Consider the following 1,142,450-nt stretch of genomic DNA (forward strand, 5'->3'; position numbering starts at 1 on the left):
TAGTGGGGACCCTGACAGGATAACTACCAGTTTAAGAAGCTTTGAAGCCCATGAACCAGAAGTAGAACAGAATCTGTCTATCAGGAGGCCTCCCTGCTTTATTTCAATCATATTTAACTAACTTAAGTTTTTTTTTTCCCCATGTAAAGGAAATGATGAAAAAGATTTTTCCCAAAACAGAAATAACAAATGTTTACCAAGTCCCTACCTAGCTGTCTGGTATTGTGACTGGACAAGTCTATGACACAAAAGTCTGCCTCCCCCAGACCTTCTGTTCACTAGTTCTAAGGAATGCTCCTTCTAGGTCAAGGACCTTTGGTCAGAGGGTGTCTTAGAGGCTCATCTAAACCAAACATCCCTTAAAACACTGAACGCAAATGGACATGTCCACGTGTCTGTCTACACTACTATACTGGACTTCTCTTGAGGTCAAGGACCTTGTCCTATTTTTCTCTGTACCTCTAAATCTCCACCAACCAGTGTAGTGTCTTACACTCAGCAAAATGCTAGTGGAATGAACAGCAGTCAGTTCTAGGCTTCATGAATAGTTGAACTGCTGGGAATGGAGACTAGACTGTGAGCTCCTTACGGACAGACAGTGTGTCTTATTCATTTCTGTGTTCCCAGAGTCTGGCACAGTGAATTGAACAGTGTGGTCACTCAGTAAATGCCTGAGTGAATAGATGAATGGGTGGACTCCGTAATAAAAGAGATGGTACCCTGAGGCTAGACACCCAGTGATGACTTATAGACAAGTTACTACAGGTACACACACAGATCAGGGGCCACAGGTAGAACTCTCTCCTTATCATTTATTTTTGTAAGTCATCACCCAGTTTGTCACATTTCTGGCTAATTCTTGGCCACCACATACCCTTCTGCAAGATTCAGTATAGCTCCCTTCACTTCCATCTCTCCCTCCTATCTCAACACCATTCCACTTGCCATTGATTGCATATGTAAACCCACATGCATTAATCCAATAAAAGAACATGGTTCAGGATCCTGGCACTTCATTTTGAAAAGAGGACCAACCCCTGCTATAAAAGAATCTCAGAAAGGACAGAGAATAAATGCAGCCTAGACATGTCTCTCCCTGTGGTGTCACTGGGCGTAATTTAAGCAGAGGCATTCCTGCAGTTGTTACACCCAGGCAAGTGTGGAGAATGAAACAGTTGTCTGTGACTGATTTAAACTGTGGTTTTTGACAACTGTGCCCTGGACTGAAGTGTCCCATCTGTTAAATTTAGTGTCCAAGGGGGCAGTGAACAGGAGTTCTAATAGCTGCAGCTTCAATTCTGTGGGGTACTTGACAACTCAGGAGGTTACTATCCCCAAACCAAATTGGGCATTTGCTCTGCATCTAAGGCTGTATAATTAATACAGTTATTCCTGGCAGGATATTGGAATGTAGAAACAAGGTGGGCAGAATGTGTAGGGGACAGTGAGGGTAATGGGGAGAATTCTCTTTTCAAATATTTAAGAAACAAGCAGGATTATCCTTATGCAAAAGTCATTGAAATATCCCCTTCTCAAATTTCCACCTCTACCCCTATTCTCACCCTACCCCCATCCCCCTTTTCTCTAAGTCCGAAAATCCCCACATCCCTGCTTCTAGCAAAGACATCTTAGGCTCTTGTTCAAATTTAAATGTTATTAAGACATTAGCAACCATTAACATTTACTGTGAATTTGTGCATCAAATTTATGCTAGTAACATGATAGAACCACGAGAAAAAGTGATATGGTTTGGACGGAGAAAGGAAAGGGCACTAGAAGTGACAGAAAAACATGCTTCCTATGGGAGATGGTTCTGGGTGAGATTTTGCCAGTGATAGAAGATGAGAACTCTCCATGCAGAAGGCAGGATGGAGTTATTGAAGTCCAAGGAGAAAGAGGGCAATAAATCTGCATGAAGAGACACACAGCACACAATTCTGCCATAGGTGGGCCTTTTCTCACCATCTCCATTTCAGAGGAGCTTAATATAAAAGAAGTTTCAATCATATCACCCATCCCTAATGTCAGCCTTCCCAGCTGCACCAGTCAACTAATCCATTACTGTCCCTACCACTATATTTGGTGAGACAGGCTCCTGTGTCTACATACCAGTTTTCAGAATTCACATAAACTCCTAACTCCTCCAGATTTAGGCTCTATCCAGTCTGATCTCCCATTATTTGCCAACATGAACTCTGAAACCCAGCCTCACCAGTCCTCCTCACTATTCTCCCTGAAGCCCATTCCCAACACACAGCACATTTCCATCTGACTGACTCTAAGGCCTTAAATTCTACAGATCTCTGTCCCGTATGCCAAATGCCTACTTTCTCTTAAAGCACCATTACCCTTCCAGGACCAGCTGAAGTCTCATGGGTTGCACAAAGAAGTTCCTACAACATCTTTACAACATTATTGATTATATTCCCCAAACTGTCAGAGGGGCAATAGATTGGGGGAGAGGGGTTATCACTTTGTGAGGGGTGAGATGTCTAACTATTGTGTTATTTTGTACACCTGAAACTAAAGAAAAAAAAGTTCTGACAACCAAATTCTACAAAATGGAAGCAAATATTAAAAATGCATATTGTAGTTACCAATTTGTGCTTTCTAATCCCCTCAGGGATACAAAAGACAGTTTGGGGAATATAATCAATATTGTTGTAAAGATTTTATAGGGTATCCGATGGACACTTGTCTTATTAGGGAGACCACTTCAGGGACGGTGTAAATGCCTGATCACTGTGCTGTACATCTGAAACTGAAGCTGAATAATAATGAATTTCAACTATTATATATATATATATATATATATATATATATATATATATATATATATATATATATGTATGTATATAGTCATAGGATGTGGAGTAAAATGTAGGAAATAGAGTCAATGAAATTGTAACAGCTATATATGATGTCAGAAGGGTAGAAGATTGGGGGAGGGGGGGTTATCACTTTGTGAAGAGTGTAAATGTCTATAACAGTGTTTTGTAATAAATGAAACTAATAAAAAATACACAATGTAGTGGGGAATGTAGATAATAAAATAGAAAATAGTTCAAATCCTAGTCCTGCTGCTTACTAGTTGCATAACTAAGGATAAGTTGCTCAACTTCTTTGAACCTCAGTGTCCTCATCTATAAAATAGGAAAATTAACAGTGCTTACATCATTGGACTAATAGAGAAATTCAATGAAATAATGAACATAAGGCACCTGGAACAGTGCTGCTCCCTTCTGCTCCAGTGTCTTAGACATGGTCTAACGGGCAGTAAGGACTGATAGAGGGTTTGTTCCTGTTTCTTTAGTCTGAAGATTCTGTAGGGAAAAGTTTTGACAGAGAAGCAAAAATACATAGCTTAAGTGTCTCTGGGTTGGAGGAGAAGAGTGAATGCTTATAGATTATTGGGAATGAGGAGGCCTGACTTCCTGGTAGAGGTGTGACTGCAAGAGCTATTTAGAAATGAACAGTGTGGCAACTATATTGGTTGAAGGCCAAGCTGGACAGATAGCAATAGCTCCTCAGCTTCTAGAAAGGAGAGAGATGGAAAAGGAGAAATATACCCCACTTCCTCCACACCCATTCTGCAAGGCACAAGCTACAGAGGCCTTTAGGGTATTCCTTACTGAGGACAGGCACTACCAATTACCTCAGGGAAAGCAAGAAGCTACTGGCTGTGGGCCTTCGTGAGAATATTGCCCAGACGACACTCTCTCTTGGACTCTTCCCCTATGAAGCCCTTGGTGCCCCCCGTTCACTCCCACCACCCTTGTCACCACACCGTAGGAACAGATTTGTTCAGTCACATGAAAAATCAACATTCAGAAGAACAATTCTAAGTCCAGAACCACAGAAACCTTTACCAAGGTTTTAAGTAAGTACCTTAGATGCCTTCAAAAACTGATATCCTTACTATTAGTATTTGGCTTATTTAAGTAATCTTGTTCCTTGGCTACTAACCTTCTTCCTATGGTTCTCCAGCTTTAGGGAGTTTAATTCTCCCTACATAGGAACAACTAAGCTGAAAGTCAGTCAGAGGAAGCAGTGACGTCACCCACCCTTGAAACTTACAACTTGATCTCTTCCACAGCCACCAAGTGGCAACAATGCATCAAGAAAAGCTGCCTGGCATAAACTTTTGCCTGATCCTTCACAACTGAGCTTAACTTGGAGAAAGGGGCTCCAAAGGGTTGAGGCAAGAGCCCACTGCAGCAAGTTCCCTGGCAATTCTTCAGAGGAATCTGTGTAAATTGCCTCACCAATCTTGGAAATCTTCATGGGTGCCCCATTCTGAGGGTGTCTATGCTATTCTGAATGGGGTGTTTTAGGATAGAAACCTATAGAGGGAGAAAGGGAAGGAAGCAAGAAGTTCACTAAGAATGCCTCTGGACCCCAAACTGGGGTCCAGTTAACTATGGCAGTATGGCATAATGGAAATGGCCAGGCCTTGCCATCAGAAGGCGTGGGTTTGAGTCTCAGCTCTGCCATTGAGAGAGCCATGTTATTTTTGTGAAAACTGAACATGACAGTATACAGGAAGCACATTGTACATGATAGATGTTCAATGGAATTGTAACAGCTATATATGTCAAAAGGGGTAGTAGATTGGGGAAGGGGGGTTATCACTTTGTGAGGGGTGTAAATATCTATTACACTGTTTTGTACACCTGAAACTAATAAAAAAAAAGTTAGCTGAATCAGAGGTGCTAAGGAAGAATTTGCTTCCTGTGCTTGGACTATCAGCTCATTTGGGGGTCAGTGTTCTTGTGTCCATTCTCTAAATTAGCCTCTCCCAGTGCCTTCCAGTAGTACAGAACTCCCACCACTCTTGTAACAATTTCCCTTTGCTACTTGCTTAAAGGAACATATTTTAGGAATGACAACTAGCCTGATCTACTTCTTCCCAGCTTCTCTTTGCCAGTGGACACATAGGGTTTTCCAGCCTGCCTTCTACCTCTGCACTCTAACTCTCCTCTTTATTTTGCTCTAGATCTGGTCTATGCTGCAGCAGTGCAGTCAATCAGTTAGTTGATCCAAATGCCCAGAACTGTGACTTCAAAATAAATATGTTCCAAAGAGTCATTTGGGCCTCAGTCATTTCAGTAAATTCAGACAGCAGGGAGGGTCTGGGAAGGGGGAGCTAGTCTGTATTCTCTAGCTGTTGCAGCTATGGGGATTTAGAAGAAACGTTAACTGTGTCCAGGACTTTTGCAATTGCACAGGGCCCAGTGCTTAGAGAGGCCCTATGCCTGGTTTAATGCTCTGCAGTCGCAGTCTTGAAATTCCTTATGCATTTTTAAGATGAGGCCTAGCATTTTCATTTTGCACTGGGCCTTGTATATTATGTAGCTTTTTCTGGCTGAGGCCCATGTAGTCAGGTCTCTGGGAGCAGAGTTTAGTCTCCCAGAAAGGAGCAGAGTAACCTGTAAAGTTATAGTCTTGAATAAAAGGGCCCCAAGCATGAAATCTGTTCCTTCGAATTTCACACCAGACTCCCATTATTTTGCACTTAGGCTTAGCGACCTGTGTGAACTTTCTCCCTGAGCTCAGAGTCCCACCACCTCCATGTCTTGGTTACACTACTCAAATCTACCAGACTACTGCTCCTTCATCTTTCAAAATGCCTGATCACTGCACTGTACACCTGAAGCTGAAGCTGAACAATAATGAATGTCAATTATAATTATGAATATATATATATATAATTATGTGTGTATATATATAATTATGTGTGTATATATATATATAATTATGTGTGTATATATATATATATATATATATATATATATATATATATATACACACACATATTTACAAAAAGTGGAGTACAGCATTAGGAATAGAGACAGTGGACATGTAATGGCTATGTGCAATGTCAGAGGGGTAATAGATTGGGGGAGGAAGATTATCACTTTGTGAGGAGTATAAATGATAAATGTCTAGTGTCATGCGGGGTGGCCTGCAGGGTCTCTGGTCCTCCTCCCCAAATAAGAACGCAGGATATGGCTAGGCCAAAAAGGAACACCCATGGAGCCAGACATAAGGTAGTCATACCACTATAGTCTCACTGGAGGCACTACAGTCTCACTGGAGGCTGGATACCCATGACCTGCAACCTGCTGTCCCCTTCTCTGCCTGTCACCCAACCGACTGACCAACCAGAGCAGCCATGGCAGTTATATCAGTGGCTAATTGGCTAACTGGCTACAGCTGATGGTCAATTAGCCACAGTTGACAGCCATCTACTAACAGATCCAGCACCTTTCCCCTTGAGGCCACAGCCTGGAAACAGCTCTCTGGGACTCTGTCCCCACACTCCATCCCTACAGGGTCTCACCTCACAATCTACGCAATAAGCGTCTTCCACGAGGGTCCCTGTGCGAGGAGCCTGGAGGTGAATGCAGTATCCTGGACACAGCCAGGGTTTCTCAGGGCACCACCAGTCCTTCTGGGCAAAACCAGACTTCCTGGGCTTCTTAGGGTACCACCAGTCTCCTCCTGCCCTCCTGGCAGGTGCTACTGTCGCACTGTAACCATGCGCCGGGACTGTGGCAACACTTGAGGAGGGTGGTGACCGTGCCTGCATGTCACCACTTTTACCACCCATATCCAGAGACAGAACTCTCCTACCGGTGTCTGTAAGCTGAGGCCATGTTGCACGTCCACCCTTAGAATACACTCCGGAATGGGGGACATAAACCTTGTAGGTATGAGGGGGAAGCCTTCCAATACCCAGTGGTAAGGAAAAAGCTTTTATAGTCATAGTCATTCCCCCATAGCTATCAATGCAGATTGCTGGTTCAAGGAACAGTTCTGGGTTCCCACAAACAAGACTGCAGACTGTGCCAGTGTCAACTAGGGCTAAAACCCTCTGCACATCAGAAGGGGACAAATGTATGGACAGTTCCATGTGGCACCCCCAGTCCCTGTTCGTCCCCTCTGATCCCGTACCTTGGCCCCACCCCTAATCAAGCTGAAAGGAGTCAGCCTCAAGCGGCCCCATGAAGTCCTGGAGGGACACGGGTCAGGCTTTCCCAGACTTCTCCTTCAGGCTTCTGTTCCAGATGCAACTGTTTCCAAAGTTCCAACAAGAGTGCATTGGTCCCCTTACCCTCATCTCCCTCCTCCCAGCCCCCTTACCCTCTGGTAACCACTAAACTATTGTCTGTGTCTATGAGTTTTTGTTTCTCATTTGTTTGTCTTGTTCTTCTGTTGTTTTTGGTTTATATACCACATATCAGTGAAATCATATGGAAGATGAGGGTAAGGGGGATCAAATATATGGGGATGGAAGAACTGATTCTGGGTGGTGAACACACAATGGGATTTATAGATGATGTAATACAGAATTGTACACCTGAAATCTATGCAATTTTACCAACAAATGTCATCCCAATAAATTATAAAAAAGACTGCATTGGGTTTTCGGTCTATTTTTTCCCGATGGACCCCTACGGCCACAAGATCACATCACATCTGTGTGCCTGTTACTCTCTGAGGCCCGCAATTTCGCCCTTCTACTTTTGGTTTGGGCTTCTGGGTCTCAACTGCTCGGACCTCCTGTCTTAACTTCCTTTGCCTCCGGCTTTCAACATCCCCTAGTGTGGCCATGGCAATTGTAACTTCATGGATCCACCGCCCCACATAGGGCTTAAGAATGGCAACCAAGGATCCAAAAGCACTCGTATGTGCAGTATCCAAAACCAGATCTCTCATGCTGGCTGTAAAAAACTTGTCATCAGGCCCCCACATATTAGGGTTCAACATAGCATGTCTCATACCCATTTCATGGATGATTTGAGTAAGTTCCGTGTGTGACTGCCATTTACTCACAGTATCTGGCAGCTCGCCAGCCTGTCCCCATACTGGACGTGCCACAGCAGTGAGCCACTCTATTAGAATGTGGTTGCCCTGGTCTTGGGCAGTCTGGTCTATGGCAGTTCTGTAACCTTTGTCACAGGGACGGATGCACTGTCAGGAAGGCTACCTTTTCCATCTCGCCTGGGGATCAGTGAATGTTGTCTGCTCCCTCATCCCATAAATGTAATAGCCAAGATGAGACCGGCTCTTCAGGGCGCTGTCGGTACCGACTCTCTATCTCCTGCAACTCAGTGGGAGTGTAAAGGGTGTAGGTTGTGTACTCAGTCACAGCTGAGTTGCGTGCTGCAACGTCCCCGGGGCCCAAAGGTTGCTCATATTTTACCCTTTGCTTCAAGATTGGCCAGCTTGGGGGTTGGGAGCTACATTGGTCTCCACTCGCTTCCTCCGAATCTGCCTCAGAGTCTCCACTGTGGGGCCCCTTTTCTAACAGGCGGGACCCGATCTTCCAGCGCCTCCAACCGGGACACCTGATCCGGCACCTGGTCTATTTCATGAAGCGCATTTTCTGTGTTGAGACTCAAGTCCGTGAGGAATATCCAGCCCATGCGACCGGCTGTAGGCTTCGCCTCGTCCGGCAACCACTCTGCTAAAGCCTGCAGGGCCCTCTCCACACTGGCTGGAGAGCCATCCATGTCCTCCCACCCCTCCTTGGGGGTCCAACTCCTGAGAACAGTGGCCACTGGGCACCACACACTGTGTGGGGGCTACCTGCCCTCTTACCCAGAGTCAGAGTACATTCCTTCATGGTCAGAATCTTGCTCGCTGTGCCAGGTGTCTGAGTGGGTGGAGGGCTCCATGTAAGATGTTCACAACTCTAGGAGCCCACGGCAGCAGCAGACCACCAAAAGGAAGATGACACTTGCTCTGGCCAACAGGGCGGCGTGCCATCCAGAGGTTTGAGTCTGCCAGGCAGACTGTGCCTCCTGTTCCCGGTGTCACTCCTCATGGGCCTCCCAAAGCTGAGCTTTCACATGCACAAACTGCTCCACCATGCTTTGATAGATTTTGGCCGGTACCCTACCCTGCTTGCTGTGCCATTTGTCGTGCGGGGCGGCCTGTGGGGCCTCTAGTCCCACTCCCCACATAAGAGAGCAGGATATGGCTAGGCCAAAAAGGAACACCCATGGAGCCATAGATAGGGGAGCCATACCACTCTAGTCTCACTGGAGGCACTGTAGTCTCACTGGAGGCTGGATCCACATGACCTGCAACCTGCTGCCCCCTTCTCTGCCTGCCACCCAACCGACTGATCAACCAGCATAGCCGTGACAGTTATATCTGTGGCTAATTGGCTAACTGGCTACAGCTGAAGGTCAATTAGCCAGAGCAGACAACCATCTCTTACCCGAGCAAGCACCTTTCCACGTGAGGCCAAGAGCCTGGAAACTGCTCTCTGGGACTCTGTCCACACATAGAGCTATAACATTGTTTTATACACCTGAAACTATTTTTTAAAAGTGTTTTCTGCCTGAGTAGATTGAATACATATAAACCTTCCCACTACATATCTCTTTATTTTATTGAAATATTTGAGATAATTGTAGATTCCCATGCAGTTGTGAGAAATAGCACAGAGAGATTCTGTGTACACTTTCCCCAGTTTTCCCTAATGATGACATTTTATAAAACTCTAGTATATCACAACTAAAATATTGATATTGATACAATTTACCAATCTCCTTCATATTTCCTGTTTTACTTATAATTATCTGTGTGTGCATTTCATTGTATACAATATTATCACACATGGGTTCATGTATCTATCACCGCTGTCAAGATATCAGTGCTATCACCTCAAGAATCCTCTGGGTGCTACCCTTGCCACATCCATCTTCCTTCTGCAACCCTTTTCATCACTAGACATTAATCTGTTTGCTATTAGTAAAAATTAAGACATCTGAGATTGTTGCAGTGTTTGGCTATTATGAATATCATTCTGTTTTTGACTATGTGTTCTAATCATGAATTTATGACCACTTAAATGAATTAATAAACAAGATTTGTCAAGAAAAGTCTTCTAATTCCCTATCAGTCAATGGTTATTTTCAGTTTAGAGGCAATACAGTCCAGGAGGTAAGCTGGAGGACTTTGGAGTTGGAAGATTTTTTTTTTTTTAAAACAGGGCTCCATTATTTCTTTCTTGTGTGACCCGAGGCTGGTCACCACCTTAACACCTCACCACTATCACCCCTATGTCTGTGTCATGCAGGGTCTCTGGTCTCCTTCTACACATAAGAACGAAGGATACGGTGAGGCCAAAAAGGAACACCAACGGAGCCATAAGTAGGGGAGGCATGCCACTATATTCTCACTGGTGGCTGGGTTGGAGACACAGGAAGCAGGAGCCACACGATCCACAATCTGCCGCTCGCTTCTCTGCCAACCAACCCCACTTGCTAGCTGCAATCTGCGTTTCTCTGCCAAACAATCAAGCAACCAACCCACCCACCAAACCCCTAGTATAGCCACAGCAGTTACATCAGTGGCTAATGGCCAACTAGTTACAGCTGATGGCCATCTGATCACAGCTGATGGCCATCTACTACCTGAGACAGCACTTTTCTACATGAGATTGAGAGCCTGGAAACTGCTCTCTGGGACTCTGTCCCACAGTCTGTTAACCAGAAAAAAGAATACCTCTGTGCAGAGTTGTTTTTGTGAAAATTAAATGATACAGCACATGAAAGCTCCCAGTACTTTGGAGCTATCTGTAGTTCCTTGTTTCTTGGCACCAGCTGAGGAGGGAGAATGGATCTAAAGTAGTGAAAAGACAAAATTGAAAAAAAAATTAAATGTAGTTTTAATACGCCTAAGTATTTGTAACAAGGGAAAAATAGGGCAAGAATGACTATAAAAATAGGACTTAAAATTAGCTTAATGAGACTTCCAAAGAGCTCTAGGAGGCAACTGGGAAAACTTCTTTTAACTAAGTCAGACAAGACCTTGTTCTACTCCCCATTCCCTCTCCCAACATCGAAGAGGCTTAATTAATTTAGCAACTCTTTTCTTTTAAGATCTGGCTATAACAAGGCACAGCCTCCCTTACTCTATTTTTTCCAAAAATCCTAAATTAGTGAAGTCCATAGGAATGACATTTTACTGGGATTGAAAAGGATTCCTCTCCCATGTGTTGGAATTTTTTTGTAATTCTCTTTCCAAGTCCCTCCCAGTCTTTACTTCATTATCAGGCTCAGTGACAGCTCAAGGCTGCCTTGGCCCATTTTGTTCTAATTCTATAAGCTTTCCCAGCACTCAAAGGGTGGTTTATGGATGTGTAGCTCTGATAAACACATATTATTATTCCCTCAGACCTCCCCTGTTTTGTTTTATTTTCAAAATTTGAAATCCTAGAAGACAGTTCTACTTGAAATCTAAGCACTTTTTGTGAGTGTACGATGGACCCATCTCAGGGTTTCTTGCTAAGCTGTAACTGACTTCCATTCTGAATGCCTCTGGAATCTGTTGCCAAGTATTTACTGCACATTTACTTGGTACCTCACCCTGTGTTTCACACTAAGGAAGTGCAAAAGCCAGAGCTGCTGTCTTTAAAGAGTTCACAGTTTGAGAAAACCCAAGTAAACATGTGAAACACTTGGAGAATGATTAATTAGAACACTATATGATATTACACTGATTCAAAGAGAGATGATTATTCAGAGTTTGCAGATAAATGAGAGAAGAAAAAGATGCCATTGAAAATAAGGATGGAAGGATCAAATGGTGGCATGAGGTGAGACTCTGTAAATCTCTCCTGGAATTTACAACAAATGTAACAACTATAATGCCACAAAGGACTCCCTGCACAGAAGACAGGCAAGACTAAGAGGTCCACTACTGAATTCACCTAAAGGTGGACGAATCTCAAGACTAGGGGAGCAGGGAAGGGAGAAATGCAGAGACAGAGCCACGCGGGTGCAGGACCCAGAACTAGCTCAGTGCTCCGAGCTCCCTGCATCCTGGAACTACTACAGCTGTGGGAGAAAGAACTCAGACTGCTAGGGATCCGTTTATGGCCCACAGTGCTGAGGTGACAGCATATAACACGGCTGAATCCAACACTCACAGCAGAGACCTCAGAGCAAAGACTGAGGGAAGAAGGCAGAAAACAGTGGTTTAAGCCCTCACTGCAACAGAGAATGAAAGCCTTAGGCACGGAGACTAGTCGCTCCCTCCCTACCCTCCCAGAGCTCAACACGCCCCCACCTACCGGGTGCTAGAAGTGGAACAGTAGAGGTGTCAGATCAAAAGAACAGAATATTTGCTGTTCTCTGAACTGTGGACCGCAGACACAGATTCCCAGCCCAACAAGTTCCGACAAAGGGGAGGGAGCTATGGAAGCAGGACCGGCTGTGGTGGTGGTCGCCACCATTACTCTGGGCCACCTCCCAAAACTCACCCTGCCCCTAGCCCCAGCTATCTGGGCTGATCCCTGCAGGAGTAAACAGAACTGCTGAAACATAGGGGCTCTGAATCTGGTGCAGGAAGAGCACTGGAATTTCAAAAGCTCTCCGCATACACACAGACACCACGCCCTGTGACCCAGGTGAGCTATTAAAAGAGAAGAAGCCCATCTCCCAGAGAATTCACCAATTGTGTGAGAAGCTGGAATAGTGCAGACAAAACACAGAAGAAGCCCACCTCCCAGGGAATTCCCCAATTGTGTGAGAAGCTGGAATAGTGCAGAGAAAACATAGCACAGAGAAAACAGAGCACTACCATGTGAAAGAGAAAAACAGGCTGCAGTCGGAGAGAAAATAAAACATTCTACCAACAAGTACTGGAAAACAAAAGAAAGACCTCTTCCTGTCAACTTGTTGCAGAAGCCACTCCTGTAGATGTCTAGGAAGAGAAATAATGAATCACTAATTGCCATGAATAACCAAGGCAACAAGACCGCTAAGAAAGAAAGTGAAAAGTCTTTAGAAAAGGAACTTAAAGGTATGGAAATATGTGACTTAAATGCCAGAGAATTCATGATTGCAGTTCTGAAAAAAACTCAACGAGATGCAAGAAAACATAGAAATGCAGTTTAATGAACTCAGAAACACGATCAAAGAACAACACGAGCATTTTACGAAAGAGATTTAAATTATAAAAAAAGAACCAAACAGAATTTCTGGAGATTAAAAACTCAATAGTAGAAATGAAGAATGAAATAGCAAGCTTAGGTAGTAGAGTTAATCAGATGGAGGAAAGAATCAGTGACATCGAAGATACAAACTTGGAAATTTCACAGATGGAAGAAGAAAGAGACTTGAGACTTAAAAGAAATGAAAGAACTCTACAAGAAATTTCTGATTCCATCAGAAAGAGCGATATAAGAATAATGGGCGTATCAGGAGAAGACAGAGGAGAAGAGAGAGAAGAAGAGAGAAGAGACAGGAGAAGAGAGAAGAGAACAGATAATATATTCAAACAAATTGTTGATGAGAACTTCCCAAAATTGTGGACAGAACTGGATCCTCGAATCCAAGAAGCAAATAGAGAACCTAATTATCTCAATCCAAAAAGGCCTTCTCCAAGACACATTGTATTCAAGCTGTCTAAAATCAATGACAACGAAAGAATCCTCAAGGCAGCCAGGGAAAAGAAGATGGTAACTTACAAAGGAAAGCCCATTAGATTATCATCAGATTTTTCAGCAGAATCTCTACAAGCCAGTAGGAAGTGGAACAAAATATTCAAACTATTGAAAGAAAGAAATTATGAGCCAAGAATAATATATCCAGCAAAGATATCCTTTAGATATGAAGGAGGATAAAGACCTTTCCAGACATACAGAAGCTGAGGAAATTTTCCAATACACGACCTGCACTACAAAGACACTAAAGGAGGCTTTTCAACCACCATCAACAGGGACAATTTGTGGCAACCAAAACAAAAAAAGGGGGAGAGTAAAGGCTTGAACCGGAATATGGAATTGGAGAAAGTAAGCATGCTGAAGAAAATGGAATACTCTAGATATCAAACTTTCTTTTACATAAGATTAAGGGTAATCACTCAAAAAAAAATCCAGAACTGAAATATATACTGTAATAAAAGAAGAAACAGAGGGAAACATCACAGAATACCACCACACAGATAATAGACAACAACAAAAAGGCAAAGAAAGAATGGAGTCACAACTCACCATCAAACTAAATACAGAATGACAGGAAATACTCACATGTCAATAATGATCCTAAATATAAAAGGACTGAACTCACCAATAAAAAGTCACATAATAGCACATTGGATCAAAAACTAATCCAACCATATGCTTTCTCCAAGAGACACGTCTCAGCTACAAGGACAAGCATAGACTCAAATTGAAAGGGTGGAAATTGACACTCCAAGCAAATGGTACCCAGAGAAAATCAGGTGTAGCCATACTGATATCAGATGAAAGAGACTTCAGGGTGAAAAAGGTAACAATAGACAAAGAAGGATATTTCATAATGGTAAAGGGGAATATACAACAAGAAGACATAACAGTCATCAATATTTATGCCCCCAATTAGGGAGCACTAAAATATACCAAGCAACTACTAACACAACTAAAGGGAGAAATTGACCAAAACACATTTTTACTAGGGAACTTATATACATCATTGACGTCTATGGATAGATCATCCAAACAGAAAATAAATAATGAAATAGCATCCCTAAATGACACATTAGATGAAATGGACATAATTGACATATATACAGCACTTCATCCTAAAACATCAGACTATACTTTCTTTTTGAGTGTACATGGAACATTCTCAAGAATAGACCATATATTGGGACATGAAATAGCCTCAGCAAATTTAAGAAGATTGAAATCATACCAAGCATATTCTCTGATCACAAGGCTTTGAAATTGGATATCAAGTGCGAAAAGAAAGCAGGAAAAAAACACAAATACATGGAGATTAAACAACATACGTTTAAAGAACGATTGGGTCAAAGAAGAAATTAGAGGAGAGATCAAAGATACATAGAAACAAATGACAATGTAAATACATCCTACCAAAATTTTTGGGATGCAGCAAAGGAGTTTTAAGAGGGAAATTTATGTCATTACAGGCCTATCTCAAGAAACAAGAAAAATCTCAAATAAATAACCTCACGTTACACCTTTAAGAATTAGAAAAAGAAGAACAAATGAAACGCAAGGTCCGCAGAAGAAAGGCAATAAGAAAATTTAGAGCAGAGAGAAATGAAATAGAGAACAAAAATACAATAGAAAAAAATTAATGTGACAAACAGCTGGTTCTTTAAAAAGATTATCAAAATTGACAAACCCTTGGCTAGACTAAGATAAAAAGAAAGAAGACACTAATTACCAAAATCAGAAATAAAAAAAGGGAAGTTATCACGGATGCCACTGAAATACAAAAAAAACCATCCAAAAATATTATGAAGGACTATATACCACCAAATTCAATAATCTAGAAGAAATGGACAAGTTCTTAGAAACATATAGCCTTCCTAGGCTGAACCATGAAGAACTGAAAAATCTAAACAGACTGATCACCAGCAACAAAATTGAATCAATCATTCAAATCCTTCCCAATAGCAAAGGTCCTGGACCAGATGGCTTCACTAGTGAATTCTACCAAACCTTCAAAGAGGATCTAATACCAATACTTCTCAAACTCTTCCAAAAAAATTGAACACGAGACAGTATTCCCTACCTCATTTTATGACGCCAACATTACCCTGATACCAAAACCTGGAAAGGACTACACAAAAAAATAAAACTACAGACCAATATCTCTGATGAATACAGATGCAAAAATCCTAAACAAAATTCTAGCAAATCGAAGACAACAATGCATTAAAAAGATTACTCATCCTGACCAAGTGGGGATTATCCCTGGAGATGAAGCATGGTTCAACATCCCCAAATCCATCAATGTGATACATCACGTAAACAAAATAGAAGACAAAAATCATATGACTATATCAATTGATGCAGAAAGTGCTTTTGACAAGATACAACATCCATTTATGATTAAAACACTTAATAAAATAGGTATAGAAGGAAAATTCCTTAACATAATAAATGCACTATATGACAAGCCCTCAGGTAATCTCATAATTAATGGTGAAAAACTGAAGCCCTTTGCTCTACGTTCAGGAACACGACAGGGTTGTCCCCTATCACCTAAGCTTTTCAACATAGTGTTGGAAGTCCTTGCCAGAGCCATCAGGCAAGAGAAAGAAATAAAAGGCATCCACATTTGGAATGAAGAAATTAAATTGTCACTCTTTGCAGATGACATGATACTATATATAGAAAACCTTAATGGTTCCACCAAAAAGCTATTAGAAACAACGAGTACAGTAAAGTTGCCGGCTAAAAAAAATCAACGTACAAAAGTCCATTGCATTCCTATACACTAACAATAAAATCTCAGAAAAAGAAATACAAAAAACAATTCCCTTTGCAATTGCAGCAAAAAGAATAAAATACCTAGGAGTAAACTTAACCAAGGATGTGAAAGACCTATATGCTGAAAACTATAAGACATTTTTGAAAGAAATTGAAGAACACACAAATGGAAAGATATTCCTTGCTCATGGATTTGAGAATCAACATAGTTAAAATGGCCATATTACCCAAAGCAGTATACAGATTTAATGCAATTCCCATCAAAATCCCAATGGCATTTTTTTAAAAGAAATAGAAGAAAAAATCATCAGATTTGTTTGGAACCACAAAAGACCCCAAATAGCCAAATAATCTTAAGAAAAAAGAAAAATACTGGAGGTATCACACTTCCTGAGTTTAATTTGTCCTATAGGTCTGCAATAATGAAAACAGCATGGTATTGGCAGAAAGACAGACACATAGACCAAAGGAATTGAATTGAGAACCAGAAATAATCCCACATAAATATGGACAGATAATTTTTGATAAAGAAGCAAAAAACATACAATGGAGAAAAGACAGCCTCTTCAATAAAGGTGCTAGGAGAACTGGATAGCCACGTGCAAAAGAATGAAACTGTACTGCTATCTGTCACCATATACAAAAATTAGTTCAAAATGAATCAAAGACCTAAGCATAAGCCTTGAAACAATAAACTTCATAGAAGAAAACATAGGTACTAAACTTATGGACCTTGGGTTCAAAGAGCATTTTATGAATTTGACTCCAAAGTCAAGGGAAGTAAAAGCTAAAATAAACAAATCCGACTATATGAAACTTAAAAGGTTCTGCACAGCAAAAGAAACCATCGACAAAATAAAGAGGCAACCAACTGAATAGGAGAAGATTTTTGCAAACAATGCCTCCGATAAAAGACTAATATCCAAAGTGTACAAGGAACTCAGGCAGCTCAATACCAAAGAAACAAACAACCGAATTGAAAAATGCGCATAGGACCTGGAGGGACATTTCTCCAAAGAGGACATACAAATGGCAAATAGACATATGAAAAAATGCTCCACATCTGTCTAATCATCAGAGAAATGCAAATAAAAACCACAATGAGATATCACCACACCCCATTCAGAATGGCTACCATTAACAAGACAAATAGTAGTAGTTGTTGGAGAGGCTGTGGAGCAAAAGGCACTCTCATACACTGTTGCTAGGATTGCAGACTGATGCAGCCGTTATGGAAGGCAGTGTGGAGATTCCTCAAAAAATTATGAATAGAATTACCATATGACCCAGCAATCCCTCTCCCTCTCACAAAAAATCTGAAAACATTTATCCATAAAGAAACGTGTGCTGCAATGTTCATTGCAGCTTTATTTATGGTGCCCAAGACATGGTAAAGAAGTTGTGGTGGGGAAAAAAAAATGGCGGCGTGAAGTAAGCCTCTGTAACGCTCCCCTGGAATTTACAACGAATCGGACAACAATAACTCCACAAAGGACTCCTTGCACAGCAGACAGGCAAGACGAAGAGGCCGACTACTGAATTCACCTCCAGGTGGGTGAATCGCGCGAGCGGGGGAGGAGGGAGAGGAGAAGTGCGGAGACGGAGCCGCGCGGGCGCAGGACACAGACCTAGCTCAGTGCTCGGAGCCCGCTGCTCCCGGATCTTCCGCAGCTGCGGGAGAGGGAAGGACTCGGACTGCTAGGGCTCCGCTTACGGGCCACAGGGCTGAGGGGGCAGCATACAAAACCACTGAACACAACGCTCGCTCACGGCAGACCTCAGAGCAAAGACTGAGGGAACAGGGCTGAAACCGGTGGTTTAAGCCCTCACTGCCGAGCGGAGAACGGAAGCCTTAGGCACAGAGACTAGCCGCCCCCTCCCTACCCTCCCAGAGCTTGCCCCGCCCCCACCTGCCTGGTGCTAGAAGCCATAAAGTAGCAGTGTCGGATCAAAGGACAGAATATTTGCTGCTCTGAGAACTGTGGACCGCAGACACAGATTCGCAGCTCAACTAGTTCCGGCAAAGGGGAGGGAGCTGTGGAAGCAGGACTGGCTGTGGTGGTGGTCGCCGCCATTGCTCTGGCCACCTCTCACAACTCACCCCGCCCCTGGCCCCACCTATCTGGGCGGATCCCTGCAGGAGTAAACAGAACTGCTGAAACAAACGGGCTCTGAATCTGGTGAAGAAAGAGCTTTGGAACTCCTAAAGCTCTTCACATACCTATCAACCTGTTGCAGAAGACACTCCTGTAGATGTGTAGGAAGAGAAATAGTAAATCAGTGAATGCCATGAATAACCAAGGCAACAAGATAGCTCAGAAAGAAAGTGAAAAGTCTCCAGAAAAGGAACTTAGAGATATGGACCTTTGTGATTTAAATGACAGAGAATTCAAGATCACAATTCTGAAAAAACTGAACGAGATGCAAGAAAACACAGAAAGGCAGTTTAATGAACTCAGAAACACAATCAAAGAACACCATGAGCATTTTACAAAAGAGATTGAAATCTTGAAAAAGAACCAAATAGAATTTCTGGAGATTAAGAACTCAATAGAAGAAATTAACAATAAAATATCCAGCTTAGGTAGTAGAGCTGACCAGATGGAGGAAAGAATCAGTGACATCGAAGATAGGAACCTGGAATTTACACAGAGGGAAGAAGAAAGACTTGAGACTTAAAAGAAATGAAAGAACTCTACAAGAACTTTCTGACTCCATCAGAAAGAGCAATATAAGAATAATGGGCATACCAGAAGGAGAAGAAAGAGGGAAGGGAACAGAGAATATATTCAAACAAATCGTCGATGAGAACTTCACAAACTTGTGGACAGAACTGGATCCTCGAATCCAAGAAGCAAATAGACCACCTAATTATCTCAATCCCAACAGGCCTTCACCAAGGCACATTGTATTGAAGCTGTCTAAAATCAATGACAAAGAAAGAATCCTCAAGGCAGCCAGGGAAAAGAAGACGGTAACTTACAAAGGAAAGCCCATTAGATTATCATCAGATTTTTCAGCAGAAATTCTACAAGCTAGGAGGGAATGGAACCAAATATTCAAACTATTGAAAGAGAGAAATCATGAGCCAAGAATAATATATCCAGCAAAGATCTCCTTTAGATATGAAGGAGGAATAAAGACCTTTCCAGACATCCAGATGCTGAGGGAATTTTCTAATACACGACCTGCACTACAAGAAATACGAAAGGAGGCTATTCGAACACCATCAACAGGGACAACTTGTGGCAACCGAAACATAAAAAGGGGGAACGTAAAGGCCTGAACTGGAATATGGGAATAGCGAAAGTAAGCGTACTGAAGAAACTGGAATACTCTAAATATCAAACTTTCTTTTACATAAACTCAAGGGTAACCACTCAAAAAACATCCAAATCTGAAATATATACTGTAATAAAGGAAGAAACACAGGGAAACATCATAGAATACCACCACACAGAAATAACAGACAACAACAAAAAGGCAAAGAAACAATGGAGACACAGCCTTACCAGAAAACTAAAGACAGAATGACAGGAAATCCTCACATATCAATAATCACCCTAAATGTAAATGGACTGAACTCACCAATAAAGAGACACAGAGTAGCAGATTGGATCAAAAAACTAAACCCAAGCATATGCTGTCTACAAGAGACACATCTCAGCTACAAGGACAAGCATAGACTCAAAGTGAAAGGGTGGAAATTGACACTCCAAGCAAATGGTACCCAGAGAAAATCAGGTGTAGCCATAATGATTTCCGATGAAACAGACTTCAGGGTGAAAAAGATAACAAGAGACAAAGATGGACATTTCATAATGGTAAAGGGGACTATACAAGAAGAAGACATAACAGTCATCAATATTTATGCCCCCAATCAGGGAGCACCGAAATATACAAAGCAACTACTAACAGAACTAAAGGGAGAAATTGACCGAAACACAATTATACTAGGGGACTTAAATACATCATTGACAGCTATGGATAGATCATCCAAACAGAAGATAAATAACGAAATCGTAGCCCTAAATGACACATTAGATGAATTGGACATAATTGACATATATAGAGCACTTCATCCTAAAATATCAGGCTATACATTCTTTTCTAGTGTACATGGAACATTCTCAAGGATAGACCATATATTGGGACACAAAATCAGCCTCAGCAAATTTAAGAAGATTGAAATCATACCAAGCATATTCTCTGATCACAAAGCTTTGAAATTGGATATCAACTGCAAAAAGAAAGCAGGAAAAAACACAAATACATGGAGATTAAACAACATACTTTTAAAGAACGACTGGGTCAAAGAAGAAATTAGAGGACAGCTCAAAAGATACATAGAAACAAATGACAATGAAAATACATCCTACCAAAATTTTTGGGATGCCGCGAAAGCAGTTTTAAGAGGGAAATTTATATCATTACAGGCCTATCTCAAGAAACAAGAAAAATCCCAAATAAATAACCTCATATTACACCTTAAAAACTAGAAAAAGAAGAACAAGCGAAACCCAAGGTCAGCAGAAGAAAGGAAATAACAAAAATCAGAGCAGAATTAAATGAAATAGAGAACAAAAAGACAATAGAAAAAAATAATGTGACAAAAAGCTGGTTCTTTGAAAAGATTAACAAAATTGACAAACCCTTGGCTAGACTCATTAAGATAAAAAGAGAGAAGACACTAATAAACAAAATCAGAAATGAAAAAGGGGAAGTTATCACGGACACCACAGAAATACAAAGGATTATCCAAGAATACTATGAAGGACTATATGGCACCAAATTTAATAACTTAGAAGAAATGGACAAGTTCTTAGAAACATATAGCCTTCCAAGGCTGAATCATGAAGAACTAGAAAATCTTAACAGGCTGATCACCAGTAACAAAATTGAATCAGTCATCAAAAACCTTCCCAAAATCAAAGTCCTAAACCAGATAGCTTCACCAGTGAATTCTACCAAACCTTCAAAGAGGATCTAATACCAATCCTGCTCAAACTCTTCCAAAAAATTGAAGAAGAGTCAGTACTCCCTAACTCATTTTATGAGGCCAACATTACCCTGATACCAAAACCTGGTAAGGACAACACAAAAAAAGAAAACTACAGACCTGTATCCCTGATGAATACAGATGCTAAAATCCTAAACAAAATTCTAGCAAATCGAATACAACAATGCATTAAAAATATTATTCATCACGACCAAGTGGGGTTCATCCCCGGGGCACAAAGATGGTTCAACATTCGCAAATCCATCAATGTGATACATCAAATAAACAAAATAAAGGACAAAAATCATATGATTCTATCAATTGATGCAGAAAAAGCATTTGATAAGATACAACATCCATTTATGATTAAAACACTTACTAAAATTGGTACAGAAGGAAAATACCTCAACATAATAAAGGCCATGTACGACAAGCCTTCAGCTAATCTCATAATTAATGGTGAAAAGCTGAAGCTCTTTGCTCTACGTTCAGGAACACGACAAGGTTGTCCCCTATCACCTCTGCTTTTCAACATAGTGTTGGAAGTCCTCGCCAGAGCTATCAGGCAAGAGAAAGAAATAAAAGGCATCCAAATTGGGAATGAAGAAGTTAAATTGTCACTCTTTGCAGATGACATGATGCTATATATAGAAAACCCTAAAGACTCCACCAAAAAGCTATTAGAAGCAATCAATGAATACAGTAAAGTTGCTGGCTACAAAATCAACGTACAAAAGTCCATTGCTTTCCTATATACCAACAATGAAATCTCAGAAAAAGAGATAGAAAAAAACAATTCCTTTTGCAATTGCAGCAAAAAGAATAAAATACCTAGGAATAAACTTAACCAAGGATGTGAAGGATTTATATGCTGAAAACTAAAAGACATTTTTGAAAGAAATTGAAGAAGACACAAAGAAATGGAAAGACATTCCGTGCTCATGGATTGGAAGAATCAACATAGTTAAAATGGCCATATTACCGAAAGCCATATACAGATTTAATGCCATCCCCATCAAAATCCCAATGGCATTTTTTAAAGAAATAGAACAAAAAAATCATCAGATTTGTTTGGAACCACAAAAGACCCCGAATAGCCAAAGCAATATTAAAAAAAAAAGAACAATACTGGAGGTATCACACTCCCTGATTTTTCCTTGTACTACACGGCTACAATAATCAAAACAGCTTGGTATTGGCGGAAAAACAGACACGTAGACCAATGGAATAGAATTGAGAACCCAGAAATAAAACCACATAAATATGGACAGATAATTTTTGACAAAGAAGCTAAAAACATACAATGGAGGAAAGACAGCCTCATCAATAAATGGTGCTGGCAGAATTGGATAGCTACGTGCAAAAGAATGAAACTGGGCTGCTATCTGTCACCATGTACCAAAATTAATTCAAAATGGATCAAAGACTTAAGCATAAGACCTGACACAATAAACTGCATTGAAGAAAACATAGGTACTAAACTTATGGACCTTGGGTTCAAAGAGCATTTTATGAATTTGACTCCAAAGGCAATGGAAGTAAAAACTAAAATATACAAATGGGATTACATGAAACTGAAAAGCTTCTGCACAGCAAAGAAACTATTGACAAAATAATGAGGCAACCAACTGAATGGGAGAAGATCTTCGCAAACAGTTCCTCTGATAAGGGGCTAATATCCAAAATATACAAGGAACTCATGAAACTCAACAACAAAAAAACAAACAACCCAATTGAAAAATGGACAGAGGACCTGAAGAGACATTTCTCCAAAGAGGATATACAAATGGCAAATAGACATATGAAAAAATGCTCAACATCGCTAATCATCAGAGAAATGCAAATGAAAACCACAATGAGATATCACCTCACCCCAGTCAGAATGGCTTTCATCAACAAAACAGATAGTAACAAGTGTTGGAGAGGCTGTGGAGAAAAATGAACTCTCATACACTGTTGGTGGGAATGCAGACTGGTGCAGCCGCTATGGAAGGCAGTGTGGAGGTTCCTCAAGAAATTACGAATAGAATTACCATATGACCCAGCAATCGCTCTCCTGGGTATCTACCCCAAAAATATAAAAGCATTTCTCTATAGAGACACGTGTACGCCAATGTTCATTGCAGCTTTGTTTACGGTGGCCAAGACATGGAAACAACCAAAATGTCCTTCGATAGATGAATGGATAAAGAAGTTGTGGTACATATACACAATGGAATACTATTCGGCGTTAAGGAAAGATGATATAGGAGCATTTGTGACAACATGGATGGATCTCGACAGAATAATGCTAAGTGAAATTAGTCAGACAGAAAAAGCAGAGAACCCTATGATTTCACTGATATGTGGTATATGAACCAAAAAGAACAAGACAAACAAATAAGAAACAAAAACTCATAGACACAGACAATAATTTAGTGGTTACCAGAGGGTAAGGGAGTGGGGGGTGGGTGATGAGGGTAAAGGGGATCAAATATATGGTGATGGAAGGAGAACTGACTCTGGGTGGTGAACACACAATGGGATTTTTAGACGATTTAATACAGAATTGTACACCTGAAATCTATGTAAATTTACTAACAATTGTCACCCCAATAAAATTAATTAAAAAAAAAGAAGTTGTGGTGTATATACACAATGGAATACTATTCGATGGTAAGAAAAGATGAAATAGTACTATTTGTGACAACATGGATGGATCTTGAGAGTATAATGCTAAGCGAAATAAGTCAGACAGAAAAAGCAGAGAACCCTATGATTTCACTGATATGTGGTATATAAACCAAAAAGAAAAGAACAAGACACACAAATGAGAAACAAATACTCATAGACACAGACAATAGTTTAGTGGTTACCAGAGGTTAACGGGGTTGGGGGTGGGAGATGAGAGTAAGGGGGATCAAATATATGGTGATGGAAGGAGCACTGACTCTGGGTGGTGAACACACAATGGGATTTATAGATGATGTAATACAGAATTGTACACTTGAAATCTATGTAATTTTACTAACAATTGTCACCCCAATAAACTTTAAAAAAAATAGAAAAAAAGTAAGGATGGAGAATCAAAAGATAAGCAAGACTTGGATAGATAGAGGGATAGGAAAGGACAATCTCTGTATAGGGACATCGTGAGTAAAAAGATGGGGCTAGGGTTGAATCAGGCCGTGCATCCATTTAAAATGATTACCTGAACTTTGGCATTGTTCTTAGCCTTTGGCTCCGTCCCACCTTGTACCATGCTTCCTGGCCTGTGAGTTCTGGGTCACCTCAATTCCCAACTGCTCACCTTACCTTCTGTTTATGGCCTGGCCCACTATCACTTGGTACCCATTTCTCAGTTCTCTGCGGCTAACCCTCAACTACAATGTTTGCTTAAGGCTTGGGTCACATCTGTATCCAAAGCATCATCCCCAGTCAACCTTTACCAACCCTGAGTTCCCTTCCCCTGCACCAGCCAGTGGTGATAGTGCCCTGAGAAACATCTACCTCTGAGAAATGAAACACAAAGACCAGCTAGACCAGCAGCAAGGAGTAGTGGTGAAACCAATAATGGGAAATGGCTAAAATGTCATCCCTTGATGAAGGAACAGCCGTGATGACCAAGTAGAAGAGCATATTTGATAATAATCAGAGATTAGGAATTACTGTAACCATTTATTTTGATTACTAGTGACAGAGTTTTCCTGTGACTAATATTGAGAAACTAGAGCCCTTTATTGATTTATTTTTTATCATTAACCTTATTTTTATTTATTTTATTTAATTTTTTTACATTTATTGAGGTGACAATTGTTAGTGAAATTAAATAGATTTCAGGTGTACAATTCTGTATTACATCATCTATAAATCCCATTGTGTGTTCACCACCCAGAGTCAGTTTTCCATCCATCACCATATATTAGAACCCCTTACCCTCATCTCCTTTCCTCCCATTCCCCTTACCCCTCTGGTAACCACTAAACTATTGTCTGTGTCTATGAGTTCTTGTTTCTCATTTGTTTATCTTCTTTTGTTGAGTTTGGTTTATATATCACATATCAGTGAAATCATAGGGTTCTCTGCTTTTTCTGTTTGACTTATTTCGCTTAGCATTGTACTCTCAAGATCCATCCATGTTGTAACAAATGTTCCGATATCATCTTTTCTTAACGCCGAATAGTATTCCATTGTGTATATATACCACAACTACTTTATCCATTCTTCTATCGAAGGACATTTTGGTTGTTTCCATGTCTTGGCCACCGTAAACAAAACTGCAATGAACATTGGAGCACACGTGTCTTAATGGATAAATGTTTTCCAATTTTTTGGGTAGATACCCAGGAGTGGGATTGCTGGGTCATATGGTAATTCTATTCGTAATTTTTTGAGGAACCTTTGCATTGCCTTCCATAACGGCTGCACCAGTGTGCATTTCCACCAACAGTGAATGAGAGTTCCTTTGTCTCCACAGCCTCTCCAACGCTGGTGACTATTTGTCTTGTTGATGACAGCCATTCGGACTGGGGTGAAGTGATATCTCATTGTGGTTTTTATTTGCATTTTTCTGATGATTAGTGATGTTGAGCATGTTTTCATATGTCTATTTGCCATTTGTATGTCCTCTTTGGAGAAATGTCTCTTCAGGTCCTCTGCCCATTTTTCAATTGGGTTGTTTATTTTTCTGTTGTTGAGCTTCATGAGTTCCTTATATATTTTGGATATTAGCCTTTTATCGGAGGCATTGTTTGCAAAAATCTTCTCCCATTCAGTCGGTTGCCTCTTTATTTTGTCGATGGTTTCTTTTGCTGTGCAGAAGCTTTTAAGTTTCATATAGTCCCATTTGTTTAATTTAGCTTTTACTTCCATTGCCTTTGGAGTCAAATTCATAAAATGCTCTTTGAACCCAAGGTCCATAAGTTTAATACCTATGTTTTCTTCTATGAAGTTTATTGTTTCGGGTCTTATACTTAGATCTTTGATCCATTTTGAATTAATTTTGGTATATGGTGACAGATAGCAGTCCAGTTTCATTTTTTTGCATGTGGCTCTCCAATTATCCCAACACCATTTATTGAAGAGGTTGTCTTTCCTTCATTGTATGTTTTAGCTTCTTTATCAAAAATTATCTGTCCATATTTATGTGGTTTTATTTCTGAGTTCTCAGTTCTATTCCATTGGTCTATGTTTCTGTTTTTCTACCAATACCAAGCTGTTTTGATTATTGTAGCCCTGTAGTACAAGCTAAAGTCAGGGAGTGTGATACATCCAGTATTGTTTTTTTTTCTTCTTAAGATTGCTTTGGCTATTCGGGGTCTTTTGTGGTTCCAAACAAATCTGATGGTATTTTGTTCTACTTCTCTTAAAAATGCCATTGGGATTTTGATGGGAATTGCATTGAATCTGTATTGCTTTAGGTAATATGGCCATTTTAACTATGTTGACTCTTGCAATCCATGAGCGCAGATTGAAGGTCTTTCCATTTCTTTGTGTCTTCTTCAATTTCTTTCAAAAATGTCTTATAGTTTTCAGCATATAGTTCCTTCACTTCCTTGGTTAAGTTTACTCCTAGGTGTTTTATTCTTTTTGCTGCAATTGCAAAGGGAATTGTTTTTTGTATTTCTTTTTCTGAGATTTCATTGTTAGTATATAAGAATGCAATGGACTTTTGTACGTTGATTTTGTAGCCAGCAACTTTACTATCTTCGTTGATTTTTTCTAACAGCTTTTTGGTGTTGTCTTTAGAGTTTTCTATATATACCATCATGTCATCTGCAAAGAGTGATAATTTAACTTCTTCATTCCAAATGTGGATGTGTTTTATTTCTTTCTCTTGCCTGATTGCTCTGGGAAGGACTTCCAACACTATGTTGAAAAGCAGAGGTGATAGGGGACAGCCTTGTCGTGTTCCTGAACGTAGAGCAAAGGGCTTCAGTTTTTCACCATTTATTATGAGATTAGGTGAGGACTTGTCATATATGGCCTTTATTATGTTAAGGTATTTTCCTTCTATACTTACTTTATTAAGTGTTTTTATCATAAATGAATGATGTATCTTTTCAAATGCTTTTTCTGCATCAATTGACATAATCATGATTTTTGTCCTTTATTTTGTTTATATGATGTATCACATTGATGGATTTTCGGATGTTGAACCATCCTTGTGCCCCCGGGATGAACCCCACTTGGTCGTGATGAATAATATTTTTAATGCATTGTTGTATTCGATTTGCTAGAATTTTGTTTAGGTATTTTGCATCAATATTCATCAGAGATACTGGTCTGTAGTTTTCTTTTTTGTGTTGTCCTTACCAGGTTTTGGTATCAGGGTAATGTTGGCCTCATAAAATGAGTTGGTGAGTACTGCCTCCTCTTCAATTTTTTGGAAGAGTTTGAGCAGGATTGGTATTAGATCCTGTTTGAAGGTTTGGTAGAATTCACTAGTGAATCCATCTGGTCCCGGACTTTTGCTTTTGGGAAGGTATTGGATGACGGATTCAATTTCGTTACTGGTAATTGATCTGTTTATATTTTCCAGTTCTTCATGGTTCAGCCTTGGAAGGCTATGTGTTTCTAAGAACTTGTCCATTTTTTCTAGGTTATTGAATTTGGTGGCATATAGTCCTTCATAGTATTCTTGCATGATCCTTATATTTCTGTGGTGGCCATGATAACTTCCCCTTTTTCATTTCTGATTTTGTTAATTAGTGTCTTCTCTCTTTGTATCTTAGTGGTCTAGCCAATGATTTGTCCATTTTGTTAATCTTTTCAAAGAACCAGCTCTTTGTCACATTATTTTTTTCTAGTGTCTTTTTGTTCTCTATTTTATTTAGTTCTGCTCTGATTTTTGTTATTTCCTTTCTTCTGCTGACCTTTGGTTTCACTTTTTCTTCTTTTTCTATTTCTTTATGTTGTAACATGAGGTTATTTATTTGGGATTTTTCTTGTTTTTGAGATAGGCCTGTAATGACATAAATTTTCCTCTTAAAACTCCTTCGCTGCATCCCAAAAATTTTGGTAGGATGTATTTTCATTGTCATTTTTTTCTATGTATCTTTTGATCTGTCCTCTCTTTTCTTCTTTGACCCAGTCGTTCTTAAAATATTTTGTTTAATCTCCATGTATTTGTGTTTTTTCCTGCTTTCTTTTCCCAGCTGATATCCAATTTCAAAGCCTTGTGATCAGAGAATATGCTTGGTATGATTCCAATCTTCTTAAATTTGCTGAGGCTGATTTTATGTCCCAATATATGGTCTATCCTTGAGAATGTTCTGTGTACACTCGAAAAGAATGTACAGTCTGATGTTTTAGGATGAAGTGCTCTATATATGTCAATTATGTTCATTTCATCTAATGTGTCATTTATAGCTTCTATTTCGTTATTTATTTTGTGTTTGGATGATCTATCCATAGCTGTCAATGATGTATTTACGTCCCCTAGTATAATTGTGTTTTGGTCAATTTCTCCCTTTAGTTCTGTTAGTAGTTGCTTGGTATATTTCGGTGCTCCCTGATTGGGGGCATAAATATTGATGACTGTTACGTCTTCTTGTTGTACAGTCCCCTTTACCATTATGAAATGTCCATCTTTGTTAGAGCGCTTTATTTGACAAGGGACATTAGTTTCTTCCCTTAATTAAAGGAAGTTCTGCCAACAGCCCTGTGAAGCATATTTTTGTTTCAACCAGGCCAACAGGGAAAACGTCTGCTTTACCCCCTTTCAAAATCAGGGTTGAACTCCACCCTACACTGGTCCAAGTCTATTTTGTTTGGAAGCTGACAGTCCATCCTTTTCTGTGGCTTATGTTCACACTTTCACTGGCCTTGGTGGATTGTAAAGTCAAAAGAGACAGGGACTGCATTTAGCTGGCTGAAACCAAATGGTGCTGTCCCACAGCCACACTACACTGGTGTGCAGCAACCCCAACACACACACACACACACACACACACACACAGACACACACACACATACACACACACACTGGATGCAGCTGATATTCTTTTTCCCATAGGGAAAAAGCTTGATTTTACAATCTAGGGTTGGAAAATGCCCCAAATGGGGTAAATGATTGAGCTAAGAATGAAGTTCACGGATGCAATAGGGCAGAACCCAAGACTTGGGTGAAGGCTGAGATGGAATTAATTAAAATCTATAGCATCTTGGAGAGCATAGCCACTAACTAGCTCCACAAATCCTTGGCTGCTGTATCAAAAGGCTCTTTCCCACTATACCCACAAACTTTTGAAGGAAGTCAAAACTTTTGAAGGAATAAGTAAACTGTAACACTTTACCCAGAATATGAAACAAATAAATATAAAAAATGTACAGACTGAAAACTTCCACAGAGTAAAAGGATGGCTGATCTTTAACTCATTGAGGGCTGCAATCATGTTTCTTACTGCTCACCATTATATCCCCAGGACCTAGCATAGTGTCTGACACAGTGTAGGAGCTCAGTTAAGGCTTGTTGAATGAATAAATGAATCACAGAAATAATAATAATAATAATAATAATAATAATAATAATAATAATGACAATAATAAACATTTGTTGAGCCCCATTTGTACACCACACTGTGTTCTCAGTACATGTAACTAGCTGATTGAATCCTCACAACCCTTTGAAAGTAGGCCTATTAATATTCTCATTTTACATAGCAGGAAAGAAAGGCTCAGGAGGCTTGTGCCTTGTCCAAGAGTATACAAGTAGTAAGCAATGGAGCTTGCTTGAATGAATGGTTACTTGCTGAGATAAGGTAGGAGCACCCTGGCAATCTCTTGACCATTTGTGATCTCTTATTATTGATAATAATCAGCCAAGTATACTATGTGGCAAGCCCAAAGTGGCTATTCTTTATTATTTCCCCTACCTGGGATGTTATCCTCAATTTCCTCTATCATCCTACCATATATGCACACATCATTTTTTTCTTCCTATTCGAATTGTACTCTTTTTTTTTCACCACAAAGGGGAATCATACTCACTCTTAAAGATCCAATTCAAATATCACAAATATAATCTGCTTCACCAAACCTGCACTGACTACTGTTGCAAGAAGAGTGCTCTTGCTCTCTCTCTCGCCCTCAGCATTCGTCGTGGGCCATACCACTATTAGATAGATGAAAGCTACATGTGACACTGGTTACTGACAGAATTTAGATTCAGACAGGGAAGGTTTAAATTCTAGTTCTGCCAATTTACTAGACGTGTGACTGTGGGCAAGTTACTAAACCTTTCCACCAAGTTGCTAAACCTCTCCAACCTCTCCAGTTCATGATCTTTGAACTGAAAAGAGAATTAAGCTCAAGATAGATAAGAAGATTATAAGGGAGCATTTAGCTTCCTTCCAAGAGTTCAAGTTTCCAGGCCCAGACAAATTACATCTGAGACTACTAGAGAATGTGCAGATGTGATCACAGAGTCAGTAACCTATGAGAAATTATGGCAAAGGGAAGAGGTAAAAGAGGCAAAGAGTCAGAGAAACATTGTTCCACTTTTTAGTGAAAAAAAAGATGCAGTAGTTTTGCAGAGTGTGAAATGTGGATTCTGGAAACTAGCCCAGTAAATGTGGCACTGGTCTTTGGCAAAAGTATACCATGCACCATTAAGCAGGTCATTGTTGAGGCTTTAGAAAGGGAGTGGAAACCACTAGGGGTAAGCATTAGCTCCCTAATAGCAAGTCATGCTTAACTAAGCCCATTTCCTCTTTTTGAATGGGTATCCAGAAGGGTAGGTGAAGGAATACTATAGCATAATGTATCTGAACTTTGGCAAGACGTATCTTCATGGAGAAAATAGAGAAATAGGAGCTGGGTGGTGGCAGAAATTACATGGATTGCTGTAAGTTTGAATAACCTTATTAAAAGTGATTGTTAACAAGGAGAGGGCTCAAAGGTTGTGCTGCAGTATTCTGTCCTGTACCCTAAGTCATTCAATACTTTTATTAGTCTGGTTGATCAAATATGCAGATAAAAGAAACTTGGTGATATAGAGTATACATTCTCAATAGGGGTGAAATCACCCTCAAGAGGGCAACTGCTCAGATGTTTCATGAAAATATTAGTATGGGGCCAGTGAACAGGAAGAGCATACTTCCTTTGTTTCTTAGGCTTCCCCTTGCTCACTTGTGTTTCTCTCTTCTCTCTCTTCTCCCTCTTCTCTCTCGCTCTCGCTCTCGCTCTCTCTCTCTCCAAAAGAAGAATTAATGCAGGGATAAGGGTGGTAATTTCAGGTCAAAAGTTTAAAACCACATTGGTTGGGAGAGGTGGGGAATGAGATGAAAATTAAATGACATGTGAAAACTAAAATAATTAAAACAACTTGACAATTGTGTCCCTGGAATTGTGTGTCAGTGAATGTCTCAAGGAACAGGACCTTGACTACATAGCATTTTACAGGAGTCGGATCCTGTTGAATGAAGCCTCTTGGTTGGTCTTTCAGAGAAAACACAGTTATATGCTCTGCTTTTTACATAACACTGCCAGGCAAAATCTCCACAGCCCTGTTGCTAGAAATTAAGCTTCTTAACAACTGCCATAGAATCAAACTCCATTCACCTCCCTCTTAATGCTGCCTTCTCTCTTCCCTTGGCCAAATTACTTCACAGGGCAACCTTTTCTTTCCTGTGCTCCATTTGCTCCTCTTTCACTCCCACTCACTTGCTGAAGTCCTCATCACTATCATAAATCCGTGTACAAGGGCCATGTCTGCAGCCTGGCCCACAAGAACTGCCAACGCTTCAAGATTTTTCTTGCCATGTTCTCTCTCAAGTAATGTCTATATTTGCACTATTAACCCTGGGACAGAAAAGTCCTATTTCTTCTTGGAAGAGAAAGAGCTTTCAAACGTGGTTTCCTGGGTTTTCCGATTTGCTGGTGGGTGGGTCTGGAGTGGGCATGCAGTCTGCATATCCGGCAGGGGTGCTTTCCAGATTTTCCTCATGACTCAGTTTCTGACTGCAGGGATCAGTTTCTAACTGCTAGGCGGGGCAAAGTCTCTTGAAGTTTCTGCGAGTCACCTCCCCCTGTGAGCAGAGCTTGGTACAGCCCAAATAGTTTTAAGGTTAAGAAAGCCAGAATCTTTGTTCAGCCGCATTGACCTAACAGACTTTGTAGGGGTTACCTGGCCAAGAGCAGCAGCAGCGGCAGCAAGCAGCAGAAAGTGGGATAACTCAAGTGAGTAGAGAGGGCATTTGCAAACTGATCCTGGAATTTTATTTGCTTGATAACTTAGTGTATAAGAAAGGTGACGAAACTTGAACTTTATAGTTAGTCGAAATCCACAGCTATAATTTTATGGTTTGTCTGAATCCAATGTGCATGTGTAATAGTAGTTTGGAAACTGCCAAACTAATGGAATTTTTTGATTTGTTATTTTTGGGTGTGTGTGGAGTGATTGTGGTTGTTTGGCAATGAGATTTTTCTGGTGATTTCTGTTTTGTTTGTTTGTTTGTTTGTTTGTTTGTTTTGTTGTCTTCTGTTATCCAAAATCCCTGTTAAGAAAGGACAAACCTTCCTTGGGCAAGTGAGTGGGTGAATCCAAGCTGACTGTCAAGGCTTCATTCTAGCTTTTGCTAACCCACAGCTATGGGCAAATTATTGAAATGCGGGCAAAATCTTGGAACACACTGTGTACAAAAGGCCTTTAAGTTCTGGAAGTGGAGCGCATGGGTTGTGCACTGTTAGATGAGAGGGAGTGGTAGCAGGAGTCTGTCCAGTCTGCACAGCAGGCATCTTCTTGTCCTGGTGACAGGTTGATCTTGGCTATTTCATTTTCAGCCCCTGGCTGGCCTGGTTTTGTTCTTCTCTGATTCTTGCTTTCCTTTGAACTTTAATTTGCAGTTGGGGCTCTATCCTCCCACCCTGAATACAGCACACTGGTGTTCTAGGGGTTTAACTGGGCTACCTGACCAAAGTGGGCTGGGGGGAGGACAAACAAAGGATTGGAGCATTGCAATCAAAAATTGGCTGTGAGGATTTGGAGCTTGAAGTTTGGTGAAAAGCACAGAGGAAGATTAAACAAATTCTGTCTTCCTGACAGTCACTTCTGGCTTCAGGATAAAATATCCTGGTTTGTACTAAAGTTTTATTGAAATTTGGCTAATGTCTCATTTGCTAATCTTCATTGTGAAATTAAGAATATTTTATATTCTAAAAGAATTTAAAAAAGATTCTTGGGGGGCTGCTAATTAACTCTTTTATATCTCTAGCAGTTTGTGTGCATGTACATGTGTGCACCTGTGTGTGTGTGTGTGTGTGTGTGTGTGTGAATACTTTGGATTTGAATAGCAGCAGTCTTTATCCTTAGAGTCCCTAGCAGTCTAGGGAAAAGCCTAAAAACATTTGTGTAGTCAGGAATAGGTTAAAAAGCAAACTTTCTGTATCCTTGGGAGTTTTCAGTTCCTAAATTAAAAGCAGAAACAGCCCCTTTGTGACTCCAAAACAGTGTTTCTTTGATTAGCTTTGATTTGAAATCATCTCACCTTGTGACAGCTTGCAATTCAAAAATAAAACTCCTAAGTACATTCTTGTAAGAAGAGAACAATGAGAATTTTCCAAAGCAATGTCTTGAGATTTTGTGTTTGCACACATCCCCCAACCTCTTTTTAATAAATTGTGGTGAAAAGTGTCAGGCGGTCCAGGTTTTAGTGCCAGCTATGCCATTAACTATGCAACCTTCCTGTAAAAGCAAGGATTTGGGTTAAGTGATTTCTAAGAGTCCTTCCAGCATAACATTCTATAAAAATTGGGATTAGATTCTCGAAAGGCTATAAAATTAGACTTATAGGACAAACTTATTCATGCAAGAGGGAAAAAACCTGTATTGGTGCAAGTCAGCCAAAAGGGAGAGGTGAAAAAGACAGGAGGTATTGAATGATGGAGGAGCCATTTTATGTTGGTCTTTTAAATGTCCTTGAGTATCTTATTGAAAGCATGTGATCAAATCCCTTCATTTTCTACTAAGGACAGAAGAGGGATTTAATTTTCTAAAATAAAGACTGTTTCCTAATGCTACTGTCTTACATTAATTTTATCCTTAACAGTTAATAAGTATGTTCATGTACTTAATTTTATTAGATTCCCCCAATAACACCTTGAGATGTAGGGGTCAGTCATCATATTCCCATTGTGCTATGGAGAAACTGAGGGACAGAGATATTACCTACACTAAATGGTGGTATTTGGGACTTGATCTTGGATCTCTTGACTACCTGTGTTCTTTTATGATTCTGAATTGCTTTTTGTTTTTGATAGAGTTTTTAAACAATGGAATTAAAGGAAGTTGTGTGCTCTTTTTTTTTCTTTGAATTTCTTTGAACAGAGTTTTCTCTCTGGGCAGAATAGATACGTCCTAGATAAAGCTGGATCAGAGAATTTTTACGGTCCTTTTCAGACCCCAGAATATCTGGCTAACAATTTGAATCTGAACACCCATATGTCTCCTGGTAGATGCCTGTCCATAGATGTGGACAGACTCTGCTTGTGTAGACATGGAAAGTACTATTCTCTAAGTAACATGTGGATGCTAATTGTTATTCTGTCTCCTTATCCAATCCTCATTTCTTTCAACACACTATTCCCAGGTGTGAGGAAAGGAACTGTTGATTGTGGCTAACATGACCCATACTTTATGCCAGGGCAGACTTGGGTCTTCTGTATTCGGTTTGCTTTACAAAAACTCCTAATTGCTTTTATCTCCAATTTTGTCCCACGTACAGCACAAGGCAAAAACTGGGGAAAAGGAGAAACTAGCCAGAGACAACACCCCTGAAACCATGCTCTCTCCCTCTCTCCCCCTTAAATACCCTTCTTTACCCTCCCATTCACTGCAATCCAACAGCAGTTTGCAAACTGCAGACTGGGTTCCCTCTATCAGTTATAATTCAATTTAATAAACTGAGGCAGATTTCACTTTTTAGAGCAAAATCTGGTTTCTATTTTAAGGTTAACCCACAGGTAATGGACAAGTGATATTCCTCTTAACAGTTTGCATAGCTCCCCACGCTTTCTAGTCCAGTGAGGAGAAAAATTTTCCTTACTGCTGCCTTGTATTCTACATGGAAGGAGGCTCCCTCAACTTCCATGACAATTCTCAACTTTCCAATCTCTGCATCCACCCCTCCCACTTGCCTTGATCCACTCAGCATTCTTCCAGCTCTATCTCTAGGTGGTGGGTCCCAATTCAAACAGTACTGCTTAAGACTATTATCTCAGTGCATAACCCCGCACTCTGCTTCACCCAACCACCCATGATACTTGCCCTCAGGACACGATGTCCCACTTCTTAGATGTGCATGTTACCTTTGTTAGCTATTTGTTAGCTAGAGGCTCTTTCCCTAAAAGCCCAAGATTTTTTAATTAGTTTCAGGTGTACAAAACAATTTAAAAGTTAGACGTTTACACCCCTCACAAAGTGGTAACCCCCTCCCAAAATCTACTACCTCTCTGACATCGTATATACCTGTTATATCTCCATTGACTGACTCTATTCCTTATGCTGTACTCCACATCCTGCCTCCACAAGCTAAAAGCCCTAGATTTGATTCCGTTTACTGACTTTGTTAATACATGGTTGTTAACCTAAAGGCTCTGTTGTCTTCGCAACTGAGTTCAGCAAGATAGCAAAGAAGGAACATTTCCTTCTCCACTCTCCTACCCTCTGACAGGGCAAGTTGTATATGAGAAACACAACTTACAAATTTCTGGGTTTCCAAAATTTTCTGAGGGTTAACTGATGAACACTCAGATGTGAAGGGTTCAGATTCTCCAGTGATCATCAAAAAACAGAAATAAAAAACCTGTTTAGTATCCACCAGGACAATTAATTATAGGCAGAATGCCTGAAATTTAGGTATGATGTTTGCTTTTAAGTGTTTTCCTTTTAAGTGTTTTCCTTATTTGAGCTAAGGAGCTCAAATAAGCTATATATATATATATATATATATATATATATATATATATATATATATAATCTCCTTTCTTTAAAAAGGCAGTAACCAAAAGAAGCAGTGTGATGTGATGGAAAGCTGCACACTAAATCTGGCATTACACAGACCCAGGTTTTAGTTGGCTGTGCAAGTTTCTGGGTGCACTTTCTCTGAGCTGCCATTTCTGCTGATACAAAATGAAGGACACAGATAATATGTACTAAACACAGGTGCCATGTTTAGAGAATGTGAACTAAAATGTACATTTCAAACAATGACTTGCCATATAAACATTAATTTTCTATGTAAGACATTCACCCATTGAACAAATATTTCCTGAACAATGGTTATGTGCCCAGCTCTGTGCCAAGCAATGAGAGGGCTTACAATGTTTGTCTTGTATTTATGGAGCTTTTCCTACTAACCATTCAAAATACTTTTACACTAACCATTTCAATAGGTACAACCACAGTGTAAAGAGGGCAGGATAGATAACCCCATTCCCCTAATGAGAAAATTGAGGCACAAAGAAATCAAGGTCACAGCAAGTGGAACACAGTTGTCCTATACCTACTCAGAATGGGGTCAATTCTATTCTGCAAGTCAGACTACAATTGTACTCTAATGAAAATCTGTCAAAGTTCAAGCTGATAGCCCGCTAGTCTTTATTTACTTTTCATCCCCAAAATGCAGGTCAAAAAGCTTGACCCATCCACAACAGCTGTACATTCTGCCTCCGAAAGAGCCTACTGGGATCATACTGGTTTTTACAATCAAACTTGATTTTCTTTTCAATTGATACTGCTTCAGTGTGTAGACAGGCCCTCTTTTTATAACAGGTATCACTTTTACAGGCTCCTGCTTGCCTTGCTATTTGACTGAGCAGCAAGGGAGACTGATGGGCAGAGGGCCTTCCCAGGAACAGGAAACACTCATTTATCAAAAGTGATCAGGGACTAGGAGGTTCTGGCAAACTAAATATCTTACTTGCCCCAGACTATCCCCCATTTACAGTCTCCAGTCTCTGACAATCCACCAAGCCTTCCAGGAATAAAGCAAGAGACACAGTAGTGTTTGTTATAAGTTCGAGCACATGCAATAATTGGGTTTTGAACTGTATTACCTACAAAGATACTCTTTAAAGTGATAATTAGCTGTTTTTTTCAAATTTCATACATTTTTAGCAGACTCTCTGACCTTATACTTTTTATTTTGAATCCTAATGTAATCATAGAATATAGACAATTATCCTTAAAATGTATTTTTAAATAATTAGCGCCATGGACATTTCACAACCTCCCTCCTATTTACTGTTGAATGCCATGAGAGGATCATTAAAATCATTCAAATCCATCTTTGTGAATCAAGAAAAGGCATTGAAAAATCCTATTATGACCCCAGAACTATTTAAAATCAAATTTGCCTTTCAAATTATCCTCATGAAAAGCAGTCGTTAGGGGTATTTGAGTGTGGGACACTCCAATATACATTGCCTGAAGAACCATTATATTAATTCCCTGTTTAGCCATAAGAGATTTTTTTTTTAAAGAAAGCAGCAATGTATTGCCGTGGGATAAGAATCTATAGTCCACAAAATCAGTGTAGTTGAATTTCAGAGTCTGCCATTTGTCAAGGGAAAATGATTGCACATTAGACTTTGAAGAAGAAACACACACACAATCTTTCTATCTTTCCTTGTCATTGGATGTCATCTGCTCAGCTCTGTTTCTTGCATTAGCCTTCCTGGACAGTAATAAAAGTGCAAAATCTTTAACAATGAAAGGGAAGGGACTGTAAAAGGGCTTGTTAGAAGTGAAAGGGGCTGCTTCTCGCTTCAAGCACAAAGTGTGTGGCCCACAGGGCACTAACTTATTCTGAATATAGTAAAGTGATTTATTTCTTTATCTTCAAATTATTTGCCATGAACTCCTCCCTGCCAATGTGAAATGGAAGATTGTCCTTTAAATTATTATGACTCATATTTAACTAACAATCTTAACATTTATTATTTATTTTTGCAATAAGATTATTAAGGCCCCTATTACTTCCTTTGTCAGATAAAACAACTGAGGCCACAGAATAGTTTGGGTGCCTTATCCAAAGCCCCAAACTAATTACAGTAGTACCTCGGTTTTTGAAAGTCTCCATCTACGAACATTTCGATTAATGAAGGCTGTAAACCTCGGTTTTCGAACACGCCTCGGAAGTCGAACATGTCACTTGGCTTCCGCTGAGCGCAAAATCCTGAGGCCTAGCTTTTGGCTGTTTTCGAACGTTTCAGAACTCGAATGGTCTTCCCAAACAGATTACGTTCGAAAACCGAGGTACCACTGTAGTTGCAAAACCTGGATTATCTTTCCCTGTAAAGGGTGACTTTTCCATTAAAGCCAAACTTGAAGTGTTTACCTGCGGGAATAAGTCACTGGGATGACCACCATTTGTCTAATCTCAGGTAATTTTTAAAAGACTTGAGAACTTTCTCTAATAACAACAGTTTTTTTTCTCATTCTAGACATAGTTTGATGCTATGGGTCCTCCTCTGAAGTTCTTTAAAAACCAGAAGTACCAGGAACTGAAGCAGGAATGCATCAAAGATGGTAGACTTTTCTGTGATCCAACATTTCTGACTGAGAATGATTCACTTTTTTATAACCGACTGCTTCCTGGAAAGGTGGTGTGGAAACGTCCCCAGGTAAGTTTCTTTTTTCAATTTCAGTCTCCCTCTTTATCTATTTCATCATAACTCGACTTGGTCCACTATTTCACTCACATAGCCTCCTTCATGTAGACCAATCTGGGAGACAACTTTGAAATGGGAAGTTTTATGAATCTGTGCTTCTGGCTCTAGTTTAAAGAATTGAATTCTAGTTAAATTTTGTCACATTTAGTAATTTTATAAGAACAACAGAAAAGGAAATATACCATGCTTGTTTTAATTTGGAAGTTCATTTAAATAAACAAGGTGACTCAAAAGAACAATAAATTGTCTCTTTCCTGAGTTACCTATCACAGCAACTTCAAGATAATCTCAGACCAATGAGGAGAAAAACTCCTTATTTGGTGAACATAAGTGAAATGAACTTTGCATTTGGGGGAAGGACGCTTCTTTTCTGCTCTTTAAATATCATCACCTGTATCTTCCCAGTGTTAGCAAAATGGGATCCTAGTAGGACTGCAGCTCTTTCACCACCTATTAATAATTACTATGGTTCTTTGTGGAACATCTGTATGTTGTGTCTAAAGCAAGTCTCAGGACCCCTTCAGAAGTCCTATACATGTGGGAGCTCAGTGCATAAAATGATAGATAATAGAGTCTGGAGAATAAATGACAACCTTGCTACATCTCAAGGGTATAACTACATAGAAGGATAGGCTACCTGGGTTCCTTACCAAAGTGGATGATCAGGAATATAGGCTACAGAGGGCTATTATGAAATGCAAATTCTTGGACCTTCACAATATCCTGAAGATATTATGATCCTACTTAATGGTGTACCTTTTTGTGCACTATTATGGAACCACTTCAATCAGCAACTCAAGGTTTGCCTTCTTCAATAAACAAGTTATTGCTCTTTTTTTAAATTAGTTCCAGGTGTACAAAACAATATAATAGTTAGACATTTATACCCCTCACAAAGTGACAACCCCCTTCCTCCAATCTACTCTCTCTCTGACATTGTATATAGCTGTTACATACAATTCCATTGACTTTATTCCCTATGCTGTACTCCACATCCTGTGTGTGTGTAATATATATATATATATATATATATATATATATATATATATATATATATATATATTTGACATTCAATATTATTCAGCTTCAGCTTCAGGTGTACAGGCCAGTGGTCAGGCATCTACACAGTCCCTGAAGTAGTCTCCCTAATAAGACAAGTGCAAATGAGCAGGGTAGATATTTTGATATATTTTTCTGGTTTAAAAAATAAAGTTAGATACTATGTCCATTTTATTGATGAGGAAACTGGGTCACGGAGAAAAGGTAAGCATTTGCCCAGGATCAAACTGCTAACACATTAGGATTTGAATCCAGGTTTGACTGCAAAGTTTGCATTAGTTTTCACTCTACCATGCTGCTATTTTAGGGAGATATAGTTGTGTCTCTTTTGCTAAAATAGGTAGCTTCCCTCCAGTTGATTCTCCTTACTGTCTTGATGCTATTGATCCAAATTCTCCCTTTTGAGAGCACACAGTGAGCTTAGTCTTAATTAAGCCCAAAGGGAGAATCACTTAAGAAACAGTTTATAGACCATCAAATATAGAATGGAAAGAAATTTATAGACTGGAAAGAATTTTAGAGACCTTTAGTTAGCCTATTTATTTTACAAATGAGGAAACAGATTCAGAGAAGGGCAATAACTGGCCGCTCCAGTCATCCAGCTAGTTAGTAGACTTACTTTATGCCAACCTCTTTGTAAGATACAGACATGGCCTTGGGCAAGGCACTCCCATTCTAGTTGAAAATATGATAGTGAGCTATCAAATGGTTAAATAATAAATTAATGCCAGATATAAAAAAATGCTATTTTCAAGCATACAGACAGTAAATCATGTAAGGTTTTGAAGAAAAAAAGATTATTGTGGATTAAAGTGGTTGGGGGAAGGGGCCTCTTGTGGGGAGTAAGGGAAAAAACAAGGTTGTGGATCACCATCTGAATCTCCTCAAAAAGTTGTGGACTTTTTTTCAGTCAGAGTGGAGGCCAAGCCTTTGGTCAAGAACCACGTCAGAGTTCTCTGGCCTCCCATCAGAAAAACAGAGAGACAGCCCTCTGTGTCTCTGAATTGGCTCAAGAAGACCAGATGGGTCGTTAGCCTCACCCGCCTCATTGGCAAGATTGAAACCCTGGTTTGCACAGAAGCTTACAGACTTATTGTTCCTTGTCATGCCACATAGTCTCATTCTCCACCAGGGCTATTTTCTGAAGTCTCTAAAATGGAAGAAGCATGATTAACCTGGTATTTTCTGTCTCCTTCCTGTTCGTGTTAAAAAGCCTCTGCCTTTACAAGCTGCCATGACTGTAAACATCACTGTCAATCGAACCAACCAATGACAGTCAAATCCCACCTTCCTAGGGCAGAATAGAGTTTCCCTTATTCCCACTTGCCACTTCCTTGCTGTGTTTTAAGGAGATATTTTATATAATCAGGGATTATAGAGGGTTTTGCAACTGTTTAATGCCAGTTCACCTCCCATACCCTCTAGAGGAAAATAATTTTCCATAACTTCTCCAGTGGTCCCATGGCCCCAGCTACTGTCCTAGCTTACTGGGTACACAGGTATATTGTCTGAGACATGTATTTCTCAACTTTCCTATCCTCCTGTGTCCTCAGCATATAAAGTCTTAGTAAATTCTAAGAGCTGAGTTATACTGAGTTACAGTGTGATCATAAGACTGCAAGTAGGATTTTTAGGCTGAAATTTGGTTGCCAAATTCCCACAGAAAATCTCTTTTCCAACTCCTTCCAGCCTCTCTCCCCTTCTCACTGCCTCTGGCTTTTTTTTTCCTGGCTGACTCATACCCAGCTACAATAGTGCTTTAGAGAAAGACACATCTAATCTCAGACTAAAACAGAGCAAGGCCTCATGGGTATCTGCACAGCCAGCTGTAGAGGAGGCAAATGCACCTGCACAAAATCTCTGTCAGTTATCCTGGTCAAGTTTTGAGTTCAGCTTTCACTACCAATGTCCTTACCCAGGTCTCCCACTAGGGAATACCTACTCCAGGGGCCATTTCACTACAGTGGGTGGGAGGACAGTGGTGCAGTTATGGATTAAAGCTAAGGTAGTAAGAATGGAAGGGTAGGTTGATGAGGGGAGACATTAGAATCAGAAGACACAGGCCTTGGTGATAGATTGCATGTTGGAACAGTAAAGGAGGAAATATTTCTCTTTGTACTAATAGAAATTTCCAAAACCCAGCTGAATGTGACACCTATGTAACAATAGTTTGGGCCTCAACCATTCATGAATTTATTTTTCTTCCCAAAAATCATGCCCCCCGCCCCACTCTAATAGTCCTGTTTTCCACTGATGACACAATTGAAGAGTTGAATATGCCTATACTTTTTCCAACTATCCTATTTATTTTAAAATTCACATTAAAAAACTTTAACAGCTTTATCAAAGTACAATTTATATACCGTAATATTCAACTGTCTTAAGTATACAATGCAATGATTTTTAGTAAATTTACAGAGTTGTGCAAACATCACCACAATTCAGTTTTAGAACAATTGCATCATCCTAATGAGATCCCCTATGTACATTTGCAGTGTGTAAACCCCTCTCCCCACTACCTAGTTACAGGCAATAATGAATCTACTTTTAGTTTCTATCTAGATTGATCTATACTAGGCATTTCACTTAAAATGGAATCATAAAAGTAACTGGCTTCTTTTGCTTGGCATAATGTTTTCAAGGGTAATCTATATTGTAGCATGTAACAGTTTGTTCCTTTTTAATGCTGAACAGTATTCAATTGCATGGATATATAAACTCGTCCCAGTAAAGCATTTAGGCATTTATATTTGAAGTCTCTTAGCAGAAGTCTGAAGAGTCAAATAAAAATACAGATGATGCCATTTTAAGAAAGGAAAACTGTATTAAAATTGTAATAATCAATAAATACCGATAACAAAAGATGAATACAAGTCATGTTTGACTTCTGCAATTACAAGAGGTGCTCAACGTGCAGACATTTCTGATTATGGCAAACTACTGCTTGAGCAACGTTGACCAAAGTGTCAACATTTGTATACATTTTTTTTGGCATCCCTGGTATATTATGTTGTGACTTGGTTGTCTACGTTGGAACTGGAAGTTGGGCTTAAGATCTTATTCGCAGGCTCCATATTGAGTTTTCTTTGGAGGGGTTAGGAAAGAAGAGAATGTTTTACTGGTGACAATATTTTCATGCAGAAGCAAAATTCCACAGCTGGTAAAATGGACTCCTTGAGAGGTTGGTTCAACATTGGTCTCTGAGCCTAGGTTCACCTATCAGTGCTCTGTCTGAAGATGGTTCAATATTCTAAGGATAAGATAATCGTGATTTGGGTGAGCTCACAAAGCCCTCAGGTCCTGAACCTTCTGGGACTATTTAAGAGCCCTGGACTTAGTCATGACATACCTATTGCAGGGCCGGCCTCACTTGTAGGTATCCATGCCCCCATTTTCCCAGTACTGTTGGATTGCACATAACACTTTTGAAAGTGCCTCTACTCTTCCGTTTGCTGGTTTTGTAGTCAGTCTTTCATTTTACTCTGGTTATTCAGGTTTACCCTGTACCACAGTGTTTATTGTCATCAAATTTTATCTGTGTTAAAAAAATTCTAGAGATGCGGCAGATAGAAAGGAAGCCACATAGAGTGACAAATGCAGGGCTCCAAGACTTGTAATTGTATGCCTGCCTCACCCCAGAGATATGTGGGAAGGGAGATGAGGTGAGGACAATGGGAGGGTCCCTCAATGCTCAGCTAAGGGAACATATTTCCTGGAGAAGTTGCTTTTCTTTGGAAGGCTTTGGGTCAGGGATAGGGGTATGTAGGGATCATTCCTGGCTTTACTCTTGGTGCTCAACTTTCTAGTTGTGTGTGTTTCCTGCTAAAAATTATTTTGCCTTCACAAACAGCCAAGTTCAAGGATCATGTTAACTGTGCCAACACAGCTGGGAGCTATTAGGGGCTTAGAAATCTCCCTTCCCTTCCAAGCCACCCTCTCTATGAGCTGTGACCTCTCCCCCAACTCCACTCCCTACCACTCCAGCAGAGCTTGGGCTGAAATGTCCCATCTGCATTCAGCATCTCAGCTTTTAGTTACAGAAAAAATTCTCCAGACTTACTTACTTACCTCCAAAGGGAAGACACCGAGTTGTTCAAAACTAGGGGAAAAGTCAATAATTAGCCATTACATTGTTTTCAAATTTGTCAACAAAATGTGCATTTGGCTGTTACATTTGTATTGACTCATTACCATTTCTGGCTTCTTAGCTACTTTTGAGTTTTTCACTTCCTTAAAGAGGTAGAAATGTGGCTTAATAAAGATTTGTTCTCATGTTTCACATCATGGTGCTGACATTCAAAAGAGATCAATTCATATTTAGTGTTTTTTTTTTTTGCAATCCTTGGTAATTTATTCATAATAAACATTTGGAAGCACAGTTGTTAAATCGGTTAAGTTCAATAAATACTTTTGTCAAGTTCCTATAAAGAAAGTCTATAACCATTGACATAACTATCATGTGTAAGAAATGTATCATTAGTTTTTTTGTTTTTGTTTTCTTTTAATCTTTCAATCTTTTTTTTGTTATTTATTTTTTATTTATTATTTATTTTTTTTATTAGTTTCAGGTGTACAGACAAGGTAATACTTAGACGTTCATCATTTATATCCCTCACACTGTGAACCCCCCATCCGTTATCCCTCTGACCTCACACCGAGCCATCACATTATATATATATAAAATTATAGTTGACATTCATTAATGTTTACCTTCTGGTGTACAATGCCATGATCAGGCATCCACATTATCTCTGAGATGGTCTCCCAAATAGGACGCATGTCCATCGGATACCCAACAAAATCTTTACAACATTATTGAATAAGTTCCCCAAATTAATTTTCAGAAAACCCTGAGGCCATCTTGTGGTTACCAGCTGCTTCCTAATCCCTTCACCTTTCCCCTTATCCCCAACCCCGCCCCCGCCTCCGCCCATCTAAAAACTCTCGGTTTTTACTTTGTGTCCTCAAAACTGTCTCTGATTAGTTCATTCACATATTCTTTTCTTTAGATTCCGCATATAAGTGAGATCATATGGTACTTGTCTTTCTCTTTCTGACTTATTTCACTTAACATAATGTTCTCTAGATCCATCCATGTTGTTGCAAATGATAACATTTCTTTCTTCTTTCTGGCTGCGTAATACTCCATTGTCTAAATGTACCACAGCTTCTTAATCCAGTCATCTACCGATGGGCATTTCCGTTGTTTCCATGTCTTAGCTATTATGTATAGTGCTGCAATTAACATAGGAGTGCATACTGATTTTTGAATTGGAGTTTTGGATTTCTCCGGGTAGATGCCTAGGAGTGGAGTTACTGGATCATAGGGTAGTGCCATTTTCAGATTCCTGAGATACCTCCATACTGTTTTCTATAGTGGCTGCACTAATCTGCAATCCCACCAACAGTGCACTAGCGTTCCCTTTTCTCCACATCCACGCCAGCATTTGTTGTTTGTTGATTTATTGATGATAGCCATTTTGACTGGAGTGAGATGGTATCTCATTGTGGTTTTTATTTGCATTTCTCTGATGGTTAGTGAGGTTGAGCATTTCTTCATATGTCTTCTTGCCTTCTGTATGTCCTTTTTAGAAAAATGTCTCCTCAACTCCTCTGCCCATTTTTTAATTGGGTTGTTTGTTTTTTTGGAGTTGAGTTGAGTAAGTTTTTTTATAGATTTGTGATATTAATCCCTTATCAGATATATCATTGGCAAATATCTTTTCCCATTCAGTAGGATCCCTTTTTGTTTTACTGATGGTTTCCTTTGCTGTGAAAAAAATTTTTAGTTTGATGTAATCCCACATGTTTATTTTTTCTCTTACTTCCCTCGCGCGAGGGGATATATCAGTGAAAATCTTACTCCGGGTAATGTCCATGAAGTTTCTTCCTATATTTTCTTCTAGATATTTTATGGTTTCAGATCTTACATTTAAGTCTTTAAGCCATTTTGAATTTATTTTTGTATATGGAGAAAGGAGGTGGTCCAGCTTCATTTTCTTGCATGTGTCTGTCCAGGTTTCCCAACAGCACTTATCGAACAGACTGTCTTTACCCCATCGTACATTCTTGCTTCCATTGTCGTGGATTAGATGTGCATATAGGCATGGATTTACTTCTGGACTCTATTCTGTTCCATTGATCTATGTGTCTATTTTTATGCCACTACCATGCTGTTTTGATTACTGTAGCCTTGTAGTATAGTTTGAAATCAGGTATCATTATACTTCCCACTTTGTTCTTATTTCTCAATATTGCTGAGGCTATCCGGGGTCTTTTATGGTCCCATATAAATTTCAGGATTATATGTTCTATTTCTGTGAAAAACGTCGTTGGTAGTTTGATAGGAATTGCGTTGAATATGTATGTTGCCTTAGGCAGTATGGACATTTTAACAATATTAATTTCTCCTATCCATGAACATGGAATGTGTTTCCATCTTCTTTCATTTCTTTTCTCAGTGTCGTATAATTTTCTGAGTACAGATCTTTTACATCTTTGGTTAGCTTTATTCCCAGATATTTTATAGTCTTTGGAGCAATTGTAAATGGAATTGTTTTTTTAATTTCTCCTTCTGATATTTTATTATTGGTATATACAAATGCAACTGATTTATGAATAGTAATTTTATATCCTGCTACTTTACTAAATTCATCTATCAGTTCTAATAGTTTCTTGGTGGACTCTTTAGGGTTCTCTATATATAGTATCATATCATCTGCATATAGTGATAATTTTACTTCCTCCTTACCGATTTGGATGCCTTTTATTTCTTTCTCTTGTCTGATTGCTGTGGCTAGAACTTCCAGCACTATGGTGCAAGAAGTGGAGAAAGTGGGCAACCTTGTCTTGTTCCTGATCTTAGGGGGAATGGTTTTAGCTTTTCCCTATTGAGTATGATGTTAAATGTGGGTTTGTTATATATGGACTTTATTATGTTAAGATATGATCCCTCTATTCTCACTTTCTTAAGGGTTTTTATCATAAAACGTTGCTGTATTTTATCAAATGCTTGTTCTCCATCTATTGATATGATCATGTGATTTTTATTTTTCATTTTGTTAATGTGGTGTATCACATTAATTGATTTGCGGATGTTGAACCACCCCTGCCTACCAGGGATGAATCCCACTTGATCATATTGTATAACCTTTTTTTTTTTTTAAAGTCATATACACTCTTTAATGTGGATGATAACACTTTAATTAAAGTGGTGATTAGAAACAGAGTAATAATGACCACTAATAAAGTAGTTTATAGGGATCGATAGCTATACAAAGAGCAGTCCATCCAGTTACTGGTGAGCCACAGCAGGTAGCCCAGAGCATGCGCTCTGGCAGTGTAAAAGAAAGAGAGGAAGGGTTTACTGAAATAGAGAGATAACATAAAAGGCAATTTATAATGTGTGACTCCAAGCAATGAACTAGGGAAAATGGAAAGCTGTGATGTGGATGGAATTCATTGTACATTTGCATTATGAATGAGCTTTACAAGATTGCAGGCTATAACAAGGATTTGGATATAACCTTTTTAATGTATTGCTGAATTCTGTTCACTAATATTTTGTTGAGAATTTTTGCATCTATGTTCATTAGAGATATCGGCCTGTAGTTTTCTTTTTTTGTGTTGTCTTTGTCTGCTTTTGGGATCAGGGTGATAGTGGCTTCGTAAAAAGTGTTTGGGAGTCTTCCTTCCTTCTGGATTTTTTGGAAGTGCTTGAGGAGAATAGGTGATAATTCTTTTTTGAACGTTTTGAAAAATTCACCTGTAAAGCCATCTGGTCCAGGGCTTTTGTTTGTTGGGAGATTATTGATTACTGATTCAATTTCCCTGGTGGTAATCAGACTGTTCAGGCTTTCTGTTTCTTCTTGAGTTAGCCTTGGAAAATTATGCGCCTCTAGAAAATTGTCCATTTCTTCCAGATTGTCAAATCTGTTGGCATATAGTTGCTCATAGTAATTTCTTAAAATTTTTTGTATTTCTGTGGTGTCTGTTGTCACTTCTCCTCTTTCATTTCTGATTTTATTAATTTGGGTCCTCTCTCTCCTTTTTTTAATGAGTCTGGCTAAAGGTTTGTCAATTTTGTTCATCTTCTCAAAGAACCAACTCTTGGATTCATTGATCTTTTGTATTGTTTTTCTGGTTTCTATTTCATTTATTTCTGCTCTGATCCTTATTATCTCCTTCCTTGTGCTCCCTTTGGGCTTATTTTGCTGTTCTTTTTCCAGATCCCTTAATTGTGAAGATAAACTGTCAATTAGTGATGTTTCTTGTTTCTTTAGGTAGGCCTGCAGTGCTATGAACTTCCCTCTTAGGACTGCTTTCGCAGCATCCCATAGATTTTGTGTCGTCGTGTTCTCATTCTCATTTGTCTCGAGATATCTTTTGATTTCTTCTTTGATCTGCTGCTTGACCCATTCATTATTTAGTAACATGTTATTCAGCTTCCATGAATTGGTGTGTCTTTCTGGTTTTTTTTCCCTGTAGTTCATTTCTAATTTCATAGCACTGTGGTCAGAGAAGACAATTAGTATGATTTCAATTTTCTTAAAATTTATCAAGACTTGTTTTGTGTCCTAACATATGATCTATTTTGGAAAATGTTCCATGTGCACTTGAGAAGATTGTGTATTCTGCAGCATTGGGGTGAAATGCTCTGATAATATCAATTAAATCCAACTGCTCCAAAGTATCATTTAAGGCTGTTGTTTCCATATTGATTTTCTGTCTGGAGGACCTGTTCCTTGTTGTCAGAGTTGTGTTGAAGTACCCTACTATGATAGTGTTGCTGTTGATCTCTGTCTTTATGTCGATCAGTACCTGTTTTATATATTTAGGTGTGCCTATGTTAGGTGCATAGATGTTTACTAGGATTATGTCCTCTTGTCGGATTGATCCCTTTATTATTATGTAGTGCCCATCTTTGTCTTTTAATATGTTCTTCATTTTAAAGTCTATTTTGTCAGATATAAGTATTGCAACTCCAGGTTTTTTTCGCTTCCATTTGCATGAAATATCTTACTCCAACCTTTCACTTTCAGCCTGTGTGTGTCTTTTGATCTGAGATGAGTCTCTTGTATACAGCATATACAAGGGTCTTGCTTCCTTATCCACTCAGCCACCCTATGTCTCTTGACTTAGCATTTAACCCATTTACATTTAAAGTGATTATTGATAGGTACATAGTTCTTGCCATTTTAAAATTTGTAGTAAATTGTTTTCATCTTTCTTCTATTTACAGAAGTCCTTTTAGTATTTCTTGCAATGTTGGCTTGGTTGTAATAAATTCTTTCAGTTTGTTCTTTTCTGGGAAGCTCTTTATCTCTTCATCAACTTTAAATGATAGCCTTGCTGGATAAAGCAATCTAGGTTGTAGGCCTTTGTGTTCCATCACTTTGAGTATCTCCTGCCACTCCCTCTTGGCCTTCAATTTTTCTGTAGAAAAGTCATTTGATAGCCTTATTGGAGATCCCTTGTACGTAACCTTCTGCCTTTCTCTTGCTGCTTTTAAGATTCTCTCTTTGTCTTTAAGCTTTGCCATTTTAACTATAGTGTGTCTTGGTGTGGGCCTGTTTGGGTTTATCCTGGTTGGAACTCTCTGCACTTCCTGGGCTTGAATGTTGGTTTCCTTGATCAGGTTAGGGAAGTTTTTGTACATTATTACCTCAAATATGTTCTGAATCCCTTGCTTCCTCTCTTCACCTTCTGGTATTCCTATGATGCACATGTTGTTGTGCTTGATGTTACCCAGCGGTCTCTTAACCCATCTTCATTGTTTTTTATTCTTTTTTCTTTCTGTTCAGTTTGCGTGATCTCTGCTAACTTGTCTTCTAAGTCGCTGATTCGATCCTCTGCTTCATCTAACCTGCTGGTCATTCCTTCAAGTGAGTTCTTAATTTCGGTAATTGTGTTCGTTAGTTCTAGCTGGTTGTTCGTTAAGATTTCTAAATCCTTTTTTAGTTCTAACTGGTGGCCCTTTATGATTTCTATATCCTTCTTTATGTCTTCTCTAAGCTCCTTAAACATTCTTATCACCAGTGTTCTGAACTCTGTCTCTGACAGGTTGGTTACCTCTGCTTCATTTGGTTCCATTTGTGGAGGTTTCTTCTGTTCTTTTATTTGGGACATGTTTCTTTGTCTTCCCATTCTGACTGACTCTCTGTGTTTGCTTTGATGTATTAGGAAGATCCCCTAGAGCTCTTAGTTCTTGCTGGGTTATCTTTGTAGTATGTGTCCTTTATATTTGACTTGGACTACTTCGTTCTTCTCCTCTGCATGTGCTTCACAGGTGGTTCATGTGTTTAGTATATTGTCCTGTTCAATAAGAACTTTAATTGCTTTTTGCTTGTGAGTAGGTGGGTTTAACTCCTAGGCCGTCTAGTTGTGAAACTTGGCTCTGCCCACCGCAGGGTGTTCTGCTGGGTGAGGGTTGGCCACTTAAATGAGGTTAGGCCTCTATGGGCTCTTGTGCCTTCAGAGAATTCCCTCTGGGTATGTGACTTGTAGGTCAAATCTGGTAGTATTATGGTTTGGTCTAGAGTTGGCTTCTGGATATGTTGAATCTTGTGCCTCTTAAGCTGGGCTCTGTTAGGGCAGTTTCAGCACAAATCAAGTTACCAAGTACAAGAACAACAACAGCAAAGAAAACAAATCAAGTACATTCACATGTAAAATACAACCGACAATACCCACTCAACATAGGCAAAGATATCAAAGAAATAAAGGCAGAACAAAGCAAATCACAAGAAGCAGAAAAAAAAAAACACACCATGCAAAGCAAAACAGAAAGCAGCACCAGTCTTGGCTTAAGCCCACCAAGTAATCTGCAGGTTGTCCTCCGCTGTGCCAAAGAGTTCCCTGCCTATTGCGCAGGCAGCGCTGGTCACCTGGTGCCCAGAGTGAATTTGGGAGTGTAGATTTAAATGCGAGGGGCTGAGGGGTCTGGATGACAGTTTTCAGAGAGACCGTGCAGTTTCTGTCCTTTCCTGCACAAATGCACACTGAGAGTAGCTCCACCAGCCCTGTGCCCAGTACTCCTGAGTCTTAGGGCCCTCCTTCCGTGGGTGTGTCGGAGGGTGCAGGCGGGAGATCTCTAAGCTGCTGAAAGCCGGGAGCTGGGTCTGCCGCTTACTGCTGAACTCAGGGAGTGCTTCTGTAGTTGCTTTTGCCCCACCCCAGGGCAGCCAGAAAGGGTGGGGGCTGGGGATGGAGGGGTCTTCTCTCTCTCAGGCCAGCCACGTCACACTCCTCCCTCAGGCCCAAAAAGGTGGTGGCTGGGGGTGTGGGAGTCTCCTCTCTCCTCGTCCAGTGAAAATCCCCTCCTCCCAGCCTCTTCTAAAGGTCAGAGCTGGCTGCCAATCTTCCTAGCGCCTGAGCACAGACGCCCCTCTGTAATCTGACACTACTCCTCAGTTCAGGGGTCAGTTTAAGTCTCTGGAAGGGCAGGGGGAGGATTCGCAAAGTGGGGTAAGGGGCCCAGGTGTGGCCTCTGAGTTTTTTGTCTGCTCTAGGTTCCACGAGCTGCCCGCCACGGCGGGAGTGATCAGCTGTGGGACTCAGGGAAAGAGCCCACCTCCTGGACCCTGCGCTCTCTGCTGCACCCTGGGCTCCCGTCGGACTCTAGAGCCCCGGGTGCTGCCTGCCGCTGCTGCTGTAGGCACGCTGCAGGGCCGCGGCTCTACTGTGGGGGGTGGGGAGAGCGCGGCACATTTCCTCTTGCCCTCCTCGCTCCTCCCTGGCTTGCCCAACTAGCGCACCCCAAAGCAAACCTTCCAGGAGTCTGCTCTCCGTCCTGGGCGCAGGGGCGGCGGTCGCTGCAGGCCTTGGCTCCACCGTGGGGGGGGGGGGTGGGCGCACTTCCACTTCGCTGTCCTGCCTCCTCTCCTGCTCGCAATCAGCGCTCATCTTCAGGTAATTCCTCCACGAGTCTCCCCGCTGTTCTGCGTGATGAGCAAAGGACTCCTCGGTGTTCTATATCTCCCTGTGTCTTTAGAGCTATGGTTTACCGCTGCTGCCGCAGCCGCCGGCCTGATTCCACCACGAGACCATGCGTTTCCACTCTGCTCCCTTCCTTCTTCCCCTGCTCGCCCAATTTGCACACCTTCAAGTAATCCTTCCACGAGTCTCTTAGGAGTCTCTTAGCTGTTCTGCGTGATGAGCAAAGAGTTCTTTGATGGGTTATATGTCCCATTTGTAATAAGATCCGGAGGAGAACTCAGAAAATGTGCCCCGCTGCAGCCATTCCTATGACCTCACATATTTCGTGTTTTAAATTGAGGAAATTAAAGCCTTTTGGTGATATTTAGCCTGGAATCAAAAGCTAAGGCATGGCTTAAGCAAGTCTTCCAGAATGATGCCAAGCTTTTAGGAAAGGGTTAAGCAAAGAGCCATAAAACACAGGGATGGATTACTGAGAGTGGTAGCTACATCTCTGTCCCTGAAGAGCTTCACAGTATTACCTTTTATGTGGTGTGCATTGATAAACCTAAACCCAAATGGATGGACCAGCTTAGATCTTGAGGTTCTTTCTATAACTGTATGTGGTTTTGAAGAATCTAACATTTCAATCCTAGGTCTACTAACTAGCTGGATGAGTGGAGGGGCCAGATACTGCCCTTCTCTGAATCTGTTTCCTCATTTGTAAAATAAATAGGTTGACTAAATAGTCTCTAAAATTCCTAACAATTTTGATAGTCTATAAACTGTTAACTTATCATGTTTTAGAACCCACTGTTAAGTAGTCATCCTTCATGTATAAAAAGCGGTGACGTAAAACTGGGACATGGGCCAGTTTATAAGGGGAAATGGAAACTACGGTAGATTTTTTGTCCAAATTTATATTCTGCCATGATTACACTTAGCTTTACACACACACACACACACACACACACACACACACACACACACACTATATATATATATATATATATATATATATATATATATATATATATAGTCAGCTTAAGTCAACAGGAGAATAATCACCCGGTTCCTCAATTTGACTTCTGTTTACATGTCTTCTTGCTCATGTATGTGACCCTTTATGTCTTGAATAGAAGCTGACATGCCAAAAGTTTTGGCTGAGCCTAGATCCTGCTTTGAAATTAAAGCCTTGTATAAATTCAAGACACTGTAATGTAACCCCAACCATTAATCACTCTATGTAAAACAAACCAGTAATATACCTTAATAATTTAAAAGACACTTTTTCACACTTCAGTGTTCACTGCACTGTTTTCCATCCTAGGAAACTATTATATGCATCATCTAAGTTCAAGAAATAATTGTGTAACTTTACATTTTGTGCCAAATAAAATGGTAACACCTGACCCAGAAAGGAAAATCTGTGTTTAGTTTCATCTTAGAAAGTGTGAAGAAACAATAAGAGAAAGAATATTAGGATCTAGTTCATCCAACACACCTGCTTTATGTTCAGTAAGTGTGAATACAGGCAGCTTCCAATCCACAAAAACATTTAGTAAGATAGAATTCTTCTCCTAAGACACAAAGGTAATGAAACACTACATATGCATTTCAAAGGGTAAAGGGGATCAAATATATGGTGATGGAATTAGAACTGACTCTGGGTGGTGAACACACAATGGGATTTATAGACGATGTAATACAGAATTGTACACCTGAAATCTATGTAATTTTACTAACAATTGTCACCCCAATAAATTAAGAAAAAAACAGAAAATCAAAGCTGACAACACATCTAGCCCTCTCATTTTGGCAGAGGCATGCCCAATTAATCTTTAGTTTTGACTTCTCCCTGCCCAGAATGCTTATTTTTTTCCAGAGTTGCTTTGGCTTTTAAAGAAGAGATAGAATGTTTCATTCTCTTCATCAAGGAGGATTATGTCCATTAAAAAAAAAAAAGAGGTTTGAGAACCAGAAAAATATAACTGTCTCTTTTTAATAATTTTAAATGGCTATATGCCTAGATATTCTTTTCATTTGAGACTAGGATTTGTTTCTGCTGTGTAAGTAGAATGTCAAGGTACTTGACTTCATTGATATTTCCTGCCTTTGAACACTGTAAGTGCTGATACTCTTTGAGTCACACAATCATGTCTTCAATTGTATGGTGTCATGTATACAGCTATACCTTTGTCCAAACTTGTCTCTCTACTGATTACTTCTCCATATCCCTCCCCTGTCCAACTGCCTAACTCTAGTCATTCCTAAGGCTTCAACTTGAGTGTTACCACTGCTATTCAATCTACTCAGCAGGTAAACTTTGTTGATCTATCCTCTAGGCTCTGATTATACTCTGAAAATTCTTCCACGGTGTCCTCATCACATTTTGTTGTAATTGTACTTCTTGGGTCTTATTTTCCTACTCACAGTGCGAGTGGTGCCACTAATAATATGTTTGGGGAAGACACACACATGCACCCCAGATAAGTACGGTCCCCATTCTATCCAGGTTTCCTCAGAACATCTGCTGTGGGGAAAGAGTGTCTGCTGAAATGCTCCTGTGAGTGGTCTATTACCACCTGCTATTAGTGCTATTGCTATCTATATTCATCCAAAAATGTGGAAAAATATAATTGCCATGGAGACCACTGTTGCCTTTGCTTTATGTTAGGAAAGGCCTTCCTGTGTAAGGTCTCAGAAATCATTTTCCTAGAGAGGGAGAAGCATTTATGTTCACCTCCATCAGCCCTTGTCTCTTAAATTTAATCACCCTTTCCAGCACAGGTGCTTCAGAAAAATCTCATCCTGATGAATAGGAACAGAATATAATGTGCTAATTCCTAGTTCTCCTTTAAAGCTTACTGCTGTGGTGAAACTCTTCCACATCTCAGTGATAGCTATATCTGAGAGCCCCCCGCCAGCACATCTCATCCCGTTTCATCATATCCTCTCCTTCCATCTCTCCTGCCACTTCCCCGCATTACCCTTTTCCTGTGTCTAGATGATCTACTGCTTTGTGTTTTTCCTCATAGCCTCCCAACCTGCAGAAGTCCTAGCATCTTTTACCCCACCTCTTCTGTAAAGTCTATCCTGCCTAGCTCAGCTCACATTGACTCTTCAGAAACACTTCCCAGACTCATAGAGCCAATTGTTGTATCCACAGGACATCTGTGATGACCCCCATCTGATTGTGGGCAACATCAGCAACCATCAGCTGATCCAAGGGAGACTGGGGCACAAGCCAATGGTCTCCGCGTTCTCCTGTTTGGCTGTTCAGGAGTCTCACTGGACAAAGGTATTCCCCTCTCCTGTGGGACCTCACTCAGTTTCTAACTTCTTGTCTTCTTTAATGATTTCAGAAAAAGTCAGGTCATAACTGTCTAGATTGTCTAATTCTTGAAGTCAGAGTATTAACTAGGTTAATTTCTTCCATATTATTATGAGAATTTTCACAAATACAGAAAATTGAAAGAATTTTACAGTAAACACCCATATAATCACCCAGATTCTACCATTAACATTTTACTCTATATGCTTTGTCATACATATTAGTTGATCTTTTGTCACTTGCAGTGCTTTGACTCAATAGCTCTGCATACTTGCATTTTCTGGGCCAGGAAGTCATTGACAGACATGGAAAACCAAAAATGTGGTAAAGGTGGAAATAGATCATTAAAGAGGTTCCAATAAATTATTAAGAGTACGAAAATTCCTTTGGCATTTTAGAGTTCAAGGAAATGAAGTGTTGACTTGATTTGGGACAAAGTTAGAACATTTCTTCATGAAAATAATTTTAGAAGATTAATGTGTAAATGTGTAGAAAAAGGAGAATTTCCTAAATGTAATTTTACTCAAATTGTGAATAAAATCTGTATTCCATAGAATTTACATGAAATATCTAAGATGGGCTTTTAAAAACTGAAATCACAGGGGGCCTTGTATTTTTATTGATTTTGGTTTTTAGTTTATGTGGTTAAACATGCAACCATGAATATGTATAGACCGTTTCTCATGACTGAGTTTATAGATTATATGTGGGCAATAATTTAATCTCTAACTGACTGCTCCCAGTCACCTTGTGTGTATTCAGGACAGACATGGTAATACTATCCTCAGCAAAACTGAACTGGGAAAGCAACAGTTGTGGGGGGGGGGATGCCCTACCTAGGACTTCTGAACCTAGATCTAAACCAGATGTATTTAGTGGGTTATGGATTTGCCAGAAGTCAACTCTAACCATAATATTTGGATATGGTCTAGTTGAATGAATGTTCTTATATTTCCAGACAATTCCCAACCATAAGGAACAGGAATGGGATCCTCAAAAACTAGATAAGTATGCTGGGATATTTCGCTTCCGTTTCTGGCATTTTGGAGAATGGACCGAGGTGGTGATTGATGACATGCTGCCCACCATCAATGGAGATCTGGTTTTCTCCTTCTCCACCTCCATGAATGAATTTTGGAATGCTCTGTTGGAAAAAGCTTATGCAAAGTAAGGAGGGGAGTTGAGTAGTACATGAGAAAAGGAAGGCCACCTATTTCCTTGGCATTCTCTCCCAGCCCAGCCCTGGAGTTTCAATTGGGTACAATCTCAGTCAAATCCAAGGCATTTCTTTGGTCCTGGGACTGGTTCTCAGAATTCCTAAAATGAGAGAAATCAGCTGTTCTGGTTTCTGTTAACCTCCTACCTGCTCCTAGGAGCCCCTTCCTGCTGCTAATCTGTAAATAATGGCATATGGCCTCAAATTTTCTCCTTGTCTAATATTTACTTGTAGAAAGAAGTTTCTATGTGGACTGTACTTAACAAACATAGCCTAAGCTTAGAAATCTCTGACTATAACCTCAAAATATCTGTCATTTCATACTTAGAGAAAAGCCAGATTATATAATCTGGCTGGGAAGGGATTGTTCTAATTCTTGGGAACAAGATGTCTTTGACCTGCAAAAATAATTTACAAAGACAACCCTGCATATTTGTCCCCAGACTGCTTGGCTGTTATGAAGCCCTTGATGGTTTGACCACCACTGATATCATAGTGGACTTTACTGGCACATTGGCTGAAACTGTTGACATGCAGAAGGGAAGATACACTGAGCTTGTTGAGGAGAAGTACAAGCTGTTCAGAGAACTGTACAAAACATTTACCAAAGGAGGTCTGGTCTGTTGCTCCATTGAGGTTGGTATTCACCCAAAACAACCATTGTATGCTCACTTCTGGCACAGGAAAATACAAAATTTAGTAGGGAATATCACCCTTATTCTGGAGAATCACAAAAAGCCATCATGAGACTCAGAAAGCTAACAATACACATTGAGCCCTAGCACAGAGGCTGTAGAGCTTTGACTTTTTAAAGATTTTTAAAATTTCTTTTTATTAGTTTAAGCTGCACAAGACAAAGTAATACTTAGATATTTATCATTTATATCCCTCACACTGTGTGAACCCCCCTCCCCCCATCCACTATCACTCTGACATCGCACAGAGCCATTACATTTCCACTGTCTCTAATGCTAATGTTGTACTCCGCTTCTTGTAAGTATATACATACATACATATACATATATATAAAATTATAGTTGGCATTCATTATTGTTCAGCTTCAGCTTCAGGTCATCCTCCTTCAGGTGGTCTCCCAAACGGGACAAGTGTCCATCGGATAACCTACAAAATCATTACAACATTATTGATTACATTCCCCAAATTGATTTTCAAAACACTGTGACTATCTTGTGGTTACTGACTGTTTTCTAATACCCTCACCTTCCCACTTATCCCCACCTCCCCTCCTGTCTATCAACCCTCATTTTTACTCTATGTCTCTAAAACTGTTTCTGATTAGTTCATTTACTTATTCTTTCCTTTAGATTCCGCATATAAGTGAGATCATGTGGTATTTGTCTTTTTCTGTCTGACTTATTTCACTTAACATAATGTTCTCTAGGTCCATCCACGTTGTTGCACATGGTAAGATTTCTTTCTTATTTATGGCTGCATAATACTCCATTGTATAAATGTACCATAGTTTCTTTTTCCTTTTTTTTTTATTAGTTTCAGGTGTACAAGACAAAGTAATACTTAGATGTTCATCATTTATATCCCTCACACTGTGAACCCCCCTCCCCCCATCCACTATCCCTCTGACCTGACCCTGAGCCATCACATTATATATATAAAATTATAGTTGGCATTCATTAATGTTTAGCTTCTGGTGTACAATGCCATGATCAGGCATCCACAGTATCCCTGAGGTGGTCTCCCAAATAGGACGCATGTCCATCGGATACCCAACAAAATCTTTACAACATTATTGAATACCTTCCCCAAATTAATTTTCAAAAAACCCTGAGGCCATCTTGTGGTTACCAGCTGCTTCCAAATCCCTTCACCTTTCCCCTTATCCCCAACGCCCCCCCCACACCCATCTAACAACTCTCGGTTTTTTCTTTGTGTCCCCAAAACTGTTTCTGATTAGTTCATTCACATATTCTTTTCTTTAGATTCCACATATAAGTGAGATCATATGGTACTTGTCTTTCTCTTTCAGACTTATTTCGCTTAACAAAATGTTCTCTAGATCCATCCATGTTGCTGCAAATGATAAGATTTCTTTCTTCTTTATGGCTGCGTAATACTCCATTGTATAAATGTACCACAGCTTCTTAATCCAGTCTTCTACCGATGGGCATTTTGGTTGTTTCCATATCTTGACTATTGTGTAAAGTGCTGCAATAAACATAGGAGTGCATACAGATTTTTGAATTGGAGTTTTGGATTTCTCTGGGAAGATGCCTAGGAGTGGAATTGCTGGATCATAAGGTAGTTCCATTTTCAGATTTTTGAGATACCTCCATACTGTTTTCCATAGTGTCTGCACCAATCTGCAATCCCACCAACAGTACATAAGCGTTCCCTTTTCTCCACATCCGCGCCAGCACTTGTTGTTTGTTGATTTATTGATGATAGCCATTTTGACTGGGGTGAGGTGGCATCTCATTGTGGTTTTTATTTGCATTTCTCTGATGGTTAGTGAGGTTGAGCATTTCTTCATATGTCTGTTTGCCATCTGTATGTCCTTTTTAGAAAAATGTCTCTCCATGTTCTCTGCCCATTTTTTAATTGGGTTGTTTGTTTTTTTGGAGTTGAGTTGAGTGAGTTTTTTTGTGAATTTGTGACATTAACCCCTTATCAGATATATCATTGGCAAATATTTTTTTTTTCCATTCAGTAGGATCCCTTTTTGTTTTATCCGTTTATTCCAGTCATTTCACTGGGGGCCAATATAGCATCTGAGCTGGTATAATAGCCTCTTCTAAATTATCTCTCATGCCTTTCTGTTCCTGGATGTTGAAGTTATAGCTTTGTTGCTCAAGAAGTAAACCAGCCATACAAATTTTAATGCTGTTCATATCAATGTAGTACTGTGGGTCATTTGAATCTGAATTGGTTAGATGATTTGTTATATTAAATTCTTCATCTCCTTTCCTTCACTTGCTCTGTGTCAAGTTAGGTGTCAGGATCAAATTTTTATCTGCATAGGGAGAACTAGCTTTGACCATACTGGGTATACCAATAAAGGAAGATGAGGAGCCAGGCCTTGGGTCTCCCAATTCTTGTGCTCTTATGTATCTTCCTTTGCTGTCAGTCTCCCAATCAAGAGGAACAAGAAGTTGAAACTGATTGTGGTCTACTGAAAGGCCACACCTACACCATGACTGATATTCGCAAGATCCGTCTTAGAGAGAGACTTGTGGAAGTCTTCAGTACTGAGAAGCTGTATATGGTTCGCCTGAGGAACCCCTTGGGAAGACAGGAATGGGGTGGCCCCTGGAGTGAAATGTGAGTGCCATTCCACTTTGGCTACTACATCCCCAAAGCCCTATTGTTCTCCCAAACCCATTCCTTTAGACTGGTAGTGGGCTGTTGATGCTCAGTGACATATGTGGACTCTTCTTAAGTATGGGGTCTTGGACCCAGCTGGAGGTGAGATAAAGCAGGCCCAGTCCTCATGCATTCTGTTTCTTTGGCATACTGCTTCCTGTAGGAAGTCAATGGCATACATAATGACTTATCCCTTTGTTCATTTGCTTTTAGTTCTGAAGAATGGCAGCAACTGACTGCAGCAGATCGCAAGAACCTGGGGCTTGTTATGTCTGATGATGGAGAGTTTTGGTGAGAAGTTTTCTGCGTTAAGGGAATTGTGGCTTTTACATGGAACCACAGGGGTAGGAATCGAGTATATCTTCATTTCTTTCTTGTACTCCTTCCATTTAGGATGAGCCTAGAGGACTTTTGCTGCAAGTTTCATGAACTAAATGTCTGCCGCAATGTGAACAACCCCATTTTTGGCCAAAAGGAGCTGGAGTCGGTAGTGGGATTCTGGACTTTGGATGATGATCCCCTGATGAACCGTTCAGGTGGCTGCTATAACAACCGGGACACCTTCCTGCAGAATCCTCAGGTTTGAGTAATTTCTTTTTATTTCCCTCCAAGTTGTCAAGGAAATAGGAATCCAGGCTCACCTTGGAGTATTTGTTTGACATCAGTTCTTCCATTTGCAGCTATTGTGTAACATTCATCAACCAAGATACCTTGCAATTGGCTCAGATGCTTGCAAAGCATGTCAGATTGTGTCTCTTTGCAGAGACATATCTTAGCAACATTATCATGTCTGAGCCATCTCCTCTTACCTGCCTCTCTCCTGGCCATATTGCTTAATATGGCTCTTTGACAACCCCCACTTCCTTGTGATGGTCCCATATTGGAGAGAAAGGATCTTCTGCCAGACGCTTTCTCAATTATCTTTCATTTCTTTTCTGCCCAACTGTTATCTTGAGGGCACATTTACTATATGTGTCCTCTTCCTCATGCAGGTGACTCTTTTGAACCCCATCATTATACCTCCATTTTCTCATCTAGAACCAGGTTATTATTTCCCAGGATTTGACTTGCTACTGTAAAATGGTGGTAGCAAAACATCAATTCTCCAAGGAAGTGGATCCAGCCCCTCTACAAGCAACATATCTGGGCTGGCAATAGGTGGTTAGCCTAGGGGGACGATGCAGTGTCAGGTTAAGTTAAATAAGAATACGTACTGTCTTTATATGTTCTGGAATTTTTCTTTGTACAGCTTTTAAAAGTAAAAGGACAATAATAAAAACACTCAAGATCCATGCTTTATTAAAACAAAGCATACCCTCTTTGTCATCAAAGGCCTAGGCATGAAGTTATCTCTTTCAGTACATGCTGAATGCTATAGGGAAAATCAAGTATTATGAGCTACACTTACTAAATCAATGAATTATTCAAGGCCTCATTGTATGACCAGTGTCATAGCCCAGAAAATAGCCCACGTCTCTGCTTTCCAATGTTGAGTTTTCTTTCCTAAAATTTGAGATGGCTTATCTGAAATGGAAATGCTAACTAAGCTCCCTAGTGGCCTCTTTCCCTTAGTACATCTTCACCGTGCCTGAGGATGGACACAAGGTCATCATGTCACTGCAACAGAAGGACCTACGTACTTACCGTCGCATGGGAAGACCTGATAATTACATCATTGGCTTTGAGCTCTTCAAGGTAAGAATAGGTATTTGGAGCTGAGAGAATGATGGCATGAAGTAAATTAGGATCTCGGGGTGACGTCAGAGGAATGGCGGAAGCGGGGCGCACTTTTTGAGTTCTCCTGATCTTATCACAAACGGGACATACAACCAATCAAAGGACTCTCTACTCATCACGCATAACAGCTAAGAGACTCGTGCAAGGATTACTTGAAGGTTCGCAAATTGTGCGAGCCGAGGAAGAGGGAAGGAAATGGAGTAAAGACGCGGCACACATCTGCGGCTGTGGGGACGCTGACCGCATTGCGCTGGTGGAAACGTGTTCCAACCTGTGGCTGTGGGGACGCGGCCTGCACCTTCGGCTGTGGAGACGCGGCCCACATCTGTGGCTGTGGAAATGCGGCTGGCATCTGCAGCTGGAGAGACGCAGGGGATCCCAGGAAGGAACAGAGAACACAAGAGCCAGGAGGTGGGCTCTTTACCTGCGTCCCACAGCTGATCTCTCATGCAGAGGGAGCAGCTAGTTGGGCCCTAAGTCGGACAAAGGACACAACTCCATACCTGGGCCCCTCCCCGCCGCTTTTCCAATTCTACCCCTGCACGTCCAGAGATGTAAACTGGCCCCTGAACTGAGGAGTAGTGTCAGATTACAGAGGAACTTTAGTGTTCAGACTCTGGGAAGACTGGCAGGCAGCTCTGACCCAGGAAAGAGTCTGGGAACAGTGTGATTTTTGCTGGGCTTGGAGAAAAGAGACTCCTCCACCCCCAGCCACCACCTTTTCTGGCCTGCAGGAACAGTGTGACAAGGCTGGGCTGGGAGACAGAAGACCCCTCCATCCTGACCCCACACTTTCTGGCCTGCCTAGGGCGGGGAAATTACATCTGTGGAGACACTCCCAGGGATCAGCAGTAAGCTGCAGACGCAGCTCCCGGATTTCAGCAGCTCAGAAATCTCACGCCCACCACACACACACACACACACACACACACACACACACACACGGAAGAAGTGCCCTAAGACTCAGGAGAACTGGACACAGGCTGATGGTGCTACTCTCAGTGTGCATATGTGCACCCAAGCGCAGAAACTGCACTGACTTTGTAAAAACTACCATCCAGACGCCTCGGCCCCACGCATCTAAATCTGCAGTCCCAAAGTCACTCTGGGCACCAGGTGACTGACTCTGCCTGCACAATACACAGGGGACTCTTTGGTACAGCAGAGGACAACCTGGAGATTACTTGGTGGGCTTAAGCCAAGACTGGTGCTTTTTGTTTTGCTTTGTTTTGTTTTGATTTGTCTTTATATCTTTGATATCTTTGCTTTTGTTGAGTGTGGGTTGTCGGTTGTTTTTACATGGGAACGTATTTGATTTTTCTTTGTTGTCGTTGTTGTTGTGCTTGGTGATTTGCTTTCTTCTGAAATTGCCATACCAGTGCCCAGCTTGAGAGGCACAAAATTCAACATATCCAGAAGCCAACTCCAGACCAAACCAGAGTACTACCAGGTTTGACCTACAAGTCACATACCCAGAGGGAATTCTCTACAGGCAAAAGAGTCCATAGAGGCCAAACCACATTTAAGCGGTCAACCCTCATGCAGCAGAACACCCTGCAGTGGGCAGAGCCAAGTCTCACAACTAGTCAGACTAGGAGTTAACCCCACCGACTCACAAGCGAAAAGCAATTAAAGGTCTTCTTTAACAGGACAATATATACAACACAAGAGTCACCTTTGGAGCACATGCAGAGGAGAAGAACAAAGTAGTGCAAGTCAAATATAAAGGACACATACTACATAAGATAACGAAGCAAGAAATAAGAACTCTAGGGGATCTACCTAATACATCAAAGCAAACACAGAGAGTCAGCCAGAATGGGGAACCAAAGAAACATGTCCCAAATAAAAGAACAGAAGAAACCTCCAGAAGTGGAACCAAATGAAATAGAGGTAACCAACCTATCAGAGACAGAGTTCAGAACACTAATGATAAGAATGTTTAAGGAGCTTAGAGACGACATAAAGAAGGTTGTGGAAATCATAACAAACAACCAGTTAGAACTAAAGACCACAATTACCAAAACAAAGAACTCACTTACAGGAATTAACAGCAGGTTAGATGAAGCAGAGGATCGAATCAACGATTTAGTAGACAAGTTAGCAGAGATCACTCAAACTGAACAACAGAAAGAAAAAAGAATAAAAAACAATAAAGATGGTTTAAGAGACTTCTGGGATAACACCAAGCACAACAACATGCGCATCATAGGAATACCAGAAGGTGAAGAGAGGAAGCAAGGGATTGAGAACATATTTGAGGTAATAATGTCCAAAAACTTCCCTAAACTGATGAAGGAAACCAACATACAAGCCCAGGAAGTGAAGAGAGTTTCAACCAGGATAAACCCAAACAGGTACACACCAAGACACATTATATTTAAAATGGCAAAGCTCAAAGACAATGAGAGAATCCTAAAAGCAGCAAGAGAAAGACAGAGGGTAACATACAAGGAAACTCCCATAAGACCATCAAATGACTTTTCTACAGAAACATTGAAGGCCAGGAGGGAGTGGCAGGAGATACTCAAAGTGATGGAAAACAAAGACCTACAACCTAGTTTGACGTATCCAACAAAGCTATCATTTAAAGTTGATGGAGAGATAAAGAGCTTCCCACAGAAAAGAGTAAGCTAAACGTATTTATTACCATCAAGCCAGCATTGCAAGAAATACTAATAGGACTTCTGTAAATAGAAGAAAGATGAAGACAATCTAACTACAAATGTAAAAATGGCAATAACTATGTACATATCAATAATCACTTTAAATGTAAACGGATTAAATGCTCCAATCAAGAGACACAGGGTGGCTGAGTGGATAAGAAAGCAAGATACTTGTATATGCTGTATACAAGAGACTCACCTCACATCAAAAGACACACAAAGGCTGAAAGTAAAGGGTTGGAGTAAGATATTTCGTGCAAATGGAAATGAGAAAAAAGCTGGAGGTGCAATACTTATATGTGACAAAATAGACTTTAAAACAAAGAAATTATTTAAAGACAAAGATGGGCACTATATAATAATAAAGGGATCGATCCGACAAGAGGACATAACCCTAGTAAACATCTATGCACCCAACATAGGACCACCTAAATATATAAAACAGATATTGACTTATATAAAGACAGAGATCAATAGTAACACTATCATAGTAGGGGACTTCACACCTCTGAAAGCAAGGGACAGGTCTTCCAGACAGAAAATAAATATGGAACCAACAGCCTTAATTGATACATTGGACCACTTGGATTTAATCGATATTTTCAGAGCATTTCACCCCAATGCTGCAGAATACACGTTCTTCTCAAGTGCACACAAGACAAGTGTTGATAAATTTAAGAAAATTGAAATCATACCAATTGTCTTCTCTGACCACAGTGCTATGAAATTAAAAATGAACTGCAGAAAAAAAAAAAAAACACTGGAAGACACACCAATTCATGGAAGCTGAATAACATGTTACTAAATAACGAATGGGTAAAGCAGGAGATCAAGGAAGAAATCAAAAGATATCTCGAGACAAACGAAAATGAAAACACGACGACCCAAAATCTATGGGATGCTGCGAAAGCAGTCCTAAGAGAGAAATTCATAGTATTGCAGGCCTACCTAAAGAAGCAAGAAACATCACTAATCAACAGTTTATCTTCACACTTAAGGGATCTGGAAAAAGAACAGCAAAAGAAACCCAAACGGAGCAGAAGGAAGGAGATAATAAAGATCAGAGCAGAAATAAATGAAACAGAAACCAGAAAAACAACAAAAAAGATCAATGAATCCAAGAGTTGGTTCTTAGAGAAGATGAACAAAATTGACAAACCTTTAGCCAGACACAATAAAAAAAGAGAGTGAGGACCCAAATTAATAAAATCAGAAATGAAAGAGGAGAAGTGACAACCGACACCGCAGAAATACAAAAAATTAAGAAATTACTATGAGCAATTATATGCCAACAAATTTGACAATATGGAAGAAATGGGCAATTTTCTAGTGGCATACAACCTTCCATGGCTAACTCAAGAAGAAACAGAAAACCTGAATGGACTGATTACCAGAAGGGAAATTGAATCAGTAATCAACAATCTCCCAAAAAACAAAAGCTCCGGACCAGATGGCTTTACAAATGAATTTTACAAATCTTTCAAAAAAGAATTATCACCTATTCTCCTCAAGTTCTTACAAAAACCCAGAAAGTGGGAAGACTCCCAAACACATTTTCTTCAGCACGCTTACTTTCTCCATTCCCATATTCCGGTTCAGGCCTTTACGCTCCCCCTTTTTATGTTTCGGTTGCCACAAATTGTCCCTGTTGATGGTGGTCGAATAGCCTCCTTTAGTATTTCTTGTAGTGCAGGTCTTGTATTAGAAAATTCCCTCAGCTTCTGTATGTCTGGAAAGGTCTTTATTCCTCCTTCATATCTAAAGGATATCTTTGCTGGATATGTTATTCTTGGCTCATGATTTCTCTCTTTCAATAGTTTGAATATTTGGTTCCACTCCCTCCTGGCTTGTAGAGTTTGTGCTGAAAACTCGGATGATAATCTAATGGGCTTTCCTTTGTAGGTTACCATCTTCTTTTCCCTGGCTGCCTTGAGGATTCTTTCTTTGGAGTTAATTTTAGACAGCTTGAATACAATGTGTCTTGGAGAAGGCCTGTTGGGATTGAGGTAATTAGGTTCTATTTGCTTCTTGGATTCGAGGATCCAGTTCTGTCCACAAATTTGGGAAGTTCTCATTACCAATTTCTTTGAGTATATTCTCTGTTCCCTTCTCTCTTTCTTCTCCTTCTGGTATGCCCATTATTCTTATATTGCTCTTTCTGATGGAGTCAGGAAGTTCTTGTAGAGTTCTTTTGTTTCTTTTAAGTCTCAAGTCTCTTTGTTCTTCCATCTGTGTAATTTCCAGGTTTCTATCTTCGATGTCACTGATTCTTTCCTCCATCTGGTCAACTCTACTACCTAAGCTGGTTATTTCATTCTTAATTTCTTCTATTGATTTCTTAATCTCCAGAAATTACATTTGGTTCTTCTTTGAAATTTCAATCTTTTTCGTAAAATGCTCATGTTGTTCTTTGATTGCGTTTCTGAGTTCATTAAATTGCCTTTCTGTGTTTTCTTGCATCTCTTTGAGGTTTTTCAGAACTGCAATCTTGAATTCTCTATCATTTAAGTCACATATTTCCATATCACTAAGTTCCTTTTCTGGAGACTTTTCACTTTCTTTTTGAGCTGTCTTGTTGCCTTGGTTATTCATGGCAATTACTGATTTATTATTTCTCTTCCTAGACATCTACAGGAGTGGCTTCTGCAACAGGTTGATAGGAAGAGGTCTCTCTGACACAGTAGTGCTATATTTTCTCTGCACTTTTCCAGCTTCTCACACAATGGGGGGATTCCCTGGGAGACGGGCCTCTCCTCTGTTAACAGTTCACCTGGGTCATAGGGCGCCACGTCCCTGTGGGGGTGCGGAGAGCTTTTGAAGTTTCAAAGCTCTTTCTGCACCCGATTCAGAGCCTGTATGTTTCAGCAGTTCTGTTTACTCCTGCAGGGATCCGCTCAGATAGGTGGGGCCAGGGGCGGGGTGAGTTGTGAGAGTTGGCCCAGAGCAATGGCAGGGACCACCACCACAGCCATTCCTGCTTCCACAGCTCCCTCCCCTTTGCCCAGACTAGTTTGTCTGCGAATCTGTTTCTGCGGTCCACAGTTCTCAGAACAGCAAAGATCCTGTCCTTGTGATCTGACACTTCTACTTTATCGCTTCTAGCACCGGGCAGGTGTGGGCGTGGCGAGCTCTGGGAGCGTAGGGAGGGGCGGCTAGTCTCAGTGCCTAAAGCTTCCGTTCTCCGCTTGGCAGTGAGGACTTAAACCACAGTTTTCAGCCTTCTTCACTCAGTCTTTTCTCCGAGGTCTGCCGTGAACGTTGGGTTCAGCCATGTTCTATGCTGCCCCCTCAGCCCTGTGGGCCGTAAGCGGAGCCCTAGCAGTCCGAGTCCTTCCCTCTCCCGCAGCTGCGGGAGTTCTGGGATGCAGCAAGCTCAGAGCACTGATCTAGGTCTTTGTCCTGCGCCCGAGCGGCTCCGTCCCCGCACTTCTCCCTTCCCTCCTCCCCCGTTCGCGCGATTCGCCCACCTGGAGGTGAATTCAGTAGTGGACCTCTTTGTCTTGCCTGTCTGCTGTGCAGGGCGTCCTTTGTGGAGTTATTGTTGTCCGATTAGTTGTAAATTCCAGGAGAGCTTTACTGAGGCTCACCTCATGCCGCCATTTTGATCCGGACTCTAAAAAGTTTTTTCACAGCAAAGGAAACCATCAATAAAACAAAAAGGGATCCTGCTGAATGGTAAAAGATATTTGCCAATGATATATCTGATAAGGGATTAATATCACAAATCTATAAAAAACTTACTCAACTCAACTCCAAAAAAACAAAGAACCCAATTAAAAAATGGGCAGAGGACTTGAGGAGACATTTTTCTAAAAAGGACATACAGAAGGCAAGAAGACATATGAAGAAATGCTCAACCTCACTAACCATCAGAGAAATGCAAATAAAAACCACAATGAGATACCACCTCACTCCAGTCAAAATGGTTATCATCAATAAATCAACAAACAACAAATGCTGGCACGGACGTGGAGAAAAGGGAACGCTAGTGCACTGTTGGTGGGATTGCAGATTAGTGCAGCCACTATGGAAAACAGTATGGAGGTATCTCAGGAATCTGAAAATGGAACTACCCTATGATCCAGTAATTCCACTCCTAGGCATCTACCCGGAGAAATCCAAAACTCCAATTCAAAAATCAGTATGCACTCCTATGTTAATTGCAGCAATTTACACAATGGCCAAGATATGGAAACAACGGAAATGCCCATCGGTAGATGACTGGATTAAGAAGCTGTGGTACATTTAGACAATGGAGTATTACGCAGCCAGAAAGAAGAAAGAAATCTTATCATTTGCAACAACATGGATGGATCTAGAGAACATTATGTTAAGTGAGATAAGTCAGAAAGAGAAAGACAAGTATTATATGATCTCACTTATATGCGGAATCTAAAGAAAAAAATATGTGAATGAACTAATCAGAAACAGTTTTGAGGACACAAAGAACAAACCGAGAGTTGTTAGATGGGCGGGGGGAGGTTGGGGATAAGGGGAAAGGTGAAGGGATTAGGAAGCAGCTGGTAACCACAAGATGGCTTCAGGGTTGTTTGAAAATTAATTTGGGGAACTTATTCAATAATGTTGTAACGATTTTGTTGGGTATCCGATGAACATGCATCCTATTTGGGAGACCCCCTCAGAGATACTGTGGATGCCTGATCATGGCATTGTACACTAGAAGCTAAACATTAATGAATGCCAACTATAATTTTATATATATAATGTGATGGCTCAGTGTGAGGTCGGAGGGATAATGGATGGGGGGAGGGGGTTCACAGTGTGAGGGATATAAATGATGAACGTCTGAGTATTACCTTGTCTTTTACACCTGAAGCTGATTAAAAAATTAATAAAAATGAGCGGAAGACATGGAGAGGCATTTTTCTAAAAAGGACATACAGATGGCAAACAGACATATGAAGAAATGCTGAACCTCACTAACCATCAGAGAAATGCAAATAAAAACCACAATGAGATGCCACCTCACCCCAGTCAAAATGGTTATCATCAATAAATCAACAAACAACAAGTGCTGGCGTGGATGTGGAGAAAAGGGAACACTAGTGCACTGTTGGTGGGATTGCAGATTGGTGCAGCCACTATGGAAAACAGTATGGAGGTATCTCAAAAATCTGAAAATGGAACTACCTCATGATCCAGCAATTCCACTCCTAGATATCTATCTGGAGAAATTCAAAACTCTAATTCAAAAATCTTTACAGACTTCTATATTTATTGCAGCACTATACACGGAAATGTATACTTCCGTGTTTACACTTCGAAACAATCGAAATGCCCATTGGTAGATGACTGGATTAAGAAACTGTGGTACATTTATAATGGAGTATTACGCAGCCATAAAGAAGAAAGAAATCTTACCATTTGCAACGACATGGATGGACCTAGAGAACATTATGTTAAGTGAAATACGTCAGACAGAGAAAGACATATACCATATGTTCTCACTTATATGCAGAATCTAAAGAAAGAATAAGTTAATGAACTAATCAGAAATAGTTTTGGAGACAAAGAGGAAAAACTGAGGGTTGCTAGATGGGCGAGGGGGTGGGAATAGGGGGGACGTGAGGGGATTAGAAGACAGTCAGTAACCACAAGATGGCCACGGGGTTTTGAAAATTAATTTGGGGAACATAATCAATAATGTTGTAAAGATTGTGTAGGTTATCCGATGGACACTTGTCCCATTTGTGAGATCACTTCAGGGATGATGTAGATGCCTGATCACTGCACTGTACACCTGAAGCTGAACAATAATGAATGCCAACTATAATAGTGCATTAGGAATAGAGACAGTGGTAATATAATGGCTCTGTGCGATGTCAGAGGGATAGTGGATGGGGGAGGGGTGTTCACACAGTGTGAGGGATATAAATGATAAACGTGTAAGTATTACTTTGTCTTGTGCACCTGAAACTAATAAAAAAAAACTGTTAAATCCACACACACAAAATAAGGGGGATCAAATATATGGTGATGGAAGGAGAACTGACTCTGGGTGGTGAACACACAATGGGATTTATAGATGATGTACTACAGAATTGTACACCTGAAATTATGTAATTTCATTAACAATTGTCACCCCAATAAATAAATTTAAAAAAATGGAGTTGAAAAAAAAATTAGGATCACTTGCTGTTAGGAGAATTAAGAAGGGTCCAGGGATAAGTAAAGAAGATGATCTAGGATGTTCCAACATAAAAACTATGACCTGAGTGGAATGGAGCATTTCATTCTATTTCATTTCCAGGTGGAGATGAACCGCAAATTCCGCCTTCACCACCTCTATATCCAGGAGCGTGCTGGGACTTCCACCTATATTGATACACGCACAGTGTTTTTGAGCAAGTACCTGAAGAAGGGCAACTATGTGCTTGTCCCAACCATGTTTCAGTATGGCCGCACCAGCGAGTTTCTCCTGAGAATCTTCTCTGAAGTGCCTGTCCAGCTCAGGTTCAGTTTTCTCGGCCATCCCAGCAAACTCCCTTTCTCTGCTTTGCCTCCAATCCTAACCACCTTGGCCCTCTCTCCCTATTCAGACACTGAAACGGACAACATAAGCACAGACGATTTAACTGAAATGATGGTGGTAGCAATATTTCTCAAAGTGGGGTTATGAGAAATTACCTAGTGGTGGTCTAAACTTCAAAGCTCTGACCTGCCATTAAAGGGGAACAGGCCTATAGCCTCAGCTTTTCCATTTATATTTTATCTCTGTTCCCTGGCTGACTCTCTTCTCTAAGACAGCTGGCACTCTTCACTGTTCCTCTGTTATGTTGTGAATGCTGGGCCATTAAAGCTACCTTTTCACCCCCGTCCTGCCTACTTTGATCTTTACGTGCTGGTCCTTAAAGCAAGGGGAAAGGAAAACACACTCATAAAATCAAAGCTATGTTTGAGGAGGAATGGGCTAGGTCACTCAGCATTTCATGCTTTTCAGCAACAATGTCTGCTTTGGCAAGCCTGTGTCCTCAGCAAAGGGCATTCATGATCAATAATTTGCCATCTTTTTGATGTTCCAGAGAATTGACTCTGGACATGCCCAAGATGTCCTGCTGGAACCTGGCTCGTGGCTACCCAAAGGTAGTAACACAGATCACTGTTCACAGCGCTGAAGGCCTGGAGAAGAAGTATGCCAATGAAAGTAAGAAATGCAGTGGTGTCTGGTAAAACAAAATTCAGTTTCATTTATTGCATGTATGGTTAGAAAAGGTAGTCATAAATAATTCTCTCCAATGGTATTTTCAGTCTAAACAAGTCAGGATGGCTCTCAATTGTGGCAGAGAATGGGATGTAAACTTCTTTGGACAAGGTCTATATAATATTCTTTTTATATTTTTATATTCTTTATAAAGTATAGAAAAGGGAAGCACAAACAAAAATCCTAGCTCATTCTGGTATCTGGTATTGTGCTCAAAATCCCAGAATAGACTTAGGAAGATAGTTTCTTGACTATCTGAAAAGAGAACTGTAATCACTGTGTTAAAAACAAATGTCACTTTGTTCCAGATGTGAACCCATATTTGATCATCAAGTGTGGAAAGGAAGAAGTCCGTTCTCCTATCCAAAAGAATACTGTTCATGCCATTTTTGACACACAGGCCATTTTCTACAGAAGGACCACTGACATTCCTATTATAGTGCAGGTAAGAATGTCAATACAGGTCCCCATAATGGCTCATATTCACCATCAGATACTAGATTATCCCAAGTGCCTTGTATATGTCTAGGATAGAGAGCAAGGGTTATCCTTATTTTTTGTATATTTGTTTCATACTCAAAGATACCTTCCACCAGGCACAGACACTGACTTCCTTATTAATCTCCATCCTAAATATCTTATTTTCCACTTATTTTTTTGTGGTCAGAAGCTCTTATGTTCATAGGTACACACGTTAACACACGTACTGTAAAATCTCATGAGAAGAAGCATATGCCAGTTCAGATGACCCTGATCCTGCTAGGTCAGGATAAACCACTATAGTTTGGTTTTTCTTCTGACTAATGATTCTGACCAGCTGCCTTGAAGTAGCCATCTCATAGGTCAAGGTTGATCTTGAGTTCTGCTTGCTGGTTTTCAATCACTGTTTGAGTTATCTTCCCCTCAGCCAGAGAGGTATCATGAAAGATCATCTTTTGGTTTTTAAACAGAACTTTCAAGCTCAATATTAGGTTCTAGATGCCACTGGACAAAGTCTAACCTCATAGAAGGTTGCTCACCTTCACTCTCTTGACTTGTCTCTCCAGGTCTGGAACAGCCGAAAATTCTGTGATCAGTTCTTGGGGCAGGTTACTCTGGATGCTGACCCCAGTGACTGCCGTGATCTTAAGTCTCTGTACTTGCGTAAGAAGGGTGGTCCAACTGCCAAAGTCAAGCAAGGCCACATTAGCTTTAAGGTTATTTCCAGCGATGATCTCACTGAGCTTTAAATCTCCAGCTCCAGAAAGTCCTGACAGAGCTTTCCATCCTTTTATTTTCTGTCAGATGCCAGGTCTTATCTAAGATGTATAATCTTTTGAAAGAATGAAATTAATAGTAATTAACTTTTCCTTTCTTCTGATAAGTTCCCTATACCTCCCGATCCAAGTAGCATCAGTAGCAACATAACCTATATACCTCCAGCAGCTGGACAGGGGAGGTGACAGTCCTATCTGGAGATTATACAAATGTTTGACAAGAAAAGATCTCTGGAGCTTCCGGGGGTGAGATTCAAGCAGGACAATAACAACAGCCTGGATACCATACAGATGTCTTTGATGCTTTCAGGTGCCCAATATATCTTGTTGAGGGCATGTTGAGGAATAAGGAGGGGTGATCAAGGCCAAGCTGGTCTAGCCTGACATCCCAGCTCCTCACTGAACATTATGGATTTCTCAGCAGCGTTTTACCTAGCAGCCAGAGCCTGCTTATAAGTCTCCAGCCCTTACCATCACCACCAGCATCACCACCAGCACCACCACCACCTCCACCATCACCACCATCACCTCCGGAAAGTGTAGTCCTTCCCTAACCTATGTCACCCCCCCCCACAGTAGGTTTTACCTTCATGTCGAGGAAGCTTCCTGGGTGCTTAATCAAGAGCCGGAGTTCAGTGAGGCCTAGACAGTGGGAAAGGCCTGAGCTCCAGCTCAATGGAAGCCAGCTGTGTGCCACAAGAGGGAAAAGTGGAAGAAGCTGCAGTGGGGGACAAAGCCTCTGTCCCCTACCCATCCACACACACCTACACTCACTCATGTACACATGGGCGCACATGAACTACCATTCATGCAGTCAGTGGGCAAGAGGAAGGATGAATTAAGTACCACCAACCCTGAAAGTATAAGAAAATCCATCCAGGCATAGTACAACCAGTTTGGGGCCCCTGACTGCAATGTGAAACCTCCTGCTGCTAGGTTTACAAACAAGCCTCTTGTCCTGTGCCTCCTAATATCATTGGTAGTGAAGACCCCATCTGAGAGCTTCGGAATTTTGGTCCCAGTCCAGGCTTTTCTCTCAGTTAGGAAGCTTCAATCCCTGGGGTTGTTTGTTTGCATTCTTGTTTTTCAGTACCTCTACAGAATTTTCTCTAGAGTCAGTCATTCTCAAATGTTCTTCCTTCCATTTCATCTATCAACATTCTACCCCTCCTTCAAGGCCCAGCATAAATACCACCTCCTCCATGAAGCCTTTCCTAACCCTCCCAAACCCTCATATCCAACAATATTTCAATGCTTCTGCAATGATGAAAATATCGTAGTACCTACCTAGTCTAGTACAGCACGCATTCATTTAAAAATATTTTGTAGGTGGTTTTTTTTTTTCAGCTTGCTCATTTCCTATCATGTTTTTCATGCTGTGTAACTTCTGCAGTGCCTTCACTACACTACCTTACATAATCCAAACCACAATAAAATTCACATTCAATAAATTGACCAGTTCTGACTCGATTTGATGGCACAGGAAAGATGACAAGAGTGGCCATCTGTTGAGACTTGTTTCAGAGACAGTAGAGGTAGAGGTGGGGTGGGGGTACCTCATGCAACCTGAGCCCAGGTACAAGTCTGATGGGTGCAGAGGTACCAGCTGCATTCTGATGGTACAGTCCTTCATCCAGGTCGTGGGGGTGGGTGGTTGAGAGAATGGAGAAAGGCCTTCTTTTATTCCATATTTAAGAATATTTGGATGGTATTTTGGGTTACATGATTTGAAATCCCTCTGGGTCAAAGCTATAGTGGCCAGATTTTTCAAAGGCACACCTCCCAACAGGAAAAAATACCAAACCTTCCTTCCCAGCATCTCCATTACAACTGAATGAATGTGAAGACTTCACTCACTTGTTTCCACACTCAGTCTGCCATCTGCCCATTTTAGAGTAGGTTATGGGGGAAGCTCTTCTCTTTTTTCCTTGAGCCCTGCCTCCTGACAGGAAAGGATATGCAGGCAGGGGATGGGTCTCTAAGCTCAAGAGAACAATCCTCAAGCACATCCCTTGTTCCCTGTCCCTTCAAAACTAGCCCAAAACATATTAGAAATGACATCTTAAATACAGGTATTGAGACGTGGTAGAACTTTGTCAGAAATGCAATATCCAATTCAGGTAATGTAGTAGTCTTATATCGTCACCAGATGGCACTATGATATTATAATTAAATTCAAAGAAGCTACCACTATTTTGCATTTTAAGGATGAGAATTTTTTTCCCAACTAAAAAGATAGAAAAGAAAGGAACTAACACTTTTTAATTGTATGCTATATGTCAGACACTATGCTCAATGATTTATATATGTGATCTCATTTAATGCCCATAACCATATGAAGTGCTGTCATTATCTCTGATTTTCAAAGAAAAGGAAATTAAGAAACAGAGAAGCTAAATAACTTTCTCAAGGATGTCCAGTCAGTAATCATGTCATGATTATTAGTCAGATGATTATGTCTATTTGATTCCTGAACCTTAACCTTTTCCATGAAAATATGCAATCCCCAGAAAGTTATAGCATCTTCCCTACATCTGTGTTATTAGTTGTGTATCCACAATACTATACCAACAACTGCACAGATATGCCAAATGTTTCTCTCAGAATCTTTACCTCTCTAACTTATGTATGCAAGCAGATACATATGCACACATGCATATAACGTGTCGGTAGACCTGGTCTTCTCAAAAGAAATCCAATGCACTAACACATACGAATATTTATTTGATAAAAACAACATAAATGAATCTCAAAATACTTATGCTGAGTGAAAGAAGTAAAAAAATAAATAAATGCATCCTGCCTGATTCCATTCATATAAAATCTAAAAAATGTGTACTGCTCTATAATGACATAAATCTTATCATTGCTTGCCTGAGGAGGTGTGGAGGGGTGAAAGGAAAGGAATACACGGTGGTCTGAGGAAATTTTAGGGAGTAATGATTTGTCTAGTATTCTAAAACTACTCTGTATTTTGATTGTCATGTTGCTTACATGACTGTATGCATTTTTCAAAACTCAACTGATTTTTACTATAAATACATTTTAAAAAAATGAAGCCTCATAACCATTTTACCCTCCCTGACCAATCTTCTAAAGTTATCACAGGTATTATGTTAAAATGTTAAAAAAATCCTGCAGACAATGTTATACTTTTTGTTTTCAGTGGTCATACATATTTTAAAGATTTTAAGACAAAGAAAATAGTCTTTTATATTGACTATTTCTGTTTCTCAGTTTTTCTTTTATTAAAGTTTATTGTGGTGACAATTGTTAGCAAAGTTACATACGTTTCAGGTGTACAATTCTGTATTACATCATCTACATGTTGTGTGATCTCCACCCAGAATCAGTTCTCCTTCCACCACCATATATTTGATCCCTTTTACCCTCATTTACCACCTCTCCACCCTTATCCTCTGGTAACCACTAAACTATTCCCTGTGTCTATGAGTTTTTGTTTCTTCATTTGTTTCTCTTGTTCCTTTGTTGTTTTCAGTTTTTTTTTCTAAATACCATTATTCTTAACATTCTGTTAATTTATTTCCTGCTTATTTTTAATGAATTGTAGATTCTTTTTTTTCAACAGCTGGTTACCAGCTGACCAATAAAGAAATTTAATAATATACATAACTGGGTTATTTTATTTTTATTTTCCCTTACACTGTGAACCCCTCTACCCCCATTCACTATCCCTCCGACCTCACACTGAGCCATCACATTATATATATAAAATTATACTTGGCATTCATTAATGTTTAGCTTCTGGTGTACAATGCCATGATCAGGCATCCACAGTATCCCGGAGGTGGTCTCCCAAATAGGACGCATGTCCATCGGATACCCAACAAAATCTTTACAACATTATTGAATAAGTTCCCCAAATTAATTTTCAAAAAAAACTGAGGCCATCTTGTGGTTACCAGCTGCTTTCTAATCCCTTCACCTTTCCCCTTATCTCCAACCCGCCCCTACCCCCGCCCATCTAACAACTCTCGGTTTTTTTCTTCGTGTCCCCAAAACTGTTTCTGATTAGTTCATTCACATATTCTTTTCTTTAGATTCCCCATATAAGTGAGATCATATGGTACTTGTCTTTCTCTTTCTGACTTATTTCACTTAACATAATGTTCTCTAGATCCATCCATTGGATCTAGATCCAAGATTTCTTTTTTCTTTATGGCTGCGTAATACTCCATTGTATAAATGTACCACAGCTTCTTAATCCCGTCATCTACCGATGGGCATTTCGGTTGTTTCCATGTCTTGGCTATTGTGTAAAGTGCTGCAATAAACATAGGAGTGCATACTGATTTTTGAATTGGAGTTTTGGATTTCTCCGGGTAGATGCCTAGGAGTGGAATTACTGGATCATAGGGTAGTTCCATTTTCAGATTCCTGAGATACCTCCATACTGTTTTCCATAGTGGCTGCTCTAATCTGCAATCCCATCAACAGTGCACTAGCGTTCCCTTTTCTCCACATCCGTGCCAGCATTTGTTGTTTGTTGATTTATTGATGATAGCCATTTTGACTGGAGTGAGGTGGTATCTCATTGTGGTTTTTATTTGCATTTCTCTGATGGTTAGTGAGGTTGAGCATTTCTTCATATGTCTTCTTGCCTTCTGTATGTCCTTCTTAGAAAAATGTCTCCTCAAGTCCTCTGCCCATTTTTTTTTAATTAAATTTATTGGGGTGACAATTGTTAGTGAAACAACCAAAATGTCCTTCCATAGATGAATGGATAAAGAAGTTGTCGTACATATACACAATGGAATACTATTCGGCGTTAAGGAAAGATGATATAGGAGCATTTGTGACAACATGGATGGTCTTGAGAATATAATGCTAAGTGAAATAAGTCAGACAGAAAAAGCAGAGAACCCTATGATTTCTCTGCCCATTTTTTAATTGGGTTGTTTGTTTTTTTAAGTTGAGTTGAGTAAGTTTTTTATAGATTTGTGATATTAATCCCTTATCAGATATATCATTGGCAAATATGTTTTCCCATTCAGTAGGATCCCTTTTTGTTTTATTGATGGTTTCCTTTGCTGTGAAAAAACTTTTTAGTTTGATGTAATCCCACATGTTTATTTTTTCTCTTACTTCCTCGCGCGAGGGGATATATCAGTGAAAATCTTACTCCGGGTAATGTCCATGAAGTTTCTTCCTATATTTTCTTCTAGATATTTTATGGTTTCAGTTCTTACATTTAAGCCTTTAAGCCATTTTGAATTTATTTTTGTATATGGTGTAAGGAGGTGGTCCAGCTTCATTTTCTTGCATGTGTCTGTCCAGGTTTCCCAACACCACTTATTGAACAGGCTGTCTTTACTCCATCGTACATTCTTGCTTCCATTGTCGTAGATTAGATGGGCATATAGGCATGGATTTACTTCTGGACTCTCTATTCTGTTCCATTGATCTATGTGTCTGTTTTTATGCCACTACCATGCTGTTTTGATTACTGTAGCCTTGTAGTATAGTTTGAAATCAGGTATCGTTATACCTCCCACTTTGTTCTTATTTCTCAATATTGCTGAGGCTATCCGGGGTCTTTTATGGTCCCATATAAATTTCAGGATTATATGTTCTATTTCTGTTAAAAACGTCATTGGTAGTTTGATAGGAATTGCGTTGAATATGTATATTGCCGTAGGCAGTATGGACATTTTAACTATATTAATTCTTCCTATCCATGAACATGGAATGTGTTTCCATCTATTTATGTCTTCTTTCATTTCTTTATTCAGTGTCGTATAATTTTCTGAGTACAGATCTTTTACATCTTTGGTTAGATTTATTCCCAGATATTTTTATAGTCTTTGGAGCAATTGTAAATGGGATTGTTATTTTAATTTCTACTTCTGATATTTTATCATAGGTATATACAAATGCAACTGATTTCTGAATATTAATTTTATATCCTGCTACTTTGCTAAATTCATCTATCAGTTCTAATAGTTTCTTGGTGGACTCTTTAGGGTACTCTATATATAGTATCATATCATCTGCATATAGTGATAATTTTACTTCCTCCTTACCAATTTGGATGCCTTTTATTTCTTTCTCTTGTCTGATTGCTGTGGCTAGAACTTCCAGCACTATGTTGAATAGAAGTGGAGAAAGTGGGCAACCTTGTCTTGTTCCTGATCTTAGGGGGAATGGTTTTAGCTTTTCCCCATTGAGTATGATGTTAGCTGTGGGTTTGCCATATATGGCCTTTATTATGTTAAGATATGATCCCTCTATTCCCACTTTCTTAAGAGTTTTTATTATAAAATGTTGCTGTATTTTATCAAATGCTTTTTCTGCATCTATTGATATGATCATGTGATTTTTATTTTTCATTTTGTTAATGTGGTGTATCACATTAATTGATTTGGGGATGTTGAACCACCCCTGCATACCAGGGATGAATCCCACTTGATCATGGTGTATGATCTTTTTAATGTATTGCTGAATTCTGTTCTCTAATATTTTGTTGAGAATTTTTGCAACTATGTTCATTAGAGATATCGGCCTGTAGTTTCTTTTTTTTGTGTGTGTGTGTTGTCTTTGTCTGCTTTTGGGATCAGGGTGATAGTGGCTTCGTAAAAAAGTGTTTGGGAGTCTTCCTTCCTTCTGGATTTTTTGGAAGAACTTGAGGAGAATAGGTGATAATTCTTTTTTGAACGTTTTGAAAAATTCACCTGTAAAGCCATCTGGTCCAGGGCTTTTGTTTGTTGGGAGATTATTGATTACTGATTCAATTTCCCTGGTGGTAATCAGACTGTTCAGGCTTTCTTTTTTTCTTGAGTTAGCCTTGGAAGGTTGTGCGCCTCTAGAAAATTGTCCATTTCTTCAAGATTGTCAAATTTCTTGGCATATAGTTGCTCATAGTAATTTCTTAAATTTTTTTGTATTTCTGTGGTGTCGGTTGTCACTTCTCCTCTTTCATTTCTGATTTTATTAATTTGGGTCCTCTCTCTCCTTTTTTTAATGAGTCTAGCTAAAGGTTTGTCAATTTTGTTTATCTTCTCTAAGAACCAACTCTTGGATTCATTGATCTTTTGTATTGTTTTTCTGGTTTCTATTTCATTTATTTCTGCTCTGATCCTTATTATCTCCTTCCTTGTGCTCCCTTTGGGCTTGTTTTGCTGTTCTTTTCCCAGATCCCTTATGTGTGAAAATAAACTGTCAGTTAGTGTTGTTTGTTGTTTCTTTAGGTAGGCCTGCAGTGCTATGAACTTCCCTCTTAGGACTGCTTTCGCAGCATCCCATACATTTTGGGTCGTCGTGTTCTCATTCTCATTTGTCTCGAGATATCTTTTGATTTCTTCTTTGATCTGCTGCTTGACCCATTCATTATTTAGTAACATGTTATTCAGCCTCCATGAATTGGTGTGTTGTCCTGGTTTTTTTTTCCTGTAGTTCATTTTTAATTTCAAAGCACTGTGGTCAGAGAAGAAAATTGGTATGATTTCAATTTTCTTAAATTTATGAGGGCTTGTTTTGTGTCCTAACATATGATCTATTTTGGAAAATGTTCCATGTGCACTTGAGAAGAACGTGTATTCTGCAGCATTGGGGTGAAATGCTCTGAAAATATCAATTAAATCCAACTGCTCCAAAGTATCATTTAAGGCTGTTGTTTCCATATTGATTTTCTGTCTGGAGGACCTGTCCCTTGTTGTCAGAGGTGTGTTGAAGTCCCCTACTATGATAGTGTTGCTGTTGATCTCTATCTTTATGTCCATCAGTACCTGTTTTATATATTTAGGTGGTCCTATGTTAGGTGCATAGATGTTTACTAGGGTTATGTCCTCTTGTCGGATCGATCCCTTTATTATTATATAGGGCCCATCTTTGTCTTTTAATATGTTCTTCATTTTAAAGTCTATTTTGTCAGATATAAGAATTGCAACTCCAGCTTTTTTTTTATTCCATTTACATGAAATATGTTACTCGAACCCTTCACTTTTAGCCTCTGTGTGTCTTTTGATCTGAAATGAGTCTCTTTTATACAGCATATACAAGGGTCTTGCTTCTTTATCCACTCAGCCACCCTATGTCTCCTGATTGGAGCATTTACTTCGTTTACATTTAAAGTGATTATTGATAGGTACATAGTTATTGCCATTTTTAAATTTATAGTAAATTGTTTTCATCTTTCTTCTATTTACAGAAGTCCTTTTAGTATTTCTTGCAATGCTGGCTTGGTTGTAATAAATTCTTTCAGTTTGTTCTTTTCTGGGAAGCTCTTTATCTCTCCATCAACTTTAAATGATAGCCTTGCTGGATAAAGCAATCTAGGTTGTAGGCCTTTGTGTTCCATCACTTTGAGTATCTCCTGCCACTCCCTCCTGGCCTTCAATTTTTCTGTAGAAAAGTCATTTGATAGCCTTATGGGAGATCCCTTGTACGTAACCTTCTGCCTTTCTCTTGCTGCTTTTAAGATTCTCTCTTTGTCTTTAAGCTTTGCCATTTTAACTATAATGTGTCTTGGTGTGTACCTGTTTGTGTTTATCTTGGTTGGAACTCTCTGCACTTCCTGGGCTTGTATGTTGGTTTCCTTGATCAGGTTAGGGAAGTTATTATTACCTCAAATATGTTCTCAATCCCTTGCTTTCTCTCTTTGCCTTCTGGTATTCCTATGATGCACATGTTGTTGCACTTGATGTTATCCCAGAGGTCTCTTAACCCATCTTCATTGTTTTTTATTCTTTTTTCCTTCTGTTGTTCAGTTTGTGGGATGTCTGCTAAGTTGTCTTCTAAGTCGCTGATTCAATCCTCTGCTTCATCTAACCTGCTGGTCACTCCTTCAAGTGAGTTCTTAATTTCGGTAATTGTGTTCATTAGTTCTAGCTGGTTGTTCATTAAGATTTCTACATCCTTTTTTAGTTCTAACTGGTTGTTCTTTATGATTTCTATATCCTTCTTTATGTCTTCTCTAAGTTCCTTAAACATTCTTATCACCAGTGTTCTGAACTCTGTCTCTGACAGGTTGGTTACCTCTGCTTCATTTGGTTCCAGTTGTGGAGGTTTCTTCTGTTCTTTTATTTGGGACATGTTTCTTTGTCCCCCCATTCTGATTGACTCTCTGTGTTTGCTTCGATGTATTAGGAAGATCCCCTAGAGCTCTTAGTTTTTGCTGGGTTATTTTATGTAGTACGTGTCCTTTATATTTGACTTGGACTACTTCGGTCTTCTCCTCTGCATGTGCTCCACAGGTGGCTCATGTGTGTAGTATATTGTCCTATTCAAGAAAAACTTTAATTGCTTTTTGCCTGTGAGTAGGTGGGTTTAACTCATAGGCCGTCTAGTTGTGAAACTTGGCTCTGCCCACCGCAGGGTGTTCTGCTGGGTGAGGGTTGGCCACTTAAATGAGGTTTGGCCTCTATGGGCCCTTGTGCCTTCAGAGAATTCCCTCTGGGTGTGTGACTTGTAGGTCAAACCCGGTAGTACTCTGGTTTGGTCCAGAGTTTTCTACTGGATATTTTGAATCTTGTGCCTCTTAAGCTGGGCCCTGTTAGGGCAGTTTCAGCACAAATAAAGTTACCGAGTACAACAACAACAACAACAACAAAGAAAACAAATCAAGTACATTTACATGTAAAATACAACTGACAATCCCCACTCAATATAGGCAAAGATATCAAAAAAATAAAGACAGAACAAAGCAAATCACAACAAGCGGAAAAAGAAAAAAGAGCACCAAGCAAAACAAAACAGAAAGCAGCACCAGTCTTGGCTTAAGCCCACCAAGTAATCTCCAGGTTGTCCTCCGCCGTGCCAAAGAGTTCCCTGCCTATTGCGCAGGCAGCGGTGATCACCTGGTGCCCAGAGTGAATTTGGGAGTGTAGATTTAAATGCGAAGGGCTGAGGGGTCTGAATGACAGTTTTCAGAGAGACCGTGCAGTTTCTGTCCTTTCCTGCACAAATGCATGCTGAGAGTAGCTCCACCAGCCCTGTGCCCAGTACCCTGTGTCTTAGGGACCTCCTAGGTGGGTGTGTGGGAGGGGGCGGGCAGGAGATCTCTAAGCTGCTGAAAGCCGGGAGCTGGGTCTGCCGCTTACTGCTGAACTCAGGGAGTACTTCCGCGGTTGCCCTTGCCCCGCCCCAGGCCAGCCAGAAAGGGTGGGGGCTGGGGATGGAGGGGTCTTGTCTCTCCCATGCCAGCCACGTCACACTCCTCCCGCAGGCCCAAAAAGGTGGTGGCTGGGGGTGTGGGAGTCTCCTCTCTCCTCGTCCAGTGAAAATCCCCTCCTCCCAGCCTCTTCCAAAGGTCAGAGCTGGCTGTCAATCTTCCCAGCGCCCAAGCACAGACGCCCCTCTGTATCTGACACTACTCCTCAGTTCAGGGGTCAGTTTAAGTCTCTGGAAGGGCGGGGGGAGGATTCAAAAAGCGGGGTGAGGGGCCAGGTGTGGATTCTGAGTTCTTTGTGTGCCTTAGGTCTCACGAGCTGTCCGCCCCAGCTGGAGTGATCAGCTGTGGGACGCAGGGAAAGAGCCCACCTCCTGGACCCTGCGCTCTCTGCTGCACCCTGGGCTCCCGTGGGACTCTAGAGCCCTGGGTGCTGCCTGCCGCTGCTGCTGTGGGCATGCGGCAGGGCCGTGGCTCTACCGTGAAGGGTGGGGAGAGTGCGGCGAGATTCCTCTTGCCCTCCTCTCTTCTCCCCCGCTGGCCCAACTAGCCCACCCCAAAGCAAACCTTCCAGGAGTCTGCCCTACATCCTGGGCGCCACGCGGCGGTCGCCGACCAGCCTCGGCTCTGCCTTGGGGGGGGTGGCGCTCTTCCACTTCGCTGTCCTGCCTCCTCCTCTGCTCGCAATCAGCGCGCACCTTCAGGTAATTCCTCCACGAGTGTCCCCGCTGTTCTGCATGATGAGCAAAGGACTCCTTAGTTGTTCTATATATCCTGATTGCCAGAAAATCTCGGGGAGGATTCGAAAAGAGCACCCTGCTGCCGCCATTGCCATGACGTCACTCTTCATTTCTACTTCTTGATGGTGTTTTTTGAAGCATTAAAGTTTTTAATTTTAATGATGTCCAATGTGTCTACTTTTTCCTTTGTTGCTTATGGTTTTGATGTAATATCTAAGAAATCATTCCTTAATCCAATGCCACAAGATTTATGCATGTGTGTTTTTGCAAGACTTTTGTAGTATTAGCTCTTATATGCAGATCTTTGACCTATTTTGAGTTTATTTTTGTATATGGTATAAAGCAAGAGTCCAAATTCATCCTTTTGCATGTGGATATCCAGTTGTTTCAGTACCACTTGTTGAAAAGATTGTTTTTTCCTATTGAATAGTCTTGACACTCTTGTTGAAAACCTATTGGCAACAATTGTATGGGTTTATTTCTGAGCTCTTGTTCTATTTCACTGATCTTTAAGTCTATTTTTATATCAATACCAAACTGTCTTTACTACTTTAGCTTTGTAGTAACTTTTGAAATCAGGAAGTGTGAGATTTCCAATTTTTCTCTTTCAAAATTGTTTCGTCTACTTTGGATTTCTTCCACTTCTATGAAAAACTTAGGATAAGCTTGCAATTTTTGAAAAGAAGCCTTCTGGAATTTTGACAAGCATTGCATTGAATTTGCAGATCAATTTTGGAATATTGCCACCTTAAGAATATTAAATAACATTTAATTTAAAAACATCAAAACAAACATGGGGCAAGTGTTACTTTTTAGATAAAAGTAAAACTAATATGATTTATTTATCTAATGGTGCGCTAACACTTTTTTAAGGTCCCCATTTAAACAAGTGTCCAATTTCCCTCTTTTTTTTTTCTAGTTGTTCTTTTAGAGACAGAAACAAAGGCCTTGCTATTAGAACTGGGACATATCAAAAAGGGCAGCTCTGACTTAGAATTCTTGGTTTTGCAGACTTACTTTTCATGCAGTCCCAGGCTGGGCAAGGATAGAAGAAAACTACCGTTTATCAAGAGCATAATGTTTGCCAAACCCTATGCCCTGCATTTCCCCACAACGTGGTCTGTCTCAATCTTTACAAAAAACGTATGCATGGGCAGAACTATTCTAGTTTTACAGATGAGGAACTGAACACTTGCGGAAGTTAAATAATTGGATCAAACTAGCAGGACTATTAGGCAGCAGAGGTGGGATTTGAATTAAAGTTGTCCTACCTCCAGAGCCCCTGATTGTCCCACCTCTCCCATGTTCTGAGACCACTGAGAGTATGAAAACATTTGTTCAAACTACTATCTAACCTTACTGCCCAGATCTGGCAGATGGGGTCTCATATCCTTTATCTGGACCCTCCTAGACTACAGAGTTGCTCCCAGATGCTCCTTACAGATGTTGAAGTTCAAGAGGAAGTCCAGATTCTATGCCAGGATTCTTATTTAAGTTGATGTGGGCCCTAGCACAGTACATTTTTCCAGAAGAGCTCTGCCCAGAGTAAGACACTGCCTATTGTCCCAGGGCTGGACTTATAGTGAAACTAACAGCACTCATACTTTTGGATTTCATTGTAGACCTTCTTACCTGGTTAACAATTTGAAATGAAGTTCTCAATTACAATTCTGTAAGAACCCAGTTTACTTAATGAAAAGATTCTGTGTCTACCTTCAGCCACTATATGGCCCCTTTCAAGGATTCTGAATATATCAATCCTATCCAGGTTATTGGTGAAGGACCATACCTTCGTGTGCATGTGTGCGGTTGTGTGTGTTTTGTTTTGTTATTTATATTTTTCAAGCACCATATTTTTATTAGTTTCAGGCGATTAGACATTTATATACCTCACGAACAGATAACCCCAATAAGTTTATTATCCATCTGACACTGTACATAGTTATTACAATATTATTGACTATGTTCCCTATGTTGTAATATATATCCCCATGATGATTTTTTAAAATATAGCTGGATTTCAATATTACTGTATTTTGCCAGGTATACAAGGTTGGACAATTAAGTTTGCAAACTTGTTGCAATGATGTTGCTAACCTTTTTTTGATATCGGAAGGATTATTTATTGTGAATTTGTACCAACTGGACAGTTAGCCAAGTTTACTATTTGGAAGTACTGAAAAGGCTGCATGGAAAAATTTAGACGACCTGAACTTTTCGTTAACAGTTCATGGCTCTTGCATCACAACAATGCACCAGTTTACATGGCACTGTCTGTGAGGTAGATTTTAGCCAGTAAACAAACAACTGTATTGAAACACTCTCTACTCACCTGATCTGGCTCCCCAATGACTTCTTTCTTTACCCAAAGATAAAGGAAATATTGAAAGGAAGATATTTAATGACATTCAGGACATCAAGGGTACTATGACAACAGCTCTGATGGCCGTTCCAGAAAACGAGTTCCAAAATTGTTTTAAAGAGTAGACTAGGCACTGGCATCAGTGCATAGCTTTCCAAAGGGAGTATTTCAAAGGTTACTATAGTGATATTGAGCAATGAGGTATGTAGCACTTTTTCTAGGATGAGTTCACTAACTTAATTTCCAACCTTGTTTATAATATATACCATATATATATATATATATATATATATATATATATATATATATACATATTATATATAACATTCCATGATATATATATATATATATATATATATATATATATATATATATATATATATATATATATATAAAATAGTTATATCTATTAGGTTGGTGCAAAAGTAATTGCAGTTTAAAAGGTTAAAAACAATTGCAAAAACCGCAATGACTTTTGCACCAATTTAATATATCTATTCACCTGATTTTTATCCAATAATTTACTGATGGGCATATCAGTTGTTTACATATCTTGGCATTTGTAAATAAGGCTGCAGTAAATATAAGGATACGTATATCTTTTTGAATTAGTGCTTTGGATTTCTTTCTACAAATATCCAGGAGTGGAATTGCTGGATCATAAGGTAGTTATATTTTTAATCTTTTGAGGAACCTCCATACTTTTTTCCATAGTGGCTGCATCAACTTGCAATCTCACTGGAGGTGGACAAGGGTTCCCTTTTCTCCACATCCTTGCCAACATTTGTTTGTTGATTTATTGATGATGGCCATTCTGACAGGTGTGAGGTGATGTTTCACTGTGGTATTACTTTACATTTATCGGACAATTAGTAACTGAGCATCTTTTTTTTAGTGTTTTTTTTTAAAGTTAGTTTCAGGTGTATAGAACAACATGATTAGACATCTGTACCCCTCACAAAGTGACAACCCCCCTCCGAGTATACTACCACCCTGATGTCGTGTGTAGGTGTTACTATACCATTGACTATATTCCCTATGCTATAATTTACATCCCGTGAATGAATATATATATATATATATATATATATATACACACATATATATAGATATATATACATATATATCTATATATATGTGTGTATATATATATGCCAAGAAAATGTATACACATGACTTGTATTCATCTTTCGTTTTTGGTATATATTGAGTATTATAATTTGAATATAGTTTTTTTCCCTTTCTTAAAATGTGTATACATTTTTTGGCATCCTCTGTATATATTTGACATTCAGTATTATTCTATATCAGCTTCAGGTGTACAGCACTATCTATGGAGTGATACCCCCATAAGTCCAGTACCCATCAGGCACCCTATAATATCTATACAACATAATTGATTATATTTCCCATACTGTATTTCATATCCCCATGACTATTTTGTGACTACAAATTTGTACTTTCTAATCCCTTCACCTTCTCCCCCATTGCCCCACACTTCTCTCATCTAGCAACCACCAGATTGTTTTTCTGTATCTGTGAGCCTGTTTCTGTTTTATTTGCTCATTTATTCCGTTCTTTAGATTCCACATATAAGTGAGATCATATGGTACTCGGTGTTCTCAGTCTGACTTATTTCACTTAGCATAATGCCCTCTAGGCCCATCCAACTTGTTGCAAATGGTAAGAATTCATTCTTTTTTTTATGGAAGAATAATATTCCATTATATATGTACCACAATTTCTTTCTTTCTTTCTTTTTAATTAAAGTTTATTGGGGTGCCAATTGTTAGTAAAGTTACATTGGTTTCAGGTATACAATTCATCGATATATCACATGGTGTATTTACTACCCAGAGTCAGTTCTCCTTCCATAACCATATATTTGATCCCATTTATCCTCATCTGCCATGCCCTCTTGCACTACAATTCCTTTATCCAATCCTCTACTGATGGGCATTTTGGTTGATTACATATGTTGCCTATTGTGAATGGTGCGGCAGTAAACAATGGTGCATATATATTTTTTGAATTAGTGTTTTGTATTTCTTTGGATAAATACCCAGGAGTGGAATATCTGTGTCTTAGGGTAGTTCTATTTTTATTTTTTGAGGAACCTCCATACTGTTTTCCATAGTGGCTGCACCAATTTGCAATCCCACCAACAGCACACAAGAGTTCCTTTTTCTCCACATCCTTGCCAACATTTGTTTATTGATTGCAGCCATTCTGACAGGAGTGAGGTAGTATGTCAAGATGTTTTTGTTTGCATTTCTCCAATGATCAGTGATGCTGAGCATCTTTTCATAAGTCTATTGGCCATCTGTTCTGGCCATCCAGAACTCTGGGTTACACCATGTCTTTCTTCCCTCCTGTCTTCCTTTCTTCTTCTGTTTACTGAAATCTGCACACTGTATAATATCTGAAAGGAGAAGTTTGAGCTCTGCATGCTTCCTTTATATATGGTTTGTGGCTAATTCTGTTCCTCCTGTTATTGTAAATGGAATTTCATTCCCAATATATTAATTTTTGGTTCACAGCTGTAACAATGGTTTTCCAATCTCTATTCTACAAGAAGCCACTTGGCATCAAGTTGGGTAAATTAAAACCATCGGTTGAATCCTCATGGAAGCAAAATATATACTTCTATGCAGCATTACTGAGTCTTTCCATCATGATGATCCAGCAACAGACCAGGTAAAGCTCCAAGTCACTATGTCCTGCATATGTCTCAGTGTTCTCATTTATAACATGAAGGGTTTGGACTAAATGCATTCTAAATTTCAACAGCTCTAAAATATTATGACAGCAAACATGATTTTGTGAATCATGATTGAGTTATTTCAGGAAAAGAGACACATTTTTAAAGGGTTTCTGTGGCTATGCTTTGTCTAGGAAAAAGAAGAGGCAAAGATATATTGCCTTTGTTTGTTTGTTTGCTTTATTAATTGATTGTCTAAAATTGACCTGTATTCAACTCACTAGAGAAGAGTATGTCCAAAGGAACAAAGTTGTCTTTTATTATGGCAATTTTGCAGTCTTGGAGTTTGTAGTTGATGCCAAAAGAACTTTAGTTCTTAAACAAATAGAAGTCTATTTTCTTCAGAACATTTTCTTCTAATTATAAATGTTGAGATGATTTCAAAGCTAAGATGGTATTTGCTATACTGATCAAGAAAATCAGAATGGGTGACCAACAAACTTTTCTATGTACACAGTTTTGATTTTGCTAAATGGAACATGTGAAGAGGGTAGAATATAGACTGAAGGAGAACACTGATAAAGAACCACAAACTGCATAAAGACAAAAAAGAAAGAAAATGTTTCAGACTTATTATAAATATCAAGCTAAAACATTATCAAAGTGGTGCTTTAAAAGGCTAGATGTTGTGGAGTACAATAAAATTTATTTTGCTGTGTGATCCAACATTTGTTTCTATAATTACTCTGTGCTTAGTCGAACTCTGGTAAGTTATCTCACCTGCATATCTCAATGTTTTCATACAATTCAGCTACTTCTTTCAAGGTTCTAAGGACAGGAAGATTTTTCTCCATTTCTGAAACTCCTAGAATTCCCTTCTTTAGAATACTTCTCCCTATAATCAAATAAGCAAGAACAAAGAGAAAAATCCACCCTCTCTTGCCTCTCCCCTGTTAGTATGATGAACTACTCATCACCTTCACAAAATCATCATTAGACTTATAGCTTATTACCTTCATCTTATTAGCAGGACCTAATAAATATGTCCTCTTTAGAGAAATGTCTCTTCACATCCTGTGCCCATTTTTTAATTGGATTGTTTGATGTTGATTTGTATGAGTTTTTTAAAAATAAATTTTGGAGAGATGCCATCAAAATGGCAGCGTGAGGTGAGACTCTGAAAATCTTCCCTGGAATTTACAACAAATTAAACAGCTATAACTCCACAAAGGACTCCCAGTGCAGCAGACAGGCAAGATGCAGATTCTCACCATGGAATACACCTAAAGGTGGGCAAATTGCATGAGCAGGGGAGGAGGAATGGTACAAATGTGGAGACAAAGTTGCACAGATGCAGGATGCAGACACAGCTCAGTGCTCCGAGCTCCCTGCATCCTGGAACTACCACAGCTGTGGGAGAGGGAAGAACTCAGACTACTAGAGCTACGCTTATGGCCCATAGGGCTGAAGAGACAGCATATAACACGGCTGAACCCAACGCTTATGGCAGAGACCATGGAGCAAAAACTGAGGGAAGAAGGCTGAAAATGGTGGTTTAAGCCCTCACAAGCTTCAGGCACTGACACTAGCTACCCCCTAACTACATACCCAGAGCTCACCAGCCTCCACGTGCCCACATCTAGAAACAGAACAGGAGCATTGTTACATCAAAAGAACAGAATAATTGTTGTTCTGAGAACATTGGTACACAGACACAGATTCAAAGCCCAACTAGTTCAGGCAAAGGGGACGGATGTGTGGAAGGAGGACAGGCTGTGGTGGAGGTGCTGCCATTGCTCTGGGCCACCTCTCAATTCACCCAGCCCCTGTCCCCACCTATCTGGACAGATCCCTGCAGGAGTAAATAGAACTGCTGAAACACATGGGCTCTGAATCTGGTAAAAAAGAGCTTTGAAACATCAAAAGCACTCCACATCCCCACAGGGATGCGGTGCCCTATTACCCAGGTGAACTGTAAACAGAGGAGAAGCCCGCCTTCCAGAGAATCCCCCATTGTGTGAGAAGCTGGATTGTGCAGGAAAACATAACAGTACAGTGTGACACAGAAAAAAAATGCTGCAGAAATAAAAATAAAATATTTGAACAATTAGTACTGGAAAACAAAAGAATGACCTCTTCCTATCAACCTCTTGCAGAACCCAATCCTGTAGATGCCTAGGAAGAGAAACAGTAAATCATTAATTGCCATAAATAACCAAGGCAGCAAGACAGCTCAGAAAGAAAGTGAAAATTCTCCAGAAAAGGAACTTAAAGATATGGAAATATGTGACTTAAATGACAGAGAATTCAAGATAGCAGTTCTGAAAAAACTCAACGAGATGCAAAAAAAACACAGAAAGGCAATTTAATGAACTCAGAAACACAATCAAAGAACAACATGAGCATTTTACGAAAGAGATTGAAATTTTAAAAAAGAACCAAACGAAATTTCTGGAGATTAAGAACTCAATAGAAGAAATTAAGAATGAAATATCCAGCTTAGGCAGTAGAGTTGACCGGATGAGGAAAGAATCAGTGACATCGAAGACAGAAACCTGGAAATGACACAAATGGAAGAAGAAAGAGACTGAGACTTAAAAGAAATGAAAGAACTCTACAAGAACTTTGAGACTCCATCAGAAAGAGCAATATAAGAATAATGGGCATACCAGAAGGAGAAGAAAGAGAGAAGGGAACAGAGAATATATTCAAACAAATAATCGAAGATAAGTTCCCAAACTTATGGAAAGAACTGGATCTTCAAATCCAAGAAGCAAATAGAACACCAATTACCTCAACCCCAAGAGACCTTCTCCAAAGCACATAGTATTGAAGCTGTCAAAAATAACGACAAAGAAAGAATTCTCAAGGCAGCCAAGGAAAAGAAGATGGTAACCTACAAACAAAAGGCCATTTAAGTACCATCAGATTCCTCAGCAGAAACTGTACAAGCCAGAGGGGAGTGGAACCGAATATGGAAACTATTGAAAGAGAGAAATTATGAGCCAAGAATAATATACACAGCAAAGATATCATTTAGATATGAAGGAGGAAAAAAAAAAACCTTTCAAGACATACAGAAGCTGAAGGAATTTTTTAATACACGACCTGCACTACAAGAAATACTAAAGGAGGCTATTTGACCACCATCAACAGGGACAATTTGTGGCAACCAAAACATAAAAAGGGGAAGAATAAAGGTCTGAGCCAGAATATGGGAATGGAGAAAGTAAGTGTGCTGAAGAAAATGGAATACTCTAAATATGAAACACTCTTTTACATAAACTTAATGATAACCATGGAAAAAAATCCAGAACTGAAATACATACTGTAATAAAAGAAGAAACAGAGGGAAACATCATAGAATAACACCACACAGAAATAATAGACAACAACAAAAAGGCAAAGAAACCATGGAGACACAATCTTAACAGAAAACTAAAGATACAATGATAGGAAATCCTCCTTTATCAATAATCACCCTAAATGTAAATGGACTGAACTCACCAATAAAAAGGCATAGAGTAGAAGATTGGATAAAAAAAAACTGAACCCAACAATATGCTGTCTCCAAGAGACACATCTCAGCTACAAGGACAAGCGTAGACTCAAAGTGAAAGGATGGAAATTGACACTCCAAGCAAATGGTACCCAGAGAAAATCAGGTGCCGCCATAACGATATCAGTTGAAACAGACTTCAGGGTGCAAAAAGTAACAAGAGACAAAGATGGACATTTCATCATGGTAAAGGTGACTATACAACAAGAAGACATAACAGTCATCAATATTTATGCCCCCAATCAGGAAGCACTGAAACATACCAAGAAACTACTAACAGAACTAAAGGAGAAATTGACCAAAACAAAATTATACTAGGGAGGAAGTTAAATACATCATTGACAGCTATGGATAGATCATCCAAACAGAGAATAAACAATGAAATAGCAGCCCTAAATGACACATTAGATGAAATGGACATAATTGACATTTATAGAGCACTTCATCTTAACACATCAGATTATATATTTTTTTCCAGTGTACATGGAACATTCTCAAGGAAAGACCATATATTGGGACACAAAATCAGCCTCAGCAAATTTAAGAAGATTGAAATCATACCTAGTATATTCTCTGATCACAAGGCATTGACATTGGATATTAACTGCAAAAAGAAAGCAGGAAAAAACACAAATACATGGAGATTAAACAACATACTTTTTTTTCTGATTTAGGCAATATTTATTAACCTCCCACTATGCAATACAAAGATTTAGCTCCTTCCTCAGCATGTGTGTGTACAAACACAAAAATCATACACATTTCCCATCCCTCCATTCTTCCCAATATAATTACATTGTGATATAGAGTAGATGGATATTCAGTGCTTGCATTATTATGAAAATGTGGTTAAGCCCTAAATAACAACATACTTTTAAAGAACGACTGGGTCAAAGAAGAAATTAGAGGAGAGATCAAAAGATACATAGGAACTAATGACAATGAAAATACATCCTACCAAAATTTTTGGGATGCCACGAAAGCAGTTTTAAGAGGGAAATTTATATCATTACAGGCCAATCTCAAGAAACAAGATAAATCCCAAATAAATAACCTCATGTTACACATTAAAGAACTAGAAAAAGAAGAACAAGCGAAATCCAAGGTCAGCAGAAAAAAGGAAATAACAAAAATCAGAGCAGAACTAAATGAAATAGAGAATAAAAAGACAATAGAAAAAATTAATGTGACAAAGAGCTTGTTCTTTGAAAAGATTAACAAAATTGATAAACCCTTGGCTAGACTCACTAAGATAAAAAGAGAGAAGACACGAATTAACAAAATCTAAAATAAAAAAGGGGAAATTATCACGGACACCACAGAAATACAAAGGATTATCCAAGAATACTATGAAGGACTATATGCCACCAAATTCAATAACGTAGAAGAAATGGACAAGTTCTTAGAAACATATAACCTTCCAAGGCTGAATCATGAAGAACTGGAAAATCTAAACAGGCCGGTCACCAGTTACGAAATTGAATCAGTCATCAAAAACCTTCCCAAAATCGAAAGTCCTGGACCAGATGGCTTCACTCCTGAATTCTACCAAACCTTCAAACAGGATCTAATACCAATACTGCTCAAACTCTTCCAAAAAATTGAAAAGAGTCAGTACTTCCTAAATCATTTTATGAGGCCAACATTACCCTGATAACAAAACCTGGTAAGGACAACACAAAATAACAAAACTACAGACCAATATCTCTGATAAATACAGATGCTAAAATCCTAAACAAAATTCTAGCAAATCGAATACAACAATGCATTAAAAAGATTATTCATCACGACCAAGAGGGGTTCATCCCTGGGGCACAAGGATGGTTCAACATCCGCAAATCCATCAATGTGACACATCACATAAACAAAATAAAAGACAAAAATCATATGATTCTATCAATTGATGCAGAAAAAGAATTTGATAAGATGAAACATCCATTTATGATTAAAACACTTAATAAAATAAGTAGAGAAGGAAAATACCTCAACATAATAAAGGCCATGAACGACAAGCCCTCAGCTAATCTCATAATTAATGGTGAAAAGCTGAAGCCCTTTGCTGTACGTTCAGGAACACAACAAGGTTGTCCCCTATCACCTCTGTTTTCAACATAGTTTTGGAAGTCCTTCCCAGAGCAATCAGGCAAGAGAAAGAAATAAAAGGCATCCAAATTGGGAATGAAGAAGTTAAATTGTCACTCTTTGCAGATGACATGATGCTATATATAGAAAACTCTAAAGACTCCACCAAAAAGCTATTAGAAACAATCAATGAATACAGTAAAGTTGCTGGCTACAAAATCAACGTACAAAAGTCCATTGCTTTCCTATATACCAACCATGAAATCTCAGAAAAAGAAATACAAAAAACAATTCCCTTTGCAATTGCAGCAAAAAAATAAAATACCTAGGAATAAACTTAACCAAGGATGTGAAGTATTTACATGCTGAAAACTATAAGACATTTTTGAAAGAAATTGAAGAAGACACAAAGAAATGGAAAGACATTCTGTGCTCATGGATTGGAAGAATCAACATAGTTAAAATGGCCATATTACCCAAAGCCATATACAGATTTAATGCAATCCCCATCAAAATCCCAATGGTGTTTTTTAAAGAAATAGAACAAAAAATCATCAGATTTGTTTGGAACCACAATAGACCCCGAATAGCCAAAGCAATCTTAAGAAAAAAGAACAATGCTGTAGGTATCACTCTCCCTGACTTTAGCTTGTACAACAGGACAAGGATTATCAAACAGCATGGTATTTGCAGAGAAAGAGACATGTAGACCAATGGAATAGAATTGAGAACTTAGAAATAGAAGTTAAGGAAGTTCAGCGTTAAGGAACTTAACTTAAATATGGACAGACAATTTTTGACAAAGAAGCAAAAAACATACAATAGAGAAAAGACATCCTCTTCAATAAATGGTGCTGGGAGAATTGGATAGCCACGTGCAAAAGAATGAAACTGGACTGTTATCTGTCACCATGTACCAAAATTAATTCAAAATGGTTCATACACTTTAGCATAAGACCAGAAAAAATAAACTGCATAGAAGAAAACTTAGTTGCTAATCTTATGGACCTTGGGTTCAAAGAGCATTTTTATGAATTTGACTCTAAAGTAAAAGCTAAAAGAAATGAATGGGAGTATATCAAACTTAAAAGATTCTGCACAGCAAAAGCAACCATCGACAAAATAAAGAGGCATCAAACTTAATGGGAGAAGATTTTTGCAAGCAATGCCTCTGATAATGGGTTTATATCCAAAATATACAAGAAACTCATGCAACTCCACAACAAAAAAACAATCAACCCAATTGAAAAATGGGCAGAGGACCTGAAGAGACTTTTTTCCAAAGAGGACATACAAATGGCAAATAGACATATGAAAAAATGCTCAACATCTCTAATCATCAGAGAAATGAAAAGGAGATATCACCTCACCCCAGTTAGAATGGCTATCATCAACAATACAAATAGTAACAAGTTTTGGAGAGGTTGTGGAGAAAAAGGAACCTTCATAAACTGTTGATGGAATGCAGACTGGTTTAGCCACTATGGAAGGCAGTGTGGAGGTTCCTCAAAAAATTAAAAATAGAATTACCATATGACCCAGCATTCCCTCTCCTGGGTATCTACCCCAAAAAATCTGAAAACATTTACCCATAAAGACACGTGTGCTCCAATTTTCATTGCAGCTTTATTTACAGTGGACAAGACATGGAAACTACCAAAATGTCCTTTGATAGTTGAATGGATAAAGAAGTTGTGGTACATATACCCAATGGAATACTATATGGAGGTAAGAAAAGATGAAATAGGACCATTCTTGACAACATGGATGGATCTTGAGGATATAATGCTAAGTGAAATAAGTCATACAGAAAACAGCGGAGAATCATATGATTTCACTGATATGTGGTATATAAACCAAAAACAGCAAAAGAGCAAGACAAACAAATGAGAAACAAAAACTCATAGACACAGACAATAGTTTCGTGGTTACCAGAGGTTAATGGGATGGGGGGTGGGTGATGAGGGTAAGGGGGATCAAGTATATGGTGATGGAAGGAGAACTGACTCTGTGTGGTGAACACACAATGTGATACATAGATGATGTAATACAGAATTGTACACCTGAAATCTATGTAACTTTACTAACAATTGGCACCCCAATAAACTTTCATTAAAAAAATAAATAAATAAATTTTGGATATTAACCTCCTATCAGATGCATCATTGGCAAATATCTCCTCCCATTTTTTAGGATGTCTTTTTGTTTTGTTGATGGTTTCCTTTGCTGCGAAAAAAATGTTTAGTTTGATGTAGTCCCATTTGTTTCTTTGTTTTTATTTTGTTTCTCTTATCCAAGGGGATTTATCAGTAAAAGTATTACTAAGAGTAATGTCTGAAAATTTACTTCCTATATTCTTTTCTAGGAATTTTATGGTTTTGGGTCTTACATTTTAGTCTTTAATCCATTTTGATTTTATTCTTGTACGTGGCATAAGACAGTGGTCCAGTTCCATTTTTTTGCGTGTATCTATCCAGTTTACCCAGAACTATTTATTAAGTAGACTGTCTTTACCCTAGTGTATATTCTTGCTTCCTTTGTCATAGATTAAATGACCATATAGGGATGAATTTATTTCTGGGCTCTCTGTTCTGTTTCATTGGTATATGTATGTGTTTTTTAATACCAATATCATGCTGTTTTCATTACTATAGACTTGTAGTATAATTTGATATAGGGTAGCATGATACCTCCCACTTTGTTCTTATTTCTCAAGATTGCTGTGGCTATTTGGGGGTCTTTTATTGTTCCATATAAATTTTAGGATTATTTGTTCTAGTTCTGTGAACATTGGTATTTTGATAAGGATTGCATTGAATCTATATATCGCTTTGGGTAGTATAGACATTTTAACTATATTAATTCTTATTACCCATAAGCATGGTATGTGGTTCCATTTATTTGTATCAATTTCTTCCTGATTGTCTAATTTGTTGACATGTATTTCCTCATACTATTATTATAATTCTTTTCCCCTATGGTGTCTGTCATCACTTCTTTTCTTTCTGTTCTGATTTTATTCATATAGGTCCTCTCTCTTTTTTGTTCTTAATGAGCCTGGTTAAATGTTTGTCAATTTTGTTTATCTTGTTTTTTTTGTGTGTTTTTTTTTAAAGCACACCTCTTTGTTTCATTGATCATTTGTATTGTTATTTTTGGTCTGTATTTCTCTTATTTCAGTTCTGATCTTTATGATCTACTTACTTGTACTCACTTTGGGCTTATTTTATTGTTCTTTTTCCAGTTCTGTTAGGTGTAAAGACAGACCGTCAATTCAAGTTTTTTTTCTTCAGGTAGGGTGCATTGCTATGAGTTTCCCTCTTAGGAATTCTTTCACTGTGTCCCATAGATTTGGGGTCATTGTGTTTTCATTTTTGTTTGTCTCAAGGTATCTTTTGATTTCTTCCTTGATTTCACTATTGACCCATTCATTATTTAGTAGCATATTATCCAGTCTCCAAGTGTTTGTGTGTTTTTCAGTTTTTTTTCTCCTTGTATTTGATTTCTAGTTGCACAGCACTGTGGTCAGAGAAGACACTTGATATGATTTCAGTGTTCTTAAATTTATGAAGACTTGTTTCATGGCCTAACATGTGGTCTATCTTGGAAAATGTTCTATGAGCATTTGGAAAGAATGTATATTCTGCTGGTTTGGGGTGAAATGATCTAAAAATACCAACTAAATCTCTCTGGTCTAATGTGTCCTTTAAGGCCGCTGTTTCTATATTGATTTTCTGTCTGGAGGATCTGTCCGTTGGTGTCAGTGGGGTGTTAAAGTCTCCTAGTATGATTGTGTTACTGTTGATCTCATTATTTATGTCAGTCAACATTTGTTTTATATATTTGGGTGCTCCTATGCTGGGTGCATAGATGTTTACTAGTGTTATGTCCTCTTGTTGGATTGATCCCTTTATTATTATGTAATGTCCTTTTTTGTCTTTTATTATAGTCTTCATTTTGAAGTCTATTTTGTCCAATATAAGTATTACTACCCCAGCTTTTTTCTCATTTCCATTTGAGTGAAATACCTTTTTCCTTCCCTTTACTTTCACTCTGTGTGTGTCTTTGGATCTGAGGTGGGTCTCTTGTAGACAGCATATGCATAGGTTTTGTTTTCTTATCCACTCAGCTATCCTATGTCTTTTGCTTGGAGCATTTAATCCATTTACATTTAAAGTGATTATTGATAGGTACATAGTTATTGCCTTTTATCATTTGTATTTGTCGTCTTTGTTACTTTGTTTTCTCCTTTCTTCTTAAAGAAGTCCCTTTATCATTTCTTGTAATATTGTCTTGGTGATAATTAATTCCTTCAGCTTTTTCTCATCTGGGAAGCTCTTTATCTCTCCTTCAATTTTAAGTGACAGTCTTGCTGGGTAAAGCAGTCTTGGTTCTAGGCCCTTTTAAATATTTCTTGCCACTCCCTTCTGGCCTGCAAAATTTCTGTAGAAATATCAGGGGATAGTCCTATGGGAGCTCCCTTCTGAGTAACTAGTTGTCTTTCTCTTGCTGCTTTTAGGATTCTCTCTGTCTTTAACCTTCGGCATTTTAATTATAATGTATCTTGGTGTGAGACTGTTTGTGTTCATTTTATTTAGAAGTCTCTGTACTTCCTGGCCTTTCATATCTATTTTATTTATCACATTAAGGAAGTTTTCAATTGTTGTTTCTTCAAATAGTCTCTCGATGTCATGCTCCCTCACTTCTTCTGGTACTCCTATGATGTGAATGTTCTTATGCTTGATGTTGTCCCAGAGATCTCTTAAACTATCTCTGTTTTTAAAAATTCTTTTGTCATTTTGTTGTTCAATTGTGTGTTTTCTGTACCTTGTCTTTTAAGTTGCTAATTTGATTATGTACTTCTTCTAATCTGGTGTTGATTCCTTTTAGTGTATTCTTCATTTCAGTTATTGTATTCTTTATTTCAGACTCATTCTTTTTTATGGTTTCTATGTCCTTCTGTATTCTTACTATCTCTTTGTGGAAGTTCTCCTAAGTTACTTAAGCATTCTTATAGCTAAGCATTCTTATAACCAGTGTTTTAATCTCTGTCTCTAGTAGGTTTTTTGCCTCCATTTTATTTAGTTCTCTTTCTGAAGTTTTCTCCTGTTCTTTTATTTAGGACATTTTGTCTGTTTGTTTGTTTGTTTCCTCATTCTGGCTGCCACTCTGTGTTTGCTTCTATGTATTAGGTAGATTTCCTGTCTCTCAATCTTTGTCAGCTATCCTTATATCTTAGGTGTCCTATGTGGTCCAGTAATGCAGTCTCCCTAATCCCCTGTGCATGTGTACCAGGAGTGTTCCTTGTGTGAGTCGTGTATATTCTTCTGTTGCAGTTTACTTATGATTGTTTCTGGTGCATCAGTGGGTGGAATTAATTCTCAGGCTCACTGGCTGCGAGGACTGGCTACACCCACAGCTTATGGGTTGCTGTGTGGTGGCTGACCCTTCAGAGGTGGATTAACCCCAGTGGGCTCATGTGCCTGTTGAGACCACCGTTTGTGTTTGCTACTTATTGGGCTAATTGGGTAGTGTTCTGGTATGGTGTGAGGCTGGCCTCTGTATGTGTTATTTCTGGTGCCTTTTGGAAGGTGATCCCATGCAGGTCAATTTCAGCTGAGCCTGTAACTGGCCCAGGGCTACATTGTACGAGCTACAAAGCTATATGAAGCTGGTTGCTCCCTATGTTGGACCTGAAGGCGAGTGTGGGTGGCCTTGCTATGACCAGAGGCTGGCAAACACTGGTGTTGGGTCTGGAGCATCATAGCAAAAGCACAGGCACCCCAGGCCTGTTGTCACCCTCTGGCTGACTGTAAGGCTCAGTCACTGAAAGAGGCTCCTTTGGTGCTCAGGCTTGGCTAGGTCTTGATATTGGTGATGCCGCTTGAAATGCTGTTCAAGTTGGGTAGGATGGGATCCCAGGGAGCCACAGGGAGTTTCTCATGGTTTTCACAAAGTTAATGCAGGTTCAGTTCTTATGTTAGTGCTGAGCCTTTGTCCACTCTGCAGTATACCCTGAGAACACCACAGCCAGGTGACATTCACCTGAAGCCTGCAGAATCCCAAAATATGCCCAAGAAAGGCTGCAGTGTGAGCTAGGGCTGATGGGGTGCCACTGAAAGTTCCCCAGGCTGCCACAGGCCCTCCACTACTGTACAAGCCTCCTTCAGATTTTGGGTTTGGGCTGGCCACCCAGGAGCCAAGAGCACCCCTTACAATGCCATGTTAGCTGGGCAGCATGGGGTTGCAGGGAGTCATGGGATGTGGCCAATGAGCTTTACAAAGTTAATGCTGATGCAATTCTTGTGCTAATGCTGAGCCTGTGGCCATGCTGCAAATGCCCAGACAACCCCACATTTATCCATTGCATACCTTGGGCCTGCAGATCCCCAAGAACTGCCCACCTGTCACTGAACATTTCCCAAGCTGCTGTGTTACCTCTGCTGCTTCAGAAGCCTCCCACAGCTTGGGGGGCAGAGCTGGCTGCCCAAGAGCTGAGAGTGCCTGGGGTGATGTCACACTAGCTGGGTGGGCAGTGCCAAGGGAGTCATCAAGGTGGTGCTCACACTGGAGGATTGTACCAAATCAATGCAGTCATATATTTTGCCCTGTGGGGGGTGGACTCAGCCTAGGAAAGATGGAACTCTCCTGTGGGCCACCGATGAGATAGGATACACACAGGGACAATGGTGGCTGTCCCTCCAGCCCTCATCCTGAAGCCACACAACTCAGTCTTCCCCCATATGTCTCTGGTGCCTCTCGTGTTGCTGTCCCTCATCCGGAGCTCAGAGTGATTGCCCATAAATGAGTGAGTCTGCATGGGCCTCTTTAGAAGATGTTTTCCAGCTGCCTTCCATCTCATCAGGATGGAGAGATAGAATCCTTGTTGGTTTTCACTGCCTGATTCTGTGGGGACACTTCCTCCTGGTGCAGTACACCTGGGCCAAGGAGTTTGGTGTGAGGTTCAGACCCCCCACTTTTCAGGGGATACCTACACCTATGAAGTGTGCCTCCAAGTGTCCAACGACTACCTGTGGGTTTGGGGTATGCACATTTCACATCTCTGCCTCTCCTACCAGTCTCGATGTGTCCTCCTCCTATATCCTTAGTTACAGGTGTTCTGTTCACCTAGTCTTCAGATGATTCTCGAGGTTGATTTTTCTATAATTTAGTTGCAATTTTATTGAGATCTGGGAAGGCCTTCAGCATTTACCTATTCCACCATCTTGCACCTTCTCCTTTGTGTTTCAAGGACCATGCCTTCTTGAACATCAAGATAAGAGGAGAGTTAGCTTACCTTCCAGGATGGAGGCTGACCTGCAGGAACTGGAAGGACAAATTCAAACACGATGGAATGGAGAGCATTGTTTGATTCTTCTGAATGATGCCCACTGAAAAAATGCTTCCTTCTCTTCCTATTTTTCAGTCTGTGAGTTCTCAGCCTCAGAACTAATGACATCATTGGGCTTACATGTTTTTTTCTATGGGAGTCACAAACTACAGCCAACATTCTTCACTATCTTGTTTTTTCCCCTCTGCACTAGCTTAGGAATCATTGATTTTGATTTCTTGATGTGACTTTCATATGAGGTTCACATATATCTCCATGGATCTATAAGCAGGTGTTATGGTTTTTGTTCAGGAAATATTAGACAAGTTCTTTTTTTAAATTAAAATTTATTGCGGTGACAACTGTTGGTAAAGTTACATAGGTTTCAGGTGATGTATTCTGCAATACATCATCTATATATCATATTGTTGCTTTTTTCAATTAAAGTTTATTGGGGTGACAGTTGTTTCTAAAGTTACGTAGGTTTCAGGTGTACAATTCTGTAATACATCATCTATATATCACATTGTGTGTTCAACACCCAGAGTCAGTCTTCTTTCCGTTACAATATATTTGATCTCTTTTACCCTCATCTACAACCATCCTCCCCACTTACCCTCTGGTAACCACTTAACTATTGGCTGTGTCTATGAGTTTTTGTTACTTCATTTGTTTGTCTTGTTCTTTGTTGTTTCCAGTTTTATGTACCACATATCAGTGAAATCATACAGCTCTTGACTTTTTCTATCTGACTTACTTCACTTAGCATAATAATCTAAAGATCCATCCATGTTATCACAAATGGAACCATTTCATCTTTTCTTATGGCAGAATAGTATTCCATTGTATTTATACAACACATCTTGTTTATCCAATCATCTATCAAAAAACATTTTGGTTGTTTCCATGTCATGGCCACTGTAAATAAAGCTGCAATGAACATTGGCACACATATGTCTTTATGGATAAATATTTTCAGAATTTTTGGGTAGATACCCAGGAGAGGGATTGCTGGGTCATATGGTAATTCTACTCTTAATTTTTTGAGGAACATCCACACTGCCTTCCATAGTGGCTACACCAAACTGCAAGAGGGTTGGTGTAGCTCGCCAACAATGTATGAGGGTTCCTTTCTCTCCACAGCCTCTCCAACACTTGTTATTATTCGTCTTATTGATGATCGCCATTGTAACTGGGGTGAGGTGATATCTCATTGTGGTTTTTATTTGCATTTCTCTGATGATTACTGATATTGAACATTGTTTCATATGTCTATTGGCCATCTGTCCTCTTTTGAGAAATGTCTATTCAGGTCCTTTGCCCATTTTTTAATTGGATTGTTTGTTTTTTTGTTATTGAGTTGTATGAGTTCCTTATATATTTTGGATATTAGTCTCTTATCCAAGTTATTGTTTGCAAAAATCTTCTCCCATTCAGTTGGTTGCCTCTTTATTTTGTTGATGGTTTCTTTTGCTGTGCAGAAGCTTTTTATTTTGATACAGTCCCATTCATTTGTTTTAGCTATTAACTTCCCTTGCCTTTAAAGTCAAATTCATAAAATCCTCATTGAACCCTAGTTCCATAAGTTTAGTACTTATGTTTTCTTCTATGCAGTTTATTGTTTTAGCTCTTATGTTTAGGTCTTGAATCCATTTTGAGTTAATTTTGATACACGGTGATGGATAGCAGTCCAGTTTCAATCTTTTGCACGTGGCTTTCCAATTCTCACAGCACCATTTAAAAATATGGAATGCTTCACGAATTTGCATGTCATCCTGGTGCAGGGGCCATGGTAATCTTCTTTAGTATATGGGCTGTTGAAGTGAGCACTAGACAAGCTCTTGAGCTTGATTTTAGAGCCTTCATGAAGGGCATTGGAGAACAATAGGTCCATCCTGATGGTGCTTGACAGTCCATGGAAAGGATTTAAGAAATGTAGTCAGATTTAATTTTAGTGAAACACTCTCCCAGCAATGCATCAGAAGAGTGTCAAGAGTGGAAGCTGAGAGACCAGTTCTTTCAGTCCATCATTATTTGTTTTCTTGTATTACTGCAATATCCCCTGGTAGTAGTGGAGATAAAGATATAGGGATATCTGAAGAGATATTTAATAGGAAGATTCAAGAAAACATGGTAACTGAAGAAATAGGAGGGATAAAAATGATAAGGGGAAATTCAAAGATGGTGCTTAGTTTTCTGGCGAGGGGAGGTGATTAGAGATAGAGTCCAGGGAGATGATCTGATATGGTGAATATGAGATAATTAAATTTATTTTGGACAACTTGAGTATCAAGTGACTTTGGGACATATTGGTGGAGATTTTAAGTAGGTAGATGGATTTATGATTAGGATCTGAAACCTAGAGGAGACATATGGACTGGAGATATTAATTTGAGAGTTATGATATACGTGAGAGCTGGAGAAATTCTGTGAATAAAACATATCATTAAAAAATCCTGGGAGACACCCACACATAAAGGATGACTAGAAGCACCATTTTGAAAAAGAAACTGGAGAACTGGCAAGCAGAGAGGTAATAGAATGATCAGGAGAGAGTGATAACAGGACCAAGAAAACAGGGTTTCAAGAAGAGAGAAACAGCCAACATTCACTTAGTCAACTAAGGTTTATTGAGTACCTACTGTGTGCCTGGGGATATCCCAGAAAATTAAAAAGAAAACATACTTGCCCTGGTGGAGCTTACATTCAACTTGGACTAGCTAGAAAAAAGAACAATAAATAAATAAAAGAGTATCAAACAAGTTGATAGCTGTTATGGGGAAAGGACTAATTCTTTCCAGATTTAATGCAATCCCCATCAAAATCCCAATGACATTTTGGGGAAAGTATTAATACAGGGAAAGTATTAATATATCAGGTGTTCTGGTGGGGAACATGCAGTTGAAATTGGGGTAATCAGGGTAGACCTCATTGAAAAATAAATATTTGAGCAAAGACTTGAAGGAAGTGAAACATGAGATGTGTGGATATTTGAGGGAAATGTTTTCCAATCAGAAGGAACAGCCATCACAGAGCCTCTAAGGCAAACACATGCCCGAAATGCTTGTGGAATACCAAGCAACCAGTGTGCCTGGAGCAGAAATAGTAAAGGAAAGAATAGAGGGAATAAGATGAGAAGGGAAGGTGGTGGTACACAGAGTGAAAGGTTTTTTTTTTTCAAATTTATTTACTGGGGTGACAATTGTTAATGAAATTACATAATTTCAAGTGTACAATTCTGTATTACATCATGTATAAATCCCACTGTGTGTCCACCGCCCAGAGTCAGTTCTCTTTCCATCACTATATATTTGATCTCCCTTACCCTCATCTCGCACTCCACACACCCCTCACACTCTGGTAACCACTAACCTACTGTCTGTGTCTATGAGTTTTTGTTTCTCATTTGTTTGTCTTGTTCTTTTGCTGTTTATGGTTTATATACCACATATCAGTGAAATCATATGGCTGTCTGCTTTGTCTGTCTGACTTATTTCACTTAGCATCATACTCTCAAGATCCATCCATGTTGTCACAAATGTTCCTATATCATCTTTCCTTACCACCGAATAGTATTCCATTGTGTATATATACCACAACTTCTTTATCCATTCATCTATCGAAGGACATTTTAGTTGTTTCCATGGCTTGGCCACCGTAAACAAAGCTGCAATGAACATTGGAGCACACGTGTCTTTATGGATAAATGATTACATATTTTTTGGGTAGATACTCAGGACAGGGATTGCAGGGTTATATGGTAATTCTATTCGTAATTTTTTGAGAAACCTCCTCACTGCCTTCCATAATGGCTGCACCAGTCTGCATTCCCACCAACAGTGTATGAGGGTTCCTTTTTCTCCACAGCCTCTCCAACACTTGTTTCTATTTGTCTTGTTGATGATAGCCATTCTGACAGGGGTGAGGTGATATCTCATTGTGGTTTTTATTTGATTTCTCTGATGATTAGAGATGTTGAGCATTTTTTCATATGTCTATTTGCCATTTGTGAGTCCTCTTTGGAGAAATGTCTCTTCAGGTCCTCGGCCCATTTTTCAATTGGGTTGTTTGTTTTTTTGTTGTTGAGTTTCATAAGTTCCTTGTATATTTTGGATATTAGCCTTTTATCGGAGGCATTGTTTGCAAAAATCTTCTCCCATTCAGTCGGTTGCCTCTTTATTTTGTCGATGGTTTCTTTTGCTGTGAGTAAGCTTTTAAGTTTCATATAGTCCCACTCGTTCACTTTAGCTTTTCCTTCCATTGCCTTTGGAGTCAAATTCATAAAAATGCTCTTTGAACCCAAGTTCCATCAGTTTATTACCTATGTTTTCTTCAACGCAGTTTATTGTATCAGGTCTTATGCTTAAGTCTTTGATCCATTTTGAACTAATTTTGGTATATGGTGACAGATAGCAGTCCAGTTTCATTCTTTTGCACATGGCTATCCAATTCTCCCAGCACCATTTATTGAAAAGGCTGTCTTTTCTCCATCGTTATGTTTTTAGCTTCTTTGTCAAAAATTATCTGTCCATATTTATCTTGTTTTCTTTCTTGGTTCTCAGTTCTATTCCATTGGTCTATGGGTCTGTTTTTCTGCCAATACCAAGCTGTTTTGATTATTGTAGCCCTGTAGTATAAGCTAAAGTCAGGGAGTGTGATACCTCCAGCATTGTTTTTTTTCTTCTTTCTTTTCTTAAGATTGCTTTGATATTCGGGGTCTTTTGTGGTTCCAAACAAATCTCATGATTTTTTGTTCTATGTCTTTAAAAAATGCCTTTGGGATTTTGATGGGGATTGCATTAAATCTGTATATTGCTTTGGGTAATATGGCCATTTTTACTATGTTGATTCTTCCAATCCATGAGAACAGAATGTATTTCCATTTCTTTTTGTCTTCTTCAATTTCTTTCAAAAATGTCTTATAGTTTTCAGCATATAGGTCCTTCACAACCTTGGTTAAGTTTCTTCCTAGGTATTTTATTCTTTTTGCTCCAATTGCAAAGGGAATTGTTTTTTGGATTTCTTTTTCTGAGACTTCATTGTTAGTATATAGGAATGCAATGGACTTTTGTACATTGATTTTGTAGCCAGCAACTTTACTGTATTCGTTGATTGTTTCTAACAGCTTTTTGGTGGAGTCTTTAGGGTTTTCTATATATAGCATCATGTCATCTGCAAAGAGTTATAATTTAACTTCTTCATTTCAGATTTGGATGCCTTTTATTTCTTTCTCTTGTCTGATGGCTCTGGCAAGGACTTCCAACAGTATGTTTAAAAGCAGAGATGATAGGGGACAGCCCTGTTGTGTTCCTGAACGTAGAGCAAAGGGCTTCAGTTTTTCCCCATTAATTATGAGATTAGCTGAGGGCTTGTCATAGATGGCCTTTATTAAGTTAAGGTATTTTCCTTCTATACCTATTTTATTAAGCGTATTTATCATAAATGGATGTTGTATCTTGTCAAATGCTTTTTCTGCATCAATTGATATAATAATACGATTTTTGTTCTTTATTTTGTTTATGTGATGTATCACATTGATAGATTTGCGGATGTTGAACCATCCATGTGCCCCAGGGATGAACGCCACTTGTTCGTGATTAATAATCTTTGTAATGCAGTGCTGTATTTGATTTGCTAGAATTTTTTTTAGGATATTTGCATTTACATTCATCAGAGATAGGTCTATAGTTTTCTTTTTTTGTTGTTGTCCTTACCTGGTATTTCTTCAGGGTAATATTGGCCTCATAAAATGAATTAGGGAGTACTGACTCTTTTCAATTTTTTGGAAGAGTTTGAGCAGGATTGGTATTAGGTCCTCTTTGAAGGCTTAGTAGAATTCACTACTGAAGCCATCTGGTCCAGGACTTTTGCTTTTGGGAAGGTTTTGGATGAGGGATTCAATTTCCTTACTGGTGATGGGTCTGTTTAGATTTTCCAGTTCTTCATGGTTCAGCCTTGGAAGTGTATATGTTTCTAAGAACTTGTTCATTTCTCTTAGGTTTTTGAATTTGGTGGCATATAGTCTTTCATAGTATTCTAGGATGATTCTTTGTATTTCTGTGGTGTCCATGATAACTTCCCTTTTTCATTTCTGGTTTTGTTAATTAGTGTCTTCTATCTTTTTATCATAGTGAGTCTAGCCAAGGGTTTGTTGATTTTATTAATTTTTTCAAAGAACGAGCTCTTGTCAAGTTAATTTTTTCTATTGTCTTTTTGTTCTCTATTTCATTGAGCTCTGCTTTGATTTTTGTTATTTCCTTTCTTCTGCTGACCTTGGGTATCACTTTTTCTTGTTTTTCTAGTTCTTTAAGTTGTAACATGACGTTATTTATTTGGGATTTTTCTTGTTTCTTGAGATAGGCCTGTAATGATATAAATTTCCCTCTTAAAACTGCTTTTGCTGCATCCCAAAAATTTTGGTAGGATGTATTTTCATTGTCATTAGTTTCTATGTATCTTTTGATCTCTCCACTAATTTCTTCTTTGACTCAGTCGTTCTTTAAAAGTATGTTGTTTATTCTCCATGCATTTGTGTTTTTTCTTGATTTCTTTTCGCTGTTGATATCCAATTTCAAAGCTTTGTGATCAGAGAATATGCTTGGTATGATTTCAATCTTCTTAAATTTGCTGAGGCTGCTTTTATGTCCCAATATAGGGTCTATCCTTGAGAATGTTTCATGTATACTCGAAAAGAATGTATAGTCTGATGTTTTAGGATGAAGTGCTCTATATATGTCAATAATGTCCATTTCATCTAATGTGTCATTTACGTCTGCTCTTTCGTTATTTATTTTCTGTTTGGATGATCTATCCATAGCTGTCAATGATGTATTTAAGTCCCCTAGTATAATTGTGTTTTAGTCAATTTCTCCCTTTAGTTCTGTTAGTAGTTGCTTGGTATATTTTGGTGCTCCCTGATTGGGGGAATAAATATTGATGACAGTTATGTCTTCTTGTTGTATAGTCCCCTTTAACATTATGAAATGTCCATCTTTGTCTCTTGTTATCTTTTTCACCCTGAAGTCTATTTCATCTGATATCATTATGGCTACACCTTATTTTCTCTGGGTACCATTTGCTTGGAGTATCAATTTCCACCCTTTCCGTTTGAGTCTGTGCTTGTACTTGTATCTGAGATGTGTTTCTTGGAGACAGCTTATGGTTGGGTTTAGTTTTTTGATCCAATCTGCTACTCTGTGTCTCTTTATTGGTGAGTTCAGTACATTTACATTTAGGGTGACTATTGATACATGAGGATTTCCTGTCATTCTATCTTTAGTTTTCTGGTAAGGCTGTGTCTCCATTGTTTCTTTCCCTTTTTGTCGTTGAATATTATTTCTGTGTGGTGGTATTCTATGATGTGTCCCTCTGTTTCTTCTTTTATTACCGTATATATTTCACTTCTGGATTGTCTTTGAGTGGTTCCCCTTAAGATTATGTAAAAGAAAGTTTGATATTTAGAGTATTCCATTTTTTTCAGTACACTTACTTTCTCCATTCCCATGTTCCGGTTCAGGCTTTTACACTCCCCCTTTTAATGTTTTGGTTGCCACAAATTGTCCCTGTGAGTGGTGGTCGAATAGCCTCCTTTAGTATTTCTTGTAGTGCAGGTCTTGTATTAGATAATTCCCTCAGCTTCTGTATGTCTGGAAAGGTCTTTATTCCTCCTTCATATCTAAAAGAGATCTTTGCTGGATATATTATTCTTGGCTCATGATTTCTCTCTTTCAATAGTTTGAATATATGGTTCCACTTCCTCTAGGGTTTAGAGTTTCTGCTGAAAAATCTGATGATAATCTAATGGGCTTTCCTTTGTAGGTTACCGTCTTCTTTTACATGGCTGCATTGAAGATTCTTTCTTTGTTGTTAATTTTAGATAGCTTCAATACAATGTGCCTTGGAGAAGGCCTGTTGGGATTGAGGTAATTAGGTGTTCTATGCCTCTTGGATTGGAGGATCCAGTTCTATCCACAAATTTGGGAAGTTCTCATTAACATTTTTTTTGAATATATTCTCTGTTCCCTTCTCTCTTTCTTCTCCTTCTGGTATGCCCATTATTCTTATATTGCTCTTTCTGATAGAATCAGAAAGTTCTTGTAGAGTTCTATCATTTCTTTTAAGTCTCAAGTCTCTTTCTTCTTCCATCTGTGTAATTTCTAGGTTTCTATCTTTGATGCCACTGATTCTTTCCTCCATCTGGTCAACTCTACTACCTAAGCTGGTTATTTCATTCTTAATTTCTTCTCTTGAGTTCTTAATCTCCAGAAATTCCATTTGCTTCTTTTTTAAAATTTCAATCTCTTTTGTAAAATGCTCATGTTGTTCTTTGATTGTGTTTCTGAGTTCATTAAATTGCCTTTCTGTGTTTCCTGCATCTCTTTGAGGTTTTCCAGAACTGCAATCTTGAATTATCTATCATATAAGTCACATATTTCCATATCATTAAGTTCCTTTTCTGGAGACTTTTCACTTTCTTTCTGAGCTGTCTTGTTGCCTTGGTTATTCATGGTAATTTCTGATTTATTATTTCTCTTCCTAGACATCTACAGGAGTACCTTCTGCAAAAGGTTGATAGGAAGAGGTCTTTCTTTTGTTTTCCAATACTTGTTGGTAGAATGTTTTATTTTCTCTCTGACTGCATCCTTTTGTTTCTCTCTGACACAGTAGTGCTATGTTTTCTCTGCACTATTCCAGCTTCTCACACAATGGGGGAATTCCCTGGGAGACGGGCCTCTCCTCTCTTAACAGTTCACCTGGGTCTTAGGGCGCCATGTCCCTGTGGAGGTGCAGAGAGCTTTTGAAGTTCCAAAGCTCTTTCTGCACCCGATTCAGAGCCCGTATGTTTCAGCAGTTCTGTTTACTCCCGCAGTGATCCTCCCAGATAGGTGGGCCCAAGGTCGGGGTGAGTTGTGAGAGATTGCCCAGAGCAATGGCGTCGACCACCACCACAGGTGGTTCTGCTTCCACAGCTCCCTCCCCTTTGCTGGAACTAGTTGTGGTGCGAATCTGTGTCTTCGGTCCACAGTTCTCAGAACAGCAAATATCCTGTCCTTTTGAGCTGACCTGCTACTTTATAACTTCTAGTATCAAGCAGTTGGGGTGGGGCGAGCTATGGGAGGGTAGGGAGGGGGCGGCTAGTGTCAGTGCCTAAAGCTTCCGTTCTCTGCTCGGCAGTGAGGGCTTAAACCACCGTTTTCAGCCTTCTTCCCTCAGTCTTTGCTTTGAGGTCTCTGCCGTGAGCGTTGTATTCAGCCATGTTATATGCTGCCCCTTTGACCTGTCGGTGGTAAGCGGAGCCCTAGCAGTCCGAGTTCTTCCCTCTTTCGCCACTGCGATAGTTCTGGGATGCAGCGAGCTCAGAGCACTGAGCTAGGTCTCCATCCTGCGCCTGCATGGCTCTCTCCCTGCACTTCCCCCTTCCCTCCTTCCCTGTTTGCATGATTCGCCCACCTGGAGGTGAATTCAGTATTGGACCTCTTTGTCTTGCCTGCCTGGTGTGCAGGGAGTCCTTTGTGGAGTTATTGTTGTCCCATTAGTCGTAAATTCCAAGGGAGTTTTACAGAGGCTCACCTCACGCCGCCATTTTAATGACTTCTCTGCATTATTCTTATATTTTTCTTTCTGATGGAGTCAGAAAATTCTTGTAGAGTTCTTTCATTTCTTTTCTTTTAAGTCTGAAGTCTCTTTCTTCTTCCATCTATGTAATATCCAAGTTTCCACCTTCTATGTCACTGATTCTTTCCTCCATCTGGTCAATTCTACTACCGAAGCTGGTTCTTTCATTCTTAATTTCTTCTACTGAGTTCTTAATCTCCAGAAATTCTGTTTGGTTCTTTTTTAAAATTTCAATATCTTTTGTAAAATGCTCATGTTGCTCTTTGATTGTGTTTCTGAGTTCTTTAAACTGCCTTTCTGTATTTTCTGGTGTCTCGTTGAGTTTTTTGAGAACTGCAATCTTGAGTTCTCTGTCATTTAAGTCACATATTTCCACATATTTTTACGTTCCTTTTCTGGAGATTTTTTCACTTTCTTTCTGAGCTTTGTTGTTGCCTTGGTTATTCATGGCAATTACTGATTTATTATTTCTCCTCCAAACATCTACAGGATTGGGTTCTGGTGCAGGTTGTTAGGAAGAGGTCTTTCTTTTGTTTTCCAGGACGTATTGGTAGAATGTTTATTTTCTTTCTGACTGCAGCCCTTTTTTCTCTCTCACACTGTAGTGTTATGTTTTCTTTGCACTATTCCAGCTTCTCACACAATGGGGACATTCCCTGGAAGGCGGGTTTCTCCTCTCTTTACCATTTGCCTACGTCATAGGTCTCCGTGTCCCTGTGTGGACATGGAGAGCTTTTGAAATTCCAAAGCTCTTCCTTCAGCAGGTTTAGAGCCCATGTGTTTCAGCAGTTTTGTTTACTCTTGCAAGGATCTGTTCAGATAGGTCAGGAGAGCAGTGGGGTGAGTTGTGAGAGGTGGCCCAGAGCAATGGCGGCGACCACCACTATAGCAAGTCCTGTTTTCACAGCTCCCTTCCCTTTGCCAGAATTAGTTGGGCTCCGAATCTGTGTCTGTGGACCACAGTTCTCAGAACTGCAGATATTCTGTTCTTTTGATCTGACACTGCTACTCTTCCTCTTCTAGCACTGGGCAGGTGGGTGCGGGGCAAGCTCTAGGAGGGTAGGGAGGGGCCGGCTACTCTCAGTACCTAAGGCTTCTTTTCTCTCCTCGTGAGTGAGGGCTTAAACTGCTGTTTTCAGCCTTGTTCCTTCAGTGTCTGCTCCAAGATCTCTGCCGTGAGCTTTGGGTTCAGTAGTGTTATATGCTGTCCCCTCAGCCCTGCAGGCCATAAGTGGAACCCTAGCAGTCTGAGTTCTTCCCTGCTCCACAGCTGTGTTAATTCCGGGATGCAGTGAGTTTGGAGCACTGAGCTAGATCTGCGTCCTGCGCCCATTGGGCTCCATCTCCACACTTCTCCTTTACCTCCTCCCTTGCCCACCTTTATTTGAGTTCATTAGTGTGCCTCGTCATTTTGCCTGTCTGCTGTGCATGGAGTCCTTTGTGGATTTATAGCTGTTTAATTTGTTGTAAATTTCAGGGGAGACTTCCAGAGTCTCACCTCATGCCACCACCATTTTGATGACTGAACATTTTATTGAGATAATTGTAGATCTAAATGCTGTTTTAAGAGCTAGTATAGAGACATCCTGTGCACCCTTTACCATTTCCCCCAAGGGCAGCACAGTCTGCTTCGTCTTACTTCATGGGAATATATACCTCTAAAACACCAGTGTACTCCAATTAAAATATTAAAGTACATGTAGAATGGAGCCAAACTGCCAATTTCCTTTTTACTCCAAGTGAGACTGCTTGGGAGAACATGGAAAATTTATAAAGGAATGCTATAGCACAAGGTGTAGATTAATCTCCATGGGAGGTGGCGGCCCTCATAAGGGCTTGGATGTGTATAGTTTGACCTGACAAACTCCAGCAATGGAGTGGGGTGAAAATCAAAGACCAAACTCGCTCCCTGACTCAGTGAGGTGCAGGAAATGGAAAAAGAACCACCAAAACATGTCCAAAGATTTAGTAGAATGGGTTGATTTCATGGGAAGGGTTTCTGCTGTCAGGTATGGAAAAGAAGTAAAGAGTAATCAGCTGTGAAACTGCAGGCGGATAAGTCACCCCAGTGCACTACCCAGAGGCTACTAGAACCAGGGACTGGTGTAGATATTGCAGATATAGATACGTAGAGTGGCAAGCATGGTAACAACAGGACAGTGGCATTCGTAGAGTATTAGCAGAATGCAGTGGAAGCAGTCGTGCTTGACATAGGTATGTGGGAAGCCACCGGATGCCATCCAAGTGTCTGGGGTCCAGGGTCCCATGGGATTTGGAGGACAACAATAATTTGTAGGGCACTTCAGGGGTTACTCCCTCCCCACTTCAGTGGATGAGGGACTTCGATGAGGCTAGAGTTCCATCAATTGAACCAGTAGTGCTGAGATGTGGAGTAATATGCACATTTATCATTGTGTGGAACTCTGTTTCTTCAAGTTGTTATGGCAAAGGGAAGGCCTTTTCAATTTTATTTTTGATGGAAGATATTGGTAATTTTTTCACACAGAAGTATATCTACTTCATTTAATAGATATTAAAAAAAATAGTTGGAGGAAATCTGCCAATCAAGCATGGAAGAATATGATGGAAGAATGGGAGTAAAAACTCAGTAACTCATGCACATGGGCAGTAGAGAACTTGGGGTTCTCTACTTGGGGTTCTCTATGGGCTAAGGGTTAACTACTAGGATTCTCATTCACTTGACTTTTCATGTATACAGAAAATGCCTCCTTTGCTTTTAACATGGAGAGATTCAATGACAGAAATAAAGATTGTATATAAACACAGTAAACTTATGAAACAACAAAATTGCAGTTGGTAAGATATATAATCCATTCATAGGATTATAGTACCACTGTGTATCCACTTACACAAAAGTATCAAATTATACACACATACTCCAGGAGCAGTATGCATACTGTGCAAGTAATTTTGGCAGACCAACCTCTAGTTTGCTAAATCTCTGATGTTTTTTATCTGATTCTTGAGAACTCAGAGTTTCTAACAAACCTGACTCCAATAAGTGTACCTAGTAGCTTTGAATAAGCTTTACTGTTATTTAGTTACATTTGGACGTCGTTTGTAAAAGAAAAGTTATCCTTATTAGAAATGTCCACAAGTGCCTGACATATAGCAAGAGCTCAAGATATGCTTTTTGAATGAAAGAGTGAATGAATGAATGTTCTCAGTGATGTGGGTTTGGAATCTTTTCTGTGACCTGTGGACCTTGATACCAGATATAAGATAAAAGCTAAACATTATACAGATGGGTTTACACACTCAGAATTTTCCAAGCAGAAAGAATAAGCAATGTATAGCATGTATAACATATATTACATATAATTGATAAAATAATATTACATATAATTTTATTTGGCAGTTTTCCTTTACCTACTTCTTGGACCTGCCAGGTTTTTTGTCTGCATTAAGTATACACATTCACGTTATTCCATGTAAAAAAAAAAAAGAGATGGAGACTCTAAGTGTGAGTTATTCAGTGGCAGAATCTGTAAGACATTTCCTATATTGCTCACAAGGCTGGTACTTTCCCTGCCTAAATACCTGGTAGTGCTGCATGCTAACTTGTGAAGCAGGTAAAATGGCCAATGTCCAGGGGGTGGGAGGAAAGTTGACAGAGAAGTACCAGCTCATTGATGTTTGTCATTTTTATTTGCAATACTTTAGGTCCAAGTTTCAAACTGCAATATTTTTACACTCAAGACACAGTCATGCACAATCCATATTTCAATTTTCTATTGCTTCAACCACAATTTAAATAACAGTATCGGAAACAAAATCCCTTTAAAAGATTGAATGCTGAGGTCTACAAAAGAAATAACTTACTTAAAAATCAATCAAACAAAAAGACCATAAATACCTGTAATCCAAAGTTACAGAAGAATTTCACTACACATGGGTTTACAGATAACACATTTTAACAAAAGTAATTCACAGCCAAATGAGATACAATTCTGATAAAAAAAATGAAAATGTAGATCCTCCTTAACTTGCTTTGTCTGAATATTATATCATCCCAGTAGACATTAGTAATCTGTGATCTGGCTCCTTCTTACTGATGTACTGAGATTTAAAACTCAACCCAGTAATGGCTATAGGATTCTGTGAAAGGTCTTATCACTAATGAATATAATATATGTGGTCCATAAAGCATACCACACACAGCATACACATTGAACTTGAATTTTGCACTCAGGGCTGATTGGCACTCTGCTGTAGGCAGGGCATTGGGACCATCCACTAACTAACTTCTAGTTTACCTTCTTTCCAGCAGCATGTTCATATAACCGGCCAATCACTGTGGGAGTTGTCATCCGAAACGCTATCTTTGGTTCCCAACAAATGGATTTGTCAATATTCCTTAATGCTAATAGTATGTAATTACTTTTTTATTTCTCTTTCTACAACATTCAAGTGCTTAGGTCCGCTCTTAGTAGTCCCAACCATTAAAATACATGGGATCTGCCATCTTGTGCCATTTAAAACTTAAATTCTATAAAGCCCAGCACTGCTTCATAGGAAAGGAGAGGCTCATTTCTATTCTAGCAAGTGTGACAGTGTATTTCTATTCTAGTAGCAAATACTGGCTTAATGAAAACCAGACTTTACAGAGTGTATGGAAAATGAAAACCGGGAACACTTTACAGAATAAAGGACGTTAAAACAAAAAACAAAACAACTGTGAAGGGATTGGAAGGCTGCCACAAGTTTTATCAAAATTCCTTAGTTTTATTAATCTCATGTACTTGAGTTTTGTTTTGTTTTTTCATCACGTTACATAGTGCTATTGTTTAACTGAAACATAAGAGACCCAGGCTTAAGAATGTGACATTTGCTATTACTTTAGCAGGTTGAATTTGCAAGCCAACCTATGATACTACAGAATGTTAGAGCTTTTAGAAAGACCATGGAGATCATTTAGTCCAATACTCTTATTTTACAGATGAGAGAAAAAGATTAAATGACTTGCCTAAGGTCACATAGTAAGTTAGTAATAGAGCCTATATGAGAATCCAGGTCTCCTTACTCCTAGGCTAAATCTCCTTCCAGTACATCCGATTCTCAAAATTGCTGTTGATTTCCTTTTAGGTACTGAATCAGGTGAACATGGTACCTGCCTTACTATTGGCATTATGAGATAGCATTCACCAGATGGCAGCTTCCAAAGTAGACTCTGATGGCACTAACCAGCTTCTTCTATAAGTTTATCTTGTAAGTTCAACTATATTACATGGCAGTAAATATTATAGCATACTTGTACACATAAGTGTGCATGTGGAGGTGATATATCAGTTCCCATATTTGCAGATTCAGTTAGATATTGTTTAATATTAAACAGACATTCCCAAAGCATAAGGAGTTGTGTTATATTCATTTAGTTACTAAAGGAGTATGGGATTACAAAAGGAATAAAAAAAATAAAGCTAACTAACAACTAAAAAATTATACCAGAAACAAGCCTCTTATGAAAAAAATATTTCTTATGAAAAATATTTCCATTATTTCCAAGGTCCCATTTATTTTCTTCCCAATCCACATGCTAATATATGTTCAGAATTGTAATTTCACTCAAAATCCCAGGCCTATTAGACTGTCAATTTAAAAATGCTGAAATTCAGCTCAGAGACTAGAAGAAGCTTACATCACTGGCCATGCCTTTCTTTAACTGAATATTAACTACAAGTAGCTCAGAAAAGGACCATGAGGAGATGGCAGGGTTAACACTCCCATTAAGTATTTTTATGTTGAGAATGGTCAATGAAAAGCCTGTCGGTTCTTAGGTACAAGGTCTGCACTTGGTGAAATTGAGTAACATCTGAGGCCACTACCTCATTATAAAAGTCCTCACCTAAAATTTATTTGGTGAGTTAGAAGGAAATTTCTCTCTTCTAGTAGGTAGTCCCCCTTTTCTCTTTAACAATGACAACTACTGCATACAACCTATAATCAGGCAATACAGAGTACACGGAGGCTATCTCAACTCAAAGCTAACAGGACTGGGAGTGAATGCCAACAGGCAAAGGCAGTTCTAAATATTTGTCTTGATGTTTTCATAGTCAGCTTTTAATTGCAAGTCATAATAACTTCTGTTGAAATGAATGGGACTTGCCTACTGGTCACTAGAAGAGGAATCTTACCTGGATGATATAATATCCTGTCAAGAATGGTGGGAGATGGAAATTTTATCCTTCTATTCTTCCAAAATTCATGCTGAAACTTTGCTAAAGTAATCTAGAAAGGTGGTACCTGAAACAAATATTATTAAGGGAGCTAATCAAATGTCACCTCTCTAAACTAACCAAAACTGAAATAGTAAAGCAGAGGGCAGCCAGTTTTAAAGCAGAAGGATGTGTTCGGAGTTCTCATAGCAACATTTCCCTAGCTTTAACTTATACAGATAATAGTCCCCTAATAAAGCACGTGCCATACCCGAGCATGTGCCAACCTCAGCACTCAGGCAAATATAAAGCCTATGGAATAATTGTAGCTAGCAGATATCTGTGCCCTGCATGCTCTGGGCTCTGGCCAGAAAGCATCTGCTTCTGGCATCTTTTCTATTTTTCTATAGTCCACTTTCTGACATTTATTATAAAGCGATATTATAACAATATCAAATGAATTTTTAAAAGAAAATGCATAATCCCACCACCCTAATATAATTAATTTCAATTATCTGTGTTCCCAGTCTTGGTCCATATGCACACTTATTTCTACATAGTTGTAATCCCTATTTATGTTATTTAAAAGTGATTTTGTAGATTCTCTCTGAGAACTGGCAGCCTCATTAGAAATTAACAACCCATTGAACAAAGGAATATAATTATTTACATGACATTTGAGCTGAGAAATATCCTTTGCAGACAAAGATCTCAAACTATCAAAAGAGTTATACAGACTACAGGAAGCAATTTCATATTTCTTTTTCTTTTAGCAATGGAATGTGCTTCACAGGGGAGGGATATATGTGGGGATCAGGTGGTTAAACTCGAACAGTGGAGTGCAATTCACAAGCCTGAAAGAAATCTGAATAACACAATTAAAGAATAAATACTTGAGTTAAATCTTCTTACATGACATGGCCATCCAGTAGCCAAAATGGAACACAGACACACAAATATTTACAATGACACATAGATGAGATCAGCAAGAACGAAGTCATTACCCAACATGGTGACTGATTTGAGGAGATTGTGCCATTCAAAAATCTTCATGGGATTATGACAACGCACTGGATCATGGTTACAATATTAATGTTCTTTTCTTTCTTAAATAAATAATCTCTACTGTGCTTCTCACCCTTCCCTGACTTTCCCTATCTCAGGAAAATTTGGAATCAATATTCGATGGTGTTCCTTCATTATCTGAGGGCATACTGGCAACTTCAAAGATCTGGATAGACTCACCTGTGTCAAGATGAGCTTTAAAAAAATCCAGGAAAGGGAATAAATAATTAACCATCTTGAGTCCAAGTTGTTCAAGTGTACCAAATGTGAATCCTTCAGCATCATTTTGGCAGAAGAAACAGCTTCTCTCTAATACTTATTAGAAATAAACATAACTTTCCAACACAGGGAAGAGTCTTTAGAAATTGTTCTAATTTTAAAATTTACATAGATATAAATTTGTATGAGTGAAGCCTATTGGTATATATTATCATAAAATCTTGGTACAATGGGACATGAATGAATGCCAACTATAATTTTATGTGTATAATGTGATGGCTCGGTGTGAGGTTGGGGTGGTGGTGGATGGGGGGAGGGGGGTCCACGGTGTGAGGGATTGTAAAAATAAAATAAAATAAAATAAAACTATAAAAAAAATTTAAAAAAAAGAAGTACCTGGCTCCTCATGGTCTATATGCTGAATTGAAAGTATAAAAGAGCAGTCATTCCTCTGCCTCCAGTGATCTGAAGGATCACTGCTCAAGGTCTCCCCCCACCAAAAAAAAAAAGCATTTATGACATATAAAGGATGCTAATGACAGCTAGGACTTCCCAACCAGGTTTGGGGCTCTCTCCACTGGCAGGGCATAGTTATCAATGTACTGAATTCTATTTGCACCAAAGGTATTATTTTACTGAATTCATGGGACAATGAATTAGAAAAAACCCTTAATTTTAAATTACATAAAAATTTAGCCCCCCCCCTTCTCTCATTAGAACAGTGTGGCATTAAAAAATACAGGCCCAGACACCTTTTTGCAAAGTATAATGTGGTATGCTTCATATTAATATTACCATTGACTTTCTTTTCACATTTCTTTTTTTCTCCCACTGTGAACATTTCTGGGAAGATTCAAGCCCTGCCCAAATTTCACAGTTGGAGAAACCAAAAGGAAAATAGGAAATCCACCAGTGGTGTAATCTCCTAAACATAAACTTGTACACTATATAGTTAGCAGAAACTATCCAGTGAAAGTTGTTTTATTTTAAGGAATAGCTGGATGGTTGGGTGGATGTATGTCAGCACAGAAGGAGAGAGGCCCAAAGCATTTATCTCTTTCTCCCTCTTGCTGAATGTAGATAGGTTCTATTCAGACTCTTGATGTACTACAAATCAAGAAGCCTTCTACAACACAAATTGTTAGCTTTTCAAAAGCTTAGAGAAACAACTTCGCAGAATTTATAAAATTTGATAATACATTAGAAAGAGAATCATATCCTTTTCTACGCGGACACCCTCCAGACATTCTTCTACTCTTAGAAGATTCAGGAAGTGCCAGCTGTTGAATTTTTAATAAATAGATTGTTTATGGTGAAATAAGTCAAATTTTCATATTTTCTCCAAGCCACAAAAGGAATTCAGTTGGACTTACATTTCTTGTGACAGATGATTGCAAACCCTAATTATTTTCACGGGAGAACTTCCAGATCTTTATGAACATGTTTCTGACATTCAAAAGCCTAAAGGACTAAGTATGAACATACTATATCCTGAAGTGATATATAGCGAAAATGGGAACAAGTACTTAGAGCCAAATGTTGATTGGGATGTAGGTTTCATTGCCTCCCATTTCTCCCAGAGTTAAATGCTTATAATATCTTTGTTCTCCGTATCTTTTAAATTTTTTAAAATGCTATCAATTGTAAAAATAAATATTTTTTATCATAAGCAAATGTTGGTTAATGGCACATTCCTCATGATGTGCCTATTTTACAGTGCATGTATTCCACAAGCATAAGAGAGGATTGAATTAGGTATTTTTTATCTTTGTTTACTTAATGCCCAACAAGGATTTCAGTACTGTACACTTATCTTGTTTTCCTTTTGGCTCTCAGAGAAAGTCGCATCTTTGTTTAAGTATGGTTTCTCCTATCAGGATTGCCTAGGTATAGGACCTGGACTCAACCAACATGAGTGCCACAGTTTTGGTGTGTCCTTCTTCAGGAATCATAAAGATGAACAAGCTGATTTACATAAATGATAAATCAACTACTTCTTAAGCATCACCACGGAAATGTGACAAGATTTCACCATTTGAGATTTATTTAAATATACATTTTTAAAAGCCTTTCCTGAACACACACATATTCCTCTATGCTTTTGGAAAATGTCTTAAAAAGAAGTTTTTTCCAATGCAAATGCAGAAAAACAGGTACACAAACCAAGCCACCACTATAGAAGAAGAACAAAAAATTGCAACTCTATTAGGGCATGGATTTCCACACGTTCACCTAGTACTTGCTCTGCTTTTTTTGTTGGTGGTAGTGTTATTTGTTTTTTTTTCTTTTTTTTTCCTTCCTTTTCTTAAAAATGTTTTGACGTCTTTTTACTGGACATATAATGACAATGCAAGTGAAAAACATCACATTGGGTAAGGAGTTTTGAAGGAAGTTCGAATGTAAGAGGGACTACTTTCTAACTTAAAAACAAACACAACACTATGAAGAGGAAGTGTGCACCTTTGAGAAACCTTTTTCTTCAAAGTGGATGCACAAAATGAGGGGATTCACTACTGGCTCTTTCGCTTCACGGTGGAAGTGACCACTTTATGGCCACTTCGACATTGCTGCCCTGTTTGAGCTGTGATTCAGGCTTACAAATAAATTACATAATCTAAAGGAGTAGGAAAAAGGCTTTTAAGAAGTTTCTATTCATTTGAAAGTTAAAGAACCCCCACCCCATTTGACTGTCTTTTCTTCAAACTTTCCTGCAGCAGAGTTTTATTTCAGTCTTACTCATGAGGGAGATGGTGTGGGGTAAGGCTTGCAGTCCTAGCGGCTGCTGTTCTTAATTGCTTCTTTTGCAGCAATAATCAGAGGAGTCAGGCTGGAGAGAGGCTTGGCTAACTTTAAAAATGGATGCTGCCAAAGAAAAAAAGAGGAATTACTGGAATTCTTTCTCCCAACAACTGTATTACATTTTTCAAGCAGCCCTTTTTTAAAAAAATGTATTTTGAGCATGCAATTAAACATAATTAATAAAAATAGTGCCAGCTTTTGTCCTTCAGATGTTTTTGTCCTTCAGTGTCAAGAGTTGGAGTATTGTAAAAATCTCACGGTGTTTACAATAGTCTGACTTTCTGATTTTCTTATGCTGATGATTTCATCTGGAGCAGCTCTCATGCTTGAAAAAATATATTTGACCTTAACCCTGAAACCAATGGCTTCCTGTCTACTAAACCTAATAGCTGTGCCTTCATCATTTCTCTTTTGACTCCCCTGCAGTATTTAATATAAGTGAATATCTCTTGCTTCTTTCAAATGTTTTCCTATTTTGGGGTGTGTGACCTTTTACTGTTTAAGTTCTCTTTCACATGAACGCTAACTTCCTCATGTACCCAAAGAGACTGTGAACTTCTGGAGATGAGGAATCATGCCTTTAGAGGTTTGTATCACCTATTGTACTTGGACCTTAAAAATAGGAGTTGCTCAATAAATACCAATTGATGGACAGAGAACTGACTTAGGCCATACAAAAAGGCATGCAAAAACTCAAGACCTATGTCTTTTCTCAAGCCTTCCAGTGGTGTGAATGCCATACATCTCTCTCCTTTCTAACATCTAAAAATGGGCATTGATAGGCTAAAGTCAGACAATGGTGTTATGTGGACTTGAGTCAATATAGTTTATTGCTAATATGTATACATATATATGTGTATATATATATATATATATATATATATATATATATAATATAATATAATGAAAAGATGCAACAAACAAACTATTCAATTTAGACTCAATATAGTTTTGTATTCGCTATCTGATTGGTTGAGATAAAAGTATTATTAGGAAGGAACTACGTAATTGATTCAATTATCTATGTAACTGTATAGCTACATTAAGAGAATCTGTATGTTCATTTATCCTTGGAATGTGTATCAGGATGTGTATGTGGGGTGGTGGGAGGGGTGAAAAGATGTGAAAGTAAGCACTGAAGCTTACTTCAGAAGCTTTCTTCTGTAATGCTGAGACTGGATTGACTCGAGAATTAATAAAGGGTCATTCTACATTTGACATTTCAGGGTCTTATAGCAGCCTGTGAAATTCTCACAGGTAGCAGAAAACAGAAGGTGTAGCCTCCTTAACTCCAGCAAATTGGTTTATCCTAGGTGAGATTTGAGTTGTGGTGGGATATTTTTTGCTGGGGTGTGGCTCTGTTTCTGGAGGGAGTTCAGGAGCAATGGAAACATATATATTATATTTTTGGCCTATAACTGACTGAATCAGTCATTAATAGCCAAATGTTGCACCTTTTGTTTAACTGGATTGTGTTTAAAGTCACAGAGAGAACAAGCAAACAGTCACTGTTCTTGGATGTCACAGAGCTTGATATATGTCCCTAAAGAACAGTCCCTAGTAGTGAAGCTCTACGTGTAATCCTGGGCACGTGTTGCTTTATCAATATAAATACAGGCATACCTTGTTTTATTTTGCTTTGTGTTATTGAGCTTCATGGATGTTGTGTTTTTTTACAAATTGAAGGCAAAACCCTTGACCAGCGAAAAGGTTATGACTCACTTTATTGCTATACTCCCTTTGTTGCAATGGTCTGGAACCAAACACCAATATCTCTTAGATATACCTGTACATCTTTTGCTCTAAATTAGTTTGTGTATTTGTGTGAGGGAAAGTCAGATAATCTAGGGCTCACAACACAGTTCTGCCACTCAATGGCTGTGAGAGCCTAAGTTTCTACATCTGTAACATGGGATAATAACACCAACCATATAATGTTGTTGTGAGAATTAAATGAGATGTGTACGAAGAATTTGGTACACAGTAGGTACTAATTATCATCATATATTCGAATCCCTGAGAACCACGAAAAGGACAAATGGTTACAGAGGCACTCACCCCTGGATGGTACTCACCCAGGCAAGCAGGTGCCTGCCATTTGGCATCCCAAGCAAAGGGGCTTTGACCAGTAAAGCATTAGAATAGCAAATGCCATGAAAGTAATTGCATAGTTATGTAGAGAATTACCTCCAGACAAGAGCACCTGCATGCAACATCCAGGGGCACATGTAAAGTTTAGAACAAAACAGCAACACCAGAGGTTCACAATGTGTTTGTTTTTCCTTGCAAAATAAGACTCCAGGAGGGACAAAAGAGATTCAAAGATTTAACCGCCAACTTCTAAGAAAGGGAACATGCCAATTAACCAAATACCAAATGCATGCCTATACTTATGTGCCTGTTATCTAAAATCACATAACTCTCACTATACATCTCTTGACAGATCTCTTTTGCTGTCACATATTGAGGTAGAAAAGCTCAATATAATGACTCTCTCTGTAATTGTCCTATTTTATTTTCACCTGCAAAAGCTCCTTGGCAGATCCTCGTCTATCCACATCCATCTCAAGACAGCGATTTAAAAAGTCACGGAATACAGCTGACAGTCTCTCAGGATTTTGGAGTTCTGGGGTTCCATTAGTAGCTATCAGATATAATGCCTACAGAAAAAAAAGAAAAATCTATTCAGCACATACATATTAGGATTATGAGTTAGCACAGAAGGCACAAATCCAGTTCCTCCTGGTTTATATCCTGGTTCTTAAAAATTCCATTTTAGAGAATGACACTGAGAAAAATTTCAAAATTTCTATAAAACTTAGAAATTATTACTCTTGACAGTAACTTAGGTGACAGTAAAACACCCACCCCCCCAAATAAAACTTGGGAGTAAGATTATAAGGTTGTCCTCTGAGATTTAAGCCAGTAAAAATCCATGTACTATAATGAACGTATAGTTAATCACCTTGGAAATTAAACCAAGAATTGCCTGTGAATCTCTGACTGTAAAGAGTTGGGGAACACATATGCATCCAATCGTGTTGACCTGAACCTATATAACCTCCAGAAGGCATGGTTGCAAAGGTGATTGTAATATACTAAGTGTTTATCTTATTTAAAGAATATTTGTTTCCCCTATGAGGGTAAGGGGGATCAAATATATGGTGATGGAAGGAGAACTGACTCTGGGTGGTGAACACACAATGGGATTTATAGATGATATAATACAGAATTTACACCTGAAATTATGTAATTTCATTAACAATTGTCACCCCAATAAATAAATTTAAAAAAAAGAAAAAAAGAAAAAAGAATATTTGTGAGCATCCCAGGCATGAACAGAGTACATTACTGAATTAGAGAAGTACAAAGTACCAGAAGATGACAGTGTCTGGATGAGAAGTAACTAGTGGGGCCAAAGGACTCAAGTACTTTTGAACTGTGGCAAATGTATCCCTATAGGTTATAATTAGATTTCCATGGAGGTCTACCTATAATAACAGAAAATACAAGAAAATTTGACATTATTAGTCCTGGCACCTGACAGTTATGTAACCTACTATAAAATAGTAAGTTGCTAATATATCTCAAATTATTGTTGTATAAGGCCATCACCGACAGAAATCTACTCATCGTGTGCTGATAAAATCAAAAGCCTTAGTTCAAGGTAGAGTCAAACCAAAGACCATGATGAATTCACAAAGCCCATCATTCAAAGGCTCTTGACAGCCCCCAAAGCTGGCCATTCCTCTTGCCTCCACTAACCAAACAATTCTAGAGCATTAAGTATGTATCAGGTATTGTATTAGGCATTGGAGATTCAAAGATCAGTAAGAGAATGTCCTGCTTTCAAAGATCACACAATTTGGTGAGGGGGAGAGACACAGAGAACCACAATACAGTGAGAAAAGACATTACTCAGGAATATAGCAAGTGCAAAATACATACAAGGATGAAGCTACTTACACCAGAGCTCAGAAATAGCTTCACAGAGGAAGTTGGCATTTGAATAAGGTCTTGAAAGGTAAGTAGGAGTTTTCCTTCAGGCATTGCCACCAGGGTTATGCTTGTCTATGCAACCAACCCCCTAACTATTATGAAGACATGCCATCTCCTGAACTTGCTCGGGTTTTACAGCAAAACATCATCCCGTTTCCCCTTTCTCCACCATGGCTCTTAATATTATAGTTTTATTAAAAGAATTTCTATCAAAGTCCTTTCCCAGGACAGATTTCATCAGCTGGTGAGGGCATGTCATGCAGGGACTCAGCTCCCACTCCCCACACCAGAATGCCAGATATGGTGAGGCCAAAAAGGAACACCCACAGAGCCATAGACAGGGGAGTCATACCACTATATTCTCGCTGGCGGCTGGGTTAGAGACACAGGAAGCAGGAGCCACAAGATCCACAATCTGCCATCCGCTTCTCTGCCAACCAATCAACCCCTTGCTAACTGCAATCTGCGCTTCTCTCCCAAGCAACCAACCAACCAACCAAGCCCCTAGCGTAGCCACGGTAGTTATATTAGTGGTTAATGGCTAACCGGTAACAGCTGATGACCACCCAGCCACAGCGGATGGCCATCTGATTACAGCTGATGGTCATCTAATAACCGAGCTAGCACCTTTCCATGTGAGGCTGAGAGCCTGGAAATTGCTCTCGGGTACTCTCTCCCCACAGAGCTTTTCTCCTTTTCAGAAAACTGCACAGATGTACCTTAGAGAGGGTTAGGAAGGACTGTTTAAGCAGTGGCTGTCAACCTATAGCATGCACTAGAATCACCTAGAGGGCTTGTTAAAACACAGATTTCTGGGTCACCCCCAAAGTTTCTGATTCAGTAAATCTGGAGAGGGGCCCAAAAACTTTCATTCTAATAAAATCTCTGTTGATGCTGAAGCTGCTGGTTCCAGGATCACACTTTGAAAACTTGTTTAACCCACCCAGTTAATTAAGCAATAGGCTAAACTAGAGGTTCCCAGAATCCCCTGAGGAGACTTCAAAGATTCGTAGTTCCCAGTTCTCAACCCAAACCAATTACATAAAAATCTGTGAGGGTGGAACCCAGGCGTTGGTATTTTTTCAAGCTTTCCAGGAAATTCCAATTTACAGCCAGCATGAAGACACTGGCCAAGGACTTGCAGCCCACAGAATAACTCAGAATCTGTGCATCATAAGTACCTGTGGGGACAGAGCCAGGAGTGCAGTTTCCAGGCTCTCGGCCTCACGTGGAAAGGTGCTGGCTCGGGTAGTAGATGGCCATCAACTGTGATTGGATGGCCATCAGCTGTGGCTAGTTGGCCGTCAGCTGTAACCAGTGAGATACTGGCCACTAATATAACTGCTGTGGCTACACTAACAGCAGATCGTGGCTGGCAAATGCGGCTTGCGGATCGTGGATTGTGGATTGCACAGAGGCAGCTTGCAGTTAGCACGTCGGACTGCAGTTAGCAAGTGAGGTTGGTTGACAGAGAAACTGATGGCATGTTGCGGATCGTGTGGTTCCTGCTTCCTATGTCTCCAACCTAGCTGCCCGCGAGATATATAGTGGTATGACTCCCCTTATCTATGGCTCCGTGGGTGTTCCTTTTTGGCCTCACCATGTCCTGCGTTCTTATGTGGGGAGAGGGACCAGAAACCCTGCCTGACACTTTGCATGACAGTACCCCAAATATGATAACCACAAAGTCCCATAGAGGGGGATTCGCTTGCATAGTCATGAGTGAGAATTACAATGCCACATGTTTCTATATAGTGAGATGAATCTTTTTGTTTTTCCCCTTAGTACATAAAAAACAAACAAACATGTACATACACCCTTCTCCAAACAAACATTCCTTTCCCCAACCCCTTCTTTCTAATTTTCTTTTTCTTTTAAATGAGTTTTTTTATTAGGTTTCAGGTGTACAAAACAATGTAATAGTTAGACATTTACACCCCTCACAAAGTGATAATCCCCTCCCCCAACCAATCTACTACCCCTCTGACATGGTATATAGCTGTTACAATTCCATTGAGTTTATTCCCTATGCTGCACTCCACATCCCTATATCCGATGATTATATGTATGTATGTATGTGTGTGTGAGTGTGTGTGTGTGTGTGTGTGTGTTTGTATGTATATATATATATATATAAATTATAGTTGACATTCAATATTCTTTCTAACTTTCAATTTCTTGGTTGATGAACAGCAAATGATGGTGTCAGCTATTAGGACTTCCATGCCAAAATAAAAGTCAGTGGCAAATCTAGTCTTGACTAAAAGGGGATAATATGGAAAAGGAATGCATAAACTATACTGCTAGGAAATCATCATGTAGGCTTAAATTAAACGGCACACAATTCCAGCAGATAAATTAAGTTCAAACAGAGTGTTTTTAGTTTACGGATGATTAGTGCTAGAGGCACCTGTCCTCACAAACCATCTTAGTTCCCCTATTAAAAGAAAATTGGTTACTGAAAATTACATTTACTGCCTCCTCCCAAAATGCTTATTTCAGCTGGCCGCAATTCTGCCACACTCTCTGCCCTTTGCTTGCTTTTATTCTGCTCTGTAGCCAAGCCCAGTCCTAAAGAAACACATCTCTTTTCTCTTTCCACTCTGCCTAGTTATGTTTGCATGTTATACTATTTAATTTTCTCACTTTCCTTTCACCATTCTTAGCTCAATACATTCTGCTCCATATAATCTTGTTCCCCACAAGTACACATACATCGCTACCCAAGTCCTTTTCACCTCTCTTCAATCCATGCCTAATAACCCCAGGAAACACATGCCCCTATTTCCATTCCATTTATGAATTTTTTAAATGAGCTTGATCAAAGTTGTGAAGCCTGAATGATGCTAATGATAGTGCAGCAAGGGAGAAGAAAGTCCTGTAATTTGAAGGAGAATAGAAATAATACGTACCCAGTGCTATGCACCTCCACAGCACTTTAAAGAGTCCATATGTCCTCTTTTGAATTTCTACAAAAAGAATGGCTGTGAGTTTGTGTGTGTGTGTGTGTGTGTGTGTGTGTTTGTGTGTGTGGTGTGTGGGGGGTGTGGAACTAATGGTTGGGAGTCTTGGTTGTTGGCCTAACAGATGAATCCTGCCTGGTTGAATAGTGCTGTAGGGACAGAGTCCCAGAGAACAGTTGCCAGGATCTCGACCTTACGTGTAAAGATGCTGGCTCGGGTAGTAGATGGCCATCAGCTGTGACCAGTTGGCCATCAGCTGTACCAGTTAGTCATTAGACACTGATATAACTGCCATGGCTATGCTGGGAGATGGCAGAAAAGTGGACTGCAGGTTGCGGATTGTGTGGATCCTGCTTCCTGTGTCTCCAACCCAGACACCAGTGAGACTATAGTGGTGTACACACCTTATCCATGGCTCCTTCGGTGTTCCGTTTTGGCCTCACCATATCCTGTGTTCTTGTGTGGGGAGCAGGACCAGAGACCCTGCATGATACATGTTGCAGCGAGCAGGGTTCCGGCGAGGTAGGAATGGTGTCTCACACTGGGCAGGAGGACAGGTGGCCCCCACACAGTGTGTGGAACCAGGTAGCTACTGTTCTCAGGAGGTGGACCCCCGAGGAGGGTGGAAGGATATGGATGGCTCTCTGGCCAGTGTGGAGAGGGCCCTGCAGGTTCTAGCTGAGCAGTTGCCGGAGGAGGCGAAGGTACAACCGGCTGTGTGGGCTGGATGTTCTTCACCACGTTGTGTCATAACTCAGAGGAAGCGCTTGCTGAAATAGCCTGGGTGTGGGACCAGCAGTCCTGGTGGGAGGCGCTGGAAGCTCAGGTCCAACTATTAGAGGAAGAGCCCCACAGTGGCAACTCTGAGGCGCAGGCTGACCAACCAGGTGGAGACAATGTAGCCCCCAAACCCCATTCCCGGCCCATTGTGAAGCAAAAGGTAAAGCATGAGCAACCTTTGGGTCCTGGGGACCTTGCTGTGGCAACCCAGGTGTGACTGAGTTCACAACCTACACCCCTTACACTCCCACTGAGTTGCAGGAGCTGGGGAGGTGGTGCCAACAGCACCCTGGAGAGCTGATCTCGGCTTGGCTGCTACCTTTATAGGATGAGGGGGCAGACAGCATTCTCTGCTCCCCAAGGGAAATGGAAAAGCTAGCCTCCGTGGCAGTGCATCCTTCCCTGTGATAAAGGTTACAGAATTACCATAGGTTGGCCCACGACCAGGACAACCACACTCTAATGGAGTGGCTCACTGCTGTGGTACGCACGGTGTGGGGAGAGGCTGGCGAGCTGCCAGACACTGTGAGTAAATGGAAATCGTATACTGAATTTACTCAAATCATCCGTGAAATGGGTATGAGACATGCTATGTTCAGTCCTAATATGCGGGGGCTGGATGACGAGCATTTTACAACCAGCATGAGAGATCTGGCTTTGGATACTGCCCCTGCAAGTGCTTTTGAATCCTTGGTTGCCATTCTTATGCTCTATGTGGGGCGACGGGTTCATGAAGTTACCACCACCATGACCACCTTGGGGGATGTGGAAAGCCAGGGGCAAGGGAAGTTAAGACAGGAGATCCGAGAAGTTAAGGCCTAGAAGCCCAAATCAAAAGTAAGGGGGTGAGGTCACAGGCTTCAGTGTGACCTCACATGTGTGGCATGATCTCGTGAAAACAAGAGATCAGGAAAAAATAGACCGACAACCCAATGCACTCTTGTTGGAACTTTGGAAACAGTAGCATGCAGAACAGCAATTCCAGTGAAGCCCAAATGGAAAGTACAAGAAAGTGTAACCTGTGTCCCTCCAGGAAATCATGCGGCCATTTGAAGCTGACTCCTTTCAGCTTGATTTGGGGGTACCAAGGTAACTGGTCAGAGGGGACGAGTGGGGACCAGAGGTCCTATAAGAAACTGACCATACATCGGTCCCCTTCTAATGTGCATAGGCTTTTGGCCCTAGTTGACACTGGTGCAGACTGCAGTCTTATTTATGGGAACCCAGAACTGATCCCCGGACCAGCAATCTGCATTGATGCCTACAGGGGAAAAGACTGTGACGGTAAAAGCTGTTTCCTTACCACGGGGTATAGGAAGGCTTCCCCCTCGTACCTACAAGGTGTATGTCTCCCCCATCCTGGAATATATTCTAGGGGTGGACGTGCTACATGGCCTCAGTTTACAGACATTGGTAGGAGAGTTCTGTCTCCAGATCTGAGAGGTGAAAGCGGTGACACGTGGGCATGCTCACCATCCTCCTCAAGTGTTGCCACAGCCCTAGTGCATGGTTATAGTACGACAGTATCACTTGCCAGGAGGACAGGAGGAGATTGGTCGTATAGTTTTGGAATTGGAGAAGGCACATATAGTGAGGCTGACACACAGTCCCTTTAACTCCACAGTATGGCCTATCAAGAAGCCTGATCGGACCTGGCGAATGACTGTGGACTATAGGGAGTTAAATAAGGTGACACCACCCTTCCACACTGCAGTACCTTCAATACACAATTTGATGGATCCTCTGACTGTCCACCTGGAAATGTATCACTATGTAGTAGACTTTGCAAGTGCTTTTTTCTCTATTGACATTGCACCTGAGTGTCAAGAGCAGTTTGCTTTTACTTGGGATGGGCAGCAATGGACTTTCCAAGTCCTTCTACAGGGATACTTGCACAGCCCCATTATCTGCCATGGGCTTGTAGCCCAGAATTTGGCACAGTGTGATCACCCATCCTCTGTGATCTTGTTTTACTATGTTGATGACATATTACTAACTTCTGATTCTCTTTCAGATTTAGAGTAAGCAGCTCCTTCTCTTCTCTGCCACCTGAAGTCACATGGCTAGGTGGGGAACGAGGAAAAGGTCCAAGGCCTTGGCTTATCGTTCAAGCTTTCGGGTGCTGTGTGGTCGGGTAAGACAAAGTTCATACCTGAGGAGATTATTGATAAAATACAAGCCTCTCCCCGGCCGACCAATGTCTCCCAACTGCAAAGGTATTTGGGTCTGCTGGGGTATTGGTGGGTGTCTGTACTCCATTTAGCACAAATGTCAAGGCCCTTGTATAACATAAAAAGGGGGGCCTCAAGGGATTGGACAGAGGCTATAGATCAAGGCTTTGTTGCCACAAAATGGGCAGTGCCACAGGCACAACCTCTGAAAGTAATAGATCCTGGTCGCTCGTTTGAACTTGATGTTCATGTAACCCAGGTGGATGGTTGGGGCCTCTGGCAACGGCAGGAGCGTCTCTGGCCGCCAGTGGGATTTTGGTCCCAATACTGGAAAGGAGCAGAAGTTCACTACTCTGTAATAGAGAAACAGTTGGCCGCTGTAAATGCAGCCCTAGTAGCCACAGAAGCCATCACAGGAACGGCACGGGTATTGATTCAAATAACCTATCCCATTCAGGGGTGGGTCTATAGATGGACCCAGGGATCCAAAACGGGGGTGGCACAGAACACCACCACCCTTGCCAAGTGGGGTGTCTACTTGGAGCAACGTAGTACTTTTAGTTCAAGCAGTTTGAGCACAGAGCTACAGCAAGTCTTGGGGCCTGTAGAACTTGTAGCCCAGGCTGAGCCAAGCACTGTGCCTAGAGGGGAGGTCTTGGAGCCCTCGCCCTACAAAGAAGGACAGTCCCCAGTACCTGAGGATGCCTGGTTTACCGATAGTTCTAGCCAAGGGGCTGCAGCTGTTTGGACGGCTATTGGTATGCAGCTCAAAACAGACACCATTTGGTTTGATACTGGGACAGGCCAGAGTAGCCAGTGGGCTGAATTACGGCTGTGTGGATGATAATCAGCCACGAACCTGGGTCCCTAGTTATTTGTACTGACAACTGGGCGGTGTTCTGGGGCCTAGTGTTTTGGCTCCCTACGTGGAAACACCAAAACTGGTTGGTAGGACACAGTCCACTGTGGGTTCAAGCTATGTGGCAGGACCTCTGGAATCTAGGGCAGAGAAAGGTGGTGACCCTAATGCATGTCAAAGGTCATTCCCCCTTAGTGTCCCCAGGTAATGATGAAGCAGATGCCCTAGCACGGGTCCGATCATTAGAACGGGCTCCTGCCACTGATGTGGCCCATTGGCTGCATAGGAAATTGCAGCACACTGGAAGCTGAACCATGTGGCAGGTGAGCAGACACTGGTGTCTGCCTTTGAAATGGCGGGAGATAGCAGATGCCTGCTATGACTGTGCCCAGGACAGCCCCCAAAAGTGGAGGCTGCCCTGGGAGACACAGCACATTATGCGAGGGAGGGTGCCTCTCACTCACTGGCGAGTGGATTAGATTGGACCTCTGCCTAAGGCCTGCAATGCAATGTATGCATTCAGAGCAGTGGACACTGCTATGGGGTTGAGGTTTGCTTGGCCATGTCCAGATGCGGATAAGCAGCATATAGTGGCTGCTCTTACATGGCTGTGTGCTTTCTATGGGTGCCCTCCAAGTCATTGAAAGTGACAGGGGTAGGGGTACTCATTTTATGGGGCAAGAAGTTCAGTGCTGGGCTGCCAGAATGGACATACAATCGTTATTTCATACCCCATACAATCCACAAGCAGGTGGCATGATTGAACACTACAACAGACTTTTGAAGCAAGGCTTCCAGGTGTCAAAACACCCTCCCATGATGCTCGACTGGGCCTCACGTCTGTGGGATGTTTTGAGAATCCTGAATGAGAGACCACAGAAGGGAGGACCTGCACCAATAGAAGCTCTCCTACATCGAATGGCCGCTCCCATTCAGTTACAGGTTACCACAAGTGAGACTCTGTTAAAGCCAGGCTATGGCAGAAATGGACACATTTTGCTGCCAGCACCACATGCTTGAAAGCAGGGGAATGACAGCAATGGACCTGGACCTAGTGGGTAAAAAGCCCCCACTGTGGGTGGTTGGGCCTCATAGTGCCATGGGAGGCTGGTTTGAGCCATGATTTGCAAGTGGTGGCAGAGTGGCCACCGCCAAGTGACTGTGGTATACGGAGCTCCCAATCCCAGGACGATTTTGCAGGGAACGTATGTGCACTCACTATGACCTATTATAGGGTCCTCTGTTCTGTTACATGTTGAAATTATACAAGGGACTCCAAGCACTGTCATAAAGATGTGGTACCACAAACTGGGAAAGGTGCAGGTGGCAGTGACCCTTCTTTCCCAGGACAAAAAGCTATCATGTATCCTCCAAGATGGATGTGATTTGCCATTGTTGGTTCCTATGACTACTATTTCTTTCCATCCGTAGGTGCCTATAGGCTAATATGGCACAGGGCCCCTCGTGGAAGACGCTTGTTGTGTAGATTGTGAGGTGATACCCTGGAGGGGAGGAGTATTGGACAGAATCCCAGAGATTAGTTGTGACTATTTGGCCATCCCTGTGACTAGTTGGCCATCAGCTGTAACCAGTTAGCCCTTATCCACTGATATAACTGCCATGGCTACCCTGGGGGATGGGATAGTTGGCAGAGAAATGGATGGCAGGTTGCAGATCATGTGGCTCTTGCTTCCTGTGTCTCCAACCCAGCCTCCAGGGAGACTATAGAGGTATGGACCCCTTATCCATGGCTCCGTTGGTGTTCCTTTTTGGTCTTACCATATCCTGCGTTCTTGTGCGGGGAGCAGGACCAGAGATCCTGAATGACAGTGCTGATCTGCTTACACAGACTGGTCCCCAATCTAGGTATCAAAGGCCTTTTATTCAACACTATATCATAAACATTGTTTGATGTTTTTAAAAATTCTTTAGAATTATCATTTTAAGGACTGCTTAATAGTTTAGCATGTGAATGTATTGTAGTTAATATTGTTGGACTGATTAAAAAATATGTTTCTTCAACAAAAGGTTGAAAGGAAACATACCATCATGTTAACGGTGGTTCTCTCTGGGTGGTGGGATTATTGGTGACTTAATTGTTAACATACTTTTAATTTTCCAAATTTTCTACAATGAATACCACTGCTTTTATTATTTTAAAAACCCTCCAAAACATTATCAAATAAATTTAAAAGTCTGTGCTGTCCAATTTACACAAAAATCTTCATCTATTTCTGTCTTCCTAGGATTAAACCTGCTTTTCATCAAGTACTACCTCTTGCAGGAAAGAAAAACCCAGACAATTTCTTTTTCAACTATTGTTTTCATTTTAATTGCGACATTATTATTTCTAACTCATTTCCATTGCAAAAATCCACACTTTCAGTTATATTACGGGCTAAACTGGCCTTTGTGGACTGGCCCGAGAACCTACTCACTGTACATAATGCCAGTTCTATTGAAAAATGCACTCTGAGTTTCAAATAAAGTTAATGAACTTTTGGAACACATCCTGTGTGTCAGCTGGGCACTATCTTTGTTAAAAGAAACTTGCTACCTACAGTCCTGCTAATGACAGACAAATACAATTGTAGCCAATACAACAATCACAGTAAAAAAGGATTTTACTAGCTAAGGAAAGTCTTAGATGAGAAAAGACTGAGGAAAATATCTAAGCAAGAGTGATCACATTTTGGTTTTATCTGAGTTAGTGAAAACTCAAAAAAAGCGAGCTGGCTATTAGAATTATACTAGAGATTTCCTCTGTAGTTGCTTCTTACTGAAGAAACCCAAGAATCATCCTTGAGTTTTCCTCCTTCCATATCCAGCAACCTTCCTGTCTCCCACCCTTACTATAATGGGTCTACTCCTTTCTGGTAATACAACCGAGAAATGTCTTTCATACCCATCATACCCATACCCATTTCTCTCTATTTCCATTGTCTACTTAAGTTTCAGCTTCTCTCAGACTGTTACAATAGCATCCCATTTGGTTTTCTTCACTCAAGCCTTTTTATTCTTCAGTCCATACTCTTTTACAATCTATCCCATCAGGGATCTTCATGTCATCGATTTTTCTTGCTTAAAAAATTTTGGTCCATAGATGTAGTTTTTAAACTGTATTTCCCCAAATTCCCCACAGGGCAGCTAAGAGGGATATAAGGTGGGAGAGAGAAATAGGTGTAGATATTCTAGGACTCTGCACCCACACGTATCTGTTTCAATTGGAGAAATATGTATTTTATTTCTCTATTTATTTATGCTTCCAAGCAAGGTTTTATTTGAATGAAGGAATCACTATAGTCATTTGAAAACCACTGGTCCACAGGACATGTAAAGATTCCTTAGCATAGCATATGAGGTCCTCCATGACCTGGCACCTGCCCACCTTTCCAGCCTTTATCTGTTTTCTTCTTACTCTGGAACCTTCTTTCCCTACCCCCACACAGGTGCTCATGTTGGCCAGAGCTCACCTACTATTCACACCAATCTGTTCATCATACTCATATTAGGAAATGCTCTTTCATATCTGCCTAAAATGCTATTTCCATTTCCCTTAAGTGCCTGGTGAACTTCTACTTGTCTTTCAAACTCTATTTCAAAAGGCACTTCCTTTTTACAGCCTTCTCCATCTGTCCCAGATAGATACAGTGGTAAACCATCTTGGTTTTCTGGGGACTATCCTAGGATTTAGCACCGAAGGTCCCATATCCCCCAAAACCATAGAAAACTGGGATAGTTGGTCACCCTGCAGAAAGAGTTAGCTATTCCCTGCTTTGAGTTACCACAGCCCGTTGTTCGTGTGCCTATTTTCACACTGTATTGTGAGTGCTGTTACTCCTTTAAAGATCCACCATCCTGGACTATGAAGGGTAGAATTGTATTTTGATCATCTCTGGATTTCATGGTAATTGGCTCAAAAAAGGTGTTCGATAAATGTTTTTCTTGCTGAATGAAATGAGAGTCAAAATGTATAAACAAATTTAACTGATCTTGGAATATAACAGACTTTGACATACAAAATATTAAAGCTTAGTACCTAAAGCAAACTATTAAACATATGAGAAGATACACAGAGAATGGCAGAGGTAACTTTTTGGAGTCGAACAGGCCTGGCATGTAGTAACTTCTGACTACCCACTCCTCACTATGGGAGAAGGAAGAGAGCTCCATGATCAGTATATGTATGGAGATTCCATTAAAGGGAGGGAAAACTGGGAAAAAAAAAAAGATGATTATAACACGGTAATCTGTGTTGGGCACACCCAGAAAGAAAGAGGAAAAAGAAGTGCTCTCTGGAACTTGAAATGTAGTTCAGAAACTTAGTCTTCTCTGACTGATCTTGAACAGAATAGGTGCTCTTGATTAATCTTCAGCTACATCATTAGACAAGATCTGTTTAATTCCTAAGTTGAGGCAATATAGGCCCTATGACCTAATGACCTTATTTATAATGTTAGAAAGACAATCTTTTGCCAAAAAACCAGTGGCCTTCTTCATTGTGATAGACCTAGAAGTTTGTGATGTTCTGGAATTCTTAATAATTCATATGTCTTGGCAATAACATACAAACATCAGTTTTCACTGACTCCAATGTGCAACCAAATTTACCTAAGTACTCAGAGAAAACTACTTTACCCAGTTAATGGAATAGTTCAATTTACCTTATTTGCAATTTCCTCAGTTAAAAAAGATCAAAGCAATCATCTTAGAAGTTACTACATTTCTCCCAAACAATCCATATGTATGCAACAAATTTTTGTTAAGGCAGTTCTACAATAGGACTAACCATTTAATTTAAAAGCTTCAGTTGTGACTCCAGGTCATTATAACAGTTTATAAATTTTAGGTTAAAACCGTGTTTCCCCGGAAATAAGACCTAGCTGGACAATTAGCTCTAATGCGTCATTTGGAGCAAAAATTAATATAAGACCCGGTCTTATTTTACTATAATATAAGACCAGATATATAATATAATATAATATATTATATTATATTATATTATAATATAATACTGGGTCTTATGTTAATTTTTGCTCCAAAAGACATATTAGAACTGATTGTCCGGCTAGGCATTATTTTTGGGGAAACAGGGTAAGTTGAATACTTGAGACTCAGAACAGATTTTCCTGTGGATATCCTATTATAAATAGTAAATATGCTCCCAGCTTAGCTCATAAAGTCTATTTAACATACAATGTAGTTTAACTGTAAGACCAAGAGGGTTATTCATCTATACCTTAATATCTATAAAAACACTATGTCCGTGGGAAGTACTAACAGCTAACATTTATTGAATGATTACTATTATCTCACTTAATCCATACAACCCCCTGAGGTAGACTCAATTATGATTCCAAGCTGACGGATAAAGAAACTGAGGCTTGTGTGGTTAATAACTTGCTCCAAACTATACAACTAACAATGAGGGAGTCAGTATTTGAATCCAGGGAGTTTCAATCCAGAGTCCATGCTCCTGATCACTGAATAATACCACTTCACACTGTTTCCAGTCTCTGAAGTAGGAATTCTCTTACCAGAGGCAGACAAGGCCTCTTTAAGAAATAAGGCACACTGAGCATGAGGAACTCCACCTCGGCCTCTGCAGAGGAAACAGGCCCTCTTGAGGTCAATCCTTTTCCACTTACTTGGAAATAGGGAACAAAGGGCAGTTACCCAGTTAGAGGGGTTTCACATTGTTATCACCAGTGTCTATATATATGGTATGTTGAGAGTTTATAAGCAGCTTGTACTCTGGTTGTTGCCTGTAACCTACTGCTGTCCTGGTTATTTTTCCACTTTAGAATTTTCAACTACCTTTCAGTGTTTTATGAGAGAGATTTGGCAATGAGTAACTTGACACCTTATGACTTAGTTTACTCATGACTTGGGATTTCAGAGGTTAAAGGCCAGAGTGTATTGCTGCCTATGACATATTTATGAACTTGATGAAATGCCCTGACATTTCTTTATTTCTAAGAAAAGAGTAAATGGGCCCAAATCTCCAAAAAAATTATATATATATATATGCTGTATTCCATACTATGACTTATTCAACCCAACAATCCAGTGTGATAACTGAATAATCAATGTTGTGGTCTACTTTAGCTTCCTAATTGTCTTGCATAGTACTTTGCATCTGTCACCAAATTATGGAGGGGTTGTTATTATATGTTGTTATTTAATCCTTAAAAAAGTCATTTAAAATGCACCTACTATAGATCTACCCCTGTTGTTCGTTGATGGTAAAAGGTAGTTACCACTGACTGATTAGTTGTTGGACTAGCTTTATAGTGTTCCTTTCAAGCATAAAGGAGTGGCCACTACCAGAAAATAAATTGCAGATGCCTCTGACAATGCATGTGCTCATTCTAATCTCTCAGGATTAATAGTGTTTGTCAAGAAATGTGGAGCAGGCTACATGTATTCAGGAAGCAACCCATGGCAGCCCAAGCAGAACCCAAGGTTTAGATTCACAGGTGATTTGGAAGTGGGGGTTGGGGTAGGTATAGAGATAGAAAACGAAGTAAAGAGAAATGAAGCAGGAAGTAAAGGAGAGAAGCTGTGAGAAGAGAGGGAGCAGAAGAATGTTGGACAAAGATAGGGGCCAAAGGACAATGGGGAGAGAAGTTGGGTAGTGGAATGAAGAGAAAGAAAAATGAAGATAAATCTAGAAAATCTGGGAGGTCAAGGGGATCTGATCTTAGGTCCCATTCTGCTACTGCCCCATATCTCTGGTCCTTTTCGCAAAAACATCTCAAAATATTGTCTATATTTGGTATGTTGACTTCTTCACATCCCATTTTCTCTTCAACCCGCACGTAATTTCAATTTCTAAGGTACTATTTAACATTATACATTTGTGCATATCTCATTTTAGAATATTAGAGCAAGAAGAGACTAAGTCCATGATTCTTTTGGGCTTTTCCAAATAACCATATCAGGATCAAAACAGCCAGACTGTGATATGATCTGTGAAACACATATTTTTGGTTACATAAACTGGTTCAACTTCTATTTTGTATTCAGTTCATCAGCTGAAAAGCTCCATACACAATAACAAACAATTCTTCCCATCACACCACAGAGTACAGACCACAGGCCCCTGTAGCAGCTTTATTACTGCAAGGTTCTTCCCTGGCTTCTCCCCAAGATTCCTGTCAGAGTGGGGTTGCCCAGTCCCATCTGCAGCATATTTCACATCATGATCAAGTGTCTCTGCTTGGTAGGAAAAGGGAAATATTTCCACTTTATGAGTTACAGATTTAGTGAGAAGGTGATGAGAGATGTTTCTGAAATACGTTCTGAAGATCACTCCTCTGGAAGCACTGCTAAAGACAACACACACTCAAACCATGGCCCTTACAGGTGTCAGGGAAAGCTGGAGGCTACCTATAGCCTAAAAACAGAATCAGACAAAGAGAATGATGAGATTGCTGTTGAGTTTGTGGTTCTATTTAAGTGAATCTCATATGGAAGCTCAATACTGAAAACAAATTAATGAGGAAGTATTGTGATGGAATCAAGAACCATGTGACCTACCCTTGGGGCCCTTTTAGCCAAGGAAGTCCTTGGAATTCTGGAGTTTACTGATAACCAGTAATCTCATCAGATTGTTTAGAGCCATAAGAAAATAGAGACCCAGCGAGAAGTAATCTATACAAGGTGATGGACCTCCTGACTGGCAGACCTAGGAAGAGTATTCACTCTTCAACTCATAATGTATACAGTTCATAGTGACACTAGACAGTTCCTTGTGTAGCTCCCTCACATTCATTGATCATAGCTTGATGAAAAGTGTTGATTATTTTGCTACTGTTTTTCCCCATAAATAAGACCTAGCTGAACAATCAGCTCTAAAGCGTCTTTTGGAGCAAAAATTAATGTAAGACCCAGTATGTGTTATATTATATTGTATTGTATTATATTATACTATAGTATACTATATTACATTGTATTATATTATATTATACTAGGGTTATAGTAAAATAAGGTCGAGTCTTGTATTAATTTTTGCTCCGCTATTTAGATCAAAATGGTGCCGTGAGGTGAGCCTCTGTAAAGCTCCCCTGGAATTTACAACTAATCGAAAAACAATAACTCCACAAAGGACTCCCTGCACAACAGACAGGCAAGACGAAGAGGCCCACTACTGAATTGACCTCAAGGTGGGCGAATCACACGAGCAGGGGAGGAGGGAAGGGAGAAGTGCGGGACAGAGCCGCAAGGGCCCAGGACGCAGACCTAGATCAGTGCTCTGAGCTGCGGGAGAGGGAAGAACTCGGACTGCTAGGGCTCTGCTTATGGCCAACAGGGTTGAGGGGGCAGCATATAACACGGCTGAAGCCAACACTCACAGCAGAGACCTCGGAGCAAAGACTGAGGGAAGAAGACAGAAAACGGTGGTTTAAGCCCTCACTGCCGAGCAGAGAATGGAAGCCTTAGGCACTGAGACTAGCCGTCAACCTCCCTAACCTCCCAGAGCTCGCCCCACCCCCAATTGCCCGGTGCTAGAAGCAGAATAGTAGCAGTGTCAGATCAAAAGAACAGAATATTTGCTGTTCTGAGAACTGTGGACCGCAGACACAGTATCACAGCCCAACTAGTTCCAGCAAAGGGGCGGAGGTGTGGAAACAGGACCAGCTGTGGAGGTGGTGGCCGCCATTGTTCTGGGCTACCACTCACAACTCACCCCGCCTCTGGCCCCACCTATCTCGGTGGATCCCTGCAGGAGTAAATAGAACTGATAAAAAATACGGGCTCTGAATCGGGTGCAGAAAGAGCTTTGGAATTTCAAAAGTTCTCCGCACACCCACAGGGACGTGGCGCCCTTTCACCCAGGTGAACTGTTAACAGAGGAGAGGCCTGTCTCCCAGGGAACACCCCAATTGTGTAAGAACCTGGAATAGTGCAGAGAAAACATTGCACTACCATGTGAAAAAGAAAAAAAAATGGTTGCAGTAGGAGAGAAAATAAATCATTCTACCAACAAGTATTGGAAAACAAAAGAAAGACCTGTTCCTATCAACCTTTTGCAGAAGCCACTCCTGTAGATGTCTAGGAAGAGAAATAATAAATCAGTAATTGCCATGAATAACCAAGGCAACAAGACAGCTGAGAGAGAAAGTGAAAAGTCTCCAGAAAAGGAACTTAAAGATATGGAAATATGTGACTTAAATGACAGAGAATTAAAGATTGCAATTCTGAGAAAACTGAACGAGATGCAAGAAAACACAGAAAGGCAGTTTAATGAACTCAGAAACACAATCAAAGAACACCATGTGCAATTTATAAAAGAGATTGAAATATTGAAAAAAAACAAATAGAATTTCTGGAGATTAAGAACTCAATAGACGAAATTAACAATAAAATATCCAGCTTAGGTAGTAGAGTTGACCAGATGGAGGAAAGAATCAGTGACATCGAAGATAGGAACCTGGAATTTACACAGAGGGAAGAAGAAAGAGACTTGAGACTTAAAAGAAATGAAAGAACTCTACAAGAACTTTCTGACTCCATCAGAAAGAGCAATATAAGAATAATGGGCATACCAGAAGGAGAAGAAAGAGAGAAAGGAACAGAGAATATATTCAAACAAATCGTCGATGAGAACTTCCCAAACTTGTGGAAAGAACTGGATCCTCGAATCCAAGAAGCAAATAGACCACCTAATTACCTCAATCCCAACAGGCCTTCACCAAGGCACATTGTATTGAAGCTGTCTAAAATTAACACCAAAGAAAAAGTCCTCAAGGCAGCCAGGGAAAAGAAGACGGTAACCTACAAAGGAAAGCCCATTAGATTATCATCAGATTTTTCAGCAGAAAATCTACAAGCCAGGAGGGAGTGGAACCAAATATTCAAACTATTGAAAGAGAAAAATCATGAGCCAAAAATAATATATCCAGGAAAGATATCCTTTAGATATGAAGGAGGAATAAAGACCTTTCCAGACATCCAGAAGCTGAGGGAATTTTCTAATAAATGACCTGCACTACAAGAAATACTAAAGGAGGCGATTCGACCACCATAAACAGGGAAAATTTGTGGCAACCGAAACATAAAAAGGGGGAGCGTAAAGGCCTGAACCGGAATATGGGAATGGAGAAAGTAAGCGTGCTGAAGAAAATGGAATACTCTAAATATCAAACTTTCTTTTACATAATCTTAAGGGTAACCACTCAAAAAAAAATCCAGAACTGAAATATATACAGTAATAAAAAAAGAAACAGAGAGAAACATCATAGAATACCACCATACAGAAATAATAGATAACAACAAAAAAGCAAAGAAACAATAGAGTCACAGCCTTACCAGAAAACTAAAGATAGAATGACAGGAAATCCTCACATCTCAATAATCACCCTAAATGTAAATGGACTGAACTCCCCAATAAAAAGGCACAGAGTAGCAGATTGGATCAAAAAACTAAATCCAACCTTATGCTGTCTCCAAGAGACACATCTCAGCTACAAGGACAAGCATAGACTCAAAGTGAAAGGGTGGAAATTGGCACTCCAAGCAAATGGTACCCAGAGAAAATCAGGTGTAGTCATAATGATATCAGATGAAACAGACTTCAGGGTGAATAAGATAACAACAGACAAAGATGGACATTTTATAATGGTAAAGGGGACTATACAACAAGAAGACATAACAGTCATCAATATTTATGCCCCCAATCAGGGAGCACCGAAATATACCAAGCAACTACTAACAGAACTAACGGGAGAAATTGACCAAAACACAATTATACTAGGGGACTTAAATACGTCATTGACAGCTATGGATAGATCATCCAAACACAAAATAAATAACGAAATTGCAGCTCTAAATGACACATTAGATGAATTGGACATAATTGACATATACAGAGCACTTCATCCTAAAACATCGGACTATACATTCTTTTCGAGTGTACATGGAACATTTTCAAGAATAGACCATATATAGGGGCATAAAAGCAGCCTCAGGAAATTTAAGAAGATTGAAATCATAGCAAGCATATTCTCTGATCAAAAGGCTTTGAAATTGGATATCAACTGCAAAAAGAAAGCAGGAAAAAAACACAAATACATGGAGATTAAACAACATACTTTTAAAGAACGACTGGGTCAAAGAAGAAATTAGAGGAGAGATCAAAAGATACATAGAAACAAATGACAATGAAAATACATCCTACCAAAATTTTTGGGATGCAGCGAAAGCAGTTTTAAGAGGGAAATTTATATCATTACAGGCCTTTCTCAAGAAACAAGAAAAATCCCAAATAAATAACCTCATGTTGCACCTCAAATAACTAGAAAAAGAAGAACAAGTGAAACCCAAAGTCAGCAGAAGAAAGGGAATAACAAAAATCAGAGCAGAGCTAAATGAAATAGAGAACAAAAAGACAATAGAAAAAATTAATGTGACAAAGAGCTGGTTCTTTGAAAAAATTAATAAAATCGACAAACCCTTGGCTAGACTCACTAAGATAAAAAGAGAGAAGACACTAATTAACAAAATCAGAAATGAGAAAGGGGAAGTTATCACGGACACCACAGAAATACAAAGGATTATCCAAGAATACTATGAAGGACTATATGCCACCAAATTTAATAACCTAGAAGAAATGGACAAGTTCTTAGAAACATATAGCCTTCCAAGCCTGAACCATGAAGAACTGGAAAACCTAAACAGACAGATCACCAGTAAAGACATTGAATCAGTCATCCAAAACATTCTGAAAAGCAAAAGTCCGGGACCAGATGGCTTCACTAGTGAATTCTACCAAACCTTCAAACAGGATCTAATACCAATCCTGCTCAAACTCTTCCAAAAAATTGAAGAAGAGTCAGTACTCCCTAACTCATTTTATGAGGCCAACATTACCCTGATACCAAAACCTGGTAAGGACAACACAAGAAAAGAAAACTATAGACCTATATCTCTGATGAATACTGATGCAAAAATCCTAAACAAAATTTAGCAAATCGAAGACAACAATGCATTAAAAAGATTATTCATCTTAAGGAAAGATGACATAGGAGCATTTGTGACAACATGGATGGATCTCGAGAGAATAATGCTAAGTGAAATAAATCAGACAGAAAAAGCAGAGAACCCTATGATTTCACTGATATGTGGTATATAAACCAAAAAGAACAAGACAAACAAATGAGAAACAAAAACTCATAGACACAGACAATAATTTACTGGTTACCAGAGGGTAAGGGGGTGGGGGGTGGGTGATGAGGGTAAAAGGGATCAAATATATGGTGATGGAAGGAGAACTGACTCTGGGTGGTGAACACGCAATGGGATTTATAGACGATGTAATAAAGAATTGTACACCTGAAATCTATGTAAATTTACTAACAATTGTCACCCCAATAAAATTAATAATAAAAAAAAATGTCAGCCTGGTTTTGGGGATAATGTTAGAACATTGGCTCTCCTAGCTACAGAGTAGACACTGCCTTATCAAGTTAACTTTTTTTTCTGCTGAGAGGCCTCTGTAAAACATCTCAAAGTATCCTTGTATCATAAAGAAAAGGGTCTTCTAAAATTATGTTATATTTCAAAATGATTAAAAAAGTCAGAAATCATCTTAGTTATCAAGAAAACCCTGATTTTGTTGGTGAAGTCATTTTCCATTGGCAAAAACACAGATTTAAAAAGCCATAGAATAAAACATGTGAGTGAGCATTCAGTGGATAAAGGCCTATCATCACACTCCATGCTTTGCTTGTGTAGAATGAACTTTGATTTTGAGGGACTGAATTACTTATGAGTCTGGTACTTATCAGGGCCCCACAGGAATGCTTACATTTCATAGGTGTTTAGAGATTTGTGATATCATAGACCTGAGTACATTAACCCACACCCTGTGCAGTAGAAAACAGTGGTAAACCACTGCAGTTCTTTTCTCAATATTTATCTTTCTTACTTTGAAAAACGTATAATGAGAGTGTTTACTCATTCATAGGGACACTGGGAGTTGGAGCATGGCATGTGACAACAAACTTTTGGGGCAATAGACACATGCACCCATGGCTTATACCTAAGCCATGCTTTAAGAACAGAGAGGAATGATAATAATAGGATAAGGGAATATAAATCAGTCTTAGCCAACAGTAGGTCCTCATGCAAAATTTTAATCTTTTGCCCCCTCTGCCCTGCCCCCTGCTTAACCTGGTCAGAGTCTCTTAGATTTTGCTTGTTGTGGAATTAATTTCTCCTGTGGCTGTCTTCTGGGTCATAACTCACCAGTTTGAGCTGTCTGCTTCCAAATTAAAATCTAAATGAGACTTGCAGCTTTCTTATGGCTAGGTCCCATTTTCCTATGCTAAATTCCTGACAACCAATGATTCTTAAGAGCTGTCTATCTTTTGACAGGCAATATTTTTTTTCTGATAAAAAAAGAAGCCTTTTTACTGTTCTATAATTATTTTAGTTGCAATTACCTCAACTCACCCCTACTTTTAGTCATAGATTTGCCTTAAAGAAGGAGAAATATCAACAAACCATCAATAAACCTTGCCATTCCATATTGGCTTATGGAAAAAGATGGGAATGCTCCCAGCTCTTCCTGAAATACATTCAAAATAATATTGACTGAGAGCTAGCAGAGTATGCTTGCTTCTTTGGCACTCAGGAAGTTTATGTCTGACTTTAATTCCAAATGAACACATGCCATCAAACCCAGACTTTCCACAGCACAGGTTCCAGTGGCTGGAGGGAGTAGAAGAACTTTAGCCCTAAGTTGCTGTTTTTAGTTGCTAGAGATTCTCTTCTGCTTAACCCTCTTCACTAGACAAACAAGCTAACCGGAACTTCCCTGATTCAATAATAAAAAACTAAGAATAACACTTGTGTAGTGCTTAAGTGGGGAAAGGGGAGGGTAGTGAGTCTCCTAATGTAGACAATAGATCTGACTTTAGATTTCTGCCCTCTCTTCTTCCTGGCCATACAAATAATGCACTCCTAATCATGAGTAGTCAAACTGATGGTTTTATTGTCACCCATATGAGCTATGTTCTCAGCAGCTAGCACAGTTTAATGATGAATTCCATTTTCAAGAGAAGCAAAATTAGAAAAAAAAATGGCATTTCATGGAGGTATATACTGAACTAATGCCATTTCTTTTTTGATAGTGTTACTGGACTGGTAAATCAGAGAATGACATAGAATGCACCAGGATTTCAACAAGGGTTGACAAAGTTACTCATGACACTTTTTTAGATGAAATGAAGAAATGTGGACAGAATGATAGCGTGCTCCTTTCTGGTTGAATAACCATGCTCAAAGGGAGCTGATGAATTATTTTTCAATCTATATTGAAAGGTTCTATAAATGGCTTGCCACAGAGCTTTGCATTTGGTCTAATCTTTGGTGTGGAACCTGACATCATTAGTTCTTAAAACTTTACAGGCGACTCCAATGCACAACCAAGGTGGAGAACCACTGGTATTGGATCATTCATTCACATACTATACTACATGCTGTTCTTAGCATTCAGATGTCTCATCAATACCAATAACTCTCTTCCAAAGATCCAATGTTTGATACAGTTTCACAGATGCTTAAAGCAAGTGTAGAAAGAGAACACATAAAGTTCATTTCGATTAGGATAAAGGCTTGGAAAATTACACATAAATAAGGGCTCTACCCAGAGGGTCCAGCATAGGGCTCTCAACTGTATGTCGCTGAGACATTTCACAAATACCAAATTCCATCAATACCCATTGACAAGAATAGCCCCATTATGTGTGAATGCAAAATTAACAAAGAGACACTCTTTTGGTGCCGAGAGATAAAACAAACCAGACTTATTTTATGGAAATGATTGTGCCTCCTTACTTAGAATCATGTCTTTATAACCACAGATTTTAAAAATTATTTTCTTTCTTTCTTTATTTTTTTAATTAATTTTATTGGGGTGACAATTGTTAGTAAATTTACATAGATTTCAGGTGTACAATTCTGTATTACATCGTCTATAAATCCCATTGTGTGTTTACCACCCAGAGTCAGTTCTCCTTCCATCACCATATATTTGATCCCCTTTACCCTCATCACCCACCCCCCACCCCCTTACCCTCTGGTAACCACTAAATTATTGTCTGTGTCTATGAGTTTTTGTTTCTCATTTGTTTGTCTTGTTCTTTTTGGTTTATATACCACATATCAGTGAAATCATAGGGTTCTCTGCTTTTTCTGTCTGACTTGTTTCACTTAGCATTATTCTCTCGAGATCCATCCATGTTGTCACAAATGTTCCTATATCATCTTTCCTTAACGCCTAATAGTATTCCATTGTGTATATGTACCACAACTTCTTTATCCATTCATCTATCGAAGGACATTTTGGTTGTTTCCATGTCTTGGCCACCGTAAACAAAGCTGCAATGAACATTGGCGTACACGTGTCTCTATAGAGAAATGCTTTTATATTTTTGGGGTAGATACCCAGGAGAGCGATTGCTGGGTCGTATGGTAATTCTATTCGTAATTTCTTGAGGAACCTCCACACTGCCTTCCATAGCGGCTGCACCAGTCTGCATTCCCACCAACAGTGTATAAGAATTCCTTTTTCTCCACAGCCTCTCCAACACTTGTTACTATTTGTTTTGTTGATGAAAGCCATTCTGACTGGGGTGAGGTGATATCTCATTGTGGTTTTCATTTGCATTTCTCTGATAATTAGCAATGTTGAGCATTTTTTCATATGTCTATTTGCCATTTGTATATCCTCTTTGGAGAAATGTCTCTTCAGGTCCTCTGTCCATTTTTCAATTGGGTTGTTTGTTTTTTTGTTGTTGAGTTTCATGAGTTCCTTGTATATTTTGGATATTAGCCCCTTATCAGAGGAACTGTTTGCGAAAATCTTCTCCCATTCAGTTGGTTGCCTCATTATTTTGTCAATAGTTTCTTTTGCTTTTCAGTTTCATATAATCCCATTTGTTTATTTTAGTTTTTACTTCCATTGCCTTTGGAGTCAAATTCATAAAATGCTCTTTGAACCCAAGGTCCATAAGTTTAGTACCTATGTTTTCTTCAATGCAGTTTATTGTGTCAGGTCTTATGCTTAAGTCTTTGATCCATTTTGAATTAATTTTGGTACATGGTGACAGATAGCAGTCCAGTTTCATTCTTTTGCACGTAGCTATCCAATTCTGCCAGCACCATTTATTGAAGAGGCTGTCTTTCGTCCATTGTATATTTTTAGCTTCTTTGTCAAAAATTATCTGTCCATATTTATGTGGTTTTATTTCCGGGTTCTCAATTCTATTCCATTGGTCTATGTGTCTGTTTTTCCGCCAATACCAAGCTGTTTTGATTATTGTAGCCCTGTAGTACAAAGAAAAATCAGGGAGTGTGATACCTCCAGTATTGTTCTTTTTTTTTAATATTGCTTTAGCTATTCGGTGTCTTTTGTGGTTCCAAACAAATCTGATGATTTTTTGTTCTATTTCTTTAAAAAATGCCATTGGGATTTTAATGGGGATTGCATTAAATCTGTATATGGCTTTGGGTAATATGGCCATTTTAACTATGTTGATTCTTCCAATCCATGAGCACGGAATGTCTTTCCATTTCTTTGTGTCTTCTTCAATTTCTTTCAAAAATGTCTTATAGTTTTCAGCACATAAATCCTTCACATCCTTGGTTAAGTTTATTCCTAGGTATTTTATTCTTTTTGCTGCAATTGCAAAAGGAATTGTTTTTTCTATCTCTTTTTCTGAGATTTCATTGTTGGTATATAGGAAAGCAATGGACTTTTGTACGTTGATTTTGTAGCCAGCAACTTTACTATATTCATTGATTGTTTCTAATAGCTTTTTGGTGGAGTCTTTAGGGTTTTCTATGTATAGCATCATGTCATCTGCAAAGAGTGACAATTTAACTTCTTCATTCCCAATTTGGATGCCTTTTATTTCTTTCTCTTGCCTGATAGCTCTGGCGAGGACTTCCAACACTATGTTGAAAAGCAGAGGTGATAGGGGACAACCTTGTCGTGTTCCTGAACGTAGAGCAAAGGGCTTCAGCTTTTCACCATTAATTATGAGGTTAGCTGAGGGCTTGTCGTATATGGCCTTTATTATGTTGAGGTATTTTCCTTCTATACCAATTTTAGTAAGTGTTTTAATCATAAATGGATGTTGTATCTTATCAAATGCTTTTTCTGCATCAATTGATAGAATCATATGATTTTTGTCCTTTATTTTGTTTATGTGATGTATCACATTGATGGATTTGCGAATGTTGAACCATCCTTGTGCCCCGGGGATGAACCCCACTTGGTCGTGATGAATAATCTTTTTAATGCATTGTTGTATTCGATTTGCTAGAATTTTGTTTAGGATTTTAGCATCTGTATTCATCAGAGATATAGGTCTGTAGTTTTCTTTTTTTGTGTTGTCCTTACCAGGTTTTGGTATCAGGGTAATGTTGGCCTCATAAAATGAGTTAGGGAGTACTGACTCTTCTTCAATTTTTTGGAAGAGTTTGAGCAGGATTGGTATTAGATCCTCTTTGAAGGTTTGGTAGAATTCACTGGTGAAGCCATCTGGTCCAGGACTTTTGATTTTGGGAAGGTTTTTGATGACTGATTCAATTTCCTTACTGGTGATCGGCCTGTTAAGATTTTCCAGTTCTTCATGATTCAGCCTTGGAAGGCTATATGTTTCTAAGAACTTGTCCATTTCTTCTAAGTTATTAAATTTGGTGGCATATAGTCCTTCATAGTATTCTTGGATAATCCTTTGTATTTCTGTGGTGTCCGTGATAACTTCCCCTTTTTCATTTCTGATTTTGTTAATTAGTGTCTTCTCTCTTTTTATCTTAGTGAGTCTAGCCAAGGGTTTGTCGATTTTGTTAATCTTTTCAAAGAACCAGCTTTTTGTCACATTAATTTTTTCTATTGTCTTTTTGTTCTCTATTTCATTTAGTTCTGCTCTGATTTTTGTTATTTCCTTTCTTAAAAATTATTTTCAATGAACAACAACAACAAAAAAGTCAGGTTGATGAGCAGAACATCAACAATTGATTTGCACATCCAGAGGGAAAGTTCAATTTTAACCCCATTCATTTTGGCAAAAAGAAAGAAGATATGTTATTATTGGAGACTGCACTAAAAAGGTCCATGGGTCACAGAACAATATGTCCAAGGCCAATACTGATGAGTGCAAACATTTCAGGCAGTGGGGTAAGGAAGAAGAAGCTTGTTTCCTCTCTGTCTCTGGAACAGTACCAATCTCATAATATCCGTACAGTTAATAAATCTCTGATATTTAAAAGGCATTTTTATGAGCAAATTAGGTCAATTAGTACAGAGAAATTTACATTTTTAAAAATTCCAACCACTTTATAAGGGGAGGCAGTGGCTAATTCCTTGAGTCAATGATGTTAACAGGCAATATTCATAGAGGGTGTGCTCAGTTGTAATTGACACAAAAAAGACACAAAGAAGCCACAGTGAAATGCAAACAAGCATCAAATGTATAGCCCAGACTTCATCTTTAACCTCTCCTGTTCAGTGTTATCTGTTCCTGATAATTTAAGTGAACTGTGCAGAACCCTCTCCTCCTTGAGGGGATGGGAGTGTAACCAGTGTAGAGGGGAAGTTCTTGCGGGGAGTGGGGAATCCAATGTCCCTTCATAGATGGGTGAACTCACTCTAAGGATGCTTTATTTCTTTTTCCTTTCTCACATTTTTATTCATATAAATCTCTCTGTCTCTCTGTCTCTGTCTCTCTCTCTCTCTCCATATATATGTATACATATATGTGTATACATATATATATATTCCTACAATGAGCTAGACACTATGCTAGGTGATTTATATGCATTATTTCATTAAGTTTTAACACTGATTGTGCAAGATAGATAGTGTCCCATTTTACACAATGGAAGCAGGCTTGTAAAGGTTTTAAATGACTTGGTGAAGGTCACAGAGCTTATAGGTTGTGAAGCAAGTACACACCCAGATATGCCTGACTATGTGGGCTATTTTTTTTTTCACATTAGCATGCTACCCTTTACTCTACCTCTCTGTCTTCCTTTCACCCTTTCACTTATTTCCTTTTTCCCTCCTCAAAGCATAAAGTAGTGCATGGGTGGTAGTATTGGAAGGATTTTAAAGAAAGAAGGATTAACCTAGTTCTCCTTTATACCTTTCCTGAAGCTGTGCAATTTTCTATTTCCCTACACCAGTATCCAAAAAACCACAGCCTTCCGACAGGCTCTTTTTATATGTTTTTCTCTCCAATCTTTCCATGGTTCCAGTGACTACATTTTAAAAATCCTAAATAAGGGCATATAGCCTCAGACATTGTATTTTCTTTAAGAGAACATGAGGACATCACATTTAAAATCAAAACTCTAAAAGTACTGGTTGGGCCTAGCAGAGAGATAGAAGGTTGGCTCAATATGGATATGCTGATTTATTCATTGGAGGTTGATCACACATGAAGAGTAATGAGCAAAGTGAAAGTAAATCCTTATCAGTGGAATTCAACAAGGTGGTCTTTCTGCCAGGACTTTTTGTTATAGCCTTAATGTAGGCATCCTGAACTTCTGTCTTGTTAATCTCCAAGTACTTATTTAGATGCAAGGCTGTATATTCTAAGAGAAAACCTGTTAATTATGAGTTCTAATCCCAGGCTAGAAGATGCCTGTAAAGATTAAAACTTGTTTCTTTTTTTCTAATAATTAACACCCTAGAGAAAGAGAGATCAGTTGTAATTGGGAAACTGAAGAAGGTAATAAATGTATTACTGAGACCAGTTGCTTTACAGAGCCTATTTATTTAATCCTTACATTTTGCAGGTTGTAAATTACTCATTAAAAGACAGAAATCAGTTGTTTCCATGTCTTGGCTATTGTGTATAGTGCTGCAATAAACATAGGACTGCATACAGATTTTTGAAATGGAGTTTTGGATTTCTCCGGATAGATGCCTAGGAGTGGAATTACTGGATCATAGGGTAGTTCCATTTTCAGATTTCTGAGATACATCCATAAAGCCCATCGGTAGATGACTGGATTAAGAAACTGTGGTACATTTATACAATGGAGTATTATGCAGCCATAAAGAAAAAAGAAATCTTATCATTTGCAACAACATGGATGGATCTAGAGAACATTATGTTAAGCTAAATAAGCCAGAAAGAGAAAGACAAGTACCATATGATCTCACTTATATGCGGAATCTAAAGAAAAGAATAAGTGAATGAACTAATCAGAAACAGTTCTGGGGACAAAGAGGAAAAACTGAGGGTTGTTAGATGGGCAGGGGGGTGGGGATAAGGGGAAAGGTGAGGGGATTAGAAAACAGTCGGTAACCACAAAATGGCCTCAGGGTTTTTGAAAAATAATTTGGGGAACGTAATCAATAATGTTGTAAAGATTTTGTAGGGTATCTGATGGACACAGGTCCCATTTGGGAGACCACCTCAGGGAAGATGTAGATGCTTGATCAATGTACTGTACACCTGAAGCTGAACAATAATGAATGCCAACTATAATTTTATATATATAATGTGATGGCTTGGTGCGATGTCGGAGGGATAGTGGAAGGGGGTGTGTGGGAGGGGGGATCACAGTGTGAGGGATATATATGATGAACGTTGAAGTATTACCTTGTCTTGTGTACCTGAAACTAATAATAATAATAAAAAAAGAAATATTATCTAAGAAATAACGAATCAAAGGATTCAATCTTAATAGAAGTGAAGATGACAACTCATTAAAAATGAAAATAAAGTAAATCTTTAGAGACCCTAATTTCTTTGTTTGTTAATAGAGAGAAATACAGTATTAAACCTTTGAAAGCTAACATCAACCAAAGGGGTTAAAGAAAAACAACAAATAGATTCAAAAAGCGTTCATTACAATATTTAATAGAGCTATTAAAACATTCTTTCCTCATTAAAAAAAAAAGACAGAAATCAAAATAGGCATAATCCATTTAGTGCCTCCAAACTCCAAAGACTTGGAGGAGGAACTACATGGAAACAAGAGGGCTGATGTGTTTTATCACTACTATTAGGTTGGTGCAAAAGTAATTGTGGTTTTTGCAAATATTTTTTAACCTTTTAAACCATGATAACTTTTGCACCAACCTAATATTTCTCAATGGGCAAGGGCAGTTAAACAATAAGGACAAGCCCATGTAATTATCCTGAAGTGCTGGTCCATAGGTCATGGGTGGGCTTTATTAAATTCATGGAGGGCTGACCCACAAATGGTGGGAAAATGCCCCTTCTTTTCCACTCAGCCCTGCAGGCAGCTAATCAATGTGCACATCTCACGTCCAGATTGTTTCATGAGACCAGAGCAATAGCCCCTAGCATTCATTAGAGTATTCACTCCTATGTGTTCTCTAATCAGTGCAGGGACTAGGAAAAGAGGACAAATACCAGAGAAGAATTAAGAGGGGACAAAGTGGAGGCCGTCCGCCTCTCCATACATAGAGAGCGCTGCTGTCAATTACAAAATGTTCAACTGCAAAAACAATTAGACAATTAATTTGTAGGTCTCTCTACATGTATAGAAGGACACATATATTTGGCTTGAATATGGATTTTATAAGCTTAACATGTAGCTTAACTTATTACTAAAGACAATAGTTTTTGTATACTAAGGGTAAAATTCAATTTTAGACTGTTAGTGGCAATGATGCAAACAATTTCCAAGATGCCTTTGGCATTGTAGGCCTAGTAAATGCACCCCACATGCATTTTGAGATTAGAATTTGAATCTGTACATATTTCCTTTTCCGATAGTGTGATGACCTTAATACAACACAGCTTCTAGCACACCCTTAGGCTATATAAAACAGAATAACTGGCTGATTTCTGTACTGAACAAGCATTTCTTTTATATTCCTTTGCCTTTTCCTCTCATGATCAATAGCATATCTGAATAAAGATGGTGGCATTAGGCTATGAAATGGAGCTTTTCTCTTTGCAGAGGTAACCAGACCACGTAAGGATCAAACCTCTGATTTTGCAGTAGCAAACTGAGTTACCCAACACAAACTATTTCCATTCATTTTCTACTTCACAGTCTAATTAACTTTTTGATTTCACCAGTCTGGCACTATGTCTATCTATCCTGTGTTCCATTCAATACCCACCAAGCTGTTGTTGCTCAATAAATCATCAGTGATAATGAAACCAAATGTAATTTTAAACATTATAGCTCCTCTGGAAATGCATTTATTTACTTTGTTAAATTATTATAAAGCAAGTGTTTCCTAGATAGATTATTTACTGTTTTCTTCCCACATCTTGCTTTGAAAAAAACAAAACATTTTTTTTTAACAGCAGAAAGCTATACTAAAAATTTTAAAGACCCCTGCTGTTAGAAATACTGATATCAAAGCACTGGAAAAAAATGTTGAGACATCTTACGAGAGATTGAAAATAACTCATAGTAATTTTGAAAATAATAACTTGGAGCTTCTATATCACTTGTTCCAGGAAAGAACCCTTTCTGGCACCTTTTGGTGGAAACAAGAAATTACATTTGGACTTTTCCCTTACCTGAGGAAGAAGTACTTGAATTTTCTTTTGACTTACCCTGAGTGGATTTTCATTAAGGTAAGGGGGTTCACCTTCCACCATTTCAATTGCCATAATCCCCAAAGACCAGATATCAACTTTTGGACCATAAGCTTTCCGAGTCACCACCTCAGGTGCCATCCAATAGGGAGTTCCCACCATAGTGCTTCGTTTACTTTGCTCAGGGGTGATCTGGGCGCAGAACCCAAAATCAGCTACAGAAAAGAAAAGTCAATTAAAAAGAGCTCAAATTATTTTTCTTTTATTATAGGTCACTTTCAGATATGGCTGTACCTTTGTTAGAAACTGAGCTTCCACAACTACCTAGCTCATATCTTTTCATTATCTGATCTCTCAGATAATCCTGATTTTAAAAGAGTCTGAAATAATTGGCTGGTGTGATATTGTTTTTACTAGATCTCATCGGGTTCCCTCCAATTTACATAATCTTTCAATTTTCTAATTAGGTACCATGTTTCCCTGAAAATAAGACCTAACCAGAAAATAAGCCCTAGCATGATTTCCCAGGATGACATCCCCTGAATATAAGCCTTAATGCGTCTTTTGGAGCAAAAATTAATATAAGACCCGGTCTTGTTTTCGGGGAAACATGGTATTTGTCATCCAGCAGATGGAAGTCACTAAAATTTTTGAAATATTGAATCAAAACATCTGGCCAGAATCTATAGGAACACAGTATTAAAAAAAAATTCTTTACTTCAGACTGGACTCTAAATTCTTTAAAATGACTTTCTTTTTTTTAAATTACAGTTTATTGGGGTGACAATTGTTAGTAAAGTTATATAGATTTCAGATATACAATTCTGTATTACATCATCTATATGTCACATTGTGTATTCATCACCAGAGTCGGTTCTCTTTCCAACACCATATATTTGACCCCCTTTACCCTCTTCTACCATCCTCCCACCTCCCTTACCCTCTGGTAACCACTAAACTATTGTCTGTGTCTATGAGGTTTTGTTTCTTCATTGGTTTCTCTTGTTCTTTTGTTGTTTTCAGTTTTATATACCACATATCAGCAAAATCATATGGTAAGAAGATGTGGTATATATACACAATGGAATACTATTTTACCATAAGAAAAGATGAAATAGGACCATTTGTGACAACATGGATGGATCTTGAAATTGTAATGCTAAGTGAAATAAGTCAGATAGAAAAAGTCAAGAACCATATGATTTCACTGATAGGTCATATATAAAACTCAAACGACTTTCAATAGCCATTTATTCTCAAGATAGACAGTAAAAGAACAGAAATCCCTTGATACTCTCTCAAACACCGTCTAAACCAAAATACCTACTCAATTTCACAGAGCCATCCATCCCAAGGAGAATATTGTCACTCTTTATGTCTCTATGGATCACTTGGTTTGAATGTAAGAAATCCAAAGCTTGGAGACACTATTGAATCAGAAAAAAAAGTTCTAAGTATATCACAAATAATTTTTTAAAAATTAAGTTTAATTTCTAGATAAATTTTGGGCAGGTATAATTTTACGTTGTCAAGTGAAACAGATTACTAAATGTTTTAACACTATTTTGAAATCATATTACCATTAACATCAGTACTGCAATTTAGAATTATACATATGAAAGCTTGTGGGTCAGACTAGGACATGAAGAATGATGGTACGATCAGTAGCACTAAATCATTAATATAGGCAAACTAACCAATTGATATAATCGTACTTTGACCTAGTTATATGGAGGATGTAATTTCAGCTTGTTCTTATACAGATGTTGTTAGCTCCTAAGTCCATGGTATGATTTGATTCAGTAGGTCTGCAGTGGTACCCAGGAATCTGTATTTAAAAGAAGTGCCCCAATATTTCTGATGGAAAGCCAGGTTTGAGAACCACTATGTAGGAACTTGTTTGAATATGACTATGCATTGTAAGACTAGAACATGGAAACAACAGGCTCAGGGCCAAATATTCCCCTGAATAAGTTTGATTTATTGCATGAATAAAAAAATATATGTGTTTGGTGGATATGTGTGCATGTTTGGAGAGGAGGAAATGGGAATGAGAGGAGAGCAAGGAAGGAGGAAATTTAAGTGAACAATTTAAAATAGAAAAAGCATACATTAGCTGAAGTTATTCGGTTTTGTTTTCTTATTGTTTTTTCAAGTTTTGGTGGGTCAGAGTTCCTACTTGTGTCTGTAGAAAACCTCACCACAATAAATGTGGCAGACGGTAATGCCCAATATAAAATTCTAATGAAGAGCATGTTTTATTAATATTGAAAAATTAGTATAATAAAATATCCTTAGTTCAGCTTGAAAATAGGGACATGACACTTATTGGGAAAGAGGCAGACACTCAGACCCACTGGAGGGCTATGAGGGAAATCCAGATTGCGCTGTGAAAGTAACTACTTTTGGGGCTGAGGGAGAACCTTGCTTAAACTGCCTTCTAGAAAATGTGATTGTAATGTGGTCTGTAGTTTTACATGGCTCACATTGCACATCCAAGACAAAATAACTATCATCTAAATATTTCCGCAAATCAGAAAGTTCCATGCCAACATCACTGTTTTCCATGTTCACTGAGACTACAGCATGCAAGCTAAAATATGGCACCTTGTGAATGGCATAATGGAACTCAAAAGACCCATAGCAAAACAAAAATAAACAAGGCACTGGGGAGGGAGGGGAAAACAAGTGCCATTACACTAGGATTTAAACTGAATTTAGGCTCTCCATTTTTTTTTCAGTAGAAAAGATGTGCTATTATTATTTTGATGTTCTAAACATTCTGAATAATGAGAGATAAAGAAAGAACTGCCAATTTTGGTGTTCTCATCAGCTAGAAATGCTCTATTTTCTTACCTCTCTGCATACAGCTGCTATCTGTCCTTCATCCATACAGGTCTCTGTGACCACATCAGTCAAAGAGCCACCAGCCAAGTATTCCATGACTACCCATAGTTCATCACCCACTAAATAGCTATAACAAGAGAAGAAAAAGACTTTGACTCAGGCCTTAGGAAGTGGGGATTCTTCTATATTCCCCTTAAGAAGGCAATTTGCTCTCAGTCTCTGCATTTGGTTATATTACATAACAAGAAGAAAATATCAATGATGGTGATAACGAGACACTTCCTTAACATTAGAAAAAAATATGCATGGGAGTCAAAGGATCATCAGATTCTTTATTACTGTGGACCATGGAAGAAGGAAAAGAGCAAGGAGGCTTCTGGTGAATGAGTACTACATTCTTTGTTAAAGCTAGTTTCAATGAACAGGATCAGTGAGTAGTCCTTTTGGATAAGCCACAATGCTGACTTCTTGGACTGAACTGGCCCATGGTGTGCAGATTTATGGGACATTTATTTAGACTTTGGCATTATTTTTTATTCTTTTGAATTGATTACTGAAATAGTTTCAAGCAGTCACAGAATCAACGGGATTCATGTTTGCAATGGATTTACTGTGCTGAGGTCTCAGTTCTAATAGAGGTTAATTGTGACACTTTGTGAAACACTGATTTCAAGTGTAAAATATGACCCTCCTTTATTTTCCTCCCTTTCCTCTCCTTCTGTACTACTGGTGTACCTGGCAAAAAACACAGGGAGGAAGATCTTAAGCTCATTGAGGTTGTAGACCTAGTCTTATCTCCTTTGTACCCCCAGAGCACACAGTACAGTGGTGCTAAATAAACACTTATTGAAATTGAATGAGACGGATGTTAAACACAAGTGAAGTCAGTGCTGTCTTTAAATGCTTATTTATAATCCACTGTTAATACCACTCAGAAAAGAGACATTAATTACCTGATCTAGGAACAAGGTTTGAGGTTAAAGTCTCAATTCCCTAGGCCTCACTGTTATTTAATAAAAAAAGTGCCCATTAAAGCAGGGCCATTGAAGTCAGCCTTCTTCACTTAGGCACCCAGAGACTCCACTGGTCCAAACAAACACTTGATGAAATGTTTAACGCACCACTGCTTTCTCCTACATGCAGTAGGCTATTACCTGCCAACACAGTCATGATCCTCAAAAGGAAATAACACAAACTGCTCATGTTTAAAATCAATACCATAAAATGTATCTTCAAATGTTTGATGGGTGGACGAAGATAAATGGGTGCAAGTTTAACTATTGATCTGATACGCTATTTTATAGCATTTGAGAAATATTTATAGAATGGATGTTAAATGAGTAGATCCTAAATAAAATAATTTGCCAAGAAAATGACATCCCATAAAGAAAACAATTACATAATGAGAAAAAACACTTACCTGTCTAAATAGTTAACAATATTGGGGTTCTTATTTTCCCTCATGACCAGAATTTCATTAATAATTAATTCCTTTTTCGGCTGCTGTTGAAGGTTCATCTGCTTTATGGCCACCTGAGTGGTAATTAAAATGCAAGAATGAATAAAAATCATTAGACTAAATATAAGCATCCATATTTTGGGCCATACAGATTCTGTATCTTTTTATTTTATTTTTTAATTTATTGGAGTGACATTTGTTAGTAAAATTACATAGATTTCAGGTGTACAATTCATCTATAAATCCCATTGTGTGTACACCACCCAGAATCAGTTCTCCTTCCATCACCATATATTTGACCCCCCTTACCCTCATCTTCCATCCCCCACCCCCCCTTCTTACTAAGCTCTTTCTCTGAGCCACAAACCAATTCCCCTTTTCTGTGGTTAATCGTGAGTAAACTATCCACTTCAGATAGTTTGGACACCAGTAAAATAAACTCCAATGTCAACTCAGTGCTACCCATTTTTTTCAGGTGTAGATGCCATCAAAGAGGAAATCTGATCAATATGAATAAAGGAAAATAAAAGTCAGGATTGAATGTTAACACTTACCTCTTGTCCTGTTGCAATATCTAGTGCTGTATAAACAGTACCTGATGCCCTGTGAAGGTGAAAATTATCAAATGAATAAACAATCACAGTGCATTCGTATATTTTCTTTGAAATGAAATGTATTTACTTTCAGGAGAGAGAAATCAGCACACTCAATATTAAAGGATGCAGTAAAAAGAAACAACTGTTGTTTTATAGTAATTGCACCTGAAATAATCGATGTATCACTTTTGGTGGGCTAGAAACTCCACTCAGACTTCCAGGCAGTGTGTGTGCCATGGCACTATGCAGTGATGAATTGAGCAAAATGGCCCTGCTCTTTTTAGGAAACTCCTGGAACATTTTAAATACTCCTTGAATGTTGCAGTAACCAACATTGCAGTTCCCTGATTAAACTGAAGTACAGTTTACGAAAGAATATATCATTGTTTGCTTAGCCAACTATAAAATAATCTTTTCTTTTTAGTGTATGCACAGAGTTGCTTTTTCATATATTTCTAATTCTTAAAAATATCTTCATCTAACAAATCAGTGCTGTATTATAGATACACAAATGAATAACAATAATGGCTTTACTGTTGAGCCATTTTTTTTTTTTATTTTGCTAAATTTCTTAATAGCTTCTACTATGAGGTTTCACTCCAGCCAACTATCCTTTTTTTTTCTTTGTTTTTGCTTTTAAATTAAATTTATTGGGGTGACAATTGTTAGTAAATTTACATAGATTTCAGGTGTACAATTCTGTATTACATCATCTATAACTCCCATTGTGTGTTCACCACCCAGAGTCAGTTCTCCTTCCATCACCATATATTTGATCCCCCTTACCCTCATCACCCACCACCCACCCCCTTACCCTCTGGTAAAGAAGTTGTGGAATATATACACAATGGAATACTATTCAGCGTTAAGGAAAGATGATATAGGAGCATTTGTGACAACAAGGATGATCTTGAGAGTATAATGCTAAGTGAAATAAGTCAGACAAAAAAAGCAGAGAACCCTATGATTTCACTGATATGTGGTATATAAACCAAAAACAACAAAGGAACAAGACAAACAAATGAGAAAGAAAAACTCATAGACATAGACAATAATTTAGTCCTTTTGTTTTTTTGATTGGAAAATTCACAATTAATTCTACCTTAAAGATAGTTGAATATCCTCAGTGTCATTTATTTACTTGCTCAGATTCTTCAATTTATAATTCCTCCGAAGATCAGTTCATGATTTTGCAGAAAAGACGGGGTCTATGGATTCCTGGCTAAGCCCCTTGAGTGTGGGAGAGCTTTCCCACTGTTCATATTGTTCTTCAATTGCTTCGTAAGATTTTATATAGGACTAAAAGATTTATTGGTTTGTCAATTGCTGATATTATGGGAATAATTGCTATAACCACTGTGGCTGCTGTTTCTGGTGTTGCTCTACATCAAACTGTTCAAAGGACAGAATTTGTACAAGAATGGCATGAAAATGCTAGTAAGTCTTGGAATGAAGAAGTCAAGATAGAGCAATAAATTAATATTAGATTAACAGATTTAGAAACCACTGTTGTATTTCTTGGTGATCAAGTAGAAAATCTTCGCACTATGATTACCTTAAAATGTGATTGGAATGTATCCACTTGTGTAACCCCATTTACTTATAATCAAACTCCTACCCCCGGTCTGAGATACCAGCCCATCTCCTGGGACATGTTCCTATTCTCACAGTGGACATTATACAATTATAACAAGAAGTTGATCAGATGTCTAATGCCAAACTTCAGCTCCTTCTGGGAGAAGAAACACTATCTGCGGCTGCAGAAGGACTTTCTACTTTAAATCTCGTTAAATGGATAAAAATTTTGGGTGGAGAGCTTGCTGGTGCTATTGCTATTCTGTTTATTATTCTCTGTTTATTTTGTTTAGTCCTCAGATGTGGAAAATATCCCTCCAATGGGCCGTAAATGAAGAAACTGCATGGTCTGTGTTTCTCATGCTTCAAAAACAAAAAAGGGGGAGATGTTGTCACACAGCAGCCTAGCTGACTGTCCCCCCATGTCCTTTCTTGAGGAAACAAAAGTCTGTGAGACTGTGCCTTTTTAAGACTTTGTTTATCTCAAGGTTTTACACCTTATGTCTTTCTGTCTGGTCCCCAAAAGATGGTTCACAGCCAAAGATGGGTAAGATATCTCACGTGAGATACAACCTAAGACAGGTGGAATCGAGTGGGGACCCCCAATGAGCTGCCTTAGAAAATCCAGGAAGGAGCCTTGTCTTCCCTTTCCTTCTGCCTGGGAAAAGCCATTGCTGACTCTGGCTTTCCTCTCTCACCTAATAGTGAGAGAAATCATGAGGAACATAAAGATCAGCTCTCTCCACTTGTCTCAACGGAACTGTTAAAACATGAGACTTGCCCCCCAGGGAGGTGCATACCTCACCTAAATCATCACAAGACTTTCTGCTCCGCCTGCTTGGGGACAAAGATAATTGGTTTGATTCACTTTTGTGACATGATGCATGAGATTCACAGACTGTGGAAAAGATAATGCTACTTCCTTGTATGATTATCAGTAAAAGCCACCAGTTGGCCTGATACAGGGCTCCAGTCTCTAGTAACTGTGAGAGCCCCTGGCCTTCTGAGATTTAACTGCATAAAATCTCTGTTGCTTTCTTTCTTAAAACCTAACCCAAGGCCGCCCCTTCTCACACCCTCACTGCCTGTGTTGCGCTGGACACGACAAAAAGGGATCAAATATATGGTGATGCAAACTACACTTTTGACTGTCTATAGAACTGGTACTGTTGACTTACTGCTTTTGGCCTTTTAAATATGCATTCATTAAATAGTTGCTGAGCATTTTACTCTATGCTATACATTGTTGCAAGCCGTAAGGATAGTAAAGTAAATGAAACTTATAGTCTGAAGCAAGAGTTCATTAATTTTCCTTCGAATGAAACTCCCTAATATGCCCTTAAGTCCTACAGCATCTGAAGTCACTATTTATTTATTAGTTTTAGGTAAATGAAATAGCATAGTGATTAGACACTTATATATATCACAAAGTGATAACCCCAATAAGTCTATTACCCATCTGGCATTGTACTTAGTTATTAAAATATTATTGACTATATTCCTTATGCTGTAATATATACCCCTGAGACTATTTTTTTACATTATAGTTAACATTCAATATTGTTTTATATTAATATCAGGTGCAAAGCACAGTAGTTAGACATTTATATAATTTATAAAGTGACCCCCCATAAGTCTAGCACCCATCTTCAACGCAATATTTAAATGCACCCTCCTCTAAGAATCTTTCATCGTACCCCCACCACGGCTAAAAATTATTTGTCCTTCCCCTCTCCCCCACATCTCTTTGTAATCACATTGCAATACTTACTGTGTTCTGCTCTATATACTAGTGGCGGTGGATGTATATTTCATCCTTAATAATAACTAGTATTTACTGAGCACTTCACAATGTGCCATATAATGTGCTAAGTACTTTAAATGTCTTCTCTCATTAATTTCTCACAACCTTATGAAATATGTGGGTTCTGTTAATTATTGAGAAAACTGATGTGTAACAAAATGAATCAGTTTGCTCACAGCCTTTTGACTTTAGAATCTGTGATCATTTTTTTTGTTTAAATTTCTGAAAAATGCTCTCTTTATTCCTTCATGGTTTCCAAAGTTTCAAGCAATTTTAAATATCTACAAGCTAAGATATAACTTGTGTATACATTTCAGTGCACATATAAGCTGTAGGATTCAGAAGGAAAGAAGATAGAAAAGATCAGTTAGGGCTGGGACAGCCAGGGAGAGATCTGTGGTGGAGATGACAATGAAGAAGAGTTATGTGGATAAAATATGGGTGAAAGGTACATGCATTAGTGCAGGGGTTCCTACTTATTTCTTAATACAAATCTCCTTTTCTCCCTGTCAGATGTTGAGAGAGGAGAGATGAGAGAGAGGAGAGAGGAGAGAGAGAGAGAGAGAGAGAGAGAGAGAGAGAGAGAGAGAATGAATAGAGGTCATTATGACTCCTAAAATCTGGTTGTAACTATTATGTTATGTTATGTGCATTACGTATAGTAGTCACACAACAAAAGTCAGCTGAATTAAAAAAAAGTTATTTATTAAACTGGATCCAGAGGAGAAGAAAAAAAAATGGCGGCGTGAGGTGAGCCTCTGTAACGCTCCCCTGGAATTTACAACGAATCGGACAACAATAACTCCACAAAGGACTCCTTGCACAGCAGACAGGCAAGACGAAGAGGCCCACTACTGAACTCACCTCCAGGTTGGGGAATCGCGCGAGCGGGGGAGGAGGGAGAGGAGAAGTGCGGAGACGGCGCCACGCGGGCGCAGGACGCAGACCTAGCTCAGTGCTCGGAGCCCGCTGCTCCCGGATCTTCCCCAGCTGCGGGAGAGGGAAGGACTCGGACTGCTAGGGCTCCGCTTACGGCCCACAGGGCTGAGGGGGAAGCATACAAACGGCTGAACCCAACGCTCGCTCACGGCAGACCTCGGAGCAAAGACTGAGGGAAGAGGGCTGAAATCGGTGGTTTAAGCCCTCACTGCCGAGCGGAGAACGGAAGCCTTAGGCACAGAGACTAGCCGCCCCCTCCCTACCCTCCCAGAGCTCGCCCCGCCCCCACCTGCCCGGTGCTAGAAGCGATAAAGTAGCAGTGTCAGATCAAAAGGACAGGATATTTGCTGCTCTGAGAACTGTGGACCGCAGACACAGATTCTCAGCTCAACTAGTTCCGGCAAAGGGGAGGGAGCTGTGGAAGCAGGACTGGCTGTGGTGGTGGTCGCTGCCATTGCTCTGGGCCACCTCACACAACTCACCCCGCCCCTGGCCCCACCTATCTGGGCGGATCCCTGCAGGGGTAAACAGAACTGCTGAAACAAACGGGGTCTGAATCTGGTGCAGAAAGAGCTTTGGAACTCCAAAAGCTCTTCGCATACCTATCAACCTGTTGCAGAAGACACTCCTGTAGATGTCTAGGAAGAGAAATAGTAAATCAGTGATTGCCATGAATAACCAAGGCAACAAGATAGCTAGAAAGAAAGTGAAAAGTCTCCAGAAAAGGAACTTAGAGATATGGACCTTTGTGATTTAAATGACAGAGAATTCAAGATTGCAATTCTGAAAAAACTGAACGAGATGCAAGAAAACACAGAAAGGCAGTTTAATGAACTCAGAAACACAATCAAAGAACACCATGAGCATTTTACAAAAGAGATTGAAATCTTGAAAAAGAACCAAATAGAATTTCTGGAGATTAAGAACTCAATAGAAGAAATCAACAATAAAATATCCAGCTTAGGTAGTAGAGTTGACCAGAAGGAGGAAAGAATCAGTGACATCGAAGATAGGAACCTGGAATTTACACAGAGGGAAGAAGAAAGAGACTTGAGACTTAAAAGAAATGCAAGAACTCTACAAGAACTTACTGACTCCATCAGAAAGAGCAATATAAGAATAATGGGCATACCAGAAGGAGAAGAAAGAGGGAAGGGAACAGAGAATATATTCAAACAAATCGTCGATGAGAACTTCCCAAACTTGTGGACAGAACTGGATCCTCGAATCCAAGAAGCAAATAGAACACCTAATTACCTCAATTCCAACAGGCCTTCACCAAGGCACATTGTATTGAAGCTGTCTAAAATCAATGACAAAGAAAGAATCCTCAAGGCAGCCAGGGAAAAGAAGACGGTAACTTACAAAGGAAAGCCCATTAGATTATCATCAGATTTTGCAGCAGAAACTCTACAAGCTAGGAGGGAATGGAACCAAATATTCAAACTATTGAAAGAGAGAAATCATGAGCCAAGAATAATATATCCAGCAAAGATCTCCTTTAGATATGAAGGAGGAATAAAGACCTTTCCAGACATCCAGAAGCTGAGGGAATTTTCTAATACACGACCTGCACTACAAGAAATACTAAAGGAGGCTATTAGACCACCATCAACAGGGACAACTTGTGGCAACCGAAACATAAAAAGGGGGAGCGTAAGGCCTGAACTGGTACATAGGAATAGAGAAAGTAAGCGTACTGAAGAAACTGGAATACTCTAAATATCAAACTTTCTTTTACATAAACTCAAGGGTAACCACTCAAAAAACATCCAAATCTGAAATATATACTGTAATAAAAGAAGAAACAGATGGAAACATCATAGAATACCACCACACAGAAATAACAGACAACAACAAAAAGGCAAAGAAACAATGGAGACACAGCCTTACCAGAAAACTAAAGACAGAATGACAGGAAATCCTCACATATTAATAATCACCCTAAATGTAAATGGACTGAACTCACCAATAAAGAGACACAGAGTAGCAGATTGGATCAAAAAACTAAACCCAAGCATATGCTGTCCACAAGAGACACATCTCAGCTACAAGGACAAGCATAGACTCAAAGTGAAAGGGTGGAAATTGACACTCCAAGCAAATGGTACCCAGAGAAAATCAGGAGTAGCCATAATGATTTCCTATGAAACAGACTTCAGGGTGAAAAAGATAACAAGAGACAAAGATGAACATTTCATAATGGTAAAGGGGACTATACAACAAGAAGACATAACAGTCATCAATATTTATGCCCCCAATCAGGGAGCACCAAAATATACCAAGCAACTACTAACAGAACTAAAGGGAGAAATTGACCAAAACACAATTATACTAGGGGACTTAAATACATCATTGACAGCTATGGACAGATCATCCAAACAGAAGATAAATAACGAAATCGCAGCCCTAAATGACACATTAGATGAATTGGACATAATTGACATATATAGAGCACTTCATCCTAAAACATCAGACTATACATTCTTTTCTAGTGTACATGGAACATTCTCAAGGATAGACCATATATTGGGACACAAAATCAGCCTCAGCAAATTTAAGAAGATTGAAATCATACCAAGCATATTCTCTGATCACAAAGCTTTGAAATTGGATATCAACTGCAAAAAGAAAGCAGGAAAAAACACAAATACATGGAGATTAAACAACATACTTTTAAAGAACGACTGGGTCAAAGCAGAAATTAGAGGAAAGCTCAAAAGATACATAGAAACAAATGACAATGAAAATACATCCTACCAAAATTTTGGGGATGCCGCGAAAGCAGTTTTAAGAGGGAAATTTATATCATTACAGGCCTATCTCAAGAAACAAGAAAAATCCCAAATAAATAACCTCATGTTACACCTTAAAAAACTAGAAAAAGAAGAACAAGCGAAACCCAAGGTCAGCAGAAGAAAGGAAATAACAAAAATCAGAGCAGAACTAAATGAAATAGAGAACAAAAAGACAATAGAAAAAATTAATGTGACAAAAAGCTGGTTCTTTGAAAAGATTAACAAAATCGACAAACCCTTGGCTAGACTCACTAAGATAAAAAGAGAGAAGACACTAATTAACAAAATCAGAAATGAAAAAGGGGAAGTTATCACGGACACCACAGAAATACAAAGGATTATCCAAGAATACTATGAAGGACTATATGCCACCAAATTTAATAACTTAGAAGAAATGGACAAGTTCTTAGAAACATATAGCCTTCCAAGGCTGAATCATGAAGAACTGGAAAATCTTAACAGGCCGATCACCAGTTACAAAATTGAATCAGTCATCAAAAACCTTCCCAAAATCAAAAGTCCTGGTCCAGATGGCTTCACCAGTGAATTCTACCAAACCTTCAAAGAGGATCTAATACCAATCCTGCTCAAACTCTTCCAAAAAATTGAAGAAGAGTCAGTACTCCCTAACTCATTCTATGAGGCCAACATTACCCTGATACCAAAACCTGGTAAGGACAACACAAAAAAAGAAAACTACAGACCTATATCTCTGATGAATACAGATGCTAAAATCCTAAACAAAATTCTAGCAAATCGAATACAACAATGCATTAAAAAGATTATTCATCACGACCAAGTGGGGTTCATCCCCGGGGCACAAGGATGGTTCAACATTCGCAAATCCATCAATGTGATACATCACATAAACAAAATAAAGGACAAAAATCATATGATTCTATCAATTGATGCAGAAAAAGCATTTGATAAGATACAACATCCATTTATGATTAAAACACTTACTAAAATTGGTATAGAAGGAAAATACCTCAACATAATAAAGGCCATATACGACAAGCCCTCAGCTAATCTCATAATTAATGGTGAAAAGCTGAAGCCCTTTGCTCTACGTTCAGGAACACGACAAGGTTGTCCCCTATCACCTCTGCTTTTCAACATAGTGTTGGAAGTCCTCGCCAGAGCTATCAGGCAAGAGAAAGAAATAAAAGGCGCAGAGAAAAAACCGAGAGTGGTTAGATGGGTGTGTGGGAGGGGGTTGGGGATAAGGGGAAAGGTGAAGGGATTTGGAAGCAGCTGGTAACCACAAGATGGCCTCAGGGGTTTTTTTTGAAAATCAATTTGGGGAAGGTATTCTATAATGTTGTAAAGATTTTGTTGGGTATCCGATGGACATGCGTCCTATTTGGGAGACCACCTCAGGGATACTGTGGATAGCTGATCATGGCATTGTACATCAGAAGCTAAACATTAATGAATGCCAACTATAATTTTATATATATAATGTGATGGTTCAGTGTGAGGTCGGAGGGATAGTGGATGGGGGGAGGGGGGTTCACAGTATGAGGGATATAAATGATGAACGTCTAAGTATTACCTTGTTTTGTACACCTGAAACTAATAAATAAATTAATTAATTAAAAAAAAGAAATAAAAGGCATCCAAATTGGGAATGAAGAAGTTAAATTTTCACTCTTTGCAGATGACATGATGCTATATATAGAAAACCCTAAAGACTCCACCAAAAAGCTATTAGAAACAATCAATGAATACAGTAAAGTTGCTGGCTACAAAATCAACGTACAAAAGTCCATTGCTTTCCTATATACCAACAATGAAATCTCAGAAAAAGAGATAGAAAAAACAATTCCTTTTGCAATTGTAGCAAAAAGAATAAAATACCTAGGAATAAACTTAACCAAGGATGTGAAGGATTTATATGCTGAAAACTATAAGACATTTTTGAAAGAAATTGAAGATGACACAAAGAAATGGAAAGACATTCCGTGCTCATGGATTGGAAGAATCAACACAGTTAAAATGGCCATATTACCCAAAGCCATATACAGATTTAATGCAATCCCCATTAAAATCCCAATGGCATTTTTTAAAGAAATAGAACAAAAAATCATCAGATTTGTTTGGAACCACAAAAGACCCCGAATAGCCAAAGCAATATTAAAAAAAAAAGAACAATACTGGAGGTATCACACTCCCTGACTTCTGCTTGTACTACAGGGCTACAATAATCAAAACAGCTTGGTATTGGCGGAAAAACAGACACATAGACCAATGGAATAGAATTGAGAACCCAGAAATAAAACCACATAAATATGGACAGATAATTTTTGACAAAGAAGCTAAAAACATACAATGGAGGAAAGACAGCCTCTTCAATAAATGGTGCTGGCAGAATTGGATAGCTACGTGCAAAAGAATGAAACTGGACTGCTATCTGTCACCATGTACCAAAATTAATTCAAAATGGATCAAAGACTTAAGCATAAGACCTGACACAATAAACTGCATTGAAGAAAACATAGGTACTAAACTTATGGACCTTGGGTTCAAAGAGCTTGTTATGAATTTGACTCCAAGGCAATGGAAGTAAAAAGTAAAACAAATGGGATTATATGAAACTGAAAAGCTTCTGCACAGCAAAAGAAACTATTGACAAAATAATGAGGCAACCAACTGAATGGGAGAAGATTTTCGCAAACAGTTCCTCAGACAAGGGGCTAATATCCAAAATATCCAAGGAACTCATGAAACTCAACAACAAAAAAACAAACAACCCAATTAAAAAATGGACAGAGGACCTGAAGAGACATTTCTCCAAAGAGGATATACAAATTGCAAATAGACATATGAAAAAATGCTCAACATCGCTAATCATCAGAGAAATGCAAATGAAAACCACAATGAGATATCACCTCACCCCAGTCCGAATGGCTTTCATGAACAAAACAGATAGTAACAAGTGTTGGAGAGGCTGTGGAGAAAAAGGAACCCTCATACACTGTTGGTGGGAATGCAGACTGGTGCAGCCACTATGGAAGGCAGTGTGGAGGTTCCTCAAGAAATTACGAATAGAATTACCATATGACCCAGCGATCGCTCTCCTGGGTATCTACCCCAAAAATATAAAAGCATTTCTCTATAGAGACACGTGTATGCCAATGTTCATTGCAGCTTTGTTTATGGTGGCCGAGATATGGAAACAACCAAAATGTCCTTCGATAGATGAATGGATAAAGAAGTTGTGGTACATATACACAATGGAATACTATTCGGCGTTAAGGAAAGATGACATAGGAGCATTTGTGACAACATGGATGGATCTCGAGAGAATAATGCTAAGTGAAATAAGTCAGACAGAAAAAGCAGAGAACCCTATGATTTCACTGATATGTCGTATATAAACCAAAAAGAACAAGACAAACAAATGAGAAACAAAAACTCATAGACACAGACAATAATTTAGTGGTTACCAGAGGGTAAGGGGGTGGGGGTGGGTTATGAGGGTAAAGGGGATCAAATATATGGTGATGGAAGGAGAACTGACTCTGGGTGTTGATCACACAATGGGATTTACAGACGATGTAATACAGAATTGTACACCTGAAATTTATTTAAATTTACTAACAATTGTCACCCCAATAAAATTAATTAAAAAAAAAAAACTGGATCCAAAACATCTCTGAGTTGCTTCCTCAAAAATGTTTTTCCATTATAATGTTGAAAGGAAAACAAATATGAACCTAAAAAAAAAAGACTTTTTTTTTGGGGGGGGAGCATTCTCATTTAAGGAAAGGCCTTAAAATGAATTCAAGTGTATTAATGAGAAATCTGTGAGGACAGCTGCCAACATTAGTAAATTCAGCCCTCTGATACATACCTACTGCTTATTTAGTAATTACACAGCCTTGCCAATGACAGCTGTTGACTAAAAATAAATATTTGATTTTGTTGTCTCACCGTACCCTATTTATTAAACAAGTTCTTTTATATAGCTATCCTAGAAGGTGAAGATTCTTTTTTTTTTTTTTTTTTTTAATTAATTTTATTGGGGTGACAATTGTCAGCAAATTTACATAGATTTCAGGTGTACAATTCTGTATTACATCGTCTATAAATCCCATTGTGTGTTCACCACCCAGAGTCAGTTCTCCTTCCATCACCATATATTTGATCCCCTTTACCCTCATCACCCGCCCCCCACCCCCTTACCCTCTGGTAACCACTAAATTATTGTCTGTGTCTATGAGTTTTTGTTTCTTATTTGTTTGTCTTGTTCTTTTTGGTCTATATACCGCATATCAGTGAAATCATAGGGTTCTCTGCTTTTTCTGTCTGACTTGTTTCACTTAGCATTATTCTCTCGAGATCCATCCATGTTGTCACAAATGTTCCTATGTCATCTTTCCTTAACGCCGAATAGTATTCCATTGTGTATATGTACCACAACTTCTTTATCCATTCATCTATCGAAGGACACCTTGGTTGTTTCCATGTCTTGGCCACCGTAAACAAAGCTGCAATGAACATTGGAGTACACGTGTCTCTATAGAGAAATGCTTTTATATTTTTGGGGTAGATACCCAGGAGAGCGATTGCTGGGTCATATGGTAATTCTATTCGTAATTTCTTGAGGAACCTCCACACTGCCTTCCATAGCGGCTGCACCAGTCTGCATTCCCACCAACAGTGTATGAGAGTTCCTTTTTCTCCACAGCCTCTCCAACACTTGTTACTATTTGTTTTGTTGATGAAAGCCATTCTGACTGGGGTGAGGTGATATCTCATTGTGGTTTTCATTTGCATTTCTCTGATGATTAGCGATGTTGAGCATTTTTTCATATGTCTATTTGCCATTTGTATATCCTCTTTGGAGAAATGTCTCTTCAGGTCCTCTGTCCATTTTTCAATTGGGTTGTTTGTTTTTTTGTTGTTGAGTTTCATGAGTTCCTTGTATATTTTGGATATTAGCCCCTTATCCGAGGAACTGTTTGTGAAAATCTTCTCCCATTCAGTTGGTTGCCTCATTATTTTGTCAATAGTTTCTTTTGCTGTGCAGAAGCTTTTCAGTTTCATATAATCCCATTTGTTTATTTTAGTTTTTACTTCCATTGCCTTTGGAGTCAGATTCATAAAATGCTCTTTGAACCCAAGGTCCATAAGTTTAGTACCTATGTTTTCTTCAATGCAGTTTATTGTGTCAGGTCTTATGCTTAAGTCTTTGATCCATTTTGAATTAATTTTGGTACATGGTGACAGGTAGCAGTCCAGTTTCATTCTTTTGCACGTAGCTATCCAATTCTGCCAGCACCATTTATTGAAGAGGCTGTCTTTCGTCCATTGTATGTTTTTAGCTTCTTTGTCAAAAATTATCTGTCCATATTTATGTGGTTTTATTTCTGGGTTCTCAATTCTATTCCATTGGTCTATGTGTCTGTTTTTCCGCCAGTACCAAGCTGTTTTGATTATTGTAGCCCTGTAGTACAAGGAAAAATCAGGGAGTGTGATACCTCCAGTATTGTTCTTTTTTTTTAATATTGCTTTGGCTATTCGGGGTCTTTTGTGGTTCCAAACAAATCTGATGATTTTTTGTTCTATTTCTTTAAAAAATGCCATTGGGATTTTAATGGGGATTGCATTAAATCTGTATATGGCTTTGGGTAATATGGCCATTTTAACTATGTTGATTCTTCCAATCCATGAGCACGGAATGTCTTTCCATTTCTTTGTGTCTTCTTCAATTTCTTTCAAAAATGTCTTATAGTTTTCAGCATATAAATCCTTCACATCCTTGGTTAAGTTTATTCCTAGGTATTTTATTCTTTTTGCTGCAATTGCAAAAGGAATTGTTTTTTCTATCTCTTTTTCTGAGATTTCATTGTTGGTATATAGGAAAGCAATGGACTTTTGTACGTTGATTTTGTAGCCAGCAACTTTACTATATTCATTGATTGTTTCTAATAGCTTTTTGGTGGAGTCTTTAGGGTTTTCTATGTATAGCATCATGTCATCTGCGAAGAGTGACAATTTAACTTCTTCATTCCCAATTTGGATGCCTTTTATTTCTTTCTCTTGCCTGATAGCTCTGGCGAGGACTTCCAACACTATGTTGAAAAGCAGAGGTGATAGGGGACAACCTTGTCATGTTCCTGAACGTAGAGCAAAGGGCTTCAGCTTTTCACCATTAATTATGAGGTTAGCTGAGGGCTTGTCGTATATGGCCTTTATTATGTTGAGGTATTTTCCTTCTATACCAATTTTAGTAAGTGTTTTAATCATAAATGGATGTTGTATCTTATCAAATGCCTTTTCTGCATCAATTGATAGAATCATATGATTTTTGTCCTTTATTTTGTTTATGTGATGTATCACATTGATGGATTTGCGAATGTTGAACCATCCTTGTGCCCCGGGGATGAACCCCACTTGGTCGTGATGAATAATCTTTTTAATGCATTGTTGTATTCGATTTGCTAGAATTTTGTTTAGGATTTTAGCATCTGTATTCATCAGAGATATAGGTCTGTAGTTTTCTTTTTTTGTGTTGTCCTTACCAGGTTTTGGTATCAGGGTAATGTTGGCCTCATAAAATGAGTTAGGGAGTACTGACTCTTCTTCAATTTTTTGGAAGAGTTTGAGCAGGATTGGTATTAGATCCTCTTTGAAGGTTTGGTAGAATTCACTGGTGAAGCCATCTGGTCCAGGACTTTTGATTTTGGGAAGGTTTTTGATGACTGATTCAATTTCCTTACAGGTGATCGGCCTGTTAAGATTTTCCAGTTCTTCCTGATTCAGCCTTGGAAGGCTATATGTTTCTAAGAACTTGTCCATTTCTTCTAAGTTATTAAATTTGGTGGCATATAGTCCTTCATAGTATTCTTGGATAATCCTTTGTATTTCTGTGGTGTCCGTGATAACTTCCCCTTTTTCATTTCTGATTTTGTTAATTAGTGTCTTCTCTCTTTTTATCTTAGTGAGTCTAGCCAAGGGTTTGTCGATTTTGTTAATCTTTTCAAAGAACCAGCTTTTTGTCACATTAATTTTTTCTATTGTCTTTTTGTTCTCTATTTCATTTAGTTCTGCTCTGATTTTTGTTATTTCCTTTCTTCTGCTGACCTTGGGTTTCGCTTGTTCTTCTTTTTCTAGTTTTTTAAGGTGTAACATGAGGTTATTTATTTGGGATTTTTCTCGTTTCTTGAGATAGGCCTGTAATGATATAAATTTCCCTCTTAAAACTGCTTTCGCGGCATCCCAAAAATTTTGGTAGGATGTATTTTCATTGTCATTTGTTTCTATGTATCTTTTGAGCTCTCCTCTAATTTCTTCTTTGACCCAGTCGTTCTTTAAAAGTATGTTGTTTAATCTCCATGTATTTGTGTTTTTTCCTGCTTTCTTTTTGCAGTTGATATCCAATTTCAAAGCTTTGTGATCAGAGAATATGCTTGGTATGATTTCAATCTTCTTAAATTTGCTGAGGCTGATTTTGTGTCCCAATATATGGTCTATCCTTGAGAATGTTCCATGTACACTAGAAAAGAATGTATAGTCTGATGTTTTAGGATGAAGTGCTCTATATATGTCAATTATGTCCAATTCATCTAATGTGTCATTTAGGGCTGCGATTTCGTTATTTATCTTCTGTTTGGATGATCTATCCATAGCTGTCAATGATGTATTTAAGTCCCCTAGTATAATTGTGTTTTGGTCAATTTCTCCCTTTAGTTCTGTTAGTAGTTGCTTGGTATATTTCGGTGCTCCCTGATTGGGGGCATAAATATTGATGATTGTTATGTCTTCTTGTTGTATAGTCCCCTTTACCATTATGAAATGTCCATCTTTGTCTCTTGTTATCTTTTTCACCCTGAAGTCTGTTTCATCGGAAATCATTATGGCTACACCTGATTTTTTCTGGGTACCATTTGCTTGAAATGTCAATTTCCACCCTTTCACTTTGAGTCTATGCTTGTCCTTGTAGCTGAGATGTGTCTCTTGTAGGCAGCATATGGTTGGGTTTAGTTTTTTGATCCAATCTGCTACTCTGTGTCTCTTTATTGGTGAGTTCAGTCCATTTACATTTAAGGTGATTATTGATATGTGAGGATTTCCTGTCATTCTGTCTTTAGTTTTCTGTTAAGCCTGTGTCTCCATTGTTTCTTTGCCTTTTTGTTGTTGTCTGTTATTTCTGTGTGGTAGTATTCTATGATGTTTCCCTCTGTTTCTTCTTTTATTACAGTATATATTTCAGATTTGGATGTTTTTTGAGTGGTTACCCTTGAGTTTATGTAAAAGAAAGTTTGATATTTAGAGTATTCCAGTTTCTTCAGTACGCTTACTTTCTCTATTCCCATATTCCAGTTCAGGCCTTTACGCTCCCCCTTTTTATGTTTCGGTTGCCACAAGTTGTCCCTGTTGATGGTGGTCTAATAGCCTCCTTTAGTATTTCTTGTAGTGCAGGTCGTGTATTAGAAAATTCCCTCAGCTTCTGGATGTCTGGAAAGGTCTTTATTCCTCCTTCATATCTAAAGGAGATCTTTGCTGGATATATTATTCTTGGCTCATGATTTCTCTCTTTCAATAGTTTGAATATTTGGTTCCATTCCCTCCTAGCTTGTAGAGTTTCTGCTGAAAAATCTGATGATAATCTAATGGGCTTTCCTTTGTAAGTTACCGTCTTCTTTTCCCTGGCTGCCTTGAGGATTCTTTCTTTATCATTGATTTTAGACAGCTTCAATACAATGTGCCTTGGTGAAGGCCTGTTGGGATTGAGGTAATTAGGTGTTCTATTTGCTTCTTGGATTCGAGGATCCAGTTCTGTCCACAAGTTTGGGAAGTTCTCATCGACGATTTGTTTGAATATATTCTCTGTTCCCTTCCCTCTTTCTTCTCCTTCTGGTATACCCATTATTCTTATATTGCTCTTTCTGATGGAGTCAGAAAGTTCTTGTAGAGTTCTTTCATTTCTTTTAAGTCTCAAGTCTCTTTCTTCTTCCCTCTGTGTAAATTCCAGGTTCCTATCTTCGATGTCACTGATTCTTTCCTCCATCTGGTCAACTCTACTACCTAAGCTGGATATTTTATTGTTAATTTCTTCTATTGAGTTCTTAATCTCCAGAAATTCTATTTGGTTCTTTTTCAAGATTTCAATCTCTTTTGTAAAATGCTCATGGTGTTCTTTGATTGTGTTTCTGAGTTCATTAAACTGCCTTTCTGTGTTTTCTTGCATCTCGTTCAGTTTTTTCAGAATTGCTATCTTGAATTCTCTGTCATTTAAATCACAAAGGTCCATATCTCTAAGTTCCTTTTCTGGAGACTTTTCACTTTCTTTCTGAGCTATCTTGTTGCCTTGGTTATTCATGGCAATCACTGATTTACTATTTCTCTTCCTAGACATCTACAGGAGTGTCTTCTGCAACAGGTTGATAGGTATGCGAAGAGCTTTTGGAGTTCCAAAGCTCTTTCTGCACCAGATTCAGAGCCCGTTTGTTTTAGCAGTTCTGTTTACTCCTGCAGGGATCCGCCCAGATAGGTGGGGCCAGGGGCGGGGTGAGTTGTGAGAGGTGGCCCAGAGCAATGGCGGCGACCACCACCACAGCCAGTCCTGCTTCCACAGCTCCCGCCCCTTTGCCGGAACTAGTTGAGCTGAGAATCTGTGTCTGCGGTCCACAGTTCTCAGAGCAGCAAATATTCTGTCCTTTGATCCGACACTGCTACTTTATAGCTTCTAGCACCGGGCAGGTGGGGGCGGGGCGAGCTCTGGGAGGGTAGGGAGGGGGTGGCTAGTTTCCGTGCCTAAGGCTTCCGTTCTCCGCTCGGCAGTGAGGGCTTAAACCACCGATTTCAGCCCTCTTCCCTCAGTCTTTGCTCTGAGGTCTGCCGTGAGCGAGCGTTGGGTTCAGCGGTTTTGTATGCTGCCCCCTCAGCCCTGCGGGCCGTGAGCGGAGCCCTAGCAGTCCGAGTCCTTCCCTCTCCCGCAATGGCGGTAGTTCCGGGAGCAGCGGGCTCCGAGCACTGAGCTAGGTCTGTGTCCTGCGCCCGCGCAGCTCCGTCTCCGCACTTCTCCTCTCCCTCCTCCCCCGCTCGCGCGATTCACCCACCTGGAGTTGAATTCAGTAGTCGGCCTCTTCGTCTTGCCTGTCTGCTGTGCAAGGAGTCCTTTGTGGAGTTATTGTTGTCCGATTCGTTGTAAATTCCAGGGGAGCGTTACAGAGGCTCACCTCACGCCGCCATTTTTTTTTTTTGGGCCGGTGAAGATTCTTAAGTTTCCACCAGATATAGTATTTCTGACAAACTCATGTTGTTCAGTTAATGATAATTTGTGGGAGGATCACACCTTTTTTCTCTCTTTTATTATTTTTTTTAAACTTAGCACACATCTGCTCAAAATATCTAAATTTGGTTAACAATTATAGATCACTTTTCACAGCAAAGCTGGTAAAATTATGTCATTTTTAACCTTCAATTCACAACTATGGCCTCAAATGACTGGACATGCAATTCTGCAATTGATTTATGGAAGATGGAGGCCAATTCTCTGGCCTCAGGCCTGAATGCTGGGATGGTAGAAATCCATATTGGAAAAATTTAATTTTCCAAGAAGATGAGGGTGATTAATGCAGAAGTTCTTCTCTGGCTCCTAAGAGTAAGCTTTTGTGCTTCCTGAAGCTGAAAGCTTGATACTGGAGCTGATTATTCCTAGCACCAAATGATTACTGTCAGGGGTTTGAATGTCACCATTTATAATAGGTAAAGCAAACAATAAAAAAAACAGAATTAATGAAAAGAAAATAAAAACTTTATATATTGAGAATGGAGACTAGTTTGTTTAACTTAGGCCAACAATTCACGGGGAAAAAACACAGAGGGATTTAAGAAAATTAATTTAAGTGGATTTCTTTGGTCTACAGAGAAATAAATCAATATTTTGATCATTTACTTTAAAAACTAAGAACAGAGAACAAAAATATACTAAAACAAAAATTAGCAAATTAATAAATGATAAAATTAAAGTAAATAAATAGAGTTAAATTACTAGATTATATCTTAAAAGCTATTTAGAATGCATCTTGATTTTACATTATGATCATTGTGTGTGTGTGTGTGTGTGTGTATGTGTAAATGCACAGTGGGAGGTGAAAATGAATGAAAAAGACAAATGTACAGGACACACAAAAGATAAAGAACCAGATATGGTGAAGCTGATCAAGTCATTATGGGGAAACAGCGATGAGGACAAATTGAGAAAGAGAAAGATCAATACAGGTAGAGCTAGAGCAAGGTAGTACACACACACACACACACACACACACACACACACACACGGAAACATAGAGGACAGAGGAAAAGGAGAGCTAGAAAGACAAACATTCTTATTAGTTCAAGAAATATTTATTGAGGCAAAAACAGATCCAGAGAGATGGGGAGGCATACGGGGATTTCTGTAGGTCTCTGATCTTGGCCAAGTAAACTTTTGCTGTGGACCAAAATTGTACAAAATTGTTTTGGGGGGCCTACTTAGTGTAAAAGCACTGTGCCAGATAGTAAAGGAGACAAAATGAGACACAAAATAGACTTCCTACCCTCTAAAGACTTACTTAAAAGTTGAATTGAGCCTATGAGTAAACCATCTGCTGGTTTCATTATTTGTTAAAATGATGTATTTGCTGGAAATTTAAAACAGACCTTTCTGCAGTGGCAAGCAGGATTTCTACTTTGATTTTTCATTTTAAATTATAATACTTTACAAAGGTATGCAGAAATATAGATCTTTCCTTTTGCACCTTTATGGGTCAGAAGTATAAATAACAACAAAGAGGGGAAATCTCTTTGGTATGCAAAGTTGCTTGGTGGCCCAATCTTTGTTCTTGCAGAAATCAGTTTTGATTCATTACCTGGTAACTGGGAGATATTTGAAACCATTTGTTACTTTTTTCTTTTCTAAATTCAATGCTATTTTTGACTCAATTGGGTCCCAGTGGGAATGAATAATCAAAACAAAATTATAACATCATCCATTCCCCTCTCCCCGAAAAACAATTCTAAAAAAAAAGAAAACACACACATCACTTCATGAATAAATAGCTTCCATATTTAAACCTCTAACTAGAGCAGTGCTGTCCACTAGAAATATAATGTGAGCCATATTTTAAAATTTCTGAGAGGTACATTTAGAAAGTTTAAAAGGTGAAATTAGTCTCAATATATTTTATTTTAAACAATGCATGTAAAGTATCATTTCAACATGTAATGGATACAAAATTTATTGAGATATTTTATATCATATGCTCTGCTTACCCTCTAGTCAAAGTGTCTAATGAAGGCTTCCCTTATTTCTCGAGATAAATTGGCAATTTCAAAAGAAACTTTAGTGAAAAACAAACAAACAAACAACAAAAAAAACGCTAAGGGAAAGAATCCAATAAAATATAAAAATCATGAAAAATAGTAAAGCTTACACGTAATATATAATTTTCTGAACCTAAGAATCCCAGTGAAAGCAGTAAATTGCTTGAACAAATTCCACATTCACTTATACAAAAACAGACTCTAATGGCTGATTGGCTAGCACAATTTTGCAGGTACATTAGCTGCATCCCATCCTTCCCAGCACCTTGTCTCATCCAAGAGACCTCTGGGGTACTATCTGGGTTCCTGGCATATAGTAGTTGGTGCATCTAAATATCTTGTCACATTCCTCATTAAAACAAAACAAAACAAGCAAACAAAACAGCCCTTAAGAACACTTCAATTCTCTTTAAACAAAACTTTTTCTTTTTTCAATCATCGTTCGCTACTCAGGCCCTCCAGCGTAGTTTCACATTGAGGCCTCAGAACCATGCCTAATTACAGCTGACTGGTAATTTCCACCTTTAGCTTTAGTGAATAATTTAGCCCCATGGTTCCCATGTCTAGCTAATGATCAGGATTCTCTAAGGAATTTTTCCAAAGTTCCACACTTCTGAATCCCATTCCCCATTCCATACTTCTGAATCAAGTCTCTGGCAATGGGCGTGGGAAACTTTATTCATTTTTAAATTATAAAATTTTGTTTCATTTAAAAAATTTATTAAAATATAGCCAACACAAATATTATGAAGTGTGATAAAAATATACAGTGAATGATTAAATAAAATACTATTATAGTAAAAGACACAGTGCCACCAATCCCCCTCAAAATACTCTCCCTTGCTTCAAACATACTTATCCCATTGTTCTTGCCCCTTTCTGAAGCAGTTCTGGAAGTCCTCCTTCGTGAATGTCTTTAGTTGTGCTGTTGTGGCTGCCATGATATCCTGAATTGATTCAAGACATTTACCTCTCATGGTCATTTTAACTTTGGGGAAGAGCCAGAAGTCACACAGTGCCAGATCCAGTGAAAAAGGAGGATGAGGACACCCCATAATGTTGTTTTTTTTTAAATTAAACTTTATTGGGATGACAATTGTTAGTACAGTTACGTAAATTTCAGGTATACAATTCTGTATTACATCCTCTATAAATCACAGTGTGTGTTCACCACCCAGAGTCAGTTCTCCTTCCATCACCATATATTTGATCCCCTTTACCCTCATCTCCCACCTCCCTTCCCCTTTACCCTCTGGTAACCACTAAACTGTTGTCTGTGTCTATGAGTTTTTGTTTCTCATTTGTTTGTCTTGTTCTTTTGTTGCTTTTGGGTTATGTACCACATATCAGTGAAATCATATGGTTGTCTACTTTTGTTGTCTGACTTATTTTGCTTAGCATTCTAATCTCAAGATCCATCCATGTTGTCACAAATAGTCCTATTTCATCTTTTCTTACCACCAAATAGTATTCCATTGTGTATATATACCACAACTTCTTTATCCATTCATCTATTGAAGGACATTTTGGTTGTTTCCATGTCTTGGCCACCGTAAATAACGCTGCAATGAAATGTTTTTATTTGATAGAAATTGCCATATACAGAAGAAATGTGTGACACGGAGTTTTGTCATGACGGAAGAAGATTCACGGCACAGTTTAAAATACACCCTCCCTCAACAATAGCTCACACCCAACTGACTGCATCGAACAAGTTGAAACTTGTCACACCCTGTTACTAATGTTTGACACTCCACTTTCCCTGTTAAGATCCCTGCCTTTCCATTGGATAGCACTCAGCAGCAGCATTCACCATATTTTGTGACCCTAATGGAAAGGCTCCATATCGCACATCACTTCTGGTACAGTAATTTCTGTCAAATAAAAACATTACAGTGTGTCCTCATACACCTTGTTCACCAAATCTGGCACCATGCAACTTCTGGTTCTTCCCCCAAATCAAAATGACTATGAAAGGTTAACGTTTTGAATCAATTCATGACATTGAGGCAGCCACGACAGCACAACTAAAGACACTCATAAAAGAGGACTTCCAGAACTACTTCAGAATGTTGCAAGAATGATGGGATAAGTGTGTTTAAATCTAGGGGGAGTAATTGAGTGGGATTAATGGTAATGTGTCTTTACTGTATTTTTTTTCTTTTACAATTTAAACATTCACAGTATTGTTTGATCACACCTCATGTTATTGGTTTCAGGTGTACACCTTAGTTATTGAACATTTACATACCTAAAGAAATGACCACCATAATAAATCCAGCAACCATCTGACAATGTACCATGCCATCACAATATTATTGATTATATTCCCTATGTTGTACATTAACTCCTCATGACTTATTTGTTTTATACCTAGAAATTTGAACCTCTTATTCCCCTTCATCTTCCCCCCTTCTTAATTTTTCAATTCCAGCTGAAATTCAATATTATTTTACATTAATTTCAGATGTACAGCATAGCGGTTAGACATTCATATAATTTAGGAAGTGATCCTCTTGACTACTCTAGCAGCCACCTGGCACTATACATAGTTATTACCATACTACTGACTATATTCCCTATGTTTTATGTTACATCCTCATGACTATTTTGTAACTTCCAATTTGTACTTAATACCTTCACCTTTTTCACCCTGCCCCAACCCCTTCCCATCTATCACCCTGATAAATCTAGTACCAATCTGACACCATACATAGTCATTACAATATTGTTGACTATATTCCTTATGCTATATGCTACATTCCCAAGACTGCTTTGTAACAACCTATTTGAACTTCTTAATCCCTTCACCTTTCACATACCCACTCCAACCCCACTACCATCTGGCAACCAGAAAAATGTTCTCTGTTTCTCTGAGTTTGTTGCTGTTTTCTTTCTTCATTTTGTTATTTAGATTCCACATACAAGTGGAAATCACATTGCATCTGACTTTCTATGTCTGATATACCTCATTCAGCACAATACCCTCCAGGTAATCCATGCCACCACAGATGGCAAGAACCCATTCCCTTCATTCGTTGTCTCTTGTTATAATTTATCTGTTATAAGTAGTGCTACACCAGTTTTTCTTTGTTTCCATTGTCATGAAATATGTTTTTCCATTCCTTTACTTTCAGTTTGTGTATACATTTTGATCAGAAGTGAATCTCTTGTAAGCAGTATATGTAAGGGTCTTGTTTTCTTACTTATTCAGTTACCCTATCTTTTTTTTTATTGGAGCATTTAATCCACTTACATTTATAGCAATTGTGGATAGATTTGTAGGTATTGTCATTTTATTATTCATATTTTTATCTTAAGTAAGTTCCTTTAACATACTTTGTAATACTGGTTTGGTGGTGATGAACTCCTTTAGCTTTTTCTTTTCTGGGAAACTCTATCTGTCCTTCAATTTGAAAAGATAGCTTTGCTGGGTAGACTAATCTTGGTTATAGGTCCTTGCTTTTTATCACTTTTAGTATTTCATGCCAATCCCTTCTTGCCTGCAAAAATTCTGTTGAGAAATCAGCTGACAGTCTTATGGGAGCTCCCTTGTAGGTAACTAACTGCTTGTCTCTTCCTGATTTTAAAATTCATTTTTTGTCGCTAACCTTTGGCATTTTAATTATAATGTGTCTTGGTGTGGGCTTGTTTTGGTTCATCTCTTTTTTAAAATTAAATTTTATTGGGGTGACAATTGTCAGTAAAGTTACATAGATTTCAAGTGTAAAATTCTGTATTACATCATCTATATATCGTATTGTGTGTTCACCACTCAGTCAGTTCTTCCGTGCCTTGTTTACTCTTTTATCTTTCTGGCATTCCTATGATGCTAAAGCTGGTATGCTTGATGTTATCCGCGATAACTATTAAACTATTCTTATTTTTCTTGTATTCTTTTTGCTGTTCTGATTGGGTGTTTTATGTTACCTTATCTTCTAAATCACTGATTCAATCCTCTGCTTCATCTAATCTGTTGAGTCCCTCTAATGTATCTTCATTTCAGTCATTGTATTCTTTATTTCTGAATGGTTCTTTTTTTAAATTTTTTCTATCTCCAATTTTATGATTCCTATCTCTTTCTTGAAGTTCTCCCTGAGATCACTGAGCATCCTTGTAACCAGTGATTTGAATTTTGTGTCTGGTAGACTGCTTGTCTCCATTTTGTTTAGTTCTTTTCTGGAGCTTTGTTCTGTTCTTTTATTTGGGACATGTTTCTTTGTCTCCCCATTTGGGATGCCTCGCTGTATTTGTTTCTATGTTTTAGGTAGAGTTGCTATGTCTCCCAGTATGAGTAGAATGGCCCTATGCAGTAGGTGTCCTGTGGGGCCCGGTGGTGCAATCTACACAGTCACCTGACCTGGGTGCTTCAACTGTGTCTCTTGTGTGGGTGTGTGTGCCCACCTATTGTCGTAGAGTCTTGGTTGCTGTTGGCACATCAATGAAAAGTACTGAACTTAGGGCTGTTTGGTTGTGAAGACTGGCTAGGACTACAGTGGAAGAGCTGTGGTGCAGGGACTGACTCGACTCCATGGAGGAAGATTCACTTTAGTGGGGCTCTGGCACCTGTAAAGCCTGCCATTTGGGTGTGTTGTCCTTGGAGGTAGCTGGGTTATGCTCCAGCTCAATCCATAGCTGATCGCCAGGCATGCCTGCCCTGGGGCATCTTAAAGGAGGTCCTGTCACAGGCCAAGTCCAGCTGGAGAATGTGCCCTGTTCGGGGCAACCTGACATGAGCCAGAAGGTAATCTGCCATCCGTGTTGGGCTTGGAGGTGCCTTGAGAGGGCCAATTGCAAACTGATGCTGGCTGTCACTAGTGCTGGGCTTTGGGCTACTCAGCAAGTAGTAGGGGGCATGCCAGATGCTGCTTGTTTGGGTTTTGTGAACCTTTTAGATGTTTTAGGAATGTCTGTACCATGAGTTAAGACAGGCTGTTTGTACAGAAAAGCCACTGGCAGTGATTTGGGTATGCCCAAAAGTTGGGTAGGGCAGGATATCAGGGAAACAGAAGGTGGGTGAATGAACAGTTAGCCATGTTGTTGGAGACTCAGATATGGTGGTGCCATGTCTCTACGCCACAATAGGGGAGTGCTTGATAAAGAAACAATGGATTCTACCAGTACTTCTGTCTGGGAGAATGCTGACTCTCCAGGCCTAATCCTGCAGCCAGATGAGTCAGTTCTTCCCTGTATATCCCTGGCACCTTCTGAGCTGATGCCCCAGGTCTGAAGCTCAGAGTGAGTGAGCCTGTCACCAAGTAAGCCTGTGCACTGGCCCTTTAAGAGGATCTCAGGGGACTTCAGCTGCTCTGTCTCACTCAGCCACAAACTCTTCTGGTTTTCACAGCGAGAAGTTAAGGTAATTTCTCTCCCTGGCACTGGAACCCTGGGCTTGGGATCCTGGTGTGAACCTGGGACCCCAGGCTCCTCCAGGGGAGGCTTCTGCAGATGAGATATCTCTCCCTAATTTTAAAGGTCACATAGGGGTGTGAGACTGGCTTGTTCTGCATCTCTGCCTCTCCTACCAGTCTCACAGTATCTTCTTCTGAATGTCCTTAGAGGTAGGACTTCAGTTCAGCTAGATTTCAGATTATACTCAATGACAGTTGCTCTGTAGTTTAGATGTAATTTTGGTGTGGTTGTGAGAGGAGGCAAACACAGTGTTTAGCTACTCCAACATCTTGATCCAGCAACTTTATTCTTAATGAACATAGTAGGTGTAAATGATGCTCTCCATCTTGTTTTGGGGTTGTTGATCAGTTTCCTCCTAAATGAGATTGTGAACTCTGTCCATCTCTGGACAGAAATTCAATAAGGATTTTCCCTACCCTCACTCTGTCACTTTCCTGTTTGATAATGAAACAGGATCTTAAGTATAACATTCATATAGATAAAGGGGGTTTTCATATAAACTAGACATTTCTCTATCCATACTCCTTTTCTAGAAAAATCAGTTTGAATCATCTAAGTATGTGTGATCAAAATATCCCTAAATAAATTCATTGTCAGTCCAACAATAGTGAAGATTACAGCAGAATATGTTCCTTGGTTAATTAACAGTCATCTGTCAACCAGAAAGGTTAACATTGAGGATGCAAACATGAATATGACCCACCAAATGAGAAGCATAATTTATGAGAAATCCAACCTGTTATTGAATTTTAATGTATATCTCGGGTGTTTACCTTTTGACAGTTCAAGTAAGAATAACTTACCCTTGACCAATTTTTTCAAATCTTGTGTATTTTTTCTTTGGGTCACCAACACTCACAATACTTCCTGAGTAGGGGGAAAGAAAGGGAGAGAGAGACGGATTAAAATTAATTGATTTCTCTTTGTGTAATATGAAAAATTAAGATGCCAGGGTCAATGACAAATAAAATATTAGAACAATTTTCCCATGTGATTTGTATAATTTAAATGAATAATGATACATTTTATTAAAGTAACAAATTTTAATATATTAATTAAAATAGTAATAACCCATGCTGTTTATGTTTAAAATTGATGATGTTTGGGAAACAAAGGATTGGTCACATCTCAACATGTATTAAAAGTCCCTATAAAATTATACTGTAAATTAGAAGATAAAAACACCTAAGAACTTCTACACATTATTTAAAAAAATAACGATCTTCTCTGAAACAGCATGAAACTGAGCACTACACTACATTCAATTAAGCTGGATAAATATCTATGGAGTGATTACCATGCACCCAGTACTGTGCTAGGGGCAATGGAAACAAGGATGGGACAAAATTTAATTAAAAAGTAATGAGACTCATGCTTTAAAAAAGAATACATCCCTAAATCTACTAACACTCTACTCATCTTCAACAGTATTGCTGAGGTATGATTTACATACCATAAAGTTAACTCATATAAAGTGTACAATTTAATGGCTTTAGTAAATTTTTAGAGTTGTACAAATTTCCTAAAATTTACTATGATCTAATATTAGAGCATTTTCATAATACAAAAAGAAACCTCGTACCTGTTATCACTCACTGTTCATCCCCCTCAGATTCCTAATCCATTCCTAGGCAACCACTAATCTATTTCCTGTTTCTAAAGATTGCAGCAAACATGGTGGACTAAGATTATAAGCCACACAAGAAAACCATTAATTTATCAAGTTTTTTTTTATTTATTGCGGTGACAATTGTTAGTGAAATTACATAGATTTCAGGTGTACAATTCTGTATTACATCATCTATAACTCCCACTATATGTTCACCACCCAGAGTCAGTTCTTCTTCCATCATCATATATTTGATCCCCCTTCCCCTCAGTTCCCTCCCCCAACCCCAATTGCTCTCTGGTAACCACTAAACTATTGTCTGTGTCTGTGAGATTTGTTTCTCATTTGTCTTGTTCTTTTGTTGTTTTTGGTTTATATACCACATATCACTGATCATAGGGTTCTCTGCTTTTACTGTCTGACTTACTTCGCTTAGCATTATACTTTCAAGATCCATCCATGTTGTCACAAATGTTCCTATATCATCTTTCCTTAATGCCGAATAGTATTCCATTGTGTGTATATATATATATATATATATATATATATATATATATGCCACAACTTCTTTATCCATTAATCTATCAAACGACATTTTGGTTGTTTCCATGTCTTGGCCACCGTAAACAAAGCTGCAATGAACATTGGAGCACACGTGTCTTTATGTATAAATGATTTCAAATTCTTTGGGTAGATACCCAGGAGAGGGATTGCTGGGTCATACGGTAATTCTATTTGTAATTTTTTGAGGAACCTCCACACTGCCTTCCATAGTGGCTGCACCAGTCTGCATTCCCACCAACAGTGTATGAGGGTTCCTTTTTCTCCACAGCCTCTCCAACACTTGTTGCTATTTTGTCTTGTTGGTGATAGCCATTCTGACTGGGGTGAGGTGATATCTCATTGTGGTTTTTATTTGCATTTCTCTGATGATTAGTGATGTTGAGCATTTTTTCATATGTCTATTTGCCATTTATAAGTCCTCTTTGGAAGAATGTCTCTTCAGGTCCTCTGCCCATTTTTCAATTGGGTTGTTTGTTTTTTTGTTGTTGTTGAGTTTCATGAGTTCCTTGTATATTTGGGATATTAGCCCCTTATCGGAGGCACTGTTTGCGAAAATCTTCTCCCATTCAGTCGGTTGCCTTTTTATTTTCTTGATGGTTTCTTTTGCTGTGCAGAAACTTTTAAGTTTCATATAGTCCCATTTGTTTATTTTAGCTTTTACTTCCATTGCCTTTGGAGTCAAATTCATAAAATGCTCTTTGAACCCAAGGTCCATAAGTTTAGTACCTATGTTTTCTTCTATGCAGTTTATTATGGAAGGTCTTATGCTTAAGTCTTTGACCCATTTTGAATAAATTTTGGTACATGGAGACAGATAGCAGTCCAGTTTCATTCTTTTGCACGTGGCTGTCCAATTCTCCCAGCACCATTTATTCAACAGGCTGTCTTTCCTCCATTGCAATTTTTAGATTCTTTGTAAAAATTTATCTTTCCATATTTATGGGGGTTTATTTCTGGGTTCTCAATTCTATTCCACTGGTCTATGTGTCTGTTTTTCTGCCAATACCATGCTGTTTTGATTATTGTAGCCCTGTAGTACAAGCTAAAGTCAGGCAGTGTGATACCTCCAGCATTGTTCTTTTTCCTTAAGATTGCTTTGGCTATTCAGGTCTTTTGTGGTTCCAAACAAATCTGATGATTTTTTGTTCTATTTCTTTAAAAAATGCCATTGGGATTTTAATGGGGATTGCATTAAATCTGTATATGGCTTTGGGTAATATGGCCATTTTAACTATGTTGATTCTTCCAATCCATGAGCACGGAATGTCTTTCCATTTCTTTGTGTCTTCTTCAATTTCTTTCAAAAATATCTTATAGTTTTCAGCATATAGGTCCTTCACATCCTTGGTTAAGTTTATTCCTAGGTATTTTATTCTTTTTGCTGCAATTGCAAAGGGAATTATTTTTTGTATTTGTTTTTTGAGATTTCATTGTTACTATATAGGAATGCAATGGACTTTTGTACGTTGATTTTGTAGCCAGCAACTTTATTGTATTCGTTGATTGTTTCTAATAGCTTCTTGATGGAGTCTTTAGGGTTTTCTATATATAGCATCATGTCATCTGCAAAGAGTGATAATTTAACTTCTTCATTCCAGATTTGGATGCCTTTTATTTCTTTCTCTTGCCTGATTGCTCTGGCAAGGACTTCCAACCTATGTTGAAAAGCAGAGGTGATAGGGGACAGCCCTGTCGTGTTCCTGAACATAGAGCAAAGCGCTTCAGTTTTTCACCTCTAATTATGAGATTAGCTGAGGGCTTGTCATAGATGGCGTTTATTATGTTAAGGTATTTTCCTTCTATACCTATTTTATTAAGTGTTTTAATCATGAATGGATGTTGTATCTTGTCATATGATTATTCTGCATCACTTTAAATAATCATATGATTTTTGTCCTTTATTTTGTTTATGTGATGTATCACATTAATGGATTTGCGGATGCTGAATCATCCCTGTACCCCGGGAATGAACCCCACTTGATTGTGATGGATAATCTTTTTAACGCATTGTTGTATTCGATTTGCTAGAATTTTGTTTACAATTTTTGCATCAGTATTCATCAGAGATACTGGTCTGTACTTTTCTTTTTTTGTGTTGTCCTTATCAGGTTTTGGTATCAGGGTAATGTTGGCCTCATTAAATGAGTTTGGGAGTACTCTCTTCTTCAATTTTTTGGAAGAATTTGAGCAGGATTGGTATTAGATCCTCTTTGAAGGTTTGGTAGAATTCACTAGTGAAGCCATCTGGTCCCGGACTTTTGCTTTTGGGAAGGTTTTAGATGACTGATTCATTTTTGTTACTGGTGAACGGTCTGTTTAGATTTTCAAGTTCTTCATGGTTCAGCCTTGGGAGGCTATATGTTTCTAAAAAGTTGTCTATTCCATCTAGGTTATTGAATTTGGTGGCATATAGTCCTTCATACTATTCTTGGATGATCCTTTGTATTTCTGTGGTGTCTGTGGTAACTTCCCCTTTTTCAATTCTGATTTTGTTAATTAGTGTCTTCTCTCTTTTTATCTTAGTGAGTCTAGCCAAGGGTTTGTCGATTTTATTAATCTTTTCAAAGAACCAGCTCTTTGCCACATTAATTTTTTCTATTGTCTTTAGTTCTCTATTTCATTTAGTTCCACTCTGATTTTTGTTATTTCCTTTCTTCTGCTGACCTTGGGTTTCACTTGTTTTTCTTTTTATAGTTCTTTAAGGTTTAACATGTGGTTATTTATTTGGGATTTTTCTTGTTTCTTGAGATAGGCCTGTAATGATATAAATTTCCCTCTTAAAACTGCTTTCGTGGCATCCCAAAAATTTTGGTAGGATGTATTTTCATTGTCATTTGTTCCTATGTATCTTTTGGTCTCTCCTCTAATTTCCTCTTTGACCCAGTCGTTCTTAAATGTATGTTGTTTAATCTCCATGTATTTGTGTTTTTTCCTGCTTTCTTTTCGCAGTTGATATTCAATTAGAAAGTCTTGTAATCAGAGAAAATGCTTGGTATGATTTCAATCTTTTTAAATTTGCTGAGGCTGATTTTATGTTCCAATATATGGTCTATCCTTGAGAATGTCCTGTGTACACTCGAAAAGAATGTATAGTCTGATGTTTTAGGATGAAGAACTCTATATATGTCAATTATGTCCATTTCATCTAATGTGTCATTTATGCCTGCTATTTTGTTATTTACTTTCTGTTTGGATGATCTATCCGTAGCTGTCAATGATGTGTTTAAGTCCCCTAGTATAATTGTGTTTGGTCAATTTCTCCCTTTAGTTCTGTTAGTTGTTGCCTGGTATATTTTGGTGCTCCCTGATTGGGGGCATAAATATTGATGATGGATATGTCTTCTTGTTGTATAGTCCCCTTTACCATTCTGAAATGTCCATCTTTGTCTCTTGCTACCTTTTTCACCCTGAAGTCTGTTTCATCTGATATCATTACGCTACACATGATTATATCAGGATACCTATTGCTTGGAGTTTCAATTTCCACCCTTTCACTTTGAGACTATGCTTGTCCTTTTAGCTCAGATGTGTCTCTTGGAGACTGCATATGGTTGGGTTTAGTTTTCTGATCCAATCTGCTACTCTGTGCCCTTTTATTGGTGAGTTCAGTCCATTTACATTTAGGGTGATTATTGATGCGTTAGGATTTCCTGTCATTCTATCATTTGTTTTCTGGTAAGTTTGTGTCTCCATTGTTTCTTTCCCTTTCTGTTGTTGTCTATTATTTCTGTGTTGTGGTATTCTATGATGTTTCCCTCTATTTCTTCTTTTATTAGAGTACATATTTCACTTCTGGATTTTTTTTGAGTGATTACCCTTAAGTTTATGTAGAAAAAAAATGTTTGATATTTAGAGTATTCCATTTTCTTTAGCACGGTTACTTTCTCCATTCCCATATTCTGGTTCAGGCCTTTACTCTCCCACTTTTTATGTTGCCACAAATTGTCCCTCTGGGTGGTGGTTGAATAGCTTACTTAATAATTCTTGTAGTGCAGGTCGTGTGTTAGAATTTTCCTTCAACTTCTGTATGTCTGGAAAGGTCTTTATTCTTCCTCCATTTCTAAAGGATATCTTTGCTGGATGTATAATTCTTGTGTCATAATTTCTCTCTTTCAATAGTTTGAATATTTGGTTCCACTCTCTCCTGGCTTGTAGAGATTCTGTTGAAAAATCTGATGATAATCTAATGGGCTTTCCTTTGTATGTTACCGTCTTCTTTTCCCTGGCTGCCTTAGAATACTTTGTCATTGATTTTAGACAGCTTCAATACAACGTGCCTTGGGAAGGCCTGTTGGGATTGAGGTAATTAGGTGTTCTATTTGCTTCTTGGATTCGAGGATCCAGTTCTGTCCACAAGTTTGGGAAGTTATCATCAACAATTTGTTTGAATTTATTCTCTGTTCTCTTCTCTCTTTCCTCACCTTCTGTTATGCCCATTATTCTTATATTGCTCTTTCTGATGGAGTCAGAAAGTTCTTGTAGAGTTCTTTCATTTCCTTTAAGTCTCAAGTCTCTTTCTTCTTCCATTTGTGTAATTTCCAGGTTTCTATCTTCCATGTCACTGATTCTTTTCTCCATCTGGTCAACTCTACTACCTAAACTGGTTATTTCATTCTTAATTTCTTCTATTGAGTTCTTAATCTCCAGAAATTCCATTTGGTTCTGTTTTAAAATTTCAGTCTCTTTCCTAAAATGCTCATGTTGTTCTATGATTGCATTTCTGAGTGCATTAAATTGCCTTCTGTGTTTTCTTGCATCTCATTGAGTTTTTTTTTCAGAACTGCAATCTTGAATTCTCTGTCATTTAAATTACATATTTCCATATATTTAAGTTTCTTTCCTGGAGACTTCACTTTCTCTCTGAGCTGTCTTGTTGCCTTGGTCATTCATGGTAATTACTCGTTTATTATTTCTCTTCCTAGACATCTATAGGAGTGGCTTCTTCAACAGGTTGATAGGAAGAGGTCTTTCTTTTTTTTGCCAATACTTGTTGGTAGAATGTTTTATTTTCTCTCTGCAGCCTTTTTTTTCCTCTCTCACACAGTAGTGCTATGTTTTCTCTGCACTATTCCAGCTTCTCACACAATGTGGGGATTCCCTGGGAAATGGGCTTCTCCTCTGTTATCAGTTTGCCTGAGTCATTGGGTGCCACATCCCTCTGGGGATGCGGAGAGCTTTTGAACGTCCAAAGCTCTTTCTGCACCAGATTCAGAGCCCGTATGTTTCAGCAGTTTTGTTTACTCCTGCAAGGATCTGCCCAGATAGGTGGGGCCAGGGGCGAGGTGAGTTGTTAGAGGTGGCCCAGAGCTATTTCGACAACCACCACCATAGCCAGTCCCGCTTCCACAGCTCCCTCCCCTTTGCTGGGACTAGTTGGGCTGAAAACCTGTCTGCGATCCACAGTTCTCAGAGTAGCAAATATTCTGTTCTTTTGATCTGAAACTGCTACTATTCTGGTTCTAGCACCGGTCAGGTGGTTGCGGAGTGAGCTCTTGGAGCCTAGGGAGTGGGCAGCTTCTCTCAGTGCATAAGGCTTCCATTCTCTGCTCAGCAGTGATGGCTTAAAGCACCATTTTCAGCCTTCTTCCCTCAGTCTTTTCTCCGAGGTCTCTGCCGTGAGTTTTGGGTTCAGCCGTGTTATATACTGTCCCCTCAGCCCTGTGTGCCATAAGCAGAACCCTAGCAGTCCGATTTCTTCCTTTTCCTGCAGCTGCGGTAGGACGCAGCGAGCTCGGAGCACTGAGCTAGGTCTGCGTCCTGCGCCCGCGTTGCTCCGTCTCCGTACTTCTCCCTTCCCTCCTCACCTGCTAGCGCGATTCTCCCAACTTTAGGTGAATTCAGTAGTGGGCCACTTCGTCTTGCCTGTCTGCTGTGCAGGGAGTCCTTTGTGGATTTATTGTTGTTTGATTGGTTGTAAATTCCAAGGGAGCTTTACAGAGGCTCACCTCACGCTGCCATTTTGATGACGTCTCCATTTATCAAGTTTGAATATGAAAAAAATTGGTTTTATTATTTCAAAAATATCAAATCCACCACTCAGAAGATGAATTTTTTCCACAACTCACAATAAATCCAAAGGAAGTGACATTGACTCTTCAATACAGTCCTCAAATAAGTGTAGAAAAATTCTGGGCCATAGCATCATGGGAATAAGGGTGCAGTTTCTCAAGGGATCTACTTTGGAGGACGTCATTTATGTGGATGCCTCTGGTCCTTCTTTCTTTTTGGAAGCAAACATATCAGAATCATTACCTTTGAGTTATATCTTGCTAACAGGGCTCCTGTCCCAAAGAAGTGTAGAGTCAGTTAGCAAAACAAGATTTACACACAAGAGAAGGTTAAGTAATCAAGAGAAGGTCTGTAGATTCTATGTCCTGATTATCACTATTATTTATTCCCTCCTCTTCATAACAAGAGTCATTGTTATTATTTAGGCCCTCAACATCTCTTGTCCAAACAATAGTGCTAGTTGTTACCTACCTCTAAACTCCACCTTCTCTAATTCCTCTTCCACAATGCCTTTGTAATTGGGTAACTATATAATTCATAAACTGAGATTCTTCTGGGTAAACTGACATGTATGATCAACCTACTTGAGTGATTTTGATCCATTGTTCTTAATTCCTCAAATGTTCCTTTTCTTTACAGGATCAAGTTCAAATTTCTTTGTCTGACATAAAAAGCCCTTTAACATCCAGCACCATCTAGTTCCTACATAACCAGTCTAATCTCATATTCCTCTCTTCTCTAGCCCTCCTACTTTATAGCCTAGTAACACTATCACTATCCAAGGCTTAAGTCTGCAGATACTCCCCCTTTCCCTTTACTATTTAACCCATGAATTTTTATTTATCACTTAAATATGTCATCCTCCTTTGTCTTCTCTGATCCTTCAAATAAGACTTACATGCTTCTTCAGTGCAGCGACCTTGTCTTTTCATTCCTGTAACTTCATTGCCTAAAATAGTGGCTGCCACTGAAAAAATATTTGTTGACTAAATGAATAAGAACAAGAAAATATGTATTCAAATACTAAACTGTGTGCTACATATAATACCTCATGATTTAATTTAGACAATGATCCATTTTCTGAGCTAGTGAACAACTCAATTTAGACCTACTATTAGTATAGATTGAAAAAAATAATTATATAAAATGTTTCACTTATGGATTGTACATCGAGTTGTTTTTTGTTGTCATTTTTCTTTTTTGTAATAAAAGTACATGTTTCAGTTAGATTAAATAAGATTTACACAATATGTGAGTTGTATTACAATTCCTTTTCTCTTGTCTTTTCAATGTCAGTCAATCACACTACCACCCATCTACTCAGTAGCCTGAGTCAGAAATCCAGGAACAAATCATCTTTGACTTATCCCATACCTTCACTCCCCACATGCAGTTGTCTACTGTGTCCTGGGCTCATATCTGTTTACCTCCTAGATACTATTTGAATCTGTCCCTTCCTCATTACCAATGTACTACTTGGGTCCTCATTATTTTTTGTCTGGGCTATTTCAATAGGCTTCTAACTGAACTCCCTATTTTCAGCCTCTTCCCACTTCAATATACACTTCACACCTCTGTCAGGATGCTCTAAGTGTAAACCTGATCAAACGATTCTCTGGTTGAGGAGTCCTTGATGGTTCCCCAACACCTATAGGGAAAAGCTCAAGCTCCTTGGTATGGAATGCAAGGTTCTTCATGACCTAGTTCTTGCTTTATTCTCCATTATCATCTCACCACTTCCTTACTAGAACCTTATGCTTTCACCATAAGAAACTAATTGTAACTTGTAATCATCTCCTTCTTAACAGTTTAGTTTTCTCTCCTAAAACTCCAGTCCCACCATTCATCACCAATTCTATATTCAAGTGACGTTGAATAAGTTAGAGCTCCTAGATAATGCCTTCATAGCTTCTTTATATATTATTCTCTGTCTGTAATGTCTTCCTTACATTTTCTTCCTGGCAAGTTCTTATTTATTATTCAACTCATCTTTGATGCTATCAGTTCTAGAAAGCCTGCCCTGATTCTTATGGGTAAAGTTAATAATTTCCCTTCTCTCTCTGCACTCCTACTGTTCTCTCTCTCTCTCTCTCTCTCTCTCTCTCTCTCTCTCTCTCTCTCTCTCTCATTTTGGTCTTTCTTGCTTTTGTTCTCACTGTCTTTCTCTGTATTTGATACACCATATATTTACATCTATTTATTTGACATCCCCCAATAGACTGTGTATTAAGGAAAGAAGCCATGTCTTATTCATCTGTGTATCCTGTGTTTCCTCACACAATGTTGTGTGTGGAAAATACTGGGTATTGAATAAAAGTCTGTTGAATTCAACTCAAATAAAATTTCCTTTTGTAAATGCCCCGTATTTTAAGATAGGGATTGGAGAATATAGTTCACTTGAGTTATATCTATAGCATGACACCAATTTAACACTTTCTAAGTTGCTATTTCATTTTTCTAATTTTCTCAGAGATTTCCAAGTCACTGAGAAGTATTCTTATTCAAGTCAACTATTAATGTGCAAGGGCCAGGACCTCATCTTCTTCTTTTTTTTTTAAATGAAATAAGATTTTAAAGTCACTTAAAATCAGAGTTTTATTAAGTAGTTTAGTCTTCTAAGAAAGTTATACTATTAAGTTGCTGAGCAAAGTCTTTTCCATGGACTGAACAAAAGCAAATAAACTTCAGTCCAAGCCACTTTTTAAATTATAACCAACTCCAATTGGCAGGGTTCAGTTAATGAGGATTTATGGTAGTAAATTATTCAGCGTTTATTTCCATGGTATGCAAGGTAAAAAACAAACAAACAAAAAACAAAACAAAACAAAAAGAACATGGAAATAAATCCTTTCATGAGAATTACCAAAAGTCAACCATTTTGATGAGATCTTGCTTCTGAATTTAACTGCTATTCAAATAAAATGGCATTGCCATACATAACCCTTCATAGGAGAGTGTGTGCTGCCACCTACTGATGTTAGAAAAGTGTACAGGAGACCTTGTCTACAATTCTGAATCACAATGCAAGCTTTTAAAGTGACCTCTTTCATCAGAGCCTTTATAATTTGCTTTTATAAATTTTAGTAAAGAAACGAAAAAGCAATGTGACACAATAGGAAAAAAATGACAAAAATAAGCAACTTAAAATCAAAAGGAAAAAAATGATATTAATACCAGGACGTTTCCTACTAGGGTAATTTCCTAAATGAGAAACAAACTGTTCATTCTGAAGTAGAAGGATTTAAGAAATCACGAAATACTAGTATAAGATTCATGATGTGATGTCAGTGACAGAAAAGCCCATCAACGTATTCTCCTACATATTAAAGAAAGTTGAACTCCAACTACTAAAGGAATATCGCTTTAGCAAGATGAAGGTTTTGATTCCCGAAAAAAAGCAAAGTAATTCTCTAAATGTCAATTATAACTGAGGAGGAATTAGCAAAAAGTTTAAGGTAAGGAATGCTAGGGAAGGGGAGGGACGAGAGAAGGATGTGATTGTGGGGCCCAAGGAGAGACACCTAAGACAAAATTCCTGCATTGCACAATTTTGCTGACAGTTGGTGCCTTTTGAAAATTTTCACTGAAATATAGGATTTTTTTCCTTCAACAGATTCAGACAGACAAAAATGAATAAGCCAGACCCAAGCTATCAGTTTGTGTAATACTGAAAGATGATCTATTCATTTCAGTCATTAATGATCTCATGTTCTGGCCCCCACAATCAGTATCTGCACAGAAGATAAATAGCCTGGAGGCTCTGTGGTCTGGTTTGCCCACTTCATAGTAACTGGATCCCTGAGACTGAAGGTGAAAACACCCTCACCTCTTCCCCATTCTTATGGTGTGTATGGGGGGTCCACTCTGGTATGGGCTGTAGGTCATTCTTCTACCTCCCTGTCTCCCATCCCCATCTCCTTTACCTCTCAGCACAGACTCCTCTATTTTTCCCCAAGCTCCAATGAGGGACTAGACTTATTGGTCCTCGATGACTTCTGAACATAGACCACATATCTGGGATTATTCTTAGTTTCGAACATTGTGTCCCACTACAATGCCATGTCACTTTCTTTTTTTACATATTGAAAAACACGATCACTCTCATTTTGAAAAAAAATAGCACAATATATTTTTTACTTTTTTTAAATTTATAGGGGTGAAAATTGTTAGTAAAATTACATAGATTTCAGGTGTAAAATCCTGTATTACATCATCTATAAATAACATTGTGTGTTCAACACCAAGAGTCAGTTCTCCTTCCATCAACCATATATTTGATCCCCCTTAAGCTCATCTTCCACCCCCCACCCCCTTACTCTCTGGGAACCACAAAACTATTGTCTGTGTCTATGAGTTTTTGTTTCTCATTTCTTTGTCTTGTTTTCTTGTTCTTCTTGGTTTATATACCACGTATCAGTCAAATCATATGTTCTCTGCTTTTTCTGTCTGACTTAATTCGCTTAGCATTATACTCTCGAGATGAATCCAAGTTGTCACAAATGTTCCTATATCATCTTTTCTTACCGCTGAATATTACTCCATTGTGTATATGTACCATAACTTTTTTATCCATTCATCTATCAAAGGACATTTTGGTTGTTTCCATGTCTTGGTCATCGTGAACAAAGCTGCAATGAACATTGGAGCACGTGTCTTTATGTATATGTTTTCAGATTTTTTGGGTAGATACCCAGGAGAGGGATTGCTGGGTCGTATGGTAACTCTATTCGTAATTCTTTGAGGAACCTCCACACTGCCTTCCATAGCGGCTGCACCAGTCTGCATTGCCACCAACAGTGTATGAGGGTTCCTTTTTCTCCACAGCCTCTCCAACCCTTGTTACCATTTATCTTGTTGATGATAGCCATTGTGACTGGGGTGAGGTGATATCTCATTGGGGTTTTTATTTGCATTTCTCTGATGATTAGTGATGTTGAACATTTTTTTCATATGTTTATTTGCCATTTGTAAGTCCTCTTCGGAGAAATGTCTCTTCAGGACCTCTGCACATTTTTCAATTGGGTTGTTTTTTTGTTGTTGAGTTTCAGGACTTCCTTGTATATTTTCATTATTAGTCCCTTGTCGAGGGCAATGTTTGCGAAAAACATCTCCCATTAATTTGGTTGACTCTTTATTTTGTCGATGGTTTCTTTTGCTGTGCAGAAACTTGTAAGTTTCATATAGTCCCATTTGTTTATTTTAGATTTTACTTCCATTGCCTTTGGAGTCAAATTCATAAAATGCTCTTTGAACCCAAGGTCCATAAGTTTAGTACCTATGTTTTGTTCAATGCAGTTTATTGTGTCAGGTCTTACGCTTAACTCATTGATCCACTCTGAATTAATTTTGGTACATGGTGACAGATAGCAGTCTAGTTTCATTCTTTTGCACGTGGCTATCCAATTCTCACAGAACCATTTATTGAAGAGGCTATCTTTCCTCCATTGTATGTTTTTAGCTTCTTTGTCAAAAATTGTCTGTCATATTTATGTGGTTTTATTTCTGGGTTCTCAATTCTATTCCATTGATCTATGTGTCTGTTTTTCTGCCAATACGATGCTGTTTTGATTATTGTAGCCCTGTAGTACAAACTAAAGTCAGGCAGTGTGATACCTCCAGCATTGTTCGTTTTCTTAAGATTGCTTTGGCTATTCGGAGTCTTTTGTGGTTAGAAACAAATCTGATGATTTATTGTTGTATTTCTTTTAAAAATGCCATTGGGATTTTGATGGGGATTGCAATAAATCTGTATATTGCTTTGGGTAATATGGCCATTTTAACTATGTTGATTCTTCCAATCCATGAGCATGGAATATCTTTCCATTTCTTGTGTCTTCAATTTCTTTCAAAATTGTCCTATAGTTTTTAGCATATAAATCCTTCACATCCTTGGTTAAGTTTATTCCTAGGTATTTTATTCTTTTTGCTGCAATTGCAAAGGGAATTCTTTTTTATTTCTTTTTCTGAGATTTCATTGTTACTAGATAGAAATGCAATGGACTTTTGTACGTTGATTTTGTAGCCAGCAACTTGACTGTATTCGTTGATTGTTTCTAACAGCTTTTTGGTGGAGTCTTTAGGGTTTTCTACATATAGTATCATGTCATATGCAAGGAGTGATAATTTAACTTCTTCATTCCCAATTTGGATGCCTTTTATTTCTTTCTCTTCCCTGATGGTTCTGGCAAGGACTTCCAACCTATTTTGAAAAGCAGAGGTGCTAGGGGACAGCCCTGTCGTGTTCCTGAACGTAGAGCAAAGGGCTTCAGTTTTTCACCACTAATTATGAGACTAGCTGAGTGCTTGTCATAGATGGCCTTTATTATGTTGAGGTATTTTCTTTCTATACTTATTTTATTAAGTGTTTTAATCATAAATGGATGTTTTATCTTGTCATATGCTTTTTCTGCATCAATTGATATGATCATATGATTTTTGTCCTTTATTGTTTTTTTATGTGATGTATCACATTGATGGATTTGTGGATGTTGAACCATCCTTGTGCCCTGGGGATGAACCCCACTTGGTCATGATGAATAATCTTTTTAATGCATTGTTGTATTCGATTTGCTAAAATTTTGTTTAGGATTGCATCAGTATTCATCAAAGATACAGGTCTGTAGTTTTCTTTTTCTGTGTTGTCCTTACCAGGTTTTGGTGTCAGGGTAATGTTGGCCTCATAAAATGAGTTAGGGAGATAAGGAAAAAACAATGGCGACGTGAGGTGTGCCTCTGTAATGCTCCCCTGGAATTTACAACAAATCAAACAACAATAACTCCACAAAGGACTCCTTGCACAGCAGAAAGGCAAGACGAGAAGCCCCACTACTGAATTCACCTCCAGGTGGGTGAATCGCGTGAGCGAGGGAGGAGGGAGAGGAGAAGTGCAGAGACGGAGCCACGCGGGCGCAGGACGCAGACCTAGCTCAGTGCTCGGAGCCCGCTGCTCCCGGATCTTCCCCAGCTGCGGGAGAGGGAAGGACTCGGACTGCTAGGGCTCCACTTAAAACGGCCCACAGGGCTGAGGGGGCAGCATACAAACGGCTGAAACCAACGCTCCCGGCAGCAAAGACTGAGGGAAGAGGGCTTAAATCCGTGGTTTAAGCCCTCACTGCCGAGCAGAGAACAGAAGCCTTAGGCACAGAGACTAGCAGCCCCCTCCCTACCCTCCCAGAGCTCGGCCCGAACCCACATGCCCGGTGCTAGAAGCGATAAAGTAGCAGTGTCGGATCAAAGGACAGAATATTTGCTGCTCTGAGAACTGTGGACTGCAGACACAGACTCGCAGCTCAACTAGTTCCGGCAAAGGGGAGGGAGCTGTAAAAGCAGGACTGGCTGTGGCAATGGTCGCCGCCATTGCTCTGGGCCACCTCTCACAACTCACCCCGCCCCTGGCCCCACCTATCTGGGCGGATCCCTGCAGGAGTAAACAAACTGCTGAAACATACGGGCCCTGAATCTGGTGAAGAAAAAGCTTTGGAACTTCAAAAGCTCTGCGCATACCTATCAACCTGTTGCAGAAACAACTCCTGTAGATGTCTAGGAAGAGAAATAGTAAATCAGTGATTGCCATGAACAACCAAGGCAACAAGATAGCTCAGAAAGAAAGTGAAATGTCTCCAGAAAAGGAACTTAGAGATATGGACCTTTGTGATTTAAATGACAGAGAATTCAAGATTGCAATTCTGAAAAAACTGAACGAGATGCAAGAAAACACAGAGAGACAGTTTAATGAACTCAGAAACACAATCAAAGAACACCATGAGCATTTTACAAAAGAGATTGAAATTTTGAAAAAGAACCAAATAGAATTTCTGGAGATTAAGAACTCAATAGAAGAAATCAACAATAAAATATCCAGCTTAGGTAGTAGAGTTGACCAGAAGGAGGAAAGAATCAGTGACATCGAAGATAGGAACCTGGAATTTACACAGATGGAAGAAGAAAGAGACTTGAGACTTAAAAGAAATGAAAGAACTCTACAAGAACTTCCTGACTCCATCAGAAAGAGCAATATAAGAATAATGGGCATACCAGAAGGAGAAGAAAGAGGGAAGGGAACAGAGAATATATTCAAACAAATCGTCGATGAAAACTTCCCAAACTTGTGGAAAGAACTGGATCCTCGAATCCAAGAAGAAATAGAACACCTAATTACCTCAATCCCAACAGGCCTTCACCAAGGCACATTGTTTTGAAGCTGTCTAAAATCAATGACAAAGAAAGAATCCTCAAGGCAGCCAGGGAAAAGAGGACGTTAACTTACAAAGGAAAGCCCATTAGATTATCATCAGATTTTTCAGCAGAAACTCTACAAGCTAGGAGGGAATGGAACCAAATATTCAAACTATTGAAAGAGAGAAATCATGAGCCAAGAATAATATATCCAGCAAAGATCTCCTTTAGATATGAAGGAGGAATAAAGACCTTTCCAGACATCCAGAAGCTGAGGGCACTTTCTAATACACGACCTGCACTACAAGAAATACTAAAGGAGGCTATTAGACCACCATCAACAGGGACAACTTGTGTCAACCGAAATATAAAAAGGGCAGTGTAAATGCCTGAAATGGAATATGGGAATAGAGAAAATAAGCGTACTGAAGAAACTGGAATACTCTAAATATCAAACTTTCTTTTACATAAACTCAAGTGTAATCACTCAAAAAACATCCAAATCTGAAATGTATACTGTAATAAAATAAGAAACAGAGGGAAACATCATAGAATACCACCACACAGAAATAGCAGACAACAACAAAAAGGAAAAGAAACAATGGAGACACAGCCTTACCAGAAAACTAAAGACAGAATGACAGGAAATCCTCACATATCAATAATCACCCTAAATGTAAATGGACTGAATTCACCAATAAAGAGACACAGAGTAGCAGATTGGATCAAAAAACTAAACCCAACCATATGCTGTCTACAAGAGACACATCTCAGCTACAAGGACAAGCATAGACTCAAAGAGAAAGGGTGGAAATTGACACTCCAAGCAAATGGTACCCAGAGAAAATCAGGTGTAGCCATAATGATTTCCGATGAAACAGACTTCAGGGTGAAAAAGATAACAAGAGACAAAGATGGACATTTCATAATGGTAAAGGGGACTATACAACAAGAAGACTTAACAGTCATCAATATTTATGCCCCCAATCAGGGAGCACCGAAATATACCAAGCAACTACTAACAGAACTAAAGGGAGAAATTCACCAAAACACAATTATACTAGGGGACTTAAATACATCATTGACAGCTATGTATACATCATCCAAAAAGAAAATAAATAACGAAATAACTGCCCTAAATTACATATTAGATGAAACTCACATAATTGACATATATAGAGCACTTCATCCTAAAACATCAGACTATACATTCTTTTCTAGTGTACATGGAACATTCTCAAGGATAGACCATATATTGGGACACAAAATCAGCCTCAGCAAATTTAAGAAGATTGAAATCATACCAAGCATATTCTCTGATCACAAAGCTTTGAAATTGGATATCAACTGTAAAAAGAAAGCAGGAAAAAACACAAATACATGGAGATTAAACAACATACTTTTAAAGAACGACTGGGTTAAAGAAGAAATTAGAGGAGAGCTCAAAAGATACATAGAAACAAATGACAATGAAAATACATCCTAACAAAATTATTGGGATGCCGCGAAAGCAGTTTTAAGAGGGAAATTTATATCATTACAGGCCTTTCTCAAGAAACAAAAAAAATCCCAAATAAATAACCTCATGTTACACCTTAAAAAAGTAGAAAAAGAAGAACAAGTGTAACCCAAGGTCAGCAGAAGAAAGGAGATAACAAAAATCAGAGTAGAACTAAACGAAATAGAGAACAAAAAGACAATAGAAAAAATTAATGTGACAAAGAGTTGGTTCTTTGAAAAGATTAACAAAATCAACAAACACTTGGGTAGACTCACTAAGATAAAAAGAGAGAAGACACTAATAAACAAAATCAGAAATGAAAAAGGGGAAGTTATCACGGACACCACAGAAATACAAAGGATTATCCAAGAATACTATGAAGGACTATATGCCAGCAAATTTAATAACTTAGAAGAAATGGACAAGTTCTTAGAAACATATAGCCTTCCAAGGCTGAATCATGAAGAACTGGAAAATCTTAACAGGCCGATCACCAGTAACAAAATTGAATCAGTGATCAAAAACCTTCCCAAAATCAAAAGTCCTGGACCAGATGGCTTCACCAGTGATTTCTACCAAACCTTCAAAGAGGATCTCATACCAATCCTGCTCAAACTCTTCCAAAAAATTGAAGAAGAGTCAGTACTTCCCAACTCATTTTATGAGGCCAACATTACCCTGATACGGAAACATGGTAAGGACAACACAAAAAATGAAAACTCCAGACCTATATCTCTGATGAATACAGATGCTAAAATCCTAAACAAAATTCTAGCAAATCGAATACAACAATGCATTAAAAAGATTATTCATCACGACCAAGTGGGGTTCATCCCCGGGGCACAAGGATGGTTCAACATTCGCAAATCCATCAATGTGATACATCACATAAACAAAATAAAGGACAAAAATCATATGATTCTATCAATTGATGCAGAAAAAGCATTTGATAAGATACAACATCCATTTATGATTAAAACACCGACTAAAATTGGTATAGAAGGAAAATACCTCAACATAATAAAGGCCATATACGACAAGCCCTCAGCTAATCTCATAATTAATGGTGAAAAGCTGAAGCCCTTTGCTCTACGTTCAGGAACACGACAAGGTTGTCCCCTATCACCTCTGCTTTTCAACATAGTGGTGGAAGTCCTCACCAGAGCTATCAGGCAAGGGAAAGAAATAAAAGGCATCCAAATTTGGAATGAAGAAGTTAAATTGTCACTCTTTGCAGATGACATGATGCTATATATAGAAAACCCTAAAGACTCCACCAAAAAGCTATTAGAAACAATGAATACAGTAAAGTTGCCGGGTACAAAATCAACGTATAAATGTCCATTGCTTTCCTATATACCAACAGTGAAATCTCAGAAAAAGAGATAGAAAAAACAATTCCTTTTGCAATTGCAGCAAAAAGAATAAAATACCTAGGAATAAACTTAACCAAGGATGTGAAGGATTTATATGCTGAAAACAATAAGACATTTTTGAAAGAAATTGAAGAAGACACAAAGAAATGGAAAGACATTCCGTGCTCATGGATTGGAAGAATCAACATAGTTAAAATGGCCGTATTACCCAAAGCCATATACAGATTTAATGCAATCCCCATTAAAATCCCAATGGCATTTTTTAAAGAAATAGAACAAAAAATCATCAGATTTGTTTGGAACCACAAAAGACCCCGAATAGCCAAAGCAATATTTAAAAAAAAAGGAACAATACTGGAGGTATCACACTCCCTGACTTCTGCTTGTACTACAGGGCTACAATAATCAAAACAGCTTGGTATTGGCAGAAAAACAGACACATAGACCAATGGAATAGAATTGAGAACCCAGAAATAAAACCACATAAATATGGACAGATAATTTTTGACAAAGAAGCTAAAAACAGACAATGGAGGAAAGACAGCCTCTTCAATAAATGGTGCTGGCAGAGTTGGATAGCTACGTGCAAAAGAATGAAACTGGACTGCTATCTGTCTCCATGTACCAAAATTAATTCAAAATAGATCAAAGACTTAAGAATCAGACCTGACACAGTAAACTGCATTGAAGAAAACATAGGTACTAAACTTATGGACCTTGGGTTCAAAGAGCATTTTATGAATTTGACTCCAAAGGCAATGTAAGTAAAAACTAAAATAAACGAATGGGAGTATATGAAACTGAAAAGTTTCTGCACAGCAAAAGAAACTATTGACAAAATAATGAGGCAACCAACTGAATGGGAGAAGATTTTCGCAAACAGTTCCTCGGACAAGGGGTAATATCCAAAATATACAAGGAACTCATGAAACTCAACAACAAAAAAACAAACAACCCAATTGAAAAATGGACAGAGGACCTGAAGAGACATTTCTCCAAAGAGGATATACAAATGGCAAATAGACATATGAAAAAATGCTCAATATCGTTAGTCATCAGAGAAATGCAAATGAAAACCACAATGAGATATCACCTCACCCCAGTCAGAATGGCTTTCATCAACAAAACAAATAGTAACAAGTGTTGGGGAGGCTGTGGAGAAAAAGGAACTCTCATACACTGTTGGTGGGAATGCAGACTGGTGCAGCCGCTATGGAAGGCAGTGTGGAGGTTTCTCAAAAAATTAATAATAGAATTACCATAGGACACAGCAATCGCTCTCCTGGGTATATACCCCAAAAATATAAAAGCATTTCTCTATAGAGACACGTGTACTCCAATGTTCATTGCAGCTTTGTTTACGGTGGCCAAGACATGGAAACAACCAAAATGTCCTTCGATAGATGAATGGATAAAGAAGTTGTGGTACATATACACAATGGAATACTATTCGGCGATAAGGAAAGATTATATAGGAGCATTTGTGACAACATGGATGGATCTTGAGAGTATAATGCTAAGTGAAATAAGTCAGACAGAAAAAGCAGAAAACCCTATGATTTCACTGATATGTGGTATATAAACCAAAAAGAACAAGACAAACAAATGAGAAAGTAAAACTGATAGACACAGACAATAATTTAGTGGTTACCAGAGGGTAAGGGGGTGGGGGGTGGGTGATGAGGGTAAAGGGGATCAAATATATGGTGATGGAAGGAGAACTGACTCTGGGTGGTGAACACACAATGGGATTTATAGACAATGTAATACAGAATTGTACACATGAAAAATATGTAAATTTACTAACAATTGTCACCCCAATAAATTTAATAAAAAAAATGAGTTAGGGAGTACAGTCTCTTCTTCAATTATTTGGAAGAGTTTAAGCAGGATTGGTATTAGATCCTGTTTGAAGGTTTGTTAGAATTCACTAGTGAAGCCATCTGGTCCCGGGCTTTTGCTTTTGGGAAGGTTTTGGATGACTGATTCAATTTCTTTACTGGTGGTCGGTCTGTTTAGATTTTCCAGTTCTTCATGGTTCAGCCTTGGAAGGCTATATGTTTCTAAGAACTTGTCCATTTTTTCTAGTTTATTGAATTTGGTGGCATAGAGTCCTTCATAGTATTCTTGCATGATCCTATGTATTTCTGTGATAACTTCCCCTTTTTCAATTCTGATTTTGTTAATTAGTGTCTTCTCTCTTTTTATCTTAGTGAGTCTAGCCAAGGGTTTGTCGATTTAATAATTTTTTCAAAGAACCAGCTCTTTGTCACATTAATTTTTTCTACTGTCTTTTTGTTGTCTATATTTTTGAGCTCTGCTCTGATTTTTGTTATTTCCTTTCTTCTGCTGACATTGGGTTTCACTTGTTCTTCTTTTTCTAGTTCTTTAAGGTGTACCATGAGGTTATTTATTTGGGATTTTTCTTGTTTCTTCAGATAGGCCTGTAAAGATGTAAATTTCTCTCTTAAAACTGCTTTTGCTGCATTCCAAAAATTTTGGTAGGATGTATTTCATTGTCATTTGTTTCTATGTATCTTTTGATCTCTCCTCTAATTTCTTCTTTGACCCAGTCGTTCTTTAAAAGTATGTTGTTTAATCTCCATGTATTTGTGTTTTTTCATGCTTTCTTTCGCAGTTGATATCCAATTTCAAAGTCTTGTGATCAGAGAATATGCTTGGTATGATTTCCATCTTCTTAAATTTGCTGAGGCTGATTTTATGTTCCAATATATGGTCTATCCTTGAGAATGTTCCAAGTACACTAGAAAAGAATGTATACTCTGATGTTTTAGGCTGAAGTGCTCTATGTATGTCAATGATGTCCATGTCATATAATGTGTCATTTAGGCCTGCTATTTCATTATTTATTTTCTGTTTGGATGATCTATCCATAGCTGTCAATGATGTAGTTAAGTCCCCCAGTATATTTGTGTTTTGCTCAATTTCTGCCTTTACTTCTGTTAGTAGTTGCTTGGTATATTTTGGTGCTCCCTGATTGGGGACAAAATTATTGATGACTGTTAAGTCTTCTTGTTGTATTGTCCTCTTTACCATGATGATATGTCCATCTTTGTCTGTTTTTATCTTTTTCACCCTGAAGTCTCTTTCATCTGATATCATTACGGCTACACCTGATTTTCTCTGGGAATCATTTGCTTGGAGTGTCAATTTCCAACCTTTCATTTTGAGTCTATGCTTGTCCTTGTTGCTGAGATGTGTCTCTTGGAGACAGCATATGGTTGGGTTTAGTTTTTTTATTCAATCTGTTACTGTGTGCCTTTTTATTGGTGAGTTCAGTCCATTTACATTTAGGGTGATTTTTGATATGTTAAGATTTCCTGTCATTCTATCTTTAGTTTTCTGGCAAGGCTGTGTCTCCATTGTTTCTTTGCATTTTTGTTGTTGTCTATTATTTCTGTGTGGTGGTATTCTATGATGTTTCCCTCTGTATCTTCTTTTATTACAGTATATATTTCAGTTCTGGATTTTCTTTGAGTGGTTCCCCTTAAGATTATGTAAAAGAAAGTTTGATATTTAGAGTATTCCATTTTCTTTAGCACGCTTACTTTCTCCATTCCCATATTCCCTTCAGGCCTTTACTCTCCCACTTTTTATGTTGCCACAAATTGTCCCTGTTGATGGTGGTCTAATAGCCTCCTTTAGTAATTCTTGTAGTGCAGGTCGTGTATTAGAAAGTTCCCTCAGCTTCTGTATGTCTGAAAAGGTTTTCATTCCACTTTCATATCTAAAGGATATCTTAAAAAATAAAAAAAAATAAAGGATATCTTTGCTGGATATGTTATTTGGCACTTATTATTTCTCTCTTTCAGTAGTTTGAATATTTGGTTGCACTCCCTCTTGGCTTGTAGAGTTTCTGCTGAAAAATCTGATGATAATCTAATGGGCTTTCCTCTGTAGATTACCGTCTGCTTTTCCCTGGCTGCCTTTAGGATTCTTTATTTGTCGTTGATTTTAGACAGCTTCAATACAATGTGCCTTGGAGAAAGCCTGTTGGGATTGAGGTAATTCGGTGTTCTATTTGCTTCTTGGATTCAAGGATCCAATTCTGTCCACAAGTTTGGGAAGTTCTTATCAACAATTTGTTTGAATATATTCTCTGTTCCTTTTTCTCTTTCTTCTTTTCTGGTATGCCTATTATTCTTATATTACTCTTTCTGATGGAGTTGAAAGTTCCTGTAGAGGTCTTTCATTTCTTTTTAGTCTCAAGTTTCTTTCTTCTTTCATCTGTGTATTTTCCAGGTTTCTATCTTCCATGTCACTGATTCTTTCCTCCATCTGGTCAACTCTACTACCTAAGCTGGTTATTTCATTCTTAATTTCTTCTATGTAGTTCTTAATCTCCAGAAATTCTATTTGGTTCTTTTTTTAAAATTTCAATCTCTTTCGTAAAATGCTCATGTTGTTCTTTGATTGTGTTTCTGAGTTCATTAACTTGCCTTTCTGTGTTTTCTTGCCTCTCATTAAGTTTTTTCAGAATTGCAATCTTGAATTCCTTGTCATTTAAGTCACATTTTTCCAGATATTTAAGTTCCTTTTCTGGAGACTTTTCACTTTCTTTCTGAGCTGTCTTGCTGCCTTGGTTATTCACGGCAATTACTGATTTATTATTTCTCTTCCTAGACATCTACAGAAGTGGCTTCTGCATCAGGTTGATAGGAAGAGGTCTTCTTTTATTTGCCAATACTTGATAGAATGTTTCATTTTCTCTCCGACTGCAGCCTTTTCTTTCCTCTCTCACACAGTAGTACTATGTTTACTTTGCACCATTCCAGCTTCTCACACAGTGGGTGGATTCCCTGGGAAACGTGCTTCTCCTCCGTTAACAGTTCGCCTGGGTCATAAGGTGCCATGTCCCTGTGGGGATGCCAAGAGCTTTTGAAGTTCCAAAACTGTTTCTGCAGCAGATTCAGAGCCTGTATGTTTCAGCAGTTCTGTTTACTCCTGTAGGGATGATCCCAGATAGGTGGGGCCAGGGGCGAGGTGAGTTGTGAGAGGTGTCCCAGAGCAATGGAGGCGACCACCACCACAGCCAGTCCCGCTTCCACAGCTGCCTCCTATTTGCTGGAACGAGTTGTGTTGCGAATCTGTGTCTGTGGTCCACAGTTCTCAGAACAGCAAATATTGTGTTCTTTTGATCTGATACTGCTACTGTTCTGCTTCTAGCACCAGGCATGAAGCACTAGGTTGAGTCGGGGTGAGCTCTGGGAAGGTAGAGAGGGGTTGGCTACTCTCAGTTGCCAAGGCTTCTGTTCTCTGCTCGGCAGTGCGGGCTTAAATCACTGTTTTCAGCCTTCTTCCCTCAGTCTTTTCTCTGAGGTCTCTGCAGTGAGCGTTGGGTTCAGCCTAGTTATATGCTGCCCCTCCAGCCCTGTAGGTCACATGCGGAGCCCTAGCTGTCTGAGTTCTTCCTTCTCCCGCAGCTGTGATTTTTCTGGGATGCAGGGAGCTCCGAGCACTAAGCTAGGTCTGTGTCCTGTGCCTGCATGGCTCCGTCTCCGCACTTCTCCCTTCCCTCCTCCCCTGCTCTTGCGATTCACCCACATTTAGTGAATTCAGTAGTGGGCCTCTTCGTCTTGCCTATCTGCTGTGCAGGAAGTCTTTTGTGGAGTTATGTTGTTCGATTAGTTGTAAATTCCAGGGGAGCTTTACAGAGGCTCACCTCATGCCGCCATTTTGATGATGTCCTCATAATAATTTTATATTGCTATTTATTGTTCTAGGTGTGTTAACATACTTTATACCTCGTTTCCTTCTCCCAAAATCCATATTATATTGGTAATGTTATTATCTCAATTTTTTCAGATTAAGAAACTGAGGCTCTGATTTGAATCACCTACCTAAGGACACAGAGCTAGTCTTGGTCTGTAATGCAGACTCAGTTATGATTTATTTCAAAGCCTGTCCCATTGTATTATCTTATTAAGGCTTTCTACTCACGTAATAAAATAGTTACTACCATTTACGGAGCAGTTATTTTGTACCAGGTACTGTTGCTGAGGTTTTTACATTCATTATTCTCGTTTAATTATCATAATGCTATGATTTTGGTACTATTATTATCCCCATTTTTTACGTGAGGAAAAAGAGGTCCGTAAATGTTAAATAAGTTGCCCAAAGTAGATAGGTGGTAGCCATGGGTTTGTAATTTGAACCTGGGACTGTCTGACTCGAGTACCTGTCTTTTTATCCATTGGTACAGCTACGTAAAATCCATCCTGTAGACAGAGTACCAATATGTAGTTATGATTCATATCACCATTTGACAGATAAGAAACTGAGGCTGAGAGTGGTTAAATAACTTGTCAAATGTTACATATTAAGTGAGTGTCAGACAGAGGGCATAGAGAGGCTGCTGGTGGAGTAGAAACAGGAAAGATTGACTTTGCAGTATAGGTCAGCCTGGATCTGATACATAAGAAGCACTTCCCATTTCTCTGTAGGTTCTCCCTGCCAAGGTCTTGTAAGTACCTGTAACTATAGGTGGTCCACTGGCTTGACAGAAAAAGATTCTATGCCCAAGCACTCTCCAACAGAGAAGAAAACATTTAATTCTTTTTTTTTGACAACATTTAATTCTTAATTTAAAATATAATCAAAGGTAGTTTTTTACTCTCCATCATGTTGCTCAATGCAGGACAGAGTAAACACAAATTATAGAGACCACATCTCCAGTATCATTGCAGTTTGCAAGGAAAGCAAGATTTTGACCCGAGAATATAATGCTTGGTTCTCTGTCACTAAACTTAAGAAAGCTATAAATGCATTTTAATTATAATAAATCTATTGAGATTTGAAACAGATACCACATAACTGTCAATTTTACTAAAGCGAGATTGTTAGATTTAGAAAATCTAATATCATCTCACAGGTCATGTCTATATGTCCAAAATGTAGGGAAGAAAGTTGAGGCAATTGTCTGAATAACTAAACAGAAATTAGCCAGGCAATTCCTTTCACGTTTTCCTTCCTTTTCCCACATATAGACAGTTGGGATATGCATATTCAAAGAGGATAATGGAATACTGTAAGTTCAAAGACAAACAGTTCTGAGTTCAAACCCTGGCTCTGCCACTCATTAGTTTGGCAACCTGGTCACTTTAGCTTTTTCAGGCTTACTTTCACTGATCTGTAAAATGAGGCTATTAAAATCTACCAGAAGGAATTATTATGAAAATTAAACCTGATAATGTATGAAAAGTGGCCAGCACAGAAAGTGCTCAATAAATGGGAAACGTTACTGTTGTTATTACATCAAATAGTTGGTATTAGAACTAGAGGCATATTTAATCATGCACAGTAAATTCGGTTGGTTAAAGTCCAGCAATTTGTTGGTCGCACTCAGTGATAGCTGCAACCCGAACCTTTCCCTTCCCAAATATCTCTAGCGTGGAATGTCTCAACCTCAGCACTCTTGACATTTGTGGCTGAATAATTCTTTGTTGTGGAGGGGAAACGAGTAGGGGTTGTTGTTTACATTATAGAGTATTTAGAACCATCCCTAATCTATCCCACTAGATGCCAGTAGCACTCCATGTGTCCTGGCAATAAGCATATCTGTAGATTTTGCCAAATGTCCCCCCAGAAGACAAAATGGCCTTATGACAACTTCTGCAGTCTTCCTGTGCTCTATAGCCTGCCCAAACTGTTCTTTTTCTTTTCTGAGATGAAAAAAAAAAATATATATATATATATATATTCATGATATAATATGGCTTTGTGTTCTCTAATTGTATCACACTATTAAATCTTATCTTCCAAATAAAATTGTAAGTTTCTTGATGGCAAGAAATTGTTTTTCTATTGTTTCATCCAAAGATTGTGGCATAAAACAGACAAATAGGAACCCAGGAAAGATATATTTACTTGCTTATTTTATCATCCATTTTGCACGAAGCATTTGTTAAATGTTATGTACCAGGCACTTTATTAGAGCTGCACATGCAGGAAAAGAAGACAGATCAGTGTGTTGTGGTATTTGCTGCCATAAAAGTAGCAAATAAGAGGGGTACTTACCTCAGACTGGGAAAGAGAAGGAAGGCTTTCCTGAGAAGGCAAAGTTTGAGCTGAGTTTTGAAGGATGAGTAGGTGTTAGTCAGATTGGGAGCACTGATTTTGGACAACTAGCAATTTGTTAGATGCTTTTGTACTATGAGTTTAATGAATACATTTCACAGACCTTTGGCTCTTCAGCAGAAAATGTATTTTTTTAAAATCTCTGTGGCCCAGAAAGCTAATTAGAAGAAGAATGTTTTGCAAAACTGGTGTGCTTATGCACAAGCATGTACACTCTAATGACACTATGGGAAGGAGGCTGCTAGCATTTGCTGGCCTGGCCTTCTCTCCCTGTAGAAATACTCCTAAATTAAGGGAAAAGGGTACATTATTGTGGTCGCCAGTTTAGATTGACTGTGCTGTGCTTTGTTTGACTTTATCTATCATGATTGATCAGTTGGGGGCCTTTTGAGTATGATTATAAGATGTGTCATCAGACAATTTTATTCCTTTTGGGAGTGTAACCTTAAAGTAAAAAGTGCTTAGTTCATTTTGTCAAATATTCAGTTTAATTGATTTTTTTTCAAGTGAAAATATTTAGTTTCTGTCAATTTAGGAGAGCAAGGGAAGGGAGTGATCTGGAATACACCGTGAGTCTCAAGCTTTACATCTCATGACTTCAGGGAGCCTGGAGTCCATGGAAGCAGGTTCAAACTTCTAAAGGATCAATTCTCATTCTACTTTATTAGAAACCATTCTATAAAGAAAGTATCAATGGCAAAAAACTCACTTAGCTTCTCTAGGATCTCCTCATCTGTCATCTTGGATTTTTTCCTTTGCCGATCTGTGTTTCTATACAAAGTATTGGAATTGGCGTTCTCAGCAGAAGGCGGTGTGACCTCTTTATTTGTTGCTGCTGGTGAAGCAAAGGATTCAACCACAGAACGGGTATAGATCTTCAAGACAAGAAAAATAAGTTCTACAATTAAAACAGCAAGCCAATGAAAATGTATGAAGTCAAGACACTGTTAAATCAATGAGATTTTTAACACAAATTTTTAACACAAATTTTTAAAGCAATTTCAGGTTCACAGCAAAATTGAGGGGAAAGCACAGAGATTTTCCATAAACCCTCTGCCCCCACACATGCATAGTTTCACCCGTGATCAACATCCCCTCAACACAGTGGTAAATTTGTTACAATTGATGAACCTACACTGATACATCATAATCACCCAAAGTGCATAGTTTACAAACGGTTCATTCTTAGTGTTGTACAGTCTATGGGTATGGGTTTGGACAAATGTACAATTACATGTATCCATCATTATGGTATCATACAGAGTATTTTCATTGCCCTAAAAATCCTCTATGTTCTGCATATTCATCCCTCCTCCTATCCTGCCCCCCAACACTCAATGGATTTTTAAAGACAAGTCATTTCTATTAAAAAAATAACTTTAAGTTGCTTCAAGTAAACTGTCCTTGAAAGCTCTCAGGATCTACTCCTTTAAGACCCTCATACATGCTGTGCTAATTCTGGTACTGGTACCTCTGCTTATGCAAGTCTTCCTACCTGATTCACATGGATTTCCTTCTCTATCTTAACCTCTGCAGCAGTTTTATAACTTAGCATTTACGTGTATATCGTTTGGTATTATTCTCTAATTGTCATGTGCTAATCTTATATCCTCAAGTTCTGGTAACATAGTAGATGCTCAGTAGGTACTAGTTGATTAACTGGATTCTGACTCTATGACTGTTCCAAACGACATTGTTTGAATCATTTGGAAATAGTCACTTGTGACTTACTGATTTTGTATGCTCTGGTCTTGGTGCAATAACTGGTGGGGGTTCATTGTCATCTTCTTCTTCCTCTTCTTCATCTTCTTCTTCAGACACAGGAGGAGCTAAAGGAGGTTCTGAGGCTGTTTTTGTACTCTTAGGACAAAAACAAAGTTAAAAGACAAAGTATTAACTCCTCATTGTTTTCCTTCAGAATCAAGACAAGGGAAATGAAATATTTACACATGTTGGGATAGGAGGGAACTGCATCTTTTACAAGAAGCAGAACTATCTATAAGTTGGTGACCAGGATCTGTCCACATTCGAAGATAAATTCAGGTAATGGTATAAACAGCATGAAATTTAAAAAGTATATATATTTTTATTTTCCATTGAGCTAGAAAACAGTGAGCTATTCATTTACTATTTTAAAGTTCAAAGTTTTTGAAATCGATGAACATATATTTTAAAAATCAAATTAATCACTATTAAAGCTTTGAATTTATATTGGGAAGATTGTAATGACAACTGACAGGTTGTCAACCAGAAAAGGGCTATTTTGCATCTAAAGATCAGAGCATGCATATGGATATAGTATTAATACAGCTCTGCAAATACTCACTAAGTACAAGCAAGCCCATAAATGTTTCTTCCCTGTTCAGCATCCTGGAAAGAAGCACTCACAGAATAACAGACATGAAGATCAAAGAATGCCCATCTACATCAATAATTATTCAATCTTAACCAACAGGTAAATGGTGATTTGCAATGTTAAAAAATGCAATTAGAGTAGCATCAAAAATAACAACAGCAACCATACTATCTATGGTGAGTTCTTGACCATCAAGTTAATACAGGGGTAAAAGTTACTAAAGCTGGATTTTGAAAGAACTGTGGCCATGGTTCTCAAACTGGGGACCCCAAATCAGCATCATTAGCATTTTGAAAGAACTTGTCAGAAATGCAAATTCTCAAGCTCTGTCCAGATCTATGAATCAGAAACTCTGGGAGTGGGGCTTTACAATATGTATTATAACAAGCCTTCCAGATGATCCTGATACAGACTCAAGTTTAAAAACAACTGAACCATGCTATAGATCTGTGCTGTTCAATATGGCAGCCACTAGCCATACATGGCTATTGAACACTTATGATTGGGTAGTCTGAATTAAGGTGGGTTGTAAGTGCAAAATGCATACCAGATATTAAATATGCCATATGAATAAAATTGTAAAATATTTTCTTATTGATTTTTATAGAGTATATGTTGACATGACAATATTTTGAATATGTTGTTTTAAATAAAATATTTTATTAAAATCAATTTTACCTATTTCTTTTTACTTTTATAAATGTGGCTACTAGAAAATTTATTATATTTCTGTTGGAAAGCATGATTACAAATTTTTTTTATTTTTTTTTATTTTGTTTGTGTATGTGTATTTATTTATTTGTTATTTATTTATGCCTTCAGGTATACTGGCTCAGGCTAATCATAAATTGGATTTTCATTTCTTGAGAACAAAACTCCTGAGGCAGACACAGGTAGCCTACTGATAGACTATTACATCAAAGGACCTCAGTCTGTGATTAAAAGTTTACTGTAGATTTTCCACAATCATATATAAACCTATGGTGGAATAATAAGGTGTAGCCGCATATCTGATCAGAGCCAACAAGGTTTGTCTATTGTAAGAAGGAAGAAAACTTACAGTTTATAAATATTTGAGATAATATTAAATTGTCCTAATATAAATACTGAGTGGTTTATAGATTGAAGTGGATATGCTTACTTGTTATTGGCTTTGTTATTTATACATCTATATTTATTCTTAATTTAGCCCAAACAGTTAGGCTATTATATTGTATTGCAGCTGTGTAAATAGCAACATATGTTAACAATATTAAGTTTTCAGATAAAAAAACTCAGTTTCTTACTTTGAAAAGTTAACTCTTCAGAGCATCTCAATGGGCAGAGGGAGAAATTGCTTTTGAGTTATTGGTATTTGCTTTGATATTATTTTGTCCCAGAAAGTTCTGCTCTATTTTACACCAACCTGGATCAAAAATGCACGTAATTCCTGTTCCTTGATAAAAGGGCAGAACATGCATATAAACTGACTACTTTTTATATGGCAAACAAAGTTATTTTATCTATTAGACAATATGAACCATGTGAAGGGATAATAAGCTTTATGTGGGCCTATAAAAATGTTTTAAGTCAGAAATAAACCATTAAATCCAAAATGCCATTAATCTAAATTAATGTCTAATTAAATGTCTATTACATAAATCTCAATTTAAATAGTCATTTAAATTTAGTATTTATAGGAATTTCATTGCATCAGAAACAAATTGTAAAAAAACAAAACCAAATTTTAGGTTAGACTGTCTTATTTAGCAACAAATCTTGAGTATTCATAATGATTTCCAATAAATTACACCTAATGGTAAGTTAAATGTTACACACAATTAAACAATTTCAAAATCAATATTTTAAAAATCACTTTAAAACAAGGTAGTTACAAAATAGTCATTGGGATATAAAATACAGTATAGGGAATGTAGTCAATAACATTGTAACAACTATACACAGTGAATGTTGGTTCCAGACTTATGAGGGAACACTTCATAGATTTTATAAATGTCTAACCACTATGCTGTACACCTGAAACTAATATAAAATAGTATTGATTTCCAAGTATAATTGAAAAATAAAAATTTAAAAAAGTTTACAGCAATATATAAAGTAGGGTATAAGAGCCCTTTAATATATTTGATACAATGTATCACATGGCTTTCATAAGTGAGAGTGCATATACTGCCTATGAGGATCTAAAAATGGCCCTTGTGGTGCTTATAATGGGTCAAGGTCTAGGCTTTTAGGCCCAGTCCTCAGACTAACACAAAGACCAATCAGTGCCTACTGGTGAAGAGGTAACCTTGCACATCTCAATTTTTGCTATTTCACTAGAGAAGATCCGAGTACAAATTTTACTGACTGTTTCTAAACATTCATTACTACCTTCACTATTCTTATTTAACATGGGGGACATTCTCCATCTCCATGTGTGGACTAAGGAATTATTAGGAAAACTAAAGGAATTTATCTTCTGAATGTTTGTGGGCGAGAAAGAAGACAGATGTTTCTGTTCCTCTGGAAACAAACACTATGCTGCCACATCAGTTGTTTGGTGGGAAAGAATATATGGCCTGCAGTAGACATTCTGTTTGGGATGATAGTTGGGCCACGGAGCATTAACTACCAAGCAATATATCTATAACATGAGTACTTGGTACTGAGAACTGAAATTAACATAATTTCCTGCCCATATGTTAAATGATACTGGGGCCAGGCATACTTTTACATCTCTGTGTCAATAATATTGAGAATGGGCATACTTTTCTTTCCATGCATTAAATAATATCAAAATAGAGCACATTTTCCTGTTTATGTTATAAACAGTATGAGAATAAACAAAAATAAACTTTCTTAAACAAATACTTGTTCTTCGAAGACAAGACTGAACCAAGTGAAGTATTTTGCTTATTAAGAATAACAGCCTGAGTGTAATGAACTCAGAAACACAATCAAAGAACAACATGAACATTTTCGGAAAGAGATTTAAATTTCAAAAAAGAACCAAATGGAATTTCTGGAGATTAAGAACTCAGTAGAAGAAATTAAGAATTAAATAACCAGCTTAGGTAGTAGAGTTGACCAGATGGAGGAAAGAATCAGTGACATCAAAGATAGAAACCTGGAAATTATACAGATGGAAGAAGAAAGAGACTTGAGACTTAAAAAGAAATGAAAGAACTCTACAATAACTTTCTGACTCTATCGGAAAGAGCAACATAAGAATAATGGGCATACCAGAAGGAGAAGAAAGAGGGAAGGGAACAGAGAATATATTCAAAGAAATTGGTGATGAGAACTTCCCAAATCTGTGGACAGAACTGGATCCTCAAATCCAAGATGCAAATAGAACAACTAATTACCTCAATCCTAACAGGCCTTCTCCAAGGCACTTTGTATTGAAGCTGTCTAAAATTAAGACCAAAGAAAGAATCCTCAAGGCAGCCAGGGAAAAGAAGACGGTAACCTACAAAGGAAAGCACATTAGATTATCATCAGATTTTTCAACAGAAACTCTAGAAGCCAGGAGGGAGTACAGTCATATATTCAAACTACTGAAAGACAGAAATCATGAGCCAAGAGTAGTATATACAGCTAAGATATCCTTTAGATATGAAGGAGGAATAAAGACTTTTCCAGACATACAGAAGCTGAGGGAATTTTCTAATACATGACATGCACCACAAGGAATACTAAAGGAGGCTATTCGACCACTATCAACAGGAACAATTTGTGGCAACCGAAACATAAAAAAAGGGAGATTAAAGGCCTGAACCGGAATATGGGAATGGAGAAAGTAAGAGTCCTGAAGAAAATGGAATACTCTAAATATTAATCTTTGTTTTACATAATCTTAAGGGTAATCACTCAAAAAAAATCCAGAAATGAAATGTATACTGTAATAAAAGAAGAAACAGAGGGAAACATCGTAGAATACCACCACACAGAAATAATAGACAACAACAAAAAGGCAAAGAAACATTGGACACGCAGCCTTACCAGAAAACTAAAGATAGAATACAGGAAATCCTCACGTATCAATAATCATTCTAAATGTAAATGTACTGAACTCACCAATAAAAAGGAACAGAGTATCAGATTGGATCAAAAAAGTAAACCCAACCATATGCTGTCTTCAAGAGACACATCTGAGCTACAAGGACAAGCATAGACTCAAAGTGAAAGGGTGGAAATTGACACTCAAAGCAAATGGTACCCAGAGAAACTCAGGTGTAGCCATAATGATATCAGATGAAACAGACTTCAGGGAGAAAAGGTTAACAAAAGACAAAGATGGACATTTCAAAATGGTAAAGGGGACTATACAACAAGAAGACATAACAGTCATCAATATTTATGCCCCCAATCAGGGAGCACCAAAATATACCAAGCAAACACTAACAGAACTAAAGGGAGAAATTGACCAAAACACTATTATACTAGGGGATTTAAATACATCATTGATGGCTATGGATAGATCATCCAAACAGAAAATAAATAACAAAATATCAGCCCTAAATAACACATTAGATGAAATGGACAGCATTGATATACATAGAGCACTTCATCCTAAAACATCAGACTATACAATCTTTTCGATTGTACACGGAACATTCTCAAGGATAGACCATATATTGGGGCATAAAAGCAGCCTCAGCAAATTTAAGAAGATTGAACTCACACCAAGCATATTTTCTAATTCACAAGGCTTTGAAATTGGATATCCACTGCGAAAAGAAAGCAGGAAAAAACACAAAAACATGTAGATTAAACAACATACATTTAAATAACGACTGGGTCAAAGAAAAAATTAGAGGAGAGATCAAAAGATACATAGAAGCAAATGACAATGAAAATACATCCTACCAAAATTTTTGGGATGCAGCGAAAGCAGTTTTAAGAGCGAAATTTACATCTTTACAGGCCTATCTGAAGAAACAAGAAAAATCCCAAATAAATAACCTCATGGTACACCTTAAAGAACTAGAAAAAGAAGAACAAGTGAAACACAAGGTCAGCAGAAGAAAGGAAATAACAAAACCAGAGCAGAGCTCAATGAAATAGAGAACAAAAAGATAATAGAAAAAATTAATGTGACAAAGAGCTGGTTCTTTGAAAAAATTAGTAAATTTGACAAATCCTTGGCTAGACTCACTAAGATAAAAGGAGAGAAGACACTAATTAACAAAATCAGAAATGAAAAAGGGGAAGTTATCACAGACACCACAGAAATACAAAGAATCATGCAAGAATACTATGAAGGACTATATGCCACGAAATTCACCTAGAAGAAATGGACAAGTACTTAGAAACATATAGCCTTCCAAGGTTTAACCATGAAGAATTGGAAAATCTAAACTGACCGATTACCAGTAAAGAAATTGAATCAGTCATCCAAAACCTTCCCAAAAGCAAAGTCCGGGACCAGATGGCTTCACTAGTGAATTCTACCAAACCTTCAAACAATCCTGCTCAAACTCTTCCAAAAAATTGAAGAAGAGTCAGTAGTCCCTAACTCATTTTATGAGGCAAACATTACCCTGATACCAAAACCTGGTAAGGACAACACAAAAAAAAAGAAAACTACAGACCTATATCTCTGATGAATACAGATGCAAAAATCCTAAACAAAATTTTAGCAAATCAACTACAACAATGTATTAAAAAGATTCTTCATCATGACTAAGTGGGGTTCATCCCTGGGGCACAAGGATGGTTCAACATTCGCAAATCCATCAATGTGATACATCACATAAACAAAATAAAGGACAAAAATCATATGATTATATCAATTGATGCAGAAAAAGCATATGACAAGATACAACATCCATTTATGATAAAAACACTTAATAAAACAGGTATAGAAGGAAAAAAGCTTAACATAATAAAGGCCATGTATGACAAGCCCTCAGCTAATCTCATAATTAATGGTGACAAACTGAAGCCTTTTGCTCTACGTTCAGGAACATGACAGGTCTGTCCCCTATCACCTCTGCTTTTCAACTTAGTGTTGGAAGTCCTTGCCAGAGCCATCAGGCAAGAGAAAGAAATAAAAGGCACCCAAATTGGGAATGAAGAAGTTGAAATATCACTCTTTGCAGATGTCATGATGCTATATAGAGAATACCCTAAATACTCCACCAAAAAGCTGTTAGCAACAATCTACAAATACAGTAGAGTTGCTGGCTACAAAATCAACGCACAAAAGTCCATTGCATTCCTACATATTAACAATGAAATCTCATAAAAAGATATACACAAAAATAATTCCCTTTGCAATTGCAGCAAAAAGAATAAAATACCTAGGAATAAACTTAACCAAGGATGTGAAGGATTTATATGCTGAAAACTATAAGACATTTTTGAAAGAAATTGAAGATGACCCAAAGAAATGGAAAGACATTCCATGCTCATGGATTAGAAGAATCAACATAGTTAAAATGGTCATATTACCCAAAGCAATAGAGAGATTTAATGCAATCTACATCAAAATCCCAATGGCATTTTTTAAAGGAATAGAACAAAAAATCATCAGATTTGTTTAAAACCACAAAAGACCCTGAATAGCCACAGCAATCTTAAGAAAAAAGAACAATGCTGGAGGTATCACACTGCCTGACTTTAGCTTGTACTACAGGGCTACAATAATCAAAACAGCATGGTATTGGCAGAAAAACAGACACATAGACCAATGGAATAGAATTGAGAACCCGGAAATAAAACCACATAAATATGGACAGATAATTTTTGACAAAGAAGAATAAAACATACAATGGAGGAAAGACAGCCTTTTCAATAAATGGTGCTGGGAGAATTGGATAGCCACGTGCAAAAGAATGAACCTGGACTGCTATCTGTCACCATGTACCAAAATTAATTCAAAATGGATCAATGACTTAAGCATAAGACCTGACACAATAAACTGCATAGAAGAAAACATAGGTACTAAACTTATGGACCTTGTGTTCAAAGAGCATTTTATGAATTTGACTCCAAAGGCAATGGAAGTAAAATCTAAAATAAACAAATGGGACTATATGAAACTTAAAAGTTTCTGCACAGCAAAAGAAACCATCGACAAAATAAAGAAGCAATGGACTGAATGGTAGAAGATTGTTGCAAACAGTTCCTCCGATAAGGGTCTAATATCCAAAATATACAAGGAACTCATGATACTCAACAACAAAAAAACAAACAACCCAATTGAAAAATGGGCAGAGAATCTGAAAAGAGATTTCTCCAAAGAGGACTTACAAATGGCAAATAAACATATGAAAAAATGCTCAACATCACTAATCATCAGGGAAATGCAAATAAAAACCACAATGAGATATCACCTCACCCCACTCAGAATGGCTATCTTCAACAAGATAAATAGCAACAAGTGTTGGAAAGGCGGTGGAGAAAAAGGAACCCTCATACACTGTTGGTGGGCATGCAGACTGGTGCAGCCATTATGGAAGGCAGTGTGGAGGTTCCTCAAAAAATTACAAATAGAATTACCATATGACCCAGGGATCCCTCTCCTGGGTATCTATCCAAAGAATTTGAAATCATTCATACATAAAGACACGTGTGCTCCAATGTTCATTGCAGCTTTGTTTATGTTGGTCAAGACATGGAAACATCCAAAATGTCCTTCGATAAATGAATGGATAAAGAACTTGTGGTATATATACACAATGGAATACTATTCGGTGTTAAGGAAAGATGATATAGGAACATTTGTGGCAACATGGATGGATCTTGAAAGTATAATGCTAAGCTAAATAAGTCAGACAGAAAAAGCAGAGAACCCTATGATTTCACTGAAATGTGGTATATAAACCAAAAACAACAAAAGAACAAGACAAACAAATGAGAAACAAAAACTCATAGACACAGACAATATTTTAGTGGTTACCTGAGTGTAAGGAGGGTGGGGGCAGGGAGATGAGGGTAAGTGTGATCAAATATATGGTGATGGAAGGAGAACTGACTGGGTGGTGAACACACAATGGGATTTATAGATGATGTAATACAGAATTGTACACCTGAAATGATGTAATTCCGTTAACGATTGTCACCCCAATAAATTAAAAGAACAAAATAAAAAAGTACTATAAGACAAAAACAAAAACAAACAAAAAACAAAATACAAAAAAAAAAAAAAAAAAACAAAACAAAAAAATCTCTTTATGCACTGCTATGTTTATTGCAGCACTCTACACAATATCCAAGACATGGAAACAACCGAAATGCCCATCGGTAGATGACTAGATTAAGATACTGTGATACATTATACAATGGAGTATTACACAGCAATAAAGAAAAATGAAATCTTACCATCTGCAACAATATGGATGGACCTAGAGAACATTATGTTAAGTGAAATATGTCAGACAGAGAAAGACAAATACCATATAATCTCACTTATATGTGGAATCTAAAGAAAAGAATAAATGAACACACTAATCATAAACAGTCTCAGTGATATAGAGGAAAAACTGATGGTTGTGTGATGGGGGGGGGGATGAGGGAGAAGGTGAGGGGATTAGAAAGCACAACTTGTAACCACAAGATAGCCATGGGAATACAATAGTCATTTTGGGGTATATAATCTGTAATGTTGTAGAGATTTTGTAGGGTTTTTGATGGACACTTATGTTATTAGGGAGACCACCTCAGGGAAGATGTAGATGCCTGATCACTGCACTCTATACCTGAAGCTGAAGCTGAACAATAATGAATGTCAACTATAATTATTTATAATATTTATAATATACATATATTATATTATAATATATATTATATTATGTATATAATATATATTATATAATATATAATATATAATAATATATAATAATATATATTATATAATACATAATATAATATAGTATATATTATAATATATTATAGTATAATATATAATATATTATATATTATAATATATACTATATTATATTATATATAATTATTTATAATATTTATTATATATATATAGTTACAAGAAGTGGAGTACAGCATTAGGAATAGAGACAGTGGAAATGTAACTGCTGTATGTGATGTCAGAAGGATAGTAGTATGGGGAGGTGGGTATCACTTTTTGAGGGATGTAAATGATAAATGTCTAACTATTGCATTGTTTGAACACACGAAACTAATAAAGATAAATAAATAAAGGTGGGGTAGGGTGGGGCCTCAAATCACCAGGACATGGCGAATGATTGTTGGGCAGAGACTTAGATATGGCAGCCACCTGTGTCTGAACACAGGGAAAGGAGAGGGCTCAAGAAAGAAACAATGAGGTCAGAGGGATAGTGGATGGGGAGATGGGGGGAGGGGGGGTCCACAGTGTGAGGGATATAAATGATGAACGTCTAAGTATTACCTTGTCTTGTACACCTGCAACTAATAAAAAAAAAGTCCTGGAAGTACACACTGTTCCCCAATAAAGTCCTGTTCCGCTTCCCCAATAAAATCTTAAAAAAAAAAAATGAAAGACACAATGGCCTCTGCCAGCTCCTCTGTCCAGGAGAAAGCTGCCTCTCCAGCCCTGTCTCAGGCCAGACAACTCAGTCCCCCCACCACCACCCTTATGTCATATCACCTCTCCAGATGCTCTCTGAGTGCTGTAGCTCAGAGCCAGTGACTCTGTTGGGCAAATCTGCATTTTGTCCCTTTAAGAGTGCAGCCGCCCACCGTCTCACTCAGTCACAGTCTCTGCTGTTTTTCACAACCACAAATTATGGGGACTTCTCCACCCAGCACTGGAACTCTGGTCTGGGGTGGGGCTGGTACCTCTCACTCCTCCTGATCTTTAATGGTCACACATGAGTGTGGGACCAGACAGTTCCATGTCTCTGCCCCTCGTACCAGTCTTTAGGTGGCTTGTTCTGCACGTCTTTAGTTGTAGGGCTTCGGATCAGCAAGATTTTTAGGAGATTCTGAATGATGGTTGTTTTGTAGTTTAGTGGTAATTTTGATGTGGTCGTGAGAGAAGGTAATCACAGTATTTACCTACTTCACCATCTTTGCGTTCTGTTAGGTCACTTATTTTCTAGTTACTTCTCTGATAAAATTACCTATGTGACTTTGGGTAAAGTCATCTCCCCTACTGCCTCTCAATTTGTTGGAATGGGTGACACTAAAAGATTTAGTGGTATGACCTTAGACAAGTTATTTCACCTCTCTGAACCTCATCTGTAAAATGGAGACAATGGTAAAAATTACCTAATTGTGTTGTAGAAAAGGTGAAGTGAATATGAAGTATTATTAGCCCAGTACCTTTCACATCATAAATATTCAGTAAAGAGAAGTTGCTGTCATTATGATTATTATTTTTAAGATTCTATATGTAAGAGAAATAGAAACATTTATTCATGTAAAGATTTATACATGTGTGTTCACAGTAGCTTTATTTATAATAGCCAAAAACTGTAAATAGCCAAGAAATCCTTTAATGGGTGAACTGTTAAATAAAGAGTGATGCATCTACACTATGGAATACTACTTAGCAAAAAAGGAACAAACTACTGATATGCACAACTTTGACAAAACCTAAAAGCATTATTGTAAGTGAGAAAAGCTGATCCCAAAAGGTCAGATACTGTATTATTCCATTTGCCTGAAGTGCCCAGAAAGACAAACCTATAAAACCAGATTAGTGAATGCCTAAAACTCATCGTACTGTATACATAAAAGTGGGTGAATTTTATATATCTAAATTATACCTTAAAAACTATTTTAAAAAGATTCTATATCTAAATACTAGATCTGTGCAATTGCATTCTGTTGGACTACCAGAAACACTGATTACACAAAACAGTTTTCAATTTTTCACTTACCGAAGGATGAGCTGCTATGTATCCATGTGCACTTTTATCTGAAAAGTGAAGATAAAGCTGTCACCTTTGTGTCATAAATATTACCTTGTTTAAAGACCATACTTAAAAATTAAAACAAAACAAACAAACAAACAAAAAACACCTGCACGTGTTTCACTAGAAGGAAATTTTCCAATTCAGTATCAAATAGATATTATGATAAACAACAGTTTTTGTTAAAATGTCTCATACCCTTACTTCCTCAACATATTACCACCAGGTCATTTTATAGATTTTAATGAAAGCCTCTAGTTAATGTCATCTATATGGAGGAATGTTGAGATTACCTACTGCTAGATTGGTATGACTCTACAAAGTAGTCCCCCCAGTGGGAGGGATACATTCCAAGACCCCTAGTGGATAACTAAAATCTCGGATAGTACCAAACCCTACTCACTCACACACACACACACACACACACACACACACACACACACACACACACACAGCATGTCCTCGAATAATGCAGTTTTGTTCAATGCTGTTTCATCGTAACATCAGTGAGATGCTATAGGAACTTCACTAACTCTTCTTTATATCAATTAGCCTGTGGTAACACTGGTTTCATTAAACGTCCTTTAGCCACAGTTCCAAGAACCCTTGGAGGACATTAAGTGAGGATTTATGGAATCTAGGTTTTCTGTTCATGTCTTCCACCCACAAATTTAATGTGTTTTTCATCTTATCTAAGCACCTGTCACACACTGTGGCTGTAACTTTTGCAGTTTGATTTGTGACAACAAAACTGGCATTTATTTCTTTACAATTTCATAAATAGAAGATTTGTTATTACTGTAGATCTTAGCAACTTAAGCATACAATTTTTTTCTTTACTTATTAAGTCGAGAACTTTTACCAGAAAGCACTTTATGGCTTCTCTTTGACATATACAAATTGCCGGTATCAGTACTCTTGTGCTTTGGGACCTTATTAAATAAAATGAGCGTTACTTGAGCACAAGCACAGCAATACCCTGACAGCTGATCTGATAACCTAGATGGCTACTAAGTGACTAACAGGTGGGGAGCATGTACACTGTGGATATGCTGGACAAAGGACGAATCATGTCCCAGGCGGGTTGGAGGAGGACCACATGAGATTTCATCATGTTACTTAGAACAGCGCACAATTTAAAACTCATGAATTGTTTATTTCTGAAATTTTCCATTTAATATTTTCAGACCATCAATGATCATGGGCAAGTGAAACCACAGAAAGCAAAACCATGGATAAAGGGGGAATACTGTACATCTACACCCAGAATTTTTCCCCTTCCTTCTCCCCCTCTCCCTCCTTTCCATTTCTCCCTTCTACTCACCCTCCTTCTCCTCTTCTCTTCCCCTCCTAGCCTATTAGTCAGTTGCAACACTAGAGCATCCAGACAACATATGGTGAGTTTCACTCAACTCAGAATAGTGCAATAACTCATATACTATTGAGTTCCAACATAGTTTTCAGGATTTATTCCTTGTTAAGTTGAGAGAATTCGACACATAAAAAGGTTAAAAAGCAGTGGCAACTTAGGATAAAGAACAAATTCTGAGAATCCAAAAAGTATTAATGGATACACTGAAATGATTTCTTAAATCCATTCTTGGTTCTCATTGCCTATGGTTCTACAGTGTACTTGGAGCACAGCTCTTACATTCATCATTGTTTGATGTGTCACCAGGATATCTTAAATATTTTATTTCATGTGATAGACTCAACATCATAAAAAAGCTCTCTTTTATGCCTTTTCTTTCTTTTAGGTTTTTGCCATTAGATAACAGGAGTTAAACAATCTTCTCATTTAAAAAGAAGTCCCATTTAACATGTAAATTGCCATATACCTTTAAGTTTGGACTTTGATATTTGATATGGCCAAATCAGATACGTCCATATCCAAGTATGTTCTTGTACCATTCCTAAAAAGATCATGTCCCCCATCATACTGAAACCAATGTCAAAATGTAGGGGCTATATATAGCTGGGGCACCAATGATAGCATTCTCTTCTTTCTTTAGATGTTAATAAGAAATTGTTCTAAAGAGACAACCAGATCCTTTTTCTCAAATGCAGAAGTATTATTGGTACATGTTTTTAAGTTGCTTACAGTGCAAATTTGAACATCAAAGCTTCAAACAAAGGCTGGATCGACAAGCTAGCAAAATAAATCGAGATTTGGCAGACACATGGCCTTTCGAACTCTTATAAATAGCAAACTGTAATTTCTTTTATTTTAGTCTGATTTTGAGGTCTGATAAAAACAACCTGGCAGCCACAAAATTTGTGCTGTATCATCATGGTGCAATCAAATTATTCTAAAGGATAAAGTAAATTTCAAAAGACCATGGTTTGATCCATATACTTCTTACTTCTTGACCACATCACAAGGCCTGATCCTAACTGAGTGTCTTCATGCTAGGGAAGAGAGAAAAGGACAATTGTGATTGCTGATTCAAACTGACAACTACTGCTTCATTGAATAATTTACTTATTTCAGTTCTAAAATTATCCAAGCACTGTAAACCAACTTCAACTTCCAACTCATCTTTTAGGTTACTTCTGTTGAAGTCATTCTGAGAAGGAAGTAGGACTGATTTCAAATGCCCTACAAGCCTTCTGTTCTAATCCCGAGGCTTTGAGATTGGAATTATTTTTTCACTCTTTATACCATTTATTCTTACCTCCTGATGTAAAACTCATGTATTTCTGGTTGTTGACTGTTTCTTTGGAATCATAGAATTTGAGAACATCTAGAACAGCTTGTGGGTTCTTCTTTTGTTCAAGTTTTGTTATGTTAGAGGTTTGGAGTAATCGTGCCCATTGCTCAGGAATTCCCTGTGGACAACCAAAGGGAAAGAATGATAGATCAGAACATTCAGCAGCTACATTTTTCTGTTCCAGTAAATTTCTGCACCAAGAAGCCCATGCTACCTGTAGGATTACACTTGGGAAACTGAAGTTACACTCTAGATTTAAAGTTAGTAACTTAATAATACAATCATTTTCTTGTATAATTAAAACATATAGGTAAAACTAGGTTCCAACTTAAAAAGGGTGGTAGAAAAAAAGTTAATGAAAATCACCTCCATATTAACTCTGCTCATCCATGAAATGATGTTTATGGCTTAGGGTTTTTTGTTTTTGTTTTTGTTGTTGTTGTTTTTTCTGGTGACTCAGGGCAGACAATAGCAAGACTTCTCTAAATTTATGCATAGCATAGTATAGTGCATCAATAGATTTTACTTGACTGGATATCATAAGCTGTTTTTGGGCATGCTGTAATTAGAATATCTTTTACAATAAAAGAAAAGCCTCACCCTTGGTCAATTTATACTTTGTGATTACAAAATGTAATTTTTTGGATCTAGAGCTTTAATACAAAGGGAGATTGAGAGGAGACAAAAATATAATTGTGGAGGAACAATAACCACTGAGATGCTAAATAGTAACATTAACATTAAAGCTGCTTTGGGCATTTTCCCTGTAGGTTGCTCCTCTCCTCCTTTCATCCCCTCCTCCCCTCTTCATTCACTGGCCACATGGAAGAACCTGGGGACTGTGACAACCATACCAAATCCTTGTGAGAATTTGCAATAATCTGAAGCATTTAGAGCAGAGACAAGAGAGTATTTGGAAATCTAGTCAAGAAGAATTGAAAAAATTAAAGAGAGAGGTTAATTTTACATTGAGCATTCTTTCCTACATGTTCAGCTTGCAGAGGTCCCTGTTTCATAATTATCCAACCTCCAAGAGCAACTTGGGATGAGAAACAGACACAGTATTCCTGAAGTGCATCAAGACACAATTTCTGTGGCTTTGTCCTATGAAGTCTCAGTAAAACAATGTGTGACATGGACCTCCAGAGTTTGGGAATGACAACAAAAAAGTGAGATAAGCCGAACAACACTTCTACTGCACACACATGAACCTGCTGCTGCAGTGCTATGACATCTCAAAGAAGCACTTTGATGCAAGCTTCTTTTGGGCCTGTGACGCACCTCTGGGAGCTTCCCTGGGCACATCTGTGAGCCATAGAGATCTGGCTGTAATGGACGTAAATAAAGAAAGAAAAGAAAGTTAAAACAGAATGTGGGACAACTTAGAAGGTGGGAGGAGATGAAACCAATGGGTCTAATGGGGGGTAATCCCATCTAAAGTGGAGCAGTTATGAAAATAGGGATATATTAACTAAATCAGGGACAGGACAGGCTACAAGACAACAGATTTAAGAAAACAGAGAAAATGACAACATTCTAAAGTTTGGATACATAATTCCACTTTTGGCCAGATGCTTCCTCCATAAATATGCACTAATAAGAATTATCCCTAAATGACTGGAGAAATTACTAAAAAGGCGAAAACATGAATTTGGAGGAGAAAAGGATGGCACCATGAACAACTTCAACAATAATTTGTAAGTTGTTTGTATCACTGGGTGATCACAGATAGCCAATGGCCATGTGATGAACTTACAAATTTTGGTTACCAATTGTGGTTAACCATTTTTAGTTTCACATTGGAAGTATCTGTGTGGTAAAAATTCAAAGGATGGCTATATGGTGATACTGAATTTAACATTTGTTATTTTTGATGTGATTTTCCGTATTTTGTAAAGTCATGGCTGGCTTAGAGAAAACTAGATTGAGGATTTTCCACACAGCCAGACTCCATGTTTGAGTTTCTTAGACATTTAGACCAGGGAAAGGGAAACCATTTCATTTAAAACTATACAGAAATAATTTCCATTTTAATCCTGCATTTCCAAAGTCCCACTTCCCATAAAATAAGATCAGATGTATAAGGTAACAGCTTTATCTAAATAAACGTATTATCTCTCTTGCTATAAAAACATGCTTTGACCCCACTGGTTTGATTTGAAATAGAGGTCTTTGATTCCTAGCATTTAGGGTTACTCCAAGCATAATTATATAACACTTTTACATGCATTTATCACGCAATTTGATGCTAAAGCCTTAAGCCAAAAATTTGAACTCAAAAGCCCATGCATGATCCCATTTCTGATTCTAAGTGCAGTTAATAGCATTTGGTTAATACTTTAATGGCCAAAGGAGTTATTAAGTGTTACAAAACCAGGTATGCATTGCACGTAACCACTAGAGCAGACATCACTAGCATAATCATTACCATAATCATTAGAATATTTGCAGTTATACATTCTCATGGCACTTTTCAACTTTTGTGATAAATACAGTCATGTGATCACTAGACAGCAGGAAAAAATGCTGTCAATTGCAGAAGATCCTCCAGACAACTATACTTACCACATGACTACACTGCTGAGATAATTTCTATTTTCTTTTTAAAAATTAAATAAATTAGTTAATCAATGAAACCTGACACTTAAATTTGAATATATGCCACAAAGGCACATAATCAGAAAACCATCTCATTACTCCAAATTGAGGTACAAATCCCAAAAGTTAGACAGCTAATGGAGATCTAGAGGTGTGAGCATCAGAAGCAGGAGCACATATCAATGCCTGGCCATGTATACAATAACAGCTAGATGTACATCAAGCTGGGGATTTTCTGGTGTAGCCCAGGAGAATGGCAGCATGATACAACAGGCCAAGCATTTACCTTATCATAAGAAATAATAATTTATATCACTCATACCATTTTTCCCTCTGATTGACTTGAAGCGACCGTCACAGGTCTAGAAGTCTGGAAGGGGGAGTTCTGAAGTATTTGGGATAAAAATGGCAATATAAAGGATAAGGACTTGTAATAGTTTAATACAAAAAAAAATGTCACCTCCCAATCTAATTTTAACCTTACGGTCCAAGTGTATGACCAGGTGTACAAGGTTTTATGGGCCAATTAGCCATAGGATAATCACTAAGCAACACACCAAATTAGTGTCCAAATATTCAAAGTAACAGGCCCTTATAAGACAACTGGACTAGACAGTTTAACAAATCACTCAAAATTCAACCTAAACAACTACAGTAATCAAGTTTAGTAAGAAGGCCCTCCCCTTCTACACATAAACACAATGAATTAGTGGTACTGTGGAATTAGAACTCAATTTTAAATCCTAATAATAAAATGATTTTTAAAAGCTTATTATCATTTTGCATTTCTAAAATCAGTAAATGTAAATCACAGATTAAGATAGTAAAAAAAGGCAAAATTTGGCATCTTTAGAAATGATGTGTGAGTAAGTAGTTGTGAAAGATCAAGATGATAATTATATCAGAATTTCAAATTTAGCCTGTGTCTTATTTATATATTCAATGGATTTCTAACAGCTGACTGTATTCAAATAACTGATTTATTTCAAGTTGGGTTTTGGGGAAGAAGGGACAGGTTTTTGTTTGGTTTAGTTCAGTTGTTTCAATCTCTTTTTCATGATTAGAAAGATTACCCGTCACATATCCTAACCTATTCCTCTCTGGTTGGTTCTTTGGGTTCTAATTGATAGAAAAGTGAAAATGGCTAGACTGCAGTCATCAAGATGATGGTGATTCACTTTCATTCATTTCCATTCAGAATTCATAAAGAAATAAGAAAGAGCTAAAGATAGGTTGTAAGTCAAGCAAGTTGGAAAAAGTAGAAAAAAAATTAAAAAATGGAAATAAACAAGAATGTCACATAAGAATAGTGGAGGAGAAAACTTTCACATCAAAAAGCAAAAGAGTAAGAAAAAGAAAAGAAAAATATGGAATGACAACAATAAAGCATAAGAAAAATTTAAACAGAAGAAAAGCACATACAGAATAAAAACATCAAAACTAGAAATGAAAAGTTCATAAAATAAAAAAGGGAAGAGATATTCGATAAAACATAAAATTTAAGTGCTTTTACTGTTTAAAATGTCAAAAATAGTCAATATGATTTTTTAAGAAGTCTAAACTTGTTCAGTTTATAAAAATAATAATTTTTGGTAGTGATGATGGTGGTGGTTGTGGTGATAGTGAGGTTATATTTCCTAAGTATTGCTAAGAGAATATTCTCAAATATAGTAAAGAACAGAGGCTGGCTCAAACTCAAAGCCATTGGAATAATGTCTCTGACTCTAGTAATGAAATTGGTGAAATCCTACCAATATCTCAACTTTATCAATGTCAGTGCTTCCTGATGCTCTCTTCTGCTTGCTACTGAGAACATAGATATAATGAGCTCACATCACTTTACAAGGCTAAGATGTTTACTTAGTTTCCATTTCATTCTCATGTTGCTAACCTCTGGAATTAAAAAAAAAGATAATTCAGCTCTCGATTCAGAGACAAGTTTGATTCTCCAAATCAAATTAATTTGTCCCCTCTTTTTTTCTTTCACTTAATCATATGACACAGTCTACTTACTAACCATCATGTTATGAAACACAACATTCAATTATTTAACATCTGATTTAACCCAAGAATCAATGGCGATGGTTGTATTAAAGTTTTTTTTTTCTGAATGAATTCAAAATTACTCATTATCTCAGAATGTACATTTTTTTCTGAGTTCCTGAGTAGTATGTAAAAAGGTAGCTGATCTTCCTGGGGACATATTTTTAGCCATATCATTTCTGTCATCCATCTAAAAAAATGTAAGTGCCAGATCTTTAAAAAGAAAAGTATAAAATATAATAGATCTGACATCTTGTGCTATTTGAGCACTATAAATATCCAAAGAAAGGCTGGATCTGTAGCTATGGCCTTTCTAGAGAATTCTTGTTATTTTTTATTATGAATTATATACAAAGTACATAACCACTAAAGTATACATAATATATCCATCAATATTTCTTCTTGAAAGATGAGGTTTGTTGTTTCAAATGTCTACAAAATACACCTGTTAAGCCTAAAAATAAGCTATGTTTTTCAAATCAAAGGGAAGAACAGGTCAATTTTACAGAGGTTTTTGTTTAGTGTGTTAGCTGATCTGGGTAATCCAGGTTCTTGTGTAAAGCCTGTATTACTGAGACAGATTGTCTTCACTGGCCAAGTTGAGTCCATGGTTCTCTAATTCACCTCAAATGATAAAGAATAGGCTCAATCAAGCATGCTCTCTAACAGGACTACATCTCCTATGCCATGGTAAATTAGCATTTTCAATCAAGTTGAACACTATACAGCTATCAGCCATTTTTGTTAAGATGGAAAAAATAATTTTGCCAATACTCTTACCACCCGCTAGTTCCATCTATAACTGTCTAGGCAAAGTTTATCTTACTTGAAATCATCAAAAACTTCAAGTCTGACATTTTGTGACATGGTGATTCTTGCTTGAAACCTGTTTTAATAAAGGATTTTTTTTTCATGGCTTACAAAATAAAATACAAAGCTTACTTACAGTGAATTCCCCGGTGACTGCATCAAATCCCACATGAATCGTATGTTCAAAGTCTGAAGGAAGAGAAATCTCTGGGCGTTCTTTCTCTTTCTTCTTATTGGCTAAAGGCAAAATGTTAACATGAATTTATTTGGGATATAGTTTTGCCATCCAAAAGTTGTACAATTAGTTTCATCAAAATAGTTATAAAGTTGAGAGACAATTGATTCCAACACCATTTTAACACTACTTAACTTCAGAAATAATTTTATTTGCAGAGGTGGCTGAGAGTTTGATAGAAAATGTTATGTTCAAATAATTTACACATTTCTAAATCCAATTCAAACAAAACTTTCAGTCAAACTGATTTATGTCCTTTACTAGTCAATGTAATCAATATGTATCAATAGGTATATTGTGTTTAACTGGCTTTGTTGAATCAAATACTACTTACTAAAAAAATATCATTACACTCAAATCAAGCTAAGGCTTACTATTAGAAAGAATAGAAAAGACAATTGCTTATGCTATCTATAAAAGTGTTAGGAATTGCTCCCATGTTAACCATAGCTAATTATCAAGTAGCTAGAACTTCTTTTATTTACATGTTTACATTATGAAGCATGTCTCAACAGACTCTTGCTTTTCTTTCAACGAGAATACCATTGCAAATCTATAATGTTACAAATTTATCATTAAAATGTTTTTAATCATTTCCTACCCAGCACTCTGCTAGTAAAAAATACAAATTACTGCTTTATACTGAATTAATTTTATTTAGTTCTTAGAACCTCAAAGCAGTTCCTTGGTTTAGACACTCTAGTTTGTAGCTATTTTCCATGCCTCTATTATATTCTGTCCGATTAGCCATTTAAAATCGCTGTCCTTAATTAGCATATTTTTCATAGTGACACGATTATGAATAAGCACATCAATAGTTAATAAGTCAAAAGCCTTTAAAAATATAATCACTGAAGAAATTATGCTGGGAACTGTAATGAAATTAGTCTATCTTGAAATAGATCCCAGAAAGAAGTTACTGTGGAAATATTGTAAAATGGCATTTAGTAGCTTCCATAATAGACATATCAGCAGATTTGAGCACGTATCTGTAACAAGGGTGCATTTCACACTCAAAACAAAAACAAAACAAAACAAAACAAAAACAAAAACAAACCAACAAAAAAAAACTCACCCTCCTAATACTGGGCAAGTAAGTCATCATGAACCACATATGCTCAATTAAAACCAATCAACTTCAGAATTGCCAGGGTGGCCAATTTAGAATATTCTAGTTCAAATAGATGTTTCCTTGGCCTCAATTTCAGACAACATTAAAATAACCTTATAAGGATTGCTTGTTACCCAGGATAAATTTTAAATTCAGAACCTTTATGTTCCGATCTCATTCTTAGGGCTACCTTTCTCTTTCTAACTCTCTCACTGCTCCATATCTCCAGCCAGAGGACAGACATATAGAACAGAAATATAGAAATTCAAGTAGTGAGAGGATGAGGATATAGGATTAGGAAGGCTTGAGATGGGGGGACAAGGGTCACTCAAAGGCTTTTCCAAGCCATGGATCACATTTAAGACCCATTTTGAAAAGTACATATATACCATTTAACTTAACTTTAGTATATATTTCATTTTTACAATGAGATTACTTTCTTGATGAATATTATCGTAACTGAACAGTGAAGTTTAGAATTTTCTGTTGGTAACTCTAAATTCTGTTTAGAGTTTCTGTTCAGAGTTCTCTGCATGTTTGTGGACTGTAGCTACCATTTACACTTGTTCAACTACTGTTTTTAATTGTTCAGAAAGTCAAAACAGAACAATCAGCTTTCTGTACTTGCCATTGCACAAAAGGTATCCTAGTTACTACTGTAAACATTTTCTTAGTTTTCCTCTTTCCTGATCTCCCATAGATAACCATGTTGGACATGGCTAACCATTTCTGTTTCATGGAGTATTACGCAGCCATAAAGAAGAAAGAAATCTTACCATTTGCAACAACATGGATGGACCTAGAAGACATTATGTTAAGTGAAATAAGTCAGACAGAGAAAGACACATACCATATGATCTCACTTACATGCGGAATCTAAAGAAAAGAATAAGTGAATGAACAAATCAGAAACAGTTTTGGAGACAAAGAGGAAAAACTGAGGGTTGCTAGATGGGCCGGGGGGGTGAGAACTAGGGGGAAGGTGAGGGGATTAGAAAACAGTCGGTAACCACAAGATGGCCACGGGGTTTTGAAAATTAATTTGGGAAACGTAATCAATAATGTTGTAAAGATTTTGTAGGGTATCCGATGGACACGTGTCCCATTAGGGAAACTACCTCAGGGATGATGTAGATGCCTGATCAATGCACTGTACACCTGAAGCTGAACAATAATGAATGCCAACTATAATTTTATATATATGTGTATATATATGTACATATATATGTATATATGTATATATACATATATACATATATATATATATATATATATATGTATGTATATACTTACAAGAAGTGGAGTACAGCATTAGGAATATAATGCAGTGGAAATGTAATGGCTCAGTGCGATGTCAGAGGGATATAAATGATAAATGTCTAAGTATTACTTTGTCTTGTGCACCTGAAACTAATTTTAAAAAATGTGGTCTTATTCTCCTGCTCCCTCAGTGACTATTCTTTATGTGAGTGGCATTTTTTCTCCTTCTTCCTTTCCTAGTGCACTCTTCTTCCTTTCACAATCCTTTCTTTATAATCATTCATCTTGCATGGCATCCATTGAAAGATATAACTCATGTTGGGTAATTTCCTAATCTGTGGGTGGCAGGTGGTATACCCAGATTTTGTGGGACAAGATACTTCATATAATTTGAAAAGAAAGCTCACTTTATGTAAAAGCCACAATATGTCAGAAACATGGCGGCGTGATTGGCGCTCCTTGAAATCTCCCTTGGAAGTTACAAAAAAATTGAACAGCTAAGGATACCATAATTCAGCAAAGGATACCCTTTGCAACACACAAGCATGTCTGAGAGACCCAGTCATTGTAACATCTGAAGGTGGGCGAATTGGTGCAAACAAGGGAAGAGGGAAGGGGGAAATGCAGAGACATAGCCGAAGTTTGTGGACACAGCCCGGAGAACACTGCAGTTCCCGGGAGAGGAAAGGATTGATACTGCAGGTGCACTTTCTGTGGCCCATATTCCTGACTGAGGGATCAGCATATAATACAGCTGAAGTAAGATATCAGGTCAGAGACCTTGGGGCAAAGACCAAACGTAGAAGGGTGACAACTGTGGTTTAAGGCCTCATTGCCAGGCAGAAAACAAGACATGGACCTGGTTGCCTCCCTACACCCTCCCAGAGCTCACCTCCCAGTGTTAGAAGCAGGCCCCAGAAGAAACCGTAGCAATGTTGGATTAAAGAGCAGAGTACATAAACATTAATGAATGCCAACTATAATTTTATATATATATAATGTGATGGTTCAGTGTGAGGTCGGAGGGATAGTGGATGGGGGGAGGGTGGTTCACAGTGTGAGGGATATAAATGATGAACGTCTAAGTATTACCTTGTCTTGTACACCTGAAACTAATAAATAAATAAATAAATAAATAAATAAATAATAAATAAAAGTCACTTAAAAAAAATAGCAGAGTACATACAGTGCTGACAACTAGAGAGACAAACCCAGAGTGGCAGATGCACAGTGAGGCTAATTATGGTGACAGTGAAAGAGCTGTAGGGGCTAGACAGCTCTGGGTAGGAGGTCACCATGGCTCCTGGCCAAAAACACTCCTGCAGCCTCTCTCACCCCACCCTGCCCTCACCATACCAAGCTAAACTTGTAGGCATTGAGGGCTGCCGAGACAAACATGCTCTGCATCCAGCTGCAGGGGCAGCATTGAGATTTCAGAGGCTAGGAATGCCATTGCCCAGTACATCCACCCAAGAAGGCACTGCATTAAGACTGAGGTGACCTGATGACAAAGGAAAACCCCATACCCAGAAAACCTCCCATTGAGCAAGAAGCCAGAACAGTTCAAGAGAAAATAAAATGCTGCAGCACAAGAGAAAATAAAATGTTCCAGAGACCCCTACTGGAAAGAAAAAGAAAGACCGCTTCATATCAACCTGCTGCAGAATCCACTGCTGCAGATGCCCAGGAAGAGAAATAATAATTTATTAATTGTCATGAATAACGAACGTAACAGGGCAGCTCAGAAAGAAAATGAAAAATCTCCAGAAAATGAAATTAAAGACATGGAAATGTGTGACTTAAATGACAAACAATTCAAGATTGCAGTTAGTAAGAAACTCAATGAGATACAATAAAATAAAGTAAAATAAAGTCAATGAACAAAATGAACACTTTACCTTCTTTATCCAATCATCTATCGAAGGACACTTTGGTTGTTTCCATATCTTGGCCACCATAAATAAACCTGCAATGAGCTTCGGAGCACATATATCTTTACGGATAAATGTTTCCAGATTTTTTGCGTAGATACCGAGGAGAGAGATTGCTGAGGCATAGGGTAATTCTATTCTTAATTTTTTGAGGAACCTCCACACTGTCTTCCATAACGGCTACAACAATCTGCATTCCCACCAACAGTGTATGAGGGTTCCTTTTTCACCACCGTCTATCCAAAACGTGTGATTATTTGTCTTGTTGATGATAGCCATTCTAACTGGGGTGAGCTGATATCTCATTGTGGTTTTTATTTGCATTTCTCTGATGATTAGTGATGTTGAGCATCTTTTTATATGTTTATTGGCCATTTGTATGTCCTCTTTGGAGAAATGTCTCTTTAGGTCCTCTGCCCATTTTATAAGAGGTTTGTTTTTTTGTTGTTGAGTTGTATGAGTTCCTTTTATATTTTGGATATTAGTCCCTTATCAGAGGTGTTGCTTGCAGAAATCTTCTCCCATTCGGTCGGTTGCCTCTTTGTTTTGTCGATGGCTTTTGAACTGTGCAGAAGCTTCTTAGTGTAATATAGTCCCATTCATTTTTTTTAGCTTTTACTTCCCTTGCCTTTGGAGTCAAATTCATAAAATGCTTTTAGAACCCAAGGTCCATAAGGTTAGTACCTATGTTTTCTTCTATGCAGTTTATTGTTTCAGATATGACGTTTAGGTCTTTGATCCATTTTGAGTTAATTTTGATAAACGATGACACAATGGAATACAATTCTGCCATAAGAAAAAATGGAAAAATGCCATTTGTGACAACATGGATGGATCCTGAGATTATTACGCTAAGTGAAAAAAGTCAGACAGAAAATGTCAAGAACCACATGATTTCACTGATATGTGGTATATAAAACTGAAAACAAAAAAGGAACAAGACAAACAAATGAAGAAAAAAAAAACCTCATAGACACAGACAATAGTTTAGTGGTTACCAGAGGGTAAGCAGGGAGGGGGGTGGTAGGTGAGGCTAAAAGGTATCAAATATATGTTGATGGAAGGAAAACTGACTCTGGGTGGTGAACACAGAATGTGATATATAGATGATGTATTACAGAATTGTACACCTAAAACCCATGTAACTTTACTAATAATTGTCACCCCAATAAACCTTAAGTTTTTTTTATTAATTAGATTTATTGGGGTGACGATTATTAGTAAATTTACATAGATTCAAGGGGGTCAAATATATGGTGATGGAAGGAGAACTGACTCTGGGTGGTGAACCTTAAGTTTTTAAAAATGAGCATTTTACCAAAGAAACTAAAATTAAAAATAAAGAACCAAATAGAACTTCTGGACATGAAGAACTCAATAAAAGAAATGAAGAAGGAAATAGCCAGCTTAGGATATAGAGCTGACCAGATGGAGGTACGAATTAGTGATATTGAAGATAGAAATCTGGAAACTACACAAATGGAACAAGAGAAAAACTTGAAAGTTAAAAGAAATTAAAGAACTCTATAAGACCTACCAGGCTCCATCAAAGACAAACATAAGAATAACGGGTAAACCAGAAGGAGAAGAGAGGTAGAAGGGAACAGACACTCTATTCAATCAAGTAGTTGAGGAGAATTTACCAAAAGTATGGATAGAACTGGAAGCTTAAATCCAAGACAAACACAACACCAAATTACTGAATTCCAACAAGCCTTCTCCAAGGCACATTATACTGAAGCTGTCACAAATTAATGACAAAGGAAGAATTCTCAAGGCAGCCAGGGAAAAGAAGATGGTGACATACAAAGGAAAGCCCATTAGATAATCATCAGACTTTCAGCAGAAACTCTACAAGCCAGGAGGGAATGGAATCAAATATTCAAACAATTGAAAGAGAGAAATTACCAGCCAAGAATAATATACACAGCAAAAGTTATCCTTAAGATATGAAGGAGGAATAAAGACCTTTCCAGACACACAGAAGCTGAGGGAATTTTCCAACAAACACCTGCATTACAGGAAAACTGAAGGAGGTTATGCGACATGAAACAAAAAGACAAAAGGTTAAAAAACCATGATCAAGATTAACAATAAAGAGACGTCATCAAAATGGCAGCTTGACATGAGCCTGTCAAAATCTCCTCTGGAATTTACAACAAATTGAAAAACTATAACTCCACAAAGGACTCCCTGCACAGCAGACAGACAAGATGAAGAGTCTCACCTAAAAGTGGGCAAATTGCCTGAGCAAGGGAGGAGGGAAGGGAGAAATGCAGAGATGGAGCCATGTGGGCGCAGGACACATACCTAGCTCAGTGCTCTGAGCTCTCTGCATCCCAGAACTAACGCAGCTGCTGGAGAGGGAAGAACGCGACTATTAGGGCTCCCTTTAAGGCCTACAGGGCTTAGGGGACTGCATATAAAACGGCTGAACCCAATGCTCACGGCAGAGACCTCAGAGCAAAGACTGAGGGAAGAAGGCTGAAAACGGTAGTTTAAGCCCTCAATGCCACGAAAGAACAAAAGCCATAGGCACTGAGCCTAGCTGCCCCCTCCCTACCCTCCCAGAGCTCACCCTGCACCCACCTGTCCAGAGTTAGAAGCGGAACAGTAGCAGTGTCAGATCAAAAGAACAGAATATTTGCAGTTCTCAAAACTGTGTCAGACAGAGATTCGCAGGCCAACTAGTTCCTACAAAGAAGAAGGAAGGAGCTGTGGAAGCAGGACCGGTTGTAGCGGTACTCGCCGCCATTGCTCTAGGCCAGTTCTCAAAATTCACCCCCCCACCCCGTCCCCACTTATCAAGACAGATCCCTACAGGAGTAAACAGAACTGATGAAACACACGTTTTCTGAATCTGGTACAGGAAGAGCTTTAGAACTTCTAAAGCTCTCTGCATACACACAGGGGGGTGGTACCCTATGACCCAGGCGAACTGCTAACAGAGGAGAAGCCCGCCTTCCAGGGAATTGCCCCATTGTGTGAGAAGCTGGAATAGTGCAGAGAAAACATAACACTACAGTGAGAGAGAGAAAAAAAGGCTGCCGTCGGAGAGAAAATAAAACAGTCTAAAAACATGTACTAGAAAACAAAAGAAAGACTTCTTCCTATCAACCTGCTGCAGAACCCACTCCTGTAGATGTCTATGAAGAAAAATAATAAATCAGTAATTGCCATAGATAATCAAGGCAACAGTACAGCCCAGAAAGAAAATGAAAAGTCTCCAGAAAATGAAATTAAAAACATTGAAATATGTGACTTAAACGACAGAGAATTTAAGATTGCAGTTCTGAAAAAACCCAATGAGATGCAAGAAAACACAGAATGGGTGTTTAATGAGCTCAGAAACACTATCAAAGAAAAACATGAGCATTACACGAAAGAGATTAAAATTTTATGAAAGAACCAAATAGAATTTCTGGAGATTAAGAACTCAATAGAAGAAATTAGGAATGAAATAACCAGCTTAGGTAGTAGAGTTGACCAGATGGAGGAAAGAATCAGTGACATCGAAGATAGAAACCTCGAAATGACATGGATGGAAGAAGAAAGACACATGACTTAAAGAAATGAAGACTTCTAGAAGAAATCTGACTCCATCAGAAAGAGCAATAAAAGAATAATGGGCATACAAGAAAGAGAAGAAAAAGAAAAAGGACCAGAGAGTATATTCAAACAAATAGTCAATGAGAACTTCCCAAACTTGTGGAAAGTAGTGGATAGTTGAATCCAGGAAGCAAATAGAAAACCTAATTACCTCAAACCAAACAGGCCTTCTCCAAGGCACATTGTATTGAAGCTGTCAAAGATCAATGACAAAGAAAAAGTCCTCAAGGCAGCGAAGGAAAAGAAGATAGTAATCTACAAAGAAAAGCCCATTAGATTATCATCAGATTTCTCAGCAGAAACTCTAAAAGCCAGTAGGGAGTAGAACCAAACATTCAAACTATTGAAAGACAGAAATTATGAGCCAAGAATAATATACCCAGAAAAGACATCCTTTAGATATGAAGGAGGAATACAGACATACGGAAACTGAAGGAATTTTCTAATACACGACACATACTACAAGAAACACTAAAGGGGGCTATTCGACCACCATCAACAGTGACAATTTGTGGCAACATAAAAAGGGGGAGAGTAAAGGCCTGAACCGGAATATGGGAATGGAGAAAGTAAGCGTGCTGAAGAAAATGGAATACTCTAAATATCAAAATTTCCTTTCCATAAACATAAGAGTAACCACTCAAAAAATACAGAATTGAAATATACACTGTAATAAAATAAGAAACAGAGAAAACATAATAGAATATCACCACACAAAATAATAGCCAACAATAAAAAGGCAAAGAAACAATGGAGACACAGCCTTGCCAGAAAACGAAAGATAGAATGACAGGAAATCCTCACGTATCAATAATCATCCTAAATGTAAATGGACTGAACTCACCAATAAAAAGGCACAGAGTAGCAGATTGGATCAGAAAACTAAACCCAACCATATGCTGTCTCCAAGAGACACATCTCAGCTACAAGGACAAGCATAGACTCAATGTGAAGGGGTGGAAATTGACACTCCAAGCAAATGGTACCCAGAGAAAATCATGTGTAGCCATAATGATAACAGATGAAACAGACTTCAGGGTGAAAAAGGTAACAAGAGACAAAGATGGACATTTCATAATGGTAAAGGGGACTATACAACAAGAAGACATAACAGTCATCGATATTTTTGTCCCCATTCAGGGTGCACCGAAATATACCAAGCAACTACTAACAGAACTAAAGGGAGAAATTGACCAAAACATAATTATACTAGGGAACTTAAATACATCATTGACAGCTATGTATACATCATCCAAACAGAAAATAAATAACGAAATAACTGCCCTAAATTACATATTAGATGAAACTCACATAATTGACATATATAGAGCACTTCATCCTAAAACATCAGACTATACATTCTTTTCAAGAGTACATGGAACATTCTCAAAAATAGACTATATGTTGGGATATTAAATCAGTCTCAGCAAATTTAAGAAGATTGAAATCATACCAAGCATATTTTCTGATCACAAGGCTTTGAAATTGGATATCAACTACGAAAAGAAAGCAGGAAAAAACACAAATACATGGAGATTAAACAACATACTTTTAAAGAACGACTGGGTCAAAGAATAAATTAGAGGAGAGATCAAAAGATACATAGAAGCAAATGACAATGAAAATACATCCTACCAAAATTTTTGGTATGCAGCAAAAGCAGTTTTAAGAGTGAAATTTATATCCTTACAGGCCTATCTCAAGAAACAAGAAAAATCCCAAATAAATAACCTCGTGTTACACCTTAAAGAACTAGAAAAAGAAGAACAAGTAAAACCCCAGGTTAGCAGAATAAATGAAATAACAAAAATCAGAGCAGAACTAAATGAAATAGAGAACAATAAGACAATAGAAAAAAATAATGTGACAAAGAGCTAGTTCTTTGTAAAGATTAACAAAATCGACAAACCCTTGGCTAGACTCACTAAGATAAAAAGAGAGAAGACACTAATTAACAAAATCAGAAATGAAAAAGGGGAAGATATCACAGACACCACAGAAATACAAAGGATCATGCAAGAATACTACGAAGGACTATATGCCACCAAATTAAATAACCTATAAGAAATGGACAAGTTCTTAGAAACATATCACCTTCCAAGGGTGAACCATGAAGAACTTGAAAATCTAAACAGACCGATCACCAGTAAAGAAATTGAATCAGTCATCCAAAACCTTCCCAAAAGCAAAATTCCGGGACCACATGGCCTCACCAGTGAATTCTACGAAACCTTCAAAGAGGATCCTATACCAATCCTGCTCAAACTCTTCCAAAAAACTGAAGAAGAGATAGTACTCCCTAACTCATTTTATGAGGCCAGCATTACCCGGATACCAAAACCTGGTAAGGACAACACAAAAAATGAAAACTACACACCAATATTTCTAATGAATACTGATGCAAAAATCCTAAACAAAGTTTTAGCAAATCGAATACAACAATGCATTAAAAAGATTATTCATCACGACCAAGTGGGGTTCATCCCTGGGGCACAAGGATGGTTCAACATCCGCAAATCCATCAATGTGATACATCACATAAGCAATATAAAGGACAAAAATCATACGATTATATCAATTGATGCAGAAGATGCATTTGACAAGATACAACATCCATTTATGATTAAAACACTTAATAAAATAGGTATAGAAGGAAAATACCTTACGACAATAAAGACCATATATGACAAGCCCTCAGCTAATTTATAATTAAGGCCTTTTCTCTATGTTCAGGAACACGACATGGCTTTCCCCTATCACCTCTGCTTTTCAACATAGTGTTGGAAGTCCTTGCCAGAGCCATCAGGCAAGAGAAAGAAATAAAAGGCATCCAAATTGGGAATGAAGAAGTTAAACTGTCACTATTGCAGATGACATTATGCTATATATAGCAAACCCTAAAGACTCCACCAAAAAGCTGTTAGAAACAATGAATGAATGCATTAAAGTTGCTGGCTGAAAAATCAACGTACAAAAGTCCATTGCATTCCTATATACTAACAATGAAATCTCAGAAAAAGAGATACAAAAAACAATTCCCTTTGCAATTACAGCAAAAATAACAAAATACCTAAGAATAAACTTATCCAAGGAGGTGAAGGACCTATATGCTGAAAATTATAAGACATTTTTGAACGAAATTGAAGAAGACAGAAAGAAATGGAAAGATATTCCATGCTCATGGATTGGAAGAATCAACATAGTTAAAATGGCCATATTACCCAAAGCAATATACAGATTTAATGCAATCCGCATCCAAATCCCAATGGTATTTTTTAAAGAAATAGAACAAAAAACCTTGAGAGTATAATGCTAAGTGAAATAAGTCAGACAGAAAAAGCAGAGAACCATATGATTTCACTGACATGTGGTATATAAACCAAAAACAACAAAAGAACAAGACAAACAAATGAGAAAGAAAAACTCATAGACACAAACAAGAGTTTAGTGGATACCAGAGGGTAAGGGTGGTGGGGAGTGGGAGATGAGGGTAAGGGTGATCAACTATATGGTGATGAAAGTAGAACTGACTCTGGGTGGTGAACACACAATGGGATTTACAGATGATGTAATACAGAATTGTACACCTGAAATCTATGTAAATTTACTAAAAATTGTCACCCCAATAAATTAAAAAAAGATCAGATTTGTTTGGAACCACAAAAGACCCGAATAGCCGAAGCAATCTTAAGAAAGAAGAACAATGCTGGAGGTATCACACTGCCTGACTTTAGCTTGTACGACAGGGCTACAATAATCAAAACAGCATGGTATTGGCAGAAAAACAGACACATAGACCAATGGAATAGAATTGAGAACCCAGAATTTAAATCACATAAATATGGACAGATAATTTTTGACAAAGAAGCTAAAAACATACAATGGAGGAAAGACAGCCTCTTCATTAAATGGTGCTGGGAGAATTGGATAGCCACGTGGAAAAGAATGAAACTGGACTGCTTTCTGTCACCATGTACCAAAATTAATTCAAAATGGATCAAAGACTTAAGCATAAGACCTGCAGAATAAACTGCATAGAAGAAAACATAGGTAATAAAGTTATAAGCCTTGGGTTCAAAGAGCATTTTATGAATTTGACTCCAAAGGCAATGGATGTAAAAGCTAAAATAAACGCATGGGACTATATGAAACTTAAAAGCTTCTGCACTGCAAAAAAAAAAAAAAAAAATCGACAAAATAAAGAGGCAACCAACTGAATGGGATAAGGTTTTTGCAAACAGTGCCTCCAATAAGGGGCTAATATCCAAAATATACAAGGAACTCATGAAGCTCAACAACAACAACAAAAAAACTAACAACCCAATTGAAAAATGGGCAGATGACCTAAAGAGACATTTCTTCAAAGAGGACACACAAATGGCAAATAAACATATGAAAAAATGCTCAACATCAGTAATCATCAAAGTAATGCAAATAAAAAACCACAATGAGATATGACATCACCCCAGTCAGAATGGCTATCATCAACAAGACAAATAGTAACAAGTGTTGGAGAGGCTGTGGAGAAAAAGGAACCCTCATACACTGTTGATGGGAATGCAGACTGGTGCAGCCATTATTGAAGGCAGTGTGGAGGTTCCTCAAAAAATTACAAATAGAATTACCATATGACCCAGCAATCCCTCTCCTGGGTATCTACCCCCAAAATTTGAAAACATTTATACATAAAGACACACGTGTGCTCCAATGTTCATTGCAGCTTTGTTTACGGTGGCCAAGATATGGAAATAACCAAAATGTCCTTTGATAGAGGAATGGATATAGAAGTGTGGTATATATACACAATGGAATACTATTTGGCAGTAAGAAAAGATGATGTAAGTACATTTTTGACAACATTGATGTATCTTGAGAGTATAATTGCAAGCAAAATAAGTCAGACAGAAAAAGCAGAGAACCATATGATTTCACTGATATGTGGTATATAAACCAAAAACAACAAAAGAACAAGACAAACAAATGAGAAACAAATACTCATAGACAGGGACAATAGTTTAGCAGTTACCAGAGGGTAAGGGGGGTCGGTGGAGGGAGATGAGGGTAAGGGGGATCAAATATATGGTGATGGAAGGAGAACTGACTCTGGGTGGTGAACACACAATGGGATTTATAGATGATGTAATACAGAATTGTACACCTGAAATCCATGCAATTTCACTAACAGTTGTCACCCCAATAAATTTAAAAAATGGCCATATTACCCAAAGCAATATACAGATTTAACATTCTCCATCAAAATCCCAATGGCATTTTATCAAGAAATATAAGAAACAAATAATCAGATTTTTATGAAATCACGGAGACCCCATATAGCCAAAGCAACCCTAAGAAAAAAGAACAAGACTGGGGTAGCACACTTCCTTACTTCAATTTTTATTACAAAGTGACAGTAGTCGAAACAGCATGTTATTGGCAGGAAAACAGTGAGAAAATCAATGGAATAGAATTAAAAACCCAGAAATAAACTCACATATATATGGACAGATAATTTTTGACAAAGGAGCTAAAGACATACAATGGAGGAAAGACAGCCCCTTCAATAAATGGTGCTGGGAAAATTGGAAAGCCTTGTGGAAAATAATGAAACTAGATTGCTATCTGTCACTGTGTACCAAAATTAAGTCAAAATGGGTCTAAGATATAAATATAAGACCTGAAACAACAAATTGCATAGAAGAAAGCATAGGTAGTAAACTTATGAACCTTGGGTTCAAAGAGGATTTTATGAATTTGATCTCAAAGACAAAGAGAGTAAAAGCAAAAATAAATGAATAGGAATACGAGGTTTGACAATTAAGTTTGCGAACTTGTTGCAGTGATATCGCTAACTTTTTTTTTCATATCAGAGGGATTATTCATTATGAATTTGTACCAACTGGGCAAACAGTCAACTTTATACTATTTGGAAGTGCTGAACAGGTATGTGTAGAAGTTTGACGACCTGAACTTTTCACAACAATTTATGGCTCTTGCATTACGACAATGCAGCAGCTCACACAGCACTGTCTGTGAGGGAATTTTTAGCCAGTAAACAAATAACGGTATTGGAACACCTTCCCTACTCACCTGATCCATCCCCCAATGTCTTCTTTCTTTACCTGAAGATAAAGGACATATTGAAAGGAAGACATTTTGATGACATTCAGGACATCAATGGTAATACGATAACAGCTCTGATGACCACTCCAGAAAAAGAGTTCCAGATTTGCTTTGAAGGGTGGACTAGTCACTGGTGTTGGTACATAGCTTCCCAAGGGGAGTACTTTGAACGTGACAGTAGTCATATTCAGCAATGAGGTATGTAGCACTTTTCTAGGATGCGTTCGCGAATTTAATTGTCATGCTTCATAAATCCATCTTCTTCATTTCATCCATTATCTTAGACCACAGCACTAGCATTTCTCATCTGGTCTTACTGCCAGTATTTCCCCTTGCAATTCATTACACTGTGGCTAGAGTAATATTTTTATATATAATAATCTGACTGCATTCCTGCCTTTTTTTAAGGTCCTTAAATGGCTTCTCATTACCCATATGTTAAAAGTTTATGCTCCTTAGCATGCTATCCCAGGGCCTGCATGATCTGACTCCATCTTTCCTCTCCATTGTCTATTCTTGCCATGGCCCCCACTGTCCCATACCCATGTCATGCTTCCTAAACTGCTGGATTTTCTCTATTGTTAAAGTTTATTTTTCAATTATCGTTAACATACAATATTATATTAGTTTCAGGTATACATCATAGTGGTTAGACATTTATATACCATACATAGTGACCACTCCAATAAGTCTATAACCCATCTGGCATCATACATAGTTATTACAATACTATTGACTATATTCCCTACACTGCACTTTATACACCCTTGTGACTATTTTTTTTTCCATCTGAATAGCTAAAGCAATCTTAAGAAAAAAGAACAATACTGGAGGTATCACACTCCCCGACTTCAGCTTATACTACAGGGCTACAATAATCAAAACAGCATGGTATTGGCAGAAAAACAGACACGTAGACCAATGGAATAGAATTGAGAACCCAGAAATAAAACCACATAAATATGGACAGATAATTTTTGACAAAGAAGCTTGTGACTATTTTTATAACAGGCAATTTGTATTTCTTAATCCCTTTTACCATTTTCATCCATTCCCTGCTCTTTTACTGCCAAGCTTTTATACATGCTAGCTAGGTTAAAAGCCTGGGAAGTCTTACTTTTTATTGTTCCCCCTCTGCTTTGTGCGGATAACTCCTATTGGTTCTTATTCTTGAAGACTCACTCTTGGGCTTCCTCTCCTTTAGCAAGTCTTTCCTTCCCTCTGCAGACAAAGTTAAATATCCTTTTATGCATGCTATGCTGTGTATAATCTGAGCTTGACACTTATCAAAAGTGGATTGTTATTTCTTCTTTACATGCATATCTTTCTAGCTAAAATTTGAGATATGTGACAGCAGAGACTGTATCTTATACATTGTCACATTCCCTAGCACCTGCCTTATGTCTGCACAGTTAATAACTATCATTTATGGAACATTCACAATGTGCAAAGTGCTTCTAAGTTTATCTCATTTAATCACAATATTATATGATAGGCTTTATTATTATTGTTTTATGAATGAGGAAAATGAGATTCAGTGAGGTTAAACCACATACCCAGTTTATACAGCTGGCAGATATTTTGAACTGAGGTCACAACTGTGGCTGTGAAACCTAAGCTCTTAATAGCTACACTATTTATTACTAAGTATAATTTAAAAATAACTTCAACATATTTGAGCCCTAGTTTTCAGTAAATGTTTAGTGATTAAATGGAGTCTAGATGAGACCTTTTTTTAGGAAGACTACAATATCTGTGTCTCCCCCAGAAAATTCTGTGAGCATTGGTCTTTTCTATTAAGATTCAGCCTAACCTAAATCTTGGAATAGGACTCAGCCTCATCAGCTCTGGGTTGATATTTGCAGAGAGCAGAAGACTAAATGAGTGCTAGTTTCTAAACATATCACTCATATTCTACAGGCACTTAGAACAAAGTCCACAAATTGCTGACTAGACCACAAACTGCAAAGAATGTTTGGCCTTGGGACTCTCTAGATGTACATGAATTCTGGTTGTATCTCCAAGGGCCAGCTAATCTACCCTGTCTCTCATCCTGACACCTTTCTCCAACCCACTACCTTTAAAAGAAGTCTCTCTAGTCATCTGTCATCTCCTATATGCCCCGCCCCAATGTTCTGCCCTTCCTCCACTGGCTAGAGCTTGTTCCATTACAAATTCCCCTACACCTTCAACCTCTTCATTAAATGCCCCTCTTCACTTCCTACCTTAGGTTCTCAAACTTCTCTGAGCATAACTCTCATCTGAGAAACTTGAGAGAGAGAGAGAGACAGAGAGAGAGAGAGAGAGAGAGAGAGAGAGAGAGAGAGAGAGAGAGAGAGAGAGAGAGATCAGAACTCCACCCACAGAGATTCAGATTCAGTTAGTACGGGGTAGACCAAAGCACCTTTCATTTTAAAAATTCATCAGGAATTTCCATTAAGCAGCTGGGGTTAAGGAAAAACAATAGTAAATCTTTCTATCCAATGAGGGTACCATTTCTTCAGATAATCCTGATGAACGCTGCTCGTTCTCCCCCATCCCAAGTCTTTAGGCCTGGGGGAATGGGGAAGGGCAGTGGTTCCCCCTTTTTATTCCAAATTGTTTTATTTGAGGTCAGTACTACTGCACTTGCCTGCAAAACCCCCTCCCTTTGAGGTTATTGCAATTTAGTTCTCCTAGCCAACCCCCCACATCCATTGAGGACTTTGGTTCCCAGTCTTCCTTCCTACACTCAATGCTGCCATCACTCTGAAATGTAAAATATAAATGGAAACCTTTCACACCCTTTCAATTCCTTCACTTCCTCAACTCTAATGAACTTAACTTCCCTTCCACTTCTGTAATCCATTCTCATCACCACCTTTTAAACCAGTGGTTCTCAATCAGAACTGCACATCAGAATGTCTTGCACAGTTCTATAAAATACCAATGTCTAGGGCCCACCCAGAACCTACTAGGTCAGGATTTCTGGGTGTGGGATCTGGGTAAATGATTTTTTTAGCTCCACGGATGATGTGCAGACAGAGTGGAGAATCACAGCTACCCCAGGCTCTTTCATTATCCAGAGTGACCCTTCATCTGAAATATTCAACCCTGTTATCTCATTCATTCTCTGAGCCCAGCCTCCCATCCTGCTAGTGTTCCCATTCTTTCAAGCCCTACTCCTACCATGTTTCTCTGAAAATAAGATCTAGCGGGACCGTCAGCTCTAATGCGTCTTTTGGAGCAAAAACTAATGTAAGACCTGGTATCATATCATCATATCATATCATATCATATCATATCATATCATATCATATCATATCATATCATATCATATCATCAAGGACCTGGTCCTATATTTTATTAAAATAAGACTGGTTCTTATATTAATTTTGCTCCAAAAGATGCATTAGAGATGATAGTTCGGTTAGGTCTTATTTTCGGGGAAACACGGTATTTTACCTGTTCTTTGGTCTCATGAAATCCTCCAATTCCTGGATCCCACCATTTTTAGCCAGTTTCTCAGCTTCCCCCTGGCCCAGACTCTAACCCATCATTTAAATTGCTCTTAAGCCAGTTTCCTGGAAACTCTCATCCTTTGACCTTCTCTTGCAATTGTCCTGCAAAATTCTATCCAGACAGAATCCAACTATGAAACCTTCACTTTTATACTGAGGCTACTGAGAGTTGTTAGGGAAAAATCATATAGTCCTGCAGAGTGGTGCTCACAGACCCTAGTTGGGTCATCAGTTGTGTTTGACAACATTTTTCTTGCCCATTGCCAACTTTTTTTCCCATTCTTTAGTGAATATTCCAGAATTTTACCAGTTAACTCAAACTTCTGCTTCATCCTCTCCTTCCTTACTTTTGGCATATGAAATTCCTCCCACTTCAATGAGAAAGATGGAGGCCAACAGTTTAGAACTCTTTTGACTTCACTTCCTCTTCCACTCCTATGCATGTATCTCTATCAATAATACCTTCTCCACTCACATATCACTAGAAGAAGTGTCCCCTCCTTGCCTAAGGTTTATCCCTCCACTGGTGCCCTAGATCTTAGTCCTTCTAATTTCTCCAGGGGTCTCACTTCATCAGTTATCTTATATTTCTTCTTATATCTTCAATCTCTCCCTCTCTACTGACACTTCCTATTTAGCTTAAAAGACATGCTGAGATCTCTTTTATCCTTAAAATTAAAACCTTCTTCAGCCTTGTATCTTTCTTTAGCTGGTATAGTCTCTCAGCCTTTCCTTCTTTAGCTTAAACTTCTTGAAAAGGCAATCTATACTTCCTTAGCCCTCACTCCTTGAATCACTGCAATGAGTCCTAGACCACAAATTAACTTCCTCCTTGAAAATGGCCATTTTTTAGTCCTTACCACGGTTGAGCTCTCAGTCAAAAACTGACATTGCCAACCATAAACTTCATGGAACTAACTCCTCCCTGTCTTCTTTCATGCAACACTTTTCTAGAGTCTATTCCTACATTTCTGGGTCTTCTATTGATTCTTTAAATAGTGTTTCCCGAAAGAGCTGTCCTAGGTCCTCATCTCCTCTTATCATCACACTTCTCCCTTAGGTTACCTAATCTACTTGTATGGTTTCAATTACCATCTATACTAGTGACTTCCCATATGTGTTTCCAACCCTAACCTCTCTGCTATACTTTGGCCCCATGGAGTTAACTGCCTACTGAACACCTCTATTTGGATGCGTCATAGGCCCCTCACTCTATAAATATTTTCACAAGTAAGCTAATTCTCCACTGCATTTCCCCACCTAAAATAAGAAGCTACAACTCCTCCTGTGTCCCCTACCTCATCCATCTGCAGCTTCTGCTCCCACCATCTGATTAGTTGCCTATTTCTATTACTTCTTCTTCATAAATATTTGACTGTATTGTCCTATACTATTCATATAGATATAGGCCCTTAAGCCAGGCCACTGTTATTTCTCACCTGCATGACTCCAACAGCCTGACTTGTCTCCTTCCATCCATCTCTTTCAAATCCATCCTTCTCCTGTGGCTAGAGTGATACTGTGGCACACAAGTCTGATATTCTCCCGCTTTAATGTTTTCCCATTGGCTTCAGAATCACAGCCCTTAGTGTGGCATGAATAAGTTCTCCAGGATCCAGTCCCAACTACTTCCACAGCTCCATCTCACACCCCTTTCCCACTCTGACTCTACTCACTAGCTATTCTGAACTTCTTGTAGTTGTATTCATAGAACTTTAGCTAATAGTGTGTCATGCCTATTGCCTTTATTATGTTGCTCCTTCTATCTGAAATGTCACCCATCTATTATGTGGCTATCTCAGTTCAGTGGTCATCTCCTCCAGGAATCCTTCCCTAACTGCCCCTCTCCTCAGTCTTGAATAGATGCCCCTCCTATGTGTTCACTTCTATATTATACCTAGCACTCTAAATTCTAAACTTGTCTATATCCCTCATTAAGCCATCCATTTCTTAAAGGCAGGAACTGGGACTTATTCACCTCTGTACCCCAACATCTATTTAGCAAAATATCTGATTCAATAAATATTTAACTAATAAACAAATAAACAAATGAATGGATGAATGACCTTCATTATATGAAATGAGACCCAATATATGGAGACAAGTCATGTCTATTTGCCATTATGTATTCATAGATGAGAAGACAATGATCCAGGTTCCCCAAGAAGGCTAGGGGTAGGGGAATATGTTTTAGAGTAGTTGTTATAGTTGAAGTTGATGGTGATGGCATTGTTGCTGTTTTTTTCCCAACAGTAGGGATGACTCTGTACTCATTCAGGCATACCTCTTTTCAGGTGTCACCTTGGGGTCAAAACCATATATTGGCAACACAGATGCACAGGGTTCAAGGCATAGCAAAACAACCAATTCTCCCCCAGATGAAATCCCTGGATGGTGCTATGCTTGCCTTCTGAAAGCATTTTAGAAAATTGTCACCTGAGTCTTCCTTGTTGTAGGAGTTCCACTTGTCATCTTCCCCTAAAATTCCTGGAAGTTTTGTTGAGCCTTCTCATTGGATGTCATATGGTCATGTCCAGAATTATTTTTAGAACACTTTCTAGCTCCTTGAAGACAGAGCATGCAGGAAAAGGAAAGGAATGACAGAGGACAGACATAGAGAAATGCTTTCCTACGTAAATTTAGCCTGAAAGCACAGAACAATAATCATTTTTGAAAAAAGCAATGAAAGCATGCAAAGTTACTATATATGGCATAATAAAAAAGTGACATTTCAAACCATAATTATACAGAAAGCTAAAAAAACATTATATAAAACATTTTTAAAAAGAAATAATTTTTTCCAAAGAAAAAAGCACATAGGCTGGCTAGTTCTAAGCAGCAAGCATTTCACAACCTTGGCTCTAACAACAATTCCCCTCCTACTATTGTTCCAACTTCTTTTCCTTTGAATCAGTCAGTGGGTCAGTTAACACGTATATATAGAATTGAGGATCAGAGCAGTGACAGATTATGCTGGGTAACTCATTAGAAACTTAATATTCTAAACTTGCTATCTCATTGGGGAAATAAGCTGAGCACACAAGAAATAGCAATTGATACTATCAGATCAAACAAAATTAGGTGCTAATTTCAAAGAATAGAGTATACATGCTGTAGCATGTCAAAAGAAAAGATCATAGAAATCTGCGGTGACCAGTGAAGGCTTAATGGCAGAGGTAAGACTAAAGAGACGGGTCTTTTTTCTGAAATCTATGTAAATTTACTAACAATTGTCACCCCAATAAATTTAATTAAAAAAAAAGAGATGGGTCTTAAAGAACGGATAGGCAGGAAAGGTTAAGGTGTTTAAAGTAGGTAAAATAGGAGAAGCAAAACTTGGAAGTAGAAATGTGTAGAGCATATTGATGAGGAAGTGAGAAGACAGAGGGGTGAATAGATGGGATATGGCCTTAGAAATCAGGAAGGGAGATGCATTTGGATAATAATAAAGAATGTACGGGAAACTTTTTTGAGCATATGGATGATATGATAGAAAAGATGTTTTCTGGAAGACAAGCCAGGTAGCTATGTGCTGCTAGGTATACATGGTGGGGGAAGGCTTCAAAATGGTTGCTATTTCCCACAGGCTGAGGAGGAAAATGAATGGTGGAGGTAGAATGGGGAAAACCTATCTAACACTACATCTGTCATCTCTAAGGTCACCTATTGGACATTTCTTATAAAGTGTGTGTGTGTGTGTGTGAGAGAGATTTCTGCAACTAGATTGAAAATTACCTAAGGACAAGGAATCCTGTCTTACATGTACTATCACGAACAAAACTCAGCACAGAGCTGGGCACATAAAAAGCAGACACAAATCTTTTGTGTGAACTATAAAACATGTTCCAAGTAAGCCTATATTAACATCCAATTCTGTTATATCTGATTTTTAAACTGAAAGAGCTAATAAACTAGATCTGTGCTCAAATTTAGCATGCAGCTCAGATTTATGAACTGGCCAGTTGCTTGTATGTTGCTAACCTGTGATCCTCCATGAAGTCCTTTGAGATAAAGACGGTCTAATAAAGTATTTTGTTAGGAGGCTTGTACTGGAGTTGCTGAGGTTGGAATTTTCCTGGGAGGCACGCTTGTTCCACAACCCCTAGCTTGACACTAGAAGCCCTTACCCTTCTTCCCCCTACTTTGTCCCACTCCCCCTGCCCAGGTACAATTTGTACTGTGCCATGTGTTCCTGGAGCCAAACAACCTGTGCAGATATAGGGGCCATTTCAGGCAGGGGCAGTGAGGATGGCTGGATTGGAGATCCGTTATATGAAAATGTCTTTTGTACCTCAATATTCCTAGGCTTTGCTCTGGGAAAGCCATGTTAGAAGGATACTGAAAAAAATTTTAAAGGGCCATCCATCTCCTATGGGTGGCAACCTTCACTTTTCCTGATAGATGATCCTTAGTGACTTGGTCACGCTTTAGCTGGGTGACAGGTACTTTTAGTGGTTAATTTCTTTAATTAACTTAGAGGCTGTTAGTCAATGCCTCGCAGGAATCTTTTCATAAAATGCTGCCTTGGTGGCTTTTAAGAATTAAAATGCTTTAATGTCTACTTAACTACCAGGAAAGTTAATTAAGTACTGGAGCTGTTCTGCTCCGTCCTCTGACTTATGGGGTCACAGAGTACACTGTGCCATAATTCCCCAGAGGGAAGCTTTCTGAAGTCTTACACTTGAGTAAGAATAAGTATCTGAGAACAGTTACAAATATTCTGTTTTGGGGCATATTATGAGAAGGGACCCACAGGAATTTATTACCTCTTGGACTCATGAAATGTACATTTCCCCTGACATGGGGAGAAATTCTCTAGTTTTCCTTTATTTTTTTGGTAGAAAAAAATGCTAGTTTGTGGGTCTTCAAATTTATTTTTCCCAATGGAAATACTGCAAGATATTTACAATAGAAATATATTGTGATAATTACAATGGAAATGTAGGCATAAACAGAGTTTATTCTTGGCTCTAAGTATTTAAAGAAATTGACAGTGCAAGGTGGGTAAAATATTTTAAAAGAATTTCTACATAACAGATATATTCCTGGCTTAAATCTAGCATCTTGAGTAAAATATATACTAATTCTGAGCAGAAAAGGAAATAGGTATTTATTAAATAAGGGAAAAATGACCCAAATCTTTAAATAAATACTGGATTACAAATGAACCTACAGGGAAGGATGAGAGGTGACTCTCATGCTCTATTTTAATACAATTATTTAATATTTTAACTGTAAAAGCATCAGATATTTTTCTAATAGAAAAAAAATTTTAAAGACAAAGAAAATAACATAGGAATCAGAGGAAAATAATCAACAATTTTCTGTTTTACAAAGGCTGTTACTTTCTGCTAGCAAGTTAGGCCTTCGGGAGTAGTAACTAGTAAAGATAAAGGTACGATTACCATTGTAATTGCTGACTGAGAAAGTGGGTTAGGTTCACCTAGGTTTCATCTGCTTCAGTAAAAAAAAAAATCCATTTTTTTGCATAGTCCATTGGCTGTAACCTATTTTCAAAACAAGTTAGGTAACTTTCATTCCACGGCAAGCAGTACAGTGTTCAACCACTACTGGACTAGGAGTCAGGGGGTCTAATCCTAGGTCTGCCTTGCTTTAATTAGTAGTGGGACAACTTTGTGGAAGTCACTTAACCTCTCTAAATGTCTGCCTTCCTTTGTAAAATTGGGATAATCCTTGCCTCCATCATAGGAGGTTTGAAGGAGGTAATCAATATGAAAGCACTTTGAACATTGTAATATCCTTATAACTGCTATCCAAAATACATCATCTCATTAGCAATATACTTAGTAATAGGGTGACTATGTTTGCTGGACAACTAAGTAATCTGCCACTTTTTAAACCTACCATTTCCATTTTATGAGTGAAGTCCTTAGAAATATAACTACCAAAATAAGAAGATTAAACTGGCCTGTTCTTACTGTATCTTTCATTATATTAGCAACTCCCAGAAGTATATAGTTGGGAAGGCCCATTCTCCTGCCTTCAGGTAGAACCTGCTAAAGCCATGAGACCCAATAGGAAATTTCACCCTTGGTAATTCACAGTATCCAATGAGCATATCTTTATGTCTAGTTCTATTCTCTGTGGTGAAATAATAAGCTCATTTCTTCCTGCCAGGTCTTCAGTGGCTATGGGAAACAGTATATGCCCTCCATAAAGTATAGAAAAATGTATAGAAAAATACTCAAAGTGGTACCCGATTCTGCAAGAGCCACTACAAGCCCAATACATAGGTTGGATGTTCCATGAAGAGGATGGGAGAAAGGAAATGATGGTCCCATGTGATCCCTTCTAGTGACCCCCACTCACCCGTGCAGACAGCCATCAACTTCAGTGGTATCATCTTCAAAAACATTCAGCAACAGTGATCATTCTGTCAAATCATTAGGAAGTTGACTCTTATGCCCATCTCCTTCCAGGAAACACACACTGATTCCACACTCATTTATACCCAATTCACACGTGCAACAATTTCAATGGAAAATGTTTGAAAACAAAAGGCAAATATGAGGCAATGTCCTAAACCATACACATCTGATTATGTGGATAACTATATGGGATACAGGTTTGAAAGAAAAACAAGTGGGGGGCCTCATTTGCTTTAAGCAGAAAAGTAATTTCATATCCCTTAGCTAGCAGCTTCTCATTCACTTCTTCATTTTAATGTTTAATACAACTGTCTTCTGTCTTCCCCTCTTCTCATCCATCCCCTGTATCTTCTCCACCTCCTAAACTCCCTCCCAAACATTACTTCTTCTCTCAATTTATTTCTCCCTATTACTTCTTTCCGTTAGTATATACATCTCCCAATCCTGCATTCCATACTTCTCTTGAGTTTGACTGTCGCTGGTTTTAATGGACTACCAAAATTCTGCCCAATTTCCCTATTTATTGGCCTTGAAGTGGAAGCACAGGCCCTAGTAGATAGAATGAATCATTATCCCACCTTCTTCCCATTTCAGCTACAGGGGACTTCTAGGAATAAAGGAGTAGTAGTACAGAAGTCTCTTCTGCTGGGACACAGCACTAACCCTGGAGGACAAGGGAGATGCCATGCCCCTCAGGCTTTCCAAAGGAGGCGATACAATGATGTCCAAAGAGTACTCTTTGCTGAGCTGTATGGGTTACATTTGGAGAACCAAGAGGAATGCAAGTATTCAGCATTTAGCAGTCTCTAACACCTTGCATTCTGATAACAGAACCCACAGTTATTTGAGATTCCCATTAATTGTTGGTGCAATAATAACCTTGAGCTACTGCAAGATCCCAAAGGGTCTTCAACATCACTAAAGAAAGACTGCATACTGTTCAGTCTAGTTATCACACTAAGTATTTTTTATTGTGTATTGATTAGATGAGAATTAGTAATGTGCTTTGACCAAAACATTTGATTAACAAGACCATAAAGGATAACTGAGAGTCTTCTTTAATATAATTGTTGTACAGTAATGCTTCCTGCTGTGTAGCATATATAAAAGACAACATACTCTAGGGATTAGTACAACAACATATATGCAATACAATAATAAACTATATGACACTTTAAGAACTTTTTCACATATATGAGCACACTCACTTAGAGCCTCAACTTTCTAAAGTAAGCAATATGCAAGCCTGTAAAGTACACACACTGAATGAGAATCTAAACCACAAAACATTCAAATCAAATGTTAACACATATCTATTGTTGAGAATATTTTCTTGCCATCATTAAAAAACAAATTAAAAAGTTGTCTTCCTTTCCTTCTGAGTGCTGAAAAAAAAAACTCCTTTTCTGAAATTGAGATAAGTTTCAAAGCACAGTGCCATCTTCTTAAGGAAACAGCCACTGCTGGGTTTTGGATGCTAGGAAAGTTGTTTTCGATATATTCCCTTTGTTCTGCTGCAAAGCAGTGTGATAGAGTGGAAGAAGCATAGGGTTTGGAGACTTCTAGCTTCTGTCATTTACTATGTGACACTAGGCTGTCTACTTAAATGTTTTGAACTTAAATTGCCTTATCTGTAAAAAAGGGTATAATACAGAGTGGTTGTAAGGATCAAAAGACTCAATACATGTAAAGTGCCTGACACACAGCTTAGCAGCTAGTAACTAATGGTACATCAGTCATTAAATGGTAGATCACTTCCCATTTGTCTTGATGTGATTTATATCCAACTATCCCTTACTACTACTCCAGGAAGAGGGCCTTCACTTCATCTCCAGTCTCTCACCAGCTCCCCAAGTTCTCTGGATTCCCCACAATCAAAAATGCACATGAACTGTGTTCGCTAAAGACATAGCCCTTCATACAGCATTCCCTGTCCTCCGGAACACACCTAATGCTCAAGTGCAGCATAAGACACATTAGCATGCTTCAGAAGACACACACGTCACACAAAACATGTCACCTCCAAATGCAGCCTCACTTGCTTCTTTCCCACATGTTCTTCCAAGCTTCAAGTCCTTAACATTTATTATTTTTAGAGGCACTGTGCCATTTTCAGAGTCCTGGCAGATTTTTTGGCCTCATTGCCTTTGCCTTATTTATTTATTCATGTAATTTTTTCATGTATTTATTCATTCATGCATGTAATAATTCCCCCTACTTTGTGCCAAAGTGGATATTAGGTGGCTTACAAGAATACACAAAATATAATATCATAGCATAAATTCAAAGTAGATAAGAAAGTAAAAGGAACAAAAAAGATAGGAACATAAAATGGAGTCTGGAAGAAAGCTAATGCAAAGTGCATACAAACCTTAGAGTCCCATTACAAGTGCTATGCATGGACTATGCATTTGGCTCCAAACTCTCCAGTAGCTAACAAAATACAAACCTGATCAGTCTTACACTTCACGGGGTACATAAAATAAAATCAAACCACTTGTTCAGAAGGCCCTTTTCCTGGTCTAAATTCTGAAAACTTTTCTATAATGAAGTATAAAATGGTGGCAAATTCTCTCTCCTAATTTGCTCTACCACTAAGATTCAGCTCCTGAAACAGTCTCCAATAAAGATAGATCCACAATCTTGAAATTATATCGACTACTTCTTTTGTTGTTCTACTTGTCTCTTGAAGTTCCCTTTGTTCAATGAAATGTAGCTATTAGAGACTTCTTAAAACAAACAAAAACCTCTCCTGTCACCAAAACAAGTATTTTCATTTAACTAAAGAAATAGACATTGTGACATTATTTATGACAAAAATTTGGAAAGAATCCCAAATATCCAACAAAAGGAAATGATAAAATAAATCATGATGTCTCTATTGCTACTATATGATGAAATGTATACACTATCAAAACTGACGTTTATGAAAACATTTTTAAAATGTAGGAAATATTCATGATAAAAATGTTAAGTGAAAAGGCAGGATATAAAACTGTATGTATTATGATCTTACCAATGTAAAAATATGTCTATATATAGCCATTAAAAGTGTGGAAAGAAATCTGCCAAAACATTAACATTGTTTCTGAGATTTGTGAATATGGCTAATTTCCATTTCTTTTCTATATTTTTGTCTTTATTATCCAAGTTTTTAATATCAATGAAAAATTTCTCTGTGATGAGAAGAAGGAAGACTAGGAGTATAAATATCAAACCAGTTAGTTATCTTAGGCTTGTGGAATTATGGGCAATTTTATTTTCAATATTCTATAATTGACATATAAATTACAGCTAGAGACAAAGTTACTTAAGATTTAGTTTTTTGGTTGTTTGTAAGGTCCAAAATGAGGCAAATCTAAAACATCTCACAATTATTATGTACTTTTAATAGCATTTAATTACCAAAAGTATCTTGTGAGGTAAACTAGATATTCCTATCCTTATTTAACAGTTGATAAAACTGAAGCTTAGAGAAACTAAGTGACTATCCCAAAGTCACAATAACGAACACAGGTCTCTAGAATCTAAGTCTATTGTTCTTTCCATTCATTCAAGACTGATTGTGGTGTAACCCAAGCAGTCACCGAAAGGCAGAAACAGAAACAGTAACCCCTCCTTACCTATGAGTGTCAGATTCCTGAATGACACCCATGGTAGGAGAGTTCAGCTGAGGAAATTAAGATTTTAGGAGGGACAAAACAAAGGGCAGGGGAAATGAGGTTACATGTGAACTTTTGAAAGCTTTCATAATTTTTTTCATACCATAAAACAAAACAATAACAACGGTATATTACATTAAAAGAATAATGAGAGTTACATAGCTTAAATTAGTAAAAATGATAGGCTTCACATAATTTCTGTTTAGATCCTGAGATGATTTCCAGAGGCGATGATACTCATTATGGAAGTAGAAAATGGGGGTGACAGTGAAGCAATGAACAGAGGTAGATTATTAATTCAAATTATGATTCTCCATGCTTCCAGAGCCATCTAAACCCAATCCTGAAATTGTAACAACTTGCTTGTGGCTTTATTCCTATCAAGCTAGTGAATTTAAGTGGTATGACTTAATGACTTTGGCTCTTCTGAAGATTCTTTCTGTCTTCTCAAGTGTTTTTTGAAGACACCTCAGCACTTCTGTATAGAGTTCAAATTAAATAATTTGTCTGAATGCAGATTGATAGCTGTCTAACAGCTCAGGTGTTTAAATGTCATTACTTAATGTTTTAGGCTCTTCTGAGATTGCTTTCTTCCCAATATGGTGTTGTGAAAAGACTCTTATCACCTCTTTCTAGAGTTCAATTAAATCATTCAAGCTTTGTCTGAAGGCAGCTTATCAGAGGTCTAACAATAGTATTAAATGGCACTATTTGATGATTTAAGTTCCGCTGAAAATGGTTTCTGTCCAATGTGATTTTCTTTTGAAGGCATCATAGCACTTCCTCATAGAATTCTGCTATATCACTCAAACTTTGAAGAGGTAAGGTTTGAAATGTAAAGGTACTAATTTTTATTACTTTCTTGGGAAAGTTTTAATGTTGTTCTAAAATATTTGCTCCTGTTGCTCCAGTTCCATAGCTCACTAATTATCTTCATTATCACTTATGATAATCACCTCTGGGGGACTGGAAGTTTCCTGAATCATTCTCCAGCAGCATTAAATGTCAGCCAATGATTGCTCCTGTACAAAACGTTCGTGTGCAGACATAGTTTCTTCTTGATCCAAAGTGGTTTTTTTTCTTTTGTTTTGTTGTTTGTTTGTTTGTTTGTTTTTTGTCTTAAGGAGGGAATTACTGAAAGATCTCTCAAATTGCATTAATGACAGGCTCTATTAAACTATCTAATGCCTCTTTTGTTAAGAATACAGCATTAGTGATGGTGTATGGATCCCATGCACTAGGGTCTTCAGACAGAGGAACCTCTATAAGATTTTGAACAACAAAGTTATATATTAATTTGGCATACGTATTCTTGAATGACCGGATCAAACACTGATCTAAGGGCTCGAGGATCTGAGACATGAGACTAGTTATAATGACAACCTTAACATTAGGATGTATACATTGGTAAATGCATCTGAGGTGTCAAGAGGACTGAGAGGAATCAGCATGACTTTGAAATCAAGATTTTTTTCTTTTAAATAGTCTTGAATTTCCACAAGAAAATACTGTTCAAACCATTTCTTTTTTTTTTAACTTATTTATTGGGGTGACAATTGTTAATGAAATTACATAATTTCAGGTGTACAATTCTGTATTACATCATCTATAAATCCCATTGTGTGTTAACCACCCAGAGTCAGTTCTCCTTCCATCACCATATATTTGATCCCCCTTACCCTCATCTCCCTCCCCCCACCCCCTTACCCTCTGGTAACCACTAAACTATTGTCTGTGTCTATGAGTTTTTGTTTCTCATTTGTTTGTCTTGTTTTTGGTTTATATACCACATATCAGTGAAATCATAGGGTTCTCTGCTTTTCCTGTCTGACTTATTTCGCTTAGCATTATACTCTCAAGATCCATCCATGTTGTCACAAATGTTCCTATATCATCTTTCCTTACCGCCGAATAGTATTCCATTGTGTATATATACCACAACTTCTTTATCCATTCATCTATCGAAGGACATTTTGGTTGTTTCCATGTCTTGGCCACCGTAAACAAAGCTGCAATGAACATTGGAGCACACGTGTCTTTATGTATAAATGATTTCAAATTCTTTGGGTAGATGCCCAGGAGAGGGATTGCTGGGTCATATGGTAATTTAAGGAGAGAAAGAGTCATCCAGGCTTTTCTGTTTGCTGACAAGTACACCAGAAACTTCGATTTTTTTTTTCCTCTGAGAAGATTTGGGCATAGTTTTCTGTAGAGTAGTAGTAGTTTTGTTATGAAGTCACCTGAAGTATTGGCACAAAACAGAAATGTCAGCCTTCCTGTTTTTGCTGACCTCATGTCAGCATCAGTTGGCTCTTGTTCTTCTAAAGGGCAAGTAGAATTGTTCAGGGTCTTCCAAAACATGATGTTCTTAACAGCACCGGAGAGTTGTACAGGCACATAATCCCCTTCCTCAATCATTTTTGCAGTTGTGGCGGATACAAAACAGAAGCTATAGGATCTAGTAGTTCTTTCTTAAGCACCACTGTCACATAAGACTTGGTCTCCAAGTCATAAGTTTTTCAAACCATCCCTTGTTCCTGGCAAAAAATTTTTGCTGCACCCACTTCAGTGTCTGAAAACATGTCTTCAAAAGTTCCTCTTGCATAGTCACAGATCTCTTACAAGGAAAGTGTTTCATTATTCTTTTGCTTATCTTTAATCCAGATGTTTAACATCATTTCCATCTTTTACATCCTTAGGTCATGAGAGATAAAGCATCTCTTAAGTGATATAGGTGTACAAGAGATAATATTGGCCCTAATAAGAGTTTCAGCTTTCCTAATGGTAGGAATTGTGGATTCACTAACACCTTATAAGCAACCTACAAAGCTATTTGGTTTATCTTGAAGAAGCAGATCAGGAACGTCCCTTTTGTTTTCTAAAGTCATCACCCTTCTTACCCTTTAGGTATCTTTCTGTGGTGCTATTGTCCCTGTACTTGCTCCACTCCCCTCTGCTTCAATAGTCATATTTATAGAAGCCGTATTTAAGCTTCATGCTAATTAATGAAACCTGACACTTACTGGAGCCTTTAGGCTCCAAATGGTACTATGAAGAACACCAAGGACAAATGATAATATATTGTTGTGATACCTAGTGCAAATAGGGCTGATCGTGTAGAGGACAACTGCAAAAGAATGACAGAGAAAACAAATATACTCAAAAATTTCTTCCTACCTTGTGATGCAGTCAGAGAGACTGCGGCAACTTGGACTGATTCCAGTATACTGAATTCAAAATTTTCACAGCTGTCAAAAAGGTATACAGAAGCAAATCTACCTATATTCCAATTTCCAATAAGGAGAACTTACAGTTTGGAAGGGATTACCATAAATTCTCCTCTAAGTTATCAGAAAGAAAGTCACTGTTTATATATTTAAGACAGTACTATTGCTATGATTTCTCTTGGCTTAACACTATGAATTCAATTTTATGAATTTTATGTGAAAGGCAAACATAGCGTAAATATATTTTCTGTAAACTCCGAGTAATTCAATCAAACATTAACCTCTGACAAAATGCAACCTAAGATGCAGATGTAAAGGTCAGGCAGGCCTTGAAAGCCAATGCTCAAGAAATGACCACCCAAGAAAGAAAGTGACAATGAAAAAATAAACTAGACCCTTTTCAATGCCCGGCCACTGATACTTTACTTTTATCCCCTCCTCCTGGGAAGATAGAGCGAAGCCTGGCTTTCTTATTCTTCTCTTCAGGGGCCATGGGAAGTGGTTTGGAGCTGTGGTTGAGGGCTGAAGAATCCCGGTTGTTACTATTCATCCTCAGTGGGGGAGCTGGGGGCTTCTCTTCATTATCCAGACTGTCAGACATTTTCAGTTACAACTAATTGCACAGCTCCTAAAGGAGGAGGAGGACAAAACAGCAGTTAAGAAAGGAGCAGTCTAAAAAACAATCTGGTAAATATGGGGATTGTAACATCTTGAAAACAAAAGCATTGTTCTCATGTTGTCTCAAATTTTGCATTGACCATTTTGAGGAGTCTGCTTTCTAGAGGGGAAGGTGCTGCCTCCCTATAAACCAATGATGCAATTTCTCAAAGAGGAAAGGGATGGCAATAATTACTAGCTTTTCAATATGCATATATAAACACACAAGGCCCTTCCTTTTCTCACAATAAAACTATTTCCTGCTGACTGACCACACAGTCTTTTAATGAACAATTTACAATCTTCTTTAAAAATTCTATCCTGCTGATTGTCATGGTCAGGTAACACGACCTCCTTAGATTCGAGAATTGACACAGGTTTGGCTGTTCATCTTCAATGGTCCATAACAACGGTTTGTTGGCTGCTTTGACATTGGGATGCCTTTGGCGTCTTATTCTTACATATGTGTACCTGATTTACAAAACACATTCTACTGTTTTATGAGAAAGAACTGAGAATCAATCTAGTAGACCTGGAAGTTTCAGCAGCGTTGGAGTGTACTGATAGGGGAACCAATGCCCCATCTTCAGGTAGCAGGTAGAAGATAAAGCTGAACCAAATGTCACCAGGAGAAAAGAGGAGCTCAAAGGATAAGCTCTTCCTGATGAGATACCACAAACTTATTCCGTGTCATATTTTATGTCCTGGAACAGGGAACAAGGTAGTTGACAGGGGTAACAGCGTTGTAAGAACGAGTCTCGGTTTTAGCAATGTATCTGCCATTAATTTAATTATTCTTTAGCATTTTGTGCTTAAGACTGAATACATTTGTGTTTCATCCAAATGGGAGGGTAATGTGAACTAGAAGATTATGGATTCCCCAACAAAATGTTTCCCTTTCTGGCTGTTTCCTATTCTAATTTCAGTCCTTCATTAGGTACCTAAAACTTGCCATCACAAGTCAGGTATTAAGAATATTTTCCAAGTGAATCGCTAGTTTGAATACAAGGAAAATCAAATTCCATTGCAACAAAATCTCTATAAATTCGGGAGGTATTAACTGACACTAATTTAGGAGCATGAGAACTTTCCAAACATAACTTAACACATCACTTTATTCCAAAAACATTTACTATAAACAAACCGAAGTGCAAGGGGAAAAAAAAAAAAACAACACCCAGGTTCTCATTATGAAAAATAATTTATCATAATTATTTTAGCACTTTAGTTGTTACAATGCATATTATTTTCAGTAATGAACTCTAAGTTATATCATGTTATGTCAAAAATTTTTTAAAAGTTTACTATGTTCTGAATTTTCTCAAATATATACAACCTGTAAGTATTCAAAAATAATTGAGTATCAATTAATAGGTTCTCAGATACATGCACCTCTGTGTTCACTGCAGTGCTATTTACAATAGCCAAGATATGGAAGCAACTGAAATGTCCATCAACAGATGATTGGATAAAGAAATTGTGGTATACATATACAATAGACTATTAGTCTGCCTCCAAAAAGAACGAAATCTTACCATTTGCAACGAAATAGATGGACCTACTGGGTATTATGCTAAGAGAAATAAGTCACTGAGAAAGAAAAAATACCATATGATCTCATTTATATATGGAATCTAAAAAACAAAGGAACAAACAAAACAGAAACAGACTCATAGATACAAAGAACAAACTCATGGTTGCCAGAGGGGAGCTGGGAGACAAAGGTGAAAGAATTAAGAAGTACAAATTGGTCATTACAAAATAGTCACAGAGATGTAAAGTATAACCGGGGGAATATAGTCAATAATATTGAAAAAACTAAGTATAATACCAGGTGGGTACTAGACTTACCTGGGGGAAACATTTCATAAATTATATAAATGTCTAACCACTATGCTGTACATCTGAAACTAGTATTAAATAATAATGAATGTCAACTATAATTGAAAAAAAAATACTAGTCAGTGGGATGTAAAGTACAGTATAGGGAATATAGTCAATAATATTGCAATAACAATGTACAGTGTCAGATGGATAATAGACTTATTGGGGGTTATCACTTTGTGAGGTATATAAATGCCTACTCACTATATTGTTTTCTAAACCTGAAACTAATATAATTTTGTATGTCAATGTTAATTAAAAAATATTTTTTAAAATTTATTTGGGTGACAAACGTTAGTGAAATTACACAGATTTCAGGTGTACAATTCTGTATTACACCATCTATAAATCCTATTGTGTGATCAACACCCAGAGTCAGTTCTACTTCCATCACCATATATTTGATCCCCCTAACCCTCATCTCCCTCCCCCACCCACCCTTACCCTCTGGTAACCACTAAACTCTTGTCTGTGTCTATGAGTTTTGTTTCTCATTTTTTATCTTGCTCTTTTGTTGTTTTTGGTTTATTTACCACATATCAGTGAAATCATACGGTTCTCTGCTTTTTCTGTCTGACTTATTTCGCTTAGCATCATACTCTCACGATCCATCCATGTTGTCACAAATGTTCCTATATCATCTTTTCTTACAGCCAAATAGTATTCCACTGTGTATATATACCACAACTTCTTTATCCATTCATCTATCGAAGGACATTTTGGTTGTTTCCATGTTTTGGCCACCGTAAACAAAGCTGCAAAGAACATTGAAGAACACGTGTCTTTATGGATAAATGTTTTCAATTTTTTTGGGTAGATACCCAGGAGAGGGATTGCTGGATCATATGGGAATTCTATTCGCAATTTTTTGAGGAACCTCCACAATGCCTTCCATAACGGCTGCACCAGTATGCATTCCCACCAACAGTGCATGTGGGTTCCTTTTTCTCCATAGCCTCTCCAACACTTGTTACTATTTGCCTTGTTGATGATAGCCATTCTGACTGGGGTGAGGTGATATCTCATTGTGGTTTTTATTTGCATTTCTCTGATGATTAGTGATGTTGAGCATTTTTTCATATGTCTATTTGCCATTTGTATATCCTCTTTGGAGAAATGTCTCTTTAGGTCCACTGTCCAATTGGGTTGTTTTTTTTTTTTTTTTTTTTTTTTGAGCTTCATGAGTTCCTTGTATGTTTTGCATATTAGCCCCTTATAGGAGGCACTGTTTCCAAAAATCTTCTCCCATTCAGTCGGCTGCCTCTTGATTTAATTGACGGTACCTTTTGCTGTGCAGAAGCTTTTAAGTTTCATATAATCCCATTCAATTCAGCTTTTACTACCATTGCCTTTGGAGTCAAATTCATGAAATGCTCTTTGAACCCAAGGTCCATAAGTTTAGTACCTATGTTTTATTCTATGCAGATTATTGTGTCAACCTTTATACTTAAGTCTTTGATACATTTTGAATTAATTTCGGTACATAGTAACAGATAGCTGTCCAGTTTCACTCTTTTGCAAGTGGCTATCCAATTCTCCCAGCACCATATATTAAAGAGGCGGTCTTTCCTCCATTGTATGTTTTTAGCTTCTTTGTCAAAAATTATCTGTCCATATATATGTGGTTTTATATCTGGGTTCTCAATTCTATTCCATTGGTCTATGTGTCTGTTTTTCTGACAATACCATGCTGTTTTAATTATTGTAGCCCTGTAGTACAAGCTAAAGTCAGGGAGTGCAACACATCCAGTGTTGTTCTTTTTTCTTAAGATTGCTTTGGCTATTCGGGGTCTTTTGTGGTTCCAAACAAATCTGATGATTTTTTGCTCTATTTCTTTAAAAAATGCTATTGGGATATTGATGGGGATTGCATGAAATCTGTATATGGCTTTGGGTAATACGGCCATTTTAACTATGTTGATTCTTCCAATCCATGAGCACGGGATGTCTTTCCATTACTTTGTGTCTTCTTCAATTGCTTTCAAAAATGTCTTATAGTTTTCAGAAAATAGGTCCTTCACATCATTGGTTAACTTCATTCCTGGTTATTTTATTCTTTTTTGCTGCAAGTGCAAAGGGAATTGTTTTTGTATTTATTTTTCTGAGATTTCATTGTTAGTGTATAGGAATGCAATGGACATTTGTACGTTGATTTTGTAGCCAGCAACTTTAATGTATTCGTTGATTGTTTCTAACTGCTTTTTGGTGGAGTCTTTAGGGTTTTCTATATATAACATCATGTCATCTGCAAAGAGTGACAATTTAATTTCTTCATTCCCAGTTTGGATGCCTTTTATTTCTTTCTCTTGCCTGACTGCTCTGGCAAGGACTTCCAACACTATGTTGAAAAGGAAAGGTGATAGGGGACAACCCTGCCGTGTTCCTGAACATAGAGCAAAGAGCTTAAGTTTTTCAACATTAATCATGAGATTAGCTGAGGGCTTGTCATATATGGCCTTTATTATGTAAAGGTATTTTCTTTCTATACCTATTTTATTAATTGTTTTAATCATAAATAGATTTATCTGGTCAAATGCTTTTTCTGCATCAATTGATATAATCGTATGATTTTTGTCCTTTATTTTGTTTATGTGATGTATCACATTGATGGATTTGTGGATGTTAAACCATTCTTGTGCCCTGGGTATGAACCCGACTTGGTCGTGATGAATAATCATTTTAATGCATTGTTGTATTCCATTTGCTAGAATTTTGTTTAGGATTTTTGCATCTGTATTCATCAGAGATATTGGTCTGTAGTTTTCATTTTTGGTGTTGTCCTTACCAGGTTTTGGACTCAGGGTAATGTTGGCCTCATAAAATGAGTTAGGGAGTAGTGTCTCTTCTTCAATTTTTTGGAAGAGTTTGAGCAGGATTGGTATTAGATCCTCTTTGAAGGTTTGGTGGAATTCACTAGTGAAGGCGACCGGTCCCGGACTTTTGGGAAGGTTTTGGATGACTGATCCAATTTCATTACTGGTGATCTGTCTGTTTAGATTCTCCAGTTCTTCATGGTTCAGCCTTGGAAGGCTATATGTTTCTAAGAACTTGTCCATTTCCTCTAAGTTATTTAATTTGGTGGCATCTAGTCCTTCATAGTATTCTTGCATGATCCTTTGTATTTCTGTGGTGTCTGTGATAACTTCCCCTTTTTCTTTTCTGATTTTGTTAATTAGTGTCTTCTCTCTTATCTCAGAGAGCCTAGCCAAGGGTTTGTCGATTTTATTAATCTTTACAAAGAACCAGCTCAGTGTCACATTAATTTTTTCTATTGTCTTTTTGTTCTCTATTTCATTTAGTTCTGCTCTGATTTTTGTTATTTCTTTTCTTCTGCTGACCTTGGGTTTCACTTGTTCTTGTTTTTCTAGTTATTTAAGGTGTAACATGAGTTTATTTATTTGGGATTTTTCTTGTTTCTTCAGATAGGCCTGTAATGATATAAATTTCTCTCTTAAAACTGCTTTCGCTGCATCCCAAAAATTTTGGCCGGATGTATTTTCATTGTCATTTGTTTCTATGTATCTTTTGAACTCTTCTCTAATTTCTTATTTGACCCAGTCATTCTTTAAATTATGTTGTTTAATTTCCATGTATTTTTGTTTTTTCCTGCTTTCTTTTTGCAGTTGATATCCAATTTCAGAGCCTTGTGATCAGAGAATATGCTTGGTACGATTTAAATCTTCTTAAATTTGCTGAGGCTGATTTTATGTTCCAATATATGGTCTATCCTTGAGAATGTTCCATGTACACTTGAAAAGAATGTATACTCTGATGTTTTAGGATGAAGTGCTCTATATATGTCACTTATGTCAATTTCATCTAATGTGTCATTTAGGGCTGTTATTTCGTTATTTGTTTTCTGTTTGGATGATCTATCCATAGCTGTCAATGATGTATTTAAGTCCCCCAGTATAATTGTGTTTTGGTCAATTTCTCTATTTAGTTCTGTTAGTAGTTGCTTGGTATATTTTGGTGTTCCCCGATTGGGGGCATAAATATTGATGCCTGTTACATCTTCTTGTTGTATAGTCCCCTTTACCATTATGAAATGTCCATCTTTGTCTCTTGTTACCTTTTTCACCCTGAAGTCTGTTTCATCTGATATCATTATGGCTACACCTGATTTTCTCTGGTTACCATTTACTTGGAGTGTTTATTTCCACCCTTTCACTTTGAGTCTATGCTTCTCCTTGTAGCTGAGATGTGTCTCTTGGAGACAGCATATGGTTGGGTTTATTTTTCTGATCCAATCTGCTACTCTTTGCCTTTTGGTTGGTGAGTTCAGCCCATTTACATTTAGGGTGATTATTGATACGTGAGGATTTCCTGTCATTCTAACTTTATTTTTCTGGTAAGCTTGTGTCTCCATTGTATCTTTGCCTTTTTGTTGTTGTCTATTATTTCTGTGTTGTGGTATTCTATGATGTTTCCTTCTGTTTCTTCTTTTATTACTGTACATATTTCAGTTCTGGATTTTTTTTGTGTGTGCTTACCCTTAAGTTTATGTAAAAGAAAGTTTAACATTTAGAGTATTCCATTTTCTTCAGCATGCTTACTTTGTCCATTCCCATACTCCAGTTTAGGCCTTCACTCTCCCCCTTTTTATGTTGCCACAAATTGTCCCTGTTGATGGTGGTCGAATAGCCTCCTTTAGTACTTCTTGTAGTGCAGGTCGTGTGTTAGAAAATTCCCTCAGCTTCTGTATGTCTGGAAATGTCTTTATTCCTCCTTCATATCTAAAGGATATCTTTGCCGGATATATTATTCTTGGCTCATAATTTCTCTCTTTCAATAGTTGAATATTTGGTTCCACTCCCTCCTGGCTTTAGAGTTTCTCCTGAAAAATCTGATGATAATCTAATGGGTTTTCCTTTGTAGGTTACAGTCTTCTTTTCCCTGGCTGCCTTTAGGATTCTTTCTTGGTTGTAGATTTTAGACAGCTTCAATACAATGTGCCTTGGAGAAGGCCTGTTGGGATTGAGGTAATTAAGTGTTCTATTTGCTTCTTGGATTCAAGGATCCAGTTCTGTCCACAAGTTTGGTAAGTTCTCATCAACAATTTGTTTGAATATATTGTCTGTTCCCTTCTCTCTTTCTTGTCTCTCTGGTATGCCCATTATTCATATATTGCTCTTTTTCATAGGGTCAGAAAGTTCTTGTAGAGTTCTTTCATTTCTTTTAAGTCTCAAGTCTCATCTTCCATCTTTATAATTTCTAGGTTTCTATCTTCAATGTCACTGATTCTTTCCTCCATCTGGTCAACTCTACTACCTAAGCTGGTTATTTCATTCTTAATTTCTTCTATTGAGTTCTTAATCTCCAGAAATTTCACTTGGTTCTTTTTTAAAATTTCAATCTCTTTTGTAAAATGTTCATGTTGTTCTTTGATTGCGTTTCTGAGTTCATTAAATTGCCTTTGTGTGTTTTCTTGAATCTCGTTGAGTTTTTTTCAGAACTGCAGTCTTGAATTCTGTCATTTAAGTCACATATTTCCATATCTTTAAGTTCCTTTTCTGGAGACTTTTCACTTTCTTTCTGAGTTGTGATGTTGCCTTTGTTATTCATGGCAATTCGTGATTTATTATTTCTCTTCCTAGACATCTACAGGAGTGGCTTCTGCAACAGGTTGATTGGAAAAGGTCTTTCTTTTGTTTCCTAATAGTTGTTGGTATAATGTTTTATTTTCTCTCCGACTGCAGCCTTTCTTTTCCTCTCTCACACAGTAGTGCTATGTTTTCTCCGCACAATTCTAGCTTCTTATACAATGGGGGGATTCCCTAGGAAATGGGCTTCTCCTGTTAATAGTTCGCCTGGGTAATAGGGTTTCTCGTCCCTGTGGGGATGCGGAGAGCTTTTGCTGTTCCAAAGCTCTTTCTGCACCTGATTCAGAGCTCGTATGTTCCAGCAATTCTGTTTAGTCCTGCCTGGATCTGCCCAGATAGGTGGGGCCAGGGGTGGGGTGAGTTGTGACAGGTGTCCCATAGCAATGGTGGCGATCACCACTACAGCCGGGACTGCTTCCACAGCTCCCTCCCTTTTGCTGGATGTAGTTGGGCTGTGAATCTCTGTCTGCGGTCCACAGATCTCAGAACAGCAAATATTCTGTTCTTTTGATCTGACACTGCTACTATTCGGCTTCTAATACTGGGCAGGTGGTGGCGGTGCGAGCTCTGGGAGAGTAGGGAGGGGGCGGCTAGTCTCAGTGCCTAAGGCTTCCATTCTCTGCTCGGCAGTGAGGGCTTAAACCACCATTTTCAGCCTTCTTCCCTCAGTCTTTGCTCCAAGGTCTCTGCTGTGAGCGTTGGGTTCAGCCGTGTTATATGCTGCCGCCTCAGCCCTGTGTGCCATAAGTGGAGCCCTAGCAGTCCGAGTTCTTCTTTCTCCCTCAGCTGCGGTAGTTCCGGGTTGCAGCGGGCACCGTCTCCGCACATCTCACTTCCCTACTCCCCTGCTCTTGCGATTCTCCCACCTTGAGGTGAATTCAGTAGTGGGCCTGTTCGTCTTGCCTATCTGCTCTGCAGGGAGTCATTTGTGGAGTTATTGTTGTTCGATTAGTTGTAAATTCCAGGGTTGCTTTACAGAGGCTCACCTCATGCCGCCATTTTGATGACGTCCGAAAAATTTTTTTTAATTAAGAAAAAAAAAAGAAGAAATTTGGATCCATGTATGATCAGGTGGAGCAGAGCCAGCCTGACATACTTACCTTGGACTGTTACCTGAGAAATAACTAAACTTGTCTTCTTTAAAGTGTCAGATTATTGATGGGTCTCTTTGTTGGAGCAGCCTAACCTTACCTTAATTAATATAGAAAATGCTACCAAAAGCATGGTATTTCTTTTACAAACACACAACATGTGTGGACTTGGATAACTTGTTGGGAGATAAAAAACTGATGTTGCTTACTAGACAGCCATAGTCCTTGTTATGTTGAGGCAAAAACAAAATTGGTAAGATTATCATCAGTGATAATTTGAAGGACAGACCTCTTGCCTAACTCTAGAGGAAGCAGTTGCATAAAACCATATTGTTCATGGTGTTATCATCAACAAGACAAATAATAACAAGTGTTGGAGATGCTGTTGGGGAAAAAGGAACCCTCATACACTGCTGGTGGGGATGTAAATTGATATAGCCACTATAGAAAACAGTATGGAGGTTCCTCAAAAAATTAAGAATAAAATTACCATATGACCAAGCAATCCATCTCCTGCGTAGCTAGCCTCAAAAATCTGAAAACATTTATCCATTAAGATAGATGTACTCCAATGTTCATTGCAGCATCATTTATGGTGGGCAAGACATGTAAACAACAAAAGTGTCCTTCGATAGATAATTGGATAAATAAGATGTGGTATATATATACAGTGGAATACTACTCTGCCATAAGATGAAATAGTGTCATTTGTGACAACATGGATAGATCTTGAGATTATTATGCTAAGTGAAATAAGTCAGAGAGAAAAAGTTGAGAACCATATGATTTCACTAATATATGGGATACAAAACTGAAAGCAACAGAGAATCAAGACAAACAAACAAAGAAACACAAACTCATAGTTACAGACAACTGTTTAGTGATTACCAAAGGGTAAGGGGCGAGGGGGATGGTAGAAGAAGATAAAGGAGGTCAAATATATGGTGATGGAAGGAGAACTGATTCCGGTTGGTAAGCACATAATGTGACACATAGATGATGTATTATAGAATTGTACACTTGAAACCTATGTAATTTTAATAACCATTGTCATCCCAATAAATTCAATTAAAATATATATTGTTAATATCTACTAGCTGCTTCTTCTTGATTTTTAGCAAGATATTACTACAGAGTGCATGTAAGAATTGGTCAGTTTGCAAAGAATGTCCAGAAATGTGGATCTTTACAGAGTTAGAAAAATCAATTGCTTCTGTGTCCAAAACAAACAAACAAAAAACTACAGTTACTCAAAGAGTTTTCAAAGTCCCATTAAAACTAAGCCAAACTAAAAGTCAGGTCTGTGGCTAAAATAAGATTAGGAGTCTCAGGACTAGCTATGAAGCCTATTGTTTCAGATGGACTCAAAGTAGCTACCACTAAAATGAGAGAGAGAGAATCATTGGCTGATTATGTAAGCACAGAAATAAAGCACCTTTGAGATCTGTGTTTAGAAAAGAACTTTGGAAGTGGTGACTGCCTCATGGAACTAACAGAAGCCTTTTCAGTTTTTGAGACAATTATATTCTCAAAGAAACTACAAGCCTTGTCAAAAAGCTAGTCTCTAAATATTGAAGGCATAAAGCAACACGCAGGCGCCAACATGTGCACCAGCAAAAAGCCGGCTACTGTATTTGCACAGCTCCAAAGAAAGCTTAATGCAAAACTCACTTCAAACATTATGAGATGAAAAAAGATGAAGAAGAAGCTCTCAGAAGGCAAAGCCATTAGCTGTAAAGGACAATGGACATACCTCTTCCATACTCTTGCCACTTCCTGCCAGCTTGGATTAACCATGTTGTTGCATGTAGCTATTGTTCATTCTTTTTCATTACCCAGTAGTATGCCAATGTAAGAACAAGCCATAAATATTTATCCATTCTATCATCTATAGGTATTTAGGTTGTTTCTGGTTTTTTATTACTATGTTACGGACATTATTTCACATATTTCTTGGTGCCCACATAGACATATTTCTCTGGGGTGCAATTGGGTCATAAAGTACTCAATAATGCCAAACTCAAAGTAATTGTACCAATTATGCTCCTTCCTGCAGTGTATTTGTGTTCTCTTTGTTTACAACCTTGTCTACATTTGTTATTTTCAGATATTTTAATTTTGCCAATCTGGGGGATATATAATGGTGTCTTGTTGGGGTTTAATTTGTATTTCCCAATTAGAAATGAGGCTGAATATTTTTTCATAGTGTTCATTGGCAATTTAGATTTTCCTTTTTGAGTCTATTCAAAACTTTTAGATAAAGCTATTGGGCTGTCTGTCTCTTTTATACTAATTTTTAGGAATTCTTTTATGTAACAATCATTTACACAATGTTGCAAATATTTTCTCCTACTCTATGGCTTAGTTTTGCACTCTCTAATTGGTATTTTGGTGAATATAAGTGCTTAATTTTAATGCAAAATATATCAATAACTTCTCCATGTGGACAGGTTGTGGACCAGCTAACAATGGTTGTCTTGATCTTCATTTGGACAAGAATTCTCTTTCCTTTTCTAATGTCATGCCTTGCATTATCTTAATGAATTAAGACCAATTCTGTATGTTGTTCATTAATCAATAGTGATAATGCTCAGTATTAAATGTTTTGTCATCAGTGACCGTACTTGATAAGTCTCACAGTTTCCTATACAAGTGAAACACAAGGCAAAATGAAAAGCATTGTATTTTGCCATGTGTAACACGCTCCCATGTATAATGCACACCCATGTTTTTGGCCCAAATTTTGAGGGGAAAAAGAATCTTTCATTTTAATTTTTTAATTCATTTTTTTTTTTTACATTTAGGTACTTGTTTTTTGTATTAACATATAATGGTACAAGAAATTTTATGTAACAAATAATTACAAAACACAAGAACAGATACAAGGTACAAGAAATTTTATGTGTCAATAACAGATTTATGATATTTATGCATCATAGAAAGCCAAGAACTCATCATAGTTACAAGTTTGTCATAAGTTCAACAAAACCGATAATCATATTCCAAGGTATTATTTTGTATACCAATATTGTTATTGATTTCTAGAGTTACACTTTTAACTCATAAGCATAAAGAAAATAATCAAAAACATTTATATAGATATGGAAATAGTACTACGTATGTATAACGTGCATCCGTATTTTTCCCTCACAAATTTGGGCCAAAAATGTATGCATTACACATGGCAAAATATGGTAACTGTGATATCAAGGATAAACTCTATTCATGGCTACTACTGGTACTAGAATATATTTTAACTGTAATATGAAAGTAATGCTAACAAGTCTGCATTTTATTTTGCATTTTGATTTTGGTCCTTCTAAATTCACCGTTTTTGTTTGTTTGTTTGTTTTGTTTTGTTTTGTTTTGTTTTGTTTTGTTTCCAGAAGAAAAGTGAATTTAAGAATGACTTCACCAGTGGCATTTCATTATTCTGTTTTGGATAGGTTCACAATTTTAATTTAGTCACTGAGAAGAATTTGCCACCAGAAACAAAGCACTATTTTTTTTGGTTGGTTTTGCTTGAATTATACTGATATTACTTCAGTTCTTTATTACCCTTTGCAAGGCATAACCAATCTTCACCTTCTTTTAATGGTTCCAAATATTTCTGATTTAATGACAAAAGAATAATTTCAGGAGGCTGTTGTTATCCTTAACTCAACTTCAAAGCCAATGCTTCAAAGTGCATTTTTAGAGATGGATGGAAAAATGGTAAAGACCTGTAAGGAAGCCTTGCTATTAATATAAAGAGGTGCAAAAAAAAAGTATACATATTTTTAAAAAGGAAAAAACTGTATTAAAATTGTAATACTCAATATATACTGATAACAAAAGATGAATACAAGTCATGTGTATACAATTTTGGCACCCCCAGCATTTGTTTACCAAGTGGGAGGTGTCTCTGACCAGTCCACAAACAGAAATAGGGGGATTCTATTATGATATGTTTGTAAATGATGCCAATTTACTAAGCCAGGTCCCTCCCCTCCGGCAGCTTTGTACAAAGGATACTATTAATGAATTGCTGGTTCAATCTGCCTATGATGTCATTATTTCCAAGATCTTGAAAGAGACTATTTTGTTTGGGGCGGCTGTAGGCTCTATTTCAAGAATTGTACAAAAGTACCATTATTCTCTAGGAACCCAATCAAAAAACTATCATTAAAGTGTGACTGTTCACTTCTGCAACAGAACAGGAACTTGTGAGTGGCACAATGGATACAGTCACAAGCCATTCATTTCACTTTTAGAACTTGACCCTTAGCATTGTGGAGAAACAGCTAACTTTAATGGACAACTAGTAACAGATTAAATATGTTTACAGATTGATTTCATACTTGGATACTAGGTTTTTCAAAGAGAATTCAAATAGTTTTTGTGAATGGTATACATTTTTGATCCAGCCCTTGAGACTTAATGTGGTTTACCAATGCTCAGTAATTACCATTGAAATTCATCAGTAATAAAAATGAGCCTCTTGTCTCATGACAACCAAGGAGCCTAAACACCCATTTTTAGAATACTAGGAAAGATTACTTCTCTTTTTCCCTCCCTCTTTATCTTTTTCTTCCCTCCCTCCCCCCAAAAAAACATGAGGACATGCACACACAGGAACATACACAAATACATATACACAGCCCTTCACTGATTTACCTCTTGGCATAGAGATTTACTGCATAGCATGTTAGAGGAAAGCTTTTATCAAGATGCATGGCAACTTTAAACGAAAGGATTAGGCATTATAAACAATTGCCATAATTCTCTCATTCTTCCAAAACGCATTCTTTTAATCAGTACAGTGCCAAACTAAACATAGAATGCTTAGTAGGTTAGGAGGTTAAAAAAAAAAAAAGCCACCAATTTGCATGTTCCAAGTGTCAAGGGGAAATATAGGTAATCAATTATACTCTAGCTAATGTGGCCAAAATTCATACTCTGGTATACATATTAAATTACATGCAACTAAAAATGCCAATTGTGTCCATTTGCCACAGGTGTTCTACCCAGTTGTGTGAAGGGTGAGACTCCAGAAACACTGGCACTACAACTTGCAAAGCCATCTATTAATCCATAAACAACTGAAATAAATTTTCATCAGACCTGGTGCCATCAGAGACAACCCACATATCTATTATCCTGTCTGCTTTCAAAATCTAAATTTAACTGTTTCTTTGCATATCTTCCCAATGATTGACAAACTAATACTGACTTCCTTTTAAAAACAAAATCCCAGGCCAGTAGATACACAGCTATGACCTAATAAAACCAGAGGTAAAGCTCCAAATGCACCAGCCACACAAGGTTAGTACTACAAGTTTATGAGCACGCCAGTATTTCTTAGTATGCTTTTTATATCAAACTAGATGATCTAACACAGGAATGAGATGTAGCCTAGGGGAAATTTCCAGGGTGAACTTCCTATTGTTTCCGAGATATCTACATGAAGAAAGGGGTTGCAAGACACCTTGAGCTGATGAGATGACAGCCAACCTGATATGAGCACATATGACAGAAAAATGGATTTTAGGATCTCAAGATTGTAGTAAACAAGTCAAAAAAATCTCATTATGTTAAAAACAGTAACAAAACATGAGAGTAATTCAAATTTCTAGAATTTGAGAAATCTTTATAACAAGAATTAGCTCTATATATCAAGACAAATTGAACTTTTAATGACAGCTTCCAGATTTTGACGTATTCAGTAAATGTACTCGTAGATTGAAAGTCAGCCAATGTCTCCTTAGACAATGATCTCTACACTAGGCTGTTCTTTGCATTTGAGGATGAGGTTGCTACTTTTACTATCAGGATGATGTATACACTGGTAGTACTTTGGTAATGGTAAAAAGGATCCAGGAGTTAACTGCTGGCTCTTCCCTGGGGTCCCTCTAAACAAAAGCACACATTTTCAAGATGGCTAGCTGAACTTCCAGGTATAGATTTTGACTGGGAAACAAATTCTGCTTTGCTAACTAGTCTCCACTGATATTAAACCCAATTTATCTTAGACGCATTATTAGCAACTGAACCAATCAGCTCAGATACTTATGACTGACAATGTAAGAAGATATAATGGATGTTTTTCATTGAAAAGAAGGAGGAGGAGGAAGAGGGAGAAGAAGAGGAGGAGGAGGAGGAGGAGGAGGAAGAAATCATCCAGCTTTCCACAAAAGGAAGAAAATATTATAATTTAAAAGAAAAATTATATTTTTGCATTGCATTTCTACAGCAACATGCATCTGAAGATGTCTAGTGACTTTTCAGACATTAACTCCTGTAATATGCTAGGATGCCAAAAAGGAGGGGAAGAGAATTCATCTCATTTTACAGGAAGGAGAACGAGCCTGGTCTGGGTATCCCAGCAGCTCTAAACCTGTACTACCATTCCCAGACTAGGTGGGCAAGGGACAGACCAGCCACTAACTTTAGCCATCCAGATCATCACTAGATCATAAGCTCCTTGAGGGTAAGGCCCCTTCTGTCATAACTGAGTGCTTTTGTATTGCCTAAAATAGTGTCTTGTTCCCAGTAGGCATTAAATACACATGTGAGGTAATGAAATGGAACTCTATATATTCTATGCAATTGTTGCAGCTCTAAGTTTTCCATAATGTTGCATAAGCATATATGTCCACTCAAAGAAGGTCTGAGCCAATAATGTTTGGAAATATTAGCACTGGTCTAACTGGCAAGCAATTGAACATCATATATAAACCAGCTACCATCTGATTATCAATACCTGTTTTTACTATACAACTTTGTAATGTTCAAAGGGTTTCTAAGTCTTGCTCTTATTTGATCCAGAGACAAACATGTGAAAAAGGGAGTACTATCCCTATTTTCTACCTGAGGAATTGACAGAGCATAAAGGTTAAGTGAAAGACATGTGGAGCGCCTACTCTGACATGAGAGAAGCCAATTACAAAGATCCAGACAAACACTTCCATGCCTGCAGGAACTATGATGCTGCACAAAGGGGGCCTGGGGGTGCCTGGGCTGCTAAAGTGATCAGCGATGCCAGAGAGAATTCTCAGAGAGTCACTGACCTTTTTAAGTATGGAGACAGTGGCCACAGAGTGGAGGACTCAAGGTCTGACCAGTTTGCCAACCAGTGGGGCCGTAGTGGTAAAGACCCCAATCACTTCAGACATGCCATCCTGACTGACAAGTATTGCTCTCCCTCCTCACTCTGCTCTCAGGAGACAGGGCTGCGAACCCAGAGTCATTGAGTTCTATATCCCTAGATGCTTTTGGAGTGCACATAGTAGGTGTCTAATAAATGCTTAAGAGATTGAATTGTTTAAAAAAAAGGTTAAGTGACTTACCCAGGATCACAAAATAAGTGAAAGAACTGAGACTAGAATTTCAAACTCTTCTTGATTCCCTTTCTACTATACCAATACAACACGTATCCAAATAAACCCACAAAGAAATACACTCTTCATATATACACTTTTATCCTTCCAAAATATTCATATAATAGTTCTAGCTTTTTCACTTCAATCTACTTCAGGCTGGTACTTACTGATTTCAACTGCTTTTCTCATCCAAAGACCCAAGGCTAGGTGATTTACTGACAGAACTCCAACAGGTTTCCTTGGCCGGTAATACCAATTCTTAGATGGCCTTGTTTTGGAGCTTGTCTGTTCTGGGGCACTCACCAAGGGAACTCTGCTACCAGAGACAGGGGTGTGGTGTTTCAGAGAGCCTCGCCTGGGAGATACCATTACAGTATGTAATGGAGGGAAGCCATTTCTAAGATCATTTAACCAGGAGGAGCTGAGCTACTTATTAAGCAGATTTGCAAAAGCAGCCAGACAAGCAAGGGAGGTAACTAGCTCTTTTTACAGTTGCCTAGTTTCAATCTTAGATCCTGCAAAAGATACCTCACTTCTGACACACATATAAGCACACTCTCATAGAATACATTCATGTTCTTTCTCATAAGCAAAAGGAAATGAGGTCAGTTCTGCTGTATTCCGGTTCTCTGCTAACATCTTTGAGTGACTTCCATTGTTTTCAGAAGGAACTTGACATTAATTTAGTCCAATAGGGTAGCATATTGTAGTTGCAAATTTCAATGACAGGTTGCAAATAAGGAAATCAATAGGTATACTCCAGCACCCAGACTTCATATACTGCATATATTATGTGGGACAAATAGTTCGTTTTCCAATGAAAACGAACTTTTTTTTTCACACACAAAAAAGCTTCTAAAGTATGCCATACCATACTTTATTATTGATTGTGTAGGCTGCATGACTCATGCCAAGAAAATGCTAATAATCATCTCATGTGTATTTATATTTGCAATTTGAGGCATTATTGCAGTTTTCAGCTTTTCATTTCCAACACTGATGCTTCTAAGAAGAGAAAATAAAATGCATAAAGAACAGAGGCAGAACATTTTTAAGCATAAAAAAGTGATTACCTTAAATGATGCCTCAAAGAAATGTGTGGGACAAAGTAAAGGGAGACAAAAGCTAGTAATAAAATATTTCTTAGTTCTCAAAAGAGAATGTAGTAAGCTAGGAAGCATTCAGATGAAAAAAAATAGATGCAGACTAATAGCCCAAGTGACCAGGATATGGTAAACCAACATCTTAAGTCTCTGGGGTTCTGGCTGCTCCTGTTACTATGCATGGGTGATAATTATACCTTTCCCTGATCCACTCCAGTGAAAGAGCCACAAATTTCCTCATATCTAAGCCTAAAATTTCAACTCAAGAATTTGCTAGGGCTTTTTGTATACCATATAGATGCCTGGACATTCTCTTCCAACCTATGTGTCATGGCTCATCATTCTAGGTCCTTGCTCTATTTTCATTTTGCCTGTACCCAAATCAGCTTTCTACAGGGAAGGTGCCTATTGCATGTCTGAACAGAAGAGCTACATGGGGTCAATTGAAACATTGGCATTATTTCTAAACCAGAAATTTAGATTTAGCAATGCTCGTATTTCACACACAAAAAAGCATCTTGCCAGAACTGAAGGTCAAAGAATTTGAGCTGGCATAAAATGCACCAACTCTTCTTCAACCTTTTGTTCCTTGACCTAAGTTCATCTGTCCACATTTTAAAAGAGCTGAGTATGCATCTCAGCATCTTATTTGAGGCCTATGGTTAAGGAAGAGGAAACATTACGTATTAAAAAAAAGTTCACTCAAATACTAAAGGCAGAACAAGACATAACAAGACGTAATTTCCATCTATCCCACTTTACAAATAGGAGGAGATAAACATTCAGTGGGTCACAGTCTCAGTTGTAGGAATTTCCTACCTCCTAGCCCACTAAAGACCACTCCTTTTGCTTTAAAGAAAATTGACCATGGGTCTAAGAAAAGGTCATAATCCATGCAAAGAAAATTCTTTTAGAAACCAAAAGCCAGATCTGAAGGATGACCTCACAGTTGATCATCCTGGCTTTCCCATGGCTTGCCTGTGCCCAGCTAACATAAGATCTTCATTTGCAAACTGTTGGATCCATCAGACAGTATGTTCCCCTTGCTTCCCATTACCCTACTAGCTGGTTGCAGCTGCCACTGTACACTTATATGAAATATGGCTCATCATTGGTTCATGCTAGAGCAGATCTCTACTCCAGCACATGATTAGCTTTGCTTCCCCAGGCACCCCCCACCACACACAAACACAAAGAGAAGACTACCATGTGCCTAGTCTTTCTGTGGCCCTGGGAATCCCCCAGGCTGAGATCACAGGACCTAGCCCTCACCTCAAAGGAAGATACGATATTCTGGTAGGAAAATTGCAGATAAAGCAGAAGCAGGGTTTGGTGGATTCAGTAGGCCTGAGGGAGAATCAGTCAGTAGAGTTTCCAAATTACTCCCACAGAACCTGTACGGTGGCTTACAATACATCTTGACAAAAATTGGGGGAAGAGAAAGGAGAAGAAAGCTCAGTGTTTATAATAAACAAACAAATAAACAAAGTATGCCCAAAAATGTATACACATTTTAGAAAGGAAAAAACTGTATTAAAATTTTAATACTCAATATATACCGATAACAAAAGATGAATATAAGTCATGTGTATACATTTTTTGGCACCCCTGGTATGTGTGTGTTTGTGAGTGTGTGTGTCTGCATTATAACTTTGTATGAAACAATGTTCATCTCAGAGCATTCTTTCTCCTTTGAGATTGAGCCTGATACATTCCCTGCATTCACAATCATGTCAGCCAACCACCAGCCAGTATTTTGGATTTTAGCAGGTAGCCTAGGCATGCCTTATACTCTTTTGCCCAGATTAATAATGAGGGTCTGTAGGTTACATGGCTGTATAAAAAAGGAAAATATCTTATGTCAATCTAACATTGCTTTTTACACAAAAGTAAACCAATTACATGCTTTCTTCTTGTTGATTTCTGGTTGACTTTTATTTCAAAGAATCCTGAGACAAAAACAGAGACATACTACCCTTTGAGAGGCCAGATAGTAACTCTAAGAATATGCCTCTTAAGCAACCCATCTGTGCATGCATTCATTTTTTAAACAACAAATATTTATTGAAGCTTATGTTCCAGGCACCATTCAAAATGTTGGGAGTAAAGAGATAAATGCCCAGCGTTGAGTGAGGCTATCTGCTTGAGCAGTGAGTTTTATCCCTGGCTGCTATCTAAAATGTATATTCAATACACAGATAAAAATATAATTACAAAACAAATAAGGGTGTGTGTGTTGCAAAATGAAGAGCTAAAAAAAAGAGGACTGCTGCAGTTCAGAAGAAGGTAAGACTCTCTTTGACTGCTATCCTATTGTACAATAAATCAGTGGGAATGATCACACCTTCATACATAAGGAAAAGGTTTGATATTGTTCCAAAGAACATCATTGCCTTGCCTTTCATCCTCATGCCACCAGCATCTATATGTACCAGGTATTGTGTCAGGGTGTATACAAAGAGACACAAATGAAGACTAGTTCTTGTCTTCTACGAGCTCACAGTTCAGTGAGGGTGGCGACTTGCATATATACAATAGAGATTACAGTGAGATGCAACTCAGGTAGGCACAGAGTGCTTTGGAGGGACGTAGCAGGAAGGGTAACTAATGTTTCCAGAGGGACCTGAGGATATAGAAGCGGGGTATAGAAGGGTGAGTAGGAGTTCAGTTGAGGGTAATGGGGATCAAATATATGGTGATGGAAGGAGAACTGACTCTGGGTGGTGAACACACAATGGGATTTATAGAGGATGCAATACAGAATTGTGTATCTGAAATTTATGTAATTTTACTAACAATTGTCACCCCAATACATTAAAAAGAAAAGTAGAAACCACTAGGTTGGTGTAAGCCATTACTCAACAGTATATTCTAGCCAACAAATACTCTGAGCATGCTAAATTCATGTTTGTTTGTTTGACCTTCCTCCTGCTTTTACTGAACTAAGTGACGCTGGTATTATGTAAGGAAGAGAACAGATCTCCAAACTCTGGAAGAAAGTAACACGTACAAGATTTCTTTTTTTTTTAAAGCAAAAGCATTGGTTCCTGATGAACTATAAAAGAAGGAATCAATATGGCCTGATGTAAAGCATTTTCTGTAACTATAGCCATATGTGAGCAGGACATATATGGGGGAAATGTATTAAGAACAGAGAGCTTGGGAAAAAAAAAACTCCTTCCTTTCTCTTAGAAGAAAACTCTTCTCTTAGAAGAACTAATTTTTATCTTGTTATGCAATTTTAATTTGGGAGGAGGGCTAATTTTTAGTTAGTAGGTCTTTTATAAAAACAAAAGAATTGTCTCAAGCAAAAGAAGAATGGCTAATTCCAGCTCTACTTCTGGACTATTCTATAATCTTGGGGAAATCATTAAACCTTCATAAATCCATTCATTTGGCATTTACAGTGTCTAGTATGTACCCAGAAAGACAGAGAATGCTTTGGAAGGACAGCAGAGGAAGGGTAAATAATGCTATCCAGGGGATTCAGAGGATATAGCACCTAAGCAGGCTATTGGAGGATGAGTAGGAGTTCACCAGGTTCTAGGGCAGGAAATGAATAAGGTACAGTCCCTGCCCTTGAATAGACTTAAAATGTAATGGGTTTTGGCCATGATAACAGGTTGCTATTGAAGGGCAGAGAAAGGGACTTCCAACAGCCAGAAGAAGGAGGCCTCACAGAGGAAGTACGCTTGAGCTGAATTGGGAAGAATGAGTAACCAAACCATAGGGAGGAAAATTTTCAGTGCAAAGAACAACAGTTGGTAAGGTCCAGAGGAGATCAGAGACAACACAATGTATTAGAGGAACTGCAGATAACTTGATGTGACTATAGCAAAGAGGAGTGATGAGAAAAATATAAGATCAGTAGAGACCAAATGAAGAATGGTCCTTAAGTCTTTTTTTTTTTATGGTTTAGACCCTTCCTGTCTAGATGAACAGGTTTTAAGCAGTGGGATGGCAAGATTAGCTTTGAATTTCAGAACTACTGTTTGGATGAGAATGTAGTAGATGTCTCAGGTTGAAGACTGGGGCATATTTCCCCCATGGAGTGGGATGTTCCCGGTAGCATCATGGTAATAATTCTGAAGAGAGACAACACTGAGAAAATGAACCAGGGGAGAAGAAGCACAGGCAGTATGAGAATAGAAAGACAGAAGAGAGATTTCAAGAAGGGACTCTCTTTTAGACATTGGCCAAAGATGGCAGGGATGGTAGGCCTGGTGGGATTAACATATTTCATGACCCTAAATGGAAATCTGGGTAGAAATATATTTCTATCTCACGAGGCCTAGACAAGTTTGGCAGGCCTTTTTTTTTCCAGTCTTTAGGGGTTTTCCAGCTTTACTGAGGTATAATTGACAAACAAAACTTATTTATTTAAGGTATACAAGGTGATAGTTTGATATTTGTATACACTGTGAAATGATTACCACAATCAAGTTAACTCACACATCCATCATCACACATATTTACTTTTTTTTTTAATATGGTGAGAACACTTACCTACTGTTTTCACAAATTTCAAGTATACATTATTATGTGAATTGTCAAGTATACAGTATTACTAACTATAGTCACCATGTTGTACATTACATCCACAGTAGTCTTTAGTTTTTGTTTGGGATTCCAAACAGAACTGTGCCTCAGTTTCTTTTTTTTTAAATGAGCATAAACAACTAGCTTAGAATGGTGATAAAAAAACAGGGTACTAGTAGACTTATTGGGGGGATCACTTCATAAATTATATAAATGTCTAACCACTATACTGTACACCTAAAATAACATAATATTGAATGTCAACTATAATTGAAAAAATAATAGTCACAGGGATGTAAAGTACAGCATAGGAAATATAGTCAATAATATTTTATTAACTATGCACAATGTCATATGGGTTATAGACTTGTTGGGGTTTCACTTTATGAGGTATGTAAATGTCTAATCACTAAGTTGTTTTGTATACCTGAACCAATAACAAACTGATGAAGTTGGTGTGCTGATAACAAATATGATTATGTTGGAGACTTCTTGTATAAGCCATCATTGGATCACCGGTAATAATCATATTCCTAAGAGAATAATAGGAGCACACTATTCTGGTTTGGGCCAATAGAACAGCACTTTCGAGTTTTATAGAAAATTCATCTAAATTTTTACACAGACTCTACAAACAAACAAAAATTCTACAAATACTGAATATCTGCAAATGGACTGCAAATATGTAAATTTTGCATAAGTCAATATACAAAGAAGAGATAATCCAGTGACACGTTGGATATCTCAGTCAAGATTAAACTAGGAATATCTAGTGAGAAGCAAAACAAATGTGTATCTAAGCATCTTATCTCTGAGAGTTATAAACTACATAGCAAGTAGCAAAAAGCTGAAGGAAACGTCAATTTACATGTAGTAGAAAAAAAAAATCTCTCTAGCTAAATCAGTTCCTCTCAGTATAGATAACAAGATTAAAACAATAAACACAAATATAGTAGCAGTAGTTCTAACATGTTTACTTGGCATTATGACATTAATATGGAGACCATCAGCATGGGAGTAAAGTGCAACTGGGCAGGTAACAGCCAGCTCATGTGTCCTGCTCTCCATTTAACCATTTCATAATGCATGTCCAGATTGGTATTACTCCAGCAGTATGAACAAAACCATACAGCAAGCCTCAAATTATGGAGGTGAATGGTACCACTGTGGCCACATATCATTCAGCCTTGTCGCAAAGGGTATTCAACGATGTCACATTTGTTGCTCTCTTATAAATGTGTTGGGTATCACATAGGATACAGAGAGAAACACAATGTGGCTTCGTTAGCAGATTTATATACTTTTTTACAAGGAGCATTATGTTCAGTTCAAGCAACTCTTATGTGCTGACTGTAGCCCCAGAAGGCTTTGCCAATATTTGCAAAGATGCAAATATTCAGTTTGGACTGAATATTCTCAGCCTAGCACTGCTGCTAATGAGCTTCATGACAATGAATATATCTTTTCGTCCCTCTGAATCTATTTCCTCACATAAAAAAGGTAACTACAACAATAAGAGGCTGTGAGGACCCCTCAAGTGATCCATTTGTGGGAAATGCTTTGGAATAATTGAAGATATTCTACCAATAGAAGATGTTTACAATTACTGCCACAGATTTCACAAGCCATAAACAAAATTGCCACCATTCATTGAGATATTATTATGTCCCTGGCACTCTCCTAAAAGTTACTCATGTACAAGTTAATATAAGTTGTGTAACCATTGGGGTGTTATTATTTCCATTTTACAGATGAAACTGATGTTCAGAGACATCAGGTCACTTACCAAGGTCATAGAGCTCCTAGTAAGTGGAAGAGTTAAGACTATACAATCCCATGTGTTTGTGACTTCAAAGTTAATCCTCTTATGATTCCTTAATCATACAACAGTTCCATATGATGAGTTCTCAGTTACTTGCAGCTTTTGCATGGACACAAATGTTCTCAGGGCTTCAGAGTAAGTGGACTGTGCCTCCAGTGTGGTGTTTGGGACCAAAGCCTGGAAATAAGCATAACTTCTATCCATAAAGCAGATGTTTCAGCATTAGAATGAAGGGCAGATGAGTGTGGTTAGAGACCAGACCTCTTCCTCCACCAGCATTAGAAGTCTATTCTATTTCCCTCTCCCAAGTTTCTGTGCCAACAAATGAAAATAACAGTGAGGCCTTCACTATTTCAAGGGGAAAGTTGGAGTACTAGAGGGGACATTTAAATTAACAAGAAACATTGCAGCAATGGCCTGATAAACATGTACTAAAATGACACAGGAAATGAAAAGAACTCCACTGGTTAATTCTGTTTTTCACTCATCTTCTTAAGTAGGAATGAGCACTGATTCCTAGCTTACAGTTAAACAGAAATAAAGACTTAAAGGAAAGCAGGCAACAAGTGCAAAGAACTATACTGTCTCTCTATTATCCTAAGGTCCTGTCCCTCTGAAGGCACCTACCTCAAAGGGCCATGGTAAAGATAATAATAAGACCTATCATTTATTGAGCACTTACTATAGGCCAGACATTGTGCTAAATGCTTGTCTATATTATCTCATTTCATCCTCATAACTCAGTGAGGCTGATGGTATTAGTGTCACTCCCATTTTAAAGATGAGGAAACTGAGGCTTTAGGGGGAAAAGTAATTGACTCAAACAAGGTTAGAGTTAAGAAGTGGGATTCAAATGCTGGTCTACTGACTCCAGAAGTGATGCTCTTAATGCCTCTATCATAATGAATGAATGGATTATTAAATGTTTTGAAAAGTATAAAATATATAAATGCAAAGGGATGGTTCTCTTCACTTAGATCTTCTCACTGTATTCAAGTGAATTTAAGCAGGCACATTTTTCCCTTCCTAAAATTCAGCCAGTCTTGTAAATTATTTAAATTAGTTTTGGTGAGTCTTGGCATGTCAACAGGAACTGTCAAATGTAAATTTGTGAGGCTATTTTTCTAAAGCCATCTCTTGGTGGAGGTGGTACAAAATTTCCATCAAGGTCTGTAGCTCACTTTTAGGTCTCTACCTTAGGCCCAGTGACAAAGAGCTCTTTTACACAATCTTCTGGAAAGATGGCACAGCCCTGTGCTGAGCAAGATGTCTACGAGGAGGTTTACTTTGGGAAGTGACTTCCCTATATCCTGACTGCTGCTGTTTTCAGCCACTCCTGGGCCCTCAAGGCCTTTGGAGCCTGAAGACCACTGGATTACATGAAAAAATTTCCTTTAATCTCAAGCCTTAAGAGTGTTGCCTTGTTCTACTGTTTCATGGTGACTTCACCTTTCCCACTCAAATGAAAGTAACACAAGGGCAGAGTATGTTTCTTTCACCCATTTGAATCTCTCTCTGGGCCTAGCACTGTGTGGGGCCCACTGAAGATCCTCCATCTAAACTGGTAATACCATCGGAATTCTGGGATTGAGGAAGAGGCACTGGATCTGTCCTGACATGTTGCTATCCACATACCACTTTCAGTTTCTTAACTGAATTTCACAAGTAGCTGCTCTGGGCCTGACACTGTGATAGGCACTGGAAATCCTAAATAAGTAAGACAATGTGGTCTCTGCTTTCAAAGAACTTCTCAATCTAATGCAGGCATTAGGGGAGTGGGTGGTATTCCAGAATATAGGCTCTTCCATATGGTGTACCAGAATCCATATCAAATAGTAGCTTGGTCATATTTTACACTCATTTTCACTCCAGAGAGTCTTCAGCAGGGGAAGCCATGAGCTAAGGAAGTTGCTACAAGGTGCTCTCATATTTCTAAATCCCTGGTAGGGAACGGAGGTGGCACATGGCTCTGGCACCAGGCTCCTGGTCTAGTGGTTCACTCCTGGATTTTGTGCTTTTTTCTATCCCCTTAAAGGGAAATCTACAGTCTGTCTGGAGTTCAAGGAGTTTTATTTAGCTTGCCTTTACCCATATGTACTGAGAAATTTGCTCTGTTATTTTGTTAGGAACAGCTGTTGAAATTCCAGTGGGGTCTTTGGATGCACATGCACACTCACAACAGAATGTATTTTATCATCTTGCTAACTCATTAACCCTTTCTTTCTCGTTCTTGAATATCATGTTCCTGGGTTAACATGTAAAAGTAGACCTGGCTAGATTAGAGATGCCTGCGTAGAGTAGTAGTGCCCTTTCCATGTGTCTGATCCACAGGCAATTCTAGATCATAAACATAAAATTGGAGACACACTTTTGCATAGGAAACAGTTAAGTGTGCACAAAGAAATACATTCTTCATCTCCCCACCTTTTGGAAGAGAGATGAGGTAGCAAGTTTAATCATAGACTTCCAGAAAAACAAACAAACAAAAAAACAAAACAAAAACAAACGAATATTGAAATCCCAATTTCTTTTGGATAGAACTGGCTAATGTTCTGCCTATGAGAGATGATTTCTGTTAAAGGAAACTGGTGAAAGGATACAAAACTTGCTTTGTGCAATTGAACTGTCTCTTTTTTAATCCTCGACATAAATCCCACTCCTTTGTGCTCTGGAAAGATCTAGTCCCTGGCTGAGACCAACACTCTTCCTTTGGCCACAGGTTGCTGGAAAACCTTTAAGCAGGGGTGAGGAGAGTACTAGTGGCAAGTAGGAAAAAAGAGTGACAACTGTGATTATGAACTATTACCTGTAATCAGGTGTGCTATAGTGTGTGCACATTAGTGAAAAGGTGTGTGAATGTGGCAATATCAGTGTGGAGCAGGTATAAGAGTTTGGGAAAGTATATCTGGGTGTGTACATGAAAGTGTAGATCACTATAAGCATGTGTAAATAAATGAGAGTAGAAGTGGGTCAATGGGACCATCTCAGTAAGGGAGTGTTGGTTACTGTCAATCTGAGTACATGTCAGTGGCAATGTGTCCATGTGAGAGTCCGGGTAAGAATACATGGCAGTTCAGAATGTGTCAAGTGAGAGTCAGTGGTTTATGCATCAGTGACTCCGTGGGCATGTGGGTCAGTCTGAGCAAGTGTATCAATGTAAAGGAGGATGTGACAGGGTGAATGTGAGTCTAAGTGAAGATCAGTCTATGTGGTCATACATGGAATCAGTCACTGCCTCTGTGTGAGTACTTTTACGTGTTTTTGTGAATTGACTGTGATAGTGAGAATTGTGTGGGTCAGTGTGGGGTATGCCAGTGTAAATGCAGTCAGTGACTATGCATGTCACTATATGTAGATTGGTGTGAATGTGTGTAGCAAAGTGAGTGAGGGGTATCAGTATGAGAGTGAGAATGTGTAAGAATGTGAGTGTGTGGCAAGTGTGATCGTGCCAGTGTGAATATGTGTGATATACAAATGGGAGTTGGTGCATGAGAGGGTGTACATGGGAACGGATATGAGTGTCAGGGAGTAGGAGTGTATGTCCATGGGAATGTGTAGGAGTTATGATTTTGATTGTGTGGTTGTGGATGTGAGAATACATGAAAATGTGAGAATGTAAGTATGTAAGCCTCTGTGCAGTGTGACTGTGTTAATATAAATTTGTGTGAGTATTGAATGTGAGTGAGCAAATATATGTGTCAGTGCGTGTCAATGTGACTGTACCTGTGTGTGATTGTGTATGAGTCTGAGAGGAGGGTGACATGTGCCAGTGAAAATTGATACATTTATGAAAATGAGTGTATTTGATTATTTGATTTTGTATGCCCGTGAGTTTGGTGAACAGTGCAACTATGTCTCAGTGTGAGGGTGAATGTATATGAGTGTTTGAGTGTATATCAAAGTAAGTGAGTTTCCATATGTAAGTGTGACTATATGTGAATGTGACAGAGTACGGATATTGTGTCAGTGCTGAGTATACAAAAGCTTGTAATTTTGAGTGCAAGAATGTAAGAAAGTATAAAAGTTTAAATGGGTGGGATTGTGTTTATGGTGTCATCATGTACAAATGTGAGCATCTGAGCATGCATGCATATGTGCGTGTGCCTGTGATGAGTTAGAAGTTGTGTAAATATGTGAATGTGAAGAGGAAAAAGTAATAGTATAAATGTGTTGTGAATGAAACTGAGTGTGTGTATGACAGAAACAAGCAGAGGAAAGTCAATATGTATTTGTGTGTACAGTGTGTGTAATTGTGTAGGAATGTGAGGGTTACAGATGATTCTATCATCTGTGTGGATGTGAGAGTGAAAGTGTGACTGGGAGTGTGTGAGAATATAAGAAAGCATACAGGTATAAGTGGGGTGAGAATGTGAGAGTAGGGTGTGTGGCAAGTGTAAGTTTGTGTATAAAAACGTGAGTATATAAATGTATGTGTCAGTATGAATGTGACTGTATGTAGTGGGTTTGTAAATATGATTGTGTGAGAGGGTAAGGGGTAAAAGTGATTATCTCTACAAATGTGTCCAGTCTGAAAAGTGAGTGTGAATCAAAGAAGTAAACATGATTGCATGAATGCACAAGAGTACGTAAATGTGATTGTGAGAGCGTGTGTATGAGCACTGAAGGGTACCAAAATAATTTGGGCTGATGAGAAACTTTCAAGGAAGGGTCTTTCCTCCCAAAGTTGCATGTGTCCAGTTACTTTGCCCCTCTCAACTTCTATCTCCTCATGAGTAAAACAGGGATAATAATACCTACCATGAGCTAGTATCATTTTTATAATCAGAAACAAATACATTAACTATTAGAAAAACATACCTACCTTGCAGAGTTACTGTAGGATTAAATGGTCTCATGCAAGTAAAATGCCTAGTATAGTGCTAGCAACAGTAGACACTCGATAAATACAAGTTATTGTAGCTGTCATAGAACACCCAGGAGTGACCCACGGGCTTGCTTCTTATTTTAGCCAGTTCTTGTTACCTTCTGCCACTCAAGGTCTATAGAGGATCCCCTACCAGGGCATCTCTAGAAAGTTGGATGCATTGGTATCGGCAAGGCTGTAATTTCATACCTTCAATTTCACGGCCAAAACTCTGGAGCTTCCCCTTCGTGAGAAGGCATCACATAAACAGCTGCCGCTGAAGTGCAGTTTTCTTTTGTCCTATGGGCCCAGGACAGGCTCAGCATGAAAGAGAATTGCACTGCATATTCCTTGTTTAGTTTTTGTTTTTCTTCTTGGGTGTTTTTAAGAATTTTGGTTGTTTGTTTTTTACTTGGGCAATATGAGAGATATTTAAGTAACTGACAAAGAAACAGATAGAAGACAGGATAGAGAGATGGAGGGACAGCCAAATACAAACAGGTGATTGGACTGCAGTGTATGGCAACAAAAGGCCAGATAGAGAAGCTGATAGAGGAAGCTATAATGGTTGCCTGAGAAGCAAAGAGAACAGGGAGATGAGCAGAAAAGCAGGCCAAGAACCCTGCAAGAAGTAGAGAGGAAGAGAGAAAGGCCCAAACTGAAAGCTGCTGGGGAATGTCAGGCACTTGTGAGAGAGACTAGAGGCCTATGAGATCAGGTCCCCACCCTGAAGAGCTTACAGTCTAGTTTACCTGCCAAGATGAATGATGCAGGAACCATGCAAGAACTATTTCAGGCAACATAGAAGCAAGAACTACTCAACAAACTACAAACTCAAGTGTTGTTTGAGAGCTGGAGGAGTAAGTGATCACTGGTTGGGTGGGAAGGTAGAGGGAAAGTTCTAGAACGTTTAAGTTAAGCTGGGATGGATTGGGTTGGGGTTACACTTTGAATAGGCAGGTAAACTTAAGGTTATGATGCAGTAGAAATTATAGGAACTGATTGGTGAATATGTGGCATGTGGCTGAAATTCCACTTTGATAACCAAAAGCACGGGGAAAGGAAAGGACAGCTTGATGAGAAGCATGTCTGTGTTATATTGAAACTCTTAGATGGAGCTTAACATTAGCAAAGGACTTGGCAGTGACTGTTAGGTTGTTTCTCCTACTCTCCCTAGGATGTAGGTCAAGGCTGTCATTCCCATATTAGACATGGGAGAACCAAGAGACCCTGTACTGGGGTCAATCCCCCATAAAGAAAGGGCCATGCCCTGAGGTCTGCCTCGTGATGCCCAGGCAGGACCTTTAATATTGGGAGCTGTGGTGGAAAGGAGGCATTTTCCTGAACTTGGAGATCCCTAACTCCCTGCCCTGGAATCCAATACTCACCTCACACCACCACTGCTGCAGGACCTCAGCTCAGGTGGGTGCTGCCCATGAGAAGGTGCTGGGCTGCCTTTAGTTCCAATGGACTCAGTGCTGGGCACACCAGCTGCCACAAGATGCAAGGACTCAGCTGCTCTTTCTTGGGGGAAACCTGCCAAGAGAAGTATCGTGGGGGAGCGGGAACCTCTTTGCCCACCTGCTACTACTCCCTCACCCAACCCCACAGATATTACACATGCACTACAGTGAATTTCAGGAAATCCCTTCAAAAGTTAGAGAATCAGAGAAATGTGAAAAAAAGCATTGTTATGTAGGAGTCCAGAAAGGGCACTGAACTGGGAGATTCAAGTTAAGAAATGTTGTCACTTCATTCTGGATCTGTTTGCTATCCAGTGGAAAAGACCTGTCCTAGTCACCTTTGACAAGTGTTGGGAGGACTAAATCAAATATGACAGGCATAAAATATTTGCATTTCTACCAGAGGTGTTATAGCTTAGTGCACAATAGAAAAATGAAAGATGATGGCAAATGCAGGTGGACTCTTAGGATAACTGAACTTCCTGAAGACCTGGCATTGCTGTTCAGTTTATTTCATCCCTCAACTCTAAGTGTCCCTCTCCATTTCCATTTGCCTTCTCAACAACCTCCTTCTCCAGGGCAGGAAGCACTCTGAAGTCCCTATATCATCTCACAGCTGCTGAGGGCCTCAGCCTCTGGATCAAACTGCAACTTCCCTCTGCCTTTCCCCAATCTCCACCACAGGAATATCTTTCACAATCTTCCCCAGATTTCTTTATCTTCCCCACAGAGGTTTGTCCATGCCCAGCCCTGAAGAAGACGGGCTCTCCTTAACCCCTCCTTTTCCTGTCTTTCCCCACAATCACTTATGCCTCTCAAAGAGGAGACCAAACTTCCCCTGACAGCACCCCAAGCTCTGCAATCCTTCCTACCCTCTCCCCCTTTCCCTCCATGGTGTTTGTCCTCAAAGAAAAGCAGCACCTATATGTAACTCGCAATAAAGCTGGATCGCAGTAAAGCTAGCACAAATGCTTTTAGAGAACATCAGAAGACACAGGGTCCTAATCCAAAGTCAGGGATGGGTGGATGGATATCTAAATGTGGAGAGAGCAAAATTAAAGCCCCAGGAAGCCAAGAAAAGCCCCATGATTTCCAATTTCCCCTTCTTGAATAAAAACAAAACAAATCAAACAAACAAAAAACAAGCCATACCCCAGGACTGCCACTCACTCCTTGCAAGACTCCAGAGTACACTGTACACTGTACCCTAGTGGCCCTGGCATTCCCGGAGTGCTTCCTACATGCACACTCCAAGCTGCCTTTCCAAATCCCACCCACTGTTCAGCTGAGTGGTGCCCGCAGGCTCCCCCAATGCATGAACTCATTCTAAAAGGGAAGAGGGTAGGTGTAGAGGAGTGAGGGCTGTCAAAGCTCTAGAGAGGGGCAAGGCTCAAAGAGGGCTCAAGAAGAATGGCTGCAAACCACACCCCCTGCCCATCCCCAGGGCTGAGGGCTGGTCCCAGGGAGACAGCATACACCCATGGTGGTGGGGAATAATACTAAAAGATCTGGGGGTTGGAGGCTGGGAGAAATGCACCAACCTGTACTAACCAAGTACCTCTGTTCCTGGGCAAGATCCGGAGCTTTCCTTCGGCTTGTCTCCACTTCCCTTCATCGCTTATTAACTCCATGCAGCCTGTCTCAAAACCACCAGTTGCACAGCAGGAGTCAGTGCAGATGCCACTGGCAGGACACGGTGCTCCACCTGGTGGCCACACTCCTGTTGGCCTGGGGGGGTGTCCCGTGAGTGAGAACATGCAGGGTCAAGTATATCTGTGTTGCTCCCTGTAGCATGTTGTATTGTGTGCCTTATGTGCCTGTACTATGTTGTGTGTGTGCCATATCATATCTATACTATGTTGTGTATATATCAAGTCTGTATCATGTGTGCTGAGTTGTGTTTATATCATTTTGTGTGTATTGTGTCAGTACTGTATTGTGTATGTGCTGTGGGTCTGCACTGTGTTGTATGTTTATTGCATCTCTTCCATGCTGTGTGTGTACCATGTGGCTAATCCATACGTCTATGTATGTCTATATCATGTTGTGTTGTCTATATTGCCTTGTGTGTGCACCTGTGGACCATCCTCCTCCTGCAGTGTGGGGTAGGCATTAGCCCACCCATCTTGTGTCTATTAGCACGCCAGTCTTGCTGCATTTCAGCCTCCTGCCAGCATCTCTATATGGGGACTAGGGCTGCCACCTTGTTAGGGGTGGGTGAAGGAAGCTGCAGATAACCAGTCTCTCTACCACAGAGCCCTCTCATGGCAGGTACCTGGCCCAGCACCGAAGATATCTTGGAAATGAATTCTGGAGCCCTTTTCGGGCCTAAAGGCAGAAAATGGGCACTGTGTGGGCATGGTTCCCTCTCTCAATTCCCAGCCCCATACATATATGAGAAGGGCCTAAGGAAGCCACAGCTGCCTTGAGTCTTTCCTTCAGGCCAGCTGGAAGGACTGGAGCACTTCTCTACAGTGAGTAAGAGCTGCACAAGGGTTTAGCTTTGGCACCAGAGCTGGGATGAGGTGCATGGGGAGTTCTGCCAAAGTTGTGTCCACTGAAGTCACTAGACAGCGCGATTGTGCTGACTGTTAGGGGTAGGTCTCTTGAGGATTGCAGAATTCCAAAAAGTCCACCTGGCTCAGAGACAGATGGGGGAGAAAGATAGATGTGAAAGGATCCAAACCCCAAACCAAGCCCCATTCCTTCACCCTTACTCCAAACCTTTCTAAGACTCATTTAGGGAGTCAGGGCCAGTAGCGAATCTCTGCCTCTCCCCTACTCTCCAACCACCTAAGATCTGTATAAGATCCCCATAGAGCTTTTCGTGGGCTTGGTTATAAGGTCCTTAGCAGATTCTCCACTTGGGCTTCTCTTTTCTTTACTGTTCCTCATTCACATGAAATAAAAATAAAGTCGTACTGCTGAAAGAGATGAAATCTGTGTAGGGGTTATGGGTTTGTTTCATACTGTTTTCCCCAAAATTGGACAGCATACCAAAAGGAGTGCGATTTAGAAGGAGTAAATTTGGGGAAGAGAGCTGTCCTTTAGTGGACCTGTCTTTACTACTAAGACCAAATGGATCCACATCCTAACATTTCATGACCACCTTAGAAACCACCTCCTCCAACCCCTTTGTTTGTAAGACAAGCAAACTGAGGCCCAGAAAAGGGTAGAAACACTCAGACTAGAATGCCTAACTTCCGATTCCCAGAATTCATTCCACAACAGATTCTGGTCCTCTAGTTCCTAAAACACTTCCTTCTCCAAATCTAGCCCCCTCCCACCTCATAGCAAAACCCTGAACTCCACCTCCACTTTGTGGCATTCCAGACCATCCTATTTCATCTCAGTCATAAGTCTCCCAGCCCTCTCTGTGGCCACGCCTTTGGAATGGTTTCCATTCCCCACCAGTAAATTGTTCATCTCTTTCCAGTCTTCAATGTTCACCTCCCCCCCCATTTTGCTTCCCACCCACACACCTAGCTGTAGCTATGCCTTTTTGCCCCTCATCACATCCCCTGAGTGCAGCACAGATTGCCTTAACCTGCATATAATTGACCGAATATGTAAATCAGACAAGGATCCATCGCATTGATTAACATTTCCAATTAAACTCCGGATTAGGCTTAGTGACTCAGTAATCACTGAGTAATCACCACATGTGGAAATTCAAATACCTTCTAAAGTCGGAGAGTACGATAGGAAGCCACACATTTCTGCGGGGAAATGGAAACAAACTGCCAGACCTGGGGGTTCACGTGGTTCTTTGGTACCCTGTCGTGCAGGGCGGCCTACGGGATCTCTAGTCCCGTTCCCCACATAAGAACGCAGGATACAGTGAGGCCAAAAAGGAACACCCACGGAACCATAGATAGGGGAGTCATACAACTATAGTCTTGCTGACGGCTGGGTTGGAGAAACAGGAAACAGGAGCCACAGGATCCGCAACCCTCACTGCGCCGCTTGCAGGCTCAGCCACCATCTTCTTTCTAGCCCCCATTTTCTGCTAGCGTAGCCATGGCAGTTATATTAGTGGCCAATGGCTCACTGGTTACAGCTGATGGGCAACTAGCCACAGCTGATGGCCATCCAATCACAGTTGATGGCCATTTACTACGTGAGCCAGCACCTTTCCATGTCAGGCTGAGAGCCTGGAACCTGCACTCCTGGCTCTGTCCCCACATACCCCTATATTAGATTTTATGTCTGGCTATTACTGGATTCATTACTGGCTTCAAACCTGAAATGGAGGACTCCAGCCTGCGCTCCACTGCGTGCCCTTTCCTGCCCCCTGCTGGAGAAGCCGCATAGTGCAGAGTTGGCAGGTGTGTCCACCCCAGGCCCTGCAGATGAAACCACCTAGCCTCTGGCAGGTGGAGAGGTTGGGGGAAAACAGGACAGCTGAAGCTTAAGCTGCAGTTACCTTCTAGGGTAGTTGTTTCTGCTATCCCTCATCCCTTACACTGTCCCATGGGCCCCTGCCTGGGAATGAGGGCTTTAAAATTATTTTTTTTTTGAGCACCCCATGCCTCAAGGACCTCAGACCTGACCCTGGCCCACCCCATCTAAAAGCAATCAACCTACGTGTCTAGGACAGATTCAAAGCTCTCCCAGTCCCCTTCGGAGCACTGGACCCTCACTCCCTTCTCCTTACCCAGGAAGAAGGAGCTGGTTGTTGAGGCTGGCATTCATGGAGTTTCTTCTCCTTTCCTTGACCAAAAGATATTGGCTCTCAAAGGTGGGTTACAAGGGCGAGAATCCTATTGATTCCCTAAAATTCAAGAATTTGTCACCTAAAGTCTGGGCTGAACCACAGGTGTCACAAACATCAAATTCCCCATCTCACCGGGGAAATCAGGGCCTTGGGTTCCTGGTAAGACAGTTTTTTCTTCTATCACTTTGTTCCTACCTACTCCATCTGATCTTACCTACTCTGATTTCTAGATCTGATCCCCCCCCCACCATGGCTACTCTGTTCGACATTATAGTAGCTTAGTCTCTGACCTCATAATAGCAGAGTCTCTGGGGAGGCAGCAACTGCCCATCCTCACAGTTATTCCTCATGTCCCTCACCTGCCATGTCCACTGCTCTTGCCCCAAAGACCTCAGCAAGCTTGTTTTCTGTATACTGGGGGTGCCAAAACAATGTATACAAGTAGACACTTTGGTCAGCGTTGCTCAAGCAGTAATTTGCCCTAATCAGAAGTGTCTGGATCCTGATGGTAACCACTTTGAGCACCTCTTGTAATTGCAGAAGTGAAACGTGACGTGTATTCATCTTTTGTTATTGGTATATATTGAGTATTACAATTTTAATAGTTTTTTTCCCTTTCTTAAAATGTGTATACATTTTTGTGGCACCTCTGCATACCATTTCCACCTCCAACCCAAAACTCTGCAACCGGCAGGAATGGTCAGCTACTTGGAATATCCTTTAAGGTGTCATGGCCCCTTGCCTGCACCTCTATCACAGCTGAACCTCCTTTTTCTGTTAGGTCTCTCCTAATGGGCCCACTTGCTGGCTTGGAGGGTCCGTTCCTTAACCCTCAAGGTCCCTCTGTCCTTGAGCTTCTCAGCTATGAGCTTTACATCAGCATACGTCCCAGTCTCTCCTCATTTTGCCACTTTCATGAGGAAGTGGGCTATGACATTTGTATCCAGAAACAGAGGCTTACATGGCTGTCTTTCCAAACCCTTGCCTATTAATCATCCATTACCATATTAAGCCCCTTTTCCCCAAAGATGCTCCTGATTATGTGCCTCAAGTATCAAAATACAGACGTGCCCAATTATAATTTTTCAAATGGCACAGTGAAAAACCACACTGACCTTTATACCTTGGTCATCTCAGAACAGGACCACACTGTTGTCACCAGTAGGAATAGACCTCCTTCTGTTCCAACACCTCAGACAGCCATACAGTTGGCCTGGATTTGAATCTGAAACACCATGGGGGGAGCAAGACTACCATGGCTAAAGGCTTCGCTGTTTAAAGCCATTTAAAAAAATAGCGCTGCAACCGCCCCTTTCATACTTCCCGAAGCAAAGCCACTCACCCTTCTCTCCTTCCCTACTACAGACCACAGTCCAGAACCCTCAAGTCCAGAGTCTGGCCTGGATTCTGAAAGGTGGGACCAAACCAAACCAAACAACAAACAAACAATTGGGGCCTCTGGCTCCCTGCCTGTGGGCATCACCCTCCAGCCGCTCCCCAACCCCATCCCATCCCTCAACCATCACCTAAGGAAGGAAAATCTGCAATAGCAAGAACCTAAAGTGTTCAATCTCTTCCAAAGTGCGGCTGTAATCTCGCCAGAACCAATTCACAAACTGAGGGCAATAACCCCTAGGAGCTGAGGGGGACAAGTAAGGGGGGCAGTGGACTTAATGACCCCCTCCCCAGACAAAGACAGAAGCCAACTGAGGGACTCCAGGCTTTCTAGGGACATCATTGCATCATTCCAAATGCCACTGAAGAAAAGAGCCCTCCTGACATTACCCTCCCTCCACCAAAAAAGGGGAAGGGGTAAAGAAAAATAAAAGAAAGGAGGGAAACCACCCCTGTAAGAAAATCGTCACTTTTTCTGTTTGCTCAGGTGGGGCTCTTCCCTCTCCCCTGGAATTGCCAGAGCTGCCGCCACCACTCCTCCCCCTGGTGGGGGGGGTGGTACTGTCCTTGCTACAGTGGCTGGGGGAAGGGGCGGGTAGATGGCAAAGGATTTACAGGCTGACGTAGCTTTAGGGGCGGATTTTGCCTCTAGTGGCCCAGGCCCCAGTAAGCAAATCTAGGGTTTGACCCAGCGAAGGGGCCCAAGCCCCCTGGGAAGGGCCCTGACACACCCACTTGTCCACGTTCGTGACCTGAAATCCTGCAAACTGCGCGCTGGGTCTCAGGGCTCCAGGGAAGCAAAGTCGGAGACTTGAGGCTGGAAACGCCGCGAGAGCCGGAGGGAGTCCGGGAAAGCAGAAAATCTGCCCAGCAGACTAAAAGCAATGCCCAGCCGCCACCCACTCCCCTGAGCGAGCTAGGTACCATAAATCGCGGGATTTACCTGCCACTGGTCCAGCAACCCTGTCAAGACCTTTCCTCTACCTCCAAGCGCTCGGGCTGGCGGAGCTGGGAGCCACAGCCCCGCAGCTGAAGCCGCAGCCCCTGGGCCAGCTTGATCCCTCCCACCCCACCCCACCCAGGCTGTCCTCCCGGCCCCGCACGCTTGCTTCAGGCAGGGAAAAGCGCCAGCCCCCGACGCGAGACCCCAGACCGCCCGCCGGCAACAGCTGCCCGCCCGCGGTAGAGTCCAGTTAGACAACCGCTCCCTAGCTCTTTCTGCTATGACGTCACCTGGGCTCTGCACCGTATATAGGCCAATCAGAGGATGAGCATCAAACTAAAATCACCCTGAGTGGGCTACTGGGGACCAATCTTTTGTTTCCAGGCAGGAAGCGCCTAGGAAGGAAAAAAAAAGAAAAGAAAAAAAGAAAGAAAAAGAAAGGGAGGGAGGGAGGGAGGGAGGGAGGGAGGGAGGGAGGAAGGAAGGAAGGAAGGAAGGAAGGAAGGAAGGAAGGAAGGAAGGAAGGAAGGAAAGAAAGAAAAAAAAGAAAGAAAAAAAGAAAGAAACTGGAGGGAAGGGAACAGAGAGAGGGAAAGGAAAATGAGATAGAAACTTCTACGCTGTCAAGGTTGTGGAGACAGGGGTTGGGCCAGCAAGAAACAGGGCCACCTGACAGTAGGAAGGGGAGTGGGAAATTCACGTCTCTTCCGTAACTGAACCCCTCAGGAAGACTGGGATTTCAGATAAATTTTCAGGGTAGGGAACCTGTCCAGCTGTGTGGCACTCTTTTACGGCGGAGAATGGTTTGAATTTGGGACACCACCTGTCAGGCAAGCAGGTTACACTGAAGGAGTCTCTGGAATGCATGGTAAACTCAGAGAGACAGATATGGCAGTGGGATTCAAAGAGATGACAATCTAGATAGAGAAACTACCTTTCTGTGCAAGAAACACACATTTCAAAACAGAGCATTTTACATAAAAAAAGAATAATTAATATACTTCAAATTTATATATCTATATCTATCTATCTATCTATCTATCTATCTATCTATCTATCTATATATATATATATATATACATTGAAGTTCATTAAAATGTGACTCTCCCTAAAACCTTCCATGGTCTCCCTTGTCTTTAAGAAAAAAATCAAAGTTTTGTCAGTGTCCAAAGCCTACAATCTAGCTCCAAAAATCATCTTTTGCTACACCAAAATCCATATCCCCAAACTAGCTTATGAAAATTATGGTAAATCCCAGCAAGAAGACATTAAACTGTCATAAAACATGACAAAGAATGCAAACTAATAAGTACATTTGAATTATAATTATGTAAAATATGCCTACAAAATAAAGATCAGGAAAGAACATAAAATTGTAAAAGTTAAAGTGTAGGATTATGGGTGATATTTCCTCTCCACTTTCACACTTTTTTAAAAGATAAATATATCCTCACATACTTAAATGGCCAACATGGGTCATTACCCTCCCCTATGTGCTTTTATCCAATATTCTCTAGTCCACATAACATCCAGCAATCATTTCTCCATAATGCCAACAAAATAAGTTTCAAGACCGAGAGTGTACTAATATATCTGCCAAAATCATTTTAAGAAAAGTCACACAGTAGGCCTCTAGATTCACCAGAGACAATATCTGGGGGAGTTGGAGGATGGGATGCCTCTTTGGACTAATTTATTTTAAATTGTGATGATACTGGGAACTGAAAAAAGAACAATGACCCTTCCAATCTATGACAAAGCAGGAAAGAGGGAGACAAAGACTAAGTGAACTGCATACTCCAGACTGTTCAAAGGATCACTTTTCATTCTACTTTTTATTTTCCTTAATTAAAAATATATATGCATACATGAGTATGACATGAACTTTGCAGAAAATGGCAGAGCTGGGATTTGTATCTATGTCTGAGTCCCAAGCCCACGCTTTTTCTAACATAATACGTGGTATTATGGTTCTATTAAAATACATACTTTCTTTGGAAAAAAACCAACAGATTATACCAGATTGATGTTTTCAAAAAATCAGGCATTTTTAAATAGCTTTTTTTTTTCTTGCATAGTGGTTACTTGTCTCCTAACACAAAATACCCATCACGCTTCTTCTCAAATCCCTGATTGATGGGTTGAAATCAGTATGGTTCTACTTCCAATGATTTTACAGGTATATTTTAAATTAACTCAGGAGTTAAAAAAATAACCCATCATATTGATTTTTGTTTTCACATTATGGTAAAACTAATCTAAAAATGCACTGATGTAAATGAATGTCATTTACTTAAATGTTACATCGCTGATTTGTAAAATGCACTTATTTGAGTTATTTTAAATAATAACACCTTTTAAAGAAATAGAATGGTATAACTGGATTTTCCTGTCTAATGATTTAACTTGGGTCTTCTAGGCTATCAATTTAAAGTGTAATTAAAAGGTATTTGGTTTCACTTTAATCCTCCTGTATGCCTGTGCTATAACTCAGAGCTATTTATGCAGTCACTACACGTGGTTATTTGAATATTTCGTGTGTGTATTTCTTCTCTCCCTGGTGATTATAGAAAGCAGCATGGGGCCAAAATCCTATTAGATGCTTGACAAATTAAAACATAGTGATGTCATAGAAAGACTACTGGACTTAAGAGCCAGGCCCAGCACAAAAGACTTCAGTCTTCTTATGAAAGGGGGGTAACCTATATTATTCTTGATACCATAAAGCAATCTTTACTGCCAACATGATTTGTTCTCCAAGAATATAGGACAACTGCATGGAAACTTTCAGGGAAGCTGAAATGTTTAAAAGATTTCATCTGGTAATTTTTCCTACTCAACTCCCACTGTCCTGTTCTCTTCCTTGAGCTCCTTGATTTAAGGCTATAATAACACTATCAAATGAACCACTTGACATATGTATCTTATTTCTCAGGTTATGGACCACTTTTGCTTGATCCTAACAACCACAGCAGTGTACTATGGCAATTATTATGATCTTCATTTCATAGATGAGCATGTGGATGCCCAGTGAATGGGTTTAAAGTAGCCTGCCCAATGGTCCTAGAAACCAAGTTTGCCACACTCAGTTCTGTGTCCTTTCTACCACCCTACATGGCATTTTTAGTTGTATTTCTTCTTTTGTTTGCACCAACCCATCCAGTCCCTTGAGTCACATGAGAAGTGAGCAACTCTGGGATGCAGCTTGTAGCAACTGAAGTAAACTAAAAAGAGTATCTTTAAACCTGTTCCAGTCAAATTCCAGAAAAAGGGAACATTGTTCATTTTCATATACCACTGATGGGAGTGTAAAGTGGCAGAACCCTTTTGGAAGACAAGTTGACAATACTTAGGAAATTTTTAAATGCATATGCCACTTGACCAAGGAATTTCAACTCAAGGAATTTGACTATGGATATACTCATAAAAACATGCCAAGATATATTCAAGTAGGTTCACTGCTGTATCTTACGTAAGAATGGAAAAAAAAACAAAAAACAAAAACAAGTCCCTCAATAAGGGAATTTTTAAATCAATTATGGTATAAACGTATTTTGAAATAGTATACATCACCTAAAAAGAATCAAGTAGACTCCTACGTTTTGAAATAGAAAAACACCTTAACACATTCTTGAGTGAAAAAAAATGTGACAGAATAGCATATATACTATTATTTTGTTTTTGTTACAGAAACTGTGTGTGTGTGTGTGTGTGTGTGTTTAAGCTGTAATTATACACACCAAACTGATAATAGGGTGACTCTGAAAATTAAAAAGTTGGGAAGGGAGACATGTAGTTATGTGTGTGTGGTTGGGGACATTAACCATTTTCTTTATATACTTCTGTATTGTTTGTACATTTTTTTTACAATAAGCATACACAATATTCTGAATGTAGGAAACATTAAAAAGGGGAAATATAGCCTTATTTGGGTTAAGAAAAAATAAAACAGACAAACAAACAAATGAAAAACATCCCTGCTATCTAAAAGGGGTCTGAAATCCAGGTCAATGGTTCAATAAAGGCTATGGTGTGCCAGGCAGACCTGAGCCATACCTGGGCAAGCACTTGATGCAGGACAGAAATGTATGACCCACAGGGAAAAAGAAGCCTGGATATCCTGGTTCCCTTCCCACCTCAGTCTCCAGTCCCACAGCCAGAAATTATTCCCAGTGGTGAACTCTGGGTTTCTGGTTTTCAGTCTTTCTAGCTTTTGCTACTGCAGCTGCACTTAAAACCCTTCCCCCACCCCTACACCCGCTCTGAACATAGAAGAACCTGGTTTGAAATTACATAATTTCAGGTGTACAATTCTGTATTACATCATCTATAAATCCCATTGTGTGTTCACCACCCAGAGTCGATCTCCTTCCATCACCATATATTTGATCCCCCTTACAATTGTCACCCCAATAAATAAATTAAAAAAAAGAACCTGGTTTGGTAGCTAGTGCACAAAGTATTATCTGTAACCGCATTGCTCACTCCTCCTTCTTCGGAGTCCGCTCACTACAACCTGTTGCCATCACTACAGTCAGGCCCTACTAGGACTCTTCCTTCCTGCCTCCACTCTCATCGTTAGGGGTTCCAGCTCTCCTGTAGGAAGCAACATAGTGGGCAGCCTGCTGGCCGAAAAGCAAGGAGCCTCAGAGATGCCCAAAGGTTTCATCCTAGGTTCCTTAAAAAACAGAGTTTGGGGGAAGAGAGAATCCCATGGCTAAGACATCACCATTCTCTTGGGCCTTCAGAGTTATGGCCATGCAATCAGGATACCCAGATTCTTGTCTAGCTTATGGCTAGGAAACCTTAAGCAAGACTCAAATTTCCATGGGCTTTAGTTTTCCCCTCTGTGAAGCTTGCCCTGCCTATCTCTCTGAGCTCTTGTATGGATGCAAATGGCTAATGTAACAACAGGGGATTTAACAGATTTCAGAGCTATAAATACACCTCCTCAATTGACTTGATGAGTCCACATTTATATATGCTCCCGTATGGTGGGATCTTGAGAATGGTGGGATTTTTCCCCTTCCTTTGCTATAGTTAGCACCGGTTAGAGACCTGCCCTGTAGAACCTGTTAGCTTTCAGAAGCCCATATCCTCTGCCCTCTTCCCTTCCACTAAGATGTTATCAAGGGAAAAGCAGAAGACAATTAAGTGCAAGTGGCTCTGGGATGAATTAATATGAGAATTAGGAAGTTCCTCTCCTTTGACTTGGTTTTAATTAGTCCCACTTACACCATGGTCTTACATATCAAACCACATTTTTTAATTGAGTTGATGCACTGATTTTGATCCTCAGTGGATCACACTATACATTCCTTCCCCACACACTCTGATCACTGCACTTTCCAAACCTGAGTCAAACTGCAAAGTAAACTGAATTTGGAAAGTTGGTTTCATTGTTCTCTCCATTTTACCAGAAAAGAGAGAGAGAGAGAGAGAGAGAGAGAGAGAGAGAGAGAGAGAGAGAGAGAGAGAGAGAGAGAGAGAGAGAGGAGAAAGTGGAGGACAAAAATCTAAGGACAAAGAACCAAGAAGAGAAATAGAACACCAAATCTTAAAATATTTTTTGGACTGGCTGGACTATGAAGTCATGTTTTCCCAGCTCACCTATGATTGGCTGTCTCAGTTCAGCATCTGCTGAGCGCTAAAGGCTGATTATTTGCCAGAGATACAGATCTTTCAGGGAAGCTTTGAATCATTACTGGTTGTCGTGACAACCTGGGAAGTTTCTGCTCCTGATAACCATATAATGAGGTTGTCAGGAACAGAAGTACCCCCCTCTCCGGGCCCAACAATATGAAATGGTGAGCAATGGAACATTTATCTCAGGAGGCAAAGGGAAAAAAACATTAACAGGCATGGTGGAGATCCCCTTAGGTAATGTATGTCAGCCAAATCCTGGAGAAAATCTCCTTGTTGAGGAGTTCCTTACCTACCATCTCCAGGTCTCGCCTGAACCATTATATTTGCTATAATCCAGAGATCTGAAGAACAGGTGGTGGCTGGGGAGGAAACTGCAACCCTCCAGCAAAGCTAAATAGAGGGAGGTGTGAGTGGAATGCTAAATCAATTAGGGAAAGGAACGTTACCTCTCTTCATAGGATGTCATCATGGCATAGTCCAGAGGCAATGGGAGGCATGTGTCAAAGATGGCAGGGCATGGCCATACCCTGTAACCAAAGCCAGACACAAAGAGAGCTTGAGGGGAATGAGTTGTTCAATTTTCTGCCTTTACCTTCATTTCCCTGTGGGTAATAAACCTCACTTAACATTATCTTGGGTCTCCAGATGTTCTGGAGAGAGAATATCAACTGCATCTTTGTAATACATTACTCATTCCTAGTACAATTTTATTAGCACCTACTAAGTACAAAGCACACAGCTGAGGGCTACAAATGTTACACGATGAACCAAACTTGGACCATCTCCTTAAGGAAATTGGAATCTAGTTGGGCAGAAAAGATACATACCCAAGTAACCTTGATGTAGTAAATACTACAAGGAAAGTCCAAAGTCCTTAATTTCAGAGAGTGGAGAATCACATTCAGACTGACATACTCCACCTCCAACCCATCTTTCCAGATTCCTTTCCCACCAGTCTTCCCTTACATCCCAAGCCTCAAACTATTGTTTCCCTGATATACCTAGACTTTTCATGCCTCTGTGCCTTTCTTTTCTCCTGCCCTTCCCTTTGGCTTGTATAGCTTTCTCCCTCCTTTTCCTACCTGGGGATATTTAAGGCATATTTCCAGACTCTACTAAAAGGGCACCTTGCAGATGCACAAACTGGTATCATATTTATAACCCCACAGGGATCTGTACCTGATAGAGATGGATGTTGACTGACATCATAATGGGTACTGTATTAAATTCCAGTGCATTCAAATCCAGTGATACATAACAAAACATTGGTACAACCAATTTTTTTTTTCACCTGCTTTTTTTTTAATTAATTTATTTATTTATTAGTTTCAGGTGTACAAAACAAGGCAATACTTAGACGTTCATCATCCACATCCCTCACACTGTGAACCCCCCCCCATCCACTTTCCCTCCGACCTCACACTGAACCATCACATTATATATATAAAATTATAGTTGGCATTCATTAATGTTTAGCTTCTGGTGTACAATGCCATGATCAGGTATCCACAGTATCCCTGAGGTGGTATCCCAAATAGGACGCATGTCCATCGGATACCCAACAAAATCTTTACAACATTATAGAATACCTTCCCCAAATTAATTTTCAAAAAAACCCTGAGGCCGTCTTGTGGTTACCAGCTGCTTCCAAATCCCTTCACCTTTCCCCTTATCCCCAACCCCCTCCCACACACCCATCTAACCACTCTCGGTTTTTTCTCTGTGTCCCCAAAACTGTCTCTGATTAGTTCATTCACATAGTCTTTTCTTTAGATTCCATATATAAGTGAGATCATATGTACAACCAATTTTTGATTATTCAGAGAAGAACATAGGTAAAGTCAGACTACTTTTAAAAAGTCTTATTTAGATAATCAACACAAACCTCCCACTAATGATCTTTTACATCTTATTTTTAATTCGAAATAGTTTAAGGCTCACAAGAAGTTGCAGAAATAGTACAGAGAGTTCTGAGGTATCCTTCCCCGGGTTTCCCCCAATATTTTCGTATACTATTGTATTAATTTTAGTATGCACAGCCACAGTACATTGTCAAAAACTTGGAAATTAACATTAGTATAATACTACTAACTGAAATACAGGCCTTATTCAAAGTTTTATATGCACTCTTCCATTAAGTAATTTACCAACTCAGCTGAAAATAACAAAACTATTTCTAATTGATCTTATTGTCATTTTTTTTTCCTCAGTCACATCCACTCTGAAAAAGGCCAACACTTGGAAAAGTCAAAACTTACTCAGGAGTGAAAGAAAGAATCAGCTTGGACTAAGAAAAAGCAATTCTGCTATTAATCAGGCTGGGAAGACAGACAGATAAACCCAGCAGCAAAGTTAGTGGGAAAAATTTTCTCCCAAGGTCACAGAGTGGTTATAAAATCTCATAACAACCTTGTGGGGACAAAGCCCCAAAAAGCAGTTTCCAGGCTCTCGGCCTCACATAGAAAGGTGCTGGCTCGGGTAGTAAATGGCCATCAACTGTGATCAGATGCCAGCAGCTGTGGCTAGTTGGCCGTCAGCTGTAACCCGTAAGCCATTGGCCATTAATATAACGGCTGTGGCTACGCTAGCAGAGAAGGAATGGGGGCTAGCAAGAAGATGGTGGCTGGCAAGCGCAGACTGCTGTTAGGCAGATTATGTAGATTCTGCTTTGCTTCCTGTGTCTCCAGCCAAGCCTCCAGCGAGAATATATTGGTTTGACTCCCCTATCTATGGCTCCGTGGGTGTTCCTGTTTGGCCTTACCGTGTCCTGCGTTCTTGGGCGGGGAGTGGGAGCTGAGACCCTGCACGACAAATGGCGCAGCGAGCAGGGTCCCCTGCGTGACACATGGCGTAGTCGGCAGGATACGGTGCTGGCCAAAGCTTTCCGAAGGGCAGCGGAGCAGTTTGTGCGTATGAAAGCTCAGTCTGAGGAAGACCAGGAGGAGCAGCTGCCGGAGAGCTCGATTCCCGTGGAGTGGTGGAAAGACGTGGATGGTTCCCCAACCAGCAGAGGCCGGAGAAAGTGGAGAAAGCGAAGGTTGTTGCCGCCCTGTGGGCTGGGAACTGCTTGCTGAGGCAACTTGGATGCGGGACTTGTCCCAGGAGGAAACGCTTGCTGAGTCCTCCGTGGGACATGAGGGTGAGGTCAAGGTCATCCCTCACCCCCAGGACAGCCCTGGCGAATGACTATGGACTATGGGGAATTGCCTTCCATCCCTAATTTAATGGACGTTTGACTGTTTGGGAACATACCACCATGTAGTGGGACTGGCGAGAATGTTTGCTTTTGTGTCTTGACTGGCCGCCATTGATAATATGTAAGCACCTTGATGTGAGCCGCTGTTGTTCCAGCACAGTACCCCGAGAGGCCCAGAGAGAGTGGCAGTGCCCTGAGGCCCTGGCTGTGTCCAGGAAGTCTGGCTGTGTCCAGAGAGTGGCAGTGTCCTGAGAGGCCCTGGCTGAGTCCAGGAAGTCTGGCTGTGCCCAGAGAGAGTGGCAGTGCCCTGTGAGCCCTGGCTGTGTCCAGGAAGTCTGGCTGTGTCCAGAGAGAGTGGCAGTGCCCTGAGAAACTCTGGCTGTGCCCGGGGAAACAGGTGGTATCCTAAGAAGCCCAGGAAGTCTGGCTGTGCCCAGAAGTACTGTGGTGGTGCCCTGAGAAACCCTGGCTGTGCCCGGGGAGACCGGTGGTACCCTAAGAAGCCAAGGATGTCTGGCTGTGCCCAGAAGTACTGTGGTGGTGCCCTGAGAAACCCTGGCTGTGCTCAGAGAGCCTGGCTGTGTCCAGGATATTGCATTCACATCCAGGCTCCTCGCACAGGGGCCCTCGCGGAAGACGCTTGTCGCGTAGATTGTGAGGCGAGACCCTGTAGGGGTGGAGTGTGGGGACAAAGCCCCAAAAAGCAGTTTCCAGGCTCTCGGCCTCACATAGAAAGGTGCTGGCTCGGGTAGTAAATGGCCATCACTGTGATCAGATGCCAGCAGCTGTGGCTAGTTGGCCGTCAGCTGTAACCCGTAGGCCATTGGCCACTAATATAACGGCTGTGGCTACGCTAGCAGAGAGGAAATGGGGGCTAGCAAGAAGATGGTGGCTGGCAAGCGCGGACTGCTGTTAGGCAGATTATGTAGATTCTGCTTTGCTTCCTGTGTCTCCAGCCAAGCCTCCAGCGAGAATATATTGGTTTGACTCCCCTATCTATGGCTCCGTGGGTGTTCCTGTTTGGCCTTACTGTGTCCTGCGTTCTTGGGCGGGGAGTGGGAGCTGAGACCCTGCACGACAAATGGCGCAGCGAGCAGGGTCCCCTGCGTGACAAACCTCCACCTCCTTTGAGTGACTACTGCTTTCTTATCAGTGAAGCTCCAGACCTACTTTGTTATATTCATTTATTACTAGGGATCCCCAATTGCTCAGTCACCCTCTTCTCATGACAATACCCAATTCCTAGTCAATGCCCCTTTCAGATAGCGCTTCAGAATTCCTGCTTCCTCAGAATCACTCGGTGGGATCCCAAATGTTACAAAATATGTTCTCTCTCCCTTCTTTTCAATGCACTTCCTCAATAAATTTGACTTTGTGGGACTACAGTCTTGTCTCTGGTAGTATTTGGTTGATCCCCAGACATTCTAATTTAAGTGTACCGCATGAATGTGGGTATCAGGATATTTAAAAATCTTCTTAGATTCTAATGTGCAGTTAAGTGTGGGAACCACTGCATTAGGGATTTTATTGTTCAAGGATTATCTTTCCTCCTTAGGTTTGTGTGCAACCTCTGGCTATCTTTCTTGGAATGTCTGAATCTCACAAGGCCAGTGTTGTGCGAGGCGGCCTGCGGGGTCTCAGCTCCCGCTCCCCACATAAGAACGCAGGACACGGTAAAGCCAAAAAGGAACACCCACGGAGCCATAGATAGGGGAGTCAAACCAATATATTCTTGCTGGGGGCTGGGCTGGAGACACAGGAAGCAGGATCTACATAATCTGCCTAACAGCAGTCCGCGCTTGCCAGCCACCACCTTCTTGCTAGCCCCCATTCTCTCTGCTAGCATAGCCACAACCGTTATATTAGTGGCCAATGGCTTACGGGTTACAGCTGACGGCCAACTAGCCACAGCTGCTGGCATCTGATCACAGTTGATGGCCATTTACTACCCGAGCCAGCACCTTTCTATTGTGAGGCCCAGAGCCTGGAAACTGTTTTTTGGGGGCTTTGTCCTCACAGCCAGTATTAAGAATGGGGGAATTTTCCCAAGGGGCAGGCATTAAAGTTTGGTCATTTCTGAGCCTCACCTAGCTTTTTTCTGCAGTCTTCACCCCTTCTGCCATATGGTATGTTCAAGGAAAAGAACATAGCTCTTTTCTTCCACGTGCATAGCAAAATAATGAAGACATTGACCATTTGGGTAAAATTGTAGCTGTGTCCCTCTCTCCCTCTTTTTCCCCTTCCCAAACATAATTCAGTCACACTTCAAATTAAGTGGTCTCAAGTGTGAATTTAAAAACAAAGTTAATATGTGCACGCAGGATTGGCTGACCATCACAGACGTGTTTAATAGATGCAGATTTCAATGTGCTGCTGTTCTATATAATTAAGTACCTGTTGAGCCTCATTATAACAAAATTCTTATTTTGTTATAATCCAGGAACTCATTACAGTCAATATTCTCTGGTGTTTACTTGATCAGGCCACTTGTGGGGGAGGGGCATTTGAAACAGCTTGCTCCCCTTTTAGTCATCCAAGAGAATACATTCCATACTCAGCAAATAATAAATATGAATCAACTGATGAGTTTTAAAGGTCAGCTAAATAGAATTTTAAAATATGTTCATGCTGATTTTTAAAAGTTGTTCACCCCCCCACACACATACTCCTTATTCATTCCAGCTACTAATATGAAAAATTTAACAAATTCTGACATGCTAGGCTAAAGTTTACTGCCAAAAATGAAAAGGAGCAGGTTGCTAGGCAAATTAACACTATAAACATAGGAAAGTGACAGCCTACTAGGAGAGTATGCTAACATGTGGTTTTTAAGTCCCACTCTAACTGCTTTACATTCTTTACATTCAAATGACCAACATGCTAATTACAGTCCTTATCTGTTTGTTGCAGGCTTTAAGAGTCCCAGCAGCTCAGAGGACAGACCCAGCCAGTAGTTTAACTGCAGGTTTTTGGAAATAATAACATAGCATTTCTTTAAACATATTTTCAAATTCAAGCTTCTAACAAATCAAGATTGGCCTTTCCCCCATTCAGGGAATTAATGAGGCTTAACTGTGTTCACTATGGTGCCACCCCCCACAACGCCCTGCTAACAAAGTCTCTGATTCCCACTTGAGCACTGCCTGTTGGGGCAGATTTTCATGGCAATTTGCCATGAAAATGGCAAATTATCTTTTGAAAGACAATGGGGTGTCTTTGTAAACTGAAGGAGGGTGTACTTTCCCATTAATCTTGGGATGTCTGACACTTTTCACCACCCATGTAAAGCCAGAAAACACTCTTAATCTGGCTTTTTGTCATTTAAAGCAAATTCTGTTCTTAAGAGAGTAGTAGAGAGAGCATTATTGTCCATACACTCCAGTTGAAATTATCAGACCTTTATCAGAGCTATTTTGGGGGTTGGGAAGCTGAGGATTTATCATTCTTTCCCAATCCTTTGCCTGGTTCTATTTGGATTCCTCTGGTAGAGGGGAGTGTGGTGGTTGTCCTGTTCTAGTTATACCACACAGCCTTCAAATTCCTTAGATTTTCAGTAACATCTAAATGATCTAGAATCCCCAAAACAGAAGCTTCAAATAATAAATTTATTATTATTTTTCTATATTCTACTGTAACCTACATACATACACACACAAACACACACACACACACACAAACTGATATCAGTCTTCTCTTTACAGTTTAAGACAATGACCAGTAAACACAACAGGACTAAACTAGTCTTAATTTGTTTTCTCCTTTCCTGTTTTCCATCATTCTTTTCATGGACTTCTCCCAGCCATACCAGCCAATGAGATAAAGTTGCTAACCCTTTCCTTTGAGTCTGGGAAGAAGAAAATCTGATTGACTTCTTAGTATAGTCTTAGCAATTTCATTTATTGCTTCTTTTAGGTATCTGTATTTTAGGATACCTGCTAGCATGGGCAATATTTGAGTAAAAGGAATGAGTTGCAGAAGAGGAAATGTAGAAGCCACTGCAGACTTAGGGAGAGAGGATGAGAGAGGGGTATTTTTGGTGGAGAAATATTGCTAATCACATTACTAAAGAGCCCTCCCACACACATTTTGTTGTGATGTGGGCTACTGCCAGGGTTCTCAGTCATCATACAGTAATCCACTCCATAATTTCAAAGACAGACTCATGTATTCATACATGAAAGCAAGACTTCATCAACTCCAAAAAGCTTAAGAAAAAAAATAGGGCTTTTGCTTAAACAGAAATTTAAAATGCCTCCCAGTGCTGATGACCCAAAGCTTTCTGGTTAACTGCAATTTGACCATATTAGGAGTCAAGGGCCAGTGCCTGTCTCAGAGCATCTTTCTTTGCTACCATGCATTTTGATGCATGCTGATTTAGAAAGCTGGATAGACATTGGGATTGGGGAGTGATCTCATGGCTACTAATTTAGCCAAGCCTTGGGATAACCTGGATTAGAACACATTGACTAGAAACAGGAAAAAATGGTGCCGTGAGGTGAGCCTTTGTAGCGCTCCCCTGGAATTTACAAAGAATCGGACAACAATAACTCCACAAAGGACTCCCTGCACAGCAGACAGGGAAGACGAAGAGGCTCACTACTGAATTCACCTCCAGGTGGGTGAATCACGCGAGCGGGAGAGGAGGGAGAGGAGAAGTGCAGAGATAGAGCCGCGGGGGCGCAAGACACAGACCTAGCTCAGTGCTCCGAGCTCACTGCTCCCAGAACTACCGCAGCTGCGGGAGAGGGAAGGACTCAGACTCCTAGGGCTCCTCTTACGGCCCACAGGGCTGAGGGGGCAGCATATAAAATGGCTGAACTCAACGCTCACGGCAGACCACACAGCAAAGACTGAGGAAAGAGGGCTGAAAACAATGGTTTAAGCCCTCACTGCCGAGCAGAGAACGGAAGCCTTAGGCACGGAGACTAGCTAGCTGCCCCCTCCCTACCCTCCCAGAGCTCAACCCATCCCCACCTGCCCGGTGATAGAAGCCATAAAGTAGCAGTGTCAGATCAAAGGACAGAATATTTGCTGCTCTGAGAACTGTGGACCGCAGACAAAGATTCGCAACTCAACTAGTTCCGGCAAAAGGGAGGGAGCTGTGGAAGCAGGACTGGCTGTGGTGGTGGTCGCCACCATTGCTCTGGGCCACCTCTCACAACTCACCCCACCCCTGGCCCCACCTAAATGGGCAGATCCCTGCAGGAGTAAACAGAACTGCTGAAACATACGGGCTCTGAATCTGGTGCAGAAAGAGCTTTGGAACTTCAAAAGCTCTATGCATACCTATCAACCTGTTGGAGAAGCCACTCCTGTACATGTTTGTGAAGAGAAATAGTAAATCAGTGATTGTCAAGAATCACCAAGGCAACAAGATAGCTCAGAAAGAAAGTGAAAAATCTCCAGGAAAGGAACTTAGAGATATGCAAATATGTGACTTAAATGACAGAGATTTCAAGATTGCAATTCTGAAAAAACTGAACGAGATGCAAGAAAACACAGAAAGGCAGTTTAATGAACACAGAAACACAATCAAAGAACACCATGTGCATTTTACAAAAGAGATTGAAATTTTGAAAAAGAACCAAATAGAATTTCTGGAGATTAAGAACTCAATAGACGAAATTAACAATAAAATATCCAGCTTAGGTAGTAGAGTTGACCAGATGGAGGAAAGAATCAGTGACATCGAAGATAGGAACCTGGAATTTACACAGATGGAAGAAGAAAGAGACTTGAGACTTAAAAGAAATGAAAGAACTCTACAAGAACTTTCTGACTCCATCAGAAAGAGCAATGTAAGAATAATGAGCATACCAGAAGAAGAAGAAAAAAAAAAGGGAACAGAGAATATATTCAAACAATCGTCGATGAGAACTTCCCAAACTTGTGGAAAGAATTGGATCCTCGAAACCAAGAAGCAAATAGAACACTTATTTACCTCAAGCACAACAGGCCTTCACCAAGGCACATTGTATTGAAGCTGTCTAAAATCAACGACAAAGAACGAATCCTCAAGTCAGCCAGGTAAAAGAAGACGGTAACTTACAAAGGAAAGCCCATTAGATTATCATCAGATTTTTTCAGCAGAAACTCTACAAGCTAAGAGGGAATGGAACCAAATATTCAAACTATTGAAAGAGAGAAAGTATGAGCCAAGAATAATATATCCAGCAAAGATCTCCTTTAGATATGGAGGAGGAATAAAGACCTTTCCAGACATCCAGAAGCTGAGGGAATTTTCTAATACACGACTGCAGTACAACAAATAATAAAGGAGGCTATTCGACCACCATCAACAGGGACAACTTGTTGCAACCAAAATATAAAAAGGGGGAGTAAAGGCCTGAACTGGAATATGGAAATAGAGAAAGTAAGCGTGCTGAAGAAATTGGAATACTCTAAATATCAAACTTTCTTACACATTAACTGAAGGGTAACCACTCAAAAAACATCCAGAACTGAAATATATACTGTAATAAAAGAAGAAACAGAGGGAAACATCATAGAATACCACCACAGAGAAATAATAGACAACAACAAAAAGGCAAAGAAACAATGGAGACACAGCCTTACCAGAAAACTAAGGATAGAATGACAGGAAATCCTCACATATCAAGAGTCACCCTAAATGTAAATGGACTGAACTCACCAATAAAGAGACACAGAGTAGCAGATTGGATCCAAAAACTAAACCCTACAATATGCTGTCTCCAAGAGACACATCTCAGTTACAAGGACAAGCGAAGACTCAAAGTGAAAGGGTGGAAATTGGCACTCCAAGCAAATGGTACCCAGAGAAAATCAGGTGTAGCCATAATGATTTCCGATGAAACAGACTTCAGGCTGAAAAAGATAACAAGAGACAAAGATGGACATTTCATAATGGTAAAGGGGACTATACAACAAGAAGACATAACACTCATCAATATTAATGCCCCCAATCAGGGAGCACCAAAATATACAAAGCAACTACTAAGAGAACTAAAGGGAGAAATTGACCAAAGCACAATTATACTAGGGGACTTAAATACATCATTGACAGCTATGGATAGATCATCCAAACAGAAGATAAATAACGAAATCGCAGCCCTAAATGACACATTAGATGAAATGGACATAATTGACATATATAGAGCACTTCATCCTAAAACATCAGACTATACATTCTTTTGTAGTGTACATGGAACATTCTCAAGGATAGACAATATATTGGGTATTAAAATCAGCCTCAGCATTTTAAGAAGATTGAAATCATACCAAGCATATTCTCTGATCACAAGGCTTTGAAATTGGATATCAACGGCAAAAAGAAAGCAGGAAAAAACACAAATACATGGAGATTTAACAACATACTTTTAAAGAACGACTGGGTCAAAGAAGATATGAGAGGAGAGATCAAAAGATACATAGAAACAAATAACAGTGAAAATAAATCCTACCTAAATTTTTGGGATGCTGCAAAAGCAGTTTTAAGAGGGAAATTTATATCATTACAGGCTTATCTCAAGAAAAAACAAAAATCCCAAATAGATAATCTCATGTTACACCTTAAAGAACTACAAATAGAAGAACAAGTGAAACCCAAGGTCAGCAGAAGAAAGGAGATAACAAAAATCAGAGCAGAACTAAGTGATATAGAGAACAAAAAGACAATACAAAAAATTAATGTGACAAAGAGCTGGTTCTTTGAAAAGATTAACAAAATTGACAAACCTTTGGCTAGACTCACTAAGATAAAAAGAGAAGACACTAACTAACAAAATCAGAAATGAAAAAGGGGAAGTTATCACGGACACCATAGAAATACAAAGGATTATCCAATAATACTATGAAGTACTATATGCCACCAAATTTAATAACTTGGAAAAAAAGGACAAGTTCTTAGAAACATATAGCCTTCCAAGGCTGAATCCTGAAGAACTGGAAAATCTTAACAGGCCGATCACCAGTAACGAAATTGAATAAGTCATCAAAAACCTTACCAAAATCAAAAGTCCTGGACCAGATGGCTTCACCAGTGAATTCTACCAAACCTTCAAAGAGGATCTAATATCAATCCTGCTCAAACTCTTCCAAAAAATTGAAGAAGAGTCAGTACTCCCTAACTCATTTTATGAAGCCAACATTACCCTGATACCAAAACCTGGTAAGGACAACACAAAAAAAGAAAACTACAGACCTATATCTCTGATGAATACAGATGCTAAAATCCTAAACAAAATTCTAGCAAATCGAATACAACAATGCATTAAAAAGATTATTCATCACGATCAAGTGGGGTTCATCCCCGGGGCACAAGGATGGTTCAACATTTGCAAATCCATCAATGTGATACATCACATAAACAAAATAAAAACAGAAATCATATGATTCTATCAATTGATGCAGAAAAAGCATTTGATAAGATACAACATCCATTTATGATTAAAACACTTACTAAAATTGGTATAGAACGAAAATACCCCAACATAATAAAGGCCATATACGACAAGCCCTCAGCTAATCTCATAATTAATGGTGAAAAGCTGAAGCCCTTTGCTCTACGTTCAGGAACACGACAAGGTTGTCCCCCATCACCTCTGCTTTTCAACATAGTGTTGGAAGTCCTCGCCAGAGCTATCAGGCAAGAGAAAGAAATAAAAGGCATCCAAATCGGGAATGAAGAAGTTAAATTGTCACTCTTTGCAGATGACACGATGCTATATATAGAAAACCCTAAAGACTCTACCAAAAAGCTATTAGAAACAATCAATGAATACAGTAAAGTTGCTGGCTACAAAATCAACGTACAAAAGTCCATTGCTTTCTTATATACCAACAATGAAATCTCAGAAAAAGAGATAGAAAAAACAATTCCTTTTGCAATTGCAGCAAAAAGAATAAAATACCTAGGAATAAACTTAACCAAGAATGTGAAGGATTTATATGCTGAAAAGTATAAGACATTTTTGAAAGTAATTGAAGAAGACACAAAGAAATGGAAAGACATTCCGTGCTCATGGATTGGAAGAATCAACATAGTTAAAATGGCCATATTACCCAAAGCCATATACAGATTTAATGCAATACCCATTAAAAGCCCAATGACATTTTTTAAAGAAATAGACCAAAAAATCATCAGATTTGTCTGGAACCACAAAAGACCCCGAATAGCCAAAGCAATAGTAAAAAAAAAAAGAACAATACTGAGGTATCACACTCCCTGATTTTTGCTTGTACCACAGGGCTACAATAATCAAAACAGCTTGGTATTGGCGGAAAAACAGACACATAGACCAATGGAATAGAATTGAGAATCCAGAAATAAAACCACATAAATATGGACAGATAATTTTTGACAAAGAAGCTAAAAACATACAATGGAGGAAAGACAGTCTCTTCAATAAATGGTGCTGGCAGAATTGGATAGCTACGTGCAAAAGGATGAAACTGGACTGCTATCTGTCACCATGTACCAAAATTAATTCAAAATGGATCAAAGACTTAAGCATAAGACCTGACACAGTAAACTGCATTGAAGAAAACATAGCTACTAAATTTATGGACCTTGGGTTCAAAGAGCATTTTATGAATTTGACTCCAAAGGCAATGGAAGTAAAAACTAAAATAAACGAATGGGATTATATGAAACTGAAAAGCTTCTGCACAGCAAAAGAAACTATTGACAAAATAATGAGGCAACCAACTGAATGGGAGAAGATTTAAGCAAACAGTTCCTCTGATAAGAGGCTAATGTCCAAAATATACAAGGAACTCATGAAACTCAACAACAAAAAAACAAACAACCCAATTGAAAAATGGACAGAGGACCTGAAGAGACATTTCTCCAAAGAGGATATACAAATGGCAAATAGACATATGAAAAAATGCTCAACGTCGCTAATCATCAGAGAAATGCAAATGAAAACCACAATGAGATATCACCTCACCCCAGTCAGAATGGCTTTCATCAACAAGACAAATAGTAACAAGTGTTGGAGAGGCTGTGGAGAAAAAGGAACTCTCATACACTGTTGGTGGGAATGCAGACTGGTTTAACCGCTATGGAAGGCAGTGTGGAGGTTCCTCAAGAAATTACAAATAGAATTACCATATGACCCAGCAATCGCTCTCCTGGGTATCTACCCCAAAAATATAAAAGCATTTCTCTATAGAGACACGTGTACTCCAATGTTCATTGCAGCTTTGTTTACGGTGGCCAAGACATGGAAACAACCAAAACGTCCTTGGATAGATGAATGGATAAAGAAGTTGTGGTACATATACACAATGGAATACTACTCAGCGTTAAGGAACGATGATATAGGAGTATTTGTGACAACATGGATGGATCTTGAGAGTATAATGCTAAGTGAAATAAGTCAGACAGAAAAAGCAGAGAACCCTATGATTTCACTGATATGTGGTATATAAACCAAAAAGAACAAGACAAACAAATGAGAAACAAAAACTCATAGACACAGACAATAATTTAGTGGTTACCAGAGGGTAAGGGGGTGGGGGGTGGGTGATGAGGTTAAAGGGGATCAAATATATGGTGATGGAAGGAGAACTGACTCTGGGTGGTGAACACACAATGGGATTTATAGACGATGTAATACAGAATTGTACACCTGAAATCTATGTAAATTTACTAACAATTGTCACCCCAATAAAATTAATTAAAAAAAAAGAAAAAACAAAAATCCCAAATAGATAATCTCATGTTACACCTTAAAGAACTACAAATAGAAGAACAAGCGAAACCCAAGGTCAGCAGAAGAAAGGAGATAACAAAAATCAGAGCAGAACTAAATGAAATAGAGAACAAAAAGATAATACAAAAAATTAATGTGACAAAGAGCTGGTTCTTTGAAAAGATTAACAAAATTGACAAACCCTTGGCTAGACTCACTAAGATAAAAAGAGAAGACACTAATTAACAAAATCAGAAATGAAAAAGGGGAAGTTATCACGGACACCACAGAAATACAAAGGATTATCCAAGAACACTATGAAGGAGTATATACCACCAAATTGAACAACTTAGAATAAATGGACAACTTCGTAGAAACATATAGCTTTCCAGTCTGAATCATGAAGAATTGGAAAATCTAAACAGGCCGATCACCAGTAACGAAATTGAATCAGTCATCAAAAACCTTCCCAAAATCAAAAGTCCAGGACCAGACAGCTTCACTAGTGAATTCTACCTAACCTTCAAAGAGGATCTTATACCAATCCTGCTCAAACTCTTTCAAAAAATTGAAGAAGAGTCAGTACTCCCTAACTCATTTTATGAAGCCAACATTACCCTGATACCAAAACCTGGTAAGGACAACACAAAAAAAGAAAACTACAGACCAATATCTCTGATGAATACAGATGCTAAAATCCTGAACAAAATTGTAGCAAATTGAATACAACAATGCAATAAAAAGATTATTCATCACGACCAATTGGGGTTCATCCCCAGGGCACAAGGATGGTTCAACATGCGCAAATCCATTAATGTGAAAGATCACATAAACAAAAGAAAGGACAAAAATCATATGATTCTATCATTGATGCAGAAAAAGCATTTGATAAGATACAACATCCATTTATGATTAAAACACTTAATAAAATTGGTATAGAAGGAAAATACCTCAACATCATAAAGGCCATATATGACAAGCCCTCAGCTAATCTCATAATTAATGGTGAAAAGCTGAAGCCCTTTGCTCTACGTTCAGGAACACGACCAGGTTGTCCCCTATCACCTCTGCTTTTCAACATAGTATTGGAAGTCCTTGCAAGAGCAATCAGGCAAGAGAAAAAAATAAAAGGCATCCAAATCGGGAATGAAGAAGTTAAATTGTCACTTTTTGCAGATGACATGATGCTATATATAGAAAACCCTAAAGACACCACTAAAAAGCTATTAGAAACAATCAATGAATACAGTAAAGTTGCTGGCTACAAAATCAACGTACAAAAGTCCATTGCTTTCTTATATACCAACAATGAAATCTCAGAAAAAGAAATAGAAAAAACAATTCCTTTTGCAATTGCAGGAAAAAGAATAAAATACCTGGGAATAAACTTAATCAAGGATGTGAAGGATTTATATGCTGAAAACTATAAGACATTTTTGAAAGAAATTGAAGAAGACACAAAGAGATGGAAAGACATTCCATGCTCATGGATTGGAAAAATGAACATAGTTAAAATGGCCATATTATCCAAAGCCATATACAGATTTAATGCAATCCCCATCAAAATCCCAATGATGTTTTTTAAAGAAATAGAACAAAAAAACATCAGATCTGTTTGGAACCACAAAAGACCCCGAATAGCCAAAGCAATATTTAAAAAAAGAACAATACTGGAGGTATCACACTCCCTGATTTTTGCTTGTACTACAGGGCTACAATAATCAAAAGAGCTTGCTATTGGCGGAAAAACAGACACATAGACCAATGGAATAGAATTGAGAATCCAGAAATAAAACCACATAAATATGGACAGATAATTTTTGACAAAGAAGCTAAAAACATTCAATGGAGCTAAGACAGCCTCTTCAATAAATGGTGCTGGCAGAATTGGATAGCTACGTGCAAAAGAATGAAACTGGACTGTTATCTGTCACCATGTACCAAAATTAATTCAAAATGGATCAAAGACTTAAGCATAAGTCTTGACACAATAAACTGCATTGAAGAAAACATAGGTACTAAACTTATGGACCTTGGGTTCAAAGAGCATTTTATGAATTTGACTCCAAAGGCAATGGAAGTAAAAACTAAAATAAACGAATGGGATTATATGAAACTGAAAAGCTTTTGCACAGCAAAAGAAACTAATGACAAAATAATGAGGCAACCAACTGAATGGGAGAAGATTTTGCAAACAGTTCCTCTGATAAGGGGCTAATATCCAAAATATACAAGGAACTCATGAAACTCAACAACAAAAAAACAAACAACCCAATTGAAAAATGGGTAGAGTACCTGAAGAGACATTTCTCCAAAGAGGACATACAAATGGCAAATAGACCTATGAAAAAATGCTCAACATCCCTAATCATCAGAGAAATGCAAATGAAAACCACAATGAGATATCACCTCACCCCAGTCAGAATGGCTTTCATCAACAAGAAAAATAGTAACAAGTGTTGGAGAGGCTGTGGAGAAAAAGGAACCCTCATACACTGTTGGTGGGAATGCAGACTGGTGCAGCATCTATGGAAGGCAATGTGGAGGTTCCTCAAGAAATTACAAATAGAATTACCATTCGACCCATCAATTGCTCTTCTGTGTATCTACCCAAAAAATCTGAAAACATTTCTCTATAAAGATACGTGTACTCCAATGTTCATTGCAGCTTTGTTTACGGTGGCCAAGACATGGAAACAACCAAAATGCCCTTCGATAGATGAATGGATAAAGAAATTGTGGTATATATACACAATGGAATAGTATTTGGCGTTAAGGAAAGATGATATAGGAGCATTTGTGACAACATGGATGGATCTTGAGAGTATAATGCTAAGTGAAATAAGTCAGACAGAAAAAGCAGAGAACCCTATGATTTCACTGATATGTGGTATATAAACCAAAAACAACAAAAGAACAAGACAAAGAAATAAGAAAGAAAAACTCATAGACACAGACAATAATTTAGTGGTTACCAGATGGTAAGGGGGTGGGAGGTGGGTGATGACGGTAAGGGAGATCAAATATATGGTGATGAAAGGGTAACTGACTCTGGGTGGTGAACACACAATGGGATTTATAGATGATGTAATACAGAATTGTACATCTGAAATCTATGTAAATTTACTAACAACTGTCACCCCAATAAATTTAATTAAAAAAAGAAAAAAAAGACAGATTGACTAAATTGAAAAAACATTTTCTGGTCTGGGGATTTTGATTGGCTATAATGCAATGCTTTATTTTAAAATAGCATTGTCATTTTTAAATACCTACATTCTTTTTTTTCAAAAATGATGTTTAAATTGACTCTAAAAATTAAGAAGAGACCTACCATAGGACCCACCAATTCCTCTTCTGGGTGTTTATTCCACAATGTTCAAAATATTTATTCGTAAAGATATATGTACCTTTATGTTATTGCAACATTATTCACAGTAGCCAAGATGTGGAAACAACCTAAGTGTCCTTCAACAGATGATTGGATAAAGAAGATGTGGTGCATCTGCACAATGAAATACTACTCAGCCATAAAAAGATGAAATATTGCCATTTGTGACAACACGCATGGATCTTGAGAGTATTATGATAAGTGAAATAAGTCATACAGATAAGGTCAAGAACAGTATGATTTCACCCATATGAACCCAAACTCATAGATACAGACAACACAATGGTGGTTATGAAAGGGGAAGGGAGTAGGGGGAGGATGAAGACGGTAGAGGGGGTCAAGTATATGGCAATGGAAGGAGACTAGACCTCGGGTGGTGAGCACTCAATACAGTATACAGATGTAGTATTACAAAATTGTACACCTCAAGTTCATATAACGTTATTAACAATGTTACACCAATAAATTTATTTTTCTTAAATCCTAAACATGACATTTAAAAATAATTCAACACTTGAAGATAGGTTGAATGCTTTCTGCAACTTTAGGAAAACCTGCTTGTACTACTACTACTACTACTACTACTACTACTACTACTACTACTACAAATAATAATAATACAGTAGTCCCCCCATCCACGGTTTTGCATTCTGTGGTTTCAGTTACAGGCAATCAACCATGGTCCAAAAATATTAAATAGAAAATTCCAGAAATAAATAATTCACAAGTTTTAAATTGTGCACTGTTCTGAATAGCATGATGAAATTTCACACCTCCCTGCTCCATCCAAACTGGGACATAAATCATCTATTTGTCCAACTTATCCATGCTATATACCCTACCCGTCCCATTAGTCACTTAGTAGCCATCTTGGTTATCAGATAAGATTGTCATGGTATAGTTGTTTGTGTTCAAGAAACCCTTATTTTAATTAATAATGCCATATTCACATAACTTTTATTACAGTATAATGTTATAATTGTTATTAGTATTAGTTATTGTTGTCAATCTCTTCCTGTGTCAAATTTATAAATTAAACTTTATCATAGGTATGTATGTGTAGGAAAAAAACAGTATATATAGGGTTCAGTACTATCTGCGTTTCAGGTATATCTATCGGGGGAGTCTTAGAATGTATCCCCCAGGAATAAAGGAGAACTAACTAGTGTAATCAAATAGATTTTCCTCTAAGGAGATTCTCTCCCTGGCCCACTTTTGATGAACAATGAGTCCAAACCTCAGAGAAATGGAAAAGGCCATTTATCCAATAGGTCATTTGCAAAGCTCCTAGAAAAAGTGACAGTAGTTTTTCAAATAATTTACTGTGCCAAACACACATAATAAAAGGCAAGCACAAAAATAAAATAAAACCTCAGGGATAGTTCCAAAATAAAACCTCAGGGATAGTTCCAAAATTTCTGATTCAGAAATATAAATTACAGAAACGCTTAGAGGCTCAAAGACTCAGCTGCAGGACAAGGCAGTTTGAAACAACCCTGGGTGTGAACCATCCACAAAGATTTACACCAGAGCTTATCATTTACTCTGTTCAGCTAGGAAACGATTGGGAGCCATCCAACTACATAATAGCAAGGTAGGCAGGCCCCAATGAAGCAACCAGGAGGATATGCTATCTGATGTACAGCTAGATCTGAGGGTGGAATATAAAAATCCTTAAGGACACAAGGAGGATAAGCAGCCCATGTTTAAAGGTTGCCTCACAATTGGGGCTAAACATCTACAGCCTGTGATTAGTTTTATTATTTCATGTCATGTCATGTCATGTCATTTCATTTCACAATCACTGCTCTTATAAAGATAGGAAAAAGAAAACTAATTAAGTCCAGTTAATCACTGGCCTCTTGTATACCTTAGTTTATATGCAATGGAATGATATGGCTCTGAGCTAGTTTCCCTACAAACCAAGTCAAACTGTCCTAGTGCCTGCCCTTTGGATGCTCACAAACGCAGATATTCCAGGAAGCAATAGAAATGTGCATGTAAGAAATATTGGACAAACATTGTGCAGTATCATGTGGGCCTCTGTGGATATTTCATGGACACATTTTTTTTTTATAGTTTTATTTTATTTTATTTTATTTTTACATCCCTCACACCGTTGAATGGAGCATCCTGTCAGTTCTCCAGCACACCATGGGGTTGTTGAACGTTATATATAAAGAAATAAAAAAATAATTTTAACATAAAATAAATCAGGATGGGTACATCTGCAATCCAAAAGATAGATGTGATTTTGAAGTTGCCTCTATCCACGTTATGGATAAAAGAGTTGACTGTCCATAAATGAAATAAGAAAGATGAGTGCTTGGTGGAGAGGCCATATTCGCCACTATCTCTCCAGTGCCTAGCACTCTACCAGGCATCTAGTGGTATGTGGTATTTATGGACCAAGTGAAAGCCATGCTGCATAAAGAAAAAATTTGGTGTATGCAGTATGGAAAGCACAGAGCAATTGTGGGTTCTGCCTGAATGGCGAATCACTTCACTGCTCCCCATGAAGAGAATAGTATTGCACCTTTCAGAATGAACAATCCATAGATGAAGTCTTATATGCAGCAGCTGTTCAAAGAGGCCAAGGATTGGCTGTCATGAAAATAGAGGAAGAAGGAAATACACAAACAAGAATATAATTCATCAATTCAAATGTTTAGAGCATGCTTACTGTATCAAAGGAAAGGTAGAATGGCACCACTTAAAGAAGAGGTTAAGGAGAACAGAAAGGGCTCATGTGAAAAAATGAGGTAAAAGACAGAGACCAAAAACTAGCCATGTAACAAGTGAGACAGAATATAGAATGAATAATGATTCAATCCTACAAGAGTAAAGCCGTTTTAAAAGTCAGCTTGCAGAGAAATGAATAAGCGAATTTAGGTGAGCAGTAATTCACAAAAGCCTCATAAAAATAGTCATCAACCAACCAGAATGAGGTAAGGGACTACTTAGGAAATGTGAGCCAACTGAAAGCAGCAACTATGATGTACCAAATCTTATGAAGAAAAGGACTGGTTATACTTTCTGTGCTGTATTCTGATTTACGGGAAGGATAGTCAAAAGCCATGACAAGAAAAACAAGAAAACATTCATTTGGATCTACCCAATTCAGCTTTGTAATAATTCCATACCTAGGGTGGAATAAAGTTATCTTTTGCATTCCTACCAAATAACTCTTTGCTAAGTAAATTATTAGTTTTCATGTCAGACAAGATTTAATCACCTTCAGAGAAGATCATTTCTTTTAACTATTTCTGTGGCATTAATTTGTATAACCATGCCCTACTTATCAATGTGCTTCACTCAGTCAATGAATATTTTTTATTAACACCTATTATATGTCAGAAAGCATGCTAAGCAGCAGAGAAACAATCTGTGTTCCCTGACTTCAAGAAGCTCATAGTCAGGGATCAGGGATGGAGGAAGAGCATTAGAGGAAAACATCAGCTATTTAAAATCATTACTGAATGTCTACCACATGTCACAAGAAATGTTGCATATTTATCATTTTTTATTAAAGTTTATTGGGGTGACAATTGTTAGCAAAGTTACATAGATTTCAGGTGTACAATTCTGTATTACGTTATCTACAAATCCCATTGTGTGTTCACCACCCAAAGTCAGTTCTCCTTCCATCACCATATATTTGATCCCCCTTACCCTCATCTCCCACCAGCCTCCCCATTACCATCTGGTAACAACTAAACTATTGTCTGTGTCTATGAGTTTTTGTTTCTCATTTGTTTGTCTTGTTCCTTTTTTGTTTATGGTTTATATACCACCTATCAGTGAAACCATATGGTTCTCTGCTTTTTATGTCTGACTTATTTCACTTAGCATTATACTTTCAAGATCAATTCATGTTGTCACAAATGTTCCTATATCATCTTTTCTTACCGCCGAATAGTATTTCATTGTGTATATATACCACAACTTCTTTATCCATTCATCTATCCAAGGACATTTTCGTTGTTTTCATGTATTGGCCACCGTAAAAAAAAAAAAGCTGCAATGAACATTGGAGTACACGTGTATTTATGGATAAATGTTTTCAGATTTTTTGGGTAGATACCCAGGAGGGGGATTGCTGGGTCATATGATAATTCTATTCATAATTTTTTGAGGAACCTCCACAGTGCCTTCCATAATGGCTGCACCAGTCTGCATTCCCACCAACAGTGTATGAGGGTTCCTTTTAATCCACAGCCTCTCCAACACTTGTTACTATTTGTCTTGTTGATGATAGCCATTCTGACTGGGGTAAGGTGATATATCATTGTGCTTTTTATTTGCATTTCTCTGATGATTAGTGGTGTTGAGCATTTTTTCATGTTTATTTGCCATTTGTATGTCCTCTTTGGAGAAACGTCTCTTCAGATTCTCTGCCCATTTTTCAATTGGGTTGTTTGTTTTTTTGTGGTTAAGCTTCATGAGTTCCTTGTATATTTTGGATATTAGCCCCTTATCGGAGGGAGTGTTTCCAAAAATCTTCTCCCATTCAGTCAGTTGCCTCTTTATTTTGTCGATGGGTTCTTTTGCTGTGCAGAAGCTTTTAAGTTTCATATAGTCCCATTTGTTTATTTCAGCTTTTCCTTCCCTTGCCTTTGGAGTCAAATTCAGAAAATGCTCTTTGAACCCAAGGTCCATATGTTTAGTACCTATGTTTTCTTCTATGCAGTTTATTGTTTTGGGTCTTATGCTTAAGTCTTTGATCCATTTTGAATTAATTTTGGTTTATGGTGACAGATAAGAGTCCAGTTTCATTCTTTTGCACGTGGCTATCCAATTCTCCCAGCACCATTTATTGAAGAGGCTGTTTTTCCTCCATTGCATGTTTTTAGATTCTTTGTCAAAAATTGTCTGTCCATATTTATGTGGTTTTATTTCTCGGTTCTTAATTCTATTCCGTTGGTCTATGTGTATGTTTTTCTGCCAATACCATGCTGTTTTGATTATTGTAGCCCTGTAGTACAAGCTAAAGTCAGGGAGTGTGATACCTCCAGTATTGTTCTTTTTTCTTAAGATTACTTTGGCTACTCGGGGTCATTTGTGGTTCCAACAAATCGTATGTTTTTTTGTTCAATTTCTTTAAAAAATTCCATTGGGATTTTGATGGGGATTTCATTAAATCTGTATATTGCTTTGGGTAATATGGCCAACTATGATCAACTATGTTGATTCTTCCAATCCATGTACACGGAATGTCTTTCTATTTCTTTGTGTCTTCTTCAATTTCTTTCAAAAATTTCTTATAGTTTTCAGCATATAGGTCCTTAATATCCTAGGTTAAATTTATTCCTAGGTATTTTATTTTTTTTTTGCTGCAATTGCAAAATGAATTGTTATTTCTATCTCTTTTTCTGAGATCTCATTGTTGGTATATAGGAAAGCAATGGACTTTTGTACGTTGATTTTGTAGCCAGCAACTTTACTGTATTCGTTGATTGTTTCTAATAGCTTTTTGGTGGAGTCTTTGGGGTTTTCTACATATAGCGTGATGTAATCTGCAAAGAGTGATAATTTAACTTCTTTATTCCCAATTTGGATGCCTTTTTTTCTTTCTCTTGCCTGATTGCTCTGGCATGGACTTCCAACACTATGTTGAAAAGAAGAGGTGTTACGGGACAGCCCTGTCGTGTTCCTGAACGTAGAGCAAAGGGCTTCAGTTTTTCACCATTAATTATGAGATTAGTTGAGAGCTTGTCATATACGGCCCATATTATGTTAAGGTATTTTCCTTCTATACCTATTTTATTAAGTGTTTTAATCATTAATGGATGTTGTATCTTGTCAAATGCTTCTTCTGCATCAATTGGAATAATCATATGATTTTTGTCCTTTATTTTGTTTTTGAGATATATTGCATTGATGGATTTGCGCATGTTGAACCATCCTTGTACCCTGGGGATGAAACCCACTTGGTCGTGGTGAATAATCATTTTAAGGTATTGTTGTATTTGATTTGCTAGAATTTTGTTTATGATGTTTGCATCTGTATTCTTCTGAGATATTGGTCTGTAGTTTTCTTTTTGTGTGTTGTCCTTACCATGTTTTGGTATCAGTGTAATGTTTGCCTCATAAAATGCGTTAGAGAGTACTATCTCTTGTTCAGATTTTTGCAAGAGTGTTAGCAGAATTGGTATTAGATCCTCTTTGAAGGTTTGGTAGAATTCACTAGTGAAGCCATCTGGTCCCGGACTTTTGCTTTTGGGAATGTTTGGATGACTGGTTTAATTTAGTTCCTGGTAATAGGTTTGTTTAGATTTTCCAGTTCTTCATGGTTCAGCCTTGGAAGGCTATATGTTTCTAAGACTTGTCCATTTCTTCTAGGTTATTGAATTTATTGGCATATAGTCCTTCATACTATTCTTGGATTATCCTTTGTATTTCTGTGGTGTCTGTGATAACTTCCCCTTTTTCGTTTCTGATTTTGTTAATTAGAGTCTTCTCTCTTCTTGTCTTAGTGATTCTAGCCAAGGGTTTGTCAATTTTGCTAATCTTTTCAAAGAACCAGCTCTTTGCCCCATGAATTTTTTCTACTGTCATTTTGTTCTCTATTTCATTTAGTTTTGCTCTGATTTTTCTTATTTCCATTCTTCTACCGACCTTGTGTTACACTTGTTCTTCTTTTTCTAGTTCTTTAAGGTGTAACATGAGGTTATCTATTTGGGATTTTTCTTTTTTCTTGAGATAGGCCTGTAATGATATAAATTTCCCTCTTAAAACTGCTTTCGCAGCATCCCAAAAATTTTGGTAGGATGTATTTTCATTATCATTTGTTTCTATGTATCCTTTGATCTTTCCTCTAATTTCTTCTTAGACCCAGTCGTTCTTTAAAAGTTTGTTGTTTAATATCCATGTAATTGTTCTTTACTTCTTTTTGCAGTTGATATCCAATTTTAAAGCCTTGTGATCAGAGAATATGCTTGGTATGATTATTTCAATCTTCTTAAATATATTGAGACCAATATATGGTCTATCCTTGATATGTTCCATGTACACTTGAAAAGAATGTATAGTCTGATGTTTTAGGCTGATGTGCTCTATATATGTCAATTATGTCCATTTCATCTAATGTGTCATTTAGGGCTGCTATTTTGTGATTTATTTTCTGTTTGGATGATCTATCCATAGCTGTCAATGATGTATTTAAGTTCCGTAGTATAGTTGTGTTGTGCTCAATTTCTCCTATTTGTTGTGTTAGTAGTTGCTTGGTATATTTTGGTGCTCCCTGATGGGGGCATAAATATTGATGACTGTTATGTCTTCTTGTTGTACAGTCCCCTTTATCCTTTGCCATTATGAAATGTCCATCTTTTTCTCTTGTTATCTTTTTCCCCTGAAGTCTGTTTCATCGGAAATCATTATGGCTACACCTGATTTTCTCTGGGTACCATTTGCTTGGAATGTCACTTTCCACCCTTTCACGTTGAGTCTACGCTTGCCATGGTACCTGAGATGTGTCTTTTGGAGACCTCATAAGGTTGGGTTTTGTTTTTGATCCAATCTGCTAATCTGTGCCTTTTTATTGGTGAGTTCAGTGCATTTACATTTAGGGTGATCATTGATACATGAGGATTTCCTGTCATCCTATCTTTAGTTTTCTGGTAAGGCTGTGTCTCCATTGTTTCTTTGCCTTTTTGTTGTTGTCTATTATTTCTGTGTCGTGGTACTCTATGATGTCTCCCTCTGTTTCTTCTTTTTTATTACAGTATATATTTCAGTTCTGGATTTTTTTGAGTTGTTACACTTAAGTTTATGAAAAAGAATGTTTCACATGTAGAGTTCCATTTTCTTCAGCACGCTTACTTTCTCTATTCCCATATTCCGATTGAGGCCTTACTCTCCCCCTTTTTATGGCTTGGTTGCCACAAATTGTCCCTGTTGATGGTGGTCAAATAGCCTACTTTAGTATTTTTTGTAGTGGATGTCGTGTATTAGAAAATTCCCTCATCTTCTCTGTGTCTAGAAAAGTCTTTATTCCTCCTTCATATCTAAAGGATATCTTTGCTGGATACATTATTCTTGGGTCATAATTTCGCTCTTTCAATAGTTTGAATGTTTGGTTACAATCCATCCTGGCTTGTAGAGTTTATGCTGAATCATCTGATGATAATTTAATGGGCTTTCCTGTGCAGGTTACCATCTTCTTTTCCCTGGCTGCCTTGAGGATTCTTTCTTTGTTGTTGATTTTAGACAGCTTCAATACAATGTGCCTTGGAGAAAGCCTGTTGGGATTGAGGTAATTAGGTGTTCTATTTGCTTCTTGGATTCGAGGATCCAGTTCTGTCCACATATTTGGGGAGTTTTCATCAACAGTATGATTGAATATATTCTCTGTTCCCCTCTCTCTTTCTTCTTTTTCTGGCATGCCCATTATTCTTATATTACTCTTTCTCATGGAGTCAGAAATTTCTTGTAGAGTTCTTTCATTTCTTTTAAGTCTCAAGTCTCTTTCTTCTTCCATCCGTGTAATTTCCAGGTTTCTGTCTTTGATGTCACTAATTCTTTCCTCCTTCTGGTCAACTCTATTACGTAAGCTGGCTATTTCATTCTTAATTTCTAATATTAAGTTCTTATTCTCTAGAAATTCTATTTGGTTCTTCTTTAAAATTTTATTCTCTTTTGTAAAATGCTGATGTTCTTTCATTTTGTTTCTGAGTTCATTAATCTGCATTTCTGTGTTATTTTGCATCTCATTGAGTTTTTTCACAACTGCAATCTTGCATTCTCTGTCATTTAAGTCACATATTTCCATATCTTTAAGTTCCTTTTCTGGAGACTTTTCACTTTCTTTCTGAGCTCTCTTGTTGCTTTCGTTATTCTTGACAATTACTGATTTATTATTTCTCTTCCTAGTTACAGGAGTGGGTCTGGAACTTGTTGATAGGGAGAGGGTTTTCTTTTTTTCCAAGTCCTTGTTGGTAGAAAGTTTTATTTTCTCTTTGACTGCAGCCTTTTTTTTTCTCTCTCTCACGGGGTAGTGCTATGTTTTCTCTGCACTATTCCAGCTTCTCACACAATGGGGGAATTCCCTGGGAGACAGGCTTCTCCTCTTAATAGTTAGCCTGGGTCACAGGACACAGTGTCTGTGTGGGTATGCGGAGTTCTTTTGAAGTTCCAAAGCTCTTCCTGCACCAGATTCAGAGCCTGTATGTTACAACAGTTCTGTTTACTCCTGCAGCGATCCACCCAGAAAGGTGGGGACAGGGGCGGGGTGAGTTGTGAGAGGTGGTCTGGAGCAATGGTGCTGACTACCATCACAGCTGGTCCTGTTTACACAGCTGCCTCCCCATTGCCAGAACTAGTTTTGCTTTGAGTCTCTCTCTGTCGTCTGCATTTCTCAGAACAGCAAATATTCTGTTCTTTTGATCTGACACTGTTACTGTTCCCCTTCTAGCACCGGGCAGGTGGGGGGCGGGGCGAGCTCTCTGAGGGTAGGGATGGGGGCGGCTAGTCTCAGTGCCTCATGCTTCTGTTCGCTGCGCAGCAGTGAGGGCTTAAACCGCCGTTTTCAGCCTTCTTCCGTTAGTCTTTTCTCCGAGGTCTCTGCCTTGAGCATTGGGTTCATCCTTGCTATATGCTGTCCCCTTAGCCCTTCGGGCCATAAGCGGAGCCCTAGCAGTCGGAGTTCTTCCTTCACCCGCAGCTGCGGTAGTTCCGGAATGCAGCGAGCTCGAAGCACTGAGCTAGGTCTGCGTCCTGCACCCTCGGGATCCGTCTCCGCACTTCTCCCATCCCTCTTCCACCGCTCGCGCGATTCTCCCACCCTTAGTTGAATTCAGTAGTGGGCCTCTTTGTCTTGCCTGTCTGCTGTGCAGGGAGTCCTTTGTGGAGTTATAATTGTTTGATTAGCTGTAAATTCCAGGGGAGATTTACAGAGGCTCAGTTCACGCCGCCATTTTGATCCTATTGAGTTCTCAATCTCCAGAAATTCTATTTTGTTCTATTTAAAATTTCAATCTCTTTGGTAAAATGTTCATGCTGTTCTTTGACTGTGTTTCAGAGTTCATTAAACTGCATTTTTGCGTTTTCTTTCACCTTGTTGAGTTTTTTCAGAGCTGCAATCTTGAATTCCCTGTCATTTAAGTCACATATTTCCATACCTTTAAGTTTATTTTCTGGAGACTTTTCACTTTATTTAGGAGCTGTCTTGTTGCCTTGGTTATTCATGGGAATTAATGATTTATTATTTCTCTTCCTAGATATCTACAGGAATGGGTTCTGCAACAGGTTGATAGGAAGAGGTCTTTCTTTTGTTTTTCAGTACGTGTAAGTAGAATGCTTTATTTTCTTTCTGACTGCAGCCTTTTTTTCTCTCTCACATTGTAGTGTTTTGTTTTCTCTGCACTACTCCAGCTTCTCACACAATGGGGGGATTCCCTGGAAGGTGGGCTTCTCCTCTGTTAACAGTTCACCTGGGTCGTATGGTGCAGCGTCCCTGTGGGGTTGTGGAGAGCTTTTGAAGTTCCAAAGCTCTTCCTGCACCAGATTCAGAGCCGGTATATTTCAGCAGTTCTGTTTACTCCTGCAGGGATCCGCCCATATAGGTTGGGACAGGGGCTGGGTGAGTTGTGACAATTGGCCCAGAGCAATAGCATTGACCACCTCCACCGCCTTTCCTGCTTCCACAGCTCCCTCCCCTTTGGCAGAACTAGTTTGGCTGCAAATCTGTGTCTGCAGACCATAGTTCTTAGAACTGCAAATATTTTGTTCTTTTGATCTGACACTACTACTGTTCCACTTCTAGCACCGGGCAGGTGGTGGTGGGGCGAGCTCTGTGAGGGTAGGGAGGGTCCCACTAGTCTCAGTGCCTAAGTCTTCAGTTCTCTGTGGCATGAGGGCTTCAACCACCGTTTTCAGCCTTCTTCCCTCTGTCTTTGCTGTGAAGTCCCTTCCATGAGCGTTGGGTTCAGCAGTGTTATATGCTGTCCCTTCAGCCCTGTGGGCCATAAGCCGAGCCCTAGCAGTTCGAGTTCTTCGCTCTACCACAGTTGCGGTAGTTCCAGGATGCAGCGAGCTCTGAACACTGTGCTAGGTCTGAGTCGTGTGCCCGCGCGGCTCCATCTCCATACTTCTCCCTTCCGTCCTCCTCTGCTGGAGCAATTTGCCCATTAAGTGAATTCAGTAGTGAGACTTTGTCTTGCCTGTCTGCTGTGTAGGGAGTCCTTTCTGGAGTTATAGTTTTTCAATTTGTTGTAAATTCCAGGGGAGATTTCCAGAGGCTTACCTCACGCTGCCATTTTGATGACATCTTAACATTTGTAGCTTGTATTTCCCCCATGCTTAGCAGCACATGGTGCAAATGAATTCACCTGCATAGTAATAATTCAAGTAAAACTTGTTTCCTCTTGGCACCATGGAGGACAACAGAAAATCTTTCCCTTTTGCCTTTCTCCCATCCAATTATTATAGCCTCTTCCTTCCTCTAAAGCAGTATCACAAGGGTCAAATGGAGAAGCAAAAACCCCAAAAGAATCAGCACCTGCTCCTTCACCCTGATTCCACCCTGAAGCTTTCCTTTATAATTTAAAACTTTCCACGAGCCACTTGGTGTCTATAAGAAGTTTAACTATCTAATACCCAGAATGGTCTAGAAGGCATTTTGAAACTTTATAAAAATGTTAGGTCTCAGGTTTTCACCAGGCCATACCTGACCTTCGTTCCAAGTGAGATCATACACATTTTAATAACTCACATGTGTCCCCACCTGCTCAACAGAGGGCCTAAGTTTCCCTTAATGTCCTCCCAGTTATTTTTGACATGACAGTCCTCAAGAACAGTCCTTTTGTGTTGTTCTTCTATTCTTTCTCCTCAAGAATGTAAGCTATTAATAAATTAATTTTAAAAAATGTTTCTTAGCTACACACTATGTGTCAGGCACATGCCCAATTGCTGGGGATATAGAGGGAGTATAACAGACAAGAGAATCCATTTTTTTTAGGGAGCTTACATTCCTAATGATAGACAGTCCACGGCAGCCCCTGTGCCTAGCCCTAGCTGCTGGGATTTTCCTCTGTCTGTAGGAAAACAGAGTCCTTGTTGGTGTGGGGCACAGATTCTGCAAATCTACAAGGGGCCTGAATGGTGCTGTCCTCCCTTCAGGAGTTTCTAGCTGAAGTCACCAATGAGTGTACCCATCTGTATGGAAATGGCCACTATCTGTTCTGTGCAACACTTTGTCACTTGTACACTGAAACAACATTGCTTCTACCCTATGTCTTAGTGAGGCTCGTGTGAGCGGAACAGCTTCAGCTTCTTCCTGCAGCGTCACTCTTCTGCCAGAACCCGCACCACCCCAACTCAGACTTTTCAACTTGGTTTCTGTTCCTGGAGGACAAACACCATCATGTCCTACCAGATTTTTCCTGCACCCCCACAGTCCTAGTTTTCTGACACAGTCTTCCTCATAGAACGTTTTCCTTTCCACTGGTTATCTCAAGCAAATAGACATCCGGGGGTCTTCATACACCCAGATGTGTGAATTTCAATGTTGGTTAAGTGGGACCCCTGCCACATACAATGTATTTCATGTTACCCTTAGAATAATCTTATGAGATCAGGTATAATTCTTCATTCCATTATCAATAATTCCAAATTCCAGAAAGTTCTGAAAACCAAACAATATTTTATAAGTTTCCTGCCAAATCTTAAGCAGTGACAAAATCTGTGAGGCCCTCTCAGAGCAAATATTCACCTTTCATTGCTGAAATATTGATGTGATTGATTACTGGGTTTTGTTCCAAATCCCACTGAAGGTGTTATACACACCCAGTATTTAAAAAAAAAACAAAACAAAAAAAACACTGAATTATGAAACTTATCTGGCCCCAAGCCTTTTGGATAAAAGATTGGAAAACTATTTCTATATCAGTTTTATAGATAAGGAAACTGACATTCAGACACATTCAGAGACTTGGACAAGGTCACAGAGCTAGCAACTGGTGGAGCTTGGAATAGAATCAAGATCTTTCTGACTCCTACCTTTTGTTATTGATTTCCTGTACACAAGTTTGGCTGTGTGTTTATGTAGAAAGTAGTGTGTGTTGGTGTATGCTGAAATTAAACAAAGTTTGACCTCAAGTAATAAGAGCAAATCTCAAAATTATGCCTTGAAAAATGTGTGTATCTGTTAGTTAGCCACCTTGGTAATACCATTTGTCACAATTCTACCTGCAAAAGAAATTATTTTCTGAGAATACATTTTAGACTACTTTTCGAAAACTGACAAAGCGTTAATGAGAAAACTCTGAAAGGTGATCCATTTCTAAAGGATTCCATGACGTTTATCACTCTACTCTCTGGTGCAGACAAGCAGGCTTTCATTAGAAAATGTGAACAGTACTATTTGTTCAAGGCAAACCACCTATGTGAGCAAATAAACCATGCTCCATAAATGTGACAGCTTCATGTTATATTCCCAGCACATTAATAACCATAATCGTAAGCGTGGCTATTTTTTAGAATCTACAGGGGAAAAGAAACCCTGCTATATAGTTTATATAATTTTATTTCATAACCTTACAACTCTGAAATGTAGCTGGAGATGATGATGATGATGACGATAATAATAATAATAGCAATGCATTAAATCTTTATAATGTGGTTCACATTGTGTGACCTAAATTCTTTATGTGGATTATCTCAATCCTCACAACAAAACTGTGACACAGGTACTATTATTAACCCATTAAAGATAAGGAAATTAAGGCACAGAAAGTTTATAGTAATATGTCCAATGCCACATTGCTAGTTAAGTAGTCACTATTTCATAGTGGAGCAAGGCTAAGAATCCAGTTCTATCGATTTCCAAAGACCAATATTGCCTCAATGAACTGGTTAGCTCAATGGTGTATGTAAGAATCCTCCAAAACACTTTTAACATCCAGCTAAAGTATAAGTATGCAACAGGCTGCCCCATTAGGTTGGGTCACTTACGTGGATTCTGGAGTCTGATTTGCAATCATTCATTAACCCTGAGAGCCACCTGATAAGTACATGTACCCTATGAAGTATCAACTTTAATATAGACATCAAAGGGTTTGGAAAATGGCAGGTTGCACCTTAAAGAACCACCTGCAACTCCAGAGGCTGAAGGAAAGTATCACTGCTTTAAAGGATACAATTCTCTACAGGCAAACAGGAGTGAGTCAGATCTCCCCTCAATTATAGGAGTTGGAAGTGAAAATTCTTCCCACAAGGTGCCCAGCATTTAGTAACATGGTTAGACTCTTTGGAGGGCATCATCAAATCAAATCAATTGTGAAGGCAGTAGCACAACATCGGCAAAGTGAAAACAGTGTCAGGGTCAAGTATGAAGTTTTCAGATGATCCTGGGACTACAGAATGGCATTTTCTGTAGGCCTTAATTGCCTCACCTGTAAAGGGGATGCTGTCGTGTAGCATCCCTAGCTAAAGGAAGGGATCTACATCAGGCCTAAAGGTATTTTCCAGCTCTAAGGTCTATGATTCATTTGAAAGAGCTACTCACGAGGTATATTGATGACTACAAGTACAAGGAGGCCTTAAAATTAGATTAAAACATTCTTGTGCTTAAAAAAAAAACCTTTCCCTCCTCATCCCTGTCCCCCAGTTCAACCTGAATTGAAAAGATTTCCCAGCAGTGAGGAACTTCAAAGATTTCTCTGCAGCACACATAGCTGACTCTCAGAAAGGCAAGATGTCTCCATTTAAGGCATGCCCTGACCTAGACACACAACTGCAACCACTTTGAAGTCACAGAGTACTAGTAAACTCACTGGAAGCACACACAGTTCAAAACTAACAGGCTTTGTTCATATAGATGATCAAATTCAACAGTGTAAAGATAGGAACTTCACAACAGCTCTGGGTTCGTGCAACTGCCCTGGAATTCCAACCTGTCCGTTCCTTTTTTCGGGGTTACCTTGTGCCCATATAATTCAAAATTGTTTTGTAATGGCTTGAATGAATAGAAACTGACCATAAAAAAGAAACAGCTAATAGATAATCCACTGCACTGCACGGGAGTATCTGGCAGGGAGGTTAGTAGAATGCAACGTCAGGTCCCACTTTATCCTCTACTTTTATTAATAATACAGAAGTGAGGAAGAAAAAGACAGTCAGATTCAGTGTGCAGAAAAGCCCAATTAAGGATCATCAAGGAAGAAAGGACATTAAAAGCAAAGGATGTGGGCATGAAAACAAAACACTGTGCTGGGGTCAAGTTGGGAGAAAGTGGCTCTATTCATTTGAAAAACAAATTAACACCCATCATTCTCAGGATGTATGTATCAGGCAGCAGTGGGGGGTTGGCAGTAGCAATGGAAGGAGGGAGAGACCCTAAGAGCAGTCTGAAGGTGGCCCCTATCCTGAGATACGATAAACAGACCTGTGACTCATGGCAATGAGACTGTGTTCTTATAGATAAGGTATAAAGGGATATGAAATACCCATCCAGACTGTGAAGCAGGATAAAGATGTATTTAGCTTTAGTTTTGTTTTACTTTGCTAAGAACATCTGGTCTTTATTTATCTATTCCATTTATTCTTTCAACAAGCACTTATTGATGCATTTGATTTGCTTAGCTCTGTACTAAGTGCTTGAGGAACTACTGTGGATCCAGTCCTTGCCTTCAAGAAACTTAAAATGTAAGTGGGAAGACAAGACAACTACACAAGAGTTATAAACACTAGCAAAGAAATATAGGATATAAGGTAATATACAAAGTGTCCCCTTTGCTATGGACACTGGGTTTGAAGAGCAAGACAGCAGTCGTGTTGAATAGAATTAAAATGAACCAAAAGTCTTAACCTCCGTGCACAGATGGATTGCTTTTGCCCCGGGACAGGACTTTGAAGATTCTGCTTCTTCAGTCTCACATGACCTGTGGGACATGCCCAAAACCGACTAGCTAGGGCTCTTCAGGGTAGCTATAAAACACTAGAATCAGATTAGTCAACATGGTAAGTGTTTCCTGCTTGGCAAATGGGTCTCATAAGGCTAATACTTTCTCTCCAACCTTGAAGAGCAAGCTCTTCAGGGAAAAAGCTGCCCCTTTCTTGGTGGAGCAACTTACTTGTTGGAGTTGACATTAAGTCTCATTTCTTACATCCCCAAATGTTCATTCCAAGGTAGTACTGAGTATTAAAAAGGCCAATATCACACTGCCTCAATATTGGGAAGCAGACAGAGACACACACTGGACAAACTATTACTATTTGTATTAATTGAGAACACAGATTCAAAATCCAGTCATGCAGGACTCAAAAAAATTAGAAATCAGCAAAGAAAGGCCAACCAACTATCCCACTCCCATCACACAGCTCCAACACAACATAAATTTATAAATTAAAAACACTTCTAAATAACTCTTAAGTGAAATGGGAATTTAATTGCTACTACAAATGCTTTAGAACTGAATGATGAGAACAGTACATGTAAAATTCTGTTGGATGCAATCAAGGCAATATTCACAGAATGACATATAGTCTTAAATTCACTTATTAGAAAATAAATAAATGGAAAATAAATGAATTAAGCTATCAATGCCAGAAGTTATAAAAACATAGTAAAATAAAACCTTGAAAAGTAGAGGGAAGGAATTGATAAAGATAAAATCAGAATATGGGGGAATAGAAAACAAAATAGAGTTGATTCATAAAAACAAAACATTTTTAAAAGTCAAACCTTTATTTAAAAAAGTACTGATTTAAAAAATAAGGAAATACAAATAAATGCCACCAGGAAGCCAAATATGGTCATAAATAGAGGTACCGAGGAGATATTACAAATAAGAGAATGCTACATAAAATTTTAAAGTCATATGTTTCAATGGAAAAATTTCTAGAAAAAGACAAATTACTAAAATTTACCCAACAAGGAATAAAAAATCATAGACAAAAATCACAGGACAAATTAGCAGGATACATAGTTTTATCCTTCCAAATGTTTAAATCACAGACAACTCCCATTTTATACAAATGGTTCTACAATGTAGAAAATGATGAAATGCTTCCACAAGTTGGACAGACAGGAAAAAAGAGGGAAGAAAATTGTTGACTAATCTCACTTATGGTTATAAATTTAAAAAATCCTAAATCAAATGAAATCTAACAGCTTAATTAATGATACATTTTCCAAGTAGGGTATATACCAACAATGTAAGGATAGGTCTACATTAGCAAATTTATGAATGTAATTCACTACAATGACAGATTAAAGAGTTAAACCATACAAATCACTTCAACAGATGCAGAAAAAAACATTTGACAAAAATTAATACCAGTCTATAATAAAAACCCATAGCACACAAGGAATAGAAGAGAACTTCCTCAACAAAACTTTATAAAACTACCAGGAGGTAATTTTGGCTAGGAGCACAATCTTTGGAGTCAGACAGCTTAGGTTTAGATCTTCATTCCATCATGTACTAGTACAAGCTGTGTGATCTTGGCAAAATTATTTTTTTCCCTTTTTTTTAATTTATTTATTGGAGTGACAATTGTTAATGAAATTACATAATTTCAGGTGTACAATTCCGTATTACATCATCAATAAATCCCATTGTGTGTTCGCCACCCAGAGTCATTTCTCCTTCCATCACCAAATATTTGATCCCCCTTACCCTCATCTCCCTCCCCCCACCCCCCTTACCCTCTGGTAACCACTAAACTATTGTCTGTGTCTATGAGTTTTTGTTTCTCATTTGTTTGTCTTGTTTTTGGTTTATATGCCACATATCAGTGAAATCATAGGGTTCTCTGCTTTTTCTATCTGACTTATTTCGCTTAGCATTATACTCTCAAGATACATCCATGTTGTCACAAATGCTCCTATATCATCCTTCCTTAACGCTGAATAGTATTCCATTGTGTATATATACCACAACTTCTTTATCCATTCATCTATCGAAGGACATTTTGGTTGTTTCCATGTCTTGGCCACCGTAAACAAAGCTGCAATGAACATTGGAGCACACGTGTCTTTATGTATAAACGATTTCAGATTCTTTGGGTAGATACCCAGGAGAGGGATTGCTGGGTCATATGGCAATTCTATTTGTAATTTTTTGAGGAACCTCCACACTGCCTTCCATAGCGGCTGCACCAGTCTGCATTCCCACCAACAGTGTATGAGGGTTCCTTTTTCTCCACAGCCTCTCCAACACTTGTTGCTATTTGTCTTGTTGATGATAGCCATTCTGACTGGGGTGAGGTGATATCTCATTGTGGTTTTCATTTGCATTTCTCTGATGATTAGTGATGTTGAGCATTTTTTCATATGTCTATTTGCCATTTGTAAGTCCTCTTTAGAGAAATGTCTCTTTAGGTCCTCTGCCCATTTTTCAATTGGGTTGTTTGTTTTTTTGTTGTTGAGTTTAATGAGTTCCTTGTATATTTTGGATATTAGACCCTTATTGGAGGAACTATTTGCAAAAGTCTTCTCCCATTCAGTCAGTTGCCTCTTTATTTTGTCGATGGTTTCTTTTGCTGTGCAGAAACTTTTAAGTTTCATATAGTCCCATTTGTTTATTTTATCTTTTACTTCCATTGCCTTTGGAGCTTCACTGTCCTTATCCATAAAATGAGGGAATAATAGTACCTTCTTTATAGTATTGATATGAGGATTAACGGATATATGAGGTGTGATTAAAAAATTACAGTGAATGTTTAAATTAAAAAAAAAATAGAGTAAAAGACACACTGCCAGTAATCCCCCTCAAAATACTCCACCTCATTCAAACATATTTGCCCCATCGTTCTTGCCACTTTTTGAAGCAGTTCTGGAAGTCCTTTTTCATAAGTGTCTGTAGATGCGCTGTCATGCCTGCCTCGATGTCCTGAATCAATTGAAAACATTTTCCGTTCATGGCCATTTTGACTTTGGAGAAGAGGCAGAAGTCGCACGGTGCCAGATCTGGTGAATAAGGTGGGTGAGGACACACCGTAATATTTTTGATAGAAATTGCCATACCAGAAGTGATGTGTGACACAGAAAGTTGTCATGTCAGAGGATGAAGTAAAGAGTCTCACGAAAGAAGACTTCTACAACTGCTTCAGAAAGTGGCAAAAATTATGGGATAAGTGTGTCCAAAGCCAGGAGGAGTATTTTGAGGGGGATTAATGGCAATATGTCTTTTACTATAATATTTTTTTTATTTAAACATTCACCATATTTTTCAATCACACACCACATAAAATATATAAAGGTGCTTACAGGAAACATCAAGTACTCAGTAAACATTTGTTGTTATTAATAGTACTTTCTGACAAAACATTAAGATGAGAAACAAGACAAAAATGGCCACTGGTACCACTTACTACTCGTCATTCTGAGGTCCTAACCAATGCAATAAGGTAAGAAAAGTAAATAAGAGAATAAGGATTAGAAAGCTAAAGATGAAATTTCTGGTATTTAGAAAAAAATATGGCTATCTAGAAATCCAAGACAATCAACTGATAAAACATTAGAACCAATATGAAAGTCCAGCAAGGTGCTTAGATAAAACTCCAGCTGATAAAAATCAATAGGATGACATCATATCTTGGCTATTGTGTAAAGTGCTGCAATAAACATAGGAGTGCATACAGATTTTTGAATTGGAGTTTTGGATTTCTCCGGGTAGATGCCTAGGAGTGGAATTACTGGATCATAGGGTAGTTCCATTTTCAGATTCCTGAGATACCTCCATACTGTTTTCCATAGTGGCTGCACTAATCTGCAGTCCCACCAACAGTGCACTAGCGTTCCCTTTTCTCCACATCCGCGCCAGCATTTGTTGTTTGTTGATTTATTGATAATAGCCATTTTGACTGGAGTGAGGTGGTATCTCATTGTGGTTTTTATTTGCATTTCTCTGATGGTTAGTGAGGTTGAGCATTTCTTCATATGTCTTCTTGCCTTCTGTATGTCCTTCTTAGAGAAATGTCTCCCCAAGTCCTCTGCCCATTTTTTAATTGGGTTGTTTGTTTTTTTGGAGTTGAGTTGAGTAAGTTTTTTATAGATTTGTGATATTAATCCCTTATCAGATATATCATTGGCAAATATCTTTTCCCATACAGTAGGATCCCTTTTTGTTTTATTGATGGTTTCCTTTGCTGTGAAAAAACTTTTTAGTTTGATGTAATCCCACATGTTTATTTTTTCTCTTACTTCGCTCGCGCGAGGGGATATATCAGTGAAAATCTTACTCCGGGTAATGTCCATGAAGTTTCTTCCTATATTTTCTTCTAGATATTTTATGGTTTCAGAGTAACCACAAGATGGCCTCAGGGTTTTTCTTTTGAAAATTAATTTGGGGAACGTATTCTATAATGTTGTAAAGATTTTGTTGGGTATCCGATGGACATGCGTCCTATTTGGGAGACCACCTCAGGGATACTGTGGATACCTGATCATGGCATTGTACATCAGAAGCTAAACATTAATGAATGCCAACTATAATTTTATATATATAATGTGATGGTTCAGTGTGAGGTCGGAGGGATAGTGGATGGGGGGAGGGGGGTTCACAGTATGAGGGATATAAATGATGAACGTCTAAGTATTACCTTGTTTTGTACACCTGAAACTAATAAATAAATTAATTAATAAAAAAAAAAATAGGATGACATCATAGGAATGGCGGCAGTGGGGCGCTCTTTTTGAATTCTCCAGATTTTCTGGCAATCGGGACATATAACCCATCGAGGAGTTCTTTGCTCATCACACAGAAAAGCAGGGAGACTCCTGGAAGAATTACCTGAAGGTGCGCGTGAATTGCGAGCAGGGAAGGAGGCCGGACAAGTGAAGTGGAAACACGCCCCCCCCCCCACGGCAGAGCAGCAACCCGTTGCCGCCTGTAGCATGGCTCCCAGGACGCATGGAGAACACAAAAGCCAGGAGAACAGCTGAGAGACTCCGGGAAGGTTTGCTTAGGAGAGCCCTAATTGGGCGAGCAGAAAAGGAGCAAGGAGGGTGAGAGGAAACTCGCTGCGCGCGCCCCACCACCCACAGTAGAACCGCGGCCCTGCAGAGTGCCCAAAGCAGCAGCAGCAGGTAGCACCCAGGGCTCTAGAGACCCAAGGGAGCCCAGGGTGTAGCGGAGAGCACAGGGGCCAGGAGGTGGGCTGTTTCCCTGAGTCCCAAAGCTGATCGCTCCCGCCGGGGCGGGCAGCTCATTGGCCCTAGGGCAGACAAAGAACAACAGACACCCCACCTGGGTCCCTCACCCCGCTTTTCGAACCCTACCCCCGCCCTTCCAGAGACTTAAACTGACCCCTGAACTGAGGAGTATTGTCAGATTACAGAGGGGCCTCTGTGCTCAGGCACTGATTGGCAGCCAGCTCTGACCTTCGGAAGAGGCTGGGAGGAGGGGATTTTCGCTGGACTAGAAGAGAGGAGACTCCTACACACCCAGCCACCACCTTTTTGGGCCTGCTGGAGGAGTGTGACGTGGCTGGACTAGAAGAGAGAAGACCCCTCCATCCCAAGACCCCACCCTTTCTGGCTGACCTTGGGCAGGGCAAGGGCAACTGCAGAAGCAATCCCTGAGTTCAGCAGTAAGCAGCAGACGCAGCTACAAGCTTTCAGCATCTTAGAAATCTCCTGCCCGCCCCCTCCCACACACCCACGGAAGGAGGGCTCTAAGACTCAGGAGTACTGAGCACAGGGCTGGTGGAGCTACTCTCAGCATGCATTTGTGCAGGAAAGGGCAGAAACTGCACGGACTCTCTAAAAACTGTCATCCAGACCCCTCAGCCCCTCGCATTTAAATCTACAGTCCCAAATAAACTCAGGGTACCAGGTGACTGGCGCTGCCTGCGCAATAGGCAGGAGACACTTTGGCACAGCAGAGGACAACCTGGAGATTACTTGGTGGGCTTAAGCCAAGACTGGTGCTGCTTCCTGTTTTGCTTTGCTTATTTTTTGTTTGTTTGTTTGTTTTGTTTAGTTTTTTGTTTTCTTTTCTTTTACTTTTTCTTTCTTTTTCCTTTTATTTCTTTCTTTTTCCTTTTTTGCTTTCTTTTCTTTTTTTGTTTTGTTTTGTTTGGTTAGGTTTGGTTTGGTAATTTTTTTCTCTTTTTCTTTTTCTTTCTTTTTCCTTTTCTTTCTTTCTTTCTTTCTTTCTTTTTCCTTTTTTTAATTAATTAAATTTATTGGAGTGACAATTGTTAGTAAATTTACATAGATTTCACGTGTACAATTATGTATTATATCATCTATAAATCCCATTGTGTGTTCACCACCCAGAGTCAGTTCTCCTTCCATCACCATATATTTGATCCCCCTTACCCTCATCACCCACTCCCCATCATCTTACCCTCTGGTAACCACTAAATTACTGTCTGTGTCTAAGAGTTTTTGTTTCTCATTTCTTTGTCTTGTTCTTTTCTTGTTTTTGGTTTATATACCACATATCAGTGAAATCATAGGGTTCTCTGCTTTATCTGTCTGACTTATTTCACTTAGCATTATCCTCTCAGGATCCATCCATGTTGTCACAAATGCTCCTATATCATCTATCCTTAATGCCGAATAGTATTCCGTTGTGTATATGTACCACAACTTCTTTACCCATTCATCTATCGAAGGACATTTTGGTTATTTCCATGTCTTGGCCACCGTAAATAAAGCCGCAATGAACATTGGAGTACACGTGTCTCTATAGAGAAATGCTTTCAGATTTTTTGGGTAGATACCCAGGAGAGCAAATGCTGGCTCATATGGTAATTCTATGCTTAATTTCTTGAGGAACCTCCACACTGCCTTCCATAGCGGCTGCACCAGTCTGCGTTCCCACCAACAGTGTATGAGAGTTCCTTTTTCCCCACAGCCTCTCCAACACTTGTTACTATTTGTCTTGTTGATGATAGCCATTCTGACTTGGGTGAGGTGATATCTCATTGTGGTTTTCATTTGCATTTCTCTGATAATTAGCGATGTTGAGCATTTCTTCATATGTCTATTTGCGATTTGTATATCCTCTTTGGAGAAATGTCTCTTCAGGTCCTCTGTCCATTTTTCAATGGGATTGTTTGTTTTTTTGTTGTTGAGTTTCATGAGTTCCTTGTATATTTTGAATATTAGCCCCTTATCAGAGGCAGTGTTTGCGAAAATCTTCTCCCATTCAGTTAGTTGCCTCATTATTTTGTCAATAGTTTCTTTTGCTGTGCAGAAGCTTTTCAGTTTCATATAATTCCATTCATTTATTTTAGTTTTTATTTAAATTGCCTTTGGAGTCAAATTGATAAAATGCTCTTTGAACCCAAGGTCCATAAGTTTACTACCTATGTTTTATTCTATGCAGTTTATTGTGTCAGGTCTTATGCTTAAGTCTTTGATCCATTTTGAATTAATTTTGGAACATGGTGACAGATAACAGTCCAGTTTCATTCTTTTGCACGTAGCTATCCAATTCTGCCAGCACCATTTATTGAAGAGGCTGTCTGTCCTCCATTGTATGTTTTTAGCTTCTTTGTCAAAAATTATCTGTCCATATTTATGTGGTTTTATTTCTGGGTTCTCAATTCTATTCCATTGGTCTATGTGTCTGTTTTTCTGCCAATACCAAGCTTTTTTGATTACTGTAGCCATGTAGTACAGGCAAAAATCAGGGAGTGTGATACCTGCAGTATTGTTCTTTTTTTTTAATATTGCTTTGGCTATTCGGGATCTTTTGTGGTTCCAAACAAATCTGATGATTTTTTGTTCTATTTCTTTAAAAAATGCCATTGGGATTTTAATGGGGATTGCATTAAATCTGTATATGGCTTTGGGTAATATGGCCATTTTAACTATGTTGATTCTTCCAATCCATGAGCATAGAATGTCTTTCCATTTCTTTGTGTCTTCTTCAATTTCTTTCAAAAATGTCTTATAGTTTTCAGCATATAAATCCTTCACATCCTTGATTAAGTTTATTCCTAGGTATTTTATTCTTTGTGCTGCAATTGCAAAAGGAATTGTTTTTTTCTATCTCTTTTTCTAAGATTTCATTGTTGGTATATAGGAAAGCAATGGACTTTTGTTCGTTGATTTTGTAGCCAGCAACTTTACTGTATTCATTGATAGTTTCTAATAGCTTTTTGGTGGAGTCTTTAGCGTTTTCTATATATAGCATCATGTCATCTGCAAAGAGTGACAATTTAACTTCTTCATTCGCAATTTGGATGCCTTTTTTTCTTTCTCTTGCCTGATAGCTCTGGCGAGGACTTCCAACACTATGTTGAAAAGCAGAGGTGATAGGGGACAACCTTGTCGTGTTCCTGAACATAGAAGAAAGGGCTTCAGCTTTTCACCATTAATATGAGGTTAGCTGAGGGCTTGTCGTATATGGCCTTTATTATGTTGAGGTATTTTCCTTCTATACCAATTTTAGTAAGTGTTTTAATCAATAATAGATGTTGTTTCTTATCAAATGCTTTTTCTGCATCAATTGATAGAATCATATGATTTTGTCCTTTATTTTGTTTATGTGATGTATCACAGTGATGGATTTGCGAATGTTGAACCATTCTTGTGCCCCAGGGATGAACCCCACTTGGTCGTGATGAATAATCTTTTTAATGCATTGTTGTTTTCGATTTGCTAGAATTTTGTTTAGGATTTTAGCATGTGTATTCATCAGAGATATTGGTCTGTAGCTTTCTTTTTTTGTGTTGTCCTTACCAGGTTTTGGTATCAGGGTAATGTTGGCTTCATAAAATGATTAAGAAGTACTGACTCTTTTCAATTTTTTGGAAGACTTTGAGCAGGATTGGTATTAGATCCTGTTTGAAGGTTTGGTAGAATTCACTGGTGAAGCCACCTGGTCCCAGACTTTTGATTTGGGGAAGATTTTTGATGACTGATTCAATTTCGTTACTGGTGATCGGCCTGTTTAGATTTTCCAATTCTTCATGATTCAGCCTTGGAAGGCTATGTATTTCTAAAAACTTGTCCATTTCTTCTAAGTTATTGAATTTGGTGGTATATAGTACTTCATAGTATTCTTGGATAATCCTTTGTATTTCTGTGGTTTCTGTGATAAATTCCCCTTTTTCATTTCTGATTTTGTTAATTAGTGTCTTCTGTCTTTTTATCTTAGTGAGTCTAGACAAGGGTTTGTCAATTTTGTTAATGTTTTCAAAGAACAAGCTATTTGTCACATTAATTTTTTCTATTGTCTTTTTGTTCTCTATTTCATTTAGTTCTGCTCTGATTTTTGTTATCTCCTTTCTTCTGCAGACCTTGGGTTTCACTTGTTCTTCTTTTTCTAGTTCTTTAAGGTGTAACATGAGGTTATTAGTTTGGGATTTTTCTTGTTTCTTGAGATAGGCCTGTAATGATATAAATTTCCCTCTTAAAACAGCTTTTGCGGCATCCCAAAAATTTTGGTAGGATGTATTTTTATTGTCATTTGTTTCTATGTATCTTTTAGCTCTCCTCTAATTTCTTCTTTGACCCAGTCTTTCTTTAAAAGTATGTTGTTTAATCTCCATGTATTTCTGTTTTTTCCTGCTTTCTTTTTGCAGTTGATATCCAATTTCAAAGCTTTGTGATCAGAGAATATGCTTGGTATGATTTCAAACTTCTTAAATTTCCTGAGGCTGATTTTGTGTCCCAATATATGGTCTATGCTTGAGAATGTTCCATGTACACTAGAAAAGAATGTATAGTCTGATGTTTTAGGATGAAGTGCTCTATATATGTCAATTATGTCCATTTCATCTAATGTGTCATTTAGGGCTGCTATTTCGTTATTTATCTTCTGTTTGGATGATCTATCCATAGCTGTCAATGATGTATTTAAGTCCCATAGTATAATTGTGCTTCGGTCAATTTCTCCCTTTCGTTCTGTTAGTAGTTGCTTGGTACATTTTGTTGCTCCCTGATTGAAGGCATAAATATTGATGACTGTTATGTCTTCTTGTTGTATAGTCCCCTTTACCATTATGAAATGTCCATCTTTGTGTCTTGTTATCTTTTTCACCCTGAAGTCTGTTTTATAGGAAATCTTTCCGGCTACACCTGATTTTCTCTGGGTACCATTTGCTTGGAGTGTCAATTTCCACCCTTTCACTTTGAGTCTATGCTTGTCCTTGTACCTGAGATGTGTCTCTTGGAGACAGCATATGGTTGGGTTTAGTGTTTTGATCCAATCTGTTACTCTGTGTCTCTTTATTGGTGAGTTCAGTCCATTTACATTTAGGGTGATTCTTGATGTCCTGTCATTCTATCTTTAGTTTTCTGGTAAGGGCCTGTCTCCATTGTTTCTTTGCCTTTTTGTTGTTGTCTATTATTTCTGTGTGGTGGTATTCTATGATGTTTTCCTCTGTTTCTTTTTTTATTACAGTATATATTTCAGTTCTGGATGATTTTTGAGTGGTTACCCTTAAGTTTATGTAAAAGAAGGTTTGATATTTAGAGAATTCCAATTTCTTCAGTACGCTTACTTTCTCTATTCCCATATTTCAGTTCAGGCCTTTACGCTCCCCCTTTTTATGTCTCCGTTGCCACAAGTTGTCCCTGTTGATGGTGGTCTAATAGCCTCCTTTAGTATTTCTTGTAGTGCAGGTCGTGTATTAGAAAGTGCCCTCAGCTTCTGGATATCTGGAAAGGTCTTTATTCCTCCTTCATATCTAAAGGAGATCTTTGCTGGATATATTATTCTTGGCTCATGATTTCTCTCTCTCAATAGTTTGAATATTTGGTTCCATTCCCTCCTAGCTTGTAGAGTTTCTACTGAAAAATCTGATGATAATCTAATGGGCTTTCCTTTGTAAGTTAACGTCCTCTTTTCCCTGGCTGCCTTGAGGATTCTTTCTTTGTCATTGATTTTAGACAGCTTCAAAACAATGTGCCTTGGTGAAGGCCTGTTGGGATTGAGGTAATTAGGTGGTCTATTTCTTCTTGGATTCGAGGATCCAGTTCTTTCCACAAGTTTGGGAATTTTTCATCGACGATTTGTTTGAATATATTCTCTGTTCCCTTCCCTCTTTCTTCTCCTTCTGGTATGCCCATTATTCTTATATTGCTCTTTCTGATGGAGTCAGGAAGTTCTTGTAGAGTTCTTTCATTTCTTTTAAGTCTCAAGTCTCTTTCTTCTTCCATCTGTGTAAATTCCAGGTTCCTATCTTCGATGTCACTGATTCTTTCCTCCTTCTGGTCAACTCTACTACCTAAGCTGGATATTTTATTGTTGATTTCTTCTATTGAGTTCTTAATCTCCAGAAATTCTATTTGGTTCTTTTTCAAAATTTCTATCTCTTTTGTAAAATGCTCATGGTGTTCTTTGATTGTTTTTCTGAGTTCATTAAACTGTCTCTCTGTGTTTTCTTGCATCTCGTTCAGTTTTTTCAGAATTGCAATCTTGAATTCTCTGTCATTTAAATCACAAAGGTCCATATCTCTAAGTTCCTTTTCTGGAGACATTTCACTTTCTTTCTGAGCTATCTTGTTGCCTTGGTTGTTCATGGCAATCACTGATTTACTATTTCTCTTCCTAGACATCTACAGGAGTTGTTTCTGCAACAGGTTGATAGGTATGCGCAGAGCTTTTGAAGTTCCAAAGCTTTTTCTGCACCAGATTCAGGGCCCGTATGTTTCAGCAGTTCTGTTTACTCCTGCAGGGATCCGCCCAGATAGGTGGGGCCAGGGGCGGGGTGAGTTGTGAGAGGTGGCCCAGAGCAATGGCGGCGACCATTGCCACAGCCAGTCCTGCTTTTACAGCTCCCTCCCCTTTGCCGGAACTAGTTGAGCTGCGAATCTGTTTCTGCAGTCCACAGTTCTGAGAGCAGCAAATATTCTGTCCTTTGATCTGACACTGCTACTTTATCGCTTCTAGCACCGTGCAGGTGGGGTGGGGTGAGCTCTGGGAGGGTAGGGAGGGGCGGCTAGTCTTTGTGCCTAAGGCTTCTCTTCTCCCCTCGGCAGTGAGGGCTTAAACCACCGATTTCATCCCGCTATTCTCAGTCTTTGCTCCGAGATCTGCCATGAGCGTGCGTTGGGTTCAGCCGTTTTGTTTGCTGCCCCCTCAGCCCTGTGGGCCGTAAGCGGAGCTCTAGCAGTCCAAGTCTTTCCCTCTCCCGCAGCTGCAGCTGCGATAGATCCGGGATACAGTGAGCACGGAGCATTGGGCTAGGTCTGCGTCCTGCGCCTGCGCGGCTCCGTCTCTGCTCTTCTCCTCTCCCTCCTCCCCCCGCACGTGCGATTCACCCACCTGGAGGTGAATTCAGTAGTGGGCCTCTTCGTCTTGCCTGTCTGCTGTGCAGAAAATCCTTTGTGGAGTTATTGTTGTCGGATTCATTGTAAATTCCAGGGGAGAGCTTCAGAGGCTCACCCCACGCCGCCATTTTTCCCCCTTCTTCTTTTTCCTTTTTTTTCTATCTGTTTCCTTTCATGTTTGGTTTTCTGTTTTTTTTTTTCTTTTTTTCTTTTGGTTTGTTCTTTGCTTGTTTTCTTTTTTATTTTTGCTTTGTTCTGTCTTTATTTCTTTCATGTCTTTATCTGTGTTGAATGGGGGTTGTCGGTTGTTTTTTACATGTGAATGTACTTGATTTTTTTCTTTGTTGTTGTTGTTGTTGTACTTGGTAATTTGATTTGTGCTGAAACTGCCCTACCAGTGCCCAAATTAAGAGGCATAAGATTCAACATATCCAGAAGCCATCTCTAGACCAAACAAGAGTACTACCGGGTTTGACCTACAAGTCACACACCCAGAGGGAATTCTCTGCAGGCACAAGAGCCCATAGAGACCAAACCTTATTTAAGTGGCCAACCCTCACCCAGCAGAACACCCTGTGGTGGGCAGAGCCAAGTATCACACTCCTAGTCAGCCTAGGAGTTAAACGCACCTACTCAGAAGCAAAAAGCAATTAAAGTTCTTCTTGAACAGGACAATATACAAAACACAAGAGCCACCTTTGGAGCACATGCAGAGTAGAAGAGTGAAGTAGTCCAAGTGAAATATAAAGGACACATACTACATAAGATAACCCAACAAGAAATAAGAACTCTAGGGGATCTTCCTAACACATCAAAGCAAACACAGAATGTCAGTCAGAATGGGGAGACAAAGAAACATGTCCCAAATAGAAGAAACTTCCACAAATGGAACCAAATGAAGCAGAGGTAACCGACCTTTCATTGACAGAGTTTAGAACACTGGTGATAAGAATGTTTAAGGAGCTTAGAGAAGACATAAAGAAGAATACAGAAATCATAATGAACAAACAGTTAGAAATAAAGAACACAATTACCTAAATTAAGAACTCACTTGAATGAATAACCAGCAGGTTAGATTTAGCAGAGGATCGAATCAGCGACTTAGAAGACAAGTTAGCAGAGATCACCCAAACTGAACAACAGAAAGAAAAAAGAATGAAAAAAATGAAGATGGTTTAAGACATCTCTGGGATAACATCAAGTGCAACAACATGCGTATCATAAGAATACCAGAAAGCGAAGAGAGGAAGCAAGGCATTGAGAATATATTTGAGGTAATAATGTCCAAAAACATCCCTAACCTGATAAAGGAAACCAACATACAAGCCCAGGAAGTGCAGAGAGTTCCAACTAGGATAAACCCAAACAGGCCCACACCAAGACACATTATAGTTAAAATGGCAAAGCTTAAAGACAAAGAGAGAATCCTAAAAGAAGCAAGAGAAAGACAGAGGGTTACATACAACGGAATCCCATAAAACTATCAAATGACTTTTCTACAGAAACATGGAGGGCCAGGAGGGAGTGACAGGAGATATTCAAAGTGATGGAACACAAAGGCCTACAACCTAGATTGCTTTATCCAGCAAGGCTATCATTTAAAGTTGATGGAGAGATAAAGAGCTTCCCAGAAAAGAACAAACTGAGGGAATTTATTACCACCAAGCCAGCCTTGCAAGAAATACTAAAAGGACTTCTGTTAATAGAAGAAAGATGAAAATAATGTACTACAAATTTAAAAAATGGCAATAACTATGTACCTATCAATAATCACTTGAAATGTAAACGGATTAAATGCTCCAATCAAGAGACATAGGGTGGCTGAGTGAATAAGGAAGCAAGACCCTTTTATATGCTGTATACAAGAGACTTATCTCAGATCATAAGATTCACACAGGCTGAAAGTGAAGTGATGGAGTATGATATTTCATGCAAATGGAAGCGAGAAAAAAGCTGGAGTTGCAATACTTATATCTCACAAAATATACTTTAAAATGAAGAACATATTAAAAGACAAAGATGGACACTGTATAATAATAAAGGGATCAATCCGACAAGAGGACGTAACCCTAGTAAACATCTATGCACCTAACATAGGAGCACCTAAATATAAAAAACAGGTACTGATGGACATAAAGACAGAGATCAACAGTAACACTATCATAGTAGGGGACTTCAACACACCTCTGACAACAAGGGACAGGTCCTCCAGACAGAAAATCAATATGGAAACAATAGCCATAAATAATACTTTGGACCACTTGGATTTAATCGATATTTTCAGACCATTTCACCTCAATGCTGCAGAATACACGTTCTTCTCATGTGCACATTGAACATTTTCCAAGATAGATCATGTGTTAGGCCACAAAACAAGCCTTGATAAATTTTAAGAAAATTGAAATCATACCAATTGTCTTCTCTGACCACAGTGCCATGAAATTAGAAATGAACTACAGGGAAAGAAAACCAGAAAGACACACCAATTCATGGAAGCTGAATAACATGTTACTAAATAATGAATGGGTCAAGCAGCAGATCAAAGAAGAAATCAAAAGATATCTCGAGACAAATGAGAATGAGAACACGACGACCCAAAATCTATGGGATGCTGCGAAAGCAGTCTTAAGAGGGAAGTTCATAGCACTGCAGGCCTACCTAAAGAAACAAGAAACATCACTAATTGACAGTTTATCTTCATACTGAAGGGATCTGGAAAAAGAACAGCACAATAAGTCCAAAGGGAGCACAAGGAAGGAGATAATAAGGATCAGAGCAGAAATAAATGAAATAGAAACCAGAAAAACAATACAAAAGATCAATGAATCCAAGAGTTGGTTCTTAGAGAAGATAAACAAAATTGACAAACCTTTAGCCAGACTCATTACAAAAAGGAGAGAGAGGACCCAAATTAATAAAATTAGAAATGAAAGAGGAGAAGTGACAACAGACACCACAGAAATACAAAAAATTTTAAGAAATTACTATGAGCAACTATATGCCAACAAATTTGACAACCTTGAAGAAATGGACAATTTTCTAGAGGCGCACAACCTTCCAAGGCTAACTCAAGAAGAAACAGAAAACCTGAACAGTCTGATTACCAACAGGGAAATTGAATCACTAATCAACAATCTCGCAACAAACAAAAGCCCTGGACCCGATGGCTTTACAGGTGAATTTTTCAAAACGTTCAAAAAAGAATTATCACCTATTCTCCTCAAGCTCTTCCAAAAAATCCAGAAGGAAGGAAGACTCCCAAACACTTTTTACGAAGCCACTATCACCCTGATCCCAAAAGCAGACAAAGACAACACAAAGAAAGAAAACTGCAGGCCGATATCTCTAATGAACATAGATGCAAAAATTCTCAACAAAATATTATCGAACAGGATTCAGCAATACATTCAAAAGATCATACACCATGATCAGGTGGGATTCATCCCTGGTATGCAAGGGTGGTTCAACATCCGCAAATCAATTAATGTTATACACAACATTAGCAAAATGAAAAATAAAAATCACATGATCATATCAATAGATGCAGAAAAAGCATTTGATAAAATCCAGCAACTATTTATAATAAAAACACTTAAGAAAGTGGGAGTAGAGGTATCATATCTCAAGATAATAAAGGCCGTATATGACAAACCCACAGCTAACATCATACTCAATGGGGAAAAGCTAAAAGCATACCCCCTAAGATCAGGAACAAGACAAGGTTGCCCACTTTCTCCACTTCTATTTAACATAGTTCTGGAAGTTCTAGCCATGGCAATCAGACAAGAAATAGAAATAAAATGCATCCAAATTGGTAAGGAGGAAGTAAAATTATCACTATATGCAGATGATATGATACTAAATATAGAGAACCCTAAAGACTCCACCAAGAAACTATTAGAACTGATAGATGAATTTAGTAAAGTAGTAGGATACAAAATTAGTATTCAGAAATCAGTTGCATTTGTATATACCAATGATAAAATATCAGAAGGACAAATTAAAAAATAAATTCCATTTACAATACAATTGCTCCAAAGACTATAAAATACCTGGGAATAAATCTAACCAAAGATGTAAAAGATCGGTACTCAGACAATTATAAGACACTGAAGAAAGAAATGAAAGAAGACATAAATAGATGGAAACACATTCCATGTTCATGGATAGGAAGAATTAATATAGTTAAAATGTCCATACTGCCTAAGGCAATATACATATTCAACGCAATTCCTATCAAACTACCAACGACGTTTTTCACAGAAATAGAACCTATAATCCTGAAATTTATATGGGACCATAAAAGACCCCGGATAGCCTCAGCAATCTTGAGAAATAAGAACAAAGTGGAGGTATAACGATACCTGACTTCAAGCTATACTACAAGGCTACAGTCATCAAAACAGCGTGGTACTGGCATAGAAATAGACACATAGATCAATGGAACAGAATAGAGAGTCCAGAAATAAATCCATGCCTATATGCCCATCTTATCTACGACATTGGAAGCAAGGATGTATGATGAGGTAAAGACAGTTTGTTCAATAAGTGGTGCTGAGAAATCTGGACAGACACATGCAAGAAAATGAAGCTGGACCGCCTCCTTACACCATATACAAAAATAAATTCAAAATGGCTTAAAGACTTAAATGTAAGATCTGAAACCGTAAAATATCTAGAAGAAAATATAGGAAGAAACTTCATGGACATTACCCGGAGTAAGATTTTCACTAATATATCCCCTCGCGTGAGGAAAGTAAGAGAAAAAATAAACATGGGGATTACATCAAGGAAAAAAGTTTTTTCACAGCAAAGGAAACCATCGATAAACAAAAGGGATCCTACTGAATGAGAAAGGATATTTGCCAATGATATATTCGATAAGTGATTAATATCACAAATCTATAAAAAACTTACTCAACTCAACTCTAAAAAGAACAAACAACCCAATTAAAAAATGGGCAGAGGACTTGAGGAGACATTTCTCTTAAAAGGACATACAGAAGGCAAGCAGATATATGAAGAAATGCTCAACCTCACTAACCATCAGAGAAATGCAAATAAAAACCACAATGAGATACCACCTCACTCCAGTCAAAATGGCTATCATCAATAAATCAACAAACAACAAATGCTGGCGCGGATGTGGAGAAAAGGGAACGCTAGTGCACTGTTGGTGGGATTTCAGATAAGTGCAGCCACTATGGAAAACAGTATGGAGGTATCTCAGGAATCTGAAAATGGAACTACCCTATGATCCAATAACTCCACTCCTAGGCATCTACCCGGAGAAATCCAAAACTCCAATTCAAAAATCTGTATGCACTCCTATATTTATTGCAGCACTTTACACAATAACCAAGACATGGAAGCAACCAAAATGCCCTTAGGTAGATGACTGGATTAAGAAGCTGTGGTACATTTATACAATGTAGTATTACGCAGCCATAAAGAAGAAAGAAATCTTATCATTTGCACCAACATGGATGGATCTAGAGAACATTATGTTACGTGAAATAAGTCAGATAGAGAAAGACAAGTACAATATGATCTCATATGCGGAATCTAAAGAAAAGAATACGTGAATGAACTAATCTGAAACAGTTTTGGGGACCAAAAGGAAAAACCGAGAGTTGTTAGATGGGCAGGGGGTTGGGGATAAGGGGAAAGGTGAAAGGATTAGGAAACAGTTGGTAATCACAAGATGGCCTCAGGGTTTTTGAAAATTAATTTGGGGAATGTAATCAGTAATGTTCTCAAGATTTTGTTGGGTATCCGATGGACATGTGTCCCATTTGGGAGACCACCTCCGGGATACTGTAGTTGCCTGATTATGGCACTGTACAACAGAAGCTAAACAATAATGAATGCCAACTATATATATATATATATATATATATATATATATATATATATATATATATATATATATATATATATATATATATAATGTGATGGCTTGGTGCGAGGTCGGAGGGATAGTGGATGGGGGGAGGGGTTTTCACAGTGTGATGCATATAAATGATGAATGTCTAAGTATTACCCTATCTTGTACATCTGAATCTAATAAATTTAAAAAAAAAAGAAAAAGGAAATGTAGGGAAGAATTCTCAAGAGAAGACAGCTAATGATCATCAAAGCTCTTAAGTAGAACTTCTTTATTGTGACATGGTTCGTGATTCAGTTCTTAAACCGAGTAGGCTGCCTCTACGCACTGTGGAATATTTTCCTCAGGGTTCTCCCAGTCTCTCCTATTGTTCACTACAATTCAATCTATTCTTTAAAGTTTTAGGAGCTCTATTCTCTTTCTTTTTCTCTCCTATGTTTTCCTGAATAAAAGCCTTCCTCTCCAGTTCTCTCTCTCTCTCTCTCTCTCTCTCTCTCTCTCTCTCTCTCTCTCTCTCTCTCTATCTCTCTCTCTCCTTCTCTCTCTCTCTCACACACACACACACCACACCACACACACACTTTTTTTTATTATGCCAATATGCTGTGGTTTGGCAAAGCAAAACAAAGGTGTGAAAAATATTAAAACTTTTTGACTTAATAATTTTGTACCTAGGATAAATTGTCAAAAATCATCAAAAATTATTTCATTGTTATATTATTTATTAGTGTCACAAACAATGAAAAAAATCTGGATTGTCCAACAACAGTAACAACAAAAAAACAATAGCTTTCTTATACTTCAGCAATAATTTATTAGAATACTTGATAGAAAAAATACCTCATTCGCAATACCAACAGAAACTATAACATATGAGTTATGAGACCCTGAGCACATTACTTAACTTCTTTGGACCTCAACTTTCTCATATGTCAAATTGGTAAATTAGTGGTACCTACCTCAAAAAGTTCCTATGAGAATTGAATGAGACAAAATATGCAGAGTACTTAACAGTGTTCTCCCTGACACAGAGTATGTACTTATTAAATGGTAGCATAATTATTACTATTTTATTGTTGTTTTATATTTTCCTAATTTTCTTCCTCAGAAAGTCCTGGTGAAAGTGGTGTAACTCACAAATGTCATTCTCTTTCTGCAAATAAGAAATTGTTCATACAGAGTAAGGGAATGGTTTAGCCAAAGTAGGAGCATATCAGAGCCCCAGTTAGAGACACTGCCTGGTTTGCCACTTAAACAACCAAGGCATTCTGTTCAAAGCAGTAAACAAACTAGCATAGTTCAAGGTGCACATAAGGGGTTTGTAGTGTAGGGCAGTCCTGGAATTGTGTTCTTCTCCTAGCCAATAAACTCCCTGCAAGGCCAGGACAATCTTGGAGTTAATCAGGGGTTAATTCAAATCAGTCTCAGAGTCCAGCTAATCTGGAACAATGTTAAGGGGTCTAGAACATCTTTCCATGTCTAGGAGTCACTGCTTTTGCAATGACTATCCAGTTTCACTTGTCCACTCTCCCCCACAAGAAAAGATGGCTAGTACAGAAGCAGAGGACTCCTGAGGACCTCTTTGGGGAATCCTGGTGTCTTCTAGTTAGGTTCAAATAATTCAGTGAGTGTCTGCTTGTAAGTCACTAGAGAGAGATGGATATAGAATAAGACAGTGTCTATTCCCTTTCATTCTGAGGTTTTTCACAATGATTCCATTCACTACTTCATTCTAACAGATAATATTTTGTGAACACTAAATATTGCTATATTCTTTGCTAAGCATTTTATTCATATCATCTCCTTTAATCATTGCAGTGACTTTTGATGTAGATACTATTTTTATCCTCACTTTTAAATTAAATTAAATCTCCAAGAATTGAGGAATTTTAATTCTTTCTAGAAGAAAGGAAACTGAGGCATGGAGAAATTAAGTGATTTGTCCTAGCCCACACATCACTTGAAGAAAGGGGCTAATATTAGCATCCAGGTTTGTGGACATCTAGCTCTTTCCACATGATCATGACCTGACTGAAGAATACTTTGTTCCATTCTGTTTTCCAGGTATTTACTAAAAGTGTGAGGGAGAGAGGTTCTTTTGAGGAAAGCACCTGTTAAGCATTTGGCTTCAGCCACCATTTTTTCCAAGCTAAGGTAAGTAGCAACATTTATTTTCAAGTAGCAGAAGCTGAAGCTGTCATATAGAACTGCAAATATTATGGCATAGAATGGGCAAAGCCAGTCAGCCCTATGCTGTGGTTGCCACAATGACAGGATGATGGACTTCAAAGGAGTGGCCTTTCTTTCCCTGAGGCAGTGGGGGAAAAAAGTGAGGTACCATATTTTGCCATGTACAATCTGCAGTTTTTTTGCCCAAATCTGTGAGGAAAAAAAAGGATGTACATTATACATGGGCAGTACTAATTCTGTTTCTATATAAATGTTTTTAATTCTTTTATTTGTGCTTATGGGTTTAAAGCATAACTCTAGAAATCAATAACAATATCACTATGCAAAATAATACCTTGGAATATGATAACTGCTTTTGTTGAACTTACGATGAATTTGCAACAACAAAGATTCTTGACTTTCTATAGTGTGTAAATATCATAAATTTGTTCCGGTACATAAAATTTCTTGTTCCTTGTATCTGTTCTTGTGTTTTGTAAATAATTGTCATATAAAATTTTTTATACTATAATATGTTAAAAAGAAATGCAAAAATTCCTTTAAAATACAAAAAACAAGTACCAAAATGTAAACAAATAAAAATTTGAATTTAAAAATTATGAGAGATGTCATCAAAAATGTGGCGTGAGGTGAGCCTCTGTAAAGCTGCCCTGGAATTTACAAATAATCAAACAACAATAACTTCACAAAGGACTCCCTGCAGAGCGCACAGGCAGGACGAAGAAGCCCACCACTAAATTCACCTAAAGGTGGGAAAATCGCGCCAGTGGGGGAGGTGGGAAGGGAAAAGTGCTGAGACAAAGATGCGAGGGCGCAGGACAAAGACAAAGCTCAGTGCTCCCAGTTTGCTGCATCCCGGAACTGCTGCAGCTGCAGGACAGGGAAGAATTCAGACTGCTAGGGTTCTGCTTATGGCACAAAGGGCTGAGGGGACAGCATATAACACGACTGCACCCAGCGCTCACGGCAGAGACCTCGGAGAAAGGACTGAGGCAGGGAGGCTGAAAATGGTGGTTTAAGTCCTCACTGCCGAGCAGAGAACGGAAGCCTTAGGCACTGAGACTAGCCGCCCACTACCTACCTACCCAGAGCTCGCCCTGCCCCACCTGCCAGTTGCTAGAAGTGGAACAGTAGCAGTGTCAGATCAAAATAACAGAATATTTGCTGCTCTGAGAACTGTGGACCGCAGACACAGATTTGCAGCCCAACTAGTTCTGGGAAAGGGGAGGGAGCTGTGGAAGATGGACTGGCTATGGTGTTGGTCGTCAAAAGTGCTCTAGGCCACCTCTCACAACTACCCTTGCCCCTGACCCCACCTATCTGGGCAGATCCCTGCAGGAGTAAACAGAACTGCTGAAACATACGGGCTCTGAATCTGGTGCAGAAAGAGCTTTGGACCTTCAAAAGTTCTCCACATCCCCAAAGGGACGTAACACTCTATGACTCAGGCAAACTAATAACAAAGGAGAAGCCCGTTTCCCAGGTAATAACCACATTGTGTGAGAAGCTGGAATAGTGCAGAGAAAACATAGCACTACTATGTGAGAGAGGAAAAAAAAAAGGCTGTAGTCGGAGAGAAAATAAAACATTCTACCAACAAGTATGGAAAACAAAAGAAAGACCTCTTTCTATCAACCTGTTGCATAAGTCAGTTCTGTAGATGTCTAGGAAGAGAAATAATGAATCAGTAATTGCCATGAATAACCAAGGAAAGAAGAAACCTTAGAAAGAAAGCGAAAAGTCTCCAGAAAAGGAACTTAAAGATATGAAAACATGTGACTTAAATGATAGAGAATTCAAGATTGCAGTTCTGAAAAAACTCAATGAGATACAAGAAAAACAGAAACGCAATTTAATGAACTCACAAACGCAATCAAAGAACAACATGAGCATTTTAGGAAAAATAGAAACTTTAAAAAAGAACCAAATGGAATTTCTGGAGATTAAGAACTCAATAGAAGAAATTAAGAATTAAATAAGTAGTTTAGGTAGTAGACTTGACCAGATGGAGAGAAGAATCAGTGACATCGAAGATAGAAACCTGGAAATTACACAGATGGAAGAAGAAAAACACTTGAGACTTAAAATTAATGAAAAAACTCTACAATAAATTTCTGACTCCATCAGGAAGAGCAATATAAGAATAATGGGCATACCAGAAGGAGAAGAAAGAGAGAAGGGAACAGAGAATATATTCAAAGAAATTCTTTTTTTTTTAATTAATTTTATTGGGGTGACAATTGTTAGTAAATTTACATAGATTTCAGGTGTACAATTCTGTATTACATCGTCTATAAATCCCATTGCGTGTTCACCACCCAGAGTCAGTTCTCCTTCCATCACCATATATTTGATCCCCTTTACCCTCATCACCCACCACCCACCCCCTTACCCTCTGGTAACCACTAAATTATTGTCTGTGTCTATGAGTTTTTGTTTTTCATTTGTTTGTCTTGTTCTTTTTGGTTTATATACCACATATCAGTGAAATCATAGGGTTCTCTGCTTTTTCTGTCTGACTTATTTCACTTAGCATTATTCTCTCGAGATCCATCCATGTTGTCACAAATGCTCCTATATCATCTTTCCTTAACGCCGAATAGTATTCCATTGTGTATATGTACCACAACTTCTTTATCCATTCATCTATCGAAGGACATTTTGGTTGTTTCCATGTCTTGGCCACCGTAAACAAAGCTGCAATGAACATTGGCGTACACGTGTCTCTATAGAGAAATGTTTTTATATTTTTGGGGTAGATACCCAGGAGAGCGATTGCTGGGTCATATGGTAATTCTATTCGTAATTTCTTGAGGAACCTCCACACTGCCTTCCATAAAGGCTGCACCAGTCTGCATTCCCACCAACAGTGTATGAGAGTTCCTTTTTCTCCACAGCCTCTCCAACACTTGTTACTATTTGTTTTGTTGATGAAAGCCATTCTGACTGGGGTGAGGTGATATCTCATTGTGGTTTTCATTTGCATTTCTCTGATGATTAGCGATATTGAGCATTTTTTCATATGTCTATTTGCCATTTGTATATCCTCTTTGGAGAAATGTCTCCTCAGGTCCTCTGTCCATTTTTCAATTGGGTTGTTTGTTTTTTTGTTGTTGAGTTTCATGAGTTCCTTGTATATTTTGGATATTAGCCCCTTATCAGAGGAACTGTTTGCGAAAATCTTCTCCCATTCAGTTGGTTGCCTCATTATTTTGTCAATAGTTTCTTTTGCTGTGCAGAAGCTTTTCAGTTTCATATAATCCCATTTGTTTATTTTAGTTTTTACTTCCATTGCCTTTGGAGTCAAATTCATAAAATGCTCTTTGAACCCAAGGTCCATAAGTTTAGTACCTATGTTTTCTTCAATGCAGTTTATTGTGTCAGGTCTTATGCTTAAGTCTTTGATCCATTTTGAATTAATTTTGGTACATGGTGACAGATAGCAGTCCAGTTTCATTCTTTTGCACGTAGCTATCCAATTCTGCCAGCACCATTTATTGAAGAGGCTGTCTTTCCTCCATTGTATGTTTTTAGCTTCTTTGTCAAAAATTATCTGTCCATATTTATGTGGTTTTATTTCTGGGTTCTCAATTCTATTCCATTGGTCTATGTGTCTGTTTTTCCGCCAATACCAAGCTGTTTTGATTATTGTAGCCCTGTAGTACAAGGAAAAATCAGGGAGTGTGATACCTCCAGTATTGTTCTTTTTTTTTTAATATTGCTTTGTCTATTCGGGGTCTTTTGTGGTTCCAAACAAATCTGATGATTTTTTGTTCTATTTCTTTAAAAAATGCCATTGGGATTTTAATGGGGATTGCATTAAATCTGTATATGGCTTTGGGTAATATGGCCATTTTAACTATGTTGATTCTTCCAATCCATGAGCACGGAATGTCTTTCCATTTCTTTGTGTCTTCTTCAATTTCTTTCAAAAATGTCTTATAGTTTTCAGCATATAGGTCCTTCACATCCTTGGTTAAGTTTATTCCTAGGTATTTTATTCTTTTTGCTGCAATTGCAAAAGGAATTGTTTTTTCTATCTCTTTTTCTGAGATTTCATTGTTGGTATATAGGAAAGCAATGGACTTTTGTACGTTGATTTTGTAGCCAGCAACTTTACTGTATTCATTGATTGTTTCTAATAGCTTTTTGGTGGAGTCTTTAGGGTTTTCTATATATAGCATCATGTCATCTGCAAAGAGTGACAATTTAACTTCTTCATTCCCAATTTGGATGCCTTTTATTTCTTTCTCTTGCCTGACAGCTCTGGCGAGGACTTCCAACACTATGTTGAAAAGCAGAGGTGATGGGGGACAACCTTGTCGTGTTCCTGAACGTAGAGCAAAGGGCTTCAGCTTTTCACCATTAATTATGAGATTAGATGAGGGCTTGTCGTATATGGCCTTTATTATGTTGAGGTATTTTCCTTCTATACCAATTTTAGTAAGTGTTTTAATCATAAATGGATGTTGTATCTTATCAAATGCTTTTTCTGCATCAATTGATAGAATCATATGATTTTTGTCCTTTATTTTGTTTATGTGATGTATCACATTGATGGATTTGCGAATGTTGAACCATCCTTGTGCCCCGGGGATGAACCCCACTTGGTCGTGATGAATAATCTTTTTAATGCATTGTTGTATTCGATTTGCTAGAATTTTGTTTAGGATTTTAGCATCTGTAATCATCAGAGATATAGGTCTGTAGTTTTCTTTTTTTGTGTTGTCATTACCAGGTTGTGGTATCAGGGTAATGTTGGCCTCATAAAATGAGTTAGGGAGTACTGACTCTTCTTCAAATTTTTGGAAGAGTTTGAGCAGGATTGGTATTAGATCCTCTTTGAAGGTTTGGTAGAATTCACTGGTAAAGCCATCTGCGCCAGGACTTTTGATTTTGGGAAGGTTTTTGATGACTGATTCAATTTCGTCACTGGTGATCGGCCTGTTAAGATTTTCCAGTTCTTCATGATTCAGCCTTGGAAGGCTATATGTTTCTAAGAACTTGTCCATTTCTTCTAAGTTATTAAATTTGGTGGCATATAGTCCTTCATAGTATTCTTGGATAATCCTTTGTATTTCTGTGGTGTCCGTGATAACTTCCCCTTTTTCATTTCTGATTTTGTTAATTAGTGTCTTCTCTCTTTTTATCTTAGTGAGTCTAGCCAAGGGTTTGTCAATTTTGTTAACCTTTTCAAAGAACCAGCTTTTTGTCACATTAATTTTTTCCATTGTCTTTTTGTTCTCTATTTCATTTAGCTCTGCTCTGATTTTTGTTATTTCCTTTCTTCTGCTGACCTTGGGTTTCGCTTGTTCTTGTTTTTCTAGTTTTTTAAGGTGTAACATGAGGTTATTTATTTGGGATTTTTCTTGTTTCTTGAGATAGGCCTGTAATGATATAAATTTCCCTCTTAAAACTGCTTTCGCGGCATCCCAAAAATTTTGGTAGGATGTATTTTCATTGTCATTTGTTTCTATGTATCTTTTGAGCTCTCCTCTAATTTCTTCTTTGACCCAGTCGTTCTTTAAAAGTATGTTGTTTAATCTCCATGTATTTGTGTTTTTTCCTACTTTCTTTTTGCAGTTGATATCCAATTTCAAAGCTTTGTGATCAGAGAATATGCTTGGTATGATTTCAATCTTCTTAAATTTGCTGAGGCTGATTTTGTGTCCCAATATATGGTCTATCCTTGAGAATGTTCCATGTACACTAGAAAAGAATGTATAGTCTGATGTTTTAGGATGAAGTGCTCTATATATGTCAATTATGTCCAATTCATCTAATGTGTCATTTAGGGCTGCGATTTCGTTATTTATCTTCTGTTTGGATGATCTATCCATAGCTGTCAATGATGTATTTAAGTCCCCTAGTATAATTGTGTTTTGGTCAATTTCTCCCTTGAGTTCTGTTAGTAGTTGCTTGGTATATTTCGGTGCTCCATGATTGGGGGCATAAATATTGATGACTGTTATGTCTTCTTGTTGTATAGTCCCTTTTACCATTATGAAATGTCCATCTTTGTCTCTTGTTATCTTTTTCACCCTGAAGTCTGTTTCATCGGAAATCATTATGGCTACGCCTGATTTTCTCTGGGTACCATTTGCTTGGAGTGTCAATTTCCACCCTTTCACTTTGAGTCTATGCTTGTCCTTGTAGCTGAGATGTGTCTCTTGTAGGCAGCATATGGTTGGGTTTAGTTTTTTGATCCAATCTGCTACTCTGTGTCTCTTTATTGGTGAGTTCAGTCCATTTACATTTAGGGTGATTATTGATATGTGAGGATTTCCTGTCATTCTGTCTTTAGTTTTCTGGTAAGGCTGTGTCTCCATTGTTTCTTTGCCTTTTTGTTGTTGTCTGTTATTTCTGTGTGGTGTTATTCTATGATGTTTCCCTCTGTTTCTTCTTGTATTACAGTATATATTTCAGATTTGGATGTTTTTTGAGTGGTTACCCTTGAGTTTATGTAAAAGAAAGTTTGATATTTAGAGTATTCCAGTTTCTTCAGTACGCTTACTTTCTCTATTCCCATATTCCAGTTCAGGCCTTTACGCTCCCCCTTTTTATGTGTCGGTTGCCACAAGTTGTCCCTGTTGATGGTGGTCTAATAGCCTCCTTTAGTATTTCTTGTAGTGCAGGTCGTGTATTAGAAAGTGCCCTCAGCTTCTGGATGTCTGGAAAGGTCTTTATTCCTCCTTCATATCTAAAGGAGATCTTTGCTGGATATATTATTCTTGGCTCATGATTTCTCTCTTTCAATAGTTTGAATATTTGGTTCCATTCCCTCCTAGCTTGTAGAGTTTCTGCTGAAAAATCTGATGATAATCTAATGGGCTTTCCTTTGTAAGTTACCGTCTTCTTTTCCCTGGCTGCCTTGAGGATTCTTTCTTTGTCATTGATTTTAGACAGCTTCAATACAATGTGCCTTGGTGAAGGCCTGTTGGGATTGAGGTAATTAGGTGTTCTATTTGCTTCTTGGATTCGAGGATCCAGTTCTGTCCACAAGTTTGGGAAGTTCTCATCGACGATTTGTTTGAATATATTCTCTGTTCCCTTCCCTCTTTCTTCTCTTTCTGGTATGCCCATTATTCTTATATTGCTCTTTCTGATGGAGTCAGAAAGTTCTTGTAGAGTTCTTTCATGTCTTTTAAGTCTCAAGTCTCTTTCTTCTTCCATCTGTGTAAATTGCAGGTTCCTATCTTCGATGTCACTGATTCTTTCCTCCATCTGGTCAACTCTACTACCTAAGCTGGATATTTTATTGTTAATTTCTTCTATTGAGTTCTTAATCTCCAGAAATTCTATTTGGTTCTTTTTCAAGATTTCAATCTCTTTTGTAAAATGCTCATGGTGTTCTTTGATTGTGTTTCTGAGTTCATTAAACTGCCTTTCTGTGTTTTCTTGCATCTCGTTCAGTTTTTTCAAAATTGCGATCTTGAATTCTCTGTCATTTAAATCACAAAGGTCCATATCTCTAAGTTCCTTTTCTGGAGACTTTTCACTTTCTTTCTGAGCTATCTTGTTGCCTTGGTTATTTATGGCAATCACTGATTTACTATTTCTCTTCCTAGACATCTACAGGAGTGTCTTCTGCAGCAGGTTGATAGGTATGCGAAGAGCTTTTGGAGTTCCAAAGCTCTTTCTGCACCAGATTCAGAGCCCGTTTGTTTCAGCAGTTCTGTTTACTCCTGCAGGTATCCGCCCAGATAGGTGGGGCCAGGGGCGGGGTGAGTTGTGAGAGGTGGCCCAGAGCAATGGCGGCGACCACCACCACAGCCAGTCCTGCTTCCACAGCTCCCTCCCCTTTGCCGGAACTAGTTGAGCTGCGAATCTGTGTCTGCGGTCCACAGTTCTCAGAGCAGCAAATATTCTGTCCTTTGATCCGACACTGCTACTTTATCGATTCTAGCACCGGGCAGGTGGGGGCGGGGCGAGCTCTGGGAGGGTAGGGAGGGGGCGGCTAGTCTCCGTGCCTAAGGCTTCCGTTCTCTGCTCGGCAGTGAGGGCTTAAACCACCGATTTCAGCCCTCTTCCCTCAGTCTTTGCTCCGAGGTCTGCCGTGAGCGAGCGTTGGGTTCAGCGGTTTTGTATGCTGCCCCCTCAGCCCTGTGGGCCGTAAGCGGAGCCCTAGCAGTCCGAGTCCTTCCCTCTCCCGCAGTTGCAGAAGATCCGGGCGCAGCGGGCTCCAAGCACTGAGCTAGGTCTGTGTCCTGCGCCCGCGCAGCTCCGTCTCCGCACTTCTCCTCTCCCTCCTCCCCCGCTCGCGCGATTCACCCACCTGGAGGTGAATTCAGTAGTCGGCCTCTTCGTCTTGCCTGTCTGCTTTGCAAGGAGTCCTTTGTGGAGTTATTGTTGTCTGATTCGTTGTAAATTCCAGGGGAGCGTTACAGAGGCTCACCTCACGCTGCCATTTTTCTCCTCCCCCCCAAAGAAATTCTTAATGAGAACTTCCCAAATTTGTGGACACAACTGGATCCTCGAATCCAAGAAGCAAATAGAACACCTAATTACCTCAATCCCAACAGGTCTTCTCCAAGGCACATTGTATTGAAGCTGTCTAAAAGTAACGACAGAGGAAGAATACTCAAGGCAGCCAGGGAAAAGAAGACGGTAACCTACCAAGGAAAGCCTATTAGATTATCATCAGATTTTTCAGCAGAAACTCTACAAGACAGGAGGGAGTGGAGCACAATATTCAAACTATTGAAAAGAGAAATAATGAGCCAAGTATAATATATCCAGGAAAGATATCCTTTAGATATGAAGGAGGAATAAACATTTCCAGACATACAGAAGCTGAGGTAATTTTCTGATACATGAATTGCACTACAAGAAATACTAAAGGAGGCTATTCGACCACCATCAACAAGGACAATCTGTGGCAACATAAAAAGGGGGAGAGTAAAGGCCTGAATTGGAATATGGGAATGGAGAAAGTCAGCGTGCTGAAGAAAATGGAATACTCTAAATATAAAACTTTAGTTACACAATCTTAAGGGTAACCGCTCAAAACAAATACAGAACTGAAATACATACTGTAATAAAAGAAGAAACAGAGGGAAACATCATTGAATACCACCACACAGAAATAACAGACAACAACAAAAAGGCAAAGAAACAATGGAGACACAGCCTTACCAGAAAACTAAAGACAGAATGATAGGAAATCCTCACATATCAATAATCACCCTAAATGTAAATGGACTGAACTCACCATTAAAGAGACACAGAGTAGCAGATTGGATCAAAACACTAAACCCAACCATATGCTGCCTACAAGACACATCTCAGCTACAAGGACAAGCATAGACTCAAAGTGAAAGGGTGGAAATTGACACTCCAAGCAAATGGTACCCAGAGAAAATCAGGTGTAGCCATAATGATATCAGATGAAACAGACTTCAGGGTGAAAAAGATAACAAGAGACAAAGATGGACATTTCATAATGGTAAAGGGGACTATACAACAAGAAGACATAACAGTCATCAATATTTATGCCCCCAATCATGGAGCACCGAAATATACCAAGCAACTACTAACAGAACTCAAGGGAGAAATTGACCAAAACACAATTATACTAGGTGACTTAAATACATCATTGACAGCTATGGACAGATCATCCAAACAGAAGATAAATATCGAAATCGCAGCCCTAAATGACACATTAGATGAATTGGACATAATTGACATATATAGAGCACTTCATCCTAAAACATCAGACTATACATTCTTTTCTAGTGTACATGGAACATTCTCAAGGATAGACCATATATTGGGACACAAAATCAGCCTCAGCAAATTTAAGAAGATTGAAATCATACCAAGCATATTCTCTGATCACAAGGGTTTGAAATTGGATGTCAACTGGGAAAAGGAAGCAGGGAAAAACACAAATACATGGAGATTAAACAACATACTTTTAAAGAACGACTGTGTCAAAGAAGAAATAACAGGAGCGATGAAAAGATACATAGAAACAAATGACAAAGAAAATACATTCTACCAATATTTTTGGGATGCCGCAAAAGCAGTTTTAAGAGCAAAATTTATATCATTACAGGCCTATCTCAAGAAACAAAAAAAAACCAAATAAATAACCTCATGTTACAACTTAAAGAACTAGAAAAAAAAAAGTGAATCCCAAGGTCAGCAGAAGAAAGGAAATAAAAAAAAATATGAGCAGAACTAAATGAAATAGATTACAAAAAGTTAATAGAAAAATTTAATGTATCAAATAGTTGGTTCTTTGACAAAATTAACAAAATCGACAAACCCTTGGCTAGACTCACTAAGATAATAAGAGAGAAGACACTAACAAAATCAGAAATGAAAAAGGGGAATGATATCACGGAAACCACAAAGGAATAAAAAAGATCAGAAATAAAAAGGGTCATCAAAGGATACTATGAATGACTTTATGCCACTAAATTCAATAACCCAGAAGAAATCGACAAGTTCTTAAAACATATAGCCTTCCAAGGCAGAACCATGAAGAACTGGAAAAGCTAAACAAACCGATCACCAGTAAAGAAATTGAATCATTCACCCAAAACCTTCCCAAAAGCAAAAGTGCTGGACAAGATGACTTCACTAGTGAATTCTAACAAACCTTCAAACAGGATCTAATACCAATCCTGCTCAAACTCTTACAAAAAATTGAGGAAGAGACAGTACTCCCTAATTCATTTTATGAGGCCAACATTACACTGATACGAAAACCTGGTAAGGACAACACAAAAAAGAAAACTACAGACCAATATTTCTGATGAATACAGATGCAAATATCCTACACAAAATACTAGCAAATAGAATACAACAACGCTTTAAAGAGATTATTCACCACGACCAAGTGGGATTCATCCCCAGGGCACAAGGATGGTTCAACATGCACAAATCCACAAATGTGATATATCACATAAACAAAATAAAGGACAAAAATCATATGATTCTATCATTTGATGCAGAAAAAGCATTTGATAAGATACAACATACATTTATGATTAAAACACTTAATAAAATAGGTATAGAAGGAAAATACCGTAACATCATAAAGGCCATATATGACAAGCCCTCAGCTAATCTCATAATTAAGGGTGAAAAGCTGAAGCTGTTTGCTCTACGTTCAGGAACACGACAGGGCTGTCCCCTATCACCTCTGATTTTCAACATAGTGTTGGAAGTCCTTGCCAGAGCCATCAGGCAAGAGAAGAAATGAAAGTCATCCAAATTGGGAATAAAGAAGTTAAACTATCATTCTATGCAGATGAGATGATGCTTTATATAGAAAACCCTAAAGACTCCACCAAACAGCTGTTAGAAATAATCAGCGAATATAGTAAAGTTGCTGGCTACAAAATCATTGTACAAAAGTATGTTGCATTCCTATATAATAACAATGAAATCTCAGAAAAACAATTCCTTTTGCAATTGCAGCGAAAAGAACAAAACACATAGGAATAAACTTAACCAAGTATGTGGGGACCTATATGCTGAAAACTATAAGACATTTTTGAAAACAATTGAAGAAGACACAAAGTAATGGAAAGACATTCCGTGCTCATGGATTGGAAGAATCAACATAGTTAAAATGGGCATATTACCCAAAGCAATATACAGATTTAATACAATCCCCATCAAAATCCCAATGGCATTTTTTAGAGAAATGAAACGAAAAATCAATAGATTTGTTTGGAACCACAAAAGACCCCGAATAGCCAAAGCAATCTTAAGAGAAAGAACTATACTGGAGGTATCACACTCCCTGGCTTTAGCTTGTACTACTGGGCTACAATAATCAAAACAGCATGGTATTGGCAGAAGAACAGACACATAGACCAATGGAATAGACTTGAGAACCCAGAAAGAGAACCACATAAATATGGACAGACAATTTTTGACAAAGAAGCTAAAAACATACAATGGAGGAAAGACACCCCGTTCAATAAATGGTGCTAGGAGATTTGGATAGCCACGTGCAAGATTATGAAACTGGACTGTTAATTGTCACCATGTACCAAAATTAATTCAAAATGGATCAAAGACTTAAGCATAAGACCTGACACAATAAACTACATAGAATAAAACATAGGTACTAAACATAAGGACCTTGGATTCAAAGAGCATTTTATGAATTTGACTCCAAAGGCAATGGAAGTATATTCTAAAATAAACAAATGGGACTATATGAAACTTAAAAGATTCTGCACTGCAAAAGAAACCATTGACAAAATAAAGAGGCAACCAACTGAATGGGAGAAGATTTTTGTAAACAGTGCCTCCTATAAGGGGCTAATCTCCCATATATACAAGGAACTTATGAAGCTCAACAACAACAAAAGACAAACAATCCAATTGCAAAATGGGCATACGACCTGAAGAGACATTTCTCCAAAGAGGACATACAAATGGCAAATAAACATATGAAAAAATGCTCAACATCACTAATCATCAGAGAAATGCAAATAAAAACCACAATGAGATATCACCTCACCCAAGTCAGAATGGCTATCATCAATAAGACAAATAGTAGTAAGTGTTGGAGAGGCTGTGGAGAAAAAGGAACCCTCATACACTGTTGGTGGGAATGCAGACTGGTGCAGCCATTATGGAAGGCTGTGTGGAAGTTACTCAAAATATTATGAATAGAATTACCATATGATCCAGCAATCCCTCTCCTTGTATCTACACAAAAAATCTGAAAACATTTATCCATAAAGACATGTGTGCTCCAATGTTCATTGCAGCTTTGTTTACGGTGGCCAAGACATGGAAACAACCGAAATGTCGTTGGATAGATGAAAGGATAAAGAAGTTGTGGTATATATACACAATGAATACTATTCGGCGGTAAGAAAAGATGATATAGGAACATTTGTGACAACATGGATGGATCTTGAGAGTATAATGGTAAGTGAAATAAGTCAGACAGAAAAAGCAGGGAACCGTATGAGTCAGACAGAAAAAGCAGGGAACCGTATGATTTCACTGATATGTGGTATATAAACCCAAAACAAGAAAAGAACAAGACAAAAAATGAGAAATAAAAACTCATAGACACAGACAATCGTTTAGTGGTTACCGCAGAGTAAGGGGGGTGTGGGGGATGAAAGATGAGGGTAAGGGGGATAAAATATATGTTGATGGAAGGAGAACTGATTCTCATTGGTGAAAACACAATGGGATTTATAGATGATGTAATACAGAATTGTACACCTGAAATCTATGTAATTTTATAACAAATATCACACCAATAAATAAAAATAAAATTACAACAAAAAATTTTTCCCTGGGAGTTTGTGCAAAACAGATGGATGCACTTCATACATGGGATTGCATTATACAAGGCAAAATTTGGTAATTTCCTCACCCAATGGCTCTACAGCTTGATGGAGGTGTAAGAAACCACAGTTCTCTATTCTATTCTGTTCCCAATTGACTTGATAACCTAAGGCAAGCAGGCAACGATGTCTACAGCAGAAATCTCATGTGCTGGGCCTGGACCTCTCCAGGCCACCCTCTTCTACCACTCTTCTTTCAAGAAGATCCTGTTTCCTGGTGAGGCTGAGCTTGTTTGGCATGTACAGAGCCTTTCCTCTGGGAATTGTTTTTTTTTTTTTAATTTTAGGAGATTCCACAGATGTCTGGCAGGGTCTATTTGCAGGGTCCATTTGCCAAGAGTCCAATTAAACCCAAGGCAATGCTCTGCAGCCAAGAAGTCCATGCTTCCTATGCATTTTTTTCTAATGAAAATGGTACTTGGTCTCAAGATTGGAGCTACACTGAGTACAACATACATATATGATTTCAAAAACCTTTTATTAAATTAAGAAATTCTTAACTTGGTGAAATATATCTACTAGAGAACTATAGCAAACATGCTTTAATGGTGAAAATTAAAAAGCATTGTTTTTTATTATAATTAATAAAACAATTAAAGAATAATCATTAACAACCACTATTCCATATGGTATTAGACATTCTAGCCAATGCAATAAAATATAAAAAGAAATTAGGTTTAAAAATGAAGTGACAAACTATTAAGAGTTCCAAGAACTTTTTAAAGCATTTTGGGTGTCTGGATCACATGTCAAAATTAATAGTTTTCTATATACCAGCAATAACTAATTGGAAAATGTAATAGAAAAAAATCACATTTGTAATTGCAATAAGAAAGTCTCTGAAATATATAGGAATGAATTTTATCCCAAAAGATTTTTATGGGGAAAACTATAAAAATTTACTAAACAATATAAAAGAAGACCTGATTATGGATGGAAGACATGATGTTGAGGATATCAATTCTTCTGAAAGTAATCTTATAAGATCAACATAATGACAATCTAAAATTTAAAGGACATTTCATAAAATTTGACTAACTGGTTCTAAAACTTAAAAATAAAGTGAAAGGCCAGTCCAGTGGCTCAGATGGTTGGAGCTCCATGCTCCTACCTCCAAAACCTGCTGGTTCGATTCCCAAATAGGCCAGTGGGCTCTCAACCACAAGGTTGCGGGTTCAACTCCTCAAGTCATGCAAGGGACGGTGGACTCCGCACCCTGCAACTAAGATTGAACATGGCACCTTGAACTGAATTGTCTCCCGGATGGCTCAGTTGGTTGGAGCGTGTCCTCTGAACCTCTAGGTTGCCAGTTCGACTCCAGCAAGTGAGGGTGGGCTGCACCCCTTTAATTAGCAATGGAAACTGGACCTGAAGCTGAGGTGTGCCCTTCACAACTAAAACTGAAGGAAGAGCAACTTGACTTGGAAAAAAGTCCTGGAAGTACACACTGTTCCCCAATAAAGTTCTGTTCCCCTTCCCCAATACAATCTTTAAAAAAATAAAAAAAATAAAGTGAATATGCAGGAATAGACATGATAATTTTAAAAAGAGACAAAATACTTACCCTGGTAGATATCAAAACATGATACAAATGAATAATTAAAAATGCATTTGCATAGGACTAGACAAGAATAAGTCAGAAGAGCAAAATGGAAAGTGTAGAAACTGATTCATCTATAATGGGAATTTAGTATATGATAAAAATGGTATCTCAAATCAATGAAAAATCTGACTATTCAAAACATGCACCTGTACAACTGGTTATCAGTTTAAATAAATAACATACTTACCTAAAATATATCATTCAGAAAAATGAATTTTAGGTGAATTAGAAACCTAAATGGAAATTATGTCTATAATCTCCATCTAGAATATATAATAAATGCCTACAGATCAACAACACAAATATTATCAACACAGTAGCAAAATGAGCAAAGAATGAAAACCAACAGTTCACATAATAGTAAACCCAAATTGCCAGTAAAACTGAAAAAAACACTCAATTTTCCTAGTAATCAACAATGAGATCTCATTTTTATCCATCAGATTGTCAAAATGGAAATTTTTTAAAACATCATAAGTTGGCAAGAAAAAAATATGTTTAACCTGACACTACTTAACCTATTAGATATAACTTCCAGGTTACAGGAAATATAATGGAAAGAAGAACATGTTAAATGACATCATGATGAAATAATCAGATAAATACAAAATATGAAACAGTGTACAAGACAACCAACTTGGTGTCTTTAAAAGTCATTGTCATGGCAAAAAAAGAAGGGAGTTCATTTCTACAATATAAAAGTCTAAGAAGGCATAACAAAAAGGAAACCATTGCAGAAATGACCAATTGGATTACAAAATAAATTTTCAAATCTGAATACATGGATATAAAGAGATTGAGTTAATAATCAAAAACTTTCTACAAAGAAAATCCCAGGACAAGAAGGTTTCACTAGTGAGTTCTACAAAATGTTTAAAGAAGAATTAACACTACCATTTCACAAATTTTTCCAAAATTAATAGAGGGAACACTTCCTAACTCCTTCTATGAGGCCAGTATCATCACCCTGATGCCAAAAACAGAAAAATACATCACAAGAAAAAAAAACTGCAGACTAATAACCTTTACAAATATAGATGCAAAAATCTTAAACAAAATAGTAGCAAATAAAAGCCAGCAGCACATAAAATGGGGGATTTAAAAAAAATGTAAGACTAGTTTAACATCTAAAAATCAATGTAACATGTCACCTTAGTAGAATAAAGGGAAAAAACACACACGGTCATCTCAATAGATATGGAAAAATCATTTGACAAAACCCAACATTGCTTCATGACAAAAACACTCAACAAACTAGAGATAAAAGGAAACATCCTCATCCTGATAAAGGTCATCTATGAAAAAACCCACAGATAACATTACACTTAATAATGAAAGACTAAATGATTCCCCCTAAGATTATAAGACATGAATGTGAACTCTCCCCATTCCAATTCAGTATTTACCTGAAGGTTCTAGCAAGAAAACTTAGGCCAGAAAAGAAATAAATTGTATCTAGATAGCAAAGGAAGAGTCAAACGTATCTCTATTCACAGATGAAATGACATTACATATAGAAATCCTAAGGAATTCACTAAAAACTAATAGACAAAACGAAATTTGTTCAACAAGGTTGCAGGATATGTGACCAATATAAATATATATAAAAAAAACATTTCCATTTACAATAGTATCAAAAAGAATAAACTACCTAGGAATAAACTTAACCAAAGCTGTGAAACACCTATACACCGAAAACTATAAGATATTTTTTAAAGAACTTGAAGAAGACACAAAGAAATGGAAAGGGATTCCATGTTCATGGATTGGAAGAATAAAAATAGTTGAAATGGCCTTATTACCAAAAGCAATATACAGATTTAATGCAATCCCCATCAAACTCCAAATGGCACTTTTCGAGAAATAGAACAAAAAATCATAAGATTTGGGTGGATGTAATAAAAATGGCAGCATGAGATGAACCTGTGGAAATCTCCCCTGGAATTTATAACACATGGAACGTATATATGTATATGTTACAACTCCACAAAGGACTCCCTGCACAGCAGACAGGCAAGATGAAGAGTTGCACTACTGAATTACTCTAAAGGTGGGCAAATTGCACAAGCAGGGGAGGTGGGAAGGGAGAAGTGTGGAAAAGGAGGCTCGTGGATGGAGGCAGCAGACTTAGTTTGGTGCTTCGAGCTCACTTCATCCCGGAACTACCGCACCTATGTGAGAGGGAAGAACTTGAACTGCTAGGGCTCCGCTTATGGCCCACAGGGCTGAGAAGACAGCATATAACACGGCTGAACCCAACGCTCAGGGCAGAGACCTCGAAGCAAAGACTGAGGGAAGAAGGATGAAAATAGTGGTTGAAGCCCACACTGCTGAGGAGAGAACAGAAGACTTAGGTACTGAGATTAGCCACTCCCTCCGTACCCTCCCAGAGCTTGCCCCGCCCCCACCTGCCCAGCGCTAGAAGCTGAACAGTAGAACTATCAGATCAAAAGAACAAAATATTTGCAGTTCTGAGTACTGTGGTCCACAGACACAGATTCACAGACCAACTAGTTCTGTCAAAGGGAGGGAGCTGTGGAAGCAGGACTGGCTGTGTTGGTGGTTGCTGCCATTGCTCTGGGCCACCACTCACAACTCATGCCGCCCCTGTCCCCACCTATCTGGGTGGTTCCCTGCAGGAGTAAAGAGAACTGCTGAAACATACTGGCTCTGAATCTAGTGCAGGAAGAGCTTTGGAACTTCAAAAGCTCGCCCCATCCCAACAGGGACGTGGCTTCCTATGACCTAGGCGAACTGTTAACAGAGGAGAAGCCCTCCTTCGAGGGAATCTCCCCATTGAGTGACAAGCTGGAATAGTGCAGAGAAAACATAACATTACAGTATGAGAGAGAAAAAAGGGCTGGAATTGAAGAGAAAATAAAACATTTTACCAACAAATACTGGAAAAAAAAAGAAAGACCTCTTCCTACAAACCTTGTAGATGTCTAGGAAGAGAAATAATGAATCATTAATTGCCAAGAATAACCAAGGCAACAAGATAGCTAAGAAAGAAAGTAAAAAGTCTCCAGAACATTAAGTTGGAGTTATGGAAATATGTAACTTAAATGACAGAGAATTCAAGATTACAGTTCTGAAAAATCTCAAGGAGATGCAAGAAAATACAGAAAGGCAGTTTAATGAACTCAGAAACACAATCAAAGAAAAACATCAGCATTTTATGAAAGAGATTGAAATTTTAAAACAGAACCAAATACAATTTCTGGAGATTAATAACTAAATAGAAGAAATTAAGAATGAAATAGCCAGCTGAGGTACTAGAGTTGACCAGATGGAGGAAAGAATCAGTGACATCGAGGATAAAAACCTGGAAATGACATGGATGGAACAAGAAAAAGACTTGAGACTAAAAAAGAAATAAAAGAACTCTACAACAACTTTCTGACTCCATCAGAAAGAAGAATATAAGAATAATGGGCATACCAGAATGAGAAGTAACATAGAAGGGAACAGAGAATACATTCAAACAAATTGTTGATAAAAACTTCCCAAACTTGTAGACAGAAGTGGATCCTCGAATCAAAGAAGCAAATAGAACACCTAATAGAACCACAAAAGGCCTTCTCCAAGGGACATTGTATTGAAGCTCTCAAACATCAAAGACAAAGAAAAAATCCTTAAGGAGGCCAGGGAAAAGAAGACGTAACATACAAAGGAAAGCCCATTAGATTATCATCAGATTTCTGAGCAGAAACTCTACAAGCCAAGAGGGAGTGGAACCAAATATTCAAACTATTGAAAGAGAGAAATTATGAGCCAAGAATAATATACCCAGCAAAGATATCCTTTAGATATGAAGGAGGAATAAAGACCTTTCCAGACATACAGAAGGTGACAGAATTTTCCAATACATGACCTGCACTACAAGAAATACTAAAGGAGACTATTCGACCACTATCAACATCAAGGGACAATTTGTGGCAACCAAAACATAAAAAGGGGAAGAGTAAAGTGCTGCAATAGAATATGGGAACCAGAAAGTAAGCGTGCTGAAGAAAATGGAATACTCTAAATATCAAACTTTCCTTTACATAAATTTAATGGTAACCACTCAAAAAAATGCAGAACTGAAATATATACTGTAATAAAAGAAGAAACTGAGGGAAACGTCATAGAATCCCACCACAAAGAAATAATAGACAACAACAAAAAGGCAAATACACGATGGAACACAATCTTATACTAACGATAGAACAACAGGAAATCTCACATGTTAATAATCACCCTAAAGGTAAATGGACTGAACTCGCCAATAAAAAGGCACAGAATAGCAGATTGGATCAAAAAACTAAACCCAACCATATGTTGTCTCCAAGAGACACATCTCACCTACAAGGACAACCATAGACTCAAAGTGAAAGGGTGGAAATTGACACTGCAAGCAAATGGTATCCAGAGAAATTCAGGTGTAGCCACAATGACATCAGATGTAACAGACTTCAGGATGAAAAAGATAATAAAGACAAAGATGGACATTTCAAAATGGTAAAGGCGACTATACAATAAGAAGACATAACAGTCATCAATATTTATGCCGCCAAACAGGGAGCACCAAAATATACCAAGCAACTACTCACAGAAGTAAAAAGAGAAACTAACCAAAACATAATTATACTAGGGGACTTAAATACACCATTGACAGCTATGGATAGATCATGCGAAAGAAAATAAATAACGAAATAGCAGCCCTAAATGACACATTAGATGAAATGGACATCACTGACGTACATAGAGCACTTCATCCTAAAACACCAGACTAAACATTCTTTTCTAGTGTACATGGAACATTCTCAAGGAAAGACCATATATTGGGGCATAAAATCAGCCTCAGTAAATTTAAGAAGATTGAAATCATACCAAGCATATTATCTGTTCACAAGGCTTTGAAATTGCATGTCAACTGCAAAAAGAAAGCAGGGAAAAAAAATACATGGAGATTAAACAACATACTTTTATAGAACGCCCAGGTAAAAGAGGAAGTTAGAGGAGAGATCAAAATATACATAGAAACAAATGGGAATGAAAATCCATCCTACCAAAATTTTGGGGATGCAGCAAAAGCAGGTTTAAGAGGGGAATTTATATCGTTACAGGCCTATCTCAAAAAACAAGAAAAATCCCAAATAAATATCGTCACTTTACTCCTTAAAGAACTAGAAAAAGACCAAATGAAACCCAAGGTCAGTAGAAGAAAGGAAATAATAAAAATCAGAGTAGATGAAAATGAAATAGAGAACAAAGAGACAGTAGGAATATTAATGTATCAAAGACTGGTTCTTTGAAAAGATTAGCAAAATTGACAAACCTTTGGCTAGGCTCACTAAGATAAAAAGAGAGAGGAGACTAAGAAAATCAGAAATGGAAAAGGGGAAGCTGTCACGGATGCCACAGCAATACAAAGGATCATGCAAGAATACTATAAAGGACTATATGCCACCAAATTCAATAACCTAGAAGAAATGGACAATTTCTTAGAAACATATAGCCTTCCAACGCTGAAACATGAAGAACTGGAATATCTAAACAGACCGATCACCAGTAACGGAATTGAATCAGTCATACAAAACCTCCTCAAAAGCAAAAGTCCGGGACAAGATGGCTTCAATAGTCAATTCTACCATACCTCCAAACAGGATCTAATACCAATCCTGCTCAAACTCTTCCAAAAAATTGAAGAAGAGACAGTACTACCGATATCATTTTATGAGGCCTATGTTACCCTGATACCAAAGCCTGGCAAGGACAACAGAAGAAAAGAGAAGTACAGACCAGTATCTCTGATGAATACAGATGCATAAATTCTAAACTAAATTCTAGCAAATCGAATGCAACAATGCATTAAAAAAACTTTTCATCACGACTAAGTGGGTTTCATCCCAGGGGCACAAGGATGGTTCAACATATGCAAATCCATCAATGTGATGCATCACATTAACAAAACAAAGGACAAAAATCATGATTATATTAATTGATGCAGAAAAAGCATTTGACAAGATAAAAGGTCCATTTATTATTAAAACACTTCATAAAATAGGTGTAGAAGGAAAATACGTTAACATAATGTCATGAATGACAAAAACTCGGCTTATCTCATAATTAACAGTGAAAAACTGAAGCACTTTGGTCTATGTTCAGTAACATGACAGGGCTGTCCCCTATCATCACGGCTTTTCAACATAATGTTGGAAGACCTTCCCAGAGCAATCAGGCAAGAGAATGAAATAAAAGGCATCCAAATTGGGAATGAAGAAGTTAAATTGCCACTCTTTTCAGATGACATGATTCTGTATATAGAAAACCCAAAAACTCCACCAAAAAGCTATTAGAAACAATAAATGAATACAGTAATGTGCCCTGCTACAATACCAAGATACAAAAGTCCATTGCATTCCTACATACTAACAATAAAATCTCAGAAAAAGAAATGCAAAAAACAATTCATTTTGCAATTGCAGCAAAAAGAATAAAATACCTAGCAATAAACTTAACGAAGGATGTAAAAGACGTATATGCTGAAAACTACAAGATATATTTAAAAGAAATTGAAGAAGACACAAAGAAATGGAAAGACATTCTGTGCTCATGGATTGGAAGAATCAACATAGTTAAAATGGCCATATTACCCAAAGCCATATACAGATTTAATGCAATCCCCATCAAAATCCCAATGGCATTTTTTTAAAGAAATAGAACAAAAAAATCATCAAATTGGTTTGGAACCACAAATGACACGGAGTAGCCAAAGTAATCTTAAGAAAAGAGAACAATGCTGGAGGTATCACACTCCCTGTCTTTAGCTTGTACTACAGGGCAACAATAATGAAAACAGTATGGTATCAGCAGAAAAACAGACACTTAGACCAATGGAATATAATTGAGAACCCAGAAATAAACCCCCATAAATATGGAAAGATAATTTTTTACAAAGAATGTAAAAATATGCAATGGAGGAAAGACAGCCTCTTCAATAAATGGTGCTGGGAGAATTGGACAGCCACGTGCAAAAGAATGAAACTGGACTGCTATCTGTCACCATGTACCAAAATTAATTCAAAATGGATCAAAGAATTAAGCATAAGACCTGACACAGTAAACTGCATAGAGGAAAACATAGGTACTAAACTTATGGACCTTGGATTCAAAGAGAATTTTATGAATTTGACTCCAAAGGAAAGGAAAGTAAAAGCTAAAATAAACGAAGGGGACTGTATGAAACTTAAAAGCTTCTGCACAGCAAAATAAACCATTGAAAAAATAAACAGGCAACCAAGTGAATGGAGAAGATTTTTGCAAACAGTACCTCTGATAAGGGGCTAATATCCAAAATATACAAGGAAGTCCTGAAACTCAACAACAACAAAAAAACAAACAACCCAATTGCAAAATGGGCAGACGATCTGAAGTGACACTTCTCCAAAGAGGACATACAAATGACAAAGAGACATATGAAAAAATGGTCAACATCACTAATCATCAGAGAAATGCAAATAAAAACCACAATGAGGTATCACCTCCCCCCAGATAGAATGGCTATCATCAACAAAACAAATAGTAACAAGTGTTGGAGACTTTGGAGAAAAAGGAACCCTCATACACTGTTGGTGGGAGTATAGACTGGTGCAGCCGCTATGGAAGGCAGTGTGAAGTTTCCTCAAAAAATTAAGAGTAGAATTACTATATGACCCAGCAGTCCCTCTCCTGGTTATCTACCCAAAAAAATCTGCAAACATTTATCCATAAAGATATATGGGCTCTGATGTTCATTGCAGCTTTATTTACAGTTGCCAAGACATGGAAACAGCCAAACTGTCCTTCAATAGATGATTGGATAAAGAAGATGTGGTGATCAAATATATAGTAATGGAAGGATAACTGACTCTGGGTGGTGAACACACAATGGGATTTATAGATGATGTAATACAGAATTGTGTACCTGAATTCTGTGTAACTTTACTAACAATTGTTTCTGCATCAAACTTTAATTTAAAAAAAGAAAAAAAGACGATGTTGTGTGTATATATATATATATACATATATATATATATATACATATATATATATATATATATATATATATATATATATATACACATAATGATGTACTATGTTGCCATAAGAGACGATTAAATAATACAATTTATGACAACATGGATGAAACTTGAGATTATAATGCTAAGCAAAATAGGTCAGAGAGAAAAAGTCAAGAACCATATTATTTCACTGATATATTCTACATAAAACTGGAAACAGCAAAAGAGCAACACAAACAAATGAAGAAACAAAATCTCGTAAACACAAACAATAGTTTAGTGACTACCAGATGATAAGGGTGTAGTTGGGTGGTAGATGAGGGTAAAGGGGATCAAATATATGGTGATGGAAGGAGAACTGACTCTGGGTGGTGACTACACAATGGGATATACAGATGATATATTACAGAATTGTACACCTGAAACCTGTGTAACTTCAGTAACAATTGTCAGCCCAATAAACTTTAATAAAAAAGGAAATACTAAGCAATAACATGAACCAAAGGAGTGCAACTGTTGTACACTGAAAAAAATAAAACATTGTTAATAGAAATTAAGAGTTACGTAAATGGACAGATATTCCATGTTCATAGATTGGAAGATTTAATATTATTAAGATTGCAACTCTCCCTAAATTAATCTATAGATTCAATGAAGGCCCTATCAAAATTCCAATGGCCATCATTTGCATCAAAATGGCGGCTTGAGGTGAGCCTCTGTAAAGCTCCCCTGGAATTTACAACTAATCGGACAACAATAAATCCACAAAAGACACCCTGCGCAGCAGACAGACAAGATGAAGAGGCCCACTACTGAATTCACCTCCAGGTGGGCGATCACGCAAGCAGGGGAGGTGGGAAGGGAGAATTGCAGGGACAGAGCCGCAAGTGAGCAGGACACAGACCTAGCTCACTGCTCCGAGCTCGCTGCATCCAGGAACTACCGCAGCTGTGGGAGAGGGAAGGACTCAAACTGCTAGGGCTCCACTTAAGGCCAAAAGGGCTGAAAGGGCAGCATATAACACGGCTGAACCCAACGCTCACGGCAGAGAAATCGGAGCAAAGACTGAGTGAAGAAGGCTGAAAAAGGTGGTTTAAGCCCTCACTGCCGAGATTAAAACAGAAGCCTTAGGCACTGAGACTAGCCGCCCACACCCTACCCTCCCATAACTCGCCCCACCCCAACTGCCCAGTGCTAGAAGCGATAAAGTAGCAGTGTCATATCAAAAGGACAGGATATTTGCTGTACTGAGAACTGTTTCGCAGCCCAACTAGTTCTGGGAAAGGGGAGGGAGCTGTGGAAGCAGGACCAGCTGTGGTGGTGGTCGCCGCCATTGCTTGGGCTACCTCTCACAACTCAACCCGCCCATGGCACACCTATCTGGGCGAATCCCTGCAGGAGTAAACAGAAATGCTGAAACATCCGGGCTCTGAATCCGGTGCAGAAAGAGCTTTGGAACTTCAAAAGCTCTCCGCACCCCACAGGGACGTGGTGCCCTATGACCCAGGTGAACTGTTAACAGAGGAGAGGCCCATCTCCCAGGGAATCCCCCCATCGTGTGAGAAGCTCGAATAGTGCAGAGAAAACATAGCACTACTGTGTTAGAGAGGAAAAAAGGCTGCAGTCGGATAGAAAATAAAACATTCTTACCAACAAGTATTGGAAAAAAAAAAAGAAAGACCTCTTCCTATCAACCTTTAGCAGAAGCCACTCCTGTAGATGTCTAGGAAGATAAATAATAAATCAGTTATCTCCATGATTAACCAAGGCAGCAAGACAGCTCAGAAAGAAAGTGAAAAGTCTACAGAAAAGAAACTTAAAGATAAGGAAATATGTGACTTAAATGACAGGGAATTAAAGATTGCAGCTCTGAAAACACTCAACAAGGTTGGTATGGGCGGAAAAGCAGACACATAGACCAATGGAATAGAATTGAGAACCCAGAAATAAAACCACATAAATATGGACAGACAATTTTTGACAAAGAATCTAAAAACATACAATGGAGGAAAGACAGCCTGTTCAAAAAATGGTGCTGGCAGAATTGGATAGCTACGTGCAAATGAATGAAACTGGACTGCTATCTGTCACCATGTACCAAAATTAATTCAAAATGGATCAAAGACTTAAGCATAAGACCTGACACAATAAACTGCATTGAAGAAAACATAGGTACTAAACTTATGGACCTTGGGTTCAAAGAGCATTTTATGAATTTGACTCCAAAGGAAATGGAAGTAAAAACTAAAATAAGCGAATGGGATTATATGAAACTGAAAAGCTTCTGCACAGCAAAATAAACTATTGATAAAATAATGAGGCAACCAACTGAATGGGAGAAGATTTTTGCAAACAGTGCCTCTGATAAGGGGATAACATCCAAAATATACAAGGAACTCATGAAACTCAACAACAAAAAAACAAACAACCCAATTGAAAAATGGACAGAGGACCTGAAGAGACATTTCTCCAAAGAGGATATACAAATGGCAAATAGACATATGAAAAAATGCTCAACATCGCTAATCATCAGAGAAATGCAAATGAAAACCACAATGAGATATCACCTCACCCCAGTCAGAATGGCTTTCATCAATAAGACAAATAGTAACAAGTGTTGGAGAGGCTGTGGAGAAAAAGGAACCCTCATACACTGTTGGTGGGAATGCAGACTGGTGCAGCCGCTATGGAAGGCAGTGTGGAGGTTTCTCAAGAAATTACGAATAGAATTACCATATGACCCAGCAATCGCTCTCCTGGGTATCTACCCAAAAAATCTGAAAGCATTTCTCTATAGAGACACGTGTACTCCAATGTTCATTGCAGCTTTGTTTACGGTGGCCAAGACATGGAAACAACCAAAATGTCCTTCAATAGATGAATGGATAAAGAAGTTGTGGTATATATACACAATGGAATACTATTCGGCGTTAAGGAAAGATGATATAGGAGCATTTGTGACAACATGGATGGATCTTGAGAGTTAAATGCTAACTGAAATAAGTCAGACAGACAAAGCAGAGAACCCTATGATTTCACTGATATGTGGTATATAAACCAAAAAGAACAAGGCAAACAAATGAGAAAGAAAAACTGATAGACACAGACAATAATTTAGTGGTTACCAAGGGTAAGGGGGTGGGGGGTGGGTGATGAGGGGAAGGGGGTCAAATATATGGTGATGGAAGGAGAACTGACTCTGGGTGATGAACAGACAATGGGATTTATAGATGATGTAATACAGAATTGTACACCTGAAATCTATGTAAATTTACTAACAATTGTCACCCCAATAAATTTAATTAAAAAAAAAGAAAAGAAAAATCTCCAGAAAAACAACTTAAAGATATGGAAATATGTGACTTAAATGACAGAGAATTCAAGCTTGCAGTTCTGAAAAACCTCAAAGAGATGCAAGAAAACACAGAAAGGCAATTTAATGAACTCAGTAATGCAATCAAAGAACAACATTAGCATTTTACAAAACAGATTGAAATTTTAAAAAAGAAACAAATAGAATTTCTGGAGATTAAGAATTCAATAGAAGAAATTAAGAATGAAATAACCAGCTTGGGTAGTAGAGTTGACCAGATGGAGGAAAGAATCAGTGATATCGAAGATAGAAACCTGGAAATTACACAGATGGAACAAGAAAGACACTTGAGACTTCAGAGAAATGAAAGAACTCTACAAGAACTTTCTGACTCTATCAGAAAGAGCAATGTATGAATAATGGGCATACCAGTAGGAGAAGAAAGAGAGAAGGGAACAGAGAAAATATTCAAAGAAATTCTTAATGAGAACTTTCCAAACTTGTGGAAAGAACTGGATCCTCGAATCCAAGAAGCAAATAAAACAGCTAATTACGTCAATCCCAACAGGCCTTCTCCAAGGCACATTGTATTGAAACTGTCTAAAATTAACACCAAAGAAAGAATCCTCAAGGCAGCCAGGGAAAAGAAGACGGTAACCTAAAAAGGGAAGCCCATTAGATTATCATCAAATTTTTCAGGAGAAACTCTAAAGCAAGGAGGGAGGGGAACCAAATATTCAAACTATTGAAAGAGAGAAATCATGAACCAAGAATAATATATCCAGGAAAGATATTCTTTAAATATGAAGAAGGAATAAAGACCTTTCCAGACATACAGAAGCTGAGGGAATTTTCTGATACATGAACTGCACTACAAGTAATACTAACGGAGGCATTTCGACCACCATCAATAGGGACCATTTGTGGCAACCGAAACATAAAATGGAGGAGAGTAAAGGCCTGAACCGGAATATGGGAATGGAGAAAGTAAGGGTGCTGAAGAAAATGCAATACTCTATATATCAAACTTTCTTTTACATAAACGTAAGGGTAACCACTCAAAGAAAACCCAGCACTGAAATATATACTGTAATAAAAGAAGAAACAGAAGGAAACATCATAGAATACCACTATTCAGAAATAATAGACAACAACAAAAAGGCAAAGAAACAATGGAGACACAGCCTTACCAGAATACTAATGATAGAATGACAGGAAATCCTCACGTATCAATAATCACCCTAAATGTAAATGGACTGAACTCACCAATAAAAAGTCACAGAGTAGCAGATTGGATCAAAAAACTAAACCCAACCATATGCTGTCTCCAAGAGACACATCTCATCTACTAGGACAAAAATAGACTCAAAGTGAAAGGGTGGAAATTAACACTCCAAGCAAATGGTACCCAGAGAAAATCAGGTGTAGCCATAATGATATCAGATGAAACAGACTTCAGGGTGAAAAAGATAACAAGAGACAAAGATGGACATTTCATAATGTTAAAGGAGACTATACAACAAGAAGACATAACAGTCATCAATATTTATGCCCCCAATCAGGGAGTACCAAAATATACCAAGCTACTACTCATAGAACTAAAGGGAGAAATTGACCAAATCACAATTACACTAGGGGACTTAAATACATAATTGACAGCTATGGATAGATCATCCAAACAGAAAATAAATAACGAGACAAAAAAAAAATGGCGGCGTGAGGTGAGCCTCTGTAACGCTCCCCTGGAATTTACTACGAATCGGACAACAATAACTCCACAAAGGACTCCTTGCACAGCAGACAGGCAAGACGAAGAGGCCGACTACTGAATTCACCTCCAGGTGGGTGAATCGCGCGAGCGGGGGAGGAGGGAGAGGAGAAGTGCGGAGACAGAGCCGCGCGGTCGCAGGACACAGACCTAGCTCAGTGCTCAGAGCCCGCTGCTCCCGGATCTTCCGCAGCTGCGGGAGAGGGAAGGACTCGGACTGCTAGGGCTCCGCTTACGGCCCACAGGGCTGAGGGGGCAGCATATAGCACGGCTGAACCCAACGCTCGCTCACGGCAGACCTCGGAGCAAAGACTGAGGGAAGAGGGCAGAAATCGGTGGTTTAAGCCCTCACTGCCGAGTGGAGAACGGAAGCCTTAAGCACGGAGACTAGCCGCCCCCTCCCTACCCTCCCAGAGCTCGCCGCACCCCCACCTGCCCGGTGCTAGAAGCGATAAAGTAGCAGTGTCGGATCAAAGGACAGAATATTTGCTGCTCTGAGAACTGTGGACCGCAGACACAGATTCGCAGCTCAACTAGTTCCGGCAAAGGGGAGGGAGCTGTGGAAGCAGGACTGGCTGTGGTGGTGGTCGCCGCCATTGCTCTGGGCCACCTCTCACAACTCACCCCGCCCCTAGCCCCACCTATCTGGGCGGATCCCTGCAGGAGTAAACAGAACTGCTGAAACAAACGGGCTCTGAATCTGGTGCAGAAAGAGCTTTGGAACTCCAAAAGCTCTTCGCATACCTATCAACCTGTTGCAGAACACACACCTGTAGATGTCTAGGAAGAGAAATAGTAAATCAGTGATTGCCATGAATAACCAAGGCAACAAGATAGCTCAGAAAGAAAGTGAAAAGTCTCCAGAAAAGAAACTTAGAGATATGGACCTTTGTGATTTAAATGACAGAGAATTCAAGATCGCAATTCTGAAAAAAACTGAACGAGATGCAAGAAAACACAGAAAGGCAGTTTAATGAATTCAGAAACACAATTAAAGAACACCATGAGCATTTTACAAAAGAGATTGAAATCTTGAAAAAGAACCAAATAGAATTTCTGGAGATTAAGAACTCAATAGAAGAAATTAACAATAAAATATCCAGCTTAGGTAGTAGAGTTGACCAGATGGAGGAAAGAATCAGTGACATCGAAGATAGGAACCTGCAATTTACACAGATGGAAGAAGAAAGAGACTTGAGACTTAAAAGACATGAAAGAACTCTACAAGAACTTTCTGACTCCATCAGAAAGAGCAATATAAGAATAATGGGCATACCAGAAAGAGAAGAAAGAGGGAAGGGAACAGAGAATATATTCAAACAAATCGTCGATGAGAACTTCCCAAACTTGTGGACAGAACTGGATCCTCGAATCCAAGAAGCAAATAGAACACCTAATTACCTCAATCCCAACAGGCCTTCACCAAGGCACATTGTATTGAAGCTGTCTAAAATCAATGACAAAGAAAGAATCCTCAAGGCAGCCAGGGAAAAGAAGACGGTAACTTACAAAGGAAAGCCCATTAGATTATCATCAGATTTTTCAGCAGAAACTCTACAAGCTAGGAGGGAATGGAACCAAATATTCAAACTATTGAAAGAGAGAAATCATGAGCCAAGAATAATATATCCAGCAAAGATCTCTTTTAGATATGAAGGAGGAATAAAGACCTTTCCAGACATCCAGAAGCTGAGGGAATTTTCTAATACACGACCTGCACTACAAGAAATACTAAAGGAGGCTATTAGACCACCATCAACAGGGACAACTTGTGGCAACCGAAACATAAAAAGGGGGAGAGTAAAGGCTAAACCGGAATATGGAAATGGAGAAAGTAAACTTGCAGAAAATATAGAATATTCTAAATATCAAACTGTCTTTTACATAAACTCAAGTATAACCACTCAAAAAACATCCAAATCTGAAATATATACTGTAATAAAAGAAGAAACAGAGGGAAACATCATAGAGTACCACCACACAGAAATAACAGACAACAACAAAAAGGCAAAGAAACAATGGAGACACAGCCTTACCAGAAAACTAAAGACAGAATGATAGGAAATCCTCACATATCAATAATCACCCTAAATGTAAATGGACTGAACTCACCATTAAAGAGACACAGAGTAGCAGATTGGATCAAAAAATTAAACCCAACCATATGCTGCCTACAAGACACATCTCAGCTACAAGGACAAGCATAGACTCAAAGTGAAAGGGTGGAAATTGACACTCCAAGCAAATGGTACCCAGAGAAAATCAGGTGTAGCCATAATGATATCAGATGAAACAGACTTCAGGGTGAAAAAGATAACAAGAGACAAAGATGAACATTTCATAATGGTAAAGGGGACTATACAACAAGAAGACATAACAGTCATCAATATTTATGCCCCCAATCATGGAGCACCGAAATATACCAAGCAACTACTAACAGAACTCAAGGGAGAAATTGACCAAAACACAATTATACTAGGTGACTTAAATACATCATTGACAGCTATGGACAGATCATCCAAACAGAAGATAAATATCGAAATCGCAGCCCTAAATGACACATTAGATGAATTGGACATAATTGACATATATAGAGCACTTCATCCTAAAACATCAGACTATACATTCTTTTCTAGTGTACATGGAACATTCTCAAGGATAGACCATATATTGGGACATAAAATCAGCCTCAGCAAATTTAAGAAGATTGAAATCATACCAAGCATATTTTGTGATCACAAGTTGGATATCAACTGCGAAAAGAAAGCAGGACAAAACAAAAATACATGGAGATTAAACAACACACTTTTAAAGAACGACCGGGTCAAAGAAGAAATTAGAAGAGAGATCAAAAGATATATAGAAACACATGACAATGCAAATACATCCTACCAAAATTTCTGAGATGCAGCAAAAGCAGTTTTAAGAGGGAAATTTATATCATTCAGGCCTATCTCAAGGAACAAGAAAAATCTCTAATAAATAACCTCCAGTTACACCTTAAAGAACTAGAGAAAGAAGAACAAGTGAAACCCAAGGTCAGCAGAAGAAAGGAAATAACAAAAATCAGCACAGAACTAAGTGAAATAGGGAGCAGAAAGACAATAAAGAAAATTAATGTGACAAAAAGCTGGTTCTTTCAAAAGATTAACAAAATCGACAAACCCTTGGCTAGACTCACTAAGATAAAAAGATAGAAGACGCTAATTAACATAATCAGAAATGAAAAAGGAGAAGTTATCATGCACATCACAGAAATACAAAAGATGATCCAAGAATACTATGAAGGACTATATGCCACCATATTCAAAAACCTAAGAGAACTTTACAAGTTCTTAGAAACATATACCCTTCCAAGGCTGAACCATGAAGAACTGGAAAATCTAAACAGACCGATCACCAGTAAGAAAATTGGGTCTGTCATCCAAAACCGTCCCAAAAGCAAAAGTGCTGGACCAGATGGCTTCAGTAGTGAATTCTACAAAACCTTCATAGAGGATCTAATACCAATCATGCTCAAATTCTTCCAAAAATTGAAGAAGAGACAGTACTCCCTAATTCATTTTATAAGGCCAATGTTACCTTGATACAAATACTAGGTAAGGACAACAACAAAAAAAGAAAACTACAGACCAAACTCTGATTAACATAGATGCAAAAATCCTAAACAAAATTCTAGCAAATCGAATACAATAATGCATTAAAAAGATTATTAATCACGACCAAGTGGGGTTCATCCCCAGGGCACAAGGATGTTTCAACATCTGCAAATCCATCAATGAGATACATTACATAAACAAAATAAAGGACAACAATCATATGATTACATCAATTGATGAAGAAAAAGCATTTGACAAGACTTGATATCCATTTATGATTAAAACACTTAATAAAATAGGTATAGAAGGAAAATAACATAATAAAGGCCATATATGACAAGTCCTCAGCTAATCTCATAATTAAGGGTGAAAAACTGAAGCCCTTTGCTCTACGTTCAGGAACACGACAGGGCTGTGCCCTATCACGTCTGCTTTACAACATAGTGTTGGAAGTCCTTGCCAGAGCAATCAGGCAAGAGAAAGAAATAACAGGCATTCAAATTGTTAATGAAGAAGTTAAAATATCACTCTTTGCAGATGACATGATGCTATATATAGAAAATCTGAGAGACTCCATCAATAAACTGTTAGAAACAATCAACGAATACAGTAAAGTTGTTGGCTACAAAATCAACGTACAAAAGTTCATTGCATTCCTATATACTAGCAATGAAATCTCAGAAAAAGATGAAAAAAACAAATCCCTTTGCACATGCGGCAAAAAGAATAAAACACCTAGGAATAAACTTAACCAATGATGTGAAGGATTTATATGCTGAAAACTATAAGACATTTTTAAAAGAAATTGAAGAAGACACAATGAATAGGAAAGACATTCCACTCTCAAGGATTGGAAGAATCAAGATAGTTAAAATGGACATATTACCCAAAGCAATATACAGATTTAATGCAATCACCATCAAAATCCCAATGGCATTTTTTAAAGAAATAGAACAAAAAAATCATCAGATTTGTTTGGAACCACAAAAGACCCCAAATAGCCAAATAAATCTTAAGAAAAAAGAACAATGCTGCAGGTATCACACCGCTTGACTTTAGCTTGCACTACAGGGCTACAATAATCAAAACAGCATGGTATTGGCAGAAAAACAGACACAGAGACCAATGGAATAGAATTGAGAACCCAGAAATAAAACCACATAAATATGGACAGACAATTTTTGACAAAGAATCTAAAAACATACAATGGAGGAAAGACAGCCTCTTCAATAAATGGTGCTGGGAGAATTGGATAGCCACTTGCAAGAGAATGAAACGACTGCTATCTGTCACCATGTACCAAAATTAATTCAAAATGGATCAAAGACTTAAGCATAAGACCTGACACAATAAACTGCATAGAATAAAACATAGGTACTAAACTTATGGACCTTGGGTTCAAAGAGCATTTTATGAATTTGACTCCAAAGGCAATGGAAGTAAAAGCTAAAATAAACAAATGGGACTATATGAAACTTAAAATTTCTGCACAGCAAAAGAAACCATCGACAAAATAAAGAGGCAACCGACTGAATGGGAGAAGATTTTTGCAAACAATTCCTCCGATAAGGGGCTAATATCCAAAATATACAAGGAACTCATGAAACTCAACAACGACAAAAACAAACAACCCAATTGCAAAATGGGGAGAGGACCTGAAGATACATTTCTCCAAAGAGGACTTACAGATTGCAAATAGACATATGAAAAAATGCTCAACATCACTAATCGTCAGAGAAATGCAAATGAAAACCACAATGAGATATCACCTCACCCCAGTCAGAATGGCTATCATCAACAAGACAAATAGTAACAAGTGTTGGAGAGGCTGTGGAGAAATAGGAACCCTCATACACTGTTGGTGGGAATGCAGATTGGTGCAGCCGCTATGGAAGGCAGTGTGGAGGTTCCTCAAAAAATTACAAATAGAGTTACCATATGACCCAGCAATCCCTGTCCTGGGTATCTATCCAAAGAATTTGAAATCATTTATCCATAAAGACACGTGTGCTCCAATTTTCATTGCAGGTTTGTTTACGGTGGCCAAGACATGGAAACAACCAAAATGTCCTTTGATAGATGAATGGATAAAGAAGTTGTGATATAGATACACAATGGAATACTATTCGGCGTTAAGGAAAGATAATATAGGAATATTTGTGACAACATGGATGCATCTTGAGAGTATAATGCTAAGCGAAATAACTCAGACAGAAAAAGCAGAGAACCCTATGATTTCACTGAAATGTGGTATATAAACCAAAAACAACAAAAGAACAAGACAAACAAGTGAGAAACAAAAACTCATAGACACAGACAATAGTTTAGTGGTTACGAGGTTAACGGGACTGGGGGGAGGGAGATGAGGGTAAAGGGGATCAAATATATGGTGATGGAAGGAGAACTGACTGTGGGTGGTGAACACACAATGGGAGTTATATATGATGTAATACAGAATTGTACACCTGAATTTATGTATAGCCAAAAATCATGAAAAAGAATAACTAATTTGGTAGATTCATACTTCTCAGTTTTGAAATTTGGTACAAATCACAATAATCAAGATAGCATGGTACTGGAATAAGAATAGACATAGATCAGTGGTATAGAATTGAGATTCCAAGACCATTTAAAGAGAAAGGAACCGTCTCTTCAACAAATGGTGCCAGGACAACTGAATATGCACATCCAAAATAATAAATTTGACTCCAACATTACATCATGTACAAATTTTGAATCAAAATTGTTCAAAGACCTAAATATAAGAGCTGAAGTATAAAACTCTTAGAAGGAAACATAGGGGTTAATATTCAAGTGTTTGGACTAAGCAATAAAAAAAAATACATGACCCCAAAATTATGAGCAACCAAAGGGGAACAATAAACTGGACTCCATAGAAATTAAAAAAATATATGTATTTTCTGTGTCAAAGAATACTATGAACAACATGAAAATACAACTCACACACAAAGAGAAAATATTTGTAAATCATGTATCTGATGAGGTACTTGTATCTAGAATATGAAGGAACTCTTACAACTCTATAATTAAAATAACATCCATTTAAAATTGTAAAGGATTTAATCCAACAGCTGACTCCATCTAGCAGGCTGTAAAGAATATTTTCCTCTCCATAACCCGGTTTATGCCCCTGCAGGGACCCTTGATCTTTGTCCTACACTGTTATTGTTCAGACCATGTCTTTTTAACCTCCATGTCAAATTTGTCTCCTCCAGATTACAAAATTTCCACATAGAATTGATGGTATTTCAGGGATTTAAACCGATGTCCTCAACCACACTGGAGGGAGGTCTTGACACCTTAGATCAGACAGAGAGGGATATTTGGTCCCAGGCCAGGTAGGGTCGATGCCTCAATTCAGCCTGAAGCAGTTACAGAAGTCTGACCTCCAGTCTCTCAACAACCTATATGATTATGGGTCCGAAAATCTTTCAGAAGTGATTTATGAGGCAGAATAAGGCCTCAGAAATTGACCACCCACTCCAAGATACAACATGAGGCACCTCACTGTTTAAACAAGTAACACATGATTGTATTCAGCACGTCCACCTGGAAAAAACAAGAACCAGTCTCACCCAGTTGGGCTAATCCCTATGAGTGGGACCTGACTTTAAGTTAATTTTAATGTCACTGTAATCTTATTTACATTGTGGTTACTATGTTACACTGTGTTACATATGTTAACTTATTTACATTGTGGTTATTTATCTGATGCCATTACAGTCCCAGAGGAGCCAAATAAGGAAAAAAGCAGGAAACAGATGGTCCCATACAAGGGGGAGAAGATGAATGAACCACATCAATGGATGTCACCAATGCCTGCCCCTAAGGGGATAAAAACCCCTGATTGGGACTTATTTGGCATGGCTGGCTCTCTGAGTTTGCCCACACTTCCCTCTCAAGTGTGTACTTTTGTTTCAATAAAATTCCTGTGATTTTATGAAATAAATAAAATTAAACAAAGTAAAATAAAATGGTAAAGGATTTAAGCAGACATTACTTTAGAGAAGATATACAAATAACCAAGAAACACACAAAGATGCTCAATATCATTATGGAAATTCAAATCAAAATCACAATTAGATACCACCACCTCATGCCCACTAGGATAGCTATAATTTTGTTTAAAAAGGAAAATAACCAATGTTGGCAAATATTAGGAGAAATCGATGCCCTCATACATTGTTGATGATAATGTAAGAATGGTTTAGCCACTGTGGAAAACAGTTTGACGGTTCCTTAGTGTTAACCATATAGTTATCACATGACCTAACAATTCCATTTCTATGTAGGTATATACCTAAGAGAAATGAAAACATGTACCCACACAAAAAATTGCATGTTTGTACAAAGCATAGGAATGTTCATAAAAGCATTATTTATAAAAGTCCCAAAGTGGAAACAACCTAAATGTCCATCAAGGAATATATGGCTAAACAAAATGTGGAATATCCATATAGTGGAATATTATTCAGCCATAAAAGGAATAAAGTACTCATACATGCTATAACATATGTGAATCTTGAGAACATTATGGCTAAGCAAAAGAAGCCAGATACAAAAGGTCATATATTGCATAATTCCATTTATATGAAATGTCCAGAACAAGCAATTCTATAGACAGAAAGCAAATTATTGATTGCCAGGAATTGTGGGTAGGAGGAATGAGAATTGACTAATAGGTATAAGGTTTGTTTTGGGGGTGATGAACATGTTCTGGAGTAAGGTAGTGGTGATAGTGGCACAGTCTAGTGACTTTACTAAAAAACATTGAATTGCTCAATTTAAAATGATGATATTTTTTAGAATTTGAATTGTATTTCAATAAAAATGCAATTAGTTAACCTTGACTGGATCATGGTTGCCAAAATAAAATATTATAAAAGACATTTGAGACACCTCGGAACTGGATATTAAATAATATAAGGTATAGGAAATTATTGTTATTTTTTATAGATACGACAAGTTATTTTATAAAGAAAAATTGCGTGCATGTAGGAGAATGTCCTTATTTTTAGGAGCTGCTTGCTAAATATTTAAGGTTCAAGAGTGAATACTTACAACTTATATTGAAATGATAAACCAGATAGGTGATAGACAGGTAGCTAGATAGAAAGATAGATAGATAGATAGATAGATAGATAGATAGATAGATAGATAGACAGACAGATAGACAAAACAAAATTGGTCAATGCTAAAAATTATTGAATCTAGGTATAACTATATGGATATTCATTGTACTATCACATTTTTTATATTTAAAATTTTTCACAATAAATTCTTGAAAAATATTTGCAAAGGATTGGGAGAACATACACATTCATACACTTTAGTGGAATTTAAATTCGGAAAAGCCTCAAAAAGTGTTCAATTTTGCAGCATTTATTACAATAAAGACAGGGGGGGCATTCAAAAGAAAAAAGAAAAAAAGGGGGGCATTCAATATGACCTAGTGATTCCATTCTGAATATATACCCTAGGAGGTATATGGTATAGCAGTGAGCACAGAAGATTTTAATACTTGAGTTTTTGTTCAAGGTCCCCTTTTGTCCCTCCCATTTGGCTGACATATTACACTTCATTTGGGGACTAACTGAACACCAGCAACTGATTTGGTGACTCTGCTTACTAGAGAAAGGGGATTTTGTTCCACAACCTCTCTGGTTCCAGGAGCAAAACCGCCATAAACAGATTTCCATTCAGTAGGCCCAGTCTCCCACAGCAGTCCTGCCTGGAGGGATGGTTACTGTCTTAGATATTTCCCAAGTTTTCCTCTGGTCTACATGTGACTGGAGACATATCAAAAATATTATAACAATAAAATCATATAGCACTTATTTGACTGAGAAGGAAAGAAAACAAGGGTGGCAGAGAATAGAAGTAAAAGGCACCAGCGAGGTGGAACTGTTCTTTTCAGTCATTTTATGATTAAGCAGTGTATATTACCTAGATCATGGGTTGTCCGGGGTTCAGGGGCAATAATGAGTGGCAGGTCAAGTCAATAGATGAATAGGAGGCATTACTATTACCTGTCACATGGTATGTGTAGATTAGCAAGTATCCGAAGGGCTGCTTCATAAAGAGCTTGGTTGAACTGCAGTCTGCTAATGGTTGCCTTTAGACAAGAGGTGCATTTAAGTATAAAAAGTGGTGGTGTGTTCTAGTGGTTGGCACATGCTGCATGAAAAGTGTTGAAGTCCTTGCTGGTTTGGAAGAGATTTGCCTAGTGGCATGTGCATTTAGGTAGTGAGACTTAGAGAGCTGTTAATATTTGATGAAGTAGTTACAGGACCAGATAATATTCAAAATTTTGAACAACAGATTCTGCATGGGCACTGGCCAATCACTACAAATATTGGAACACATTTCTGGATCAGGCATTATGTGTAAGTTACTAGATTATGAGGGGGTCCAGGAATCTTTGGGGGGGGGGTGTTGTAGGAAAGCTCAGGTGACAACAAGATGCAAATGGAGGCAGGTGGGATGGTTCAGAGGAGTAACTATTTGTCAAAAGGTTGGGAAGTATTTCAATGTTTTGACATCTGGCATGGCTATACCCACATGTTCTGGATGATTATTCTGGTACTACTGGTAGAGTTACTATTCTAAGCAAGAGTTGGCTAATGGTGTCAGACATTCTGAATAGTAGCAGAGGGTGCCTCAGAGTGTAAGGAGAATCAGAGAAGGCAAGGCCAATATAGGGTATTTGAAAGCCCTACTATTGAAAATATTTCAATGCCCACCCTCCTCTCTGTAATTCCAATGGAAATAATTCTAAACTATACAAGAAGTGTAAACAAAAATACAACAAAGTTCTGATTTTTCATCTTTGTTTTTTTTTTAAATTTTTCAATTAGTTATCATATAATATATTAGATGCAGGAGTACAACATACTGATTAGACATTTATATAACTAACAAAATCATCACCCCAATATGTCTAGTATGAATCTGACACTATACATAGTTATTACAATATCATTGACTATATCCTCTATGCTATACTTTACATCTCCATGACAAACTAGTGACTTCTAATTTGTACTTCTTAATACCTTCCCTTTTTTCACCCACCCCAAACCCCCTACCATCTCAAAACCATCAAAATGTTTTCTATATATGTTTATTTTTCTTTTGTTTTTATGTTTATTTTGTTTTATTGTCAACTTCCACATACAAGTGAAACCATATGATATTTGTCATTCTATGTCTGACTAACTTCACTTAGCATAATACTCTCTAGGTCCATCAAAGTTGTGGCATGGCGACATTGCATTCTTTTTATGGCTGAGTAATTGTATATATGCACAACTTCTTCATCCATTCATCTATTGCTAGATATTTACATTGCTTCCATATCTTGGATATTGTAAATAAAGCTGTAGTTAACATATGGAGATGCATGTGTCTTTTAAAATTAGTGTTTTGGGTTTCTTTGGATAAAGACCCAGAAGAGGAATTAATGGGTCCTTCTTTGTCTCTTGTTAAAGCCTTTGTTTTAAATGCCTGATCACTGTACTGGATACCTGAAGCTGAAGCTGAACAATAATGAATGTCAACTACAATTGCATATCCATATATATATATATATATATGGATATATATGGTTACAAGAAGTGGAGTACAGCATTAGGAATAGAGGCAGTGGAAATGTAATGGCTGTATGCAATGTCAGACGGGTAGTAGATGGGGGAGGGGGTTATCACTGTGTGAGGGATAAAAATGATAAATGTTTAACTATTACATTGTTTTGTACACCTGAAAGTAATTTTTAAAAAATGTTTAAAAAATAGGGAGACGTCATCAATATGGCGGCGTGAGGTGAGCCTCTGTAAAGCTCCGCTGGAGTTTACAACTAATTGAGCAACGATAACTACACAGGAAACTCCCTGCACAGCAGACAGGCAGGACAAGGAGGCCCACTACTAAATTCACCTAAAGGTGGGCGACTTGCGTGGGTGGGGGAGGAGGGCAGGGAGAAGTGGGGAGACAGAGCCACTCGGGCACAGGGCATAAACCTAGCTCAGTGCTCCGAGCTCGCTGCATCCCGGAACTACTGCAGCTGAAAGAGGGGGAGGAACTCACACTGCTAGGGCTCCGCTTGTGACCCACAGGGCTGAGGGGGCAGCATATAACACGGCTGAACCCAACACTCACCACAGACACCTCGGAGAAAAGATTGAGGGAAGAAGACTGAAAACGGTGGTTTGAGCCCTCACTACTGAGCAGAGAACAGAGGCCTTGGACACTGAGACTGGCCGCCCCTTCCCTACCCTCCAAAAGATTGCCCCGCCTTCACCTGACCAGTGATAGAAGCGGAACAGTAGCAGTGTCAGATCAAAAGAACAGAATATTTGCTGTTCTGAGAACTGTGGACCACAGACACAGATTCGCAGCACAGCTAGTACCCGCAACGGGGAGAGAGCTGTGGAAGCAGGACCGGCTGTTGTGGTGGTCGCCGACATTGCTCTGAGCCACCACTCATAACTCGCCCCACACCTGGCCCCACCTATCTGGGCGGATCCCTGCAGGAGTAAACAGAACTGCTGAAACCTACGGGCTCTCAATCTGGTGCAGGAAGAGCTTTGGACCTTCAAAAGCTCTCCACGTACCAACACGGACATTGTGCCCTATAACCCAGGCGAAATATTAACAGAGGAGAAGCCCATCTCCCAGGGAATCCCCCAATTGTGTGAGAAGCTGGAATAGTGAAGAGAAAACACAGCACTACCATACAAGAGAGAGAAAAAAAAGCTGCAGTCAGAGAGAAAATAAAACATTCTACCAACAAGTATTGGAAAACAAAAGAAAGACCTCTTCCTATCAACCTGTTGCAGAAGCCAATCCCATAGATGTCTAGGAAGAGAAATAATAAATCAGTAATTGCCATGAATAACCAAGGCAACAAGACAGCTCAGAAAGAAAGTGAGAAGTTTCCAGAAAAAGAACTTAAAGATATGGAAATATGTGACTTAAATGACAGAGAATTCAAGATTTCAATTCAGAAAACACTCAAAGAGATGCAAGAAAACACAGAAAGGCAGTTTAATGAACTCAGAAACACAATCAAAGAACAACATGAGTGTGGGGAAAGAGCCCCAGAGAACAGTTTCCAGGCTCTGAGCCTCACATAGAAAGGTCCTGGCTCAGGTAGTAAATGGCCATCAACTGTGATTGGATGGCCATCAGCTGTAACCAATGAGCCATTGGCCACTAATATAACTGCCGTGGCTACGCTAGCAGGAAAATGGGGGCTAGCAAGATGATGGTGGCTGAACTAGCGAGTGCAGATTGCAGTTAGAAAATGGGGGCTAGCAAGAAGATGGTGGCTGAGCCTGAAAGTGTTGCAGTGAGGGTTGCCATCAGTGTGGCTCCTGCTTCCTGTGTCTCCAACCCAGCCACCAGAGAGAATATAGTAGTATAACTTCCCTACCTATGGATCCATGGGTGTTCCTTTTTGGCCTCATAATATCCTGCGTTCCTATGTGGGGAGTGGGAGAAGAGACCACGAATTCCACCCGTCACGACACATGGTGCAGAGAGCAGGGTCTCCCGCATGACAATGAGCATTTTACAAAAGAGATTGAAATGTTTAAAAAGGGCAAAATAGAATTTCTGGAGATTAAGAACTCAAGAGAAGATATTAAGAAGGACATAAACAGCTTAGGTAGTAGAGTTGATCAGATGGAGGAAAGAATAAGTGACATTGAAGATAGAAACCTGGAAATTATGACGATGGAAGATGAGACTTGAGACTTAAAAGAAATGAAAGAACTCTACAAGAAATTTCTGACTCCATCAGAAAGAGCAATATATGAATAATGGGGATACCAGAGAGACAAGAGAGAGAGAAGGGAACAGAGAATATATTCAAACAAATTGTTGATGAGAACTTCCCAAACTTGTGTTCAGAACTGGATCCTGGAATACAAGAAGCAAATAGAACACCTAATTACGTCAATCCTAACAGGCCTTCTCAAAAGCACATTGTATAGAAGCTGTCTAAAATTAATGACAAAGAAAGTATCCTCAAGGAAGCCAGGGAAAAGAAGATGGTAACCTACAAAGGAAAGCCCATTAGTTTATCATCATATTTTACAACAGAAACTCTACAAGCCAAAGGGAGTGTAACAAAATATTCAAACTATTGAAAGAGAGAAATAATGAGCCAAGAATAACATATCCAGCAAAGATATCCTTTAGATATGAAAGAGGAATAAAGACCTTTCCACACATACAGAAGCTGAGGGAATTTTCTAATACATGACCTGCGCTACAAGAAATACTAAAGGAGGCTATTCAACCACCATTAACAGGGACAATTTGTGGCAACCAAAACATAAAAAGGGGGAGAGTAAAGGCTAAACCGGAATATGGAAATGGAGAAAGTAAACTTGCAGAAAATATAGAATATTCTAAATATCAAACTTTTTTTACATAAACTTAAGTGTAACTACTCAAAAAATGCAGAACTGAAATATATACTGTAATAATAAAAAGAAAAAAAACAGAGGGAAACAGAATACCACCCCACAGAAATAATAGATAACAACAAAAAGGCAAAGAAACAATGGAGACACAGCCTTACCAGAAAACTAAAGATAGAATGACAGGAAATCTTCACTTATCATTAATCACCTTAAATGTAAAAGGACTGAACTCACCAATAAAAAGGCACAGAGAAGCAGATTGGATCAAAAAACTAAACCCAACCATATGCTGTCTCCAAGAGACACATCTCAGCTACAAGGACAAGCATAGACTCAAAGTGAAAAGGTGCAAATTGACACTCCAAGCAAATGGTAGCCAGAGAAAATCAGGTATAGCCATAATGATATCAGATGAATCAAACTTCAGGGTGAAAAATATAACAACAGACAAAGATGGACATTTCATAATGGTAAAGGGAACTATACAACAAGAAAACATAACAGTCATCAATATTTATGCCCCCAATCAGGCAGCACCAAAATATACTAGCAACTACTAACAGAACTAAAGGGAGAAATTGACCAAAACACAATTATACTAGGGGACTTAAATACATCATTGACAGCTATGGATAGATCATCCAAACAGAAAAAAATAACGAAATAGCCCTAAATGACACATTAGATGAAATGGACATAACTGACATGTATAGAGCACTTCACCCTAAAACACCAGACTATACATTCTTTTCGAGTGTACATGGAACATTCTCAAGGATAGACCATATATTGGGACGTAAAATCAGCCAAAGGAAATTTAAGAAGATTGAAATCATACCAAGCCTATTTTCTGATCACAAGGCATTGAAGTTGGATATGAACTACAAAAAGAAAGCAGGAAAAAACAGAAATACATGGAGATTAAACAACGTACTTTTAAAGAACGACTGGGTCAAAGAAGAAATTAGAGGAGAGATCAAAAGATACATGGGAAAAAATGACAATGAAAATACATCCTACCGAAATTTTTGGGATGCAGTGAAGGCAGTTTTAAGAGAAAAATTTATCATTACAGGCCTATCTCAAGAAACGAGAAAAAACCGAAATAAACAACGTTATGTTACACCATAAACAACTAGAAAAAGACGGACAAGTGAAACCCAAGGTCAGCAGAAGAAAGGAAATAACAAACATCAGAGCAGAACTAAATGAAATAGAGAACAAAAAGACAATAGAAAAAATTAAGGTTACAAAGAGCTGGTTTGTTGAAAAGATTAGCAAAATTGACAAACTGTTGGTTACACTCACTAAGATAAAAATAGAGAAGAGACAAATAAAATCAGAAATGAAAAATGGGAAGTTATCATGGATGCCACAGCAATAAAAGGATCATGGAAGAATACTATGAAGGACTACATGACACAAAATTCAATAACCTAGAAGAAATGGACAACTTCTTAGAAACACATAGCCTTCCAAGGGTGACCCATGAAGAACTGAAAAATCTAAACAGACAGATCACCACTAAGGAAAGTGAATCACTCATCCAAAACCTTTCCAAAAGCAAAAGTCCTGGACTAAATGGCTTCACTAGTAAATTCTACCAGATCTTCAAACAGGATCTAATACCAATCCTGCTCAAACTCTTCCAAAAATTGAAGAAGAGACAGTACTCCCTAACTCATTTTATGTGGCCAACATGACCCTGATACCAAAACCTGGTAAGTACAACACACACAAAAAAGAAAACTGCACATCAACATCTCTGATGACTACAGATGCAAAAATCCTAAACAAAATTCTAGCAAATCGAATACAACACTGTATTAAAAAGATTATGCATCTACCAATTGGTGTTCATCTCTGTGCCACAAGGATGATTCAGTATCTTCAGATCCATCAATGTGATACATCACATAAACAAAATAAAGGACAAAAATCATATGATTCTATCAATTGATGCAGAAAAAGCATTTGACAAGATACAACATCCACTTATGTTTAAAACACTTAATAAAATAGGTATAGAAGGAAAATACCTTAACATAATGAAGGCCATATATGACAAGCCCTCAGCTAATCTCATAATAAATGGTGAAAAACTGAAGCCCTTTGCTCTAAGTTCAGGAACACAACAGGCTGTCCCCTATTACCTCTGCTTTTCAACGCAGTGTTGGAAGTCCTTGCCAGAGCAATCAGGCAAGAGAAAGAAATAAAAGGCATCCAAATTGGGAATGAAAAAGTTAATTTATCACTCTTTGTAGATGACATGATGCTATATACAGAAAACCCGAAGGACTCCACCAGTAAGCTATTAGAAATAATCAACGAATACAGTAAAGTTGCTGGCTACAAAATAAACGTACAAAAGTCCATTGCATTCCTATATACTAACAATGAAGTTTTAGATAAAGAAATGCAAAAAACCATTCCTATTGCAATTGCAGGAAAAAGAATAAAATACATAGGTATAAATTTAACCAAAAATGTGAAGGACCTAAGTGCTAAAAATTATAAGACATTTTTGAAAGAAAATGAAGAAGACAGAAAGAAATGGAAAGACATACCATGCTCATGGATTGGAAGAATCAACATAGTCAAAATGGCCATATTACACAAAGCAATATACAGATTTAAGGGAATCCCCATCAAAATTCCAATGGCATTTTTAAAAGAAATAGAACAAAACATCATCAGATTTGTTTGGAACCACAAAAGACCCCGAATAGCCAAAGCAATCTTAAGAGAAAAGAACAATACTGAAGGTATCATTCTCCCTGACTTTAGTTTGTACTACAGGGCTACAATAATCAAAACAGCATGGTATTGGCAGAAAAACAGACACATAGACCAATGGAATAGAATTGAGAACCCAGAAATAAAACCACATAAATATGGACAGACAATTTTTGACAAAGAAGCTAAAAACAAACAATGGAGGAAAGACAGCCTCTTCAATAAATGGTGCTGGGAGAATTGAATAGCCATGTGCAAAAGAATGAAACTGGACTGCTATCTGTCACCATGTACCAAAATAATTCAAAATCGATCAAAGACTTAAGCATAAGACCTGACACAATAAACTGCTAGAAGAAAACATTGGTACTAAACTTATGGACCTTGGGTTCAAAGAGCATTTTATGAATTTGATTCCAAAGGCAATGGAAGTAAAACCTAAAATTAACAAATGGGACTATGTGAAACTTAAAAGCTTCTGCACAGCAAAAATAACCATCGACAAAATAAGAGGCAACCAACTGAATGGGAGAAGGTTTTTGCAAACAGTGCCTCCTATAAGGGGATGATATCCAAAATATACAATGAACTCATGAAACTTAACAACAAACAACCCAAGTGGGAAATGGGCGGAGGACCTGAAGAGACATTTCTCCAAAGAGGACATACAAATGTCAAATAGACATATGAAAAAATGCTCAACATCACTAATCATCAGAGAAATGCAAATAAAAACCACAATGAGACATCACCTAACCCCAGTCACAATGGCTATCATCAACAAAACAAATAGTAACAAGTTTTGGAGAGGCTGTGGAGACAAAGGAACCCTCATACACTGTTGGTGGAAATGCAGTCTGCTGCAGCCGTTATGGAAGGAAGTGTGGAGGTTTCTCAAAAAATTACGAATAGAATTACCATATGACTCCGCAATTCCTCTCCTGGGTATCTACCCATAAAATCTGAAAGCATTTATACATAAAGACACGTGTGCTTCCATGTTCATTGCAGCTTTGTTTAAGGTGGCCAAGACATGGAAACAACCAAAATGTCCTTCGATAGATGAATGGATAAAGAAGTTGTGGTACATATACACAATGGAATACTATTTGGCAGTAAGAAAGGATTATATATGAACATTTGTGACAACATGGATGGATCTTGAGAGTATGATGCTAAGCGAAATAAGTCAGACAGAAAAAGCAGAGTACCATATGATTTCACTGATATGTGGTATACAAATCATAAACAACAAAGGAACAAGAAAAACAAATGAGAAATAAAAACTCATAGACACAGACAATAGTTTAGTGGTTACCAGAGGATAAGGGGTTGGGGGGTGGGAGGTGAGGGTAAGGGGGAACAAACATATGGTGGTGGAAAGAGAACTGACTCTGGGTGGTGCACACACAATGGGATTTATAAATGATGTGATACAGAATTGTACAGCTGAAATCTATGTAATTTTATTAGCAATTGTCACCCCAGTAATTTTTTTAATAAATAAATAAATAAATATAGAATATATTTTCTTTGATATGTGTAATGCTACACCAGCATTTGTTTGTTTGTTTCCATTTTCATGAAATATCTTTTTTCATTCCTTTACTCTCAGTCTGTGTGTGTCTTTCAATCTGAAATGTGCCTCTTTTAGGCAGCATATGTAAGGCTCTGGTTTTCTTATCCATTTAGCGACCCTATCTTTTCATTGGGGTGTTTAATCCATTTACATTTAAAGCAGTTATTACCATTTAAGATTCGTATTTTATATATATTTTTTCCTTCTTCTGAAGGAAGTCCCTTTAACATTTCTTGTAATATTCCTTTGATGGTTATTCACTCTTTTAGCTTTTTTTTTCTCTGGTGAACTCTTTATCTGTGCTTTCATTCTAAATGATAGCTTTGCTGGGTGGAGTAATCTGGTTGAAGGTGAGTGCTTTTCATTACTTTGAATGCTTCATGCCAATCCCTTCTGGCCTACAATGTTTTTGTTGATAAAACAAATAATGGTCTTATGGGAGCTCCCTTGTGGGTAACTAAGTGCTTTTCTTTTGCTGCTTTTAGGATTTACCCTTTGTCTTTAACCTTTGGTATTATAATTATGATGTATTTTGGTGTGTGTCTCTTTCAGTTTATCTTGTTTGGGACTCTTTACACTCCCTGGGCTTGTATGTCTATTTCCTTCACCAGGTTAGGGATGTTTTCTGTCATTATTTCTTCAAATAGGTTTTCAATTCCTTGTTCTTTTTCTTCTCTTTCTGGTACTCCTATGACATGAACGTTGGTACTCTTGATGTTGTCCCAGAGGCCCGTTAAACTGTCCTAATTTTTTAAGTTTTTTTTTTTCTGTTTGCTGTTATGATTGGGTGTTTTCTGCTACTTTATTTTCCAAATAGCTTATTTGATTGTCTGTTTCATCTAATCTACTCTTGACTCCTTCTAATTTATTCTTCATTACAGTTATTGTGTTCTTCATTTCTGACTGGTTCTTTTTTATGTTTTCTATCTCCATTTTTATGTTTCCTGTCACTTTTTTGAAGTTCTCACTGAGTTCACTTCGCATCCTTATAATCAGTGTTTTCAACTCTGCATATGGTAGATTGCTTGTCTGTTTTGTTTAGTCCTTTTCCTGCAGCTTTGTTCTGTTCATTCATTTGGGAAATGTTTCTTTGTCTCCCCATTTTGGCTGCCTCCCTGTGTTTGTTTCTATGTATTAGGTAGGTCTGTTATGTCTCCTGGTCTTAATAGTAGGTGGCCTTATGTAATAGGTGTCATGTGGGACCCAGTGGCACAGTCTCCCTTGTCCCCTGATCCAGGTGCTGCAGTATGTCCCTTGTGTGTTTGTGTGTGCCCTCATGTTGTAGGGCCTTGATCTAAAAGCCTTGATTGCTTTTAGAACATCAGTAGGAGGGATTGACCCTCAGGCTTATTGGCTGTGAGGACTGGTCATGACTGCAGTGGAGGAGCTGTTGTGCAGGGGCTGATCTTACAGAGCAAGTTTTCACTTTATCAGGGCTCTGGTCCCTGTCCATTCTTCCTTTTGGGTTTGTCATTTGGGGAGGCTGGGTGGTGCTCTGGTGTGTTCTAAAACTGGCCACCATGTGTGTTGGTTGTGGGGTCTCTTGGGAGCGGCTCTTTTGCAGCACAAGGTCAGCTTTTGTTTGATCCCTGGCTGAGCTGTGAACCTAGTCTGGCTGCCGCTAGTGCCAGAGTTGGGGGCTGCTTAACAAGAGGTACAGGGCATGCTGAGGCCAGATGTTGATTGTTTAGGTTTTGTGAACCTTTGAGAGATTTAAAGAAAGTCATCAGCATGAGCCAGCATAGGTCATTTATATGGAAAAACCACTGGAAGTGACTTGGGTGGGCCTGCAGGTTGGGTGGGGCAGGTTCTCAGGGAATCACCAGGGTAGAGAGAACAGTGTTAGATAGGTTGATGGAGACTCAGATATGGCACCCGCTGCCTGTGCAGGTTGAGTTGGGGGATGGCTCAATGAAGGGATAATGGCTTCTGCCACCATTTCTGTATAATAGAAAGATGCTCCTCTAGTCCTTGCTCTGCAGCCAGATAATTCAGCTCATCCAGCATGTTCCTGGCACCTTTTGAGCTGCTGCTCCAGTGCTGGAGCTCAAAGTGAGTGAGTCCATCAGCAAGTAAGTCCATGTGTGGCCCTTTAGGAGGAAAGCCTGGGACTGCAGCCACATTTCGTCTCACTGAGCCACAATCTCCGCTGGTTTTCACAGCCATAAATTATGGGGACTTTTCTCCCTGGTACTGGAATCCTGGCCTGAGGAGCCCAATGTGGGTTTGGGATGCCTTGCTTCTCTGGGAAAAACTCCGCAGCCAAGATCACTCTCCCGACTTTGAATTTTCACAAGTGAGTGTATGACCAGCTTGTTCTGTGTCTCTGCCCCTCCTACCAGTCTTATCATTATCATAGCTTCTTCTGTATATCCTTAGTTATAGGACTTCTGTTCAGCTAGACTTCAGTCAGTTCTCAATCTTGGCTGTTCTGTAGTTTAATTGTAATTTTGATGTGGTTGTGAGAGGAGGACAGCATAGTGTTTACCTACTCCACCATCATGAGCAGAACTCTAAGCTTGTGAAATCAGATAACAGTGCACCCAGCAATGGTAGAGTCTCTGGTCTGGTTGTCCTGTGAGAAGTGGTGACTGGGTGGTCAGGATTGACCTCATGAAGTTGTAGAGTAGCAGCATGATGACATACTGGGTAGGGCTGGTTTCACTGCATTGAGAAGTTCAGTGAAAGCTCCAACCTGAGCAAGTGTTGTCTCACAGAGTAAAGAGTGCTTAAGTAGGCCATGGAGGTCAAGGCTGTATAATTGTAGGGTACATTCTGGTGTAGAGCAGACTTGTCTCAGTGTATATCACATATTTGTGACCTCAAAAAGAAAACTCTTACCCAATACACAGTTGGGGTATGGGTTCTCCTGTGAGCAAGGTCTGCCTGGTGGTGTGTGGAACATGAATGAGTGCCAGGAAGGCTGCCTTGGGGTATGCACTGTGATGGTGAGGACCTCAGTCTGAGGAGGTGACATATGGAGTTCTCCTGATCAGTGGAGGGCCCTGAAGGGCTGTGTCAAAGTCTTATCTTGGCTTTGTAACAGCCTCCTCAGTGTGGTATGGCATATAATGAGGATCTTAGGTGGCATGAGAGTTACCCCGCTGTATGTAGCTTGATCTGAGAGGCTCCACCTTGGAAAGGTCCCTCCTAATAGTATGTAGTGTGTCAAAAGTACCTGGGCCTGAAACGGACCTTTGAGCAAATTACAACCAGATAACCATAGCACATAGGTAACAGATATAGTAGGTCTTTGAATAACATTGTTTCATTCAATATCATTTTGCTATATCATTGATGAGATGTAGGAACCTAACTCTTGTTTATATATCAATTAGCCTATGGTAAATATCATTTCATTATATGTTGTTTTGCTTAAAGATTCAGATCCTATCAAAATGTTAAGTGACGACTTACTGTACTTTAGAAAAGCCACCAACTGATGACTACTCAATGTTCTATAACTTTCTGTCATTTAATATCTATATAGATAAAGAAATAGAAACAATGTAACAGATCTTCTGGATCTGCTCCAGGAACTGGAAACTTATATAATCTTGTATCCTGGAAGACACTGAGCCTTCAGTTCCCACCCTTCTGCACTAGCAGACACTGGTAGCTAGCTGGCAAAGAACATTATGAACCTTAAGCTTTAGAAAGTGTTGTGGCTCCAACTCTCTCACTCACTCCTGAGACAGCAGTGGAAACTCATTCCTCAATCAGGCACAGCTCACTCCATCAAGTATCCCTGGAGCTTACACCTGTCTATATTCTATTAGTTCTCTTGTGGAAGTAAATATATAAGAAGGCCCTGCCTCAAATATTCTTCACCTCAGTTACACAGGGGGTACATTCCCGAGTATGTCACATATCTAAGAACACATGTGAACCTATTACAATTGTGTGTATGAGATAACCTGTACTGTGCATCTATCAAAAGTTTCCAGAGTAAAAGCCTCCATTGTTTATTCATAGCTTAATAACATATAGAATATGGTTTGTTATTTAATAAAGGTATAAAATATACCACAATGTACTTATCTTTTGAGCTTTTCTGACATAGAAAAAGAGGTATGGCAGTTGTTATTAACTCTCATCTTCCATGAAAGAAGCCAAAACCTTTTACAAAATCACCACTTCTGTTGCCACTGCATCAGCTTAAGATTTTATAAAATTGTTACTTACGTAAAAGAGTCAAAGAAAGGAACAAAACTATTATATTGTATTGCTTAACAGATTTGGCTCTGAGATTAGACAGCGTTGCTTCAAATCCTTCTCTCTCACTGAGTAGCTGTACAAGTTAGCAAAACTTACCACTCTAAGCCTCAGCTTTGTCCTCTAAAGACTAGTGACAATATTAATTGTAACTGTCCCCCGGGAACCATTGTGAGGATTAAATGAAATCATGAGATAATGTGCTTAAGAAGATTAAGACACTGTCTAACACATAATAAATAATAAATGTTAGTTTCCATTATTAACACCACAAGGTAGAGGGACAAAAAAGAAAAAGCAGAGAAACATATGATTTCACTGATATTTGGTATATAAATCAAAAACAACAAAAGAACAAGACAAACAAATGAGAAAGAAAAACTCATAGACATAGACAATAGTTTAGTGGTTACCAGAGGGTAAGGGGGGTGGGGGTGGGAGATGAGGGTAAGGGGGATCAAATATATGGTGATGGAAAGAGAACTGATTCTGGGTGGTGAACACAGAATGGGATTTATAGATGATGTAATACAGAATTGTACACCTGAAATCTATGTAATTTTACTAACAATTGTCACCCCAATAAATTAAAAAAAAAAGAAGAAGAAAGAAAGAACCTTGACCGTTAGTATGCATTCTCTATAAGATAAAGAAAATTCAGTTCTGTTTAAGCTACACGGCTACATAAAACATTGGAGGGGGGCATCTGGTTCACATTCCAGTGTTTTGTTTTCTTAAATAACTCATTCTTCTGTGTTGCTGACATATAGATTGTTCACGACCTCTGACACTTGCCTGTTCCTTCAATTCTTGCCCTTTCACCAATAAAGGATCTAACTTAATGCTAATTTCCCTTCCTCAGCAATTTCTGGAGATGGTGGGAGAAGCTAGGAGGAAGGCTTGGAGTTCATGACTCTGGTTTCTGAACTAGGCAGCATAAGGAACTAGGTTCACCCTAGGCCAAGGGAATGGGGTGTGGCACCTGATGCCCCCAATGTCTTCCTCACAGGTAAATGGAGGCATTGTTTACAGCCATGGACCTGCTTGTCTTCCAGGCTTCCCAGTTTTATATTTTAAAATGACCTTGGAACTTCTGAGAGTTACTGGGTTCACCAACTGTGTGTTTTTGGAAGGCCATCCACTGCCTTGAACTGAGAGCTCCACCTTAGGGCCAATTTGGGGCTTGGTCTCAATGAGACCTGGTCTCCTGTCTAGTATTTATAATGGCTCTAATGACAGGCTGAGAAGTGCCTAATCATTTCACCTACATGTTAATCATCACTCTCCATTGCCCTCTTTAGGTTGTTTTCCTTCTTCCAGGTAGTTAAATTTGCCTACACACATGCGAGAGCACACACACACACACACACACACACACAAAAACACAAACACACACACGATGAACACAAACATTTTCCATAAGGGCCACACCCATTAATGTCACAGTAAACAGAGATCAGTATAAAATGAAAATCCAAGTTATCAGAGGCTCAGTCTGCAGCAGCAACCAAATGACAGAAGGAGGAAAAATTGGAGCTTACGATGATTATCAGGTCAAAAGGAGAAAAAAACATAAAATGTTCAATATGGAAGACTATGTATAAAGAAAAACAAAAAAGGAGGAAATGAGCACAAGACTACTTTTTAAAAAGCAATCTCTGTGGGATTTTGGTATATAGTCTAGAATGCTACACAAATTAAACTTTCCAGTGAAAGCTAGGTAAAGGTTAATACAAGGGAACCTAAGTATATCAACAAAATTTTAACAACATTCATTTATGATTAAAATACTTAATAAAATGGGTATAGAAGGAAAATAACACAATAAAGGGCATATATAACAAACCCTCAGCTAATATCATGATTAATGGTGAAAAACTGAAGCCCTTCACTCTACGTTCAGGAATAAGACAGGGTTGTTTCCTATTACCATTGCTATTCAACATAATATTAGAAGTCCCAGCCAGAGCAATCATGCAAGAGAAAAAAATAAAAGGAATCCAAATGGGGAATGAAGAAGTTAAATTGTCACTTTTTGCAGATGACACGGTTCTTTACACAGAAAACTCTAAAGACTCCACTGAAAAGCTATCAGAAACAACAAAAAAATGCAATACAATTGCTAGCTAAAAAAATCAATGTACAAAATCCATTGCATTCCTATATACTAACAATTAAATTTCAGAAAAATAAGTTTAAAAAAAACACAATGCCTTTTGCAATTGCAACAAAAATAGTAAAATGCTTAGGAATAAACTTAACAAAGAATGTGAAGGACATATGCACTGAAAACTGTAAGACATTTTTAAAAGAAATTGAAGAAGACACAAAGAAATGGAAAGACGTTCCATGTTCATGGATTTGAAGAATCAACATAGTTAAAATGGCCATATTACCCAAAGAAATACACAGATTTAATGCAATACCTATCAAAATCCCAGTGGCATTTTTTTAAAGAAATAGAACAAAAAATAATCAGATATGTATGGAATCACAAAAGATCCCCAATAGCCAAAATGATCCTAAGAAAAAAAAATAATGCTGGAGGCATCACACTCCCTGACTTCAGCTTGTACTGCAGGGCAACAATAATCAAAACAGCATGGTACTGGCAGGAAAACAGACACACAGACAAGTGCAAAACAACTGAAAACCTAGAAATAAACCCACATAAATACAGAAAGATAATTTTTGACAAAGAAGTCAAAAACATACAATGGAGAAATGAAAGCCTCTTCAATAAATGGTGCTGGGAAAATTGGAAAGCCACGTGCAAAAGAATGAAACTAGACTGCTCTCATCATACACCAAAATTAACTTAAAATGATCAAAGACCTAAACACAAGACCTGAAAAAATAAATCATATACAAGAAAGCATAGGTGGGCCAGCCTGGTGGCTCAGGCGGTTGGAGCTCTGTGCTCCTAACTCCGAACGCTGCCAGTTCGATTCCCACATGGGCCAGTGGGCTCTCAACCACAAAGTTGCCGATTCAACTCCTCGGGTCCCACAATGGATGGTGGGCTCTGCCCCCTGCAACTAACACTGGCAACTGGACCTGGAGCCGAACTGCACCCTCCACAACTAAGACTGAAAGGACAACAACTTGAAGCTGAACAGCACCCTCCACAACCAAGATTGAAAGGACAACAACCTGACTTGGAATAAAGTCCTGGAAGTACACACTGTTCCCCAATAAGATCCTGTTCCCCTTCCCCAATAAAATCTTTAAAGAAAGAAAAAGATTCTGTCATACGTAGAATCCAGCTTTAAAAAGAAAAACAAAGCATAGCTTCTAAACTTATGGACCTTGGGTTCAAAGAGGATTTCATGAATTTGACCTTAAAGGAAAGGGAAGTAAATGCTAAAATAAATAAATGGGACTATATCAAACTAAAAAGCTTCTGCACAACAAAAGAAACCATGAGCAAAACAAAAAGGCAACCAACTGAATGGGAGAAGATATTTACGATATTTACAAACAATGCCTCTGATAATGGATTAATATCCAAAATATATAAGTAATTCACACAACTCAACAACAAAAAGACAAACAATCCAATTTAAAAACGGACAGAGGATATGAAGAGAAACTTTTCCAAACAATACATACAAACAGCCAATATATATATATATGAATCAACTTCAGGAGCTATCAGGGAAATGTAAATCCAAAACACAATGAGATATCACCTCACACCTGTTACAATGGCTATCGTCAACAAGACAAATGATAACAAGTGTTGGAGAGGCTGTGGAAAAAAAGAAACCCTCATACACTGTTGTTGGGAATGTAAATTGGTACAGCATCTATGGAAAACAGTATGGAGGTTCCTCAAATAATTAAGAATAGAGTTACCATACGACCCAGTAATCAATCCCTCTCCTAGGTATCTACCCAAAAAAATCTGAAAACATTTATCTATAGAGATATATATACTCATATGTTCATTGCAGCATTATTTAAAGTGGCCAAGACATCGAAATAACCCAAGTGTCCTTCAATAGATGATGGTTAAGAAGATCTAGAGAACATTATGTTAAGTGAAAAAAGTCAGAAAGAGAAAGACAAGTACCATATGATCTCACTTATATGCAGAATCTAAAGAAAAGAATATGTGAATGAACTAATCAGAAACAGTTTTGGGGACACAAAGAAAAAACCGAGAGTTGTTAGATGGGCGGCGGGGGGGTTGGGGATAAGGGGAAAGGTGAAGGGATTAGGAAGCAGCTGGTAACCACAAGATGGCCTCAGGGTTTTTTTTAAATTAATTTGGGGAACGTATTCAATAATGTTGTAAAGATTTTGTTGAGTATCCGATGGACATGCGTCCTATTTCGGAGACCACCTCAGGGATACTGTGGATGCCTGATCATGGCATTGTACACCAGAAGCTAAACATTAATGAATGCCAACTATAATTTTATATATATAATGTGATGGCTCGGTGTGAGGTTGGAGGGATAGTGGATGGGGGGAGGGGGGTTCACAGTGTGAGGGATATAAATGATGAACATCTAAGTATTACCTTGTCTTGTACACCTGAAACTAATAAATTAAAAAAAAATAACGCCGAATAGTATTCCATTGTGTATATGCACCACAACTTCTTTATCCATTCATCTATCGAAGGACATTTTGGTTGTTTCCATGTCTTGGCCACCGTAAACAAAGCTGAAATAAACATTGGAGTACACGTGTCTCTATAGAGAAATGCTTTTATATTTTTGGGGTAGATACCCAGGAGAGCGATTGCTGGGTCATATGGCAATTCTATTCGTAATTTCTTGAGGAGCCTCCACACTGCCTTCCATAGCGGCTGCACCAGTCTGCATTCCCACCAACAGTGTATGAGAGTTCCTTTTTCTCCACAGCCTCTCCAACACTTGTTACTATTTGTCTTGTTGATGAAAGCCATTCTGACTGGGGTGAGGTGATATCTCATTGTGGTTTTCATTTGCATTTCTCTGATGATTAGCGATGTTGAGCATTTTTTCATAGGTCTATTTGACATTTGTATATCCTCTTTGGAGAAATGTCTCTTCAGGTCCTCTGTCCATTTTTCAATTGGGTTGTTTGTTTTTTTGTTGTTGAGTTTCATGAGTTCCTTGTATATTTTGGATATTAGCCCCTTATCAGAGGAACTGTTTGCGAAAATCTTCTCCCATTCAGTTGGTTGCCTCATTATTTTGTCAATAGTTTCTTTTGCTGTGCAGAAGCTTTTCAGTTTCATATAATCCCATTCGTTTATTTTAGTTTTTACTTCCATTGCCTTTGGAGTCAAATTCATAAAATGCTCTTTGAACCCAAGGTCCATAAGTTTAGTACCTATGTTTTCTTCAATGCAGTTTATTGTGTCAGGTCTTATGCTTAAGTCTTTGATCCACTTTGAGTTAATTTTGGTACATGGTGACAGATAGCAGTCCAGTTTCATTCTTTTGCACATAGCTATCCAATTCTGCCAGCACCATTTATTGAAGAGGCTGTCTTTCCTCCATTGTATGTTTTTAGCTTCTTTGTCAAAAATTATCTGTCCATATTTATGTGGTTTTATTTCGGGGTTCTCAATTCTATTCCATTGGTCTATGTGTCTGTTTTTCCACCAATACCAAGCTGTTTTGATTATTGTAGCCCTGTAGTACAAGCAAAAATCAGGGAGTGTGATACCTCCAGCATTTGTGACAACATGGATGGATCTTGAAAGTATAATGCTAAGTGAAATAAGTCAGACAGAAAAAGCAGAGAACCCTATGATTTCCCTGATATGTGGTATATAAACCAAAAAGAACAAGACAAACAAATGAGAAACAAAAACTCATAGACACAGACAATAATTTAGTGGTTACCAGAGGGTAAGCGGGTGGGGGGTGGGTGAAGAGGGTAAAGGGGATCAAATATATGGTGATGGAGGGAGAGGTGACTCTGGGTGGTGAACACACAATGGGATTTATGGACGATGTAATACAGAATTGTACACCTGAAATCTATGTAAATTTACTAACAATTGTCACCCCAATAAATTTAATTAATATATATATATATATATATATATATATATATGTATATATATATCAGAAAAGCTAAAAAAAAGAAGATATGGTATATATATACAATGGAATACTACTCTGCCATCAGAAAAGATGAAATATTGACATTTGCAACAACGTGGATGGATCTTGACATTATCATGCTAAGCGACATAAGTCAGACAGAAAAACTCGAAAACAATATGACTTCACTCATAAGTGGGGTATAAAACTGAAGGCAACAAAAGAGCAAGAGAAACAAATAAAGAAACAAAATCTCATAGACACAGGGGTGGCCAGTTAGCTCAGTTGGTTAGAGCATGGTGTTGGTTAATAACACCAAGACAACCATTTCTATTCCCACATGGGCCACTGTGAGCTGCACTCTCCTTAAGAAAAAAAAAAAAAAAACCTCATAAACGCAGACAACAGTTTAGTGATTACTAATGATTACTAGTGGAGGGATGGTAGAAAAGGGTAAAGGGGGTCAAATATATGGTGATGAAAGGAGAACTGACTCTGGGTAGTGAACACATAATGCAATACATAGATGATGCATCATACAATTGTGAACTCGAAACCGAAACCTATGTAGTATTATTGACCATTGTGACCATAATACATTTTAATTAATTAATTAATTAATTAATTAATTAATTTTTAAGATTTGGGATTTATATTCAAATCTTTTTTCATTCATTAATGTGTTCAATATTTATTGTGCATCTACTATGTGCCAGGTACTCTTCTAGGCTCTGAGGATACAGAGGTGCAAAACACATAAAGTTGTTATGTCAGTGAAGCTTAGTCTTGTTTTTTTTTTTTCAATTGGAGTGAAATCTTTTCCCAAAGTCCAAATTCAGACTGTCTTGTCTTGTTCAGAAGACAATAGCCCACTCTGACCACCTAAACCTACCCTTCTCTTTCTGGTCAAGCCCAAGGCCCAAGGCCCAAGACCCAGGACAAAATTAGTTCTAGGTTTGGTTTCTGCAGCAGCTAAGAGTCTTGGGCTACTTGTCACCTTGTTCTGTGAATCTCTCTTTTATAAACTTCTCCCTCCCCTTCCCTGCTATCAGGTTTGCTTTGTAGGGTCTAGACACACACATACGACAAATAAGCCCTTCAACTGAAAAAAAACCTCATTGTCGTGTCGTCATTAGGGACCCTATTATATACTCTGCACAAGTCCTGACACTGGCTGATGCCAATCTGCCAAGGGAAGCAGACCAATCATTCTGCGGGGAAGAAGCTGGGGTAATCAGAGATTATCATAATCCATACTTTCCAGTTGTACTTCCTGGGAGCTATGAGATGTGATAAACAGATCCCCTGAAATAAGGATTTCCTCTATCTTTCAGTTGCTTTGTACTCCTCAAGGATCCCACACCCATTACTTTAAACTCTCATCTCTATTTTGATAATATCCTCAATCTCTATCTCCTCCTCAGCCCTTCCTGCAAAATCCTACACCCACATTGAAAGTCTCTGCATGAAACCTCAGGGGATGAGTTAAAAATCATATGTTCCAAACCAAGCCTGTTATCCTCACTTCACCCACCCGCACTTCTCCTAAACTTCCTGCTTGGTTTTGATGGTATGAAATTATGGAATCACCATTTACCTGTTTCTTCCACTCTTATAACTTCCAGACAACAAGTTGTACTGATCTATTCCTTCATTTTTTTTTTTTTTGATGATTAATGGACGGATAGTTACTTATTGCTTAATTGATTTGTGGTCCCAGTTTTGATACTCTGTACAGAAATAGTGACCTAGAAAGAGTTGTCCAGTGTTTCCAGTAGTAAATAACCTTAGATGAAATTTGGGTGGGTCTGATCTAATATTGCTTTTTTTCCCTACTTTTTGCTTCCTACTACCACCAATCTAATTTAAGGCTTCATTGCCTATTGTCTGTGTTACTGCAGCCACCACTCTGTTGCCAATTAATTTATTCAACATTTATTCAATACATATTTATTGTGTCTACTACATGTCAGACACTATTTCAGGCACAGGAATACAATAGCAAATGAGACAGAAAAGGTTTCTTTTCTTATGGTGCTTATATTCTTTTTTGGGAGGTCAGTAAACACTTAAAGAACAAGATGATTTGGTAAATACTATGAAGAAATTAAAGCAGGTTGATGTATTATAAAGTGATGGCAAGGAAGGGAGGCTTCTTTAGGTGGTCAAGACAGGTCTTTCTGAGAAGGTCACATTTGTGCTGAGATCTAAATGACAAGAAGAAACCTGTCTCATGTAAAGAACATTCCAAGAAGAAAAAAAGAGTTGGTACAGAGGTCCTAATTAGCTTATTTACAGAACAGAAAAGAGTGGGACTGAAATATAGTAAGCAAGAGGGAGTGTGGCACAAGATGATGCTGAAGAAACACACAGGGACCAGGTCCTATAGGGACCTTTGCAGGCCATAGGAAAGAGTTTGGATTTTTTTTGTAAGTTCAATGAGAAGCTATTGGATGGTTTCAAGCAAATTAATGACATGATCTGACTGACATTTTTAAAAGTTCACTATGGAGACTCTGTGGAGAATTGATTAGAGACCTTATAATTAATAATTGTATATGAGCAAAAATAGAAATGGGAAGACCAGTTAGGAGACTATTACAGTAATCTTGGCAAGAGATGACTGTGGCTTAGACCAAGATGAGAACAGTGGAGATAGAATAGATACTTTTTAAAAATGTTTTGGAGGTGGAGCCAATAGGATTTTTTTGATCAACAGATGAATAGGAGGTGTTGGGGGAGAGAAAGTAAGATCAAGAATGAGATGGGTTTTGGTCTTGGACAAATGGCATAATTTACTTAGATGAGGAAGCCTGAGGTAGGAACAGTATGGTGTGTGTGGGGGGAGGTGCATGAATCATGAGAATTTGGAGGGCCATGACAAGAATTTGAGATGCTATTAGACTTCCAAGTAGAGATGTAAGGTTATAGCAGGATACATGAGTCTAAAGCTCAATGGAGAGGTGAGCTAAAAATATAAATGTATCATCAGCTTGTAGACAATTTTCAAAACTATGAAACTGAATAAAATCATTTTAAGAGAGAGTACTGATAGAGAGGACCTAGAGCTGAGCTGTGGGGTGTTCCAATAGTTAGAGATGAGGTAGAGAAGAAATAGCTAGCAAGGTAGACTGAGACAGAATGGTTGGAGAGATATGAGAAAAACTGGAGAGTATGGGGCTGTGAAAATCAAAAGACGAGTGTTGCAAAAAGAGGGTGGAGAAACAACTATTAAATGTGACTCCATGTAGGTCATTGGTGACTCTGACATGAGTATTGACCATAACATACCTGGGGGTAGAAGCCTGTCTAGAACAAGTTGAGAAGATAATTATTAATATAAGTGAGGAAGTAGAAACAAGAGTATTGATACCTCCCGCCCCCCCCTAAAATTTCACTATTAGGGCAGTAGAGAAATGGGAAAGAGGCTGACAGGCAGTGTGGAGTCAAATGGGGATTTCATTTGTTTGTTTTTTGAAAGCAGTAGGCTACCATTACATATCCGTGGAGAGAGACTTATTGATGAAACAGAAGAGAAAGATATCATTGCAAGACACAAGTCCTTCAGGTGGCCTGAGGAGATGGCATTTCCTGTATTCTGCTGTCAGAGTGCCTTCTAAAAGGGCAGTTTTGCTGATGAAATTCCTCTGCTCAAAATTCCCAATGGCTCTCCACTGCCTACAACATAAACCTACCTTTCTAGATTAGCATTTAAACCCAACCCAAACCAAACTTTCCAGGCTTTTTATCCCTCAGCAAGTCCCCCTGTGTATTCTATGTGAAAGCCAACACAAGCTACTCCCTGGTGCCTTTATACTCTGCATGTTCTCATCTCCAGAGCTTTGCTGGTGCCTTTTGCCCTAAGTTCTTCAGTGCCTTTCCTGATGCTCCAGCAAGAAATGATCCTTCCCTTCCCTGGCACCTACAACACTTTACAATTCTTAGGCCCAAACAAAAACTACAATCATTAACATAGTTTGAGCTTATAAAGAATATGAGTATGTTTCCATTTAGCCTCATATTTAACACTGTCTTGTCTTATAACATGTTGAGTTTGAGTATGTGTCTTATCTCTCCCACTAAATGATCAACAATCTGAGCTCAGCGACTGGACCTTAGTCCTATGTGTACCTCCAAAATGACACAAAGTATATGTTCACTAAATGTTGTAGAGTGATGAAATGATGCTGTATATTCCTCTAGTCACATGTATATCTCACTTAATGCAGTAAAGACGTTTCTGAAAGTTGAAAAACATCCTGATTTATGTAAATGAATCCTTTACAGTACTCACCACAAAGGCTCTCAGTTTTAAGGTGGCCTGTCTCTCATCCACCAGGGAGTGTTGAGCTCCCATCCCCTGTACAGCCAGATGCTGTGGAAAATGTGCATTCTAGGGCAGGGCTATGTGTTATGCCCTACAACATTGACAGCTAATATATGATGTATATGGAATAGTTGTATTACCCTAGTTCTGCTGCATTAAGGTTTATTAACACCTGGAGAGTGCATATGGGAAAGAGAGGGGAATAGAATACTCATAATATCTAATATTTGTAACATTAAATAGTACTCCATAGCGTTTATTATGTGCCAGTACTATTCTAAGTGCTTTTCATATATTATCTCATTTTTCCTTACAAAACCCCTATGAAGAGGTATTATCCATGTTTTCAGTTACAGATGTGGAGATTGAGGGACACAAAGGTTAAATGACTTGCCGAACTCACACAGGTGGCAAGTTGCTGGACTGAGATTTAGAATTCTCCACCCCATCTGTACTCTGACTCTATAGTGCCACACATGCAATTATACAATATTTTGTACCTTTCTAAACTGCCTAATTAATATCACTGTATCCTCACAACAATATTGTGTGATAAGCTGAGCAAAGATTATGTGGCCATTTTACAGAGGGATAAACTGAAGCCTAGTAAAGGGAAATGGCTCATTTCAAGTCATATGTTTGTTTGACCACAGGCTCCTTACTCTTCCTTGAGTAATCCCTCCTCTACACAGTACCACCTCATCTATTGCAGGGAAAACAAGTCAGCCTCCCACTCTTTAGGGTTGAGCCAGTTTGACCCTTCCTTTTGTTGACAAGTGAATGAATACAATTCATGCATGTGAAGCACCCAGAATGATGTAAGAACTCAGAAAATGATAGTTCCATTCTTGCCTTTCTCTGTATCAGCTCCATACAGCTCTGTCTGCCCACCATCAGTCAAGACTCCTTTCTGGACCCCAGTTGAGCAAGTCAGCTAGGGTGGCCCTTGTTAACCATACGAGATGAGGTTACAGCATGAAACTTAGATCAGTAAATGAGAAGGCTGTTACCTCAGCTTAGTGGCATGGGATTGGCAGAAACAAAAGCTCAGAAGCAGGGTCAAATAAAGGTGAACAGTGTTGAAAATTTTCTGTCCACTGGAGCCCCAGACAATGATTACCAATGTAAAACTGAGAGTCACCCACTCTCCCTACAGCCTAGCTCAGCTCTGGCCCATGAAAACAGCAGGTGGGATTGGCTATTGAGGCAGGTGCCTAGGCAGTCTTGAAACCATAACTTCCTAGAAAAAAATAAATGTTGCTCATTAAAATAGAGCCTCTGTGACTAGAGGTATGTCACTAGGCATGACAACTGGCAAGATATGCAGCCCTGTGGCCCTTACTTAACAGAATACATCTAACTTCTGTTTAGTGAATCCAAATTTGCAATTATTTTCCTTTCTCAACTTTCCAGTTATCTTCCTTCTCATTATCCTGGAAAAACATCAGACATTGAATGCAATCACATCACACTTAGGAGGATAGCAAGATTAGTGATATCTCCTATTTATATGAAAAAAAAAAACAACAGATGCATATGCTCAATTATCCATACTTCTTCTCAAATAGCACTCGAAATACTGTGCTCAAAATGTCAAAAAATATAACTATTGAAAATGAAAATATAATATAATCCTGTCAACCTGGCAGTATGTACCCATAACATATTGGAAAGTGTTAGCACTGTGGTCCTTCTTTTCACTAGTGTCAAACCACCTTAGCACTTTCAAACTGACATTCAGTGTAATTTTGTATATATTTTGGGCACTTTCCCAATGTTTGTTGGCCTCTTTCCAGACACCTGTACCTGATTTTACCTGTAGCATCTACTACAGTGCCTAAACTCTAAGATGGAAGTCAATTTCATTGGGGAGAGGAAAGATGGAAAAGTCTGGGGAGGTCTGTGACTAGGGTGTCAGTCCACTGGGCTTCCCTAGCAAAGGTTTTATAAACCACTGCTAGTTTTCATGTCATATGTCATAGCCTGAATCCTCCATCTCCCAGACATTTCTAAGTCTCCTACGCCAGCCCCTAAAAAAGGTACAATCTCAATGATCCAGCTTATGTTGGAAATGATAAAATGGCAGATTTTCTTGGAGTTTTTGTTCCATTAACCTACTTAAACACATCCCCAGATCAAATTATGGTAGTCACAGATGACAGCACAGATGGAGAAACTAATACATGTGTGTAAAAGCATCCCAGAACTCTGGTATGTAGGTTCTTCAGAGCTACACCTAAGGGACTACTACTGCAAGGAGAGAGATAATGGTAGATGGGGAGGAGCAGAGACCTTGTTCATCAGCAGCAGTAGTCAGGCCACCACAGGCCACCTTAGTAGTCACGGTACCAAGAGGTCCCCATATATTTGCCAATGATCAGGCCTCACTGCCACGCTTATCTCCATATTTCTAAAGCAACCTCCAGGGTGTGATCAGGGCACTTAGATAGGAAAAAAAGGAAAGGGCCAGGAACCTTGACACCACTGCTTTGGAAAAGTTTCCAACCCTTTTCCTAGGGTTTCCTACACAAAGCAAGGTGGTCAAAAACCAAATAAAGAAAGCACATCTTGTTCTTGGAGAATGTTGCTAGTAGCAGCCAATGAGGGATGGTAGATAGAAAGAATAACAGCAACAATCAATGGCCATCCTGCCCGCATTTGGAAAGAGAAGGGGTAGAACTTGGGGAATAACACTCCGTCATTTGGTAATGTGATAGTGACAAAGTATAGGGCAAGGGATTCGTGACGGAAGTATAAGTTCTCCTTCAGACCCATCACTAATTCACTGTGTGGCTCTGGGAAAGTAAATTCAAGAAGTTTCCTCATCTATAAAATATACTCCTATACTGTTCTGGCTTCTCAGGCTATCTGTCTATTACTAAGCATGATGACATAATCACATGCAGTATACTTTGGTTTTTTATAATTATTGAAACAGACAAAAATCTCTGGACAAAAATATATATATTTTTAATCTTCTTGAAATCAGTAAAAAATTAACAAGGAGACAAGTACCATAGGCCAAAACTGAAGTGATAATGGGAATGTAGAGGTCTGAGTAAGAATGGAGGTAGCGTCTTTTGCCCCAAGGACATTTTCCAATGTCAGCAAATGGCAATTTTCATGTTGAAAGCTTGGTGGGTCAAAAGAAACAGAAATCAAAGCCCAGAACCAATAGAAGGTGAGATATCTGGTAGGAAATTCTTCTCCAATGAAATCTAGGAATCCAAGTGATTATAATTGCAGGAATGAGTGAACTACACATGAATATTGTGGACTTGCAGCCTGAGTTTATATTGTCAAGGAAAACTTAAGTCTTAAAATAAAATGGTCTCAGACTATCAGTGCCCCAGGATCTTGGCCAAAGCAAACATAAATTCTCTCCCTGAAGAAATATAACTTTATCCTGGGCCACAAATTATCCCTATGAAAAATTTTTAAAGTACAACAACTGGCATACAAAGATAACCAGATACACAAGGGAATAAGTTACTGTGTCCAGGATCCTGCAGAAAAAGAAAATTAATAGAACCAGACCCTCAAATACTTCAGATATTGGACATATCAGAGACAGACAATAAAATTATACTGTTTTTATAGAAATGGAGTTAAACTGTGCTAAGCTCCTGATATTATTCATGAGCGGGATAAAAATATAATCAAAAAAGTATAACAAGTTAAATATATATGCTCTAATTTTTAGGTAACAACTAAATGAACATAAATTATTTTTATCTTCCAAACTAGTACAGGGAGAGATAAAATGATAAAAAATAAAATCACTGCCAAAGAAGGCAAGAAAGGAGGAGACAAGAAAGAGAAGCACATGTGGGAAGCAAAATAAAAATTGGTAAATAATCACCATGGATAATGTAGATGGAAATACTAGGTAAAAGTTGACAATGTTTAACAAATGCAACAGATTATTGTCATTTGGAAACCTTAATAGCAGTAAGCACAGAACAGCTTCTTACTTTCAGTGTTTATTCTTAAATATTCATCAATTTCTACTGCCTAGTTTACTTATGAGTGGGGTATGGGGTGATGGAGTGGCTATTCACTTGAGGAAACCATGGCTGATTCAAAAGAAATCAGAACATGGGGACAAAATGGACATAAAATAGTTGCAGTGTTTCCTTTATGTCCAATTTGCTGAGACCTGTAAATAAGAAGTTGAGAGCATACACATGGGCACAGTCCATGGGGCCTGGGCAAGGCCTGAGCAAAGGCAAACAGAAGATAAAATAAAATCTATTACAAATATGACAATTGGTTGCTTGGATACTTGACCACTAGGTGATTTGACCTGCAATGGATGTACTTGTATACAACTGGCTTTTAGTATAATAATCTAGACCCATTTGATATGCATTTGCTATAAGTGGGTTTCCCCTGTCTATTGTTCCAAAGACTTGGGGAGCAGCATAAGGGAATGAGAATGGTTAGCAGGGCTGGCTTCAAGGTTGTACAACATTTTCAGTTGCCCAGGACCCACAATCAGAAGAACTCCATGTGTAGTTTAAGGCTCTACTCTCACTGTCTTGAAATTCATAATTTTTTAACCAGAGACCCCACATTTCTATTTTCCACCAGACCCTTCAAATTATATAACCAGCCCTGAGAACTAGAGTGGTAAGTGGACAGCAGCAGATAAAGATAAGGCCAATGGCCACTCACTGAGTTTTGCAAACCTAATGGCTCCTGAATGCTCCCAGCCAGAGGCTAAATGAATGCCCCAGAGGCACCATATGCAGCTTGAGATGTGTTGAATGGAAGTGATGATTAAGGTACCAGGGCATCCATCAGGAACTATTTGAGGGCTATTTTAATAATACCACATATTTATTCAGCATTTACTATATACCAGGCACTGGGTAAACTTTTTGCACATATTGTCAAATTAATTCCAAATTATAAGCAGGGTACAGTACTAGGTACTGTGGGAAAACAGAAATTCTTTTTTAAATCCCCTTTCAGGGAGGGGTTACTGTCTAGTTAGATAGAGACATGTAAGCAGTTGTAAAACAACTGAAAAGGTAGCATGTGTTTAAATGCCAAATTCATGATTGGTCAGAGCAATAATGCAATTGGAGTTCAGAGAAGGGGAGTTCATTGAGTCAGGGTTGTCAGAGAAAGTTTCTTCAAGAAACTGAGGCTTAAGATGGGTCTTAAAGTAAAGGTAAGTCCTGGATACAAGAGTGAGGGTTTCAGGAACTCTGAGCAAGGAGACTGGTATGGAAGAGGGGAAATAGAAACCCCCTAAGTATGATAGGAATGGAGGTAGAATGAGGTTGAACAATCTTATTGATATAAAAGGTGCATAGGGTAGTGTCATGCAGGGTATCATGCGGGGTCTCTGTTCGTATTCCCCACATAAGAACGCAGGACATGGTGAGGTGAAAAAAGAACACCCACAGAGCCACAGATAGGGGAGTTGTACCACTATATTCTCGCTGGGAGCATCTGACTCTCTGCAATCCGCAATACACACTCTGCCCTTGCTAGCCCACATTTGCTGCTAGCTTAGCCATGGCAGTTATATTAGTGTCTAATGGCTAACCGGTAACAGCTGATGGCGAACTAGCCACAACTGATGGCCATCTACTACTCGAGTGAGCACCTTTCCACGTGAGGGTGAGAGCCTGGAAACTGCACTCCTGGCTCTGTCCCCACAGTCCACCCCTACAGGGTCTTGCCTCACAATCTATGCGACAAGCGTCTTCTGCAAGGGGCCCTGTGCGAGAAGCCTGGAGGTGAATGCAATATCCCGGACACAGCCAGGATCTCTGGGCATAGCCAGGGTTTCTCAGGGCACCACCGGTCCTTCTGGGTATAGCCAGACTTCCTCAGCTTCTTAGGGTACCATCAGTCTCCCGAGGCATAGCCAGGGCATCTCAGGGCACTGCCATTCTCTCTGAGCACAGCCAGACATCATGGGCTCAGCCAGGGTTTCTCAGGGCACTGCCACTCTCTCTGGGCACAGCCTGATTTCCTGGACACAGCCAGGGCGTCTCAGGGCACTGCCACTGTGGGGACAGAGCCAGGAGTGCAATTTCCAGGCTCCCGGCCTCACATGGAAAGGTGCTGCTTCAGGTAGTAAATGGCCATCAGCTGTAGCTAGTTGGTCATCAGCTGTAACCAGTGAGCCACTGTCCACTAATATAACTGCTGTGGCTATGCTAGCAGAAAAAAAATGTGGACTAGCAAGAAGATGGTGGCTGGCAAGTGCAGATTGCAGTTAGCATGGTGGAGTGCAGGTTGCGGATTGCAGTGAAGTGGACTGCAGGTTGTGGATAGTGTGGCTCCTGCTTCCTGTGTCTCCAACCTAGCCACCAGCAAGAATATAGTAGTATGACTCCCCTATCTATGGCTCCGTGGGTGTTATTTTTTGCCTCACCATATCCCGCGTTCTTATGTGGAAAGCAGGATCAGAGACCCCGCATGGCACCCTGCATGACACATGACGCAGGGAGCAGGGTACTGTGCCGGCCAAAGCTCTCAGAAAGGCGGTAGAGCGGTTTGTGCATATGAACTCTCAGTCTCAGGAAAACCAGGAGGAGGAGCTGCCGGAGAGCTGGACCCCCGTGGAGGGGTGGAAAGACATGGATGGTTCTCCAACCATCATAGGCTGGAGAAAGCGAAGGTCGTTGTGGCCCTGTGGGCTGGGAAGTTCTTGCTTAGTCAGCCAGGATGCAGGAGTTGTAGTCCCAGGAGGAAACGCTTGCTGAGTCCTCTGTGGGAGATGAGGGTGAGGTCAAGGTCGTCCCTCACCCCCAGGACAGACCTGGCAAATGACTATGGACTATGGGGAATTGCCTTCCATCCACAATTTAATGGACCGCTTGACTGTTTGCTAGGAAACGTACCACCATGTAGTGGAACTGGCGGGATCTTTGCTTTTGTGTCTTGACCGGCTGCCATCGAGAATATGTAAGCACCTTGACTGTGAGCTGCTGTTGTTCCAGCACGGTACCCTGAGAGGCCCAGAGAGAGTGGCAGTGCCCTGAGAGACCTCTCTGAGCCCAGGAAGTCTGTCTGTGCCCAGAGAGTGGCAGTGCCCTGAGAGCCCTGGCTGAGTCCAGGAAGTCTGGCTGTGCCCAGAGAGAGTGGCAGTGCCCTAAGAGCCCTGGCTGAGTCCAGGAAGTCTGGCTGTGCCCAGAGAGAGTGGCAGTGGCCTGTGAGCCCTGGCTGAGTCCAGGAAGTCTGGCTGTGCCCAGAGATCCTGGCTGTGTCCAGGATATTACATTCACCTCCAGGCTCCTCACACAGGGCCCCTCGCGGAAAATGTTTGTAACATGGATTGTGAGGCAAGACCCTGCGGGGGTGGAGTGTGGGGGCAGAGTCAGGAGTGCAATTTCCAGGCTCTCGGCCTCAATGGAAAGGTGCTGGCTCAGGTAGTGAACGGCCATCAACTGTGATTGTATGGCCATCAGCTGTGGCTAGTTGGCCGTCAGCTGTAACTAGTGAGCCATTGGTCACTAATATAACTGCCGTGGCTCCACTAGCATAGAAAAATGGGGGCTAGCAAGAAAATGGTGACTGGCAAGTGTGGATTGCTGTTAGCACGGTGGAGTGCAGGTTGCGGATTTCAGAGAAGTGGACAGAAGGTTGCGGATAATGTGGCTCCTGCTTCCTGTGTCTCCAACCCAGCCACCAGGGAGAATATAGTGGTATGACTCCCCTATCTATGGCTCCGTAGGTGTTCCTTTTTGGCCTCACCATATCCTGCTTTCTTACGTGGGGAGTGGGACCAGAGACCCTCCATGGCATCCTGCATGACAGCCATTCTCTCTGGGCACAGCCAGACTTTCTCATGTATTCTCGACGGCGGCCAATCAAGACGCAAAAGCAATCGTCCACCAGTTCTACTACATGGCGATATGTTCCCAAGCAAACAGTCAAGCGGTCCATTAAACTAGGCATGGAACCCATTCCCCATAGTCCATAGTCATTTGCCAGGGCTGTGCGTTAGCCTCACAATGTGTGCCCTCTCTGCAGGGTGAGGGCTCTAAGTCCTCCCCAACCTGGGGCTGAGCACTTCAGCAAGCACTTCCCAGCCCACAGGACCACAATGACCTTCGCTTTCTCTGTCCTATGTTGTTTGGGGAACCATCTACATCTTCCCACTCCTCCACAGGGGTCCAGCTCTCCAGCAGCTGCTCCTCCTGGTCTTCCTGGCACTGAGTGTTCATACGCACAAACTGCTCCACTGCCCTTCGGAGAGCTTTGGCTGGTACTGTACCCTGCTTGCTGTGCCATGTGTCACGCAGGGTGGCATGTGTAGTCTGTAGTCCCGCTCCCCAAAAAGAGGACATGGTGAGGCCAAAAAGGAACACCCATGGAGCCATAGATAGGGGAGTCATACCACTATAGACTCACTGGCGGCCGGATTGGAGACACAGGAAGCATGAGCCACACGATCCGCAACCTGCTGTCCACTTTTCTCTGCCAACCAACCCCACTTGCTAGTTGCAATCCGCTGTGCTAACTGCAATCTGCTCTTGCTAGCCCAGACACCATCTTCTTGTTAGCCCCCATTTGCTACTAGTGTAGCCATGGTAGTTATATTAGTGGCTAATGGCTAACGGGTAACAGCTGATGGCCATCTACTCAAGTGAGCATCTGTACATGTGAGGGCAAGAACCTGGAAACTGCACTCCTGACTCTGTACCCACAGGTAGGGTGAGGGAAGCAACAAGAGCTTCTAGAACAAGGAAGGTGTGGAAGGCCTCAAATGCCAAGATTTAGACTTTATCTCTAGATGGTGGGGGAAAGTAGCAAAGGTTTTGAGCAACAGAGGAGTTGCAGGATGAAGAGGTATTGGAAGAAGCTGAATCTAGTGGTAAAGACAGGGGATGTTGGGTGAGACAAGTGGTTCTGGAGCTTTCAGGGGAGAATTCTAACTCCCTATAAGGCTATCTGATTTAGTTGTGTCCCAAACATTCCCCCAGGACTGTCCCCAAGGGCTACCACCTAAGAGGGCAAAATGAGAGCAATTCTGTACTCCCCAGACCTCTCTTTTCCACATCTCTTTCCAGCACGGGTTTGTCTGGACCCCAGCTCTTGCCTTAGTGCCTATGGAAACACCAACAAGTGCCAAAGCATTGCCATAGAAATCACTGCTTCATCTTTCTCACGGAGTGGTCTGCAGCAGAGAGGCTTCCTGCTCTGGGAAGCTTTTCACAGTGTCATGCGGGGCGGCCTGCGGGGTCTCTAGTCCTGCTCCCCACATAAGAATGCAGGATATGGTGAGGGCAAAAAGGAACACCCACAGAGCCATAGATAGGGGAGTCATACCACTACAGTCTCATTGGTGGCACTATAGTCTCACTGGAGTCTGGTGTCATACGATCTGCAACCTGCCATCTGCTTCTCAGCCTGCCACCCAACTGACCAACTCGATTCCAGACTGGACTCACGAGCGTAGCCACGGCAGTTATATCAGTGGCTAATTGGCTAACTGGTTACAGCTGACAGCCAACTAGCCACAGCTGACAGCCATCTACTACCTGAGCCAGCACCCCTCCACGTGGGGCCCAGAGCCTGGAAACTGCTCTCTGGGACTCTGTCCCCACACACAAATATTTGAAGAAAGTGACAAACGTATCAGCCAGGAGTGTACGACTGACCGGTGGGGTGGGAGGCTAGGAGGAAGGGGCTGTATCATGATACAGGGTCCATAGGGAACAAACTCAGCTTTGGGGTCACTGGGAAACAATTACCTTCTAAAATCACAGTGCCTTTAGTTAATAGGCTGGGCTCCTAACCATGTTTTGCCTCTTTTCATTATTGCTGGGTTATTGTCTAGGACCTGATGGTGTCAATCACAACCACCCTCTCAGGAACCCAACAGTGACACTCTGTACTTCCTTAAGGTACAGCTCAGAATGATAGGATGAAAGCTGGTAGAATCATGCGAAACACAACAGGGCTGAGAGTTGTAGAAGGGAAAACACCCATATTGATAATTACCAGAAATAAATCAGTTTATTCTGCACAGGGCACTGCACTAAGCACTTTATGGGGGTTTCCTCATTTAATTCTCACAATATCGTTTGAGGTTCGTGCTGAGACTCAAGTGGCTAAATGATTTACCCAGACACTCACAGGGAATACATCATAGAGCTGGCAGTGTGAACGATAATTTGTCGTACATTCTTAACCACTCTGTAACATTGCTTTTGTTTTCTCTTTTTAATTATACTTTTGATTGTGAAATATCATATGCATTAAAAGGCACATGCATGTTGTCACAAATGTTCCTATATCATCTTTTCTTACTGCCAAATAGTATTCCATTGTGTATATATCTTGAGAGTATGATGCTAAGCAAAATAAGTCAGATAAAAAAAGCAGAGAACCATATGATTTCACTGATATGTGGTATATAAACCAAAAACAACAAAAGAACAAGACAAACAAGTGAGAAACAAAAACTCATAGACGCAGACAATAGTTTAGTGGTTACCAGAGGGTAAGCGGGGTGCGGGGTGGGAGATGAGGATAAGGGGGATCAAATATATGGTGATGGAAGGAGAACTGACTCTGGGTGGTGAACACACAACGGGATTTATAGATGATGTAATACAGAATTGTACATCTGAAATCTATGTAATTTTACTAAGGATTGTCACCCCAATATTTTTTTTAAAAGTGCATGTAAATGTACATGTATTTTCTTAAATAGTTATATTTATCTGTTTCCAGTAATTGATCAAAAATGATGATGATGATAATGATGGATAATAAGAGTTCACATTTACTAGGCACTTGGTTTTTGCCAAGAAGAGGGCTAAGTACTTCACATACATTCCAGCTTATGTATTTCTCACAAGAGCCCCCAAAATCAGTGACTTTTCTTATTATCTCTCTTTTAGAGAAGAGGAAATCGAGGCTTGGAAAGGTTAAGTAACTCATCTAGTGGAATTTGGCGAAGCAGAGACATGAACCCAGGTCTCTGATTGCAAGGCCATACTGCCATGTGCAGTCACTGAGTGGCATTGTTTCTAGACCTAGGTTGAGTCTTCCAATGTGTGCAAACCTCCAACTTCCACTACTCTAATGGCGTCTTGGAGATATTTTTTACTATACCTGCTTTTCCTGGAGTGGTTAAGAACTTCCAGGGGCCCAGCCCTTCTCTATCAAGGATGTCCCTCTGTAGTCTCTGGGTCGGAGGGTGTGCCTCAGCCAAGACCCTAGGAATTATATGCCTCAGAGGAACCCTTCTTAGCCACAGGGCACCCCATTGGGCTTAGCTACATCGGATAAGTTCATTTATCTATGTGCTCACACCTTGTTTTGCCTTCCTAGTTTGGAATGCAGCCTAGTTCAGGGCAGGGTACACTAACACACCCTCTCAAATCACTCAAGAAGCCACATCTGTGTGGGTTGCAGTCTAGCCTCGTTCTCCAAGTTAGAAATCATCTCTTTCCCAGTTTGCACACTGCCTTTTTTCTGCATTCTTTATTAAATTATCAGCCTGGTGTGCCAAGCTCAGAGTAATGATCTCTCTCTCTCTCTCTCTCTCTCTCTCTCTCTCTCTCTCTCTCTCTCTCTCTCTCTCTCCTCATCATCATTGAGAAACCTCACCTGGAGGCATACTTCTTCTGGTCTTTAGTGAGTGGCATGTGGATGAATGGATGCTACTTTCTGCCCAAATAAGAAGCTAAAACCAAATGGCAAATGCAGAAAAAGCTAGATCAGATATAAAACTGACAAAGTGAGGCATCAGTTTTATGAGATGATAATTCCTCTTCTTTAATAGCAACAGGGACCTTACAAATGGGAAGATTGTAAATCAGCAAACAACGTCCAGTTCCTTAATGAAACACTTTCAACAAAAGCCTCTTGTCAATCAAAGTTGTCCAGTATCTAACAAGGGGACACAAAGTAAACTGGCTTTCAGAATATAGCTGCTTTGTGAGCACAGGAAGGGTGGCTGGTTGAGCCTGCCCCTCATACCACTGAATTTCATGGATCAATTCAAAAATGTCATCCAAGGAAACAAACTTAAATGAAAGTGGAAGAGTGGAAAGAAAATTCCATGTTTTGGCTTAACCTGGGTTTATCATAGGTCTTCTTTACTAATGACTATGTGGATGACCTTGGGAGGCACGTCATAGAACTTCTAATCATGAAGAGATGGTAAAAAGTCCATCTTGCCCAATCCTCTTCTTTTTTTGTAACACTTTCCTTATTTTGAGATTCAATATTCTTTCATATGAATTTCAGGTGTACAGCATAGTGATTAGACATTTATATAACTTAAAAAGTAATTCCCCCGATTAGTCTAGTACCCACCTGGCACTATGCATAGTTATTACCATATTATTGACTATTATATGCTCTCTATGCTTTACTTTACATCCCATGACTATTTTATAACTATCAATTTGTACTTCTTAATCTCTTCACCTTTTCCACTCTGCCTCCAACTGCCCTCCTACCTCTCATCCCAATTAATCTAGTTCCCATCTGACACCATACATAGTTATTACAACATTATTGACTATATTCCTACATCCTCATGTGCATGACATACTACTGCATAACAACCAATTTGTATTTCTTAATCTCTTTCCCTTTTTCACCCATCTCCACCCCCCTGCCATCTGGCAATCAAAAATATTCTCTGTATCTATGAGTGTTTCTGTTTTATCTGTTTGTTTATTTTTTCTTTAGATTCTACATACATGCAAAATCACATTGCATCTGTCTTTCTCTATCTGACATACTCTGCTTAGGAAAATATCCTCCAGGTCCATCTATGTTGCTACAGATGGCAAGAACCCATTCCTTCCATGGTCAAGCAATATTCCATTGTATATATGTACCACATTCTCTTTATCCATTCTTCTATCAATGAACACCCAGGCTACCTCCACATCTTGGCCATTGTAAACAATGCTGCAGTGAACATGTGGATACACATATCCCCTCTAAGTAGTGTTTTGGGTTTCTTCAGATAAATACCCAGATGTGGGATTACTGGGTCCTTCTTTGCTATTGTTTTAAAGTATATTTTTTATGCGGTAAGTATTGCTACACCAGCTATTTTGTTGTTTTCATTTTCATGAAATATCTTTTCCAAATTCCCCTACTTTCAGTCTCTGCATACCCTTTGATCTGAAGTGCTTTCTCTTATAGAAAGCACATGTAAGGGTCTTGTTTTCTTATCCATTCAGCCATTCTGTCTTTTGATTGGGGAATTTAAGTTAATCCATTTACACTTAAAATAATTGTTGATCGATATGTAGCTATTGCCATTTTATTATCTATATTTTTTGTTTTCTTTGTTTTCTTCTTATTATTCTTTAAAAAAATCCCTCCAACATTTGTTGTAATACTGGTTTGGTGGTGATAAACTCCTTTAGCTTTTTCTTATCTGGGAAGCACTTTATCTGTCCTTCAATTTTTGCTGGAAAGAGTAATCTTGGTCGTAGATCCTGAATTTTCATCACTTTGAATATTTCCTGACAATACCTTCTGGCTTACAAAATTTCTGTTGAGAAATCAACAGACAGCCTTATGGGAGCTCCCTTGTAGGTAACTAACTGCTTGCCTCTTGCTGCTTTTAAGATTCTCTCTTTGAAAAAGGAACCCCCATACACTGTTGATGGGAATGCAGACTGATGAAGCCATTATGGAAGGCAGTGTGGAGGTTCCTCAAAAAATTACGAATAGAATTACCATATGACCCAGCAATCACTCTCCTGGGTATCTACCCGAAAAATCTGAAAACATTTATCCATAAAGACACGTGTGCTCCAATGTTCATTGCAGCTTTGTTTACGGTGGCCAAGACATGGAAACAACTAAAATGTCCTTCGATAGATGAATGGATAAAGAAGTTGTGGTATATATACACAATGGAATACTATTCGGCAGTAAGAAAAGATGATATATGAACATTTGTGACAACATGGATGGATCTTGAGAGTATGATGCAAAGCGAAATAAGTCAGACAGAAAAAGCAGAGAACCATATGATTTCACTGATATGTGGTATATAAACCAAAACCAACAAAAGAACAAGACAAACAAATGAGAAACAAAAACTCATAGACACAGACAATAGTTTAGTGGTTACCAGAGGGTAAGGGGTGTGGGGGGTGGGAGATGAGGGTAAGGGGGATCAAATATATGGTGATGGAAGGAGAACTGACTCTGGGTGGTGAACACACAATGGGATTTATAGATGATGTAATACAGAATTGTAAACCTGAAATCTAGTAATTTCATTAACAATTGTCACCCCAATAAATGTAAAAACAGAAAAGAAAAGAAAAGAAAAAAGATTCTCTCTTTGTATTTAACCTTTTCCATTTTAATTATGATGTGTCTTGGTGTGAGCCTGTTTCAGTTCAGCTTGTTTAGGCCTCTCTACAGTTCCTGGGCTTGTATATGTATTTCCTTCACCAGGTTAGGGAAGCTTTCCATCACCTTTTCTTCAGGTAGGTTTTCAATTCATTTCTCTTTTCTTCTTCTGGTACCCCTATGACATGAATATTGGTATGGTTAACGTTGTTCCAGAATCCCCTTAAACTCTCCTTAGTTTTTGGATTATTTTTTTCTTTTTGCTGCTCTGATTGGGTGTTTTCTGCTACCTTATCTTCTAAGTTGCTAATTCGATCCTCTGCTTCATATAATCTACTGTTGATTCCCTGTAATGCATTCTTCATTCCACTTATTGTATTTCATATTTCTGACTAGTTCTTTTTTGTGTTTCCTATCTCCATTTTTATGTTTCCTATCTCTTTGCTGAAATTCTCCCTGAGATCACTAAGCATCCTAATAGCCAGTGTTTGGAACACTGCATCTGGTAGATCACTTGTCTCCATTTTGTTTAGTTCTTTTCCTAATGCTTTGTTCAGTTCTTTTATTTGGGACATGTTTCTTTGTCTCCCCCATTTTTGCTGCCTTCCTGTGTTTTCTTCTATGTAGGGCTGCTACACTTCCCGGTCTTAGCAGAGTGGCCTTACATAGTAGATGTTCTGTAGGACCCAGTGACTCAGTCTCCCTGGTCACCAGAGCCAAGTGACTGAAGTGTGCCCCTTGTATGCATTGTGTGTGCTCTCCTGAAGTAGTTGAGCCTTGGTTGCTGTTTGCACGTCAATGGGAGGGATTGACCCTCAGGTAGATTGGTTATGAGGACTGGCTATGACTACAGTGGATGAGCTGTGGTACAAGGGCTGACCCTATAGAGCAGAATTCACTTTAGTGGGTCTCTGGTGCTTGCCCAATCTGCCCTTTGAGTGTGTTGTTTTTGTAGGCAGCCAGGTGATGCTCCAGCTTAGTCCAAAGCTGGCCACCAGGTGTGCCTTCCCTGGGCACTCCTGGGAGGGAATCCACTGCAGGCCAAGGTTAGCCACAGTCTGCGTTCTGCCCAGGGCCACCTGGTATGAGTGACAAAGTAATCCACAAATTATCACCACCTGCACTGAGCTTAGAGGTGCCTCAAGAGGCCAATCTGTGAGCCGAGGCTGGCTGTCACTATTGTCAGGCTTAGGATTGCTCAGCCAGAGGTACAGAACATGCTGATTCTACATGCTGGTTGGTTTGATTTTGTGAACCTTTGAGAGAATTTAGAAAAGTCCACAACATGAGCTAAAACAGGTTGTTTGCATGAAAAATACGCTAGAAGCAGCTTTGGTGTGCCTGAAAGTTGGGTGGGGCAGGGTCTCTGGGAATCACTAGAACGGGACAAAAAGTGATAGCCAGTTTGATGGAGACTCAGATGTGGCATCTGCCTGCGTCTGCACGCAGGGATGGGGGACGGTTCAACAAAGAAACATGACTTCCACCAGCTGCTCCCTTTGGGGGAAAGCTGCCCCTCCAGCCCTTGCCCAAAGGGCAGACAATTCAGCTTTTCTCTGTATGTCCCTGGTATTTTTGGAGCCACTGCTCCAGTGGTGGAACTCAGAGTGAATCCGTCAGTGAAAAAGTCTGTGCGATCTCTTTTTAACAGATGTATCTGGGACTCCAGTCCCCCTCCATCTCACTCAGTCACAATTTCCACTGGTGTTCACAATCAGAAGTTATGGAGACTTCTCTCCCGGGCACTGGAACCCTGGGCTGGAGAGCCTGGTGTAGGGCTGGAGAACCTTTTGTGGGGCTAGGATCCCTCAATCCTCCAGGGGGTACTTCTGCAGCTGAGATATCCCTCCTGGTTTTTAATGGTCACACACGTGTGGGGGACCAGCTCATTCCATGTCTCCGCCCCTCCTACCAGTCTCCAGGTGGCTTCTTCTATATGTCTGCAGTTGTAGGGCTTCAGTTAAGCTAGACTTCGGGGGATTCTCAATCATCATTGTTTTCTAGTTTGGTTGTAATTGATGTTGTCCTGACAGGTGAGCACAGCATATACCTACTCTGTCATCTGGACCAGAAATCTCTTGTGTAATTCTCTTTGATATATATTTAATACCACTAGCCTCTACTGGCATTCTGGGAGTGACAGGGGACTTGCTACCCATCAGAGCATTTCCTCCAACTTTTAGTGAGCTTCCAATATTTTCTATTTTGTTATTTAACAAGCCCTTATATTGTGCTTCATATATGTCAGATATAGATCTAAGCAAATCACAAATATTAAACTATTTAATATTAATAACAACCATATTATGTAGGTACTATTATTATCCCCATGTTACAATGAGGAAACTGAGTGTCAGAAAACCTAAGATACTCAAAGTCAGACAGCTAGTAAGTGTCTGAGTCATGATTCTAACCCTTGCAATGTGTTTTTTTTACTGAATCACTGCACTATGAAAAACTTTTTTATTGGATTGAAACCTCTTTGTAACATGCACACCATTGGTCCTAATACTTACTCCTTCTGGAGTCCTATAGACCACATTATATATAACCTCAGAAAGGCATTTTCTTAAGTACAAGGTAGATTAGGACGCTGCTGCCATTGCTATAACAATGATAGGGCTAGTTATCATAGCCCAGCTGGGTACAAAATAGCAGGGCAGTTTACTATCAAAGCACCAGATCCACAAAGAAAAGGACCTCCTACAAAGTTAAATAGTGAGTTGATGAGAGAGTTTGAACTTGAATCTATGTATTTGCACTTAATTTCAATGTCCATTATGATACAGTCCCTGACACTACCTTCATCCTTGCCTTCTGCTCCCAATAAATACATCATTATTATTGATATAATTGCAGCTACCATTCAATGAGTGCTTACCTATTCTATGTCTGATGCTCTGCATACATTATCTCACTTAATCCTCAGAACCATTTCTACTCTGGGAGATAGGAAATACTATCATCTTTATTTTACAGAGATAGAAGTCGAGGCATAGGGAAGTCAAATAATTTGCAAATAGCCAAACAGCTGGTAAGTTTCAGTACTTGGATTTGAACCCAGATCTTTCTGTCACCAGAATCTGGGCTTTTAATGACTATGTTGCCGGCCTCTCCATTATATTCACAAGAAACCTGGGGCATCTTTGGAATCCCTTGTTGAAAGGGAGATTATTAGTGCTAAAGACCTATGAATACCTATAGATATCCTCTTCCTGTTGTAACCTGATATTTTTTTTTTAAATATTGGGAAAGAAGAATTTGAGAGAAAGAGAGAAAGAAGGGAGTTTGCCTCACAACTCAGGTGATAAGCCATGAGGCTATAACTGATAATGATGATTTTGGGGGAGATTCATACTTGATTTAATTTTTCTTAGTACCTACTATATACCAGGCACTGTCCCAGGAACATAGCAGACCTGTTCTGTCTGTTACTTTACAGGCTCGATTTGTTTCTTGCCAGAGTTATGCTAACTCTCTGATTAAGGGGAAGAAAACATTCACTCTACTTCAATCCAAAACTGAAAAACTTGCTTTTCCTTGAGAGGTGAAAACCACAATACCAAGAAAAGACCAGTTTTTTTAACAAGCAAGGGATGTGGGAAGATTTAAAAAGCCATCCACACCAAACCAAACACCAATTGGAAATCCTCTCAATTTTAAAACACTTGTAGGGAACCAACAACCTTTAAAAAAAATCACCACAAATGTGACAAGGGGTTGATAGCCTTTATATAAAAAGAGTTTACACATTTGTTAAGAAAAATACTAAGACTGTAATGGTTAAATGGACAAAAGATACAAACACTTTCTAAACGAGAACTCTAAATGGCTATTAAATATGCAAAAATTATTTAATGTCACCTAGTAATAAAATACATAAAAATGAAGCAATAGAATTTTTTCCCATCAAATAAACAATTTTTATAAAAATTAGAGGACTTAATGCTGGCAAGAGTATGTCCTATGCACACTCTTATACGTGGCTAGTAGAAACTGGACAAGCTTTCTGTAAAGAAATTTGTTAATAAGTATATTAAGCCTGCATGTTTAGACTCTTTGACATATAATGGTTTGCTTTGGGCCTGAGTGAGAAAGCAGTCATTATTTGGGCCACAGGCCTACCTACTTACTCAACAGACACTCAACAGACTGCCATGGACAGTCAAACTTAGCTTTGTGTCTTTGGTGTCTCATCTGGCCTCTGGTCTATGTCCAGTTCCACCTCCTTCAGCAAGCCCCCTGCACTTAGTACACGTTCAAGGAATGACTGCTTAGAGATCACTGAGCTGATGAGAATGGCAATAAAATATACAGATAATAAGTATGGCCTTTGGTCAGTCTTTCCACTGACTGGCCATTTATCTTTAAGGAGTTTACTTACCACTCTGTTTATTTACTTACCTCTGACCTGTAATTTGGGGCTGGTTTCATTCACCTCTCAAGATGAGTTTGGAGAGAGGCTCTGCTATTTTCAAGCTGTTTGATTTTAAGAAATCTATTTATCCTCTCTTGGAACTTCAATTTCCTCATATATTTAATACTTCCTTCACAGGGGTGAAGTGAAGGTGGAATGAGATACTGCATGTAAAAATGAGATACTGCATGTTGAGCACTGTGCTCAACACAGTAAGAATAATAATAAATAAGGTAGGCTAAAATGTAATATCTTATACTTGCACAGCATTTAAAATGCTATTTTAAAAGCATTTTCTACTTGTTTCTTCCTCTCTCTAGGAAAGACTGAAAACATGTAGCTAATAATGTCTCATAGTCATGATCATAACATCTGTCTGCGGCCACACCATACCACTTCCACCCCACTCTCATGTCAGGAGTCATTCAGTCCCCAGCATGACATTAGTTACAGTAAAGAACAAAAGGTGGTTTGGGAAAATTCAGCCAACTGCTTACAACTCCCTCTGGGAAATGCAGTGGCTATTTTATGGTAAATAAACTGAGACTAAGAGCTTTGGGCAAGGTCTTACAGAGGGAAGGAGATAAAACAAGAGTCAGAATCTGACCCTTGTTGACCACAACTACCTACATTAGCATAGCACTGAATGTGTTTCAGGATACTTTCCTGACATCTCAGTTGAGCGTCCCAACAAGGCTATGAGGTCAGCAGGCAATATATTATCATTGCCATTGAGAAAACAAGGAAGTAAGGTTCAGAGGACAGGTCATATGGTGAATAGCAGCAGAGGTGAAATGAGAACCTAGGTCTCTTCTCTGGTAGTCTAGATTTCCTTCCACTATACTACAGGTCCTGGCACAGCTGTCAAGGTCAATTTCAAGGAACTGCAGTACCTCAGACAGTATACAGAGGTTGTCTTGTGAAAAATATAGATGAATGGTAACAGCAAGCACACCCTTTGGCCCCACTCTAATGTATTTGCCCTGACTTGGAAAATTACCAAAGGACTGAAACAGCAGCATCCATGGAGAAATAAAGAGGTTATCTAAAAGATCAGCCAAATAATCTCATACAAAAATTGGATTTTATACATTGTTAGAGAGGGGGGAGTGGAGAAGTAATAACCATGTGATCATCAAAGTGTTTTTTTCCACAGCCTATGGAAGGTGACCTCCATTTTCTGCTCTCAGGATCATTTTTTTAAATCACCCCTGGGCTTTTTTCCCTTTATCTGTCTGTCTGTCTGTCTGTCTGTCTGTCTGTCTGTCTATCTATCTATCTATCTATCTATCTATCTATCTATCTATCAATCATCTATCATCTATCTATCTATCTATCTATCTATCTATCTATCTATCTATCTATCAATCATCTATCACCTATCTATCTTCTTTGGGAATATTTGAGCTCTTCGAGTAGGTTACTGTGACCATCTCCCAGGAAATAGGTTATCCTTCAGTTTTACTCTCTAGCTGCCATTCTCCTGGATAAAATAAAGTATAGAAATAAAATATAGGAGAAAAATGTGAAGTAAAATTGTGTGTATACACTTGTATGTGTGTGTTTGTGTGTGTGTGTATGTGTGTATACAGGGGGAGGAGAGATGAGAGTTTAAAATTAAAAGAAAGAGTACCAACCACTGCTGAGGTGATAATGACACTGAAATACCCTAAGACATTATTGTGGAATTCTTTTTTAAGAGTATATGAGTATGCCCCCCACACATGATTGTGAAATAATAAGAACAAAACAATAAGTCGCATTTATTGAGATCTTACTATGTGCCAAATGCCCTGCTAAATGTTCTATAAATGTTATTTTATTTATTCCTTACAACCATCATTCCCATTTTACAGATGGACAAATGGATGCTTAGAGTGATTAAGTAATTAGACAAAGGTCATGTAGTTAATATCAGAGCTCAGGTTGAAAGCAAAGATCCAGCTCAATTGCCAACGACTTACAAATTACACACCATTCTCCTGACTGAATGAATGCAGGTAGATGGAATGCTCAACCCAGAAAATGAGACAGTATTTTTTATTTCTGTTTTTTTTTAACTTTTATTAAAATATAGCTAACAAACAATATTATATTACTATCAGGTGTAAATCAGTTACTGAACATTCATATAACCAAAGAAGTGATCACCATGATAAGTCCAACAACCATCTGACATCATACCACACTATCACAATATTATTGACTATACGAGGTTTGAAAATTAAGTTCGTGAACTTGTTGCAACGATGTTGCTAACCTTTTTCAGATACCGGAGGGATTATTCATTATGAATTTGCACCAACTGGGCAAACAGTTAACCAAGTTTACTATTTGCAAGTGCTGAAAAGACTGTGTGAAAAAGGTAGATGATCTGAACTTTTTGCCAACAGTTTATGGCTCTGGAATCATGACAATTCACCAGCTCACATGGCACTGTCTGTGAGGGAGTTTGTAGCCAGTAAACAAATAACTGTATTGCAACACCCTCACTACTCACCTGATCTGGTTCTCAATGACTTCTTTCTTTACCCGAAGATAAAGCAAATATTGAAAGGAAGATATTTTCATGACATTCAAGATACCAAGGGTAATACGACGACAGCTCTGATGGCCATTCCAGAAAAAGAGTTCCAATATTGCTTTGAAGGATGGACTAGGCGCTGGCATTAGCTTCCCAAGGGGAGTACTTCAAAGGTGAATTTAGTGATATTCAAAATGAGGTATGCAGTTCTTTTTCTAGGATGAGTTGACTTCTTCAACTTAATTGTCAGACATCATACCAAGAAGTGGATTCACTAGGTCCTTATTTGCCTCTTGTTATAGCCTTTCTTTTAAAATTTATTTCTCTGATATAAGTATTGCTATGCCAGCATTTTGTTTGTTTTTTTTCCACTTTAATGAAATATCTTTTTCCATCCCTTTACTTTCAATTGGTGTGTTATTTCGATCTGAAGTAACTCTCTAGTAGGCAGCATATGTAACGGTTTTGTTTTCTTATCCATTCAGCCATCCTATCTTTGATTGGAGTATTTAATCAATTTACATTGAAAGTAATTTTTTAATGATTTTTGTCCTTCATTTTGTTATGTGGTGTATTACATTGATCGACTTGCATATGTTGAACCATTCTTGTGTCCCTGGGATGAATCCCAATTGGTCATGATGCATAATCTTTTTAATGCATTATTGCATTCAACTTGATAGAATATTGTTTAGGATTTTTGCATCTGTATTCATCAGAGATATTGGTCTGTAATTTTTCTTTATTGTGTTATCCTTACCAGGTTTTGGTATAAGAGTAATACTGGCCTCATACAATGAGTTAGGGAGTATTGCCACTTCTTCAATGTTTTGGAGAGTTTGAGTAGGACAGGTATTAGATCCTCTTTGAATGTTTGGTAGAAGTCACTAGTGAAGCCATCTGCTCCTAGACTTTTAGGAAAGTTTCAGATGACTGATTCAATTTCCTTACTGTAGATCAGTATATTTAGATTTTCCAGTTCTTCATGATTCAGCCTAGGAAGATTATATATTTCTAAGAACTTGTCCATTTCTTCAAGGTTATTGAATTTGGTGGCATATAGTCCTTCATAGTATTCTTGCATGATCCTTTGTATTTCTGTGGCATCCGTGGTAACTTCCCCTTTCTCATATCTGATTTCGTTTATTTGTGTCATTTCTCTTTTTATCTTAGTGAGTCTAGGCAAGGGTGTGTAAATTTTATTAATCTTTTCTAAGAACAAACTTTTGCTTGCATTACTTCTTTCTATTGTTTTTTTGTTGTCTATTTCATTTAGTTCTGCTCTAATTTTTATTATTTCCTTTCTTTTGCTGATTTTGGGTTTTATTTGTTCTTCTTTTTCTAGTTCTTTAAGATGTAATGTGAGGTTATTTATCTGGGATTTTTCTTGTTTCCTGAGATAGGACTGTAATGACATAAATTTCCCTCTTAAACCTGTTTTAGCTGCAGCCCAAAATATTGGTAGAATGCATTTTCGTTCTCACTTGTTTCTATGCATCTTTTGATCTCTCTTCATATTTCTTCTTTGACGCAGTTGTTCTTTAAAAATATGTTGTTTAATCTCAAATTTTTGTGGTTTTTCCTGATTTCTCTTTGCAGTTGATATCCAATTTCAAAGCCTTGTGATCAGAGAATATGCTTGGTATGATTTCAATCTTCTTAAACTTACAGAGGCTAGATTTATGTTCCAATATATTGTCTATTTTTGAGAATGTTCCATGTACACTAGAAAAGAACGTATAGTCTTAAAATAAATGAATGGGACTATATAAAACTTAAAAGCTTCTGCACAGCAAAAGAAACCCTCGACAAAATAAAGAGGCAACCAATTGAATGGAAGATTTTTGCAAACAGTGCCTCCAATAAGGGGTTAATATCCAAAATATACAAGGAACTCATGCAACTCAACAAAATAAACAATGTGATTGAAAAATGGGTAGATGACCTGAAGAAACATTTCTCCAAAGAGGACATACAAATGGCAAATAGACATGAAAAAATGCTCCACATCACTAATCATCAGAGAAATGCAAATAAAAACCACAATGAGATATCACCTCACCCCAGTTAGAACGGCTATCATCAACAAGACAAATAGTAACAAGCGTTGGAAAGGCTGCGTAGAAAAAGGAACCCTCATACACTGTTGGTGGGAATGCAGACTGGTGCAGCCGCTATGGAAGTCAGTGTGGAGGTTCCTCAAAAAATTACGAATAGAATTACCATATAACCCAGCAATCCCTCTCCTGGGTATCTACCCCAAAAAATCTGAAAACATTTGTCCATAAAGACACGTGTGCTCCAATGTTCATTGCAGCTTTGTTTACGGTGGCCAAGACATGGAAACAACCAAAATGTCCTTCGATAGATGAATGGATAAAGAAGTTGTGGTACATATACACAATGGAATACTATTTGGCGTTAAGGAAATATGATATAGGAGCATTTGTGACAACATGGATGGATCTTGAGAGTATAATGCTAAGTGACATAAGTCAGACAGAAAAAGCAGAGAACCGTATGATTTCACTGATATGTGGTATATAAACCAAAAACAACAAAAGAACAAGACAAACAAATGAGAAACAAAAGCCCATAGACACAGACAATAGTTTAGTGGTTACCAGAGGGTAAGGGGGGAGGTGGGTGTTAGATGAGGGTAAAGGGGATCAAATATGTGGTGATGGAAGGAGAACTGACTCTGGGTGGTGAACACATAATGGGATTTATAGATGATGTAATACAGAATTGTACACCTGAAATTATGTAATTTCATTAACAATTGTCACCCTAATAAATAAATTAAAAAAAAAGAAAAAGGAATATATAGTCTGATATTCTAGGATGAAGTGCTCTATAAATATCATTTATGTCCAGTTTTTTTAAAGTGTCATTTATGGCTGATATTTTTACTGATTTTCTGTTTGGATGATTTATCCATAGCTCTTTATGACTTATAAAGGTCCCCTGCTATAACTCTGTTATGGTCAAATTCTCCCTTTAGTTCTGTTAGTAATTGTTTTGTATGTTTCAGTGCTCCCTCCCTGGGGGCATAAATATTGATGACTGTTATGTCTTCTTGTTGTATAGTCTCCTTTATCATTATGAAATGTCCAACTTTGTCTCTTAATATCTTTTTGAATCTGAAGTGTGTTTAATCTGTAATCAGTATGGCTTCACCTGCTTTTCTCTGGATACCATTTGCATGGAGTGTCAATGTCCACCAGTTCACTTTCAGTCAATATTTGCCCTCGTAGTTGAGATATGTGTCCAGAAACAGCATATGGTTGGGTTTAGTGTTTTAATCCAACCTGCTACTCTGTGCTTCTTTATTGGTGAATTCCGTCTATTTACATTTAGGGTGATTATTGATATATGAAGATTTCCAATAGTCTATCTTTGGTTTTCTGGTAGGACGGAGTCTCCATTATTTGTTTGCCTTTTTGTTCCTGTATATTATTTCATTGGGGTGGTAGTCTATGATATTCCCTCTGTTTCTTCTTTTTATGTTAAATATTTCAGTTCTCAGTGTCTTTTGAGTGGTTACCATTAAGTTTATTAAAATAAAGTTTCACATTTAGAATATTCCATTATCTTCAGCATGTTTCCTTTCTCAATTCCCTTGTGCTGGTTCAGACCCTTCTCCTTTTATGGCTTTGTTGTCACCAATCATCCCCATTTATCATGTGAGTTGATTTCTGTACTGCAGTAGCAAGTTGTCCTTTTTCCTCTTTGTTACTCAAGTATTTTTTTATTCTTCTTTACCTTGTATGTTATGTTTAAGTGTACAGTGTCCTATTTTGTGTAGGGTTTGCCATTTCCTGCTTCTGTCTGTTTGTCATACTACTCATGGTTTTGTATTGTTTGGCTTTTTTTTTTTTTCAGGTCGAATAGCCTCCTTCAGTATTTCTTATAGTGCAGGTCATGCATTAGAAAATTTCCTCAGCTTTTTTTATGTCTGGAAAGGTCTTTATTCTTCTTTCATAGTATCGAAAGGGTATCTTTGCTGGATGTATTATTCTTGGCTCCTAACTTCTCTCTTTCAATATTTTGAATATTTGATTCCACTTCCTCCTGGCATGTAGAGTTTCTGCTGAAAAATCTGATGAGAATCTACTGGGGTTTCCTTTGTAGATTACAATCTTATTTTCCCTGGATTCCTTGAGGATTCTTTCTTTGTCATTAATTTTTGACAGCTTCAGTACCTTGTGCCTTGGAGAAGGCCTGTTGGGAATGAGGTCATTAGGTTTTCTATTTACTTTTTGGATTCGAAGATCCAGTTCTTTTCACAAGTTTAGTAAGTTCTTGTCTACCATTTGTTAGAATATACCCTCTGCTCTCTTCTCCCTTTCTTCCCCTTCTAGTATGCATATTATTCTTATGTTGCTCTTTCTGATAGAGTCGGAAAGTTCTTGTAGAGTTCTTTCATTTGTGTTAACTCTCAAGTCTCTCTTTTCTTCCATCCATGTCACTTCCCAATTTCTATCTTCGATGTCACTGCTTTTTACCTCCATCTGATTAGCTCTATTACCTAAGCTAGCTATTTCATACTTCCTTTCTTTTATTGAGTTCTTAATCATCAGAAATTCTATTGGGGTCTTTTTTAAAATTTCAATCTCTTTGGCAAAATGTTCATTTTTGTTCTTTGATGTGTTTCTGAGTTCATGAAACTGCCTATCTGTGTTTTCTTGTATCTTGTTGAGTTTTTCAGAACTGCAATCTTGAATTCTCTGTCATTTAAGTCACATATTTCCATGTCTTTCAGTTCATTTTCTGGAGATTTTTCATTTTCTTTCTCAGCTGCCTTGTTATTTTGGTTATTCATGGTAATTAATGAGTTATTGTTTCTCTTCCTAGGCATCTATAGGAGTGGTTTCTGCAACAGATTGAAAGGAAGAGGTATTTCTTTTGCTTTGCAGTAGGTGTTGGTGGAATGTTTTATTTCTGTCCTACTACAGCCTTGTATTCTTTCTCATTCTGGAGTGTTCTATTTTCTCTGCACTGTTCCATATTCTCACACAATGGAGGAGGAGTCCCTGGAAGGTGGGCTTTCTCCAGTAATTGTTGATTGATATGTATTATTGCAATTTGATTATTCATATTTTTAATCTTTTTTTTTTCATCTTAAAAAAGTCCCTCTAACATTCCTGGTAATACTGGTTTGGTGGTGATTATCTCCTTCAGCTTTATCTCATCTGGGATGCTCCTTATCTGTCCTTTGATTCTAAATGCTAGCTTTCCTGGGTAGGGTACTCTTTGTTGCAGGTCATTGATTTTTGTTGCTTTCAATATTTGGTGTCAGTCCCTTCTGGCCAGCAGATTCTGTTGAGAAATGAACTGACAGTCTTATTGGAGCTCCCTTGTAGGTAACTAACTGCTTCTCTCTTGCTGCTTTTAAGATTCTCTGTTTGTCTATCATCAACAGTACAAATAACAACAAATGTTGGAGAGGCTGTGGAGAAAAAGGAACCCTCATACATTGTTGGTGAGAATGCAGATTGGTGCAGCCACTATGAATGACAGTGTGGAGTTCTTCAAAAAATTAAACACAGAATTACCATATGACCCCACAATCCCTCTCTTGGGTATCTAACTCAAAAATTTGAAAATATTTATTCATAAAGATATATGTGCTTCGAAGTTCATTGCAGCTTTCTTTATGGTGGCCAAAACATGGAAACAAAAGTGTCCTTCGATAGATGATTGGAAAAAAACGTTGTGGTGTATATATATACAATGAAATACTATTCTGCCATAAGAAAAAATGAAATAGTGCCATTTGTGACAACATAAATGGATCTTGAGATTATAATGCTAAGTGAAATAAGTCAGATAGAAAAAGTGAGAACCATATGATTTCACTGATATGTGGTATATAAAACTGAAAACAACAAAGGAACAAGAAAAACAAATGAAGAAACAAAACTCATAGACACAGACAATAGTTCAGTGGTTAACAGAGGTTAAGGGCAGAGGGGAGTAGTATATTAGGGTAAAAAGGATCAAATATATGGTGATGGAAAAAGAACTGACTCTGGGTGGTGAACACACAATGTTATATACAGATGATGTATTGCAGAATTTTACAACTGAAATCTATGTAACTTTGCTAACAATTGTCACCCCAATAAATTTTAATAAAAAAAAGATTTTCTCTTTGTCTTTGATCTTTAATTATAATGTGTGTTGGTGTGGGCCTGATTTAGTTCAGCTTGTTTGGGACTTTCTGCATTTCCTTAGCTTATCTATTTCCTTTACCAAGTTAGGGGGTTTTCTGTCTTTAAATCCTCAGATAGGTTTTCAATTTCTTGCTTTGTCTCTTCTCCTTCTGGCATTCCTGTGATGTGAATGTTGGTATGCTTGATATTGTCCCAGAGGCCCCTTACTCTCCTAATTTTTTGGATTTTTTTTCTTTTTGCTGTTCTGATTGGGTGTTTTCTACCACCTTATCTTCCAAATTGCTGATTTGACCCTCTGCTTCATCTAATCTACTCTTGATTTCATCTATTGTATTCTTCATTTCACTTATTGTATTCCATATTTCTGACTGGTTCTTTCATATGTTTTCTGTTTCCATTTTTATATTTTCTACCGCTTTGTGGAAGTTTTCCCTGAGATTATTGATCATCCTTATAACCAGTTTGTGAAACTCTGCATTTGATAGGTTGTCTTCAGTTTTGTTTAGTTCTTTTTCTAGAGCTATGTTCTGTTCTTTCATTTGGGACTTGTTTCTTTTTCTCCCCATTTTGGGTGCTTCCCTGTGTTTGTTTCTATATATTAGGTAGGGGTGCTATGTCTCCCAATCTTAGTAGAGTGGTCGGATGTGGTAAGTGTGCTGTGGCATACAGTGGCACAGTCTCCCTGGTCACCAGAGCTGGGTCCTCCAGGTATGTGTTTTGTGTGGGAGGTTTGTGTCCTCCTGCTGTATTTGAACATTTGTTGCTGTTTGCAAGTCAATGAGAGGGACTGACCCTTGGGCTGATTAGTTGTTAGGACTGGCCCTGACTACAATGGAGGAGTTAATGTACCTGACCTGACCCCAATAGAGAAGGATTCATTATAGCTAATCTCTGATACCTACTCAATCTGCCCTTTGGGTGTGTCATCCTTGAATGTGGCCACTGGGCATGCCAGCCCTGAGGCTTAGTGGAAGGGGACACACTGCAGGCCAAGTTCTACTGTAGGTTGTGACCTGCTGGGAGCCAATTGGAATGAGCCACAAAGCAATCTGCAAGTAGCCACAACCAGCTTTGTGCTTGAAAGTGTCTCATGAGGCCTAGACAAGAACCAAAACCAGCTGTTGCTAGTGCCAAACTTAGAGCTACTCATCCAGAGGTAGGGGACACGCTGAAGCCAGATGCTGCGTGTTTGGGTTTTGTAAACCTTTCAACGATTTTAGGACATCTGCAGCATGAGCCAGACAGAACTTTGCCCAGAAAATCTACTGGAATTGGGTTGGGTGTGACTGAAAGTTGGGTTGGAGGAGTCTCAGAATCACCAGGGCAGGGGAAATGCATGGTGCTAGCGAGATTGATGTAAAGTAAGATATGGTGCCCACCTTTCTCTGCATGCTGGGAAGAAGGATAGCTCAACAAAGGAACAATGTGTTCCACCAATTCCTCCAGCTGCACTTCCAGCACTTGCCCTATGAGCAGACAACACAGTTCCTTCCTGTATGTCTCTGATGCCTTTCAAGGTATTGCTACAGAAATTGAGCTCAAAGTGAGTGAGTCCAGGAACGGGAACATACATGTTCAGGTCCTTTAAGAGGATCACCTTGATCTGTATGCGCCATCCATCTCTCGCTAAAATCTCCGCTTGTTTTAACAACAAGGAGTTATGGGGATTCCTAACCCCAGCAGTAATACACTGGGCTGGAGAGCCTGGTTTGGGATTGGGTTCCCTTGCTCCTCCAGGGAGGACCTATGCAGCTGAGATATCCCTCTTAACTTTTAATGGTCTCACACAAGTATGGGACAGGATCATTCTGATTTTTTGTGTCCCTAATACCACTCTTGAGGTGGGTTTTTCTGTATGTTCTTAGTTGTAGTGCTTTGGTTCAGATAGACTTCAGATGATTGTCAGTTATGGTTGTTCCGTAGAATTGTTGTAACTTTTTATTTTTTTAAATTTATTGGGGTGACATTTGTTAGTAAAATTGCATAGATTTCAGGTGTACAACTCTGTATTACATCATCTATAAGTCCAATGGTGTGTTCACCACGCAGAATCAGTTCTTCCATCACCATATATTTGATCCCCCTTACCCTCATCTTCCACCCCCCACTTCCCCCTTACCCTCTGGTAACCACTTAACTATTGTCTTTGTCTGTGAGTTTTTGTTTCTCATTTGTATGTCTTGTTCTTTTGTTGTTTTTGGTTTATATACCACATATCGCTGAAATCATATGGTTCACTCCTTTTACTGTCTGACTTATTTCGCTTAGCATCATACTCTCAAGATCCATCCATGTTGTCACAAATGTTCCTATATCATCTTTTCTTACCACCGAATAGTATTCCATTGTGTATATATACCACTACTTCTTTATCCATTCATCTATCGAAGGACATTTTGGTTGTTTCCATGTCTTGGCCACCGTAAAAAAAGCTGCAATGAACATTGGAGCACACGTGTCTTTAGGGATAAATGTTTTCAGATATTTTGGGTAGATACCCAGGAGAGGGATTGCTGGGTCATATGGTAATTCTATTCGTAGTTTTTTGAGGAACCTCCACACTGAGTTCCATAACGGCTTCACCAGTCTGGATTCCCACCAACAATGCATGAGCGTTCCTTTTTCTCCACAGCCTCTCCAACACTTGTTACCATTTGTCTTGTTGATGATAGCCATTGTGACTGGGGTGAGGTGAAAACTCATTGTGGTTTTTATTTGCATTTCTCTGATTATTAGTGATGTTCAGCATTTTTTCATATTTATTTGCCATTTGTATGTCCTCTTTGGAGAAATGTCTCTTCAGGTCCTCTGCCCATTTTTCAATTGGGTTGTTTGTTTTTTTGTTGTTGAGTTTCATGAGTTCCTTGTATATTTTGGATATTAGACCCTTATTGGAGGCACTGTTTGGAAAAATCTTCTCCCATTCGGTTGGATGCCGCTTTATTTTGTCAATGGTTTCTTTTGGTGTTTAGAAGCTTTTCAGTTTCATATAGTCCCATTTGTTTATTTTAGCTTTTACTTCCATTCCCTTTGGAGTCACTTTCATAATATGCTCTTTGAACCCAAGGTCCATAAGATTAGTAGCTATGTTTTCTGCTTTCAGTTTATTGTGTCAGGTCTTATGTTTATTTGTCAGGTCTTTGATCCATTTTGAATTAATTTTGATACATGGAGACAGATAAAAATCTAGTTTCATTATTATGCACGTGGCTATCCAATTCTCCCAGCACCATTTATTGAAGAGGCTGTCTTTAGTCCATTGCATGTTTTTAGCTTCTTTGTCAAAAATTATCTGTCCATATTTATGTGGTTTTATTTCTGGGTTCTCAATTCTATTCCATTGGTCTATGTGTCTGTTTTTCTGCCAATAACATGCTGTTTTGATTATTGTAGCCCTGTACTACAAGCTAAACTCAGGGAGTGCGATACCTCCAGTATTGTTCTTTTCTCTTAAGATTGCTTTGGCTATTCGGGGTCTTTTGTAGTTCCAAACAAATCTGATTTTTTTTGTTCCATTTCTTTAAAAAATGCCATTGGGATTTTGATGGGGATTACATTAAATCTGTATATTGCTTTCGGTAATATGGCCATTTTATCTATGTTAATTTTTCCAATCCATGAGCACGGAATGTCTTTGCATTTCTTTGTGTCTTCTTCAATTTCTTTCAAAAATTTCTCACAGTTTTCAGCATATAGGTCCTTCAAATCCTTGGTTAAGTTTATTCCTAGGCATTTTATTCTTTTTGCTGCAATTGCAAAATGAATTGTTTTTTGCATTTCTTTTTCTGAGATTTCATTGTTAGTTTGTAGGAATGCAATGGACTTTTGTACGTTGATTTTGTAGCCAGCAACTTTACTGTATTCGTTGATTGTTTCTAATAGCTTTTTGGTGGAGTCTTTAGGGTTTTGTATATATAGCATTATGTCATCTGGAAAGAGGGACAATTTAACTTCTTCATTCCCAATTTGGATGTGCTCTATTTCTCTCTCTTGCCTGATCGCTCTGGCAAAGACTTCCAATATTATGTTGTAAAGCAGAGGTGATAGAGGACAGTCCGGTCGTGTTTCTGAATGTAGAGCAAAGGGCTTCAGTTCTTCACCATTAGTTATGAGATTAGCTGAGGGCTTGTCATATGTGGCCTTTATTATGTTAAGGGATTTTCTTTCTATACCTATTTTATTAAGTGTTTTAATAATAAATGGATGCTATATCTTGTAAAGTGCTTTTACTGCATCCATTGTTATAATCATAAGATTTTTTGTCCTTTATTTTGTTTATGTGATGTATCAGATTGATGGATTTGCGCATGTTGAACCATCCCTGTGCCCCGGGATAAACCCCACTTGGTCGTGATGAATATATATATTTTTTTAGGTCAATGACTCTATTTAGCTTTCTTTTTAAAAAAAATAATTGTTTTATTTTTTATTTACAGTTGATATAGAATAGTATATCAGTTTCAGATGTATAACAGTGATTAGACATTTGCATAACTTACGAAGTAATCACCACAAAAAGTCTAGTATACATGTGATACCATATATAGTTATTACAGTATTACTGGCTATATTCCTTATGGTATACCCTTCAACCCCATGACTATTTGGTAACTACCAATTTGCACTTCTTAATCCCTTCAGCTTTTTCACCCTGCTCCTAGACCCTCTCCCATCTTTTACCCCAACAAATCAAGTATCCCTCTGACACCATACATATTTATTACAATATTATTGATTATATTCTTTATGCTCTACCAAATATCCATATATATATATTTTATAGCAGGAAACCCCGTGGCCATCTTGTGGTTACTGACTGTTTCCTAATCCTCTCACCTTCTCCCTTATTCCCAACCCCCTGCCCATCTAACAACCCTCAGGTTTTCCTCTTTCTCTCCAAAACTGTTTCTGATTAGTTCATTCACTTATTCTCTCCTTTAGATTCCGCATATAAGTGAGATCATATGGTACTTGTGTTTCTCTGTCTAACTTATTTCACTTAACATAATGTTCTCTAGGTCCATCCATGTTGTTACAAATGGTAAGATTTCTTTCTTTTTATGACTGTGTAATACTCCATTGTATAAATATACCACAGTTTCTTAATCCAGTCATCTACCGATGGGCATTTCAGTTGTTTCCATGTCTTGGCTATTGTGTACAGTGCTGCAATAAACACAGGAGTGCATAAAGATTTTTGAATTGGAGTTTTGGATTTCTCTGGATAGATACCTAGGAGTGGAATTACGGGATCATAGGTTAGTTCCATTTTCAGATTTTTGAGATACCTCCATAATGTTTTTCATAGTCGCTGCACCTTCTGCAATCCCACCAACAGTTCACAAGCATTCCCTTTGCTCCACATCCACGCCAGCACTTGTTGTTTGTTGATTTATTGATGATAGCCATTTTGATTGGGGTGAGGTGGTATCTCATTGTGGTTTTTATTTACATTTCTTTGATGGTTAGTGAGGTTGAGCATTTCTTCATATGTCTGTTTGCCGTCTGTATGTCCAAAGGTGGCTCTTGTGTTGTGTATATTGTCCTGTTAAAGAATATCTTTAATTGCTTTTTGCTTATGAGTAGGTGGGGTTAACTCCTAGGGTGACTAGTTGTGAGACTTGGCTCTGCCCACTGCAGGCTGTTCTGCTGTGTGAGGATTGACCACTTAAATGTGGTTTGCCCTCTATGGGCTCTTGTGCCTGCAGAGAATTCCCTCTGGGTGTGTCAATTGTAGGTCAAACACGGTAGTACTCTGGTTTGGTCTGGAGTTGGCCTTTGAATATATTGAAGCTTGTGCCTCTTAATCTGGTCCCTGGTAGGGCAATTTCAATCACCAAGCCCAACAACAACGACAACAAAGAAAAATCAAATACGTTCCCATGTAAAAACAACCGACAACCCACACTCAAAACAGGCAAAGATATCAAAGATATAAAGACAAATCAAAACAAAACAAAGCAAAACAAAAAGAAGCTCCAGTCTTGGCTTAAGTCTACCAAGTAATCTCCAGGTTGTCCTCTGCTGTACCAAAGTGTCCCCTGTCTCTTACGCAGGCAGATCCGGTCACCTGGTGCCCAGAGTGACTTTGGGACTGTAGATTTAAATGTGTGGGGTTGCGGGGTGTGGATGATAGTTTTTACAAAGTCAGTGCAGTTTCTGTCCTTGCCTGCACATATACACACTGAGAATAGCAACACCAGTACTGTGTCCAGTACTCCTGAGTCTTAGGGCACTTCTTCCGTGTGTGTGTGTGGGAGGGGGCGGGCGGGAGATTTCTAAGCTCCTGAAAGCCGGGAGCTGCATCTGCCACTTACTGCCGCTTACTGGAAGTGCCCCCACAGTTGCACTTGCCCCGCCCTAGGCAGGCAAGAAAGGGTGGTGGCTGGGGATGGAGAGGTCTTCTCTCTCCCAGCCCAGCCACCTCACTCTCTTCCTGCAGGCCAGAAAAGGTGGTGGCTGGGGGGTAGAGGAGTCTTTTCTCTCCTAGCCCAGCCAAAATCACACTCTTCCCAGCCTCTTCCCTGGGTCAGAGCTACCTGTTAGTATTCCCAGAGCCTGAGGACTACAGCCCCTTAGTAATCTGAGACTACTCCTAAGTTCAGGGGCCAGTTTAAGTCTCTGGAGGGGGAGGTTGGATTGAAAGAGCGGGGGGAGGGGCCCAGGTATGGAGTCTGTGTTATTTGTCCGCCCTAGGGCTTACCAAGCTGCCCTTCCACCGGTGGGCGATCAGCTGTGGGACGCAGGGAAAGAGCCCACCTCCTGGCTTTTCTGTTCTATGTTCTGCCCTGGGATCCCGTATTGTCTGCTGCGTTACGGCTGGCACAGCCGCCGCTGCTGCCCCTAGCTGCAACTCCACCGTTGGACCACGAGTTTCTACTCCGCTCCCTTCCTTCTTCCACTGCTCGCCCAATTAGCGGACCTTCAAGTAATCCTTCCAGGAATCTCTTAACCATTCTGTGTTGACGAGCAAAGAGTTCTTGATGGGTTATATGTCCCGTTTGTAATAACATCCAGAGGAGAACTCAGAAAGTGCATCCCACAGCCTCCATTCCTATGACGTCTTGAATAATCATTTTAATGCATTGTTGTACTCGATTCGCTAGAATTTTGTTTAGAATTTTTGCATCAGTATTCATCAGAAATATTGGTCTGCAGTTTTCTTTTTTTGTGTTGTCCTTACCAGGTTTTGGTATCAGGGTACTGTTGGCCTCATAAAATGAGATAGGGAGTACTGTCTCTTCTTCAATTTTTTGGAAGAGTTTGAGCAGGATTGGTATTAGATCCTCTTTGAAGGTTTGGTAGAATTCACTAGTGAAGGCATCTGGTCCCGGACTTTTGCTTTTGAGAAGGTTTTGGATGACTGATTCAATTCCGTTACTGGTGATTGGTCTGTTTATATTTTCCAGTTCTTCATGTTTCAGCCTTGGAAGGCTATATGTTTCTAGCATTCCATTTCTTGTCCATTTCTTCTAGGTTATTGCATTTGGTGGCATATAGTCCTTCTTAGTATTCTTGCATGATCCTTTGTATTTCTGTGATGTCCGTGAGAACTTTCCCTTTTTAATTTCTGATTTTGTTAATCAGTGTCTTCTCTCTTTTTATCTTAGTGAGCCTAGCCAAGGGTTTGTCGATTTTGTTAATCTTTTCAAAGAACCAGCTTTTTGTCACAGTGATTTTTTTTATTGTCTTTTTGTTCTCTATTTCATTTAGTTCTGCTCTGATATTTGTTATTTTCTTTCTTCTGCTGACTTTGGTTTTCGCTTGTTCTACTTTTTGTAGTTGTTTAAGGTATATCATGAGGTTATTTATTTGGGATTTTTCTTCTTTCTTGACATAGGCCTGTAATGACATAACTTTCCCTCTTAAAATTGCTTCCACTGCATCCCAAAAATTATGGTAGGATGTATTTTCATTGTCATTTGTTTCTATGTATCTTTTGATCTCTCCTCTAATTTCTTCTTTGTCCCAGTCGTTTTTTAAAAGTATGTTGTTTAATCTCCATGTAGTTCTTTTCCTGCTTTCTTTTTGCAGTTGATATCCAATTTCAAAGCCTTGTGATCAGAGAATATGCTTGGTATGATTTCAATCTTCTTAAATTGGCTGAGGCTGATTTTATGTTCCAATATATGGTCTATCCTTGATAATGTTCCATGTACACTGGAAAAGAATGTGTAGTCTGATGTTTTAGGAAGAAGTGCTCTATATATGTCAATGATGTCCATTTCATCTAATCTGTCATTAAGGGCTGCTATTTCGTTATTTATTTTCCATTTGGATAATCTATGCAGAGCTGCCAATGATGTATTTAAGTCCCCTAGTATAATTGTGTTTTGGTCAATTTCTCCTTTTAGTTCTGTTAGTAGTTGCTTGGTATATTTCAGTGCTCCCTGATTGGGGGCATAAATATTGATGACTGTTATGTCTTCTTGTTGTATAGTCCCCTTTACCATTATGAAATGTCCATCTTTGTCTCTGCTTATCTTTTTCACCCTGAAGTCTGTTTCATCTGATATCATTATGGTTACACCTGATTTTCTCTGGGTACCATTTGCTTGGAGTGTTAATTCCCACCCTTTCACTTTGAGTCTATGCTTGTCCTTGTGGCTGAGATGTGTCTCTTGGAGACAGCATATGGTTGGATTTAGTTTTTTGATCCAATCTGCTACTCTGTGTCTTTTAATTGGTGAGTTCAGTCCATTTACATTTAGGGTGATTCTTGATATGTGAGGATTTCCTGTCATTCTATCTTTAGTTTTCTGGTAAGGCTGTGACTCCATTGTATCTTTGCCTTTTTGCTGTTGATTATTATTTCTGTGTGGTGGTATTCTATGAGGTTTCCCTCTGTTTCTTCCTTTATTACAGTATATATTTCAGTTCTGGATTTTTTTTTAGTGGTTACTCTTAAGTTTATGTAAAAGAAAGTTTGATATTTAGAGTATTCCATTTTCTTCAGCACGCTTACTTTCTCCATTCCCATATTCTGGTTCAGGCCTTTACTCTCCCCCTTTTTATGTTGCCACAAATTGTCCCTGTTGATGGTGGTCGAAGAGCCTCCTTTAGTATTTCTTGTAGTGCAGGTCATGTATTAGAAAATTCCTTCAGCTTCTGCATGTCTGGAAATGTCTTTAATCCTCCTTAATATCTAAAGGATATCGTTGCTGGATGTATTATTCTTGGCTCATGATTTCTCTCTTTCCATAGTTTGAATATTTGGTTCCACTCCCTCCTGGCTTGTAGAGTTTCTGCAGAAAAATCTGATGATAATCTAATGGGCTTTCCTTTGTAGGTTACCGTCTTCTTTCCCTGGCTGACTTGAGGATTATTTCTTTCTTGTTGATATTAGACAGCTTCAACACAATGTGCCTTGGAGAAGGCCTGGGATTGAGGTAATTAGATGTTCTTTTTGCTTTTTGGGTTCGAGGATCCAGTTCTGTCCACAAGTTTGAGAAGTTCTCATCAACAATTTGTTTGAATATATTCTCTGTTCCCTTCTCTCTTTCTTCTCCTTCTGGTATGCCCACTATTCTTATATTGCTCTTTCTGATGGAGTCAGAAAGTTCTTGTAGAGTTCTTTCATTTCTTTTAAGTCTCACGTCTCTTTCTTCTTCCATCTGTGTAATTTCCAGATTTCTATCTTCGATGTCACTAATTCTTTCCTCCATCTGATTAACTCTACTACCTAAGCTGGTTATTTCATTCTTAATTTCTTCTATTGAGTTCTTAATCTCCAGAGATTCCATTTTTCTTTTTTAAAATTTCAATCTCTTTTGTAAAATGTTCATGTTGTTCTTTGATTGAGTTTCTGAGTTCATTAAATTGCCTTTCTGTGTTTTCTTGTATCTCGTTGAGTTTTGTCAGAACTGCAATCTTGAATTCTCTGTCATTTAAGTCACATATTTCCATATCTTTAAGTTCCTTTTCTGGAGACTTTTCATTTTCTTTCTGAGCTGTCTTGTTGCCTTGGTTATTCATGGCAATTCATGATTTATTATTTCTCTTCCTAGACATCTATAGGAGTGGTTTCTGCAACTTTTTTATAGGAAGAGGTCTTTCTTTTGTTTTCCAATACTTGTTGGTAGAATGGTTCATTTTCTCTCCGACTTCAGCCTTTTTTTCCTCTCTCATACAGTAATGCTATGTTTTCTCTGCACTATTCCAGCTTCACACACAATGGGGGGATTCCCTGGGAAACAGGCTTCTCCTCTGTTAACAGTTCGCCTGGATTATAGGACGCCACCTCCCTGTGGGGATGCAGAGAGCTTTTGAAGTTCCAAAGCTCTTTCTGCAAGAGATTCAGAGCACGTATGTTTCAGCAGTTCGGTTTACTCCTGCAGGGATCTGCCCAGATAGGTGGGGACAGGGGTGGGGTGAGTGTCAGAGGTGGCCCAGAGCAATGGTGGCGAGCATCACCACAACCGGTCCCACTTCCACAGCTCCCTCCCTTTTGCTGGAACTAGTTGGGCTGCGAATCTGTGTCTGCGGTCCACAGTTCTCAGAACAGCAAATTTTCTGTTCTTGTGATCTGACACCGCTACTGTTCCGCTTCTAGCACCAGGCTTGTTGGGGGGGGGGGCGAGCTCTGGGAGGGTAGGGAAGGGGTGGCTAGTCTCAGTGCCTATGGCTTCCATTCTCTGCTCAGCAGTGAGGGCTTAATCCACCATTTTCAGCCTTCTTCCCTCAGTATTTTCTCCTAGGTCTCTGCTGTGAGCGTTGGGTTCAGCCGTGTTATATGCTCTCCCCTCAGCCCTTTGGGCTGTGAACGGAGTCCTAGCAGTCCGAGTTCTTCCCTGTCCTGCAGCAGCGGTAGTTCCGGGATTCAGGAAGCTTGGAGCACTGTGTTAGGTCTGCGTCCTGCACCCGCGCGGTTCCGTGTCCGCAATTCTCCCTTTCCTCCTCTCCCGCTCACACAATTCGCCCACCATTAGATGAATTCAGTAATGGGCCTCTTCGTCTTGCCTGTGTGCTGTGCAGAGTCCTTTGTGGAGTTATTGTTGTTCGATTAGTTGTAAATTCCTGGGGAGCTTTACAGAAGCTCACCTGACACCACCATTTTGATCGGAAGTTGGAAGTATTTCTTGATGTCTTAAGGTATGATGTGTTGAACTTCAAAAACAATCAGGAAGGAAGCAGATCAACTTGAGTGTTTTTGTTTTGTTTTGTCTTAGTCAGGCTCCGTATCCTTCCATCCATCCATCCATCCATCCATCCATCCATCCATCCATCCAACATCCCTTCAATTATACATCCAATATCAATCCATCTGTTCTTCTATGGTTTATCCATATATCCAGAGTTCCTTCATCCATCCATCCATTCAGCCAATATAGCTAGGAAGTTTAATCTTTGTGTAATCTTAAAGGCAAATGTGGGGCCGGCCAGGTGGCTCAGGAGGTTGAAGTGTTGTGCTTCTAACTCCGAAGGCTGCCAGTTTGATTCCCACTTGGGCCAGTGGGCTCTCACCACAAGGTTGCTGGTTCAGTTTCTCGACTCTTGCAAGAGATGGTGGGCTCCGCTCCCTGCAACTAAGATTGAACAGAGCACCTTGAGCTGAGCTGCCACTGAGCTCCAGAAGGGCTCAGTTGGCTGGAGCACGGGCTCTCAACCACAAGGTTGCCAGTTCGTTTCCTTGACTCCTGCAAGGAATTGTGGACTGTGCTCCCTGCAACTAAGATTGAACATGGCACCTTGAGTTGAGCTTCCGCTGAGCTCCTGGATGGCTCAGTTGGTTGGAGCGCATTTTCTCTACCACAAGGTTGCCGGTTCGATTCCTTGACTCCCACAAGGGATGGTGGGCTGCGCCCCCTACATCTAACAACAGCGACTGGACCTGGAGCTGAACTGCGCCCTCCACAACTAATATTGAAAGGACAACAACTTGACTTGGGAAAAGCCCTGGAAGTAAACAGTGTTCCCCAATAAAGTCCTGTTCCCCTCCCCAAATAAAATTTAAAAAATAAAATAAAAAAACAGCAAATGAATTCTATAGTTAATCTAGTTCTCAAACTGAGTGTCATGTGAAAATTCGGGTGTGGAGTACTGAAATCTAATATTTAACAATTGTTGACTTGAACTAAGCAGCCCATCTTGGAAAGCTCCCTAGATCTTTTCAGTTCTGCCCTTCCCTCTCACTGCGGAGTCCCAATAACTCTCACACATTAATCCTGTTACCCTTCTACACAAAGTTTCTCCTTAGTGAACTCTGATAGATATTTGACTGGGAGGGGAGGCTTCCACCTCAACATCAAGGTGGGAATTCTGCTGTAATCTTTTGATAGATGCAGAGAAATAGTAAGGAGGTTTAGGTAGGATGTGACAAAAGGAACCTCACCATAAAACTCACCTCCTCCCCTTAAAACTCACTAAGGCTTCACAGGTTGCCAATTCTTAGGGAGGGTACCAGAGAACAATCAGCAGGAGAATAACAGAAATATCTGAAAGCTGTATGGGAGGTTGTCCCACCAAGCCAAGCATCCTATACAAATTTGCTGAAATACCAGGCAGAGAGAGCAGGGCAGCATGAGATGGCACTGTATCTTAGTCCCTGATTGACATCAGTTCTTCAATTCCTGGAATTAATGTAGTCGAGTGCAGTCAAGTGAGATATATCACCCAGAGAAGGCTAGCAGCCTTCCTCCCATCCCTGGGGAAGGGCCTGCACTGTCTGTTCCTTGAGGCATGTCCATTCCATGCTCTTTGATTTTATTTGCATTTCCTTTTATGTATATTTATAGATAATTTATTTGTGGTTACTATAACATCTTAAAGTTATGACAATCTGTCTTTAATTGATACCAACTTAAATTCAATCACATACAAAAACTCTACTCCTTTATAGCTCCACCCACTCTTCTTTTTATGGTACTGATGTCACAAATTAGATCTTTATATAATGTGTACCCATTAACATAGATTTATATTTTGATGCATTTGTCTTTTAAATCCTTTAGAAAATACAAACAGGAGTTATAAACTAAAACTACACACACACACACACACACACACACACACACACACATTTGGTATTTGTCCATGTATTTACTTTTACTGAAGAACTTTATATTTTCATATGGCTTCAAATTGCTGTGTAGTATTCTTTCATTTCAACTTGAAGGACTTCCTTTAGCATTTCTTTCAGGGTGGGTCTAGTAGGAATAAATGCCCTCAGCTTTTGTTTGTCTTGTACGTGTCTTTCTTTCTCTCTCAGTTTTGAAGAAGAGTTTTTCTAGGTATAGACTTCTCAGTTGACAGTTTATTTTTCTTTCAGCATTTAAAATATATTACCCTACTATCTTCTGGCCTACAAGATTTCTGCTGAGAAATCTACTGACAGTCTTATGGGAGAATCCCTTATATATGACAAGTCACTTTTCTCTTGCTGCTTTCAAGATTCTCTGTCATTTTCTTTTGACTTATTATAGTGTGCCTTTATGTAGGTCTTTTGGGGTTTATCCTAATTGGAGTTTATTAAACATCTTGGAATAGATTCCCTTTTCATTTCCTTTTGTGTATATTCTATGTCTTTCCTCAAATTTGGAAGTTTTGGACATTATTTCTTCAAATTACTGTACTTTCTCTCTTCTCCTCCTGGGACTCTGATAATGTCCATACTGCTGTGTTTAATGATATCCATAAGTCTCTTAGGTTCTGGTCACTTTTATTCATTTCTTTTTGCTCCTCAGATTAGATAATTTCAAACAATCTGTCTTTAACTTTGCTAATTACTTCCTCTGTCTGTTTGAATCTGCCTTTGAAATCCTCTAGTGAAGTTTTCAATTCATTTATTTTTCAGCTTCAGAATTTGGTTCTTTTACATAATTTCTATGTCTTTGTTGGTATTCTCATGTGTTCATATATTGTTTTTATGATGTTTTAGTCTGTCCATGCTGCCACAATAAAATACCACAGAATCTGTGTCTTAAACAACAGGAATTAATTTTCTCACACTCCTGGAGGCTGGAAGTCTGAGATCATGGTGTCAGCATGGTTGGTTTCTGGTGACAACTGTCTTCTTGGCTTGTAGACAACCACCTTCTTGCTTTGTCCATACATGACAGAGAGAGAAAAAGAGAAAGCATAAGCAAGCTTTCTGGTGTCTCTTCTTATGAAGGTCCAAATCCCATCATGAGACACCCACCCACATGACTTCATCTAAACCCGATTACCTCCCCAAAGCCCCATCTCTAAATACCATCACATTGGGGGTTTGGACTTCAATATATGAATGGGGGACACAGTTAAGACCATAGCCCTTTATTTCCTTTAGTTCCTTGTCTGTGTTTTTCTTTAGCTTTTTCAGCATGGTTAAGACAGCTGTTTTAAAGTTTTTGTCTAGTGAGCCCAATGTGTGTATTTCTTCAGGGCAGTTTCTGGAGATGTATTTTGTTCCTTTTAACACTCCAGTTTTCCCTGTGTTTTTGTATCTTGTGATCTTTCTTGTTTCAAAATTGAACATTTAACAAGGCAGCCACCTTTTGCAGTCTCTGCAGACTAATGTGGAAGTCCTTTAATAATTAGCAGGTCACTGAGCCTTGGGATCATTCCAGGTCCAAGCTTTTAAGTTCTTTTCAGGTCTTTTTCTGGGTATACATCCTGTCTGGGCTTGTGTACATATGGTTTTATTTCTTGTTTTCTCCAGCTGCTTTTAAATGTCTTAATGTCCCAGAGATTCACCCCTGCTTCTTCTTGGGGCCTTCGATATTCTATTGTATTCCTTTTACCATAATCTCTTGCTCCCAGACATCCACAATTCTTCTGCAATTTTCACACACTGCAGCACCTGTCATTACTACCGTTGTTTTTCAGTCAGACTTCTAAATTATGCTGCCATTCTCCATCTAATCTCTGAGTCAGGTGAGACAGAAACCAGTTCATCAGGTAGCCCACAGACAGGCCAGAACATTGCAAACAAGTTTCACTCTGCTCCTTCTATCCCAAGGGTGGGAACTAGCAATGGGTCTGATTCCTCCCAAGCATGCTGCATCACACTGGGGAGGGGGTGAGGAAAGGTGTGTAAAATGACAAGAAATTTCCTGCCATTTTGAATGTAGCTTTTTCTTGATTGGGCATTTGCTTGATTGCTATTTTTCTTTGACTGGTTTTCAGAGTTTTTATGTTATTTTAATCAGTCCTTAGATGTTTAGTTGATGTTTTCATGAGGGCCTGGAGCATCCTAGTTCACTATCTTCCTCACATCACCAGTTTGCACTTATTATTAATCATGGAACCTACAATGAATGGCATATAGCAAATGCTTAACAAATATTTGCTGGATTGAATTTTAATCTGACTTGCATTATTCATTATTGCTTCAGGTATATTAAACTTAAGTCCTCACCTAGACTGTAAATCCCCTAGGGTAGGGAATTTCTGCTGTGTTTACACAGAGTAGGTACTCAACATTTGCTTACTTTGCTCAGTGTAGGCGTTTAATAAATATTTATTGATTTTATTGATTTTATATAATTGAATTGGCTTTTCGCTCTTATCCTTGCCTTGCCTTTACCCAGAGTGAACATCAGATTTGAATTTCATTACATGGTACACAAAATGAATGGACTGGAGCCATATGTCATTCTCATCTCACTCCCAGGAGGTGAAAATAAATCCAGGTCTAGTCTCTACGCTTCTCCATGCCAAACTCATATTCATTTCCAGCCAAAAACAGGGACTACTATCCTTGTTGCATTTTTACTATTTATCGTTGTGAGTGCCAAAGGAAACACCAATTTTAGAATAAAAGGAACAGTTCAGAAACCTCTACCTCCCAAACTCCCTGGGACAGATGCTTTAATCATTGTATCCTAACCCATCCTTTCTTTTTTCCTTCTCTGCCTCCCTTCCTTCCTCCTTCCCTCCTTTCTTACTCCCTTCCTTTCCTCAACAACTGTATACGGAACAACAACTATTGAACGAGAAGTGATGATGTACACATGAGATGAGTAAGGCATGGACCTTGCCCCAAAAGGGCTTACTGAATAGTAATATTTTCTGGGGTCCTCCATTCTATCTGGAATAATGGCTATTATTTGAAAGGATTTAAACAGCTAATTATTTTCCTGGTAAGAAAACCAATTTGGATCCTGTGACCTCTCCTTTTGCACTCTAGCATACACACACACACACACACACACACACACACACACACACACACTTTTACATTGGCAAACTACCAAAGTTTCTCTTTTGGCTTTTTCATGTCTCTATTCAGTTATCTTGGCACTGTCTCAACCTGCCCCAGGCAGCTAGTGAAGTCTTAATGATACCAGCTAACATTTATAGAGAGCTTATGCTATTCCTGGTACAGTGCCCCCACCTGTTGCCACAGAAGCTCCTTTTCCTGACAGACTCTCGAGCTCTGTTTCATCCCTCCAACACATTCTGTCTTGTGGTCCAATTACAAATGGCTATCCTCTTAGCTCCCAATTAACTGGGAAAAAATAGTGCTAAAATGCTCATGACTGATAAATTGGATTACTGAGCACAGGCTCAGTGATAATTGAGCCTTGCTGATAGGGGCTTTGGGAAAACAACCTCTCAGGACATTTCCTTCCCCACATTGTGATGGAGCAATCTGTTTTACCCTCCACTGCTTGTGTGTTAGTCTCTTTATATTATTCTGTACATAATTCCCTACTTTTAGAACTTCCAACATATCTGCCCTCAGTGGACACCCTGCTGCCTCTGCCTTAGATCAGCCCTTTATCACCTCATTTCTGGGCTATCCTAATAACAGGTAATATTTAACAACTGCATACTAAGTTGTTAAACAGTGTGCTAGGAGCATGACACAATGTAATCCTCATGTAACCCTTTGAGTTGAGTACTGTTATTGTTCCCATTTTACAGATGAGGGACTTGAAGCATGGTAACTAGAATCACGTGACTAATAAGTAGCAAAGCCTGGACACAAACTCAGGGAATTTTGGACCCACATTTAACAATCATGACATAAGGCTTATTTAGCTAGATGGAGTACATAAAAACAGAGTCTATAGAAATCTCTGCTGAATAGCTTCTGTCTCCATTTTGTTGTTGTTGTTGTTGTTTGTTTGGAAGATAAACTCATTACAGCCACAGGAAGTGAGTCCCTATTTAAAAGGGGAGCCAGGAAAGGTTTCTTGAAGTAAAGAGGATTCGAGCTGGCCCTTGAGGGATGAATGCAACTCAAACAGGAAGAGGGAGCAGCAGTGATCATTTCAGTCTCAGGGATGTGACATGTGCAAGGGTAAATAGTGGAGAATGCCACAGATGTGTGAGGAAGAGAGAGCCGACCAAACTACTAGAGCAAAGGGTTCCTTTTCCCAAAGAAGAGTTGGAAGTCTGACAGGAAAAGCATGTTAGGGTAAGGTTAGTGCAGTCTTGAATGCCAAACTTAGGGGTTGGGACCTCATGTATAGGCCAGTGGTCTTAATTCACACTGTATTCTCTGAGGCCCTTGAAAGAAGGGAGGTTCTGGGTCCTCCCTCCTCGCTTCAACTAGAGCATATCTATATATTTTTTTTAAATTGAGGCTTATTGGGGTGACAATGGTTAGTAAAGTTACACAGGTTTCAAGCGTACAATTCTGTAACACGTCATCTATATACTGCATTGTGTGAGCATGTCTACTTTTAAATGATTTTCATTCTGGGGTTTTAATTACGTAATATTTTATTTGAAAAAAGTGCCCCCCCTGCTAATTGGAAAACAAAGAACAAACAAACAAATGGGCTTTGATAACTACCATTCCAACCAGCTATGGTTTTTGACCAGGGGTATGACATGACCAGAATGGTGTTTCAGAAATATAATTCTGACAATAGAATGTAGAATGGACTACAGATGATATAAGTAGGGAGGTTAGCTGGGTCCTTGTAACTGTTTAAGGTGGCAAGGTCAATCGCAGTAGAAATTGTTAGAAAAAAGACATATGTTTGAAATATTCCCAAGGATGTACACAGAGGATGGTCAACACACCATGATAACTGACAGGATATGAGAGTCAGGAAGGAGTCAAGGGTTTCTCTAAGAAAGACATTTCAGATGGTAAAGAAAATTTTGGGGGTCAGAGAGCCCATTCCAGTGTGCCCCAAACCATGTTGGGTAAGTGGCACTTCTGACTCCTCAGAAGAGAAAGTTGGCCTCTCTTTGTTATTCTGGAAGGGAAAACAAACTGACACATTCACCTTTAAGCACAAATTGGAAAAAATAAAGGGCTGTTTTTTTGGACTAGTCAGAGACCAGTTACCAGATATTCCTGTCTGAGAATAAGAAATTTCCTTAGCGGTTTTAAGGAAAAATGGTGAGAAACATGCTTAAAGAGGAAAAATATTATTATAAGCCTGGACTGTCTGCCCAGAGCAATAACTATTTTAGATTGTGCTCCAACAAATTGAGATTGGGAGCTACAGGGCACCAACCAGATTTAATTCAATGGTCCCTAGAGCACCTAGCACATTACTGGTATTCAATCAGCATTAAATCAACCATGGAAAGAAGCATGGATCCGTATACCTAAAGTAAAAGAAATTGGGTTAGATCAAATGAGACTAAGCAGAGGTCTGATGAGAAATAGAATTAAGATCTCATGATATACCCCTCTTCCTTAAGTAGAATGAACACCAGATGGGGAATCCCAAGTTCAGGGGGCAGGCAGTTTGGGTAGTTGGGACTCCTTGATCACAGGGCTTACCAATTTCTTGATTCCTTGAAACAAAGGTGTGCTTTTGAAACATAGCTGCCTCTTGTTCACACAGGAGCAGTATATGCACATGGCTGTGTCTGACTTCCCATGTAGGTTCTTTATAGCTTAACCCTGTTGCCAATTACGTATGTGACTTTGGACAAGTCATTTACCTCTCCAGGACTAATTTTCTCTGTTGTCAAATGAAGAGAGTGATTCCTGTCATACAAGGCTGCCAGAAGGCTGGAATTAGATTGTGAAAGTGCTTTAAAAAGCATAAAATATAATATACATGGCAAAATATTTTATATAGACATTACGTACATGGAAAATGGTATGTGACTGGAATTGTTATAAATCAAGCCACATATTAGCATCTTAACATTTTGTTATACAAGTTTGAAAGAATTTTACAATGAACAACCATGTCCCCACCATGTCCGTGATATTAAAAGGCACGATTCAGCAATACTTTTGCAAAAGAAATTAGTAAAGCAGATTGATATTCCTCATTTTCTGTAATGTGTGCTTATTTTCCTATTCCAGCCTCTCTAGTCCCTCTTATTGTTTTGCAAAGGAATCTTTATCTGTGGGAGAACCCAGAACATGTTTACTGCCAACAAAATTTATTTTCTCTGTGCTTCTCAAGGTTGGGCCTAGGGTTATCGTGGCTAGAAAGGGCAGGACAATAATTGGACTCAATCAGTAAAGGAAGACATCAAGAGAATTTAGTCCAGTTTGATAAATTACAATCTGCCTCTTTCAGGGATCCCACAAAAGAGAAGATCATATCCTTGAATGCCCACTCTTTACAAAAGTCCTTTTCAAGTCATACCCTTTACTATAGGGTGATACATTAATTGAGAAGGCAAATGCAATCTGCATAACGGATAAAAAATAAACTTTTTGATACTAAAAGGAGGAAATCAGAATGCTATTTATAAATACCAGTCAAGCAATCTTGCCATAGGTAAATTAAAACCCTTTGACTTACCTATGTCAATCTTCCCACCAACAAAGGTAAAAATGCCCAGAAATATGAGGCTGCTGCCCTTTTTCAGGGGAATTACGACAAATTCCTACACAACTTGAATGCTCATCAATAAATAAATGGCTGAATAAATCCTGGTATATTCTTATTGTACAGATATTTGAAAGAATGAGCCAAGATCTGTAACTACTGATGTACTGGAATGTACTCTTAAGTGCAAAAGCCAAGCTTCAGAGGAATGTATATATCACAGTCCCATTCTAGTACAGACAGCAAAATACCCTATAGATGTGCTCCATGCCTGCATGTATTTGCATGTGCACAGGAAGGCTGGGGGAGGATTTCGACCCAGGCTGTTACTATTACTTACTCTGCAGAGAGGGAATGGATAGAGGAGCACAATGCTTATTTTTCTTTGTATGCCTGTGTGTTTTTTCACGTATGGCGCTAAACACATGCAACATTTATAATTTCTGAAAAAGTTTACTAATTCTGTAAAATAACTTTATATAGGACTTAGGAGACTGCTCCCCTCCATTGTTTCCCTAGATTTATCTGCTCCCCTGTCCGTCATGTCTGCTTTGAGGGATAACAAAAGTTATTTCTTGGTCAGAGACTTTTGCCTGCTTTGCAGCTAAGTCGTTTGCATGCCAGAGGGGTGAAGAGTGAAGGATGGTGGAACAGGTAGGCCTTTAACTAGGCTTCATCCCATTGCCACTTCCCAACATCTGGGAAACATAAAGAACCTACATGGGAATTCAGACATAGCCATGTGCATATACTGCTCCTGTGTGAACAAGAGGCAGCTGTGTTTCAAAACCACACCTTCATTTCAAGGAATCGGGAAATTGGCATGCTCTGTGATCAAGAAGTCCCAATTACCCAAACTGCCTGCCCCTTGCTGCTGCCTCCCTCCCCTTTTGCATTTCTTCCCTCTCCCCAAGAATAACAACTCGAATCACTAAAAGACTCACCATCTTTTGAACACCTACTATGAGGCAGGTGCTCGCATTGTATAAGACATTTTCACATATCTTAATTTAATCTGCACCACAACCTCTGTGATAGGTAAGTTGTGATTTTGCAAAAATGGAATAGGCTGGAGACATCTTAGAAGGCTTTGTGGGGACAGAGCCAGGAGTGCAGTTTCCAGGCTCTCGGCCTCATGTGGAAAGGTGCTGGCTCAGGTAGTAAATGGCCATCAACTGTGATTGGATGGCCATCAGCTGTGGCTAGTTGGCCGTCAGCTGTAACCAGTTAGCCATTGGCCACTAATATAACTGCTGTGGCTACACTAGCAGAAATGGGGGGATAGCAAGAAGATGGTGGCTGGGCTGGCAAGCGTGGATTGCAGTTGGCAAGAAAGGTCGGTTGGTAGAGAAGTGGAGGGCAGGTTGCAGATAGTGTGGCTCCTGCTTCCTGTGTCTCCAACCCAGTTGCCAGTGAGACTATACTGATATGACTCCCCATCTATGGCTCTGTGGGTGTCCCTTTTTGGCCTCGCCATATCCTGCGTTCTTATGTGGGGAGCGGACCAGAGACCCCGCATGACACCCTGCATGACAGGCTTTCACTGAGTTTATTTGATACCTTGATATACCAAAGGCTGAGGATTGCCCCGGTGGTATTCCAACTACACTTGATGAAAGATGCAGATAAGGAACTCAAAGAAGTTGGTTACAGCTTAAAAGTTCACAGAGCCATGAAAAGTGGAAATAGTAATGGCTTGTCCAGGATTTAACTGAGCCAGAAAAATGTGCAGCTTCCCTGGGTTATCACAGAACACCAAAGAAGCTCTAGTTCCCCAACATGTAACACAATCCCAGGAAGCCATTATTTGTGATATCAACTCCTGATATTGGCATACTAGCTCTTCACATTTTGCAAAAACTTTTCCTGGATGGTTTTATATCTTATACTCACAGATCTGAGGGAGATAAGACTAGAAAATTACCCCAATTATATAGATGAAGAAATATCTGTATAAAACATCTATATTCAGAGGGGTTAGGTGACATGTCCAAAGTCATAAAGCCAGGAAATTCATGAGGCAGAACTAAAATTCAGGTAAGTGAATGAAGGAAGCTACTATCTGTGGTTGGTACATTTCTTTTCCTGTTCAATCAACTAATTAACACCCGTTCTGGGGTTATGGGGAGACAGTATTACTTAGTGGCATAAAATATGGATTTTGTTACTTACTATATGGACTTGGACAAGTCACTGAACAGCTCTATGCCTCAGTTTCTCCATCTACAAAAAGTAAATAATAACAATGCCCACCTCTTAGAGTCATTGTAAGAATTCTTCTATGAGATAACTCATGTAGAGCATTTAACACACTGCTTGGCATACAGGAAGAATTCAGTACCTATAAACTATTCTTTTTATATTTTAAAATACTCAAGATATGGCTCTTGCTCACAAGTACAACTACAAAATAGATATTTATGAGGCTGTGGAGCCTGTTAAAGTTATTTTGTATAGGTGCTTTGATACGGAGCAAATTTATTTGTAACCACAAGAAGCCCAAAGATGGAAAACATGATAATAAAGGGTACTTCAACTCTCAGAGGCCATAATTGGTAATATTTCCTTTCTCATCACCTGGGCCACCAGAAAGCTAAGCCACACTGGGCAGCTGCCACTGTGCTATGCCTGCTTTCAGCCATGGCAAGAAGTGGCTTTGGCAACCCTAACACATACTCTGCTAGTGCCAACCTTGGGGCTGAGCATCTTTCCAGTGGGTCAACACCCACCCTCTCCCTAAACATATGTCAGTCAGATAAACTTACCCCCATTGCCCCAAAGAGTAGGATGGTGGAGAAAGCTGGAGCAATTGGAAAATGGGAGAGAAGAAGAAAATGGGGATGGAGAGAGGTACAGAACAGTGACAGGAGGAATGACAGAAGTGAATGACTGCTATATTCCTCTGGATACAGCCAACTTAAATGGGTAGTCAATTTGAAAGAACACAGGGAGTAGTGGTAGCACAATCTTGTGATCAAACTAAGTGCCAATGAGTAGTTCACTTTAAAATGGTTAATTGTATGTTACGTGAATTTTACTTTAATATTAAAAAGAATTCAAGGGGTTAGAGCACCATGGTCCCAGAGAGAATTTTATGCAGATGCTGCCCTGGCCAGGGGTTCAAAGAACCACTCATGGGCCATACCTGTTTGTGTATCTCCAGTTATATGTTCTCTCAGTGCTGCCCACTCAGGAGGTGGTGCATGTGTGTGTGTATGAGAGAGAGAGAGAGAGAGAGAGAGAGAGAGAGAGAGAGAGAGAGAGAGAGAGAGAGAGAGAGAGAGAGAGAGAGATTTCTCAGAATAATTCCTATGATGTTTGACTGTGTGAATTTTCTAAATAATAGCAACAATAATAACACTTGATCCTTATTAAGCTCCTACTATGTGCCTAGATTTAATCCTCACAGCAAGTTCCAGAGGTAGAAATTATCGCACACGTATTACAGATGAGAGAATGGAGACTCAAGTTCCAGGAGATGCTACGAAGTCACTCAGTAACCGAAGTGGACATGCAAAAACTTAAACCCAGACAGTGAAGCCAACTGATTGATGTGCTTGCTGCATAATGCTCTCTGCTTCAGGCACCAAACACCTACTCTCTGCCAGGTGCCATGGAGAAACCAGAACAGTATAAAGGACATGACAGTCAATGAAATAATAATGCAGATTGGGGAGGGTCTACTGAGAGAGACTGCAAAAGACCATTTTAAAGAATTCTTGGCTGCTGAGTAAATCTACTCATAATAAGAAGAAACTCAGAGATGACAGTAATAGTAAGCACAACAATTACTTTGGCTGAGCCCTGGTCTACATGCCTGACATATGTTTAACACACTTGACCTTATTTATTCCTTACAGCAATCCTGCAAGTTATATAACACCTAGTACCAGCCTCATTTAAAAACATGGGAACTGAGACTGAGAGGTAAAACAAAGTAACTTTTCCAAGGATGCACAATTAGCAGGTAGGGGTAGATTGGATTTGAACTGCTCTTTGTCTATACGTAGAAGAAATTCAATAAATACCCATCAAATAAGTATCTTCCAACTATTGAGCACTTGCTATGCTCCCATTTCATTTAATCTCAGAACACTATGAAGTTAGTGCAATTATTGGCCCCATTTTACAGATAAAGAACCTAAAGCTCAGATAAGTTAAGTAAGTTATGCAACTTCACACAGCTACAAAGTGGCAAAATTATTATCCAAAACAATGCAGGTCTGCCAACTCCCAGCCTTTTTTTTTCATTTTAATAGTTTCAGGTGTACAAAACGACATAATGATTAGACATTTACACACCTCACAAAGTGATAACTCCAACAAGTCTACTACTCATCTGACATATTCCCTATGCTGTACTTTACATCCTGTGACTATATGTACATTTTAATTATAGTAGACATTGATATTATTCTACACTAGTTCCAGGAATATAGCACAGTGTCCAGGCATTTACATAATTCATAAAATGATCCCCCCAGTAAGTCCAGCACTCACCTGACACCACAAATAATTTTTTACACCATTGACTATATTCCCCATAATGTATTTCACATCCCCATGACTATTTTGTCACAACCAACTTGTACTTCCTAATTCCTTCACCTTTCCCACAAATCACCCCAAACCCCTCCTGTCTAGTAAACATCAGTTTGTTCTCTGTATCTATGAGTCTATTTCTGTTTTGTTTCTTTATTCTGTTCTTTAGATTCCACATATAAGTGAGATGGTATCTGTCTTTCTCAGTCTGAATTATTTCACTTAGCATAATACCCTCCAGGCCCACCCATGTTGTTGAAAATAGTAAGATTTCATTTTATATGACAGAGTAATACTCCATTGTATAAATGTACAACAATTTTTTTATCCAATTATCTATTGATGGGCATTTCAGTTGTTTACATATCTTGGCTATTGTGAAGTGCTGCATTGAACATAAGGGTGCAGCTATCATTTCAAATTAGAGTTTTGTATTTCTTTGGATAAATATCCAGGAGTGGAATTGCTGGGTCATAAGGTAGTTCTATTTTTAATTTTTTGAGGAACCTCCATACTGTTTTCCATAGTGGCTGCATCAATTTGCAATACCATCAACGGGGTGCAAGGTTCGCTTTTCTCCACATCCTCACTCACTCTCATTTGTCGATTTATTGACAATGGCCATTTTGACTGGGGTGAAGTGATAACTCATTGTAGTTTTTATTTGCATTTCTCTGATGATCAGTGATGTTGAGCATCTTTTCATATGTCTATTGGCCATCTGTATGTCCTCCTTGGAGGACAATTTTTAATTGCATTGTTTATTGGTGTTGAGTTGTGTGAGATTTTTAACAAATTTTGATGATTACATCCTTATCATTGACAATTATCTTCCATTCAGTAGGATGTCTTTTTGAATATTGATGGTTTCCTTTGCTGTGAAAAAAAACAACACTTTTTTTTTGTTTGATGTAGACCCATTTGTTTATTTTTTGTTTTGTTTCCCTTGCACAAGGAGACGTATTATTAAAAATATCACTAAGGGTAATATCTGAGACTTTACTTCCTATATTTTCTTCTAGTAGTTTTATGATTTCAGGTATTACATTTAAGTCTTTAATTTATTATGAGTTTATTCTTGTATATGGCATAAAAAGATAGTCCAGTTTCATTTTTTTTGCATGTATCTGTCCAGTTTGGCCAGCACCATTTATTGAATAGACTATCTTTACCACAATGTAAATCCTTGCTACTTTTGTCATAGATTAAACCACCATATATGCATGGGATTATTTCTGTGCTCCCTATTCTGTTATTTGATCTATGTGTCTGTTTTTATGCCAATACCATGCTGTCTTGATTACTATGGGCTTCTAGTATAGTTTGATATCAGTAGTGTCATACCTTCAGCTTTGTTCTTCTTTCTCAGCATTGCTGTGGCTGTTCGGGGTCTTTTTTGGTTCCATATAAATTTTAGAATTACTTGTTCTAGTTATGTGAAAAATGCCATTGGCATTTTGATAGGGATTGCACTGAATCTATAGATTGCTTTGGGTAATATGAGCAATTTAATTATATTAATTCTTCCTATCCATGAGCATGGTATATGTTTCCATTTATTTGTATCTTCCTTAATTTCTCTCTTCAATATCTCATAATTCTCTGAGTCTTTTACTTTCTCGGTTAAGTTTATCCCTAATTATTTTATAATGTTTGAGACAATTGTAAATGCAATTGTTTTCTTAATTTCTCTGATATTAGTGTATAAAAATGCAACCAATTTCTGAATATTCATTTCATATCCCGCTACTTTAGTGAATTCATTTATCAGTTCTAATAGTTTTCTGGTGGAATCTTTGGGGTTCTCAATCTAGGATCAGTTCATCTGCAAATAACGACAGTTTTATTTCTTCCTTTCCCATTTGGAAGCCTTTTATTTCTTTTTCTTCTCTGACTGCTGTGGCTGGGACTTCCAGTACAATGTTGAATAAAAGTGGTGAACATGGGCATCTTGTTCCTGATCTTAAGAAGAATGTTTTTACCTTTTTCCCACTGAGTATATTAGCTGTGGGGTTGTAACATATGACCTTTATTATGTCGAGATATGTTCCTTCTATTCCCACTTTGCTGAGAGTTTGTATCATAAATGGATGCTGGATTTTGTCAAATGTTTTTTTCTGCATTATTGATATGATCATATGATTTTTGTTTTTCATTTTGTTTATGTGGTGTATCATGTTAATTGATTTGCAGATATGAACCAACCTTTCATACCAGAAATGAATCCCACTTCATCGTGGTGTATGATCTTTTTAATATATTGCTGAATTCAGTTTAGTAATATTTTGTTGAGGATTTTTGGATCTATGTTCATTAGGGATATTGGCCTGTAATTCTCTTTTTTTATAATATCTTTGTCTGGTTTTGGAATCAGGGTAATTAATGATGGCCTCATAAAATGAGCGTCCCTCTTCTTGGATTTTTTGGAATACTTTAATGGGAATAGGTGTCACTTCTTTATTGAATGTTTGGTAAAATTTAGCTGTGAAGCCATCTGGTCCAGGACTTTTGATAGTTGGGAGCTGGTTGAATACTGATTGGATTTCGTTAGTAGTAATCAGTCTGTTCAGATTTTCTGTTTCTTCCTGATTCAGCCTTGGAAGATTGTATGCTTCTAGGAATTTATCTATTTCTTCCAGATTGTCCAATTTATTGGCATATAGTTTCTCTAGTATTTTCATTTTCATTATAATTATAATTATTATTATTATTATTATTATTATTATTATTATTATTATTTTGTATTTCTGTGGTGTCCACTGTCGCTTCTCCTTTTTCATTTCTGATTTACTTATTTGGGAACTCTCTCTTTTTTGCTTCATGAGTCTTGTTATAGGTTTGTCAATTTTATCTTCTCAAACAGCAGCTCTTGGTTTCATTGATCTTTGGTATTTTTTAGCCTCTATTTTGTTTATTTCTGCTCTGATCTTTATTATTTTCTTCCTTGTACTCATTACAGGTTTTGTTTCCATTCTTTCTCTAGTTCCCTTAGGTATAAAGTTAGACTGTTTATTTGACATTTTTTCTTGTTTCTTTAAGTAGGTGTGTATTGTTGTGAATTTCACTCTTAGGACTGCTTTCACTGTGTCCCACAGATTTTTGGGTCATTGTGTTTTCATTTTTGTTTGTCTCAAGGATTTCTTCCCTGATCTCATTATTGACCCATTCATTATTTAGAAGCATGTTATTTAGCCTCCATGTGAATGCTTTTTTATTTCTTGTACTTGATTTGTAGTTTCATACCATTGTGGTCAAAGAAAATGCTTGATATTATTTCAATCTTCCTAAATATACTGAGACTCCTTTTGTGGCCTAATATGTGGTATAGCTGGGAAACGTTCCATGTGCACATGAAAGAAAATTATATTCTGCTGTCTTTGTGTGAAATGCTCTAATATATATCAATTAAATTAATCTGGTCTAGCCTGTCATACATGTCTGCTATTTCAGTGTTGATTTTCTGTCTGGAAGTTCTGTCATTTGGTGTCAGTGGGTGTTAATGTCCCCTACTATGATTGTGTTACTGTTGATCTCTGCCTTTATGTCATCCAATATTTGTTTTATATATTTAGGTGCTCCGATCTTGGGTGCAAAAATGTTTACTAGGGTTATGTCTTCTTGTTAATCCTTTTATCATTATGTAATGTCTTTTTTTGTATCTTATTAAACTCTTCATTTTAAAGTCTACTTTGTCTAATATAGGCTTCCTTCTCATTTCCATTTGCATGAAATATCTTATTCCATCCTTTTATTTTCAGTCTATGTGTGTCTTTTGATCTGAGGTGGGTCTCTTATAGATATCATATGCATAAGTCTTTTTTTCTTATCCATTCAACTACTCTACATCTTTTGATTGGAGCTTTTAATCCATTTACATTTAAAGTGATTATTGATAGGTACATAGTTATGGCCATTTTTTTAAAAGATTTTATTGGGGAAGGGGAACAGGACTTTTTATTGGGGAACACTGTGTACTTCCAGGACATTTTTCCAAGTCAAGTTGTTGTCCTTTCAATTTTAGTTGTGGAGGGTGCCATTCAGCTTCAAGTTGTTGTCCTCTCAGTCTTAGTTGTGGAGGGCACAGCTCAGTTCCAGGTCCAGTTGCCATTGCTAGTTGCAGAGGGCACAGCCCACCATCCCTTGCGGAATCCAACTGGCAACCTTGGTGTTGAGAGCCCACTGGCCCATGTGGGAATCCAACAGGCAGGCTTCGGAGTTAGGAGCATGGAGCTCTAACCACCTGAGCCACCAGGCCGGCCCAGTTATGACCATTTTATTCATAGTTTTTATTTCCATCTGTTTGTTTGTTTGTTTTCTCCATTGTTCTGCTTAAAGAAGTCCTTATAATATTTCTTGTAATACTGGCTGATGATAATGAATTCCTTCAGCTTTTTCTTGTCTGGGAAGTTCTTTACCTCTCCCTCAATTTTAACTCATAGCCCTGCTGGGTACAGTAGTCTTGATTGTAAGCCTTGTTTTTCATCACTTTGAATATTTCCTGCCAGTCCCTTCTAGCCAGCAAAGTCTTATGTGAGCTCCCCTGTAAGTAACTAGTTGTCTTTCTCTTGCTGCTTTTAAGATTCTCTCTTTGTCTTTAACCTTTGCCATTCTAATTATAATGTGTTTTGGTGTGGGCCTGTTTGGGTTCATCTTGTTTGGGATGCTCTATGTTTCCTGGGCTTGTATGTCTACTTCCTTTGGCAGGTTAGGAAAGATTTCAGTCATTATTTTTTCAAATAGGTTCTTGATCCCTTGCTCCCTATCTTCTTCTGATATTCCTATCATGCAAACGTTGTTATGCTTGATGTTGTCCCAGAGGCCCCTTAAAGTATCTTCATTTTTATTTTATTTTTTTGGTGGGGTGTTGTCTGCTGCCTTGTCTTCTAAATTGTTGATTCGATCCTCTGCTTCATCTAATCTGCTGTTGATTCCTTGTAGTGTATTCTTCATTTCAGTTATTGTGTTCTTTATTTCTGACTTTTTTTTGTATGGTTTCTATGCCCATCTTTATGCTTACTATCTTTTTGTTGAAATTTTCACTAAGTTCCTTAAAAATTCTTATAATCAATTGTTTTAAGCTCTGTCTTTGGTAGGGTAGTTGCCTCCATTTTGTTTAGTTTTATTTTGTTGAGGTTTCTCCTGTTCTCTTACTTAGGTCACATTTCTTAGTTTCCTTCTGTCTACTTCTCTGTGCTTGCTTCTATGTATTAAGTAGATCTCCTATGTCTCTCAGTCTTTTTTGGGGGTGGCCTTAACTAGGATGTGTCCTGTGTGGTCCAATGGTGCAGTTTCACTGATCTCCTGTGCATGTGTTCCAGGAGTGACCCTTATGTGTGTTGTGTGTATTGTCTTGTTGTAATTGAGTCTTGATTGCTTTTCGCAAGTCAGTGGGTCAGACTAACTCCTAGGCTGAGTGTTGGCTATGCCCACAATGTATGAGCTGATATAGGGGTGATGCCTTAGATGGGGATTCACCCCCATGGGCTCTTGTGTCTATTGAGACCACCCTTTGTGTGTACTGCTTGTGGGGCTAACCAGGTATTGCTCTGATATGGTCAGAAGCCAGGCTCTGGGTGTGTTGATTCTGGTGTCTCTCGGGAGATGCTCCCATGTAAGCCAATTTCAGCCTTAACTGTGACCAGCCTGGGATACCTGGTATGAGCTACAAAGCTATAGGTGGTTGGCCACTGCCTGTGCTAGACCTGGAGGCATATGGAGGTAGCTTTGCTGTGAACCAACACCAGCTGCTACCAGTACTGGGCCTTGGAGAGCTTAGCAAAAGGCCCAGGGCCCCACTAAGCCTATTACCACCTGCCAGCTGCCAGCTGGCTCAGTGATTGAAAGAACCTGCTTAGGTATATGAGCTGGCCTATTTTACCCAGTGTTGGGAGTGTCCCCAGAGATGCAGCACTAGCTGGGTGGGGCAAGGTCCCAGGGAGTAATGATACGTGGCCAGTGGTTTTAAGAAGGTTAATGCAGATTTAGTTCTTGCACCAGTTCCTGTCCTGTGACCACTGTGCAAAACGTTCTGTGAATACTGCAGCCAGCACCCACTCATCTAGGGCCTGCAGATCCCTGAGAGTCACCAAAAAGAGACTGTAGCAGATATTGTGGCTCATTATCCACCACCAAATGTTCTCCAAGCAGCTGCAATCTGTTTGCTGGTATAAAAGACTTTAGTAGCTTGTGGGGTGGGGCTGGCCACTCAGGAGCCAAGACTGTCCCTGGCAATGCAGCTCTTGGTGGGCAGGGCAGGAATCCACGGAGTTAGGTGGTGTGAGCGGACGTTTTTACAAAGTTAATGCAATTTTGGTTCTTGCATTGCTGCCAGGCCCATGCCACTTCATAAAAACACCCTGAGAACACTGTGGCTAGCCACTGCTTACCTCAGGCCTGCAGTTTCCTAAGACCCACCCAAGAGAGGCTATGGCACTTTGTGGCTTACTGCCTACTCCAAATGTTCCATGGGCCACCGCAGGCCATCCACTGCTATAAAGTCTTCCACAGTTTGTGGGACGGGACCGGCACACAGGAGATATAAGTGCTCAAGGTGATGCAGTACTAGCTGTGTGGGGTGGGAACCCAGGGCGTCACCAAAGTGGAACACACTCACACACAGATTTTACCAGACCAATGTGGTCTCGGATTTGCTACTTTGGGCAAATGCTCACATAGAAAAGATGGCACCTCCTGTAGGCTACATGTGAGGGAGGCTCCACATTGGGGCAATGGTTTCTGTCCCTCCAGCCCTCACTGCAAAATCACACAACTCATTCTTTACCAGTATTTCTCTGGCACCTCTCGAGTTTCTGCCCTTCCATCAAAGACCAGATGAATGTTTGCAATTGTGTGAGTCTGTGTGGGGGGGGGCTATCACTTTGTGAGGAGTGTAAATGTCTATTATTTTGTTTTGTACGCCTGAAACTAATTATAAAAAAAAGAGTGCATATGGGTTTTCAGTTTTTTTTCCGTCTCACTGGGATGGACAGACATAGTCCTCAGTGATTTTTCACAGCCAGATGTTGTGGGAATTCCTCTTCTCTGCACAAGACACATGGGGAGCCTAGTGTGGCACTGGGATCCCACCCTCTTTCAGAGAGACCTCCACCACCAAGGTGTCCCTCCTGGTGTTCAGCCACTATTTGTTGATTTGGGATCAGGCCATTTCAAATTTCTGGCCCTCCTACCAGTCTCAATGGGGCCTTTTCTTTATATCCTTAGTTATAGGGGTTCTGTTCAGCTAGTCTTCCGATGATAATCATTGAGGTTGATTGTTCTATAATTTATTTGTAATTTTGCTGTGATCCTGGGAGGCAGTAGGGATAGTGTACACCTCGTCTACCATTATGGAACTTCCCCAGCCATTCTCATTTGTCTTCTAGAGCCTTCTATGGGGCTGTGTTCGTTAAAACTCAGCTGCCTCCTGAGCTTTATGTCAGTTGGCCTTGATTTGGACCACAAGCAAGGGAGGTACAAATAACAGGCTACTCTCTAATTCAGTGCATTAAAAAAAGTGATCATAGCATGCAGGCAGAAGGAAAGGAAACTACCATAGAGGAGGGAGTTGGGGAGAGGACTGGAAACTTTTGATGGAGGCAGGGCCTCTTCTCCATATGCTCCCACCAGGGAGAGACATTTTGGCTCCTTTTACAGCAGAAGCAACAAACTCAAAACATGGTACAACCAGCAGAATATAGGAATCTTCCTTGTAAATCTCTTTCTAATAAATGAGTCCCCATGCTAGAACAGACAGCTCAGGCAGAATTATTTTGCTCTCTGCAAGAGCCTCAGATAAGTTCCTAGTGCCATCCACCAGGAGGAGCTGAATTTCTGTTATGAGCTGTATCACGGGCTTGCTTTTGAAGAGACTGATTCATACTTCCATTTGCTATAATCCTTTGTTTATGTTTGTTCTGTTGGGTGCTCTGTTCTGTGGATCACAGTAATTCTCACAGGGCCAGATCATGTGGCTCACAGGGAATTGCCATGTCAAGAGGTCAAGATGATGGGCTGCCAATCCATGGAACTCCACATGCCCAACGTCCTTCAATTACATAATTTCTCCTACAGTGTTGAGCCCAGAGTAGGTGGTTCCAAAATACTTGTTGGTTGGCTAACAGATTTAGGGTAGGGTTACTCAGTCCTAGAACTTTGTTACTCTTAATCGTGGACCCTGGACCAGTGTCTTTGGCATCATTGGACAGTTTATTAAAAATGCAGACTCTCAGGCCCCACTGCAGCCTTTCTGAATCATAAACGGAGTTTTAACCAGACCTCCAGGAGTTTGTATGAGCATTAAATTTGGAGAAGCACTGATGTAAGACAGTGGCTCAAAAGGCTTTCACTGCCACTCATCTATAGTATGTCCCCATTCCCTCTGTTTTCTGAATACAGTGGTTTCCAAATCTGGTTGTACATTATTTCATCTGGGGAGTTGGATGTTTTATTTTTTTTTTATTTGGAAATAATTTTAAACTAACATAAGAGTTCTTTAAAAAGTACAAAAAACTCTTGTCAGCAGGGTAAGTCCTCACCTAGATTCACCAAATGTTAGCATTTTGCCATATTTGTTTTTTTCCTGCCTCTCTACATTGCTATGAGGTTTTCCCCTCCTAATTAATTTGAGTACATTGCAGACATCATGTTCTTTCCCTGTAAATACTTTAGCATGTATTTCCTAAGAACAAGGCCATCCTCTTGCATAATCACAGCACAGGTATCAAGTTCAGAAATTCTGACATTGATACAATAGTATTATCTAATATATAGTACATATATTTAAATGTGGCCAATCGTCTCAGTGATGTCCTTTATGGTGATTTTGTTTTCCATCTGGAGAGCTATTAAAAAGTGCCAATGCTGTGGCCCTAAACCCACACCAATTACAACGGACTCTCTGAGGGACGGACCTATGCATATATATTTTTACGCTCTCCAGGAGATTATGATGTGCAGCCAAAGCTAAGAGCCTCTGTGTGATAGGCTTGTCTGTGAGACCTGTATATCACAGGGGTAGAACTCTTGTTAGTGGGGTAAGCCCTGAATATAATTTGCCTAGACCCCATGTCTCCTTTAATCTGAGTTCTGACATCACTAACTGACTATGAAGTTGCCTGAGCCTTTCTTCACTGCCTTCTGATGTCTCCTCTCTAATGGAAACCAAACATTCATTTTTTCCATCCTGCTATTTTCCCTACAGCTGCTCAGCAAAGTCCCTCTTTCTTTACAAAATAATAATAATAATAATAATAATAATAATAATAATAATAATAATGAAGCCTTTAATGGTATATGCTCTGTGCTGTGTTCTCCACAAATCTACATCTAAAAAATTGGCTGCATCACCTTGAATTGCAGAATAACAAGGGCAGATAGTGGGACAAGAACACCAGAGGTACAGCAAATCAATTAAGGTGAGGGCCAAATTTATCTTTGTGTTGGTCACAAAGTTTCTCTAAATTTTGACAATTGCTTTCTCATAACTAGAATGTTCTCAAATTCTCTTGGCTTGGAAAGCAAGCTGCTAAGGTGAGCAGATGTAGCAATCTGGGGCTGTAGTGGACAGAAAGATAATGTGCAGATGGGGAGCAATCAAGAGACTAAAGCTAATCCCATAAAATGACAGGCTTTTTCATTTCCTGAAAGAATTTGGGTCAACTTAACTGGACAGTTTAACTGCTTCAATGAATCTGTTCTGATTCCATATGTTAGCAGATGCAGAGGAAGCCTGACAGGTTTGAGAGGGAGCTGACCAAAACTTTACAATTTATAGTCTGATGGGTGCAGAACCATTTCCCTAGCACTGAAGCAGCCGTAACCCACTCCTTACACCCCTCCCACACAAATATCTGTTTCACGGAAGCCAAAGAAAGTCAGCTTTATTTGAAAGGCTCTAACAGAGGAGGCTGAGTTGAGATTTGTATGTGTTGTGAATATAATCTGGAATAAAGGTGAAAGTAAAAAGGGCTCATGGGCTTCAAAGAAGTTTTGAAAATTCCTGACAAATCGACTTGCTTTTAGTATGTATCGATATTCCTTAATATTCAAGAGAACTAGCCTATTCAGATAGATTGCTTTAACAGACAGACAAATTTTTCAGTTAGTCAATGACAAAATATTTGTGAGCGGTTAGTGTCTTTACTCTTTGCAGGAACTCAGTAATGAGCCAAATGAGAGCATTCTCTCTGGCCCAGGACTCGAGAACATTTTGAATTATGTTTATCCTGATTAGGAACTAAAGAATAATCTAGTTATTGCCAACATCCAAATGGAGAACACTTATATTCCTAGACAACCATTAGAAAATTCCTTAATTAGGACCCAGTGTGCACTGTCATTGCAATTTCTAATCATCTCTCATCAGAGGACTACTTACCTTATTACAGATTTTGTCCTTGCCAGTAAGACAGAATGTGCTTAAATTTACCAACTATGTGTGATTTGTACATATCTCAAATTTTCTTACAAAATGGCCAGCTTCGGGAAATATCTTCTTAGAATATGAAATTTCACATAGCTTAACTCAAGTTAACAAAGGGACTGTCTTTCACATCAGAACTGTAAAATATTGGCTAACATTCTTTCCAATCATTAATTTTCATTTTCTAATTACTTAATATATTAAATATAATATATGCATTTAAATGTGCATACATATTTAATATAATATATACATATTTAATATTTTATACACAAACACACACATGCTGATAACCTGCGCTCAGGTTTATATGTAATACTGAAGTTCAGACTAACTCAAATATTCCAGCTCCGAGCCTAATTCTTGTCGCATCCCTTTCAGTTTTTTTTTTTTTTTTTTTGCCATTGCCACAGTTAAGATACAGTGGCCTCTTTACTCTCCCTTTGTCCTTTCATCCTGCTCCAATGTATCCTCCAAATACACATGTCCCCTGCCTTCAGAATAAAAGCTCCAAATCCTTAGTTTAGCATTCAACCTACTTACTATCAAAGACTGCTTCCAACACTCCCAGTCCTATACCATCTCATTTGCTGTTACATATGCAATAAGGTAGCCAAAAATGTTTTTGAAAGTTTGCAATATGCCAGACACTTTGTTGGAAACTTCGTATCATTATCTTATTTATTCCTTCCTACAACCCAATGAGGTATGTTACTCTCATTTTCCAGGTAGGGAAATAGAAGCCAATGTTAAATAACTTGCCCAAGCTCAGGCAGCTAGTAAAGCGTAGAGTCAGGGTTGGAAGCCAAACAGCCTCACTCTACAGCCTGTCCTCTTTATCTAGTCTGCCTAAACCTGTTTTGTGGAATTTGTCCTGCGTTTTCATACCTCCATATTTTTGTTCATGGAAATATGAAAACAACCCTCCTTGCTCTAACATCTCTGTGTGTTGAAATCTTGCCCATATCATATAGCACCTCCTCCAAAAAGCCTCCCCTGACTTCCCACAGCTAAAATTCATTCCTCTTGGCTCAGTGTTCTCATAGCATTGGCTCTAGAACTTATACCACTTTTTATTATTGTAGTTACCTGTACATGTGTTTCCTCCTCCTACCTACTTCCATCCTGCCTTACAGGACGCCAAGCTCACTATCACTATAGATCTGTAATGCTGAAGTCAAGAGAATGCTAGTAGGGTGCATCACTAGGGATGTAGTAGCGGTGGGCAAAGGGGTAGGTAATCTCCAAGCTCACTCCAAACTCGATGATTCTATAATCTTGGGTGGCAGTTTCCCTGAGGGCAGGGATGCACCCTCCACAGAAACAAGCAGAGTAGCTGGCCTTTCTGGGGAGCTGCTGAGGTAACAAAACTACATTATCTGTAATGCACATACAGATAAACAAGTACTAGCTACTCTCCCTCTCAGTCTGCGTATGTCTCTCCATCACTGTCATGCATGTTTGAAGATGATACTGCTATGCAGGCGTGGCTCGAGAGCTTCAGTGCTTGTCACATCCCTTCCCTATAAAGACTATTCATTGTGGTGTGTGAGTTGATGATCCAAACACATACTGATGTCTATGGCACTTGGTGCTTTGCCTTTCAGTCTAGACCACTGGTTTTAAAAGTTTAGCAAGTATCAGAGTCACCCTGAGGGCTTGTTAAGACACACATTGCTGGGCTCCAGACCCATTAAGTCCAGGGTAAGACCTGAGAATTTGCACTTCTCACAGGTTCCCAGGTGACATTGCCACACTGAGAACCACTATTCAGGCAATGGCTTCACTCACAAAGAGATGCTTTCTCTGACTGCTGCCCACTGAATTTTTGTTTAAAGTTTTTGGGGAGTCAAAATGTATATGCAGATTTTTGATGGCATGGTGGTCTACATCTTTTTTACTTAATTAAATTTATTGGGGTGACAATGATTAATAAAAATTACATAGGTTTCAAGTGTACAATTCTATGATACCTCATCTATGTATCACATTGTGTGCTTACCATCCAGAGTCAGTTCTCCTTCCATCACCATATGTTTGATCCCGTTTACCCTCATCTATCACTCCCCTCCCCCCTTACCCTCTGGTAACCACTGAACTGTTGTCTGTGTCTATGAGGTTTTGTTTCTTTATTTCTTTTTCTTGTTTCTTTGTTGCTTTCAGGTTTATATCCCATATATGAGTGAAGTCATACAGTTCTCTACTTTTTCTGTCTGACTTACTTCGCTTAGCATGATAATCTCAAGATCCATCCATGTTGCCGCAAATGTGCTGCCACTGAATTTGAGGGGCCAGTGGGGCTGGGAGGAGTAATAAGTTCTAGTGACACTGCTTGCTGAAGATCAAGGTTCTACTGCAGCTGCTGGCTCTAGAAACCTTGGGCAAGTGTCAGCACTGCTCTGGGTCTCTAGCTTTCTCACAGAAACAAAGATGGGGTGAAGGTGGTGATTGCCACTTTGGGTATTTCTAGAATTCAGAGTTGGTCGGTTGCTCATTTTCCAGCCCAGTCTTTTAAGTTAGGAAGCCAGATATCCCCACAACATCTCCTCAAGCATCCCAGTGCCCACTTCTGTCCACCATCATCCCAAGCTGTGTGGTACACTGACTTGGGGGGGAGTCTCTGTTTACAGTCACCCCTGTGTATGGAGCCCAAAGAGCAAAGTTTGCACCCTCCTTCTTGGAGACCCAAATCTGCCATTTCACAGCATGTATGTCTTGTGTGTGGTATTTAAAAGGTATGTTAGCTAAGAGAGGAGGACACAGAATCATAGAGCTGGTCTCCTGCAAGTAAATCCTAGTTCTAACCACTTACTAACTTAACCTTGGATAAGTTAGTTAATACATCTTAGCATCACTTATTTAACTTGAAAATAGAGAGAAAAACAGTACCTACTTCATGGGGTTGTTATAAGAAATAAATAAGATAATGCATGCAAGGCATTTACCATAGTGGCTGGCACATAGAAAGTGCTCAAAAATGGTAGCTATTATTTCTAAAAAGAGGTTAATGTCCACTGTATAACATGAAACAAGTAGGGAACTAGAGAACACTATGGCTGTAGATCTTCTACTTTCTCTACCCCTCCCCATAGTACTTAATAACAATAACAGTAACAACTCACACATATGTAATATACACTTTCAGAATACTATACACTAAATCCTCTCCTCTGATTGTTATAGCACTATAAGAACAAGGCCAGAACACTAGTGTGGACCTCCGGATAGGTTAAGATATTCCAAAAACATCATTTCTATCTACTGGTCTCCCCCCATGTCGATGTCTGCTTCTGCACAGTTGGAAGAAGAAGCGTGGCTGCCAGTCAAGGAGCCTCCATGAAACTCCTCTGGCACTTGGCCTGTCTTTTGCAGGTAGGTATCAGGCCAGGGGGCTGCTTCCCATGTGACATCATTGCCTGCATTCTGTTTAGTGCATGCTTTACGAGGCCCAAACATCCAAATGATGCTAAGTGAATGACTCCGGACTTTTGATAATAATCCTAAACAACACCAGTATGTTCTCAATTTTTTTGTAAATTTCACTTATTAGTCCAAGAAAAATGAGCCTACCCCTCTATGCTACCGATTACACTTCTCATTAAAGCAAAATCATAAAGATGTCTCAGGCTGTGTATTACTGCCACACTGAGCATTAGAGGTCAATGATCAGAGGAGAATAAAGCACAGGAGACTTAGAACTGTTACGGTACTTAATAATGATGTTTCCTCACCAGAAATTGGACAGGGATTCGAGACTTCAGCGATTTCACTGCCCTGCTCTTTTGTTCCCTTCATGTTTCTGTCATATGTGACTCTGCTGGAAATACAGAATAATAGCAGGCCCTCTATTTGGTGTCTATTTTTTTTTTACTTCCCTAATCCTTCTCCTGTGACCAGTTTTGTTTTCCATTATCTTTAAGACCAGAGATGAAGCAAACTGACCTTGCTCACTCTTCTTTAGCCACACAGGGCTCAGCGCTTTTGCACTTTCTGTTCCCTCTGATTGGTACTCTCCTTCTTTGGGCTCTTGCTCCCACTCTTTAAAGGTTTTATTCAAATGTCATTTGCTCAGTGAGGCTTGCTATGACCTTCCTATTTGAAAATTGTTCCTCTCCTCCTGCCTATCTCCCTTTCCTGATTTATTTCTCTCCATAGCATCCATTGCCTTCTAACATATTATGTAATTTACAGATGGTTTTATTTATTCATTTATATTCCCTCGTTGTTTTATTTATTCATTCATATTCCCCCCGTCCTCCCCCAAAATAAGCCTCAGGAAGGAACAGACATTTTTAACTTTTTCTTTTGAAAGAAATTTTATTAAAATATTTTTCTGGAGGATGGAGAGATGATATTTATTTATTTTGTAGCTTCTGTCACAAAACTGAATATTGAAAATGTACATTGTACACCTGAAATTATGTAATTTCATTAACAATTGTCACCCCAATAAATAAATTTAAAAAAAAGAAAATGTACATTTCTATACTGCTTCAAAATCAGGTTCTCATATACATTCTTTAAGATACATTATCATTGTGTCTAATTTATAGATGAGGGAACTGAGATTCAGGAAATACAGCAGATACTGTCAATGCCCTGCCCTGTATCCTTTTGGCCTTGGTCATTTTTTTGCCTGCCAGCTTGCTTTCAAACTGCCTGAAATAATTTTAGACTTTACAGGAAAATTGTAAACATAGCACAGAGTGTTGCCATATACCCTTCATTCAGCTTCTCCTAAAAGCTTCTCCTAAAGTATTGTGTAAATACTTTAAAAATATTTGTAAAAAAAAAAAACAGGGAATTAACACTGATACAATAGTTCAACTAATATACAAATATTATTCAAATTTCCCCTGGTTTTTCACAATGACCTTTTTCTATTCCAGGATTCAATCCACAATCTCATATTATATTTGTTGTCATGTCTCCTTAGTTTCCTCTAATTTGTGACATTTCCTCACTCTTTGTCTTTCTGATCTTGACAATTTGACAAGTCTAGACCAATTATTTTGTAGTTTCCTTCAATTGAGGTTTGTCTGATGTTTTCTCATGGTTAGATTAAGGTTGTGCATTTTGAGCAAGAACACTGCAGAAATGATGTTGTGGAGGGTGAGTTTTTTTCATTTTTTGTTTACTGCTGTATCCCCCATTGACTAGAACAGTGCCTGACATATAAGACGTGCTCTGTATTTGGGAACACACGAAGGGATGAGACCATCAGGCACGTATACTCCTTTCTGGACATGGGAAGATTATGTTTTATGGAATTAATATAATGTTTGAGAACCTCTTATGGCTTTGAGGAAAGGGATGGTAATATGATTAGGTAAGGATGAGGGTTCATTACCACTAAGCTAAATAGTAATAGGTGAAGGAACCTAAGTAGCATGTGATCCAATAAGAGGCAGAATGGTATAACACTTGGACAAAATTATAGCAATATTTTTTTTAATTCTAAAAATAGTACTACCCTGCCCCCTGCTATAGGCTGAATGTGTGTGTCCCCCACAAATGCATACACTGACACCTAATTCCTAGTATGATGATATTTGGATGTGGGGCCTTTAGGTCAGCAGTGTGGGGCACTTATAAAAGAGGCCTTAGAGAGCTCTCTTGCTCTCTTCCACCATGTGAGGTTATAGCAAGAAGATGGGCATCTATAACCAGGCAGTGGGCCTCACCAGGTACTGAATCTGCCAGAATGTTGATCTTGGACTTTCCCACTTCAAGATCTGTGAATAATAAATTTCTGTTGTTTATTAGCCACCTAATATATTCTGTTATAGCAACACATATGGACTAAGACATGCCCCACATAAAACCCAATACCTTACGTATGTAAGTGGCTCTGTCTACAGCCTGTGAAGTCAAACTGCCTGGATTCACAATCTGGATCCGCCACTTACCAGCTATGTAATGATGAACAAATTTCAGCCTCTCTGTGCCTAATTTTTCTCATCTGTAAAATGGAGATAACTTTAATATTTTTCTGAGGAGACAATACATGTGAGAAGCTTAGAGCAGTATCTGAAATACAGTAAGTACTGTAGGCATTATGCAAATTTTTGTACTTTCCAGAACACTACTATCCAATAGATCATCTCATTAGATATTCAAAGTAACTGCTTAGGGGCAGAAACTATTATTTTCACTGACTGATAGGAAATTGAGGCTTAGAGGAGTAAAAGCATTAATCTAAGTTCTCCTAGTTAATGAATGACAGAACTGGAGTAAGATATAGGTCATATGTTTCCTAATCCAGTGTTGTTTCTGTACTGCCCTAGCCAAATGCCAACAGTAACAGAATAAGAATTTGGGCTCAGATTTACCTCTGAGCATCACATTCTTCTTAGTACTGGCCAAGATATGGGACAATGTCAACTTTCTAGGATATTACAAGTGAGAGGAGAGAGAGTACTAAGATAGCTCAACAAGTACCCCTAGAACAATGGGTGTAGCTGACAATGGGTGAAGCTGAGAATCACAGGCAGCTTCCAACTTATACAAATAGGGCTTCCATGATGGTTGTTTGGACTATGGAAGGTATTTTCCAAAGTAACTATCACTGTAAACAGGAGTAAGCACCCAACTCAGCCTACCAAATGTACCAAAAGCATGAAGCTGCTACAGCCATGGAATCTAGTCCAGGTTTTACAGGGGTGGGTAAAGAGGAGAACGAGACAAGGTTGGAGAGGCAGACAAGGGCTGGATTCTGCAGGCCTTGATGGCCCAGGAAAAAAGTTGGATTTTATTCTAAATGTGATGGGAAGCAACTGGAAGCTTTTAAGCCAAGGAATGATATTATCTGATTTACATGTTTAAAAGAGCACATTGATGCTATAACAGGAAGCCATGTAGAGTGATTCTACAGTGAGACAGACTTGGGCTTGAATCTCAGCTCTTTCCCTTCATAGCTTGAATGTCTTCTGTTCAGTGGATACAATAATAATATTCACCTCACAGGGAGAAGTGAGGAGCACAAAAGATAATATATTTAAAGTGCTTAACCCAGTGCCTGGCACATAGTAGGTGCTCAGTATGTGTTAACTGCAATTAGTTGTAGTAGTTATAACAGTAGTGGTTATTGTAGTATTTAGTATTATAGTCCCAACTTTGAAAACATATGCAGGACAGGTTCCAGATCAGGTATTAGGTCAATGTTGCTTGAAATGAACTTTTCGGACTCCTAAGACCTGACACAATGGTGGAGTCTCTGGGTGCAAGATAAGGAGATGGAAAGGTCTGTCTGGGGTTGCTTCCAACTGACTACAGGAGTTTCTCTGTCCCTACTTCCAAAGCCAGGACATGCTCTTGCTGCTGGCTGTGTTCCTGCACAGAGCTGTGCATGGGGTAAGTAGGGATGACAGGACAAGCATGGAAAAGAAGCATTCTTTTCTCACCTTTTTTTTTTCACTTCTCAGAGTCTTAAAGGGTTCATTCATTCAAAAGTTGCTGAGTGTCTTGTATATGATAGCCCGGCGCTGGACCATGACATCTTTCCAGCAACAGCTGAGTCATAGGCATCATGGGGGAGCCCCACTTGGCCAACCCATCATCTTACACTGTGGAAATTGTACAATGCAGAAACTAGGATGGAGTAGGTGCCAAGAACACTGCATGGGCAAGGGCTTCTTCTACTTGGACTCTGGTTTAAGATACATGAGGTTATTAATTACCCTTCAGCCAGCAGAGGCAGTCTGGAATGCCACTGTGGCACATGTCTCACACATGCCCTGTGCTGCAGACAGACCATGTCCAGAGAATGGTGATCATACAAAGGGGTTTCTCTATTGGTGCACTCTTGAAATCTGCGGTCTTGTCTGGCCACACCCAGTTCTTATAGTCCCAAAGCTGGTCTGCTCCCTGGAACGAATGAATATAGAGACATAGCATGCCCTCTTGGAAAAGGGACTTGCATTATGCTAACCCATGCTTAAGCTGTCTGGCCCTAAGGTAAGCTTACTGTGCCAGGAGTGTGGAAGGAATGACTGCAACTAAAGCCAGGGTGATGCTATCCAATTTACCTGCTACTTTATTGTCCTATTATTTTGTACTCAAGTCTTTTACATCTACTTTCATGTACTCCTTCATTCATTTGATAATTCACTATTCAACATTTATTGAGTGCCTACTCTGTGCTAGACACTGTGGAAGGTGCTGGAATGCACAAAACAAAGTCTCTGCCCTCAAGGGGTTTATATTCTAATGTGGGAGGCTAGATCATTCTCATTAGAATATTATTTCTCCCATCCAGAAAATTAATAAACTCTTCTCTCAATCTTAACTAACCCTCCAGGTACTGCTCCTAACCTACTAATTTCTTCCTCTTTGTACTAAAACCTTGAAACAATTGTTCACTCATTGTCTTCAAGTTATCTCCTTCTGTTCTCTCTTCAACTCACTGAAATCACAGTTCTGATCAAGGTCACTGGTGATCTACACGTTACAAAATCCAATGGTCAATAACAGGTGAGATTTCAAGATAGCAGAATAGGAAAATACCATGCCTGCCACCTCACCTGACCACATTAAAATTACAACTAAACATGGAACAATCAACCTAAAGAATAATCAGAAGATTAGCTGAACAGAACCCCTATAACTAAGGATATAAAGAAGAGGCCACACCAAGACTGATAGGATGGTTGGAGACGTGAAACAGGCTGACCAAAAACCCACAGGTAGTGGTTGAGCACCAGGAGGAACACTCCAGCAATGGAGGACACCCTGAAGAGTGAGGGGGCCCAGCCCCACACTGAGTTTCCCAGCCCTGAGGTCCTAGTCCAGGAAGATGAGTCCCCACAACATTTGACAGTGAAAATCAGTGAGGATTCCACCCACCGTGGTGACATAAAAGATGGCTAGAAACACAGACATCCTTTTAAGAGACTTGCACATAGACTCACTTGCTTACAAGCACTCACCATGGACTGAGGGAGGGGCAGTAACTCAAGAGGTGCCAGAGACATAGAGGGAAAGACTAAGTTTAATGGCTTCAGAGTGAGGGCTAGCAGAGCAGCCGCCATTATCCCGGTGTGAAACCTACCTGACATGCAGCCTACAGGCAGGCATCACCTTTCCTGTGTTGAGCCCTCCCCCACACAGCCAAATCTGGCACAACATTGGCATGGTGAACTCCACATGTACCCCATTCTGGTGAATCCCTGGGACCACATGTGGCATCTCTGAGGACACTCTCAGCTCTTTGGTGGCTAGCCCCACCCTGCAACCTGTAGGTGGCTTTTACAGCAGAAAAGGGCCCACAACATGCTGAGAGGCCACCTGGCAAAGTTGCAGTCTCTGGTAATCAGTCCAAGCTCATGCTGCAGCCTTTCTTAGAGGGTTCTCAGAGATCTGTGGGCCTAAGCTGAGTGAAGGATGGCTGAAATTTTCTCTGTGCATTTTCCAGAATGGCCACAGGCTCAGCATTGGTACAAGAATGAATCTGCATTAATTTTGGGAACACCATCCACCCCACAATGGTGAATCCCTGGGAACCCAAACCCACACAAATAGAATGGCATTATCAGGGGCACTTTCAACAGCTGGACAATCAGCTGAACCTGTGCACCTAAGAAGGCTCTTTCAGAGGCTGAGCCTTACAAGCAGCCGGTAGATGGCAACAGCCCTGGCATTCCCTGGGCATTTTGATAATTTTCCTCAGGCCTTATACTGGTGGCAGCGAGCCTTGGATTAGAGTGAGGTCACCCCCACATGCCTACAGGTTCAGCACACGCAGCAACCAACTGCATATAGCTTTGTAGCTCGTACCAGGTAGCACTGGGCCAGTCACAGGCAATGGCTGAACTTAGACTACACTGAAGACCATCCCAAAAGGCATCAGAAATAAGAAACCCAGAGACAGGCTTCAGACCACACCACAGCACCCCCAAATTAACACCACAAGCAGCAAACCCAAAGAGTGGTCTCAACAGGCACAAGAGCCTGGGGAGCATAAATCCACCTGTGAGGGGTCATGCACCACACAGCAGCTCATGTGCTGCAGGTGTAACCAATCCTCACAGACAGAAAGTCTGAAAGTCAATCCCACCTACTGTCATACCAAAAGCAATCAAGGCTCAATTACAATAGGTGGGCACACACAACCCACACAAGGGACACTCTCAGAAAACTCAGAGCAGGTGAAAAGGAAGATTGCGTCGCAGGGTCTCACAGGAAACCTAGTACATAAGGACACAAGGCTAAGACTGAGAGACATTGGAGATCTACGTAACACATAGAAACAAACACACAGAGGCACACAAAATGAGAAAACAAATAAACATGTCCCAGATAAAAGAACAAGAGAAAACCCCAGACAAACAACTAAAAGAAATGGAGGCAACCAATCAACTTCATACAGATTTCAAAATACTGCTTATAGGAATGCTTAGGAAGAAAAAAAAGAAAAAAGAATGCTTAAGAAACTTAAAACTTCAATGAAGAGATAGTAAGCATAAAAAAGAACGTAGAAGGATTGACGAAAAAAATGGCGGCGTGAGGTGAGCCTCTGTAACGCTCCCCTGGAATTTACAACGAATCGGACAACAATAACTCCACAAAGGACTCCTTGCACAGCAGACAGGCAAGACAAAGAGGCCAACTACTGAATTCACCTCCAGGTGGGCGAATCGCGCGAGCGGGGGAGGAGGGAGAGGAGAAGTGCGGAGACGGAGCCGCGCGGGCGCAGGACACAGACCTAGCTCAGTGCTCGGAGCCCGCTGCGCCCGGATCTTCCGCAACTGCGGTAGAGGGAAGGACTCGGACTGCTAGGGCTCCGCTTACGGCCCACAGGGCTGAGGGGGCAGCATATAAAACCGCTGAACCCAACGCTCCCGGCAGACCTCGGAGCAAAGACTGAGGGAAGAGGGCTGAAATCGGTGGTTTAAGCCCTCACTGCCGAGCGGAGAACGGAAGCCTTAGGCACGGAGACTAGCCGCCCCCTCCCTACCCTCCCAGAGCTCGCCCCGCCCCCACCTGCCTGGTGCTAGAAGCGATAAAGTAGCAGTGTCGGATCAAAGGACAGAATATTTGCTGCTCTGAGAACTGTGGACCGCAGACACAGATTCGCAGCTCAACTAGTTCTGGCAAAGGGGAGGGAGCTGTGGAAGCAGGACTGGCTGTGGTGGTGGTCGCCGCCATTGCTCTGGGCCACCTCTCACAACTCACCCGGCCCCTGGCCCCACGTATCTGGGCGGATCCCTGCAGGAGTAAACGGAACTGCTCAAACATACGGGCTCTGACTCTGGTGCAGAAAGAGCTTTGGAACTCCAAAAGCTCTTCGCATACCTATAAACCTGTTGCAGAAGACACTCCTGTAGATGTCTAGGAAGAGAAATAGTAAATCAGTGATTGCCATGAATAACCAAGGCAACAAGATAGCTCAGAAAGAAAGTGAAAAGTCTCCAGAAAAGGAACTTAGAGATATGGACCTTTGTGATTTAAATGACAGAGAATTCAAGATCCTAATTCTGAAAAAACTGAACGAGATGCAAGAAAACACAGAAAGGCAGTTTAATGAACTCAGAAACACAATCAAAGAACACCATGAGCATTTTACAAAAGAGATTGAAATCTTGAAAAAGAACCAAATAGAATTTCTGGAGATTAAGAACTCAATAGAAGAAATTAACAATAAAATATCCAGCTTAGGTAGTAGAGTTGACCAGATGGAGGAAAGAATCAGTGACATCGAAGATAGGAACCTGGAATATACACAGAGGGAAGAAGAAAGAGACTTGAGACTTAAAAGAAATGAAAGAACTCTACAAGAACTTTCTGACTCCATCAGAAAGAGCAATATAAGAATAATGGGTATACCAGAAGGAGAAGAAAGAGGGAAGGGAACAGAGAATATATTCAAACAAATTGTCGATGAGAACTTCCCAAACTTGTGGACAGAACTGGATCCTCGAATCCAAGAAGCAAATAGAACACCTAATTACCTCAATCCCAACAGGCCTTCACCAAGGCACATTGTATTGAAGCTGTCTAAAATCAATGATAAAGAAAGAATCCTCAAGGCAGCCAGGGAAAAGAAGACGGTAACTTACAAAGGATAGCCCATTAGATTATCATCAGATTTTTCAGCAGAAACTCTACAAGCTAGGAGGGAATGGAACCAAATATTCAAACTATTGAAAGAGAGAAATCATGAGCCAAGAATAATATATCCAGCAAAGATCTCCTTTAGATATGAAGGAGGAATAAAGACCTTTCCAGACATCCAGAAGCTGAGGGAATTTTCTAATACACGACCTGCACTACAAGAAATACTAAAGGAGGCTATTAGACCACCATCAACAGGGACAACTTGTGGCAACCGAAACATAAAAAGGGGGAGCGTAAAGGCCTGAACTGGAATATGGGAATAGAGAAAGTAAGCGTACTGAAGAAACTGGAATACTCTAAATATCAAACTTTCTTTTACATAAACTCAAGGGTAACCACTCAAAAAACATCCAAATCTGAAATATATACTGTAATAAAAGAAGAAACAGAGGGAAACATCATAGAATACTACCACACAGAAATAACAGACAACAACAAAAAGGCAAAGAAACAATGGAGACACAGCCTTACCAGAAAACTAAAGACAGAATGACAGGAAATCCTCACATATCAATAATAACCCTAAATGTAAATGGACTGAACTCACCAATAAAGAGACACAGAGTAGCAGATTGGATCAAAAAACTAAACCCAACCATATGCTGCCTACAAGAGACACATCTCAGCTACAAGGACAAGCATAGACTCAAAGTGAAAGGGTGGAAATTGACACTTCAAGCAAATGGTACCCAGAAAAAATCAGGTGTAGCCATAATGATTTCCGATGAAACAGACTTCAGGGTGAAAAAGATAACAAGAGACAAAGATGGACACTTCATAATGGTAAAGGGGACTATACAACAAGAAGACATAACAGTCATCAATATTTATGCCCCCAATCAGGGAGCACCAAAATATATCAAGCCACTACTAACAGAACTAAAGGGAGAAATTGACCAAAACACAATTATACTAGGGGACTTAAATACATCATTGACAGCTATGGATAGATCATTCAAACAGAAAATAAATAATGAAATAGCAGCCCTAAATGACACATTAGATGAAATGGACATCATTGACATGTATAGAGCACTTCATCCTAAAACATCAGACTGTATATTCTTTTCTAGTGTACATGGAACACTCTCAAGGATAGACCATATATTGGGACATAAAATCAGCCTCAGCAAATTTAAGAAGATTGAAATCATACCAAGCATATTCTCTGATCACAAGGCTTTGAAATTGGATATTAACTGCATAAAGAAAGTAGGAAAAAATACAAATACATGGAGATTAAACCACATACTTTTAAAGAACGACTGGGTCAAAAAAGAATTTAGAGGAGAGATAACAAAAGAAACATAGAAACAAATGACAATGAAAATACATCCAACCAAAAATCTTCACATGAAGCAAAAGCAGTTTTAAGAGGGAAATTTATATCATTACAGGCTTATGTCAAGAAACAAGAAAAATCCCAAATAAATAACCACACGTTACACCTTAAAGAACTAGAATAAGAAGAACAAATGAAACCATAGGTCAGCAGGAGAAAGAAAATAATATAAATCAGAGCAAAACTAAATGAAATCGAGAACAGAAAGACAATAGAAAAAATTAATGTGACAAAGAGCTGGTTCTTTGAAAAGATTAACAAAATTGACAAACTCTTGGCTAGGTTTACTAACATAAAAAGAGAGAAGACACTAATAAACAAATCAAAAATGAAAAAGGGGAAGTTACCACGGACACCACAGAAATAAAAAGGATCATCCAAGAATACTATGCAGAACTATATGCCAACAAATTCAACAACATAGAAGAAATGGACACGTTCTTAGAAACATACAGCCTTCCTAGGCTGAACAATGAAGAACTCAAAAATCGAAACAGACCGATCACAGTAACGAAATTGAATCAATCATCGAAAACCTTCCCAAGATCACAAGTCTGGGACCAGATGGCTTCACTAGTAAACTCTACCAAACCTTCAAAGAGAATGTAATACCAATCCTGCTCAAACACTTCCAAAAAATTGAATAAGAGACAGTACTCGCGGGAAAAAAATGGCATTGTGAGGTGAGCCTCTGTAACGCTCCCCTGGAATTTACAACGAATCGAACAACAATAACTCCACAAGGGACTCCTTGCACAGCACAGGCAAGACGAAGAGGCCCACTACTGAATTCACCTCCAGGTGGGTGAATCGCGCAAGCGGGGGAGGAGGGAGAGGAGAAGTGCAGAGACTGAGCCGCGCCGGCTCAGGACACAGACCTAGCTCAGTGCTCGGAGCCCGCTGCTCCCGGATCTTCCGCAGCAGCTGAAGAGGGAAGGACTCGGACTGCTAGGGCTCTGCTTACGGCCCACATGGCTGAGGGGGCAACTTATAGCACGGCTGAACCCAACGCTCCTGGCAGCAAAGACTGAGGGAAGAGGACTGAAATCTGTGGTTTAAGCCCTCACTGCCGAGCGGAGAACGGAAGCCCTAGGCACGGAGACTAGCCGCCCCCTCCCTACCCTCCCAGAGCTCGCCCCAACCCCACCTTCCCGGTGCTAAAGCGATAAAGTAGCAGTGTCGGATCAAAGGACAGAATATTTGCTGCTCTGAGAACTGTGGACCGCAGAAACAGATTCGCAGCTCAACTAGTTCCAGCAAAGGGGACGGAGCTGTGGAAGCAGGACTGGCTGTGGTGGTGGTCGCCACCATTGCTCTGGGCCACCTCTCACAACTCACCCCGCCCCTGGCCCCACCTATCTGGGCGGATCCCTGCAGGAGTAAACAGAACTGCTGAAACATATGGGCTCTGAATCTGGTGCAGAAAGAGCTTTGGAACTCCAAAAGCTCTTCGCATACCTATCAACCTGTTGCAGAAGCCACTCCTGTAGATGTCTAGGAAGAGAAATAGTAAATCAGTGATTGCCATGAATAACCAAGGCAACAAGATAGCTCAGAAAGAAAGTGAAAAGTCTCCAAAAAAGGAACTTAGAGATATGGACATTTCTGATTTAAATGACATAGAATTCAAGATCGCAATCTGAAAAAACTGAACGAGATGCAAGAAAACACAGAAAGGCAGTTTAATAAACTCAGAAACACAATCAAAGAACACCACGAGCATTTTACAAAAGAGATTGAAATCTTGAACAAGAACCAAATAGAATTTCTGGAGATTAAGAACTCAATAGAAGAAATTAACAATAAAATATCCAGCTTAGGTAATAGAGTTGACCAGATGGAGGAAAGAATCAGTGACATCCACGATAGGAACCTAGAATTTACACAGAGGGAAGAAGAAAGAGACTTGAGACTTAAAAGAAATGAAAGAACCCTACAAGAACTTTCTGATACCAGAAGGAGAAGAAAGAGGGAAGGGAACAGATAATATATTCAAACAAATCGTCAATGAAAACTTCCCAAACTTGTGGAAGAAACTGGATCCTCGAATCCAAGAAGCAAATAGAACATCTAATTACCTCAATCCAAACAGGCCTTCACCAAGGCACATTGTATTGAAGCTGTCTAAAATCAATGACAAAGAAAGAATCCTCAAGTCAGCCAGGGAAAAGAAGACGGTAACTTACAACGGAAAGCCCATTATATTATCATCAGATTTTTCAGCAGAAACTCTACAAGCTAGGAGGGAATGGAACCAAATATTCAAACTATTGAAAGAGAGAAATTATGAGCCAAGAATAATATATCCAGCAAAGATCTCCATTAGATATGAAGGAGGAATAAAGACCTTTCCAGACATCCAGAAGCTGAGGGAATTTTCTAATACACGACATGCACTACAAGAAGTACTAAAGGAGGCTATTAGACCACCATCAACAGGGACAAGTTGTGGCAACCGAAACATAAAAAGGGGGAGCGTAAAGGCCTGAACTGGAATATGGGAATAGAGAAAGTAAGCGTACTGAACAAACTGGAAAACTCTAAATATCAAACTTTCTTCTACATAAACTCAAGGGTAACCACTCAAAAAACATCCAAATCTGAAATATATACTGTAATAAAAGAAGAAACAGAGGGAAACATCATAGAATACCACCACACAGAAATAACAGACAACAACAAAAAGGCAAAGAAACAATGGAGACACAGCCTTACCAGAAAACTAAAGACAGAATGACAGGAAATCCTCACATATCAATAATCACCCTAAATGTAAATGGACTGAACTCACCAATAAAGAGACACAGAGTAGTAGATTGGATCAAAAAACGAAACCCAACCATATGCTGTCTACAAGAGACACATCTCAGCTACAAGGACAAGCATAGACTCAAAGTGGAAGGGAGGAAATTGATACTCCAAGCAAATGGTACCCAGAGAAAATCAGGTGTAGCCATAATGATTTCCGATGAAACAGCCTTCAGGGTGAAAAAGATAACAAGACACAAAGATGGACATTTCATAATGGTAAAGGAAACTATACAACAAGAAGACATAACAGTCATCAATATTTATGCCCCCAATCACGGAGCAACGAAATATACCAAGCAACTACTAACAGAACTAAAGGGAGAAATTGACCAAAACACAATTATACTAGGGGACTTAAATATGTCATTGACAGCTATGGATAGATCATCCAAACAGAAGATAAATAACGAAATCGCAGCCCTAAATGACACATTAGATGAAATGGACATAATTGACATATATAGAGCACTTCATCCTAAAACATCAGACTATACATTCTTTTCTAGTGTACATGGAACATTCTCATAGATAGACCATATATTGGGACACAAAATCAGCCTCAGCAAATTTAAGAAGATTGAAATCATACCAAGGATATTCTCTGATCACAAAGCTTTGAAATTGGACATCAACTGCAAAAAGAAAGCAGAAAAAAACACAAATACATGGAGATTAAACAACATACTTTTAAAGAACGAATGGGTCAAAGAAGAAATTACAGGAGAGATCAAAAGATACATAAAAAAAATGACAATGAAAATACATCCTACCAAAATTTTTGGGATGCCGCGAAAGCAGTTTTAAGAGGGAAATTTATATCGTTATAGGCCTATCTCAAGAAACAAGAAAAATACCAAATAAATAACCTCATGTTACACCTTAAAAAACTAGAAAAAGAAGAACAAGCGAAACACAAGGTCAGCAGAAGAAAGGAAATAACAAAAATCGGAGCAGAACTAAATGAAATAGAGAACAAAAAGACAATAGAAAAAATTAATGTGACAAAAAGCTGGTTCTTTGAAAAGATTAACAAAATCGACAAACCCTTGGCTAGACTCACTAAGATAAAAAGTGAGAAGACACTAATTAACCAAATCAGAAATGAAAAAGGGGAAGTTATCACGGACACCACAGAAATCAAAGGATTATCCAAGAATACTATGAAGGACTATATGCCACCAAATTTAATAACTTAGAAGAAATGGACAAGTTCTTAGAAACATATAGCCTTCCAAGGCTGAATCATGAAGAACTGGAAAATCTTAACAGGCCGATCACCAGTGACGAAATTGAATAGGTCATCAAAAACCTTCCCAAAATCAAAAGTCCTGGACCAGATGGCTTCACAAGTGAATTCTACCAAACCTTCAAAGAGGATCTAATACCAATCCTGCTCAAACTCTTCCAAAAAATTGAAGAAGAGTCAGTACTCCCTAACTCATTTTATGAGGCCAACATTACCCTGATACCAAAACCTGGTAAGGACAACACAAAAAAAGAAAATTACAGACCAATATCTCTGATGAATACAGATGCTAAAATCCTAAACAAAATTCTAGCAAATCGAATACAACAATGCATTAAAAAGATTATTCATCACGACCAAGTGGGGTTCATCCCCAGAACACAAGGATGCTTCAACATTCGCAAATCCATCAATGTGATACATCACATATACAAAATAAAGGACAAAATCATATGATTCTATCAATTGATGCAGAAAAAGCATTTGATAAGATACAACATCCATTTATGATTAAAACACTTACTAAAATTGGTATAGAAGGAAAATACCTCAACATAATAAAGGCCATATACGACAAGCCCTCAGCTAATCTCATAATTAATGGTGAAAAGCTGAAGCCCTTTGCTCTACGTTCAGGAACACGACAAGGTTGTCCCCTATCACCTCTGCTTTTCAACATAGTGTTGGAAGTCCTCGCCAGAGCCATCAGGCAAGAGAAAGAAATAAAAGGCATCCAAATTGGGAATGAAGAAGTTTAATTGTCACTCTTTGCAGATGACATGATGCTATATATAGAAAACCCTAAAGACTCCACCAAAAAGCTATTAGAAACAATCAATGAATACAGTAGAGTTGCTGGCTACAAAATCAACGTACAAAAGTCCATTGCTTTCCTATATACCAACAATGAAATCTCAGAAAAAGAGATAGAAAAAACAATTCCTTTTGCAATACAGCAAAAAGAATAAAATACCTAGGAATAAACTTAAACAAGGTTGTGAGGGATTTATATGCTGAAAACTATAAGACATTTTTGAAAGAAATTGAAGAAGACACAAAGAAATGGAAAGACATTCCGTGCTCATGGATTGGAAGAATCAACATAGTTAAAATGGCCGTATTACCCAAAGCCATATACAGATTTAATGCAATCCCCATTAAAATCCCAATGGCATTTTTTAAAGAAATAGAACAAAAAATCATCAAATTTGTTTGGAACCACAAAAGACCCCGAATAGCCAAAGCAATATTAAAAAAAAAAGAACAATACTGGAGGTATCACACTCCCTGATTTTTGCTTGTACTACAGCGCTACAATAATCAAAACAGCTTGGTATTGGCGGAAAAACAGACACATAGACCAATGGAATGGAATTGAGCACCCAGAAATAAAACCACATAAATATGGACAGATAATTTTTGACAAAGAAGCTAAAAACATACAATGGAGGAAAGACAGTCTCTTCAATAAATGGTGCTGGCAGAATTGGATAGCTACGTGCAAAAGAATGAAACTGGACTGCTATCTGTCACCATGTACCAAAATTAATTCAAAATGGATCAAAGACTTAAGCATAAGACCTGACACAATAAACTGCATTGAAGAAAACATAGGTACTAAACTTATGGACCTTGGGTTCAAAGAGCATTTTATGAATTTGACTCCAAAGGCAATGGAAGTAAAAACTAAAATAAACGAATGGGATTATATGAAACTGAAAAGCTTCTGCACAGCAAAAGAAACTATTGACAAAATAATGAGGCAACCAACTGAATGGGAGAAGATTTTCGCAAACAGTTCCTCTGATAAAGGGCTAATATCCAAAATATACAAGGAACTCATGAAACTCAACAACAAAAAAACAAACAACCCAATTGAAAAATGGACAGAGGACCTGAGGAGACATTTCTCCAAAGAGGATATACAAATGGCAAATAGACATATGAAAAAATGCTCAACATCGCTAATCATCAGAGAAATGGAAATGAAAACCGCAATGAGATATCACCTCACCCCAGTCAGAATGGCTTTCATCAACAAAACAAATAGTAACAAGTGTTGGAGAGGCTGTGGTGAAAAAGGAACTCTCATAAACTGTTGGTGGGAATGCAGACTGGTGCAGCCGCTATGGAAGGCAGTGTGGAGGTTCCTCAAGTAATTACGAATAGAATTACCATATGACCCAGCAATCGCTCTGCTGGGTATCTACCCCAAAAATATAAAAGCATTTCTCTATAGAGACACGTGCACTCCAGTGTTTATTGCAGCTTTGTTTACGGTGGCCAAGACATGGAAACAACCAAAATGTCCTTCGATAGATGAATGGATAAAGAAGTTGTGGTACATATACACAATGGAATACTATTCGGCGTTAAGGAAAGATGATATAGGAACATTTTTGACAACATGGATGGATCTTGAGAGTATAATGCTACGTGAAATAAGTCAGACAGAAAAAGCAGAGAACCCTATGATTTCACTGATATGTGGTATATAAACCAAAAAGAACAAGACAAACAAATGAGAAACAAAAACTCATAGACACAGACAATTATTTAGTGGTTACCAGAGGGTAAGGGGGTGGGGGGTGGGTGATGAGGGTAAACGGGATCAAATATATTGTGATGGAAGGAGAACTGACTCTGGGTGGTGAACACACAATGGGATTTATAGACGATGTAATACAGAATTGTACACCTGAAATCTATGTAAATTTACTAACAATTGTCACCCCAATAAATTTATTAAAAAAAAAAAGAGACAGTACTCGCTAACTCATTTTATGAGGCCAAGATTATCCTCACACTAAAACCAGGTAAGGACAATACAAAAAAAGAAAACTACAGACCAATATCTTTGAGGAATACAGATGCAAAAATCCTAAACAAAATTTTAGCAAATCGAATGCAACAATGCATTAGAGAGATTATTCATCACGACCAAGTGGGGTTCATCCCAGGGGCACAAGGAAGGTTCAACATCCGCAAATCCATCAATGTGATACATCACATAAACAAAATAAAGGACCAAAATCATATGAATATATCAATTGATGCAAAAACAAAAGCGTTTGACAAGATACAACATACATTTATGACAAAAACACTTAATGAAATAGGTATAGAAGGAAAATACCTTAACATAATAAAGGCCATATGTGACAAGTCCTCAGCTAATCTCATAATTAGTGGTGAAAAACTGAAGCCCTTTGCTCTACATTCAGGAACATGATAGGGCTGTCCTGTATCACCTCTGATTTTCAGCAAACTGTTGGAAGTCCTTGCCAGAGCAATCAGGTAAGAGAAAGAAAGAAAAAGGCATCCATATTGGGAATGAAGAAGTTTAATTGTCACTCTTTGCAGATGACATGATGCTATATATAGAAAACCCTAAAGACTCCGCCAAAAAGCTATTAGAAACAATCAACAAATACAGTAAATTTGCTGGCTATAAAATCAATGTACAAAAGTCCATTGGATTCCTATATACTAACAATGAAATCTGAGAAAAAGAAATTGAAAAAAATTTGCTTTGCAATTGTAGCAAAAATAATAAAATACCTCATAATAAACTTAACCAAGTATGTGTAAGACTTATATGTAGAATACTACAAGACATTTTTCAAAGAAACTAAAGAAGACACAAAGAAATGGAAAGACATTCTGTGCTCATGGATTGGAAGAACCAACATAGTTAAAATGACCATATTATGAAAGCAATATACAGATTAAAAGCAATCCCCATCAAAATCCCAACAGCATTTTTTAAAGAAATGGAACAAAAATCATCAGATTTGTTGACTGGATTAAGAAGCTGTGGTACATTTATACAATGGAGTATTACGCAGCCATAAAGAAAAAAGAAATCTTATCATTTGCAACAACATGGATGGATCTAGAGAACATTATGTTAAGTGAAATAAGTCAGAAAGAGAAAGACAAGTACCATATGATCTCACTTATATGCGGAATCTAAAGAAAAGAATATGTGTATGAACTAATCAAAAACAGTCTTGGGGACACAAAAAACCGAGAGTTGTTAGATGGGCGGGGGGGAGGGGGTTGGGGATGGGGGGAAGGGTGAAGGGATTGGGGGGCGGCTGGTGACCACAGGATGGCCTCAGGGTTTTTTGACAATTACTTTGGGGAACTTATTCAATAGTGTTTGGGGATTTTGTTGGGTGTCCGATGGACATGTGTCCTGTTTGGGAGACCACCTCAGGGATGCTGTGGATGCCTGGTCATGGCATTGTACACCAGAGGCTGGATATTAATGAATGCCAACTATAATTTTATGTGTATAATGTGATGGCTCGGAGTGAGGTCGGGGTGGTGGTGGATGGGGGGAGGGGGGTTCACGGTGTGAGGGATGTAAAAAAATAAATAAATAAATAATAAAAAAAATCATCAGATTTGTTTGAAACCCCAAAGGTCCCCAATAGCCAAAGCAATCTTAAGAAAAAAGAACAGTGCTTGATACATCACACTCCCTGACTTTATTTATTTTTTATTAGTTTCAGGTGCACAAGACAAGGTAATACTTAGACGTTCATCATTTATATCCCTCACACTGTAGACCCCCCTCTCCCCATCCCTCCATCCACTATCCCTCAGACAAACCTGACTTTAGCTTTTACTACGTGGCAACAATAATCAAAACAGCCGGGTATTGGCAGAAAAACAGACACATAGACAAATGGAATAGAATTGAGAACTCAGAAATAAAACCACATATATATGGGCAGATAATTTTTGACAAAGAAGCAAATAAAAAAATATATACAATGGAAAAATGCAGACTCTTCAATAAATGGTGCTGGCAGAATTGGAAAGCCACGTCCAAAAGAATGAAACTGGACTGCTATCTGTCACCATGTACCAAAATTAATTCAAAATTGATCAAAGACTTAAGCATAAGACTTGAAACAATAAACTGCATAGAAGAAAACATGGGTACTAAAATACAGACCTTGGGTTCCAAGAGCGTTTTTTGATTTTGACCCCAAAAGCAAGGGAAGTAAAAGCTAAAATAAATGAATGAAACTATATCAAATTTAAAAGCTTCTGCACAGCAAAAGAAACCATCGACAAAGTAAAGAGGCAACCAACTGAATGGGAGAAGACTTTTGCAAACAGTGTCTCTAATAAGGGGCTAATATCCAAAATATACAAGGAATTTATGAAACTCAACAACAAAAAAACAAAAAACCCAATCGAAAAATGGGCAGAGGACTGAATAGACATTTCTCTAAAGAGGACATACAAATGGGAAATAGACATATGAACAAATGCTCAACATCACTAATCATCAGAGAAATGCAAATAAAAACCACAATGAGATATCACTTCACCCCAGTCACAATGGCTATCATCAACAAGACAAATAGTAACAAGTGTTGGAGAGGCTGTGGAGAAAAAGGAACCTTCATACACTGTTGGTGGGAATGCAGACTGGTGCAGCCGCTACGGAAGGCAGTGTGGAGGTTCCTCAAAAAAGTACGAATAGAATTACCATATGACCCAGCAATCCCTTTCTTGGGTATCTACCCAAAAAATTTGAAAACATTTATACATAAAGACACGTGTGCTCCAATGTTAATTGCAGCTTTGTTTACGGTGGCCAAGACATGTAAACAACCAAAATGTCCTTTGATAGATGAATGGATAAAGAAGGTGTGGTATATATACACAGTGGAACACCATTTGGCAGTAAGAAAAGATGATATAGGAACATTTGTGACAACATGGATGGATCTTGAGATTATAATGATAAGCAAAATAAGTCAGACAGAAAAAGCAGAGAACCATATGATTTCACTGATATGTGGCATATAAACCAAAAACAACAAAACAAGACAAACAAATGAGAAACAGAAACTCATAGACACAGACAATATTTAGTGGTTACCAGAGGGTAAGGTGGGTGGGGTGTGGGAGATGAGGGTAAGAGGGATCAAATGTATGGTGATGGCAGGAGAACTGACTCTGGGTGGTGAACACACAATGGGATTTATAGAAGATGTAATACAGAATTGTACACCTGAAATCTATGTAATTTTACTAACAATTGTTACCCCAGTAAACTTTAATTAAAAAAGAAAAATATTATACAATAACTAAAATGAAGAATATACCACAAGTATTCACAGGAGATTGGTTGAAGCAGAGGATTGAATCAGTGATTTTGAAGACATGGTAGCTGAAAACACCGAATAAGAACAACAACAACAACAACAACAACAAATCCAAAAAATGAAGATGGTTTAAAGGACCTCTGAGCCGACATCAAGTGTAACAACATTTGGACCATAGGAGTACCAAAAGAGGAAAGAGAAAGTAAGGGATTGAGAACCTATGTGAAGAAATAATGAATGAAAACTTCCCTAACCTAGTGAAAGAAATAGACATAAAAGCACAGGAACTACAGAGAGTTCCAAACAAAATGAACCCAAAGAGATCCACACACCAAGGCACGTCATAATTAAAATAGCATAGGATTAAGACACAGAGAGAATCTTAAAGGCAGCAAGAGAAAGACAACTAGTTACTTGCAAGGAAGCTCCCATTAGACTATAAATTGATATCTCAATGGAAATATTGCAGGCCTTTTTCTTCTTTTTGTCATCGCAATAAACTTTAATTAAAAAAAAAGAAAGAAAGAAATATTACAGGCCACAAGAGAATGGCACAAAATACTCAAAGTGATGAAAAACAATGGCCTGCAACCAAGACTACTCTACCCAGAAAAGCTATCATTTAAAATTGAGGGAGAGACAACCAAGATGGCACATTAGGTAAACACTGTGTTTATCTTCTCTCACAACCACATCAAAATTAAAACTAAACTACAAAACAACTATTATTGAGAATTGCCTAAAATCAAGCTGAACGGAAGCCTTTCAAATAAGGACTTGCAGAAGAATCCACCTCCAGACTGGTAGGAAGGTCAGAGACTTGGCATTGGCTGGTCCCACACCCACGTGTGACCATTAATGATCTGGAGGGCTATTTAGGCTGTAGAGGTCCCCCCATCCTCTGTAGGAATGAGGGATACTAACCCCAACCCAATCCAGGGTTCCAGTGCCAGGGAGAGAATTCCCCATAAATTTTGGTTGTGAAAACCAGGGTAGACTATTACCGAATGAGTCTGAGTGTGACCCAACTTACAGGTACCCCTCTCTCATTTTTTTTTAAATTAAAGTTTATTTGGGTGACAATTGTTAGTAAAGTTACATAGATTTCAGGTATACAATTCTATATTACATCATTTATAAATCCCATTCCAATGTTCGTATCAGCTTTATTTATAGTATTCAAGACATGGAAAGAACCAAAATGTCTTTCGATAGATGAATGGAAAAAGAAGTTGTGGTATAAATACACAATGGAATACTATTTGGCAGTAAGAAAAGATGAAATAGGACCATTTGTGACAACATGGATGGAGCTTGAGAGAATCATGCTAAGCAAAAAAAGTCAGACATAAAAAGCAGAGAACACTATGATTTCACTGATATGTGGTATATAAACCAAAAACAACAAAAGAAGACAAGCAAATGAGAAACAAAAACACATAGACACAGACAATAGTTTAGTGGTTACCAGAGGGTAAGGGGGGTGGGGGTGGTCGATGAGGGTAAGGGAAATCAAATAAGGTGATGGAAGGAGAACTGACACTGGGTGGTGAACACACAATGGGATTTATAGATGATGTAATACAGAATTGTACACCTGAAATCTTTGTAATTTTACTAACAATTTTCACTGCAATAAATTTAAAAAAACTTGGCCTCATCCCCAGAGATTCTGATTAATGTGATTTAGAAGGGACCTTGTGATTGTTCTTTTTAATATTCTCTTGGTGATTCTAAGTGTGAAGTGAAATCTGAGAACCAATGAGTTTGAGAGTACCAGGGTGAATGGGAAACTGCTTAAGATAGGGTAGAGGGAAGGCCTAAATAAATGATATCATTGTTAGATAATATAATTTAAGTGGAACCATGAAGGACAAAAGGGATCATGAGGAAGTTGGAGCATGAGTGAGATTCAATTTCTGGTGGAGGGCAGAGTGAGAATGAAGATACTGAAGCAGGAATGAGCTTGGTGTGTTCTCACAATGAAGGCTACAGAGTGGGCCAAGGAAAGAGTGGAACAAGATGAGTTTGGAGACATACTGGCAGAAATATTCTGGTCGGGGCCAAATTATTCAGGGCCTTTACATCATGAGAAGGAAACTGGACTTTATACTACATAGGATGAGGGCTATTAGAGGGTTTTGAGGAGGGGAATGATGTGATCTGACTTACTATTTTCTAAACTTTGCTCTTGCTACTATGTGGATGACATGAATGAAAGCCAGGAAACAATTAAGGAAGCTGATGTCGTAGTCTAAGAGGGATTTGATGGTAGCCTGAACTAGGAGGTGACTAATGACACTTTCCATTTAGACAGCAGAAGCCGGAGCATGGTAGGCAAATCCATTCTGCTCAGATAAACACACAAGCTAAGATTCTGTAGATTGCTGATTCCATGATCAGTGGCACAGTGGTTGGAATATGTATCCTATGACCTGAACTAGGGACAATGTACTGTTGATCAGGTAATGGGTTATTGGAAGAGATGCGAACTAGAAAACAGTACAGTGATGAAAAGGCTTAGAAAAAGTGATGGCACAATTCATTCATTTACATTTTAAAGAGTCCAATTAATTCCCAGCACTAGGTAATTCAGGTTGGGTTTTTTTCTTCCTGATTTTGTCTGGTTGTTTTGTTGTTTTTGGATTATATATCACGTATCAGTGAAATCATATGGTTCCCTGCTTTTTCTGTCTGACTTATTTCACTTAGCATCATACTCTCAAGAGTCATCCATTTTGTTACAAATGTTCCTATATCATCTTTTCTTACTGACGAACAGTATTCCATTGTGCATATATACCACAACTTCTTTATCCATTTATCTATCGATGGGAATTTTGGTTGTATCCATGTGTTCGATACCGTAAAAAAACGTACAATGATCATTGGAGCACACGTGTCTTTATGTATAAATGTTTTCAGATTTTTTGGGTACATACCCAGGAAAGGGATTGCTGGCTCACATGGTAATTCTATTCGAACTTTTTTGAGGAAACTCCACACTGCCTTCCATAGAGGCTGCACCAGTCTGCTTTCCAACCAACAGTGTATGAGGGTTCCTTTTTCTCCACAGCCTCTCCAACCCTTGTTGCTATTTATCTTGTTGATGATAGCCATTGTGACTGGGGTGAGGTGATATCTCATTGTGGTTTTTATTTTCATTTCTCTGATGATAAGTGATGTTGAGCATTTTTTCATATATCTATTTGCCATTTGTATGTCCTCTTTGGAAAAACGTCTCTTCAGTCCTCTGCCCATTTTTCAATTGGGTTGTTTGTTTTTTTGTTGCTGAGTTTCATAAGTTCCTTGTATATTTTGGATATAAGCCCATTATCGGACGCAATATTTGCAAAAATCTTCTCCCATTCAGTTGGTTGTCTCTTTATTTTGTCGATGGTTTCTTTTGTTTGTGCAAAAGCTTTCTTTTTTTTTTTTATTAATTAATTTATTTATTAGTTTCAGGTGTACAAAACAAGGTAATACTTAGACGTTCATCATTTATATCCCTCATACTGTGAACCCCCCTCCCCCCATCCACTATCCCTCCGACCTCACACTGAACCATCACATTATATATATAAAATTATAGTTGGCATTCATTAATGTTTAGCTTCTGATGTACAATGCCATGATCAGGTATCCACAGTATCCCTGAGGTGGTCTCCCAAATAGGACGCATGTCCATCGGATACCCAACAAAATCTTTACAACATTATAGAATACCTTCCCCAAATTAATTTTCAAAAGAAAAACCCTGAGGCCATCTTGTGGTTACCAGCTGCTTCCAAATCCCTTCACCTTTCCCCTTATCCCCAACCCCCTCCCACATACCCATCTAACCACTCTCGGTTTTTTCTCTGCGTCCCCAAAACTGACTCTGATTAGTTCATTCACATAGTCTTTTCTTTAGATTCCATATATAAGTGAGATCGTGGGACTGCAGATTAGTGCAGCCACTATGGAAAACAGTATGGAGGTATCTCACGAATCTGAAAATGGAACTACCCTATGATCCAGTAATTCCACTCCTAGGCATCTACCCGGAGAAATCCAAAACTCCAATTCAAAAATCTGTATGCACTCCTATGTTTATTGCAGCACTTTACACAATAGCCAAGATATGGAAACAACCAAAATGCCCATCGGTAGATGACTGGATTAAGAAGCTGTGGTACATTTATACAATGGAGTATTACGCAGCCATAAAGAAGAAAGAAATCTTATCATTTGCAGCAACATGGATGGATCTAGAGAACATTATGTTAAGTGAAATAAGTCAGAAAGAGAAAGACAAGTACCATATGTGCAAAAGCTTTTAAGTTTCATATAGTCCCATTCGTTTATTTTAGGATTTACTTCCATAGGCTTAGGAGTCAAATTCATAAAATGCTCTTTGAACCCAAGGTCCATAAGTTTAGTGCCTAAGTTTTCTTCTATGCAGTTTATTGTGTCAGATCTTATGATTAAGTCTTTGATCCATTTTGAATTAATTGTGGTACATGGTGACAGGTAACAGTACAGTTTCATTCTTTTGCACGTGGCTAACCAATTCTCCCAGCACCATTTATTGAAGAGGCTGTCTTTGCTCCATTGTATGTTTTTAGCTTCTTGTCAAAAATTGTCTGTCCATATTTATGTGGTTTTCTTTCTTGGTTCTCAATTCTATTCCATTGGTCTATGTGTCTGTTTTTCTGCCAATACCATGCTGTTTTCATTATTGTAGCCCTGTAGTACAAGCTAAAGTCAAGCACTGTGATACCTCCACTATTGTTCTTTTATCTTAAGATTGATTTGGCTATTCAGAGTCTTTTGTGGTTCCAAACAAAACTGATGATTTTTTGCTCTATTTCTTTAAAAAATGCCATTGGGATTTTGATGGGGGTTGCAGTGAATCTGTATATTGCTTTGGGTAATATGGCCATTTTAACAATGTTGATTCTTCCAATCCATGAGCACAGAATGTCTTTCCATTTCTTTGTGTCTTCTTCAATTTCTTTCAAAAATGTCTTATAGTTTTCAGCAGTATTCAGTTTCAATCCTTCACATTCATGGTTAAATTTATTTCTAGGTATTTTATTCTTTTTGCTGCAATTGAAAAACGAATTGTTTTTTTGTATTCCTTTCTCTGAGATTTCATTGTTAGTATATAGGAATGCAATGGACTTTTGTACTTAGATTTTGTAGCCAGCAACGTTACCGTATTCATTGATTGTCTCTAATAACTTTCTGGTGGAGTCTTTAGCGTTTTCTATATATAGCATCATCTGCAAAAGTGATAATTTAACATCTTCATTCCCAATTTGGATGCCTTTTATTTCTTTCTCTTGCCAGATTGCTCTGGCAAGGACTTCCAACACTATGTTGCAAAGCAGAGGTGATAGTGTAGAGCCCTGTCGTGTTCCTGAACTTAGAGTAAAGGGCTTCAGTTTCTCACCCTTAATTATTAGAGATTAGCTGAGGGCTTGTCATATATGGCCTTTATTATGTTAAGGTATTTTCCCTCTATACCTATTTTATTAAGTGTTTTAATCATAAATGGATGTTGTATCTTGTCAAATGCTTTTTCTGCATCAATTGATATAATCATATGATTTTTGTCCTTTATTTTGTTTATGTGATGTATCACATTGATGGATTTGCACATGTTGAATCATCCTTGTGCCCCGGGAATGAACCCCACATGGTTGTGGTGAATAATCTTTTTAAGATGTTGCTTTATTCGATTTTCTAGAATTTTGTTTAGGATTTTAGCATCTGTATTCATCAGAGATATAGGTCTGTAGTTTTCTTTTTTTGTGTTGTCCTTACCAGGTTTTGGTATCAGGGTAATGTTGGCCTCATACAATGAGTTAAGGTATACTGTCTCTTCTTCAAATTTTTTGGAAGCGTTTGAGCAGGATTGGTATTAGATCCTCTTTGCAGGTATGGTATAATTCACTAGTGAACACATCTGTTCCCGGACTTTTGCTTTTGGGAAGGTTTTGGATGATGATTCGATTTTGTTACTGGTGCTTGGTCTGTTTAGATTTTCCAGTTCTTCATGGTTCAGCATTGGAAGGCTATATGTTTCTAAGAACTTGTCTATTTCTTCTAGGTTATTGAATTTGGTGGCATCTAGTCCATCATAGTATTCTTGGATGATCCTCTTATATTTCTGTAGTAATCGTGATAACTTAAACTTTTTCATTTCTGATTTTGTTAATTAGTGTGTTGTCGTGCAGGGCGTCCGATGGGGTCTCAGCTCCCACTCCCATCATAACAACACAGGACACGGTAAGGCCAAAAAAAAACACCCACGGAGCCATAGATAGGGGAGTCAATCCAATATATTCTCGCTGGCGGCTGGGCTGGAGACACAGGAAGCAGGATCTACATAATCTGCCTAACAGCAGTCCGTGCTTGCCAGCCACCATCTTCTTGCTAGCCCCCATTTTTTCTGCTAGCGTAGCCACAGCAGTTATATTAGTGGCCAATGGCTTACGGGTTACAGCTGACGGCCAACTAGCCACAGCTGCTGGCCATCTGATCACAGTTGATTGCCATTTACAACCCGAGCCAGCACCCTCTATGTGAGGCCCAGAGCCTGGAAACAGGTTTTTGGGGCTTTGTCCCCACATGTGTTCTCTTATCTTATTGCGTCTAGTAAAGAATTTTTCAATTTTGTGAATCTTTTCAAAGAACCAGCTCTTTATGACATTAATTTTTTTCTATTGTCTTTTTGTTCTCTATTTCATTTAGTTCTGCTCTGATTTTAGTTATTTTCTTTCTTCTGCTCACCTTGGGTTACACTTGTCCTTCTTTTTCTGGTTCTTTAAGGTGTAACATGAGGTTATTTATTTGGGATTTTGCTTGTTTCTTAAGATAGACCTGTAATGATACAAATTTCCCTCTTAAAACTGCTTTCACTGTATCCCAATAATTTCGGTAGGAAGTATTTTCATTGTCATTTGTTTCTATGTATCTCTTCTAAAATTTCTTCTTTGATCAGACGTTCTTTAAAAGTATGTTGTTTAATCTCCATGTATTTGTGTTTTTTCCTGCTTTCTTTTTGCAGTTGATATTCAATTTCAAAGCCTTGTGATTGGAGTATATGCTTGGTATGATTTCAATCTTATTAAATTTGCTGAGGCTGGGGGGAAGGGATCAAAATGGCGGCGTGAGGTGAGCCTGTCACGCAGGGGACCCTGCTCGCTGCGCCATTTGTCGTGCAGGGTCTCAGCTCCCACTCCCCGCCCAAGAACGCAGGACACGGTAAGGCCAAAAAGGAACACCCACGGAGCCACAGATAGGGGAATCAAACCAATATATTCTCGCTGGCGGCTGGGCTGGAGACACAGGAAGCAGGATCTACATAATCTGCCTAACAGCAGTCCGCGCTTGCCAGCCACCATCTTCTTGCTAGCCCCCATTCCCTTTCTGCTAGCGTAGCCACAGCCGTTATATTAGTGGCCAATGGCCTACGGGTTACAGCTGACGGCCAACTAGCCACAGCTGCTGGCATCTGATCACAGTTGATGGCCATTTACTACCCGAGCCAGCACCTTTCTATGTGAGGCCGAGAGCCTGGAAACTGTTTTTTGGGGTTTTGTCCACACACTCCACCCCTACAGGGTCTCGCCTCACAATCTACGCAACAAGCGTCTTCTGCGAGGGGCCCTGTGCAAGGAGCCTGGAGGTGAATGCACTATCCTGAACACAGCCAGGCTCTCTGAGCACAGCCAGGGTTTCTCAGGGCACCACCAGTACTTCTGGGCACAGCCAGACTTCCTGGGATTCTTAGGGTACCACCTGTTTCCCCGGGCACAGCCAGCTTTTCTCAGGGCACCACCACAGTACTTCTGGTCACAGCCAGACTTCCTGGGCTTCTTAGGGTACCACCTGTCTCCCCGGGCACAGCCAGAGTTTCTCAGGGCACTGCCACTCTCTCTGGACACAGCCAGACTTCCTGGACTCAGCCAGGGCCTCAGGGCACTGCCACTCTCTCTGGACACAGCCAGACTTCCTGGACACAGCCAGGGCCTCAGGGCACTGCCACTCTCTCTGGACACAGCCAGACTTCCTGGACACAGCCAGGGCTCTCAGGGCACTGCCACTCTCTCTGGACACAGCCAGACTTCCTGGACTCAGCCAGGGCTCTCAGGGCACTGCCACTCTCTCTCTGGGCCTCTCGGGGTACTGTGCTGGAACAACAGCGGCTCACATCAAGGTGCTTACATATTATCAATGGCGGCCAGTCAAGACACAAAAGCAAACATCCACCAGTCCCACTACATGATGGTATGTTCCCAAACAGTCAAGCGTCCATTAAATCAGGGATAGAAGGCAATTCCCCATAGTCCATAGTCATTCGCCAGGGCTGTCCTGGGGGTGAGGGATGACCTTGACCTCACCCTCATCTCCCACGGAGGACTCAGCATGCATTTCCTCCTGGGACAAGTCCCGCATCCGGGCTGCCTCAGCAAGCAGTTCCCAGCCCACAGGGCGGCAACAACCTTCGCTTTCTCCGCTTTCTCCGGCCTCTGCTGGTTGGGGAACCATCCACCTCTTTCCACCCCTCCACGGGAATCGAGCTCTCCGGCAGCTGCTCCTCCTGGTCTTCCTCAGACTGAGCTTTCATACGCACAAACTGCTCCACTGCCCTTCGGAAAGCTTTGGCCAGCACCGTATCCTGCCGACTACGCCATGTGTCACGCAGGGGACCCTGCTCGCTGCGCCATTTGTCGTGCAGGGTCTCAGCTCCCACTCCCCGCCCAAGAACGCAGGACACGGTAAGGCCAAAAAGGAACACCCACGGAGCCACAGATAGGGGAATCAAACCAATATATTCTCGCTGGCGGCTGGGCTGGAGACACAGGAAGCAGGATCTACATAATCTGCCTAACAGCAGTCCGCGCTTGCCAGCCACCATCTTCTTGCTAGCCCCCATTCCCTTTCTGCTAGCGTAGCCACAGCCGTTATATTAGTGGCCAATGGCCTACGGGTTACAGCTGACGGCCAACTAGCCACAGCTGCTGGCATCTGATCACAGTTGATGGCCATTTACTACCCGAGCCAGCACCTTTCTATGTGAGGCCGAGAGCCTGGAAACTGTTTTTTGGGGTTTTGTCCACACAGAGCCTCTGTAAAGCTCTCCTGGAATTTACAACTAATCGAACAACAATAACTCCACAATGGACTCCCTGCACAGCAGACAGGCAAGACGAAGAGGTCCAATACTGAAACAACCTCCAGGTGGGCGAATCGCGCAAGCGGGGGAAAGGAAGAGAGAAGTGCTGGGACGGAGACACCGGCGCAGGACACAACCTAGCTGTCGTGCAGGGTCTCTGCTCCCGCTCCCCGCCCAAGAACGCAGGACACGGTAAGGCCAAAAAGGAACACCCACGGAGCCATAGACAGGGGAGTCAAACCAATATATTTTTGCTGGCGGCTGGGCTGGAGACACAGGAAGCAGGATCTACATAATCTGCCTAACAGCAGTCCGCGCTTGCCAGCCACCATCTTCTTGCTAGCCCCCATTTCCTCTCTGCTAGCGTAGCCACAGCCGTTATATTAGTGGCCAATGGCCTACGGGTTACAGCTGACGGCCAACTAGCCACAGCTGCTGGCATCTGATCACAGTTGATGGCCATTTACTACCCGAGCCAGCACCTTTCTATGTGAGGCCGAGAGCCTGGAAACTGCTTTTTAGGGTTTTGTCCCCACACTAGCTCAGTGCTTTCAGCTCTCTGCATCCCTGAACTACCGCAGCTGTGGGAGAGGGAAGAACTCAGACTGCTAGGGCTCTGCTTACGGCCCACAGGGCTGAGGAGGCAGCATATAACACGGCTGAAACCAATGCTCACGGCAGAGACCTCGGAGCAAAGACTGAGTGAAGAAGGCTGAAAACGGTGGTTTAAGCCCTCACTGACAAGCGGAGAACGGAAGCCTTAGGCACTGAGACTAGCCGCTCCTCCCTACCCTCCCAGAGCTCGCCCCACCCCCACCTGCCTAGTGCTAGAAGCGATAAAGTAGCAGTGTTAGATCAAAAGGACAGGATTTTTGCTGTTCTGAGAACTGTGGACCACAGAAACAGATTCGCAGCCCAACTAGTTCCGGCAAGGCGAGGGAGATGTGGAAGCAGGACCGGATGTGGTGGTGGTCACTGCCATTGAACTGGGCCACCTCTCACAACTCACCCCACCCCTGACCACAACTATCTGGGCGAATCCCTGCAGGAGTAAACAGAACTGTGGAAACATACGGGCTCTGAATCGGGTGCAGAAAGAGCTTTGGAACTTCAAAAGCTCTCCGCACCCCCACAGGGACGTGGTACCCTATGACCCAGGTGAACTGTTAACAGAGGAGAGACCCGTCTCCCAGGGAATCCCCCCATTGTGTGAGAAGCTGGAAAAATGCAGAGAAAATACAGTACTACTGTGTCAGAGAGAAAAGAAAAGCCTGCAGTCAGAGATAAAATAAAACATTCTTCCAACAAGTATTGGAAAACAAAAGAAAGACCTCTTCCAATCAACCTGTTGCAGAAGCCACTCCTGTAGATGTCTAGGAAGAGAAATAATAAATCAGCAATTGCCATGAATAATCAAGGAAACAAGACAGCTCATAAAGAAAGTGAAAAGTCTCCAAAAAAGCAACTTAAAGATATGGAAACATGTGACTTAAATGACAGAGAATTCAAGATTGCAGTTCTGAAAAAACTCAAAGAGATGCAAGAAAACACAGAAAGGCAATTTAATGAACTCAGAAACGCAATCAAAGTACAACATGAGCATTTTCCGAAAGAGATTGAAATTATAAAAAAGAACCAAATGGAATTTCTGGAGATTAAAACCTCAATAGAAGAAATTAATAATGAAATAACCAGCTTAAGTAGTAGAGTGGACCCGATGGAGAAAAGAGTCAGTAACATCGAAGATAGAAACCTGGAAAATACACAATGGAAGAAGGAAGAGACTTGAGACTTAAAAGAAATGAAAGAACTCTACAAGAACTGTCTGACAACATCAGAAAGAGCAATATAAGAATAATGGGCATACCAGAAGAGAAGAAAGAGAGAAGGGAACAGAGAATATACTCAAAGAAATTGTTAATGAGAACTTCCCAAATTTGTGGACAGAACTAGATCCTCGAATCCAAGAAGTAAATAGAACACCTAATTACCTCAATCCCAACAGGCCTCATCCGAGGCATATTGTATTGAAAGTGTCTAAAATTAACACCAAAGAAAGAATCCTAAAGGCAGCCAGGGAAAAGAAGACGGTAACCTACAAAGGAAAGCCCATTAGATTATCATCAGATTTTTCAGCAGAAACTCTACAAGCCAGGAGGGAGTGGAAATAAATATTCAAACTATTGAAAGAGAGAAATCATGAGCCAAGAATAATATATCCAGCAAAGATATCCTTTAGTAATTAAGGAGGAATAAAGACCTTTCCAGACATGCAGAAGCTGAGGGAATTTTCTAATACACGACCTGCACTACAAGAAATACTAAAGGAGGCTATTCGACCACTATCAAGAGGGACAATTCATGGCAACCAAAACATAAAAAGGGGGAGCGTAAAGGCCTGAACTGGAATATGGGAATAGAGAAAGTAAGCGTGCTGAAGAAACTGGAATACTCTAAATATGAAACTTTCTTTTACATAATCTTAAGGGTAACCACTCAAAAAAAAAATCCAGAACAGAAATATATACTGTAATAAAAGAAGAAACAGAGGGAAACATCATAGAATACCACCACACAGAAATAATAGACAACAACAAAAAGACATAAAAAACAATGGAGTCACAGCCGTACCACAAAACTGAAGATAGAATGACAGGAAATACTCACGTATCAATAATCACCCTAAATGTAAATGGACTGAACTCACCAATAAAAAGGCACAGAGTAGCAGACTGGATGAAAAAACTAAACCCAACCATGTGCTGTGTACAAGAGACACATGTCAGTTATAAGGACAAGCATAGACTCAAAGTGAAAGGGAGGAAATTGGCACTCCAAGCAAATGGTACCCAGAGAAAATCAGGTGTAGCTATAATGATATCAGATAAAACAGACTTCAGGGTGAAAAAGATAACAAGAGACAAAGATGGACATTTCATAATGGTAAAGGGGACTATACAACAAGAAGACATGACAGTCATCAATATTTATGCCCCCAATCAGGGAGCACCAAAATATACCAAGCAACTACTAACAGAACTAAAGGGAGAAATTGACCAAAACACAATTATACTAGGGGACTTAAATACATCATTGACAGCTGTAGATAGATCATCCAAACAGAAGATAAATAACGAAATAGCAGCCCTAGATGACACATTAGATGAAATGAACATCATTGACATATATAGAGCACTTCATCCTAAAACATCACACTATACATTCTTTTGGAGTGTACCTGGAACATTCTCAAGGATAGACCATATATTGGGGCATAAAAGCAGCCTCAGCAAATTTAAGAAAATTGAAATCATACCAAGCATATTCTCTGATCACAAGGCTTTGAAATTGGATATCAACTGCGAAAAAAAAAGCAAGAAAAAACACAAATACATGGAGATTAAACAACATACTTTTAAAGAACGACTGGGTCAAAGAAGAAATTACAGGAGAGATCAAAAGATATATAGAAACAAATGACAATGAAAATATATCCCACCAAAATTTTTGGGATGCGGCGAAAGCAGTTTTAAGAGGGAAATTTATGTCATTACAGGCCTATTTCACGAAACCAGAAAATTCGCAAATAAATATCCTCATGTTACACCTCAAAGAACTAGAAAAAGAAGAACAAGTGAAACCCAATGTCAGCAGAAGAAAGGAAATAACAAAAATCAGAGCAGAGCTTAATGAAATAGACAACAAAAAGACGATAGAAAAAATAATTTGACAAAGAGCTGGTTCTTTGAAAAAATTAATAAAATCGAAAAACCATTGGCTAGACTCACTAAGATAAAAAGAGAGAAGACACTAATGAACAAAATCAGAAATGAGAAAGGGGAAGTTATCACGGACACCACAGAAATACAAAGGATCATTCAAGAATACTATGAAGGATTATATGCCACCACATTCAATAACTTAGAAGAAATGGACAAGTTCTTACAAACATATAGCCTTCCAAGGCTGAACCACGAAGAACTGGAGAATCTAAACAGACCAGTCACCAGTAAAGAAATTGAATCAGTCATCAAAAACCTTCCCAAAAGCAAAAGTCCGAGACCAGATGGCTTCACTAGTGAATTCTGCCAAACCTTCAAAGAGGATCCAATGCAAATCCTGCTAAAACTCTTCCAAAAATTTGAAGAAGAGTCAGTACTCCCCACCTCATTTTATGAGGCCAACATTACCCTGATACCAAAACCTGGTAAGGACAACACAAAAAAAGAAAACTACAGACCGGTATCTCTGATGAATACTGATGCAAAACTCCTAAACAAGATTTTAGCAAATCGAATACAACAATGCATTAAAAAGATTACTCATCGAATTACTTTGGGGAACTTATTCAATAGTGTTTGGGGATTTTGTTGGGTGTCCGATGGACATCTGTCCTGTTTGGGAGACCACCTCAGGGATGCTGTGGATGCCTGGTCATGGCATTGTACACCAGAGGCTGGACATTAATGAATGCCAACTATAATTTTACGTGTATATGTGATGGCTCGGTGTGAGGTCGGGATAGTGGTGGAAGGGGTGCAGGGGGTTCACGGTGTGAGCGATGTAAAAATAAAATAAAATAAAATCCTAAGGGATCAATAAACAAAACAAAACAAAACAAAACAAACAAAAAAAAAGACTACTCATCATGATCAAGTGGGGTTCATTCCTGGGGCAAAAGGATGGTGCAACATCTGCAAATCCATCAATGTAATACATCACATAAACATAATAAAGGTCAAAAATCATATGATTATATCAATTGAGGCAGAAAAAGCATTTGATAAGATACAACATCCATTTATGATTAAAACACTTAATAAAATTGGTATAGAAGGAAAATAACTCAACACAATAAAAGCCATATACGACAAGCCCTCAGCTAATCTCATAATTAATGGTTAAAAGGTGAAGCAGTTTGCTCTACGTTCAGGAACACAACACGGTTGTCCCCTATCACCTCTGCTTTTCAACATAGTGTTGGAAGTCCTTGCCAGAGCCATCAGGAAAGAGAAGGAAATAAAAGGCATCCAAATTGGGAATGAAGAATTTGAATTGTCACTCTTTGCAGATGACATGATGCTATATATAGAAAACCCTAAAGACTCCACCAAAAAGCTATTAGAAACAATCAATGAATACAGTAAAGTTGCTGGCTACAAATCAACGTACAAAAGTCCATTGCATTCCTATGTACTAACAATGAAATCTCAGAAAAAGAAATACAAAAAACAATTCCCTTTGCAACTTCAGCAAAAAGAATAAAATACCTAGGAATAAACTTAACCAAGGATGTGAAGGATTTATATGCTGAAAACTATAAGATATTTTTGAAAGGAATTGAAGATGACACAAAGAAATGGAAAGACATTCTGTGCTCATAGATTGGAAGAATCAACATAGTTAAAATGGCCATATTACCCAAAGCAATATACAGATTAACTGCAACCCCCATGAAAATCCCAATAACATTTTTTAAAGAAATAGAGCAAAAAATCGTCAGATTTGTTTGGAACCACAAAAGACCCTGAATAGCCAAAGCAAACTTAAGAGAAAAGAACAGTGCTGGAGGTATTACACTGCCTGACTTTAGCTTGTACTACAGGGGTACAATAATCAAATAAGCATGGTATTGGTAGAAAAACAGACACATAGACCAATGGAATAGAAATGAGAACCCAGAAATAAAACCACATAAATATTGACAGATAATTTTTGACAGAAAAGCTAAAAACATACAATGGAGGAAAGACAGCCTCTTCAATAAATGGTGCTGGCAGAATTGGATATCTATGTGCAAAAGAATGAAACTGTACTGTTACCTGTCACCATGTACCACAATTAATTCAAAATGTATCAAAGACTTAAGCATAAGACCTGACACGATGAACTGCATTGAAGAAAACATAGGTACTAAACTTATGGACCTTAGGTTCAAAGAGCATTTTATGAATTTGACTCCAAAGGCAATGGAAGTAAAAGCTAATATAAACAAATGGGACTATATGAAACTTAAAAGTTTCTGCACAGCAAAAGAAACCATCGACAAAATAAAGAGTCAACCAACTGAATGTGAGAAGATTATTGCAAACAGTTCGTTCAATAAGGGTCTAATATCCAAAATATACAAGTAACTCATGAACTCAGCAACAACAAAACAAACAACCCAATTGAAAAATGGGCAGAGGACCTGAAGAGACATTTCTCCAAAGATGACTTACAAATGTCATATAGACATATGAAAAAATGCTCAACATCACTAATCATCAGAGAAATGCAAATAAAAACCACAATGAGATATCACCTCACCCCAGTCAGAATGGCTATCCTCAACAAGATAAATAGCAACAAGTGTTGGAGAGGCTGTGGAGAAAAAGAAACCCTCATACACTTTTGGTGGGAATGCAGACTGGTGCAGCCGCTATGGAAGGCAGTGTGGAGGTTCCTCAAAAAATTACAAATAGAATTACCATATGACCCAGCAATCACTCTCCTGGGTATCTACCCCAAAAATATAAAAGCATTTCTCTATAGAGACACGTGCACTCCAGTGTTTATTGCAGCTTTGTTTACGGTGGCCAAGACATGGAAACAACCAAAATGCCATTCGATAGATGAATGGATAACGAAGTGTGGTATATATACGCAATGGAATACTATTCGGCGTTAAGGAAAGATGATATAGGAACATTTGTGACAACAAGGATGGATCTTTAGAGTATAATGCTAAGCAAAATAAGTCAGACAGAAAAAGCAGAGAACACTATGATTTCACTGATGTGTGGTATATAAACCAAAAACAAGACAAATGAGAATCAAAAACTCAAAAACACAGACAATAGTTTAGTGGTTACCAGAGTTTAAAGGGGGTTGGGGGAGGGAGATGAGGGTAAGGGGGACCAAATTTATGGTGATGGAAGGAGGGCTGACTCTGGGTGGTGAACACACAATGGGATTTATGGATAATGTAATGCAGAATTGTACACCTGAAATTATGTAATTTCATTAACAATTGTCACCCCAATAAATAAATTAAAAAAAATTTGCTTAGCTGCTTTTATGTCCCAATATATGGTCTATCCATGAGAATGTTCCATGTACACCAGAAAAGAATGTATAGTCTGATGTTTTAGGATGGTGTGCTCTACAGAAGTCAATTATGTCCATTTCATCTAATGTGTCATTTAGGGCTGCTATTTCGTTATTTATTTTCTGTTTGGATGATCTATCCATATATTTATTTCTGTTTGGAAGATCTATCCATGTATTTATTGTCAGTGATATATTTAAGTACCCTAGTATAATTGTAGGTTGGTCCATTTCTCCCTTTAGTTCTATTCATAGTTCCTTGGTATATTTCAGGGCTCCCTGACTGGGGGCATCAATATTGATGACTGTTATGTTTTCTTGTTGTACATATGTCTTCTTGTTGTCCCCTTTACCATTATGAAATATCCAGCTTTGTCTCTTGTTATATTTTTCACCCTGAAGTCTGTTTCATCTGATATCATTATGGCTACACCTGATTTTTTCTGGATACCATTTGATTGGAGTGTCTATTCCCACCCTTTCACTTTGAGTCTATGCTTGTCCTTGTAGCAGAGATATGTCTCTCGGAGACAGCATATAGTTGGGTTTAGTTTTTCATCCAATCTGTTACTCTGTGCCTTTTTATTGGTGAGTTCAGTCAATTTACATTAGGGTGATTATTGATATGTATGGATTTCCTGTCATTCTATCTTTAGTTTTCTGGTAAGGCTGTGTCTCCATTCATTCTTTGCCTTTTTGTTGTTGTCTATTAATTCTGTGTGCTGGTATTCTATGATGTTTCCCTCTGTTACTTCTTTTATTATTTTTTTCAATTCTGGATTTTTTTTCAGTGATTACCCTTAAGTTTATGTAAAACAAAGTGTAATATTAATAGTATTTCATTTCTTTCTGCACGGTTAATTTCTCCATTCCCATATTCAGTTTCAGGTCTTTACATTCCCCCTTTTTATGTTTTGGTTAGCACATATTGTCCCTGTTGATGGTGGTTGAATATCCTCCTTCAGTATTTCTTGTAGTGCAAGTCGTGTATTAGAAAATACCCTCAGCTTCTGTATGTCTGCAAAGGTCTTCATTCCTCCTTCATATCTAAAGGATATCTTTACTGGATAGATTATTCTTGGCTCATAATTTCTCTCTTTCAGTAGTTTGAATATTTGTTTCCACTCCCTCCTGGCTTGTAGAGTTTCTGCTGAAAAATCTGCTGATGATCTAATGGGCTTTCCCTTGTAGTTTACCGTCTTCTTTTCGCTGGCTGCCTTGAGGATTTTTTCTTTGTCGTTGATTTTAGACAGCTTCAATACAATATTCCTTGTAAAAGGCCTGTTGCGATTGAGATAATTAGGTGTTTTATTTGCTTCTTGGATTGCAGAATCCAATTCTGTCCACAATTTTGGAAGTTCTCATCAACAATTTGTTTGAGTATATTCCCTGTTCCCTTTTCTCTTTCTTCTCCTTCTGGTATGTGAATTATTCTTTTTGTTTTCTTTCAATGTCTTTTTTTATTATTATTTTCAGGTGTACAAGACAAGGTGATACTTAGACGTTTATCATTTACATCCCTCACACTGTGAAGCCCCTCCCCCCATCCATTATCCCTCCGACCTCACACCGAGCCATCACATTATATATATAAAATTATAGTTGGCATTCATTAATGTTTAGCTTCTGGTGTACAATGCCATGATCAGGCATCTACATTATCTCTGAGGTGGTCTCCCAAATAGGATGCATGTCCATCGGATACCCAACAAAATCTTTACAACATTATTGAATAAGTTCCCCAAATTAATTTTGAAAAAACACTGAGGACATCTTGTTGTTAACAGCTGCTTCCTAATCCCTTCACCTTTCCCCTTATCCCCAACCCCATCCCCCCGCCCACCTAACAACTCTCGGTTTTTTCTTCCTGTCCTCAAAACTGTCTCTGATTAGTTCATTCACATATTCTTTTCTTTAGATTCCGCATATAAGTGAGATCATATAGTACTTGTCTTTGTCTTTTTGACTTATTTCACTTAACATAATGTTCTCTAGATCCATCCATGTTGTTGCAAATGATAAGATTTCTTTCTTTTTTATGGCTGTGTAATATTCCATGGTATAAATGTACCACCGCTTCTTAATCCAGTCATCTACCGATGGGCATTTCGGTTGTTTCCATATCTTGGCTATTGTGTAAAGTGCTGCAATAAACATAGGAGTGCATACTAATTTTTGAATGGGAGTTTTGGATTTCTCTGGGTAGATGTCTAGGAGTGGAATTACTGGATCATAGGGTAGTTCTATTTTCAGATTTCGGAGATACCTCCATACTGTTTTCCATAGTGGCTGCACTAATCTGAAATCCCACCAACAGTGCACTAGCGTTCCCTTTTCTCCACATCCGCGCCAGCATTTGTTGTTTGTTGATTTATTGATGATAGCCATTTTGACTGAAGTGAGGTGGTATCTCATTGTGGTTTTTATTTGCATTTCTCTGATGGTTAGTGAGGTTGAGCATTTCTTCATATGTCTTCCTACCTTCTGTATGTCCTTTTTAGAAAAATGTCTCCTCAAGTCCTCTGCCCATTTTTTAATTGGGTTGTTTGTTTTTTTGGAGTTGAGTTGAGTAAGTTTTTTATAGATTTGTGACATTAATCCCTTATCAGATATATAATTGGCAAATATATTTTCCCATTCAGTAGGATCCCTTTTTGTGTTATTGATGGTTTCCTTTCCTGTGAAAAAACTTTTTAGTTTGATGTAATCCCACATGTTTATTTTTTCTCTTACTTCCCTTGCCCGAGGGGATATATCAGTGAAATACTTACTCTGGGTAATGTCCATGAAGTTTCTTCCTATACTTTCTTCTAGATATTTTATGGTTTCAGATCTGACATTTAAGTCTTTAAGCCATTTTGAATTTATTTTTGTATATGGTGAAAGGAGGTGGTCCAGCTTCATTTTCTTGCATGTGTCTGTCCAGGTTTCCCAACAGCACTTATTGAACAGACTGTCTTTACCCCATCGTACATTCTTGCTTCCATTGTCGTAGATTAGATGGGCATATAGGCATGGATTTACTTCTGGACTCTCTATTCTGTTCCATTGATCTATGTGTCTATTTTTATGCCAGTACCATGCTGTTTTGATTACTGTAGCCTTATAGTATAGTTTGAAATCAGGTATCGTTATACTTCCCACTTTGTTCTTATTTCTCAAGATTGCTGAGGCTATCCGGGGTCTTTTTTTTTTTTCGGTTCTTTTGCTGGTTTTATTTCTTTTTGTTGTTTGCAGTTTTGTAGGTTATAGGCTCCATTCTTTGACTCATGAGCAATTGCATAGTGTTGTTAATTTTAATTTAACCAGTGAATTATGGTGATTAAAACATCTATAAGCCAGGCATGCTAATTAAGTGCCCTTTGTATGAGTTGTAACAGTGCAGAAAAGCGCTGGGTACCTATCAGCTGTGTTTTGTGAACCCTTGACCTCATCTGGCAATGATGATATTTCACTGGGTTTTATCTTCTAGTATCAATTTACAACCATGTCCCTGTCCATGCAAGACTTTTTAGAAATATCAATGGAATTGGAGAAAAATATCTTAAATCAACTGCCTTTTTCGTTTTTTGAGGAAAAGAAGCTATGTGCATGACAAATAAGACTGCCTGCAATACACATGTCAAGGCTCATTTATTTAAAGATTTATCATTCATCATTGTCAGAGACCCTGAAGGCTAGAGGGTATCAATGTCAATGTCTCATGTTCATTGTGAGTTCTTCCAAGTGTTTAGAAGACTAGTCAGAGTGAAACTTAAGGCAAGAGGAGGAAATACTTTTGTTTTATTTTTTTCTGAAATTCATTTTGTTGGTTTAAATACAGAGATTTCTGTATAGAGATTAGTTACATAGATCACAAATTATGCCTGTGTTTAGAGGTTTCCAATGCTTTATAATTTTATTTTTTATGTTGACACCCAACCCCCACCCCCCCACACACAGAGCGACTTGGGCAAAACTTATGCAAGGAATAAGTAATCAATACTTGCTTTTGATTTGCTAGGTATGTGTGTGTATGTATGTATCTATGTATGTATGCTTGTATTTTTTACAATTACAATTTTTTTCTTGTGATAAGAACTTTTAAGATCTACTCTTTCCACAACTTTCAAATACACAATTCAGTGCTAGGAATTGAAATCGACAAAATATATATCTATTTGCAAACACATCTAGGATATGACCCACAAATCACCAATTGATGTTGTATTGTTTGTCATAGGTTTTTTTTTTTAGTTTTATTTTATTTTATTTTATTTTTACATCCCTCACACCGTGAACCCCCCTCCCCCCATCCACTACCACCCCGACCTCACACCGAGCCATCACATTATACACATAAAATTATACTTGGCATTCATTAATGTCCAGCCTCTGGTGTACAATGCCATGACCAGGCATCCACAGCATCCCTGAGGTGGGCTCCCAAACAGGACACATGTCCATCGGACACCCAACAAAATCCCCAAACACTATTGAATAAGTTCCCCAAAGTAATTCTCAAAAAACCTTGAGGCCATCCTGTGGTCACCAGCCGCCCCCCAATCCTTTCACCCTTCCCCCCATCCCCAACCCCCCCCGCCCATCTAACAACTCTCGGTTTTTTGTGTCCCCAAAACTGTTTCTGATTAGTTCATACACATATTCTCTTCTTTAGATTCCGCATATAAGTGAGATCATATGGTACTTGTCTTTCTCTTTCTGACTTATTTCACTTAACATAATGTTCTCTACATCCATCCATGTTGTTGCAAATGATAAGATTTCTTTTTTCTTTATGGCTGCGTAATACTCCATTGTATAAATGTACCACAGGTTCTTAATCCAGTCATCCACCGATGGGCATTTCGGTTGTTTCCATATCTTGGCTATTGTGTAAAGTGCTGCAATAAACATAGGAGTGCACACAGATTTTTGAATTGGAGTTTTGGATTTCTCCGGGTAGATGCCTAGGAGTGGAATTACTGTATTATAGGGTAGTTCTATCTTCAGATTCCTGAGATACCTCCATACTGTTTTCCATAGTGGCTGCACTAATCTGAAATCCCACCAACAGTGCACTAGCGTTCACTTTTCTCCACATCCACGCCAGCATGTGTTGTTTGTTGATTTATTGATGATAGCCATTTTGACTGGAGTGAGATGGTATCTCATTGTGGTTTTTATTTGCATTTCTCTGATGGTTATTGAGCTTGAGCATTTCTTCACATGTCTTCTTGCCTTCTGTATGTCCTTTTTAGAAAAATGTCTCCTCAAGTCCTCTGCCCATTTTTTAATTGGGTTGTTTGTTTTTTTGGAGTTGAGTAAGTTTTTTTATAGATTTGTGATATTAATCCCTTATCAGATATATCATTGGCAAATATATTTTCCCATTCAGTAGGATCCCTTTTTGTGTTATTAATGGTTTCCTTTCCTGTGAAAAAACTTTTTAGTTTGATGTAATCCCACATGTTTATTTTTTCTCTTACTTCCCTTGCGCGAGGGGATATATCAGTGAAAATCTTACTCCGGGTAATGTCCATGAAGTTTCTTCCTATATTTTCTTCTAGATATTTTATGGTTTCAGATCTGACATTTAAGTCTTTAAGCCATTTTGAATTTATTTTTGTATATGGTGTGAGGAGGTGGTCCAGCTTCATTTTATTGCATGTGTCTGTCCAGGTTTCCCAGCAGCACTTATTGAACAGACTGTCTTTACCCCATCGTACATTCTTTCTTCCATTGTCGTAGATTAGATGGGCATATAGGCATGGATTTACTTCTGGACTCTCTATTCTGTTCCATTAATCTATGTGTCTATTTTTATGCCAGTACCATGCTGTTTTGATTACTGTAGCCTTGTAGTATAGTTTGAAATCAGGTATCGTTATACCTCCCACTTTGTTCTAATTTCTCAAGATTGATGAGGCTATCCGGGATCTTTTATGGTCCCATATAAATTTCAGGATTATATGTTCTATTTCTGTGAAAAACGTCATTGGCAGTTTGATAAGAATTGCGTTGAATATGTATATTGCCTTAGGCAGTATGGACATTTTAACTATATTAATTCTTCCTATCCATGAACATGGAATGTGTTTCCATCTATTTATGTCTCCTTTCATTTCTTTCTTCAGTGTCATATAATTTTCTGAGTACAGATCTTTTACATCTTTGGTTAGATTTATTCCCAAATATTTTGTAGTCTTTGGAGCAATTGTAAATTGAATTGTTTTTTTTTTAATTTCTCCTTCTGCTATTTTATCATTGGTATATACAAATGCAACTGATTTCTGAATATTAATTTTATATCCTGCTACTTTACTAAATTCATCTATCAGTTCTAATTGTTTCTTGGTGGAGTCTTTAGGGTTATAGTATTATAACATCTGCATATAGTGATAATTTTACTTCCTCCTTACCAATTTGGATGCATTTTATTTCTTTCTCTTGTCCGATTGCTCTGGCTAGAACTTCCAGCACTATGTTGAATAGAAGTGGAGAAAGTGGGCAACCTTGTCTTGTTCCTGATCTTAGGGGGAATGGTTTTAGCTTTTCCCCATTGAGTATGATGTTAGCTGTGGGTTTGTCATATATGGCCTTTATGATGTTAAGATGTGATCCCTCTATTCCCACTTTCTCAAGGGTTTTTATCATAAAAAAGTTGCTGTATTTTATCAAATGCTTTTTCTGCATCTATTCATATGATCATGAGATTTTTATTTTTCATTTTGTTAATGTGGTGTATCACATTAATTGATTTGAGGGTGTTGAACCACCCCTGCATACCAGGGATGAATCCCACTTCATCATATTGTATGACCTTTTTAATGTATTGCTGAATTCTGTTCGATAATATTTTGTTGAGAATTTTTGCATCTATGTTCATTAGAGATATCGGCCTGTAGTTTTCTTTTTTTGTAGTGTCTTTGTCTGCTTTTGGGATCAGGGTGATAGTGGCTTCGTAAAAAGTGTTTGGGAATCTTCCTTCCTTCTGGATTTTTTGGAAGAGCTTTAGGAGAATAGGTGATAATTCTTTTTTGAACGTTTTGAAAAATTCACCTGTAAAGCCATGTGGTCCAGGGCTTTTGATTGTTGAGAGATTATTGATTACTGATTCAATATCCCTGGTGGTAATCAGACTGTTCAGGCTTTCTGTTTCTTCTTGAGTTAGCCTTGGAAGGTTGTGCGCCTCTAGAAAATAGTCCATTCCTTCAAGGTTGTCAAATTTGTTGGCATATAGTTGCTCATAGTACTTTCTTAAAATATTTTTTACTTCTGTGGTGTCTGTTGTCACTTCTCCTCTTTCATTTCTGATTTTATTAATTTGGGTCCTCTCTCTCCTTTTTTAAATGAGTCTGGCTAAAGGTTTGTCAATTTTGTTTATCTTCTCTAAGAACCAACTCTTGGATTCATTGATCTTTTGTGTTGTTTTTCTGGTTTCTATTTCATTTATTTCTGCTCTGATCCTTATTATCTCCTTCCTTGTGCTCCCTTTGGGCTTCTTTTGCTGTTCTTTTTCCAGATCCCTTAAGTGTGAAGGTAAACTGTCCGTTAGTGATGTTTCTTGTTTCTTTAGGTAGGCCTGCAGTGCTATGAACTTCCCTCTTAAGACTGCTTTTGCAGCATCCCATAGATTTTGGGTCGTCGTGTTCTCATTCTCATTTGTCTCGAGATAACTTTTTATTTCTTCTTTGATCTGCTGCTTGACCCATTCATTATTTAGTAACATGTTATTCAGCTTCCATGAATTGGTGTGTCTTCCTGGTTTTTTTTTCCCTGTAGTTCATTTCTAATTTCATAGCACTGTGCTCAGGGAAGACAATTGGTATGATTTCAATTTTCTTAAATTTATCAAGGCTTGTTTTGTGTCCTAACATATGATCTATCTTGGAAAATGTTCCATGTGCACTTGAGAAGAACGTGTATTCTGCAGCATTGGGGTGAAAGGCTCTGAAAATAATTAAATCCAACTGCTCCAAAGTATCATTTAAGGCTGTTGTTTCCATATTGAATTCCTGTCTGGAGGACCTGTGCCTTGTTCTCAGAGGTGAGTTGAAGTCCCCTACTATGATAGTGTTGCTATTGATCTCTGTCTTTATGTCCATCAGTACCTGTTTTATATATTTAGGTGCGCCTATGTTAGGTGCATAGATGTTTACTAGGGTTATGTCCTCTTGTTGGATTGATCCCTTTATTATTATATAGTGTCCATCTTTGTCTTTTAATATGATCTTCATTTTAAAGTCTATTTTTTCAGAGATAAGTAGTGCAACTCCAGCTTTTTTTTTTCGCTTTCATTTGCATGAAATATGTTACTCCAACACTTCACGTTCAGCCTGTGTGTGTCTTTTGATCTGAAATGAGTCTCTTGTATACAGCATATACAAGGGTCTTGCTTCCTTATCCACTCAGCCACCCTATGTCTCTTGATTGGAGCATTTAATCCGTTTACATTTCAAGTGCTTATTGATAGGTACATAGTTATTGCCATTTTTAAATTTGTAGTAAATTGTTTTCATCTTTCTTCTATTTACAGAAGTCCTTTTAATATTTCTTGCAATGCTGGCTTGGTTGTAATAAATTCTTTCAGTTTGTTCTTTTCTGGGAAGCTCTTTATCTCTCCATCAACTTTAAATGATAGCCTTGCTGGATAAAGCAATCTAGGTTGTAGGCCTTTGTGTTCCATCACTTTGAGTATCTCATGCCACTCCCTCCTGGCATTCAATGTTTCTGTAGAAAAGTCATCTGATAGCCTTATGGGAGTTCCCTTGTACTTAACCTTCTGCCTTTCTATTGCTACTTTTAAGATTCTTTCTTTGTCTTTAAGGTTTGCCATTTTAACTCTAATGTGTCTTGGTGTGGGCCTGTTTAGGTTTACGCTGGTTGGAACTCTCTGCACTTCCTGGGCTTGTATGTTGGTTTCCTTCATCAGGTTAGGGAAGGTTTCGGAACATACCTCAAATAAGTTCTCAATCCCTTGCTTTTCTCTTCGCCTTCTGGTATTCCTATGATGCGCATGTTTTTGCGCTTGATGTTATCCCAGAGGTCTCTTAACCCATCTTCATTGTTTTTTATTCTTTTTTCTTTCTGTTTTTCAGTTTGAGTGATCTCTGCTAACTTGTCTTCTAAGTCACCGATTCGATCCTCTGCTTCATCTAACCTGCTGGTCATTCCTTCAAGTGAGTTCTTAATTTCGGTAATTGTGTTCTTTAGTTCTAGCTGGTTGTTCGTTAAGATTTCTACATCCTTTTTTAGTTCTAACTGGTTGTTCTTTATGATTTCTATATCCTTCTTTATGTCTTCTCTAAGCTCCTTAAACATTCTTAACACCAGTGTTCTGAACTCTGTCTCTGACAGGTTGGTTACCTCTGCTTCATTTGGTTCCAGTTGTGGAGGTTTCTTCTGTTCTTTTATTTGGGACATGTTTCTTTGTCTCCCCATTCTGACTGACTCTCTGTGTTTGCTTTGATGTATTAGGAAGATCCCCTAGAGCTCTTAGTTCTTGCTGGGTTATCTTATGTAGTATGTGTCCTTTATATTTGACTTGGACTACTTCGTTCTTCTCCTCTGCATGTGCTCCACAGGTGGTTCGTGTGTTTAGTATATTGTCCTGTTGAAGAAGAACTTTAATTGCTTTTTGCTTGTGAGTAGGTGGGTTTAACTCCTAGGCTGTCTAGTTGTGAAACTTGGCTCTGCCCACCGCAGGGTGTTCTGCTGGGTGAGGGTTGGCCACTTAAATGAGGTTAGGCCTCTATGGGCTCTTGTGCCTTCAGAGGATTCCCTCTGGGTGTGTGACTTGTTGGTCAAACCCGGTAGTACTCTGGTTTGGTCCAGAGTTTGCTTCTGGATATGTTGAATCTTGTGCCTCTTAAGCTGGGCCCTGTTAGGGCAGTTTCAGCACAAATCAAGTTACCAAGTACAACAACAACAACAAATAAGAAAACAAATCAAGTACATTCACATGTAAAATACAACCGACAAACCACACTCAACATAGGCAAAGATATCAAAGAAATAAAGGCAGAACAAAGCAAATCACAACAAGCAGAAGAAAAAACACCAAGCAAAGCAAAACAGAAAACAGCACCAGTCTTGGCTTAAGCCCACCAAGTAATCTCTACGTTGTCTTCCACTGTGCTAAAGAGTTCCCTGCCTACTGCGCAGGCAGCGCTGGTCACCTGGTGCCCAGCGTGAATTTGGGAGTGTAGATTTAAATGCGAGGGGCTGAGGGGTCTTGATGACAATTTTCAGAGAGACCGTGCAGTTTCTGTCCTTTCCTGCACAAATGCATGCTGAGAGTAGCTCCACCAGCCCTGTGCCCAGTACTCCTGAGTCTTAGGGCCCTCCTTCCGTGGGTGTGTGGGAGGGGGAGGGCGGGAGATCCCTAAGCTGCTGAAAGCCGGGAGCTGCGTCTGCCACTTACTGCTGAACTCAGGGAGTGCTTCCGCGGTTGCCGTTACCCCGCCCCACCATTATTCATATATGCTCTTTCTGATGGAATCAAAAAGTTCTTGTAGAGTTCTTCCATTTATTTTAAGTCTCAAGTCTCTTTCTTCTTCCATCTGTATAATTTCCAGGTTTCTATCTTCAATGTCACTAATTCTTTCCTCCATCTGGTCATTTCTACTACCTATGCTGGTTATTTCTTTCTTGATTTCTTCTATTGAGTTCTTAATCTACAGAAATTCTATACGGTTCTTTTTTAAAATTTCAATCTTTTCGTAAAATGCTCATGATGTTCTTTGATTGTGTTTCTGAGTTTATTAAACTGCCTTCCTGTGTTTTCTTGCATCTCATTGAGTGTTGTCAGAACCACAATCTTGAATTTTGTGTCATATTTTCCATATATTTAAGTTCCTTTTCTGGAGACTTTTCACTTTCTTTCTGTGCTTTCTTTTTGCCTTGGTTATTCATGGCAATTACTGATTTACTATTTCTCTTCATAGACATCTATAGGAGTGGCTTCTGCAACAGGTCGATAGAAAGAGGTCTTTCTTTTGTTTTCCAGTACTTTTTTTCTCTCAAATGGTAGTACTGTGTTTTCTCTGCTGCACCAGATTCAGAGCCCATACGTTTCAGCAATTCTGTTTACTCCTGCAGGGATTCGCCCAGTTAGGTTTTGTCCAAGGGTTGGGTGAGTTGTGAGAGGTGGCCAAGAGCAATGGCAGTGACCACCACCTCAACTGGTCCTGCTTTCACACTCCCTCCTCTTTGCGAAAACTAGTTGGGCTGTGAATCTGTGTCTGTGGTTCAGAGTTCTCAGAACAGCAAATATTCTGTTATTTTGATCTGACACTGCTATTGTTCCACTTCTAGCACCAGGCAGGTGGGGGCAGGGTGAGTCTTGGGAGATTAGGGACGGGGTGGCTAGTCTCAGTGCCTAAGGCTTCCATTCTCTGCTCAGCAATGAGGGCTTAAACCACCGTTTACAGCCTTCTTCCCTCAGTCTTTTCTCTGAGTTCTCTACTGTGAGCGTTGTGTTCAGCTGTGTTATATGCTTCCCCATCAGGCCTGTGGGCCATAAGCCGAGCCCTAGCAGTCTGAGTTCTTCCCTCTTCTGCAGCTGCAGTAGTACCAGGATGCAGCGAGCTTGGAGCACTGAGCTATGTCTGCGTCCTGCATCCACGTGGCTCTGTCTCCGCACTTCTCCCTTCCCACCTCCCCCGCTCGTGCGTTTCGCCCACCTTTAGGTGAGTTCAGTAGTGGACCTCTTCGTCTTGCCTGTCTCCTGTGCAGGGAGTCCTATGTGGAGTTATTGTTGTTCGATTAGTTGTAAATTCCAGGGGAACTTTACAGTGGCTTACCTCACACCACCATTTGGTGACCTTTTTTATGTTTTTTTTGGGGGGGAAAGGAGGGAGAGGGAGAGAGAAGAGAGAGAGAGAGAGAGAGAGAGAGAGAGAGAGAGAGAGAGAGAATCCTGTGTTCTAGAGAAAGCTTATAAATTAGAGGAGGAGATCAAGACAGGAACAAGAGAGAATGAGGTAAGTATACAGAGATATAAATACAGACAATATTTGCTGTCATTTATTTAGCACTCGATTTATGCTGAGCACTATGTTAGATGTTTGACATATGTTCTCATTTAATCTTTACAACTCTATGGTATAGGTAATATGATCACCCATGATGATCATGATGATGATGGTGATAATAGCAGCTAACATTTATTAAGTGCTTCATATCAGCCAGGCACCGGATTAGGTGTTTTGAAATGTCTTATACAGATATATGTTCATCCTATAGAGGAGGATAAATAGGCCCAGAACATATAAGTGACTTATCTAAGATCACAGAGCTAGGCAGGTGCAGCTCTGATATTCAAACACAGATTTGACTCTCAAGCCCAGGCTCTTAAAATATTATGAAAGTTTAGAGCAATTAGCTCCTACCTTGTCCTGGGAGGTGTATTTGTATAGTGAGGAAGCCCCAAACCAGGAGGAAAGGTGTGAAGATGAGAAGGGTGGTGCCTATTCAAGGGCCACCGAGTGGCCCCATTTGACAGAGTTGAGGGTGTGATAAGGAATAGTGGCTCAAAGGCAAGGCAGTTCTCCTTCCCCTTCTTTTTTTTTCAATTTATTGGGATGACAATTGTTAGTGAAATTACATAGATTTCAGGTGTACAATTCTGTATTACATCATCTATACATTCCATTGTGTGTTCACCACCCAGAGACAGTTCTCCTTCCATCACCATATATTTGATACCCCTTACCCTCATCTCCCATCCCTCACCCCCCCTTACACTCTGGTAACCACTAAACTATTGTCTGTGTCTATGAGGTTTTGTTTCTCATGGAGACAACCAAAATGTCCTTTGATAGATGAATGGATAAAGAAGTTGTGGAATACTATTTGGCTGTAAGAAAAGATGAAATAGGACCATTTGTGACAACATGGATGGAGCTTGAGAGTATCATGCTAAGCGAAAAAAGTCAGACAGAAAAAGCAGAGTACCATATGATTTCACTGATATGTGGTATATAAACCAAAAACAACAAAAAAACAAGACAAACAAATGAGAAACAAAAACTCATAGACACAGACAATAGTTTAGTGGTTACCAGAGGGTAAAGGGTGTGGGGGGAGGGAGATGACAAGGTATAGATTTTCAAACTCAAATCATGATGAGTAGGGAGTTGGCAGTCCCCTATTTAGTTTTCTTCAGTGGAAGCAGTCCTTGAGCACTTAGAACATTGACAAGATCAGAAAAAACAGGAAATCTAAAGAAGCCAGCAAACAGCACCTAGCACAACATCTCATCAAGCTAACAAAAAAAGGTCATCATGTAACACTGCTTGTAACAGCAAAAATTTGTCAATGATCTAAATGTCCATCAATATGGGATTGATGAGATAAATTAAAAAAACATCCACAGAAAAAAACACTGTGTTGTTGCAAAAAAGGATGAGGGAGAACTATGTGTTCTAATAAGGGAAGATGTTTCCAAAAGATTGTAAGTGAAAAAATCAGGTTGCACATCAGTCTCTATAGTATGATTCCATTTAAATCACAGATTCATATTTATGTATGTACAAAACCAATAACCACAGTTATCTGATAGGGTGTTGACACAGAATTACACTTCCTAATTTGTACACTTGGTCATGCTGCTGACCTTAAGAACAAGCCAATATTATTTCTATAATTGGAAAAAGCTTCAATAGTTTCCATTTTTCAAAACAAAAGGCTCCATCTTAGATCATCCTTTATCCATCCTGTCTTTTGTAACCATAACATATCTGGATTCAACAGTGCATCTGAAATTGTCTCCTATAACTTTTTCATGAATGAACTACGATAAAATAGCAACATATTAATCAGATTATAACACAAATCAAATATATTGGCAATTGATTAAAGAATTTTACTCAAAGCATAGGTGGCAACCTGCAGAAAAAACACTATAGAAAGGCCACAGGGCTTTTCCACTTTTATTAATAACTTAGATGACATGTAAAATGTACTTACCAACTCTGAAGATGATCCAAGCTGGCAGGGATATCAAATAAATTGAAGAACAAAATTGAGATTCAAAATGAGCTCAGATGGACTGGAATACTGCACTAAAATTAAAAAAATAATAATAAAAAAATGTGAGATTTATAAGATAAAGAAAAAAATAACCTCAATTAAAATTTTGAAAGTCTATTTTGTGAGGCCAGAATAACGGAAGCATGGCTTAGCAGCAAGTCACAGAAAAAGAAACAAACCAAAAAAGATCTAGGGATTTGAGTTGACCCCATCAGCATAATTTGAGCTAACAGTTTAATATAGCTAAATTATTCAGCTGCAAAAAACAAAGCACAATTTAGGTTGTATGAATCAAAGTACATTTTTTGGATCCCAGAACATAATTGTTGCCTGCAATATGTGCTCTTCTCTCCTGGAGTCTCCGGTTCAATTCTAGGCACCACATTTTAAGAGGATCACTGAGAAAGTGAAACACTTCCAAAGGAGGTCCACAAGAATTACAAAGGGGTGGGAAATCATCCCATAACAGGAGTGGTTCTTAAAGGGACCAGAGACACGTGCCATGAAAAACAGAACAGTCAGGGGATATACAGGATATCCACTTGCTTTCAAATCTCAAGTGTTTTCCTATGGAAAGTATACACTTATTCTGGGTTGCCCAGGAGACAGAACTAGGATTACTGCCACACAGTGGTAAAGGAGGCTGATTTTTCAGTAAACTTATCAAAAGGCTTTCTGACCTTGAAAGGGTCCTGCAAAAAGCTGAACAGGCTCATGAGGCAGTGAGTGTTTTAAGTCAAGGTTGGATGAACAGATACCCAATGGTAGAATTATATTAATTGGGTCCTTTTCAGCTCTAAGATTGCATCTTTCTCCCATTCTCTGTGCCATGACTTCCACTTCAGTGCCTCCTCTGGACCAATGAGCCCTCTCTCTGCAGTCAATACAGTGGCAAGGACAGCTCTGCAAGAACTGCCAGAACTGCCACCTCTTGTTTATTATTGTCCAAGGCCCATGGGGGGGACGACACACATTGCTTTATAGCAGAGCCAAATGACTAAGTCACGTGGCTTAGAATGAAATGATATGACTAAGTCATATCACGCCCCCCCCCCAAACCTGGACAAAATGCTTCTGTGGCTTTCAATCTCACTCCCTGTGAATGGAAGTCATCACAATGGCCTACAAAACCCTAAACGAACTGCCATAATGACTTCTCTGACCTCCTATCCTATTACCATTAACCTCGTTCACTCCACTTCTGGAACAAAGGCTTCTTGGCTGTTTCTTAAATGCAAGACATGCTCCTAACTTAAGGGCTTTGCTATTGCTAATCTCTCTCCCTGGAATGTTCTTCCATGAAATGATACCTGCGTGGCCCACTCCCTTACTTCCTTCAGGGATAGACTCAAAGATCAACTTCCCAGTGAGGTCTTCCCTGACCACCCTCTTTAAAATTATAGGCCTTGTAGGCTGTTCCCTTCAAACTCCTCTCTGTTTCAAAAGTCCTTATCCCATCATAAAGTTTTTTTCCTGTAGTACTTAATATCACGTATCACATAACACTATATTTTCTATTTTTCTTTTGTTTTCCTATCCACTCTATTGAGCTATAAGTTCCTTAAATGCAGAGATCATTTCTTGGCCTATTTTTTGTTGAATATCAGCCTTTGGAATATTAGCTAGCACATTACTGAAGATGACCCAAAGCTGGAAGGAATATCAAATGAGCTCAGATGGGCTGGAATACTGGGTGCTCAGTAAATGTTTAATGAAATGGCCACTGCATGCCAAATTCATGCCCTTTTCTGAAGTCTTGATTTTCTCAAAAAAAGAAATTTCATATTTAAAAACCAGAAAATGGTAACAAGGAATTGTGTCTGTGTAGTAAGATTTAGGGTGATTTTGTTTTTATTTCTCAATTTCCCCAATTTTTTGTTATGCATTAATATTACATTAATGCTTACCTAGCTATAATCATTGTAGTAGGTAACATCTATAGAGTGTTTATCATGTGCCAGGCATTGTGATAGGCACATTATTTGGATTAATTCATTTAATCCTCACAATAGCCTTTGTCAGTTGGCACAACTATTATTCCCATTTTAAAGATAAGAAAACTGAGAAACAGTGAAGTGATATGACTTGTCCATGGTAACACAACTAAGATGACGTAGCCCATGTTATTACCCCCTGACTTCAGCATAAGATGAAAATTGATGATAGCTAACATTCATTTTGTACTAATCATGCATCAAGCACTGAGTTAAACATTTAAAACTTATCACGTCATTTAATGCTTACAATAGCATTAAAGGTGAGAACTATGAGGTGGGAACTATTATTATGATCATTTTACAGTACTAGACCCTCCTATAATATAATAAACCATACCATACCCACTATCACACTTGGACTCTGCTTTGGTTTCAAAAGAAGCATGCATTGATTCTCCTGTGTTCCAGCCAAGTGAAGAAGACCAAAAAGCAATTATGTGCTTCTCAGCCTTCAACACACATGATTGCAGCCCTTACTTGTGCCACTGTCTCTGTCTAATATATCCTTCTTCCCTCTGCCCACCCAATACTACCATTTTTCTTTCCCCTAAGCATAGCTCAAATGCAACTCCTTTCATGAATCCTTCCATGATTGGCCTATTCCATCACAATCTCTCACCACACACTGTTCATTTTGTTTGGTACTGGTTATCTCTGGCTTTACAGTGCTGGCTCTCTTTCCACTAACATATGTCCCTTCTTCTCAATTGTACTATAGCTTATGGAGGCAGCTAGTCCTTGAGCAGGTTGGCATGCCCTGCATAAATGGTACATCAGCTTGCACAAGGTAGGTTCTCAATAATTATTTGCTGACTTCATAATGATACTATACCCTCAGAGTTGTAAAATGTTCTTTTCAAAGAGCTATAATATATATTATCTCATTTTTGCTTCACAGAAGCCTGGTGAGATAAGAAAGGCAGATCTTAGTTTTCTCATTTTTATAGTTAAGGAAATTGAGGTCCAGGGAGGATAAGTAAGTTGTCTAAGGTCACATATCTGAGAATTGAGCCCAGCCCTCTGGACTTTGAGACCCAGATTCCTTGCAGTAGGCCACACCAATTCTACCAAAGGCACAGCTAGCTGAGAGCAACGCTAACAACATCTCTATAAAGACCTTGTATTGATTCTATCACTGGAGCAAAATCAATACAGAGCCAGGACACAATAACCAAGGTGGAGATTGGGAAAGAAGGTGAATTCATACACTCTGTGGTGAGAAGGGCTTGAGGCTTATCAGATGGGTGGTGATGACTCTATTAAGTTCTTTCTGAAGAGGGTACTGGAGAGTGAACTAAATGCTGACCTTAACACGGGGCATTATTAGTTCAACCCTTAGCATAAGGGAGGCAGCCTAGCTCCCTTCTAGTGTGAGAGAGCACTAGGAGGCAAGAAAGATGGGTTCAAGATCTAGTTCTGCTACAAGCTAACCACTTGTCTATAAGGAAGGTACCTAACCTCTCTGAGGCTATATTTCCTCAATAGAAGATGTCAATTAGGATCTCTCAGAACCCCAGCATTTTACAAATCTATGACAAAGGTCACAAATTGGTGATCCACAGACCAAATCTAGGCCACAGACATATTTTCTTTGCCCCAAATAATGTTTAAATTTTTTTGATCTCATAACTAACATTTAAAAATCAGAAGATTGTATGTATTAGGTTAGTGCAAAAGTAATTGCAGTTTAAAAGGTTAAAAAACTAATTGTAAAAACGGCAATCAATTTTGCACCAACCTAATAAATATTTGGATTTCCAAGCTCTTTAGAAAAATCTGATCTGGAGAAGCCAAGATAGCAGATTAGGTAAGTATTATGCCTACTGCACCCCAGGATCACACTAAAATTACAAATAAATTATAGAACAATCAACCTCAAGATTCATCTGAATACTAGCTGAACAGATCCACCATAAGTAAGGACATAAAGAAGAGGCCACATTGAGACTGGTAGGAGGGCGAAGATGCAAAACTGGCTGACCCCAGACCCACAGAGAAAGGTTGAACGCAGGGAGAGACACCTCAGTATTGAGGGTCCCCCCTGAGGAGAAAGGGGCCTCGCAGCCCCATGCAGTACAACCCAGCCCAGGGGTCCTTTGCTGGGAGGAGTTCCCATGGTACCTGGCGGTGAAAAACAGTGAGGACTCTACATGCCCTTCCTGGTGGGACACAAGGAGGCTGGAAGCCCAGATGCCCTCACATAGAGCCAGCACACAGTCCTGCTTGCTGTCAGGCACCCACCTGGTCCCTGGTGGAGGGATAACAGCACGGGAAGGCCAAGGACATGCGGGGAAGGACTGAGCTGAGTGCCTTTGGCACAGGACTTGGAGAGATGGGTGCTATTGTTTTCCCTGTATGGAGCCTGCACACGTGTGGCCTCCTATAGAGGAGGGCACAATTTTTTCATGGTTAAACTTGCCCCCAAAGGGCCAAGTCTGGGCCTGCACCTGTCTGGGTTTGGTGGAATCCTCACACGTGTGCACTGCCTTGGTGATGCCCTGGGGTCACAACCTCTGCATAGCTTGTGCTACTCTGGGAAAGTCTTTACTGCTGGTCTGCTGGCCCCGCCACACAGGCTGCAGATTAAAGCTGGTGAAGGGCCTGTGGTGGCCAGGAAATGTTTCCTGGAGAGTGTTAATCCTAGATGAGCACTGCCTCATAGACAGGCATTGGCTGGATGTAGCTTTTTTTTTCTTTCCGTTTTTGTTGTTGTAGTGGTAGTGGTATTTTTGTTGTTGTTGTTTTATTCTGTTTTTTGTTTGTTTGGTTGGTTTGTTTTGGTTTGCTTTGTTTTGGTATGTTGTTTCTGTTTTGTTTTGTTTGGTGCAGAGGTGTGGCCCAGCACTGGTCCAGGAGCTGAGACTACACTGAATTTGTATAAACCACTGGCTACACCCCTTAGCTCCCTGTAACTCTGCCCCACCTACCTACATGTGCATTGCCATGGGCACTCTGGGCTCCTGGGTGATCCGCTCTGCCCCCACAAACCACACAAGACATATTTTTACAGAAGTGGACAACCAGCAATGGCCTGGGGTGATTTGGGTGGTAAACAGTGACCCCAAAACTGCACTGCAACCACTAAGGAGCAGCTCTCAGGAATTTGTAAGTCTGAGGAGGAGTCTGGCTCCAGTGTCCTCAGGGCACTGTGCAAGGTGGTCAAAGGCCAGGTACTGGCAAAAGATCTGAATCTGCATTAACATTGTAAAAACCACTGGTCACTTCCATGGATCACTTGAACTCCACCCTGCCCAGCTAGTGCTGCATCCCTCAAGGGCACTCTTAATACCAGGTCAACCAGCCAGCACATACACCTAAGGAAGATCTTTCAACAACTGGGCCTTACAGAAAATGGATAGGTGACAAAAGGCCTAGGGGGCTCTGGGCCTTTTACTAAACTGTGTCAGTCCCACTGAGGCAGCCTGCCTCAGTTCACAAAGAGACCACCCCCCACATACCTCCAGGGCCAGCACAGGGAGCACCCATACATACAGCTTTGAGCCAAGATCTGGTAACAGTCAGGGCTGAAATTGCACTGCATGGGAGCCCTACCTAAGAGACAGAAGAAACAACACACCCAAAGTTCAGCTTCAGACAACACCAGAGCACCACCTGGTTAGACCCACAAGTGACATACCCAAAGGTGGTTCTCAACAGGTACAAGAGCCCACAGGGGCAAAAGCTCCTCTGAGGGGTCAGCCCTCACAAAGCAGCACATATACTGTGGGCATAGCCAATCTTCATAGCTAGTCAGCCTGGGAGTCAATCCCACCCACTGACATGCCAAAAGCAATGAAGACTCAACTACAACAGGAGAAAACGCACAACACAAGGGACACCTCTGGAACACACACACAGGAAATAAGAGAGAATGTTCAATTCAACTACAAAGGACACATACTACATAAGGCCAACCAGCAACGACTGGGAGACATAGATGATCTACCTAATACACAGAAGCAAATACATAGTGTCAGCCAGAATGAGGAAACAAAGAAACATGTCACAAATAAAAGATCAGAAGAAACCTCCAGAAATGGAACTAAATGAAACAGAGGCAACCAACCCACCAGAGACAGAGTTTAAAACACTGGATTATAAGGATGCTTAAGGAACTGAGTGAGAATTTCAACAATGAGATAGTAAGCATAAAAAAGGGATATAGAAACCATGAAAAATAGCCAGTCAGAACTAAAAAACTACAATAACTGAACTGAAGAATACACTAGAAGGAATCACCAGCAGATTAGATGAAGCAGAGGATTGAATCAGGAATTCAGAAAACAAGTTAGCAGGATTCACCGAATTGGAACAGCAAAAAAGATAAAATAATAAAAACAATAAAAAAAAGTTTGAGACCTGTGGGAGAACATCAAGCACAACAACATTTGCATGACAGAAATACCAGAAGAAGAGAGGAAGCAAGGGAACAGAACCTATTTGAAGAAATAATGACCAAAAACTTCCCTAACCTGGTGAAGGAAAATGACATACAAGCCCAGAAAGTACACAGAGTCCAAAACAAGATGAACCCAAACAAGCCCACACCAAGACACATCATAGTTAAAATGACAAAGGTTAAAGACAAAGAGAGAATCCTAAAAGAAGCAGGAGAAAGACAGCTAATTATTTACAAGGGAGCTCCCAGAAGACTATCGGCTGACAATCCTACAGAAATGTTGCAGGCCAGAAGGGAGTGACAGTAAATATTCAAAGTGATTAAAACAACAACAACAACAACAACAACAACAACAAATGCCTACAACCAAGATTGCTCTACCCAGCAAGGCTATCATTTAAAATTAAAGGAGAGGTAAAGAGCTTCCCAGAAAAGAATAAACTAAAGGAATTCATTACCACCAAGCCAGTATTGCAGGAAATATTAAAAGGACTTCTTTAAGCAGAATAAAGGAGAAAACAAATTAACTAATGAAGACCAGAAATATGAATATTAAAATGGCAATAACTGTGTACCTACCCATAATCACTTTAAATGTAAATGTATTATATGTTCCAATCAAAAGACATAGGGTAGCTGAACGGATAAGAAAACAAGACCATACATATGCTGTACACAAGAGACCCACCTCAGATCAAAAGACACAAACAAACTGAAAGTAGAAGGATGGAATGTGATATTCCACAGAAATGGAAATGAGAAAAAATCAGTGGTAGCAATACTTATATCTGACAAAATAGACTTTAAAATGAAGACTTTAATAAAAGACAAAGATGGGCACTACATAATAATAAAGGGATTGATCCAACAAGAGGACATAACTCTAGTAAACATCTATTCACCCAACATGGGAGCACCTAAATATATAAAACAGATATGACTGACATAAAGACCGAGATCAACAGTGACACTATCATAGTTAGGAACTTCAACACACTACTGACAACACACCACAAGACCTCAAGCAACAGGTCTTTCAGACAGAAAATAAATATGGAAACAGAGACCTTACATGACACATTGGACCACTTGGACTTAATCAATATTTCCAGAGCATTTCACCCCAAAGCTGCGGAATGCACGTTCTTCTCAAGCACACATGGAACATTTTCCAAAATAGAGCACATGTTAGGTGGCAAAACAAGTTTCAATAAATTTAACAAAATTGAAATCATATGAACTGTCTTCTCTGACCACAGTGCTATGAAATTAGAAATCAACTACAAGAAAAAAAACTGGAAGACACACAAATACATGGAGACTGAATAACATGTTACCAAATAATGAATGGGTCAAACATGAGATCAAGGAAGAAATCAAAAGGTATCTTGAGACAAATGAAAATGAAAACACAACCCAAAATCTATGGGACTGCAAAAGCAGTCCTAAGAGGGAAATTCATAGCAATGCAGGTCTACCTAAAGAAACAAGAAAAATCACAAATCAAAAGTTTATCAACACTTAAGGGAATTGGAAAAAGAAGAGCAAAATAAGCCCAAAGGGAGAACAGGGAAGGAGATAATAAAAATCAGAGTGGAAATAAATGAAATAGAGACCAAAAAAAAAAAAAAAAAACAACAAAAACAATGCAAAAGATCAATGAAACCAAGAGCTGGTTTTTCGAGAAGATAGACAAAATCGACAAATCTTTAGCCAGACACATTGAAAAAAAAAGAGAGAGAGAGGAACCAAGTTTATAAAATCAGAAATGAAAGAGAAGTGACAACAGACACCACAGAAAACAAAAATTAAATAAATAAATAAATAAAAATAAAAAAAATTAAGAAATTACTAAGAGCAACTATATGCCAACAAATTAGACAATCTGGAAGAAATGGATAATTTTCTAGAAGCATACATCCTTCCAAGAGTAACTCATACATCCTTCCAAGAGTAACTCAACAAGAAACAGAAAACCTGAATAGACTGATTACTACCATGGAAATTGAATCAGTAATCAACAAACTCCCAACAAACAAAAGCCCTGGACCACATGGCTTTACAGGTAAATTTTACAAAACATTCAAAAAAGAATTAACACCTATTCTCCTCAAACCATTCAAAAAATCCAGATGGAGGGAAGTCTCCCAAGCTCATTTTATGAGGCTTTCATTACTCTAATACCAAAACCAGACAAAGACATTACAAAAAATGAAAACTATGAACCATATCTGTAATGAACATAGATGCAAAAATTTTCAACAAAATATTAGCAAACCAAATTCAGCAATACATTAAAAAGATCATACAGTACAATCAAGTGGGATTCATTCCTGGTATGTAATTCTGGCTCAATATCTGCAATCAATTATCATGATATGCCACATTAACTAAATGAAAAATAAAAATCACATGGCCATATCAATAGATGTAGAGAAAGCATTTGGCAAAATCCAGCAGCCATTTGTGATAAAAATTCTCAGCAAAGTAAGAATGGAGGGAACATATCTCAACATAATAAAAGCCATATGTGACAATCCACAGCTAGCATCATACTCAATGGGGAAAAGCTAAAAGCATTCCCCTTAAGATCAGTAACAAGACAAGGATGTCCACTATGTCCACTTCTATTCAACATAGTTCTGGAAGTTCTAGCCACAGCAATCAGACAAGAAAAAGAAACTAAAGGTGACCAAATTGGACGGGAGGAAGTAAAATTTTCATTTGTAGATGACATGATACTATGTATAGAGAATCCCAAAGATTCTACCACAAAACTATTAGAACTGATAAATTTAGTAAAGTACCAGGATATAAAATTAATATTCAGAAATCAGTTGTATTTGTATACACCAGTAACGAACTATCAGAAAGAGAAATTAAGAAAACAATTACATTTACAATTGCATCAAAAATAAAACACTTAGGAATAAATTCAACCAAGGAAGTAAAAGACCTGTACTCCGAAAATTATAAGACATTGAAGAAAGAAACTAAGAAGATAGAAATAAATGAAAACATAAACCATGCTCATGGATAGAGAGAATTAATATACCAGGGGTGCCAAAAAATGTATACAAGTGGACAATTTGTTCAATATTGCTCAAGCAGTAGTTCACCATAATCAGAAGTGTCAGGATGGATCTTGAGAGTATAATGCTAAGTGAAATAAGTCAGAGAGAAAAAGCAGAGAACCCTATGATTTCACTGATATGTGGTATATAAACCAAAAACAACAAAAGAACAAGACAAACAAATGAGAAACAAAAACTCATAGACACAGACAATAATTTAGTGGTTACCAGAAGGTAAGGGGGTGGGGGGTGGGTGATGAGGGTAAGGGGGATCAAATATATGGTGATGGATGGAAAATTGAGTCTGGGTGGTGAACACACAATGGGATTTATAGATGATGTAATACAGAACTGTACACCTGAAATCTATGTAAATTTACTAACAATTATCACCCCAATAAATTTAATTAAAAAAAAGTGTCTGGACACTGATGGTAACCACTTTGAGCACTTCTTGTAATTGCATTCATCTTTTGTTATAGGTATATATTGAGTATTAAGATTTTAATACAGTTTTCCTTTCTTAAAATGTGTGTACAGTTTTGTTATTGTTGTTTGTTTATTTTTTGGCAAGCTCTGTCGTTAAAAATGTACATAATATCCAAAGAAATATATAGAGTCAACGCAATCCCCATCAAAACACCAATGGCATTTTTCACAAAACTGGAACAAATAATCCTAAAATTTATATCAAAACATAAAAGACCCCAAATGGCCATGGCAATCCTGGGAAAGAAGAACAAAGCTGGAGGTATCTTGCTACATGGCATCAAATCATACTACAGGGCTATAGTAATCAAAACTGCATGGTATTGGCATAAAAACATACACATAGATCAATGGAACAGAATAGAGAGCCCAGAAATAAATCCATGCCTATATGGTCATTTAATCCATGACAAAGGAAGCAAAATTTACATTGGAGTAAAGACTGTCTATTTAATAAATGGTGCTGGGAGAACTAGACAGACATATGCAAAAAATGAAATTGGACCATCTTTTTATGCCATATACAAGAATAAATTCAAAATACATTCAAGACTTAAATGTTAAGACCCAAAACCATAAAACTTCTAGAAAAAAATGTAGAAAGTAAACTTGCAGACATTACCCTTAGTAATATTTTTACTGATATATCTCCTCCGGTAAGAGAAGCAAAAGAAAAAAATAAACATAAGGACTACATCAAACTAAAAGTTTTTTTCACAGCAAAGGAAACCATTAATAAAACAAAAAGACTTCCTACCGAATGGGAGAAGATATTTGGCAATGATACATCTGATAAGAGGTGAATATCCAAAATACATAACAAACTCATGCAAGTTAACACCAAAAAACAAACAAACAACAACAACAAAAAAAAACCTCATTAAAAAATAGGCAAAAGACATAAAGAGACATTTCTCTAATGGGGACATACAGATGGCCAAGAGACATATGAAAAGATGCTCAATGTCACTAATCATTAGAGAAATGCAAATACAAACCACAATGAGATACCACCTCACTCCTGTCAGAATGGCTATCATCAATAAATCAACAAACAACAAGTGCTGGAGAGGATGTGGAGAAAAGGGAACCCTAGTACACTGATGGTGGGATTGCAAATTGGTGCAGCCACCATGGAAAACACTATGGACGCTCCTCAAAAATTTGAAAATAGAACTACCTTATGACCCAGCAATTCCACTCCTGGGTATTTATCCAAAGAAATCCAAAACGCTAATTCAAAAAAAATATATATGTACCCTTATGTTTATTGCAGCGCTATTCATAATAACGAAAATACGGAAATAACTGAAATGCCCATCAATAGACAATGGGTTTGTCTTGTTCTTTTGTTGTTGTTTTTTTTCGTTTATATACCACATATCAGTGAAATCATAGGGTTCTCTGCCTTTTCTGTCTGAGTTATTTTGCTTAGCATCACGCTCTCAAGATCCATCCATGTTGTTACAAATGTTCCTATATCATCTTTGCTTACCACCAAATAGTATTCCATTGTGTATATATACCCCAACTTCTTTATCCATTCATCTATCGAAGGACATTTTGGTTGTTTCCATGTGTTGGCCACCGTAAACAAAGCTGCTGAACACACAATGGGATATACAGATGATGTAATACAGAATTGTACACCTGAAATCTATGTAATTTTACTAACAATTGTCACCCAAATAAATTTAAATGAAAAAAAATAATGAAATAAATAGACAATTGGGTAAAGAAATTGTGGTACATTGATTCGATGGAGTATCATTCTGCCATAAAAAAAATAAATCTTACTATTTGCAACAACATGGATGAACCTAGAGAAAGTTATGCAAAGTGAAATAAGTCAGACTGAGAAAGTCACATACCATATGATCACACTTATATGTGAAATCTGAAGAACAGAATAAACAAGCAAACAAAACAGATTCAGAGGTACAGAGAAAAAACTGATGCTTGCTAGACTGGAGGGGGGTTTGGAGATGGGGAAGAAAAGTGAAGGTATTTAAAAGTAGAAATTGGTAGTCACAAAATATTCACAAGGTTGTGAAATGTAGTATGGAGAATATAATAAATAATGTTGTAAAAACTACGTAGTGTGCTAGATGGGTTCTGTATTTATCAGGGGGGTTACTTCATAGATTGTGTAGATGCCTGACCACTGCATTGTGCACCTGAAGCTGAATTAGATTTACTATTGAATGTCAATGATAATTAAATATATGTGTGTATGCATATGTATGTGTATACACACCCATACACACACACACAGTGCCAAAACATGTATACAAATTTTAAGAAAGAAAAAAACTATTAAAATTGTAATATTCAATATATACCGATAACAAAAGATGAATACAACTCGATGTTTGACTTCTGCAATTACAAGAGGTGCTCAAAGTGGTTACCATCAGTGTCCAGACACTTCTGATTATGGCGAACTACTGCTTGAGTGACATTGACCAAAGTGTCCACTTGTATACATTTTTTGGCACCCTCGGTACATAGCCAATGGTATTCTTACAGCTTTACATGATTTCAGAGGGGTAGTAGACTTGGGTGAGGGGGTTATTCCTTAGTGAGGGGTGTTAATGTCTAATCATTATTTTGTTTTGTACACTTGAGACTGATATTTAAAAAATAAGTAAATAAAAATTAAAAAAAGAAAAACCTGATCTAACAACATTTAAAAATTCAAATACTACATAAAATTTGATTTCCAATCTTTCCAGAAAAAAGTTCTGGATACATGCGCTTATTTTTATCATCTGTATATTACTTACAATATAGTGTGTTATGTTGTGATAAGCACCGTGGGGAAAATAAAGGTGGCGGTTATAAGGAGTTCTGAAGTGGTAGGGGTAAGGGCATCCTGCAAAACCTATAAAGTTGGCCCTCAGTATCTGCAAGTTCCACATCCAAAGATTCCGCCAACTATGGATGAAAAATATTTGAAAAAAAAAAGTTTCTTTGCTGCTAATGTGTACTATGTAGTTAGGCCTCTAAAATCATTGTATCTGTACTGAACACGTACAGACTTTTTTTCTTGTCATTATTCCCTAAACAATATTGTATAACAACTATTTACATAGTATTTACATTGTACTAGGTATTACAAGTAATCTATAGGTGATTTAAAGTATATACGGGGATATGCGTAAGTTATATGCAAATACTACACCATTTTACATAAGGCACTTGAGCATCCGTAGATTTTGGTATCCACGGGGGATCCTGGAACCATTCCCCTGCATATACCAATGGGCAACTGTAGTTCACAGAGCGTGGTCTGAGAAGGCCTTGCTGACAAGGTGAGCCCATTGTCACCAGACCACAATGGACTGGAGCCAAGGAGCATCTGCTCCCTTTAGATGGAGCTTGTGGTTGAAAGGTTTAGGGCTGCTAATATCCTCAACATACTAATTGAAGAGGAAAAAGACACTGATGTCAATTGATGTCAATTGAAACAGAGTTCTAAGCTTATTATTTGATTTCACAATGGCAACAAAAGTTTCAAATGGTAAAATAAATATCAAAGTCTGAGAGAAGAAGAGTGAAGTGTGTGTACAAAGCACTCACTAACCAAGAGGAATTAAACATCCCAATAAACTAAGATGCATTTTCTGTTTAATGGAGTCAATAAAATTATCCTGGTACCTATAAAACATACCCCCAAGTTGCCCTTATGTATCAGGCCTGGTTCAATACATGATAATAGAACTCATTCTAATTAGAGAACAACCAACTCTGTCGACCCAAACATAGCATCAGACAGATGGAGAGAGAGGAGAAATCGATATGTCCATTCTCTTGCTGGTCATTTCTACTTGTCTGGGCTGGGACTTGACAGCTTATTTCTCTAGATACTAGGATCCCCAAATGGAAGACAGTGTCTTCTAGTGCATTTCAAACATTTTTCACCTTGACCTACAGTAAGAAATACATTTGACATTCATATAGCATATATTACTGAATTATATACGTATATAAATATACAACAAACATTTCATGAAACAATACTTACCTTTACTGTATGCAGTGCATACTGTCTTTTCCTATTCTATTCTTTTTGTTTTTTAAATGCTGATTACTTCCAACTAGATTGATTTCCCAAGCAGTATTGAAAAACACTTCTTAGACCAGTGGTTCCCAAATCTGGTCCCACATCAGAATCCTTTGGAGTCCTTGTTCAATACATAATTTTGTGCTCCACTGCAAACCTAGAAAGTCAGAATTTCTTTGAGCTGAGGCCCAGCAATCTGTATTTCTTTTTTTTTTTTTTTTGCCAAGGACTAGCTATGCACGGACATTAAGTAATCATAGTTCTTCTCAGCACACAGAGCCAATTAACATCAATAATTATTATTATCGAATGCCTATTTCATTAGTACTACTGGCATAAGAGCTTATCATCCACTTTATAGATGGGGAAACTGAGGCTCAGAGAGATTCGACAAGCTGCTGAAAGATATACACTGAGAGGTTAAGGAAATGGTGAGGCTGTGATTCATGTGGGGTCTCTTCCTACCCTTCCTGACCCCTTTCACCTTCTTCCTTCTGTAATTCCAGAGACTTTAGACTTGCCCTGGAAATTTTTATACCAATTCAAATTATAGGTCAGACACCAAGATGATCCAATAACCAGAGGCAAGGAGCACACATAAAACAACAATAATACTCTGCACTTATATTGAGTTTGAAAGTTTCCAAAGCATACGTGTGTCTTTTTTCTCCACATTTATACCTTTCAGCTACCCTGTGAGGCAGAAGGGGAAGATTAAAAACTAGAGACCAAAGAGGGGAAGTGAGGTACCCAAGGTCTCACAGCCAAGTTGCACTACTTTAACTCCCTCGGGCAGGGTCTACTACTGCACTTGGGCTGGTTTTCTCCAGAGTTTCCAGATCCACCCTGTTTCAAGTCTATCTCCCTTTAAGGCAGAAGTGGAAGAAATGGTTTGCTTTCTGTCTCCTTCTCTAAAATATTTACCATCTAGTTCAGAAATTAGCACACTCTGTATACACACTACCTGAAGGACAGGTTGCCCTGAATCTCCTAAACAGGGGTTTGCTGAGGACTGGCTGTGTTTCTATTTTTGTCATGCAATTTGTAAAAAGCTATGCACTGTGCTTCAAAGAAAAAGAATGGATTCCATGATAAAAGGACACGGCCCCATCCCTCCCACAGAGGTTAAACGCCACAAGCCACTAGTGAAGCAGTGTTTGGAAGTCTCTGTGGAGCAAAATTTTGAGAGCCCACAGAAAACCTAGGTGGTACATTGAACCAATCTTTGCGATGCAGAAAGGGGCTGGAGGGATGAATAACCCCCATTTAGCACCTTCATCTGAGGCCTTCCCTCTGTTGAGAACATCCCCTTTTTCTGCCACAGAGAGGGGTATTGTTCGCATTTTGTATATATTTCTGTGACAAATGACTAGCTATTTATCAAACACTGTATTGATTCTAACATTTTTCTTCACCTCTTGCCCTTCACAATGCAGGTCAATTCATCAACACCCTTCTCTTGACCTCAGTCTTCCCATTTATAAAGTAAATGGGTTGAACCAAATGGTCTGTTAGGTCCTTTATCTGGCTCTAGGATTCTGATAAAATATCTGGGGCAACTTTATATGTATCCCACAGATTTGTGATTCAGGCTCTGAACATGAAGGTACAAACTGACTTCAAATTGTGTTTTAAGAGTCATCTTTTTGAAAGGGGGTCAAAAAAGTTGCATAGAGAAAAAAAATATTATGCTCATGAGTATGCTAATATCTAACAATAAGGATTACTCTTCCTTTCCCCTCTCTTGTTTTATTTTTCGTTCTTTTTACGCTTAGTCAGGAAAGCACAGCATGCCTCTTCCCTGTGTCAATTTCTCTTCCCATGTGAAGGTGGCGGGTGCAATCTAGCCCTGTAATAGCTGAGGTTTCAGCCCCTAAAAGTTTCAAGCTAATGCTATTCTTACTTTAATGGAAGCACTCCAATTGAAGTCAGAAAAAATGGAAGAGGTGTTAAATTTACTTTGTGACTCCAACTCTCTTTCAGTTTGGTGAGGCTGGCTTAGGATTTGATAGATTTTATAGATTTCAATACCAATTAAGTAAAAAACATCTTAGCTTTTTAATTTGACTTGTCAATCACTGAGGTGGCTCCTTCCCCATGAGGTCTCTAACTAAATTTGAATGCATTGCTGCTTGCCAACATAGCATGTGACCCTTTCCTACCTGCTTCCCAGGGCTGGGTTCAAGACAATGAGGTTACACAAGGGAACCACTCCCAGGGCATTTCAAACAAGAAGCCAAAGGAAATGGGAGTATTCTCACTCTTCAGCAGTACAGCAGAGTCAAATCAAACTGCCTGCATTTGAATCCAAATTACTGAATCTCCTGGATCTTGGTTTGCTCATCATCAAATGGATGAATAACACTAAGGCTATACCTCATTAGGTTACTGTGGAGGTGAAAAGAGAGAAGTGACTAGAGTAATGCCCAGCACATGCTAATATCACAATAACTGCTGGATATGCTGACTATTATCCTGGCCCAATCTTTCAGCTTACTGATGTTTAACAGCCTGCATTTTCTGGCCATCTCATTTCACCAGAGGATTTGAAACCACACTAGAGATGAGATTAAACCAAGCTTAACCTTAGAGCCATTCAAGTGGATTGGCATTTCCCATTTTTCTATTCATTGATTTATTCACTCAGCAAATATTTATTAACCACCTATTACATGGTAGGCACTGCATTAAGTGATGAAGACATGATAATGAACAACATGAAGTCCCTGCTTAATAGAGTTCACAAACTGAAAGTGGAGTATGTTACAGATAGACAATAAATGCAATGAATAAGACAGAAATGAACTTTCAGGCAAAAAGTCAGTGTGGCTGGGGTTGGCAGGAAGGCATGAGAGAAGGTAATATTATATGAGGCTGCAGAGGAAGGCAGGGACCAGATGATTCATGCCTTGTGAGCCAGGTAAGGAATTTTGTCTTCATTCAAAGATCATTGGGAAATAAAGGGGAGGTTTTAAGCAAAGGATCAGTATACTCAAATGTTTGATAAAGTTCTTGCTGACCATTGTATGGACCTGAGATTGTTGGTCACAGAGCTGTCACTATCAGATATAGTGTCACACAAAGTGAATTACAAAAAAAACACCCCTCTTCTAGAACAAATTAAAAATAGGTCAGTCTTTTAATATAAATTCTAAACAACTTTAAGACCTGCCAAAGGAGGTTGCCAGAGTCCTGGCTGGCAGCAGCCTTGGTTGTGTGCATCCACATTCTTCTCACTGAAGCATTTCACATCACTGGAATACCTATAACATCAACAGCACCTTGCACCCCACTGTTCCACATCACCCTCTAGATAAAGCAACTGTGGATTGGAGGGGTGGGATTTTAGACTGTGAGAATAAGGGATGGTGAGTGAGAAAAGTAAATTCAGCGCTTGGGTGGGACAGAGCCCTCTCATGTGTGACAGTGAATGTATGCGTTTATGTGTGTGTGTGTGTGTGTGTCTGTGTGTGTGCTCTCCAGAGTCTGTACAACACCATGTGCACTGACACTGGTTTATGAAGGAGCAGACTCTCTTCCTCTGCTCCCATATTTGGAGCCAAGAAGCCCAAAATGTCTGCACCCATCTGCACACTCTTATGTAAGTTAGTATGTGTCTGTGATAAAAATGGAACACCCAAAGCAATGGTACACTTGTGTAGTATACAACCTGAACATCCAATCATGGCAGTTGGGGCCGCAAGAATCAAACCAAGTAGACCAGTTAGGAGGCTGTTGCAGTGGTCCAGGAGAGAGATGATGGTGACTCAAACTAGGTAATAGCTGAAGAGGTGTTGAGAAGTGGAAAAATTCAGGATATATTTTGAAGGTAGGTCAACAGGATTTGCTGATGGCTAGGATATGATGTGTAAGGGACCAAGAGGAACTTAGGATAATAACTAGGAGTTTGACTTAAGCAATCAAGGGAGTGAGATTTACTAAGTGAGATTGATAGGGAGAGGAACATTGTAGGAGAAAAATCACAAGTCCTGCTTTGGGCAGTTTGCATCAACTCTAGCTGCCCACCTAAGCAACAGTTCTCTCAGTCTCTGTATTTTAAGCTCCTTCTCACTGAGGATTTCAAACACAAGTGGTCTCTGGAAGATTGGTAATCCCTGATACTTGTCTTTGACTCAGCAGGTTTCTTTCTGTACCTCCTTTGCCCTGAGATGAAATAATGATTTCAGTTTGTTCCTACCAGTTTCTCAAGATTCATCATTTATTTATAGGACCCTGACAGATCTCAATCATTCTCTCTCTCTCCCTCTCCCAATCTCTCTCTCTTCCTCTCTTACCATTTCCGAATGTCCCTTTCTAAGATTCATTTTCTCAAAACCTTCCTCTTTAGGGAATATGCCTTCATCCAAGGACAGGGATAGTATGTCGGCCACTGCCAAGCAACTCAGAGCTCCATCACATCACCCAATCCCTGTCCCCAGTACAGGTAAAAGGTACTTGGTGCATGGAGTAGAGCCAAGTGACCTAAGAATATGAGCCAAGCACTGAGAAATTAAAGAAAATATTGCTGACTAGGGCGAAAAAATAATTAATCAAGAAAACTTAAGGTCATTATGATCTCTTTGGTTGCATTAATATCTAGTAGCAGAAGACTATAGATGGATTAGTGCTATGGTAGGGGTAGGGGTCAGGAAAATCAAACTAGAAGTGTGGTGCTTGTGCTTCATTTTCCATAAGAAGAATCAAGGTCAGCAGGAGAAGCCAGATCTCCTCATTCCTGGGCTGGGCCCATTCCGTTACAACCCACTTCCTCCCTAGACAGGTATCTGGCCATCTAGGTAACTTTCATAAATATAAATTGTCCCCTATAACCTGAATAAGCTTGGAAGTAGATTCATCTATAAAACCTCCAGATAAAAGTCCAGCCCACCTGACATCTTGAACAGAAAACCCTGTCAAGTCTACAAGGACTTCTTACCTACAGAACAGAATGAAAATGAAAATACAACAGGCTACATTGAAAATCTAAAGTATCAACAGGTTATATGAAAAAAAATGATATGCAGTGTGAAGGTTCCTCAAAAAATTATGAATAGAATTACCATATGATACAGCAATCCCTCTCCTGGGTATCTACCCCAAAAATTTGAAAACATTTATCCATAAAGACATGTGTGCTCCAACATTCATTGCAGCTTTGATTATGGTGGCCAAGACGTGGAAACAACCAAAATGTCCTTCGATAGATGAATGGATAAAGAAGTTGTGGTATATATACACAATGGAATACTATTTGGCAGTAAGAAAAGATGATATAGGAACATTAGTGACAAGATGGATGGATCTTGAGAGTATAACGCTAAGCGAAATAAGTGAGACAGAAAAAGCAGAGAACCCTATGATTTCACTGATATGTGGTATATAAACCAAAAACAACAAAAGAACAAGACAAACAAATGAGAAACAAGAACTCATAGGCACAGACAATAGTTTAGTGGTTACCAGAGGGTAATGGGGGTGGGGGGAGGGAGATGAGGGTAAGGGGGATCAAATATATGGTGATGGAAGGAGAACTGACTCTGGGTGGTGAACACACAATGGGATTTATAGATGATGTAATACAAAATTGTACACCTGAAATCCATGTAATTTCACTAACAATTGTCACCCCAACAAATTAAAAAAATAAAAAAAATATGATACGACCATGTCAATTGATGCAGGAAAACATTTGACAAAATCCAGCATTCATCATGATTAAAAAGAATTCTCAGCTATAATCATATATAAATATATATATATATATATATATATATGTACATATGTATATATATATTATGTGTGTGTATATATATATACACGTATATATATACATATGTATATATATATTATGTGTATATATATATATATATATATATATATATATATATTCACAAGAAGTGGAATACAGCATAAGGAATAGAGACAGTGGAAATGTCATGGCTGTATGCGATGTCAGAAGGGAAGTAGATTGGAGGAGGGGGTTATCACATTGTGAGGGGTATAAATGATAAATGTCTAATTATTACAGTGCTTTGTACACGTGAAACTAATAAAACTTTTTTAAAAATTAAAGAAAAAAGAATAGAGAAGAAATTCGTCAAATTGATAAAGCAAAAAATAAATAAATATACAAGACCCCCATAGCTAGTAAATTGAACCAAGCAATATCTAAAATGGATTATACACAATGATCAACTGGGATTTATTCCAGGAGCACAGAGTTGGCTTAACATTAAAAATTAAGTAACTCAATACAATAAAATGCAAAACCACATGTTCATCTCAATAGACACAGAATAAAGCATATGACAAAATTTAACATAATTTCATCAAAATACACTCAACAAACCACGAACAGAAAGGAATTTCTTCAACCTAATAGAGTATCTATGAAAAATAAACAAAAATAAACAACTACCATCATACTTAATGGTGAAAGACTAAAAAAATACCCCCTTATATCAGGAACAGTAAATGGATGTCTGCCTTTGCCATTTTTATTCAACATTATACAGGAGGTTCTAGTTAGGGCAACTAGGCAAAAAAGTGAAATAAAAGGTATCCTGATTGGAAAAGAAGAAGTAAAACTATATCTAATCACAGATGTCATGATTTATATCTATAAAATCCTAATAAATCTACTAAAGAAAAACCAGAGTAATTTCAACAAGGTTGCAAGGTACATGATTAATGTACAAAATATCAATTTTATTTATACACAGTAGCAATAAACAAATGAAAAATAAAATTAAGAAATCAATTCCATTTACAATATCATCAACAATAATAAAATGCTTATGAGTAAATTTAGCAGAATAAGTACAAAATGTATCATCTGAACAACACAAAATATTGTTGGAAAAATTAAACAGACTTATATAAATGGGAAAAGAAAATGGTACCTAACCATAATTAAATGGAAAGACATCTCATGTTCATGGATTGGAAGATGTATCCATATCTGTATAATCTATATGCATATTTCTACATATCTCAATATCTAGATATACACACATAAAGAACAATGAAATAGAATTGACAGTCTAGCAATAAACTCTCACTTTTATGATCAATTAATTTTCGATAAGCTAGCCAAGAAACTACAATGGGGAAAGAAAAGTCTTTTCAACAAATGGTACTGGAAAAACTGTATTTCCACTTGCAAAAAAATGAAGTTGGACCCCTACCTCGTGCCATATTAAAAAATTAACTCCAGATGTCATCAAAATAGTAGTCTGAGGTGGGCCTCTGGAAATCTACCCTGGAATTTACAACAAATCTAACAGCTATAACTCCACAAATGACACCCTGCACAGCAGGTAGGTAAGATGAAGAGGCTCACTACTGAATTCACCTAAAGGTGGGCAAATTGCAAGAGCAGGGGAGGAGGGAAGGGAGAAGTGCGGAGATGGAGCAGGGCAGGTGCAGGACACAAACAACGTTCAGTGCTCTGAGCTCACTGCATCCCACAACTACCGCAGCTGCGGGACAGGGAAGAACTCGAACTGTTAGGGCTCTGTTTATGGCCCACAGGGCTTAGGGGACAGCATATAACACAGCAGACCCAACGCTGAGGCAGAGACCCAACGCAGAGACCTTGGAGCAAAGCTTGAGGGAAGAAGGCTGAAAACGGTGGTTTAAGCCTTCACTGCAGAGCAGAGAACAGAAGCCATAGGCACTGAGGCTAGTCGCCCACTCCCTACCCTCCCAGAGCTCGCCCCGGCCCACCTGTCCAGTGCTAGAAGCAGAACAGAGCAGTGTCAGACCAAAAGAACAGAATATTTGCAGGTCTGAGAACTGTGGTCCACAGACACAGATTCGCAAGCCAACTAGTCACTGCAAATGGGAGGGAGCTGTGGAAACAGGACTGCCTGTGATGGTGGTTCCCACCATTGCTCTGGGCCACCTTTCACAACTCAACCCACCCTTGTCCCCATCTATCTGGGCGGATCCCTGCAGTAGTAAACAGAACTCCTGAAACACACAGACTCTGAATCTGGTGCAGGAAGTGCTTTGGAACTTCAAAAGCTGTCGGCATCCCCACAGGGATGCGGCACCTTGTGAACTGACCCAACCGAACTGTTAACAGAGGATAAGCACACCTTCCAGGGAATTCTCCCCATTGTGTAAGAAACTGGAATAGTGCAGAGAAAACATAGCACTACAGTGTGAGAGAGAAAAAAGGGCTGCAGTCGGTGACAAAATAAAACATTCTACCAACACGCACTGGAAAACAAAAGAAAAACCTCTTCCTATCAACCTGTTGCAAAACCCACACATGTAGATGTCTAGGAGGAGAAATAGCAAATCATTAATGGCCATGAATAACCAAGGCAACAAGACATCTCAGAAAGAAAATCAAGTCTCCAGAAAATGAAGTTAAACATATGGAAATATGGGACTTAAATGACAGAGAATTCAAGATTGCAGTTCTGAAAAAACTCAACGAGATGCAAGAAAATGCAGAAAGGCAGTTTAATGAACTCAGAAACACAGTCAAAGAACAACATGAGTATTTTACCAAACAGATTGAAATTTTAAAAAAAGAACAAAATACAATTTCTGGAGATTAAGAACTCAATAGAAGAAATTAAGAATGAAATAGCCAGCATAGGACGTAGAGTAGATGAGATGGAGGAAAAAATCAGTGACATTGAAGATAGAAATCGGAAAATGACACAGATGGAAGAAGAAAGAGATTGAGACTTAAAAGAAATGAAAGAACTCTACAAGAACTTTCTGACTCCATCAGAAAGAGCAATATAAGAATAATGGGCATACCAGAAGGAGAAGAAAGAGAGAAAGGGACACAGATGTGGGGACAGAGCCAGGAGTGCAGTTTCCAGGCTCTTGGCCTCACGTTGAAAGGTGCTGGCTCAGGTAGTAAACGACAATCAACTGTGATTGGATGGCCATCAACTGTGATTGGATGCCCATCAGCTATGGCTAGTTCGTCATCAGCTGTACCCACTGAGCCATTCACCACTAATATAACTGTCGTGGCTACGCTAGCAGCAAATGGGGGCTAGCAAGAAGATGGTGGCTGAGCTGGCATGCGCAAATTGCAGTTTGGATGGCAGGTTGTGGACAGTGTGGATCCAGCCTCCAGTGAGACTATAGTGCCAACAATGAGAATATATCATAGTATGAATCCCCTATCTATGGCTTCGTGGGTGTTCCTTTTTGGCCTCACCATGCCCTGTGTTCTTATGTGGGGAGTGGGAGCAGAGACCCTGTATGACACCCTGCCTGACACATGGCACAGCGAGTAGAGCCTCCTGCATGGTGCAGGGTGCAGGAAACGGTGCTGGCCAAAGCTCTCCGAAAATGGTGGAGCACTTGTGCTTATGAACTCTCAGTCACAGGAAGACCAGAAGGAGCAGCTGCTGGAGAGCTGGACCCCTGTGGAGGGGTAAGAAGACGTGGATGGTTCCCCAACCAGCATAAGCCAAAGAAAGCAAAGTTCATTGTGGCTCTGTGGGCTGGGAAGTTCTTGCTGAGGCAGCCTGGATGCAGAATTTGTAATCCCAGGAGGAAACACTTGCTGAGTCCTCCATGGGAGGTGAGGTTGAGGTCAAGGTCGTCCCTCACTCCCAGGACAGCCCTGTGGAATTGCTATGGACTATGGGGAATTGCCTTCTATCCTTAATTTAATGGACAGCTTGCCTGTTTGCTTGGGAACGTACCACCATGTAGTGGAACTGGCAGATGTTTGCTTTAGTATCTCAACGAGCTGCCGTGGAGAATATGTGAGAAAGACTTGCTGTGTCCAGGAAGTCTGGCTGTGACCATAGAGTATGGCAGTGCCCTGAGAACCCTGGCTGTGTCCAGCAAGTCTTGCTGAGCCCAGAGAGAGTGGCAGTGCCCTGAGAGGCCCTGACTGTGCTCGGGGAGACTGGTGGTACCCTAAGAAGCCCAGGAAGTCTGGCTGTGCCCAGAAGTATTGGTGGTGCCCTGAGAAACCCTGGCCGTGTCCATGGAGATTGGTGGTACCCAAAGAAGCCCAGGAAGTCTGGCTGTGCCCAGAAATACTGGTGATGCCCTGAAAAACCTTGCCTGTGCCCTGAGAGCATGGCTGTGTCCAGGATATTGCATTCACCTCCAGGTTCCTCACACAGGGCTCCTCGCGGAACATGCTTGTCGCATACATTGTGAGGTGAGACCCTGTAGGGGTGGAGTGCAGGAGTGGGGACAGAAGCAGGAGTGCAGTTTCCAAGCTCTCGGCCTCACATGGAAAGGTGCTGGCTCAGGTAGTAAACGGCCATCAACTGTGATTGGATGGCCATCAACTGTGATTGGAAGCCCATCTACTGTCTCTAGCTGGCCGTCAGCTGTAACCACTGAGCCATTGGCCACTAATATAAGTGCTGTGGCTATGATAGCATCAAATGGGGGTAGCAAGAAGATGGTGGTTGAGCTGGCAAGCGCGGAATGCAGTTAGGTTGGCGGGTTGTGTACAGCGTGGATCCAGCCTCCAGTGCGACTATAGTGCCAACAGCAAGAATATATAGTAGTATGATTCCCCTATCTATGGCTCCGTGGTTGTTCCTTTTTGGCATCACCTTATCCTGCATTCCTATGTGGGGAGTGGGACCAGAGACCCTGTGTGACACCCCGCGTGACAACAGAGTATATTCAAACAAATAGTCAATGAGAAATTCCAAACTTGTGGAAAGAACTGTATCCTCGAATCCAAGAAGCAAATAGAACACCTAATTACCTCAACCCCAACAGGCCTTCTACAAGACACATTGTATTGAAGCTGTCAAAAATCAATGACAGTGAAAGAATCCTCAAGCAACCAGGGAAAAGAAGTCGGTAACCTACAAAGGAAAACCCATTAGATTATCATCAGATTTCTCAGCAGAAACTCTACAAGCCAGAAGGAGTACAACCAAATATTCAAATTATTGAAAGAGAGAAATTATGAGCCAAGAATAACATACCCAGTAAAGATATCCTTTAGAAAAGAAGGAGGAATAAAGATCTTTCCAGACATACAGAAACTAAGCAAATTTTCAAATACACCACTGTCACGCAGGGGACAATGCTCGCTGCGCCATTTGTCATGCGGGGCGTCAGGCAGGGTGTCCTGCAGGGTCTCTGCTCCCGCTCCCCACATAAGAAGGCAGGACATGGTGAGGCCAAAAAGGAAACCCACGGAGCCATAGGTAGGGGAGTCATATCACTATATTCTCACTGGCGGCATAAGCCTCTCTGCAATCCGCTCTTGCTAGCCCCCATTTTTTGCAAGCATAGTCACAGCAGTTATATTAGTGGTAATGGCTTATGGGTTACAGCTAATGGTAAATTAGCCACAGCTGATGGCCATCTGATCACAGTTGATGGCCATTTACTACCCGAGCCAGCACCTTTCTATGTGAGGCCGAGAGCCTGGAAACTGCTTTTTGGGGCTTTGTACCCACAACCACCTACAATATAAGAACTACTAAAGAAGGATATTCGACAACCATCAACAGGTACAATTTGCGGCAACCAAAACATAAAAAGGGGGAGAGTAAAGGCCTGAACCAGAATATGGGAATGGAGAAAGTAGGCATGCTGAAGAAAATGGAATACTCTAAATATCAAACTTTCTTTTACATAAACTTAACGGTAACCACTCAAAACAAAAATATCCGGAACTGATATACATACTGTAAGAAAAAAAGAAACAGAGGGAAACATCATAAAATTCCAAGACACAGAAATAATAGACAACAACAAAAAGGCAAAGAAACAATGGAGACACAGTTTTACAGAAAAGTAAAGACTGAATGATAAAAAATCCTGACGTATCATTAATCAACCTAAACATAAATGGTCTGAACACATGAATAAAAAGGCACAGAGTAGCAGATTGGAACAAAAAACTAAACCTAACCATATGCTGTCTCCAAGACACACATCTCAGCTACAATGACAAGCGTAGACTGAAAGTGAAAGGGTGGAAATTGACACTTCAAGCCAGAGGTATCCAGAGAAAATCAGGTGTAGCCATAATGACATCAGATGAAACAGACTTCAGGGTGAAAAAGATTACAAGAGACAAAGATGGATATTTCATAATAGTAAAGCGGACTATACAACAGGAAGACATAACAGTCATCAATATTTATACCCCCAATCAGGCAGCACCGAAATATACCAACGAACTACAAACAGAACGAAAGGGAGAAACTGACCAAAACACATTTATACTAAGAGTCCTAAATACACCATTGACAGCTATGGATAGATCATCCAAACAGTAAATAAATAACGAAATAGCAGCCCTAAAAGACACGTTATATGTAATGGACATAACTGACGTTTACAGAGCACTTCATGCTAAAACATTAGACTATATATTTTTTTCTAGGTTAAATGGAACATTCTCAAGGATAGACCATATATTGGGACATAAAACTAACCTCAGAAAATTTAAGAAGATTGAAATTATACCAAGCATATTCTCTGATCACAAGGCTTTGAAATTGCATATCAACTGCAAAAAGAAAGCCAAAAAACCCACAAATACATGGAGATTAAACAACATACTTTTAAAGAACTACTGGGTCAAAGAAGAAATTAGAGGAGAGATCAAAAGATACATAGAAACACATGACAATGAAAATGCATCCCAGAAAATTTTGGTGTTGCAGCAAAAGCAGTTTTAAGAGGGAAATTTATATCAATACAGGCCTATTTCAAGAAACATGAAAAATCCCAAATAAAAACCTCACGTTAAACCTTAAAGAACTAGAAAAACAAGAACTGATGAAATATAAGGTCAGCAGAAGAAAGGAAATAATAAAAATCAGAGCAGAACTAAACAAAATAGATATCAAAAAGACAATAGAATAAAATTAATGCGACAAAGAGCTGGTTCTTTGAAAAGATTAACAAAATTGACAAACCCCTGGCTAGGCTCACTAAGATATAAAGAGAGAAGACACTAATAAACAATATCAGAAATGAAAAAGGGGAAGTTGTCAGGGATGCCACAGAAATACAAAGGATCATCCAAGAATACTATAAAGGACTACATGCCACCAAATTCAATAACCTAGAAGAAATGAAAAAGTTATTACAAACACATAGCCTGCCTGGGCTGAACAATGAAGAACTGGAATATCTAAACAGACCGATCACCAGTAACGAAATTGAATCAATCATCAAAAACCTTCCCAAAAGCAAAAGTCCTGGACCAGATGGCTTCACTAGTGAATTCTACCAAGACTTCAAAGAGGATCTAATACCAATCCTGCTCAAACTCTTCCAAAAAATTGAAGAAGACACAATACTCCTTAATTCATTTTAAGAGGCCAACACTACCCTGATACCATAACCTGGCAAGGACAACACAAGAAAAGAGGACTACAGACCAATATCTCTGATGAATACAGATGCAAAAATCCTAAAGAAAATTCTAGCAAATCGAATACAACAATGCATTAAAAATCATTCATCACGACCAAGTGGGGTTCATCCCCCGGGCACAAAAATGGTTCAACATCTACAAATTCATCTATGTGATACCTCACATAAACAAAATGAAGGACAAAAATCATATGATTATACCAATTGTTGCAGAAAAAGCATTTGACAAGACACAACATCAATTTATGATTAAAACACTTAATAAAGTAGGTGTAGAAGGAAAATACCTTAACAAAATAAAGGCCATATATGACAAGCCCTCAGCTAATCTCATAATTAGTGGTGAAAAACTGAAGCCCTTTGTTCTACTTTCAGGAACACGACAGGGCTGTCCCCTGTCACCTCTGATTTTCAACGTAGTACTGGAAGTCAGAACAAGAGCAATCAGGCAAGAGAAAGAAATAAAAGGCATCCAAATTGGGAATGAAGAAGTTAAATTGTCATTCTTTGCAGATGACATGATGCTATATATAGAAAACCCTAAAGACTCCACCAAAAAGCTGTTAGTAACAATAAACGAATACAGTCATGTAGCTGACTACAAAATCAATGTACAAAAGTCCATTGCATTCCTATATACTAACAATGAAATCTCAGAAAAATAAATACAAAAATTTCACTAACAGTTGTCACCCCAATAAATTTTTAAAAAAATCAATTCCTTTTGCAATTGCAGCAAAAAGAATAAAATTCCTAGGACTATACTTAACCAAGAATGTGAAATACTTGTATGCTGAAAAATACAAGTCATTTTTGAAAGAAATTGAAGAAGACACAAAGAAATGGAAAAACGTTCTTTGCTCATGGATTTGAAGAATCATCATAGTTAAAATGGCCATATTACCAAAGTAATACACAGATTTAATGCAGTCCCCATCAAAATTCCAAAGGCATTTTTTAAAGAAATAGCACAAAAGATCATCACATTGTTTTGCAACCACAAATGACCCTGAATAGCCAAAGCAATGTTAAGAAAAAAGTACAATGCTGGAGGAATCACACTCCCAGACTTTAGCTTGTACTACAGGGCTACAATAATCAAAACAGCATGGTATTAGCAGAAAAACAAACACGTAGACCAATGGAATAGAATTGAGAACTCAGAAATAAAACCATATAAATATAGACAGATAATATTTGACAGAGAAGCAAAAAACATACCATGGAGAAAAGATAGCCTCTTCAATAAATGGCGATGGGAGAATTGGAAAGCTGCGTTGAAAAGAATGAAACTGGACTGTTACCAGTCACCATGTACCAAAATTAATTCAAAATGGATCAAAGACTTAAGCATAAGACCTGACACAATAAATTGCAGAGAAGAAAACATAGCTACTAAACTTATGGACCTTCGGTCAAAGAGCAGTTTATGAATTTGACTCCAAAGGCAATGGAAGTAAAAGCTAAAATAAATGAATGGGACTATATGCAACTTAAAAGCTTCTGCACAGCAAAAGAAACCATCGACAAAATATAGAGGCAACCAACTGAATGGGAGAAGATTTTTCCAAACAGTGCCTCCGATAAGGGGCTAACATCCAAAATATGCACGGAAATTATGCAACTCAACAACAAAAAAACAAACAACCCAATTGAAAAATGGGCAGACAAACTGAAGAGACATTTCTCCAAAGAGGACATACAAATGTCAAATAGACATATGAAAAAATGCTCAACATCACTAATCATCAGATAAATGCAAATAAAAACCACAATAAGATATCACCTCACTCCAGTCACAATGGCTATCATCAACAAGACAAATAGTAACAAGTGTTGGAGAGGCTGTGGTGAAAAAGGAACCCTCATACACTGTTTGCAGGAATGCAGACTGGTGTAGCCGCTATGGCAGGCAGTGTGGAGATTCCTCAAAATTTACAAATACAATTACTCTATGACCCAGCAATCCCTCTCCTGGGTATCTACCCAAAAAATCTGAAAACAAATATCCATAAAGATATGTGTGCTTCAATGTTCGTTGCAGTTTTATTTACAGTGGCCAAGACATAGAAGCAACGCAAATATCCTTCAATAAATGAATGGATAACAAAGTTGTGGTATATATACACAATGGAATACTATTCGGCGGTAAGAAAAGATGAAATTGGATCATTTCTGACAACATGAATGGGTCTTGAGAATATAATGCTAAGTGAAATAAGTCAGGCAGAAAAAGCAGCGAACCATATGATTTCACTGATATGTGGTATATAAACCAAAAACAACAAAAGTACAAGACAAACAAATGAGAAACAAAAACTCATAGACACAGTCAATAGTTTAGTCGTTACCAGAGGGTAAGGGTGGCGGGGAGGTAAATGAGTGTAAAAGTGATCAAATATATGGTGATGGAAGGAGAACTGACTCTAGGTGTTGAACACACAATGAGATTTATAGATGATGTAATACAGAATTGTACACCTGAAATTATGTAATTTCATTAACAATTGTCACCCCAATAAATGAATTAAAAAATTAACTCTAATGGACCAAAGATGTAAATGTAAGATAAAATTATAGAACTGTTAGAATAAACCATAGGTAGGTATAAATTTTAGTGACCATGGATTATGCAATGATTTCTTATATGTGACACTAAAAGTACAAACAAACAAAGATAAACAAAAAATTGATAAACTGGACACCATTAAAATTAAAACTTTTCTACTTTAAAGGAGATCATTAAGAAAGTGAAAAGGTAACACACAGAATTGGAGAAAATATTTGCACATCATACATCTGATAACAGGCTTATATCTAGAATATACAAGGAACACTTACTTGGTAATAAAAAAGACAACCGTGACAGCCAAGTAGTAGAAACAACCCAAATGTTCATCAACTGATGAATGGATAAACAAATTGTGATATATGCATACAATGGCATATTATTCAGCAATAAAATAAGTGAAGTACTGATACATGCTATAACGTAGATGAACATTGAAAAATGATGCTAAGTGAAAGAAGGACATCTCAAAGACCACATATTGTATGTTTGTACTTCTGTGAAATATCCAGAACAGGCAAATCTGTAGACACAGAATGTATGTAGACTAGTGTTTGCTTAGGGCTGGAAAAGACAGGTGATTGGGTGGTGACAGCTACAAGGTGTATGGTCTCCTCTGGAAGTAATGAAAATATTCTAAAATTGATTGTGCTGATTGACATATATATGCACATTTCTGTGGCTATATTAAAAATTATTGAATTGAACAATTTATTTTTTATTTTTTAACTCTTCCATTTTATTTATTTATTTATTTATTTATTTATTTATTATATATTTATTTTTATCATTAGTTTTAGGTCTACAAAAAAACATAGTGATTAGACTTTTATGTAAATCACAATAGCCCCATCATGTCTACTACCCATGTGACACCATACATAGCTATTACAATACCATTGACTATGTTACCTGTGCTCCACTTTACATCCCGTGACTATAAACATATAATTTTTTCTTCACTTAGAGTTGGCATTCAATATTATTTTATATTAGTTTCAGGTATACAACATAGTGGTTTATATAATTTATGAAGTGACCCCTCTGATAAGTCTAGTACCCATCTGATATTACACATAATTTTTACAGTATTATTGATATATTCCCCATAGTCATTTCACATGGGGATGATTTCACATCCCCATGACTATTTTGTAACTACCAATTTGTGCTTGCTAATCCCTTCACCTTTCTCACCCATCTAGCAACTATCAGTTTATTCTCTGTATCTATGAGTCTATTTTGGTTTTGTTTATTCATTTACGCTGTTCTTTACGTTGGTGCAATTGCAAATTGGTGCAGCCACTATGGAAAACAGTATGGATTTTCCTACAAAATTAAAAAAAAAGTACCTTATGACCCAGCAATTCCACTCCTGGGTATTTATGCAAAGAAATGCAAAACATTGATTTGAAAAATACATGCATCCCTGTGTTTACTACAGCACAACTCACAATACCCAAGATATGGAAACAGCCAAAATGTCTACCTATCAACAGATAATTGGGTAAAGAAACTGTGGTACATATATACAATGCAGTATTACACTACCATAAAAAAGAATGAAATCTTACCATTTGCAACAACATGGATGGACCTAGAGGGTATTACACTAAATTAAGTAAGTCAGACTGAGAAAAACAAATACCATATGATCTCATTTACATGAATTGTACACTTTAAAATGGGTGAATTGTATGGCATGTGGATTATATCTCCAGAAACCTAATAAAAAATAATGCTAAAGCTAACATCACATTTAATCATGAAATACTGAATGCTTTTCCCTCAAGATTAGAAACAAGACAAGGACTTTTATTCTCATCACTGGTGTTAAAAATACGCGTCGTGATCAAACAATACAGTGAATGTTTAAATAAGAAAAAACGATTCTGATCTAAATCTGACACCATAGACAAAAAAATAACTAAAAATAGATAATAGATTTAAATGTAAAACTATACATACACATAGTTTAATAAACTAGGTATAGTTCATAGAAGACTTTTGGAGAAAAACTGTCTCTATTTGCAGATGGCATGATCATCTACACAGAAAATACAAAATCATCTATAACAATGCTCCTTAACCTAATAATATAGTTTAGTAAGGTCACAGAATACAATGTCATTGTACAAAAACCAATTGTATTTCTATATACTAGCAGTTAACATCTGAAAACAAATTAAAAGTGGAATACCATTTAAAATCACTCAAAAAAAATGAAGTACTTAGGTTTAAATCTAACAAACCCCTACAGGACTTGTATCCTTAAAAACTATTAAAATACAATGAAGAAATAAATCAAACATCTGAATAAATGGATAGACATACTTGGATCATAGTTTGGGAAACTCAGTATAATATAAGTATAAATTCTCTCAAAATCGATATACACATTTAATGCAATTCCCATCAAAATCACAGAAAGATTTTTGTGCATTTAAGCCTTATTATTCTACATTATATTTCAAAGACAAATGATTTAGAATAGTTGAACCATTTTCAAAAAGAAGAATAAAGTAAGAGTTACTGCTTTACCTGTATTAAGGCTTCACATTAGCACAGGGATTGACTCAGAAATCAATGAAACAGAACAGATAGCCCAGAAATAGACCCATACGAATATGCCCGACTGATTTTTGACAAAGGGGCAAAAACAATTCATGGGGAAAAAATAGTCTGTTCAGCAAATGATAATGTAGCCAAAAAACCAACCAAACAAAAAAACACACACAAAAAAACTATTCTGATCTAAATCTGACACCTTACACAAAAATTAACCCAAAATAGATAATAGATTTAAATGGAAAACTATACATACACAAGTTTAATAAACTAGGTATAGTTTATAGAAGAATTTTGGAGGAGAAAAAAATGAAACAAAAATCTTAGGGACCCAGGGCTTTGTGAGAAGTTATTAAGCATGAAACAATCAATAATAAATTGGACCTCATGAAAACTAAAAAATTAAAAACTTTTTTCTCAGAAGAAGATTGTTTTAAAAAAAAGAAGAGACGTCATCAAAATGGCGGCATGTGGTAAACCTCTGTAAAGCTCCTCTGCAATTTACAAATAATCGAACAAAACAACAACGCAAAAGACTCCCTGCACAGCAGACAGGCAAGATGAACAGGCCCACTACTGAATTCACCTAAAGGTGGGAGAATCCCGTAAGAGGGGGAGGAGGGAAGGGAGAAGTGCGGAGACGAAGCCAAGCGGGCACAGGACGCAGACCTAGCTCAGGGCTCCGAGCTCACTGCATCCCGGAACTACAGCAGCTGCAAGAGAGGGAAGAACTCGGACTGCTAGGGCTCCGCTTATGGCCTACAGGGCTGAGGGGGCAGCATATAACACGGCGGAACCCAACGCTCACAGCACAGACCTCGGAAAAAAGACTGAGGGAAGAAGGCTGAAAATGGTGGTCTAAGCACTCACTGCCGAGCAGAGGACGGAAGCCTTAGGGACTGAAACTAGCCACCCCCTCCCTACCCTCCCAGAGCTCGCCCAGCACCCATCTGCCCGGTGCTAAAAGAGGAACAGTAGCAGGGTCAGATCAAAAGAACAGAATATTTGCTGTTCTGAGAACTGTGGACCAAGACACAGATTCACAGCCCAATTAGTTCCGGCAAAGGGGAGGGAGCTGTGGAAGCAGGACTGGCTGTGGTGCTAGTCACGGCCATTGCTCTGGGCAACCTCTCACAAACCACCACGCGCCTGCCTCCACCTATCTGGGCGAATCCCTGCAGGCATAAACAGAACTGCTGAAATATATGGACTCTGAATCGGGTGCAGAAAGAGCTTTGGAACATCAAAAGCTCTCGGCATCCCCACAGGGACGTGGTGCCCTATGACCCTTGTGAACTGTTAAGAGAGGAGAAGCCCATTTCCCAGGGAATACCCCCATTGTGTGAGGAGATGGAATAGTGCAGAGAAAACATAGCACTACTGTGTGAGAGAGGAAAAAAAGGCTGCAGTCGGAGAGAAAATAAAACATTCTGCCAACAAGTCCTGGAAAACAATAGAAGGACCTCTTCCTATCAACCTGTTATAGAAGCCACTCCTGCAGATGTCTAGGAAAAGAAAGAATAAATCAGTATTTGCCATGAATAACCAAGGCAACAAGACACCTCCGAAAGAAAGTGAAAATTCTCCAGAAAAGGGTCTTAAAGAAATGAAAATGTGTGACTTAAATGACAGAGAATTCAAGATTCCAGTTCTGAAAAAAAAGAAGGAGATGCAAGAAAACACAGAAAGGCAATTTAATGAACTCAGAAACACAATCAAAGAACAACATCAGGATTTTACGAAAGAGACTGAAATTTTTAAAAAGAAGCAAATGGAATTTCTGGATATTAAGAACTCAATAGAAGAAATTAATAATGAAATAACCAGCTTAGGTAGGAGAGTTGACGAGATAGAAGAAAGAATCAGTGACGTCGAAAATAGAAACCTGGAAATTATACAGATGGAAGGAGAAGGAGACTTGAGACTTAAAAGAATTAAGAGAACTCAACAATAATTTTCTGACTCTATCAGAAGGAGCAATATGAGAATAATCGGCATACCAGAAGGAGAAGAAAGAGAGAAGGGAACAGAGAATATATTCAAACAAATTGTTGATGAGAACTTCCCAAATGTGTGGACAGAACTGGATCCTCGAATCAAAGAAGCAAATAGAACACCTAATTACCTCAATCCCAACAGACCTACTCCAAGGCACATTGAATTGAAGCTGTCTAAAACCAATGACAAAGACAGAATCTTCAAGGCAGCCAGGGGAAAAAAAAAGGTAACCTACAAAGAAAAGCCCGTTATATTATCATCAGATTTTTCAGCAGAAAATCTACAAGCCAGAAGGGAGTGGAACCCAATATTCAATCTATTGAAAGAGAGAAATCATGAGCCAATAATAATATATCCAGCAAAGATATCCTTTAGATATGAAGGAGGAATAAAGACCTTTCCTGACATAAAGAAGCTGAGGGAATTTTCTAATACATGACCCGCACTAAAAGAAATACTAAAGGAGGCTATTCGAACACCATCAACAGGGACAACTTTTGCCAACAAAAAAAGGGGGAGAGTAAAGACCTGAGCCGGAATATGGGAATGGAGAAAGTAAGCGAGCTGAAGAAAATGGAATACTCTAAATATCAAACTTTCTTTTACATAAAATTAAGGGTAAACACTCAAAAAACATCCAGAACTGAAATACGTACTGTAATAAAGAAGAAACAGAGGGAAACATCATAGAATACCACCACATAAAAATAATAGATGACAACAAAAAGGCAAACAAACAATGCAGACAGAAACTTACCAGAAAACTAAAGATAGAATGACAGGAAATCCTCAAGTATCAATAATCACCCTAAATGTAAATGGAATGAACTCACCAATCAAAAGTCACAGAGTAGAAGAGTGGATCAAAAAACAACCATATGCTGTCTCCAAGAAACAGATCTCAGCTACAAGGACAAGCATAGACTCAAAGTGAAAGGGTAGAAATTGACAGTCCAAGCAATTGGTACCCAGAGAAAATCAAGTTTAGCCGAAATGATATCAGATGAAAGAGACTTCAGGGTGAAAAAATATAACAAGAGAGAAAACTGGACATTTCATAATGGTAAAGGGGAATATACAACAAGAAGACATAACAGTCATCAATATTTATGCCCCCAATCAGAGATCAGGAGATATACCAAGCACCTGCTAACAGAACTAAAGGGAGAAATTGAACAAAACACAATTATACTAGGGGACTTAAATACATTATTGACAGCTATGGATAGATCTTCCAAACAGAAAATAAATAACGAAATAGCAGCCCTACATGACACATTAGATGAAATGGACAAATTGACATATATAGAGCACTTCATCTTGAAACATAAGACGATACATTCTTTTTGAGTTTACATGGAACATTCTCAAGGATAGACCATATATTGGGACATAAAATCAGCCTCAGCAAATTTAAGAAGATTGAAATCATACCAAGCATATTCTCTGATTACAAGGCGTTGAAATTGGGTATCAACTGTAAAAAGAAAGCAGGAATAACACAAATACATGGGGATTAAACAACATACTTTTAAAGAACAACTGGGTCAAAGAAGAAATTAAAGGAGAGATCATAAGACACATAGAAACAAATGACAATGAAAATGCATCCTACCAAAATTCTTCAGATTCAGCGAAAGCAGTTTTAAGAGGGAAATTTATATCATTACAGGCCTATTTTAAGAAACAAGAAAAATCCCAAATAAATAACCTCATGTTACAACTTAAAGAACTAGTAAAAAAGAACAAGCAAAACTGAAGGTCAGCAGAAGAAAGGAAATAACAAAAATCAGAGCAGAACTAAATGAAATAGAGAACAAAAAGAAATAGAAAAAAATAATGTGACAAAGACCTGGTTCTTTGAAAAGATTAACAAAATTGAAAAACCATTGGCTAGGCTCACTAAGATAAAAAGACAGAAGACACTAATTAACAAAATCAGAAATGAAAAAGGGGAAGTTATCATGGACACCACAGAAATACAAAGGTTCATCCAAGAATACTACGAAGGACTATATGCCACCAAATTCAATAACCTAGAAGAAACGGACAAGCTCTTAGAAACGTATAGCCTTCCAAGGCTGAACATGAAGAACTGCAAAATCTAAACAGAACAATCACCAGTAACAAAATTGAATCAGTCATCCTAAACCTTCCCAACAGCAAAAGTCCGGGACCAGATGGCTTCACTAGTGAATTCTACCAAACGTTCAAACAGGATCTAATACCAACCCTGCTCAAATTCTTCCAAAAAATTGAAGAAGAGACAGTACTCCCTAACTCATTTTATGAGGCCAACATCTCCCTGATACGAAATCGTGGTAAGGACAACACAAAAAAGAAAACTACAGACCAATATCTCTGATGAATACTGATGCAAAAATCCTAAACAAAATTCTAGGAAATAAAATACAACAATGCATTAAAAAGATTATTCATCACGACCAAGTGGGTTTCATCACCAGGGCACAAGGATGGTTCAACATCCGCAAATCCATTAAAGTGATACATCATATAAACAAAATAAACGACAAAAATCATATGATTATAACAATTGGTGAAGAAAGAGCATTTGACAAGATACAACATCCATTTATGATTAAAGCACTTAACAAAATAAGTAGAGAAGAAAAATACCTTAACATAATAAAGGCCATATATGACAAGCCCTCAGCTAATCTCATAATTAATGGTGAAAAACTAAAGCCCTCTGCTCTACATTCAGGAACACGACAGGGCTGTCCCATATCACCTCTGCTTATCAACATAGAGTTGGAAGTACTTGCCAGAGCAATCAGGCAGGAGAAAGAAATAAAAGGCATCCAAATTGGAAATGAAGAAGTTAAATTATCACTCTTTGCAGATGACATGATGCTATATATAGAAAACCTTAAAGACTCCATCAAAAAGCTGTTAGAAACAATAAACGAATACAGCAGTTACTGGCTGCAAAATCAACATACAAAAGTTCATTGCATTCCTATACACTAACAATGAAATCTCAGAAAAAGAAATACAGAAAACACTTCCTTTTGCAATTGCAGCAAAAAGGATAAACACCTAGGAATAAACTTAACTAAGGATGTGAAGGATTTATATGCTGAAAACAATAAGACATTTTTGAAAGAAATTGAAGAAGACACAAAGAAATGTAAAGACATTCCGTGCTCATTAATTGGAAGAACCAACATAGTTAAAATGGCCATCTTACCCAAACCCATATACAGATTTAATGCAATCCCAATCAAAATCCCAATGGCATTTTTTTAAAGAAATAGAACAGAAAATCATCAGATTTGTTTGGAACCACAAAAGACCTAGAATAGCCAAAGCAATCTTAAGAAAAAAAAAAAAGAATACTGGAGGTATGACACTCCCTGATTAGCTTGTACTACAGGGCTACAATAATCAAAACAGCATGGTATTTGCAGAAAAGCAGACACATAGACCAATGGAATAGAATTGCGAACACAGAAAGAAAACCACATATATAGGCAGATAATTTTTGACAAAGAACCTAAAAACATACAATGGAGGAAAGACAGCTTCTTCAATAAATGGTGCTGGCAGAATTGGATAGCCACCTGCAAAGGATGAAACTGGACTGTTATCTGTCACCATGTACCAAAATTAATTCAAAATGGATCAAAGACTTAAGCATAAGACCTGGCACAATAAACTGCAGAGAAGAAAACATAGGTACTAAACTTATGGACCTTGGGTTCAAAGAGCAGTTTATGAATTTGACTCCAAAGGCAATGGAAGTAAAAGATAAAATAAACGAATGGGACTATATGAAACTTAAAAGCTTCTGCACAGCAAAAGAAACCATCAACAAAATAAAGAGGCAACCAACTGTGTGGGAGAAGTTTTTTGCAAACAGTGCCTCCGATAAGGGGCTAATATCCAAAATATACAAGGAACTCATGAAGCTCAACAACAAAAAAAAAACAACCCAATTGAAAAATGGGCAGACAAACTGAAGAGACATTTCTCCAAAGAGGACATACATATGGCAAATAGACATAAGAAAAAATGCTCAACATCACTAATCATCGGAGAAATGCAAATAAAAGCCAGAATGAGATATCACCTCACCCCAGTCAGAATGGCTATCATCAACAAGACAAATAGTAACAAGTGTTGGAGAGGCTGTGAAGGAAAAGAAACCCTCATACACTGTTGGTGGGAATGCAGATTGGTGCAGCCGTTATGGAAGGCAGTGTAGAGGTTCCTCAAAAAATTAAGAATATAATTACCATATGACCTAGCAATCCATTTCCTGGGTATCTACCAAAAAAAATTGAAAACGTTTATATATAAAGATACGTGTGCTCCAATGTTCATTGCAGCTTTGTTTACGGTGGCCAAGACATGGAAACAACCAAAATGTCCTTTGATAGATGAATAGATAAAGACATTGTTGTATATATACACAATGGAATACTATTCGGTGGTAAGAAAAGATGATATAGGAACATTTGTGACAACATGGATGGAGCTTGAGGGTATAATGCTAAGCGTAATAAGTCAGACAGTAAAAGCAGAGAACCATATGATTTCACTGATATGTGGTATATAAACCAAAAACAACAAAGAACAAGACATACAAATGAGAAACAAAAACTCATAGACACAGACAATAGTTTAGTGGTTACCAGAGGGTAAAGGGTGTGGGGGGAGGGAGTTGAGGGTAAGGGAGATCAAATATATGTGATGGGAGGAGAAGTGACTCTGGGTGGTGAACAATAATGGGATATATAGATGATGTAATACAGAATTCCACACCTGAAATCTGTGTAATTTCACTAACAATTGTCACCCCAATAAATTAAAAAAAAAATATGATACGACCATGTCAATTGATGCAGGAAAACATTTGGCAAAATCCAGCATTCATCATGATTAAAAAGAATTCTCAGCTATAATCATATATAAATATATAAATAAAACAGAAAAAAAAAGAAAATTTGAGTTAATACTGAGAGACAATATTAGCAAACTATGTATCTGACAAAGGATTAGCATCTAGATTATATAAAGAATTCTCAATACTCAACAGTAAATACACACATACACACACAGACACAACTTAATTGGAAAAAGAGCCAAAGACATGAATATACATTTCATTGAAGAGGATATTTAGATAGGAAATAAACACATAAAAAGTTCTTCAACTTCATTACCCATTATGAAAATACAAATTAATTCTAGAAAAACATATCACTGCACACCTGTGAGATTGGCTAAAGTAAAAAATTAGTGACAACACCAAATATTCACAAAGATGTAGAGTAACTGAATTACTCATATGTTTCTCATGAGAATGAAAAATGGTAAAGCCACTCTAGACAACAGTTTGGCAGTTCCTTATAAAACTAAACATGCACTTACCTTATGAGCCAGCAGTCACACTCCTCGAGCTGAAACTTCTGTCTACACAAACCCTGCACACAATTCTTTATAGCATCTCTACTTGTAATAGCCCAAAATTAGAAACAAAATCGTCCTTCAATAGGTCAGTGGTTAAACCCTGGTCTATCCATATCATGAAATACAATTCAGCATTAAAAACAAATTAATCGAAAGTTAAAAAATTGCGGCGTGAGGTGAGCCTCTGTAGCGCTCCCCTGGAATTTACAACAAATCGGACAACAATAACTCCACAAAGGACTCCCTGCACAGCAGACAGGCAAAACGAAGAGGCCCACTACTGAATTCACCTCCAGGTGGGTGAATCGCACGAGCGGTGGGAGGAGGGAGAGGAGAAGTGCGGAGACGGAGCCGCGCAGGCTCAGGACGCAGACCTAGCCCAATGCTCTGTGCTCACTGCATCCCAGAACTATCGCAGCTGCAGCTGCTGGAGAGGGAAAGACTTGGACTGCTAGGGCTCCGCTTACGGCCTACAGGGCTGAGGGGGCAGCATACAAAACGGCTGAACCCAAAGCTCGCACACGGCAGATCTCGGAGCAAAGACTGAGGATAGAGGGCTGAAATCGGTGGTTTAAGCCCTCACTGCCAAGCGGAGAACAAAAGCCTTAGGCACATAGACTAGATGCCCCTCCCTACCCTCCCAGAGCTCGCCCCGCCTCCACCTCCAAGGAGCTAGAAGCGATAAAGTAGCAGTGTCAGATCAAAGGACAGAATATTTGCTGCTCTGAGAACTGTGGACAGCAGACATAGATTCGCAGGTCAACTTGTTCTGGCAAAGGGGAGGGAGCTGTGGAAGCAGGACTGGCTGTGGTGGTGGTCTCCACCATTGCTCTGGGCCACTTCTCAAAACTCACCCCACCCGTAACCCCACCTATCTGGGCGGATCCCTGCAGGAGCAAATAGAACTGCTGAAACAAACGGGCTCTGAATCTGGAGCAGAAAGAGCTTTGGAACTTCAAAAGCTCTTCACATACCTATCAACCTGTTGCAAAAGCCACTCCTGTAGATGTCTAGGAAGAGAAATAGTAAATCAGTGATTGCCATGAATAACCAAGGCAACAAGATAGCTCAGAAAGAAAGTGAAAAGTCTCCAGAAAAGGAACTTAGAGATATGGACCTTTGTGATTTAAATGACAGAGAATTCAAGATCTCAATTCTGAAAAAACTGAACGAGATGCAAGAAAAAACAGAAAGGCAGTTTAATGAACTCAGAAACACAATCAAAGAACACCATGAGCATTTTACAAAAGAGATTGAAATCTTGAAAAAGAACCAAATAGAATTTCTGGAGATTAAGAGCTCAATAGAAGAAATTAAAAATAAAATATCCAGCTTAGGTAGTAGAGTTGACCAGACGGAGGAAAGAATCAATGACATCGAAGATAGGAACTTGCAATTTACACAGATGGAAGAAGAAAGAGACTTGAGACTTAAAAGAAATGAAAGAACTCTACAAGAACTTTCTGACTCCATCAGAAAGAGCAATGTAAGAATAATGGGCATACCAGCAAGAGAAGAAAGAGGGAAGGGAACAGAGAATATATTCAAACAAATCGTCGATGAGAACTTCCCAAACTTGTGGAAAAAACTAGATCCTCGAATCCAAGAAGCAAATAGAACACCTAATTACCTCAATCCCAACAGGCCTTCTCCAAGGCACATTGTATTGAAGCTGTCTGAAATCAATGACAAAGAAAGAATCCTCAAGGCAGCCAGGGAAAAGAAGAGGGTAACTTACAAAGGAAAGCCCATTAGACCATCATCAGATTTTTCAGCGGAAACACTACAAGCTAGGAGGGAATGGAACCAAATATTCAAACTGTTGAAAGAGAGAAATTATGAGCCAAGAATAATATATCCAGCAAAGACATCCTTTAAATATGAAGGAGGAATAAAGACCTTTCCAGAAATCCAGAAGCTGAGGGAATTTTCTAATACACGACCTGCAGTACAAGAAATACTAAAGGAGGCTATTAGACCACCATCAACAGGGACAACTTGTGGCAACCGAGACATAAAAAAGGGGAGCGTAAAGGCCTGAACTGGAATATGGGAATAAAGAAAGTAAGCGTACTGAAGAAACTGGAATACTCTAAATATCAAACTTCCTTTTACATAAACTTAAGGGTAACCACTCAAAAATCATCCAGAACTGAAATATATTCTGTAATAAAAGAAGAAACAGAGGGAAACATCATAGAATACCACCACACAGAAATAATAGACAACAACAAAAAGGCAAAAAACAATGGAGACACAGCCTTACCAGAAAACTAAAGATAGAATGACAGGAAATCCTCACATATCAATATAAATGGACTGAACTCACCAATAAAGAGAAACAGAGCAGCAGATTGGATCAAAAAACTAAACCCAACCATATTCTGTCTACAACAGACACATCTCAGCTACAAGGACAAGCATAGACTCAAAGTGAAAGGGTGGAAATTGACAGTCGAAGCAGGTGGTACCCAGAGAAAATCAGGTGTAGCCATAATGATTTCCAATGAAACAGACTTCAGGGTGAAAAAGATAACAAGAGACAATGATGGACATTTCATAATGGTAAAGGGGACTATACAACAAGAAGACATACCAGTCATCAATATTTATGCCCCCAATCAGGGAGCACCAAAATATACCAAGCAACTACTAACAGAACTAAAGGGAGAAACTGACCAAAACACAATTATACTAGGGGACTTAAATACATCATTGACAGCTATGGATAGATCATCCAAACAGAAGATAAATAACAAAATAGCTGACCTAAATGACACATTAGATGAAATGGACATAATTGACATACATAGAGCACTTCATCCTAAAACATCAGACTATACATTCTTTTCTAGTGTACATGGAACATTCTCATAGATAGACCATATATTGGGACACAAAATCAGCCTCAGCAAATTTAAGAAGATTGAAATCATACCAAGCATATTCTCTGATCACAAAGCTTTGAAATTGGATATCAACTGCAAAAAGAAAGCAGGAAAAAACACAAATACATGGAGATTAAACAACATACTTTTAAAGAACGTCTGGGTCAAAGAAGAAATTAGAGGAGAGATCAAAAGATACATAGAAACACATGACAATGAAAATACATGCTACCAAAATTTTTGGGATGCAGCGAAAGCTGTTTTAAGAGGGAAATTTATATCATTACAGGCCTATCTCAAGGAACAAGAAAAATCCCAAATAAATAACCTCATTTACACCTTAAAGATCTAGAAAAAGAAGAACAAGAGAAACTGAAGGTCAGCAGAAGAAAGGAAATAACAAAAATGAGAGCAGAACTAAATGAAATAGAGAACAAAAAGACAATAGAAAAAATTAATGTGACAAAGAGCTGGTTCTTTGAAAAGATTAACAAAATTGATAAACCTTTGCTAGGCTCACTAAGATAAAAAGACAGAAGACACTAATTAACAAAATCAGAAATGAAAAAGAGGAAGTTATCACAGACACCACAGAAATACAAAGGAATATCAATGAATACCATGAAGGACTATATGTCACCAAATTTAATAACTTAGAAGAAATGGACAAGTTCTTAGAAACATATAACCTTCCAAGGCTGAATCATGAAGAACTGGAAACTCTAAACAGGCCGATCGCTAGTAATGAAATTGAATCAATCATCAAAAACCTTCCCAAAAGCAAAAGTCCTGGACCACATGGCTTCACCAGTGAATTCTACAAAACCTTCAAACAGAGTCTAATACCAATCCCGCTCAAACTCTTCCAAAAAATGAAGAAGGGTCAGTACTCCCTAACTCATTTTATGAGGCCAACATTACCCTGATACCAAAACCTGGTAAGGACAACACAAAAAAAGAAAACTACAGACCTATATCTCTGATGAATACAGATGCTAAAATCCTAAACAAAATTTTAGCAAATCGAATACAACAATGCATTAAAAAGATTACTCATCACGACCAAGTGGGGTTCATCCCCGGAGCACAAGGATGGTTCAACATCCGCAAATCCATCAAAGTGATACATCACATAAACAAAATAAAGGACAAAAATCATATGATTCTATCAATTGATGCAGAAAAAGCATTTGATAAGATACAACATCCATTTATGATTAAAACACTTACTAAAATTGGTATAGAAGTAAAGTACCTCAACATAATAAAGGCCGTATACAACAAGCCCTCAGCTAATCTCATAATTAATGGTGAAAAGCTGAAGCACTTTGCTCTACATTCAGGAACATGACAAGGGTGTCCCCTATCACCTCTGCTTTTCAACATACTGTTTGAAGTCCTCGCCAGAGCCATCAGGCAAGAGAAAGAAATAAAAAGCATCCAAATTGGGAGTGAAGAAGTTTAATTGTCACTCTTTGCAGATGACATGATGCTATATATAGAAAACCCTAAAGACTCCACCAAAAAGCTATTAGAAACAATCAATGAATACAGTAAAGTTGCTGGCTACAAAATCAACGTACAAAAGTCCATTGCTTTCCTATATACCAACAATGAAATCTCAGAAAAAAGTAGTAGAAAAAACAATTCCTTTGGCAATTGCAGCAAAAAGAATAAAATACCTAGGAATAAAGTTAACCAACGATGTGAAGGATTTATATGCTGAAAACTATAAGACATTTTTTAAAGAAATTGAAGACAACACAAAGAAATGGAAAGACATTCCGTGCTCATGGATTGGAAGAATCAACATAGTTAAAATGGCCATATTGCCCAAAGCTATATACAGATTTAATGAAATCCCCATCAAAATCCCAATGACATTTTTTAAAGAAATAGAACAAAAAATCATCAGATTTGTTTGGAACCACAAATGTCCCTGAATAGCCAAAGCAGTATTAAAAAAAAAAAAAAGGACAATACTGGAGGTATCACACTCCCTGATTTTTGCTTGTACTACAGGGCTACAATAATCAAAACAGCTTGGTATTGGCGGAAAAACAGACACATAGACCAATGGAATGGAATTGAGCACCCAGAAATAAAACCACATAAATATGGACAGATAATTTTTGACAAAGGAGCTAAAAACATACAATGGAGGAAAAACAGCCTCTTCAATAAATGGTGCTGGCAGAATTGGATAGCTACGTGCAAAAGAATGAAACTGGACTGCTCTCTGTCACCATGTACCAAAATTAATTCAAAATGGATCAAAGACTTAAGCATAAGACCTGACACAATAAACTGCATTGAAGAAAACATAGGTACTAAACTTATGGACCTTGGGTTCAAAGAAAACTGCATTGAAGAAATCATAGGTACTAAACTTACGGACCTTGGGTTCAAAGAGCATTTTATGAATTTGACTCCAAAGGCAATGGAAGTAAAAACTAAAATAAACAAATGGGATTATATGAAACTGAAAAGCTTCTGCACAGCAAAAGAAACTATTGACAAAATAATGAGGCAACCAACTGAATGGGAGAAGATTTTCGCAAACAGTTCCTCTGATAAGGGGCTAATATCCAAAATATACAAGGAAGTCATGAAACTCAACAACAAAAAAACAAACAACCCAATTGAAAAATGGACAGAGGACCTGAGGAGACATTTCTCCAAAGAGGATATACAAATGGCAAATAGACATATGAAAAAATGCTCAACATCGCTAATCATCAGAGAAATGCAAATGAAAACCGCAATGAGATATCACCTCACCCCAGTCAGAATGGCTTTCATCAACAAGACAAATAGTAACAAGTGTTGGAGAGGCTGTGGAGAAAAAGGAACTCTCATACACTGTTGGTGGGAATGCAGACTGGTGCAGCCGGTATGGAAGGCAGTGTGGAGGTTCCTCAAGAAATTACGAATAGAATTACCATATGACCCAGCAATCGCTCTCCTGGGTATCTATCCAAAAAATCTGAAAGCATTTCTCTATAAAGACACGTGTACTCCAATGTTCATTGCAGCTTTGTTTACGGTGGCCAAGACATGGAAACAACCAAAATGTCCTTGGATAGATGAATGGATAAAGAAGTTGTGGTACATATACACAATGGAATACTATTCGGCGTTAAGAAAAGATGATATAGGAGCATTTGTGACAACATGGATGGATCTTGAGAGTATAATGCTAAGTGAAATAAGTCAGACAGAAAAAGCAGAGAACCCTATGATTTCACTGATATATGATATATAAACCAAAAACAACAAAAGACCAAGACAAACAAATGAGAAAGAAAAACTCATAGACACAGACAGTAATTTAGTGGTTACCAGAGGGTAAGGGTTTGGGAGGTGGGTGATGAGGGTAAGGGGGATCAAATATATGGTGATGGAAGGAGAACTGACTCTGTGTGGTGAACACACAATGGGATTTATAGATGATATAATACAGAATTGTACACCTGAAATTTATATAAATTTACTAACAATTGTCACCCCAATAAATTTAATTAAAAAAATAAAAATAAATAAAAATAAATGAAAATTAATCATTAATATATACAACAACTTAGATGGGTCTATAGCGCCTTATGCTGAGTAAAAAAGCCAATCTCAGAAGGTTACATATTATATTATTCTATTTATATAACATACTTGAAATGACAAAATTATAGAGATGGAGAATTGATTAGTAGTTGCCCAGGGTTAGGGATGGTGGGGAGAGGAAAGTGGTGTGAATATTTAGAGGTAGCAGGATGGAGGTCTTTGTGGTAATACAGTTGTTTCTCACTATTTGCAGGGGATTGGTTCCAAGGATACCAAAATCCACAAAGGCTCAAGTCCCTTATATAAAATTGTGTAGTATTTACATATAACCTACGCAAGTCCTCCCTTACACTTTAAATAATCTCTAGATTATTTATAATACCTGATAAAATATAAATGCTATGTAAATTGTTGTTATACAGTATTATTTAGGGAATAATGGACAAGAAAAAAACGTCTGTATATATTCAGTACAAACACACCCATCATAAGCTCAACTACATAGTACATGTCAGTAACAACGTTAACTTACAATGTTAACTTTAAAAAAAAATATTTTCAATCTGTAGTTGGTTAAATCCATGGATGCAGAACCCATGGATATGAAAGGACAACTGCAGTTCTGTATTTTGACTGTGGTGTTGGATATATAAACCCACACATGTGAGAAATTGACATAGAACTATATACACACATTGTGCCACAATACATTTTCTGGTTTGATAGTGTGCAATGGTTATGTAAAATGTAACCATTGTGGGAAACTGGGTGAAGGGTAAACAGGACCTCCCCATAACATCTTTACAACTTCTTGTGCATTTATAATTATTTAAAAACAAAAAGTGGAAAAAGTTGTGTCCCACATAAACATTTTTCTTGGCCTGTATGTCTTCACAATTTTTTTTTAAGATTTTATATAATTATCTTGGTTTCCATATTCTCTTGAAAAGTCTTAAGATATTGAAGCCCTGGTCCCACAACCCCAGGTTTCCCACTGCTCTTTTACACAGGATTGTTCTCTCTAGCCAACATAATCCTCACACAGGTCCCTGTAGTCATTTATTCTACTAGCCTGGCACCCAAAGGGCATGTGAATTGTTGGCCTCTGGTTATTCCTTGCCTGAAATCTTTCACCCTGTAGGGGGCGGGTGCCTATAAGGCACCATCACATAACTGAGAAGCATGAGATAGAAAAAGTTACTTTAGATAACACCCACATCCTGTAGGATGTGTCGGATGGCTTAAGACTGCTAGCCTGCAAAAGTTACTTTAGATAACACCCACATCCTGTAGGGTGTGTCCGGATGGCTTAAGACTGCTAGCTTGTAGCAACCCTTCTTATGTTAATGCCCCTCCACCCAGCAAAAGAATGTATATAATCCCTGATTGAGCTGCAATAAAGTGAGACTTGATCAGAACTCCTGTCTTGTCTCCGTTCTTTGTGTCTCCCATTTTCCTCCCTTCTAGGTGCTTCGGGGTCCCTCGTGTAGTGTCCTGCGGGTCGGGACAACTGGCGCCCAACGTGGGGCCTGAAGTCTCCTAGTAGATGAGATGCCTGAGTTCGTCCGGTCTAAAGAGCTGCAGCATATTTCTTCTTTGATCACCATAAGACTACCCAACTTGTGGGAGATCTGTACAGGTAAGCGGACGACTCCTTCAAAAAATGGGACATATATTTGTGTTCTAGACTTATGTATAGTCTACAGGCTTCCCCTCAGACACTTAGACTAGGGTTCCCCTTTCCCCTAACCTGTTGTCCCAGTCTCCCTTTTTATCTGCTCTCAGCTCACTTTGGGTTTTAGTCGTTCACCAACGAGACAGTTTTCTAGGTGTTTGGGACCGTTTGAGCGAGATTTTGCCTGCTTACTTTGAGCTCCAATCGTCCACCCAGAGGATTTCCCGACCGGTTGAGTCCCGACTGGCTTTCGCCTGAGGGTCGTTACCAGCCGCGTCGCCTCTCGGGGTCCGTGTTGGCGGATTATACCAACCGATTGCTCACGTAAGGGTTTTTTCTCCTCTCATCCCAACACCCCCGTCTCTCCGGCCGGGTGAGTCCCAAAAGACATTCGTCTGCGGGTCGTTACCATCCGTGCCATCTCGTTTGGGTCCGTGTTGGCGGATTGTACCAACCGACTGCCTACGTGAGGAAAGTCTTTATTCCTTCTCATAATGGGACAAGAGGTTAGTGTTTATGACAAGTTTATCTCAGGACTAAAAGAGTCCTCACCTAATTGTTCTGATTTTAATGTAAAGTCGAGCCCACCTGAGGACGATCAGTTAAGCCTTGAGGATGAGGCTGATTTAGAGGAAGCTGCCGCTAATCCTGACTGGCAGTCTCTGGCCTCTAATCAATTGCCCCCTCCCTATAATCCCCAAATGCCTTCAGCTCCTCTCCACGATCCTGATCAAACTCTCCTCTCCCACCAAGTCCAACAATTACAAAAAACCGTTCAACTCAAAAAACAACATCTAACTCTCCTTAAACAACTTCAACAGTTAGATTCACAACTCTCCTCTGCTGCTACTCAAAAAATTCCCCCGCTTTGTCCTACAAAAAAATTTCACATCTCAAATAAAAAAACCCCTCTTAATTTTTTCCCTGTTATTGAATTCCCCCCAATAAAAACTGAAGGAGGCAGTGCAGATAGTGATGAAGACCCCGACAGAGACAATAAAGAACCCACCAGACACTATAAACGCCTTGATTTAAAAACCACAAAAGAACTCAAAAAAGCGGTGGACGAATATGGTCCCATGGCCCCCTTTACACTCTCAATTTTACAATCCCTAGATGACCTCTGGTTAACCACCCACGATTGGCACTATTTGGCCCATGCCACCCTATCGGGGGGCGATTATGTTCTCTGGAAATCTGAGTTTAATGAGGCCTGTAAAGAAACTGCACGCCGCAACGCAGAAGCGGGAGGCGAGTGCACTGATTGGACCTATGATAAGCTCAGGGGCTTTAAGCCCTACGATACAAATGAAGCTCAACTACAATATCCATCTGGCCTTTTTTCTCAAATTCACCTTGCCGCTACTAAGGCATGGAAAAAACTTCTCCCTAAGGGGCCGGCCACAACTCAACTCACTAGTATTAGACAGAAGCCAGATGAACCATATGCTGACTTCATCAGTCGCCTAACCAACGCTACTGAAAGACTCCTTGGTAGCACAGAAACTGATAGTGATCTTTTCAAACAATTAGCTTTTGAAAATGCTAATTCTGCCTGTCAGGCAGCCATCCGCCCTAGAAAAAAGGGCTCACTCTCTGATTACATTCGCCTATGCACTGATATTGGTCCTGGTCACCAAATGGGCCTCGCTATCGGGGCAGCTTTAAAAGATTCATTATTTAATCCGTCTAAAAGCAAAAATAATTGTTTTTCATGTGGCCAGCCCGGACATTTTGCCAATCAATGCCCAACCCCTCGCCAGACACCATTAAGCCAACCCACTCCCATACCCATATTGCCGCCACGAGTATGTCCCAGATGCAAGAGAGGCAAACATTGGGCCAATCAATGTAGATCAAAAATAGATGCCCATGGCAATCCTCTCCTGCCCCAGCAGGGAAACTTCCTGAGGGGCCAGCCCCAGGCCCCTACAGAGAATTCAAACCTTGGGGCGACTCGGTTTGTTCATCCACAACAAAACTTTGTCCTGTCTCAAGTCTCCTCCGAGCAACCCCCGGCAGTGCAGGACTGGACCTCAGTCCCTCCTCCAAATCAATATTAACTCCTGACATGGGACCTCAGATACTACCTACGGGTGTCACCGGACCCCTACCACCAAACACTTTTGGTCTAATAATCGGAAGAGGCAGTTCGAGCCTACAAGGCCTATATATTTACCCTGGTGTTATAGATAATGATTTTACAGGAGAAATACAGATTGTAGCCTCTTCCACTTCCTCTCTCATTTCTATACAACCAGGACAGAGAATAGCTCAACTACTCCTTCTCCCACTCCAGACCACCCATAAATCTGCCAGCAATGAGCCTAGAAACAAAAAGAATTTTGGATCCTCAGATGCTTATTGGATTCAAAATCTCTCCCCCAATAAGCCCATGCTAGATTTAAAACTTGATGGAAAAACCTTTAAAGGCCTTATTGACACTGGTGCTGATGCAACCATTATTAGACAAGAAGACTGGCCACTTTCTTGGCCCCTTTCTGACACACTTACTCACCTACAAGGCATAGGACAGACAACTAACCCCAAACAAAGTGCCAAGTTCCTAACATGGCTAGATAAAGAAAATAACTCTGGCACAGTACAACCTTACGTTGTACCCAACCTCCCAGTAAATCTGTGGGGCCGTGACATATTATCCCAAATAGGAGTAATCATGTTCAGCCCCAATCCCAAGATAACCACCCAGATGTTAAAACAAGGTTTTCTCCCAGGTCAGGGATTAGGAAAACAAGGACAGGGAATTAAAAAACCCCTGTCTACTGCCCAGCGCCCACCTCGATTAGGCTTAGGACATTTTCACTAGTGGCCTCTGACCAACCTGCACCCCATGCTGACCCTATATCCTGGAAAGACAACTCGCCCATATGGGTGGATCAGTGGCCACTAAGTTCAGAAAAATTAAATGCTGCCAATCAGTTAGTGCAGGAACAATTGGCGGCAGGGCATCTAGAGCCCAGTAACTCCCCCTGGAACACACCTATCTTTGTCATAAAAAAGAAATCTGGAAATTGGAGACTTCTCCAAGACCTTAGGGAAGTCAATAAAACAATGATAATTATGGGTGCCCTTCAACCAGGCCTACCCACCCCTGTAGCTATTCCCTCGGGATCCTTAAAAATCATTATTGACCTCAAAGACTGCTTCTTCACTATCCCTCTACACCCTCAAGATCGACAACGTTTTGCTTTCAGCATACCTGTAACTAATTTCCAAGGGCCTATGCAGAGATTTCAGTGGAAGGTCTTACCTCAGGGCATGGCCAACAGCCCGACACTCTGTCAAAAATTTGTTGCTCTGGCCATCAATCCCATTCGAACTCAGTGGCCCTCTCTTTATATTATTCATTATATGGATGATATCTTAATAGCTGGCAAGAATGGGTCTGACCTCCTTTTATGCTGAGACGCTCTTGTCAATAGCCTACAAAACAAAGGCTTACAAATAGCTCCCAATAAAATTCAGTTAAAAGATCCCTACACCTATCTTGGTTTTGAACTCCAGGATAAATATATTAAAACTCAAAAAATTCAACTCAAAACCACCCATTTAAACTCTTTAAACGATTTCCAAAAATTATTAGGTGATATAAATTGGATCCGTCCATACTTAAAACTTACTACAGGAGAACTAAAACCTCTCTTTGATATATTACAAGGAGACTCAAACCCAACCTCCCCACGCAAGCTAACTAAGGAAGGTCTGCTTGCGATAAAAAGAGTAGAAGAGGCCATCAGTCAACAATTTATCACCTTTATCGACTACACTCAGCCCCTTAAGTTTATCATCTGTGCCACGCCACACACACCCACCGGTGTCTTTTGGCAAACAGCACCTTTGATGTGGTCGCATCTCCCTGCCTCCCCCGAAAAAACTATAATACCATATTATTTGTTAGTTGCAAAACTTATCACAATTGGCAGAGAAAACGGACGCCGATATTTTGGTAAGGAGCCAGACATAATCATTCAACCTTATACAAAAACAGAAATTAATTGGCTCTTACAAACAACAGACCAGTGGTTATTAGCCTGCGCCTCCTTCTTAGGGGACATTGACAACCATTATCCCTCTAACAAGCTCTTACATTTTCTTAGGCTTCATCCCTTTATATTTCCAAAAAATACTTCTCAAAAACCATTACCATATGCTCTTACAGTTTTTACTGATGGATCTTCTACAGGCATAGCTGCCTTCACTGTTAACAATCAAACTCAGGCCATTCAAACCCCTTATAAATCAGCCCAGATTGTGGAGCTTTTCGCTGTCCTCTCAGTTATGCAAAAATTCTCTAACGATCCAATTAATATTTACACAGACAGTGCTTATATTGCACAGTCACTTCCTTTACTAGAAACTACTGCATTCATTAAACCCACCTCCACTGCCATTCACCTTTTCTTACAGGTTCAAAAGGCCATCCATGCCCGATCTTATCCATTTTTTATAGGTCACCTTAGAGCCCACACCGGGCTTCCAGGCCCCCTTTCTACAGGAAATCTATTATCAGATATAGCCACCCACAAAACAACTGTTTCCTTCATCTCCACTGTTGATCAGGCTCAACAAGCTCACTCTATACACCACCTCAACGCTCAGACATTACGATTAATGTTTAAGATCACACATGAACAAGCCCGACAAATAGTAAAACAATGCCCTGCTTGTGTCACACATCTACCTACCCCTCACTTAGGAGTAAATCCTAGAGGCCTTGTTCCCAATGAAATCTGGCAAATGGACATTACCCATGTCCCTGAATTTGGCAAACTTAAATATCTTCATGTTACAGTTGATACCTTCAGTGGATTTATTTTTGCATCCACACAAACAGGTGAAGCCAACAAACATGTTATTTCTCATGTCCTCAATTGCCTATCAGTAATGGGCAAGCCTAAGACTATCAAAACAGACAATGGGCCAGGCTACACAGGAAAAAATTTCCAGTCCTTTTGCTCCACTTTACAGATCCATCACATTATAGGCATCCCTTATAATCCTCAGGGCCAAGGCATTGTTGAACGCGCTCACCAAACACTCAAAATGACTATAAATAAGTTAAAAAGTGGAGAATTGTACACTATAAAAAATTCCCCAAAAAATGTTGTTGCTCATGCGCTTTTTATTCTAAACTTCCTGCAACTCGACCAAAACTCAAAAACTGCCGCTGACCGCCTCTGGCATCCATCCACAGCTGATAATTTTGCCTCCGTTTTGTGGCGAGACCCCATAACAAATCTATGGTCAGGCCCAGATCCTGTCCTCATTTGGGGACGAGGATCAGTCTGCATTTTCGATAATAAAACCCAAGCTGCCCGGTGGCTTCCCGAGAGACTTATAAAACAAATAGATGTTAACCCCCATTCCAGGGACAGCCCCGCTCCCTGAGAAGCCATCTTTCATGACAGGCACAAAAATGACTGCTAATTCATGCAACATAGCTCTCCCTTTTTGAGTCCAACCCCTTGGCTTTAACAATATACTACAGAGGTTATTTTTAGAAGCCTCTCCTTTACAAATTGCTCCTCCTTCATTAATGTATTCTCCTATGCGTGTACCCAATGGATCAATATATATCTGTGAAAATAATTATGCCTACACCTATTTACCACAAAACTGGACAGGAGTTTGTGCCCTAGGCTCCCTCCTCCCAGATGTATCCATCATTCCAGGAGATGAGCCAGTCCCTATCCCGACTTTCGAACATATTGCAGGACGCACTAAACGTGCAGTCCATTTTATTCCCTTATTAGCGGATCTAGGCATCACCACCGCACTTGCCACCGGGTCCGCGGGGATAGGACATTCCCTAGTACAATACCATAAATTATCTGGGCAACTCATATCAGATGTCCAGGTACTCTCAGAAACTATCCAAGATCTTCAAGATCAGGTTGATTCCCTAGCAGAAGTTGTCCTCCAAAACAGGAGGGGATTAGATTTACTTACTGCAGAAAAAGGGGGCATCTGCCTGGCCCTCAGAGAAAAATGTTGTTTTTATGCTAACAAATCTGGAATTGTTCGTGACAGAGTCAAAAATTACAAGAAGACCTTGAAAAAAGAAGAAGAGACCTCCTTTCCAACTCTCTCTGGATTCAATGGACTTTTTCCCTACTTACTACCCCTGCTTGGCCCCATGGGTGCTTTATCCTACTATCACTGGGACCCATCCTCCTCAATAAACTCATGCGCTTTCTCAGACAACAAATAGAGGCCTTGCAGGCCAAGCCCATACAGGTCCATTACACCCGACTGGAGATGCAAGAGCGAGGAGATCCCTATCTCCAATAACAGGAGTCATAAAACAGGACTCCTCCCCTGTGAGATGAACTGGATAGCCAATGACGGGTAAGAGGACAGCTCTCTAAGTAACATAAAAAATAAAAAAATAAAAACCTGTCACTGTACCAGGTTTCACAGAGATGGACTGTCCCAACCTAAGACAGGCACAGTTCCCTAGAGGCTTAGAGCTCTTTTTTCTTTTTATAAAACAGAAAAGGGGGACCTGTAGGGGGCGGGTGCCTATAAGGCACCATCACATAACTGAGAAGCATGAGATAGAAAAAGTTACTTTAGATAACACCCACATCCTGTAGGGTGTGTCCGGATGGCTTAAGACTGCTAGCTTGTAGCAACCCTTCTTATGTTAATGCCCCTCCACCCAGCAAAAGAATGTATATAATCCCTGATTGAGCTGCAATAAAGTGAGACTTGATCAGAACTCCTGTCTTGTCTCCGGTCTTTGTGTCTCCCATTTTCCTCCCTTCTAGGTGCTTCGGGGTCCCTCGTGTAGTGTCCTGCGGGTCGGGACATCACCCCACACAGTAATCCAGTATAAGAAACCTCCAGCTTAAGAAAGATAACTGTAGGCCTCATCTTTCTGTTATCAACTCTGACCTTCCCTCACTCATTAGTTTCTGATGTATTCACTTTTGCCCCTCTAGCCCTGTTCTAGGTTTTGCCCCATATGGCGAGCCTTTAGGATATTAACGGTACCACTGGTTTTCTGGACCACAGTCAGGGACATAGGGTGTCCTAAGTGGGCACATCACAGATCAGGGCTCTCCATCCCTACCTACCTGTCTGGGCAGGAAGATTAGACACTCTTAGAGCTGACTGAGAGCTCAGCATGCACCTCAAAGCTCTCTGAGACCCTGCTGTGTAGTCTAGCATTCCTTTGCATACACAGATTGCTATTTGTCACAGGACACAATCATTGTTCTCTAGGACAGGGCATTCTTGGGGGCACGATCCACCACTGATACAAACTATACAGACATATCTTGTCCCTATATTTTTCTCTTCCTTATAACTTGATTTATTTACAAAAGTGATTCATATTCATTTAGAATTCTGATGAAATTACAAAAAAATTAAAGGAGAAAAAACAATCTGTAACCTCACAACCTACAGATAGGTACTGTTAGTTAACATTTTGGCATATTTCCTTTCAGTCCTTTCTTCTATATTTGCATACTGACACACACAGTCAAAAATAGTGTCACACTCAATATATTTTGCAGCCTGCTTTTCCCACTTAATTGTATATTATGGACATGTTTTCTTGTCAATAAATATTCTTATAAAAAACAACCCTGCCAATATACTATTTAAGATTAGATTTGAATGAGGACTGTTGGTCCTATTTTTCCTTCTCATTTTTGAAGAGGGAGTCTGGCCTCTCTCTCTCTCTCTCTCTCTCTCTCTCTCTCTCTCTCTCTCTCTCTCTCTGACATAGTACATGTCAGTAACAACGTTAACTTACAATGTTAACTTTAAAAAAAAATATTTTCAATCTGTAGTTGGTTAAATCCATGGATGCAGAACCCATTGATATGAAAGGACAACTGCAGTTCTGTATTTTGACTGTGGTGTTGGATATATAAACCCACACATGTGAGAAATTGACCCAAGAGTACCTAATCTCTCTCTCTCTCTCCTCCTTCTTCTTCTCCTTCTCCTGCTTCTCCTTTCTCCTCTTCCCCCTCCTCCTCCTCTTTCTCCTTCTGTTTCCAATTCTTCCTTCCCTCCCTGCTTCATACTCTCCCTCTATCTTTGACAAACTAACTGAATCCAATTTATAGTGATAAAGGTTTGGGGGGAAGCAGTGGGCCTAAAGAAGCTGTAGAATAAAAAGGAGGTTCGGTGGGTAGAAAGGAAAACCTGCTCTGGACACTAAAAATGGTCTGTGAAACCAAGTAGCAAAATGAATTGACCTATCCTTCTTTGCATGTGAGTGAATAGAGCTGGAGCCCTGGGGCCAACAAAGACCACCATTGTTTCCGTCATGGAGACTACAGCTGTAGAAATCCATTTTTCATATTAGAAAAACATATTCCGTTTTTAGGTGACACATATTTAGCCATTCATTGAAACAGTGAGGCTACATCAGGTTAGTGAATCATAACCAGCCTTATTTACCAAGGATTTACGTGTGCTAGGCGCTGTCCTCACCACTCTACTTACGTTAGTTTGTGCAGTAAAGTAAATAAAGCATAGTGCTTAAGAGGTTGCCTCTGGAGCAGGCTGAATGGGTTTACTGCTCAACTCTGCTGCTTACTAGCTGTGTAACCTGTAACCCTGGACAAGTTACTTAAGCCGTTTAATCCTCGCATTCTACATCTATAAAATGGGGGAAATAAGAGCACCTACTCATAAGGTTATGTTGAAGATTTAGTGAATTACAGCATATAACGTGCATAAAAGAGTACCTAATCCACAGTAGGTGCTTCTCAGTGTTAATTATTATTAATAATAAATTAATGTTAATAATAAATCCTCATAATAGCCTGAGGTATTATTGTTATTCTTCTATAAGAGGTAATAAAAGAAGCTTGGAGAACTCAAAGGATTGCCAAAGCTCATGCAGCTAGTAAATAATCAGGTTAAGATTGGATATCGGTTGCCTCACCCTGGAATTGGTCTTCTTAACCATAGAGCTATAGGTTTGCCTTTCTGTGAATAGAAACTGTTTTCCTTGTTCCCAAAGTCTGGTGTTGGGGCTGAGCAGAGGAGGAAGGGGACAATGATAGTCAGCTGGCCTTCCTGCACCCTTGGCCACTGCAGTTGACCTCAGACCAAGGTCGGGGGTTGCTCCAAGCAACAGCCCCCAACCAGAGAAGGGGAGCTTAGAGATATCTCTATAGGTTTTGATCTCCTGCTTGGGGACTGTGGACTTCAGCTCCCAGCCCTCTGACTCTCAGACACTGACCTGTCCCAGAAGAACTGCTACCTGGGTCTGATTTTCCTCTGCCCTTTCCACTTCAATGTCACCTCCCTGAGGTCCAAATGGCCTTAGGGCAGGGGTGTCCAAACTGCGGCCCGCGGGCCAACTGCAGCCCACAACCCATTTTTTATTGGCCCACAGCAAATTCCAAAAATATATTTAGTTTACTTAAATAAAACAGGTGAGGCAATACGTACTTCACCTCAAGTGAGTGGCCCGGATGTTTGTGTATTTTACCGCATATGGCCCTTGGTGGAAAAATGTTGAAAAAAGTTTGGACACCCCTGCCTTAGGGGCAGTCAGTCTCATTCTGTCCAGAAGAGACAGCTGTCTCAAGGCTGGTCCCTTTGTTCAGGAGAAGCTGGTAAATCAGCAGTAATCCCTGATTCACAGTGAAAATCATCTCCCTGTCTGCCTGTCTGACCAGTCAGGGCTGCACAAAATTACAAGTGGGACTGCACCTGTTCTGAGGGTCTGGCATTCTAAAGCAAGCTGCTATGGATGGCCCAAGCTCCAGCCCAGGCAGCAGCTGCAGCCTGGAATCAGGGCTTTGTTAGAATAAGAATGGAGCCAGCCAAGCCAGCCAGCCAGCTAGCCAGCTTCCTTATCTCCCTCCTCCCCATCTTGCCTAAAACACCAAATGGGCCACCCTCATTGTGAGCAGACTGGCTATGCTTTTTTTTTTTTTTCCTCAGCTGCGCTGATCAATTTTTCATTTGTGGGAGAAAGAGCAATTTCCTTTCTTCAGACTTGGCCCAGGTGGAGGAAAAGTCTGTAGATATACTGTTTACCATGTTCTCTCACTCCAGGATTGGAGCACCCACAGTACACAACTACAGAAGGTACGCTACACAGAGAGTATAATGCAAATAGTGGCCCATGTAGTTGTGCAGGGCACAGCCTGTGTGGCCCTGCTCCGGGGGCAAATGAAGGCCAGGAGATTTCTATAGAAAGACTTTTAGCCCCTTGCTACTCAAGAGTATGTGGTCCATGGACGTGCTACCTCAACAGGATCTGGCAGCCTGTTTAAAATGCAGAAGCTCAGGCTCTACCTCAGACCTGTGAATCAGCAATTTGATTTTAGCAAGATCTGGTGATTCGTTTGCACAGTAACGTTTGAGAAGTACTGAACTAGAAAACAAGGCCCCGAGTCCCAAATTTTCACATACTTGAAAGTGCGTGAGCTTTCGAATCAGAAAAAATCATGGTTCAAATCCTAGTTCTGTCAATTACTAGGTATGTGACATCAACCAAGCCACATAACTTCCCTGAGCCTCAGTTTCCTCATTTGTTAAAAGGCAAAAATAATAATAATGATAGGTTTAGTGTAAGGCTGAACAACAAAAATATATATGAAAGTCACTAGGATAATGCTGGCATATGATCATTTCTCAATAAATAATAGCTCTTATTATTTTACTTGCCAGTAAAGACTACTACACTGTCAACTTTAGATGATTCAGATGTTGAGTTGTCCAGATATATATATTAATCAGGAAGATCCCTTTACTTCCCCTTCTGCTGCTATAGGAACTTAAAGCAGTAGATTTAATTAATAACACTTCACACGGATATAGCACTTGGAAATTTTCAAAGCATTTGCACACCTGTTATCTCCTAGCATCAAAGAACCAGAGTATCAGAGCTGAAGGGGAGCCCAGACACCATCTAGTCCAATACCCTTCTTGTTCAGATGAGGACTGTTTAGTGACTTTCCCAAGGTCATACAGTAAATTGGGTGGCACAATCAGCATTAAAACCTGATAACCAGCTCAATGTTTTTACTTAATAGTAGTTTGGGGGGAAAAACACAAAAAACACAAACAAAACAAAACAAAATTATATATACACACACATATATTTGTTTAGGAAGAGACCATATTAGAGGCTCAGATCAAGCTACAGAGGGTATGGATACAGATGACTCACCCACAAACATTCTCTAAACTGGATAAATTAAGACTATTTTTACACCATGTGCCTGGGAACCACCAGATTTGTCAATGCCAAAATTTTCTCTTATAAGTGAGGGTGTACATTGTCCCTTTTCCTGAATGTAGATGAAAAGCCTACAGCCTGAACTCAATCACACTTTGGGAGAGCGAATAAGGACCACTGTCCATGAGCTACTCTGAGAACTAAGCTCACCAGCAATCAGTTCCTATTGAGATCATGGCATGGGGGCTGGACAGGGTGTCATAAATTCTCCCAGTTCTGAGAAAGGGAAAATAACTTCATTTCACAAAGTAAAAATGTAACAATCTTTGATTCAGTGGAGTATTCTGCAGCTTTAAAAAGACTCTTTAATCACTTAGAAAGATATTAGAACTATGTCAAATGGAAAAAATGCAAGTTATGGAACAGTGTGTAATTTGCTATCTGAAGTTAACCAGGGATGGTGCCTGCATCACGGCCATGGGTGTTCTTCAGGCAGAGTGCTTCAATTTGCATATCTGCAAGAGGTACTAGCAACCAAAAAAGGAAAAAGAGGGGCCGTAATACACTCGCAAAAAGTCACATAAAGCTGTGAGGGCCCTCTGTCTAGGGCTTGGCTACCAAATTTACACATCTGGAGGGGACACTGTTTCTGGACACAGTTCTATGAAGCTTTTACAATTTTGATGTAAGAAATGCTCTTCTATTCCTGATAAACAGTGAACTCATTAGCATTTGTGGTGAAGATCAAGGTCAATGGCATTCAAACTTTTATTCTTGCTGTAGAATTTCTACCATAATGGAAAATGTCCTCATATGCCCAGAATAAAAAACAGGCACAAAGCACAGTTGCCCTAGTTAAATTAAGAATTTAGCTCTGGTATATAGTCCACTCAGCCCACTGCCCCTGATCTTCACTCCAAAAGACACACAGGAATCCATGAAGTATAACTTAGAAACCACTGCTATAAGTCCCTGCAAATTATTAATGTCATATGAACAGGGAAGTAATATGATAAATTTTGTATGGTAGAAAGATTATTCAGGCTCAGAAGACAATTTGAAGGAGGTTGCTATAAAGCCAGGCATTACAGTTAGGTAGATATTATAATGGTCCAGATGAGAGATAACTAAAATCTAGAGAAGTGGCAGTCAAGGTACAAGGGAGCCAATAGATATCTATTTTGGAGATAGACTTGGGAGGAACTGGTAATTGTAGAAAATAAGGGAGATTAAGAAGGCATCTTAGATGACTCAGGTTTCTGCTTTAGTGGAATCAGTATATAAATGGTCAAGTTCAGTTTTGGACACGTTGAGTGGAATTTCCAGCCAGAGATCACCCACTAGCAGTTTTATAAACAGATGTACTGTGTTTCCCTGAAAATAAGACCTAGCTGAACAATAAGCTCTAATGTATCTTTTGGAGCAAAAATTAATATAAGATCCGATATGGTATTTTATTATATTATATTATACCAGTATTATACTATATTACATTATATTACCATGTATTATATTACATTGTATTATATTATATTATATTATATTATATTATATTATATTATATTATATTATATTATATTAAAGACCTGGTCTTATTTTACTATAAGACCAGGTCTTATATTAATTTTTGCTCCAAAAGATGCATTAGAGCTGACTGTCCAGCTAGGTCTTATTTTCTGAGAAACACGGTAGATTCCTTTTTCAAGAAGCTTGGCTGTGAAAGGAAGAAGAGAGACTGTTGTGCGGGAGACACTGCTCACTGTACCACATGTGATGCGGGAGACCCTGCTCGCTGGGCAATTTGACGTGCAGGGCAGCCTGCGGGGTCTCTGTTCCCGCTCCCCACATAAGAACGCAGAATATGGCTAGGCCAAAAAGGAACACCCACGGAGCCATAGGTAGGGGAGTCATACCACTACAGTCTCACTGGAGGCTGGATTCACACTGTTTACCAACTGACCGACTGACTCACCAACAAATGCAGCCGCGGCAGTAATATCAGTGGCTAATTGGCTAACTGGTTATAGCTGATGGTCAATTAGCCACGGCTGACAGCCATCTACTACCCAGGCCAGCATCCCTCCAAGTGAGGCAGAGAGCCTGGAAACTGCTCTCTGGGACTCTGTCCCCACACTCCACCCTACAGGGTCTTGCCTCACAATCTACGGAACAAGCATCTTCCCCGAGGGTCCCTGTGCGAGGAGCCAGGAGGGAAATGCAGTATTCTGGACACAGCCAGGCTCTCTGGACACAGCCAGGGTTTCTCTGGGCACCATCAGTCCTTCTGGGCACAGCCAGACTTCCTGGGCTTGTTAGGGTATCACCAGTCTCCTCCTGCCCTCCTGGAAGGCGATACCGTTACACTGTAACCACGCGCCAGGGCTGTGGCAACACTTGAGGAGGGTGCTGAGCATGCCTGCTTGTCACTGCTTTCACCACCCAGATCTGGAGACGGAACTCTCCTACTGATGTCTGTAAGCTGAGGCCAGGTAGCACATCTGTCCCTAGAATATACTACGGAAAGGGAAAGACATAAACCTTGTAGGTACAAGAAGGAAGCCTTCCTATACCCAGTGGTAAGGAAACAGCTTTCACAGTCACAGTCTTTCCCCCATAGCCATCAATGCAGATTGCTGGCCCGGGGAACACTTCTGGGTTCCCAGAAACAAGACTGCAGTCTGCGCCAGTGTCAACTAGGGCTAAAACCCTCTGCACATTAGAAGGGGACCAATGTATGCGCACTTCCATGTGGGGCCTCAAGTCCCTGCTCGTCTCCTCTGACTGAGTACCTTGGCCCCACCCCTAATCAAGCTGAAAGAGGTCAGCCTTTTGCTGCCTCATGAAGTCATGGAGGGACACGGGTCTTGCTTTCCCAGACTTCTCTTTCAGGCTTCTCCAGAATTGCTGTTCTGGACGCAACTGTTTTCAAAGTTCCAACAAGAGTGCATTGGGTTGTCGGTCTATTTTCTCCCAATTGACCCTGCAGCCACGAGATCACTCCACATCTGTGCGCATGTTACTCTCTGAGGCCCGCGAACTCGCCCCTTTACTTTTGATTTGGGCTTCCGTGTCTCAACTGCTTGAACCTCCTGTCTTAACTTCCTTTGCCTCCGGCTTTCAACATCCCCTAGGGTGGCCATGGCAGTTGTAACTTCATGGATCCCTCGCCTCCACATAGGGCATAACAATGGCAACCAAGGATACAAAAGCACTCCTAGGTGCAGTGTCCAAAACCAGATCTCTCATGCTGGCTGTGAAAAGCTCGTCATCCAGCCCCTGCATATTAGGGTTGGAAATAGCACATCTGTGGGGACAGAGCCCCAGAAAACAGTTTCCAGGCTCTCGGCCTCATGTGGAGAGGTGCTGGCTCAGATAGTGGATGGCCGTCAGCTGTGGCTGGTTGGCCATCAGCTGTAGCCATTAAGCCATTGGCCACTGATGTAACTGCCGCGGCTACAGAGGGGAGCCGAGGAGAGTGAAGGAGGAGACTGAAGGAGAGTGAAGGAGGGTTGAGGACAGTTGGTCGGTTGGCAGCAAAGTGGAGAGCAGGTCGCACGTTGTGTAAACCCAGCCTCCAGTGAGACCATAGTGGTATGACTTCCCTACCTATGGCTCCGTGGGTGTTCCTTCTTGGCCTCACCATGTCCTGCGTTCTTATGTAGGGAGCAGGAGCAGAGACCCCGCAGGCCGCCCCACCGAACACCCCACCCGACACATGACATAGTCGGCAGGACATGGTGTCGGCTGAAACTCTAAGGAATGTACTGGAGCAGTTTACATGTATAAAAGCTCAGTTTTGTAAGCAGGGTACGGTGCTGGCCAAAACCTACCAAAGCATGGTGGAGCGGTTTGTGTGTGTGAGAGCCCAGCTTCGGGAGGCCCATGAGGAGCGACACTGGGAACGGGAGGCGCAGTCTGCCTGGGAGACTCAAGCCTCCAGCTGGCACACCACCTTCTTGGCCATGGACGGCATTGCCTTCATTTTGGTAATCTGCTGTGGCCTTAGGCTCCGAGGCTGGTAGACATCTTCCGCGGAGGCCTCCACCCACTCAGACACCTGGCACGATGAGCAAGATTCTGACCAGGTAGGAATGAAGTCTGACTCTAGGCAGGAGGACGTGTGGCCCCCGCACAGTGTGTGGTGCTCGGTGGCCACTGTTCTCAGGAGTTGGACCCCCAAGGAGGGGTGGGAGGACATGGACGGCTCTCCGGCCAGCATGGAGAGGGCCCTGCAAGCTCTGACTGAACAGTTGCCGGAGGAGGAGAATGCAACAGCTGGCCGCGTGGGCTGGATGTTCCTCAGGGCCTTGAGTCTCAACACTCAAAATGTGCTTAATGAAATGGCCCAGTAGCCTGAGCAGGTGTCCCGGTTGGAGGCACTGGAAGCCCAGGTCCCCTGTTAGAAGAGGGGCCCTACAGTGGAGACAATGTAGCTCCCAACCCCCAAGCCCGGCCAATCTCGAAGCAAAGGGTAAAAGGTGAGCAAACTTTTGGCCCCGGGGGGGTTGCTGCAGGCAACACAGCTGTGACTGAGTTCACAACCTACACCCCTTACACTCCCAGTGAGTTGCAGGAGCTGGGGCGGGGAGTGCCGACAGGGCCCTGGATAGCCAGTCTCGGCTTGGCTACTACGTTTATGGGATGAGGGAGCAGAGAACATTCTCTGCTCCCCAGTCGAGATGGAAAAACTAGCCTTTGTGACAGTGCATCCATCCCTGCGACAAAGGTTACAGAACTGCCATAGGTTGACCCAGGACCAGGGCAACCACTCTCTAATGGAGTGGCTCAGTGCTGCGGTACGCACAGTATGGGGACAGGCTGGCGAACTGCCAGACACTGTGAGTCAATGGCATTCATATATGGAATTCATGCAAATTATCCATGAAATGGGTATGAGAAGTGCTATTTTTAACCTTAACATGCAGGGGCCGGAGGACGAGCTTTTTACAGCCAGCATGAGAGATCTGGTTTTGAATACTGCACCTGACAGTGCTTTTGGATACTTGGTTGCTATACTTACACCTCATGTAGGGCGACTGATCCATTAAGTTACAACTGCCATGGCCACCCTAGGGGATGTTGAAAGCCAGAGGCAAAGAAAGTTAAGACAGGAGGCACGCACAGTTGAGACCTGGAAGCCCAAACCAAAGGTAAAGGGGCAAGGTCGTGGGCCTTAGAGAGTAACACGCGCACAGATGTGGCGTGATCTCGTGGCAGCAGGGGTTGATCAGGAGAAAATAGACCAACAACCCAATGCACTCCTGCTGTAACTTTGGAAACAGTTGCGTCCAGAACAGCAATTCCGAAGCCTAAAGGAGAAGTCTGGGAAAGCACGACCCGTGTTCCTCCCAGGACTTTATGCCTCCGCTTGAGGACGACTCCTTTCAGCTATGTTCAGCTTGACTGGGGCCAAGGTACCCAGTCAGAGGGGATGAGCAGGGACCAGAGGCCCCATGTGGAACTGTCCATACATTGGTCCCCTTCTAATGTCCAGAGGGTTTTGGCCCTAGTTGACACTGGCACAGACTGCAGTCTCGTTTATGGGAACCCAGAACTGTCTCCTGGACCAGCAAACTGCATTGATGGCTACGGGGGAAAGACTGTGACTGTGAAAGCCGTTTCCTTACCACTGGGTATAGGAAGGCTTCCCCCTCGTACCTACAAGGTTTATGTCTCCCCTGTTCCGGAGTATATTCTAGGGGTGGATGTGCTACATGGCCTCAGTTTACAGACGTCCGTAGGACAGTTCCGTCTCCGGATTTGAGTGGTGAAAGCAGTGACACACGGGCATGCTCACCACCCTCCTCAAGTGTTGCCACAGCCCTGGCACATGGTTACAGTGCGACAGTACCACCTGCTAGGAGGGCAGGAGGAGATTGGTCGTACAATATTGGAGTTGGAGAAGGCACATATTGTGAGGCCAACGCACAGTCCTTTTAACTCCCCAGTATGGCCTGTCAAGAAGCCAGATGGGACCTGGCGAATGAATGTGGACTCTAGGGAGTTAAATAAGGTGACACCACCCTTGCATGCTGCAGTGCCTTCAATACATGATTTAATGGATCATCTGACTGTCAGCCTGGGGACATATCACTATATAGTGGACTTAGCCAATGCTTTTTTTTCTCCATTGACATTGCACCCGAGTGTCAAGAGCAGTTTGCTTTTACTTGGGACGGGCGGCCGTGGACTTTTCAAGTCCTTCCGCAAGGATACTTGCACAGCCCCACTATCTGCCACGGTCTCATGGCCCAGGATTTGGCACAGTGGGATCGCCTGTCCTCTGTGGCCTTGTTTCATTATGTCGATGATATTCTATTAACATCAGATTTTCTTTCTGAGTTAGAGCAAGAGGCTCCCTCTCTTCTCCACCACCTGAAGTCACGCGGCTGGGCGGTGAATGAGGAAAAGGTCCAAGGCCCTGGCTTATCCGTCAAGTTTTTGAGTGTTGTGTGGTCGGGTAAGACAAAGGTTATACCTGAGGCGATTATTGATAAGATACAAGCCTTTCCCCAGTCGACCAAGGTCTCCTAACTGCAGACATATTTGGGTCTGCTAGGATATTGGCGGGCATTTGTACCCCACATGGCACAAATGGCAAGGCCCTTGTACAACATGATTAAAAAGGAGGGCCTCATGGGATTGGTCAGAGGATATAGAGCAAGCCTTCGTTTCCACGAAATGGGTAGTGCAGCAGGCACAGGCTCTGCATGTAGTGGACCCTAGCCGCCCATTTGAACTTGATGTTCACGTAACCCAAGAGGTGTACGGATGGGGCCTCTGGCAACGGCAGGAGAGTCTCCGGTTGCCAGTGGGATTTGGGATTTTGGTCCCAATTATGGAAAGGAGCAGAGGTCCGCTACTCTCTGATAGAGAAACAGCTGGCTGCTGTGTACGCAGCCCTAGTGGTCACAGAAGCCATCACAGGAACGGCACGGGTAGTGGTTCGAACAACCTATCCTGTCCAGGGGTGGGTGTGTACGAGGACCCAGGGACCCAAAACGGGGGCACAGACCACAACCCTCGCCAATTGGGGTGCCTACTTGGAGCAACGTAGCACCCTTAGCTCAAGCCCTTTGAGCACAGAGCTACAACAGGTCCTGGGGCCTGTGGAGCTTGTAGCCCAGGCTGAGCCAAGCGCTCTGCCTAGAGGGGAGGACTTGGAGCCCTCGCCCTACAAAGAAGGACAGTCCCTGGAACCTGAGCATGCCTGGTTTACCAATGGTTCTAGCCGAGGGGCTGCAGCTGTTTGGACGGCTATTGGTGTGCAGCCCAAAACAGACCCCGTTTGGTTTGATACTGGGATGGGCCAGAGTAGCCAATGGGCTGAATTACGGGCTGTGTGGATGGTAATCAGCCATGAGCCTGGGCCCCTAGTTATTTGTACTGACAGCTGGGCAGTGTTCCAGGGCCTAACGTTGTGGCTCCCTACATGGAAACATCAAAACTGATTGGTAGGACACCATCCACTGTGGGATCAAGCCATGTGGCAGGACCTCTGGGACCTAGGGTAGAGAAAGGAGGTAACCCTAATGCATGTCACAGGTCACTCCCCTTTACTGTCCCCAGGTAATGATGAAGCAAATGCCCTAGCATGAGTCCCATGGTTAGAACGGGCTCCTGCCACTGATGTGGCCCATTGGCTGCACAGGAAATTGCAGCATGCTGGAAGCCGAACCATGTGGCAGGTGAGCAGATGCTGGGGTCTGCCTTTCAAAAGGCAGGAGATAGCAGATGCCTGCTATGACTGTGCCGTCTGTGCCCAGGACAGTCCCCAAAGGAGGAGGCTGCCCTGGGAGACATAGTAGATAACGCGAGGAAGGGTGCCCCTCACTCGCTGGCAACTGGATTACATTGGACCCCTGCCTAAGGCCCGCAATGCAATATACACATTCACAGCAGTGGACACTGCTACGGTGTTGATGTTTGCTTGGCCGTGTCCGGCTGCGGATCAGCGGCATGCAGTGGTCGCTCTTACACAGCTGTGCGCCCTCTATGAGCGCCCCCAAGTCATTGAAAGTGACAGGGGTACCCATTTTACGGGACAAGATTTGCAGCGTTGGGCTTCCAGAATGGACGTGCAATGGTTGTTTCATGCTCTGTATAACCCAAAAGCAGCTGGCATGATTGAACGCTATAATGGCCTTTTGAAGCAAGGTTCTGGGTGTCAAAACACCTTCCCACGATGTGTGACTGGGGCTCGTGTCTATGGGATGTCCTGAGGGTCCTGAATGAGAGACCACGGAAGGGAAGATCCGCACCAGTAGAAGCTCTGCTACATGGAACAGCCGCTCCCATTCAATTACAAGTTACCACCAGTGAGACTCTGTTAAAGCCAGGCTATGGCAGAAATGGAAACATTTTGCTGCCAACACCCACATGCTTGAAAGCAGGGGAACGGCAGCAATGGACTTGGCCCTGGCAGGTCAAATGACCCCACTGTCGATATTTGGGCCTGATAGCCCCATGGGGGGCCGGTTTGACTCATGATTTGCAAGTGACGCCAGGGGTGGTGGCTGAGTGGCCACCGCAAGTGACTGTAGTATACGGAGTTCCCGATACCGGGATGATTTTGCGGGGAACCTATGTGCTTTCACTATGGCTTATTATGGGGTCCCTGTACTGTTACATATTGAAACTATGCAAGGGAACCCAAGGACTGCCATAAAAGTCTGGTACCACAAACCGGGAAAGGTGCCAGTGGCAGCGACCCTCCTTTCCCAGGACAAAAGGCTAGCGTGTATCCTCCCAGATGGAAGGGATTTGCCATTATTGGTTCCTAAGACTACCGTTTCTTTTCCTCCATAGGTGTCAATAGACTAATATGGCACAGGGACTGTCGTGCGGGTTGTCCGTTGGGGCGACCTGCAGGGTCTCTGCTCCCGCTCCCCACATAAGAACGCAGGACATGGTGAGGCCAAAAAGGAACAGCCACGAAGCCATAGGTAGGGAAGTCATACCACTATGGTCTCACTGGAGGCTGGGTTTACACGACGTGTGACCTGCTATCCGCTTTGCCGCCAGCCAACCAACTCTCTTCGACTCTCCTTACTCTCCTTCAGTCTCCTCCTTCACTCTCCTCGGCTCCCCTCCGTAGCCGTGGCAGTTATATCAGTGGCCAATGGCTTAATGGCTACAGCTGATGGCCAACCAGCCACAGCTGACTACCATCCACCATCCGAGCCAGCACCTCTCCACATGAGGCCGAGAGCCTGGAAACTGCTTTTTGGGGCTCTGTCCCCACAAGGACCCTCGCGGAAGACGCTTGTCGTGTAGATTATGAGGCAAGAACCTGTAGGGGTGGAGTGTGGGGACAAAGCCGCAAAATACAGTTTCCAGGCTATCGGCCTCACATAGAAAGGTGCTGGCTCAGGCAGTAAATGGCCATCAACTGTGATCAGATGGCCATCAGCTGTGGCTAGTTGGCCGTCAGCTGTAACCCGTAAGCCTTTGGCCAGTGATATAACTGCAGCAGCTACAGAGGGGAGCCGAGGAGAGTGAAGGAGAAGACTGAAGGAGAGTGAAGGAGAGTCAAGGAGAGTTGGTCGGTTGGCAGCAAAGTGGACAGCAGGTCGCCCGTCGTGTAAACCCAGCCTCCAGTGAGACCATATTGGTATGACTTCCCTACCTCTGGCTCCGTGGGTGTTCCTTCTTGGCCTCACCATGTCCTGCGTTCTTATGTGGGGAGTGGGAGCAGAGACCCTGCAGGCCGCCCCGCACGACAACATGTCATACCCATTTCATGGATGGTTTGAGTAAGTTCCGTATGACTGCCATGTACTCACAGTGTCTGGCAGCTCGCCAGCCTGTCCTCATACTGTGCGTACTGCAGCAGTGAGTCACTCCATTAGAGTGTGGTTGCCCTGGTCTTGGGCCAACCTATGGCAGTTCTGTAACCTTTGTCACAGGGATGGATGCACTGTCATGAAGGCTAGCTTTCCCATCTCGCCTGGGGAGCAGTGAATTTTGTCTGCTCCCTCATCCCATAAATTTAATAGCCAAGCCGAGACTGGCTCTCCAGGGTGCTGTCTGTACCACCTCCCCAGCTCCTGAAACTCAGTAGGAGTGTAAGGGGTGTAGGTTGTGAACTCAGTCACAGCTGGGTTGCCTGCAGCAATGTCCCCGGGGCCCAAAGATTGCTCATGTTTTACCTTTTGCTTCAAGATTGGCTGGGCTTAGGGGTTGGGAGCTACATTGTCTCCACTATCTTCCTCTGCCTCTGCCTCAGAGTCTCCACTGTGGGGCCCCTCTTTTAACAGGCGGACACGAGCTTCCAGCGCTTCCAACTGGGACACCTGGTCCTGCACCTGGGCTATTTCATAAAGCACATTTTCTGTGTTGAGACTCAAGGTGGTGAGGAAGATCCAGCCCACACGGCCGGCTGTAGCCTTAGCCTCCTCTGGCAACCACTCAGCCAAAACTTGCAGGGCCCTCTCCACGCTGGCTGGAGAGCCATCCATGTCCTCCACTCCTCTTTGGGGGTCCAACGTCTGAAAACATTGGCCACCGGGCACCACACACTGTGTGGTGGCCACCTGTCCTCTTGCCCAGAGTCAGACTCCATTCCTACCTTGTCAGAATCTTGCTCGCCGTGCCAGGTGTCTGAGTGGGTGGTGGTCTCAGTGTAAGATGTCCGCAACCCTCGGAGCCTACAGCAACAGCCCACCAAAAAGCCTGTGATGCCTGCTATGGCCCACAGGGTGGCATGCCATCCAGAGGCTCGAGAGGACCACCAATTCACCAAGTGTCTCCCAGGCAGACTGCGCTCCCCGTCTCTGGCGCGGCTACTCATGGGCTTGCGGAGACTGCGTTTTCACACGCACAAACTGCTCCACCATCCTTCGGAGAATTTTGGCCAGCGCCATACCCTGCTCGCTCTGCCATGTGTCGTGCGGGGCAGCCTGTGGGGTCTCTGGTCCCACTCCCCACATAAGAACGAAGGATATGGCTAGGCCAAAAAGGAACACCCACTGAACCATAGGTAGGGGAGTCATACCACTATAGTCTCACGGCAGGCTGGATTCACACGACCTAAAACCTGCCGTCCACTTCTCTGCCTGCCAACGAACCAACCAATTGACTCGACTCGACTGACTCTCCACCAGCCCAGCCGCAGCAGTTATATCAGTGGCTAATTGGCTAACTGGTAACAGCTGATGGTCAACTAGCCACAGCTGATGACCATCTACTACCCAGGCCAGCACCCCTCCACATGAGGCCGAGAGACTGGAAACTGCTCTCTGGGACTCTGACCCCACAGAGGATATGGGGTTGAAGAGAAGGTTTTAGAAGATAAAAGAGACTGTAGATGTTTTGAAGGGAGCCAATGGTAAATAAGATATTGAAGATCACAAAATAGAGGAACGTTTTGGAATAGGCAGAGGAGAGAATAGAATAAAAATGGACAAATATAGTTCTAGGTTTGAGGCAGCAGAGCAGGATGTTGAGGTCCTGGAATCCTCTATTTTCTCTATGAAATGGAAAATGAAGCCATTTTCTAAGAGTGACAGGGACAGTGGTAGGTTTGGAGGCTGGAGAAGGGTGGTACAGTTTGTTTTGGGCACTAAGATGAATGAGAGATGTAGCTTACTAAGTCACCGTGTGAAATTTCCAAGCAGTTTTAAGGGAACAATTGAGCTTGGTTTCCTGCCCATGTGTTGAGGTATAGAAAGGGAAGAGGCAGACATTTGATAATTCTGGTTTCAATCTGGTTGCTCATTAGAATCACTGAGGGACCTTTAAAAATATCTACATCTGGGCCCCATCCTAGGCCAATGAAAACAGGCACCAGCATTGTTTTTGAAAAGTGCCCCAGGTGATTTTAATGTGCAGCCAGGACCAAGATCCACTGAAATTATCTGTGGTTTGAACTTTGCTGAACTACTGCGGTATAAGAATACCTGGACAAGAAAACTTACACACGAGAATTGCTGGAAGAAATGCACTATGGGATTTAGGAGAGAGAGGGAAAGAGGAGAAGCCAGAAGGACTGATATCCATGAAGACCTCAGCAGATTCAAGAGATGAGAGATTTAGATGAGGTGAGAAAGCATAATTAGAATGACGAACTTGAATGTGTAAGCTCATGTGATCATAATACTTGAGTTTAAGATTTCAGTGGTTTGGGGCAATGACAAAATACAGGGGTTGGTAATAGGGACAAGTGATCAAAGTGGAGTAGAGATGAAGGTGAGTGGAGATAAGTGAGCCCAAGGAAATAGTGAATATAAGTCAGACCCTATCTCATTCTCTAACTAGAGCCCTCCCCTCAATGGCTCATCATCTCATTCAGAGTGAAGAGCTAGAATCTTTACAATTTCCTACAAGGATCAATAAGACATGGCACCATGTTGCCTCCCTGACCTCATCTACTACTCTCACCTCACTAATTCAGCTTCAGCAGGGATTTTTGTCCATTTGTTCACTACTATATCCCTCGCACCACCTCTACAGTGCCTGGTACATAGTAGTGTAATGCAGGAGCTCAACTCCTGGCAGGTTCTTGGATTCTGTGAGGCCAAAAAAAGAAAATGGAGCAGTAGGTAAAGTGTTCCTACCACAGGTATATTCTCGAAGGCGGCCAGTGGAGACACAGGAACAGCATCCGTGCCTGCTGGGGCAGCCCCAACAGTTAAATAGCATGAAGAACAAAGGTGGTTTACAGCCAGCTGGTTACATAAGGGGGCCATCCAGGTGGTCCGAGTAGGCATGGGAACAAACCGAGTCAGTAGTTTCCCACGGGAACCCGTTCACATGGGAGGCTGAGAGCCTGGCTCTACTGCTTCCTAGCATTTGTACATGGGGCTGAAAACCTGGGAGCTGCACTCTTAGAACCCTGTCACAACAATACTTTATGGGAGGCCAAGAGCCTAGAAAATGCTCTCCTGGCCCTTTCCCAACAAGCAGGTACGCCATAAATATTTGTTAAAGGAATGGTGGAATCATTTGTATAAGACGTTGGATGAATTATATATATGGGCACTAAAGTCATCCGGGATAAGGGCAGAACTCAGGTGGGAGAGGAGAATAAACCAGGTATTATAAGCCCAGGAAAACTATCAGTAAATAAAGAGGACAAGAGTTGACAAAAAGAATAGTGGGTGGAATAGATGGCATGTGCCTCAAAGGAGCATTTAATTTTATTTTATTTATTTTTTTTATTTATTTATTTTTAATTAATTTTATTGGGGTGACAATTGTTAGTAAATTTACATAGATTTCAGGTGTACAATTCTGTATTACATCGTCTATAAATCCCATTGCGTGTTCACCACCCAGAGTCAGTTCTCCTTTCATCACCATATATTTGATCCCCTTTACCCTCATCACCCACCCCCCAATTTAATTTTATTTCATTCGATTTTTAAAACAACCTATTTTTAAAAACAATAAAAAATAAATTTAGTTTTTATTTAATTTTGTTATCTGCTGTTTTTCTTTTCTTTTTCTTTTTTTCTTTTTTTTTTCCTCAGGATGGACACAAAAGGCCTGAAAATAGTGCCAGGGAATAGGATTGAGTGGACATCACCCCTCAGCTCTGTGGTATGTGCAGCCCAGAAGAATGAGCAAGACTACACTTGATAAAGCTGCGAGAGAACTGATGTGTCAGTTAAGGCAACCTGTGTCAATGGTTTGTAAACCTGGCTGCACATTAGCATCACCTGGGTGGCTCTTAAAATGTACAGAAGCTCAGGCTCCACTTAATGCCATTTGCCAGAATCTCTGGGGATGGGGTACAGGCTTCAGTCCTTGTTAAAAAGCTCCCCAGGTGATGCCAATGTGTTACCAGCACTGTGATGTACTGGGTAGATAGCAATGCAAGAGGGCAAGGGCCGGGGAGTTTGTTCAAGTGCAACATGGGTCTCAAAGGGCACAGACAAAAACCCTGGGGGAGAGAGCATGGAGCATGAAGAGAAAGCACAAACATGTATGGGAATGAAACGCCCCAGGAGAGGAAAGGTGCTTATACTTGGGGTAGTGGTAGAGGATGGCATGAATGGAAAGGCATTAAGAGGAATTAGAGGTCTCAAAATTCTGAATAGACCCCCTGTCATGCAGGGTCTCAGCTCCCGTTCCCTACATAAGAATGCAGGACATGGTCAGGCTGAAAAAGAACACCCACGGAGCCATAGCTAGGGGAGTCATACCACTATATTCTTGCTGGCAGCTGGATTGAAGACAAAGGAAGCAGGAGCCATATAATCTGCAACCCACCATCCGCTTATCTGCCAACCAACCTCACTTGCCAGCTGCAATACACCGTGCTAACTGCAATCCGCGCTTGTTAGCTCAGCCACCATCTTCTTGCTAGCCCCCATTTGCTGCTAGCATAGCCACAACAGTTATATTAGTGGCCAATGGCTCACTGGTTACAGTTGACGGCCAATGAGCCACAGCTGATGGCCAGCCAATCACAGTTGATGGCCATTTACTACCTGAGTGAGCACCTTTCCACGTGAGGGTGAGAACCTGGAAACTGCACTCCTGGCTCTGTCCCCACAAGCCGCTTAGAGTTAAATCCCTGGACACTTGGAAGAAGGTAGTTTCCATGCTGTCCAGGCTATTGGGGGTGAATGCAGCACAAGTTTTGGTTAGGTAGAGAGCTGGGTTGGTGAGACCAGGATCAAGTCCCCTACAGGGTGAACCCGGAGGCAGGGAACTAACTAATAGGTACCCTAAATCCCACTGAGATATTAAATACACACTTGTCTACCTCCAACACCGCTGGTTGGGTGCTAGAGTACATAGCAACAACCAATTCAGCTCCTCTCTGAAAAGCAACCTCAGAAGTTTATGGGTACTAGGCACGGTGCTGTCTCTGTAGATTCTCATCACATAGCACCCCCTTGGGGCCTTCCCTAAAATGGAGCTGTAGTGCCAGTCAGTTCCCAGGAGCAGCTGAAATGTTATCAATTCCGCTTCATGGCCTTTCCCATTCTGGTAGTCAGAACTGTTATATCTCTTTTTTAGTGACTCATCTGGGTGTCCATGCATATCTATAACTGTGTAAAGCTCCTGGGTTTACTGAGAATAAGTGAACTTTCTCCCAAGGAGGGAGCAGGGATGGGCTGGGTTGTACCCAAGGAGCTAGTTGTACCTGCTATTAGTTCCAAATCCCTAAAGCCAGGATATCTTAAAGTGTGATCCAGGAGTCACCTGCCCAAGAATTTCTTGGGATGCTTATGCAAATGCAGATTCCTGGGCTCCTACTTTAGAACTGAATGATCAGACAACTCCATAGAACTTATGCAAGAATCATATAGAAACTGCAACAGGGTACCTCCTTTTGATTTTGTCTCATTTGGACATAGTAATCCAGCTATATTTGGTCTATTCTGTGACTGAGTCTAAGAATCTATAGCATGCTATGGATGGTATATGCTTTCAGATACCATATGCGGAAGCCTCTGGCCACAAACGCCTACAATTGCATGAACAACTGAGGCCCTTAGGCCACTTCAAATCATGGCTCTGCCCACTCTTAAACAGCCTGCATACTCCCATCAGGCCATTCTCCTATGAACACAGCCTTTACCACATTGCTGAAGGATGTTCTGAGAACCAAGGTTAGGTATGCCCTGTGTATCATGCTGACACAGCAGCAATTGCTCAAAAGGTGATTAATGACCGAATGCAGTTCAAACTGTATCAAAGCACATATCTCTTCTAGAGAATGTCATTCAAAAAAGAAAAGCTTAATCCAGAATCACGTTTGACGCCTTATTGAGAAGAGTAAAGTTGAAAGAGAAAGGAATTCCTTTTGTTAATTCATCAGTCAGTCTTCAATACATTATGTCTTGGGTGCTTTGGGGAATATAGACATGAGTAAGACATAGTCAGTGTCTTTGAAGAGTTAAAAACTTACCTACAGAGACCACCAATATACTCCTGTTAACTGTCATCAAAACAAAGTACTATAGAAAATATGCTAAATGAGCATTGTAGACCAAATTGCGGCACAGGAGAGCTAAACTCTGAATCTGCTTCAGGATACATGACCCAGGTCCATCAGTGGTATTGACATCCACTTTGCTCCAGCCTGACATATGGAAGTCTTTCTTGTCTTTTTCTTTTTTTTCTTAAATTTATTGGGGTGACAATTGTTAGTAAATTTACATAGATTTCAGGTGTACAATTCTGTATTACATCATCTATAAATCCCATTGTGTGTTCACCACCCAGAGTCAGTTCTCCATCCATCACCATATATTTAATCCCCCTTACCCTCATCACCCACCCCCACCCCCTTACCCTCTGGTAACCACTAAATTACTGTCTGTGTCTAGGAGTTTTTGTTTCTCATTTGTTTGTCTTGTTCTTTGTTGTTTTTGGTTTATATTACCACATATCAGTGAAATCAAAGGGTTCTCTGCTTTTTCTGTCTGACTTATTTCACTTCGCATTATACTCTCAAGATCCATCCATGTTGTCACAAATGCTCCTATATCATCTTTCCTTAACGCCGAATAGTATTCCATTGTGTATATGTACCACAACTTCTTTATCCATTCATCTATCCAAGGACATTTTGGTTGTTTCCATGTCTTGGCCACCGTAAACAAAGCTGAAATAAACATTGGAGTACACGTGTCTTTATGGAGAAATGTTTTCAGATTTTTTGGGTAGATACCCAGGAGGGCGATGCTGGGTCATATGGTAATTATATTCGTAATTTCTTGAGGAACCTCCACACTGCCTTCCATAGCTGCTGCACCAGTCTGCATTCCCACCAACAGTGTATGAGGATTCCTTTTTCTCCACAGCCTCTCCAACACTTGTTACTATTTGTCTTGTTGATGAAAGCCATTCTGACTGGGGTAGGTGATATCTCATTGTGGTTTTCATTTGCATTTCTCTGATGATTAGCGATGTTGAGCATTTTTTCATATGTCTATTTGCCATTTGTATATCCTCTTTAGAGAAATGTCTCTTCAGGTCCTCTGTCCATTTTTCAATTGGGTTGTTTGTCTTTCTGTTGTTGAGTTTCATGAGTTCCTTGTATATTCTGGATATTAGACCCTTATAAGACACACTGTTTGCAAAAATCTTCTCCCATTCAGTTGGTTGCCTCATTATTTTGTCAATAGTTTCTTTTGCTGTGCAGAAGCTTTTCCGTTTCATATAACCCCATTCGTTTATTTTAGTTTTTACTTCCATTGCCTTTGGAGTCAAATTCATAAAATGCTCTTTGAACCCAAGGTCCATAAGTTTAGTACCTATGTTTTCTTCTATGCAGTTTATTGTGTCAGATCTTATGCTTAAGTCTTTGATCCATTTTGAATTAATTTTGGTACATGGTGACAGATAGCAGTCCAGTTTCATTCTTTTGCACGTAGCTATCCAATTCTGCCAGCACCATTTATTGAAGAGGCTGTCTTTTCTCCATTGTATGTTTTTAGCTTCTTTGTCAAAAATATCTGTCCATATTTATGTGGTTTTATTCCTGGGTTCTCAATTCTATTCCACTGGTCTATGTGTCTGTTTTTCCGCCAATACCAAGCTGTTTTGATTATTGTAGACCTGTATCACACTATCGCAAAAATCAGAGAGTGTGATACCTCCAGTATTGTTCTTTTTTTTTTTTTAATATTGCTTTGGCTATTCAGGGTCTTTTGTGGTTCCAAACAAATCTGATGATTTTTTATTCTATTTCTTTAAAAAATGCCATTGGGATTTTGATGGGGATTGCATTAAATCTGTACATGGCTTTGGGTAATATGGCCATTTTAAGTATGTTGATTCTTCCAATTCATGAGCATGGAATTTCTTTCAATTTCTTTGTGTCTTCTTCAATTTCTTTCAAAAATGACTTATAGTTTTCAGCATATAAATACTTCACATCCTTGGTTAAGTTTATTCCTAGGTATTTTATTCTTTTTGCTGCAATTGCAAAAGGAATTGTTTTTTCTGTTTCAATTTCTGAGATTTCATCGTTGGTATATAGGAAAGCAAAGGACTTTTGTACGTCGATTTTGTTGCCAGCAACTTTACTGTATTCATTGATTGTTTCTAATAGCTTTTTGGTGGAGTCTTTAGGGTTTTCTATATATAGCATCATGTCATCTGCAAAGAGTGACAATTAAACTTCTTCATTCCCAATTTGGATGCCTTTTATTTCTTTCTCTTCCCTGATTGCTCTGGCAAGGACTTCGAACACTATGTTGAAAAGCAGCGGTAATAGGGGACATCCTTGTCGTGTTCCTGAACGTAGAGCAAAGGGCTTCAGCTTTTCACCATTAATTATGAGATTAGCTGAGGGCTTGTCGTAAATGGCCTTTATTATGTTAAGGTATTTTCCTTCTATACCAATTTTATTAAGTGTTTCCATCATAAATGAATGTTGTATCTTATCAAATGCTTTTTCTGCATCAATTGATAGAATCATATGATATTTGTACTTTAGTTTGTTTATGTGATGTATCACTTTGATGGATTTGCGGATGTTGAACCATACTTGTGCCCCGAGGATGAACCCCAATTGGTCGTGATGAATAATCTTTTTAATGCATTGTTGTATTCGATTTGCTAGAATTTTGTTTAGGATTTTAGCATCCGTATTCATCAGACATATTGGTCTGTAGTTTTCTCTCTTATGTTGTCCTTACCAAGTTTTGGTATCAGGGTAATGTTGGCCTCATAAAATGAGTTAGGGTGTACTGACTCTTCTTCAATTTTTTGGAAGAGTTTGAGCAGGATTGGTATTAGATCCTTTTTGAAGGTTTGGTAGAATTCACTACTGAAGACATCTGGTCCAGGACTTTTGATTTTCGGAAGGTTTTTCATGACTGATTCAATTCCGTTACTGGTGATAGGTCTGTTTAGATTTTCCAGTTTTTTGTTTTTTGTTTTTTTGTTTTAATTAAAGTTTATAAGGGTGACAATTGTTAGTAAAGTTACATAGATTTCAGGTGTACAATTCTGTGTTACATCATCTATAAAGCCCATTGTTTGATCACCACCCAGAGTCAGTTCTCCTTCCATCACCATATATTTGATCTCCTTTACACTCATCTACAACCCCCTCCCTGCTTTATTTTTAAACCAGGAAAGGCATTTTGCTGCTAACATTATACTAATTTTTAATAATGAATTTGATTCCCCCAAATTATGAGGAAATTGCTGATTACATGTTTCCATATTTAGGAAAAATGAATATTAATATTGTAAAATGATGAATTGCTAATATGGGACATTGAGCTTGCAATCAACTATAAAATATCCCTCCTGTAACAGAAAAGAATTTATAGCAATAATTTTAGAGCTCAATTCCATTTCTTTTTTTTTTTTTATATAGATTTTCCAGTTCTTCATGATTCAGCCTTGGAAGGCTATATGTTTCTAAGAACTTGTCCATTTCTTCTAAGTTATTGAATTTGGTGGCATATGGTCCTTCATAGTATTCTTGGATAGTCCTTTGTGTTTCTGTGGTGTCCGTGATATCTTTCCCTTTTTCATTTCTGATTTTGTTAATTAGTGTCTTCTGTCTTTTTATCTTAGTGAGCCTAGCCAAGGGTTTGTCAATTTTGTTAATCTTTTCAAAGAACCAGCTCTTTGTCGCATTAGTTTTATTCCATTGTCTTTTTGATAGCTATTTTGTTTAGTTCTGCTCTGATTTTTATTATTTCCTTTCTTCTGCTGACCTTATATTTCATCAGTTCTTGTTTTTCTAGTTCTTTAAGGTTTAACGTGAGGTTTTTATTTGGGATTTTTCATGTTTCTTGAAATAGGCTTGTATTGATATAAATTTCCCTCTTAAAACTGCTTTTGCTGCAACACCAAAATTTTCTGGGATGTATTTTCATTGTCATTTGTTTCTATGTATCTTTTGATCTATCCTCTAATTTCTTCTTTGACCCACTCGTTCTTTAAAAGTATGCTGTTTAATCTCCATGTATTTGTGGTTTTTCCGGTTTCTTTTTGCAGTTGATATCCAATTTCAAAGCCTTGTGATCAGAGAATATGCTTGGTATAATTTCAGTCTTCTTAAATTTGCTGAGGTTAGTTTTATGTCCCAATATATGGTCTATCCTTGAGAATGTTCCATGTACACTCGAAAAGAATGTATAGTCTGATGTTTTAGGATGAAGTGCTCTATATATGTCAATGATGTCCATTTCATCTAATGTGTCATGTAGGGATGCTATTTCATTATTTATCTTCTGTTTGGATGATCTATCCATAGCTGTCAATGATGTATTTAAGTCCCCTAGTATAATTGAGTTTTCGTCAATTTCTACCCTTAGTTCTGTTAGTAGTTGCTTGGTATATTTCGGTGCTCCCTGATTGGGGGCATAAATATTGATGTCTCTTATGTCTGCTTGTTGTGTAGTCCCATTTACCATTATGAAATATCCATCTTTGTCTCTTGTTATTTTTTTCACCTTGAAGTCTGTTTCATGGGAAATCATTATGGCTACAACTGAGTTTCTCTGGGTACCATTTGATGGAGTGTCAATTTCCACCCTTTCACTTTGAGTCTATGCTTGTAGCTGAGATGTGTCTCTTGTAGACAGCATATGGTTGGGTTTAGTTTTTTGATCCAATCTGCTACTCTGTGTCTCTTAATTGGTGAGTTGAGTCCTTTTACAATTAGGGTGATTATTGATATGTTAGGATTTCCTGTCATTCTATCTTTAGTTTTCTGGTAAGGCTGTGTCTCCATTGTTTCTTTGCCTTTTTGTTGATGTCTATTATTTCTGTGCGGTGGCATTCTATGATGTTTCTGTCTGTTTCTTCTTTACTGTAGTATATTTTTCAGTTCTGGATGTTTTTTGAGTGGTTACCCTTAAGTTTATGTAAAAGAAGGTTTGATATTTAGAGTATTCCATTTTCTTCAGCACGCTTACTTTCTCTATTCCCATATTCCAGTTCAGGCCTTTACTCTCCCCCTTTTTTTGTTTCGGTTGCCACAAGTTGTCCCTGTTGATGGTGGTCTAATAGCCTCCTTTAGTATTTCTTGTAGTGCAGGTTGTGTATTAGAAAATTCCCTCAGCTTCTGGATGGCTGGAAATGTCTTTATTCCTCTTTCATATCTAAATGAGATCTTTGCTGGATATATTAATCTTGGCTCATAAATTCTCTGTTTCAATAGTTTGAATATTTGGTTCCATTCCCTCCTAGCTTGTAGAGTTTCTGCTGAAAAATCTGATGATAATCTAATGGGCTTTCCTTTGTAAGTTACCGTCTTCTTTTCCCTGGCTGACTTGAGGATTCTTTCTTTGTCATTGATTTTAGACAGCTTCAATACAATGTGCCTTGGTGAAGGCCTGTTGGGATTGAGGTAATTTGGTGTTCTATTTGCTTCTTGGATTCAAGGATCCAGTTCTTTCCACACGTTTGGGAAGGTCTCATCGACGATGTGTTTGAATATATTCTCTGTTCCCTTCTCTCTTTCTTTTCCTTCTGGTATGCCCATTATTCTTATATTGCTCTTTCTGATGGAATCAGAAAGTTCTTGTAGAGTTCTTTCATTTCTTTTAAGTCTCAAGTCTCTTTCTTCTTCCATCTGTGTAAATGCCAGATTCCTATCTTCAATGTCACTGATTCTTTCCTCCATCTGGTCAACTCTACTAACTAAGCTGGATATTTTATTGTTAATTTCTTCTATTGAGTTCTTAATCTCCAGAAATTCTTTTTGTTCTTTTTCAAGATTTCAATCTCTTTTGTAAAATGCTCATGGCGTTCCTCGGTTGTGTTTCTGAGTTCATTAAACTGCCTTTCTGTGTTTTCTTGCAACTCGTTCAGTTTTTTCCTAATTGCAATCTTGAATTCTCCGTCATTTAAATCACATGTTTCCATATCTCTAAGTTTCTTTTCTGGAGACTTTTCACTTTCTTTCTGAGCTGTCTTGTTGCCTTGGTTATTCATGGCAATCACTGATTTACTATTTCTCTTCCTAGACATCTACAGGTGTGGCTTCTGCAACAGGTTGATAGGTATGTGAAGAGCTTTTGAAGTTCCAAAGCTCTTTCTGCACCAGATTCAGAGCCCATATGTTTCAGCAGTTCTGTTTACTCCTGCAGGAATCGGCCCACATATGTCGGGCCAGGGGCGGGGTGAGTTGTGAGAGATGGCCCAGAGCAATGGTGGCGACCACCACCACGGACAGTCCTGCTTCCACAGCTCCCTCCCCTTTGCCGGAACTAGTTGAGCTGCGAATCTGTGTCTGCAGTCCACAGTTCTCAGAGCAGCAAATATTCTGTCCTTTGATCTGACACTGCTACTTTATTGCTTCTAGTACCTGGCAGGTGGGGGCTGGGCGAGCTCTGGGAGGGTAGGGAGTGGGCGTCTAGTCTCCGTGCCTAAGGCTTCCGTACTCCGCTCGGCAGTGAGGGCTTAGACCACCGATTTCAGCCCTCTTCCCTCAGTCTTTGCGCCGAGGTCTCTGCCGTGACTGTTGGGTTCAGCCATGTTATATGCTGCCCCCTCAGCCCTGTGGGCCGTAAGCGGAGCCCTAGCAGTCCGAGTCCTTCCCTCTCCCGCAGCTGGGGTAGTTCCAGGAGCAGCGAGCTCGCAGCACTGAGCTAAGTCTGCATCCTGCGCCCGCGAGGCTCCGTCTCTGCACTTCTCCTCTCCCTCCTCCCCTGCTCGCGCAATTCACCCACCTGTAGGTGAATTCAGTAGTGGGCCTCTTCGTCTTGCCTGTCTGCTGTGCAGGGAGTCCTTTGTGGAGTTATTGTTGTCCGATTTGTTGTAAATTCCAGGGGAGCGCTACAGAGGCTCACCTCATGCTGCCATTTTTTCCCCTTCTCAGCTACATTTTTCTGGAAGTGTTTCTTGATTGCTCCCCCCTCTTAGCCCCCATATCCAGTCCATTAGCAAGTCATTTTAGCTCTAGCTTTAAAATGTATCCTGAATCTGCTTGCTTCTCTCCATAGTCACTGCCATCTCCTAATCTAGGCTGCCCGTATCTCTCTTCCTGGAGTACTGTCCTGGCTTCCTATCTTGCTTCTATTTCTCTTCTTGCCACCTTCCAGTCCAATTTTGTATAGTAGTCAGATTGCTATTTTAAAAAGATATGAATTCAATTTATTTGATTCCTCCCTTAAACATGTCATTGACTTTCGACTGCACTCAGCATAAAGAGAGGACTCTTTACTCTGGCATACATGGCCCTGCATGGTCTCCAACCTTACTGAGCACCACTTTTGCCCTGGTTCACTGCCTCTTTTAGTTTGTTGAGTATGGCAAGCATGCTCCTCAGGGTGTCTGCAGAAGTTGTTCCCGCTGCCTGGAATTCTCTTTGGTAATATTTATTCATTTTTCAGGTCTCAGCTTACATGTCACTTCCCCCAGAAAGGCCTATCTTGATTCTCCTCCCATATAAATTAAGTCTCCTTTTCTATTGTGTCTTATACCACCCTGTTCTTTTCCTTGATAACATTTATTAAACTTATAATTATATGTGTCTGGATTTATTTATTTAGTGTCTGTCTCCTCCACTAGACAATGAGCTCCATCAGGGCAGGGCCTATGTCTGATTTACTTATAATCATATTCTAAGTGCCTAGCACAGCACATAGTATATAATCGATGCTCAGTATGTGTCTTTGGGATGAAAGGATGATATCATAAAGCGTGAAATGGTCTGAGAAGGATTTTTGGAGACAAAACAGTAGAACAACATGATCAAAGGCATGGAAATGGGTATTAGTGTACAAAATGTGTTCTTGGGATGGGGGTAGGTGTGGCTGGAGGATGGGATCCGTGTTAAGGAGACAATATTAGAAATATATGTTATACTCATTTATAGTCGTACAGTAAAAGCGTAAAACTCCAGGCGAAGACGTGTGACCTTTATTTGGTAACTTCCACAATGCTACCACCCTAGCTTGATCCCAGCTATCCCCAAAACAACTCCAGGGTGTTCAGGATGCACCACTCTTTTTCTGCTGCAAGTAGTTAGGGTTGGTATGGCCTTCATATCTCCAGCCAGGGCCAGGGCCCCAGCAGGACTCAGAATGAGCAATGTCTACTCCAACCGAGCAGTTGGTGGAAAAGTAGAAGGGGTAGTGAGGAAGGCCCGGTTGTCAAAGTACCAAAAAATTCCTATTGGATCATGCAACCCTTTCTGAATATTCCATCGGTATCAAAGTTCCCATCTGACCCAACAGATACCACTAGTAATAATAATAGTTCTTACTTCATAAGGTTATTATGAGGATTAAATGAGAAAATACATATAAGGTACTTAGCATAGGGCCTAGCACATGGTAAGCACTCCATAAATGTTAACTATTATTATTCCTCTTCTGTACAATTGGAACATTTATAATGCCCACTTCCCAGGGTTGTTGTTTTATTAAATGAGATAATGCAAGTAAATGCTTAGCATAGCACCTAACACATAATAAGCACTTAAATGTTAGCTATTATTACCATTACTAATAGCATAAATAACCGCAGCAACAATAATATTGACTAGATTAAGAAAGAAATAATAAGGGTTGAACTAAGGCAGACAAACTGGGAGATCCAATGAGGGCAGCATATGCCTGAAATGGTCACTCTGGGGCCTCAGAAGTAGGAATTAATGTATGGAGAAAAGCTCAGAGATTCATACACAGCCAATAGTGGGCAGGCCAGGTTGCTTGGTGACCAGGCAGAAGCAGGTCATACCTTGGGAGGTGCCCCCCCTTAAGGTAGGCCCTGTCACCAGGGCAATTCCCAGCTCCATTGATCAGTCAGGAATTGTCCCTATGGTAGCATCTGGTTGCCTTACTTGATACATTACTTGGGGAGGAATGGCAGGGCTCTCCAGCCTGTTGGCTTGGAAGAATGCCAGAAGGGAATATATGGCTGGCGGGGCTGCCAGGGGAGGTGTGGGATGGGGAACTAACAGAACTTTGTGCTGCATGGGGCTAGGCTCCTATGGGAGTTGCTAAGCAGGGTCTGCTTTGTCCCCATGTTTGTTACTTTGTGAACCATTTTCATCCCTAGAAATAGCACCCATATGACACTGTGCAGTGCTTTTGCGGGAAGCCCTCTCAGTCTCAGGATGTCCCCATGCAAAAAGGCCATCTCCTCTGTTTACCCCAAACAAAGAATACCTCAAAGGCATCAAAAACAACTGCTGGGGTGGGAGTGAGGCCCAAAGATGACCCAGACACTGACAAGCCAGGGACCAAAAGCTCTACATGGTCATTGAGGTTGGCAACTGACTGATAATAACAATACCTTTTTGAACAATTTTATGTACCAGGCAGCATGCTGAGAACTTTTCAGTTATCGTCTTGTTTATTCTTCAAAAAACACTAAGAGGTAGTTCCTAAAACTAGCCCCATTATACAGGTGACATGCAGGGTGTCATGTGGGGTCTCTGGTCCTGCTTCCCACATAGGAACACAGGATATGGTGAGGCCAAAAAGGAACACCCATGGAGCCATAGGTAGGGGAGTCATACTACTATAGTCTCACTGGCGGCTGGGTTGGAGACACAGGAAGCAGGAGCCACATGATCCGCAACCCGCCATCCACTGATCTCTGACAACCAACCTCACTTGCTAGCTGTAATCCGCCTCTCTGCAATCTGTAATCCACACTCCTCCACACCACGCCACACCATCATGCCACAACTTGCTAGCTTAGCCACGGCAGTTATATCAGTGGCTAATGGCTAACCGGTAACAGTCAATGGCCAGCTAGTCACAGCTGATGACCATCTACTACCTGAGCCAGCACCTTTCTATGTGAGGCCGAGAGCCTGGAAACTGCTCTTTGGGGCTCTGTCCCCACAACAGGTGAAGGCATTGAAGTTTAAAGAGACTAAGTGACTTGTCCAAAATGCCTGGGTACACACACTTCTCTATAGTGCTTCATGTTCTAATAGTAATACTAATAATAACAGCAATAATAAAAAATAGCTGTCATTTATTGAGCACCGACTATGAGACAGGCCCTTGACATGTATTATCTCTTTGATTCCATACCATAACTCTGTTAAGTAGGTATGTAATTATTACGCTTTCCATTTTACAGAGTGTGGGGACAGAGTCCCAGAGAGCAGTTTCCAGGCTCTGCCTCACGTAGAAAGGTGCTGACTTGTGTAGTAGATGGTCTTCAGCTGTGGCTAATTTGACCCTCAGCTGTTACCAGTTAGCCAATTAGCCCCTGATATAACTGCTGCGGCTGCACTGCCTGGAGAGTGAGTCCAGAGTTGAGTAGGTGGGTTGGCAGGCAGAGAAGCAGACAGCAGTTTGCAGGTAATGTGACTCCAGCCTCCAGTGAGACTATAGTAGTATAACTCCCTACCTATGGCTCCGTGGGTGTTCCTTTTTAGCCTAGCCGTATCCTGCGTTCTTATGTGGGGAGCGTGAGTAGAGACCCCACAGGCCGCCCCACATGACAAATGGCGCAGCGATCAGGGTATAGTGCTAGCAAAACCTACCGAAGCATGGTGGAGCAGTTTGTGCGTGTAAAACTTCAGCTTCGGGAGGCCCATAAGGAGCGACGAGAGGAGTGGGAGGCGCAGTCTGCCTGGAAGACTCAAGCCTCCAGATGGCACACCACACTCTTGGCCATGGAAGGCGTTGTCTTCCTTTTGTTCATGTGCTTCTGCTGCAGGCTCTAAGGATTATGGACATTATACACCAAGGCCACCACCCACTCAGACACCTGGCACAGCGAGCAATATTCCAACCAGATAGGAATGGAGTCTGACTCTGGGCAAGAGGTCAGATGGCCCCCACACAGTGTGTGGTGCCCAGTGGTCACTGTTCTCAGGAGTTGGACCCCCAAGGAGGGGTGGGAGGACATGGATGGCTCTCTGGCCTGCGTTGAGAGGGCCTTGCTGGTTTTGGAAGAGAGGTTGCTGGAGGAGGCGAAGGCTACAGCCTGCCACATGGGCTGGATGTTTCTCATGGCCTTGAGTCTCAACATGGAAAGTGTGCTTCATGAAATGTCCCAGGTGCCCGACCAGGTGTCCTGGTTGGAAGCGCTGGAAGCTCGGGGTCTGCCTGTTAGAAGAGGGGCCCCACAGTGGAGACTCTGAGGCAGAGGCAGAGGAAACGAGTGGAGACAATGTACCTCCCAACCCCCAAGCCCGGCCAATCTTGAAGCAAAGGGTAAAACGTGAGCAACCTTTGGGCCCCGTGGGCATTCCTGCAGGCAACCCAGCTGTGACTGAGTTCACAACCTGCACCCGTTACACTCCCAGAGTTGCAGGAGATGGGGAGGTGGTACAGACAGCGCCCTGGAGAGCCAGTCTTGGCTTGGCTATTAAATTTAAGGGATGAGGGAGCAGACAACATTCACTGCAACCCAGGCAAGATGGAAAAGCTAGTCTTTGTGACAGTGCATCTGTCCCTGTGACAAAGATTACAGAACTGCCATAGGTTGGCCCAAGACCAGGGCAACCACACTCTAATGGAGTGACTCACTACTGCGGTACGCACAGTATGGGGACAGGCTGGCGAGCTGCCAGACACTGTGAGTACATGGCAGTCATATACGGAACTTACTCAAATCATCCATGAAATAGGTATGAGATGTGCTATTTTCAACCCTAATATACAGTGGCCGGAGGACGAGCTTTTTACAGCCAGCATGAAAGATCTGGTTTTAGATACTGCACCTATGATTGCTTTTGGATAATTGGCTTCCATTCTTATGCCTTATGTGAGGCGACAGATCCATGAAGTTACAACTGCCATGGCCACCCTAGGGGATGTTGAAAGCCGGAGGCAAAGGAAGTTCAGACAGGAGGTCCAAGCAGTTGAGATCTGGAAGCCCAAATCAAAAGTAAAGGGACGAGGTCGCGGGCCTCAGAGAGTAACACACACACAAATGTGGCGTGATCTCGTGACAGCAAGGGTCAATCAGGAGAAAATAGACCGAAAACCCAATGCACTCTTGTTGGAACTTTGGAAACAGTTGCGTCCGGAACAGCAATTCTGGAGAAGCCTGAAGGAGAAATCTGGGAAAGCACGACCTGTGCTCTAGGACTTCATGTGGCCGCTTGAGGCGACTCTTTTCAGCTTGATTAGGGGTGGGGACAAGGTACCCAGTCAGAGGAGACGAGCAAGGACTGGAGGCCCCACATGGAACTATGCATACATTGGTCCCCTTCTAATGTGCAGAGGGTTTTAGCCCTAGTTGACACTGGCGCAGACTGCAATCTTGTTTATGGGAACCCAAAACTGTTCCCCATACCAGCAATCTGCATTGATGGCTACGGAGGAAAGACTGTGACTGTAAAAGCTGTTTCCTTATCACAGGGTATAGGAAGGCTTCCCCTTCGTACCTACAAGGTTTATGTATCCCCTGTTCCAGAGTATATTCTAGGGGTGGACGTGCTACATGGCCTCAGCTTACAGACGTCGGTAGGAGAGTTCTGTCTCCGGATCTGGGTGGTGAAAGCGGTGACATGCGGTCATGCTCACCACCCTCCTCAAGTGTTGCCACAGCCCTGGCGCGTGGTTACAGTGCAAAAGTACCGCCTGCCAGGAGGACAGGAGGAGATTGGTCATACAATATTGGAGTTGTAGAAGGCACATATTGTGAGGCCAAAGCACAGTCCCTTTAATTCCCCAGTATGGCCTGTCAAGAAGCGAGATGGGACCTGGAGAATGACTGTGGACTATAGGGAGTTAAATAAGGTGACACCAGCTTTTCACGCGGCAGTGCCTTCAATTCACGATTTGATGGATCGTCTGACTGACAGCCTGGGAACTTATCACTTGTAGGGGACTTGGCTAATGCTTTTTTCTCCATTGACATTGCACCCGAGTGTCAAGAGCAGTTTGCTTTTACTTGGGACGGGCGGCAGTGGACTTTTCAAGTCCTTCCACAAGGATACTTGCACAGCCCCACTATCTGCCATGGGCTCATAGCCCAGGACTTGGCACAGTGGGATCACTCGTCCTCTGTGGCTTTGTTTCATTATGTCGATGATATTTTGCTAACATCTGATTCTCTTTAAGATTTAGAGCAAGAAGCCCCCTCTCTCTCTACCACCTGAAGTCACGTGGCTGGGCATTGAATGAGGAAAAGGTCCAAGGTCCTGACTTATCCATCAAGTTTTTGGGTGTTGTGTGGTCGGGTATGACAAAGGTCATACCTGAGGTGATTATTGACAAAATACAAGCCTTTCCCTGGCCGACCAAGGTCTCCCAACTGCAGACATATTTGGGTCTGCTAGGATATTGGCGGGCATCTGTACCCCATTTAGCACAAATGGCAAGGCCCTTGTATAACATGATAAAAAACGGGGCCTCATGAAATTGGACAGAGGGTATAGAGCTAGCCTTCATTGCCACAAAACAGGCAGTGCAGCAGGCACAGGCTCTGCAAGTAGTAGACCCTGGCTGCCCATTTGAACTTGATGTTCACGTAACCCAAAAGGGGTACAGTTGGGGCCTCTGCCAACGGCAGGAGCGTGTCCCGTTGCCAGTGAGATTTTTGTCCCAATTGTGGAAAGGAGCGCAGTTCCGCTACTCTCTAATAGAGAAACAGCTGGCTGCTGTGTACGCAGCCCTAGTGGCCACAGAAGCCATCACAGGAAAAGCACTGGTGTTGGTTCAAACAATCTATCCCGTCCAGTGGTGGGTCCATACGTGGACCCAGGGACCCAAAACGGGGGTGGCACAGACCACAACCCTCGCCAAGTTGGTTGCCTACTTGGAGCAACGTAGCACCCTTAGTTCAAGCCCTTTGAGCACAGAGCTACAACAGGTCCTGGGGCCTGTGGAGCTTGTAGTCCAACTGAGCCAAGCAGTCTGCCTAGGGAGGAGGACTTGGAGCCCTCGCCCTACAAAGAAGAACAGTCCCCAGTACCTGAGGATGCCTGGTTTACCGATGGTTCTAGCCGAGGGGCTGCAGCTGTTTGGACAGCTATTGGTATGCAGCCCCAAACAGACACCATTTGATTTGATACTGGGACGAGCCAAAGTAGCCAGTGGGCTGAGCTAAAGGCTGTGTGGATGATAACCAGCCATGAGCCTGGACCCCTAGTTATTTGTACTGACAGCTGGGTGGTGTTCTGGGGCCTAACGTTGTGGCTCCCTACTTGGAAACACCAAAACTGTTTGGTAGAACACCATCCACTGTGGGGTCAAACCATGTGTAGGACCTATGGGACCTAGGGCACAGAAAGTAGGTGACCCTAATGCATGTCACAGGTCACTCCCCCTTAGTGTCCCCAGGTAATGATGAAGCAGATGCCTTACCACGGGTCCGATGGTTAGAACGGGCTCTTGCCACTGATGTGGCCCATTGGCTGCACAGGAAATCGCAGCACGCTGGAAGCCGAACCATGTGGCAGGTGAGCAGATGCTGGGGTCTGCCTTTGAAATGGCAGGGGATAGCAGATGCCTGCTATGATTGTGCCATCTGTGCCCAGGACAGGCCCCAAAGTCAGAGGCTCCTACTGGAGACACAGCAGATTATGAGAGGGAGGGTGCCCCTAACTCGCTAGCAAGTGGGTTAAATTGGACCTTTGCCTAAGGCTCGCAATGCTATGTATGCGTTCACAGCAGTGGACACTGCTACAGGATTGATGCTTGCTTGTCCGTGTCTGGCTGCGGATCAACGGCATACAGTTGTCCCTCTTACACGGCTGTGCGCCCTCTATGGGCGCCCCCGAGTCATTGAAAGTGACAGAGGTACCCATTTTACAGGGCGCTGGGCTGCCAGGATGGACATACAATGGTTGATTCATACCCCATATAACCCACAAGCAGCTTGCATGATTGAACGCTATAATCGTCTTTTGAAGCAAGGTCTCCAGGTGTCAAAACACCCTCCCACGAGGCATGACTGGGCCTCGCGTCTATGGGACGTCCTGAGAGTCCTGAATGAGAGACCACAGAAGGGAGGGCCCGCACCAGTAGAAGCTCTGCTATATCAAACGGCTGCTCCCATTCAATTACAAGTTACCATCACTGAGACTCTGTTAAAGCCAGGCTATGGCACAAATGGAAACATTTTGCTGCCAGCACCCACATGCTTGAAAGCAGGGGAACGGCAGCAATAGACTTGGCCCTGGCAGGTCAAAAGACCCCACTATCGGTGGTTGGGCCTGATAGCTCCTGGGGGCTGGTTTGACTCATGATTTGCAAGAGATGCCAGGGGTGGTGGCTGTGTGGCCACCACAAGTGACTGTAGTATAGGGAAGTCTGGATACCGGGATGATTTTGCAGGGAACCTATGTGTCCTCTCTATGGCCTTATGGGGTCTCCTGTTCTGTTACATGTTGAAACTATGCAAGGGACCCCAAGCACTGCCATAAAGGTCTGGTACCACAAACCGGGCAAGGTGCCAGTGGCAGCGACCCTCCTTTCCCAGGACAAAAAGCTAGCGTGTATCCTTCCAGATGGAAGGGATTTGCCATTGTTGGTTCCCAAGACTACTATTTCTTTCCTTCCATAGGTGCCTGTAGGCTAATATGACACAGGGACCCTCACAGAAGATGCTTGTCACGTAAATTGTGAGGCGAGACCCTGTAGAGGTGGAGTGTGGGGACAGAGTCCCAGAGAGCAGTTTCCAGGCTCTCGGCCTCAAGTAGAAAGGTGCTGGCTCGCATAGTAGATGGCCATCAGCTGTGGCTAATTGACCCTCATCTGTTACCAGTTAGTCAATTAGCCTCTTATATAACTGCCGCGGCTGTGCTGGTTGGTGAGTCCAGAGTTGAGTTGGTGAGTTGTCAGGCAGAGAAGCGGATAGCAGGTTGCAGGATTTGTGTCTCCCGCCTCCAGTGAGACTATAGTGGTATGACTCCCCTACCTATGGCTCCGTGGGTGTTCCTTTTTGTCCTAGCCATGTCCTGCGTTCTTATGTGGGGAGTGGGACTAGAGTCCCCCCAGCCCGCCCTGCACGACAAATGGCTCAGCGAGCAGGGTCTCCCACATGACACAGAGCTAAGGCTGTTAGGTGGTTTCATGCAGGGTGGCATACGGGGTCTCAGCTCCTGCTCCCCATACAAGAACGCAGGACATGGTGAGGCCAAAAGAGAACACCCTTGGAGCCATAGATAGGGTAGTCATACCACCCTATTCTCGCTGGTGGCTGGGTTGTAGACACAGGAAACAGGAGTCACACGATTCGAAATCCACACTCCGCCCTTGCCAGCCACCATCTGCTTGCTAGCCCCCATTTTCTGCTAGCATAGCCACGGCAGTTATATTAGTGGCCAATGACTCACTGGTTACAGCTGACAGCCAACTAGCCACAGCTGATGGCTATCCAATCATAGTTGATGGCCATTTACTACCTGAGTGAGCACCTTTCCACGTGAGAGCAGGAGCCTGGAAACTGCACTCCTGGCTCTGTCCCCATAGATGCTTAAGAAACTTTGCAAGAGATAGAACAGGGATTTGAACTTAAGCAAATGATTCCAGCTTCCAGCCCTTTAACCTTACACTACTTTTTCTTTTTCTCCAAAACAGGTCTTTTGCCAGGTAAAACTGAAGACAACCACAATCATATATCTCGAATCATTTGTTTGCAATGCAATGATCTGATTGGTCTAATATCTCCATAGAAAAGGGAGAATTGGGGTCATTACAGATGAGAGAACTGTGGTCTAGAGAGGTAAACTGACTTGTCCAGCATTAGACATGGAGCAAGTGACAGAGATCTTATAAGACCTTGATGCTTATAGACGCTCATGACTGTAAATGACAAAAAGACAGACACTTCAGAAAATGGGTGGAGATCTTCATCTGACAGCTCCAACTCAAAAGAGAGTTTTAGAGAAATTCTGGCCAGTACAAGATCTCTTTAGGAAAGAGCCAAGAAAACAAAAAACAAACGTTTTTGTGCAGCAATGCTAAATTGATTGATGTACTACATTCAAAGTGAAAAGTTGGGCTCCTTCAAATGGGCTATTAGGTTAGGGTTTGAGGATGGACTTGATGCTATGGGTATATCCTGAACCTCTCTGTGCATGGATATGTTGTGCTCAGAAGTTCAATGAGTCCATACGGTCAATGCCAAATATCCCTTGCTACAATGCTGCAAGCTTGATAATGAGAATCAGACAAGAAGGACGTGGGTGAGCTGAAAACCCACGAATCCAAGGCAACAAGACTGTTGTTCACCCTATTCTGGGCCCTCCCCTGGCTATTTCCTCCTATGCAGTCCCCCTTTAGCTGAGAGCATCCAGGAAGTCACTCATGACCACTATGCATCTATACCCTTCATACCAGCTTCCTGATGGGAGTGGAAGGAAAAAAATAACAAGTATGTTTCACATTCCCACGATATATGAAACTAACAGTAGTCACAAGGGTCTCAGGAATTTACTTCTCAATGCCAATGTCACAGGTTTACATAGTTATCAATTATCAAGAATCAAAACTAATATCCTAACCCTACCCCTACAATGACACATAATAGCCTTGGCAACATTACTCTGCCATTAAAACAAACTGCCTTTTTTTTCCTGGTGTTTGAAGTTACTCAGACCCTTCAGGGCTCAAACTCTTAGCACCCAGAAAAATCTGTTGCTTCATACATTCCTCTTTGGTATAACACAGCCTTATCACTATAGGGAACCCTTAACAGCAGAATACTCTGTTTAACCATGCAGGCCCTAGGACCAGACAGACAGACTCACTTTGCTACTCACCAGCAGAATGAGTGTGTTCAAGTCACTTAGCTATTCTGAGCCTCAGTTTTCTCCTCTGTAAAATGAGAATAGTAATCGTACCTACCTGATAGTGTTGTGGCAGGGATTCAATGAGATAATGCATGCCAAGAGAGTGGTGCAGTATTTGGCACACAGCTCAATTAAGGGTAGCTACATATACAAAGGAAGACGTGCTGTCTCTGAAAATTTTCCTTGGTGAGCATTTCTCTAGCTCCGATTTCCCCTATAATGAAATGAGGACTGAGGGCTGAGACATAAGAAAATAAGTGGGGCAAAGTGGTGGACTGTGATGCTTACTCCTTTCCTTTTGGCATTTAGAGGGCAGGATAGTACTGATGGAGTGCCTATGACTGAAGAAAAACAAATCAGTGATGTGTCGAAGGGAGGGGTGATAGGAGGGGAGAAAGTGTTTAAAGTATGGTGAGGGTAGAGGTAGGTTAGGGCATAAAAAGCCATGGTGTTGAAATCATATGAAACATGAAGAAAGAAACAGAGTTAAGTTTAAAAAGTCAAAGGAGGCATAGAAACTTCAAATGGGATTCAAAGGAGAGCTTGGGCAGAAAGGGTGAGAGTTCTGGAAACCACTGTGCCCTTTCTCAGAAATGCTTCTACTGAAGATTGTATGCCAAAAGGCATGAAATATGCTGGTCAGTTTGTTCATCCAAACTTGCTCTTACTAAAAGAACATTCTGCTCTCCATTCACCTGTGCAGAAACCAACCCCAGAGAACCAGGACAAAAACCAGCTTCCTAAATGCAGTCTCTTATGATAGGTTCCTAAGCCACAGCTACTGAAACACCTAGACTTTACCACTTTGGAGAACGGTTTCGTTCCCTCAGGCCAGAAAACCCAGGGGATCTTGTCTCCTGAAATTTACCATGGGAGGAGGGGGTTACAGCTTTCTCTGAATCATCTAATGAACTAATTAACAGATAGGTTTCTTGGGTCCACTCACGGAATCTCAGATTCAGTTGGTCAAAGTGGGGACTCAAATATATTTTTAAAATGACCCCAAGTGATTCTGTCACAAAGCAAGCTTTGACTTTGGAGACAAATATGCTTTGTTTAAATGAAAAGCACTACAATATAGACATAGATAATGTATTCCTAACTATGTCCTCATTCTATGCGTGAGGAGTACGGGACTCAGAGACATTTAAGCACTATTCAAGGTCACACAGCTAATTACTAGCAAAACCAGAACTGGAACCCAGGTCTTTTGCTTCTCGATTCACTGTAAGCTTCATTTACTGAATCTCTTTGCCTCCTAATGAGATTTTCCTTTCTAGTTTAAGTATGGAGAACTAGAACTCCTGGTTCTAATCAGAGTTAAAAAGCAATGCTACCTTTGTGGAACAATTCATGAGAAAACAAAATATGACAACCCCCAGTTGTACTAAAAGCATTAAGCATAGTTTTAAAAGTAAAATAAAATATGACCTTTCCCTTTATGACCATCCATAAGGAGAAATGTATCACATGATTTATGTGTAGAGACCATGCTTATGGCTATAATGTTTCAGTTTTAAATTATTCAGCATTAAAGAAGAGACAGCTAGCTTTAAGATGGGACATTCATTAGCTTAAAAACCAAAGCCTTTTTTTAAGACAGCAAAGATTAATAATTATTTTATCTGGCCTTCAGTTCCTCTGTGAACTATCCTCGCTCTATTCCAAACCTTTAAAAGACAAAACAAATAAATGAAAACAAATAGATAGGCTCTAAAGCCATTTGCCAAATACCAAGATTTTGGTGTTTGCTTTAGGCCAAGAGTAGGGTCTACAGATTGTGGGAAACCACAAATCATAATTATCAATAGTTCAAATAATCCAAATCATTTCTTTGGGGATAATAACCCACCCATCTTCTGACAGCTGAAAGGCATCCCGGGTCAGGCTATCTACGTACCACACTAGGTAAAGTGAATGACGGGTAAGTACAAAGGACATTCAGAAATCTATCAAATTAAGAATCTGTACTTTAAAGGCACCTGTATCTATCCCTAGGGGAGTGAAGTTGCCCAATTTTTAGCCAGCAAGTGTTGGGGCAGGGGATTATGTCCAGAGCGTTTTCCAGAAATGTCCATGTCTCAGAGCATTTCTGCTTTCCAGATGTGTCTTCTCCACCTGTAAAATGAATTGCAACTGTCACCACTCATTCATGTTCCCTTCACTGCTCTGCCACCCCCAAGGAACTTTAAGGTTGCTACTGACTCTCTTCAGACAATGGTAGCTCTTTAAGCCACACAATCACTCTGATTTCCATCTTCTCCTGATCTATAGACCCTACTCTTTGCCTAAAGCAAACACCAAATTCCCCTTGACCATATCTGATTGTTGGCAGAAAAGAGATATAAGAAGCCCAGGAAAAGTGAGGGGAAAGTCTACACCTGTACCTGTTTGCCACTATTCCCTTTGCAGAGGGTGACATCAGTATTTATTTCTGTTAGAATAACTTCTCATAGGAGGGCCTCAAACTGGTCCTCTTTGAAGGACACACATAGGACAGAAGATGACTCCTACACAGCACTCAGCTTCTGGAAAATTCTGGAACCAGTCTAGCTGACCTCAGAGCTCAGTGAAGATGCAGCTGTAGCTTTTTTCCAAGTGTCTTAAGTGGTAGATCTCTAACGTTACCTCGCCATTGTCTAATGCTGTGGCTGCTGCCAGCAGAAATGACTCTAAATGGCCATTCATTTCACAGTGAATTTAGAGGCACTTGATGTTGGAAAATGCTTTTGACACAGTTCTAGAAATGAATTTAAAACCATGTTTGCTTAAATAATTGAAGGTGAAACATGTATTACATGTGTTTCATGTACATTTAGGGATTTCTGTTCCAAATCTTTTGTGGTGCCAAATATGAATTCCTGCCTAGCAATTGATTTAAGAAGCGAAACCTGAATTATCATAAGACATCAAGAGAAGGATCAGAGTGTACTTTTATATACTGTGGTTGAAGTGTAAATTGGTAAAAACACTATAGAGAACAATTTGGTAATATCTAGAAAAAATTAGCAGAACAAATCTAGTCCTGAATTTATCTTAAGGAATTTATCTTAAGGAAATCTAGTTCTGAATTTATCTTAAGGAAATTTATCTTAAGGAATTTATCTTAAGGAAATAATTAGCCAAATGCATATTATATAGACCAAGGATGTTCACTGTGGAATTGTTTGAGGGCTCATAAAGGAATAGAGTGACATTATGATTTTTAAAAATTTCAAACATTGCTGTACAATGAAAGATATTAAAATCAAATTTAAAAGATAAACAATAAACTGCTTAATATTTTTGCAACATAGATAACAGTTAAATAATTACTATCCGAAATATGTAGAAATCCTAGTTATCAAAACGAGAAATAACAACTCAATAGAAAAACAGGCAAAGAATATAAAATAATAACACCGAAGAAATACAGATGGCCAATAAACATATGAAAAGATGTTCAGCCTCACTTGTACTCAAAAAAGATGCAAATAAAAAGGAGATTTTTTTCAGCTATCATATTGTTAAAGACTAAAAAGATCAATAATATGTGAAATTAGTGAGGAAGAGCATGGAAAAATGGCCCTTGTTGGTGGGAATGTAAGTTGCTGCAGCCTTCCTGGAGGGCAATTTGGCAGGCTCTATTAAACACAAAGATGGGCAAACCAAACTCTGAAACAGCAATTTCACTATTGTGAATTTATAGTACAAAAACACTTGCAATAGTATGCAAAAATCCATGTAAAAGGAAGTATATTTCACTAATATTTAATGATTTTTAAAATTAGAAATAATATAAAAATTCATCAATAAAAGTTAAAGAAAGGTATTACGCAACTATTTTTTCAAATGAAATAACTACATGTATACTAGCAGAAAAAGACCTACTGACATACAGTTCAATGAAAAGCATGTTGTAGAACATGTGGGGCATTGGTCACACATTTTATTATTTTATGCACATGAACACATACATGAATATTTATAAAAACATGCACAAAATGATACACACCAAATTGTGAACATAATGGGGGATCAGTGGCGGACTGGCCAGCAACATTCTACTTCATATTTCTATTTTTACAAACTAAGCATATATTATTTAGATCATAAAAATGCTTTTTTTAAACAAGAAGTGAGGCAAGCTGTGCCATCCCCCACAATGTCCAGCTCCCACTCCCAGCCTCTAAAAATGTCCTCTTCAAGGACACGGTGTTCCAGGATCTAAGACAATTTCTAATACCCAAAGCCATGAGCTTTTGCTATTTAGAATTGAACTAAGGGAAGAAACTTTGGAAAGAAGTGGAAGGGTTGTTGAGTTCTTTTAGAAGAGTTTCATTTCATGCAATTATGGCATGATTGACACCCTTTCTAGAATGACCTCACTCTACCATCCATCCAAATCTCCTACCATTCTTCCTGCCATGCCTCCTTCCCCTCACATTTTTCGTAAGATTGGGAGAAGAGGACATGGCTAGTTCATTTCAATTTCTGTTCTGTTTTCACCTGAATTCCAAGATTCAATCCAACACTTTTATCCTAAAGAAATTACCCCCTAGCACTTCCTTTCCCAGTGTATTTGGCACAAGGCTCATCTCAGTACTTCCAATACCCTCCAAGCTAAGGTTGACAATCCTAGCTGTGGGAATCTTTAGTATTTAGGGAGCATCTATAAGTGACCCTAAGCTGTGTACCAACACCAAGAGCCAGCAGAACAGGAGCTCTAGACCTAGATGGCTCTGAAATTACATGCTAGTGTACGTGGGTCCTTCTTTGGGAAGTACATCAATAGCTTTCATCATACTTTCAAGGAGGTTCTTGGCCTGCAAAAAAGTTAATAACCACCAAAGTAGAGGGACTAGTATAATTCAATTGCCCAGTGAGTATCTACGCAGAACACACCGACCTCAGGTTTTCAGCTGGCTGCTTGGCTTGGTGACTCAGACAAAAATATACTAAAGAAGAATGGAGAAAGATAGGTGAAAAGAGGCATGGCCTTTTAGTGTTCCACTAGAAATATGTCTCTCTGATAAAGCTGCCACACAGAGCCCATACTACCCAGGCCTGGACTTGGCCTCCAAGTTCCAGTGAATGAGCAAACCTACACTGACCTAAACAAGAAGATATCTCAGTCTAGTAGGAAGAGCATTAGGAGAGAACAGATATAAGTTCTAACCTTTAGGATGACTTCTGTTCTGTCATGTGGTAGCTTTGTGATCCTAATTAGACAACTCACTTCAGTTCTCCGGTCCTCATTTTCCTCATCCGAACAGATTTGCACCAGATAAATTTCAAAAGCCACTTTCAGCTCTACCATTCTATGAATCTCACCTATTGGACAGGAATTTCCACTAACCTTTCCAGAACAGAGAATGACTTCACTTTTACTTTTGAGTATCACAATCTTAAAGTCATACAGTTTTCTCTTCTGGCTAACCTAAATCCTTTCTACTGCAACTGAAGCTTGTGTACAGAGCACTATAGAACTCGTAAGTCTAATGCTGCACATCAGTCTCTACCCCAAGCCCTGTTTGCAATGATTATTCTCAAGAACTGAACACACAATGTGATATATAGATGATGTATTACAGAACTGTACACTTGAAACCTATGCAATTTTACCAACCATTGTCATCCCAATAAATTTTAATTAAACAAAAAAAAAGAACTCCATTCTTCCTTCAAGCACTTTGTAAAGAAAAGAGGTTGAGGGAATTAACTAAGAGTCAAGGGAATCAGAAAGGGTCAATAGCCACATGAGTGCTTTTTATTTTGCCTTTAAATTTCCTTACAGATGGCCACACCTTCCTATTGGCAAAATGAGCTCCAAAAACTGTGCTCAAGAAACCTTTCTTGAAAACAGGACTCGAGCCCAGATTAGGTGTTGAAGTCACTGGAGATGAACCCTACAGCATCTGTCTTCCAAGATGGCCTTTTAGAACTGCAAGAGAATGAGTCTAAAGGATGAAAGAAACTTTCCAACTAAACTTAATTCTCACCTCCAGCACTCTCCGGTTAGTAGGGTGTGTTCAGATTGATGGGATTTTTCTTTTTTTTTTTTTAAGATTTGATTAAGGAAGGAGAACGTTTATTGGGGGAACAGGACTTTGTTTTTTCCCAAGTCAAGTTGTTGTCCTTTCAATCTTAGTTGTGGAGGGTGCCATTCACCTTCAAGTTGTTGTCCTTTCAGTCTTAGTTGTGGAGGGCACAGCTCAGCTCCAGGAACAGTTGCCCATTGCTAGTTGCAGAGGGCGCAACACACCATCCCTTGAGGGAGTCGAACTGACAACCTTGTAGTTGACAGGACACGCTCCAACCAACTGAGCCATCCAGGAGGTAGCTCAGCTCAAGGAGCTCTGTTCAATCTTAGTTGCAGGGGGTGGAGCCCACCATCCCTTGCGGGACTCGAGGAATTGAACTGGCAACCTTGTGGTTGAGAACCCACTGGCCCATATGGGAATCGAAAAGGCAGCAGTCAGAGTTAGGAGCATGGAGTTGTAATCAACTGAGCCACCAGGCCGGCCCCCAATGGGATTTTTCTTGAGGCGGTACTGATGATACCTCTGCACCAGGAAATTAAAATACACACTGAAATTTTTAGCATGTGAAAGGAAATAAGCCCAGAAATTGAGTCACCCAAGGTTGAATGACGATAGGTCTTTCTAGTAAAAGCAGAGCAGAAATCTGAGACAGTCTGCCAAAAAACAAAGCAGACAGACAGGATTTGGGCCTGAATTATTAGAATAAATGCCTTAATTCTTCACTTCTCTTTCATAAAAACTTTGAGTTTACACGGAGCCTTTCTTCTAAGAAGCTCAAAATCCTTGCAGAGATATTACCATGTTTCCCCAAAAATAAGACCTAGCCAGGCAATCAGCTCTAATGCGTCCTTTGGAGCAAAAAATAATGCAAGACCTGGTCTTACTTTACTATAATATAAGACCGGGTCTAATAAAATACAATATAATTATGATATGATATGATATGATATGATATGATATGATATGATATGATATGATATGATATATGACATAATATGATACTATGTAAAACCGGACCTTATATAATATCAGAGCAGGTCATACATTGATTTTTGTTCCAAAAGAGGCTTTAGAGTTGATTGTCTGGCTAGCTGTTATTTTCAGGGAAACAGCTATCATTACACAATCAAAGTTGTTGAGAGCAATGATTATTATCAGCCTTATTTTACATATCTGGGAAGGAAAGCCTAGAGGAGTGAAGGACTCAGCAAGTTTACACAGCAAGATACTGAGAGACTATGAACTCAGCAAGAAATTCTCTTCCTCAGCATTGCCCAAAAATATTCTTCTCAACACCAATCCAGCCAAAAGCCTATTGAGACACCAGGATTTGTGGGCAAATACATCTGACAAATATTGCATATTCTATTCTCCTGTAGAATCACTATACACATTAGCCTAGTAAAAGCCCTGCAGCAACGACTAACAGAATCAAAGGGAGAAATTGACCAAAACACAATTATACTAGGGGAATTAAATACATCATTGACAGCTATGGATAGATCACCCAAACAGAAAATAAATAACGAAATAGCAGTCCTAAATGACACATTAGATGAAATGGACATCATTGACATATATAGAGCACTACATCCTAAAACATCAGACTATACATTCTATCCGAGTGCACATTGAACATTCTCAAGGATAGACCATATATTAAGACATAAAATCAGCCTCAGCAACAAAGGATCATGCAAGAATACTATGAAGGACTATATGCCACCAAATTCAATAACCTAGAAGATACGGACAAGTTCTTAGAAACATATAGCCACCCAAGGCTGAACCATGAAGAACTGGAAAATCTAAACAGACCAATCTCCATTAAAGAAATTGAATCAGTCATTCAAAACCTTCCCAAAAGCAAAAGACCGGGACCAGATGGCACCACTAGTGAATTCTAACAAACCTTCAAAGAGGATCTAATACCAATCCTGCTCAAACTCTTCCAAAAAATTGAAGAAGAAAGAGTATTCCCTAACTCATTTTATGAGGCCAAAATTACCCTGATACCAAAACCTGGTAAGGAAAACACAAAAAAGAAAACTACAGACCTATATCTCTGATGAATACATATGGAAAAATCCTAAACAAAATTTTAGCAAATCGAATACAACAATGCATTAAAAAGATTATTCAACATGGCCAAGTGGGCTTCATCCCTGGGTCACAAGGATGGTTCTACATCTGCAAATCCATCAATGTGATACATCACATAAACAAAATAAAGTACAAATATCACATGATTATATCAATTAATGCAGTAAAAGCATTGGACAAGATACAACACCCATTGATGATTAAAACACTTAATAAAATAGGTATAGAAGGAAAATACCTTAACATAATAAAGGCCATCTATGACAAGCCCTCAGCTAATCTCATAATTAATGGTGAAAAACAGAAGCCCTTTGCTCTACGTTCAGGAACACGACAGGGCTGTCCCCTATCACCTCTACTTTTCAAAATAGTGTTGGAAGTCCTTGCCAGAGCCATCAGATAAGAGAAAGAAATAAAAGGCATCCAAATTGGGAATGAAGAAGTTAAATTGTCAGTCTTTGCAAATGACATGATGCTATATATAGAAAACCCTAAAGACTCCAACAAAAAGCTGATAGAAACAATCAACGAATACAGTAAAGTTGCAGGCTACAAAATCAACGTACAAAAGTCCATTGCATCCCTATATACTAACAATGAAATCTCAGAAAAAGAAATACAAAAAACCATTCCCTTTGAAATTGCAGCAAAAAAAATGAAATACCTAGAAATAAACTTAACCAAGGATGTGAAGGATTTATATGCTGAAAACTATAAGACATTTTTTGAAAGAAATTGAAGAAAACACAAAGAAATGGAAAGACATTCCATACTCATGGATTGGAAGAATCAACATAGTGAAAATGGCCATATTAACTAAAGCAATATACAGATTTAATGCAATCCCCATCAAAATTACAATCGCATTTTTTAAAGAAATAGAACAAAAAATCATCAGACTTCTTCGGAACCACGAAAAACCCAATAGCCAAAGCAATCTTAAGAAAAAGAACAATGCTGGAGGTATCACACTGCCTGACTTCAGCTTGTACTACCTGGCTACAATAATCAAAACAGCATGGTATTGGCATAAAAACAGACACATAGACCAATGGACTAGAATTGAGAACCCAGAAATAAAACCAGATAAATATGGAGAGATAATTTTTGACAAAGAAGGAAAAAAACATGCAATGGAGGAAAGACAGCCTCTTCAATAAATGGTGCTGGGCGAATTGGATAGCCACGTGCAAAACAATGAAACTGGACTGTTATCTGTCACCATATACCAAAATTAATTCAAAATGGATCAAAGAATTGAGCATAAGACCTCACACAATAAACTGCAAAGAAGAAAACATAGGTACTAAACTTATGGACCTTGGGTTCAAAGAGCATTTTTTGAATTTGACTCCAAATTTGATGGGAGTAAAAGCTAAAATAAACAAATGAGACTATATGAAACTTAAAAGTTTCTGCACAGCAAAAGAAACCATCAACAAAACAAAGAGGCAACCGACTGAATGGGAAAATATTTTTGCAGTATCTCCGATAAGGGTCTCATATCCAAAATATACAAGGAACTCATGAAACTCAACAACAAAAAAAACAAAGAACCCAATTGAAAAATGGGCAGACGATCTGAAGAGAGCATTTCTCTAAAGAGGACTTACAAGTGGCAAAAAGACATACGAAAAAATGCTCAACATCACTAATCATCACAGAAATGCATATAAAAACCACAATGAGATATCACCTCACCCCAGTCAGAATGGCTATCATCAACAAGACAAATAGCAACAAGTGTTGGAGAGGCTGTGGGGAAAAAGGAACCCTCGTACACTGTTGGTGGGAATGCAGACTGGTGCAGCCATTATGGAAGGCAGTGTGGAGGTTCCACAAAAAATTACGAATAGAATTACCATATGACCCAGCAATCCCTTTCCTGGGTATCTACCCAAAGAATTTGAAATCATTTATACATAAAGACAAGTGTGCTCCAATGTTCATTGCAGCTTTGTTTACGGTGGCCAAGACATGGAAACAACCAAAATGTCCTTCGATAGACGAATGGATAAAGAAGTTGTGGTATATATACACAATGGAATACTATTCGGCGTTAAAGAAAGATGATATAGGAACATTTGTGACAAGATGGATGGATCTTGAGAGTATAATGCTAAGCGAAATAAGTCAGACAGAAAAAGCAGAGAACCCTATGATTTCACTGATATGTGGTATATAAACCAAAAACAACAAAAGAACAAGACAAACAAAGGAGAAACAGAAACTCATAGACACAGACCATAGTTTAGTGGTTACCAGACTGTAAGTGTGGGTGGGGGTTGGGAGATGAGGGTAAGGGGGATCAAATATATGGTGATGGAAGGAGAACTGACTCTGGGTGGTGAACACACAATGGGATTTATATAGGATGTAATACAGAATTGTACACCTGAAATCTGTGTAATTTTACTAACAATTGTCACCCCAATAAATTTCACCAAAAAAGTCCTGCAGTAAATAAACCTGTTTCTCCTCAAACAAGAATCTCCCAAATTAAACTTAACCACAAGTCTATTTACATGTGTGTGTGCATGCAGATGTGTGTAACACCTGTGGAACTTGCCTTCTTTGGAACACACATTTGGAAGCACTAGTCTGGCCACTAGACTGATCTGGGTTTTGGCACAGCAGACGAATCAATTCTTCTCCAACTCAAGCTGTGGAGATGTTTCTTAGAAATACTGCCTGATATTTTCTGATATTGACAGCCAGTGAACAAACGACCTCGATGAGCCCAAAAGTACCCAGGCCATCATTTCCTCTGCTGCAGGGCATTGGTCAGTCTAGGGAGGAAGTCCATTCAAGCTCACCAGCTTCTGCTGGAATTCATTTCAAATAGAACTAGGGCTGTTTTTAGTTTTCATTTAAGGGAGGAGATGCTCAGGATGCTGGTCCAATCCCTGAGAGCTTATGCTTTTAACTAGGATAATTTTGTGCCCACCAGGCACTTCCAGTAGAAATCATCCATTTCTCAGGTTCATTTCCGGTGCCATTCATCAGCACCCATACAACAAAAGAGACTCGGAATGTGCCCCTGTTCTGGCTTAATTGCATGAGTATTATAGCAGTCATTATATATCCACATCAAAACTAACATACAGCACAGAATCTTGTGTTATTAATAATTACCAGCGATACTACTAAAAGTACATAAGATGTAAAAGTCCCTGAAGACCTTATCCTGGTTCATTTGTATTTTATATACAATTCAAATGATAAAGGATCACACACAATGGATTCAATATTTATTGATGCTATTTTCACATTTTCTTACAGTATTTATTAAACATCCACACCATAAGGAAAAATGCCTCCATTAAAATTGTTAAGAGTGATGTCATAGGAATGGCAGCAGTGGGGCTCACTTTTTGAGTTCTCCTCTGGACCTTATCACAAACGGGGCATATAACCCATCAAAGGACTCTCTACTCATCAGGCAGAACAGCTAAGTGACGCGAGCAAGGATTACTTGAAGGTCTGCAAATTGGGCGAGCAGGGGAAGAGGGAAGGGAGCGGTGTGGAGACTTGGCCCACATCTGCGGCTGTGGAAAGTCGGCTGGCATCCGCAGCTGCAGAGACGCAGGGGATCCCAGAAAGGAACAGAGAACACAAAAGCCAGGAGGTGGGATCTTTCCCTGCGTCCCACAGCTGATCTCTCATGCAGAGGGGGCAGCTAGTTGGGCCCTAGGTCGGACAAAGGACACAAACTCCATGCCTGTGCCCCTCCCCCTCACTCTTCCAATCCTACCCCCGCCCTTCCAGAGACTTAAACTGGCCCCTGAACTGAGGAGTAGGGTCAGATTACAGAGGAGCCTTAGTCCTCAGGTTCTGGGAAAACTGGCAGGCAGCTCTGACCCCGGAAAGAGGCTGGGAAGAGTGTGATTTTTGCTGGGCTTACAGAGAAGAGACTCCTCTGCCCCCAGCCACTACCTTTTTTGGCCTGTGGGAAGAGTGTGACACGGGTGGGCTGAGAGAGATCAGACCCCTCCATCGCCAGCACCCACCCTTTCTGGCCTGCCTAGGGCGGGGAAAATACAACTGTGGAGGCACTCTCAGGGATCAGAGGTAAGTGCCAGATGCAGCTCCCGGCTTTCAGCAGCTCAGAAATCTCCCGCCCGCCACACACACACTCACACACACACACACACACACACACACACACACACAAATGGAAGAAGTCCCCTAAGACTCAGGAGAACTGGACTCAGGGTTGGTGGTGCTACTCTCAGTGTACACATCTGCAGGCAAGGGCAGAAACTGCACTGACTTTGTAATAACTACCATCCAGACCCCTCAGCCCCACGCATCTAAATCTGCAGTCCCAAAGACACTCTGGGCACCAGGTGACGGGCTCTGCCTGCACAATATGGAGGGACCTCTTTGGTACAGTAGAGAACAACCTGGAGATTACTTGGGCTCAGCTTGAGAGACACAAGATTCAACATATCCAGAGGCCAACTCTGGACCAAACCAGAGTACTACTGGGTTTGACCTACAAGTCACACACCCAGAGGGAATTCTCTACAAGCACAAGAGCCCATAGACCCAAACTACATTTAAGTGGTCAACCCTCACACAGCAGAACACCATGCAGTGGGCAGAGCAAACTCTCACAGCTAGTCAGCCTAGGAGTTAAACCCACCTACTCACAAGTGAAAAGCAATTAAAGATCTTCTCTAACAGGACAATATACACAGCACAAGAGTCACCTTTGAAGCACATGCAGAGGAGAAGAACAAAGTAGTGCAAGTCAAATATAAATGACACATACTACATAAGATAACCCAGCAAGAAATAAGAACTCTAGGGGATCTACCTAATACATCAAAGCAAACACAGAGAATCAGCCAGAATGGAAAAACAAAGAAACATGTCCCAAATAAAGGTACAGAAGAAACCTCAAGAAGTGGAACCAAATGAAACAGAGGTAACCAACCTATCACAGACAGAGTTCAGAACACTGGTGATAAGAATGTTTAAGGAGTTACAGAGAACATAAAGAAGGATGTAGAAATCTTAACGAACAACCAGTTAGAACTAAAGAACACAATTACCGAAATAAAGAACTCATTTGAAGGAATTAACAGCAGGTTAGATGAAGCAGAGGATAGAATCAGCGACTTAGAAGACAAGTTAGCAGAGATCACCCATACAGAACAACAGAAAGAAAAAAAGAATAAAAAACAATGAAGATGGTTTAAGAGATCTCTGGGACAACATGAAGGACAAAAACATGTGCATCATAGGAATACCAGAAGGTGAAGAGAGGAAGCAAGGGATTGAGAACGTATTTGAAGTAATAATGTCTGAAATATTCCTTAACCTGATGAAGGAAACCAACATACAAGCCCAGGAAGTGCAGAGAGTTCCAACCAGGATAAACCAAAACAGGTCCACACCAAAACACATTATAGTTAAAATGGCAAAGCTTAAAGACAAAGAGAGAATCCTAAAGCAGCAAGAGAAAGACAGAGGGTTGCATACAAGGAAATCCCATAAGACTTTCAAATGACTTTTCTACAGAAACATTGAAGGCCAAGAGGGAGTGGCAGAAGATACTCAAAGTGATGAAAAACAAAGGCCTACAACCTAGATTGCTTTATCCAGCAAGGCTATCACTTAAAGTTGATGGAGAGATAAAGAGCTTCCCAGAAAAGAATAAGCTAAAGGAATTTATTACCACCAAGCCAGCATTGCAAGAAATACTAAAAGGACTTCTGTAAATAAAAGAAAGATGAAAACAATCTAACTACACATTGAAAAATGGCAATAACTATGTACCTATCAATAATCACTTTAAATGTAAGTGGATTAAATGCTTGCATCAAGAGACATAGGATAGCTGAGTGGATAAGAAGGCAAGACCCTTGTATATGCTGTATACAAAAGACTCACCTCAGATCAAAAAACACACACAGGCTGAAAGTGAAGGGTTGGAGTAAGATATTTCATGCAAATGGAAATGAGAAAAAAGATAGAGTTGCAACACTTATATCTCACAAATTAGACTTTACAATTAAGAACATATTAAAAGAAAAAGATGGGCAATATAATAATAAAGGGATCGATCTGACAAGAAGACATAACCCTAGTAAACATCTATGCACCCAACATAGGAGCACCTAAATATATAAAACAGATATTGACTGACATAAAGACAGAGATCAAAAGAAACACTATCATAGTAGGGGACTTCAACACACCTCTGACAACAAGGGACACGTCTTCCAGACGAAAATCAATATGGAAACAACAGCCTTAAATGACACATTAGACCACTTGGATTTAATCGATATTTTCAGAGCATTTCACCCCAATGCTGCAAAATACACGTTCTTCTCAAAGGCACATGGAACATTTTCCAAGATAGACCATATGTTAGGACACAAAACTAGTCTTGATAAATTTAAGAAAATTGAAATCATACCAATTGTCTTCTCTGACCAAAGTGCTATGAAATTAGAAATGAACTACAGGAAAAAACTGGAAGACACACCAATTTATGGAGGCTGAATAACATGTCACCAGATAATGAATGGATCAAGTATGAGATCAAGGAAGAAATCGAAAAAAATGAAAATAAAAACAAGACGACCCAAAATCTATGGGATGCCACGAAAGCAGTCCCAAGAGGGAAATTCATAGCATTGCAGGCCTACCTAAAGAACCAAGAAACATCACTAATCAACAGTTTGTTTTCACACTGAAGGAATCTGGAAAAAGACAGGGAAAATATGCCCAAAGAGAGCACAAGGAAGGAGACAATAAAGATCAGAGCAGAAGTAAGTGAAATAGAAACCAGAAAAACAATACAAAAAATCAATGAATCCAAGAGTTGGTTCTTAGAGAAGATAAACAAAATTGACAAACCTTTAGCCAGACTCATTAAAAAAAAGAGAGAGGACCCAAATTAATAAAATCAGAAATGAAAGAGGAGACATGACAAGAGACACCACAGAAATACAAAAATAATTTAAGAAATTATTTTGAGCAACTATATGGCAACAAATTTGAAAATCTGGAAGAAATGGACAATTTTCTAGAGGCATACAACTTTCCAAGGCTAACTCAAGAAGAAGCAGAAAACCTGAATAGACTGATTACCACCAGGGAAATTGAATCAGTAATCAACAATCTCCCAACAAACAAAAGCTCTGGACCCGATGGCTTTACAGGTGATTTTTACAAAACATTCAGAAAAGAATTATCACCTATTCTCCTCAAGGTCTTTCAAAAAATCCAGAAGGAGGGAAGACTCCCAAACACTTTTTTACGATGCCACTATCATCCTGATCCCAAAATCAGGAAAAGACACCACTAAAAAAGAAAACTACAGGCCGATATCTCTAATGAACATAGATGCAAAAATCCTCAACAAAATATTAGCGAACAGAATTCAGCAATACATTCAAAAGATCATACACCATAATCAAGTAGGATTCATCCCTGGTATGCAAGGGTGGTTCAACATCTGCAAATCAATTAATGTGATACACCACATTAACAAAATGAAAAATAAAAATCACATGATCATATCAATAGACGCAGAAAAAGCATCTGATAAATTCCAGCAGCGATTTATGATAAAAACCCTTAAGAAAGTGGGAATAGAGGGATCACATCTCAACATAATAAAGGCCATATATGATAAACCCACAGCTAACATCATACTCAATGGAGAAAAGCTAAAACCATTCCCTCTAAGATCAGTAACAAGGCAAGGTTGCCCACTTTCTCCACTTCTATTCAACATAGTGCTGGAAGTTCTAGCCGCAGCAATCAGACAAGAGAAAGAAATAAAAGGCATCCAAATTGGTAAGGAGGAAGTAAAATTATCATTATATGCAGATGATATGATACTATATACACAGAACCCTAAAGACTCCACCAAGAAACTATTAGAGCTGATAAATGAATTTAGTAAAGTAGCAAGATATAAAATTAATATTCAGAAATCAGTTGCATTTGTATATACCAATAACAAAACATCAGAAAGAGAAATAAAAAAGCAATCCAAATTTACAATTGTTCCAAAGACTATAAAATACCTGGGAATAAATTTAACTAAAGAAATAAAAGATCTGTACTCAGAAAATTATAAGACACTGAAGAAAGAAATGAAAAAGATACAAATAGTTGGAAACACATACCATGATCGTGGATAGAAAGACATAATATAGTTAAAATGTCCATACTGCCTAAGGCAATATACATATTCAACGCAATTCCTATCAAACTACCAGGGACATTTTTCACAAAAATAGAACATATAATCCTAAAATTTATATGGGACGATAAAAGACCCCGGATAGCCTCAGCAATCTTGAGAAACGAGAACAAAGTGGGAGGTATAACAATGCCTGACTTCAAATTATACTACAAGCCTACAGTAATCAAAACAGCATGGTACTGGCATAAAAACAGACACATAGATCAATGGAACAGAATAGAGAGTCCAGAAATAAATCCATGCCTATATGGCCATTTAATATACAACAATGGAAGCAAGAATTTACTGTGGGGTAAAGACAGTCTATTCAATAAATGGTGCTGGGAAACCTGGACAGACACATGCAAAAATATAAAGCTGGACCACCTCCTTACACCATATACAAAAATAAATTCAAAATGGCTTAAAGACTTAAATGTAAGATCTGAAACCATAAAATACCTAGAAGAAAATATAGGAAGAAACTTCACAGACATTAGCCGGTGTAAGATTTTTACTGATAAATCCCCTTGCACAAGGGAAGTAAGAGAAAAAATAAACGTGGGATTACATCAAACTAAAATGTTTTTCACAGCAAAGGAAACCATCAATAAAACAAAAAGGGATCCTACTGAATGGGAAAATATATTTGCCAATGATATATCTGATAAGGGGGTTAATATCAGAAATTTATAAAAAAAAAAAAACCTCACTCAACTCAACTCCAAAAAAACAAGCAACCCAATTAAAAAATGGGCAGAAGACATGAAGAGACATTTTTCTAAGAAGGACATACAGATGGGAAACAGGCATATGAAGAAATGCTCAATCTCACTAACCATCGGAGAAATGCAAATAAAAACCACAATGAGATACCACCTCACCCCAGTCAAAATGGCTATCATCAATAAATCAACAAACAACAAGTGCTGGAGGGGATGTGGAGAAAAGGGAACGCTTGTGCACTGTTGGTGGGATTGCAGATTGGTGCAGTCACTATGGAAAACAGTATGGAGGTATCTCAAAAATCTGAAAACGGAACTACCTTGTGATCCAACAATTCCAGCCCTGGTATCTATCTGGAGAAATCCAAAACTCCAATTCAAAAATCTTTATGCACTCCTATGTTTATTGCAGCACTATGCACAATAGCCAAGACATGGAAACAACAGAAATGCCCATCAGTAGATGACTGGATTAAGAAAGTGTGGTACATTTATATAATGGATTATCACACAGCCATAAAGAAGAAAGAAATCTTACCATTTGCAACAACATGGATGGACCTGGAGAACATTATGTTAAGTGAAATAAATCAGACAGAGAAAGACAAATACCATATGATCTCACTTATATGCGGAATCTAAAGAAAAGAATAAGTGAATGAACTAATCAGAAACAGTTTTAGAGACATAGAGGAAAAACTGAGGGTTGCTAGATAGGCGGGGGGTGGGGGGATAAGGGGGAAAGTGAGGGGATTAGAAAACAGTCGATAACCACAAGATGGCCACGGGGTTTGAAAATTAATTTGGGGAACGTAATCAATAATGTTGTAAAGATTTTGTAGAGTATCCAATGGACACGTGTCCCACTTGGGAGACCACCTCAGTCATGATGTAGATGCCTGATCACTGCACTATACACCTGAAGCTGAACAATAATGAATGCCAACTATAATTTTACATATATACATGTGTATATATATATATGTATATATGTATATATATATACATATATACATATATATATATATATGTATGTATGTATGTATGTACTTACAAGAAGCGGAGTACAGCATTAGGAATAGAGATAGTGGAAATGTAATGGCTCTGTGCGATGTCAGAGGGATAGTGGATGGGGGGAGGAGGGTTCACACAGTGTGAAGGATATAAATGATAATCGTCTAAGAATTACTTTGTCTTATGCACCTGAATCTAATTTTAAAAATTGTTAACTTTTTGTGCAAAATTTAAATGTAATACAGGTATAACTTTGTTTGGTATACCATCCATTAGCTATGTGAATAATTCTGTATAAGTGCATTTTTGGTAATATCATTCACTGTAAAGGTCAGGGGACATTGTTATTTAAGATGATCTAGTTATGAATCCTTTTATAAAACAACACACTCTACAAGGTGAGTATTGTCCATCTAGTTGATTTATCTTATAAATCCATATTTATGCATACCATATTTGCTTAAAGCAAGACACACTATTAATAAATGAGCTAGACTTTCTTAAGATGGGATGTTTTCTGATCCTTATCAATCTGCAATACTAGATTCTTTTGTATTCAACATTAATCACTATCCAAGTCCAGGGAGATTCATTCTGAATTGGTTGAAAATGTGACAGTAACACTTCTGAGGACCCCCTACAATCTGATTTAACTATGACCCCTCTGTCTTTAGACATGTTGTTCTTTCAACTTAGCCACCTGGTGAATTAATTCCTCAAGACTCACTCAGATGTCACTTACCCTGTGAAGCCTTTCTTGATCATACACCCTACCCCCAACCAGGCATCCTTCCTCTGTGCTCTCACAGTACCCTGAATGTCCCTTGTCATACTCTACTGTAATTAACTGTTTACACACTCTATCTTGCCTACCAGGCTGTGCACTCCCTGAGAGCTGAGATGATGTTTTATTTATTTATTCATTTCCATGCTTGCAATACTTAACATTACTATGGGGCACATAGCAGTTGTTTAATAAATGTCGGTTGTTTGAATGATCACTATCCGTAACTATATATTTTAGCACCCCCCAAAAAGCAATGTTTTATTAAAACCACAAATAAAAATTTCAAAGAGAAGTTTTAGCAGTTTTGTTCCTTGTTATTGATCTCTTCTTTCTTTGATTAAAAAAATGACCATACCAATTCACACCTACAGTTCAAGAAAGGAAAATAAACACAAAACAAACAAACAAAAAACCCTTTATACACAATTCACAACTAATACAGAGGTGCATTTTGTATGTTCCTTTTTCTCCAAACATACAACTATATCCTAACCTACAATTAACATCGCTGCAGTAAAGAAGAAACAAGGATCCACTATTTAAAGGTAGGGGGGGGTTACTGCAGGGATCACTATAACAGCTTTGGATCCTCATTGACTGACAGACAGAAACCTGCTAAGAAAGTTGGGCATCTTTGGGAGAACAATAATGATGTAATTAGGACTTGGTCAACCTGTCTAGAAATTTCCACATACATAATATCCTAAGAAACCGCCCCAGCGGGGGGGATTTCCATCACTTTGAAACCATCGTTACCCTTCCAATGTGGGCAGGACAGGTTGGACCTGATCCGCCTGCATATTACTGCAATCTGGCTTGGCATGGGATGATACCCAAGGACATTTTATGCCAGGAGTAGCCCAGCCCCACTGCGCGCGCGTGCAGGCAACCCCCCCCCCCGCATGCGCGCGTGCGCGCTCACAGACACACACACCACTCCAACTCACACTCACTGAATCTCATACAAAACCCCACCATCTCTGTGGCACACACCACTGCATTCCTGTGAGCCCTGTCATACACAGGGAGTGTCCCCTCACATTTTCTCACTTCCCTAGTCTGCCTGACCCACACCCCACACCTCCCGCAGACCTCAGCCTAGCTTGGAACTGGAAGCTGGTGAGGACTGGTTTCCGTTGTATGTAACAAAGCCCCATGCACCCAGGTGCCCCACTGGATTGACTCCATCCATCTCTCCCCTCCCCCATCATGAGCTCCCAGAACAAGAGACAGCTCAGCTCTAAGAAGTAGATTTGGAGAGTGAGGGTGCAAAGAAAGAGAGCTTTAGGGGTGGGCGGGGGCAGGAGTCCAGACAGCTTCAGTGTTCTCTCACCGTGAAGCAAGAGAGACGGATAACTGGCAAAGGGACCGAGATGCCTTCTAACCCCGTTACATCCTATCTATTCATAGAAAAAGACCCCAAACTGAGAAATAATATACCCTCCTGTCCGCCCCGTGCCCTCCCAGCAGCTCTTCAAGCCACTGGCGCTCCAACAGCCCGCAACAAAGCGTCCCCCACACAGACCTGTTCCAGCCTCTTCCTGACGAAAGCGAGGGGGAGCCGCTGCTGATGGTTCTGCCCTTCGCCGCCAGGCAGGAGTCTCCGGGAGGTGGAGCGGGAACTCGGGGAAGAAGGACTAGAGGGGATAGGAGACACAGCAGCAGCGACGGCGGCTGTGGCAGCAGTAGGAGGAGGCTGTTTCTGTGGCAGCTGCTAAGAATGCTCTGGCGAGAGGCAGGGCTGGGCGCGTGGGGCGTAGGCTCACGTGCGCCCCATGGCCCCGGGTTGCGCGCGCGTCTGTGTGTGTGAGAGCATCTGGGTGTATTTTGACTGTGATTGTTCCAATTCCGACGTAGTCTAGAACTTGTGGTTCCTGCATCCAGGCGGAAGTGAAACCCTTTCAGTCTCCCAAGCCTGACTGTGCTTGCAGGGGGGTGGGGGTTGGGGGAGAGAGACCAAGAGCTGGGAGGAGTTAAGTACCAGAGCCCCAGGCCTGACATTAAGGTCCACATCCCTTCCTTCAGTCTTATTTCTGGGAACTGGTAGCTTGCCACTGCACACATCTATGGAAATCCTATAGCCATGGAGGATAGAAAGAGACCAAGGACAGTCACTACCACCAACACATTGTATTGTGTGAGTGCTCACACTGTGCTGAGTGCTGTCTGGATTACCCAGCAGGCGATTTCTGTTGTAATTTGGGATTGACTTTCATCAGTTGTTGTGCCCATATCTTCATACAGGATCTACATTCCGCTTTTTGTCCTATCTCTCATTCCACTGCAATATCTCCGTGCTTGAAACCAAGGTGTCATAAAATCAATTCCCTACTTTTTAGTCTGCTTACCCACCAGCATCATCCAGGCCACTGGCTTTACTGGCTTCCAGGGTGTCACTTAACTCACATGCCACTCCCCCTCTAGGAGTGCCATACTCAGTTTAGATGAGAACCAAGACTGGTTTCCTGTGGATCCAGCAGAAAACCCAGTGTGGATATGCACTTCTAAAGCTAAGGGAAAACAACTATGAGAGGCACAACTTTGTCTAAGGAGTCAATCCTTGGTGAATCCCTTTCTTAGAGCCCTGATGAACATCTTCCCTTTGGTGACCTTCTGAGCATTTCACTTCATCTTCCCGAATGGCTTATGTTTGTAGAGCACTTCAGGATTTACAAAGCACTTCCTAATAATGAAATCCCTACCATCTCATCTCTGTGAATTAGGTAAGGAAAATATCATTATTTGTAGTCTATAGATGAAAAAACAGATTCAGCAAAATGACGTGGAATTGCCTAATATTACAGGCTAATAAATGGCAGATCAAGAATGGGGATCCAGGCCTTCAGATTTCCAGGCCAAAGTTCTTTTCTTAAAAAATTACATCTCGGAAATAGATTACAAATTCATCTAGTTTAGTGCCTTCACCCAGTTGAAACTGTTAGCTAAAAATGACAATTTGAAAAGAATTTCAGTTAGATTGATACATTCAGCTGCAACTCACAAGTTAGTAGGCAAAAAATAGTTAAAGACTACTAGGCCTCAGTCCCTAGTTAGGAGACATAATTATTTGTTTGATTCCGCTAGCGGCTACTGTAAGAATAATTTGAAATTAGGTACAGAAAGAAAAATAGGAAGAGAGCCTATTTGAATTTCCTGAGGTATAATCTTGTGAATGTTTCCCCACAAGCTAGATCTTTGTCCTCTAAGTCATGAGAATGAATCATTGTTTGCCACCAAGGGAGGAAGCCTGTATTCTACACAGCAACCTGGATAGTCCCAAGAGTGTGCAGATGGATATCAAGCAAAAGAGGCAGGCTTGTACATGGGGCTAAAGCTCTGCTTTGGAGTCAGACAACCCTAGCTGGAAAATCTTGGAGAATGACTCAATAGCATTGATCCACCTATAAAATAGGTGTAGAAGTATGAGAATGGAATGGAGTGATACAAGTGCTTGAGACATAGCAAGGCTCAATTAATGTTATCATTATTATTAGAGAAAAGAAAAGCAACAACTGCATTAATATGTCTTTCTCTATTAAAGGCAGAAATTATTTATTACTAGTAATACCTCAACATTGAGGGAATGCAGAGGAAGAGATTGCTTTGTTTTTCCCCCAGGATAGGACAGATCAAGTGCTGGTGAGAGGAGATAGGCATGATAAACAGATAGAGATGGGGGATTCTCTGCAACTACTGAGGACCAGCATGGAACTGAGAAGAGAACAGGATCAGAAGAGGATGATGACAAGAGGGTATTTAGGAATGGGCAGGGGATTGTGACCCAGATTCTGGATACTCATGGTTATCGTGCCAGAGTGGGAGTATACGCTTACTAGCGTTTTTGCAACAATGTGCACAGTTTACTCAAACAAGCTCCTGTTTATCAAAAGATCTAATAAAGAACTCCATTCAAAATCTATCATAAATACCTGAATCTGACATTCAGCCAGGGACTCCCTGTTCCGATCTGCTACCAAATAGAGACTATTCTTGTTTGAGCCTTGCCAAACACAGAGAAGTCGAGTCATAACAATGTTCAGAGCCAAGTTGCTGAAAAATTGTGAAGGAGGTGAAATCTGTCTCTGGCACCTTCCCAGTTCCTCTGTGTTGCACCCTTTTCTTCCCATCGCCAATCTCTAGACATCAAAATCCCTTCCTTTCCCAACCAGGAAAAAGTGACCTGATTTATCCACTTACAATAAAGTGCCTTCATGTGTTTCTCTTCTCAAAACGAAGACTAGCAGGAGGAGACAATGCTAAACCCAATGAAATGGATCACTAATGGTAGAAATTCAGGCATTCTAGGTGGTAAAAATACCTTGGGTGCCCTCAAATCATTTAGGCATGAGACGCTCCACGAATAAGACTGGACTTAAAATTTTTAATTCCCATCATAACAGAAACCCAGAATAATAAGAGGCATTGGTTATCATCTCCATTCAAACCCCTTTGTCTCACAGGTGATTAAACCAAGGCTCAGAAATATTAGGTGATTCTCCCAAGACCACATAGCTCCCAAAGAGAGCCATGACTTGAATTTCAAGCACAGAGCTCTTTCCATTACACTATGCTACTCCATCACCCATGAATAAAAGTAGGAGCAATTACTTATGTTGGGGCTCAGTGCAGGCTGCCCCAAAATATGCCAAAGTGGCATATTGATTATTCGGAATTAAAGTTATTTGAGAAACAGTCAGTACAAAAAAAAAAAGGCACTGACCCTCACATGTTTCCCCCTGAAAGCAGGAAATAAATCTCCCATGTGAAAGTATACTCCCTTCCTATACCAAGAAAAAAGAAGACATCCTTATCACAAGAGTTAGGGAATTCAAGGCCGAGAACTTTGTATAAACAAACTTTGTTACTTCTTCATTAGTTTGCTACCCCAAACATAAACTCTTTGTTTTTTCCAATCTTCAAATATTGTTTGTCTAAATATGGTATATAAACAGCCTGCTTCGGTCACTTTGGAGGTCCCATATCTATGAGACTTACGAATATATGTAATCAAATTTTATTTACTCCTATTAATCTGCCTCATGTCAGCTTAATTCTTACACCAGGCAGAAGAACCTAGAGGGTATACTAAAAATTATTTTCCTCCACAACACTTAGAACTGATATTTGTGACTTTATTCCAGGCACGTAGGGATGGCATGAAAGCAAGAATAGAGGGAAGAAATGAAGTTTCACTCTTTTTTCTTGCTTCCTTTAGCTTTCTCCTTACAAGTCACTTTTTTCTTAGTAGCCATTTCAAACACGACTCATCCAGAATCATCTATGTGATTCCAGGCACCTAAACCTGGAAATAATATTAGAGATCTGAGACTAGGCTAAGAGTAGACAGAGTCCAGATCACTCCCTGAATTATTTTTTTTATTATTGTGGTAAGAACATTTAACCTGACACCTACCTTCTTAAAATTTTAAGTGCACAATACAGTATTGTTAGCTACAGGCACAATGTTGTACAGCAGATCTCTAGAATTTAGACATCTTGTATAACTGAAGCTATATGTCCATTAAATACCACTAGACACTCTTCCCCAACCCCTGGCAACGACCATTCTATTCTCTGCTACTATGAGTTTGACTGTTTTAGATACCTTATGTAAGTGGAATCGTGCAGTATTTGTTCTTCTGTGACTGGCTTATTCTACTTAGCATAATGTCCTCAAGATTCATCCATGTTCCATATGGCAGGATTTTTATTTCTATTTTAAGGCTGAATGATATTCCACTATATATATATTTCATTAATCCTTTGATGAACATTTAGGTTTTTTCCCACATTTTGCTAATTTGAATACTGCTGCAATGAACATGGGAGTGCAAATATAATTTCAAGATGCTGATTTCAGTTCTTTTTTTTTTCTTTTTTTTTTTTCTTTTTTTTTTAATTAATTTTATTGGGGTGACAATTGTTAGTAAATTTACATAGATTTCAGGTGTACAATTCTGTATTACATCGTCTATAAATCCCATTGTGTGTTCACCACCCAGAGTCAGTTCTCCTTCCATCACCATATATTTGATCCCCCTTACCCTCATCACCCTCCCCCCACCCCCTTACCCTCTGGTAACCACTAAATTATTGTCTGTGTCTATGAGTTTTTGTTTCTCATTTGTTTGTCTTGTTCTTTTTGGTTTATATACCACATATCAGTGAAATCATAGGGTTCTCTGCTTTTTCTGTCTGACTTATTTCACTTAGCATTATTTTCTCGAGATCCATCCATGTTGTCACAAATGCTCCTATATCATCTTTCCTTAACGCCGAATAGTATTCCATTGTGTATATGTACCACAACTTCTTTATCCATTCATCTATCGAAGGACATTTTGGTTGTTTCCATGTCTTGGCCACCGTAAACAAAGCTGCAATGAACATTGGCGTACACGTGTCTCTATAGAGAAATGCTTTTATATTTTTGGGGTAGATACCCAGGAGAGCGATTGCTGGGTCATATGGTAATTCTATTCGTAATTTCTTGAGGAACCTCCACACTGCCTTCCATAGCGGCTGCACCAGTCTGCATTCCCACCAACAGTGTATGAGAGTTCCTTTTTCTCCACAGCCTCTCCAACACTTGTTACTATTTGTTTTGTTGATGAAAGCCATTCTGACTGGGGTGAGGTGATATCTCATTGTGGTTTTCATTTGCATTTCTCTGATGATTAGCGATGTTGAGCATTTTTTCATATGTCTATTTGCCATTTGTATATCCTCTTTGGAGAAATGTCTCTTTAGGTCTTCTGTCCATTTTTCAATTGGGTTGTTTGTTTTTTTGTTGTTGAGTTTCATGAGTTCCTTGTATATTTTGGATATTAGCCCCTTATCAGAGGAACTGTTTGCGAAAATCTTCTCCCATTCAGTTGGTTGCCTCATTATTTTGTCAATAGTTTCTTTTGCTGTGCAGAAGCTTTTCAGTTTCATATAATCCCATTTGTTTATTTTAGTTTTTACTTCCATTGCCTTTGGAGTCAAATTCATAAAATGCTCTTTGAACCCAAGGTCCATAAGTTTAGTACCTATGTTTTCTTCAATGCAGTTTATTGTGTCAGGTCTTATGCTTAAGTCTTTGATCCATTTTGAATTAATTTTGGTACATGGTGACAGATAGCAGTCCAGTTTCATTCTTTTGCACGTAGCTATCCAATTCTGCCAGCACCATTTATTGAAGAGGCTGTCTTTCCTCCATTGTATGTTTTTAGCTTCTTTGTCAAAAATTATCTGTCCATATTTATGTGGTTTTATTTCTGGGTTCTCAATTCTATTCCATTGGTCTATGTGTCTGTTTTTCCGCCAATACCAAGCTGTTTTGATTATTGTAGCCCTGTAGTACAAGGAAAAATCAGGGAGTGTGATACCTCCAGTATTGTTCTTTTTTTTTAATATTGCTTTGGCTATTCGGGGTCTTTTGTGGTTCCAAACAAATCTGATGATTTTTTGTTCTATTTCTTTAAAAAATGCCATTGGGATTTTAATGGGGATTGCATTAAATCTGTATATGGCTTTGGGTAATATGGCCATTTTAACTATGTTGATTCTTCCAATCCATGAGCACGGAATGTCTTTCCATTTCTTTGTGTCTTCTTCAATTTCTTTCAAAAATGTCTTATAGTTTTCAGCATATAAATCCTTCACATCCTTGGTTAAGTTTATTCCTAGGTATTTTATTCTTTTTGCTGCAATTGCAAAAGGAATTGTTTTTTCTATCTCTTTTTCTGAGATTTCATTGTTGGTATATAGGAAAGCAATGGACTTTTGTACGTTGATTTTGTAGCCAGCAACTTTACTGTATTCATTGATTGTTTCTAATAGCTTTTTGGTGGAGTCTTTAGGGTTTTCTATATATAGCATCATGTCATCTGCAAAGAGTGACAATTTAACTTCTTCATTCCCAATTTGGATGCCTTTTATTTCTTTCTCTTGCCTGATAGCTCTGGCGAGGACTTCCAACACTATGTTGAAAAGCAGAGGTGATAGGGGACAACCTTGTCGTGTTCCTGAACGTAGAGCAAAGGGCTTCAGCTTTTTACCATTAATTATGAGATTAGCTGAGGGCTTGTCGTATATGGCCTTTATTATGTTGAGGTATTTTCCTTCTATACCAATTTTAGTAAGTGTTTTAATCATAAATGGATGTTGTATCTTATCAAATGCTTTTTCTGCATCAATTGATAGAATCATATGATTTTTGTCCTTTATTTTGTTTATGTGATGTATCACATTGATGGATTTGCGAATGTTGAACCATCCTTGTGCCCCGGGGATGAACCCCACTTGGTCGTGATGAATAATCTATTTAATGCATTGTTGTATTCGATTTGCTAGAATTTTGTTTAGGATTTTAGCATCTGTATTCATCAGAGATATAGGTCTGTAGTTTTCTTTTTTTGTGTTGTCCTTACCAGGTTTTGGTATCAGGGTAATGTTGGCCTCATAAAATGAGTTAGGGAGTACTGACTGTTCTTCAATTTTTTGGAAGAGTTTGAGCAGGATTGGTATTAGATCCTCTTTGAAGGTTTGGTAGAATTCACTGGTGAAGCCATCTGGTCCAGGACTTTTGATTTTGGGAAGGTTTTTGATGACTGATTCAATTTCGTTACTGGTGATCGGCCTGTTAAGATTTTCCAGTTCTTCATGATTCAGCCTTGGAAGGCTATATGTTTCTAAGAACTTGTCCATTTCTTCTAAGTTATTAAATTTGGTGGCATATAGTCCTTCATAGTATTCTTGGATAATCCTTTGTATTTCTGTGGTGTCCGTGATAACTTCCCCTTTTTCATTTCTGATTTTGTTAATTAGTGTCTTCTCTCTTTTTATCTTAGTGAGTCTAGCCAAGGGTTTGTCGATTTTGTTAATCTTTTCAAAGAACCAGCTTTTTGTCACATTAATTTTTTCTATTGTCTTTTTGTTCTCTATTTCATTTAGTTCTGCTCTGATTTTTGTTATTTCCTTTCTTCTGCTGACCTTGGGTTTCGCTTGTTCTTCTTTTTCTAGTTTTTTAAGGTGTAACATGAGATTATTTATTTGGGATTTTTCTTGTTTCTTGAGATAGGCCTGTAATGATATAAATTTCCCTCTTAAAACTGCTTTCGCGGCATCCCAAACATTTTGGTAGGATGTATTTTCATTGTCATTTGTTTCTATGTATCTTTTGAGCTCTCCTCTAATTTCTTCTTTGACCCAGTCGTTCTTTAAAAGTATGTTGTTTAATCTCCATGTATTTGTGTTTTTTCCTGCTTTCTTTTTGCAGTTGATATCCAATTTCAAAGCTTTGTGATCAGAGAATATGCTTGGTATGATTTCAATCTTCTTAAATTTGCTGAGGCTGATTTTGTGTCCCAATATATGGTCTATCCTTGAGAATGTTCCATGTACACTAGAAAAGAATGTATAGTCTGATGTTTTAGGATGAAGTGCTCTATATATGTCAATTATGTCCAATTCATCTAATGTGTCATTTAGGGCTGCGATTTCGTTATTTATCTTCTGTTTGGATGATCTATCCATAGCTGTCAATGATGTATTTAAGTCCCCTAGTATAATTGTGTTTTGGTCAATTTCTCCCTTTAGTTCTGTTAGTAGTTGCTTGGTATATTTCGGTGCTCCCTGATTGGGGGCATAAATATTGATGACTGTTATGTCTTCTTGTTGTATAGTCCCCTTTACCATTATGAAATGTCCATCTTTGTCTCTTGTTATCTTTTTCACCCTGAAGTCTGTTTCATCGGAAATCATTATGGCAACACCTGATTTTCTCTGGGTACCATTTGCTTGGAGTGTCAATTTCCACCCTTTCACTTTGAGTCTATGCTTGTCCTTGTAGCTGAGATGTGTCTCTTGTAGGCAGCATATGGTTGGGTTTAGTTTTTTGATCCAATCTGCTACTCTGTGTCTCTTTATTGGTGAGTTCAGTCCATTTACATTTAGGGTGATTATTGATATGTGAAGATTTCCTGTCATTCTGTCTTTAGTTTTCTGGTAAGGCTGTATCTCCATTGTTTCTTTGCCTTTTTGTTGTTGTCTGTTATTTCTGTGTGGTGGTATTCTATGATGTTTCCCTCTGTTTCTTCTTTTATTACAGTATATATTTCAGATTTGGATGTTTTTTGAGTGGTTACCCTTGAGTTTATGTAAAAGAAAGTTTGATATTTAGAGTATTCCAGTTTCTTCAGTACGCTTACTTTCTCCATTCCCATATTCTGGTTCAGGCCTTTACGCTCCCCCTTTTTATGTTTCGGTTGCCACAAGTTGTCCCTGTTGATGGTGGTCTAATAGCCTCCTTTAGTATTTCTTGTAGTGCAGGTCGTGTATTAGAAAATTCCCTCAGCTTCTGGATGTCTGGAAAGGTCTTTATTCCTCCTTCATATCTAAAGGAGATCTTTGCTGGATATATTATTCTTGGCTCATGATTTCTCTCTTTCAATAGTTTGAATATTTGGTTCCATTCCCTCCTAGCTTGTAGAGTTTCTGCTGAAAAATCTGATGATAATCTAATGGGCTTTCCTTTGTAAGTTACCGTCTTCTTTTCCCTGGCTGCCTTGAGGATTCTTTCTTTGTCATTGATTTTAGACAGCTTCAATACAATGTGCCTTGGTGAAGGCCAGTTGGGATTGAGGTAATTAGGTGTTCTATTTGCTTCTTGGATTCGAGGATCCAGTTCTTTCCACAAGTTTGGGAAGTTCTCATCGACGATTTGTTTGAATATATTCTCTGTTCCCTTCCCTCTTTCTTCTCCTTCTGGTATGCCCATTATTCTTATATTGCTCTTTCTGATGGAGTCAGAAAGTTCTTGTAGAGTTCTTTCATTTCTTTTAAGTCTCAAGTCTCTTTCTTCTTCCCTCTGTGTAAATTCCAGGTTCCTATCTTCGATGTCACTGATTCTTTCCTCCATCTGGTCAACTCTACTACCTAAGCTGGATATTTTATTGTTAATTTCTTCTATTGAGTTCTTAATCTCCAGAAATTCTATTTGGTTCTTTTTCAAGATTTCAATCTCTTTTGTAAAATGCTCATGGTGTTCTTTGATTGTGTTTCTGAGTTCATTAAACTGCCTTTCTGTGTTTTCTTGCATCTCGTTCAGTTTTTTCAGAATTGCGATCTTGAATTCTCTGTCATTTAAATCACAAAGGTCCATATCTCTAAGTTCCTTTTCTGGAGACTTTTCACTTTCTTTCTGAGCTATCTTGTTGCCTTGGTTATTCATGGCAATCACTGATTTACTATTTCTCTTCCTAGACATCTACAGGAGTGTCTTCTGCAACAGGTTGATAGGTATGCGAAGAGCTTTTGGAGTTCCAAAGCTCTTTCTGCACCAGATTCAGAGCCCGTTTGTTTCAGCAGTTCTGTTTACTCCTGCAGGGATCCGCCCAGATAGGTGGGGCTAGGGGCGGGGTGAGTTGTGAGAGGTGGCCCAGAGGAATGGCGGCGACCACCACCACAGCCAGTCCTGCTTCCACAGCTCCCTCCCCTTTGCCGGAACTAGTTGAGCTGCGAATCTGTGTCTGCGGTCCACAGTTCTCAGAGCAGCAAATATTCTGTCCTTTGATCCGACACTGCTACTTTATCGCTTCTAGCACCGGGCAGGTGGGGGCGGGGCGAGCTCTGGGAGGGTAGGGAGGGGGCGGCTAGTCTCAGTGCCTAAGGCTTCCGTTCTCCGCTCGGCAGTGAGGGCTTAAAGCACCGATTTCAGCTCTCTTCCCTCAGTCTTTGCTCCGAGGTCTGCCGTGAGCGAGCGTTGGGTTCAGCCGTGCTATATGCTGCCCCCTCAGCCCTGTGGGCCGTAAGCGGAGCCCTAGCAGTCCGAGTCCTTCCCTCTCCCGCAGTTGCGGAAGATCCGGGAGCAGCGAGCTCCGAGCACTGAGCTAGGTCTGTGTCCTGCGCCCGCGCAGCTCCGTCTCCGCACTTCTCCTCTCCCTCCTCCCCCGCTCGCGCGATTCACCCACCTGGAGGTGAATTCAGTAGTCGGCCTCTTCGTCTTCCCTGTCTGCTGTGCAAGGAGTCCTTTGTGGAGTTATTGTTGTCCGATTCGTTGTAAATTCCAGGGGAGCGTTACAGAGGCTCACCTCACGCCGCCATTTTTCTCCTTCTAGTTGATTTCAGTTCTTTTGGATAAATACCCAGAAGTCAAATTGCTGTAAATTTTAGATTTTTATTAAAATATAGCTAACATACATGTTAACTTCAGGAGTACACCATAGTTAGTCAACACTTATATACCTAAAGAAGTTATCATCATGGTAAGTCCAGCAACCATCTGACACTGTACCATGCTATCATAATATTATTGACTATATTCCCTATGGTGTACATTGCATCTCCATGACTTATTTGATTTACACCTGGAAATTTGAACCTTTTATTCCCCATCTCCTCCCCCCACCTTTTTTAATTTTTCAAATACACTTGATATTCAGTAGCACTTCTGCAATTTTTTGAAGAATCTCTATACTGTTTTCCATAGCAATGGCAAAATTTAATTCTTATCATCAGTGTACAATGGTTCCAACTTCTCCACATTATTACCAACACTTGTTATCTTTTATTTTTTTGTGTTTGTTTGTTTTTTAATAATAGCCATCCTAACAGGTGTCAGGTGACATCTCATTCTGGTTCTGATTTGCATTTCAATGATAATTAGTGATGTTGAGAATCTTTTCATATACACATTAATAATTTGTATGTCTTCTTTGGAAATATATTTCATCTCCTATGCCTATTTTTTAATTAGATTATTTTTATCATTGAGCTTTGTGAGTTCCTTATATATTTTGAATATTAACCACTTCTTTGATATATGATGAGCAAATATTTTCTCCCATTCAATAGGTTTCTTTTTCCCTCTATTGTTTCCTGTGCTGTTCAGAAGCATTTTATTTTGATGTAGCCCCACTTGTCTATTTTTGCTTTTATTGCCTCTGCTTTTTGTAACATATCCAAAAATGTCATTGCCAACACCAATGCCAAGGAGTTTTTCCTCTATGTTTTCTTCTAGAAGTTTTATGATTTCAGGACTTACACTTAAGTCCCTAATCCAATTGCAGTTAATTTTTGTGAGTGGTGTAAGACAGGGGTCCACTTTTATTCTTTTGTATGTGAATATCCAATTTCTTCAATATCATTTATTGAAGAGACTATCCTTTTTGCATTTAGTGTTCTTGGTATCCTTGTCAAAGATTAGTCAAACATTGTATATGCATGGGTTTATTTCTGCACTCTCTGTTTTGTTCCATTGGCCTATGTGTCTATTTTTATGCCAGTATCTTTTATGCCAGTGTCATATGAGATCTGACAATTAAATTCATGAACTTGTCGCAATGATGTTGCTTACATTTTCTAGTATTAGAGGGATTATTCATTATGAATTTGTACCAACTGAACAAACAGTTACCAAGTTTACTATTTGTAAGTGCTGAAAAGGCTGCATGAAAAAGTTAGACAATCTGAACTTTCCGCCAACAATTCATGGCTCTTGAATCACAACAACACACGAGCTTACATGGCACTGTCTGTGAGGGAGTTTTTAGCCAGTAAGCAAATAACTGCATTGGAACACCCTCCTTACTCATCTGATCTGATCCCCAATGATTTCTTTCTTTACCCAAAGATAAAGGAGGGATATAAATGATGAACGTCTAAGTATTACCTTGTCTTATACACCTTAAACTAATAAATAAAAAAAGCAAAGTTAAAAAAAAAAGAAAATATTAAAAGGAATATATTTTGATGATATTCAGGACATCAAGGGTAATATGATGACAGCTCCGATGGCCCTTCCAGAAAAAGAGTTCCAAAATTGCTTTGAAGGGTGGACTAGGTGCTGATGTATACGCATAGCTTCCCAAGGGGAGTACTTCAAAGGTGACCATAGTGATAGTAGGCAATAAAGTATGTACTACTTTTTCTAGGATGAGTTTGTGACCTTAATTATCCAACCTTGTATGGTTTCATTACTATAGCTTTGTAATATAGTTTTAAATCAGGACACGTGATGCCTCCAACTCTTTCATTCTTTCTAAAGGTTGCGTGGCTGTTCCAGTTATTTTGTGGTTCATTACAAATTTTAGGATGTTTTCTGAACATTGCAGGCTCACTTGTAACCCATAATATGTTGTTGAAGTAATGCTGTGTGAATTCTGAGGTTATATCAAAAAGGGTGATTTCATCAAAATGGCAGTGTGAGGTGAGCCTCTATAAAGCTCCCCTGGAATTTAAAACTAATCAAACAACAATAACTCCACAAAGGACTCCCTGCACAGCAGACAGGCAAGAAAAGAGGCCCACTACGGCATTCACCTAAAGGTGGGAGAATCACGAGAGCAGGGGAGGAGGGAAGAGAGAAGTGCGGAGACAGAGCACCGCATGTGCAGGACACATACTTAGCTCAGTGCTCCGAGCTCACTGCACCCGGGAACTACTGCAGCTGCAGGAGAGGGAAGAAATCAGACTGCTAGGGCTCTGCTTATAGCCCACAGAGCTGAGGGGGCAGCATATAACATGGCTGAAAACAACGCTCACGGCAGAGACCTCGGAGAAAAGACTAAGGAAAGAAGGCTGAAAACGGTGGTTTAAGCCCTCACTGCTGAGCAGAGAATGGAAGCCTTAGGCACTGAGACTAGCCGCCCCCTCCATACCCTCCCAGAGCTCACCCCGACCCACCTGCCCGGTGCTAGAAGTGGAAAAGTAGCAGTGTCAGATCAAAATAACAGAATACTTGCAGTTCTGAGAACTATGGACCACAAGCACAAATTCCAAAGCCCAAATAGTTCCGGCAAAGGGGACAGACCTGTGGTAGCGGGATCAGCTGTGGTGGTGTTGCCGCCATTGCTCTGGGCCACCTCTAACAACTCACCTCGCCCGTGGCCCCATCTATATGGGAGGATCCCTACAGTAGTAAACAGAACTGCTGAAACATACGGGCTCTGAATCTGGAGCAAAAGAGCTTTGGAACTTCAAAAGCTCTCCACATTCCCACAGGGACGTGGCACCCTATGATGCAGGCGAACTGTTAAGAGAGGAGAAGCCTGTTTCCCAGGGATTCCCCCCATTGTGTGACAAGCTGGAATAATGCAGAGAAAACAGCACTACTTTGTGAGAAAGGAAAAAAAGGCTGCAGTAGGAGATAAAATAAAACATTCTACCAACAAGTATTGGAAAACAAAAGAAAGACCTCTTCCTATCAACCTGTTGCAGAAGCCACTCCTGTAGATGTCTAAGAAAAAAATAATAAATCAGTAATTGCCATGAATGACCAAGGCAAAAAAATCTCAGAAAAAAAGTGAAAGTCTCCAGAAAAAAAATGCTTAAAGATATGGAAATATGTGACTTAAATGACAGAGAATTCAAAATTGCAGTTCTGAAAAAACTCAACAAGATGCAAGAAAACACAGAAAGGCAGTTTAATGAACTCAGAAACGAAATTGAAGAACCACATGAGCATTTTACACAAGAAATTGAAATTTTAACAAAGAAGCAAATGCAACTTCTGGATATTACGAACTCAGTAGAAGAAATTAAGAATGAAATAACCAGCTTAAGTAGTAGAGTTGACCAGATGGAGGAAAGAATCAGTGACATCAAAGATAGAAACCTGGAAATTACAAGATGGAAGAAGAAAGAGACTTGAGACGTAAAAGAAATGAAAGAACTCTACAAGAACATTCTGACTCCATCAGAAAGAGCAATATACAAATAATGAGCATACCAGAAGGAGAAGAAACAGAGAAGGGAAGGAGAATACATTCAAACAAATTGTTGATGAGAACTTCCCAAATCTGTGGACAGAACTGGATCCTCGAATCCAAGAAGCAAACAGAACACCTAATTACATCAATCCCAACTGGCCTTCTCCAAGGCATTCTGTATTAAAGCTGTCTAAAATCAACAACAAAGAAACAATCCTCAAGGCAGCCAGGGAAAAGAAGAAGGTAACCTACAAAGGAAAGCCCATTAGATTATCATCAGATTTTTCAACAGAAACACTACAAGCCAGGAGGGAGTGGGAACAAATATTCAACTATTGAAAGAGAGAGATTATGAGCCAAGAATAATATATCCAGCAAAGATCTCCTTTAGATATGAAGGAGGAATAAAGAACTTTCCAGACATACAGAAGCTGAGAGAATTTTCTAATACATGACCTGCACTACAAGAAATACTAAAGGAGGATATTCGACCACCATCAACAGGGACAATTTGTGGCAACATAAAAAGAGGAGAGTAAAGGCCTGAACCAGAATATGGAAATGGAGAAAGTAAGCATGCTGAATAAAATGGAATACTCTAAATATCAAACTTTCTTTTGCATAAACTTAAGGGTAACCACTCAAAAAAAATCCAGAACTGAAATATATACTGTAATAAAAGAAGAAACAGAGGGAAACATCATAGAATACCACCACACAGAAATAATAGACAACAACAAAAAGGCAAACAAACAATGTAGACACAGCCTTACCAGAAAACTAAAGACAGAATGACAGGAAATCCTCACGTATCAATAATCACCCTAAATGTAAATGGACTGAACTCACCTATAAAAAGGCACAGAGTAGCAGATTGGATCAAAAAACTAAATCCAGCCATATGCCGTTTTCAAGTGACACATCTAAGCTACAAGGACAAGCATAGACACCAAGTGAAAGGGTGGAAATTGACACGCCAAGCAAATGGTACCCAGAGAAAATCAGGTGTCGCCATAATGATATCAGATGAAAGAGACTTCAGGGTGAAAAGCTAACAAGAGACAAAGATGGACATTTCATAATGGTAAAGGAGACTATAAAACAAGAAGGCATAACAGTCATCAATATTTATGCTCCCATTCAGGGAGCACCGAAATATACCAAGCAACTACTAACAGAACTAAAGGGAGAAATTGACCAAAACACAATTATACTAGGGGACTTAAATACATCATTGAAACCTATGGATAGATCATCCAAACAGAAAATTAATAACGAAATAGCAGCCCTAAATGACACATTAGATGAAACGGACATCATTGACATATATAGAGCACTTCATTCTAAAACATCAGACTATACATTCTTTTCGAGTGTACATGGAACATTCTCAAGGATAGACCATATATTGGGGCATAAAAGCAGCCTCAGTAAAATTAAGAAGATTGAAATCATTCGAAGCATATTCTCTGATCACAGGCTTTGAAATTGGAATTCAACTGTGAAAAGAAAGCAGGAAAAAACACAAAAACGTGGAGATTAAACAACATACTTTTAAAGAACGACTGGGTCAAAAAAGAAATGAGAGGAAAGATCAAAAGATACATAGAAACGAAAGATAATGAAAATACATCCTACCAAAATTTTTGGGATGCAGTGAAAGCAGTTTTAAGAGGGAAATTTATATCATTACAGGACTATCTCAAGAAACAAGAAAAATCCCAAATAAATAACCTCATGTTTCACCTTAAAGAACTAGAAAAAGAAGAACAAGTTAAATCCAAAGTCAGCAGAAGAAAGGAAATAACAAAAATCAGAGCAGAACTAAATGAAATAGAGAACAAAAAGACAATAAAAAAAATTAATGTGACAAAGAGCTGGTTCTTTGAATAGATTAACAAAATTGACAAACCCTTGGCTAGACTCACTAAGATAAGAAGAGAGAAGACACTAATTAACAAAATCAGAAATGAAAAGCGGAAGTTATCATGGACACCACAGAAATACAAAGGATCATGCAAGAATACTGTGAAGGATTACATGCCACAAATTTCAAGTTCTTGGAAACATATATTCTTCCAAGTATGAACCATGAAGAACTGGAAAATGTAAACAGACCAATCACAGGAACGAAATTGAATCAAAACCTTCCTAAAAGCAAAAGTCCTGGACCGGATGGCTTCACTAGTGAATTGTACCAAACCTTCAAATAGGATCTAATACCAATCCTGCTCAAACTGTTCCAAAAAGTTGAAGAAGAGACAGTACTCCCTAACTCATTTTATGAGGCCAACATTACCCTGATACCGAAACCTGGTAAGGACAACACACAAAAACGAAAACCAGAGACCAATATCTCTGCTGAATACAGATGCAAAAATCCAAAACAAAATTCTAGCAAATAGAATACAACTGTGCATTAAAAAGATTATTCATCACGACCAAGTGGGGTTCATCCCTAGGGCACAAAGATGGTTCAACATCCACAAATCCACCAATGTGATACATCACATAAACAAAATAAAGGACAAATATCATATGATTATATTGATTGATGCTGAAAAAGCATTTGACATGATATAACATCAATTTATGATTAAAACACCTAATAAAATAGGTATAGAAGGAAAATACCTTAACATAATAGAGGCTATCTATGAGAAGTCCTCAGCTCATCTCATAATTAATGGTGAAAAACTGAAGCCCTTTGCCCTACGTTCAGGAACACGACAGGGCTGTCCCCTGTCACCTCTGCTTTTCAACATAGTGTTAGAAGTCCTTGCCAGAGCAATCAGGCAAGAGAAAGAAGTAAAAGGCATCCAAATTTGGAATGAAGAAGTTAAATTATCACTCTTTGCAGATGATACGATGCTACATATAGAAAACTCTAAAGACTCCACCAAAAAGCTATTAGAAACAATCAACGAATACAGTAGACTTGCTGGTACAAAATCAACGTACAAAAGTTTATTGCATACCTATATACCAACAATGAAATCTCAGAAAAAAAATGCAAAAAACAATTGCTTTTGCAATTGCAGTAAAAAAATAAAATACCTAGGAATAAACTTAACCAAGGATGTGAAAGACCTATATGCTGAAAACTATGACATTTTTGAAAGATATTGAAGAAGACACAAAGAAATGGAAAGACATTCTGTCCTCATGGATTGGAAAAATTAACATAGTTAAAATGGCCATATTACCCAAAGCCATATACAGATTTAATGTAATCCCCATCAAAATTCCAATGGCATTTTTTAAAGAAATAGAACAAAAATCATCAGATCTGTTTGGAACCACAAAAGACCCCGAATAACCAAAGCAATCTTATGAAAAAAGAACAATACGGGAGGTATCACACTCCCAGACTTTAGCTTTTACTACAAGGCTACAATATTCAAAACAGCATGGTATTAGCAGAAAAACAGACACATAGACCAATGGAATAGAAATGAGAACCCAGAAAGAAAAACACATAAATATGGACAGATAATTTTTGACAAAGAAGCTAAAAACACACAATGGAGGAAAGACAGTCTCTTCAATAAATGGTGCTGGGAGAATTGGAAAGCCACGTGCAAAAGGATGAAACTGCACTGCTATATGTCACAATGTACCAAAATTAATTCAAAATGAATCAAAGACTTAAGCATAAGACCTGACAGAATAAACTGTATAGAAGAAAACATAGGTACTAAACTTATGGACCTTGTGTTGAAAGAACATTTTATGAATTTGACTCCAAAAGCGATGGAAGTAAAAGCTAAAATAAATGAATATGAAACTTAAAAGCCTCTGCACAGCAAAAGAAACCATCTACAAAATAAAGAGGCAACCAACTGAATGCGACAAGGTTTTTGCAAACAGTGCCTCCGATAAGCGGCTAATATCCAAAATATACAAGGAATTCATGCAACTGAACATCAAAAAACAAACAACCTAAGTGAAAAATGGGCAGAGGACATGAAGAGACATTTCTACACAGAGGACATAGAAATGGCAAAGAGATATATGGAAAATTGCTCAACATAACTAACCATCAGAGAAATGTAAATAAAAACCACAATGAGATACCATCTCACACCAGTCAAAATGGCTATCATCAATAAATCAACAAACAACAAGTGCTGGCACAGATGTGGAGAAAAGGGAACGCTTGTGCACTGTTGGTAGTATTGTAGACTGGTTCAGCTTCTATGGAAAACAGTATGGAGGTATCTCAAAAATCTGAAAATGGAACTACCTTATGATCCAGGAATTCCAGTCCTAGGTATCTATCTGGAGAAATCCAAAACTGCAATTCAAAAATCTTTATGTACTCCTATGTTTATTGCAGCATTATACTCAATAGCCAAACATGGAAACAACCTAAATGCCCATCGGTAGATGACTGGATTCTTTGCACTTTTCAAAGAATCAGCATTTGGTTTCCTTGTTTTCCTCTATTGTTTTACTGTTTCCTATATTATTGATTTATACTTTAATCTTCATCATTTCTCTTCTAACTGCTTTGCTTTCCTTTTACTACTTTTTAAAGTGGAAGCTGAGATCATTGATTTGAAATCTTTCTAATCTACTGTAGGTATATACCCCAAATTCTGTTATGTTTTTAAATGTATGTTTATTTTTCAATTACAGTTGACATTCACTATCAGTTTTATATTAGTTTCAGGTGTACACCATATTGGTTAGACATTTATATGATTTACAAAGTGATCTCCTTGATTATTTATTATTCATCTGCCACTATACAATTATTACAATATTGTTGAATATACTCCCTGTGATGTACTTTTCCCTCCATGCTGTGACTATTTTGTAACTTGCAATTTGTACTTCTTAATCCATTCACCCACCATTTTAAAAAAAATTCAGTTTACTAATTTCAGGTATACAAAAAAAAATAGTGACTGGACATTTACAAATTTCACACAATGATAACCCCAAGAAGTCTCTTACTCATTTGACACTACACATAGTTATCACAATATTATTTACTATTAAATGAATTATTTAGTATTAAATGAATTTGAAAACATTTATACATAAAGACATGTGTGCTCCAATGTTCATTGCAGCTTTGTTTGCGGTGGCCAAGACTTGGAAACAACCAAAATGTCCTTTGAAAGATGAATGGATAAAGGTATTCCTTTTTTAAAAACTTCTTTTTCTGAGATTGTATTGTTAGTATACAAAAATGCAATGGATTTTTGTACATTGATTTGGTAGCCAGCAACTTTACTGTATTTGTTTATTGTTTCCAATAGCTTTTTGGTGGTATCTTTAGGGTTTTCTATAGATAGCATCATGTCATCTGCAAAGAGTGACGATTTAAATTCTTCATTCACAATTCAGATGCCTTTTGTTTCTTTCTCTTTCCTGATTGCTCTGGTTAGGATGACCATTACTATGTTGAGAAGTAGAGGTGATAGGGAACATCCCTGTAGTGTTCCTGAACGTACAGCAAAAGGCTCCAGTTTTTTACCATTAGTTATATTAACTCAGGGTTTGTCATATATAGCCTTTATTATGTTGTTATTTTCCTTCTGTTAAGTGTTAAGTGTTTTAATCATAAGTGGGTGTATCTTGTCAAATGCTTTTTTCCATGTCTATTGATATAATCACATTATTTTTGTCTTTTATTTTGTATATGTGGTGTGTCACGGTGATTGATTTGCGTATGTTAAACCATCCTTGTGCCCCTGGGATAAACCCCACTTGATCCTGATGTATAATCTATTTAATGCATTCTTGTATTCGATTTTCTAGAATTTTGTTTAGGGTTTTTGCATTTGTATTCATCAGACATATTGGTAGGTAATTTTGTTTTCTTGTGTTGTCCTTACCAGGTTTTGGTATCTGGGTAAGGTGGTCTCATAAAATGAATTAGGAAGTATTGCCTCTTCTTATTTTTTGGAAGACTTTGAGAAGGACAGTTGTTAGATCCTCTTTGAATATTTGGTTGAATTCACTAATGAAGCCATCTGGTCCTGGACTTTTGCTTTTGGGAATGTTTTGGATGCATGATTCAATTTCCTTACTGTAAATCAGTTTATTTAGATTTTCCAGTTTCATGATACAACCTAGGAAGGCTATATGTTTCTAAGAACTTGTCAATTTCTTCTAGGTTATTGAATTTGGTAGCATATAGTCCTTCCTAGTAGTCTTGTACAATTTGTACTTCTTACTCCCTTCAACTTTCTCAACTCTCTCGGTCCACCAACCCCTCTTCCATCTGGTAAACATCAGTTTGCTCTCTTTATCTATGAGTGTGTTTTTGTTTTGTTAGCTTGTTTATTTTGTTCTCTAGATTCCACACACAAGTGAGATAATATGGTATTTATCTTTCTTTGACTTATTTCACTGAGCAAAATACCCTCAAGGTCTGTCCATGTTTTCACGAATAATAAGATTTCATTCTTTTTTGTGACTATGTAATATTCCATTGTGGATATGAGTTACCTTTTCTTTTTTTTTAAGCATAATTTATATTTTAGTTAAAAAAGTTTGGCATCACACATATTCAAGTGTGTTACACCATGTTCATTCCTCAGAAGTGGCATTTTAAAGTGTTAAGCATTGTTAAATATCAACAAATACAACTCTGTTTTACAATTTAGTACTGGAATAATTCAAAGTACTGTGCCAATTATAAATAGTATAATCAAGTTTCAAACGTGTCCTCAAACATATTTAAAGGAAAGCATATAGACACACAGTTATATGCACACCATTTATTATACTCATGTAATCAAAGATATTTTATAAAAGCAAACAGTTTTATCCCTCAACTAGTTTGTATACTTACATAGATTTTAATACCTGTTCAAAGATTTTCAGTTCCTGTTTATACAGATTTTCAGGAGAAGGAATAAAGAAAGATAAAATTTAATTTTATAAGAACACATAGTACTTTATCCTCCTTCACAAAATAATCCAGTCATTCAAGGCTGATAACTAGTCTTTATGAAACCAACTGTTTTCTAAAGACTACAGAATAAGTGCTGCAGTCCAGGTTACTATTAAAATTCAGTCAGCTGCTGCTCATTGCAGAAAGAGCCTACGCGGTGCTCCTACCAAAAATAATCTTCAGTTTTTGAGGCCTATGAAGGCAGATGATCTTATCTTCTGCAGAGACTTAAAGTGCAGCTACAAGTGGAGAAGTGCTAGATTCGCAGTCACTTCAGAAATACTTGTGGAAGTCTGTTTCTCATGTATAATAAATATGCCGAAAATGTCCTTCAGGCTCATAACGGTTTATCAATAACTGTCACCCCTGCATAACTTCTCCCTGTGCTCATACAAGATGATACAACTGTCCATTTATCAGTTGTTGGGTTATAATAGTCTACTGATGCCAAGTTACAGGAACCATCATCTCCTCCGACTACATATAACAGACCACTAACAGCACAAACTCCTGCATTTCTTCGGCACATGTTCATATCTGTAACCTGTCTCTATGTATTGGTAGTGGGATCATACACTTCAACACTTTTTCGTACTAAAGGGCCATCGTGACCCCCGACAGCATACAGTAAGTTGTTTAACACACCAACACCTGCCCCGCTCCGCCTGGTACTCATTTCCGCTATGTATGTCCACTCGTTCGTTGTGGCATTATAGCATTCTACTGTGCTCAGACACTGACGTGAAGCTCCATCATAACCCCCCACAGCATAGAGCAAACCTCCAACAACACCCACACCAACACTGCTCCTCCTCGTGTTCATGGGGGCCACGTGAAACCATTCGTTAGATTTTATGTTATACGCTTCCACAGATGATAAGCCTGTACTGTCATCAAAGCCTCCCACCGCATATAACAATCCATTTAATACAGCAGCACCCAAAGTGCTTCTCTGGTCTCGCATGTTCGCAACACTGGTCCACTGATCTTTCACGGGGTCATAGGAATCTACCGTGCGGACTCTTAAGGAACCATTAAAGCCACCAACGGCCATATAGACCATCCCTGCCCTGCATCTCCTAGAAGGTAATTCTGCTACTTGGTGCCACCGTTCTTCTTTAAAGTCGTAACATTCCACACTTCAGATAGCCTTCGGCGCCTGGCCCCCAACCACCACCATCAATTTGGGAAGGTTCATGGGTGTTCTCAGTCGGGTCCGGACACTCTTCATTAATATACGCTGCTCGGTTGGCAGCAAATGATACTTCATGGCTTCAATGAGGTAATCTTTGCAAGCACTGCTGTTCTTGACCAATGCTTCCTCTTCAACCCTCTGAATTAAATATTCCCGAGGGAGCAAAGGTAACCATACATGTTCCATCAGCCGAGCCATAAATTCTTTCCTTACATCTTTGTCATGGTTCACCCAAGCTATTACAGCTTCAAATACCTTCTCTTCTGAGGAAATGGTCAGTTTGTCACTTGAAATTAAGCTGCACACTTGTTCAATGCCGAGATTGAGGAATTCTTCACTCAGTACTACATCTGAAAAATGTTGCTCTGCATAGGTGTTCGCCTTGTTCAGGAGGTCGGTGCATGCGTGCATATCAGCAAAAGCCCGGATTCCTAAACAGTTGACAGGGTGAAGCTGAGATTCCAAAAATTCACAGCAAGTCTTCTTCACATCCTGTAACTGTAACAGACCAGCTGCTGGCAGAAGCACTTGTACATTCTCTTCCGTAACCTGGATCTCGGCAGTGTAAACATAATCAATTAGCATCCTCAAGGTCCAGCCATCTACCTCTTTTATTCGAACTCTCTTTGCTCGGCTCTCACTCATCTCACCTGTAAACATGGCGTGAAAATAAGGACTACAGGCGGCCAGCACCACTCTATGAGCAGAGATGTCCATGTCTTCAGCCACAATTGTGACATTGCACAGCAAATTTTGACTTCTTAATTCGTTCATGACTTTAAAAGCTTTCTTCATATGACAAGGATTCACTGTCAGTGTGCAGTGTTTTTCAGTATTATCATCTTTTGAATCGAGAGGCTTCTGATGACCCAGCTTTGTGCATCCGGGAGGCAGCGGCGGCGTCTCCATTGTGGCTCCTCTCGGGCTTCAGCACGCCATCCCCGCCCGCCGCCGCCAGCACCATTCCAGCCACTGACGCCAGCACCGCCCACCTGCCGCGCTGCGTCCCATCCGCCCCAGAGGGGGCGCCGCTCGCCTCACCACGCACCACCACCTGCGGCATCGGCCCCCGCACCATGGCTCGCCAGACCGCGCGCTCGGTCCCACTGCGCGCCTCCCGCGGTCGCCCGAGTGCGGGGCAGCGGCAACGGCAGCGGCAACGGCAGGACCGGCGGGCTCGCGGGCTCGGCTACCTCCCACCTTTTCTTTATCCAATCATTTATTGATGGACACTTAGGTAGCTTCTATATCTTGTTATTGTAAATAATGCTGTAGTGAATATAGGGGTGCATGTATCTTTTTAAATTAGTGTTTTGGATTTATTTGGATAAATACCCAGAAGAGGAATTGCTGGATCATAAAGCAGTTTTATGTTTAATTTTTTTAGGAACCATTATCCACTGTGGCTGCACCAATTTGCAATCCCACCAACAGTGCACAACGGTTCTTTTTGCTCCACATCCTTAATAACAGTTGTTTATTGATTTATGGCTGTTCTGACAGGTGTGAGGTAATAGTTCATTGTGGTTTCAATTTGCATTTCACTGATGATTAGTGATGTTGAGCCTTTTTTCATGTGTCTATTAGCCATCTCTGTGTTCTCTTTAGAGAAATGTCTATTCCTGTCCTCTGAGCAGTTTTTAATGGATTGTTTGGTTTTTTGTGTTGTGCTGTATGAGTTTTATAAATTTTGATTACTAACCCATTGTCAGATGTATTATTGACAAATATCTTCTTCTAGTCAGTAGATTGTCTTTTTGTTTTGCTGATGGTTTCCTTTGTTGCGCAAAAACCTTTCAGTTTGATATAGTCCCATTTATTTATTTTTTTCTTTTGCTTCATTTCCCAAGATTATTTTGTCATAACAGCATAGTAGTGGTATAAAAACAGATAAATAGATCAATGGAACAGAATAGAGAACCCAGAAATAAATAAACCCATGCCTATATGGTCATTTAATTTAATATGCAGTGGGGGAGGCGACGGTCTCTTCAATAAATGGTGTTGGGAAAACTGGAGAGATGAAGGAAAAAAAAAAGTTAAGATTATTTGTTCAAAGTCTGTGAAAAATGCCATTAGTATTTTGATAGAGATTGCACTGAGTCTATAGATCGCTCTAGGTGGTGTAGACAGTTTAACAATGTTAATACCTCCTATCCATGAGAACAGTATATATGTCCATTTATTTGCATCTTCTTCAATTTCTTTCTTCAATGTCTAATAGTTTTCCAGGTACAGGTCTTTTAAGTATTTGATTAAATTTATTCCTATGTATCTTTCTTTTGATGCAATTGTAAATGGGATTGCTTCATTAATTTCTATTTTTCATATTTCACTATTGGCATACAAAAATGCAACTGATTTCTAAATATTGATTTTGTATCCTGCTTCTTTACTGAATTCATTTATCAGTTCCAATTATTTTTTTGGTGGAATTTTGGTGTTCTCTCTATATTGTATCATGTCATCAGCAAATAATGACAATACTAATTCTTCCTTTCCCATTTGTATGCCATTAATTTCTTTTTTCTGTCTGACTGCTGTGGATAGGATTTCCAATACTGTGTTGAATACAAGTGGTGCAAGAGGGCATCCTTATCTTCTTCCTGATCTTAAGGAAAATGTTTTTAGCCTTTTCCTGTTGAATATGATGTTAGCTATGGGTTTGTTGTATATGGCCTTTATTATGATGAGGTATGTTCCTTCTATGCACATCTTGCTGAGAGTTTTTATCATCAATGGAGGCTGGATTTTGTCACATACTTTTTCTGCATTTATTGGTATGTTCAAATGATTTTTACCTTTCCTTTTGTTTAAGTGCTGTATAATGTTAATTAATTTAAAATACTGAACCAACCTTAAATCCCAGGAATACATCGCACTTGACTGTGGTGTCCAATCTTTTTAATGCATTGCTGAATTCAGTTTACTAATATATATATTTTTAATTTATTGGGGTGACAGTTGTGTACATATACCACAACTTCTTTATCCATTCATCTATCGAAGGACATTTTGGTTGTTTCCATGTCTTGGCCACCGTAAACAAAGCAGCAATGAACACTGGAGCACACATGTCTTCATGTACAAATGATTTCAAATTCTTTGGGTAGATACCCATGAGATGGATTGCTGGGTCATACGGTAATTCTATTTGTAATTTTTTGAGGAACCTCCACACTGCCTTCCATAAAGGCTGCACAAGTCTGCATTCCCAACAACAGTGTATCACGATTCCTTTTTCCCCACAGCCTCTCCAACACATATTGCTATTTGTCTTGTTGATGACAGCCATTCTGACTGGGGTGCGGTGATATCTCATTGTGGTTTTTATTTGCATTTCTCTGATGATTAGTGATGTTGAGCATTTTTACATATGTCTATTTACTATTTGGAAGTCCTCTTTGGAGAAATGTCTTTTCAGGTCCTCTGACCATTTTTTCAATTGGATTGTTTGTTTTATTCCTACTTTCTTTTTTTTTAATTTATTGGGCTGACAATTGTTAGTAATTTTACATAGATTTCAGGAGTACAATTCTGTATTACATCATCTATAAATCCCATTGTGTGTTCACCACCCAGAGTAAGTTCACCTTCCATCACCATATATTTGATCCCCCTTACCCTCATCTCCCTCCTCCCACCCCCGTTACCCTCTGGTAACCACTAAATTATTGTCTGTGTCTATGAGTTTTTCTTTCTCATTTGTTTGTCTTGTTCTTTTGTTGTTTTTGGTTTATATACCATATATCAGTAAAAGCATAGGGTTCTCTGCTTTTTCTGTCTGACTTATTTCATTCAGCATTACACTCTCAAGATCCATCCATGTTGTCACAAATGCTCCTATATCATCTTTCCTTAACGCCAAATAGTATTCCATTGTGTATATATACCACAACTTCTTTATCCATTCATCTATCGAATGACATTTTGGTTGTTTCCATGTCTTGGCCACCATAAACAAAGCTGCAATGAACATTGGAGTACACGTGTCTTTATAGAGAAATGTTTTCAGATTTTTTGGGTAGATACCCAGGAGAGCTATTGCTGGGTCATGTGGTAATTCTATTCGTAATTTCTTGAGGAACCTCCACACTGCCTTCCATAGCGGCTGCACCAGTCTGCATTCCCACCAACAGTATATGAGGGTTCCTTTTTATTCGTAGCCTCTTCAACACTTGTTACTGTTTGTCTTGTTGATGAAAGCCATTCTGACTGGGGTGAGGTGATATCTCATTGTGGTTTTCATTTGCATTTCTCTGATCATTAGCGATTTTGAGCATTTTTTCATAGGTCTATTTGCCATTTGTATATCCTCTTTGGAGAAATGTCTCTTCAGGTCCTCTGACCATTTTTCAATTGGATTGTTTGTTTTGTTGTTGTTGAGTTTCATGAGTTCCTTGTATATTTTGGATATTAGCCCCTTGTCCGAGGAACTGTTTGCGAATATCTTCTCCCATTCAGTTGGTTGCTTCATTATTTTGTCAATAGTTTCTTTTGCTGTGCAGAAGCTTTTCAGTTTCATATAATCCCATTTGTTTATTTTAGTTTTTACTTCCATTGCCTTTGGAGTCAAATTCATAAAATGCTCTTTGAACCCAAGGTCCATAAGTTTAGTACCTATGTTTTCTTCAATGCAGTTTATTGTGTCAGGTCTTATGCTTAAGTCTTTGATCCATTTTGAATTAATTTTGGTACATGGTGACAGATAGCAGTCCAGTTTCATTCTTTTGCACGTAGCTATCCAATTCTGCCAGCACCATTTATTGAAGAGGCTGTCTTTCTTCCATTGTATGTTTTTAGCTTCTTTGTCAAAAATTATCTGTCCATATTTATGTGGTTTTATTTCTGGGTTCTCAGCTCTGATTTTTGTTATCTCCTTTCTTCTGCTGACCTTTGGTTTCACTTGTTCTTCTTTTTGTAGTTCTTTGAGGTGTAATGTGAGGTTATTTTTTGGGGATTTTTCTTGTTTCTTGAGATAGGCGTGTAATTATATAAATTTCCCTCTTAAATCTGCTTTCGCCGCATCCCAAAAATTTTGGTAGGATGTATTTTCATTGTCATTTGTTTCTATGTATCTTTTGATCTCTCCTCTAATTTCTTCTTTGACACAGTCGTTCTTTAAAAGTATGTTGTTTAATCTCCATGATTTGTGTTTTTTCCTGCTTTCTTTTCGCAGTTGATACCCAATTTCAAAGCCTTGTGATAAGAGAATATGCTTGGTCTGATTTCAATCTTCTTAAATTTCCTGAGGCTGCTTTTATGCCCCAATATATGGTCTATTCTTGAGAATGTTCCATGTACACTCGAAAAGAATGTATAGTCTGATGTTTTAGGATGAAGTGCTCTATATATGTCAATGATGTCCATTTCATCTAATGTGTCATTTAGGGCTGCTATTTTGTTATTTATTTTCTGTTTGGATGATCTATCCATAGCTGTCAATGATTTAAGTCCCCTAGTATAATTGTGTTTTGGTCAATTTCTCCCTTTAGTTCTGTTAGTAGTTGCTTGGTATAGTTTGGTGCACCTAGATTGGGGGGCATAAATATTGATGACTGTCATGAATTCTTGTTGTATAGTCCCCTTTACCATTATGAAATGTCCATCTTTGTCTCTTGTTATCTTTTTTACCCTGAAGTCTCTTTCATCTATATCATCATGGCTACACCTGATTTTCTCTGGGTACCATTTGCTTGGAGTGCCAATTTCCACTCTTTCAATTTGAGTCTATGCTTGTCCTTATAGCTGAGATGTGTCCCTTCGAGACAGAATATGGTTGGATTTAGTTTTTGATCCAATCTGCTACTCTGTGCCTTTTTATTGGTGAGTTCAGTCCATTTACATTTAGGGTGATTATTGATATGTGAGGATTTCCTGTCATTCTGTCTTTAGTTTTCTGGTAAGGCTGTGACTCCATTGTTTCTTTGCTTTTTTGTTTTTGTCTACTATTTCTGTGTAGTGGTATTCTATGATGTTTCCCTCTGTTTCTTCTTTTATTACAGTATATATTTCAGTTCTGGATTTTTTTTGAGTGGTTACCCTTAAGATTATGTAAAAGAAAGTTTGATGTTTAGAGTATAGCATTTTCTTCAGCACGCTTACTTTCTCCATTCCCATATTCCGGTTCAGGCATTTACGCTCCCCCATTTTATGTTTCGGTTGCCACAAATTGTCCCTGTTGATGGTGGTCGAATAGCCTCCTTTAATATTTCTTGTAGTGCAGGTCGTATATTAGAAAATTCCCTCAGCTTCTGTATGTCTGGGAAGGTCTGTATATCTTCTTCATATATAAAGGATATCTTTGCTGGATATATTATTCTTGGCTCATGATATCTCTCTTTCAATAGTTTGAATATTTGGTTCCACTCCCTCCTTGCTTGTAGAGTTTCTGCTGAAAAATCTGATGTTAATCTAATGAGCTTTCCTTTGTAGTCTACCGTCTTCTCTTCCCTGGCTCCCTTGAGGATTCTTTTTTGGTGTTATTTTTAGACAGCCTCAAATCAATGTGCCTTGGTGAAGGCCTGTTGGGATTGAGGTAATTAGGTGTTCTATTTGCTTCTTGGATTCGAGGATCCAGTTCAGTCCACAAATTTGGGAATTTCTCATTAACAATTTCTTTGAACATATTCTCTGTTCCCTTTTCTATTTCTTCTCCTTCTGGTATGCCTTCTATTCTTATATTGCTCTTTCTGAGGGAGTCAGAAAGTTCTTGTAGTGTTCTTTCATTTCTTTTAAGTCTCAAGTCTCTTTCTTCTTCCATCTGTGTAATTTCCAGGTTTCTATCTTCGGTGTCACTGATTCTTTCCTGCATCTGGTCAACTCTACTACCTAAGCTGGTTATGTCATTCTTAATTTCTTGTATTGAGTTCTTAAGCTCCAGAAATTCCATTTGGTTCTTTTTTAAAATTTCAAACTCTTTCGTAAAATGCTCATGTTGTTCTTTGATTGCATTTCTGAGTTCATTAAATTGCCTTTCTGTGTTTTCTTGCATCTCTTTGAGGTTTTTCAGAACTGAAATCTTGAATTCTCTATCATTTAAATGACATATTTCCATACCTTTGAGTTCCTTTTCTGGAGACTTTTTACTTTCTTTCTGAGCTGTCTTGTTGCCTTGGTTATTCATGGCAATTACTGATTTATTATTTCTCTTCCTAGACATCTCCACGAGTGGCTTATGCAACAGGCTGATAGGAAGAGATCTTTTTTTTTGTTTTCCAATATTTGTTGGTAGAATGTTTTATTTTCTCTCCGACTGCAGCCTTTTTTTTTTCTCTCTGACACAGTAGTGCTATGTTTTCTCTGTATTATTCCAGCTTCTCACACAATGGGGGGATTCCCTGGGAGAAGGGCCAATCCTGTGTTAACAGTTCACCTGGTTCTTATTGCGCCATATCCCTGTGGGGGTGCTGAGAGCGTTTGAATTTCCAAAGCTTTTTCTGCACCCAATTCAGAGCCTGCATGTTTCAGCAGTTCTGTTTTCTCCTGCAGGGATCTGCCCAGATATGTGGGGCCAGGGGCAGGGTGAGTTGTGAGAGGTGGCCCAGAGCAATGGCGGCGACCACCACAGCTGGTCCTGCTTCCACAGCTCCCACCTCTTTGCCGGAATTAGTTGGGCTGCAATTCTGTGTCTGTGGTCCATAGTTCTCAGAACAGCAAATATCGTGTCCTTTTGATCTGACACTTCTACTTTATCGCTTCTAGCTCCAGGCAGTTGGGTTGTGGGGCGAACTCTGGGAGGGCAGGGAGAGGACGGCTAGTCTCTGTGCCTAAGGCTTCCATTCTCCGCTCGGCAGTGAGGGCTTAAACCACTGTTTTCAACCTTCTTCCCTCAGTCTTTTCTCCGTGGTCTCTGCCGTGAGCATTGGGTTCAGCCGTGTTATATGCTGCCCCCTCAGCCCTGTGGACCGTAAGCGGAGCCCTAGCAGTTTGAGTTCTTCCCTCTCCCGCAGCTGCGGTATTTCCAGGATACAGCGAGCTCGAAGCACTGAGCTAGGTCTGCGTCCTGTGCCCGAGCGGATCCGTCCCCGCACTTCTCCCTTCCCTCCTCCCTTGCTCGTGCAATTCACCCACCTGGAGGTGAATTCAGTCGTGGGCCCCTTCGTCTTGCCTGTCTGCTGTACAAGGAGTCCTTTGTTTAGTTATTGTTGTCTGATTTGTTGTAAATTCCAGGGGAGGTTTACAGAGGCTCACCTCGTGCCGCTATTTTGATGACATCTCTTAATTGTATATTTTTAATGATCATATTTTACCTCCTTTATTGCTTTATTAGCTATAGCTTTGTTTTGTTATTTTAGAGATTGATTAAGGGTTTATATAAAACATATAATGTGATTACAGTGAATTTATGTTATTAAATTGAATTTATTCCATTTTGCTTATAATATAAGAACCTAAAAACAATGTAATTCCATTTTCCCTCCCAAACTTTATGCTATTATTGCCATAAGTTTGTCTTTTTCTTAATTATAAACCCCAGAATTCATTGTCATTATGTTTGTTTAATGAATCAGTTGTCCTTTAAAGAGATTTAAATAATATAGAAAACATATTTATTCAGGTAAGTTTCATTTCCAGTACGTTTTGTTCCTTTGCATAAATCCATATTTGTATCTGGTGTCAGTTTTATGTTGTGTTTTTTTGTTTTTTCTTCAAAGACATCTTTTAATAGTTCTTGTAGTGTGGGATTGCTGGTGATGAATTCTTTTAAGCATTTGTATGTCTGAAAATGTCTTTATATCTTCTTTTGGAAAAGATAGTTTCTCTGAGTATAGAACAGTAGGTTGACAATTCTTTTATTTTACTGCTTTAAAGATATTGTTTTATTCTCTTCTCACTTGCAACATTTCCAATGAGAAATCTACTGTCATCTTATTTTTGTTTCTTAGTATATGACTTGTCTTTTTCTCCTCTTGTTGCCTATAAGATTTTCTCTTTATCTTTGGTTTTGATCAATTTGACTAGGATGTTGTTTGATGTAGTTTTGTTCATATTTCTTGTATTTGAGGTTCTTGAGCTTCTTGAATCTGTGGGTTTATACTTTTTGCCACCTTTTGATATTTTCAACCATTGTTTCCTCAAATATTTTTCTCTTCTTTTCTTGCTCTCCTTCATTGACTCCAATTATTCATACATTCATTCAAGTTGTCTCACAGCTTACTGGTGTGCTTTTCATTATATTGATCCCTTTTCCTCTATGTATTTTATTTTATGTATTTTGTATTGCTATACCTTTTAGTTTACTAATTTTACTCCTGGAATATCTAATTGGCAATAAATCTTTTTTTAGTATATTTTTAATCTCAGCCATCACAGTTTTTGATCTCTAAAGTTGTATTGGGTTCATTTAAAAATAGCTTCCATGTTTCCACTTAGCATTTTGAACATACAGACAACAAAGTGACTGTTTTAATGTCTTTGCTAATTCTACTATCTGTGTCACTTCAGGACTGATTTCAATTGATTTATTATTCTCATTAATGGCTGAATAATATTAGATTGTATAAATATATCATAATTTATTTAGCCAATCCAATGACTAGCTTTGGGCTCTAAATGCTGCTTTGTACTCAGCCAATCTTTACAGCGGAATCAAATAAATGTTTTTTCTTGTCTTTCTTGCCTCCTGAATGCCTAGAGACAGGGGTTAATGACGCTTATGCCTCCTGTAAGCTCAGAAACGACTTTTTTTTTTAACTAATCTGAGAAATATTTTTGGTAGCCCAGCTTGTTAAAGGAGAGCCAATGTACTATCACTGAATTGAGGACAGGATAGATTCAGGGCTGTTATGCTGTGTGGTGGACCAATGAACACAGATACCCACTCAATTCATACCTACCACTGTGGAAAACCACCATGGAGACTCATGACCCTCAAGATCACCTCATAGATAAGTATATAGGAGGGTATAGCTGAACACTGTTACCAATTGACCATTATCCATTCCTCGTTGGTCCTGGAATTTACTTTCCTTGAGTCTGAACACCTAGCCATGGGTGAAAGGGAGAAGTCTCAGTGGGTTGGATATAGCAAAAATGGTGACAGATGGCTAGATTCACATGAAGGGATTAGCTAGAATTAGAAACCCATGTGTTGATAATGTTCATTATCTTGAAATGCCCTATATGATGGTGTTTGTGTGCGTGTTATTGTATTTCATAATGATGTTCTTTTCAAGAATCCAGCATTGTTCAGCATGCTCCATGTCAAGAACTTCAGCATTCTGGTACGTTACAGCTCCTTCTGTCCAACACAGCATTGGAGAGTGTGAAAAGTCGTAATTACTATGAAAATAAGCATTTCTAGCTGAATGAATGTAACGAGTTGTGACAAATCTCAGCCATAGTAAGGAGGGGTAACCAGTGTGTTGTTAGAAAAAGGTAAAACAACAGAAGTACTCCTTTAGTTAGTACATGGTTGATATTCTCAATCTGACCTCTATATCTGCCAGCAATAGATAGTTGACAAGTAAATACTAATGTGAAAGGCCTTCAACAGAGCCCACCAAAATCAGGATGATAATTGAAGGCAATAATCACAGACCTTATACATGGATATTTTCGAACCAGAACATTCTTTTTTTAATTATTTTTATTAAAATATAGCCAATCTACAGTATTATATTAGTTTCAAGTGTACACCATAGTTATGTAAATTGATATACCTAAAGAAGTGATAACCATGATAAGTCCAACAACTACATGAAACTGTACCACATATTCACAATATTATTCACTACATTACCTATGCTGTACATTACAACCCCATAACTTATTTGTTTTATACCTGGAAATTTGAACCTCTCAGTCCCCTTCACCATTTCCCCTCTTTTTTTAATTTTTCAATTATAGTTGACATTCAGTAGAATTTCATATTAATTTCAGGTGTACAGTATAGTTGTTATACATTTATACAGTTTAAGAAGTGATATCCCTGACTAGTCTAGAACCCACCTGGCATTATACACTCTTCTTAACATATTATTGACTATATTCCTTATGCTTTACTTTACATCCCCATGACAATTTTGTAACTACCAATTTGTACTTCTTAATCCCTTCTTTTTTTCACCGTGCTGCCACCCCCTCCTTCCTATCACCCCAATAAATCTAGTAGCCGTCTGACACCATACATAGCTATTACAACATTATTGACTATATTCCTTATGCTATACACTACATTCCCATGACTACTGTGTAACAAACAATTTATACTTCTTAATCCCTTCCCATTTTTCACCCACCCACAACACCCTTCCCATCTGGAAACCCATATAATGTTTTCTATATCTGTGCATTTCTGTTTTCTTTATTCATATATTTTTCTTTTTAGATTTCACATATAAGCTAAATCACATTGTATCTGTCTTTGTCTGACATACTCCTGTCCACACAATGTCTTCCAGGTCCATCCATGCCACCACAGATGGCAAGAATGTATTTCCTTCCATGACCAATTAATATTCCATTCTGTATATGTACCACCTTGTTTTTATTCACCCATGCATCAACAGACACCAAAGCTGCATTCATATCTCGCCATTGTAAATAATTCTGCAACAAACATATGGATGCCCATGTCCCTTTAAAGTAACATTTTGGGTTTCTTTGCATAAATACCCAGAGGTGGCTTTACTGGGTCCTTCTTTATCTGTTGCTGTTCTTTATCTTAAAGTCTATTTTTGTCTGGTATAAGTATTGCTACACAAGATTTTCTTTTTTCCATTCTCATGAAATATCTTTTTCCATCTCTTTACTTTCAGTCTCTGTGTGTCTTTGAATCTGAAGCTAGTCTCTTTTTTTTAAATAATTGTTTTATTTTTCAATTACAGTTGATATACAATAGTACATTCATTTCAGGTGTATAACAGTGATTAGACATTTGTATAACTTATGAAGTGATCACCCCAATAAATCTAGTACCCATCTGATATCATATGTAGCTATTACAATATTACTGACTATATTCCTTATGCTATACCCTTCATCCCCATGACTATTTTGTAACTACCAATTTGCATTTCTTAATCCCTTCACCTTTTTCACCCTGTCCCTAGACCCTCTCCCATCTTTTACCCCAACAAATCTAGTATCCCTCTGGCACGATACATATTTATTACGATATTATTGATTATATTCTTTATGCTATACCCAACATCCCCATAACTACTTTATATACATACACACACACACACACACACACACACACACACACACATATATATATATAAATATATATATATATATATATATATATATATATATATATATAATTATAGTTGGCATTCATTATTGTTCAGCTTCAGGTGTACATTGCAGTGATCAGGCATCTACATCTTCCCTGCGGTGGTCTCCGAAATGGGACACGTGTCCATCGGATACCCTACAAAATCTTTATAACATTATTGATTACGTTACCCAAATTAATTTTCAAAACCCCGTGGCCATCTTGTGGTTACCAACTGTTTTCTAATCCCCTCACCTTCCCCCTTATCCCCACACTCCTCCCATCTAGGAACCCTCAGTTTTTCCTCTATGTCTCTGAATCTGTTTGTGATTAGTTCATTCATTTATTCTATTCTTTAGATTCCACATATAAGTGAGATCATATGGTATTTGTCTTTCTCCGTCTGAGTTATTTCACTTAACATAATGTTCTCTAGGTCCATCCATGTTATTGCAAATGGTAAGATTTCTTTTTTTCTTTATGGTTGCATAATACTTCATTGTATAAATGCACTACTGTTTCTTAATCCAGTTGTCTTATATCGATGGGCATTTCGGTTGTTTCCATGTCTTGGCTATTGTGTATAGTACTGCAATAAACGTAGGAGTGCATAAATTTTATTTAATTAGAGTTTTGGATTTCTAGGGATAGATACCTAGGAGTGGAATTGCTGGATCATAAGGTAGTTCCATTTTCAGATTTTTAGTATACCTCCATACTGTTTTCCATAGTGGCTGCACAAATCTGCAATCACAGCAACAGTGCTCAAGGGTTCCCTTCTCTCCACATCCTCACCTGCACTTGTTCGTTGATTTACTGATGATAGCCATTTTGACTGGTGTGAGGTTGTATCTCATTGTGGTTTTTATTTGCATTTCTCTGATGGTTAATGAAGTTGAGCATTTTTTCATATGTTTGCTTGCCATATGTATGTCCTTTATAGAAAAATGTCTCTTTATGCCCCCTGCCCGTTTTTTTAATTGGGTTGTTTGTTTTTTGGGAGTTCAATTGAGTAAGTTTATTATAAATTTGTGATATTAACCCCTTATTGTATATATCATTGGCAAATATCTTTTCTCATTCAGTAGGATCCATTTTTGTTTTATTGACGGTTTGCTTTGCTGTGAAAAATCTTTTTAGTTTGATGTAATCCCAAATGTTTATTTTTTCTCTTCTTTCCGTTGCCCAAGGGGATATATCAGTAAAAATCTTAATCCAGGTAATGTCTTTGAAGTTTCTTCCAATATTTTCTTCTAGGAATTTTGTGGTTTCAAATTTTACATTTAAGTCGTTAAGCCATTTTTAATTTATTCATGTATATGGTGTAAGGAGGTGGTCCAGATTCACTTTTTTGCATGTGTCTGTCCAGGTTTCCCAGCACCATTTATTGAATAAACAGTCTTTATCCCACTGTAAATTCTTGCTTCCATTGTCGTAGATTAAATGACCATATAGACATGGATTTATTTCTGGGTTCTCTATTCTGTTCCATTGATCTATGTGTCTGTTTTCATGCCAACACCATGCTATTTTGATTACTGTAGTCTTGTAGTATAATTTGATGTCAGGTATCGTTATACCTCCCCTTTGTTCTTATTTCTCAAGATTGCTGAGGCTATCCGGGGTCTTTCATGGTCCCATATAAATTTTAGGATTATATGTTCTATTTCTGTGAAAAACGTCCTTGGTAGTTTGATGGGAATTGTGTTGAATATGTATATTGCCTTAGGCAGTATGGACATTTTAACTATATTAATTCTTCCTGTCCATGAACATGATATGTTTCCATCTGTTTTTATCATCTTTAATTTCTTTCTTCAGTGTCTTATAATTTTCTGAGTACAGATCTTTTACTTCTTTTGATAAATTTATCCCCAGGTATTTTATAGTGCTTGAAGCAATTGTAAATGGGACAGTTTTCTTAATTTCTCCTTCTGATAGTTTATTATTGGTGTATACAAATGCAACTGATTTCTGAATATTAAGTTTGTATCCTGCTACATTACTAAATTCATTGATCAGCTCTAATAGTTTCTTGGTGGAGTCTTTAGGGTTCTCTATAGATAGTATCATGTCATCTGCATATAATGACAATTTTACTTCCTCCTTACTAATTTGGATGCCTTTTATTTCGTTTTGTTGTCTGATTGCTGTGGCTAGAACTTCCAGCACTATTTTTAATAGAAGTGGAGACAGTGGGCAAACTTGCCTTGTTCCCTGCTCCTAAGGGGAATGGTTTTAGCTTTTCCCCATTGAGTATGTTGTTAGGTATGGGTTTATCATACATGGCCTTTATTATGTTGAGATATGATCCCTCTATTCCCACATTCTTAAGGGTTTTTATCATAAATGACTACTGGATTTTGTCAAATGCTTTTTCTGCATCTATTGATATAATCATATGATATTTTTTTTCATTTTGTTAATGTGGTGTATCACATTAATTGATTTGCAGATGTTGAAACACCCTTGCACACCAGGAATGAATCCCACTTGATCATGGTGTATGATCTTTTTAATGTATTGCTGAATTCTGTTTGCTAATTTTTGTTGAGGATTTTTGCATCTATATTCATTAGAGATATCGGCCTGCAGTTTTCTTTTTTGGAGTGTCTTTGTCTGATTTTGGGATCAAGGTGATAGTGGCCTCATAAAAAGTGTTTGGGAGGCTTTCCTCCTTCTGGATTTTTTGGAAGAGCTTGAGGAGAATAGGAGATAATTCTTTTTAGAATATTTTGTAAAATTCATCTGTAAAGCCATCTGGTCGAGGGCTCTTCATTGTTGGGAGCTTGTTGATTGCTGATTCAATTTCCCTGGTCATAATCAGTCTATTCAGGTTTTCTGTTTCTTCTTGTGTTAGCCTTGGAAGACTGTATGCTTATAGAAAATTGTACATTTCTTCCAGATTGTCAAATTTGTTGGCATATAGTTGCTCATAGTAATTTCTTAAAAATTTTTGTATTTCTGTGGTGTCTGTTGTCCGTTCTCCTCTTTTATTTGTGATTTTATTAATTTGGGTCCTTTGTCTCTCTCTCTCTCTCTCTCTCTCTCTCTCTCTCTCTCTCTCTCTCTCTCTCTCTCTCTCTCTCTTTGATGAGTCTGACTAAAGGTTTGTCGATTTTGTTTATCTTCTCTAACAACCAGCTCTTGGATTCATTGATCTTTTGTATTGTTTTTCTGGTTTCTATGTCCACTCTGATCTTTATTATCTCCTTTCTGGTACTCCCTTTGAGCTTATTTTGCTGCTGTTTTTCCAGATCCCTTAAGTGTAAAGATAAACTGTTGATTAGAGATTTTTCATCTTTGTTTATGTGGGCCTGCAATGCTATGAATTTCCCTCTTAGGACTGCTTTCGCTGCATCCCATAGATTTTGGGTCATCGTGTTTTCATTTTCATTTGTCTCGAGATATCTTTTGATTTTTTCCTTGATCTCATGGTTGACCCATTCATTATTTAGTAACATGTTATTCAGCCTCCATGAATTGGTGTGTCTTCTAATTTTGCTTTTGTAGTTCATTTCTAATTTCATAGCACTGTGGTCAGAGAAGACAATTGGTATGATTTTAATTTTCTTAAATTTATCAAGACTGGTTTTGTGGCCTAACATGTGGTCTATCTTGGAAAGTTTTCCATGTGCGCTTCAGAAGAACATGTATTCTGCAGCTTTGGGGTGAAATGCTCTGAAAACATTGATTAAACCAAAGTGGTGCAATGTGTCATTTAAGGCCGTTGTTTCCATATTGATTGTCTGTCTGGAAGACCTGTCTCTTGTTGTGAGAATGTGATGAAGTTCCATACTATGATAGTGTTACTGTTGATCTCTGTCTTTATCTCAGTCAATATCTGTTTTATATATTTAGGTGCTCCTATGTTGGGTGCGTAGGTGTTTACTAGGGTTATGTCCTCTTGTTGGATAGATCCCTTTATTATTATATAGTTCCCATCTTTGTCTTTTAATATATTCTTCACTTTAAAGTCTACTATGCCAGATATAAGTATTGCAACTCTAGCGTTTTTCTCATTTCCATTTGCATGAAATATCTTACTCCAGCCCTTCACTTTCAGCCTGTGTGTGACTTTTGATTTGAGCTGAGTCTCTTGTATACAACATATGCAAGGATCTTTTTTTTTTAATATTTTCTTTTTATTTATTTATTTATTTATTTTTTAATTTATTTGTTTCAGGTGTAGAAGACAAGGTAATACTTAGACGTTCATCATTTATATCCCTCACACTGTGAACCCCCCCTTCCCCCATCCACTATCCCTCCGACCTCACACTGAGCCATCACATTATATGCACTCAGCTATCCTATATCTTTTATATCTTTTGATTGGAGCATTTAATCCATTTACATTTAAAGTGATCATTGATAAGTACATAGTTACTGCCATTTTTTTTATTTGTAGTTATATTGTTTCAATCTTCCTTTGTTTACAGAAGCCATTTTAATATTTTCTGCAATGCTGGCTTGGTGGTAATATATTTCTTTGGCTTATTCTTTTCTGGGAAGCTCTTTATCTCTCCTTCAATTTTAAATGATAGCTTTGCTAGATAAAGCAATCTAGGTTGTAGGCCTTTGTGTTCCATCACTTTGAGTATCTCCTGCCACTCCCTCCTGGCCTTCAATGTTTCTATAGAAAAGTCATTTGATAGTCTTATAGGAGTCCCCGTGTATGTAATTCACTGTCTTTCTCTTACAGCTTCAAAGATTCTCTCTTTCTCTTTAACCTTTGCCATTTTAACTATAATGTGTCTTGGTGTGGACCTTTTTGGGTTTATCTACGTTGGAACTCTGCACTTCCTGGGCTTGTATGTCGGTTTCCTTCACTAGGTTAGGGAAGTTTTCAGACATTATTACTTCAAATATGTTCTCGATCCCTTCCTTCCTCTCTTCAACTTCTGTTATTTCTATGATGTGCATGTTGTTTCTCTTGATGTTATCCCAGAGGTCTCTTAAACCTTCGTCATTGTTTGTTATTCTTTTTTTCTTTTTGTTGTTCCGTTTTGGTGATCTCTGCTAACTTGTCTTCTAAGTCGTTGTTTCGATCCTCTGCTTCATCTAACCTGCTGATAATACCTTCAAGTGTATTCTTTATTTTAGTTATTGTACTCTTTAGTTCTAATTGGTTCTTCATTATCATTTCTCGATCTTTCTTTATGTTGTCACTATGCTCCTTAAACATTCTTATCATCTGTGTTCTGAACTCTGTCTCTGATAGGTTTGTTACCTCTGTTTCATTTGGTTCCAATTCTGGAGGTTTCTTCTGTTCTTTTATTTGGGACATGTTTCTTTGTTCCCCATTCTGGCTGACTCTCTGTTTTTGATTCGATGTATTGGGTAGATCCCCTAGGGTGCTTAGTTTTTGCTGGGTTATCTTATGTAGTATGTGTCCTTTATATTTGACTTGCACCACTTTCTTCTTCTCCTCTGCATGTGCTCCAAAGTTGACTCTTGTGTTGTGTATATTCTCCTGTAAAAGTTGATCTTTAATGCTTTTAGCTTGTGAGTAGGTGGGATTGACTCCTAGGCTGACTGGTTGTGAGACTTGGCTCTGCCCACTGCAGGATGTTCTGCTGCGTGAGGACTGACAGCTTAAATGAGGCTTGGCCTCTATGGGCTCTTGTGCCTGTAGAGAATTTACTCTGGGTGTGTCACTTGTATGTCAAACCTAATAGTACTCTGGTTTGGTCTCGAGTTGGCCTCTGGGTGTGTTGAATCTTGTGCCTCTTGAGCTGGGTACTGGTGTAGGGCAGTTCAGAACAAAGCAAACCACCAAACACAACAACAACAAAAACAATAAAGAAGAAACCAAATACATTTACATGTAAAAACAACCAATGATCCACACTCATCACAGCCAAAAATATTAAAGATATGAAAACAAAACACAATAAAAACTGCAGTGCCAATCTTGGCTTAAGCACACCAAGTAATCTCCAGGTTGTCCTCTGCTGTGCCAGAGTCCTCTGTGTATTGTGCTGACAGAGTTCGTCACATGGTGCCCGGAGTGACCTTTGGACTGCAGATTTAGATAAGTGGGGCTAAGTGCTCTGGACGGTAGTTTCTACAAAGTCAGTGCAGTTTCTGCTCTTGCCTGCACATATGCACACTGAGAGTAACACAACCAGCCCTGTGCCCAGTTCTCCTGAGTCTTAGGGTACTTCTTCTGTGTGTGTGTGTGTGTGTGTGTGTGTGTGTCTGCATTTGTATGTAGTGGGTGGGAGATTTCTGAGCTGCTGAAAGCCCAGGGCTGGGTTTGCCACCTACTCCTGATCCCGGGGAGTGTCTCCACAGTTGTAATTGCACTGCCCTAGGCAGTCCTTAAAGGGTGGGGGCTGGGGATTGAGGGGTCTTCTCTCTTCCAGACCAGCCATGTCACACTCTTCCTGCAAACCAGAAAAGATGAGCACTTGGAATGGAGGAGTCTTCTCTATTTCCAGCCTCTTCCCTGGGTCAAAGCTGCAGGCTGCATCTTCCCAGATCCTGAGCACTATGGCTCCTCTGTAATCTGACACTACTCCTCAATTCAGAGGTCAGTTTATGTCTCTGGAAGGGCGAGGGTAGGATTGGGAGAGTGGGGGTAGGGGCCCAGGTATGGAGTATACTTCCTTTGTTCGACCTATGGCCCAGCTGGAGGTCTCAGCTGAGGTGACTGCTTCAAATGCTGGATATGCTGCTCTCTTGGCAGGAGAGATCAGCTGTGGGATGCAGGGAAAGAGCCCACCTCCTGGCTCTTGGGGTCTCTGTTCCATCCTAGGATCCCCTGCGTCTCTGCAGTTGCAGATGCAGGCCGCGTCTCCACTCTGCTCCCTTCCCTCTTCTCTTCCTAACCCAATTTGCCCACCTTCAAGTAATCCTCATACGAATCTCTTAGCTGTTCTGTGTGCTGAGCAGAGTCCTTTGATCGGTTATAAATGTTCAGTTTGTGGTAAGCCCTGGAGGAGATCTCAAGAAGTCTACCTCGCTGCCGCCATTCCTATGACATCCTGCCTCCCAATTTTTAATATTTACACGCAGATGTGGACCAGCCTATCTTGCATCTTGGTACCTCCTAATACTCTTGAGGTGGTTTCTTCTGTATGTCTTATTTGTAGGACCTCGATTTAGCTAGACTTTAGGCAATTGTCAATGATGGTTGTTTTGTAGTATAGTTGTAATTTTGATGTGGTCATGAAGGGATGCAAGCACAGCATTTCCCTACTCTGCCATCTTGACTGGGAATCCCTAGAACATTCTTTTGATAAGCAAAATAATCACAGCTGGACTACATGGGGGCTGGCACTGAGTATGCAATGAATTACACACACACACACACACACACACACATATACATATATATTCTCAAGACATCTTCCACTAGAAGTGTTTTCTGGATTTATGAAATTGGAATATGCTAGAAGTAGTTTACTCTGACATAATAATATATCAGATGTGCTTGTGGATGTGAAGTGGAAACAGAAGGCTTTTGGATCTACTAGTTTACTCCTTGACTTGGAAGCAGCTATGATAATGATCACTCACTGAAGATATTGTGTCAGAGATGGAGCCACTACTGAAAACGATGTCCAAAGTCTTGACTTCAATGGACCCCAGTAGCCAGCAAGGTGGGATGATGGTACAAGAGAAATACTTGTGTGTGAACCTCTCTAACTTGAAATTTTAATTACCCACTCTCAGATAATAGGAAATTCCAGCATTCTCTGGCTCTGGGGCTATCACTTCGTGGATCTGGATCTTATCCAGGTGCTGCCACAAGTCAGCATCCATCTGCAAACTGTTGTGTATCATGGCAGCTAGTTGTAGAGCATAGCAGTGTAAAGCTTATATTCTAAGCAATCTGAATCCAAAATCTAGCTTGTCAAACTGAGACAAGTAACTTAATTTCTTCAAATATTAGTTTCCTCATCTCTAAAATGTAGATGATAATAGTACTAACCTCAAGGATTTTTATGAGAATTTAAATGATGTAATTTAAGTAAAGAATTTATCCCAGTGCTTGGCACACAGGTTTAACATTAGTTATCATTTTATCTGGGCTGGATAACTCAGAAGTTCTGTTGAAGGATGTGCCAGTTTGGGGCTGCTTCTGTCTTTCCTCCTTACTCCATTTTTTCTGAGGTAATGTTGGATCTGTCTTTCCAGACAAATGCAGCTGTAAGGGACAAGATTTACACTGGAACATACTGTCACTGGAACGTCCATTGATCTCAGGGATAAGACTGTGCTGCACGGTAGCCTGCAGAAGGTGGGACATAGGTGGGCAATCCAAGAGGCAGTATTCTGGGGAGAAATTGAAACCAAAACAGAAATGGTCCAATCTAGATGTTAGTACAAATAATCTAGGTAGTTCAGGAGAGACTTTTATCCAGGATACAAAGTAGAAAGTGGAAAAATTACTTAAGAGCCAGAGAGAGCTTGATTATAACTTAACTCCATCATATACAAGTTGAATGGCCTTTACCATCTTAATTAAACCTGGTTTATATTCTGGCTCATCCCCTTCCTAAATTGGTGGCCTTGGGTGAATTACTTATCTTTCTGTTCTACAGTTTCCTTATCTGTGAAAACAGAGATACAAGACCACATAAGCTATTAAGTGCTTGTGAGAATTAAATATGGTAATCTCTATAAAGTGGTTATTATATTTAGTGTCTAGCACAGAGTAAGTTCTCAATGAATGTTAGTTGTTGCTGTTAAACAGATGGCAGAGAAGAAACTTGGGAGAATTCTCATATCTGTGAAGCATACACACACATAAGTTTTATAGGGTGCCTTTGACTATAGCATGAGCTAAAGGAGCTAGAAAAGACATTGACTCAGCTTGTACAGACAGGGTATCCTCCGAGCTCTCCTGGCTGCATGATATATAAGAATGACAGACTAAAACAGTTCAAAATGTGGCCCACTATATCTGCAGTGGAAATACTGAACTGCTCAAAAGAGATAACCTTCTCTATCTTGGAAGGCTGAGCTACTGGGTCTGTCTCAGTTGTTCTAGCCTATTGTGGTCTATGAGCATCAGTCATGAATGTTGAATAGCTGTGAAGTAACACCTCTATGTTTCTAGGTTAGCCTTGATGGTCAGTGGTCCTTACACCTTCACAAAGTTGGTAGAATACGAGCAGATATATTTCCTTCTTGGAAGCAGGCACAGAAAAAGACTGTGGTACAGCCAGGGTCCCCTTAAGTGAAATAAGCATCCACAGTTGTTTTTCATGGCATTGGTTTGGATGATGTAGAGCTGTCTATGTAAATATGCTAGGAAGAGGTCACAGATGAAAAGTGGCTCCAGCTGATAGAAGACTAAGGCCATGATGAGATCCACATAAATCATTTTATCTCTTGAGAAGGTTAACCTGGAGTTCATTGAGTATGGTAAAATTGGATAGAAGACAGCAGTGAGACTCCAAAAATTTCAGTTATCAATAGACATCTTGCTTGACCAGGGGATACCAATCCAGTATGGCTGACACTTCATCAGGTACCATATAGACAACTTGGGTGGCCAGGCCTTTGTTTAAGAAAGTCACTTCCAGGATTTTCAAGGTCTTCCCAGATGTGGCACTTCTTCAAATGGCTGAGAACTGCTCCAACTTGGGGTTCTTGTGAAGTCAGTTCATGGGAATAAATCAGGATATCCTCCAGAGAGATAACAAACCTTCTGTCAACAATGTTGTATAAAATCAGGGGTATGCAAACTATGACTCATTGGCAACGATCAAGCCACTCTTTTGTTTGTTTGGTGCACAAGCTAAGAATGTTTTTATAGATAAATACTTGCAATTTATTTAATAGTATGCAAATTTAACTTTGAAATCTTATTCCAAAAAAATCAATTTTTCTCATTAATAGGCCTGTATTATCAAAAATTATACTTAATCATCATTATATTTGGAATTCTGTCAATAAAAATTTATGGAAATTATTTTTCTTTCTTATCATATTACACCTACTTAATATCCCTGAATTTGTTCTTGGCCCATTGTCATACAGGGTATCCTGTGGGGGGGTTCTCAGCTCCCTCTCCCCACATAAGAATGCAAGGTATGATGAGGCCAAAAAGGAACACCAACAGAGCCATAGATAGGGGAGTCATAACACTATATTCTCGCTTGTGGCTGGGTTGGAGACAGAGAAGCAAACATTCCCCAGTACCCCAACAAGGGGTCTTCCTGCACCCCAGTCTCTTTGGTGGCCGGTGAGACACACAAAGGAAGTAGGATCCACACGATCCAAAATACACAGTCCACTTCTCTGTCTGCCAACCAACCAAGCAATCAACGCAGCCACTGCAGTTATATCAGTGGCTAATTGGCTAACTGGTTACAGCAGATCGCCAATAAGCCACAGCTGATGGCCATCTACCACTCGAGCCAGAACCTTTCCACATGAGGCTGAGAGCCTGGAAACTGATCTCTGAGACTCTGTCCCCATGTCCCCATACACCACCTCTACAGTGTCTCGCCTCACAATCTACATGACTTCCACGAGGATCCCTGTGTGAGGAGCCTAGAGGGGAATGCAGTATCCTAGACACAGCCAGGGTTTCTCAGGGCACCACAAGTACTTCTGGGCACAGCCAGACTTCCTGGGCTTCTTAGGGTACCACCAGTCTCCTCCTGCCCTCCTGGAAGGTGATACTGTCGCACTGTAACCACGTGCAGGGGCTGTGTCAACACTTGAGGAGGGTGGTGAGCATACCTGCGTGTCACTGCTTTCACCACCCGGATCCAGAGACGGAACTCTCCAACCGACGTTTGTAAGTTGAGGCCATGCAGCACGTCCACCCCTAATATATACTCCGGAAAGGGGGAGACATAAACCTTGTAGGTACGAGGGGGAAACCTTCCTATACCCAGTGGTAAGGAAACAGCTTTTACAGTCACAGTCTTTCCCCTATAGCCATCAATGCAGATTGCTTGTCCGGGGAACAGTTCTGGATTCCCATAAACAAGACTGCAGACTGCGCCAGTGTCAACAAGGGCTAAAAACCTCTGCACATTAGAAGGGGACCAATGTATGGACAGTTCCATGTGGGGCCTCTGGTCCCTGCTCATCCCCTCTGACTGGGTACCTTGGCCCCACCCCTAATCAAGCTGAAAGTAGTCGGCCACAAGCAGCTGCATGAAGTCCCAGAGGGACACAGTCACGCTTTCCCAGATTTCTCCTTCAGGCCTCTCCAGAATTGCTGTTCCGGACGCAACTGTTTCCAAAGTTCCAACAAGAGTGCATTGGGTTGTCAGTCTATTTGTTTCCCGATCGACCCCTGCCGCCAGGGGATCACGCCACATCTGTGCGCATGTTACTCTCTGAGGTTCATGACCTCGCCCCCTTACCTTTGTTTTGGGCTTCCGGGTCTCAACTGCTCAGACCTCCTGTCTTAACTTCCTTTGCCTCTGACTTTCAACATCCCCTAGGGTGGCCATGGCAGTTGCAACTTCATGGATCCGTCGCCCCACACAGGGCGTAAGAATGGCGACCAAGGATCCAAAATTACTTGCAGGTGAAGTATCCAAAACCAGATCTCTCATACTAGCTGTAAAAAGCTCGTCATCCGGTCCCTGCACATTAGTGTTGAAAACAGCGTGTCTCATACCCATTTCACAGATGATTTGTGTAAGTTCCGTATCTGATTACCATGTACTCACAGTGTCTGGCAGCTCGCCAGCCTGTCCCCATACTGTGTATACCGCAGCAGTGAGCCACTCCATTAGAGTGTGGTTGCCCTGGTCTTGGGCCAACCTATGGCAGTTCTGTAACCTTTGTCACAGAGACGAATGCACTGTCAGGAAGTCTAGCTTTTCCATCTCGCCTGGGGAGCAGGGAATGTTGTCTGTCCCTCATCCCATAAATGTAATAACCAAGTCGAGACTGGCTATCCAGGCCACTGTCGGTACTGCCTCCCCAACTCCTGCAACTCAGTAAGAGTGTAAGGGGTGTAGGTTGTGAACTCAGTCACAGCTGGGTTGCCTGCAGCAATGCGCCGGGGCCCAAAGGTTGCTCACATTTTACCCTTCGCTTCAAGATTGGCCGGGCTTGGGGATTGGGAGCTACATTGTCTCCACTATCTTCCTCTGCCTCTGCCTCAGAGTCTCCACTGTGGGGCCCCTCTTAACAGGCGGACCCGAGCTTCCAGTGCTTCCAACTGGGACACCTGGTACTGCACCTGGGTCATTTCATTAAGCGCATTTTCCGTGTTGAGACTCAAGGCCGTGAGGAACATCCACTGTAGCCTTTGCCTCCTCTGACAACTGCTCAGCCAAAACCTGCAGGGACCACTCCACACTGGCCGGAGAGCCATCCATGTCCTCCCACCCCTCCTTGGGGGTCTAACTCCTGAGAACAGTGGCCACCGGGCACCACACACTGTGTGGGGGCCACCTGTCCTCTTGCCCAGAGTCAGACTCCATTCCTACGTGGCTGGGATCTTGCTCGCCAGTGCCAGTGTCTGAGTGGGTGGAGGTCTCCATGTAAGATGTCCATCATCCTCAGAGCCTCAGGCAGCAGCAGATCAACCAAAGGAAGACAATGCCTTCCATGGTGAAGAGGGTGGTGTGCCATCGGGAGGCTTGTGTCACCCAGGCAGACCACACCTCCAGTTCCCCATGTCGCTCCTCATGGGCCTCCCGAAGTTGAGCTTTCACATGCACAAATTTCTCCACCATCCTTTGGAAAGTTTTGGCGGGCACCATACTCTGCTCGCTGCGTCATTTGTCGTGCGGGATGGCCTGCGGAGCCTCTAGTCCTGCTCCCCACATAACAACGCAGGATATGGTGAGGCCAAAAAGGAACACCCAAGGAGCCATAGGTAGGGGAGTCATACCACTATAGTCTCACTGGAGGCTGGAGTCACAAGACCTGCAACCTGCTGTCCGCTTCTCTGCCTGCCAACCGACTGACTCTCCAACCAGCACAGCCGTGGCATTTATATCAGTGGCTAATTGGCTAACTGGTTACTGCTGATGTCCAACCAGCCACAGCTGACGGCCATCCACTATCCGAGCCAACAACCCTCCACATGAGGCCGAGAGCTGGAAACCGCTCTCTGGGACTCTGTATCCACACTGAGTCAGAGACACAACTTCAGGCCCCAAAGGCTAGTCCTACAGATCTCGATAGCTCATTCAATGTCCCAAACACAACCTGCACAGCCTTCTGGCCTCACTTCTGAACCAACAGTCTTCAGTATGCCCTCACAGCAACACCTATGCTCCAACAGGGGAGATATACATGACCCATGTCACTGTTACCGTGTTCTCCCGAAAATAAGACCTAACTGGAAAATAAGCTCTAGCATGATTTTTCAGAATGACATCCCCTGAACATAAGCCCTAATGCATATTTTGGAGCAAAAATTAATATAATACCCGGTCTTATTTTTGGTGAAACACGGTACCATTTGGTTGAATTGGGATGTGCTTTTCTCTCAGGGCCTCAAGACAACAACAATAAATAACAGTGAAGACTTAATATGTCCCATGCAGTGTTTAAGTACTGTGTGTATGTATGTGTGTTCCAATACTATCTCTGAAAACTGGCTCATTGCCTTTCTGTCTCAAGGGCCCACCTGGATAGCCACCACTACTCTGCTTGCCTTGTGGTCTTCTGTCTTCACAGGTGTGGGGACAGAGCCCCAGACAGCAGTTTCCAGCCTCTTGACCTCACATGGAAAGGTGCTGGCTCGGGTAGTAGATGGCCATCAGCTGTGACTAGTTGGCCGTCAGCTGTAACCAGTTAGCCATTAGCACTAATATAACTGCTGTGGCTATGCTGGCAAGGTGTTCAGTTGGTTGGCAGAGAAGCGGATGGCGGATTGCGGCTAGCAAGTAAAGTTAGCAAGCGGATGGCAGATTGCGGATCTTGTTGATCCTACTTCCTGTGTCTTGCCCAGCTGCCAGTGAGACTGGGGTGCAGGAAAACCCCTCGTTGGGGCACTAGAGGATGTTTTCTTTTGTGTCTCGGCCAGCCGCCATTGAGAATATAGTGATATGATCCCCTATCCATGGCTCCATTGTTGTTCCTTTTCGGCCGCACCGTATCCTACATTCTTGTGTGGGGAGCAGGAGCTGAGACCCTGCATGACAACAGGTTTCCTAGAGTACAGATTTAAAAGGAGGCACGCTTATATTTGAATCCTGGTTCTACTTTATTAGCTGTATGACTTTGAAACACTTACTTAAGCTCTCTGAGCCTCAGTTTCCTCATCTGTAAAATGGGGGTATGATGCAGGGTGTCGTACAGGATCTCAGCTCCCACTTCCCACATAGGAACACAGGATATGGTGAGGCCAAAAGGGAACACCCACGGAGCCATAGATAGGGGAGTCATACCACTATATTCTCACTGGCGGCATCCACCTCTCTGCAATCCTCCATGCTAATTGCAATCCACTCTTGCTAGCTCACCACCATCTTCTTGCTAGCCCTCATTTGCTGCTAGCATAGCCATGGCAGTTATATTAGTAGCCAATGGCTCACAGGTTACAGCTGACGGCCAACTAGCCATAGCTGATGGCCACCCAATCACAGTTGATGGCCATTTACTACCTGAGCCAGCACCTTTCCACATGAGGCTGAGAGCCTGGAAACTGCACTCCTGGTTCTGCCCCCACAGGGGGTAACTAAGCTCCTACTTCAATGCTTGTTGTAAGGATTAAAGAAGTTAATACCGTTTTTCACTGAAAATAAGACCTAACTGGACCATCAGCTCTAATGTGTCTTTTGGAGCAAAAATTAATATAAGAGCCGGTCTTATATTATATAAGGCCCAATCTTATAATATAGTATACTATACTATACTATACTATAATATAATGTAATACAATGCCAGGTGTTACTATAATATAATACTATATAATACCAGGTCTTATATTAATTTTTGCTCCAAAAGATGCATTACAGCTGATGGTCCTGCTGGGTCTTATTTTCGGGGAAGCATGGTACAACTAAAGCACTCAGAGCAGTGCATGGTGTATCATAAGCTCTCAACACACATTAGCTCTTGTTACTACAGTGCATAAAATACTCTGTTAGACATAGATACTAGCATATCTACTTGAATTAATTTCTTATTAAACTGTAAGCAATGGTATGCTGATAAATTCTTAACAATGGCTCTCCTGGGAAACAAACAAACAAACAAAAAAGGTTCCCTGATTTTGTAGTGCATAGTGATTTATGTGGAATAAATATTCTGACTGTGGGGGCAGGGCTGGAGAGCAGTTTCCAGGCTCTCGACCTCATGTGGAAAGGTGCTGGCTCGGGTAGTAAATGGCCATCAGGTGTGACTAGCTGGACATCAGCTATAACCAGTTAGCCATTAGCCACTAATATAACTGCTGTAACTATGCTATGGGGGTTGGTTGGTTGGCAGAGAAGCGGGCGGCAGATACCAGCTCCTGCTTCCTGTGTCTCCAACCCAGCCGCCAGCGAGAATATAGTGGTATGACTCCCCTATCTGTGGCTCCGTTGGTGTTCATTTTTGGCCTCACCATATTCCATGTCCGCACGCTGAGAGCGGGACCAGAGTCCTTGCATGACAGTGACCATGGTCAGTTTTCAGGTTATCACGGAACCCAAGTTGGAAAGGAATGTTACTGTAAGTTATTTAAGGCAGAGGCCTCTTTTTAGAACTGAAAGTTTTAGCACTCAACATCACACTTCTTTAGCCAACTGGGATGGCTGGCCACCCTAGGCTGATTCTAGTGATTCAAGTAGTAGCCCCAATTCCTAGCACAGTGCATGGCATAGATTAGCTGTTCAAGAAACATGGATGAATTGAATGACTGCTAGGCATTTTGTAAGATACAGCAAAGCAGGCATTTCCTACTTTGGTTCATGTCTGGTGGCCCAGAATATGGATTTGGGCTTCAGACACTGGCTCTCCCACTTAATAGTTGCTCAATTTCCCCATCTGTAAAATCAGGATGAAAGTACTCACTTCCTAGAAATGTTGGGAGGGTTAAATAAGGTGATGAGTGAGAAAGTGCCAGTGGCATTTCCTGACTCATAGTAATTGCTCAGTAAATGCTATTTAACAAACAGCTCCCACTGTGTCTTTCTCTATACTTCCCTTGGATCTTCCATTTTGTGATTTATTTTACTATTTTGATTTATTTGGATCCACTGCACTTGGATTTAAAATTAAAAAAAAATGAGGTAGAATCTGGGATTGGAGAGGGACAGCACGTTGGAAGGCCCACAGTAGGATTTGGTCTGGGAGTCCAAACCACTCAGGGATTTGGCATGGTGCGCAACACCTGGGGTAGACAATTTGAGGGACCCCCAAACCCAAGGATACCCATGGACATTCACAATTCCTATCACAAATTTCTCCTATCGCTGCTAATCTGTTTGGGAAAACAGGTCTTAAAGGGGCTGCACTTTAAAATGTATAAGCCTGCATTTTATAGTAAAAAATAAAAGTGAATAAAGATTATGGACTTGTGGGAACAAACCATATGTAGGGACAGGGCCTATTGTTTTGTATGTAACTGCCTTAGCTATGTTAGCAAAAGGGATTAGCAAGGGGAATCAGCAAGGGGGGTCAGCAAGCGCAGATTGTGGGTGGTGCAGATCATGTGGATCCTACTTCCTGTGTCTAGTCCTGCTGCCAGTGAGAATATAGTGGTATGAATCCCCTATCTGTGGCTCTGTGGGTGTTCCTTCTCAGCCTCACCATATCCTATATTCACATGCCAGGAGCAGGAACTGAGTCCCTGCGTTACACCAGTTAATCCCAAAATTCAGAGGGGAGAGAAATGTAAAGGGAAAATGAAAAGCAGCCAAGGACACACCTCAAATCTCAATTTTGCTGATAGCCGGCCCTGTTGACATACATACAGAGCTTTTGGGTTTTAGTAAGAAATGCTTTTCTGAATAGTGAAAGGGGAAAAAAATCATCAATGCTCCACAGTAGGCAGGCTGTGCTGCTGAAATAAGATCTGACACATGACTCATTCACAACTTAGAAGAACATCTGGAAATCAGTTTGCCACCCTTTCTTTGCTAGAGTAAATAAATGCCTACCAAGTGAGGAGATCCCAGCCTGGGAAAAGAAATACGTTTCTGCCAAGCTGAATGTCAATTGCATCTCTCTGAGAGCTGAGGGAAGGCCTTCCTCACCCCACCACCTACCATATGACATGTGATTACTGCAGTGAGAGAAAGTCCTGTTTTAGAATGTGACACAGAGAGTTTTCCCTAGCCTCTTCCTGTCAGTTCCTGGGTTCCCCTGGGATGAAAATATACCATTTATTGTAACAATAGCAATGTCTTATTGTGTAATTTTGGAAGAAATTACAGAGGAATAGCAACAGCTAACATTCATCAAATGTTTACTGCATGCTGGGTGCTTTATATATTGTAGTATTTAATTCTCACAACAACCCTGCAAGATATTATGCTCATTTTGCAGAAGAGGAAAATAAGGCTCAGTGGAGAGAGGGAGATAAACCTGCTGAAGGTTGTACAGCTGGCAAGCAGTGGATGTGGGATCTGAATGCTGGCTAGTCTCACCCTAGAATCCTGCCACATCACTATCATGCTGTCCTTCCCTACCATGTAAACCCAGAGACCTCTTTGCTTCATGCTTTCCAGGAACCTGGTCCTACATTTCAAATATGGTACTAACAATGCATTCTCCTGGGCACAGAAGAATTAACATTTTTCAGCTTCTTTATGGATTATTTTAAACGGCTAAAGATAAGGTCTGGAAAGTTTCAACATCCACACTTTTGGCCATGTGCTAGCTAGTGCCACCACAAGTAGATGAGCATCTGTCGCATTCCACGAATGCACCCAGCTAAGTTGGAACGGAACAAGTTGGAACAGAAACAAAGTCCTTGCTACACATGTCGAACTAGTGGAAGGGGGCTTTTCTGTAATTTGCCCACCTGAAGGGGGGAAGAGTCTTTTGTCACTTGCACAAAGGTATGCTTGAGCTAGTTTGAAAACCAAAACAACTATCGACATGCTGATGTTCACTACATAAAAATGGAGTCATGGTGGTGGAAAGCCTACTTTTGTGAATCTGTAAGTCTGCACTCCAACCCTCCTCCAGATAGCAGCCTCATGAACTTCCCAGATCTGTCCCTGTACTTCTCTTCCCTGAGCAATGTCATCATCTATCTCCAGGCCATGGTCTTTACCAGCACACACGGTGTCATTGGGTGACTTACAAAAAAAGCAGCCACACTGGGGAGACAATGTAGGGGAAAGATGCCCCTTCCTCAGGGGTGCTGCAGCCCCAACTCAGAAACACACCTTGGGAAATGGGAGTATAGAATGGATTTTAGCTCCCACTCACTACCCCAACCACAGTCAGGTGTCCTCATGGAGGAGAAAACATACTTAATCTCTACAGTGGCCCTACTCCACTTCCCCTAACCCACAGTCTCTTCCCCTCTTGACTTCTGAGAACAGTTCATGTATTTGAGATTTAGAAAATTGATTACATTTAAATCAGCCCTTGATCACTCCCCAACTAGGTAATACGGCTATTGAGAGCTTGACCAGGTATCTATTTTTATATTTCTCACAACACTCAGAGCTGGCCTGGGTATTGAGAAACCAGTCAATAAATACAGAAACAGAATTGTGGTCAGGGAAGGGGAGGGGTGCATAAAAATGGGAAGTGTTTGTGCCCAGAAATGATGCTACATTCATATTCAGAAGTGTTCTGCCAATACCTTATCTACCCCACCCTGCCACACCCATTATATAACACCCTGTTGCCTAGTCTTCTTATATAACCTAAGTCTCCCCACTTCATAGGGAACAACAGAAAAATCCTCAGTTAAAGGAAATTCTCCTTGGGAACCACAGAAGTTGCAAGTTGGCCCAACTCTTACAAAGTGGATTTGAATATGATTTGTTTGTTTCTTTGGAGCCTAGGGATGAGTGATTGGTAGTTTGCTAACATCCAATGGAGATTCAGCCTTCTAGCGTCCATGTAACTCATCCACTTCTGCGTGTGCTCACTGTAGCAGGAAATGCGGGCTGCTGTCTATAAAACAGAATGTCTCAGGGAAATGAATACTCCTGAGAATGACAAGATTCATATCTTGAAACTACATTTGCAGGAGCTAAGGAAATCTGTATTAATCAGGTGAAAATGGAGGCCATTTTATTTCAGAGTTAGACTGTAGTCAATAGCTGGAAGGATTTTCAAACAATGAATTCAAACCCAAGTGCTGGAGGATGGTGAGGTATATAGTCCTGTGTTGTGAGAAAGGACCAAGTGTGATTTGGGGTGTTTAAAGAACTACTGAGGAAAAAAGAAAAAAATTCTTAAATGATTCCACCACTAATCAACGTTGAGATCGTTCCTTCTATGGGATTTTTAAAAATTGCAGTAAAATATATATAACATAAAATAGATGATCTTAAGCATTTTTATTAGCTTCAGGTGTATAAAGCAACATAATAGTTAGACATTTAAATCACTCATAAAGTGATAACCCACCCTCCAAGCCACTACCCCCTCTGACATGGTATATAGCAGTTACAATACCACTATCTTCCCTATGTTGTACTCCACATCCCGTGACTATATATACCTACATATTTAGTTATAGTTCACATTCAATGTTATTCTACTTCAGCTTCAGGTGTATAACACATTGCTCAGTCATCTACACAGTCTATGATGTGATCCCCCTGATAAGTCCAGTACCCATCTGGCACCTTACATGATCTTTACAACATTGTTGATAATATTCCCCATACTGTATTAACTACAAATTTGTATTTCTTAATACATTCAACTTTTTCACCCTGATCCCAACCCCATTCCCATCTATCGCCCTGATAGATCTATTACCTATCTGGCACCATAACTAGTTATTACAATATTGTTCACTATATTCCTTATGCTATACCCTATGTTCCCATGAAGACCGTATAACAACCAATTTGTATTTCTTAATCCCTTCCCCTTTCACCCAACCTTAACCCCCGTCCCATCTTAAAGAAGTCTTTCTAAAATTCCTTATAATACTGGTTTGGTGGTGATGAACTCTTTAAGCTTTTTCTTGTCTGGGAAGCTCCTTATCTGTCCTCCAATTCTAAATGACAGCCTTGCTGGGTAGAGCAATCTTGGCTGTATGTTGTTGCTTTTCATCACTTGGAATATTTCCTGCCACTCCCTTCTTGCCTGCAAAGTTTCTGTTGAGAAATCAGCTGCCAGTCTTATGAGGGCTCCCTTGTAGGTAACTAACTACTTTTCTCTTGCTGCTTTTAAGATTCTCTCTTGGTCTTTAACCTTTGGCATTTTAATTATGATGTGTCATGGTGTTGGCCTCTTTCAGTTTATCTTGTTTGAGATTCTGCAATTCCTTGACTTGTATGTCTATTTCCTTCACCAGGTTGGGGAAGTTTTCTGTCATTATTTCTTTAAATAGGTTTTCAATTCCTTGCTCTCTCTCTTCTCCTTCTGGTACCCCTATAATGTGAATGTTGGTACGGTTGATATTGTCCTACAGTCCCATTAAACTCTCCTCAATTTTTTTTACATTCTTTTTTCTTTTTGCTGTTCTGGTTGGGTGTTTTTTGCTACCTTATCTTCGACATCACTAGATGGATCCTCTGTTTCATCAAATCTACTGTTGATGCCCTGTAATATATTCTTCATTTATGTTATCGTATCCTTTATTTCTGACTACTTCTTTTTCATAGTCTCCATCTCCACTTTTATGTTTCCTATCTCTCTGTTGAAGTTCTCCCTGAGATCATTGAGCATTCTTATGACCAGTGTTTGGAACACTGTGTCTGATAGATTGCTTATCTCCATTTCACTTAGTTCTTTTACTGGAGCTTTGTTCTATTCTTTGATTTGGAGATATTTTTTGTCTCCCCATTTTGCTGCCTCTCTCTGTTTGTTTCTATGTATTAGGTAGGGCTGCTATGTCTTCCAGTCTTGGTAGAGTGGCCTTATGTAGTAGGTGTGCTGTGGGGTTCAGTGGAGCAGTCTTACTGGTCACCTGAGCCACACACTCCAGGTGTGTCCCTTGTGTGGGTTGTGTGTACTCTCCACTTGTATTTGAGCCTTGGTTGATAATTGCGTATCAATGGGAGGGACTGACCCTTGGGCTTACTGTTTGTAAGGACTGGCCTTGACTACAGTGCAAAAGTTGTTGTGCAGGGGCTGACCCTACAGAGCAGGATCTGCCTCAGCAGGACTCTGGTGTCTGCCCAATTTGGGTGTGTCATACTTGGAGGCAGCTGGGTAATGCTCCAGCTCATTTTGAAGCTGGCCACCAGGGGCGCCAGCACCAGGACCACCTTGGGTGGGATCTGCTGTAGGTCAAATTTAGCCACAGCCCATGCCCCAACTGGGGCCACCCAGCAGGAGCCACAAAGAAATCCGCAGATGACTGTCACCTATGCTGTGCTTGGAACTGCCTTAAGAGGTCAAGCCACAAAGGAGGGTTGGCTGTCACTAGTTGCTGGGCTTGTGGCTGCTCAGCCAGAAGTACAGGATATGCTCAAGCCAGATGCTGCCAGATGCTGATTGTCTGGATTCTGAAAGACTTTGAGAGACCCTAGAAAAGTCTGCAGGTTGAGCCATGGCAGGTGGTCTGCAGGAAAAAGCTATTGAAAGTGGCCTGGGTGTGCCCAAAATTTGGGTGGGGATGGGTCTGGAATCGCCAGGTATGGTGGCCACCTGCATCCACAGGCAGAGAAGGGGGAGAGTTCAGCAAAGAAACAATAGCCTCCACCAGCTCCCCCATTTAGGAGAAAGCTGCCTCTCCAGCCCCCATCTCAAGCCAGACAACTCAGTTCCCTACCATGTGTCCCTGCCACCTCTTCAGCCACTGCCCCAGCACTGGAGCTCAGAACAAGTGATTCTATTGGTGGATGAGCCACACATGTGCAGTCCCTTTAAGAGAGCGCTTGGGAGTGTAGCCACACTCAGTCTCACTCAGTCACAATTTCTGCTGGTTTTCACAACCAGAAATTATGAGGACTTATCTCCCCGGCCCTGGAATCCTGGGCTGAGTTTGAGCTGGGAATTCTTGCTTTTCTGGGGGATAGGGGGACCCCCACAGCCAAAATATCCTTGCCAATCTTTATGGGTCACATGCAGGTGTGGACCAGCCCATTCTACGTCTCTGCTCCTCCTACCAGCCTGGAGGTGGCTTCTTTTGCACATCCTTAGTTGAAAGGCTTCATGAAGTTCAGCTTGATTTTAGGTGATTCTCAATAATGGGTGTTTTGTAGATTAGTTGTAAGTTTGATGTGTTTGTAAGAGAAGGTACGTACAGAATTTACCTACTGCACCACCTTGGTTGTCCCTTAGTTGTATCTTAACCATTTTTGAGTGTATAGTTCAGTGGTGTTAAATAATTCTCATTATTATGCAACCAATCTCTAAAACTCTTCATCTTACAGAATTGAAATTCTGTACTCATTAAACAATAATGCCCCATCCCCCCACTCCAGCCCTTGGCAACCACCATTCTACTTTGCCTCTATAAATCTGACTATTCTAGGTATCTCATAGAAGTGAAATCATACACTTCCTTGGGTATTTTATACACACATCAGAGACCATTTCTCACAAGCATTTCTGGTTGTAATGTTCAAATTTGAGTCATGTAAAGCCTCCTTTTGGTGAAACCCCTAACCCCTAACAGATTCTGCCTGTAAGAAGCCTTTCTTCTTCTGCTTTTTAAGTGTTAGTGATTCTGGGGCCTCGATCGTGGGTCCTCTGTTATTCTCACTCTGCACAGTCTTTTAAGCAATTTCATACACTCCCATGTCTCCTGAACTCATATTCTCTATCCTAGGTCTCCCTCTCGTGCTTTGCAGCAGTATATTCAACTGCCTACTTGCCATCTATAGTGGTACCCCGGTTTTATAACGTAATACATTCCGGATGACCATTCAAGTTCTGAAATGTTCAAAAACCAAAGCATGGTTTCCCATAAAAAGTAATGCAAAGTGGATAAGTCAATTCCGGACCTTTAAAATCAACCCCATAAAACAGCAATTTAGCATGAATTTTACTATCTAATGATACCATAGATCTATAAAATGATACAGAATGAAAGCAATAAGCAAGATATAATGTACTGTAAAAGCAATAATAAATAAACACAATCTAAAAACAGTACTGTAGGTGATAAAAATGAAAATGTAATTTTGTCTTACCTGCAATGATGATAGTCTTGGTTTGGATAGAGGTCCCCTTCAATAATCACAATAGGTGACTGTCGTTCAGGTGTTCTGCAGCCCTCTTCCATAATCACTGTAGGTGACTCATCTCTGGCCATTCCTTCCCTTGATTTTTTTATACCCCTGACACCTGGTTTAGACTCACTGGATCTTTTCCTCTTTAAATTTTTTTCAATTGACATTAGTTTTTTTCTGATGTTTTAAAATTTGTCTAAAGTGAGACATAGCATTATCATCAAAAGTCTTAGTGTCATGACTTACAGCAGGTTTATCAGGGTTATAGTTTTCAACAAAAATTTGCACTTCAACCCATTTTACACACATTTCTTTGATAAGTGTAGTAGAAACACTTTCTCTTCCCTCCTCCTCTGAAGACAATTCCTCAGTTGCTGCCTGTTGCTGCTCCGTCACAATGTTTTGAAGTTCGTCTGTGGTAAGTTCAGTCTTGTGGTCCTCCACAAACTCCTTCACATCATCACTACTCAATTCCAAGCCCATGGAATTTGTCAGAGACACAATATCCTCAACAATAGGAACATCCTCAAATACATGTTCAGGGACAGGGTCTGGCCACAATTTCTTCCATGCTGACTTCATTGTTCTGTGAGACACATCCTTCCATGTTTTGTCTATGAGAGGTAAGCAATGTAGGATATTGAAATGATTCTTCCAGAACTCTCTGAGGGTTAGCTGTGTGTCTGAGGTCACCTCCAAGTACTTTTGGAACAGTGCTTTCGCATAAAGCTTCTTAAAATTAGATATGACCTGCTAGTCCATGGGCTGGATGAAAGGAGTCATGTTGGGGGACAAAAACTTTACATTGATAGGACTGAACTATTCCAACAACTCATCCTCCAAGCCTGGGGGAGCATTATCCATAACAAGCAGGCGTTTCATTGGAAGATTTTTGTCTTGGAGGTATTTTTTTACACTTGGCCCGAACACTTCATGAACCCACTTAATAAAAAATTGCCTGGTTACCCAAGTTTTGCTGTTTGCCCTCCACATCATATGCAATTTGCTTTTTATGTCATTGTTTTTCTTAAATACCCTGAGGTTTTCAGAATGGTAGACTAACAAAGGTTTCAACTTAAAATGCCTACTTGCATTCCCACAAAATAAAAGGGTTAGCCTGTCTTTCATGGGCTTGTGTTTTTTCCTCTTTTGTTATGTAGGTCCTCTTTGGCACTTTCTTCCAAAAGAGGCCTGTCTCATCACAGTTTAAAACTTGTTGGGGAAGGAAACTCTCTGCCTGTATATAGTCTTTAAATTCCAACACAAATTGCATGGCATCTTCTTTGTTGGCATGGGCAGCTTCACCATATCTCACTACATTGTGTATGCCACTTCTCCTCTTAAACTTTTCAAACCACCCTTTACTTGCATTGAAAATATCACTCTCCGCACTTGTTCCAGGGATGTTTTTGATGAGGTCAGCATGCAAATGTAAAGCTTTTTCACAAATTATGCTCTCAGAAATGCTGTCACCGGCCAACTCTTTTTCATTTATGAATATGAAAAGCAATTTTTCTACTTCTTCAATTGCCTGTGTTCTTTGTCTTGTAAGTGTTTTGACACCTCTTGCAACATTGGCTCCTTTAATTGCTTCTTTATTTTTTAAAATGATACAAATTGTAGATTTGGCAATACCAAACAGCGTTGCAAGATCACATACACGGACATCACTTTCACATTTGGAAATAATTTCCTTCTTCATTTCTATTGTTGTTCTGTTAATGATTCTCTTGGCTTTGCAGCTTTTATCCATTTCTCACAGCAAAGGGTGATTAGCAGAGGGCTCCTGAGATGACATGAACACAGACTGCACACAGTCACAAAAACAAATTGGTATGAAGAAGGCTTCTTAGATTAGATGAACACAGATTAATGCACTAGGTTCCACACAGTCATAAAAACAAAGTGATTGGAAGAGAGCTCCTGAGATTAGTCAAACACAGATTTATGCACTGGGTTCCACACAGTCACAAAAACAAATTGGTTGCAAGAGTGTGCCTAAGAGGAGATGAGCACAGATTGATTGCACACAGTCACTAAATAGGCCCAAATATCACCTCCGTGTTGTGCAGGTGCTCAGGACTCAACACTTGACAGCTAGGACTCAGGATCTTGCACTCAGCAGAACACACATGACGTCTGACTTCTGAGGTGTATTCGAAAACTGAAGCATTTATTTCTAGGTTTATGGCATTCATAAACCAAAATGACGGTCAACAGAGATGTTCGAAAACTGAGGAACTACTGTACTGTTATCAAATGGGATTCATTCCTGGGATGCAAGGTTGGTTCAATATCTGCAAATAAATTAACGTTATACACCACATAAACAAAATTAAAATTAAAAATCATATGGGAATATCAATAGATGCAGAAAAAGCATGTGACAAAATCCAGTATCCACTTATCCTAAAAAGTCACAGCAAAGTGAGTATAGAAAAAAGATATATCAATGTAATAACGGATATATATGACAAACCCACAGCTAACATCATACTCAATGGGGAAAAGCTAAAAGTATTCACTTTAAGGTCTGGAAAAAGATGACATCATAAAAATGGCAGCGTGAAGTGCGCCTCTTGAAATCTCACCTGCAATTTACAACAAATTGAACAGCTATAACTACACAAAGGACTCCCTACACAGCAGATAGGCAAGACTAAGAGGCACACTACTGAAATCACCTAAAGGTAGGTAAATTGCATGAGCAGGGGAGTCAGGAAGGGAGAAGTGTGGAGATGGAGATGCGTGAGTGCAAGACGCAGACCTAGCACAGTGCTCTGAGCTCACTGCGTTCTAGAACTTTCACAGCTGTGGGAGAGGGAAGAACACAGACTGCTAGGGATCCACTTCTGGCCCACAGGAATGAAGGGACAGTATATAACATTGCTTAACCCAACGCTCATGGCCAGAGACCTTGGAGCAAAGATTGAGAGAAAAAGGATGAAAATAGTGGTTCAACGACTCACTGCCAAGCAAAAACCAGAAGCCTTAGGCACTGGGCCTAACAGCCACCTCCCTACATTCCCAGAGCTCGCCCCGCCCCCATCTGCGCAGTGCTAGACTTGGAGGAGAAGCAGTGTCAGATCAAAAGGACAGAATATTTACAGTTATGAGACCTGTGGTCCACAGACATGTACTAGTACACCAACTAGTTCCGACAAAGAGCATGGAGGCATGGAAACAGGACTAGCTGTGGAGGTGGTCACCGCCATTGATCTGGGCCACCTCTCACAATCCACTCTGCTCATGTCCCAACCTATCTGGGTGGATCCCTGCAGGAGTAAAGAGAGATAATGAAATGCACGGGCACTGAATGTGGTGCAGGAAGAGCTTTGGAACTTCAGAAGATCTCTACATCCCCCCATAGAGGCAGCGCCCAATTACCCAGGTGAACTATTCACAGAGGAGAAACCCGCCTTCCAGGAAATCCCCACGTTATATGAGAAGCCAGAATAATGCAGAGAAAATATAACACAACACTGTGAGAGAGAATAAAAGACTGCAGTCAGGAAAAAAATAAAACATTATACAAACACCTACTGGAAACAAAAAGAAAGACTTCTTTCTAATGGCTTGTTGCAGAACCCACTCCTGTAGATGTCTAGAAAAAGAAATAAGTCATTTTTTGCCATGAATAACGAAAGTAACAAGACAGCTCAGGAAGAAAATGAAAGTCTTCAGAAATGAATTTAGAGACATGGATATATGTGACTTAAATGACAGAAAATTCAAGATTGCAATTCTTAAAAAAACTCAATGAGATGCAAGAAAACAGAAAGTTTAATGAACTAAGAATCACAAAGAATAAATGCACATTTTATGAAAGAGGTTGAAAGTTTTACAAAGAACCAAATAGAATTTCTGGAGATTAAGAACTTAATAGAATAAATTAAGAATGAAATAACCAGCTTAGGTAGTAGAGTTGTCTAGATGGAGGAAAGGATCGGTGACACCGAAGATAGAAACCTGGAAATTACACAGATGGAAGAAGAAAGAGACTTAAGACTTAAAAGAAATGAAAGAACTCTACAAGAACTTTCTGACTCCATCAGAAAGAGCAATATAAGAATAATGGGCATACCAGAAGGAGAAGAAAGAAAGAAGGGAACAGAGAGTATATTCAAACAAGTAGTCAACAAGAACTTCACAAACTTAAGGAAAGAACTGGGTCCTCAAATCCAAGAACCAAATAGAACACTTAATTACTTCAACCCCAACAGTCCTTGTCCAAGGGACATTGTATTGAAACTGTCAAAAATAAACAACAAAGAAAGAATCCTCAAGGCAGCCAGGGAAAAGAAGATGGTATCCTACAAAGGAAAGCCCATTAGATTATCATCAGTTTTTTCAGAATAAACTTCACAAGCCAGGAGGGAGTGGAATCAAATATTCAGGCTATTGAAAGAGATAAATTATGAGCCAAGAATAATATAATCAGCAAAGATATCCCTTAGATATGAAGGAGGAATAAAGACCTTTCAAGACATGCAGAAGCTGAGGGAATTTTCTAACACATGAACTAAACTACAAGGAATACTGAAGAAGGATATTCAACCAGCATAAATAGGGACAATTTCTGACAATGAAAGCATAAAAGGGGAGAGAGTAAAGGCCTGAACCGGAATATGAGAATGGAGAAAGTAAGAATGCTGAAGAAAATGGAATACTCTAAATCTGAAACTTTCTTTTACATAAACTTAATGGTAACCATTTAAAAAAATTCAGAACTGAAATATGTAACATAATAAAAGAAGAAACACATGGAAAAATCATAGAATACCACCACACTGAAATAATACACAGCAACAAAAGGTCAAAAAAATAATGGAGACACAGTCTTACCAGAAAACCAAAGATAGAGTGATAAGAAATCCTCATATATGGATAGCCACCCTAAATGTAAATGGACTGAATTCACCAATAAAAAAGCACAGAGTAGCAAATTGGATAAAAAAAACTAAACCCAACCATATGGTGCGATCAAGAGAAACATCTCAGCTACAAGGAAAAACATAACCTCAAAGTGAAACAGTAGAAATTGACATTCCAAGCAAATGGAATCCAGAGAAAATCAGCTGTATCCTACTGATATCAGATAAAACAGACTTCAGGGTGAAAAGGATAACAGGAGACAAAGATGGACATTTCATAATGGTAAAGGGAACTATACAACAAGAAGAAATAACAGTCATCAATATTTATGCCCCCAATCAGGGAGCACCAAAATATAGCAAGCAACTACTAACAGAACTAAAGGGAGAAGTTGAGCAAAACACAATTATACTAGGTGACCTAAATACATCGTTGACAGCTATGGATAGATCATCTAAACAGAAAATAAATAAATAGCAGTCCTAAATGACACATTAGATGAAATGCACATAATTGACATTTATAGAGCACCTCATCCTAGAACATCAGACTATACATTCTTTTTCTAGTGTACATGAAACATTCTCAAGAATAGATGATATATTGGGACATAAACCTAGCCTCAGCAAATTTAGGAAGATTGAAATCATTCCAAGCATATTCTCTGATCACAGTGCTTTGAAATGGGGTATCAACTGCAAAGAGAAAGCAAGAAAACCAGAAATAAATGGAGACTCAACAACATATTTTTAAAGAACAATCAGGTCAAAGAAGAAAATAGAGGAGAAATCAAAATACGTAAAAACAAATGAGAATGAAAATACATCCTACCAAAATTTTTGGGATGCAGCAAAAGCACTTTTCAGAGGGAAATTTATATCATTACAGGTCTATCACAAGAAACAAGAAAATCCTGACTTTTACACTAAAGAACTAGTAAAAGAAGAACAAATGAAACCCAAGGTCAGCAGAATAAAGGAGATAGTAAAAATCAGAGCAGAACTAAATGAAGTGGAGAACCAAAAGACAATAGAAAAAAATTAATATGACAAAGAGCTGGTTCTTTGGAAAGATTAATAAACTTGAGATACACTTGGCTAGACCCACTAAGATAAAAAGAGTAAACACACAATAAGCAAAATCAGAAATGAAAGAGGGGAATTTATCATGGATGCCACAGAAATCAAAGCATCATCCAAGAATATTATCAAGGACTATATGCCACCAAATCAATAATGTAGAAGAAATGGACAAGTTCTTAGAAACATATAACCTTTCAAGGCTGAATCACAAATAATTGGAAAATAGAAATAGACTGATGACCAGAGAAGAAATTGAATCAGTCATCTGGAACATCCCCAAAAGCAAAAGTCTGGGACCAGATGGCTTCACTAGTGAATTCTACAAAACCTTCAAAGAGGACCTAATACTTCTCCTACTCAAACTCTTCCAAAAAATTGAAGAAGAAACAATACTCCCTAACTCATTTTATGAGGCCAACATTACCCAAATACCAAAACCTGGTAAGGATAACACAAAAAAATAAAACTACAGGCCAATATCTCTGATGAACACAGATGCAAATATCCTAAATAAAAGTCTACCAAATCGAATGCAAAAATGTGTTAAAAAGATTATACATCACGACCAAGTGTGGTTCATCCCAAGGGCACAAGGATGGGGCAACATAGGCAAATCCATCAATGTGATACATCACATAAAAAGATAAAGGAGAAAAATCATATGATTATATCAATTGATGCAGTAAAAACGTTTGACAAGATACAACATCCATTTATGATTAAAACACTTAATAAAATAGGTATAAAAGGAAAATAACTTAATATAATAAAGGCCATGTATGACAAACCATCAGCTAATATAATAATTAACGGTGAAAACTGAAGCCTTTTGCTCCACATTCAGGAACATGACAGGGCTCTCCCCTATCACCTCTGCTTTTCAATATAGTGTTGGAAATCCTCTCAAAAGCAATCAGGCAAGAGATAGAAATAAAAGGCATCCAAATGGGGAATGAAGCAGTTAACTTGTTACTCTTTGCAAATGACATGATGCTATACATAGAAAACTCTGAAGACTCCACCAAAAAGCTATTAGAAACAATAAACCAATAAAGTAAAATTAATGGCTACAAAATCAACATACAAAAGTCCATTGCATTCCTATATACTAAGAATGAAATCTCAGAAAAAAAATTTTGTTTGCAATTGCAACAGAAAGAATAAAATACCTAAGAATAAACTTAACCATGGATGTGAAAGATCTATATGCTGGAAACTATAAGACATTTTTAAAAGAAATTGAAGAAGACACATAGAAATGGAAAGGCAATCCATACTCATGGATTGGAAGAATCAACATAGTTAAAATAACCACATTACCCACAGCAATATACAGATTTTATGCAATCCCCATCAAAATCCCAATTGTATTTTTTAAAGAAATAGAGCAATCGATCATCAGATATGTTTGGAACCACAAACGACCCCAAATAGCCAAACCAATCCTTAGAAAAAATACAATGCTGAAGCTACCACACTCCCTGACTTTAGCTGGTACTACAGGACAGCAATAATCAAAACAGCATGGTATTGGCAGCAAAACAGACACAGAGACTAATGGAATAGAATTGAGAACACTGAAATAAACCCATGGACAGACATTTTTTGACAAAGAAGCAAACAACATACAATGGAGAAAAGACAGCCTCTTCAATAAATTGTGCTGAGAGAATCAGAAAGCCACATGCAGAAAGATGAAGTTACACTGCTATCTGTCACCATGTACAAAAATTAATTCAAAATGGATCAAAGACCTAAGCATTACACCTGAAACAATAAACTACATAGAAAAAAAACATAGGTACTAAACTTATGGACCTTGGGTTCAAAGAGCATTTTGTGTATTTGACTCCAAGCAAGGGAAGTAAAAGCTAAAATAAACAAATGAGACTATATGAAACTTAAAAGCTTCTGCACAACAAAAGAAACCATCAACAAAATAAAGAGGTAACCAACTGAATGGCACAAAGTTTTTGCAGAGAGCACCTCTGATAAGGTGCTAGTTTCCAAAATATACAAGGAACTCATACAACTCAACAACAGAGAAAAACCAATAACCCAATGGAAAATGGGCCGGGGATTTGAAGAGACATTTCTCCAAAGATATCATACAAATGACAAATAGAAATATGAAAAAAATGCTCAACATCACTAATTATCAGAGAAATACAAATAACAACCACAATGAGATATCACCTCACCCCAGTTAGAATGGCCATCATCAACAAGACAAATAGTGAAAAGTGTTGGAGAGGCTGTGGAGGAAAGGGAACCCTTATACACAGTTGGTGGGATGCAGACTGGTTCATCCGCTATGGAAGGCAGTGTGGAGGTTCCTCAAAGAGTTAAGTACAGAATTGCCATATGACCCAGCAATCCCATTCCTGGGTATCTACCCAAGAAATCTGAAAATATTTATTTATAAAGACATGTGGGCTCCAATGTTCATTGCAGCTTATTAATGATGTCCAAGACATGGAAACAACCAAAATGTCCTTTGATCGAAGAATGGATAAAGTAGTTGTGGTATATATACACAATGGGATACTATTCAGTGGCAAGAAAAGATGAAATAGTACTATTTGTGATATCATGGATGGATCTTGAGATTGTAATGCTAAACGAAATAAGTCAAACAGAAAAAGTAAAGAGCCATATGATTTCACTGATATGTGGGTATATAAAACTGAAAACAACAAAAGAAAAAGGCAAACAAATGAACAAACAAAATCTCATAAACAGAGACAATAGTTTAAGAGTTCCCAGAGTGTAACGGGTGGGGGGGGGGTTCTAGAAGAGGGTAAACGGTGTCTAATGTATGGAGATGAAAGAGAACTGATTCTGGGTGGTGAACACGCAAGGTGAGATATGGATAAGGCATTACAGAATTGTACAACTGAAATCTATATAACTTGACTAACAATTGTCACCCCAATAAACTTCAATTAAAAAGAGATCTGGAACAGGTCAGTAATTCCTACTTTAACCACTTTACTTCAACAGAATACTGAAATTTCTAGTCACAGCAATAAGAGAAGAAAACGAAATGAATTCATTCAAATTGGAAAGGAGGAGTAAAATTGTCATTATTTGCTAATGGCATGACACTGTATAGAGAACCCCAAAGATTACACCAAGAAACTATTAGAACTGATAAATGAATTTAGTAAAGTAGCAGCGTAATACTTAATATTCAGAAATCAGTTGGATTTTTATACACTGATAACAAACTATTAGAAAGAGAAATTAAGAATACAATCCCATTTATGATTGCATCAAAAAATGAAATACCTAGTAAAAAATTTAATCAAGGAAATGAGACCTGCACTTATAAAATTATAAGACATTGAAGAAAGAAATTAAAGATGATTCAAATAACTGTAAAAATGAACCATCCTCATGGATAGAAACAATTAATATAAGTTAAAATGTCCATAATATCCAAAGCAATATATATTAGGTTGGTGCAAAAGTAATTGCGGTTTAAAAGGTTAAAAATAATTGCAAAAACTGCAATTGCTTTTGCACCAACCTAATAGATTCAAGGCAATCCCTATCAAAATACCTATGGCATTTTTCACAAAACTAGGACAAATAATCCTAAAATGTACATGGAACCATAAAAGACCCTGAGTAGCCATGCCTATCCTGAGAAAGAAGAACAAAGCTGGAAATATCACACTACCTGATATCATGCTCGCTTCGGCAGCACATATACTACCTGATATCAAAGTATGCTACAAGCCTATAGTAATCAAAACAGCATGGTATTGGCATGAAAACAGACACATAGTTTAATGGAACTGAATAGAGTCCAGAATTAAATCCATGCCTAAATGTTCATTTAACCTATGACAAAAGAAGCAAGAATATACATTGAGGTAAAGACAGTCTATTCAATAAATGGTCTGGGAAAACTGGACGGATACATGCAAAAAAAATGAAACTGGACAACCTTCTAAAGCCATACACAAGAATAAACTCAAAATGGATTAAAGACTTAAATGTAAGACCCAAAACCATAAAACTCCTAAAAGAAATTATAGGAAGTGAACTCTCAGACATTACCTTTAGTAATATTTTTACTGACCTATCTCCTTGGGCAAGGAAACAAAGGAAAGTATAAACAATGGGACTACATCAAACTAAAAATTTTTGTGCAGCAAACGAAACCATTGACAAAATGAAAAGACGTCCTACTGAATGAGAGAAGATACTCGCCAATGATATATCTGCCAATGTCTTAATAACTGAAATTTATGAAGAACTCATACAGCTGAACACCAAAAAACAAACAAAAAAACTCCCAATAACCGAAATAATCCAATAAAAAAATAGGTAGAGGGTCTGAATAGATATTTCTCCAAACAGGGCATATAAAAGGCTAGGAGACATAGGAAAAGATGCTCAATGTCATTAGTCATGACAGAAATGCAAAAAATAAAAAAGGGGGTGGAAACAATGGGATATTACCTCACACCTGTCAGATTGGTCATCATCAATAAGTCAACAAACAAGTGTTGGCAAGGATGTGGAAAAAAGGGAACCCTCATGCAGTGTTGGTGGGTTTGCGAATTGTTGAAGCCACTATGGAAAACAGTATGGAGTTTCCTCAAAAAAATAAAAATAGAATGATCTTATGACCCAGCAATTCCACTTCTTGGTATTATCCAAAGAAATCCAAAACACTAATTCAAAAAGATATGTTTACTTTTGTTTACATATGTTCAACTCTATGTTTACTGTAGCACTATTCTCAATAGCCAAGTTTGGAAACAACTGAAATGCCCACCAATAGATGATTGGATAAAGAAATTGTGGTACATATTACATATGATGGAATATTACTCTGACATAAAAAAGAATGAAATCTTACCATTTGTAACAATATGGATGGACCTAGAGGGCATTATGCTAAGTGAAATAAGTCAGGATGAGAATGACAAATACTATATGATCTCACTTACATGTGAAATCTAAGCAGCAGAATAAATGAAGAAACAAAACAGGAATAGAATCATCGATAAAGAGAACAAACTCATGGTTGCCAGATGGGTCGGAGGTTAGGAGGATGGGTGAGAAATTTGAAGGGATTAGGAAGTGCAAATTGGTAGTTACAAAATAGTCACAGGGACGTGAAATACAGTACGGGGAATACACTCCATAATATTGTAAAACCTATGTACAGTGTCGGATGGGTACTAGACTTACTGGTGGAATCACTTCATAAATTATATAAATGCCTACTACACTCTATACTTGAAACTAATATAAAATACTATTGAACGTCAACTATAATTAAAAAAAATATATAGTTGTGGGATGTAAAGTACAGCATAGGAAACATAATCACTGGTAATGTAATAGCTATATATGATGTCAGATGGGTAGTAGACTTGTTGGGTTTATCACTTTGTGAGTGGTGTAAATGTCTAATCACTGTGTTGTTTTGTACACCTGAAACTAATAAGAAAAAAGAAGGGTTTAAAAAAATGTGCCTGAGAATCAGAGCTGGTCAGTTGCAGGTCTAGAAGAGAGCCACAAAATGTTGAGCATACTGACTCTACAAATGTGGGCTACTGCAAATTCCCAGCCAGAGAGGCTGGCATCTGAGATCTTCATCTGTGCCGTGGTACCACTTAGGTTAGCCAACATCTTAGTCTTTGGTGAATTTATATCTGATAACCCGGTGACATGATCACCCAATATTTCATTTCCAAGTTTCTCAGTTTGCTTGGCTACGACACCCTGCTGGTGGTGGTGAATGCCCTCACAAAAACCCCGCATTTCCCCCTAATACTGATCCCATCTAAAGAATGCAATACAGCCCCATTTAACAAAACCTTCTTCCATAGGCTGAGAAGCTCCCTGATATCTTCCTTTAACCCTATTATGGTTTTGAGGACACAGATCCATGTCTACCATATGCTTTTATGATCTAAGCCCTCCATATTTATTTTCAAATAAATCATATTAATCAGGTGTATCAATCAGGGTTTAACCAGGAAGAGGAAAAACACTCAAGTATTTACAGATGACAGGCCTTCAATGCAGGATATTGGTTACATGGCTGATGGAGGAACTGAAAAGCCAGCAAGAAACAATGAGGTAAGCCTAGGATTGCAAATCATGAAAGCTCTATCATCCCTAGGCCCAAGGACCAGGAGCAGTAAAAGGAAACTGGAACCAAGGTGATTTTGTCCAGTGGGAGTTGGCGCCATTGAAGAGACACAGCTACTATGTTGTATGGAGGTCATTGGAGGCAGATGGAACAGGGAGGAAAAAGCCTGTCTTGATGAGTTGACACTAATACCACTTTGCTATAGGAGTCAGTTTCTTAGGAGACCTCACTATTGACTGGGATAAGGAAATGATTATAAGGGTAAAGAATGCTATTATTCAAGTGGAATATTAATGCCTTTGCAATAGTACGCCAGCTGTAACAACCACTGCTACAAAAATCATCAGAGAAACTTTCTGACTCTGAGGACTTGATATCGACCTGATATCTCACTAGAAAGCCAACTTTGCATCTCTACTTTGGAGGGTGCTATTCAAAGCCTTCCACATTCTCATCCACCTATCACCATCTGCAGATGTGTGGACAGGTGCATCCTCTAAATGAACTCTTGGAATCATTCCTCTGTGCTACACCTCATACACAGAGCAGGTACATTTGTTTTCCAACCTAGTGGACATGAGAGTCATATAGAGAAAGCCACAGCACTCTTCCAAGAGCCATACCCCCTTTCAGAGTAATACATTTCCTTTTTTTTAAAATTAATTGGGGTGACATTTCTTAGTAAAATTACATACATTTCCGGTGTACAATTCTCTAAAACATCATCTATAAATCCCATTGGGTGTTCACCACACAGAATCAGTTCTCCTTCCATCACCATATATTTCATCCCCCTTACCCTCACCTTCCACCCCCCACTCCCCCCTTACCCTCTGGTAACCACTAAACTATTGTCTGTGTCTATGAGGTTTTGTTTCTCATTTGTTTGTCTTGTTCTTTTGTTGTTTTAGGTTTATCTACCACATCTCAGTGAAATCATACGGTTCTCTGCTTTTCTGTCTGACTTATTTCGCTTAGCATTAAACTCTCAAGATCCATCAATGTTGTCACAAATGTTCCTGTATCATATTTTCCTACCGCTGAATAGTATTCCATTGTGTATATAAACTACAACATATTTATGGATTCATCTATCGATTCATCTATCAAAGGACATTTTCCATGTCTGGGCCACCGTAAACAAAGTTGCAATGAACATTGGAGCACACGTGTCTTTATGGATAAATCTTTTCAGATTTTTTGGGTAGATACCCAGGAGATGGATTGCTGGGTCACATGGTAATTATATTCTTTTTTTTAAATTTATTTATTGAGGTGACAATTGTTAATGAAATTACATAATTTCAGGTGTACAATTCTGTATTACATCATCTATAAATCCCATTGTGTGTTCACCACCCAGAGTCAGTTCTTCCATCACCATATATTTGATCCCCCTCACCCTCATCTCCCTCCCCCCACACACCTTACCCTCTGGTAACCACTAAACTATTGTCTGCGTCTATGAGTTTTTGTTTCTCATTTGTTTGTCTTCTTTTTGGTTTATATACCACATATCAGTGAAATCATGGGGTTCTATGCTTTTTCTGTCTGACTTATTTTGCTTAGCATTATACTCTCCAGATCCATCCATGTTGTCACAAATATTCCTATATCATCTTTCCTTAACGCCGAATAGTATTCCATTGTGTATATATACCACAACTTCTTTATCCATTCGTCTATCGAAGGACATTTTGGTTGTTTCCATGTCTTGGCCACCGTAAACAAAGCTGCAATGAACATTGGAGCACACGTGTCTTTATGTATAAATGATTTCAGATTCTTTGGGTAGATACCCAGGAGAGGGATTGCTGGGTCATATGGTAATTCTCTTCGTAATTTTTGGAGGAACCGCCACACTGCCTTCCATAGCGGCTGCACCAGTATGCATTCCCACCAACAGTGTATCAGGGTTCCTTTTCATCCACAGCCTCTCCAACACTGTTGCTATTTCTCTTGTTGATGATAGCCATTCTGACTGGGGTGAGGTGATATCTCATTGAGGTTTTTATTTGCCTTTCTCTGATGATTAGTGATGTTGAGGATTTTTTCATATGTCTCTTTGCCATTTGTAAGTCCTCTTTGGAGAAATGTCTCTTCAGGTCCTCTGCCCATTTTTCAATTGGGTTGTTTGTTTTTTTGTTGTTGAGTTGCATGAGTTCCATGTATATTTTGGATATTAGACCCTTATTGGAGGCACTGTTTGCAAAAACCTTCTCCCATTCAGTTGGTTGCCTTTTTATTTTGTCGATGGTTTCTTTTGCTGTGTGGAAGCATTTAAGTTTCATATAGTCCCATTGGTTTATTTTAGCTTTTACTTCCGTTGCCTTTGGAGTCAAATTCATAAAATGCTCTTTGAACACAAGGTCCATAAGTGTAGTACCTATGTTTTCTTCTATGCAGTTTATTGTGTCATGTCTTATGCTTAAGTCTTTGATCCGTTTTCAATTCATTTTGGTACACAGTGACAGATAACAGTCCAGTTTCATTCTTTTCCACGTGGCTATCCAATTCTGCCAGCACCATTTATTGAAGAGGCTGTCTTTCCTCCATTGTATGTTTTTAGCTTCTTTGTCAAAAATTATCTGTCCATATTTATGTGGTTCTCTTTCTGGGTTCTCAATTCTATTTTATTGCTCTATGTGTCTGTTTTTCTGCGAATACCATGCTGTTTTGACTACTGTAGAACTGTAGTAAAAGGTAAAGTCAGGGAGTGTGACACCTCCAGGATTGTTCTTTTTTCTTAAGATTCTTTGGCAATTTGGGTCTTTTGTGGTTCCAAACAAATCTGATGAGTTTTTGTTTTATTTTATTGTAAAATGCCACTGGAATTTTGATGGGGATTACATTAAATCTGTATATTGCTTTGGGTAATATGGCCATTTTAACTATGTTGACTCTTCCAATTCATGAGCACAGAATGTCTTTCCATATCTTTGTGTCTTCTTCAATTTCCTTCAAAAATGTCTTATAGTTTTCAGCATATAGGTCCTTCACATACTTGGTTAAGTTTATTCCTAGGTATTTTATTCTTTTTGCTGCAATTGCAAAAGGAATTGATTTTGTATTTCTTTTTCTGAGATTTCATTGTTGACATATAGGAATGCAATGGAATTTTGTTCGTTGAATTTGTAGCCAGAAACTTTACTGTATTCATTGATTGTTTCTAAAAGGTTTTTGGTGGAGTCTTTAGGGTTTTCTACATATAGCATCATGTCATCTGCAAAGAGTGATAATTTAACTACTTCATTTCCAATTTCGATGCCTTTTATTTCTTTCTCTTGCCTGATTGCTCTGGCTATGACTTCGAACACTAGGTTGAAAAGCAGAGGTGATAGGGGACAGCCCTGACATGTCCTGAATGTAGAACTTCAGTTTTTCACCATTAATTATGAGATTAACTGAAGGCTTGTCATATATGTCCTTTATTATGTTAAGGTATTATCCCTCTATACCTATTTTATAAAGTATTTTAATGATAAATGGATGTTGTATCTTGTCAAATGCTTTTTCGGCATAAATTGATATATTCATATGATTTTTCTCCTTTATTTGTTTATGTGATGTATTACATTGATGGATTTGCAGATGTTGAACCATCTTTGTGCCACGGGGATAAACCCCACTTGGTCCTGATGAATCTTTTAAATGCATTGTTGTATTCCATTTGCTAGAATTTTTTTAGGATTTTTGCATCTGTATTCATCAGAGATATTGGTCTGTAGTTTTGTTTTTTTGTGTTGTTCTTATCAGGTTTTGGTATCAGGGTAATATTGGCCTCATAAAATGAGTTAGGGAGTACTCTCTCTTCTTCAATTTTTTGGAAGAGTTTGAGCAGGATTGGTATTAGATCCTCTTTGAAGGTTTGGTAGAATTCACTAGTGAAACCATATGGTCCAGGTCTTTTGCTTTTGGGAAGCTTTTGGATGACTGATTCAATTTCGTTACTGGTGATCGGTCTGTTTAGAATTTCCAGTTCTTCATGGTTCAGCCTTGGAAAGCTATATGTTTCTAAGAACTTCTCCATTTCTTCTAAGTTATTGAATTTGGTGGCATATAGTCCTTCATAGTATTCTTGCATGATCGCTTATATTTCTGTGGTGTCCGTGATAACTTCCCCTTTTTCATTTCTGATTTTGTTAATTAATGTCTTCCCTTTTTTATCTTAGTGAGTCTAGCCAAGTGTTTGTCAATTTTGTTAATGTTTTCAAAGAACCAGCTCTTTGTCACATAATTTTTTTCTATTGTCTTTTTGTTCTCTATTTCATTTAGTTCTGCTCTGATTTTTATCATTTCCTTTTTCTGCTGGCCTTGGATTTTATTTGTTCTTCTTTTTCTAGTTCTTTATGGTGTAACATGCCGTTATTTATTTGGGATTTTTCTTGTTTCTTGAGATAGGCCTGTAATGATATAAATTTCCCTCTAAAAATGCTTTTGCTGCATCCCAAAAAATTTGGTAGCATGCGTTTTCATTTACATTTTTTTTCTATGTATCTTTTGATCTCTCCTCTAATTTCATGTTTGACCCAGTAGTTGTTTAAAAGTATGTAGTTTAATCTCCAGGTATTTGGTTTTTTTCCTGCTTTTTTTTCACAGTTGGTATTCAATTTCAAAGCCCTGTGATCAAGAATATGCTTGGTATGATTTCAATCTTGTTAAATTTGCTGAGGCTGATTTTATGTCCCAATAATGGTCTATCCTTGAGAATGTTCCACGTACAGTCAAAAAGAATGTATAGTCTGATGTTTTAGGTTGAAGAGCTCTATATATGTCAACTATGTCCATTTCATCTATTGTGTCATTTAGTGCTGCTATTTCGTTATTTATTTTATGTCTGGATGATCTGTCCATAGCTGTCAATGATGTATTTAAGTCCTCTAGTATAATTGTGTTTTGGTCAATTTCTCCCTATAGTTTTATTAGTAGTCGCTTGGTATATTTTGGTGCTCCCTGATTGGGGGCATAAATGTTGACGACTGTTATGTCTTCTTGTTGTATAGTCCCCTTTACCATTATGAAATGTCCATCTTTGTCTCTTGTTATCTTTTTCACCCTGAAGTCTGTTTCATCTGATATCATTATGGCTACACCTGATTTTCTCTGGGTACCATTTACTTGGAGTGTCATTTTCCACCCTTTCACTTTGAGTCTATGCTTGTCCTTGTAGCTGAGATGTGTCTCAGGGAGACAGCATATGGTTGGGTTAGTTTTTTGATCCAATCTGCTACTCTGTGTCTCTTTATTGGTGAGTTCAGTCCATTTACATTTAGGGTGATTATTGATATGTGAGGATTTCCTGTCATTCTATCTTTAGTTTTCTGGTAAGTCTGTGTCTCCATTGTTTCTTTGCCTTTTTGTTGTTGTCTATTATTTCTGTGTGGTGGTATTTCATGATGTTTCCCTCTGTTTCTTCTTTTATTACAGTATGTATTTCAGTTCTGGATTGTTTTTGTGTGGTTACTCTTAAGTTTATACAAAAGAAAGTTTGATATTTAGAGTATTCCATTTTCTTCAGCATGCTTACTTTCTTCATTCCCATATTCCAGTTCATGCTTTTATTCTCCCCATTTTCTGTTTCCACAAATTCTCCCTGTTGATGGTGTTCGAATAGCCTCCTTTAGTATTTATTGTAGTGCACGTCATGTATTAGAAAATTCCCTCAGCTTCTATGTGTCTGGAAACGTCTTTATTCCTCCTTCATATCTAAAGGATATCTTTGCTGGATATATTATTCTTGGCTCATAATTTCTCTCTTTCAACAGTTTGAATATTTGGTTCCACTCCCTCCTGGATTGTAGAGTTTCTGCTGAAGAATCTGACGATAATCTAATTGGCTTTCCTTTGTAGGTTATCATCTTCATTTCCCTGCCTGCCTTGAGGATTATTTCTTTGTCGTTCATTTAGACAGCTTCAATACAATGTGCCTTGGAGAAGGCCTGTTGGGGTTGAGGTAATTAGGTGTCCTATTTGCTTCTTAGATTTGAGGATCCAGTTCTGTCTACAAGTTTGGGAAGTTCTCATCAACAATTTGTTTGAATATATTCTCTGTTCCCTTCTCTCTTTCTTCTCCTTCTGGTATGACCATTATTCTTATATTCCTCTTTCTGATGGAGTCAGAAAGTTCTTGTAGAGTTCTTTCATTTCTTTTAAATCTCAATTCTCTTTCTTCTTCCATCTGTGTAATTTCCACGTTTCTGTCTTTGATGTCACTGATTCTTTCCTTCATCTGGTCAACTCTTCTACCTAAGCTGCTTATTTCATTCTTAATTTCTTCTATTTAGTTCTTAATCTCCAGAAATTCCATTTAGTTCTTTTGTAAAATTTCAATCTCTTTCGTAAAATGCTCATGTTGTTCTTTGATTGTGTTTCTGAGTTCTAATTGCCTTTCTGTGTTTTCTTGTGTCTCGTTGAGGTTTTTCAGAACTGCAAACTAGAATTCTCTGTCATTTAAGTCACATACTTGCATATCTTTAAGGTTATTTTCTGGAGACTTTTTACTTTCTTTCTGAGCTGTCTTGTTTCCTTGGTTATTCATGGCAATTACTGATTTATTATTTCTCTTCTTAGACATCTACAGAAGTGGCTTCTGCAACAGGTTGATAGGAAGAGGTCTTTCTTTTGTTTTCCAATACTTGTTGGTAGAATGTTTTATCTTCTCTCCGACAGCAGCCTTTTTTTTCTCTCTGACACAGTAGTGCTATGTTTTCTCTACATTATTCCAGCTTCTTACAAAATGGGGGCATTCCCTGGAACATGGTCTTCTCCTCTGTTAACAGTTCTCCTGGGTCATAAGGTGGCACGTCCCTGTGGGGATACGGAGAGCTTTTGAAGTTCCAAAGCTCTTTCTGCACCAGATTCAGAGCCGATATGTTTCAGCAGTTCTGTTTACTCCTGCAGGGATCCACCCAGATAGGTGGGGCCAGGGCCTGGGTGAGTTTTGAGAGGTGGCCGAGAGCAATGGCGGCAACCACCACCACAGCTGGTCCTGCTTCCCCAGCTCCCTCCCCTTTGCTGGAACTAGTTGGGCTGCGAATCTGTGTCTGTGGTCCACAGTTCTCAGAACAGCAAATATTCTGTTCTTTTGATCTGACACTGCTCCTGTTCTGCTTTTAGCACTGGGCAGGTGGACTGGGGCGAGCTCTGGGAGGGTAGGGAGGCGGCGGCTAGACTCAGTGCCTAAGGCTTCAGTTCTCTGCTCAGCAGTGTGGGCTTAAACCACTGTTTTCAGCCTTCTTCCCTCAGTCTTTTCTCTGAGGTCTCTGTCGTGAGTGTTGGGTTCAGCTGTGTTATATCTTGCCCCCTCAGCCATGTGGGCCATAAGCTGAGCCCTAGCAGTTCAAGTTCTTCCCTCTCCGACAGCTGCAGGAGTTCTGTGATGCTGCGAGCTAGGAGCACTGAGCTAGGTCTGTGTCCTGCGCCCACGTGGCTCTGTCTCCGCATTTCTCCCTTCCCTCCTCCACAGGTCGGGTGATTCTCCCACCTTTAGGGGCATTCAGTAGTGGCTCTCTTCGTCTTGCCTGTCTGCTGTGCAGGGAATCCTTTGTGGAGTTATTGTTGTTCGATTAGTTGTAAATTCCAAGGGAGCTTTACAGAGGCTCACTTCCTGCCGCCATTTTGATTACGTCTGATGCATGGTGATTTTCAATCTCTGGGGCCAGCTCTGGGAGGCATCATTATGAAATTGGATCTCTGGGGGCCTGCACTTGTGTTTTTTCCTGGAATGTGACAAGTAGTAGTTTCACCTCAGCCAAGGAAATTCACCATAATATGATTTGCCCTGAGCAATGTCCTGAATGTCTTCTAGCATCTAGTGGAATGGAAAAGAGCATAGCATTTGATGGTGGTTTAGCATAGTTTAGCATAGAGCATGGTTTCTATAGTCAGACTACCTTGGTTCAAATTGCCGCTTTTTCAATTACTACCTGTCTGACTTTTGGGTAAGTTACTTAAGCTTTCTGTGTCTTAGTTATCTAATCTATAAAACAGGGATAAGAATGGGACCAAGGATAAAACACCCCTCAATAAATGTTAGCCATTATTTGATTGATCAACATCTTATATGACCTCCTGCACAGACAATCTGTTCTGTACCTGGATGATATCCCACTTTATTTTCGAAACTGATTACAAAAACAATGCCAAACAAAACAATGCAGAAACATAGTCTTGCAGGTTCAGTGGTCCCTGTAGTGCCATCATCCTTGAACCCACATTGCAGATTCCAAAATCCAGCGGTGGAATTCTCCCCATCCCAGCGTTATTGAGGTATAATTGACAAATAAAAATTGTATATATTTAAGGTGATAATGTGAAGGTTTGATATATGTATTCATCATGAAATTATTACCACAATCAAGTTAATTCACACATCCATTACCTCACATAGTTAGCTTTTATTTTTGATGTAGTAAGAACACTTATGATCTACTCTCTTAGTAAATTTCAAATATTCAGTATGGTATTATTAACTGAAGTCACCATACTGTACATTAGATCCTCAGAACCTATTCTTTTTTTTAAATTAATTTTATTGGGGAGAATCTATTCTTTTAACTGGAAGTTTATACCCTTTTACTACCATTTTTCCATTTCCCCCACCCCTTGACCCTGTGAACAACCATTCTACTCTCTGGTTCTGTGAGTTCTACATGTTTAGATTCCATAGATGGACTTTTTGAACCAAATCCTGACATAGCTACCATAGCTAATATAGCTACCTGACATAGCTACCAACCTTACGGGAGTAGAATCCCCTTAGGTCAATCAATGGCGTCCATAAATGCTTGAAATTTACCATATACTGCTGAGCATTTGTCCACCATTTCTCGGTCCTGACATTGCTAATGATGGACCTTTACCTAAAGGGAATGTGTTCTTCTAAACTCTAATCATAGCCATGGTCATAAAGATTCTATTCACCTCTTCTCATGTTCTGGTCTATCCAAGTAGGTCATACACTAGTGAAGCTGATTCCTCCAGCGTCATTGTGGGGGCCACTGTATCACAGAAGAACCCGGTACCAGTGCCCATTTCCTCTGTGTCTTCCCCAGGAAGCTTGTGTTGGATATCATCAATGTCTTTGTCTGAAAAAGAAAGCTACTGACCATTAAAACACTTTTAAGGGTATCTTGCCACATTCTTAAGGGTCCCAGTACTTGTTAACAGAATACTCAAATCATTGAATGTAGAGCAACTTAGAAACAGTGGCTGCTGACTGCTGGTTTACCCTCTAGGCACACTAACCATGTACTTAAGATACCAGCAAAGAATGGGTACCAATAAACTAAGAAATATATTTGGAGGGGAATTTGATATTTAAAAAGATAGCATCTCAAGAAAAATAACTTTGCACTTCTTTGGACTCTAACACCTATTTAAAGTATAGTATAGTTTGTATTTTCAATTATAAATGGGAGGTGTACACTTTTCTATGCTTAGAGCCTCTAAAGTTTTCATGTAACCCATCTGTGTCACTTTACTTAAATGGTTAGACATTGCCATGTGCTATAACCCAAACGGGCAGAATTTCCAAGGGGATTCTGGAATCTGAAGTACTATGATATGGGGATGCAACTTCACCCAAGGAAATTTAGGTAACATGTAGTTTTGTGTTATCAAGACCCAGCCACAACTAGCAGAGGGGGTTCATCAGAGGCCACAAAAAATTGAATATGTAGAGTGGCACCTTATTGAATTTCAAGGTCACTCATAGTTGTCCTTAGGTGGTGAGGAAAGCCCATTTATTGACATTATTCCAGCTGTCCAGGTGTTTGTGGCTCATCGCAAACCTTAAACACAGGGTCTATGGGAAACCCTGCAAATGATATGACACTCTCCAGAACACCGTGAAGTCTGACACCTGTATCTAGGTCAAAGATAGATCCAGGCAATCCAAAGACCAGTTTTTTCCACCCCTGACACCAAAATGCTCCTGGAATACCATCACACTCAAGTTAATTTACAACCTGGCCTTTTCCATAGCAACAAAGTCATCCCTGTGATGGCCGGGGGTGCCCTAACAACAACAACATCTTGGCACTGACTCTCATCCATAGCAGCCATCATTCATTTGCTTAATAAATGTGTATTAAGTGATTATCATTCTGGGTGCTGTGGAAACAGTATTGAAAAGGAAGAGCAAGGTTCTTCACTGCATGGAAAAGTCTGGGATGGGGGAGAATGAACAAATAAACAAATAGCTGAATCAATCAATAAATCTACAAACGTTGCTAAATTTCAAAAAGAAAATTAAGAGAATACTGTGAAAAAAGTAATTGGCAGGAGTCAACTCTAGGCAAACTGATCAGAAAAGACTTCTTTGAGAAGGTAAGACCTGAAGGATGAAAAGGAACAAGACATGCAAGGAACATGCAGGCACAAGGAGAACGTGCAAAGACCCAATGGCAGGAAAAGGCCCAGGATTAAGAAACAGAAAGAAGAGGCAGAAGTATGAGGAGTGAATAGGACAATGGTATGAAATGAAGATGGGAAAGTAGGCAGAGGCTACCACCACCTTATTTATCTTACGAGATCCTTTGCCTCTGTGGACTTTCCAGCCATCTGGCCCAGCTTCACCCATCTGTCTACTATGCACCTACAGATTGAGTCAAAGAGTTTAATCAGTCCTATGCTGGAAGTATTTCTCTGCTGCTGTACCTACTACCAACCACATGACTGATCCACCTACTTCACCATGGCAGATGTTTCTCACTGTATTCCTGCTTTGGAAATACCTCTTTTTATTGTAACTATATGGTAGTCTTAGCCTTCACTGCTTATTTCACTTCGAGCATCCAGGGACATCCTTGTAGCCAGTTTGTAACTAGGGGAACTGCAGGATGCTTAGAATCGCATGCCCCCCCCCCAGGGCACCTTCTGGTGGGTCAAAGACCAATAGACTTACTGGTACTGGGCACAGTGTGAGGGAGGTTTGATGGGAAACTTGATGTGGAAGCCAATGTCTGGATTGCTTCTAGGCACATATGCACTTTGGAAGTTCAGGGATCATGGCTTGGGAAATTTTAAGATATCTGTAATCAACACTGTACCTTTCTGACACCAGCATCTTTCTAACTCCATGCCCTTTGGTGAGCACCAATCCTTTTCTAGATGTGTTCCTTGCTATACTTGACCATTATGCACTTCAGTGGCCCTCCCAGATGACCTAGGGTGAAACACACTAATATGACATAGAGAGAGAAGGTACAGGGCTCATATTTATAGTATAACTAGATCTATATTGTTTCTGGCCTGATGAAATGGTCACAGCCAAGGGACTGCATCTACATCTTGGAAATCTACATCTCACCTCTGGTCAGTAATGGGCCAGAACTCTTAAGACAAATGCAGGAAAATCCTGGGGCCCACCACTTGTCAGAACGAGCTTAGAAGGGAATAGTATCTATTCTGTTGTCCATTTTAATACTTCCAGAAGAACAAAAATGGTGGTCATGGGCCCTGGATGAAAAGCCATGGAAGTAACCTGGATTCTGCCACATTTGTTTTTCCAGCCTTCCTTCCCACCCACCCCTAGCTACACAACCTGTCTTGCTGATCTTTGTTGCCATCTCCCTTAAATTCATAACTTGACTCCCCCTTTTGGTTTAGACCCATGTGGATTAGAAACTTAATTTTGGATATTCTCCATGGCTCTGACCTGGAACTACTTTAGGACAATGCTTCAAGTACCAGAAGTGCAATAATAACAATGAGGAAGAATAAAAGTCAGAAGAGAGGAGTAGTTAACATTTATTGAACTATTACTCTCAGGCATTCTGATAAGCATTTTATGTTCGTTATTTCTTTTCTTTTTCTTTTTTTTTTAAATTTGGAGAATGTATTTATTATTTAACCTTTAACATAATAGTGCTGTTATTTAACATAAGGACATTTTTCCTTGAATGTGGCATATTTCTTTTTTTGCCCCTTTCTCATTTTCTCTTTTTTTTTCTTTTTTTGATTAGTTTCAAGTGCACAGAACAATGTAATAGTTAGACATTTATCATTTACATCCCTCACATTGTGTCAACCCCCCTCCCCCATCCACTATCCCTCTGATATCTCACACAGCCATTACATTTCCACTGTCTCTATTCCTAATGCTGTATTCCGCTTCTTGTAATTATATGCATTTTATATATACATATATATGTATATACATACATAATAAATATGCATATATATATATATATATATATATATATAATTATAGTTGACATTCATCAATGTTCAGCTTCAGCTTCAGGTGTACAGTGCAGTGATCAGAAATCTACATCTTCCCTGAGGTGGTCTCCCTAATAAAACAAATGTCCATCAGTTACCCTACAAAATCTTTACAACATTATTGATTACATTCCCCAAATTAACTTTTGTAACCTCGTGGCAATCTTATGGTTACTGACTGTACTTTCTAATCGCCTAACTTTTCCCCTTATCCCCACACCCCTCCCATCTAGGAACCCTAAGTTTTTCCTCTATGTCTCTGAAACTATTTCTGATCAGTTCATTCATTTATTATTTTCTTTAGATTCCACATATAAGTGAGATCATATGGTATTTGTCTTTCTCTGTACGAGTTATTTCACTTAACATGATGTTGTCTAGGTCCATCCATGTTGCTACAAATGGTAAGATTTCTTTCTTCTTTATGGCTGCATAATACTCCATTGTATAAATGTACTACCTTTTCTTAATCCAGTCATCTACCGATGGGTATTTTGGTTGTTTCTATGTCTTGGCTATTGTGTATAGTGTTGCAATAAACATAGGGATGCATACATTTTTTTTGAATTAGAGTTTAGCATTTCTCCAGATAGATACCTAGGAGTAAAATTGCTGGATCATAAGGTAGTTCCATTTTCCGATTTTTGAGATACCTCCATACTGTTTTCCATAGTGGCTCCACCAATCTGCAATCCCACCAACAGGGCACAAGCGTTCCCTTTTCTCCACATCCTCGCCAGCACTTGTTAGTTGATTTATTGATGATAGCCATTTTGACGGGTATCTCATTGTGGGTTTTATTTGCATTTCTCTGATGGTTAGTGAGGTTGAGCATTTCTTCGTGTGTCTGTTTGCAATCTGTATGTCCTTTTTAGAAAAATGTCTCTTTATGTCCTCTGCCCATTTTTTAATTGGGTTGTTTGTTTTTTTTTTTGAGTTAAATTGAATGAGATTTTATAAACTAGGCATATTAACCCCTTATCGGATATGTCATTGGCAAATATCTTTTCCCATTCAGTAGGATCCATTTCTGTTTTATTGATGGTTTTCTTTGCTGTGAAAAAACTTTTTAGTTTGATGTAATCCCACATGTTTATTTTATCTCTTACTTCCCTTGCCCGAGGGGATATATCAGTAAAAATCTTGCTTTGGGTAATATCTTTAAAGATTTTTCCTATATTTTCTTCTAGGAACTTTATGGTTTTAGATCTTACATTTCAGTCTTTAACCCATTTTGAATTTATTCTTGTATATGGTGAAAGAAGGTGGTCCAGTTTTATTTTTTAGCATGTGTCTGTCTAGATTTCCCAGCACCATTTATTGAATAGACTGTCTTTGCCCCACTGTAAATTCTTGCTTTTATTGTCATAGATTAAATGACCATGTAGGCATGGATTTATTTCTGGGCTCTCTATTCTGTGCCATTGGTCTATGTGTCTGTTTTTATGCCAGTACCATGCTGTTATGATTGCTGTAACCTGGTAGCAAAATTTGATGTCAGGTATGGTTATACCTCCCACTATGTTCTTATTCCTCAAGATTGCTGAGGCTATCCAGGGTCTTTAATGGTTCCATATAAATTTTAGGATTATGCGTTCTATTTCTGTGAAAAACTTCCTTGGTAGTTTGATAGGAATTGCGTTGAATATGTATATTGCCTTAGGCAGTATCGATATTTTAACTATATTAATTCTTCCTGTCCATGAACATGGTATGTGTTTCCATCTATTTGTATCTTCTTTCATTTATTTCTACCAATTAATCTCCAGGTTGTCTTCTGCTGTACCAAGGAGTCCTCTGCTATTGTGCAGGCAGAGCCGGTCACCTGGTGCACAGAGTGATCTTGGGACTACAGATTTAGATGAGTGGGGCTAAGGGGTCTGGATGGTATTTTCTACAAAGTCAGTGCAGTTTCTGCTCTTGCCTGCACATATGCACACTGAGAGTTATACAACCAGCCCTGTGCCCAAGTTTCCCAAGTCTTAGAGCACTTCTTCCGTGTGTGTGCACACGCGCCCACGCGCGCAGGCATTGGCAGGAGATTTCTGAGCTGCTGAAAGCCAAGAGCTGCGTCTGCTACCTATGGCTGATACCTGGGAGTGTCTCCGCAGTTGTAATTGCCCTGCTCTATGCAGGTCATAAAGGGTGGGTCTGGGGATGGAGGGGTCTTCTATCTCCCAGCCCAGCCATGTCACACTCTTCCCACAAGCCAGAAAATGTGGGGGCTGGGGGTGGAGGAGTCTTCTCTCTACCAGCCCAGTAGTATCACACTCTTCCCAGCCTCTTCCCTGGGTCAGAGCTGCTCATCGGGTCTTCCCAGATCCTGAGCACTATGGCTCCTCTGTAATCTGACACTACTCCTCAGATCAGGGGCCAGCTTAAGTCTCTGGAAGGGGGGATAGAATTGGGAGAGTGGGGAGAGTGGCCCATGTATGGAGGTTATGTCCTTTGTTGGATCTAGGACCCAGCTGGAGTTCTCAGCTGAGGTTACTGCCTCAAAGCCTGGATGTGCTTCTCTCTTGGCGGGAGAGATCAGCTGTGGGATGCAGGGAAAGAGCCCACCTCCTGGCTCTGTGGTCTCTGTTCTGTCCTGAGATCGCCTGTGTCTCTGCAGCTGCGGATGCAGGCCACATCTCCAATGGGCTCCTTTCCCTCTTCCCCTGCTTGCCCAATTTGCCCACCTTCAAGTAATCCTCATACGAGTCTCTTTGCAGTTCTGTGTAATGAGCAGAGAGTTCTTTTGTGAGTTAATGATGTTCAGTTTGTGATAAGCTCTGGAGGAGAACTCAAGTAGTCTGCCTTGCTGCCACCATTCCTATGACAACCTCCTATGTTCATTTCTTCATTTATTTTTAAAAAACTCTATGAAATACTACTATCATTATCCCCATTTTGTAGATGAGAAATGTGAGGCTCACTAAGCTTATGTGACTTGCCAAGATCATACTGGTAGACATAGACACACAGAGTTAAGATTCCAACCCAGATTCATTTGACTCCAGAACTCTAGCTGTTAACAATATTCTGTCCCTACCACAGGCCTGCAGCAGAGCAGGGGAGTCAGACACACCACAGTCACCGTTAATATTGTGCCTACTCTAAATGTGGCTAGCATAATCATTCACAAGGCTATGGATGCTGCATACAAGGCTGCTACTGAGTGAATGAACGAAAAGTCTTTCAAGTTTGCCTTCTACCCACCTCTACAAACCTCCTCTCTTGGACCCTCTCCTGGCTACCTTTGTGTCTTGTGTTCCAGCTTTTACCCAAACCTATTTATATTTAGTGAACTCATAGCACTAGAGATTGCCACTTCCATTTATGGGCTGTAGGCCAAACCTTTGAATAAACACATGTGGGAAGCATTATTGCCCAAGGATCTAACGTAGGCATGTGAGATGACACTTACACACATGCTCAAGGGTGTCATAATCTGCCTTGCAGAAACCACTGGAACCAGTGACCTTGTATGGCTTCTGCCTGGTTGGCACCCATTGTGTCTGCGGGGCTATGCTTGTAGTGTAGGCTGGTAATGTCTTCTGCATGTACCTAGATTATGGCGGCCATATCTACCATCTGTAAATTAATGACCTTTTCCTCCAGGTGCCTTATGAGATTATAACAATGACAGATACCCCTGATAGCCAAGCTTCTGAACCACATCAAGGGGAATGTAGAAAAACACATCCAAATATATTTTCAGAGCTAATTTTTACCAAATATGGTTAAACTTTTGATGAAACACAAATTAGATCACGTCACTGCTGTGCTTAAATCTTTCAATAGCTCACCCTTGCTTACATGGAAATGTACAAATGTGTTAACACATCTCCAAGGCCCTCTGTTACAGTAGCTTTCAAATGTTTTCCAGGTTCAACAATAGAAACATTTTACTCACCATCCACTTTTCCCCTTGGCCCTTCATGTTTTGGGTGCTGGAAGCCCATAGCTTTTAGCCACTTTCTGGAAAAAAAAATATTCCCTTCACTTTATATTGTGTACCCTTCTCCTAGACTCTATCCCATCTGTCCATTGTAAGCCTGGAACCCAGGAAGTATTTTTATTATGAAAACAGACCTGCCTCTGGGGCCCAGATGCCTGTCAAGTACCCATGTCCCTTCTAAGCTAAAAACCTAGGCCTTCTGTAAGTACATGGGCAACTGGTACTGTATAGCTTGATGGTTAAGCACAGAAGTTTTGGTGTCAATTAGACCAGAATTTGAATCCTGGCTCTGCCTCTCATTAGCTATGTAATACTCTCTACCTCAATATCCTTCTGTAAAATGGGAATAATGATAATAATTGTGCCTCTTTCACAATGTTCTGAGAATTATATGAATTAATTCATGTAAATCATTCAGGGTCTTACCAGTCATCCAGCTTGATTACCTAATGTTTAAAAGCATGCAGGTTCTGCAGTCCGACAGACCTGTGTTCAGATTCCAGCTCTTCCACTTGTTACCTGTACTTGTAGTGCAGTTTGTCTTCCACTAGTTACCTGTGTGACTTTCGGCAAACTATTTAACTTCTGAGCCCTTTTCTTTAGCCATGAAATCAAGATAATAATCTAGTTGTTGGGACAATTAAATAATATATAGAAAAGTGCTTAGCATAGTTTCTGGCACATAATAAACAATAAATACCATCTATTAGTATAAATGTAATAATAATAATTATTATTGCTATCATTACTATTGTCATTGTTATTATTATTATTACAGTGATTTATGGAGGGAGTTGTCAAGCTCTCCACATCTACCAAAGGAAGGCTCAGTGCTCTTTCTTTTTTATTTTTGATTGTGGTAAAATACATGTAACAAAAATTTATCATATTAACCATTTGAAAATGTGCAATTCATAAAATATGCTCACACTGTTGTGCAGTTATCACCAGTATCTAGATCCAGAAAATTTTCATCACCTCAAACAGAAACTCCATACCCATCACTCCCCATTCCCCCCTCCCTCATCTGCTGGCTAACACTTATTTATTTTATGTTTATATGGGTTTGCCTATTCTGGATATTTCACATAAATGAGTCACACAATATGTGGCCTTTGTGACTAGCTTCTTTCACTTAGGATAATGCTTTTGAGGTTCATTCATGTAGCATGGATTCCTTTATAAGGTTGAATAATATTCCATTGTATGTATGTACCACAATTTGTTTATCCATTCATCTATTGATGGAAATTTGGGTTGTTTCCACCTCTTGGCTATTGTGAATAATGTTGCTATGACTATTTGTGTACACGTGTTGCAGTACATATTTTCAATTCTTTTGAGAATGGGATTACTGGGTCATACAATAAATTCATGATTAATTTATTGAAGAACAATCAAATTGTTTTCCATATTGACTGCACCATTTTACATTCCCATCAGCAGTGAAGGGGGCTTTCAATTTTTCTACATCCTCAACACTTCTCTCTTCTTTTGATTATAGCCACCCAGTGGATGTGAAGTGATATCTCATTGTGGTTTTGATTTGCATCTCCCTAATAACTAATAATGTTGAGGATCTTTTCATGTGTTCGTTGACTATTTCTTTATTCTGTTTGGAGAAATGTCTTTTCAAAACATTTGCCCATTTTTTATTTTAATTGGGTTGGTTGCCTTTTTTTTTTCTTTTGCGTTGTAAGAGTTCTTTCTGTACTCTGGATAAAAGACCCTTATCAATATATGATTTGCAAATATTTTTTCCCCATTCTGTAGGTGTCTTTTCACTCTGTTGATATTTTCTTTTGTGCACAAAAGTTTTAAATTTTGATGAAGTCCAGTTTATTTTATCTTTTATTGCTTGTGCTTTTGGTGTCATATCTAAGAAATATTGCCAAATCCAAGTACATAAATGTTAATCCCTGTTTTCTTCTTAGAGTTTTATAGTTTTAGCGATTATATTTAGGTATTTGATCAATTTTGAATTAATGTTTATATGTAGGACGATATAAGGATCCACTTTATTATTTTGCATGTGGATATCCAGTTGTCTCAACACCATTTGTTAAAGAAACTATTTTTCCCTTTGAATGATTGTGGCACCTACATAAAAAAATTAATTGACCTGGCTGGTCTGGTGGCTCAGGCAGTTATAGCTCCATGCTCTTAATTCAGAAGACTGCTGGTTCGATTCCTACATGGGCCAGTGGGCTCTCAACCACAAGGTTGCCAGTTCAATTCCTCGAATCCTGCAAGGGATGGTGGGCAGCACCCCCTGCAACTAAGATTGAACACGGCACCTTGAGCTGAGCTGCCGTTGAGCTCCCAGATGGTTCAGTTGATTGGAGCATGCTCTCTCAACCACAAGGTTGCCGGTTGGACTCCCACAAGGGATGGTGGGCTGTGCCCCCTGCAACTAGCAATGGCAACTGGACCTGGAGCTGAGCTGCACCCTCCACAATTAAGACTGAAAGGACAACAACTTGAAGCTGAATGGCACCCTCCACAACTAAGATTGAAAGGACAACGACATTACTTGGAAAAAAGTCCTAGAAGTACACACTGTTCCCCAATAAAGTCCTGTTAAAAAAAATTAACTTACCACAGATTTATGAGATTGATTCTGGACTCTCGAATCTATTCCATTAATCTTTATTTCTGTACTTATGCCAGTACCACACTGGTTTGATTACTGTAGCAATATAATAATTTTGAAATTCAGATGTGTGAATTCTCCAACTTTGTTCATATGTGTGTGTGTATATACATATATATATATATATATATATATATATATATATATATATATATATATATATATGTGTGTGTGTATATATATATGTTTCTTTTGCTATTTGCAGACCCTTAAAATTCCACATGAATTAGACGATCAGCTTTTCCATTTCTGCAAAAAAGACTGTTGGAATTTTGATAAAGATTGCTCTGAATCTGTATATCACGTTGGGCTAGTATTGCCATCCTAACAATATTAAGTCTTCCAATACATGAACTTCTAGGGCTAACATGAACACATGATATCTTTCCATCTATTTAGGTCTTCTTTAATTTGTTTTTCAATGTTTTATAGTTTTCATAATACAAGTCTTGATCTTACTTGGTAAAATTTGTTCCTAAGTATTATATCCTTTCTGATGTTATTGTAAATGGAATTGTTTTCTTAATTTCCTTTTTGGATTGTTCCTTGTTAGTATATAGAAATTTTATACTCTCTTGGAGAAAAATATTTCAAAGCTCTGCTTCTACCAGGACTAACTTGATTCAAATATTGCCCAGCTATTTTGAATAAACTATCATGCACTTCGAACCAGCCATTCTTCATTAATGAATATTCTATACCACTATTTGGAAAGAAAGTTACTGTCTAGTAAGATAATATGCTCTCTATCCCTTCTTTTGGGCCAATATAAGAGGTACTTATTTAAAAGCCCTGAAGTGTGATTCCTGAGCCAAGATTTATTCAGCCATGATGATGCCAGGTGTTACATGACATACAAGGTATGACAATTAAGTTTGTGAACTTGCCACCATGCACTTATATTGGCAGCACTGTACAAACAACTCAGTAAGGTATAACCTTGGTATATCAGTGTCTCACAGCTGTGTTCGTGTTGATGTGTGGTAGTGTCTTGCTCAGTGGCCTTCATTATTGTTGTGTGTTTTTGGAGGCCATCATGAGAATGTCTAACCTTGAATTAGAGCAACAAACAAACATTAAATATATTGTTAAACTTTGTAAGAGTGGAAGTGAAATCAGGGACATGTTAGTTCAAGTTTATGGGGATAATGCCATGAAGAAAACTGCACTGTACAAATGGATTAAACATTTCACTGCGGGGAGAGAACACGTCACTGGTAAAGAGAGGTTAGGGCAGCCACAAAGAGTAGAACTGATGAAAACTTTGCAGAAATTTGTCAAAATGCGCCTCAAAATCGTTGGCTGACTGTGAAAAGCATAGCAGACCAAGAAAACTTCAATAGAGAAACAATTAGGAAAATCTTAACTGAAATCTTCGCATGAGAAAGATGTGTGCAAAAATGGTCCTAAAAGAGCTCACCAATGAACAAAACCAAAGGAGAGTAAATGTTTGCCAAGATCTTTTGGAGAGGCAATACGATGTTTTGGGCCATGTTATCACAGGTGATGGAACATGAGTGTACCAATATGACCCTGAAATAAAGCATCAAAGTGCACAACAAAGTCATCCAATTCTCCACAACCAACAAAGTTCTGTCAGTCCATATCAAGAGTCAAAATAATGTTGCTAACTTTCTTTTTTTAACTAAACTTTATTGCGTTGACAATTGTTAGTAAAGTTACATAGATTTCGGATGAAAAAATCTGTACTACATCTCCTATAAGTTCCATTGTGTGTTCACCACCCAGAGGCAGTTCTTCTTCCATAATCATATATTTGATCTCCTTTATGCTCATCTACCACCCCCCTTACCCTCTGGTATCCACCAAACTGTTGTCTGTGTCTATGACTTTTTGTTTCTCATTTGTTTCTCTTAATCTTTTGTTGTTTTTGGTTTATATACCACATATCAGTGAAATCATACGGTTCTCTGCTTTTTTGGTGTGAATATTTCCCTTAGGATTGTAATCTCAAGATCCATCCATGTTGTCACAAATGGTCCTATTTCATCACTTCTTACCGCTGAATACTATTCCATTGTGTATATGTACCACAACTGCTGTATCCATTCATCTATCAAAGGACATTTTGGTTGTTTCCATGTCTTGGCCACCGTAAATAAAGACGCAAAGAACATTGAAGCACACGGGTCTTTATGGATAAAAGTTTTCAGATTTTTTTGGTAGATACCCAGGAGAGGCATTGCTGGGTCATATGGTAAATCTATTTTTAATATTTTGAAAAACGTTCACACAGTCTTCCATAGCGGCTGCACCAATCTGCATTCCCATAAACAGTGTGTGAGGGTTCCTTTTTCTCCACAGCCTCTCCAACACTTGTTACTATTTGTCTTGTTGACGATAGCCATTCTGACTGGGGTGAGGTGATATCTCATTGTGGTTTTTATTTGCATTTCTCTGATGATTAGTGATGTTGAGCATTTTTTCATATGTCTATTTGCCATTTGTAAGTCCTCTTTGGAGAAATGTCTCTTCAGGTCCTCTGCCCATTTTTCAATTGGGTTGTTTGTTTATTTGTTGTTGAGTTGCATGAGTTCCTTGTATATTTTGGATGTTAGCCCCTTATCAGAGGCACTGTTTGCAAAAATCTTCTCCCATTCAGTTGGTCGCCTCTTTATTTTGTCCATGGTTACTTTTGCTGTGCAGAAGCTTTTAAGTTTGATATAGTCCCATTCATTTATTTTAGCTTTTACTTCCATTGCATTTGGAGTCAAACTCATAATATTCTCTTTGAACCCAAGGACCATAAGTTTAGTACCTCTGTTTTCTTCTATGCAGTTTATTGTTTCACCTCTTATGCTTAAGTCTTTGATCCATTTTGAATTAATTTTGGTACATGGTGAGAGAAAAAAGTCCAGTTTCATTTATTTGCATGAGGCTTTCCAATTCTCCCAGCACCATCTATTGAAGAGGCTATCTTTTCTCCATTGTATGTTTTTTTTTTGCTTGGCTATCAAAAATTATCTGTCCATATTTAAGTGGTTTTATTTCTGAGTTCTCAGTTCTATTCCATTGGTCTACATGTCTGTTTTTCTGCCAATACCATGCTGTTTTGATTATTGTTGCCCTGTAGTACAACCTAAAGTTAGGGAGTGTGATACCTCCAGCATTGTTCTTTTTTTTTTTTTTTTCTTAAGATTGCTTTGGCTATTCAGGGTCTTTTGTGGTTCCAGACAAATCTGATGATTTTTTTCTCAAAAAATTTCATTGGGATTTTGATGGGGATTGCATTAAATCTATAAATTCCTTTGGGTGATATGGCCATTTTAACTATGTTGATTCTACCAATACATGAGCACGGAATGTCTTTCCATTTCTTTATGTCTTCTTCAATTTCCTTTAAAAATATTTTATACTTTTCAGCATATAGGTCTTTCATATCCTTGGTTAAGTTTATTCCTAGGTATTTTATTCTTTTTGCTGCAGTTGTAAAAGGAATTGGTTATTTTTTTTATTTCTTTTTCTGAGATGTCATTGCTAGCATATAGAAATACAATGGACTTTTGTACGTTGATTTTGTAGCTGGCAACTTTACATATGCGTTGATTTTTTCCCCAGTAGCTTTTTGGTGGAGTCTTTACGGTTTTCTACATATATAGCATCATGTCATCTGCAAAGATTGATAATTTAACTTCTTCATCCCCATTTGGATGCCTTTTATTTCTTTTCCTTTCCTGATTGCTCTGGCGAGGATTTCCAACACTATGGGAAAAGCAGAGGTGACAGGAGACAGACCTGTTCTGTGACTGAACGTAGAGCAAAGAGCTTCAGTTTTTCAAAATTAATTATGAGATTTGCAGAGGGTTTGTCTTATAACGCCTTTATTATGCTAAGGTATTTTCCTTTCGTACCTATTTTACTAAATGTTTTAATTATAAATGGATGTTGTATCTTGTCAAATGCTTTTTCTGCATCAAATGATATAATCGTATAAATTTACTCCTTTATTTTTTTATGTGATGTATCACAATTATGGATTTGCATATATTGAACCATGCTTGTGCCCCTAGGATGACCCCCACTTGTTCGTGACGAATAATCTTTTTAATGTATTGTTGCATTCATTTTGCTAGAATTTTGTTTAGGATTTTTGCATCTGGATTCATCAGAGATATTGGTCTGTCGTTTTCTTTTTTTGTGTTGTCCTTACCAGGTTTTGGTATCAGGGTAATGTTGGCCTCATAAAATGAGTTAGGGAGTACTGTCTCTTCAATTTTTTGGAAGAGTTTGAGCAGGATTGGTATTAGATTCTGTTTGAACGTTCGGTAGAATTCACTAGTGAAGCCATCTGGTCCGGGACTTTTACTTTTGGGAAGCTTTTGAATGACTGATTCAATTTCTTTACTGCTGATTGGTCTGTTTAGATTTTCCAGTTCTTCATGATTCAGCCTTGGAAGGCTATATGTTTCTAAGAACTTGTCCATTTCTCCCAGGTTATTGAATTTGGTGGCATATAGTCCTTCATAGTCTTCTTGAATGATCTTTTGTATTTCTGTGGTGTCCGTGATAACTTCCCCTTTCTCACTTCTGATTTTGTTAATAAGTGTCTTCTGTCTTTTTATCTTAGTGAGTCTAGCGAAGGGTTTGTCGATTTTATTAATTTTTTCAAAGAACCAGCTCTTTGTCACATTTTTTCTATTGTCTTTTTGTTCTCTCTTTCATTGAGCTCTGCTCTGATTTTTGTTATTTCCTTTCTTCTGCTGACCTTGGGTTTCCCTTGTTCTTCTTTTTCTAGTTCTTTGAGGTGTAACATGAGGTTATTTATTTGGGATTTTTCTTGTTTCATGAGATAGGCTTCTAATGATATAAATTTTCCTCTTAACACTGCTTTCGCTGCATCCCCAAAATTTTGATAGGATGTATTTTCATTGTCATTCATTTCTATGTATCTTTTGATCTCTCCTCTAATTTCATCTTTGACCCAGTCGTTCTTTAAAAGTATGTTGTTTAATCTCCATGCATTTGTGTCTTTTCCTGGTTTCTTTTTGCAGTTGATACCCAATTTCAAACCCTTGTGATCAGAGAATATGCTTGGTATGATTTCAATCTTCTTAAATTTGCTGAGGTTTGTTTTATATCCCAATATATTGTCTATCCTTGAGAATATTCCATGCACAGTAGAAAAAAAATGTATAGTCTGATGTTTTAGGATGAAGTGCTCTATAAATGACAATTATATCCATGTCATCTAATGTGTCATTTAGGGATGCTATTTCATTATTCATTTTCTGTTTGGATGATCTATCCGTAGCTGTCAATGATGTATTTAGTTCCCTTAGTACAATTGTCTTTTGGTCAATTTCTTCCTTTAGTGCTGTTAGTAGATGCTTGGTATATTTTGGTGCTCCCTGGTTGGGGGCATAAATATTGATTTCTGTTATGTCTTCTTGTTGTATAGTCCCCTTTACCACTATGAAATGTCCAACATTGTCTCTGCTGACCTTTTTCACCCTGAAGTCTATTTCATCTGATATCAGTATAGCTATACTTTATTTTCCCTGGATACCATTTGCTTGGAGTGTTAATTTCCACCCTTTCACTTTGAGTCTATGGTTGTCCTTGTAGCTGAGATGTGTCTCTTGTACACAGCACATGGTTGGGTTTAGTTTTTTGATCCAATCTGCTACTCTTTGCCTTTTCGTTGGTGAGTTTGTATTATGTGCGTATTTCCTTTCATTCTATCTTTAGTTTTCTGGTAAGGCTGTGTCTCCATTGTTTCTTTGCCTTTTTGCTGTTGTCTATTATTTCTGTGTGGTGGTATTCTATGATGTTTCCCTCCGTTTCTTCTTTTATACAGTATATATTTCATATCTGGATTTTTAATTGCTTACCCTTAAGTTTATGTAAAAGAAAGTTTGATATTTAGAATATTCTTCAGCATGCCTACTTTCTCCATTCCCACATTCCAGGTCACGCCTTTACGCTCCCCCTTTTTATATTTTGGTTGCCACAAATTGTTCCTGTTGACTGTGATCAATTAGCCTCCTTTAATATTTCTTGTAGTGCAGGTCATGTATTAAAAATTTCCTTCAGCTTCTGTATGTGTGGAAAGGTCTTATTCCTCCTTCATATCTGAATGATATCTTTGCTGGGTATATTATCCTTTGTCGCGTCCTGCACAACACAAGCAAGTGGGAAAGGATGAGGGAGGCGGTGAGGGTTAAAGTTTATTAAAGAAAGAGACCAGAGACATTGAATGCAAAGAAACCACAGAGGACCACGGGACTCACAGCCTCAAGAGACTGGAGCCCCGAATCGTGTCGTCGTGGGTATTTATTGATTTTTTTACAATAGGCATCACATGATTCTGGGCAGGGTCTGTTAAACTCTTACACCACCAATACAATTAGCATATTTCCAATCACCCAATCATTTTGTCCCAAAGCAACCTGTACATGCCGTCCCCACATGACCAAGGTGCGGGGTGTGTGATCCCTGGGGGAGGAGGTCCCTCAAAGCAATTATCCCATGAGGTCAGGGCAGAACAAGCTGGTTTCAATCAATTACTGTTCCTTGCACAATAGGGTGCCGGACATCTGAAGCATGCGTCAGCAGCTTCCCAGAAAACATTGGAGGATGGGCACACCTCACATCTTAAGGTTAACTCATGGGGGTCCCTGGTGTCCTGCCTGGCTTAAGTTGTCCCTCCGTTGAGGAATCTTACTCGTCTTTGGCTGCAGACCCAGCATGTTGGGACCAAGAGAGAGGACTTATAAAACTCAACCCCGAAAGGGACAACCCCGCAACGCTCTTTCCCTAAGGAAAGTGTGGAAGGGACAGACAGTTAGGATGCTGTGTGACAACAATCCTTGGCTCGTAATTTTTCTCTTTCAATAGTTTGAATATTTGTTTCCACTCCCTCCTGGCTTGTAGAGTTTCTGCTGAGAAACTGATGATAATCTAATGGGCTTTCCTTTGTAGGTTACCGTCTTCTTTTCCCTGGCTGCCTTGAGGATTATTTCTTTGTCGTTGATTTTTGACAGCTTCAATACAATGTGCCTTGGAGAAGGCCTTTTTGGGTTGAGGTAATTAAGTGTTCTATTTTCTTCTTGGACTACAGAATCCAGTTCTTTCCACAAGTTTGGGAAGTTCTTATCAACGATTTGTTTGAATATATTCTCTGTTCCCTTCTCTCTTTCTTCTCCTTCTGGTATGCCCATTATTCTTATATTGCTCTTTATGATGGAGTCTGAAAGTTCTTGTAGAGTTCTTTCATTTCTTTTAAGTCTCTTTCTTTTTCTATCCGTGTCATTTCCAGGTTTCTATCTTTGATGCCACTGATTGTTTCCTCCATCAAGTCACCTCTACTGCCTAAGCTGGCTATTTCATTCTTAATTTCTTCTATTGAGTTCTTAATCTCCAGAAATTCTATATGGTTCTTTTTAAAATTTCACTATCTTTGGTAAGTGTCCGTGTTGTTCTCTGATTGTGTTTTGGAGTTCATTAAACTGCCTTTCTGTGTTTTCTTGCATCTCGTTGAGTTTTTTCACAATTGCAATCTTGAATTCTCTGTCATTTAAAGTCACATATTTCCATAACTTTAAGTTCATTTTCTAGAGCCTTTTGACTTACTTTCTGAGCTGTCTTGTTGCCTTGTTTATTCATTGCAATTATGATTTATTATTTCTCTTCCTTGACAGCTACAGGAGTGTCTTCTGCAACAGGTTGTTAGCAGGAGGCCTTTCTTTTGTTTTCCAGTACGTGTTTGTAGAATGTTTTATTTTCTCTCTGACTGCAGCCTTTGTTTTCTCTCTCACACTGTAGTGTTATGTTTTCTCTGCACTATTCCAGCTTCTCACACAAGGGGGGCATTCCCTGGAATGTGGGTTACTCCTGTGTTAACAGTTCACCTGGGTCATAGGGTACCGTGTCTGTATGGGGATGTGGAAAGCTTTTGAAGTTCTAAAACTCTTCCTGCACCAGATTCAGAGCCCGTGTGTTTCAGCTGTTCTGTTTACTCCTGCAGGGATCTGCTCAGATAGGTGGGAACAGGGACAGGGTGAATTGTGAGAGATGGTCCAGAGCAATGGTTGCAACCACAACCACAGCCAGTCCTGCTTCTACATCTCCCTCCCCTTTGCTGGAACTAATTGGGCTGTGATACTGTGTCTATGGACCATAGTTCTCAGAACTCCAAGTTTTCTGTTCTTTTGATCTGACACTGCTACTGTTCCACTGCTAGCACTTGGCAGGTGGGGGCGGGGTGAGCTCTGGGAGGCTGGGGCAGAGGCGGCTAGTCTCTGTGCCTATGGCTTCCATTCTCTGTGGCAGTGAGGGCTTAAACCACTATTTTTAGCCTTCTTCCCTCAGTCTTTTCTCTGAGGTCTCTGCCGTGAGCTTTGGATTCAGCCATGTTATATGCTGTTCCTTCAGCTCTGTGGGCCATAAACGGAGCCCTAGCAGTCCGAGTTCTTCCCTCTCCCACAGCTGCGGTAGTTCCAGGATGCAGCGAGCACTGAGCTGGTTCTGCATCCTGTGCCCTCCTGTACCCGTCACCGCACTTCTCCCTTCCCTCCTCCTCTGCTCCTGCAATTTACCTACCTTTAGATGAATTCAGTAGTGAGACTCTTCATCTTGCCTGTCTGCTGTGCAGGGAGTCCTTTGTTGCATTATAGCTGTTCGATTTGTTGTAAATTCAAGCGTAGATTACCAGAGGCTCACATCACTCCGCCATTTTGATGACGCCTTCCAACTTTTTTTTTTAATTTATTTATTGGGGTGACAATTGTTAATGAAATTACATAATTTCAGGTGTACAATTCCGTATTACATCATCAATAAATCCCATTGTGTGTTCATCACCCAGAGTCAGTTCTCCTTCCATCACCATATATTTGATCCCCCTTATCCTCATCTCCCTCCCCCCACCCCCCTTACCCTCTGGTAACCACTAAACTATTGTCTGTGTCTATGAGTTCTTGTTTCTCATTTGTTTGTCTTGTTTTTGGTTTATATACCACATATCAGTGAAATCATAGGGTTCTCTGCTTTTTCTGTCAGACTTATTTCACTTAGCATTATATTCTCAAGATCCATCCATGTTGTCACAAATGTTCCTATATCATCTTTCCATAACGCTGAATAGTATTCCATTGTGTATATATACCACAACTTCTTTATCCATTCATCTATCGAAGGACATTTTGGTTGTTTCCATGTCTTGGCCACCGTAAACAAAGCTGCAATGAACATTGGAGCACACGTGTCTTTATGTATAAATGATTTCAGATTCTTTGGGTAGATACCCAGGAGAGGGATTGCTGGGTCATATGGTAATTCTATTCGTAATTTTTTGAGGAACCTCCACACTGCCTTCCATAGCGGCTCAACCAGTCTGCATTCCCACCAACAGTGTATGAGGGTTCCTTTTTCTCCACAGCCTCTCCAACACTTGTTGCTATTTGTCTTGTTGATGATAGCCATTCTGACTGGGGTGAGGTGATATCTCATTGTGGTTTTTATTTGCATTTCTCTGATGATTAGTGATGTTGAGCATTTTTTCATATGTCTATTTGCCATTTGTAAGCCCTCTTTAGAGAAATGTCTCTTCAGGTCCTCTGCCCATTTTTCAATTGGGTTGTTTTTTTTGTTGTTGTTGTTGACTTTCATGAGTTCCTTGTATATTTTGGATATTAGACCCTTATCAGAGGAACTCTTTGCAAAAATCTTCTCCCATTCAGTCGGTTGCCTCTTTATTTTGTCGATGGTTTCTTTTGCTGTGCAGAAACTGTTAAGTTTCATATAGTCCCATTAAAGTCTCGAATGCTGACGTACCTCATCTTTCCAATCTGAAACATGTTATCGTGTCTGCTGCTGCTACTCTGCTTAGAAGATGCCAGGGCTCCTGAAGTTTCAACAGTTTTTTGCTTCTTTACAGGTTTTTCTGGAGTAACTTGCTTTTTCGTCTTTAACTTTTTGTCAACTTCACTGTCAGAATCACTGCCAGAAGAGCTTGAAGAAACAAGTTCCTTTGGTTTAGGCATTGCTCCGCTCCTGCAGTCTAACAATCTAGTGCTCGCTCACTCGCGACTGACAGACCACCGGTCAAAATACATTTTAAATTGCAACCCAGTACCCACCTATATAAATATGTATATAAATAAATTAATTTTTATGAAATAAATGTTACCTTTACTACAGGCAATGCATTATATTTTCTATTCTATTATAGTCCATATAATTTAATGAAATGTTGGTCATGACTCAACAAATTGATTTCACAACGCAGTAATGGGTGACAAGCAGCAGTTTGAAAAACACTTCTGTGTGATTTGAGCTCCATCTTCAGCCCCATAAACCATGCTGAACTCCTCAAAGTTCCTCTCATGGGCCAAGTCATCTCACCTTTCTTCATATTTCTTTTCCTATCTGTAGGACATTTACCTGCTTTTCAAGACTCATTTCAAGACTCAGTAAAGCTTTCTGGCATGCCATAGCATAAGTGATCACTCCCTCCGCTAGGTCTGCCTCACCACAATCCTCAGCACCCTATATCAGCATCCTTATCAGAGTCCTTAATAAAATGTGCAACCAGTTTTTACTTATCTAGTCCTCTTCATAACCAGTTTGACAAGGTGGGAGGTTAAATGAATTGAACAATGGAAGGTTCTTGGTCCTTTCTTATCTAGCAAAGACATTCAGTGATCCTTGGGGATCATTAGGTACCCTCATTCTGATTCCTATTTTCAACCCTCATTACTTTGTTCATGAACCACTCATGAAAAGGACAGACTTTGTTTGGGTTCCAGTTGGAGGAATTAATGAGTTCCCATACATTGCTGGAATGGAGGGTGAGTTCCTATACTTTTCTTCCATATTATACATTTACCATCGGGTCTAGTATTTTTCCCCAGATGGCTAAAGGGTGGAGAGAGAATGTGACAGACCCATATGGTAGCATCCTGTAGGCCTGGGTTGCATATTACAGTTGGCTCAAGTTTGCCAGGTTAGTACTACTCTGACCTTTGACACTATTTATTGTGTTTTTTTTTCCATTCTTGCTCTGTGCAGTTGTAGTTTGTACTTGATTTCCTTGACTTAAACTTCTATACTCCTTGCTTTAAACACTCAGGGTGACAGAAGGAAGTGTTCTCTGTTCCTCATGACTCCATCCCTAGCACTGGCTCACTTAGCTAACACTCCTAGGCTGGGCTTACCCCAGGGCCCTGAGAGAGGAAATTCACAGATATGAAAATGGCTGTCTGAGACCCTGTCCTCAAGAAGCATATAGCTTAGAGAACATGTAGAGCAGCTAGAACTATCCTTAACCCAACATCTCTGCTTTTGGGAACTGGCTTTTCCTAGATGGAAGTCCTTGTCACTCATGAGTCTTAGGCTTCTGGATCTTCAGCTGCTTAAGCTTTTAGTTGTGAATTATGCACACAAGTCACCCAAGGAAGTCAGAATCCACCTAGCCAGGCAGAAATGCAATTCCCCAGAGACCTTCTTAGAACAGTGGTGGTGAGTTCCCATAGCACTTCCCTATGTCTGGAGATAAGATATTATACCCATCCTTTCTAAGATAGTACAGCATCCAGGCAAACACAGACCTATGCTCTCTGAATATGTGAAGTAAACCTATGAATGTGCCTCTTTATCTGCTGTCCCCAGACCCTAGTACTTTTTAATAAAAAACAAGAGAAAAAAGGCTGGAATGCTTAGAATATCAAAGCAGTATTAATAGTGGATCACAACCTTTTTTGCTCAGCCCGAGAGTTTCAGATCAACTTAGAGGGTTGGGTATTCATAATCCTGATCCTCACAGGAAGCACATGATTCTATCGAAATAAGGGTGGAAATGAATAAGAGGCAGAATTTCAGACATTCTTAGGGATAATTAAATGATTTGATGATTCCCTTATGTTATGCCCCAATGATACATCCATTATTTATGAAAGAGACCATCTCTAAAACTAAAACTGATTGGTTTCTTCAAGAGCATATTGATAGACTCTCAAGATCTGGTCTCCCATGAGACTCTGGTTTAGGCATTTCTGGAGTGACTACAGAAGGTTCACCAAATAGATGGGAGACAATATGGCATCGTTACACTCACTCCGTTGGTGAGATCATCCATTATAGTAGCTTCTAATCCTATTTCCATACTATGGATTCTCAAATTTGTATCTTCAGCCTGGGGCCATTTCTGTCAACACCAGACTCATATCACCAACTGCCTTTTTGACTCTTTACTTGGATGGCTAATAAGACTCTCAAACTTAGCATGTCCAAAATAGAACTCTCTCTCTGTCCCCAAGAAACTGATACTCCCATAGACTTCCCAATATCAACAAATAGCAACTTCACCTTTCAAGTTAGTAAAGTAAAATAATAATAATAATAAAAATAATAACAATAATAAATAACTTCACTCATCATTGTTTCCTCTCATTTTCCACCTACATTCAGCATGTCAGCAGCAAACATTGTCTATTTTGCCTTCAAAATTTATCCACAATCCAATTACTTCTCACCACCTCTGTTGTTTTCACCATGGTTCAAGCCTCTACCTTTAAAAAGAACAGCTTTTTTGAGATACAATCCATACACCATATAATTCACCCATTTAAAGTATACAATTGAATGGTTTTTAGTATATCCATAATCTTTTTAACCATCGCCAACATCAATTTTATAACATTTCATCAACCCAAGAGAAATTCTATATCTTTTAGCAATCACCCAGCTATTTGCCTATCTTCCTACCCCCTGGCAGCCTTAAACAACTATTAATCTACTTTTTGTCTCAATAGATTTGCATGTTCTGAACTTTTTCATATAAATAGAGTCATACATTATGTGGTCTTCTGTGATTCGCTTATTTAATTTAGCAAAATGTTTTCAAGATTTATCCATGTTGTAGTATGGTATGTATCAGTACTTAAATTCTCTTTATGCCTAATATTCCATTATATGGATATACCACATTTTGTTTATCACATTTTGCATTCATCAGTTGATGGACATTGGGGTTGTTTCTACTTTTTGACTATTATGAATAATGCTGCTATAAACATTTATGTACAAGTTTTCATGTGGCCATGTTTCTATTTCCCTTGGGTATATGCTTAGGGGTGTAATTGCTGGGTTATATGGTAACTTTGACTTCAACCTTTTGAGGAATTGCCAGACGGCTTTCCAACTCCCTCATCTTTTGCCTGAATTACTTCAATAGTTTATTAATTATTCTCCATAGTTCAGTTTATTCTTAAACTGTAGTCGCACAACAGCCTAGCCAACCATCCCTCTATATCTTTCCTTAAGGAAAGAAGAGTTTGTGAGATTGTGCCTTTCTGGGACTCTGTTCCATCTTTGTGTTTACACCTTATGTCTCTCTGTCTGGTCCCCAAAAGATGGTTTGCAGCCAAAGACGGGTAAGTTATCTCACAGGAGATACAACCTAAGCCAGGTGGAACCGAGTGGGGACCCCCAATGAGCTGCCTTAGACAAATATGGGAAGGGGCCTTGTCTCCCCTTGCCACTGCCTGGGAAAAGCTGTTGCCGGCTCTGGCTTTTATCTTGCACCTGTTTGTGAGAGAAGTCATGAGGACAACAAAGATCAGTTCTCTCCACTTATCTCAACGGAGCTGTTACAATATGAGAGACTTGACCCTGAGAAGGTACATACCTTAAGTAAGACATCATGGGCCCTTGTGCTTCGGCTGTTTGAAGATTAAAATAATTGGCTTGGGATGTTTCTATAACATGATAAGTGAGTCTCACAGACCGTGCCAAAAAACACTGTTACTCCCTTGCATACTTATCAATAAAAGCTTCCAGTCGGCTTTATTCTGGGCTCCAGTCCTCTGAGACTGAGAGACCCCTGGCCTTCTGAGACATTTAACAGCATTAAGTCTCTGTTTGTTTCTTTCTTAAAAACTTAACCCAAACCTCCCTTTCTCGCACCCTCACTTCCCTTGTTGCGCAGGACGCAACATCTGGCGCCCAACGTGGGGCTGCATGAGAAGGGAAGGATGACTAAGAATCGTAAGGATCTGCAGACACGGTGAAGGGACTCCAAGAATCCGCTGCAGCACTACCTGGGGTAAGGAGATAGTCTATGAACTTGGAGAATTTAACCAGGGTAACAAAGAAGTTCAAAAGAAACAACTAACACTTTCGTGTGAAAGAGTGTGATTGTATGAGTGAATGCTTATAGCTCCACCGTCCTTTAGGACTATGGAGTTTGCTTGGGCTCGTAACCACAGTTCCGTAACACGTCATACGACATAATGACAATTTGGCATCTCGCCAACTAGGGTTGGGAGTTATACAACCACGTCTTAGTCAACACGTGTTTTAAGGTCTCGAGAGAGGCACGGCCGGCTGAGCATCAGAGTGGAATTGAAGTGAAAGCCTTTCTCTTTCCTTTCCTGTTTAATTACTAACAAGGGTAATGCAGAAAACAAGTGCAAACCTTATATCTGCCTGCTTAGCAGCTTCTTAAGAAGGGAAAGCACAAAAAACTCAAAAAAAAAAATTAGAGGAAGTCCTCAAAGTAATTGAGATTCATTGTTCCTGGTTTCCAAACCTTGGGACACTTGAGATAGATAAGTAAGAAAAAGTAAGACAAGGTCTCTATAAATTACATTCCAACAGAGTGTCTTTCCCTGGTTCAATCTGGGAAACGTTCCAACTAATCCGCTTAGATTTAAAACCGCTCCAAAGAGACTCAGACAAACAGTAACTTGTTTAAAAATAAGGCCCAGCAACTTTTTATAGTTGTGAGAGATTTCAGTATGTTAATAAAAAGGATAAAACAAACAAAAAAATTAGATAGAGACTTAAGGTAGACTCTGAGTATAAAAAAAAAAAAGATTCAGACAAAAACCAAAAGATCAAAAGACACCAAATCTTTACATTAAATGACTTACAAAAATTGTTAGGAGATATTAATTGGCTTTGTCCCACTTTGGGAATCCCCACTTATGCACTCAGTAATTTATTTGGCCTTTTACCGGGTCCCTCTCAATTAGATACTCCCCATACCCTGACTCCTCAGACTAATAAAGAGCTACAATTAGTTGAACAAAAAATTCAAGAAGCGGAGATGGGGAAAAATGGTGGCGTGAGGTGAGCCTCTGTAGCGCTCCCCTGGAATTTACAACGAATTGGACAACAATAACTCTACAAAGGACTCCCTACACAGCAGAGAGGCAAGACGAAGAGGCCCACTACTGAATTCACCTCCAGGTTGATGAATCATGCGAGCGGGGGAGGAAGGAGAAGAGAACTGCTGACAGGGAGCCTAGTGGGCAAAGGACGCAGACCTAGCTCAGTGCTCCGAGCTAACTGCTCCCGGAACTACCGCAGCTCTGGGAGAGGGACGAACTCAGACTGCTAGAGCTACGCTTACGGCCCACAGGGCTAAGGGGGCAGCATATAAACACGGCTGAACCCAATGCTCAAGGCAGACCTCGGAGAAAAGACTGAGGGAAGAGGGCTGAAATCGGTGGTTTAGATTAGCCGTGCCCTCCCTACCCTCCGAGCATGCCCCGCCCCCACCTACCCGGTGCTAGAAGCGATAAAGTAGCAGTGTCAGATCAAAGGACAGAATATTTGCTGCTTTGAGAACTGTGAACCACAGACACAGATTTGCAGCTCAACTAGTTCAGGCAAAGGGGAGGGAGCTGTGGAAGCAGGACTGGCTGTGGTGGTGGTCGCCAACATTTCTCTGGGCCACATCTCACAACTCACCCCACCCCTGGCTCCACCTATCTGGGCAGATACCTGCAGGGGTAAATAGAACTGCTGAAACAAACGGGCTCTGAATCGGGTGCAGAAAGAGCTTTGGAACTTCAAAAGCTCTTCGCATACCTATCGACCAGTTGCAGAAGCCACTCCTGTAGATGTCTAGGAAGAGAAATAGTAAATCAGTGATTGCCATGAATAACCAAGGCAACAAGATACCTCAGAAAGAAAGTGAAAAGTCTCCAGAAAAGGAACTTAGAGATATGGAAATATGTGATTTAAATGACAGAGAATTCAAGATTCCAATTCTGAAAAAAACTGAACGAGATGCAAGAAAACAGAAAGACAGTTTAATGAACTCAGAAACACAACCGAGGAACACCATGAGCATTTTACAAAAGAGATTGAAATTTTGAAAAAGAACCGAAAATATTTCTGGAGATGAAGAACTCAATAGAAGAAATTAACAATAAAATATCCAGCTTAGGTAGTAGAGTTGACCAGATGGAGGAAAGAATCAGTGACATCGAAGATAGGAACCTGGAATTTACACAGATGGAAGAAGAAAGAGACTTAAGACTTAAAACACATGAAAGTACTCTACGAGAACTTTCTGACTCCATCAGAAAGAGCAATATAAGAATAATGGGAATACCAGAAGGAGAAGAAAGAGAGAAGAAAACAGAGAATATATTCAAAAAAATAGTTGATGAGAACTTCCCAAACTTGTGGAAAGAACTGGATCCTCGAATCCAAGAAGCAAATAGAGCACCTAATTACCTCAATCCCAACAGGCCTTCACCAAGGCACATTGGATTGAAGCTGTCTAAAATCAATGACAAAGAAAGAATCCTCAAGGCAGCCAGGGAAAAGAAGACGGTAACTTACAAAGGAAAGTCCATTCGATTATCATCAGATTTTTCAGCAGAAACTCTACAAGCTAGGAGGCAATGAAACCAAATATTCAAACTATTGAAAGAGAAAAATTATAGGCCAAGAATAATATGTCCAGCAAAGATTTCCGCTAGATATGAAGAAGGAATAAAGACCTTTCCAGACATCCAGAAGCTGAGGGAATTTTCTAATATACGACCTGCACTACAAGAAATAATAAAGGAGGCTATTCGACCACCATCAAGAGGTTCAATTTGTGGCAACCAAAATATAAAAAGGGGGAGAGTAAAGGCCTGAACTGGAATATGGGAATAGAGAAAGTAAGTGTGCTGAAGAAACTGGAATACTCTAAATATCAAACTTTCTTTTACATAAACTTAAGGGTAACTACTCAAAAAATATCCAGAACTGAAATATATACTGTAATAAAAGAAGAAACAGATGGAAACATCATAGAATGCCACCACGCAGAAATAGTAGACAACAACAAAAAGGGAAAGAAACAATGCAGACACAGCCTCACCAGAAAACTAAGGATAGAATGACAAAAAATCCTCACATATCAATAATCACCCTAAATGTAAATGGACTGAACTCACCAATAAAGAGACACAAAGTAGCAGATTGGATCAAAACTAAACCCAACCATATGCTGTCTACAAGAGACACATCTCAGCTACAAGGACAAGCATAGACTCAAAGTGAAAGGGTGGAAATTGAAACTCCAAGCAAATGGTACCCAGAGAAAATCAGGTGTAGCCATAATGATTTCCGATGAAAAAGACTTCAGGGTGAAAAAGATAACACGACACAAAGATGGACATTTCATAACGGTAAAAGGGACTATACAACAAGAAGACATAACAGTCATCAATATTTCTGCCCCCAATCAGGGAGCACCAAAATATACCAAGCAACTACTAACAGAACTAAAAAGAGAAATTGACCAAAACACAATTATACTAGGGGACTCAAATACATCATTCACAGCTATGGATAGATCATCCAAACAGAAGATAAATAATGAAATAGCAGCCTTAAATGACACATTAGATGAAATGGACATAATTGACATATATAGAGCACTTCATCCTAAAACATCAGACTATACATTCTTTTCGAGTGTACAGGGAACATATTCAAGGATAGACCATATATTGGGACATAAAGTCAGCCTCAGCAAATTTAAGAAGATTGAAATCATACCAAGCATATTCTCTTATAACAAGGCTTTGAAATTGGATATCGACTGCGAAAAGAAAGCAGGAAAAAACACAAATGCATGGAGATTAAACAACATACTTTTAAAGAACGAGTGGGTCAAAGAAGAAATTAGAAAAGAGATCAAAAGATACATAGAAACAAATGACAGTGAAAATACATCCTACCAAAATTTTTGGGATGCCATGAAAGCAGTTTTAAGAGGGAGATTTATATCATTACAGGCCTATCTAAGAACAAGAAAAAATCCCAAATAAATAACCTCATGTTACACCTCAAATAACTGGAAAAAAAAGAACAAGGGAAACCCAAGGTCAGCAGAAAAAAGGAAATTACAAAAATCAGAGCAGAGCTCAATGAAATAGAGAACAAAAAGACAATAGAAAAAATTAATGTGATAAAGAGCTGGTCCTTTGAATAGATTAACAAAACTGAAAAACCCTTGGCTAGACTCACTAAGATAAAAAGACAGAAGACGCTAATTTACAAAATCAGAAATGAAAAAGGGGAAGTTATCACAGACACCAGAGAAATACAAAGGATTATCCAAGAATACTATGAAGGACCATATGCCACCAAATTCAATAACTTAGAAGAAATGGACAAGTTCTTAGAAACCTATAGCCTTCCAAGGCTGAATCATGAAGAACTGGAAAATCTAAACAGGCCAATCACCAGTAACGAAATTGAATCAGACATCAAAAACTTTCCCAAATTCAAAAGTTCTGGACCAGATGGCTTCACTAGTGAATTCTACCAAACCTTCAAAGAGGATCTAATACCAATCCTGCTCAAACTCTTCCAAAAAAATTGAAGAAGAGTCAGTACTCCCTAACTCATTTTATGAGGCCAACATTACCCTGATACCAAAACCTGGTAAGGACAACACAAAAAAAGAAAACTACAGACCTATATCTCTGATGAATACAGATGCTAAAATCCTAAACAAAATTCTAGCAAATCGAATACAACAATACATTAAAAAGATTATTCATCACAACCAAGTGGGGTTCATTCCCAGGGCACAAGAATGGTTCAACATTCGCAAATCCATCAATGTGATACATCACAGAAACAAAATAAAGGACAAAAATCATTTCTATCAATTGATGCAGAAAAAGCATTTGATAAGATACAACATCCATTTATGATTAAAACACTTACTAAAATTGGTATAGAAGGAAAATACCTCAACATAATAAAGGCCATATACGACAAGCCCTCAGCTAATCTCATAATTAATGGTGAAAAGCTGAAGCCCTTTGCTCTACGTTCAGGAACATGACAAGGGTGTCCCCTATCACCTCTGCTTTTCAACATAGTGTTCGAAGTCCTTGCCAGAGCAATCAGGCAAGAGAAAGAAATAAAAGGCATCCAAATTGGGAATGAAGAAGTTTCATTGTCACTCTTTGCAGATGACATGATGCTATATATAGAAAACCCTAAAGACTCCACCAAAAAGCTATTAGAAACAATCAATGAATACAGTAAAGTTGCTGGCTACAAAATCAACGTACAAAAGTCCATTGCTTTCCTATATACCAACAATGAAATCTCAGAAAAAAAGAAGTAGAAAAAACAATTCCTTTTGCAGCAAAAAGAATAAAATACCAAGGAATAAAGTTAACCAACGATCTGAAGGATTTATATGCTGAAAACTATAAGACATTTTTGAAAGAAATTGAAGAAGACACAAAGAAATGGAAAGAAATTCCATGCTCATGGGTTGGAAGAATCAACATAGTTAAAATGGCCATATTACCCAAAGCCATATACAGATTTAATGCAATCCCTATCAAAATCCCAATGGCATTTTTTAAAGAAATAAAATAAAAAATCATCAGATTTGTATAGAAACAAAAAAGACCCTGAATAGCCAAAGCAATATTTTAAAAAAAGAACAATACTGGAGGTATCACACTCCCTGACTTTTGCTTGTACTACAGGGCTACAATAATCAAAACAGCTTGGTATTGGTGAAAAACAGACACATAGACCAATGGAATAGAATTGAGAACCCAGAAAAAAAACCACATAAATATGGACAGACAATTTTTTGACAAAGAAGCTAAAAACATACAATGGAGGAAAGACAGCCTCTTCAATAAATTGTGCTGGCAGAATTGGATGGCTACGTGCAAAAGAATGAAACTGGACTGCTATCTGTCACCATGTACCAAAATTATTTCAAAATGGATCAAAGACTTAAGCATAAGACCTGACACAATAAACTGCATTGAAGAAAACATAGGTACTAAACTGATGGACCTTGGGTTCAAAGGGCATTTTATGAATTTGACTCCAAAAACAATGGAAGTAAAAACTAAAATAAACGAATGGGATTACATGAAACTGAAAAGCTTCTGCACAGCAAAAGATACTATTGAGAAAATAATGAGGCAACCAACTGAATGGGAGAATATTTTTGCAAACAGTGCCTCTGATAAGGGGCTAATATCCAAAATATACAAGGAACTCATGAAACTCAACAACAAAAAAAAAAACAACCCAATTGAAAAATGGGCAGAGGACCTGAAGAGACATTTCTCCAAAGAGGATATACAAATGGCAAATAGACATATGAAAAAATGCTCAACATCGCTAATCATCAGAGAAATGCAAATGAAAACCACAATGAGATATCACCTCACCCCAGTCAGAATGGCTTTCATCAACAAAACAAATAATAACAAGTGTTGTAGAGGCTGTGGATAAAAAGGAACACTCATACACTGTTGGTGGGAATGCAGACTGGTTGAGCCACTATGGAAGGCAGTGTGGAGGTCCCTCAAGAAATTACGAATAGAATTACCATGTTACCCAGCAATACCTCTCCTGGGTATCTACCTAAGAAATCTGAAAACATTTCTCTATATAGACACGTGTACTCCAATGTTCATTGCAGCTTTGTTTACGGTGGCCAAGACATGGAAACAACCAAAATGCCCTTCGATAGATGAATGGATGAAGAAGTTCTTGCATATATACACAATGGAATACTTTTTGGCGTTAAGGAAAGATGATATAGGAGCATTTGTGACAACATGGATGGATCTTGAGAGTATAATGCTAAGTGAAATAAGTCAGACAGAAAAAGCAGAGAACCCTATGATTTCACTGATGTGTGGTATATAAACCAAAACAACAAAGGAACAAGACAAACAAATGAGAAAGAAAAACTCATAGACACAGACAATAATTTAGTGATTACCAGAGGGTAAGGGTTTGGGAGGTGGGTGATGAGGGTAAGGGGGATCAAATATATGGTGATGGAAGGAGAACTGACTCTGGGTGGTGAACACACAATGGGATTTATAGATGATGTAATACAGAATTGTACACCTGAAATCTATGTAAATTTACTAACAATTGTCACCCCAATAAATTTAATTTAAAAAATTTTAAAAAATCACATGGTACAACCAAGGGTAAAAAAAATTCAAGAAGCTCAGATTCAGCGTATAGATCCATCTCAACCTTTACAAATTTTAGTTTTCCCCATTCCCCATTCACCTACAGCAGTGATAATTCAACAAAATGACTTAGTAGAGTGGTTGTTTCTACCTAATTATTTTGTCAAATTACTCCCATTTTATTTAGAATTAATTTCAGACCTTGTTTTATGAGCTCCCACTAGAGTTCTTCATTTAAACAGAATTGAAGCTAATAAGATAGTAGTCCTATTTAAAAAACAACAAATTATACACTTAAATACCCATTCTGATATCTGGCAAGTTGCTATTTGTGGATATTTTGGAATTATTGATAATCACTATCCAAAAAATAAATTGTTTCAATTCCTTCTAAAGACCAGTTGGATTCTCCCTAAAAGATTACTTCCAGCTCCAATTTCAAAAGCTGTAACAGTTTTTACTGATGGGTCTAGTAACAACAAGGCAGCGATAGTAAGTGAAATAAATCAACAAGTCATTCAAACTAATTGTACCTCTGCACAGAAAGCAGAGTTAGTTTCTGTGCTAACTGCCTCACAGGATTATACTAAACCTTTAAATATTATCTCTGCTTCAGCTTATGTAGTACACACAGTAAAAAATATTGAGACGGCGTTACTGTCTAATAACTCAAACTCGTCTCTCCAGTTTCTTTTTAATCAGCTTCAACAGGTTGTCAGAAACCGATAACATCCATTCTTCATTACTCATATACACGCACACACCTCCCTACCGGGACCACTGACGCGTGACAATGCGGTTGCGGATTCATTAATTGCTAATGTTCTAATTACTGAGGCAACTGAATTTCATTCTTTAACTCATACAAATGCTGCTTGCCTTCAAGCCTATTTTCCTATTACTTACAAACAGGCCAGACATATAGTTCAAACTTGCCCAACCTGCCAAATTCTTAATGCTTCTCAAGAGTGTCCTGAAGGGGCTAATCCCCGAGGGCTAGTTCCTAATGCTATCTGGTAAATGGATGTAACTCATGTCCCTTCGTTTGGACGTTTATCTTTTGTTCATGTCACTGTGGATACATCTTTTGGTTTCATCTCGGCCACCTCTCAAAGCGGCGAAAATGCTAGCCACTGTTACAGACATTTACTTATCTGATTCTCCATTATGGGCCTCCCTCAAGCCATTAAAACAGACAACGGCCCAGCTTACACTAGTAACAAGTTCAAAAAAATTTTGTGAACAGTAGAAAATTAATCATACCACAGGGATTCCTTATAATCCCCAAGGACAAGCTATTGTAGAATGTGCTAATTGTACTCTCAAAAAACAACTTCAAAAACAAAAGGTGGGAGACAATCCTCCACAAGTACAACTGGCCAAAGCCATGTTTACTTTAAATTTTTAAAATTCTTCTGGCTCTAGCAATAATACAGAGCCACACCTTGGGCGCACAGCTGCAGAAAGACATTTTAACAATCACCATAGTCCTAAGGCTTTGGAGAATGTACCCATTTGATGAAAAGACATTCAGACTAATCAATGGCATCTAAAAGCTTTATTAACATGGGAAAGAGGCTTTGCTTGTATTTCTCCAGGACCTGAAGAAAAACCTTTGTGGATTCTTGGTCGGTGTGTCAAACCATACCATGAGCAACAGCCCACAAAAAACAAAGACATCTATAGATTCCTGTCCAAGCCCCTCGAGTGTGGGAGGGCTCTCCCACTGTTCATATTGTTCTTCAATTGTTTCATAAGATTTTACATAGAACTAAAAGATTTGTAGGATTGCTAATTACTGCTATTATGGGTATTATTGCTGTAACCACTGTCGCTGCTGTTTCTGGTGTTCCTCTACATCAAACTGTTCAAACTACAGAATTTGTAAAAAAAAAAAAAATGGCATGAAAATGCTAGTAAATCTTGGAATCAACAAATCAAGATAGATCAAGAAATTAATGTTAGGTTAACAGATTTAAAAACCGCTGTTGTATTTCTTGGTGATCAAGTAAAAAATCTTCACACTACGATTACCTTAAAATGTGATTGAAATGTATCCACTTACTGTGTAACCCCATTTTCTTATAATCAAACTCGTACCCCTTGGTCTAAGGTGTGAGCCCATCTCCTGGGACATATGCCTAATCTCACTGTGGACATTTTAGATTTACAACAAGAAGTTGATCAGATGTCAAGCGCCAAGCTTTGGCTCCTCCCTAAAGAAGAAACACTTTCTGCGGCTCCCTAAAGAAGAAACACTTTATCTTGTTAAATGGATAAAAATTCTGGGTGGAGGGTTTGCTGGGTTATTGCTATTTTGTTTATTATTCTTTGTTCATTTTACTTAGTCCTTAGATGTGGACAAATAGCCCTCCGACGGACTATGCATGAAGAAACTGCACGGTCTGTGTCTCTCATACTTCAAAAAAAAAAAAAAAAAGGGGGAGGGAGATGTAGTCACACAACAGCCTAGCCAACCGTCCCTCTATATCTTTCCTTAAGGAAAGAAGTTTGTGAGATTGTGCCTTTCTGGGACTCTGTTCCATCCTTGTGTTTACACCTTATGTCTCTCTGTCTGGTCCCCAAAAGATGGTTTGCAGCCAAAGACACGTAAGATATCTCACGGGAGATACAACCTAAGCCAGGCAGAACCGAGTGGGGACCCCCAATGAGCTGCCTTAGACAAATATGGGAAGTGGCCTTGCCTCCCCTTGCCACTGCCTGAGAAAAGCTGTTGCCGGCTCTGGCTTTTCCCTTGCACCTGTTTGTGAGAGAAGTCATGAGGACAACAAAGATCAGTTCTCTCCACTTATCTCAACGGAGCTGTTACAATATGAGAGACTTGACCCTGAGAAGGTACATACCTTAGGTAAGACATCATGGGCCCTTGTGCTTCGGCTGTTTGAAGATTAAAATAATTGGCTTGGGATGTCTCTATAACTTGATAAGTGAGTCTCACAGACCGTGCCAAAAAACACTGCTACTCCCTTCCATACTTATCAATAAAAGCCTCCAGTCGGCTTTATTCTGGGCTCCAATCCTCTGAGACTGAGAGACTCCTGGCCTTCTGAGAGATTTAACAGCATTAAGTCTCTGTTTGTTTCTTTCTTAAAAACTTAACCCAAACCTCCCCTTCTCGCACCCTCACTTCCCTTGTTGCGCGGGATGCGACATTAAACAATAGTGATTCTGCTATAACCTAATTCAGAAGGCACTCCTTAGTCTCAGAGTAAGAGATAAAATCCTGGAAGGGTCTGGAAGCTCTATATTATCTGGTCCCTCAATTACCCCCCTGAATTCATCTCCTATTACTCTCTCCTGCATTCACTCTTTTGTAGTGACAATGGTCACTTCCCTATTCCTCTAACATACCAGGTACTCCTCCACCTCACATTTTTTGCTCTTGCTGTTCCTCAGCCTTAAATTCTCTTCTATTAGATAACTGCATGGCCGTTCCCTCACTTCCTTCTGGCTGTTGCTTAAATGTTACCTTCTCAAGGAGACCTTTCCTGGCCACCTTATTTTTTACCTCCAAACACGTCATATCACCGCTTCTCTGCTTTTTCCTCTGACAATTACAATCATCTTACATAGTATATACTTTGCTTGTCTAGTTTATCATGTATCTCCTGTACTAGAATGAAAGTTCTATAAGGGCAGAGGTTTTTTTATTGTTTTGCTCATGTTTACTACTGCATACCCAGTACTTAGACCATGTCTATCTCATAGTAGGAGTTGAACAAATACTTGAATGAATGAATGAATGAATGAATGGCTAAGAGCATGAGTTTTGGATTCAGACAAACCTATTTTCAAATCTCAGCTCTGTCACTTATCAGTAATATGACCTTGGGCAAGTTTCCTTGAGTCTCAATTTCTTGCATGACTCACAGGGCTGCTGTAAGAATTTTAATGAGATTATCTATGTAAAGCCTTCAGTACATTCTTGGCATATAGAAAGTATAAGTGGCATATGAAAATAACAGTTATAAAATATTTTATAAAATGCACATTTGAAAACATGGAGGATGAATTCCTAAGCCATGTCTTGGTTGAAGCTGTACATGGTGTCCTTAGATTTGTAAAATGGCAAAATTCCTGAACCTGTAAAAAATTCCTGTAAAATGGCAAAATTACTTTCCTGAGCAAAGTAATAATAGAGATTCTTGAAGATTATAGGGTTTCATCTGGGAGTCTTGTCCATTTCCTCAGCTTAAACACCTCTCTGAATGATCTCTATACGAAGGATGAGGCTTCCTCTGACTCCAGCTCTGTTTGAAGCCAATTCACCTTCACATAGTCCGTGTATATCCTGACCTGGCTCACCTATGATTCACGGGACAAGCACATCCACTATTGCCATAGTGTCATCCTGTTATATGAGGATCCCTGAGAGGGAACTGTCCAGAAAATGTTGTGAGCCTATGCTAGAACCTCACCAGGAGGCAGCATTAACTGACTTCTATGCCCGGTAACAAGTGAGGGCTCAGAATCATTATTCTTTTGGCTCTTAAGTGATGTTATGTGGGGGTGGTGATACCCTAGCACAGTTGCTCTCAAACTTGAGCCTGAATCAGAATATCATGGAGATCTTGAAAAACACAAATTATTGTGCTCTACCCACAGAGGTTCTGATTCAGTATGTATGAGCTAGGACCTAAGAATTTGCATTTGTAACAAGTTCCCAGATCATATGATGTTGCTGTGGAGTTAGGGGTCCCCTTTGAGAACTACTGCTCTAGTCCAACCATACAATCAATCCCTAAGGCTAAGAATCTGCTTCAGTAGGCCTAGGTCCCAGCTCAGGAATCTCCATTTTAAGCAAGGACTCTAGGTAATTCTGATACAGTTGTTCTGTGGATCAACCACACTCTGGTGCCAGTGTAAATACCCAGACCCTATACCTGAAGACACTGGTTGAGTAAGTTCTGGAGTGGGGCCTGAGAATCCATGTGTTAAACAATCTCTCAAGTGTCTCTGAGATACAGTGAAGTTTGAAAGTCATTGATTTATCTCGTCATTAGTTAGCTGGACTGATGAAACAGCTCTTACCTGTCCTTTGTAAGGCACAGCTGGGAGAATCAAAGGGGAGAAGGAATGTCCACATCAGTTAGTGACAGGTTATATGAAAAAGGCCTTTAGGAGACCTGCTTTTGCTAATAAGAGCCATTGTGCAGGTAGGAGAGCAGGGGGCAAGGCCCAAGCAAGGTTTGCAAGGGAGACCAACTTTTGGTTGCTTGGTCTAGAACCACTCTGATAGCAATATATGCAGGCAGACTCCTACTCATCCTTTAATACCCAGTACTGAAGCATCTGCTGCCTGACAGTGACCTCAGTGGGTTCCCTAGGGCCAACTCAAAGTCACTCTTTGGACAGCTCCTCATAAAGAATTCTGAGATGGTAGGGTTGAGAGGAACCTCAGAGATCATGCACCTTACTTTCCCCTCATAGCATTAGGGATATAGAGACTGAGTCCCAGAGAGAAGAATGGACTTGGGAGATAATAAAGCCCACACTTATGCTAGAAAATACATCCTGCACATCATCTGTGCTAGGCATTTAAATATATTACCTCATGTAATAATCTCAATAATCTCATGAACTAAGCACTAATATTATCCCCATTTACACCTTCCCCTGCACCCTGAGACGTAGAGAGGCCTTTATACCTAAAGAGGCAAGTGTATGTGTGTACCTGAGTAGAGGTTGCTACAAGGGCATGAGCTGGTGAAAGCAATAGCCATGTAAACAATACCAGTCCCCTGATTGGTCAGAGCTGTGAATTCCAACAACCTAGCAACTATGTTTAGGAAGGAGGATTGTCAGCTATTTCATTACAGAAGCCTGGGAAGGAAAGGAAACAAAATGGATGCCCACCTGATAACCTGATAACTGCACATGAAAAGTAAGGGGGAGAAGGAGGACAGACACGAGGAAGAGGAGTTTCCTCTGCTCAGAAGCACGGAAGAGGAAGCTGTGTAACTGAGCATGTGCAGTTGGGACAGGGTTATTTTACAGGGGATCCTGGAACCCAAGTAACAAGATGACAGTGATACATTTGAGGGGAGGGGGCTTTGATATAGCTAGAGAGTAGCTAGACTGGGAGTTGAGCTCAGGTCGGTCTGAAGCAAAAACCTCTGCTCTTATCCTTTACATCAGCAGGTAAAAGCACAATTTAGAAGCACAATTTAGTGTGCTTCTGAGTGACCTGGAGAGCTAGTTATATATATAGGACACTGAGCCAAACCCAGAGAAATTCTGATCCAGAGAATTCTGGGTGGGTTTCAACTAGCCCCTCCACGAGATTCTGCTGCAGCTGGTCCACAGCCCATAATTTGAGATTTACTACCTTGGACGTCCTAACAGACCAACACCACTCCCAGGCCACAAAACAGCAGTCATCATCAACACCCACACAATGACGACCCATATCTTGCTCTGCAGCCTGTGCCATGCACCCAGATGTCTTCAGCCCTGGTCACTACTACACTGTTCGTCAGAAGGGTTCTGCACCTCAGAGTGTTCAGCACCAAATGCTCTGACTGACGCCCTCAATTCATGTTCTTTTCCCTTTAGGTACAAAAAGGCATAAATTGGTCACAGATGGCCTATATCTGATTACCCATTAGTATTTCTTGAATTTTGTGATTTACACATGGTTTACAAAATACAAAAAGTTCAAAAAAGTACAAAATTAATTGTAGGGTCTTCTTTTTTACCTCACCCCTCATCCTCTGTCATTTCTTCTAAAAGAAACCACCATCAATGATAACTTGTGTATCCTTCCCATTTTTTTTCTTTATCAAGGACTGACTTTGGACGGTGCTTTTCAAATCTACCTGTTTGCCGTGTCCAGATCAATAATTAGAGTTAACACTGAGTGAGCCTCACATGTGCCAGTGACGTTCTACCTGTTATCTTATTTAATCCTCACAACAATCCTGTGAAATTAGATACTATTATTATTCTCCTTTTACAGATGAGAAAACTGAGGCTCAGAAAGAATAAGTAATTTACCTAAAGTCACACAGAAAACGCATGGCAGAGCTAGGACCTAACTGTCTCTGAGTCCAGAGCCTACATGTTTAACCACTCAGCTCTACTGCTTCTTGGTGGCATAAAACAACAGCTAATATATATTGAATTTATGCCAAGTGCCAGACAGTGCTAATCACTTTGCATCCATTGTTTAATTTAACTCTTACAATAACCTGCCAAGGTGGGTATCATTTTTATCCCCATTTTACTGATAAGGAAGCAGAAGCATATAGAGGTTAAGCAATTCGCCCAAGACCACACAGCTGGTACCAAGCAAAGGTGGGATATAAGACTAAGCAATGTGGTTTCAGTTCCTGCATGTACAATGCTATGCAGACTCCTTAGGCAGAAGGAACACATAAATAAGAGTCTAAAGGCCTCAGACCGACAACTGCTGAATTAACACATAACTGTTCCTGGTGTACCCTGTCCAGAACACCTCCTGTCTCATCAAGTTTGACAACCCCTCAATGTTTGCCTGCATACCCAGAATCTCCCACACTAAACTTCTGAGGCCAGCTGATAGACCTACTGATCCACAGTGTCCAGCCACTTCACCCAGCTCACATCAGGATAAGTACCTACAGACTGCTCTGCTCTAGCTCTGCCAGGCTATGACCCTCTGGCTTTTCAATCCCTTGATTAGCTTCTTGTGTAACCTCTGGACTTTAAACTTGACTTTGGAGCTGGGTCATTCTAGTATCCTACCTTTATTTTTCCCCAATGGAAACTGCCATGGCTGACCCACTGGATTTTGTGGTCCAGATCATCTCAGTAGGAATGCCCACTCTTCCTCTAGCCCAGCAGAACCAAACTTAAATCCCTTTTCCCTCTTCCAGGTGGGCCAGCTTCAGCCTCCAAATGCCATGTAATAGGGAGTGAAGCAGGTTGCCTCCAGTTCTGAGTTGCATTGTAGAGCTGTCACCTGCCGTTTGGGTGAGGGAAGAGGATGATTTCCCTTGGCAGCTGCTCATTCTGGCAGCTAAGTTAGCCATAGATTGGCTAGAGCTGTTACTCTGAGTAGTGATGCCTTGGGGTGCAGCTGCCAAGGGATCTCCAGCCCTGCCCCTACGCCACCCTCTGGAGAATAGAAGAAGTGATCTAACAAAAAGAAGGAAGAAAGGTTAAAAAAAATTGGAAATGTCACCCCAATAAATTTAATAAAAAAAAAAATTGGAAAAAAACCCTGAGAACCTAAAGCTGCAGCAATCTCTAGGTCCCTGTCCCAACACTCCTGCTTCATGGAGGAGCCTAAACTTAGAGCACTTCAAAACAAAGAGGGGTTGCTTCTGTAGCAGCTGTTCAGTTACCTTTCAGGATATTCTGTGCATATCCTGATCCCCCTCATCTAGTACCTGCCTGAGAGGGGTTATCCAGGACTGCAATCTGCAGCCACCTGGCCCACTGATGTTCTAATGCAGGGCTTATTAACCTGACCTCCACAGATGAGGTTCATTTTCAAAAAGGATCTGAGAACTTGAATGCAGAAAACACATCTTTGTCTTTACTAACCTCTCATTCATATGGTGTCCCTCTCGTGTGCAATTTAAAATGAAAACAAAACTAAATCGTAAGTGATTTTGCTGAAACTCCAGTGACTTATTTCTAGATTTTCTAATTGCAAAATTCTGGAAAAAGTCTTTGAAGTTGAATTTTTTCTGTGTCCTTGATGTGCATTTAGTTTACCTTTCAAAAAGGTAGCCTGCTGCTAAAGGAGTAACCAAGAGATCCTGTTGCGGACCCCAATTGAGACCTAGCTCCACTCTCCCATGCACTCCCACCCCCAGTCCACAGTGTGCTGGACAGTGGCAAAATCCAAGACATCTGGTAACTATCTCCAGATTTATGGTAGACTAAGGGGCTTTGGAAAACTCTGTGGACCCTGCCCCAGCCAATTTGCATGGCTCAAGGCAGCCCCAGACTGTGATTCAGAAAATGAATAAACACGGAGGTGCACATAAGAGTCCACACAAGGCAATATGCAAAAGCTCTGGCCAGATATAATGTCGCCCTGGAATCTTACCTCTTACCTTCTTCCTGCCTCCTGATCCCTGGCCTCTCCTTGCTACAAAGCTAAACTTCTACCATCCTCTGGGTAACTGCAGCTGATATACAGACAGTCCCTGGCTTAGGATGATTCAACTTACAATTTTTTTGACTTTATGATGGTGTAAAAGTGATACGCATTTAGTAGAAACTGCTCTTCGAATTTTGAATTTGGATCTTTTCATACATGACAATACTCTCTCATGATGTTGGACAGTGCAGTGAGCTGCAGCTCCCAGCTAGCTACATAATCATGAGAGTAAACAACTGATTCTCTACAGTGTATTCATTGTGCTGGATGACATTGCCCAACTGTAGGGTAATGTACGTGTTCTCAGCACGACTATGGTACGATAGGACAAGCTATGATGTTTGTTCGATAGGTTAGGTATGTTAAATGCATTTTTGACTAAGGATATTTTGAACTTACGATGGGCTTATTGGGATGTAACCCTATCATAAATAAGTTCAGGAGCATGTGTACATCTTAGGATGTTTCTAGCCATTGCCTCTGTAACATTTCCTGCATAGATTTCTGCCAGGCTTCATCAGAACTTCTACCTCCTCAGCAGGGAACCAGTACTCTTTGTAAAAAGGAAAATTGAGAACTCTAGCTCTGCCAGGACTCTGAAGTGTTAGTTTTTGACCAATTCCAGTAATTCCCAACCTCCTGGGTGAACCCCCCAGGAATCCAGAGGCAATGTAAAGTTAGACTTACGGGTCACCTATACCCCTGATCAAATCCAGGAAGGTAACCAAAATCTTCAGTTTTAGACCTGTTGCAAATAGTTCCTGAGTTTGATAATGGTCTGCAGCTTACACAACACAGCTTTTCAAACAGCTGATGAACAAGATCCTATTAGACCCTCTGTATCTGAGCTTCATTGTTACTGGCTCTGCACTCCAAGTTCTTGGCTCAGTCAGGCCTGGACCTGGCACAGCAGTATTTATACTGGTAAATTAACATTTTACAAATGGAGAGTTCCTTGGCCTCTTTATACCTGTTCTGGGCATCTTCATGGAATCAGGTAAGAAAGAAATTCACTAATCTGGAGAAGGATCCCTCTGAATCCTTAAGTATATACATCAATTTCTGCCTTCTACTGGATACTATTTTAGTTTTCTGCATTTGCTGACCCACTGCCACGAAGTGCCAGGAAGCAAAGGAACTAATTTAGTTGGGATGAACTGTGCATTGTAGCCTTATATCACACAGGCCTGGACAAGGCTGCCCTTAATAGGACTTGGATTGGAGGTGGGGGGCATAGTAGGGGTGGTATCTGGCCCATTCCAATCTGATGCCTGTGAGCCAGCTGGCTGCTGCTGCCCCATGTGAGCCACTGTATTTCATTAGAATGGAATGCCATCCCAAGCCTACACTTTGTTTATAGCCTAGGTGCAATCTACCTCCTTACAGCTCTGTGCTTAAACTTATCTTAATTTTGAAAAGTGCTTTAACAAAAAATACTTGTCATGATTACTATGTGCCATATACCAGTCTAAGCCCTTTACATACAACACATTATTTAACTGTTATTATGCAATTACTCTTTGTCATAGGTAATACTTTAATTTCCATTTTAGAGATGAGGAAACTGAGGCACAGAGAAATAAAGTAGCTTGCTTGAGGCCAAACAGCTCGTTAGTGGGAGAGTCAGAATTCAGACCTAGGATGCCTAGTTCCACGGTCTATGTGCGTATTTACTAATGCTATACCCTGCTAGGCCATGCGATGCCTCTGACAAAACCCTTGACTTCCATTCTAAGTTCTAGTTCACTGCCCCCTCTTGCGTTTCATTTGCTCCCACCCATTCTGGATAAATGTCCTGCCAATTGATGCCCAGCCACGAAGACTTCACCCAATTAGAGTCCCAGTAGAACTGGTCATCCCCTCCAGTACAGCCAAGCTCCATGGGCATGATCCAAAGACAGGTGAAGAACAGTAAGGGGCTGAACTGGAAACCCTGGCAGTGAGGAACAGGGAGAGGAGAAGATAGAAGATAAATTTCTGAGGAATAATTAGGATGATGAGGCATGAAGATGAAGAGGTCAAAGATCATCTCCAGACTTCTTCAAAGTTCATCTTCTGGCTTGGGTGACTGAGCAGGTGGATGGTGATCCTACTCTCTGACTTGTGGGCACAGAATGAAAAACAGTTTGCGGAACTGATCAAAATGGCGGCGTGAGGTGAGCCTCTGTAAAGCTCTCCTGGAATTTACAACTAATCGGACAACAATAACTCCACAAAGGACTCCCTGCACAGTAGACAGGGAAGACAAAGAGGTCCACTACTGAATTCACCTCCAGGTGAGCGAATCTCGCGAGCGGGGGAGGAGGGAAGGGAGAAGTGCGGGGACGGAGCTGCGCGGGTGCAGGACACAGACCTAGCTCAGTGCTCCAAGCTCGCTGCATCCTCGAACTACTGCAGCTGTGGGAGAGGGAAGAACTCAGACTGCTAGGGGTCCGCTTACGGCCCACAGGGCTGAGGGGGCAGCATATAACACGGCAACGCTCACGGCAGACACCTCGGAGCAAAGACTGAGGGAAAAAGGCTGAAAACTGTGGTTTAAGCCTTCACTGCCGAGCGGAGAACAGAAGCCTTAGGCACTGAGACTAGCCGCCCCTCTCTACCCTCCCAGAGCTCGCCCCGCCCCCACCTGCCTGGTATTAGAAGCGATAAAGTAGCAGTGTCAGAACAAAAGGATAGGATTTTTGCTGTTCTGAGAACTGTGGACCACAGAAACAGATTCGCAGCCCAACTAGTTCCAGCAAAGGGGAGGGAGCTGTGGAAGCAGGACTGGCTGTGGTGGTGATCGCCGCCATTGCTCTGGGCCACCTCTCACACCTCACCCCGCCCCTGGCCCCACTTATCTGGGCAGATCCCTGCAGGAGTAAACAGAACTGCTGAAACATACGGGCTCTGAACTGGGTGCAGAAAGAGCTTTGGAATTTCAAAACCTCTCAGCACCCCCACAGGGATGTGGTGCCCTATGACAAAGGTGTACTGTTAACAGAGGGGAGGCCCACTCCCAGGGAATCCAGCCATTGTGTGAGAAGCTGGAAAAGTGCAGAGAAAATATAGCACTACTGTGTCAGAGAGAACAAACAAAGGCTGCAGTCAGAGAGAAAATAAAACATTCTTCCAACAAGTATTGGAAAACAAAAGAAAGACCTCTTCGTATCAACCTGTTGCAGAAGCAACTCCTGTAGATGTATAGGAAGAGAAATAATAAATCAGTAGTTGGGAGTTGACGTCATAGGAATGGCGGCAGCGAGGCACATTTTCTGAGTTCTCCTCTGGATCTTATTACAAACGGGACATATAACCCATCAAACAACTCTTTGCTCATTACGCAGAACAGCTAAGAGACTCCTAAGAGTCTCGTGGAAGGATTACTTGAAGGTGCGCAAATTGGGCGAGCAGGGGAAGAAGGAAACGCTCCGACTCGTGGTGGAATCAGGCCGGCGGTGGCTGCGGCAGCGGCGGTAAACCGCAGCTCTAAAGACACAGGGAGATATAGACCACGCAGAACAGCGGGGAGACTCGTGGAGGAATTACCTGAAGGTGAGCGCTGATTGCGAGCAGGGGAGGAGGCAGGACAGCGAAGTGGAACCGTGCTCCCTCCCCCTCGGCAGAGCCGAGGCCAGCGGCAGTGCTGCCGCAGCGGTGCCCAGGACGGAGCGCAGACTCCTGGACGGTTTGCTTTGGGGTTCGCTAGTTGGGCAAGCGGGGGAGGAGCGAGGAGGGCAAGAGGAAACGCGCCGGGCTCTCCCCACCCCCCACGGTACAGCCACAGCCCTGCAGCGTGCCCACAGCAGCAGCGGCAGGCAGCACCTGGGGCTCTAGAGTCCCATGGGAATTCAGGGTGCAGCGGAGAGCCCAGGGTCCAGGAGGAGGGCTCTTTCCCTGCGTCCCACAGCTGATCGCTCTGGCCGGGGCGGGCAGCTCTTGGCCCCTAGGGCAGACAAAGAACTCAGACGCGACACCTGGGCCCCTCACCGTGCTTTTCGAATCCTCCCCCCCGCCCTTCCAGAGACTTAAACTGACCCCTGAACTGAGGAATAGTGTCAGATTACAGAGGGGAGTCTGTGCTCAGGCGCTGAGATGATTGGCAGCCAGCTCTGACCTTTGGAAGAGGCTGGGAGGAGGGGATTTTCGCTGGACGAGGAGAGAGGAGACTCCCACACCCCCAGCCACTACCTTTTTGGGCCTGACGGAGGAGTGTGACGTGGCTGAACTGGGAAAGAGAAGACCCCTCCATCCTCAGCCCCCACCCTCTCTGGCTGGCTTGGGACGGGGCAAGGGCAAACCCGGAAGCACTCCCTGAGTTCAGCAGTAAGCGGCAGACGCAGCTCCCGGCTTTCAGCAGCTTAGAGATCTCCCGCCTGCCCCCTCCCACACACCCACAGAAGGAGGGCCCTAAGACTCAGGAGTACTGGGCACAGGGCTGGTGGAGCTACTCTCAGCGTGCATTTGTGCAGGAAAGGACAAAAACTGCACGGTCTCTCTGAAAACTGTCATCCAGAACCCTCAGCCCCTCGCCTTTAAATCAACACTCCCAAATTCACTCTGGGCACCAGGTGACCAGCGCTGCCTGCGCAATAGGCAAGGAACTCTTTGGCACAGCGGAGGACAACCTGGAGATTACTTGGTGGGCTTAAGCCAAGACTGGTGCTGCTTTCTGTTTTGCTTTGCTTGTTGTTTTTTTTTTTTTTTCTGCTTGGGATTTTCTTTGTTCTGTCTTTGTTTCTTTGATATCTTTGCCTATGTTGAGTGGGGATTGTCAGTTGTATTTTACATGTAAATGTACTTGATTTGTTTTCTTTGTTGTTGTTGTTTTTGTTGTTGTACTTGGTAACTTGATTTGTGCTGAAACTGCCCTAACAGGGCCCAGCTTAAGAGGCACAAGATTCAACATATCCAGAAGCCAACTCTGGACCAAACCAGAGTACTACTGGGTTTTACCTACAAGTCATACACCCAGAGGGAATTCTCTGAAGGCACAAGAGCCCATAGAGGCCAAACTTCATTTAAGTGGCCAACCCTCACCCAGCAGAACACCCTGTGGTGGGCAGAGCCAAGTTTCACAACTAGACGGCCTAGGATGTAAACCCAGCTACTCACAAGCAAAAAGCAATTAAAGTTCTTCTTGAACAGGACAATATACTAAACACACGAACCACCTGTGGAACACATGCAGAGGAGAAGAACGAAGTAGTCCAAGTCAAATATAAAGGACACATACTACATAAGATAACCCAGCAAGAACTAAGAGCTCTAGGGGATCTTCCTAATACATCAAAGCAAACACAGAGAGTCAGTCAGAATGGGGAGACAAAGAAACATGTCCCAAATAAAAGAAATGAAGAAACCTCCACAATTGGAACCAAATGAAGCAGAGGTAACCAACCTGTCAGAGACAGAGTTCAGAACACTGGTGATAAGAATGTTTAAGGAGCATAGAGAAGACATAAAGAAGGATATAGAAATCATAAAGAACAACCAGTTAGAACCAAAAGTGGATGTAGAAATCTTAACGAACAACCAGCTAGAACTAAAGAACACAATTACCGAAATTAAGAACTCACTTGAAGGAATGACCAGCAGGTTAGATGAAGCAGAGGATCGAATCAGTGACTTAGAAGACAAGTTAGCAGAGATCACTCAAACTGAACAACAGAAAGAAAAAAGAATAAAAAACAATGAAGATGGGTTAAGAGACCTCTGGGATAACATCAAGTGCAACAACATGCACATCATAGGAATATCAGAAGGTGAAGAGAGGAAGCAAGGGATTCAGAACATATTTGAGGTAATAATGTCTGAAAACTTCCCTAACCTGATGAAGGAAACCAACATACAAGCCCAGGAAGTGCAGAGACTTCCAACCGGGATAAACCCAAACAGGCCCACACCAAGACACATTATAGTTAAAATGGCAAAGCTTAAAGACAAAGAGAGAATTTTAAAAGCAGCAAGAGAAAGGCAGAAGGTTACATACAAGGGAAATGTCATAAGGTTATCAAATGACTTTCCTACAGAAACATTGAAGGCCAGGAGGGAGTGGCAGGAGATACTCAAAGTGATGGAACACAAAGGCCTAAAACCTAGATTGCTTTATCCAGCAAGGCTATCATTTAAAGTTGATAGAGAGATAACGAGCTTCCGAGAAAAGAGCAAACTGAAAGAATTTATTACAACCAAGCCAGCATTGCAAGAAATACTAAAAGGGCTTCTGTAAATAGAAGAAAGATGAAAATAATTTACTAAAAATTTAAAAATGGCAATAACTATGTATCTATCAATAATCACTTTAAATGTAAACGAATTAAATGCTCCAATCAAGAGACATAGGGTGGCTGAGTCGATAAGGAAGCAAGACCCTTGTATATGCTGTATACAAGAGACTCATCTCAGATCAAAAGACACACACAGGCTGAAAGTGAAAGGTTGGAGTAAGATATTTCATGCAAATGGAAGCGAGAAAAAAGCTGGAGTTGCAATACTTATATCTGACAAAATAAACTTTAAAATGAAGAACATATTAAAAGACAAAGATGTGCAATATATAATAATAAAGGGATCAATCCGACAAGAGGACATAACCCTAGTAAACATCTATGCACCTAACATAGGCGCACCTAAATATATAAAACAGGGACTGATGGACAGAAAGACAGCGATGAACAACAACACTATCTTAGTAGGAGACTTTAACACACCTCTGACAACAAGAGACAGGTCCTCCAGACAGAAAATCAATATGGAAACAACAGCCTTAAATGATACTTTGGATCACTTGGATTTAATCGATATTTTCAGAGCATTTCACCCCAATGCTGCAGAATACACGTTCTTCTCAAGTGCATATGTAACATTTTCCAAGATAGATCATATGTTAGGACACAAAACAAGCCTTGATAAATTTAAGACAATTGATATCATACCAATTGTCTTCTCTGACCACAGTGCTATGAAATTAGAAATGAACTACAGGAAAAAAAACCAGGAAGACACACCAATTCATGGAGGCTGAATAGCATGTTACTAAATAATGAATGGGTCAAGCAGCAGATCAAAGAAGAAATCAAAAGATATCTCGAGACAAATGAGAATGAGAACACGACGACCCAAAATCTATGGGATGCTGTGAAAGCAGTCCTAAGAGGGAAGTTCATAGCACTGCAGGCCTACCTAAAGAAACAGCAAACATCACTAATTGACAGTTTATCTTCACGCTTAAGGGATCTGGAAAAAGAACAGCAAAATAAGCCCAAAGGGAGCACAAGGAAGGAGATAATAAGGATCAGAGCAGAAATAAATGAAATAGAAACCAGAAAAACAATACAAAAGATCAAGGAATCCAAGAGCTGGTTCTTGGAGAAGATAAACAAAATTGAAAAACCTTTAGCCAGACTCATTAAAAAAAGGAGAGAGAGGACCCAAATTAATAAAATCAGAAATGAAAGAGGAGAAGTGACAACAGACACCACAGAAATACAAATAATTTTAAGAAATTACTATGAGCAACTATATGCCAACAGATTTGACAATCTGGAAGAAATGGACAACTTTCTAGAGGCGCACAACCTTCCAAGGCTAACTCAAGAAGAAACAGAAAGCCTGAACAGTCTGATTACCACCAGGGAAATTGAATCAGTAATCAATAATCTCCCAACAAACAAAAGCCCTGGACCAGATGGCTTTACAGGTGAATTTTTCAAAATGTTCAAAAAAGAATTATCACCTATTCTCCTCAAGTTCTTCCAAAAAATCCAGAAGGAAGGAAGACTCCCAAACACTTTTTACGAAGCCACTATCACCCTGATCCCAAAAGCAGACAAAGACACCACAAAAAAAAAGAAAACTACAGGCCGATATCTCTAATGAACATAGATGCAAAAATTCTCAACAAAATATTAGGAAACAGAATTCAGCAATACATTAAAAAGATCATACACCATGATCAAGTGGGATTCATCCCTGGTATGCAGGGGTGGTTCAACATCCGCAAATCAATTAATGTGATACACCACATTAACAAAATGAAAAATAAAAATCACATGATCATATCAATAGATGCAGAAAGAGCATTTGATAAAATACAGCAAACTTTTATGATAAAAACCCTTAAGAAAGTGGGAATAGAGGGATCATATCTTAACATAATAAAGGCCATATATGACAAACTCACAGCTAACATCATACTCAATGGGGAAAAGCTAAAATCATTCCCCCTAAGATCAGGAACAAGTCAAGGTTGCCCACTTTCTCCACTTCTCTTCAACATAGTGCTGGAAGTTCTAGCCACAGCAATCAGACAAGAGAAAGAAATAAAAGGCATCCAAATTGGTAAGGAGGAAGTAAAATTATCACTATATGCAGATGATATGATACTATATATAGAGAACGCTAAAGACTCCACCAAGAAACTATTAGAACTGATAGATGAATTTAGTAAAGTAGCAGGACATAAAATTAATATTCGGAAATCAGTTGCATTTGTATATACCAATGATAAAATATCAGAAGGAGAAATTAAAAAAACAATTCCATTTACAATTGCTCCAAAGACTATAAAATATCTGGGAATAAATCTAACAAAAGATGTAAAAGATCTGTACCTAGAAAATTATATGACACTGAAGAAAGAAATGAAAGAAGACATAAATAGATGGAAACACATTCCATGTTCATGGATAGGAAGAATTAATATAGTTAAAATGTCCATACTGCCTAAGGCAATATACATATTCAACGCAATTCCTATCAAACTACCAACGACGTTTTTCACAGATATAGAACATATAATCCTGAAATTTATATGGGACCATAAAAGACCCCGGATAGCCTCAGCAGTCTTGAGAAATAAGAACAAAGTGGGAGGTATAACGATACCTGATTTCAAACTATACTACAAGGTTACAGTAATCAAAACAGCATGGTACTGGCATAAAAATAGACACATAGATGAATGGAACGGAATAGAGAGTCCAGAAGTAAATCCATGACTATATGCCCATCTAATCTACGACAATGGAAACAAGAATGTACGATGGGGTAAAGACAGTCTGTTCAATAAGTGCTGTTGGGAAACCTGGACAGACACATGTAAGAAAATGAAGCTGGACCACCTCCTTACACCATATACAAAAATAAATTCAAAATGTCTTACAGACTTAAATGTAAGATCTGAAACCATAAAATATCTAGAAGAAAATATAGGAAGAAACTTCATGGACATTACCCTGAGTAAGATTTTCACTAATATATCCCCTCGCGCGAGGGAAGTAACAGAAAAAATAAACATGTGGGATTACATCAAACTAAAAAGTTTTTTTCACAGCAAAGGAAACCATCAATAAAACAAAAAGGGATCCTACTGAATGGGAAAAGATATTTGCCAATGATATATATGATAAGGGATTAATATCACAAATCTATAAAAAACTTACTCAACTTAACTCCAAAAAACAAACAACCCAATTGAAAAATGGGCAGAGGACTTGAGGAGACATCTTTCTAAAAAGGACATACAGAAGGCAAGAAGACATATGAAGAAATGCTCAACCTCACTAACCATCAGAGAAATGCAAATAAAAACCACAATGAGATACCATCTCACTCCAGTCAAAATGGCTATCATCAATAAATCAACAAACAACAAATGCTGGCAGGGATGTGGAGAAAAGGGAACGCTAGTGCACTGTTGGTGGGATTGCAGATTAGTGCAGCCACTATGGAAAACAGTATGGAGGTATCTCAGGAATCTGAAGATAGAACTACCCTATGATCCAGTAATTCCACTCCTAGGCATCTACCCGGAGAAATCCAAAACTCCAATTCAAAAATCAGTATGCACTCCTATGTTTATTGCAGCACTCTACACAATAGCTAAGACATGGAAACAACCGAAATCCCCATCGGTCGATGACTGGATTAAGAAGCTGTGGTACATTTATACAATGGAGTACTACGCAGCCATAAAGAAGAAAGAAATCTTATCATTTGCAACAACATGGATGGATCTAGAGAACATTATGTTAAGTGAAATAAGTCAGAAAGAGAAAGACAAGTACCATATGATCTCACTTATATGCGGAATCTAAAGAAAAGAACATGTGAATGTACTGATCAGAGACAGTTTTGAGGACACAAAGAAAAAACCGAGAGTTGTAAGATGGGTGGGGGAGTGGGGGGTTGGGGATAAGAGGAAAGGTGAAGGGATTAGGGAGCAGCTGGTAACCACAAGATGGCCTCAGGGTTTTCTGAAAACTAATTTGGGGAACTTATTCAATAATGTTGTAAAGATTTTGTTGAGTATCCGATGGACATGAGTCCCATTTGGGAGACCACTTCAGAGATAATGTGCATGCCTGACAATGGCATTGTACACCAGAAGCTAAAGATTAATGAATCCCAACTATAATTTTATGTATATAATGTGATGGCTCGGTGTGAGGTCGGAGGGATAATGGATAGGGGGAGGGGGGTTCACAGTGTGAGGGATATAAATGATAAATGTCTAAGTATTTTCTTGTCTTGTACACCTGAAACTAATAAAAAAAGGAAAAAAAAATAAATCAGTAATTGTCATGAATAACCAAGACAACAAGACAGCTCAGAAAGAAAATGAAAAGTCTCCAGAAAAGGAACTTAAAGATAAGGAAATACGTGACTTAAATGATAGAGAATTCAAGATTACAGTTCTGAAAAACCTCAAAGAGATGCAAGAAAACACAGAAAGGCAATTTAATGAACTCAGAAACGCAATCAAAGAACAACATGAGCATTTTACGAAAGAGATTGAAATTTTAAAAAAGAACCAAATGGAATTTCTGGAGATTAAGAACTCAATAGAAGAAATTAAGAATGAAATAACCAGCTTAGGTAGTAGGGTTGACTAGAAGAAGGAAAGAATCAGTGACATCGAAGATAGAAACCTGGAAATTACACAGATGGAAGAACAAAGAGACTTGAGACTTAAAAGAAATGAAAGAACTCTACAAGAACTTTCTGACTCCATCAGAAAGAGCAATATAAGAATAATGGGCATACCAGAAGGAGAAGAAAGAGAGAAGGGAACAGAGAATATTCTCAAAGAAATTGTTAATGAGAACTTCCCAAATTTGTGGACAGAACTGGATCCTCGAATCCAAGAAGCAAATAGAACACCTAATTACCTCAATCCCAACAGGCCTTCACCAAGGCACATTGTATTGAAGCTGTCTAAAATTAACACCAAAGAAAGAATCTTCAAGGCAGCCAGGGAAAAGAAGATGGTAACCTACAAAGGAAAGCCCATTCGATTATCATCACATTTTTCAGCAGAAACTCTACAAGCAAGGAGGGAGTGGAACCAAATATTCAAACTATTGAAAGAGAGAAATCATGAGCCAAGAATAATATATCCAGCAAAGATATCATTTAGATATGAAGGAGGGATAAAGACCTTTCTAGACATACAGAAGCTGAGGGAATTTTCTAATACCTGACCTGCACTACAAGAAATACTAAAGGAGGCTATTTGACCACCATCAACAGGGACAATTTGTGGCAACCGAAGCATAAAAAAGGGGAGCGTAAGGCCTGACCACAATAAGGGGATGAAGAAAGTAAGCGTGCTGAATAAACTGGAATACTCTAAATATGAAACTTTCTTTTACATAATCTTAAGGGTAACCGAACAAAAAAAATCCAGAACTGAAATATATTCTTTAATAAAAGAAGAAACAGAGGGAAACATCATAGAATACCACCACACAGAAATAATAGACAACAAAAAGGCAAAGAAAAAATGGAGACACAGCTTTACCAGAAAACTGAAGATAGAATGGCAGGAAATCCTCACGTATCAATAATCAACCTAAATGTAAATGGACTGAACTCACCAATAGAAACGCACAGAGTAGCAGATTAGATCAAAAAATAAACCCAACCATATAATGTCTAAAAGAGACACATCTCCGCTATAAGGACAAGCATAGACTGAAAGTGAAAGGGCGGAAATAGGCACTCCAAGCATATGGTACCCAGAGAAAATCAGGTGTAGCCATAATGATATCAGATAAAACAGACTTCAGGGTGAAAAAGATAACAAGAGACAAAGATGGACATTTCATAATGGTAAAGGGGACTATACAACAAGAAGACATAACAGTCATCAATATGTGAATGAACTAATCAGAAATAGTTTTGGGGACACAAAGAAAAAACCGAGAGTTCTTAGATGGGTGTGTGGGGGGGGGTTGGGGATAAGGGGAAAGGTGAAGGGATTTGGAAGCAGCTGGTAACCACAAGATGGCGTCAGGGTTTTTTTGAAAATTAATTTGGGGAAGGTATTCAATAATGTTGTAAAGATTTTGTTGGGTATCCGATGGACATGCGTTCTATTTGGGAGACCACCTCAGGGATACTGTGGATACCTGATCATGGCATTGTACACCAGAAGCTAAACATTAATGAATGCCAACTATAATTTTATATATATAATGTGATGGTTCAGTGTGAAGTCGGAGGGATAGTGGATGGGGGAAGGGGGTTCACAGTGTGAGGGATATAAATGATGAACGTCTAAGTATTACCTTGTCTTGCACACCTGAAATTAATAAATAAATAAATTAAATAAATAAATAAATAAATAAATAAATAAATAAATAAATAAAAGATATATAGAAACAAATGACAACGAAAAGACATTCTGACAAAATTTTTGGGATGCGGTGAAAGCAGGTTTAAGAGGGAAATGTATATCCTTACAGGCCTATCTAAAGAAAGAAGAAAAATCCCAAATAAATAACCTCATGTTACACCTCAAAGAACTGGAAAAAGAAGAACAAGGGAAACCCAAGGTCAGCAGAAGAAAGGAAATAACAAAAATCAGAGCAGAGCTTAATGAAATAGAGAACAAAGACAACAGAAAAAATTAATGTGACAAAGAGCTGGATCTTTGAAAAAAATAATAAAATCAAAAAAAACCTTGGCTAGACTCACTAAGATAAAAATAGAGAAGACACTTATTAACAAAATCAGAAATGAGAAAGAGGAAGTTATCACGGACACCACAGAAATACAAAGGATCATTCAAGAATACTACGAAGGACTATACGCCACCAAATTCTATAACCTAGAAGAAATGGACAAGTTCTTAGAAACATATAGCCTTCCAAGGCTGAACCATGAAGAACTGGAAAATCTAAACAGACCAATCACCAGAAAATAAATTGAATCAGTCATCCAAAACTTTCCCAAAAGCAAAAGTCCGGGACCAGATGGCTTCACTAGTGAATTCTACCAAACCTTCAAAGAGGATCTAATACCAATCCTGCTCAAACTCTTCCAAAAAATTGAAGAAGAGTCAGTACTCCCTAACTCATGTTATGAGGCCAACATTACCCTGATACCAAAACCTGGTAAGAACAACACTTAAAAAGAAAACTGCAGACCTATATGTCTGATGAATACTGATGCAAAAATCCTTAAAAAAATTTAGCAAATCGAATACAACAATGCATTATAAAGATTATTCATCATGATCAAGTGCGGTTGATCCCTGGGGCACAAGGATGGTTCAACATCCGCAAATCCATCAATGTGATACATCACATAAACAAAATAAAGGACAAAAATCATATAATTCTATCAATTGATGCAGAAAAAGCATTTGACAAGATACAACATCCATTTATGATTAAAACACTCAATAAAATAGGTATAGAAGGAAAATAACTTAACATAATAAAGGCCATCTATGACAAGCCCTCAGCTAATCTCATAATTAATGGTGAAAAACTGAAGCCCTTTGCTCTACGTTCAGGAACACGACAGGGCTGTCCCCTGTCACCTCTGCTTTTCAACACAGTGTTGGAAGTCCTTGCCAGAGCCATCAGGCAAGAGAAAAAAGTAAAAGGCATCCAAATTGGGAATGAAGAAGTTAAATTATCACTCTTTGCAGATGACATGATGCTATATATAGAAAACCCTAAAGACTCCTCCAAAAAGCTGTTAGAAACAATCAATGAATACAGTAAAGTTGCTGGCTACAAAATAAACGTACAGAAGTCCATTGCATTCCTATGTACTAACAATGAAATCTCAGATAAGAAATACAAAAAAACCATTCCCTTTGAAATTGCAGCAAAAAGAATAAAATACCTAGGAATAAACTTAACCAAGGATGTGAAGGATTTATATGCTGAAAACTATAAGACATTTTTGAAAGAAACTGAAGAAGACACAAAGAAATGGAAAGACATTCCGTGCTCATGGATTGGAAAAATCAACATAGTTAAAATGGCCATATTACCCAAAGCCATATACAGATTTAATGCAATCCCCATTAAAATCCAAATGGCATTTTTTAAAGAAATAGAACAAAAAATCATAAGATTTGTTTGGAACCACAAAAGACCCCGAATAGCCAAAGCAATATTAAAAAAAAAGAACAATACTGGAGGTATCTCACTCCCTGATTTTTGCTTATACTACAGGGCTACAATAATCAAAACAGCTTGATATTGGCGGAAATACAGACACATAGACCAATGGAATAGAATTGAGAACCCAGAAATAAAACCACATAAATTGGACAGATAATTTTTGACAAAGAAGCTAAAAACATACAATGGAGGAAAGACAGCCTCTTCAATAAATGGTGCTGGCAGAATTGGATAGCTACGTGCAAAAGAATGAAACTGCACTACTGTCTATCACCATGTACCAAAATTAATTCAAAATGGATCAAAGACTTAAGCATAAGACCTGACACAATAAACTGCCTTGAAGAAAACATAGGTACTCAACTTATGGACCTTGGGTTCAAAGAGCATTTTATGAATTTGACTCCAAAGGCAATGGAAGTAAAAACTAAAATAAACGAATGGGATTATATGAAACTGAAAAGCTTCTGCACAGCAAAAGAAACTATTGACAAAATAATGAGGCAACCAACTGAATGGGAGAAGATTTTCGCAAACAGTGCCTCTGATGAGGGGCTAATATCCAAAATATACAAGGAACTCATGAAACTCAACAACAAATAAACAAACAACCCAAATGAAAAATGGACAGAGGACCTGAAGAGACATTTCTCCAAAGAGGATATACAAATGGCAAATAGACATATGAAAAAATGTTAAACATCGCTAATCATCTTAGAAATGCAAATAAAAATCACAATGAGATATCATCTTACCCCAGTCATTATGGCTTTCATTAACAAGACAAATAGTAACAAATGTTGGAGAGGCTGTGTAGAAAAAGAAACTCTCATACACTGTTGGTGGGAATGCAGACTGGTGCAGCCGCTATGGAAGGCAGTGTAGAGGTTTCTCAAGAAATTACGAATAAAATTACCATATGACCCATCAATCGCTCTCCTGGGTATCTACCCAAAAATTCTGAAAGCATTTCTCTATAGAGACACGTGTACTCCAATGTTCATTGCAGCTTTGTTTACGGTGGCCAAGACATGGAAACAACCAAAATGTCCTTCAATAGATGAATGGATAAAGAAGTTGTGGTATATATACACAATGGAATACTATTCGGCGTTAAGGAAAGATGATATAGGAGCATTTGTGACAACATGGATGGATCTTGAGAGTGTAATGCTAAGTGAAATAAGTCCGACAGAGAAAGCAGAGAATCCTATGATTTCACTGATATGTGGTATATAAACCAAAAAGAACAAGACAAACAAATGAGAAACAAAAACACATAGACACAGACAATAATTTAGTGGTTACCAGAGGGTAAGGGGGTGGGGAGTGGGTGATGAGGGTAAAGGGGATCAAATATATGGTGATGGAAGGAGAACTGACTCTGGGTGGTGAACACACAATGGGATTTATAGACGATGTAATACAGAATTGTACACCTGAAATCTATGTAAATTTACTAACAATTGTCACCCTAATAAATTTAATAAAAAAAGAAAAGAAAAAAAAAAGTTCAGATTTGGGAGCAGTAGAGTGAGTCATTAAAAAAAATAATTCCTTCAGCTTCTGTATGTCTGGAAAGGTATTTATTTATCCTTTATATTTAAAGGATATCTTTGCTGGGTATATTATTCTTGGCTTATAATATCTCTCTTTCAACACTTTGAATATTTGAGTCCATTCTCTCCTGGCTTATAGAGTTTCTGCTGAAAAATCTGATCATAAACTAATGGGTTTTCCTTTGTAGTTTACCGTCTTCTTTTCCCTGGCTGCTTTGAGGATTCTTTCTTTGTCATTAATCTTTGATAGCTTCAGTTCGATGTGCCTTGGAGAAGGCCTGTTGGAGTGAAGTAATTAGGTGTTCTATTTGCTTCTTGGATTGGAGGATCCAGTTCTTTCCTGTGATATGTTCATTTTTCTTATATTGCTCTTTCTGATGGAGTCATAAAGATCTGTAGAGTCCTTTCATTTCTTTTAAGTCTCAAGTCTCTCTTTTTTTTCCCTCTTTGTCATTTCCAGATTTTTATCTTCGATGTCACTGATTCATTTTTCCGTCTGGGCAGCTCTATTACCTAAGTTGGCTATTTCATTCTTCATTTATTTTATTGCGTTTTTAATCTTCAGAAATTCTATTTGGTTCATTTTAAATCTTTCAATGTCTTTGGTAAAATGATCATTTTGTTCTTTGATTGTGTTTCTGAGTTCATTAAACTGCCTGTGAGTGTTCTCTTGCATGTCGTAGATTATATTCATAACTGCAATCTTGAATTCTCTGTCATTTAAGCCACATATGTCCATGTCTTTAAATTAATTTTCTAGATACTTTTCATTTTCTTTCTGAGCTGTTCTATCACCTTGGTTATCCATGGCAATTAATGAATTATTGTTTCTCTTCCTAGACATCCACAAGAGTGGGTTCTGCAACAGGTTGATAGAAAGAGGTCTTTCTTCTGTTTTCCTGTTGATGTTAGTAGAATTTATTAATTTATCTCTGACTGCAGCCTTTTATTCTCTCTCTCACTGTAGTGTCATATTTTCTGTACACTGTCCAGCTTTTCACCCAATGGAGGGTATCCCTGTAAGGTGGGCTTCTCCTCTGTGAACAGGCCACCTGGGTATCAGGGCACCACCTCTGTGAGGGGATGTGGAGAGCTTTTGAAGTTCCAAAGCTCTTCCTGCACCTTTTCAGGGTCTGTGTGTTTCAGCGGCTCTTTTCACTCATACAGGGATCTGCCCAGATAGGTGAGGACAGGGGCTGGGTAGGTTGTAAGTCGTGGGCCAGAGCAATGGTGGCGACCACCAGTATAGTCAATCCTGCACCCAAGGATCCCTTCCCTTTGCTGGAACTAGTTGGGCTGCAAATCTGGGGCTATGGGCCACAGTTCTCATAACTGCAAATATTCTGTTCTTGTGATATGATACTGTTATCATTTAGCTCTAGCACTGGGATAGTGGGGGTGGGGTGAGCCCTGGGAGGGTGGGGAGGGAGCAACTAGGCTCAGTACCCAAGACTTCCATTCTCTGCTGGGCAGTAACGACTTCAACTGCCATTTTCACCATTCTTTTTTCAATCTCTGCTTCGAGGTCTCTGCCGTGAGAGTTGGGTTCGGCGTGTTATATGATGATCCTTCAGGTGGGACTGTGGGCCATAAGTGGGGCAGTAGCAGTCCAAGTTCTTCCCTCTCCCGTGAGTGCTGTAGGTCTTGAATGCAGCAAGCTCTGAGCTCGAGCTCCGGTCTGTGTCCTGCGTCCGCACAATCCTTGTCTCAGCACTTCTTCTTTCCCTCCTCCTCCACTCGCTCAATTTGCCCACTTTTAGATGATTTCAGTTGCACGCCATTTAGTCTTGCATGTCTGCTGCGCAGGTAGTCCTTTGTGGAATTATTGTTGTTCAATTTGTTGTAAATTCCAGGGGAGATTTCAAGAGGCTCTCCTCACACTGCCATTTTTATGACATCCAGATAGAGATTATTTAAACTTCTGTTTTGCAGATGAAGAAACTAAGACCTAGAGAGGTTAACTAATTTGTTCAAGGTCACACAAGTATCAAGTGATACAGCAGTGACCTGAACCAAAATCCATGACTCCAAATGCAATACACATTCAGCTGTCGGCATATGCAGTAGATTATCTGAATTGTTTCTCGTTGTTTTTAGAACAGGCTGAGGATGATTCCAAGGGCAATGTATTGCAAAATTCTTTGTGGTTCCTATTAAAAAGAAAATAGGTATCCCCAGGAGAGCTGGAAACACTCATGCATACATTTGGGAATATTTGTTTAACACACATGGGGCCACTCAAATAATTTAAGTCACATTTAATGGTGCCTTATTCCCTAATTGCTTCTTTTGTCCAATCAGATTGTATAATGCCTGAAAGAAGCTCTGTACTAACCATACTTTCCATATAAAATATAAGGTACATTATCTGATACTAAATGTGACAATTGGACCAAACAGTTTCCATCTGGACTATCCTGGGAAATCCCTACCCCATCAGCGTCTAACCACATTAATAGGACTTGGTGACTACTAAGTGAGATACCCAAACCTTTATTGTCCTTAATTAACAAGATATATTGGGTGAAAAGGCACACCACATACCTTACTTTATTCAGAGAAACTGGCCATTCATCTTGTTCCATGTAGATACAGCCTCAGTGGTCTCTGTGCCCTCATGCAGAACTTCAGATCTCATGCTCAAGCATCTCTGAATTCCACCATTAGATGGCAGCGTTCTCCAAGCTTTGAATAGCATAAAAGGCAAGCTTTGTTTATGGCCTTTTTCATGGGTCATAGGTCAAATTAACCATCTTTCCTGCCACCAGAAGAAAGCCGAGATGTTTGCCATGCTGCAATTTCAGAAAAGGTAACCTGTTGTTATTTTAACACTAATTTTAAGCCTGTTCCGGTGCAGCTAGATCTCCCCTGTTTAGCTCAAATACTCACTGAGCACATATCACAAATACTGTGCTAGATGCTTGGCGTACAGAGATGAAACCAAAAAGGTTTGGCCCTTAAGAAAAACACAGTCTAGTTGGGGAGACTGATGCCTAAACAAAAACACTTATATGACAATATACTAATCAGTGTGCTTGGGTAAGCACAGGACGGGACACCCACCTAAATCAGAAGCTCAGAGAAACCCTTAAGAAACAGGTGACACCAAAAGCCAAATCTTGAAGAATGGGCAGGTATTAGCCAGGAAGAATGTGAGACAGGGTATTTCAGGAAGAGGAAACAGCCTCAGCAGAAACTTCACAATAGCATGGTATGTGCTGGGGAACTAGGTGGGAGACGTTGGGCACAATGAGAGAACATAGTATGAGGGTCAGGGGTAGGTGGAGGTAAAGTTAAGGAATGCAACAGTAATATCATGACCAGAAACCAATATACAGAGTAGTGTGTCTGCTCTTCCCAAAAACTTCCTGAGACAAGAGCATCACAATTTTACCTTGAGAAGGAACAATCTCTCCACTTCTCACAATCATATGGTGCAGTTCAAAATTACATAGACAAACATTTAACGAGCCTTTACTAAGTACAGAGCACTGTGCCAAGAGCTACTAGATACATTGCCTTTTTTTCATATCAGCAATAATACTACGAGATGGATAGTATTATGCTATTATTTTCTTCATTTTAGAGATGAGGAAACCTAGGTTTAGAGAGGTTAAATGACATGCACGTGATCATACAGCAAAGAGGTGATGTTGACTAGTGGAAGTATGTGTTAAGTACAGAGGAAGTATAGCAGAAAGAGGGAATCACTAATAATTTTAGTAGGCATGGGTTGAGAGTGTCAAGATAGACTTTCTGGCAGTAGTAATGCCTAAGCTGGGTGTAGCAAAATTAATAATAATAATAATAATAATAATAATTAAATACTTAATATGTTTTATTATGCACTATATGTTACATCCTGTGCTGAGTGTTTTATAAATATCAACTCATTTAATCTTAACAACAGCCCTATTATTAACTCCATTTACATATAAGGACACTGAGTCACAGAGAAGTTAACCAATTTGCCCAAGGACATTTATTAAGTGGGAGAGCCTGGTAGAGCCAGGCAGAGGAAACAGCAGTAGGACATGAATGGGCAAGGAACGTTGGGAACTCAGAGCAACTTGGAATTGTAGGGCAGTAAAGGGGCTGCTAAGAGGACCTTGAGACTGGAGAGGCCCATGGGAGACATATTGTCAAAGACATTGTGTGCTCTGTAGGCAGCTTGGGCTTGACATGCAAGGAGCAGGAGGGAGGATGCACAGGAGAGTTGTAAGCAAGGAGAGACCTAATACTACTGATTCAATGATTGTCTTCCTTTAGCCAACAACTTCGGGTAACTAAATCATCCAGCAACACAGACAACACGAAAGATTGTACCTTTTATTTCTTTTTAATTTATTGGGGTGACATTTGTTGGTAAAATTACATATATTTCAGTGTACAATTCTGTATTACATCATCTATAAATCACATTGTGTGTTCACCAACCAGAGTCAGTTCTCCTTCCATCACCATATCCCCTTTACCCTCATCTCCCTCCCCCCACTCCCTTAACCTCTGGTAACCACTAAACTATTGTCTGTGTCTATGACTATTTGTTTCTCATTTGTTTGTCTTCTTCTTTTGTTGTTTTTGATTTATTTACCACATATCAGTGAAATCATATGGTTCTCTGCATTTTCTGTCTGAATTATTTCGCTTAGCATCATACTCTCAAGATGCATCCACGTTGTCACAAATGTTCCTATATCATCTTTTCTTACAGCTTTATAGTATTCCATTGGGTATATATACCACAACTTCTTTATTCATTCATCTATCAAAGGACATTTTGATTGATTCCATGTCTTGGCGACCATAAACAAAGCTGTAATGAACATTGGAGCACACGTGTCTTTTTTTTTTTTTAAGATTTTATTGGGGAAGGGGAACAGGAATTTATTGGGGAACAGTGTGTACTTCCAGGACTTTTTATTATTTTCTTTTTCCAAGTCAAGTTGTTGTCCTTTCAATCTTAGTTGTGGAGGGTGCCGTTCAGCTTCAAGTTGTTGTCCTTTCAGTCTTAGTTGTGGAGGGCGCAGCTCAGCTCCAGGTCCAGTTGCCATTGCTAGTTGCAGGGGATGCAGCCCACCATCCCTTGGAGGGAGTCGAACCGGCAACCTTGTGGTTGAGAGGATGCGCTCCAACCAACTGAGCCATCCGGGAGCTCAGCGGCAGCTCAGCTCAAGGTGCCGTGTTCAATCTTAGTTGCAGGGGGCACTGCCCTCCATTCCTTGCGGGACTTGAAGAGTTGAACCGGCAACCTTGTGGTTGACAGCCCACTGGCCCACGTGGGAATCAAACCGGCAGCCTTCGGAGTTAAGAGCACGGAGCTCCAACAGCCTGAGCCATCTGGCCGTCCCCACACGTGTCTTTTTTTTTTTTTTTAATTAATTTTATTGGGGTGACAATTGTTAGTAAATTTACATAGATTTCAGGTGTACAATTCTGTATTCCATCGTCTATAAATCCCATTGTGTGTTCACCACCCAGAGTCAGTTCTCCTTCCATCACCATATATTTGATCCCCTTTACCCTCATCACCCACCCCCCACCCCCTTACCCTCTGGTAACCACTAAATTATTGTCTGTGTCTATGAGTTTTTGTTTCTCATTTGTTTGTCTTGTTCTTTTTGGTTTATATACCACATATCAGTGAAATCATAGGGTTCTCTGCTTTTTCTGTCTCACTTGTTTCACTTAGCATTATTCTCTCGAGATCCATCCATGTTGTCACAAATGTTCCTATATCATCTTTCCTTAACGCCAAATAGTATTCCATTGTGTATATGTACCACAACTTCTTTATCCATTCATCTATCGAAGGACATTTTGGTTGTTTCCATGTCTTGGCCACCGTAAACAAAGCTGCAATGAACATTGGCGTACACGTATCTCTATAGAGAAATGCTTTTATATTTTTGGGGTAGATACCCAGGAGAGCGATTGCTGGGTCATATGGTAATTCTATTCGTAATTTCTTGAGAAACCTCCACACTGCCTTCCATAGCGGCTGCACCAGTCTGCATTCCCACCAACAGTGTATGAGAGTTCCTTTTTCTCCACAGCCTCTCCAACACTTGTTACTATTTGTTTTGTTGATGAAAGCCATTCTGACTGGGGTGAGAAGCGATGTTGAGCATTTTTTCATATGTCTATTTGCCATTTGTATATCCTCTTTGGAGAAATGTCTCTTCAGGTCCTCTGTCCATTTTTCAATTGGGTTGTTTTTTTGTTGTTGTTGTTGAGTTTCATGAGTTCCTTGTATATTTTGGATATTAGCCCCTTATCAGAGGAACTGTTTGCGAAAATCTTCTCCCATTCAGTTGGTTGCCTCATTATTTTGTCAATAGTTTCTTTTGCTGTGCAGAAGCTTTTCAGTTTCATATAATCCCATTTGTTTATTTTAGTTTTTACTTCCATTGCCTTTGGAGTCAAATTCATAAAATGCTCTTTGAACCCAAGGTCCATAAGTTTAGTACCTATGTTTTCTTCAATGCAGTTTATTGTGTCAGGTCTTATGCTTAAGTCTTTGATCCATTTTGAATTAATTTTGGTACATGGTGACAGATAGCAGTCCAGTTTCATTCTTTTGCACGTAGCTATCCAATTCTGCCAGCACCATTTATTGAAGAGACTGTCTTTCGTCCATTGTATGTTTTTAGCTTCTTTGTCAAAAATTATCTGTCCATATTTATGTGGTTTTATTTCTGGGTTCTCAATTCTATTCCATTGGTCTATGTGTCTGTTTTTCCGCCAATACCAAGCTGTTTTGATTATTGTAGCCCTGTAGTACAAGGAAAAATCAGGGAGTGTGATACCTCCAGTATTGTTCTTTTTTTTTAATATTGCTTTGGCTATTCGGGGTCTTTTGTGGTTCCAAACAAATCTGATGATTTTTTGTTCTATTTCTTTAAAAAATGCCATTGGGATTTTAATGGGGATTGCATTAAATCTGTATATGGCTTTGGGTAATATGGCCATTTTAACTATGTTGATTCTTCCAATCCATGAGCACGGAATGTCTTTCCATTTCTTTGTGTCTTCTTCAATTTCTTTCAAAAATGTCTTATAGTTTTCAGCATATAAATCCTTCACATCCTTGGTTAAGTATATTCCTAGGTATTTTATTCTTTTTGCTGCAATTGCAAAAGGAATTGTTTTTTCTATCTCTTTTTCTGAGATTTCATTGTTGGTATATAGGAAAGCAATGGACTTTTGTACGTTGATTTTGTAGCCAGCAACTTTACTATATTCATTGATTGTTTCTAATAGCTTTTTGGTGGAGTCTTTAGGGTTTTCTATATATAGCATCATGTCATCTGCAAAGAGTGACAATTTAACTTCTTCATTCCCAATTTGGATGCCTTTTATTTCTTTCTCTTGCCTGATAGCTCTGGCGAGGACTTCCAACACTATGTTGAAAACCAGAGGTGATAGGGGACAACCTTGTCGTGTTCCTGAACGTAGAACAAAGGGCTTCAGCTTTTCACCATTAATTATGAGGTTAGCTGAGGGCTTGTCGTATATGGCCTTTATTATGTTGAGGTATTTTCCTTCTATACCAATTTTAGTAAGTGGTTTAATCATAAATGGATGTTGTATCTTATCAAATGCTTTTTCTGCATCAATTGATAGAATCATATGATTTTTGTCCTTTATTTTGTTTATGTGATGTATCACATTGATGGATTTGCGAATGTTGAACCATCCTTGTGCCCCGGGGATGAACCCCACTTGGTCGTGATGAATAATCTTTTTAATGCATTGTTGTATTCGATTTGCTAGAATTTTGTTTAGGATTTTAGCATCTGTATTCATCAGAGATATAGGTCTGTAGATTTCTTTTTTTGTGTTGTCCTTACCAGGTTTTGGTATCAGGGTAATGTTGGCCTCATAAAATGAGTTAGGGAGTACTGACTCTTCTTCAATTTTTTGGAAGAGTTTGAGCAGGATTGGTATTAGATCCTCTTTGAAGGTTTGGTAGAATTCACTGGTGAAGCCATCTGGTCCAGGACTTTTGATTTTGGGAAGGTTTTTGATGACTGATTCAATTTCCTTACTGGTGATCAGCCTGTTAAGATTTTCCAGTTTTTCATGATTCAGCCTTGGAAGGCTATATGTTTCTAAGAACTTGTCCATTTCTTCTAAGTTATTAAATTTGGTGGCATATTGTCCTTCATAGTATTCTTGGATAATCCTTTGTATTTCTGTGGTGTCCGTGATAACTTCCCCTTTTTCATTTCTGATTTTGTTAATTAGTGTCTTCTCTCTTTTTATCTTAGTGAGTCTAGCCAAGGGTTTGTCGATTTTGTTAATCTTTTCAAAGAACCAGCTTTTTGTCACATTAATTTTTTCTATTGTCTTTTTGTTCTCTATTTCATTTAGTTCTGCTCTGATATTTGTTATTTCCTTTCTTCTGCTGACCTTGGGTTTCGCTTGTTCTTCTTTTTCTAGTTTTTTAAGGTGTAACATGAGGTTATTTATTTGGGATTTTTCTTGTTTCTTGAGATAGGCCTGTAATGATATAAATTTCCCTCTTAAAACTGCTTTCGCGGCATCCCAAAAATTTTGGTAGGATGTATTTTCATTGTCATTTGTTTCTATGTATCTTTTGAGCTCTCCTCTAATTTCTTCTTTGACCCAGTCGTTCTTTAAAAGTATGTTGTTTAATCTCCATGTATTTGTGTTTTTTCCTGCTTTCTTTTTGCAGTTGATATCCAATTTCAAAGCTTTGTGATCAGAGAATATGCTTGGTATGATTTCAATCTTCTTAAATTTGCTGAGGCTGATTTTGTGTCCCAATATATGGTCTATCCTTGAGAATGTTCCATGTACACTAGAAAAGAATGTATAGTCTGATGTTTTAGGATGAAGTGCTCTATATATGTCAATTATGTCCAATTCATCTAATGTGTCATTTAGGGCTGCGATTTCATTATTTATCTTCTCTTTGGATGATCTATCCATAGGTTTCAATGATGTATTTAAGTCCCCTAGTATAATTGTGTTTTGGTCAATTTCTCCCTTTAGTTCTGTTAGTAGTTGCTTGGTATATTTCGGTGCTCCCTGATTGGGGGCATAAATATTGATGACTGTTATGTCTTCTTGTTGTATAGTCCCCTTTACCATTATGAAATGTCCATCTTTGTCTCTTGTTATCTTTTTCACCCTGAAGTCTGTTTCATCGGAAAACATTATGGCTACACCTGATTTTTTCTGGGTACCATTTGCTTGAAGTGTCAATTTCCACCCTTTCACTTTGAGTCTATGCTTGTCCTTGTAGCTGAGATGTGTCTCTTATAGACACCAAATACTTGGGTTTAGTTTTTTGATCCAATCTGCTACTCTGTGTCTCTTTATTGGTGAGTTCAGTCCATTTACATTTAGGGTGATTATTGATATGTGAGGATTTCCTGTCATTCTGTCTTTAGTTTTCTGGTAAGGCTGTGTCTCCATTGTTTCTTTGCCTTTTTGTTGTTGTCTGTTATTTCTGTGTGGTGGTATTCTATGATGTTTCCCTCTGTTTCTTCTTTTATTACAGTATATATTTCAGATTTGGATGTTTTTTGAGTGGTTACCCTTGAGTTTATGTAAAAGAGAGTTTGATATTTAGAGTATTCCAGTTTCTTCAGTATGCTTACTTTCTCTATTCCCATATTCCAGTTCAGGCCTTTACGCTCCCCCTTTTTATGTTTCGGTTGCCACAAGTTGTCCCTGTTGATGGTGGTCTAATAGCCTCCTTTAGTATTTCTTGTAGTGCAGGTCGTGTATTAGAAAATTCCCTCAGCTTCTGGATGTCTGGAAAGGTCTTTGTTCCTCCTTCATATCTAAAGGAGATCTTTGCTGGATATATTATTCTTGGCTCATGATTTCTCTCTTTCAATAGTTTGAATATTTGGTTCCATTCCCTCCTAGCTTGTAGAGTTTCTGCTGAGAAATCTGATGATAATCTAATGGGCTTTCCTTTGTAAGTTACCCTCTTCTTTTCCCTGGCTGCCTTGAGGATTCTTTCTTTATCATTGATTTTAGACAGCTTCAATACAATGTGCCTTGGTGAAGGCCTGTTGGGATTGAGGTAATTAGGTGTTCTATTTGCTTCTTGGATTCGAGGATCCAGTTCTGTCCACAAGTTTGGGAAGTTCTCATCGACGATTTGTTTGAATATATTCTCTGTTCCCTTCCCTCTTTCTTCTCCTTCTGGTATACCCATTATTCTTATATTGCTCTTTCTGATGGAGTCAGAAAGTTCTTGTAGAGTTCTTTCATTTCTTTTAAGTCTCGAGTCTCTTTCTTCTTCCCTCTGTGTAAATTCCAGGTTCCTATCTTCGATGTCACTGATTCTTTCCTCCATCTGGTCAACTCTACTACCTAAGCTGGATATTTTTGTTAATTTCTTCTATTGAGTTCTTAATCTCCAGAAATTCTATTTGGTTCTTTTTCAAGATTTCAATCTCTTTTGTAAAATGCTCATGGTGTTCTTTGATTGTGTTTTTGAGTTCATTAAACTGCCTTTCTGTGTTTTCTTGCATCTCGTTCAGTTTTTTCAGAATTGCGATCTTGAATTCTCTGTCATTTAAATCACAAAGGTCCATATCTCTAAGTTCCTTTTCTGGAGACTTTTCACTTTCTTTCTGAGCTATCTTGTTGCCTTGGTTATTCATGGCAATCACTGATTTACTATTTCTCTTCCTAGACATCTACAGGAGTGTCTTCTGCAACAGGTTGATAGGTATGCGAAGAGCTTTTGGAGTTCCAAAGCTCTTTCTGCACCAGATTCAGAGCCCGTTTGTTTCAGCAGTTCTGTTTACTCCTGCAGGGATCCGCCCAGATAGGTGGGGCCAGGGGCGGGGTGAGTTGTGAGAGGTGGCCCAGAGCAATGGCGGCGACCACCACCACAGCCAGTCCTGCTTCCACAGCTCCCTCCCCTTTGCCGGAACTAGTTGAGCTGCGAATCTGTGTCTGCGGTCCACAGTTCTCAGAGCAACAAATATTCTGTCCTTTGATCCGACACTGCTACTTTATCCCTTCTAGCACCGGGCAGGTGGGGGCGGGGCGAGCTCTGGGAGGGTAGGGAGGGGGCGGCTAGTCTCTGTGCCTAGGGCTTCCGTTCTCCGCTCGGCAGTGAGGGCTTAAACCACCGATTTCAGCCCTCTTCCCTCAGTCTTTGCTCCGAGGTCTGCCGTGAGCGAGCGTTGGGTTCAGCGGTTTTGTATGCTGCCCCCTCAGCCCTGTGGGCCGTAAGCGGAGCCCTAGCAGTCCGAGTCCTTCCCTCTCCCGCAGCTGCGGAAGATCCGGGCGCAGCGGGCTCCGAGCACTGAGCTAGGTCTGTGTCCTGTGCCCGCGCGGCTCCGTCTCTGCACTTCTCCTCTCCCTCCTCCCCCGCTCGCGCGATTCACCCACCTGGAGGTGAATTCAGCAGTGGGCCTCTTGTCTTGCCTGTCTGCTGTGCAAGGAGTCCTTTGTGGAGTTATTGTTGTCCGATTCGTTGTAATTTCCAGGGGAGCGTTACAGAGGCTCACCTCATGCCGCCATTTTTTTTTACAAGTCCCACACGTGTCTTTATGGATAAATCTTTTCAGATTTTTTGGGAAGGTACCGAGGAGAGGGATTGCAGGGTCATATGGTAATTATATTCATAATTTTTTGAGGAACTTCTACACAGTCTACAATAACAGCTGCACCAGTCTGCATTCCCACTAACAGTGTATGAGGGTTCCTTTTTCTCCACAGCCTCTCCAACACTTACTACTATTTGTCTTGTTGATGATAGCCATTCTGACTGAGGTGGGGTGATACCTCATTGTGGCTTTTATTTGCATTTCTCTGATGATTAGTGATGTCGAGCATTTTTTCATATCTTTATTTGCCATTTGTATGTCCTCTTTGGAGAAATGTCTCTTCAGGTCGTTTGCCCATTTTTCATTTGAGTTGTTTGTATTTTTGTTGTTGAGCTTCATAAGTTCCTTGTATAATTTGGATATTAGCCCTTTATTGGAGGCTTCTTCTCCCATTCATTTGGTTGCCTTCTTATTTTGCCAATGGTTTCTTTTGCTGTGCAGAAGGTTTAAGCTTCATATGTTACCATTCGTTTATTTCAGCTTTTACTTCCATTGCCTTTGGAGTCAAATTCATAAAATGCTCTTTGAACCCAAGGTCCATAACTTTAGTAGCTATGTTTTCTTCCATGCAGTTTATTGTGTCAGGTCTTATGCTTAAGTCTTTGATCCATTTTGAATTAATTTTGGTACATGGTGACAGATAGCAGTCCAGTTTCATTCTTTTGCACATGGCTATCCAATTCTGCCAGTACCATTTTTTGAAAAGGCTGTGTTTCCTCCATTGTATGTGTTTAGCTTCTTTGTCTAATATTATCTGTCCATGTTTATGTAGTTTTATTTCTGGGTTCTCAGTTCTGTTCCATTGGTCTATCTGTCTGTTTTTATGCCAATACCATGCTGTTTTGATTATTGTAGCCCTGTAGTACAAGCTTAAGTCGGGCAGTGTGATACCTCCAGCATCATTCTTTTTTCTTAAGATTGCTTTGGCTATTCGGGGTCTTTTGTGGTTCCAAACAAATCTGATGATTTTTTGTTCTATTTCTTTTTTAAAACCTGCCATTGGAATTTTGATGGGAATTGCATTAAATCTGTATACTGTTTTGGGTAATATGACCATTTTAACTATGTTGATTCTTCCAATCGAAGAGCACGGAATGTGTTTCCATTTATTTGTGTCTTCTTCAATTTCTTTCAAAAATGTCTTATAGTTTTCAACATATAGGTCCTTCACATCCTTGGTTAAGTTCATTCCTAGGTATTTTATTCTTTTTGCTGCAATTGCAAAGGTAATTGTGTTTTGTATTTCTTTTTATGAGATTTTATTGTTAGTATATAGGAATGCAATGGACTTTTGTACATTTATTTTGTAGCCAGAAACATTAGTGTATTTGTTGATTGTTTCTAAAAGCTTTTTTAGTGGAGACTTTAGGGTTTTCTATATATAGCATCATGCCAACTGCAAAGAGTGATAATTTAACTTCTTCAATCCCAATTTGGATGTCATTTATTTCTTTCTCTCACCTGATTGCTCTCGCAAGGACTTCCAACACTATGTTGAAAAGCAGAAGTGATAGGGGACACCCCTGTCGTGTTCCTGAACGTAGAGCAAAGGGCTTCAGTGTTTCACCATTAATTATGAGATTAGCTGAAGGCTTGTCATATATGGCCTTTAGTATGTTAAGGTATTTTCCTTCTATACCTATTTTATTAAGTGTTTTAATCATAAATGGATGTTGTAACTTGTCAAATGCTTTTTTTTGCATCAATTGATAGAATCATAAGATTTTTGTCCTTTATTTTGTTTATGTGACATATCACATTGATGGATTTGCGGATGATGAACCATTCTGGTGCCCCGGGGATGAACCGCTCTTGGTTGTGAAGAATAATGTTTTTAATGCATTGTTATATTTGATTTGCTAGAATATTGTTTACGATTTTTGCATCTGTGTTCATCAGAGATATCGGTATGTAGTTTTCGTTTTTTGTGTTGTCCTTACCTGGTTTTTGTATCAGAGTAATGTTGGCCTCATAAAATGAGTTAGGGAGTACTGTCTCTTCTTCAATTTTTTTGAGAGTTTGAGCAGGATTAGTATTAGAGCCTTTTGAAGGTTTGGCAGAATTCACTAGTGAAGCCATCTGGTCCAGGACTCATGCTTTTGGGAAGGTTTGGATGACTAATTCAATTTTGTTACTGGTGATCGGTCTGTTTAGATTTTCCAGTTCTTCATGTTTCATCCTTGGAAGAATATATGTTTCTAAAATTTGTCCATTTCCTCTAGGTTATTCAATTTGGTGGCATATAGTCCTTCATAATATCATTGGATTACCCTTTGTATTTTTGTGGTGTCCGTCATAACTTCCCCTTTTTCCTTTCTGATTTTGTTAATTAGTGTCTTCTCTCTTCTTATCTTAGTTTGTCTAGCCAAGAGTTTGTCAATTTTGTTAGTCTTTTCAAAGAACTAGCTCTTTGTCACATTACTTTTTTCTATTGTCTTTTTGTTCTCTATTTCATTTAGTTCTGCTCTGATTTTGTTATTTCCTTTCTTCTGCTGAACTTGGTTTTCACTTGTTCTTCTTTTTCTAGTTCTTTAAGGTGTAACATGAGGTTATTTATTTGGGATTTTTCTTCTTTCTTGAGATAGGCCTGTAAGGATATATATTTCCCTCTTAAAACTGCTACGTCTGCATCCTAAAATTTTGATAGGATGCACTTGTATTGTTATTTGTTTGTATCTATCTTTTGAGCTCTCCTCTAATTTCTTCTTTGACTCCGTCGTTCTTTAAATGTATGTCGTTTAATCTCCATGCATTTGTGTTTTTTCCTGCTTTCTTTTTGCAGTTGATATCCAATTTCAAAGCCTTGTGATCAGAGAATATGCTTGGTATGATTTCAGTCTTCTTAAATTTGCTGAGGCTGATTTTATGTCCCAATATATAGTCTATCCTTGACAATGTTCCATGTACACTAGAAAAGAACGTATACTCTGATGTTTTAGGATGAAGTGCTCTATATATGTCAATTATGCACATTTCATCTAATGTGTCATTTAGGGCTGATTTTTCGTTATTTATTTTCTGTTTGGATGACCTATCTATAGCTGTCAATGATGTATTTAAGTCCCCTAGTATAATTGTGTTTTGGTCAATTTCTCCCTTTAGTTCTGTTAGTAGTGGCTTGATATATTTTGGTGCTCCCTGATTGGGGGCATAAATATTGATGACTGTTATGTCTTCTTGTTGTATAGTCCCCTGTACCATTAGGAAATGTCCATCTTTGTCTCTCGTTATCTTTTTCACCCTGAAGTCTGTTTCATCGGAAATCATTATGGCTACACCTGATTTTCTCTGGGTACCATTTGATTGGAGTGTCAATTTCCACCATTTCTCTTTGAGTCTATGCTTGTCCTTGTAGCTGAAATGTGTCTCTTGGAGACAGCATATGCTTGCGTTTAGTTTTTTGATCCAATCTGCTACTCTATGCCATTTTATTGGTGAGTTCAGTCCATTTACATTTAGGGTGATTATTGATACGTTAGTATTTCCTGTCATTCTATCTTTAGTTTTCTGGTAAAGCTGTTTCTCCGTTTTTTCTTTGGCATTTGTTGTTGTCTATTATTTCTGTGTGGTGGTATTCTTTGATTTTTCCCTCTGTTTCTTCTTTTATTACAGTATATATTTCAGTTCTGGATTTTTTCTGAGTGATTACCCTTATGTTTATGTAAAAGAAAGTTTGATATTTACAGTATTCCATTGTTTTCAGCACGCTTATTTTCTCCATTCCCGTATTCCTGTTAAGTCTTTAGTCTCCCCCTTTTTATGTTGCCACAGATTGTCCATGTTGATGGTGGTCGAATAGCCTCCTTTAATATTTTTTGTAGTGCAGGTCATGTATTAGAAAATTCTCTCAGCTTCTGTATGTCTGGAAATGTCTTTATTCCTCCTTCATATTTGAAGGATATCTTAGCTGGATATATTATTCTTGGCTCTTAATTTCTCTCTTTCAATAGTTTGAATATTTGGTTCCACTCCCTTCTGGCTTGTAGAGTTTCTGCTGAAAAATCTGATGATAACCTAATGGGCTTTCCTTTGTAAATTACCGTCTTCTTTTCCCTGGCTGCATTGAGGATTCTTTCTTTGTCATTGATTTTAGACAGCTTCATTACAATGTGCCTTGGAGAAGGCTTGTTGTGATTGAGGTAATTTGGTGTTCTGTTTGCTTCTTGTATTCAAGGATCCAGTTCTGTCCACAAGTTTGGGATTTTCTCATCTGCAATTTGTTTGAATATATCTCTGTTCCCTTCTCTCCTTCTTCTCCTTCTGGTATGCCCATTATTCTTATATTGCTCTTTCTGATAGAATGAGAAAGTTCTTTTAGAGTTCTTTCATTTCTTTTAAGTCTCAAGTCTCTGTCTTCTTCCATCTGTGTAAGTTCCAGGTTTGTCTCTTCGAAGTCACTTATTCTTTCCTCCATCTGGTCAGCTCTACTACCTAAACTGGTTATTTCATTCTTAATTTCTTCTATTGAGTTCTTAATCTCCGGAAATTCTATTTGGTTCTTTTTAAAAATTTCTATCTCTTTCGTAAAATGCTCATGTTTTACTTTGATTGTGTTTCTGAGTTTATTAAACTCCTGGTCTGTGTTTTCTTGCATCTCATTGAGTTTTTTCAGAACTGCAATCTTGAATTCTCTGTCATTTAAGTCACATATTTCCATATCTTTAATTTCTGCTTTGCACGGATTCCTTTGTGAAGTTCTTGTTGTTCGATTAGTTGGAAATTCCAGGAGACCTTTACAGAGGCTCACCTCATGCCACCATTTTGGTGACGTCTGAAGATTGTACCTTTCCTAAGTGTACATAATTGTTTTTCTTTCTTCTCCATTTCCAGATCCTCTGATGACATCTATGCTCTAAGCCAGTGGTTCTCACAGTGAGGTCTCTGAACCAGCAGCAGCAGCCTTAGCTGGAAACTGATTAGAAATGCAATATCTCTGGGCATATCCAGGATCTACTTAACTCGAAATTCTGGGGGAGGTCTAGCAATTTGTGTTTTAGTAAGCCTCCAGGTGATTCTCAGGCACACTAATGCTTGAAAACCACGTCTTGCACTGTTGCTTTAAAATTGCTTCTATGTGTAATTTCTTTTCTCTCCCAACTCCTTAAGGTCAAGAACTATGCCTTCTTTTTTATCACTCTGCCTGCCACCTCCATCTCCTACCCCTGGCACAGAACACCATGCATATCCTAGCTCTGGCACAGACTAGCTGTGTGTAAGTCTCTCATTCTTTCTATGCTTCAGTTTAATCAACTGTAAAATGGGAATAATAATAATTATAACAATAATAATAATAATAATAATAATACCTACTTCATTTGTTTTGCATATCAAAAGAAGTAATGAAAATAGAGCTATTAGGACAGGTCTTCTTGACTCATATTAAGTGCTCAATTTTATATATTATTAGTTGTACCTGGCATTCTATAAATACTTGTGAAGTGATTAAACAAGGGTATCTTTAAACACAGAGAGGAGAGAATAAGAAAAAGCAAATGGGATAGCAGGCTAGAGAAAAATGAGAAAAACAAATCTGTTTCAGACAGATTCAGCCTGCTCATTTTAGGAGTCTGACTTTGTAGGGAGTCACAGAGGGAGAAGGGGGGAAGGGGAAAAAAGGCAAAATAGGCATGGTCCCATTGTATGAAATGTCCAGAAGAGGCAAATCTATAGAAACAGAAAGTAGACTGGTAATTTCTACAGGTGTGAGAGTGAGAATGTGAAGTGTTACTGTTAGTGGATATGGGGATTTCTTTGGGAGGTGATGAAATTATTCTGGAATTCGATAGTGGTGATGTCTGCACAATTCTGTGAATATACTAAATACTATTGAATTGTATACTTAAAAGGTTAAATTTTATGGGTTGTTAATTCTCTCTCAATTTTTAAAAAATGTTTGTAAAAACAAACAAATGGTCAATTTGAGAAGAGACGTCAGGACCTTTGCTTTTTTTCCCCCATTAAGCCCCAGGAAACTAGGCACAGAGCAGGTAAAGAACTGAGACCAAGAAAGAATGAGTCTTGTGGCTGTAATTTGTTCTAATGTAATTGCTTGCCACATAGGAGCACCCAACTCATTTCCTGTGTCATTATTTCTAGAGACGTAAAAAGCCTGACTTTTCATTAAGACCCACCATGTCAATGGCATAAAATTAAATTGCAAGAGAAGGGCATAACCTCATTGTAATAAAACTGCAACCCCAGCCTGGCACATAATGGGGTATCTTACAAATATGTACATCACATGATTGAGTTCAACATGGGTGAAAATATCAACACTTTTTTTTATAAGTCCCCAGGAACATAACCTAGTCAAATTAGATCTAATTACATACCCAAAAGACCCAAACAACTTGATTTTCCCTCCCAGGTTTTAGAGATTCCAAGAAAATCATCCAACAATTATTTTACTGAATGATAAAAGCAGCCTTATGCGTTTGTAATACAGGATGGATGAATCAAGACCTAGGGACTTTTGAGGTTAAAATATATACTCAAGATTGTTAACTGTGGAGGGGAGGACACTGTATTTTCTTAAAGTTTGTCTAAACATGGCTGCTTTATAAAACCTCTCTGTGACAATATTGGTTACTCCCAAGAGGGTTCTACCAAGAAAAATCTAAGATAAGAATCAAAATAAATAAGCATGAAGCAATGAATTTGGGCAAACGTAGTTTCAACCAAGGCAAAGGGGAGGCTGTACAGTCTAGTGGTTAGAGAAAAGGATGCCATGTACAACAGATTAACTTTATTAGATCTTAAATCCTTAACCACACTAAAGAATATGAGTTTATAGGGCACAAGGATTGAGCATGCCTGGGTTCAAATATTGACTCTGTTCTCCTGATTTCCTCATACATTAGTCTATTTATTTATTTAATAGCACCTTCCACTTTAACTTTATTGTTATGACCTAATTCCTACTAGATTATAAATTCTATTAATAAGGCAAGGGACCATGTCTGGTTTGACATATACTAGGTACTCAATAAATATTTGTAGAATTGACTAGAATCCTTACCTTCATGTACCTGAACAACTCTAAGAGTTGTTTTTTTTTTTTTTTCCATCTGTCAATTGGAGATGGTGGTAATACCTATTTAATAAGGTTGTTCAGAGGAGTCTACATAAAAGTACAGGGCCTGGCATCTAGAAAGAGCTCAAAAAAAGCTATTATTATTATTATTATTATTATTATTATTATTACTATTATTATTATTATTATTGTGAATTTCTGTATAAGCGGTATGCAGATACTGGAAAAGGGAACTTAATAGGCTGGAATCATTTCTTTAAAATTACATTTTATTTATTTACAAAATCATCTGAAACAACCATGAAGAGAGTTAATATATAAATTCTGGGTCATGGATAATTTGGTGTTTTATATATTTTTCTCTATATCTTTATATGTGAGGGAATTTTTTTTTCATGCCATAAGTTTATTTACAAACATTTCTAGTATGTTGAGTTCAACAGTTTGATCCATTTTTTAAAGTGACTGCACCTCTTAAAATGCTCCTCTTCATATCTGTTTCATGGATTAAGTAAAACATCCTTATTTTTTAAGCAGCTGGTGTCTTACTATAAAGAAAGGTGCGGCAAATCCAGATCCAAAGTACAGAGTCATCATAGCTAGCAACCGCCACTTGTTTTCCACTGAAAATGGCAAATTCTGTCCTGGGCCTTCCTCATAGTGGCTTCTACGGACCACAGAGGTTGTGAACCTCCGGATGCTCTGTCCCAACATAGCGCTGTTGGGAGGCCTGCAAAAGGCGCAGAGACCAAAAACGGAGGAAATGGCCAGGAATTTTTTATTTAACTCTTGGCTAAGCATTATTATATTTTGTTTCTTTTAATTATTGATTTTTTTCAGTTACACTTAACATTCAGTATGATTTTATATTAATTTCAGGTGTATGACATAGTGGATAGATATTCATATAATTTATGCAGTGATCCCCTCTATTAGTCTAGTACCACCTGGCACTATATGTAATTATTACAACATTATTGACTATATTCCCTATGCTTTACTTTACATCCCAATGACTATTTAGGAACTGCCAATTTGTATTTCTTAATCCTTTAATCTTTTTTCATGCAGCCCCTTAACTGGCCTTCTCTCTGATAAACATCAGTTTGTACTCTGTACCTATGAGTCTATGTTTTGTTTTTTAAATTATTTTGTTTTTTAAATTCCACATATAAATGAGATCATATGGTATTTGTCTTTCTCTGTCTGATTTACGTCACTAAGTCTACTTTCCAAGTTCATCCATGTTGTCACACATGGTAAGATTTCATTTTTTATGGTTAAGTAGTATTCCATTGTATATATGTATCACTTTGTTATCTAATTGTCTGTTGTTGGGGTCTTAGGTTGCTTCAATATCTTGGCTATTGCAAATGGTGCTGCAGTGATCATACAGATGCATATACCTTTTTGAATTAGTGTTTTGGATTTCTTAAGATAAATGCTGTGGGGACAGAGCCTCGGAGAGCAGTTTCCAGGCTCTCAGCCTCATGTGGAGAGGTGCTGGCTCGGATAGTGAATGGCCGTCAGCTGTGGCTGGTTGGCCATCAGCTGTAGCCATTAAGCCATAGGCCACTGAAATAACTGCTGCGGCTACGGAGGGGAGCCGAGGAGAGTGAAGGAGGAGACTGAAGGAGAGTGAAGGAGAGTCGAGGACAGTTGGTCAGTTGGCAGCAAAGCGGACAGCAGATCGCACGTCGTGTGAATCCAGCCTCCTGTGAGACCATAGTGGTATGACTTCCCTACCTATGGCTCCGTGCGTGTTCCTTTCTGACCTCACCATGTCCTGCCTTCTTATGTGGGGAGCGGGAGCAGAGCCCCGGCCGGACGCCCCGCACGACACATAGCGTAGTCGGCAAGATATGGTGTCGGCTAAAACTCTAAGGAATGTACTGGAGCACTTTACACGTATAAAAGCTCAGTTTGGTAAGCAGGATACGGTGCTGGCCAAAACCTACCAAAACATGTTGGAGCGGGTTGTGCGTGTGAGAGCCCAGCTTCTGGAGGCCCATGAGGAGCAACACCTGGAACGGGAGGCGTGGTCTGCCTGGGAGACTCAAGCCTCCAGCTGGCACACCACCTTCTTGGCCATGGACAGCGTTGCCTTCATTTTGGTGACCTGCTGCGGCCTTAGGCTTCGAGCCTGGTGGACATCTTCCACGGAGGCCTCCACACATTCAGACACCTGGCACGATGAGCAAGATTCTAACCAGGTAGGAATGGAGTCTGACTCTGGGCAGGAGGATGTGTGGCCCCCGCCCAGTGTGTGGTGCTCGATGGCCACTGTTCTCAGGAGTTGGACCCCCAAGGAGGGGTGGGAGGACATGGACGGCTCTCCGGCCAGCATGGAGAGGGCCCTGCAAGCTCTGACTGAGCAGTTGCCGGAGGAGGAGAAGGCTACAGCCGGCCATGTGGGCTGGATGTTCCTCAGGGACTTGAGTCTCAACACGGAAAATGCGCGTAAAGAAATGGCCCAGGTGCTGGACCAGGTGTCCCGGTTGGAGGCGCTGGAAGCCCGGGTCCACCTGTTAGAAGAGGGGCCCTACAGTGGAGACAATGTAGCTCCCAACCCAAAAGCCCGGCCAATCTTGAAGCAAAGGGTAAAACGTGAGCAACCTTTGGGCCCCGGGAGCATTGCTGCCGGCAACCCAGCTGTGACTGAGTTCACAACCTATGCCCCTTACACTCCCACTGAGTGGCAGGAGCTGGGGGGGGGGGTGCCGACAGCACCCTGGAGAGCCAGTCTCGGCTTTGCTACTACGTTTATGGGATGAGGGAGCAGACAACATTCTCTAAACCCCAGGCGAGATGGAAAAACTAGCCTTTGTGACAGTGCATACATCCCTGCAACAAAGGTTACAGAACTGCCATAGGTTGACCCAGGACCAGGGCAACCACTCTCTAATGGAGTGGCTCACTGCTGTGGTATGCACAGTATGGGGACAGGCTGGCGAACTGCCAAACACGGTGAGTCAATGGCATTCATATACGGATCTCATGCAAATTATCCGTGAAATGGGTATGAGAAATGCTATTTTTAACCTTAACATGCAGGGGCCGGAGGACGAGCTTTTTACAGCCAGCATGAGAGCTCTGGTTTTGGATACTGTACCTGAGAGTGCTTTTGGATCCTTGGTTGCTATTCTTACACCTTATGTAGGGCTACGGATCCAAGAAGTTACAACTGCCATGGCCACCCTAGGGGATGTTGAAAGCCAGAGGTGAAGAAAGTTAAGACAGGAGGTCTGTACAGTTGAGACCTGGAAGCCCAAACCAAAGGTAAAGGGGCAAGGTCGTGGGCCTTAGAGAGTAACACGTGCACAGATGTGGCGTGATCTCGTGGCAGCAGGGGTTGATCAGAAGAAAATATACCAACAACCCAATGCACTCCTGCTGGAACTTTGGAAACAGTTGCGTCCAGAACAGCAATTCCGAAGCTTAAAGGAGAAGTCTGGGAAAGCACGACCCGTGTCCTTCCAGGACTTTATGCCGCCGCATGAGGACGACTCCTTTCAGCTTGATTAGGGGTGGGGCCAAGGTACCCAGTCAGAGGGGACGAGCAGGGACCGGAGGCCACATGTGGAACTGTCCAAACATTGGTTCCCTTCTAATGTGCAGAGGGTTTTGGCCCTAGTTGACACTGGCGTAGACTGCAGTCTCGTTTATGGGAACCCAGAACTGTTCCCTGGACCAGCAATCTGCATTGATGGCTACGGGGGAAAGACTGTGACTGTGAAAGCCGTTTCCTTACCACTGGGTATAGGAAGGCTTCCCCCTCGTACCTACAAGGTTTATGTCTCCCCCGTTCCGGAGTATATTCTTGGGGTGGATGTGCTACATGACCTCAGTTTACAGACGTCAGTAGGACAGTTCCGTCTCCGGATTTGAGTGGTGAAAGCAGTGACACGCGGGAATGCTCACCACCCTCCTCAAGTGTTGCAACAACCCTGGCGCGTGGTTACAGTGCGACAGTACCACCTGCTAGGAGGCCAGGAGGAGATTGGTCGTACAATATTGGAGTTGGAGAAGGCACATATTGTGAGGCCAACACACAGTCCTTTGAACTCCCCAGTATGGCCTGTCAAGAAGCCAGATGGGACCTGGCAAATGACTGTGGACTCTAGGGAGTTAAATAAGGTGACACCACCCTTGCATGCTGCAGTGCCTCCAATACATGATTTAACAGATCATCTGACTGTCAGCCTGGGGACATATCACTGTGTGTGGCCAATGCTTTTTTTCTCCATTGACATTGCACCCGACTGTCAAGAGCAGTTTGCTTTTACTTGGGACGGGCGGCAGTGGACTTTTCAAGTCCTTCCGCAAGGATACTTGCACAGCCCCACTATCTGCCACGGGCTTGTGGCCCAGGATTTGGCACAGTGGGATCACCCGTCCTCTGTGGCCTTGTTTCATTATGTCGATGATATTCTTTTAACATCAGATTCTCTTTCTGAGTTAGAGCAAGAGGCTCCCTCTCTTCTCCACCACCTGAAGTCACGCGGCTGGGCGGTGAATGAGGAAAAGGTCCAAGGCCCTGGCTTATCCGTCAAGTTTTTGGGTGTTCTGTGGTCGGGTAAGACAAAGGTTATACCTGAGGCGATTATTGATAAGATACAAGCCTTTCCCCGGCCAACCAAGGTCTCCCAACTGCAGACATATTTGGGTCTGCTAGGATATTGGCGGGCGTTTGTACCCCACATGGCACAAATGGCAAGGCCCTTGTACAACATGATTAAAAAGGGGGGCCTCATGGGATTGGACAGAGGCTATAGAGCAAGTCTTCGTTGCCACCAAACGGGCAGTGCAGCAGGCACAGGCTCTGCAAGTAGTGGACCCTGGCTGCCCATTTGAACTTGATGTTCACGTAACCCAAGGGGGGTACGGATGGGGCTCTGGCAACGGCAGGAGCGTCTCCGGTTGCCAGTGAGATTTTGGTCCCAATTATTGAAAGGAGCGGAGGTCCGCTACTCTCTGATAAACAGCTGGCCGCTGTGTACGCAGCCCTAGTGGTCACAGAAGCCATCACAGGAACGGCACGGATAGTGGTTCGAACAACCTATCCTGTCCAGGTGTGGGTGCGTACGTGGACCCAGGTACCCAAAACGGGGGTGGCACAGACCACCACCCTCGCCAAGTGGGGTGCCTACTTGGAGCAACGTAGCACCCTTAGTTCAAGCCCTTTGAGCACAGAGCTACAACAGGTCCTGGGGCCCAGGCTGAGCCAAGTGCTCTGCCTAGAGGGGAGGACTTGGAGCCCTCGCCCTACAAAGAAGGACAGTCCCCGGAACCTGAGCATGCCTGGTTTACCAATGGTTCTAGCCGAGGGGCTGCAGCTGTTTGGACGGCTATTGGTGTGCAGCCCAAAACAGACCCTGTTTGGTTTGATACTGGGACGGTCCAGAGTAGCCAATGGGCTGAATTACGGGCTGTGTGTGCTCATGGTAATCAGCCATGAGCCTGGGCCCCTAGTTATTTGTACTGACAGCTGGGCAGTGTTCCGGGGCCTAACGTTGTGGCTCCCTACATGGAAACACCAAAAGTGGTTGGTAGGACACCATCCACTGTGGGATCAAGCCATGTGGCAGGACCTCTGGGACCTAGGGCAGAGAAAGGAGGTAACCCTAATGCATGTCACAGGTCACTCCCCTTTACTGTCCCCAGGTAATGATGAAGCAAATGCCCTAGCATGGGTCCCATGGTTAGAACGGGCTCCTGCCACTGATGTGCCCCATTGGCTGCACAGGAAATTGCAGCACACTGGAAGCCGAACCATGTGGCAGGTGAGCAGATGCTGGGGTCTGCCTTTCAAATGGCAGGAGATAGCAGATGCCTGCTATGACTGTGCCCTCTTTGCCCAGGACAGTCCCCAAAAGAGGAGGCTGCCCTGGGAGACATAGTAGATAACGCGAGGAAGGGTGCCCCTCACTCGCTGGCAAGTGGATTACATTGGACCCCTGCCTAAGGCCCGCAATGCGATATACGCATTTACAGCAGTGGACACTGCTACGGGGTTGATGTTTGCTTGGCCGTGTCCGGCTGCAGATCAGTGGCATACAGTGGTCGCTGTTACACGGCTGTGTGTCCTCTATGGGCGCCCCCAAGTCATTGAAAGTAACAGGGGTACCCATTTTACGGGACAAGAGGTACAGCTCTGGGCTGCCAGGATGGACGTGCAATGGTTGTTTCATGCTCTGTATAACCCACAAGCAGCTGGCATGATTGAATGCTGTAATGGCCTTTTGAAGCAAGGTCTCCAGGTGTCAAAACACCCTCCCACGATGCGTGACTGGGCCTCGCATCTATGGGATGTCTTGAGAGTCCTGAATGAGAGACCACGGAAGGGAGGACCGGCACCAGTAGAAGCTCTGCTACATCGAATGGCCGCTCCCATTCAATTACAAGTTACCACCAGTGAGACTCTGTTAAAGCCAGGCTATGGCAGGAATGGAAATATTTTGCTGCCATCACCCACATGCTTGAAAGCAGGGGAACGGCAGCAATGGACTCAGCCCTGGCAGGTCAAAAGCCCCCACTGTCGATGGTTGGGCCTGATAGCCCCATGGGGGCTGGTTTGACTCATGATTTGCAAGTGACGCCAGGGGTGGTGACTGAGTGGCCACCGCAAGTGACTGTAGTATATGGAGGTCCCGATACCGTGATGATTTTGCGGGGAACTGATGTGCTCTCACTATGGCCTATTATGGGGTCCCCTGTACTATTACATGTTGAAACTATGCAAGGGATCCCAAGCACTGCAATAAAGTCTGGTACCACAAACCAGGAAAGGTGCCAGTGGCAGCGACCCTCCTTTCCCGGAACAAAAAGCTAGCGTGTATCCTCCCAGATGGAAGGGATTTGCCATTATTGGTTCCTAAGACTACCGTTTTTTTTTGTCCATAGGTGTCAATAGTCTAATATGGCACAGGGACCCTAACGGAAGACGCTTGTCGTGTAGATTATGAGGTGAGAACCTGTAGGGGTGGAGTGTGGGGACAGAGCCCCAGAAAGCAGTTTCCAGGCTCTCGGCCTCATGTGGAGAGGTGCTGGCTCGGGTAGTGGACGGCTGTCAGCTGCGGCTGGTTGGCCATAAGCTGTAGCCATTAAGCCATTGGCCACTGATATGACTGCCGCGGCTACGGAGGGTTGCCGAGGAGAGTGAAGGAGGAGACTGAAGGAGAGTGAAGGAGAGTCGAGGAGAGTTGGTCGGTTGGCAGAAAAGCGGACAGCAGGTCGCACGTCGTGTGAATCCAGCTTCCAGTGAGACCATAGTGGTCTGACTTCCCTACCTATGGCTCCATGGGTGTTCCTTTCTGGCCTCACCATGTCCTGCGTTCTTATGTGGGGAGCAGGAGCAGAGACCCCGCCAGACGCCCCGCACGACAAATGCCCAGAAGTGGAATTGCTGTATTATAAGGTAAATCCATTTTTACTTTTTGAGGAACTTCTAAACTGATTTCTATAGTGGCTACACCAATTTGCAATCCTACCAACAGTGCTGTGTGGACAGAGCCCCAGAGAGCATTTTCCAGACTCTCAGCCTCACATGGAAAGGTGCTGGCTCAGGTAGTAGATGGTCATCAGCTGTGACTAGTTGGCCATCAGCTGTTACCAATTAGCCATTGGCCACTAATATGACTACCCTGGCTACGCTGGAAGAAAATGGGGGCTAGCAAGAACATGGTGGCTGAGTTCGCAAGAGCAAATTGCAGTTACTATGGCAGAGTGTAGATTGCAGATTGCAGAGAGGCAGATTGCAGTTAGCAAGTGAGGTTGTTTGGCAGAGACAAGTGGACAGCGGGTTGCAGATCATGTGGCTCCTGCTTCCTGTGTCTCCAACCCAGCCGCCAGCAAGACTATAGTGGTATGACTACACTATCTATGGCTCCATTGGTGTTCCTTTTTGGCCCCGCCATATCCTGCGTTCTTGTGTGGGGAGCAGGACTAGAGACCCTGCATGCCAACCTGCATGACAGTGCATAAGGGTTCTCTTTTGTCCACATCCTCACCAACACTTGTTTCTTGAAAATGGTGATCTCGACAGGTGTGAGGTGATATATCATTGTACTTTTAATTTGCATTTCTCTGATGATTAGTGATGTTGAGCACTTTTTCATATGTCTATTGGGCATGTGTATGTCCTCTATGTAGAAATATCTATACAGGTAGGTTGCTCATTTTGTACCTGAATTAGTTTTTTGGTGTTGAACTGTATGAGTTCTATATAAATTTTGGATATTAAACCCTTATTTGCTGTATCATTGGAGAATATTTTCTTCCATCGAGTACGCTCTCTTTTCATTTTGTTGGTTGTTTCCTTTGTTGTGCAACAAACTTTTACTCTCATGTAGTCCCATTGGTTTATTTTTTCTTTTGTTTCCCTTGCCCAAGGAGATAGATCGGAAAAAAATATTACTAAGAACAATGTCGTGATGATGTCATAGAAACGGCAGAATGAGGTGAGCCTCTTGAAATCCCCCCTGGAATTTACAACAAATTGAACAACTATAATTCCACAAAGGACTCCCTGCGCAGCAGACAGGCAAGACTAAGAGGCACACAACTGAAATCATCTGAAGGTGGGCAAATTGGGCAAGCAGAGGAGAAGGGAAGCAGGAAGTGTTGAGGCGCAAGCCACACCAACACAGGAGCAGACCAGGAGTTCGGAGCTCCAAGTTCCCTGTATTCCAGAGCTACTGCAGTTGCAGGAGAGGGAAGAATTCTGACTACCAGTGCTCCACTTATAGCCCACAGTCCCATCTGAGGGATTAGCATATAACATGGCTGAACCCAATGCTAATAGCAGAAACCTCAGAGCAAAGACTGAGGGAAGAAGGGTGAAAAAGGTGGTTTAAGCCCTCACTGTCAAGCAGAGGATGGAAGGATAAGGTACAGTACTTAACCTATCTCTCCCTACCTTCCCAGTGATAGAAGCGGAACCATAGCAGTGTCAGATCAAAAGAACAGAATATTTACAGTTCTGAGAACTGCAACCCACAGCCAAGGACTTGCAGCCCAACTAGTTCTGGCAAAGGTGAGGGAGCCCTGAGTGCAGAATAGGCTGGGCTGGTGGTCACTGCCATCGCTCACAGCCACCTCTCACAACCCAACCCACCCCTCCCTGTTCCCACCAACTTGGGCAAATTCCTGCAGGGGCAAACAGAGCTGCGGAAACACACAGCCTCTGAATCTGGTTGCAGGAAGAGATTTGAGATTCAGAAGCTCTCCACACACCCACAAGGTGGCAGTGCCTTGAGGCCCAGGTGACCTGCTCAGAGAGGAGAATCCCACCTTCCAGGGAAACCCCACCCATCACGTGAGAAGCCAGAACACTGCAAGAGAAAATATAACACTACAGTTTGAGAGAGAATAAAAGGCTGCAGTGGGAGAGAAAATAAAATATTCCACCAACACCTACTGGAAAACAAAATAAAGACTTCCTCATATCAACCAGTTGTAGAACCACTCCTGTAGATGCTTTGAGAGAGAAATAATAATTCATTAATTGCCATGAATAACCAAGATAACAAGGCATCTCATAAAGAAAATTAAAAGACTACAGATTATGAATTTAAATACATGGAAATATGTGACTTAAATGACAGAGAATTCAAGATTGCAGTTGTGAAAAAAACTCAACAAGATACAAAAAAAACACAAAAAGGCAGTTAGTTTAATGAACTCAGAAACACAATCAAACAAAATGAACATTTTACCAAAGAGATTGAAATTGAAAAAAAAAACTATTTCTGCAGATTAAGGACTCAATAAACAAAATGAAGAATGAAATACAGGTAATCCCCATATAACAGCACTTCTATAACATGGTTTCGCTCTAACACTATTCGAGAATCGAGGAAAAACCTCGTACAACACGGAATCCTAGGACATGCTATGGTTTCACTCTAACATGGTTTGAGAATTAGAGAAATTGACAAACAACGTGGAGCATAATAAGAGCTTTTAAGAGCAAAAAATACCTCATTTGAAATCAGGGAAATCCCTGAATAACGTAGAATGTAATAAGAGCTTTTAAGAGTAAAAGATATCTCATTCAAAATTCGGGAAATCCCCAAACAACACAGAATGTAATAAAAACTTACTAGTGATAAGGAAGAAACATTATTTAATACATATTAATATGTTATACTTTTGGTGAAAATTACTTTAATAAACACATTTCAAGAGGAATAGATTAAAATGGCGGCATGAGGTGAGCCTCTGTAAAGCTCCCCTGGAATTTACAACTAACCAAAAAACAATAATTCCACAAAGGACTCCCTGCACAGCAGACAGGCAAGACGAAGAGGTCCACCACTGAATTCACCTAAAGGTGGGAGAATCGAGCAAGCGGGGGAGGGGGGAAGGTAGAAGTGTGGAGACAGAGCCACGTGAGCGCAGGATGTAGACCTAGCTCACTGCTACGAGCTCGCTGCATCCAGGAACTACCGCAGATGCAAGAGAGGGAAGAACTCTGCTTATGGCCCACAGGGCTGAGGAGGCAGCATATAACACGGCTAAAACCAACGCTCATGGCACATACCTCGGAGAAAAGACTGAGGGGAGAAGGCTGAAAACAGTGGTTTAAGCTCTCACTGCTGAGCAGAGAACAGAAGGCTTAAGCACTGAGACGAGCCACCCCATCTCTATCCTCCCAAAGCTCACCCCACCCACAACTGCCCAGTGATAGAAGCAGAACAGTAGCAGTGTCAGATCAAAACAACACAATATTTGCGGTTCTGAGAACTGTGGACCCCAGACACAGATTCACAGCCCAACTAGTTCTGGCAAAGAAGAGGGAGCTGTGGAAGCACGACCGGCTGTAGTGGTGGTCCCCGCCATGGCTCTGGACCACCTGTCACAACTGACCACGCACCTGGGCCCCCTATCTGGGTGGATCCCTACAGGAGTAAACAGAACTGCTGAAACATACCGGCTCTGAATCTGACGCAAAAAGAGCTTTGGAACTTCAAAAGCTCTCCGCATCCCCACAGGGATGTGGCGCCCTATGACCCAGGCGAACTGTTATCAGAGGAGAACCCCGACTCCCAGGGAATCCCCCCATTGTGTGAGAACTGGAATAGTGCAGAGAAAACATAGCACTACTGTGTCAGAGAGAAAAAAAAGGCTGCAGTCGGAAAAATATTAAAACATTCTACCAACAAGTATTGGAAAACAAAAGAAAGACCTCTTCCTATAAACCTGTTGCAGAAACCACTCCCATAGATGTCTAGGAGGAGAAATAATAAATCAGTAATTGTCATGAATAACCAAGGCAACAAGACAGTTCAGAAAGAAAGTGAAAAGTCTCCAGAAAAGGAACTTAATGATATGGAGATATGTGACTTAAATGACAGAGAATTCAAGATTGAAGTTATGAAAAAACTCAACAATTGCAAGAAAACGCAGAAAGGCAATTTAATGAAATCAAAAACGCAATCAAAGAACAACTTGAGCATTTCACAAAAGAGATTGGAATTTTAAAAAAGAACCAAATGGAATTTCTGGAGATTAAGAACTCAATAGGAGAAATTAAGAAAGAAATAAACAGCTGAGGTAGTAGAATTGATCAGATGGAGGAAAAATCAGTGACATCAAAGATAGAAACCTGCAAATGACACAGATGGAAGAAGAAAGAGACTTGAGACTTAAAAGAAATGAAAGAACTCTACAAGAAATTTCTGACTCCATCAGAAAGAGCAATATAAGAATAATGGGCATACCAAAAGGAGAAGAAAGAGAGAGGGGAACGGAGAAAATATTCAAAGAAATAGTTGATGAGAACTTCCCAAACTTGTGGAAAAAACTGGATCCTCGAATCCAAGAAGCAAATATAACACCTAATTACCTCAATTCCAAAAGGCCTTCTCCAAGACACATTGTAATGAAGCTGTATAAAGTCAAGGACAAAGAAAGAATCCTCAAGGCAACCAGGGAAAAGAAGACGGTAGCCAACAAAGGAAAGCCCATTAGATTATCATCAGATTTTTCAGCAGAAACTCTACAAGCCAGGAGGGAGTGGAACCAAATATTCAAAGTATTGAAGAGAGAAATTATGAGCCAAGAATAATATATCCAGCAAAGATACCCTTTAAATGTGAAGGAGGAATAAAAGACATTTCCAGACATACACAAGCTGAGGGAATTTTTTAATACACGACCTGCACTACAAGAAATACTAAAGGAGGCTATTCGATGACCATCAACAGGGACAGTTTGTGGCAACATGAAGGCCTGAACCGGAATATGGGAATGGAGGAAGTAAGCGTGCTGAAGAAAATGGAATACTCTAAACATCAAACTTTTTTTTACATAAACTTAAGGGAAATCACTCAGAAAAAATCCAGAACTGAAATACATACTGTAATAAAAGAAGAAACAAAGGGAAATATCATAGAATACCACCACACAGAAATAATAGACAACAACAAAAATGTAACAAATGAATGGAGACTCAGCCTTACCAGAAAAGTGAAGATAGAATGACAGGAAATCCTCACGTATCAATAATCACCCTAAATGTAAATGGACTGAACTCACCAATAAAGACGCACAGAGTAGCAGATTGGATCAGAAAACTAAACCCAACCATATGCTGTCTACAAGAGACTCATCTCAGCTACAAGGACAAGCATAGACTCAAAGTGAAAGGGTGGAAATTGACACTCCAAGCAAATGGTACCCAGAGAAAATCAGGTGTAGCCATAATGATTTACGATGAAACAGACTTCAGGGTGAAAAAGATAACAAGAGACAAAGATGGACATTTCATAATGGTAAAGGGGACTATACAACAAGAAGACATAACAGTCATCAATATTTATGCCCCCAATCAGGGAGCACCAAAACATATCAAGCAACTACTAACAGAACTAAAGGGAGAAATTGACCAGAACACAATTATACTAGGGGACTTAAATACATCATTGACAACTATGGATAGGTGATCCAAACAGAAAATAAATAACGAAATAGCAGCCCTAAATGACACATTAGATGAAGTGGAAATAATTGACATATATAGAGCACATCATCCTAAAACATCAGACTATACATTCTTTTCTAGTGTACATGGAACATTCTCAAGAATACACCATATATTGGGACATAAAATCAGCCTTAGCAAATTTAAGAAAATTGAAATGATATCAAGCATATTCTCTGATCACAAGGCTTTGAAATTTGATATCAACTGCAAAAGGAAAGCAGGAAAAAACACAAATACATGGAGATTAAACAGCAGACCTTTAAAGAATGACTGGGTCAAAGAAGAAATTAGAGGAGAGATCAAAAGGTACATAGAAATAAATGACATTGAAAATACATCCTACCAAAATTTTTAGGATGCAGTGAAAGCAGTTTTAAGAGGGAAATTTATATCTTTATAGGTCTATTTCAAGAAACAAGAAAAATCCCAAATAAATAACCTCATGTTACTCCTTAAAAAACTAGAAAAAGAAAAACAAGTGAAAGCCAAGGTCAGCAGAAGAAAGGAAATAACAAAAATCAGAGCAGAACTAAATGAAATAAAGAACAAAAATACAATAGAAAAAAGTAATTTCACAAAGACCTGGTTCTTTACAATGATTAACAAAATCGACATACCCTTGGCTAGACTCTCTAAGATAAAAAGACAGAAGACACTAATTAACAAAATCAGAAATGAAAAATGGTAGTTGTCATGAACAACACCGAAAAACAAAGGATCATACAAGACTAGTATGAATGGCTATATGCCACCAAATTCAATAACCTTGAAGAAATGGACAAGTTCTTAGAAACATATAGCTTTCCAAGACTAAACCATGAAGAACTGGAAAATCTAAACAGACCGATCACGAGTAATGAAATTGAATCAGTCATCCAAAACCTTCCCAAAAGCAAAAGTCCAGAACCAGATGTCTTCAATAGTGAATTTTACCAAACCTTCAAACAGGATCTAATACCAATTCTGCTCAAATTCTTCCAAAAAATTGAAGACGAGACAGTACTCCCTAACTCATTTTATGAGGCCAACATTACCCTGATACTAAAACATGGTAAGGACAATACAAAAAAAGAAAACAACAGACCAATATCTCTGATGAATACTGTTGCAAAAATCCTAAACAAAATTCTAGCAAATCGAATACAACAATGCATTAAAAAGATTATTCATCACGATCAAGTGGGGTTCATCCACGGGGCACTAGGATGGTACCACATCTGCAAATCCATCAATGAGATACATCACATAAACAAAATAAAAGACAAAAATCATATGATTATGTCAATTGATGCAGAAAAAGCATTTGACAAGATTCAACATCCATTTATGATTAAAACACTTAATAAAATAGGTATGGAAGGAAAATACCTTAACATAATAAAGGCCATATAAGACAAATCCTCAACTAATCTCATAATTAATGGTGAAAAACTGAAGCCATTTGCTCTATGTTTAGGAACACGACAGGGCTGTCCCCGATCAACTCTGCTTTTCAACATAGTGTTGGAAGTTCTTGCCAAAGCAATCAGGCAAGAGAAAGGAATAAAAGGCATCCAAATTGGGATTGCAGAAGTTAAATTATCATTCTTTGCAGATGACATGATGCTATATATAGAAAACCATAAAGACTCCACCTAAAAGCTGTTAGAAACAATCAACGAATACAGTAAAGTTGTTTGCTACAAAATCAACGTACAAAAGTCCATTGCTTTCCTATATACTAACAATGAAATCTCAGAAAAAGAAATAAAAAATACAATTTATCTTGCAATTGCAGCAGAAAGAATAAAATACCTAGGAATGAACTTAAACAAGGATGTGAAAAACCTTTCTGCTGAAAACTACAAGACATTTTTAACAGAAATTGAAAAAGACACAAATAAATGGAAAAACATTCCGTGCTCATGGATTGGAAGAATGAACATAGTTAAAATGGCCATATTACCAAAAGCAATATACAGATTTAATGCAATCCCCATCAAAATCCCAATGGCATTTTTTAAAGAAATAGAACAAAAAATCATCAGATTTGTTCGGAATCACGAAAGACCCGGAATAGCCAAAGCAATCTTAAGAAAAAAGAACAATACTGTAGGTATCGCACTCCCTGGCTTTAGCTTATGCTACAGGGCTACAATTATCAAGGCAGCATGGTATTGGCAGAAAAACAGACACATAGACCAATGGAATAGAATTGAGAACCCAGAAATAAAACCCCATAAATATGGACAAAAGTAATTTAAGAGGGAAATTTATATCACTACAGCCTTATCTCAAGAAACAAGAAAACTCCCATATAAATAACCTCAGGTTACACCTTAAAGAACCTGAAAAAGAAGAACAAATGAAACCCAAAGTCAGCATAAAGACAAAAACAATAAAAATTAGAGCAGAACTAAATGAAAAAGAGAACAAAAGACAATAGAAAAAAATAATATGACATAGATCTGGTTCTTTCAAAAGATTAATAAAATTGACCCACACCTGGTAGACTCACTAAGATAAAAAGAGAAAAGACAGAAATAAACAAAATCAGAAATGAAAGAGGGGAAGTTACCAGGGATGCCACAGAAATACAAAGGATCATCAAAGAATACTATATAGAACATTCACCCTGAAATTCAATAACCTACAAGAAATGGACATGTTCTGAGAAATATGTAGCCTTCCTAGGCTGAATCATAATGAATTTGAAAACTGAAATATACTGATCAATAGTAAGGAAACTGAATCAGTCATTAGGAATCTTCACAAAAGCAATAGTACAGGAGAAGATGGCTTCACTAGTAAATTCTACCAAACAGTCGAAGGAAATCTAATACCTGTCCTACTCAAACTCTTGCAAAAAATTGAAGAAGAGACAATACTCCCTAACTCATTTTATGAAGCCAACATTACCCTGATACCAAAACTTGGCATAACACAAAAGCATAACACACACTCAAAAAAAAAGAAAATTACCGACCAAAATCTCTGATGAATACAGATGCAATAATCCTAAACAAAATTCTAGCAAATCGAATGCAACAATGCATTAAAAATATTATACATCATGATCAAGTGGGTTTAATTCCAGGGGCACAAATGTAGTTCAACATGTGCAAATCAATCGATGTATCGATGTGATACACCATGTAAACAAAATGAAGGACAAAAATCATGTGATTATATCAATAGATGCAGAAAAAGCATCTATTTATGATTAAAACACTTTACAAAATGGGTATAGAAGGAAACTACATTAACATAATGAAGGCCATATATGATAAACCCTCAGCTAATGTCATAATTATCGGTGAAAAACTGAAGCCCTTTACTCTATGTTCAGTAACACGACTCGGTTGTCCCCTATCACCTCTGGATTTTAACATAGTGTTGGAAGTCCTTGCCAGAGCAATCAGGCAAGAGAAAGAAATCAAAGGCATCCAAATTGGGAATGAAGAAGTTAAAGTGTCACTCTTTTCAGATGACTTGATGCTATATATAGAAAACTCTAAAAAGTCTACAAAATAGCTATTAGAAACCATGAACAAATACAGTAAAGTTTCTGGCTACAAAATCTTCGTACAAAAATCCCTTGCATTCCTTTATACTAAAAACGAATTCTCTGAAAAATAAATTTCAAAAACAAACAACAATACTTTTTGCAATTGCAACAAAAAGAATAAAATACCTAGGAATCAACTTGTCCAAGGATGTGAAATACCTATACACTGAAAACTATTAGGTTGGTGCAAAAGTAATTGGGGTTTTTGCAATTTTAAATCTTTAAACTGCAATTACTTTTCTACCAACATAATATAAGACATTTTTAAAAGAAATTGAAGAAGACATAAAGAAATGGAAAGACATTCCATGCTCATGGATTGGAAGAATCAACATAGTTAAAATGGCCGTATTACCCAAAGCAATATACAGATTTAATGCAATTCCCATCAAAATCCCAATGGCATTTTAAAAGAAATAGAACAAAAAATCCGGAGACTTGTATGGACCCACAAAAGATCCTGAGTAGCCATAGTAATCCTAAGAAAAAGAAACATTGCTGGAGGTATCACACTCCCTGACTTCAGCTGGTACTACAGGGCAACAATAATTAAAATAGTATGGTCATGGCAGGAAAACAGACACACAGACCGATGGAATAGAATGACAACCCAGAAATAAACCCAAATAAACATGGACAGTATTTTTGGCAAATAAGCCAAAAACATACCATGGACAAGAGACATCCTCTTCAATAAATGATGCTGGAGAATTGGAAAGCCCTGTGCAAAAGAATGAAACTAGACTGCTATCTATCACTGTCAACAAAAATTAACTCAAAATGGACCAAAGACCTAAACATAAGACCTGAAACAATAAACTGCATTGAAGAAAACATAGGTACTAAACTTATCGATGTTGGGTTCAAAGAGGGTTTTACGAATTTGACCTCCAAAGCAAGGGAAGTAAAAGCTAAAATAAATGAATGGGATTATATCAAACTAAAAAGATCCTAGAGAACAAAAAACACCATCGACAAAATAAAGAGGCAACCAACCAAATGGGAGAAAGATTTTTGCAAACAACCCCTCTGAAATGGGTGAATATCCAAGATATATAAGGAACTCATAGAACTAAACAACAACAACAAAAAAACCAAAACAATCTATTTAAAAAATGGGCAAAGACCCTGAATAGACGTTTCTCCAAAGAGGACATAGAAATGGCCAATAGACATATGAAAAGATGCTCAACATCACCAATCATCAGAGACATGCAAATAAAAACCATAATGATATATCACCTCACCCCAGTTAGTATGGCTATCATCAACCAGACAAATAATAGCAAGTGTTGGAGAAGCTGTCCCTCATACACTGTTGGTGGGACTGTAGATTGGTGCAGCTGCTATGGAAGGCAGATGTGGAGGTTCCTCAAACAATTAAGAATAGATTTACCACAAGACCAAGGAATCACTCTCCTGGTATCTACACAAAAAACTGAAAGCATTTATCTGTAAAGATGTATGTGCTCTGATATTCATTGTATCATTATTTACCATGGCCATTACATGTAACAACTAAAGAAACAACTAATGTGTCTTTCAGTAGATGATTGGATAAAGAAGATGTGATATATACATAATGGAACATATGTATATGTTATGGAATATATGTATATATAATGGAATATATATGTGTGTGTGTGTATATACACACACACACAGAAAATGGAATATGCTGCCATAAGAAAAAATGAAATTGTGCCCTTGCAACACATGGATGGAACTTGAGATTATTATGCTGTGACACACGTCAGGCAGGAAAAGTTGAGAACCCTGTGATTTCATGGATATATGGTTTATAAAACTGAAAAGAACAAAGGAACAAGACAAACAAATGAACAAACAAAAACTCATAAACACGGACAATATTTTAGTAGTTACCAGAGATTAAGGTGAGAGTACAAGAAATCAAACATATGGTGAAGGAAGGAAAACTGACCCTGGGTGGTGGAGACATAAGGTGATGTTTAGATGATGTATTACAGAATTGTACACCTGAAGCCTATGTAATTTTACTAACCATTATCACTCCTATAAAATTTAATTTAAAAATTTTCCTTTGTTTTTTTCAGTTTTATTTATTTATTTATTTATTTATTTATTTATTTATTTATTTATTTATTTATGGGTGTCTAAAAAACAAAAATTTATTTTCTCGCAGTTCTGGCAGCTGGAGGTGTGAGGTGTTTATGAGGTACCGCCAGGTGAGTTTCTTCAGAGACCGTGATTGTCTGCTCCCCACACTGTTACAAAGTTGGCCTTCCTTCTATATCTGTCCAAATTTTTTCTTCTTACAAGTGCATTAGTCATAATGGATTAGAGTCTACCATAATGACCTCATTTTAATTTAATTACCTCCTTAAAGATTCTATTTTTTTATTGGGGTGACAATTGTTAATGAAATTACATAATTTCAGGTGTACAATTCTGTATTACATCATCTATAAATCCCATTGTGTGTTCACCACCCAGAGTCAGTTCTCCTTCCATCACCATATATTTGATCCCCCTTACCCTCATCTCCCACCCCCCACCCCCCTTACCCTCTGGTAACCACTAAACTGTTGTCTGTATCTATGAGTTTTAGTTTCTCATTTGTTTGTCTTGTTTTTGGTTTATATACCACATATCATTGAAATCATAGGGTTCTCTGCTTTTTCTGTCTGACTTATTTCGCTTAGCATTATACTCTCAAGATCCATCCATGTTGTCACAAATGTTCCTATATCATCTTTCCTTAACGCCGAATAGTATTCCATTGTGTATATATACCACAACTTCTTTATCCGTTCATCTATCGAAGGACATTTTGGTTGTTTCCATGTCTTGGCCACCGTAAACAAAGCTGCAATGAACATTGGAGCACACGTGTCTTTATGTATAAATGATTAAAAATTCTTTGGTTACATACCCAGGAGAGGGATTCCTGGGTCATATGGTAATTCTATTTGTAATTTTTTGAGGAACCTCCACACTGCCTTCCATAGCGGCTGCACCAGTCTGCATTCCCACCAACAGTGTATGAGGGTTCCTTTTTCTCCACAGCCTCTCCAACACTTGTTGCTATTTGTCTTGTTGACGATAGCCATTCTGACTTGGGTGAGGTGATATCTCATTCTGGTTTTTATTTACATTTCTCTAATGATTATTGATATTGAGCATTTTTTCATATGTCTATTTGCCATTTCTATGTCCTCTTTGGAGAAATGTCTCTTCAGGTCCTCTGCCCATTTTTCAATTGGGTTGTTTGTTTTGTTGTTGTTGAGTTTCATGAGTTCCTTGTATATTTTGGATATTAGACCCTTATTGGAGGAACTGTTTGCAAAAATCTTCTCCCATTCAGTCGGTTGCCTCTTTATTTTGTCGATGGTTTCTTTTGCTGTGCAGAAACTTTTAAGTTTCATATAGTCCCATTTATTTATTTTAACTTTTACTTCCATTGTCTTTGGAGTCAAATTCATAAAATGCTCTTTGAACCCAAGGTCCATAAGTTTAGTACCAATGTTTTCTTCTATGCAGTTTGTTGTGTCAGGTCTTATGCTTAAGTCTTTGATCCATTTTAAATTAATTTTGGTACATGGTAACATATAACAGTCCAGTTTCATTCTCTTGCATGTGGCTATCCAATTCTCCCAGCACCATTTATTGAAGAGGCTGTCTTTCCTCCATTGTATGTTTTTAGCTTCTTTGTCAAAAATTATCTGTCCATATTTATGTGGTTTTATTTCAATCTGTTTCGTAAAATGCTCATGGTGTTCTTTGATTGCGTTTCTGAGTTCATTAAATTGCCTTTCTGTGTTTTCTTGCATCTCTTTGAGGTTTTTCAGAACTGCAATCTTGAATTCTCTGTCATTTAAGTCACATATTTCCATATCTTTAAGTTCCTTTTCTGGGGACTTTTCACTTTCCTTCTGAGCTGTCCTGTTGCCTTGGTTATTCATGGCAATTACTGATTGACTATTTCTGTTCCTAGACATCTACAGGAGTGGCTTCTGCAACAGGTTGATAGGAAGAGGTCTTTCTTTTGTTTTCCAATACTTGTTGGTAGAATGTTTTATTTTCTCTCCGACTGCAGCCTTTTTTTTTCTCTCTGACACAGTAGTGCTAGGTTTTCTCTGCACTATTCCAGCTTCTCACACAATGGGGGGATTCCCTCGGAGACCGGCGTCTCCTCTGTTAACAGTTCACCTGTGTCATAGGGTCATAGGGCGCGATGTCCCTGTGGGGGTGGGGAGACCTTTTGAAGTTCCAAAGCTCTTTCTGCACCCGATTCAGAGCCCATATGTTTCAGCAGTTCTGTTCACTCCTGCAGGGATCCGCCCAGATAGGTGGGGCCAGGGGCGGGGTGAGTTGTGAGAGGTAGCCCAGAGCAATGGCAGCAACCAGCACCACAGCTGGTCCTGCTTCCACAGAACTAGTTGGGCTCCAAATCTGTGTCTGCAGTCCACAGTTTTCAGAACAGCAAATATGCTGTCCTTTTGATCTGACACTGCTACTTTATCGCTTCTAGCACCGGGCAGTTTGGAATGGGGCGAGCTCTGGGAGGGTAGGGAGGGGGCGGCTAGTCTCAGTGCCTAAGGCTTCCGTTCTCTGCTTGGCAGTGAGGGCTTAAACCACCGTTTTAAGCCTTCTTCCCTCAGTCTTTGCTCTGAGGTCTCTGCCGTGAGCGTTGGGTTCAGCCGTGTTATATGCTGCCCCCTCAGCCCTTTGGGCCGTTAGCGGAGCCCTAGCAGTTGGAGTTCTTCACTATCCCGCAGCTGCAGTAGTTCTGGGATGCAGCGAGCTCGGAACACTGAGCTAGGTTTGCCTCCTGCACCCGCGCGGCTCCGTCCCCGCACTTTTCCCTTCCCTCCTTCCCTGCTCGCGAGATTCGCCCACCTGGAGGTGAATTCAGTAGTGGGCCTCTTTGTCTTGCCTGTCTACTGTGCAGGGAGTCCTTTGTGGAGTTATTGTTGTTCGATTAGTTGTAAATTCTAGGGGAGCTTTACAGAGGCTCACCTCACGCTGCCATTTTGATAACCTCTGTCTCTATTCTTCATTATTTGAGGTACTTCCACACTGCCTTCCACAGCACCTGCACCAATCTGCATTTCTACTAAAAGTGTATGAGTGTTCCTTTTTCTCCACAGCCTCTCCAGAACTTTTTATTATTTCTCTCTTTTTTAAAATTAAAGTTTATTGTGGTTACAATGGTTAGTAAAGTTACATAGATTTCAAGTGTACAATTCTGTAATACGTTATCTATATGTCACATTGTGTGTTTACCACCAAGAATCAGTTCTCTTTTCATCACCATATATTTGATCCCCCGTACTCTCATCTCCCTTCCCCTATCCCCCTTACCCTCTGGTAAACACTAAACTATCGTTTGTGTCTATCAGTTTTGGTTTCTTCATTTGTTTGTCTTGTTCTTTTGTTGTTTCCAGTTTTATATACCACATATCAGTGAATCCATATGGTTCTTGACCTTTTCTGTCTGACTTACTTCACTTAGCATTATAATCTCAAGATCCATCTGGGTTGTCACAAATGGTACTGTTTAATCTACTGGCAGAATAGTATTCCCTTGTGTATATACACCACATCTTCTTTATTCAATTATGTATTGAACGACACTTTGGTTGTTTCCATGTCTTGGCCACTGTAATAATGCAGCAATGACATCAGAGTACGCATATCTTTTTTTTATTCTTTAAATTAAAGTTTATTGAGGCAACAGTTGTTAGTAAAGTTACATAGATTTCAGGTGTACAATTCTGTAATACATTATCCATATCTCACATTGTGTATTCACCACCCAGAGTCAGTTCTCTTTCCAACACCATATATTAGACCCCGTTTACCATCTTCTAGAGCCCTGCTCCTCCCTCCCTCTTACTCTCTGGTAACCCCTAATCTATTGTCTGTCTATGAGCTTTTGTTCTTTCAGTTGTTTGTCTTGTTCTTTTGTTGTATTCGGTTTATATACCACATATCAGTGAAATCATATGGTTCTCTACATTTTCTGTCTGACTTATTTCACTTAGCATTCTAATCTCAAGATCCACGCATGTTGTTACAAATAGTACTATTTCATCTTTTCTTACTGCCAAATAGTATTCCACTGTGTATATATACCACAAGTTCTTTATCCATTCATCTATTAAAGGACATTTTGGTTATTTCCATGGGTTGGCCACCATAAATAAAGCTGCAATGCAACAGTTCCCCCGATAAGGGTCTAATATCCAAAATATACAAGGAACTCAAGAAACTCAACAACAAAAAAATAAACAACCCAATTGAAAAATGGGCAGAGGACCTGAAGAGTCATTTCTCCAAAGAGGACATACAAATGGCAAATAGACATAAGAAAAAATGCTCAACATCAACATCAATAATCATTAGAGAAATGCAAATGAAAACCAGAATGAGATATCACCTCACCCCAGTCAGATGGCTATCATCAACAAGACAAATAGCAACAAGTGTTGGAGAGGCTGTGGAGAAAAAAGAACCCCTATACACTGTTGGTGGGAATGCAGACTGGTGCAGCCGCTATGGAAGGCAGTGTGGAGGTTCCTCAAAAAATTACAAATAGAATTACCATATGACCCAGCAATCCCTCTCCTGGGTATCTACCCAAAGAATTTTTAATCATTTATACATAAAGACACGTGTGCTCCAATGTTCATTGCAGCTTTGTTTACGGTGGCCAAGACATGGAAACAACCAAAATGTCCTTCGATAGATAAATGGATAAAGAAGTTGTGGTATATATACATGATGGAATACTATTCGGTGTTAAGGAAAGATGATATAGGAACATTTGTGACAACATGGATGGATCTTGAGAGTATAGTGCTAAGCGAAATAAGTCAGACAGAAAAAGCAGAGAACCCTATGATTTCACTGATATGTGGTATATAAACCAAAAACAAGACAAACAAAAACTCATAGACACAGACAAGTTTAGTGGTTACCAGAGGGTAAGGGGGGTGGGGGGTGGGAAATGAGGGTAAGGGGGATCAAATATATGGTGATGGAAGGATAACTGACTCTGTGTGGTGAACACACAATGGGATTTATAGATGATGTAATACAGAATTGTACACCTGAAATTATGTAATTTCATTAACAATTGTCACCCCAATAAATAAATTTTTTAAAAAAATAAATAAAATAAAAAATAAGCTTCAATGAACTTTGGAGCACACTTGTCTTTATGGATAAATGTTTCAGATTTTGGGGGCAGATACCCAGGAGAGGGATTGTTGGGTGATATGGTAAATCTATTCTTAATTGTTTGAGGAACCTCCACACTGCCTTCCATAGCAGCTGCAACCAATCTGCATTCTCAACAACAGTGTATGTGGGTTTCTTTTTCTCCACAGCCTGTCCCGACCTGCAGGATTGACAACGGAAGACCTGGGGGACAAATAGGGGCTCGGGGGAACAGGGGTACACGAGAAATGGAGACAAGACAGGAGTCTGATCAAGTCTCTCTTTATTGAAGGTAACAGCTTGTGTATATAGATTTAGGCACATCAAAGAAACGCCTGGTCTCCCGATATGGGGACCGACCAATCAGAGGGTGCTTCGTCAGTTCGGCATAGCGGGCGGGGAAATGGCGGGCTGACTGAGAAATCGAAACTTAAATTTAAACAATAGAATCGAAACTTAAGCTTGGCCCAGGGGCAACCAGGTGCAAACATGTCCGGGCATGTCTGGGCGGGTCCGGGCAGGCCAGCCCCGGACAGGTCCTCCTTTTTTATTTTGTTTTGAGGAATAGAGAGATGGCCCCTCGGGGACTGCGTCTGTCTTAGGTTGCCAGGATGTGGGGTGAGCAGTGAGTCAACCATGACTCTTAGCATTTATGTGACCCTGTCACCAGACATCACTGTGAACCCGACTCCTGGTCTTACCCGTCGTTGACTGTCCAGTCCATCTCACAGAGGAAGGGGGACTTATCATATATCATTTAATGACAAATATGAGCCACCCTTGTTTCTCATTTCCAAACGGTGGTAATGGACCTGTATGGGTTTGGCCTGGATGGCTTCGATCTGTTGTTTAATGAAGGCTATAAGTTTGTTAAATAAGAAAGGCCCAAGCGAGGCAATCAGCAATAGGGATAGTAAGGGGTCCAAAAAGGGGAGGAGATATGGCAATAGTCCATTCAATCCCGTCCATAGTGGATTGGCAGCCAATTCTTTTCTTCTTTGCTCTAGGTCATCTTGCAGCTGTCTGATCTTGTCTCTGACAATCCCGGATTTATTCGCGTAGAAACAGCATTTCTCCTGTACTGCTAAACAGATGCCTCCCTGTTCGGCAGTTAATAGATCTAAACCCCTTCTATTTTGTAAGGTTACTTCTGCTAAGGAATCTACCTGGTCTTGAAGGTCCTGAATGGTACTAGATAAGGTCTGGATATCTGAGATAAGTTGTCTAGATATTTTGGTGTACTGGGTTAAGGAGACCCCCAGGCCAGCAGTCCCGGAGGCTACAGCTGTACTAACTCCCAGGCCTACAAGCAAGGGGATAATTTGCACAGCCCGTTTGTATCTCCCAAACATGTGATCTATGGCTGGAATCGGGACTGGCTCTTCCCCAGGGATGATGTCTATGTCAGGTAGAAGGGAGGCTAATACACATAATCCTGTCCAGTTGCTAGGTAGCTGCGTATAAGCTCTATTATTTCCACAGACAAAAACTGAACCATTAGGAGCACACAAGGACATAGATATATTGATTGTTTTTATGCAGTTAGTGAAAGCTACGAACCCTACATCAAGCGTAAAGGAATCATTAGAGGTGGGGGAACTAAAGCAAGTGGAGTTATAGAACTGGACTGCTTGGACTAAAGGAGGGGCAGTGAGCGGGCAACTGCCGTTTATGGAATAGTTTCCAGGGAGGCTGGGTATGGCAAGGGGAACAGGGTACCCCATCTGCATGCAAAGCCAGCACTCTTCTGCAAGGGCCGAATTAGAGGTGTTAAGCAGATTGTAAGTTGTAGTCACACAGCAACCTAGCAGTCTGTCCCCTCCAATCTTTCCTTAAGGAAAGGTGACCCTGTGGGATTGTCCCTCATTGGGGTTGAGTTTATGCTACCCTAAGTCTCCATGTTTGGTCCTTGTAAGCAGGGTCTGCAGTCAAAGACGGGTAAGATTTCTCATGGGAGAAACAACCTAAGCCAGACGGGACCCCCCTAGGACCCCCATGAGCTAATGTAAAGTTAGGAGGTAGCTGTGCCCCTCCTCTTCTGAGAAGCTGCTGACGCATGCCTCAACTGTTGTCCTTTACCCTCAGGTGTAATGGACTCATTAGAACAATAGCATCTCGCCCCTCCTGTTTGGCTCATGGGATAATCTTATCTTGTGAGACTTGTATGTACCACACCTTCGTCACTTGGGGGATGGTATGCATCGGTTGCTTTGGGACGATTATGGGATTTGGAATGAAGGATTATTGCGTGGTGTAAGAGTTTCGCAGACCCTGCCCCTTACTAGGGCTAAACCCCTGTGCTAGCATTTGTGCAGTAACAACTTCATTGGGGCTACACATCATAACTTTCATTTGGGAAAACAAGTCTCTACCCCAGAGATTGATGGGCAGTTGAGGAATGATGAAGGGCTTTATGAGGCCTGAATTGCCTTCTCTATCTTTCCAAACGAGATATTTGGAGCTTTGTCGAGGAATGCTACTTTGTCCAATTCCTCTCAAATTAGTTAATGTCTCTGAGGTGGGCCAATGGGAGGGCCAATCCTCTGATCTAATAATAGTTACATCAGCCCCTGTGTCTATTAGACCAGTGAAGGGTTTATCATCTAGCCATAATATCAAAGAGGGCTTTTGACTTGTAATTGGTTGTATCCAATAGACATCAGATGACCCAAAACTACCTGTTTCTCTTTTGGGCCGTTGGCTTTTGTGGGCAGTCTTGACCAAAGGCAACAAGACTAGCTGGGCAATTCTTTCCCCATGTGGGATAGAGAGAATATTACTGTCAGCTTTAGCCATGATCTTAATTTCCCAAGTATAATCATTATCAATAACTCCTGGGTAAATTTGGAGGCCTCTCATGGTAACACTGCTCCTTCCTAGAATTAATCCAAATGTTTCAGGCAGTAAGGGGCCATATACGCCTGTATTTGAGGCTTGTGTTCCCATTTCGGGGGTTAATACTGTGTGGGAGGTGGAAGAGAGGTCCAGTCCTGCGCTCCCTGGGGTTGCTCTACTAAGTCCTGAAGAGGATTGTTGGGTGTTGCTGGAACAAAGCTGACCGCCCCATAAGCTTGTTTCGGGGTCTGAGGCTGGCCCCTCCTCCCGTTTCCCTACTGCTGTGGCAAAGGCTGACCTTGGGCGTCGGTCTTGAATTTACAATCTCGAGCCCAGTGTTTTCCACCGCTTGCATCGGGGGCAGAGGCCAGGGAGCTTAGTGGGGACCATATCAGGGGAAGATCCATTGTTTGATGGGCATTCTTTAGAATAATGACCCAGTTTTCCACACTTGTAACAGCCTCTTTTAGTTTCTGTCTTATTTTTTATGTACTCTGTGACCGATTGGCCGCTAAATGCAGCTGCCATGGCAAGCCCTTGTTGGTAAGAAGGATCAATCTCAGAGCAAATACGAACAAACTCAGTTACATCAGTTGTTCTCTTTTTGAAAGGCCTGATAGCGGCTTGGCAAGCCGGGTTAGCATTTTCAAAAGCCAGCTGTCAGACCAAGTCCGTGGCGGCAGCGGTGGTGCCGAGGGACCTCTCTGCCACAGTCTGTAATCTATCAACGAAATCAGAGAAGGCCTCGTTGGATCCCTGTCTAATCTTAACAAGAGAAACTCCAGCGTTCTCCTTGGAGGGGAGTTTTCTCCAGGCCCTCGTGGCTGCAGATGAGATTTGTGCAAAAAGCCCTGGGTCAGTCTGAAGCTGGGCATTCATGGTGACATAAATTCCAGTACCAGTGAGCATTTCAAAAGTCCAGGGGGTGCCTGCCCTAGCATTGGCTCGGGCTAAATCTCGGCAAAGTTCTTGGAACTCTGTTCTCCACAGGAGGTGGTCACCTCCAGCGAGCACGGCCTTTACTAAGGTCTGCCAATCTTGGGGAGTCAGCCATTGTTCAGCAATAGAATCTAAAATGGTAAGGGTAAAAGGGGCACTGGCACCGTACTGAGAGACGGCTGATTTTAATTCCTTCAGGTGTTGGTAGTTATGTGGTTGGTGGTAGCGTTGGGGCTGTCCCTGAGCATCTTGAGCTTCAACAACTGGGAAGGCGTCGACGCCTCCCAGCGTGCAGGACTGTCTCTCAAAGATGCTCGAGACAGGGGCATCGGGTGTAGGGGGTACAAAAGGAGGCAGGATGGTGATGGCCTGATTACAGGCTGTAACCTGTCTAGCATTGTTATGATCTTTTAGATTCATCCCTCTCAGCTGTGCCACTAAGGACTGGCGCTTGGCTTGGAGGCGGACCCTTTCTTCCAAGGCTACAATCTGGGTTTTTAGATCTCGATTAGGATCCATCGGGGCCGCAGGCGGGGCGGAAGCCTCATTGTAGGAGGGAGGGCGGAGCGGCCAGTCAGGGTCATGGTATTTTGCCGCTCTATCAGCCAAATCATCCCAATCTACCTCAGAAGGGTCGGGATCTACCTCCCGTGCTAGGAATATCTGAGGCAATTGCTTATCTCTCCTCTTCTCTTTATTTTGTTGTCTACGGATTTTTGTCTTATGGGAATGTCTCTTTTGTCTCTTTTCATCATCAGAAGAGGAGGAATCCTGTAAGTTTGTTTTAGTTTTGAATGCCCCTGACCTCTTTACTTCCTCCTCTGAATCATTAGCGATGGTCTTTAAAGGGGGGTAAAGTTTGGGTCTAACATCCACTGGCGGGGTATCTTTACTAGGAGGAGGGTTCGCTTTTTGCCCCCTCTGTATCACTTTCTAAGGAGATCAGGTCTTCCTCGGCCTTGACCGAGGTTTCACCGGGATCGTTTCCGGGGTCCTCCTTTAGCAATTTTTCAGTGTGATGAATAGCGTTTTCAACCTCCGGACAACCTTCCCTTTTTCCTATCATTTCACTAATTAAATTCCAATATGAGAAGGCGGTTACAGGAATTTTTTCAGGTCCAAAGACCTTATAATAATCATTGAGTGCATCCCCTACCCTCTTCCATCGTCTACAGTCAATGGTGCCTTCTTGAGGAAACCAAGGGCATGTCTCCTTAACAAAGTCAAAAAACTTAAAAAGATCCTGACTCTTAACCTTTACTCCTCATGTCCTGAGTGCATCTTTTAACTACTTAACATAGACCTCATGATGACTTAATTCCTGTCCCATTTCGGACGCTTATCCTCTTACCTTCTGTCTCGGCGCGGCAGGCTCCCGCGGCGGCAGAACGGTTTACTTTCGATTCGCCGGCCTTGATGAGGCGTCCTCTCCCTCTAGGGATTTTCTCGTACCCAGGCCCCACGTTGGGCGCCACGTTGTCCCGACCTGCAGGATCGACAACGGAAGACCTGGGGGAGAAATAGGGGCTCGGGGGAACAGGGGTACGCGAGAAATGGAGACAAGACAGGAGTCTGATCAAGTCTCTCTTTATTGAAGGTAACAGCTTGTATATATAGATTTAGGCACATCAAAGAAACGCCTGGTCTCCCGATATGGGGACCGACCAATCAGAGGGTGCTTCGTCAGTTCGGCATAGCAGGCGGGGAAATGGCGGGCTGGCTGAGAAATCGAAACTTAAACTTAAACAATAGAATCAAAACTTAAGCTTGGCCCAGGGGCAACCAGGTGCAAACATGTCCGGGCATGTCTGGGCGGGTCCGGGCAGGCCAGCCCCAGACAACAGCCTCTCCAACATTTGATATTATTTCTCTTGTTGATTTTGACTGGGGTGAGGTGATATCTCATTCTGGTTTTCATTTGCATTTCTCTAATGATTAGTGATGTTGAGCAGCTTTTCATATGTCTATTGGCCATTTCTATGTCCTCTTTGGAGAAATGTCTATTCAGGTCCTCTTCCCATTTTTTAATTGGATTGTTTGTTTTTCTGTTGTTAAGTTGTATGAGTTCCTTATATTTTTTGGATATTAGCCCCTTATCAGAGGTGTCATTTGCAACAGTCTTCTCTCGTTCATTTGGTTGCCTCTTTATTTTGTTGATGGTGTCTTTTGCTGTGTAGAAGCTTTTTAGTTTGATATAGTCCCATTGATTTATTTTAGCTTTTACTTCCCTCGCCTTTAAGGTCAAACAAAGGGATAAAACCTCATAGACATAGTTAATAGTTTAATGGTTACCAGAGGGTATTGGGGCAGAGTGGTGGTTGATGAGGGTAAACAGGATCAAATATATGGTGATGAAAGGATAACTGACTCTGGGTGGTGAACACACAATGTGATATATAGATGATGTAATACAGAATTGTACACCTGAAACCTATGTAACCTTACTAACTATTGTTACCCCAATATACTTTAATGTAAAAATTAAGCTCAGTAGGCAACTTCATAATTATTAGCTCTAGTAGCATTTGCCTCTATGGTCTAAATTAGGGAAAATTCATCTTCATCCTTCAAGTTTAAGCCCGTAACTTAATGTTTGTGTGTGTTGGCAGGCAGAGGCAGTCTTAAGATGGAGCCATGTCTCCTAAGGACAATATACAATTAACATGTACTGTGAGTTATTTTTGGCTGATTTGGGTCAGTGTACAGGAGGCCTGATCTGTCTAGCTCTCACTTCTCTTAGAGCTGTTTTTATCTTTGCAAAATTCATGATTCATAGAATCACAGTACCACACAATTCAGTGTGAGAAGCATGCTTAAAAAGGATCCAGTTCGACCGTTGCCATTTTTCAGATGGGATTCAGAACTAGAAAATAACTGGCTTAAGGTCACAGACCTAGTTACATGCATGGACAAAGGTAGAAATGAGTCAAACTAGTTATTTGGATTTGATAGAGGTAACATACAGATACTACATCAGAAACTACATCAGAGTTTCTCAACATTGGCTGCAGAAGTAGTATTCAAAATATTTAATAATTGGTACAGTATTGGGCACTAATTAGAATGTATTCTGGCTAAATGCTGATGCAGGGTTCTGGAGTATTTCTGCTAGGCCAAACAATAACTTTTTAGTTACTCATTGTGGGGAATTCTGAAAGATCTGGGCTGGAAGAGACGTAGTGTCCAGGACACTTGGGTCTCGGGGTATTTACCAACTTAATTGAAAGTATCTCTCAATATCTTTACTAATGGCATTACTATACACTGAATCCTGACTGAGTTATCTGCCTTGCTTTGCCTGCACACTAGAATCATTTGGAGAGTCTTTAAGTATATCAGTGCCCCAGTAATTTTAATGTGCAGCCAAGGGTGAGAACTATTGGAATACATCTTCTTGGCATCTTATTCTAGAGGTTTTAGAGACCTATTTCCTTTAAGCTTAGCTTACTTACATCCATCACTCAGGATCATAACTAGGATGAGAACCAGTGATCAAGCCTGTTGGAATTCTTCTAAGACCTCTGGACTTAATCTTGGTTCCTAAACAAACATTTCATCGCTTGTGTTAGAAGACCCTGATTACACTGCCAGAACACCACTTTGGGTACAAACAGTCTTGACAATAAACGGAAGTCATCGTATTTGGTCTGACAAATACCCCACACAAGGCCACCTTACACTATACAGGTCACAATGCATGCCTTTGTATGTCCACTGCAATTTCCCCTGTACTACACGTTTGTATCTCTGTAAGTGAAGGCCCTGAAAGCTATTATTTTTCAGTAGGAGTCAGGAAAAGGTTTTGGAGGCTGGGACAGGAGGTTCCATCAGTTGGGACAGGGCCCTTGCAGAGATTCAGTAGACAAGCTAACTACATCCCTTATCAGAAGACACTCTGAACTGAACTGAACTTAGTGATAGAGATGGGAATAATGGCATACATGGTGTTTGTGTGTGCATGGGGGTGAGAAGCATGAGTGGACAAGCCATTACCAACGGAACAAAATAGGAGGGGGAAATTCAAATAATGAATATGGGTGAGCATGGAGAAATGATACACAGAAAGAGATGTGGAGAAATAAGGGCTATGTCTTGATGAATCAAAACCGCCATTGGTTTTTCTTCTCCAACATTTTATTACGAATATTTTAAAACATACAGAAAAGTTGAAAAAAAATTCATAGTGAATTCCTATAAACCAAGCACCTAGATTCCACAATTTACATTATATTGTATGTTGCTTTATCATACACTTCATCTCCCTTCCTTCTATCCATATACATCAGCCATCATATTATTTTGATACAAGTCAAAAACGTTACAATGATAAACTTCTCCCTAAATACTTCAACATGCCTATCATGAACTAGAGTCCAGATTTTGTTTATGATAATGTTTTTCTTTTGAGTTTAAAGTTACATGAAATGAAATGCAGAAATCTTAATTGAACCACCAGTGAGTTATGAAACATTAGTACATGTGTATAACCCAATCTCCTCCTTTTAAAAATTAGTTTCAGGTGTACAAAACAATGTAATAGTTAGACATTTACACCCCTCACAAAGCGAAAACACCGCTCCCCCAATCAACTACCTCTCTGACATCGTATATAGTTGTTACAATTCCATTGACTATTCCTTATGCTGTACTCTACATCCTGTGGGGGGGGGAAATAAATAAATAAATAAATAAATATATATATATATATATATATATATATATATATATATATATATATATATTAATATTCAATATTATTCAGCTGTACAGTGCAGTGGTTAGGCATCTACACAGACCATGAAGTAGTCTTCCTAATAAGATAAGTACCCATCTGACACCCTATAAAATCTTTACATTATTGATTATATTCCCCAAACTGTCTTTCATATCCCCGTGGCAATATTGTGACTACTAATTTGTACTTTCTAATCCAAATACCTTCTCCCCCATCCACCCCCTCCCATCTAGCAACTATTAGGTTTTTTTCTCTATATCTCTGAGTCTATTTCTGCTTAGTTTGCTCATTTGTTCTGTTCTTTAGATTCCACATATAAGTGAGATCATATGGTATTTGTCTTTCTCTGTCTGACTTATTTCACTTAGCATAATATTTTCTAGTTCCATCCATGTTGTTGCAAATGGTAAGATTTCATTCTTCTTTATGGCCAAGTAATACTCCATTGTAGAAATGTACCCCAGTTTCTTTATCCAGTCATCTACCGATGGGCATTTCGGTCGTTTCCATGTCTTGGCTATTGTGAATAGTGCTGCAATAAACATAGAGGTGTATATATTTTTTTGAATTAGTGTTTTGGATTTCTCTGGATACATACCCAAGAGTGAAATTGCTGGGTCATAAGGTAGTTCCATTTTCAATTTTTTGAGATACCGCCATACTGTTTGCCATAGTGACTGTACCAATCTGCAATCTCACCAACAGTGCACAAGGGCTCCCTTTCCTCCACATCCTCGCCAGCACTTGCTGTTTGTTGATTTATTCATGATAGCCATTCTGTTTAGAGTGAGGTATTATCTCATTGTGGTTTTTATTTGTATTTCTCTAATGATTAGTGATGTTGAGCATTTTTTCATATGTCTGTTTGCCATCTGTATGTCCTCTTTAGAGAAATGTCTCTTCATGTCCTCTGCCCATTTTTTTCTTTAATTGGGTTGTTTGGGGGTTTTTTTGGTGTTGATTGTATGAGCTTTATTTATTTATTTATTTATTTATTTATTTATTTATTTTTATTTATTAGTTTCAGGTGTACAAGACAAGGTAATACTTAGACGTTCATCATTTATATCCCTCACACTGTGAACCCCCCTCCCCCCATCCACTATCCCTCCGACCTCACACTGAACCATCACATTATATATATAAAATTATAGTTGGCATTCATTAATGTTTAGCTTCTGGTGTACAATGCCATGATCAGGTATCCACAGTATCCCTGAGGTGGTCTCCCAAATAGGATGCATGTCCATCAGATACCCAACAAAATCTTTACAACATTATTGAATACCTTCCCCAAATTAATTTTCAAAAAAACCCTGAGGCCATCTTGTGGTTACCAGCTGCTTCCAAATCCCTTCACCTTTCCCCTTATCCCCAACCCCCCCACACACACCCATCTAACAACTCTCGGTTTTTTCTTTGTGTCCCCAAAACTGTTTCTGATTAGTTCATTCACATAGTCTTTTCTTTAGATTCCATGTATAAGTGAGATCATATGGTACTTGTCTTTCTCTTTCTGACTTATTTCACTTAACATAATGTTCTCTAGATCCATCCATGTTGCTGCAAATGATAAGATTTCTTTCTTCTTTATGGCTGCGTAATACTCCATTGTATAAATGTACCCCAGCTTCTTAATCCAGTCATCTACCGATGGGCATTTCGGTTGTTTCCATATCTTGGCTATTGTGTAAAGTGCTGCAATAAACATAGGAGTGCATACAGATTTTTGAATTGGAGTTTTGGATTTCTCCGGGTAGATGCCTAGGAGTGGAATTACTGGATCATAGGGTAGTTCCATTTTCAGATTCCTGAGATACCTCTGTATGAGCTTTTTAAAAAATTTGGATATTAACCCCTTATCAGATGTATCATTGGCAAATATCTTCTCTCATTCAGTAGGATGTCTTTTGTGTTTTGTTGATGGTTTCCTCTGCTGTGAAAAAAATAAAAATTTAGTTGATGTAATCCCATTTGTTCATTTTTTCCTTTTGCTTCTCTTGCCCAAGGGGATATATCAGTAAAAATATTATTAAGGGTAATGTCTGTGAATTTACTTCCTACATTTTCTTAGGAGTTTTGTGGTTTCTGATCTTACATTTAAGTCTTTAATCCATTTTGAGTTTGTTCTCATATATGATGTAAGAAGGTGGTCCAGTTTCATTTTTTTGCCTGTATCTGTCCAGTTTTCCCAGCACCATTTGTTAAATAGACTGTCATTACCCCAGTGTACATTCTTGCTTCTTTTGTCATAGATCAAATGACCATATAGGCATGGATTTATGTCTGGGCTCTCTATTCTGTTCAATTGATCTCTGTGTATGTTTTTGTGTCAATAGCATGCTGTTTTGATTACTATAGCTTTGCAGTATGATTTGATGTCAGGTAACATGATACCTCCCACTGTTTCTTGTTTTTCAAGATTGCCGTGGCTATTCAGGTTCTTTTATGGTTTAAATTTTAGGATTATTTGTTCTAGTTCTTTGAAAAATGCATTGGTATTTTGATAGGGATTGCTTTGGGTCTATATATTGCTTTAGATAGTATAAACATTTTAATAGTATGAGCATGGAATATGTTTCCATTATTTGTTTCTTCTTTAATTTCTCTCATCAATGCCTTATAATTTTTTAAGTAGAGGTCTTTTACTTCCTTGGTTATATTTATTCCTAAGTACTGCTCACTTCGGCAGCACATATACATTTATTCCTAAGTATTTTGTTGTTGTTGCAATGGTAAATGGGATTATTTTCTTAATTTCTCTTCCTTTATTGATTCATTATTGGTGTATTCAAATTCAACTGATTTATGAATGTTAATTTTGTATCCTGCTACTTTACGGAATTAATTTATCAGTTCTAATAGTTTTCTTGTGGAATCATTGGGGTTCTCTATATATAGAATCATGTCATCTGCAAATAATGACAATTTTACTTACTTTTTTCCAATTTGGGTACATTTTATTTCTCTTTATTGTCTGATTGCTGTGGCTAGAACTTCCAGTACTATGTTGAATAAAAGTGGTGAAAGTGGGCATCCTTGTTTTTTCCTGATCTTATGGGGAATGCTTTTAGCTTTTCCCCATTGAGTATGATGTTATCTGTGGGCTTGTCATATATGGCCTTCATTATGTTGAGATGTGTTCCCTCTAGTCCCACTTTGCTGAGAGTTTTTATCATAAATGGATGGTGGATTTTGTCAAATTCTTTTTTTTGCATCTATTGATACGACCATATGATTTTTATATTCCGTTTTCTAAATGTAGGGTATCAAGTTAATTGATTTGCAGATATAAACCATCTTGCATACCACAGATGAATCCCACTTCATCGTGGTGTATGATCTTTTTATTATATTGCTGAATTCAGTTTACTAATATTTTGTTGAGAATTTTTGCATCTATGTTTACTAGGGATATTGGCCTATAGGTTTTTTGGGTTTTTTTTAATGGTTTTGTCTGGTTTGGTATCAGGTGGCTTCATAAAATGAACTTGGGAGCCTTCACTCCTTCTGGAAATTTTGGAATATTTTGAGGGGAATAGGTGTTCATTCTTTTTTGAACGTTTGATAAAATTCCCCTGTGAAGCCATCTGGTGCAAAGCTTTTGTTTGAGTGGAGCTTATTGATTACTGATTTGGTTTTCTTGTTAAAAATAAGTTTGTTCAGATTTTCTGTTTCTTCTTGATTCAGCTTTGGAAGATTTTATTTTATTTTTTTTGTTTTAGAATTTGTCTGTTTCTTCCACATTGTTTAATTTGTCAATGTGTAGTTGTTCATAGAACTTTTTTATTTTTTTATATTTCTGTGGTGTCAGTGGTCACTTCTCCTCTTTCATTTCTGAATTTATTAATTTGGCTTCTCTCTCTTTTTCTTAAGGAGTCTGGCTAAAGGTTTGGCAATTTTCTTTATGTTTTGAAATAACCTGGTCTGCTTTCATTGATCTTTTGTATTTTTTTGGTCTCTATTTCATTTATTTCTGCTCTGATCTTTATTATTTCCTTCCCTGTACTCAATTTGAGCTTATTTTGCTGTTCTTTTTCCAGTTCTCTTACGTGTAGACTCTTGATGTGAGATTTTTGTTGTTTCTTTAGGTTGGCCTGGATTGCTATGAATTTCCCTCTTAGGACTGCTTTCACTGCATCCCATAGATTTTGGGTCATTGTGTTTCCCCTTTTGTTTGTCTCAGTGTATCTTTGGATTTTTTCCTTAATCTCATTGTTGACCCATCCATTATTTAGTAGTGTATTATTCAGTCTCCATGTATTTGTGTGTTTTCTGGTATTTTTCTTGTAACTGATTTCTAGTTTCATAGCACTGTAGTCAGAGAAGACACTTGATACAATTTCAATATTCTTAAATTTGTTGAGACTTGTTTTGTGGCCTAGCATGTGGTATCTCTTAGAAAATGTTCTATGCGCACTTGAAAAGAATGTGTATTCTGCTTCTTTGGGGTGAAATACTCTAAAAAACAACAATTGTATTCATCTGGACTAATGTGTCATTTAAGGCCACTGTCCCCTTATTGATTTTCTGTCTGGAGGATCTGTCCATTGGTGTCAGTGGGGTGTTGAAATCCACTAGTATGATTGAAATCCCCTACTGTGGTTCTCTGTCTTTATGTCAGTCAACATCTGTTTTATATATTTAACTGCTGCTATGTTGGATGCATAGATGTTTATTAGGATTATGTCCTCTTGTTGCATCAATTCCTTTATTATTATGTAGTGCCATTCTTTGTGTTTTATTATAGTCTTCATTTTAAAGTCTATTTTGTCTGATGTAAGTATTGCTTTTCTGTCATTTACATTTGCATGAAATATCTTATTCCATCCTTTTACTTTCAGTCTGTGTGTGTTTTTTGATCTGAGGCATGTTTCTTGTAAACAGTATATGCGTGGGTCTTGTTTTCTTATCCACTCAGCTATCGAATGTCTTTTGATTGGAGCATTTAATCTACTTACATTTAAAGTGATGATTGATAGGTACATAGTTATTGTCATTTTATTGTCTGTATTTCTGGTCTTCATTAGTTAAATAGTTTTCTCCTTTCTTCTGCTTAATAAAGCCCTTTTAACATTTCTTGCAATACTTGCTTGGTGGTAATGAATTCTGATTGCTTATTCTTTTCTGGGATGTTCTTTATCTCTCCTTCAATTTTAAATGATAGCCTTGCTGGGTAAAGCAGTCTTGGTTGTAGACCTTTGTTTTTCATAACTTGGAATATTTCCTGCCACTCCCTTCTGGCTTGCAAATTTTCTGTAGGATTGTCTTGTAAGGATTGTCCCTTGTAAGAACTAGCTGTCGTTCTCTTGCTACTTTTAGGATTCTCTCTTTGTCTCTAACCATTTGGATTTTAACTATGATGTTTCTTGGTGTGGGCTTGTTTGGGTTCATCTTGTTTGGGAGTCTCTGCGTTTCCTGGGGTTATATGTCATTTTCCTTCACCAAGTTAGGGAAGTTTTCAGTCATTATTTCTTCCAATAGTTTCTCGAACTTTTGCTCTCTCTCTTCTCTTTCTCTTACTCCTATGATGTGAATGTTATTGCACTTGTTGTTCTCCCACAGGTCTCAAACAATTTTCATTATTTTTTATTCCTTTTTTCTTTTCATTGTTCCAATTCGGAGAATTCTGCTACCTTGTCTTCTAAATCACTGATTCTACCCTCTGTTTCATCTGATCTGCTGTTGATTCCTTCTAGTGTATTCTTCATTTCAATTGTTGTATTCTTTATTTCTAACTGTTTATTTTTCATGATTTCTATGTCCTTCTTTATGCGTCCTATCTCTATGTTGAAATTCTCACTGAGATCCTTAAGCATTCTTATAATCAGTGTTTTTTTTTACTGTTTTTTAAAATAAATTTATTAGTTTCAGGTGTACAAGACAAGGTAATACTTAGACGTTCATCATTTATATCCCTTACACTGTGACCCCCCCTCCCCCCATCCACTATCCCTCCGTCCTCACACAGAGCCATCACATTATCTATATAAAATTATAGTTGGCATTCATTAATGTTTAGCTTCTGGTGTACAATGCCATGATCAGGCATCCACAGTATCCCTGAGGTTCTCTCCCAAATAGGACGCATGTCCATAGGATACCCAACAAAATCTTTACAACATTATTGAATACGTTCCCCAAATTAATTTTCAAAAAACCCTGAGGCCATCTTGTGGTTACCAGCTGCTTCCTAATCCCTTCACCTTTCCTCTTATTCCCAACCCCCCCAGCGCCCATCTAACAACTCTCAGCTTTTTCTTTGTGTCCCCAAAACTGTTTCTGATTAGTTCATTCACATAGTCTTTTCTTTAGATTCCGCATATAAGTGAGATCATATGGTGCTTATCTTTCTCTTTCTGACTTATTTCACTTAACATAATGTTCTCTAGATCCATCCATGTTGTTGCAAATGATAAGATTTCTTTCTTCTTTATGGCTGCGTAATATTCCATTGTATAAATGTACCCCAGCTTCTTAATCCAGTCATCTACCGATGGGCATTTCGGTTGTTTCCATATCTTGGCTATTGTGTAAAGTGCTGCAATAAACATAGGAGTGCATACTGATTTTTGAATTGGAGTTTTGGATTTCTCCGGGTAGATGCCTAGGAGTGGAATTACTGGATCATAGGGTAGTTCCATTTTCAGATTCCTGAGATACCTCCATACTGTTTTACATAGTGGCTGCACTAATCTGCAATCCCACCAACAGTGCACTAGCGTTCCCTTTTCTCCACATCCGCGCCAGCATTTGTTGCTTGTTGATTTATTGATGATAGCCATTTTGACTGGAGTGAGGTGGTATCTCATTGTGGTTTTTATTTGCATTTCTCTGATGGTTAGTGAGGTTGAGCATTTCTTTATATGTCTTCTTGCCTTCCGTATGTCTTTTGTAGAAAAATGTCTCCTCAAGTCCTCTACCCATTTTTTAATTGGGTTGTTTGTTTTTTTGGAGTTGAATTGAGTAAGTTTTTTATAGATTTGTGATATTCATCCCTTATCAGATATATCATGGCAAATATCTTTTCCCATTCAGTAGGACCCCTTTTTGTTTTATTGATGGTTTCCTTTTCTGTGAAAAAACTTTTTAGTTTGATGTAATCCCACATGTTTATTTTTTCTCTTATTTCCCTCGTGCAAGGGGATATATCAGTGAAAATCTTACTCCGGGTAATGTCCATGAAGTTTCTTCCTATATTTTCTTCTAGATACTTTATGGTTTCAGATCTTACATTTAAGTCTTTCAGCCATTTTGAATTTATTTTTGTATATGGTGTAAGGAGGTGGCCCAGCTTCATTTCTTGCATGTGTCTGTCCAGGTTTCCCAACAGCACTTATTGAACAGACTGTCTTTACCCCATCGTACATTCTTCCTTCCATTGTCGTAGATTAGATGGGCATATAAACATGGATTTCCTTCTGGACTATCTATTCTATTCCGTTGATCTATGTGTGTATTTTTATGCCAGTACCATGCTGTTTTGATTACTGTAGCCTTGTAGTATAGTTTGAAATCAGGTATCATTATACCTCCCACTTTGTTCTTAATTCTCAAGATTGCTAAGGCTATCCGGGGTCTTTTATGGTCCCATATAAATTTCATGATTATATGTTCTATTTCTGTGAAAAATGTCGTTGGTAGTTTGATAGGAATTGCGTTGAATATGTATATTGCCTTAGGCAGTATGGATATTTTAACTATATTAATTCTTCCTATCCATGAACATGGAATGTGTTTCCATCTATTTATGTCTTCTTTCATTTCTTTCTTCAGTGTCGTATAATTTTCTAGGTACAGATCTTTTCCATCTTTGGTTAGATTTATTCCCAGATATTTTAGTCTTTGGAGCAATTGTAAATGGAATTGTTTTTTTAATTTCTCCTTCTGATATTTTATCATTGGTATATACAAATGCAACTGATTTCCGAATATTAATTTTATGTCCTGCTACTTTACTAAATTCATCTATCAGTTCTAATAGTTTCTTGGTGGAGTCTTTAGGGTTTTCTCTATATAGTATCGTATCATCTGCATATAATGATAATTTTACTTCCTCCTTACCAATTTGGATGCCTTTTATTTCTTTCTCTTGTCTGACTGCTATGGCTAGAACTTCCAGCACTATGTTGAATAGAAGTGGAGAAAGTGGGCAACCTTGTCTACTTCCTGATCTAAGCGTAATGGTTTTAGCTTTTCCCCATTGAGTATAATGTTATCTGTGGGTTTGTCATATATGGCCTTTGTTATGTTAAGATATGATCCCTCTATTCCCACTTTCTTAAGGGTTTTTACAATAAAAGGTTGCTGTATTTTATCAAATGCTCTTTCTGCATCTATTGATATGATCATGTGATTTATATTTTTAATTTTGTAAATGTGGTGTATCACATTAATTGATTTGCAGATGTTGAACCACCCCTGCATACCAGGGATGAATCCCACTTGATCATGGTGTATGATCTTTTTAATGTATTGCTGAATTCTGTTCGCTAATATTTTGTTGAGAATTTTTGCATCTATGTTCATTAGAGATATCGGCCTGTAGTTTTCTTTTTTTGTGGTGTCTTTGTCTGCTTTTGGGATCAGGGTGACAATGGCTTCGTAAAAAGTGTTTGGGAGTCTTCCTTCCTTCTGGATTTTTTGGAAGAGCTTGAGGAGAATAGGTGATAATTCTTTTTTGAACGTTTTGAAAAATTCACCTGTAAAGCCATCTGGTCCAGGGCTTTTGTTTGTTGGGAGATTATTGATTACTGATTCAATTTCCCTGGTGGTAATCAGACTGTACAGGCTTTCTGTTTTTTCTTGAGTTAGCCATGGAAGGTTGTGCGCCTCTAGGAAATTGTCCATTTCTTCCAGATTGTCAAATTTGTTGGCATATAGTTGCTCATAGTAATTTCTTATTTTTTTTTGTATTTCTGTGGTGTCTGTTGTCACTTCTCCTCTTTCATTTCTGATTTTATTAATTTTGGTCCTCTCCTTTTTTTTTTAGATTTTTTTCATATATTTTTTTAAATATATTTATTGGGGTGACAATTTTTTATGAAATTACATAATTTTAGGTGTAAAATTCTGTATTACATCATGTATAAATCCCATTGTGTGTTCACCACCCAGAGTCAGTTCTCCTTCCATCACCATATATTTGATCCCCCTTACCCTCATCTCCCACCCCCCACCCCCCTTACCCTCTGGTAACCACTAAACTATTGTCTGTGTCTATGAGTTTTTGTTTGTCTTGTTTTTGGTTTATATACCAAATATCAGTGAAATCATAGGGTTCTCTGCTTTTTCTGTCTGACTTATTTCACTTACTATTATACTCTCAAGATCCATCCATGTTGTCACAAATGGTCCTATATCAACTTTCCTTAACACCGAATAGTATTCCATCGTGTATGAATAATATATTTGACTTGGACTACTTCGTTCTTCTCCTCTGCATGTGTTCCACAGGTGGCTCGTGTGTTTAGTATATTGTACTGTTCAAGAAGAACTTTAATTGCTTTTTGCTTGTGATTAGGTGGGTTTAACTCCTAAGCCGTCTAGTTGTGAGACTTGGCTCTGTCCACCACAGGGTGTTCTGCTGGGTGAGGGTTGGCCACTTAAATGAGGTTTGGCCTCTATGGGCTCTTGTGACTTCAGAGAATTCCCTCTGGGTGTGTGACTTGTAGGTCAAACCCGGTAGTACTCTGGTTTGGTCCAGAGTTGGCTTCTGGATATGTTGAATCTTGTGCCTCTTAAGCTGGGCCCTGTTAGGGCAGTTTCATCACAAATCAAGTTACCAGGTACAACAACAAGAACAAAGAAAACAAATCAAGTACATTCACATGTAAAATACAACCGACAATCCCCACTCAACATAGGCAAAGATATCAAAGAAATAAAGACAGAACAAAGTAAATCACAACAAGCAGAAAAAAAAAAAAAGAAACACCAAGCAAAGCAAAACAAGAAGCAGCACCAGTCTTGGCTTAAGCCCACCAAGTAATCTCCAGGTTGTCCTCCACTGTGCCAAAGAGTTCCCTGCCTATTGCGCAGGCAGCGCTGGTCACCTGGTGCCCAGAGTGAATTTGGGAGTGTAGATTTAAATGTGAGGGGCTGAGGGGTCTGGATGACAGTTTTCAGAGAGACAGTGCAGTTTCTGTCCTTTCTTGCACAAATGCACGCTGAGAGTATCTCCACCAGCCCTGTGCCCAGTACTCCTGAGTCTTAGGGCCCTCCTACCGTGGGTGTGTGGGAGCGGGCGGGCGGGAGATCTCTAAGCTGCTGAAAGTCTGGGACTGCGTCTGCCGCTTACTGCTGAACTCAGGGAGTGCTTCCGGGTTGCCCTTGCTCTGCCCCAGGCCAGCCAGAAACGGTGGGGGCTGGGGATGGAGGGGTCTTCTCTCTCCCAGGCCAGCCACGTCACACTCCACCCGCAGGCCCGAAAAGGTGGTGGCTGGGGGTGTGGGAGTCTCCTCTCTCCTCGTCCAGCGAAAATCCCCTCTTTCCAGGCTCTTCCAAAGGTCAGAGCTGGCTGCCAATCTTCCCAGCGCCTGAGCACAGACACCCCTCTGTAATCTGACACTACTTCTCAGTTCAAGGGTCAGTTTAAGTCTCTGGAAGGGCGGGGGGAGGATTCCAGCAGTGAGGGGCCCAGGTGTGGTGTGTGAGTTCTTTGTCTGCCCTAGGGCCCACGAGCTGCCCTCCCCGGCGGGAGCGATCAGCTGTGGGACGCAGGGAAAGAGCCCACCTCCTGGACCCTGCGCTCTCCGCTGCACCCTGGGCTCCCGTGGGACTCTGGAGCCCCGGGTGCTGTCTGCCGCTGCTGCTGTGGGCACGCTGCAGGGCTCTACCGTGGGGGGTGGGGAGAGCGCTGTGCGTTTCCTCTTGGCCTCCTCGCTTCTCCCCCGCTCGCCCAACCTGCGCACCCCAAAGCAAACCTTCCACGATTTTCTGCTCCGTCCTGGGAGATGCACAGCGCAGCGGTTGCTGTCCAGCCTGGGGTCCCCCGTGGAAGGGTGGGTGCATTTCCACTTCACGCCCCTCTCTCCTCCCCCGCTTGCCCAACTAGCACCCCAAAACAAACCTTCCACGAGTCTCCGTTCCGTCCTGGGAGTGGCGCAGTGGTCGCCCTCCGGCCTGGCCTCTGCCGTGGAGGGGGGGCGCGTTTCCACTTCGCTGTCCTGCCTCCTTCCCTGCTCGCAATCAGCCCGCATATTCTATAATCAGTGTTTTAAACTCTGTTTCTGGTAGGTTGTTTGCCTCCATTTTATTCAGTTCCATTCCTGAGGTTTCTTCTGTTCTTTTATTTGGGGCATATTTCTTTGTTTCCTCATTCTGGCTGTTGCTCTATGTTTGCTTCTATGTATTAGTTAGATCACCTGTGTCTCTTTGCTGGGTGGCCTTGTGTAGTATGTGTCCTTTGTTTATGAATTGTGCAGTCTCCCTAATCCTCTATGCTTGTGTTCCACAGGTGTCCCTTGTGTTGTGTGTTCTGTTGTAGTTGAGCCTTGATTGTCCTGGCATGTAAGTTGTTGGGGTTGACTCACAGGATGACTAGCTATGAAGACTGGGTGTGCCCAAAATGTATGAGGTGTTGTGTGAAGGTTGACACCTCAGAAGAGGCTTTATCCCTGTGGGCTCTTGTGCCTTTTGAGAACCCCCTTTGGATTTGCTGCTTGTGGGTCTAACCAGGTAGTGATCTGGTATGGTCTGGAGCTGGCCTCTGGGTGTGCTGTTTCTGGTGTCTCTTGGGTGAGGCTCCTATACCCGGCAATTTCAGCCCTGCCTGTTACTGGCCCATGGCTACCTCATAGGTGCCTCAAAGCTGTATGTGATTGGCTGCTGCCTGTGCTGAACCTGGAGACATGTGGGGGTGGCCTCACTGTGAACTGAGTCTGGCTGCTACCAACAGTGGTCCTAAGGCAGTTTAGCAAAAAGTCCAGTGCCCCCCTAGACCTCTTGCCACCTGTCAGCTGCCCATAAGTTCCAGCTGTTGAAAGAGGCTCCTTAGGTTTGTGTGCCTGGCTGGTTAACTCAGTGTTGAGAGTGCCCTCAACAATGCAATACTAGATGCGTGGGGTGGAGTTCACGTGAGACACAAGACATGACTGTTGGTTTTTACAGCTTTAATGCAGATTCAGATCTTATGCCAGTACCTGGTATGTGACCACCTTGTGTAGTGCCTAGAGGAAATACAGCCAGCCTCCACTTCAAGCTCACAAATTCCTGAGAGCTGCTCCTGAGTGGTTGTGGTGCAATTTTGGGGTCACTGTTCACCACCAAAATTTCCTCAGGCCATTGCAGAAATGTCCATTTCTGTAAAAACAAACAAACAAACAAACAAACAAACACACCTCCTCTGTAGTTTCTGGGGGTGGGGCTGGTCACCCAGGTACCCAGAATATCACTGGCAATGCAGTTCTAGATGGGTGGAGTTGGGTTACAAGGACCTAAAGGGTGTACTCAGTGTTTTCTACAACTTCAGTGCACTCTCATCTCCTGGACTGGTGCTGGGCCCGAGACCATCCCACAAAACAAAACAAAACAAAACAACAAAAAAAAAATCAAACAGACACACAACAACAAACAAGAAAACAAAAACAACAAAACAGAAAAACAAAAAACAACAAAAAAGTAAGCAACAACAGAAAAAAGAATAAAAGAAAAAGTAAAAAAAAAAATGCTATGTCCAGCCACCACCAGCGTATGCTGCAGTGCAGGTCTTGACTTAACACTCCACAGCAAGTTTCCCAATGCCACAGGCCTTCTGACTGTTTTAATCTGCACACAGCCTGTGGGGCAGGGCCAGCCTCCCAGCAGTAAATAGTTTCCCTGGCAGTGACTCACCACCTGTGTGTAGGGTGTAGACCCAAGACATCACCAAGGCAGTGCGCATGCATTCAGATTCCACCAGACCAGTGTGGGCCCACACTTGGTCCTTTCATGGAGGGCTTAACTCTGAAATAATGGTACCTTCCTATAGGACACAAGTGTGCAGGCTCCACATAGAAAAAATAATAGCTCCTGTCTCTCCAGTTCCCGCGCCAAAGGTACTCAGCTCCTCCTTCCCCGCCTGTTCCTGGGCTTCCTGACCTATAGCAAGCCACCACCTCGGCACCTGAGACCAGGTGTGTGCCCGTCAGCTAGTGAGACCCTATACCAGCTCTACAAGAGGACATCTGTGTTTCCAGCAGCCCTCTGTCCCACTGGTGTTTCACTGCCAGATGCCATAGGAACTCCTCCACCCGGCACAGGACCCCTCGGCTGGGAATCCTGGTGTGGGGCTTGGACGGCCCCTTCCCTCTTCAGAGGGGACCCTCACCACCAAGGTTTCCCTCTTGGCATTCAACCTCTCTGTGGGTTTGGGGTCAGCCTGTTTCACGTCTCTGCTCCTCCTACCAGTCTCCATGTGGCCTCTTCTTTATATCTTCAGTTATGGTGGTTCTGTTCGGCTAGTGTTCAGATGAATCTTGAAGTTGATTGTTTTATAATTTATTTGTAATTTTGGTGTGATCCTGGGATGCAGTAGGCATAGTATTTACTTAACATGCTATCTTGACCCAAAAGTAACCCAATCCCGTTTCAAGATACAGAATATGGCCATCACTTCAGAAAGTTTCTCATGCCCTTATCTCTGCCTCAGGCAACCACTGTTTTGTTTTGGTTTGTTTTTCTACCGTAGATTAATTTTGCCTGTTGTGGATCTTTATATAAATGGACTCATACTGTTTATACTCTTTTATGTAAAGATTCTTTAATTCAGCGTAATATTTTCAAGATTCATCCATGTCACTCTCTGTATCAGTAACTCATTTCTTTTTATTGCTGAATAGTATCTCATTTTATGACTATACCACAGGTTTTTATCCATTCACCTATTAATGGACACATGAGTCGTTTCCCATTTGGAGGTATTATGAATAAAACACTATGAGCATTCATATAGAAGTTTATGTGTACAAAAAGTGATTTCATTTTCCTGGGAAAATACAGAGAAATAAAATTTTAGGTATTAAAGTTGTTATATATTTAGTTTCATAAGTAACTGCAAGACATTTTTTCAAAGTGGTTATAACATTTTACATTCCCATCAAAAATGTGTGCAAGTTCCAGTTGCTCCACATTCTTGGTGTTGTCAATCTATTTAATTTTAGCCATTCTTTTGGCTCTGTAATTGTATCTCATTGTGATTTTAATTTGCAATTCTCTAATGATTAATGATATTGACTATGTATTCATGTGTTCATTGGCTGTTCACATATCTTATTTTGTGAAGATGTTCCAATATGTTGCCCATTTTTATTCAGTTATTTGTCTTTATATATCCTGGATACCAGTGCTTTATCACATACATGCTTTGTGAATATTTTATCCTCGTGTGTAACTTATCTATCTATTTTCTTAATGGTGTTTTTAATAAAGAGATGTTTTGAATTTTGATGAAGTTTAATTAGTCATTTTTTAATTATATGGTTATTGCTGTCTGTGTCCTATCTAAGAAACATTTGACTACCCACAGGTCATAGAGATAGACCCCTATGTTTTCTTCTGAAAGATTTATGGCTTAAGCTTTATATTAGGTATGTGATTCTACTCAAATTAATTTTTGTCTATGCTTTGAGGTAGGGATGAAGGTCTTTTTTTCTGTTTGGATATCCAGGTTTCCAGCACCATTTGTTAAAAAGAGTGTAGTTCCCCATGGGATTGTTTTGTCACTTTGTCAAAAATCAAATGATATTTTGATGGGAGTGTATGCCTATTTCTGTGCTCTATATTTCGTCCCATTGATCTAGTTGTCAATCAATGTCAATACCATGTGGTCTTATAGTAGTTTTACAGTGAACATTGAAGTCAAGTAGAGTAAGTTTTCTGACTTTGTTCTTTTAAATATTTCTTTGGATACCTAGGTTCTTTGCATTTAGAAATAAATTTTAGAATTAACTTGTACATTTCCACAAAGTCAGATGGGATTATGATTGGTATGCCATTGAGTATTTTTCAAATTCCATTCTAAATTAAAATCTATTTATTGGAATTTTAGTTACATTTTGTTGTATTATACTTTTAGTGGTTGTTCTGGGGGTTATAATATACATCCGCAACTTTTCATTGTCCACTTAATTTTTTACCTTTTCACATAAAATATAGATCTCTTTATTTGTTTAACTCAATTTACCTCCCTTCCCATCTATAAGATACATCATCTCTACATACATTTTAAATTCCATATGATAATATATTAGTCTTTGTTTTAAATAGTTATATGTATTTTAAAGAAATGAAGACGAAAAGTTTTTTTTTATGTTCACTGGATACTTACCATTTCTGATACAGTTCAATCTTTCTTGAAGATTTCAGTTGTCATCTAGTATCATTTCCCTTCAGCCTGCAGAATTCCCTTTATAATTTCTTTTTTTTAATTACATTTATTGGGGTGACAATTGTTAGTAAATTTACATAGTTTTCAGGTGTACAATTCTGTATTACATTGTCTATAAATCCCATTGTGTGTTCACCACCCAGAGTCAGTTCTCCTTCCATCACCATATATTTGATCCCCTTTACCCTCATCACCCACCCCCAACCCCCTTACCATCTGGTAACCAATAAATTACTGTCTGTCTCTATGAGTTTTTGTTTCTCATTTGTTTGTCTTGTTCTTTTTGGTTTATATACCACATATCAGTGAAATCATAGGGTTCTCTGCTTTTGCTGTCTGACTTATTTCACTTAGCATTATACTCTCAAGATCCATCCATGTTGTCACAAATGCTCCTATATCATCTTAACACCGAATAGTATTCCATTGTGTATATGTACCACAACTTCTTTATCCATTCATCTATCGAAGGACATTTTGGTTGTTTCCATGTCTTGGCCACCGTAAACAAAGCTGCAATGAACATTGGAGTACAAGTGTCTCTATAGAAAAATGCTTTTATATTTTTTAGGTAGATACCCAGGAGAGCGATTGCTGGGTCATATGGTAATTCTATTCGTAATTTCTTGAGGAAAATCCACACTGCCATCCATAGTGGCTGCACCAGTCTGCATTCCCACCAACAGTGTATGAGAGTTCCTTTTTCTCCACAGCCTCTCCAACACTTGTTACTATTTGTATTGTTGATGAAAGCCATTCTAACTGGGGTGAGGTGATATCTCATTGTGGTTTTCATTTGCATTTCTCTGACGATGAGCATTTTTTCATGTCTATTAGCGATGTTGAGCATTTTTTCATATCTCTATTTGCCATTTGTATATCCTCTTTGGAGAAATGTCTCCTCAGGTCCTCTGTCCATTTTTCAATTGGGTTGTTTGTTTTTTTGTTGTTGAGTTTCATGAGTTCCTTGTATATTTTGGATATGAGCCCCTTATCAGAGGAACTGTTTGCGAAAATCTTCTCCCATTCAGTTGGTTGCCTAATTATTTTCTCAATAGTATCTTTTGCTGTGCAGAAGCTTTTCAGTTTCATATAATCCCATTCGTTTATTTTAGTTTTTACTTCCATTGCCTTTGGAGTCAGATTCATAAAATTCTCTTTGAACCCAAGGTCCATAAGTTTAGTACCTATGTTTTCTTCAATGCAGTTTATTGTGTCAGGTCTTATGCTTAAGTCTTTGATCCATTTTGAATTAATTTTGGTACGTGGTGACAGATAGCAGTCCAGTTTAATTCTTTTGCACGTAGCTATCCAATTCTGCCAGCACCATTTATTGAAGAGGTTGTCTTTACTCCATTGTATGTTTTTAGCTTCTTTGTCAAAAATTATCTGTCCATATTTATGTGGTTTTATTTCTGGGTTCTCAATTCTATTCCATTGGTCTATGTGTCTGTTTTCCCGCCAATACCAAGCTGTTTTGATTATTGTAGCCCTGTGGTACAAGCAAAAATCAGGGAGTGTGATACCTCCAGTATTGTTCTTTTTTTTTAATATTGCTTTGGCTATTCAGGGTCTTTTGTGGTTCCAAACAAATCTAATGATTTTTTGTTCTATTTCTTTAAAAAAATGCCATTGGGATTTTAATGGGGATTGCATTAAATCTGTATATGGCTTTGGGTAATAAGGCCATTTTAACTATGTTGATTCTTCGAATCCATGAGCACGGAATGTCTTTCCATTTCTTTGTGTCTTCTTCAATTTCTTTCAAAAATGTCTTATAGTTTTCAGCATATAAATCCTTCACATCCTTGGTTAAGTTTATTCCTAGGTATTTTATTCTTTTTGCTGTAATTGCAAAAGGAATTGTTTTTTCTATCTCATTTTCTGAGATTTCATTGTTGGTATATAGGAAAGCAATGGACTTTTGTACGCTGAATTTGTAGCCAGCAACGTTACTGTATTCATTGATTGTTTCTAATAGCTTTTTGGTGGAGTCTTTAGGGTTTTCTATATATAGCATCATGTCATCTGCAAAGAGTGACAATTTAACTTCTTCATTTCCAATTTGGATGTCTTTTATTTCTTTCCCTTGCCTGATAGATCTGGCGAGGACTTCCAACACTATGTTGAAAAGCAGAGGTGATAGGGGACAACCTTGTCGTGTTCCTGAAAGTAGAGCAAAGGGCTTCAGCTTTTCACCATTAATTATGAGATTAGCTGAGGGCTTGTCGTATATGGCTTTCATTATGTTGAGGTGTTTTCATTCTATACCAATTTTATTAAGTGTTTTAATCATAAATGGATGTTGTATCTTATCAAATGCTTTTTCTGCATCAATTGATATAATCATATGAATTTTGTCCTTTATTTTGTTTATGTGATGTATCACATTGATGGATTTGCGAATGTTGAACCATCCTTGTGCCCCGGGGATGAACCCCACTTGGTCGTGATGAATAATCTTTTTAATGCATTGTTGTATTCGATTTACTAGAATTTTGTTTAGGATTTTAGCATCTGAATTCATCAGAGATATAGGTCTGTAGTTTTCTTTTTTGTGTTGTCCTTACCAGGTTTTGGTATCAGGGTAATGTTGGCCTCATAAAATGAGTTAGGGAGTACTGACTCTTCTTCAATTTTTTGGAAGAGTTTGAGCAGGATTGGTATTAGATCCTCTTTGATAGTTTGGTAGAATTCACTGGTGAAGCCATCTGGTCCAGGACTTTTGATTTTGGGAAGGTTTTTGATGACTGATTCAATTTCGTTACTGGTGATCGGAATGTTAAGATTTTCCAGTTCTTCATGATTCAGCCTTGGAAGGCTATATGTTTCTAAGAACTTGTCCATATCTTCTAAGTTATTAAATTTGGTGGCATATAGTCCTTCATAGTATTCTTGGATAGTCCTTTGTATTTCTGTGGTGTCCGTGATAACTTCCCCTTTTTCCTTTCTGATTTTGTTAATTAGTGTCTTCTCTCTTTTTATCTTAGTGAGTCTAGCCAAGGGTTTGTCGATTTTGTTAATCTTTTCAAAGAACCAGCTTTTTGTCACATTAATTTTTCTATTGTCTTTTTGTTCTCTATTTCATTTAGTTCTGCTCTGATTTTTGTTATGTCCTTTCTTCTGCTGACCTTGGGTTTCGCTTGTTCTTCTTTTTCTAGTTTTTTATGGTGTAACATGAGGTTACTTATTTGGGATTTTTCTTGTTTCTTGAGATAGGCCTGTACTGATATAAATTTCCCTCTTAAAACTGCTTTTGCAGAATCACAAAAATTTTGGTAGGATGTATTTTCATTGTCATTTGTTTCTATGTATCTTTTGAGCTCTCCTCTAATTTCTTCTTGACCTAGTCGTTCTTTAAAAGTATGTTGTTTAATCTCCATGTATTTGTGTTTTTTCCTGCTTTCTTTTTGCAGTTGATATCCAATTTCAAAGCTTTGTGATCAGAGAATATGCTTGGTATGATTTCAATCTTCTTAAATTTGCTGAGGCTGATTTTCTGTCCCAATATATGGTCTATCCTTGAGAATGTTCCATGTACACTAGAAAAGAATGTATACTCTGATGTTTTAGGATAAAGTGCTCTATATATGTCAATTATGTCCAATTCATCTAATGTGTCATTTAGGGCTGCAATTTCGTTATTCATCTTCTGTTTGGATGATCTATCCATAGCTGTCAATGATGTATTTAAGTCCCCTAGTATAATTGTGTTTTGGTCAATCTCTCCCTTTAGTTCTGTTAGTAGTTGCTTGGTATATTTCGGTGCTCCCTGATTGGGGGCATAAATATTGAGGACTGTTACGTCTTCTTGTTGTATAATCCCCTTTACCATTATGAAATGTCCATCTTTGTCTCTTGTTATCTTTTTCACCCTGAAGTCTGTTTCATCAGAAATCATTATGGCTACACCTGATTTTCTCTGGGTACCATTTGCTTGGAGTGTCAATTTCCACCCTTTCACTTTGAGTCTATGCTTGTCCTTGTAGCTGAGATGTGTCTCTTATAGACACCAAATACTTGGGTTTAGTTTTTTGATCCAATCTGCTACTCTGTGTCTCTTTATTGGTGAGTTCAGTCCATTTACATTTAGGGTGATTATTGATATGTGAGGATTTCCTGTCATTCTGTCTTTAGTTTTCTGGTAAGGCTGTGTCTCCATTGTTTTTTTGCCTTTTTGTTGTTGTCTATTATTTCGGTGTGGTGGTATTCTATGATGTTTCCCTCTGTTTCTTCTTTTATTACAGTATATATTTCAGATTTGGATGTTTTTTGAGTGGTTACCCTTGAGTTTATGTAAAAGAAAGTTTGATATTTAGAGTATTCCAGTTTCTTCAGTACGCTTGCTTTCTCTATTACCATATGCCAGTTCAGGCCTTTACGCTCCCCCTTTTTATGTTTCGGTTGCCACAAGTTGTCCCTGTTGATGGTGGTCTAATAGCCTCATTTAGTATTTCTTGTAGTGCAGGTCGTGTATTAGAAAATTCCCTCACCTTCTGGATGTCTGGAAAGGTCTTTATTCCTCCTTCATATCTAAAGGAGATCTTTGCTGGATATATTATTCTTGGCTCATAATTTCTCTCTTTCAATAGTTTGAATATTTGGTTCCATTTCCTCCTAGCTTGTAGAGTTTCTGCTGAAAAATCTGATGATAACCTAATGGGCTTTCGTTTGTAAGTTACCATCTTCTTTTCACTGGCTGCCTTGAGGATTCTTTCTTTGTCATTGATTTTAGACAGCTTCAATACAATGTTCCTTGGTGAAGGATTATTGGGATTGAGGTAATTAGGTGTTCTATTTGCTTCTCGGATTCGAGGATAGAGTTCTTTCCACAAGTTTGGGAAATTCTCATGGACGATTTGTTTGAATATACTCTGTTCCCTTCCCTCTTTCTTCTCCTTCTGGTATACCCATTATTCTTATATTGCTCTTTTTGATGGAGTCAGAAAGTTCTTGTAGAGTTCTTTCATTTCTTTTAAGTCTCAATTCTCTTTCCTCTTCCCTCTGTGTAAATTCCAGATTCCTATCTTCGATGTCACTGATTCTTTCCTCCATCTGGTCAACTCTACTACCTAAGCTGGATATTTTATTGTAAATTTCTTCTCTTGAGTTCTTAGTCTCCAGAAATTCTATTTGGTTCTTTTTCAAAATTTCAATCTCTTTTGTAAAATGCTCATGGTGTTCTTTGATTGTGTTTCTGAGTTCATTAAACTGCCTTTCTGTGTTTTCTTGCATCTCGTTCAGTTTTTTCAGAATTGCGATCTTGAATTCTCTGTCATTTAAATCACAAATGTCCATATCTCTAAGTTCCTTTTCTGGAGACTTTTCACTTTCTTTCTAAGCTATTTTGTTGCCTTGGTTATTCATGGCAATCACTGATTTACTATTTCTCTTCCTAGACATCTACAGGAGTGGCTTCTGCAACAGGTTGATAGGTATGCGAAGAGCTTTTGAAGTTCCAAAGCTCTTTCTGCACCAGATTCAGAGCCTGTATGTTTCAGCAGTTCTGTTTACTCCTGCAGAGATCCGCCCAGATAGGTGGGACCAGGGGCGGGGTGAGTTGTGAGAGGTGGCCCAGAGCAATGGCGGCGACCACCACCACTGCCAGTCCTGCTTCCACAGCTCCCTCCCCTTTGCCGGAACTAGTTGAGCTGTGAATCTGTGTCTGCGGTCTACAGTTCTCAGAGCAGCAAATATTCTGTCCTTTGATCTGACACTGCTACTTTATCGCTTCTAGCATCGGGCAGGTGGGGTCGGGGCAAGCTCTGGGAGGGTAGGGAGGGGGCGGCTAGTCTCTGTGCTAAGGCTTCTGTTCTCCGCTTGGCAGTGAGGGCTTAAGCCACATTTTTCAGCCTTCTTCCCTCAGTCTTTTCTCTGAAGTCTCTGCCGTGAGCATTTGGTTCAGCCATGTCATATGCTGCCCCCTCAGCCCTGTGGGCCATACGCAGAGCAATCTGAGTTTTTCCATCTCCCACAGCTGCGTTTGCTCTGGGATGCAGTGAGATGGGAGCACTGAGCCAGGTCTGCGTCCTGTGCCCGCTTGGCTCCGTCTCCACAATTCTCCCTTTCCTCCTGCCCCGTTCACACAATTTGCCCACCATTAGGTGAATTCAGTGATGGGCCTCTTAGTCTTGCCTATCTGCTGTGCATGGAGTCCTTTGTGAGTTATTGTTGTTCGATTAGTTGTAAATTCCAGGGGAGCTTTACAGTGGCTCCCCTCACACCGCCATTTTGATGACGTCTCTAAAATTACATTTTTTACACAACTGAGTTTGTGGCCTGAGATATGAAACATCTGTCTGTATAAGCTATCCAGTCCATCCCTATGGCTATCTGGCTATATGAGATATGGAAGCAGAGCATGTAGATCATCCTGATCTTTATGGTGTAACTGGCCACGTGAGCTTCAGCAAATCTCTGGGCCTCAGTGTCATTAATATAAAATAAGGGTGGTTGCTAGAACCCAGGTCAAGCTTTGACCCTGATAGTAACTCACTGCGTGACCTTGGACATGTCTCTTTCCTTCTCTGGATCTCTGGTTCCTCATCTGTAATACAAGGGAATGAGATTAAATCTACACATTCCTTTGAGCTCCAACAATATATCATGTAACTTTAATATGGACATCTTTGGACTTAAATGCATTACATGCAGCTAATACCCTCTTTTTTTAATATTTGTATGAAGATGACGTTTACTTTCTTGTAAAAAGCTTACATCCAAATTGGCACTATAGAGGGTCATTTATCCAAATGTACAGCCTGTCACTCAGATGTCCAGAAACTGACAGCTGAGATGTTAATATTTAACCATGAATAACTAGCAGGATTCCTTTGCAGAGCTAAATACAGTCTTTTTGTTGTTGTTGTTGTTGTTGTTGTTGTTGTAAATATTATTGGCTTGGCTGTCTGCTTGAGAGCAGTTTCTAGGGTCACAAAAACAATCAGACTGCCCTCTTCTTTAATCCAACCTCTAAAGAGAAAACATAGGTCTATTTATTTTTTAGGAGTCTGTGCATTAGTTTTGGCTCCCTGCCTATTCTATTTATTTGCCTGGGAAACTCCATGAAGGTGGGGAGGTGGAGAGAATGAAACATGGTGGACACAGATCTGGTGAGCAAACAATCTGGTGATAGGGGAGCCAGGGAGATTCCCTATCAGCGAGTGTGGGGAAAAGGAAATTAGAGGCAGTGGTTCATACCAAGACATGTGTAGATATATGGCCTACAGTCTTGAACATGTGGAGACACAGAATGGGTATGATAGTGAGGGGTTAAATGCACAGGTCTTACATTCAGACAAAAATGGGTTTAAGTCCTGGCTGTACCCCTTACTAGCTGTGTAACCTTTCTGATTTGTAAAAGATTGGATGACAGTAATAGCACCCAACTCATAGGGTTACTTAGAGGCGTAAATAAATGATACATGTAAAAGTACTTAGCATCATGCCCGACACACAGTGGTCCATCATAAATGGTAGGTAGTATTCTGATTATTAATAATCACAATTCCACAAAATCCCAAAGCTACAATGAACCCTGAGATCACTTAACCCAGTCCCTTGATTGTATAGATGAAGATGCCGAGACCCAGAGAGGTGAAGAGATTTGTCACAGAACACACAGCTATAATAGCTAATGACAACACCAGGAGTAGAAGCTGCTCTCATGATGTGGGTTCCTAAAAATTTGACCACATGGCACATGCATGCTTTGGCAGAATTGTGATAAGGGCCATTTTGGTCCTTTGTGGTCTTCTACCCCTCTTTTCCCCATTCTAGTGCAAGGAAAAAGGCCAGGGTGAGTCCAGCTGGCCTAACTTTGGGGGAGATCAGAGAAGACAAGAGCAGCTTCCTCAGCAGCCAGAGTCACCTTCCTCCATGCACACTTCCTACATACCCACTTTGGGCAAGCCCTTGTACTTAGATACCTTGCTCTCTATCCAGCAAGCCTGTGTCAACTCCAGTGCTCATAGCTTTGGGGCTACCCTTAGGAATATAACAGATTGCTGTTGCTTTTCTCATGAAGATTACATGGCATGTTTTTCAATATGTTTCTCCTCACAACCACCAGCATTAAAGACATCATTTTGTGATCTACTTAGGGTGAAATCCGAGATAGCTAATTTCAGGTCCAGCATGGGCAGTAACCAACTAGAAAACATGCCAGAAGGCCCACTGGCACAGGGTAATGAAGGCCTTCTGCTGTGATAGCCATTAACCCTTTAGGTGTGGATCATGGGGAGAGCCCAAGGGTCCCAAGGGAGTGGCAGGAGCAGGAACAGAAAAGGCTGCAGGGGACACTTGGGGAAGCTTGGGACTACAGCAATTTACCCAGTGGCAAGGAAATATTTCAGTGCTGTAACAAAGGCACCACAGCATCCTGTTAAATGTCAGCCTGGTTGTACTCTGTTAGGGCTTTAGGCCTGAGGCCGAAAAGGGGGACCAACCAGAGCTGGACCTGGCACTCTAGAAGTTCATCTTTTATTTATTTTTTTTTATTTATTTTTTATAGTTTTATTTTATTTTATTTTATTTTTACATCCCTCACACCGTGAACCCCCTCCCCCATGCACCACCACCCCGACCTCACACCGAGCCATCACATTATACACATAAAATTATAGTTGGCATTCATTAATGTCCAGTCTCTGGTGTACAATACCATGACCAGGCATCCACAGCATCCCTGAGGTGGTCTCCCAAACAGGACACATGTCCATCGGACACCCAACAAAATCCCCAAACACTATTGAATAAGTTCCCCAAAGTAATTCTCAAAAAACCCTGAGGTCATCCTGTGGTCACCAGCCGCCCCCCAATCCCTTCACCCTTCCCCCCATCCCTAACCCCCTCCCCCCCGCCCATCTAACAACTCTCGGTTTTTTGTGTCCCCAAAACTGTTTCTGATTAGTTCATACACATATTCTTTTCTTTAGATTCCGCATATAAGTGAGATCATATGGTACTTGTCTTTCTCTTTCTGACTTATTTCACTTAACATAATGTTCTCTAGATCCATCCATGTTGTTGCAAATGATAAGATTTCTTTTTTCTTTATGGCTGCGTAGTATTCCATTGTATAAATGTACCACAGCTTCTTAATCCAGTCATCGACCGATGGGCATTTCGGTTGTTTCCATATCTTGGCTATTGTGTAAAGTGCTGCAATAAACATAGGAGTGCATACAGATTTTTGAATTGGAGTTTTGGATTTCTCCGGGTAGATGCCTAGGAGTGGAATTACTGGATCATAGGGTAGTTCTATCTTCAGATTCCTGAGATACCTCCATACTGTTTTCCATAGTGGCTGCACTAATCTGCAATCCCACCAACAGTGCACTAGCGTTCCCTTTTCTCCACATCCCCGCCAGCATTTGTTGTTTGTTGATTTATTGATGATAGCCATTTTGACTGGGGTGAGGTAGTATCTCATTGTGGTTTTTATTTGCACTTCTCTGATGGTTAGTGAGGTTGAGCATTTCTTCATATGTCTTCTTGCCTTCTGTATGTCCTTTTTAGAAAAATATCTCCTCAAGTCCTCTGCCCATTTTTTAATTGGGTTGTTTGTTTTTTGGAGTTGAGTTGAGTAAGTTTTTTATAGATTTGTGATATTAATCCCTTATCAGATATATCATTGGCAAATATATTTTCCCATTCAGTAGGATCCCTTTTTGTTTTATTGATGGTTTCCTTTGCTGTGAAAAAACTTTTTAGTTTGATGTAATCCCACATGTTTATTTTTTCTCTTACTTCCCTCGCACGAGGGGATATATCAGTGAAAATCTTACTCCGGGTAATGTCCATGAAGTTTCTTCCTATATTTTCTTCAAGATATTTTATGGTTTCAGATCTTATATTTAAGTCTTTAAGCCATTTTGAATTTATTTTTGTATATGGTGTAAGGAGGTGGTCCAGCTTCATTTTCTTGCATGTGTCTCTCCAGGTTTCCCAACAGCACTTATTGAACAGACTGTCTTCACCCCATCGTACATTCTTGCTTCCATTGTCGTAGATTAGATGGGCATATAGGCATGGATTCACTTCTGGGCTCTGTATTAGAAGTTCATCTTTTAGACAACTGGGCCCATGCCAGCATTCTAAGACTGCTGAGCTGAAGTGTGGAACCCCTATTATCTGCTGACAAGTGAGCACTTTACAGCAATACATTGTCCCTGAGGTTAAAAAGCCTTCCTGCTGCCACTGCCTAGGCCTTCAACAGCTTCGACTGGCAAGCACCTCAGAAGCCTTTAGACATTACGCTTGGTACTTTTAGAAGAGGAATCTTTTTTGCAATGGATTGTTTTGAATAGGAACTGAATGGAAAGGTGCTGGTCTATGGGAGACATCAATATCTTTTTTAACCCCCATCATTTGCTATCTAGTCACTCTCCTTCTCCTTGTCTTATGTGGTAAGGTGTTCTGAGAAACTGCAGAAGCACTGGATCTCAGCAATGACTCTCCAAAGGCATACTTAGCTATGCTGTTTTGAAAAAAGCCAAGTTTGTCAAATGGGCTGCCTGAAGATGATAATTAAATTAAATGAAATTAATCCCAAGAACTACTATTATGGGATTGGCTGATTACATAGATAGCTAAGACCCACTAACTACCATTTTCCATGCTGGACTCAAAAGTGACATTTTTGTTACACATGAATAAGTAGTAAGAGCAGCAGAGCTCTGTCCACAGAAGGAACTCTTCATTATGTGTAGTGTAAATCCAGGGGCAGGACAGAGTTCCTGCATGCACTCTGATCTGATGCCTCCTCCCTGAATGCTCCCTGCTGTGCTGTGCTACAGTTAATCAAGCTTTCTAGGTTTTAGTTAATTTCAAGACCCCAATAAATTGGCTTGTACTGGCATTAGTCCAGCCCTGATAATTTCACAGCCATGTGCTTGGAAATTGCTGCAAGTTTGCACAGGACTTAGCAAGCAGGGAGCTGGAGGAGAAAACATAAAATAAACTCTTGTTTGGCTTAAGTTCCATTAATAGTGGGGAAAGCTAAACTCTAAGTGACAGAAAAACATGGTTGAGCACATGGACTTTGTAGCTGGGAATGGATTTGTCTGTGTTCTTTATACCCTTCCCCCAACTCTTGGCATATTTGAAAACAATAAAATTAAATAAACTCAAACTTTAGTTTGACATTTCTCTTTGATTGTTCTCAAGTTTTTGTCTCTTATTTCACAAGAGTCCCTTGAGGAATAGGCACGGGAGTCTATAATCTAGCAAAAGGTTCATTTAGGTTTAGGCTTTTTATTTTTAAAGATATGATTCTTGGAGGTAGCTTTTATGACTACTGAGAACTTACCAGGAAAATTCAAAGGCAACAAGAGGAGGGGTCCTTAATGAGAATAGACATTTTGTGATGCCTGTGTAAATTAGCTGCTATGGAGAGTAACCCCCATCTACCAAGTGTTGCAAGCTGTCAGAGGCTCAGGAATGTCTCTGGCACTTGAGTTCTAAAATGTTCTGTGGCCAGAGAAATTCAGGTTGGAAGGGGCCAATAGGTTAAGTGAGTGGACATGTAGAATATGACTTTGCAATCTAGAGCTTGAAGTAACCTCAGAGATTATGGAATTCAACTCTTGATTTTACAGATGGTAAAATTGAGGACCACACTGAGCAGGAGGTGAGAATATGACCCATCCAGGCAGAGACAGGTTTAGAGCCAAGAGTCTTAATTCTCAGCTAAAGGATCTATCCATATTCTGATGCTTCTTCTCTTGTAGCTAGAACATCACATTTTCTTTAATATGAAAAGCGGGGGGAGACTTGTACACTTGGTTATAGGGCCAATGTGAGAGTAATGGTTTAGATTTTCAGATTTTTGGGGGGCAAAACTTCCTGGAAGTGCAGATTCTCTCTGCTAGGTTTTAAAATCATCCAAAAACAGAGAAAACTAGAGATGAGGGTTTGACTGTGTCTACATGATGCTGAAACAGACAGTTGATTCAGTCAAAAAATATTATTCATGTTGCTGGGTTGGCAACACAACCAGTTGGTGAACTGAATCTTTCACTTTTTAACTCCTTAAGAGGCAATATGAGGTAGAAGGAAAATCCCCAGACTGCCTGTCAGAAAACCTGGTTCTCAGACCCAGTTGAGCCACTAACCCCTATCCCCAGGCCTCAATTTCTCCCTCTGTAAGTTAATCAGATTTGGGCTAAGTTTTCTCTAAGATGCCTTAGAATTTTGATCTTCTAAGGTACTGCTCTATGCAAACTCAGTCATTTTCCAGTGTGGGATGGGAGAGAATGATGTCCCTGTTTACAGTATTTGCCATCTGCAGATGAGTTCTGCAGCCTCCTATTTCTAGTGTTAGAAGAGATTTATGGATGTGATTCACAACCTATTTCCATTTCACTCCCAAATTGGCTTCTAAATAGGTAGCTCACTGCTCTTCCTGGTCCCATCCCCTAGTGGCCTTCTCACAAAGTGAAAAAGAGTTCAGTATTCAGTTGACAGGAAGGACTCAACAGTACTTTCAGGGAGCCTGTACTTTGTCATCTGATTTCATCAAGCTAGTACTAACCCTTCACCAGTCCACACCTCCCTTCCAGATTACCCATGCCCAAAGGCTGGATAATTGGCCTGTGGGGTTTTTAAAAAGAGGTAGGGAGCAAAGAAGTAGTGTTGACTTAATGATATGTTCCATGTCAGGTGTTGAATCTGACTCTTTCTGGTTGATTTCTGATTCTTAGCCTGTGAGTAAGATCTTCTGGCTCATGCCCCTGACCATTCCATTTACTTACTGAAGCTTTATTTTTAGTGGATTCAAGCCAGTGGTATTCTAGAGCCAGCTCCCACCAGATTGTGAGAGGCAATTCTGCACATATTTTACCAACTCCACATTAAGTGACAACACATTGGTGGTTTGAAATCGGCCATGTTGGGGATATTTACATAACAGAAATTGGAAATTACTACTAACAGGATGACTTTTCTCCCTAAAAAGCCAGTTGTTAAATAGTTATTGCTGTACACCATGATTCAAACTGAAGTGCCTCTAGAGTCTAGAAAGGTAATCTTAATAAGTAAAACAGGCCTGAGGGTAACAATAGGAATACAGCAGGGAATGATGGGGACTTTGGCAATTGTCAAGAACATATGCTATGTAAAAGCAGCAACCACTACTCTGTTCTAGCTTATGTTACCATGCAGAGATGTCAGCCAAGTGTTGCCAGCAATTATAACTTTTCAAGAGGAACTGGAAATCAAAAGTTTTGTGTGCAATCTCCTAATTACAAAAAACAAAGATTCTTTGGAACTAACTGAAAGTTAAAAAAAAATTCCCTGTTTAGTCTAGGCAAAACATGTAGGCAGGATCTCCTCAGCCTTTGGGTCAGCAGTTTGCCATCTTGCTTTCTGGATTCTCTGTTTCCTGATCTTATTCCCTGGGTTATAGCTCTGATGTTGAGTTTCCAACATCATTTCCTAATCAGAAATAAACTTGCCTTCCTTGAGAACTGAAAGAACAGAGAATTTGGATCTGAGAATATCCAGGTGGCTTTTTATGATTCTACTCTGCCTTATGTCTTATTTCTTATCCATGTGACATGAAGCTGGAGGAGAGAAACTTAGGCTCAAATCTGCATGTAACATTTTATGATGTTCTCCCAGCACCAGGACAGTACCTAGTGTTTGTGCACCTGGTTGTGAGGAGAAAGTGACTTCCATTTTGGCATCAGTCTCTTTACTGTTCCACTTGAAGGCATGTTGGCACTCTACTCTCCAATTCACTCCCTGCCTAGAAGAATAGGGTGGGAAATTGGGCTAATTATTGGTTTTCTATACCTGCTTTTATCCTCATTTTCTTCTAAAGGCAGACAAACTGAAGCTTAGATGAACTAATAAAGGACTTTACTGAATATAAAATAGCTTTCACATTTGGAGTAAATGGGTGGGGGCTGGGAGGGAAAAATGAGGATGGAAACAACTAATGAGCACCTACTGTATGTCAGGCATTATGTCAGGCACTACACATAAATCAGGCCATTGAATCTCCCTAGCAACATTATTATCATCCCCCTTTTACACGTAAGGAAAGAAGCTTGGAAAAGTTAAGTGACTTGTCGGGATTCAAATTCAGGTATGCTTGATTCCAAAGCCTTTTTTGAGTGAATCATGCTTTTTTAAAAAAATTATTGGGGTGACAATTGTTAGTGAAATTACATGGATTTCAGGTGTACAGTTCTGTATTACATCATATATATATATATATATATATATATATATATATATATATATATATATATGGTGATGGAATAATCATGCTTTTTGAGTGAATCATGCTACCTCCCTAAGGAGAGTTAGCTGTTGTGGTTAAGACAATAAAACAGACACTTCATTGGGTTCTGCTGAAAAATAATAATGGAGAGCTCTGCTACCTAGCTTTGGAATAAAGCAAATACCCTGGGAAGCTCACTGTGGTTCTGGGCAACTATGGGTAGCCTGGGGTCCTATAGTAAGCTAGCTAAACAATTGCTCTATAGCACATAGAGTTTCCAGGGAGACAGTTTCCATACCACCATATTGCATTATTCTATGCTCAGTATAACATTTGGACATATTATGCCTCTAGTTTATTTTTATGACATTCCTGTTTAACAAGTTATACATACCTTTGTAAGACCACTTTGAAAAAAAATGTAGTTGAACTATGTGAAACAAATCTTCAATTAGAAGAGGGTGTATTTCATGCTCTGCCCATTTGACTTATTCATGGTAATTATGGTCATACTACAATTTTGGATCAAGGAATACACCTCCTTTTATCCTTTAGATATTCTACCATCCTGCACACTATGATGAGTTTTCCTTGATTTAGAAATAAAATGTTCCAGAAATTTTTCTATAAACTAAATCTTGCTTTTTCAATGGCCTTTATGATAAATCTGGAGATATGCTCCTTTGGGAAGAGAATCACTTAACATGGACCCACAAATATCTTAAAATCACTTAAAAGGAAAATAATTTCTATAAAAAATACTATTTAGACATAACACAAAAAAATACCTTGGGGTATTTGTATTTGATACATTATCTGAAAGGTATAAATACAAAATGAAAGCTGAACTAAAAAGGATACATTGAACCAAAAGATAACTGCCTCTATTAACTCTGTTTCCAAGATTCTCTAATCTACTAGTTTAGGTCTCTGGTTTTCATAAAGTGCTAGGAAACGGAGTTGTTTTCACTGATGGTATCAGTCAAGATTAGCCAGGTTCTGCTGTAACAATAAGCACCCTTCAAATCTCAGAAGTCTAACATTCAAAGTTTCATTAATCACTCACTTTAGATATCCAAAATGAGTGCTGGGGGCTTTGTTCATCTTAGTCACTCAGAAAGTCAGGCTTTATTTTAATACTTGTATTCATTATTCCTGTGGCAGTGGGAAGGGAATGTGGCAAATCATTCACTGGCACTTAAATTTTCCGGCCAGAAGTGACACATCGCTGTTGCTATGATTTCGCCAGCCAAAGCAAATCTGATAGCCATGCTCACCCCCAAAGAGTGAAGGGCGTAAAGTTCTACCATGAAACTAAAAGGAGGGAAGTTAGAAATATTAGATGAACTACATTACTAACAATCAATTCTGTATTCTAACACTTTTTAGAAATGACTAACAGGAAGAAAATGCAACAGAGACAAAAATTCAGTAACAAACAAGAATCATACAAGCAATAAAGGGACTCATATTAAAACATAGCATAAGTGTCCTAAAAGGTCGATACAGTGAATTTGTCAACTTCTAAATATTAAATCAAGTATCTGATTAATACAAAACCTAGGTTGGTCTGATTTTCTATCTAAAGAAGTAAACATACACCATAATATAGTCCTCATCAATCTTTATGTGTCTTGCCATTTTTTGGAAAGTTAATCAAATAACCCAAGTTTTCCAGGTTCAAATGGGACAGGAATCTGTATCCTCAGAACATTGTTCAGTATTAAACATTCTGTAATACCTCCATTTTCCCATTCATTTTTGCCATTTGTAACAACATGGATGGAACTTGAGGGCATCAAGCTAAACAAAATAAGTCCAATAGAGAAAGACAAATACTGTATGATCTCACTTACACATGGAATCTAAAAAAAAAAAAAATCCTGTAGAAACAGAGAATAGAATGGTGGTTGCCAGGGGCTGAGGGCTGTGAGGTGGGGGAAATGGGAAATGTTGGTCAAAGTGTATAAACTTCCAGTTATAAGATGAATTAGTTCTGAGGATCTAATATACAGCATGGAGACTATAGTTAACGCTACTGTATTATATATTTAAAAGTTACTAAGACTGTAGATCTTAAATGTTTTCAGAACCAAAAAAATGTAATTATGTGAGGTGATGGATATGTTAATTAACCTTATTGTGGTAATCATTTTGCAATATATACATCTATTAAATATCATGTTCTATACCTTAAACTCACACAATGTTATACGTCAATTATATCTCAATAAAACTGGAAAAATAAATATGATGAGTATGAGTTCTGCAACACACAGTATACAAGATCAGCACATAATAATCAATTGCATTAATATATACTAGGAAAGCACATTGTAAACTGAAATTTCAAACACAATAATATTTACAATTGCTCCAAAGAAAATGAAATATGTAGGCATGAATCTAAGAAAACATGCACAGGATCTATATGCTGAAAACTACAAAGCACTGATGTATGAAATCAAAGAAGACCTAAATAAATGGAGAGACATGCTGTGATCATGGATTGGAGGACTCAACGCATTAAACTTGTCAATTCTTCCTAAATTGACCTATAGGCTTAATGCAATTCCTATCCAAATCTGAGAAAGATTTTTTCGTGTTTTTTTTTGTTGTTGTTTTTAGATATAGATGAGCTTATTCTAAAATTTATACAGAAAGGCACAGAACCCAAAATAGCTGAAACTATCTTGAAAAATAAAGTGGGAGGAAACATTCTACTTGATATTAAGGCTTACTATATGTCTAAAATAATCAAACTAGGTTTTGTTGATGGAGGGATAGACACATAGATTAATGGAACAAAATAGAGAAAACAGAAATAGACCCATACAATGACCAGCTCATGTTTGACCAAGGTGTAAAAGCATTTCAGTGGAGGAAAGATAGTTTTTAAAAAATGATGCTGGAGCAATCAGACATTCATTGGCCAAAAAAGTGAACCTCAATCTTCACATCTTACATAAAAATTAACTCAAAAAAGATCATAGATTTAAAGGTAAAACTTAAAACTATAATAACACTTAAAAAATAGGAGAAAATGTTTGGGATCTAGGGCTAGGCAAAGAGTTCTTAGAATTTAAGATGTCAAAACACAATCCATAAAAGGAAAAATTGATAAATTGGACCTCATTCAAGTTAAATTTTGTTTCATGAAAGCCTATGGGAAGAGGATGAAAAAGACAAATTATAGTACAGAAGAAAATTTCACAAACCATGTATGGAACAAAAGAATAATATCTAGTATATATAAAGAACTCTCAAAACTCAACTGTAAGAATTCAATTGTAAGAATACCATCCAATTAGAAAGTATGCAAAATACATGAGGAGGAATTTTACCAAAGAGGATACACAGACATCAAATAAATACATGAAAAGATGGTAGATACCATTAGGTGTTAAGGAAATGCAAATTAAAACCAGAATGAGATACCACTTTACACCTATCAGAATGGCTAAAATAATGACAACAACAAATGCTGACAAGCATACAAAGAAACTGGATTTCTTATGCATTACTGGTGGGACTATAAATAACATAGCCACTCTGAAAAAGCACATGGCTATCCTTACAAAACTAAACATGCATTTACCATACAATCTGGGAACTGCACTGTTGGGTGTTTATCTCGGATAAATAAAAATTTATATTTATGCAAAATCTGTGGACAAGAGTTCATAGCAGCTTTATTTATAACTGCCAAAATCTGGAATAAACCCAGATGTCCTGAAGTAGATGAATGGTTAAACAAGCTGTGATACATTCATACGATGGAATACTACTCAGCAATAAAAGGAACAAATTCTTGATACCTGAAACAACTTGAATTGGTCTCCAGAGAATTATGTTGAGTGAAAAGAGCCAATATCAAAAGGTTACATACTGTACGATTCCATGTAATATTCTTAAATGACAAAATTATAGAGATGGATAACAGTTTAGTGGTTGCCAGGGAGTTAGAAGAGGGGGATAGAAGCTGGATGTGATTGTAAAAGATTGACACAGTATCTTGACTGTGGTGGTCACATGAACCTTACACATGTGATAAAATATCATAGAGTGAAACACACAAGCAAATGGGTGCATGTAAAACTGGTGAAATTGTAATAAGCTAGATAGATTTTATCAATGTCAATTTCCTGTTTGTCATGTTGTACTATAGTTTTGCATGATGTTACCATTGGGGGTGAAGGGTATTCAGAATCCCTCTAAATTATTTCTTATAACTGCATGTAAACCCATTATTATCTTGAAATAAAAGTTGTTTTTAATATGAGTATGAGATGGTCTATTCTCTAATTCCTATTTAATAAATAGAGAAAAATAAGGCTTGGAGATAATCATCAGTTTAGTTTGAATAAGACTTAGTAGGAAATGTACCTTAGGACTCACCCAAATTAGAGTTCCCAAATCTGAAATCAAAACTGGAACTAATACAAGGACTGCCAGCATTTACACTAATGAAGAACCTTTCAAGGAAATCCAGCAGCCCCTTTATACAGTTGCCAAGTGTATAAAAGATCCTGAGCAAAAACTGCCCAGTGAAAAGAACCATTTGATCATAATAAATCATTTTAAGCTTTTAAGCCACTAGGTTTTGAGATGATTTGTTATGCTGCAATCAGAATACTACACAAAGCAAGGAGAGCGAGTGGTTGTAGCTGAAAGGATGAGTTTTAAAATCTCAGTGAGTCTACTGATTTTAAATGCTAGGATCCATGTTTTCCCTTGGCTGTTCTCTGAAACCTATTTTCCTGAATACTCTCTAAGTATGTTGGGGATGATGTTGGGGGTTGGAGGATGCAAATAAAAAGGAAATTGAACAACCAGTCCTTGCCCTTGAACAACTCACATTCTAGTGAGACAAAACATCAGTGTATTAAATGGCATGAGAACGGTTATAAGGCAACAAATCAACAAGTTCAAACTGATACACCACAGCACAAATTGAATGCATGTGGCAATGTATGGCTACCCAAGCAGCCCAATGAAGCTAGACATTTTGGGCCCTGGAGGCATCATTTCAGAAAGGGCCCCCCTTCCTTTGTTAATAGTGAAATAAACATCTCCAGCAACATAGGGCTAGTTGGATGATAGTATTAACATTTCTGAAGAAGGAAAAAAGGAGGAGGTAATTCCCACAATAATTCTTGTTTTAATTTTCCTTGGTTCTCTGTTCCTGATAGGTGTATTTCTGGCAAACCACAATTTCCCTCAGCATCAATTTTCTCATCTATAGATTGGAGAAAGCAACCAGAGAGTAGTGGGTTGAAAGTCAGGAAATCTGAATTGGAATTTCAAATCTATCATTTACTGGCTGTGTGACCTTTGGATACATCACTTCCTCTCCCCGTCAATTTCCTCTTCTGTGACATGAAGAGGTTGAGCTGAATGGTCCAGAAGATCTCCACCAGCTCTAATGCTTGAGGCCAGAGAGTTCATAGTTTGTTGTGAGAGTTTTAAAAAGTAATGATAATCTATGTGAAAGTACTCTGTAAGCCATAAAGTCCTATCAATGTTAGGGATATCAATATTATCCAGTTCCGGGTTGTCAAAAAAAAAAAAAAAAAAAAAAGCCCTGCAGCTCTCCTCCAAGTTTAGGGGCTTAAAATATAAGTGGGTACTATCTGTCAAGGCAGCACTTTCGCAGCCTCAGAAGTTTCTGATAATTCTTTTAACAATCTCTCATCGTATAAACACAAATTTGTACTAGTCTGTCTTAAGCTCACAAAGGCATCAGCAGTGATTTCAGGATTGGGTTTTTGTCCCAACTCAGAATCCTAGGGACTGCTAGAACAGTGGAGGCTATGGTGGGCTACTCCAAGCTTGCTTCAAGACCCTTAATGATCATAGATGCTCCTTCCATGGGGCTTGGGAGACCTCTTGTGGGAGAAAGTAGGTTTTCAAGTCGTCCCCTCTCCCTTCACACAAACCCACATCTCTAACCCTGCCTTTGAGGACACCAACACTTTGTCACTTTACTAGCTGCAGTGGGGGTTTGGGAAATGCTCCGAAATGATAATCAACTTGCTAGGGCATAATTTGTAAGGCCAACTCACCGTGCGTCCTGTGCACCAGCTCAGGACAAGACCAGATGCATGCATCCAGAGAGGCCATTGTGCTTGAGAAGAGGGGTGCAAGCTTCCAGGCAGGGAAGTCAGAGGGTAGCTGGGGTCTCAGGGCGGGCGACAGTGGTGGGGAGTTCCTAGGTGGATCCTGAGCAGAGGAGGAGTGGCCGCAGGAGATGTACGGTCCCTTTAAGACCCCAACGCTTGCTTAGCCAGAGGAGGGGGATGCAGTGGGGGCGCTGCGTGATGGGAAAGTCGCCGGCAGAGCCTCACACTTTCTCCCGACTTCTTAACTTTCCGGTGAGGGGAGTAGGAATAAAGCCGTTGTGCCGGGGCGGTGAAGAGGTGCCGGCTGGCAGCTACTGCGCTCTCACCGGCTTCCCGCCTGCGCCGAGTGGCCGGCCTCGCGGGCCAAGTGGGGAGCGGACTGCCAGCTGAGGACTGCGGGCGGGCAGCAGGTGGCCCCTGGCCGCTGCGCCCGCGCTTTGGCTCTGCCCCCCACCCCCCCACCGGGGAACCTAGGGAACTGCTGCTCCCTGTGGTGTGAGGGCGGTGATGTTTTTCCTCCCACCCACTTTTGGGTCCCCCTCCCGCCTCGTGAGCACTCTAGCTCTCGCCACAACCTGCGAGGCCCAGACCTAGGAGGAGCGCCCCGTGCAGCTCAGAGCGCGTGTACGCGTGGAAGACGGAGGAGGGCAGTAGCCAGGTCAGTGAGCAGTGTCCTGCGCCCCCTTCCTTTCCCTTCCTTTCCAGCCTTTGCACAGGTGGGGTATCTTCTGCTGGCCGGAGCCACCCTTGGAAGTCCCCCCAGGACTCCCTGAATTCTCTGGACCTGACACCCCAACTCCCCCTGGGATCCAGCTGCCAGTGGCCGGGCTGGAGGTGGGGCCGAGGGCACCGGAGGTAGTTAGGACATTCTGGATTCGAACTCACCACTTTCCACTCCCCACTGAGCCTGCATATCTCCATACTCTGGCACTTGGAGGAAGCCACTTGAGAAGCTCCCTAACGGGTTCTGCCGTCCCCTTAATCATTGTGTGTCCGGAGCCTTTTTGTTTTCTTCCCTCATTTGCTGAAGTGCCCTGGACCAGTGGGTGATTAATATGCACTAAAGTTAATGAAACAGGGAGGACGGCCAGGAGGCTCCTCTATCCTTTGGACATTTGCCTCATTTTCCAGCCCAGATCACTGAGGTCAGAGTTAGAGACGCTAGGCTCGGGAAGCAACACAGTATTGCCAGATTTCAGGGCCTGAAGAGCCTGCCTTCTAGTCCCTGTGGCCCAGCCACTAACTCTAGGAGAATAGGCAATTGAGTTCTCTAGGCCTCAGAATGCCTGGAGTTGTTGTGGGAGGTAAAATGAAACCACAGATAGCAAGATGTTTTGCAAGCCAAATGCAAGTCGTTGTTTTTTCAGGCATAAGTAGCAGTGAAGCACTGACTCTGATAAGAGATACCCTGGGCTAGAACTGCCATTTTTCAGTGGTAACCCACCACCCATGAACTGAGCTTTTCTTGTTGGGAGGTAAAGTGAGGAGGGGATTTTAGATGGGCACAGGCCTGAGACTGCAGTGACTTCTTATTGTTTGTCAGAAAGAGTATTACTACCCTGGGGGATGTCCCACAGATGACAGTAAATGTGAGATTACAAGATCAGTCAAACCTCTCTGGAGGATTAAAGACACACTGAGGGGAGTGAAGATCTGGCTGACATGTGTTCAGCCCTTAGTTTTCTTTTGGGAATGTCTTTTTGGTTCTGTTCTACCCAGGAGACATCTTCTCAGAATGGACAGGCTCCTGACGACTTGATGGCCCAGATTGCCTTGCTGGTAGAGCTGGGCAAGGAGCCCTTGGGCCCTCTGCTCGTTGCAAATGAACAATGCAAATGCTTGTTTCATTGACACACCTTAATCTACACATTTCCTTAGGTTCCGACAAGTTTCTTTTTCTCTTGTAAAGCCCACTACCCTTCCATCTCCCCAGTGTTAGTTACAGGATTTTGTTTTGTTTTTTCTTGCTGTGGCCCTGGATTCCCCCCAAAACATGTCAATGGTTACATTTCTAAGTAACCTGTAAAAAAACCAAAGCAAGTGCAGTGGCACAACAGTCTATGTGAAGTAGAGAGTTAATGCAGAAATAACTCCAGTTAACTGGGTCAAAGTATAATTTGAAAAATTAAGGACTGTTTGGCTCTTCGCAAGTGTAAGAGTTGGCATGTTTGCTGAGCAATGCTTGCTTGTGTTTATTGCTGTGGTCCCAACAGATGTTTTGAACCACCCCACTCCCCAAAAAGAAAAAGTTAAAAGGATAAAGAGAAACTGAATAGTGAGGAAACCTGGGGAGGGAACTCTCCTCTGTTTATATTTCTGCACAGAATACAAAGGCAGGACTTCAGAATCTTGTAAATCAAAAGTGAAGATTTATAAAGTGATTTGTTTTCTGATGTTCTCCATCACAGCCTGGGAGGCCAAACAGATGACAGGGACTCCGGAAGAAATTAATTGCTTTCTCTCATCATCAATGTTTCTATTTGCTCATAACATTAGTTGGGACCCAAGAAAAGCAAAAAAATTCTAAGAGCCATTTTCTTGCCAGCTTGAGTTATGAAGCAATGCTACTGTTAACTGAATCGCCCAACCACTGTACAAGAAAAACAACCCTGTTGGTTCTTACATGGGGAGACCTAAATCCATGTGATTGTGATAAACTGGATTTCAGTGGTTTTAATTTTTTTTTCTCATTTTAGAGACTTGAGGGATAAGCTTATTAAAGTAGACTCAGGAAGAACCTCACTGGAATGGGTAGCTGTGTTGAACTGTTCATGCAAATGATTTGCTTCAAGGGAACCTGGTAGCTCTCAGAGGGCAGACATTCTGAGTGATTGAAGGTGGACCACAAGCTCACAGAAGGGACTGAGATGTCAGAACCCAGGCCTTTGGCAGGATAGGAGCATTTCCTAGGAGAATTTAGTCCTTGTTTAAGAAGCAAGGAGGAGGTAACGAAGGCAGAAGCGTACTGCAAATCCTGGCTGATAGCACAAATTATTCTCTATGATCAGTTCTTCTTCGGTTACATATTCATAATTTGAAACAATGGATTTCCAATTATCTGGACAACTTTATAGCATTTAAATTAAGAGCTGTGACACCCACATCATGGCTCAAAGACAATTCAATTCTCTAGAGTGGTCATCTTGCATTCCTTCCAGTTCTTTATACTTGATATTTAGGTTGGACCCTCTGAAAAGATCAATGAGCTGAGTTCCCATCCAGGGTTAACTCTAGATTGAAATATGGTGTTTCTCAAATATTTACATATTTTCATATCGCCCATTAGAAGAGTTTTGCAAACTCTAAAGTCTATGAAAATGATCTGTGACTGGATATGATCTATAGAAAACTTTCTGTGTCCAAAGACTCAAAAGATTTAAGACTTCTACCCCTGAGACTGGAAATTCAAGTCTCACATTTTTAAGAATTATAGTTACTTTGATGGTCTTTTGCATGGTCCTATAATGTGAACACATTACCTATTTAATTTTGCCTAAATTCCCTTAAAAATAGCTCATTTTAAATTTCCATTTCACAATGTGAGAGGAATATGCCTAAGCCATTCAGGTATTCAATTACATCCATTTGCTAATTACATCTATGTTTTCCAATATAAGCAAGCCAAACTGAAGATCCTTACAGAGCCCATGGAAGACACAGGAGAAACACTGATCGATTTGTGCCTCATCACTGAAGGATTAATAAAACAGTAGTCTTGGTGCTAAGATTAGTTAACTTACATTTCATAAATTGTTTGGGTCTCATGTCTGTTAGTTTTATCTAGTTTGCGAAGGTAGCTGTATTGCAACCTCCAGTTTCCCTTTTCTCCCAAAGAAAATCTCTTGAGAAATAAACTTTAATTCCCCTAGAAATGAGGATTTCAAATTTTGTTTTTATTTCCCTATGACTTGCCTGTAAGGATTCAGCCTTAGCTTTGGATAGGAATGCAAGTTTATCTACTTGAATTTCCCCCAACAATGTTTGCAAGACAGGAGAAGCAGGGTCTCTTTCTTAAATGGGAAAACAATGCTTGTACTTATGTAAATTTTCCGGAATTTTTTTTTTCTACCTAGCCAGTTAGAAGCCTAAGCATCAGTGATCTCCATCACTTCCAGAGGATCTGTTTTAAGTCTTCTTTTCTACTTTCTTCCTGACAGCTTTGACTACACCAGGCCCTGAAAGTTTTGAGTTGCCTTTTGCAGTGGCCCAAATGAGAAAAAAATGGAAAATGGGAGGCATGAAATGCATCTTTTTCTCATTGCTGTTCTTTGTTTTCCTAGAAGGATGCAAAACAGAGCAAGTAAACCGTAAGTGTCTCAAGTTTAAAAAACAGGATGCTTTCTTGTAATTTCTTTGAAAATGTGGTTATAATCTGTGGGAATTGTGATTTAGCCCAAATATGGCCATGCCATTATTCTAAGAGAAAGAGAATGTTACTGGTTTATGCATGATTTGATAAAAGAATAAGATCTTTGAATTGGGCCAACTAAATTTGGGGCTGTTTTTCTGATTATAATATAGTTTTCATCTCATGGAACACATGACACATTAGCCTATTTTCCTTTTCCTGTTTTAAACTGTACAAATCTCATTCCATTTTACATAACTCTAGAAATATATGACAGATGAACTGGATTTTTTCCCAAATTTCAGACTCTTCAGCAAAGGTTTTCAGTTTATGAAAAAGAATAACAGCATAGAAAAAGAAAATCAGGCTCTGCCTATTCCCTTATGCCTAAAAATGAAGAAGGACAATACCTTCACATTAACTGGATTCAGATGAAAAATCCTTTGAGGAAATTGAGATTCCAGGGACCGTGAGCAAATTGGATGCCATTTATTGGAAGGAATAATTCCCTGCAAAACCAAGGAATATTTCTAGAAAGTCAACAATCCGTGTGATGGGGCTAACACTTTGGAGAAGGCATAGTAACAGCAAGGGGGCTAATTAACTCTCCTTGCTGCCACATTTGGGAGATTCATGAGTAACCATTGACATCTCTGCTCTTGTTAGGAACTTTCTGCTGCCTTTGCACAGTATGAGCAGCCTCACCTTCTTTGGGCTACTTGCAACCTCTTTGAGATGGACATTTGCTCCAAATTCGAAGGAAATGCCATAGATCTAGTTCCCCTTTTGGGCTGCATCAAAAGAAGCACAAAGTGGAACTAGTCCAAAAGGGGCATTCTCTGCTTCACTGAACTTATTCATGAGAAGGAACTGTGAAAATATTCTTGGTAGGAGCTGAAGCAGTATCTGAAGCCTGTCATTTAAACATTTATCTCCTTTATTAGCATAAGTTAAATATATTAGGCATGAAGTTTGTTGACAGGGGCAACAGTGCCAAACCTGTTCCATTGCTATTTGTGTTTCTGTCCCACTACAATTTTCATAGTAAACTTAACCTTCTTCCTGGGAGAAATAGTGCTTTTGATTAGGCTTTTTAACATGAATGATTTGTGGTGATATCTAGTATGATTGGGCCATGAGAGGAAGTTTAGCAGGGTATGATCTCAGCAAGGAAACTTGGATCAACCTCTCCCCTTGTAATCCTTAAACAGCTTCCTTCCCCTTCCATTTGAATATAGTCCATCAGGTCCCTCCTCTTCTAGAAGTCCTCCTTGATTTAAGAAAAGTTGTCCATCCATTCTCACCTCAGCTCAGCTCACAATCATCTGAGCTTAAAATACTTCCTCTCTTAGAAAGAAACTTCCCTTATGGCCTGTTACTGATAGCATCATGGGGGAAATTTGCAACTTTTAGAAGACCATGTCTTCTGGGAAGCCTTCCATATTTATGAAGAATTGAGGAATATTGTCCATGCACCATAGAGCTTAGATGACAAACCAAAGAAAAAGACAACACAACTTAAAAACTATTTACAGACCAAAAACTATCACTTTTTAATGTTTCTTACTGCCTATGAATTTGTCCCAAGCCTTTTTGATATTCAATTGGTGTCAAAATGATTATGTAACACATGGCCTAGGGCACTAGTTCTGATCTAGTATTCCAGGCTTATACATATATGATGAGGCTAGAGTCGTGGCAATTCCCTGAATGAGCAACTCAGCATCAATTTTTTGTGGCCACACCAAGGCTAACTGTCTCAAAGACATATACAAAGTTATTTCCACTAAAGGGGAAAATCTCAAAACATATGCCTTATGTATGTTCCCTCGATACACACACACACACACACACACACTCACACACACATACACAAAATGCATGCACAGAGATTTATTTTGCAGCTCTAACAGTGAGAAATTAGAAGGAGTAGAAATATCAATGCACTGGGAAATGGTTACATAAATGATCCATATAATGTACTATCATGCTATCATTAAAAATACTGCTTATTGCAAATTTGATAGCACTGGAAAATGCTTATATTAACTTATTTTAAATTTCCTTAAATTATAAAATTAATAATACCCATTGTACAAAATGATATGAAAGTATCTAAGCTTTATAAAGAATGTGTATCCTTTAACTCCAATCACACTCCCCAGGGGTAACCATTACTAACAGGTTGCTATGTGGTCCTACAAACTCTTTTTTTTCTGTTATAAAAACAAACATACATGTCTATAGGGGTTTATTATTTTTTAAATAAAAATGAAATATATATGTAGTTTTCTTTAACTTGCTTTTATTCAGCAATGTGTCTAGGACATCCTTCAGTGTCAGAACATTGCAGTACAACAGTACCATATTCTTTCTAATGCCTACATAGTCTCCAATTGTATACGTGTGACATGGTTTATTTAACCAGTCACATTTGTAGTTTGTTTCCACTTCGTGCTGTTAAAAGGAAGGCATTGATGCACAACTTTAGACAAGTAGGCAAGTATTTGTGAGAAATTGTTAGGTCAAAGTGTGTCTTCAGTTTTAATCTTGTAAAAAGTCAAATTGTCCTCCAAAAAACACTGCATCAATTTGTACTCCCACCATCTATGTATGAACATCCATTTCTAATTCCTTGACCAAAAGTATTTTTAATCTTTGTATTTTAGGGCCAGTTAAATAAGGGGAAATCACATTTGCTGTGATATTTTCCTATTACTAGAGTATCTTTTACATTATTTTAAAATCCAGTTATATTTCTTCAGCGAATTGTCTTTTTTTTTTCAATTGGGTTGCTTGCCTCATTGATTTGTAAAAGCTTACTTATTAGCATTTTGTTATTTCAAATTTTGTTAACCTTTTGCATTTCAAATATTATTTTCCCAGTCTGCCATTTGCTTTAAACTTTGTTTAAGTTTTATTTTCCTATACAGAACTTTTAAATTTTTGTGTAGTCTGAACTGTCGTTTATTTCCTTTATGGCTTCTGGATTTCTTCTTATTCCTAAAAAGGTGTTTTCCACTCCATATTCTTGTATCTTCTTCTCCTGCTTCCAAAGTTTGGGGTTATACCCGTAGTTCTCTATTCCATCTGAAATTTATAGTCATGAGTGGTGTGTAATAGGGAACTAATTTTCTTTTATTTCCGGGTGGTAGGTTCATGAATGTTATTTTTGTTCATCTTTGTGCTTCTATTTCTTCCAAAGTTGTCACAATTGACAAGTATTACTTTTACAACAGGGGAAAAGTCCTTTAAAGTAAAATATCTCATTTCCGATATATTTACTGTCTAGTTCTAGAAAAGGGTAGGTATAGGAGTGGAAGAAGTAAAAATAGTTTTTTTTTTGTTTGTTTGTTTTTTTATCTAAAAAACAAACAAACAAAAAAAACAGAACAAAACTAGAAAATTTTCAGGAAACATAAGTGTTAGGGTAATAATCCTTCACATCTCTCTTTGCTGCCTGATACCATTATATCCAAGGAAGCCCAGGGTTTTTTTTGTTTGTTTGTTTGTTTGTTTGTTTGTTTGTTTTGTTTTATTCATTTTGGGGGAAAGGTAATTTTTGTTTTATTTTTGAAAGATATTTTTACCACATTTAGAATTCCTGGTTGACCACTTTCAGCACCTTAGTGATGACATTCCATTTCTTTTTGGCTCCATTATTCTACTTTACAGATTTTTATTAAAATATAGCTAATGTACAATATTATGTTAGTTTCAGGTACACACCATAGTTATTCCACATTTATATACCTAAATAAGTGATCACCATGATAAGTCCAACAGCTATCTGACATCACACAATGCTATCACAATATGATTGACTATATTACCAATGCTGTAAATTACATTCCCATGACTTACTTGTTTTATACCTGAAGATTTGAAACTCTTAATTCCCCTTTACTTCCCCCCCTTTTAAAATTTTTCTATTACACTTTACATTCAACATTATTTTATAATAGTTTCAGGTGTATAGCATAGTGGTTAGATATTTATATAATTTGCAAAGTGATCCCCATGAATAGTCTAGTACCCACCCAGCACTATACATAGTTATTACCATACTATTGACTATATTTCCTATACTTTACTGTACATCCCCATGACTATTTTGTAGCTACCAATTTGTACTTCTTAATCCTTTCACCTTTTTCACCCAAACCCCCTCCGATCTGGTAACCATCAGCTTGTTCCCTGCATCTATGAATCTGTTTCTGTTTTTTTTGTTGTTGTTGTTCTTTTGTTTTTTCTTTAGATTCTACATGTAAATGAGGTCATATGGTATTTATCTTTCTCTGTCTGACTTATTTCACATAGTATAATAACTTCTAGTTCCATCTATGTTGTCGCACATGGTAAGATGTCATTCTTTTTAATGGCCAAGTAATATTCCATTGTGTATATCTACCACTTCTTTTTTATCTAGTTGTCCTGCTGGGCACTCGGGTTGCTGATATAGCTTGACTATTGTAAATAGTGCGGCAGTGAACACAGGGGTGCATATATCTTTTCAAATCAGTGTTTTGGATTTCTTTGGATAAATACTTAAAAGTGGAATTGCTGGATCATAAGGTAGTTCCATTTTTAATTTTTGAGGAACCTCTCAATGGATTTGCATAGTGGCTGCCCCAATTTGCAACCCCGCCAACAGTGCACGAAGATTCCCTTTTATCCCCATCCTTACCAACACTGTTGTTTGTTGATTTATTGATGATGGGAATTCTAACAGGTGTGAGGTGATATCTCCTTGTGGTTTTAATTTGCATTTTTTGTTGATTAATGACATTGAGCATCTTTTCATATGTCTGTTGGCCATCTGTATGTACTCTTTGGAGATATGTCTATTCAGATCCTCTGCCCATTTTTTAATTGGATTGTTTGTTTTTGAGTGAGTTTTTATAAATTTTGGATATTAACCCCTTATTGGATATATCATTGGTGAATATCTTCTCCCATACAGTAGGTTGTCTTTTCATTGTGTTGATGGTTTCCTTTGCTGTGCAAAAACTTTTTAGTTTGACATAGTCCTTTGTTTCTTTGTTTCCCTTGCCTGAGATGACATACCAGAAAAATATTACTAAGAGCACGTCAAAGAGTTTATTGGCTATGTTTTCTTCTAGGAGTTTTATGGTTTCGGGTCTTACATTTAAGTCTTTAATCCATTTTTAGTTAATTCTTATATAAGGTGTAGGAAGGTGGTCTAGTTTCATTTTTACTTTTGCACATATCTGTCCAGTTTTCTCAAAATTGTGTATCGATTAGACTGTCTTTACCCCATTGTATATTTTTGTCTCCTTTGTCATAGATTACTTGACCATATAAATGTGGGTTTATTTCTGTTCCATTGGTCTATGTGTCTGTTTTTATGCCAGTACCATGCTGTTTTGATTACTGTAGCCTTGTAGTATAGTTTGATATCAGGTATTGTGATACCTGCAACTTTGTCCTTCTTTCTCAAGAAAGCTGTTGCTATTCAGGATCTTTTATGGTTCCATATAAATTTTAGGATTACTTGTTCTAGTTCTGTGAATAATGGCATTGGTATTTTGATAGGGATTGCATTGAATCCATAGGTTGCTTTGGGTAGTATGGACATTTTAATGATGTTTCCTATCCGTGAGCATGCTACATGCTTCCATTTATTTGTATTTTCTTCAGTTTCTTTCTTCAGTGTCTTATAATTTACCAAGTACAACTCTTTTGCCTCTTTGGTTGAATTTATTCCTAAGTGTTTTATTTAATTTTTGATGTAATTGTAAATGTGATTGTTTTGTTAATTTCTCTTTCTGATAATTCACTATTGGTGTATAGAAATGCAATGAATTTCTGAATATTAATTTTGTATCCTGCTACTTTATTGAATTCACTTATCAGTTGTAATCAGTTCCCAGTAATAGTTTTTTGGTGGAATCTTTGTTGTTCTCTATGTCATCTGCAACCAATGATAATTTTACATCTTCCTTTCCAATTTGAATGCTTTTATTTTTTTTCATGTCTGATTGCTGTGGCAAAAGCTTCCAATACTATGCTGAATAAAAGTGGTAAAAGTGGGCATCCTTGTCTTATTCCTGATCTTAGCAAAAACACTTTTAACTTTCCACCACTGAGTATGACGTTAGCTGTGGGTTTTTATATATGATCTTTATTATGTTCCCTCTATTCCCACTTTGCTGTAAGTTTTTATCATAAATTGATGCTGGATTTTGTCAACTGTTTTTTTTTTGCATCTATTGATATGATCATATGATTTTTATCTTACTTTGTTTATGTGGTGTATTACATTAATTGATTTGTAGATATTGAACCAATCTTGCTTCCCAGGAATAAATACCTCTTGATCATGGTGTATGATCTTTTTAACGTATTGCTGAATTTGGTTTCCTAATATTTTATTGATGATTTTTGCATCTTTGCTCATCAGGGACATGATATATATATATATATATATATATATATATATATATATATATATATATATATATATATATATATACTTGTAATACACACATACACACACACACACACACACACACACACATATATATACTTGTAATGTGTTGGTCTGCTTTTGGAATCAGGGTAATGGTGGCCTCATAAAATGAGTTTGGGAGCTTTCCATGCTCTTGAATTCTTTGGAATACTTTGAGAAAGATAGGTGTTAATTATTTGAATGTTTGGCAAAATTCACCTCTGAAGCCATCTGGTCCAGGATTTTTGTTTGTTGGAAGTTTTTTGATTACAGATTCGATTTTGTCAGTAGTAATCAGTCTGTACAAATTTTCTGTTTCTTCTCGATTCAGTCCTGGAAGGTTGTATGTTTATAAGAATGTATCCATTTCTTCCAGATTGTCTAATTCGTTGGCATATTATTGTTCAGAGCATTTTCTTATAATCTTTTGTATTTCTGTGGTGTCCATTGTCATTTCTCCCCTTTCATTTTTGATCTTATTTATTTGGGTCTTGTCTTTTTTTTCTTGATGAGTCTGGTTAAAGCTTTATCAATTTTGGTTATCTTTTCAAATAACCAGGTATTCATTTCATTGATGTTTGATATTTTTTCTTTAGACTCCATTTTGTTTATTTTTTGCGCTGATTTTAATTAGTTCCTTTCTTCTACTTACTTTGTGATTTTTTATTTTTATTTAATTAATTAATTAATTAATTAATTAATTTATTTATTTTTGCTGTTCGTTTTCTAGTTCCGTTAGGTGCAGGATTAGATTGTTTATTTGAAATTTTTCTTGTTTCTTGAGGTAAGCCTGTATTGCTATGAACTTCCCTCTTAGGACTACTTTGACTGTGCCCTATGGATTTGAGGTTGTGTATTCATTTTCATTTGCCCCAGGCATCTTTTGATTTCTTCTCTGATCTTCTTGTTGACACATTCATTGTTCAGTGGCATGTTATTTAGCTTCCATGTGTTTGTGTAATTTTCAGTTTTGTCTTGTAATTGATGACTAGTTTCATACCAATTATAGTGACAAAATATACTTGATATGATTTCAAGCTTCTTATATGTACTGATACTTGTTTTGTGGTCTAACGTGTGGTCTATCTTGGAAAATGTTCCATATGCACTTAAAATAATGTATATTTGCTGCTTTGGAATGCTCTAAAAATATTAATTAAATTCATCTGGTCTATTGTGTCATTTGAAGCCCCTACTATGACTGTATTACTGTCAATCTCTCTTTTTCTGTCAGTCAATATATGCTTTATATATTTAGGTGCTCCTATGTGGGTGCATAGGTGTTTCCTAAGGTTATATCCTGTTGTTGGATTGATTCCTTTGTCATAATGAAATGTCCTTATTTGTCTCTTGTTATAGACTATTTTAAAGTCTATTTTGTCTGATAAGTATTAATAAGTAATGCGACCTCAGCTTTGTTTCATTTCCAGTTGCATGAAATAATCGTTTTTCATCCCTTTACTTTCAGTCTATGTGTGTCTTTCAATCTGAAGTGGGTCATTTATGGGCAGCATATATGTGGGTCTTATTTACTTAACCATTTAGCTACTTAATGCCTTTTGATTGGAACATTTAATCCATTTATATTTAAAGTGATTATTGATAGGTGTATAGTTATTGCCATTTTATTATTATATTTGTGTTCTTCCCCACCCCTTCTTCTTAATGAAGTCACTCTAATATTTCTTGTAATATTAGTTTGGCGGTGATGAACTCCTTTAGCTTTTTCTTCTGTGGGAAGCTCTTTTTCTGTCCTTCAATTCTAAATGATAGCCTTCCTGGGTAGAGTAATATTGGTTATATGTCATTGCTTTTCACCTCTTTGAATATTTTGTGCCAATCCCTTGTGCCCTACAAGGTGTCTGTTGAGAAATCAGCTGATAGTCTTATGGGAGCTCCCTTATAGACAACTAACTGTCTTTCTCTTGCTGTTTTTAAGATTCTCTCTTTCTCTTTAACCTTTGCCATTTTAACTATGATGTGTCTTGGTGTGGGCCTCTTTGGGTTTATTTTGTTTGGAACTCTCTGCACTTCCTTGGTTTGTATGTCTATTTACTTCACCAGGTTAGAGAAGTTTTCTGTCATTATTTCTTCAAATAGGTTCTCAAGTCCTTGTTCTCTCTCTTCTTCTTCTGGTACCCCTATAATCTGACTGTTGTTATGCTTTATGTTGTCATAGAGGTTGCTTAAACTGTCCTTATGTTGTTGTTATTTAAATTCTTTGTTTTTCTTTTTGCTGTTCTGATTGGGTGTTTTCTGCTACCTTGTTTTCCAAATTGCTGATTCTGCCCTCTGTTCATCTAATCTGCTGTTGATTCCTTCTGTTGTATTTTTCATTTCAGTTATTGTTTTCTCCATCTATGTCTAGTTCTTTTAATGGTTTCTGTGTCCTTTTTTAATGTTTACTATCTCTTTGTTGAAGTTCTAAGTTCCTTAAGTATTCTCATAGCCAGTGTGTTGAACTCTGTACCTGGTAGATGGCTTGCCTCCATTTCGTTTCGTTCTTTTTCTGGAGTTTTCAACTGTTCTTTCATTTGGGACATGTTTCTTTGTTTTCTCATTTTTTTCTGCCTTTTTGTGTTTTTTCTATGTATTATGTAGATCTGCTATGTCTCCCAGTTTTGGTAGGCTGGCTCTATGTAGTAGGTATCCTGTGGGGCCCAGTGGCACAGTCTCCCTGGTCACCTGAGCTGATTGCTCCAAGAATGTCCCATGTGTGGGTTTTATGTGTCCTCCTGTTGTAGTTGTACCTTCATTGCTGTTGGCATATCAGTGGATGGGTTTGACCCTCAGGCTCACTGGCTGTGGAGATTTTCCATGACCACATAATATGAGCTGCTGTGCAGGGGCTGACCCCATGGAGCAGTATTCACCCCAGTGGCCTCTGGTACCTGCTGAGACAACTCTTTGTGTGTGCTATTTCAGGGGCTAATCAAGTAGTATTCTTCTGTGGCTTAAAGCTGGCCACTAGGTGTGTTGGTTCTGGGGCCTCTTCTGAGGGACTACTGTGCATGCCAAAGTCAGCCACCACCTGTAAGTGGTCACAGACTACCTGGGGATACCTGATAGGAGCTACAAAGATATCTGCAGTTGGTCGTTGTGTATGCTGTACCTGGAGGTGTGTGGGAGAGGCCATGTTGTGAACTGAAGCTGGCTGTCACTAATACTGGACCTAGCGCAGCTCAGCAAAAGGCCCAAGGTATCCTAAGGCCTTTCGCCACCTGCTGGCTGTCCATCAGGCTCAGCTGCTGAAAGAGCCTTGTGTGGTAAGGGAGTTGGGTGAGGCAAAGTCTCAGGGAGTCACCAGTGTGGGGTGAGTGGTGTCCAATGGGTTAATGCAGATTCAGATTTGATGCCAGTTCTGAGGCTGGGGCCTCAGAACTGAACCCAAATGGTTCAGAGCACACTTAGGCCAGCCACCATGTGCCTGGGGCCAAAGACCCCCAAAAGTTATTCAATGAAGACTGTAACAGGTGCCAACACCCAACACTGGCTGCCCACATGCCACCGAAACATCCTCCAGCAGTGACTGAGTTGGTTGTGGTGGGGTCACAGGGAGTCGTCAGTGTGGGGGAAGTGATGTTCAACAGGTTAATGCAGATTCAGATTTGGCCCTAGTTCTGAGTCTGGCTCTGCGGAAGTCTTAGACTGCATTGAGGCCAGCCTTTGCCCGCCTGGGGCCCTGGGACCTCCTACAGTTGCCCAAGAAAGACTGCAGCATGGGCCAATGCCAGCTGCCTGCCAGCCATGAAAAAGCTTATGGCATTGCACAAGTTGGCTCAGGTGGAGTCCCAGGTAATCACTACAGTGGAGTGAGTAGTAATCACCAGGTCAATGAAAATTCAGATTTGGCTGTGTGGAGGGGATAGCTCAACATAGGAAAGATGACATCCACCCACAGACTACACAGGAGGAGTACTCAACTCAGAGACAATAGTGAAGGAAGTCAAGGTTTTTGATCTTTCACAGACTGGTCAGAATATAAGCTTCAAGAGCAAGCTATGTAGGCTATTTGTTCTCTTATTTGGGTACCAGGGTAGAATTAAGGGGGACACCATTATACTCAATGATGCTCACTCAATTTGTGTAAAATCTGATGATGTCTGGAAATAATGCTATATTTGCAGAAAGCTGTTTTCATAAGGAAAAGTTGAGGTGGGTGCTGCTACTTGCTAGTAGTTAATGAGCCATTGTTACAGCTGTTCTCACAGGAAGAAAGACAGGCTCAGGGACCAAGGAAATGCTGATGTACATCGTAGTGGATGAATGAGTTATTTGTAGCTTATATAAAAGTCTGTTACTGTCCAGAATCAGCAAGGTTTACAGGGAAAACCTATTTCGTAACTCCATTATGCTCTGTTGTTAAACTTGTAGTCAAAGAAGCCAGGAAGCTCTTTTGAAGTTCAAAAGATCATAACATTCCGTGCATAATATTAATGCAAATATGGAACAAATGGGCTGAAGAGTTTGCCTGTTTGGCAGCTCTAACTTAGGTAATGAACTCTTAGTCAAAGTGAGGTGGAAGAATTGAGTTGTCAGGGACATTAAATTATGTACTTTGAATGGACCAGCCTGTGCCAAGTCTGACAAATGTTAAATGTTCTGGAGAGAGAAATTTTTCTTATACTTCACAGAGTTCACTACTGCTTTATAAGGTGAGTTAGCTGGGTCTTCCAAGGCACTAGATTCTCACTCATTTATCTCCTCAGTAGAAAAGTTTCCAACATTTATACTTGGTTGAAAATGGGCCTCTGGACTTCTCAGGAAGGGTGAGTCATCAAAAGATGGAAGGGAAGGAAGGAGATACTTAGAAAATTTTCAGACATATGAAATATGGCCTTATGTAGCCTACCCAGAGCCTCTCCATCTATTGTGAAAGCCACTAGACAGGCTTGGGTTTTCCTCATCCAGATTCTCACTTTGACATTTGAGGTGATTATTTGATAATAGAAAAAAAAAAAACAAGGAAAAAGTGGACTTATTCATATCTTAAAAGTTTAAGTAGGTGGAAGTGGAAGAAAGGAAGACTATCTTAAAATTAGAAAGCTTAATGCTTTTCAAAGTACACTCTTAATTATTTTTTATGTTGTGGGGGCAGTGGGGTTGGGTGTGGAGGTTCTGGAGTCCAGTTAGCTTCATACTCCACCTCCATGAGTTTCTTACTTACCTTGAGAACGTCACATAACCTCTCCAGTTTTAGTTTTCTTATCAGGACAATGGGGAAAATAGTAGCATAATGACCATCAACATGGACATTTGAATGCTGATTGAGATTGTGTACACTGAGTGCTTTGCAACAGTGGCTGGCACATAGTTAGCTTTTAGTAAGTGATAGCTACTAGAGTACATCTCTTGCAAACCAAGTGATATTTAATTTTTAGATGAGAAACTTGAAACCCAATGAGGTCAAGTGACATTGTACAAGGACAGGTAGCAAGTCCAAGCCAGGGCCAGAACTAAAACCAAGGTCTCCAAATTCAGTGTTCTGATAATTATACCAATTTGCTTCTTGTTAGAGGCTTTCTCTAAGAAAGACTCTTCATTCTCTTGAATAGAATTTTAGTCTTTTGCACATGGCAGCCAGTTGACACATAAGAGATGATCCAAGTGAATAAATAAAGAACTTTGTAAACAGAATTCCTAAGAGAGGCAATATACTATGTGGGAGTTAAAAGACAGAGACTAGAAATAAAGTTATTCAGGAACCTAAATAAACTAAGCCAAAGGAAATTTGTGAAGGTTAAAAATATGTGCCACTATGTCCATGCTTCTTAGATTTCCCTGACTTATCAGTAGGATTGGAATGTCCTCAAATCCTAATGGAAAGAGGACTGTGCTTTAAGTCAGGAGACATGTGTTCTAATCAGTTCTGTTGTTTGATGTATGATACTGGTTGAGTTTTTCATACTCTCTGAACTAAAATTCTCTACTTATAAAGTGAAAGGAATTCTACCTTTCTGAACAGCAAAATAAGGATGTCAGAATAGGGGCTAGGGAAGGGAAAAGGGAAACCAAGATTCTCACATTAGATATTTGAGGCATACCTGGACTTTTATCATTGTCCAGGGGTGATAGAAAATAGTATTTTCTTCATTTACAATTTATAGCCTGCTTGCTTTTAAAAATATTCAATATAGGTTATATGGGAAAGAATAGTGGCAAGTAATGTTTTTTAAACATTGAAAAAATAGCAGTCATTGGATACATCATGAAAATGGTGGCGTGAGGTGAGCCTCTGTAAAGCTCCCGTGGAATTTACAACTAATCAAACAACAATAACTCCACAAAGGACTCCCTGCACAGCAGACAAGCAAGACAAAGAGGCCCAGTACTGAATTCACCTCAAGGTGGGCGAATTGCGCAAGCAGGGGAGGCAGGAAGGGAGAAGTGCGGAGACGGAGCCGTGTGGATGCCTGACGAAGACCTAGCTCAGTGCTCTGAGCTCGCTGCATCCTACCGCAGCTACGGGAGAGGGAAGAACTCGAACTGCTAGGGCTCCGCTTATGACTCACAGTGCTGAGGGGCAGCATATAACACGGATGAACCCAACGCTCACGGCAGAGACCTCAGAGAAAAGACTAAGGGAAAAAGGCTGAAAGCAGTGGTTTAAGCCCTCACGGCCGAGCACAGAACTGAAGCCTTAGGCACTGAGACTAGCCGCCCATTCCATACCTGCCCAGAGCTCGCCCAGTCACCACCTGCCCTGTGCTAGAAGCAGAACAGTAGCAGTGTCAGATCAAAAGAACAGAATGTTTGCTGTTCTGAGAAATGTGGACCGCAGGCACAGATTCGCAGCACATCTAGTTCCGGCAAAGGAGAGGGAGCTGTGGAAGTAGGACCGGCTGTGGTGTTGGTTGCCGCCATTGCTCTGGGCCACCTCTGACAACTCACCCCGTCCCTGACCCCACATATCTGGGCAGATCCCTGCAGGAGTAAACAAAACTGCTGAAACATATGAGCTCTGAAACTGCTGCAGGAAGAGCTCTGGAACTTTAAAAGTTCTCCGCATACCCACAGGGATGCAGCGCCTTGTGACCCAGGTGAACTATTAACAGGAGAAGCCAATCTCCCAAGGAATCCCCCCATTGTGTGGAAAGCTGGAATAGTGCAGAGAAAATATAGCACTACCGTGTGAGGAGAAAAAAACGGCTGCATTCGTGGAGAAAATAAAACATTCTACCAAAAAGTACTGGAAAAGAGAAGAAAGACCACTTCCTATCAACCTGTTGCAGAAGCCACTCCTGTAGATGTCTAGGAAGAGAAATAATAAATCAGTAATTGCCATGAATAATCAACGCAAAAAGAAAGCTCAGAAAGAAAGTGAAAAGTCTCCAGAAAAGGAACTTAAAGATATGGAAATATGTGACTTAAATGAGAGAATTCAAGATAACAGTTCCGAATAAAACTCAACGAGATGCAAGAAAACACAGAAAGACAGCTTAATGAACTCAGAAACACAATCAAAGAACAACATGAGCATTGTATGAAAGATACTGAAATTTTAAAAAAGAGTCAAATAGAATTTCTGGAGATTAAGAACTCAATAGAAGAAATTAAGAATGAAATAACCAGCTTAGGTAGTAGAGTTGATGAAATGGAAGAAAGAATCAGTGACATCGAAGATAGAAATGGAAATTACACAGATGGAAGAGGAAAGAGATTTGAGACTTAAAAGAAATAAACGAATTCTGCAAGAACTTTCTGACTCTATCAGAAAGAGCAATACAAGAATAATGGGCATACCAGAAAGAGAAAAAAGAGAGAAGGAAAGAGAGAATATATTCAAACAAATTGTTGATGAGAACTTCCCAAACTTGTGGACAGAACTGGATCCACAAATCCAAGAAGCAAATAGAACACCTAATTATCTCAACTTCAACAGTCCTTCTCAAGGCACATTTTATTGAAGCTGTCTAAAATCAACGACAAAGAAAAAATCCTTAAGGCAGCCAGTGAAAAGACAACGGTAACTTACAAAAGAAACCCCATTAGATTATCATCAGATTTTTCAGCACAAACACTACAAGCTAGGAGGGAATGGAACCAAATATTCAAACTATTGAAAGAGAGAAATTATGAGCCAAAAATAATATATCCTGCAAAGATATCCTTTAGATATGAAGGAGGAATAAAGACCTTTCCAGACATCCAGAAGCTGAGGGAATTTTCTAATACACAACCTGCACTACAAGAAATAGTAAAGGAGACTATTCGACCACCATCAATGGGGACAATTTGTGGCAACCAAAACACAAAAAGGGGGATAGTAAAGGCCTGAACAAGAATATGGGAATGGAGAAAGCAAGCATGATGAAGAAACTGGGATACTCTAAATATCAAACTTTCAGTTACACAATCTTAAGGATAACCACTCAAAAAAAATTCAGAACTGAAATATATACCGTAATAAAACAAGAAACAGAGGGAAACATCATAGAATACCACAACACAAAAAATAACAAACAACAACAAAAAGGCAAAGAAACAATGGAGACACAGCCTTACCAGAAAACTAAAGATGGAATGACAGGAAATCCTCACATATCAATAATCACCCTACATGTAAATGGACTGACCTCACCAATAAAAAGGTACAGAGAAGCAGATTGGATCAAAAAACTAAACCCAACCATATGCTGTCACCAAGAAACACATTTCAGCTATGAGGACAAGCATAGGCTCAAAGTGAAAGGGTGGAAATGACACTCCAAGCAAATAGTACCCAGAGAAAATCAGGTGTAGCAATAATGATATCAGATGAAATAAACTTTAGGGTGAAAAAGATAACAAGAGACAAAGATGGAAACTTCATAATGGTAAGGGAGACTATACAACAAGAAGATATAACAGTCATCAATATTTATCCCCCAATCAAGGAGCACTGAAATATATCAAGCAACTACTAACAGAACTAAAGGGAGAAATTGACCAAAACCCAATTAGACCAGGGGACTTAAATACATCATTGACAGCTATGGATAGATCATCCAAACAGAAAATAAATAGTGAAATAGCAACCCTAAATGACACATAAGATGAAATCGACATTATTGATATATACAGAGCACATCATCCTAAAACATCAGGCTATGCATTCTTTTCGAGTGTACATGGAACATTCTCAAGGGCAGACCATATATTGGGACATAAAATCAGCCTCAGCAAATTTAAGAAGATTGAAATAATACCAAGCATATTCTCTGATCACAAGGCTTTGAAATTGGATATCAATTGCAAAAGGAAATCTGGAAAAAACACAAACACGTGGAGATTAAACTACATACTTTTTTTTTTTGAAGTTGCAACACACTGCCATTGTTTTATTTTATTTTATTTTTTTAAACTTTTTAAAAAATTTATTAGTTTCAGGTGTACAAGACAAGGTAATACTTAGACATTCATCATTTATATCCCTCACACTGTGAACCCTCCTTCCCCTATCCACTGTCCCTCCGACCTCACACTGAGCCATCACATTATATATATAAAATTATAGTTGGCATTCATTAATGTTTAGCTTCTGGTGTACAATGCCATGATCAGGCATCCACAGTATCACTGAGGTGGTCTCCCAAATAGGACGCATGTCCCTCAGATACCCAAAAAAATCTTTACAACATTATTGAATACGTTCCCCAAATTAATTTTCAAAAAACCCTGAGGCCATCTTGTGGTTACCAGCTGCTTCCTAATCCCTTCACCTTTCCCCTTATCCCCAACCCCCCCAGCGCCCATCTAACAACTCTTGGTTTTTTCTTTGTGTCCCCAAAACTGTGTCTGATTAGTTCATTCACATATACTTTTCTTTACATTCCGCATATAAGTGAGATCATATGGTACTTGTCTTTCTCTTTCTGACTTATTTCACTTAACATAATGTTCTCTAGATCCATCCATGTTGTTACAAATGATAAGATTTCTTTCTTCTTTATGGCTGCGTAATACTCCATTAAACAACATACTTTTAAAGAACGACTGGGTAAAAGAAGAAATTAGAGGAGAGATCAAAAGACACATAGAGACAAATGACAATCCAAATACATCCTACCAAGATTTTTGGCATGCAGCGAAAGCAGCTTTAAAAGGGAAATTTATATCATTTCAGGCCTATCTCAAAAAACAAGAAACATCCCAATTAAACAACCTAATGTTACACCTTAAAGAACTAGAAAAAGAAGAACAAGTGAAACCTAAGGTCAGTAGAAGAAAAGAAATAACAAAAATTAGAGCAGAACTAAATGAAATAGAGAAGAAAAAGACACTAGAAAAAATTAATGTGACAAAGAGCTGGTTCTTTGAAAAGATTAACAAAATTGACAAACCCTTGGAAACACTCACTAAGATAAAAAGAGAGAAGACACTAATTAACAAAATCAGAAATGAAAAAGAGGAAGTTATCACAGACACCACAGAAATACAAAGAAAAAAAATCCAAGAATAATATGAAGGACTATATGTTACCAAATTCAATAACCTAGAAGAAACGGACAAGTTCTTAGATACGTATAGCCTTCCAAGGCTGAACCATGAAGACCTGGAAAATCTAAACAGAACGGTCACCAGAAAGGAAATTGAAACAGTCATCTAAAACCTTCCCAAAAGCACAAGTCCAGGACGAGATGGCTTCACTAGTGAATTCTACCAAACCTTCAAAGAGGATCTAATACCAATCCTGCTCAAACTCTTTCATAAATTTGAAGATACAGTACTCCCTAACTCATTTTATGAGGCCAACATTACCCTGATACCAAAACGGGTAAGGACAACACAAAAAAAGAAAACTACAGACCAATATCTCTGATGAATTCAGATGCAAAAATCCTAAACAAAATTCTAGCAAATTGCATACGACAATTCATTAAAAAGATTATTCATCACGACCAAGTACGGTTTATCCCCGGGACACTAGGATGGTTCAACATCCGCAAATACATCAGTGTGATACATCACATAAACAAAATAATGGACAGGAATCATATGAGTATATAAATTGATTCAGAAAAAGCATTTGACAAGATATAACATCCATTTATGACTAAAATACTTAATAAAATAAGTACAGAAGGAAAATACATTAACATAATAAAGGCCATATATGAGAAGCCTTCAGCTAATCTCATAATTCATGGTGAAAAACTGAAGCCCTATGTCCTATGTTCAGGAACACGACAGGGCTGTCCCCTATCACCTCTGCTTTTCAACATAGTGTTGAAATTCTTTGCCAGAGCAATCAGACAAGAGAAAGAAATAAAAGGCAACCAAATCGGGAATGAAATTAAATTATCCCTCTTTGCAGATCACATGATGCTATATATAGAATACCCTAAGTACTCCACCAAAAAGCTATTAGAAACAATCAACGAATACAGTAAAGTTGCTGGCTACAAAATCAACGTACAAAAGTCCATTGCATTCCTATATACTAACAATGAAATCTCAGAAAAAGAAATACAAAAAACAATTCCCTTTGCAATTGCAGCATAAAGAATAAAATACCTAGGAATAAACTTAACCAAGGATGTGAAGGATCTATATGCTGAAAACTGTAAGACTTTTTTGTTGTTGTTTTTGTTTGGTTTTTTTTAGTTTATTGGTGTGAGAATTGTAAGTAAAATTACCTAGATTTCAGGTGTACAATTCTTTATTACATCATTTATAAATCCCATTGTGTGTTCACCATCCAGAATCAGTTCTCCTTCCATCACCATATATTTGAAGAAGACACAAAAAAATGGAAAGACTTTCCTTGCTCATGGATTGGAAGAATCAACATAGTTAAAATGGCCATATTACCCAAAGCAGTATACAGATTTAATGCAATCTCCATCAAAATCTCAATGGCATTTTTTAAAGAACTAGAACAAAAAATCATCAGATTTGTTTGGAACTACAAAAGACCCTAAATATTCAAATCAATCTTAAGAACAAAGAACAATACTGGAGGTATCATACTCCCTGACTTTAGTTTGTACTACAGGGCTACAATAATCAAAACAGCATAGTATTGGCAGAAAAACAGATACATAGACCAATGCAATAGAATTGAGAACCTAGAAATAAAACCACATAAATATGGACAGATAATTTTTGACAAAGAAGCTGAAAACATACAATGGAGGAAAGACAGCCTCTTCAATAAATGGTGCTGGGAGAATTGGATAGCCACATGCAAAAGAATGAAACTGGACTGTTATCTGTCACCATGTACCAAAATTAATTCAAAATGGATCAAAGATTTAAGCATAAGACCTGTCACAATAAACAGCATAGAAGAAACATAGGTACTTTACTTATATACCTTGGGTTCAAAGAGCATTTAATGAATTTGACTCCAAAGGCAATGGAAGTGAAAGCTAAAATAAACAAATTGGACTATATGAAACTTAAATGCTTCTGCACAGCAAAAGTAACCATCAACAAAATAAACAAGCAACCAACTTAATGGGAGAAGTTTTTTGCAGTATCCAATGTTCATTGGTGCTCCAATGTTCATTGCAGCTTTGTTTACGGTGGCGCAGACATAGAAACAACCAAAATGTCCTTTGATAGATGAATGGACAAAGAATTTGTGGTATATATTCATAACGAAAAACTATTCGGTGGTAAGAAGAAATGAAATAGGACCATTTTTGATAACATCGCTAGATCTTGAAATTTTAATGCTAAGCAAAATAAGTCAGACAGAAAAAGTCGAGAACTATATGATTTCACTGATATGTCATATATAAACCGAAAACAACAAAAGAACAAGACAAACAAATTAGCCACAAAAACTCATAAATTTAGACAATAGCTTAGCGGTTACAAAGGGTAAGGGGGAGGGGTTGGTAGATGAGGGTAAAGGGGATCAAATATATGGTGATGGAAAGAGAACTGATTCTGGGTGGTGAACACACAATGGTGTTTATAGAGGATGTAATACAGAATTGTATACCTTAAATCTATGTAACTTTACTAACAATTGTCACCCCAATAAACTAATTTAAAAATTAAAAACTAAAAATATAAATAAAAATTATATCCAATTTGTCTTCAGTATTCGTGCAAGCAGGAAGACAGTGGAGTGAAATACTTAAATTGTTGAGAGAAAAATCCTACCAACTTAGAATTGTGTATCCATGAAAACTACCCTTCAAAAGTGAATGAGGAACAGATTTCCTTAGACAAACTACAAGAAATTTGTTAACTGACTTGCAAGAAATGTTAAGAGAAATTCTTAAGGAAGGAAAATAGTATAGGTCAGGAAATCAGATAAAGAAAGGGAAAGCATTAGAGATAGAATAAAAATAATTTTTCTATTTTTTTATATTTTTAATTGATCTAACAGAAAAATATTCAAAATAATAGTAGCAACAATGAATAGAATGATTATATCTGATAAAAAAAAGTGATATAAATGACAGTAATCTTATAAAAGATGGAAGAAAGGTCTTGGGAATACTCTGCTGTACTGCACCTGCTCTACCTGTGAAGCATTATCGTGTTATTTGAATGCAGACTTAGATTAGTTGTAAATGTACATTGCAAACTCTAGGACTACCACTAAACTTGTTTTAAGAGGTGTAATTTGTATGCTAAGAGAAGAAAGAAAATGGAATAATGGAAAATGCTCAATTAAAGCCAGAAAAGGCAGAAAAAGAAGTGAAACACACACACACACACACACACACACCTATATAAAAGAAAAAAAAATCAAACTCAGTGAATAGGAAATTTTTATAAATATGGCCAATGTTAATCTAACTGTATCAATAATACTTTAAATGTGAGTGGTCTATACACACCAATTAAAAGACAGAAACTCAGAGTGGATAAAAAAATTAGACCCAACTAGATGTTGTCTGCAAGTAACCCACTTTCAATATAGTTACACGCAGATTAAAAATAAGAAAGATAAAGCATGCTGACACTAATCAAAAGAAAGCTGGAGGAGCTATATTAATTTCATGTAAAGCAGAACAATCAAAATTATTTGTATAGAGAGCATCAAAATATATGAGACAAAACTGGTAGAATTCCAAGGGAAAAACAGATAAATCCACTATTATAGTTGGAGACTTTTATAACCTTCTACTAATAATTAAGAGATCCACAAGGCAGCAAATCAATAAGGATACAATTAAATTGAACATCAATCCGATCTAATTAACATCTAATTAACATCTATGGAATATGTCATCCAATAACAGCAGAATACACATTCTTCTCAAGCTCACAAGGAACACACCAGATTCATGGGTCGTAAAACACACTTTAACAAATTTAAGAAAATAAAAATTTTACAAAGTATGCTCTCAAAGAAAACTGGAGTTAAAATAGAAATCAGTAACAGAAAGATAGCTGTAAATTCCCGAAATACCTATAGATTAAACAATATAATTATAAATATCACATGGGTCAGAGAAATCTCAAGTCATTTAAGATTATTTTGAATTATTTGAAAATAAATATACAGTTTATCAAAATTCATGGGATGCATGGAAAGCAGTGCTTAGGGGAAATTTATAGCATACATTAATATATAAGAATATATAAGAAAAAAGAAATATCTGATGTTACCAATCAAAGTAAGCTTCACCTTAGGAAACTAGAAAAAGAAGAGCAAATCAAATCCAAATTAAGCAAAAGAAAAGGAATTTTAAAATGTTAAAGCATAAATCAATATAAGTAAAGCCAGGAAAACAATAGAGAAAAATCAATGAAACCAAAAGCTTGTTCTTGAAGAGAATAATAAGATATGCAAACCTCTAGCTACATTAACTAAGAATAAAAAAGAGACAAGACACAAATTACTAATATCAGAAATGAAAGAAAGGCCATCACTGCTGATCCTGTGCACATAAAAAGGGTAATAAAGGAATATTGTGAACAATTCCACAAATTTGATAATTTAGAAAAAAATTAACAAATACATAGGAAGATATAATCTACCAAAACTCACACAACAACAACAAAAAAAATAGACTGTCTTAATGGCTTACATCTATTAAATAAATTGAATCAATAATTAATAATCTTTTGAAACAGAAAGCACCAGGCCGAGACTGGTGAATTTTACCAAACATTTAACGAAGAAATAATACCAATACTCTACAATCTGTTTCAGAAGATAGAAGCAGAAGGAACACTCCGTAACTCATTCTATGAGACCAACATTGCCCTAATACCAGAACCAGGCAGACATTACAAGAAAGGAAAACTTTATCGATCAATATCTCCTATGAAAAAATCCCCAACAAAATATTAGCAAATGGAATCCAAAAATGTAGGATTGGAAATGGAATCCACAACCAAGTGAGATTTATTCCAGGTATGCAAGACTATTTTAACATTCAAAAATCACATAATGTAATCTATAACATCTACAGGGTAAAGAAGAAAAATCACATGATAATATCAATAGACACAATAAAAGCACTTGACAAACTCTAACACTATCCAGCAAATTAGGAATAGAGGAGAATTTCTTCAACTTCATAAAGAATATCTACAAAAAATCTACAGCTAATATCATACTTAATGGAGAGAAACTAAATGCTTTTCCCCTAAGATCAGGAACAAAGCAATGACGTCCGCACTAATTTAAGATTGTATTTGAAGTCCTAGGTAATGCAATAAGATTGGAAATGAAAATAAAGGGTATACAGGTTTGGAAGAAAGAAATAAAACTACATTTGTTCACAGATAACATGATTATCTATGTAAAATATCCCAAAGAATCAGTAAAAAAAACAATACTATTCCTGGAATGATAAGTGATTGTAGCAAGGCTGAAGGATAGAAGGGTAATATATAAGTCAATTGACTTCAATGAACAATTGTAATTTGTAATTAAAAACATGATGCCATTTACATTAGCAACAAACAAAAACAAAAACAGACACAAACACCCACCAAAATACTTAAGTATCAATCTAGCAAAATGTGTATAAGATCTATATGAGGAAAACGATAAAATTTTCATGACAGGAATCAAATAAGTGGAAAGATATTCCATGATCATGGAGAGGAAAATGAAATATTGTTAAGATACTAATTCTTACCAACTTTATCTAAAGATTCAATGCAATACCAATCAAAATACCAGCAATTTACATTGTGGAAATCAACAAAGTGATTCTAAAATTATGTGGAAAGGCAAAAGACCCAGAATTGCCTACACAATATTGAAGAAGAACAGTAAAGTTAGAGGACTGACACTAATCAATATTTGCTATAAGATCTGATCAAAATGGCGGTGTGAGGTGAGCCTCTGTAAAGCTCCCCTGGAATTTACAACTAATCGGACAACAATAACTCCACAAAGGACTCCCTGCACAGCAGATAGGCAAGACGAAGAGGCCCACTACTGAATTCACCTCCAGGTGGGTGAATAGCATGAGCAGGGGAAAAGGGAGAGGAGAAGTGCGGGGAAAGAGCCGCAAGGGGACAGGACGCAGACCTAGTTCAGTGCTCCGAGCTCGCTGCATCCCTGAACTGCCACAGCTGCGGGAGAGGGAAGACCTTGGACTGCTAGGGCTCCGCTTATGGCCCACAGGGCTGAGGGGGCAGCATATAACACGTCTGAACCCAATGCTCATGACAGAGACCTCGGAGAAAAGACTGAGGGAAGAAGGCTGAAAACGGTGGTTTAAGCCCTCACTGCAGAGCAGAGAAAAAAAGCCTTAGGCACTGAGACTAGCTGTCCCCTCCCTCCCCTCCCAGAGCTTGCCCCACACCCAAGGGCCTGGTGCTAGAAGCAATAAAGTAGCAGTGTCAGATCAAAAGACAGAATACTTGCTGTTCTGAGAACTGTGGACCGCAGACACAGATTCGCAGCCCAACTAGTTCCGGCAAAGGGCAGGGATCTGTGGAAGGAGGACCAGCTGTGGTGGTGGTCGCCGCCATTGCTCTGGGCCACGTCTCACAACTCACCATGCCCCTGGCCCCACCCATTTGGGCGGATCCCTGCAGGAATAAACAGAACTGCTGAAACATACGGGCTCTGAATCAGGTGCAGAAAGAGCTTTGGAACTTCACAAAATCTCCAAACACCCACAGGGACGTGGCACCCTATGACCCAGGTGAACTGTTACAGAGGAGAGGCCCGTCTCCCAGGGTATACCCCCATTGTGTGAGAAGCTGGAATAGTGCAGAGAAAACATAGCACTACCGTGTGAGGAATAAAAAACGGCTGCGTTCGGAGAGAAAATAAAACATTCTACCAACAAGTATTGGAAAACCTGTTGCAGAAGCCACTCCTGTAGATGTCTAGGAAGAGAAATAATAAATCAGTAATTGCCATGAATAACCAAGGCAACAAGACAGCTCAGAAAGAAAGCGAAAAGTCTCCAGAAAAGGAACTTAAAGATATGGAAATATGTGACTTAAATGACAGAGAATTCAAGATTGCAGTTCTGAAAAAACTCAACGAGATGCAAGAAAACACAGGAAGGCAATTTAATGAAATCAGAAACGCAATCAAAGAAAAACATTCGCATTTTACAAAAGAGACTGAAATTTTAAAAAACAACCAAATGGAATTTCTGGAGATTAAGAACTCAACAGAAGAAATTAAGAATGAAATAACCAGCTTAGGTAGTAGAGTTGACCAGATGGAAGAAAAACTCAGTGACATCGAAGATAGAAACATAGAAGTGACACAGATGGAAGAAGAAAGAGACTTGAGACTTAAAAGAAATGAAAGAACTCTACAAGAACTTCTGACTCCATCAGAAAGAACAATATAAGAATAATGGGCATACCAGAAGGAGAAGAAAGAGAGAAGGGAACAGAGAATGTATTCAAACAAATTGTCGATGATAACTTCCCAAACTTGTGGACAGAGCTGTATCCTCGAATCCAAGAAGCAAATAGAACACCTAATTACCTCAATCCCAACAGGCCTTCTCCAAGGCACATTGTATAGAAGCTGTCTAAAATCAATGACAAAGAAAGAATTTTCAAAGCAGCCAGGGAAAAGAAGACGGTAACCTACAAAGGAAAGCCCATTAGGTTATCATCAGATTTTTCAGCACAAACTCTACAAGCTCGGAGGGAATGGAACCAAATATTCAAACTATTGAAAGAGAGAAATCATGAGCCAAGAATAATATATCCAGCAAAGATCTCCTTTAGATATGAAGGAGGAATAAAGACCTTTCCAGACATACAGAAGCTGAAGGAATTTTCTAATACACGATCTGCACTACAAGAAATACTAAAGGAGGCTATTCGACCACCATCAACAGGGACAATTTGTGGCAACCAAAACATAAAAAGGGGGAGAGTAAAGGCATGAACAGGAATATTTGAATGGAGAAAGCAAGCATGATGAAGAAAATAGAATACTCTAAATATCAAACTTTCTTTTACATAATCTTAAGGGTTGCCACTAAAAAAAAAAAATCCAGACCTGAAATATATAGTGTAATAAAAGAAGAAACAGAGGGAAACATCAGAGGATATTACCACACAGAAATAATAGACAACAACAAAAAGGCAAAGAATCAATGGAGACACAGTCTTACCAAAAAACTAAAGGTAGAATGACAGGAAATCCTCACGTATCAATAATCACCCTAAATATAAATGGACTGAACTAACCAATAAAAGGCACAGAGTAGCAGATTGGATCAAAAAACTAAACCCAACCATGCGCTGTCTCCAAGGACACATCTCAGCTACAAGGACAAGCATAGACTCAAGGGAAAGGGTGGAATTGACACTCCAAGCAAAAGGTTCCCAGAGAAAATCAGGTGTAGCCATAATGATATCAGATAAAGCAGACTTCAGGGTGTAAAAGATAACAACAGACAAAGATGGACATTTCATAATGGTAAACGGGACTATACAACAAGAAGATATAACAGTCATCAATATTTATGCCCTCAATCAGGGAGTACCAAAATATACCAAGCAACTACTAACAGAACTAAACGGAGAAATTGACCAAAACGCAATTATACTAGGGGACTTAAATACATCATTGGCAGCTATGGATACATCATCCAAACAGAAAATAAATAACGAAATAGAAGTACTAAATGACACATTTGATGAAATTGACATTATTGACATATATAGAGCACTTTATCCTAAAACATCAGACTATACATTCTTTTCGAGTGTACATGGAACATTGTCAAGGATAGACCATATATTAGATCATAAAAGCAGCCTCAGCAAATTTAAGAAGATTGAAATCATACCAAGCATATTCTCTGATCACAAGGCTTTGAAATTTGATATCAACTGCGAAAAGAAAGCAGAAGAAAACACAAATACATGGAGATTAAACAACATACTTTAAAAAAAACTGGGTCAAAGAAGAAATTAGAAGAGAGATCAAAAGACAAAGAGAAACAAATGACAATGAAAATACATCCTACCAAAACTTTTGGGATGCCACGAAAGGAGTATTAAGAGGGAAATTATATCTTTAGAGGCCTATCTAAAGAAAAAAGAAAAATCCCATATAAATAACCTCATGTTACACCCTAGAGAACTAGAAAAAGAAGAAAAAATGAAACCCAGGGTCAGCAGAAGAAAGGAAATAAGAAAAATCAGAGCAGAGCTCAATGAAATAGAGAAGAAAACGACACTAGAAAAAATTAATGTGACAAAGAGCTTGTTCTTTGCAAAAATTAATGAAATCGACAAATCCTTGACTTGACTCACTAAAATAAAAAGAGAGAAGACACTAAGTAACAAAACCAGAAATGAAAAGTGGAAGTTATCATGGACACCACAGAAATACAAAGGATTATCCAAGAATACTATGAAGGACTATATGCCACCAAATTTAATAACTTAGAAGAAATGGACAAGTTCTTAGAAACCTATAGCCTTCCAAGGCTGAATCATAAAGAACTGGAAAATCTAAACAGGCCGATCACCAGTAACGAAATTGAATCAGTCATCCAAAACCTTCCCAAAATCAAAAGTCCTGGACCAGAAGCCTTCACCAGTGAATTCTACCAAACCTACAAAGAGGCTCTAATACCAATCCTGCTCAAACTCTTCCAAAAAATTGAAGAAGAGTCAGTACTCCCTAACTCATTTTATGAGGCCAACATTACCCTGATACCAAAACCTGGTAAGGACAACACAAAAAAAGAAAACTACAGACCTATATCTCTGATGAATACAGGTGCTAAAATCCTAAACAAAATTCTAGCAAATAGAATACAACAATGCATTAAAAAATTATTCATCACGACCAAGTGGGATTCATCCCCGGGGCACAAGGATGGTTTAACATTCGCAAATCCATCAATGTGATACATCCCATAAACAAAATAAAGGACAAAAATCATATCATAGTATCAAATGATGCAGAAAAATCATTTGATAAGACACAACATCCATTTATGATTAAAACACTTACTAAAATTGGTATAGAAGGAAAATACCTCAACATAATAAAGGCCATATACGACAAACCCTCACTAATCTCATAATTAATGGTGAAAAGCTGAAGCCATTTGCTCTACGTTCAGGAACACAAGGTTGTCCCCTATCACCTCTGCTTTTCAACATAGTATTGGAAGTCCTCGCCAGAGCTATCAGGCAAGAGAAAGAAATAAAAGGCATCCAAATTGGGAATGAAGAAGTTAAATTGTCTCTCTTTGCAGATGACATGATGCTATATACAGAAAACCCTAAAGACTCCACCAAAAAGTTATTAGAAACAATCAATGAATACAGTAAGGTTGCTGGCTACAAAATCAATGTACAGAAGTCCATTGCTTTCCTATATACCAACAATGAAATCTCAGAAAAAGAGATAGAAAAAACAATTCCCTTTGCAATTGCAGCAAAAAGAATAAAATACCAAGGAATAAACTTAACCAAGGATGTGAAGGATTTATATGCTGAAAACTATAAGACATTTTTGAAAGAAATTGAAGAAGACACAAAGATATGGAAAGACATTCCGTGCTCATGAATTGGAAGAATTAACATAGTTAAAATGGCCATAATACCAAAAGCCATATACAGATTTACTGCAATCACAATCAAAATCCCAATGGCATTTTTTAAAGAACTAGAACAAAAAATCATCAGATTTGTTTGGAACCACAAAAGACCCCGAATAGCCAAAGCAATATTTTAAAAAAAGAACAATACTGGAGGTATCACACTCCCTGATTTTTGCTTGTACTACAGGGCTACAATAATCAAAACAGCTTGGTATTGGCGGAGAAACAGACACATAGACCAATGGAATAGAATTGAGAACCCAGAAATAAAACCACATGAATATGGACAGATAATTTTTGACAAAGAAGCTAAAAACATACAATGGAGGAAAGACAGCCTCTTCAATAAATGGTGCTGGCAGAATTGGATAGCTACGTGCAAAAGAATGAAACTGGACTGCTATCTGTCACCATGTACCAAAATTAATTCAAAATGGATCAAAGACTTAAGCATAAGACCTGACACAATAAACTGCATTGAATAAAACATAGGTACTAAACTTATGGACCTTGGGTTCAAAGAGCATTTTATGAATTTGACTCCATGGGCAATGGAAGTAAAAGCTAAAATAAACAAATGGGACTATATAACTTAAAAGTTTCTGCACATCCAAGAAACCATCGACAAAATAAAGATAGAATGGGAGAAGATTTTTGCAAACAGTCCCTCCGATAATGGTTTAATATCCAAAATATACAAGGAACTCATGAAACTCATCAACAAAAAAAAACAAACAACCCAATTGAAAACTGGGCAGAGGACCTGAAGAGACATTTCTCCAAAGAGGACATACAAATGGCAAATAGACATATGAAAAAATGCTCAACATCACTAATCATCAGAGAAATGCAAATACAAATCACAATGAGATATCACCTCACCCCAGTCAGAATGACTATCATCAACAAGACGAATTGTAACAAGTGTTGGAGAGGCTGTGGTGAAAAAGGAACCCTGATACACTGTTGGTGGGAATGCAGACTGGTGCAGGTGTTAAGGAAGGCAGTGTGGAGGTTCCTCAAAAAATTACAAATAGAATTACCATATGACCCAGCAATCCATCTCTTGGGTATCTACCCAAAGAATTTGAAAATATTTATACATAAAGACCTGTGTACTTCAATGTTCATTGCAGCTTTGTTTACGGTGGCCAAGACATGGAAACAACCAAAATGTCCTTTGATAGAGGAATGGATAAAGAAGTTGTGGTATATATACACAATGGAATACTCTTCGGCAGTAAGAAAAGATGATATAGGAACATTTGTGACAACATGGATGGATCTTGAGAGTATAATGCTAAGCGAAATAATTCAGACTGGAAAAGCAGAGACCCCTATGATTTCACTGATATATGGTATATAAACCAAAAACAACAAAAGAACAAGACAAACAAATGAGAAACAAAAACTGATAGACACAGACAATAATTTAGTGGTTACCAGAGAGTAAGAGGGGAGTGGGGTGTGGGAGATGAGGGTAAGGGGGATCAAATATATGGTGATGGAAGGAGAACTGACTCTGGGTGGTGAACACACAATGGGATTTATAGATGATGTAATACAGAATTGTACAGCTGAAATTATGTAATTTCATTAACAATTGTCACCCCAATAAATTTAAAAAATGAAAAATAAAAGATTTGCTATAAAGCAGCAGTAATCAAGACAGTGTGCTGTTGTTGAAAAGTGCACTGTCAAAATAACCATTAAAAATATTTTTAAAAGTGCACTGTCTATACAAAAACAGAATAGACAAATGGATCAGTGAAACATACCAGAAAGCCCAGAAATAGACTCACATATAGACAACTTGTCTTTGACAAAAGGAGGAAAGACAATTCATTGGATAATTCATTGGTAATCTTTTCAACAAATTGTAGTGGAACAACTAACATCCACATGCAAAAAGAAAAAAAAAACAGAAAATGATTGTAGACACTGACTTTAAACCTTCATAAAAATAATTCAAAATGGATCAAATACCTAAATGTAAAATGCAGAAGTATAAATCTTCTTTAACATAACATAGGAGAAAATCTAGGTTATGTTGGGTTTGGTTATGAGTTTTTAGATACAACACAAAAAGCATGCTCCACTAAAGAAAAAAAAATGATAAATTAGACTTCATTAAAAGTAAAAAAATGTGCTGTGCAAATGACACTGTTAAGAGAGTGAAAAGACAAGTCACAGACTGAGTTCAAATATTCGCAAAACATTTTTGATAAAGGACTTGTATCCAAAATATACAAAGACCTGTTAATCTCTACAATAAGCAAATAAACAACCCCATTTGTAACTGAACAAAAGAGCTAAAGAGACACCTCATCTTCGGAGATATACAGCTGGCAAATAAATATGTGAAAAGATGCTCAACATATGTCTTTAAGGGCACTGCAAATTAAATCAATAAATGAGACACTATTACACATCTATTAGAATGGCTAATACTGAAAAATACGACACCATCACCAAATACTGGTGAGGATGTGGAACAACAGGAATTCTCTTTTATTGCTGGTGGGAATGGAAAATGGCCCTGACACTTTGGAAGGCAGTTTCATTCAATGCTAAACATAGCCTTACTATGCAATCCAGCAACCATAACTCCTAGGTACTTTCCAAATGAGTTGAAAACTTATTCACAAGTACCAGTACTTGGAAACAACCAAGATGTCCTTTAATAGGTGAATTGATGTTCATTCAATGGTATATTATTCCATAATAAAATTAAATAAGCTGTCAAGCTCTGATAAAACATGGAGGAAGCTTAAATACATATTAGTAAGTGAAAAAAGCCAGTCTAAAAAGACTGAATGCCCTATATAATATCTTGGAATCTATATAACATCTTGAAAAGACAGAACCATAGGGAGAGTAAAAAAAATAATAATCTGGTTTAAAGAGTTTAGGGGACAGAGCAGGCAAGAGATGAATGGGCAGAGTGCAGGGGATATTTAGGGCAGTGAAACTATTCTGTATGCTACTGTAATGGTGGACATATCTCAAAACCAAAGAACTATACAAAACAAAATGTTACCTCTCATGTAAACTATGTCCTTTAGTTAATATTAACATATCAATATTAGTTCATTTGTTGTAACACATGTACCACACTAATGCAAGATGTTAATAATAGGGGAAAGTGGAGTTGGGGGTCAAGAGGGGGATATATGGGAACTCTTTGTCCTTTCTCCTCAACATTTTTTGTAAACCTAAAACTGTCCTAAGAAATAGAGTCAGACTCAGACGTCATCAAAATGGTAGCGAGAGGTGAGTCTCTGGAAATCTTCACAGGAATTTACACTAATAAAACAACTATAACTCCACAAAGGACTCCCAGCACAGCAGACAGGCAAGATGAAGAGTCTCACTGCTGAATTTACCTGAAGGTTGGCAAATCGTGTGAGCAGGGGAGGAGGGAAGGGAGAAATGCGGAGACAGAGCTATGCGGCCACAGGACGTAGACCTAGCTCAGAGGTCCGAGCTCACTGCATCCCGAAACTATCGCAGCTGCGGGAGAGGGAAGAACTCGGACTGCTAGGGCTCCATTTATAGCCCACAGGGCTGAGGGAATCTGGTGCAGGAAGAGCTTTAGAACTTCAAAAGCTCTCCACAACTGGATTAAGAAGCTGTGGTATATTTATACAATGGAGTACTACGCAGCCATAAAGAAAAAAGAAATCTTATCATTTGCAACAACATGGATGGATCTAGAGAACATTATGTTAAGTGAAATAAGTCAGAAAGAGAAAGACAAGTACCATATGATCTCACTTATATGCGGAATCTAAAGAAAAGAATATGTGTATAAACTAATCAGAAACAGTTTTGGCGACACAAAAAAACCGAGAGTTGTTAGATGGGCGGGGGGGAGGGGGTTGGGGATTGGGGGAAGGGTGAAGGGATTGGGGGGCGGCTGGTGACCACAGGATGGCCTCAGGGTTTTTTGAGAATTACTTTGGGGAACTTATTCAATAGTGTTTGGGGATTTTGTTGGGTGCCTGATGGACATGTGTCCTGTTTGGGAGACCACCTCAGGGATGCTGTGGATGCCTGGTCATGGCATTGTACACCAGAGGCTGGACATTAATGAATGCCAACTATAATTTTATGTGTATAATGTGATGGCTCGGTGTGAAGTCGGGGTGGTGGTGGATGGGGGGAGGGGGGTTCACGGTGTGAGGGATGTAAAAATAAAATAAAATAAAATAAAACTATTAAATAAAAAAAATAAAAAAACAAAAGCTCTCCACATACCCAAAGGGACATGGTGCCCTATGACCCAGGTGAACTGTTAACAAAGGTGAAGCCCGCCTTCCAAGGAATCCCACCATTGTGTGAGAATCTGGAATAGTGCAGAGAAAACATAACACTGCAGTGTGAGAGAGAAAAAAGGGCTGCAGTCAGAGAGAAAATAAAACATTCCACCAACACGTCCTAGAAAAGAAAAGAAAGACCTCTTCCTATCAATTGTTGCAGAACCCCGTCCTGCAGATGTATAGGAAGGTAAACAATAAATCATTAATTACCCTAAATAGCCAAGGGAACAAGAGAGCTTAGAAAGAAAGTGAAAAGTCTCCAGAAAAGGAACTTAAAGATATGGAAATATGTGTGTTAAATGACAAAGAATTCGAGATTGCAGTTCTGAAAAAACTCAACGAGATGCATGAAAATACAGAACAGCATTTTAATGAATTCAGGAACACAATGACAGAACAACATAAACATTTTCCCAAAGAAATTGAAATTTAAAAAAAAGAACCAAATAGAATTTCTGGAGATTAAGAACTCAACAGAAGAAATGAAGAAAGAAACAGTCAGCTTAGGTAGTAGAGTTGACCAGATGGAGGAAAGAATCAGTGATATCAAAGGTAGAAACCTGGAAATTACACGGATGGAAGAAGAAGGATACTTGAGACTTAAAAGAAATGAAAGAACTCTACAAGAACTTTCTGACTCTATCTGACAGAGAAATATAAGAATAATGGGCATACTAGAAGGGGAAGAAAGAGAGAAGGGAATGAGAACTTTCCAAACTCGTAGAAAGTACTGGATCCTCGAATCCAAGAAGCAAATAAAACACCAAATTACCTCAACCCGAACAGGCCTTCTCCAAGGCACATTGTATTGAAGCTACCTAAAACCAATGACAAAGAATCATAAAGGCAGCCAGGGAAAAAACGACAGTAACCTACAAAGTAAAGCCCATTAGATTATCATCAAATATATCAGCAGAAACCCCATAAACCAGGAGGGAGTGGAAATAAATATTCAAGCTATTGAAAGAGAGAAATTATGAGACAAGATAATATACCTCACAAAGATATCCTTTATATATGAGGGAGGAATAAAAACCTTTCCAGACATACAGAAGCTGAGGGAATTGTCTAATACACGATCTGCACTACAAGAAGTACTAAAGGAGGCTATTTGACCACCATCAACAGGGACAATTTGTGGCAACCAAAACATGAAAAGGGGAAGAGTAATGGCCTGAACCTGAATATGAAAATGGAGAAAGTCAGCATGGTGAAGAAAATGGAATACTCTAAACACAAACTTTCTTTTATATAAACTTAAGGGGAACAGCTTAAAAAAAAAATCCAGAACTGAAATATATACTGTAATAAAAGAAAAAACAGAGGGAAACATCACAGAATACCACCACACAGAAATAATAGAAAAACAACAAAAAGGCAAAGAAACAATGGAGACACGCTTTACCAGAAAACTAAAGATAGAATGACAGGAAATAATCACATATCAATAATCACTCTAAATGTAAATGGACTGAACTCACCAATAAAAAGAGTAGCAGATTGGATAAAAAAAACTAAACCCAACCATATGCTGTCACCAAGAGTCACATCTCAGCTATGAGGACAAGCATAGACTCAAAGTGAAAGGGTGGAAATTAACACTCCAAGCAAATGGTACCCAGAGAAAATCAAGTGTAGCCATAATGATATCAGATGAAACAGACTTCAGGGTGAAAAAGATAACAAAAGACAAAGATGGACATTTTATAATGGTACAGGGGACTATACAACAAGAAGACATAACAGTCATCAATATTTATGCCCCGAATCAGGAAGCCACCAAAATATACCAAGAAACTACTAACAGGACTAAAGGGAGAAATTGACCAAAACACAGTTATACTAGGGGACTTAAATACATCATTGACAGCTATGGATAGATTTATCCAAACAGAAAATAAATAATGAAATAGCAGCCCTAAATGACTCATTAGATAAAATGGACATAATTGACATATATAGAGCACTTCATCCTAAAACACCAGACTATACATTCTTTTCTAGTGTACATGGAACATTCTCAAGGAACGACCATACATTTGGGACATAAAATCCACCTCAGCAAATTTAAGAAGATTGAAATCATATCAAGCATATTCTCTGATCACAAGTCTAGGAAATTGGATATCAACTGCAAAACGAAAGCAGGAAAAAACACAAATACATGGGGATTAAACAACACAGTTTTAAAGAATGAAAGAGTCAAAGAAGAAATTAGAGAAGTGCTCAAAAGATACATAGAAACAAATGACAATGAAAATACATCCTACCAAAATTTTGGGGATGCAGTGAAAGCAATTTTAAGAGGGAAATTTATATCCTTACAGGCTTATCTCAAAAAATAAGAAAAATCCCAAACAAATAACCTCATGTTACACCTTAAAGAACTAGAAAAAGAAGAACAAATGAAACCTAATGTCAGCAGAAGAAAGGAAATAATAAAAATCAAGCAGAACTAAATGAAATAGAGAACAAAAAGACAATAGAAAAAATTAATGCGACAAAGAGTTGGTTCTTTGAAAAGATTAACAAAATTGACAAAACTTTGGCTAGGCTCACTAAGATAAAAAGAGAGAAGATACTAATTAACAAAATCAGAAATGAAAAAGGCGAAGTTATCACATATGCCACAGAAATACAAAGGATCATGCAAGAATAATATGAAGGACGATATGCCACCAAATTCAATAACCTAGAAGAAATGGAGAAGTTCTTAGAATCATATAGCCTTCCTAGGCTGAATGATGAAGAACCTGAAAATCTAAACAGATTGCTCACCAGTAAGGGAATCAGTCATCCAAAACCTTCCCAAAGGAAAAATTCCGGGACCAGATGGCTTCATTAGTGAATTCTACCAAACCTTCAAAGAGGATATAATACCAATGCTGCTCAAACACTTCCAAAAAAGAAGAGACAGTACTCCCTAACTCATTTTATGAGGCCAACATTGCCCTGATACAAAACTTGTCAGGGGCAACACAATAAAAGAGAATTACAAACCGATATCTCTGATGAATAAAGATGCAAAAGTACTAAACAAATTTCTAGCAAATTAAATGCAACAATGCAATCAAAAGATTATTCATCAGGACGAAATGGGGTTCATCCCAGGGGCACAAGGATGGTTCAACATATGCAAATCCATCAATGAGATACATCACATGAACAAAATAAAGGACAAAAACCATATGGTTATATCAATTGATACAGAAAAAGCATTTGGCAAGATACAGCATCCATTTATGATTAAAACACTTAATAAAATAGGTATAGAAGGAAAATACCTTAACATAATAAAGGCTGTATGTGACAAAGCATAAGCTAATCTCGTAATTAACGGTGAAAACCTGATGCCCTTTACTCTACATTCAGGGACACGACAGGGCTGTTCCCTATCATCTCTGCTTTTCAACATAGTGTTGGAAGCCCTCGCCATAGCAATCAGGCAAGAGAAAGAAATAAAAGGCATTCAAATTGGGAATGAAGAATTTAAATTATAACTCTTTGCAGATGACATGATGCTGTATATAGAAAACTCTAAAGACTCCATTAAAAAGCTATTAGAAAGAAATAACGAATACAGCAATGTGGCCGGCTACAAAATCAACGTACAAAAGACCATTGCATTCCTATATACTAACAATGAAATCTCAGAAAAAGAAATAAAAAATACAATTTCTTTTGCAATTGCAGCAAAAAGAATAAAATACCTAGGAATAAACTTAAACAAGAATGTGAAAAACCTTTCTGCTGAAAACTACAAGACATTTTTAAAAGAAATTGAAAAAGACACAAAGAAATGGGAAAACATTCCGTGCTCATGGATTGGAAGAATGAACATAGTAAAAATGACCATATTATCCCAAGCAATATACAGATTTAATGCAATCCCCATGAAAATACCAATGCCATTTTTTTAAAGAAATAGAACAAAAGATCATCAGATTTGTTTGGAATCACAAAAGACCTCGAATAGCCAAAGCAATCTTAAGAAAAAAGAACAATAGTGGAGGTATCGCACTCCCTGACTTTAGCTTGTACTACAGGGCAACAATAATCAAAACAGCATGGTATGGGCAGAAAAACAGACACATTGACCAGTGGAATACAATAGAGAAAGCAGAAATAAACCCCCATAAATACGGACAGATAATTTTTGACAAAGAAGGAAAAAACATACAATGGAGAAAACACAGCCTCTTTATTAATTGGTGCCGGGAGAGTTGGAAAGCCACATGCAAAAGAATGAAATTGGACTGCTATCTCTCACCATGTACCAAAATTAATTCAAAATGGATCAAAGATTTAAGCATAAGATCTGAGACAATAAAGTGCATAGAAGAAAACATAGGTACTAAACTTATGGATCTTGGGCTCAAAGAACATTTTATGAATTTGTTCCCAAAGGTAAGGGATTAAAAGCTAAAATAAATGAATGGGACTGTATCAAACTTAAAAGCTTCTGCACAGCAAAAGAAACCATCGACAAAATAAAGAGGCAAACAACTGAATGGGAGAAGATTTTTGCAAACAGTGCCTTTCATATGGGGCTAGTATCCAAAATATACATGGAACTCTTGAAACTCAACAACAAAAAAGCAAAGAACCCAATTGAGACATGGGCAGAGGACCTGAAGAGACATTTCTCCAAAGAGAACATACAAATGGCAAATAGACGTTTGAAAAAATGCTCAGCATCTCTAATCATCAGAGAAATGCAAATAAAAACCACAATGAGATATCACTTCACCCCAGTTAGAATGGCTATCATTAACAAGACAAATAGTAACAAGTGTTGGAGAGGCTGTGGAGGAAAAGGAACCCTCCTATACTGTTGGTCGGAATGGAGACTGGTTCCGCTGCTTTGGAAGGCAGCGCGGAGTTTCCTCAAAAAATTAAAAATGAAATTTCTGTATAACCTAGCAATCCCACTCCTAGGTATCTACCCAAAAAAATCTGAATAAATTTATCCATAAAGACACGTGTGCTCCAATGTTCATTGCAGCTTTGTTTAAGGAGGCCAAGACATGGAAACAACCAAAATGTCCTTTGATAGATGAATGGATAAAGAAGTTGTGGTTTATATACATAATGGAATACTATTCGGAGGTAAGAAAAGATGAAATAGGACCATTTGTGACAATGTGGATAGATGTTGAAAATATAATGCTAAGTGAAATAAGTCAGTCAGAAATAGCAGAGAACCATATGATTTCACTGATATGTGGTATATGAACCAAAAACAATAAAAGAACAAGACAAATAAATGAGAAACAAAAACTCATAGACACAGACAGTAGTTTGGTGGTTACCAGAGTGTAAGGGGGGAGAGGATTGGTAGATAAGGGTAAAAGGGATCAAATATATGGTGATGGAAGGAGAACTGACTCTGGGTGGTGAACACACATGGGATTTATAGATGATGTAATGTAGAATTGTGCACCTGAAATCTGTGTAACTTTACTAACAATTGTCACCCCAATATACTTTAATTAAAAAAAAAAAAGAAACAAAGTCTATTAATTTAAAAAAAAGACTGAAGGGACATTACTAGAATATTAAAAGTGGATATCTTCTGGTGGTGCAATTATGTGTGACTGTGTTTCCCCCAAAATAAGACCTAGCAGATTATCAACTCTAATGCATCCTTTGATACCAAGAGGAATATAAGACATGGTGTAATTTTAATATAAGACCAGGTATACTATTATAATATAATATAATGTAGTATAATCATATCATATCACATCACATCACAGCACACCCCACCACACCACACTACATCACATCACATCACATCACATCACATCACATCATATTATATCATATAATACCGGGTCTTAGATTAAGTTTTGCTCCCAAAGACGCATTAGAGCTGATGGTCTGGCTAGGTTTTATTTTGGGGGAAACACGGGATTTTTCTTTCTTCTATACGTCTTATTATTGTTTTATTAAGATATGCTTTACATGCAAGAAAATTCACCCTTGTTCTAGAGTCGGGTTTTGTGAGTTTTGACAAACACATTCTGTCATGTAGGCACCACCATGATCAAGATATGAAATGGTTTCATCACTAAAAAGGTTATACTTAATGTCCCTTCATAGTAAAATTCTTCCTCCACCCCAGTCCTTGGCAACTGTGGATCTGTTTTCTGTTGTAGTTTTGCCTTTTGCAGAATAAAAATAATTGGAATCATATAGTATGCATGTAGACTTTGAGTCTAGCTTTTTTCATTGAACATAATGCCTTTAAAATTTATCCATGTTTGTGAGTACCAGTCTCTCATTTCTTTTTATGGCTGACTAATATTCAATTGTTTGGATGTTTATAAATTCATCAGTTGAAGAACATTTGAGTTGCTTCCAGGTGTTGCTGACAATGAATAGTGCCAATTTATAAATCTATGTGCAGGTTTTTGTTTTAATATACAACTTTAATTTCACTCAGGAAAATACTTAGGAGTGGGATTGCTAGGTTGTATAGTAAGTGTATTCTTAACTTTAAAATTGTGAAGTTGTTCTCCAGAGTGCCTGTAATTTTTCATTTCCAACAGCAAAGTATAAGGACAGTTTCAGTTACTCATCAGCATTTTCTATTGTTGATTTTTTGTTTTGTTTTGTTTTGTTTTGTAGTCAGCCATTCTAATAGGTGGATGGTGATATCTCATATTGGTTTCAGTTTGCATTTTCCTGATGACTAATGGATATGTTTGACACCTGCATATCTTCTTGGTTGTAGTGTCTACTCAATTGCATTTCCACTTTTTTCTGTGTGATTTATTTTACTTAGCATAATAATCTCTATCCATGTTGTCGCAAATGGCACCATTTCATCTTTTCTTATGGCAGCGTAGTATTCAATTGTGTATATATATACCACATCTTCTTTATCCAATCATCTATTGAGGGACACTTCAGTTATTTCCAATGTCATGGTCACTGTAAATAAAGCTGCAATGAACATTGGAATACATATATCTTTACGGATAAATGTTTTCAGACTTTTGGGATATATACCCAGGAGAGGATTGCTGGGTCATACGGTAATTCTATTCTTAGTATTTTAAGGAACCTCCACACTGCTTTCCACAGTGGCTGCACCACTCTGTATTCCCACCATCGGTATATCAGGGTTCCTTTTTCTCCACATTCTCACCAACAGTTTTGTTGATTTATTGATGACGGCCATTCTGACAAGTGTGAGGTGATATCTCAACGTGGTGTTTATTTGCATTTCTCTGATGATTAGTGATATTGTGCATCTTTTTATATGTCTATTGGCCATCTGTATGTTCTCTTTGGAGAAACGTCTATTCAGGTCCTCTGTCCATTTTTTAATTGGGTTGTTTTTTGTTGCTCAGTTCCTTATATTTTCAATATTAGCCCCTTATTGGAGGCATAGTTTGCAAAGAAATTCTCCCATTCCGTTGGTTGCCTCTTTATTTTGTTGACGGTTTCTTTTTCTGTGTGGAGTCTTTTTAGTTTGAAACAGTCCCATTCATTAATTTTACCTTCTACTTCCCTTAACTTTGAGGTCAAATTCATAAAATCTTCTTTGAACCCAAAGTCCATAAGTTTAGTACCTATGTTTTCTTCTATAATTTCCCTGAATTGTGGGATATAAAACTGAAAGCAAAGAGGAACAAGAAAAATAGAGAATTGAAAACTCATAGACACAGACAATAATTTAGTGGTTACCAGAGGGTAAGGCGGGAGGGGAGTGGTAGATGAGGGTAAAAGGGATCAAATATATGGTGTTCGCAAATGCTTTTCCTACATCTATTGCTATAATTATAAGATTTTTGTGCTTTCTTTTGTTTAAATAGTGTATCACGTTGATGAATTTACATTTGTTAAACCATCCTTGTGCCTCTGGGATGAACCCCACTTGGTCGTGATGTATAATCTTTTGAATGCATTGTTGCATTAAATATGCTAGAATTTTGTTTGAGAGTTTTGCATGTGTATTCATCAGAGATATTGGTCACTAATTTTCTTTTTTGGGGTTATCCTTACCAGGTTCTGGTATCAAGGTAATGTTGGCCTCATAAAATGAGTTAGGGAATGTTGATCTTCTTCAAGTTTTTGGAAGAGTTTGAGTAGGACAGATATTAGATCCTCTTTGAAAATTTGGTAGAATTCACTAGTGAAGCCATCTGGTCCTGGACTTTTACTTTCGGGAAGGTTTTGGTAGACTGATTCAATTTCCTTACTGGTGATTGGTCTGTTTAGATTTTCCAGTTCATCAATGGTTCAGCCTAGGAAGGCTATATTTTTCTAAGACCTTGTCTATTTCTTCTAGATTATTGAATTTAGTGGCATAAACTCCTTCACTGTATTCTTGGATGGTCCTCTGTATTTCTGTGGCATCGGTGGTAACTTCCACTCTTTCATTTCTGATTTTGTTTATTTGTGTCGTCTCTTTTAATCTTAGTGAGTCTAGGCAAGGGTGTGTCAATTTTATTAATCTTTTCAAAGAACCAGCTTTTTGTCACATTAATTTTTTTCTATTGTCTTTTTGTTCTCTATTTCATTTAAATCTGCTCTGATTTTTATTATTTCCTTTCTTCTGCTGACCTTGGGTTTCACTTCTTCTTCTTTCTCTACTTCTTTAAGATGTAATGTGAGATTATAAATCTGGGATTTTTCTTGTTTCTTGAAATAGGACTGTAATGATATAAATTTCCCTCTTAAAACTGCTTTCGCTGCATCCCAAAAAGGTTGGTAGGATGTCTTTTCATTGTCATTTGTTTCTATGTATCTTTTGATCTCTCCTCTAATTTCTTCTTTGACCTGATCGTTCTTTAAAAGTATGTTGTTTAATCTTTATGTATTTGTGTTTTTTCCTGCTTTTTTTTTTTTTGCACTTTATATCCAATTTCAAAGCCTTGTGATCAGAGAATATGCTTGGTATGATTTCAATCTTGTTAAATTTGCTGAGGTTAGTTTTATGCCAATATATGGACTATCCTTGAGAATGTTCCATGTACACTAGAAAAAAAAGATGCATAGTCTGATGTTTTCGGATCCATAGCTGTCCATGATGTATTTAGGTCCCATAGTATAATTGTGTTTTGGTCAATTTCTCCCTTTAGTTCTGTTAGTAGTTGCTTGTTATGTTTCGGTGCTCCCTGATTGGGGGCATAAATATTGATGACTGTTATGTCTTCTTGTTGCATAGTTCCCTTTACCATTATGGAATGTCCATCTTTGTCTCTTGTTACCTTTTTCACCCTGAAGTCTTTTTCATCTGATATGAGTATGGATACACCAGCGTATCTCTGTATACCACTTGTTTAGAGTGTCAATTTCTACCCTTTGACTTTGAGTCTATGCTTGTCCTTGTAGCTGAGATGTGTCTGTTGGAGACAGCATGTGGTTGGCTTTAGTTTTTTTATTCAATCTGCTACTCTGTGCCTTTTTATTGGTGAGTTCAGTCCATTTACATTTAGACTGATATCATTCTATCTTTAGTTTTCTGGTAAGATTGTGTCTCCATGGTTTCTTTGCCTTTTTGTTGTTGTCTATTATTTCTGTGTGGTGGTATTCTATGATGTTTCCATTTGTTTCTCCTCTTATTACAGTACATATTTCAGTTCTGTATTTTTTTGAGTGGTTACTATTAAGTTTACATAAAAGAAAGTTTGATATTTAGAGTATTGCATTTTCTTCAGCATACTTACTTTCTCCATTCTCATATTCCGGTTCAGGCCTTTACTGTCCCCCTTTTTTATGTTTTGGTTGCCACAAATTGTCCCTGTTGATGGTGGGCTAATAGCTTCCTTTAGTATTTCTTGTACTACAGCGTCGTGTATTAGAAAATTCCCTCAACTTCTGTATTTCTGGAAAGATCTTTGTCCCTCCTTTATATCTAAATGATATCTTTGCTGGGTATATTATTCTTGGCTCATAATTTCTCTCTTTCAATAGTTTGAATATTTGGTTCCAATCCCTCCTGGCTTGTAAAGTTTCTGCTGAAAAATCTGATGACAATCTAATGGGCTTTCCCTTTTAGGTTACCATCTCCTTTTCCCTGGCTGCCTTGAGGATTCTTTCTTTCTTGTTGATTTTTGACAGCATCAATGCAATGTGCCTTGGAGAAGGCCTGTTGAGGTTGAGTTAATTAGGTGTTCTATGTCCTTCTTGGATTCGAGGATCCAGTTCTTTCCACAACTTTGGGAAGTTTTAAACGTCAATTTGTTTGAATATACTCTCTGTTCCCTTCTCTCTTTCTTCTCCTTCTGGTATGCCCGTTATTCTTATATTGCTCTTTCTGATGGGGTCAGAAAGTTCTTATAGATTTCTTTCATTTCTTTTAAGTCTCAAGTCTCTTTGTTATCCTATCTATGTAATTTCCAGGTTTCTATCTTCGATATCACTGCTTCTTTTCTCCATCTGGTCAACTCTACTACCTAAGCTGGCTATTTCATTCTTAATTTCTACTGTTGAGTTCTTAATCTCCAGAAATATTATTTGGTTCTTTTTTAAATTTCAATCTCTTTGGTAAAATGTTCATGTTGTTCTTTGATTCTGTTTCTGAGTTCATTAAACTGCCTTTCTGTGTTTTCTTGCATCTCGTTGAGTTATTTCAGAATTTCAATCTTGAATTCTCTGTCATTTAAGTCCTTTATTTCCATGTCTTTAAGTTTGTTTTCTGGAGACTTTTCATTTTCTTTCTGAGTGGCCTTGTTACCTTGGTTATTCATGGCAATTAATGAATTGTTGTTTTTCTTTCTAGGCATGTAGAGGAGTGGGTTTTGCAACAGGTTGTAGATCTTTCTTTTGCTTTCCAGTAGATGTTTGTGGAAAGTTTTATTTTCTCTGCCAATATAGGCTTTGATTTTTCTCATTCTGTAGTGTTATATTTCTTCTCCATTGTTCTGACTTCTCATACAATGGGGGATTCCTGGAAAAGTGGGCTTCTCCTCTGTAAGCAGGTTGCCCTGGTCTCAAGGCACTGCTTCATGGGTGGATGTGGAGAGCTTGTGAATTTCCAAAACTCTCCCTGCACCAGATTGACAGCCTATGTGTTTCTGTGGCTCTGTTTACTCCTGCAGGGATATGCCCAGATAGGTGGGGCAAGAGCGGGTTGGGTTGTGAATGGTGGCTCTGAGCAATGGTGGTGACAGCAGCCTCGCCTGTCATGCACCCAAGGCTCCCTCCCCTTTGCCAGAACTAGTTGAGCCGAGAGTCCATGGCTTCGGGGCCAGAGTTCTCAGAACTGCAAATATTCTGTTCTTTTGTTCTGACACTGCTACTGCTCCACTTCTAGCACTGGGCAGGCGGGTGTTGGGTGAGTTCTAGGAGGGTGGGCGGGATAGTGCCTATGCCTTCCATGTTCTGCTTGGCAGTGAGGACTTAAATCACTCACTATTCTCACCCTTCTTCCTTGCGTCTTTGCTCCGAGTTCTCTGCCGAGGTCTCTGTTATGACCGTTTGGTTCTGCCATGTTATATGCTGATCCCTCAGGCGGGACCGTGGTCCATAACGGGACCACTAGTAGTGTGAATTCTTCCCTCTCCCATGGCTTCTGTAGCTCCAGAATGCAGGGAGCTCGGAGCTCCTAGCTCTCATCTGTGTCCTGCTGCCACACGCAGCCCACATCTCTGCACTTCCCCCTGCTTTCCCAATTTTCCCACCTTCAGATGATTTCAATTACACATCTATTAGTCTAGCCTGTCTGCTGCGCAGGTAGTCCTTTGTGGAATTATAGTTGTTTAATTTGTTGTAAATCCCAAGGGAGATTTCAGAGGCTCACCTCATGCCATTTCCATGACATATTTATAGTAACTTTTAAATAGATTCTTTGAGGTTTTTCTATGTAGATAGTCATATCATCTTTTAAATAGAAACAGTCTTACTTTTTTTTATTTTCCAAGTATATGTGCCTTTTATTTCTTTTGCTTACCTGATTTCACTGGCCGGTGGTGGAGCAGACATCCATGAATAATTCACAATCTTAGGGAGAAAACATTGTCTTTTGCCATTAAGTATGATGTTAGGTGTAGGTGTTTTGTAGATGTCCTTTATCAGGTTGAGGAAGGCCCTTTTCTAGTTACTTGAGAGTTTCTGTCAAGAATGGATATAGAATATTGTGTAATGCTTTTCCTGCATCTTTTAAATAATTACATGCTTTTTCTCCTCCAGTTTGTTGATATAGTGAATTACATTGATTCAATTGTGAATGTTGAATTAGCCTTTAATTTTTAGAATAAATCCCACTTGCTCATGAAGTACTATTTTTTATGTATTTTTAAATTTATTTTACTAATATTTTGTTGAGAATTTTTATATCTACATTCATGAGGGATATTGGTATGTAGATTTTTTCTTGTAATATCTTTATTGGGTTTTAGTATCAATATAATGCTTACATTGAAGATTCATTTGGGAAGTACTGCATCCTCTTCATTTCTCTAAAGTGTTTGGTAGACTGTTTGATAGAATTAACCAGTGAAGCTATCTGGCCCAGGAGTTTATTTTGTGAGAAAGTTTTTCACTACAAATATAATTTCTCTAAAAGATATAGGACTAATCAGGTTGTCTATCTTTTCTTTAGTAAGCTTTGATAATTGTGTCTTAAAGGAATTAATCTGTTTCATCTAACTTGTTAAATTAATTTATGTAAAGTTATTCATAATATTCCCTTTTTGTCCTTTTAATATCTATAGGATTTTTGTTGTTGTTGTTAAAGTTTATTGGGGTGAGAACTGACTCTGGGTGGTGAACACACAATGGGATTTATAGATGATGTAATACAGAATTGTACACCTGAAATATATGTAACTTTATTAACAATATCTATAGGACTTATAATGCAATCAGTGCTGTCTTTTGTCATTAATATTAGTAATTTGCATCTTCTCTCTTTTTTTATCTTTGTTAGTCTTGCTAGAAATTTATCAATTTTATTGAGCTTCTTAAAGAACCAGGTTTTGGTCTCACTGATTGTTTTCCTATCGATTTTCTGTTTCCATTTTTTCATTATTTTCTGTTTTTTATTATTCCTTCCATTTGCTTTTGTTTGTTTTTTGTTACATTTTGTAGTTTCTTATGGTGTTGACTTGAGACTTTTCTTCTTTTCTAATATAGGTATTTAGTGATATAAATTTCCCTTTATGTATTTCTTCAGCCAAATTTTGATAAGTTGTGTTTTCATTTTCATTTAATACAAAATACTTTTTAATTTCCCATTTCATTTTTTTTAAATCACTGGGCTACTTATGTTACCAGCATATTAAAAGTGGTTGTCTAACAAATGAGAAACAAAAACTCATAGACACAGACAATAGTTTAGTGATTACCAGAGTGTAAGGGGGTTGGGGGGTGGGAGATGAGGGTAAGGGGGATCAAATATATGGTGATGGAAGGAGAACTGACTCTGGGTGGTGAACACACAATGGGATTTATAGATGATGTAATACAGAATTGTACACCTGAAATTGTGTAATTTCATTAACAATTGTCACCGCAATAAATTAAAAAAAAAGTGGTTGTCTTCTTGTGCTGGATTTGTATGTAATGTTTCTTTAGTCTTTATAGTTTCATGTTTTTATCTTGTTCTTTTTGTGTGTTTGTATGTGTTTTCCAATTTTTTACATTGAGCATGGATTACTTTTCTAACTAGAAAATAATCAATTAATATAAAATAACATCCTACATTTTGTAGCATTTATAACTTATCGAGAGCTTCATTTAACCCTTCAACATCTGTGAGAGAAACATACAATTCATATTTCACACATGTTGAAAAATGAGATTGATAGAGTTTAAATGACTTGCTCAATGCCATGCAGCTAGAGAAAGTGAGGATTCAATCTAGATTTTCTGACTCCTAGTTCATCATTCAGAAGTTGGAAATAAAAATTTGAAAAGTAAATTGGAATTTATCTTGTGGGTAGTTGGAAAGAATCATGGGTCTTGGAAGCAGTAAGCAATTTAAGACCATTATCTCAGGATATGTTTTTCTTTTTTGTTTGTTTGTTTATTAGTTCCAGGTGTATAAGACCTCAGTGTAATTTTAATTTGAATTTCTTATTACAAGTGTGGTTGAACATCTTTTCCTATTTATTGCCTGTTCCCATTTGTTCTTCTCTAAATTGCTATTCATGTCCTTAAAATATTTTTCTATTAGATTTGTTTGTCTTTTATTTATTGATTTCAATGATTAAAAAATATTCCAGATACTAATACTTCATTTGTTGGAAACATCTTCTGCCAATTTCTTGTTTATCTGTCTTTTACTTATTCTTTCGATTTTAATCATCAGGGAAATATGTACCAGAGAATGTTCTGACAGATCAGCATTTCAGATATTAGCTTGCTTTTCTAAAGCAAGGAAGCACAACCTTTTCCAAAAGTACACATGACATGCTCCCTTATCTTACTATTTCAACAGAGCAGTAGTCAAGATTTTGGCTTTGCTGTCAGGCAAACCTGGGTTTGAGTCTCATGTAAGTTACTTACTGGTTATGTGACCTTGATTTCCATCATCTATAACATGAGATAATAGTAGTGCCTACCGGGTTGGACGGGTGGCTCAGTTGGTTAGAGTGCAAGTGCTGGGCAGCAATGCTGACAGTTCAATTCCCACATGGGCCAGCGAGCTGCACCCTCTGCAACTAGGATAAAGTCAGTGAGCTGCTGCTCAGCTCCCTGGTGGACAGATGGCTCAGTTGGTTGGAGCGCAGGCTGTCAACCACAAGGCTGCCGGTTTGACTCCTGCAAGGGATGATGGGCTGCACCCCTGCAACTAACTACAGCAACTGGACCTGGAGCTGAGCTGCACCCTCCACAACTAAGACTGAAAGGACAGCAACTTGACTTGGAAAAGTCCCGGAAGTACACACTGTTTCCCAATAAAGTCCTGTTCCCCTTCCCCAATAAAAAAAATCTTTAAAAAAATAGTAGTGCCTACCTTACTAGGTCATTATAGGATCAAATAAACAAAGTATGTAAAACTCTGAGCCCATTGTAGGGGTTCTGTAAATATTCCATATACCTCTTCCTTTGATACACACTATAACAGATGGAAACTGTGATTGCCTTTGGATTCTGTGACTTGGTCCATGTTTTCTAACAGGCATATTCTCCATCTCCTTCTTCACAGATTCAGAGACATACTGCATGTTTCAAGACAAAAAGTACAGAGTGGGTGAGAGATGGCATCCTTACCTAGAACCTTATGGATTGGTTTACTGCGTGAACTGCATCTGCTTAGAGGTATAATCTTTTATGGCATGTGATTTCCCAGTTTGCTCCTCAGCATGCAGAGATGCTTTTAGTGCCCAGATGGCCTGTAAACATGGGTGTTAAAAGCCTAAAAGAAGTTAAGAAGCAGATTGCAAGGAAAAATACATATCTTCTGTTTTTATTGTCTTTTGGCTTGATTTTCGTGGGATCTTTAATTTGGACAGATACTTACAGTTAATCTCTTAGCCAAATGATATAGGACATGGTAGGAGAAGGCAGAATGCCTTGACAGTGGGAGTGGTGTGAAAGCTCAATATAATGCCTGGATTGTAAGACAAAATTATTTTTTGGCAACCATTTTTAGGGCTGACTTTTAAATGAGAGATTAGAAGAGGTTATACACTGGATCATTGGGAGAGTGCATTTTATGTTGTCTCAGACAATAACTGTAATTAGGATTGAGGTTTGGAAACCTTGGCCTGTACATGGTGATGATTTGAGTTCCTTGCATTAGCCTTGGCTCCTGTTTAGTCACTCACAGAGGTGTTTGGACAGCTTGAATGCCATCTTTGCAATACAAAATGTAGGTAGTCCTATTTTCTTTCCATGGCCTTGACCCAGGGCTACAGCTATGGTCCATGTTTCTGAACAAACCTCCACCATTATATTCTAGGCTAGGGTTTCTCAAACTCAGCACTATTGACATTTAGGGACAGATAATTCCTTGTTGTGAGGGCTTTCCTGTGCATTATAGGATGTCTGGAAGTGTTCCTGGCTTCTATGCAGTAGATGCCATTAGCACTCACCCTAGTTGTGACAACCAAAATTGTCTCTACTCATGGCCAAAGTTACTTGGGGAACCAAATGACCCCTGGTAGAGAACCACTGCACTAAAGAAATTGGGAAGGGAGGCCTTGTATGACACCTTGAAAATTAAGAATTAACAATTCTGAACACATAGGAATGAATTTTCAAGACCAGCCTTCACTTGAGAGCTCATGGAAGAACTGCAGTTCCTCACTACTGCCCAGGTGGAACAGGAGCAATCACTTGCAAACCTGATTCTTTTGTCATTTGAACAGAAAATTGGGCTTTCAGGATTTTGAGCATGTGAAAACCTAAACTTTAGGCATCATCAGGTGGTGTTAAGAGGCTTCAGGGCTCTAGACTCAAGACAGACCAAGAATCCAACCCTGGTTTTGCCACCTATGAGCCATGATATATCGGATAACTTACCTAACGTCTCTGAGATTGCTTCAGCTTCTTCTTTAAAATGAGATAATGCAAATAGCTGGTGAAGATGGTGCAGTAGGTAAAAGTTGTGCTTACCTTGTCTCATGACCACATCAAATTTCAACTAAACTATAAAACAACCATCATTGAGAATTGCCTGAAATTCTTGCTAAACCTACAACTAAGGACATACAGAAGAATTTACCTTAGGACTGGTAGGAGGGGCAGAGATGAGGAACCGGCTTATCCCACACCCATATGTGACCATTAATAATTGGGAGGGATATCTTGGTACTCTTCCCCCAAAGGAACAAGGGATCTCAGTGACACACCAGACTCCCCAGCCCAGGGTTCCAGTGCCAGGGATAGAAATCCACTTAATTTGTGGTTGTGAAAATCTGAGGAGATTGTGCCTGAGTGAGATGGAGGGTGGCTGGAGTCCCAGGTGCTCCTCTTAATGGAACCATGCATGGACTGAACCATGGAATCACTGGCTCTGACTTCCAGAATTGGGGCAGCAGCTGGAGAGGCAACAGGAACATAAGGGTGGGGGGAACTTAGTTGTATAGCTTTAGGACAAGGGCTGGAGGGGCAGCTTTCACCCAGGCAGAGGAGCTGGTGGAAGCCATTGTTTCTTTGTTCAGTTCTCCCCCTTTCCGGCATGTAGACGTAGGCAGCCACCATATCTGAGTCTCCATCAAACTGGCTGACAACAACTTTCATCATGCCCTGTTGATTCAGAGACCCCACCCAATCCAACTTTCGGGCATACTCAAACCAATTCCAGTGGCTTTTTCATACAAACCAAATGCTTTGACTCATGCTGCAGACTTTCCTAGAGTTTCTAAAAGGTTCAAGGAACCGAGACAAGCAACATTTGACTTGAATGTGCCCCATACTCTGACTCAGCAGCCCTAAGCCAAGCAGTATCAGCAGCCACCTTGGTTCACATCTTGGCCTCTCAAAGCACCTCCAAACAGGTGAAGGTGGCAGCCATCTGTGGATTGCTTTGTGGCTCCTGCCAGGTGGTCCCAGGTGGGGCATGGACTGCAGCTGAACTTGAACAGCAAGTCGCCTTGCATGTGGCCCTGGGGCTGGTGCACCAGTGGCCATCTTTGAAGTGAGATGAAGCATCATCCCACCTCCAAGGACAACACACCAAAGGAACAGATTGGGCAGGCACCAGTCCCCAGTTAGGTAGATCCTGCTCTGTAGGGTCAGCCCCTGCACCACAATTCCTCCACTGTAGTCATGGCCCATCCTCACAACCAATCAGCCTCAAGGGCAGTGCCACCCATTGGCATGCAAACAGCATCAAAGGCTGAACTACAATGGGAGGGCACATACAATCCATACAAGGGACACACTCGGAATGCACAGCTCAGGTGACCAGAAAGACTGTGCCACTGAGTGCCACAGCACAGCTACTACTTAAGGCCACCCTACTAAGACCAGGAGACATAGCAGCCCTACCTAATACATAGAAACAAACACAGGGAGACGGCCAAAGTGGGGATACAAAGAAACATGTCCCAAATAAAAGAACAGAACAAAGCTCCAGAAAAAAGAACTAAACAAAATGGAGACAAGCAATCCACAAGATGCAGAATTCTAAACACTGGTTGTAAGTATGCTTAATGATCTCAGGGAATACTTTGACAAAGAGACAGCAAACAAAAATGGAGATAGAAAATATAAAAAAGAACCAGTCAGAAATACAGAATACAATAATGGAAATGAAGGATACATTACAGGGAATCAACAGTAGATTAGATGAAGCAGAGGATTGAATTAGCAATTTAGAAGATAAGGTAGCAGAAAACGCCCAATCTGAACAGCAAAAAGAAAAAAAGAATCCAAAAAAATGAGAGTTTAAGGAGCCGGTGGGACAACAATAGTCATACGAACATTCACATTATAGGGGTACCAGAAGGAAAAGGAAGAGAGCAAGGAATTGAAAACCTATTTGAAGAAATAATGACTGAACACTTCCATAACCTGGTGAAGGAGATAAATATAGAAGCTCAGAAAGCACAGAGAGTCTCAAACAGGATGAACCCAAAGAGGCCCACACCAAGACACATCAGAAGTAAAATGCCAAAGGTTAAAGACTTAGAGAGAATACGAAAAGTAGCAAGAGAAAAGCAGTTAATTACTTACAACGGAGTTCCCATAAGACTATCAGTTGATTTCTCAACAGAAATTTTGCAGACCAGAAGGGATTGGCAGTAAATATTTGAGGAGATGAAAAGCAAGGACCTACAACCAAGATTACTTTACCCAGCAAAGCTATCATTTAGACTCGAAGGATGGATAAAGAACTTCTCAGAAAAGAAAAATCTAAATGAGCTCATCACCACCAAACCAGTATTACAAGGAATCTTAGAGGGACTTCTTTAAGACAGAAAATAAATAAAAAATATAAATAATAAAATGGCAGTAACTACATACCTATCAACAATTACTTAAAATGTAAATAGGTTAAATGCTTCAATCAAAAGATCGGGGTGCTGAATGGATAATAAAACAAGATGCTTACATATACTGCCTACAAGATACTCACTTCAGATTGAAAGACACACACAGACTGAAAGCAAAGGGATGGAAAAAGGTATTTCATGAAAATGGAAACAAACAAACAAAAAACTGTAGTAACAATACTTACATCCGACAAAATAGACTTTAAAACAAAGACTATAACAAAGGACAAAGAAGGACCTAGTAATCCCTCTTCTGGGTATTTATCTGAAGAAACCCAAAACACTACTTCAAGGGTATGTGCTCATACATACAAGATCTGACAATTAAGTTCATGAACTTGTTGCAACGATGCTGATAACGTTTTTTGATATCAGAGGGATTATTCATTATGAATTTGTACCAACTGGACAAACAGTTAACCAAGTTTACTACTTGGAAGTACTGAAAAGGCTGCATGAAAAACTTAGATAACCTGAACTTTTCAATAATTCATGGTTCTTGCATCACAACAATGCACCAATTCACATGGCACTGTCCTTGAGGGTTTTTAGCCAGTAAACAAATAATTGTATTGGAACACCCTTTCTACTCACCTGATCTGGCCCCCAATGACTTCTTTCTTTACCCAGAGATCAAGGAAATATTGAAAGGAAGACATTTTGAAGACATTCAGGACATCAAGCGTAATACAATGACAGCTCTTATGGCCATTCTAGAAAAAGAGTTCCAAAATTCCTTTGAAGAGTGGACTAGGCACTGGCATTGGTGCATAGCTTCCCAAGGGTAGTACTTTGAAGGTGACTGTAGTGATATTCAGCAAGGAGGTATGTAGCGTTTTTTTCTAGGATGAGTTCTTGAACATAATTGTCCTACCTCGTATGTTCATTGCAACATTATTTACAATAGCCAAGATTTGAAGGCAACCTGGGTGTCCCTGAATGAATGAATGAATGAATGAATGAATGAATGAATGAATGAATGAAGAGGTGGTATATGTGTCATGCGGGGTGGCATGCGGGGTCACTGGTCTTGCTCCCCGCATAAGAACGCAGGATATGGTGAGGCCAAAAAGGAACACCCATGGAGCCATAGATAAGGGAGTCATACCACTATAGTCTCACTGGTGGCTGCGTTGGAGACACAGGAAGCAGGAGCCACAGAATCCGCAATCCACACTCTGTCGCACTCCACCGCTTGCTAGCTCAGCCACCATCTTCTTGCTAGCCCCCATTTTTGCTAGTGTAGCCACAGCAGTTATATTAGTGGCCAATGGCTCACTGGTTACAGCTGACGGCCAACTAGCCACAGCTGATGGCCATCCAATCACAGTTGATGGCCATTTGCTACCTGAGCCAGTACCTTTCTATGTGAGGCCGAGAGCCTGGAAACCGCTCTCTGGGGCTCTGTCCCCACAAGATGTATACAATGGCATGTTACTTAGCCATAAAAAAGCACGAAATCTTGTCATCTGCAACAACATGGATGGACCTAGAGGGTATTGTGCTGAGTAAGTCAGACAGCGATAGCCAAATATCATATGATTTCACTCATAAGTGTAATCTAAAGAACAAAACAAACAAATTTAACGGAAACAAACTCATAGATATAGAGAATATTTTGATGTTTGCCAGATTGGAGGGGGATTGAGGGTGGGTAAAAATGGGGAAGGGAATAAGAAATACAAATTGGTTGTTACACAGTATTCATGAGGATATATGGTATAGTGTAATGAACATAGTCAATATTGTAACAACTATGTATGGTGTCAGGAAGGTACTAGATTTATTGGGATGATAGTTTGGAGTGGGTTGGGGGGTAGGGTGAAAAAGTTGAAGGGATTAAGAAATACAAACTGGTAGTTGTAAAATAGACATGGGGATATAATGTGTAGGGAATATAATCAGTGATATAGTAATAACTGCGTATAGTGCCAGGTGGGTACTAGTCATGGAGATAGATCACTTCATAAGTTATATAAATGTCTAATCATATGCTGTACACTTGAAGTTAATATAAAATAATATTGAATGTCAACTGTAATTGAAAATTTTTTGAAAAGGGGCGGGGAAGATAAAGGGGAATAAGAAGTTCAAAGTTCCAGGTAAAAGAAAAAACCAAAAAAAAAAAAAACAAATAAGTCTTGGTTGGGGATGTAATGTACAGCATAGGAAATGTTAGTTATATTTTATTAAAAGTCTTTAAAAAGTGGAAAAAATAAAATGGGTAATGATATGACCTGTTTTGTAGGGTTTTGGCAGGGATTAAACTCATTAAGCCATTTCAGTCACTTAAAACAGTGCTTGGTCACAGTAAACATTAGAGAAATATTAATTGCTGTTATCATCATCATCATCACTATCATTATTATTATCATTATTTTTATTAATTGATTAACCTTAGAACAGAATTCAGTATAAAGCATGAAAGAGGAATCAGTTTAGACCTCAGCCAGGAGGAGTGGTTTCTAATGTGCTTTGATCTCACTTCAAGATGATACTACCTGGCTTTGAGGAGTGTGACACATAAGGAAGCTCTGTGGTATTTCCAAATGCAATACTCTAAACATTTCTTCTGAAAAATGCATGAGAAAAAGAAGATGGTTTGTGGTAAGGTGATTCAGATTTGGATAAATGAAGCCTGCCTCGTTAATGACCAGGGGAGCTATTAAATAGAGCATCTGGGGAGTGATTAACTGTTCGGTATGGCATGATTGTGTAATATTCTTGACCCAACACATTAGAAACAGACAGCTAATCTTTGCAGTATGAACCTTTGCTGTCTGCAGTGCAGTGAAGATGTTAATATGATCCCAGTACCAACAGCTTAAGTGCTTGGTATCTTTTCTTTCTCTATGCTCTTCATTGCCTTCTTCCCCCACAACAGCCTGACAGATGCAAGTCACCCTCACTTACATGAATTATGGATGGAAAATGTTAATGCAAAATCAATTCCCAAATCTTCCTTTATTCTAACAATGGTTGAGAGCTGTCAGAGGTAGGGATCTTGTAATTAAATCAGGGAGGGACTTTATTGTCCCATCCAGGCATACTAGCTAATAAGCTCAATTCCAAACTCTAGTTTGTTCTCAAAAATTTTTACTGAAAAGGGAAATGAAGAGAGGAAGCACTCAGCCTACTGGACCAAAGCAGGGTTAAATGGAATAAAAAATCCATGTGCTAGGGATGTCTCATTGCCAAGGTGTGGGTAGCAGCTCAGGGCATCCATTGCTCATTATCCCTTCCCTTCCATGGCACTGGCAGGTGATTATGAAATCAAACTATGTTTTTGGAAAAAATATTCAGTTAAAGCTGGGCAATGGTAGAAAAACCACAGAGCTAAGCCAGCAGAAGATGCACACAATTAGTGTAAGGCTTTGAAAACTGGAGTAGTAGTGATTCCAGTCGTAGAAAACTATGCCAATAAGCTATCAGCCAACCCAGCCGAGGTTCTAGTGAGGAGAAAAGGAAAGAAAAATGCTGATTTCATTAAGCCTGTCAGGAATGCATTATTCACTGTTTGGGTGAGTCCCTACATGACTCACCCAAACTGGCATGATCCCTCCCAGTGATCTTTGAAAGACATTTAGTTTTTCCTTGTTGCCTCCTTTCTTTCAGAATGGGAATATACTTTGCAGCAGAGTCAGATGTCCAAGCCTTCATTGCCTCTCTCCTGTGCATATTCCTCATTTGTGCTGCCCTCGCTGCCCAGGTACACTGGTTCACCTCTTTGTTTCCCAGCTGTGGTTCTCCTTCCTCCCTCTTCCACCCAACCCATTCCATCTCCCTAATTCCCCAGAAGGAAAACTTCCAGTCAGAAATAACAATAGAACACTTTTAGACAGCCTGCACTGGCCCCTAAATACTGTTTATAGCCCAAGCAGGGCATATTCTAGGCTCTAATAAGTTATTGGGTAACCAGTAACATATTTTCATTGGCCTTTTAATCATTTGAAGGTAGATGTCAAGTGGGGGAAGGGAATTGTGGTCCAGAGATTTTTCTGCTGTAAACAGCCTCTTCCATGGCAGCACGTGTCCTGCACAATTAGTGCTGGAATTGCATCCAAGTATAGCTTCTAAATGATGAGGGGCTGTTCATAAATCAAAGGAACTAAACCAATGAGGTTTATAACAGTATAAAGCTGTCTGCCTGCTGAATAGTCACCTCCTCCAGACTGCAATTATGATGTACACATTGTTAAGAGCAGATAAAAGGGGGAGGCAGGCAGAGACTTTTTCACAAGGCTGGTAAGACTTCTACTTTCATGGTTTGCGACTAGGGTGTTTGTCTGAAGCAGGGGCTCTCTCAATGATACTTTATTCACATCTGACTGGGCCCTGGCTCCCACACCAGAGGTGTGCAAGTGTGGAATGATTCAGAGAATGCCTGTGAGCCCAACATCAACCCTAACAAAAGCTAAGTGACAGTACTGGGATCTGGTTACTAGAAACCTTTTAGTCCTGTGGTAGGGATGTCTCCTTGCCCAGAAACTCCTTTCCCTCTAGGATGGAGGTTCTGGAGTTGGGGTCCATGGGTGGGCTTTATGGGATCCAGGAACCCTTTAAAATTGTTTTTGGCTTTTGGTAAAAGTATATATGTATGTAAATTCCTTTAGAGAGGATCTATAGCTTTATTGGTATTCCTAAAAGGGCTGTACATGACCCTAAAAACATGAAGAACCACTAGTCTAGGGCATACATAGATGACACTTTTTTAAGTAGTAAAGAACCTCCAGGACTTATAAGAGAGAAATCAAAAATGGTAGGGCAGAAATGGTAGGAATGGGAACAGGAATGAGGTTCAGTGAAAACTCAGTTAACTGAAATGTTACAGGAATGGAAATGATGTTTAATGGAAAATAAATTCCCAATCATTTTTGTCACCACCTATATAAAATATTTTTTTTCCTGCATCAGTAAATATATTCTGATGAACCCAAGGGATTCTTTACCAGGTGGCAAAAGATCATGCCATGTCACAGGTTTATGATTCTGAGTATGCATGATGATAGCATATGTTTCAAGATCAGATCAACATATGATCCACTTAAAGATTGTTTTTTTTGGAATCAATCCCTAAATGAATGGGGCTTACTAGCTTCGTATTTGTTTATTTGCTTCTTCTAGTTTAACTAGATTACAGAGGTGTGGTATGGGCCAGGTTTTGGTAGATGGGAGCAAAGTTGCTGATAAAGAAGCTAATCTGGAGAGCTTTTTTTTTTTTTTTAAATATGCATGTTTGCTTGTCAAATAGCCTTATAAAATCCCATCACCACCACCAGAAGACTCCAAAAGTGGTCTAAAGTCATAGGAATTTATCTAAACTCTTATATAGAAATTGTTCTTCCCTGGAAAGTAGGTTGAGGCATGATGCAGACACCGCACAGGGTGGAAGAGCATTGAGTGGAGTATGGCTGTCATTTACCCTAGCTACATAAAAGGAAGCAAGTATTGAGAAAAAGGGAAAGTATAAACTAGCAGTTATTTCGAGAGAAAAAGAAAGTGTTAAGAAAATTGAGGTCATAAATCCTAGAAAAGCGAAAATTGAAATTACACATTGTCTTGAAGACTTAAAAAGCCCATTGTATGGAGTATAGAAACCAACTGTTCATTTTCTTTTCCTTCTTGTTCTTGCAGGTCACTCTTTTGTGAGTTCATTTTTCTTCTTGTTAACTATAACCTTTAGTAACTTTTTCTGTGGGTAGTGGCACTAAAGTTCCCTAATCCTTATATATAAAAATGTTTTTCCTTTGCCCTCAGTCTTGAATGGTAATTTGGCTGGGTATAAAATTATAGGTGAATGTTCATTTTCCCTCAGCACTTTGAAGATATTAATAAAGGGTTTGTTGACTTCCTTTTTTGTGGATAAAAGAAGTCTGCTGCTTCATTGTAATTTTTTTGTAGGTAACCTGTTTTCTCCTCTTTCTGGCTTTTGAAGTTTTCTTTTTCTTTGATGCACACAATGAGGTATGTATGTTTGATTTATTTTTGTTTAGCCTGCTCAGCACAAGATTTTTTTCAGCCAAAGTATTCAAATTTATCTTCAATTTTTAGTCCTTAATTTTGTGAAACTTACCTCTTTTTCTTCTATCTTTTTTTCTCATTTAAAAAGTTATCTTTGGTGTACATTTTTGCTGCTCATCTGATTTATCCTCTGTGTCTCTTAATGTCTTCTTTATTATTTACGTCTTGGTATATTTCCTGTCATGACACATTACTTCAATTCTGTCCTCCAATTCATGAATTATTCCTTCAGCTTTTAATACCGACTATTTAGTCCATCTGTTAGGTTTTATTTGTTGTTTTATTTTCAATAACTATATTTTCCCCAAGTTTTTTTTTTTTTTTTAATATCTACATGGTGCTGTTTTATAAAGCCCTGTCATTGTTTCATGGGATCTCACTCTCTTCTTTATTTCTTTAGGCATTTAAAGATTTAAAGTCCATTTCAGATTGTTCAAATATCTATATTTTTTTCAGATGTGAATTCTTACTTTTGTTGGGTTTCTTGATAGCTTTTCTTACATCCAATTTCCCCTTTGTTTTCTAAAATTTTTGTTTAACAGCTCATTATCTATGGGGGTTTTCTCTTCCTTCTTTACTGGTGGGATAGTTGTTTCAGGCCTTGTAGTTCACTGAGTTCTAAACCAGGTCATATGTTGGTGTCTCCTCTTGGGCTTCCTCATGCCTGGATGGTCTATCTCTACATCTGTTTTCTTGTGCAGTGCTAATCCCTGATAATGATCTTGGACTGGGATCTCAGCAGAAGCTGCCTACTTTGGTCATTCAGTCCATTTAAGTAAAACATCTGTGGGGGCCAGAGCTACATTAGCCCCTAGTTATATGTTAGGAGTATGGCCCTAGTCCTTAGCTTTACACAGGAAGTGAAATGTAGGCCATAGTTCTTGCTCAGCTATCTGGCCCCAACTGTCTGTATCCAGTCCCAGCTGCCAGTGGACCATATGGCTCTGGGCCCCACTTATTTGTTGTATTTTCCTTCTATGTTTTATTACACAAGAGTCTTCTTTTGCTTCTGAGTATGGTTATGGAGTTTTAAAGTTTATTTACTTATTTTTAATTTTACATTTCATCTCTTACTCTGTTTGGAAAACAGCAAAGAATTTTTCATGTGCTCTCTCTGACATATTCAAATAGAATGCAAACCAGCTATTCTTTCTTTCTACTGAAGATAAAACAAGAATAAATGTGTTTAAACCATAGAAGAGAAGAATGGAGTTTGATAAAGGAAAAAACTTTAGGACAGTGGTTGTTAAATCCTAAAATAAATGACTAAGGATAATTTTAGTCTCTTTGCTGCATATTTCTGGAAATCAAAAGGTTCACCCCCATCTGAGATAGAGTTAGCAGAGTTCTGCTTTGAGACAGGGCAATGGATGTGATGAACCCTCTGTATTCCTTCCACCCTAGTGATTACTTGACATGAGGAAACTCATGCCTTCAGGGCCACAGGAATGTTTGCTCAAAGGAAAGGGCTCTAATTTTCTGTCTTAATCCAACGTAAGGCACTATGATGAAAATGTCCTCACTTAAAATATAATATTTAAAGCTAAGATGATGAACAAGTTCTATTATCAAAAAGAGAAAACAAACAAGGAAACTATACATCCATTGCTTTGGTTTTCCATATTATCCTATACCAGTCTTAACTTCAGGGAACATTCACCTGGGTAGTGATGGACTCTGTTGGTTAACCCTATTAGGCATGGCTAGAGCTCATCTCCCAATGGAGGGGACAGAGGAACCACCACCCTCCATTTGTTTCTGTGTTTCCCATGGCTCTTCCTTTCTAATCTCTCCACCCCTGCAATTTCCAAGGTTCCCACCTGCATTTGAGTTTGTCTCCTGTAGCTTCTGCTGAACTATAGAAATCACAGTATGCAGACTGCTTTTCCAGAATTACAAGAGGGAAATCTATATTGAGTCCCATGAAGAGGAAATGAAAATTTTTTCACCAACACTTCCCCAAGTCTCCATGGCATAGGTCAAGTCTTGGTCACATGCCACAGAGCTCTGCTGGGCCCAGAGAGGTTGGTACTGCATTGAGGATAGATATACTTAATGGAAAAAGTCAAGACTGCACAGAAGTCAGAAAGGTCATTAAATCAATCACAGTCTGTAATCAGAACTCTCTGCAGTCACCAATAATAAGAGATTTGTAGGAATGAAATGCCATATCTTCTCTTTTTGGGGAGTGGAGTGCTAAAAGTCAGAGGAGGAGAGAAAGAATATGACTTCTCTTCATTTGTTCTTTATACAGAGGATGCCAAAAAATGTATACACATTTTAAGAAAGGAAAAAAAAAACCTATTAAAATTGTAATGCTCAATATATACCAATAACAAAAAATGAATACAACTCATGTTTGACTTCTGTGATTACAAGAGGTGCTCAAAGTGGTTACCATCAGCATCCAGACACTTCTGACTATGGTGAACTACTGATTGAGCAATGTTGACCAAAGTGTCCACTTGCATTCATATTTTTGCACCCTTCTATATAATTTTATCACCAAAAGAACATTTGTAATGACCAGGAGCCAAAATTATGATATTTTCTTAGCGTTTTTTAAATCGCCATTCCATTAAGAATTTGCTATTCAGAATTAATCAATTTGAGTTCCCTTAGAGGTATTCCAACATTCTCAGGTCATTAAAGAGCTCTTATAAGATTTGTTCTGTTACTGGACACCTAATCCACAGTGTTCCCTTCTAGATATGGTTTTAATATGGAGGCGTTCTTTGCAAAAATCTTCTCCCATTCGGTTGGTTGTCTCTTTATTTTGTCGATTTTGTCTCTTTATTTTGTCTCTTTATTTTGCTGTGCAGAAGCTTTTTAGTTTGTTACAGTCCCATTCGTTTATTTCAGCTTTTACTTCCTTTGCCTTTGGAGTCAAATTCATAAAATACTCTTTGAATCCAAGGTCCATAAGTTTAGTACCTGTGTTTTCTTCTATGCAGTTTATTATTTCAGGGCCATTTTAACCATGTTGATTCTTCCAATCCATGAACATGGAACATCTTTCCATTTCTTTGTGTCTTCTTCAATTTCTTTTAAAAATGTCTTATAATTTTCAGTGTATAGGTCTTTCACATCCTTGGTTAAGTTTATTCCTAGGTATTTTTTTTCCTTTTTGTTGCAGTTGCAAAAGGAATTGTTTTTTAAATTTATTTTTCTGAATTTCATTGTTAGTAAATAGGAATGCAATGGACTTTTGTACATTGATTTTGTAGCCGGCAACTTGACTGTATTCATGTATTGTTTCTAATAGCTTTTTGGTGGAGTGTTTAGGGTTTTCTATATATAACATCATGCCATCTGCAAAGAGCGACAATTTAACTATTTCATTTCCAATTTGGATGCCTCTTATTTCTTTCTCTTGCCTGATTGCTCTGGCAAGGACTTCCAACACTATGTTGAAAAACAGAGGTGATAGGGGACAGCTCTGCTGTGTTCCTGAACATAGAACAAAGGACTTCATTTTTTCACCATTAATTATGAGATTAGCTGAGGGTTTGTCACATATGGCCTTTGTTATGTTAAGGTATTTTCCTTCTATACCTATTTTTGAAGTTTTTTAATCATAAATGGATATTGCATTTGGTCAAATGGTTTTTCTGCATTTATTCATATAATCATATGATTTTTTGTTCTTTATTTTGTTTATTCAGTGTACCATGTTGATTGATTTGCACATGTTGAACCATAATTTATGATTTTAAAGTGTACCATTCAGTGACATTAAGAATTTTCACAATGTTGTGCAATCTTCACCACTAATCTAGTTATCGATATTTTTCACAACCCCAATGGGAACCCCTGTGTCCATTAAACAGTCACACCTCCCCATTCCCTCCTTTTCCCTCTCCAGCCGCTGGCAACCATTAGTCTTCTTTCTCTTTCTATTGATGTTCATATTCATCACATTCATACAGATGGTGTCATACAATACATGGACATTTGTGTCTGGCTTCTTTCACTTAGCATAATATTTTCAAGATTTATCTACATTGTAGCATGTATCAGTACTTCATTTCTTTTTGTTAATGAATAAAATTCTGTTTTATGGGTATACACCACTGTGGCGAGCCAGCCGCCACGAGTCGAACAGTACCCGAAGGGGGGAGTGGGAATGAAAAAGAGACACTCACACAAATGATGATGCTGCAGGTCTTCAGTGATGCTGAAGCGCCTGGTTTAATTACCTTCACCATTATATACCCTTTGGGTACGTGCAGCTTAACAATCACGTGTATACATTACCTCACAGAAAATAAATTTTTAACTTTTACATAGAAACTACAAAATCACCACAAGACTCCCCAAAGTAATTATCCCATGACAGAGTCTACCAATTATCCTGATAGCCATCAGTGATCTGTATCCGAGAAACCGGCCATTCCCACCTCATACCTCAGCAACTTGCAAGCACCCTTAAGGCTTAAGCAGAGACGATGCCTTAGGTGCAGAAACAAGTTAATCATAAACTGAGCCAGTTCACAAGATTCCAAAGCAACAAGAAATCATGGCTCCCCACACACCACATTTTGTTTCTCCATTCATCTGTTGATGGACATTTGGGTTGTTTCCACCTTTTGGCTATTGTGAATAGTGCTGCTATGAACAAGTACAACTTTCCATGTGCAAGCCTTTGTGTGGCATATCTTTTCAGTTATTTGGGGTATATACCTAGGAGTGGAGTTTCTGAGTCCTATGGTAATTCTGTGTTTAATTTACTGAGGAATCTATCCCCAATTTTAAAGCCACTCCTTATTCTTCCGGTTCATCTCTTTGATTGTCAGCTGCCTGCCATCCTCATGGGTTGCCATTGTTTATGTCTAATCTCCATTGCTCTCTCTTAACTTCTTTTGTTCTTTTCTGAATTCCGTACTCACTTGCTTCTTGGATTTTATTGGAAAAGCTCAATTCTTTTTCAACATTAACAGCCAATTAGTATATTCTTTTCCTTCAGCATACAATACCTATATTATGCAAGATGATCAATCGGGGGCTATTTCTTTACCTGCAAAAATACTTCTGCGTTTTAAAAAAAAAAATTCTTTCTCAATTCAGAGCTATCCAAAAGCCTGAGCATTCTGGAATAGTGGTCTCTGGATAGGAGAAGTTTTACATTGTTATTATTGTTTTGTTACTTTTTGCACTGATTATTGAAAGGTATCAACAGAGATGTTTACTGTTATTACCAGACTCCCCCATGTCTATACCGAGTGCTTTCTAAACTCTTAGACCCCCTTCACTTTGTTCCATGTTTTAGTTCAATTATTTTCCTAATACACTTGGTCCTTAAACACTGTGCAGTGTATGAGGGTTAAATCATTCTTCATGAAAGTGGCACCCAAATTTGCCTTCTGCCAGATATGGTGATCTTTCTCTCTGGTAAATCCGGGGGTGGGGGTTAGCTGCTTTTTAAAAAGAATGTGATTTTCTGTTGGCATGCTAAAAGCCCTTATGTCATATAAGAGCAAGACTTTTAGGGAAACTATGGCTTTCTGCAATGGTAGAGTAGAACTCTTCTATTTCGTTCTTTTTTTAAAATTTTTTGGGGTGACAATTGTTAGTGAAACTACATAGATTTCAGGTGTACAATTCTGTATTAAATCATCTATAAATCCCATTGTGTGTTCACCACCCAGAGTCAGTTCTCCTTCCATCACCATATATTTGATCCCCCTTACCCTCATCTCCCACACCCCACTCCCCCCTTACTCTCTGGTAACCACTAAACTATTGTCTGTGTCTATGAGTTTTTGTTTCTCATTTGTTTGTCTTGTTCTCTTGTTGTTTTTGGTTTATATACCACATATCTCTGAAATCATAGGGTTCTCTGCTTTTTCTGTCTGACTTATTTCGCTTAGCATCATACTCTCAAGATCATCCATGTTGTCATAAATGTTCCTATATCATCTTTTCTTACTGCCGAATAGTATTCCATTGTGTATATATACCACAACTTCTTTACCTATTCATCTATCGAAGGACATTTTGGTTGTTTCCATGTGTTGGCCACCGTAAACAAAGTTGCAATGAACATTGGAGCACAGGTGTCTTTATGTATAAATGTTTTCAGATTTCTTGGGTAGATACCCAGGAGAGGGATTGCTGGGTCATATGGTAATTCTATTTGTAATTTTTTGAGGAACCTCCACACTGCCTTCCATAACGGCTGCACCAGTCTGCATTCCCTCCAACAGTGTATGAGGGTTCCCTTTTCTCCACAGCCTCTCCAACACTTGTTACTATTTGTCTTGTTGATGATAGCCATTCTGACTGAGGTGAGGTGATATGTTATTCTTGTTTTCATTCGCATTTCTCTGATGGTTAGTGATGTTGAGCATTTTTTCATATGTCTATTTGCCATTTGTATGTCCTCTTTGGAGAAATGTCTCTTCAGGTCCTATGCCCATTTTTTCAATTGGGTTCTTTGCTTTTTTTGTTGTTGAGTTTCATGAGTTCCTTGTATATTTCGGATATTAGACCCTTATTGGAGGAACTGTTTGCAAAAATCTTCTCCCATTCAGTCAGTTGCCTCTTTATTGTGTCGATGGTTTCTTTTGCTGTGCAGAAACTTTTAAGTTTCATATAGTCCCATTTGTTTATTTTACCTTTTACTTCCATTGCCTTTGGAGTCAAATTCATAAAATGTTCTTTGAATCCAAGGTCCATAACTTTAGTACCTATGTTTTCTTCTATGCAGATTATTGTTTCACGTCTTATGCTTAGGTCTTTGATCCATATTGAGTTAATTTTGGTACATGGTGACAGATAGCAGTCCAGTTTCATTCTTTTGCACGTGGCTATCCAATTCTCCCAGCAACATTTATTGAAGAGGCTGTCTTTCCTCCATTGTATGTTTTTAGCTTCTTTGTCAAAAATTATCTGTCCATATTATGTGTCTGTTTTTCTGCCAATACCATGCTGTTTTAATGTAGTCCCGTAGTGCAAGCTAAAGTCAGGGAGTATGATACCTCCAGTATTGTTCTTTTTTCTTAAGATTGCTTTGGCTATTCGGGGTCTTTTTTTTTTTTCTTTTTAATTAGATTTATTGGGGCAAACTTGTGGAAAGAACTGGATCCTCGAATCCAAGAAGCAAATAGAACACCTAATTACCTCAATCCCAACAGGCCTTCACCAAGGCACATTGTATTGAAGCTGTCTAAAATCAATGACAAAGAAAGACTCCTCAAGGCAGCCAGGGAAAAGAAGATGGTAACTTACAAAGGAAAGCCCATTAGATTATCATCGGGGTCTTTTGTGGTTCCAAACAAATCTGATGATTTTTTGTTCTCTTTCTTTAAAAAATACCATGGAGATTTTGATGGGGATTTCATTAAATTTGTATATTGCTTTGGGTAATATGGCCATTTTAACTATGTTCATTCTTCCAATCCATGAGCATGGAATGTCTTTCCATTTCTTTGTGTCTTCTTCAATTTGTTTCAAAAATGTCTTATAGTTTTCAGCATATAGGTCCTTCACATCCTTGGTTAAGTTTATTCCTAGGTATTTTATTCTTTTTGCTGCAATTGCAAAAGGAATTGATTTTTGTAATTCTTTTTCTGAGATTTTATTGTTAGTATATAGGAATTCTGTTTCTTTCAATGGACATTAAAGCTGGTGCCACAAAAAGGTCAATAAGGTGGTACTTCCTTGTGGGATACCAAATAGCTTTTACATTAGCTTTCTATATTTAAGAAATCTTCACCGTTACAATCACTATTCTGGATGAAGACAGTGTTTCCCAAAGTTTGTTGTAAGAAACACAGTTTTATGAGGTGATAATAGGTTTTACTAGGGAAAACATTTATAAGGTCAAATAAACCTGAGAGTTTCTGGTTTAGAGAAAGTTAAACAGGTGTTTGGTGTGTTTTTTATTGTTTTGGGGTTGTTTTTTTGTTTGTTTGTTTGTTTAAATGCAGGACTTCTCAGAGCTTTTACTATATTAATACACATTATGAATCTACAAGAAAAGTATATGGGATGCAAGTTTTCCCAAACTTATTCAGCCATTGGACCAATTATTTACTGAGTACTTTGCAAGATTCTTTTGCATTTTTAAGAAATCTTATGTTATGCCATTAAAATTTCTAAAAGTTACTTATATTGTAGGAATAAGCTTTTGGTATATACAGTATCTTAGTCTGGAAAAGTTCATTAGGGAAGTCAGCCACTTTAGAGTAAGATCCCCAAATTAGTGTTGTCCAAACTTCAATGCTTAAGGTGCTTAAGGATCATCTTGGAGAATTGACAAATACAGACTCCCAGGAACTACACTAAAAATTCTGATTTAATTGGTTGAAGTGGATATTGTGCCCTTTAAACAAGCACCTCGATACTGATGCATTTGGACTGGGGACTAAACTATGATAATAGGGCCCAGGGAAGATATTGATAAAGGGGGTGAAGAGCATTGCCTACAGAGAGGAGTCCTGGGCAAGATCTTGGAGTAGAGGGGCCTGTACATATGCAGAGGGCTGGGGGCAACATGACAACATTGTTTCTCTAACAGTAGGGAGCATTATCACCCCAGAAACATACTTTGACTGTGTGACACTTCCCCAAGACGAAGCCTGCAGTAACATGCGCACACCCTACCATCTGGCTGACCTTCCTGCTTTCCAGGTGCTCCCATCCAAAGCCTTTCTCTTCTGCTATCTTCCACATTAAGAGCCCCTGCCTGTCATGTTCAGAAAGAAGGACCCTCAATAGGGAGCTCCCCCTTTAACCCCGCCCATTGTCCATAACTTGTTGTTGGTGAGAAATGAATGGCATTTCTAGGAATTATCCCAGGAATTTCTGCTGATAAACAAATGAAACTCTCAAAGGGAATGTCAATCAACATAGTTTGAAATAAAATCAGTGTTTTCAGCTTAGTCTGTTTTCAACTTAGTTTGAAATAAGAGTCAAATCTAGGGCATTTTAAAGAAAGGATTAATAAAATGTCTTTCATGAGCTTTCTTCCTAGTTGCAGGGCTGACCCTTAAATGAGGGCCTGCTCTCTGAGTAAGCAAACAGGGTGAGCATTACTTTGATTTTCTGTGACCTGTGATTCCCAAGACCTGTCCAGCCAGAGTTGTGTCAGCCTTCCCCTCCCCCACCCCACTTCCCTGCCAAGTTGCCTGATACCTGAAATGCTATAATTATTACAGCTTCATCTTTTGCATTGAGGCTTTGATGCCTGATAAATTAATCTATCTTCAAAAGTGGTAACTTATCTTTTAAATTAATCATATTTACTTTAATCTAAATAGAAGGTCTAGAAAGCAGAATTTGATGGTAGAAGTGGGGGTGGGGCAATCAGCCTAGGAACCTGGAAGAGTTATTGGGGGAGTGGCGTTGAAAGAGGCGACTATAGGGAATCAGGCTTTATCTTCCCCACAATCCTGTACAGTACCAAGCCTCTCCATGATATTAAGGATAAGTTCTTTATTCATGGCAGGGGCCACAGTGGTTTCTCGCATGAGTTACCAACTCTCAAGTTTTTTACTTTGAGGTTGTTAATTTAAAACCAGTATGTTCCTGAAGTAACCAAATATCCTCCCTATCTGTTGCCTAGAGCCAAAAGTTTTCACTTCAGCGTTTGGGATGCAAAATAACTGTGACCCAAAAGATTTACCAGATTATTTGCAGCCAGTAAAATAAATAACAGTCTTTATTAGAATGATTTTCTTCTGATTTTTGTATTTAAATTATTACACCGTCAGCTATTCCCTAAAAGTGATTTTAGAAACTGGCAGATTTAGGGTGTCGGTTACTGAAATCTGTTCCAAAATGTACCTCCTCACAGAAGTCTGTTTTTGGCTGTCCAAGTAGTCTATTTTATAAATGTCTTGATGTGTAATCTCTTCTTTGACACATATATGCTAAGAGCTAGAGAATGGGAAGTAGCAGCAATAACTGGGTGGCTGCTAAAACAGGTTTTTTGTTTTTTTTCCAAGGGTTGTTGTACTCCCTGAATTGGAGAGAGGCTATGAAGTATACGTATTGTATCTTTAAAGAAAAGGATAAATCAAAGCTGTCTTCAGGAGGGGAAGAAGGTTGGTTGGATTTTCCTTTTTAATTGGGGGAAAAGGCAAAAACATCAAACTTGGGAGTAAAGGTTACTTTTAAAACATAAAAATAAGTGTCCCTGCAGGCTCTGTTTTCTTTTCTTTAGCAAATTCATGCAGCTTTGATTTCTCTACCTTCACAAGATCGTGCCCTCAGGGATCTAAGGCCAAATTAGAGTCCACAGTCACTATCATACCTTTTGTATGGTATATTCCTTTATTATTTTAATAAGAGAGAAATGAGGGTTGAGACAGAAGGGCAGGGAAATTTGTTTGCTTTCTTCCTTACTTTGTTTCTGTTTCCCTTCCTTCCTCTTCCTTCCTTCTCTCTTCTTATGCCTTCTCTCCCTACCTTCTCTTTTTAAATATTTCTTTTTTTATTTTTTTAAAAATACTGTAGTAAAATATACATAGCAAAATTTACCATTTTAAGCATTTTTAAGTTTTCAATTCTGTGGCGTTAAATGCATTTACATTGTAGTGCAACCATCCCCACCATCTATCTCCAGAATTTTTTCATCTTCCCAAACTGAAACTCTGCCCCCATTACACAACTGCATTCCCCCCTTTCTCAGCTCCTGGCACCCCAATTCTACTTTCTATCTCTATGAACTTTACTACTCTAAGAACCTCATGTAAGTGGAATTGTGCAGTATATTTCCTTCTGTGATGGGCTTATTTCACTTAGCACAATGTCTTCAAGGTTCATCCCTGTTGTAGTGTATATCTTTCTTTTGTAAATGGGAAAGAGAATGGATAAAAACTGAGAAGAGGCCGGTGGTAGAGATGGAAGTCAGGAGACAACCAAGGGGTCTCAGAAGAATCTAGCAAATGTTGATTTTCAGAGCACATTTTTTATAGGATGAGGAATACCTGAGAGACCACACTGTCTTGAACAATGAAAGCCATGACAAATGGTAACTAGTAGTAATGACTGTGTGAAATGTTGGGGTTTGCAAGACAGACATATTCTTTATTAATGTTTCCTGGGAACTTCAAAGAGCAACATCTATTAGGAGCTGATTACCAGCAGGTTTTGTCATCATTAGGAGAAATCCATAGCAGTAGAAGTATGTGTCCCTATTTCCCATTATCTGGAGAAGTACATTTCCAAAAGGGCCTCCTCTGAGATTGCTTTCTGAGGAAAATTGTGTCTGGCACCATTCATTATGGTTTTATGAGAAAGATTATTAAAGGGGGCCAAAGTATCAAACCTACGAGGCAATGTTGAAGGAAAAGTGTAATTATTGAGCCTGGTGAAAGAAAGACTGAAGGGACTTCAACAATCTTCAAAAAAATAAATGGGTCTTAGAGGAACCTGATCAGCTTTCTCCTTCCATCACCAAAGGGTGGGGAGATGGGCAGAAATGAGCATCAGCATAAAAAGGGTAAGTACAAGGAAGCACTTCTAGGCACAGATATGGGAAGCAAAAGTCTTTTAAAAATCAATACATTACAACTCAAGCTTAATGTTCAGTAAAAAGACACACATACATGCACAAACGTACAATGTGATTCAATTAATATGAAGTTCAAAACAGGTAAAACTAAACAATATTGTTTAGGGAGGTGCATAAATGTGGTAAAATTACAATGAAAAGTAAGATAATAATTGTTCCAAAAGTCAGGATTGTGGTGACTTCCAGTGGGGAGGGAAGGTGCCTCTGGGTTGTCGGCAATGCTTTCTTTCTTTGCTTGCATGGTAGTTACAGGGGTGTTTGTTTTACAATCATTAGTTCAATTGTACATTTATGTTTTAGTTATCTTTCCTGGAATATCTTTTTATATGACACTACATTTTCATTTGTTTTAGATGGTTGTGATAGAAGGTAAAGTAACCAGAAGACCTTTAAATGTTATAGTCAAGCATGGGATTATATATGTGCATGTGGCTGTTGGGGAGGCCATATGGCTGCTGTTATTTTTGTTTGTTTACATTGTTTTGGTCTTCTTTGTTTTTATTTTTTCCCACAAAGCAGAGCAGTACCAGAGCCTAGAGAAGGGTGTGTTCTCTGTTCTCTAGGTATGCCCTTGGAATTAGTAAGAAGGCATCTGGGGTATTTGGAGCTTTGACCTACAAGATGCAGAGCGTACTAGTATGTTGGCATCTGGAGAAGCTGGCTGGCTTCAGGGCTATGTCACTGACCAGAGTGCCCATTTGGTTTCCAGAATTAAGACGATATTTGGAAAGTGGGGAGAGCTTTAGTTCTATGGGGTATGAATTCCGTCTCCTCAGATGAGGCTGTATTGTGCTGTCACGAGGGGAGGAAGGCACAGCTTCTAACCTTGCTCTCCCCCCAATTCACTGTGGAACATTCACAGAGCTGGCTAGCCACTTAAGGTCTGTTTTCCTAAATTTGGAAAATACGAATAATTCCTACCTTCTCCTAATATTTGCATTGACAGTGGAAACTAATTTGATGTGGGAAATTGCTTTGAAAAGTACATAGAGCTATATATAAGCAAAGTGGTATGTAGAAGGGAAAGAAAAAATCTAAATCCCGAGCTGCCAGATCACATCACTAAGAGAGAATGTTCGCAAAGCCTGAATAAAACTCTGGCATTTTGGTACTTGTTCCCACAGATCCCAGGGACACCAGGCACTGACCATATGTCTTCAGCCTCAGGGAAAAGTTGTGGAGGATCTAAAGGAAATGGGTGACAGGTTAATGAGTCTCAGGCAGAAGACATAAAGTAAATAGCATCACCTCTGCCTTTCCTTTCTATTTCCTTCTGATTAGATTTTCAGAGGTGGCCTGTGTGAGTGCCCAATAATGCCCAATAATGCTGATGTTCTCAAACCACAGTGAACCCTTAGCAGATACATGTGGTAATGCTGAGAATGCACCCAGAGACAAGGTAACAATCTCTGGGCTGCCTTGAATTGATGGGGATTTTTTTTTTTTGGCTAGTCCTGACCCCTTCCCTCCACCCCCAATCATAAAATCATTGAGCAGGATTCTTTGCTCTGTACTGTTGTGTGCTGATTAGGCTGCCATAATTCCATAATTCCTGTTAGCAGTCCAGGACTGCTTCAATATCTATTTTCTCACTAATTCACATGCTGGCTGGAGCCTGTCATCTAGCACCTCCAGCAGGAGCACAGCATGACCCTACTGCAAGGGGCCTCTTAGACCACCCGATGAAGGAAAAGAGTCATTGCTGTAGTGTTGCTTCCCAACCAGGGAGGATGAGCCCTCCCCGTTCTCTCAGGGCTTTGGAAATGTTGGGCACTGTTTTGGTCATCAGTGATTGGAGAATTTCCTTGGCATTTAGTGGGCAGGAACTGGGGGTGCTAAATGTTCCACAATGAGTAGGAACACAATGCACTTAGGAATTGTCCCACCCCAAATTACCATTATGACCCTACTGAGAAACCCTGGACAACAGTCTTAGCCAGTCTCCTCTGTACCGGAAGTTGGTGGTATGCATATACTTATTCATTCAATCACTCACTCATTCATTCATTACACAAACGTTCACTGAGTGCAAGCTTTGGGCTAGGTCTCATGTATGGCACTGAGGTTTCAGAGTTCCTGTCTCAAAGTGCTCAGTCTAGTGGGGAAAACAGGCATAATGAGATCATTAAAATACTATGTGATGTGTACTCAGGTAGAGGTGTAGACAAGGGCTTCAGGCAGAGAGAAGAGAAAGTTGTTCTACAAGAGCCAGTAGCCAAGTTCCTCAGAGAGGAACGGACATTCCAGCTGAGTTCTGACAGATAAATTGGACTTTGCCAGACGGAGAAGGGTGAGGGGGAGGGGACGTGTGAAGGCATGTGTGGGACTGTACCTGGGGTGGTTGTAGTCTGCATGGGAGGGAGGAGGCTTGCAAAGTCAGGTTGATGGAGGCCCAGTCTCAAAGGACCTCGTATATAGTATTTTTACACATTATTTTGTTGAGTCAGCCCACTGCAAACATTGGGAGTAGGTGGAATTTGTCCTTAGTGCTCCCAGATATCTTTTTGCACCCCTTTCCTCTCAGTCCCCCACATCCTCACCTCTCTCCCATCCCCTCAGTACTCACATAGTCACTAACATCTGATGAGAATGAGGCTGAGTTACTCCCTCAGGAGGATACGTTCTTTAGCAGTAGAAAGTTCAATGCTTAACTAAAATAATTCACTATGCATAGAATTCTAGATGTCAGTGGAGAGACTATGGGGAGGGGACCTTGAAGAACTGAGCACTGAGGAGATAGCACAAAGGGCCTTCATTCAGTTTACACACACTCAATGTGAGTGTGAGTGTACCTGAGGTGTGGGTCTGAGAGGGTGAGATAGTGTGTATGTGAGTGTGTGAGGGGATAATAATAGTTCCTGCTTCAAAAAACAGTTGTGAGGTTTAAATGAATTAATACATGTAAGGGGCTTAGCACTTGGCTTGGCCCATAGTCTGTCCTTGATAAATGCAAGCTGTTATTATTATTTTAGAAAGCAGGGTCAGAGTTCAACCTGGGAAAGTGGAAACACAGTGGCCAGGAAGGAGATAAAGATTTTATGCTAAGACTTAGTGGCTGTATCTGGCTAGTTTCAAATATGTGCCTAGGCCACATCCTAACACTAGAGCAATACAATTTTTCAGCATGTGGCTTAGCAAAATGTCAATTTTCTCAAGTGGAGCCATCACATTATTTTCTGTATATTTGGGTTGACTGTCTCTGTCTCCACTCAGAGCACATGACAGGTGGGAAGTTGTTAATTTTACAGATGGTACAAATCTGCCTTAAGGTCCATCCAGGACAGCAGATCTGTCCTCATGTGTGGGAACACAAAATAGAAGAACTACAGCACTTAGGGTCAGAGCTAGGGAGATGCATTAGAAAGGAATTAACTTAGGAGGGGGTGGATGAGGGAACAAAAGCCTTAGCAAAGAGAAGGAAAGAGAAAAGGGGGGGGGAAGCTGGGAAGGACAGAATACGGAAGATCATCCAGCTGCCCTCAAACTGAACTTACAATGTTTTCTGTGTTCTCTTTGGAAGAGGGGTTGGCCTGTCCAGCATTCAATGGAAACTTGTTGATTGACACTGAGTTGGGCACAAGTTCAACGTGAATGTGCCTTCAGCTATTTATTTGATATTTTTAAATTGCACCCTTGGCAATAAGACTGTTTAGTTTCTTCTGGCACCCTGGGGTCGCGAGTTTAGATAGTTAAAATAGCAGCCATTAACACTATCTGTGTTATGACACTGTCCTTCCTGCCCCCCTTCAAAGGAATTAAGCATGCAGTTGTTTGACAAAAGTTAAATTCTCTCCCCAGCAAGAAATGGAGAGTCCACTGGAGCACTTTTGCCTAACCCTCACCCTAAACACTCCAAGTCTGCCTACCTGAGTCAGAGCACTTTTGCCTAACCCTCACCCTAAACACTCCAAGTCTGCCTACCTTCACCTCTGCCCCACAGTGCCCACTGACACACATGTGACCCTCACAGACACTCTCCACCACACTCACTCTCACATGCACTTTCACACAGTCATACTCACAGCCACACACATCTCATGAGCTAGAGGAACCCTGGGGAGCCTTTGTGCCTGGCTTGCTGATCTTTTGTTTTGCTTTCTTTTATTAGCTTTGTTTTGGTTTGAAATCAGTCTTTGGGATTAAATTGGATAATTTTTCATGTTATTAATAGTGCTATGGAGGAGCATGTGAGGACTTTCTCCTTAGTACTGGCCATGCTTGCTTCTCCCAACTAATAAATGCAACGATGACTTTTATTGATCTATTATACTGGGTTTGTCAGTCTTTGCATACCATTCCTCTTGGGCAAATAGCCCAAAGAGCTCTAAAAGATGCATGAGTTCCTGGATTATCTAGATGATCTAAATCCATAGGTCTGTTTAAAAGGGATTTTTTCATGAGTGGACTGGATAGCTGTGGCTTTCCCAAAGGCCCTGGGGAAAGATCAAAAGAGAAGAGCCAGTTGAGGAAGTGTTGAGTGACTGAACTCCCTGAGCAGGGCAATAATGGTGGCTGGAGCAGAGCCCCACAGTCTGGAAATGTCAGCACTGGTTACAGCTGAACAGCCACAATGAGCCCAGGCCCAGACGCAATGGAGAGGTTCTGTATCCTCTGGACATTTTTTCTTCATGTTTTCTATATTGGTATATATGCTGTCCAATGGAATTTTTGCAATGATGGAAATATTCTAGATCTGTACTTTCCAATATGGCAGCCACTAGCACATATGGCTATTGGATATTTGAAATGTGACTGATGTGACTGCAGAACTGCCTGTTAAATTGTTGTTAATGTTAATTAGTTTAAATCTAAATAGATACAAGTGATTAGTGGCTACTGTAGTGGATAGCAGGGCTCTACACCATTCACTGGATACTTTTGGCTATGTTGAATTTAATTTTGTACCTTTCATTCATCTGTTCACTATCTTGCGAATAGATCATAAACTTCTTGAGGGCAGGAATTACGTATTCTGCAACCACAGAAAATTATATCTGGAAGAGATTTTTTTTTTGTTTAGCCCCCTCCCCTCACATTTGGCAAATAGGGAAACTGAGAAAGAGTTTGTAACCTCTCTCCCTGAAGCCACAGTGCTTGTTATAATTAGCTGAGCCTGGAACCCAGGTCTTCCTGCGTCCTGGACTGTGTTTCTGCCACATTTCCCTTGCAAATAAGTTTCAAAAGAGTAAATATCTTCTTCCTGTCCACTCTCTTCACTGCTTATAACTGAGTTTAATCCCCTGATATTTCAAAATAATTTGGAACCCAAGTGTCTTTATCTCCTCACGTGCCAAGGCACAATGTAGTCTCTGGACAAATGTTTGTGGAATGCATTAACTCTCCTAGGCTTTCCTGTTGTCTATTATGTTTTATGTTATATGTTTCAAGAAAATCTGTTTCTGTTTCACTCAGTGTGTTTGAGTCAGCCAGTGCTCACGCTGTCTTAGCCCAGGGAGATGGGGCCTCTGCTCTGTGGATGTAGCCATGGCTTGTGCAGGTGTTTAGGTATAGACTAGAGAATGCTGGGAAGCTGACTGGCAGGATGATGAAAATGCTCTAATACTTTGGATTCCAGGCCCCATGCGCATCCTGAATTGTCTAGACTCAATGGTAACCAGAAACATCAGGCATAACTCTCTCCCTTTTCCACATTTTCTCTGGCAAAACACAATTACCTAGAACTAACGGTACCACAAGTAGGACTTGGGGGCCATATCTTACTGGTCACCTTAGAAATTGAGAGAAAATACCCAGTCCAGACTAACTTCATAATCACTGGCTAAAAGGCTAGACAATTCAACTCATAGGTCCAAGTAAAGTATCCTTTTATCTTGCTTCTCCTCTCACTATTTTCCACCCCAGGCATTTAGCCCCCTAACCCAGAGTCAACCAACAGTAACTCAGCAATAGTAGAGTTGAGCAAAACTTGTTAACAGCCACCAAAGGCTGAGTTTCGGCTAAGCAGCTGGCTCTAATAGCCAGGCTGAAGCAAGGGGGGAAATGGCCTGTGTATCCCATCTGAAGTGAGATGGCCACCTCATTTGCTGGTACCACCGTATGATGGAGTGATCTGGTACTGAGTCAGAAGGCTTCCAAGGATCCACCCAGCCCTAAAAACCTTAAGGCCAAGTATATTCATTGGATGCCAAGGACACTGGAGAAAGTCTTTGGAGCATGTAGGACACCATGCCAATTGGAGTGCCTGAATTAGCCCAGAATTCCTAGCATTCCAGCCATGCCATATACACCCACACCCCTAAAGGGCAGCCAGTGGCCACAGCAGAGGTGATGTCCAGTGGGCTGAGACCCTCATTAGATCCTCCAAGAGCCTGATCCCTCATGTGGGGCCTGCCTGTTTGCCCTGTGCTCAGTTCAGGGAGGTGGACAAACGTACCGCCCAGTTTAGCCTAAGAATCTCACTTGCCATGAAATCTCCAGGCAGTGAATCATTTTGAGCAAGCACTTAAGCAACTTTCCACTGAGTCATCCTGAGGACTGTCAGGTTCACTAATCCTGACATACACTGTGTATATCCTTTATTCAGATTCTGTCCCCATCCTGATACGGGGGTGGGGGTGGTAATCAACAGAGCTTTAAAGATGTACTTATTAGAAATCATTTGTATCAGGGCACCCTTCACCTCTCTATGTCCAAAAAGTACTGAAGCACTAATTAAAATCCTGCCTGTACTAACTCCTGATCTGTGTGTGCTCTTGGCTATGTAGCTACCAAGAGTATGTACTCTAATCTGAGTGGCAGTGCATGTTGAATTTCTTTTCCAGACATCCCATGGATCCATTTTTGTTTGGCTTTTTCTATGCTGCGTCCTGCACAACACAACCTGTGGGAAGGCGAGGGAGGCGGCGAGGGTTAAACTATCATAAAGAGACAGAGACTCAAATATAGTTAAATCACAGAGGACCAAGGGACTCACAGCCTCAAGGGACTGGAGCCCCGAATCGCATGGGTATTTATTGATTTTTTACAATAGAAATCACATGATTAGGGACAGGGTCTGTGAAACTCTTACACCACAGAATAATCATTCATTCAAAATCCCATAATCGTCCCAAAGCAACCGATGCATACCATCCCCCAAATGACCAAGGTGTGGTGCATACAGTCCCTGGGGAAACAAGTCTCACAAGATAAGATTATCCCAGGAGCCAAACAGGAGGGGTGAGATGCTATTGTTCTAATGGGTCCATTACACCTGAGGGTAAAGGACAATAGTTGAGGCATGTGTCAGCAGCTTCTCAGAAGAGGAGGGGCACAGCTACCTCCTAACTTTACATTAGCTCATGGGGGTCCTAGGGGGGTCCTGGCTGGCTTAGGTTGTTTCTCCCGTGAGAAATCTTACCCAGCTTTGACTGCAGACCCTGCGTACAAGGACCAAACATGGAGACTTAGAGTAGCATAAACTCAACCCCAGTGAGGGACAATCCCGCAGGGTCACCTTTCCCTAAGGAAAGATTGGAGGGGACAGACTGCTAGGTTGCTGTGTGACTACACTTCTAGACTATGGGTCAGGAATTTTTTCTACGGGCCAGATAGTAAATATTTTAAGCTTTGAAGGCCATACAGTCTCTGTTGCAACAACTCTCCCTTTGTAGGAAAGCAGCCATAGACAATATGGAAATGAGTGGGCATGGTTGTGTTCCAATGAAACTTTATTTACCAAAACATATTAAAGGTTAAATTTGGCCCACAACCCCGGGGCCAATGAGCTAAACACAATGGGCTCAGTCAAATTAGTAGATGAGACTTGGTTTCTACAGCTAGAGTGCCTGTGAATATCATGAATATCACTTTGGGGGAGGCATCACTCCTACCCTCATTTTTTTGAAGAGATATAAGAAACAATGGGAATATTTTTATCTTTCCCATTTTGAATATGAAAGTCCATTCTTCATTAAGTGTTGGATACCCTATAATAATCAGAATAGGCTGAATTATGATGTAGTCACAGCCTACAAATCTCAGTGGCTCAAAACAACAAAGGTTCATTTCTTAACTGCATGTCCATCTCAGGTTGGCACATGTCATTCTGACCCAGGGACTCTGGCTGACATAGCTTGCCATTTGGAATTTAGTTTCAGTGGCATGAGACAGGAACATAGCAAATTATGCCCTGGCTCTTAAAGACTTCTGCCCAGAAGGGACACAGATTATCTCTGTTCATATGTCATTGGCCAGAGCAAGGGATATGGTCATGCTTTGACTTCACAAGGAAGTGCAGTGCTACCATGTGTCTGGCAAGAGGAGAACTGAAATATTGATGAATAGGCCTAATGAGTACTGCACATTCTGGGAACTTTTTTCTAGGTCTCCTCCTCATTCTATTTCTTATCTAACTAACCATTAGGTTATCTGGCCTAATTGTCTTTCTTGCCCAACCCTACCTGGCTTTTCTCAGCCCTACTGGTCATTGAGGGGATACTGGACACATGAGGGGATAGCTTAGGAACTAAAGCTTTGGAAGAATAACTGTTCCTTAAAATGCTACTGTGTTTCCCCGAAAATAAGACAGGGTCTTATATTAAGTTTTGCTCCAAAAGACACATTAGGGCCTATGTTCAGGGGAGGTCTTCCTGAAAAAAATCATGCTAGGGCTTTTTTTCCAGTTAGGTCTTATTTTCGGGGAAACATGGTATGTAGACCAGCCATGAAAATAAAGTCAAGCTTTTGAGCCAGGTTACACATGCCATTGGATCTAAGGATTGGTTGCCATTAGGCAGCAGGCCTGAGAAAAATTGGACCTCCCATGCCTCTGGGTTTGATTTCACTTTGGTTTGCTTTCAGTGGGAATTGAATCAACATGGAAATGCTAAACATACTGACTCTACGCAGTTGCTGTTCTTAGTGCTATGGAGAGCAGTTGTCAAGATGTAAGAAGGAAGTGGAAAGGGAATGGTAGAAAATGTAGGTGATAATAATGCAATATTATGGGCTAAAGTGAAACTTAATGGCCCATGACTTTAGAGGAGGGAGTGTATTTGTAAGGTCACAAGAATTGGTCATGGTAAGGTAATTGCGCTAGTAATCCCAACATGTCAGTGGCTAACCATGATGGGTTGGGGCTGAAAGTGGAGGGCTGTGCCCCATACAGTCATTCAGGGACCCAGGGACCCCTTTCACTCTAGTGGCCTCTCCATCCTCTAGGGCCTCAGTATCCTCCTCTGGATCCTCTGCATGTAGCCCTCAGTCTAGGGAAAAGAAAGAGAAGAGCGTTGTGCAGGAGGTTTTGTGCAGGTCAGGCTTCAAAGACGTGTATGTCATTGTTCACCATATTCCACTGACTAGAACTCATTCACATAGCCCTACCTAATTGTAGGTGAGGCTGTGAAATGTAGTGTAGCTGGGTGCTGGGGACAGAGTGGAGGGGAGATGGAAAATGGGTTTGGTGAGCACAATGAATACTTGTCTTAAGCAAGGGTGATTTTTTTGTAGGAATGGCTCAAACTGATGAGCCATAGACTGAAGTCTTCACCAATATCATGTTAATATTGAAATGTTTGCTACTCATGTAGCATTTTAGGCCTTGGTGGAATAAGAAACTAGTCATGCCCTCATAGAACTTGTATTATAAATAAAGCTAAAAGCAATCCCCCAAACCTCACATTTTGCTTTGTACTTCACATGATTTCTGGACCCATAGGTAAGGGCAATTACATTCTTGCTGGTGCAGAAGCTTGGGTTGTGTGTCCTAAGGACAGAAAAATGGAAGAGTCGACATTCAGTGATGACATTCAGAGATGATCAGTGACCCTTGGCAACTCATCCTGAATCTCAAATTGTTCATAAATTACTCTTAGAAACTAAAAGGCAGACATTAAAAGGGTACTAGATAACAAATCTTTTTTTCTCTTTTTCCCTGGTTACCGGGGCATTCAGAATTCTTTAATTCTCCCATACAGTAATTATGTTAATTTTATTGGTTGGTATTTCTTGTAGCAACTTCTTGGTTCAAGTTTTTTTTGTGTGTTTTTTTTTTGTTAAACATTTAACTACTTCATAGTATAAGAGTATGCCTTTTGTTGCAGAAAGGAAAAATGAAGTTATAGTTTTCTTTTTGTTTTATTTAATGCTAAGTTTGAAAATTGGTATTTGTGAAAAAAATTTTCTGTGCATATTGTGCATTCCTGAGCAATTGGTTTTACATGGCATAGATTCGGAAAAGAACTTTATGTCAAAGAAAGATTCAATTCTCTAAGCCAAAAGAGTATACCACTTTTTCAAGACCAGCTAGAGCTCTCATGTCTAACACATAGCTGTTGGTCAGAATGGAGAAAGCCCCTTCAGGTTCCCTTTCTCCCTAGCTCTGTTTTGAATATTTAGGGATCAGATCATTTGTATTTATTATTTCCTCTAATTCAGGATTTCTCTGGCTATGGAGCCAGGTAATGCTTTGTTGGGGTCAGCGGAGCTGTGCTGTGCATGGAGGATGTTTAGCAGCATCCCTGGCCTCTAACCACTAGATATTAGTAGCACGTTCCCCCACCCATGACAACCAAAAGTGTCTTCAGACATTGTCACATGTCCCTGGGGGTGGGTAATGGCCCTCAGTCAAGAACCACTACTGTATTCTTAAAGTATTTGTGATTTTGCATAGATACACTTACTTCCCCATGATCCTGGTCTTTAACTAAATGTATTTTGCCATTTCCCTTAAAGGTGGGAGTTGGAGATGAAAGTTGCGGGTGGCAGGGAGCACATTTCTGAGATTGCCTGCATTTATCTTGTCCTGGGTATGTCCAGAACTGGGAGTAAAAAGCCTTCCCAATATCCATTAACCTTTGAGAAGCTGACTCATTTCTAGGTCATTATTGGAGTTTCTAAGTAAGAGCTCTAGAACCAGAAGCCCTAAAATAATATCTCTCAAACTTTAATGTGCACATGAATCATTGGCAATCTTGTTGAAACACAGATGCTGACTTATAGGTCTGGGTGGGGGTCTGAAATTCTGTATTTCTAACTAGCTGTCAGGTGACACTAATGCTGCTGGTCTCTGTACCATGCTTTGAGTAGAGGATTGGTGGTCTCTGAGAAAAGGAGCTGACCGTCTACATTCAGGTTCTGTAGAGGGAAATGTTCTGTTCCAAGATTATTTCATTGTCCCAGCAACTATTAAGGTCATCTGCAGTTTTAAACATTCCTTCATTCTATCACTCTCAAGAGGGCATAGCCTAATGTTATAGCCTGCCCACACCCCTTTCTCTCACTCTCCTTAACCACTTGAGGCTAATAGGAGGTGAGGTAGTAAAGTATTAGGTTGGTGCAAAAGTAATTGTAGTTTAAAGGGTTAAAAATATTGCAAAAACCGCAATTACTTTTGCACCAAACTAATACTTCCTTTTGATGCGCTACCTTATATTTTTTAGACATTCTACAGCAGGTCCTTGAATAATATTGTTTCATTCAGTGTTGTTTTCTTATAACACTGATGAGATTCCACAGGAACTTAACTCTTTGTTTATATCAATTAGCCTATGGTGAAGTTGGTTTCATTATACGTCATTTCACTTAAAGTTGCATAACTTATCGATGGCATTGAGGATTTACTATATGTACCTGACTGTGAAAGATAGAAAGTGGTTTCCTTTTCAGAGGAAACAGTGAGAAGAACTTAGGAGAAACATGTAGAGTGATGGAAAGGATTTTGTGGGGGGCTAGCTATTTTATCCCAGCTGTAGTTTCAGATAATGCAACCTAGATCTTGAGAGCAACATAGTTTAATTCCACTTCTGGGCCCAGAGAGGGTTCCAGTTCCAGTTTGACCCCTTCCTAACCTTAGTTTCCTCATCTGTAAAGGGAGATAATAACAATATCTACCTCATAGAGTGGCTGGCCTTAGGGAGAACAGAAATAGTGGATATGAACATACTGTGCTGAGCATAGAGCCTGCTCAGTTCAGTGTAAGTATGTGTAAGTCAATAAATATCAGTTGCTAATGTTATTGATGCTATCACTGTAAGTATTGGAACTGTGGCACTCAAATTCTTTTCTACCTTTAAAATGTCTGCCTATGCCACACTCCCAGCAGTGGCATCTCTCATTATTATGCTCAGTGCATCTCAATCGGGGATGAACTGATATGTGGAGTTTGAAACTGCTCTCACCCTACACTGCTTAAGAATGAAGAGGTCCCCCTTTGTGAATGACTGATCCAAAGCAATGATTGAGCTACATACTGCTTTTCTGGCCTTACTAAACGCAGACATGGCAACAAACCTTATTTACTTGCTTAATCTCTGACCCCTACAATCACTTTTCTCCCTAATAACTTCACAATGAGAAGAGGGGCCATCATACGAACATCTGGCTGCCAAAATAAGAATCCCAATTTTAAACCGGAAATTTGCATTAATCTTTGACATTTCTTTACTATTCACACCTCTGTCTCTTGAGGAATAGTCACTATCTGATGGCAGTCAGTGGTGGAGTTCTTTTGAATCTAGTTCCTAACACTTCCTTTCCATTCTCTGTACTGTATATTCTTATCTATGTTACTTCTTGACCAGCAAAGACTTTGGCTTCGGTTCTTAAAGGATTTCCTAGGAGAAGAAACATGCTTTCTCTTTTCCTCTATTGGTTCCGTGACATGGCAGATGAGCTGCCTCCTTTGGTCTCCAGGAAGAGGTAGAGTGCCTTTTTCTAATAGCATTCTGACTGCTCCAGCAGCCTAGAGCTTTTGTCTGCCACCGCCTTCCCTGCAGTCTCTGTCAGTGGCCTCTAGGGACCACTTTCTGAAGCCTGCTGCTAACACTTTTCCAAACACAACAAAAAGTGTGTTTGGGGATAAGTTTTCTCAGTTAATCCTCAAGTACTGGATATTTCTTTTTTTTTTTTTCTTTACTGTGTAATGTGATAGCAATAGGCTCTTTCACTAGCCTCCTGACAGGTTCTGCCTCCAACCTCATGGTCTCTCCTCCAGTCATCCCAGAACTGTCTCTCAGAAATGTAAATCTCATCAAATAACTTAACTGCTGAAATCACTTGACTGTCTTCTCATCACATACAGGAAACATCCAAACTCTTTGGCTTGACTTCTTTGTCCCCCCAGTCCCTGATGTCTTTGGGCTATTGCTGCAAGTGCCAAACTGTATGGTTCAAGTCAATAGCACTGTGCAGTGTTTCACAGGAGATGTTTTCTCTTGGTTCACAGGGCTTGCTAATGAAAGAAAGAAAGAAAAGATGCTATTCTCTAGTTACCTAGGAGAAACATGTTAGGTCTTAGCTGAAGGATGAGTGACTGATGGTGGGAGTGGGGTCCTGAATTCAGTGGTTTATAGTGTCCATGGGATGGCAAACATCCACATCCTAAAAATGTCTAGTTACTACATGTGGTGCCATGCAGCACTTCCCAAAAGGTGTTCCTGGTATGTTCATAGCTGTTACATACTCGTAGATGGGAAGAAAACAGTCCGGTGGTTCAGTAAAGTCAGACAGAGAAAATTCTGGGTTGTTAAACAGATTTCTTTACTAGGGGACTTCTGAGATTCTTTAATGCACTAAAAGGGGTATTGTGAGCATAGAATGTGGATCTTTCCCCAACTTTATTTGAAGCACCGAATTTGTTTTCACAGAGCATCTTCTGGAGTAGGAGTGCTCCACAGAGCAAACTTGGGAAATGCTGGAGTCGGCAATACAAAGGAATGCTTGACTGCACTCCCCACTGCCTCAGCCCAATGCCTCACATTGTTTCTCTAAATGCTGCTTGAGGATAGTGACTCATTTGTCCATTTCAAAGGGTCATTGACCTTAAAAAAAAAAAGCCTGGTTCCCAAAGGATTAGAACTAACCAAGTAATAGTAAAACTTATTCTTAATATATTTAGGGAGAAGAGGAAGGCAATGAGTGACACATGTTAGTACAAAATCTGTCATTAACAATTGGGCATCATGCAGAATAGTTGATTAAACATTCTCATTTCAACTACAAGTCCATTTATTACACCATTGAGTCAGTAGAAATTATGCAGTGCAGCATGGGGAATATAGTCAATAATGTTCTAATAACTATTAATATATACAGTGTCAAGTGGGTAGTAGACTTGTTGGGGTTGTCACTTTGTGAGTTATGTAAATGTCTGATCACTGTTGTTCTGTAAGCCTGCAACTAATTTTAAAAAATAGTATAGTAGCAAAGGAGTAAGATAAACCTATCTGATTCACTGCAGAAAGGGTTGTTTTGTTAGGCTACATAATCCAAGTTCAGATGAAGACTCAGATTCTGGAATTGACCAATGAAAACAGAGGGGTTTATGTTTTATCTTCTTTCCCAATTGTTGGACTGGATTTTAGTGGGCTTCTCTAGCCCTCCTGTTTTGTGGCTCTAGGTAAAATTAAGAGACCTAAGTTTGAATCCTTGCTTTGGCACTAAATAATGGTGTCCCCTTGACAGCTCTGGGTCTCATTTCTGTCAGGAAAGGAAGACATTTCCATTTCCCTCTTGGAAATATACATGGGAACCTCTAGAAGGCTTAAGTACTGAGATTGTAATGGTCCATGAGCTGAAAAATGGAGCTGATGATAAAGCTGTTCAATAAAGTGTCAGAAGACATTTTTACAGAACAGAACATAGAAGTTCTCTCTGAAGATTGTATTATGGGAAGTTTTTACCAGTAAGTGTCCTCAGCACATAGAAAGCTGAAAATGAGCATGCATAACCCTAGAGCCCTAGAAACTAGACTGAGTTGTCTGCAGAATTTCAGTCCAGCTGAGGTGAAACCCACAGGCCCCTCATTTTGTATTAAAATAGTGGGAGTGCTTCTTTTGGGTCATAGAAAATTTTGAGAACGTGATAGAACCCATGGACCCTCTTCCCAAAGAATGTATGTACCCCCATAGAACAAAATTTTGTAACTTACTTCAGAATCCCTTTTGAAGGTCATACTTATTTTTCTCAAGCTCTCTGTGACTTAAATAAAGAGTGACCTTGCCCCTGGTTGTGCATATTTACATCATAACAGAATTAATAATAGACTCTCAACATTTGAGCATCTATCCCTATATGAATGTTTGTTCCTCCTTTCCAGTGCTAAAGCCAGGAGGAGATAGAGAAGTTAAGGCATAAGCCCTGCCTCCTTGAAATAATTGATCCTTCAGCGAGCAGTACACCTGTTACGAGGTGCTAGACTGCAGGGTACAGACAGAAAGACCAGAGTGTGTTTGATGGATAGCGAGGGCTGGGGAGGATATGAGTAAGCAAAGGGTAATCTGTGCAGGTGGTTGGGTCTAGAATGAATCAGGGCAGAGCTGGCAAGATATACAGTGGGGGCAAGTACCAACTGGTCTGAAGTAGAGCATTAGAAGTTGGCAAAACTTTTTTTTTTTTATTAATTTTATTGGGGTGACAATTGTTAGTAAATTTACATAGATTTCAGGTGTACAATTCTGTATTACATCGTCTATAAATCCCATTGTGTGTTCACCACCCAGAGTCAGTTCTCCTTCCATCACCATATATTTGATCCCCTTTACCCTCATCACCCACCCCCCACCCCCTTACCCTCTGGTAACCACTAAATTATTGTCTGTGTCTATGAGTTTTTGTTTCTCATTTGTTCGTCTTGTTCTTTTTGGTTCATATACCACATATCAGTGAAATCATAGGGTTCTCTGCTTTTTCTGTCTGACTTATTTCACTTAGCATTATTCTCTCGAGATCCATCCATGTTGTCACAAATGCTCCTATATCATCTTTCCTTAACGCCGAATAGTATTCCATTGTGTATATGTACCACAACTTCTTTATCCATTCATCTATCGAAGGACATTTTGGTTGTTTCCATGTTTGGCCACCGTAAACAAAGCGGCAATGAACATTGGTGTACACGTGTCTCTATAGAGAAATGCTTTTATATTTTTGGGGTAGATACCCAGGAGAGCGATTGCTGGGTCATATGGTAATTCTATTCGTAATTTCTTGAGGAACCTCCACACTGCCTTCCATAGCGGCTGCACCAGTCTGCATTCCCACCAACAGTGTATGAGAGTTCCTTTTTCTCCACAGCCTCTCCAACACTTGTTACTATTTGTTTTGTTGATGAAAGCCATTCTGACTGGGGTGAGGTGATATCTCATTGTGGTTTTCATTTGCATTTCTCTGACGATTAGCGATGTTGAACATTTTTTCATATGTCTATTTGCCATTTGTATATCCTCTTTGGAGAAATGTCTCTTCAGGTCCTCTGTCCATTTTTCAATTGGGTTGTTGGTTTTTTTGTTGTTGAGTTTCATGAGTTCCTTGTATATTTTGGATATTAGCCCCTTGTCTGAGGAACTGTTTGCGAAAATCTTCTCCCATTTACTTGGTTGCCTCATTATTTTGTCAATAGTTTCTTTTGCTGTGCAGAAGCTTTTCAGTTTCATATAATCCCATTCGTTTATTTTAGTTTTTACTTCCATTGCCTTTGGAGTCAAATTCATAAAATGCTCTTTGAACCCAAGGTCCATAAGTTTAGTACCTATGTTTTCTTCAATGCAGTTTATTGTGTCAGGTCTTATGCTTAAGTCTTTGATCCATTTTGAATTAATTTTGGTACATGGTGACAGATAGCAGTCCAGTTTCATTCTTTAGCACGTAGCTATCCAATTCTGCCAGCACCATTTATTGAAGAGGCTGTCTTTCCTCCATTGTATGTTTTTAGCTTCTTTGTCAAAAATTATCTGTCCATATTTATGTGGTTTTATTTCTGGGTTCTCAATTCTATTCCATTGGTCTATGTGTCTGTTTTTCCGCCAATACCAAGCTGTTTTGATTATTGTAGCCCTGTAGTACAAGTAAAAATCAGGGAGTGTGATACCTCCAGTATTGTTCTTTTTTTTAAATATTGCTTTGGCTATTCGGGGTCTTTTGTGGTTCCAAACAAATCTGATGATTTTTTGTTCTATTTCTTTAAAAAATGCCATTGGGATTTTAATAGGGATTGCATTAAATCTGTATATGGCTTGGGGTAATATGGCCATTTTAACTATGTTGATTCTTCCAATCCATGAGCACGGAATGTCTTTCCATTTCTTTGTGTCTTCTTCAATTTCTTTCAAAAATGTCTTATAGTTTTCAGCATGTAAATCCCTCACATCCTTGGTTAAGTTTATTCCTAGGTATTTTATTCTTTTTGCTGCAATTGCAAAAGGAATTGTTTTTTCTATCTCTTTTTCTGAGATTTCATTGTTGGTATATAGGAAAGCAATGGACTTTTGTACGTTGATTTTGTAGCCAGCAACTTTACTATATTCATTGATTGTTTCTAATAGCTTTTTGGTGGAGTCTTTAGGGTTTTCTATATATAGCATCATGTCATCTGCAAAGAGTGACAATTTAACTTCTTCATTCCCAATTTGGATGCCTTTTATTTCTTTCTTTTGCCTGATAGCTCTGGCGAGGACTTCCAACACTGTGTTGAAAAGCAGAGGTGATAGGGGACAACCTTGTCGTGTTCTGAACGTAGAGCAAAGGGCTTCAGCTTTTCACCATTAATTATGAGATTAGCTGAGGGCTTGTCGTATATGGCCTTTATTATGTTGAGGTATTTTCCTTCTATACCAATTTTAGTAAGTGTTTTAATCATAAATGGATGTTGTATCTTATCAAATGCTTTTTCTGCATCAATTGATAGAATCATATGATTTTTGTCCTTTATTTTGTTTATGTGATGTATCACATTGATGGATTTGCGAATGTTGAACCATCCTTGTGCCCCGGGGATGTACCCCACTTGGTCATGATGAATAATCTTTTTAATGCATTGTTGTATTCGATTTGCTAGAATTTTGTTTAGGATTTTAGCATCTGTATTTATCAGAGATATAGGTCTGTAGTTTTCTTTTTTGTGTTGTCCTTACCAGGTTTTGGTATCAGGGTAATGTTGGCCTCATAAAATGAGTTAGGGAGTACTGACTCTTCTTCAATTTTTTGGAAGAGTTTGAGCAGGATTGGTATTAGATCCTCTTTGAAGGTTTGGTAGAATTCACTGGTGAAGCCATCTGGTCCAAACTTTTGATTTTGGGAAGGTTTTTGATGACTGATTTAATTTCGTTACTGGTGATCGGCCTGTTAAGAATTTCCAGATCTTCATGATTCAGCCTTGGAAGGCTATATGTTTCTAAGAACTTGTCCATTTTTTCTAAGTTATTAAATTTGGTGGCATATAGTCCTTCATAGTATTCTTGGATAATCCTTTGTATTTCTGTGGTGTCCGTGATAACTTCCACTTTTCATTTCTGGTTTTGTTAATTAGTGTCTTCTCTCTTTTTATCTTAGTGAGTCTAGCCAAGGGTTTGTCAATTTTGTTAATCTTTTCAAAGAACCAGCTTTTTGTCACATTAATTTTTTCTATTGTCTTTTTGTTCTCTATTTCATTTAGTTCTGCTCTGATTTTTGTTATTTCCTTTCTTCTGCTGACCTTGGGTTTCGCTTGTTCTTCTTTTTCTAGTTTTTTAAGGTGTAACATGAGGTTATTTATTTGGGATTTTTCTTGTTTCTTGAGATAGGCCTGTAATGATATAAATTTCCCTCTTAAAACTGCTTTCGCGGCATCCCAAAAATTTTGGTAGGATGTATTTTCATTGTCATTTGTTTCTATGTATCTTTTGAGCTCTCCTCTAACTTCTTCTTTGACCCAGTCGTTCTTTAAAAGTATGTTGTTTAATCTCCATGTATTTGTGTTTTTTCCTGCTTTCTTTTTGCAGTTGATATCCAATTTCAAAGCTTTGTGATCAGAGAATATGCTTGGTATAATTTCAATCTTCTTAAATTTGCTGAGGCTGATTTTGTGTCCCAATATATGGTCTATCCTTGAGAATGTTCCATGTACACTAGAAAAGAATGTATAGTCTGATGTTTTAGGATGAAGTGCTCTATATATGTCAATTATGTCCAATTCATCTAATGTGTCATTTAGGGCTGCGATTTCGTTATTTATCTTCTGTTTGGATAATCTATCCATAGCTGTCAATGATGTATTTAAGTCCCCTAGTATAATTGTGTTTTGGTCAATTTCTCCCTTTAGTTCTGTTCGTGGTTGCTTGGTATATTTCGGTGCTCCCTGATTGGGGGCATAAATATTGATGACTGTTATGTCTTCTTGTTGTATAGTCCCCTTTACCATTATGAAATGTCCATCTTTGTCTCTTGTTATCTTTTTCACCCTGAAGTCTGTTTCATCGGAAATCATTATGGCTACACCTGATTTTCTCTGGGTACCATTTGATTGGAGTGTCAATTTCCACCCTTTCACTTTGAGTCTATGCTTGTCCTTGTAGCTGAGATGTGTCTCTTGTAGGCAGCACATGGTTGGGTTTAGTTTTTTGATCCAATCTGCTACTCTGTGTCTCTTTATTGGTGAGTTCAGTCCATTTACATTTAGGGTGATTATTGATATGTGAGGATTTCCTGTCATTCTGTCTTTAGTTTTCTGGTAAGGCTGTGTCTCCATTGTTTCTTTGCCTTTTTGTTGTTGTCTGTTATTTCTGTGTGGTGGCATTCTATGATGTTTCCCTCTGTTTCTTTTTTTATTACAGTATATATTTCAGATTTGGATGTTTTTTGAGTGGTTACCCTTGAGTTTATGTAAAAGAAAGTTTGATATTTAGAGTATTCCAGTTTCTTCAGTACGCTTACTTTCTCTATTCCCATATTCCAGTTCAGACCTTTACGCTCCCCCTTTTTATGTTTCGGTTGCCACAAGTTCTCCCTGTTGATGGTGGTCTAATAGCCTTCTTTAGTATTTCTTGTAGTGCAGGTCGTGTATTAGAAAATTCCCTCAGCTTCTGGATGTCTGGAAAGGTCTTTATTCCTCCTTCATATCTAAAGGAGATCTTTGCTGGATATATTATTGTTGGCTCATGATTTCTCTCTTTCAATAGTTTGAATATTTGGTTCCATTCCCTCCTAGCTTGTAGAGTTTCTGCTGAAAAATCTGATGATAATCTAATGGGCTTTCCTTTGTAAGTTACCGTCTTCTTTTCCCTGGCTGCCTTGAGGATTCTTTCTTTGTCATTGATTTTAGACAGCTTCAATACAATGTGCCTTGGTGAAGGCCTGTTGGGATTGAGGTAATTAGGTGTTCTATTTGCTTCTTGGATTCGAGGATCCAGTTCTGTCCACAAGTTTGGGAAGTTCTCATCGACGATTTGTTTGAATATATTCTCTGTTCCCTTCCCTCTTTCTTCTCCTTCTGGTATGCCCATTATTCTTATATTGCTCTTTCTGATGGAGTCAGAAAGTTCTTGTAGAGTTCTTTCATTTCTTTTAAGTCTCGAGTCTCTTTCTTCTTCCATCTGTGTAAATTCCAGGTTCCTATCTTCGATGTCACTGATTCTTTCCTCCATCTGGTCAACTCTACTACCTAAGCTGGATATTTTATTGTTAATTTCTTCTATTGAGTTCTTAATCTCCAGAAATTCTATTTGGTTTTTTTTCAAGATTTCAATCTCTTTTGTAAAATGCTCATGGTGTTCTTTGATTGTATTTCTGAGTTCATTAAACTGCCTTTCTGTGTTTTCTTGCGTCTCGTTCAATTTTTTCAGAATTGCGATCTTGAATTCTCTGTCATTTAAATCACAAATGTCCATATCTCTAAGTTCCTTTTCTGGAGACTTTTCACTTTCTTTCTGAGCTATCTTGTTGCCTTGGTTATTCATGGCAATCACTGATTTACTATTTCTCATCCTAGACATCTACAGGAGTGTCTTCTGCAACAGGTTGATAGGTATGCGAAGAGCTTTTGGAGTTCCAAAGCTCTTTCTGCAACAGATTCAGAGCCCGTTTGTTTCAGCAGTTCTGTTTACTCCTGCAGGGATCCGCCCAGATAGGTGGGACCAGGGGCGGGGTGAGTTGTGAGAGGTGGCCCAGAGCAATGGCAGCGACCACCACCACAGCCAGTCCTGCTTCCACAGCTCCCTCCCCTTTGCCGGAACTAGTTGAGCTGCGAATCTGTGTCTGCGGTCCACAGTTCTCAGAGCAGCAAATATTCTGTCCTCTGATCCGACACTGCTACTTTATCGATTCTAGCACCGGGCAGGTGGGGGCGGGGCGAGCTCTGGGAGGGTAGGGAGGGGGCGGCTAGTCTCCGTGCCTAAGGCTTCCGTTCTCCGCTCAGCAGTGAGGGCTTAAACCACGGATTTCAGCCCTCTTCCCTCAGTCTTTGCTCCGAGGTCTGCCGTGAGCGAGCGTTGTGTTCAGTGGTTTTGTATGCTGCCCCCTCAGCCCTGTGGGCCGTAAGCGGAGCCTTAGCAGACCGAGTCCTTCCCTCTCCCGCAGCTGCGGAAGATCAGGAGCAGTGGGCTCCGAGCACTGAGCTAGGTCTGTGTCCTGCGCCCGCTCGGTTCCGTCTCCGCACTTCTCCTCTCCTTCCTCCCCCGCTCGCGCAATTCACCCACCTGGAGGTGAATTCAGTAGTCGGCCTCTTCGTCTTGCCTGTCTGCTGTGCAAGGAGTCCTTTGTGGAGTTATTGTTGTCCGATTCGTTGTAAATTCCAGGGGAGCGTTACAGAGGCTCACCTCATGCCGCCATTTTTTTTGATATCTCCGGCAGAACTTTTAAAGGATGTATTAAACTCTGGACACTGGACTGCTGGAGCAGATCCAATTATAAATTTCTTCTTGTCTTCAGATGGAATGTCCTTGGTAAGCTGGAGATAACCTTAATCAATAATTGTGTTTCATATAGCTTCTTTTCTCCCTGAGCCTTTTCAAAAAATATAATCTTGTCTGTTCTTACTATGTCCCTGTGAAGTAGAAGCAGCTGAAGTGATTACCCCTAACAAACACACATACTCACAAATGCAGGATATTCTTTAGAAACTGAGGCCCAGGGATACAAAATGACAGTAGTCCCATCCCACAGCAAGCCAACGGCACAACCCAGCTAAGAACATATGTGCTCCCCTTCCTCCCAAATCGAGTACCCAGTCTGCCAGCACACCTTCCTTCATAGAGACATTGCCTTCTCTTGCACAAACCCTCTCCTCAAGCCATCCTTCCCAGCATCTGTCTGACAGGATGGCATATTCAGGCAGGGTCAGCTACTAACTGACAGCAGCTGAAACACTAACAGAAGTGGGATGAAAAACAGCCCACAGACCAAATAGACATATGAAAAAATGCTCAACATCACTAATCATCAGAGAAATGCAAATAAAAACCACAATGAGATATCACCTCACCCCAGTCAGAATGGCTATCATCAACAAGACAAATAGCAACAAGTGTTGGAGAGGCTGTGGAGAAAAAGGAACCCTCATACACTGTTGGTGAAAATGCAGACTGGTGCAGCCGCTATGGAAGGCAGTGTGGAGGTTCCTCAAAAAATTACAAATAGAATTACCATATGACCCAGCAATCCCTCTCCTGGGTATCTCCCCAAAGAATCTGAAATCATTTATACATAAAGACACATGTGCTCCAATGTTCATTGCAGCTTTGTTTACGGTGGCCAAGACATGGAAACAACCAAAATGTCCTTCAATAGATGAATGGATAAAGAAGTTTTGGTATATATACACAATGGAATACTATTCAGCGTTAAGGAAAGATGATATAGGAACATTTGTGACAACAGGGATGGATCTTGAGAACATAATGCTAAGCGAAATATGTCAGTCAGAAAAAGCAGAGAACCCTATGATTTCACTGATATGTGGTATATAAACCAAAAACAAGACAAACAAATGAGAAACAAGAACTCATAGACACAGACAATAGTTTAGTGGTTACCAGAGGGTTAGGGGGGTGGGGGGAGGGAGATGAGGGTAAGGGGGATCAAATATATGGTGATGGAAGGAGAACTGACTCTGGGTGGTGAACACACAATGGGATTTATTGATGATGTAATACGGAATTGTACACCTGAAATTATGTAATTTCATTAACAATTGTCACCCCAATAAATAAATTAAAAAAAAAAAAACAGCCCACAGACGAGGAGGGGAAGAACTGGGATTACATTTGGGTGTGAGCTTTCAATCCCTTCATCCACTCTCTTCTCTCCAGCTGGACCAGCACATGGCTGTTTTCTCTCACTTGGCACCTTCTTGGTTGGGACAGAGTGTTGTGTCTGTCTGTTGAGCTGCAGAGTGATCGGCTGAATCTGCTGCAAGAATTTCCTGGCCTTGGAACCCACTGAGGGTTGGGCCCGGATGGGAGTGGGGAGGCTACGTGTCTTGCTGAAGATGTGAGCCCACACAGATCTCTATGAAGAGTCCAAGCAGGAAAATCCTCACCTCCATAAATTCCCTCCTTTAGCTCAGCTGTCTAGCCGACCCAACCCATCTACCAATGCGGGTACCCTATGTCATGGCCAGGAGACACAGACAAAATTATGACTTCAGATGACCCGCTCGACCTCTTTGTGGTTCTCCCTTCCTTTTTCATTTACATTTCCCTTCTTTACCTGTATCCCTGTCACCAGGGTACACAGTATCTACATTTTGTCCAAGCCTGCCCCACACGCTGATACTCAGCCTTTGTGTCTGCATTGTAGGATGTTTAGCAGTTTGCTTTCCTTTGATAAGAGTTTTACTGAGATATAATTCACATATTATTTACCCTTTTAAAATGTACAACTTAGTTGGTTTTAGTGTATATACAACATATTGCAAACATCACCACTATCTAATTTCAGAATATTTTCATCATCTCAAAAGAAGCCTCATACCCACTAGCAGTCACTCCCCATTCTTCCCTCCCCACAGCTCCTGACATCCACCGCTCTATTTTCTGTCTCTATGGATTTGCTTTTTCTGGAATCACACAATATGTGTCATTTTGTATTTGGCTTCTTTTACTTAGCATAATGTTTTCAAGGGTTATCCATTACAACTTAAATATATTGCATTGTGTGGATATACATTTTTGTTTATCCATCCATCCTGGGTTGAAACGTGGGTTATTTCCACCTTTTGATGATTGTGAACAATGCTGCTATGCACATTCTTGTACAGTATCTGTTTGAGTCCTTGCTTTCAGCTCTATTGGGTATATACCTAGCAGTGGAACTACTGGTTCATATAATAACTCTTTGGTTAATTTTTTGAGCAACTTCCAAATTGTTTTCCAAAGCAGCTGTACCATTTTACATTTTTACATTCCCACCAACAATGTATGAAGGTTCCAATTTCTCTACATCCTTGCCAACACTTGTTATTATTATGTTTTTTATTATAGCCATCCTAGTGGGGGTGAAGTGGTATCTCAGTGTGACTTTTTGTTTCCCCAACCCCAAGGTCTTGCTCTTTATTGGGGGACTGTTTCAGTCTTTGGTAGTCATTGCTGTGAACATACTAAACCTCTGGGAAAGGCAAGGCCATTTTAATACTTAATACATTTAATACATTTTAATACTTAAACCTGGGGCTATGTCGGGTACTCTGAAAGTGCAAAGAGAAGAGTTTAGGAACAGAGTGTACTTGTCACCTTTGGAAACTGCCATAAAAGGAGCAGTCAGCTCTACCAATCAAATGAAATTAGAGGCATAACAGGGTTTTAGTGAACATGATGGCTCAAAAGTGACTCTCTAATCACCACTCAGAATCTGGCAATATTTGAGAAGTTCTACAGGGCAGTGAAAAACAGTCAGTTTGGGCTGCTATAACAAAAATACCATAGACTGAGTGGCTTAAACAACAAATTTTTATTTATCACAATAAGACTGGGAAATCCGAGGTCAAAATGCCAGTAGATCTGGTGTCTGGTGAGAGTCACTTCCCAGTTTGTAGGCAGCCACCTTCATACTGTGTTCTTACATGCTGAGAGCAGAGATCATCTTCCTCTTGTCTCTTCTTATCAGGGCACTAATCCCATTCATAAGCAATCTTCTGTCATGACCTAATCACATCCCAAAGACCCCACCTCAAAGTACCATCACATTGGAGATTATATTTTAAACATATGAATTTGGGGTGGGGGAACACAATCATTCACTGCCCCATACAGTGGGCACTGTAAGGACTAGGTAGCCCCAACGTCTCTTTCCTTACCAGCCTGCTTGCTGCCTTCCAGAAACGTTATCATTTATAGCTAATAGTAATATAACAACAGCAGCATTTATTAAGCATTAATATACACCCAGTACTATGCTACGTGCATTATATGTCTTATTTCATTTGATCCTCACAGCGATTTATGAGGTAGGTACTATTATCAGCCCAATTTTATAGATGTGGAAACTTAGGCTCAGAAATGTGAAGTGATCTGCTTAGCTAATAAATGGTAACTAATTAGTAGTGGAGCTGGAATTTGAACTCCAATGGGACACTCTGAAGTCAGACTTTTCTTCCCACTAGGACAGATCTTGGAGGCTGTATTTTCAGTACTCTCCCCCACATAAGCCCTAAGTTCTGGAAAGTTCCACACTCCTTACTCTGTTGCTCTATAACCTCATTATGGATAAAGCAGAAAATACCATGTTACAATTTAATTATCTAGAAAAAGACCCCAGGTTTTTCAAGCATCGTCTTCCATTGGCACCTTAGTGTAAATTAGTTAATGAGATGAGTCCCAAGCCTCCCTAGCAGGACATCAATGTGGTGGGCCACAGAAGAGTTAAGTTTTTATGGCAGAGGAGAGTTTGGGGGAAAATCTGGAAACCATAGGTCTCTGTCCAAAGAAAGAAGGTCTAGTTAAGTCATCACTTTGAGAGTCTCAGAGGAAAAGGAAGTGATGGGGGTTGCAGCACTGGAAGAAATCTAAATAGTAGGTATCATTGCTTTAGCTGGTGGACCCATTTGAAGCAGTACCTTTGCTTTTAGTGAGCATCCTAAAGAAAAACTCATCTGAATCCACATGGCCTCAGAGGGTGACCACTGTTCCTTTTTGGAAGGTGACTAAAGACACCCAATGTTTGGAATGCAGTGATTCTGTGAGATGGGTCTCATCTTTGCTGTATGCTCTGACCTAGCCTGACCAAGATACAATGCCTAGCTGTCCTGGGCACTACAGCAGTGCTGCTGGGAGCACAGGTGGTTTCTCTCTAGCACCCTTATTTGCCTGCTTTCTTTCCATCTGGGCCAAGAACTAGAAGCCAGTCCAAATTTACACAGTTTAAAACAATGTGTTTCAGAAGGCAATGTAGCAGCCCCCACTTTCCCAAAAGTGCTGAATTGCGTCAGTAGGAGAGAACCAACTCATTGCAGTCAAACTAGGACCACAGAGTCTGTCCACCTAGCAGGATAGAGCTGTGTTTCTATGACCAGATTTATAGGATTGATTTTCTATGATTGGGAGGGACCCAAAATGGTCACCTTGGTCTAGCTTCCGGACTTCAAGCAGAATATTTTTTTTTTCAAACATGAATTCTTCAAATTTAATTTTGAATGAGAAATACAGTTAGGAATACTTTCTAATGTTTAACCTGAATCCTTAGTGATACAGTTAGCACTCCTTCCCACTTGACATCATTTGGAACTTGTAATAATTTGACATCTCTTCCATTCTTAACATTTACATATTGTTTAAATACAGCATTTAACACCTTTTTGTGCCAGCCCCTCCAATGAGAGCAGGATTCTCCTTGAAGTCAGAGACATGACTTATTTACCTTTGTAGCTCTAACCTAGTACGGTACCAGCTTTTGACAAGGTACAGTCAAGGACTTATTAGTGCCAGGTATAGTCAAAGACCCCCATAAGTATTTGTTGAATGAAAAAGGGAAAAATGAGGGAAACAGTATCTTAACTGTCTTTATCCCCACAACACCTACCATGCACATAAGCACAAAGCAAACACCTTTTAATTAATTATCCAGTCACCCAAGGAAACTAGAAAAATCTTTGCATGCTCTTCAAGTTTATACTTTCTTCTATGTGCCTTATTTTAGACTGACACCATTTACCATTTATTGTGAACGTTGCTATGTCTCAGATACATTTGAACTTTTAAAAAATTATCTCTAAGCCTTACAACCATGTAAGGTAGATGACACACTCATTTTGAAGATGAGGAAACCTAGATGCAAAGAGATTAAGTAGTCTTCATAAGGTCACAGAGCAAAGACATGCCAAAACCGGAATTTGAACCTAAAGTTTGTGGCCCCCAGAGGCTAAGCTCAATTCTTTTCGCTTTCATTGCCATGAGATACAAAGCTGAAAAACACTGGGGTAGGATCAGCACCCTACCCCATGACTTTCTTTCCTAGTTCTTTTGCCATTCTCTCCTTGTGTTTCTGAGATCTAGGGTCAAGCCCTTTGGTCTATACAGTTCTGTTGCTTTAGATTGGTGTGTGTGTGTGTGTGTGTGTGTGTATGTGTGTGTGTGTGTGTGTGTTTATGTCTGTGGGACTGTCTCACAGTAATTAAAGGGAACAAAACCTCGTCTTTTAAGGCTTTTACCCTCATCTCCATATCTCCTCTCTACCACCACTTCCAAAATGACCTACAGATGTGCTGAGACTACACTAGTAGAATGACAAAGAACCAGACCGTCAACATCAGCATCAGGCTGTCAACATAAGAAATGTTCAAACCTGTAGAGAATTTTTGTGAGTTTATTTGAACCAAACTAATGACGTGGCTGGGAAGCAAAATCTCAAATACTCTGGGAAATGATCAGTTTGCAGTTTCTTCACACATTTGAAATTAAGGAAGGAGCATAAGGAAGATTACATAAAGGTGGGAGAAAGCTACAGGATAGTTAACAAGATCATGTGCTTCCTTGAGGGTGGTTATGCCTCCAAGGGGTCTGAAAAAGAGACATTTCAAAGGAGTGTTAACCTAGATGCACAAGAACAATGGACAGGGCTCTTTTACAGTAAAGATCAACCTTTTACTAAGGAAGTTATAGGCCTGAGGTATGACTACCCACCATGACTTTCCCAGGTAGGAATTTATGATGTGATCACCTTGTGTGGTTACTTTCAGTCACTGAACTTATACATACCCCCTTGTTTGTCCACAAGGCCCAGCCATCTGAAGTAAAGTAGGAACCCAAGTAACAGTAACAAGGGCAAGGAATGGAGGGCCTGAAGTTGAGGAGATTAACAACTGACCCCTGAGAACTCTGGACAGGTTTGCATTTATCACATCAACTCTGAGAGCTGATTTGTCTCCTGATATACAAGTGGCCTTTCTGACTGTCCAATAACTGCCCCACTAAGAAAATGGATATTTGAGTGTAGAGAGAATGGAGAAGAGAGCAACCAGCACAAGGACTTTGGTTTCCAGTGGGTGGGAAGAAGGGTACTGCCAGGAGGAGAGAGAATGGTGTGCCAAAGGAATTGGGATAGGACCACGGACGTCTAGGTGATGTTTGCCAGTTTCTCTGAAGGGAAAAAAAAAAGCCTGTGGCAAAGTTATTCACGCTAAGATGTTAGTGACAGTTTGTAGCCTCTCACAGAAGTTTTGGGATTATAAAATCTGATTGCAAAAAGGCAACTGTTTACCCCAAAGGAATGGACTTCTAATGATGGCTTTTTAGGCACTATTGAGAGAAAGAAGGTAACAGATATTTAGGAAAATAGAGTGTTTTCTAGGCTCCCCAGAAATCATATTCTTCTTACATATAAGACTATCCCTCAGAGGGGGAGAAGAAAGTTTCTTTTCCCAGCACAGTTGTAGTAGATGTCTTAGTGCTTTTTGTCCGCTTATTCCATGGTATCCTTTCTTCACTCCTTACAGTGCTATGTGGAATTTGACTAGAAACATGGGAAATGGCAGAGGCTAGGTGACATGCAGCCTGGTCATTTCTGTTGTAGCATTCCCCAGAGGAACCCTGAAGCCAGCTTTGCTTTGGACTGATTTTCTGCCAGTTTTTGGCCAGGAACACTAAATGTTTTCCAAGAACAATTGGTTAGATGTCCAGCCACATTGGAAAATCTAGGACACTAGAGTGTAGAGTACAAGGTGGCTTTCCTTGCTTCTGTGGTTCCTTGCATGCTGTGTTGGCCCTCTAAAAAACACAAGAGGAGATTTGAGTCCCATGTCCCATTCTCAGATAGAAAAATTGATGCCAAAAGAGTGACTTGTGCAAGGTTATAGAAAGTGGGTATCCAAGCTGGCATTGAGTCAGTGATCTTGCCCCTCCCTCTAGTTTTTTAAAAATTATTTCCTTTTCTTTAGTAAAAATTGTATGTATTTAAGGTGTACAACATGCTGATTTGATATACATATACATATTGAAATAATTACTACAGACAAGCTATTTAGTATCATCTCCTCACATAGTCACCATTTATTTTGTAGTAAGAACACCTGACATCTACTCTCATAGCATATTCTCAGTATACAATAGAGTATTATTAACTGTAGTCATCATGTTGTACATTAGATCTCTAGACTTATTCATCCTACATAATTTATTTATTTTACACTTTGACAAACATCTCCCCATTTCCCCCACCCTCGACCCCTAGTAAACACCATTCTATTCTCTGCTTTTATGTATTAGACATTTTTTTTGATTTCACATATAAGTCAGATCATTCAGTTTTTTTTTTATTTCTGCATCTGTCTTATTTCACATAGCATAATGTCCTCCAGGTTAATCCATGTTGTTGCAAATGACAGGATCTCTTTTTTTAAGGGTGAATAATATTCCCTTTGTGTACATACACACCACACTTTCTTTATTCATCCACTGTTGGACATTTAAGTTGTTTCCATATCTTGGCTATTGTGAATAATGCTGCAATAAACGTGAGATACAATAAACATGGGAGTGCTAATATCTCTTCCTGGTACTGACTTCATTTGCTTTCTACCCCTATTTTTAACACCCACTCTAAGAAGAGAACACAAACTTTGAGGCAGGAAAACTATATTTCTGAATGAGCTCTACAATTAAATAGCTGAGTGACATGGGCCAAATCTTTCAGGGTATCAGTAGCCTCATTTTCATAATTTTACACTCATCACATTAGGGATAGTAGAAGAATGAAATAAGAATAAATGGGAAGATGTTAGATATATTGTATAAAACTAGTAGAAAGTATGACCATAATTGGTTTATTTTCCTTTGATTCTGTTTTGTTTCCCTCTTTTTTGCTTTCTCCCCATCTCTTGTTGTGTAGATTCATAGACTCCAAGTCCAGGTTATTCTGAAGACAATTTCAAGAAAGACTCTCAAGTTCATTCTTCTACCAGAAAACATGACCCTGCAGTTTCCTCGCCATTGATTCCTTGGTGGAAGGCTCAATTCAAAAATCAGTTCACATTCTTTTGAGGCAAAATAATTCCAAACTATTTATTTTTCTTTTAGTATTAAAAAGATCCACCAAATTCTGTAAGAGTAATGGCAAAATACTATTTTATAGGTCATCTTGATTTTCCTTCACCAAAAAATTATTGAAATTTGGTGTAATTAGAGCCCGAGAAGTTGAACGGCCCTGCTGCTGTCCTTTTTCCAATGTCTTTCACTACTGTCTACCAGCTACAGCTGTCTGGTTGTGTGTACTTCGGGGCAGGAAAAGAGACTCATAGCCCAGACCAGAAGGTCAATCATAATGAGGTAAACTCTTTCTAGGAGCTAAAGATGCTTCTTATTTTTTCTTTTTTTTTTTTAGCTTTTTTTTATTAAATTTATTGGGGTGACAATTGTTAGTAAATTTACATAGATTTCAGGTGTACAATTCTGTATTACATCGTCTATAAATCCCATTTTGTGCTCAACACCCAGAGTCAGTTCTCCTTCCATCACCATATATTTGATCCCCTTTACCCTCATCACCCACCCGCCACCCCCTTACCCTCTGGTAACCACTAAATTATTGTCTGTGTCTATGAGTTTTTCTTTCTCATTTGTTTGTCTTGTTCTTTTTGGTTTATATACCACATATCAGTGAAATCATAGGGTTCTCTGCTTTGTCTGTCTGACTTATTTCACTTAGCATTATACTTTCAAGATCCATCCATGTTGTCACAAATGCTCCTATATCATCTTTCCTTAACGCGGAATAGTATTCCATTGTGTATATATACCACAACTTCTTTATCCATTCATCTATTGAAGGACATTTTGGTTGTTTCCATGTCTTGGCCACCGTAAACAAAGCTGCAATGAACATTGGAGTACACGTGTCTCTATAGAGAAATGCTTTCAGATTTTTTGGGTAGATACCCAGGAGAGCGATTGCTGGGTCATATGGTAATTCTATTCGTAATTTCTTGAGAAACCTCCACACTGCCTTCCATAACTGTTGCACCAGTCTGCATTCCCACCAACAGTGTATGAGGGTTCCTTTTTCTCCACAGCCTCTCCAACACTTGTTATTATTTGTCTTATTGATGAAAGCCATTCTGACTGGGGTGAGGCGATATCTCATTGTGGTTTTCACTTGCATTTCTCTGATGATTAGCGATGTTGAGCATTTTTTCATATGTCTATTTGCCATTTGTATACCCTCTTTGGAGAAATGTCTCTTCAGGTCCTCTGTCCATTTTTCAATTGGGTTGTTTGTTTTTTTGTTGTTGAGTTTCATGAGTTCCTTGTATATTTTGGATATTATACCCTTATCAGAGGCACTGTTTGCGAAAATCTTCTCCCATTCAGTTGGTTGCCTCATTATTTTGTCAATAGTTTCTTTTGCTGTGCAGAAGCTTTTCAGTTTCATATAATCCCATTCGTTTATTTTAGTTTTTACTTCCATTGCCTTTGGAGTCAAATTCATAAAATGCTCTTTGAACCCAAGGTCCATAAGTTTAGTACCTGTTTTCTTCAATGCAGTTTATTGTGTCAGGTCTTATGCTTAAGTCTTTGATCCATTTTGAATTAACTTTGGTACATGGTGACAGATAGCAGTCCAGTTTCATTCTTTTGCACGTAGCTATCCAATTCTGTCAGCACCATTTATTGAAGAGGCTGTCTTTCCTCCATTGTATGTTTTTAGTTTCTTTGTCAAAATTTATCTGTCCATATTTATGTGGTTTTATTTCTGGGTTCTAAATTCTATTCCATTGGTCTATGTGTCCGTTTTTCCGCCAATACCAAGCTGTTTTGATTATTGTAGCCCTGTAGTACAAGTAAAAATCAGGGAGTGTGATACCTCCAGTATTGTTCTGTTTTTTAAATATTGCTTTGGCTATTCGGGGTCTTTTGTGGTTCCAAACAAATCTGATGATTTTTTGTTCTAGTTCTTTAAAAAATGCCATTGGGATTTTGATGGGGATTGCATTAAATCTGTATATGGCTTTGCGTAATATGGCCATTGTAATTATGTTAATTCTTCCAATCCATGAGCACGGAATGTCTTTCCATTTCTTTGTGTCTTCTTCAATTTCTTTCAAAAACGTCTTATAGTTTTCAGCATATAAATCCTTCACATCCTTGGTTAAGTTTATTCCTAGGTATTTTATTCTTTTTGCTACAATTGCAAAAGGAATTGTTTTTTCTATCACTTTTTCTGAGATTTCATTGTTGGTATATAGGAAAGCAATGGACTTTTGTACATTGATTTTTTAGCCAGCAACTATACTGTATTCATTGATTGTTTCTAATAGCTTTTTGGTGGAGTCTTTAGGGTTTTCTATATATAGCATCATGTCATCTGCAAAGAGTGACAATTTAACTTCTTCATTCCAAATTTGGATGCCTTTTATTTCTTTCTTTTGCCTGATAGCTCTGGCGAGGACTTCCAACACTATGTTGAAAAGCAGAGGTGATAGAGGACAACCTTGTCGTGTTCCTGAACATAGAGCAAAGAGCTTCAGCTTTTCACCATTGATTATGAGATTAGCTGAGGGCTTGTCGTATATGGCCTTGATTATGTTGAGGTATTTTCCTTCTATACCAATTTTAGTAAGTGTTTTAATCATAAATGGATGTTGTATCTTATCAAATGCCTGTTCTGCATCAATTGATGGAATCATATGATTTTTGTCCTTTATTTTGTTTATGGGATGTATCACATTGATGGATTTGCGAATGTTGAACCATCCTTGTGCCCCGTTGATGAACCTCACTTGGTCATGATGAATAATCTTTTTAATGTATTGTTGTATTCGATTTGCTAGAATTTTGTTTAGGATTTTAGCATCTGTATTCATCAGAGATATAGGTCTGTAGTTTTCTTTTTTTGTGTTGTCCTTACCAGGTTTTGGTATCAGGGTAATGTTGGCCTCATAAAATGAGTTAGGGAGTACTGACTCTTCTTCAATTTTTTGGAAGAGTTTGAGCAAAATTGGTATTAGATCCTCTTTGAAGGTTTGGTAGAATTCACTGGTGAAGCCATCTGGTCCAAACTTTTGATTTTGGGAAGGTTTTTGATGACTGATTTAATTTCGTTACTGGTAATCGGCCTCTTTAGATTTTCCAGTTCTTCATGGTTCAGCCTTGGAAGGCTATATGTTTCTAAGAACTTGTCCATTTCTTCTAAGTTATTAAATTTGGTGGCATATAGTCCTTCGTAGTATTCTTGGATAATCCTTTGTATTTCTGTGGTGTCCGTGATTAACTTCCCCTTTTTTATTTCTGATTTTGTTAATTAGCGTCTTCTCTCTTTTTATCTTAGTGAGTCTAGCCAAGGGTTTCTCAATTTTGTTAATCTTTCAAAGAACCAGCTCTTTGTCACATTAATTTTTTCTATTGTCTTTTTGTTCTCTATTTCATTTAGTTCTGCTCTGATTTTTGTTATTTCCTTTCTTCTACTGACCTTGGGTTTCGCTTGTTTTTCTTTTTCTAGTATTTTAAGGTGTAACATGAGGTTATTTATTTGGGATTTTTTTTGTTTCTTGTCATAGGCCTGTAATGATATAAATTTCCCTCTTAAAACTACTTTCGCCGCATCCCAAAAATTTTGGTAGGATGTATTTTCATTGTCATTTGTTTCTATGTATCTTTTGAGCTGTCCTCTAATTTCTTCTTTGACCCAGTTGTTCTTTAAAAGTATGTTGTTTAATCTCCATGTATTTGTGTTTTTTTCCTGGTTTCTTTTTGCAGTCGATATCCAATTTCAAAGCTTTGTGATCAGATAATATGCTTGGTATTATTTCAATCTTCTTAAATTTGCTGAGGCTGATTTTGTGTCCCAATATATGGTCTATCCTTGAGAATGTTCCATGTACACTAGAAAAGAATGTATAGTTGATGTTTTAGGATGAAGTGCTCTATATATGTCAATGATGTCCATTTCATCTAATGTGTCATTTAGGGATGCGATTTCGTTATTTATCTTCTGTTTGGATGATCTATCCATAGCTGTCAATGATGTATTTAATTCCACTAGTATAATTGTGTTTTGGTCAATTTCTCCCTTTAGTTCTGTTAGTAGTTGCTTGGTTATTTCGGTGCTCCCTGATTGGGGGCATAAATATTGATGACTGTTATGTCTTCTTGTTGTATAGTCCCCTTTACCATTATGAAATGTCCATCTTTGTCTCTTGTTATCTTTTTCACCCTGAAGTCTGTTTCATCAGAAATCATTATGGCTACACCTGATTTTCTCTGGGTACCATTTGATTGGAGTGTCAATTTCCACCCTTTCACTTTGAGTCTATGCTTGTCCTTGTAGCGGAGATGTGTCTCTTGTAGACAGCATATGGTTGGGTTTAGTTTTTTGATCCAATCTGCTACTCTGTGTCTCTTTATTGGTGAGTTCAGTCCATTTACATTTAGCGTGATTATTGATATGTGAGGATTTCCTGTCATTCTGTCTTTAGTTTTCTGGTAAGGCTGTGTCTCCATTGTTTCTTTGCCTTTTTGTTGTTGTCTGTTATTTCTGTGTGGTTGTATTCTATGATGTTTCCCTCTGTTTCTTCTTTTATTACAGTATATATTTCAGATTTGGATGTTTTTTGAGTGGTTACCCTTGAGTTTATGTAAAAGAAAGTTTGATGTTTAGAGTATTCCAGTTTCTTCAGTACGCTTACTTTCTGTATTCCCATATTTCAGTTCAGGCCTTCACGCTCCCCCTTTTTATGTTTCGGTTGCCACAAGTTGTCCCTGTTGGTGGTGGTCTAATAGCCTCCTTTAGTATTTCTTGTAGTGCAGGTCGTGTATTAGAAAATTCCCTCAACTTCTGGATGTCTGGAAAGGTCTTTATTCCTCCTTCATATCTAAAGGAGATCTTTGCTGGATATATTATTCTTGGCTCATGATTTCTCTCTTTCAATAGTTTGAATGTTTGGTTCCATTCCCTCCCAGCTTGTAGAGTTTCTGCTGAAAAATCTGATGATAATCTAATGGGCTTTCCTTTGTAAGTTACCGTCTTCTTTTCCCTGGCTGCCTTGAGGATTCTGTCTTTGTCATTGATTTTAGACAGCTTCAATACAATGTGCCTTGGTGAAGGCCTGTTGGGATTGAGGTAATTAGGTGTTCTATTTGCTTCTTGGATTCGAGGATCCAGTTCTTTCAACAAGTTTGGGAAGTTCTCATCGACGATTTGTTTGAATATATTCTCTGTTCCCTTCCCTCCTTCTTCTCCTTCTGGTATGCCCATTATTCTTATATTGCTCTTTCTGATGGAGTCAGAAAGTTCTTGTAGAGTTCTTTCATTTCTTTTAAGTCTCGAGTCTCTTTCTTTTTCCATCTGTGTAAATTCCAGGTTCCTATCTTCGATGTCACTGATTCTTCCCTCCATCTGGTCAACTCTACTACCTAAGCTAGATATTTTATTGTTAATTTCTTCTATTGAGTTCTTAATCTCCAGAAATTCTATTTGGTTCTTTTTCAAAATTTCAATCTCTTTTGTAAAATGCTCATGATGTTCTTTGATTGTGTTTCTGAGTTCATTAAACTGCCTTTCTGTGTTTTCTTGCATCTCGTTCAGTTTTTTCAGAATTGCGATCTTGAATTCTCTGTCATTTAAATCACAAATGTCCATATCTCTAAGTTCCTTTTCTGGAGACTTTTCACTTTCTTTCTGAGCTATCTTGTTGACTTGGTTATTCATGGCAATCACTGATTTACTATTTCTGTTCCTAGACATCTACAGGAGTGGCTTCTGCAACAGGTTGATAGGTATGCGAAGAGCTTTTGAAGTTCCAAAGCTCTTTCTGCACCAGATTCAGAGCCCGTATGTTTCAGCAGTTTTGTTTACTCCTGCAGGGATCCGCCCAGATAGGTGGGGTCAGGGGCAGGGTGAGTTGTGAGAGGTGGCCAAGAGCAATGGCGGCGACCACCACCACAGCCAGTCCTGCTTCCACAGCTCCCTCCCCTTTGCCGGAACTAGTTGAGCTGCGAATCTGTGTCTGCGGTCCACAGTTCTCAGAGCAGCAAATATTCTGTCCTTTGATCTGACACTGCTACTTTATCGCTTCTAGCACCGGGCAGGTGAGGGCGGGGCGAGCTCTGGGAGGGTAGTGAGGGGGCGGCTAGTCTCTGTGCCTAAGGCTTCCGTTCTCTGCTCGGCAGTGAGGGCTTAAACCACCGATTTCAGCCCTCTTCCCTTAGTCTTTGCTGCCGGGAGCGTTGGGTTCAGCCGTTTTGTATGCTGCCACTTCAGCCCTGTGGGCCGTAAGCGGAGCCCTTGCAGTCCGAGTCCTTCCCTCTCCCGCAGCTGCGGAAGGTCCGGGAGCAGCGGGCTCTGAGCACTGAGCTAGGTCTGCTTCCTGCGCCCGCGCGGTTCCGTCTCCGCACTTCTCCTCTCCCTCCTCCCCTGCTCGCGCGATTCACCAACCTGGAGGTGAATTCAGTAGTGGGCCTCTTCGTCTTGCCTGTCGCTGTGCAAGGAGTCCTTTGTGGAGTAATTGTTGCCCGATTCATTGTAAATTCCAGGGGAGCGTTACAGAGGCTCACCTCACGCCGCCATTTTTTTCCAGGCTCTAAAGATGCTTCTTTTTAAGACAAAATTAAGGAATTCCCTTAGTATCATGTAAGAGGTTATTAATAAGTAGTTAACACCCAAGGGGTGAGTGACTCAGAAATTGAAGCTAGATCAATTTACATAGCAAAGTATATAGTTTATTTAGTTACCCAAGTTACTGAAGCCAAAAAAATTGTGATGTCAATTTTATGAGTATTTTAGGCCAAAATATTCTGGAGGGACAGCACAGCGTTTATGTTCCGCTGGTTTTGCTTTTTAAGTTAAATGGTCCCTTCCTTGTTACAGGTTTGATGTGATTGGCACTCTTCTTGATAGTGGCTAGGAGGAAAGAATCTATAAACAGTCAGGCATGAGTTCAGATCCCAGTGCTACCACTTACAAGTTGTGTGACCTGGGGTAAGTCAATTTTTTTCTTAAACCTTAGTTTCCTCATCAGCAAAATGGGTATAGTCATAATGTCCACATGAGAACATTATCAGAAAGGGCCAATAAGATAATATGTAGAAAACCACTTACCACTGTGCTTAACATATTAGTTAAGGCTCGATAAATGTTAGCTATTGTCTTATTATTGTTGATATTATTATTGTTAGCCTTTATCATTTTCACCTACATCCTGAGAATAATTTCATTTTGCTTTTTTTTTTAAACAGTTGTATTGAGGTATAATTTACCCATAAGATGGACTCATTTTCATTATAATTTTGACTGACAGGAAAGAAAGGATGGTCTAACGCTCTAAGCCTTTTACTAATGACACTCACAGCTCCCCTGTGTGTTGCTCTTTTTCCATATCCCACAGAAAGCATTTTCCAAACTCTGCTTTTATCTATTGTTAAATTGTACATCAATGATTAGTTTAATTTGGGGCCTTATTCACTGTTTGGTGTGTGTGTATATGTGTGCACATGTATGCACCCACTATGGACTTTAAGGAAGCCTAGTGAAAAGACTTCTTGAGACATTCACTTAGAGTCAACTCAACAAATCCATTGACTTTTTGCTACATGGCAACCCTGCATTAGACTCCACAGAGAAAAGACACATAAGGCAGAGTCCCAGTTCTCAAAAAGAAATACATACATGTATACATATGTTGGTAGGAAGAAGATGGAATTTGGGGTCAGGAGATCATATTTCAATTCCTTTTTTCATCACTCACAAGCTTGGTGATTTCAGATAAGTCTCTCAACCTCAGAGACTTGTTGCCCTCAAATGAAACATGAAGATAAGAATCTGACTTACTTGATTGACAAGGTTGTTATGAGGCTCCATTGTAATAATGTATGTGAAATCTCTTTGTAAATGGTTGTCTAGATGACAATAGTTCACAAATATGAGAAAAAAAAATTTAAAAAATAAAAACCAAAATAAATATGAGTTACAATGATATTCAAGTGCCAGATTGTGTGCTTCAGACATCAGACACATTGAAAAATCCAGACTGTGGACTGGCGCTATTAGGGCATGCTTCATGAAGGGAAAGGGACTTTTGCTAAGCCTTCAAAATCAGATAGGACTTCAATAGGTAGAAAAGAGTGGGAGGGAGGAGGTAATCTTGGTGGAGGGATTAAAAAAATAAGCAGACTCCAGAGGCTGGAAAAAGCATACAAGCATGTGCCAAATGATAAAGGTCACCAGGGTAGTTATAATAGGTGGTTCCTCTTCTGAAAGGACTCCCTCCTTCCAAGGCAAGTTAATACCTTATTTGTCTAGCTCTGTTAGCTCCATAAGGTCAGGGACCTTGTCCTTCTTCTCTGATCCCTCTCTAGTGCCTATTGCAGTGCCTGGCACATAGTAGGTGCTCAATAAATGCTCAACAAATGAAGACATGGATGATGGTCATGCCAGTTGCTAGTCTTGTCTGGCTATGTTAATATAGGCATACCTCAGAGACATTGAGTTTGGTTCCAGACCACCTAAATAAAGCAAGTGTGGCAATAAAGTAAGTCATAATGTTTTCGCTGGTAAAGGGTCTTGCCTTCAATGTGTAAAAAACACAGCATCCATGAAGCACAATAAAATGAAGCTCAATAAAACGAGGTGTGTCTGTATTGTTTAAAGTCATCAGCCTCTGAATTAGGAGCTATCTTTTAAACCCCTCTATGTGGTACAGCCCGATCTATTGTCGGGATTTATGAAATTTTTTGCAATGATGCCAATACTTGGTGTGGTTTTTCTCCACCCTGTCCCAGAAGACTCCTTACCCCCAGCGAACGATAAAGTGACCAGCAAGTCGTGTGAGTACAATGGGACCACTTACCAACACGGTGCACTATTCACAGCTGAAGGGCTCTTTCAGAACCGGCAATCCAACCAATGTACCCAGTGCAGCTGTTCGGTAAGACCCTGCATTTTAATGTCCCTGCCAGATCTTATCCAAATGAGAGAGCTTCCTCTGTACTTATACCTTTAGTTTGAGCCTATACTACAGGGTATTTGAATGGAAGATGAATTGCATTTAAATCGTAAGCCTCCCTGACAGTCCAGACTTCCTGATTTCATCAACTCTGAACAACTTTGTTGAAGACGTCAGACCCAGTCATATCCTGATCTTAAAGCTTTAGGACTGCTTAAATGGACAAAGATGAGCTAATGGTGCATTCCTTTTTACAATAGATGAACCACCAAAGCCTTCATCTGAAGGATTCAATTATTTGAAGCTTTGGAGATGCTATGGGTAGAAAAGCCACTGACACTACCTGGGGCCACTCTGTGCAATTCACAAGAAAATGGTGTGTCTCTTGGTTCCAGCTCTGAAGGATTCTATTAGGTTGGTGCAAGCGTAATTGCAGTTTAAAAGGTTAAAAATAATTGCAAAAACCGCAATTACTTTTGCACCAACCTAATACTAACCAGTTCATCCCTGGTACCCTACAATGACAGCTCTCTTGACAAAAAGGATTGATCCTGTGACATTATTTGTCAAAATAACTGTGTCTACTTTAGGAATAAAGTGTACCAATTATAACTTCATCTAATTGTGCAGTCCAGAGAATGTAATAAATACAACCGCAAGAAAATGGAGTAAAATGGGAGTTTATATTGCAGTGTGAGGGAATAAAGTTAGTTATAAAAAAAAAAAAACTGTGCTTCCTGTAAAGGGCATTAAATGCTGGATTTCCAAGGGAAGTTATCAAATCTCTTCCCTTAGGGGATTTTAGCAAAAATACAAGTATCACAGTAGTTTGGGAGAATTTGGTTGTGGCCTTACCTTCCCAACCTTTCAGGAACCCTTCTAGCCCCAGAATTATATGCTTCTAAGAACTAAGAACAAGGTTTAAGGAACAATGTTTGGAACGTAGAAATCTAAGGAATGGAAATTATACAAAGACAGACAAAACAGCAATTACATTTGATCTTCTCCTTTGCCTCATGCTGGACTGAGCTGTCAATTCAGATCACTTGTACAGTTTTGTATTACCCCAGAAATCTCATCTCCTAGGTTTGGAAGGGAGACTCTAGTGGGCATTACAAAAGATGGCTATCACACAAATCCACATTCTCTGAGCTCCTCAACACCCAGCTGGGGCATGATGGGGACCAAGGGAGACAATGAAAAGAGAAGAGAGGAGCAGGACTATATTTGGTGGTTTGGAGGCCCATGGCAGCCCTCACTGATGACTTTGTACCATCTTAGACCAGGATGCCCGGTGAGGATTACCAACTTTTCTGTGACTTAGTCTCTGGCATGGTAAAATTGTAATATATATATATATATATATATATATATATATATATATATATATATATATACATATACACATATATATATACACATATATATATGTGTGTATATATATATATATATATATATATATATATATATATATATATATATATAACACTACTGCCTAGTAAAATTTAGGAAGTACCTAGAACCAACTGTTGGAGAGCAGTGGAAAAGGATGTAGATGTTTTGAACCCTTACTCATCCCAGGTACCATGCTAAGCCTTACACTTATCCCAGATCCTTCTGACCTTAATTCTGTTTCTCCTTGGCAGGAGGGAAATGTGTACTGTGGTCTCAAGACTTGCCCCAAGTTAACTTGTGCATTTCCTGTCTCTGTTCCGGATTCCTGCTGCCGGGTGTGCAAAGGTAGGTGCTCCATATAACAAGACCCGTGGTGCTACTACCATCCTGACTAGCAGGACTTAGAAGAGAGGAAAATGCCTTCTCAGTGTCTGGGGACATTTTCTATGGTAGACTTAGTTTCTGGAGGTGTTTTCATACACAAAAGGGGAAAAGTAAAAGCACTGATTTTTAAGGGACACCACCTGAAAGAGACTGCACCGGAGTGCGGTGGGAGAGGCAGGGTGGGAGCCGTCTGATGCGAAAGTGATCTTTATCTCTCCTTCCTTAATGCCTTCTAGCTCAGCCCCCACATTATTATATTGTAAAACACAGACAATTTACATGCACAGCCTGAAAAGGCAGAATGGGCCTTGCGAAATATCAATGTGACCATTTTGAAGACTTTTTTTTTGCAAGGCAAATTTATGTATATTTTTTAAAATCCTATGGTAGGATGGGGACAAACTCAATAAAAGCAAAATGTAAACATCATTTTCTCAATTTTAAAACTGAATTGTCATCTTAAGCCAATTTCCCCCCCTTTCTGTTCCATTTCTTAGATAATGGTACCTTTATTTATCTAGGTTCCTAAGATTAAACATATAAACACCACAAAATAAAAAAACATAATCACCATCAATTTCTCCTTTGTTACCTTTTACCAGATTACCAAATCTATTAGGAATCTTCTGTATCTGTTCTTTTTCCTGCTTTCTCTAGGCAAAATCCTAATTGTGTCTTTGTTCCTTCCATCCAATCAACATATTTATTGAGCATCTACTATGTGCTCAGCACTGTGCTAGAAGTTGGATACATATTGATAAATATAGTGGACTTATAGGGTACTTGCCAGACTATATAGCATCTTTTTTTTAAATAACATCATTATGTGAATTATAAAAAGATCCCCTTATTTAAGATACTCTGCTGCCATTTGCCAGAAAATCCTTGTGAATACATCCTCTTAGCTGTGACATCCTTGGGCAGCATACAACCATATCTGGCATACATAGCAGCAAAGGTAAGTCTTTTTCTCTTGTGGAACTCACCTACCAGAAAAGACAAATAATAAACAAACAAGTAAACAAATATTTCAATATGAAAATGTAAGTACAGTTCACCCTCCGTGTCCTCAGGTCCACAGATTCAACCAACTGCAGACTGAAATGTTTTATCTTAAATCCCAGAAAGTTCCAAAAAGCAACACTTGAATTTTCCACACACCGAGCACTGTGCTGAATCCATGTAAATGAAGTGATATATAGGTATACCCTGCTGTAGCCTATGTGTAAATATGGGTTATATACAAATACGATGCCATTTTATATGAGGGACTTGAGCATCCACAGACTTTGGTATTTGTTGGGCTATCCTGGAACCAAACCCTGTGGATACTGAGGGATGACTGTACTATGAAGGAAATAAAGGACTGAGATAGAAAATAAGAGGTGAAGGCATTTAGGTTGAGTAATTGGGAAGCCCTCTCTGAGATGACATTTAAGCTCAGACTTGAAAGATGAAAAGGGACCATCCATGCAAAGATCCTGGTGGAAGGGCATTCCAGGCAGAAATAAAAGAAAGTTCAAAGGCCTCAGGCAGAGAAGGGTTTAGAGCTTTCAAGGAATCTAAGGATTAGTGTGGCTGGAATATAGTGATTGTGGCCAAAATTGGCAGGAGATGAGGCTAGAAAGGTGAACAGGAGTCAGACCATGATCTTTAAGTCTATGGGAAAGAGTTTGGATTTCAGTTTTTAAGTGTCTTGGGAAGCCATTGAAAGGTTGTGCGCAGGGGCATGACATGATCCAGTTGACGTCTTTAAAGATCTCACTGGCTGGTGTGCAGACTAGATTGGAGGGAGGCAATAAGGCAAGCAGAGAGACCAGGAAGAAAGTGAGTGGAGTCATCTCTCTAGTGTGGGAGGGCGCGAGTCTGGACTGGGGACACAGTGCAGAGTAGTGGTTCAGAAAGGAGCTTTTGGAGCCAGGCTGCCTTTGTTCTCATCCCAGCCCTGCTATTATATAGCTGGGTGATCATGAACAATGTACTCAAGCTTTCTAACAATCTTTAAAGTGAGGATAATGTTAATACCTACCTCCAAATGGTTGTGAGGTTTAAATGAGATAATGCAGGAAAAGGACCTAGCACAGTGTCTTGCATATAATGAGCATTCGATTAAATTTTAAATAAAATTTAGAGCATTGGCTCTCGACCATGGGTGCACATTGGAATTACCTTGGTAAATTTATCTCCAGACCGGGGGTGGGGGATGACAGAGGTGATTTCAATGTGCAGACAAGGTTGAGAACCACTGAGAGGGAAAAAGTATATAGGATTTGCTGTTAGGGAATCAATATACATTACTACCAGCTTAATCTTCCAAAAAGATAGCCATAACCATGATACACTCCTGCTCAAAAGTCTTTATACTGAAACATATACTTCCTATATGCCAGTCACATTTCTACGTACTCTACAGATATGAGCTCCTTTAATTCCATCACAACCCTGTGTGGTGATTATTATTATTATTATTCCCATTTTGTAGAAAATGAAGCAGAGAGAGGTTAAGAACCTTGTTCAAGGTCATGTAGTTAGTGAATCAAGGAGTTAAGATTTGAACCCTGGCAGTCTGGCTCCAGTCTCCAGGCTCTTAACCATTTCACTCTGCCACTAAAGGGATGGCTCCCTGTTGCCAGTAAAATACATGTCAACCCCCTGACTCTCACAGAGAAAGCCTTCTGTGCTCTAGTCTCAAGTTACCTTTATAGGCCAACATTCTTCCATTCATGCACCCCAGGTTCCACTCACATTGTTCCTGTGCTCTCTTACCTTTGTATATTTGCTCTCTCCTCTGCCCCTCAATATTTCTCAAACTTTCATGTGCTTCAGAATCACCAGAAGAACTTGTTGAAATTCAGCTCCTCAGACCATAACTGAAGAGATTCTGATTCTGTGGCCTTGGAATGGGGCCTCAGGGTGCACATTGTAACAGGCCTCATTGTTCATTCTGATGCATGTGGTCCATAGGCCACTGCTTTGAGAAACCATTCCTAACACCATGTAGGTGACTGAAGGGGACCTGAAACAATGTTTCCATCTTAGTTCAGTGCACTAAAATTGAGCCTATTATTAGGTTGATGCAAAAGTAATTGTGGTTTTTGCAATTATTTTTAACTTTTTAAACCACAATTACTTTTGCACCAATCTTAATAGAAGTGTGAAACCTGAGTAAGCCAATAGAAAAGCAACCAATGGCAGTCTGTGATTGGTCAGACCATCTAGTTCCAACCATATGGCAACCAAGTTTTAGACGAATGAATGGAAGCTATTTCATGATAAGGAACTGGGAGGGAAAGGAGACAAAATGGCTGCCTAAGTAGCAGCTTCACTTGTACAGTAAAGGTTCGGAGGAGGGAGTGATGTCTCTTTCTGGAAAACCCCTTCCGTCCATCTCTGCCTGTGAAAATTCTGCCAGTTCTTCAAGACGTAGTTCAAATGCAGCCTCACAGATTCTAATACAAGTAGTCCTCAAGTCACGTTTTGATAATACCAGCTGGAAGAAGGCCTTTCTCTCTTCTGTGCCTTCTCATCTGCATTCCTAGCTTCTCTACCCCTAAATGTTGCTTACCCTTAAAAGGCCAGCCTAAATACCACCTACTCTACCTCACTTCTCTGAAAAAGAAGTGTTATTAAAGTATAGTTGTCATACAATATTATATTAGTTCCAGGTATATAATATAGTGATTCAACAATTATATACCTTACAGTGTGATCACCACACTAAGCCTAGTAACAATCTGTTACTGTGCAAAGTTATGAAAATGTTATTGACTGTATTCCCTGTGCTGTACACTACATCCCCATGGATTGTTTATTTTATAATTGGAAATTATTAATCCTATAAATTAGAAGTAAACCTCCCTTCTCTATAGGACCCTCAGCACCTCACCTGTGCTTCTCCAAGCATTTATTACCTTGCCACATTATTATTTTTATTTTATATTATTTTATTCTTTTTAATTTTCTGCCTTCTTCTTTATCAAAGAATAACTCTCCTCACCTTTTAGGATTTTAAACTGTTTAAATTCTTTAAATGAAGTGCACATTTTTTACTGTAAGAGAAGTTCATATTCTTTTTTTTTTAATTTATTGGGGTGACAATTGTTAGTAAAACTACATAGATTTCAGGTGTACAATTCGGTATTACATCATCTATAAATCCCATTGTGTGTTCACTACACAGAGTCAGTTCTCCATCCAGCACCATATATTTGATCCCCCTTACCCTCATCTCCCAAACCACACCTCCCTTATCCTCTGGTAACCACTAAACTATTGTCTGTGTCTATGAGTTTTTGTTTCTCATTTGTTTGTCTTGTTCTATTGTTGTTTTTGGTTTATATACCACATATCAGTGAAATAATATGGTTCTCTACTTTTTCTGTCTGACTTATTTCCTTAGCATTATACTCTCAAGATCCATCCATGTTGTCACAAATGTTCTTATATCATCTTTTCTTACTGCCAAATAGTATTCCCTTGTGTATATATATCACAACTTCTTTATCATTCATCTATTGAAGGACATTTTGGTTGTTTCCATATCTTGGCCACTGTAAACAAAGCAGCAATGAACATTGGAGCACTCGTGTCTTTATGTATAAATGTTTTCAGATTTTATTGGTAGATACCCAGGAGAGGGATTGCTGTGTCATATGATAATTCTATTCATAATTTTTTGAGGAACCTCCGCATTGCCTTCCACAACAGCTGCACCAATATGCATTCCCACCAACAGTGTATGAGGGTTCCTTTTTCTCCACAGGATCTCCAAAACTGGCTAATATTTGTCTTGTTAATGATAGCCATGCTGACGGGAGTGAGGTGATATCTCATTGTGGTTTTTATTTGCATTTCTCTGATGATTAGTGATGTTGAGCATTTTTTCATATATCTATTTGCCATTTGTATGTCCTCTTTGGAGAAATGTCTCTTCAGATACTCTGCCCATTTTTCAATAGGGTTGTTTGCTTTATTGTTGTTGAGTTTCATGAGTTCCTTGTATATTTCAGATATTACCCCCTTATCGGAGGCACTGTTTGCAAAACCCTTCTCCCATTAAGTTGGTTGCCTCTTTATTTTGTCGATGGTTTCTTTTGCTGTGCAGAAGCTTTTACGTTTCATATAGTACCATTCATTTATGTTAGCTTTTACTTCCCTTGCCTTTGGGGATAAATTCATAAAGTGTTCTTTGAACCAAAGATCTATAAGTTTAGTACCTATGTTTTCTTCTATGCAGTTTATGTGATGTTTCACATTGATGGATTTGCATATGTTGAACCATCCTTGTGCCCCGGGGATGAACCCCACTTGGTAGTGATGAATAATCTTTTTAATGCATTGTTGTATTCGATTTGCTAGAATTTTTTTAAGGATTTTTGCATCTGTATTCATCAGAGGTATTGGTCTGTAGTTTTCTTTTTTTGTGTTGTCCTTACCAGGTTTTGGTATCAGGGTAATGTTAGCCTCATAAAATGAGTTAGGGAGTACTGTCTCTTCTTCAATTTTTTGGAAGAGTTTGAGCAGGATTGGTATTAGATCCTGTTTGAAGGTAGCCATCTGGTCCCAGACTTTTGCTTTTGGGAAGGTATTGCATGACTGATTCAATTTTGTTACTGGTAATCGGTCTGTTTAGATTTTCCAGTTCCTCATGGTTCAGCCTTGTAAGGCTTATGTTTCTAAGAACTTGTCCATTTCTTCTAGGTTATTGAATTTGGTGGCATATAGTCCTTCATAGTATTCTTGCAAGATCATTTGTATTTCTGTGGTGTCTGTGATAACATCCTCTTTTTCATTTCTGATTTTGTTAATTAGTGTCTTCTCTCTTCTTATCTTAGTGAGTCTAGCCAAGGGTTTGTCAATTTTGTTAATCTTTTCAAAGAACCAGCTCTTTGTCACATTAATTTTTTCTATTGTCTTTTTGTTCTCTATTTCATTTAGTTCTGCTCTGATTTTTGTTATTTCCTTTCTTCTGCTGACCTTGGGTTTCACTTGTTCTTTTTTAGTTCTTTAAGGTGTAACATGAGGTTAGTTATTTGGCATTTTTCTTGTTTCTTGAAATAGGTCTGTAATGATATAAATTTCCCTCTTAAAACTGCTTTCATGGCATCCCAGAAAGGTTGGTAGGGTGTATTTTCATTCTTATTTGCTTCTATATATCTTTTGATCTCTCCTCTAATTTCTTCATTGACCCAGTCGTTCTTTAAAAGTATGTTGTTTAATCTCCATGTATTTGGGTTTTTCCTGCTTTCTTTTTGCAGTTGATATCCAATTTCAAAGGCTTGTGATCTGGGAATATGCTTGGTATGATTTCAATCTTCTTAAATTTGCTGAGGCTGATTTTATGTCCCAATATATGTTCTATCCTTGAGAATGTTCCATGTACACTAGAAAAGAATGTATACTCTGATGTTTTAGGATGAAGTGCTCTATATATATCAATTATGTCCATTTCATCTAATGTGTCATTTAGGGCTGCTATTTCGTTATTTATCTTCTGTTTGGATGATCTATCCATAGCTGTCAATGATGTATTTAAGTCCCCTAGTATAACTGTGTTTTGGTCAATTTCTCCCATTAATTCTGTTAGTTCTTGCTTGTTATATTTTGGTGCTCCTTTATTGGGCACATAAATATTGATGACTGTTATGTCTTCTTGTTTTGTAGTCCTCTTTACCATTATGAAATGTCCATCTTGGTCTCTTGTTAACTTTTCACCCTGAAGTCTGTTTCATCTGATATCATTATGGCTACACCTGATTTGCTCTGAGTACCATTTGCTTGGAGTGTCAATTTCCTCCCTTTTACTTTGAGTCTATGCTTGTCCTTGTAGCTGAGATGTGTCTCTTGGAGACAGCATATGGTTGGGTTTAGTTTTTTTTTTATCCAATCTGCTCCTCTGTGCCTTTTTATTGGTGAGGTTATTCTATTTACATTTAGGGTGATTATTGATACGTGAGGATTTCCTGTCATTCTATATTTAGTTATCTAGTAAAATTGTGTCTCCATTCTTTCTTTGCCTTTTTGTTGTTGTCTATTATTTCCGTGTGGTGGTATTCTATGATTTGTCCCTCTGTTTCTTCTTTTATTACAGTATATATTTCAGTTCTGGATTTTTTTCAGTGGTTACCCTTAAGTTTATGTAAAAGAGAGTTTGATATTTAGAGTATTCCATTTTCTTCAGCACGCTTACTTTTTCCATTCCCATATTCCAGTTCAGGCCCTTACTCCCCCTTTTTATGTTTCCACAAATTGTCCCTGTTGATGGTGGTCGAATAGCCTCCTTTAGTATTTCTTGTAGTGCAGGTCGTGTATTAGAAAATTCCCTCAGCTTCTGTATGTCTGGAAAGGTCTTTATTCCTCCTTCATATCTAAAGGATATCTTTGCTGGATATATTATTCTTGGCTCATGATTTCTCTCTTTCAATAGTTCGAATATTTGGTTCCACTCCCTCCTGGCTTGTAGAGTTTCTGCTGGAAAATCTGATGATAATCTAATAGGCTTTCCTTTGTAAGTTACCGTCTTCTTTTCCCTGGCTGACTTGAGGATTCTTTCTTTGTCATTGATTTTAGACAGCTTCAATGCAATGTGCCATTGAGAAGGCCTTTTGGGATTGATGTTATTAGCTTTTCTGTTTGCTTCTTAGATTTGAGGATCTAGTTCTGTCCCCAAGTTTGGGAAGTTCTCATCAACAATATGTTTGAATATATTCTCTGTTCCCTTCTCTCTTTCTTCGTTTTCTGGTATGCCCATTATTCTTATATTGCTCTTTCTGATGGAGTCAGAAATTTCTTGTAGAGTTCTTTCATTTCTTTTAAGTCTCAATCTCTTTCTTCTTCCAACTGTGTAATTTCCGGTTTCTATCTTCAATGTCACTGATTCTTTCCTCCATCTGGCCAACTCTACTACCTAAGCTGGTTATTTCATTCTTAGTTTGTTCTATTGAGTTGTTAATCTCCAGAAATTCTATTTGATTCTTTTTTAAAATTTTAATCTCTACCTTAAAATGCTCATGTTGTTTTTGATTGTGTTTCTGAGTTCATTAAACTGCTTTTCTGTGTTTTCTTGCACCTTATTGAGGTTTTTCAGAACTGCAATCTTGAATTCTCTGTATTTAAGTCACATATTTCCATATCTTGAAGTTCCTTTTCTGGATACTTTTCACTTTCTTTCTGAGCTGTCTTGTTGCCTTGGTTATTCATGGCAATTACTGATTTATTATTTCTCTTCCTAGACATCTACAGGAGTGGCTTCTGCAACAGGTCGATAGGAAGAGGTCTTTCTTTTGTTTTCCAGTACTTGTTGGTAGAATGTTTTGTTTTCTCTTTGACTGCAGCCTTTTTTTTTTCTCTCTCACATGGTTGTGCTATATTTTCTCTGTACTATTCCAGCTTCTCACACAATGGGGTAATTCCCTGGGAGATGGGCTCCTCCTCTGTTAATAGTTCGCCTGGGTCACAGGGCGCAGTGTCTATGTGGGTATGTGGAGAGCTTTTGAAGTTCCAAAGCTCTTTCTGCACCAGATCCAGAGCCCATATGTTTCTGCAGTTCTGTTTACTCCTCCAGGGATTCGCCCAGATAGGTGGCGCCAGGGGCGGGGTGAGTTGTGAGAGGTGGCCCAGAGCAATGTCGGCAACCACCACCATAGCCGGTACTGCTTCCACAGCTCCCTCTCCTTTGCCAGAACTATTTGTGCTGCGAATCTATGTCTGCAGTCCACAGTTCTCAGAACAGGAAATAGTCTGTTCTTTTTTTTTTTAATTTATTGGGGTGACAGAAAGAAAAACTCATAGACACAGACAATAGTTTAGTGGTTACCAAAAGGTAAGGTGTTGGGGGTTGGGAGATGAGGGTAAGGGGAATCAAATATATGGTGATGGAAGGATAACTGACTCTGGGTGGTGAACACACAATGGGATTTACAGATGGTGTAATACAGAATTGGACTGAAATTATGTAATTTTGTATTCTTTTCTTTGGATCTGACAGTGCTACTCTTCTGCTTCTAGCTCCAGGCAGGTGCGGGCGGGGCAAGCTCTGGTACGGTAGGGAGGGGCCAGCTAGTCTCATTGCCTAAGGCTTCCGTTCTATGGTCACCAGTGAGGGCTAATCCACTGTTTTCAACCTTCTTCCTTCAGTCTTTTCTCCGAGCTCTCTGCCTTGAACATTGGGTTCAGCCTTGTTATATGCTTCCCCCTCAGCCCTGTGAGCTATAAGAGGAGCCCTAGCAATCTGAGTTCTTCCCTCTCCCGCAGCTGTGGTAGTTCCGGGATGCAGCGAGCTTGAAGCACTGAGCTAGGTCAGCGTCCTGCGCCCCCGTGGCACTGTCTCCGCACTTCTCCCTTCCCTCCTACCCCACTCGTGTGATTCTCCCACCTTTAGGTGAATTCAGTAGTGGGCCTCTTCGTCTTGCCTGTCTGCTGTGCATTGAGACCTTTGTGGAGTTATTGTTGTTCAATTAGTTGTAAATTCCACAGGAGCGTTACAGAGGCTCACCTCACACTGCCATTTTGATAAGCGGAAGTACATTTTTTCTTTTACTATTTGTGTCCATGTATTATCATCCCTATTAATGTATAAGTTTATTAAGTGAGAAACTACTTCTGGTTCATCTTTTTCTTTTCTCCCACTATGCTAGGTACATTGTAGGTACCTTTGGAATGAACGCAGTCTAGCTGGGGAATATTGCCAGAAATTTAGTCATGGTTTGAATTAAATTCTACTAAAATAGGCTAGTAATGCTGAGTTTTCTTCCTCTGAATTACAGATTGACTGTGGTAGGTGGTACTGACTATACATTAGTTCATAGTCAGTAGGAAATTACCTGGTTTCATTCTTAATCCCCATGTTTCTTTTTTTATCCCAAACTCACTTAAGGACACTATAGTTAGTATTTCTTTTTTAAATAAATGACCTTATTCTGAGTATAAGTATATGCCCATCCCTTTTAATATACCCTTCGCACCATCCCTCACACATCAATATGAACTCACTTGCAGCCTAATTTGATTTATGCTTCAGTAAGTCCCTGCATTTTTTCATATCTGTTTCTCAAGAGAGTGTGTACTGTACCTCAGTACAGCCATTATGTTTCTGCCAGGAAAGATGGGTATTTTTTTCCTCATCTCTTTTTCCATCTTTGCCTTAACTTAATTTGAGTCTGCTCCAAAGGGAAGAGAGTCCATATTGGGCAGAGATGTATACATGGTTGCTAATATAAACGGCTAGTTGCTATAATCCAGTGGTTAGGCTCAGAATATTATCATTTTTATTTAATTTTGGAGAAAAGTACGTGTGAAAGCTCAACTGAAGAACATTTAATAAAAGAATTGAAACTGCAAAAAGACATATTAAGGCATCTGAGAAGCAATATAGTGCATAGGCTCTGAAGCCAGAAGGACTTAGATTTGACACAGCTGAGTTACTACCTACTAGAGATGTTACCTTGGGCAAGCTACTTCACCACTCGGAACCTCGGTTTTCTCATCTGTGAAAATGGAGATTATAACATCTATGACCCATTGAAAGGTTGTAAAAATTAACTGAGATGACAGAGTGCTAGGAGGTCTAGAATAGAGTTATTGCTTAATAAGTGATAATTATTCTATTTCATAGAATAATTACTATATTTATTATCCTGGGATTAAGTAGAATTGCACCTTCTCTATCCTTGATAGTCTTGCTTTTACATTTATTCAACTTCCATATGCAGAACTTTATGTCTAGTCCTTCTTGTGGTAATAGATCCTGGGACTAACCATCTTTGCAACAGTTCTTTTCTTTTATCATGTCATCAGAAACAACAGATAAAAGCTAGTTATTACTGATCATGTATTGTCCCTTCACATAGTCGACAGTTCATTAAGACCTTTTTTTGCCATCTCTTCTCCAGCCTAAATAAACCATTCTCTTTCATCTTTCCCTGTAAAGAATAAATCCTACACTTTCATGAAATTGATACTTTTTTCTCTGCCTTTAATTACTTTACATCTTTCAATTGTATATAATGTGATTGAATATCCTTTGAAGTACTAATTTTTGAAGCACCTAATTGTGTTTTTTTCTGTTAAAATTATGTTTTTACAAAGATATATCTTGTATAAGCAAATTACTCTTACAGCAGTGAATCCAGACACATTTCTTTTCTGTGCTGGTCACCCTAAATGCAGGCAGAATACTGCAGATTAAATAACCTTTTGAGTGCTGAACTTGCAAACCTTAATATAAAGGGCCCAATTGAAACAAACTCTCTACACTTTCACACAAACACTAACGTGTCCATTTCTTCCTGGGTCAGACAGCAATATGAACAACAGATTGAATCTCAGCCCCAGACTCAGTTGTTTAGACATGTCTCTGAGGCTAGGACAGTCAGAAGAGTATTGGCAGAGTACGTGTCATTGCTGGCACTTTAGCAAACCTCATCTGGACTGGAAGTGTAGCGCAAACAGCTGCTGGGACCTTAAGGTAAACTTCATCAGAAGGAAAATATCTCTTCAGAGATTGTATGGCTGCCACATTCTGGGCAGGCAGGCCTCAAACCCAAACCCACACCCAGCTTCCCTCTACCGTTTATCATTTCTGCTTCCTGTCTCCTTCATATCTTGCCAAAGCAAAGGGGAAAGCTATGTACTTGGATTAAGCTATTGGCTGTGTTGAGAGCCACGTTTGCATTTGGTAGATGGTGTACATATTTAGTACCTATACATGGCAGGCAGTGATTGGAGCACTCAGTTGCTCACTTGATCCTCACAACAAAGTAGGAACAATTATTATCTATATTTTACAGATGAAAACACAGAGGCAGAGAAGTTAAGTGATTTGTCCAAGGATACATGGTAGTAAGTGGCAGAGCTAGAATTTAAACCTTGTCAGCCTGGCTCTAGAATTTCAAGTTCTTACACTACCTGGTGGCAGCCATTCATAGTAGTGTGACAAGGACCTCTCTCTTAATGCAAGGAAGTAAAGGGGGAGAGAGGACAGGTGTGATAAATTGTCATAGGCAGATAATTTTGAGATACCACACTGTCTGTGTTTCCCTATCAAGGCCTCAGGCTACCCATTCCCAAACATAGGAGAACACTTTCATTCCACCCTTCTCTCTTTCTTGGCTTAAAGAGGCCTGAGTGTAAATATCTACCGTCTTTCATTAAGCAAACATTTGTCAAGCAACCACTAAGTATCCAGCACTGTGCTGGTGCTGGAGAGATACAATGGTGAACAAAACAGACATGGAACTGCCTTTGTGGAATTTAGTGGGGAAGACAGACATTCATCAAATAATAACACATGTAAATATAAAATCACAACTGTGCCACATAACACAAAGAAAGGTATTATAAAAGCCAGTCATTGAGAAGGATTGACCTAGTCAGGGAGATGAAGGAAGACACCTAGGACTATCTTCCTAGCCTCAAATCACACCACATTCCTTTCTGCTCTCTATACCCCACGATGAGGGAGGACTGAATTAAAAGTTAGGGAGTGAGAGGGTCCAAGATGGCAGATTAGGTAAATGCTATGCCTACTGCCTCTCAGGATCACACCAAAGTTACAAATTATAGAACAATGAACCTCAAGAATCATTATTACTAAAGATATAATGAAGAGGCCACATCAAGACTGGTAGGAGGGGTGAAGATGCAAAACAGACTGACCCCAAACCCACAGATAGTGGTTAAACACCAGGAGGGACCCCTGGGTGGCATGGGTACCCCCTGAAGAGGGAGGAGTCCCAGCCCCAAACTAGGCTCCCCAGCTCAGGCGTCCTGTGCCAGGAAGAGGAGTTCCCACAACATCTGGCAATGAAAATCAGCGAGGACTTGGTCTGCCTGTCCTGGTTTGACAGTAAATGGCTGGAAACCCAGATGCCCTTTTTTTTTAAATTAAAATTTTTGGGGTGACAATTGTTAGTAAATTTACATAGATTTCAGGTGTACAATTCTGTATTACATCATCTATAAATCCCATTGTGTGTTCACCACACAGAGTCAGTTCTCCTTCCATCACCATATATTTGATCCCCCTTACCCTCATCTCCCACCTCTCACCCCCTTACCCTCTGGTAACCACTAAATTATTGTCTGTGTCTATGAGTTTTTGTTTCTCATTTGTTTGTCTTGTTCTTTTGTTGTTTTAGGTTTATATACCACATATCAGTGAAATCATATGGTTCTCTGCTTTTTCTGTCTGACTTATTTCACTTAGCATTATACTTTCAAAGGGCCAGCACACAGACTCACTTGCTTGCAAACACTCACCTGGTCTCTGGTGGAGGGGTGGCAACTCGAGAGTCAGTAGAGACATACGGGAAAAGACTGATTTTGTGGATTTGGGGAGAGGGCTGGAGGGAGAGCAGCCATTGTCCCTGTGTGGAGCCTGCCTAATGTGTACACTACAGGAGGGCACTGCGTTTTTGATGTTGAACCCTCCCTCAAACAGCCAAATCTGAGACCACATTGGTCTCGTAAAATCCGAGCATGTGCACCACCTTGGTGATGCCCTCAGTCCCTGCTCCGTACATCTAGTACTGCATCTCCCAGGGCGCTCTCAGCTACTGAGCAGCCAGCCACACCTCACAAGCTGTGGAAGCGTTCTACTGAAGTGGGCAGCCTACATCAGCCTGAGGAACTTTTGGCGGTGGACAGTGAGCCACAACCTGTGCTGCAGCCTCTATTGGGCAGCTTCTGAGGACCTGCAAACGTAACATGAGCGGTGGCTGGCAGTGGTGTTCTCAGGGCATTTCTGCGAAGTGATCATGGGCTCAGCACCAGTGCAAGGACTGAAACTGCATTAACTTTGTAAAAACTACCTCTTACAACCAGAAGCTCCCTGGAACCCTGCCCTGCCCACCTAGAGCTTCATTGCCAGGGGCGCTCTTGGCACCTGGGTGGCCGGCCCCACCCAACAAGCCCTGGAAGACTTCCATAGCAGCAAATGGCCCACAGCTGCCTGGGGAACTTTTTTTGGTTGGCAGTAAGCCACAAGTGATACCAAAACTTCTCTAGGGCAGCTTTCGGGGATCTGCGATTTTAAAGCAAGCGGTGTTCTCGCTTGTGGTATTCAAGGGCATTTTGTGAAGTGGTCACAGGCCAGGCAATGCACCTGAGGCGAGCAGTGACTGGATGCAGTGTTCTCAGGGTGTTTTGCTAATTGGTTACAGGCCAGGCACTGGTGCAAAAACTGAATCAGCATTAACCTTATAACAAACACTGGCCATAACTCGTGACTCCCTGGAACACCAACACAACCACCTAGTGCTACATCTCCGAAGGCACTCTCAACACCATGTCAACCAGGCAGGCAGTCCAACCCACTGAGGTACCAAAAGCAATTAAGGCTCAACTACAGAAGAAGAACACACACAACACACTCAAGGGACACTCTGGAACACAAACAAAAGGGAGCAGGGACATCATTCCATTCGACCACACAGGAAACGTACTACTGTGTTTCCCCAAATATAAGACCAGGTCTTATATTAATTTTTGCTCCAAAAGATACATTAGGGCTAATGTTCAGGGGATGTCATCCTGAAAAATCATGCTATGGCTTATTTTTCAGTTAGGTCTTATTTTGGGGGAAACACGGTATATAAGCCCACCCTGCAAAGACTGAGAGATATGGGAGATATACGTAGTACATAGAAGGAAGCACAGAGAGGCAGCCAGAATGAGGAAACAAAGAAACATGTCCCAAATAAAAGAACAGAAGAAACCTGCACAAATAAAACTAATTGAAATGGAGGCAACCAATCTACCAGAGACAATTTAAAACCCTGGTTATAAGAATGCTTAAGGAACTAAGTGAGAATATCAACAAAGAGATTGCAATCATAAAGAAGGACATAAAAACCATGAAAAATAACCAGTCAGAAATAAATAATACAATAACTGAAATGAAGAATACACTAGAAGGAATCAACAGCAGATTAGATGGAACAGAGGATCAAATCAGCAATTTAGAAGAAAAGATAGCAGAATACACCCAATCGGAACAACAACAACAACAAAAAAGGAAAATAAAGGAAAGGAGTTCGAAAATAATGAAGAAAATATAAGGGGCATCTGGGACATCAAGCGTTACCAGCATTCACATCATAGAAGAACCAGAAGGAGAAGAGAGGGAGCAAAGGGTCATGAACCTATTTGAAGAAATAATGAATGAAAACTTCCCTAACCTGGTGAATGAAATAGGCATACAAGCCCGAGAAATCCAGACTCCCAAACAAGATGAAACCAAACAGGTGAACACCAAGAAACATCATAATTAAAAGGCAAATGTTACTGACAAAGAGAGAATCCTAAAAGTAACAAGAGGAAGACAACTAGTTACATACAAGGGACTTCCCATAAAACTATCAGGTGATTTCTTAACAGCAACTTTGCAGACCAAAAGGGAGTGGCAGGTAATATTTCAAAGTAATGAAAAACAAGGGCCTACAACCAAGACTACTCTACCCAGCAAGGCTATAATGTAAAATTGAAAGAGCATCAAAAAGAATATAATAGGATAATAAACTGAACAAAGGATGTGAAGGACTTATACACTGCAATCTATAAGACATTTTTAAAATAAATTGAAGAAGACACAAAGAAATAAAAATATATTCCGTGTTCATGGATTGGCAGAATCAACATAGTTAAAATGGCCATGTTACCCAAAGCAATATACAGAGTTAATGCAATCCCCATCAAAATTCCAATCGTATTTTTTAAAGATATAGGGGGGAAAAATCATCAGATTTGTATGGAACCACAAAAGACCCCAAATAGCCAAAGCAATCCAAAGAAAAAGAACAATGCTGGAGTTGTCACACTCCCTGACTTCAGCTTGTACTGCAGGGCAATAATAATCAAAACAACATGGTATTGGTAGAAAAACAGACACACAGACCAATGGAATAGAATTGAAAACCCAGAAATAAACCCACATAAATATGGACAGATAATTTTTGCCAAAGGAGCCAAAAGAAAAGTGGAGAAAAGAGATTCTTCCATAAATGGTGCTCGGAAAATTGGAAAACCATGTATAAAAGAATGAAACTAGACTGCTGTCACCATATACCAAAATTAGCTCAAAATGGATCAGAGACCTAAATACAAGACCTGAAGCATTAAACTACATAGAAGAAAACATAGGTACTAAATGTATAGACCTCGGGTTCAAAGACAATTTTATGAATTTGACCTCAAAGGCAACGGAAGTAAATGCTAAAATAAATAAATAGTACCATATCAAACTAAAAAGCATATGCACAGCAAAAGAAACCATCAACAAAACAAAGATACAACCAAACTAATGGGAGAAGATATTTCCAAGCAATGCCTCCAATATGGGCTAATATCCAAAATATACTCATATAAATAACTCATGCAACTCAACAAGAAAAAGACAAACACTCCAATTAAAAAATGGGCAGAGGATATTAACAGACACTTCTCCCAAGAAGATATACAAATGGCCAAAAAATATATGAAAATAATGCTCAACTTTACTAGCTGTTAAGGAAATGCAAATCAAAACCACAATGAGATATCAACTCACACCTGTTAGAATGGTTATCATCAATAAGACAAATAATAACAAGTATTGGAGAGGCTATGGAGAAAAAGGAACCGTCATACAGTGTTGTTGGGAATATAAATTGGTACAGCCTCTATGGAAAACAGTATGGAGGTTCCTCAAAAAATTAGGAACAGAGATACCATATGACCCAGCAATCCCTCTCCTGGGTATATATCCCAAAAATCTGAAAACATTTATCTATAAAGATGTACATGCTCCACAGCAGAAGGAATAGAAAGTGGAAATGTAATGGCTATGTATGATGTCAAAGGGGTAGTAGATTGGGGGAGGGGGTTTATCACTTTGTGAGGGGTATAAATGTCTAACTATTACATTGTTTTGTACACCTGAAACTAAAAAGGAAAAAGTCAGACAATTAAAAAAAGAAAAGAAAAATAAATATAAGCAGGTAGTTACAAAATAGTCATGAGGATATAAAGTACAGCATAGAGAATATAGTCAATAATGTTGCAACAACTATATATAGTGCCAGGTGGGTACTAATCAGGTGATCACTGCATAAATTATATAAATGTCTAATGACTAAGCTGTACACCTGAAAGTAATATAAAATAATATTGAATGTCAACTATAACTGAAAACAATAAATATTTTTTTTAAAAAAAGAATAAAAGACTTAAAGTTAAATGTTAAAAAAAAAAGACATACGTGCTTCAATGTTCATTGCAGCTTTATTTATAGTGGTCAAGACATGGAAAGAACCAAAGCGTCTTTTGATAGATGATTGGATAAAGAAAATGTGGTATATATGAGGTCCGACAATTAAGTTCGCGAACTCATCCTAGGAAAAGTTCTACATACCTCATTGTTGAATAGCATTACAGTCACCTACGAAGTACTCCCCTTGAGTAGCTATGCACCAACACCAGTGCCTAATCCACCCTTCAGAGCAATTTTGGAGCTCTTTTCCTGGGATGGCCATTAGAGCTGTCATCATATTACCCTTGATGTCCTGAATGTCATCAAAATGTATTTCTTTCAATATTTCCTTTATCTTTGGGTTAAAGACAGAAGTCATTGGGGGCCAGATCAGGTGAGTAGAGAGGATGTTCCAATACAGTTATTTGTTTACTGGCTAAAAACTCCCTCACAAACAATGCCATGTGAGCTGGTTTATTGTCATGATGCAAGAGCCATGAATTGTTGGCAAAAAGTTCTGGTCGTTTTTATCTAACTTTTTCAGCATCCTTTTCAATGCTTCCAAATAGTAAACTTGGTTAACTGTTTGTCCAGTTGGTACAAATGCATAATGAATAATCCCTCTAATTTAATCAAAAAAGGTTAGCAACATCACTTTGACTCTTGATTTGGACTGACGGAACTACTTTTTTCTGCAGTTTGATGCTTTATTTCAGGGTCATATTGGTACACTCATGTTTCATCACCAGTTATAACATGGCCCAAAACATCAGCTTGCCTCTCAAAGAGGTCTTGGCAAACTTCGAATTTCCTTTGTTTTTGTTCATTGGTGAGCTCCTTCACAACCATTTTTTGCCCACAGCTTTCTCTTGCCAAGATTTTTAGTTCAGATTTTCCTAAATTTTTCTCTATTGATGTTTACTTGGTCTGCTCTGCTTCTCACAGTCAGCCAAAGATTTTGACACACAATTTGATGAATATTTGCAATGTTTTCATCAGTTCTGCTCATTACTGGCTGCCCTGACCTCTCTTCATAAGTGATGCATTCTCTCCCCTCAGAAAAATGTTTAATCCATTTGTACACTGCCGTTTTCTTCATGGTGTTATCCCCATAAATTTGGATTAATATGTTCCTGATTTCACTTCCACTCTTGCCAAGTTTAAAAGGAAATTTAATGTTTGTTCGTTGCTCTAATTCAAGCTCAGACATTCTCACGACGACACACAAAAACACACAATAATGAATGCCCTCAGCAAGACACTGCCACACGTCAGCACAAACACAGCTGTGAGACACTGATATACCAAGGTTATGAAACATTACCAAGCTGTTTGTACAGTGCTTCCAATGTAAGTGCACAGTGGTAAGTTTGCAAACATAATTGTCAGAACTCATATACACAATGGAATACTACTGTGCCATAAGAAAAGATGAAATAGTGCCATTTGTGACAACATGGATGGATCTTGAGATTATTATGCTAATCAAAATAATTTAGACAAAAAAAGTAGAGAACCATATGAGTTCACTGATATGTGGGATATAAAAGTGAAAGCAATAAAGGAGCAAGACAAACAAAGAAACAAAAACTCATAGACACAGACAACAGTTTAGTGATTACCAGAACATAAGGGGATGGGGGGTGATAAATGAGGGTAAAAAGGATCAAATATATGGTTATGGAAGGAGAACTGACTCTGGGTGGTGAACACACAATGTGACATATAAATGATGTATTACAGAATTGCACACCTGAAATCTATGTAACTTTACTAACAATTGTCACCCCAATAAACTTTAATGTAAAAAAAAAAAAATTGAATCAGTAATCAACATTCTCCCAGCAAACAAAAGTACTGGACTAGGTGACTTCACAGGTGAATTTTACCAAACACTCAAAAAAGAATTCACACCTATTCTCCTCAAAATATTTCAAAAAATCCAAGAGGATCCAAGCTCATTTTACAAGGCTGCCATTAACACTATCTAAAACCAGACCTTACAAGAAAAGACATTACAAGAAAAGAAAACTATAGGTTGATATGCCTAACGAACATAGATGTAAAAATATTTAACAAAATCTTAGCAAACTGAATTCAGTAATACATGAAAAAGATCATAAACCATGATGAAGGGATTCATTCCTGGTATGCAAGGTTGGTCCAATTTTTACAAATAAATTAATGTGATAAACCACATAAACAAAATGACAAATAAAAATCATATGGTCTATGCAGTAAAAGCATTTGAGAAAGTTCAGCATCCATTTATGATAAGAAATCTCAGCAAAGTGGGAATAAATGTAACATATTTCAATGTAATAAAGGCCATGTATGACAAACCCACAGCTAATATCATACTCAGAGGGGAAAAGCTAAAAGCATTCTCCTTAAGATCAGGTACAAAATAAGGATGCCCACTTTCACCACTTTTATTCAACATAATACTGGAAGTTCTAGCCACAGCAATCAGACAAGAAAAAGAAATAAAAGGCATCCAAATTGGAAAGGAAGAAATAAAATTGTCATTACTTGCAGATGACATGATATTATATACAGACAACACCAAAGATTCCACCAAAAAACTATTAGAACTCATAAAAGAATTTAGGTAAAGTAACAGGATACAAAATTAATATTCAAAAATCAATTGCATTTTTATATACCAACAACAGAATAACAGACTATCAGACAGAAAAATTAATAAAACTTTTTTTTTATAATTACATCCAAAAAATAAAATACTTAGGAACAAATGTAACCTGTACTCATACTCACAAAATTATAAGATATTTAAGAGAGAAATTAAAGGACAGACAAATAAATGGAAACATATACCATACTCATGGTTAGGAAGAATTAGTATAGTTAAAATGTTCCTACTACACAAAGCATCCGATCAAAATGCCAATGGCATTTTTCAAAGACCTAGAAAAAATAATCCTAAAGGATATATATATCTCCACAGAAGACCCCAAGTAACCATAAGAATCCCAAGAAAGAAGAACAAAACTGTAGGTATCATGCTACCTGACATGAAGTTATACTACAAGGCAATAGTAATCAAAACAGCATGGTATTGACATAAAAAGCAGACATACAGATCAGTGTAATAAAATAGAGGGCCCAGAAGTAAATCCATGCTTATATGGTCATTTAATCTATCACAAAGGAAGCAAGAATTTACATTGGGGTAAAGGCAGTGTATTCAATAAATTGTTCTGGGAAAACTGGACAGATACATGCAAAAAACTGAAAGTGGAACATCTTTTTACACCATGTACAAGAATAAACTCAAAATAGATTAAAGATTTAAATGTAAGACCCAAAACCATAAAACTCCTAAAAGAAAACATAAGAAGTAAACTCTCAGGTATTACCATTAGTAACATTTCTACTGATATATCTCTTCGGGCAAAGGAATCAAAAGAAAAAATAAACAAATTGGACTATATCAAACTAAAAAGCTTTTTCACAGCAAAGGAAACCATTGACAAAATGAAATGACATCCTACTGAATGAGAGAAGATATTTGCCAATGATACATCTGATACGTGGTTAATATCCAAAATTTATATAAAAACTCATACAATTCAACACAAAAAACAAATAATCCAATTTAAAATGGGCAGAGTCCCTAAATAGACATTTCTCCAAAGAGGACATACAGATGGCCAATAGACATGAAAAGATATCTGCTCAACATTACTGATCATCAGAAAAATGCAAATAAAAATAGCAATGAGATACCACCTAACTCCTGTCGGAATGGCCATCATCAATAAATAAACAAAAAGTGTTGACAACCATGTGAAGAAAAGGGAACCCTTCTGCTCTCTTGATGGGATTGCAAATTGATGCACCCACTATGGAAAACAGTGTGTAGGTTCCTCAAAAAATTAAAACTAGAACTACCTTATGACCCAGCAATTCCACTTATGGGTATTTATCCAAAAGTCATGAAATGCTAATTTGAAAAAATATATACACCCCCATGTTTACTGGAGCATTATTCACAATAGCCAAGATATGGAAACAATCGAAATTCCCATCAATAGACGGTTAGATAAAGAAATTGAGGTACATTAATACAATGAAGTATTACTCTGCCATAAAAAATATATATATATCAAATCTTACCATTTGCAACAACATGGATGGACCTAGAGTTTGTTATGGTAAGTCAGCAAAATGAAGATAAGCAATCTACCAGATGCAGAGTTCAAAACAATGGTCATAAAGATGCTCAATGATCACAGGGAGAGCTTCAACAAAGACATAGGAAAAATAAAAATGGAGATAGAAAACGTGAATAAGAACCAGTCAGAAATGAAGTATACAATAACTGAAATAAATAAAACAGTAGAGGGAATCAACAGTAGATTAAGTGAAACAGAGGATGGAATCAGCAATTTGGAAGTTAAAGAAGCAGAAAAAAAATTCAATCAGAACAGCAAAAGAAAGAACCCAAAAAAAGAGGATAGTTTTAGGGGCAAGTGTACCAACATTCACATCATCGGGGTAGCATAAGAAGAGAGAGAGAGCAAGGATTAAAAACCTATTTGAAGAAAAAATGATGGCAAACTTCCCCAACCTAGTGAAGGAAATAGACGTATAAGCCCAGGAAGCTCGGGAGTCCCAAACAAGATGAATACAAAAAGGCCCACACCAAGACATGTCATAATTAAAATGCCAAAGATAGATCTTAAAGACAAAGATCTTAAAAGCAGCAAGAGAAAAGTAGTTAGTTACATATACGCGAACTCCCATAAGAATTTCAGCTGATTTCTCAACAGAAATTTTGCAGGCCAGAAGGAATTGGCATGAAATATTGAAAACAGTGAAAAGCAAGGACTTACAACCAAGATTACTCTACCCTGCAAAGCTGTCATTTAGAATCGAAGGATAGATAAAGAGCTTCTCAGACAAGAAAAAGCTAAAGAAGTTCATCAACACCAAATCAGGATTATAAGAAATGATGGGGGGACTTCTTTAAGAAGAAGAAAAAAAAAGATTAAAAATGTGAATAATAAAATGTCAATAACTACATATCTATCTACAATTACTTTAAATGTAAATGGATTAAATGTTCTGATCAAAAGGCATAGGGTGGCTGAGTGGATTAGAAAACAATACCGTTATATATGCTACATACAAGAAACACATTTCAGATTGAAAGACACACACAGACTGAAAGTAAAGGGATGGGAAAAGATATTTCATGAAAATGGAAACAAACAAACACAAAATCTGGAGTAGCAACACTTATCTCAGAGAAAATATACTTTAAACCAAAGCTATAACAAGAGACAAAGAATAACCAAACAATTCCACTTCTGGGTATTTATCCAAAGTAACTAAAAATACTAATTCAGAAAAACATATGCATCCATATGTCTATTGCAGCCAAGTGTCCATCGATAGATGAATGGATAAAGAAGAAATCTTACATATATACAATGAAGCATTGCTCAGCCTTAAAAAAGAATGAAATCTTTCCATTTGCAAAAACATGGATAGACCTAGAGAGTACTGTGCTGAGTGGAATAAGTCAGACAGAGATAGACAAATGCCATATGACTTCACCTGTATGTGGAATCTAAAGAACAGAATAAATGAACAAACAAAACAGAAACAAACTCATAGATACAGAGAACATTTTGGCGGTTGCCAGCTAGGAGGGTGGTTCATCAGAGTGGGTCAAATAGGGGAAGGGGTTAAGAAGTACAAATTGGTAGTTACAAAATAGTCATGGAGACTCTATTGTACTCTTTATACTTATGGTATAAGTACTTATCCTTATAGTATAAGTAATGTAGTCAATAATATTGTAACAACTATGTGTGGTGTTAGATGGGTACTAACACCACATCTAGTTTTGTCGGGTAATCATTTTGTAAGTTATACAAATATCTAATCATGTTGTACATCTGATACTAATATAATATTGTATGTCAACTGTAATTGAAAAATAAAAAAAATATATTTAAAAATGGACACACCAGAAAATAAATGCTTTACTCAAAAAAACAATTAACTCAATAATTTTTGAGTTTGTGTGTTCTCACCTAAACTTCAAAATATATAGAAACCCTCTGATCTCATAGCTACAGAAGAGTCTCACCACCAGTTGTAATCCATTTTCAAAAGTGAATAATTCATATTCATGAATATGGAACCATCTTAGAGATTTTCTATTCTTGCATGCCTCTCCTGTCCAAGTTGTTTTTGTTGTGTCTCCATCCTTTGCACGCAGAATTCATCTTAACATGCTTGCTGACTATCCCAGGATGCCAACCCCTCCAAGGTCATCATGTTTATTCTTGGCATGTATTCTTTGTCTAGAATGTTTCTTCTTAGAGAACCCTTCAGCCAGTAGATGGGACAGCATCAACTTTCATACTGAGGTTAACAAACTAATAGTGATGATTCCTAATTGGCCGGCTGGGATGTCCTGTCAAGGTCAATAATGCCCCATTCTACTGTGGAGTTGGAGGGTTTTTCACGTGTACGTGAGTCTGGTTCTACATTAAAAATAAGGAATTCCAGTGAATTATTTCAGAGCAATTATTTCTTCACAGGTGTTTAAAGCCACTCTTCCTTCAGCTTTGTCCTTCTAACTTGTTCAAGGGATGCTACGACTGCCCTGAAACACATCACTGGATATGCCCATTACTCTCATTTGAAGTCTTCATGAGTGTAGACCCCAATATTTATAGAAATTAATCTGATTTTTGACTGATAGCATAAACAGAGGAAAAAGAAACATGAGAAACAGGAGCAATGTCAGACAGAGTAATCATATTTTAATATTACCTACATTGCAACTGCAAGAATTTACCAAGTCCAGGTCTCCAAAGCCCTGGAAAAATGGACATTTGACACAATTCTTCAGTTGATTCAATCAAATTGCTGGAATGACTACATCCATTTTCCCTTTGTCTTTAGCTATTAAAACCAGGTCTGTATCCCCTACTCCCACCAAGTAGTCCAGTCCTCTTTGGATAGGGCCAGGAATCCAAAGTGGTGTTCATGGAAAGAAGAAGGACCATAAACTAACTGATTTTCATTCCCAGGGTGACTAGGCAGTAAACATTGGTAGGTCATTGAGTTCCCCATCTCCATCCTCCCTGTTCTCTTTCATTTATGAATGTGGAAGCACAGGACTCTATTTTACTTGGGTACTTTGATTTTTACCACTCCATTTTATGACTATGTAAATTGCACTGCCTCCCAATGAAGCAGATATCTGTCTCCTTAATCCTCACTTTACGCCAAGAGAGAAAAGGGATTTAATTAAAATGTAAACTGTTTCCCCAAATGGATGAAAATAAAAAGAGGACTAGCATAATTATGAAGAATCTAAGGCAGTTCAGAAGTATGAGCTGAAGGAATCTGTAGATTTCTTTTCTTTATCTCTCTCTCTCTCTCTCTCTCTCTCTCTCTCTCTCTCTCTCTCTCTCTCTCTCTCTCTCTCTCTCTCTCTCTCTTCTTTTTTCTTTTTTTTTATCTCCAGGACCCTGGCTTCTGGTGATTTAGAAATAAAATGATTCCCTTTCTATCTGCAGGCATACATTTTCTCTTTTGACTAGGCTCCGTTTGTTTGTTGGTTTGTATAATTCAGACCCTTTCCTTTGTTAAACACCTAGCCCATTGTGGGAGTCCCTTAAGTAGAGTTTTCCCCACATGTAAGCTACTCTTGAGGAGGAGGAAGAAGTGGAGGGGAAAGATGGGGAGAAGAGGGAGAGGGAATAATGGCTAACATTTACATGACACTCACCGTGTGACAGGCACTGTTCTAAGCTCTTTGCATATACTAATTAATTGTATCTTCATAACTCAATGGGGTTGGTATTATTGTCTCCATTTTAGCAATAAGGAAACTGAGGCACAGAGAGGTTAATTCGCTTGTCCAAAGTCACACAGGCAAGAGGGGACAGAGTCAGGATTTGAACCCAGGCATTCTGGTTCTGAGCTGTTGCCTTACCCATTATACTACATTGCCTCTCAACTTGGGGATGTGAAGCAACTTTGGGGATTCTGTTAACTCATAGACTTTGTGATAACTCTGCTCTCAGGGGCCAGATATGGTACACTTCCAGCTCTTTTCACTGGAACCACTTTGGGATGCAAAAACCCCATTTCTAACCATAAACTTGGATCTATTTAGTCACATGTCCATTGACAGAGCAAAGTGTGAGTCATGGGTACCATCTAGTTAATAGTTTCTTTATTCTCTCTCCCCAGATCCCTTCCTTCAAACACATGTACTTCCACAATTCATTGTTTTAGAAAGTATGAATTTCTGATTTTTCTGGATAAATGTTTTTGTATTCTTCTTCAGATTTGGCTTGCTACTGCTGGCAGAAAGTTCCCCCTTGTCTGTGTCTTAATATTTCTCAAGTAGATATATTTTTTTTAAATGTTAAGATAGCCCAAACAAAACAAAACAAAACAAAAATGATTGTCCACTTTGCAAGACACTGGAGGACTTCTTGAAGTACTACTATACCTCATTCTTGGAAGCTCAATTGTGTACAAATGGAGAATCCTAATACCAGTGTTCCTTAAAGCTTCCCTCAGATTTCACCACACTTGCTCCCTCACAACATAATTTGTCGAATTAGATGTTTGGCAGAGTCTCTCGTCCCCCCAGAGAGCTGTACATTTCCTCTTTCATCTCCAAAGTACTGGCTATAAAATGGCCCACCACAGAACGTGGCATGTAGTAGGTGGAGATTTCATGATGATTTCTTCCTCTATGCCCTCTCCTGATTTCCCTCAAAGGTCCTTTAACCATTTGCTCCAATTCTGCTGATTTCAACTTCTTTCTCTAAAAATGCAGAGATCATTCTCCCTTGTCACAGAGATCACTTCACCCTGCCTCGGGGATTCATTTAATTTCTATTTGCCTTATGATTAGAGTAACCATATAATTTATCATCCAAACTGAGACACTTTTGAAAGTGGGAGAGGCAATCTTAATAATTATGCATGCCAGAAAAACAAGCATAAAACTGGTTTGTCCCAGATAAATTGGGACCTATGGGCACCCTGTTTATGATGTCATGTATGGTTCAGAAATGGCCACATGCTGGCGTAGTTTTGCTGTCTGAGGCTTATTTTCATGGATATCTCATAATCTTATTGTCCTTTTGAGAGGACCGGGTTTACTTCTGTGACCTGCGCAAGCCACCCAAAGATTAATGGAAGCAATGAGAGTTATAAACAGTCTTAATTTTAGCCTAGCTCTTGACCATTTTCAAATACTTGTTTTCCCATTACCAGAAAGCCAAGCCATTCCAGCTTCATAGCGTACCACTCAGAGTATAATTGAGGTTTGAATAAACAACATATGTTGCTTTTAAGGTTAAATGAATATTGTTTGACATACAGTACACTAGACTTGTTTTTCATTTTGGTTTAAAAAATTGGGTAAAATTACATCTTGTTCCTTCTTAGAATTAACTAGAATCCATCTGTCTGCATTGGAATCATTGTTTTTGTTTTGTTTTGTTTTTCTAAACCATTGGCTGAAAAAGAGTATCTCTCTCACTCAAGGTAATTTTTCCAGTGAATCAGTGGGGGAGGGGAAGCAAAGAAACAGGTTTTTTTAGGTGATCGATGCCTACTGTTTTCCTTTTATGTATTTCATCTCTTAGATATATCTAAGGCATATATTGAAGGTATAAGGTCTAAGACTGTAAATGAACAAATCTATTTTCAGCTGTCCAGACAGATCCTGCCCAGGTCTAGAGAACCACTTGTAGCTGTACCAAATGTGAACATCTAAGAAGATAATTCCAGAACTATGGTTCAAATTGAATAGAACAAGTAAAATGTTGAAACTTTTAGCAGCTACTTATAGAATATTCCAGCTTAAAGAATGCCATTTTGATGACTTTGAAAGCTCAAAGGCAACAAAAATACTAATACTTCCTACTTGAGAATATATATACAGAAGTAATGTTTCCAGTAGTTTTTAACAAAGTGAAATAGTTCAAATTTAGGTACACATGCCTCTCTTTAAATGCTTAGGTGACTGTGACACATTCATTTGAACTTGTGTTACAGGGTATTAATAGTCTACTCTCATGCTTGGTAACAATTTGCCTCATTGCTTTGCCATCTTACATCTCTGCTCATTAAAAGGGATTATAAGTTTCTATATTGCTTTGGGATTCTGACTGGACTATAAGTATTTAAAGACTGAAAGCCCTATTAAGACTCTAGGGTCTAAATGGAATAAATTGAACATCTCAGAAGGCCATGCAGAGTAAACATTTCATGTCAATACCAATCATTAAATCTACATTTTAAAAGGACATTTGATGAAGAGAGCTATTTTATTCTTCTTTTGTAATTTAGTCTCTTTTGGCTATTTAGATTAGGCCTGAAACCACATCCTATAGCTTTTACATATTGTTCTGCCATTTGCCAGTGAATCTTTTCAAGTCTTCTCTCTGGACCTCTTTTTCATTTGGCGCAAGATATAGCTTAGAAACACCATAGCCAGCTAAATCAGAACAAGTAAATCCAAGTTCATCCCTATTCAGTCACTATTAGGGGAAGTGCCATTCCCCAGCTCTCCAGATTTGTGACCCTAGAGTAATTTTATACTGTTTTGTACTTCACCTTATTCCTCTATAATCAAATCTGACATTGGACTCTTCTTTTCTATTTTTTTCAATTTATTGGGGTGACAATAGTTACTAAAATTACATAGATTTCAGGTATACAATTCTGTATTACATCATCTATAAATCCCACTCTGGGTGTTCACCACCCAGAGTCAGTTCTCCTTCCATCACCTTATTTTTGATCCCCTTTACCCTCATCGCCCACACCCCACTCCCCCCTTACACTCTGGTAACCACGAAACTATTGTCTGTGTCTATGAGTTTTTGTTTCACATTTGTATGTCTTGTTCTTTTGTTGTTTTTGGTTTATATACCACATATCAGTGAAATCAGGGTTCTCTGCTTCTTCTGTCTGACTTATTTCGCTTAGCTTGATACTCTCAAGATCCATCCATGTTGTCACAAATGTTCCTATATCATCTTTTCTTACCGCCGAACAGTATTCCATTGGGTATATATACCACTACTTCTTTATCCATTCATCTATCGAAGGACATTTTGTTTGTTTCCATGTCTTGACCACCGTAAACAAAGCTGCAATGGACATTGGAGCACACGTGTCTTTATGGATAAATGTTTTCAGATTTTTGGGGTAGATACGCAGGAGAGGGATTTCTGGGTCATATGGTAATTTTATTCTTAATTTTTTGAGGAACCTCCACACTGCCTTCCATAATGGCTGCAGCAGTCTGCTTTCACACCAACAGTGTTTGAGGGACAGTGTATGAGTCCATTTTTCTCCACAGCCTCTCCAACATTTGTTACTATTTGTCTTGTTGATGATAGCCATTCTGATTGGGCTGAGGTGATATCTCATTGTGGTTTTTATTTGCATTTCTCTGATGATTAGTGATGTTGAGCATTTTTTCATATATCTATTTGCCATTTGTATGTCCTCTTTGGAGAAATGTCTCTTGAAGTCCTATGCCCATTTTGCAATTGGGTTGTTGGTTTTTTTGTTGATGAGTTTCATGAGTTCCTTGTATATTTTGGATATTAGCCCCTTATCGGATGCACTGTTTGCAAAAAACTTCTCCCATTCAGTTGGTTGCCTCTTTATTTTGTCGATAGTTTCTTTTGCTGTGCAGAAGCTGTTAAGTTTCATATAGTCCCATTCGTTTATTTTAGCTTTTACTTCCATTGCCTTTGGAGTCAAAATCATAAAATGCTCTTTGAACCCAAGGTCCATTAGTTTAGTACCAATGTTTCCTTCTGTGCAGTTTATTGAGTCAGGTCTTATGCTTAAGTCTTTGATCCATTTTGAATTAATTTTGGTACATGGTGACAGATAGCAGTCCAGTTTCATTCTTTTGCACGTGGCTATCAAATTCTCCTAGCACCATTTATTGAAGAGGCTGTCTTTTCTCCATTGTGTGTTTTTAGCTTCTTTGTCAAAAATTATCTGTCCATATTTGTGAGGTTTTATTTCTGGAATCTCAGTTTTATTCCATTGGTCTATGTGTCTGTTGTTCTGCCAATACCATGCTGTTTTCATTATTGTAGCCCTGTAGTACAAGCTAAAGTCAGGGAGCGTTATACCTGCAGTATTGTTCTTTTTTCTTCAGATTGCTTTGGCTATTCGGGGTCTTTTGTGGTTCCAAACAAATCTGATGATTTTTTGTTCTAGTTCTTTAAAAAGTTCCATTCGGATTTTGATGGGGATTGCATTAAATCTGTATATGGCTTTGGGTAATATGGCCATATTAACTATGTTGATTCTTCCAATCCATGAAATGGAATGTCTTTCCATTTCTTTGTGTCTTCTTCAATTTCTTTTAAAAATATCTTATAGTTTTCAGCATCGAGGTCTGTCACATTCTTGGTTAAGTTTATTCCTAAGTATTTTATTCTTTTTGCTGCAATTGCAAAGGGAATTGTTTTTCGTATTTCTTTTTCTAAGATTTCATTGTTAGTAGATAGGAATGCAATGGACTTTTGTACGTTGATTTTGTAGCAGCAACTTTACTGTATTCGTTGATTATTTCTCATAGCTTTTTGGTGTAGTCTTTAGGGTTTTCTATATATAGCATCATGTCATGTGCAAAGAGTGATAATTTAACTTCTTCATTCCCAATTTGGATGCCTTTTATTTCTTTCTCTTGCCTGATTGCTCTGGCAAGGACTTTCGACACTATGTTGAAAAGCAGAGGTGATAGGAGTCAGCCCTGTCGTATTCCTGATTGTAGAGCAAAGGGCTTTAGTTTTTCACCATTAATTATGAGATTCGCTGAAGGTTTGTCATATATGGCCTTTATTATGTTAAGTATTTTGTTAAGTATTTCATCAGAGATATTGGTCTGTAGCTTTCTTTTTTTCTGTTGTCCTTACCAGGTTTTGGTATCAAGGTAATGTCGGCCTCATAAAATAAGTTAGGGAGTACTGTCTCTTCTTCAATTTTTTGGAAGAGTTTGAGCAGGATTGGTATTAGATCCTCTTTGAAGGTTTGGTAGAATTCACTGGTGAAGCCATCTGGTCCAGGACTTTTGATTTTGGTAAGGTTTTTGATGACTGATTCAATTTCGTTACTGGTGATGGGCCTGTTAAGATTTTCCAGTTCTTCATGGTTCAGCCTAGGAAGATGTATGTTTCTAAGAACTTGTCCATTTCTTCTAGGTTTAAATTTGGTGGCATATACTCCTTCATAGTATTCTTGGATGATCCTTTGTATGTCTGTGGTGTCCATGACAATTTTCCCTTTTTCATTTCTGATTTTGTTAATTAGTGTCTTCTCTCTTTTTATCTTAGTGAGTCTAGCCAAGGGTTTGTCGATTTTGTTAATCTTTTCAAAGAACCAGCTTTTTGTCACATTAATTTTTTCTATTGTCTTTTTGTTCTCTATTTCACTTAGTTCTGCTCTGATTTTTGTTATTTCCTTTCTTCTGCTGACCTTGGGTTTCGCTTGTTCTTCTTTTTCTAGTTTTTTAAGGTGTAAGGTGAGGTTATTTATTTGGGATTTTTCTTGTTTCTTGAGATAGGCCTGTAATGATATAAATTTCCCTCTTAAAACTGCTTTCGTGGCATCCCAAAAATTTTGGTAGGATGTATTTTCATTGTCATTTGTTTCTATGTATCTTTTGAGCTCTCCTCTAATTTCTTCTTTGACCCAGTCGTTCTTTAAAAGTATGTTGTTTAATCTCCATGTATTTGTGTTTTTTCCTGCTTTCTTTTTGCAGTTGATATCCAATTTCAAAGCTTTGTGATCAGAGAATATGCTTGGTATGATTTCAATCTTCTTAAATTTGCTGAGGCTGATTTTGTGTCCCAATATATGGTCTATCCTTGAGAATGTTCCATGTACACTAGAAAAGAATGTCTAGTCTGATGTTTTCGGACGAAGTGCTCTATATATGTCAATTATGTCCAATTCATCTAATGTGTCATTTAGGGCTGCTATTTCGTTATTTATCTTCTGTTTGGATGATCTATCCATAGCTGTCAATGATGTATTTAAGTCCCCTAGTATAATTGTGTTTTGGTCAATTTCTCCCTTTAGTTCTGTTAGTAGTTGCTTGGTATATTTCGGTGCTCCCTGATTGGGGGCATAAATATTGATGACTGTTATGTCTTCTTGTTGTATAGTCCCCTTTACCATTATGAAATGTCCATCTTTGTCTCTTGTTATCTTTTTCACCCTGAAGTCTGTTTCATCGAAAAATATTATGGCTACACCTGATTTTTTCTGGGTACCATTTGCTTGAAGTGTCAATTTCCACCCTTTCACTTTGAGTCTATGCTTGTCCTTGTAGCTGAGATGTGTCTCTTGTAGGCAGCATATGGTTGGGTTTAGTTTTTTGATCCAATCTGCTACTCTGTGTCTCTTTATTGGTGAGTTCAGTCCATTTACATTTAGGGTGATTATTGATATGTGAGGATTTCCTGTCATTCTGTCTTTAGTTTTCTGGTAAGGCTGTGTCTCCATTGTTTCTTTGCCTTTTTGTTGTTGTCTGATATTTCTGTGTGGTAGTATTCTATGATGTTTCCCTCTGTTTCTTCTTTTATTACAGTATATATTTCAGATTTGGATGTTTTTTGAGTGGTTACCCTTGAGTTTATGTAAAAGAAAGTTTGATATTTAGAGTATTCCAGTTTCTTCAGTACGCTTACTTTCTCTATTCCCATATTCCAGTTCAGGCCTTTACGCTCCCCCTTTTTATGTTTCGGTTGCCACAAGTTGTCCCTGTTGATGGTGGTCTAATAGCCTCCTTTAGTATTTCTTGTAGTGCAGGTCGTGTATTAGAAAATTCCCTCAGCTTCTGGATGTCTGGGAAGGTCTTTATTCCTCCTTCATATCTAAAGGAGATCTTTGCTGGATATATTATTCTTGGCTCATGATTTCTCTCTTTCAATAGTTTGAATATTTGGTTCCATTCCCTCCTAGCTTGTAGAGTTTCTGCTGAAAAATCTGATGATAATCTAATGGGCTTTCCTTTGTAAGTTACCGTCTTCTTTTCCCTGGCTGCCTTGAGGATTCTTTCTTTGTCATTGATTTTAGACAGCTTCAATACAATGTGCCTTGGTGAAGGCCTGTTGGGATTGAGGTAATTAGGTGTTCTATTTGCTTCTTGGATTCGAGGATCCAGTTCTGTCCACAAGTTTGGGAAGTTCTCATCGACGATTTGTTTGAATATATTCTCTGTTCCCTTCCCTCTTTCTTCTCCTTCTGGTATGCCCATTATTCTTATATTGCTCTTTCTGATGGAGTCAGAAAGTTCTTGTAGAGTTCTTTCATTTCTTTTAAGTCTCAAGTCTCTTTCTTCTTCCCTCTGTGTAAATTCCAGGTTCCTATCTTCGATGTCACTGATTCTTTCCTCCATCTGGTCAACTCTACTACCTAAGCTGGATATTTTATTGTTAATTTCTTCTATTGAGTTCTTAATCTCCAGAAATTCTATTTGGTTCTTTTTCAAGATTTCAATCTCTTTTGTAAAATGCTCATGGTGTTCTTTGATTGTGTTTCTGAGTTCATTAAACTGCCTTTCTGTGTTTTCTTGCATCTCGTTCAGTTTTTTCAGAATTGCGATCTTGAATTCTCTGTCATTTAAATCACAAAGGTCCATATCTCTAAGTTCCTTTTCTGGAGACTTTTCACTTTCTTTCTGAGCTGTCTTGTTGCCTTGGTTATTCATGGCAATCACTGATTTACTATTTCTCTTCCTAGACATCTACAGGAGTGTCTTCTGCAACAGGTTGATAGGTATGCGAAGAGCTTTTGGAGTTCCAAAGCTCTTTCTGCACCAGATTCAGAGCCCGTTTGTTTCAGCAGTTCTGTTTACTCCTGCAGGGATCCGCCCAGATAGGTGGGGCCAGGGGCGGGGTGAGTTGTGAGAGGTGGCCCAGAGCAATGGCGGCGACCACCACCACAGCCAGTCCTGCTTCCACAGCTCCCTCCCCTTTGCCGGAACTAGTTGAGCTGCGAATCTGAGTCTGCGGTCCACAGTTCTCAGAGCAACAAATATTCTGTCCTTTAATCCGACACTGCTACTTTATAGCTTCTAGCACCGGGCAGGTGGGGGCGGGGCGAGCTCTGGGAGGGTAGGGAGGGGGCGGCTAGTCTCCGTGCTTAGGGCTTCCGTTCTCCGCTCGGCAGTGAGGGCTTAAACCACCGATTTCAGCCCTCTTCCCTCAGTCTTTGCTCCGAGGTCTGCCGTGAGCGAGCGTTGGGTTCAGCGGTTTTGTATGCTGCCCCCTCAGCCCTGTGGGCCGTAAGCGGAGCCCTAGCAGTCCGAGTCCTTCCCTCTCCCGCAGCTGCGGAAAATCCGAGCGCAGCGGGCTCCGAGCACTGAGCTAGGTCTGTGTCCTGCGCCCGCTTCTCCTCTCCCTCCTCCCCCGCTCGCGCGATTCACCCACCTGGAGGTGAATTCAGTAGTCGGCCTCTTCGTCTTGCCTGTCTGCTGTGCAAGGAGTCCTTTGTGGAGTTATTGTTGTCCGATTCGTTGTAAATTCCAGGGGAGCGTTACAGAGGCTCACCTCAAGCCGCCATTTTTTTTCCTCTCGCATGTAGTCTTTTTCTACCATCTTTACTCAGATGTGGAATAACCAGGAAGAGGTGAGTGTATATTGGCCAAATACTTAATTCTGTGTTTTGTGACTGCAGTTCAATTCACTGAGCATATAATGAGCACCTGACATATACCCAGGAAAATGCAAAGTGTTCCAGCCCAGTTATTCTCACACTCATGAATGCTTCAGAACTATTGGGAGGGCTTGTCAAAACCCAGACCAATGAACCTCACCCAGGTTTCTGACTTTGTAGTTCTGGTGTGAGTTCCAAAATTTTGCATTTCTGACAAGTTCCCAGGTAATGCTTGTGCTGCTGGTCCAGAGACCACACCTGAAAAACCACTGATCTAAGTAATATAGAATGGGAACTAACATATGGTCTCTGATTTCAAGAGATTTACAGTCTCTTCAGGGAAGCAAAACAGGCTCAGGAAACATTTAGCAGCAGAAAATATTATACAGTGTTGTAGTATTCATTCCTTCAAGAAATACTGAATGAGTCCTATGTACCTAACACTGTTCTAGGCTCTGGGGTTATATCGATGAACATGATAGATAAAAATCTTTGTTCTTGTTTTAAGCCTAATCTCATAGGGTACTTCTAATGGGAGAAAGCAGACAATAAACAAAATAAATAAAGTATTTAAAATGTAAGATAGTGTTAAATACTAAGAAGGAAAAGTAAAGAAGAGGATAAGAAATAGCAGAGAGAGGTTGAAATTTTAGATAGATGGTCAGAGAAAACCTCCCAATTCCATCATTTGGCAAGTATTTATTGAGTGAATACTATGTGTCAGGCATTGTTATAAATGATGGTGATACAGCCATAAATAACACAATAAACTCTGCCCGTATAGAATAGATGCACTTATTTGGGAGCCAGAAAATCTAGGGTTTAGGTGTGAGCTCTCACAAACTCATTATGTGATGAATGGCTGCTACTCTGCCTCTCTGAGCCTTGGTTTCTCCATCTATTAAATGGAGCAATTAGACAAAGTTATGCTTGTACTCCTATACATCTCTAAGGCTATGGGCTTTGTCCTTTAGATAATGAGAAATGTGTTAAGAGTGCTTGAGGAAGACTTTGTAGAGAAGGAAAATCTTAATGGTTTCCATAGGCACAGGGGAGCTATGGGTGTGGAAGATAGGAAGAAAATTTTAGAAGAATAGCATGGCCAAAAGCATGAAAGCAAGATTGAGAGCCATGTACTCAATAAAGAACAGGAAGTCAAAGGGTTCTCATTGTAGTGTAGCTGAGATACTTGGGTGGGAAGTAAGTGCTCAATAAAGATGAGGTTGGGGCTAAATATAGAGAGTCTTGAATGGTAACCCACTGAGGGTTTTGATCAGGGAATGTGACAACTATACAGACACAGTGGTGTTTTAGTAAGATTAACATAGCAACCAGAGTTAAATCTTCAAAATTCATTATTTTTTCCACAAGATGATCTCTAAATAATGAAGGATTAAAGTCATACTTTGTGGTATGTCATTATCTAATTATAATATTTCGATCAAACTAGTTTTGAGGTCTTTTTCAAGTCCAAAAAGCCAATGATATTACACTTTTTTTTTTCTAACAGTACTATCACACATTTGAACCAGTAACATGTTATCATTTATACTTAGGTTTTGAAAGCTTGGGAGATGAATTAGAATTGAAAATTCTTTGTGCATATATTTTTTTGGTATTTCTTATTATCCCATGAAATACATGGTTGAATCAATATTGGATTTATCCTTGGCCAGATATATATATATATACATATATATATATATATATATATATATATATATGTATATATATATATATATGTAACTATGTATATATCTGTTTATCTCTATCTCTACACATGTACACACACACACACATAAATAGTACTCATTTAGAATGGTACAAACATCTCTAAAATGAATCTTTTCCCATCTGCTTGCTTCATCATAGATAGCACAGATAATATTCGTGGGAATTATCTTTTAGTTTTTTATCTTTAGTCCACTGAGGAATATCCATATCTGTTGTATGTTTGTTGTTGTCCAGACTGAAACTAGAATCTTCCTCCTGAAGGCAGTTTGTCTGGAAGAAAGCAGTAATAAGGGTTGGCTCTTCAAAAAGTAAACATATAGACCTAGAGAAAGCTGTCTCAGGCAGAGAGAGAGAGAGAGAGAGAGAGAGAGTAATATCTTGGATATTGCTTATGTAAGCTCTCAAACCTTAGCAAGTTTTACCTTAACTTTCAGACCATATCATAACTTACCAAAGATATAATAGTGAGTTTAACAAATCATGACACACCAAATTATCAGAGCTCTCATTTTTTAAGAGTAGTGTAAACACAAGTTAAATATGACCTGCTATACAAGGAAAATACCTCAACATAATAAAGGCCATATACGACAAGCCCTCAGCTAATCTCATAATTAATGGTGAAAAGGTGAAGCCCTTTGCTCTACTTTCAGGAACACAACAAAGGTGTCACCTGTCACCTCTGCTTTTCAACATAGTATTGGAAGTCCTCGCCAGAGCTATCAGGCAAGAGAAAGAAATAAAAGGCATCCAAATTGGGAATGAAGAAGTTAAATTGTCACTCTTAGCAGATGACATGATGCTATATATAGAAAACCCTAAAGACTCCACCAAAAATCTATTAGAAACAATCAATGAATACAGCAAAGTAGCTGGCTACAAAATCAACGTACAAAAGTCCATTGCTTTCCTATATACCAACAATGAAATCTCAGAAAAAGAAATACAAAAAACCATTCCTTTTGCAATTGCAGCAAAAAGAATAAAATACCTAGGAATAAACTTAACCAAAGATGTGAAGGATTTCTATGCTGAAAACTATAAGACATTTTTGAAAGAAATTGAAGAAGACACAAAGAAATGGAAAGACATTCCGTGCTCATGGATTGGAAGAATCAACATAGTTAAAATGGCCATATTACCCAAAGCCATATACAGATTTAATGCAATCCCCATCAAAATCCCAATGGCATTTTTTAAAGAAATAGAACAAAAATCATCAGATCTGTTTGGAACCACAAAAGACCCCGAATAGCCAAAGCAATATTAAAAAAAAAGAACAATACTGGAGGTATCACACTCCCTGATTTTTGCTTGTGCTACAGGGCTACAATAATCAAAACAGCTTGGTATTGGCGGGAAAACAGACACATAGACCAATGGAATAGAATTGAGAACCCAGAAATAAAACCACATAAATATGGACAGATAATTTTTCACAAAGAAGCTAAAAACATACAATGGACGAAAGACAGCCTCTTCAATAAATGGTGCTGGCAGAATTAGATAGCTACATGAAAAAGAATGAAACTGGACTGCTACCTGTCACCATGTACCAAAAGTAATTCAAAATGGATCAAAGACTTAAGCATAAGACCTGACACAATAAACTGCATTGAAGAAAACATTAAAGAAAACATAGGTACTAAACTTATGGACCTTGGGTTCAAAGAGCATTTTATGAATTTGACTCCAAAGGCAATGGAAGTAAAAACTAAAATAAATGAATGGGATTATATGAAACTGAAAACCTTCTGCACAGCAAAAGAAACTATTGACAAAATAATGAGGCAACCAACTGAATGGGAGAAGATTTTTGCAAACAGTGCCTCTGATAAGGGGCTAATATCCAAAATATACAAGGAACTCATGAAACTCAACAACAAAAAAACAAACAACCCAATTGAAAAATGGACAGAGGACCTGAAGAGACATTTCTCCGAAGAGGATAAACAAATGGCAAATAGACATATGAAAAAATGCTCAACATCGGTAATCATCAGAGAAATGCAAATGAAAACCACAATGAGATATCACCGCACCCCAGTCAGAATGGCTTTCATCAACAAGACAAATAGTAACAAGTGTTGGAGAGGCTGTGGAGAAAAAGGAAGCCTCATACACTATTGGTGGGAATGCAGACTGGTGCAGCCGCTATGGAAGGCAGTGTGGAGGTTCCTCAAGAAATTACGAATAGAATTACCATATGACCCAGCAATCGCGCTCCTGGGTATCTACCCAAAAAATCTGAAAACATTTCTCTATAAAGACTCGTGTACTCCAATGTTCATTGCAGCTTTGTTTACGGTGGCCAAGATATGGAAACAACCAAAATGTCCTTCAATAGATGAATGGATGAAGAAGTTGTGGTATATATACACAATGGAATACTATTCGGCGCTAAGGAAAGATGATATAGGAGCATTTGTGACAACATGGATGGATCTTGAGAGTATAATGCTAAGTGAAATAAGTCAGACAGAAAAAGCAGGGAACCCTATGATTTCACTGATATGTGGTATATAAACCCAAAAGAACAAGACAAACAAAGGAGAAAGAAAAACTCAGACACAGACAACAATTTGGTGGTTACCAGAGGGTAAGGGGGTTGGGGGTGGGTGATGAGGGTAAGGGGGATCAAATATATGGTGATGGAAGGAGAACTGACTCTGGTTTGTGAACACACAATGGGATTTATAGATGATGTAATACAGAATTGTACACCTGAAATCTATGTAAATTTACTAACAATTGTCACCCCAATAAATTTAATAAAAAGTATGACCTGCAAAATACTTAACTCTCACTGGGATAAGATAAGCAAAAGTGACAATTATGGTTATATTAAAATGGAAAGTGATCATTTTTCCTTTTATTTTCCAAATTCTGGGTAATATTGCTTAATAGTCTGTTTTAGAAAGTAGTAACTTTCTTCAGAGTTGTTTTGAAAAATGAGGGTCACCCAGACAGAAATCCTTAAGTGTTGGTTTTTTGAAGAACAGCTAAATGTCTGGAAAACTTTGGGATCATAGGACTAAAAATGTTACTGAGTCACAAGGGTGATCTTTTTCCCTTCTATGTGTATATGATTTTTTCTTTACTTCTTTTTAATAAGTAGGGGATGGAGAATTATCATGGGAAAATCCTGATGGTGATATCTTCCGGCAACCTGCCAACCGAGAAGCGGTAAGTGTGAATAGCTCAAATAATTCAACACTCACAGCATCAGACCAAACTTTCCTTTCTTCATGGCTACTATCCCAGCAACTTCATGAAAGGGCCCATTTCTAACACCATTTTTCTTCCCTTTCCTCAGAAATTTAAGAGTCATCATCACCAACCTGTAACCATTTGAGTACACTGTGTAGTTGGTAACCAGGGCCAAGACATCAATACAAAGAAATCATAGCTCCAGCCCTCGAGAATGCTTCATCTAGATATCAGAAGTTGTTTCCCTTTCAGGATGACTTGCCAAATATTTGTCTTCTGTAAGAAAGGCAAGTCACTACCCCTATCCTCAACAGTGAGGATCTTCTGTCAGATTGTAAAGTAGGCCAGCTCATCCTTTTGGCAGAGGTACTTTGGACATGTTCATCTAAACCCTCCCCTAAGCCTTAGACTCTCACTGATACCACTGGAAGAGAGGAAACGTGGCAGGCAAGAGTCTCCCTCCTCATCCAGCAACATCTTTTCATTTCTGTTCTTGGTGCTAATCTTAGAATAAGCCTTACGAGTAGGTATGTCTCTACATGCAGTAATAGTATCTCTTATCCCTTTGTATTTTGAAGTAATTAACAAAATAGAATCCCTCTCTAAAAAGACATATGTCTATGTACAGCAACACTTCAAACTTCTTAAAAATCTGAGAAGGATTTGTTCCAGTTCAAATAATTTATCATATTAAAGAGCTTATAAAAGTGTACAAATTGCACAAAGGCGTTCATTGCACACAAATGGAAATTCATCCACGCTAATAAAAAAAGTGTACAGAGGCATTATTTTCATAAGGAAATAACAAATAGAGACAACTTTAGCGTCTTACCAATAGCAGCTTTGTTAAGCACACTCCATTTGTGGGATACTGTGCAGGTGTTAAAAAGAATGCAATACATGGACATGTATTAAAGTGCAGGAATCTGCAAGATATATTATGTACACAAAATGAGGTACAGGGTACAATTTATACTATCATATCCTTATGTAAAAATTGTGTGTATGCATGTATGTAAATGCATATGAAAAGATCTGGAAGGTCACATACGAACATGTGAAGAATGGTAATCTCAGAGGGGTGGAAGTGGGTCAGAAGAAAGGTCAACTTTGACTTTTTACTTTATATCTTTTATATCATTTTATGTTTTGCAATGAACGTGAATTAGATTTGTAATAAATAACATTTAAGTGATTTTATAAAACTGTAGGAATTGGTTCTCAACATGCATTGGATAAGGCAAGAATCTAGGGAATTAGAAGGCAGACCTATAGCGAGGGTGTGAGGTAGGTGTTGACAACGGACACAATAAAATGACCAACACAGACATCACAATGCTGCTTAAGCCATGCTTCCCTGTCATCACATGTGCCCCTTCTGACTTGTTTGCCCCCAGTTTGCCAGCATCCTCAGTCTCCATTTTTTGTGTTGTGAATTTCCTTTCTCTCAGCCCCAATTTTTTATTGTGGTATACAGTTGAGAGTGGTTAAATTAATGGTTGTCAACTAGATGCCATTCTAAAACAAATTTGGGTTTCAATCACCTTATACTACATGTTTTACTTAGGCTGGGTGCCTTAGCTCCCAACAGTAAGCACTGTGACCACCTCAATAGTCCTACTGGTAAGGTCATTAATTAGCCTTTCTTCTTTACTTGGTTTTATACTGCCCCCAAATCCATCCCACGTCTTTCAACCTCATGGTTTTTCCTAAACTGCTGGATAGGCCTAGACTTAATCCAGTACTTCCTGTAGCAAATTGGTCAGGTACAGAAATGCAGGGCTTGAAGTCATTACTGATTTTTCAAAGGAGTTCAAAACCTACCTTTAGAAACAAACATTTGTGCCTGGTAGACCAAAATGTCCAGATGGTTCCACTTTATTATAAATAAATATTTTTCTTTGTTCTGAAAGGGATAGATATTTGAGATATGAGTTGAATAATAAATAGCATCTGTAGTAATGGAAAAGTATGTACCTGGCAGATAGTAGGCACCCAATAAATGTGTTGAAGAATGGGTTTGGAAGATGGAGTGAAATGTGTATCTTGGGGGTAGGGGGACCTTTTCATTAATGTTAACTCACAGGAATTTGTCCCAAATCAAAGAGAAATTCTTCAAACTTGCTGTTTGTTCTCAACTAGCCAAAAATTAGAAGGTAGCAGAATCCCTTTTGAATATCATTTGCAGTCCAACTTTCTGCAAGCGAGAAAAAAAAAGGCAAACCTAATGACACATTCTCAACTCAGTAGACTGTCCTTTTGGTAGATTATTCACATTTAGAGGGAACCCTCAAAACTCAGTTCAATGGAAATACAATTGATTGGTTTACTTTGCCAAATGGGATGAAAACCATCAGTCTACCAAGTTTTATGAAGTGCACAGGAAGGAGAACCAGTAGTTCAATTGTGACTTCTTTGTAAAAACCTGAAACGGATTCTGTTTGATTTCTGGATCATAAATTCACATGAATTGGTCCTACTACCATCAGTGGGAGTGTGTGTGTGTGTGTGTGTGTGTGTGTGTGTGTGTGTGTGTGTGTGTGTAAAAGTAGGTGTAAAATGGAAAGCCAAAATATGAAAGCAAGTATAATTTTGTTTTGGACAACAGCCAAACTCTGATTTGCCCCCAATACATTACCCAGAGATTTACCGTTAGAAAACTAAGAGTTTGGGATAGAACCAGCACAAAACAGGGGGAAAAAAATCTATGTCTCATTCACATTGTCAGAACAATGGTTTGGGAGAGAAATTAGCCTAAGTGTCTCCCAGACAGGGATAGTCCTGGTTACTAGTGATGAAAAGATAATATGCTCATGGCTATGTGGATTAGAAGACATTTTTTAAATTAAACTTTTTATTTTGTGATAATTCTAGGTTAACTTGCAATTGTAAGGGATAATACAGAGAGATTACATGTGCCCTTTACTCAGTTTCCCTCAATGATAACACCTTGTAAGACTCTGGTAGAAGATCACAACCATAAAGGCATTTTGAAGGCCCTTTCTGAACTTTCCTGTCTCTGCCACCAAAATCCTTATATTTTAGACCTTAGAGCAAGTAAGGAAGAGATTCCTGGGGAACTGCTATCATGGTGGGAATTTTCCAACACCAAAAATGAACTGTTTAAGAGCCACTTGAAAAGCCAGAAATATTTATCAGTCTTTCGAGTCAGTAAATCAAATAATACAAAATATCGAGCAGACTAAAACAAGGCATAGCTATATAGTCATTTCTACCTAAATAGCATTTTTTTTTTAATTTTTGTAACGTTGGTAAATAACATTATATAAATTTCAGGTCTGTATAGATTATAGTGTGCTCACCACTAAAAGTGTAGTTTCCACCTGTCACCATGTGCTTGACCGCCTTTACCCATTTCACCCTCCCCGCACTTCCCTTCTCCTCTGGTAACCACCATTCTGTTCTCTACCTACGAGTTTGTTTTGTTTTCTTTGTTACTTTTTGTTTTATATTCCGCATATGAGTAAAGTCATTTGGTTTTTGTCCATCTTGACCTGCTCTCTCAAGCAGCCTACTTATAGCTGGTTTTTAAGATAACCTCCAGTTTCACTTACAACTCTGAGGCATTAATGTCTTTTTCTCCTTTGCTGTAAGTTACAAGGTCAGAAAGTCCCCTGGTAAGCCTATTTCACTTGTTTAGGAGAACGATTCTAAAAGAGCTATTACTCTTTTTTTATTAGTTTCAGGTATACAAAGCAACATAATAGTTAGACATTTACACCCCTCACAAAGTGATAACCCTTCCCCAATCTACAACCCATCCGACATCGTATATAGCTGTTACAAAACCACTAACTATATTCTCTATGCTGTACATTACCTCCTGTGACTATATACAGAAGGTGCCAAAAAATGAATACACATTTTAAGAAAGGAAAACTATTAAAATGGTAATACTCGGAGACGTCATCAAAATGGCTGCATGAGGAGAGCCTCTGTAAACTTCCCCTGGAATTTGCAACTAATCGAAATACAAAAACTCCACAAAGGACTCCCTGCACAGCAGACAGGCAACAAGAAGAGGCCCACTACTGAATTCACGTAAAGGTAGGAGAATCACACGAGCAGGGGAGGAGGGAAGGGAGAAGTGCAGAGAAGGAGCCGCGCGGGGGCAGGCCGCAGACCTAGCTCAGTGTTCCAAGCATGCTGCATCCCGGAACTACTGCAGCTGCAGGAGAGGGAAGAACTTGGACTGCTAGGGCTCCGCTTGTGGCCCACAGGGCTGAGGAGGCAGCATATACAACAGCTGAAACCAACGCTCACAGCAGAGACCCTGGAGAAAACACTGAGGAAAGAAAGCTGAAAACCGTGGTTTAAGCCCTCACTGCTTAGCAGAGAATAGAAGCCTTAGGCACTGAGCCTAGCCGCCTCCTCCCTACCCTCCGAGAGCTCGCCCCGCCCCCACCTGCCCAGTGCTAGTAGCGGAACAGTAGCAGTGTCAGATCAAAAGAACAGAATATTTGCTGTTCTGAGAACTGTAGACTGCAGACAAAGATTTGCAGCCCAACTAGTTCCGGCAAAGGGGAGGGAGCTGTGGTGGTGGTCACTGACATTGCTGTGGGCCACCTGTCAAAACTCACCCTGCCCCTGTCCCCACCTAGCTGGGCGGATCCCTGCAGGAGTAAACAGAACTGCTGAAACATACCGGCTCTGAATCTGGTGCAGAAAGAGCTTTGGAACTTCAAAAGCTCTCCGCATACCTACAGGGACATGGCACCCTATAGCCCAGGCGAACTGTTAACAGAGGAGACCCCGTCTCCAAGGGAATCCCACCATTGTGTGAGAAGCTGGAATTGTGCAGAGAAAACATAGCACTACTGTGTGAGACAGGGAAAAAAAGGCTGCAGTCGGAGAGAAAATAAAACATTCTACCAATGAGTACTGGAAAACAAAAAAGAAAGTACTCTCCCTGTCAACCTGATGCAGCAGCCACTCCTGTAGATGTCTAGGAAGAGAAATAATAAATCAGTAATTGCCATGAATAACCAAGGCAACAAGACAGCTCAGAAAGAAAGTGAAAAGTCTCCAGAAAAGGAAATTAAAGATATGGAAATATGTGACTTAAATGACAGATAATTCAAGATTGCAGTTCTGAAAAACCTCAATGAGATGCAAGAAAACACAGAAAGGCAGTTTAATGAACTCAGAAACACAATCAAAGAACAACATGAGCATTTCATGAAAGAGATTGAATTTTTTTAAAAAGAACCAAATGGAATTTTTGGAGATTAAGAACTCAACAGAAGAAATGAAGAATGAAATAACCAGCTTAGGTAGTAGAGTTGACCAGATGGAGGCAAGATGCAGCGACATTTAAGATAGAAACCTGGAAATTACTCAGGTGGAAGATAAAAGAGACTTGAGACTTAAAAGAAATGAAAGAACTCTACAAGAAATTCCTGACTTTATCAGAAAGAGCAATATAAGAATAATGGTCATACCAGAAGGAGAAGAAACAGACAAGGGAACAGAGAATATATTCAAACAAATTGTTGATGAGAACTTCCCAAACTTGTGGACAGAACTGGATCCTCGCATCCAAGAATCAAATAGAACACCTAATTACCTCAATCCCAACGGGACTTCACCAAGGCACATTGTATTGAAGCTGTCTAAAATCAATGACAAAGAAAGAATACTCAAGGAAGCCAGGGAAAAGAATACGGTAACCTACAAAGGAAAGCCCATAACAGTATCATCAGATTTTTCAGCAGAAACTCTACAAGCCAAGAGGGAGTGAAACCAAATATTCAAACTATTGAAAAAGAGAAATTATGACCCAAGAGTAATATACCCAGCAAAGATATCCTTTAGATATGAAGGAGGAATAAAGACCTTTCCAGACATACAGTAGCTGAGGGAATTTTCTAATACTTGAACTGCACTACAAGAAATACTAAAGGAGGCTATTTGACCTCCATCACCAGGGACAATTTGTGGCAACATAAAAAGGGGGAGAGTAAAGTTCAAAACCGGAATATGGGAATGAAGAAAGTAAGCGTGTTGAAGAAAATGGAATACTCTAAATATCAAACTTTCTTTTACAGAACTTAAGGGTAACCACTCAAAAAAAATCCAGAACTCAACTATATACTGTAATAAAAGAAGAAACAGACAGAAACATCATAGAATACCACCACAAAGAAAAAATAGACAACAACAAAAAGGCAAAAAACAATGGAGACACAGCCTTACCAGAAAACTGAAGTGAGAATGACAGGAAATCCTCACATATCAATAATCACTCTAAATGTAAATGGACTGAACTCACCAATAAAAAGGCACAAAGTAGCAGGTTAAATCAAAAAACTAAATCCAACCATATGCTGTCTCCAAGAGACACATCTCAACTACAAGGACAAGATAGACTCAAAGTGAAAGGGTGGAAATTGACACTCCAAGTAAACGGTACCCAGAGAAAATCAGGAATAGCCATAATGATATCAGATGAAACAGACTTCAGGGTGAAAAAGATAAAAAGAGACAAAGTTGGACATTTCATAATGGTAAAGGGGACTATACAACAAGAAGACATAACAGTCATCAATATTTATGCCCCCAATCAGGGAGCACCAAAATATACCAAGCAACTACTATCAGAACTAAAGGGAGAAATTGACCAAAACACAGTTATACTAGGGGACTTAAATACATCATTGACAGCTATGGACAGATCATCCAAAGAGAAAATAAATAATGAAATAGCAGCTCTAAATGACACAGTAGATGAAATTGACATAATTGACATAAATAGAACACTTCATCCTAAAACATCAGATTATACATTATTTTCCAGTGTACATGGAACATTCTCAAGGAGAGACCATATATTGGCACATAAAATCAGCCCCAGCACATTTAAGACGATTGAAATCATACCAAGCACGTTCTCTGATCACAAGGCTTTGATATTGGATATCAACTGCAAAAAGAAAGCAGGAAAAAACACAAATACATGGAGATTAAACAACGTGGTTTTAAAGAACGACTGGGTCAAAGAAGAAATTAGAGGAGAGCTCAAAATATACATAGAAACAAATGACAATGAAAATACTTCCTACCAAAATTTTTGGGATGTTGTGAAAGCAGTTTTAACAGGGAAATGTATATCATTACAGGCCTATCTCAAGAAACAAGAAAAATCCCAAATAAGCAACCTCATGTTACACTTTAAAGGAATAGAAAAAGAAGAACAAGTGAAACCCAAGGTCAGCAGAAGAAAGGAAATAACAAAAATCAGAGCAGAACTAAATGAAATAGAGAACAAAAAGACAATAGAAAAAATTAATGTGACAAAGAGCTGGTTCTTTGAAAAGATTGACAAAATTGACAAACCGTTGGCTAGACTCACTAAGATAAAAAGAGAGAAGACACTAATTAACAAAATCAGAAATGAAAAACAGGAAGTTATCTCGGACACTGCAGAAATACAAAGGATCATCCAAGAATACTATGAAGGACTATTTGCAACGAAATTCAATAACCTAGAAGAAATGGACAAGTTCTTAGAAACGTATAGCCTTCCAAGGCTAAATCATGAAGAACTGGAAAACCTAAACAGACCGATCGTGAGTAACAAAATTTAATCAGTCATCCAAAACCTTCCCAAAAGCATGAGTCCTGTACCAGATGGCTTCACTAGTGAATTCTGCCAAACCTTCAAAGAGGCTCTAATACAAATCCTGCTCAAACTCTTCCAAAAAATTGAAGAAGAGACAGTACTCCCTAAGTCATTTTATGAGGCCAACATTACCCTGATACCAAAACCTGGTAAGGAAAACACAAAAAAGAAAACTACAGACCAGAATCTCTGATGAATACTGATGCAAAAATCCTAAACTAATTCTAGCAAGTCGAATACAACAATGCATTCAAAAGATTATTCACCACGACCAAGTGGGGTTCATCCCCGGGGTACAAGGATATCCCTTGATCAACATCCACAAACCCATCAATGTGATACATCACATAAACAGAATAAAGGACAAAAATCATATGATTCTATCAATTGATGCAGAAAAAGCATTTGACAAGATACAACATCTATTTATGATTAAAACACTTAATAAAATAGATATAGAAGGAAACATCTTAACATAATAAAGACCATATATGAGAAGCCTTCATCTAATCTCATAATTAATGGTGAAAATCTGAAGCCCTTTACTCTAAGTTCAGGAACACAACAGGGCTGTCCCCTATCACCTCTGCTTTTCAACATAGTGTTAGAATTCCTTGCCAGAGCAATCAGGCAAGAGAAATAAATAAAAGGCATACAAATTGGTTATGAAGAAGTTAAATTATCCCTCTTTGCAGATGACATATTCTATATATAGAAAACCCTAAAGATTCCACCAAAAAGCTATTAGAAAAAATCAACGAATACAGTAAAGTTGCTGGCTACAAAATCAACGTACAAAAGTCCATTGCATTCCTATATACTAACAATGAAACCTAAAAAAAAGAAATACAAAAAACAATTCCGTTTGCAGTTGTAGGAAAAAGAATAAAATACCTAGGAATAAACTTAACCAAGGATGTGAAGGACCTATATGCTGAAAACTGTAAGACATTTTTGAAAGAAATTGAAGAAGACACAAAGAAATGGAAAGACATTCCATGCTCACGGATTTGAAGAATCAACATAGTTAAAATGGCTGTATTACCCAAAGCAATATACAGATTTAATGCAATCCCCATCAAAATCCGAATGGAACTTTTTAAAGAACTAGAACAAAAAATCATCAGATTTGTTTGGAACCACAAAAGACCCCGAATAGCCAAAACAATCTTAAGAAAATAGGACAATACTGGAGGTATCACACTCCCTGAGTTTAGCTTGTACTACAGGGCTGCAATAACCAAAACAGCATGGCATTGGCAGAAAAACAGACACATAGACCAATGGAATAGAATTGAGATCCCAGAAGTAAAACCACATAAATATGGACAGATAATTTTTGACAAAGAAGCTAAAAACATACATTGGAGGAAAGACAGCGTCTTCAATAAATGGTGCTGGGAGAATTGGATAGCCACGTGCAAAAGAATGAAACTGGACTGCTATCTGTCACCATGTACCAAAATTAATTCAAAATGGACCAAAGACTTAAGCATAAGACCTGACAGAAAAAACTGCATAGAAGAAAACATAGGTACTAAACTTATAGACCTTGGGTTCAAAGAGCATTTCATGAATTTGACTCCAAAGGCAATGGAAGTAAAAGCTAAAATAAACGAATGGGACTATATGAAACTTAACAGCTTCTGCACAGCAAAAGAAACTATCGACAAAATAAAGAGGCAACCAACTGAATGGGAGAAGGTTTTTGCAAACAGTGCCTCTGATAAGGTGCTAATATCCAAAATATATAAGAAACTCATGAAACTCAACAACAAAAAAACAAACAAGCCATTTGAAAAATGGGCAGAGGACCTGAAGAGACATTTCTCCAAAGAGGACATACAAATGGCAAATAGACATATGAAAAAATGCTCAACATCACTAATCATCAGAGAAATGCAAATAAAAACCACAAGGAGATATCACCTCACCCCAGTCAGAATGGCTTTCATCAACAAGACAAATAGTAACAAGTGTTGGAGAGGCTGTGGAGAAAAAGGAACTCTCAAACACTGTTGGTGGGAATGCAGACTGGTGCACCCGTTATGGAAGGAAGTGTGGAGGTTCCTCAAGAAATTATAAATAGAATTACCATATGACCCAGCAATCGCTCTCCTGGGTATCTACCCAAAAAATCTGAAAACATTTATCCATAAAGACACGTGTGCTGCAATGTTCATTGCACCTTTGTTTATGGTGGCCAAGACATGGAAAGAACCAAAATATCCTTGATAAATGAATGGATAAAGAAATTGTGGTATATGTACACAATGGAATACTATTTGGTGGTAAGAAAAGATGATATAGGAACATTTGTGACAACATGGATGGATCTTGAGAGTATAATGCAAAGTGAAATAAGTGAGACAGAAAAAGCCAGAACCATATGATTTCACTGATATGTGGTATATAAACCAAAAACAACGAAAGAACAAGACAAACAAATGATAAACAAAAACTCATAGACACAGACAATAGTTTAGTGGTTACCAGAGAGTAAGGAGGGGTGAGGGGTTGAAGATGAGGGTGAGGTGGATCAAGTATATGGTGATGAAAGGAGAACTGATTCTGGGTGTTGAACACACAATGGGATTTATAGATGATGTAATACAGAATTTTACACCTGAAATCTATGTAATTTTACTAACAAATTTCACCCCAATAAATTAAAAAAAGAAAAAAATGTGTAATACTCAATATATGCCAATAACAAAAGATGAATACAAGTCACGTTTGACAAGTCACGTAATTACAAGAGGTGCTCAAAGTGGTTACCATCAGCATTGAGACACTTCCAATTACGGCGAACTACTGCTTTAGCACAGATAATATCTGTGTGTGTGTGTGTGTGTGTGTGTATGTAATTATAGTTGACATTTAATATTATTTCACTTCAGCTTCAGGTGTACAGCACAGTAGTCAGGCATCTACACAGTCTATGAGGTGATCCCCTGATAAGTCCAATTCTCATCTGGCACCCTACATAATCTTCAATATTTTTGATTATACTCCCCATATTGTATTTCATATCCCTGTGACTATATTGTGACTACTAATTTGTACTTTCTGATCCATTTACCTTCTCCCCCATCCTTACCCCCTCCCATATAGCAACCATCAGTTTTTTTCTCTATGTTTCTGAGACTATTTATGTTTGTTTGCTTATTTATTCTGTTCTTTCGATTCCACATATAAATGAGATCATATGGTGTTTGTCTTTCTCAGTGTGACTTTTTTCATTCAGCATGATATTCTCTAGGTCCATTCATGTTTTTGCAAATGGTAAGATTTCATTCTTTTTTATGGCCGAGTAATACTCCATTCTATAAATATACCACAGTTTCTTTATCCAATCATATATAGATGGGCATTTTGGTTGTTTCCATATCTTGGCTATTGTGAATAGTGCTGCAATAAACATAGGGGTGCATATATTATTTTGAATTAGGGTTTTGGATTTCTCTGGATAGATACCCAGGAGTGGAATTGCTAGGTCATAAGATTGTTGGTGGGACTGCAGATTGGTACAGCCACTTTTGAAAACAGGATGGAGGTTCCTCAAAAAAAAAGCCATTGCTCTTAACTCAGAATCACATATCACCTTCTAGCTCAATAATATTGAATGCCAATTATAGTTAAATATAAATAAATAAACAAACAAATAAATAAATAAATAAATAAATACTCTGACAGTTAAGTTCGAGAACTTGTTGCAACAATGTTGCTAACATTTTTGTACCAACTGGACAAACAGTTAACCAAGTTTACTATTTGGGTGTTATGAAAAGGCTGCGTGGAAAAGTTAGATGACCTGAACTTTTCGCCATTTCATGGCTCTTGTATCATGGCAATGCACCAGCTCACACGACACTGTCTGTGAGGGAGTTTTTAGCCAGTAAACAAATAGCTGTATTGGAACACCCTCCCTACTCACCTGATTTGGTCCCCAATGACTTCTTTCTTTACCCAAAAATAAAGAAATTATCGAAAGGAAGACATTTTGATGACATTCAGGACATCGAGGGTAATAGGATGACAGCTCTGATGGCCATTCCAGAAAAAGAGTTCTAAAATTGCTTTGAAGGGTGGGCTTGGCACAGGTGTCGGTGCATAGCTTCCCAAGGGGAGTACTTCGAAGGTGACTGTAGTGATATTCAGCAATGAGATATGTAGCACTTTTTCTAGGATAAGTTCTCAAACTTAATTGTCAGACCTTGTGGTCACAGGATGTGGAGTACAGCATAGGGAATAGAGTCAATGGAATTGTAGCAGCTATATACAATATCAGAGGGGTAGTAGATTGGGGGAAGGGGTATATCACTTTGTGGAGGGTGTAAATGTCTGACTAGTACATTGTTTTATACACCTGAAAGTAATAATAAATAAATCACATATCACCACCTTCACTCCCAGGCTGAAACAGAAGATCCTTTATGTCAGCGATTCTCAATCTAGGCTTCAAATTAGAGTCCACTGAGGGGTATATAAAAATCTTGATGCTTATACCTCACCCCAGATAAATTCCATCAGACTCCCTGGGCGTGGGACCCAGGCATCAGTATTTTTACAGCTCCCCAGGTGATTCCGTGTGCAGTGGCTGACATCTATAAGAACTTTTGTTTGGAGCCACTTTTAGCCAAATATTTGTGGACCACTGAACTTGACTAGATATTATCTCTCCTACTTTCTCCTCCTCTTCTTCCTCTTGCTCCTCCTGTTCATCTTCCCCATACTTTCACTCACCTGTCAGCTCCAAAAACTCAACCTTCATTGTAACACTGAATAAATAACCTCTCCTCCCTGGCCTCAGTTTCTCTGTCAGTAAAACAAAAGACTTACATACTATGAGATTCTGGGGGGCTGACTGGTCTCTGATCAAAATCCTTGAGTTTTTTGTTCTGTCTGCAATCATTTTTCTACCCTTATCATATGTCCAAGGTCTGACTCTCTGGTACCACAGAACAGCTTTTCATTTTGTACTCACCCTCATAAATCAGGGAACTTCTTGTGCTTGCAGTTTTTCCTGTGTCAGTGGCCTTCCATCTCAAATTCTAGCGCTGTTGAACTCCCTCCTTTTAGCATCGGTAGGACACAAACCAGCCAAACTGTCCTTTCTGTGTTTCTTTGGCAAAACTTTGCCAAACTCCCAAAAGGACAGAACAATCTGCAATTGCCTTTGTGGAATGTTAGTGATTATGGCAGAAAAAGATATATGAGCCATTGTGGGAATGAAAACTATTTGCACTGAGAATCCCATCTGTGTAATGATAATACATGAATGCAAATTCTTATTTATGTGCATTTTTATAGCAATGCACCAGTATGGGCTTTTCTTAGAAGGAACAATATTCTCTTTCTCTTACTCCAGCTCCTGTTCGCTCTCCTCTTCTCCCACCAAAGACCCCCTCCAAGAGAGTAATAATAATTCCCAAAGCTAAATTTGCAACATGTGTGTCTATGGAACATATCTGTATTTTTTTATGGAATGGTGGAGTCAGGGAACACCATAACTACCTTCTCAAAGTTCCCTGCTATTTCTATCACTGAATATAAAGATATTCCTTTTCTATTGCCTGCAAAAGAATTTTTTATTGGGTCCTCCCTCCTTTACACCTAACAATTGCCTCTAAAACACAATGTTATTTGGCTTTAAGCCTTAGGTTCTACTCTTCATTCATTCCATCCTACTCTATCTTCACTATACCTCAGCTCCTGGAACAGGGGTGGGTAGCAGAATAGTGGGCTCGTCAAATGTCTTAACCCTTTGCTGAAAGAGCAGTGATTGGATTATTTGTATGACAGGACTCTAAGCTTTCATTAGGGACCACAGCTTTCATTCATTCATTCATTCATTCAAGTTTTTGATGAGCACCTTTCTATATGCTAGACACTGTTTTAGGCACTGGGGATATAGCAGAGAACAAAACAAAGTCCTCACCTCTGTGGAGCTGACATTCTAATACTGTCATGCACTGTCAGTTCTTCTATGAAATGTCTATGGTGTCCATGCTCTGATCTATGATCTTATGCCCTTGTCTGTGCTTAGAATCTCAGTGCATGTATCTGAAATCTACTTGACTCCTGTCTCTTCCTCCTATCCAGTTCACCCTATGCATTCTAACAGGTCAAACACCGTTCTGATTATTACCATTCTTTAAAAACATCCCTCAAAGGCTTCTACATCCTTACATCTGTTACCTACTAAATAAAGTCTCACTCCTTAGACTGTTATTTAATGTCCTCCAATATCTGGCTCCAATCCACTTCTGGAATGTTATCTTTCAGTTGTTCCCTTTTATGGACTCTGTTCTCTGCTGTACCTTCTCAACTTGTAAACCTCTGCTTGGGATATTCCTCACCAACTCTGCCCATAAAAAGTCTATCTACCCTTCATGGCCCAGATCACAAAACCTCCCCAGAGAGAAGCTCTCTTTCTTATCCTAATTTGCACAGCTTTTTATACTTCTGTGGCCTCTGTCACATCCTGCCTTGTGTTGAAGACTACTTCCTTAACTCTTAAACCTGAACGTGAGTCTTAGGAGCTAGGACACTTTACTTTTGGTTGTTTGCTCCCTTGGAAGTTTTTAGGTGAATCTTGTCCAATCTTCATCAAGGAGAGAAAAAAATCTCAGCATGGTGCCTGTGCTGCTTTATTTTACATCCCTATGAGGTCTGACAATTAAGTTCGAGAAGTTGTTGCAATGCTGTTGCTAACATTTTTGGTATCAGAGGGATCATTCATTATGAATTTGTACCAACTGGACAAACAGTTAACCAAGTTTACTATTTGGAAGCACTGAAAAGGCTGCATGAAAAAGTTAGACAAAGACAACCAGAACTTTTCGCCAACAATTCATGGCTCTTGCATCACGACAATGCACCAGCTCACACAGCACTGTCTGTGAGGAAGTTTTTAGCCAGGAAACAAATAACTATATTGGAACACCCTCCCTACTCACCTGATCCTGCCCCCAGTGACTTCTTTCTTTACCCGAAGATAAAGGAAATATTGAAAGGAAGACACTTTGATGACATTCAGGACATCGATAATACAACGACAGCTCTGATGGCCATTCCAGAAAAAGAGTTCTAAAATTGCTTTGAAGGGTGGACTAGGAGCTGGTGTTGGTGCACAGCTTCCCAAGGGGAGTACTTAGAAGGGGACTGTAGTGATATTCAGCAATGAGGCATGTAGCATTTTATCTAGGATGAGTTCATGAACTTCATTGTCTGATTTCATATTTCTCTATTGGTGGGGTTGGACATGCATTTCAGATCAGAGGTCACCACTAAAAATCATCAAATGGCCTTCTAATGTATGTAAGGCCATCTCTGCCTTCTCATTGATGGATTTAGGGGACTAAATTTGTCCTTGTCATTTTACAGAGACATTCTTACCACCGCTCTCACTATAATCCTCCACCAAGCCCGCAGTCCGGAGGTCTGCCCCGCTTTCCTGGGATCAGAAGTCACCGGAGAGCTCTTATGGATTCCCAGCAAGCATCAGGCACCATAGTGCAGATTGTCATCAATAACAAGCACACGCATGGACAAGGTAAGTGGTGTATTCCTTTTGTACTGCATCTACATCAGGGTTTCAGCAGCCCAGGTCTTCGGAGGGCTAGAGCTGGAAAAGGCCCCTTCCTCTCATGCATATCATACATTCACATGTGGATCACTCACCATCAAGTGTACGATGTATGGGCAGATGACTCCAGGGACTCAGGATTTCCCTAACTGCAGCCCAAAGAGCATAGTTTAAATTTCAAGTGTATCTGTCCTTATCTAGGACAGATGATAAGAAAGCAGTGAACCTAATGCAGCCTCCAGCATTTTCTCATTTGACCCTGGGGGTTGAAGGTCATTTGGGAATGTTCATTGGGTCTTTAACAGAATGAGAAGTGTTCGTTTTCCAGTTAGGGTACCCAATGCTCAAAGGTACTCAGCGCCAAACACTTTTAAAGCTCTTATCCATACCTTAGAAATATTATTCTCACACCTCAGTGCACCCCAGATTCTCCCGGAGCTCTTGTTAAAGGTACATATTCTGGGCCCAACACTCAGAGATTCTACTTCATGTGAGGAGATTGTCCTTAGAATTTATTGATCTAGTGAGAAATCCAGAAATCTCCTGGCCTGAGCACCAGGAGGATTGATCATGTTATCACGGATACACAGCCTACTCAGCTGACCAGCTGGCTGCAGCAGGCACACACACACTCTGAGGCTGTTCCTTCCTGCATGGAGTCCCCTGGCCTCCACCTCCCCCACCCTCCATTAGCGGGGGTGGAGGCAGGAGAAATTCTATCAAACTATTGACTGCTTCTTACTATTTTAGGCATAGAGTCAAGCAGCTCTTCAGAGCAAGAGCTCAGCTGATTCCTTTTTATGAAACCATAAACATGTTTTGTTTCCTTTAAAGGAAAAACAAACCAAAGACAGTTCTCTGAATGGGTTAAAAGTAATAAATTATTAGACCAAATGATTGAATAACATGAGTGAAAAGCAATCCTTTACAAAGAACTCTTACTGTAAATCTCAACAAAGCTAGTCAAACCTAAGCTAGTTGATCACATCTGTTACTAGTTAGATATACATTTTATATTAAAAATAAAAAAATTAAATTGCTTTGGAAACTAACAGGCTTAAGAAGAACCTTCAAAATAAAACTCTTAATAAAAAATGGTGATATATTAGAAGAATTAGAAATATTTACTATCGATCTGGGTTTGATTTGAAATTTATTATTTTTAAATTCCAAGGCATTCTGATATGAATTTATGAAATGAGGAGGAGGAGTTAAGATGCAGTTTGATTTTCAATCCTAAATTGCCTCCAATAGATTCGATTTGCTCTGAAAGTATTTCAAAACCTTAAAAATCATGAGGGGAAATGAACTTTGAAAACCCTAAATCCCATAATTTCTACAGACCTCTTCATTTTCAGGGCAGAGGCTCATCCCTTGATTTTCTCCATGTCGTACAAAAACCCTAGCAGTTCACATTTATTCATTGCCCCTATTGATCTGGATGCAGCAGTTCACTGGAGAATCACTTGTCCTCATCCTCAATTCCCAATGTCTCAGATGGATGATTCAAAATCACCTTGAGAATTTGTTGGTGGGGAGAAGACTACATTTCCCTCCAGAGAATTAGCATCACCTTATTTCACTTGAGACTGTAGGCACTCATCCAGTCTAGATTATTCCCTTAGTCTAAACATTTAGGGGAAAGGGAATCTAGCTATATAATACTATGAATCCTCTCTGCCCCACCTGTTTTTGTTTGTTTGTTTGTTTTTCATTATTTTTTTTAGCTTTCCTGCTAACTATGTGCTTCTCTGAGATACGCCTACTTTGTTCCTTGCTAGAGTCAAAGGAGACAAGCAATGGGACTCCACCAATTTGAATTTGAGTCCAGCCTAAATTTCTTGAAGCAGACTATGTACTCACTTGATTGCATTGTCTAGAAAGGAGTGTCACTGTACAGGGAGGAGAAGAGGTGAGGGCAGGAGAGAGAACAACACATCTGTCCTCTCTTGTCATGTGATTCCATTCACAGCCCTGAGCCTCACAGTTCAGATATCAAATCCCTATTGTATTTTACTGTAAGGTTGGGAGCTTCTCTGATTTAGGTTTAGGTCTTTGGCTATATTACATAGATTGACCTGTTAAAGTACCTAGTACTCTAGCAGCTCTTGCGAAGGACAAGAAAAGGCAGCCAACATCATCCATATTTCTTAATGTGAACCAATGGACTTGATGAGAAACAAATAGCCCAATGATTCATTCTTTTGAAGCCACTGTTTTGCAGCCAAATCAGTCAATTCGTTGAAATGCTCTGTGTGGGGCTATTTCTCCCACCTTACCCCCACCTTATGTGATACAGCCCACCCTAGAGATGTTGTTGATTGGTATGGTGAGGTGATGGGAATAATGAGAAACATACCCAGGCCCAGTAGTGGCTTGAAATCCCCAGAATGTCTCAGCATTTTGAAAAAGGGAGAAAACTCAGTCTCAGACCTCCCCCATTTGCAGCCCTGTGCAGTTCTCATCCTGGAGCCTAGCTCTGTGCCTCACAGTAGGAGCTGGATATGTTTTGGTTGGTTTACACTGGAGGATGTTCCTGTGGCCCCTTGCATTCATAGGCCTCTCAACCTGCAGCCCAGATGCTTGCTCTTGCAAGGACCCTCAAAAATCACAGAGCTTCACTTCCCACTCAACAAATATGAGACCACCAAAGGATAGCTGTAGTACAGGCACTGGTTCTCTGTAGTCAAATCTCTACAGCCACTATGAGGTGGGGGCAGAAGACACTGCCTGAAGATTAGTGACAAAAGGACTGCCTTTCACTACTTACTGGGATGATGTGGGTCCTTTTTCTTTCAATCTTGTCTTATAATCTTCCTTCCCATGCCAGAGAGTAGGCCAGCACCATGAAGCTCCATACCCATCTGTGTTGGTGAATCAGACTCTCATAGCATTTGATATTCTGAATGGGTTTGCTTCAGGATCTGGAAAAAAAAATGGCCCTTTGGAAAGAGCAATAGCTTTCACATCTAGCCTCCCTGGGTAGCAAATCTCTGGTAAATTATCATGCCAAGAAGCACATACATTTGGGCCATATAATCCTCTATGGAACTGCAGGTGTTAACACTACATTCTACTAGAGGTTCCTTATCAGGTACCCCAGACAGATAGAACTCTGCTTTCATACATTCATTCATTTCTGCACTTAAAAAAATATTTATTGACTACCAGGAATTTGTGAACATTCAGAGGCCATGGTTGAAGAACCTGAATAGTTGTTGATGGTAGAGCAAAGCCCAAGCTATGTTTTGAGTTAGAAGAGGCTGTTTTGTCACTGTATCTCCACAGTCATGTAAAGAACAAAGGATGTTTGATGTCTTAAGGGGTTCCAGTCTTTGGTTCTGAGTACAGGGGCCCATTTCAACTCCCTAGACTTTAATTTGCAGTCACGTGTTCTCTTACAGTGTGTGTTTACAATGGAAAGACCTATTCCCATGGCGAGTCCTGGCACCCGAACCTCCGGGCATTTGGCATTGTGGAATGTGTGCTGTGCACTTGTAATGTCACCAAACAAGAGTGCAAGAAAATCCATTGCCCCAACCGATACCCCTGCAAGTATCCTCAAAAAGTAGATGGAAAGTGCTGCAAGGTGTGTCGAGGTAAAAAGACAAAAGGTGCGTTGGTTGGAAGCCCTGCCTTTGGTTGACTGAGATCCCCACTTAGTCATTCTCAGTGTTGTTTGAGCATCAGAAATATAATCAACCTGTGATATCACTGTAATGATAATAGTTCTATTAATAATGAAATTCATTTGCTCCTCTCTTGAAGGGCTAGTAAGATGGTAGCTTGGAAGACATTTACTACTAAGAAACAGACGGGATTTGCTTGTGTCAACAATACCTTTGACCCAATGTAGACCTAAATGCCAAACTTAAGCCTTGGTTTTATAAATAGTAGAAAAAATTAGCTTATGATAATGATTAGGAAGAACAGTAGTACCTTTCATTTCTATCACTATTTAACTCATCAAAGCACAGTCACATCCAGTACCTTTTTGAGCTAGGATGAGAGACAGATGTGGTACAGTGGAAGGAGAGTGGGTACTGGTCCTAATCTAAGTTGCTGTGTGATCTTGAAAATGTGCCAACTATGCTCTGGACCTCATCAGCCTCATCAATACTATACAATTAAAATTTCGAACAGTTGGTCTCCAACCTCCCTTCCAAGACTAAAATCCTATCATGATATTGTTTCTCTTTTTAGGATGATAAAACTGAGGTGTATAAAGTAGAGTGTTTTGCCCAGAGTCACATAGAGAGATAATAAAATCAAGGCCTGGAACCCAGGTCACTTCTAGCCCATTGTGTTTTCCAGACCAGTAGAAAATATTAACTGATGAAAAGGACAAATTATTTATTATTTTTAAGATTTTTACTAAAATAGAGCTACCATACAATATTATATTATTTTCAGTTGTACACCATAGTTATTTAACATTTATATACCTAAAGAAGTGATCACCATGATAATTCCAGCAACCATCTGATACCATATCACACTATTACAATATTATTGACTATATTCCTATGCTTTATATTATAATATATCCCCAAGACTTATTTGTTTTATACTGGAAATAAGAAGAAATGCTTATTCCTCTTCTTTTTATTCCCCCTTTTTTAACTTTTCAGTTACAGTTGACATTCAATATAATTTTACGTTAGTTTCAGGTGTACAGCATAGTGGTTGGACATTTATATAATTTAAGAAATAATCTTTCTGACTAGTCTAGTACCCACCTTGCACTATACATAGTTATTACCATATTACCGATTATATTCCCTATGCTTTATTTTATATTCCTGTGACTATTTTGTAACTACCAATTTCTATTTCCTAATCTCTTCCCTTTTTTCACCCAGCCCTTCTGACACCATACATAGTTATTAAAATATTATTGACTGTATTTCTTATGCAATGCCCTACATCCCCATGACTGCTTTGTAACAACCAATTTGTACTTTTTAATCCCTTCCCCTTTTTCACCCACCTCAAAACCCCTCCAGTCTGGCAACCATCAAAGTGTTCTCTGTATCTATGAGTTTGTTTCTGTTTTCTTTGTTTGTTTATTTTGTTCTTCAGATTCCACATATAAGCGAAATCACATTACATCTGTCTTTCTCTGTCTGACATGCTTCATTCAGCACAATACCATTCAGGGCCATCCATGCCACCGCAGATGGCAAGAACCCATTCTCTTCCCCGGACAAGCAATATTCCATTGTATATATCTACCACCTACTCTATTCATTGATCCACCAACAGACACCCAGGCTGCCTCCACATCTTGGCCATAGTAAACAAAGCTGCAATGACCATATGGATGCACACATCCCCTTAAAGCAGTGTTTTGGGTTTTTTCAGATAAATACCCCAAAGTGGGATTACTGGGTCCTTCTTTGTCTGTTGTTATAGCATTTGATGTAAAGTATATTTTGTCTCTGGTGTAAGTACTGCTACCCCATCTATTTTTCTGTTTCCATTTTCATTAAATATCTTATTCTATTCCTTTACTTTCAGTCTCTGTGTGTCTTTTGAGTTTCTTGTAGGCAGCATATGTACGTGTCTTGTTTTCTTATCCATTCAGCTACCTTGTCTTTTGATTGGAGCATTTGATACGTTCACATTTAAAGTAATTATTGATAGATATGTAGTTATTGCCATTCTATTATTCATATTTTTGTCTTGTTTCATCTTAAAGAAGTCCCTCTAATATTCCTTGTAATGCTGGTTTGGTGGTGATGAACTTCTTTAGCTTTCTCTTGTCTAGGAAGCTCTTTCTGTCCCTCGATTTTAAATGATGGTTTTGCTGGGTAGAGTAATCTTATCTTGGTTGTAGGTCCTTGCTTTTCATTGCTTTCAATATTTTGTGCCAATCTCTTCTGGCCTGTAAAGTTTCTGTTGAGAAATCAGCTGACAGTCTTATCGGAGCTCCCTTGTAGGTAACTGCGTTTCTCTTGCTGCTTTTAAGATTTTCTGTTTGTTTTTAAGCTTTGGCATTTTAATTATGATGTGTCTTGGTGTTGGCCTCTTTGGGTTCATCTTGTTTGGGACTCCCTGAGCTTCCTAGGCTTGTATATCTATTTCCTTCACCAAATTAGGGAAGTTCTCCATCATTATTTCTTCAAATAGGTTTTCAATTCCTTGCTGTCTCTCTTCTCATTCTGGTACCTCTATGATGTGAATGTTGGTATGCCTGATGTTGTCCCAGAGGCCCCTTAAACTCTCCTCATTTTTTTGGATTCTTTTTTCTTTTCGCTGTTCTGATTGGATGTTTTCTGCTACCTTATCTTCTAAATACTTGATGCGATCCTCTCCTTCATCTAATCTACTGTTGATTCCTTCTGCTGTATTGTTTTTATTTCAGTTATTGTATTCTTTATTTTTTTTAACTAGTTTTTTAATTTATTGGTGTGACAATTGTTAGTAAAATTACATAGATTTCAGGTGTACAATTTTGTATTAAATTATCCATCATCTATAAATCCCATTGTGTGTTCATCACCCAGAGTCAGTTTTCCTTCCATCACCAAATAATTTGATCCCCCTTACCTTCATCTGCCATCCCCCACCCCCTTACCCTCTGGTAACCACTAAACTATTGTCTATGTCTATGAGTTTTTGTTTCTCATTTGTCTTGTTCTCTTGTTGTTTTTGGTTTATATACCACGTATCAGTGAAATCATATGGTTCTCTACTTTTTCTGTCTGACTTATTTCGCTTAGCATACTCCCAAGATCCATCCATGTTGTCACAAATGCAGACTGGTGCAGCCGTTATGAAAGGCAGTGTGGAGGTTTCTCAAAAAATTACGAATAGAATTACCATATGACCCAGCAGCAATCCCTCTCCTGGGTATCTCCCCCAAAAATCTGAAAACATTTATACATAAAGACACGTGTGCTCCAATGTTCATTGCAGCTTTGTTTACGGTGGCCAAGACATGGAAACAACCAAAATGTCCTTCGATAGATGAATGGATAAAGAAGTTGTGGTATATATACACAATGGAATGCTATTCTGTGGTAGTCTTTATTTCTGATTGGTTCTTTTTTATGTTTTCTGTCTCCATTTTTATGTTTCCTGTCTTTTTGTTGAAGTCCTCCCTGAGGTCATTTACCATCCTTATAACCAGTGTTTTGAACTCTGTGTCTGATAGATTGCTTGTCTCTATTTTGTTCAGTTCTTTTTCTGGAACTTTGTTCTATTCTTTCATTTGAGACATGTTTCTTTGTCTCCCCATTTTTTTTTTTGCTTGCCTCTCTGTATTTGTTTCTATGTATTAGGTAGGGTTGCTATGTCTCCCGGTCTTGGTAGAGTGGCCTTAGGTAGTAGGTGCCCTGTGGCATCCAGTGGCAGTCTCTCTGGTCACCAGAGGCAGGTGCTCCAGGTGTGCCCCTTGTGTGGTTTGTGTGTTCCCTCCTGTTGAAGTTGAGCCTTGGTTCTGTTTGCACGTTAATGGGAGGGAGTGACCCTCAGGCTGATTGGTTGTGAGGACTGGCCGTGGCTACAGTGGAAGAATTGTGGTGCAGGGGCTGACCGTACAGAGCTGGATTAACTTTAGCAGGTGACTGCCCAGTCTGCCTTTTGGGTATGTTGTCTTTGGTGGCAGCCAGGTGATGCTCTCCTCAGTCCAAAGCTGGCCACTGGTCATGCCAGCCCTGGGACCTCCTGGGAGGGGACCCACTGCAGGCTGCAGCAAATTAATTATTTAAATGGTGGTTTTGACATATGGCTAGATAAAAATATAGTTCATAGTACTGGGATTGACAGAGTATGGAATTCGTAATCAATTATTCCAGCCCTGGCTCAGTCACTGGTTTCCTGTGTGACTTAGAACAAGTCACTCTCAGAGCCTCAGTTTCCTTCTATGCAAAATGGGAGGGTCAGAGTGGATTATTTTTGGGGGTCCTTCTAGCTTCAACATTCTGAGAGTGAATTAATTAGTAATTTCCAAGACAGTTTAAAAAACAAACATTTGTTAAATGTAGGCAGAGACGAGATCAGGCTCGTTCAGGGTGGTATGGCCGTAGATATATATATGGTGATGGAAAGAGAACTGACTCTGGATGGTGAACACACAATGTGAGATACAGATAATGTATTACAGAATTGTACACCTGAAATCTATGTAACTTTACTTACAATTGTCGCCCAAATAAACTTTAATTTAAAGAAAACTAAATGTAGGCAGAGAGCTAAATTATTTATTCCTTCCATTTAGACAACTCCTCATTAGTAGCAGGCAAACATGAACCTATTCAATGTATATTTTTTGAGTATCTTCAAATAAGCCAGTGGTTCCTAAAGTTGTCTACACATTGGAATCCCCCATAGAGCTTCTGTAAATACCTGTATCCCATCCCCACAGATGATGACTTAATTGATATGAGGTGTGGCCTGGATTTTGGAATTTATAAAAGATCTTGAGATGATATTAATTTGCAGACAAGTATGGGAACACCTGCTGTAGGCCCAGGGTAGTTTCTGGTGTTGCTACTCAAACTGTGCTTTGTGGACCAGCAGCACCTGGAAGCTAGTAAGAAATGCAGACACTCAGGTTCAACCTCTAACGTACTGCTTCAGAATCTGCATTTTAACAAACCCCCCCACTTGATTATTGTGAACATTAAAGTTTGAGAAGCATTTATTAATGGCACAAACAAAATCTTTCTTAATATAATGACCCCCGTGTTTCAGAGTAAACAGAGGGTAGGGTATGGACAGTAAGGACAGGAGCTATCTGATCTGAAATAGAGAAATGGGCCATTACAATTGATGAGGAAATGTACTTACTAGGGGTAAGGAAAGAGCACATTATGAGGTTGATATGGACATGGGGGCAACCCAGCCATGATGACCTTTTATGACTTCCAAGTCTGTGATCTCACTGAATCCTCAAACTTTTTAGTGCCACTTAGGAATAATTCCACCAACACAATTTTCTCTTTGGTCAAGGGACTAATGCCTGTAATCATATAAGTATTACAACATGATAATTTCAGATTAGATTAATATTACCTAAACTACCCCAAGTAAGATAAATCCTCCCAGTATATATTGTTATAATTTGAATCTCAGATCTTTAGTCCTAATCCCATTTTGTTGTGTGCTTAGGATTTTATTGATGCAGGTAATTCACATAGTAAACAAATCAAAAAGGTGTGAGAACAGGACACAGAATAGGCATTGTCTTTTAAATAATTGGCCTCTCAGGTTGGTCATATTTATTAAAACCTTTACTTTCCATACTCTTTGGCTAAGCAATTCCATGCCTAGGAATCCTAACAAAGTAATAAATAATAGACATACACAAATATACAAACAAGGATTTTTGCTGCAATGCTGTTTACAATCATGAAAAATTGTGAACAATTAGGAAGTATGGCAATGGTTAAATATATTATAGTGTGGTTTTGCTGTGGCACAGTACACAACAATTTAAAAATCATTGTAGACCAACATTTAATGACATAGAAAGATGTTTGCAATATATTTGTTAAGTACAAAAGGCAAGCTAAAAAGAATATGCATTGTCATCTGCTAAAATAATTCTCTAGATAATCCACCAAAAGAAAACGGTTTATTCGGGAAGAAAAAAAGAGAAAACGGAACTGTCAAGAGAAGGCATGCAGGCCTGCACAAATGGAGGACAGTCCTCCGTGGCCTGGAAAAAGAGAGGGGCTGAGCCCAACAGGGCTCCCTCCTATATTAACCTCCCTCTCCCTGGACGTTACCACAGAGTTCAACAGGAAGTTAAAACAAGAGAGTCAGCAAGGGCCCCAAATCCACCCACAGTCCTTCCATCTGCATGGTTAAGCATCCCAAGATGTCAGTTTCCATTCAACATTGTAATATGATCCCACATTGTGTGTTACAAAAAGAAAGTGTTTATAACACACTTAGACAAAATAAAAGACTGGAAGGGCATGTGGAAGAATGTTAACAGTGGCTATCTTTAGGTGACTGACTTATGGGTAATTCTTATTTTCTTCTTGTTTATCTGTGTTTTCTAAATTTTCAATGTACATTACTTTTGTGATTAGAAAAATAATAAAAGTTATTATTTTTAAAACTTCCTTCCAAACTTCCAGTTGACAACATACTAAAGAGTCTGACTGACTAAACCTGTTTCTCTGAAAAAGTTCTTTCCCCACCCTTCTCATGTGTGTGGAGATAGAGGACTTATTGGGCAACACAGAATAGGAGAGAATCTCTCTCCTATTCTGTGTACCTGTCTCTCAGTGAACCAGCCATGGGTGTTTGCAAATTGAACGACTCCTTAATAGTCACATTGTCTAACAAGAGTCACTATCCACAGAGGCCAGGTGTGGGGACAAAGCCCCAGAGAGCAGTTTCTAGGCTCTCGGCCTTACGTGGAAAGGTGCTGGCTCGGGTAGTAGATGGCCATCAGCTGTGGCTAATTGACCATCAGCTGTAACCAGTTAGCCAATTAGCCACTGATATAACTGCTGCGGCTGTGCTGGTTGGTGAGTCGAGTCAGTCGAGTGAGTCGGTTGGTTGGCAGGCAGAGAAGCAGACAGCAGGTTGCAGGTCGTGTGACTCCAGCCTCCAGTGAGACCATAGTGGTATTATTACCCTACTTATGGCTCTGTGGGTGTTCCTTTTTGGCCTCACCATATCCTGCATTCTTATGTGGGGGGTGGGACCAGAGACCCCGAGGCCGCCTCACATGACAAATGGAGCAGCGAGCAGGGTCTCCCGCATGACAAATGACGCAGCGAGCAGGGTATGGTGCCAGCCAAAACCTACCAAAGCATGGTGGAGCAGTTTGTGTGTGTAAAAGTTCAGCTTTGGGAGGCCCATGAGGAGTGACACTGGAAATGGGAGGTTCAGAATGCCTGGGTGACTCAAGCCTCCAGATGGCACACCACCCTCTTGGCCATGGAAGGTGTTGTCTTCCTTTTGTTGATCTGCTTCTGCTGTAGGCTCCGAGGATTATGGACATTATACATGGAGGCCTCCACACACTCAGACACCGGGCATGGCAAGCAAGATTCCGACCAGGTAGGAATGGCATCTGACTCTGGGCAGGAGAACGTGTGGCACCCACACAGTGTGTGGTGTCCGTTGGCCAGTGTTCTCAGGAGTTGGACCGCCAAGGAGGGGTGGGAGGACATGGATGGCTCTCCAGCCAGTGTGGAGAGGGCCCTGCAGTCTCTGGCTGAGCGGTTGCCAGAGGAGGCTAAGGCTACAGCCGGCCGTGTGGGCTGGATGTTCCTCAGGGCCTTGAGTCTCAACATGGAAAGTGCGCTTCATGAAATGGCCCAGGTGCCGGACCAGGTGTCCCACTTGGAGGCGCTGGAAGCTCGGGTCCGCCTGTTAGAAGAGGGGCCCCACAGTGGAGACTCTGAGGCAGAGGCGGAGGAAGCAAGTGGAGACAACATAGCTCCCAACCCCCAAGCCCAGCCAATCTTGAAGCAAAGGGTAAAACATGAACAACTTTTGGGCTCCGGGGGCATTGCTGCAGGCAACCCAGCTGTGACTGAGTTCATAACCTACACCCCTTACACTCCCACTGAGTTGCAGGAGCTGGGGAGGCGGTACAGACAGCGCCCTGGAGAGCCAGTCTCTGCTTGGCTATTACATTTATGGGGTGAGGGAGCAGACAACATTCTCTGCTCCCCAGGCAAGATGGAAAAGCTAGCCTTCGTGACAGTGCATCTGTCCCTGAGACAAAGGTTACAGAACTGCCAATAGGTTGGCCCAAGACCAGGGCAACCACTCTCTAATGGATTGGCTCACTGCTGCAGTACGCACAGTATGGGGACAGGCTGGCGAGCTGCCAGGCAATGTGAGTAAATGACAGTCATATACGGAACTTACTCAAATCATCCGTGAAATGGGTATGAGACGTGCTATTTTCAACCCTAATATGCAGGGGCCGGATGACGACCATTTTACAGCCAGCATGAGAGATCTGGTTTTGGATACTGCATCTGCGAGTGCTTTTGGATCCCTGGTTGCCATTCTTACACCCTATGTGGGGCAGTGGATCCATGAAGTTACAATTGCCATGGCCACCCTAGGGGATGTTGAAAGCTGGAGGCAAAGGAAATTAAGACAGGAGGTCCGAGCAGTTGAGACCTGGAAGCCCAAACCAAAGGTAAAGGCGCGAGGTCGCGGTTCTCAGAGAGTAACACGGGCACAGATGTGGCATGATCTCATGGCAACAGGGGTCAATTGGGAAAAACTAGACTGACAACCCAATGCACTCTTATTGGAACTTTGGAAACAGTTGCGTCCGGAACAGCAATTCCGGAGAAGCCTAAAGGAGACATCTGAGAAAGTGCGACCCGTGTCCCTCCAGGACTTCATGAGGCCTCTTAAGGCTGACTCCTTTCAGCTTGATTAGGGGTGGGACCAGAGACCCCACAGGCCACCTCCCACGACAAATGGCGGAGTGAGCAGGGTCTCCCGCATGACACCAGGGCACCTGCTTCACGTTCTCAGCAACTTTAAAGCATCAAGGGGCATATACTTTATCATGCATTCAATTTGAAAATATGTATGATGTGCCTACTGTGTGCAAGACTGTTACACTGAGAATAGAGAGATGAACAAAACAGACAAAGGCTACTTGCTGGCCTGGTCCTTACATTCTACTGGCCAAGGGTGTCCCTCACCCCCAGCTTGAGGAGGACTTGGAGCCCTTACCCTGCAGAGAGAGCACACATTGTGAGGCCAACACACAGCCCTGGCGAATGACTGTGGACTATGGGGATTGCCTCTCATCCCTGATATGATGGACTGCTTGACTGTTTGGGAACATACCACCATGTAGTGGAACTAGCGGATGTTTGCTTCCCGTATCTCACCCGTCTGCCAGCGAGACTGGTGCAGGGAGACCCCTCGTTGGGGTGTAGGAGGATGTTTGCTTCCTGTGTCTCGACCAGCTGCCATCAAGAATATGTAAGCACCTTGTCAGTGAGCCACCATTGTTCCAGCATGGTGCCCTGAGAAACCCTGGCTGTGCCCAGAAATCAGGTGGACATCGAGGGACACACACTGCGACATTACTTGAACTGGAATGAAACTTTTTCTCATGAGCTGGGTTCCTGACACAGGGCCCCTCACAGAAGACGCTTGTCGTGTAGACTGTGAGGCAAGATCCTGTAGGGATTGAGTGTGAGGACAGAATCCCAGCAGTTTCCAGGTTCTCGGCCTCACGTGGAAAGGTGCTGGCTCAGGTAGTAGATGGCCATCAGCTGTAATCAGATGGCCATTCATTGTGGCTGGGTGGCCATCAGCTGTTACCGGTTAGCCATTAGCCACTAATATAACTGCCGTGGCTATGCTAGGGGGTTGATTGGTTGGCAGACAAGCAGACAAAGGATTGCAGCTAGCAAGTGGGGTTGGCTGGCAGAGAAGCAGACAGCAAATTGCGGATCGTGTGGCTCCTGCTTCCTGTATCTAAAACCCAGCCGACAGCGAGAATGTAGTGGTATGATTCCCCTATCTATGGCTCCATTGGTGTTCGTTTTTGGCCTCACCATATCCTGCGTTTTTGTGCGGAGAGTGGGAGCCAAGATCCTGCATGACCGAAGGGAAAAGAGATAAATACAATTCACTGATGACCCAATCAAAAGTTTCATTATAACAAAGGATTGCAGGCTCCTGCAGTAATAAACTGGGACCAAAATAAAGGATGTGAATTTCACCTCTCTCTCTCTTGCTTTTGCTCTGGTAAAGGCCGGCCTTGCCTTGAATTATTCAGTGGCCACCTACAGAGTTGTGTATGACTCCCACTTCCCGAAGACACCTGGAAATCTCGTAATTACACACTCTTTTTGGGTTACAGCATAAAAAGCCCCTGTTAAGACTTAAAAGTTTTCTGGGCTTGGCTAGTACATCATTATTCATCACCACTTCCTTAAGGAAATGGTTTCTTAAATTCTTACTTCTGGAGGGCTCAGGACAGGAGCATTCTCCCGGGAAGTGGGAATGGCCAGAAATTATTTCAAGCATGGCATGCTTCCCCAGAAGTAAATGAAAATAAGTGAACATAGAGTGATCAGACAGCACCTTGAGGTGGAGGGTGTGGAATGAGGAGGATGTTCCTGAGTAAGTAGTTTGAAAGACACACTTGTTTATCTTAATATTTTAAGTGCCAGACAGGATTGAGTCATTAATGGACTTTTTTGTTTGTGGATCTCTTCTGGTGAGTAAATTAAGCTCTTGGAGGGCAGGGTGTGGTGATGCAGGAAGACTCTTCAGGACACTGGCAGAGCTTTTAGCATATTATAGATCCTTCCAGTGCCATCATGGATTTCATATGGCAGTTATAGCCATAGCCAGTATTGAACTCGTGATCAAAATTTAACAAATGAAGTCAGCTCTCATTCTAAAGGTGATAATTACATACATGGAAGTCCCTGTACACTTAGTGACCTCTTCCTCTTCACCCATTTGAAAAGTGCTAGCACGCCCTGAAATACCTAACATGTCACCTTTTTTACAATAGCCCACAAAGTAATTAAATAACTAAAAAGAAAGACTAAAGGACAAAGGAAGCTTGATTCTAGGATAATCCTCAAATTGAGTAATCCAACCTGGAATCATCAAGAGAAGATTTGGGTTTGTCCAATGTGGTGGGAGAGGGAAAGCTAATCAGGTCAGTAAGAGACATGTAATAGCAATTTGATTACAATCTCTGGTCTAAGTGATTCTGATTGGCTAACAGTGATCTTCCTAATTAGAGTCACAGATCCAAAGCACTCCACACTCGACTGTTTCATCAGATACTCTTACAGATGGTTTCTGCACATAGTCAAAGTTTTCAGTGTCCATAGCTTCTCTTTGTTGTTCCTGATTTGAGGATACACTTTAAATACACAACAGAAGAGGGTGCTGATTTCAATGCCAGCAAAGGAACTTAATTTGCAGATAGCCAACCCAGAGAAACTTTCGTTGGTAGGGGGCTGAGGAATGAGGAAGGTGGAGTGGAATGGGGTATCTTTCCACCATAAAGGTGGTACCTTTATGCCTGGAACCTGAAATCCATGTTTAGTTGATACATTAAACAATCCATACTTGGGGAATTTGACCATTTTTTTGTGTGTCTCCCAACCGTTCATTTGGCATAGCATGCATATGACTAATCTGACATCTAGGTTTTGGCACTAGTGTTGATCCAGTCTTATCGTTCCTCTTACAAACAAATCAGAGAGCATTCAGAAATGTCAAGCCAATTTGGACAGATCCTATGGCAAGTATAGGCACAGAAATGAGTGTCATAGATGTTTTCTAAGTATATCTAAGTGATGTCAGGAAAGTTAACTGAGGCCCTCTGTCAGTCCATTCCCTGGGTCTCTGTTGGTAAACACTGAGCTAGAAAGATCATGATCCTGACCCACATGGAAAATCCTGTGTTCCCTAATGTGCCTAAGAGATCCGTACCTGGCCACATACTTCCTCTTCATGAAGGTCCACTTCTTATGTGCTGGTGGATAGATCCACTTTAGTTTGTGGGGCAGTGTTCTGCAGAACTAGGATACTGTCATCATGTGTACTTAAAGGTCACATGCTCCTTTGTAAGATTTGGTAGCTGTTATAGGAACAGCCTAAGCTGAGCCAATGAAATATGGGTTGAATTTCTATCTCTGTAAGAATGTTCTTGTTAATTGTCCACTTTTGATGAGTATGAGGTGTCATGAACAATGAGATACATACATGCAGAAGTTCACTTTTAATGTTGGAAAACCATAACAAAATTCTACTTGCTTCCTAACTCTAGAAGAACTTCCAGTCCAAAGCTTTGACAGCAAAGGCCACTTTTGTGGAGAAGAAACAGTACCTGTGTATGAATCAGTGTTCATGGAGGATGGGGAGACCACAAGAAAAATAGCACTGGAGACAGAGAGACCACCCCAGGTAGAGGTCCATGTTTGGACCATTAGAAAGGGTAAGCAATATAACATTACTTTTTTTTGTTTGTTTCTTGGGTATTTTTCTTTTAAGGGGACACAGAGAAGGAGGGGAAAACTCACCTTAATTTTGATTCAACGTGTTCCTCTGTTTGGGTCAGAAGATTTCCTGATTGATTAGAAACTAACACATGACTAACAAATTTGTTATTATGGCCTTTAAATTTAACCTTGGCCTGGGTTAAAAAATAAGTATTGACCCTTGGGGTTTGCCATCTTTTTCACACAAGCGAGGCTGGAGGAGTGGTCCTCAACCCTGGCTACACATTAGAATCATCTGGGAGATGTTATTTTAAAATACCAAATACCTGGGCCTACCCCCAGAGATTCTGACTAACTGGTTGGGAGTGGGGTCTGGGCTTAAGTTTTTGTTTTTTTTAAAGATCCACAGTTGATTCTAGTGTGTAGCCAGAGTTGCAAACTATTAAACTGTAGTCTACCATTCTTTCCAACACGAAACTCCACAAACATGAAAATCCATTCATTCAGTGGGAAGCGAAGTGTATTGAATCATGCTATGTACTGTAGGGTAAGACAGATTTAAAACATCATCCTTGGCCTCAAGAATATAGTCTCACTGGAGGAACAATTCCAGTCATGATGTCCAATTCCTTTTTTGATTACTCACAGTAACTGCCACAGCAAGACACATTGTAATCCTATAGCTATTCAAACCATCCCATAGATAAAAGATCAGTGCTGATCTAGTTTGGCCAGGTTTTCAAGGAATTCAAGTGTAGAGGTGAGATTTTCTGGGGACAGAGCCAGGAGTGCAGTTTCCAGGCTCTCGCCCTTATGTGGAAAGGTGCTCACTCGGGTAGTAAATGGCCATCAACTATGATTGGATGGCCATCAGCTGTAACCAGTGAGCCACTGGCCACTAATATAACTGCCGTGGCTACGCTAGCAGAAAATGGGGGCTAGCAAGATGGTGGCTGAGCTACCAAGAGCGGATTGCAGTTAGCAAGTGAGGTTGGTTGGCAAAGAGAAGTGGACGCCAGGTTGCAGTTCGTGTGGCTCCTGCTTCCTGTGTCTCCAACCCAGCTGCCAGCGAGAATATAGTGGTATGACTCCCCTATCTATGGCTCCGTGGGTGTTTCTTTTTGGCCTCACCATGTCCTGCAGTCTTGTGTGGGGAGCGGGACCAGAGACCCCGCATGACATCCCGTGTGACAGATTTTAATGGGAAAATCATGCACATTTTGTTCTACTGGAACCTGCATAAAGCTCGAGTGTGTTCAAACATTAGGATGTTTCAGCATCATGCAAGGAGGTGGTTTAAAATACAACTACCTGGCACCATCTAAGAGATGCAAATTCAATAAGCTTTGGGTAGGTTCTAAACTTTTGCATTTTTAACAAACAGCCAGGTAATTTTAATTTAGGTGGCACTTGGACCATAGTTTGAGAAACAACTGCTGTTGTATTTGTGGGGCTTTTCTCTCTCCTTTCACAACCACCTTTCTTTTTTGAAAGAACAAGTTCCTCCCTATCCCTTAAAAAATATTCTAGAACACATATATGTTTCTTGTTCATGTTTATTTTTCTATTCATCTATTGATTTTGATTCCCTAACTCTCTAGCTCCTCTATAACTGGCCACCTAGGACTAAGTGCTGTTCTGTTGGCTTCCCTAGCAGTGAGCCCACTATTTTTCATACCACATATCTCACCACACAGAGGTGTATAGATGTTTTTCAACTCACTAGTATAGCATCTAAATAACCATGTTCACAGTGCTAGGCAATCAAGGTCTGTGCATGGCAGGCAGAGAAAAACTCAGACTTCATTAATGTTTTTCCTTGTAGACCTCTTAAGGATTAGTTAGTTGGGTTGATAACATGCTGTTCCTTAACTGCAAAACAGTATTCAGGCAAGTTTGAGACTGGAACACCTTTATTTGAACTCTCCACACTTTTTTTTTTTAATAAGAGAAAGTTAAAGGAGCTGTGAATATTTCCCAAAGGAAAATATGCTTTTTGGTAAGTTCAAGAACTGGAATGGCTTCTCCATTTATACAAACAACCTGTCTGTATCAATCCCACTGCTGGCTCTCATTGCTTAACCAGGAGAGAAGCCCTGTGGTTTGGCAGGGACATTGTCTACCCAGACTTGGGGCAAGGGCAGAATTTCTAATACTGCCTTTGGCTGCAGAAGCTCTAACCATCACCCATGTTTGATTCCATATGGCTTTCCCTAGGATGGGATCTCAGCTCTATCTCCCTATCTCCATCCTTTGGAGAACGAGTGGGAGGCCAGAGAGCCAAGAAAATAAATGGAGTCGATTGTAATCCTTGAACCATCCAAGTTGCTGGTTAAGCACAGTACACAGCCCAGCTGCATACATCTAAGCCCTAGTAATTAGATAATATGCTCAGCCCAAGCAGAAAAAGGGGCTGGTGGTTTCAGATAGAGGGCACCTGACCACCAGCCCCACTTTTTGCTTGGCCTCAGGCATCCTCCAGCACTTCCATATTGAGAAGATCTCCAAGAGGATGTTTGAGGAACTCCATCATTTCAAGCTGGTGACCAGGACAACCCTGAGTAAGTGGTACCTCTCTTTCTTTACTCCTCCTTGGAAAACACACCCAATTTGCAATGGAGCATAGCTATAAATAAAGTCTATCTGTGGTCTCAGTGAACATTAGCAATGCTCACTATCAGCACTGGAGGGTGTTCTATATCTTCTCCAGTGACTTAGCAGAGAATGTGGTGTTTGGATGTGAACTGAAAAGCCTTGCTCTGGTGAATACAAATCCAGACGTAATCTGAGCATAAGCTACCTCAGGTCAAAGTTTCCTGAATATCTTTAATGAAATTGCTAAACTCAGAGTCTCAATATGGTTAGAAAAAGCTCACAAGATTCCAGATCTGGTATATTTGTGGAGACTTCACATCTTGAAGGATATGTCTTCTGGTGGTAGGAATGAGAGAGAGAAAATCAATACATATCATTTCCCGTATTGTATCAAAGCTCTGTTTGGCTCTTTGGAACTGCCCCTGGCTGGTCATGTTTCTTTAAAAGTATTCAGGTACTCAAGCATACTTGCAGCTCTCCCACTTTCTACACTAGATGGAGCCTAGGGACTAGATACTACTAACCTCTGGGGGATGGGGTACACTTCTGAAAGAATAACAGACAGAATTTTTATCTTCAGGGAATTCTAATGGGCGAGACAGAACATGAAAATGCCTTCACTATGAATTAGTATCCTTCTGAGGAATTAAATACCTAAGTGCGCAGAGGAACTGCAAAGAATGATGAGATGAGAGTCAGGTGGGCTTAGTCGGGGAAGGCTTCCAGGAAGAGGTGTGTTTTGAAAGAGAAGGGTGTGACTGGGCAACAGGTCAGAAAATCAATCCAGGGAGAGAGTGTAGCCTAAGAGAAGACTCAGGCAAGGAGCAAACAAGAAGTGTGGGTGTGGGTGAGGAACAATTACAAAGACCACATAAGGTGCACAGAAAGATGAGAGAAGTTGGAGGTAGGAAGTAATCAGAGGGCCTAGAAGAAGTCAGTGAGAAGTCCAGATATAATGCAAGTAGCACTGGTGGTTGCTCTATATTTACAAACAGTGTGGTAATATCAAAATGGTGCTTTGAAAAAATGTCTCTTGGCTGTCAGATGGATTTATTAAGCACCTGCTTTGATGAGGCCAGATTATGCAGAGCCCAATATGCAAGGCTAAGAAGTTGGACTTGATCTCTAGACCAGAGAAACCCAGTGAAGTTTTTTTTAAGCAAGTAAAGGATGCATTGACATCTGTTCTTTTAGAAGGAGGTGCTTACTGTGTGAAGTGAAAGGTGGACTGTTAGTGAAAGAGCTGGTTATTGTCTGAGTTACTGTGTTTCCCTGAAAATAAGACCTAGCCAGACTATCAGCTCTGATGCATGTTTTGGAGCAAAAATTAATATAAGACGTGGTCTTATTTTACTATAAGACTGGGTCTTATATAATGTAATGTAATGTAATGTAATATACTATAATACCAGGTCTTATATTAATTTTTGCTCCAAAAGACGCATTAGAGCTGATTGTACGGATAGGTCTTATTTTCAGGGAAACAGGGTAGGAAGCAATTATACTGCATTAAGTCAGTAAGACGGGGAAGAGAGGTCACTGTGAGAGACGTCTCTGGGGTCAAATCATCAAGAACAGTATCAAAGAGAGAAATCAGTTTGGAATGACTCCAATATTAATAACTTTATAGTGAGTGAATAGTAATACCATTCACCAAAGAGATACTCTGGAGAATAAGCAGATATTGGTGAAAAATCTGAGTCTCACTTGGAATATCTTTAGCTTAAGATGCTTAAGGGCTATCTGAGCAGAATTATCCAATAAGCTGCTGGAAATAGAGTTGATGAGGTCAGTTAGTTGTTTGTTCTGCTGGAGACTGATGGACAATAAACTGGACAGTAGGAGAATTTAAACAGAGGAGTTGGGAGTCCTAACATGTGAGCAAGGAGTAAAGGAGTCAGGGTCTAGAATCCCAGGATCAATGATGTGACTTTTGAAATTACCAATTAATTTAAAAGAACATATTTTTTGTTTATACTGTGAACAAGCCACTGTGCTAGACACCAGGGGACTTGAAAGATTATTTAAACAAACTTTCTTCTTGTAACAGTTAGGATTTGGAATATATAACAGAAGTAGACAGTGTGTGCTTCAAACTGTGTGCTGCTGAAGAAGTAGGTAATGAGAGGATCCTGCAGAGTCACATGGGGACACAAAAGAACAAGCCTGACTCCTTTATATAATGTGTCTCTCAGATCCTGGCACACAGTGGTGCTTCAGTAAAAGCTGGCTTCTTCCCTTATCCTTCTCTGCTTTTTCCTTCTACCTTGCTATTGAGTTGGAGAAAACAGGGAAATAGAAACAGAGAAATTAAGTCTGAAAAGAAGGGTGTTGTTCCTATGTGGCTAGTGAATAAAAGAAGAGGTTTAACATAGGTTCTGGATTAAGAGGAGCTTGCTAACCTTGGTCTAGGAGTTCTCCAGGTGTAATACCATGAGCACAGGAATAAAAAGAAGACTGAAGAGGCTATCCAGAGTGAGAAGTTTGTTGTGAAGGTTATTTCACAGAGTAAGATGATAGTAGGAGAAGGAAGATCTTGTCACTCAAGCACCAGGAAAGTTAGAAAAGAAATGGAACAGAGATGTGGGGTAGTTTCCAGTGCTCAGCACACAGTGTGCACTAAAAAAATGATTGCTCAATTAGCATGACAGAACGGGGGATAGAGAAGTTGGTAAGGACACTTTTTTTGGTGTGTGGAGTGTGGGGGGAGAGAAGAAAACGGAATGGAAGGGATATAGCCATGTTTACCCAGAGTGGAAAGGGATCAGATGTGAGATATGAGAATGGAACTCTATAAAGGAGCCATAGGAGGGGAGGGGTGCTAAAGAGGGAGAAAGGACAGCCTGTGGGCATAGGAGAAAGCAGAGGTGAGCAGTTGTTAACAAAGGATGGCAGGAATAGAGAAAAGAGCCGTAAATAATCAAGTAACCCCAACCAACATTGAGGCCCCCAAAAGTAAGCAAAGTCCCAGTAATTTACCAGATAGTGTTTTCCAAAGTACCTTATTTGACTTGGTGCCAAGTGAGCCACCTAAATAGTAATAACCTGAGAGTGGAGCACTTCACAAATGTTAAATATACTGTAAAAATTCCAAGAATAATACTTTTACTCTTGAGGAGTCAATTACATATTATTCTTGGGATTCTTATGAATGTTGCGTGTCGAAATGAAAATTCCATGATCTGTTTTCCATATCTGTCCCCAAGAAAGTATTTTGGGGGCGGTTCTGCTGAAACCACTTGACATTCGTATCCCAGCTCACCTGGTTGGTCCATGTGTGAGTGAGGAAGGATGGGGAATACTGGTTGTACTCCTAATTGGCTCTGCTCAACTCTTACACCTCCCTGCCACTTTGTGTTTGCCTTTTAGGCCAGTGGAAGATATTCACCGAAGGAGAAGCTCAGATCAGCCAGATGTGTTCAAGTCGTGTGTGCAGAACAGAACTTGAAGATTTGGTGAAAGTTTTGTACCCGGAAAGGTCTGAAAATGGCCACTGTTAGATGAGACAGACAGTATTGGATAGGGTAAAGAAAGAAAGCTCAAGCAGCAGCTGGAGTGCAGGCTTATTTTGTTCAAGTCAACAATGCTCTAAAAGCCAAACTCAAATGCAATTAATTATTCACGCCATGCAGAGCATAATTTGCTCCTTTATGTTGAGTGGCGTGTCAGCCCTTAAACATCTCCTCCAAAGACGCTAAAAGAGTCTTGAATTATTTGTAGGAGACAGAGGGATAGAACACCATAACTCTGTTCTAGTTTCTGGAAGAACCACATTTCTTTACAGGTTAAAGAGTAAAAAGAAACCCAGGGTTTCTATTAAGAAAGTCATTCCAATGAAAGATAGAGAAGGGAATTGCTTCTTAGTAGGAGTTCGTTAGTACAGAGAAATATTTGTATGATATTATAGTCTTAAAATTTTAGAGTGCTTTATGTTTTTGTTTTAAATTAACTCCCCTCCTCCCACACACACTAAACTATAGCTTTCATTCTGAGGCAAGGCCACCAATGACTCTCCTCTTATTTCCTTGGCCTGGCTCCCAAATAGCTTGGTGGTTGTTGGTACTTAGGAGGATAAAGAAAGAACTGTGAGCAGAAGGCTCTGCCCTTGAATCTGTGGTGTGATTGTTGAAGTCACTAACTACGGTGGCAGAGTGAGGAATAAGATCACCATTTCATGGCCACATTCACTTTGAAGCGGTAAATAATTTCCCCCACTTCCCTTGTGTCCCTGAACCTATAGAGCCTCTATAAAGAAGTTAGAATTGGGTAAAATTTTCAGAAACTGAATCCATGTAAGACAAAATGATTGTTAAATAAAGGAGTTGATAGACGTCAACAAGGCCATCTTTGTGTTTTCAGGTCAATACAACTCACCAATTAATAGTACAAAATTCACTAATTTTCTAGTCGAAATTCTCTAGTCCATAATTCTCTAGTCCCAAAATTTAGGTTAAATGATTAAATTCTAGAAGTCCTTAAAAGGGCAATTTTCCTTCTCTAATTACAGGAGTTGATTTTTACTTTGCAAAGGGCCATAGACCTCATGAGCCTCTGAGTATCTGCTCTTCAATTAGGAGAATTATTGCTTATTTAGGGAGATGGTAATTCTGATACAGATCTTTATCCTAAATCTCCCTGCCATTCTCATCTCATCCATCAAGCATGGATTTGAATCATGGATTCTATAGAGGGCTGCTCCAAAAATGTCTGTTTGCAGCCCAATACCAGAGCATAAATTATCCATTCTGAGGCCTGGTTTTAAAAATAATCTTTATGTCAAAACTATAAATTCTCCACAGCAAGGGTCAAGCCTGCTTTCTAAGTTGGTGCAAAAGCAATTGCAGTTTTTGCAATTATTTTTAACCTTTTAAACTTCAATTACTTTTACACCAAACTAGTATCTCCTCTGAGGGCCATGAATGAACTCTAGTGAGTATTTAAAAGTATTAAGGACCAGAAATCCTGTATTTCCCACTCAGCGACCATAGGTGAGAAGAACACTTTTTTTTTCTTAGAGTATTGGACACCAATAGGGAAAAATGTAAAAGGGCCAGTTTTTATGTCAACCTGGCATAAAGGAGTCTGTTCTCATATAAGAGACACAGGGGACTTTTGGCCAGTCTCTCATAGGACAAGCCTCTTACCAGCCCCTCACACACATTCTCCTCAGGAAAGGGAGGTAGGAAAGACATTCAGGGCTGATAGACTACGGAGCATTATTGGGGAGAGGGTGTTTAAGAAGCTGCTGTGTCCTTCCCAGAGGTGGCAGTATTTCCATAGTGTGGAAAAAAGTAACTGGTTCCTAAAGCAAAGCCATAATTTCTCCTTCTTGATGACTCACCCCAAATCCTTCCCACTCAGGTGTTCTCTGAAAGCTCAGCCTTCAGGAAACACCCAGAGAGCTTCCCTAGATAGACTCCTGCCCCTAGGTTATGGGTCACACCTTTACAAAGTGCTGTGTGAAGCAGGAGCTGGGGAGCTATGCTGCACCAACATAGAAACCTTCCCATGTTTGGTAGTATGTAGAGAGTAGGACATAGGGAGAAGTGGCCAAGAGCCTGTAGTTAGTAGAGGAATGGATGTGGTTCTTCTTGTGTATTTATTTGTATTATAAACACTTGGAACAATAAAGACCATAAGCACTAGTTAGTGGTTATAGCCATTTTATAGTTAACTCATGTAAACAAATAAGAGTAATATAACAGTATTATCTTTTCACTGTTCTCACAGGACATGTACCTAACTATGGTACTTATTTAAGAAGTCACTGTATTTCTGGATTTTTAAATTAATAAAAAAGTTAATTTTTAAAAATCATGTGCAATAATGCTGCATGAGTGATTGACTCTCTGGTCGATGCTGACCTTGGACTGGATAATAGGTGATGGGTGGGCCTAGCTGTTTCTCACTCAACTTGATACCACAGCCCCTCACAATACAGCATCATGGCTAAAAGTGGTAACTTTGAAGTCAGACTACTGGGGTTTTTTATTTCAGCTCTGCACTTACTAGCTGTGTTTGTCAATTTCCCAAACTATAAAATGGGGATAATTGCCATACTACGTTGACCTATACCTGCAATCTTAGAGTGAGGTACAATGTCAATGCATGTAAAGTGATTAGTGTCTGGTACATAGTGAGCAGACCATGGTTCATTTATGACCATGGATGTTCAAGAGTGACATGGAACTGAAAATGGCCATTGATTTCTGACTTCCCCTTAGGCCAAGACATTTAAGAGACTGGGAACAGAAGGCCGTTGACTTGGATTTCAAGAGGGCCTCAATTTTGGTCTGCTGCTCAGTGGTAGATTTGTATAGGGAACAGGGTAAGAGTTTTGTCACATATGTTGATCCAAATTAAAGTCTCTCAAACCCCTAATACCAGCTAGATTTGTGCTATCACAGAGGCCAAGATACAAGAGCTGAAATGACATAGGGCAGTAAAGTATGCATTGGTGTTAGCAACACAGAAGTCATTGCTGGTGAAATGTTGGGGGAGTGGTAAAAGCAGAGGCCAGAAGTGAGTGGGGAGATAAGGAATTGGAGACAGCAGTTAGAGATAACTCTTTGGAGAAGCTTGATGACAGAGATAAGGTGAGGAAGTAGCTGTAGAAGAATATGAGGTCAAAGGAAAGCTTTTGTCTTCAATATGGGAGTTATTTGGCCATGTCTGAATACTGAAGGGAGGGACACTATAGAAAGAAAAAGATTGAAATTAATGGGAAAAGGAGGGTTAACCTGTTTTGTGAGGTATATGAGAAGCCATGCCCCCATACTGAGCCTCAAAACTCACAATTCTTGACCCACCACCAGAATAGGATGTTGGCCTTTGACTGCCAAACCCTTACTGTGAATGAGCTGAACCTAGTTCCCCTAAGCTCTGTTAGCTTGGTCCCCGTTACACCCAGAATACTATCTTCTGGAATGGTGGGCTATAAATTTCAATATTACTCCACCTCCATTGGAGGAGCCACGCATAACTCAAACCAGGCAGCTTGGCTCCATCAGCATTCTTCCCATCCCCTGAACACCCACATCAAAATTGCACCAAGTCCTATCAATTTGCTCTCCTAAATGTAGCTCAAGTTTATTGGTCTTTGCTCCTATTTCCTCTTGCAGGATCTTTTCCTCTCTCTAGTCTCCACCCTCCAGTTATTCCCAGGAAGCCCGTCATATGAGCCCAAGGACAACTCCTGCTGCTACCACATGTTGCCTACCTTGTTGTGTTTTATTTTTTCCTTTCTTGCTTTGGCCCCCTTCTGTGATAATCACTGTTAAAAAAAACATGGCCACCCACTGTCTCCATCACCACACGTATCTTGACATTCACTACCACTGCCAGCTGTGATATTGGTAAGTGCTCCTTCTGCTGGCCTAAAGGTAACACCATGGTGATGGTGCTCTGGAATTCTCAGTGTTCCCCAGTGGCACCATATCCTGTGCACAAGTGGAGAGAATGCCCTCCACACCTTTAATGTTGGTCACTGTGCATTAAACCGGTTAGCACATAGTTCCTGAGTGTGTATTATGTGGATCAAAGCAGAGTCTTCCTATACCTCAAAGTCTCCCGGAATTTTTCATAGAAACAAATCTTTCAGGTTTCATTTTCAGCCGTTTTCTCAGGGCTCAATTGCCAGTATGCAGAAGCTGTGCTGAATGTAAGCCTCCAAGAGAGACATGAGACTTTCCTCCTAATTCATTTCCCCTTTGGTGCACATGTACTGCTTCCTTCCTGCACTGAATCCCTCATACAAAGTGACTTCAGGGGGCCCACACCACCAGTCTGCCAAACAAGCGTGGGACTCTAAAACCTCTAAGTGGGAGAGATGAGACCTTGAAAGCAGAGCTCCAGCCACAACACACAGTTTCCCAAGTATTTCATACACATTTATGACATTGTGTCCTTCCATGTGCTCTTCCCACCACTAGAATGTCCTTTCCTCTTCTTTGCCTGGCAAACTCCTACTTATCTTTCAAGACCCAGGGCCAAGCAGTCCTTCAGGACATTTTCTCTGTACCCCACTCTAAGAAAATCGAATAAAATCTGGGATAATAAATACAAATGAAAAAGTGCTTCTTTGCATTACAAAATGATTTGCCATGAGTTCTTTTTTAAAATAACTGAGGACGGACAGGTGGCTCAGTTGGTTGGAGCGCGTCCTCTCAACCACAAGGTTGCCAGGTGACTCCTGCAAGAGATGGTGGGCTGAGCCCCCTGCAACTCACAACGGCAACTGGACCTGGAACTGAGCTGCGCCCTCCACAACTAAGATTGAAAGGACAAAAAAATTGATTTGAATGGAGCTGATGAGTCCTGGGAAAAACATAACTACTGTTCCCCAATTTTAAAAAATGTCATGGAAATGCACACTGTCCCCCAATGAAGTCCTATTCCCCTTCCCCAATAAAATCTTTAAAAAAAAAACAAACTCAAAAATATGGGATTTAAGAGAAAGACAAGTACTTATGATCTCACTTATATGCGGAATCTAAAGAAAAGAATATGTGAATGAACTAATCAGAGACAGTTTTGAGGACACAAAGAAAAAACCGAGAGTTGTTAGATGGGCGGGGGGGGGGGTTGGGGATAAGGGGAAAGGTGAAGGGATTGGGAGGCGGCTGGTGGCCGCAAGATGGCCTCAGGGTTTTCTGGAAATTAATTTGGGGAACTTATTCAATAATGTTGTAGGGGTTTTGTTGGGTATCCGATGGGCATGCGTCCTATTTGGGAGACCACCTCAGGGATGGTGTGGATGACTGATGGGGGCGTTGTGCACCAGAGGCTAAACATTAATGAATGCCAACTATAATTCTATGTGTGTGATGTGATGGCTGGGTGTGAGGTCGGAGGGATGGTGGGTGGGGGGAGGGGGGTTCACAATGTGAGGGATGTAGATGGTGGGCATCTAAGTATTACCTTGTCTTGTACACCTGAAACTAATTAAAAATAAATAAATAAATAAATAAATAAATAAATAAATAAATAACAAATAAAAAAAATGGGGTTTAGGTGTAGGATTTTTTTTTAAGTGCTTAAAGCAAGATGTACCTGTATTTGTGGCACAGGCCTCACAACTGTGAAGGATTCTTGTGGATGATAAGTAGTATCTATATTTCTGCATATACTGTGTATATTGTGATTCAGTATTGATAATAGCTATAGTACATATTACAATACTTTTGTCTTTACCCATATATGTGTGCGAATAATTAGACTCTGACGTGGTATGTATGGCACTTTCATAAAATGGAAAATACTAGAGAATCAAGGCCTGGCTTTAAGTTAATGCAGACAAGAGGAATTTTGAGTTGCTTCCAAGTATAAATAGTCCCCAATCTAGGAATAAAGTATTGGCCCAAAGTTTAGAATCCAGCATGCATTTTCTTATAGAAACATCATTCTATTTGACACTCAGATTTCCAAGCCAGTCTATACAAGCCTCTTGAACCCTGAATGGAGCCAAGTTATGTATAGTGCTAATTAGTACCTGTTTAAGCTTAGACCTGGGGACAAGGACTAGTGGTGAGGAGAGAGGAGCAAGCAAGGAGTTTCCTTTCACTTTTCAGGGTGGGACAGGTGGGAGGGAGTGAGGAATAAGCTCTACACAAAATCTCAAAGAAGACAAAGTTTGTCCTTGACAGCTTCCTCTCTCCATTTCATCACATACTCTCTAGGTCCACAGTGCTATCATTCCGCCCTTTGCGTAATCCATCTATCCCAGACACAGGCCTGCCTTGCTCCGCAAACAACCTCAGGCTCCTCCATTAAGTACCTCACTCAACAATCAGAACCTGAATCCCTTCAGGGCAGCTGTCTGAGCCTTAGAAGGAAGCAGGTTTAATGAAGCAAATGAGAGTTGCTTAACCCTCATATAGCCATTCACTTTTAAAGATTTTTTTACTCTTTATTACCCTCAAAATGAATTCCCCAATTACAAAATTTCAGGCAGAGGGTTGGAGTGAGTGAAAACCTTCCAGCAATGGAGGCAATACGAGGGAGTTGTGTGTGTGTGTTGGGGGTGGAGATGGGGTTTGATATTTGGAGGGATGGAGATAAGTAACACCAAGTAAGTAAGCCACATTTACCTTTCCTGCCTGAGTATCTGCAGTCCCTACCTCCACCCCTTGTAAACAGCACTGATGCCGTTGCTCCTTTTCCAGCTCTTTCCTTCTTTCACTTCTGAATCAGCTCCTTTTCTAAAATGCCCAGGTTTAGGTTTCTTTATTGTGGGGCCTAGCAGCCCTCATGGCCATAGAGACCCTTGTGAGGGTCTCTATGCTGCTTTTCTGCTAGTGCTGTTCAGAGCTGTCATTGCAGCTGTCCGTTGGTATTCACTTGGCCTTGGCCCTGTGCCAGCCCTAGGACAGAGCACTCAAAAACAAATACGGAAATTCAGGAATGTACTGGTATAGGGAGATGACTTCATCAGGAGGAATAAGACGAAAAGGAAACTGAAGAAACGCTTTAGCCATTGTCAGTCCTATGATCACCATCAAAATTAGTAATAAAATAAGAACTTTGGGGTCAAACATAGTGAGGAGTCCACTCCCATCAGGAAACCAGGAGAAGACAGGGTGTTAATACATGCAAATAATTCACATTTCTTTCCCTATTCTTCCTTTTTCTGACATCTCTTAATCTCCCTATCTTTACCTATAAAGTGGGGATAAGAATAGTCCCTACCTGTGGGGATGAGGAAGAAAGGGAAGGGATTAGACAGCATAAATTGGTAACTACAATATTGCCACGGGAATATCAAAGACAGTTTGGGGAATATAATCAATAATGTTATAAACATTTTCTAGGGTGCCAGATGGGCACATGTCTTATTAAGGAGACTACTTCATGGACGGTGTAAATGCTTGACCACTGCACTGTACACCTGAAGTTGAAGTTCAATAATATTGTATGTCAACTATAATTTAATATATGTTTACAAATTAATATATAACTTCTATATGAATTTATTATATATAATCTATATATAATTTATTATAAATTAATATATAGAGTGACATAAAAATGGCGGCAGCGGGGCACATTTTCTGAGTTCTCCTCCGGATCTTATTACAAACGGGACATATAACCCATCAAACAACTCTTCGCTCATCACGCAGAACAGCTAAGAGACTCCTAAGAGACTCGGGGAAGGATTACTTGAAGGTGCGCAAATTGGGTGAGCAGAGGAAGAAGGAAAGGAGCGGAGTGGAAACGTGCGGTCTCGTGGTGGAATCAGGCCGGCGGCAGCTGCGGCAGCCGCGGTAAACCGCAGCTCTAAAGACACAGGGAGATATAGTACACGCAGAACAGCGGGGAGACTCGTGGAGGAATTACCTGAAGGTGAGCGCTGATTGCGAGCAGGGAGGAGGCAGGACAGTGAAGTAGAAGCACGCTCACCCACCACGGCCTGCTGGCGACCGCAGCTGTGGCACCCAGGACGGAGCGCAGACTCCTGGAAGAGCCCAGGCCGACGGCGACCTCTGCGCGAATCTCAGGACAGAGCGGAGACTCGTGGAAGGTTTGCTTTGGGGTGCGCTAGTTGGGCAAGCAGGGGAGGAGGGAGGACGGCAAGAGGAAATGCGCTGTGCTCTCCCCACCCCCCACAGTAGAGCCGCGGCCCTGTAGCGTGCCCACAGCAGCAGCGGCAGGCAGCACCCAGGGCTCTAGAGTCACACGGGAGCCCAGGGTGCAGCGGAGAGCGCAGGGTCCAGGAGGTGGGCTCTTTCCCTGCGTCCCACAGCTGATCACTCCCGCCGGGGTGGGCAGTTCTTGGGCCCTAGGGCAGACAAAGAACTCAGACGCCACACCTGGGCCTCTCACCGCGCTTTTCGAACCCTCCCCCCGCCCTTCCAGAGACTTAAACTGACCCCTGAACTGAGGAGTAGTGTCAGATTACAGAGGGGCGTCTGTGCTCAGGCGCTGGGAAGATTGGCAGCCAGCTCTGACCTTCGGAAGAGGCTGGGAGGAGGGGATTTTCGCTGGACGAGGAGACAGGAGACTCCCACACCCCCAGCCACCACCTTTTCAGGCCTGCTAGAGGAGAGTGACGTGGCTGGCCTGGGAGAGAGAAGACCTCTCCATCCCCAGCCCCCACCCTCTCTGGCTGGCCTGGGGCGGGGCAAGGGCAACCGCGGAAGCACTCCCTGAGTTCAGCAGTAAGCGGCAGACGCAGCTCCCAGCTTTCAGCAGCTTAGAGATCTCCTGCCTGCCCCCTCCCACACACCCACGAAAGGAGGACCCTAAGATTCAGGAGTACTGGGCACAGGGCTGGTGGAGCTACTCTCAGCGTGCATTTGTGCAGGAAAGGACAGAAACTGCACGGTCTCTCTGAAAACTGTCATCCAGACCCCTCAGCCCCTCACATTTAAATCTACACTCCCAAATTCACTCTGGGCACCAGATGACCAGCGCTGCCTGCGCAATAGGCAGGGAACTCTTTGGTACAGCGGAGGACAACCTGGAGATTACTTGGTGGGCTTAAGCCAAGACTGGTGCTGCTTTCTGGTTTGCTTTGCTTGGTGTTTGTTTTTTTTTCTGCTTGTTGTGATTTGCTTTGTTCTGCCTTTTTTTCTTTGATATCTTTGTCTATGTTGAGTGGGGATTGTCGGTTGTATTTTACATGTGAATGTACTTGATTTGTTTTCTTTGTTGTTGTTGTTGTTGTACTTGGTAACTTGATTTGTGCTGAAACTGCCTTAACAGGGCCCAGCTTTAAGAGGCACAAGATTCAACATATCCAGAAGCCAACTCTGGACCAAACCAGAGTATTACCGGGTTTGACCAACAAGTCACACACCCAGAGGGAATTCTCTGAAGGCACAAGAGCCCATAGAGGCCAAACCTCATTTAAGTGGCCAACCCTCACCCAGCAGAACACCCTGCGGTGGGCAGAGCAAAGTTTCACAACTAGACGGCCTAGGAGTTAAACTCACCTACTCACAAGCAAAAAGCAATCAAAGTTCTTCTTGAACAGGACGATATACTAAACACACGAGCCTCCTGTGGAGCACATGCAGAGAAGAACGAAGTAGTCCAAGTCAAATATAAAGGACATATACTACATAAGATAACCCAGCAAGAACTAAGAGCTCTAGGGGATCATCCTAATACATCAAAGCAAACACAGAGAGTCAGGCAGAATGGGGAGACAAAGAAACATGTCCCAAATAAAAGAACAGAAGAAACCTCCACAACTGGAACCAAATGAAGCAGAGGTAACCAACCTGTCAGAGACACTGGTGAAAAGAATGTTTAAGGAGCTTAGAGAAGACATAAAGAAGGATATAGAAATCATAAAGAACAACCAGTTAGAACTAAAAAAGGATGTAGAAATCTTAACAAACAACCAGCTGGAACTAAAGAACACAATTACCGAAATTAAGAACTCACTTGAAGGAATGACCAGCAGGTTAGATGAAGCAGAGGATCGAATCAGCGACTTAGAAGACAAGTTAGCAGAGATCACTCAAACTGAACAACAGAAAGAAAAAAGAATAAAAAACAATGAAGATGGGTTAAGAGACCTCTGGGATAACATCAAGCGCAACAACATGCGCATCATAGGAACACCAGAAAGCGAAGAGAGGAAGCAGGGATTGAGAACATATTTGAGGTAATAATGTCTGAAAACTTCCCTAACCTGGTGAAGGAAACCAACATACAAGCCCAGGAAGTGCAGAGAGTTCCAACCAGGATAAACCCAAACAGGCCCACACCAAGACACATTATAGTTAAAATGGCAAAGCTTAAAGACAAAGAGAGAATCTTAAAAGCAGCAAGAGAAAGGCAGAAGGTTATGTACAAGGGAACTCCCATAAGGCTATCAAATGACTTTTCTACAGAAACATTGAAGGCCAGGAGGGAGTGGCAGGGGATACTCAAAGTGATGGAACACAAAGGCCTACAACCTAGATTGCTTTATCCAGCAAGACTATCATTTAAAGTTGATGGAGAGATAAAGAGCTTCCCAGAAAAGAACAAACTGAAAGAATTCATTACAACCAAGCCAGCATTGCAAGAAATAACTAAAAGGATTTCTGTAAATAGAAGAAAGATGAAAACAATTTACTACAAATTTAAAAACGGCAATAACTATGTACCTATCAATAATCACTTTAAATGTAAACGGATTAAATGTTCCAATCAAGAGACATAGGGTGGCTGAATGGATAAGGAAGCAAGACCCTTGTATATGCTGTATACAAGAGACTCATCTCAGATCAAAAGACACACACAGGCTGAAAGTGAAAGGTTGGAGTAAGATATTTCATGCAAATGGAAGTGAGAAAAAAGCTGGAGTTGCAATACTTATATCTGACAAAATAGACTTTAAAATGAAGAACATATTAAAAGACAAAGATGGGCACTATATAATAATAAAGGGATCAATCCGACAAGAGGACATAACCCTAGTAAACATCTATGCACCTAACATAGGCGCACCTAAATATATAAAACAGGTACTGATGCAAATAAAGACAGAGATCAACAGCAACACTATCATAGTAGGGGACTTCAACACACCTCTGACAACAAGGGACAGGTCCTCCAGACAGAAAATCAATATGAAAACAACAGCCTTAAATGATACTTTGGAGCAGTTGGATTTAATTGATATTTTCAGAGCATTTCACCCCAATGCTGCAGAATACACGTTCTTCTCAAGTGCACATGGAACATTTTCCAAGATAGATCATATGTTAGGACACAAAACAAGCCTTGATAAATTTAAGAAAATTGAAATCATACCAATTGTCTTCTCTGACCACAGTGCTATGAAATTAGAAATGAACTACAGGGAAAAAAACCAGGAAGACACACCAATTCATGGAAGCTGAATAACATGTTACTAAATAATGAATGCTCAAGCAGCAGATCAAAGAAGAAATCAAAAGATATCTCGAGACAAATGAGAATGAGAACACGAAGACCCAAAATCTATGGGATGCTGCGAAAGCAGTCCTAAAAGGGAAGTTCATAGCACTGCAGGCCTACCTAAAGAAACAATAAACATCGGTAATTGACAGTTTATCTTCACACTTAAGGGATCTGGAAAAAGAACAGCAAAATAAGCTCAAAGGGAGCACAAGGAAGGAGATAATAAGGATCAGAGCAGAAATAAATGAAATAGAAACCAGAAAAATGATACAAAAGATCAGGGAATCCAAGATCTGGTTCTTAGAGAAGATAAACAAAATTGACAAACCTTTAGCCAGACTCATTAAAAAAAGGAGAGAGAGGACCCAAATTAATAAAATCAGAAATGAAAGAGGAGAAGTGACAACAGACACCACAGAAATACAAAAAATTTTAAGAAATTACTATGAGCAACTATATGCCAACAAATTTGACAATCTGGAAGAAATGTACAATTTCCTAGAGGCGCACAACCTTCCAAGGCTAACTCAAGAAGAAACAGAAAGCCTGAACAGTCTGATTACCACCAGGGAAATTGAATCAGTAATCAATAATCTCCCAACAAACAAAAGCCCTGGACAAGATGGCTTTACAGGTGAATTTTTCAAAACATTCAAAAAAGAAGTATCACCTATTCTCCTCAAGCTCTTCCAAAAAATCCAGAAGGAAGGAAGACTCCCAAACCCTTTTTACGAAGCCACTATCACCCTGATCCCAAAAGCAGACAAAGACACCACAAAAAAAGAAAACTACAGGCTGATATCTCTAATGAACATAGATGCAAAAATTCTCAACAAAATATTAGCAAACAGAATTCAGCAATACATTAAAAAGATCATACACCATGATCAAGTGGGATTCATCCCTGTTATGCAGGGGTGGTTCAACATCTGCAAATCAATTAATGTGATACACCACATTAACAAAATGAAAAATAAAAATCACATGATCATATAAATAGATGCAGAAAAAGCATTTGATAAAATACAGCAACCTTTTATGATAAAAACCCTTAAGAAAGTGGGAATAGAGGGATCATATCTTAACATAATAAAGGCCATATATGACAAACCCACATCTAACATCATACTCAATGGGGAAAAGCTAAAACCATTCCCCCTAAGATCAGGAACAAGTCAAGGTTGCCCACTTTCTCGACTTCTCTTCAACATAGTGCTGGAAGTTCTAGCCACAGCAATCAGACAAGAGAAAGAAATAAAAGGCATCCAAATTGGTAAGGAGGAAGTAAAATTATCACTATATGCAGATGATATGATACTATATATAGAGAACCCTAAAGACTCCACCAAGAAAGTATTAGAACTGATAGATGAATTTAGTAAAGTAGCAGGATATAAAATTAATATTCGGAAATCAGTTGCATTTGTATATACCAATGATAAAATATCAGAAGGAGAAATTAAAAAAACAATTCCATTTACAATTGCTCCAAAGACTATAAAATATCTGGGAATAAATCTAACCAAAGATGTAAAAAATCTGTACTCAGAAAATTATACGACACTGAAGAAAGAAATGAAAGAAGACATAAATAGATGGAAACACATTCCATGTTCATGGATAGGAAGAATTAATATAGTTAAAATGTCCATACTGCCTAAGGCAATATACATATTCAATGCAATTCCTATCAACCTACCAACGACGTTTTTCACAGAAATAGAACATATAATCCTAAAATTTATATGGGACCATAAAAGACCCCGGATAGCCTCAGCAATCTTGAGAAATAAGAACAAAGTGGGAGGTATAACGATACCTGATTTCAAACTATACTACAAGGCTACAGTAATCAAAACAGCATGGTACTGGCATAAAAATAGACACATAGATCAATGGAACAGAATAGAGAGTCCAGAAGTAAATCCATGTCTATATGCCCATCTAATCTACGACAATGGAAGCAAGAATGTACGATGGGGTAAAGACAGTCTGTTCAATAAGTGCTGTTGGGAAACCTGGAGAGACACATGCAAGAAAATGAAGCTGGACCACCTCCTCACACCATATACCAACATAAATTCAAAATGGCTTAAAGACTTAAATGTAAGATCTGAAACCATAAAATATCTTGAAGAAAATATAGGAAGAAACTTCATGAACATTACCCGGAGTAAGATTTTCACTGATATATCCCCTCGCGCGAGGGAAGTAAGAGAAAAAATAAACATGTGGGATTACATCAAACTAAAAAGTTTTTTCACAGCAAAGGAAACCATCAATAAAACAAAAGGGATTCTACTGAATAGGAAAAAATATTTGCCAATGATATATCTGATAAGGGATTAATATCACAAATCTATAAAAAACTTACTCAACTCAACTCCAAAATAACAAACAACCCAATTAAAAAATGGGCAGAGGACTTGAGGAGACATTTTTCTAAAAAGGACATACAGAAGGCAAGAAGACATATGAAGAAATGCTGAACCTCACTAACCATCAGAGAAATGCAAATAAAAACCACAATGAGATACTACCTCACCCCAGTCAAAATGGCTATCATCAATAAATCAACAAACAACAAATGCTGGCAGGGATGTGGAGAAAAGGGAATGCTAGTGCACTGTTGGTGGGATTGCAGATTAGTGCAGCCACTATGGAAAACAGTATGGAGGTATCTCAGGAATCTGAAGATAGAACTACCCTATGATCCAGTAATTCCACTCCTAGGCATCTACCCGGAGAAATCCAAAACTCCAATTCAAAAATCTTTATGCACTCCTATGTTTATTGCAGCACTTTACACAATAGCCAAGACATGGAAACAAACGAAATGCCCATCGGTCGATGACTGGATTAAGAAGTTGTGGTACATTTATACAATGGAGTATTACGCAGCCATAAAGAAAAAAGAAATCTTATCATTTGCAACAACATGGATGGATTTAGAGAACATTATGTTAAGTGAAATAATTCAGAAAGAGAAAGACAAGTACCATATGATCTCACTTATATGCAGAATCTAAAGAAAAGAATATGTATATGAACTAATCAGAAACAGTTTTGGGGACACAAAAAACCGAGAGTTGTTAGATGGGCGGGGGGGGTGGGGATGGGGGGAAGGGTGAAGGGATTGGGGGGCGGCTGGTGACCACAGGATGGCCTCAGCGTTTTTTGAGAATTACTTTGGGGAACTTATTCAATAGTGTTTGGGGATTTTGTTGGGTGTCCGATGGACATGTGTCCTGTTTGGGAGACCACCTCAGGGATGCTGTGGATGCCTGGTCATGGCATTGTACACCAGAGGCTGGACATTAATGAACGCCAACTATAGTTTTATGTGTATAATGTGATGGCTCGGTGTGAGGTCGGAGTGGTGGTGGATGGGGGGAGGGGGGTTCACGGTGTGAGGGATGTAAAATAAAATTAAATAAAACTAAAAAAAAAAGAAAATGCAACTTAAAAAAACAAAATAAAATAAATTAATATATAATTATATATATATATATATATATATATATATATATATATATATATATATATATATAGTCACAGGATATGGAGTACTGCATAGGGAATAGAGTCAATGGAATTGTAATAGATATATACGATACCAGAGGGTTAATAGATTGGGGGAGGAAGGTTATCACTTTGTGAGGGGTGAAATGTCTAACTATTAACATTGTTTTTTACACCTGAAACTAAAAAAAGAAAAATGAAAAGAAAAATAAAGTCCCTATTTCATAGGGTTGTTGTCAGACTTAAATGAAATAACGTAAAGTGCTCATAATAGTGACTGGCACATAACAAGTGTACAGTAAATTCCATTTTTAAATTAGGTGAATCATTTGTTCTTGAATTTTAATAATTCAATGTGGGGAGAAAGTAGTCAAGGCTTGGGTTATTTCAGGCAGAAAGTAGAACTTGGGTCTGGTTTTGCATGAGGTGCCAACCTGGGATAGCTATAAAGGAGAAGCCTTTTGGAGATCCTGGTCTAGAAAAGGATAGAGGATGTCGTCACAGAATTTCAGCCAGGATTTAGCAAGTGCAAGACCCTGATTTTTTATGCCACGGAAAGGAAGAATAAATTTACCTGCCAGAAACTGGGAGCTGTAGCCATAGCATTAGTTTTAAAATGTAATCACATGACTAAAAGTAGGAAAACCTGGTTGACCATGTTTTTTTGTTCTGAAAAATGATCTGGGGGTTGGTGTTTATCATAATTTCAATAAAAACTCACAGTGTGACATGTGATATGTCTATGTCCAACATTCATTAACTTATAGGCTGTAGTAACAAGAAGGCTTCCATTCATTCATTTATGGAACCCCTACAGAGGGCTAGGTACTACACTTGGTTGTGGAGTTCCAATGGTGAAAAATATAGACCTGATGTCACCTGCACAGAGATTATAGTCTACCTGGGAATACAGAAACTGAACAAGCAATTCCAAGTACAATAAGTGGTATGAAAAATGCAAGTCCAAGGTGCTATAAAAGTGTAGGTCATAAGGACCTGTCCTAATCATGGAAGGACAAGGAATATTTACCTGAGGAAATGATATTGAAGGTGAGGCTTAAAGATGATTTAGAAGTTGGAGCTCCACACCATATTTTGTTTTAAAACATGGTTTCACTGCTTTAAAAGAGTTTGAACAAGCATCAGCCTAAAGCACTGATTCTTCAGGTGATTCCCGTTACAGTGTAGGTGATACTGGTAGGAAGAGCTGAGTACCCACTATAAGTCCTCCCCTGTAGGGAAATTCCAACAAGGAAAATATTAAGCAGTGCCCTAACTCTATGGATCACAAGACAGGGAAATTTTGATGGGAGGGAAGGGATATGAATCTGAAGTATTATCTGAAAAGTCAGCCTTAAATGTGACTTTCCAGAAGGAATGAGGAACAATTAAAGTGATGGAATGGTGGCAGTGGAGCATCAAAATATATTTTATCACTGACATTGTTTGAAAGAGCATAGTGATGATAAAAATCTAACCAAATTTTAGGGTGTTCTACTATAGTTTTTAAATTCTGTACAGACAATGCACCTATACACTATGTATACCCTCCCACCATTCAGCCCCCCCCCCCCACCACCACATACCACTAAGTGGCAGTTAGCCAGAGGTTGGAGAAAGACACAGATGTTTTCAGCCCAGTTCTTATGAGCCTTTACTTTGCGATTCTAAGAAAATCAGCTCTCTGCAGTACCTCTTGAAATATGGTATCTTCTTAAATAACTGAAGTCATTGTACACTTATCTTGTTAGTGCCAAGGAAAGTAGCCATTTATGGCCCTGAGGTTATGTCAGGCAGAGAGGAGAACTGAGACAATCAACTGGTTTTCAGGCAACCCAAAACTCCCTTCTACAGGGACTAGCAAATTGTTTCCTCAAATGTCTCTTTTGCGTTGGCTAGTAGAGACCCAGTCTGAGTATAATTACTCTTCTGGATCTGAAACAAAAACACAATCACATGGGGTGGGATTGGAAAGAACCAGATATTAATGCCAAACCACAGTCAGGGGGATGCCTGGAGCAAGACAACAGGCTTGAGAAGGCTCTGATGCAACGCAATGGGGAAGGAGGAGAGTGTTTGGTTGAAAGGAAAAGGTCATTGTGCATTTGAAGTCAGAGCTGTGGCCTATGGCATGCCCCAAAGTTTTGGAAACTAAGGACAAGCTCCAAGAATATTGAGACATTCTGGCAACTTTGGAGAGGGAACCCCTCCAGAAAAACAAGAAAGAATATGAGCTGGTTCAATAGCTTTGGATAGAAAATGGAACTATGGGTTGGATGGAATGAGGAAGATTTACAAGTAAGTATAGGGAAAAGAGTCTCTGGGAAAGAACAAAACAAAGGGAGAAGTTAAAAAAAGGAGTCTAAAGTAGTCTGGTAAAGTTTTGGGGGTAGACATTGCTATGTCATTGTCCTTACAACAAAGAAGTGGGCAGGCTAGGTATTGGTCACATATTTGTCAGCCCCTCCTCCCTTTTAGTCTCCAACCAGGGTACTCAGCTCCTCTTGTTAACCCTTGAGTGTCTTCCAACACCGAAAGAAGCTGGAGAACATTTGGGGTCTGGATCTTTGGAGTCATACCAGCCAAACAATAATGCATCAGAGTTTGACACTATCATAAGTAAAAAAAAATCAACTTCCCCAAGCACACATGACACCACAAAGGCTGACCTCTCTAGTCCACTAGACCTGCTTGGGGCCATTTCTAATCCCCACTCTGCTTTTAAGGTGGAATTGTTCAATAGCCTACCCTAAAGCAATCCAATCAATTCACACTATTGCGTTAATGACTGTTGATAAGTTGATGCCCTACAAAGTGAAAATTCTGTCTCCTATGAATAAAAGAAAATATTGTGTCTTTTGTTTAACTCAGTGCTTCCTCAACTTTTTCTGATTATCCCATGATTGTAGTTCTACTTTTCATACCTACTGATTGAGAAACTATATAATGAAAAAAGTTATTAGGAATTCAACCACAGGTTTAGAAGGTTTTGTGCTTTATTAGTCACAACAGCAGCAGTCATCGATGTTTTAGAAATAGCAGTAAATATATGCATAGGATATATTTATTCAAAATAAAGACAATACCTAGTTCACAGGTAGATTTGCAGGTCCCTCACAAAAACTCGTTGGTTAACTTGAGGCTTGTAGCCTCAGAGTAAGAACCACTGTCTTAATCACAAGAAATAATTGAAACAGGAAGTTTAATCTCTTTGAAAGTTTCATACTGAAGATGCCAGCAGGGTAGGGTGGACCCTCTCACATGTACCTCACAGATGTAGTTTCTGTAGAAGGTCTGGGCAGGGCTAGTTAATAGCTGATGAAAAAAAAATGCTCATAGTGTCAGATGGGTACTGGACTTATCCAGGGGATCACTTCATAAAAAATAATGCTCATGTTTCAGGGGGCCACCCTAAATGTTCATTTGAAGGACTTCCACAAAGACCAATGCTGGAGGAAGCTGGTGGAACTTTCAGAGTTTGACTTTTGGGAGCGGAGGTGGCCAAACAATAGGCCATTAATCAAAGTTTGATTATTGTCACAAACACAAAAGAAGCAATTTCCCAAAACAGGGCTAATAGAGAAGAGCTGCACAACTCTGAATATACCAAAAAAATGGCATAATCGTACACTTTAAAGGGTGAATTTTCAGAAAAAGTCAAGAACCATATGATTTCACTGTTGTGTGGGATATAAAGCTGAAATCAACAAAGGAATAGGGCAAACTAACAAAAAAACAAAAACTCATAGACACAGAAAATAGATTAGTGGTTTCCAGAGGGTAGGGGGAAGGGAGGTGATAGGTGATGGAAAACAATGTCAAATATATGGTGATGGAAGGACAAATGACTCTGAGTGGTGAAAATGCAATGTGATATATAGATGATGTATTACAGAATTGTACACCTGAAACCTATGCAATTTTGCTAACCATTGTCACCCCAATAAATTTTAATTTATAAAGGGTGAATTTTATGGTATGTGAATTGTATCTCAACAAAGGTGTTATTAAAAAAATACTCAACCACAAGTGTCATCAAGAGTATTGGGGTCAATCCAGTTGCTATATTATAACTGAGTCCATTATACTTCAAATATCCAGGGCCTGTGAATTTAAGTTGTCCTCAGCTCCACAGAAAGCTGACTCCAATTGATGTCATCTATCTGACTTTTATATTCTGAGAAGATGATGATGAAAAACATCAGGTATTGAACTGGAGTGGTTAAAACACCGGTGTTAAAATCAGACAGCCTGGGTCCCTAGCGTTGCTCTATGACCTTGGGTAAATCATTTCTCCTCTCTGAGCCTCATCTTACTATTTTATTTTATTACTTGCTCTTGTCTCTTGACGTTGCTTTGAGAAATAAATAAGTTAATGAATACAAAATGCTTAGCATAATACAGAGCTGATGCAAACTGACCTAAGTTACTTGGTAATGCACAACTCTTATTTGGTAAACAATGATAGCTGGCAAACAAGATTGAATTGGTGTAGTCTAGCTCCTCCTCTATGCTCTCCCTAACAGATTATAATAAAAACAAGGCCTTAGATAAAATTCTGCCTCATCTAGACATTATTCATTAAAAAGTAGACACAGCACAGCATAAAACCAGTTCTATAAGCGTGATGAAATTCCAGATCTCAGTCCATTCAAGTGCTCTGAGCACATCCTATGAAAGAAAGATAAAGCACATATTCTCTAGTTATCATCATGCAGTCAGAAATTCTCCTAAACTAATGGCTTTGCACATGACTCATTCAGGATTAAGTTACTCGTGTCATCCTGTAGAGTATAGAGTAAAAGCCTTGGCGGATTCTTATACTCTGTGCATGCAAACATAGGGAATGTCTTCAATTTATTTTAGCTAATCCATATGCATTGAACATATTTAATTTTATAAATACGAGCCCATTTCCAACATTCATCTTAATAACATGACAGTTTCACCAATAAAAGTTTTGACGTACAGTCTGCTAGTAGTTAGCAAAATGTCAGTTTCTGAATGAGATATCAATAACAAAAGGACTTATAATAGCCATCTCTGTAATTAATACTTTCTAATAAATTCTCTCTGGATCCTGGACTATACCCTCTTAAATGTATACTCAACTCTTTAATTAATATAAAACTCTTCAAGGCCCATTTTGCCTAAGTTGCAGAATTATAGGCATATAATTCTTTGTTTCCTTTTTCATGCCTGTAGGTTATGTAGTGATAGCTCCTCTTTCATTACTGATATTGGTAATTTGTGTCTTCACTCCTTTTGTGTTAGTCAATCTGGCAAAAAAGTTTGTCAGTTTTGTTGATCTTTTCAAAGAACCATTTTTTAGTTTCATTAATTTTATCTTGCTTTTCTGTGTTTAGTTTCATTGATGCGTGCTCTTATTTTTATAATTTTCTTCTGCTGCTAGCTGTGCATTTAATTTGTTCTACTTTTCCTCATTTCATAAAGTAGAAGTTTAGATTACTGATTTTAGATCTTACCCATTTCTATATAAGCATTAATTGGTATAAATTTTCCTCTAACCAAAGGTTTAGATCAAAATGGCAGCGTGAGGTGACCCTCTATAAAGCTCCCCAGGAATTTACAACTAATTGAACAACAATAACTTCAAAAAGGACTCCGAACACAGCAGACAGGCAAGATGAAGCGGCCAACTACTGAATTCACCTAAAGGTGGCCGAATCGCTCGAGCGGGGGACAAGGGAAGGGAGAAGTGCAGAGACAGAGACGAGTGGGTGCATGATGCAGACCTGGCTCAGTGCTCTGAGCTTGCTGAATCCCAGAACCACCACAGCTGTGGGAGAGGAAAGAACTCGGACTGCTAGGGCTCCACTTATGGCCCAAATGCTGAGGGGGAAGCATATAACACGGCTGAACCCAACGCTCACAGCAAAGACCTCTGAGAAAAGACTGAGGGAAGAAGGCTGAAAACAGTGGTTTAAGCCTTCACCGCTGTGCGGAGAACAGAAGCCTTAGGCACAGAGACTACCCGCCCCCTTCATACCCTCCCAGAGCTCATCCCGCCACCACCTGCCCGGTGCTAGAAGCTAAACCGTAACAGTGTCAGATCAAAAGAACAGAATATTTGCTGTTCTGAGAACTGGACCGCAGACACAAATTCACAGCACAAGTTTCATCAAAGGAGAGGGAGCTGTAGAAGCAGGACCAGCTGTGGTGGTGGTCGCTGCAATTGCTCTGGGACACCTCACACAACTCACCCCACCCCTGATCCCACCTATCTGGGCGGATCCCTGCAGCAGTAAACAGAACTGCTGAAACATACAGTCTCTGAATCTGGTGCAGGAAGAGCTTAGGAATTTCAAAAGTTCTCCACATACCCACCAGGACACTATGCCCTGTGACCCAGGTGAACTATTAACAGAGGAGAAGCCCGGCGCCCAGGGAAACCCCGCATTGTGTGAGAAGCTGGAATAGTGCAGAGAAAACATAGCACTACCATGTGGGAGAGAAAAAAAAGACTGCAGTCGGAAAGAAAATAAAACATTCTACCAATAAGTAATGGAAAACAAAAGAAAGAACTCTTCCTATCAACCTGTAACAGAAGCCACTCCTGTAGATGTCTAGGAAGAGAAATAATAAATCAGTAATTGCCATGAATAACCAAGGAAACAAGACAGCTCATAAAGAAAGTGAAAAGTCTCCAGAAAAAGAACTTAAAGATATGGAAATATGCGACTTAAAAGAGAGAGAATTCAAGACTGCAGTTTGGACAAAAACTCAACGAGATGCAAGAAAATACAGAGAGACAGGTCAATGAACTCTGAAACACAATCAAAGAAAAACATGAGCATTTTACCAAAGAGATTGAAATTTTGAAAAAGAACCAAATGGAATTTCTGGAGATTAAGAAAAAAATAGAAGAAATTAAGAATGAAATAACCAGCTTAGGTAGTAGAGTTGACCAGATGGAGGCAAGACTCAGTGACATCAAAGATAGAAACCTGGAAATTACAAAGATGGCAGAAGAAACAGATTTGAGACTTAGAAGAAATGAAAGAACTCTACAAGAACTTTCTGACTCCATCAGAAAGAGCAATATAAGAATAATGGGCATACCAGAAGGACAAGAAAGAGACAAGGAAAAAGAGAACATATTCAAATAAATTGTTGATGAGAACTTTCCAAACATGTGGACAGAAATAGATACTCAAATCCAAGAAGCAAATAAAACACCTAATAACCTCAATCAAAAAAGGCCTTCTCCAAGGCACACTGTATTGAAGCTGTCTAAAATCAACGACAAAGAAAGAATCCTCAAGGTGGCCAGAGAAAAAAGGTGGTAACTTACAAAGGAAAGCCCATTAGATTATCATCAGACTTTTTAGCAGAAACACTATAAGCCAGGAGGGAGTGGAAGCAAATATTCAATTTATTGAAACAGAGAAATTATGAGCCAAGAATAATATATCCAGCAAAGATCTCCTTTAGATATGAAGGAGAAATAAAGACCTTTCCAGATATACAGAAGCTGAGGGAAATTTCTAATACACAACCTGCACTACAAGAAATACTAAAGGAGGATATTCGGCCACCATCAAGAGGGACAATTTGTGGCAACATAAAAAGGTGGAGAGTAAAGACCTGAACAGGAATATGGGAATGGAGAAAGTAAACGTGCTGAAGAAAATGGAATACTCTAAATATCAAACTTTCCTTTACATAAACTTAAGGGTAACTACTCAAAAAACAATCCACAACTGAAATATGTACTGTAATAAAAGAAGAAACAGAGGGAAACATCATAGAATACTACCACACAGAAATAATAGACAACAACAAAAAGGCAAAGAAAAAATGGAGACACAGCCTTAGCAGAAAACTAAAGATAGAATGACAAGAAATCCTCACATATCAATAATCACCCTAAATATAAACGGATTGAAATCACCAATAAAAAGGCACAGAGTACCAGATTGGATCAAAAAACTAAACCCAAACATATGCTGTCTCCAAGACACATATCTCAGCTACAAGCACAAGACTCAAAGTGAAAGGATGGAAATTGACACTGCAAGCAAATGGTACCCAGAGAAAATCAGGTGTAGCCATAATGATATCAGATGAAACAGACTTCAGGGTGAAAAAGATAACAAGAGACAAAGATGGACATTTCATAATGGTAAAGGGGACTATACAACAAGAAGAGATAACAGTCATCAATATTTATGCTCCCAATCAGGGAGCACCGAAATATAACAAGCAACTACTAACAGAACTAAAGGGAGAAATTGACCAAAACGAAATTCTACTAGGGGATTTAAATACATTCTTGACAGATTATCCAAACAGAAAATCCAAACAGACAATAAATAACGAAATAGCAGCCCTAAATGAAACATTAGTTGAAATGGACATAAATGACATATATACAGCACTTCATCCAAAAACTTCAGACTATATATTCTTTTGTAGTGTACATGGAACATTCTCAAGAAAAGACAATACATTGGGACATAAAATCAGCCTCAGCAAATTTAAGAAGATGGAATTATACCGAGCATATTCTCTGATCACAAGGCAAAATGAAAGCAAGAAAAAACACAAATACATGGAGATTAAACAACATACTTTTAAAGAGCAACCAGGTCAAAGAAGAAATTAGAGGAGAGATCAAAAGATACATAGAAACAAATGACAATGAAAATACATCCTACCAAAATTTTGGGGATTCAGCGAAAGCAGTTTTAAGAGGGAACTTTATATCATTACAGACCTATCTCCAACAATGCAATCTCAGAAAAAGAAATATAAAAAACAATATCCTTGCAATTACAGCAAAAAGAATAAAATACCTAGGAATAAACTTAACCAAGGATGTGAAGGACCTATATGCTGAAAACTATAAGACATTTTTGAACGAAATTGAAGAAGACACAAAGAAATGGAAAGATATTCTGTGCCCATGGATTGGAAGAATCAACATAGTTAAAATGGCCATATTACCCAAAGCAATGTACAGATTTAATGCAATTCCCATCAAAATCCCAGTGGCATTTTTAAAAGAAATTCAACAAAAAATTATCAGATTTGTTTGAAACCACAAAAGTACCGAATAGCCAAAGCAACCTTAAGAAAAAAGAACAATACTGGAGGTCTCACACTCCCTGACTTTAGCTTGTACTACAGAGCTACAATCATCAATTTCTTGCATGGTATTGGCAGAAAAACAGACACACAGACCAATAGAATAGAATTGAGAACCCAGAAATAAAACCACATAAATATGGACAGATAATTTTTGACAAAGAAACTGAAAACATACAATGGAGAAAAGACAGCCTCTTCAATAAATGGTGCTGGGAGAATTGGATAGCCACGTGCAAAAGAATGAAACTGGACTGCTATCTGTCACCATGTACCAAAATTAATTCAAAATGGATCAAAGACTTAAGCATAAGACCTGACACAATAAACTGCATAGAAGAAAACATAGGTACTAAACTTATAGATCTTTGGTTCAAAGAACATTTTGTGAATTTATCCGCAAAGGCAACGTAAGTAAAAGCTAAAATAAATGAATGGGACTATATGAAGGTTAAAAGCTTCTGCACAGCAAAAGAAACCATCGACAAAATAAAGAGGTAACCAACTGAATGGGAGAAGGGTTTTTCAAACAGTGCCTCGGATAAGGGGCTAATATCCAAAATATACAAGGAACTCATGCAACTCAACATCATAAAAACAAACAACCAAATTGAAAAATGGGCAGAGGACCTGAAGAGACATTTCTCCAAAGAGGACATACAAATGGCAAATAGACATATGAAAAAATGCTCAACATCACTAATCATCACAGAAATGCAAATAAAAACCACAATGAGATATCACTTCACCCCAGTCAAAATGGCTATCATCAAGAAGACAAATATTAGCCAGTGTTGGAGAGGCTGTGAAGAAAATGGAACCCTCATACACTGTTGGTGGGAATGCAGACAGGTGCAGCTGTTATGGAAGGCAGTGTGGAGGTTCCTCAAAAAATGACAAATAGAATTACCATATGACCCATCAATCCCACTGCTAGGTATCTACCAAAAAAATCTGAAAATATTTTTCCTTAAAGACACGTGTGCTCCAATGTTCACTGCAGCTTTATTTATAGGGGCCAAGACATGGAAACAACTAAAATGTCCTTCGATAGATGAAGGGATAAAGAAGTTGGGGTATATATACACAATGGAATACTATTTGGCGGTAAGAAAAGATGAAATAGGACCATTTGTGACAACATGGATGGATCTTGAGATTATAATGCTAAGCAAAAGAAGTCAGACAGAAAAAGCAGAGAACCATATGATTTCACTGATATGTGGTATACGAACCAAAACCACTAAAGAACAAGACAAAGAAATAAGAAACAAAAACTCATAGACACAGACAATAGTTTGGTGGTTACCAGAGGGTAAGGGGGGAGGGGTTGGGAGATGTGGGTAAAGGGGATCAAATATGTGGTGATGGAAGAAGTGCACACACAATGGGATTTATAGATGATGTAATATAAAATTGTACACATGAAATCTATGTAACTTTACTAACATTGTTCATCCCAATAAACTTTAATTTTAAAAACTGAGATTTTGGCCTCGTGGAACTATTTTAGGCCTGTTCCATCTTTTGATGCTGGCCTGAACTTCAAGCTGCCACAGATCCTTTCATCGCTCAGGAACTGTGACTTGGGCTGAACAAAAGACAGGATGCTTATTTGGAGGGAATAGGGTCTGAGGTTGAAAGATAGGGATGCAGGTGAAAGAATTTGTTGGCCCTAATGAACTCACTCACTGCTCTCACTGCCATTGCCACCACAGCTACTCATATGTTGTTCCTGTTCTCAGGCAACTGACTAGATGGGACACGCTCACATGGAATCAAAAAGAAAGCAATTACCCTGCTTACTCTGAATAATGGAGAGTGGTACCAAGTAAGGAACTTGAGTTTTACCCTCCCTACTTGGAGAGGAGACTGAAGAGTAAGGGAGATAGGTCCTCTGCAATGGCTAATTGCAGAATGGCTAATTACAGAAGCAAAGCAAAGTGTCACATTTGATCTTAGGTATCTCATACCAGAGGACCACCATGCCTTAAACCCAGAGACTTAAAATCCTGGTCCTTTCTTCTTGGATGCTTCCGTTTAGAGGTGTGTGAAACAAGCAGCTATCTAGGGGAAAATGTAGTAATTATGTCACTGAGTGTTCCCAGAGATTTTTCAAGGCCCATGGGTCCCCACTAGAAACTGGTTTCCAATAACTCATTCCACAAATTTGAATACCTACCATATGCTGGGAACTGTCCTAGGTCAACTGACTTTAACAGTGAACAAAACAGACAAACGTCTCTACACTCATGGAGATTATACCCTAATGGAGGGTGGCAGACCATAAACAAGATAATTTATTAAATAAATATTGTGCTAAATGATGATGAATGATATAAAGAAAAGAAAATCAGAGTTGAGAAGGATAAGTACCAAGCTTGGCAATGGAGGTTCACAATTTCAGATAGGTAAGGGAAGATCTCATGGAGAAGGGGATATTTGAGCAGAGCGTTGAAGGAAGTGAGGGAAAGAGTCATGTGAATATCCATGGGAATATTGTTCCAGGCAGAGTGACGATCATGTGTTAAGGCCTGGCATTGTTGAAGAACAGCAAAGAGGCTAGTGTAGTTGAAATAATGTAAGGAAGGAGTAGAGTGTTAAGAGTTGAAGTTGAAGATAACCAAATATTGAAGTGCATTATAAACTAAGGATTCAAATTTTATTATGAGTGAGATGGGAAGCTAATAAAAAGTTTTCAGTAAAGAAGTAACATAATCTTATTTAGGTTTTAAAAGAATCATTCTGCTTCTACTTGGGTGGACCATAGGGAAACAAGGGTGGGTGGAAGTGGGAAGACCATTAGGAGGGAACTGTAATAATCTAGGCAAGAGAGTATGATGCTACGAGCCAATGAAGTAGTGGTGGAAAGATAAAAAGTGGTCAAATTCTGATATATTTAAAAAGTAAGCAGACAGAATTTGCTGATGGATTGGATGTGGATCATGTAAAGAAACAAAGTTAGAGGTCAAGAATGACTGCAAGGCTTTTGGCCTAAGCAATTGGAAGGATCAAATTGCCAGCAACTGAGATGGGAAAGACAAATAGAGGAGTAGATTTGAGAGGCAGGAGGACATCAGAGTTTAATTAATGAATTTGGATTTGCTCAGATCTGGAGACACTAGAAAAAAAGGTAACACCTGGTGGCTACACTGAATAGGTCACAGAGGAAAATGGATTGGAACAACTTCAGTATAGCTGAAGATAGAGCTGTTGTTGGTGGTTTCATGAAATGGACTCAGTCGGACCTGAGCTGCCCTTCCTCTGTCTCTCCCTTCTCCTGCCGGGAATCTAATGCATCTACTGTCCCACTCAGCTATACTGCCTAGTTTAGGGGTTAGTAAATGTTCTATAAAGAACTAGATAATATTTTTGGGGGGTTTGTGAGCCAGTTGGTCTCTATTGTAGCTAATCAACTCTGCCACTGAAATGCAAAACAAAGCAGTCATAGACAATACATAAACGAATGAGCATGATTGTGGTCCATTAAAACTCTATTTTAAAAAATAGACCATGACCTGATTTGGCTCACAAGCTGTAATTTGTAACCCACTGTTCTAGACCTGTGATGAGTTACCCACAGAAACACAGGGCTCACATTACCAACCAACCTTATAACACACATACAATCTAATTTCAAAGTGATATATTTAAAAGGCATCTCTGGTAGCTATTCCTCAAGTATGGCTGGATATTGATGTTTTAGTGCAGAACCAGTGGTCTCATTGGCATTCTTTTACTACATAAATTAAATGATCCAACTTAGAACTCAATAAAGCTCTTTTCATTTCAAATAAGGGGAATAAAGGAGGCTCATAATAATTTTGTTTTTTTCTGAATTATGCCTCTTTAAAACCAAATACTGGCCACTGCTCTAGAACTGTCTCTGTTCTCCCCAAGCCAACCAATATGTCCCAGGTACTACCCCTGATAGGGCCCTTCCAAGTTACTGTCTAGTTCAATTATAAATTAATTATTAATGGCTTCCACCTCCCAGAAAGTTTACAATTCAAAGCCTATTTTTGAGGACATTGCACCAAATGGCCTATGCTTTTTGGGTCAGCACCAGTTTTTTGGCATAATATTCCGGCTCCAAGTATATAGAATAGTTCAGCTCACATAAGTAATCATTGGAACTTGGTGGACTTCTGTCAGATGGGCTGTTGTAATGAACATATTTGAATAAAGTTTGTTGTTTATGAAAAATGTAAGACATATGAGTATTAAAACGATGTAGAGAAAAACGTAATGAACACCCTATATACTCACTGCTCAGCTTAATAAATAGATTATAGATACAATCAAAACCCTTTGCATACTCCTTCCTGATCTCATTATCCTCTCTTTCCTCACAGAAATAACCTCTATCTTGAAGACGATTCTGTCCTTTTTTGTACATTTACTGCATAGGAATGTATACATATGAATATATCCCTAAGAAATATATAGTATTCCTTTGCATTTTGATAAGTTTTGTATCAATGATATAATACTATAAATATGTTTTAAAGTTGAACTATAATTGTTACATGTACTTCAAGTTCATTCATTTACACTACAAAATATTCTTCCACTGTAATAATATACCACACATTATTTACACATTAACCCATCGATGACTTTGTAGGCTGATTCTAATTTTACACTATTCCAAATAATGCTGCAATGAACATTCTGATCTAGTCTCCTGGTGGTACATGTGACAGGGCAGCTGTTCCTGTTTTGCTGAGCTCCTCATCCAATATTCTTGGAACCTCACTGTCTATAAGAGTAGCACAAGTGTGGAGTTCTGGTCAAGATGGTGGAGTAGGTGAACGCTGTGCTTACCTCCTGCCATGACCACATCAAAATTACAACTAAATTATACAACAATCAACCTAAAGAATCATCTGAACACTAGCTTAACAAAAGTCCTATAACTAAAGATATAAAGAAGAAGCCATTTCGAGATTGGTAGGAGGGACAGAGATTCAAAACAAGCTGACTCCACACCCACATGTGGCAGTTGAGAATCTTGAGGGATATTTCAGTTGGGAAGGTCCCCTCAGAGGAATGAGGGACCCTGGACGCACACCAGACTCCCCAGTCTTGAGTACCAGTATAGAAAAGAGGATCCCTCACAACATCTGGTTGTGAAAACCAGTGGGAATTCTGTCCATCCAAGTGAGATGAAAGGCAGCTAGAAACACGGGCATCATTTTAAAATGCCTGTGCACAGACTAACTCACAGGAACTCACCCTGGGCTCTGGCTGAGAAGAAGCATCTCAGGAGTTGCCAGAGACATACAGGGAGACACTGTATGTGGCATTAGGACCAGGGCTGGATGGATAGACACCATTGTTCCTATGTTGAGCCATCCTCTCACACAGCTAACAGGTCAGTGACATCTTTACTGTATTGAGCCCTCCCCCACCACAACCAAATCAGAAGCTGCATTAGCCTAGTGGATTCCACTTGTTCCACCCTGATGATTCCGTGTGATTCTGCCCCACACAAATCATGCACTGCAAGAGGCTCTTTTGGCAGCAGACAGTCTGCCTTAGCCCATACTACAGTCTTTCATAAAAATTTCTCAAATGTCCTCAGGCCTGAGATGGGCAGCTGTGGGCCTCAGTGCCTTTTGATAAGTGGCCCTAGGCTCAGGATCAGCGCCAAATCTGAATCTGCATTAACCTGGTGAACAACATTCGCCCCACTCTTATGATTCCCTGAGAGGCTGCCTAACCCAAATCACCCACTGCCAAAGGCTATTTCAGTGGCTGAGCCTTACTGGCAGCTGGCAGGCAGCAGCAGGCTTCAGGATGCACTCTGCCTTGGGCTGAGCAGCCCCAGGTATAGAACTAGTAGCAGCTGGCCTCAGTTCACAGTGTGGCCTCTTCCATGCACCTCCAGGCCCACCACAGGCAACTAACAACAGCATATCACTTTGTAGCTCCTACCAGGTAGCTCTGGGCCAGTGACAGACAGCTGCTGAACTTGGCCTTCACAGGAGCCCCTCTCAAGAAGCTGCAGACCCAACAAGCCCAGTGGTCGGCTGCAAACCACAGTATAACAGCACCTGATTAGCTCCACAAGAGGCATACTCAATGGATGGTCTCAGCAGGCACCAGAAGAAGCCACTAGGATGAATGCCACTCCATGGGGTCAGCCCACCTATAGAAACTCATAGGTTGTGGTTGGGGACAATGCTCACAGCCAGTAAGCCTGAGGGTCAGTCCCACCCACTGACATGACAACAACAATCAAGGCTCAACTACAATAAGAGGACACACACAGCCCAAAAATGGGTCACTTTTGGAGCTTCCAGTACAGGTGGTCAGGGAGACTGTGCCACTGGGCCCCACAGGACACCTATCACATAAACCCACACGAACAAAACCGGGAGACCTAGTAGATCTACCTAATACATAGAAACAAAAACAGATAGGCAGAAAAAAAGAGGAAAAAAACTAAAAGGAGAAAATTCTAGAACAAGAACTAAAGGAAATGGAGGCAAGCAAACTACCAGTGTTCAAAACAATGGTTATAAGGATGCACAATGAAATTAGTGAGAACTTTAACAAAGAGATAGTAAGCATAAAGAAAAGGACACAGAAACCATAAAAAAATAACCAGCCATAAGTGAAGAATAGAGATCTTGAAAAAATGGCGGCGTAGGTGAGCCTCTGTAGTGCTCCCCTGGAATTTACAACGAATCGGACAACAATAACTCCACAAAGGACTCCCTGCACAGCAGACAGGCAAGACGAAGAGGCCCACTACTGAATTCAACTCCAGGTAAGTGAATCGCGCGAGCTGGGGAGGAGGGAGAGGAGAAGTGCAGAGACGGAGCTGCGTGGGTGCAGGACGCAGACGAAGCTCAGAGCTCCGAGCTCGCTGCTCCCGGAACAACCGCAACTGCGGGAGAGGAAAGGACTCAGACTGCAAGGGCTCCGCTTACGGCCCACAGGGCTGAGGGGGTAGCATATAACACGGCTGAACTCAACGCTCACAGCAGACACCTTAGAGAAAACACTGAAGAAAGAGGGCTAAAATTGGTGGTTTAAGCCCTCACTGCCGAGCGGAGAACGGAAGCCTTAGGCACGGAGACTAGCCGCCCCCTTCCTACACTCCCATGGCTCTGAAAAAACTCCCATGGTTTCTGAAAAAACTGAACGAGATGCAAGAAAACACAGAAAAGCAGTTTAATGAACTCAGAAACACAATCAAAGATCACCATGAGCATTTTACAAAAGAGATTGAAATTTTGAAAAAGAACCAAATAGAATTTCTGGAGATTAAGAACTCAATAGAAGAAATTAACAATAAAATATCCATCTTAGGCAGTAGAGTTTATCAGATGGAGGAAAGAATCAGTGACATCGAAGATAGGAACCTGGAATTTACACAGATGGAGGAAGAAAAAAAATTGAGACTTAAAAGAAATGAAAGTACTCTACAAGAACTTTCTGACTCCATCAGAAAGAGCAATATAAGAATAATGGGCATACCAGAAGGAGAAGAAAGAGAGAAGAGAACAGAGAATATATTCAAACAAATCGTCGATGAGAGCTTCCAAAACTTGTAGAAAGAACTGGATCCTCAAATCCAAGAAGCAAGTAGAACACCTAATTACCTCAATCCCAACAGGCCTTCACCAAGGCACATAGAATTGAAGCTGTCTAAAATCAAAGACAAAGAAAGAATCCTCAAAGCAGCCAGAGAAAAGAAGATGGTAACTTACAAAAGAAAGCCCATTAGATTATCATCAGAGTTTTCAGCAGAAACTCTACAAGCTAGGAGGGAATGGAACCAAATATTCAAACTATTGAAAGAGAGAAATTATGAGCCAAGAATAATATATCCAGCAAATATCTCCTTTAGATATGAAGGAGGAATAAAGACCTTTCCAGACATCCAGAAGCTGAGGGAATTTTCTAATACACGACCTGCACTACAAGAAACACTAAAGGAGGCTATTAGACCACCATCAACAGGGACAACTTGTGGCAACCAAAACAAAAAAAGGGGAAGAGTAAAGGCCTGAACTGGAATATGGAAACGGAGAAAGTAAGCGTGCTGAAGAAAATGGAATACTCTAAATATGAAACTTTCTTTTACATAAACCTAATGATACCCACGGAAAAAAAATCCAGAAGTGAAATATATACTGTAATAAAAGAAGAAACAGAGGGAAAAATCATAGAATACCACCACACAGAAATAATAGACAACAACAAAAAGGCAAAGAAACAATGGAGACACAGCATTACCAGAAAACTAAAGACAGAATGACAGGAAATCCTCACATATCAGTAATTATCCGAAATGTAAATGGACTGAACTCACCAATAAAGAGACACAGAGTAGCAATTTGGATCAAAAAACTAAACCCAACCATATGCTGTCTACAAGAGACACATCTCAGCTACAAGGACAAGCATAGACTCAAAGTGAAAGGGTAGAAATTGACACACCAAGCACATGGTACCCAGAGAAAATCAGGTGTAGCCATAATGATTTCCGATGAAAAGGACTTCAGGGTGAAAAAGATAACAAGAGACAAAGATGGACATTTCATAATGGTAAAGGGGTCTCTACAACAAGAAGACATAACAATCATCAATATTTATGCTCCCAATCAGAGAGCACCAAAATATACCAAGCAACTACTAACAGAACTAAAGGGAGATATTGACCCAAACCCAGTTATACTAGGGGACTTAAATACATCATTGAGAGCTATGGATAAATCATCCAAACAAAAGATAAATAAGGAAATAGCAGCCCTAAATGACACATTAGATGAAATGAACATAATTGACATATATAGAGCACTTCATCCTAAAACATCAGACTATACATTCTTTTCGAGTGTACATGGAACATTCTCAAGGATAGACCATATATTGGCACATAAAATCAGCCTCAGCAAATATAAGAAGATTGAAATCACACCAAGCATATTCTCTAATCACAAGGCCTTGAAATTGGATATCAACTGCAAAAAGAAAGCAGGAAAAACACAAATACATGGAGATTAAACAACATACTTTTAAAGAACGACTGGGTCAAAGAAGATATTAGAGGAGAGATCAAAAGATACATAGAAACAAATGACAATGAAAATATATCTTACCAAAATTTTGGGGATGCAGTGAAAGCAGTTTTAAAAGGGAAATTTATATCATTACAGGCCTATCTCAAGAAACAAGAAAAATCCCAAATAAATAACCTCATGTTACACCTTAAAGAACTAGAAAAAGAAGAACAAGCAAAACCCAAAATCAGCAGAAGAAAGGAGATAACATAAATCAGAACAGAACTAAATGAAATAGAGAACAAAAAGACAATAGAAAAAAATTAATGTGACAAAGAGCTGGTTCTTTGAAAAGATTAACAAAATTGACAAACCCTTGGCTAGACTCACTAAGATAAAAAGAGAGAAGACACTAATTAACAAAATCAGAAATGTAAAAGGGGAAGTTAATCACGGACACCACAAATACAAAGGATTATCCAAGAATACTATGAAGGACAATATGCCACCAAATTCAATAACTTAGAAGAAATGCACAAGTTCTTAGAATCATATAGCCTTCCAAGGCTGAATCATGAAGAACTGGAAAATCTAAACAGGCCGATCACCAGTAAAGAAATTGAAACAGTCATCAAAAACCTTTCCAAAATCAATAGTTCTGGACCAGATGGCTTCACTAGTGAATTCTACCAAACCTTCCAAGTGGATCTAATACCAATCCTGCTCAAACACTTCCAAAAAATTGAAGAAGAGACAGTACACCCTAACTCATTTTATGAGGCCAACATTATACTGATACCAAAACCTGGTAAGGACAACACAAAAAAAGAAAACTACAGACCAATATCTCTGATGAATACAGATGCTAAAATCCTAAACAAAATTCTAGCAAATCGAACACAGCAATGCATTAAAAAGATTATTCATCACGACCAAGTGGGGTTCAGCCCCGGGGCACAAGGATGGTTCAACATTTCCAAATCCATCAATGTGATACATCACATAAACAAAATAAAGGACAAAAATCATATGATTATATCAATTGATGCAGAAAAAGAATTTGATAAGATACAACATCCATTATTGATTAAAACACTTAATAAAATTTGTATAGAAGGAAAATACCTCAACATAATAAAGGCCATATATGACAAGCCCTCAGCTAATCTCATAATTAATAGTGAAAAGCTGAAGCCCTTTGCTCTACGTTCAGGAACACGACAAGGTTGTCCCCTATCACCTCTGCTTTTCAACATAGTGTTGGAATTCCTTGCCAGAGCAATCAGGCAAGAGAAAGAAATAAAAGGCATCCAAATTGGGAATGAAGAAGTTAAATTGTCACTCTTTGCAGATGACATGATGCTATATAGAGAAAACCCTAAAGACTCCACCAAAAAGCTGTTAGATACAATCAATGAATACAGTAAAGTTGCTGGCTACAAAATCAATGTACAAAAGTCCATTGCTTTCCTATATACCAACAATGGAATCTCAGAAAAAGAAATAGAAAAAACAATTCCTTTTGCAATTGCAGCAAAAAGAATAAAATTCCTAGGAATGAACTTAACCAAGGATGTGAAGGATTTATATGCTGAAAGCTATAAGACATTTTTGAAAGAAATTGAAGAAGACACAAAGAAATGGAAAGACATTCCGTGCTCATGGATTGGAAGAATCAACATAGTTAAAATGGCCATATTACCCAAAGCCATATACAGATTTAATGCAATGCCCATCAAAATCCCAATGGCATTTTTTAAAGAAATAGAACAAAAAATCATCAGATTTGTTTGGAACCACAACAGACACCAAATAGCCAAAGCAATATTTAAAAAAAAGAACAATACTGGAGGTATCACACTTCCTGATTTTTGCTTGTACTACAGGGCTACAATAATCAAAACAGCTTGGTATTGGCGGAAAAACAGACACATAGACCGATGGAATAGAATTGAGAACCCAGAAATAAAACCACATAAATATGGAAAGATAAATTTTGACAAAGAAGTTACAAACATACAATGGAGTAAAGACAGCCTCTTCAATAAATGGTACTGGCAGAATTGGATAGCCACGTGCAAAAGAATGAAACTGGACTGCTATCTGTCACCATGTACCAAAATTAATTCAAAATTGATCAAAGACTTAAGCATAAGACCTGACACAATAAACTGCATAGAAGAAAACATAGGTTCTAAACTTATGGAACTTGGGTTCAAAGAGCATTTTATGAGTTTGACTCCAAAGGAAATGGAAGTAAAAACTAAAATAAATGAATGAAATTAGATGAAACTGAAAAGCTTCTGCACATCAAAAGAAGCTATTGACAAAATAATGAGGCAACCAACTGAATCAGAGAATATTTTTGCAAACAGTGCCTCTGATAAGGGGCTAATATCCAAAATATACAAGGAATTCATGAAACTCAACAACAAAAAAACAAACAACCCAATTGAAAAATGGACACAGGACCTGAAGATACATTTCTCCAAAGAGGATATACAAATGGCAAATAGACATCTGAAAAAATGCTCAACATCGCTAATCATCAGAGAAATGCAAATGAAAACCACAATGAGATATCACCTCACCCCAGTCAGAATGGCTATCATCAACAAGACAAATAGTAACAAGTGTTGGAGAGGCTGTGGAGAAAAAGGAACCCTCATACACTGTTGGTGGGAATGCAGACTGGTGTAGCCACTATGGAAGGCAGTGTGGATGTTCCTCAAGAAATTACAAATAGAATTACCATATGACCCAGCAATCGCTCTCCTGGGTATCTACTCAAAAAATCTGAAAAGATTTCTCTATAAAGACACGTGTACTCCAATGTTCATTGCAGCTTTGTTTACGATGGCCAAGACGTGGAAACAACCAAAATGTCCTTTGATAGATGAATGGATAAAGAAGTTGTGGTATATATACACAATGGAATACTATTCGGCTTTAAGGAAAGATGATATAGGAGCATTTGTGACAACATGGATGGATCTTGAGAGTATAATGCTAAGTGAAATAAGTCAGACAGAAAAAGCAGAGAACCCTGTGATTTCACTGATATGTGGTGTATAAACCAAAAACAACAAAAGAACAAGAGAAACAAATGAGAAAGAAAAACTCATAGACACAGACAATAATTTAGTGGTTACCAGAGGGTATGGGGGTGGGGGGTGGGTGATGAGGGTAAGGGGGATCAAATATATGGTGATGGAATGAGAACTGACTCTGTGTGGGAACACACAATGGGATATATAGATGATGTAATACAGAATTGTACACCTGAAATCTATGTAAATTTAATAACAATTGTCACCCCATTAAATTTAATAAAAAATAAAAAAATAGAAGTGAAGAATGCAGTAACTGAAAGGAAGAATGTACTAGAAGGAATCACCAGCAGACTAAATGAAGGAGAAGACTGAATTAACAATTTGGACAACATGGTAGCAGAAAACACCCAATCAGAACAGCAGAAAGAAAAAAATAATTAGAAAAAAAAATGAGGACAGTTTAAGAGACCTCTGGGATAACATCAAACATAGCAATATTCGCATCATACATTTACCAGAATGAGAAGAGTGATAGCAAGGGATTGAGAAACCATTTGAAGAAATAATGACTGAAAACTTTCCTAACCTGGTGAAGGAAATAAATGTACAACCCAGGAAGTGCAGAGAGTCACAAACAAGATAAACACAAACAGGCCCACACGGAGACACATCATAATTAAAATGGCAAAGTTTAAAAACAAAAAGAGAATTCTAAAAGCAACCAGAAAAAGGCAACCAGTTACTTATAAGGGGACTCCCATAATATTGTCAGCTGATTTCACAACATATAGTTTGCAGACTAGAAGAAATTGGCACGAAATATTCAAGTTGATTACGCAGCCATAAAGAAGAAAGAAATCTTATCATTTGCAGCAACATGGATGGATCTAGAGAACATTATGTTAAGTGAAATAAGTCAGAAAGAGAAAGACAAGTACCATATGATCTCACTTATATATGGAATCTAAAGAAAAGACTATGTGAATGAACTAATCAGAGTCAGTTTTGGGGACGCAGAGAAAAAACCGAGAGTGGTTAGATGGGTGTGTGGGAGGGGGTTGGGGATAAGGGGAAAGGTGAAGGGATTTGGAAGCAGCTGGTAACCACAAGATGGCCTCAGGGTTTTTCTTTTGAAAATTAATTTGGGGAAGGTATTCTATAATGTTGTAAAGATTTTGTTGGGTATCCGATGGACATGCGTCCTATTTGGGAGACCACCTCAGGGATACTGTGGATACCTGATCATGGCATTGTACATCAGAAGCTAAACATTAATGAATGCCAACTATAATTTTATATATATAATGTGATGGTTCAGTGTGAGGTCGGAGGGATAGTGGATGGGGGGAGGGGGGTTCACAGTATGAGGGATATAAATGATGAACGTCTAAGAATTACCTTGTTTTGTACACCTGAAACTAATAAATAAATTAATTAAAAAAAAACAAACAAACAAACAAACAAAAACCCTAAAATAAATAAAAAAAAAAAAAAAAAAAAAAAAAGAAATGAAAGGGCCTACAACCAATAGTATTCTACCCAGGAAGGCTATCATTAAAATCGCAAGAAAAATAAAGAGCTTCCCAGAAAAGAAAACGTTAAAGGAGTTCATCAACACCAAACCAGTATTATAAGAAGGGTCTTCTTTATTTATTTATTTATTTATTTATTTATTTTTTAATTAAATTTATTTGGGTGACAATTGTTAGTAAATTTACATAGGTTTCAGGTGTACAATTCTGTATTACATCATCTATAAATCCCATTGTGTGTTCACCACCCAGAGTCAGTTCTCCTTCCATCACCATATATTGGATCCCCCTTACCCTCATCTCACTCCCCCCACCCCTCTTACCCTCTGGTAACCACTAAATTATTGTCTGTGTCTATGAGTTTTTCTTTCTCATTTGTTTGTCTTGTTCTTTTGTTGTTTTTGGTTTATATACCACATATCAGTGAAATCATAGGGTTCTCTGCTTTTTCTGTCTGACTTATTTCACTTAGCATTATACTCTCAAGATCCAAGGGGTCTTCTTTAAGAAGAAAAAAAAATGTTAAAAATATATGAATAATAAAATGACAACAACTACATATATATCAACAATTATTTTAATGTAAATGGATTAGATGTTCCAATGAAAAGATATTGGGAGGCTGAGTGGATAACAATACCAGACCCTTACCTGCACTGCCTACAAGAGACTCACTTCAGACTTAAAGACACACCCAGACTGAAAGTAAAAAAGATGGCAAAAGATATTTCATGAAAATGGCAACACAACAAAAAACCAGAGAAGCAAGGTTTTTTATACTTATACCAGACAGGATAGACTTTAAAACAAAGGTTATCACAAGAGACAACAAAGGACCCAGTAATCCCACTTCTGGGTATTTAGCTGAAGAAACCTAAAATGCTATTTCAAGGGAATGTGTGCATCCGTATGTTCATTGCAGCATTGTTTAAAATGGCCAGGATGTTGAGCCATCCTGGGTGTTCAATCATGGATGAATGTACAAAGAGGAGGTGGTATATATATACAGTGGAATATCGCTTTGCCATGGAAGGGAATGGGTTCTTGCCATCTGCGGTGGCATGAATGGACCTGGAGGGTATTATACTGAGTGGAGTATGTTAAACAGAGAAAGACAGATGCAATGTGATTTCCCTTACATGTGGAATCTAAAGAACAAAACAAACAAAAAACAAAATAGAAACAAATGCATAGATACAGAGAATATTTTGATGGTTGCCAGATGAGAGGGGGTTGCGGGGTCTGGCAGAAATAAGAAAGGATTAAGAAGTATAAATTGGTTGTTACAAAGTAGTCATGTAGATATAGGGTATAGCATAAGGAAGAGAGTCAGAAATATTGTAATAACTATGTATAATGTCAGATGGGTACTAGATTTATCAGAATGATAGATGGGTGGGAGGTTGGGGGCAGAGTGAAACAGGTGAAGGCATTGAGAATTATAAATTGGTAGTTACAAAATGGTCATGGTGATGTAAATAAAGCATAGAAAATATAGTCAATAATATGGTAATAATGTTGGATAGTGCCAGCTGGGTACTAGAGTAGTCAGGGGATCACTTCTTAAATCATATAAATGTCTAACCACTATTCCACACACCTGAAATTAATGTAAAATAATACTGAATGTCAACTGTAATTGAAAAATTTTAAATGGTTGGGGGAAAGTTGAACAAAAATAAGAGGTCCAAATTTCCAGGTATAAAATAAAAACGTCATGGGAATGTAATGCACAGCAAAGGGAATATAGTCAATAATATTGTGACATATGGTAGCGTGTCAGATTAGTGCTGGTCTTATCATGGTGATCACTCTTTTAGGTATATAAATGTTGAATAAATATGGTGTATACCTGAAACTAATATAATATAGTGTGTTTTTTTTATATTTTGAATAAATTTTTTTGAAACAGTTTGAAATCATATAGAGGCTCTTCTCCAAACACAATGCCATGAAAATAGAAATCCATTACAAGAAAAAAACTGAAAGACACACAAACTTTTGGAGGCTAAATAGCATCCTGCTGAACAATGAATTGATTAACAATGAAGTCAAGAAACAAATCAAAAGACACCTAGGGGAAAATGAAAATGCAAACACAAGGACTCAACTTCATCAAAATGGCGGCTTGAGGTGAGCCTCTGGAAATCTCCCCTGGAAGTTAAAACAAATTAAACAGCTATAACTCCACAAAGGACTCCCTGCACAGCAGACAGGCAAGATGAAGAGGCTCACTACACAATTTACCTAAAGATGGGCAAATTGCGCGAGCAGTGGAGGAGAGAAGGGAGACATGAAGAGACAAAGCCACGCAGGCACAGGATTCAGACCTAGCTCAGTGCTCCAAACTTGGTGCATCCCAGAACAACCGCAGCTACAGGAAAGGGAAGAACTCACATGGCTTGGGCTCCATTGATGGCCCACAGGACTGAGGGGACAGCATATAACACGGCTGAAAACAACGCTCATGGCAGAGACCTCGGAGCAAAGACTGAGGGAAGAGGGCTGAAAACGGTGGTTTCACCTCTCACTGCCATAGAGAACAGAAGTCTTAGGCACTGAGACTAGCTGCCCCCTCCCTAGCCGCCCAGAGTTCACCCCACCCCCACCTGCCCAGTGCTAGAAACAGAACAGTAGCAGTTTCAGATCAAAAGAACAGAATATTTACAGTTCTAAGACCTGTGTTCTGCAGACACAGATTCGCAGTCCAACTAATTCCGGCAAAGGGGAGGGAGCTGTGGAAGTAGGACCAGCTGTGGTGGTAGTTTCAGCCATTGCTCTGAGCAAATTCTCACAACCCACCCCACCCCTGCCCACACGTACCTGGGTGGTTCCCTGCAGGAATAAACAGAACTGCTGAAACACATGGGCTCTGTATCTGGTGCAAGAAGAGCTTTGGAACTTCAAAAGCTCTCTGCATCCCCACAGGGATTTGGCGCCCTATGACCCAGGCGAACTGTTAACAGAGGAGAATCCTGCCATCCAGGGAAACCCCACATTATGTGAGAAGCTGGAACAATGCAGAGAAAACATAACGCTACATTGTGAGACAGAAAAAAGGGCTGCAGTCAGAGAGAAAATAAAACATTCTACCAACATGTACTGGAAAACAAAAGAAAGACCTCTTCCTATCAACCTGTTGCAGAACCCACTCCTATAGATATCTAGGAAGAGAAATAATAAATAATTAATTGCCATGCATAACCAAGGCAACAAGACAGCTCCGAAAGAAAGTAAAAAGTCTCCAGGAAATGAAGTTAAAGATATGGAAATATGTGACTCAAATGGCAGATAATTCAAGATTGTAGTTCTGAAAAACCTCAACAAGATGCAAGAAAAAACAGAAAGGCAGTTTAATGAACTCAGAAACACAATCAAAGAACAACACGAACATTTTACCAAAGAGATTGACATGTTTAAAAAGAACCAAATAGAATTTCTGGAGATTAAGAACTCAATAGAAGAAATGAAGGATGAAATAGCCAGCTTAGGTAGTAGAGTTGACCAGATGGAGGAAAGAATCAGTGATATCGAAGATAGAAATCTGGGAATGGCACAGATGAAAAATGAGAGAGACTTGAGACTTAACATATATGAAAGAACTCTACAAGAACTTTCTGACTCCATCACAAAGAGCAATGTAAGAATAATGGGCATACCAGAAGGAGAAGAAATGGAGAAGGGAACAGAGAATATATTCAAACAAGTAGTCAACTAGAGTTTCCCAAACTTGTGGAAAGAACTGTATCCTCGAATCCAAAAACCAAATAGAATACCTAATTACCTCAACTTCAACAGGCCTTCTCCAAGGCACATTGTATTGAAGCTCTCTAAAATCAACGACAAAGAAAGAATCTTCTAGGCAGCCAGGGAAAAGAAAACGGTAACTTACAAAGGAAATTATTAGATTATCATAAAATTTTCAGCAGAAACATTACTAGGATGGAGGGAGTTTCAAATATTCAAACTACTGAAAGAGAGAAATTATGAGCCAAGAATAATATATCCAGCAAAGATCTCCTTTAGATATGAAGGAGGAATAAAGACCTTTGCAGAGGTACAGAAGCTGATGGAATTTTCTAACACATGACCTGTAAAAGAAGAAATACTGAAGGAGGCTATTTGACCTGGAAATAAAAAACAAAAGAAAGAACCCAAAACCATGAGCAGTATTAAGAACATACAGAAGCAGGAAATGGCAACCACTACACCAAATGGGACACTATAAACTTAAACACTTAAACATAACTTACAGGGTAAAGAAGGGAGAAAGAAAAAAAAAACACTGAAAAAAAGGGGAAAAGATAACTTACTACTGCAGCACAAAAATCAACTCACAGCATAAAGAGGGATAATTTGTGACAATAGAAACATAAAAGGGGAGAGAGTGAACGTCTGAACTGGCACAAAGGAATGGAAAAAGTAAGCATACTGAAGAAAATGGAATACTCTAAATATGAAACTTTCTTTTACATATACTTAATGGTAACCACTCAAAACAATCCAGAACTTATATATGTAACATAAAAAAAATAACAGTGATGTCATAGAAATGGCAGCAGCGAGGTGGTCTTCGTGAGTTCTCCTCCAGAACTTTCCACAAATTGAGCATGTATAACCCATCAAAGGACTCTCTGCTCATCACACAGAATAGCTAAGAGACTTGTACAAGGATTACTTGAAGGTGGGCAAACTGGGCAAGTAGGGGAAGAGGGAAGGGAGCGGAGGGAAGACGCGGCCTGCATCCGCAGCTGTGGAGATGCAGGGGGTCCCAGGACAGAACAGAGACCACAAGAGCCAGGAGGTGGGCTCTTTCCCTGCATCCCACAGCTGATCTCTCTTGCTGAGAGAGCAGCATATCCAGCATTTGAGGCAGTAACCTCAGCTAAGACCTCCAGCTGTGCCCTAGGTCAAACATAGGAAGTAAACACTATACCTGGGACCCTCACCCCACTCTCCCAATCCTTTCCCCACTCTTCCAGAGACTCAACATGGCCCCTGAACTGAGGAGTAGTGTCAGATTACAGAAGAGCAATTGTGCTCAGGATCTGGAAAGACCACCTTTGCAGCCGCTGTGACCCAGGGAAGAGGCTGAGAAGAGTGTGATACTACTGGGCTGGGAGAGAGAAGACTCTTTCATTCCCAGCCCCCACCTTTTCTGGCCTGCGGGAAGAGTGTGACTCTGCTGGTCTGGGAGAGAGAAGACCCCTCCATCCCCTGTCCCCACCCTTTCTGGCCTTCCTGCGGAGACAATTACAACTGCAGAGACACACCCAGGGGTCAGCAGCAAGTGGCAGAGGCAGCTCTGGGCTTTCAGTAGGTCAGAAATCTCACACCCTCCACACAAACACACATACACACACACACACACACACACACACACACACACACACGGAAGAAGTGCCTTAAGACTCAGGAAACCTGGGCACAGGAGTAGCTGTGGGACTCTCAGTACGCATGTGTGCAGGCAACAGCAGAAACTGCACCGACTTTGTAAAAACTACCATCAAGACCCCATAGCCGCACTCATCTAGAACTGCAGTGACAGGGTCACTATGGGCACCAGGGATCCGACTCTGCCTGCACAATACACAGAGTACTCTTTGGTACAGCAGAGGACAACTTGGAGATTACTTAGTGGGCTTAAGCCAAGTGGGGCTATTTTTTTTTGTTTTGTGTTGTTTTTATATCTTTGATATTTTTGCCTGTGTTGAGTGTGGGTTATCAGTTGTTTTTCCATGTGAGTGTATTTGGTTTTTCTTTCTTGTTGTTGTTGTTGTTGTGCTTTGTGATTTGCTTTGTTCTGAAATTGCCCTCCACCAGCGCCCATCCCAAGAGGCACAAGATTCAACACAACAAGAGGCCAACTCCAGACCAAAACAGAGTATTACCGGGTTTGACCTACAAGTGACACACACAAAGGGAATATGCTACAGGCACAAGAGCCCATAGGGGCCAACCCTCATTTGAATGGTCAACCCTCACAGAGCAGAACAACCACTGTAGGCAGAGCCAAGTCCCAAAAGTAGTCAGCATAGGAGTCATTCCCTCCTACTGATAAGGCAAAAAGAATTAAAGCTCAACTTTAACAGGACAATATACGCAACACAAGGTTCACTTTTGGCGCGCACACACAGGAGAATAGGAAACTGGTGCAAGTCAAATATAATAGACACATACTACATAAGGTAACCCAGCAAAAACCAAGAACCCTAGGGGATCTACCTAATTCATTGAAGCAAACACAGTCAGCCAGAATGGAGAAACAACGAAACATGTCCCAAATAGAAGAACAGAAGAAACTTCCAGAACTGAAACAAAATCAAATAAAGATAACCAACCTATCAGAGACAGAGTTCTGAATAATGATGATAAGAATATTTAAGGAGCTTAGTGACGACATAGAAATGGATAGAGAAATCATAATGAACAACCAGTTAGAACTAAAGAATAAAATAACTGAAATAAAGAACACACTTGAAGGAATTACCAACAGGTTAGTTTAGGCAGAAGATCAAATGAGCTACATAGAAGACAAGTTACAGAGATCACCCAAATGGAACAACAAAAAGAAAAAAGAATAAAAAACAATGAAAATGGTTTAGGAGACCTCTGTGATACCATCAAGTGCAACAGCATGCACATCATAGGAACACCAGAAGGTGAAGAGAGGAAACAAGGGATCAAGAACATATTTGAAGTAGTAATGACCAAAAACTTCCCTAACCGGGTGAAACAAACCAACATATAAGCCAAGGAAGTGCAGAGAGTTCCAACCAGTATAAACCCAAACAGGTCCTCACCAAGACACATTATAGTTAAAATGGCAAAGGTTAAAGACAAGGAGAGAATCCTAAAAGCAGCAAGATAAAGATAGTGGGTTACATACAAGGGAACTCCATTAAGACTATCAAATGACTTTTTTACAGAAACATTGCAGGCCATGAGGGAGTGACAGGCAGTACTCAAAGTGACAAAAAACAAAGGCCTACAACCTAGATTGCTTTATCCAGCAAGGCTATCATTTAAAATTGAAGGAGAGATAAAGAGTTTTCCAGAAAAGAATCAGATAAACGAATTTATTACAACCAAGCCACCATTGCAGGAAGTATTAAAAGGGTTTCTGTAAACAGAAGAGAGATGAAAACAATCTAACTACAAATAAAAAATGGCAATAAATATGTACCTATCAATAATCACTTTAAATGTAAATGTGTCAAATGTTCCAATCAAAAGACATAGCGTGGCTGAGTGGATATAAAAGCAAGACCCTTGCATATGCTGTATACAAGAGACTCACCACAGATCAAAAGACACACACAGGCTGAAAATGAAATGGAGTAAGATATTTCATGCAAATAGAAATGAGAAAAAAGCTAAAGTTGCAATACTTATATCTGACAAAAGACTTTATTAAAAGACAATGATGGGCGCTACATAATAATAAAGGCATTGCTCCGACAAGAGGACATAACCCAAGTAAACATCTATGCACCCAACATAAAAGCACCTAAATATTTAAAACAGATATTGAATGAAATAAAGACAGAAACCAACAGTAACACTATCATATTAGGAGACTGCAACACACTTCTGACCACAAGGGACAGGTCTTCCAGACAGAAAATCAATATGGAAACAACGACCTTAAATGACACATTGGACAGGATGGATTTAATCGATATTTTCAGAGCATTTCATTCCAACGCTGTAGAACACATGTTCTTCTCAAGTGCACTTGTAACATTTTCCAAGATAGACCATATGTTAGCCCACAAAACAAGTCTTGATAAATTTAAGAAAATTGAAATCACACCAATTGTCTTCTCTGACCACAGTGCTATGAAATTAGAAATGAACTACAGGAAAAAAAGTGGCACACACACCAATTCATGGAGGCTGAATAACATGTTACTAAGTAATGAATGGGTCAACCATGAGATCAAGGAAGAAATCAAAAGATATCTCAAGACAAATGAAAATAAAAACACAACTACCCAAAATCTATGTGATGCAGTGAAAACCATCTTAACAGGGAAATTCATAGCAATGCCAGCCTACCTAAAAAAAAAAAGAAAAGAAAAATCACTAAACAATAGTTTATCTTTACACTTAAGGGACCTGGAAACATGGAAAAAGAACAGCAAATTAAGCCCAAAGGGAGTCAAAGGAAGGAGATACTAAACATCAGAGCAGAAAAAAATCAAATAGAGACAAAAAAAAAAAGCTCAATGGAAGCAAGAGCTGGTTTTTTGAGAAGATAAGCAAAATCGACTATCCTTTAGCTAGACTCATCAGAAAAAAAAAAAAAGAGAGAGAGAGAGAGGACCCAAATTAAATAAAATCAGAAATCAAAGAGGAGATGTGAGAAGACACACCACAGAAACACACAAAAAAAATTAAGAAATTACTATGAGCAACTATATGCCAACAAATTTGACAATCTGGAAGAAATGGACAATTTTCTAGAAGAATACAACCTTCCAAGGCTAACTCAAGAAGAAACAGAAAAACTGAATAGACTGATTACCAATAGGGAAATTGAATCAGTATCAACAATCATCCAACAAACAAAAGCCCTGGACCAGATGGCTTTACAGGTGAATTTTACAAAACATTCAAAAAAGAATTATCACCTATTCTCCTCAAACTATACCAAAAAATCCAAAGAGAAGGAAGGCTCCCGAATACTTTTTATGGGCCACTATCACCCTGATCCCAAAACTAGATAAACATTCTACAAAAAAACAAAACAAAAAACAACAACAACAAAAAAAAAAAACTACACGCCAATATCCCCAATGACCATAGACACAAAAATCCTCAAGAAAATATTACCGAACAGGATTCAGCAATACGTTTAAAAGATGATACACCATGATCAAGTGGGATTCATTCCTGCTATGCAAGGGTGGTCCAACATCCGCAAATCAATTAATGTGATACACCACATTAGCAAAATGAAAAATAAAAATCATATGATCATATTAATAGATGAAGAAAAAGCATTAGACAAAATCCAGCCACCATTTATGAAAAAACTTTTAAGAAAGTGGGAATAGAGGGACATATCTCAACATAATAAAGGTCATACATGACAAACCCACAGCTAACATCATACTCAATGGGAAAAACTAAAACATTTCCCCTTAAGATCAGGAACAAGGCAATGTTGCCCACTTTCTCCACCTCTATTCAACATAGTTCTGGAAGTTCTAGCCACAGCAATCAGACAAGAAAAATAAATAAAAAGCATCCAAATTGGTAAGGAGGAAGTAAAATTGTCCTTAAAGGCAGATGACATGATACTATATAGAGAACCCCAAAGACTCCACCAAAAAAACTATTAGAACTGATAAATGAATTTAGGAAAGTAGCAGGATATAAAATTAACATTCAGAAATCAGTTACATTTGTATATATCAATAATAAACTATTAGAAGGAGATATTAAGAAAACAATTCCATTTACAATTGCTTCAAAGACTATAAAATATCTAGGAATAAATTTAACAAAAGAAGTAAAACATCTGTACTCAGGAAATTATAAGACACTGAAGAGAGAAATTAAAGAACATAAAAATAGATGGAAACATGTACCATGCTCATGGATAGTAAAAATCAATATCGTTGAAATGTCCATACTGCCTAAGGCAATATACAGATTCAACCCAATTCTTATCAAACAACCAAGGACATTTTTCACAGAAATAGAACATATAAATTTAAAATTTATATTGAACCATAAAATATCCCGGATAGCCTCGGCAACCTTGAGAAATAAGAACAAAGTGGGAGGTATAACGATACCTGACATAAAATTATACTACAAGGCTACAGTAATCAAAACAGCATGACACTGGCATAAAAACAGACACATAGATCAATGGAACAGAATAGAGAGTCCAGAAATAAATCTATGCCTATATGATCAATTAATGTACGACAATGGAAACAAGAATTTACAGTGGGATAAAGACAGTCTACTCAATAAATGTTGCTGGGAAACCTGGACAGACACATGCAAAAAAATGAAGTTGAACCACCTCCTTACACCATATACAAGAATAAATTCAAAATGGCGTAAAGACTTAAATGTAAGATCTGAAACCATAAAACTCCTAGAAGAAAATATATGAAGAAAGTTTACAGACATTACCCAGGGTAAGATTTTTACTGATATATCCCCTTGGGCAAGGGAAGTAAGAGAAAAAAATAAACATGTGGTATTACATCAAACTAAAAAGTTTTTTCACAGCAAAGGAAACCATCAACAAAACAAAAAGGGATCCTACTGAATGGGAGAAGATATTTGCCAATAACAATCTGATAAAGGGCTAATATCCAAATTAATAAGAAAACTCACTCAACTCAACTCCAAAAAAACACAAACAACCCAATTGAAAAATGATCAGGAAATATGAACAGACATTTTTCTAAAGAGGATATACAGATGGCAAACAGACATATGAAAAAAATGCTCAACCTCACTAATCATTAGAGAAATGCAAATAAAAACCACATTGAGATACCCCCTCACCCCAGTCAAATGGCTATGATCAATAAATCAACAAACAACAAGTGCTGGCAATAATGTGGAGAAAAGGTAACTCTTGTGCATTGTTGGTGGGATTGCAGGTTAGTACAGCCACTATGGAAAACAGTATGGAGGTATCATGAAAAACTGAAAATGGAGCTACTTTATGACCCAGAATTTCAACTCCTAGGTATCTATTCGGAGAAAAACCAAAACTCCAATTCGAAAAAATTTATGCACCCTTATATTTATTGCAGCACTATACACAATAGCCAAGACATGGAAACAACCAAAATGCCCAGTGGTAGAAAACTGGATTAAGAAACCATGGTACATTTATACAATGAATTATTCTCCAGCCATAAAGAAGAAAGAAATCTTACCATTTGCAACAATGTGGATGGACCTAGAGAACATTATGCTAAATGAAATGAGTCAGACAGAGAAAGATAAATACCACATGATCTCACTTATATGTGGAATCTAAAGAAAATAATAAATGAATGAACTAATCAGAAACAGTGTCAGAGACATAAAGGAAAAACTATGGGTTGCTACATGGGGGGATGTAAGGGGGAAGCTGAGGGAATTAGAAAGCACATGGGAGGTGGGGGTAGAAGATGAGGGTAAGGGGGATCAAATATATGGTGATGGAAGGAGAACTGATTCTGGGTGGTGAACACACAATGGGATTTATAGATGATATAATAGAGAATTGTACACCTGAAATCTATGTAATTTTACTAACAAATGTCACCCCAATAAATTAAAAAAAAAGAAAGCACAATCGGTAACCACAAGATTGCCACAAGGATATGAAAGTCAATTTAGGGAATCTTATCAATAATGTTGTAAAGATTTTGTAGTGTTTCCAAATGACGCTTTTCTCATTAGGGAGACCACCTCACGGATGATATAGATGCCTGATCACTGCACTGTACACCTGAAGCTGAAGCTGAACAATAATGAATGTCAACTATAATATTATATATACTGTTATAAGAAATGGAGTACAGCATTAGGAATAGAAACAGTGGAAATGTAATGGCTGTATGTGATATCAGAGGGGTAGTAGATTGGGGGAGGGTGTTTAATCACTGTGTGAGGGATATAAATGATAAATGTCTAACTATTACATTGTTTTGTAACCTGAAAGTAATAAATAAAATAAAATAGAGGGAAAAATCATAGAATACCACCAGACTGAAATAATAGAACAGAAAGGGAAAGAAACAATGGAGACACCATCTTACCAGAAAATCATAGATAGAATGATAGGAAATTCTCACACGTCAATAATCACACTAGACATTAATGGACTGAACTCACCAAAAAAAGGCACAGAGTAGCAGATGGGATCAAAAAATTAACCCAACCATATGCTGCCTCCAAGAAACACATCTCAGCTAAAAGGAAAAATAGAGACTCAAAGTCAAAGCATGGAAACTGACACTCGAAGCCTAAAGTATTCAGAGAAAAGCAATTCTACCTATACTGATATCAGATGAAACAGACAGGGATAAATAAGGTAACAAAAGACAAAGATGGAGATTTCATAAAATAAAGGGGAGTATTAAACAAGAAGACATAGCCGTCATTAATACTTATGCCCCAATCAGGGAGCACCATATATACCAAGAGACTACTAACAAAACTAAAGGGAAAAATTGACCAAAACACAATTATATTAGGGGACCAAAATATATCATTGATAGCTATGGATAGATCATCCAAACAGAAAATACATAAAGAAATATCAGCCTTAAATGACACATTACATGAAATAGACATAATTGACATTTATAGAGCACTTCATCCTAGAACATCAGACTATAGATTCTTTTCTAGTGCACATAGAACATGTTCAAGGGTAGAACATATATTGGGACATAAAAATAGCCTCACAAAATTGAAGAAGATTGAAATCATATCAAGCATCTTCTCTGATCACAAGGCTTTGAAATTGAATATCAACTGCAAAGAGAAAGCAGGAAAAACCACAAATACTTTTAAAGAATGACTTGGTCAAAGAGTAAATAAGAGGAGAGGTCAAAATATACATAGAAACAAATGAGAATGAAAATACAAACTAGCAAAATTTTGGGGATACAGTGAAAGGAGATTCAAGAGGGAAATTATATCATTACAGGCCCATCTCAAGAAAAAAGAAAAAATCCCAGATAAATAACTTCATGTTAAACTGAAGGAACCAGGAAAACAAGACCAAATGAAACCGAAAGCAGAAGAAAGGAATAATAAAAATCAGAGCAGATCTAAATTAAACAGAGAACAAAAACACAATAGAAAAAATTAATGCAATAAAGAGACGGTTCTTTGAAAAGATTAATAAAATTGACTAACCCTTTGCTAGACTCCCTAATATTAAAAGAGAAAAGACACACATAAGCAAAATCAGAAATGAAAGACGGGAGTTACCATGATGCCACTGAAATACAATCATCCAAGAATACTATGAAGGACTGTATGTGACCATATTTAATAACCTAGAAGAAATGGACACGTTCTTAGAAACATATAGCCTTCTTAGGATGAATCATGAAGAGTTGGAAACTCGAAATAGACTGATCAACAGTAAGGAAGCTGAATCATTCTTCTCAAACCTTCTCCAAAGCAAAAGTCTGGGACCAGATGGCTTCACTAGTGAATTCTACCAAACATTCAAATTCAAAGAGGATCTAATACCTGTCCTACTCAACCTCTTCCAAAAAATGGAAGAATAGGCAAAACACCCCAACTAGACTTATGAGGCCAACATTACTTTGTTACCAAAACCTGGTGAAGATAACACAAAAAAAGAAATTCACAGACCAATATCTCTGATGAATACAGATGTAAAAATCCAAAACAACATTCTAGCAAATAGAATGCAATGATGCATTAAAAAGATTATTCAACACGACCAAGTGGGGTTCATCCCAGGGGCACAAGGATGATTCAACATATGCAAATCCAGAAATGTGATACATCACATAAACAATATAAAGGACAAAAATGATATGATTATGACAATAGATGCGGATAAAGCGTTCGTCAAGATACAACATCCATTTATGATTAAAACACTTAATAAAATATGTATAGAAGGAAAATACCTTAACAGAGTAAAGGCCATATATGACAAACCCTCAGCAAATCTCATAATTAATGGTCAAAAACTGAAGCCTTGAGACATCATCAAAATGGCGGCGTGAAGTGAGCCTCTGTAAAGCTCTCCTGGAGTTTCAACTAATCGAACAACAATAACTCCACAAACGACTCCCTGCACAGCAGACAGGCAAGATGAAGAGGCCCACTACCGAATTCACCTAAACATGGGAGAATCACGCAAGCGGAGAAGGAGGGAAGAAAGAAGGGCGGAGACGGAGCCAGACCTAGCTCAGTGATCCGAGCTGGCTGCATCCCGGAACAACCACAGCTGCGAGAGAGGGAAGAACTCCGACTGCTACGGCTCCGCTTATGGCACACAGGGCTGAGGGGACAGCATATAACACGGCTTAACCAAACGCTCACGGCAGAGACCTTGGAGAAAAAACTGAGGGAAGAAGGCTGAAAACGGTGTTTTAAGCCCTCACTGCCAAGCAGAAAACGAAAGCCTCAGGCACTGAGACTAGCCGCACCCTCCCTACCCTCCCAGAGCTCGCCCCGCCCCCACCTGCCCGGTGCCAGAAGCTAAACAGTAACAGTGTCAGATCAAAAGAACAGAATATTTGTTTTTCTGAGAATTGTAGACCACAGACATAGATTTGCAGCCCAACTAGTTCCTGCAAAAGGGAGGGAGCTGTGGAAGCGGGACTGGATGTGGTGGTGGTCGCCGCCATTGCTCTGGGCCACATCTGACAACTCACCCAGCCTCTGGCACAACCTGTCTGGGCAGATCCCTACAGGAATAAACAGAACTGCTGAAACATATGGGCTCTGAATCTGCAGCAGAAAGAATTTGAGACTTCAAAAAATCTTCACATACCCAAAGGCACGTGGCACCCTATGACCATGGCGAACTGTTAACAGAGGAAAAGCCCGTCTCCCAGGGAATCCCGCCATTGTGTGAGAAGCTGGAATAGTGTAGAGAAAACATAGCACTACTGTGTGAGAGAGGAAAAAAAGGCTGCAGTAGGACAGAAAATAAAACATTCTACCAACAAGTATTGGAAAACAATAGAAAGGACTCTTCCTATCAACCTGTTGCAGAAGCCACTCCTGTAGATGTCTAGAAAGTGAAATAATAAATCAGTAATTGTCATGAATAACCAAGGCAACAAGACAGCTCAGAAAGACAGTGAAAAGTCTCCAAAAAAGGAACTTAAAGATATGGAAATATGTGACTTAAATGACAGAGAATTCAAGACTGCAGTTCTGAAAAAACTCAACGAGATGCAAGAAAACACAGGAAGGCAAATTAATGAACTGTGAAACACAATCAAAAAACAACATGAGCATTTTACAAAAGAGATTGAAATTTTAAAAAAGAACCAAATGGAATTTCTGAAGACTAAGAACTCAATAGAAGAAATTAAGAATGAAATAACCAGCTTAGGTAGTAGACTTGAACAGATGGAGGAAAGAATCAGTGACATAGAAGACAGAAACTTGGAAATTACAAAGAAGAAAAAGGAGACAGGAGACGTAAAAGAAATGAAAGAACTCTACAAGAACTTTCTGACTGTATCAGAAAGAGCAATATAAGAATAATGAGCATACCAGAAGGAGAAGAAAGAGAGAAGGGAACAGAGAATATATTCAAACAAATAGTTTATGAGAACTTCTTAAACTTGTGGACAGAACTGGGTTCTTGAATCAAAGAAGCAAATAGTACACCTAATAACATCAATCCCAACAGGCCTTCTCCAAGGCACATTGTATTTAAGTTGACTAAAATCAACAACAAAGAAAGAATCCTCAAGGCAGCCAGGGAATAGTAGACGGTAACATACAAAGGAAAGCCCATTAGATTATCATCAGATTTTTCAGCAGAAACTCCACAAGCCAGGAGGGAGTGGAACCAAATATTCAAACTATTGAAAGATAGAAATTATGAGTCAAGAATAATATATCCAGAAAAGATATTCTTTAGATATGAAGAAGGAATGAAGCCCTTTGCAGACATACAGAAGCTGAAGGAATTTTCTACCACAAGACCTGCACTACAAAAAACACTAAAGGAGGCTATTCGACCATCATCAACAGGGACAATTTGTGGCAAAGAAGAAATAAAAAGGGGGAGAGTAAAGGCCTGAACCGGAATATGGCAATGGAGAAAGTAAGAGTGCTGAAGAAAATTGAATACTCTAAATATCAAAATTTCTTTTACAATAACTTAAGGGTAACCAATCAAAAAAAATCCAGGATTGAAATATATACTGTAATAAAAGAAGAAACAGAGGGACAAATCATAGAATACCACCACACAAAAATAATAGACAACAACAATCAGGCAAAGAAAAAATGGAGACACAGTTTTACCAGAAAACTAAATATAGGATGACAGAAAATCCTCACATATCATAATAACCATAAATGTGAATGGACTGAACTCACCAATAAAAACACACAGAGTAGCAGATTGGATCAGAAAACTAAACCCAAACATATGCTGCCTCCAAGAGACATATCTTAGATACAAGGACAAGCATAGACTCAAAGTGAAAGGGTGTAAATTGACACTCCAAGCAAATGGTACCTAGAGAAAATCAGGTGTAGCCAGAATGATAGCAGATGAAACAGACTTCAGGGTGAAAAGACAACAAGAGACAAAGATGGACATTTCATAATGGTAAAGGGGACATAACAACAAGAAGACATAACAGTCATCAATATTTATGCCCCCATTCACGGAGCACCAAAATATACCAAGCAACTACTAACAGAACTGAAGGGAGAAATTGACCAAAACACAAGTATACTAGGGGAATAAAATACATCATTGACAGCTATGGATACATCATCCAAACATAAAATAAATAACAAAATAGCAGCCCTAAATGACACATTAGATGACATGGATAAAATTCACATATATAGAACACTTCAACCTAAAGCGTCAGACTGTACATTCTTTTCCAGTGTACATGGAACATTCTCAAGGATAGACCATATATTGGAACATAAAATCAGCCTCAGCAAATTTAAGAAGATTGAAATCATACAAAGCATATTCTCTGATCACAAGGTTTTGATTGGACATCAACTGTAAAAAGAAAGGCGGAAAAAACACAAATACATGGAGATTAAACAACATAGTTTTAAAAAATGACGGGGTCAAAGAAGAAATTAGAGGAGAGATCAAAAGATACATAGAAACAAATGGCAATGAAAATACATCCTACCACAATTTTTGGGATGCCGCAAAAGCAGTTTTAAGAGGGAAATTTATATCATTAGAGGCCTATCTCAAGAAACAAGAAAAATCCCAAATAGATAACCTCATGTTACACCTTAAAGAATTAGAAAAAGATGAACAAGTGAAACCGAAGGTCAGCAGAAGAAAGGAAATAACAAAAATCAGAGCAGAATTAAATGAAATAGAGAACAAAAAGACAACAGAAAAATCAATGCGACAAAGAGTTGGTTCTTTGAAAAGTTTAAGACAATCGACAAACAATTGGCTAGACTCACTAAGATAAAAAGAGAGAAGACACTAATTAACAAAATCAGAAATGAAAAAGGGGAAGTTATCACGGACACCACAGAAACACATAGGATCATGCAAGAATACTATGAAGGACTATATGTCACCAAATTCAATAACCTAGAAGAAATGGACAAATTCTTAGGAGCATATAGCCTTCCAAGGCTGAACCATGAAGAACTGGAAAATCTAAACAGACCAATCACCAGTAAAGTAATTGAATCAGTCATCCAAAACCTTCCCAAAAGCAAAAGTCCGGGACCAGATGGCTTCATTGGTGAAATCTCCCAAACTTTCAAAGAAGATCTACAACCAATCCTGCTCAAACTCTTCCAAAAAATTGAAGAAGAGACAGTACTCCCTAACTCATTTTATGAGGCCAACATTTCCCTGATACCAAAACCTGGTAAGGACAACACAAAAAAAGAAAACTACAGACCAATATCTCTGATGAATACAGATGCTAAAATCCTAAACAAAATTCTAGCAAATCGAATACAACAATGCATTAAAAAGATTATTCATCACAACCAAGCGGGGTTCATCCCTGGGGCACAAGGATGGTTTAACATCCGCAAATCCATCAATGTGATACATCACATAAACAAAATAAAGGACAAAAATCATATGATTCTGTCAATTGATGCAGAAAAAGCATTTGACAAGATACAACATCCATTTATGATTAAAACACTTACTAAAATTGGTATAGAAGGAAAATACCTCAACATAATAAATGCCATATATGGCAAGACCTCAGCTAATCTTATAATTAATGGTGAAAAGCTGAAGCATTTTGCTCTACGTTCAGAAACGTGACAGGGCTGTCCCCTTTCACCTCTGCTTTGCAACTTAGTGTTGGAAGTCCTTGCCAGAGCAATCAGGCAAGAGAAAGAAATAAAAGGCATTCAAATTGGGAATGAAGAAGTTAAATTGTCACTCTTTGCAGATGACATGATGTTATATATAGAAAACCCTAAAGACTCCACCTAAAAGCTATTAGAAACAATCAATGAATACAGTAAAGTTGCTGGCTACAAAATCAACCTACAAAAGTTCATTGCTTTCCTATATACTAACAATGAAATCTCAGAAAAAAAGAACACAAAAAACAATTCCTTTTGGAATTGCAGCAAAAATAATTAAATACCTAGGAATATATTTAACCAAGGATGTGAGGAACCTATATGCTGAAGACTATGAGACATTTTTGAAAGAAATTGAAGAAGGCACAAAAAAATGGAAAGATATTCCGTGCTCATGGATTGGAAGAATCCACATAGTTAAAATGGCCATATTACCCAAAGCAATATACAGATTTAATGCAATGCCCATCAAATTCCAAATGGTATTTTTTAAAGAAATACAACAAAAAATCATCAGATTTGTTTGGAACCACAAAAGACTCCGAATAGCCAAAGAAATATTAAAAAAAAGAACAATATTGGAGGTATCACACTTCCTGACTTTAGCTTGTACTACAGGGCTACAATAATCAAAACAGCACGGTATTGGCAGAAAAACAGACACCAATTGAATAGAATTGAAAGAAAACCACATAAATATGGACAGATAATTTTTGACAAAGAAGCTAAAAACATACAATGGAGGAAAGACAGCCTCTTCAATAAATGGTGCTGGCAGAAATGGATAGGCACATGCAAAAGAATGAAACTGGACTGCTATCTGTCACCATGTACAAAAATTAATTCAAAATGGATCAAAGCCTTAAGCATAAGACCTGCCACAATAAAATGCATAGAAGAATACATAGGTACTAAGTGACATCATAGGAATGACAGCAGCGGGGTGCACTTTCTGAGTTCTCCTCAGGATCTTATTACAAACCGGAAATATAACCTATCTAACAACTCTTTGCTCATCATGCAGAACAGCTAAGAGACTCCTAAGAGACTCGTGGAAGGATTACTTGAAGGTGCGCAAATTGGGCGAGCAGGGGAAAAAGGAATGGAGCGGAATGGAAACGCGTGGTCCCGCGGTGGAATCCGGCCGGCGGTGGCTGCGATGGCAGTAACCCGCAGCTCTAAATACACAGCAGTCCCCAGGGAAGAACAGAGAATACAAAAGCAAGGAGGTGGGCTCTTTCCCTGCGTCCCTCAGCTGATCCCTTCCGCCACGGGGTGAGCTTGATGGGCCCTAGGGCAGACATAGAACACAGACTCCATACCTGGGCCCCTCCCCCCACTCTTCCAATCTTACCCCCACCTTTCCAGAGACTTATACTGGCCCCGGAACTGAGGAGTAGTGTCAGATTACAGAGGGACCATAGTCCTCAGGCTCTGGGAAGATTGACAGGCAGCTCTGACCCAGGAAAGAGGCTGGGAAGAGTGTGATTTTGGATGGGATAGGAGAGAAGAGACTCCTCCACCCCCAGCCACAATCTTTTCTGGCCTGCAGGAAGACTGTGAGGCGGCTGGGCTGGGAGAAAAGCCCCCTCCATCCCCAGCCCCCACCCTTTCTGGCCTGCCTAGGGCGGGGCAACTGCAACTGCGGAGGCACTCTCAGAGATCAGCAGTAAGCTACAGACGCAGGTACCGGCTTTCAGCAGCTTAGAAATCTCCCACCGCCCCCCCACACACACACACACAGGGAAGAAGTCCCCTAAGACTCAGGAGTACTGGTCAGATGGCTGGTGTTGCTACTATTAGTATGCATATGTGCAGGCAAGGGCAGAAACTGCACTTTGTAAAAACTATCATCCAGATCCCCCAGCCCCACACATTTAAATTTACAGTCCCAAAGTCACCGTGTGCACCAGGTGACCGGTTCTGCCTGCCCAATAGGCAGGGGAATCTCTGGTACAGCAGAGGAAAACCTGGAGATTACTTGGTGGGCTGAAGCCAAGACTGGCACTGCTTTTGTTTTGCTTTGTTTTGTTTGGCCTTTATATCTTTGATATCTTTGCCTGTATTGAGTGGGGGTTATCGGGTGTTTTACCATGTGAATGTATTTGATTCTGTCTTTGTTGTTGTTGTTGTTGTTGTTGTTGTTGTTGTGCTTGGTGATTTGCTTTGTTCTGAAACTGCCCTACTTAACTGCCCAGCTTAAGAGGCACAAGATTCAACATATCCAGATGCCAACTCCAAGCCAAACCAGAGTACGACTGTGTTTGATCTATAAGTCACACACCCAGAGAGATTCTCTGCAGGCTCAAGAGCCAATAGAGGCCAAACCACATTTAAGTGGTCAATCCTTACGCAGCGGAAAACCCAGCAGTGGGCAGAGCAAAGTCTCACAACTAGTCAGCCTAGGAGTTAACCCCACCTATTCACAAGCAAAAAAAAAAATTAAAGATCTTCTTTAACAGGAAAAATATACACAACACAAGAGTCACCTTTGGAGCACAGGCAGAGGAAAAGAACGAAGTAGTGCAAGTCAAATATAAAGGACACATACTACATAAGATAACCCAGCAAGAACTAAGAACTCTAGGGGATCTACCTAATACATCAAAGCAAACACAGAGAGTCAGCTAGAATGGGGAAAGAAAGCAACATGTCCCAAATGAAAGAGGAGAGGCAAAACAAAAGCAACCTCCACAACTGGAATCAAATGAAGTAGAGGTAACCAACCTATCAGAGACAGAGTTCAGAACACTGGTGATAAGAATGTTTAAGGAACTTAGAGAAGACATAAAGAAGGATGTAGAAATCATAACAAACAACCAGTTAGAACTAAAGAACACAATTACCGAAATTAAGAACTCACTTGAAGCAGAGGATCGAATCAGCGACTTAGAAGACAAGTTAGCAGAGATCACCCAAACAGAACAACACAAAGAAAAAAGAATAAAAAACAATGATGAAGATGGTTTAAGAGACCTCTGGGATAACATCAAGCACAACAACATGCGCATCATAGGAATACCAGAAGGTGAAGAGAGGAAGCAAGGGATTGAGAACACATTGGAAGTAATAATGTTCGAAAACTTCCATAACGTGATGAAGGAAGCCAACATACAAGCCCAGGAAGAGCAGAGAGTTCCGACCAGGTTAAACCCAAAGAGGTCCACACCAAGACACATTATAGTTAAAATGGCAAAGCTTAAACACAAAGAAAGAATCCTAAAAGCAGCGAGAGAAAGACAGAGGGTTACATACAAGGGAACTCCCATAAGACTATCAAATGACTTTTCTACGGAAACATTGAAGGCCAGGACGGAGAGGCAGGAGACACCACAAAAAAATAAAACTACAGGCCGATATGTCTAATGAACATAGATGCAAAAATCCTCAACAAAACATTAGCGAACAGAATTCGGCAATACATTAAATAGATCATACACCATGATCAAGTGGGATTCATCCCTGGAATGCAAGGGTAGTTCAACAACTGCAAATCAATTAATGTGATACACCACATTAACAAAATGAAAAATAAAAATCACATGATCATATCAATAGATTCAGAAAAAGCATTTGATAAAATCCAGCAGCGACTTATGATAAAAACCCTTAAGAAAGTGGAAATAGAGGGATCATATCTCAATATAATAAAGGCCATATATGATAAACCCATAGCTAACATCATACTCAATGGGGAAAAGCTAAAACCATTCCCCCTAAGATCAGGAACAAGGCAAGCTTGCCCACTATCTCCACTTCTATTCAACATAGTGCTGGAAGTTCTAGCCACAGCAATCAGACAAGAAAAAGAAATAAAAAGCATCCAAATTGGTAAGGAGGAAGTAAAATTATCATTATATGCAGATGATATGATACTATATATAGATACTATATAGAGAGAACCCTAAAGACTCCACCAAGAAACTGATAGATGAATTTAGTAAGGTAGCAAGATACAAAATTAATATTCAGAAATCAGTTGCATTTGTATATACCAATAATAAAACATCAGAAGGAGAAATTAAAAGAACAATCCCATTTACAATTGCTCCAAAGACTATAAAATACCTGGGAATAAATTTAACCAAAGAAGTAAAAGATCTGTACTCAGAAAATTATAAGACACTGAAGAAAGAAATGAAAGAAGATATAAATAGATGGAAACACATATCATGTTCATGGATAGGAAGAATTAATATAGTTAAAATGTCCATACTGCCTAAGGCAACATACATATTCAACGCAATTCCTATCAAACTACCAACGACGTTTTTCACTGAAATATAACATATAATCCTGAAATTTATATCTGACCATAAAAGACCCCGGATAGCCTCAGCAATCTTGAGAAATAAGAACATAGTGGGAGGTATAACAAATCCTGACTTCAAATTATACTACAAGGTTACAGAAATCAAAACGGCATGGTGCTGGCGTAAAAACAGATACATAGATCAATGGAACAGAATAGAGAGTCCAGAAATAAATCCATGCCTATATGGCCATTTAATCAACGGCAATGGAAGTAAGAATGTACGATGTCGTAAAGACAGTCTATTCAATAAATGGTGCTGGGAAACCTGAACAGACACATGCAAAAAAATGAAGCTGGGACACCTCCTTACACCATATACAAAAATAAATTCAAAGTGGCTTAAAGACTTAAATGTAAGATCTGAAACCATAAAATACTTAAAAGAAAATATAGGAAGAAACTTCACAGACTTTACCCGGAGCAAGATTTTTACTGATATATCCCTTCGTGCGAGGGAAATAAGAGAAAAAATGAACATGTGGGATTACATCAAACTAAAAATTTTTTCACAGCAAAGGAAACCATCAATAAAACAAAAAGTGATCCTGCTGAATGGGAAAAGATATTTGCCAATGATATGTCCGATAAGGGGTTAATATCACAAATCTATAAAAAACTCACTCAACTCAACTCCAAAGAAACAAACAACCCAATTGAAAAATGGGTAGAGGACTTGAAGAGACATTTTTCTAAAAAGGACGTACAGATGGCCAACAGACATATGAAGAAATGCTCAACCTCACTAACCATCAGAGAAATGCAAATAAAAACCACAATGAGATACAACCTCACCCCAGTCAAAATGGCTATCACCAATATATCAACAAACAACAAGTGCTGGTGCGGATGTGGAGAAAAGGGAACGCTTCTGCACTGTTGGTTGGATTGCAGATTGGTGCAGCCACTATGGAAAACAGTATGAAGGTATCTGAAAAATGTGAAAATGGAACTACCCTATGATCCAGTAATTCAACTCATAGGTATCTATCTTAAGAAACCCAAAACTCCAATTCAAAAATTTTTATGCACTCCTATCTTTACTGCAGCACTATACACAATAGCCAAGACATGGAAACAACCGAAATGCCCATCAGTAGAACACTGGATTAAGAAACTGTGGTACATTTATACAATGGAGTATTACACAGCCATAAAGAAGAAAGAAATCTCACCATTTGCAACAACATGGATGGACCTAGAAAACATTACGTTAAGTAAATAAGTCAGACAAAGAAAGACAAGTACCATATGATCTCACTTATATGCGGAATCTAAAGAAGAGAATAAGTGAATGAACTAATCAGAAACAGTTTTGGAGACAAAGAGGAAAAACTGAGGGTTGTTACATGGGCAGGGGTGTGGGGATGAGGGGGAAGATGAAGGGATTAGAAAACAGTCGGCAACCACAAGATGGCCACGGGGTTTTGAAAATTAATTTCGGGAACGTAATCAATAATGTTGTAAAGATTTTGTAGGATATTCAATGGACACATCTCCCATTTGGGAGACCACCTCAGGGAAGATGTAGATGCCTGATCACTGCAATGTACACCTGAAGCTGAACAAAAACGAATGCCAACTATAATTATATATATATATATATATACACACATATGTATGTGTATACTTACAAGAGGCGGAGTACAGCGTTGGGAGTGGAGACAGTGGTAATGTGATGGCTCGTTGCGATGTCAGAGAGATAATGGATGGAGGGAGGGGGATCCACAGTGTGAGGGATATTAATCATAAACGTCTAAGTATTACTTTGTTTTGTGCACCTGAAACTAATAAAAATACATAAAAAAACATAGGTACTAAACATATGGACCTTGGGTTCAAAGAGCAATTTATGAATTTGACTCCAAAGGTAATGGAAGTAAAAGCTAAAATAAACAAATGGGACTATATGAAACTTAAAATCTTCTGCACAGCAAAAGAAACCATCGACAAAATGAAGAGGCAACCGACTGAATGGGAGAAGATTTTTGCAAACAGTGCCTCCGATAAGGGGCTAATATCCAAAATATACAAGGAACTCATGAAGCTCAACACCGAAAAGCAAACAACCCAATTGCAAAAGGGGCAGAGGACCGGAAGAGACATTTCTCCAAAGAGGACATATAAATGGCAAATAGACATATGAAAAAATGCTCAACATCACTAATCATCAGAGAAATTCAAATGAAAACCACAATGAGATATCACCTCACCCCAGTCAGAATGGCTATCATCAACAAGACAAACAGTAACAAGTGTTGGAGAGGCTGTGGAGAAAAAGGAACCCACATACACTGTTGGTGGGAATGCAGACTGGTGCAGCCGCTATGGAAGGCAGTGTGGAGGTTCCTCAAAAAATTACAAATAGAATTACCATATGACCCAGCAATCCCTCTCCTGGGTATTTACCCAAAAAATTTGAAAACATTTATACATAAAGACACGTGTACTCCAATGTTCATTGCAGCTTTGTTTACGGTGGCCAAAACATGGAAACAACCAAAATGTCCTTCGATAGATGAATGGATAAAGAAGTTGTGGTATATATTCACAATGGAATACTATTCGGCTGTAAGAAAAGATGATAGAGGAATATTTGTGACAACTTGGATGGATCTTGAGAGTATAATTCTAAGCTAAATAAGTCAGACAGAAAAAGCAGAGAACCCTATGATTTCACTGATATGTGGTATATAAACCAAAAACAACAAAAGAACAAGACAAACAAATGAGAAAGAAAAACTCATAGACACAGACAATAGTTTAGTGGCTACCAGAGGGTAAGTGGAGTGGGGGGTGGGAGATGAGGGTAAGTTGGATCAAATATATGGTGTTGGAAGGAGAACTGACTCTGGGTGAGAACACACAATGGGATTTATAGATGATGTAATACAGAATTGTACACGTGAAACCTACGTAATTTCACTAACAGTTGTCACCCCAATAAATTAAAAAAAGAAATACTGGAGCCTTTGCTCTACGTTCAGGACCACAGCAGGGCTGTCCGCTATCACCACTGCTTTTCAACATAGTGTTGGAAGTCCTAGTCAGAGCAATCAGGCAACAGAAAGATATAAAAGGCATACAGATTGAGAATGAAGAAGTTAAATTGTCATTCTTTGCAGATGACATGATGCTATATATAGAAAATCCTACAGACTTCACCAAAAAGCTATTAGAAACAATCAATGAATACAGTAAATTCGCCAGCTACAAAATCAACGCACAAAAGTCCATTGCAAAAAAACCTCAGAAAAAGAAATTTAAAAAAAAATCCTTTTACAATTGCAACAAGAAGAATAAAAAACCTAGGAACAAGCTTAATCAAGGATCTGGAAGACTTATATACTGGAAACTATGAGACTTTTTTTTAAAGAAACAGAAGAAGACACCAAAATACGGAAAGACAATTCCATGTTCATGTATTGGAAGAATTAACATAGTTAAAATGACCATATTTCCAAAAGAAAATATACAGATTTAATGTAATCCCCATCAAAATCCCAATCGCATTTTTTAAAGACATAGAACAAAAAATCATCGGGTTTGTATGGAACCACAAAAGACCCTGAATACCCAAAGCAATCCTAAGAAAAGAACAATGCTGGAGGTATCACACTCCCTGGCTTCAGCTTGCACTACAGGGCAACAATAATCAAAACAGTATGGTACTGGTAGAAAAACAGACACACAGACCAATGGAATAGAATTGAAAACCCAGAAACAAAGCCACATAAATATGGACAGATGATTTTTGACAAACAAGCAAAAACATACAATGGAGAAAAGACAGCCTCTTCAATAAATGGTGCTGGCAGAATTGGAAAACCACATGAAAAGAATGAAACTAGACTGCTATCTGTCACCATGTACCTAAATTAACTCAAAATGCATGAAAGAGTTAAACATAAGACCTGAAACAATAAACGTCATAGAAGAAAACATAGATACTATATTTTTGGTCCTTGGATTCAGATAGAATTTTGTGAATTTGACCCCAAAGGCAAGGGAAGTAAAAGCTAAAATAAATGAATGGGACTATATCCAACTAAAAAGCTTCTGCACAGCGAAAGAAACCATTTACAAAATAAAGAGGCAACCAACTGAATGGGAGAAGATTTTTGCAAACAGTGCCTCTAATATGGGGCTAATATCCAAAATATACAAGGATCTCATACAATTCAACAACAACAACACAAAAATCAATTGAATTAAACAAAGGGCAGAGGACCTGAGAGACATTTCTCCAAAGCAGTCATACAAATGGTCAATGGACATATGAAAAAATGTTCAATATCACTAGTAATCATAGAAATGCAAATGAAAACCACAATGACATATCACCTCACCCCAGTGGGAATGACTATGATCAACCAGACAAATAATAACAAGTGTTGGAGAGGCTGTGGAGAAAAAGGAGCCCTCATGCACTGTTGGTGGGAATGCAGATTGATGTAGCCTCTATGCAAGGCAGTGTGGAGGTGCCTCAAAAAATTAAGAATGGAATTACCATATGACCCAGCAATCCTTCTACTGAGTATCTACCAAAAAAAATCTGAAAACATTTATCTATAAAGATATATGTGTTCCAATGTTCATTGCAGCTTTATTTACAGTAACTGACCATGGAAACAACAAAAGTATCCTCGGATGGATGAACGGATAAAGAAGTTGTGGTGTATATACAGAATGGAATACTATACTGCCATAAGAAAAGATGAAATAGTACCATTTGTGACAACATAGATGGATCTTGAGATTATTGTGCTGAACAAAAGAAGTCAGACAGAAAAAGTCGAGAACCATATGATTTCACTGATATGTGGTATATAAAACTGAAAACAAGAAAAGAACAAGACAAACAAATGAAGAAACAAAAACTCATAGACACAGACAATAGTTTATTCATTACCATTGGGTAAGGAGGGGTGGGAGGTGGTAGATTAAGGTAAGGGGGATCCAATATATGGTGATGGAAAGAGAACTGACTCTTGATGGTGAATATACAATGGGATTTATAGATGATGTAATACAGAATTGTACACCTGAAATGTATGTAATTTTACTAACAATGTCACCCTAATAATTTTTAATTAAAAACATATTTGTAAACAGTTCACTATTTGTAACTAACATATATATATATATGTATGTATGTATGTATGTATGTATACATATATATACACACAGTGCATGTATTAAAAATTGTTATATATGCCAAATTTTAATACATTTAAGACCATCAGTGCATTAACTTGAGCTCTTAAGTAGATTCATCTTTTGTGCAGAGCTCAAAATAAACTTCATTTAACATTCCATTTAATAAAAGAATGTACTGTAATTCTGCAGCATGCTGTTGGATGAGGGAATAAAAACTATTGTCATTTGCAAATACTTGCTTTGTGAATCAGAATATCCTTAATACTTTGCAACCATAACAAAATTACGGAAGTATATTGGCACAACTGTATCATAATTACTGATTTCAAATATTTGTGTTTATCAAAACAGTTGTATAAGTATTAATTTTTTTATAATAAGTAAATGTGTGTTTTGATTATCAATTAAACTTATATTAATGAAGTACGACTTTTAATGTGTTTTATGTTTTGAAGTCCTGTATAGAACTTTATTTTAGAAGGGTCTTCAGTAATAAATGGGCTTAAAAACCATTTGTGGAGATGAAGCAGCCAATTGAATTACTAAATTTTTCACTATCACAATGCATTGGGATTTCATGTAAAATGAGAGGGAGATCCTTCTTAATCATAAAAGTTAACATTTATTTATTTAGCACTTCTTATATCAATCCGAGCAGGTGAGGTTATTTTGCAGTGACAAATAATTCCAAAATCTGAGTTGTGAATCACAAAGGGTTATTTCTCACTCATGCTATGTGTCCATCATGCCTTGATTGTTCCATATTATTCTCACTCCAGAATCCAGGCTAATATATCAGCCTCTATCTAGAACATAGCAGTTGACATAGCAGAAAGAAAATCGAATATGACAAACATACATTGGCTCTTAAAGCCTGTATGTAACATATGCCATTTTTACTCATATTTCTTTGGCCAAAACAAGTTGCAGAGCCCTGAGTTTAACAGGGCAGAGATGTGTAGTCATTCCACAGGGAGGAACACTGCAAGAAGGGGCATGGAATATAAACAGGTAAACAGTGCTTCAATCTACCATACTTATTATGTGCCAGGCCTTCTTCACTTATGCTTTACAACAATCTTATAGGGAAGCATTATAATTAGCCCCATTCTAGAGGTGAAGAAATGGAGGCTCAGAGAGTTTCATGACTTGCTGAAGGTCACACAGTTGAGTATCAGCCAAGCTTGGATTTAGAACCCACCCAGTCTGACTCCAGAGCCTGAGTTCCTCACCACAACCCTACAGTGCTTAGGTTGGGCTTCAAAGCATGGCTACTGCTCTTCAGTCCTAGCCCACAGTGGGTATTTTAAATAGGTTATGAAATTATGCCAAAGGATGTATGTATGACTCCAGAGGAGTCTTCAGTATAATTCCATAGTCTATTTAATGTGCTAATGTGTGAATTCCACAAAAACAACAGTTCCAGCCATCTTCAAACATAAAAGTCAAACACATTCAAAATAGTAATAGTTTATTGCACCTCTGTGCTGAAATTTCATCAGTGCAGAGGGCAGCAGGAGTTGTGAAATTCCGGTCCCCTAATAAATCCCTGGCCACAGACTGACAAAATTCGTAGGTTGAAGTCTAGAGGCAAATTTCTATGGACAGATTCTATGGACATAGTAACTATCCCAGGACCTCTCCTGCCTCATTTCCTAATATTCATGTCTTTTCCTGGAACACTTATAAACTTTTAAGCAGGTAAGTAGAGAAAAATCCATTTTTAACATAACATCTGAAAAATATTTCAGTTGAGCATACCTGGGCTTTAACTCATTTTGTCCTCGTAACAACCTCATGAGGGAGCTACTCAGATTAACCTGAATTTATAAATAAGTAAACTAAAACTTACAAAGCTATAGTAACTTGTCCATGCTCCAAAAAGGCAGACTGTATCTGTGTCTATTATTTCCAGCACCTCACATAGTACTTGACATATAGTTGATGCTTAGGAAATAGTTGGATGAATGAATAAATAAGCAAGCAATTGTTTCTTTTCACATTACATACAAACCCTTGTGCCTCACTCCATTATGTCCTTACCTGTCTTATCCCTCACCACTCACCCTGGGCCACCATCACTCTCTGACCTTTTCTAAGGCTTACAGTACTGGAAGGAGGCGGTTGCTTAGTCAATCAAATTCAAATTCTTTGTTCCCACATTTGCCTTTAAGAAATAAACAAAGTAATGGAATCCTGGAGAAGGCAGCTCTTGGGGTAAATGTTTTCCCACCACATGCCTCATGTGTTTCCAAAGACAGTCTCCACAAGCCCCACATTTTTTTTATCTAATGCAATTTTCACTCCCTGTCTAAACAAGGCAGTCTAAAAAGGGTACCATTCTGTATTAAATATTTTTGGTCTTGATTTCCAGCCATCAGTGGAATAAACCACATTCTGGCCTTGGAGAGCTCGCATTCCTAATTCTTTCTGCCATCTCACTTATAAAAGCAGAGAAGGGAAGTGAAGTGCCAGGAATAAGGTATCAGCTTGGCATTTGTGGTATGACCATTCAGGAAATTCCATTCTCTGCAAAATCCACATCTCCTATGGTTGGGGCCTGCAGTAGGGACAGAGGCCACATAACTGCTCTCCCTTTAGCCTCTTCCTCTACCTTTATCAAAGGCAAAAAGTTGCTAATGCCCAGATAGCCAGGGGGACAGGTACTTTGTCTTCTAGAATCTCCTTCCCAGAAGACTCTTAAAGTCTTGAGGATGAGAAGAACTTTTCTTTGTTTGGACTAAATCCTGAACACAGAAGTTCTTCCTCTGCCATGTCAAGGTAGTTTTTGAGAATCTGAGCCTAGAACCACTGCTATTGCCAGGGTCTTCCACTAGGGCAGTAGTTTTCAAATATTTCTTAGATAGGAAACTTTCTAAAAATGAAACTTGACGTATAAAATAGACAAAAAGTGTAGCTACTCTGGTAAAGTAGGGAAAAAGAGCTAGACCTCTGACTGTTTTGTCTCCCTAAATCAGCTTCTGAGGACTCTCCATAAAACGGAGGTGGTGCAGAACACAATTCAAAAGTCACTCACTGCCCTGGACTGTAAGATCCAAGATGGAGGAGTGTAGACTATGCCTGGTTTATATGCCTCTCTATCCCCAGCATTGTACTCTGAGCCTGGCACATAGTAGGAGAATCATAATCATGTACTAAATGAAGAGGAGATACCAGTGTTTTGTGGCAGTTGCTGTTGTTTATGTGACACCCTCCTGTGATGTGTTTCTGCCTGTATATGTGCATTGTACGGAAAGGGATTAAAAGCTGAGGGTTGGAGTGAGTTCGAGTTGAGATGAGTGACCAAGTTTTTGATGATGAATTTGCAACAATCAGAATATGAAGAGGAGCTGAATAATGAATAGTGAATGGCTCAGCAGGCTGCCATGTCCTGCAGATTTGCCAGCAAAACTGGTTCCTTCATTTGTTAGGTACTTACTCCTCTCTTGCCATGTGTCGAATCAGCTCCTAAGAGACAAAGATGACTAAAACACAGTCGCTGCTCTCAAGGAGCTTATAGTCTAGTGGAGGAGGCAAGAAACAAGTCAGTGCCAGTAAAATAATGCAATGTCTATAATCATGTTAAAACTACGACACTGATTATCTTTCATTCTCCACAAGTTTTGATGCCCTAGGGTTCACTGAATCTGTGGGTTTACACTCTCAAGGGAGAGTGGATACCAGGTAGAACACCAAGTCATTGCTTAACTCTGACTGTCAGATTAGATTTTGGTTTTCTGGTCTATAGATGAGTAGTTCTTTTTGTTGACGTTGTTTTTTGTTTTTTTTTTTTTTTTTTTTTAATTAATTTTATTGGGGTGACAATTGTTAGTAAATTTACATAGATTTCAGGTGTACAATTCTGTATTACATCGTCTATAAATCCCATTGTGTGTTCACCACCCAGAGTCAGTTCTCCTTCCATCACCATATATTTGATCCCCTTTACCCTCATCACCCACCCCCCGCCCCCTTACCCTCTGGTAACCACTAAATTATTGTCTGTGTCTATGAGTTTTTGTTTCTCATTTGTTTGTCTTGTTCTTTTTGGTTTATATACCACATATCAGTGAAATCATATGCTGCCTACAAGAGACACATCTCAGCTACAAGGACAAGCATAGACTCAAAGTGAAAGGGTGGAAATTGACGTTGTTTTGTTTTTAATGAAATCTCCAGTTAAACGGATAAACAAAAGACAAAGGACATCTTAATCTTCACTAATATTTCTCCAAAAATTAACATTTTCTTTCATTATGAATGTAGGCAACAAGCCACAGTAATATTAGCCATACTAGTGACATTGTCATCAACAGAAATCACATTTTCATATCACATTAACAATGCTGTAGCTGTTTCAAAATATTACCCTCATCATTAGTTTAAAATTATGGTGATTACTAAACCTGCCATTACATCTGATCATTCAATGCATTAATAAAGGAGCACAAATATTATTCTATCATTATTTTTTTATGTTTTGTTGACTATATTTCAATATAATTGGCTTCTTCTGTAATCTTATGTACTTTATTTTATCTATTTAAACATATTATTCTGAGAAGGGACTCATGGGGACCATCAGATGGCTAAAGGAGGCCTCCATGTCACAAAATGGTTAAGAACATCTGTTAGATAGTAGTCTTAAGAATGAGGTTTTATTCTTTTGCATGTGGCTTTCCAATTCTCCCAGCACCATTTATTGAAGAGGCTGTCTTTCCTCCATTGTGTGTTTTTAGCTTCTTTGTCAAAAATTATCGGTCCATATTTATGTGGTTTTATTTCTGGGTTCTCAATTCTATTCCATTGGTCTATGTGTCTGTTTTTCTGCCAATACCATGCTGTTTTGATTATTGTAGCCCTGTAGTACAAGCTAAAGTCAGGGAGTGCGATACCTCCAGTACTGTTCTTTTTTTTTTTTTTTTTTTTTTTTTTTAATATTGCTTTCGCTATTCGGGGTCTTTTGTGGTTCCAGACATATCCGATGATTTTTTGCTCTATTTCTTTAAAAAATGCCATTGGGATTTTGATGGGGATTGCATTAAATCTGTATACGCTTTGGGTAATATGGCCATTTAAACTATGTTCATTCTTCCAATCCATGAGCACAGAACGTCTTTCCATTTCTTTGTGTCTTCTTCAATTTCTTTCAAAAATGTCTTATAGTTTTCAGCATATAGGGCCTTCACATCCTTGGTTAAGTTTATGCCTAGGTATTTTCTTCTTTTTGCTGCAATTACAAAAGGAATTGTTTTTTGTATTTCTTTTTCTGAGATTTCATTGTTAGTATATAGGAAAGCAATGGACTTTTGTACGTTGATTTTGTAGCCAGCAACTTTACTGTATTCATTGATTGTTTCTAACAGCTTTTTGGTGGAGTCTTTAGGGTTTTCTATATATAACATCATGTCATCTGCAAAGAGTGACAATATAACTTCTTCATTCCCAATTTGGATGCCTTTTATTTCTTTCTCTTGCCTGATTGCTCTGGCAAGGACTTCCAACACTATGTTGCAAAGCAGAGGTGATAGGGGACAGCCCTGTCGTGTTCCTGAATGTAGAGGAAAGGGCTTCAGCTTTTCACCATTAATTATGAAATTAGCTGTGGCTTGTCATATATGGCCTTTATTATGTTGAGGTATTTTCCTTCTGTACTTATTTTATTAAGTGTTTTAATCATAAATGGATGTTGTATCTTGTCAAATGCTTTTTCTGCATCAATTGATAGAATCATATGATTTTTGTCCTTTATTTTGTTTATGTGATGTATCACATTGAAGGATTTGTGGGCTGGACTGCTATCTGTCACCACGTACCAAAATTAATTCAAAATGGCTCAAAGATTTAAGCATAAGACCTGACACAATAAACTGCATAGAAGAAAACATAGGTACTAAACTGATGGAACTTGGATTCAAAGAGCATTTTATGAATTTGACTCCAAAGGCAATGGAAGTAAAAGCTAAAATAAATGAATGGGATTATATGAAACTGAAAAGCTTCTGCACAGCAAAAGAAACTATTGACAAAATAAAGAGGCAACCAACTGAATGGGAGAAGATTTTTGCAAACAGTGCCTTCGATAAGGGGCTAATATCTGAAATATACAAGGAACTCATGAAACTCAACAACAAAAAAAACAAACAACCCAATTGAAAAATGGACACAGGACCTGAAGAGACATTTCTCCAAAGAGGACATACAAATGGCAAATAGACATATGAAAAAATGCTCACCATCACTAATCATCAGAGAAATTCAAATGAAAAGCACAATGAGATATCACCTCACTCCAGTCAGAATGGCTATCATCAACAAGACAAATAGTAACAAGTGTTGGAGAGGCTGTGGAGAAAAAGGAACCCTCATACACTGTTGGTGGGAATGCAGACTGGTGCACCCATTATGGAAGGCAGTGTGGAGTGGAATTTTTCATAATTCCTGAAAAAATTATGAATAGAATTACCATATGACCCAACAATCCCTCTCCTGGGTATCTACTCAAAAAATCTGAAAAGATTTCTATATAAAGACACGTGTACTCCAATGTTCATTGCAGCTTTGTTTACGGTGGCCAAGACATGGAAACAACCAAAATGTCCTTCGATAGAGGAATGGATAAAGAAGTTGTGGTATATATAGATAATGGAATACTATTCGGTGGTAAGAAAAGATGATATAGGAACATTTGTGAAAACATGGATGGATCTTGAGAGTGCAATGCTAAGCGAAATAAGTCAGACAGAAAAAGCAGAGAACCCTATGATTTTACTGATATGTGGTATGTAAAACGAAAACAACAAAAGAACAAAACAAACAAATGAGAAATAAAAACTCATAGACACAGACAATAGTTTAGTGGTTACCAGAGGGTAAGGGCGTGGGGGGTCGGAGATGAGGGTAAGGGGGATCAAATATATAGTGATGGAAGGAGAACTGACTCTGCGTAGTGAACACACAATGGGATTTATAGATGATGTAATACAGAATTGTACACCTGAAATCTATGTAATTTCATTAACAATTGTCACCCCAATAAATTTAATAAAAAATAAAAAATAAAAATAAATAGGGAGTGACGTCATAGGAATGGCGGCAGCGGGGCACATTTTCTGAGTTCTCCTCCGGATTTTATTACAAACGGGACATATAACCCATCAAACAACTCTCCGCTCATCACGCAGAACAGCTAAGAGACTCCTAAGAGACTCGTGTAAGGATTACTTGAAGCTGCGCAAACTGGGCGAGCAGGGGAAGAAAGAAGGGAGCGGAGAGGAAACGCGCGGTCGCGCGGTGGAATCAAGCCGGCGGCGGCGGCTGGCGGTAAACTGCAGCTCTAAAGACACAGGGAGATATAGAACACGCAGAACAGCGGGGAGACTCGTGGAGGAATTTGCCTGAAGGTGTGCGCGGATTACAAGCAGGGGAGGAGGCGGGACAGCGAAGTGGAAGCGCGCCCCCCCACCCCCACCCACGCGGAGCCGAGGCCGGCGGCGCCGGGACTACGGAACGCAGACTCCTGGAAGCGGAGCACAGGCCGTGCAGCGTTGCTGCGCGGCTCCCAGGTCGGACGGAGGCTCGTGGAAGGTTTGCTTTGAGGTGCACTAGGTGGGCGAGCTGGGGGGAGGAGCGTGCTCACAGAAAAAGTGGAGGGCAGCACCCGGGGCTCTAGAGTCCCACGGGAGCCCAGGGTGTGGCAGAGAGCGTAGGGTCCAGGAGGTGAGCTCTTTCCCTGCGTCCCACAGTTGATCGCTCCCGCCGGGGCGGGCAGCTCGTGGGCCCTAGGGCAGACAAAGAACTGAGACGCCACACCTGGGCCCCTCACCGCGCTTTTCGAATCCTCCCCCCGCCCTTCCAGAGACTCAAACTACCCCTAACTGAGAAACAGTGTCAGATTACAGAGGGGCGTCTGCGCTCAGGCGCTGGGAAGATTGGCAGCCGGCTCTGACCATCGGAAGAGGCTGGGAGGAGGGGATTTTCGCTGGACGAGGAGAGAGGAGACTCCCACACCCCCAGCCACCACCTTTTCAGGCCTGCGGGAGGAGTGTGAGTGGCTGGCCTGGGAGGGAGGAGACCCCTCCATCCCCAGGCCCCACCCTTTCTGGCTGGCCTGCGGCGGGGCAAGGGCAACCGCGGAAGCAATCCCTGAGTTCAGCAGTAAGCGGCAGTCGCAGCTCCCGGCTTTCAGCAGCTTAGAGATCTCCCGCCCGCCCCCTCCCACTCATCCTTGGAAGGAGGGCCCTAAGACTCAGGAGTACTGGGCACAGGGCTGTTGGAGCTACTCTCAGCGTGCATTTGTGCAGGAAAGGACAGAAACTGCATGGTCTCTCTGAAAACTGTCATCCAGACCCCTCAGCCCCTCGCATTTAAATCTACACTCCCAAATTCACTCTGGGCACCAGGTGACTAGCGATGCCTGCGCACTAGGCAGGGAACTCTTTGGCACAGCGGAGGACAACCTGGAGATCACCTGGTGGGCTTAAGCCAAGACTGGTGCTGCTTTCTGTTTTGCTTTGCTTGGTGGTCTTTATTTTTATTTATTTTTTTATTTTTATTTTTTATTTTTTATTTTTTTATTTTATTTTTTTTTCTTTCTTTCTCTTCTTTTTTTTTTCTTTTTTCTGCTTGTTGTGATTTGCTTTGTTCTGTCTTTATTTCTTTGATATCTTTGCCTATGTAGAGTGGGGATTGTCGGTTGTATTTTATTTGTGAATGTACTTGATTTGTTTTCTTTGTTGTTGTTGTTGTTGTTGTACTTGCTAACTTTATTTGTGCTGAAACTGCCCTACCAGGGCCCAGCTTAAGAGGCACAAGATTCAACATATCCAGAAGCCAACTCTGGACCAAACCAGAGTACTACCGGGTTTGACCTACAAGTCACCCACGGAAGGAGGGCCCTAAGACTCAGGAGTACTGGGCACAGGGCTGGTGGAGCTACTCTCAGTGTGCATTTGTGCAGGAAAGAACAGAAACTGCATGGTCTCTCTGAAAACTGTCATCCAGATCCCTCAGCCCCTCGCATTTAAATCTACACTCCCAAATTCACTCTGGGCACCAGGTGACTAGCGCTGCCTGTGCACTAGGCAGGGAACTCTTTGGCACAGCGGAGGACAACCCGGAGATTACCTGGTGGGCTTAAGCCAAGACTGGTGCTGCTTTCTGTTTTGCTTTGCTTGGTGATTTTTTTTTTGTTTGTTTGTTTGTTTGTTTGTTTTGTTTTGCTTTTTTGTTTTTTTGCTTTTGTTTTTGTTTTGTTTTGTGTTGTTTTGCTTTGTTCTTCTCTTTTTTCCTTTCTTTTTCTTTTTTTTCTTTCTTTCTCTTCTTTTTTTTTCTTTTCCTTGCTTGTTGTGATTTGCTTTGTTCTGTCTTTATTTCTTTGATATCTTTGCCTATGTTGAGTGGGGATTGTCGGTTGTATTTTACATGCGAATGTACTTGATTTGTTTTCCTTGTTGTTGTTGTTGTTGTTGTTGTACTTGGTAACTTTATTTGTGCTGAAACTGCCCTACCAGGGCCCAGATTAAGAGGCACAAGATTCAACATATCCAGAAGCCAACTCTGGACCAAACCAGAGTACTACCGGGTTTGACCTACAAGTCACCCATGGAAGGAGGGCCCTAAGATTCAGGAATACTGACCACAGGGCTGGTGGAGCTACTCTCAGCGTGCATTTGTGCAGGAAAGGACAGAAACTGCATGGTCTCTCTGAAAACTGTCATCCAGACCCCTCAGCCCCTCGCATTTATATCTACACTCCCAAATTCACTCTGGGCACCAGGTGACCAGCGCTGCCTGCGCAATAGGCAGGGAACTCTTTGGCACAGCAGAGGACAACCTGGAGATTACCTGGTGGGCTTAAGCCAAGACTGGTTCTGCTTTCTGTTTTGCTTTGCTTGGTACTTCCTTTTTTTTTTTTTTTTTTTTTTTTTTTTTTTTTTTTTCTGCTTGTAGTGATTTGCTTTGTTCTGTCATTATTGCTTTGATATCTTTGCCTATGTTGAGGGGGGATTGTCGGTTGTATTTTATTTGTGAATGTACTTGATTTGTTTTGTTTGTTGTTGTTGTTGTTGTACTTGGTAACTTGATTTGTGCTGAAACTGCCCTACCAGGGCCCAGCTTAAGAGGCACAAGATTCAACATTTTCCAGAAGCCAACTCTGGACCAAACCAGAGTACTACCGAGTTTGACCTACAAGTCACACACCCAGAGGGAATTTTCTGAAGGCACAAGAGCCCATAGAGGCCAAACCTCATTTAAGTGGCCAACCCTCACCCAGCAGAACACCCTGTGGTGAGCAGAGCCAAGTTTCACAACTAGACGGCCTAGGAGTTAAGCCCACCTACTCACAAGCAAAAAGCAATCAAAGTTCTTCTTGAACAGGACGATATACTAAACACACGAGCCTCCTGTGGAGCACATGCAGAGAAGAACGAAGTAGTCCAAGTCAAATATAAAAGACACATACTACATAAGATAACCCAGCAAGAACTAAGAGCTCTAGGGGATCTTCCTAATACATCAAAGCAAACACAGAGAGTCAGTCAGAATGGGGAGACAAAGAAACATGTCCCAAATAAAAGAACAGAAGAAACCTCCACAACTGGAACCAAATGAAGCAGAGGTAACCAACATGTCAGAGACAGAGTTCAGAACACTGGTGATAAGAATGTTTAAGGAGCTTAGAGAAGACATAAAGAAGGATATAGAAATCATAAAGAACAACCAGTTAGAGCTAAAAAAGGATGTAGAAATCTTAACGAACAACCAGCTAGAACTAAAAAACACAATTACCGAAATTAAGAACTCACTTGAAGGAATGACCAGCAGGTTAGATGAAGCAGAGGATCGAATCAGCGACTTAGAAGACTAGTTAGCAGAGATCACTCAAACTGAACAACAGAAAGAAAAAAGAATAAAAAACAATGAAGATGGGTTAAGAGACCTCTGGGATAACATCAAGCGCAACAACATGCGCATCATAGGAATACCAGAAGGCGAAGAGAAGAAGCAAGGGATTGAGAACATATTTGAGGTAATAATGTCAGAAAACTTCCCTAACCTGATGAAGGAAACCAACATACAAGCCCAGGAAGTGCAGAGAGTTCCAACCAGGATAAACCCAAACAGGCCCACACCAAGACACATTATAGTTAAAATGGCAAAGCTTAAAGACAAAGAGAGAATCTTGAAAGCAGCAAGAGAAAGGCAGAAGGTTACATACAAGGGAACTCCCATAAGACTATCAAATGACTTTTCTACAGAAACATTGAAGGCAAGGAGGGAGTGGCAGGAGATACTCAAAGTGATGGAACACAAAGGCCTACAACCTAGATTGCTTTATCCAGCAAGGCTATCATTTAAAGTTGATGGAGAGATAAAGAGCTTCCCAGAAAAGAACAAACTGAAAGAATTTATGACAACCAAGCCAGCATTGCAAGAAATACTAAAAGGACTTCTGTAAATAGAAGAAAGATGAAAACAATTTACTACAAATCTAAAAATGGCAATAACTATGTACCTATCAATAATCACTTTAAATGTAAATGGATTAAACGCTCCAATCAAGAGACATAGGGTGGCTGAGTGGATAAGGAAACAAGACCCTTGTATATGCTGTATACAAGAGACTCATTTCAGATCAAAAGACACACACAGGCTGAAAGTGAAGGGTTGGAGTAACATATTTCATGCAAATGGAAGCAAAAGAAAAGCTGGAGTTGCAATACTTATATCTGACAAAATAGACTTTAAAATGAAAAAAATATTAAAAGACAAAGATGGGCACTATATAATAATAAAGGGATCAATCCGACAAGAGGACATAACCCTAGTAAACATCTATGCACCTAACATAGGAGCACCTAAATATATAAAACAGGTACTGATGGACATAAAGACAGAGATCAACAGCAACACTATCATAGTAGGGGACTTCAACACACCTATGACAACAAGGGACAGGTCCTCCAGACAGAAAATCAATATGGAAACAACAGCCTTAAATGATACTTTGGAGCAGTTGGACTTAATTGATATTTTCAGAGCCTTTCACCCCAATGCTGCAGAATACACGTTCTTCTCAAGTGCTCATGGAACATTTTCTAAAATAGATCATATGTTAGGACACAAGACAAGCCTCGATAAATTTAAGAAAATTGAAATCATACCAATTGTCTTCTCTGACCACAGTGCTATGAAATTAGAAATGAACTACAGGGGAAAAAAACCAGGAAGATACACCAATTCATGGAGGCTGAATAACATGTTGCTAAATAATGAATGGGTCAAGCAGCAGATCAAAGAAGAAATCAAAAGATATCTTGAGACAAATGAGAATGAGAACACGACGACCCAAAATCTATGGGATGCTGCGAAAGCAGTCCTAAGAGGGAAGTTCATAGCACTGCAGGCCTACCTAAAGAAACAAGAAACATCACTAATTGACAGTTTATCTTCACACTTAAGGGATCTGGAAAAAGAACAGCAAAATAAACCCAAAGGGAGCACAAGGAAGGAGATAATAAGGATCAGAGCAGAAATAAATGAAATAGAAACCAGAAAAACAATACAAAAGATCAATGAATCCAAGAGTTGGTTCTTAGAGAAGATAAACAAAATTGACAAACCTTTAGCCAGACTCATTAAAAAAAGGAGAGAGAGGACCCAAATTAATAAAATCAGAAATGAAAGAGGAGAAGTGACAACAGACACCACAGAAATACAAAAAATTGTAAGAAATTACTATGAGCAACTATATGCCAACAAATTTGACAACCTTGAAGAAATGGACAATTTTCTAGAGGCGCACAACCTTCCAAAGCTAACTCAAGAAGAAACAGAAAGCCTGAACAGTCTGATTACCACCAGGGAAATTGAATCAGTAATCAATAATCTCCCAACAAACAAAAGCCCTGGACCAGATGGCTTTACAGGTGAATTTTTCAAAACGTTCAAAAAAGAATTATCACCTATTCTCCTCAAGCTCTTCCAAAAAATCCAGAAGGAAGGAAGACTCCCAAACACTTTTTACGAAGCCACTATCACCCTGATCCCAAAAGCAGACAAAGACACCACAAAGAAAGAAAACTACAGGCCGATATCTCTAATGAACATAGATGCAAAAATTCTCAACAAATTATTAGCAAACAGAATTCAGCAATACATTAAAAAGATCATACACCATGATCAAGTGGGATTCATCCCTGGTATGCAGGGGTGGTTCAACATCCGCAAATCAATTAATGTGATACACCACATTAACAAAATGAAAAATAAAAATCACATGATCATATCAATAGATGCAGAAAAAGCATTTGATAAAATACAGCAACCTTTTATGATAAAAACCCTTAAGAAAGTGGGAATAGAGGGATCATATCTTAACATAATAAAGGCCATATATGACAAACCCACAGCTAACATCATACTCAATGGGGAAAAGCTAAAACCATTCCCCCTAAGATCAGGAACAAGACAAGGTTGCCCACTTTCTCCACTTCTATTCAACATAGTGCTGGAAGTTCTAGCCACAGCAATCAGACAAGAGAAAGAAATAAAAGGCATCCAAATTGGTAAGGAGGAAGTAAAATTATCATTATATGCAGATGATATGATACTATATATAGAGAACCCTAAAGACTCCACCAAGAAACTATTAGAACTGATAGATGAATTTAGTAAAGTAGCAGGATATAAAATTAATATTCGGAAATCAGTTGCATTTGTATATACCAATGATAAAATAGCAGAAGGAGAAATTAAAAAAACAATTCCATTTACAATTGCTCCAAAGACTATAAAATATCTGGGAATAAATCTAACCAAAGATGTAAAGGATCTGTACTCAGAAAATTATACGACACTGAAGAAAGAAATGAAAGAAGACATAAATAGATGGAAACACATTCCATGTTCATGGATAGGAAGAATTAATATAATTAAAATGTCCATACTGCCTAAGGCAATATACATATTCAACGCAATTCCTATCAAACTACCAACGACGTTTTTCACAGAAATAGAACATATAATCCTAAAATTTATATGGGACCATAAAAGACCCCGGATAGCCTCAGCAATCTTGAGAAATAAGAACAAAGTGGGAGGTATAACGATACCTGATTTCAAACTATACTACAAGGCTACAGTAATCAAAACAACATGGTACTGGCATAAAAATAGATACATAGATCAATGGAACAGAATAGAGAGTCCAGACATAAATCCATGCCTATATGCCCATCTAATCTACGACAATGGAAGCAAGAATGTACGATGGGGTAAAGATAGTCTGTTCAATAAGTGGTGTTGGGAAACCTGGACGGACACATGCAAGAAAATGAAGCTGGACCACCTCCTTACACCATATACAAAAACAAATTCAAAATGGCTTAAAGACTTAAATGTAAGATCTGAAACCATAAAATATCTAGAAGAAAATATAGGAAGAAACTTCATGGACATTACCCGGAGTAAGATTTTCACTGATATATCCCCTCGCGCGAGCGAAGTAAGAGAAAAAATAAACATGTGGGATTACATCAAACTAAAAAGTTTTTTCACAGCAAAGGAAACCATCAATAAAACAAAAAGGGATCCTACTGTATGGGAAAAGATATTTGCCAATGATATATCTGATAAGGGATTAATATCACAAATCTATAAAAAACTTACTCAACTCAACTCCAAAAAAACAAACAACCCAATTAAAAAATGGGCAGAGGACTTGGGGAGACATTTCTCTAAGAAGGACATACAGAAGGCAAGAAGACATATGAAGAAATGCTCAACCTCACTAACCATCAGAGAAATGCAAATAAAAACCACAATGAGATACCACCTCACTCCAGTCAAAATGGCTATTATCAATAAATCAACAAACAACAAATGCTGGCGCGGATGTGGAGAAAAGGGAACGCTAGTGCACTGTTGGTGGGACTGCAGATTAGTGCAGCCACTATGGAAAACAGTATGGAGGTATCTCAGGAATCTGAAAATGGAACTACCCTATGATCCAGTAATTCCACTCCTAGGCATCTACCCGGAGAAATCCAAAACTCCAATTCAAAAATCTGTATGCACTCCTATGTTTATTGCAGCACTTTACACAATAGCCAAGATATGGAAACAACCAAAATGCC

At 39.2% G+C, this 1,142,450-nt stretch overlaps 6 protein-coding genes across 16 annotated transcripts; 3 read left to right on the plus strand and 3 right to left on the minus strand.

Moving 5' to 3' along the window:
• Window positions 1-32,316: 32,316 nt before the first annotated feature.
• On the plus strand, window positions 32,317-76,274 carry CAPN6 (calpain 6). The gene is made up of 13 exons (XM_081042379.1): window positions 32,317-32,408; window positions 38,673-38,852; window positions 55,045-55,176; window positions 56,168-56,376; window positions 56,869-57,061; window positions 59,529-59,722; window positions 59,978-60,055; window positions 60,158-60,344; window positions 61,337-61,459; window positions 70,439-70,641; window positions 71,211-71,332; window positions 71,698-71,834; window positions 72,436-76,274. Exons 2-13 carry the CDS (start codon window positions 38,688-38,690, stop codon window positions 72,616-72,618), a joined length of 1,926 nt encoding a protein of 641 aa, XP_080898505.1. The 5' UTR covers window positions 32,317-32,408; window positions 38,673-38,687; the 3' UTR covers window positions 72,619-76,274.
• Window positions 76,275-120,642: 44,368 nt separating this feature from the next.
• On the minus strand, window positions 120,643-651,315 carry PAK3 (p21 (RAC1) activated kinase 3). Of its 10 annotated transcripts, none has more exons than XM_081044034.1 (19): window positions 651,122-651,315; window positions 537,808-537,902; window positions 307,767-307,847; window positions 264,659-264,860; window positions 233,325-233,425; window positions 230,658-230,720; window positions 229,019-229,063; window positions 227,702-227,855; window positions 224,994-225,031; window positions 213,555-213,683; window positions 212,533-212,698; window positions 185,296-185,359; window positions 159,605-159,653; window positions 159,012-159,124; window positions 157,601-157,718; window positions 156,072-156,171; window positions 154,763-154,959; window positions 123,942-124,079; window positions 120,643-121,482 (listed from the first exon to the last, which is right to left on the minus strand). In XM_081044034.1, exons 4-19 carry the CDS (start codon window positions 264,831-264,833, stop codon window positions 121,393-121,395), a joined length of 1,740 nt encoding a protein of 579 aa, XP_080900160.1. In that variant the 5' UTR covers window positions 264,834-264,860; window positions 307,767-307,847; window positions 537,808-537,902; window positions 651,122-651,315; the 3' UTR covers window positions 120,643-121,392. The 10 variants fall into 10 exon arrangements, with proteins under 10 accessions (XP_080900160.1, XP_080900161.1, XP_080900158.1 ...); XM_081044035.1 differs by lacking the exons at window positions 307,767-307,847; window positions 537,808-537,902; window positions 651,122-651,315 and adding exons at window positions 294,545-294,692; window positions 296,171-297,255; window positions 301,675-301,786; XM_081044032.1 differs by lacking the exon at window positions 307,767-307,847.
• Window positions 280,355-280,699, plus strand: LOC308495002 (serum amyloid A-2 protein-like; the record flags this gene model as incomplete). The annotated part of the gene is made up of 1 exon (XM_081043006.1): window positions 280,355-280,699. One exon carries the CDS (start codon window positions 280,355-280,357, stop codon window positions 280,697-280,699), a length of 345 nt encoding a protein of 114 aa, XP_080899132.1.
• Window positions 651,316-671,941: 20,626 nt separating the features above from the next.
• LOC308494789 (kelch-like protein 2) lies at window positions 671,942-674,305 on the minus strand (the record flags this gene model as incomplete). The annotated part of the gene is given in 3 exon segments (XM_081042723.1): window positions 671,942-672,751; window positions 672,755-673,342; window positions 673,346-674,305. Coding segments are annotated over 3 exon segments (1,761 nt in total). The 3' UTR covers window positions 671,942-672,538.
• A 130,785-nt stretch (window positions 674,306-805,090) lies between these two features.
• On the minus strand, window positions 805,091-805,444 carry LOC308494726 (cytochrome c oxidase subunit 7C, mitochondrial). The gene has a single exon (XM_081042644.1). It carries the CDS (start codon window positions 805,394-805,396, stop codon window positions 805,205-805,207), a length of 192 nt encoding a protein of 63 aa, XP_080898770.1. The 5' UTR covers window positions 805,397-805,444; the 3' UTR covers window positions 805,091-805,204.
• A 71,417-nt stretch (window positions 805,445-876,861) lies between these two features.
• Window positions 876,862-1,064,475, plus strand: CHRDL1 (chordin like 1; the record flags this gene model as incomplete). 2 transcript variants are annotated; one of them, XM_081043672.1, is made up of 11 exons in its annotated part: window positions 876,862-876,958; window positions 923,866-923,978; window positions 931,277-931,370; window positions 984,092-984,237; window positions 985,902-985,995; window positions 1,024,824-1,024,891; window positions 1,039,947-1,040,115; window positions 1,043,553-1,043,747; window positions 1,055,906-1,056,073; window positions 1,058,549-1,058,638; window positions 1,062,042-1,064,475. In XM_081043672.1, the coding sequence occupies 11 exons, from the start codon at window positions 876,862-876,864 to the stop codon at window positions 1,062,170-1,062,172; spliced, it is 1,365 nt and encodes a 454-aa protein (XP_080899798.1). In that variant the 3' UTR covers window positions 1,062,173-1,064,475. The 2 variants fall into 2 exon arrangements, with proteins under 2 accessions (XP_080899798.1, XP_080899797.1); XM_081043671.1 differs by having other exon boundaries at window positions 984,095-984,237.
• Window positions 1,064,476-1,142,450: the final 77,975 nt, after the last annotated feature.

Source organism: Rhinolophus hipposideros (assembly GCF_964194185.1).
Source record: "Rhinolophus hipposideros genome assembly, chromosome: X".
Classification (NCBI taxonomy): Eukaryota; Metazoa; Chordata; class Mammalia; order Chiroptera; family Rhinolophidae; genus Rhinolophus; species Rhinolophus hipposideros.

Coding starts and splice junctions, on each gene's coding strand:
- CAPN6 (XM_081042379.1), top strand. CDS start 38,688: ATGGGTCCTCCTCTGAAGTTCTTTAAAAACCAGAAGTACCAGGAACTG. Junction 60,056..60,157: donor TCTGATGATGGAGAGTTTTG/GTGAGAAGTTTT, acceptor CCTTCCATTTAG/GATGAGCCTAGAGGACTTTT. Junction 60,345..61,336: donor CCTTCCTGCAGAATCCTCAG/GTTTGAGTAATT, acceptor TCTTTCCCTTAG/TACATCTTCACCGTGCCTGA.
- PAK3 (XM_081044032.1), bottom strand. CDS start 264,833: ATGTCTGACAGTCTGGATAATGAAGAGAAGCCCCCAGCTCCCCCACTG. Junction 230,721..233,324: donor CAGTCACCGGGGAATTCACT/GTAAGTAAGCTT, acceptor CAAATACTTCAG/AACTCCCCCTTCCAGACTTC. Junction 227,856..229,018: donor GCCCAGGGAAGCTCCCAGAG/GTGCGTCACAGG, acceptor GGTTGTCCACAG/GGAATTCCTGAGCAATGGGC.
- LOC308494726 (XM_081042644.1), bottom strand. CDS start 805,396: ATGTTGGGACAGAGCATCCGGAGGTTCACAACCTCTGTGGTCCGTAGA.